Here is a 1080440-nt window from a genome sequence, read left to right on the forward strand (position 1 = left end):
TCACCAGATGAGTCTCTATACCCTGCAGCTCCTCAGTAGCATCTTCAGAGGAAGCCACCCGAGGCAGCAGCTCCCAAGGGAAAGGCAAAATGGCAGTGAAGCTATTCTTCCGTGTGCTTGCAGCCAGCTCAGTGTCTGATACAGTGAGACCTCCAAGGAAGCACTTTGGAAAAAACCTCAGAGTGAAAAGTAGCTGGTGATGCTCTGAGATGAGGCAGCAACTGAGAAGATGCTTTTCATGAAGATTTCCCCTGGCTGTATGCAAACACACCAGCTGCTGGACGGTGATAAACTATGGGGCAGCCAAGACCGGGCTGTGGCTGAAGCTTTGAACTTGGGCAGCCTTTTGGGTGGAAGTTTTATTGCAGAGTGTGCAGTCAAGGAATTCTGTAAGGGTGCTGAAACTGAGTGACCACATAGAAATAGTAGCTCCCATGACATTTTTCATCTTTACTCCTCTTCTAGCTTCATTCCCTGTCATTACCATTTCCAAGTGACAGACACAGGACGACACATCCATCGGCTGTTCTGAACCACAGAAAGTTTCAACATATTTCAGCAGCATCATTGTCCCCCTGCCCTCAGTGGAACTAAGAGTAAAGATGCTTCCCAGAGCCCCAGACCACACAGCCCCGTGTTTAAGCTGTGGCCACTGATGATGGACCTGAGGCTGGGCCATACTGTGGAGATGATTCTGGAAGGGTGCTCCAGCACTGCCCAGGTGAGGCCCCTGCCAAGGGCAGAACCTTCCCCATCAGATCTCCTCCACTGGGGCTTCTTCTGCAGCTCCTTGGCATTTGCCTGGAAAAAGGAGCAAATGACTTCAAGAAACTGTTTTAAGGCCACAGGTTTCCATGGAAGCACCAGTTGCTTTCCTTGCTGGCCACCATCAGTTGCTAAGGCTCTTTTGTGTTTCCATAGCTACCAAAACCCAGTGCTGATCCCAAAATACAGGCTGACGGAAATATTGCTCCTTCAGGGCAAACAGAGGTTACCAATGTTGTGTGCTGAGGCAGAAAGGGAGGGCAGGGAAAGTAAGTTACACTTAAGACTGGATGCCAGGCAGGAAGTAAATTAAACAAATCCCAAATGCTTTATTCAGGAGAAGCAAGGAGTAAAACAGAAGCCCTGTGAAGGGTGGGTGTGTCTGGGAGCAGTACTGCTTTTTGTTTGAAGACAAACATGGGCAGAGGGCTGGTCTAGCCCTGAGTCCTGGAGGAGGAAAACACAGTGTGCCAGCTCTAATGATCAGTGTGGTGTCTATCCATGTGGGAAACTGTTCCCAGGGATCATTATAATTGACAACTTGACTTTTGTCAATATTTCCATAACCACTCATTGCAGTCTCTCAGCCAGCCCTGGTGTCCCAAGGGCAGCCAGGTTTTGCAGCACCATTAGAGAGCAGCTCAGAGGAGATTTTAGCAGGATCGTGGATATTCTCCTTTCTGTGCCTTATTTCCCAGGGAAAATGCAACTCTACAGAGAAAATGCCAGCTAACCCTGGTGTGCATTCCCTGGCTCCAGGACCACTGGGCACACATGGAAGTGAATGTGAAATGTGCATGCGTGAAGCTCCTGCTTATACTGGTATTCTGAGAAAGGTGCCTCAGTGGTAGCTTGAGGAAGACTTGCCCAGTTGCCTTCAGAGGGACTGTCCCTGTGCAGTTCTGAGCCCAGAGGTTTTGCTGGAGAGGTAAATAGAATGATCAGGGTACTAGTGAGGATGTCTTGCCTGGAAATCCTAAATAGCATCGGAGAGTTCAGCTGTGGCTACCTGTCTCCTTCAGTCAGGGCCTGATGCCCCTGGGTGTGGGCTTTCCATTTTCCTTGCATCCAGAAAGATTCACAGTCATCAAGCTGGTCAGCAGCCCAACTCCCTGCCTTGCATGTGCAACACAGATGACTCTGAAGTCTGTGGGCTCTGAGGAGGAGTTGGGTTGTGGTGTTGTATGAGAGGGAGGAATGAGAAACAAAGGGAGGCATTTGGGGAAGCAAAACTATGAGAGTATCATGGTTTTGAGTACCCAGCTTAAGGAGGGTGTTTTGCTGTGAAGTGCAAGACATCTCTGTTCCTGGGGAGGTTTCTTTTAAAACCTGCCCTAGAAGGCCACAGGGCATCCTAGGAACAAGTGATCCCTTCCTTACCTGAAGGCAGGCTGGCTATTCGAGTTGTTTGGGTTTTCACATGGATTATTTCTCCTCCACTTCCAAGAAAGAGTTTGCTGGCACTAACCCTTCTATCACCTGTTTCCCTTGATATATGGATTCTTTTTCTTTTTTCTTATTTTTTTTTAATTGATTCCTACAAATTTCTGTAAGCATTACGCTTACAAAATCACTTCATTTTACAGAAACAAGGAAATCATGACTGCTGACTTGATGACACAGAAACTGTTTCATCTAAGCCCTCGTCCTTGGAAAGCCCCAGCTCAGCTGTTGCACATCTCAATAACTTCCAGTTGGCTACCTAATGTTGCCCTGCCTTCATAGTAATTTAGACAGGCTAAACTATCATCCTCATTTTTCTGCTCTGCTCTAACAGCTACTGCTTCCCAGATCATCTCATGCCAAGCACTCTGCCTAAGGGAACTGAAAGCATTAGAGTGAACAGAAGTCTGTCTCTTCCCAGAGGAGAAGCAGCTGTCAGAAAGGTCCCCCCAGTGCTTCACAGGGACACTTACCTTGTCTGGGCATCAAGAGAGAGAAGCCTTGAAAGTGCCCTGGTGGTTCTGCACTTTTTCTGGAGTGAAGGTCACTGTAACAAAGGCATAGGAGAAGCAAATCCAAGCAGGATCCACACTGAAAATGTTACTGATGTGTCTGTCAGACTTGTATGTGCTTTTGGGGTTGAAAAATGTGAAATGCTTCAGAAGAGGGGGTGGGAGGTCTATGGCTACTTGAGATTGTTTTTCCTTGTCTCCTGTTTCTGTAGCAACCCAGTGCTGTCCTGGCTCTTCAGTCTTTGCAGTCTCTGTGGACCAGCAGCCCCTTGCTGCAGATTCCAAGGTGAGCGTCTGTGGGCTCACTCAGTGGGGTTTGAAGAGGAAGGATGTGGTTGTGCATTTCTATTGGGAGGTCCTCGAGTTGAGAAGTTTATTTTCTAGTGTCAAGAGTGGATTGGCCTGAACTGAATCAGCAGAGCTGCTGAAGGAATCAAAATCTCATCTTAATTGGGAAGATCCATCCTGGCTCTAAGATATGAGGAGAAGGGAGCAGAAAAGCAGATCGGGGCAAGCCATGCAGTAAAAGTGTCTCCTGGAAAGCATCCCAGCTCTCCAGCAGCCATCCCCTTGTATTGCTGCGGAGCACAGAAATGTGAGCCTGAGAGAATCTCAGACCAGAGCATGGTGCCTGCACACAGATCCTCACTGTAAAGAAATGAGGGTGAACTGAGAATCCCACGCTGGGGTCATACTTTGAATGTTTACTGTTTCCTGCTGTCAGACCTTGGGACTTGATCACAAAGGTGATTAATGCTTTTCCTCTCCTTGCAGCCCATGACACTGGATGTAGGGGAGGAACTTCATCTCTGCATCCAATATAACCCAGCTTATGAGAAGGATTTGAACAGCCGTGTGGCAGAGAGTGTTCTCAGGATGCACTTCATGGATCATCCTTGTGAGGAGCAGATCACTGTTCGGGGAGGAGTGTACTTCCCAAATCTCCATCTCCAGACCAAGGCCGTGGACTTTGGCTACATCATGAATGATGCACTGAACAAGTGCTGAATGTGGAGATGACCAACTGCAGCCCCCTTCCTGTCAAGTACCACTGGTCATTCCAGGCAGACAGCCAGGTGAACACTGTAAGGTATGTGCACCTTTGTGCTCTGCTTAAAGCTCTTCTTCCTGGTGTCCTGTTTGTACTTTGCAAAGATCAAGGCTGTTTCTCTGGGATTTGAAAAAGTATTTTTGAGCTTTCCTTATGGAAACAACACTGACCAGCTGTGATCAGGCTGGAAGCTCAGGGAATAGGTGATCTCTCCACCAGTTTGATGCTAGTGTAACCTCCATACTGGTTCCCCTGGGAAGGAAAGCTGCTTTCCCAGACATCTGAGGCCTGAGGCAAAGACAACCTCAGTGAAAGGAATTTTGGCCTCTTCAACCACACTCACCTTCACAGAGCAGCTTTTTAGTGTTTGACAGAGATCAGCAGGTTCTGCAGCTTTAAGGATAGCTGTTGTGTGGAGCACCATCTGAAAACACCTAGAAGGAAGGTCCTCCTGGGCTGGGCTATGCTTCCCAAACCCAAGAGCAATCCTGCACTCATACTGGGGCACATGTATAAACACATTCCTGGCAGTTCCTCCAGCTGACCTCTCTGCAGAGTGCAGAAGGCTGAGCTGGGCAGTTTTCATGACAGAAGCAAACTGTTTTTCACAATGCCCCAGGAAACCAAGCCAATTTAACCATTGGGCATCAAAGTGCTGCTGTTAAAAAGAATGGAGTCCATCCAGAAACAGTTTTGTTCAGCGGACACAGCCTCTTGGAAGCCATAAATCAACTGTGGCTCTGAGGAGGGCTTCAGAGAGAAGTCCTAGACCCTGGGGCAGCAGCTACTGCCTCCCAAATCTTCTCATGCCAAGCACTCTGACATTGTGCAGATTTACAGATTAAAAAACAGTCTCGTGTCTAAAAACACACTCACTTACTTTACAAAGTGCCTCAGGAAGGGTGGGGAGGGCGTTCAGGATTGTGCAGCCACAGGGACCCTGCTCTCCTATCCCACAGACCCATTTCCAGCTGAGTTTTATCAAATCCCAACAAGTTTTTTTGTGTGTCCCTTCCTGAGGCACAGCAACTTCAGGAGCAGACCCTGGAATGCAGAGAAAAGTTGCCAAAATCAGGTGGAGGGATGTGGAGAAGAAGGAGCAGGGCTGTTAGCTCTGCTTGGAGGTCCCCGCTATCTTTGGCCAAATTAGATTAGGGTTTAATTACAACCTAAAGGGGAAATCTAATTTTGATGCTAGAAAAATGCATATATTTTACAATAACAGAGAAATAAGCACATTCCAGTGAGGTCCGCGAGGAATTAATTTCCTCTGGGGCCACTTGTTGGCCGCTTGCCTGTTTCTCTGTATTCCCATTTTTTTGGAAGCAATTTAGGTTTTTGGAAATGGGAATGCTGAATCAGTGTTTGGCTTTTAATCACCCCATCTCCCCCTCAATTGGCTTTGCTGGACCTCAGCCTGTAGGCACTTGCTCCTCCTGATGCTGAGTCACCTGAGCCTGCGGAGTTGGTGGCAGCTGAGGGTCCCAAGCATCTGGCAGGAGAGCAGCCTCTGCTCCAAAGGGTTTGGCATGGCCCCGTTGCTGGCTCTTTCCTGCTGGGGATGCTCTGACAGCTCCCTGTTCTGCTCTGCATGTTAATTAAGCAGTAATGTATTTTCTCTGGGTCCCTCAGCAGCCACCATGTGATTGTGCATGGCAGAGCTGCAAATGAAGATGGTCTCCAAGCTATTAACACCTCAAATTGCTCATCAAGAGCCCGGCAGAAGGGCAGCATGTCACATATTATTTCTGGTCCACATTAAGCACTGTTGGTATTCTAAGCGATCAGAATAAACTAATTCAGTCTGACACCATGGGAATCAGGTATCAAGACTCAGGAAGGTGAGATCAGTACAACTGAAGTATCCATACATCTAACCTTGCTGGAGCCCATCAGCAGAACCTCCCATCACACATCTATTTTGGCCAGGTGAGGAAAATATTTTTCTGCTGGACAAGACTCTGTGTGCTTAGATCTTCTTTTTCTTCCAGCAGTTCCAGCCATTCTTTCCTCTTCACTCTCTAGTCACAGCTGCTGTTTTCAGCAGAGCAATGGTAGAAGCAGCAGAGTCCAGCTGTGGCTGTGAGGTTGGATATTCCCAACCCATGCCAATCCATGCCCGCTCTCTGACACTGTGGAGCCATGTATCTCCTGTGGTTACTTTTTGTCTACACCTACAGGGTTAGAGACAGACTGAGAACAGGCTCTCTTCACCCTCTTTGGATCTTTGATAGCTCAAAGCTGAGTTAAGCCTTTGCAACAAGAGGTTTTCTATAGCATTGGAATGGATCTTCAGTATCTCATCACAGGAGATACTAAATCCGGAGTCCAATTCAAATATTTTGCCCTATTTTTTACCTTCAAGGTTTCTTCTTGAAATACTGATTTTCCTCTTTCTAAAGGTGGTAAACAGCTCCCCAGCTTTCTTTGGGTTTTCCCTCAAAAGGAAGACATTCAATACAAAGTACATACAAGGATATTCCTAGAGACCTGTGACAGAGGCTGCAAAAGGCTCATCCCCAAATGTAGCTTTTCTCTATAGCTTTCATCCTTTATTCAAGACCCATGCCTTGCCATTTGCATTGATCATTGCTGTTCCTGCATCACCTCTTTGTTCCCTCTGTGCAAGATGTGTTCCCTCGCTGGGACAGAGCTAACAGGCACTGAGCAGTCCGTGTGCCAGGATGGATCAGCAGGGAACTCTGCACCTCTGTGGCACATGTCAAACCACCTTCATGTGTTGATCTGACATCTCTGGATAGTGGGAACATCGTGGCTACAGATCCACGGTAATGAATTGCCAGTAGATTTTTTGGGGAAAGGATTTGTTGAGCTAAACATGTAGAAAATTATTCTTTTCATTCAGGATTTTCTTGACCAAAATTTGTTTTGAACAGGAGCCTTTCTCCTCCCAAGTGGTTCTTCCTACAACATTAGTGATTTCTCTTGTCTCTGTCATGTCTCATTGCATGTCCCCAGGCAGGTGTCACTGCAAGGATCCTGTAAGCCAGATCCCAGCCTTGGTGCTGACCAAAAAAACCCAATTCTGTGTTATAGTTGATGGGATTTTGCTTTGTTGTTTTTATAACAAGGAAGAAATGGAAAATGCAGACAGTGAAAAAGAGTGCAAGGCAGAAATCTGACAGCAGCGCTCTGTCAACCACTGGCAGGGAGAGGCAGGAACATTGGGAACATCCATCAGAAATGCATTCTTCTCCCATGACCCTGGTACTGGGGAGTTTCAGATGAGTGACAGTAGTGCACACCCCCTTCTTTCCCCTGGTGCTCTCAGCTCCTTAGGGCCCTATGTTTTGGGCTTTGGTAGTCCCAAAGGTGCTATTTCCCTGCTTAAATCCCCTGGGTAACGTAGAAAAGGAGGGCTGAGCTGTGAGGGAAAGACGTTCCTGATGTGTCCCTCAGCTGCAGGAGGTTTGGCACACACCAAACCACAGTGGTTTTGTCTCCACACTGCAGAGCAGTGATTTGTTTGGTGTAACAGAGAAGTTGTTTCCTATTTCTCAGAGTTGGAGGCTCTTGGAGCAAGTGCTGGGTGCTGGGCAGGCATCATCTGTGGGATGGCCATGTGATTACCATGAACAGCTTGCAGAGAGTCTCTCTACTCAATGGCAGAGGCACTGGGGAGCTGAAGCAAGGGAGACTTAGAAATTTGCTACCTGCTTCATTTAGACAGAATGAAAAGTAACTAAGATGCTCAAGTAACTAAGATTCTCACCAAGGGGAGGGTTGTCAGTGAGTGTGTATTGTTACCAAGTCTGTAGTAGAGACACAAAGCTGGACATGAGATGTGTGACAGTGATGATTTGTCGGGACAAAGATGGGTGGTGATGATTTCCTATTTTCAATGTGGAGATGATTTCAGTTTTTCAGTGGACTTCTTTTCTACTTTCAGCATAGTGATAGTCACCATGCACCTTCCATCTCTCTGCCTCTTCCAGCATGGTGCTGCTCTTTTCACAGCTTTCAGGCTGGAAAGTCAGCCAGCCTGCCTCCAGGCCTGGACATGACACCTTCTGGTTGAGCTCTGGGTGCACTACAGGACATTTGAGGCACCTTCTGCTTCATGGCTTCTACCCACTGTCACACATATGGAGGAGTTTGACATGAGACATTGCAACATAAGTTGGAGCCCAGAAGAGCTGCATGGGAGTCACTTTAACTCTTACACTTGGGTTTGGGGGAGCCTCAGCTGCCTCAGGAGAGTGACAGAACCTAAGAGCTGTCATTCCTCACTGGACTGGGTTTTGGAGGGGTGAATTGAGGGTACAGGGGGCGAAGGAGAAAGCATTGCCTGGGGGAAAAGCACTGCACATCCCAAGTGCTGGCAGCAGGTTAACTATCTCCCTAGCTTTGTACTGTGCCATCAGGACCAAGCCTGGGAGATGTCCATGTGTCATCGATGCCTGGATCAAGCTGGGGGGGGTTGGGTGGGGATTGCCTTCTGATTTTGGAGCCAGTCAGCAAATGCTTGCTGGAAGGTGACTTCTTCTTGCTCTGCCAGCACTGATCAGCTGCAAATCTGGGGAGCAGCCAGCTTCTGCCCTTGCTTTCTGCACATCTTCATTAGCCAAAGCTCACAGTGGGAGCCCAAGGTACACAGGCTCTGCCAAGGGCATCCCTCTCCCTATCCAAGCCATTTTGCCAGTGCTGCCTGGATGGCTTCTGTGTGGATTCGTTCTGGGCAAGAGGCTCAAGGCCTGTTTCAACAGAGCTTGCTTATGAAGCAAAACATCGATGTTTCTTTTTGATTTGTTGGCAGGAACAGCCCTGACTGCATGTGTCAGTGATGGGTAAAGTGACATAATCTCAGACCTCATTTCTCTTAATTTTTCCATCTTTTCTCACCCTTCATTCTTTTCCTGCTTCCTGCGAGCTGTCCATCAAACACCTTTCCCAAGAAAAAATCTATCTGAACCCCTGGCTCAGCTCTGCCAAAAAGTGCTATTTCTAGTATGGCTGCACTCTTTTCTGGTGCCTCCCTGTCTTCAGAGGGTAACTGAGAAATCTTTAAACTCTTAGAAGAAGAGGCTCAAGCCCCTTGTGGTAAATTTGAATCCAGGTGCCAAATCTTTACATGTTTTTTGGTGTACATCTGCACTGGGGATTTTTGTGCTGATTCCTTCTAGCCCAAGGTGGTTCCTAGTCAGGGAGCCCAACCTAAAACTAAATCTTATGACAAGGAGCATCATCCAGATGCTGTGACAAGGAGCATCATTGACAGATTGCTGTGTATTGTCTTTGCCAACTCAGAGAACCAGCAGCATCTGGGTTATGGTATGAGGACTTTGGGATGTTAGGTATGTGTCACCACTCATCTGTATGCCCTGACTAGGACAGCCAGGAGCAGAGCAAGAGGAGGCTTCATCTTCCAGGTTGATTCAACGGGGTTCAGCAAAGAGCAGGGCAACCATAGAAATGCCCATCCTAGAATTAGTGGTGTGGGGTAGAGCAAGGATTGATTTACTCTCCACTGTGTCCTTAATGTAGCAGAGGGAGGTAGGAGCTCCATGGGGTCGGGATCCCCAGGCGTCCTCTGGGCCCAGCTGCCATGCCATGCATTTTCAACAGTGCCTGACTCAAAGCTGTCTTTTCAGTGGCTCTGCCCTCGGGAGAGTCATCCTTCTCTTCCCCAGGAAACCTTTCCAGCTGGGAGCTTGCTTTGCATGTTCCCCCTCACTGGTAACTGTCACCTCTTTCCTGCCTGCTGGCCTCTGCCACCACCCGCTTGTCCCCAGTGTCACTTGGACCAGGTCAATCCTGTCTGGTTATTTCTTTTCCCATCTCCAGGAGTTCTGTGAGACCATTGGACTGTGAGCACATCCTGGGAGTATGCCTGCCTTGCTCTAGGTAAAGCAGGGAGGAATTCTGATGTACCATGTGAGTGGCCCTTAACAATAACTCAGCAGCAACATTAATTCTAACATCTAATCATTAACATTAACATTAACATTTATCACATGTAAAAGCCCCCCACACCCGTAATCTGATTTCTGTCAGGGTGAGGATGCCTGCACCTTCTGGGCAGGAGATGGATGGCAATGCTGCCATACTCAGCAGGGTGGAGCTTCAGTGTCTGATCTATTTTGGGATTCGACCCTAGGAAGTATATTAAACTGAAGCTTTTTTTGGTTTGCTTTTCATTTTGTGCTCATTATCATTGCAGCTTTACCTTCTCTTTCCGTGCCCCGTGGTGACCTGCTGCAGAATCCCATTTGGAGGGCTGGGGCTTCGCTGCCTGCCCGGGATGTGTCGCATCAGCGCAGGCCAGTGGAGACACCTTCTGGGGTTCGGCAGAAGTGGCTCAGACGAGCAGGAATATTTCCTCTTAGGTGAGGGCTTCAGAACCTGCTCCATCATTTCACCTCCGTCCTTTCCTCACCCTGTTCTTGGCCCCATGGAAGGACAGCAATGCTGGCAGGCAGAGAACCCACCAGCCATGCTGTGAGCTTGTCTACAGAGTTCAGCTTTTGGGATCCAGCTTCCCTCTCCTGCAGCCTTTGCCCTAAGAAGAGGACTGACTGAGAATCTCTCTTTCCATGGCTGGAAGCCTGTCAGATCCAGCCAGGAGCAGCCTGCTGCTCTCAGGTGATTATGTTCAAACAGTTCTTTGGCTTCCCACTGATTCCTGCTTGCAGCCATAGTCCTTATGTTTTCAAGCTCTCAGCACTGGCCCCCATGAAGACATCTTAAAATGGTGAATATCCAGATCCTGGCCACAGAGACAACTAGAACACATCTCTCCTCCTTTGCTCTCCATTAGAGGAGTCAATAGTCATCTGTTTGCAGAGCTGATTTTTGAAGTAGCTGCTAAGATTGTACTTGGTGCAGATTCCTTTAAATAGCACCTCCAAATTACAGCGATCTGGGCTTATTTAATTTTGAACAAAGATTACAAATTGTATTTATGTTAGAGCTGCTGATTTGTTCAGAACGACCTTTGGCTCCAGTCTGATGGAGAAGTATTTTTTTGTCTCACAGAGAATCAGGAGCTCACCTGATGCTTATAAATCCCCTGCTGTGCAAAGCATGAGGAAGGAAAAGATTTAATGGCTTCTGTCATCTGTACAATCAGTGCAAGTCAGAATAACCACCGTGAGAGACTACTTCCAGGGTCACAACTTGTCAAGAGAGGAAAGTACAGCTGCCTAAGGATGATCTGTACAAGGACCTGCTGTGCCAGCCTGCAGTGCTGATTGTGGCTGGCTCTGGTCCAGCTCACCTTGGACCAAGTGGCTGAGGAACTTTAGCACCTCCACCCCAAAAAATTGGATGAGCTACACCCCATAGGAATATTCTGAGAGAGGCATGAGCCATGTTGCATGAAGCCTGAGGGGCCTCAGACCCTTCTCTGACTTTTCTTCTTGAGAGTGATGTACAGTTGTGGTCTGTGGGTTTCAGCAGGAGCTAAGGACTCACAGTGAACTCAAAAATCAAATCTTGCAAAAATCCTTGAGCTGCCAATGGCTTGTTCCAAAGTGCCCTTTTAATCTGCATCTGATTGCCTGGAGGAGAAACTCAAAGTGCATCATGTAAAGCCATTTAAATACCTCCTGGGTGTGTGGCCTCTGGTGCTTTGTCCTGGGATCACCTGGAAAGAGGTGGTGCTTTCTTGGGAGGCTGGTTTTCACACAGTGCCCTGGCTGTGCCTAATGGGTGGTCCCTGGGTGGCCAAGCTGTGTGGTGCTGTGCTCTGGGGAAGCAGTATCTGGCACTGTTGTGTGTCCAGGAGTTGGCCTTCATGATCCTTGTGGGTCCTTTCCAACTCAGGATGTTCCATCAAACTCTTGTATTTAATGTGGAAGGGGGGTGGTGGCATCTGATGCACATCCTCTGTGCTGGCAGGGACCTCAGGCACTATCATTACCTCTCTGTCCTGATGCTGGTGGCTCTTACAGAGCCTGAGCTGGCAGGGTCGTGTCATCCCATGTGACTCTTCACATGTGGTTTGCAGAAGCAGTGTGATTTCTATCTGCTCTATTTTGGGAGGTGGGTGTGGGAAGTGGTGTGAAGCTGTGTCCCCAGCAGGCTCAGAAACCACCACACAGGCTGAGATACTGTTTTTTTGGTAACATCTCAGAGGCTGGGACCAGTAGGTGTCATAGGGTTGTCCTGGCCCTCATAGGAAAGATTCCTTTCTCCCTGGTGTCAATCCACCTGTGCTCCCATTAAATTCCCACATTAATTCCTGGATGCATTTTGTCTTGTGTGAGGAGTGGCTGGGTTGGGTGAGAGTGACGCAGAGGAGCTGATGGTTTGTTGTCAGTCCCTCCAGCTCCAGGCTGACCTGCTTCTGTCAGGAGGGTTGGTCTCAGCTCCACAGTGCTGGCAGAAGCAGTTTCACAGCCCTTTGGCCCCTCTCTTTTGGGATGGGTCCTCTCTGCAGGTGGAGGAGATGCTCTCTGCTCCTTGCCTTCCTCCCTGCATTCCCAGCTTTGGCCTGGAGTGTTTTCCTATGAAGTGCCAGACATCTCTGTTTCTGAGGAGGTTTCTTTTAAAACCAGCCCTAGGAGGTCACAGGACATCCTAGAAACAAGTGGGACATCCACAGCTTCCCCGGGCAGCCTGTGCCAGTGCCTCACCACCCCCACAGGGAAGAATTTTTTCCTAGTATCCAAACCTGCTCCCTTTCAGTTTGAAGCCTCCCCCCTTATCCTGTCACTACATGCTCTTGTAAATAGTCCTGCCCCATCCTTCCTGTTACTCCTCTTCAGGTAGTGGAAGGCTACAATTAGGTCACCCCCAAAGCTTTCTCTTTTCCAGGCTCAACAATCCCAGTTCTCTCAGCCTTTCCTCATGGGAGAGGTACTTCATCCTTCTGATCAACTTGGTGGCCTCCTCTGGACTCGCTCCAGAAGTGAAGAAATATCTGCTGTGTCACAGCATCATGGGCAGAGACAGTAAATACGCAGATAATGCAAGTGCTTTTCACCTGCGTGTTCATTCCTCCCAGTGTGCAAATGCATTCCACAGAAATCCCTTTCCCGGGGCGAAGGTGTCTCTGGGCTTGCACCCCGGCATTTAACAGAGTGTCTGACGGCCGAGAGCCCGTGTGCTGCGTGTTCTTGTGCTCAAACGAGCAATCCCAGCCGCTCCTGAGGCGGCTGTGAGCCGGCCGGAGGCGGTGTCCCGTGCCCGCCGTGTCCGGCCCTGCCCGGCCCGGGCCCCTCCCGGCCGCTGCCCTCAGAGCCGGAGCGCTCCCCGCGCCAGGCCGGGCTGAGGGCGCGCCCCTGTGGCCGAGCGCCGCCGCTGCAGCCTGTCTGCGGCCTCCTCGGGAGTGCTCCCAAAGGAGCTTTTCTGCTTTGCCATCACGCTCAAATAAGAAATGCACCTCTGCCTCCAAGGGGGAGACATTAATGGTTATCTTCTTGCAGCTGCTGGGACAATTGTCTGTGTTGTATCTGTCCATAGAAAGAGAAAAGGCTGCAGAGGAGACTGTTGCTTTTAGCACACATCAAGGAAAGCACTGCGTGCTGGCAGCAGGAGGTGGCACTGGAAAACCACAGCCTAACAAACAGCTGAGGAGAAAAGATCCCAGTCAGGGGCATGTGGCACAGTATGTGTGCTCATCCTTGCCTGACTTTGATGCCTTCCCCTGTACTTGGTGTCTCCACCCCAGAAGCCTGATGATGGCTCAGGCCACTTCAAGAGTTTTTGATACAACATAAATTCAAAGGTGCCTGGCAAAATAACAGTACACCAGGCACATGGGTTCTTTCCCTTCCTTTCTTGGGTTGCCTTCCCTGTAGGGCAGGCTTTTCTCTATAGAAAGGCTTTTGAAAAGATGTTTTAAAAATAGTTTCGTTTATCTCTTTCATAAAAGCCATGAAACTGCTTTGGATTTCATGGGTTAGCTCAAAATCTGAGAGAGAAATATAAAGCATCAATTCCCAAGAGGAATGCAGAACATAACAAATGACCCATCTCTCAGGTGTGGAACAGAATTTGGAATGAAAGGGTTAAAGGGGCAAACAGAAATCCCAGCATATACATCAGCCAGGCTAAATATCCTCTTCAGTTTTTAAACTATTTTGATTGAATGTTTCTGGGTTGTCAAAATACCCCTAGCCCTCCAGAGCTCCCATGGAGAAAATAACTTAATTTCAAATGTCATTAAAAACAAAAAAAGAGAGTGGCATTAAAAATAGAAATACACCAGCAGTTACAACAACATTTTTAGTCAGACTTTCTCCAGCAGTGAGGATGCAATGTAATTACAGGAAATGCAATTCCCACTGTGATTTCTCTGCAGGTTCCCATCCGACACAAACATAGTGGCAAGCCAAATCATAAAATTTGAGCAGTATTACAGATTGAAAGGTTGACACGTACTGGGCTGCAAGGCAAGCCTTTGGTAGCATGAGGGGGGCTACCAGGGTGGCTTCTGTGAGAAGCAGCCAGAAGCTTCCCCAATGTCTGACAGAGCCAATACCAGGTGGCTCCAAGATGGAACCACTGCTGGCCAAGTCCAAGATTATGGTAATGGCACATGGAAGAGAAGCTGGGTGGCCAGGATACAATCGGAAGACTTAACTTCTTCCACTGGAAAGAGATTTCTCTGGAAGACATTTCAGTGACTAGAGAGTGAAGAGAAAAGAATGGCTGGAACTGCTGGAAGAAAAAGAAGATCTAAGCACACAGAGTCTTGTCCAGCAGAAAAATACTTTTCTCACCTGGCCAAAATAGATGTGTGATTTTGATGGATGCTGGGAGGCTCTGCTGATGGGCTCCAGCAAGGTTAGACGTATGGATGCTTCAGTTGTACTGATCTCACCTTCCTGAGTCTTGATACCTGATTCCCATGGTGTCAGACTGAATTAGTTTATTCTGATCGCTTAGAATACCAACAGTGCTTAATGTGGACCAGAAATAATATGTGACATGCTGCCCTTCTGCCGGGCTCTTGATGAGCAATTTGAGGTGTTAATAGCTTGGAGACCATCTTCATTTGCAGCTCTGCCATGCACAATCACATGGTGGCTGCTGAGGGACCCAGAGAAAATACATTACTGCTTAATTAACATGCAGAGCAGAACAGGGAGCTGTCAGAGCATCCCCAGCAGGAAAGAGCCAGCAACGGGGCCATGCCAAACCCTTTGGAGCAGAGGCTGCTCTCCTGCCAGATGCTTGGGACCCTCAGCTGCCACCAACTCCACAGGCTCAGGTGACTCAGCATCAGGAGGAGCAAGTGCCTGCAGGCTGAGGTCCAGCAAAGCCAATTGAGGGGGAGATGGGGTGATTAAAAGCCGAACACTGATTCAGCATTCCCATTTCCAAAAACCTAAATTGCTTCCAAAAAAATGGGAATACAGAGAAACAGGCAAGCGGCCAACAAGTGGCCCCAGAGGAAATTAATTCCTCGCGGACCTCACTGGAATGTGCTTATTTCTCTGTTATTGTAAAATATATGCATTTTTCTAGCATCAAAATTAGATTTCCCCTTTAGGTTGTAATTAAACCCTAATCTAATTTGGCCAAAGATAGCGGGGACCTCCAAGCAGAGCTAACAGCCCTGCTCCTTCTTCTCCACATCCCTCCACCTGATTTTGGCAACTTTTCTCTGCATTCCAGGGTCTGCTCCTGAAGTTGCTGTGCCTCAGGAAGGGACACACAAAAAAACTTGTTGGGATTTGATAAAAATCAGCTGGAAATGGGTCTGTGGGATAGGAGAGCAGGGTCCCTGTGGCTGCACAATCCTGAACGCCCTCCCCACCCTTCCTGAGGCACTTTGTAAAGTAAGTGAGCGTGTTTTTAGACACGAGACTGTTTTTTAATCTGTAAATCTGCACAATGTCAGAGTGATTGGCATGAGAAGATTTGGGAGGCAGTAGCTGCTGTTAGACAGTGCAGAGCAGAAAAATGAGGATGATAGTTTAGCCTGTCTAAATGACTATAAAGACAACGTTAGGTAGCCAACTGGAAGTGTTTGAGATGCTACAGCTGAGGTGAGGCTTTCCAAGGACATGCTTAGACGAAGCAGTTTCTGTGCCAGCAAGTCAGCAGTTGTGATTGCCTCCTTGTTTCTGTAAAATGAGATGATCCTGGGTGATTCCCTGGGTTGTATTAAGCTATTTTATGCTAAGGGAGTGATTGAAGACCTTAGCTAATAGAAGCCCAGTTGCTCTGCCCTGGGATCTCTGTAGTGGAACTCTGACCTGGCCTTTTCCAAGCCTTTAGTGGCTGTATTGGAATGAGGGAAGTCAGCTTTCTGCCCTAATAAGCAATTGCTTTTATATTGTTCTTGGAAATTATCTTTACTGATGGTGACGATGATTTATTTTTGCCTTCTTGCTTTTGTACTGCTTTCATGCTGTGCTTTTTTTGCTTGTTGCCTATGTCTCATCTCACTGCAGCCAGGGGATTTGCCCTATCTCATCTGGTGCCTCATTATTTACCTGCTGTACTGCATGATTCAATTAAGTGAAATGATTTTAAAGTGTTATTCTGGAAGGCTCTGTCTCTTTGAAGCAGATTCCCTTTGTGAATGGCCCTAAATCAGCTGGGAGGGAGAGGGGTGGGGGGGACTTTGTTGTGGGGTACAGGAGCACCTGCCAGGGAAAAGACAGTGGGTGTTTTGCTGCATTGCTTACCCCATGGGAAATGGCTTAGTGCCAGCTGAAATTATTTCTGTGCCTCTTCTGCAGCCACATAGAACTAAAGCCAAAAGCTTGACCTTCACTATCAGTGGAGAGGGGCATCTGCGTTGGGTGAGGGTCCTGTGCCTGAGCCTTCATAATGTAGAGGGGACCCTGTGATGTGCTTCAAGAGGCACCTGCTGGTGATTCAGAGAAACTCTGGTCCTTTGTAACAATGGCATCATACCTGTCCATGTGAGGACCCGCTCAGGGAATGTTCTGGTCTGGGAACCAGTGTTTTTTCCATAAAGGAAAGGTCCTCCAAAGTATGGCAGACCTGGGAACAGGTCTCAGAGATTCTTTTTAAGCAAATGACTGACTTCTGCTCTCCCGGAAGGGAGTTCTTCTTGGAAATGTGATTTTCCGACAGTCTTGTTGGAACAGAAATGTGATTTTCAGTCTGTCTTCTTTAGCTAAACACAACACAGAAAAGGTGGTGGGGGCTTTTCTGCCCTGTCTCTCAACTTGCATTTTGTTCTCATAGGCATGTGTGATGTCCCAGTTTCATTAGATTGTATTTGATCCCTGTTTACAACATTTAAATTAAATTAAATTTAACTAAACTTGGTTGTGGTTTAATTACATTCTGCTCATTACTTTCAGTACTTTTTTTTTCTGTCTGGTTTTACTTGACCTTTGTGCTAAGTGCTATGTTTGTAGCAGGGAGACATGCTGGGTTCCCCATGCTGGAGCAGCGGCACTGTGGTGGCAATCCACATTCCATCCTGTACTCACACCTGTGTCGTTGTGCTCTGTGTTCCCTTTTCCCTGTGTTCAGTTTATTTTGAGGACTTTTGTGGAGAATGTAAATTCATTAACCATGAAGTGTGATCATCCAGAGAGGGAAAACGTGTGCCCTGCTCTTGACTTGGCCAAGCAGCAGCCAGATATTAGGCATGGTTTTCTTCCTTGGGCTTTCTGTCCCCCAAGCTTTTCTATGAACTCTTTGCTGGGTTTCCTCCTAGCAAGTTGTAGGAAGCTTTTCTGTTCTGCTACACATGGTAGGTTTAGTTGTGGGGGATTATCACCCCATCAGTAGATTCTCTGAGGTATTTGCAGCATGTGGGAAGGTACCAGCCTGAACAGACACAGCCCTTGAGCACACAGGCAGCCAGCAGAAGCCAAAATCCCTCTTTGGCTCAGCTTTCCATATGGTGGGAGCTGGCTGGAAGCAGATAGAATGAGAATTGGGTGTCAGCCCCACAGAAAAGGCTCCATGGTATGGGAAGTGGCGCCTACTTTTCTTTATCAAACCTCAGATAAAACCGCAGTGAGGTGCAGATTCCTGGCACAGCTGCTCATCATATCCGTCCCTTTTGCTGTCAGTCCTGCCCTTGCTAGTAATTCCTGTTTAGTTTGGACTCTCTGGTTCTCCCTAGGTACAACACATCCATGCTAGATGTGCCAAGAACTTCACAGGGACCTTGAAATTAGATGTCCCAGTCACCTTCAAAAGCCACCCTGTTAAGTGTGAGGTGGCCAGATATGCTGGCACAAGAGGGGGAATTCTTTGTACAGGAGAGTTCAGCCACACACAAACCATTGGTCTGTGCCACAGCTGAAGCGTTGCAGCCTGCGCCAATACCTTGGTGGGGAACACCAAGGCGTTCCATCCAAGTACTTCACTGGCACTCGAGGGGAATTTTTAATAGGTATAGCTGGGGACATTTACCAACATCTACCTGTGTGTCTGTGTGCACGTGTGACTTTAATTTAAACACTTTATAGATAATTGAGTGACTGCTGCGCTTTTAGCCAAGTCTTAATCACTTTGAAAATGTTAAATTAACCAATGATTAAGTGCTGCTAAATCCTTTTAGACATAAACCTGTGATCAGGACCGGGATTGTGTCCCCTCGGGCTACCCGGGCGAAGGCACCTCTCCCTAATGACGCTCCTGTTAATGGCCGCAGGGGTTAATGAGCGGGGGGTGCAGCGTGTCTCCGCGCCGCGCGGGGGCGCTGTACGGCAGGGCGGGGTCACGTGTGCGCCTCCCCGGCCGGGTCACGTGTGCGCGCCTCCCGGGCCGGGTCACGTGTGCGCGCCTCCCGGGCCGGGTCACGTGGCCGCCGGTGGCGGCGGCGGGGCCATGAACGCGGAGCGGGACCTGTCGCCGCTGACGCCCGGCGTGGTGAGGGCGCTCACCGACAAACTCTACGAGAAGAGGAAGGTGGCAGCCCTGGAGATAGAGAAGTGAGCGGCGGGATCCGCCGGGAACCGGGAGGGCAGCGGGAATGAGGGCGGTGCCGGTGCAGGCGGCCCCGGTGCTGGGGTCGGGAAGCCCAGCCCGGCGGCCCGGGAAGGGCGGGGAGAGGTGTTGCGGTGCTGGGGCTCCCTGCGGCCCCGGGGTGGCGGGAGCCGGTCCGTGATGCTTGGGTGGGTCCAGCCATACGCCGGGCGGCGGAAGGGGGCGGCCCGGCTGCCCGGGGGGCGCTGGGCACTGCGGGGGTGCGGTTACCCCGCCACGTCCGGGGTACCGGGGCTGCTGGCCCGGCACCCTGCGGGCCTGGCAGCCCCGGGAAGGGGCTCAGGTGACACGGTGACCCTGTCGGGGACAGTGCCGTGGGCGGTGTTCGGGAAGGAGGAAGCTCTCCCAGAGCTGCTCCCTGTTTCCTATTCCCATCTCACCGGGCACTGAAACTTAGCTCCGAGTGTGCCAGCTCCTGGGTGCCAGAGGGGACCCGCTGGCTCCGGGCGCATCCCAAGAAACCCTGACAGAAGGCTCATTCTGACGGTGGGTGCCCGGTGCAGTTGCACAACCCTGTCCGAGATGAATACGTGAGTGGCATCACTGTAGGAGTTCCTTGGAAATGTACTGCTTGCTCTGCTGCAACACGTCCAGAGTCAATGTGCCATCCCACCTCTCCCCTGAGGGCTCAACCAAACTTGTCCCGAGCTGGATCCTGGCTAGAGATACGGGAAGTGTTACTGTCACCCCTGGTCATTGTGTGTTGCCCTTGGTTCTTCCTGAACAGCTGCTGTTCCAGCAGATCTGTGGCCGCAGAGCATCCCAAGCAAAGGTCTGCAGGCGCCTTCTGGTGTGGCCATGCTCCTCTGGTGTTGCACATGTGTGTTCCCTGCCTGTCTTTCCACCCTTGCTGTGCTGGTCTGGATGCTGTGCTTGGCCACAGCTCTCCCTGGGAAGGACTGTGTCCTCCTGGGCATTGCCTGAGAGCTCAGCTCCTGCAGGAAATCTGAACCATGGCCTCAGGGTGCAGCCCAGCGCAGGGCTGGGAGTGATGGTCCAAGCTGGTGGGTGAGTTTTGGGTGGGAGATGTGGCCATGGTGAGCCTGCAAGAGGAGCAGGCAGGCACTCAGGGCAGTCAGCAACGTGGGGATGGAGTTGCTCTGCTGAGAGTTCAGCGAGGGTTGTGGTGTGGGAACTGCCTGCCTCGAACGCTGTGTGAGAGGGCAGCAGAGAAAAATGGCAGCTGGAACAAGGGTGAGTGTGTGCTCTGATACAAATCCAACCCAGCAAGCCCATTCTGCTGTTTGGTGTGTTCAGTCTTCTCTCATTTTCTCTCTCTGTTATAGTAATAATTTATTGTGGGTGTATTGCAATATTGCAGGATGGGATTCTTGCAGTGTCCTCACAACTCCAGCCTCGGGGGTACTTCAGTAACCCCTTTGCTGCATTGTGAGGGGTGATACTCTGTGCCTTACCCAAGCAGCCCTGCTCTCGCTTACTCTGCCCTGGGATTAAGGGTTTGTGCTGGCCTTAAACCAACCAAAGTCTGCTTTGGGGTCAAGCAGTTCATCTGATCAAGCTGTAAGTACAACTTGGGACGAGTGTGAGGAGGAAAAAGGCAAGGGCCAACCTTTTCTACAGATTTCACAGGTTTAGTTCATCTAAAACCCATCACAGAATAGTCCCAGCAGCTTCACTACCGTGTCCATGGCATCAAGCCAGGAGGGACTTGCTGCCTCTTTACTCAGAAACCTCCTTCTCCTTCAGCTTATAATGCAGGAGCAGCTCCTGCTGCTTGCAGGCTCTGATGCTGTACTTTTTGCCTCATTAGTTAAATCTTGAGTCCTTTAAACACGTGAAGGAAGTCTGTAGACTTACTCCTGTTTAAACAAACCTGCAGCTATGAAATGTAGGCAGGAAAATGATCACCCCAAAGGTCTGTCTTGCCCGAGCTCAGTATGTTTCTTTTCTTGGAGCAGGACTGGAAATGGAGCCATTGTCCCTAAAGCAGCAGTCTGTGGATGTGGATCGGGCTGTAACTGTTGGGGAACTTGGCTTTGGACTAGGGAGAGTGAGAGGGGCTGCCTGGTGTGCCCGGGGCAAAATGGAACAGCTGCTTTGTGCAGAGCAAGATGAGAGCAGAGCTGGTGTTTGTAATTTTGGGGAGGAAAAGTTTATAAACATCTTCTGTAATGGTTTTCCTGGATTATAAAGTGCGTGACTGGCCAGTGGCACCTGTTTAGAAGTGCGAGATACATATAGAGCCAACAAAACGCTCTGTGGAGCTAGGCAGTGAAAGCTTTTGCACCTTTTTTGACAGTTAAGGTAAAGATGATAATTAGGCAGAGTTTTCGAGGTGCCTAAGTCTGCATTATGGATAGAAATGCAAGCAAAAAGGAAGAAAAGAGCACTGCATTGGCCGGGAATCGAACCCGGGCCTCCCGCGTGGCAGGCGAGAATTCTACCACTGAACCACCAATGCTACAGCTGCCTGCACAGCTGCCTGCACAGCTGCCTGCACAGCTGCCTGCACAGCTGCCTGTGCCTCCCTGCCTGGCCAAGGGATCTTCCAACAGGAAACTGAGGCTGAAGAGCTGGGTGGGCAAGCTGGGACCTGGAAGCAGTTCTGTAGGCAGGAACAGGGATATGGGTCTCTTCATCCACAGCTTATGTGTTAATTATCTTTGGATAATGAGCTGCAAGTTCCTGGGGAAAAGCAGGTGTTGTGGATGGAAACTGTTGGCTTTTTGTTGAATCTTGGGCTGTTTAAGAATATATTGAAATACAGTGTTAGTGGTAAAGTTAAATATATGGGATATTGACTGAAGCACTGTATGGGTGGCTGGAAGGGTTCAAAACCATGGCACTGTCGGCAGCAATTCACTGCCAAGCCACCAGCACTCCGGGTACATGTGCCGTGCTGGAGGTAAGTGACGCCAGTAGCCTGCCCTGTTGGAGAGGGTGTTTGAAGACCTGGTAACTTCTCTGCAAGCACACAGCTGCACTGGGTTGGCCCTTGAAAGCACATCCTGGGCTGAGAGTTTGTGAACAGTGTAGGAGGCTGCAGGCTGGAGCAGCAGGAAGGCAGGGAGCTGCTGGTGAATGTGAGTGGGGAGGGGAGAGCTCTGGTTTCACTTTTGGGTTCCTTCAGCATTCCCCATTTCAGTACTTCTTTCTCTGGTGTTTGTTGTCTCTGAAAGTCGTCGTTTCTGTCACCAAGCCCCTCAGCATTTGTATCAGGCAGAACCTAAACTTCCCTGTGTGCCTCCTCCTCCTCTTTCCAGGCTGGTGCGAGAGTTTGTGGCTCAGAACAACACATCCCAGATCAAACACGTGATCCAGATCCTGTCACAGGAGTTTGCACTATCCCAGCACCCCCACAGCCGGAAAGGGGGACTCATTGGCCTTGCTGCTTGCTCCATTGCCCTGGGCAAGGTAAGTATGATGGGTTTTTTGGCTTGTGCAGGTTGTAGTGAGAGAACAGCAGCTCCTCTTGGGTCAGTGTGATGAGAAGAGCTGGGCTGGTCGTCCACAGCTCCCCAGCTCCCTCCCTGCATTGTAGCCTACAACTGCCTTATGTTGGAGTTTTCCCAGCACACCCAGCCACACACTGTGGGCCCAGGAGCACTTTCTGGCAGTTGGCTGGGTGTGGTTAAAGGGCTCCTGCCCCTCTTCAGTCTCCACCAGTAGGACTAGACTCAGCAGGTTGGGTGCTAGTTTGTGTTAAAGGAGCTGACAAGAGTTGCAGCCCTTCGATCTCCTGCTGTGCACTGCTGACACTGGCCCACACAGAAATCTATCCCTGGCTCTCTCTGCCCTGCAGGCAGGAGATGAGGTAGATGCCCAGCAAACCTGATCGCTTCTCACTGTACCTAAATAACAAAATTCAGTAATAAAATTCAAAATTCAGTAGTAAACCTGTCCAGCATAGGTGGATGTGACTAAAGCCATCACAGGCCTGAGTATTTGCAGTATGTTCCAGGGCAGCGCCATCTCTTCCCACTCTCTATGGCTTGGTCCTTAGCTAAGCAGTCTCCTCCTGCCCCCCAGGACTCTGGGCTGTACCTGAAGGAGCTGATTGAGCCAGTGCTGACGTGTTTCAATGATGCCGACAGTCGACTGCGGTACTATGCCTGTGAGGCTCTCTACAACATTGTCAAGGTGGCCAGGGGCTCTGTCCTGCCACACTTCAACGTGCTCTTTGATGGCCTCAGCAAGGTAAGAAGCTTCCTCTTAAACCCCATATGCATTTCGAGGACTAGCCGTCTTCATCTCCAAGTCAAACCAAGTTGTCCAAGACGTTCTTTCCAAGCAAACTGGTTTACTTTGACCCAGACAGGTCTGAAGGACAGAATCACAGAATATTCTGAGTTGGAAGGGACCCACAAGGATCAGCAAAATGAGCAGTTTCTACACAGTAGCCACTGATACTGTGGGTATGAAGTTGACTGTAAGATACCTTGTTCCCTGTCCTCACCTCCAGGATGTATTCTCCTGCTCCTTGTTAAATGGTGTTAGAAAATGAGGCTGAGAGACCTGCTGCGGGCAGCACTTTGGCTTTGTTGGGTCTGTAGTGTCAAAACTTTGTCTGTGTGTGTCTGCCTTTGCAGATTTTCATGGTAACCTGCATTTCTCTGTTCTTTGAGAGTGTGACTGCTGGCCCATGAAAATCTGCATAGCTGGAGGAGGTGATGTGTGCTTGGTCTCCCCCTTAGGAATTCTCTCAGGGGAATTTTTTGGAGCCTGATGAGAAGTTGGAGATGAAGGGACTTCTGTTGTCTGTCCCTGTATTGTCAAAGGAGAGTAACAGTCCTGTGAGCTTTACTGGGAGCTGTGCTGCAGAGCAGGGAGCAGGCCTGGAACCCACTGTTGCAATGTCTCTTTGTTTCTGTCTTTCACAGCTGGCTGCTGATCCTGACCCAAATGTCAAAAGTGGCTCCGAGCTCCTTGATCGGCTCCTCAAGGTATTTTTGCTTTCCATCTGAGAGTTCTTGGTGCAAGCTGGAGCCATATCTTGGCTGGGGACATGTCAGTCCCCAAGGCTGCAGCTGCTAAAGCCATCCCACCTCAGTCCTGTGGCTGCTGTCAAAACATTTATTTCTCTCACTGACTGCAGCCTCTTTGATGAAGGCTCTTGTGGCCTTCTCAGGCAGCTGGATGGAGGGGCTGGTGGGTTATCGCAGTGCCATGTGTGCATTCAGCTTGTGGGAGCTGTCGAAGCAAGGTTTGAGTCTGAGGGTTGCAGTGCTGTGCCAGGCAGCAGGAGGGCTGTTACTTTGCTCTCCCTCCCTTACCTAAGGGGAGTCATGATGTGAGTGGAGCTGCTGCTGCTTCAGTGTGTGGGCTCAGTTCCCATTCCTGTTCTGCCTGCTGATGGGCTTTTCCTGCCACAGACCTCCCAGTTCCTTTTCTGCTGCTGTTCAGAGGTGAGCAGCGTCCTACCAGGTCCTGCCCTTGTTCCTTGTTATCACAGCAGTTAACCCAGTGTCCTGCTGCAAACCTTCCTGTTAGGGGATCTGCTCCACTGCACCAGGGCCAGGGACTTGGCCATGCAGCAAAATCCACCAAGCGTGTGGAAAGAGCTGTAAAGAGAAGTCAGGGGATTCTTCCACCCCAGTCCACGTGGCTACATCAGAAGTGCTTGCTCATGTGTGCAGCTGAGGCATGAATCAGAGAAGCTTCTCATCTTCCTGTTCAGCCAGGCTGGCACACAGCAGGAGCATCCCTCTCTGGGTCCTGCTCAGCATTAGTCTCTGCCTGAGGGGAATTGTCAGCTCATTGCCTGGATAAACTGTATGATTCCTTCTCCCCAGGTCTCCTGACCTGCAGACTCATGCTTGTCTACTTTTTCCTGTCATGTGGCTTAAAAAGACTGGGTTAGGATTCCTGCATGTGCGCATGCTGGCAGTCATTCTAACACCCTCTGCTTGGGCTCTGCAGGATATCGTGACAGAGAGCAACCAGTTCGACCTGGTAGGCTTCATCCCACTGCTGCGTGAGAGGATTTACTCCAACAACCAGTACGCCCGCCAGTTCATCATATCCTGGGTAGGTACACGGGCTGCTGTGTGTGCCTGCCAGCCTGAACTCCAGGTCATTGTGTCCCATTTCTTCCCATGTCCAGGAAAACTGCAGATATCCATGGCAATGTGTAAGCTCAGGCACCTGGATTTATTTGGGCAGGTTTTTAAGTCAGCAGTTTTTTACCTGCTTCTTTAAAAGGCCTGCTCTCTGTCCCCTTGTTGTTGCAGTGGCGGAGATATGGCACTTCTGCCAACCTGTTCAGGACATTGCACACCAAGCATTTAAAGTGTTGCTTGTATAAATAGACACAATGTGCTGTAGAAGTTATGGTCTCCCAAGGGATAGTGCTAGGTTGCTTTCCATCACCCAGAGGTGATGGAGAGATGTTGCTCTCCGGGAGGCAAGGGATCTCCACTTGCTCTCTCTGTGCAAAGCAGGAGCTCTTGGTGCCTGGCTGGAGTCTGGGGGGATGTGTTCCCTTGTGCTCTCTCTCTCAGCCGTACTGTTGCCATCCCAGGTCTGCATGGATGCATCTTGGCAGTCGTTCCTGATCCCTGCTTTGTTTTGCAGAGCTGTGATTGGAAATGTAGCACTGCTGCAGGCTGATTGCTTGCTTGCTGTGCTAGTTCAACTACTTCCCAGGATGGGCAACTCCACAGCATCCTCTTTTCCTTCCCCCTATCCCACACAGCTCAGCTCTGAATTCCTCAGTATCCTGCCAGATTTGGGCTGGTGATGTTAGCCGGCATCTTGAAAACTCACCTTTTCTTTCATATTCCTCTCTGATCTAGATCCTGGTCTTAGAGTCCGTACCTGATATCAACCTCTTGGATTACCTGCCAGAAATCCTAGATGGACTCTTCCAGATCCTGGGAGACAACAGCAAGGAGATACGGAAAATGTGAGTGTGGAGGCAGGCTGGTTGCAAGGGCTGTGTCATGTTCGCTGTTCATCCATCATTTTTTCTATTGTTTTTCAACTCTTGTGTATAACTGCACTGAAGCTCCATGTGTGTGGTGGAAGACAGATTGGCTTGGGCAATGGATCAAAGTGTCCTTGGCAACGGCCTCTCCTGTCCCATGGCCATGGAGGAGGCCATACTCTGTACTGGGGGACAAACTATTTTGGCTTGGTTGAGTTGTTGCCTTCCCAGCACCCAACATCAGAGCTACAGAGGCTCATGTGGTTCTGGGATGGGCATGAGCTCTCTGAAGAAACTTGCAGCATGAGAGCCTTTTGTGGCAAGGCATCTCCTGGGTGGAGAGGAAAAGCAAGGATGGGGGGCTTTCTCCACAGATACACTACTGGTCCCAAGACAGAGGCATTTTGAATGCACAGAAATGTCTGTGTGTTCTCAGGGAGGTCAGTTTTGTGCTGGGAGAGAGTGGCTGGACTGGTTTTGTAGGGCATAAGAAAGTGGTGAGACCAGCCTGGGTCTATCCTGCTGCAGAGCCTTTCTGGATCCTCCCTATATCTTTTTTTTCCCAGCATGTCAAGTAACAATCACTGAAAGCTTTGGGTATCACCTTCCCCATCGCTCGTCATCCCAGGCATCTCCATATCCACAGAACCTGGGTGGCTGTGGGGGAGTTGTGGAAGCTGTGGGGGACTCTGGGCTGCCATTACCTCTGTCCCTGCACCTGTGTGCAGTCTCTGTTGTGGGGCAGGGAGAGCTTGTCAGCCTCATCTTGCCTGCCCCTGCCTCTGTGCAGAGATACTTCTGTGCCACCAACATCCTTCCATGTGCTCCTGGAGAAGATGGTCTCCATAAGCTCTCCCTAATCACTCTGTCTCTCCACAGGTGTGAGGTGGCTCTTGGGGAATTCTTGAAAGAGATCAAGAAGAATCCTTCCAGTGTGAAGTTTGCAGAAATGGCTAATATCCTGGTGATCCACTGCCAGGCAGCAGGTGAGTTCACAGGACCAGGCAGTAGCACCAGCCTCCTGGTTTTGGTGCCAACTGTAGATTCAGGCCAGGAGTTTTCCAGCAAGCTGCTCGCCTTTTTTTTGTCACTGTTGTGCCAGTGCTGCTCTATAGCTCCCATTGGTCTGCTGTGTAGGCAGTGGCAGAGGGTTACAGCTGCAGCTGGAGGTGTTTCCTGAGAAGGATCTCGTTCCCAAGTTTTGCTCATTGCGCTCTTTAAATGTTGCTGAATGGAAGTGAGTTTCCTGGGAGATAGAAAAGTATAGATAGTTTCATCAAGAGCAACCAATCTCAGTCTAACTCCCAATGAATTTACACTGTTAAAACTTAAAATCCGGCCTTGCATCAGCAGATAACTTTGGCAATGGTGCCTTTTCCAGAATTTAGGGAGGTTGCTAAAACCCCAGCTTTAGGAATGGTGCTTGACCCAGACACACAGCTGTAATGGGTGTGCCTGAAGAAATATCCTTATGCATTGGGAAGCTTGATGGAATACTTGTAAATGAGGAAACCTGCATTATGAGTTGAACTGAGTTAATTGAAACCTACTGATTGTGTTCAAGATCAGGCTCACTGGAGGTTCCGGTCTTACTGATCTCCTCTGGGACTAAACTATCTCAGATGAGAGTCTCTCAGGATAGAGCAGAGGCAGCTTCTCGTTTGCAGGTGGTCCTTGGCCTGTGAAGTCAGTGCTGCCCTTCCCCTCACCTTTGCTTGTCCCATGTCTTCCAGATGACCTGATCCAGCTGACAGCCATGTGCTGGATGCGGGAGTTCATCCAGCTGGCTGGCCGGGTGATGCTGCCTTACTCCTCAGGGATCCTGACCGCTGTCCTGCCATGTCTCTCCTACGATGATCGCAAGAAGAGTATCCTTGTAACTCAGAGCTGCTCCCATTCCATTCCTGCTACAGCAACCCACAGGGAACCCACTGTTCCAGTGCCTGTTTCCAGCCTTTGGGGTGAAGGTCCAGGAAAAGTTCTCCCACCAAGTGCTAACACCCACACTTTGGATGTGAGGGGGGTTGCAGTAGCTGGGCTGGGGCAGCTCTAGTGGGGCTGCAGTGGTTTCTCCATGGCTGGCACCTGCCCATGTGTGGGACTGCGTGTTCCTTACACTGCCTTCACTCAGACATCAAGGAGGTGGCAAACGTGTGCAACCAGAGCCTGATGAAGCTGGTCATCCCAGAGGATGATGAAATGGATGAGGCCAAGCAGTCAATGACTATACCAGCAGAGCCCACCTCGGAAGAGTCCCTTTCCAAGCCAGAGGCAGTGACCACCGGTGAGTCCCAGTTGTCTGGGCCAGTAGATGTGTAAGGAAGGTCAAGGCAATGTTCTCAAGAGAAGTTCTTGAGTTGGTTTGTTGTCCTGAAGCAGCTCAGAGTACATGGGACCTCTATGGTTTATTTGGAGACCTGTTGCACAGACGATCCTCTGCTGAGACAGGCACATTTGTTGCAGGCTGCATGGGAGGGTTATTGCTCTGACCTGGAGCCTGGGTGGTGCTGCGTTGCTGCATGCACTGGTGAGCATCCTCATCCTCTCACCATGTTTAGTCATCAGGTTGACCTGGAAAAGATAATTTCTAGTTTGGGAACAGGCATCATCCCAAAGAAGAGCTCAGAGAGCTGTATTAGTCCTGAGAGAGTATCAACATGTGCATGGAGGATGTGTGTGTTGGGGAAAAGTAGAGAACAGAAGGGTGAAGAATTTTGGATCCTTTCCAGATTCATGGTACTCTCCTGACCATCTGGCAGGTATTGTCCCAGTCCTGAAATTTCCAGAACATAAAAGGCAAAAGTTTGCAAGTGGCATGGGAAACCTGAGGAGGGTTCAAGTGAAAGGAAGCTAAGTGGTCTGCATGAATCAATGCTTGGGAACAGCAGTGGTGTTAGCCCTCTGGCATCCCTTGGGTGCTGTTCTCCTGGCTTGACTAAATATTTCTTCTGGCACAACACATTTTTGTTGTCCAGGTGCGTGAAATATGTGTTAATGTTTAAATCACAGAGGCTCATCTGGATTCTTCTAAAGCTGCATCTTCAGCCCAGTGCTCTCCTGTAACACATCCAGCAGTGGCTTTTGGAAAATCCTGCCGTGAGAGGGAGCTGGAGGATGGGATTAAGACTGAGGGATTTCCTTATCCAACAGCCGCAGTGGAAGGCGGGGAAGCGGGGAGCTGCCGGGGGAGCTGCCTGGGCAGGGTGTGGGTGGCAGTGGGAGCGTGGGCAGCAATTGGGATGGCAGGAGCAGGCCGCAGGCACAGGGGCAGCACACAGGGCAGCATTGGTGGTTCAGTGGTAGAATTCTCGCCTGCCACGCGGGAGGCCCGGGTTCGATTCCCGGCCAATGCAACAGTCTTTTTCTTCTTCTTCTTTTTTTTTTTTTTTTTTTTTCTGTCCGTAATCTGGACCCAGGCACTTCAAAATATCAGTCTAAATAAGCATCTTAGTCTTCAATAAAGGTGCAAAAGCTTTCATTACCTAACTGTACAAGTATTTTTACTAGAACAAATAAAGCAGAAAAATTTACTGCCACAGCACAGCAGCAAAAACTCTATTATTCCTTATTTGTCCCAAGAATACCTTCTTGTATTAAAATCTATTACAGAAGAGCTTTAAAATATCAATGGAAAAGCTAAATTGTTTTATTCTCAGCCCCTCTGGTGTCAAATTACATCTTAAAGTAGTCAAGATCAGATAAAGTTGTGATGCCTTTCTATGAGAAACTCAGCTCTATTCTTTGGGTGTGCTGATGTGGTGATGTTGCATGTGTGAGTAGAGGCTGTTGGCACAAGGGGGCACAAATGGTCAAGTTCATCTTGTCATGCTTTGTCACCATGCTTGTAAGACCCATTTCAGCACAGAGCAGAGGTTGGAAAGCTGTTTGAGTCACTTGGTTTCGGCGGGGAGTCAGGCTATGGCCAAGTGGAGATGTCCTGAGTTGGATTCTACATTCACTGTGCATGTGGTATATTTAGGTATTGAAATCAAGAGAGTCAAAGGCAGGTCTGCAGTTCTGATCTAATTCTTTGAGAATGGTTGAATCCATCAGCAGGATATGTCTGGGTCACTGTTACAGAGGAGGGCACCCAGTTTGGGGCAGAGGTCTGAAGCAGTACCTGTCTGCATTTTGCTGGGTAAGTGAAGTTCTTTACCTGCTTGTCTGGCAGCAGAGAAGGGCTTGACGAGGAGTGTAAAATGCTCTGTAGGCAGAAGGGATCCCTTGGGTCCCTGGACCCTCAGACAATGACTGGTGATGTCTTTGCAGAAGGTCATGCAGCTCTCGAGCCTCTCAGTCCTGCTGTCTACCTTCCCCATCACCCCACTAGCTGTGTCTCCTTTTTTTCTGCCCCCAGGTACCCTGGATGCATCTGGTGACTCCAGCAACAGTGGTGTCTTCACAGTAACCAGGTAGGGTCTGTATGTTGCTTCAGAGGGGATTGAGAAGAAGGGAAGGCTTCTTGGGGTGCAGACAATGACTGACACATGTTGGGATGGGCTGGGAGGCAGTTGGGGTCCCTTGGGTCCTAGTAGGGTGGATGACTGGGGAAGCTCTAGGAGCTGACTGCTTTTCTCTGATGTATCTGCACCAAAATGTCTTGACTTTATGATGAACTGAGGTGTTTCTGCTTTGAAGAGACTGACGCTGTTCCATGCTGCTATCTTGGCAGCCTACATAGCACAGGTCTATGGGGCTGGACCTAGGGCTGCACAGGTCTTGGCCTCCTGACAGCCTTTTGTGGAATTTGTCAGCCCCACACTAGTTCTGTGCCCAGCATGATCTCTCCTGCAAATACCTTTCTTCCCATCCAGCTATCTGAATTGTGGCACAAATCCATCTGTTCTGATAGCTTTCCTTTCCTTCTGCTTCCTGCAGTTCCTTTAGTCAGAGGTCGTGATTTCTGACACTTGCATTGTGCTGATGCTTATTTTTATTTGTTGTTGTGATCCCCAAAATAGGATGCCTTGCTTTAGCTGCATCCTACCAGCGTGATGCCCATCACAATACATCCCAGAGCAGTGCAAGCGTCAGCTTTTCAGGTTGATGGTCTGTACTGTCTGTTCCTTTGCATTTCTGCACAGCCCAGCTGCTCCTTGGTCTTAATGATGCCCTTAATTTTTTTCTCTCTTGGAAGTACAAGTCATTTCATTTGCAACTAAATGTTGGTTTATGGTGGTAAATTACTTCCCCTGGCTTTTTTGTGGTTGCCTTGTCCTGACCCTGCTCAACCCTTGAAGTTTTTCTGCAAGTGCAGAAGTGGATGTGCATAAGGCTGAAATGGGGAACTGGGTGGGGAAAGAAAACGAAGAGGCATTGAGTCAGGAGGACAAGTGATAGCCATGGCTTTGTGCTGAAGATCTTGCATGTGAGGGAGAGAGGAAGTGAAAACTGAAGAGGGACAGAAGCAGGGAGAGCTGGGATACTTTTCCCAGTGTCACTGAGCTGGAAGGAGAACAGCTGAAATGTTCTGTCAGCAACTCAAGCACCAGGGAAAACCATCTGGGCGAGAAGGCAAGACCCGACCCTCCGTATCTCTAAGAGACCTGGCCTTGCAGAGCCCTCCTAAGCCCTTTTCAACAGGAAAGTGCAGGCTTTACCGTGGGGTTTACCTGCCCTGTGTGACCTCTCTGCTGGTCCAGTGTTGGGACCTGAAACGTTTTCACTGAGGCATCTGTTGTGGGGGACTGACACGGGATTTGGGGGAGGGCTGTACGTAGCTGACGGGAGCCCTGGACGTCTGCCTGGTGCTCCATCCATCACTCAGGCTGTCTGGCTTGGCGCTGGAGCTGGAGGAAGGCGGGAGCTGGCACCCGTGGCCATTAGCAGCCATAATTCACACTGGGGAGCGGCAGCTGCCAGCACGCTGAATGCCCACTGGGTGTCAAGGCAGGACCGCAGGAAGCCGTTGCGTTGCTGGGAAAAGCTGGAAAGCCTGCAAACAGAGGAAGTTGCAGCTGCCTTTTAAGATGAAGTCACTCTGCTTCTGTTTTTGTTCGTTCCCCCCCTCCCCCCCCCCCCGCTTCCCCCAGTGAGCAAGTGATGGAGCGTGGCTGAGCGCCAAGCATGCAGCTCTCACGCCCCCTTCCCCTGCCCTCCCCAGCTGGCTGCAGAGGGACAAGAGTGCTGCAGCAGCAGGGAAGGGAGGACCTTGGTCAGTGGAGGCAGAGGAGATCATGTCCTGGCGTCTGCACAGGGCCGTGTTCTGGGAAGATGCCATCCAAGAAGATGACGAGGTCTGAATGCTCAATACATGGATGCTGGGCACATTCCTGTGGCCACAAACTGACACACGCACCCCCCTTGCTCCTAAAACATGCTCCAAAATGCTTCCCAAGTATTTGCCAGCTTTACTTTGAGGGAGTTTCCTGGTGGCATCCACTAGGAAATGGAGACCGTGTCTGTGCCAAGACAGAATCTGGCTGCTGGGAGGGCCTGGCTACACGGGGCTGGAGGGGTTCTGGGGTTCTCCATCCAGATGGGGGGCCCCACTTCTAGCTTCTGCAAAATCTGTCACTGGAAGTGGACCAGAACTTCATTTCAGAGGCACTGGATCCTTCTCATGGCCTGGCTGAACATGCTGCTGCTGTGTTAGCTGGTGTGAGTCTGGATCAGGAAGAGGAGGTGGAAGTGTGGCTGCTGGAGCAGAGCCCGGGCTTCCTTCCGTCGGTCTGAGCTGCCACAGGAGAAGATCCAGATGTCTGTCCTGTGTCGGTGGACCAAAACAGCTGGAAAGTGTTTTTAGGCTCTTGTAAATGCATTGGTTTCAAAACAAGACCTGGACAGTTTGAGACAACTTCCTGATGGTATTCCTGGGCAGAAGGTCGGGCACAACTGCAATCAGTCAGTGTTGGGCTCTCTGTGTAATGGGACAAGGTTGATGGGATCACAGTTCCTCTCCAAACTAGATAAGGGACATGAAATCTCCAAGAGCCTTTATGGTACTTCCTGATGGAAGGAAGGCTTCATGCCTTAGGTGGTAGTCAGCAACACATGGACATGTAAAGTTGTGTGTTGCTTTGTAGAAAGGGCAAGTGACTGCCACGTAGCTGAACTGCCCAAGCCTGCATTTAAACCAGGCTTTTAAATGTGGTAGTTAGTGCTTACTACAAAGCTAAAATAGCTGCTGCTTGTCTCATGCTGGAAGTTGCTGTACCTCCAGAGGCTGATGCACCTCGAAGGTGCAGCTGGAGAGCTCGTGGAAGTGGGAATATTTTGGTGGAAGATAGAAATGGTGTTGGGTGCTCTGCAGCACCCAGGGGGTGCTTAGCTGAAGGCAGCATGATGTCTCGTTTTGAGCTAAGGCACTAAGCCTGCCTTGGAATCCCATTCTCCAGCAGTTCATCTTGCACAGCTTTTAGGTCCAGGGTGGCTCTCCTGGCTCTTCTCTCCAGCCTGGAGTGAGGAGATGGCTTCCCTTTGCTGCTTCCACTTCATGCTTGTGTGCGTGAGCTGGAGGGGAACCTCAGGCACATTGCCCCAGCCCTTGTCACAGTGATCTACAGCTTGTTGGACTGGATGCCTCTGCCTAGACCTTTGCCTCATCATTTCCCTGAGGGATCTTGGAAACTGCAGTAAGCAGAAGGAAGCCAAGAGCACTGAAATGGGAGTGGTGAAGGACAAGGAAGTGACAGCTTGTGGGACCAATAGCGGAGAGGAGCTATTTACCTCCTGGCCGCTGGCTCGAGCCCGTTGAGGAACACAGCTGCCAGCCTGTATGGGAGCTGCCCTTGTGACTTGGACCACAATGAAAGAACCTGGATATTTCCACCCTTGGCAAGGCCATTTTGCTGGGCTTGCCTAAAGGCTAGAGCCTGGCCCGGACCTTAACCTTGTCTGAAAATGGGGTCAGCACAGCAGCTGGGCCAGGCAGGAGGCCAGGAGAAAGATGACAGCTCAGGCATTGGCAGAGAAAAGGCGACTGCTGAGGAGAGAGATGGCAGGAGCCCTTGAAGAAAGGGGAGAAGTGAGAAAATGGGTTGATAAAGAACGTGGAGTGAAAAACATTGCTGTGGGTTGAATGTAGTGGGAAAGTAAGGTCAGTTCCTGTGCTGGAGGGTGCTTTCTGAGGTGGGGGGATGTGCTGGGGGATGGGTCTTTGGCCCCACCACTGAGCTTGAGCAGACTCCCAGTATCCAGAGGTGAGAGCCTGGCACAGCCCCCATCATTGCTCAATTTTCCCTAAAAACATGTTCTCACTGTCATAGGCAAACAGCGGGGGCGGTGCCAGGGCCATGCTCATGCTCTGGAGGAGAATCTGGGGTAGTGGGTTAGATGGAAGTGATTGCATCTGACATCTGCACTGCCACAGATGCCGGCGCTGGGAGCCAGCATGGCAGGCCCAGAGAATCACATTAATGCAATGCCATTACTGCTGCTCCTGCTGCCTCCTGCCTGGGGATTATGGAGAGCCAGGCTGAGCTGCGAGCCCAGCTCTGGAGCTGCAGCAGCGCTCAGCTGCTGCCATAACCCCTGGAAAGGGGGTAGCCCATGGTAGACTGGTGGCATTCTATCCCAGAGGTTTCGTGAGAGATTTTTAGCCCAGTTTCCTGTGTTCATCAGATCTCTTAGCTTAGTGGTGCCTGGGTTTTGTACTGAGTAAAGGAGCTGCTTCTCCACCAGCAACCCCTCTAAAAGGTTTATCTCAGCAGCTGTGGACAGAGGGTAGCCAGTGAGAAGCTTTCCCCAGCTGCAATCCCTCCTAGTGGGAGCGGAGCCCAGCGGAGCCACAGGGCAGTGGTACACAGTGTGGCTGGGGGGCTGCCTGACTCCAGGTCAGCCCGGTGCTCCTGGCCACCTCCTGGGTTCCACTCAGGTGGGTTTTGGGTTGAGCCATTGAGGCTCTACCCAGGTACTGCATCACGAGCAGTGATGGAAAAGGGGTTTTCACAAGTGGTTTTGGCACAAACCAGATTGGAAATTGGTTGCAGGGGCAAGTTTCTGCTATACTGTTAGAAGCCCAGCATCAGCAGACAACAGTGCTGTGGCACTGCATGCATGGCAGGCTGCAGCTTGCCCACTTAACCTCACAGCAGCATGGAACTGGTGGGATGTGCATCAAAGCCACCTCCAAACTGCTCAGCTTCAGGCACCAATTCTCTGTGGAGTCCTTTTGGCCTCTTTCCTCTGAAAACGTGCATTACCCTGAGATTTATTTTCCCCCATCCTGTGCAGACAATGCATATATTTGGTGTGGAGGTGTTACCAGGTCACGGTTTCATTCTCCTCTTCCATCTGAAGCCCTGTACTGGGAGCATGGCAGGCTATGCAGCTGCTGTGGGAGATGGTCTTGTAGGAAAACCAAATATAGTGTTTATTCAGGCTGGCTTAAATGAACTGCTGCTCCCTTGGACATCTCTCCCAAACTCCTCATGCTCTGGGTCCCTCCTTCCCCTCAGTTCCATGTGTCTGAGCATTTGGCCCTTGGCTGTTGTTTTCAACATCAAAGTGAAATGCAATTTGCAGCCCCCAGCATCTGTTATGTGAGGCAGATCAAGCAGTCAGATCCCCACAGGGCTCTGAGGGGCTGCAGCCTCCTCATCTCGCCCTTACAACGTGTGTCCTGGGGAAGATCAAATCCTATTAAGCCACAGCTCTACTTGCAAATTACACCGTGAGAAATCTGCCCCTTAGGATTTCTTATCAAACAAGATGCACGGCAGCTCTCTGCAACTGGAAAAATCGGCAAGAGCCTGGTCCAGTCTTGAATAATTCAGTAGCTTGGGTATGAGAGGCATGACATGGCTCTTAGTGCAGCCTCCCCATGGTGGTCTTCTCCAACCATCTTGGTTCTAACCATTATGTCTCCTTAAATGAGTCTTCTGTGACAAATACTTCCCATATTCTTGCTGTCAAGGGGGTGGGAAACCATCAGGTATATTTCAGGATCGCAATCAGGACATAAAAATGCTGTATCATGATATCTTGTGTCTTGGGGTCACCTGTCCCAGTGCAGGTCCCAGCTACTTGGGAGAAAAACTGGCGAATCAAGAGCTAAGGGTCTGCAGCAGCTGTCAGTTTCTAGCAGAGACAGTATCCTGGCAAACTAAGGGAGTTACTTCCTTTCATCACTTGTTTATGATGAGGGGTTGTCCTGATCTTTTGGGATGGCTTTTGGGAAGCAAGATGAAGGTCTCAAGGCAGGGTTGTAGCAGAGAGCTGTGTTCCCAAACATGCTGCCGGACAGGGCACCATCTGCAGTTCTCAGCACAAATCCACTGGGATCAGCAGAACCTGGATGCCTTCATCAGACTGGAGTTTGAGTACACATGGGTTAATGTTCTCTGAAGCTGTTTGAGTGGTCAGCCTTGAGGTGGATTCTGAGCGCATCTTGTGGATCTGAGAGTGGATCTCTAATCTTTGAACCCTGAATCTGGCAACTGCACAATGGACCAGTTTCTCACACAGCCATGCTACACTTATTTAGAGTAGTGCCTTTCAGGTACCAGCTGTTTTGGGAAAAGTGGTAACCCTTAAAGCACTGAAGATTTCTGTTGCTTCCAAGGCATTATAAAAAAGAAGAGTGACTATTTACATAGGTAGACAGTGATAGGACAAGGGGGAACAGTTTTGAACTAGGAGAGATTTAGATTAGGTGTTAGGAAACTTTACTCACAGGATGGTGAGGCACTGGCATAGGTTTTGCATAGAAGTTGTGGATGGCCTATTTCTGGAAATGTTCAAGGCCTGGCTGGACTAGCAACCTGATCTAGTGAGTTGCATCTAGTGAGGGTTTGAGCTGAGGTGTTTGATGCAGCCTCTGGAGTGTTGTAGACTCCCCCACCATGGGAGGAATGAGTTGGATGTTACAGCACTGAACCAGCCTCTCTTCTTTCCATGCAGCTGTGAGAGGATACAGGTGACCCTGAACCTGGATGGAATAGTTCAGGTGCTGGACTACCACCTTAGTGATACATCCATTGGGATGATGACCAGAATTGCAGTCCTGAAATGGCTTTACCACTTGTACATCAAGACTCCTCGTAAGGTAAGCTGGGGACTCAGCATTCACCTGAGCTTGTCAGCTCCCAGCCTGTTGCATTGCCTTGATAGCAGTGCAGATTGTAATTGGTAGTTTCGGAAATGTGTGTTCACCTGCCTTTTCCGAGAAGGCTTTGGGTGCCAGATACCCTGTAGCATGAGAAAGAAGAGCTCTCCAGCTCAGATGGAAAATGCTGGTGAAACTCTTGGCAGCCTCCCTCAGGGCAAATGTCCTGTGGCTGGGCATGACTAGGCCTGTAGGACTGATGCCACCCACCTTTCTGCTTCCAGATGTTCCGACACACTGACAGCCTCTTCCCCATCTTACTGCGGACCCTCTCAGATGAATCAGATGAGGTAGGTGCTGCAAAAATCCTGGAAGCTTCTCTCTCCATCATCTGGACTTTGGGTTTCTTGGTAGAACTGAGGTATTTTGTGAGGCTTGGCCATTGTTGACACTGAGAGGTTTTACCCTGTTGGCCAAACTGAAGAAGCCTCGATGCAGAGCCTGCAGGTACTTGCCCAGCTAAAAATCTTTCTGTCTTGGGAATTCTCTGATGTATAAACATTGTTCTTCATCTCTGAGAGTTGATCCTTCAAAACCAGCTCCTAAGACTCCTTTTTGCCTGCTTGGGAAGGCAGATGGGGCTTCACTAGTGGGGCTGGGCTCATGGTAAGATCCTTGTTGAGTGGGAACGCAGGTGCCTTGCAACAACCTCTGTAAAGATGCAAGGGGGATTGTGTCCAAGCTGGCACTGCCAAATCCATTTCATGACACATTTAAGCACCACCCACTGCTTGGAGGGCAGCAGCAGCATTGCCTGTCAGGGCTGCAGTAGATGCCCCAGTGGCATCAGGTTGGCTGGGAACCACTCAGCTTGGAAGTGAGCAAAGATAATCAGCCAGCAAACTGAGCCAGGTTGCCCTGCTATTGCTCTTCATCTCCCATCTCCCAAGGTTCTGCACCATTTTCCTGTTCGCTTGTCTTGCTTCTTTACCCCTCTTCTCTGGTTCCAGTCATCTCAATTTTGTTGTCGTTGTTGTCTTACCCCTCTCTAAGTTGTTTCCTGGAGCATTCTAGTGTTTGGGTTGGAGGCCAGCAGCATGGCCCACAGCTGGTTCAGGGACTGGTAGAACTTCCACCATCAGCTGAATCCTCTTTCCCAGAACTAGAAATGATCCCAGCTGGTTTCTCATCCCAGACCTTCCTCATGGAATAAAAATCACACACTGTGCTGTGCCTTACATGCTCAGAGCACCAGACCCCAAGCCTGCAATAAATCCCATGTGCGAGGGGGTCGTTAAGAGAGAAGGGAAGGGAATGAGCAAGCGAGGGAATGACTTGCAAAGGCAAGCAACTGCTTGGCCATTTTCCATCCCCTGCTGCTTACAATGCAAACCTTTCCAAAAGAGTCCCCAAGCACACATCTGCCTTTGCAACGCTCTAGAAAGCCTGCATCTTGCAGATAGTCACTCCAGCTTGGCAGGAGATCTCAGTGAGTCATGTTGCAATTACACTGCTTATTAATATTTGGAAAAAACAGTGAAGAAAGGACCCTGGTGATGCATTTCCTCCATGTGACATAACTGGGAATGGCTCAAAAGTAATTTTAAGCTGATTTATTTAATCCTGCCTTCTATTTATTTAAATGTTTGGAGGTGGCCTTTTTTTTTTAAGGAAATCCATAGACGAGTCAATCCATTAACCACCACCACTCAGCTGGCTGTCAACCAGATTTGCTGCTTTCTGCAGAGGAAATAGAAATGACTGAAATAGTAGGGGGGTTTTGAGCTGGACATTTTTGGGAATGATGAGGACACTCTGAGCTAACTAACCTGCTATGTCAGTGCCTATTAGGAAAGGGGATGTGAGGTGCTTGTTTAGCCAGTGCAGTATTTGTGTGCACAGTCATATTGTCCCACGTCACCTGCAGACTGTGACCCCCCCAGAAGCTCTTGGGTAAGAGCCTGGGGATCACCCAGCATGAGGGCCTATGTGAGCTAAACATCAGCTCTGATGAGGAAGCATCTTCCTCCTCTTTCCAGATAGGGCTGTGCATATTGTGTCGTGTAGCACACACATCGTCAGAGGGTTTTTGTGCTGTCTTTGTCCTGTGATGCTGCCCAAGGGAACCTGCTGGGAAGCAGTGTTGGTATCATCTTTGTTCCCAAGAAGGTTGAACATCCTTCTGTAGTGCCTAGAGTTTCACTGGCCCCTGTACACAGTTTGGAGGCTACCTGTCACTCTGCTGATGTGCCCTGGAGCAGTCGACTGACACCAAAGGACGTTCTGGCTTTGGAGAATCAGTGCTAGTCTGTGCATCAGACTGAAAGATTGTATTCAGGCACTTATTTTTAAGGTCTTGTCTTGCTGAGCTGGTCTCAGTCTCTCTCTACACTTGCCATAAATAATCAAGCCCAAAGCAAAGAAAGACTCACGCTGGATGGAGCCAGATCCATGCCCCTTTAGTTCTCACGCCTGTTTTTGTCATTCAAGTAGCATAGGGTGTTGCACCACCTCCACTGTGCTGAACAGGGGCCAGTATCTCATGATGCATCTGCAGTGTCCTGAGTCATCTCTGCTATCTCTCCTATTCCCCTTCCTACCCAGTTCTCCTGTGCCAGTAAAGAAATGGTCAAGAGACCTTGTTAAGATTCACAAAGGCAGCACAGAGAAGTTGGAGCAAAGCTGAAGCAGGCAGTTCCCTTTGATATGTAGACAAGTCAGGATCCAGGATTCCTGGCTGTCAGATGCTGTGCTGCTGCACTGCGTCACCTCATGCTGCTTCCTGTGCTTCCCCGACAGGGAGATGTTCCGTCCTGCATTTGAGACCTGGTTTTGAAGGCAATCTATAAAAGCCCTGCTTAAAATTTGATGTGCTTGAAAACTTCCTTGCAAGATGTAACCAGATCCTACTGGGAGTGGGTTTTTCTACACTGTCTGCTCGGTTTGTGTGTAGGAGTCTTGCTGCCCTGGTTGAAAAACTGATGTTGGGAAAGATGAAAAGTTAGGAAATGCTGTTTGGGAGCAGTGAGTAGGACTTTTCCACCTGCAGGCTAAAGGCACTGGTGAAAAGGAGACATGTTCTTCAAATTGCCTCCTTCTGCAAGTTCATGGTGCAAAGGCAGCTTTGGATGTTGTCTTTCAGTTCCCTGGATTCTGAATGGATCCAGGCGCTGAGCTGAAGACAACAGGAGCTGAGGCATTGTGAGGCTTCTGTGGATTGCTGTTTCACCACCACAAGGCATCTGTGAGAAAAACATGAAGCAGTGACGCTACTCACTTTCTTTCTCTGCTTTGTTTTCCTTTTTCCGGCTCCAAAATGGAATGGTTTCTTTATGGCTGAACATGTTCCTGTTTGCTTATCTGCTCCCCTCAATCTTGTTGAAGGGGGGGTTGAAAGTTGTGCTGGGACTTTTGTCTGAGTCATGCAGGAATGACGCATGAGGTGGAGCTGGTATCTGATGTGAAGCAGGATAGACTCGGGCTTCCTCAACTCTGCTAACGTGAAAACCTGCTCATTCTGCAGTGGGTGGGCAAGGCTTTGAGTACAGAATTACTTCCTTCAGAAGTCTTCTCAAGAGTTGGTGACCTTCTCTAGAGAGAGTGAATTGAGCCTGGGCTGCCACTAACTTTGGAGGGCGGGTTTAGATGAGTTACTAAGAAGAAATTCTTCCATGTGAGGATGATGAGACACTGGCACAGGTTGCCCAGAGAAGCTGTGGCTGCCCCATCCATGGAAGTGTTCAGGTTGGATGGCTCTCAGCAACCTTACCTAGCAGAAGGTGTCCCTGCCCATGGCAGGAGGGTTGGAACCAGATGATCTTTAAAGGTCCCTTCCAACCCAAACCATTATCTGATTCTGTGATGAACCTCTACATGACCCTCAAGCCAACTTCCCACAAGAAATTGAAACCCTTTTTTGTTCTACCCTTTTTTGGGTTTCCAGTATTAAACTAGAAGAGAAGAAAACCCTGGGATGGTGGTATACTGATAGTCATCTCTTTCCTTTGCATGTTCTGCTGCAGTGTCCTGCTGCAGCACTGCAGGATTTCAAAGCCAGGTCTCTGCCCTGCTCTGAGCTCTGCTGTCTCACTAAATCCTGGCGAACTTCTCCTATCGTACCCAATCCCAGTACAATGAAGCTGAACAAAGGCTTGTGCCAAAGCAAATAGCTGTCTTAGCATGGCTTGGTTTGGAGCTTTGCTCTGTTGGGTTTAGAGCCATTGTCCTCCAGCTCCTGGCCTTTCATCTGCCACAGCTGAAATATTGTGACCTGATGCAAAGCAGAGGGTGTAAGCTAAAGACTGCAAAGAGGAAAACTGTAATATATGTATGCCTGGCTTTATTTAAACTTTTTTTGGTGGTAAAGCTTCTCTGGAGTGAGACTCAAAGCTATGAGGTACTGAAGCAAGGAGGCAACTGTTTTTCAAGAGGAAAGTTACCCTGAGGGTGAGATTGGGACTGAAACAGAGTACAGAGAAATGTGTATAATTCCAGTTGGATAGTGGAAAATTCAGTTAGCCTGGTTAGCCATAAGTGGAAGCAGCCTGTAAGCAGAAGTGGGGTGATGCTTTCCCTGAGGACTCAAGACCACCTGGTTGAACAATAATCTGTGTGCTGCATCCTGCAGAAATAGGAAGTTTCGTTGTGGGGAGTATGATCCATAGGGAGCTTCTTGGCTTAGCCCCATTTTCAGACCACAATTTCCTAACTTATGTATACATATACAGTTTATATGTACAATGAACAACTGGGGTAAACTGGCAATCTGGTGCTTGTAGCATTCCTGGGTGAAGTTATGGAGCAGACTGAAACCACAGAAAACCTGTCTGCCATGGAGGACAGGCAGTCTCTGTCCTGGGGAGCTGGCTCGCAGAGGGTGTAGGGTGGGATGGAGATGCAGGATGCAAGACTTGGTGAGTTGGGCTTTGCGTGCCTGGTTCCCTGCATGCAGAGGGAGGTGGTGGATGGGAGACAGCAAGTAAAAGCAAACCCTTTGCTTGTCATAAGCTCTGGAACAGTGGGTGTTGAATTTGAAGGGTTTGCAGGCATCCAGTCTCCCACAACATGGCCTGAAGGGATACTCCAGGGCTGTTCCAGCCCCATCCCACCAGCTGGACCTGTGTTGCCTCCTTCCCTACCCTTCAGTGCATGAAAAAATAGCACTTGGACATAGCTTGGTTGTGAGCATGGTGGTTGGACTCAGTGATTGTAGATTTTTATTTCAACCTTAAGGATTCCGTGACTCAATGATCCTTGTGGGTCTCTTCCAACTCAGCATACTCTGGGATTCTATGATTCTGTGAAATACCTGCTTGGCATCCTGCCCTGACTGACATCAGGTGGCATGTTAAGCTCCCTGGGCACTAATTAAACATATATAAAGAGATGCTCTGAACTGTGACAGTGTTGGGCACTGCAGGCCTGGCCCTCACACCCCCAGCAGCAGGGACAGTGAGGGATTTACAAAAGCAGGAGGCTGGGCAGGGAGTTTTCAGGTTCCAGCTTGTTCTGGGATGGTTGTAGCTCTATTACCAAGTGCCTTCCCCCATGGCCAACTGTATTAGCTGGTGCTGTGGGCATGTGTCAGCGTGACCTGGCAGGATTTGCCCTGGGGAAGAAAGGAGAAGCCTCCAGGCCTTCTGCCTTCCCTCTGCTCCCCATCCTCTCCTGGAAAGGGAAAAAAAGTAGATCTTAGCAAGATCAGAGGATAAAAGTTGCTGTGTCAGGTACCTGAAAAGAGGCTTGGTTAAATAGTTGTGGAAAGATTACTGGTGGGTTTTCTTTTCTTTTTCTGTCTTTAAAGCTAATGGAGGCAGGAGAGACACAAGTTTGATTTTCACACTGTGTGTGTCTGGGACTCGGCCAGCCTCACTCCTGGCCACTCCTGACTCCAGGATTGCCTCCCCATGCTCACCTCCTTGCCTGGGTATGGCTAAAAGCATTGGAAGGAGGAAAAATATAAAACAAATGAGGCTGTGTTTATGTTGTGGAGAAGGAGGAAGCACTCAGCAGCATCCTTGGCTTTTTCTTGTTCCCACTGGGTCTCCACTACCTGTGTTGCCCATCCTTGAAATGCTATGGGGTTTTCCACAGCCTCCCAGATTCTTGGACCCCTTTGAAGTGCTTTGCAGCTCTTAATGTTCTTGTTTTCTGTGTTGGTAATATCTTGCTTCAGCTGAATTCCCATCTTCTCCTTGGCAAGAATAACCTGATATTGAGTGCCCCATTTCATTGCCCAGGGAATATTAGATGTCCACTAGGACATCCAAGGCCACCCAGGAGCATCTCCCTCCTGCACTCAGGCATTTTAATTCATTCATTTTTTCCCAGCTTATCTGTAAATACCAGCAAGGACAGCACCTTGAGGAGCCAGTCCGTATCCTAGCCTGCCTGTGTCCCAGGAGCTGCTGCTGCAGCCTGCTCTGCTGTCCTAGTAGTCATCATGTGCTGTGGGATGCTAAGTCCCACTCCCAGGGGTCTGCAGCACATTTGGGATCACCTCCCCTTCCTCTGCCTTGGGCTGGGGCCAGCCCAGTGTTCTGATGAAAGGCAAATGCCCCCCCCGCCCCTTCCAGGAGCACCAAGCACGGCTTTGCACGCACAGGGAGGTGCATCCCATCCGGCACACACAATCCAGGGGCTGCTTTCCTCCCGTGCTGCTGCCAGCAGAGCTGGTCTCGGCTCCGTTCAACCAGAACAAGCGGCAAATTAACCTGACCTAGATCTGGAGAAGCTGACAGTTGTGTGTGCCCTCAAAATCCATGCTCTGGAGGCAATGCAGGGAGAAATCTTGCCTATTCTCAGAGAGGAAAAATAGCTGCTTATTTATAACTGTCTGAAAACCTGCTTCTCATTCCTGAGCCACCCAGAGCTCGTCCTCTTCCATGCTGCTCTTCATCCCTGTGCTGGGAATGGCTTGAGACATCGGACAAGTCTCCCCATCCATCATGATGCTGCTTCCTATTTACACTAACCAGGCACACATTTGCCCAGAGCAGGGCATACTGTCCTACATCTCATCACCACTGGGAAACCTTCCCAGAAATCCCCTCGGGATCAGGAAAACGCCCTTGGGGGTTGATCCTCCAGGCTGGCTGTCAGGATCACACCCTCACCTGGCAGCTGGGAAGAGCTCTGGCCCTCATGCTCCGACGCTGTCAGGTCCGATGGCCGCTGGGATCCTGACGGATGGGACCAGCTCGCTCCTGGCGCAGCCGGTCGTTGCCATGGCAATGGCAGGATATTGCTTTCTTACAGCCTCCTGGCTCGCACAAAGCAGCCGCCAGCTCCAGCTTTGCTTAGCACCGGGATGTGCAGTGCATACCAAGCACTCCTGCCTTTCCTCTGTCCCCAGCTGGGAACCCTCTCTGGAGCATGTTGGGAAGAAGCAGCAGGAGCTGGAGCTTCCTGCCTCATTCCCACGGCTGGAAAACCCCAGGTCTTTGCGGCTGCCTGCTCTTCCTCCCAGTGCTCACGTACCGATCACTCCTGCTTGTTACTTCCTCCACGTTTTTCAGTTGTAAAATTCAGCCTGTGCTGCTTTTTCCACCTCCTACCTGTAACCTATACAAGGGGGAGACCCCTTAACCTCTCCAAAGCTTGAGAGGTCCATGCATACCCTCCAGTAGTGCCGGCCACTGCTGCCCTGGCTACCCTGGCCAGAGAATCCTGACCCCAAGCAGGGTCTCAGAGCTGAGGCTCATCACACAGCTCTGAGAGGCTGGATTAAGAATCTGACCTCAAATCATGATGAAAAAAAAAAGACATAATTGGCTTTTTGTTTTTCCAGAGCGAGAGGTTTTCTGTGTTAGCTCAGAAAATAAAACTCCTATATAACTGCAGCTCTTCAGAAAGATGCTTTGTGAGAACACAGGGAAAGCCTGGGATACTGTGCTGGTGGGCAAAGGGTGGTTGGGATGTGCTCTGCCAGATGCTGAAGAGTAAAGACGTGGCAGTCAACCCTTTTTGGCAGCCTTTTTGCTCTGCACAGCCCTGCTGCACTTAGAGCATCAGGGACAGTTGATGAAATATCTCGACCCAAGGACGTTTGAATAAAGGGGGACCCAAAATAGCCTGAAACTTGAGAAGGGTTGAGGATGGAAAAAAAACCCACCCAGTAATAACTTCTCCAGAAATGCTATATATAGACCAATTTGGTGACTTCTGGAAAGAAAGAGCTATGAAATCCAAATGGTAGCTCTGCCTTGATGTTCTGAGCTGAGCCTTCCCTGGGATGCTGCCTTGCAGAGGGGAGCTGACTGGTGTGTGCCCCCAGAACACCCCTGTGCTCTAGCTGAGATTGTCCGAAGTCTGTGGTTATGAGGGGAATGCAAAACCCAGACTTCCGAGAAGTGGGACAAGGGGAAAGCAAGCCCTGTTCCTGGCTGTGTAAATTTGGGTTTATTTTATATGCTTCCTTGGGCTCTCAGAGCAGAAACTGTTGGGTTGTTTTTTTCTTTTGTCTTTCCTGCCCCATCACCTCTGCAAGCATTACTATACCTTTCTCAGTGTGCTGAGATTTCGTATTTGCTTCCCACCTCACCCTCTTGGAAAAGGAAAGCTCACCCTGCACCATCCCTCTCTCCACAGGTTATCCTGAAGGACCTGGAATTGCTGGCTGAGATCGCTTCTTCCCCAGCAGGACAGACAGAGGAGGGTCATGGTCCCTCTGATGGCTCTGACGTGCGACCTGGCCCAGTGGAACTTCATGTCCCAGCCAGAGCTGGCCAGCTGAATTCCTCCAGTGAGTGCCCCCGTGCCACAGCTCCATGCCTCCCCCTTCCTGGGCTCTCTTCATGTTCCATAGCACCAGTCAGGTTTGCTCAGGCAAAAGGAGAAGCTTCTTTTACAGTAATAAATCAACGTCTTCATACCCACCCAGCATAGTTTGGGGATCGAGTCTGCCATGGTGCAGACCAAGGCACTGCTTTTATTTTAACTACTCTTTCCCCTACTTTTATATTTCCCCTGCTTTTTTATGTGTTGGGGGTTTAGCAGTGGGATGCTCCAGAGGCCAGTATGGAGAGATGTCATTGTTGTCCTATTTTTCATGGGTCCTTGGGTTCCAGCCTCTTTTCTCCTTGTAAAAGCCCTCAGAGCTCTAGAATCAGTGCAGGATGAGATGCTGGCTGCAATCCCAGGTCTCCAAAACATCCATAGATGCAGAGGGATCCCTGTGCTGGGCTGCCCACATTGGCTATGAACTATTATGTTGCTCTGAGTGTCTGGCAAAACCTCAGGAGAGAGATAAAGAGGGACGATCTTATTTTCTGGGGACTTGAGAGATTAAAAAAAAAAACAACCTTTCATTAATTATCCTGGCACATGAATTTTTTTTTCACCTTCCCTTGTCTGTGGTTCATGCTTTACAGTTGCTTGGCTGCTCCTTCTCCTCCTCCGCTGCTATTTAAGGGCCTCCCTGTTGTACTCCCCAGGCCAGGTCGTCCCAGCCAAAAGCACGTTTCATGTGAGCTTTGGATTGCAACCCAAGCACTGAGCCAAGTCTGCCTCTCCCTGTGCAGGATGCAGCCACAGGGCCTTGCAAAATCACCACCAGAGAGAGAGGCTTTGCTTTCCCATCCCCAGGCCTTGTTTTCTTTGAAGATCCTGGGTCACTCGCCCCTCCCTGGTCTTATAAATGTCTGCACCAGCAACCAGCTCAGGTTTTGGGCTGTTCAGGGTGGGATTTTTTTTTGCGGATCTACCTGTTTCCTGCTGGCAGCTTTATCTCTGCAATGGAGAGGTGAGGGCTGCAGAGCTGGTGACCTCCCCAAGCTCTCTGCAAGTCTCATCCATCCTCCCACTGTCAGAAGTGAGACTGCCTGGGTGGAGCGGCTCCTGCAGTGCCGGCCAAGCAGCTGAGGAGCTGCAGTTCAGCTCACACTGATGGTTGTCTGAGGTTTCCTTCCTTCTGGATGATCTAAAAATAGCAGGCTGGATGGCGTGGATCCTAACGGCTGCTGTGGCCCCTGTTAGCTATCTGGAAGAGCAGCTTGGCTTCACTTACTCAAGTGTAACCTTTAAAAAGAGTCTGGCTCTCCCCTCCTGGAGTAGATCTGCTGGGGCCGGAGCTCCCGTTGCCCCAGGGTGGGACAACTTGCCCCTACACAGGTCCTAGTGGGCTCTGGCTTCCTCACCTCTTTTCCCCTTCCCTATAATGCACCAGAAAATTGTTCCTTAAGAATATATTTGGGGCTGAGCTTTGCAGGGTTGTTGGCTTTTAACCAAAGGCAGATGTTTTTGGGGAGGGAAAAAGGAGCTGGTTCATTGGCCTTAGACGTTTATCATGGCCCCAGTCCGTCTGGCTTTGACCACCCAAGGCTGAGACTGGATGGGCTGCTGGGGAGTTCCCCCAGGGAAATTGAGGGTTACAGCTGGGCCAGGACCTTCCTGGATTATGCCTGGAAAATCAGAAGCTCCTGAAAAATACTCCTTTTGTCAGAGGATTGCATGAAGGGAGGGCTTTTTGGAGCAGGACAGTGGCCAATGGAAATCCCCATGTCTGAGCGTGGTCCTGGGTGGTGAGAGCAAGTGAGCCAAAACTCTGCCCTTCCCAGGCAAAAATCATGAGGTGCTGGCCCCGAAGAGAGGGTGTACCCCTTTCTGGTTTTGTACTGGGATATATGGGATGGTTCCCTAGGGTGCTGTGGTTCAGACAGTGCTGTATTAGCAGTAGGATGGGTGCTCTTGTCCCATTAGAGTGGGGGCTGCAGGGTTCCAGCTTTTGTCCCTGGAGTTAAATCTCTCCATTCCCTTCATCCACTTCAGACTGAGTTGTCATTGATGCCAGCAGTGGGAGGAGAGCTGCTGAGCTATCCCAGCCCCAATCCTCTCCTATCCCAGAGGCCCTTCCAAGTGTGCAGTTGGTGGCTTTGCAGGTAAACAAGCAAGGTCACCCTTTGAAATCCTTGAGCTCATGGCAGATTTCCTGCTGTGCTCTCTGTCTTGGTGCTCCAGGCTTTGCTAGCCAAGCAATAAGGGCAGGAGTGGAGGTGGAAGGGGCCAGTGCCCCCATGGTCTTCCCCACACTTCCTCTCTCTCCCTTTCTTCCCTCGGGATGTGTTTATGCAGTTGTTTCCCTGCCATTGAGTTCGGTTTCCTTCAGATGTTGGTTGATTAGTCAGGAAAGCCGTGTCCCACTTCCGCAGCTCGTTCCCAGCTCCAGTTTTTATTTAGCTGCTTTGTTCTCCGGTTACGTAAGGTCAGCTGCCCTCGACGCCTTCTCCAAGCACAATGAACTGGGGCCAGCCCAGCTCAGCACTGTCAGGGAGACCCAACATCTCCTCCCAACCTGCTCTGACTGCCCTGGGAGAGGATGGCTGGTGTTGGCCTCCAGGAGTGTCTCCTTGGTACCTTCTGTGCACTTTTCCAGGGACAAGGGCTGCAGGGCTGTGCCCAAGAGCTTCCCAGTCCTCAGAGTGATGGTGCAAATGCCAATCTGGTCAGTACAATGCGAGTCCAGCTGCCTGCTTTGCTTTGGGAGTGTCTTTTCCAACCCTGTAGAAAAAGTAGCAGATGACCTGAGAGTGATTGTCACCGAGGTCAGTGAGTCAAGGGAGGTGATTCTGTGCCTTTCTCCACTCTGGTGGGACCCCATCTGGAAGAATGTATCCAGATCTGGGATCCTCAGACACAGGAAGAACATGGACATGTTGTAGCAAGCCCAGAGGAGGTCACAGAGATGATCAGAGGCTTGGAACACTTTTACTAAGGAGACAGACAGAGATTTGAGGTTGTTCAGCCTGGAGAAGATTCCAGAGAGACCTTAGAGCCTCTTCCAGTGCCTGAAAGGGCTCCAGAAAAACTGAATAGGGACTTTGGACAAGGCATGGAATGAAAGGACAGGGGGGAATGGATTCAAGCTGAAAGACAGTAATTTTAGATTAAGTATTAGGAAGAAATGCTTCATTGTGAGGTTGGCAAGGCACTGGAAGAGATTACCCAGAGAAGATATGAGTACCACCCCTGGAAGTGTTCAAGGCCAGGTTGGATGGTGCTCTGAGCAGCCTGGTCTAGTCTAGTGGGAGGTGTCCCTGGCCATGGCAAGGGGGTTGGACTAAATGGCCTTTAAATGTACCTTCCACCCCAAACCATTCCGTGAAACCATAGGTGGAAACCCTCCAGCCCGGTCTACAGCTCTGCTCTGCACAAGAGACAAAAGCTCATTCCAGAAGGATGCCAGACCAGCTGCTGCCTTGCACAGGGTGACTCTTGCACACATCTCTTCCTTCCTTTCTGCACAGCTTTGTAAGGTGAAGCAGTTACAGCCCTTTGTTTCCTCTCCAGCTTGGTCCGGTCTCTCCCGCCTGGCTTCCTGCCGGAGATGGTGGGGACAGTGCTGTACCCTCTGAGCACCTCACGCTATATATAGGATATTTACTGGGAGTCTGACTCTGTATGTGAATTCATTAATGTGCCTGAGATCACTGGTTTCCACTGGCTGACCATGGATATCCCAGGAGTTAGTGGATTACTCTGGAGGAGACAGACCCTGAGAAATGTAGTCTGTTGAGTTCAGTCTTGCTGTATCCCCCTTGGAGAACATGCAACATTCTAGAGTGGAGATATTCTATGTTAGGGATTTGCTTTTGAAATATCTTGGTGGGGGATCTTAATCTCAGTGAGCCAAACCACTCCCTTCTTGTTGTCTGTTGCTTCATTTGTGTAGTCATAGATCTGCAGAGGTGGCAGTGTATTACAGGTCCCACCTCCATACAGTCTGTAAAATGTTAGGGCAGCTTCTGCAAACATCAGGTGAGAGTCTGTAGTGTACAGGAGGTCCATGAAAGGTAGAAAAGAGAAGGTGGCCTCTTGTCAGATGGCTCAGATTTGCTAAACTGCTATTTCCAGTGTTAGAGAAGGAAAAAAGTTAAACCCTCCCTTACTCATCCTCCCCACAAAAGGCAATGAGGCAGCTGACATCACACCACCAGCCACTTGCTCTTGAAGGAGCAACAGTTTTCGCAGGATCAGGAGTGTGACAGCAGGGAGCAGAGGAGCCAAGCAGGCAAGAGAAAAGAGGCCTGTTCCTGAGTGCTTAGAGCTCAGCAGTCTGGTTTCTGATGGTTGGTGTCTGTGGCATCTCTTTTTCCACTGGCATATGAAGCTGTTCAGGAGGGTTGACTGTCAAAAACGTTCTTCTGCCTCTTGGTGAGGAGAGGAATTTGAAGGAAAGGGTGATCTGCTTGTTTTCCTGGATGCAGTGTAATAGCGGGGCTGGGATGCTGTGGAAAACCCCAGGAGACACCATCCAGATGTAGCATTAACTCGCCTGGCGTGCCTCCAGGTATCCATCCCTCCTGAGATGGTCACAGCATACAGTCAGCCAGAAAGGCTGGGGATTCCCAAATAACAGCTGGGATTACTGATCTGTAGTGGTGGACAAAGGAGAAGTTGATGGCGTAGATAAATCACTCCTAGCCAAGCCCTCCCTTGGAGTTCCTTCGCTGGGCTGCCTCAGTTTCCCCAAGACATTGTGAGGAATTTGTTGGATGAGGTGAGGAATGAGGTGAAACACAAACTAGCAGAATGAATATTGGTGTGGAAATGGCCCAGCAAAACCCATGGCTGCTCATTCCTGCAGGTTATCTTCCTTAGGTTTCACCTTTCCATGCAGGAGCCTCAACCCGGTCTAAGCTCACCAGGAAGCTTAACTGTTCCTGGTTTGCATCTCTGCTGGGTACTTCATGCTCCTGAGCAATGGCAGAGCTATACCCCTGCTGCATTTTTGCTTATTGATTTACCTTAGCAAAGAAAAATGAGGCAGTAGTGGACTGCTAACCTTCCTGGGAAAACCATCAGAATTACCATTGCCTGCTACCTTCCTCCAAGGCAGCTGTGAGCACAGCCCCTACATAAGGTGGGGAGAACCAGAAGCAGCAAAAGCCTCATTTGGTATCAAAATATGTATCCCAACCCATCTGGGATCCCCTTTCTGTCGAGATGTTGAAGTCTTTGGAATTACAAACCCATGGCTCTTGAGCCAGGTAGGAAGGGGAGAAACATGCATGTGTGCCCAGGCAAAACCAGGCTGAGCACAGTCCCTGGCTGTGCAATCCAGAATTTTGATGGGTTTATTTCGTCAGCAGCATCCTGTGCTCTGGAGAAGGGAGAGTGGAGGTTTTCCAGAGCCCAGCTGAGCTGCTGACATGTTCACATCTGTTTCCAGCTACGCCCTGTGCCGGCTTTCTGGGAGGAGGAGGGGAGGATTTGCCTTTTTTACGGCTCTATTTTTATCCTGCTCCGCAAGGCTTCACCACTCAGTGTTTGCAAAAGCTAAAATTCAAAACATCCTGGGGAAGGCTGCCGGGGGGAGACGCTGCGCAGATTCCCACGTCGCTGCCCGGGGTTTCGCCGAGCACCATCTGGCAGTGCCGACTCCCACGCCGCTGGCACTCGGGCGGGTTGAAGGCTCATGGACCAGCTCCGGCTGCCGCCGGGTTTATCCCTGTTGCTCCCAGAGGAGCTGAGGGAGATCATTCTCTGGGCTGAGCTGGAAACATGATGCCTTGGGGAAAGCACTCGGGTGGGAAGGATGCTTGGCCTCGCCAACTCTTAGCTTACCCTCCCTATATCCGAGCTGAAATTGCTTCAATTAGAGATTGCGGTAAATCATTTTAGCTAAACCACCGCAAATACCCTTGTGGATACTCTTTAACCAGCTTACCCAGCTTTAGCTCGCTTCAGAAAGGAATCAATTCTGCTCCAATCTTATTTCAGTTTGGTTTCAGTGGAGTTAAGCAAGTCCACACCGGTTTTAATTAAGACTAGTTTGAAACCAATTATAGTAAATTAATAGCAATTGTTTTATGCCGGGGTGAAGTTCAGAACTTTGTGGCTGAGATAGGAAAATCCAAGTTCGTGTCGGAGTCTTCCAGGCTCACCTGGAGCAATGTGGGGACACTTTGGATACTGTAGGTCTTGACACAGCTCAGCCCATCAAGCAGCCAGACAGCCTGAATGTTCCAGGGTGATGTACAATATATATTTATAAGGGCCTTAATATAGATCCCTAATTGCCTGTCTCAGTTGATTTATAGTGTGGCCACGCAAGCGATGGGAACAGCATGAGCCGCTGGTGAGCGCTCAGGGGTGCACTGGGGGGTTGCAGACATTCACTGTGCTCTGCTCGAGCTGGCACCCATGGTTGGGGGAGCAGATGTTGGTATTGACTTAGATGATCCAAAGAGCCCACTTGTGTCCCTGGCTCTGCCCCAGTCTGTGAAGGCAATCTGGGGAAAGGATTTGGTAGCCTTGTGTCCTGGGCTGCAAAAGGTTGTTGTAGTCATTGATAGGACAAGGGATAATGGTGTAAAACTGGCAGAGAATATGTTCAGCTTAGATATTAGGAAGAAGTTCTTTATTGTGAGGGTGATGTGTTACTGGCACAGATTGTGTAACCTGTAACCTTGAATCCTGTAAGTGTTCAAGGCCAGATTGGATGAAACCCTGAGCAACCTGGTCTAGTGGAAGGTGTCCCTGCCCATTGCAGGGGGCTTGGAACTAGATGAGCTTTAATGTCGCTTCTGTGATTCAGTTACAAGGACCCAGGCTGATGTGGACACACTGCAGCCATAGAGCTGCAATTCTCACATTTCTTTCTTCATGTTTCACTGCTCTGATATTCCTCTGAGCCCAAAATTCCCATTTGTTCCTATTCTAGTGAATGTCTGGACTGAGTTTCATCATTCCTCTGAGCACAGATCTTTCTTCTTCCAGCTCCCTCCTCCACGCCAAATTAAAAAAAAAAACAAAACAGAGCCGTGACGTGCCACCAGCCCCAGCTACGTTAACAGCAGATCTGGCAGGTTACAGATCTGCAAAGTCTTGCTTCAGGGAAAGGGGGAGAGGTGCAAGCTTCAATTAATTATGCCACAGTTTTCTTAACACTTCTTTCTGCTTGTCTCTCGTGCTGCAGAGAAGCACTTGACAAGCTGCTCCTACAGTTCTGTCGGGCTGGGAATGCCACTGTGCTGAGCTGTAACCCACAGGGCAGCAAACTGAGCTCCAGGCTACGCCAGGAAGGGTTACACCATGGCACACAAGGTGCCAGCCACTTCCTAGACATCCTGTAAACAGAACAAACGGGAAGTTTGGAGGATTGGGAGGCTTTGGAAAATAACTGCTTTGCTTGCTTGGAAGTATTGCCTGTTTAAACTCCATTTGAGGTTTGGTTGAGCCTTTTACAGCCTGGCAGACTCCTACATACTGGTTCCTCACGCCCAGCATTAGCCCTAGAGAGCATTGGCAAAGCTTCTCTGGCATGGTGTGCCACTGTGGAAACCTTCCTTAGGGACCTGCAGGCATAGCTCATATGCACGGGGTAGGCAAAGAATGGAGAAATGATCCCTCTGGAGTTCAGTCTCAGTGCTCCCAGAGGCAGAGGACGGTGAAGAGGCTCCCTGGAGTGGGCAGACTCACATGATTTCTTCTCCTAAGAAAAACAGGGCACAGTCTTGTTTTCACCATCTCTATATCCCTATCCTTCCTTGCTCCCAGGCTGGGCAGAAGGGTCCAAGGTTAAGGAAAGCTGATGGAAGAAAACAGCAGTAATGAAAGTCCTGCAGACTGTAGCTGGGATCTGATCTCCAAGGCAATTCTGACTTTTGGATACTCAGCTGATCCAACAGGTCATTGCCAGTCTCCAGTTGAAGATGCAGGAGATGCTGCACCACAGAGCACATATCAGAAGGTGCTTGTGGCTGGTCTGTCATGAAGTCATACAGCTCCCAGGCTTTGTCCTGTGCACAGCAAAAGTGCTGCTTCTGTCAGGGAGGAGAAAAATTGCTTCTTCCTCCTGTTTTTTCTCTGGGATGTGTTTTAGGATATGCAAGGTGACAATGAGGCACAAACCTGGCTTTGCTTTGTGGAGGGAACACTGTGCCATTGGGGGCTTGAGAAGGGAAAAACTCCAAGATCAGACCTTCCCCCAGAGCAGCTACAGCACTGGAGCATTGTTAGCTGGTAGGAATGAGGGTGGGATGTCCTACCTGCTGCTAGCTCATGTTGCAGCACAGCCAGGTTTGAATGCCTCAGAGCTGCTGAGGAAATGGGCAAAAATATCATTTTTGCAACTTTGAAAGACAGTTTCTGCCTGGTCTTCACCTGCCTTCCCAGGCTCTGCTGGGAGGTTTGAGGCTGAGCTGCAGGCAGGAGCAGTGGGAAGGCAGAGCTGCCCCATGTCACCTCCAGACCGTGTCTCTGCTCCCTTCTGAGCCGTGCTGAGCAGCTGTAGTGATGACTCGTGGGGCATGGCTATATTTTCACGCCGGGTACTCCCTGCCTTCAAACAAACACACCTTTGTTTTGGAGCACATTGGCTTGGCTGGATCCTTTTTTTTTTTTTCCCTTTGCCCAGATCATCTTCCCTGCAGCTGAGGGGAAACATGATGCGATGGTGAACACTTGTGCTCGGGGAGCTGCCTGCTTCAAAGCCTGGCTTGGGGTTACAGATAAACCAAGGGGTGGGTGAACACACAGCTCCAGCGGGAAGAGGACACCGGGTTCTGGTCAGAATGACCTCATATTTCATTTTCCCTTTTCTTTGACTCTTTATGTTCTAAATCCAAACCTGGGGAAGCTGCCCTGCATGTAACTCTTGTGTATCACTGGGAGAGGCAGGATAGAAAACAGACCAGCAGCTTTTCCATCAGCTTTCCTGGGCTTTGGCAGCTTAATTGCGTCTTTAATTGGCTGCTCCATGCTCCGCTGAGTGTCCGTAGAAGCAGACAACATCCATAAATCAAACTGCTCAGGTTTCCTTCGGTTATCTGATGGAAGCAGTGGGTGGGGAATAGCCTTGGGGTGCTCGTGTGTGCAGGCTTCCCTCCTTACCACAGTTAGATGTGGCCTTTCCAAAGGAGAAATTAAGGGAGAGAACTCCCCTTGTTGCAAAGTCGCCTTTGAAATGCTCTCTCCAAACATTTGCTTTGAGCGCTGTCCTGCTAAATAAACCATCTCCCCTGGGGTTTCACTGTGGGAAAAGCAATCTTTACCTGCCAGCTCCCTGCTCTTGTGTTTGGAAGGCATATTTCCCTGAGCTGGGGGCTGCCCCTTTCCCTGCCCTCCCTGCCAAGAGTCTCAGACCAGGGCAATCCCTAAGCCCAGAGCTCTGCTGTGGTTTGACTAGTGCTTTATGCCAGCCCTGGGGCTCATTGTATGTGACACTTGCACCAAGTGGCTCCTGCTCAGGGAAAATCACATCACTGAGTATAAACCCATGTCCGTGCTGTGGCCTGTGTGTGTTTGCCACTACATGCACACTGGGCTTGGGGCATCTGTGGCTTCTGGGGTTGGATTACAGGCTCTTCAACTCACCAGCAATCTGTTGGTTTTGGGATGGCTGTACATGCCATATCTGAGGAGATGGGATTGGCTCAATTTAGAGCCTCAGGCACTCCTTCTAACAGCTACTGAAGCTAAATAGCTCTGGAATGAACTCCCAAAAATCCCATTTTAACCCCAGGTGCTGCTTCCAGGGCTGCAACCACCATAAGATGTTTTCCCTTGGGCTGGAGAGAGCTAAGACAGGGCTGGCTCTGCTTGAACCAACCAGATGTTATATGAGGCTTGAAAATCTTTCCATGCCCCTGCCCTCATCTTCTCAGTACTGTGGCCATGTTTTGGGTGTCTGCTCTCTCATCAAAGCTTTGGCAGCTCTTACTTGCTCTCCCCTTGCCTCCCCAGGTACAAAAGGCCTGGAGTGCTCACCCTCCACCCCCACCATGAACTCCTACTTCTACAAGTTCATGATCAACCTGCTCAAGCGCTTCAGCAGTGAACGGAAACTCCTGGAAACCAGAGGAGCCTTCATCATCAGGTCAGAGCACCCCACCAGCCTTACTGAAGCCCCTGAGCACCCCTGGCACAGGTGGGACAGGGATGGCGGAGTCAAGCAGCCCAAGTACTGCATTCACTCAGAGCCAAAACAATTTGCTCAAGCTTCCCTTGCTCTCCCAACAAACGATTTTGGAGCAAACAGGATTTGCCTTTTACATGTCAAGGCACCATATTTCTCTCTCCCATCCCCGGAGGCAAAGTGGCTCCTTATTTAATAGTGTTGTCAGAGCCTGTTTCGTTAAGAAACAACTAGACCAGCCGGAGCACAAAGACAGGCTTGCACTCAGAGTGCCAAGCTGAGTGAATCTCTCCAGCCAGCTTGGTGAGGTGTTCACCCATCCAAAGCCATGTGTTTCAGTACATAGAGTTGGTAGATTTTGCTTCAGCTTTTTAAGGAGCTGAGGCGGAGGCTGGAGAGCCAAATGTTGTGAAGGCTGGAATGCCAAGTGTCGTGGCAGCTGGCAGGGAGTCATCTTTATTGCAATAAAATCTGAAAGGGATATCCATTTCTCAGCTCGCTGGGAAATAACAGAGTTAATGGTTGAGGCAGGGTGGAGAAATCAGTGAGGAGGTTGGTGGAAACTTTTGGGGATGTGGCATCAAAATGAGCAGGGGGAGAGCATGAGATACAAGCCATGCTTCTGTGGGAGAAGAGAGCCACCTCTCCAAAGGCACAGGGGTGTGCCAGGTATTGATGAAGGGCTCCCATCACTGCAGTGGGAAAATACAGCATGCAGAGCTCCCAAAATTTGCTAAGCTGAGCTTCATATGGAGTTGTATCTGCTTGGGCAGTAATTTTTGCCCAAGTCTGGATTAATCTTAGAGACAGTATCCCACTCACAGTGTCCACTTCCCTCTCCCCAGTCAACACAGCCCCTAGAATAAGCCACCCTTGGCAGGGAAGCGGCCTCATGCTGTGTTAGGGAAGCAGAGTGACCAGAGTGACAGTGACCTTGGGCAGGGTCCCATTTAATAGCTCTCCTGTACTGCAGCCACCTCCAACTTTTTCCCTCTGGCTGTGGCAGGAGGAGCCTTGGCTGGCAGGCCCAGCTTTCCCAGCAGCCAGCCAGAGGTGTGGTAGGACTGGCTCACAGCAGCTCAGCAAGCTGAGGCTTTTTACAGTGACTCATGCCCCAAAAAATCTGGTAAAGCAAAAAAAAAAAAAAATTAAAAAACAGATGACTCTGTCCTTTGTCAAGTCACGTTGTTGCTTATATGGGGTGGGTGCAGGACTGGAGCCAAAGTGGTCATTCTGGGAGGGTGAGCCATGCCCTCAGGTACCAGTGATTAACTCTGAAACCTACTGTTGGCGGGTAAAAGACTGGTGTAGACTACATCTCTGCTGCTTCCAGAAAAATCAAGATGAGAATAGAGGAAAAAAACTTTTACAGGACTCTCTGGCAAAGATTGATCTCTTGCTGGAGAGACTCAGTGAACGTGGGAGCCTCATGGAGCTATTTTTAGCCACTTTTCAAATTGAAGCCGTATGCGCGTTCCCACGTTACATCCCTCCCCTGTCCACAAGCCAGCTCAGCTGTTTTGCACAGCAGGGTGAGAAGCCAATCTCATATTCAACTTAAGAGATGCTGGGGATGTTTCATCCTGAGCTGGAGAGCACAAGGGGGATGCTTGAGAGACTGGGACATCATCTGCTGAAGTGTGGTCCAGGACCACTGCTGCCTCTTTCCCAGGCTAGCCTGGGAACACTGGAACAGGGAAGGAAAATAGACCTGTTGCATTCAGGCAATGATTTCCAGCTGAAGGATTAGTGTTCACAGGAAAAGGAAATGGGGGACAGGGGTTTTATTCAAGCACAGCACAGCAGTTTTCCCTGTCACGTTGTTGGTGGGCAAATTCAAAGGTTCACAAGGTCACACGGGGTGTGCGATTAAAGGTAGTTTATTTCTAATCCAACTCAAGTTTTTTCATGCTTGGTTGTTGACTCTGAAAGGACTTTAGTCGCTCTCCTGATATGTCCTCGGAGTCCCAGAGACAGAGGTTATGGCACATTGTGTGCTTGAGGATGGAAGTGAGGTTTGACCAGTTATCTCTGCAGGAGATGGGACCGTCTCTTGCTCTGTAAGGACCTGTGTTCCCCAAGATATGTAGAACTGCTCCAGAGCCTGGCTGATGCTGGAAGATGGGTGGGAGAAGTACCTGCAGCCTTCGCTGGCAGAATTCACCCTCCAAGCCTGGCTCAGGTAGAGATAGGGTGATGGGTGTGATGGGTGGTCTCACCATCAGTAACCCCAGTCCCAAGGTAGATATCTCAAGATGCTTTGCCAGAAAATACAGGGTGGAACTAAGTGGAAACACAGACTTCCTTCAAAATAGCAGAGAAACAGCTCCAAAAACTTCTATCATTCATAAGGAAGTATCCAGAGGATTTTTTCTTTGCCTGTGACCACCAGGCTGCGGATAACCCAGCACTGGCACCTAGTCCCTCTGCCAGCACTGTTCATGCTTCAAAGGGATGGATCGGTCTGCTGCCTTCCCAAGTGGGATCCAGTGTCCATCAAACCATGGTGTGATGCTTCAACTGTGCCAAGGGCTATAGGATTGGGATCCCCTCAACCCAAGGGGACCTCACAGAGAGAAAGCCCGTGACTCTGGTGGAACTCACGTGCCAAGGTGAGTCCCAGCAGGAGGAGCTGGACTTGATGATCCTTGTGGGTCCCTTTCAACTCACTGTCATCTATGATCTGTGAGAAAGGAAGAGCAACATGCAGGAGAAGGCTCTTCAATGCTGTTTAGATGCCTCATGAATATCCGGCTAACGGATTTGCTGAGGGGATTCCAATGGTACGAATCCCACAGAGTCTCATGCTCCCCTGGAGGAAGGAGGGAAACCTGCTCCCATGATCTCTTCCAAATTTTTTTTTCTGGCTTGGCATCAGTTTTCTGCATTGCAGCTGACAATGTTCCTTAGGGGGTCAGTTCTCTCGTACTGTCATTTGTGACCTTTTTTAGGCTGGAAGCCAATAAAATTAGTCTGCATTCAAAACTAAGAATACCAAGTGCTGCCTTCTCTCAAGCCAGGCACGTTTGCACTCGAAGGTTGCTCCCAAAGTGTTGTCAGAGGCAGGAGCATCAGTGTTACCTCCCACCTTGATAAGCAGATCTGAGGCCTTCCACCCTTTTCACTAATTGCCCTGGCTGGCACGTGGCCGTCCTGGATTCACCAGAGCCCTTAAGCAAGAAGCAAATATTCCCATTCAGTACTGACCTCTTGGAGCAGCAGAAAAATGCGGAGGCGCTTCCAAAGCATCACATGGCTCCTTGGAGCAGCACGGCTGTCCTCCGGGCAGGAGCCCTGTGGAGGGAAAGCTGCCTGGCCGCTCAGGAGGCAGGCAGCAGAGTGGCACCGAGCTTTTCAGCTCACACCGAGATTTACAGGCTGGAGTTAATGCCTGTTGGTTGGTACCAGCGCTGTGGGATGTGGGGATTAAGGGAGAGGTTAAGCTCTACTGCATGGACATCAGTGTTGCTGCTCAGAGCATAGTGTGAGGATAGGGCTGGCTGTCTTTGCAAGGAGCTGTCTTTTTCCCTCTTGTACCTCCCCAGGGCTGGTTGTGCAATTCCTGTGCTGTCCCCAGGGTCAATCTGAGCCGGTTCAGCTGGCTAAGTCAAGTCTAGCACCAAAGCAGCCAGCTTTTTGCTGCTCTCTGAGATGGAACAGCTCAGATATTCATGGCTGATGTACCTTGCCACAGCAAATGAACCCTCCAGGGTATGGGATGTGCTTGAGTGGCTGGAGACATCCCTATGCATGTCGTGTATGGATGCTTTGAAGTGCAGGGCTTAACTTTTAAGCCCAGCAAGGCCATTTTCTCCAAGAGCAGTGGCACCCTGAGGCAGAGAGGATGCCTGAGTCAGCACTTTGCTCCCCAGGCAGGCCCACACGAAGGGGTTGTCTCAGCTTGTTTTACAGAGCTGTTAAACAAACCTCCCCACTGCCTGGCACCTTCTCACAGGGTGTTTTCTGAGGTTAAACTACTTGGAAGAGGCCCTGGCATGACTTTCCAACCACTTCCCATGTGATACATCTGGTGGGACTTGTCCATTTGGCTGGAGATGGTCCTTGGCCTTTGGGGGTATTCTTGAACCCTGTGGGGGCTGGCCAGGGGGGCTGGCTGCTTCTCCATTCACTCTGGAAGACATATGCTGGAGCATATAAGGTTGTTCAGCCGATTTATGGCATTAGCTGGAGAGCTGGAAAATCCCAAGTCTCGTGATGGGGCCACAGATTTATAGTTCCAGCAGACGGGAAAGGTTCACCTGGCTGGAAATTCTGACTGTTCTTGAGATCTCAAAGCCCTGCTGGGATGAGGCCAGTGGAGAGCTGAGGACAAACACTGGCAGATCACACTGGGTGCATGGAGGGCTGTACGTGATGCCCTTGGGGCTGGGGTGGCCAGTCTCTCTTCAGGGGGCATGACAGAGCTCTTCTGCCTCTGAGAGGCTGTGGCTGACTGTACAACACCAGTTTCTCCACAAAAAGTAGTGAAAAAGACACAAAGTGAGTTTGAATCTGCTAACCAGGATGAGAAATCAGAGGAGGGGAGCAGAGGGCTGGAGTGTGGAGCACAGACATCCATCCAATGCTCTTGGCAGGCCGGCAGTGAGGTGCATGTTAAATCGCTTTTCACTGGCCTGCCTGGCATTCCCAGGGCTGTGCTCTCCGTCTGGGAGAGTGGGAAGGGCTGCCTGCCAGCATCCCAGTGAGCAGGGCTGTCGGGAGGGAGTGGGATGGGGGTTTAGCCACAGGTTTGGGTAGCAAGGGATGCACTGGGGATCCTGTATAGAGCAAGTGGGTGTTTGTTTTGGTAATAAGGGGGTGCCACGAGCACAGGATGCCTCTATACTGCAGTGAGCCAGTGTCCCCCCAGCCCCATCCTGGCTCCCACCTTATCCCTAACCTTGTCCTTTCCTCCTGCTGTGCTGTCCTCACTTCCCAGCCCCTCAATGGAAGGGGCTTAGGAGCTGGGGCTAACCAAAACCCTCCTCTTCCCCAAGCCTGGATGCTCTTGAGCTCTTCTGGACACACATTTTCCTTGGCCAAACACCCCAATACCTCCTGATGATCTGCAGGCACCCAGTGCTGGGATACAGGACCCACTCCTGGTCCTTCCTTTGGATGTGCTGAAGCCACTGTGCCCCCTCCAGCTCCCATTGCCAAACCCATGCCCTGAAAATCCCTCTACAAGTGAATCAGAGCTGGAGGGGGGACACGTGTCACCTCTTCCTCTCTCCCACCCTCTGTGCCACTGCAATGCAGAACAAAACCTGCGTTTGTTTTTGTGGGAACCGTTTGGCTTGTACTCAGCAAAGTGCAAAAAAAAAAGAAGGAGGAAAAAAATGGAGCCTCTTTGATAAACTGTGATATGAACTCGGGTAAAATCCAAACAGCTGTGAGTGCTACAAGGGAAGCTTCTGTGTCAGGAGGCAGCGAGCCTGCGAAAATCCACTGCTCTGCCTGCCAGGATGCTCGCTGGCCGCCTGCCCTCCGGCTTTAACGAACTGTGCACTCGCCATCCCCCTCCTCGTGCCTCGCCGAGAGGAGGAACCAGAGAAAGCTTCTTAGTTTGCTTTTTTTTTGTCCATTTGCAAAGCAGAAAGAGGGACTCCCTCTCATCCAGAGCCCCAGCCAGGCAGGACTGATGGAGCAGGGTGGTGAACATGCCCCAAGGTCAGTGGGCTTCTCCTTGCTCATCTCCAGCCCATTCCTCTGTGTCTCCCTTTAACTCTCTCTGTCCCCAAAACCTCCTCTCCCCAGCTTGCCGTGTAAAACCCCATGCCTGGAGATCCAGAGCAGTGCTACAGTGATGTGGTGGCAAACAGGCTCTGCTTTCCTTCATTCTCCCTCTGCTCCAGGCTTGCACTGTGAGCACCCTCCAGACTCTCCTCTGGCTCCTGTGGGATTTTGGAAGGAAGCCAACAACCCCGCTGTACCTCCAAAAGCCCCCAGCTCTCAAATTTCCTCTTTTACATTGCAAAGTGGGCTCCACAAGCCCACAGGAGCATGTGCTTATTGAGATTTTAATTCACTGAGGCTCTGGGACATCATTCTGGACACTCTGATACCCTCCCAACCCCATGAAGTAGGAGTCAAGAGGGAGGTAACCCAGCTTCCCCCAGGGTAGAGGTTGGCTCTGGAGTCACAATGCACCAGCAGTCACCAACAGCGTGACCTTTGCAAGGGAGGAGTCTGGTTGCCCTGTCAGAGGATTATCCCTGCTGGGAGAGCAGAAGCTGGGCCAGCCCTGGCCAGCTCCCTCCTGGGACTGTACCTCCAGGGAAGGACAGAACATGCCTCCACTGAGCTGCAGGGGCTGGATGAGCTGGGGTGCACCAGGTCCTGGAAATGAGTTTGCTGTGCTAACCCACCAAAGCTGCTCCAGGGCCAGCTGTACTCGGAGTTGCTTGGAAGGATTTGATGGGTTTTCCTGTAGAAAAATGGGAACCACATGTGAGCGGCATTGCCGGCGTGGGCTGGGACTAATTTGGGTCAGTGAGAGGGTGGAGGGGAGGAAGGGGAAATATGTGTAGGAGAGGAAAATCCTCACAGAATGGCCAAGTTCCTTCAAAGGGCAGGTCCCCAGGTAGGGATACCTGCTTCCTCCCAGCACTTTCCCTAGGATCACAGCAGGAATGCTGTGGAAAAGCAGGCTGTGGAAGGAGGGAGAAAGTGAACTGGACAAGTGGGGAGAGGAGCCCACAGCTTCCCTGCTTGCTGACTGTCATGTTCTGCAGAGCAGGGATTCAGAGCAAGCAGCTTCTGAAGTGTCTCCCAAATTTTCTTTGCCTGGCTGATGGAGTGAGGACCCTAATCGTGGAAAAGCAGCTTAACCTGTCTGATCCTGTTTGTTTGGGCTCAGGTGTTATGATGGTGCTTCCTTCTCTGGCTCTGCAGCTGTGACAGCTCAGTTTATTCATCTTTGTGGAGGGAAGAGCCAGAACAGGAAATCAGGCTGAGTAACAGTGTTTTTCCCCTACCTGTCTTCCAGGGGATCTTGCTCAGTTATCCCCCAGGCGCAGGGCACACTCAGTTAAAAACTGAGAATAGCTCATCTCAGCCAGTGGGTCCAGCTGGGCACTCTGCTCCTAGGATGGGATGTCCTCAGATGAGATATCTCTGGGTGGGACATCTTCAACTCCTCACTGAAAGCATAGAGCTGTGCAAAAGCCACCTTGGTTGAAGTTCCTGCCACTCAGGGCTCTTTCCCTTTGTGTATGAACTGCTCTTCGCATTCAGCTACACCTGGAGCTGGTACCCTCATAGCACTGGGTGCTTTCTTAGGGTCCTGGCAGGGCAGGGAGCATCCATCTGCTCTCCTCTCATTCATCTATGGGCCTTGGAGGGTTTGAGGGAGCAAGGCTCCTCAGGCTGTGTCCCTTCTTGGGATCTCTCCAGGGATCCTGGCTCAGAAGGCATGTGATCCAATCCAATGCTGAGAGGCAGTGAGCATGGAGGCAAGCCTGGCACTAAAGCTGAAATAGCATCTGGGGTGACTAAACCATGGCATAAACGGGGTATTTTTTCAGCTGATACTTGAGTTGGAAATGCAGCAGGGCTCGCTGAATTACAGGCACCTCCTTCCCTGAGCTCCAGGACGTGCTTGAGTTGTTGGCAGAAGAGACAAGGCTGCTTCACTTTCCACCCCAGGGTACGCTTATCCTTGAGCCATGGGACACTGCCACCTCTTCCCAGTCCCTTCTTCTCTTCCTTCTGGAAAGCTTCACCCTCAAACACAGAGTGTATTCCTGCCATAGTCTATCCTCCTGCTTTCAGAGGTCTGGAGATAGCCAGCAGGACCATTTTCCCCAAAGTTTGCCTTCCCTACATGGGTATCCAAAGGCTTATCCACCTCAAGGGCAGCAACATGCTCCCTGGCCATGCTTTTAGAAACAAAAGCACTTTTATTTCTTCATCTTAAAGCAAAGTGATGGGGAAGGGTGAGCAAGGACCACAGCTCCCATCTCTGTACAAGCTGTGCATGCCCTGAACAGGATCAGCCTCTCCCAGCTCCTGTTGCCACAGCATTGCACCCACTCCTTTAACCTATTTTATTTGCAGTGATGAGAAATTACAGGGGGAGAAATAAGGCGCTTGTCAGTTTTCTTGAAAATTAGGCCACAGCTGTCAGCCTGAAAGGGAAGCGGACGTCTCGAAGGAAGGATCTGCTGCTGCTCTACTGTTCTCCCTCACTCCCAAGCCAGCCCCTACCCTTCCTCCTCTTCCAAACAGAGCTTGCCTGAAAACATCAGTGCCCGATGTAAGTGCCCCTCTGGGAACAGGTTCTGGAGGGTTCAGATGAACATGAGTTGGTCCTCTCAGCTGGGCTGGTGGTTGGAGCCAGGCACGTGCTCTAATGCTGCTACTGGTGCCTTTTGCCTGGGGCTTGAAGCCTCAGGAGCCCAGGGCAAGACTTGCATTTGCCATCTATTTTGCTGTTGAGTCACTGGCAAGTTTAAAAGTTGGAAAAGAAGTGCTTCAGGGAGGTAATTTTTTGCTTTCCTGGAGCGTTTGGAGGGGGAGGTTTGCCTGTTTTTCAGATGAGCCTTTTGTAAATGCTCAGATGTTCCTACAGGATTTTGTAGGCTTTGCAGGTCATCAGTGACTCATCAGTGCAGGTGCTCAAGGCCAGGTTGGATGGGGGTTGGAGCAACGGGGGTTGGAATGAGATAGTTGTTAAGGTCCCTTCCAAGCCAAACCATTCCAGAATTCTATGGGCAGGATAGCTTTATCCATAAGTCACTATAAAGTTTCCTCAAGGAAACTCCTGGCACACACCAGCTTTAGCAGCTGGAGACTGGTACTGGTTGTCTGTCTAGTGGGCTTCGCCTTGGAGGACCTGTCACATTCGTCTGTGTTATGCTAAAAGTTGGGCCATACCTTGGGCTGAGTGGACCATCAGGTTTCCAAATTTAGTTGTCTTTTACCTTTTGGCCAATTCCAAAGGATATTACTCTTCCTTCTCCTTGCTCCAGCACTGTTTCCCTCTCTTGTTTGGTACAGAGCTGAGGGTATCTCACTGATCATAAAAATGTCCAGAGGTGTTGGATATCTGCTTGGAGAACTCAAGGTGATCTCATTGAAGGGCACTGTTCTCCAGGCGTGTCCAAGGTGGGAACAAGGCTGGGTTCATCACAAGTCAAGGTGGATGTGCCCAGCTTCAGGCTGGACTATCAGCTTTAGTGGCTAATGGGGAAGCCATCCTGCCAGCCAGGACAGGGACCTCCCAGTGGCCTGATGTCCAGGGGCATCAGGAGGAACAGAAGCCGTGGGCAGAGGCTCTGCAGGATCAAGGTGCTGTTTCACCAGTTGAAGCTGGTCTGAAATACTAATGCACATTTGAGCTGTATTCCTCTCAGGCATCCATCCTGGTTGCTCTGGGGATCCCCAGGGATGCCTGGGGAGCGCCTTACGTTGAGGCGGCTGCAGCCCAGCGCTGAGCTGGCACCACGGCTCCTTCGGCAGTTGTCACACTGACGGCTGCTGCCAAGCAGACGCTCCGTGGGAGGGTTTTCTTGTTTGCTGTAAAACACTCTGCACCTTTCCCTTTTCAAGCGAAGGCATCGCAGGGCTTGTCTCCTCCGGCTTTCCGAGATCTACACATCTCCTCCCAGAATCCACACATCTCCTTCCCAGATCCACACATCTCCTCCCAGGATATGCACATCTCTGGTCTGCAGCTTTTGCCGAGTTTCCCCAGGGAGCTTGATAACCATTCCAAGAAACCAAAGCTGATGAGGATCCTTATCCTCCCCAGACCTGCCTCCTGCAGAAGGAGCTCCCCTGCTCCTAAACCTTAAAACCCTTCAAATCCCTTACATAAAATGCTATGAATTTTGTAAAGCAGGAGCTGCTGGAGTTGCCATGGTTTCCCTTGCCCAGAGGAGCAGCTCTGGAGCCTGGATTCAGGAAAGGGGAGGGGGGTTTAAAATGTAGGACTGGGATTTTCTTTGCTAATATGGAGGGAAAGGATGGGACAATGACATCCTCCTGCCTTCCCCACTTGCTTCCTTCTCCCCTTCCCATCCTAATTTTATCTATGCTTCCTCTGCAAATTCCTAAAGAATCCCAGCTGCTGGGCCAGGCTGGGGATGCTGCTTTTCCTGGCCCGAGAATTTCAGGGGGATGGGGATGGGCAGTGGGTATCACGGAAGCTGTGGATTCCCTAGTTAGGTGGGTTAAGCCGGGACATCTGCTGGGGAGCCTGGGATGTGGAGGAAGGGTGGGGGAAAGCCTTTGGGAGGAGAGAGGAAGGGAGCAGAGGAAGAGGAGGGTTGGGAGGAAGTATGATGGGGCTCTGCCCTCACAGCTGTAGAAGTTTTTTTGAGAACCATGAGCAGAAAAGTGGAGCAGAACCCCTCAGAGCATCACTCCCAGACCTCAGCCAGCTCCTTCCACAGCTCAGGCTCTGTCCCAGTTGCTGGAAGTGGGACAAGACATGATCCTCTCCCTGCTGGGGCCCCATGTCTATTAGCCCAGAGCTAATAAAGCAAATCACTGGTGCTTAATGAAGAAGCACCTGCTTAATTGAACACAGCAGGATGGTGCTCAGCATGGCCAGGCAACGGGACAGGACCAGTGTTCCCCCAGGCACCCCACAGATCCCAGAGGAGATGGTTCTGCTGTGAGACTGGATCTCATCTTACTTTTTTTAGATTTCAGGGAAAAACAAACGTTTACCCTCTCCGAGCAAGCATTGGTCTGTCCTGAGCCTCTGCCACCCTGTTCCTGCGTGGTGGCTGAGGGCAGCCGATGGGCTGAAGGGGTTAAAGGGACGAGCGGGCAGGATGGGAACTCTGACAGCTCCCTGAAATGATGATGTTTAGATTAGCCGGTTTCCAGGCATCGAGTTGTCAAAGCAAGAGGGCTGGGAGGGACGCCGGGGCTTGTCCTTAATTGGAGATGTGGCTCTAAAGCCACCCCATCTTGCCAACATCCTCTGGGCTCCAGTGCACTGCCCTACAGCAGCTCCCTGCCCCTGTACAATCCCTGTTCCACTTGTTCCCATACCTCATCCCACTCCACCAACCATTTGCGTGATGGGAATTCATTGTGATTGACACTGCTGTGCTGGCAATTTGGTGGCTGCCACATCAGAGACACAGGGGGACCCCAGGGTGACATGGCACGCAAAGCTTGTGGTGACCTCTGTGGCTCTTCCATTGGCCAGCCTTGTGTTGTCAAGGAGTCCTGTGGGCAATGGGAGTGGGCAGGGTCCTGTGACTGCAGCAGGGGCTGGAGGTGACATGCTGGGTCCCTTGGGAGCCCCGTGGTTGCTCAAGGTGTCCCCCATTGTCATGCTGCAGGTGGATGCTGCCTCCCATCTGCCTGCAGCCATATTTCTTGGCTCCATCAGAAAGGCTTGAATAACCCTTTTAATTTAAGAAGTTAAATTTTAATGGCCTGAATACCACATTTCATTATCGCCATGTGCCTGCGCTGCCAGCTGTGTAACATTACCAGTATGTGCCATGATGCTCTGCTGCTCTTGTCTCCCTGGGGACACTTCTTGCCCTCTTCTTCCATGCCAGGAGATCCTTGGGGACTCTCTGGCTCCCCATGGGCAAGGGGATGCACATCACCCACAGGGATGCAGGGAGAGACATCTTACTGAAATGATGCCTCAGGGGAGATTAGCCAGTTCCTTCCATCATCACGTCGTGTATGTATGGGGAGATATATATATTTAAGGAGTGTATGTATATATATGCACACTTATTTATGGGATGTATATATCCAGGATATATTTATGGTGTGTACATACAAGGGGTATGTCTCATACTCTCTGTCCCCTCTGCCCTGTTCTCTTCCACAGACACTCAGCTGGTATCTGAGTTGAAGCCACCTGTCCTCTATTCAGTCCCTTTCCCTGCCTCCTCCCAGCCAGCCTGGCATTCCCCTCATGCCATCAAAGCCTCCCAGGGAATGAGCTCCTGGGGACTCTCTCACCCCACCAGCAGCCGCCTGGTGCTGGCAGTTGGGCTCAGCTGCTGGCTCCTGTTACGGAGGCCAGCAGCTGCAGGACCAGCCAGTTGTCCCCTCCTTTGGGGACTGCTTTTGGGATATACCGGACAAGGGGCTTCATGGAGGGGAGTTTGAGGTCTCTGCCAGTGCCATAGGAGGATGCTGTGCACTGGCAATCTCATTCTGCTAGTGGATCCCAGAGAACCTGGGGGCAGCTTGAGGGGCCGGTGCCCAAGCAGGACAGCATCCTTGTGAGGTGACACAGCTTTGAAGCAGAGGGATAGTCTCCACACACTTCTCTAACACCCCCAGAGTTTCCAGTTCCCCAATGCCACTTAAAGGAAGGGGGGAGAATCCTTACCCCTCCCCACTAATCAAAACCAGTCCTGAAATTAGAAAGCAGCTGATATTCAGACCCCTTCTCACTGCAAGCACAGTGTTCACCAGCCAAATGGCAGAGCTCCTATTTATGGAAAGTAAGAGCCTTCCTTTTCCACAGAGGACTGGCAGAGGGAGAAGCTGAAAGGTGTCCTTTTTGTCATGGGGGAGCTTTGGAGGTCACCAAATTGCCCTCAATGCTCCCTGACACTGTTTTTCTTGTATAAGCTCTTGCTATAGTCTTCTTGCCTGGAAGGTGTAAAACACCGGCTCCCCACCAGCCAATCCCAGCTGTACTGGCGCACCAACCACTTCACTGTTGAGACCAAAACTATCTCAGTGTTTGTCCCTGGAGAACCCATTCCTTCTTTGGGCATCCCACTTCATGGTTCAAGTGCCCAGCATGGCTGCTGGAGGAAGCTTGGCAAGGATGGAGCATCCTGTTATCCCCCCTTGCTGGAGAAGGATAGCATGGAGCCCGGGCTTGGTCCTACCTAGGCTGGGCTTGCTTTGCTGCAGCTGGCAGTGACTGGATCCTGCCTGCAATGCTGAGCTATTGATTTGCTTTTGGCTCCATCAGGCTGGACTAAAAGCCTCTGCCTTCCCCTTTCCTTCCTCCCTCCATGCCTCACTTTCCCACCACTCTCCCTCCTCCAGCCAGCCCGCGTCCAAGCAGCGAGAAATCAGGGAAGCGTTTTCATCCCCATGAATGCAGCTGGTTACATAAGAATAATTGGGATAAATGAGCTTATTTATCACAGCCCGTTCCATTTTAGCGGGGTCCAGGGCGATCGCCGGGTTGCGTTACATAAAATCCCGCACAGAGCATCTCATTGTCCGGCTGCAGCCACGCGGGATGCGGGAGCTGCCGATGGAGAGCAGCCAGGGCTGGGTGAGGAGGGAAGGGATTATTTGGCAGGATGAAGAGGTGGGAGGAAGATGGGGGGTTTCTTCCTCCACATCTTGAGGAGGGAAAGTATGTTTCTCCTCCTGCGTCCCTAAACCACCAGGCTTTAGGGTACAGGCTTTAGAGTCTAACTATAGCCAAATAGTCTTCCTCTGGTCTGTCCTTACAGGAACAGGGGCTGGAAACTCACATCCTTCCTCCTCCTTACCCCAGGAAGTGAAAACATGACTTTCAGGCAGGGGAGGTTCAGGTGTACTTCCTACTTCCCAGCTAAACCTGGCAGCTAGTGGACACCTCCCACCCAGCAGTCCAAGCAGCTGCTCCTTGTTTTGCCTTTTAATTTTCTAAGAGATGCCTCCAGGGGGAAATCTGAATCCAGCTAAGATTATCTGGTGGGGAACTGTGTTTGGTAGGAGCTGAGGGAAAGCAGAGTTGCTCTGGGGAATGCCTTGGGTCAAGGTTCCCTATCAGGCTATGGGGAAATATGGTGAGCCAGGGACCATCCCAGTTTCAGAAGAAGCTGGGATGCTGGGAAGCCAGGTGAGCTTTCCTGTGTCTCTCCAGTCCCCACACTGGGGATCTGAGCTGGAGCTGGGCAGCATTTCAGGTGTCCTCAGACAAACTGCCCAGGAAGGCAAGAGCCTGGAGAAAAACAGGAAATCCCCAAATCCAAACAAATGTGGGAGGAAAAAAAAATCTGTGTGTTTTTTTTTTTTTGTTTCTGGGCTAAAAAATGTTGAAAATCTTGGGAATGCCGCAAGATCTGTTAAGCAGGACATTCCTGCTGTGACCCAACCAGGCAGATCAGCGTGGGCCACAGTGCTGGTTACACTGTTTTGGGGAGAGCACTGCTGGTAGGATATCCAGTGGAGCAAAAACATCTTCCAGCTTCACCAGCTGGATCTCTGGAGCCACTCAGCACCAGATCTCATTGCAGCTGGAGAGTGGAGGAGTTCAAAGAGCAGGCCCTGCAGGGCTGCCAGGTTGCACAATGCCAGGAGGAATTGCTTCGCCCCACTGGCTGCACTCACTAGGATGTTCCTCAGTGTCAGTGGCATAGTGGTCTGACTGGGCCATCACATGCCATCTGCAGTGGTGCTGCTGCACACTCACTACACTGGTCAGCCTGCAAAGTGACACTGAAACCTCCTGAGGGAGGTCATGAGAAGGCTTGAAATGGCACAAGCCATAGGAGTGGGTGCCAGCAAGGTCCCAAAGCAGTATGACCAGGGGCATGTCTTAGCCCAGCTATGGTTTTTTGTTCTTGTCCTGGTGTGAATAACTGCATCCTCCAAATGCAGAGTCTGGTATTGCCCCATAGCATCTCCCTTCTGGTGCAACCAAACTCACCCAACCTCTCATGTATCCAGGTCTCCTCCCTGGAGAGGTGGGCTTACATCAGAGTATTGACTGTGCTCATTAACTGTCCTTCCCCTCTGGTTTCTTTCCTCTGTGATACACAGGCAGCTTTGTCTACTTCTGAATGCAGAGAACATCTTTCACTCCATGGCAGACATACTGCTTAGGGAGGAGGACCTCAAATTTGCCTCTACCATGGTCCACACCCTCAATACCATCCTGTTGACATCCTCCGAGCTCTTCCAGCTGAGAAACCAACTGAAGGACCTGAAGACCCCGGTATGGACAGCAGGAGCTGGCTTAGCAGCGGGAGGGGACACAATGGGGGTGATGGGAATCTGGCAGACACTGGGGAGTGTGTCTTGCTGCTCATTCCCTGCCTGGTAGGTCCCAGAGTTGGAGCTTGGGCAGCCTCCTTATTCATTCACCCTTCAGGAGCTGAGGATGACCTTGGAGGATGTGCCCAACTCTTGCTTTTCTCCCTGGAATGGGAATGAGCTTACTGAGCCCTCAAGCAGCTGCTGCCTCCCTCCATCTGCTCCCCCATGGGCCATGGGACAGGTGACAGCAGGAGAGTCCTGCAGTCCCTCAACTGTCCCTCCCAGGAACATGCCCACAGGATTTTCTGAGCAGCTGCCACCAGCACCAGTGATACCCAAGGAAGGAGAGGAGGAAGATTTCTCCTCCTCTTTGTCCTGCTGAAAACCAGTGATGCAGGGGTGTCCCCTTGGGTGGGACAGCATTGTCCTCCAGCCCCTCATCCTGTGGTGGATGCAGGAGCCCTGAGGGCCACATCATCCTGCTGTCACCCCAAAGCCCACCTGATCTCTTGAGGCTGAGGCTCATGCCAGTGCCAGGTGGACTTGGTGAGTCCAGGAACACCCCTTTATGTTTTGGTGGCACTTGCCAGCCTGGCGGGTTGGTGCTGGGTACCTGGGGCTCTCCATGCCATGTCTGTGCTCTCAGTGGTGACCAAACCCCAGTGGTTCTCTCTTTCCCCAGGAAAGCCGTAACCTCTTCTGCTGCCTGTACCGCTCCTGGTGTCACAATCCTGTGACGACTGTGTCCCTCTGCTTCCTTACCCAGAACTATAAGCATGCCTACGACCTCATCCAGAAATTGTATCCTTTGGGGATTTTCTGACAGGGTGGGGCCTGAGCTGGCCTTGGTCCCTCTGTGGCAACCAAGGTCACCCTGCAGGCCAGCCCAGCCTCCTGCCTGCAGCCCATCATTACCAGGGCAGGGCAGCCTGTGCTGGGTATGTGCCAGCTCCCTTCCCCTGGTGTCATCCCTTTTTTTGTGGTGAAAGGAGAGGAAGGCATGCACTGACTGAGCCTTGACCTTCCCCTGCCCAGGAGGGGAGGCTCCCCTTCCTCACAGGAAGATGAAGGTTTTGGCCTCCTGGCCGGGTGAGGAGCAGGCAGTGCCCAGCACGGCACAATCCCCAGTGAGCTCACCATCTGCCTGCCGCAGAATGATTATTTTCATGTGCCAGCTAACCCCAAGCCTCCCTGAGTAGTTTTCCAGGCGAAGAAGCTCAATAATATGCTCAACTTCCCTTCCCAGTGCACACCAGCACTCCTTCTGGGAGACACACCATCCCTATGGGCCAGGAGGGTAAAAGCAAGCATCCTCCCTTGAACACTGATGCTGCCTGCTCTCAGCTTTTTGGGCAGCCTGCCTCTTCCCCTATACCTGCCTGCTCATCTGTGTCTCTCCGTCATCCCTTGGCCACCCTACAGACTTTTCAGCCCTGCCTGCGTGCAAGCCCTGCACGTTCCCTGACCGCTCGCATCCCACAGGAGCTGTGGATGCAGGGAGGCTTTGGCAAAGCCGTGGTCCACAGCAGGCATCACCCGCGCGAGCCATCTGCTGCTGCCAGGCCACCTTTTCCCAAGGTAGCATCCTTAGCAGCCACATCCAGCGGGGATCTGGAGGTCACCGTGGATTTCCTCACCGAGGTGGACAAGCTGGTGCAGCTCATCGAGTGCCCCATATTCACATGTAAGGAGGAAACCCCAGGTGGGGAAGGGCTGGTGCTCCCCCTCCCCGCGCCTCCATCGCAGGCGGCAGCTGCCGCACGAATAAATAGAGCAGAAGATATGAGACTTCTTGCCGGGAGGTTTGCCCGGCACTGGAGCTGCCCGCTGGGAAAAGGGCACGCTGGCAGCACGGGGGGGCAGCCTTGCCCCCCAGATATAGGTTAAGGGAGCGAGCAGCACTGGCATCCAACAAAAGGGATGGGGGAAGGGATGGGGGGGGCTGGATCACACTGAGCATCTCCAGGGGTGCACGAGGAGGGTGTCAGATGAAGGGAACCCTCTGTGCCACCCTTGGATGCACAGGGTGGCATTGTGGGTGCTGCTGGGGCCCTTAGCTAGAAAAAAGGGGATTTTTCTTCCTAGAAATGAAGAATTGAGCCCTAAAAAGCTGGCTGATGTTTCAGCATCCAGCAGTGTGGGTCCCCCATTGGGTAATGCAGCAGTGCCTGACAAGAGGTTCAGGGGTGTGACACTGGGAACCAGGATGTGGCAGGGTGACCTGTGGCTGTGGGGGGATTTCTCATGTCAATTTGCTGCCCCTGGGCTTGTCATTGAAGGTGCAGCAAGACACTGAGGTTGTTGGTAAATGTTTCAGGGGCACCTGTATTAGGTCCAGGGTGATACTGGGGAATATTTAAGGGAAGAGGTTTAGAGCAGCTGGGCAGTAGAGACCTTCAGTCCTGCTCCCTCCTGTAGACCCTGTCCTATATCCCCAGGATGACTGTCCCAATGTGTGAGGCACCCACATGTCTGTGGTGGTTTTACGTGTCCCAGAATTATTTATTGAGGGTTTTCCAGCCCACTCAGCTTAGTCCATACATCTACCATCCATACCATACATTACCCATCTCAGGGTAAGGGACAGACATGTCCCCCATGAAGTGACATCCCTGGTGATGGCTCCCTTCACTGGAAGACACCAGAGGTACAAGTGACAACCAGGAGGTGAGATGCTGAGACACAGACCTTGCCCCATCCTGGGGTGCCCCTTCAGTTGTATATAGAGCGCCAGAAGATTCTTTTGTCATGTGCACAGTAAGGGATGGAGCCAGAGGGTGGTTTTGCCTCTACTGAGCAGAATTGAGGCCCAGCACATGTAACCCTCAGAACCGAGCAGAGGGGATTCCTTCTGCTCCAGAGAGTCCCCAGGAGGGTGTCACCCAGCCCTCTGGATGTGATGGTCCAGGGTGGGTATTTCTGATAAATCTGCAGAAGCTAAGGAGCAATCCCGTGTTGCATGTGTGTTCTCAGGCAGGCAGCATGGACAGCCTCAGGGGTGAGTGGTATCAGGAGTGGCAGGCTGGGGAGCCAGTTGCTCCCAGGGGGCTGTGTCAAGGAGAGGGACTTCTGGACAAGGTGGGACACCAAGATGAATGGGTTAATGAAAGGGGAGAGAGGTGCCATCAAGTGCCCCTTGGGTTGGCTGGCAGAGGCTTAGAGCCTCTCCAGTATTATCAGAGGGGGTGGGAGAAACCTGCTATTCCAGCTGGAGATTAAATGCATTTTCCCTGCCTCCCTATCCTCTTCTGTTCTCTTCCAGATCTCCGCCTGCAGCTGCTGGATGTGAAGAACAACCCCTACTTGATCAAGGCTCTCTATGGCCTGCTGATGCTGCTGCCCCAGAGCAGCGCCTTCCAGCTCCTCTCCCACCGCCTCCAGTGCGTGCCCAACCCAGAGCTCATGCAGACCACGTAAGTGCTGGGGGGACGGACCAGCATCAGCATCGGGGCTGGATCAGCTGTTCCCCCACAGCTGAGCATCCCTGCCATTCCAGGCTCAGCCCCGATCCCGGGCTCAGCCCCATGCTCTAGCTTTCACCCCCCCTCCCCGCTCCGTTGTGGCCGTGGCTGCTCCTTGTCCCCATGGCCGGGAGTGTTGGCTCGGGGGGTTTTTTGTGTCTATATTTGGTAACCCTGGGAGGGCTGTGCCTCATCCACAGGCATTTGGCATCCGGGATGGAAAATTTCACTTGTGGGGTCGCTATGGAAACGAGCAGAGCTGGGAAGGAGGTTTATGGAGAAAGACTCCAGCAGCTGGGGGGGGCTCCCGAAGCATCCCCCCTGCAGCCTGGACAGCCTTCACAGCACCCAAAAAGAGCCTGGCACCCTGCTAATGCCTCTGGATGGCTGCTCCATTCCCACTCCTTGCCTTTGGGGATCCATGAAATGTGCGAGGGCAGCATCTCCCTGGGGACCAGCTGAAATCCTCGTGCTCCCTGCCCAGGGGTGCTGCCAGTGGGATTTGCTTTCCAACCCTTGGCTAATGAGTAGTGGGGGAGCTTGATGATAAAGCTGGCTCTGCCTTGGCGCAGCCCTGGGAACAAAAAGAGCTCCCAAGATGGGCAGGTTTCTGAATTAACCCCCTGCTGCTGCTGTCGCTCCTTGGCTTTTAACTGCTTCCCTGGGATGGCTTTTATCCCTCATGGCCTCCGGCGCTGAGCTCCTACCCACAACCCAGCACTGATATTTAATTGGGGGGGCGGAGAGGGGGCTGCATGTGCTTCCCCCTCCTTTTTTTTCCCCACTAACTCTGGCAGTGGGGGTTTTCCGAGCTGTCAGACGGCCTGAGCATCTGATTAACTCTGACCTACATTCCTTCAAACACCGAAGCCAGCTTTCATAACTGGCCAGTCCCAGCTGCCCCCTCCCCAGGGACATACCAGGGCCACCAGAGCTGCCTGACATCTTCCCATGGGCATCCTGTGGCTGGTGTCTCCTCCTTCCTTGCATGGGGACAGCACAGGGATGAGTAACCATGGCTAGAACCCTGGGGAGCCTGCATTTGGAGGCTCCAGCCATAGGTGCTCATCCCTGGGGACTGTACCTGCTGCCACTGGATGTTTCTTGCTTGCTCAAAAAAACAGACATGGGAACTGAAGCACATGACCCTGGCATCCTTATCTCACTGCTTTTGAGTGCCATGGGTTGGGATAGAGGGGAGTATGTCAGAAGAATTAAACCTTCCATGTGGGGCCAAGATGCAGATGTCCCTTGTCTCCTCCTTGTCCCAGGATTTCTCGGGCTCTATCTCACATCTTTGGAGGAAGAAAATGTGTCTTTTGGGGTATTTTATGAGGCACTAGCATGACTAGGATTTGCTGAGCTCAGCTTCTTCAGGACAAGCTTTTGGTGCTGCCAGTGCTGGATGCTCACAGTACCAAACATCCACATCTCCTCCTCACCCTCTTTCTTCCCACCCTGCAGGGACAACACCAAGCCCAGCACCAGCTTCAAGAGAACTGCAGCCTCCAACATCGACTACACGGAGCTGCTGCAGCACTTTGAGAAGGTCCAAAACAAGCACCTGGAAGCAAGACACCAGCGAGCCGGGCGGGCAGAGCAGCTGGACCGGCGGGTGGTCCTCTGAGCACGCCTGTGGCCGCCACGGGTGTGCACAGTTGCTGGGGCAGGGACCAGGGGACACAGACCAGGGAACAGGCACACCGGTTGCTGGCCACTGGAGGATCTGGTGGGTTTAATGGAGATGGGCAAGCGCTCAACACAGGGCTGGTTTTCCCCCCACTGTGTGTATGGAAAAGGGGGGACCCTCAGGCTGTGCCCAGCTTCTCCTGTGGGTGCTGGGGGGACATGAGGAAGGGTTGCCCAAGGAGAGGGCCAGGGTAAAGTACATCATCTTCTCTTGGAATGGGGCAAGGAAACTCCCCTTTGCTTTGCTAATGCCTTCCCCGTGACTGTCAGCTGAGCGCCCAGCCTGCTGCCAGCAGCATCCGAGGAGGGGAGGGGAAGACGGGAGCAACCCCTGGCCTTCCGCCCTGGAAAACAAGCACGCGGGGCTGCCAGCCGCTTCTCACCACCCTGACTTACACCCTCTGGTTCCGAGGCCCTGCTGGAGGTGGCCAGTGGCATCTCACTCGGGGGAGACACTCCTGTGCCTGACGCTCAGCCCCCTCCCTGCATTCACACATCCTCTCTGAGTCCCCGGCTCTTGGCAGGGACAACTGCACAGCTTCAACTCCCAGCCGGCACCGGGGTACACGGGGAGCAGTGGACCTAACCCCAGACTCCATTCCTTGTTCCTGCATTAAGCTCCCCATGATAAAATAAACAAGCAGTGCAGAACAGCCCATTCCTTGTTGCTGGGCTTCCCATCATAGTTTTCTTCGCAAGTGGAGCCAAAAACCCAGCAAGGGCAGGGGATGGCATGGAGCGTGACCCTGTGCCCCGGGCTGGCCCAGCCCTGCCACGTTGGCTCACCAGCCAGCAGGACTTCTCCGCCTGCTCTTCTTCCCAGCAGGAAAAACAGCACTGAAATTCTTCCAGGCCACGGTCACGAAACCGCAGCACACTGACAGGCATTTTCCTGGCCCTGAGCAGCTGCCAGTGTTGCCTTCATCCCGTCCTGTGGCAGCAAGGGACCCCAGCACGTGCCAGGCTGCTGCAGTTTGGGGGACACCATTGCATCCCCTGCATGTTTCACACCCTCAGTTGATCCCAGGAAAAGGGGAATTGGAGCAATTCGTGGAGTTTTTATGGCTTCTAGCCTGTTTACAGGGAAGACTGTCTCTGGCAGTGGGTTCCCCAAACAGCCCCATACCGGCGCTGGATAAAGACATTCCTGTCATTCCCGGGAAAAGGCTTTCCAGAGCCAGTCACGGCGGGTTAATTGTAACAGCCAGCCCTCCAGGATGTGTGAGCAGTGGCTTCTTAAGCTGGCTAGTTTCTCAGGGTGCTGGGGGGTACCTGTTGCTGGACCCCTGAGTCACTGTCAGTGTGGGCCAGGGCAGGCTCTGCCTCACTCCTGCCGAGCTCATTGCTGCTGAACAGCCTCTTTCCACACTGAGGGACTGGGTTTATGGAGAGAAATTCCAGCCGGCTGCTGGAGTGCTGAGCCGTAATTGTTTCCTTATGGGTGGCTCTTGACCAACACCGTCCAGAGCAGTGTGGGCATCATCAGCATTGGGATCAAGACTACTTTTCTGGCAGGAGGGGGAATAGGTGGCTCGGGCTGAAACCTTTGCCCCAGCTGAGCATCACTGCACTGTGAGGGGTAGGGAGGTTTGTCGGGGCTCAGCCTGGCACCCCCAGATCCCGGGAGGCTAGGGTTGGGGCCTTGGGGTGGCTCTGGGAAGGGTTTGCCATGCGTTTCCCATGGCATTCCCTGATAATCAAGTGCATGTACAGACACATTTCAGAGCTGTCGTGTAACTACTGCAGAGGGACTTCACCCTCCAGCACATCTTGGAGGGTCAGGAAGGCAATGGGGGTCAAGCACCCTTTGGGAAGAGGCAGCATCTCCCCGCCCCCCGGCACCTCCAGAGGTCTGGGACTGCCCCGGACATCCCATGGCATCTCCAACTGCAGTGTCCTCGGGTACTCCCTGGGGCTCTCCTGCTCCTCACCCAGCACCCCAGTATAATGCCGGGGGTTCCTACGCCGCCACGGGAGCAAACCCCGGTGCTGCCCCACCAGTGCCACATCTCCAGGCATCCCTCGGGTCTCCCTCCTCTGTAGTCCTGGGGCGCCCGGTGTTGCTCCCCGATCGCCCCCCAGGAGCATCCCCGAGAACCACCGGAGCTGTCCCCCGCTCCGTCATTCCTGCGCGTCCTCCGGGTTGCCCGCAACGGCTCCCGGAGCATCCCCGGGGCTGACCCCGAGCATTTCCCCCCCGCCGCCCGCAGCCCCCGGCCCCGCGGCGGGCGGCGCATGTGCCGCGCAGCGCCCGCCCCTCCCCGCCCCCGCCACCGCCCCGGGCCGGAGCTCCCCGCGCCCCGCTCCGCTCCGCTCCCCGCTCCGCTCTGCTGCCAGGGGGCGGCGGGTCCGCGCAGCACCCGCGGAGGGCGAGAGGGAGGGAGGGAAGGAGGCAGGGGGGCGATGCCCCGCCCGGCTCCGCCGCCGCTCCGCCGCTCTGCCCTCCCCGCCGCCGCCGCCGCCCGGGCGCCGCCCGCCCCCCGCCGCCGCTGAGCCTGGCCCGCCCCCCCGGCCTCCCCCGGCGGCCCCGCCCGCCCCGGGCTGCCGCAGCGCCGCGATGGAGACGGCGGAGAAGGAGTGCGGAGCCCTCGGCGGCCTCTTCCAAGCCATCATCAACGACATGAAGGTAGGGGATTCCCCCCCACCCCGGTTTTGCTGTCGTGACAGCGCTCCCCCGCACCGTTCCCCCATCACCCGGCTTCCCCAGGCAGCCCCCGCGCTGCCGCCGCCGGTGCCGGTCCCGCGGTAGGTACCGAGGCTCTGCTGCCTCGAGATGGTGACTGGAACCCCGCATCGGGTGTCGGAGCCCGATCATCAGCCCCACAGCGAGTGTCGGGGTACCACATCGGCTGTCAGAGCCCGGCACGCGTTGCCAGAGCCCCACATCAGCCCCTTACTGGGCATCGGAGCTCTGTGCTGGGCATCAGAGCCCTGGAGATCGCAGTCCCCAATCATCTCCATATCCAGCGCTGGATATTGGAGCTCCATCCTGGGGATTGCAGCCCCACATCATCCCCACATCCATCACTGGCTATCGGAGCCCTGTTCCGGGTGTTGCAGCCCTATATCTGCCCTGTTATCTATCCTTCGCTGGGTATCAGAGCACCATGTCGGGCATCGAGGTTTCGCACTGGGTGTCAGAGCGTGGCACTGGGTACCAGAGCCCCACATCAACCCCATAACGTGCATCAGGGCCCTGCATTGGGCATTGGAGCCCATACTGGGGATTCTGGCTCCGTATCAGCCCTGTATCCGTCTTCAGGTGCTGGCACCCCTTGTCGGGTGACACAGACCAGGCATAACAGCCCCTCACCAGGTACCACTGGCCCCACACTGGGCATTGCCACCCATTTCAAGCATCATGTTTTCCCTGCCCCCCCACACCCCATGCCCAGCCTGGATTTCTGCCGGACCCAATGGGGTTGACACCAGTGGAACAAAAATGTCCCCCAGCTCCTTGATCCCATTTCCTAACCCGGGAAGAGGATATTGCCTCCACCCTCCCTCGGAGCAGGATGGGGCCATGTTTAAAAAAATCTTTTTGTTTGTTTGTTTTCATTTCAAAAAAATAAATCTAAAATGCTGGGGGGTATTTCTGACTAGGGGCTGAGTGGGGAGGAGGGGACCAGCCATGTTTCTTCATCCTGGGGGGCCAAAATTCCCTCAGCCAGCTCCAGCACTGGGGTTTAGCCCTAATCATTTTTGGGAGGCAAAAGCTGTCTTCCTCCTCCTCTTCCTCCCTTCATGCTGCAGACCCGTCCAGACAATGCTGTCATTGCCAAAGCAGGGGAGGGGGGATAAAAAAAAAAAATAAAAGCCTTGCTGGGAAGGAGATTAACCCCTTCGAGGGGTGGTGGTGGCTCTGCAGCTGGACTCTGGCTCAGGGCTGGGAGAAAGGCTCCAGGGAGAAAATCTCAACTCTTTCCAGGGCAGTGGGATCCAGGGCTGGTGGGAAATGGCTGCTGGGGTGATCAGCTCCCTCCCTCAAATGCCTTCATCCCAGCCACTCTCTCCTGGCAGCCTGGCTGAGTCCTACACTCCCAGGAGAGAGGTGGGGGCAGCCCCTGCCTCAGTTTCCCCATTTCCCTGCTGAAGCTTCAGAGGGCATAAGCCAGCACAGAACTGTCACCTCCCGGTGACATGCCCAGCACCATCCGGATGCGGTTGGACTGGGAACCCCTTACCCGAGGAGACCGGGCTGGATTCAGTTTCGTACCATTTGAAGGTGGGAAAGATGAAAGAAAAATTATGAAAAAGAAAGAAAACTCCACCACACTACAGCTGGGGCTCAGGTCATGCCCTGCACAGCCCCGGCCAAGTGCCAGTGGCACCTGAGGGTGTGCTGTCCCCATCTCCCAGCCACGTGGGTGTCCTGGCACGGGCACTGGGGGACAAGTAACTCTCTGCTTGAAGAACTGCCAGCATTGAAGGGCAGTGATGTGCTTATGGTCCTATGGCTGGGACCCCTGTGCTGGTCACAGAGCAAAGGGACCTAATTTTGGTGGTGGATGGCTTTTTCAGCACCCCTTGGCCTGTGGTGGGGAGAGTTTTTTTCTTGGTGACAGTCCCTAAGCTGGCGTTATTCCTGTTGCTGCTCCTCGCGTGCTCGGTGTCCCTGAATGACCTTGGCATGTCCTTGTCCCCATTGTCCTCTTCCCCATCTTCCTCATGCCTGGCATCACAGGGGTTTGGGGGCATCACAACCTGCTCCCTTCTACAGGGGAGCCTCATTTGCCCTGCCCAGGGTGGCCAAGGAATATGGCCTGGGGACAATGGCCCAGGAATGGTGGCCCAGCCCTCTGGCAGTGACAGTCCCTGGGGACCCACAAGCAGGGGCTCACCATCACAAGTGGTTTGTGAAGTGGCACCTTCAAACCCTTTCTTTGCTGACTCATAAGGAAATAAGGGCTTTCATGGTCCCAAAACACAATGCTGGGCTGATCTCATGCCCCCTCAGTGCAAACCTTGTCCCCAAAGCTGCCACCAAGCCATAGTGCCCATGGGGATGTGTGGTGATGTACATGTCCCAGCTTGGTGGCTGCCCTAGGGGAGTTTACAGACACCTGTCACTGCCATTGGATGCCGACACCAGGATAGCTCCAGGATTTTGTCATTGGGACAACAGGACCAGGATTGACCTTGCTAGGATAGCAGCACCAGTATGTCTTCACCAGGATGATGACACCAGGACTGGCCCTACTGGAATGGCTTTGCTGGGATTGTAACACTGGGACCAGCTTCACTGGAACAGCATTGGGATGGCCGTGCCAGGATGGTGGCACCTGGATAGCTTCACTGGAATGGTGGCACCGGTACTGGCCATGCAAGGCTGGTACTGGGATGGCCTTGTCAAGACAGCACCAGGATTAACCTCGCCAGGACAACATGGACTGGCCTTGCTGGGATGGTGACACTGGGATAGCCTTGCTGTATGGTGGATCAGGATCAGCTTTGTTGTGATGACACCAGCATGGCCTTGCTGGGATGTCACTGCAGCTGGCATTACTGGGAGAGTCCTCACTGGAACTGCACCAGCATGGTCTGCTGGGACTGGTTTCACTGGAACAGTGCTGAGATAGCCTTGTTGAAACAGTGGCACTGGGATGGCCTCGCTGGGATGGCGGCAGCAGCACAGCTCTGGGATGGCGGCAGCAGCACAGCTCTGGGATGGCCTCGCTGGGATGACTTCACTGGAATGGTTGCACCAGGACAGCCCTGGAATAACTTCACCACAAGGACAGTGGGACTGGTCTTGCACAGATGGCCTTGCTGGGATGGCACCAGAGTGGCCTCACTGGGACAGCACTGGAGTAGCCTCCCAAGCACCTGTGCCCTGTCCCTGTCCCCACACAACTGCCCCATCCACGGCTTCAGAGACCCCAGCCTCCCCTCCTGCCCTGTCGGTTCTTGGGCTCAGGGGAGGTGAGGACTGGGGCTCCTGTCTGTGGGACTGGAGCTCTCCATGATAGTGGACTTGGCCATCAGTGCTTTGGGGGGAAGTTGCGGGTGCTGGGGGTGTCTCCTCTACTGCTGGCCAGAGTCTTAAAGATTTTTCATTTCATGCCCTCAAATTTCCAACCCTATAACCTAGCTTGACCCCCCATGAAGAAGAGATCACTCAAAATCCTGAGGTCTCCGTGGTCTATAAGTTTGGGTGGCCAGACTGGAAAGGGAAAAAAACAGGAGGGAAAAGATCTGTGCTCAGGCTTTATTAGCCATCAGAGAAGCTATTGAGCTGCCCTGTCTCCTGGACCAGTGAAAGGGGGACCTGCCCTGACTGGGAAGCAGTGCAGGGGGTGAGGGGCCCTGTCTCTCACCATTGCCCTTCCTCCTTGCAGAGCTCCTACCCCATATGGGAGGATTTCAACTCGAAGGCCACTAAGCTGCACTCCCAGCTCAGGTGAGTGGCTAAAGGGGGGATGGGACATGGGGGACCACCCTCCTTGTTGGCACATCCCAGTGTGACCTGCACCCACTGAGTTCCCCCTCACTGTCTCTCCACCTCAGGACCACGGTGCTGGCCGCAGTTGCCTTCCTGGATGCCTTCCAGAAAGTGGCCGACATGGCCACCAACACCCGAGGTAGGGTCCTCTCTCCTAGGGGTGGGAACCCCCAGGCTTGTGTGGGCAGGGGGACAGGTGGTCAGTGTCTCTTGTGGGGTGGCCCCTGCCCACATTTCTGGGGTGGATTTCAAGCAGCAGCTTCACCATCCACAGAGAGATGTCCAACCTGTTCCCTCTCTCACCAAGGTGGAGCATTCCCTAGGAAGCAGCATTGGGAAGATGGAGTGGAGAGGGGGAAGGAGGCGGGCACCCATGTGGGTGCTGCTCCTCACCCCCCATGGATGCTTAGCCACATTTTCTGGTGGGGCTGGGACATTCAGGGTGGCTCAGCCCCATGCCATGGTCTCCTGCACCTATCTCTGCCTCCTGGGATGCACAATCCACCTTCCTTGTCCCTGGCACCCATCTGGGAAGTTCCCGGGGGGGTCCCAGCTGCTCTGGAGGTCTCCAGAGAAGGGGAATTAGCTAGAGGGAGATTCAGGAGTCCAAGCTCGACTGTTTTGGAGACAAACCCCAGCTCACCAGGGACGTGACTCAAGAGCCAAGGCTGCATGTGGGGTCCCCCATAACTGTTGGGGAATGAGGGGGAAGGATTCCCAGACCCTCTCCGGGTGCCCTCTGGCAGTGAGGAGCCACTTCCCACCGCTTGGCTTCTGCCAAGCAGATGGTCCCAGGCTGGTTTGCAGACCGGCGGCATGCAGGCCATCTGGAGCCACGCGAGGAGGAGGAGGAGGCAGCAGCTTGAGCCAGGATCAGCTTTGCCTCCAAACCCACTAGCCCACTGCACCAGGGGGATTAGGGCTCCCCCAACTCCCTGCCAGCCCAGAAAGCCAAAGCAAGGAGGAGGTACAGGAGCAGTGCTGGGGACAGCTGGGGACCAGCACTACAGGAGTCAGTGTGACCCTGTAGTGCTGCTATACCTACAGGGCTTTTTGGGAGGGTGGGAGGCAGAGCAGCAGCATGGGGAAACTGAGGCACTGGGTGGGGGCTGGCTGCTGGCCTTGCACACAGTGCATGAGAATCGGATTAGAAGCAGCAGGAGCTGGGATAAGAGCATTAGGAGCTGGATTAGGAGACTACCCCAGTGCAGAAGGCCCTGGCCCATGGGCTCCCCTATTTCCATAGCACTGGCGGACTGAGGGGCATCCAAAATTCCTGCAAAAGGGTGGGAGGTGTTTTTGGAGGCTTTTTTCAGGGAGAGAAAGGCTGAATGTCACTCCTTAGTTTGCACCCAAGGATTTTTGATTGCCGTTTTTCCTGGGATTTGCCAGCAGCGCTGCCACCATGTGGCCATCCTTAGGCTTCAGAGTTAACGGCGGTTTCACCTAAAAAGGATGCTCCTGCTGTCTGCTGCTGGCAAATATCCCCCCCGAGGAGTTTGGATTCCCTTTTTATCCACCCGGGATTGTGCCTGGAGGTGTGGGACAGAGCTGACTGCCTGGAACTAAGCCAGGGTACCTCATCCCTGCCCTGGCTCCCCAGTGCCAAATTTAAGACAAACCAGGAAAAAATGGGAGTGGGTTCTAATTTCAAAGCCTGTAAGAGAGATATTTAGAGTTTCATGTATTAGTTAGTGGATGATGATTTTTTTATTTTGTGGATTTATCTGGGGAAAAAACAAGCCACCCCCTGCCTAAGGTGTCCCCAGTGCCCAGTGCATCCCAGCACTTATCATCCCTGTCACAAACAACCCTGCTCCCACTGTACAAACTGGACTGGGACTGGTGTGGGGGTGTCCCTTCCCCTTGTCAGCAGCGCTTTGCTCCCCACCAGGTGCCACAAGGGACATCGGCTCGGCGCTGACCCGGATGTGCATGCGGCACCGCAGCATCGAGGCCAAGCTCCGGCAGTTCACCAAGTAAGCAGGACCGGGATCAGCTTTGCCTCCAAACCCTCAGGCATCGCTGCCACGACCTGGCCAGGCTCATTCCTTGCTGAAGAAAGGGATGCTGGATGTTGGCTGGGCGTGGGATGGGGGAATGGCTTCCCCCTGGCACCAGCGCTCTCTCACACTCTCTGTTTCTCTCTTCCCTGCTCCAGCGCCCTCATGGAGAGCCTGATAAACCCTTTGCAGGACAGGATTGAGGACTGGAAGAAAACTGCCAACCAGCTGGACAAGGACCATGCGAAAGGTATGGGGGGTACGGGATGAATCTGTGCAGGGTGGCTGCGCTGCTGGGCAGGGGTCCCCTCTGACAGCACTTCTGCACCCCCAGAATACAAGCGAGCACGCCATGAGATCAAGAAGAAGTCCTCTGACACCCTCAAGCTCCAGAAAAAGGCTCGCAAAGGTGAGAGGGGGTCTCCTGGGGGGTGCCCCCACCAGCCCCTCTGAAGCACCCCCAGCCAGGGCCGGTATCCCGGCTGTGGCACTGCCAACAAGGGGGTGGGCACTAGGGGGGTCCTGCTGCCCCCCTGTAGAAAGGGAGGTGCTGGCACGGCCCCGGGGGTGGCAGGGAGGCGGGGCATGCGCCCCAGCCTTCGGCCTCTTTTCACACGTTTTCTCTGTCTCCTTCTCTCTTCCCTCCCCTCCACATCCTTCCTGTAGAGCTACTTGGTAAGTGAACCGCTGCCCCCCACCACCGGCCCCCTCTCTGCTTCCTCATCTACTCCCCCCAGTCTCCCCAGCCTCTGTCTGTCTGTCCGTCCATCCATCCGCTCCCTGTTCCCACCCTCGCCCCGCTTTTAGCTTAGCTTAGCCTGCACCCCATATCCTGGGGCAATGCCAGCCCCACCACGTGGCAGCCCAAGGGGTCCTCTGGTCCCAAGTGCCAGGGATGGGGATGGGGTGGCAGAGGAGCCCCCTGCCTAAGGCTGCTGTGGGGTGAGGGTGTTCCTGGACCTTCCAGGGATATGGGCACAGTGGGAGACCTTTGGTATCTGCTGGAATGTGAGGATGGGGTGATGTCCCCAAGCTGGGGGAATGGCCTCAGCTTGGCAGTAGCACCACCAGCAGACTGGGGAGAGTGTCAGGGGAGCCCAGCACTGACAGTGCCCCATCTCACAGGGAAGGGGGACCTGCAGCCCCAGCTGGACAATGCACTGCAGGACGTCAATGACATGTACCTGCTGCTGGAGGAGACGGAGAAGCAGGCGGTCCGCAAAGCCCTCATCGAGGAGCGGGGCCGCTTCTGCACCTTCATCACCTTCCTGCAGCCCGTGGTGGTGAGTGTGGGGGGCTGGGAGGATCAAGGGTTGTTCCTTCCGCCCAGTGGGTGCTGATGGTCTCTCTTGTCCATCCTCAGAATGGGGAGCTCACCATGCTGGGAGAGATCACCCACCTGCAGGGCATCATTGAGGACCTGGTGGTGCTCACCGCTGAGCCCCACAAGTTGCCCCCCGCTAGTGAGCAGGTGAGTAGGGTTAAGCCAGGGGTCAGGGGAGTAGGGGAGCATCTTTGGGAGGACTTAGATCCCATCTTTTCTGCAGGTGATCAAGGATCTGAAGGGCTCTGACTACAGCTGGTCCTACCAGACGCCTCCGTCCTCGCCCAGCAGCTCCAGCTCCCGCAAGTCCAGCATGTGCAGGTATGGTGAGGTGTGCTCCACACCCAACCACAGCCAGGAAATCCAGCCCTCTTCATTAACCTCAGTGGGTTAATGATGCTTACGGCCTTTGGGGATGCTCACAAGGTGCATGTCCACCTTCTCATGTCCATATGGGCAAGCAGCTCCCATTAATATGGAGGAATTGGTCTTGGCACACTGGGCAGGCCTGGTGGACCTATGGGGGCCCGACACATGCCCTGTCCTTCGGCTTCTGGGGACGATGTGTGCTGTGCATGGTTGTCTGGGCGCAAGCATACCACCTCTGTTGTGTCCCCCAGCCTGTTCCCTGCCACAGGGCCACCCCAGGAGGCAGAGGGACACCTCCAAGAGGACTACGTGCCTCAGTTTCCCCAGGTTGGGATGCGTGGCAGGGCGCTGGCCATCCTGCCACCTCCAAACCTCTGTCTTAAATTCTCTTTTCCTTCCTTTGTCCTCCCCACCGGCGTGTCCCCGTCCCCCCGGCGCCCCCCCAGCAGCGTTAGCAGTGCCAAGGGTGGCATGGCGTGGCCCGGCGGGGCTCAGACCTGCTCACCCAGTTCCACCTATCGCTACCGCAGCCTGGCGCAGCCCCCCGCCGCCGCCACCCGCCTCTCCAGCGTCTCCTCCCACGACTCCGGCTTCATCTCCCAGGACGCCGCTTATTCCAAACCACCTTCCCCCATGCCCTCGGACATCACCAGCCAGGTACAGGGAGGGTGGTCCGTGCTGCTGACCTCCATGCCTCAGTTTCCTCTTCCATAGAATGGGTGGGTGGTGCTGGGTGCAACACAACAGTCCAGTGCAGAGGTGATGAGACCCACCCTCAGAAGTATTTCCACCTGTGTTGGCATCATGGGAAATAAATACTGGCAATATTGAGGGTGCCTGCCATATTTGGGGGCATCCTGGGCCACATGGCAGAGAAGCCCCATCCGTGAATTCCCCCAGGGATGGGGCACAGGTATCCCTCTCCCTGTGCCAGGAGAACAGGGTGTCTTCCAATCACCACAGCCCCGTAATACCCTGTTTGTGCCAGTCACCCACCAGGCAGCAGGGAGCAAAGCTTCCCTTTCATGCTGCACCATCCCCAGTGCCAAGGATGCTCCAGGATCCCCAGGGAGTTGTTATTCCTGCCTGTGCATGCTAACCTGGCATCACCAACCCAGCAAGGTCCTCCCTCCCCAAAATACCTGTTGGCTTTGCATGGCTTGGGGTGAGAAGGAGGAAGGGTTGGGGCAGTGCATCATCCCAGTCCTTGACCCCACTACCAAGGTCACATCCTGCTCGCCATCCTGCATCCACCGCCAGAGGGGAGGAGGGCTGGGGACCTCATTCAGCCAGGGGAGCTGTGGGTGCTGCTCTAACTGGGGTCATGGCTCTGGCTTTGCTTGCTAACTGCCTCTTCTCTCACCTCCCGGCTCTCGGCTCGTCACGGCACAGCAGAAGTCCTCCAGCTCGGCGTCCTCAGAGGCATCCGAAACCTGCCAGTCAGTTAGCGAGTGCAGCTCCCCCACCTCGGTTAGTCCTTCCCATCCCACCAGGGTTGCATTTCACACGTGGCTCCCTCCTCAATTCATGGGGTTCAACTCCTGGACCCTCCCCTCCCTTCCTGCATGGGGCAGAGCATCCTGAGCAGCACCTGTGACTTGACACGGGGGACATCAGCTTGAGACCCCTCCTGCCACACTCCTGGTCCCAGTGTCACCAGCATGAACCACATGCCTTGCCCATTGCAGGACTGGTCCAAGGCCAGCCCCTATGACCAGCCGGTGGTCCCTACCCTGCAGCGGCGCAAGGACCGCGTGGAGCACCTGCGGGAATCCGAGATGGGCTCTCCTGCTGGAGGGTACCCGGGCATCGGTGGCGAGGATGCTCCCAGGCCCCGGATGTCGCCAGCTACAATCGCTGCCAAGGTACCGGCTGCAGCAGGGAGGGCACAGAGGTGGGGGGCTCCTGGGGACTCCCAAAGGAGGAACCAGGGTGCTGACAGTGCCCCTTGCCCCAGCAGCATGGGGAGGAGGTGTCCCCTGCCGCCAGTGACCTGGCCATGGTCTTGACCCGTGGGCTGAGCTTGGAGCACCAGAAGAGCAGCCGGGACTCACTGCAGTACTCCAGTGGCTACAGCACGCAGACCACCACCCCCTCCTGCTCTGAGGACACCATCCCTTCCCAAGGTACTGGCACTGGAGGTACCTGGGACCACCTGAAACAGCGCTTAGGGTGGGGAAGGGCACAGCAGAAGTTTTGGTGGTCCTGGGGCACATTTGTGTGCTCTGGGTATCATAGCATCAGGCTGTGGTCATACTTTGTAGGGGCTGGTGGGGTGCCACAAATAACTACAGCTTTTCCTGGTTATTTGGGTGTTTGCTGGGACTCAGTGGGTGCAGTTGTGCCAGGAAGTACTGTAACAGGTTATGATTTGTGGTGATGTGTCTGTGTGCAGAGGCTGAGTACAGGTGGAGATGGTGGCAGATGGTAGGTGAGTTGGTAGCTGGAGATCAAATTACCACATCTGTCATGATGTTGGTATGATGACGGCTGAGCCAGTTATGACAAGCATGTGGTGGTGACAGTGCAGATTGGCTCTGATCACATTGTGATGGCTGTGATTGGGGTGGTTGTGATGGTGACAGTTGGGTTTGGTTGTGATTTCAGTGTGATGGTTAGGGTGATTGTGGTTTTTTTTCCAGAGGGATATTTGGGGTTGATGGTGAGCGTGTTGTGCCAGCAATGATTGGGACAGTAGCGGTTGTGTGACAATCGTGGTAGTTCAGTTTGGTTGTTGTGCTGTGACGGAGGTGGCTGGGGCTGGCTTTGATGGCATGGTTGGGCTCGGCTACCCGCTGCCCCCCAGCCACACTGATGGTGCTGCTCCCTCCCCAGGCTCCGACTATGACTGCTACTCGGTGAACGGTGACGTGGAGTGCGACCCCCAGAGTGATTTCGACAAGTCCTCCACCATCCCACGCAACAGCAACATCGCCCAGAACTACCGGCGGATGATCCAGACCAAGCGTCCTGCCTCCACCGCCGGGCTGCCCACCGGCACCAACCTACCGGCCGGCACCACCCCGGGGGTGGCCACCATCCGCCGCACGCCCTCCACCAAGCCCTCGGTCCGCCGTACGCTCTCCAATGCTGGCCCCATCCCCATCCGACCCCCCATCGTCCCCGTGAAGACCCCCACAGTGCCCGACTCCCCTGGCTACGCCGGCCCTACGCGGGTGGGCAGTGAAGAGTGCGTCTTCTATGCTGATGATGCCTCTCCGAACCCCCTGGATTTTGCCAAAGCTTCGCCCAAGCGGCTGAGCCTTCCCAACACTGCCTGGGGTGGCGGTGCCATGGAGATCTCTGTCTACCCCGGGGCCGGCCAGCACCTCTCCGCTGAGGAAGAGGAGGACCAACAGTTGGCTGCCAACCGGCACAGTTTGGTGGAGAAGATTGGGGAGCTGGTGGCTGGAGCCCATGCCCTGGGGGAAGGCCAGTTCCCCTTCCCCACCGCCCTCATGGGGTCCAGCCCCAGCGAGGAGACCCCCGCGCCGCCCCCCGCGGCCTCCATGGACCCCCCGGCCGAAGACATGCTGGTGGCCATCCGGCGTGGGGTGCGCCTGCGCAGGACCGTCACCAATGACAGGTCGGCCCCGCGGATATCGTGATGATGCCCCGGCCAGAGGGGATGTGCCCGCCATGGCCAATGGACCCCCGGGGGCAGCCACTGCACCTCCCGGGACCCCCACCCGCCGGCACCCGCTGCCCTATCCCTCCCTGGTGCCCCCTGCTTCCTGCCCCTCTGTCTCCTCCTGACCTGCCTTCTCCCTATAGCCTTCCTTCACTTACTCTCTTTGGCTCTCCTCCTCTTTTTCTCCTTTTCTCCTCTTCTTTTTCCTCTTTTTTCTGCTTTTTTCTTTTGGCTTTTTTCTTTTGTTCTTCTGTGTCACTTTTCCTTCTCTTTTCTTATTTTCTTCATTTTCCCATTTTTCTTCTTTTCCTCTCCTTTTTTTCTTTTCCTTTTTAACTCTTTTTCTCCTTCCTTCTATTTTCCTCTTTCTTCCTTTCCTTTTTTTCACTTCTTTCCCTTTGTTTCTCTTTTCCTTTTCCCCTCTCTCTTTCCCTCTCCCCTGTTTTCTTTCCCCCGGGCTCAGGCGGGTGGCCCCAGCTGCAGCAGGAGAGGACGGTGCCACCAGGGCTGTGGCAGCCATGGAGGACCCAGAGCACCAGGAGTGAGGGGCCCCGGCCCCATTCCCCCCAGCTGCCTGCTTGGGGCCAGCACAGCTCAGCCTCATTCCAGGGGGCAGAAGCAATGGGCTGGGGGTGGAGGAGGGGGAAGAAGAAGCGGGGGACATGTGAGAGGGTGGGGGGCTGCGGGTAAAGGCACTGCAATCCCCTCTGTCTAGGAGGGACACCAAGGTGCAGGGACTGAGGACGCTGAACCTCCACTTTGCCCCCCCCTCACAAGGATCACTTGGGACCCCCCTGCAAACCCCCTCAGTCTCCCTCAGCACCCACAGACCCTGTGCAGAGTCTGCTCAGAGGTGGCTCCAGGCACAGGAGGTTTGGCTCAGACCCCCAAGCAAAGCAGCTGATCTCTGCCGGCGGCTGGAGGAAAGCACAACCCCCCGGCCCCCCGCTGTACATAGCCCCCGCCGCCCCGCTGTCTGTCGCATCGCAGCCCCTCAGCCCTCCCCCTTAGGTATAACAATTTAGTTCTTCCCCTTTCCCCTTCTCCTGCCCAGAACCACTGAGGCCAAGTGACAAATGTTTGGGTTTGAGGGAGGGGGGGGGGGAGGGGTCTCTTATTTTGTACAGAAAACAAAAATTCTTTGGAAAAGAAAAAAAACTGACCTGTCTTTCGACTGAAGTAACTTTTCTGGTGCTGTTGTTAACTTGGTCCTTATTCTTATCTTTTTTTTTTTTTTTAATTTATTTTTCCCCTCGTGTTCCCACCTCTGCCGCCGCTTCCCTTCTCCCTGTCCCTCTGCCACATTTTCTTTCATTCCGTCTTTTCTTTTCTTTTTTTTTATTATTATTTTTCTTTTCTGGTGGTAATTACCCTCTTTCCCCCCTCCCCCGTTTTCCATAGTCACTGCTACAAGTAACGAATGCACTGTGAAGATTCCAGTATTAATAAAGGTTGTACTGTAATTAATAGCCTTGCCTGTGCTCCTATGGATGTTCTGGTTCTCTGGGTCACCCCAGTAATGGGGAACAGGTGGGAAGGTACCATCACCCCTTTGGGGTTCCCATGGCTTGAGGGGGTGCGTGTTTTGGGGTATGGAGGAATGCAACAACCCCGTGGTCAAGGTGATGGGTGACCCTGGGATGCAGAGGAACATCCTGCTGCCCCATCCCCTCCAGAAGAGGGGGTGCAGGCGGTTCCCCCCACCTCCACCTATCCCAGCAGCACCCGCAGCGTTGCCACCTCCCGGATTATCGAGGCCGATTGCCAAACCTCGCTGGGCAGCACAACCGGCTGGGGAGAGCAGTGGGGATGGAGGGGCTCAGCGTGGGCAGTGTCCTGCTGACCAGCTGTGACGGGGGGCTGGGCCTGGCGCTGCTGAAGGGGCTGCTGGAGCAGCCCAGCCCACCTCGGCACCTCTTCGCTGCTTGCCTGGACCCCCAGGGCAAGGTAGGGAGGGCACCGGAGTGGGGGCGGGGGGGGGGGGGGGGGGACGGGAGGGAGTCATCTCTGGGATTGGTGCCTGGGGATGGCACAATCCCACCTGGAATTGGGAGGCTGAGTGCCAGCATCCTGCACGATGAATGACATGGAAAAATACATGTGTATGTATGTACATATATATGTAAAACAAAAATACATATATATGTATTAAATATTAAAAATACCTATGTATCTATTAAATATGTATGTATTTAATTTTTTTGGCGTCTCTTGGCGCAGGTATGTGCATGATGGGGAGTGCAGGGGGGGTTGCTGGCAGCCCCTGTGCCGGGGGCATCGCTGCTGGGAGCTTTGAAGCTCAGCCAGGTGCAGAGAAGCAGCGACTCGCCCCAAATGGCTCCCACTGGGTCTTGTTGTAACCTGTTGGCTGTGACATGAAGGGCCACCCTCTTCCCACCCCGGCACGGTGCTGGCGTCACCTCCAGTCAGCTTCCCCACGTGACCCCCGTCCCCCGCTTTCTCCACCTAGGCTGTCAATGAGGTGGCTTTGGGCTTTCCCAACGTCATGATCCTGCCTCTAGGTAAGTGCTGGGGCGGGAAAGGGATGAAGCTTCTCAGGATTTAATTGCGATGATCGTGGGTGGCTCCAGGAAATGCCATCAAGCAGGTGGGTCCTTTGGTTTGGCTTAGCTCAGCCGGGTCACTGATGGGACCAGGAGGATGCTCAGTGGCTGGGAGTCGCCTCCTGCCATGTCCTACAGCGTCTTGCCAGGGTCACAGCCACCAGCCTGTCCCCCAACCCTCCTGTCCCCTTGCAGATGTGACAGACCCCAACAGCATCAAGGCAGCAGTCAGGAAGGTGAGGGAGGAGGTGGGAAGTGCTGGCCTCAACCTCCTGATTAACGACACCGGCACCACGCGCCGCAGCACCTTGGCCACTGAGACGGCAGAGAACATGAGCCTCGTCTACACCACCAACACCATCGGGCCCCTGCAGACAAGCCAGGTGAGGACACAGGCAACCCCCGCCCCAAACACTGGAAACAGGGAGGAAGAGGATGGTGATGCCTGAGATCCCATCCCCTGCAGGCCTTCCTGCCCCTGCTGAAGGAGGCGGCTGAGGCCGAAGGGCAGCGTGAGATGAGCTGCAGCAGAGCTGCCATCATCAACATCTCCAGCATCCTGGGCTCCATCGAGGTTGCAGAGGCTTGGGAAGAGAGGCAGGACATCTGCTACCGCTGCAGCAAGGTACTGCCAGTGGGAGGATGGGGAGGAATTTGGGGGTCACCTCCTCTGGGATCTCCCCCACCACTGGCCATGGCATTGCCAGATCATGATGAGGAGGGGAATTGGTCCTCCCAGGCTGCTCTGAACATGCTTACCAAGTGCCTGGCCCTGGAGTACGGGAACAGAGGGATCCTCTGCGTGTCTGTGGATCCTGGACATGTGACACCTCCCTTGGAACAGGGGATGGTGAGTGACAGGAGGTGCATGGCCATCCTAGCTCAGCAAGGTCCCATAGGTATCCATTCCTGGGGGCATCCTTTCCCAGGAGAATCCCCTCCCAAGGCCACCCCCTCCCATGAACATCCCTTCCCAGGGCTCATCCTTTCACAAAGAAATTCCTTCCCACAGATATCCCTTCCCACGGGCACCAGTTCACAGGGCATTTCTTCCCATGGACATCCCTTTCCCATGGACATCCTTTCCTGAGGCATCCTTGACTATGGACATCCCTTCCCTGGACACCCACATCTGTGCAGTCCCTTGGTCCCACAGTGGCTATGCCACCACAGCAAAGGGATAATTCCAAACTCTCCCCTCAAACCACCTAATTTCTTTCCTATTTTTTATTTCCTTTCCCATCCTGATGGTGTGTCAGCAGAGGGCACCCCTGTCCTGCACTTGGCTGTCCCTTACCCTGCTCTGGCTGACAAATGAGTCACTTATTAATTAGAAATGAAAAAATTAACCTCCGTCCTTACAGGACTCGAATGAGGGAGAATCAATTTGTGCAAAGCCGCATCCTTTGGCCACTGGAGCATCTCCAGATGCTCCCAAACCAACCCAGCCGAAGCTGGCATTCCACCATCCCATGGGTGGGATTGGGGGTGTTGGGGTGGAGAATCTTGGCTCACTTTTTCCCTTGCCCTTGTGCGCGACAGGGCCCGGTGACGCTGGAGGAGAGTGTGAGGGGCGTCCTGCAGCTGCTGGCCCAGCTCTCAGCCACCAGCAATGGCACCTTCTGGGACTGGAGAGGGCAGAGGCTGCCCTGGTGAGAGCAGCATCTGCCCACTGAGCTTAAATAATTAATTAAAGTGAATTAATTGCCATTTCCAGGCTCACTCTGATGGCGGGCGGGGGGAGGGATGGGCAGGGGAATAGAAACAGGGATGCACAGGCCGGGGAATGAGAGTTGGATTCGCTGCCCCCCTGGTCTGGGATGATGATTTGGGCCAGGGCAGCATAAGGAAGGGTGCTCCAAGCATGGTCCCGAATCCAAGGCATTCCCTGGGGCTGGAGACTCAGATCCCCTGGGTATCCTCACTCTAGGGCCATAAGCCATACTGCTTAGGGGAACATCCCAGACAGCCCCCAAACTCAACCCTTGTCCTGCTGAGACTGCCCACCCCAAAACCAGCTGGCCTTTCCATGCCCACCCCAAGGATGCTGCCAGGCATTTTTCTTTTGATTCAAGGCCAGAAAAGGTTCTTCCTATTCCAGCAGCTGGGCGGTTTCACAGCAGATCTCCCAATCTCAGCACACACCTAAAGATGTCTTTTGAGACCTGGGCAGGGCATCCTGGGCTGACCCTCCCTAAAACCATCCCTCATGGTACACCAAGAGATACTGTAAACAGGCTCCCATTCTCAATCCTGTGAGTGCATTCCTGTAGAGGCTCTCAGCTGACACTTCTGAAGCCATCTCTCAAAAGAGGGATCAGAAGAAAATGCACAATATCTCAAGTGGGCTGGACACGCAGGGTTTTGGCAAGCCCATTGCTGTGGGGATGCTCTGGGAAACTGGGCAGGGGTCATTTTGCAGGGACAACTTCAGTTTTCCCACACTGGAGGAGGATGAAGGATCATTCCCACACTTGACACAAGGGAGCTGGAGGTTGGGGCTCCCTTAACCCAAAGGCTAAGGCAGCCCCAGGTGGGTACCTGGACCACACAGGGGCTCTGTTAAAGCCAGCAGGGATGGGAGAGAGGGTTCTTCTAGTTAAAGCTCTTATCGAGCAGTGGATCATTACTGGCGGGTTTTATATCAGCTCTGTGTGGGCTTTATATCCACAGGAATTATCACCAGGCATGAAGGGAGGAAGGAAAGGGGGGAGGAGGAGGCGGAGGAGGAGGAGGAGGAGGAGCAGGAGGAAGATGTTCCTTCACTCATGCTGCAGTGCCCATGGACTCATGAGCCTAAGCCACGAATACACCAGTTCAGGTCTCTAATAGCTGATGAAGGTAATTAACTAAGCTGTAAAGAGGGGAGGCAGCCAGGCAGCCCCAGCCTCTCCGGTGTGCCGCCTGCACCATGCCGCCAAGCACAACAAACAAATCCAGATGTTTCCTTGCAGGGGAAGCAGCCGGGGCTGACCGAGGCAGCTTGGCAGGGGTCCCTTTATCAGAGGGAGTCTCTCCCCCACAGTGGTGAGGGAGGTGGCTGGCACCCCAAAAGAGGAGGCAGTGGAGGCTCTGTTTGCTGGTCCTTTATTTCGGGTAAGGCTGGAGGCTCCCGGGACCCAGTCAGAAGCTGAGCTGCAATGCTAGAGAATTAACTGGTGTTTAATGAAAGCTGAGGAAAAAATACAAATCAAGAGAAACAGGGTGATGCCCTCACCTGCCCTGTGGCAGGGAGGGCTATGTGTCCCCCCAACAGATTCCTGCCATGGGGGGTTGTGTCTGACCCCACACCCATGCAAAGGGTGCCAGACGTTTCAGATGGACAAGACCTGACAGCCATAAACAGTCCCACAGTTCTGGAAGGGGTTGTGTTTGGTCCTGGAAGGAGTGGCATTTGTCCCACCTTTGCACCTTCCTTGGGAACCCCCCACAGGGCTGTGGGAGGAGCAGAGCAGAGGCAGCATCCGAGGCTCCAGGGCAAGGAGGTGTTGAGTGAGGGGTATTCCACAGTGTTAGGTGGACTCCCACCGACCTGAACAGAGGGAACAGGTGCCATGGCGTGGGACAGGGTCCCCCTGTGTGGCATCTGAGTTCCCCCAGGTCGGACCACCCACCCTGATCCCAAACTCACAGGGCACCCCATAGAGCATCCGCATGACCTTGAGGCAGTTGTCCAGAAGTGCCTTGGGGCGCACAGCCTTGCTCCGTCTCTCAGCGCCCGCGCTGTGGATCAACTTCACCAGATCGGCCACCACTGTCTCCACATCTGTCTGCAGGGACAGACCACCAGGATGTCACCAAGGTCCCCCAAGGGACAGCAGGGTGCAAAAGGATGCAGCTGTTGCATTGGCCGGGAATCGAACCCGGGCCTCCCGCGTGGCAGGCGAGAATTCTACCACTGAACCACCAATGCCAGATGTGCACAACCTCCCAGCCCTCCCCCACACTCCCAAACCCAGCGGCCTGCGAGCAGCAGGACAGGCCCTGTCAGCTCTGAACACCCGCACAGAGCACCCCAACACAGCTCTGAGACCGCGGCTTCAGCACATGGGAACGCCTCTTCCCACTGCCCCACATCACCTACAGCAAGGAGGGGTTCTCAGCAGCCTGCACAGTTAACCCTCTCATGAAACAACCCAGCAAAGCTCGCTCTCTCCTCGGAGGGGCTGCAGAACCTGCCCCGTGGCACAGGACAACCCAGCCACACTTTGGTGTGACAGGCCACCCACATTCAGTACCCAAATGCAGCTGCTTCTTGGATGGGGCAGCACCTCCCAGACCCATTGCCCGATTGTCCTAGGCCTCACTGCCACCGAGACAAAGCCCTTTGTCACTGCCACCAAACGAGAAACCCTCACTGTCAGTGAGCCATGGACAGTCACTGCCCATAAGGCACCAAGTCCCCCGGGGGTCACCAAGGTGCCCTGGCTTTGTTCCACCGACAATGACACTCCTCACATCCACGCAGGGGGAGAGATGTGCCATCCCTCCAGGCACCCCAGGACAGTCCCCGTGGTCCCCCCAGAGACTGGGTGCAAAAAAAAAAAGCACATTTACTGCATTGGCCGGGAATCGAACCCGGGCCTCCCGCGTGGCAGGCGAGAATTCTACCACTGAACCACCAATGCCAGATGTGAAGAGGATCCTCACCCTTCCCACACGGCCCCAACGTCCCAAACCCAGTAGAGTGAGTGCAGTGTGGGCAGGCACTGCTGCCGGTGAACACACCACAGACACACACAGAGGGGACCCCAAGACACAGCTCTGAGACCCTGGCTCCAGCCCATGGAAGCGTCTCCTCTGCTGTCTCATCAATAAGAAGGGGCTGTCAGCAGTCTTCAGAGTTAACCCTCTGGTGACAACTAAGCAAAGGTCCCTCTCTCCTCAGAGGGGCTACAGAACCTGCCCCGTGGTACCAGATGACCCAGCCACACTTCAGGTTCACAGTGGTGACCCAGCTGTGACAGACCACCCACATCCAGCAGCCAAACACCTCTGCCTTGGGGTGCAGCAGCACCTCCCAGCCACAAGCAACCCAAGGCTGCATGGAGCCCATCAGGTGGAGGGGCTGGGAGCTGCAGAGTTGAAAGGCAGGACACTGGGCTGCACCGACAAGGAACAAAGAGCTGGCTTTTAAGAGGGGGAGCACAATTGTCCCAGTGAACTACCTATGTCAGATGTGGAACTGCCCACAGGTGCCATCTGCCTCCATGGCCTGGGCATCCTTGACAGGAACCAGCACCTCCCACTGCTCCTAAACCAGGGACCTTCACTGCCACCAACATAGCACGCCTTGCTGTCATTGAGCCTGTGTCCGTCCCTGCCACCCAACCGAGCTGGTCATTCACCAAACCATCTTCTCTTATTGCTCCCTGGTGCCACCAAGCCAAGGATACTCAATGCAGACAGAGCTGCTGCTGCCACCCTCAGGGCCTGAGCACCCACACATAGTACAGAGTCAGCCACGCGGGGAGATGCAGAGGGAGCACCTCTACAGAGATGCCCAAGGGAGCACCCACGAGAGCACCTCCGCTATTCCCTGAGCACGCTGGCAACAGCCAAAGGACAGCAGGGTGCAAAAGGATGCAGCTGTTGCATTGGCCGGGAATCGAACCCGGGCCTCCCGCGTGGCAGGCGAGAATTCTACCACTGAACCACCAATGCCAGATGTGCACAACCTCCCAGCCCTCCCCCACACTCCCAAACCCAGCGGCCTGCGAGCAGCAGGACAGGCCCTGTCAGCTCTGAACACCCGCACAGAGCACCCCAACACAGCTCTGAGACCGCGGCTTCAGCACATGGGAACGCCTCTTCCCACTGCCCCACATCACCTACAGCAAGGAGGGGTTCTCAGCAGCCTGCACAGTTAACCCTCTCATGAAACAACCCAGCAAAGCTCGCTCTCTCCTCGGAGGGGCTGCAGAACCTGCCCCGTGGCACAGGACAACATCAGGCTTTGGGTTCACATTGGCGACCCAGCCGTGACAGGCCACTCACATCCAGCACCCAAGTGCAGCTGCCTCGGGGTTCAGCAGCTCCCTCGAGGCAGCAGAGGCTTGGGCAGAGAGGCAGGACCATCACCGGGAAAACAGGGAAAAATTCTTGGGCATCTTCTGCCTGATCCCCTGCAACTGCCGGCTGTGGTAGTGCCACCCCATGACGGAGGTCGGGGTGTGTGACAATCCCGTTGTTTCCAGGTCTACCTGTCCCCCAAGGAGGACGGGTTGCAGGCAAGAAAAAAAAGCAAAAAAAAGCAGCCATTGCATTGGCCGGGAATCGAACCCGGGCCTCCCGCGTGGCAGGCGAGAATTCTACCACTGAACCACCAATGCCAGATGTGCAGTTTCTTTTAGGCACTGCCACACGGCCCCGAACCCTGCTCCCAAATTCTGTCCTTGCACTCAGTTCTTCCACAGAACCCACACGCAGGGAAAATGTCCATGGCCGTGCTGTGCCCTCCCAGGTGCTCATGGCTCAGTGTGTGTCCTCCCAGCACACGAGTGCATGACGTGCGGCCAGCCTGGGGTGCCAGGGGGGATCCTCACCTGCCGGTACTTGCTGTACTCCTCGCCCAGGGCATCGAAGAGCTGGCAGAGTTCCTGGGTGTACTTCCAGGATGGGTGCTTCTCTGGCAGCACCTCATGGATCCGCAGCACTGCCTGGGAGCTGACATGGAACCAGAGGTACCGCAGTGCTGCCTCCGACACTGTCCCGTTGCGCTAAAGGGCGAAAGGGTGAGAGCCATGCAGCCCCCATGGGTCCCTGGAGTGTTCCCATCATGGGACTCTCCCCTGCCACCATCTTACCAGGCGGGTGATGTTGGATGGCCTCAGCACCTCTTCGTACTGGACCTGGACTGTGTAGTCGATGGGAAAGTAGTGTTTCTGGAAAGGCAAGGAAGACATGGGGGCTGGCATAGGGCAAAGTAATGGGCACATCCTTGCCAGCCTGAGCATGACACTGGGGAGCCGGTGCAAAAGCCCTTTGATGTGGTCAGCCCCCAGCAGAAGTAGCTCTGGGCACAATTTGGCACAAATCGTCCCTGGTAAAAAACACAGCACGCGGCACCCAGACAGTGTAGAGCAGTGGGTGCTGCCTCCCACCATGTACCCCCTGGACCAAATCGGGGCCTTGCAATGCCACGTGTCCCTCCCACCTCCCAAAGCTGGGCTTACCATGTACTGCAGGCGCATCTCGTACTGCAACTTGTCCTGAAGCAGGCGGGTGAGCTCGCATTCGCCCGGCGCCGCAGCCTCCAGCCCCAGCACAGCCAGGACACCTGGGCAGCCAAACCCAGCGGCATCAGCCCCGCCAGGGACACCACTGAGGTGACTCCCGAGACCATCCCCCCTGTCCCCCAGCTGTACTCACATAGGACGGCAGCGTAGCCCTGCTGCATGTTGATGGTGGCCATCAGTGGAGCCCCAGGCTGTGCCTACATGGCTGGGGCTCACCGGGAGCCTCCAGGGCAGTGGCGTGGATGGTATGGGGACAAGGGACAGGTGTAGGCTCCGGGCACTGGCTGCTCTCCGGTAGCCCCGGGCAGTTGTTCCCTGCCATGGATGGGGGGTTAGTCCCCCTTCCCGGCAGTCCCCGCTGGCTTCTCCTCTCCAGCTGGTGGCAGGGAGGCAGCAGGTCCCGGGGCCGTCACAGGGTGTTGGCAGGGATGTGTTTACAGGGGTGCAGGAGCACCCCCGGACTGCAAGAGGGAATCTGGGGGAAGAGAGCCCCGGCTGCAGCCCCCAGGCAGGACAGCCGCTCCGAGCCCCGGGGGTGACAGGGAAGCGACAGTCCCGCGTGACCCTCGGGTGGTCAAAACACTGTGGGTGGCCGTGGAGCCGTGTATGCCTGTGTCCCGCTTGGGGCAGGGCTACCAGGGCTTCCCTGATGACACCCTCAGGGGATTTCCAGGGAAGGAGGGGGATGAACCCAGCCCCGTTATTCCAGCGGTGAGTTAGTTCGGCCTCAGCCGAGGAACGCTGAGGGACGGGGCTGGTGAAACGGCCAAGCCACCTCATGCTGGGTCCCCACACAGAGGTGTCCTGTCCCTACACCCCTGTGAAGGGGGCTCTGCCATGCCCCCACGCTGTGGAAGGAGACCATAGCATGTCCTCGTGCCATATCTTCCACAGCGTGCCCCCTTGCGAAGGAGGGTGCTTTGTGTCCGTGCCATATCCCAGCACAGAAGGGCCCCATCTGTGTCCCCAGCAGCGCGTCCCAGTGCCGGGGGGACCACGCCGTGTCCCCACGCGGCGCCGTGTCCCAAGGGAAAGCAGCCGTGCCGTGCCCCCACGCAAAGGCTCCGTGCAGTGTCCCAGCGCAAAGGGGTGCCACCCACAATCCCCGGTGGCGGGACCTCTGTGCCATGTCCCTGCAAAATGTCCCCAAGCGAACACGGCCGGGTCTCGGGGCGTGTGTGTCGCGTGCCGCGTCCCCAAGCGGGGCCGTGGGTGCCCGACCGTCCCCCGCGCCCCCCGCGCGAGGCTCCGCGGACCCACCTGGCGCGGGACGCGTCCACCCGCGGGCGGCGGCGGCGGCGGGGCCGTGCCCGCGCTTCCCGGGAGGCGGGCGGGGGGCGGCGGCGCGGGGAGCGGGCGGGGCGGCGGCCGGGCGGGGAGCGGGGACAGAGCGACCGCCCCGCACGGCCCGGAGAGAGTCCGGCCCTGCCCCGCCGGGGGTGCCCGGCTCCCCCAGCCGGGTGGGTGTCTCCAGGTCTGGGGAGCGAGAGCGGGAGGTGGCCCCAGGGTACCCAGGTAGCCCAGGCTGGGGTGGCCCCAGGGTGCTTGGCTAGTCCTCGTGGGTACCTCCCTGTTCATCGGGGTGCTTTGCTGCCTCAGCTGGGTGGCCCCAGGGTGCTTGGCTGACCCTCACAAGTTCCTCAGAGTGTTTTGCTGTTCCTGGCAGGTGGCTCCGGGGGGGGGGCCTCAGCGAGCCCAAGCTGGGTGTCCCGGGATGCTCAGCTGCTCAGTTCACCTAGCCAGGTACCCCTGCTGTGCTCAGCTCATCCAGCTGCGTGGCCCCAGGGTACTTGGTTCATCCTGCTGGGTCCCTCCCTGTTCCTCAGGGAGCATTGCTGCAGCAGCAGGGAGCCCCTGGGTGTTGGTCTAACTACAGTGTGTGCCTCCTCCAGTGCTCAGAGTGCTGAGCCATGCCTGCAGGGTGCCCACCCAACCCAGTCAGGTGCCACACCACCCCTGGGGTGCCCAGCTGAGCACTCTGCACAGCCCTGGGTTCTCTGGGCTGCTCTGCTCTGCCAGCACCAGCATCCCCAGGGTGCTGGGCTTTCCTGGCCAGGGGTCCCAGGGCACATACTGGGCTGAGCACCCATGGCCACAGTTTGGGGCAATCCAAGTGGGAGTGCTTGGGAATGCCCAGCCTTCACAACCGAGGAAGCACCCGAGGGAGGGCTGCACTGCAGCACTAATCTCAGAGGGGCTGAGGTATTCTCAGCTGGCTCCAGGCCAACAGGACTCTGCTCCCTCTGGCCCAATCCCATGTCATCCTCTCAGGATGCTTCACAGTTGAGCTCCTGCCAGGAGTAGGGGACAAGGGACATGGGACATTGTCCTCCCCCACATCACCCTGAAGAGCCCCTTGGAAGAGTCACTGTGTCTGTGCTCAGAGCTGCTGAGCATCCAAAGGGTCAGCAAGAAGCATCGGCTATCAAAGAATGGGTCAATGCTCCCAGGGAAACGCGTGGGAAGGAATGCACTTCTGCCTGTGAGAGCGCACTGGGATTCCCCTGGCATGGAGTCAGGGCCACTGCCGTGCTCCTGCCAAGCTTCCCCAGGTCCTGGCCAGTCTTGGGCAAGGCCCTTGTCTCCCTCCCAGCACTCGTCGGGGGAGGAGATGCTGAGCTCTAAGCAGGGAAGGAGCTGCTCCAGCTCCTCACTCAGGTGCCCGCAGGGATTTTGCCCGCAGCTGCTGCAGGCGCTGGAGGAAGGAAGCCATTTAATAGCAGTCCCTGCCCACGTATTCATCAGCCTGGCAGCCGGGATGGGGCGAGGGAGTGCGGAGCTGCGCAGCACTGTGCTGGGGGCGGTTTGTGCTCCCTGGCTGCTCCGGGCTGGAAATCAGTGCTGGGATGAGCCCAAGGCAAACAGCTTCCCGTGCATGGCCTCAGCATCTCTGCTCCCACAGGATGGCAGGATCCTGGTCCCCTGCAGCTCCAGGGGGGAACCCTCAAAGAGAAACCTTCTTTGTCCCATTGTCCCAGTGAAGGGGAGCTGGGGGTTCAGCCAGCTCCCCACAAGCCCCCAGCTCCTTAGGGCTGGGAATGGGTCTCTCCCAGGCTTTACATTTTACTGGAGGCAGGTTATTCACGAGGCACAGCCGAGGAACCAGTTTGGGAACATCTCAAGCCACCCCTCTTCCCAGCTTTCACTTTCAGGACACCAGCATGACAAATACCAAGTGTCACTGGAGCACTGGAGCTCTGCTGGAAGTGGCCTCTGATCCAAAGCATCAGTCCCTTGGGGAGGATGAGGGCCAGGAAGCACAGGACAAGCACTTTAAGTCCATGGCAAGCCAGAAACTGGACCCCACAACGCTCAGCTCCCCTACACCCTGGACACAGCCACCGCCACTCAGGCCAGGGAAGGGAGCACAAAGCCCTTTGCTCCAACATCAGAGGATGGGTGGGGCTCCACGTGCCATGCCAGAGCCAAAGGGTGCAGCTCTGCGCTGTAAGCCCCTGCCAATGCAGGCCTGCGAGATCAAGACAAGGCAGGAGGGGAGAGGAGAGTGCAAAGGACAGGGCAGGAGGGTGTGTTTGCCCTCATCCGACACAGTACATGCAGCAGAGAACGTAAAAGCTGTTCAAAGGGAGCGCAGGCATCAAAGGACCACCTGTCTCTCCAAGCCCCAAGCAGGGAACAGCATCCTTACTGGGATGTCATAGGCTCTCAGACAGTCCCCAGCAGCAGGAGTAAGCAGGGAGCAGCCCAGCAGAACCAGGAAGCACTTGATGTGTGGCTGCACTCCCCACTGTGTGGAAGTCCCACTGGACCCTCTGCAGCCAGCTACCAAACCTCTGGGACAAGGACCTTTCCCCAGCCCTTCTGGCAGCCAGCTGCTCCTCCCGGAGCTGCAGCTGCTACACTGGGCAACACAGGACCCCCATACTCTGGAATGGCTGCAGAAATGACTCTTCCCTCTCTCCACAGCCTGCTTTGTGTGTGTCCCAGGGCCGATCAAGCAGCAGGAGACCAGCTCCAGGCATGGCAGGGGGGCAGTGAGGGGCCTGCAGGAGCACAGGGGCTCAGGGTGTGCACATTTCTGTATTCCTTCTCCTCCCCTCCTGCTCCCGCCAGGTCAGCAGCAGCCACGAAGGAGAAGAGCCCCAGCGCCAGGGTAGTGAAAAAACAGGCTTTTATTCTTCATGTGCTGCTCACAGTCACAGCTTGGAGACACTCTCTTGCCAAAGTTATTATGAAACAAATCAAGTCCCAGACTCAGGCCTCGCTCTTCCCCACCCCCAAGAGAGTCAACATTGTACAAAACTCTATTTACAGGGAAAACAGTCAGAAATGGTGAGTCCAAAAAACCCCCCTGCAATTCAGAAGAAAACGTTCAAGACAAGTGTGACAGTTACACCCTCCACACAGCCAGCTTCCCATTGGCTGCTCCCTGGACTAGTATAAGCCCAGAGCAGCTCACCACTGGCTACTGAAAGAGGAGCCTGGTAATCCTGAATCATGCCACAGCTCTTTTCTTTTCTAAAACGCTGCGAAATCACAAACCCCACTTGACCCAACAAAGACTCAGCTGGAGCTGCCCTACAGAACTTTCAGCAAGACACCCTGGGACTCCCCATTTGAAAGGGAGGACAAGGAGATAGGACTGACGGTCAGCTGGCATCCTGCCTTGGGCACTTCCCAAGAGAGAACTGCTCTGGCCAGAAGCCAGAATGTCAGGAGCCTTCACATAGGCAGCAGGATGTGTGGGGAAACCTAATAACTGATACTGTATTTACTGGAGTCACGTTACTTTGAAACATAAACCAAGAGGACCAAACCAATATTAGAAAAGGGGGGGGGGGAAAAAGCACACATTGCTCCTCCCCAAGGTGCCTAAAGAGCACCCAGAGGAGCTGCAGGCATTTCTGCCCCTGCCAGCCAACCACTCAGAAAGCGTAGCGTGTGCGGATGTCTTCCAGCTTCTTGGACACCTCGGGTGGGGTCCGGTCCAGCTCCTCGGCCACATTCTTCTGTTTGTTAGGCTCCATGGAGTTGAACTGCTCACACAGGTCCCCATCAATCACATTCTGGAGAGGCAAGGAGGAGAGAACTGAATCGAAACCACACAGAGGCACTGAACCCTGCCTAAACAGGGAAAAATGGCCACAAACAGTTTGTTCCCAGGAGTTTCTTAATCCTGTCCTGGAAACAAGACCACGCTTGGTGACCTCATCTGCTGAATAGCAGCAGTTAGCATCACATTAATTACTGGCCAGCTTGATTAACGGAACAGAAACCCAAAAGGCCTGGGTGCAGCAGAAGAATCACACAAGGTAAAGGAAGAGAGATCCGCCTTGGTCTGAGCCCTGTGCTGGGAAGGCTGGGGGAAGCTGTGAGGGATGACATGTATCTGCAAATCAGCCTCAAGCTCATCAAGACCACCACCACCCTTCCACACCTATAAAGCTTCATCTGCTGAGACAGTGTTCTGGCTGACTCCACACTCATTACTCTGGTAGTAACTACCACTGGGATCCATCTGGTCGAGCATTTAGTAGCTCACAGCTTCTAACAGTTCCTCAAAAGCAGGAATAGGCAGGAACAGCTGTTTCTGAACTTAAATTTCCCTTTCCAGTGGTGGTGGAAAAGATATAACCCAGGGCAGCACTCACTTAGACCCAGCCACACCAACAGCTATGTAATGCTGCTTCACTTGGTGGAAAACAGAGATGCTGTGGGAAGTGGAGAAATGCAACTACAGCACCTCTGGACTTGGGTCTTAGGACCAGCTCTCGGGAGACTCATTACAAGAGTTAAGAAACCAAACCAGACATGTATTAAGAGCTAAGTACTGTTCTCCTTACAGACTGCTGCTCAAGAGCCCGTTGCTACAGGCACTACACAAGCCATTACTGACAGTACCTCAGTTCTCCCCACTAAACAGCAACTTTGCTTTGTCCAACACAATAACCTTGCCTTGCTTCTGCCAGCCTCAAGGCAGCTCTGTGCCCCAAAGCAACTCTCTGCCCTCTGTGACCAGGTGACCCATGTGCTCAGGGCTTACCTTCACTGGGAAGTAGTAGGAACGGAAACTGAGATGGTCTCGTCCACAGAGAGGAGGGTGCTCGGACCGTAAGTGCATTTCCACATGCTGGAAGAAGTCATGATCCTGGGGAGATAAAGGATTGATAAGAGAACAGTTTGGTACACATCAGTGCTGCTAGCAAGGCAAGACAACACCCATCAGAAGGTGTTCCTGCACTGGCTGAAACACTGCCATTATATGGCCATTTGGAGTTGGACGAGATGAACTTTAAATGTCCCTTCCAATCCAAACCATTCTGTGGTTCTGTGATTAACAGACTGCCAGGGCAGCCCTGCACATGGCAGCCAAAGTCACAGCTACCCCCTCATCACTTCCACTTGGGAAGCACCCACAGCAGAGCTAAGCAGCCACCCTGGTCAGGATCAGCCTCCCAGGAAATGAGGCACAGGGCAGCTGTGCAGCACAGAGCTGCAGCTCCAACAGGGAATGTCTTGCCATCCACTGTGGTCCAAGAGGCCACAGCAAATACAGAACAGAGTACTATCCTCAGGACTTGAAACATCATTGCCTCATCAACAGCCTAGAGGCTACACAAAACACGCCAAAGGACTCCTCCCTCCACACTGAATCACCCAAAGCTCCTTGAAAGCACAAACAGATTCAGAACAACAGTGCAATAAAGAATGCTTTAAACTCTTTATAGAACCAATGCAGGACTCGGCAAACTCCTTCTCTTCCCTTCTGCACAGGAGCTGCAGGCTCTCCTGTAGCTCAGGTTTTCAGGCACTGTGGAGCCCTCCAGGAAATGCAGTATATTTAATATACTGGCTGCGGATGGGTGCACAAAAAGTAGCAAGACTGCAGCCTGATGCTTGGGCTTGCTTACCTCATGGGAAGTAAAAGGGACCAAGATTCCTATCCCCCCTGACAAGGTTGTATAAACAAGAGATTCAGAGCCTCCTGGAATCAGTGTGGTCTTCTGCAAGGAAAGCACTGTTTCTCCCACGTGATAATTCATAATCACTTCGGCCTGAAAGGAAAGCACAGAAGCATGTTTTTTCTTAAGCTTATATAAAAGCATCAAAGGGCTTGAGAGAGGAAAGCAGAATAAATTCAGCCAACTGCTAGTTCTGAAATGCCTTTCTAGAGAGGAAGTGCCTTCCACCTGTGACCAGATGGCAGAACTCAGCTGGACAAACGGATGTAAGTAATGAGAGAAAGCAGCAAAAGAAAATGAGCTACTTCCATTAAACACACCAAACAGTCTTCAGCTGTGATTTCAGAAATTTGGCTTGCAGTAACAGTGAAAACAGATCACCCACAGCACAGCAGATTGTGTAGAAGCAGAACGGCCAATACATGTCCTGGACAACACTGCAAAGGCCTTCACAGAAAAGCAGTGCATTCTTTTCTTACAATAACCATGTGCTTCCCACAAAGTACTACCTTCTGTGATGCTCCATTAAGCAGGCCCCTGTCCCAGAGAGCTTTGTTGCCTGTGGGATCCTCATCTACCTCATCATTGGTGTTGGGCGGCAATCTCACCTGTGTTGAAAGAGGAAGGAAGAAATAGCAAGCTGCAGAGCAGCAGCACATCTCTGGAGAACCCTTGTGCTGTTGGAAAGGCTGCCTTTCTGGACTCTGCAGGAACCACTTTACACTTACAGTAGAATCATCCAGGTGCCTCTCCAAAACAGCCTCTACAGTTATATGACAACTGTGGTATCAAGACCAATAGCCCATCACTCAGAAATACAGGCAGGGCCTCACAACCAGCCTCTGCCTGGCCTAGCACTCATAGATCACCCTGGGAGGTACGGTCAAACTGATCTGAAGGTGGTTTCCACTCAGGAAACAGTCTGATGGATGTGGGGCAGGAAAACTGAAGAGGACTGATCTGTGTGTGTTGGCCAAATCCTGCAGGCACAGCATCTGACACTTGCTGAACTCTGCACTCCAAAGCACCCGAGCACGCTTCAGAAAGAGATCAAAGCTCTGCCAAAAAGACCATCTATTCTTTCCTCCTCCCTTGCTGAAATCCATCCAAGTGGGGAAGTGTTGGCTGACAAAGCCAACTGTGAAGAGGAAGTGACAGAGAAAGCTAAATGCCAGCGATGAGGCTTAGTCAGAAAGAGTGATAACCCTGACTCAAGTTTTCATGGGCCCTCTCACAGCAACAAACTTCTTTTCAAGGCTTACTGACAGTAAGCTTTGAGACAATATAAATATAAACATAAATTACTGGATACCTCAGAAATAATGTTTATGACTTGCTGATGCTTTAACTTATTTGCTTCATTTAACAAACAGATAAACTGCAGCCCACTATGATGACAGTCACCCCATGAAAACAAGTCAGTGGTACAGGGCGTTGTCTCCAGCTAATGACAGATTCTCATTCTTTTAAGATAAATCATGGATGTTTTAAGGGAAAATATGTCCAAAAAGCCCCGACTTCAGCACGGCACACTCACCACACAGATGTTACCAAACTTGTCTGCTCCAGCCACAGTGTCGTAATCCAGGAGTGTTGCTGTAGTGACCCACCGGGGGTAAGTATCATCAGCAAAGATAATGAGCTGGTTCTCATTCCTTTTGTAACGCACCCAGATGAAACTCTCCTGAACATCTGAGACAATCACTCTGTGCCCAATGGTTTGGATCCCACAGATGTAGTTGGCAATGTGCTTTTGAGAGAGAAAGGATAAAACCTCAGTGCTTCCAACAGAGAAGCATCACCCTACTCCAGTTGAAACACTATTTCCCGCTGTGAACTACAGCTCGCTTCCTGCTCCCCATCATTTCCTCCAAAACTACCCCTCACTTCTGCCATACTACAGTCCCACTCTAAATACACCATCAACACAGGGCAATCTAACAACCACCATGTGGCATTCACAGCCTTCCCTTTATGAGCACCGTCCAGAGAAGAAGTGAGCCCACGATTGGAGATGCCAGGACATCCCTACAAGCAGGCATCACTTCCATGTCTCCTCACTATATGGTTATGGAAGGCCTAAGAACGAAAGCTTCAGTTTTTCATGTGAGATGTGAGTAATGTTTTAGGAAAAAAAAAATCCCCTACAAGTTCCCAGTCTATTAGCTTGCTGGAGTTCTTTTGTGCAATAATGAGCTACTGGCACAGGTTCGGCAGCTTGCATGAGAGAGGGAGGAGCAGGCAATTAAGAGTTACAAAATCACACTTTTCTTTCCCTGAAGTACCAGAGATGCTCAGCAAGGAGGACTGTCTACTTGAAAGAGAAAATCCCCTTTTCAACACTCTGGGGATCTGATGAGGTGGTCATATGCACCCCCCTCCAGCTTCTGTCCCCCAGCTGCTTATCACCCAAACTAATGAAACATTTCCAGCAATCATCTATCTTGTTAAGACCTCTCACATTTGCAGCAGCCAAAGGAACAGTCTGTACAGACCCCTGCACATGATCAGTAACAGGGACAAAAAGGAACTTGCAACACCACTGTCAGAATGGTGCTAAGAAAATGGTGTGTGGGTGTGGGATGCAGAGGGGCAGCACAGCAGCCCAATCTAGTCCAGCACTACTCTGGATAGATGCACCCAGCAAGGCAAACACACAGCTCTGATGACCAAATAAACAAACACACTTGAGCTAACCCCCATGTTTCACTCTTGCTGCAAAGTACCACTCATTCCAAATTGACTCTGGTCAGGAACAGAAGGCAGTACCTTATTCTCACATTTCCGAAGCAGTTTCTTCTTGCCCAGGTCATATACACGCAGGAGTTTCCCAACTCCAATTAAGACTCGGCCTTGGAATGGAGCAATGGCTGCAGGGACCTCCTCCACAGGGGTCTAGAGAGAGAAGAGGAAGATGATAAAATTCTCATTAGACAGCTAGCCATATATAAACCTTCAGACCAGATTCAGCTAATGGTATGGTTGAGGTTCACTGGCCTGTTCCAAGGCTTTCAATGTACGAGGCTAGTAACAATCTTTTTCTACAGGAGAGGCAACAGGTCAGTCCTTTGCAGGCCTTTTGACAGCAGCAGATGTCACACATAGAGCAAAGACAGCCATGAGCACTCACACATGACACACTGCTGGCAGCACACCTTAACTGAAGCACAGAACTGCTGTAAGTACCTCATACTGGGCAGGCAGCAAAAGAAGAAAAGGGACTGGTTGCCTCACTTCTTCGTTTTGGTTTACATCCAACAGAAAAACTTTGCCTGAATCTACCCAGACTGTTTTTAAAGCAAGGCATGAATGTAATTCAGCCATCTGACATTGCCACCAAAGAAATTATGAACAACTACAGTGTGTCCACCATTTCAGTAACTCAGACAGGGTTACTGTCTGAAAAATCTCCCACTGCTAATCAATCCAAAATGATCAGCCACAGCAGAGGAAGGGAAAATGTAGAGAGCTTCCAGCTACAGCATTCCTAGCTTGACTGCACTGGCTAAGAAGTTTATTTCACAACTTCAACTCTGTCAACTTCCCAGTGGGTGTTCAGTGGCATCAGAAAAGGCTGCAGTCCAGGACAGAACCCACTCACTGCATCAGGACTCTAGGAAGTGAGTAAGCCACAACATTCCTTTCCACGTGTTCATCTGCTCAAATCTCAGCCATGCTGGAAGCATGTGGAAAGAACAGTAATTTTTCTGCTGAAACCTTTGCTGAAGCCCCCGAGACCTATCAAACAAGTTGGTCACTAATCATTTCTACACACAATCGAACAGCATCCAAGGAAGATGACAGCTCACAACAGCTGCACATGGTCAGCCAAGGACTGATAGTCTTAGCACCAGGGCTCAAGTGACCCGACTATGAATTTGCTCTGTAAACAAGTGCTTAAGCAGCTCTCTGAGCTCATATTCCAGAAAGCAAACAGAGCCATTTCCCTCCCCTCCCTAACAGGGGCATGAAAAACACTGCTCCTTTCCAATTTACCCAATTAAATGGGTAAAACTGTGACTCTTGTGGTATCTGTGTTCAATCCTCAGCTCTGCAAAAGATGTACCAGATTTTGTAGGCGGCAGCTAATTTTCTCCAAGGCTGCTTCCAGTGTGTACCACCAGCACAATAACCTTGCCCAGGATGCACCAAGTACTGCAATATCACTGCAGCACTCAGGCAAGCAAAAGCTACTCCAACACAGCCTGGCAATGATGCCATCACTCCCCTCACCTTGTGGAGAAACTCCAACTTCTCACCACTATTCACCAGCTTGTATGTGTAGACAAACCCCCCAGCAACTGAGCGTGGGTTCAGAATCAGGTCCTTGGCGACTCCCACCAGCACGTACCACTCATCACCAGTGTTGGAGAACCGGCACACAGCCACGCTGGAAACGACAGGACACACCAGGACATCAGTGTCATCATCACACTAACACTGCCCACCTGGACTGGATTCCCTGACAGCACAACCTGCACCTGCCCAGCAGCGGTTTGAGAATCCAACCCTTCAAAACTGACACTTCCTTTTAAGAGGTCATTTTTCCTCTTTGTAGAAATGTTTAACACAGATTTGTTCATTCTTCCACACTCTCCATGGGTGTTCCATCTGTCACATATGCCCAAAGCATTTTATGTTTTCACAATGCCCAGCATTACTTTACACTTTCACAGGCTGGACACTGCCTAGTGATCTGCAAAAATCTACTAGAAGCTGTTTTTCAAAGGCTGTTCCCATTGGGACATATACAAACAACTTTCCTCATCTTCCATGTTATTTCCTGCTCAGTAAATAGCTCAGGTTGGAAATGGCAGGTCACCCTATTGGACTTACATGACCTAACTCTACTTTCACCTCCTGAGGCACTTGCTATTCTTCATGGTTATTGCATTGGTTTTCCCCTCCAGTCCTTTAACACTTCCCTTTCCATTTAATCTATCCTCACTTTATCTGGATAAGAAGGAAAAGTGAGAGATAACAGCACATTCTCTTGTTCCTAGCTCTCTTATCTACCATTTACATCCCTGTGTTGTTCCTTAGGCACTGGGGTCCAGCAACCACACTTGGAGCACCACCAGCTCTTAATGCCACATGTGGACAAGATCAAGGTTAGAAGGGAAGGGAAGGCAAGACAAATCACTTCTGGAATTTCAAGCCAATCTCTTGATAACATGTTCCACCTGAATTTCAGCTCAGTAACAGGTAAACAAAAGGAAAAAAAAGCACCTAAGACTCATCACAAGCAGGGACTTTTCCTGCATCTGGCAATGCTTCTTACCTGAAAGCAGCTTCATTCTGCTCCAGCTGGACCAGATCTAATGTATTTCCCTGGATGGGGTTCATCACTCTGATAACAGAGGCCCACTGACCATTCCCTGCCTTGGGGGCACCGAAGATGGACTCAGGAAGATTCTCATTCAGAAAGGCTGCAGCCATCTCTGCAGCCAGCTCCCTCTCATCCTCACCTGCAGCTTCCACCATTTCCTACAGCATTTAAGGGACAGGAGAAAAGAGCAGCTCAGTGATTTCCTTTCCCAGCATGCTGATGCTCTGCGTAGAATACAATCTCCCTGTTTTACCTAAGCCCAGGTATTCTGGGGCAAGGTACTGCCTGTGAAGACGTAAAACCCATTAAGTCCCAATGGTTCCACCCACCCTGAGCTTATTCCCAGGGAGCCTCTACAGTTCACAGCACAGCTGTGTCAGCTCTGCCCTGCCCAAGGGACAATTGTCTGGGGAGCTGTTTCTTCAAGTCAACAACCCTGGAAACAGACCTGAGAAGAAAATAAACAATCCACTGAAATGCAAGCATCCTCAACCAATCACAGAAACCCCACAGAAAGGTGTTACACAAGCAGGACTGTCCTCCACTAGGGTGGTGCTCAAGAGGCAAAAGAAGGAACACTGGGAAACGGTGCATTCTGCTGAAATTTGTGTTTTGAGGCAGATCTCCACTCCTCGTCCAGCCCCTGCATTCACACAGGGTAGAAAGCCCTGCAGGTAATGGCAGCTGGGAACCAATGAGCAGGGAGCACTTCCAGCTGCAGAAGTGCCCTCTGGGGAACAGATGAGTGTACCTGTCCCCTACCCCAATTACCTCAGCCATTTGCTGTTTCCTCTGTGCTTTTGTGGCCTCAGTGTAAGCATTGTGGTCTGTCTCAATGATGATCAGGTTGTTGCTTTCTGGGTGAATGACAAATTTTCGGGGTGTGTACTGCAATGGGAAGGCAACCTGGTTGAAGACTGCTCCCAGCTTCTCCAGTGCCAAAATCCTGGGGGACAAAGATGCAACATGTGTTGAACACAGTCTAAAAACAGATGCCCAAAAATACAACTGCAGCAGAACTTCTTTTTTGTGAAACTGCCTAGTGCTAGAGAGAACCAGCACCTTTCTCAGGCCAAACAGCAACTAGAAAACAGCTCCAGAGAGCAGAGCAAAACTAACACCCTAAAATGGGAGCCCATGGTGTGAGACAGGTGTCTGCTGCAGCACAAGGTCTTTGAGGGCTCTTGCTGTCCCAGGGTGCATTCTGACTGGTGCTGAAACAAGTGTATCCCAAAAAGAACAAAGAGCACATGGAAGAAAGAAAGTGCACGTTTAGGGAACACATCATCTGAATCTAAATGTGACACTGACATACAATCAAACGCTCCTCAGAGGCACTTCAGTTAAAAAGAGTATGAAAAAGGCAATGCCAGCTCTTTCTTCCTGTGACTTGCCAGCTGAAATGCCAGTTCTTCTGGCATTTGGTGTCTAAAAACCACAAGTCTTTCCAGAAAGAATGGCTCCTTTAAAAGCAATGAATGCTGTAAATATTTCAATGAGGACAGATATGAAAAAAGTGCCTGTTCAAGTGCATACAGCACAGCATCTGAATTTGTGGTTCATTATTTTCATTTATCTTTTTAGTATCTCAGCTGAACTTTAAAAAAGGCAACAAATACATCCCTGTCATGCCTCTGGTTTCTGAAATCACGTGGTTCATTTCCTGCAAAGCAGCCAATTCAGATCACAAACCACAAGATCCTAATACATAACAGGTCCACATTTATTAAAAGCTTCCCTCTCTCAGGATCAGAGAATTGAAGAATAACTTGAATTACACTTATTTTAAAAAGCTAGAAAATACAAATTTGAGAAGCACACTCCCATCTCTTCTTGAGAGCATTAACTTTCCTTAAATTGTCTGTTTTCTGAAACATATCCAAGTGTTTCTATCATCGTTCAAATTCTATTCTATCATTCAAATCACTATGCATAATAAAAGTCTTTTTGAAGTCTAGTCACTTTACCTCTTTCCTTTTGAATGTCAGGTGGAATTCACCACTTCACCTGCCTGGCACCCCAGCCCGGAAGCATTTGTGTTTCCTGGTGCTTACCTCAATGTGTTTGTGGAGATGGCCACAATGCCCTCAGGGCACTGCTCAGAAGCAAAACCAGATGCAAACTCCAGTGTCTCATAAGACAGGGGAGTCAGGTGGAAGCGTGACTGATAGGAATAACTAAGCCAGGAACGGCTTGACATGGCCAGCACCTGGGAAAGACAGGAAGCAAATTTATTAGGTCTGGGAATGGAAGCAAGCTCACTTTATGCAATAGGAATGGATGGAGAGTGCCCAACTCTTCCCCACTGCAACAACTGAATTCTTGTGGGTGGACCCCACCTGGCTCAGAGCACACCTGGGGAGACACTCCTTACTTTCAGCTTTCTCTGGAAATTGCATATGGCACGAAAAGGAACTTTAAAGCACTATCAAGACAACAAATACCCCAACTGAGGTGCACTAAAGCTATTACCTGTAAAAGTCAAGATCAACAATACTATCATATCTTTTTTTAATAGCTTGTTCTAGTGGGAACAGGTCTTTTCAAATATTTACTGCTTCATCACAATCCGAATGCTGTTCCACTCTTAGTGAAATTTATTGAAAATCATCACTAACCTAAATCAAATTATGAGAAACAAAGGAAGCAGATTGACTTCCAAACTTTTCAGCTTTAAACATCTGGCTAAATGAGTTTCAGCACAACCTTAGTTTCTGCCTGATCTCAAAGCTGAAAAGCACTTGTTTACTCTACAGGTATTCTTTTGCAGCTACAGCTGGTAGGATTAAGTTGAAGAGATTCACCCAGTGTACCTTAACACTACAGCAGAGCACAAATTCCCAGATCCAGCCCCCTAGGCTGATCGGCATTATTTCTCAACTCTGAAGGTGTCATCCAAAAATGAGTCAAGCAGGGGGTGGCTGATTTCCCCAGTGCCACATCAGAAGGCCTGGAATTGGCACTTCTGATGAAACACATTCTTCCTTCTATGCCAAATCTTGCAAATATTTTCCTCGAACCATGTATGGCAGCTGTCCAGCCTTTGGCTAAGCTATTCCCAACATGCAAGGACACAACCATTCTCTGCATCAAGCATTCAAGGGTAAGGTTTCTGCACAGAGCTCTCGCCATCTCTCTGTCAGCTAAAGCAGGCAAGATGTGTCTATAAGCCCAAGAATCTGCTCAGAGCTCTCCAAGCACACTGTAAACACAGCCTATGGGTCAGATGAATCCTAGTTCAGAGAAGGCAGGACAGCACTACACAGCAGTAAGGGGACTAAGAACAAGGCTGTTTGTGAAAGAACAAGCTGCGAGCCAGGCAGCTCCATAATGAAGTCATTTTACTTCCCACCCCTACCCAGAGGGTCCTGCTGTACTGCAGGGATGCGCTTTCCCACTCTGCCCACCCATATGAAAAGCTGGGATGTGACGCCTGGAGAGTGGATCTGCACCCCTGCAAGAGCTCGCCTCCCTTACCGCCTCTTGGCCTTGCATTCGGACACGGAAGAGTTTGACAGGCCGGGAGCCAAGGTATCTGGTCCTGGTGTCAGAGAGATCGCCGGTGACGGGGTCCAGGACGGTTCGCAGCAGCACACCGTTCTTGACAGCAGCGAAACAAAAAGATCCAGGTTGAAGGCAAGAAGTTAACTTACTACATGCATAATTCTAAACAATCGAGAGAGGCAATTTCTGAAGAATTAGCTGTTTGTTTTCCTAGTTGTCAGTACAACTCTCCCCTACGGCCACGCTTTTAATAGCAAAGAAAGCACAGCTCCTGCACAGTGCTACAGGGAAGAAAGGACCCTCTTCAGAATAAAAAAACAGACCAAGGACTTAAGTGTATCACATAAGCCGTAAGAATCTGAGAGTGGATTCCAGATCCTCATCCCTCTTGGCACAAAGATTTTACCCAAAAACTCATGCTCCTTAAAAAAAGTTTGCATTCTGACATCAAACTTGAGGCATGAGGAAGAACCTAAACTGTGCTGATTATTTTTACTACATGTGGAATTATCAAAACAACATTTTTTGGTCAAAGATCAGAGCGTCTGTACTGGATGCAACAAAAAGCTGTGTAATAGCAGAGTGATTAGAGCAGAGCCTCTGTTAGTGGGCAGTTACTTGTTTGATACTCTGCCCTGCAGGCAGTTTTTAAAGAGCTGCTCAACATTTCACCCAGAAATATTTCTTAAAATATGCCTTCCTTCTTGAACGGGAAAAGCACAGACTGTCCTACATAAAATCTGGGATAATACACTGTCTTTTGACTAGTCTTTAGTATGAAAATGTGTGGGGAAACTCACAGAGTGAATTCCCCAGACACCCTTTTCAAACACATTGTAACAAAGAGGGAAACCAGGCTTTGTGTTGCACTACATGATGACAGGGCTATTTTAACAATCCACCTTTCAAGCAAAAGCTCCTCAAGACATGCCTGCCAGGCATGAGGAACCCCTCACCTGCAGTCCAATGTTCAGGTACAGAAAGCCAATGGAGCCCCTCTCTCCCAGCTCATCCTGCTTCTCTGTGCCACCCATCTCCACGATGCACAGCGACTCGGGCTGTGCGGGCAGCGCCTGCATACTCAGGGGCTGTAAGCAATCCTGAGGAAAACAGGAGAGAGAAAACACCAGTCAGCAAGGCTTGGCATAGCAAGACAGGATTCAAGCTCCATCTAAGAAGCTTAAAGACGCCCTTTTAGGTCTCCAGAAAGAAGTATTCAGCACAGAAAAAAGGAAAAAGTCACAACAGCTACTCACCGAAGGGTCAAGTGAAATAATTCTGACAGTGTTGTCCACCAGTCCAACAGCAAGGAACCGGGAACGCTGCTCCCCAGGGGGAACGTTGGCCAGGCTCATGCAAACGACGTCGGCTGACATCTCCTTTCTCTCTGTGTACTCATTCAGCTGTCCTGACTGAGAAAGAAAAACATATGACTTACTAATTAGATACTTTGTTTTTAAACAATGCTTTCGATTTGTTATATGAACAACATCACAATTTTTAAACCATTTATTTCAGCTACAATTGGAAGAACCAGAAGAACAAGAGTACAAAAACACAATTTTCAGCCTCAGTTATGACCTTCAGAGACCTTAATTAGCCATTAAATTATCTCAGATAGACACAGTCTTGATATGCAGGGCTTTGATATATCCATTCTAGAAGAATGCTCTACTACTGAATCCTTTTCTGCAGGTCTGACCAAGATCAATCACTGGCATAACCCATACCTCAGTCTACCAAACTCATTCACAACATTAACATACATACCGGGTCCATCTCAAAGTAAACCAGTTCTCCTCCAGTCAGTGCTATCACTACTTGTCTTTGGTTCACAGCACATTTTACAATGGTTTTCTTTCCTGGTGTCTTCCATTCATTTACTCTCTTATCTGCTCGGATGTGCCGAATCCCATCTGGATAAACCTGAAGGAAAAAAAAGGTCCCATCAACTCTGTATTTACCATCTCTTCACAACTCCCCTTTCACTAGTGGTTCTGACTCAGCAGAAGCCAAAGGCAAGAACTGCTCCTGGCAGCCAGTGGTCCATCAGCTATGCACCAGGCTGAACCAACAGGAAGATACTTGCCAGCTGGGAGAACTTCATCTTTTAACCACAGCAAGGAGCTACTGAAGGAGATTAGGACCATTTTGGAGTGGTCCAGTTTCACTTAGCAAGATATAAAAAGGGAAAGGCTAAATCAGCATCATTCTGTGCCAACCTGCATCTTTAGACATGTGTTGCACTACTGCAAAAATCACATCTGTGCAGCAAGCTGTGAGTGGCAGACATAGTAGACACGTCAGAAAGAATATTTTTTTATTCCATTACCTGTACCAAAGCATCATCACCAAGAAGAGAGCAGGACAAGGTGGGTGTAGTACCCAGGAATCCAGAGTCAGTCACTTCTTCTACAGTCTCTCCGATAGACAGCACCAGTGTGGCATTTACGAAGGACACAATAATGTAAGCATCAAATTCATCTGGTCAAGGGAGACAAAAAAAAGAGTATTGATTTAATAAATGCAAGGCTTCCCAACACAATCAGCAGTCTGACAAATGTCTAGCAGTTGCTCTTCAGCAGAATTCCTGTGACAATTACAGCTGCTGACAGTATTGCACAAGTTCGCTCTAGGACACGCTGTCCAAAAGCCAGCCACTGCTGGACTCCAAACAATGCAAGACCAAGCCAGGGATCAAACCACGATCCAGATCCACAGTCAATTCACGATACTCTAGATTCTGGCAAGAAAGATTCTCATCTATTTTTTTTCAAAGAACGCTCAAGTTCTCAAAGGTTTTAAAACTGTTGTCCCCCCTCACCCAAGGAGCTGAATCCAGATTTAACACCCAAAAAAGTCAAACTAAATACTCTACTCCAAAAATTTGAACGTAAGGAATCTATCTGCAGAAACCACACCACAGATGTTGCACACAGGAGGTTGCAGTACCACAATCTCTATCTAGGAGCCACGCAATGAAAGGCTGCAGAGAACAATTAGGGTGCATTGCAGCAGAATTCAGGGTTAAACCTGCTCTACCCTCCTCCAAAAGCTCAACTGGCTTCTACTCACACTGTGAGATCTCCTGGGATAAGAAACAATTAGATTTTAAAGATAGCTGCAATACTGTCATTTATCCCAATGGAAGTAAAGGTCAGTGTCTGCTCTATTATCTCCAGTACTGTCTTCTCCCAAAGGGGACAGCGTGGGAGACTCCTGTAGCTTGGACATGGAGGAGCTATGCTAATGAAAATAATCTAAAGAGCTCATTTGGAAATAGGGAAACTTTGTGGGAAATGATGGTAGTAGGACTGGGTAAAGCAAATGTCCCAGTTTACTGCTGTCTGCTTTCACTCTGCAGAAAGTAATAGGTCTTAAGAGGGAAAGAGGACAATCTCATTAAAACAGAATACCAAAAGCAACAGAAACAATGAAATCTATTGGGAAATGGAGCCAAGAGCCTTGGAAGACAAATAAGATTGCCTCAGAGAAGCAACTCCACTTCTGCTGCTGTTGTCATGCAACTGCTATTTCTTAAAAAGAAAATTCCTCTTTTTAACCCAACTCAACCCAAAGCTCAGCCTTGGGCACCACAGCATATCTAGTAGAGGTGAGGGTGTAAGAGAGCTGTCAGTTTCTGCTCTTGAAAGGAGATTCTCCATAGTTTTCAAACATAGGAGACCATGGAGAAGTGGCTAATAACTTTAACAGAAAAGGAAAATAGAGGAGTTTCACTGGGATGGAAACAGGATGCCACAAAATACAATGCAGCAGCCTAAAGAACCTGAGCTGGGTTAACCAAAACAAAAGCTTGAAGAACTAATCCTTTTCTTATCCACCCTGTTTAGATGGAAGCATTGCCAAACCTGCTGTGTCACGTTTATAACAAAAAGCTCTTACATACAGTTGAAAATATGCAAGTGAAAAATTAAAAAATCCATCCTTCTTCTCTGCAACATCTGGTATACAGACCACAGCTCTGATCAAACTGAAAAGTTCTGTGTAACTAAAGCAATTCCAACAGAAGTCTGTGGCATGAACTCCATTACTATTCTATTAACCACTCACAGCCTATAACCACCAACAGCTCCAAAACCCCACGAACAGGAACCAGTCCATTTGGGGGAATGAGAAAGTAAGAACTGAATCTGCAGAGAGCCCCATCAGTAAAGCCAACTACTTGCACACTTGGCTAAACTGGAGAATTCCTCCAACATTAACAGCAGATGATAAGAGTTCAGCAAGACACACTTACACACTGCTTATTTTCTACACTGAACAGCAGCTTCTCCTACAAATTTGCACAAATTTTTCAACACCAGAAGTCTACAAGAATTCCTCGATCATGGAGTTTCTAGCAGTTCACAGGCTAACCATTTGATTCATAAATATCCCATAGACAGGATGTTCTAAGAATTCCATTTCAAAGACCACTGTTGCTTTCCAAATTACTTCAGAGCTGCTGCCTTCCTCCCTAGGGGCTGTCAATTCTCATGATAAACCACTGTGTCCCAGCTGGAGATTTAAGCATGTGATTTGGAATAGGACAAAGAACTCCCATCTGAAAACAAAACAGATTCCCTTAGTCCTACTCTAGATGAAAACTCATTCCTACCTCTTAATATTTTTTTTGCTCTTTCTTTCCATTGGCTTACATTTATATTAGAGCATGCCTTTAAGTCTGTGTCAATAATGGTGACAAGTGCATTTCTGCTTGAAGTCTGTGTTGCTTAATGACTCTCTGCTGGAGCTTTTGAAATAAAGGGTTTGCTTTACCAGAATTAAGTCAGTGAATAAGACACATTCATTTAGGTTCAAACAATAAAATTCTGGTTTAGAAAATATAGCAGCCTAGTTGAAATTAAGAGGACTAAATCCCTAGGGCACACTGAGAGTATTCTCAGCTAGAAAAAGAAAAGATCTATAGATTTTAATATGAAAAGCTATCTACTTAGCTCTGCACAATCCCAAGCAAAACATCAGGCTCCCCAGAGTTTTAAACAGATAGGCATCATTTTGTATGCAGACACAAAACTTCAGAGATGCTTACTACTGTTCTAACTGCACCAGTCAGCTCCTTTCAGTGAGTAACAGAGACATTTTAATGACTCTGAAGAGCCACAGCTGGACTCATTCTCCTACACATGCATTACAAGTTTTCTGCAGCTTCATGCACACATCACAACCAGTTATGAAATCATGACATTTCAGTCCATGAACTCTAGACAACTGTGCTTTTTATTATTTGCCATGGATTCAGTTTGAGTTAGTCCATGAGAATTCCATTCTTATATGCCAGTCCAGTCCTAACAGTTTTCTCATGCTCTGCAGCATCTGAATTTGCACCGACACAAATGCAATCACCATGAGCTCAGAGGAGTTCGGTGAGCAAACTGGTGAGCAGTGGCAGAGCTCAGGATCACTATCAGTTAACACACTCTGAGGGGATGACAGCACATTTTCCTGGGCTTCTGTTTACTACTGCGTGGCGAGTCCGCAGCACTGACTCACTGCACATTGCTCCTCCAGTAAGAGTGCCAGGTAGGGAATGCTGACTCTCAGCTCCCAGCTTTCATCTATCAACACAACAGAGCACACACCTACACCCACAGATATTCAACTGGAATAGAGGGTTTGGTGCAAATCCTACCCACTTCTGTCTCACAGGCAGATGATTCTCATAACCACAGAGGGCATTCCCATGCCAGCGATACCTACAAATGCTCCAAGCACACTTGATCTTTTTCTCTTGGAGATCTGTTCAAAGCAGCTGGGAGCCTAAATTTGGTCTACCAGAGCTGAAAATACCCCTTAACCACACACATCCAATTTTAGCAAGAACTGACTGTCCCACAGAGACACAGTTGATTGTTTTGCTTCCCAAGGACTGCAAGATGGACTGGGATCTGCTTTCTACTCCTCAGCTACTGAACTTCAAAGACAACAATCTTCAACTGCACACCAGTTTCTAGAATTTGTTTACTGAAATGCTTAGTATAAACGCAGCCCCATGCTGTTGGGATTCTCTGTGGTTAACATGTGGTACTGCACAGTAGCCCCTAGCAGTAGGTACACACCTGTGGTGATCAGCACCTCCACCACCAGCCACCTGTGGAAGAAAAAAAAAGGCTTGGTATTGGTAGTGAGTATCACCACGTACCAGCCAAGGTTAGTATTTGCTTTGAAGACTGCAGACCCAGGTGTTTCTTACAGAGGCCTTGCAGCACACACACATACTGCAACATCGAGGCGGAGCTGGGCAACCCCACACTGCCAACTGAGCCCTCAAAGGCACTTTAAAGATTAGACACGTCTGTAAAGGTTCTGAACTCTTTCTGATTAAAACACACTAAATTAATTTCTGAATTCCGTGAGTTGGAACTTGGGGATCAGTTTCACAGATCTATAAACTGTATACAGTGAATAGCACAGCGTAACAGCTACAGATTCCAGCCTTTCTGAAATCATGGAGATGATCATGCTGAAACCTGGAGAATCTGGAAGGTGGAAAGCAAAGGAGGCAATGAGACTGGTCCACTTCCTGCAGATCACCAATGGTCCTCCACCTCGTGAAAAGTCAAAGTCTTCTTCTGGAACCCCAAGAGAAAAGATTTTAAAACTGTAAGGTGATGTCAGAAGCCTCCAGTCCTCAGAGGGAGGAAATCTTACCAATTTCTTTTCCAGAATGCTGGACAAAAGGTTTCTAACAAACTGGAATGCCTCTTCAGAAAACCATGTATGTAAATCCCACTGCAGCATTTGAAATTCCCACAGGGTTATTGGTTCCCTGGAAGACATGCTACTCTGCTTAAATGTGAAGTATCATGTCACCATAGCAGGCTAAAGCCTCTATTGCAACAATCTGGCCTTCCTAGATCCTGTGCATAAACCTAGGGAAGTCTTTGTGAGAGTTACACAAAGCACCGCTTGGGAAATAATCCCTGAGCCTGCCAGTACCCAGAACAGATTTCCTACAAGCTTTTTAGGTGTTTCTGTGCAATTCTGCTCTCACCATCAAGAGAAAGGCAGGAGAAGGGACTACATTTCCTCTTGTATGTTAGTAATGCTATTATTCCAGATCACAAAATTAAAAAAAAAACCAAACCAAATAACCAACCAAACCCCCAGTCCAGTATATTCTGCCAACCTCAAATCTTAATCTTCCCAGAATCACCAACCTTCTACATATTGCTGGCTCTTGAATAGAGTATGTCCTAGTCCAGAGTGGTTTTTTTCAAAGATATGCACAGAAGGAAGTAATAAATAAAGACAGTGTTGCTGATTTATGATCTTTGTTCCATAATTTGTATCCCACTCTCTCACAAAGAGCTGATTACTACAGTTGTCAACACACACATGAAGAATAGTGAGTATGCTCCAACAACAAGAATAGCTGCTGCCTGCTGATGTTTGAGCAAGAACTTATGGGCAAAAAACTTATGGGAAATGAAAATTCATTGGAAGTTCAGCAGCTTCAGGCTGCAAATGTACGGCTGACACAGCATACTGGGCGATGGAGGCAGCTGCAGGCAACTGCCTCTTTGTCAAAAGAAATGTGACAATACCAGGGGACCAGAGGGTGGGTGGCTTCTAAAGACAAGCAGGTGGCTGCTGACTCAAACCACAATTTCTGGGAATGGCACACAAGCATCACGCAGCACCATTCCTATCTCCTTGGACAGAAAACCGGAAAACAGCAACAAACAAAACACACACAAAAACATTATGGCCTCCCTGTGCTTCAGGAAAATACTGCATACCTTCAACATGTCTCCTCACAGTCCATACAGCATTGGGGTTACCAGGCAGCTCTGAGACGGCCATTTCGGATACCTAACAGTAAACAGGAAGAAGGTTCTTTTGCAAACAGATGTTTAGACTTAATAGAGTAAGCAATCAAACCACCAGCAGTTTTTAAGCTTTCCCACAACTGGACAGGAAAGCTAACAATTCCCAATTCTAATGCTCTCAGCCCATGCCAGATGTGCTACAGGGCAAAACATGGTCAGCAACGATATGGTAACATTATTGCTTTGGATGATCAGCTTTAAAACAAGGTCATCCACCCCCAGCAGAGATCAGCAGCAGCTGGCAGACACCAGGAATGCTCCAGCTCAATACACTCAAGTATTAGAAGAGACAAAATGCAGGTTTTGTTGAAGTCAAGTAAACAAAAAGCCTTTGAGACTGTAAGAATAAACAGTACAATTTATTTCTCTTCTATTTCTCTAGAAGCAAGAGAAAGTAGCTCTCCAGAGTACAGCAGAAGGAGAATCCCCTCGTTTCAGCACCTTTATTTCAAGGATTTCCTCACACCACCCTCACCTCTCAGGCTGTTCTTCTAAAGTGCTGGATGTCTTACCTCAAGTCCATGTCTTAAAACCCTCAGGGATGACCTGGGCCCCCGACCACATGCCACATACAACTGGGGTGTGTCTTCATTGGCCAAATCTGCTATCTGTGTGGAGAAAAAGCGTAAAAATAACATGTATGGAATGAGAAAATAAAACTAGATCTACGTATCACACTACTGCTTTAATAATGTTTTGCAAACACCAAAAGTTGGGGAGATGCCATAAGGTGTTCCAGCTGCTGCCCTGAAAGAATATTAAGTTTTACCCAAACTCTTTGGTAAGAACTGGTCTGATGGTCAACAGAGAAGCATCACAGAATCACAGGCTGACACCCTGTGTTTAGATATGTATTTAATGCCACAGGAATCAAAACTACCAGGCCAGGTACCAATCTGAGTCAGCTGTCTGAGAACTCTACAGATTTGCCTTTCTATCAGTCTTTACTTGGAGCAGGATTTCTGGAAACCTGGAATAACATAGCTGGTGACTCCACTCACACTTGTGGTAAACAGGAACTTAATGATGGCAACATACCTGACAACACAGAATAGGAGACAAACTGTCCAACTCATCCACCAGCACCAGGTTCTTCAGAGGTCGTGGCTGAAAAAAGAATGTATCTCCTTCCTCAAGAGGCATGGCAGAGGAAAACTCTGGCTCCTCATCGTCATCCCCCAGGTGAGCTATCTGGTATAGGTAACTTGAGACAGAAAGAAAAGTGTCAGCATGTTCAGAGCAAGGCTCATATAGCCTTCTTTAAGTAAGGTTTAACCAGATATTTAGGTAGTGGGGAAGAAAGAAATCCAACCCTACATTACACAGTTATTAATATTTGGTTTTAAGGATTGTCTTCTGTGTGACAAAGTACTTAAAAATAATCAGAGGCCTGCAAAGAAAAAAAACCACAAAACCCACAAACAAGAGAACTCCCCCACAACCTCCCAGCTTCAGCCCTTCACATTTGCAGCTGTCACTGGCAAGGTATCCCAGAGTTTCAGTGTTTTGCTTGCCCTTGAGCCTTTTAGATATTCTTGTGTTAAAGCCAAAGCACCAACTGACAGCTGAGGCCATAATCAAGGCCAATGGCTAACACTTCAACTCCACAGTTATCTATTTTATTGGAATACTCTCACTTTTTTAACCACACTATTTTTAACCACATTCCCTATTCCACTTTATGAGTCTAAATAACACAACAATCAAATAAAACTTCAGAGAAGAAAATTCCCCAAAAAACCCACAGAAAGATAGACTGAGTTACTTCCAGTTTTTAATGAAGCCTGAATATGGCTTCCTCAACTCAGATTCAATCCAGCAAACTGGCTGGGGCTCCCTCAGGTGGCTGACTGCAGATACAGTCAGGAAAATTTCAATTCCTGTGAATCCCCCCTCAGACAAAGTTTAGCTAATCTTCAAAGGTGTGCATGATCCTTTAGAGTATTTAGAAGCCCAAACATGAATTAGGAAAAAGCCCTCAAGTATACATCAAGTAAGGAAAGGAACACAGCTACTAATAAGAAACCCTATTTACTTCTGAGTGGGCCACAGACACAAAAATTCAAAACTATCAAACTAACTGAAAAGATAATTCACCTAGATATGTGATGAACCCTACACAAACAGCAAATGCTCAATTTTTCCAAAACCTGCTGCAACAGCAAGTAACCTTTTGTTATCTGCATGTCATCATCTAATCTGAGTTCAAACAAGAAGAAAATTCCCCCATTCATAGTCTAATCCGACTGTCCTTCTCAAGCCCTCTGAACAAAGCACTAATTTACCCATTAAATCAGAGGTGTTGTCTTTCTATGCACACTAAGTTCAAGGGTCAGTCTGCAGGCCTGAACAGAACAGGGGAAAAACACTGACGAAAGATTGTTTACTCACTGGTTTCCAAATTCAGATGCCACAAAGAGAAACCCTGTTTTCAGCACACACATGGCAGCGGCAACAGGAACAGTGTCAAAGTACTTCAGTCGAATCTCTGTTACCTGAAAGCAGACGAAGATGTGACTGTGATGGTAAAATACTGGAGCTCCACATGTGTGATTTAATAAAAAACACCTATGTAACTATCTTTTCCAAAGAAATGAAGCAAGACTAGGCTTGCACATGTGAGCAGGCTACACATCAGTTTGGGGCACCAGGTTATAAATCACAAAATCCAACAGACTATTTGAACAGACAAGCCAGGCTGCCTGTTTTATTCCAAGATGTTCTGCCTTTTGTAACACTGAGTCAATTTGGAAAATAAAAGCTATAAAAATAGCAAGCTGCTTAAGAGAAAAAAAATTTGCTTCACTGAACACTAGCCGTTCTCCAGCATTAAAAAAATAACCGTCCTGAGCAAATTTCTAAATTTGATATGGTCTCAACAGCTGTTGGTGAAACATCCAAGAACAATCTTCAGGCACTTGAACATCACAGAATCACAGTTTATTCCGAGTTGGAAGGGACCAACAAGGATTATCAAGTCCAACTCCCAGCTCGGCACAGAGCAACCCCAAAAATCACAGCATGTGTTTGAGATCATTGTCCAAACACTCCTTGAACTCTGGCAGGCTTGGTGCTTGCTAGACAATCACCCCTTGTATCAAATATTACATGTTTAAATGAATAAATTAACATTCTACATTTACTCAAAAAACCCAACTCAGCAGAGATCTTGTCAGAGCAAAATACTAAAACAAGCAGCAGCAAGCCACTGCAAGCCAGTTATTTCAATTCACAGACCAAGCTAGTTTCTTCAACTTGCAAAAATATTGACTGATATAAATACTCAATTAAGAGACTAGAGGGTACATGCTAAAATCCAGGGAAGGGTTCCACAGAAAGAGTTACTGAAATACTCTCCAGGAGGCTCATGGACCACAGTTTACATCTTTTAAGGAAAAAACCACCTCTAGAACATTTCAAGTATGCTCAAGTGACTGCAGCTTAATCCTCACAGGATTTTGCAAACCTTGCACTGTGTCTCTTTATGACTAAAATCCACAATTGTGACCAGTGTTAACTGTATTACAAATCACATAAAGCATGTGCCCTTACACAGCTAAACTTGCAACAGTAAATATGTATCACCTTAAAGAAAGTAATTTACTAAGGACTCCTCTCAATTAATGTTTCTGCATTCATGTGATGCTTACCATGTCTTCATCAGTCTCCAGAGTAATTTTGAAGATGTCTCCCTGCTCTGTCTGGGCCAGGAAGAAGAACATGGACTTGGTCTTATGTGTAGCAGAGCAGACAAAAATCATACCCCTCTCTGGGTCATCCAAGTCATTCTGTCAGGAAAGACAGGAGGTCATTGGTGGAATTACCTGACAAGCACAGAAGTGATTTCACTGACTGAAGTATTTCCATTTCCCAGGTGCCTTAAGAGCTCACAGTATGGAAGAAGGCTTTTAACACAAAGCACATCCCTTCGTTACACCTGTAGTCACCCCTGGTACATCTCTGCCCCAGAAGGAAATACAGTTGTGGGACACTGTGCCTAAACATCATCCCTCATCTGTTTTACTCTCCTCTCCAGGCAACTCTCACATATCAAAGCCAAAAACACAGGAAAGGACTGTAACCCAGAAACATCTGGTTTTGAGCACTCTGGCAGGTGTTCAAAGCATTGCCAAAGCATGTAATTCCCCATACCAAAGGGAGAGGAAGCAGCCTTAGTTGCAACAGAGCTGCTGTTGAATTCATCTGCATCTATAATTGCCACCATTCAGCATCTCAAGTAATCCTATCTTGCACTGACATGCTGCCTGATCAGAGGCTTTGGAGTATCTCCAGTATAAATCTCAGAGAAGAGACATGAACCACACTCATCACTTCAGGCTATGCCCACCTTCGTCCTCCCTCCCAGATAACACACAGCCAGTGAGGCAGATAAACCAATGTGGTTTTAACTCCTTTTTTCTTACTTTAAAACCTTCCTGATGCCCTTAACCTTGAAAAGCAAATTCCAAGCATTCATAATCTTAAAGAATTCTCACCCGTCTCCTGGGAATTGGGCATCTGATATCAGGCTGGTCACCAAAGTTTTTGTAAGTAATATAATTTTCAGAACAGATCAGTACCCCACTGGGGCCATCAGAACCACCCGGAACTGAAAGAAAATGATTAGGAGAAAAGCCTTTACCACAGATCTGACTCGCTGCTTGCAGAATATTTGGTTTTCTTTAATGCAATGTAGTTTCCAGTACTCTCCATCACCCTGTATGTATGAATCGGCTCTTATTGAAAAGACAGAAGACTGAGTACAAGCTGCCTGTGCCACCATGAGAACAGAGCAGAAGGAACCAGGGGACCTGGAAGGATGCAGCTTCTGACAAATTGCTTAAGTTTTATCCTTTCTGGCTTATTCTTATTAGAATTTATTATTATTTATTTCTTATTATTTCCCATTAGAAAGCCATGCCATGCCCAAAATACCACACTAGCAACTTAAACACAACCCCTGGGTTTCTGGCATATTTGCTTGTAGAAACGTCCATCATATGAATTAGTATCTTTAGTTAATAGAAGCATTTCTAAAACCATACTTTGTGATCTCATGTAACAAAAGATATCACCAAACAGATTCAGCAAAATATTTGGTGTCTGTCTGACAGCTGCCTACAGGAGATGCAACAGGGCAAGCATACAAAGATGCTCTCCTAGCTCAGCATCTTTTGTGCTTGGAGAGGAACCTGCAGCAGTTTCCCTGGTTGAAGGTGTTATATTGGCTCTGCATCCAACCCCTCAAAGTGGGCTTTTAGTCCATGGATTCACCTACTGCCTTTAGCTGATGGAATCCCATTCAAGAGAGAACAACAGCACCTACACATTAACTAAAACTAAGTCCTTTTGCATTGCTATCAGCTAATTTCAGGAGACCTCTCTAACTGCAGCTGCTTCTACAAATACTTGTGTATTTCCATGTGTGAACCACCCCTCATTACCTGACTACAAGGTCAATTAACTAATTTATACTAATGGCTCAAACTACAATTAAAACAACTCCTAAGATGTAAAGAGTATTGACTCTGTTTTCCTAGGGAATGGGAACCAAGTAGACCCATGCAAAAACATCTCTGTAGGCAGTACCTGTTATGAGGAAGTTGCCATGCTCTTCCAGGGGCTCACTGTATTTCCTGACAACATGGTTCAAACCCAAGTCCAATTCATAAAACGTCAATGTCTGTTGTGTGTTGGCTGCAGCTTCACCTGTGGGATCATTGTCTGCTTCCTAAAACAGAACACATGGAGGGGTCTTTGAAGAAAAGTATTAAAAGGAGGAGCAAAGCTGATACGTGGGGAAACAGTTTTGAGTAACAACAGAATGGAGGCCACAAGATTGGAAACTGCACAAGAGAAGATCAGACCAAGAAAATAGGCATATTTTCAGTTGAAAAGCAAAATGAATCACCAAGGCGGAAGAGACTTGTCCATTCTGGCTGAAGGCAAGACAAAAAGCCAGTAAGCTTGTGAAAAATGGAAACTGCCTCAGACAGCAGAAACAGCCTATGTTCCCCAATGAGAGATGAAGAACAGAATAGGAACAACAAATGTCAAAAGACAGCAAAGGAAGATGAAGTTCTTCTCACCTCATAATCCATTTCCAGACAAGCAAACATTGGGTTTTCAAACCCCACATCGACTCCTACCACATGGTAGACCAAGGTATTGGCCTTGTGGGCTTCCAGTGGGGAGGAAATGGTGAGTCGAGCAGCAGCATCTCTGTTCAGGATATACACCAGCTTCTGCTTTTCAATGGCACCTACAAAAAAGGACAACAGCACATGAAGCCCATCACTTGATGATCAAATCTAACCATATCTGCAGCCCAAAATCGAGCTGCAACTTGGCAATAGAATGTCAGCATTACTTCAGCTGAAGTTCACTACTGGTGTTTATCTCTGTGCCACCAATTAACATTGAATGTCTCATTTTAAATCTTTCAGATTGTAAGGACAAAACGACAACTTCAGCCCTTTAAAGCCAAAGCCTGACCCTTTGAGCTACATTCACCTGGCCCAATATGCCATCTACAGTGGCTTAAGGCAGGTCTACTCACTCCTTTTACAACACAAGAGATGACAGACTGCAAGGAAGCAAATACAAACAGAAAGAAGCATACAGATGTTCTGCTATTTAAAGCCAGCTGGTATGACAACTTCTCCATAGAAATATTTTAACTAAGAAAATGTATCCTTGCTTGACACACAGCATCCACAACATAAAAACCACCACTCAGATACCAATATGAATGGCACAACCATGACTGTGCTACTTTCTCACCCAGGAAGACCAGACATGTTAGAAAAGAATATTTATTGTTATTCCCAGTATAAAGACATACTGGTAAACTGCCATCAGCACTGTACAGAGCTGCCTTCAGCAAACTGAGGAAGTTCCATACATCTCATGCTAACTCTTACCAAAAAATTTCTCCCAAGTGTCCTTCTACCTGTGAAGCCTGATCAGAAATGAATTTGGCTGTCTCCACAAGACATCTCAGAGAAGAGACATGAACTCAGAACATCATCTCAGGCCATGAGAACTAACTGGCTACACTGTAGCACTGATGCCTGCAATCCCATCTTCTCTCCCACACACCACACTTCAGGGCTCTGTGCACTGTTAGGAAAATTGGTTTCTTTCCTACTCATTTTGGTTAGCATTACAATTTATTTGTACAAGTCCCCAGCACCAAGGAACAATTCTGAATGCCTGCATTCTCCTTGACACAACTCAGCCTAAAACACTACCTGAGAAACAATTCCAATTATACCTGGCAGAAACTTGATTCAAAATAAATATCCAGAAGACAAAAGATAAAAATAATAACGCAAGCTGACAGAGAGACTTACTGATCATGACGGCACGGCCCTTTGGGTCCACAGCCAAATACTGGCCTGGAACGATTCTGCGGCATCCACTCTTGCCAAAGGTTTCCTGATGGATCTTCTCAAACACATTCTTGGAGGGCTGGTACTCCAGAATGACGATGCGCCCCGAATCGCTGCCCACCACAATGTAGTCTTTGGTCCCCCCTGTCAGCCTAAAGGCCATGAGGGACCGGATGACTCCAAACACCTCCACGGTCAGCAGAGTGTGAACCTTGCCTGTGTTGGGATCAGGGCGAAGTAACTCCAGGATCTTGCCCCGGGAAACAACAATTTCTTGTTGTTTGGTTCCTGAAGAAGCCAAAACAGAAGCACAAGTCAGGAACAGAGCACCATGCAACTTCAACAAGTGCTACAAGGGAAAAAGGGGAAACTTGCAAATGCCAATTTTAGGATTACCGTGGAGCAGCTCAAAGAAACTTACCATTGAACACACCACCACTGAACATCTTTTAACATACAAGAAAACTGATCAGAATACTAAGCTAAATCTATAGATACATTACATTGATAAATAATCATCTTTCCACAAGCTACCACGGCTCAAGTAACACTCAAGAGTAAATGATGATGCACCAGCAAAAAAAACCCAGAGGTACCAAAGCAAACAGTAAAACACATACTTTTTTCTTGTGCTATCAAAAAAAAAACCTCAAGCCAAGACATGCGGAGGGAGGAGAAAATTACCTGAGAAATTGCCATGGATAGCAAAGCTAATGCCTGTGGCACGCTGCAAGGTTAGGTTGTACAGAAACATGTTGGCAACGGATTTGCTTCAGCTTATCTTAGCTCTGGTAATTCTGCAACAAGTAACACAAAAACACAAATAAACTTCTCAAAAGCAAAGCCTTTCATCCAGCAGAGAGAACCGCTGCCCTCCCGTGTGTGCACGGATCATTGCACCAGGAGCCCGGCTGCCACCCCGCTATTTGGTATTTATTAGCGCGACGAGGCAAAAGGCTCTCCCAAGGTGTCCCGGCTGCCGAGCGCCAGCTGAACTCCTTACTGCCGGGCGGCTGAGCAGGACTTCCAGTAATTACTGCAAATTAGTCGCGGTTTTAGCTGTTCAGGAACCAGACACAATTAGGGAAGCCCTGCGGGATCCCCGCGCCGTTACGCATCCCTGACGCCACCGTTTCACTGAACGCGAGTGCAGCCATCCACAGCTGCTCAGGGCCGACTCCTCTCCCCGAGGCTGAGGCGGCAGGGAATCCCAGCAGCAACCGGCAGCCCCGGGCCGGGGAATCCGGCTCTCAGCCTTGCCGAGGTCCCGGCACTGAGCCAGCACCTCCCCGCGCGCTGCGGAACGCTCGCCCCGGGAACCGGCCACAGGTCACTGCCCAGCCCGGCCGCCCTCACCCGGCCCAGGCCCCAAGGGCTCCGCGACGCTCCCCCTCCCCAAACCAGAGGCTCGTCCGGCGCGGCCCTGGCACGGAGCCGCCGCCGGGCGGGCAGAGCTGCGCTCACCGTGCGGATGGCGGCGGATGCTGCTCCGGCCTAGGCGGGCGCGCCGCCGGCCTCCTCCGCCATCAGCGCCGCGCCTGCGCGCTGCCCTCCCGCGCCTTCTCCATGGGGCTTTCTGCGTGTCCGGCGCGCGCGCGCGCCGTATGGCGGGAGAGGTTTCCCAATGCGTTGCCTGAATGATTGCGGCGCTACGGCAGCTGCTCCCTGCACCAAGAGCCTCCCCAAGAAAACCCTCAGCCGCCTTCTAGCATGGAGATCTGGAGGGGCGTTAGCTTCCCTCGCTGCCGGGCGTGGCCGAGCGGCGCCAAGGCTCAGGCACCGCCTTGTCGGTCCCGACGGGCCTCACGGCGATATCGGCCGCGTCAGCTGCGTGCCAAGATGGCGGCGGCCACGGCGCCGGGACCGAAGGCGCCGTCAGGGGAGGGTGGCGGCCCCGCCGCCTCCGCCCTGTCCATGGAGCGGATCCAGTCGCTGACCGATCTGGCGGACCTGGAGGCCGCCTACAGCCGGCTGTGTGAGGAGGAGGTGTGTGGGGCCGGGCACGGGAGGCGGCGGGGCTCCTTAAAGCGGATGCCTCGCTGTCACTGTGCCCCTCATTGTTGGATACTCTCTAGAGGTGTTTAATACGGATTTAGGCGCCCCTGGGGCCCGGCCAGAGGTCGGTGTCGCCTCCGCGGATCCCTGAATCGCGAGCAGCCTGGAGATTCTGGGATCTCGTGCAGTGGAAACCCGGCCAGGGGAGGAGTTTGTGGGTTGACTTAAAAGTGGTGCGATGAGGATTCCAAAACCGAGGTCTTCAAATGGCAAAACATAAAGATTAAGAGGATTAAAGAGCGATTAGAAAGGATTAATTTGTCATATGAGCTCTTGGAAACACTAATGCCTTGCTAGCTCTGTGTTTTTGGCTTGGATGTAGGCTCTGTGATAAATGGCTGGCCTGGAGGAGAGTCACACAACACCTCCTTCATAGTTTTTTGTTGTTGTTTTTTTTTTTTAGAAAGTCGTGCAGGAAGAGCTGGATGCCCTCCTGGAGCAGCAAAGCACTATAGAGAATAAGATGGTTGCTCTTCATCGCATGGGGTTAGTGTTCCATCCCCCCTCTTCCTTCTTGCTGCATGACCCAGATACTCCTTTCACTGTTGTAGGGGAAGCCCATCCATTCTCAGAAAATGTCAGATTTCAAATCAGTTTGTGGTAGAGAACACCAGCTGGATCCTCATCCCCAGGTGCCCAGTTCTTTTCAGAAGCACTGACAGCTGTGCCCTCACTCAGGCTGACCAATTTTGGTGTAGGCCAGGCAGCCTCAAAAGCCTTGAAAGTGTCATCTCAGAGGCTGCCAGGTTTCAGCATCAATTGTTGCATCAGGTGTCTTGTGCCAGGCTGTCTACAGGTGTGAACAAATATTACTGCCTCATCAGGGTGAACTTGTGCAGGCAGGCTGGAAAGTCATCCTAAATGGCATTGTGTCTAGTAGAAGCTCAGAGGAAACGTTTGCAGTCTTCACCTCCACTTGAGAATTGGAGAATGTCATAAGGGCCCAGTGGCTTGTTCATGCCATGCATGGTAGCAAGGCACAGTGGTCTGTGCAGCCTCTCCCAATGCAGTTAGTCTGTTCCTTTCTCCTGCTTTTCTCCCAGAGAAAGGGAACGAAATGAGAGTACTGTAACAGGACCAGCTGTATTTGGAGGAAGAGTCACTCTCTTTGCACACCATCCAGCCGGTTAATGTGTGCATCTCATGTTCCTGTGTGTTCCCAGCCCTAACCTGCAGCTGATCGAGGGGGATGCCCAGCAGCTGGCAGGGATGATCACCTTCACCTGCAACCTGGCTGAGAACGTCAGCAGTAAAGTCCGTCAGCTCGACCTTGCCAAGGTAAGTGGCCTGAGGGGGTTGGAGCTTGTCACCACCAAGCTGTGTTCTGTGCTCACAGCACAACAGATGTGCCCTGCCTTCGGTGGGCAGGTGGGCTGGAAACTGCTATGCTCTTTGTTTCACCTGTGTTTTTCTGGGCTCCTGGATATTGCATGGTATAAGACTGATAGAATTATAGAATGGTTTGGGCTGGAAGGGACCTTAAAGCTCATCTCATTCCCAACTCTCCTGCTGTTGACATGGACACCTTTCACTAGACCAGGTTGCTCAGAGTCCCATCCAGCCTGGCCTTGAACACTTCCAGGAATGCTCATCCATATAGCAGCTGTATCTCCAGCATCCCCTTCTGAGCATGCAGCTCCTGGTAGAATACCCTGAAAAGGGTGACTGGCAATCTTGGCAACTACACAAGACTGAGGACAGTGGAAATGTCCATTGTCACCCAAGCCAGGTCAGGAATTTGGCTGTTCTGTTCCTTGTCTGGGGACAAGCTGAGGGGTGTCGATGCCAGCACTCAGCACAACTGCTCAGATCAAACAGATAATGTGTGGTGTTATCTCTGGTCTCTACCTGTTTGTTACAGAGGACTATGGCCTCCAAGTTCAGCCTCAGTTTTGACAAATGCTTTTCATCCTGCAGAGCCACTGGTCTTGGCACTTTTTAAGTATTGTGGAATTTTTGCTACATTGTAGTTTTGTTGTGTAAAGAAGTATTGCTTCAGTCTGTTTCTTCTTTTCCCTCACACTGTCTTCTCACAATTCCCTTTCTCTGGTCCATCCTGCAGCTGGAAGCATTACTGGTTGCCTTTCTTGCAGAACCGACTCTATCAGGCCATTCAGAGAGCTGATGATATCCTTGACTTGAAGTTCTGCATGGATGGCGTTCAGACAGCCCTGAGAAATGAGGACTATGAACAAGCAGCAGCTCATATCCATCGCTATCTGTCTCTGGACAAGTCAGTGATTGAGCTCAGTCGTCAGGGCAAGGAAGGTAAGCACCATTTGTGAGGAGATGCTGGTAAGTCACCTTTCCAATGAATGTCTAGAGGCTGCTCATTTTCCATGGGTTGTCTCAGCCCAACAGACAAAGCAGATCTAATGTTGGCCAGAGATCTTAGTATTTTATAGACTGACTTAGGGGTGAATGTTTTTGAAGTGTTGTTGCACCAGAATTAGCATTAATTGAAAAGGAAATTCCTGGCACATAGCTGTAATAGTATTTCAGGTGCTAACTCAAAAAAGGACAAGATGTTGAGACCAGAAGAAGTGAGAGAGAAGTCTCTGTCAAGGAGAATTGTTCTTGTGTTACAGTGTGCTACCAAGCAGAGCAACTGGAAATGAGGGAGTAAATTGCTAGATTCCTAAGAGGAAAATTCCAGTGGATGTGTTGTCATCATCCATGGAAAATCACAACATTACATCACACACCAACCTGTCTGTCTGTGCCTGTAGAGGAACTCTAGTGTGTCTTCTGCCTTCTCAGCTTGGGGCTGTGCAGTGCTGGTCATGCTCCTGTGAAAAAAAAAGTAGCCCTTGATACAGTACTAACACTGTGCTGTTGCTCTTACATTTTTTCCTTTTGACCAGGAGGAATAATTGATGCCAACCTGAAGCTCCTGCAGGAAGCAGAGCAGCGTCTGAAGACAATTGTTACGGAGAAATTTGACTCAGCTATGAAGCAGGGTGATCTGCCCCAGGTGGAACGGTTCTTCAAGATCTTTCCTCTGCTAGGCTTACATGAAGATGGGCTGAGCAAGTTCTCTGAATACCTCTGCAAGCAGGTAACAAGCTCTGTGACACCCAGGGGAAAGCAAAACCCAGTCTCTGTCATCAGATGTTGTGGAAGGAGATTTTGGCAGTGGCTTGTTAACCTTAAAAAATAGCACTGGCCTTAGTTCATATCTCTCCCCACATTTGCATGCTGGGATGGGCTTTCTGGTGTCTGAGTACAGATCCAGGGAGCTGCCTGACTTCTTCTGTGTCTTGCTCTCTGCACTTGCTTAAAAATCATCCAGCGAGCCTGGAAAGAGAACAAGTTTCTGCCTTTCCTTGAGGCTTGAGTTTTCTCTAAGAGAGGAAAGGATCCCTGTTCAAAAGAGGAACAACAGCAATAGTTCTTGCTTTGGGAGGGCCAATGAAAGCTCTCTAGGGCAAGGACAGAGGACCTGTGGGATGAAGAATACCTTTGGGTGTTTAGCTGACTGGTCCTGTTGTCATGCAGGTGGCCAACAAAGCAGAAGAGAACCTGCAGTTGGTGATGGGGACAGACATGAGTGACCGTCGAGCTGCTGTCATCTTTGCAGACACCCTGACACTCCTCTTTGAAGGTAATCTTCTTTTCCTCTTTTCTGATTGACTGCAAATAGTCCATGATGAGACTGTCCATCATTTTAAATGCTTTTAATTTTAGCTCACAAAATGCTTCATTCTGCTTTGAGCTACAGGTGTTTTACACTGGAGGGACAGGGACACAACTAGTAGGATTTATTCTAACCAGCAGAGGGCATCACAATAAGCAAATTTTCCTATGTACATCTTGTACAGGCACGAAGTGGATTTGTGAAGGATTTGTTGGCTTCCTCCAGGAATCAGGCTCTTCCTGTTCTCTGCATCCTCAAAACAAATGAGTATTCCCTGGAGGTTTCTTCAGACTTGCAGTTCTCCAGACAAACAAATCAGATCCCTTAGGGATGAGCAGCTGTTGGTGCCTCCAGGCCTGGCTCTTTAAGAAGCACCATGGGAACTTGAAAGCAGAGAAGAAAGGGAGAGAAGGAATATGAATGCTCTGTGGGAATGTTGCCAAAGACAGTAATTAAGATCCCATAGTGATTAACCACTTTCTCTATGAAATCTGTTCTAGCTCCAGGCTGCACCCCTGCCTAGTTACTCTCCCCGCCTGGCACCAGTAGAGCTTTCTAGGCAGTAGTGTCAAAAGAGGGGGAGCATTGCTAACTTCTGGAGTAGAGTATTTGTGAGAGGAAAGCAATATTGTAGAGACAATTCCTTGGAGATGAGCTCTTCCTCCAAGGAGTTCTTGCCTTTGCTAATGCTTGCTCTCTGCAGCAAGTGTGTGCCCAAGAGCCATCCCTAGGCTGATTTTTCCCTGTAACTTTGCAGGTGCTGAGAGCTGGGACTGGGTTTGAGTAGTAGTTGTGCCCCCTGCCAGATTTAGGCTTTGTCCTGGGGAAGTTTCATACCTTGTATCTTGCTGGGCTGAAGGGCAGCTGGCACACAAGGCATGGCAGGAGTTCTCTTTAGGGACAGATAAATGGCTTCTGCTCCAGGAGATTTGTAGTCAATCTGTGGAATGAATGATCCTTTTTTAAGTCTGTTCTGTGGACCTGTGTAGCTCTGCTAGGCTCTAGGAACTGCTGGTTGAGTCTCTTCTCCCCACAGGGATTGCTCGCATTGTGGAGACCCACCAGCCCATTGTGGAGACCTACTATGGTCCAGGGAGGCTCTACACCCTCATCAAGCACCTGCAGGTGGAGTGTGACCGGCAGGTGGAGAAGGTGGTGGACAAATTCATTAAGGAGAGGGACTATCACAGGCAGGTAAGAACAGTGGGAAGCTGCCTGGTGCAGCCAGCTGTGCCCTCCATCCAGATCTGTGGGGCTCCCACTGCCATAGAGGCAGCAGAGTTGGACCTTGTGTATTGAGAGAAACCTTGCTTTACTCCTTATTTACCCTGATAGCTGAAGGGGTTGAGTCTGTATTTGTGCTTGCTGATGTAGAGAAGGATTCATTTGGAGCATGGTAAATGCACCTTGGGCACTCCTTGCTATGCAGGTCTGTAGGGTGCTTTCAGTACACCTTCCCCACTGACTTGTTCCTGCTTAGATGCAGGGCTTATGATGGTCACATACCTTGGTGCCTCTGGTCAAGTCCCATCCCACCACCCTTCCTGGCAGGATGGAGGATCCTCCATCTCCTGCCTTGGAGGAGGAGGAAATGAACTTACATGGTTCCCTTCTCTGGCTGTACTTCCTGCAAAGCATTCCTTTCACCCTCTTTCAGTGAGTAAGCACTTCCTGAGGTGATAGCACAAGAAGTGTCTGCTAACTCCAAGTCATCAGCAAAGACTCCCTTTCTTTTGTGATTGCAGTTCCAGCAAGTCCAGAATAGCATGATGAGAAGTTCTTCTGCAGAGAAGATTGAACCAAGGTACAAAGAAAAACTCTTTATGCTCTCTAACCTTTCACTCTTGAGTTGTTATTAACACTACTTAGCATTTAGATAACTCTCCCACTCTTCCAGAAACTTTATGGGTATTAATTCATAAAATCCAATTGTTAGGTGCCCTTCTATAAAGGAAGCTTCTGTAGTGGGGCTTTATTTTGCTTAGTCATTAATTCTAAGCCTTGGCTCTAAGCATTCCTGGAGGGTTGTTGATATCACTGCACATGAAGGACTGAGCTTTTAACTGCCTGTGCCCACTACCCTTTCATGGCCAGAGTACAGTTTGTGTGGAGCCCACAAAATAGAGCAGCTCCCTGGACAGATAATTTGTGACAGAATCAAGAATAAATCTTTGGGTCTTACTTAATCTATACTGCTGCTGCAGCAGCTCCATACTGTCAGTTTCTTAAAAATGAACTGCAGTGCTTTCAGTCTCCCTCTTTTTTTCCTTATTGTGAATATTTACATAACCCTTAAGCAAGGCCATTTGAAAGTGCACCCAGCCCTTCTGGGACTGCCTGACTTACAAACATGCCTTGAAAGAAAACTTAGGTTCTTCAAGGAAGATCTGTATGTGAGCCTGCATAATTAATATTTCAGCAGTAATATCCACTTATTATTTGCTTTGAGTAACTCTGCATGCATCCCACTTTTTTGATTTTTTTTCTTCTTCATCTGTAAAACGAAGGTGATGTTTCCTTCTCCCACTTGTGCACCATGAGGCTTCAAGCAGCATTTGGAAAATTCTTCCATGCACGCTGATGAAAAAGCTGATGTGTCAGTCTTTTTTTCATAGTCATCTCTGATCTGAACACTGTGTTCTGCATTGTAACATGCTTTTTTTGTCTCACATTTGAGCTGTTGAGCTTAAACAGATTCTTCATCATCTGCAGAGAAACACGTGAATCTGTGCACAAAAACACATATGTGGAGATGGCAGGGACCAGGCATTTCTAGCACTGGCAACATAGGGCTCATGGAATTGTAGCAAAACTCAGGTAGGGAAGGACTGGTGAAGGTCTCTAGTCAAACCTCCCACTCAAAACAGGGCTCATTTTGAAATTACATCAGGTTGCTTTGAGTCTTGTAGTCCTTACCACTGTGATTTCAATGTGGATTTCCTCACATCTATGAGGAAAAAGAGGGGGAGCGTTGCTAAATCTTGGAGTAGAGTTTGTGAGAAAAAAGCAATATTGTAGAGATACCTCCTTGGAGATGGTTTTGGGGGATATTTTGATTGTGTATGTGTGCATGCTTTGTACATACCAGTTATTCTGCTGAGCCTTTCCACTCAACAGCACAGAAGGAAAGGGGCAGTACTGATCTCATAGTAAAGGAACAAAGAACACGCTACTTAACTGAATTAAGTTAGTGCATCTCCTTTTGTCTTGCTGTCTTGATTCTTGCTATTTCTTCCAGGGAGCTTGACCCTATTTTAACAGAAGTCACTCTGATGAATGCCCGCAGTGAGCTCTACTTGAGGTTCATCAAGAGACGAATAATAGCTGATTTTGAGGTGGGAGATGCCATGGCCTCAGAGGAGGTAAAGCAAGGTAACACCTTGAGTACCAATACTCATAGGATCTCCTCATTAAAGCCAGAAATGGAGATATACCTGAATTAGTGTCAGAACAGAGTGACACAGGGTCTGCAAAGGCACTTTGGGAGCGCTCTGTAGACCACAATTGTGTAGCCTAGACTTTGCAAACCTGTTTTCAGCACTGGTTGTTCCCTCTAACAGGGAAATGAACATTAAGAATGATTGTAGAGTATAACAAAGTAAAGTCCCCAGAGAGGAAGAGCCATTTGGTCACTGCAGGCACAAATCCTAAAGGTGGAGGTCACGAAAAAACAGGCTCAAGGTCTTGGTACTCTGTAGAGTTCTGGAAATCACTTTTGTCACCTGCAAAATCCAGCTCAGCAAATTCAGCTCCACAGTTTGAGGCTTGTGATTTGCTCTAGGCTGGGCTTGGCAGGTGTGAGTCTGTTGGGTCCCATGAGACAGGCAGCAAGGGGACCTGGTGGAACTGCCTCCTGGCCTTGGGTTCCTGCCCATGGATCTCCCTTGTGTTCCACAGAGCATCAAAAATACCTGGACAAGCTCCTCAACAACTGTCTGTTGAGCTGCACAATGCAAGAACTCATTGGCTACTACATCACCATGGAGGAATACTTCATGAGGGAGACTGTCAACAAGGTAGGTAAACCTCTTAGATGCTTTTCTGTGTGTGCTCCTCAGTCTTCTGGTCAGCATCCCAAGGGAGGGATGTGCGTCCATGGCAAATCTGCAGTTGTTGGGAAAGTCTTTTGTTTCCCTTGGCCTTGAAAAGCAAGTGGTTGTTTCTGAACTTTGACTTCAGACATACCCCAGGTATCTTCCAGGTCTATGGGCTACTGCAAACCAGTCTGAGTGGTAGCAGCCACACAGCGTGCAGTTCCACTCAGGTGAAGTGGGCAGACAGACAGTTTGGTCTCAGCACAGCTGGGGCAGTGTCACTCAGTGAGCTCAGGACACTGAGACAGCTTTCTTTGCAGGCTGTTGCCATGGACAGCTACGAGAAGGGCCAGCTCACCTCCAGCATGGTGGATGATGTGTTCTATATAGTAAAGAAGTGCATTGGGCGTGCTCTGTCCAGCTCCAGCATAGACTGCCTCTGTGCTATGATCAACCACTCCACCACCGAGCTGGAGTCTGATTTCAGGTAATGAAAATACACCAGGTTCATTGTAATATGCCTCCACCTCACATTCTGCAAGAAGTGGTTGCTGTCAGATGGTCTTCCTTGTGTTCTATTCCTTTGAACCTCTGGCTTGTCACCTCCAAGGAAGATGCTCATAGGAAGCAGTGACAGGCATGGGAAGCTGGATCTGGGCATCTTTTCTCACAGTAGTGGTGATCCACCTGTAAGACAAACAGAAAAAAGAACCTCATGGCTCAAAATCCCTATGAGATGGAGTTGCCTTGTAGCATTGGGGTCCTACCCTGCATGAGGGTACACGATCACTCCTAGTTGTCCTCTGGGTTACTTAATGACCCAAACTTGGGCTGAGACTGCAGAAACTGTCCTGCTGTTTTTCATTCCATTTCTATCCAGCTGTAGGCAGGATATTCAGAGAAGCTCAGAAACAGGGTGGTTACATTTTTCTTTCAACATTCAGGTGCTGTCAGGAGCCCATTTTTCCCCTTTGAAGTTCACTACCTTCTTCAGGTCAGATCTCAGACAGAATGCTGTCCCCAGGCACAGAGCATCTTTTTTTTGTTGCTTGCTCTAAACCCTGGTATGTTCTGCTTGCCTATAGAGAGATTCTGTACAACAAGCTGAAGCAGGGCTTCCCAGCCACAACTTTCCAGGACTTCCAGAGAGGGGTGACCAGTGCTGTGAACATCATGCACAGCAGCCTGCAGCAGGGCAAGTTCGACACCAAAGGCATTGAAAGCACCGACGAGGCCAAGCAGTCCTTTCTGGTAGGTTTAGTGGCTGTTCTGGTGTAGAGTGAGTTGGGGTGGGGAGAAAGACAATGAGGAACTCTTGGGAACAGGATTGGTGTGATTGTTATGTTCAGAGAACCTGAAAACCTGTTCAGGTGTGGTGGGTGGCCTGCCTTTGGATGTCTGGTAGATGCTTCTGCCTCACCTCACGTTTGTAGAGCTTCCACACCAGGCCTGTGCAACTGAGGGCCTGTGAGTGCCTCTTGGGCTGCTGTGATGACAGTTCCTTCTGGGCTGGGGAAGAGTCTGCGCTCTTTTGAGGTGTCTGCCAATCCTATTCTTCACAGGCTCTGCACAGAGGTGGTGGGGGAGCATCTCATCTACACCTTCCTCCAGATTAAAAAGTCCTGGCCCAAGCTCAGCTCCTTCACTTATCAGATTGAAGAGTTTTCATTAGAGCAGAGTTGTCTGCTGTTTGGTCTGCAAGATCCTCCTGTTGCCTTCTAACAGCAGAACTGCAGCTCTCTGTTTGCTTGAACAGGCACAGGAAGCATTCCAGACCCCTCGGAGAACATCTGAAGGGGCCACTTGTCACTCCTGTCTTCTGCAGCGTAACACATCCTTCCCCATGCTGGGCTGCTGTGTATACTTTGCACTGTGGACTCACTGGGAGAACGTCTCTGGCTCTGGTCTCTCCAGGTGTGAGCAGACCTGTGGGCAGAGACAGGGCACTGGAGAGGGGCTGGATCACCATGATCCATTTCCCTCTAAGCTGTTGTGAACAGAAAGTGCTGAAGAGGTTCCTTGGAACGTTCACTGTATGAAGAGAGAAGGCAACAAAGGGAGCAGGAGGGACTGAACTCCATAATCTCATAGAATTCTTTGTTACAGGTTTCTGCATTTCTGAAGCAAAGGGCTTAAAATGTCAGTTCTTCCACTCAATTTCCTCATTCACCTGTCACCTTGCCTTATTTCCCTGTTTGCACAAACCCCAGCATTACACTGATATTTAGTTCAGTTTCAGCAGGTAGAGAACAGTCTGTTCAGTGGAGAACAGGTACTTATCTGCCCGTGCCTCCCTGTCTCCCCTGCTGCTCTGGACACAGTGTATAAAACATCAGTCTCAGCCCCTCCTGCTCCCTTCTTTGTGACACACAAAGTTGGGGGTACATTGTGACTTCCATCCATCATCAACAAGTGGGGCTCACTACACCATCGTGAACAGGATGATGAGGAAAAACAGTAAATTGTCCTGAACTCTGTACTAGCTGGAGGTTCAGCACATGTGCTCAGTTGCTGTAGTTTAGCTGCATGCAGCTGGGTGAATCTGCAATGCTTTGATCTCACAGTAGCAACTCTGTCCCTCAGCTACTTGTGTTTCAGTCTATCCTGTTTGCAGGGAATGGATTAAATGTGTGGATTTGAGGATGAGGTGCTGGGAAATTTCATTAAATCCAACTTGGGTTTGTTTGGGTTTTTTTTCAGGTGACCTTAAACAACGTGGAAGTCTGCAGTGAAAATATCATGACCCTAAAGAAGACTTTGGAGGTGCAGTCTGTATTCCTTATTGGTTTTTCATAAATCAAATTTGTAATATCCTCCCTTGGCGGGGGTGGGGGTCAAGTAAACCATCTGGACTTTGATAAGCGCGAGTTCCTGAGGTCTTTGCCCTCCAGCCTTAGGGTAGCAATTTTGAGCTGGCAGAGCAATTTCCGGCTGATAGTAGCAGCCAGAAATACCAGTTCCTCCAGCCTGACTAACCTGGTGCGTCATGGAGTCTGCAGTTCTCTGGTGCCAGGCTAGACAGCCCCTGGCTTCTTTCTTTGCTGTCCTTTCTCCCCGCAGCTGGAGCCAGCAGCCTCTGCCTTTGCAGGAGTAAGAGTTGGGCTCCTGTCCTAGCCCACACGCTGGTGGGCAACCAGAGCTCAGCAACACAAAGGGATAAAAACTGCCCAGGTTATTAATTTGCAGCTTGCTTGTGGATCTCTTCCCTGCAGAGTGACTGCAGCAAACTGCTTAGCCAAGGATTCGGGGGTGAGCAAGCACAGGCGAAGATTGAGAGCTGCCTCTCAGACATGGCTGCTGTCTCCAACAAATTCCGTGACCTGCTGCAGGTGAGTGTCTCTCCAAATTACTGCTGGCTTCCAACACAGGCTGCTGGGGTCCTCAGGGAGAACTCTGGCAGGAGTCACCTCAGCCCAGGGCCAGGCCATGTCTGACTCCAGGAGTGCTGGGTAGGATGCAGGAGGGAGCAAATCAGTCAGCTTTGAGGCATGGAAACAGCCCCAGCCCGTTTACACAGCCACACCAGCTGGCGGCTGCATAAAAAGCACTGGAAGCAGCTGCAGAGCCAGAAGGAATGTTGCTTCATTTCTCTTCACTCAGCATGGACTTGCAGTTGGTTCAGCATTTTTAGGAGAAGAAATATTAATAGCATTTCCATCTCCTCCATTCTCCCTCATGGCACAGCACACTGTCAAGTTGTCCACAGCCTCACTAAGTAATGCTGAAGACAGGCTGCTGGTAGAGAAAAGCTGCTCTTTTCTCAGGTTTCTCCTTCTTTCCCAAGTGTAAATAGTCCTCAGCATGGAGCAAAAGACTCTCTGTCTAAACCCAGCGTCCTGTGGCATGCTGGGGCCTGCTGTCCTAAAATTTCACAGTGGTCTCTGGTAGGGAGAGAAGCAGGAAGACCTGGTATCACATATGGAGAGAAACCAAGCAAAAGAGAATATTTTGAACCAGGTTTGCCTTTCTACTTCACAGAGGGGTCAGGTTATTTTTCGTTTGGCTTTGCCATTTAGGGCAGGCAGGTGCTTTCTGGCACTGTGGTCAGTATCAAAACCAAAGAGCTCATCAGTAAGGAGTAAAACTCTCCAGTCTGACTCTAGTGCAGTTTTAAAAGTGGCTGCAAAGCAATCCAGACGCTGAGGAGAAAGCTCCTGTGCTGCCTGAGTAACACATGCTTGGATTTGCCACAGAAAAGGACAACTGCCAGCAGGCCCTGCTCAGAAATGCCAGTTTTAGTTAAAAACTTCTATCAAATGCCAGTCAGAATTGGTACCAACGTAGTTTCATGCTGAGTGAGCTTTCGTGACACCTTGCTGAGCCAAAGAGGGGTGGCTGGCAGGAGAGGGCTTTAAGAGCTCTCATCACAGGGGACCAAACAGCCTTTGCTGACAGCCTGCTGCTCAGGGGAGATAGCATGTGCAGGGGTTATGATTAATTCAGGGAACTAACTGTAGTTACAGCTTTTATCCTCCTTTTAGATTCTCCTACTGAGCTAAGCTACAGTGGAGGTGGGAGGCATCAGTTGAGTTCAGTCACAGCCCTGGCTGGTGGCGAGTGAAAAAACAGAGTCTGCGTTTTTTACCCCATGTGCCTCGCTCCTGCCAGGAAATCTGTAGCTGGGAGTGGGGGGGGGGGGAAGCACAAGCCCTTCAGACCAGACCACAAGTCATGACAACAGCAGCTTCTGAGCCAACATCCTTCCTCCTCTTCTTGTCATGCTGTCCTCAGAGCCTTCCAGCACCGGAAGAGCGTGGGATCTGGGCCTTCTGGGTTCAGTTTCCTGTGCAAGTCTGTGGGTCAGTTTTCCCAGCTGAGAATGGGAAGCAGCAGCATCAAGACAGCCTGTTTGTAAAAATTTTGTGCCTCACTGTCCCCTCTGCTTGCTGTCTCCCTCAGGAAGGTCTCAACGAGCTCAACAGCACAGCCATCAAACCCCAGGTGAAGCCGTGGATCAACTTATTTCTCTCTGTCTCCCACAACATTGAGGAGGTGAGGCTGTGTTCTCTGCTTCTGGCTGTACTTGGGTACTCTCCGTCTTCTGCTCAGCAGCACAGTCAGAGCAATCACTGTTTCCTTCCCCTCAGTTATCTGCTGTTTCCTTGGCACAGAGTATCAGTAAAATACCCAGATCTTGCTCTGCAGCTGGGCTTGGAAAGGGACAATTGGCTACAGCGGAGCTTGAGAAAACGGAAGGGATGAAATGCTGCTCCAGGAAGGACCTACCTTCCTGTCCTCTGTGCTCTGTCTGTGGTTTACTTCAGGCCACATAAACAACCCTTTCTGCATTTCACTGTCAGGAGGAGTTCAGCGACTATGAGGCCAATGATCCTTGGGTCCAGCAGTTCATCGTCAATCTGGAACAGCAGATGACAGAGTTCAAGGTGAGAGGAGGCAGCAGCCTGGCAGGCTTTGGCCAGACCTCCATGTGGCATCCTCCAGCTCTTCCCTTGCTCAGCAAGCAGAGGTGTCCTTCACTGCCTTGCAGGGCTCTTAGGGATCCAGTCATGCCCTACTCCTGCAATTCTCAAAGCCTGCTTGCAGGTCCCACATACCTGGATCACCTCTGTGGTGCTCCCCTCTTGCCAAGCCTGTAAGTCCTTATTTGTAAGCTCTTCTAGCCTTGGGCTTTAGGGACGTCTGCTCAGTTTTTCCTGAATGCAGAATGACACAGGTTTCTGCTTCCAGGCTGGACTGTCTCCAGTGATTTATGATACTCTCACTGGTCTTATGACCAGTCTCATAGCCATCGAATTGGAGAAAGTGCTGCTCAAATCCACCTTCAGCAGGGTAAGCAAAACATTCCTCTACCGTGTACTCTGTCTTGACTGCAAATCCTCAGTAAAGGATGGGGCAGGGCAGATGTAAATATTATCCTATAAGAAACTGCAACGACCAGTGACCAGTTCAGGGACACCTGTACATCAGCACCCACAGGGACAAAATGGGTTTGGGTGATGGGACTGAGAAGAGCTGGCACCAATAAGGGGACTGGGTTTTAAGGTGGGTCTAAACGTAAGTTACTTAAACCTGCAATAAATGATTTAACTGGGACCTACCTGCTGAGAGACTTCCTCGTCTCCTTGTGATTTTAATTGGTGTCTTGGCACAACCCCTGAGTCTGCTTGGGGAGTTAACAGATCTCCCCGTGTGCCCACAGCTCGGCGGTCTGCAGTTCGACAAGGAGCTGAGGTCCCTCATAGCCTATCTCACCACAGTCACCACGTGGACTATCCGTGACAAGTTTGCCCGTCTTTCCCAAATGGCCACCATCCTCAACCTGGAAAGGGTGAGCTGCACTTGCTCTGCTTCTACTGGGGGATTGTGGGAACACGAGCTGCACTGCACGTGGCTTTACTGAGTTCAGCCAGATGTTGTCACACCTACAGGGCGTGGAGAACCTGGAGAAGTTGCCCCGTGTCTGATTGTGCTCGGGTTCAAACGTACCGGTGAAGGCAGTGTGTGTTGAGCCATCTCTTACAGCTCCTCTCTTTTCCCAGGTGACAGAGATTCTGGATTACTGGGGTCCAAACTCGGGTCCACTCACCTGGCGCCTCACTCCCGCCGAGGTCCGGCAGGTGCTGGCTCTCCGCATTGACTTCCGCAGTGAGGATATTAAGCGGCTGCGCCTGTAGTTGGTGGGTGCTTGGATCAGCACCACGCTGGAGCTAAGGGCAGGAAGGTTGCAGTCCTGGAGCCTGCCCAGATCCTGGCCTGGGGCTGGCTGTTTGATGGTGTGGGGGTGGGAGGATGTCTGCCCTTCTGCTCACATTCCTTGGAGCAAAGGGTTTTCCTGTGCCTGGCAAGAAGACCTGCCATCCTTCTGTGGGAGCAAAAACAAGGCACAGAGGAATCTCTCATGCTGAGAGCAGGATGATGCTATTTCTCAGACCACAGACCAGTGCCTGCTCCTGACTCCCTGTGCTCTGCTGCTGCAGCTGTGTTCCCTCTATGCCCCTAGTTTAAGGGTCAGCTACTGGAGTCACAAATGCTGAGCCCTGGCTCTCTCCAGGTGGTGATGGGGACTGTTCTGTGGAATGGAGAACGAGTGATTTCCTTGGGAAGGTGCTTGAAAATCACTAGAAAGCCTCTGTAGGAAGTGGAGCTGTGTCCCTGCTGGCTCTGTACAGTTTCTCTGTAAATAAACCTCACTTGGCTGAGCTGCAGTCTCCAGTGGTGTGTTCAGCTGTGGGCCTGGAGGGAACTGGAGAGATGTGGGACAGGAGCTCTGCTCTGCTCCAGTTCTCCTACCCTGTTCCAAGGCATCCAGAGGATCTTCTTTGTCTTGCCTGGCTGCCTCCTGTGGCTGCAGTCCTGTGTTGTCTCACAGGACAGGGCCATAGAGGGAGATGACCAGCCCTTGCAAGCAGGTCCTGCCATTCCCACCCCTGGAAAAGCTTTTCCCATGCACTGCTGCACCTTTGCTATCCTGTGAAAAGGGAGTAGCCCTGCTAGGGACAGAGGGGTGCAAACACATGCTGAGAACAAGCTTTTTATTCAGACAGACTGCACAACTAGAAATTTGCTTTCAGTATTCACTATTTCACTGCTGTAACAGTGCCTGAGGACAGGAGCAGGTCTCGATTCTACATTCAGCTGCATCCCTGGTGCAGGAGCATTGCATGATGAACAGGCAGCTTGGGTCCCTGCTGCTGGTAGAGCAGGAAGGTTCCTGCTAGATGCAGCATCACAAATGCTAGCTTGTTCCCTTTGAAGAACTGTAAAAACTGAAGTGAAATACCAAAATCAGGGTGGAGGCCCTGGCAAACTGTCCCTCCAGCAAGGCCACCCAGCAGGGGTAGTTGTGCCTGCCTGCACAACTTGTCACAGCTTCTCCAGGCTCTGGCCTTTGGGACAAGTAGGATAAAAAGGCCAGATGGAGACCTAAGGCACCTGCTGAAGCTGGCTGACAAACCTGCCCCTAAAGCAGCAGGGATTTCCCTGCACCTGTTCTGGCTATCTGCCAGGGATGAAGGCCTTCACACAGCCCTGTCCCCTCCAGGGTGAGCACTGTCCTTTGTATCACATCCCACGACCTCCACAGAGAAGCCACCCGTGTCCACTTCAATGCTGTGGATGCTGAAGTTGCCCAGTCCCTAGAAAAAAGAAAGTCACAGGTTGGGCCAGGAGCCAGCAAAGGACCCCTTCTCACCTCCAAGGTCCCAGGGAGGGCATTGGAACAACAAGCAATCACACCCAATGTGTGGTGGGGAGAGATGTTCCTGGTGCCCTATATACAGCTGCTGCAATCTGCCTGCAACAGTGGGGGGCTCACAGCTCACCTCAGTGTTTGCCAGGATCTGGTGCAGAGCCTCTTTCTGACGAGGGGCTTTGGTTAGGACGTAAAGGAAGCCACCACCGCCAGCCCCAGCCAAGCACTGCCCATAAACGTAGGGCCGGAGAGCGTCCATCATGCGCCCAACAGCCAGCGGCTCGCAGCCCGGGGCCATGCACTTCTTCTGCTGCCAGTAGCGGTCCAGGCACTTGCCAAGGAGCAGAAGATCACCTGCAGAGGAGGGAATATTACAAATTGCTTGTCTCCATTTCTCACCCAAAGGGCAAAAACATGCTCAGCCCAAACTGAATTCTGCCTTCTCTTTTCCAGTTCCTCCCAGCTCTGCTGGCTGAGCAGGCAACCCCAGCCCTGTCACGTTGCTATTTTTAATCCTCCACAGGGGGAGGATTTGCTTGCTTTAATGCTCCAGCTTCCTCTCTGCAGCAGCCACATAAACCCACTGCATTGACCAGGCATGGCCCCCAGCCCTGTCACCAATGGCACACTGCTAATCAATCAGATTCAGCATGTCTAACCCCCTCTTCCTCAAAATCTTTGTTCAAGCTTGAATTTCGGGGGATTGCCTGGTGAGGGTGGGCTCAGGGGAGAATTTGAAGTTTCTGCAGCTGCAAGAGCCTGCACCCCCCAGCCTTTTTCCCTTCCAAGGCCGCACAGCCTCTCCCCGAGAAAGTTTGTATTTCTTTAGCTGTTAAAAGGGTCACCCTGGCCCAGGGAAGGGGGCTCACACCTTGCCTCAAGGCCTGGGCACACTCCTCAGCATTGCTCACCAGCGCATCAGCATTTTGCACAATGGAGGGCAGCCTGGCATACCAGTTCCTCACCACGTCCTGCAAGAGGCCACAATGTCCCTGTCACTGTCCTCCTGGCTCTGGAAGCACCTGGGGAGGTAATGCTGCGCCCATGGACTTTGGCAGCTTCTTCTGGGGTGACAAAGCTCTGCACAAGTGAAGGGGATGCCACCAAAGGCCACAGGGGGAGCAGAGGCCAGCCTGTGACACCCAGAGGCATTACCTGGAGCAGGTTGCGGGCCAGGCGAGTCTTCCCCGTGTACACCAGCAGCAGGTGATCGTTCAGGGTCTGGGTAAAACCATCAGGGACTGGGATCTGCTCCACTTCCACTCTGAGTGGCAGCTGAGCCTTCGACCTCCCAATTTTGATGCCAGGAACGAGCCCACCAACCTGGTCCTGCCAACCACCCCCTGCAGGGCAGAGGGTCATCAGTCACTGCTGGGACCCCCACCTCACGGGCCAGCTGCTCCCCCAGGCCCTACCTGTTGTGAGCCTCTGCTCCAGGTGCAGCACAGCATGGATAAGGGACTGTGTGCTGGCAGCCTTCCCTGCTGCCTGGTACAGGGATGCCATCACTGCTCCTGCCAGGATGCTGCTGGTGCCTGCAGCGAGCACAGGTGGGGCCAGGGCAGTGAGACACTGTTGTGTCCCTGAGGGCTGGGGGGAAGCAAGGGGGATCCCCCATCCTAGTGCTGGCAGCAGGAGAGACTCCCAAGCACTAGTGAGGGAGTGCCCAACCCGTTCCCTGCAGACCTACCAAGGCCAGACCCGTGGGGCAGCTTGGACCAGGTGTGCACTTCAAAGCCACCCCCGAAACCCTCCATCAGTTGGGCCCGCAAGGGTCTCTGTGAGGGGAACTGCACAACCTGGGTGCAGATAAAGGCAGCTTTGAGCAGGGCTCCTGAAATCAAGAAAGAAGTAAAGCTGATGCCTGCTGTGCTACCTGCTCCCTCATCCCACTGGCCCCAAAAAAGGGCCATCCTGGCACCAATGGGACATCGCAGGTACAGAACCAGGCTGGCAGGTGACCCCTCACCTGGTGCATGTGGCTGGCAGTAATCCTGTAAGTGCTCCAGCTCCTGGCACACCAGCTCTGCCACCACCTCGCTCCGTGCTGTCCCGCAGAGGCTGAGGAGGCGCAGCTCTGGCTGGACAATGCGCCGCACCCGGGCGCCGATGGGCCGGCACCCATCCACCAGCACCGCCACGTCCACCACAGCGCCCCCGTGCTCGTAGGTGATGGGGGGTGTGTCACTCCAGCCACCTGCCAACACTCACCATCAGCCTCCTACTGCACCTTACTCTATCTCTCCCAGCACCACAGGGGTGAGACAAGGATCATCTGACTCAGGGAATGCGCTCACCGGAGAGGTCCAGGCGGGCTGGACACACCACCTGCACCCAGTGCCCCAAGGGTGGCAGTTCCACCTGTTCCACACTGACAAACTGGCATGAGGACATCACTGCCTGCCGGACGAGGATCTGCTCGGCCCCCTCGTAATGCCGAGCTGCTCTCACCAGCAGAGCCGGCCTGTGATAAGAGAGGTGCTGAGCCCATTTCCATGTCTCCATAACAGCACCAATGCCTGGAATGGGGCAGCTGTCTCTTGCCAGCCCCAGCCTCACCGGCTCATCCACTTCTGCCGCTCAGCAGCCAGTTCCTGGACACCGCCAGCGATGTCCCCGCTCTCCAGGCACCCAAAAGCTGAGGCCCACTCCCTGTTGGCAGCAGGACCACTCCGCAAGCCCCCTTCCCCTTGTGCCATGCAGCCCAGGACCTCAGCAATACAGGCAAGTGCCCGTGCTGCAATACCAGCATCGCTGGCTGTGGAGGCAACTAAAAAATAAAATAGAAGGAGGCTGCAAAGCACAGCCAGGCTGCAGGCTGCACCCCAACCAGCCCACTTCTGCCATAAGCTATCCCCAGGGGAGCAGGGCTTGTACGGCTTGCAAGGGCTTGTTGGACACCCTGCAGGTGCACTCCCACGGGGTCCTGCAGTAAGGGGGGGATCAATGAAGGGGGTGGGGAGCACTGAACAGTCCTGATAAGGAGAGATGCAGCTCATGAGTCCAGCTCACCCTCATCCAGCGTGCCCAGCACGGCCTCATGGTAGCCCTCATGGACGGCGCTGCGGGCAAGCGGCAGGAGGCTGCTGTCCTGGCACCCCAGCAGCACCCGCCGCACCTTGCGCTGGCCCTGCAGGAAGAACAGGGCCTGGCGGGCACCCAGCTCAGCCTCCATGTCTAGGCAGGGCAGCAGCTCCTGCCAGGACATACGCCAGGCTGTCCGCCAGCGCGCCAGCTGCTCACTGGCCACAGTGGCCAGGCCCAGCAGCCATAGCACATCCTCCAGCCCCAGTGCCTCGCGAGCGTGCAGCACCGGGAACAGGCGGGCACTGAGCAGGCAGCGGCTCCCCCGCGGTGTCTCGGCATCCCAAAGGTCCCCTTCCCTGATGGAGGGAGAGACCATCAACACTGCCCTGGGGCTCAAGGACACCTTCCATGAGGGGAGCTGTAATGGGAGATGGGTTGGGGCGGTCATGACGCCTCCAGGAGCTGGGTCTCCTGTCCCATCCTGACATGTGGCACCTACCGTACACCTGTCCGTTGGAAAAACTCAGCCCAGGGCATGTTCAGGTAGGTGGCTTTTTCCATAGGGCTCTGCAGGGACACAGAGGGGCTGATCACACTTTGGCTTCGCTGGGAACCTTGTGCCACCTCACTGCCCCCGCACCTGCCAGTCATCGAGGCGGCCGGTGAGAGTGAACACGCGGCAGGGCAGGTCACGCAGCCGGACGTGGTGACCCTGAAGGACAATATCACGCAGGGGATAGCCACGCAGGGCTGGTGAGGAGCCCACGTTGAGGCCCGAGAGGAGGCAGCCAGGACCGATCACCAGGGGACCCTGAGGAAGAAGCAACAGTGGCATGGCTGGCCCCCACATCAGAGCCAAATCCTGACCTTGGAATGAGACAACCACCCTGAGAGACAAGCTGGTGCCAGAACATGCCAGGTGGCAGGACATAATTTTGTCACAAGGCTGCAGAAACACAGACTACAGAAATTCAGGCCAGGTAACAGCCTCCAGGACTCACAGCCGTAACAGAGCCCCCAAAGAAGAGGGTCTGCCCTGGCTCCCAGCTCAGGACAGGCCAGAAGCCACAGCCTCATCCCCTTGTTTGCAGAGGATGACAGCCACCAGGGTGCCCAGCATCAGCCAAAAGGCAGCCCCAAAGAAGAAGGGCACCCCAAATCTCACAGCTGTGGTTCCTCCATCTTAGGCAGCAATGTATCACCCTGCTGCCCATTCAGTGCACTGGGAGCTGTGCATCACCCCCATCCTAGTCAAGTACCTGGAGGTGACAGTGCTGGATGACACTGCCAGCTGCCAGCTGCACAGCCCCTTCCAGCAGGCAGTTGGTGACTGAAGAGTCATCCTCCAGGAGACAGGGCTGCTGCCAAGGGCATAGAGACACATGGGACCAGGGTCTGGGCACATAGCCCAGAGCAACCCCCAAAAAACACACATGAGCAAGGCTGGGGATGGAAGGACATACATCCACGTGGGAATGGGCTGTCTTGCAGAATCGGAGGTGGCTGGCAGAGCCAGGCAGGAGGGTCAGGCTGCGGATGTGGTCACTCGCAGAGGTGGTCATGTAGTCATAGGACGCATTGGGAATGCAGGCTGGGGTGGGGCAGGAGAGCTTTTAGCACATTGACAAAAAAAAGTGTGTGTGTCTTACACTCGTGAGCTAGGCTGAACACCCCCAGTTGAAGGGGTGGGGAGTGAAGGGGACCCACAGCTGTGGGGAGACACACATGACCATCAGGCTCTGACCACCCCATCTCTCCCCATGCAGGGAAGGTGGCCCAGGAATGGGTCACATCACATGCACTCACCACAGCACAGAATCATAGAATGGTTGGGGTTGGAACAGACCTTAAAGATCATCTAGTTACAACCACAGGGACATGCAGGGACACTTCACTAGAAGTTGGAAAGAAGCACTCACCCATGCTAAGAGGGAAGCCTCGGAGAGCTGTCCACAGCACAGAGCGGGCACTCCTCACACTGGCATCACCACCACCCTTCACAAAATCTTCCTCTGTCATCCCCGCTGCCATGCACAGCACAATGTCGAAGAAGAGGGAGAGCTGGGAGAGAAGGGACTTGTTGGGTCCAGCTATCCTGAACCCCACCCTGCTACTAGGTGCTCCCTCCCACTACCTCTCCCACCCAAATCTGGCAGTGTGAGGGCACACAGACCCAACAGAGATGCCCAGCAGTGACACCCAAGTGGCAAAGGGTTCTGTCCTCCACAGAAGGGGTTTCACCTGGATGGGTGGTGCCCCCGAGTCCAGCCCCATGTAGGTGCAGGCGTCCAGAGGAGGGATGACATGGGTGGCCAGAAGCTGCTCGGCAGCATCCGAGGAGAAGAAAACAATTCCGCAAACCTGCCAGGCATATCAGGGCTGAGGCTGCAGCTGTGGTGACACAAGGGATGGGGCTGGCAGGGTCACCAGCACCGGAGTTGTGCCATACCAGTGGGACAGTGCCGTCTGGCCCCACACATTGATGGATCTGGGCCTCTGTGCCTTTGTAGATGATGTCATGCACCAGCCCCTGGGAGCAAAACCACCCCAGTGAGCTCTTCAGGAAACCCCAAGCCAAGCAGCCACAGCAGTACTGAGATCTCAGCACCCAAGGGATCAAAAGACTGGGGATCCCTGAACCTCCCAAAGATTCCTCTTGAAGGGGGAAGTTCCCCAACCTGCTCATTGGTGAGGTAGACCCCATGGTTCCTGGCATATACTGGGCTCCCAGACACTGCGATCACTCGGACGCCCTGGAAGCCATCCCAGTTGATCCCTGGGGGGAGGGACAGAAACCAGTGCCCACTGGGGCAGAGCACTGGGCACAACTGTCTGAAAACCTAGACCATGGCAGCAGAAGTGGCAGCAGCATCCAGCCTTGACCACCTTGCTGCAGACACAACAGATGCTCCCATTCATTCACAGGACAGCAACAGCTGAGCATCCAAACCCCCATGGGAGCACAGCACAGGCTGAACCAGCTGTGCTGCTTGTTAGGAACCTGTCCCACGCCAAAGCTGATACCCGCTCACCTGGAGCTGAGGGCACGGTGAGGAGCATGTCGGTGCTGCAGACCCAGACGCCAGGTGGGGAGCCCACACAGAGCTGCCAAGAGAAGGACCGCGTGCCCAGGGACAGGGAAGGAGCCCAGGAACCCAACACCATTTCCATCTTGCTGGGAGCCAAACCCATCCCCAGGGCCCCATCCCCAGGCTACACAGACCCGGTGTGTCATGGTCCCCAGAAGGCTGTCCAGGTTGCAGACCAGCGCTTCGGCTGCGGCGCCGGGCTCCTCAGCGGGCAGGCAAGTGAAGGCACGGCCGCAGTCGTCAAAGGAGAAGTCGCGGCCCTGGTGGAACAGAGAATATAGAGGGTCACCGGGACGGAGTGGGTGCAATGAGAGGTCCCACGCTGGGCTGCCGCTCGGCTCTCACCATGTGCAAGATGAGGATGCGGGCGTCCCTCAGGACGTCAGCGGTCACCACCTGGGAGAGGACAGCAGGGAAAAGTCAGTGGGGACAGGACAGGCACTCCCCCTCACTTCCAGCATCCCCTCCTGACTTCCAGCCTCCCTGGACCCACCGGAGGCCGTCACCTCTCACCGTGTATCCGGCCCGGGCGCTGAGGTGCTCGGCCGCCACCAGCAAAGCGTTCAGGGTGGCGCCGCCGCTGCCCAGGTGGGCCCAGGGGTCCTCCACGGCCAGGAGCAGCGCTGGGGGGCGCGGGCCCAGCCCGCCCCGCAGCCGCCGCACCTCCAGCTCTGCCAAACGAGAGGCGGGCGGGGTTGAGAGCCGGTCCCGCTGCCGCTCGCAGGGAGGAAGAGGGAGCGCCCGCCCCGCCACTTGCCTCGCTGCAGGGCGGACACGCCGCCATGGCCCCGCCGGCAGGTGAGGAGAAGAGCGCTCCACTCCGCCGCCATAAACACCTCCTCCGCCCCCAGCCTGGCGCCGCGAGGCCTGCTGGGATGTTTAGTCCAGTCGCCGCAGCCGCTCCGGGGCGCTTGTCGCTAAAGAACTACAATTCCCATCGTGCATTGCGCGGCGAGAAACGGACCCCTTAAAGGCACAGCGCACCCCTATGCTGCTTCCCTCCTTACCCCATCTCGGGGGCTTGCAAAGGGGGAATGGGGGTTTGACGTTTTCTGCCCTAAAATGGGTTTTAGAGGTGGTGCGTACCCCTAAGTGCCCGGGGTCACCCCTGTCAAGAGTCCGGCTTCTCGCAGGGTTCTCTGCAAAGAGAAGGTGTGCCCGGGCGGTGGGCGCTGGTGTCGGTTCTCGATGGGTTGTCAGGGTGGGCGCCCGGTGGGTGCTGGGATGCGATCCGTGGGTACTGGGGGGTGTCAATGCACTGGGGTGGGTGCCGGGCTGGGTACCGGAATGGGTACCAAGGAGGGTAGCAGAAGATGCCGGTGCGACGGGTGGATACCAGGGTGGATAACGGGGGATGGGTACGGGGGTGCCGGTGTCTGGAGATGCCGGTGCACCGGGATGGGTACCGGGATGGGTACCGGGTTGGGTACCGGGATGGGTACTGAGCATTGGGTATCGCATTGGGTACCGGGCGTGTTCAGGGCGTTGCCGATGCGCCGGGTGGGTACCGGGGTGGATCCCGGTGGATGAGTACCGGGGATGCCGATGCTGGGCAGAGGATTGGGGGGTGCCGATGTGGCGGGGTGAGTCCCGGGCTGAGCACCGCGGTACATTCCTGAGACGCGGGTGGGAGAGTGGGCGCAGGCGGCCCCTCTCGCCTCCTACAAGTCCCACAAGCCCCGCCGGGCGGCCCAGGACTACATCTCCCAGCCGGGCCGGCCCCTGATCCCCCCCCCCCCGCGCGGCACGGCACGGCTCCGCACGGCGCGGAGGGCGGTGGCGGCGGGGCCCGGGTGAGCCCGGCGGCGGGGCCATGCCGGAGCTGAGCCAGGTACCGCGGCGGAGAGCGGGCCCGAGGCGGGGGATGCGGGCACGGCCCGGCTCGGCTCGGGAAGCCGGTCCCGGGGAGGCGGCGGGGGTAGCGGGCGGCGGCGGGGGAGCCCGCCCGGGAGCTGCTCCGCTGCTGCGGGCTGGTCCCGGTGCTGGGAGCTGGCCTCGGGGAGCACCCACACGGGATGCCCCGTGTTCCTCCCCGGTGTGGTGGTGCCGGTAGCTGGTCCCGGGGCTGGGCGCAGTTCCCGGGGCTGCGTGCAGGTCTCGGGGCTGGGATTATCCACCCGGGATGCAGGGGGTGCTGAACAGCCCCGGGAGGATGTGCTGTCCCCTATCCGGGGTACAGGTCCGGGTTTTGGGTGCTGGCTGCCGGGAGCGTCCACCCGGGTTGCATTGGGTTCAGACCCAGGAGGTTGCGCTGGTCCGGAGCGCTGGCCCGGGCCCTGCGGTGCTGTCCCCAGGGAGGATGTGCTGGCCCCAGCCGCGGTGTGCTGCCCGGGGAGGATGTGCCCGCCCCGGGGAGGATGCTGGCCCTAGCAGAGCTATCGGGGCCGGGGCTGATGCAGCTACTCCCCTCCAGCCGTGTGCCCTGGGATCTTGAGGCCAGAGCCGGGGGACCAGGGTGGGAGGGCTGGCTGCGAGCGGCCCCGGTCCCTACCAGTGCCAATGTGCGTGTAAGGTCCCTCAGCAGCAGTGTGACACATGGCTGCGTGACACACGGCATCCATTGCATGGGTAGTGGCAGCCAGGATTTCACAAACAGCCTGGCGCGTCCCTGGGGACAGGGTAGAAAACTGTCACCGAGCAGGGGATGTCCCTTGCCTGCTTCTGTGTGGGGGGGGGGGAGGGCACTAACGCGGGCATTGGTGTGAGAGCTTTTCGGCGTCCCTGTCCCATTGTTCCAGGGTGTTTCCCTGGCTGAAGCACGGCTGCCGGAGTGGGATTGATACACGAGCCCGTATTTCAGGGCCTGGCGATTCAAGGGGTCCCCACATATGCTGGGGGCTTAAGTGCTGCTGGCGCAGGAGGAAGGGAAGGTTTTTCTCAGGCTCCAGCTTCAGAGTCAGAGCACTTAGTCCAAATAGTTTCCATAGAGTTAGGGCTTCCCATGCCAGCAGGAAAATACTGGGGGGGGGATGGACTTGGGCAGAGTGCAGGCTCAGACTGGAGGAAGGGCCACGTCCCCGCCTGCTGCCAACAGTCATAAAACATGTCTGGGGGAAACCAAATCACACCAAACCCCAAAACTTGCTGAGCCTCCCTCCAGGAAGACGTGTGGGCTTTGAGCTGGTGAAGGCAGTTTTGCTCTGCATTATCTCGGGCTCTCCTTTACCCAGCCCAGAGCAGCCGCCCCGGCCACATCGTGGCTAAGGCGGTGAGCGCCAACGGGAAGTTCTTCAACGCTTTGGGCTTGGTTTTCCTTTTCTTCCTTTTTCTCCCCCTTCTGTCAGAAGCAAAAACCGCGACCTCAGCGGGGAGGGCTGGGCTGGGGGGTGCCTTGCCCGCCGCCCCCGCCGCGGCGCGCCTGCCCGCCTGTCTGTCTGTCTGTCTGTCTGTCTGTCCCCATCTGGCAGCGACCGCGGCCCCGCTGCCGGTTGTGTGCGGCAGCTGCCTGTCAAAAGCGCTTCTCTCTCCTCCGAGGAGCTCATGGCGGTTCTTGGGAACGGCGGGGCGCGCTCCCCTCACCGCCCACGCCTCTCCGGCGCCGGAGGCAGGCAGGGAGAGCGGGCAGGGAGAGCCTCGGCAGCCGCATGCTGCGGGAACGCTTGAATTTTCGTGCCCAAACAAGCTCCAAACTGCCGCTTTTGGGGGAAAGGCTCCGATGGCACTGAGGGCTCGATGCTTTTGCTGCGGGCTCTCGGCACGCCGGATGCCGCCCCGTTTGGCACGTCGAGGTCCCGGCAGCTCGATGGCTTTCCTCTCCTCCCGTTGCATTTAATGTTTACACGTTTGCAAGCTGCTGATTGCTCTCCAGTGGCTTGGCCGGCTTCAGTGCTTCTTCGTGAGCCAGGATTTATCAGAGTCCGCCTGACCCCGAGGGGCTGCGATGTGATGGGAGAGGCTGGGAGCCTCCTCTCCCTGCCCTGCTGGGCTCCGCACTGGGCTCCGGGGTATCTCTTGGCTTCATGTCGCTCTTTGCCACTGGCATCTTCTAAAAGCTTTTTTTGGAAAGTGCAAGTGTATTTGGGTCCCAGCTCCAAGGCAAAGTTCCCAAAGATAGCCCCAGATGAGTGGTGAATGTATATAATTATATATATATATTTACACATGTGTGATGTATAGATTACTTTTTTTTTTTCTTACGAGATGGATAGTTCAGTGTTTGAACTCTAAAATAACACCCTCAACAGTTGCTCTTGGGAAACCAGAACAAGCTGCAGTCACTTTGCTCCGGGTGCCACCGTGTCCCCAGCAAAGGACTTTTGATCTGCAGCAGTAATTGGGCTAATTAGGAAGCTGCAAACGCTCCCCTTTCTCCCCAGGTGTCTGAGCAGAGCCCCAGCTAGTGGAAAGAAGTCAGGGGCTCTCACCAGTGGAACTGCTCTAATTTTACATTTAATGGGAGTTCTTTGCTGTAACTGGGCTGTGCTGGGATTGATGCCCTCCGGCCTCAGGAGCCTTTCGTAACTTCCCTGCAATGAAATCTCATAGGTGCAATTTCCCTAACGAGTTCAATGTCCTCTCAGTGCTGCCCGCAGGCGGAGCAAACCGGGGTGGCTTTATGGGGCCACCCGCAGCATGTGCTGAGGTTGCAGTTCTCACCTTGGGTTTTACCCGGGGGAGAGAGGGCGGCTGTGGGTACAGCACCCATCAACCAGCCCTCGAAAGCCAAAGAAGAACCTTTGGTTTTCTACTGCCTCCGATCCTCTCCAGGAAGACAGGAAAGTGCGGGGGGCCCCCGTGTCTCCTCTCGCCTTCTCCGGGCAAAGGGCCACAACCGGCGGCGGCGCCTCCTGGTGCAGCATCCGCCTGTCCTGCGCTCCTGCACATATTTTCCTGGTGAGGCATCAGGCATGAACCTAACGGGCCCAGGCTGGTAAAACCAGCGGCAGTGGTGGAGGGGAAGTGGTTCATTCCCAGCCGGAGGGGAGGCTCAGGGTGCTGCTGGCAGCTCACCGAGTGCTGGTGGTGAAAGGAGAGCAGGGGTCCTGCCCTTCCTAGGGAGCGTGTCTGCCTGCGGTATGGCCACATCTTCACAGGCAGCTGAGGCTGCAGGGAGACTGGTTCAGGGGTGTCTGTGGGATGCAGCCCTGCTGTAACAGGCAGGAGTGGGGACAGGGACCAGGCAGACCCAGCCTGCATCTGTGGGGGGATGAGACAGAAATACTGCCAGCAGTGAGGGGCTGGCTCCCCATGGGACCAGATGGTTTTGCTCAGGCAACTGGGGTGAGGACGGGAGAGAGGAGTAGGCAGTGTTGGGTGGCAAGCCCCAGGCTCTGCCTCCTCTGTTCTGCTGGGTTTGTTTGCCAAACTTGTCTGCTTGGTTGGACTCAGCTTGGTGGCACCCGGTGCGGTGCGGCGGTGCATGACCCAGAGTTCAGTGGTACCCAGCTGAATGGTACCTGAGCTGGTGGGATTTGATTTGGTGCAAACTGAGGCAGCTGATGCAAACTGGGGGTTCAGGGGTGGGTGCTTGGGGTGCAGAGCAGCTGGGCTGTCTCTGCCTCTCAGGCATTCAGGATCGGGGGGAGAATCCCACTCCCTTCCCTGCCTGTCCTGCCTGAAGGAGGGAGCTGCTGCTCCTGACACAAAAAGCTGAGTGTGACAAGGCCATGCTGTGAGCATGGCCTTGGGCTTATCAACACCCCTGGAGTACAGGGTCCCTTGTTCCCCATGGCAGCCTGGGGAGACCCAGAATGGCTGGCAGAGGGTGGGGGAAATGGCACTGTGGCACTGGAGAATGCTCAGGGACATCAGCCACACAGGCTGGTACATGTGGCTGGGTGGGCCCAATGGGAATGTGAGCTGCAGGGACGGGCATCTGCCTTGGCTTCTTCTGCCAGTGTGAATTTTGCGGGGGAGAGTGCCCACCCAGCATTGCCCCATTGAGCAGCACAGAGTGTTCAGGCTGGTGCAGTTCCCACTGTGATTGAGACGAGGGGCTTGGGATGCTGCTAGACCAGTCCCTGCAGGCCCATCTACCACAAGGATGGGAGTATTCCATTCTGTTTTCCCATTGCTGGCACTCCCCTGTGCCCCCAAATCCCATGAGAAATGGCCTCAGTGTGGCTGGCTCCATCCCAGCTCTGTGCTGGGGATTTGGCCTCCACGCTCTTTCCTGGCCCTATCCCAGCGCTGAGGGATGAGCCTGAAATAACCCCTCTGGAGGCCAGACACGAGGAAAGGCTGGAATTGCTGCCATTGGCAGTCAGGGGTGCGAGTAGGGTTTAAAACATGGGAAACCAAATTAACTTGGCTCCATTAGCTGATTGAGCTGGCTGATAAGAGTATGATTAATTAAAAGGGTGAAGAATAAGTTACCAGGTCCTTACTGCTGTCAGGATGTGGTGATGGCTTAACGCATGGCATTGGCTTCTTCTCTTAATACCTGGTGCTTGTCTGCTGCTGGCCATCAGTTCTTCATGGCATCACCCCACGGCAGGGAGGAACACCCTTGTGCCAGCACCAGGTCTGCTCCCTGCTCCCTCTCCCATCCAGCTTCCAGGGAGGAAAAAAAATTCAAGGGAAAAATATAATCCCTCTGGATTGCAGGAAAGGACCTTCTTAATTAACTGCACTTTTCTTGCCAAGCCTTGTTTTGGCTTTGGAAGCCCAGTGATGCAGAGGGACAGGCTATCGCCCCTTCATGCGCTGCCCCCGGCAGATTCCCGTGTGCTGTTCCGAGCTAACGCGAGCTGACGGCCCCACGGAAGCGAGCGGCTCCTCGGCACCCTGCCCGGGGGCTGCAACCTCTGGCAGCGCTTGGGCTGTGGGCAAAAAGAAATTGGAACGGTTTTATGATATTTTGTAGTAATCCCACTCACTGAAGCCGTGCCTGAAACAAGGACAGGTCACCACTCGCTGTTTCTGCCTGGCGTTGGAGGAGGTGGGAGAAGACTCAATTTAGATCTGCTCCTTCCTTGTTAAGGAAGCCCAACCCTAATTCTCAGGTTTTCCATCCATGGCAGAGATGCCAGTCCAGTCCAAGGGGGCCCTGTGTGCTTCCCCCTCATCCACCTGCAAGAGCCATGCACCGCTCTGGCCCCCAGTGAATGGTTTGGTGGTGGCAGGAGTGACATCCCTGCACAGGGATCATGGCATGAGTAGCACCTGGTCACCAGGGCGGCATTTCCCAAAGACTCCTGGGGGAATTTTCAGACCATTCATACCTGAGAAGAGCAGCAGCTAGGGAAGACAATGCTGCCACTGCTCCTCCACTTCCCTTCTCTCCCTGCCCCAAACATGATGACATCCCATCTCCCAGTGATGGCTCCTTCCTTTGCCCACCCTGCCATTTACTAGCATAGAAATTCATGCCAACAACTCCAGGATATCTTAGAAATGAGCAAACAAAGCCAACAAGACCTAAAGATGCAGAGCGGGGATGTATTGATGGTGTTTTGTCTGACAGAAAAGGGGCAGGCATCCTCCAGGCCCTGGGGTTGTCAGTTACACCACTCCAGCATTCATCCTGAAATGAAAGATTATATGATTGGAAAAAAACATCCACCTGTAAAAGCAGCAGAGCAATTTACCAGGACCTTTTAATAGCTTTGCTTCATTATCTCCTGCAATCAAAGAGAAACTTGTGTTTGATGAGTACATGGTCCTCAGGAGACAATTCAGGATCCTGGGGATGAATTTGGGAATGGAAGGGTATTTAATGGCATTGCTGAGTTACCAAGCTTGCACAGAAGAAATCCTGAAATCCCCGATTATTTTAAGAAGGAAACATCCAAATCTGGTGCAAAAAGCTCCTGCAAGTGGGGTTTTATTTGTGGAGGTGGGTTGGATTAGGATTGGGCAGGGAGGGCAGGGATATTGGTGGGATATGTTTGTATGTGTGGGTGCCCTGTCCCTGCTGGGGGCTGTAAGGACCAGTGCAGATGGAAATAGCTGCCAGCTCCTGCTAGGAAAATGATGACTCAAACCAGCCACTGGGATTTAAGGCTTCTTTTATCGCGCATGAGCTGGGCTGGAGGGGGGCTTTCCCCCCGCTGTGGTCAAGGGCAGCTCCAGGAGGCCCCAGGACGGGGCCGTACAAAATGTGCTCCAGATGGTGTCAGGGCTGGGATGCATCAGGCAGAACCAGGCTGGGCTGGGGAGCCGGAAAGGGATTTTCCCCTTTTCACTAGGAACAAAAATAACACAAGCACGTGATAGCTCATTTCCTTTAGCCTTTAAAAAGCCCCGTGGGATGGTAAGCAGCGGGAGCAGGGGAGAGGGATCAGCCCATCCTGCTTGGTGGCCCTGCCATATCATAGCTGAAAGAAGCCCCCAAATTGCCTTTTACCTATGAATCTTTCCAGCGTTTTGCATCTGGGGGGCGGGGAGAGGTGTTACAGCTTCTTACTGGCTTTATCCCAAACTCCCTAAACGCAAACCCTCTGTTTAACAACCACCCTGCTTTTTCTGCTGGCAGCAGCCCAAGGAACTGGTTGCAGTCACTGCTGGCCATGCGTGTGCCATGTAGGCGTGTTAAAATTCCCCGCCAGAGCCCAGGAAAACACTTGAACTGGGATGTGCCTTCGGTTTTTGGCTCTTTCCTTTAAAGACTGTTCCCACTTGAACAAATATTTGACAGGGGGTTAATGGTTTGACCAGGAGGTGTCCATGCCTGGCAGTGCAATGGGCGGGGGGAGCCTTTGGGGTCCATGTTCTCCTCCCATCCCAACAAGGAGGTTTTTGGGCGCTTAGCAGTCTGTTCCTGGAAAGCAAGCCAGCGTCTTCCAGAAGATGTTTTTTTCCTAAAGAAGGAGCATCCTGGTGCCTGCCAGCTCCTAATTACTGCTGCCGGCATCGGCACTGGCTTAATTGGGGCCAGCGCAGAGGTGATGCCTCTGCAGGGTTTTGCCTTGGGGTGGGGTCACCCCTCCCCAAAAAGGCCTGGAGAGGACCTCATGTCTTCAGACCCCTGGGATTCTGCATCCTGCCCCAACTCAGTAACTGGGTTAAAAGGGAATTTTCAGCTTTTTTTTTTTTTTTTTTTTCTTTTCCCCTTGATTTGACCAAGGAGCGCTGTCTGGCTTTGCCCGCCCCCCTGCTCGGGGGGCTTGGCCGCTCCTCCCGCCCCTCCCCGGGCGCAGGCGCCAGCACCTCTGCCCTGGCTATTTTTACCCGCCAGGATCACGAGCGAGCGAGTGACCTTCCCCAAGGGACGCTGCCACTCGGGGGGGACAGTCGCCAGCGTCCGTCCCCGGGGTGCCCGTCAGGCTGCGGAGCCGCTGTTTCCCGGCTGCCGCGGTGGCGGCGGCAGCCGGCGAGGAGGGTTTTGGAGGGGCTGCTTATGGCGTGATAAGAGAAGGAGAATTGAGCCTAGAGAAAGGAGCCGCTTGTTTGGCTCCGGAGGCGAGTTCATGGCTGAGCCTTTGTCTGGGAGGGCACAGTCCGGGAGCTGCTGCGAGTTCCCCAGGCTCGGAGAGCGATGCCGGCATCTCAGCTCCCTGCGCACCCTGCGCCTACTTGTCCCCTTCGGGGATGGCTCGTACCCTGCAGCCCCGTGCTTGGGACGGGCTGGGACGCATTTTGGAGCGTTCAGTGGGGAATAAAGTCCTCAGCCCCAGCACCCTCCTCCTGCTCGGCGCAGTCCCCGTCAGCTATCTGTATCGCCACCCCTTGACCCGCCGTCCCCTCCTTTCCGCTCCAGGCCGGTGTCGTGGTGGCCGTGTTCCCGAGCCAGCGGCTGAGGGCAGCGTGCCAGCGGATCAGCTAAACCCCGGGCACGATGAGCACCGTCGCAGCTGAGCGCCAGCCGGGGCCGGGACCTGGAGGAGCCGCCGGGGCGCGGTGCAGCGGCTGAGGCCGGTGCGCAGAGCTGTGCCGGACCCCTCCGCAGACGCTCCCTGCCTGGCACGTGGAGCCACCGGGGGCCCTCGCCGCGGCCGGACAACGCGGATGGAAAGCTGCAGCCCAGCAGGTAGGAGCCCGGTGCGGCGGGTCCCCCTCCCCACACCGCCACGGCAGGGAGTTACAATTCTCGTTCCTGCAGGGAGCCTCGCTGGCCGGCTGACGCCCTCCCGCGCCCTATGCCCGCGCCCTATGCCGGAGCGGGCGCCGTCCCCGGCTCAGCCACCCGACGACCATGAAGTGCTCGTTGCGCTTCTGCTTCCTCTCGACCGCCTTCCTGCTCGTCTTCGTCATGTCCCTCCTCTTCACCTATTCCCACCACAGCATCGCCTACCTGGACCCCGGCGGGCTGGGCGGCATCCACCGGGTGAAGCTGGTGCCCGGCTATGCCGGGATGCAGCGGCTCAGCAAAGGGGGGCCGTACCCCCGGGGCTGCTCCTGCCGCCGCTGCCCGGCCGAGGAGCCAGGGGCCACCGACTGGTTTGATGGGCGCTATGACGGCACCGTGTCCCCAGTGTGGACCAAGGAGAACATGGACCTACCGCCGGACGTCCAGAGGTGGTGGATGGTGAGCGCAGGGACGGGAGTGCCATGGTGTGCTCTGGCACGGGAGACACAGATTTCTCCTCCACCAAGGAGGGGGCGCTGGCTGATTCACCCCTGCCCCCCTTCCCTCCTTGCAGATGCTGCAGCCTCAGTTCAAGTCCCACAACACCCACGAGGTCCTGAGCAAGCTCTTCCAGATCGTGCCGGGCGAGGACCCCTACCGCTCCCGTGACCCACGCCGCTGCCGCCGCTGCGCCGTGGTTGGCAACTCAGGCAACCTACGCGGCTCTGGTTACGGAGCGGAAATCGACGCGCACGACTTTGTGATGCGGTGAGGGCCAGAGAGCACTGCCAGGGACCTGCCCACCCGGGCAGCACAGAGACACGGGGCGGTGCTGGCACCACCGGGTACAGGGATGAGCGGGAGTGAGTCCAGCCTTACCATCTCCCCTGGGTGGGAATCTGCTGTTTGGCAGCATTCAACAGCTTATAGGGATCACCCGTGTTGTCTGCAAGGCACAGGGCATTGGGAGGGTGGTGTCATCCTCCCTGCTCTCTTCCCAGGATGAACCAGGCCCCCACTGTGGGCTTTGAGGGCGATGTGGGTGGTCGGACCACACATCACTTCATGTATCCCGAGAGTGCCAAGAACCTGCCCGCCAACGTCAGCTTTGTGCTTGTGCCCTTCAAAACCCTGGACCTGCTCTGGATCGCCAGTGCCCTCTCCACCGGCCAGATCAGGTTGTAAGTACCCAGTGGGCACCGGCAGCACCAGGCTGATGGCTCACCTAACTCGAGGACAGATCCTCTGGGAGCAGTGGGGATTTATTTGTTACTCCCTCTGAGTCCCCTTTGGCAAGTCAGACTGGAGTTGGGGGCATGGGACTCCTAAGAACTCACCTGCCTCTGTGCTCTTTTCCCAGTACATATGCACCTGTGAAGCCTTTTCTGCGTGTGGACAAAGAAAAGGTACATGGAGTTCATCCCTATCACTGCTACGAGCACCTCCATGGCCATGGCCCCGTTACCTCATCACTCCCCAGGGTTCTCAGTGCTCCTTCACAGAGTGCTGATGCCAAAGGGGCTCCTGTGCTCACCCTGGTCTGTCCTTCCAGGTGCAGATCTACAATCCTGCCTTCTTCAAGTACATCCACGACCGCTGGACGGAACACCACGGGCGCTACCCCTCCACTGGCATGCTGGTGCTCTTCTTCGCCCTCCATGTCTGCGATGAGGTGGGTGATGTCTCCTTCAGCTCCTGGCTGGCATGGAGTGAGGTCCCAAACCTTGCAGGGTTAAGGAAGGAGGTGGATTCTTTGGGTCAAACTTCAGCTGTCACTCTGGTTGCCTGACACCACAGTGATGGGCATCCTTGAGAGTGGGAAGGCTGTGTAGATGGATGGGCACCTTTGAAAATCACCCCACCAGTGCAGGAGCTGCTAAGACAAGGGTGTCCCAGCCTGGTGGAGGGTTCTGGTTCATTCCCTCCCTTGCTACTGCAGGTGAACGTCTTTGGGTTTGGTGCTGACAGCCGGGGGAACTGGCACCACTACTGGGAGAACAACCGCTACGCCGGGGAGTTCAGGAAGACGGGGGTGCACGATGCTGACTTCGAGGCACACATCATCGACATGCTGGCCAAAACCAGCAAGATCGAGGTTTACCGGGGAAACTGAGGGCCGAGTCTCCAGCTCCCTGCTCCAGCAGGTCCTGCTGCCTGCAGGGGCAGAGGGTGAGGGTCTCCCTGATGGCCTCAGGCAATGAGCACGGATGGGCAGCACAGTTCCCCATTGCTGACAGAGCCACTGCGGTGGTATTTGGTGCCTCCAGCAGCCAATCAGGTTCAGAGCTAAAGGAGACTTTTTGCTTTTTTTTTTAATTATTATTAAGAAACCCAGCTGAGAAAGGATTTATAAACACAATCAGTGACTGACCAGGCGGCAGGGTTGGCCGCCTTGCATCTCTCTACAGTCAAACCAAATGCTGCTCTTTTTAAAACAAGACAACCCCCCCACCCCAAAGCTGCGTGACTTTGGGGAACCCCTCAAGCATTGTGTCCAGGTCAAGGGGGCTGAGGGAGCTGTGGTGGCTGCGCAGCCTCACCAGTGGAACCAGCTGCTTATTTTTTCCTTTATTTTGGTATTTTTGTTTTATGGCCCTGGGGCAGCCGATGTCGTCGTTTCTCCAGGGAAGGCTCCTGGCACAGATGCAGGTCTCAGCACATGGATCCATGGTGGGGAGCCAGAAGCTTCAGAAGCTGACCATGCTCTGCTGCAGGCTGGTGACTGTTGGCACAGCTGTGCAGGGAGATGAAGAGGAATCTCAGCTTTGGGGTGCAGCATCCCTGCTCTTCTACCCGAGGACTGGGGAAGGGTAGGACAGATTTCAGGAATGACTGTACAGGAGGCAGCTAAGAAACCTACACGAGCAGCAGCCTGGTCACTCTGACTGAGCTCTGCAAGCAGGTGTAGGATGCTCAAGGGGTTGTGGGATGCAGCAAGGTCAAGGAGACAGGATTTCCTTTGCTTTCAGGCTGGGAAAAAATAGACCAGAGATTAGTGGGTGAGTAAACTGTGCTTTTGCTTTTGTGTTGCTCTAAACAGCTCTGGTGAGAAGCTGAAATCCCAAAGTCTTTGCTCCATTTGCCAGGGTGGTGCTTGGTTTACACCAGTCTGGTACAGCTGGTGCCCTCAGGGTCCCCAGGCTGGACAGCCTATGACATGGGATGGGGAGATGCTGAAGGAAACTGCCTCCCCAGAGGTGTCATTAAAACCACTTTCTTTGGGTCAATCAGGTGGGTGTTTGTTTTTTTTAGGAGATGCTGGAAAGCTCAAGAAAAAGGCAGCCATGGAAGAAGTCCCCCAGAGAGGCACCCTCTGCCTGCACAGCCAGTGCTGAGGGTGGAGCAGGGGCTGTGGGGCAGTGCCCATCTGGGGAAGCTCTGCCCATGCTGCCTGATTGCAATAGTTAATTTGAGGAACAATCACTGTAGGGTTTTTTTGGGCTTGGAGATGTTTTTTTACCCTTTTGTATCTGGCTTTTCTGTAGCAGCCTCTTACCTGTTTCTCCACTTTGGTTTGGTTGCTTTTCAGGTCTTTTATTATTTTTGAGGTTTCCCTGCAATTGTGAAACACAAGGGTGTGGGTTGACCCCATGGAACAGGCAATTTAGCAGCCCCTGGACTGGGGAAATTCAGCTTTTCTGTCCGCAGGGATTTAAACTCCCGAGTTGTGTGGTGGGTTTTGGTCTGTAGAAGTGGAGCCACCCTGGTGCAGGCAGCCCCGAGCCCCAGGACACAGGCTGCTGCAAGCCCTGCTCTCCACCTTCTTGGGTGGTTTTTGCTGATTTTTTGTTTTGTGTTTTTTTTAACGGGGAAGAAAATTAAAAACCATGAGCAACAATGAGTGCCTTGACCATCTCCCATCGGCAACGCCAGGCTGTGCCCATGCTGGCAGCAGGGACGTGGCTGATGTATCTGGCAGTTGTACCCGCTTCCTTCCTCGCACCACACTGATCTTAGCTGGGAAGTGCTGCTGGGAGAAAGAGACACATCCAGGCCACTATGCTGGTGGCTAGAAAGGCCAAATCCAGTGTGATGAGGCTGGACCAGCTCCTGTTGCAGCTGAGCAAGGCCAGGCCTGACAATCACAGAGTGAGCAGAGACACCGGGTACCAAACCCAGGTACCAAACCCTCTGGCAGCACAGTACTGGCATCCAGTGTCAGGTGCGCTTGCGGCTCCTGGCTGCCCTGATAGGAATTTTTTTTGCTAACTTCCTCCCTCTACTCCTCTTTTCTCTGTTGTTTTAATTATTATTATTATATTATTATTTTTTATTTAAGCTGTCCCACTAGGACTCGCGACCATTCGTGTCTCCCTGGCAGGGCGGCCGCAGGCAGGCGCGTGCTGCACGGCCGGCGCACCACTGTACTGTACATAGAGGAGATGTAGGCACAGGCTACGGGCAGGGGGGCAGGCAGGGAGGAGGTGCCCGGGCTGGCCCACCTGGCAGAGGTTGTCTGCATCACACAGTACCTGATCCGAGCACCTCCTGCCCCACTGGGAGAGAGAGACCAGTGCTCTGACCTAGGGCTAGGAGCTGGCGGGCATCTTGGCCCGTAGCCTCTGTGTACATGGGTACTTCTGCACACAACTGTCTTAAACCAACTGGTTTTTTTTAAAGTCAATAAAAATCATGCATCAAATCTGCTTAGTGGTTTTCTTCTGACAACCCTGTCTACTGTAACTTTGCCTGCACCCAAACCTGGGCATCAGTGGGGTCAGGAGAGGAGGGAAAGGGAATGAGAGGGTTGCTGGGTCCAGGATGATGATCTGCTCTCCCTCCTCTCCCAGGCCAGGCACCAGCCTCCAGCTGTGGTTAATATCCCCTCACTGGGGCAGGAGCAGAGGCTGACCCCATGCCAGCCTGGGTGCCCAGCAGCAGAGTCCCAGCACAGCCCCTCTAGCTTGAGCCCATCAGTTGGTGACCCCACATCCATCTCCCAACCACCCTGGACCCCAAAACAGGCTCTGGTCCCACACAGCCTGTGTCCCTGAGCCCCACCACAGCACAGGGAATGACATGGATGAGCTGTTCAAGGACATAATTTTGAATGTGGATACAGGCAGGGAAGGGAATTCCCCAGGGTGATGCAGCATGTCCAGAACTCACTCCAGCTCCCAAGGCTGGACCCTTCAACAAACCTAGTGTCCCTGCAGGATCCCACCTACACAACCAGGGACATTTGGATTCTGACACACAAGGGTCCTGCATAACTAACGGCAGAATTCAGAAGTAGTTAAAATGCCTCTTTATTAATATACAAACCTAGCAACATTTAAGCCAACCAAAATATGAAATGAAATCAAGCATGATATAAATACAGCATCCATGACAACATGGCCTCAGTGGAGAGCAGCAAACTCACCCTGACTTGTGCGCTTGGGAACCACCATCCTCTGCCATGGGGTCTGGCTATCAGAGCAGCTTTGTCGCTCGTAAACTGCTCCAAATCCAAACTCAGCAGAGGTGAGACCACTGTTCCCCTCAATGGAAGAGTACCTGGCACAGGCTTTCTCTGACCCCACATGGCAAAGGGATTGAAGAAGCTGTGCTGCTGGAGACAGCCTGCTGGCACCTGCTTGCCAGGGCCCTGCGAGGGCAGAGGGAAATGGCCATAGTGGATGGGGAGCCATGTTGCTGACATTGCTCCTTGCTCTGTCCCACCTCAGCTACATCCACTGCACAACATTCATAAGCATAAGGCACTAGAAAAGTGTTTTCACAGGTTCAAACTTCTGTTCTTAAAATTCAGGCAGCAGCACGCATCAGAAATCTTCCCAGCCCTTTTAAAATCTGGTCTCAGGAGACAAAAGCATGAAGGGGGATTTGGATGAGTATCCTGCTGCAAGCCTGACCAGGAGATGCAGGAGAACCAGTCAAGGACTTCAGAGATATTAATCTGCCTGTGGTTATAATGTCCCACTATGGGAAAAGGAGGGAATTTTAGCATGGAAAAAATCTCAGAAGTGCCATGGTGAAAGGCAACGGCACAGATTCTTCTTCGTGCACACAAAGTGGATCAGGTCCTACCTAGGATGGCTGACAACTCCCAAGTATGTGCTCTGCTTGTAGCAGGTGTCAAGGATCTGTGTGGGAAGATCAACTGTTACCAGTATTAAATCAGTAAACATTAATGTGAACACTTTCCTCATTATAACGTACTCATTATAACTTCTTCTTTTATAACGTAATACTCTCTGTTGGGATTCCTTATTCCAAGCAGGTGGAATCTCTAACAGAACATCAGCCCAGCATGCCACACTTGCAAAGCAGCTCTGGTTTGTGCTGTAATCCAGAAGCCAACCTGACATCAGTAACCCAGCCCAGCTTTGAGACAAATGGGAGATGAGAAATCTCAGAGCCATCACAGCAAACATGCCAGGCAGTAGCAGATCCCCTCCCCTCCCGCTTCTCATGACTCCTGCCTGCAAATGTCAGCTGGTACAGCAGGGAAGTGCTCAGGCAGAGAATTCTGTTTCCTTTAATGCAATGGGACACCCACAGAGTAATCTACACCAGCCCAGGCTTCTTTAGAGAAAGAAAAAAACCACTACACCACAAGGAGAAAGTGAATAAATCCATTTTGGGAGGGGGAAACAAACAGGAAAGTGTCAGCCCAGCAGCTGGACAGGCACAAGGGCTCCCAGCTCCATACAAATTCCAGGCTCATACTGCAACAGCAGCTTCCACCATCCCCCAGTGCTTGCTCAAAATTACCATCTCTGGGTGCACAGCACAAAGCTTTCCAGGAAGGAAATCAAATGGCAGGCACAGCCAGCCCGAACACCTCACCTAAAGCTTTAAGGCATTTATAAATATTCTGTCTTTTTTTCCTCTCTCAAATGCAAGGACTACTCATGCCAAGGGCTATAAGCACACTGCTACAGCCATAATACTTAAGGAAAGTTTAAAGTGCAAAGAAAATTTTCAAACGCTTTTTAGTGACAACTTGAAGTCATAAATGGACATCAACCTCTGCCCTTCCCAAGTTTTGTTCCATGACTGAATGCCTTTTTTTTTTTATATTAATCCAAACAACAAATTAAGGAAGAGTTAGTTTAAAACAGGAAAACATCCTAAAATAGGCAGAAATTATTTTGACCCAGTATTATAATAAACTCAATGAAGATTGTGAACATTTTGCTCACCATTATCAGCAGCCAAGAGTTATGTTTTAAATAAAAATTACTTCTGCCCTTGCAAGCAACTCCCCCACTCCCCTGACACAGGAACTACCTCATTTTTACAGATCTCTTCCCAAAATGTCACCATTCTGGTTCAAATGTGCTGGTAGGATGAGGATGGTGATGTCAGTGCTGTACCTTTACAGCTACAAGATTGTGCCAGGGAGACAAAAGTGTTTCAGACAATCAAGTGCACACAGTCCCCACTTCCCCCGTGTGGAACCATTTCCTTCATCCCAATGAGAGGAGCAAACGTGTGCTGGAAAAGAAGTGCTAATGCTGTCCCAACTCTGCCTAGAGCCATGGCTCTCACCTGTCCAACATCAAGGCTGCAGAGGAAGATGCTCCCTGAGCTGGGAATCGAAGATGATCATCTCTCCAAGGCTGGGCTTAAAGAGTTAAGTAATAAGCAAAGGATCAAACCTTCACTGCACCTCTCCTTCCACCTCAGCTCAGCAACTCACATCCCTTCACCAGTTTTTATTTTGCCATGCCTCACTCTCTGATGGCAAAAGGAACTAATGCACTCAGACATCTGAGGAAGGAGACTAAAGAAGTGTTAAGGATAATGGGAAAATCCTGGCACAAGGAAAGGGAGGATTAAGTGATGGGACTTACAGCAGCCACAAACCTGCCTGGAGTTCTGATGTTGGTATCAGCACCATCTAAAAGGTGAATAACTTAAGTTGATGCAGAGACAACAGAGATCTACAGCAAACCTGGCACTGATGACAAAGCATCAGGTAGAAGGAAGAGAAGAACCTTGTGCATGAGAAATTCTACAGCAGCAGAATTTGGAGGTGTTACAGTAAGAGCAACATGATCAATGACAACTCAAATGCAACAGTAGAGAAGAGGAATCCAAGCTTACACCAAGATGTGGAGATGCAGCGGAAGTGTCACACAACCTCCCTTCCTTGCCACAAAATAAGAAACTGTCCAATAAGGCCTGTCAAATCTAGATACTGGAAAAAGCAAACAGAAACTTAAGTCTGGCAAAGATGGATGTGACAATGACTGTAACACATTCTCCTGAAACAGAAAACATAATTCTAGAACTAGACTGTTAATTTTATCCTCATATCATTAAATATGAACAATATACTCCTGCTTTTCTAGCACCAGTTTTACTCAAGCCTTGCAGTACTCACTCAAGGACTAACAAAACATGAGAACTTAGGAAAGGACACAGCAAGGTTAAGACAACATAATATCTCTGTAAAAATAATTTAATGGAAGGAAGTGCTATGTCTTCCATAAGTTCCCCTGACTCCACATGACACTTGGGCAAGCCAGCCCTTCCCATGGATGCACATTTAGATGGATTCATTGGCTACCTTCCCTCCAAAGATGCCTGTATGTACAGAATCTACAGTGCTGTTCCCATTCTGGAGCAAGACTCAGAGAACTGGTAGCAACCCTGTGACTGATACACAAAGGTGCAAAGAGCAGACCTGCAGCTGCTGCTTCAGCACAGAATGAGGCCATCTCCCCTTCTACTGCCACGGAGAGGGATGCTATTTTTGTGTCTCCCAATCCAAGGTTCATAGTCTTACTGTGCAGAATGAGAACAAGCCACCTTTTTTAGCAAAAAGCATTTTAAGGTAGTTTTAATGATGAGAATCAGGATGTAGAATTATACAGCCCCTGTTATTTACCATCTTAGATGTTAAGACTATGCTACAGCAGCTTCTGAGATCTGATTTTTAATTTTCTAATTTGAAGGTGTACTAAAGGTAATAACTCTTCAACAGATTTAGTTGTTCTTTTTTAGGCACTCTACTTTAATCATCAGATAAAGGGATTAGAGTCTTACATCACTCTTTAATACCTCGAGATGAAAACACTACACTAGAAGGATCTTCCTCCGACTCAGTATCACTATTTTAAAACGTGATCCAATTGTCTTCTTGATGGGTGTTCAAGTTGGTAAAGGCAAACTATTCTTTACATTGTAAGTTTCAAAATAGCTACACCAGAAATTATATTGACTAAGCCTGAACAGCAGTTAAAGACCTCTCAGGTTCTGATATAAAACAAGAACAGAATTCATAGCAGGGAAGGTTGGAGTAGGCGTTAATGAGCTGCAAGACTGACAATTACCAAACCACCCAAGTCTCAAACAGCAAACACAGCGTTACAGAAGTGTTGCTATATCTACCATCATGGTGGAAAACTATTTCCACTCTCTATTTTTGGTATGGAAAAGTCAATAGATCTAGACATAAAATAAACCTTTCAGACATTAAATAAACCTTAGCAGACATAATGACAAAAGTAGCTCATAAAACACAATTTACTGTCAGAACTGCTGGGGAAAAGACACCCGTGTATGAAAAGTTGCCTGAGGAACTAGCAGGCACCTATAAATTAGGGAAAAGGAAAAATAATCACATGGAGGAACATAATGTGGTGCGAACAAGTGGTTGGTAAAGGACAGCATGCTGCTAGCTTTCCAGTTTGGTCTTAATTAGTTCTAACTCTGCAGAGAACTGAACAGCTTGAGCTAAAATCTCTCTTCAGCAGTTTCAATACAAATTTCAGCTCACCTTGGCCCTATACTTTGCCTTCTCCTGAAGGAGTATCATGTTGTACTCAGCCACAACAAATGATCAATAAACCCTAAGCAGAAGGGCTACTCCACATCCTAAATATCACACACAAAACTTGTTCTTTAGTTGAATGCCTGTTTCCATGGGTAAGGAAGGCGAAGCAGTGTCCCATAAAACCAACGGAGAAGGACCAAGGTCCTCCCTGGTACACATGTTCAGCATGGGAACAATGGGATTGTGGTAGCTCTCTAAGCAGAAAAGATATGCAAAAAGTAATTATAGAGTTTAAACTGCTATTAGATGCTTTATGAACCTTTCATTTAAGCAATTAATTCTAACACACCAGGCAAAATTTCAGTTCAGAGAGCAATAATAGGGGAATTTGGAAGAAATGATAAGCAGGCGGAATCTCGCCTACAGCAGCTGCAGAGAGTACTCTGGGCTGTGAGATCCCAAAAAGCTGCCCCAGTGTGGTCACTCCTTTTCAGAAACTGGAAAATTTTGCATGTCAATTTAGAACTAGGTTTGAAATCCTGGAAGAAGCCACACACTTCAGTGCAACTTGCCACAGACAAAGGAACGCATGCTCAGAGAAGTGACATCTACATTCAACCTACTATACCACATGCTTAAATCCTTAATTCCCTTACAGTTTCCTGAACTGGCAGACACAGACCCAGCTGAAGGCACAGCTTAAAACAACTAAAGCAGCAGAAAGCAAACTTAAAACAAGAACCAGGGAAGGTTTTGAGCTCATATTTACATTACTGATGCTCACCATTTAACTGGAAAATAAAGTGCCCAAAATTAGTTCTAGACCATAGAGAAAGTGTTCACCACAGCTAACGGGGCAGACATCAGTGCAATCAGTGTGTTTGAAGTCCAAAACAGACGCTGAAGCAGAAAGACCATGAGAAGTATGTGGTATCAGAGGCAGGGAAAACATTTAACAGATTTTTCAAGTAAATGAAAAGAAGTCTTGATTTTTGATTGTGCTCAAAACATGAAGAAAAAGATGATGCAAATGTGCACAAGGCAATTCAGCATTCCCCATTTCTTTACCATTTACCATCACTGATTGAACTGGCACATTTTGACACCTGAAGAAGGGGCAAATTTCCAGCTGCACCATCTGGAGCATCTGTATGAGAAGCCAGATGCAAAGAGCAATGCTGAAGAAAAGCAATTCATAATCCCACTACCATGCTCCCTTCACTCCCTTATTCAACCCCTTCAGCTGAGGTACTAATGACAGTCAAAGAAGTGCAACAGATTTGAGGAAGAAAACAGAAGACAAATTCTTCTGAGTCCAGCTGCTGAGACAGCTTCTCACCACCAGTAGAAAACCCAGTGTTTTCTTGCACTACAGGTGAGGTAAATGCTGTCTTTTCCTGTAATTTCAAAATAACCAGCTAAGATAATATCCCTTCCTGCTGCTCAAGTTCCCCAAACCAACACAAGTTCTCCATGAACCTTGCCAGATGAGTTTGACCAAGTAACATAAACAAAGTGAAAGACAATCCCCAAAGAGACTGTATATTGTGCAGCTTAAACAGAAGCAGCATGTCAACACTGCTATTTAACATTAAACACTAACAACCATCCTTGTTAGAAATCAGTACTCTTGCTAATAAAAAGAGAGAAAACAACATTCCTTTATAGAAGTGAAATGCACATGTTGATCTTTGACTATATTTATAGAAGGCCATTTAGTTTCAGTGACCCACACAAAAAATCCAATCCCACCAACAACGCACACAGCAATGCTACTTTCATCTCAATACTCTGATGTTAAATCTACTCCCTGCTAGGGAAAAAACCAAAATGGTGGACAAAGGAGGGCAGTGACAGGCTGGACAACACCAAAACCTGTCTCTAGGCTGTGCTCACACAATGCTTTGTCTCATGCCAGTGAGGTAGCTGATCATCCTATTGCTGTGTGCATCAACACACCAACCCCTCTACAACATGGTATGTGGAAAGCAGGGTGAGGACAGCCATCATCTGAACCACAGGCAGCAAACACCTGCTGTCCCATGCCTGCTGCTGGAGAGAAGAGAAGAAGGGCACAGTTTTCAGGGGTTCATCCTGACCCTTCCCATCTCTAGAAGGCCAAGGCCTTTGGTGGGGTTCACTCCTACACAGGCATCCCTGCATGTTCAGCACTGTGCTTCATCCACTGGGGCACAGGGAAGCCTGGCAAAGGTTGAAGGAGGGAGACAGACAGGGTTGGGAAGGCTTGAAAATTAAAGTTTTAAAATATACAAAATGTAACACACTGGAAAAAGTTTAAAAGTTGCAAGACAAGAAAGGAAAAGAAAAAAAATATATGAGGTGAGAAGAAAGGGCTGAAAGATGGTGGGAGAAGACTCCAGCTTGGGACAAGGGGCGGGTCTAGTCTACTCAGCCACTACTCCCTCTGGTAGCCACTCAGTTCCACCTCATCCTTGCGGCGCCGTTGTGTGAAGAGGGAGCTGAAGGGATAGAGCTTGGCTTTGGCCTGGAAGCGCTGCCCGGCAATGTCGATCTCGTACTCTCCCTGGTTGATGAAGTCAGTTGTCACCACCAGCTCTTCTCCCGTCTTCTCATCAAAGTGGTGCACGAAGCCGAGGCAGACGTGGCGCTCCAGGGTGTAGCTGTAGGCACTGCTGGTGGTCTTGCCCACGTAGCGGCCGTTGCGGAAAATGGGCTCCCCCCACCAGGGCCAGAGGTCCATATCCGTGTCATGGTCCTCAAGAATGAACATGGTAAAGCGCTTGTACACCCCGTTCTGCTTCTGTTCCCACAGTGCTTCCTGGCCAAGAAACTGTATTCCCTGTGGGGAAAAGGGAGCATCAGCTGATGTGAGGGACACGAACCTTGGCAGCTGCTGAGCTGCTGCAGACCAGGTTGCAAACAAGGGCACTTTACACTTGGAACTTGTGCCCTATCAAAATGGGCTGCCTCTGTACATAAGAAACCCAGCTCAGACAGCTTTTCTGTCATGTTTGCTGCTCCAGATGTTAAAAGACACAGAAATGTTTCTGAAGTTGGTCTTTAAAAAATCATGGCTCAATTCCAGTTCTTGCCATTTTTCTTGCTCCAGAAGTCTACCTTTCTTTACAAACCAGAGGGAAACTAAAACTAATATGAAATTTGTATCCTTAGTCACTACATTATTTTCTTGAATTGATACAAGCATTTGTTTTGGCTCACAGAAAGATGGAAGAAAGAAAACATGACAGTGATAGCAACAGCATCTGCTACCAAAAAAGCATGCTATAACTCTACACTGTTCTACAAACTCTTCTGTTTTATTAAAAATAAAGAACACCTGTTATTGGTACCTAGCCTCACATTTAACATCATTAAACATCACTTGGTGCACAGGATGACTTTTGCTTCATCGGATTAGGAAAACTGCTTGGAGAAGCAAGAATTCTGATCATCTGTAAGGTACAGAACACTTCTGCCACACTGGGCACTGCGCACATAAGCAGCACCAGGCACAGGTCACTGGGAATGCTGCCCAGGAAGGAGGAAGACAGAGCATTTTTGTATTTCTAGCAGCCTTCTGAAGTACAAGAATGTATGTTACAGCTACTGCACACAGCTCCAAAAATACACATCCACCTGCTTGGCTGGCAGCCTTTCAGTCCAGTTTTGCTCTCCCACCAACCCCAGTGCAGAAGGTGGTGTACCTTATCCAGCTTGACCTGGAACTCGCGTCCACACTCCATAGGAGTAGTAAAAGCATCCAGATCCTGGCCCCAGAATGCAAAGAACTTCTCAATGCGCAGGCTGCGGAGCGCGTAATAACCGGCATTCCGAATTCCGTACTTCTGTCCCATGTTCATCACCTCGTTGTACACGTGAAGGGCATACTGCAGTGGAAGGGTGAAACACAAAATGGCACCAGGAGAGTGCAGCAGCATCTGACACCACCAGGAATGTCACTGTCCCCTGCCACTGAAGCAGAAGAGTTCTGCCCCACTGGAATGCAATATTAAGCAGGAAAACTCCCCCGGTGCCTGTAGGAAGCTTTCCCGTGGTGCAAATCAGACATCTCATCACCTGGAGTCAACTTGGAAAATGTTTCCGATTTATGCATGCAAGCAAGTGCTTTAATTAGCTCAGGCTACAGTGCACTCTTACCTCTATGGGGATATAAAGCACGAAGCCAGGTTCTCCTGTGTGAGTGATACTCATCACACGGATGCCATTAGCATAGCCCACGCTCATCTCCTGCAGAATCAGAGGGGGTGAAATCATCCAAATCGGAGCACAGCACAGAGATCCAGAAGAAGCACAACACATCTGCACTGCCCAGCCCTCTCCCCTTTGCCACCGGCACATACTTGCAACAAATTTAAATTTTTAAATTAAAATTCAAATAGTGATGTCACATTATCCAAACTTGTTAATCATTTCTTGACACTTGGCAGTAAGCCCTAGAATTGGGTCAGGACACAGGTTGTATTCTAGATACAAGACAGAAGTTGAATAGCAACTATCTGCTCAGCCTTTCAACAGGCTGACAGGAGACAATGATGTCAGAGTCCCCGATCCCAGCTGCCCCTCTGACAGCTTCATAATTGATTATATGAAACATGTCAAGATAACAAATGGTGACAAGTCTACAAGTGAGAGGAATACTGAAAACAAATGCTTGTTCACCTATATATTTAGCAAACACAACCCAAAGACAAGTGAGCCGAGTGAGTTCTTTACCAGCCTAGCTCAGTAACTGCAGTAAACCTTCCTGTAAATCTTAATTCTTCTCTCAGTTATCCAAAACATTTTTCTTCTCCTTTCATACATGCTTTGAAAAACCTAGCAGAGTGAGGACAGAAGTCACTCACCTTGCAAAAGAGAGAGGGGAAGTGTTCTGCAGTCATTGGGGCATAGGACAACTCTGACAAGACATCCACAGCACGGGGGCCAATCAGATTGAGAGCTAGAGAGGGGAACAAAACAGCATTAGGATGAGACTGTAGAAGTCTTGCCTGGTGTCTAATGTGCTGCTCCAGTTTTTGAAATTTTATTGAACTAATAGGTGTGTTCACATTTAAGGACAGGGGAGACATTCATTAAACTCTCCTGGCCATCCACAGTAAAATAATGCCACCTTCTAGCTCATGGCTTGACAGAAAAAAAAGTCTCTGAACTGCTGTTTTCATCTGGATGTTTGGAAAGGAGACTAAATCACAATTCCAGGCACTTTAAACAATTAACTGGCATGCAGCACGAGACATCATTTGTGATTTTGAGCTGTCTGAGAAGGTCTGCTTTCAGTGGTTTCTTACCTGTGTACTTCCAGGTCACATCCTCCATCATCAGGTTGCTGTCATCGGGCAGGTGGTTCTTCAGCCAGGCCCAGCAATGAACTTGCTGGTCAGTGGGGGAAATCATGAAGAAGCTGGAACAGACAAATCAAACCAAACAATGAAAGAACAACCACAAAGTGAATCAGTTCATTCTTCATTCATCAACTGCTTGAGTCATTCAGCAGTTTCCAAGCTAACAGGAGACCAAAACAATCTGGTTTGTGAAAACCACAGCTAAAGTCTTTGGATCAATGCCATCACATCTGTCATGAAGATAAATCCCTCACTTCAAGCACTATCAGTAGTCTGGCGACAAGAAGTGACTAGATGCGGAACACAGGCAGTTCTGCAGAAACTTGACAGAGTCTCAAAGGTCACAACCAGTTTGCAGAAGGGACTTGCAGCTCTTCACCATCAGTGATTCTCTCTACTCTGACAGTCAGAGTAGAGATGGTTCACACAGCAATTTCTTGTTTTAGCAGAAGTCTTTTCACACACAATGGTGGTTATTATCAACAGTTTCCAAAAACAGAACTCCACTTGATATGGGAAAATGAGCTGCTTGTGTGTGTGTCTGATACAAACTGTGAGTTAAAGTACATAAACATCTGTAGAAATCACTAGGCAAGGAGGGAAGCTACTGGTTTCACACAGAGAAGAACAATACTTTCAAGCAATACATGAATGCAGATGGAAGTGGAAGAGAAAGAAAAGCTGTTTCTAATTGAAAGAGAAGCAACAAAATGCTTTCACACCAATACAAAGAAAACACACATAGAAAACCATCCAGAAAAATAAATCCAATGCGCAGCTGGGACATGGCCATGAAGTTCTTAAAAACGAGAAAGCTTTCTATCAGATGCCAAAGAGAGCCCAAACTGGTGAGTCTAAGGGTAAAATCCTGTGATTGTGTCCATTTGCATGAGGAGTACAAAGAGAATGATAAAAGACTGCAGAACGGAGAATTAGAGTACATGTACTGCAATGAAAATTGAAATAATCAAAAAGTATTTTCAATGTGGAATTCCAGTAAGGACATTGGTCAGTTTGCACTTTAAATGGTTACCTAAATTAACAAATCCAGTGACCACTAAAACCAATTTGTATCTCAGTTAAGAAATTAAACATCTGAAGGTCTAGCATTCTGAGGAAATCTATGTTCATCTGTAATCCCAGAAAAAGGCTTATTTTCCCCAATGTTTGTAAGTTCAGAAGCTCCCTTTCACTTAAGTTACTGAATTTGGAATACTAGTGGAGAACTGAGACTTTTTAGTTCAGGGTGGTGATGAAAGTTTAAGATCTTCATGAAGAAGTCCTTAAAGGCTCAAACACCCAAAGGGTGATGGCTAAAGATGCTGTATGCACACCCACCTGCGCTTGCTGAGCCGGGCTATGCTGCAGTCGTTCTCATACCCTCCTTTCTCATTAAGCATTCCTGTATGCACGACATGCCCAACTGGCACATCCAGGTCATTTGAGAAGAGATACTGCAGACTCTCCAGGGCCTGGTCTCCGGTGGACTACATGAATCAAAAGGAAGAGAAAGTCAGACAAGCTGCCTGAGCAAAACAAATCCACTGGGGCAGCTTAAGATCGCATCAATGTCCTGGCCTAAATTATTTCAATTTGTGACAATTGTGACACTGACGTCTCGAGCATAACAGGGTACAACAGTGGCACAGTGCCGGAGGTCAAATTCTATGTATAGACTAAGCTGCTATTTCTATAAACTGGGCCCTTGCCAGACAAAACCCAATCTGTGCTAAATACTGTGGTACAACCTGAATTTAGCCATACAGTATGACTTCCTCTATCTATCCTCAACAGGACACATCCTTTTGCAAAAGCAGGCAATAATAAACTAAAGGTCACCTTTACAGGTAGTCCCTTCCTAGGTACTTACACTTATTTCGAACTTGGTAAAAGATGACATGTCAATAACACAAACTGCTTCCTTACAGCACTTGACTTCGGAACCCACAATATCAAACCAGTCTGGTTTGTAAAAGGTTTTGCTGTGATCCAAATCCAGCAGATCTAATACAAAGAAAAATTGAAGGAAAAATTCATAAACTGGATGAGTTAAGACCTTACATAGACCAATCGGGAAGCACTAGGCAGAGGAAAATATGATCATACCATTCCCAGGTGGGACAAAATACTTGACTCTCTCAAATCCATGCTTCTCCATCCACCTGGCTCCCTGTGCATCCAGGCGGTCGTACAGTGGTGAAGTGCGCAGCTGCCTGCCAGTCTGGAAGTCCCAGCGGGGAACTTTCAGATCACACATGAGGGCTGCAATGGTCATAAACATACTTTATTAGGCAAAGTGATTATCTTTATCTAAACTTTTCTTCCAGATTATCAATACTTACTAATATCTGAACCATTAATAAAACTCCCTCGAAACAGCTCCAACCTTCCTCTTCCTGTTTTTGAAAATCCACAAATCTGCTTTGAGCCATTTATAGCTCTTCAAATCAGAGTAACAATATTTGCACAGAACACTTATATTTATAGATATTTATGGTCTCATGACAATTCTGCAAGATAACAAAACCTCTATTTTTCATGATGTCATGCTGGCTAGCATTAATTATGCAGGATTCTTCCCTAGCAGTGCACTATATCAGATATTTTGACAACACTAATGCTGGGGTAGTCAGCCCATAGCTACAGGGACCATCTAATTTGCCTTCTTAAATACTGGCAACTCAGCCTTTTGTAATCATTGAAGCTTTTCCAAATGGCTTCTGTATCTGTTCAGCTAGTATAGAATATTTTTATTTAGAAAACAAGTTACCCTAATAAACATCGAGCATCTTTCTTAGTTGTCAGTGGAGAGTAATAACTTAAGGATGCCTGAATACTACTTTATAAATGTTAAGATTATACCTAGGTAAGAAACTGCTTAAAATTGAAGATAAGCCAAATATTTCTTATTGAATACTTTCATCATTTCTGCCTCATAGATAATAATTTAATGAATTTATCAGCAATATCTCAAATTGGTACTCCTGAAAGAGAGGGTATAGGGAAGACTAGATTAGAATGGGAACATAACACTTCAAAAATGGGATACATTGTTCACTCTGTAAAATCTAGAGGTACTCTGTAGCTATCAGAACTGAGGTTTGTACTGGAAAGCAACTGCAGAATAATGCCCAGAGTATAAAGTGATTTTTTTTTGGGAAGGTCAGAGCAGCATAAGGTTTTTATTCCCCAGATACAGCAGGGCTAAGAGGTTTACCCAGCTCCTCTGCTTTCACCCAAACATATGTTTTTAGTTTAGACTTGGTATTCAAGTAATTGTTCCTGTTATGCAACTTGTGGAGCACTTCGTACTTCTATTTCAAACTTGAAAAGAAGCCATCCTCAATATTCAGACAATGTGACAGATATTCAAACAACAGGAGGAAACAAAGCATGGCTTTAGACAAGAAAAATGGCATCTCTAATCTATTCTGCAAGGTATTTATCGCAAACTCTGACAGGAGAAAGCACTATGTCTACAAAGACTTCCCGAATTATGCAAGATAACTGGGTCATCCAGCTGTAAGTTGGAAGTGAAGGTATTTCCACACTGTAATGATGTGCAAAGAATAACAATCTTTGAGACAGTGTAGCATTCCCAGTTAAGACCTTGGCATTGCTTTTTCAGGCTGGAGTCCTACAGAGATACATACAAATTTCCCTATTAACAGGCAAAGCACAGAAATAGCAGAGAGCAAGGTACCAACAGCATTTTTTAAGAAAAGTTAATAAGAATGCTGGCATACAAAAAAGCCCTCATCCTCTCCATTCTTCTGGGAAGTGGCTGTGTTGCCATGAAGGAGGTCAGGAAGAAGGAAAATGTTTCTCAGAGTGATGGCAGAGAAGAGACAGTGTAGCAAAGGGGAAAATCTTCAACAGCCTGACCAGAGCTGAACGCAGAGACCTCACTTACGCATGACTTCCATCACACGGTGACGGAGGAAAGTGCGACTGCTCTGAAGGGTTCCAAAACGTTTCAGATCCAAGGGCCAGACATTTTCTGATGGATACCCATTTACTATCCACTCTGCCAGGTACCTGATGGAAGAAATAAAGACAGACTGAGATATCGGCCAACATTTTAAGGGATAGAATGTAGCTTTGAAGTCAGAAGGAAAGCAGTTTGGACATGAGAATTTCTTACAACAGGGAGAGAAAAGACATGTAACATGGTATTCTAAACACTAGCAGAATCTGTAAAAGTCTCCCTTTATAAAATGCATCCACCAAATTTCCAGATCACTAATTGCCCATTAGGATGAAGCATACAGGGCAGCAGGAAGTTCAGGACATGTGCTAAATGAAGCCAGAGCCTGGACAGGTAACATGGCTGACACTGTGTCAAATCCTTGGGTTCTGATACAAAAGGAGGTGTAAATACATTTCAGTTGGAGTTTGATGCTTCTGCTTTCATTTCTCATTGCCTGGTGTAGGCTCTGTCACAAATCACCAGTGACAGAATTCATTTAGCACAAGGTGCCAGCCAAGTTATGTTTAGCTACACTTCCAGCAGTGAAGGAAGAAGGCATTCTCCAGAGCTAATGGACACAGGCAACTCAGAATTTAGCACAGCTGAAGGTTCTGTTCACAGCCAGTAGACAACAAAACAAAGGGGGTTGAAACTGATCATGAAAACTTACATTAGCAAGCAAAGCTGTTTATTTGGGGGCTGTAGCAACGAATGGACAAATAGTGCTTTTACTTTCAGAAATTATTTTGATTCTTAAGAGAACCTTACTGCAAAGATTCTCTGTATTTCATGTGACAACAAAAAAATAATCATAAGTTGTTTCTCTGGTGAGTTAAATTATTAGACAATGGACATAAACTAGTGAAGACAAATGCAGATACTAACACCAGCATGAAAAATGAGCAGTTTAAGAAGGCTGTGTTGCAGAAGGAACGCTCAGTCACTGAAACTAAATGGCAATAGGAGGGAAAAATGATCATTCAGCAACTGTGCTGCTGAGATCACACTTAAATGCCTTAAATTATTACACCCCTATCTTACTGTAGGGGACAGTCTTAAACTACTATCAGCACTGGCGCTACATATACGGTGTTTCATCAGCAACAGATTCACTCTGCTTTCAGAGGAATTAACTGCTGTGTCAACTTGAATGATCTAAAGACTTTAAAGGGGATCATGAAGCACAGGAGATGAGGGAATATACGCTTTGCTAAGCTTTTATCTCTTCACGGTAGTTTAAAAAAAACACATACCAGTTATAGAAGCATAGAATCACAAAATATCCTGAATTGGAATGGACACAAAAGGATCACTGAGTCCAGGCCCTTGACAGGACAACCCCAAGAATCACACCAGGTGCCTGAGAGCATTGTCCAAACGCTTCTTTAACTCTGATTGGCTTGATGCTGTGATCACTTCCCTGGGGAGCCTGTTCCAGTACCCAACCACTCGCTGGGTGAAGAAGCCTTTCCTAACACTCCTCTGACATAGCTTTAACAAAGCTTACTTGATCTCCAGCTGCTCACTGAGATGTGATGCCAGAGGAGAGGTGTGCAGTACAGGAAGAGAATCCAACAAAGTTTTGAAATACACACTGAAGAACATAATCAGAAAACAGCAACTGCTCCTCTCCTTCCTCAAGTCAGAAATGAAAGAGGAGTTCAGGAGTTGTCAGGGGAGGTGACCAGAGGAGGTGACAAATACCAACCAGAACATTCTACACAGAAGGAACATCTGAGCGATCTCTTGGCTAAAGCCTTACTTACACACAACAGTGAGAGACCACTTACTTGCCTGCTCCCCCACCATACGAGACGCCAGCTGAGTTCATGCCAGCCAGAACGAAGTAGCCCCGTGCGGTGGGCGACTCTCCCATGATGCATCGCATGTCTGGGGTGAAGGATTCTGGGCAATTCACCAACTGCATGATCTGCAGAGCCTCCAAACCTGGCATCCTGCGCAGGAGGGCACTCAGAAGTGGCCCTAGGACCCAAGAAAATAAAGAGACAAAAAGTTATAGCCTTCAGCCTCAACACATTTCAGCTGCTTCAGGTGGAAACTGCTTCCGTGTTTTGATACAGTCACAGCAGAAATGGTTTACTTGCTGGAATCACACTACTCAAAATGGATCACACAGCATAAAAACACCCATATTGATCCAGACCAAGAGCCCAGTATTGCTTTCAACAGTGCAAGAGCACTGTTCAGTTTTGTTAGGGAAAACAACAGGAACAGACATCAAATAAATACACACTGAGGAATACAAACAGGCAAATGTGTATGACTCTTGTCCCATGCACTCTGCAAGCCTCCACCTACCACCAGCTCAGAGGATTTCATAAAAATTTGGCAAATTTTCTCTATTTAGAAACCCCTAAATTGGTCTTTTAAGTACTAGAGCAGTCCTTCCCAGACTCATGAAAAAATCTAACAGACACAGACAAGGAGTCCCATATGTTAAAATTTGTTGTATGAGGAATCACTGCCTTCTGCTTTAAAGCTCACACTCAATTTCTTTTTATGTCTCCCAGCATTAGACAAGATAATGGTCAGGAGTTCCCCTTCTAGCCCATCTCATTCCAGATTCTATAGACCTCTGTTTATTTCCCTTCTGTCATCTCCTTTCCCCAAGCCTCCTGAGTCACTCCATTCTTAGAAACTATTCCAAGCTTTGATCAGTCTCTTGCTGCTCTTCCACCAGGCCTTCTCCAGTCTTATGATACCTTCTGGAAACAGGGAGCCTAGAACAAGAACTAGCATCTGGCAAACCAAGGATTTAGTGTTGCATCATGAACTGTGTTTTCTGCTCCTTTCCCAGTAATTCCTAACTTGTCTTTTGCTTTGACTGCTGCTGTGCTGACGTCTTCACAGAACTAACAGAACTAATACAACCCCAAAGTCTGTTCAAAGCCCATCATGTCACATCATGAAAACAAGCCCATCCCCACACACCCCCATCCATTTGCGTCACTTCACATTCATCCTCACTGAATTTTCTCACTGCTTCATTGCCCAGTCATGCTGGAAAAGTCCTTCAGCAACTCTTCACAGTTTGACATTTGAGAGCATTAATAAATGGGTAAGATATCTACTTGGCTTTTCTTGCCCAAGCCACCTCTGCTTAGCATTCCAGATAAAAGCCCTCAAGATTCAGCCCTAAGAACACTCCTGAGCTTTATGCACAAGAAGGAAAATAATCGGATTTCACATTACCTAAGAAGTTACAAACAGAAAGAGTCTTTCTGACCTGTTCTTTCTCTTCCCTCTCTCAAGCACTAGAATTCCAGAGTGAGAGCCTGGTGTTATAGGCTATTTTTTTATTGATAAAAAGAGATCAGTGCTAGATTTGTTCTCATACCCAGACCAATTTAAGCAACTCCACAGACTATTTTAAAATCAAAAGGTGTTCCAACGACAAAGATCAAAGCAGTAATACAAGAGCTCAAACCGCAGGAACTGTAGCCCTAGAAAAGGATCAAATACTGCCTGAGTAAGCTCTGACTCTGCTCAACTGTTCAGTGCATTTGAACGGATAAAAGGGCAATGCTGGAACATAGCATGCAGCTGCTTCAGAAGCTTAAGCAATTTGGGGGTGCCAGCAAGCAGTGCCTTTTCATTTTATCCAAATGAAAACCAAAAATGAAGTGGGTGCAGAGCTTGAGCAACTCATTACTGAAGCCACTATCTTAAAGCAAGTCTGTAGGCATATAGGGATCTAAAAACCTTTAGCATATGCCAGCACAAAACAGCACCCCATCCTGGCTCCATTCCCTGGAGTTTAAACTTTTAGATTATCAGTATGGTGTCTCTCAGAAATCAAAGTAAAATTATTCAATTTAACCTGAAGCACAGCTGGAAAAACATACTATGACTGCAGAAAGAAATCAGTGAAATTCCGTACTTGCCTAGAGTCACAGAGGCATGTGCATTTACAAGGGATGCAGAGAGCTCTGACACAAGGAAAAGCTGGATTCCTGAATATATGGCAAATTGGAAGATAAGAGGGCACACACCAAATGACCAGGTATCAAAGAGGCAGGAGTGGTTGGGGAAGAAAGGTACTCACAGACCATGCTATGCTCTTTTCTACAGAACCTCCATGTAAAAACACAAGTGGAATATAAAAACAGAATCAAATAAAATGGGAAGAGAAAGATGGAACAGCTGGAATATAATGAACCACCATGGCCAATGGTGGGACAAAGTCTGGGAAGCCACAATACCAACTTCTGTCCACAAAGCAACTGTCACTGATAGAAATGCACTTGTCAGTCCCTGCTGAAGAGAGCTGCAGAAACAAAATACCACAGCTATGTGGCAGGTCAACAGTGTTGATCTACTGCGTCACAAGAGGAGCAGCATGTGGCACTGACAGTCAAAAACCAACTGAAATGGAAGAGCAGTGCTGGGAAGCTGATGCAGCACCTTACTGCTCTAGAGGAAGTTAATACATGGTGAAGATTAGTGGATGTTTTTAAACATTACACGGGCATCACAGAATCCTGGAATGGTTTAGGTTGGAAGGGACTTTAAAGCTCATTTCATTCCAAACCCCCCCTGCCATGGGCAGGGACATCTTCCGCTGGACCAGGTTGCTCCAAGTCCCATCCAACCTTACCTTGAACACTGAGCAACTTGTGCCAGTACCTCATCACTTTCACACGGAAGAATTTCTTCCTAATATCTAGTTCTGTCCTCTGTCATTTGGAAACCACTCCCCCTTGTTCTGGCACTCCTTGTCAAAAGTCCCTCTCGAGCTCTCCTATAGGTTCCCTTCAGGTGCTGCAGCCTTGATAAAGGATTTTTCAGCAAATTACTGACAAATTAAGAGATGAGTGAATTTGAGAGAATGTTCTTCTTTCCCATAGATCAATGACAGCTGTCTCTGCTGTGAACTCTGCCTTCTGCTGAAGCCACGTGTTTCACCGTGGGAACCTTCTTCCCCAACATACCAAAATGATCCCAATCTTCTTGAAGGTTCTGGATCTCCAGCTGGTTTCGTCCCTCTGTGAAGAGCGGTTTGGGGTTTTTCTCAAAGCCTCCTGAGAGGATGCCACCCTGCCAGTTGCGTATGTAGATCCTGCCATCGGGGTCAACAATAGCTGCAGAGAGAAGAAAAGAGGTAGGAAGGGAATTGAGAGAAAGGATATCTGTCTCAGGCTGTTGTCCCACAAACACCAACAATGCGGGGCTAGTGACATGCCAGGCCAAGCCAGCAGTCTCCCAACATGAGAAGGGACAGTCTCAGGTCCCCCACCCCATGCTGTCACACCATTCTGGTTCTCATGTGACACCCTGGTGAGCCAGTTTAGATTAAACCATTAGCTCCCACCACAGCCACACTTGTTAACTTTTAGACAGTACAGTAAACTGAACTAAACCTGAAGAGCCCCAAGCCAACAGGACAGTGTTCCCAGGAGCGAGAAGACACAAGAGGGATTCAGAATCCTTGTGGCACTTATAAGCTATTATGCTGGCTTCAGTTCCACTGAAACTGCACCCAAGACCAGACCTTCCACTAAGACACGTCCTGCCTTGCCCCTCTTTCTCTGCCTATTCTAAGAACAGTTAATTTGTAACAGATCCAGCTTACTGCAGGCCACCAGCAAAAGGAAGGTGGACAACACTGGGATGAGGACAAGCAGTCAGGACTGGATTGCTCCTTCCACTGGTAGTGCGTCAACTTGAAGTATTTATGTTACTCCACCTGACATGTTCCATAGCAATTTTTGCCATGTACAGAAAAGCTGAGAATACATATATGTGAATATATACATATATATACACACACACACACACAGGGGCTCTAATTAGTCAAATGAAAGTTAAGCACTTGGACTCTGTCCAGAGATCTCAATTCCCTGGACAGTGTATACATTACTCACTCGAAGAGAAAATCTTGCTAACAACTGAGAGTAATTAAGTAAAGCTTTCTACTTCTCAACCACGGTTTTCAAACTCAAAGGCTTTTTTTTTTTTTTTACAGAGATCCAAAAGCCAGAATATGGGGGAGGAGCAATTACCTCAAGTGTTTGGTTGCCCCTACAGCTCATAGACATGTAAATGCCATTGTAAAGCCTTAGCTTCAGTTGGAAGAAAGGAATAGATGGGCCATTTGGGGCCAGCAGCCTGCAAGGAAAACAGTGCCAAGGCTAGCACACTCCAGCCCAGAAATACAACAATCCAAGACTCAGACATAACTACTACTCAAGCTAGAGTCAAGGTCATTCTCCTGCTAAGCTGATGAACTCTCAAGATAATTTTCTGCTTTCCCAAGAGTAAAGAAAGATATTCTTTCTACCACTGAAAAAGGATATTCAAAGCAAATCAGAGAGAAGGACTTCACAATCCCAAATGAGCTGAGAACCGATAACCTGAGGTTGGCCTTTTTGTCACAAAATATAGGTCACCTTGGAAAGGCAGGTATAATTCACCAAGAAAAGTGAGAAGAGCTGAAGAATCCTTACTCGGTAAGCTGCTTGACAGAGGCTCCTTAAAAGGATGTGTCAGGAGGTAGAAGTGTTCACAGGCATGGAGTGGAATATGGACTGGTTCCTCCCCAGAGTGGCCCAACTCATAGGCCCACTGAAATCAAAAAAAGTGCATGTCAGAATGGAAAAGAAAAAAAACAGCTCCAGGAAAAGAGCAGAACATAAGCACAGATCACCTCTCTGATTCTGCTTTCATAAAAGACCAAGATTTGGTTCAGACCCCCAGACATTAAACAGACATGATTTTTTTCTCTTTTCTTAGAATTTGAATTGTTTTGGATAATGATTGTTTTTCTGTTCCCTAACACAAGAACTAGAAAAGTGGGGCACCAATTCAAAACTAAGAAGTACCAGTTTACAAAACAAAAGCAAAATAAGATCTGTAGACCAAAATCAGTACTAGGTTCAGCATCTAGAAGCAGAATAGTCAGCATTTAGGTGCCTGTACTAAGACCCTTTACTAACAAGGAGGACAGCTGCTAGCTGAGAAACTGCAATTGTCAGATATATTTTCTAGCAGAGAAGACATGGCACTAAGGAGTAAAAGGAAACAAATTTCTGGGGAGGGAAGTGAGAGAGAAGGGGCTGTCTCCCTAACAGCCAGCGCAAAGTTCTTCCTGTCAGAAGGGTGAACCTCCCAACAGAGACACCATGGACAGAGCTGTACCAACAAGCTGCAGGTACTGCTCAGCAGGTGAACAGCCAGCCTTTGGTGCACATCAAATGGCAAGCACTGCTTCTCCTCCTTCACACTTCCACTGTGATAAGCTGATGAATAACATGACTTGATCTACTGCAGTAAGCAAGCCATAGCACAAACCATTTAAAAACCCAAAAGGAAAACAAAAAATGAACCAGAGGGAAGTGCACATATTCTTAAGCAACAAACAAGAAAAAAAAATTCAAATAATTCAACCTGGCCAGCACAGTTGACAAAGTACTCGCATTGAATCCGCCCTCTGTCAGTCTCGACTCCAGTCACTTGACCCTTCTGGATTGTGATATGACTGACACTCGTCCGCTCGTGGATCTGGACACCTGGAGAGGACATCAGAAAGTCAATATGCCATGAGTCCTCTTTCTAATGTGTCAAACTGTTAGCTTTAAACCCTTATGCTCAGCCAAAACGCTTATTTTCTCTTGGAGACAAAATTTCTATTCTTGACCCAGGAATTCTTAAGCAAAACCCTATTATTTGTAAAACATCACACGTGCAATTTGTACAGGCTTAGACAGTGAAGAGCTACAGGTTTTGTTCTTATGTGACAATCTGGGCTCAGCTATGGACTTCTTCCCATTACCATTCCTTTATGCAACAAATCTGTAGTTTCAGATGGCATAACTGGTTCTCTTACGGGAAATAAGTAATTTTGTGGAAAAAAAATCAGTAAGCAGTACACAAAACCAAGCTGGGCTAAAATAAACTAAGAGAGGTATCTTCCTAAGCAGCTTCTTTCAATCTGATGGACTTTCATCCTTAATGACCTTTATTTCCTCTTATCATATTTAACCTTTCCCCCTACTTTTAAACCACTCCAAATCTGCCAAAGTGCTGGGCAAACAGCATTTATTAGTACACTTCCAAACCCATTTCCAAAGCATATGTGCTCAATTAAATATTCCACAAGACTCAGCCATCCCTTTTCATTTGTAGGTAATTAACTATTTTGATGTGTAATTATGAGTCAATTCTAGGAAGGAAAGAGTGTATGCTTTTTCAGAGAAATATGTAACCACTAAGGACAACAAACAGGTTCATTAACTATCCCAGGAAACCTGTAAAGATTCAGCATGTAAAAAATTCAGCCTGTTTTTTCAGAAATAAACAGGTTTAAAGAACTAAACTTCACAGAAATAACAGAATTTCAGTCTTCAGTGCTCAGAATATCAAAAGAGATGCAGAACATAGCTATCATGCAGAAGAGCACTCTATAGATAAAAAAAGCTCCTACCATTCCGTGAGGCAGCGGTTGCCAGAGCCAGACTCACGTTGGCAGATGACACAAGTGCATCTTCTGGCACATACATGGCTCCCACAAGGTCATGGATGTTGATCAGCGGGTGGAGCTGTAACACTTTCTTTGGGCTGATAATTTCACATGGTATTCCCATTACACTGCCACAGAACATAAGAAACACCACGTCATTTGTCTTGCAGGAGAGCTGGTGCACACTGAAGCCGAGTTGTATTTCCTGCTCATACGTACTTCAGCGATGAAGCAATGCGCTTCAGAGAGATCAGTCGGTCCTGAGTCTGAGCCAGTGAAATAGAGCCTGTCTTCATGTACCCTATGACAATGACCAAAGTCAAGTCAGATTTGGACAGGATCTTGAGTTCCTTTCCATCTCAGACTCACTGCTTTAATATAATTGCAGACTTGTTGCTTCCACTATTCAGGAGCCTGGAAATCCCACATCCTCAAACAACTTTAAACACTTTTGAGCTAGTAACTAAAAAGTGCATGAGAGAACCTCTCAAAAAAGCAATTTAATTTTTAACTGTGTTCTCTTTCTAATTCATATGCTCCTGTTTATAAAAAAAAAAACCTGAATTTCACACATGATAGCTATTAAAAGAGAGAGAAGTTACTGGCCAAAAAAGTGATCTAATGACTACTCAGAAGAATAAAACTTCAACAACTAAAAGCATATATTATGCCACTCCAACACCTGCACTAAATTAGTATTCATCTTAATTGCAGGCATAGTTATTAACCTCTATTGAGTCTGACATACATCACAAGCTCTTGTCAAGAAGAAAACTTTCAGTGACCAAGTTCTTCCTACCAGGTACATGCCCAAACATTTTGGAAGGAGAGGGAGAACTTCAACATAAACTTTTTTTGTTATTTCCAGGGCTAGAGTGCAGTAAGACACAGTCTGACACAGCTTTGTCTATGCTTCAATGCTCCTGTTAACCACCTATTATTTTTGAGGTGTGAATCAGTGCACAGAACAGGCAAACTTGCTCCAGTCACTGCAATATATTTTCCATGTTCTTGTGACAATTCCTGTGTCTGGCAAGTTACAGACAACATGCAAACTGTCACAATTTGCAGGTAGTCTGCCTTCAGTTTGCCCATCCAATATTCTTCTCCCCCCTCTGATTACACTAGTCACATCCCTTTGCATCTGACTAGGTCCATATGTATTGTTTTTAAACAGGACTTTCAAGCCTTAAGACACTGTAAAAGCACAGTCATATTTCAGTGTCCGTACTTCAACTCAGTTTCCCAGAGATGACTCCATGATGACACTTTCAGTACCTGTTTGCACTCCTGTCTCCTGCTCCAGCTGCTCATAGAGCTTGTTTGAATAGTGTGCCATCTTCAGCTCTATAGACACGGGCCTGGCTGTGCTCACAATGCCAGCACAGAAGCGAGTGGTGCCAGCAGCCAACCTGCAGGAGAAGGTACAGTGAAGGGCCTCATACAGCTGCCAGGTACACACTCCACACTGGGCTGCTCCAGCAGCTCCACTGTCAGCACAAACCACACAGCAACTTCTCCCCAAACACATCAGAGCAACACTTGAAGTTGGACGATGCAGGGATGACACAACCTCTAGAATGTTTTTCCTTTTGCTCACTTTCAAAAACACAATGCATTCCAAGACAATTTCTCTTCAACAAGTCCTAAACACTGACATTTTTCAAATAAAACACTTTTTGTAAAAAAAAAAATGAATCTTACACTTAAGATGAGATGTCTGATTCTTCTCCAAAGCAGATTTCCCCTCAAATCAAAACTATCCTGGTTTTGAGTCTTGCATCTTGGACAATTACAGTATGAGCAAGTCCCTCTCACTTGCCATAGATAAGCACATGTTTCTTGTCCCTTCTACCATTGAGCTATTTGGTGAAGGGTTGCTCTAGAGACAGAAACCTACACAATTCCATGCAGCATGGACAGGGGAAGATAAGGCAATTAGATGTAAGCATCTCCCTTGCAGCCTGCTTCCACAATAATTTGCTTTGCTGCTGCTAAAGCCATCCTGCATTTTTCCATTTGACACAACTGCTTTCAGCCTAGCATGTCTTTATTCTCTCAGGAATTCAACATAAGATTCAGTTGGGTAAGGAATATTTACTATTCCTACACCCCTACTCAATGACAACCAAAAGAGCCAAAGCACAGTCTTGCCATGCTGTGCTCCTCATAAGACATTTCTGCTACTGCATGCATGATTCATGCATTCATGCTTGAGCATGCACAGACTGCACAGCATCCTAATTCACTGCAGATCCTTAATGGGCTGTTTGTACCCTACTGCAAGCTAGCAAAATTGGCGTTCCCTTCCAAACGCAGCCCAGCACCCCACTTTGCTCAGAAGGACCCCACTTGCAAGGTCTCAGATGAGAATACCCAATTTATTTTCTTTGCAGCTAGAAAGAACCTGCTGCTTCCCAGCCACACAAACTCCAGGAACCACAACTTATTACACCTGAAGGCAGTATCAGGTGGGAAGCTCTAAAGTAGATTATAAATATACAGTCCAGCACTTATTTAGGGCATTAGAAGCTGCTACAATAAATACCTTTTCAAACCCTAAAGTCTCAGTGGTCTTATGCCCAGGATCCCCAAACTGCTTAACAAAAGCATCACGAATGCCCCTCAGAAATGGATGTCTAAAAGAACAGGGGAAATGCTGGGATGCACAGCTTTCAACAGCAACTGTGTGCTCTGCTACAGAGAGCTGACCCAACTCACTGAGGGCATTTCTGCTCAGCAAAACCGTAACAGCCTTGGCTATTCTACAGAAAGGCACTAAATCCTCCAACAAACTGGATAATCTGAGCATTTAACCAGCTTACAGGGTGATGTTTTAGTGATGCCTGCTTATAACCTCTTGCAATCTCTAAAGCTTTGCTGGCTGTGTAATGCTTTAGACACACATGGCATCCTGCTCTGAGAGGTCAACAGGGGCTGTAGGAGTAATGTGGATTTTTAGTACTCTTAAAATGGTCCATCATCTTTGCTAGCTGCATTGTTTTACATGATCACCTGTGATTACAGCAGAGCAGCTAGGTATCTCCCAAAGGAACTGTGTGGTGCATGGAAAACCCACACCAAAGTAGAGTTCTCCTGATGGGAACTGCAGTGCATGCAGGACACACACTGGAGCCCAGTACTGAACACACCCCACTGTGTCACCCCCGTGTTTCTCAGGGCGCTGTGGGGAGGTAGAAAACCCTGGAGTGCAGGAGTGAAGTTGAGGGAAAAAAACATGTTATTTTAATGTTTGTTTTTTGTTTCTCACTACCTGAATCTATTTCACCTATCATGGAATAAAGTTATTATTTTAAATTAACTGTCCTTAGGATAAGTCAGTTTTACCCATGACAGTACAATCTCCAAATCTTTATCCTGATCCACAAGTTTCTTCAGCTTACCTTCTCTCTATCTTGCAGAGGGAAATGGCATGTCTGCGTGGGAGTCTGACCCTGAGCCATGGCTACCCCACCACAATCACACAAGGGATACTCTTCACCTTCCAGAGAAGCCCTGTGCTTGGGAAGGGGCTAAGCGTTATTAATGTTCAGTATAACCTTATTTCCCTCAGGGAAAAGATTATTTCCAGGTTTTCACTTTAGTTCAGGTAAAGAGAGAGAAATAACACATTACAGCAGATATTGTTCTACACAGAAGTTTTGTTTTGTCGGGTTTTTAACCAGAAATCCTTACCTGCCTTGCTCAAGTAAGACTATATCCTTCCAACCCATCTTGGAAAGGTGATAGGCCACAGAGGTGCCCATGATTCCACCACCACAGATGACAACCTGTGCCTGTGCTGGCAGGGAAAGTGGATGAGGTTCTGCTGTAGTTGAGGTACTTCGCTGGGAGCTGGTCATTCTCCTCCACTTCGGGTGAGCTGCCCGCCACTGGATATCAGACAGCAATCGGAGAAACATTCTGGCAGCTTTTTGTCACTTTTCCTAAAGCACCACCTAGATGTGTTCAGGCGTTACCTCAGTACCACTCCTTCTAGGAAGGAAAAGATGAGACTCACATTACCACTTATCTTATTACACATAAGGTTGGCAGCAAGAAACATCACGTGGTGTGCCCGGTCTAACTGGACATGAGAAAGCGCATGAGCAAACAAACAGGAGGGCAGTTACTCCTGAAACAACAACCTTGCCGTTAAGATTTAAACTCAGATCATGAAATAGGAACAGAGGATTACATATTTGGTGACACAGTGCAACTTGACAATGAGCAAAGAACCAGAGAGATGTGGAAAAGCTCTCACACTAGTGACAAGGAGAGCTGAAGCAGCCATCAGGCAAGGATCATGCTCTGGAATGTTTTCTAAAGCCAGAAGTTAATAGGGCACAAATAAGCTTGATTATTAACGCTGTCAGGCCTTTACCTGAAGAAGGAAACGAAGTCTGTGGTCAGAGTAACTGGCACAGGGCACTGGAGAGGTCCCTCCGGGAACAGCTTTACCATAAGCTTTAGCCCGGGGCCTGGCTGCGGCAGCTCCACCAGCAGCAGCACCGGAGGTTCCCGCAGCCTCCGGTCCGTGGCGGGAGCCTGAGGGACGGGGGTGTCAGGGCGCGGGGTGTCAGGGAGCCCCGGTGCGAGGGGCCTCCGCCTTGGCCTGCTCGCCCCCGCCGGCGCCCCCGACCCCGCGCTGCGGGGCGGCCGGGAGTGGAATGAGGGCCCGGAGCGGTGCCGGCGGCGGGCACGTCGGGGTCGCGGAGCGAGGCCGGGGTCGGCGGGGCCGCGCCGGCTCACCTGGAGCAGGGGGAGGCCGGGCTGACCTTCCGCGCTTTACGGCCGCGGCCGCCGCGCGACAGCCACCCCTGAGCGTGCGTCACCGTCCCCGCCCAGCCATGGGGGCGTGGCCAACTCGAGTCCCCGCCCCTAAACAACCGCCCCTTCCCGCCCCGCGTCCTCTCAGAAATAAACCACCACAAGTACAAACCTGCAGACTCTTTTTATTAAATTCTCCCATTTCATCTGTACAGAAAAAAAAAATGCACATTATTATGTTCAGAATTTCAGTAACATCTCAAAATTACACAGCATGGACATGTAAAAAAAAAAAAAAACCACCAAAAAAAACAACTGAAACAAGGAGCGGCCAGGATTTATACACAGAAAGGGGAAACAATTTACAAAAAAAAGTCTCGTTAATGTCACATTTAAAAATAATTATAATAAAAAAAAGAGAGACTACGTTCAAACAGCATCTGCTGTACAATAGGAATCCGCTGGGTGTGCTTTGTACAGTGCGGGGTGCCGGGGAGCCCCTTTCCCCCTGCACCCGGCTCGTGCCCAGTCCAACACACGCGTTACTCACAGCTTCCGATCCCCCGCTTCTACCAGCGGCAGGCACACCTTTCCCTTTTCTCCTAGTTCAGTATTTCCCCAGGCGAGATCTAGGCGGGCACTTCTATCTAACTCAGTCAACACAAGGGCAACAGGGGTGGGATCTCAGGGTGCAGCGATTCACCCTGGCAGGGATCTTGGCGTTTGGGCAGCTACGGAATCAGATTTGGGTATTGTGCAAGGAGAAAATCTTGCCTCTGGCTAGTGAAGAGCAACGTTATTACTCCTCCCTATCCCAGGCAGCGTTCAGGGACTCATCGGTACAGATGCAGAATTCCACCAGCACAGAACAGAGCACCGTGCCAGTTGAATTCTCTCTGGTGCAGGTGTGATTCGGGTCCCCTCTAACCATGACTCATCGGTGGAAGCAAAATGGCAGGTTTGGCTCCCAAACAGGGACACTGTGCAAAGATCAGTACCTGGGAGCTGCCTGGAGAATCTGAACCCCAGAATGAGGAACGTGCTCTTACACAAACCCACACTACAGCTGTTTAAGTCCACAGAGCTGTATTTTAAATATGGACAGAAGTGCTAGATGAAATATTCTGGTTTCATACCACACTCGTGCACTCATACACACCTCAAAACTACCTTTTTTTATCCCCCCCCAAACAAAACTGATAAAGTAAAAAACCCTACAATCTTCTTTCACTAAGTAATAACATTGTGGTTTAACAGAAATCGCCATCTAACTTGAACACAATTCCTCTACAACATTATGGGATTCCAGTGATTCCTCCGGCTTGTCACATTTCTTCCCTCTTTACCTACCTGCAGTTAGTTTCCGTACTTGAGACAGTCACAACTACTATTTTCCATACAATGCACTTACTGTGGATTCTTTCAGAGCAACACTGATTATATCACAGTGTCAGATTCTGGAGAAATGCTAATATTTTGCTACAGAATTATTCAACTTTCACTAGGGTCTTTCCAGCCCTTTGCAGTGACACAGACACAGGGATAACTCAACCCAATCTGTTGGTCAGTACACTTCAGGTGCCAGGAATTTTGTTCCCACACAGATGACTTACTCCAGGCAGCCTAATGACAAAAGTGAGGCAGGAGAATCCCAAGCTGAAACTCTCAAAAGGACTTCATTAGACTCACTAAGTAAACAATAAATAAGCTTATTACTGTGAATGAGAATGAACTGTAACAGGCTAGCAGAAGTGGAGTACAGAGGTGCACATCATGCACAGCTCCTGACACGTGCACACACATGCCATCATTTAGGAAGCCTAACTTGTTAACCCTCGCAGCAGCAGCAAGCAAATGGAGAGCTGCATGCTTTGCCAGATCACAAACATCCAGCTCTTCCATCCATGCCCTGAGCACCAGCATCATCATCAAGTCTAGAATAAGCTCTCCCAAGAGAAGGTTTTGTGATGATCAGGAGAAAAATAAAAAACCCCAACCAACAATCATCTCCTAAACGGCATTCAGTGGAAGGCAGACTTCTCCAGTGAGAGGTAAGGGTCATGAAAAGACTACCACAGGCTCTCCCACACTAACCCACTTCTCCTGGCTGACTGCAGCTACTGCTAACACTCCCTGTTAAATCAGAGAAGTTAAAAAGGCTTTCTTGAATTCAAGGCAACAGTAGTGTTTCTTACAACCCTTTCTCACACCTACCTACAAGGGTGGTAAGACACTGGTAGAAGTTGCTCAGAGAGGTTGTGGTTTCCCCATCCCTTATGTGTTCAAGACAAGACTGGATGGGACTCTGAGTACCCTGGTCTAGTGTGGAAGGTGTCCCTGCCCAAGGCAGGGGTTGGAATGAGATGAGCTTTAAGGTCTTTTCCAACTCAAAACAGTTCTATGGCTCTGATTCTTTCATTCTTTACCTGCAGTGGGAAATAGGCAAAATATGCAGGCAAGATGATGTGTTGGCAACAGCACAACCAGGTTATTTTTGGAAGAGTACTCCTGTGGGTTTCTGTGCTTGCAAAATCTCTAGATTTTTAGGTATGCATGAAAAGGAGGAGAATGTTTCAAGACTGACTGGTAGATTTTTAATCAAAAAAAAAAAGCAGATTTGGTCATCACAAGTGGTAGGAGACCCCTTTTTAAAACATGAAAAGATAACATCCTCAATGATAAAATGGCCTCGGCCCCTTGCCAACCTTTAAAAGGTGGATCTGTGTCTACTGTGACGTAAGGTTTATTTAGTATCCTACTTTTTTTTCCAAAGGACTCAGGCCACACACCTCTCACACCATCACAGCACACTCACTCTGAAACTGTGAGCCTGACAAAGGCAGAAACACCACCAACCACAGACTAACACCACTGTAGAGCATGGACTCCTGATGCCATGCTCCAGGCAGCACCCTTACCATTAACCTCCTCCAAATTAAAAAAGAAAAACAAAACCAGAAAGCCTTATATTTGAAAGTAAAGAAAGTCACCTTCAGAACTGAACAGGGTTTACATTTGGAACTATGGCTACAAACCTACAATTTTCACGGCAATGTCTTTTTGGAATTTAATGGAAGATTCTATTTCTAGACAACAAACCATCTAATTAGGCTTTTTAAGCTAATAAGGTTACAAAATGCCTTCTCAAAAAGTCATAACAGTTTAAAAAAAGCCCTCCAATGGCAATTTAATTATGCCAGATAAACATTTTGGAGAAGCAGGACTCATGCCAGCAAGCAAGGCTGTACCAAGATCCCACTTCCCTTGCTGGCAGCTCTTTGAGCACACCCATCATGATAACAGTCATTTCAACACTCAGTCAAGTGATACAACACACACTTCTAAATGCCAAACTAGTATTTGTGGAGTTACACACCTGTGCTACCTCAAGAGACCCGATTAACTGTTTCTCTTCTGCTCCACTTCATGCTGACAGACAGCCAGGCAAGCTCCCTTAGCACCATGGAGGAGGGGCAAGAGAAGGAATTCAGGCTTAAATTCAGTTCTACCTCACCACTTAACTGCAATACTACCATACACTAACTCCACTGAAACTTCATCACTCAGGCTTTCACTGCTGCTTGCTTGTGTTCATAGTATTTTACTACAAAACCAGAAGTATTTTTGAGACTCACTAGCATAGCAAGTCTAAACCCATATTAGTTTGCCACCATCCTCAGAGCAGGATGAAGGTATGCTTGCAAAAAGCTTCAGCAAAAAGTCTTAGCAAAAGCTCACAGTCTTTTGTATATGCCATTCTGTATACAGCATCATCAAAATAAGCTGGTCCACACCAAGAGTGTCTCAAAACCACCTCCACTGTTCTTCTAGAGAACAATACGGAGAACCTGAAATGCCAGGTCTTACCTAGCAGTGTGCTAAGCGGGAAAATAAAGTTATGGTTCAAGCATCAGCCTAAGTTGGACAGTTTCAGGCACATGGTTTTTACCACAGCACACATAGGTGAGCACATCTAAAAGGTGAATAAAACATATCCTCCTGTACACATTGACCCTCGTGCAGCCTCTTCTAGATTTTCATCAACACATTCCATGTTTCAGTCAAAGCACCTGTTTTATGAGCTCCACACCTCTTTGTACTTGAGGAACACAGATGATGGTAAGAAGAGGCCACAACTACTGGTGCTTTTCCAAAACACCTTCTTTGGGCTCTTGGGTGCAAGTATCAGGTTCTGGAAGTATAACTATGCATAGCACAAATGCACATATTGATGGTAACTATGCAAAAGCTAAAAGCTACTTCCCTTAAAAATTCAGATGTTTCTGCCTTTCATACCACACTATCATTCTTCCTTGCACTTCTGGCTTGGCATTCTGGACCAGCACCTGTGTCCTACATCCCAGGAAAATTCCAGGTGTTATCACCATCAATTGTAGTTGTAGAAATGAAAACCACTCTTCAGTGCTATGATGAAAACCATTAAGACCCAGAGTGTGGCTACAAACCACTGTGCTAATCCACAAGTAACCATTATACAGAGAGAGAGGATGCTGAGTGGTCCGGTGCTTTCTGCATCACTGACAGAGCACTGCACTGTCAGTGTGTCAATACCATTTACACATAGTTAATTTGGGAGGGTAATAGCTTAGCAGCAGCAAGGTAAAATAAAAGGAGTGTTAGAATTTTCTGCATCATCGCTAATAAAATGTTGACTGAGCTCAGAGCACTTCCTGTCCACTGACACTGTTGGATACTGACAGGCTCTACACACCTTGTGTCTATATCGTGTCTTTAATCTACTGAAATACAGGTTGTACAGTTCACATGAGAATTCAATCCTGGTCAGTATTTTATTCTATCTTGCGAGCAGCAGAGGAAGAAAGGGAGGACATCTTTTCAGCCAAAAAATCCACAGTCACATAAAGCAGGATATTCACTAGGAGATGACACCAGTGATTGGTGTCCTTAGGTTGTCCAAGACTATGCTCTGAAGATGCTTTACACAGACGAGCAAGATGTCCAAAACAAGGCCAACTGTGGTGTAAGATGCAATTTACCCTTTAATTTCCTGCCTCAACTTCACCCAGCCACAGAGGATGACTAGATTTCAGTATGAACCATAACCTAAATCATATAGTCGGTATGCAGAATATGTCTGTCTTTAAAAATTTACTTAAAAACTGCTTGAGCTGCAGGTCATATCAGTCTGATTTGGAGAGTGAAGGCAGTTCCAACAGTACAACAGAGACTTGTCTACAGGCAGGTAAAGGAGAGTCTGCTAACAAAGGGGTAACAAAAGCTGCTGGCTGGGCTGCCAATGTTGCACACAAACTTTCATAGGATGAAGATGCCATGGATGAGATCCAGGATGGGAAAACTGAGCCAACACCTGCTGCTTTTCTAATTTTTTTTTTTTTTTTTTAATTTTTTTTTCTCCTCTCACAAGAGGGGGTGGGTAGACTATACAGAGGAGGGCTGTACAAAACTGGGCACTGGGCAGGCATTTCTTCAGCAGGCAATCCAGGCTCTACCTGTCCTTGAGCTCTCTTGTCACCCGCTTGGTGATGCGTCCACACATCAGGCCGATGAGGAAGAGTACACAGATGCCAACCGTGATCACAGACAGGATGTAATTTTTGGAAGGAGAGGTCATAACTTGCATGGCAAGGTCAGAAAAGCCTTCTGCTGGGGCAACCTGGAGGTGAAAAGGGAATAAATGAGCCAAGCTGTGCTTTCCATGCAACCCTCAGCCATGACATTTACCAGCTTTAGTGTCAGGTACTGCTATTGCCTCCTGTCGTTGTCAGACTTGTCCTGAACCAGAAAAAAAGCAGGCCCGCAGTGTGTCACCTGAAGGAACTGCTGTTCAGGAGGCACCTTTATAACAGGAAGTTTTCCTGCCCCTATTTCATTGCCCCGCACGTTCTCTGCAGGAGATTAAGCCCTGTGTGCACAAAAGATAGTTTAATTCTGCATTGTTAGGGACGCATCTGAGACACAGATAATAGGACGTAAACCTCCAAGACAACCTGATTTCAGTTTTTCTGCACCAAATTCAAAATACTACACTTCATTCAGAAACAAGAACTTCATTACAGTTGAAGTTTTTCATAAATACTCTGCAACAGAGAGATCAAAGGTATAAAAAATGGAAATAGTTTATATATTCACCTTTGCAGCATAGCTCCACATTTCAATACGATCATTAAGGCGTTTCTTGCATTCAGGCTGCAACCTCACACGCTTATCTTCCAGAGCTTCCATTAAGCATGACATTTCTGTAATGTGCAGAAGATGGGTGTTACAAAACAGAAACAGTGGCTTTGATAACGCAGTGCAGAGAGGGGCTCTTCCATTCTCACGAAGGCTTATGGTTACAAGTCTTTCTAAACAGACCTGGCAGACTACCCCTGAGGCTAGCAATTTCACCAAAATTCATGATCAGTACTGCATTTGGAGATGCAAGGAATTCTGACTTCCAAAAAGAAACTACAGTACGTATCCAATATATAATTCATGTGGTTTACATGAGATTTTATGAAATCTTATAAATCTGCACTTTCAATGAGCTGTACACTCTGAACTCCATGCCACCAGCCTTTAGAGAGAGCTAAGATCGAGTTAATTTCAGAAAACACAGCCTTATCTCCTTAGGCTTGTTAGGAGTTTCTTTCGAACAATATATTTTAAAAGGTTTAACTTCCTGACTTTTCACACAGTCCTGTGAAAAGGAAATGGGATCACAGTGTTCTGATGCCAACAGAGGGACTTGGCCAACTAACTCATAAGCTTGTTTAAATGCTCATATAAGACACAGACATAAAATTTTGTATTTTTTATTCATGCTACCATACTTGACTAATCCCTAATTAGATGCTTCCTGCTTTGCAGTGAAGAGTTATTTAGCTTGTAGCAAACAGGCCACAGACTTAGCTAAACCAACCCCAGACTTCTAATGCACAACTGTCAATTCAAGCACTTACAGGCAGAGCCCTCTCTAAGCTACAGACTTGGACACAAGGAAAGACTTATTGACACCCATCTACCACTTCTGCTGTTCCATCCTGCTGCCTACAAATGACTGGTGGAAATATCTTAAGAGTAAGATTACTCTGGTAAGAAATGCAGGTTAAGTATCTCGAGAGTGAGAGGTTACACAAGTACAGCACAGGCACTTACGGCGTCCTCTCCCTGGCGGAATAGCAGCACAGTGGTGTTTGATGTCTAGGGCACAGGCTGTGTGGAGCACTGGGTCAACAAATATATCTGCTTTGCTTTCCTTCAGCATGTTGAGCACTTCCTGCAGAGGAGGAAATTACATCTCAGAAAAAGGAGACAGAATAAAACTCATGCTGATCAATGTCTCTGAAAGGAATATCATCTTTTCAAATCCAGGATCATGAGAAAATCCACCACTGTCCTTCAATAAGGACATATATAGATAAGGACATAATATGAATGCTGGTTTAGGCTTAATTAAGTGTCCTGGTTTGTAACGTTCCTTAAAATACTCATATTAATCTAAAAGACAAAGTCAGTATGCCAGGACTACTTCAGTTAGAACTGAAATGAGGTGCCATAGCCATGGCACAATTCATACAGCCCTCAAGCACGCAGTCTGGGCCTAGGAAAGCCTGCAATAGAGACAGCATCAAGAAACAGGTTAGTAATAAGAACCTTTGGCAACCTTTCATAATCAAGAAAGGATTCAAGTCTGGAATTGCAAAGGAGGAACTTTCAACACAATTTTCACTGGCAAACTGAAATGGAATTGAATCACTGCAGGCCAGAACTGAGATGCGTAGGGAAATTTCAGCACTCTGTCCTCATACTAGCTAGAAGATGACCTAGGCTGTGATCTGGAAAAATCACAGACTTCTGCAGGGATGGGAGCTTTTTAGAGCACATCCAATTTATTTTCTTTACCTTCTTGCACATCTCAGTTTTTATTTTCAGAAGATTCACTTTCAGACATTCTTCTACCTGCCCAGTCTGCTCCTGAGCTGCTGCTTCTTCTGCACACAAGCTGGAAATCTATTTTGAAAGAGGTGTTTTAACATAAGTAGTTCACAACAATGATTCTGCCTTTTAGCCCATTTATATCTCAATATGTTAGTTCATCGCAGGGTGCAGCTAAAGAATACATGATGAGATTCCTTCCCCCCAAAATCCCCAAAGCCAAATGCAGCCTGGCTCATGCAATATGCATAACCCTTTGAAACCCAGCAGCAAGAAGTCAATATCGCTGTACTGAGGAGGAGGGCAGAGAAGAAAACAGCAGGGAAAGAATATGAAAGTATTAAATAAGTAACCCTTGAAGATGACCAACTCTGTTACCCGAAGTGAAAACTAAAAAAGCCTGATAGTATTCCAGTTAAGGCTGACAAGACCAGAGAACTGACTTTTTTGTCACAACAGGAAAGAAGTCCATAGTCGCAAATACTGAAGAGATCCCAGATGAAAAAATTAACTTCATATTAGCACTGCACAGCAAACTGCAATTCTTGTGCACTGGACAAGAGTCACAAGCAGAGAATCTGACTACCTAGAAGCAGCTCAAAGGGATTTTTTTGTTTTACTTATTAGGAAAGCATATTTTGAGAAACAAAAGTCTGTTACACGAAAAGGGAGCTTTCATCCTGAAAAAGTAGCTATGGAGTTATTCTCCTACCTCATCAGAACAGTGCATCTGAAGCTGGGGATCCAGCCGATAATCAAGGGCTGATTCCTGGATTATCACTCGAATTTGGTCCTCACAGTCTGGAGAGAGACGCTATTTAGGGGAGAAAGTCATTAACTCACTCAATGACCTTTGGAAATCAACCACACTGTACATTAACCTGTATTCTATAATATTTCTATAGGAACATAAAAGTCTCTTTATACACACGCTGAACACACCACAAGCCCAAATATGATTTGTTATTCTGTGACTGTTGATCAGCACGGTCTACACATTTTCTCATTTGCAGGCACCAGTTCTACTCACCTGGTCTGCATATTTCAACTTCAGGCATGAGATGACTTGTCCTTCCAACTCTGTATCATCCTTGGCCCTATTCAGGATATTTTGGCAGAATTTTGGTATGTCTGCTTTACACGCCTTCCTGAGCACGGGGTTTAAGCGATAATCTAACCAGGAGAGATGACAGAACTTCATTAGAGTACACATCTCTTCAGATTAAAGAGCATAACACTCTGAAAGAGATAGGATAGAAATTCCCTGGATGACATTATACCATCAATGAACATAATTTTTGGGAAAAATAGTATTTTTTTCATAATAGAATTTCAAATTGTGAGGTAAGAGCTTCAGGAATAAGGGAGATTCAACAACACATGCTGTCCCTCAAGAACTTGACTAAGGTTAGTGTGTACACAGAAAACAACAAAGGAGAATAAAACAAAACTGATACTCTTCCTGCCATGCAGAACACCTCAGGCAAGCAAGTTCCGTTTTTATTTCAGAAGAAGATACCTGTGTTCTGTGTAATCTGGCGCTTTGTAATCATCTGCTTGCATTTAGGATCCATCACTTCACTGTTCTTGTTTTGTTTCAAACACTGCAACATGTTTTTTGAATCCGCCTCTGGACAAAACCGCTACAAAAAAATCCCCCCAAAACCCAACAAGTTGCATCACTAAAAGCACTTGAAAAAACAAAACCCAAACCCAACAAGCAGCTTCCAATTCATGGCAGGGAATAATCACCTGTCCCACAGAGAGGTATAGAGCCACACTGCCTAGCCCCAACATACCATTGCTACTCCCCTGAATTGACTATGGCCATTAATGTGTCTGCTTATGCACTGAACTGTACAGTACTGACTGGCCTTATCAAGAGCAAATTGCCTTTATTTTCTATTCTTAAGAAACAGCACACTTGGAAAGAAATACCCACCAAATTAGGTCTCATTCTCAACTACTTTTGTCTCCATTTATTTTACAAATTAAAGAAACAATCTTTTAAGACTATACACATACTGCTTTTCTGTGTAAATGCTGCTTGGACAAAGCAACAGTAAAGACTTCATTAGTATCACTCAGAGCAAACTAAGACCACATACAAGGAGATAGCAGAGAGAAGCTCATTGACAGCAATTAGCCCATTGCACCTTGAATAAGACAGTCAAAAGTGAACCAGCTTACCCAAAATTCAGATAAGGTACTAATTTCTTTTGTTAGAAACTAATTCCATGGGTGTAAGTTAAGGCTTTTGCATCTTCAAATCCTCACTATTTTGATGAGATCACAGGTCTCTTTATAAAACCATGTGTCTGGAGAGCAAATAACTCTCAAGATGTTCTTCATTAGCCAAATTATGAAGGCAGGGCACTGCATACAGACCACACACACTAGTGTTTCAGGGCTTGGAATTCTGGCTGCTCTGAAAGAGTGTCTTATATGAACATTCACTGTTGCTTTCTACATGGTACCACTTGCGTAATTCTAAGTTATGCATTATGCATAGATTTTGCCTGCTTTAGCAGTTTGATAGAAGTCTGTGTGCACCAGGTCAGCAGTGACCTGAACATTTTACTCTTCTCTGTACTCCTAACTTCTTCATCCTTGCTAAAAGCCAATCCAAATCCAAACTGACTGGATGAGAACTGTATTAGGAGACTCAGCACAGATTCCCTCCTCAATTCTGCTGGCAAGTTAGGAAGACAAATTTACTAGTGCACAGGCTTTGATTAGGAAGTTGAAAGAGAAAAGCCCTGAAGAAACCTCAGCCTGATTCAGAGTTAAGAAACAGATTACTTTGCAAAAAAGCAATCATACTTCTGAAAAAGCACAGAAATGTTGTAACAAGCCTCTATGGGAAGCTCAAAGCTGATTGAGCTCTTTTATCCCAACTTCACCCTCTGAAATGAGCACACGACCATTACCTTGATCATCTGCTTGCAGACTCTCATGAGAGTGTAGTCCAGTTCTGGGTCCATCATCTCTGTCTCCTGCAGTTTAAACACCTTCTGGTGGCACCGTGTACTCAATTGCTTCTTGATTTCTTTCAGGCATTCAATAATCTACAACACAATATTGCAGGCATAATGGACACACTGTTGATACGATTCTGTCATACGCAGCCACGTGTTCCCCTAATCATCATCTTCATCTCATTTGGGCAGTTAAGTTCCCAATGCCTAGATTTTATCAAAGTCATTACCAATGCTTATTTCCAGGACTTGCTTTAAGCTCATCTTTTCTCACAAAGATTTAAGGAGATGAAGAGGGTCTCTTGGACTTATTCCAGAACCACAAATCTCATCCTGCAGACATTATGCCTATGAAATCTTTAGCAACATTTGCAGTAACCAGCTGCTAACAGCTTAAAACCAGCATAAACTGAAGAATAAAGGGCTCACAGCATTGCATTCACCCAGTATTAATGCTTGTGTGCCAGTGGAAAAGAAAGAAATTAACATTCTGAAGTACTACCAAAATATTTGAGTGATATCAAAATGAAAATCTCAAGCTGCACTTACACAGGCAAAAGTGTTCTTCAAAAGTTTTCTGAAATGAAAGTACAAATTAAATTGTAAATTATTAATTAATTCCATTACCTGAGCATTGCCATAGGGCACGTTCTGGCAGTAATTCTTGATGTCACTTTTACAAGCCTCATACAGTTCTGGTTCAAGCCTGATATCCTCAGTCTGCAGGAAAAATTACAATATGAGCCTTAAAGTAGGACTCAAGATTATTTTACTTTTTTAACCTCTTAACTGAAGACCTCTACTCACAAAAAGCAAGCAACCCTCACAACAGGCATTCAGTTACTTTGAATATAAGGATCTTGGGTATGAAAAGCTGTGTTAGTAGGAAATCAACTTTGACATTCCCTGCAACGATCTGTCAGATTTTTAGATCGAAGAAAGAATTTAAATCAAATTATAGAGCTAGCAAGTTGTTTCCACTGCTTCTCCTAAAAGGGCATCATCACAACTGTCCAAGACAACTAAATTCTTTCCACATGAAAGCTAAAGGATGCATTAACAGCCACCCATCTAGCAGGTGACCTGGAGGATGTGAATGAAGTTTCCTGGTTTTGGTGATGCCAAACATCTGAATTTTTCCATACAAAGGCAAGAGTGCTGCCTCTTCCGATATGGACCTACTTAAGGTGAAGCTTTGACACTTAAACAGTATCTACAGGACAAAGACCTTAAGAGTTTATTACTGCAAGCACTGCAGCAGGAAGTTGAGAGGCAGCTTTGCCTACCAGAACAAACACTAGTTCTATTTATCCATTGAGCAACTTGGAGCAGCTGGAGTTGAGTTGCTTCATCTGTGCTTGTTTCCTCAGTCTGTAAAATGAAGCTTTTGTTCTCTCCTAGAAGATGTTAAGGGCATCAGAATGTGTAGCACGTCGCTGTCTAACACTAAACATAATCACTTTAGCTGAAATCCCAATGACCATTTAGCTTGCCTTAGCCTCCATGAGACTATATTTAAGGCATTAAAGCAGACAATCAGTACTTTCATCATGAAGGGCAATTGAACCTTATATTGTAAGAAAAGTGGAAAAATAAATAAGATGCATCTTGCAAATGAGCTTCCTTTTTTCCCCCAAAGGTGGACAAACCAGGAAGCTCTAACTGAAGGACCTCACTAAAAGAGTGGGGAGGACAAGAGTTTCAGGCATGTTTACCATCTCTAGCTCCTCAACACGCAGCTGTTTGCGGCACTTCAGAGAGACCCTGTGCTCCTTGGCATCCTGCAAAGTATCATTGCGCACAGTTGTGCTCAGACAGATCACTACATCAACCCTGCAGAAAAGAACACAACTTTTTATTCATACACCCTTCACTAAGGCCAGCCAAGGTTGATATTGGATTACCACACCAGAGAAACTGACTCCAATAATCCAAACACAGTATAAAGTTCTTGTGCATCTGTGCTTATTTCTGGGTATAGTTCTATGGAGAGTAACTGGATCAAAATTAGAACTTAAACTGGAGTTTAGATCAGCGAACAGGAAGACATTTCAAAATCCCACCAACCCCTCTGCTCAGCAAGACTTCTTCTCTTAAGTCATGTCAGCACTTCAGAAAAGCTTTGCTTCATCTCAGAAACAGATGAAGGTGAATACCTACATAACATTGCAAGTAATCCTTTTACACTATGGGAAGGGCATTTACCTCATAAAATGCAAATAGTCTTGCTATCCATAAACAGGACTGACCTTGTGTGTAATTTAGCCTTACAGTATTGCAGTAGGACATAAAAAAAAAATCCCTTAGAATGCAGTGAATAAACCAGATAAAACAAGTGGGATGTTTTCCCTCCCCAGATCAGCAACTAGAACAACAGTAGCCTGCCTCTTAGAAGACAATGAATCTAGCAAGGATATAAGACATCCTGGGACATGCAATCCATTAATTGTAATAATTAGCTAATTTCACAGCATATAAAATAAGGACAGGCTTCTATCCAGGAGTAAAGCAGAAGTAATTTTAAGAGGCAGGCCTCTACCTTAATCTTCCACAGAACACAGTCACTAAGGGAACACATACAAACCAATTAGCCTTTAAAGGAAGTCCAGTGCTTCTGTCCTATCATGAAGTACCCTGCCACTTAATTACACATTTACACAATTAGATTGCTCTTTGATCAGGCAATACATACTTTTTTTTGATGTTGGGGCACAATTTCAGCACATCCTCCTTGCAAGCCATTTTAAACTTGTACGAGAACCTAAAATCTTTCATTTGAACCTGCAAGAAAAAAATGGCGAGAAAAACAATTCTGGTCATCTGGAGATAACAAAGAAGCAGCAAAGCGCTGGCTGAAAGAACACTTTTTGAACCACACAATTAGCACATACTTTTGTTCAAACATATTAATGTGGAAGTAAGGGGAATGCTGCAATGCTGAAGAAGTTGGGACCTGTCTATCAAATGCCAGGGAGGAAGGAAGGGCTGAAAAGAAATCATCTCCAGAAATGACCATTTATGACCAGGCATGCAAATACAACTGTCTGAATTCACGAAAGCACTTTAAATACAGTGGAAAATCTATTTCAAAGGAGCGTTTTCATAATTAGCTAATTCCCAGCAACACCCTGAAAAAACAGGACAGGCTTCCACTGATAGCAGAGAAAAGCATTGCTCACCAGCTGGAAATGAGTAACACCGATTGCACATTTTTCATTCATTTCCTTCTGGTGTTTGTTCTGTATTAGACACTCCATCAGGTCCCCAGAATCAATCTGGTTATCTGCAACCTCCTGAAGAAGAGATGAAAGGCATAAAAATTAAACACTTTTACAAGTCATGGGTTTTATGCTGTTTTGGCCCACTGTGACCAGGAATATGGAACTTACAGTCCCACTCTCCATGGTGAGCTCACTATTAACTGACCACCCTTGAGTTGCACCACACAACTCCAGTACACAACTATGCTTATACAGTTAAGAACCATCTCAGAAACACACACACTTTAGAGTCAGGAGAACACACTGCAAAAACACAGTGCTTACATGACATTATAAGTAGGTGCCTTCTCTGCTCCTTAACTACTCAGCCCTACACCAGTGAAGATATTTCAGCAGTGCTGAGCAACTGCACGGAGTAGAGTGGTTAGACACACTGCCTGCATGTAAAGGAGAAGGAAAAAAGTCTAGTATTTAACTCACTGTAGAGTGATTTTTGCCAATTACAGAGCAATTTTCATCTTCAAACTAGCTTTTATGCTAGGACTTTGACAAAAGCAGAAATACCAGGTGGAACTAAGAATTTTTATTTCAGGGTAATTTTTTAATTAAAGACTTTTGGAAATTATTACCTCTGATTTTATATTTGAAGTGTACCAGGAACTAATACTAAAACTCTCTAACCTTTCCCACTGAGTTTTTCCTCAAAGATATCCACACTATTACAGAGTACTCACATGACAGAATGTCTGGATAATGGGCTCACACGCTCTCATCAGCAAGGCTTCAATTTGAATGTCCTGCAGAAAATACAGTTTTTCATTTTCACAGTGAATGCACAAGAGAAAAATATTCTGGAAAAAAACTGTGATAACGACCCAAACTCAACCCAGTTTACAGGGTTTTGAAAAATGCAATCCAAACAGCTTTGCCCTTTAGCTCTGGAAATCCCAGGATTCACTCTTGCCAACATGGCAAATGCAAGACAAGCCCTCCAGCTTAAGAGAAGAGCCTGGTCTCCACAGAAACTCCTGGCTTGGATAATTCAGTCATTCTCCTCCAAACTGGCTGCTACAGCATTAGAAATCACCTTACACCTATGCAGGAGTTGAAGATTTGGCATAGTTCAGAGAAAACCAAAGTTTTTAACTGCTGGAAGGAAAATTTCCCTAGGGCACAGTGTAAATTTGAAGAGATATGGGGAACAGTCTGGGTCTCAACAGTCAAATATGCAGCTTCATAAAAGAAGTAAAGCTGCCAACCTCACTAGAAATCTCTACTGATGTTCCTGGTGTTATTGCTTGCAAAATTTTTGTGACTGGGAGGGAAGTTGCAATACAGTACTCAAAACTACCTGTAAGTAAGACCAAAATCTCAAATCCCATCACATATCTTGACTTGTGTTCAAGTTAACTGGGTTCCTGTGCAAATTTTAGTTTTAGTGCTACAATTGATCTTTAAAACAGGAGAAATGCCATCAACAGCCTAAAATCCTGAACTGTAGTTCATTTCTCTTCCTCAAGAACCTCCATGAAATCTACCATTGTATGGGGTAAAAAGGATGTATTTTCATCCCAGATCCTAGCTGTATTTCTACAGCTCCTCTAACCTCAGGTTTTTTCATCACTACTAAAATGGCATGCTTAACTAGACATGATCATCTATTAGCTTTACCCCAGGCTGAAAACCACATACCTCAGACTCCAGCTCAGTGAGGTTTCCCACTATGTCTCTGCAATCAGACACCAAGTCATCAAGATGGTCCTGAAGGCATTCCAGCTCCTACAGAAATAGACATTTTAGTGTGTGATCCAAGAACCCAAGTTGAAATTTTGAGTTTAAAACATGGTTACACATGTGAAACTGCCCTCCTTTTTGTGAAGTCCTAAATCTCATTTAATCCCACTCCTCCACTAGCACTCTCAGAACACACAATATACAGTAATGATCGAAAATATTGGTCTAGGATGTTACCATTTGTTCCCAAAAGCTCCATGATGTGCTTTCACTTCTGGAATATCCCATTTAATTTGCCCTTTCCATAACATTAAAGAGAGGTTAGTTACCCAGCCTATGATGGGCACTTCAAGCCTCCCTAAGGCACAGCAATTTAACATGAAAGTATTTGTTGAAACTTTGTTAAGCAGCTGCAGATGTTAGTTGAGTTCTATAAACACAGGAAGGATGTCAATATTTCCCAAATGGAAATGAAGCAAAAGTTTAAGTAGGAAATATCAAGCTTGTAATAGAATATTACAAATAAGAGGTTGAGGCAGGTAGGGTTGCTTCTTCAAAGCCCTTTTGGTAAACTATTCCTTTCTCCCTTCTCATTCTGCTAACATTTGAACACGCAAAGCTTCTTTGCACCACCTGTCTCAGTCTGGTGCAGGTTGTGTTTCAACCTGCACTAATTTTTAACACGTTCTCCACTATAAGAGGCAGCAAGACGTCCCTTTATTTCCTTTTTGTCCTTCCCACCCCTCCAGCTTTGCCAACAAAGTAGCAGTGATATTGTGTGCAGTACCTGCCCTGTCTCTGTTTTTTCACTGCACCATTTCCCCAAGTCAATCATGCATTTGTCCTGGAGGGCTGGGTCCAGCTTCACATCCATGGCTCGCTGATGGAGGATTCTCTGGACCTCTGCTCTACACTCTCGTGATAGCTGCAAAGAGAACAGGGAATGTTTGGCATATGGGGTCCTTAAATCCACACAGGGCAAACAGGATGCCGTCAGGTAAGGTTCTGAGAGTGACCACAAATGCCATCATCAATTCCAGAAGGCACGGAAGTCCTGCATTGCTCAGCACAGGCCTGCCACGGCCCCCACAACAAATGTGGGTTCCAAAAGAACTTGGAGCTCTGTCATTTAGTTTAGATAGAGGCTCCTCTCATTCCACTAAGTTTAATTTTATATTCTTAAAACTCTACTTTGCTTTATGAAAGATGTCAGATGAGGTCACCAGGTTATCTGCTACACCTTTACTTGAGGCTACAGACAGATTCTGAAGAAGAAAGTCCAAGCAGCTCATGTCCTTAATACCAAATAGGAAGCCCAGAATAAGGCAACACAGTCCAGCTGTAGTTTCTTCTCAGCAATCCCCACTGCAGCACATCAGAGTCAGCACTTGCAAGACAGGAAGAAACAAACTGTAGGAAACCAAGGGCTACTGGTGTGATGCTTATCTGACCTGAAATGCACCAGTTGAAGCTTAAAGCTTCATATATTTAAAAATCCAAACCACTGGAAGTTACCTAGCATTCTGTTAACAGCACTGGAAACAAATACAGGTCTAACCTCCCATGAGTTTGCTTCCAAGACTAAATTTCAAAATGACAGATGCTCCCTCAGTCACCTTTCCAAAAGAAAAACACATTTAAAAACCTTTTCTCTCCCTGATAGATTATTTGCAGGGTGGCTATTGATTTCTTTGGTCAGCACTAATATAAAATTGAATGAAAAAGTCTCAACTCAGCAGATGAAGAAACTGCATTTTAAAAAAAATATTCCTAAAAGAGATGCTTTTAGTCAATACTTGACCTCTGCCACAAAAGACCTTTTAAATCAAGCTGTGGAAATTAATTTTTAAACTGGGCCATTGTGTAAACCCATCAACTCCTAGGGACTGTGTACACTACAGTGCCAAAAGAAATGGAACTGAGTACCCAGGTGCTTTCACCTGAGTGCCCTGCTAAAGGCACGAGAGGGCAGCAAACTTGAAAAGAGCAGCTCTCAACCACAAATGCGATTATGGTGGATCTCCACACTGCAGGGCAGCAAGTCAGATCCCTGCTGTCTTCTTTAAGACAGCATAAGCACATTTATCAGTACAGCATGCTCCAAAGAACTGGAAGTGTGCATTATATGAATAGGAAGATCTAAATGGAATATAATCTGAAGCTGGGCACAAATCAAAACTTCATTAGAAACAGCTGAGGAAAGCTGACCTTGAAACTCCTTTTTGCATAAAACCAATTTTGCATCTATGCTGACTATGTGCAAGAATCACATTCCTCTTTGGAAAGACATGAGGGAGGACTTGTACTGACTTTGAACAGAAATATAAGTTGGTGTCAGCACACAATTCTCTCCATAGGCCTGTAACATGGGTCAGTCATCCTGCTGGGCCTACTTTGCCTTACCAGAACCACCACCTAGACCTTCAGAGCACCCTTGAGGAGGAGCTGGGCATTTGAAGCAGTGCAACTACCACTGACAATAAATTATTTAAAGTAGCTTTTCTGAGTTCTGGCAGTTTTAGCATTGTGTGTCAAACTTCCAAACATGTGTGCAACCCTTCTACCACAAATCAACAAGCAGCAAGTTACCCATTAGCACTTACCCTCCTTCCTTGCTCCTCTGTTCGATATGCATGCCTGTACAAGCAGGAGAAAACAGCCCCTGGAGGCATCAGCTCACTGGTCTCATTCCAGCCATGGGTATGGCAGAGGCGGGAGGCATCTCCCTGACACTTGCGGTAGAGGACTGTGTCCAGTCTGCAAACAGAGGAGTTATCACTGGCACTTCATTCAAACAGGGAATGTTTTTCATATCCTAAAATGCTTTGGAGGCAGAAAATCCACTTCAAGTTTCAGGCACCACCAGGACACCACTCAGCAGCAGCATCTGACCTACTGAAGCAACAAGTGGCCTTAATTCAACTTGGAATCAACACCCTAAATAACACCAAAATCTTTAATTACAGATCAAATTTTCAAACACTTCTTGAAGCACCTCCCATTTTCTTCTGCAGCATGCCAGCCAAATGCTGACACATGAGAAAAGAAATCATCTCCTTGATGTCCTGAAGCAGCAGAAAGGCAGGTACATACCACATTCTGCTTGTGTAATATCTTACATGTACTTTGTACAGCTGCCATTCTGAAACACCAATTCCATAAAAATCTGAGTTGGACTGATTCTGTCTGCTCTGGATTTGAGCCAACAGCAAACTCACTGCCCCCTGCTTTGCATGTAAGTGCAGATCTCTTAAGATGATGTCTAATTACATGAAAACTATTGCTAACCTTTCAAAATGGAAACTTCATACTTACTAACATTGTGGAAAAAAAATCAAGTGATTTCAGTGGACACAATTATATAGATAATGATAAAGGTAACAACAAAACCCCTTATACTCTGTGCATCTTTCTGAGACACACAGTCAGTGCAACAGATTTATAAGCCAGTTCTGGGGAACAGTGGTTAAACAAAGATAAGCTAATGCTGCCCAGCCTGCATTATGAATTAGAATTATTCTTACTCCCAGGAAAATGCAAATAATCAGTCTTCCTTCTTCCAATCACTTAAGTTTGACTCAAACAATTAATTACCTGCTGGAAACAGTACAGGCAGAAGATCCAGCAATGAAGACAAACAGGAAGGGGGGGAAAAATTTAGGTATTCTTGTCTACCTATGGAGATAATTATTGAGAAGACTAAATGAACAGCCAAAAAGCCTTAAACTCCCTGCTCCATGAAGCCCTATGTTTAAAACAAGAAGGTTCACAGAGCACATCAGCTCTCAGCTGCTGGCAATGCTGTCCATAAATACACAACTTGCTGCGAGTCAAGATTTTCTTAATGTTTAATTTGAACACTCCTTGCAGTAATCAATGCCCAGGACTTCTTGCCCTACACTCTTTGTGGCCACTGAGAACAATTATTCAATTTCTTGCAGTAACCCCATTAAATGTAGTCTATCTCCTCACCTCTCAATCTTCTTTAGAAGACAAGCCAAACACTTTTTCTTTCCTCACTGGTCACGTTTATCAAATTTATTCTCTACTCATCCTAACCAACACTGACACAAGGGACTTTGTACATATTCAAAACAAAGCACTGCCATGTCTGGATGAGAAAGATGGAAAAATAGTGCTCTGAAGGGTATTACATCTGCTCTACAGGCTGTAATCACACTTAGAGAATTTGAAAAAAGGCAGAAATGGAGGCAGGAAGTTTCTCACAGTGATTCTTTGTTATATTTAAAAACTTGGTTTCCTTAAGTTCTTTATTGTAGCACTTAGAGCAGATACAACTGGCTGCCACCTGCAGAAAAAGTGACCTTCGACTTCAATACGGTCAGACAGAATTCTTTAATTAAAGATGCAATGCATTTTAGAGCTCAAACTTGAGCACTTTTTAAGGCTGCATCACTTCTAAAAGAGTACCAGATTTAAGTGGCATCACATCTTTTCTAAGTAGCTTTTGCTTTTACTGTTCTATACAAACATTAACACCCTACTGACCTGGCATACTTAAAAGTTCTCTTCTGAACAACAACCACAAGTTATACTGTTTTACAAGGAACTGCTAATACATACAAACACTTAATACAAACATCAAGTGAAGATAAATCTTGTTTTACAATACTCACTTCCAGTCACGAGATATAAAATATTGGAGCTCCAGGAGCCTATGCTCACAGTCTTCTACCATTTTCTCAGTATACAAGTGCTCCATCAGGCAAGACAGAATCCTGCAAACAGAAGAAAGAGCCAGGCCACAGACTCAAAATCATGCTGAGCTTCCTTGTAACAGCTGATGTTGCCAAATCAGTCCTCCAGTGAACCATAGATAGGATGTGAAACTCGGTGAAGATCTTTCTTCACAAAGATTACATCTAAAACAAGTGTATATCAGATTTGTACCCTCTTGTGTTCCATTGTTTCAGTTATCTCAGCAAGTCTGATACACAACAAAATCATAAAGACTCCTCCATAGAAAATCTGGCCCAGGGCAGAATATGTTATCAGACCTGAAGACAAAGAAGACACCTGTTTCCACAGTATGGGTTCGCTTACCTGGCCTTTCCTGTCACTTTGTGATATTGCTTGAGACTTACATAGTTAGAGAAATTAGCACATCAAAGGTTACAAATTTAAGTCTAAGTGCCTGTGAAAGCTACATCCTTCACCAGAGCTAAGCCAGTCCTCCTATAAAAATACTGGCCTGCTTCTACAGCAAGAATGGAGACAGCTCAGTGCAGCTCTGTATGACTGGTCTGGACAGGTTTTAGTGTCTCTGCTGGTCAGCCACACAACCTTGATAGATGGCCAACAGGAAAAAAAGCACCAGTTTTGACTGAGAGGCACCTACATGGGGTCTCCAGAGCGTATGTGCTTGCAGGCTGTCTGTATCACCGACTCGCAGGCCTCGTTCAGCGCGCGGTCAATGCGATAATCGGCACCGGGGTCTGTTTCCTGGATCAGGGTTTGAAGCTGGAAGAAAGGAATTGTGGATAGGAAAACAAATGTTAAAGACATAAATGAGAGCACTTACAACCTCTCAGTGTGGCAATTCTGTGCCAGTAACACCACCATGATGCATGAACTCTGCTCTGTAGTGTTTTATTTTAAGAGCTTGTGCTGCCAACTCTAGCACTGCTGGACCCTAATTATCATTATGAAGTAGCCCAGGAACATTGTATGGGACCAGTTACACACAGAACTTAGACTACCTCCATACCAATTAACAGAACACAACAGGTAAAATTTGATTTGCCTACTGTATTTTTGATCTATCTTAAACTTTGATGGTAGCCTCATTCCATAAGGCTGACAATACAAAACACACAATTTTTTTGTATTTTCATGAATACTATTTACAACTGAAACCTGAATCAAAAATACTGAATCAATGTCTGAAGATTGTGTGCCTATATCCACAAAGAATAAACTAGTTTTTTAATTGCCTGGAAAGGACACAAAAATTTTACTCAAATACAGAATAAAATGTCCTGTTCTGATACCCCATGAAGTAACATTTCCTCAGGGATGCCTACTCAAGCTTTTAGAAGTCAGGGTCTATAGTACACATTTTTTGTGTATGTGTCTAAGGCATAAAATAAATCCAGGACACCATGTTTTAACTACTTAAGAGAAGTCATAGTGTAAGTGAAAGATGAAAAAAATATTACAAAGATTTAGAGACTAGGTGTGCCAACCCAAAGCTGATATCCCAGCACTCCCTTCATGCCTTCTAAATACTTTTAGCTGTCATAGGTAAATACATTATGAACAGTTCCATCAGGTCTTTTCTTCCTGTGAAACAACTATTCTGACAAAAGCTGCAGAAGAACAATTCTCTCTTACTAATAAGAAAACATAATTTAGCACTATGTTACAAAATCAAATGTGGACTCTACACAGTCCATATCTTATGAACATTAATTTGGGAGGTGTCTGCCAGGCCAGGGGAAAAGAATTTGGGTAAATCTGTTTAGGGGCAAGGGTAGCTTCTGGACCATAACTCAGCTAAGGATCCTCATGCCCCACTTAATTTTTTCCATCAGGCTGAGGATTTCCAAGGACTGATGAAAGGCAGACTGGTATCATCATTTGGCAGGCAAACATTTTAAGCTGACAAATTTGAAGAGGGGGTGGGGGGAGGGAAGAGGTTGCTGAGAAGTCAACTGCACACCAACATCAAATAGTCTATACACTCTGAACATCTTGATGCTTAGTTAATGTTTTTTGTCATTGGCCCCCAGCCCAACTAAATCAAAAGCACAGTTACAATTTTCTCCTCGACCTTTCCAAGTCTGCACCTAAATACTATCCAGGAAACTCTCAGGGGCAAAGCCCTAACATCACACAACACAGGCAAGCAAAAAGCATTAGAGGACTGAAGTAAATACAAGCTAGAATTGTTTATCCAATAGGAAACTTGTAGTCGTAAGGAGAGACCACAGATTGCCTGGGAGGAACACAGGATTTCCTGTGACTCACTCTTAATTATGCCCAGCCTCAGCTTCTAAGGGATGCAGGCAGCTGAGAAGAGCGCTATCAAAAAATCTTGGGATATTTTCATTAAGTAATAATAATAAAAGCAGCATTTTATACATCTCTGACTATGGTCAAACAGAACCTTAAGGTCAAACCTTAACTGGATGTGTTCTTTACAAACCTGGTAAGAATCACTGCAAAAGGAAGAAGAATATTGTGATTTTGCTGGTTCAGAGACTCACACAGCCTGCATGGGTGGGAAATACTCTGTGTGTGAAGTGCTAGGTTTACTTCAAGTCGGGTGGCTTACATATCAAAAAGACAGGTGAATGGAACCTCAAACCCAACACTTTCTTACACACACAGATTAAATAAATTGGCCAAAGCATTATGTAGGCAGGATTCTTTCTCAGGTCTCAGTTAATTGGTCACTTTAATTTTTGTTGCTATCAAGTGGAAGAAGCCGAAGCACACCAGATACAACAGCTCAGAAGCACTGAAGCATCTCCTTATCCCTCCACCCTGTTTTGGGTACTACTGCAGAATTCTCGATCTTAATTCTCAACCACATGCACGATGTGCAGCACCAAGCCAGCTGCCCTGACTGCAGGGAAGAAGGAATAATTTGGCACCGGTGATAGTGATAAAAGTGAAGGTTATATAGGATTTTCCTCCCTCACACAACAAACCCTTACAGCTGAAAAGCAGCTGGATAAACTTTATAATGCTCTGAACTTTTATGCTGAACATGGAACTAAATTAACAATGAACTACCAATTTAACAGTTGCATTAGAAATTGGAGGCAAGAAATATATGCCCTTTAAGCAGGGATTGGAGCTTTATACACTCAAAGGTCTGAACAGAAAAAAAACCAAAGGTAAGACCAGGGCAATACAGAAGCCACATATTTGAAAAACAATTTGTCAACAGCTCTAATATCAGCTATTGCTTCTACCAAGCAACACCAGAGGTGCTAGACCCTGTCAGTACAGCTGCAGACCTTTGAAGGGCTGATGCTCACAATTAAGTGACACTATCTCCTATCTGATGACTTCCCACAGCACACACCCACCCTCCGTGCAGGCATGATCCCTTAAGTGCATGGTTTAGAACTATGAGGCCCAGCACACACCAAAATACTGGGGTTTGAGAATGTCTAAGAATGCACTTTGTTTAAAATTTTAAATACAAATAATTGCTCATAATCCACCTTCAAGAAAGGGTATGAGTCAATGATCTTGCAGGAAAATAAAACAGAGATTCTTTGGTTAGGATTCCTTATATTGCTTCTGGCAAACATCTTCCTTTCATACGACAAACAGAATCAGAGCAAACCTTCACAGACAGGATAGTAAGTAAAACCAGATCTAAATTAGATGTTTCCCCTTCCAATTGCCTCCAGCAAACTTTCTAGGCAGGTGTGTCTGGTCACAGAGCTTCTGTAAGGAAGAATTTCAGAACACCACCTATTGCTTTGAGTTAGCCAAGAAATCAAGGTGCTGTATTAGCATTAGCTAATGATACTTCTAAAAGCACAAGGATGCAAGTTTTTGACTCTATAGAAAAGACAACATCTGGAGATGGATCCAAAACAGTGCAGCAAGCTCTGCTGGGACCATCTTCTCTTTCTGCAGGTGAAAATGTAGGGGTGCCACAGACAAGTGCTCCACCGTTAAGAGCCACACCAGAAACACACATCAAAGGTGTTCTCTAGGTAACCAAAAGGAACTGAAATGGATACAGCTCACTCTAAAGGATGGATCCCTAACTTCCCTTCTTCAGGGCTTGCCACATGGGCCAACCTCATGTGACAAGTAGTTGAAATCTCTAGCCCAAGTTGCACAGTATGTGGAAGAGTTTCCCACAATATTCTCTTCCTTGCAAAGATAATTTATCTGCCTTTAAAGGTAAAAGCAGAAAGCTCATTCTAATACAATAAGTCAAAACACAACAAGGCCACTGACAGCTGAGGCAATCTTTACCATTCAAATACAAAAAATAAGAACAATAAGTTATTTAGTACTTCAAATTTGTAGTGCTATATAATAGCACTACAGAATGTTCAGAAATTCAGAACATTGGAATGTTTATCCTGTTCTTGAAATCATCTTTTTTCTCTTGCCCATAAAAATCCAGACAAGCTAAATGTAGTTATAAAATCAACACTTAATTTGCTTTCTGCTGTCCTTTGCCCAGAGAACAAAACACATTTAACTTGAAGAGGGACTCATGGATAATTCTATTTACTATTGCATCAACTTACTGTAAAAAAATAAAGCAGTAGCTTAAGTATAAGGGAACTAAAAACCTCCAAACTTGCCCTAAATTTCTAAAGATATATTGCTCTGAAAGTTTGAAATTCCATATAACTTTTGGGCACCTCCAGTTTTGACTTATGACTTGTTCTGAACACGCATGTCATGATCTAAAAGTTAGTCCCAAGATTAACTGATCTTTATGAATATTTGAAAATAATGAAATTCTGAAGCAGCAGTTTCAATTTCATATTTAAACAGAAACAAATATTCAGTTTTTCACACAAAGGCTGCAAAGCGTAAGTCATGCACTACAGATCCCCGCAGGAATGACTCAAACTGTACAGCTGCTGCACCAGTACACCTGATATTTATGCAGAAATAAGCTTAATCACAAAAACACCCTGTGACTTACAAAAATTTAACAGATATTAATTTCTCTTTGATAATACGCACAAATTGGCATCAACTGAGGCTCAAGTTTTAAGCTACATTTAAAACAAAAATGTACAGAATGGTGGTTCTGTTTATTAAAAGAAGTCAAGAGCACACACACCTCCCAAAACTCCTACATCAGCACTAAATCTCCATTGCTGTTTTTATCACTGATGTCACTTTTTTGGGCTCATGGGTCCTTAAAACCAAGTATTAAGTACAAAAATGTAATTCCATATTAAAAAACACTAATGACTTTGAACAAAAATTAAATTGTTTTCAACTTAAAGAATGATAAGCAGGATGTATTTGGGACCAAATGGACTTTAAGAAAGGCAAAAGAAATATTCCTTTTTATAGAGGTATTTTGGAGGAAAATGACATTTCCTTCACCGGCTGCAAGTACACACAGCAGTCTGCTGTACCTCCCTGTCCCTGAACTTCCATTTCCATCATTAAAGCTGAATGAAATAGCAAAAATAAAACTGAGTGGGAAGGTGCCTTGAAAGGTTTTGTGCATTTCCAAAGACAGGGCACAGGGGGAAAAGGGAAGGAGAGGGGGAAAAGGGAAGGACAGGGAGTGTTTTAGAATTATGAAAGGCAAGTTTCCCCTACATCCTGCACCCAGGAGAGAATTCCATGACTTCAGAGTTGGTGGAGAAGAACTACAGAAGATCCAATAAAAAATCCAGAGCACAACAATCCAAAATGTATTTTTTGAGGGGAAAAACACCACCCTTACTCATGTGCTGCTACATACCAAGTTCACGGCATGGGAATTACACAACTGCTTCCAGCATTCAGTGGCACCGAGCAGAGCTAGGCTGACTTCAGCAGAGCCTCCATTGCAAGGCAGAACACTGACAGACAAATCAGTTGCTTCTACCAACTGAGCAAACTGTAAGTGAAGTGATAGAAAAGCTCCTTACTGCCTGCTGACAGTTGGGTCCCACGTTTCCCTTTTCGCCCCGCACGACTTTCATCAGGCAGTGCAGGGTGCGGCCCTTCCGGTGGAGGCCGGAGCAGTGGTGCTCGATCTCCCCTCGGCAGCTCAGGATGATTTCTGGGCTCAGCGAGAAGTCTTCCATCAGCATGCGCCGGTAATCCAGCATTTCACCCTGGCACTCGCTGCTCACTTGTCGACCTGAGTCAAGAGAAGATGATGTGATTTACTTTCAATGCTCAGCAGAGCCCTTCTTGACCTGTGCTACCAGTGTGTTGGAAGAGCAGGCACAACTTCAACACTCTGAACACCAGACTAAAATGTGCTGGAGCATTCGTGCAGGGGAATAAACCAGCAGTTGTGGTAGCTGCCATCATTTAAACAACCCTGCAAAATATAGCCAGTCTGTAGATTTAACACACATTTTTTAAAAAGAATGCCAAAAGATTATGAAAATCTGATTTTGAATTTCACATTATAGGAGTTGCTTCTGAAGAACAGCTGAAAGCACTCGTGGATCCACAGCTCTGTAGCACAAGACAGCTTTTCCCCATATGTTCAAGGGCTCCTTTTTCCACTGCAGAAGTCACCTTTGGTAGGTTCACCAGCTTGGTATGTTACCGGGAGAGGAATTTGTTCGGACAGCAGATTAAACATTTTCACAGAAAAGGTTCTCTAGGGCAATAGCACATAAATGTTCAGGAAGCCAAAACTCAGACTTAAACAAGAGTGTATATGAGTGTCCAACAAACCACTGCAGCTGCACAGAAATCTTGCTGTGATAAATACTTAGATCTGCTATAAGCTTTCCTGCAGTCCCCATCACAATCTATTTATATGTGCACAACATCCCATGGAACAGAGGACACCCCAACAGGGACTGCCAGGCATTGTAACACATGCACGTGGTGCTGTGTGGAATAATTAGTGTTCCTCCTGGGTTATGCCTCATGCATGAGACACTGCAGAACCTGTTCCATCATGAAATGAAATAGCTGAACAGCAGTTTTCTGCATGCAATTCAGGAAACCACCTGCCCTACTGCAGGGAGAAGTAAAAAAAAAAACCCACAACTTTTCTACCAACAGGGCTCATCATTTCCACATCAATTAGAAGCAATGAGTTATTTAAACTCACAAATGCAGACTGCTTATGGAATTATGGCAGCCTTTCCATCCCATGCCAGAGGCACTGCAGCATGCAGCCCTGCTGCTCACTCTGAAACCACCCAGCAGCACGCCAAGATGAAAAACAAGCAGTCCTCCAATGCAGATCTAGAGGATGTAACACATTGTTTCACATTATGGCAATTTCACAGAGAACTTTTAGCACAGACCAGCTGCATTGAGCCTTCTAATGCCTTTGGAGACAGCAGCTGGTGTTAAGTTAATGTAAGATGGAGGTGTCCTAAGTGATCAAAAATAATATTCTCACACTTACCTTCTTTCTGTATAGGGGAAAACCAGAGTCAGAGAAATTAAGGTATTTACTCAAGCTACTGAACTGCAAGAAAAGACATTATTTACAGCAGGAAAAGGATTGAGTATCCCTGTTTCTCCCAGAGTGAGGATAAACAGGTTTTCTATTCTCAGTTTTAACCTTGTAGCATATTTAATGCTTACTACACAATGAAGGAAAGGAGCTGTTGAATTCACAGTGAATAGAAGGATTTGCAACTACACATCAGCAGTCCAAGTGGGATTTGCTCTTTTGCATTTTAAACTTCTTGTCTGCACAAAAGGAGTCAGTGGCAGAGGGGTTTACTCAGCTATTCTAATCATCAAAACAACAGGGATGAAAGCACCATGATGAGGAAATTTGCCTTTAAAACCAAGTTTGGAAAACAGAGTAGGGAACTGTAAATACATGTTGAAGCTGAAGTCCCTGATTTTAAAATTGAGGTGCCAGCAAGTCTTGAATTCCACTTACCTCTGTGCACAGCAGACTCCAAGCACATCAACAGATAGGAAAGCCGGGCTTCCCGAGAGCGGGGCAGGTTCTCCACATTGCAGCGGTATTTCTTCAGGTCACTTTTACAGGACTTGGCCAGCGAGTAACTGACTTTGTAGTCTTGGGCAATCAGCTTCTGGCGGGTTGTCAGCGCATCGCGACACTGCAGGAGACACATTGGGATGGTGGAATGAGCTTCTGTGCACTGGTGGTGGAGAGTTGAACCTGCTGCTGTCAAGTTTTCAAGTTGCATCTCAGAAAACAACCAATGCCTTTAAATTCATGTGTTTAAGCTGGACTGCAGCTAAATTTCATTTGTCTCATTGAAACCACACAGTTAACAATGCACACCGAGGTCAACAGATCAGGGCTTTCAAAGGGAGCAGCTCCCTGCAGAGCAGTTCTCAGAACTGCACATTCATCCAGCTTTTTGTGAAGAGTGTGACTCATTCATGGCAACTAGGAGCAGTTGCTGACATTTATTCCAGCTGTGGTACATCTCACCCCATGCCCTCAAGAAATAACTTTTTCCAGTTACATTTACAAAATAAAGCATTTCTTGGATTTGTTCCACAATGCGCTGAGCAGGTGATAAAACAGTCTAACCATGGGAATTTCTAGCCATTTTCCACAACTGGTGAGGTTCATGAGGATGCACTGTGGCCAAACCTGAACCCAGCAGCTGCAAGAACAACCCTCTAAATTTAATCCAAAAAAAGGACCTGTAAAAACACTGCTGCACTTCATAGCTTTTAGTTTAAATTATGTGAAAATTAAATTTGAGGGCAGCAGGTATCTCAGAATAGCTCAAGCAAATTTGTCCATTCCCAGCCCACTTGAAAGGAAAGAAAACAGTGAATATGTAGACTAGGGAGAAGAGGGAGCAATCTTGGCACAAGGAACAGGAAAGTCCTAGAACCCAGTCCCCACTTTCTTACATCAGGTGTTGACTTCACCCGCTCCTTCCCACACCTACTTGAGGACCTGGGAAAGCCTTACTCCAAGATATTCCCACTCCGTCTTTCATGCTCCTGTGCAGTCCTAGACTCCGGGACTGGACAAATTTACAGCTCTGGACACAGGGAGATACAGGCTTGCAGATACCTCATCACCTGAAGTAGGCAAAGGCTGGATACAGCCCGAGAGCAAGTTTTGGATGACACAAAGCAAGCCACCCACCAGCAGCTATTGCTGGCTACATGTGTATGCAGCAGCCGATGCCGCCACCGGCAAGGAGGGACTCTGCTGGGTAACAGCTTCTACAAAACCAGTGACTTTGCAGATGGTCCAACCTTGGCAGCTACGAGAGTGAGAACTACATTTAGTGTTCCTTCTGCTCTGCAAACTGCGTCCTCAGAGCATCCACCCCTCTCTCTCTCTCTACAAAGTCATCTGCTGCAGCTTGGTGTAACCTTTCTACATCTTACATTCATACCTCAGGAAGCTGATCATGGAAAACACCCTTCAAAAACTACCAGCGTCCCTGTATAACTAAAAAGGGGTTCAGCAACAGCAGTTCATTTCAGCAACGCACTTCTACAAAATGGAGCTTTGTTTCAAGCCCTCAGCAATCACTTGTTCAGATTTGAATTTGTTAATTGAAACCAAGCTGTCAGACAGCTAATGCATTTAACAAAAAAGAAATTAGTCTGATCCCTCCAGCACTGTGAGTCAAGCTCCTTCAGCAGATCTTCTTTGAGGAGATCTTTACAGATACTCATCTTCATATCCCTTCTGACAGATTATAATTCCATATAATCATAAACACTATGATGCTGCTTCCAAAATCACTGAAGGCACTGCTGCCTTAACAAAGCACCTATACTAATACAAACTTTTCAGGACTAGCTTTCTAGAACAACTTTTCTTGCTGTTGTTGAAAACCACCTTTTCAAGAAAACCAGAAGGAAAACTTCAGTCACTGAACTGTGCATTCTTCCCACACAGAATGTGATGCTTGAAAACAGCCTTAAAAACAAACGAAAGAAATACAGCTTCCTTTTTGTTTCTAATCTGTACAATTAGAACAACATTTATCCAAGGCTTACCCCAGCATGCTGTGACTGCTACTTTAAACAGTCAATCACAATGCTACTCCATGTCTGCCTCCCCAAATTACCCACCAAAAGCTTTGATTTATTTAAATCCTTTACTTTAAAAACTGAAACTTGAAACGCAAAAATATCAAAGTAAAAGCATTTGTTAAAGCAGCCGATTATCTGGCTACGAAGATGACATTTTCCTTAACACTGGAAAATATTAATGCAGCCTGGACTGAGGAATGATCTGATGATTTCTGCAGTAAGAATTTGTCTCACCAGGATACATACCTTTTCACTCATTGATTCTTCAAACTTGTGATTAAAGAGGCACTTGTATACCCGGCCTTCCCCAGCCTGAGTCTGTGAAACAGAACAGAAACATTGGCCCTTAAAGATAATACTTGTAACACTTCACTAGCAGGCTAAACTACACCTAAGGAGAATTCTTTTAAACTAATAATATATTCAAGTTAATATTTCAAATTACAGCAATAGCTTCTATGCAATAAAAATCCTTTAAACTTTATTGCATTAAAAAAATCTGGTCATATCACCCTTTTAGTGTAACATCTCTCAGCTAATACAAGCTGAGACTGAACAATGCAGTTCTTCAGCTCATGCTCTAGGCATGAAAAGTGCTGCAAGTACAATCAGACCAGGCTTACTTTGTGCAATAGCTCACAGCTGTAGAAAGGAGTGGTCACTCGCCCCTGTCTTTCTCCTCCCCCACCCCATCACACCAGCTCTGATGCCCCCTAAACCATTTATGCCAATTCAGTTAATAAACCCATTGGAAATAACGTGTGTTTGTTGGGTGAAAGAATTTAATACTGGAATTATTGCAAAATGACAGTTACAGGGTGTCTGTTTTCTGTATTACACAATATCACTGAGGCTCCAGTCTACAGTTCCCTTCCATTGCTTCTTCCACAGAGGTTTTGGGTTTTTTTAATGGATTAATGTAGAGAGAAAGGAAGAGGAAAGCACTCACATTTTCACAGAATCGCTCTCTGTCATCTCGGCATGCAAAGTAGAGATGCCGGTCCAGGTGGAAATCATCAGAAGAGAGTTCAGCTACACGAAGAATCGCTTTCTTACACTGATCAGAAACCTGGATTCGAGGATCAGTTTCCTCTGCCTCTTTTACCAGGCCTTTTTCCAGGCATGCCACCACCTCTCCTTGTGAGTGAGCATCCTATGGGAGAACAAGACACCTGTAACCAAGCTTTTACATAATCAATCAAGCTGTGATTCTGGCTAAGTACCACATTAATTAAGCGACAAACTGTCTACATGTAGACTTCCCAACATTCAGCCTAAACCACATTTAAATTCAGACGAGGCAACAATTAAGACCTGAGCTAACCATACTTTATACATCACCATCCCACTGATGGTCACCATGAAATCCTCCCCTCCAATGCTCTGGGCTTGTTTTAATGTGATTTAATGAGATTATCACTACTTAGTCACACTGCTCAGAGCAGTTTACCAAAACAGCCAAATTATCTTTAATCTGACACAGCTTTCTTGGAACCATAGCAACAGCAAGGAACAGCATCACATTAAGAAAATGCTTGGGGAGAGAAAAATCGTAAGTTTTGCCACACCAAGACAAGACTTCAGTTTGGGTGGTGAAAATTTGTGATGTAAAAAAGGCCACAAAGGAGCTTTGACCAATTTAGGTTTCTCAATGCTAATTCCTCCACTAAGAGAATAAAATGCAAAGCATTCAAGAGTAGACAAAGATCTCTGACAAAGTGGTTCTGGCCCAGTGCTGTGCACCACATCCACTGTCCTGCAAGCCTGGAGACAATCTTGGACTGTGAGCAGCAACTTCCAATAAACACAGAGAGCCTGTGCTTTGTTCAAAAGCCTGGAAGAGGCAGGACAAAGCTCAGCAAAGCTTCATTTAGTTTCCTATATCCTCATTATGTGTTTAGAAAGAGAACCATGCCTCCCTCCTAACATATCTCTGTAGAAGGTCTAGTTCCTCTAAAGGACTCTACTGGTACAGATTTCTCAAGGCTTCTGCAAGTTTTTCATGTGAAGGCCACCTTAATTTATGCTGCTTTGCTGAGAGAGGATATTGCCAATAAACTTACACTAAGTATGCAACAAGGCATGCATGCTCACATTCAGCTGAATCACCCAGCCTGGCATTTGCAGTCACCATTTCGGAGCCATCCCTTCAGCTTGCTCTGTCAAGCAGATCATCCACTGCTGTTACATGAGCATGAGTAAGAGAGCAGCCTCCATAAAACATGTCCATGACTACTCAAAGCCATGCAAGTCTTCCCAATCTTTTTGTTCTGACACGTCTCCTTACATAGGCAGTCTTTGATGCCTGTCTTAGCTCTGCTACACTCGGAGCACAAGCAGAATTGGTTGATTACTTGTTAACTTGTAAACACAACCCAGAAATATCATCAGTTTAAAAAGGCTAAAAGCAGTTTTCCCCTACAAAAAAAAAAAAAAGAAAGCAGAAAACCTAAAACCCACATCCTGCAAAATTCCTTATTTTGGTTTGCTCCTTTGAGTGAGAACTGGCCAGTTCCATACGTTGAGTATGTACCTTTTAAGAATATACTTATATATCAACGGTCCCTTTAGGACGGAACCTCAAATCTGGATTCTGAGGAACACTACTCAGAAGTACATTTGCCACATCACTTAAAGTTGCCATTTATCCATAACCTCATCAAACACAAACACTGTTCTGCAAACTCTCATGGTCAGTCACAGGTAGTAACTACAGCTGAGAAGATGTCATGTGTGAATGAAAACAGTAATTTTAAGCTCCTGTGGCACATTTTTGCTCCTGCCTAAGTGAAGTTGCAGCTGTGAGACAAGGCAGGCCAAGCTTACTTTCACTCACCTGCAGCTTTCCTTTGCAAGCTAGCAAGAAGGGCAGAAGGGAAGCTTTTCCTGCTAGGAAAATCAGAAGTTTCCTGGTTCATAGCAGTGTGGGTTTAGATTCCTGGTCAGAGTGATATTATATATGTAAGTAAACCTATTTTTAATAGGAAATCTGGAAAGCAGGTTTCCATATGCTGGATGCTGATTGCTGTTATACTTTAGGGACACAACACAAAAAGCTCATTTATTGCATTACTTTGCTAATAGAGTTTTCCCATTTGGGCAGATCATCCTGAAGTGCTGGCTACTCTGCTGCCCTGTGTTAAGAGCAATTTTAAAACATGTCAGATTCAATAGAAACACACACAAACAAACCCATCTGGCTCCTGAAACATGCTCTTTCCTCCAACCATCAAGCATTTACACACCTCCTTGCAGTGCCCTTAAGGTTCCTGTGCCCACATGACACTGTTTGGAAGATTTAGTGGCCTAATCTAGGATTCATTTTCAAGCAGATCAGGTCCCTGGAGTGCTAGTGCTGACTAGTTAAGCAATTTTAAGGAGAGCCTGACTCTTCATTTCCTCAAAAGTGCATGAAGACACCCACACTACTGCCAAACAGAGCATGGGACTCTACAAACATGGTTTAGAGAAATATCACTTCAAGCTTTAATTATAGGGTAACACCTACTGTATTTAATATTGTACAATCCCTTACTGTAGACTGGAAGGGAAAACAAATGTGTGTACAGCTGCACTCAATCACCTTAAAGCAGCTGGCAGTCAAGGCCTCTCCCAAGGATGGCAGGACAACCTTGATACACACTGGTGGTACCTGCAACACCACCCAGCTCTCCACCACAAGAGATGCCTGTTCCCACCTGCATTCCATGTGCCAACAGTCATGGGCAGTCAGCTCATCTCCAGAGGCACCAAAGTCAAGGGTCATCATCCCACAGCATGAGCTCTCACAGTTCTGCTCCAGCACCAGCTGCCTGGTGTGTCCAAGGGTGGAACACCTGCTGCAGCTGTGGAATAAATCCTATAAAGCATTTTCCTCTGTCCAGCACCCATTCTCAGAAAACCTCCACTGCAGAGTTGAAAACCTCTAAGTTCACTCCAGAAGTCAGGACTCCCACAAAACTGCTGCCTGTTGACAAAGTCTAGGCCTCATTTTTTCTGGAGCAATACAAACTGAAATAAAAGAGATTAAATCCAAAAAACATCTCGTTTTAAATGTGGTCCTTGGAACCCAGCTTTACCACCATTATCAAGTTTTAAATAGAGGATTTTAACTGAAAGTTGCAAATATCTGTAAAACATTGTAGATGATTATCTAGTCTGGAGAGCCTTGAAACTCTTGATAGATTTATGAAAGGATATACCTAGATCCACAAAAGCTACAAGCAGCTTTCCAGTGCTGTCCCACAGCACTTTGAGCCACAGAGAAATGGAACTTAGTTCTAAATGTACCCAAGCAAATCCCCTTCAGCACAACACTGGGAGATTTTAATTCCTAAAATTCAAACTCTAGGCATGTAGCTTTAGGCCAAAACAGAATTTTAAAAACATTGGGTTTACTATTCATTTTCCATTAGAAATTTCACTTTCCCCCAGTATAGTTTAGTCTTTGCAACTGTTGGGGATTTTTTGTCATTTTTTCAGAATCTTGCAAGTAAGGATTTTATCCTGTCTGAAACTTGACATGCCTCGAGTACACATCTGTTCCAGCTGTAGCCTTGCAAATAGAAGCTAGAAAAGTGACCAAAAGAGAATGAAGAGTAAAAAGAAGCAGCAGGCGGAAGGGTAAAATATAACCTGTCTCATCAGCACAGCACCCTGCACTGGACAGTTGTGCCAACCCGCTGGAGCCCGAGCAGCCAGGTTATGGAAAAGCACCAGTACCAGAACCTCCAGTTCAGCATTCCGCCTGGCTAACCAACACACCAGGGATGCTGGGATGTTTCCTGGATTAGCTAATTCCCAGTACTTCAGATAATAGTACACTGCTATACTAGTACACTGAGTAAACAAAGACTGAGTTGAATGTTATCTCTTTCCATTTACACGCAGTTTCTTCTGTGTCCAGTATTTTTGTGAAACTAAGCAAAGAGAGCAACTGTACTCAAAGCACTTAAGAGGTAAAAAACAAAACCAAACCAAGAAAACTACAATCTCTTAAGGTGTCTTCCTTTAGGAAAAATGCTGTTATCTGATAAAGTACTACAAGAGATGTGCAATTGACACTTATGTAGCCTTCATTATGGCAAATAATCAACTACAGCTTGGACATCACAGCTCAATAGCTCAACCCTGGCAACTACACACTACCCACTAGAGTTTGCTACAATCCTGGACACGACCAGGACTGGGAAAGTAGCTCATTTCAATCAGCAGCTGAAGAAGAAAAGCTCCATCGCAATTACCCATTTCAATTTCAAATGAGATCCCCATTGCATGAAGATAAAGCAACTTTTAAATACCAGGAGACCAAATTAATTATGAAACACAACAGCCAACTGGAGAGGTGACTGAAATTACTATTAAATGTTTCTCCACTAGCTGGAAAAAGATAAGAGACACAGCCCCCACCCCGAACACAAGCATATTAGAAAACAATGCTTTCAAATGACACATCTATAGCCTTTCTTCTACATACAGCAAAATGAAGTCTAAGGTCAGATCAAGACCTCTAAGCTGAACTTTAATGGTCTTACAGAGCAGAAACTCAAACAGAAATGTGTGAAAAGAAAGCACAGAAATCACCACATCAGAAACAACAAACTCAGTATGAACAATATTCAATTAGGAAGTATCAAGCAAGTTGAAACAAAAAAAATGAAGTGTGGAAAAGGAACATGGTTAGCTTGCAGAGAAGCTTCAAGGGGCAAGGTAATTCCAGATTATCAACGTACATGCCTTTCACAGTTAAAAATGCCAGTTTATCCCAGTTACTCTGATGAAGCTATCATACTGAAATCACCTAGCTGCCTGATGTAGATGGAGTTCATGGTCTAGCTGTGTTTATTTCCATAAATAGAGAGAAAGAATCTCTTCCTTCATCTTCCTCCTCAGGTGTCCAGGTCCTATTTAATAAATTCACAGTTACCTTCACTCATACAAAAGGGTAATGACTGTTTCTCTACAGGTAACACTCAGAAGCTACAGAGTGAAAATAAAACCTTAACCAGCATCTGATGGAAGCAAATTAGATTTCTCTGAAGCAGCAAAGGGATAGAACAGAACACCAACAAAAGAAATGCTTGCATAGCCATTTATAGCTGTTTCCATAGCAGTATAGAGTACTTCAATTGCTCCAAGTGCCAAGGATGACAGCATAACAAAAGATATATGACAGGCTGCAACGCTTTTACAAACCAAGGCACAATATTCTGGGTTCAGTACCAAGAAAGCGAGGAATATGCATGAGCCATCGTAAAACCCATAGAAGTTTGGTTAGTGATCACTTTGCTAGCCCACAGAAACTTGGTGATCCAAAGTTCCCCCTTCCCTGGTGTCTTGTGACCTCAGCTACCCCAGCCATCCTCCTCCCTCTCCCGCCTGAACTGACTCGTGTGGTGGGTTGCGCAGAGTTCTCCACACAGGCCTGCCCACACTGGCTTCACTCCCACCACGTGAGGTTTGGCTTATGCTTACAAAATCCCCTCTGATGCATCCTTTCAGTGCTACTGTAAGTACTGTAATCTATTTAAATTTGGTCAAGCCACAGGTAACATACAGACCTCACATGCAGAATTCATGTTACACTTCTGATTCTATACGGATTGCTAAAAGCAATTTCTCATTCTCATTTCATGAGGTCTTTCAGCCCAGTATTAGAAAAGAGCCTTTACTTTATGGAGAAAGCAAGTTACTCAGCTGTTACCTGTCTAAACCTATAGTGCATCCAAGTAACTCCTGCTTCTGTGGTTGCTTTTGTTCTTGTTTCCAGAAATAAGTCCTTATTTTTGTGCTTTCTGTGGCTCAGCTAAGTCTTCTGGAATACACTAGGACTTAAATTTAACACACTAGCTGCTAATAACTCCGAATATCTCAAGCAACTAGGAAGGTTTCTTTTTAACCAAAAAATGTACATCTTATTGTAAATGCCTTCATTAATAGCTCATTTATGAGACTAATTGTTATAAGCATAAAAGCTATAATTTAAAAAGCACTGTAAAAAGTTGATAGGCTAATTTTAACTTTATCCCTAAACATAAAAACTTATCATAGGAAAAGTCACACTTCAGCACTACATATTTGCTGCCTGCATTAGCTATGCTGAAGTAGACAGGCAAAAACAGTCCCTTGAAAATAATCCCACAGCTAGTCACTATAAACTCTTCTTTGCACCGAGCTCTGCTTAAGTATTGGTAAGTGTGTTCTACTAAAATGTGACAACACATACCCTGTGCCCTTTAACGGATTTTGTAGGGGCAGAGGAAAGGAGAAGCAAACAAATAAAAGCTGATGATCCAGTCTATCAACTACAGCGGAGAAAGCAGAAATGGTTATAGCAGAGGCATGATCACCTTGATAACCCTTCTGCCATACCAAACCACACTGTGAAATAAGCCAAGCAAAAGGCCTGCTTAAATCTATTGCTTGGATTCACTGTACTGAGTCAAACTTGAGAGGGCCTCATCAAAAAGACAGCTACCTGCCAGATCAACTGTAGTGGGGTGTGGAAAGACAAAAGTCTCTGCATAGCAGCTCCTCACAGAGGAACAAATGCATATTAATTAAAAAGGAACTGCAAACAATCATGACATTACCCTTTTCAGACAGACAAGATATACCATGTATTTTCTCAGTTGCAAGATAGTAATAGTATTGCAGAACCTCTACATCAGTTTCCTGAAGTAAATGACTTTTACAAGTCTACTGGCAATCTACATGTTCTCTGGATACCTTTTCTCCAGGTCGAATGCTGCCACATTTCAGGAGATTGATGTCAGCTTTGCAGTCATCCATGAAGCCACAGATCAACCGATAATCACTGAAGATAATGGCTGTCATTTTAGTGATGTACTGATGGCACTGGTACTCAGTGATGTTACCTCTGTGATCCACCAAACATGACACCAAGAACCCTTTACCAACTGGTTCATCTGCACACTCCTTTATCTGTTAAAAAAAAAAACAAGAAAGTTACAGTGGCTGCAGATTATGAATTTAACCTTATAAGAAAATCCTCAAAGAAACCTGCATCCGTAGCTTCAAAATCTGCTAGCTAAGAAACCCTCTAGGCTTTAGTTTGATTTTTGGTAAGTCAGAATAATTGAAAATATTTCAGAAATGAGAAATCTCATGTGTGCCAGCATCCAAAAAAAGCAAACACAGCGACCTTGAGGATTATAAATTCTATTGCTCAATAATCGTCTTTTATAATTACACTGAACCCCTGCAATCAAGTAGACTTGTAAGAAAAATGCTAGTTTGACAAACCTTTATTTAGAAAGCTGAGCGTATTACAGATCTCTAAATCATACTTACACCCCCATTAGCCACCTGACCTCGTACAAGGTAAGATTTTGGCCAGAAGTGAGACTGATTCAAAAGTCAACACTATTTATGGAACTGTTTATAACTTGCTAGGAGATGAAAAATACTATAAAGGAAAATCCTCATCAAATGCTTTTCTATGAGGCGCTTGCATGAACTGACTGTTGGTACTAAAACCATTTTACTCTCTGGCCTAAAAAAAGTAAAAATCACAGCTAACCAAAGCTGAAAGCTGTGCAGAGATTGGAAAAGCAGCATACAAGAACAGACAGGTCCCCAGTATAAATCACAGCCTGCTCTGCTCAGGGAAGCAGACAGTCAGGCCGAACCCGCCACCTCTGGAAGTAAAAGATGCAGGCAGTTTTGACAGTGTCTTTCCAAAGGAAGGGGAAAACATGGTAACTTATCAGTTAAGGATGGTCCCTGAAGGAATCTTTTGATAGGAGCAGCGCAATGCCTTGCTCCAAGGAGCACTGAGACTACACAACTCTTTAACCCTGGCAAGTCCATTTTGAAATACTTGCCCAGTTCTGGTGGCCCCTGCTCAGGAGTGTGCTGAAAACTGCAGTCATAACACTGCAGAAAGAACCCCTGGCAGGCAGACACTTAAGTTCAGTGCTGACAGGTTTGCAAGGAATAGATACATGGGCTGACTTGATTGCATCAAAGATTTGTCCCTGCAAAAATACTGAAGGGCTCATCAATCTCAAGGAAGATCTATGGCAATCAATAATTCTGGCAGTTTCAGATAACAAGCAAGGGCAGCACTAAGGGAACAGGCAGGAAACCATTTTATCGGTTCTCAAATACCAAGTTGGAATATTTGTATTGGAAATTTAAAAAAATGGAGAGCTGTCTCTAGGAAGATATATTCTAATTCAAACAAAAATAATTCAGGGCACCCTGTGACAGACTCACACAGGTCAGACTAGATGAATAAAACAAATCTCTTCCTCAGCTTATGAGGTCATTACTTTCTGTGTGATAAATAAAACATTCAGCATTTAAAACATCACTATTTGAAGTCAGATGTGGGCTGGTAAAACATTTTATATTTAATCTAAATAGCTACTAAACAGTTACTAAGGTCAGTGTAATTGTTACAGGTAAGATGTAAAATACATTTTAAAGTGAAAACACATAGGATCACTGCAGGGTGAACAGGACAGAGTTGAGCAAGTGCTCTCAGAGAAAGCTACATCTTTGGCTTGGCCCTACTTCAGCTCAAGTACCATGAGCCAAATCAGCACACAATGGCAACATGCTGTTTTTGGAGAGCCTGGCTTTGGAAACAGCTCCAGATCTCCATGGTCTGAGCCACTGAACTGCAGAAACGACCAAGCGAACATGTTATTGCCAGGCCACTTCTGAAGCTACCACTGTTATCTGGTTGCCAACTATAATTCTAGGTTAAAGCTCTTGCCAGAACTTGTTAAAGCCACAACAGCTGAGAAAAGAATAAATTGGAATTTAAAACTGTATTTAGCTGCACTTTTCAGAACATACCCATGCCCAGTTGGGTCAGTCACCATTTCCCAAATGACTTTTTCTAGGAATTGGTCTTCTAGTTTATTTTGTTCTTAGTGCAAAGCTATACTAAAGCAAATACTTTAAACAGAGCTCATTCACCCAAAAAGTCATCTATAACTGTTAGTGGCAATTTAAGGAAAATATTAATAGGTTAATACTGCATGGGAGGAACATGTGCCCACTATATATCTTTTAAAGACGTTTGTAGAAGTACCTGTCAAAAATATTAGTGGAATGGTTTATGCACCTGCCTCAGTTAAACACCAGAAGATCAAACATGAGATTATTGTTCCTTATCTAACCTTTTTCTTTAACGAAAAACTACTCACCAAATGGCAAAACGCTAAAATTATGTATACTCTTCCCACTGCTTTTAAACATAATATCCTAGATTTACAGAGCATCGTTTACAGCAATGCCAGACGACCACTGTATAAAAATGATAATTAAACAGACTATTAAAAGAACATTTTCAAGAATGCCTTGGTTGTAAAAATTCTGCAGCAGCCATATGACATAAACCAGAAAAACATGATCTTTTCTATGATCACAAAAAAGTGGGTTTCAACAGATTTGGCGGTGTTTGCTTTTGGGAGTTACCAAACTCCAAATACAACGCAATACTTTGATGCAAGCTGTCTCCACTGTTTCATCTTCTAGCCTTCTTTTAGTAAGTATTTTTTTTAATCTCTCCTTACACTAAACAACTTACATTAGAGCAGACTAAATGTTCTTTTAAAAGGCAAGTTTAGGGCTAGGTCACATTATGTTGGTGGATATACAAACAATGTTTTTGAGAGCATGGCTTAGTGACTGAATTAAGTCAGCTGAAGCCTGTACAGCTGCAGAGAGCCTTCCTTCCACTGCTTCTCAGAAGTCTATCTGAAAACCACCACAAACTGAGGAAGAGACCTCAGCTCAGCTAGCTACTGCATTAGCACACAGGTTCAAGATCTTGAGCATGAGCACAAGGAAAGAAATGATTGATCAAGTCATCTTTGAAGCTGGACCAAGGTGAGTGGATGCCTGAGATACAGAGCACTAATTCCTAGCACAAGGTAAAAAGTGGAAGCTTCTAACATAGTCTCCTTGGAGTAACTACCCTTTGAAACTTGAAAAAAAAACTCAAGTTGATTATCATTTGATGTCTGTGTGCTTATCCCTTCTGCTTGCAACACACAGTCCAAAACCAGCCTTATGTTAAATTCAGCAGAACCCCAGCTTGAACAACACTCTTATAAATGTCAAACACATGATAAAGAGGGGACAAATCCAATTCACAATCGATTTCTGACAAAAGGTTTGGTAGGACCTGGTGGGTTGTTAGTTCAGCATTTCTTTCTCCCATTCCTTTGCCTAGGTACCACTAAGGTACCTGGCTTCTTCAGCAAGGAGACTGAATTAATTACAGGTACAAATTTGGTATATGATACTAGAACTTCCCCAAATCACTATTCACACATTAATTTGCTATCACAAAGAAACTGATAAGCCTCAGTGTCACAAGAGCAGCCATGCCTTCCTCCTAGCTTACCTCAGCAATAGTGGACTTGCAGACTTCTCTGGCCACGGATTCAAACTTTGGATCTGTAGTCAGGTTCAGCTTGTAGTTCCACAAGAGCTATAGAGAAAGCATTTGTAGAAAAGGAGTTTAAGAGCTTTCCGTGGAGAATAACAAACATTTTGCTTCAGAAAACAATGAAGCATCACTTATACCCAATCTCTATCATCATCCTTCTACAGTGAAATGATCAATAATAAGTCTCCTTGACAACACCTTTGTCCCTTCATTTTTGCAATTTTCTCCTACTGAACAAATTCAGGCTGTCAAAAATCTCTGCAAGGTCATGAGCTGACTCATTAAAAGCAAAGATAACAAATGAAGAATATTTCATAACTGAAAGGATAAAACAATGAAAGCTTTAACTTGCTGCCTGTGGCATATTTAGCAACACCTTTAGCCCACCACACCTTTGTGTGCCATGGTGTGTGTCTGATGCAAGTGAACTGAACAAATTAAATCCTCAATATGAGCAGATGTCATGCTGAAAATGTTATAAAAACCTAGCAGAAAAAGGCAGGAGACAAAGCAGTTTGATCCTTCTCTGAGGGCTGCAACCAGACAACCTTCTAGATGGAGATATATTTCAAACATACAGGAGGTTCTCTCTTGCTAAGCAAAATTATATATTTAGAGCTTAGACTGCAAAAGTGCCTCCGTAAGGATGACTGTTATTCCAGGAGCCAGCAATGAGCTCATGAAGGAGCCTCAATGCACAGGGTCAATGTGCAAGAATCAGTCTTGGGCAAGTCACACCCTCTAGATATATACACACATCCCAGATGTCCTCCTAAGGCACCATAAAGTGAAAATACAGGGTAGGGTCATAAAACCTCAACAAATTAATAGCTGAAATATTGCCTGGTTGTTCTATTAGCTCATCTGCTTTTCCAAGAACTTAAGTTGCATTTAAACATTTTTCATTAACTTAAAGATTAAGAAGTTTTAAAAATTAATTTTAAAAACTCTGCCTTCCTGACAAATTAATATGAAAAAGATAAAGTTTGGTCAAATTTTTACTTTGATGTTTCAATTGTAGACAAAACACTGGGAAAACAATCACATGCTCTACACAAGTTTCACATCTGCTCCAGGAGGGTGGAAGCACAGAGAGAGAACCAAAATCAGAATCAGCATAGCTGCATGACATCCACACCTCTTATGGTTTTGGAGCTGCAGAAAGTTAAAAAAGGAGGTGATGGGAAACTAGGGTGTTACAGATGGAGTAAATTGTAAACACAGTGTTTAAGGGGTAAAAGTGAATGAATAGGAAACCTGTCCTTGCAAAGAGTGCTGTAGGTCTCTCCCAGGCAGAACTGGAAGTAGAAGGAGGACACAAGATGATAATACATCTCTGCATTTGTAATCTCACACTCTGGAGAGTCTCAAAATGAGATGCTCTCCAAATGAACCTTCCCACAAACAGAAAGAAGAAGGTTAAACTTGCAGCTTCAAACTGATTTTAGCACTAGGCAGTATTTTCCAGGGGATGATCGGCAATTGTACTGCAGAGAGAGGAAAAGAAAACATTTGGACATGAGACAATCTCTCTGTGGTCTAGTTTTTTATCACCTCCCTTCAATTTCTGCCTGAGAAAACGAGACTTAGCACACAGTTCCTATTTGTGAATGGCTTCCACAATCCACATCTGCCCAACATTTCCCTTGAAGCAGAGATGCCATCATTAATCCAGCAGAAGAAAGATCCAACTTTGATTTCTAGAATTCTCAGTTTCTTCTTCATTCAGGTAATTTTTGCTGGCACATTTAAATGTCAGGCAGATACATTTTAATTACTGGAGTTTTCTCTTTTTTAAAAAGACTTAAACAGAAACATATTGTGCCCTTCATCTGATCCAACCCTGCACAACAGAATTACAGCTGCCAACAAAGTCAGGCAGTGCTAAAGGTTAATTTATAAACACAGTTGGAAATTACTAGTTGTACGGCACAGCCAGGTTTCATCTCTGGAATATATCTTCCAATAATAAAGCAAAATACAGCTTCTCAAGCATCCAAAATCAAGACTGTCACTGAGGCATGCACTTGTCTGTCTGTGTTCAGGGCTAGCCAAGCAATTAAGGATCTTGATATGGTGTACACTGACAGAATAGAAATGAGAAAAACCAAAAGAAACCTAATACCAACCTCAGCAATTAATTTTTTTTCTCTTTTTTTTATTTTTCTGAGAGTCTTGGGATTTGAAGAGTCAGCTTGACAGCCCAAGAACTGGCTAATAGTTTGCTCACAGTTAAACACAGTGCTGAGAGGAAATCTGTTCTAAAACCAGCCAAGTGTCTCAAACTGCCTCTAAATATCATACCCCCACAGCATTTTCCAAGCGAGTCTAAAAATTTAGCAGCTGTGAAAGTAATACAGAAGGTGTCAACAGCTGAAATTAAGAGTTTAAATTGAGTACTGCTCACATCTTTCCCAAAAGGAACACATCACATTGCTCCCAGTAACTCACGGGAACCACCCCCCAATTATAAAACAGGAAAGACGTCTGCTATCCTCCCCTGATACAGAAGTACAGTTTATGAAGTTCTTAAAAATGTTCCACTATGAAGTCTCCATTGAGACCAATGTGGTTATACTGGGTTCTTGTGTTCCTCCTCCAAAGGCCAAAAACCCAAATGTGTCTTGATTAATAGCCTTTGCAAAGTACCAAACTATGCAAAATACCTCAGGTTCACAAGGGATAGGAAGTGCAAATGCCATAGCTAGAGAGAATAAACAAAGGAATACTTACGTGATTGCAGTCTGAAGAGATTTCATTATCTGGCTGAAAGGAGAAAGAAAAGGAGTGTCAGTTTACAACCAATGTGATGCATTTAACAGAGTCTAAACTTTTGAAACTAAAATACTGTCAACTCTTTTCCACTGTAATAAACAACTTGACACAATTGACAGGAAATTTTAAAATCTGCATCACAAGAGCAATGATACCTAATTACCAAAAGCAAACAGGTACTTTAGACACTATGCTGTATTAACAGAACAAAACAGCACAAGACTAGCAGAATTTGTGTAAACACAGCAAAAACGTAATGAATGCACTGGCATCTGCCACAATTGCCCAAATAAGAAAGCAAAATAGCACCTGTGGGAAAACAAGGACGTAAGAGTAGAATTTTAAAGAAAAATTAGTTTGGTGCATATAACCGAAGGAGAATGGTAGGACTTGCTCCCCTCCCCCAGACTGAAAGGTTCATATTCCCCATTTGAGAAGTAACATCTTTTCTTTCAGTTGTACATAAAAGGGCTGGTTCAAAGGAATCCCAAGATTTATACTTTCAACTGTGAGAAACCGGTGACATCCAATATTCATACATCATTTCAAAATATTCACTATATTCTCCTGGGGAGCTCCTTTGGAAAGAATTCCAAGTGCAAACCATCCCATTCTCCTTTCAGCCTGAGTAGCTCTCGCAGTGAAGAGTTCCTTGAAAAAAATTAATCATACAAACTCCTATCTCCTCTCCACAGCAGAACAGCAGAAAAGCAGGACAAAATCACCTGGCTGTCACACCCACAGAAAAATCAACCCTGACTCACAGTATCTGCTTCTACTGATACTTAAGATGCCAGACATGCTTTAAAAGCCTCAAGACACAAAACCACTCTAGGCTTAAACACATCATTGACACTAAGATGTTAGACCTCAGGGATCTAACATAAGAGAACCAGCATTTCAGCAGTTCTGGAAGCAAGCAGAGCTTTTCAGTGCAAGCATTTGCTGCTGCACAATCTGTTACACCAACACTTGTACCATTGGTGCTCTGGGGAAAGTAAAAGCAAGTTTATGAGGAAAAAAGCAAGCCTGGAAAACATTTCCAACCTCTTAACTGCAGCCATTATTAACTAAAGCACTTTTATTTTTTATAGCAGTAAGTGGCAGAAATCACCTCTCCGCTTTGAACATAAAAAATGGTACCTGAAGGATTACAGTAATTAACTGCAGTTTGGTCAGACTGACATGATCTAAAACTGTATCTCCCAAAGTAATTATAAATTTGAAAATCTGGACATCAACTCTTTTTAAAAAAAAGACTAGCAGATGTCTGCTAGTTATCCTCAGACTGCAGAATTGATTCTTTCAAATGAAAACTAAGATGCCACCCAAATGGCTCTATTTTACAGCAGACTCTAAGGCCAACACTGTGACTTACCAAGTGTACTTTTCTTAATTTTCTGCACTCATCCCACATCCTTCAGCAACAGATGAAGGTTTTAGACTACTTTCAAAAGCTGAGAGGCAGAGTGCCCCCCACTGAAATTGCTGACTCAGTCTTTTAGTCAAGGACAGTTTCTTTATAAAAATATATAGGCTAGCACTGGAATTCTGCTACAGAGGACAGGACTTCCTAACACATTTGCAGGCAGGAGAATTTGTAAGGGTCAGAGAGCACTCCTACAAAACCCTTCAGGGTCACTTCAATTATTTTTGTACCCTCCAACCTGGTAACCTTTGCTTCAGATCCACCAAATATTAAAGCTCAGGGTTTTTTCTGGAAAGATGAGCCCAAAAAGATAACATACTGCCTCTCACTGACTTGAGAAGCTTAAACAAGCTTTTCTTGACATACACAACAATAAAATGTTACACATGGAAATACCAGACTTCTTTGTGCTCTGTAGCAAACCTCAGCTCTTTGAAACAAAATCTAGCCTTATTCTTCTGAAAAGTGTAATGGAACTTTAATGGGACCTTAACTAAGCTTTAATACTGAATTCATTCACAGCTCAGTATTTAAATATGCAAAGTATATTATCTAGCCAATAATCCTTTCAATGTGGAACAAGATGACCCCCTGCTAGCTAAGAGCTGTGATCCTTCCTCCCTCTTAACACTGGAAGTGTTGGAGAGGTGGGTTCACACAATGCTGTCCTGCTTCTCCCTGTTACAGTGAAGCAGCAGGAGAAAAACAATCCTTTTAGCTTCTGTCTGATACACTGAAGGGCTGAGTTTGAAGCAGGGGAAGAAAAATATCCCCAGTGAAACCACACATATTCTGCCTTGCTAATGCCTGTGGCCCTCTGTCCACTATATCCAACCAAGAAACCTTCCAAACAAGAAGTTTCAGAATTGCTGAATGCAGTGAGAGAAAAATAAATTTCAAATTACCACTAAGGGAAGTTGAAGAGCAAGAAAAGCTGCATTGTGTCAGTCCCACATGGTGAGCTAGTGGAACATGGATGTTCAGAAGACCCCCAGGGCAAGGGGAAGGAAGAGAGCAACCTAGACAGCACCACATGTTAGTCAAGGCATTTTAGAAGAGAAAGCTGATGGCAAGGACCTTCCACCGATTAGTGAGAGAGAAGGACCCCTCATACATCTCTGAACTAAAGGATTAAAAACAGCTTTTACAGAAAATGTGTGTTCCTCTGGGCTCACAGAAGCTTTGGCTGTTTAGCAGCTTCAGTGGGAATATATTACCTCCCTTTACAGCTCTCTAAAGTTCTCCAAACTCCTTCACGCACTAACACTCACATTCCAGAGTATGAACACCACTTCCTACCTCCCTGGGAAGGCAGAGTTTAGATAAGTACCACCACATATAAGAAAACGTGAACAGAAAAAGCATTTTCTTCCATGCAACCACAAACACAACAGCCACAAATCACACTGCATTAGTGTTATGAACCCTACAGAAAAATTAAAAGGTTTGTGGGAAGTCCTGTCACCACCAGACTGAAGTCATCAACACCACTGTGTTTACAAGTGCCTTTTCCCATCCACCAGATCTCAACTCACTGAAGCAAACCATGACAGTCCCTCATCCCTTTCTAAATCTCTCTGCTTTGGCAGCAGTAAAAAACTAGGTCAAAACTATACAGCAAGTGAGTAGCCCACCACTGCTACCCAGGCCCAAAGGGCCACAAGGTGTTAATGCTTTAGCAGCAGAAATGGACCATCATCACGCTGGGAGCCATAGGAACAGGTAACAGTGACTGAACCAGTGTCATGCATCACCATCCAGTGCACAGCACGCTACCTGGGGTGCAGTTAGAGCCCCTCCTTCAGTGACAGTCAGAGCCCCTTCCAGCTGGGTATACAAAACACACTTGATTTGGTCTTACTGCATCACATCCTAAGGAAAAATAATTCACACCATGGGATTTTGAGAAGCAAGCTAAGTATCCTCATCAACTGATATGGATGAGAATGGCAAGGCTGTCTGGTTGCCTAAAGAAGCTGAGGATGACCTGTTCCTGGAAATGCTCAAGCCCAGGTTGGATGAAGCTTGGATCAACCTGGTCTAGTCCCTTCGCATGACAGGAGGTTGGAACGAGATGACCTATAAGGTCCCTTCCAACCCAAACTGTTCTACAGTTCTGTGAAAGTCAAGGTCTTGGGAAAACTCTGCAGGGATTATTTTAAATCTTCAGCATTAAGATTCCTATGCATCCTTGCAAAAGTCATGCAAATGAAAGAGCACAAAGTAAACTGCCCAAGTGCCTTAATTCAAAAAATTTAATCCCTCCTGAGAGCAGAAGATGAGGTAACAGCAGACATTTCCACTATCCTTATGGGGATGATGGCAGACATTTCCACTATTCTTTTAAGTTAAGAATAGTAGTGAACTTGTTGAAAAGCAAGAACGAGGCATATTTCAAATACTAACTATGGATAATCTTCAGACATTGAAGACAACAGACTTTGAAGCCACCTTCCTGCAAACCTGATCCTTTTCCACTGCAACCACTAGAAAATATTCTACAGAAGAACTTCTGATAACATGAGGAGATAGAGTAGTCTAGGCAAGAATCAACACAGCTTTGTAAAAGAAAAACCACACAGCACACAATCAGCCATGCTTCAAACCTACTGAAACATCCTGGAGCTCTGAGCCAAGAAGCATATGGCTACAGTAAACCGTTTTCACACATCCTGCAATCCAGAAAAAGTCATGTGTGATAGGAAAGTTAAAACCAGTGATAGTTTAAGTACAAAACAGATGAGGAGATGTCAATTACACATTTAGTGAGCAATGAAAGTTAAACTTGTTAAGCCAAGCTTGAAATATTCTCTAATGCCAGTGAACTCTTAGTACTAAAAACAAACCCTGTGCTGTCATGTCAGCAAAAAAGCTTTATATTAACATCCATGCTTTGAAAAGAGCCACTTTAAAGCCTGCTAACTGTTGATAGATCATGCACCATAGTTGTAAGTTCCTAGCTTCCACATACTTTGCTTATTTCATAAAAATAATTTTTCCCAGTTACAAACAGAGCTAAGGTCTGCAATGCAGCAAATCATTTACCCAAATAATTATGTCCACATTAGTTAGGTGGTCCTAGTTTATGCAAATGTATTAGCCCAAGCTATACACAAACACCAAACCACCTCCAAAACATACACAGAACTATGGGTATAAAAATCAAACTATCAGGACCAGCAGCAATTTCTTTAGTCATCTGGCACACATACAGCAAGTGGCACATCACCCCAAATATCAAATGCTGCTATTTTTTAATCTGTTTTAACCGAATTCTACATTCCACAAACTTTTCCACCTTTGCTGACATTTTATATCCTTCAGGGGTATGACACTATTACAGAAAGTACGCTTATTCAGAAAAGAGCACAAAGCAACATCAAAAACCACAGCACAACATGTGTGTCCTTCTGCCTCAGCAGCCACGTAAAAAGGAAACAAGGATGAAGCAGGCCTTGTCCCCTGGTACTTTGAGGATCCACTGTTCAGTATCTGCTTCAAACACCAAGAAAGCTCAGCAAGTCCTACTCTTTCTGTGGTAGCTTTGATAGGAAGTCAAAAGTGGTTTTGCTTGTTTCACATTTGACATTAAACAAGGTCTTCAGCAGGCTGTGTACCTTTCCTGCACAGCAGAGACCCCTCCCTGGGCAAATACCAAAGGCAGGAAAAGCACAGAAAATGTTCAAGTTTTAATTCCAGTGCATCAGAAATGACCACAGACCAAGGTGCAATTTTAAGGAAACAAGGGTTCCATTTGCCAATTATGTTTGCTTGCTCTTACCAGCAAATCACTTTCTTTGATCTGGCTGTTCCCACCAACGCAAAGCTGCAGGGTGGGTGCTCAGAGGCTGCATAGCTGCTCTGTGCTGGAAATGCCACAGCCTTCTCACACAAGCTATTCTTGTCCTTGGTGCTTCTGCCTCCCTGCACAGGGGACTCCAAAGCCCCTAAGCCTTTCTCCTTTCAACACAGATTCACACATCAGAGCATATTCCAACAGTCAGCACAATCAAAGCAAATTTGCCCCAGATGTTTGGTTGTTCTTCCCTTAGCTCCCTCTCCGCCTCTCAAGGGCTTTCCAGGCAGTTCCTATGAGTTGTGGAACAAGACAGACCTTGAAATTATGGGTTTGCCACCTAAGTTTGGCAGCACTGCTACCAGATTTAATGTTTCCCACAACACTCCTCCACAACAGAGCTCTCCTACTAAGCATAGCACCGACAATGAGCTACAGATCCCGCCAGGAGGTTTCAGGATTTGCTCCTGGAAAGATCTCACAGTGCCAGCAAAAAGCTTCAGAGACCAAAAGGCATGCAAAGATGCTGGTAGAGTGACAAGAGAGGATAAAAGGAGAAGGGAAGAAGAACTGTTATCCCATCAACTGAGGTGGCAGGGAGACTGCTGTCTTCCTCACCCCTGTAGCTGACTTGAGCTCATCTCACCATCCAATACTCAGCAAATCAACAGAAAACTGTTGGTCATTTTAGAGTTTTCTGCCAGGTTAGTACAAATGGGCTTATGGAAGAGTCCCTCCAGCACCACTGAGTTTCCTGGGAACACACAGTGGCATCTCCACCTGCAGCATCAAGCAGCCCACAAGCTATGGCTGACACAACATTACTTTCAACCTACCTTTCTGGATGGCATTCTGCCTTAACCCCAACCAGAAACATCCCAGATAAACTTTAGAGTATTCCAGTAAAGGATCAATAGCATGAGTATTGGCAATACTGCACAGCATCCACTGGTGATGCAGAGGACAAACAAGCCAAGAAGGAAATGCAGGTCTCAAAAAAGTAATTCCAGTGCAACAGCTAATGAACTTTTATCAAATACATTCATAATCGCTTTGTAAATCAAATTCTGTGACTTACTGTCAATACAGAGACGCCACATCTTTTGACAATACATACCCTATTGTTGCCGCTGAAGATGAATAGATCACACGGACACAGGTCGAGGTGTGGTGAAAAGAAGAGAGAGTTCATTTTTCCTCCCAGGATTTATAGGCTTCTGACCACGGCCAAGGATTGGATGGTCAGGATAACACTTTCTCACTGCACTGGCCATGAGAGATGCCCATCACAAGACGTGTAACAGAAAGAATGTACACATATCTATGTTTACTGTCCTGGGAAAGTCCTTAGAAAACTATGTTAGCAAGCTCAGAAGCTGAGTTTTCAGGGCGACACCCTATAGTACCCCAAGTTGAGCTTAACTTTATAGAAAGCTTCCAAAAAGCCACTAAGAGTTAACAAGCAATATTCAGTTTCACACAAAATAAAAAGCTGTTGTACATGGAGTGGTAAAGCCCCTGTCTCCCAAGAAAAAAAACACTGTTCTAACCATGCTTTGTTCTTCAGAGAATCATGTTTTGGCTACACGTCCTGGAACCAGAGAAATCCTTTGTAAATTAGCTTAGTACAGGAGCTAAGAAAACAGCTCACAACAAAAGCTCCATGTACCAAAGCAGAGAAGTGCAGGTTTCCGAGCAAACGCTGCTTACTCACTGCCCCACTCCCACAACCCAGTGGAAGGAGTGCTGCAGAGCAAAGCCAAGAAGCACTGACATTCCCTGTTGCACTATATTAGGAACGACGAGAAGTATGACATGACTCTCTTAGCTGCATTGTCCAAGACAGCAAAGTTTATTAATCTTCATCTTCTTTCATAGACATGTTCAAGAAGGTCCAAGAGGTAAAACTCTCATTGGTCATTAAAGTAACACATCACCATCACTGGTTAAGTGGAACACCACCCCTTGACTGTTTTCCTAAACAACACCTGCAAAGATTGTTGTCCTTTACCAAGGAGCATTTAGATTCTTTCTTATGCTTTCTCAGGCCAGAGTGAGAACCTTGTGTGACTTAGTTTCACACTGGCTCTATGCTCCCTGCCTGCTTTCAGCATCTATAATTCCTCTCTTGCTGGCAGCTCCATTACACCATCACTGCTGGAGAGCACCTCTAACCAGTACTAGGCTCCCCAGCCAAGGGCTATTGCTTCAGTCAGCAGAGTGAACAATGCTCTAAACACTCCACCAGCCAATATTGATATTCGTCTTTGTTACTCAACATGTGGGCCTGTGACTCCAATTTTCCATGCTGAAAGCCATACAGTGCTCCCAAGAATCCCTCCCCAGGAACATTTTCCTCCCCCTCTTCCAGTAAGGCACATGTGTCACATCAATCAGGCGCCCATCCTCACCAAGGCACAATAAGCATCTCCTGCCTGTGCTCAGGGGCATGAGCAGCACTGCCTTAATCCTAACAATTTACATTCATGCATTCCACCTCCGAACCAAAAGACGAGCATCCAAACAGGTGGGAAGCAGACTCTGCTATTTTTAACTCCTGCCAGCTATTCTGTTTCGAGGCAATAAAAATCAAATATCTCAGAGAAGCCACTTCAGCCTTAACCACAAACCACAAGAAGAACAATTTTATTTTAAAGTCTTCCCTTCTTCCTTCAGGACAGTGGTGAGAAGCACAATTACATTTAACATCCAAAACATAACAGATGTTACATTACACATGGATGAAAAGGCCTGTAGAGGTTCTTACACAACACCCAGCACTAGTCCTTGGCTGTCACGAGAACAGGACTATTTTAATGTTCTGCATGGTGTATGTCATCCAGAATTCCCATGCAATATTCAACATCTGTTTTGCTATCTGGCAATGCCAACAAGAGGGGCAGGATGTACCAAGGGACCCCACATACCAGCTTTTCAGTGCTATTACCCTACAAGAGATTTCCTGAAAGCACTAAGTCTCCTGGCTGTGAGATGAAACGTGATGGAGAAGTCTTCCTCAAAAGCAAGTGCAGCCTGAGTACACAGCCAGTGTTCAGACACTCCTAACAGCTGGATTTGAAATATAACACTAGAATTTTCTTCAGAAGATCTGCAGGGGCCCAGCACATCACTCGCTTCTTCACTGCAGTGGTTCTCACTGCAGTGAGAAGCAGGTGAAGAACAAGAGTCCCAAGTAGGAAAACTCCTTGCTGTTAAAATAAACTGTCTCAGTTTTCTCATTTAAGTACTAACTTCAGTCACTGACTTTATCATCCCCTGTACATGTCAATCTCATCACAGTACTATTCAAACACACACACACAAAAAAAATCTATGCCATGCTCAATGACCAGGGCCAGCCGTCACCCTTTCTCAGCTGAGTCCGTCCTTTCTTTATTACAGCATTCACAAGCTCACTGGAAAAGATGTAGGTGTTGCACAGCTGCCAAGAGAATCCAATGGCAACTTAAGACTCCCCAAGGCTATGGTGACAGCAATGCAAACACTGATAGGACACGTCCCAATAAGTAAGTTCATTATGTCAAACATAACATGGGAGCTGAGAAGAGCCATGTCAAGTCAAAAGCCACACAAGCTCTTGACTTGACACCACTAACAATCCAGCCAGAAGCCAGGATTTTAAAATACTTTAGGAGACCACCCCATGCCAGGTAAAAGCCAGACTTGCTACGTTATTCATTCTCCAATTCTTCCAAATAAACTTCCCCGCTGAAAACTTTCTGGTTATTAAAAAAAAGTAGTCCATTAGAGAGGCCAATATAAATTCACTTAAGGAACAACACTGCACTTGTACACAGTGGGAATAAGCAAATAAGCACAAAGGGCTAACATGTATTATGGTCCACAGCACAGCCCACAACAGCAGCTTGCAAACAGCAGCATTCTGCAACAGAGAATTAGGACATTGCCTCAGCAGTCCAGAGGATTTCTCCAACCCTGGATGAGTCTCCCCCACAAGATCTGTTTTGCTGGATTCTCACCATCACCTGCTGAACTCAGCAGGAAAGATCTGTAGGCTATTTTTAGGGAGTCCTAGAAACAGCACAATGCCCCGCTTCCATTTCAAGTTCCTCCCATACAGGAAGGGCTGCCCATGAGATGCACATCCAAAATAAACCCTGCTCCCTATGATACCCTGCACTTCAGAAGGCAGTACAGAGCTGTGCTTCCTATATAACAGCTGAAAACAACCTACCATCAATTTTAAGTCACTTATAAATAAAATTAGAAGGAACTCAACAGAAAGTTCTGAAATTCTCTTTAAGGCAGCCAGGCAGAGTGTCCATCCTGTTGTACCCACAATTTAACAGCTCTAGTTACCATTTTTGCCACTGTCCTCAGTAAGATGAATTTTAGATAAACGTATTCTGGATCAGGCAAAAAAAAACATTCATCAAGATAAACCAACTGAAGCCTTAGTCACAAAGAGGTACCTACCACCTGCCTCTGAGCAAGAAACAGAAGAAATTCAGGGAAGCACAAGCAACCAGAACTTGAGTCCTTTCACCTTGCACTGGAGTACCAAAACAACCACCAAATCCAATTGAGGGATGGCACCATCAATCAACTAGACTAGGGAAGATGTACCAAATTCAAAATCCATAAGCATACTGGAGGACTGCTCTATGACAAGGGAGTCACAGAGGGTGCTTCTGCTCCTGAAGCCATAAATACACCACTTGGAAACCTGCTTACACACTTCCAGGGCAACCCTCCTCCTCCTACTCCATGAGCTCATTGCCAGCTTCTGACAAATGAGCCCCTTCCACAGGTGCAGACAAAACAGATTCTCAATTACAGCTGCATTCACATCAGTGCCTTGAAGATGAGGTTCTGCACAGGAACTGAGGAAAAAAGAGTAATTCTTTATAATAATTAAGAAATTTTAAAAAATAAAAAACTCCTTGTTCTTAAGTCTCAAAGGTCACAATGACCAGGAAAGCTAAACTGATGTATTAAGCATTTTTCTGTGTAAAACAACTGTTCTGATCCAGTATTTGAGTACTTTAGTTCTACTTTAACAATACTCATCTTCCATATTTTAATTAAGTTTCCCATTTCTATCCAAAATCAGCTTAATGTATGGAGAAGTAATTCAGTGCATAATGGCTTGCCATTTTTAAACATTATTAAAAAAAGATAGAAACATTAACATGCAAGCATTTAAATCATTATAGATCATATCAATTTAGTCAGGAAACACACCAAGCTTTGCAATAAAAGCTAAGATTAGCTGCAAAACAATATCACCAAACTAGAAAGCTATAGAAAGATTACTAGAGTGTTCAAGCAAGACTGAAATTATTCAAATCAAACCTTCTTGCTTATTTAAATCAATCTGCCTGGGAGCCACACAAATCGTTGTGGTAAATTGATTTCCCTAGTGTCTGGTTCTCCTTTCGCAAGAGCCATGACAGGAAAAAGACCAGAAAGACAAGATGAAACCAGCTGATTCACAACATCATTAGGCATTCTGCATTCAGATAGATTATACATCACAACATTAGACCAAGTTATAAATGTCTTAGTACGTGAAGGCGGCCAGGCCCAGTGACTCACAGCAGGGCTGCCAGGTGCAGTGCTCAGTCACAGACTTCACCACCAAACCAGAAATGCCATTTTTCTTCTTGGAGACTCCAGCAGTGTCACATGGCTAATGCACTTTATTTTACTTTACTACCCCATTTCTGCTATACTTCAGCAACACACACCTAGATTTTATCTGAAACAAATTTGAGCAAACCTGCCATGCTAATGCCTTTACTGATGTGAAAAATACAGTAGCATTTCATTCCTTCTTGGTCAAAAGGTAGAGCATGCCACTCAAAAGGAATCTTATTGAAACTTAAATAAATGCTTATAGCATTTACCTAAAGAATTGCACTGGTATAAATGGCAGCTTGTTTTGAAGCTGGACAGAGAAGAAAGATTAAAAAAAACCAAAAAAACCCTCAAGTGGGATCACACAGCAGTTTCCAAGATTCAACCACTGTTCCAAGATAACCTTTTCTTCACCAAGAAAAGCTATTTGAGCTTTTTTTCAGGATGAAGTTTTTGTGCACACCTAATGAAAGTGATTGCTGTATGTTCATTTCCCACAGGGGAGACACATTTCATACGAAAAAAAGTTATCCAGAAACATTTACTATACACATCTGCACCAATAAGGAAATGAGTCATCAACCCACCGGCAGGCCTGATTCATAGCACACGGTGCACTTCAGCTATTTAGGAATCTGTATATGGAATACAGGGGAAAGGCGGATGCAAGCCACGAGTCATTTAAAGACAGTACTTTTGAAATGCCAACTAAATGTATTTTTTTCCTACCTTTGCTTAGGTACAATTTCCTCAAAAGCACAGGACCAGCATGATGCTGTACACAGCAGCAGAACTTTTCACCTGGATGAATCATAATATTTTCTTTATATAACTGAAAGAAAAGCAAACCCTGGATAAAATAGCTTGGATTTTGTTCAACAGAAAAAATGAACTTGAATAAGTCTTTACAGCCAGTGCTAAGGAAAGGTTTCCATGGGGTTAGTAACAAACTACCAAATAAAAATTCTGCTTGCCTTCAGAATAGCCAAACAAAAGCCCTGTTACAAGAACAAACCAAGTACCTCTCTTCAGTTCACTTCATGGAATAAAGGATAAAAATAAAACTATACATAAATGTTCTTATTTAAAGTTTTGCAGCTCTTCACAAAGTCAGACACATATTTAAGTTGTTGACCTTGTTCCCAGAAGAAGCCCAGAGCACCGAGCTGCAGCACACTTCCCCATAGGTATTGGTCTCCTCTGCCATAGAAGCTTGGCTTTTAACATATTTTGTGGTTTTGAGAGCTCCTCTCCAAAACGCACTAGGGTTTTTCAGCTTGAACTGCTCAGCTCAATAGTTAGATAGAGCCACAAAACCAAGCACTTTGCTTGAAAATTCTGAACTGTAATGGTAATTCAAGGGATTTAAAATTATACCATGGCAAGCAGCCAGGTCAGTAACAGTTCCCCTCAAGCTAAACAAAGAAATTACAGCTGACTAGCCTTGTACAGAGGAGCACCTTAAAAAAAAAGAGCCACATTTGATGCTGGATTTTAGAAATTAGCTTGCAGAGCTTTCTGGAAAGTAACATTAGTAGAAAAATGTCTAACTGGGATGCAGGAGAGCCAGACACCTGCCTGCAAATCCTCTCAATTACTGTTTCCATAACTCCTACTTAAAAAGCTACGAATAAAGACAAGTTGCAATTAAAAAGACTGAGCACACCTACAGCTTTTCTGCTAATAACGACGGAGAGAAAATAATGGGGGAGAGAGGCAGATGAGAGCACACCAATAAGCTCATCACTGCCACAGCTCTGTACCAACACACAGCACAATGTTCTGTGCAGGACCACCACCAACAACACTGCAGAACAATTCTCACCTGTCAAAACACAGGAACTAAATCAACAATTCAACTGCTCTAGAAACAGCTGGTTATTCTTTCTCACCATTGTTCCTGACAAACAAAATCAATTACAAGGCTGAGGAATAAAGACCTAAAATCTGGGGCAGGCTGGAAAGGCTGCAAATGAGTACTTACTCAGGCAGTACTATGCTGTCTTCTTGCTATAACAGAACTTTCTGTTTGTCTAAAAGAGAAATTCAAAGTTTAAGCATTCAATCAGCAACAATTACCACTTGATAGAAAACACTTCATTCTAGTCTCTGGTGAATGGTGATGGTTTCAATAGTCACACACTATTAAAATACTTGAAGATACGCACTACCACAGATACATACTCAAACAAGGTGCACAACTTCTGAAGCCTGGTGGTGGCTGAAGAAATAAACATGGCTGCAAATCTCTGATCTCTGAAGGCAGAGAAATGCCCAACAGTCAATACCAAGTTTTCTAGTTTATTCCAGTATGCTGATGGTAAAGCCCAGACAATCCTCACTGAAGAACCTGGTCATGTAGGAAAATTATTTCGTCCTAATCAATAAGCAGAATAAAGATGTTTCCCCAACAGATAATGCTTGAGAGTGGGACCTCAAGATCTGCTCTTATCCAAGTGGCACGCATAGCTGATGTGGTTTCCATGTCCACATAAAGGCAGTGGCATATTTCTGGGGACATTCAGGGGAAGAGGTGACAGCAGTACCCTCAGGTAAGCAGTTTTCCACCCCATGTGAGCCTTCAAATCCCTTGCATGCAGATTCCTATCTGCATGATAAGAAAAAATGTTGGGATAGTGCAAATTTCAGAGCAAGATGAGATCTGAATGCTGTAAGCACAGGTCAACATTGCAATCAAAACCACCTGCTTTTGTCTCCTGAGATGTCTTTAAATAGCCTTGAGGAGTTCTTGTTCAGGGTGAGAATCAACTCTGATGCCTGAAAAACCTGGTCAATTTGCAATTCCTGTTGCAAAACAAAACTTTAAAATGTACTTAGAGTAGAGGATGGACATACAATTCTTCCAAAGCAGTTTTTAAGGAGAGATAAACCCCAGAACACCAGAGGTGTGACATTTATCAAACAGATCTCCTTCAGGAAGAAGCCAGATATTTCCAAATGACATCAAGAAGTAGAATCATCCCTGATAAATGTGTCTGAAGAAAGAAAACCTGGCACAGTAAGAACAGATATTACCTCTTAGGAGACACTTATGATTTTACTTTTTTATTTTTAGTGGAGATTAAGTCTTAGTAAAATATATACTGAAAGTGAGCATTCAACAGTCCAATGGAATTACTTGGGTAAGAATCCCAATGTGACACAACAAGAGTTTGGGGCACTTAGAAAAAACAAGAGCAGATGGAGGAGGAATTAAAAGAGCAGAAACTTCTCCAGCACCTATTCAGCATTCAGAGACAATCCTTAGGGGTTTTCCAACCCCCAATAATTAGAAAGTTATCACACAAAATCTTCTACAAACTACCTTTGAACTCAGATGGCACACTAAGGAAGAGATATGTCTTACATAGTGAGAGCAAGATCGTAGGATCATAGAATAGTCCAGGATTGTAAGGGTCATTTAAAGATTTTTCTTTTCCTTTGTATGCATTTTTACCAGCTACATTTTTAAATACGCAGCTCATGGTGAGTGCCAGGCTTGGCACCAGCACACGTGGTTCAGTGCTCTTTGCCCAGACTACAGCACATAGCAATACATTACCTCCATCCTCTTTGCCCTTCTCCAAAACAAGAAGCAAGGACAGAAAAGCCTTAGAGCAAATTAAGAACTGCCATGATCAGACAATTTTCATTTAATCACAACCCAGGCATTCCAAAAGTAACATTTTCTGGCTTCCTGAAGCCTGCAAAATCGAATTTAGGAGATTCAGGTTTACATTTCTGACTATTACGTAGCATCTACCAGATTACCTGAGGCAACCAGATTAACAAGGATATTTTTATAATGGATAATCTAGTAAATTACCAAACCAGCCTAAACACTGAGGTCAGAAGAGAATACTTTGAAATAACTTTAATTTTCATCTATTTATGCACAATAAATGATTTTTTTTTTCCCAGACAAACCTCAAAGCAATTAAATTCAAAATAAAACACTCAAGAGTATTACTCAGCTAAGGTGGTACAACTGCTTGGCAGAGCACTCAACAAGCCGATCATCTCCACACCTCTCAAGCTGCTGAAGCACTGACATCCCACTGTCACCCACATCTGGCAAGCAGCAACTGAAGGTTCACAGTGCACAGAGGTGCAATACAATTAAATGTCCATCTAACCCTGGCCAGTGATACAGAGCTTTCCACTGCATCTGTGTTACAACGCAAAATGTCTCTGGTGCTTTACATGGACTTAAGTCTGTCAGGACTCAGGAAGCAAATTAATAGTTGGTCAATTATAACATGCAGTGGTTGGCAAGGGAGGATCAAAAAAGTCCTCAAACCACTCTCCTTGCTTCTCCTCACAAACTTCTGTAAGGAGTTTTCTGCTGGTTTCCTGCTTTCCACTGAGATGATTCCACACACAACAGCCTCCAGGGTCAGTGCTGCTGGGGGAAAGGATGACACAGGGTAAATGCAGTATTAACTTGGATCAGCCAGAGCCATCATGAACCTGGCTCCCTCAAAAACAATCCCCAGGCCCAGCTCAAGCTGAAAGCCGGCTAGAATCTAACAAGAACAATCTCTTTATTGTCTATCTGAAGTCCTGGGAGCAGCTCTCACCTTAAGAAACTAAAAGAAACAAAGGCCACAAACCTGAAAAGAAGTTACACTTACAGGCTGACAGAACAGCTTGTCTGAGAATCTTAACAGAATAATTTTTATAAATAATTAAAAAAAAAAAAAACAAGCCCGATGGGCCAGAGTGACTGCCACTTCTTCAGGAAAACTGGATGAGAAATGAGAGTGAATTGTAGATTAATGTGTTTCAGGACTTATTCTGAAGTTTTCACTGTACTGCACACACCTTGCTGTGTTAAATGTACTGCGTGGCAAAAAAGCTGGTTTGTTCCTCATCAGTTATATTTGTCATTACATTTTAGGGCATAAGACCTTCAAACCCAACGTTTTGCAGGCAACCACCAAGTTGTCAGAAATATGCAACAACCACAAGGGAGCCCCTAAAACAAATCCAACTTAAACCCCTGTGAGAAAGGCTGTTCTGCTCTGACTAAGCTCCCAGGCTTGTAACCACAAGCACTAGATCAGTAGTTTCCCACAGATTCACACATTTGCAAGTAATTTAAGACATCCGAGGCTTCAGCTCATTGCAACTTGCAAAGCTGCTTCTCTGAGTACAAGCAATGCTACCCTGTTGCAGAAACTAAGGTCCTACTTCCTCAAGTAACCAGTTGTTACTGCACAAGAAGACAACTGCCAACAGAAATCCAAGCTTCTCCACTTGCTCTTGCAACACAAAATAGGGAAGATAAAGAATGACTGAAACATGTATTTTTCTCTCATGCTTTCCAGTGATCTGTCCTTCACTGACCCCAGCACTCCCATTCCTAGTGAAGTGCTAAACAAGGATAACCTGATGAACATGCAACCAGCAGTAGGCAAATGAGAGCTCTGCAACTCCATAAACAAAAATCGCTTCTGGAAACCAAGATTAATTGTGGCTTGCTTTTAGGGAAGGAGGAGGTGGATGCAAGATGCTTTGCCTGGTCTAAGGGGAAATACTAGCTCTTATTTTTAACTCAGCAAGCTATTACAAGTACTTAGCTCAATTTCAGAACTGGAGGACAAGATTCAACATGGCAGTATCACACATCTGGAACAGGAAATATCCCTACAAAACCAACTGCACAGACCTGGCACTAAGTTTGCTGACTTTTTGGAGTTAGACATCCTCTAAAACACCTAGGTACTTTCCCACACATTTCTGGAAGCCTGTCTCCCTCAATGTACAGCAGGAAACCTTGTCAGGACAAGTGAGATCCTACTAATGCAGGTGGGGCTCACCACTGGAAGCCAGTTCTTTGAGATAAGCAAATCGGAGTTAATCCATCAATTATTTGAACTGAAGACTTGATCCCTCTTCCTCATCTTCTATTTAAAGTTTTGGTGGAAGCAGGATTAGCAGAGTGAGGTTTTGCACTGTAAAGGAGAGACAGGAAAGGTGTGTGGTGTTGAGGCTTTACACAGCAGCACCATAGTGCAAAGTGCAGACAAGCAGTTTGCTGAAATGCTTTAATTCTTCTCAGGCAGATTTATAGTATCTTCTGAAAAAAGGAACAGTCTAGGCAAGAAGCATTACTAAATTAGAAAGCAATTCATGCTTTCTTTTCAGAAGTGTTTCTTTTTAATTAGGCTCATTAACAGCCTCCATGTTAATCTGAGGTACGATTTTTTTACAAAAGTAGTTTTGTTACTACTTTGCCCCACCTGGATAGGTCAAAATTTCAGACAGACTCTTCCAAACGCCTTTACTGATGCAGTTTAGTGATAATTAGGATGGGGTAGATTAGGACTGACTTCACACACTCCCACTGTTTCTACCAGAACCAGTTTGCAGGTGACCAGATAACCTGCTCTGGGAGAATTCAGAGAGCTGAGTCTGCAACCAAAACATTTGGCTATTAACTCTTTGAACCAACCTGCACAACTAAAAGTGATTTTTTCACCACTTAAAAATAGAACAAATTTTGTTGACAGTTTGATGTTTCCACATAGTTCTCTGACAAAGCATGAGCTTTAGCTGAATTTTGATGTAGGAGTTTTAAGCTTTTTTTTTTTTGCTTCATTTTTTTCACTTGAAATTTGCCCAGTTTGCACAAAAGGTTTCTTTCTCTCTTAACTGCCAGCGCTGGAAACAAGCTGTGATGCAAAAATCGAGTGGAGTTTTATTGTACCTTATACAGCTTGTGGCAAAATATGTTACTATCAGCTGTTACAATCATTGGTAGTAGGTAATGTTGGCACAAAAATGCTGAAGGGGAAAAAGATGATGTTTTGTGGCATGAAAATAAGCAGATGCTTCAAGGACAAAGGTAAAAACCCACTTTTGACTAGACCTTTACTAAATTAATCATCTCTACCTGTTAGATCAAAGTCACTTTCTAAATATAAAATCATACAGCTGCGTTTAATGAAAACCCAAATTTTAAGTGATGACAAGCACTAATAAATATGCTAATTTCTTCATTTAGCTGGCATTTGTAACCCTAGTACAAAGAAGTAAGTTATTTCATGAAAAACTGCAATTTGTCTGGGGAAATAACCCAAGTAACTCATCTTGAGTGTTTTCACCACAGCCAGTTTTGGTGAACCGGGGCTCTAAGTGCATTCAAACGACTCCCTACGTGAGGCAATAAGCATCAACATCACAAAATTAAAACCTGTTCTCTTTAAAGTGAAACAAAAGAGCCGTTTGACAGCAGGTTGCAGTAGCTCTTTCTCCAGAGGGAACTGCTCTGCAGGCAGCAGCAAACACAAGGCAGACAGACAGTGCTGGAGCTTTAACAGATGTCGGGGATTTCCCAGCCTAACACATATTAGCACTTCGTATTTGCAATCCTGATTTTCAGCACCAAGCAGTTAATTTGCATGTTAATTAGAAACAGGTCACCAGAAAATTGCACCAGACAACCTTTCTGTATTGACTAGAAAGGACAAGGATGCATTTCCATAAAGTCTATATCCTTCTTTTAAGGACATTTTCCCATCCAGAAGTTCACAGTATATCAGGGTTCTCCTTTCATTGACTGAGCATCCATTTCAATACATGCTTATCTCAGATCTGGAAAAACTAAAACTGGTTTAATATCAGACATCTTATGAGATGTGCAAAACAAATATGCAAGTCTGTGCAATGCTTGAGAAAATAATGGTAAATTAGTCTAACCAGAAAGCCTCCTTTTACCACAGTACAAAATTAAACAGAGTAAGCCTGAAAGAAAAGCATTGTTAGAGTATGCCAGAGAGAAAGCTTAGCAACTGGTTAGGTTTGTGTAGCTCTCAAGTCTGCACGTTCATCCGGTTCTGATCAGCGGTCACATTCACTGGCAGGATTAAGAAGACAGAAGGCAGCAAGGAAAGAAGTGGAGTTATGGACATTTTAACTACCTGGAAACACACTCTACAGCATCCTCTCTCTTTGAAACTTCTTTTATATGCTAATACTTAAGAGTATTATGCTTAAATCAAATGCCACTTCAGCTTAGTTGTAGAGGTGTTATGTTGCCAAGCCTAATAAAATTGAATTACTGCCGCTGTTTGTCATACATCAGACTCACTGGCACCTCAGCTTCTGAAAAACATTTAAATTTCTCCAGAACTTCCAAGACTGATCACTTGACATTATCAGACAATAACTTCCAAATTATTTCAAAACAGTCAGCAGTACTACTACAAGGCTGTACCTCATTTTAACACTACACTGTATCTTCAATTTTCAGGATATCCATAAGCTGATAGACTTAAATAAAGACTTCCAGATGTTGAGGTTCATATATAACTTTTGTGCTTCTAACAGGCACTCCTAAGTGTTTAAGACTCGTCTAAGAAGTCTTGCCCAGCTCCTTGCCCATTTTGCCTGTGGGGCTCAGATGCTGCTCTGGAGACCAAACACCAAAGCGCAGCAGTTCAAATCAGGCCCTAGGATCCACTCTGCTCCACTCTTTATGCATCCCCATCTGTGTTCATCCTGAACACCATCACCAGTGCCACTTTCTGAGGAGCTGGGCTATTCAAGTTAAAGGCTGATCAAAGTTTTGGGTCCACCCTCCAACCTCCTGCTCCATCAGGAGTTCAGTTCACAGCTTGCTCCTGCCAGCAGCTCAACTGGCTTAACTAAGCACAGCAACAAGAAGTGACACAAAAGGCTCCTCATAAACCAGCAAAAGAAATATTGCATGTAAACACAAACTACTTGAATTAACTGAAGCTCCAAAGATGTGGTCCAGGATAACCTTGCAGGAGAATGTAAAGCTTCTGTGAGATCCAAGAAAATAATTTTATACCAAGTTAGCTGTATGGTTATTTTGATTTTTAAGAAGCCCCATTTTTTTTAATTACTTGCAGACAACCTGCAAAGGAATCTGCCTATACCAACACATCCAGACATCTGGCTTTAACACTGAATTAAGCAGATATCTGAATACAACCATCAATACACCAACCTGTGGACCACTTGTGCTGCTTCTTTAATAATACTTACATCAATGAATACAATTGCCAGTAGATGACCCATTAATAAAAAAAAGCATTTTTTTCAACTACCCAAGAGGTTGAGGAAAAACATAAAATTCTGTAATATTATTAGCCGCAGGCCTACAGAAAAATTAAACAGTAAAGGACGAAAAGCAGGTACTATTACTATGTTAACTCATCACTTTTGTTCCTAGGAGTCTGAATGGCTATGGCCTTTTCTACATGTTTCTTACAAACACATCAAATAGACACACGATTTTCACTAGCACAGCAGTTGCCATTGGAAATCCAAGCAGACACCAAATCACACAGAGAGAAAATCCTTCAGCCAGTACTTGGCATCTACACTAGGAATTCACTGCACTAAAACTACAGAACAGATTTGCCTGATCTCAGAAGATTTGTTGGTATACTTGAAGGCTTTGATGTGATCACAGCTGTACAGCAGCTTCTTTGCCTTCAGAACATCCAGAAGAACTGAGGTGAAAATGGTATTTAAAAAAAACAAAACACAGTAAATCCAGCAGCTATAAACCCTGAATATATCTGATCCCCACCTTCTTGCTGGAGAGTAACAAGATTGCAGGAAACAATCACTGTGATTACAATCCTTTACTGAGGCTGTTCAGTAATGGCCCCATAAAGGCCATAAGCCAGACTGGCTTTGAATTGCATGAGCACAGAAAGGTCTGAAGAGTGATAACTGTCAAAGAATTGTTAAACTTCTGCATACAAAGAAAGACATCTTCTGATTAAGGTTAGATCTTGTCCTTTCATATCTACCACTGGATGAAAGGTTTCACTCCAGTTGATATTCCATGTCCACCCCTGCCTTTTTTTATCACTGCCTTAGGTCATTTTTAGTACAGGGAATGTGAGCCATCATCTGAAGCCACCCCTCAAAGCACAGAGCACTGACTTGTTAGTTAATTTTATCTCTAGTCATGCTTGAGCAATCTCCTGATAACAGGGAATTTTTCCTTACTTAAACAAGAGATGTACCAGCAATGAAACAAAGCAGACAAGAGCTAGGCACAAAAGCAACAACATCAAATGGAAGATAAGAGAAGATGGAAAACCAGCTCTACAATGACACTTTCCCACTCTTTTCTGGAGAAGTATGGAGAACCATGTTTATTGATTATTTTTTAATCTTGTGATCTTTCCAAGAACTTCAAGGAAACAGTATGCTAACACAACATTACACAACTGCAGCTTTCAGATACCACTGAATGGAGGATCTCAAATTTATGAGAAGGGTGTGTTTGGTTTCCTGTAAAAGGGGGAATAACAGGATCCTGCCACTAAGTCCCATGATTTCCATGTTATCTTTTGCCCCTGTTTGCTCACTGCCTGCTCCAGGAACTTCCCTCTTGCAAAGTTCAAGACCAAGCTGAGCTCTGGTTTCTCTGGCTGCAAGTGACAGCTTCCATCTCAAGTTTTCTACCATATAACAAATTTTGGGATGTAATTAAAAAGCTTTTGAGCACACTGTTCATACCTCAGAAATAGCTCCTCAAACTAATTGCCAGTTTCAGTTCTGAAACTGTTCCCAGGCAAACAATCCACTCAGTCGGCCCATTAACCGCTATATCATTTCAGTGGGGGCCTGTGAGGATTTACAATCTTCACTGAGACCTATAGTGTGGAGTTTGTGAGTGGTTTTAAGTTAGTGTGACCAGACGTTCATCAGTACAGAGAACTCTCTACCTGGGATTTCCTGAATGAGATCACTAGGCTCCTAACCTTCTTTTTCAAGGATCATGCTGCTTCTTGAACCCCTTTGCCACCAAAGTAGAGGAAAAGGGCAAGGCTTTAAGCAATACAGCATTAGTGCATCTGACAGCTGCTGAAGCCTTCCTCTGCATAGCCAGCCCCTCAACCTGCCAGCCAAAGCAGGGTGCAAAGATACTTTTCCATTGATACAATCAGTGCTGCTACCAAGGGGAGACCAAAAGCTGCACTGGGTTGAAAACAGACATAAATAAAAGCCATTTGTCTGACAGACCTGGCACCAGAACACCAGAAGAATCCATGAAACAAGCCTCAAGGAGACAGTGTTGCAGGCTGTTTGCTAAAGAGTTACCTTTCCTAAGCTTAGTTATGCATTCATTATCCATTTGCACACACAGGGATGTATTAACTATGAACACACAATGCAGTTGCGCTAATTAGCTCAATCAGAAAACACTAAACATATCCAAACTTCCTTAATATGAATCAATTTAAAGACAGTAGTTTATCCCTTCAGGGTAAGGCTGCCTGACTGACATTTCTATTTAACATTGAGTGCACTGAAATTCATACATAGTATTCTGAAGAAAATGAAGGTTCTGAGTAAGAGGTGGTATTTATTTAGGTCACTTGTACCAGCAACTATTTACAAGAACTCTTTGCTCTCTTAGAAAACCACACCCAGCTGCCTCGTCAAACTCTTATACCATAGATTATTTCAGAAACTCTGTTCTGTCCTGGTATCTGCTCCCTTAAACACATTTATTCCTTTGCACCTTCCATCAAAAACTCACAATCAACTTTTAAAAATGCTTGTCTTCAGCTTTAATTTACAATTACCTCCAAATATTATAAAGCCCTGGTGAACCAGAAGTCTACAAAACAAGTGACTCCAGTTGTTTTGATTTTATGCAGAAGATTTAATATATATATATGTGCAAGTTTTTTTTTAAAAAACAATCTGCAAGCAGTTTGAGATCTCCTGGGTATTGATCAAGAACTTTAAATAGAGTAATTAGCCAGAGTTCATTAAAACATGTTTCCATTAGCTTCCCTAGATATTTAATCTGAATTCATTTATCTAGCCACGTGTCTCAGGTACAAATTTTAACCCCCTTAAGCCCTGTTTCCTATAATACGGACATCTTTTCCCATCAAGGCTTCACTAAGTCTTTGCCCTGTTTCCATTACATGGGACTGAAACATCTCCTCGACTTTACTACCATGCTCCTCCCACAAGGTCTTGACCAAACTTCAGCCACCCAGGTTTTACCTGGATGAATTGACACTGTTCAAAAATCTCTCCAAGAATGAGCAGGGAGTACTGAAACACCTGAAGTACTCCTAAGCACTGGCACTCACATTCAAGCACGCTGGAACCACCTCCCATTTTCCCTGAACAAAAGCTGTTGTTTTGTTCAGCTGCTCTGGCCGTGGGAGCAGCAGCCTTTAGCAGTGAAGCAGAAAACTGTTAGAAACTTATTACTCATGGATTTAATCTGCTTCTGAGTCAGATCAGTGCTCACTCTATCAGGTGCCCAGGTGTCCAACTGTTACCCATCACCGTGGGTTATGATGGCGACATGGAATGCAGAATTCTAACACCGTGTCTCCGTTTCCCCTCCAGAGTATGGGTGTTTGTGGTAACATGCTTTTAGAGGACCTTTCTCTATCCACTCAGCTCCAAGACTCTTAACCAGAGAGGTGAATGCCTGAAGCAACCTGACTTAGCCAGCAAGCCATCACACCTAGGCCTCTTCCGAAAACACTCTTCCTAGGAGTGTCACAAGACATGACAGAATAAAACCAGACATGGCTTTCCCAGGAATGCTCTCTCAAAGCACTCTGCAAAGGTTTTAACACATCACAAAGACAGCATAAAAAGTGGGACAAGAGCTACAAACATGTATCAAGGGCTGGCTGCAGCATGCAAACCTCCAGGGAATGCTGACCTTACAAACAAGTTATTAGTAAAAGCACAAAAAAATTCTAGGAAAAGTTCATTAGAAGTTTTTAATCATCTTCCCCTGACACAGGATAAACAAAATACTTAGTTCAGAAAGGAAAAGCCTAAAATAAACATACATACAATTGGCCCATATTACTGGCACTACTGAATGCCATGGTGTGCAGCATTAGAAGAGGACAAACTAAATTTTCTATCAGCTGGAATTGTGTGCTATTCACTCCTTCCCCAAACCAGCAAAATACATCTTTGAGACCACTCCTTCTTCAAGAACAAGCATTAAAACAGAGAAAAGCTCTGTGACCAAACAGATTTGCCTCATTTGTTTCCAAACCACTGCAGCAAGATCTTAGGCTGCAAGAGTTGTATGTAATACTTGAAAGCATATACCAAACATGCACCATTTTATCCAGAGAAATCACTCCCAGGAGAAGAGCTGATCACCTGATCACCTCATTCAGAAACTTACATTGAAACATTTCTACATGAGTGACCAGACAGGTCAGCTCACTCCCTAAACAAACAAAAGAGAGAATGTACTAGAGATATCCTAGCTAAAGCTGTTTCTCCTTCTGGGAATAGGGAAATCCCAAATCCTCACACAGCAATTTTAGCTGTAACTGTTGACACATCTCTAGAATGTATTTCCCACCTGCCACAAAACTCACTACTGAATTGGATGGACCAGTATGGTCCTTCATGTCATTCTGCAGACAGAGCCACTGTCTCTGCTCTCTGCAAGAGTACTGCCTCAGATTTACAGCATAAACTATTTGAAACACCCACAAAATCACCATTTAGGACATGCATTCGTAAAAAAAAAAATTACATGGTTAAACAGCATAAATAAAGTCAACTGGGGAGTTTTTTTTTCCTAAGAAATAAAAAAAAGAACAGATTACTCACAACTTGTTTAATAGCTCAGAGGAAGAAAATATATTCAGGTTCACTAGGTCATTCTGCAAAAATTCAAACACCTTAGGTAAAATTGGGCCCCGTTCACATATGTACCAATTATTCAACTATGGCACATCCACGTAAGAGATGCACATCATTTTAGTTCTGCACTCAATTTATTCAAGCTTGGACAAGCCTGACACATGCCAAGATTTAAAACTATTACACTTAATTTAACATTTCAATCCCACACATCCTACTCAAGCAATCAAACTCTAAACACAAAGTAAGCCTGAGGGGCTGGAAGTGCAGCCCCCCTGCTCCATTCACCCTAAACCATTTGATAGGATGTTATGTCATGTAATTCAAATCGAAGTGTGACTGACAACTCTTCCCTCCTTCAGCAGCTCTCCAGGGAGCAAGGGTTATTTTGGAATTTTATCTGTTGTTTTCCTCAGAAAGCACTTTCTTCTCAACAGGGAGTTTCATTGATAAAACCACCCAAATGCATCCACAGTGTTACAGCCAAGGGAGCACTGCAGAATTCCCAAAGTCATAAGCAGTATTCATCACACATGTACCTCAAGCTCTTACACTCCCAAGTAGATCCAGCGACTGCTGCAGGTTAAATGTGACTTCATAAACATTTGCCAGAAACATCGTCGAGAGAATTTGAGGACAAGCTGCCTGTGCCCCTTCCCTCCTCCACAACTATTCCCAGGGTCTCTGTTGCATTAAAAGGAGGAGTTGCAGTTTTCTGGAAAGAAGAATGCCTATGGCAGTCAAATCCCAAATATTTACCAGGCATGTGAATATCAAAACTAAGAACAAATACATACCTCAGGTCAGTTACATCCTACTCCACACTTCTGTTTCATGATAGCCTCAGGCATTTTCATGCAGAAATAGCATATTACTACTCTTTTAGTCCTAAAATTCCTTTTGGACTAAAATATGAAGCACATTTGCTCAAAAAGAGGGATAAAGCACCATTTCAATCCCACAATGTTTTTAAGACTCTGAGATGCTACAGGCAAAATAAGTTGTTCCACATTTTTACAAAGCATTTTTCATGGATTAAAGCAAGCAACAGACTGTAAGAAAGGATGTGGAACATTGAGTAACTCAGATTGACACCCAGTGGCCTGTTATCTTTTGATACAGCAAGTCTTGCAAGTGAATGTTAAACATGTTCACATCTTTTATTGTAAGGAAGAACAAACAAAGAATTATAGCATCATTGAGGTGAGAGACTAATAAAAAAAAAATAAAAATAATGCAATCTGCTCATGATTAAGAGGAGATGTACTCATTCCCAAGACTGTAGGGGCAAAGCTCAACTGTTACAGAAGATATCATGCTGAAAAGCAAAAACAGCAAATTCAACCAAACCTCACCTCTGTTCACGACAGGGAGACAGACTCACTGTCAGCCCACACTTTTCAGCCTGTACAGCATTCCACTGCTGCCAAGTACTGTAGCTCAGGAAACCAAAGCACAGTTATTTGAACCAGAAGCTCCCAAAGCGTTGCAGGATCCTAATACACTCCTCATCCAGGCAAACTGGATGGCTCTACAGGTAACTCCACAGGAATGATAACTGACATGGAAGTTGTTCTCCTGCTCACACCAGGGCTGTGGCAATCCTCAGAGCAAGGTGCAAGATATGCTGCAGTAAGGGAGCTGCTAACAACTACCACTGGCTGGAACACCAGGACAGAAAGGATTTCTATACTCTCCAAGCCACTGCTATTCTGGAAGTTCAGCTCATCATGTACCTCTTCCAGGGAAAGGCAACATCTTTCTGCTGTTACCACATCCAACTTAAAACCTTGGAACTTCAATATAAATACTTTCATGGTCAAAATCCCAGCAATATGCCATGGAATCCAAGAAATTCTAATAAAAACCTCTTATTTGTTTCTCTGCAAAATGACTATTTTTTTCCAGCTACTGCTTTCACCATCATCACCAATTCTGTGATTTTATCAGTGTTATCAGGAATATTACAGTCTATTTCTCTGAAAATATGTACTGTCCACACAAAAAGGTGGAATGATTGTTCCTGTACCTTGCTCTGGAAAGTCTTAATTAGATTACTTCACTAGCATAGCTCTGGATTGTTCATTTGAAAAAATCCAAGCTAAAACAAAAAACAACCAAACAAGAACAGTGTCCACCTTGGCTGGTAATGATGGCTACAGGCTCAGATGCTCAACACAAGCCTACTGCTCTAGTATTCCATGAGAAGCAAGAGTCCTGGCCAGAAAACAACAGGAAAGAACACTGTCTGCCTGTGACTGGATCCTCTCAGCTTCTGTACAGCAGCTTCTAGGAGAGAATAACCCTGACATCATTGTCTGTCCCTTTGTTTCCAGGTGGCTTCATGACTGAGGAACTGGCGGTGCTGTTCAACACTCCATCTTCCCCAACCAGCTTCAATAAAGATGCTCATCTCCTAATAACCCATGCAGCTTCCCTGTCCATATTCAGATTCATCAGAAGGAAGCTCATTGTTGAAGGCCTGGATTCAGGTGTGAAGTGCTACAATGGTTTGTTTGAATGGATCAAACCCCAAAAGAAGGTAGAACAAAGCAACAAGCTTTACAAATGTGGGAGCAAATAGCACTGTACTCACACTGTCCAAATTTTACTCATGTGAAGCGTTTTGATGGCTTTGAGGCATTATTTTAGATACTCTTCAAATATAATCTCTTGACATGTTTTAAAGCTTTTAAGACACAAAAAGTGTGTAACATACAAAGAAAGATTCCAAAGCCCAAAAGGACTATTCAGGAGTACTTTCAGCAACACTGGTTCCCAAAGTAGTGGATCATTATATTAGCCAGACTCCACAAGTTTATTTTAAATGGCTCTTGAGGAAAAAAGATCAGTTCAGAAAGACTCTGCTGGCTCAATTTAAAGTCATAACAATCAGAGTGTATGAAATAATGCTCTGCCTTAAAACTTGAGACAAAGATTTTAAGATCCACAAAGATTCTCCAATATTGTAATAACTAACAGCCTCTAAGCTACTCTGCTACCTTCTCTTAACACCTTCCTTTTTTACCATTCTTGCTTAAATAACTTGGTATTAGGTTCACAGAAAGGATTTTTTTTAACCTAAAACTTTGATCTCCTATGCAGATCCCAATTCCAAATTTGTGGTCCCAGTAGGCAAAGCAGAAGTCTTTACAGTCAGAGATCAAAATCCATCTCTCAACAAATGATCGCTTTAAGATAGCAACAATATGATGCCATGTTATTTAAAGTTATTCATGATGTACAACTCTAAGCAATAGAAATGTTTTGACTATTACATTTTCCCTAAACTAATCCAGATACCACACTGAATAACACAGCTGTGGTGGGGCAAAATCCAGCAGGTTAAGTAACTAGAGCACTGATTCTCATCTTCTTTTCTAACTATACAACAGAGAAATTCAAGTTCAATTCTCCTCCCAGCTTCATGCCAGCACCACACATACTACCTGAGCTCCCCAGCATTCTTAGAAAGTTTTCAGAAAATGTCTTTTTCAAGTATTCTAAGACTGAGATTCTGTGAACTCCAGTGAGTAAAACTGACATTAGAGGGTAACATTTACTAAATAATCTTGGAGAGCAACACACATAATGGGTTTCACTGGAATGCCTCCAGGTAGGAAAGTATTTGGGGAAATTACTTTGGGAAGAGCTGACATACAAAGAGAAGAATTTAAATTCCATCAGCACCCTCCCTAGCAGAACAAGTTTAGACTATGTTTTTATACAAAAGGATGCTGGAAGTCTTCACAAATGCCTGGAGGGGGGGAGGGAAACCAAAAACCCAGTAGTTTTTGGTTTGCCGTATGCTTTTCCCCTTTGTGTAAACCTTACCTGTGAGTTGCTCATGGAAAGGAAGCCAACACAGCCTCAGAGCACGTGGGAAGGATTTGATGTGGGCAAGCTCAAGCCACATTGACAAGTGCCTGAGCTGGAACAAACCCTGCATTATTCTGGGCAACTCTGCCCGACACAGTGCTGCTATTTCTGGAGTCAGAGGTGAGAGTATTATCAGTGAGGGTTCACCATATGCTTGATGCCTGCTAAAGCACAGACCACAAAGCAAAAATATGAAACACTGCAAAGCTTTGTATTCTGTGAGGGAAGTACAGAATCCCATCATTCCTACAATTAGTAGGCCATATACATCTAATTAAGGCTATTAACAGTAACATTAAAATAAGTGTACATCCTTAGAGATGTGAATCAGTTGAAGGAAATGTTCCCTAGAAGCACACCTTCCCAGGTGATTCCTAGAGATAGAACAAGCATTCATCATTGGAGTCCCATTCCAGTACTCTGTTTCATAAAAATGCAGGAAATATTTACAATATAAAAAATTGCTTCAGCCTTTTCTTTTTTTTGGCTTTAAAACCTGGTGTTGCTTCACACAACTGATCAGAAACAAGTGAAGATGGCTGCTGATCACTGCCTGGAAGCCTACAGTTAAAAAAGTAAGCAATGTTATTACATTCACAGAATCTTTGACCTCTGCTGCAGACTCAGCTCCATAGGCCTCAGTAAGTTAAGACAGATGTCACTACAAATTTGAATACCTGTGTCACAGTGAGAGATCCAGCACCTCGACCCTCACACATCTCAGATGTTGAAGCAAAAAATATCATGTGTTCCTAGAAGCAGTTCCAAAGGAAAAGTCAAGAAAGGGATTGGGGCTGATGGTTGAAGAGCATTTGTGGATGCCCTATCCCTGGAATCGTGCAGGGACTTGGAGCAATCTCATCAAGTGGAAGGCGTCTGTGTCCACAGCACAAGACAAGATTTAAGGTCCCTTCCAACCGCCCTATGGTTCTATAATTCCATGACCAAAAAAGCATCCAAGTCAACACAATGTCATAATATTGTGTAACAATAACAAAACAAAATGTTTAACAAATAAAACTAGAGTTAACAGTTCTCTGCACCGGCACTTAATCAGGGCCTTGTATAAATGGAGATAATTTTGACTAGCCTGTCTGAATTTTACAAGAGGATCACATTAATATTGATTTGTTCAGATCACCATAAACACAGCTGAAGAACTGTAGTCTCATGAACAATTCCTGTTGCAAATTATGACAACTGTAGCATTGCAATGATTTTCCTTGAAAGTACTTTTTCTGATTTTGTGACATACACAGATAGGCCACAGAGACAGATATAATCAAAAAAATCAATTTGATAAGGAAATAGCTTACTGCAAGCTTCTTCCATATCTTATTTCTACTCAGTTGAGAACAGCCTAGCAAAAGTTGACTCAAATCAAGTCTGGACTGTTGCAGAAAGTCTACAAGCCAAGCAGGTTTGGGTTTGTTGTCTTTTATTTAATTCCATCAAAACCTTTTTGTATGGCAATTACTTCAACACTTAGAAGAATGCATGCTCTGCTGAGTTTGTTTTGCAGTTCACTTGGTGCAAAGTATTTTACCCTGCAATAACAGAACGGTCTAGAAAAGAAAGCCTCAATTAGCAAACTACTGAGCATGATGAAGGCTGGTGAGCTTCCTATTAAGATTCAAAAGATCTAGACAGCAAACTTGCTACCAGATTAAGCTAGTCATTATTTTTTAAACAAAAGACAGCACATTTGCCTGATTGATTTTGCATAGCAGGCTGTAAGAGCTATTTGGTATTAACCCACACTGTTACATATGAGTACTTAATTACATCAGCATAACCACTTGCATTCTCTAAAAAAGACTCAAAACTCCTGCGAATCAACTAAGGAAACTACAAGAAGTTTTTCACAAAAGAGCACACAGTTCTACCACTAATTGGAAAGGAGTAAAATACTTCAGGTATGTAGAGAAACCAGGAAAACTTACTACATTAACTACCTTTTCCCACGTCAGCAATTCTCAGCAATGCATTGCTTCAGGAAAGATGCAAAAAGAAATAACAAATACAGCAAATCGTCATTTCTGTCCTGCATGATGATGGCAGTTTTTCTCTATGGTGTTACTTGGCAAAAGAGACATTCCATGTGTACCATTAGTCTTTAACCTACTGTTACTGAAGACATCAGGTATTCAGTTTAAGGTGAAATTGCAGACATTACAAGCAAGAAATGCATTCTAATGTTACCAGGTGAAATCTAAGCTCACAAAGCTTTAAGATGTACAAGACACACTTATCTAAAGAAAAAAAAATAAATAAACTCATGCACAAAATTGCGAAAGACAGCACAGAGAAAAAGACACTTCTAACTCCTGAAGGAGATTCCTCAGCTCAGAGCTGCAGACATTCAAAAACTGTAGTGGAATCTGTTGTCTGTGAATATCAGCCCTGCCCAGAAGTGGAACAGGATGGGTTTTCATCCGTCTTGATGAAAAAAGGTTGCAATTATGCCACAAGCTGGTACCCAGAGAAAGTAGGATCTCTGTTCTTCACCTAATGCACTGTGATGGATACTGATAAACTGAACATCCAGAAAATCAGGTATCCCATGATAACAGAAAATTATCAGCTAACAGAATTGAAAAATTTGAGTGCCATAGCAACCAACTTCACAGACTTTAAAACTGAATTAGTCAGAAGACAAAAAAAAAAAAAAAAACAAAACCATTTAAAACCAAGATTTCAAATAAAAAGGCAATTACCAAGACCTTTTATTCATCTAATTCTTTGGGGTATATCATTAGGAAGAGTAACTGCAAAGCTTTTTCCAAAGGAAGTGTGCATTTTCCAAAGACCGAAGAAGCAGAATCCACTGGAAAAGTGGTGCATGCATGCAGGAAAGCTACACTATAAAGAACACCTAGTCATCTCTGTACTAGAAAAAAAATACAGCACTTTATTTGCCAAGAATAATCCCTCTTCAAAACATTCTGTTCCAACCATGACAACCCAAAGCAGCACCAGAGAGATCTCCTTTCCTCCAGTACAAGGGAGAGTACATGCAAAACACAACCTAGCTGTACCTGTCGCTACTGTAACAACTGACCACGTCTCTGCTTTTCAATCCATTCAGGCATTTGGCTCAGTAAATCACCTCCCCCTAGCACGGCTTTCTCACAGCACCCTGAGCCAAGCCCAGGCTGCACAGCTTGCACTGAACTTTATTTCTTCCCTTGTACTTCCACTCCTTTTCTCCTTGGTATGCAGAGCCACAGCAGGCCAGCAGTGCCAGCTCGCTGGAGGAAGCAGACCTGTAAGATAATCTCTTTTACTGAGCCAAATATCCCAGGCCAAACTGATATACAACCAGCTACCACAAGTACCAGCCTGCCAAGAACAGCACAGAATTAAGAAAAACAAACCCATCCCCAAAAAAAACACAAAAACAACTCTCTCTGATAAGAAAAAGTGCAGCTAAGGATATGGAGAACTAAGAACCTGTGCTCAATCCTCTGTTCACAAGACAATCAGTCCAGCACCTGGAATGAGAGAGATCATCTTCCCCTCTATTCAGCTCACACATGGCTTCAGCAAGAAAAAAAGAGTACTTTTAAATATTGCTGCATCCTGAGATGAAGCCAAAGGCTGATGCCAAAGTAACCAACCTAAAAACAAATCAAACTTTTAAAGTATATTTAGTATTTTACTTTAAGACTTAACTACAAAAGCCAGGAGGAAACTGGGCTTACATTATCCAAACACAAGGGAAAAAGAGAACCTCTGAACAATAATGTAGCTAATCTCGGGTAAGAAGTCAAGCCTCAGGAGAAAAACCTTCAGTGCTCCAGCCTAGCCTTCCTGTTGCTCATGTGTTTTTCAAAACATAATCATCTCAATCCTTTCTCCTAGGTCCAGCCATTCTCTTCCATTGATTTGGATAGTCCATCTTCCATTTCATTAATTTTAAAAGCAGAAGGGACTATCTTAACCATTCAAATTAATTTGCATCTACCACAAAGCACTGTAAATTCTTAATTAAATTCCATTTAAGACAGAATGCAATCTGAAAATTTCTAATTCAGATGTCACAGGCTTCAACCCATAAAGTCCAGTTACAGAGCAATAATTAACTCAATCTCTTACATTGCAACACGTTTTTCCTTTAAGTTAGCTCAACTTCAATTATACTGGTAAAAATTATCCTTTTATTTTTCTCAGGAATGTAACAGTTCTTAAACTCCTGTCCTTTTCAGACTGTGAACGATCACCAGGTCAATATCCCTTAGAAAGAAGGGAAAACGTAAGCAAAGCCCTTGGCAAGGCTTAAGGTATATCTTTCAAGTTTCTGATCATTGCCTTTAAAAAAAACCAACCCTTTGAGTGTTGGTATCTGAACCAGATGATAATGCTGTAGGCACTGTAAGAGTACCACTGGAATACTAACTGCCTGCTCCTTTGCAATAGCAATGATGAGAGAACCAGAACAGCCTCCATCCCACAAACACAGACTTACCAACCTGAGAAACAGGCAGTTACTTAAAACAGCTCGCCTAAAGGCCAGGGAGAATGCCTGGAGATTTTGGGGAAAAAACCTCTAAGTGCTGTAAGAAATGGTCAACCCTGTCAGGAATTTCTTCACCATTTGCATTTCCTAAGAACTAACCTACTCTCATGCTATGTTTAATCCACAGCCCTCAATTACTTACAGCTCTGGACAGGTAACCAGTCATTTGCTGCCACAAATGAGACGTCTCAAAAAGGGTACTTTAAATGCCAGCCTCCACCTGTGCACAGGGAAACTGAGAGAGATGGAATAAAAGGAGAATGTGCTCAAATATAACATAATGTCATATGTCGAGTCAGAACAAAACCTTTGACCTTTAACTCAAATTAGGGAGCTAAAAAGAGGAAAAATAAAATAAAATAAAATTTTAAAAAATAAAATAAAACAAAATAAAATAGGCTACTGTGACAGATCACACTCATCTATTTCAGTGCAAGCAAAAAGCTTCAGGGAAGCCTTTACATTTCCAATCCATTTACTAAAAAGGTAGAAACACTACAGAACCAGGACAGGGACTGAGCACACACAACTTTTCCTATAATTGCAGTATAACCCAAAGAGATGAAGACTCCAAGCATGCATTACTGTCTGGTTTCTATTCTCCATCTATAATCTCAAAACAAGTAATTTCACTGACACTATTTTAACAGATCACTTAAGGAGCTCAGGTACATACAGAGTGAGGAATAAAACATTTAAATTGAAGAAATATGACTGTTCCCAGCCTGTCAAATGATACAAGTTCCTCAGTCCATTAAGTCAGATCAAATGAATTTTCTGGTCTTTTACAGCAACTACAATTCTGAAATAACAGGAAAAATACTATTCTTGAAATATACAACCTTCACTATAACTTGCTTTGTTCTAAATTCCATCCACAACACTAAGAGAGTCCTATTTTTTCCAGAAGACAGCGCATTAAGGTTCAATTACACTGTCTTTGTCATAAAGGTGTTACCAAAGAAACGGAACCACTCAGGATGAAGAAAGTAGCAGGAGGCCAAAACTTTGATCTCTAATCCCATCTTAACCACAACTGTTAAATCTTAGAAAAAATACTTAGCCTATAATGCATGTACACTGTACAGAACAATATCATGCCTTAAATATTACACAATCTTTATAAGGGCAATGCTCAACAATTATGGTATCAAATTCACTCACCAATTAAGCAGATGTAGTGTAGGTTCTAAAAGTAAAATTATGCTCCACTAGTAAACCAGATAAGAGAACCACACTGGTTAAGATTGTTTTATGTTTTAATGTTTCCCACCTCAAATTCAAAAACTCAGTCATGCTTCAAATGCAAATCATCATTAATCAAGCAAAAATCGTTACTTAGTAAATATGTTAATATTTCATGGGTTTATTTATACTTTAACCACCATGTAAATCAGTTTAACAGGCAACCCATAAAAAAAAAGGGCTTAAAGGCTGCAGTCTATACTCATGAAATACAAATTCTGAAGTCCTTCCAGAAACAGGCTCGCCACCTAAATCCTTTGAACACAACTTTGGAACACAATTTTTAAAAATACACATATACACTACCCCATTCTACTCTTTTTATATGTGACATAGAATTATGTGAATAATTAAAATCTTGATGACAAAATTTAAGTCACTCAAAACACACACTGTAATATATCCAGTGCACAAATACTTCTAACTAGAATGAAGTTAATTCACGTGCAAAATGCACCCAAAAAAATAGGCTTTATTCTGTTTTCTGATTATGGTCAAAAATGTTTAAGCTGAGTAGGTCTGACCAAGACCATTTCCTTCTCCAATCAAGAGAGCATCTTTCCCATCCTTCTACTACAAAAGGAAAGAGGACTCTGCACTACATTAATTCAACACTTCTTTGACTCAGTGGAAAAATCAGCGGTAAAAAGTATTTAGTCAGTCTGGGGATCTGACTATTTTTTCTTCAAGAATTCTAAAAATACATAATACATTCTAATAATAGTGCTTAACTAACTCTTGATAATACTTTAAATTGACAGACAATTACCTCTCAAAACCAAAACCTGAAAATTTACTATTTGGAGATTTGGTTTGAGTGGGCATTTTCATTTGTGTAGGGTTTTGGGTGTAGAGTTTGGGGGTTTTTTTCACTCTTTGTGTCAGACTGTTCAGTACTGAATATTTGTGTTAAATTGCTTCTTTCAACATTTGTCTTACAAGTTGGGCTCCTATACCAGTCAACCATGAACTCAACACTCCTGTTCCTTTAGATTCAGAGCTAGCCAATGAAAGCAAGGGAGGATGTACTGCAAAGACATCCACACCTAGAAATCAGCACATACTGAAACCATGTGATTGCATTCACACTGACTAACAAAACAAACACACCTTCTCTTTTCTCCATATTTTATGCACTCAAAAGGAACATTTCAAGCGGTTGTTTCTCCTGGTTATCCATATTTAAAAGTGTCCTAGCATACCTGTATCACACTAAGAAAAAAATCAATGGATATTCCTTATCGTAACAAACAAACTGAATTTTCTCCACTTCAGAGAAACATTTCTTATGAGAAAAATTACCCTAAACACCTATAGAAAAAAAGGCTGTTTCTGCAGCCTAACTGCATCTAAAAATCTTAACTGCTACTTGTAGCAGTGTCCACAATCCTCACTGACAGTATCACACACAAAACTCCCCCAAATGTCCAATAACTATAGTCTGTTTTTAAGTGGGTTGTATGACTCAGACTATATCCTCACCCATTTTAAAACATAATTGTCACCTTTCTGGTATTGTCCAAACAAGCAGTGAGACGCACTAAAGCCAAAAGTAAAAAAGTAAAAGTTATATCAACAACACCCAGTAGGTCACTTATTTCCACTGCTGTCATCTCCAATGCAAAGGAAATGTCTGAGACAACATCTGACCCCATTCCAAATCAGCTGAAATGCTACCCAATGTTTACAACTCACAACTTTTATTCACAGTCTAAATATCAAGTGTTAAACAGTAGGGATACACAGAAGTCAGCTATTTTAATTAACTTCTCAGAGCAGCACCCTGTGAAGTCATCTTTACATCAGGATGCAGCCCATCACATTGGCGTTACTGGCAGCAAACTGTTGAGGGTTAAGACCAGCTGAGAGGGCTCTATGCAGGCTGACAGACAAATAAAGACAAGGCCACAGAGTGGCACCTTCAGAGAGAAAATTCAATCCAAAAGAGGCCTGAGATGTCTTGTCGCTGCCTGGGATGTCACCCAGGAAAAAGTTCACCTTCAGTACTGGGCATCAGGCAGCAGTACAGCTAGACAAAACCAACAGCCAGCAAACTACTGACATCAAGGCAGGCTTAGGAATGGGAAAAGGAAAACCACAAGCAGACTTAACTGAATTCAAAGAGTGGAGTTCTCATGAGATATGCAGAGCCAGCATAAGGGTTTGTACTTGCTGAAAATGAAGTGTGATGCAAAACATTCCTTCATTTTCTATTTCATCTTTTCCGTCTCCCTGCACAGCCCTGCACTCACCCCCCTCTGTGCTTTAACTCAGAAAAATGAAAAAACTATTCCAGCAGAAAACCGATAAACTAGACCACAAAAGGGTTCACCTCGCTAAAATGGCAGAAAACCAACAAGCACTGGAACTATGAAAAGAGTAGGGAGGAGCTATGCAACTGGAAAGAAAGGAACAAGAGCTTGCCTTTTTGGCAGGCTGGCAGCTTGTGAGCCACTGCCTGTGAGGTCAGCTTCCGAGATCCTCTCAGACAGGATGCCTCCCTAAAAGGGGGCCAAAAGATCCCAGACAGGTGAAAGAAACAGCAAAGGGTAAGTTATTCATAAAGCACATATAGGAAGTGTTTCACGACTGTGACGGATGTTGCAGCAGGACTCATTTAAAACATCTACCATGAGTGTCTTACTAAATACCCACCCAAAACTAAAACATGAAGTTAGATTAAAATCTAAATTAGCTTTGCATTTGAAGCCAGAAGTAATCACTAACACTTACTGATTCAAGACTCCCCTCGATCAGAGTAACCATTGCCACTGCCATCTGCTGTCCCCATACTAACGGATGAGAAACGAGCCCATGTTTTTTCTAATCGCAGTCCCTATTGGGCAAAATACCATTAAAACTGACCCAGCCTGGCATTCCTGGACTCTACAGCACAGAAGCCAAGAATACACAGACCTCAAAACCGGGACGGCTCACCAAAGACAGTCCCCCAAAGGCTGCTTAAAATTGAGCCCAGGAATGAATGACAAGATGTAGCTGGAAGACTCGGAGGTGGAAACTCAGTTTTTTCTTGAACTGGACTTAAAACTGCTCACGACAGATGTTTGGGAACAACACAGACTGCCCCGTTAACATCCCCATAAAGTCAGCTAAATCTAATGATTATATATCGAGTTTCATACACGCACAACTGAGGACTGGAAAGCAGCCGCCTCTGCAGCCGAGTTCCAGGCGAAGGTGGAAAACTGAACGTGAAAAATCTCCTCAGGTCACTTCTGCTACAAACACGGCGCCTTTACTCAGAACTAAGCGGGGTGGGCTCTCCCAGACCTCTAGAAACGAATAACCCCGCAAGGCACCAGAGCCAGAACACAGAGCCCCCGAGAGCTCTCCCTGCCCGGAGGGCGCTGCGCGGGCGGCAGCGCGGAGCCCCGAGGTGCAGATGAAGAGGAGCTGCTCTCCGGAGCCCACACGGCCACCCTGCAGACAGCTCGCTGCCCTCACGGAGCTCCGCACAGCAAACTCCGATTTTTAAAACATAAACCATGAGGAAAACGCGGGGCGGCGGCGCGGCGAGGCGCGGAGCCCGCTCTTTGTTCGCCGCCGCGGGCAGGCCCGGCCCGGCCCCGGGCCCGACCCTCACCTCGCGGACGTCCTGCAGACACTCGAGCACGGCGAGGTTGTTGGCCCAGCTGTGCTTGGAGCAGAGCCGCACCACGTCCTCCCGGCACACCGCCTCCTCCGACAGCTTCCACCCGCTGCCCGATCCGCCGCCGCGGGCACTCCGCGGGGCAGCCGCGCCCGGCCCCGCCGGCTGCCCCGCTCCAGGCTGGGCACCGCCAGGACCGGGAAGGCCGGCAGCAGGGCCGGGCGCCGCCGGCCGCGCCGCTAGCGCCAGCAGCAGGAGCAGCGCCGGGCCCGGGCAGCGGCTCCGGACACGTCCGCACGGCGCCATCTTGGATCCGCCACCTCCGGCGTCCGCCCGCCCACCTCGCGGCACGCACGGCGTATGCAAATCAGCGCGCCCGTGACGTCGCCCCAGCGGGACGCGCCCCTTTCCTGATGGGGGCGTGGCTCATACTGGCCCCTCCTCCAGCACGCGCCGTGGCCCCACCCCGGCCGTTGTCGCCTCAGGAAGACGAGGCGCCACCTCAGGGGCCGCTGCAGCGTTACGGCTCCGACGGCCTCCACCGCCCCTCAGGGGTCCCGCACCCCCTTAGCGGCCCCGCAGCCCCTCAGGGGGTCCCGCAGCCTTTCAGGATACCCCACCATCCCTCAGCGGCCTCGCACTCCGTCAGTCGCCCTGCAGGCCCTCAACGGTTCCCGGAGCCCCTCAACGGACTCCGGATCCCCTCAGCGGCCTCCGCGACCCCACAGCCACGCAGGGCGACACTGCCGAGCCAGCGCCGGTGCCCGGGACGCGGGGAGGCGAGCCCGGCCGTGCTCAGCCCGCCGGGAAGGCGGCAGCCGGTCCCGCGCCTCCCTCAGCGGGTGTTCAATAGCTGTGGCCAGTTTTTGCCCAAAATCTCTCGTTTCCGACTCGCACCTCGGCTGTTCCAGCAACTGAGGAGGTAGGAGACGTAATGGGGAAGCTGACCTTTGAGGAGGTCAGTGCTGGCGACCTGGATGACGAACAAGATCTGAAGAAGGAGGAACAAATACAGAAATACAAAGAAGAATTACAGAAGAATGAAGAGAAAATGCAGGCGGTCAAAAAAAAAATTAAGAACACTGAAGAAGAAATGCAGGAGATCAAAGAAAAAATACAGAAGAATGAAGTAAAAATACAGGAGTACAAAGAAAAAATAGAGAAGATCAAGGAAAATATATGGAAGAACGAAATGAAAATACAGATGAAGAAAGAAAGACTAGAGGAGATCGAAGGGAACAAAAAGAAGAATGAAGTACAAAAAGAGAATGTTACAAAAGTATGGTCAAACAAAGAAAAAATACAGGAGCTCAAAGACAAAATACATAAGAACAAAGAAAAAATACAGCAAACCAAATTAAAAATACCAAAGAATGAAGAAAAGATACAGAAGAATGAAGTAAAAACAGAGAATGAAACAAAAATACATAACAAGGAAAAAGTACATGACATCAACAAAAAAATACAGAATATCAAAGAAAAAATACAGGAGATCCGAGAAGAAATGCACAAGAACAACCACAGGAAACCACAGGAAGCCAAAGAAAAAATACTAAAGAGTGAAGAAAAAATACGGAAGAACAAAGGGAAACTACGTAAGAATGAAGACAAAAAAATGACTGGCTGCTAAAACCACTCAAAATCTATAATAAAGTGCTGACATGCAACTTTCCTGCTGTCATTTCTCCATGCTGAGTGCCAAATTATCAGCTGGACTCATCTTCTGCCTTTATATGGATGCACTCCTTGCCCCTCCTGGCGCAGGATGCTGGGCTGGCTGGAGGGGATGGGATAAGTCTGAGAGCCTGCACCAGGGTGGCCCAGCCCTGGGGTAGCTGCAGGAAGCAGAGAGCAGATGGCAGAAAAATCACATTTTGGGGGTGCCATGAGAGCTCATTTTCGAGCTTGGTGGGTTGGCTGCACCCTCTGCACTGTCAGTGCCAGACACTCTGCTTTGGCGGCTGGGATTTGGTATGTCACACTCCATAGTGGCTCTGGGCTTTGTCCATGGGAATGGAGAGAAATAGGCTGTAGGTGTGATCAGGTCTCCAAAACAGGATCTACAATGGCTGATCCCATTGTAGATGGAATCTGCAAGTTCCTCCTAAAGCAATAAGTGGTGGTTGGATGCTGAATTTGGTGATGGATCATCTAAGAGCAGTGTTTGCAACCCCACAGTCCCCGTCAGTGCAGTGTTTTGGGAATGCTGCTGCCCAATGTGCCCAAGCAGCCAGCCAGACCCAAAATTTCATAGTAAAACAATACCTGTCCAGGTGTTGGGGCAGTGGCAGCAGCAGGACACAAGTCCACCACCAGCTCAGCAAAAACAACTCTTCAGATGTCCTGCCAGCATCTCACTGGGCTAACTCACAGCGCCCTCACAGGATGGGTCTGCCCCCAAACCTCAGGTTTGCTTCCAACAGCAGATGGAAATGAAGGACAGGAAGAATCCCACCTCCATTCCCCTCCTTGTTGACTCCAGGAGCAGTTTTCCCAGCACAAGCTGGCATCAGGCCAAAGTCAGAAGCTTTTGCCTGCATGTCAGGATGCTCCATGGGTGTTCCCTGGCTCGGTGAGGTGGTGTGAAGCACAGCTGTAGGACTGCTCCCTTCCTGTCCCAGGCTGCCTCTCCTGCCTGGGAGAAACCCCTCTCTTGGGAATGCCTCTGTCTTACCCAATCCAGGAGCTAACACAACCCCTGGAGCCCAGTGTGACTACCAACTTGCAGCCATCTCATCCAGATGAAGGCAAGGGCAGGAGCTGGAGGAGCAAGGTCTCCATTCTTGTGTTTGAATGTTACACTGGGACACAGCACTTGGGAAAGTGGCTTTGTGCTGGCACTCAGGGGCTGTGCAGCTGGGAGCACTTGAAAACAAAAGCCAGCAAAATCCAGCCTGTGCTTGGCAGCCTATTTGGTTTAGCGAGAATTATTTGAAGAGTTAGCCCAGAGCAAGAGCTGGCTCTGCTCCTTTGTCCATCACGGGCTGAAGACAGAATGGAGCAGTGGAGCTGGATTACAGTTTACTTCTTCCCACACCTTTGAGAGATCTCCAGAGACTCATTTTTTCTTCAAGGAACACCTTCTCCCAACCTTGGATTTTTCCATCCTGTGTTACCCGTTGTTAAACTGGCATTTCATAAAAGAGTCCTATGCTCACGATGTCCACACAGTGAGTTAAACAAGGAGGAGGTTTTTGTTCAGGCAAAGTGACATCTCTGCCCATGTGATAATCCCAGCAGCTCCTTGCAACTACAGCCCCTCTCCTTTGGCATAAATTCCCTTATTGCTTCATTTCAAGCATTTCAGCAGCAAGGCATTCACCCTCTGGGTGTTGCATTATGAGCTTGCAGTCCCCTGCTTTTGTAGTGGGCAGCATTTTCCAGTCTCATTGCCTTAAGTAATAAACCCCATTTATGTGGCCCCCAGCCTTGCAGAGCGAGGCCAGGGTGAGCTGAGCTGCTGGGACACTCTTGCTCCTTCCCAGCAGTGTCCTTGCTCTCCAGCTCACCACTTTAGGGAGAACAAAAGCTCTTCCTCAGTCCATACAGAGGAGCTGCTCCAATTTTTAATTTGATACAGACTGCTTGGTCCCATGTGGCAGTTCCAAATCCCAGCCTAGCCTCCACGCAGTGCCCTGAGGCCCTCTCCCTTGCATTCAGCCTGGCCCAGCTGCCTCCCTCCAAAGCTTCGCATCCCCCAAAACTTCAGCACTGCCTTTCCCAGTGGATGATCCTCACCACCAACAAATCCTGCTGCAGAGAGCTGAGTCGAGCTGCTGCTATTCAGTGGTATTTCTTCCTGGCTAAGGCAACAACCCTAGTCTGGTAATTCATAGTTTATTTGCATGATACAGACAGGTTCAGCCCCACTCTTTCAGGTTTTCTTGCAGATCAGAGTCCTGCAGTGCTACTGCTCATCTACATTTGGAAGTAAGCAGAAGACCATGGAAATACTCAACTTCTTTTTAGGCACAAAGCTTCAGCCTGAGGTGACCTTTGTTTTTCCCCAAAGAGTGATGCTGTTGACACATCTTAACCTCACAAACCCTCAGAAGCCCCAGGCCATAACTGCAGAGACTGTTTCCCCCAATACCGATGCAGATCTGTGTTGCAGTTAGCACCTACCTTTAGGAAAAATATATGGTCAATTTTCCAGCCCATCCTCCAACCTGCCACAATTCTTTCCCAATTCCACTTATGCTTTCCCAAGCACTCAGTGCTGCTGCCAGCTTAATGCCATCAGAAGCACAAGGGGCTCACTCCCCATTCCATGACCTCTGCTGCTAGCGGAAGCACCAAATTGGACTTGATGCAAGACCAAAGCCCCTGGACCCTCAAATTAATTATGCTTCACAGGGTGGGATAATCACTGAAATTAGTTTGAGACATTTCTCTTGACCAGCACATGCTGGGGAAAACCTGTTACCCGTAAAGTTTGTCCCAAGGATTAGATAAGCTTTCCAGGACATAGATCCCCAAATTCCTCCTTCTTTTGCAGTTAAAGGCACAATTTTCACAGAATCACAGAATATGCTGAGTTGGAGGGGACACACAAGAATCATCAAGTCCCAGTCTTAGGCCTACACAGGACCACCCCCTAGAGACACACTGTGTGCCTGAGACCATTGTCCAAATGCTTCTTGAACTTTGGCACTGTTGGTGATGTGATCACTTTCTTGGGCAGCCTGTTCCAGTGCTCAGTCACCCTCTGGGTGAAGAACATTTTTCTGATATCCAGTTTATACCTTCCATGAAACAACTTCAGGCCAGTTGCTTGGATCCTGTCACTGGTCACCACAGAGATCAGGGTCCCTTTTGTTCCCCTGACAAGGAAGTTGCAACTGCAATGAGTTTTGCCTCCAGTCTCCTCCAGGCTGAACAGGCTAAGTGACTTCAGCCACCCCTCATATGGCTTCCCCTCAAGGCCCTTCAGCATTTTCCTTACCCACCTTTGGACACTCTCTAACAGCTTAATAGCTTTTTTTTAATATTGCAGTGAGCAAAACTGCACACAGAACTCAGGGTGAAGCTGCAGCAGTGCAGAGCAGAACAATCCTGTCCCTCAGCTGGCTGGTGATGCTGTGCCTGATGCACCCCAGGACAGTTTCCCACGGGCCCATAGAATCCGGTGTTCTGTAATACCAGGGCACCCACAGCTCTGGCTGCCATCCGAGCACAGCCCACCTCTTTCAGCAAACAGGAGTAACATGAGCAGGAGGCATTTCTGCCTTCTCAGCAGAGTGTCTAAATATCTTTAACTACCATAAAAGCAAATAAACAATGATAAATATCGTTATCATAAGTGAGGGAGGCTGTTGACATCAACATGCCTGAGTGCTCACAGGGGCTAAGAGCAGCTTGGCTAAGGGCAGTCCTGCTGCTGAGGTATTGTGACCCCCTCTGCTCAATTTTCCAGTTGACTGCAAGGCAGCTGAACTGTTTTTTCCCCATATTCTCCTTTCACAAACCAGCACAAAGGTAGGTCTTTTAAGGAATTTACTGCCTTGGTAGAAAATCTGCAAATCTACAGAAGCAGAAAATCTTGTCACGTCTCCTCACAAACCGAAAAGGAGAACTAAATGAAATCCCACTGGGATGCTCTGGCTACCTCAGTGTAACAAAGTTCAGTTTAAGCTGCTTGTTTCACTTGCTACATTGCCTGGGTTTTATCCAATTTGATGTGGGACACAAAGTAGCTCCTTTTTTGCCTTCCCGGAGGCAGCGGGCATGGTCAGAGCCGAGCAAAGCACTGGCCCTTCCTTCCTCTCATGCACACACATATACACACACACACACCAAGCTGTGCAAATTTCCTGGCTCACACTCTGCAGTTGACATTTTCTCATCTGCAACATTTTTGATTATTTGTCAAAATCTCACTAGAGTCTCCTCAACAGCTAAAGTATCAGGGTAGGTGCTACAGCAGCAAAGTTCCTTGATGTGGATGGAGGCTTGGAGCTGCCTGCTTCCTCACCCTATGGATCACCACAGTGTAAGACCAGATCATCCCTGTTAGAGGAAGATTGGAGGACAGCCCTTCTCCAAAAGCATGGCTGTCCAACTCCAGCCTCCTCTTCCTCACCAGCCAGCCCCCAACACCACACCTCAGCAGGGAGCAGCAGGGGCTGGATTGTTGCCAACCAAGCAGCCACCACAGCCAGCTCTGGCCAGCACTGCACTGTCCCCCAGGCCTGCTTTTATAGGAACTAAAATTTAGAAAGGTACTGCCCTGCAAGAGCCTGGAGAAAATTATTTTTAAATGCCCATGCACAGCTAAGAGCAAAGCCCTGTCTGCAGGAGCCACAGCACTACCTGGCTTTACCTATCACTTCACACCAGATTTACTACAGGAATTGCCAAGGGGCCACCCTGCACCACGATAACAAAATCTTCCCAGAGACAGAGGCAGAAATAGCCACACAGTGGCTTCGTGCCTGAAACACCAGCGAAACAGTTCAGCCTCTCATGACAGCTGCCCTGCACAGTGCAGACACTGATTTCTTTCATCCTTTCGTCCCAAATCTGCCCCTTTGACTCCAGACAGAGATGAGCAAATATTTAATTAACACATTTGACCTTTTATCAGCGCTCAACGCTGATGGCTTTCTGTGCAGCAGTTAGGTGCACATTCCTGCAGCCTGTTGCAAACTTGGGAGTACGACTGTGTTACAAGGTTTCCTCACCTATCTTTGTGCATTTTCTAACATTCTAGGCTTGAAAACAGAGAATGTGAAGGTGCCATCTTCCATTACTTTAATAGCATTTAAGTTTGTATCTTTTATTCCTGTATGGTGGTATAAAGTAGTAAACAAGTGTTATCCAGAAAATCAAAGGACTACCTAGAAGATCAAAATCAGACCATTTTAATTCTTTTTCCTGTGTATATTTAAAACTTTCCAAATTTATTGTGGTAAGATGGGGTTGGAGTTGACAGAATTAAAATGATGCCTCAAAATAGCTGAGAACAAGAAGTTCATTGTACTAATATGGCAGAGAGATCCTGCTCCTTCTGGTTCAGTTGTTACCAGAGACCTTTACACAATATCATTCTACCAACCCTTAGTTCTTGATCATTATTAAAATGCCAAAAATTCTCATGTCAGTGAGTTATTTTTTTAATTTCAAAGATGTCCCATGTGTGTAGCCTGCCCTTGCTCAGCCCTTTTCTTTCCCCTCACCTGGCCAGATCAGGATGGTTCAAGTTTTTAGTTTTGGTTTTTAGTTTTCAGTAAAACCTTTCACTATTTCAGCCTCAAGCTCAGTGTGACCTGGAAATAATACAAGAGAAACCTCACCAGAGTAAGGGAACCCTTGGTAATGTTCATAAGACATGCAGTGAATGTCACTGAGACCTTTTCTCAAAATACAGCAGCACCACTTATATTTGATAATTATAAACATTTTATTTTTACAGTATAAAAATATAGGAAAAAATATTATACAGAAAAATATAAAGTTGTGATCTTCTCAGTCCCTTTCAAGACAAACAGGATCACACTGTGTAAGCCCCAGACTTCAGCAAATAAAATTATCCTGGCAGCTGAAGTGGTGGCACACTCAACCCAAATGGGACAGCTGCTGCTCACCACATCCAGAGGCAGAGGTATGCCAAGGGATAACCTTCCAGCACAGGGAACTTGTCTTGCAGCTTCCAACATCCTCACAAGTTTGACTTTGCTACATACAAAATGGAACTGAAGTCCCCCTCCACTATCTGACCTGGAGATGAACGCCCCAGCCCACAGAGTATTTATTTACAGTAAGGTGGTAAGAGTACACCTGCCCACACACATCCCCTGGCTGTGATCCCACCCCATATGGGCTCACATTTACACAAACCAGTGGCTGCAGCACACTCACACAAACACAACTGCAAGTTCTCTGTGACCAGTTGTGAAGCTGCAAACTACCATTTAAGGAAGACAAAAGGTCAGTAAAAACAAGCTGATGAAATCCCTGAGCTTCCACTGGTTCCTCAAAACAGAAAAAAGCCAACCCCCTACCCCCAAACAACAGAAGCAGCCAGCATTCTTTTCCAATGTACTGGCTGTTTCACTACATTCCTGTCTTTAAGGGAAGTAAAAGAATCATCTCCCTCTTCTTTACCTGTACTTCTCCAGTAGTATTTTAATTTTCCACGACTAAACTGTCCAAGTTTGCTTACGGGTAAAGCAGGAAGGAGAGAAGGGAAAGAAGGCAGAGAATTAAGGAATTACAGTGCAAATTATATACTCATGGAAAAAAAACCACAAAGGAAAAAGGTTCTCTGGAGATTTTTCCAAGCCTATTCTCTCCATGGTCCCAAAACTGGATTCATCCTTGTTAAGGAATATCTTCCAACTGACCCTAGACCTTCAACAGAACATTGGGAGTGTGCTCCACATGGCAGTGAACTTGCTTTCACACTGTGTATCAGCAATGTTACGAGATGCCTTTTCATCACCCAGTAATCACGGCAGGATTCCACAAGAAAGTGCAGTGGGAGTCTCAGGTCTTCAAGTTCCTCTTATTTTATTCACTTGTAGCCGAGATTTGAAAGTCCCTGTGCTGTATTCACAGCAGAAAAAAAAGTGCAGTAACACATGCTGGAAACACTCCAGGAATTATTGCTGTGCTGAGGCAGCTTGTGGAGGTTGACTAAAAAAAATTGACAAAAGAAGAAATAAGGGCAGGCCTAAAGAGGAATAAAGAAGAAGAAAGGAATTGCCCTGGGCACCAGCACATCCCAGTTCCTCCCCACTGCAAAAAAGGTGATGGAATGGATCCTGTCTCCTGTAAGCAGCAAGTGCAGGACTGAGCAGTTGTGAAGGGTTATCAGCAGCATATTTGGACAGTCTGTGGCAAGGGTAGGGGCAGCTCACTGCCACTTGTAGATATTCACCATCTTCTCTGTCAGAGTAGCCAAGAGGTGGCTTTGATTCACTTCCAAGGGGCAGATATCCAGTACAGGCAGGTCAGCTGGCAGCTTCTGCAGCAAGGAACCACTTCCAGCATCCCAGAGCTGCAGGAGGGACAGACAAGGTCAAGGACTATAGGAATCTCCCCTCCTACTCAGGACAGACCTTCCTCTCTCCAGAAAAGATTTCCTCAGTTTTACTCATAGGATCCTTTCTCTACTTCCACACCCCATCTGACTGGTCTGTAACAGACTTGCAGCACAATGCCACCCTGATGACCCTCTCTGACCCCACTCGTGGGCTCTCATACTTTTTCATACAAAGGGCAACCCTTCTCTTCCCCATCATTCCTAAAAAGCCTGCATCCTTCTCCCACAGCATTTACCACACTAACTATCCCACTGAGTCTGTTACACCACTCAGAGGGCCCAATTGTGCCACTGTGCTCAACCCCATTCCCCTGGGGGACAACAGGGGCTCCCTGCCTACATGCCCTTTGATGGATAGGGACTACAGGCCTTGGCTGGGACTGGGAGTCCCATGCTATCAGAAGTTACATCTGCCACAGCAGTACAACAGACCAACTAGCACAGGGTAATGTGCATAACAAGACAATTCCCACCAAATCACACTGATACTGTGACTGATAAGGTTTCTGTCCTAAAAACTGCAATGAACCCCTACACCACACTGAAAGGAGCAAGACATACCAGAGCAGAATTGGATGCCTCATCACCAGCACAGACAAAGACACTCCCGTCATCCTCTGGACTCTGAAAAATGGCATTTTTGGTCAGCAACTTGCAAGTGGGCCCAGCACTGAAAGTCTGAACTGGGTTAGAAGAACACACCACATCTTCTGAGCCCTCTGTCAGTGGGCTGCAAGTCAGTTCCATCATCACACAACGCACACATGGGTTATTTTTACCTGTGTAGTAGAAATAAAAAGGTAACTTTCGAAAAACTCACAGATAGGCTTTAGCTGTAAGAATACAAGCAGCACAAGCCTGCAGATGCCTCCTTTTGCCCATTCCCAGTTTTTCTCTATGTGCAGATGCTCATTGCTCTAGTAAGAGCAGGTGCTGTGTTTCTGCTGTGCACACAGCACCAAAGCTGCTGCTGAGCTCAGCCCAGAGCAGTGAGAAGCAGTGGTCAGAGCCTGCAGGGACACCCCAGTCCGTACCAGGCCTGTACGTGGCCAGGCAGTGCCGTGTGTTGATCTCTGTTTGGAGATCAATGCAGCCTCCGGGTTCCAGGGGCAGGTGATGAGGCCGGTAGGAGTTGCCAGCTTTCTGTTCCCAAAAGCAGGCTCCTTCCAAGGTCCCAGCCAATATCCCACCATAAGGCAGCGACGCTGAAGCCATCCGGGGCAGGTAGGACAGCGATACCATGGGGCACCTGGAAGGATCATTGGCAAGAGTCAGTGCTGTCAGCTGCAGCTCTGCTGGTGTCCTGCACACTGCAGCAGAGCTTCAGTTCCCCAACTGCATGGCAAAGAAAGGGCCTAAGCAGGCTGTGAGATGGTCCCTCAAGCAAGGAGAGCCAATGAATGTGTCAAGTATAAATTAAATCCAGTGTAACTACTGAGCCTTATGTTTTACAGAAGCAGCAGACAGCACAGATCAGATGAGCGCAAATCACTGTTTGATTCCCAGAGTATAAGAAACAGAAGCATCAGAATTTCACACCTCTTTGTGATTTGTCCTTTCAAAATTAAATACTAAACCCAGCTCTAAAACAAATTCAGGTCTTCTGTTCATACTGCACCAGTGGGTCTATTTCTGACCCTTGTGTGCCTTAAAAAAAGCACAAGTGTTTGGCAGCTGCATAAGTTATATATAAACACCATACAACCTTCAGAGATAATTCTCACATTTGTGCTAAGTGTGAATTTTTGAACAAGGGATTCACATAATACAGTTTAAACTATTGTAATTGTTGTGTGATTTATGGAAGAAGCTGTGTTTAAGTTGATGTATATTAGTTGAGAGGAAAGATAAACCCTTCTGCCATACCTCGACTTCTGAGGGACCAATTCTTGGACATGAGAGTTTGTGTCTCTCAGATCATATATCATGATAGAGCCATTGACCAATCCAGCATAGACATAGTTTGTATCATCAAGACACCAGCAGCAGCTCCACACTGGACGGCCAGCATTGTATGTCTGCACCACGGTGTTTGTTGCCAAGCTGCAGAAGAAAAGCAAAGTGTTGACCAGTTGCACAAGTATCTACTGATGAGAAAACAGTACAATTAAAGTAAGCTAATCTAGCTTTTTAAAGTCTTCAGACAAAAGCATCTCTCTTTAGACTGAATTCTCAATTAACTCCTCCTTTACTCCAGACATGAATCTAAAAACCCAAACAGCATAATCCCTTGGATATTGTCAAGTGATTTATAATTCTTCCAGGCCAATGCTTCTTTTTCCAGATTGATCTTTAGAGACTGGGAGAGGAAATCTCACAGCAGGGTCTCAGCTGCCTTACTGGCAAGAGAAAGCTAAGTTACTTTTCTGGAAACAATTAGGAGAAACAACTCTGATGTAGTCCCGTAATACCACATATTCCTGAGATCACAGGGCTCATCTTTTCAGATTACATCTCTCATTAATTATTTCCCCTCTTTTTACACAAGAGGAACAATATTTATGCCTCAAAAGGATCCATCTTAAGCAAGAGTGAGAAAGTGAGTGGCTAAGGACAGTTGAAAGTGTTATAGTATTAATTATTCTGTCTACAAACCAAGTTTCTAAAGAAGAGAGTCCACAGAGGGGCACAATCCAGAATGCAGATGAAGTTGGTATCAGATCAGGACGTATCTGCAAAGGGCAGCATTGTCAACATGCATTTGCACATTGAGAACAGCAAGAGACAGAAGACTGCACATATCCAAGTAACTCTGGGTATCCTTTGTAACACATGTGCTTCTTCCTGGGGAAGGTGGTTATGCTCAGGACTCCAGAGAAACATATAATTGCTCCCAGTTAAGTGTAAGGGGAACAAATACAAAGATCTAGCTGGGGAAATAGGAAGTTTGATATCAGAGCAGTGATTGGGTCAAAACAACAGGATGAAAAAAAAAACCAAAACCAAAACAAACTCACAGTGCTATTTTAAACAACTGCGAGCCAGAGCAGGAGACATAAAGACATCTTGGATAATTCTTTTGGGGAGGATGACAATGAAATGAGTAACTAGAGAAGACAGCCAAAGAAGGACTATTCTTTCAGAGGGAGACTGAAACAAGTATGCATATGCTGCTGAAGCAAATATCTAACTCCAAGACATTCTAGGATCAAGCACAAAAATAAGAGGATCCCAAGCACTGAAGCAGCCCACCAGGCAGTGAGAGGTAGACATGGAGTCTGGCTCCTTGCTGCAGTGTCTGCTCACTCTTCAGATTAAACCATGAAAAGAATTATCAGCCTAATCAGAAATATGACACCTTGATTTGAGCATCAGAGATAGTTTTGCTTACTTTTAACTAGTCTAGCAAACTTCCAACATGGTTACAGGAAAGAAACGTTTGTTGCAGGAATAAGTTATCTTCATTGCTTCACTTGTGGGAAAGAATTGAGACTAATTAGTCAAACAACAGACACTTATCCTGCCTAACCCAATATTGACAGACTGATTGCACAGAGGTGTTAATATAACTCAATAAGAATCAATCAGCCAATAAGTTTTGAAGCACAGTAAGATTAAGACTGAAGAGCAGAACAGCAGCAAGAAAACACACTCAAACTGTAAATTCTAACAGGACTGGACATACTTTTCTCTCAGTCTCTGCATCATTAGTTTCTAACCCACTGCTTTAAGTCTCTGCTAGCTCTGGAGAGCCTCTAGAACATGCTCAACCATGCTGTTTATGCATTTTATATCCTAGATGAATTCCATGATCTCCAAGAAGTTTAAAATAGGAGAAGCCAACATCAGTTCAGGGAAAGAGGAGCCCAGCCTAACCACCGCTTATTTCTGCTTCACATTTCCCTGCTGTAACAGAAAACCAAGTGGACAGTAAATGTCATGTCTATATGTTATATTATTTATTCTCAACACAGCCAACCCATGCTGAATTATTTGTTTTCCATGGGAAAATAATCAGAGAGAGGTAGCTCCATGACACCTCCACCTTAAAGATGCAAAATCAATCAATAAGTCCTTCCCTCTGTTAGTTCTCACATGCAGGGAGAATATGCAGACCTGATCTCATCTTTGCAGCGTCTTTCAGAAAGCAGAATAGCAAGAACAAAATCCAACCCAACTTCTTGCACACAGCCATACTCTGCAGGGACAGGCAGCAGGGCTCACCTGGTGAGTTTGAGAGTGCTGTCCAGGGCAGCAGAGAGCAGCAAACCATTTGCTCGAGTACCGAAAGCCAGGCCCCTAATCTGTTTACTGTGGATGGGGATGTACTGACTGCTCTTCAGGTTGGCCAAGCTCATCATCTTAACACCACAACCTGCCACAGAAGAAGGGTAAAAAACCAGATTATTGCAAAGCAGCATATGCATAGAACTGGCCATAGTTCTATGCTAGAACTATGAAGTCTGTATTGAAGCCTATGGTGGGATGAACATGAAAATTATTTGCTGTTCTGGATAAGAACTGCCACAAATCATTCTTTAATTCAAATGGCAACAAAGCTAAATCCTTAAGGATCCCAGCCAGTAAGAGCAAATTCAGTACCAGCGTTACAATTCTGTTACAAGGCCTGCTGCTTTTTAGCCAGCTTCTTCAAAGACACTCTTGCCCAGATAAAACCACAAAGAGCAGGATTACATGGCTATTTAAGAGAACAAGCATCACAGCAAAGAATGGTTACAGGTGAACTTAACCTGTGTGCTACAAGAGTCACCACAAAGCCTCCATTCAGAGATTCAGTCTCTGGCTACAAATGCCAGAAAAATGAGACCAGTTAAATGTGGAAAACCACTCTGTTATGCCTAGATAAGGCACATTAACCTCAAACCCATTAACCAAATAAAGTAAGTTTCATCAGTCAGAAAGCATTTTGCACATAAGTGCTCTCAGACTCCTAATGCCACATGTATTGCACTGAAAAAGCCACTGGCACTGGTCCAGATGTCAGGTCACTGGCCTCTGGACATAACAGTGAGACAAAACCAGGGCTGCCTGTGACTTCTTGGATCCCTATTTCCTCATTAGTGAACAGTACTTCAGGCATTCTTATTAGAAGGAGTTTGCTTTTGGTTTAGTTTGTTTTCTGTTGTTTTTTTTGGTTTTTTTTAAGAGTTCTGACAAATCAGCTGCATGTGCATCAATCCATCTACAATTTGGGAAGCAGCGTTTCTCACTTGACCATTGGAAATTTCTCTGCAGGCCCCACTTCCTGGGCCCTTGTTCTTTCAGAAGGTCCACCTTTGCAAGGATTACCAGACACACCTTTTACCTTCCCGTGGATGTGGCATTCCAGCAGGAGATCTGGAGACTCTCTGCTAGGACTCTGCCATAGAAGTGCCAGGGAAAACAAGCTCCTTTGCTAGGCAGAAGCTACCAATGCAGGGGCCAGATGAACTATGGGCAGCCTTATGAGTAGTCTCAGTTTACAAGGCAAGTTTACATGCAAAGGCCAATCAGAAAAGCAGAGAGAAGGGACAAAGTAGAAATGACATTAATTTGTACTTCTTAACCCCCAAATGCTGACTTGCTTAATTACCAGGAATAAAAGTAGACTGTGGAGAAGGCTGTGATACCACAAGACAACTCAGTGAGTCACAGTATGCCATTACTCTGCAGTTCCCAGTCTGAGACACCAAAAAAGCCTTTTCCAAGTGGTACTTGCGCTGGCTTTGGCTGGAGGGGAGGCTGCCGGGGAGGCAGGTGCGGGAGCTGCCAGGTTGCTGTGAGGTGCTTGCATTGTACTGGGCCACCAGAGCCTTCAGCTCCTGCAAAAAAAAATAAATCCAAAGAGCTTAAATGCATCACCAGCAGTGTAACCTTCTGTGCTCTCTGCTTCAGGTGCTCCAATTTTACTTGTTCTCAGATAAAAGAGGGAAATACAGTCCCATTTCCACACTATTCCTATTAAGTGCTACATTTCTAAGTCCATGGCCTATGACAGTGAGCAACAGAAGCATTCAAATGCTGTGTAAATACTGGCAGAATGTACTCAAAGTCTGTTATTGTATGTATTACAGCCTGTGAAAGAGAGGACTCTTGGGCAACACATAAAAGCCAGTAACAATTATTACCAGATCAATGCTGTTTAGAAGAGAATGAACTGCCAAGTATTATGTGCCCTTAAACCACAAGAGAAAGTCAATTAAAACCATTTTCCAGAATTCCAGAATACCCCATAAAAAAATAAAAGCCCAAGATTCAACATAAAGGGCATTGCAGGAAACAAGTCAGTCTATTTAATGATGATGACCCTGTTCTTGTAAACCTTGTGCAGCAAATTCCAGGAACACAGACACAACTCTCAAGAGCTCCAGCCCTGTCTTCTACCACCTCCTCCCCTCTTTTCCTCCACCTCAGTTGATAAATGCTCAAGGATACTCAGCAAAGGCATGGCCAAGAACTGCTTCTGTGAGGAACAAAGTATTCCTTGAATTCCTTTTCCTGCTGAGATTACCAGGGGAATGAAGGTAGTGGCATCAGCATATTGTGAATCCACTAGAAGTGTCCCTTCCCAAAAAGGACTACCTTGTAATCCAAGGTCAAAACAGACAATACAGAATCTCAGGGATATTTAAGAGGGAAGGTATACCAAAGGAAAATTGCTATTTGTTTTCTGTTCTCTGAGCAATGCAGGTTCTGTTTCAAACACTGTGTAATCTTTAAACAATTAAGGGTCACAAGAGTGATATTATGAATATATCAGTAATTGCAAGTCAGCCTCAATACTGAACCAGCCACCACCACTTAACCTACATCGAAGCATAGGCAGCAGTTTTCAAAAAGGCGAGATCAAAGTTCAAGCTCTACATTAATAGTTATCAAGACCTATAACTTTTGGAAGCTGCTCAAGAGGAGAGCAGATCTGACTCTTCACAGAGGTCTGATCTCTTTGGCATCAAACACATTGCCAATGTCCCACGGGAATATTATTAAAAAAAAAAAAAGAAAAAAAGGAAGCTAGAGACCTCAGATGATCCCATTAGAGCAATAAAGGACAAAAACAACCTGGGCAAGGAAGAAGGGGTGTGAGGGGTGTCAGGATGCTTATGATGAAAGGTGTAGCTTCAGGCTTAGAGTAAGCAGTCAATGAAAACACAGGTAACTTAGAAGAAAGTAACTTTCAATCAAAAATTTAATAAACTCATTATTTCTAAAAGGTGGAGCTGGGGAGACCACGACCACTGGGGACCAGAAGAGATTAAAATTATCTGTTGCTCTGGGGACCTTATAAAACTCTCCTTGTCACCTGCACTCAACATTCAACTTTCACACAAGTTATTAAAAAGGAAACCAGGCAATTAAAATCACAAGGACTATTAGTACAATGTTTACATTTAAACACAATGGACAAACCGAGCAGAACCAGGAAGTCTTACTGGAGGCACATTAGCAAGGTGATTAAAAACCTTGCACTGCAGACAAATTCCACTAATTGTGCTCAAAAGAACATTCTGTTCATTAAGTACAAGGCCATACTTTCCTTTAAGATGCTTTGTAGAGTTTTCCTGCTGCCTGGTGTCAACTAAAGGCCTTGAGAGCAGACTCCTCTCTCTGCACATGCTATGACTGTCTCTAGATTTCACCTTGCCTTTGCAGTGATGAATGAACATGAACACACCAGGTGGAAAAAATGGGCTATATAGCACAAGTCTTCCTGAGAAGCATGCAGGAGAAGGAGCAGCAGAAGAGCACAATGAATAGGAAAGGAAAACCACCAGCTACAATAAATTCAGAACAGTTTTGAGTTATTAGGTTACGGCCCTAATAGCTGCTTTCAAGACAAAGGCAGGTATCAGTGACTGTCACTCTCTGCCTGTTTCCCACAGAGCTCTTAGAGAAGCCACACCTGCCACCTTGCACTGCACAGCCCCAGCCCTGCCTTTACTAGAGAAACACAGGACTGGACAACCTCAAGCTGTGGTACACCACTGCAGACATTCCACCTTCCACCTCCCTTTAGGGTTTGGGTTCAAATTCAATCTAAAGGACATGGAGCATTTCACTATAAACAACAGCAATGAAATACCAGCTTTCACATCCCCAGACATCAACTGGAGGTGAACAGAGAGATCACAAAGACGAACAATTCTTGTTCAATAAAACAATTAGCGCTTTTTTTTTTTCTATAGGTATTGGATGCACAAGTTTTTATTGATATTTTGCCATTTAATTTTTTTTGGATGCTCTGAAAATCCTATTTTAAAAAAGCTTTTCCATTCCAACAATATAAACTGATCTCTGCAAGGGTCACAATTACATTTGCTTTCTTCTCCACAGCAGCATGCAGTTTCCTGTAATTTCCCTGCCAGTTCTCCTTTTCCTGCCCCATACCCAAACAGAGCTACTGCCTCCCATGTGCAAAATCAGATATCCTACCCTACTTGATCAGTGATATTAATACGAGAAGGCAGAGGTGATTTGCCTATCATTAGCTACTTTTACTAAAAATGCTGGCAGATTCAGAAGGAGTACTGCAGTAGCTCACATTTCATTCCCAAGTTCCTTCTGCTCCCAAAGGAAAAATATTAGGTAAAAGTAAGGTATCAGCAGCATTGGTTCCAAAACACAAGCCTGAAACTCCATGTGGTGGGCAGGACACAGCTCAGCACAGCCCTTGCTCCTGAGGGCTTTCTTTCAGAGCTTTCCTCATCTACAAGTTCCTTTTCTCATGTATTTTCATATAGCTAAAGACTTAAAAACAATTTCCTAGTCTCAATAACATTACATACTTCAATAACAAAGTACAATGAACAAGACTGTTGATGGGTAAGAACACAGAAAACTGCATACAAACCTAAAAAAAGGTCATAACTACTGCCATGACTGCTGCTGGGCACAGCTCAAGAGCATTAGCAACAAAAAACCCTGAACAACCCAACCCTACACTGCAATCACCCAACCAGGGCTGGGCTAGAAACCTCCCAACCTAAATACTTCTATGCAAGTAGCTGCTTTACTATATGACTTCCCATAAAACAAGAAGCTCATTAGGCATCTGCTCAAAATGCAATCAAACATGTTAAAGACTTATTGCAGACTTCCTGCTGACTTTTTTGCTCCCCAGTATATTGTTTTGCTTTCAGTTTATTAATAGTATAAACAAGCACCTTAAAATTGCTTCCAGCATTTGCATTAACCACTACAGGACAATGATGAATGCAGTATAAATACTGAAACAGAGCTTAAAAAACACAGGGTACTTAATCTTTATAACATGTGACTTCAATTCAGTTAGACTGGATACTCCATCATTTAACACCAAATGAATTGCAGGAAAACATTATGGACCCGCAATTTTATCTCATTTCCACTTTTCTTAAGTCAAAGTTTGAAGTGGACCAATTTTCTTATTAGTGATGATGAGCATATGGGTTCATGCAGGAATTTAGGGAATTTATAAAGCCTTATCTTACATCACACAGGAAGACTTCAGCAAAGAGGATGTTGTTTAATGTACAGATATGAATAGCCAAGGCTATAAAAAAAAAACCAGGAATAAAGAAAAGACTAAAATTAAGCAGGCTTCTAGACAGCAAGAGGTATCATCTGCCTCATTCAACAAAAGGTGAATTCAACAAAAACTGGCAATGAAACAGGCTCTTGGAAAACCTAGCACTGGTGGAATATGCCAGCTAATTCACAGTTGGAAGCACTGTCAGAGTCCATAATTTATAGGAATCCTACAAAAGCAGCTGGGATGGGTTACAAAATATCTCAGAATTGCATAAGCCAGAAGGAAGCAGTCATTTAACAACCCATCGTTTAAACTCAGTAATTTGTGTTCTAAGAGGTGCCTCTCACTAGCTGCTCAGCCCATATACAGCCTCCTCTATTGACAGGCCATGTACCAGGTGTTAAACAGAAATGTTGACTAACCTTCCAAAAAACCCAAACCCCTAGGGTTTTTTTGTTTTCTTTTGATTTGGCAAGTAGCCATGCCTCTTCACAAACTGCTTCTCAAATGCTCTTGACTAACTAATGATAATGGGTTGTATTACAGGCTTACTATAGAGATTTCCAAAGCTTATTTTGATGCAACTACAAGAAAGACAAAGAGACTAAATCTGGTTCTTTATTACCATGCCTTTCCAGGCACCACAAAACCTGAGGAGAAACCTGCAACATCAGCAGCCAAACAACTCTACTGCTGGGCTGCAAGTTCAATTAAATCTTAAAAGCACAAGAAAAAGTCAGTGTTTTTGTAGCACACATCCAGCCCAGGATGTCTTTATCAGCTTGGGATGATTCACCACTTGTGTTTACTAAATCTTTCTGATTACTAAGGGAACATGGAAAAGGCAGGCTGAAGAGAAAGAAATACTCTGTGTATTTGTAGTATGAGACTCACCTGAACTTGCTTGCGGAGTTTGCTGCATTCATCTGTCAGAACCTGGAGCTGGAGACGGCTCTGTGCAGATTCCAGCTCTGCCTGTCTCCGCAACTTTTGCTCCTTTTCTAAAGAGCTGGAGGAAGGAGAGGAAAGTAATCCTTAGGACTACGTATTACCTAGGATGCTTTCCTGGGCTGTCAGCTCCTGCCCTCTGACTTCATCCCATCACAAATCCTATTCAGGCAAATCCACAAGTAACAGAAAACCTGGTACTGCATTAACCCAATACACTCACCTTGAGATATTCAGTTATGTAATTGTTCTGAATGACTCACTTCAAGTATTGTTCCAACAGCCTTTCTCCTCACCCTCTCCAAAAGGACTAATTTAGTAGAGGAGAGTGAAAGAGAAATCAATTTTCTTTCCTCTACAGAAACACTTAAGCAAATTCTATACCATCCTGTCCATGTAATACACTGTCAGTAACACAGCACATCATAGCATAACTATATAACAGCAAGATCTTCAAGCTTGTCTCTACAACCAGCAGCTAATCTTTTATTTTAGGAAAATATATCTGTACCAGAAAAAATGATACAGATAAATTTTCTGTGAATGCCCATGAAGAAGACCCACTTACTACCTCACCTTGAGCTCAACAGTGCATACATACCATTTAACAGCAGCACTTTTGATAAGTTACTTGAATTTATTTCTCTTTCATACAGGCTTATATGAAGGAACATCTAAAGTGGGGAAAGAAACACCAACGCTCCTTAAAATTAGCTGTACACTTGGTCTACATTGCCCACTGCATTCTGTACGTCAAAAGCTGCAATATTCCAGTTATTTCTGTCGTCCATGTGCAGGGAGCTCTAGCTTGCCTGAGTATTTTGCAAATGCAGACCTAGCCTTGCATGTTCCGAAGCACAGAATTCTGTAATTTCCTTATAGCTTTTTCATGTGATTTTTTTTCCCCTGAAGAAACAGGTGAGATGCTTATTTAACCATCACAAACACATTCTTTATATCAGTACCCAAAGCCTGAAGGCTGGTGGAGTTTTTTGAATGTGAGAAACAAACCCCATGATCTTATACCTAATTTAAGACTACGTGCAAACAATGCTAATGCATGCGCACACACATCTGTGCTCCACTCATGGCTGTGTGCCACAAGGCAGCCACTGCCAGCAGTTCCATGGACTCACAGGCAGTCACTGCTCCCTGCCTTACAACAAAAACAGGAGGCAGAAGAGAGGCAGGGCATGTGGGGAATGGCTGCAGTGAGGTTCTGAGACACAAACAGAAGTCAGACAACCACCCCTTCATGACACACCCAAATGTATTCTGTACTTTTGAAAAAATATATCATTTATTTTTCTGTGTTAATCCAATAAAAGAAGCATGACCCTTCTAAAGGTACACTTCAAACACCATCAGGCTGTGACAATCTGGAGAGAAGAGAGATTCTTCCCTTCCTGACTGTTACTCCTCAATCATTTCTGATCTATAATTACCAGGATAGTGAGGTTTCTGTTGAAAGACTGCCTTGAAAGAATAGCTGTAGACATGTGAAGGAACCCCAATTAAATTCTGTTCAACACAAGGCTCAGAAGAACTCAGATATCTGCAGCTTTTTAATTTCAGAATAGTATCTGTGACAGCATCTTACTGAAAAGAAATGAATCCCCATTTTCATACCTGCTTTTCCCTTTTTTCAATACAAAGTCTACATTTAAGCTGGAAAGGGAAGTGGGAGTCATAGTAATGCTTGCTGACCTTTTGCAAGTAAAGCTACATAAAGAGTTTGACAAAGCAAGATGGAAAATGATTCATATGAGGTATTACTCTGCTTAATGCATGCAGAAAAGACGGCAGAAAAGGTCAGCTATTCACCCTCCTTGCATTCTAACTATGCCTTGCTTTTCCCATCTAATGATGAATTAGCAATATACAGCTTTTTGGCATTAACTTTGCATGTTCTCCCATGATAATATTTCAGAATATAGCACCAGATAGGTTTTGCTGTTTCTGGGCCACAAAACGCAAACTCAAGAATTCTGTTCCAAAAGAAAATTAAGACATGCAACACAGCAAGGCCTTGGCTTTTTAAGGTAGCTACACTCCTGATAAACCCCAAGGGAATGCACAAATTGCTTTAGACAGTACAGGAAATGAAAGCATGAAGTAGAAGCTAGAGTGCAGCTTTCAGGGTTAGGTATCTTTATGTGGAGACTCCGTACCTCCTCATGCGCTCCTGCTCACTGGTATCCAGCGCTTTCAAAGTGCGGGCATACAGGATCACGATGTCGGAACGCTTGGCCTTCTTATTGCACTGAAATCAAACACAAGCTCAGTTCATCTGCAGGAATTTAACTGTCCAAACTATGCATCCCTATGAATCCATAGGTATTGTTTTATTTAGCTCTGAAGGAAAGGCTGTCTGCTGGAAAACAATCCCACGAACACTTACAAGCATGTTTGCAAGATGCTCCCTCATACAGACACCAGGGCTCTAACCAGGGCTACAACAAAAGTTGCATATCCTATTGCACTTTTAATAATCCATCTCCTTGCTTCCCACTAAATGTATTCTTCTAATGCATCAGCAAGGCAGCATGGTCAGGTAAGTTCCAGGGTCAAAAAACCCAAATCAGACAAAGAAGTGAAAACAAGAGGATCTAGAACAAAACACCAGCCCAACTTCAGGTCTGAAATCACCAAGACTTGCTGCTTGGCCAACAGACAAGTATTTAGGAACCCCTGAGTATACTCTCAACTCTTATTTCTGTGCTATATTCCTTTAATCAAATTCTACAGGCCCAAATCCATAAAAATGTTCCAGTGTTGTATGAAACATTGACATCTCACTGACTTCAGGGATACACAGGGAGTCAGATATTTCAATAATTTTGTGTATCAAGCTGCAACCATATAGCACTTTACATCCACCTTAAAAAGAAGGCAAGTTAGAATTGCAGATACCATAATTTCTTCCGAGTTTATTGTTTTGCAAATACTCTTGATGAGAAAAGAGGCAGTGAATACTCAGCTTGAGTAACCTCTGCTAAATATTAAATTACTATGTGTGCTTCAAATGCAGACTTCTCTAACACTTAGCAGCACAAAGATATCACAAACAATAGTCTCAGAGCAGACAATCTCCCTCCCTTTGTAAAAACTGCCTTGCCAAGCAGTAAATAAATGGCCAAGACAGTTTTCCTGGCAGCCAGCAGCTGCCACTGGCAGGATCAGGAATGCTGCAATTTCACAGTAACTTGCACTCAAGCCACTTAGTATACAGACCATGCACAGCAACTCTGGGCTATTCAACCAGAGAACGCCCGGTTGCAAAGGATGGTGATTGAAAATGAAACGTAGGTGATTTAGCTTCAACGTTCTCTCCAGAGCATGTTCTCCCAGGAACTTTTTAGTGTTTGTATCATTGGAAGAGAAAGAGGAAGCAAGCAACCCTTAAGATGTTAGTGTTCAAGAAGAAAGCAGTCCAAAAAAATTCCAAAGAGTAAATATGCCAGACAGGTCTCTCAGAATTCTGTGTGAGCCTGAAGTGGGGGAAGAAAAGCTTACACAGAATTGATAGGGGTAAGAAAAATCAACTTGGGCCTTTACTATGGCAACAAGGATTCTTTAGGTTCAGTCACAGCACACGTCAAGAGGAAGTTTCTTGTTGAGAGGAGGGAATCCTGCAAAGTCAAGCAAGAATACAGAAGCTCTCAAAATTACAAAGCCAAAGAAACCCTGGGCTTCCAGCCACCAACTTAGAAAGTGGCAGAACTGAATCCTATTTACAAGGTACTCATTGACCTATTTTTTGTCAACATTCCTTTGGAAAAAAAGAGTAAGGAATGAAAATACATCACAGAAAAATAAGTGTAGACCTCTTCGAAGGAGATCAGTATTAAGCATTTAAAGAAAGCTGTAAAGAAAACCTTCAAAAGATGATTTACCACTTGCAAAGGGACATTAAAAAATGTAATCTGGTTCTCAGTTTGCTCTCTGCAGCTTTCTAAACAACCTGGTCCTCTAAAAGGCTGCAAAAGCTGACGCAGTTCAAAGATTTATCAGCTGAAAACCGAATTAGATGATCTTTAGCATCCTTTCCAACTCTAACCATTCTGTGGTTCCAAAACAGCTCTCAGACAGATTTCTTGTCCAACAACATAGTCTTTATGCTTAGTTAATTGCTTCTAGGAATCTACCTGCTACTCCCATTCCAGATGGTTCTCTCCAGGACCAGAGTGGGGCATTCTGAAACCATTTCCAAGTTTAGAACTTGAACTCTCAAACTTTTGCATCTGCTACTCACAAATGCTGTACTTGAGGGAGAAGATCCCAGTCACAACTCATCCTTTAAAGTACTGCTAATTGTTACTGGCCTAATAACATCAAAATAACGGTGGGGTTTGCTACTTTTGACAGCAGCTTCACACAGCAGCCAGTTGTAACACTTACAGTGATCACATCTGAGGCACAAGTTAGGCACATATGGTAAGTGCTTTCCAGTGCACATAAACACCCACTTTACCTGAGGGCACTTCCCTGCCTGTCCCTTGAGCCACCTCTCAATGCACGTGTAGCCAAAGAGGTGCCCACACCGCAGCGCAGATAGACGGTGGTCCCCAGCATTGGTCCACTGCTCAAAGCAGATTGCACAGATATCTCCTTCCTCCTCATCCAGGGGTGCAACAGGAACTGATGGCTCCAGTTTCTTTAGTGGACTTGTCTAGGAATAAAAATTAAAAAAACAACACAACTATTTTAGAAAATGCAGCCTCTATCATATATAATCTGTTTCAAAAAGCATTTAGTTCACCTTACTTGCTTTTGCTGGACTTCAGCTTCATCTTCATGACTTTGGTGTTCTGCAGAAGCTTGAGACAAAGCTTGAGGTGGCTCTGCTTGTACCTGACTGGAAACTAAAGAAAGCTTTGCTTAAATAACCTGATTCATAATGGGGGGAAAAGGAGTTTTCCTGCTTTGATCTGAAATCATCAGGGCACAGGTTAAATAGTGACACAGCACAGGTTACTTATAAAGCTTCAGATCAGTGCCCTGGACACAGTCTGTGTGTAAGGCCTTCTATACCTGTACAGTAGTGATGAAGAATTTTATGTTTTCTTTTATGGAAAGCAACAGAATTTCAGTGAAAAAGCAGAGATCTTTTAAGGACAGCAATTGTTATCAGAATTTTCTGACCTGCACAAAACAAACAGACCTGGTGTATAGTTAGGCTGATGTAAGGTTATATTTCTGCATCATTGTGCCCTGAGAAAGACAGCAATATCAGAAGTTGCTCTGCCAAGGGATCTAAGCATGCATATTTCATGTGCCAAGGAAGCATTTCCCATATGCTGGCTGTCCATTCAGCAGTTTTCCAACTGGTAATTGCTTGAACTACCAATTCTGCTAGTACTCTCCCTGTGTTTTTGTGGTGGACCTCTGTCAGCCCATCTGTTGAGGCATGGGCACACTGAATGTGGAGATCACCACTAGCACAGAAAAAAGGAGCAGAAATCACTGCCTCCCCTCTAGCTCCTGACAAAACAGGAGTTATTAATCACATCTAGTTATCAAGGACGGTATTCTCCATCCAGCGGAAGTATCACCTAACCCTGGCTAATGTCAATAAAGTTTTCAGCCTCTGTGGTTCTGAGCTGTAAGAGGAGCCACTGGCTTATATAAGCAACAAGGGAATTCCAGAAAATCCAACAGAGAGCATATGTTCACACAATAATATACAGCACTTAACAGCTTGAGCTCCTGTCATGTGTAAAACTAGCCCAGAGCAAGCAGAATGGATCTGTTCAAAAGACACCTCAGAGATGTATCCTTTTAAAAAAAGTAACGTGGTGGGCTAGCCAATCAAACCAAAACTGAGGGCAGAGAGTGAATCATAAGGGCATTCCTTAGAGACTGAAGTAAAAAGATATCCTTGTTCTTGTATTCTCTGGGCATCAATAACCTTGACTAGCAACTCAACTATTTGTTACTCCTAAATAAACTGTGCATGTTCATCACAAACAATGTCACTGAAGTGTGTGTTAGCCTGAGAACACGAGTTTAGATAAAGAATTGGGAGACAGAAAGAGATGAGGAAAGAAAAAGAAAAACAAAAAGCACCTCCATCTCCTCAGCTAAGCGTCACAAGTTACAGGAATGAAAACTAAACTGAAGCAGATTGGAATTTCAAATAATTTAAAAATAATGAATCAGATCATTCTCTGAAAGCTCTTGCTGATGTCCAAGCTGTGATCTGATGTCTTCAATAGCATTTCTTAATAATATATGACAGCGGAAGCATGGCAAGCAATAATCTCTAAATTTAAGTTACAAATAATTCTGGAAATGTTCAGAATAAGTAGCAGTCTGCAAACAGCAAAAAGATTGTATTTAACATTATGGTAGCAATCACCCATTGCTGCTGCTGCTCTTAGGAGCTGCTTGCCAGGAAGCCGTGTGGCAGCAGCCTGCTCCTGTCAGCTGTGGGCACAAAGATCTCTGAGCACCGTCTGTTGGGAAGCTCGAAAGGATTTCCCTGCTGTGTTTTCAAACAGCAAAGAAAGTGTCTGCCATCAGTCTCTACACAGTTCCAGTACAGCACAAACCTCCTGAGCTCGCTGCTGGAGGCGTCTCCTGGGCTGATGGTAACAGTGGTGCTGCTGCCTCCACTGCTTCCTCCTCCTCTTCCTCCTCGGAAGTGCTGCTGTCAGAGTCACTCACTTCTATGGTCTCGTCTGGGTGCTGTTCCTGGGTGTCCCTCGCAACACGGGGCAACTCCAGGTGTGGAACTGGTCCTGCAGATGGCTCTTGGGTCCTACTGAGTTGAAAGTAATGGTCCAATGCTGCCCTGAGTCCAGAAAAGTAAGAAACAAAAGCCACAGTCATTTCAGGTAAGCTAAAGACTCATCATGTTTCTCCATGAATGCTTGCAGGAAAATTCCTAGGCTTTGACCGCAGCAGGAAGGTGTCACTGTTATCACATCAGGGCTTCTCTGGTAGAGGGGCAATCACACAGGATAGCCCACTTTGTGAACAATCAGCAGGATCAGCAACAATTCATTTTGCTCAGTTCAAAGAAAATCTTCTCATTACAACAATGATATTGTCTTCTTTTGGAGGAGAAGGGGATGATGGGGTTAGAGAGGAGAAAAACAAAGTAGTATCATTCACTAATAAGCCTAAGGGAAACTCCTGATCTGTCTCTCCAACACTAACTCAGCCCTGGGTCCTGGAGGAACTGGTACTGTGAAATGCACACCATTTGGATCAGAGCCTCATTCCATTGGCTACTTTGTTCTTAGTCTACTTTCCTCTTCTTTTCTACTGGAACTTCATCCCTAGATAGAAACATCCTCCCCTCTCCCACCCATCAGTTCAGCTATCATCTCAATTATCCTTCAGATTCAAAGGAGTTTCTCAGGTTGCCTTCCAGCCCTCACAACTGTGAGTGACCTTCACAGGCAATCCGAGGGCAAACAATACAGTTTTGTTTAATCAACTGGGAGAAGAGGAGCTCTTGGTCTCGCTGAATTTAAAAGCAATGCTTCAGTTAATTATAATTTCACCCTTGGCACATACAAAAGCTAGAATGATGAGACAAAAAACAAATAAACAAGGAACTGGGATTTCTTTCTGGCTGGAGAGCATCCTCACTCATCCCCCTTTAATCCCAGTACAAATGGTATTAAATGGAGAGGATTTTTTATTTTGTCTGAAAGTAAAAAACAAACAAACTACAAAACCCCCAACAGAACAAAATTTAAAAAAAAACCCTACAGAAAAGTATTAGTTTGTATGTTTGTGAAAGTTTCTGTAACAACTGTCACCAGTAAATGTAATCAGGCAGATCCCAAATCAAAGGTGAAATATAAATCAGAGCACAAGCCCCACTGAGCTAAATGCTGGCTCAAACTGCTGAGAATCAGCACTGCTGCAGGAATCATGGGCAGGAATCTGTCTGTGCGGAGGCAACAGCAGCAGAGGCTCTGCAAGCAAAATTCAAAATGCTTTGGGGCTCAGAAGTCAACATTACCCCTCCTAACATATGAAACAGGGGGATTCACTTAAGAAGGGCAAAGAACCTGCCAGAGGAGACCAGAAGTCACTGTGCTATTACTGAAACTTAAAAGGTAGATTGGATTTGGCCCCAGCCACACACTTGGGCTGGGCTCTGTAAGCCAGGAAGCAAGGAAAGTTTTGAACTGATACTGGACTTGATCAGAGGGCAGTTCAGACCCAATTTCATTTCTGCTTTACCTGGTGCTGATTGTCCTCTGGGAACCACCAATTCTCTGCTGCCTGCGAGCTCTCCTCACTTGCGGACGCTGTGTGAGCTGTGGCACAGGCAGTGGTTGGTACAGATCAAACGCCCCTTGTAGCCTCTCCAGCCCACTGGGGGCTGTGGCAGGACCTGTCTGCAGGACAGGATCTGGAGCTGCTTCCCTTGTACCAGCGTCGGGTGTGACAACAGCATCATCAGCAGGAAAGGCTGCAGCGCTGCCTCCTCCTTCACCGAGTACAGGAATGAGGGATGAGAGCACTGGGTGACCAGAGGGCTCTGGGGCATGTGTCTGGAGGGTCTCCACTGAGTAACCAGCCACTGGATGGAGATCAACTTCCATCTCTTCTTGAGCCATTTCTGCAAGGAGTTGAAGAAAACTAGTATTTAATTATAAGTGTACCCTACCTGTAGCCCGAGGGTAGCAAGAACCAGGTCCAGCACTCAGTGATTAAAAAAGCTTTTAGAATTCAGTCAAGAGAAAAGTTGTCCTTTGCAGCAGAGCTAAACCACAAGTCAATACATATATGTGAACTGGGAGCACCCTCCCGGGAGTCCTGGGCTCAAAGTCCTTGGCTCGACAGCAGCTAGCACCAAAGGCACATTGCAAAATCAACTTAAATAAGCATTTGGATGACTATGTAAAGTTAATGTTTTCTTGCTGCCATCATTTACTTGCCAAGTAAATTCATGTGGATCTTGAAGAACAGTTGGGAATATCTGCGAGACTCTCCCAGGTGAGCAGCACTGCACAAGCACCCACAGATACAGCCAGAAACAAGCTCTATGACACAGTCCTTTGCTGTACTGCTCTCAGGAGGTGGACTGACATTTAAGTTTCTTCAAATAAAATTGCTTTTTTGTAACAGATCACTGTGACCCTTACCTGGAGTGCACTGAACAGCCCTTCAGGTATTTACCAACACCAGGCAAACACAGAAGGGGCATGACAGCAGCACACAGGACTGAGAAATTACTGGTACCAAGTTATCTGCAGCATCAGCATTTGTGGATCCATATTCAGCCCAAGACTGGATAACATGAATTGTTAATAAACATGAAATTTGCAGTAAAACTGCAAATATATTAAGGATGGTTGACCTTCTACACCTTTGGCATATGGATTTCAGGTTACCTCCAGAACAGGAGTGCTACCTTAGGGTTTGAAGAAAAACAGAGACAACAGCTTATGCATTATTAATTCTCCTGCTGCTGTCCGCCATCAAATTAAGAGCACTTTGGTCACACTGTTCTTACAACACAAACAAAATAGTTCAAGATTATTTAATTCATTGAATGAACAGATGCACGAAAAACTCACAAGTCCTTTATTGGAAGAGGTGTGTGGATTAAATTCTGCAAGCTGCTGGAAATCATTCACATTCTCCAAAAAGTACTTAAGCAATCATAAACTTGAAAAGCCTTGGCTTTTAGCACTATTTAGAAGCCCAAAACACAAACACCAGTTTTACCAACCTGGTGAAGGTATACAGCTAGGGCTGTATACAAAGAACAAATGCTGGTTGTGTATAAAAAGTAGCAGAAAATGTATACAAGAATTAATAAAAAAGGTTGTACTAAGGCTCAAATATTTTTATAATGTTTTAAAAATTTCTAACTTATGAGTAATTTCATCATTCCTATCCTGATTATCAATTCAGCCTAAGCTAGGCCAAAAATAGATGTTACCATCTCCCACCAGAACAGCTGCATGGCCAAGACATGGTAATAGTCAACAATCAAGTACTGCATCTCTAATCCTATGTTCATGTTCATGATAGAATTGCCACCTATAACCATAATAAACCCTTTATTTTCACCAAACATAGAATCATGATGTTAAGGGGTTGGAAGAGATGGGTTAAAGATACATAATGGGAGAGAATTTGAAGAATTTGGGGGAGAATTGGAAAAGATTGGTCAAAGATAAAGAATAGGTAGGGACACCTCCCACTAGGCCTTATCCAGCCTGGCCTGGAGCACTTCCAGGGTTGGGACATCCACAGTTTCCCCGGACACCATGTTCCATTGCCTACATTAACTGTGAGATTTATAAAAACGTTAATACTGGCATTTTCATGGTTAAATCTTGGAATCCGGCCCAAAGGAGCAGTGCTTCCTCCAGCCAGCCAGCTGCCTAGCAGGCAGTCCCGGCAAGAGCCCGCATGGAGGGTCCCCACAGACAGCCTTCCCGGGCCCAAATGAGAAATTCCGAGAGCTTCCAGAGGGCCGAGCCTGGCCGGCAGCCTCAGGGCTCGCACCCGCGGGCTGTGAGGGCTCTGAGGGCTGCAGCAGCAGCTTCCCCTTGCGGAGCGCACCCAGGCCCCGCTCCGCACCGCCCGCAGGGCTTCTGCCGTACCTGCTTTAGCGTGAAATTAACAAGAAGAAAAACAAACCAAACCAAACGAAACACACGCTGCACGAGCGGGAAATCTCTGCCGTCTTTTTCACAGAGCTTGCATATTTTAAAGACGAACCCGTCACAAAAATTACACAGGAGCGGGATATCCCTCCTCCGGCAGCCGCAGGCAGCCCGAGCGCTCGGGGGGAACAAGGCGTGCTTGGGAACACGGCCTGATCCCGGGGGGATCGAGCTGTGCCGGGATCCCGGCTCGATCCCAACCCAGAACAAGCCGGCGGCCCCACCACCCTCCGCTCACCTCCGCCGGGCCCAGCCGCCCGCTCGAGCGCCGCGCCGCCCCACCCCCGCCGCCCTATTGGCCGGCTGTGACCCCCGCGCCCGCTGCTATTGGGCGAGTCCGAGCCATTTTCGCCTTCTCATTGACCAGTCCCTCTGTCCGTCTGTTCAACGGAACTGGGAGTGACAGGGGCGAGAGACAAGGAGGTAGGGCGTGCTCTGATTGGTCGAAGCGCCGCAGTGAAGGCCGGCTGATTGGACAAGATGGCCCCTGATGGCTGGGGGCGGGGCAAAAGCAGGAGAGTGAGTTTTCATTGGCGGAAACGACGCGGGGAGAAAAGAGCGGGAACGCAAATTCATTCAAACCGGGGAGGTGGGCGGGGCGTTGCCATGGCGGCGGGGCCGCCGCCGCGGGGTGGGCCCGGGGTGAGCCCGGGAGAACCGGGGGAGAACTGGAGAAGTCCGGGGGAACCGGGGAGAACGGGGGAGAACGGGGGGGGAAGCTGGGGAGGGGCCCGGGGAAAACCAAGGGGAACCCCGAGAGGAGGCGAGCGGAACCGGAAAGGGTTTGGGAGGAACAGGGGGAGCCCAAGGGGAGCCGGAGGTGGCCCCAGGGTAGCCGGGCCCCGGCGCCCCGTGGGCAGGAGCGGGCCCGAGGAGGATCACAGAACGGGTCAGGTTGGAAGGAGCACGGTGAATCATCTGGTCCCACCTCCTGTTTCACAGCATTGCATCCAGATGTTTCTGGAATATCGCCAGTGAGGAAAACTCCACACCCTCTCTGAGCAATGTTCCAGTGTATGATCACCCGCACAGAAAAGAAATTCTTCCTCATATTCAAGTGAAACTTCCTATGGATCATTTTCTGCCCTTTGGCTTTTGTCCTATTGCTGGGTGCCGCCCAGCAGAGCCTGGTCCATGCTCTGAAGTCTCTCTTCAAATAGGGACAGACACTGATGGGCTCTCATGTCAGTCGCCATCTCTTCTCAAGGCTGAACAGGCTCAGCTCCCTCAGCCTTTTCTTTTAAAAGAAGATATGTTCCATTCCTCTGGTCCCCCTAGGCTCCTTGACAGCCTCTCCTCAAGTCACCTCACTCCCCAGCTGCCCCTGAGGCCACCCAGGCACGGCCCCTTGGCGAGGCGAAGCTGTCACGCACAGAAACAAACGCAGAAGTATTGAACCATCTGTCTCTGTGAGGGGGAAGAGGGACAAGTGGTACCCTTGGCTTGCTGCCCCTGGTCACCTGGCCCCGTTTTCCACTGTTAACTTCCTTGGTTTCTGCTTTTCTCCAGGTCAGCCAGCGAGTCCACAATCTCTGCAAAACACAAGGACGGCATTAATCAACACAGAGGATTTCTTGCGGGCTTGTTCGGATTTTTTTAACAGATGAGAAGATGGCTTTCCCTCACTGGTAACAACCGGGACATGCAGTCACACTCCCCTCGGGCCAGCACAGAGGGGCAGGGATTAGCAGGGGACAGGCCTGAGCAGACAGCACAGCCCAAACAGATGTAGCAGTGTTTATGGAAACTCCTTCGTGAACAGCTGCAATAAGCTGTCCTTCCAGCTCAGCACCACACAGTGGTGGGTGTTGGATTAGGGTCATATTAGACTAAAAAAGCCATCCTGTTTCCTCAGTGTGGCTTTGCCAATGTCTCTAATGATATTTTGGTGTTTTTGCTTCAGCCAGGGCAATTCCCTGTGCCAGGGTCTGCTGAGGAAGGTGCTGGTGGGAAATGGAAGCACATAGATGTGACACTTGGTTTCTTGGGCACATTTCCCACATCTCTTGTATGGATCTGGTTCCATGGGATGGAGTGGATGAGACTGAAGGAAGTTTTCTCCCATTAGACAGATGAACCAAGGGAACGGTACGACCTCTTTGACTTCAAACACACCAGAAGCATTTCTCTCTAATTTCTTGATGTAACTGTTGTATCTCCTGATGGAGACCAGTTACTCATCTGATCAGACACAAACCAGCTTCAGAGAGAGTGAAAACTTCCCTGTCATAGAGCAATGCCCAAGACTGCAACTTATTGCTCAAAGGCCAAGGCAGGAAATGTTCCTGCAGAGCGTTGAGGCTACTCCTCCAGCTTATGGGATCTGCAGGACATGTGTGGGGATTAACTCACAGACCCCTATTTCCAGTTCAGTACTTGTCTGAGAGAAAAAGCTACTTTTATGTGATGCCAAATGAACAAACAGCTTGGTGATTATTGTCATGTTATTATTAACACGTTAAATACATGTTAATGTGTGAGGTCTGGAATTGGGGAACTTGTTAGTATAAAAAGGAAGGTCAAGGCAGGATCCCAAAACACAAAGCCAGGCAAATTCATGTGGGAATTAAGGGGCAAACTGTCTGCTGAAGTAGCTGACTGAAGGAGGCAAAGGGCCTGTGGAGCAGGTGTCTGGGACACTTACCCTCAGCAGAAGGGCGTTGAGAAGGGTCAAAGGCCCGGCACTGTTCAATGACTTTCCTCAGGTCTTCAGGACAATCTTCCCCAAGAGGGTCCCAGTAATGGTGATTGCAGATTTTCTCCACAATCTCCTCAGGAGTGCAGCCTAGACAAGAAGTACAAACAGGAGTGTCAGGATGGAACTCTGCTGCCACAGGAGGGTGCTGGGGAGGAAGCGCAGAGCAAAGCCATGCTGAGAGCCTGCCTGCAGCCTTTGGCAGGGAGCAGCCAGCAGGGAAGTGACCCAAACTCCATCTGCAATGAATCCCACTGTATTTGGCATGACACTGTTGGGCTCCAGTAGAGCAAGATGTGTTTACGCTTAAATGCACAGGACCATCCAATAGAAACAAAAATTATTTGCATGTTTGTGGTTTAAGCAGATTGATTTACTATAAGCTGTACTTTACTATATTGGAGTTTCAGGGGAAGTTATGAAGCTGTTATGCAGAATCAGGCACACCAGGCACTGCCACTGGCACTTGCATGGGATGCTCAGGGAAGGAGCAGGAAGCGTACAGTGCCAGACAGGAACCACAATGTGACATGTGGGTTTTACACAGGGAACCAGATTCTTCTGTCTCACCTTCAAATGGGATTTTGGAGGTTGCAATCTCTGCCAGAACGATCCCAAAGCTGGAAGGAGAAAAGCAAGAGTCTCAGTATTCATTCCACCATGTATTCCTCCCTTCTAATGGAGAGGACTGTTGGGCTATGCCAACTGGAAGCACCTGCTTGTGTATCCAATTAAAACTGGTCTCCTTCCATAGCTCAGCAGCTACTCTGACAGACACCTGCCTACTCAGAGGTATCTCCTGGGAGGGACAGACACACCTGTATATTTCACAGGGCCTCTTATAAGGGTAGTTGATGTCTTTCAGGTTCTCTGGAGCGATGTAAGCCAACATAGAGATTTGTTTCCATTCCTTCTTGGCTTTCCTCTTGATGGATGATTCTGTTTCACACAGCTCAAATCCTGACAGCTGATTGAGAGAATGAGAAAAAGAGAAGTAGAAACCTGTGGTGCAGCTGACTGCACCTGAGATGGAGAGAGCAGAGTGAGGTGCCCTGGGCAGCAAAGGCTGGTGTGCAGCCATGTGTACTGCCCAGCACGGGTCTCTTCCTGCAAGCAAAACCAGAGGTGAAGGCAGGTGAATTGTCACAGCTTCAGCTCATCCCAGGCTGGATGGTTTAGGAACACTCATTTTGCTGGTGATAAGACCAAGATAGGGAGGTTTAAGTACCTAAAGTTATTGGGCAGATGGCTCTACCCTGTTTTATCCTGGACCATCACAATTCCCTTCAGTGTTCTTAGGTGGAGACATCCACAAAACCATTTAAAACTCACAAAAGCATCTCCAAGTGTGATGCTTACCTTTACACAGTAATCCCCAGCCACCAGGAACTTGCTACTGCAGATGCAGCCATGGAGTCGGGACTTCTCCCCTGTCTGGTGCAACCTGCAGATGGATGGAACCAAGGGCAACACATGATGATGATGGTGGTGATGATGATGATGATGATGATGATGATGACGACAACGTTGGACTGACCCATCCCCACCTTGGCCCTCCCTCCTGCTGTGACGGGAATGACTGACATGCTTCCAGAGAAGCCAGCAGCTCTCTGCCTGTCTTCGTGGATCAACCGTGCCAAGCCAACCTTTCCAGCAGGGGCTGGAAGAGCTGCTGTGGGCAAAGCCACAAGCCTTGTGTATGAGCAGGACCTGTAAGGATAACTGGCCATGCTGTAGCGTACTTCCAAATCTGCCCTGTAGATCTGGGGAAGGGGATTTTCCCCTTCCAGGCCATTGTAGGCTTGAAGCCATATGTAGGGGACAGTGACCAGGGTAGATGGGAACTACTGCATCCAAATCCTACCCCTTCACCAGCCTCCCATTCCAGTGTCCCAAGGTGGTGTCACTGGGAATTAGTGTCTAACAGGATACCACGGCTTACTCGGAGATGCCAGGAGGCTGTACTCAGCTTCTGGATTATCGGGTGGAGTTACTCACTGATTTATACAGGTGCTCACCTGTAAAGGCCTCTGGCAGCTCCCAGGGCCATCCGAATTCGGATATCCCAGGAAAGATGCTGCTGCTTGTTCAGCACATCCCGCAGTGTCCCATGCTTACAGTACTCCATGATAATGGAGAAGCAGGGACTCCCATCTGCAAGGCAAAAGCATCCTGCCTTGTGCCATCTCTTGGGAGGGGACCACAAGGCATGTGCCACCAGCTAGCCCTGGGGATGGCAGGGTTGGAAAAGGGTGACATTAATGTGACAGCCCTACCATTCTCCTCAATGCAGATCCCGTACATGCGCAGGATGTTTGGAGACTCAAACTTCTTTAGGGTCTGAATCTCCTTCTCAAAGATGTCTCTCACCTTGCTGTGGAAATGGACAGCACAGTGAGATCCCTGAAACAAGGCATGACATAGTGCTGTGCCACCCTTCTGGGGCCACACTCGTTCCCACCCAGGACAACTCACACTGGGTCAGTGGTCAGTGGCCTCTTGAAGGATTTGATGGCAACAGGGTACTTGAGGTACTCGCCCTCATAAAGGTCATAGCTCTCTGTGTCCTGCAGGTGCCTGTGGAAAGTGAGGTGGTCTCTCTTGATCTCAGTGATGTCTTCTCTTTTACCAACATTGACCTTCTTCAAACCTGCTCCCACCATGTGCCAGAAGGGAACAAGGGATACATTAGGCAGGGCTTGTGGGGAAAGGACACAGTGCACAGGGTGCAGGTGGTGTGACACCGACTTACGCTCCATCTCACGAATTACTTTGTTCAGCTCGCTTTGCATCCAGTCCACCTTGCTCTCCATATACTCCCTGTCACTGTAGATCTTCTCAACCACATCTTTGGGCTCCTCAGTACCTAGGGAGAGAAACAAGCAGAGGTTGGGCCACTGGATGAACAAGCACGACCGTGTAGTTTGTTTTTTTTGTGGTTTAAATGTCCTTACGGCTCTTCATGGCCATGGCCATCAAGCCAGATCTAGGCAGCAGCTGGAGAGAGGGGTCAACCACCAGTCGCAGGCAAAGAGGTTTTGCTAAATGCACTCACTTGCAATCACCTGGTCCAAGAAAGCTCTGTCATCCTTCAGGTCCTCAGCATCCTGCCTGCGACATATCTTTGACTGGAAAGCTTCCAGGAAAGCCTGCTTCTGCTCTGCCTGCAGCAGGAGTGAGAGCCCCTGGGCAATGTCCTCCAGGCTTTCATTCACCCGGACAAACTCCTCACCAGTACTTCGGGCTCGCAGAAACTTCTGGATCCAGCTGGTCTGGCTGTATTTCATCACCAGTTTCTGGGCTTCCCCCAGTGCCTGGAGCAGCTTTTTCATCAGTTCCTCTTCATGGTGGGAGATGTGCTGTCGTGGCTGAGCCCTAAGGATCCTCACAGGCTCCAGCAGAATCTGGATGCGCTCCACGAGGCGCTGGCACTGGTGCTTACAGCACTTCACCTGCTCGAATTGGGCATAGATGGCCTGGGCCACAGAGAGGACCCTCTCCACGATGTCCATGCTTGCAGCAAAGGGCTTGACCACTGGGGATGTGGGCTGTCACTGTCTGGTGCAGGTAAGCCTCAGGCGTTGCTCAGAGATCAGCTAGATGCAGCTCTTCCACGCCTTCCACCCTAAGGAACACCCTGATATGGCACATGTCCTCCCACAGCCCCTCACATCTCCAGCTGCTTTGCTTTCCCTGCTTTGCCTGGCACTGCACCTGCTCATGCAGACTGGAGCAGGCACACACACAGACATCAGTAGCAGCAGTAGTGGCACATCTTTCTCTGCATTAGCAAGAGATGTTTTGTTGATTTATGTACATTAATTTAGTGTGAACCATCCCAGAGATCTTCCACCCAGAGGAGCAGGGACATAATGACCCAAGGAGCATCCCCTGGGCAGCATTCCTGACTCTGGGCCCTGTATCACCCTGGGTTCCTGTCCCCAGAGTCCGTACCTTTGGCTGTAAAGATCTATTTTCATTTCTGCCCAATGTCTCTCTGTGTGGCCAGCCATCTGATAAAAGCTTGCACATCTTCACAGCCACAGCTTCTCCACATTTTCTCCCCATAGCTCTGTTCTGCCCATATAAAATTTTGAATCAAGCTCTTTCTATGCGCTCAGCATCCCCACAGGGATGGTGCCTGCTCCCCAGCCCACATGCAGCCAGCAAGGACAGAAAACCACCCCTGTTGCAGGGAAATAGCAGCAGCCCCTCTGATGCAGCCAGCACTAAGAGAGGGGGTGCCAGGTTCTACTGGCTGGAAACGAGATGGAAACGCACCCAAGATCCAGCTGCAGCCACTCTCTTTAGGCTCTCTCCCCCTGCCCCCAAGGAAGGATCTCCACTGTCCAAGAGAAAGTGTCTGTTACCTGGTCCTGCTTGGCTGGCCTCGGCTGCCTCCGCAGTCTGGAGGGGCACGGCAGGACGAGCGCGGGTTTAAAGGGTGTCACAGCGGAAGGGACATTGTGCAACCCAGCTTCCCACGCCATCACAGCTCCCAGTTCCCAGAAAGCTACTTGGGGTATTCCCAAGGGCTGTATGCCCCAGTGCTGGGTTTTGCCCGATGGAAGAAGGAATTGCCCACAGGAAGCGCAGTGGGAAAAAGGGGATGGGGAAGTTGTGTCCCCCTGCATTGATGTTTCTGCTACTTTGAGCACACAACCCATTCTGCTGTGCTGGCAGCTGTGGGAAGGCTTGCCCAGGGCACTGGAACACCCACAGCAAGGTCTCTGTGCCCTGCTGAACTTCCTGAATGTGCAGTGAGACCCTCCAGAGCACAGCCCTGCTCCTCTCCCCATCCCTGAGCCCCAGGAGCCCCCAAGACCAAAGGAGATGGGCTGTGGGCACCAGTGCTGGAAAGAGGGCTTGACCTCTGCTGGGAGCACAGGAAGTTTTGCAGATGGCTTCGTCAGAGGGCCAGGCTGATTTTGGGAAGCTCTGGGGTGCACGCGACACTATTGCCCAACTTCAGAGAAGTGAGTGGCAGCTTCTGCTTACCCAGAGCCCCAGTGTCACACAGGTTTGCTGAGAATATCCCCTGCAAATCTCCTACCTCACCGTGGTGGATGAGGGGAGCCAGGAATGGTGGCTCCAAGGGCCATCAGCACCTGGAAAAGGGATACATGAAGGGTGGGAGAACAGCCCTGGGGGATACATTTGCCAGACCCTTTTTAGAAAGTTTTATTTTTCAAAATATACAGTTTATTTACAATTGTAGTGTCTATAGTTTTACATATAAATTTATTTCAAATGTTTAAATATCTGCAGTAAACACTAGGGAAAAAATAATAAAAAATAAAATCACAGGATCAGCAAAAAAGGCATCTCAGTAATTTTTTTCATTGGAGTTTGAGTTTCAAGTAGCCAATGTCTAAGAAAACCATGAAATTGATAAATCTGGCAGAGATACAGGTGCACTGGTTAGAAAAAGGCACAGTCCAGACCTGCAGGACCCACCCCAAAAGGGCTGCAGGCCAAGAAAACCCTGTGCTGAGATCAGGCCAGGAGAAGGACCTAGGACAGGGAATCCCCTCGGCATGAGTTAGGCAATAGGGGTAACTGCAGTGTGTTGGATGCCCTGGGGAGAGAGCACCCCAGGAGAGACAGGGGCTCTGGCAAGGTCCCAGGGCAGAGGAGGGAGGGCAGCATCAGGCACTTCATCTTTCAGGCAGCAGATCTGCCCGTGCATCCATAGCCTGGAGCAGGAGGGCAGTGAGGTAGGGGCAGGAGTCCATCAGGGAACCCCACAGCTTCCTCCTCCCCTTGCCTCACCATCCTCAGTCCCACATCCCCTTCCCAGTGCCACAGCTGGACCACAGCATTCCACAGGGATGCTGTGTTTGGAGTCACTGCTGTGGCACAGCTCTCAGGAAGGGGGCAGGGACCAGCTGGCCTCGCTGGGGGCTGGGGAGGGACACCAGCCCCAGTGCTGGGAGTACTGAGCTGGCAGCTGAGCACTGGGCTGGGGCTGTCAGTCCTCTTTCTTGAAGGTCTCCTCAGGGATGAGTGTCCGGAAAGGATAATCCCAGAAGCGTGTGCTGATGCCAAAACCTGTGGGCAGGGAAGAAAGAGTTCAGCCCATGGCATCATTGAGGTGTTGCAAGGGCTCTGTGTTAAATGGCGAGGGAGGAGTGTCCACATTTTGGGAAGGGAGGAAGGCAAAGTGAGGACAAGGAGGAAGAGCAGAGGGAGCAGGAGCTGGCTGGGCCATGCCAACAAGCCCCATGGATGATAGCTTATCTGGATGGGGCGTTTTCTCCTAGGAAACCGGGCAAAGGGCAAGTTGAGCAAGCACTGGGCTAGGGAAAGTGTGGGGTGGATCTGGGGAAGCCCAGGGCCTCACCCTACACCTGTCAAAGCCTCCCAGCAAGAAGAGATGCTGTCCTGGGGAAAGACAGGCACCCATATCCCACCAGTATGGGGGTTTGGCCTCTGCCCTGACATTCCAAGCAGCACTGACACCCACCAGTGAGATGGGCTGCTGCTTTCACCCCTGCACTGCTCTGGCTCCCCATCCTCAACCTGGGAGCCAGGAAATATTCTCCGTGGGCTACAGCACATCACATGCTGCTTCCCCAACAGTGCAGTGCTTGGCTTTCCTCATCCCAAATCCCAAATATTTTGGAACAATCAGCTGCACACATGCAGGTAGACTTGATCTTTGACAGCCCTTGCCCCTGCCAGCACGCGTGGGGAACATGGTGCTACCTGATCTTTGGTGTTCAAAGTGGTGCTTGACATGATAAGCCTTCAGGCCATACAGGTAGGTGCCCTTTTTGGGTGAGCCGTAGTGGAGGTAATAGTGCATCATGTCGTAGATGACGTAGCCGCAGAGGCCCCCGACGAACACCGCCAGCCCCAGCATCTCGGGCAGCAGGAGCCGCAGGACTCCGTAGAAGAAGCCGATCACCAGCGCGGCTGGCACAGGAGGGAAGACCAGGCGGGAACTGTCGAAGGGAGACTGGAAGCAGAGAGGATGGTGGGACAAGCAGCTCTTAGCTCACCCTCCAGCACATCCCTGCCAAGCATTGGGGAAACTCATCTGTGAGAAGCCAACACCAAAAACCCTCCCCTAATTGTACCCGGTGGTGAGAGCAGCCCCCCACGTGTGCCAAGGTGCCCAGGCAGGTGGTGATTCTATCTGGCAGGTGCCCAAACTCCACAGGGCCATTTCCTCCAGCAAAGCTAGAGGGAGCCTGTGGCTCTTTTGGTCTCCCCCCTTGCCCAACCACACAGCTTGAAAATTTAACTCCAGCTTCTCCAAGGCTGTTTTGCAGCACTCGCTGGTATTGGGTAAGTGCCTTGCTTGAGATGCCACCAGTCACACTGAGCAGGCACGAACAGGCTCTGCCTGGGCAAAGGCCACGCAGTAACAGGCTCCAGTGGGGCAAAGGCCACCATTCCCACGGCCCTGCAGGCGCCAGCGGAGGCGGGAGCTGCAACTCACCTTGTGATGCTGACCATGCAGCAAGAAATGCAGGGTGATGAGATAGTAGTTACTAGCAGGTGGCTTCATGTGGAAGACAAAGCGATGGATGAGGTACTCTAGCAGGGACCACAGGATCATTCCCAGAAGGAAGATGAAGGGGAAGTAGTATTTGTGGACAGGGATGGAGTACTCTACACAACAAGACGTGCAGTGGTCAGCAGGGCAGGCAACGTGCAGGTGCTTTTATCCATCACTATCCCTCCCTCCCACCTCTCATCCACCTCCTGCCCTGAGCTTCTCTAGGGAACTACCTGCCCAAGCACTGCTCTAAACCACATTTTCCTTTGATTGCCATTAATTTACAGGAACAGTCAGCTTCTTGCTGCCTCAGGGAGCCAGTGAGGGGAGTTCCCTGCATTCCAGGTGCCAATAGGGTTTTGGATGTGCACCCTAGGGACTGCATCATCATTACAAAGCTGCTTCACCCACCAAAACAAGGCAGGAGGGACCTTAGATGCACAGGCAGCACTCGTGACAGTAAAACAGTGCTGTTGGTGTCGGGGTTTATTTTTTTTGGGGAAAAAGAATAGATTTGTTGGGCACTTTCCCCCGCAGAACATTTTTCAGCCACCTCCTTTCAGGGCTGGATGCCAGCCCTGTGTCCTTCCTGGCAAAATTTGGATTCCCCCAAAACCCACTTACTTTTAGGAAAAAAACCCCACAAAACTCGGCAGCAAGGTGCTGAATGCCACAAGGAGCAGGGGCTGGCTGTGCAGCAGGCGCTCCCCACCCCACAGCCGGGCACAGCTGGCACTGGGTGGCACCTTGCAAAAAAAATAGGGAACCCAGAAAAAAAAAAAAAAAAAAAAAAAAGAAGACAACAAAGAAGACAGCCTGCCCCGGCCACGCTTGTTATTCCCGGGGGAGCAAGGAGCAGACAGTGGGAGATTCAAGGGCAGGCGTTTCGGGCAAACAAGCCTCGCACTGTGAGGCGCCGGCGGCGCTGAGAGCCGGGTTTGTTCGCCCGCCACGGCGGCATTCAGCCCCGGCCCGGGGTGGGCGTCAGCCGCGATTGGAACCCACCCCAGCACCGGCAGGGCTCGGTTTTGGGGACTGAGGGAACGGAGGCAAGAGGCAGCAGATTGCAGCCCAGGTCAGCGGGCTCTGTGCCTCTACTGGTCTCCTGGGGGGACCAAATCTTGTGGTGAGAGGAGGGGATGGAGGTGGGCAAGTACAGGTGGCTTCATGCAGGGGACTGCTCGTGGCCACAAGGGAGAGGTGCTGACCTTGTGCTCTTGCTTGTGGCCTTGGTGAGCATGTACCGGAGGGATGAGGAAGGGATGCAGGTCTCTGCCCACCCAGGGCTGTCCTGCCCCTGGACCCAGAGTGGGGTCCAGAGTAATGGAAGCCCAAAAGCTTTGGTGCTGCTGGTACCTGTGGTGAAGGAGGAGAAGAGCCTGGTGTTGCCCTGAGCAAGGGAGGTGTAGCTGACCCAGCTGAGATAGAGCACCACGGGCGTCCATACCATGAACACCACGTACCTATGGGGTAGAAGGAAATGTCAGAGGAAGTGTCCTGCTGGCTGGTGAGCCATCCCCTCCTCCCTGGGCAGGCACCACCCAGGGCACAGTGCAGACCCTGTGAGCTCACCATGCTGTCTTGGAGAGGAACTCAAGGAAATCGGAGTGGAAGAGACGGATGGGCCGATCCACAGGCTGGTGCACCCACTCATCGTACTTCTCCCCTAAGTAGCCCACCTGCCACAGCAAGGGCTTCTGCCAGTCTACCAGGTCCTGGGGGAGTAAACAGTGGTTGTAGTGCTGTGGAACCCACAAACCATCCCAGTCCCAGGCACAAAGCTGAGCTGCTGCTGCAGGATTTTGGGCTGCAAACCCCTTGCCATGACCCAAGAGCAGTTGCTTCTGGTTCCAAGGTGCCCTGAGCTCCCCACAAGCAGCAACAAAGGGCAGACGAAGGGCCAAACACACATCAGCCCCACCTACCTGCAAACACGGGGCTTAGCTCACCCCTGTGCCACCGGGTACCTGCCTGCGGATCAAGGTGAAGGTGGCTGTACCCAGACGTGGCTCAGCATCAGGCCCTGGTAACTGAGGCTCTTTGCTGCCAAGATTAGATAGTGAGCAGCGATATTGCCAGCAGAACACCTCTCGTGGCACATGGATCCCATCCCCGTGGCACTGCCCCAGCCAAGGACATTTCTCCTTGTGCAGAGGACACATGGGCTGGCCACAGCTGTTTGGGCACCCCAGTGAGGAGCAACGTGGGAAGGGATGGGGAGCAGGGATACAGGATGGGAACACAAACTCCAGCACTGCTGCTGTGCATGGCTGAATTCAGGTTCAAGAGTAAGAAGGGACCTGTGCAGGTACTGATGTTGGCATGCCATGAAAATAGGGAGGCACAACTGGCAGCACAACCTCTGCCACTGCTCAGCATCCCTGGACACATCTTCTGCTGGTCTGGCTAGATAAGGTGGGTTCTCGGTCCCACCCCTGTGCCAGGACTGAAACCGTGCTTGCCTGGCCAAGCCACAGGCCTGGCAGTTCTCCTTGGACTGCTTGTGCCACACAGCACTGGCACAGAAATCTGGCACCTGGGGTTGTGCTGCCAGTGGTGGGGATGGCTCCGTTTGGGGCACCTCAGGGCAAGGAGCCGGGGTGGCTTTGGGCATTTTGTGGGTTCTGCTGCAGGCAGGGATGAACACAATCACATAGGAGGGGAAACAACCCCCGCTGGTGTATGGGATGGGAACACAGCCTTTCTCCATTGGGGAAGTAGGGGGAAAGTTAAAAAGGTCACTTTGAAATGGCACATTGTCTTCCAAAGGTCCTCATCCCACCTTTTTAAAGGTGGGGTGAAAGATGTTCTCCTGCTCTAAAAAACCCCAGCTTTCTACAGGATAAAAGCATGCTCACCAACCAACTGGGATCATGCAAGACGTGGTGACCAGGTGGTGCTATGGAGGGCAGGGACAGCCAAAGGCACCTTGGAGACAAATCCCCACTTGTGGCATGCTTGAAAAGCAGCTGGCAGGGCAAGAAGCACCCTGCACACACAGAGATCACCCTGCCCAGGCTAGGGAATCCCTTCCTGCTCATTACAAGTGCTCAGGCAAGGGAAAAAAATAAAATAAATAAAGTAATAAAATAAATAAACCAAGAAAGAAATAAAAGCAAGCAAGGTGTGGCTTGGCAATGTTTCCCTCTGGCAGGGCACAGCTGCTGTCAGAGAAAGGCATCTCTCCCATGCTGCTGCAATGGGAGTCTCCCTTCGCTGCCACACCTGTGCAATAAAGCATGAGCAATGCCTTCCACACCAGGAGAAAGGGCAGAAGTGGCTGAATCAGTTCAGCTCCCTCACGCCATCCCTCCCATCCAAGACGCCAGCAGAAATCCATCACTCATGCAGGGAAGAGGAGCCCTGGTGTTTTCCAGGGGCACTCTGGCAAACAGCATGCTGGAGAAACTCCAGAGCTCTTACCTTCTCCACATCCACTGTTCTGTAGCAGAGGTCTGTCTGCTCTGGAGTCTGAGCTGCAGCAACCACCTCCTTCTCATCCACTGTGTCAGAGAGGCTCTGAAAAGAGAAGGAAAACCCTGTGGTGAAGCACCAGTGGTGGATTCAGCTGGGGATGGTGATGCCTGTAGTACTGAGGGGTTCAGCCAGAGTGAGCGCCTGCCTGCTAAACAAATATGGGGGGAATTCAGGTGAATTTCAGTCAGTCAGTTCCTGCAGAGCAGGTTTCCTGAGGAAAGCAGCTGCCAGTGAGCTGTGCTGCCCTTTGGACTGTGCACTGAGCATCGTGGGCTCAGGGCTCTTTGGGAACCTCCTGTCAAGCCCAGTGTTCAGAATACCCTGCCCACAGCCAGGACAGCACAGGTGCTTCAGGGTGGCAAGGCAGAAACCCTGGGCCCTGTCGCAGCATTTTCCCCTGCAAATGAGCAGTGCCATAGCAGAGGTCACCTTGCCACCACCAGTAAAGAGAAGGTTCATGCTCTCTCCTCCCACCCCACTGATCTCCAACAAAAGTCCATCTTGGCTTTTTGGTCTCTTAGAAAGCTGGGCTGGCAGACCTGGGCAGTGTGGTACAGCTGGTGCCACCGCCCTGGCTGTCGGCACAAGGAGAAACACAAAAGGAAGGACCTTGTGCAGGGTAAAAGGCAAAGTGTCCTTCACAGGGCTGAGTGCCTTTGCCGTGGGCTGTGGAATCTGAGGCATGGGGTTTGGTTGTGGCTCAGGAGAGCGCGTTGAAGCACAGGGGATGCACTGGTGCAGTGGTGGCAGGATGCAGACCCAGCTGCAGTCCCACTGCCAGGGCAGGCTGAGAAACAGGAGAAACCTGCCCTGTCTGATGCTTGGAAGCAAACACATTGCCAGCTGCCAGTACCAGCCTCCTTCCTGTAGCTGTGCCAGCTCTGGCGCCGGCCGTGCCGCTGGTGGGGGGCTCAATGAGGTTGCAGCATGCCCATGCAAACCCCAGGGCAGCCGTGCCCCCGGCAGCAGTGCCGGCTCCCCGTGCAGGATGTGCCAAACATGCCTTTTCCCCCGCTTTGTCACCTTGAGTTACCCATTAACCCGGAGCAGGGTACGGCATGGCCCGGCAGCCACAGCACAGCCGTGCCCGACGGGGCTTCCAGCTGTGCCACTTCCAGAGAGGAAGGATTTTCTCCCAGCTCCTCAATGGATGCTCTGCCCACTGTTCCGGGAGGGATGCACTGCCACCCTATTGATGGGAATACTGCCCTGGCAGCTGCAGGAGGGCCTGGGATGCAGGAAAACCGGGGTCAGCTTGCCAGGACATCAGGACTTTACTCTGTGCCTTGTTGGGGACACCGAGGCAGGGCTCAGGCACTGTTGGCTGACAGCAGGCACTCCTTGCAAGCTGTGCTCCCACCCCATTTCCCGGGCTAAATGGATTTCAAGCCTCATTCTGCTTGTCCAGGAACTCCATTACCCAGCTCTGAGGCAGCCCCTTGCCTGGGGCAGAAGGCAGGGAAGGACAGGGGATATTCCCAGTCAGTATTTCCAGGCTGGAATCCCATTGGCATCAATTTTACTGCAGGCAGTGCCCCAATATGAGCTGATGCCATGTTTCTGCTGGCCTCTTGGATGGGAGGGATGGCATGAGGGAGCTGATGCCATGTGCCACCACACCTCTCTGTGACAATTCCCACTGCTATTTTCAACACTGCACGCTCTCTCCTTCAGCCAGACATTCCAAAACCCTAGGGCAAGTGGGATGTCTTAAAATCCAATGAAGCATGGTGAATTTATAGTTTTGCCTCTGCCCTCTGGTGCTTTGGAAGAAAATTTGGCTTTAAGAAAGTGAAACAGCTGATCCATGCCCTGAGAAATGGGCTGGTGCTCTTCACCTTCACGCTTGCACCACAACCTAGCCAGCAGCAGGAAGGATGCTTAAGAAAGCTGGGCTGACGCAATGCCCGGCACCTCTCCTCCCTTTTCCGAAATGTTGACACACCTCCAGTTCCCCTGCCCATGGATGCCTGAGCACCCTGTCATGGCTGGAGGTTCCCTGGTCCTCCCAGGTCAGGGAGATGGACTGGGGGGCTCACATCCCACCTCACCACCTGGGCTGGGTGACATCAGTGAGATGCCATTGCCCTGTGTGCTATGGCAGCTCCCTCTCAGCACCTGAATCATCTCCTACCCCTCCTCTTCCTCAGTGGGGGAGCAGGAGGAAGGCTCTCCCCTTGCTCACCCTGGGGCTGGCACTGAAAGGACCGGGAGCTGTGTCGCAACCAGGACGCAAACCACGCTGGCATGTCCCGACTGGCTCCCCAAAGGGTGGTCTGTTCCTGCCTGCCCCAAGCACACAGGGGCCCTGCTGGGATCAAGCCCCATGGGACCCAAACCAGTGCTGGGGCTTCTGCCCCTTCTCCTCCTAATAGGAGGTGGGTTGGAAGGAGGCTGAAGGGCTCTGCTGTCACCTGTGAGTGGTGAAGATGCATCTGAGCTGTCCCCAGGCAAACAGATCCTGCCAGGGAAGATGAACAAGGGGTCTGATGTAAGGAAGGGAAAGTTAACGCCTACAAGGAACTGCAACTGTAAGTGAGCAGCAGTCCCGGCAAGGTGCTGCACAACGGGGCAAACACCCAGGGCACGGCGTGATCCAGTGACTGGGTGACCCAGCATCCACCTGCGAGCATCCGGCTGCCCTGCGTGGGTCAGACAAGGAGCTCAGCACTGGTCCTGCACCAGCTGGAGAGCACTGGCTGTGCCACCCCTCCTGCATCAGGGCTTGGGGCTTTAAAAAAACAAAATGCAGCTGTGATGTGAGCAGATACAGAGGTACAGACAGAAGGGGTGGTCCTGCACAGGGTTCAGTGTTCTTGGGACACAGGCAGAGAGGCTGGAAACCTCCCCCTGGCCCAGACAGGGCAATGCTGCTTGCAGACAGCTGCTCTGCCAAAAGCCTGGACCCAGGGGTATTTCCACCCATTTTCCCAGTGAGTCAAACCCCAGAGGAGCCTTACCATACCTCTGCATTGCTCCAGATCCCCCAGCACCTTCACTGAGCTCCTCAAAGGCTCAGTTTGCTGATGTCAACATGGGACAAGCTCTGTTGGCAGTGCAGGTACAGGCATGTAACATGAGGACACCCCAGGAGGTGCAGAGAGCCCAAGTAAAGCCTTTGGTTGTGAGGGCACCATCCCAGTGCCACCCTCCCACTGGCTTCATGGGCTGTGGTCTCTAGCTGGCAGAGCCCCATAGAGCTGTATCTTAGCCCAAACACTGGGTGCAGCAGGACTATTAAGAGGAGGTGAATTTAACTCCTAATCATAGTAGCAATATAAAAAGCCACTTCTTGTTACATCACCACCAAAGAGGAGCCCCAGGTGTCCCACCTACATCCAAGCGTGCTCAGGCTGGGATGCAAAGCCAGGACGAGCCTGACGTGCAGCAATACAGGCAAGAGGAAGAGAAGGACACTAAACCTGAGAAGGATGGAAGGTTTACTGTGACTCACAGCCACGTCATGCACCCCAAAGAGGCTGTGATTAAAGTCTCTCATTGCTCAAACTGGAAGGGTAATTAGATGATCTAGTTCCCTTCTAGCAAGACTGTTAAAATCCATTGTCTAGTTTTGGTAATTATTGGTCGCTTTGATCTCCCCTATATGTCCTGCTTGCATAGATAAAATGTTTAGGGATTAATTTGTCCTTAGCCAAAAGGATTTGGGTGATACAGAAAAGGGATCTGTGGCTGAAGGAGAGAGACACAGGAAGGGCATGGAGAGGCCAGCGGGATGAAGGCTGGATCTTCTTTCTGTCTCCTGCATTAACACATTTTTCACCCTTTCCAAAATCCTGGACATTCCTGGGGGAAGCAGGGGAGGATGCTGGATGCCTGTGAGACCACAGCATTCTGAATCCCTCAATACAGGAATGATGCAGCCCTGAGACATCCAACGGGCAGAGAGAGGCACTGGCAAAGCTGTGGGGATCTGGAACCAGACTGGAGCAATGTAACACTTCTTTCAAAGAGCTGTTTGGGCTACACCTGTCCCAAATCACCCAAAGCATGAACCCAAGCACCACCGAGGGCATCACCTCTCGCCAGTGAGGATTTTTGGGGGGTTGAGAGTAGGGCAGAGCAGCTCACACATCAGTGCATGCTGGACACTGCCTCACCATGCAGCAGGCAGCTCTAATCCCTCCGCTGAGTATTACAGCCTGGGATGGTTTATCTGGCACCAGGCAGTGTCTGATCTCCCTGCGCCCTGGCGTTATCACGCCGTGTATTTACATTGGGACGGATGGTGGCAGCTCCCCTCGGCGCGGGCTGCGGAGCGAGAACCCGTTCGTCCGGTACCGTCCTTCGCCCCAACCCGTTGGGCTCGTCACGCCTGCCAGGAGGCGGCGGCTCAGCCAGTGTCCCAACAGAGGAGGTGCCATCGCCGGGATCCATCCGGGGAAAATGCAGGCATTGCACCGAGGCTGAAACAAAGCCCTGTCTGTGCTCCGGGCCCGAGGCTGCGCCTTGGGGAGGACACCCAGCGAGAGCAAACAACCAGCCAGAGGGACCGGCCGGTCACCGACCTCACTGGGATGTCTAGAGGGGGACGCCGCTGCTGGGCTGGTGAAGGGGGCTGGGCTGGCCCCGCTGCTCAGCATCCTGCCCACGGAGTGCTGGTGAGGGCTGCTAATTGGGTAGGAGCGCCCAGTGCCACCTGGAGGCTGCGGAACTTCCCCAGGGAACTTTCCCTTCCGCCTGGACAGCAAGGGACTGGCACAGTGGAGACAGAGCTGTGTCATGGACACCCATGCCCCACACCAGGCAGTCAGGGAGATGGCTGGGCTCCTCTCTTCAGCAGTGGCTGTTCACCACTGGCAAACCCAAGTGCCCAGCACCTTGCTCCCTGGTTGAGCGCTGACAGTGCCAGAAAGGGTGTCCTGTGCCATTGCCCACCCCGTGCCATACAGTCCTGCTAAAACTGACGCTGAGCTCCATCTCCTACATCCCTTCAAAGACCCCAACACCTCCATGCCACGTTGGCACCCCAGGTCCACCCATCAGCCCTGCTTCCTAGCATGGCCAGGGTGGGATGCGGCTGTGGAGTGGGACCCTGTAGGTACCAGCCTCTGTGCACTTGGCACCCTATGGGCCTCAGGGTCCCCTGCACCTCAGACCCCACAGAACTCCTGGAAGCCAGGAGGCACATGGGACCTCAGCACCCTGCACCACCCACACAAGATCCCAGGAGCCTCAAACACCCTCTGTCCCCTTCACCCCTCATGCCCTGTAGATCCCTACAGAGTCTGATCCTATGGGTCCTGTCCTGCTCAGACCCAACATACACCATGTCCCATACAGCTCAGACTGAGATCTGGGTGCACTGAACACCTTATATACTACGTGCACCCCAGAAACTTCCTGCCATGTACACCCCAAAGCCTATCCAGCCTCTGTATGTCCTGAACAGCTTGGATGCTGAGAAGCTGGACCTGGAGTGCCCTACAGACCCTGTATGGCTCAGACCCTGCACAGTTTGGATCCAGGGTGCCCTACAGACCCTGCACAGCTTAGACTCCATTCACTCTGGACTTGAGATGCTCTATAAACCCAGCACTGCTCAGATTCCAGAGAGCACAGACCTGGAGCACCCTATCACAACTCGACCCAGGACCTAGGGCACCCTATAACCTCTGTACATCCCAGTCCCTGGACATGGGGGACCCTATAGAAACGCTGTACATGCCACCCCTGGGACCTGGGGTGCCTTAGAGAGACCCTGTACATCCCGGATCAGGACCTGGGCTACGCTGTACAGACCCTGCACATCCTGGAGTAGCACCTGGGGCATCCTATAGCCTCTGTATCTGGCAGTTCCAGAACCCGGGACACCCCATAGCCCTTTTTCACCCTGGACCCGGCACCTGAGGCACCTCACAGAGACTGTATACACCCCCGGTTCCCCTATAGTCCGTGCCCACCCCGGCCCCGGTTCGGCTCCGCGGCGGTACCTGCTCGTCTCCGGGCTCTATGTCCCCCACGTAGTACTGCTCCAGCCAGCGGCGGGCGTTCGCCGAGTGCCGGTGGGGCGGCCCGTCCAGCGCCGCGCTCACGTCGGTGCCGGCCCGGCGGCGCAGGAGCTGCTCCCCGCCCGGGTGCAGCCGCACGAAGCCGCTCAGGTCGTACAGGCGGCGGTGGCAGGAGACCAGGCAGGCGCCCTGTGCGCAGCGCGCCCGCACCTCGGCGGCGCTGAAGGACCGCGGCCCCGCCGTGGCCATGGCCCCGCCGCCGCTCTCGCTCCCGGTCCCGGTCCCGGTCCCCGTCCAAGTCCCGTCCCGTCCCGTCCCGCCGCCGCGCTCTGCCCGCACCTGCTCATCTGCATACATGCATATGCAGCCAGGCACCGCCCCGGGACACGCCCCGCCACAGCCCATTGGACAGGCACGGACGGAGTGGGGAGGCTCCGCCCCACCGCAGGTACCCTGGAAAGTGGGAATGAGGCATCCATGGAGAGGCAGAACGGGGAGAAGGGGGCACAGGGCACCCACAGGAAATGGGGAAATGAGGCGACCCCCAGGGGAGAGGAGTGTGCCCCCCAGGGCCCATGGGAACGGTCAGGGAGGGGGAATAGGGGGTCTGGGCAACCTTGGATGGGTTATGGGGGAGCATTAGGGTACCCCGGGGTGCAACTGGAGTATGGGCATCCCTGGGACATGGATGAAGCTGTGAGGACATTCTGGGGTGGCAGCTGGGGGAATCACCTGTCCCAAGTTATCAATCCCCCTCCAAGGTCCTCGGTGACAAGGCAGAGGACACCCAAGTCCTGGCTCAGAGTGCCCTAGGAGAGCACGGTCCTTCCTAGGATCACTCAGAGGCCAACCCACCCCAGTGTCACTTGCTGCCAGGCACCACATCCCCTTCCCAGCTGTGTGAAAATCTATTTCAGTATTTAATTAAATTTGCAATTAGCTAGAGGGGCAGGAGGCAGCCTCAAACATCCCAAAGAATCACAGCCAAATAATTAATAAAGAATGACAAAAAAGGAGTTTCCCATGCAGCTTCTTGGGAAGATTTCCCACTCAAGTGAGGGGGGCTGCTTTGGGGTGACACCCTTGACCACAGGGGCTGGCCACGTGCCAGCAAATTTGGCGTTGCTGGCCACACCGGGCTGCAACCAGTGATTAAGGTGGGGTTTGCCATCCCAGGAATGGGGAGCCCCCCCAGTCCCACCTGTAAGGGTGGGTCATCACACCACCTCAGCCCCCCGGCTTTGGGGTGCTGTGGGGCGCTGGCCAGGCATTCACTGAGGCCTTTAATCAAGGTGGATGCAAAACCTGTCGTGGCGGTCGGTGTTGGCTCCACCTTCTCCCCAGCTCCTGGCACAGCCCTGCCACTTGCTTGGGGGAAAAGTACTTTTTTGGGTGGGCAGATTGATTTTGCACCCCGATAGGAGCAGAAGGCTTAAGGGTGGCTGTGCTCCTGGCCAGGCTGCTGCAAGGCACCTGGGATGCACTGGGAGTCCCTTGGGGTGGAGGATAAAAACATTTTCTGGGGGTGGGGTGGGCCAGAAATGTCCTGAGAGGTTGCTGAGAGACCCCAAATGAGGTGCTGGAATGGGACATTCTCTCAAGGGGATTCCCCAATACCCTCAATGGCCAAGGTGGTTCTCGTTGTGGTGGGTGGCTTGTCACAGCTCTCTGAGGCATTAGGGTGGCTTCTGCATGGACACTGAGGACTTTTTTATGAGAATATGGGCAAGGTGGGGGGCAGAGGAAGATCTGAATGAGCTGGGGCTCTCAGCTGGAGGCCACTGCACCCAATCCCAAACCAGGGACTCCAGACCCCAAGCATGCTCAGGTGCAATGGCCACTATCCCTTTATGGGAGGCTGGAGGAGATGGAGGGAACACCTGGCTATGACCCCACCACGCAGTCCCCGCCGGATTCTCTTGCTATGCAGCCCAGCCCTACCTTGGGTTTTGGGGACACAGGCTGCCCAGGGCCACCCTCTGTAATCACAGCTCATGGCAGAGGTGGGTCCAGCCTTTTCCAGCCCACAAAGCTGACAGGTGACCTGTGGGTCCCTGCTGCCATCCTCTCCCAAGCACACAGAGAACTGTGGTCCTCAAATGTGCCACAGTAGGCCCCAGGGGTATGAGCCAGGCTCTTGTGAGCTGACACTTCATCTGCCCATGTTACCTCCTGGGTGCTGTGGTGGGGCTCTGTCCCCCTGTGCAAGGCACAAGGGTGTCCCCACAGTGGATGAGCCGATCCCCAGCTTTGCAGTGAGAACCAGGCAGCAGGGGGACCCTGTCACCTGCAGAGCAGGAATGCACTGAGCACAGGTGGCACTGGGAGAGGGACAGTACTGGGACCAAACTGTACAGCAGACACCAGTGTAAGAGCATCAAATTGGCAGCAGAGGGTTGTGCCAAGGCCCTGTCCCTGCTGCTGTCCCCATCCCTGTCCCTGCACCGTGCCAGCCCCAGGACAAGCAGGATCAGGAAGTGTAGCTGGTTTGCTGATCAGCCTGGCTGAAATGAGAGCAGCCAAGTGGCTTTGGCTCATCAGTTCTTGAACCGGTTTCCCCACCAGACAGACGGACAGACGCTGGGGCTGACACACAGGAGACAGCCGGAATGTGCTGCTGGGCTTGGGGCAGGATAAGGCCCTGCAGTGCTGGAGGGGCTGATGCTGGGATAATGGAGCTGTGGCTGCCAAGGAGGAGGAGACCAATACAGACTCTGCTTGGTATTGCTTCCATAGGAAAGGTCTTCCCTCTCTATTAAACACTCCTTGTTTCTCTACCAAACTTGATTATCAGGGATTAAACTTCCTTCTCTGCACATGGAAAGTCTCAGTGGGGATAGGGAAGACACACCATGCTTGTTACACCCTCAGTAGGAAAACAAATAGGGTTTAAAATACTGACAGTGGCCTTTAGGGCACAGTGTGCATTGTGGGAGCTCTCTCCCTCTTCTAGTCCCATCCTTAGGAAAGCAAATGGATACACAGGTAACAGCCCCTGGGATGCACTTGACAGCCAGCTGAAGCAAGTTGCAAGTGGCAAGCAGCTGTTCAGGGTCGGACCAAAGGTCTTCTGCCCTCGGCATCCTCCTCCGCAAGTTGTGGCAAGCAGCTGTTCAGGGTCGGACCAAAGGTCTTCTGCCCTCGGCATCCTCCTCTGCACCGGCCTGGGAAGGGTGCCAAAGCAGCTGTGGGGTGCGTGGGCATCTCTGCAGAGTGCTGCTGGCTGGGCTCTCTGGACAGAGGTGTCCTGGGATGCAGCTCCTCTCCTTGGCAGTGTCCAACACTCCTGGAGTCCTGGCAAACCCGTGGCACCAGTGATGCCCTGAGGGAAGTGGTTTGATACCCCTCCCACACGGTGTGCAGAGAGCTCCTGCCTCGTGCAGAGCAGCCAATTTAATCCAATGCCCCCTTGATCCTGCTCCAGCAGAAACCATGGATGGGTCACCCCCTGCAGCACGACTGGCCACGCTCCTGAGCACTGTGCATCAGCTGAAGGCTCTATTCAATTCACCTGGTTTGACTATGGCAGCATCCCCAGAGTGGGTCTGGCGCACACCCTGGCCCAGACTCACTGCCTAAGTAGTCCCTGCCTTCTCTCCCTTCTCTAAAGCCTGCACTTCAGAGCCAGATTTGGCCACAATGGGGAACTTTTTTGCACTTTAGCAAGCTATTTGGAAGTGCAGGGGGATGCGGGGATAGGCAGTCGGGGGTGTGCAGCACAGAAGAAGGGGCTGGCGTGGGGCACCACCAGCCGTTCGTGTTTCCTTGCAATAGTCACTTCTGCATGGAGTGGGGCTGCTCCCAAAGGAACCACCAGACATGCTGCAGGGTGTGAGAGAAATGCTGGCAGCATCCGGGAAAAAATTCCACCTATACCTGTGCAGGACTGCACAAACAGCCACGGCAAGGGCTTTTCCGCCTTCCTCTGAAGTGCCGGCCGTGCTCCGCCTCAGGGGCATTCACATACTACAGAGATGGACCGTAATGGACTGTAATAACACACTAAATACCACGATTTGTCGGTCCGTCACCTTTAAATAACAAATCTCCTTTCCCTTCCAAGCTACAGGAGCACTCAAGCATGGAAATGAAAATACTTCCAATGTCTGTCACGTAGGGAGGCGGAGGGCGGGAGCCCTCTCCCTGCAGCTCCTGGCAAGGAGCGCCCCGGCCCTGGGGCTGCGGCGGCGCCGGGCAGGACCCCGCTGCAGCCTCCTGCTTTCCTGGGGGCAGACGCTGCCCAGGGCCGCCCCGAGCTGCAGGATGTGGGCTTTGGTTTGCTCGCAGCTCAGACGCCGCCCGGCTACACTCTCCCAAGAGGAGTCTCAACCGCGGGCAGCTCCCAGTCTGTTCCCAGGCCGGTGTGGCAGGTGTCAGCACATTGTCCCAGCCAGGGCTGGGGACACAACGACCCCTCAGCTAGCACCGAGCCCCCTGCTTTGGGGTGCAGGGAGAGGGCCATGGGTGCAACACTCACCACCCACTGGGAGGAAGAGATGCTGGGGGCTCCCCACAGAGGGAGAGCCATCAGAGCAACACCACATTCTATGAGACCAGCGCTTAAAAAAAAATAATTTTAATGTTTTAGTTGTTTAAGATACATCATCTGTTTATTCCACAGCAGGATCCCACAGCCTGAGCTAGCACAGGGGTTGGGAATGGGCATGGCATGTGGCCCCACTCAGCAGGCAAGCATGAGATCAGAGCTGGTACAGGTGGGGATAGCTCCAGCTTGCTCATCCCTGACCACACATTCGCTCAAATCCAAAGCTCAGGCTGAAGCCAGACCTGGAGAGGCAGAGGCTGCACATTCCAGGTGTGCACACAGTGCACAGCAGTGTCCCTGCACTGGGAGTGCCCTGCAGGCACAGCCCCTAACAGACAGATCCGTAAGTACATTCTCCAGTTGATGCTCCACAGTAAGAAAAGTCATAAACCTTTTGCCTCTGTGAATCCCACCATTCTTCCAAACCCCCTTTTCCCTAGAAACTGCTGCTTCCTCCCTGTTCAAGAGCCTTGTCACTTCAGCGGCAGCAAATCTCAAATTACCCATAATTTTCCCCATAGTACCTGGAGACAACAGCCAAAAGGAGCTGTATGGAGTAAGTGTCCTGTGTTTTCTCAGTGAGGGAGAAAAGGCTTTCCAAAGCAACACATCTGTGGAAAGACAGTGTAGATCCCAAACTCAAAAGGCCTTTCCCAGTCACCAGGAAGTGTCACCAACAAGACAGGGACAAGTTAAAGTGCATTTTATGACCTGGTCAGAGCAGGAGATGAAGACACTTTAAAGCCTAACAGTACTAAAACTGCTGGAAGCAACTAATCCCAGGGACCTTGGGTGCTTGCCCGGGCTTTTTACAGGTACTGACTAGTGAGCAGAAATCTACTTAAGAAGTAATCCTGAAAAATGCCATTTCCTTCTCTTGCTTTGTGGGGAAATCTAAACAATGTAAACACCCATTCAAAATAAGGACTCTGCTGCTTCCAGAGAAACTCTGAGCACAGTTCCATGGACTATTTCCTCTTCAAGCACCATTTACAACTCACCTTTAGAACTTACTGTTGCTTGAGAATTATTTCTGCTTTAATTGTGTAAAACAACTGTTTTGCTCAGTTTGAGCCCATGTAAGGAGGCACCTGGAAAAGACTCTACATTGCTGGAACAAGTTTGGCTCTGCCAGGTGGGCCCTTTCCAGGGGAGCTTTCAAAAACCTCTTAATCCCAAACTAACCAATATTATTCACACACCCTTCTGCAGGAGAGAGTGATTTTTCTGGTCTGGCATCCATTGCCAGCAATGGACACAGGGAATTTGGTCAAATTGGTCTGGAAGCAACCTGGGAAGCGTAGGAGTAATGGAAGCACTTGTAAACATCACCACAGCACATTACCAGGACGTCCTGCTTCAGCTCCTTGTGGTGATCTCCTCCAGACAGAGAGGAGCAGAACTGACTCAACATGTCTTGGGAATTAAATATTCAATCAGTTCCTGGGTGGCCCGCTGTCCCCACTGCTCAGAAGGTGCTCTCGAGCAGGCAGTGGCACCCACAGCCCGTGGGACAGACCTCCTGGGTGCGAAACCACTCCATCATGTGGCTGGTGTGGCCTCCATGTCCACAGGTCAGGCAGAAATTGGAGGAGCCCCGCACGGCCACGTGGCAGATGGCGCACTGGAAGGTGAAGCCCTTGCAGACGGCGCACTGGGTGCCGCGCACCTCGCTGCGGCAGTGGCTGCAGTACACGCCGAACTCTGCCGGAAGGAACACGCGGTTAGTGCTGGCAGAATCACGGTCAAACAAAGCAGTCCTGCATGCAACCCCTTGCTCAGCAGATGAGCCTCTTAAACTGCCTCAAAGCTCCATCAGGGTGGGAGAGTGGATGGTGTTTAGAGAACTTGGTTTGTTCTCCATACGCAATTAAACGAACGGGCAACCGGAACACTGAGGCACTGAACTGGCCCACCAATTCCCCTGGATGGCTACAGCTGTCTGCTGGAAATGTGGGTTGGATTTCAAGCTTTGGAGACACTGACTCATTAAGGCTTCCTGCTGTTCTTATCCACCTCTTACCACCAGGAAGTGTCACTAAGCAAGCAAGGAGAGTCTCCATTTCTCATCAGAGAGCCCACCTGATGCCCCCTGGATCAGACTGTCAGCCATGGAGGGGCAAAGGCCATGGGCACCTGTTTTCACTCCAGTTACTCCCCAGAAGTTGTCCTGGGTGACAAGGTGAGACTACTGCTGTGTCTCTAGCATCCTTCACCTGTTTTTCTTCCCCCAGGTCAAGCACATCTGTTCCCAGAGGTCTGTGAACAAGACAATTTGGAAGCTGTTCTTAAGCTGGGTAACTACACTGCTGAAAGTATTCAAGGAGAGAAGTTCTCTTTACCTATTTGCTGGCTAGCTCACCTAGTTAGAGATCTTGCAATTCTAGCATAAGGACACTTCAGCCCAGGATTAGAGATGAAGACAGGACATCTCAGAAGGAATGAAGGACATTCATCAGCACAGAGCTGCGCATTGCTGGCATGGCAGTTATGTGAATTTTCCAGCTTTCCCGGAGAGATGTTACAGTCTACAAAGCCCTTTAACCAACACCTGTAAGCCTCACCTCCACCCAGAACTGTGAAGAAGTCAATCCCATTTACTGGAAGAGCTAACCTCTGTCAGACATTAAATGCCACATTTGCAGTGACATTTCAGTAACCAATGACACTTTATCTATGTAGCAGGATGCTCTGTCTAAGCAAGAGTAAAACAGCTTGGATCTTGCTTTACTTGCAAGCTATCGGTGATGGATTGAGCAGGGGGGGCTGCTGCTCTTAGTGCTGAATGCTGAAACCAGCTTGATCACACTACCCCAAATTAGACCCATCACGTGGATAGGTAGGGCAAATGCTTCCTCATCAAGGCTGGCATCAACAGAGATGTGAAAGGCCTGGTAGGGAAGGGAGAGGCAGATGTTTACAGAAGAAGAAACCAAAGAGCTGATAGCATCTTACTCAAAAATAAAGCACGTTCTGTTGAGCAGGCAAGGCAACATTTTATCTAAAATGGTGTGACTGACAGTCAATCACTTCATACCATAAAGACCAGTTCCAATTTTAAATGGGGAAAATTTTTAACACACCTCCCTTAGGTGTGTGTGAGGATCCTTGCCCTTGGGTACACCCATCAAGGTCAATCCTCAAAGCTGAGTGAGAGAGATTTGCCCATGGTCATTGCTATGGGTAAACATCAGTGTCGACCTGATAATTATTAAGCTAGCTTTAATATTATTTATTTAATAACCAGTGTGTTGTATTACTAGTTTTAATTTTCTATACTGTGTGGTAAGTAATTCTGATTAAGGCCTTTTCAGTCTAATGATTATCATTATATTCATAAATTTAAATAAACTCTTCATATTTTATTCATATTAAATAATAGGTTTGCCATCATTAACCCTGTGGAACAATTTGTACCAATGTTTAATTACACCTATACAAGAATTTTAAACCTTTGTGACTCCCCTGGGTGGGTTTCTCAGATAAACTTTGTCCATTCTGTCCATGACACATCCTGCCCTGCAGACTGCACGTTCCTAAGCTCCCGAGGCAGAGCTGTGGCTCTGTCTGGGTAACTGGACCAGACACTCACCAATTCCCTTGTGGGGATCAGGAGGACATGAGACAAACTTCAAAACCTCAGCCCGCTTCTCTCGCAGGCCCCAGCGATAAAGGATTTCTCCATAGCACTTCTTGAAGTCATCAAATTGCTGAGTATTGGCAGGATCCAGCAGCCTAGGGGAACAAACAGGCTTGTAACTGACTAACTCGCAGAGACTCTGGTTGCTATCCTCTGTCCAGTGGTGACTATGCAACCAGCTCACGTTGCTGGAAATGCAGCAGGGCACTTCTCACAGGTTGCTGAAACATTGCTGAACACAAACTACTCTGGCCTTGACTTGTTCTACACTCCAGAGTGCACACTCTGTGGGTGGGTCCTTTGGGGCCCCCACCATGGCTTCTTAGGGATGCATCATGTGTAATCCCAGCAGCGTTGATCTGCAGGATGATGCTTCTTCAAGTAATTGTGTGAATGACAAGGTCTAGAGGCAGGTGTGGTACTGCGCAGCACCATTAGAGACCTGGACACGGAGTTCCACATGACTGTGCTGCAAGTAAGGCATCTCTGAATACCCTCAAGGCCCATAATAACCTACCTTTTGTTTTTCTCATGCTGATCCTTCTCCCGCTCCCGATGGTCAGGATACATTAGGTTTCCATAGCGAAAGTCATCCGGAGAAGATTCGCACCAGGGAGTGGAGGTCTGCTCCGTGTCTTTGTTTGCTGCAAACACCAAGAGGCTGTGAGTGCATCTCCCCGCTCAAAACTGGGGTTAGGAAGGGACATGAAAGACCACAGGTTTGCACCCCCACATTTCAGTCCTATCTCTGTCCTACCACCCTCTGCATTCCAACAAACACTGCCCCACCTCCAAGATGTAAGTGCCAGCCTCTACTTGCCAAGTGCTTCTACTACACTTTTGGTGACAGGACTTAATGGGGATCACCAGGCAGAGAAATCTGATGTGGAGGAATCCCTTTTGCCTTCTGCTTTAGACAAAAAGTAACCAGGCAATCAATCCCATGGAGTTTGCTTGGGAACATTTTCCCAGGTGGACCTGGGTTCCTCCTTTCTCCCTGAGACAGGGAGGACTCTCATCACCAGGACTGTTGTTATTACGTAAAGGGGCCTCTGCATGCAAAGTACTGCCCTGGGGGAAGGGAGATGACTGCTAATAACTGTTACAAAAGATTATCCGCTCCCCTAAACCCCATCCTCTCCTCTTCCCCATGTCACATGTGTCTTGATATCACACTGAAAAGTTACAGCTGTGGTGTTAACAGGGCTGATGCTACCCCAGGCCGTGTATATCACTAGGAATCTGCAAAAATTTTCAACTCTAACACCAGAGCCCCCCATTGTCACCTTTGTCACGCTGAAAAACTTCTGTGAATATTCAGGGCATCAAGAACCCAGTGTTTCCAACTGCTGCATTTTTTTCCAGTGAGAGAAGAAGGCCCAGCACTGCTTTTCCCCTGAACCCTGTGGAATTAGCTGGCTAATTTTGAGGCCATTTTCAATAATCACTTAATGAAGTACCTACTGAAATCAGAAGGTGCAGGACTGCAGGAGCCTCAACACAGATACTGCAAGGCCTGCTCACTTCCAGCCATGGAGTCACACCATGCTGGCCAAACTCCACAGAGCTGCTCTGGAAGAACACATCTGCAGTCATAGCCAGTACTAACTCCCTCCTTTCCCCACCATGGGAGCCATCTAAAACCTTGGCCAGAAGGGTGTGAGATTCCTTTATTTACTAGCCAGGACTCATACCTATGCTCCAGCCTCCGGTGCCAATCCCAGGATCTGACATGCTGGAACAGGAGCCGGAGGAAGTAAAGCTGGGCTGTTGAGGGGGAAAGGAGAATAAAACATGTCATCTATGTGAGAGACATTCAAAGATATCCAAAACAAATGGGAGAGAAGTGGCAATCTTACATATCGGCTGTGGGAGGCCAGGTTGGAGGCACGCTGAGGAAAGGGGACACAAGAGTTGGGGCACCCCTGGAGCCTTGACTGGGCTTCAAACACACTGCAGAGCATGGCCAAGGTCTGTACATCGTGGAGCTGTGAGTAATGAGCCAGCCTGGGAAATGAAAAAGACAGTGTGAGACTGAGCAGAATTCAACGGCAAAACCAGTGAGACTCGAGGACAGCTAATTTCAAGCCTGTTGCATACGTAGGTGCCATGACTGCCCAAGGGAGATGTGCACTGAGGGACTGGGTTGGCTCTTCTGTCACATCTTTAAGAAGCCAAGTTCTCCTTCTGAAAATACTCATGCCCTAACTGGTGGGAGAAGGATGTGAGCCCTGGGAATCCACCAGCACTTGGGCTCAGATGTAATGCTGGTGCCATTAGACTCACTCCCAGCCACAATATCTTTTTGACAAAGCCATCTGGGTGCAAGCATCCTGCACCTGGATCACAAGGCAAAAGGCAGCTGCAGATTTTCTAGAAGGCTAGGAATTTTCCAGTTTGCTCTGAAGGCTGAGAGTGATAAAGAACAACCTGTCCTGTGCTCCCACTGCTGTCATGCAGCAGGAGAGAGCTCAGCCAAGCAACTGTATGGAAAGCACAGCACACAAATCCTGCACTTCCAAACAGTGTAGATCAACAAATAATAGTTACTAATTATGTCCCCTCCTGAGTAGATTCACCACCTGGAAGACATTTTTAGCTAACACTTGACTTTGAAGCCACTGGAACAACTTTCCAGTAAAGTTAGGTGACAACAGGGAATCAGAAAGTAGAAAAAAGGTGCTGCACCAACAGGCTCATTTAGTGGGGAGCAGGAAACCCAAATCTCCAAGTCAGGCATTGTGGGCATGGAAAGTAGTGCTCCACCTATGCCTGGCCTGTTGCTCAATGCTGGCCAAGGAAGACCTGAGTGATAAGTGGAAGGTCAAGGGCTGCCTCCTCTATGCCAGAAACACATTTGGAATTTCCCTTTGTGATGCATCACAGGCTTGAGACAGGAAAAAAATCCATGCCGTGGCACTACCCCGAATCTGAAATAACCCCTTACATACAGATAGGGAGGGCTCTGCTTCAGCAACCATTCCCCAACCCCTCCCCAGCATTCAGACACGTACAAGGACTCCAGTAATTGACGTCCAAATGGATGTTGTGCCCAAGGTATCTCTAAATCTGGGTCAGACTTCGGTCCAAGACAGAGATCAGTGGCTACCATGGCCAGTGACCAAACCTGGCAGACAGGAAGGAAAAGCAGTAAAGCTACAATTAGGATTAACCACACTCCCAGGGCATAGGTGTGCACAAATTCACACATAGACAGACAGATAATAATGAAGCTTGTCTGTTTTGGGTTTGTCGTTTTTTTCACCCTGACAGCAGGGAACAGTTTCGGTCTCTGTGTCACAAATAAGACAGAGAATAACACAAAACCAAAGCTTTCCCTGTCCCACTCGCTTTGTGTTTGGGTTAAACACAAAAGCTGAACAGTCTATAGTCTATTAGTGCATTTTATATTCACAAGCCTCAAAAGGGTTCAGATTTGATACAGTTCTTGGGTTCAGAGATGTCTGGTGGCAGAAAGTTTACTGGTAAATCATTATTTGCATGAGAAGTATTCGTTCATTAGTGGTGTCACTGAGCACAATTCTCATGCAGCCTGGCACAGACAGGACACTGCTTGCCTTTTCTACTTCAGAGTTTAACCACATGAAATTTCTCATTCATTTATCATCCTCTACTCTGAAAATGGTTCCATCTTGTCAGTCTCTATACCACTGATCTAGGACTGCTTTTTCTGCTGTGCCTAGAAAAATGGGACAGTTAGAATATTCTAGGGAAAAGGAAAGCATCTAGTTTAGCACAAAAAAAAAGAGCAGGAAAGGAAAAGAGTGTGCAAAAAAAACGGCAGAAATCAGAGCACTGACAACATGGACAATAAAGTAAAACCACATTCTCCAAGTACAAAGAACAAACAGCCAGAAAAAGTAGTCCCAAAGCTGCTCCCCGTGAAACCAGAGAGAGCAACAGAAGAGAAACCAAAACAAGGACTGGGCTGAGTAAGAGAGTGCACAGAAAGGTAACAGGAAAGATGCCACTTCCTACACTGCTATAGAGCACATCAAACCTACAACTTGCAACTCAAGCCTGCATGTCTGCTGTGAGCTGCACTACAGACTGGAGTTAGAAGGAACAGGGAAAAATCAAGCAAGAAACAGAGTTATCTCAGAGAAATCTTGCTGAAGTTACTCCACCCAAACTCTGGTCCAATGTGGACAAACCAGACTGCAAGAGGAAGAACAGACGAAGGGGAACTAGACCTACTTTCTGCTAGTGTTGCAGAACCCACCAAGAAGCAAGACAACAGCTTGAGTCAGCTTCTGCCTAGATCAGGTAAGCCTATGCATGTTGCCTGTCCAGCTCTAATTAGAGCCAAATGCTGAGGAGATGTGCACAGCTCCTGTGGCACTGCCAATTCCCATCTCTTTCAGGTGTTCCCATGTCCTGTCAAATGTTCTGCCTATTGCAATGGACTAATCACAGGGAAAAGCATGGGCCACAATAGCCATTTTTCTCCTATTTTTATCTGAATGCAAATAGCCAGCCCCATTTTGGAGCCCCTGGGCCTGGGCTCTCTTGGGAGAAAACAGCTGCAGTTAGGACTCAATGCCAACACAGATGAATGCCAAACAATGGGAACAATTACATAAGTATGAAAAAAATTATGGATCAAAATGCTGACAGCAGCTAGGCAACTCTGTGCACAGTTACTCCATTTGATGACTCAAGAGCAGGCTGCATTCCTCACTTTGCCTACAGGAATTCCCTGAAAAATGTGTTTCACTCAGTTTGGCAAAGGGCATAAGAGAATCTGTGTGCAGTCCTGGGATGGAAAGTCTTGATGCCCAGACTCAGCGAGGTGCGGACCACCTTGGTGGCCATTCCACCTGCCTGGTTCACCAACCAGAGACTCCCTGACAGAGCTGCTGAACCCCACTTGGGTGTGAGTGACAGCACAAGCCACTGGAGGGTAGCACAGCAGGCTGAGGAAGAGGTCTGGCTCCATGGCGTACCTGTACGAGATCCCTCCGCCCCACTGCCAAGGCTGAGGCAGCATTCTTCTGGCAAGTCTCCTGGATGTTATTCACGTTCAGGCTGAAAAGAAAGGAGGTAACTCAGCTCTGACTGGCACATTACCTACAAAGGTGGGGAGGAATGGAGGGGAAGAGGGAATGTGGCTCTGGTAGCAGTGAGCAGCCCAGAACCTCCTGATCAATATGAGCCTCTTCGCATGGCCAGGATCCCCTCCCATCTTTCTCTGTTATTCAGGGATCACTGCCATCCTCCTCCCACTATTCATTTTTGCTAATACACCACACATTGAGTCCAACTCCACACTAGCTGGGACTGATTTAGGGCTGTTTACACAAGATGTCCCACGAAGAAAGGTCCAACAGGTTTTTTAAAAGAATATTTTTGAAAATAACATAGAAAGGGAGAGAAAGAAGGGTTTCTTTCCTCTCTTTCTTTCCTCAGAAAGGAAAACTACATCTTCCCTGAATGTCCATAGACTGGAAATTCCATTAAGGACCAGCCAGTATTACCAAACTTAAGAAAGAAAAAATTCAGGAACAGAGGTTTTGTAACCATGTAATTTAGAAAGTCTGGAAAAAGGAAGCCCTTTGTTAAAAAAAACAAAACCAAAAACAACAAAAACACAAAAATGCCCACAGAACTCCATCCTTTCCATTAACACAGAATAACTTGCAGAACAGACATGTACAACCAAGTGGGAACATATAAAATACTTCTGAAATTAAAAAGCTTTGTAAGCTATTAATAGTTTTACAGAATGAAATGTGCATTTACTGAGATTTTTAAGCCTGTAGATTTAACATGAGATTTGAAAAGGAATTTCTCTTGTTAGCAGGTGAAAATCTGAACCTGTAACATTTGCAGTGACAAGACTGAAGCACCACTTCAAACTCTGTTGACCACACCTCATCACAAATTTCTTCCCTCACGCTTTTCAGATTTACAGGAGACAGGTAAACCCCTCTCACAGGCAGAGGGATACCAAAAAACACCAGTGAGGCAAGAACAGAGGAAGAAGGTAGAGAAACATTCATGGATCCATGCTGACTGATGCCAGGATTAAAGCACAGCAATGCCGAAGACAGCTACTTTCATTTGGGAAGGGATGACCGCCCAAATGTACTCACATGTAGAGCTCTCCCAGCAGCTTGTGGACAGGCAGCAAGCAGGAAATATCTTGGATAATAACTTTGCCAGCAGCCTTGATGGGTCGGTTGTTGGTATCTGTCCCCTCTCGTTTGCTTTTCCACCTCCTTGATTTCTGCAGAATGAATGGCAGTGTTACTGGGGAAGAGGACAATGGGCTGCTTGGGACAGGGAACAAAGCACTATGGTCAGGAATAATGCAAGCAGCACCCAAACCTGCCTTTTAGAAGGCTCTCTGTTACCCTGGAAAACATCCATGACATGCCCAGGAGAACAAGCATCTCCATCTGTAGGAAGTGAAAAGCAGGTCAAGGCAGCGAGCTCAAGGTCAAACTCACTCAAAAAGTATTTTGTGAGTTTCCCTGTCAAAGCCAGTAATAGAATAAATCAGCTTCAGGATGCCAATCAAACCTGGGCAAGTTTGGCAGGAAGACGGTTCAGTTCTCATTCTCTGGGAACCCTTTGCAGATGGACCACTGGTGACTTCAGCCAGTGTCAGCACAGAGACATGCTGGAGGCAGCTGCTGCTCGCCCTTCACCTCAGGGCAAACCCACAGCTCCAGACTGTCTCTAGGTCTGCCCTCTCAGGATGAGAACAGCCCTGTTCAGTGCCAGCACAGGGCTCCCACGTCCTGCTTTATCAACAGCTTCAAACAAACAACTGGCAGGTGATAAAGCAGGGCCCAAGTTTTCCTAGCAAGGATCCCTAGCTATCATGCTCACAGCTACTTACAGCTGGCTCAGGACGTAAGAGGGGGGAGAAGAAAGGAGAGGAACCAACAAAGGGAACAGAAACAAGAAGCCAAGATTCCCAAATACTCCCTGTAACAGGCATATAGGACATCTTAAAGCCAAGCTGCCTAAAGCATAAAGCTTGCTTGGCTGTGTGAAACACTGTAGAGTATTTGTCTGGTATCCTGACCTCTTCCAGCTCTTTGCTCTACAAGAGTGAGGAGGAGGGATGAGAGGACGTGTGGCAGCAACAGGCAGAAGGCACTGGAGCTCTACTGAAGGAAGCACTGGCTGCTATGCAGGGTTCCAATGCTTTGCAATGCTGCTCTCTCATGGCGTGTTCCCTCACTGCCACACAGAGAGACAGACCCACACAGAAGCGCCTGGTCATGCTGGGTTAGGGAGGCTCTCCTGGGGCCCTCATGCTGGGGCTTCCCCACATCTCAAAGCAGAACAGCCCCTCTCCCAAGAGGCCAGCAAGGCTGTGCTGATGGCTCTATAGGGCAGACACAGCTCACACAGGCTCACATTGGTTCTCCTAAAGAGCATACCAGGATACAGGAAAGGTAGGACTTGGATCTGCAAGCAGGGTCACCTTTACTGTGGGTGTGAGGCCAGCTCTGGGATGGCTGAGTGCCAAATGGCTTTTGACCATGACCATGCAGTCCTGTGAAAACCTGGGCAGTCTTATCAGACACAAAATGTCCTTCAAAAACTACTCATGACCTTAAGAAATGCCACTGCCTGCCTGGCCCAAGCTTGGGCCAGTGTGCTGAGGAGGTCCTGCCACCCTGATCATACTACTTAAACATGCCACAAGAAGCAAAACAGAATCTCCTGAAGCTTCTCTGAACACTGCACAGCTGAGGATCAGTGGCTCCAGCTTGACAGTGAGTGAAGAAGGCATTTCTGCCTCAAAGGAGGCAAAGGTGGGTTTTTCCAGGGATGCCCATGTTACACAGCATCACCATTCCCCTGATCGTCCACCACTCCACTGAGTAAAGAAGAGCAGATCTTGCATGGTGCCAAACATTCAGAGGGGTGAAACACTTGTAGAAACAGGACTGTCAGTATCCAGTTCTCTGGCAAAGCTGACTGAATAGTTCCCTGCCACATCTCTTCAAATCCTAATTCATCAAAGAGGAATCTGCCTGCAGTACTTATCTGTCCCCTGAAGCTGAAAAGCATTATGCAGGGGAAGGTGGCTAGAATGGAGTCAGGTGGGAGACCCACCTCTCTTCAGCCCATCAGTTCCTAATCAAGGCACAGTCTGGATCAACTCTGCCTCTCTTGACATTGGGCAGGCTAATCCTGTTTTGATAACACCTAAAAGTTTAGCTGCCCTTTCCATGCTGAAGGATGCAGGCTGTATTACAGCCAGGCTCCCAAGTAACAGTGGCACCTGTACCTCATTCCTTCTCAGGGCAGCAAATGCTGTCTCGCAGGTGTGGTGAGGAGCTGCTGATGCTACTAAAATCAGTGTATGAGAGAAGCTTGGGAGCCCCAGAACAATGACATGCCAGAAGGAAAGAGCTCAGGCATTGTCCTGGAAGGGCTACCAGGCTTCTCACAGCAAAAGCTGTATTTGTGCTGTGTCTGAGCAGGTGTTTGAGCCCAGGCCTGCAGACACAGAACCACATTCTGTGGGCTATCAACAAGAGCTTCTAGAGCCTGGCAGGTAATTTGGAGAGCAACTTGCCACCTCCTGACCATCTGTAAGCCAGTTGGCCCCAGAACTCACAGTTGATGGAGATCTCCCTCTGCCCAGTGTTTGGAAACATATTCAACCTGCTCCTGCCCCCTGCAAGAGCAGACTGAAGAAGCCTTCCAACAGGCATTTCAAGACTAGAAACATAGACAACACATATCATTTTCCACAGGCAACTGGCTCTTTTTTTTTTTTGGAGAAAGACAACAAATGAAGATGAGAATGAAAAAGAGCTCTCATGAATGGCTTCCACTGCTTGCTTTTAGCATATCACCAGACAAATGGAAACACTAAATGTATCAGAAACCCCTGAAAACCTGGACTTAAACCCAATATTGTCCTGTTTTCTTCCTTTTAACTCTGCTTATTTACTGGCAAAAAAGGAAACCCTAATTCTTTACCAGTGTGGCTCCAGGAGTGGAGTTAGCTGATGACCACAGGCCCTGCCTGTACTACACTTCCATGTCCACCAATTCCAGCTCCTACCTGTGACAGGAAAAAACCATAAAGCTACAAAGCTAAAAATCATAAAGCAAAAAAGAGTCACCATTAAAAAAGTCTGGGTTTTCTACAATTCAGGTTTACCTCAGCTACAGCAAGAGTTAGGAAAAAACCCACAATCAGAAGTATGAGAACCATCATGGATGGGGTAAAGTTCATCACCATTGACAACAGAAGCTCTACTTTGAATCCAATATTTGCTGGTGTTAATTACAGGAGTAGCTCTCCACCAAGCGGTATTTGAGTGTTTTTAATAGGGATTACCAGAGACAAAGAAAGCTTTAGGTTGGGTTTGTCTGGCCAAGTTCCACCTCCCTCCAATTCCACCTCTTCTCCCAGTAGAAGCTCCCACTATGGAGTAATCAAAAGGCGTCACCAAGGCTCAGGGGCATTAGGGTAGAGCAGAAAACACATCTCTTTCTAGGGGCTGGAGCACAGGTCAGGATGGGCAGCAGGGAACATAACATTTGGAGCTGAAGCGGAAATCAACATGCACCAAGCTAGCTGCTGGCAGCTGAAGGACAAAGACACAGGTCTTCTGCACTGCCCATGACATTTCTAGTTCTTCCTGAAACCTAGAATCCATGCCAAGGAGAACTGCATCTACCCAGCTGCTCCTCGGTTTAATGAGAGGAAGATACGAAAGAAAATAGCTACAGTGATAAGTAAATTAAGACTCATCAGTTCCTCAGAGCACGAGAAGGAAAGAAACCAGAGCATTTATGGCAATCATGGGGTTGGAGGTGACAGCAGGGAACAGCACTGAATAATGACTAAAAAAGCCAGCCTGCACCTGCACTACTATACCCAAGGCTGTAATTTGCTGCAATCTGAGGTGATAACGATGGCAGTAAATGGGTTACATGTAGAAACAGATAGCCCAAGAATAAGCCACCAACTGCTTTGTAGCAACCACCATCATCACTGCATACTCAGCAGCAGGAGTTGCAAAATGCTGCCTCCTTGGAAAGGATGCTGAACACTTGGGTGTGTGTGCCTTTGGATCCTGCTGAGGCAGGCAGTGCTTTAAGAAGGATCCTGAAATGTAAAGTGCCTGTTTCACATCAGCATATGCAAAATTTCAGGGTTTGTGGTATAAACTGGCATTAGTAGGGCAAAGGGAAAGGTTGTGAACAAAAAGAGAACGGACTTAATGCCAAGAGATTAAGCTGCAGTAAGACATGTACAAAATAGTTAAATCTGCTCAAGTCAGGTTCAAGCTGCTCTCATATTTTTTTAAATAAAATGCAAAAATTGCTTCCTCCCTGTAGAATGCTATGCTCCTTTATTCTAAACAACTGCCAACAGATTAACTCCCCCGTGTGGCTCATGCAGTACTGCCTGGATTTTCTCTTCAAAATAATAAACATTTACTATTTCCAGCATCTCCCACAGTATCAGGCACCTGCCACAAAGGCACTAAAAAATCCAAGGCCCTTTTGAATCAAGTGCCCCACAGCAGGAATATGTCTTTATAGCTTCCATCAATCAATAGCTGGCACCTGCCCTGAAGGACGGGCACTTCAGAAGAGGAGGCCAGAAAGAGGAATTATTGCTCCTTATAAACTTGCTAAGCTCTTGCTTCCCCAAACACCTTGAGCAATACCGAGCTCTTCTTCCAGAAGGAAGGCACATGATTTGCACTAATAGCCTATACCTCTCCTTGTGTATGCCTGTGTCTTCACCTTAGGCACTGCTGCCCCCTTTAGAGAGTCAGTTTAGCCTCTTCCAAAGGTTATCCACAAATACAATCAATCCTTCAAGGCTTGGACTAACCCCTGTATCACTTTTAAATATATGTTACAGAAAATTATAACTTTATCACATCACTACTTGCTCTTCCTTCCAGGACAGAGATAATTGTAAATTAAACTGTGGCCTTTGTGCTCTGCAATTTACCACACAAGCTGGCAAGTTCATTGCTTGATTTTCTTTCTTTCAGTCTGCTCCTGATTCAAGACAGAACTTCATTTCTTGCGTCTGCTGCTCACAAAGCTCTTTGCCAAAAGCCTTGATGGAGTCAAGTAAATTACTTCTGGTTTCTTTCACCTATTATTTGCTAATACAGTCTTAGCCTCTGTTGTAATTACAAAAATTTGATCCTATTATACCAAGTTAAATTAGGTGTTACAGGATTCTATTTTATTCCCTGCTGTCTTATGAAGAGATAACATGAAGGACAGCAGCTGTGAAAAAACAGTTGTTTGTACAGACATTAAGACAAACAGACTTTAAGAGATCATCTTTAAATTGAAATTGAGTTTTCTGAGCTTTGTCTATGCTTGGAAGATGAGTGATGAAATAGTAAGTGCCCTCATGTCCAGCACAGCTTGAGCAATCCCGATATCATCAAGATGTTCATGAATGATGTTGGAGTTTGAGGGACACGTGGACCTGACTATCAGAAAACAATTGTCAAAGCAGACTTGGCAGGGCAGGTGCCAGGAGGAGAGAGAACCTGCCAGGGTGGCTGAAGTGCAACCACTCTAAAAGAGTTGCACCACCCTGCATTCAAAGGGCTGGGAGAAGATCACAAGTTAAGAAGAAATTGTATTTTTTGACCCAGGATATAAGACTGCATGATGGATTGCACTGAGAAGTGGCAGTTCATTTTAATGAGATGACAGATTGTTGTCAGAAACTCAACCAGTTTGCTTCTTCCACAGCTCTTAAGTGATCTTCTCTCCCTCTCCAGCAAGGCTTCGTCTTTTCAGAAATTAGGTGCTCTAATATCAGTCTCATCAGTTGGTTGATGATGTATAATAATCACTCAGCTCCTCTACAGTGCACTCTGTTTCTTAGAGGTTAATCTTCTCTTACACTTCAAATTACCCCTTGGCATCCTTTCCTGACCACAAGGCCAGGTGAAACAGGCATCCTCTAGGTCAGAACTTGCACCCTGCAAACTACTGTCTGCTCCTACCCACTTACACGTGCATCTGCTCGTGTGAAGCCCTAGGCCCTGCGTGGAGTGCGAGTCCCCCAACTCTGTGCAGGTTACTCAAAGGCAGGCAGGTGGCATTTTATTCTTGGGCCCTTGGGCAGAAGACAGGGTCATATCAAGGACAGTATTAGCACAGCACACAGTACCGGGAAGTCGTTAATTGCTTGTATGGACCAACGTCGCCGGGCAGAGCGAGGAGACATCTGTACGCGAAAACATTATACCCAGGAAAAGGGAAGAAAGACACCAAGAAAATTAAAGACAAAGGTAAATAAACTGAAATGAAAAATGCCCTGAACCAGCAGAGTAAAAGATACTGTTCCCAATGGTTCTGGTACACAGCGAACAGTTGCAAATCATGATCCCCACTTTCATCCTAACACAATTGTATGACACAGCATTACCTATGGCTCTGGCAGAGCAAGGGCTGCTGTGTCGTGCCCAACACCAGCCTCTATGGAAGACTTTGGCAAACTCAAATCTGAATCAAGTCTTCCACATGGAGTTGTATTACTGCAAGAAGCACTGAACTGCTTCGAGTGACCTTGCTCATACCATGAATTGAGCAGAGGACAACACCCAAGTGCCCCACATGCCTAAACTGCAATGTTTTACTCATTTTTCCTGAACAGAAAGGCAGCTAAGTGTAAACTGCATCATTTTTAAGACAGCTGTCCAGTGCCATGGCACAGATATCTGCAGGATGCTAAGTAGACACTCCTGCTTACTCAGATTCCCTTTAACATCTGGCATCCCCCAGAACTTCATTCACTGAAACCTGCTGTAACTGTTCACTTTCATTTTAAACAATAAAAAAACGTATGTCAGAATATTAGAAGGGATGTAGAGACACTGCTACTTGGCAGGACCATGTGGGTATTGTGGGTTACTATAATGGGTTGAGAAACTCCTTCAGATTGAGTAAGCAATCAAATTCTCTATTGATTGACCATGCTGAATAGCTCCAAAGTAGGCTTTCATTAGGAACTTGAAGGTATTTCAGTAGGTACTCAACACAGTGTTATAGCAACAACAAATGGAATTTTTCAAAGCACATTACTGTACACTCACTTGAAAAATAGTGCTCAGATCTGTAAGAATTAACACAATAAAAAGAGATATTTGGGTCAGGTACAATGCATTTTGCATTTGTTTTCAGCTGATGATGGACAGTCAGGACCGTCAACCATGCCTACAGCCTCTACATCCCCTCGTATCTCACTGCTGGAAGAGCCCTACAACCAGGCTGGCTGCAGGGCCCCATGAAGAGAGAGAGGAGAAGGCTGCAGCCATGTGTACAGGTTCTTCCAGCAGGCCTCGCAGAGAATGAGAAAAGGCTTAGTTAAAGGAAATTCAGTATAGTAGAAAAGCATTAAAACTAAGCTCAGTCCCCTCACCAGTTCCCTGAGGGGAAGCATAAGGACACCACTGTCACTATCTCCAGGTACAGCAAGGCTGAGCTGTCTCCAGGACCCCACTGGCACGACCCTGTAACTGTAGGGGGAAAAAAGAACTCCAGGGCACCTTCTTTAAGAGACACTCAGATTCAAAACACTGACAGCATTGCCATGGTACAGATAAAGCTCCTCCTTTCTGCTGACTAGTGCTCTTCAGTGGGGTTTTTTTGCAAAGTAAAAAAGAGGGAGGAAGAAAGGAGGAGTGTGCATATGTGAAAAAAAGTGAGAAAGATATATATATATATATATATATACACTTAAATGAGCACAGAAAGGCTCAGTGCCAGATTTAGTTTCATTTTAGCTTACTAAGGAGCTCTCTGCTGGAACCAGCAGCTCCCCTACCTTCATGGGAATATCACATCTTTCCTGTCTAGCAATGGGCAAATTCCATTGGTTTGCTAATGTTAGTGGATGCCAGTTGTTGTTGCAGTGGATTTAAATACTTGGTTATGGCTGATATACTCAGTTTTGGGGATGAAGTTGTCTGATATCACAGTTTGATGCACAAAATTTAAACTTTTATTTAATGCAAACATAAAATCCAAGCTCCAGAGCAAGGAGTTAACTAAACTTAGAGTCTGGGCTTTTTAAAACTGTCACAATGAAATAACAAAAATGCTGTAGCATTGATCTAACAGAGCCATGACAACAACTCCTGAAGAACCAGAAAACCTCTGCTGAAGAGAGATACAGGTTTTTGGTTGTTTTTTTTAATACTCTTTCATCTGCAAGAAGATTTGAACCATTAGAGTTCTTACATTTATTCCAGCATGCGAGGAGATAGCTCAGCAGGGGAAGGGGAACACAGGAATTTCCCTTGGCTTTCAGCAGACATGGCTGCACACATGCTTTGTTCTCTTGAATTCTTTTACCCTGTGACAAAAATCTTGTTGCCATCAATACAAGGGCTATTGAGACAGGTCACATGAAATTGCACCAAGCTGGTTCCACATGTTATTTTTAGCCTTGTCTGTCATCTTAGAGAGGCTGTGTGTCAGACACAAGCCTGCTGCAGAGGACAGAGGTAGCTCTTTAAATAAACTCTCCTACAAAGACTAGGACAGGCTGTAATTTTTGTACCAGGCAGCACCATTTTCTCTTTCCTTCAAAAAAAAAAAAAAAAAAAAGAAAAAAGGAAAAAGAAAAAAAAAGTTTGTGTGGGGAAAAAAACCAGGATGGGGACTTAAGAGACTTCTGGGGTCTGTATGGAAGCAGAATTTGCACTAGGGACAGGGGCTCTCCCCACAGCTGGGAGTTGTAATGTCGTCATGTAAGCAGGACACAGTCCCAGAGACAGGGTGGCTGTCACACCCAGAACCACCAGAAAAACAAGACTTCTATCTGTGCCCAGGAAGGATGGGTGTTCAAGGCTTTGATTTCCTCTGCTCCTGGGACACAAGTTCCCAAACTATTCTGCCAGCAGAGTGCAGACAGCTTTTGGCTTTCCCTGGGTTACCTGGAAGCTCTTTACTGCAGCAACAGATTTATGTCCTCTGCATGGACAGTGAACAAACTACTCAAATGCCCCAAATTCTGAGGCTCCCAGTGGAAGCTTACTGCATTTTTGAAAGCCACCTCACCCCCTGCTGAAGCACAGTTTGTTTCTAACAATCTGCTCAGCCTACTGCTCCCACAGCATCTGCTCCAGGCACATCAGGCCCTCACAGCTGTTTTACAACTAACACTGCAGCCACCCTACAATTACAACAGGTCTTCCTCACCCACCATGTCCCAGAAGGAAACAATCCCACTCTTCTCCAAAGCCTTGTAAACAGGAGCAACAGCAAAACCTGCACCTAAACCAGAATTACGTGGATTGGAAGATCTTTAGAGAATCATGTAGAAATTATTTTTGTTTAAAAAAAGAGGTTCAAAGGGGCATATATCCCTGAAAGAGACACCTGAAATAGAAATAACCAACCACATCCCTTAGTCCAGGAGAGGCTGGCAGTAAGCTGCAGACAGTCACAGCCCTGTGCAGTTATATATGTATATATATCAGGGAGTACCCAGAACAGCAAGAGCTGTGTACATGTATTTATCTGAAGACTAAAACTTCTTAAAGGGTAAGATTTTAACCCTACATAATGCAAAGGGAGACAGTATAATGCACTGAAGGGAGCTGTGATGGTCAGCACAGAGAAACATCAAAATAAGCAGGTCAAATGCTAGAGAGGATCAATAAAGAAGTTACTAATAGGAACCAAATCCATTTGACAGATCTGCCTGTAAAAAAATGTCTTTTTGAGAGGAATATAAAGCTTCTATTACTAGCAATGCTAAATGAAAGGAAAACAGGTCATGAAAGCTAAAGTGTTGGGAGCAGTGTTTTGGTCTGGCACTTACCCTTTCTTTGTAGTAGAAGGAGCTAATGGAGACCTGCTCCTTCTCACTGCGTGTTGGGCTCCCACTGTACAGACGCAGGTTGCCCGGAGTCTCCGTGCGGATCTTCATTGGAGTAATGAGGCCACTATGGTACGCTGATAGAGCCGACAGAGACCTGGGAAAAAGAGAATACACTTTCAGGAGTTTTTCCCATCAAAATGTCCTGCAGGCTCACACTGACATCTCCACTAACCCAAGCTGCCAGCAATGGTGCCACTGTCTCAAAAGAAGTCTGTGCTGAGGCCCTGTGGTGTAAGGGCCCAGGCTCTCTGTGCTGAGGGCACAGCTAACACTAGAGGGGACCAGGTCTAATGTAGGACCTGGTATTTTCCTGCTTTCCTGCCCATGACAGCAGCACACCTCAAACGCCACACAGGGCACTCACCTGGGTGTGGGCTCCATCGGGGACACTGCACGGTGCATGGTCATGGGCCTTGTGAAATACACCAGATACCCTGCAGAGACAGGACATGGCATAAAGACCATGCAACAAAGAGTAGATTACTCAGTTCAGCTTAAATGACCACATTTCCCTGAGTATCAGAGGCAAGAAGCTGGGTTCTTATCCGCTAACCTTAGTGATTATAAACTAAAAGCAGACAACCACATTCTCTCAACCCAAACTGACTCCCTGTAAACCCACTACAAAGCAAGGGGTTTTTGAGATGTTTCTCTCGAATGCATAATGTCAAGTGGTTTATAGCTGTTAGAGAAAAGACAGGAAAAGAAAATGAGCAAATATATGCTTGTGTTTTGACTCTCCACCAGAACTTGCCAAGCACTGTTACTCCAGAGGTAAGTGAGGTGATGTCTGGCAACGCAGAGAAACTGCAGCTTGTACAACTCTCTTCTTCAACAGGAGAGCCCCAGACATCTGAAGCCAGCTCCAAAGCATCCTCTCACAAGCCTTATCCCATTTGTTAGCCTCTCAAGTGTCTTCAGCTGCCTACTCTTGCAAGAGTTTCAGGACTTAACAGGTTTCACTGAGCCTATTCAATGCAGTATTATTCTGTTTTACTTTTGCTTGGGAATTCAGTGAGGCCTGTATGGAAAGCAGGTTCCAAAACATGCTCACACTGGTACGCAGTCAGGTCCAGAGACGGCATCTGTGCATCTGAAATAGCTCAGTGAAACTTAACAGCTCTCACTCAGATCTTAACCTAGTTTTTAGTGATCTTCACCCTCTACATGCTCTCCTGGAAACCTGGATGTGATTGTACCCCATCTCCCATTTAGGAGAAGTTTCTTAATGACCTTGGGAAAGCTGTTTTGGACAAGTGAAAGAGTGTAGAATGAGAGAAGAGTGGTTAGAAATATGAATATGGTTTCAGCAAAGGGTAAGTTCAACCCCAAATCACAGGACTTTTGTGAAGACTGAGTGCCAGAATACACCCAGTAATGTGATGCTGGTAGGAGAGAACTAGGCAAGGAAAACAGCTATTCCCAGTGTTCTATAAAAAGAGATCTGTCAATGCCTCTGGCATGCCACAAGCCAAAGGTTATCTCTTCAGCTAGCCCTGCATTTCAAAATCCTAAAGCCCCACATGCAATCCCAACTGTGAACAGTTGCTAATTAGTCTCATCTCTAAATTTACCACAATATCACTACTTTAACACCATTCCTTACCCCTTGAATGGCAATGCCTTATCTTGTTCAGAGGCAAGTGTTTCCCAAGACATCTAAAAGGACCATTCCCCAGGTACCTGTTTTAATGTATCAGTGACAGGGCTGACCTGCACCACAGAACCTGGCTCCAGAGGTCCGTGGAAATGGGATGTTAGAGTCCTGGTAGGAGCCGTAGGCATTGGAGACCCGGGCAAAGGTGGGCAACGGGGGTGTTACGGAGTTGGACAAAGCGTAGGGATTGCTGGACGTGCTGTCCTCTTGGTTCTGAAACAGAAGTTACCCAAGGTCACACTCTTGCTGTCACAGGACAGAAATCCAGCCAGAGCATCGGACACAGCAGTGCCAAGCAGCCTCACAGGAGGTGCTCATCCTTTGAGCCAGAACAGACCAAGCTCAGAGCATAGTTACTGCTTCAACTGCAAAGGCACTTGCAGGCACATCTGCCTTTGAGGAAAAAGCTTCTCTAGCTGCCTGTCCAGAGACTTCTCTCCCACCATAATCATGCTGAAATGCAGAGCTTAACTTGGGGAGGAACAGGAGGAAGCTATATAGAAAATCCGATCTTCACACTCTGGATATGACTCTCAAGGCAGCAAGCTGAGCTGAACATGATAATGCAATGATGCACAAAATCTCCTTGAGTGGGAATAACACGCAACTGTGGGGTGTCAAACACAGGTTGGGAGTCTTCAAGTGAGGAAGGCTGATGGTGTGAATTACTGGGGGACCTCAGGACTAGCCACAGGAATTTTGGCAGAAATCTGCATTTATTTGGATAAAGAATACTACAACTTCAGTCTAAAGGAATTCTTTGAAAGTAGTGGTGGCTCAAGTAATCAGATTTCTATACAGCACAGAAAGTTCCCACTCTTACAATATTACTGCTGAAACCAAGCAGAATTAAGCCTTCACATGTAAAAAAAACCTCCAGCCTTTTATTTGTGATGAATAAAAAAAACCTCTCAGAAAAGAAACCTGAGGAGACTCTCCAATCTTTTCCTGAATGCTAAAAACACCCACTCCAGTACACTTCACCCACACAAAGACCTAATACCTGACACTGGGATGCTGAGTAGGTATCACAAATCTCTCAGCTAAGAGCAGAGTGTGACTTGGATTTATCTGCAGTGTCATCCCTACAAAACCTCAGCACAAGGCTGCAGAAAAAAAATCAGATTTTCACAGTTTGGGGTTTTTTTCAGGAAAGAAAACAAAAACCCTAGAATAGGACTAGCAGGATCTTTGACTAAAACTGAGGAGGTAAAGACACCTGCCATTGGCCTTCAAACAAGAATTAATCCATCAACAACCTGAGGCCTCTTATCTTCTCTCACAGATGATAACCATGCCCTGGCAGTCAGTGACATATATTCTGAGCTGGGAAGCTACCATGCAGCACTAAGATTCTCCAATCTCCAGTCACTCCTGGTAACCTGGATATCAGAGTTCCCCAAAGCAGCAAACCTTCAGGGCCTCATTTTTGGAAAACAAAACACATCTAATCATCCACCCAGCTCTTCAGCAGTAACCAGAAGTGCTCACACAAATGTAATGGCCAGTCACAGGGGTCTATTTACACATCTAATGAGGCCAGATTCTCACTGCAGAGTCAGAAGTGTGGGACATGGGAAAAGACAACAAACTAGGGCAGAGAGCCCATGCAGCTCTCCATACCACAACAGACTCCAGCCAGGAGACCAGCTGACGCAGGCAAGGCTCCAGGCAGCTCTGGTTCCGCTTCACTTTCTGCAGGGAAGTGTCTTTCAGTATCTGGAATACATACAACATGCAACTTTATTCATGGTTACATCCACACTTTGCCCACATCCTTTTTGCAGAGCAGCTTAGATGCCAGGACCTGAACAGGTAACAGACATCCGCTAACGCCCACTGGAGCCACTGGTGTGCTGTCTGCTCTGAGGAATGGCTTTGTGCTTTGATCAGAGCACTGAGGTTCACCTAGCAGCACACTGAGCCAGGATTTAGGCTTCAATATTACTGCAGCCCATATGTTTCATACCAGTTTGTGGCAAACTGGATCAGGTTTTTTTTCAGGAAGAAACCCAAACTGATCCATCAATGTGTTGTGGGGGAAAGGATTTCATCAGCAATAGGATTTGCTACACCAGATGATCAAAACATCTGGTCTGAATTAGCAGGGCCTATGTAAAAAAATCCCTTCATTTTTAAAGTAGCTTGTGTAGTAGAGCAGGAAGCAACATCCCAGCTCAAAAATAGTATCATTCTGCAGCTGGATGCTTAACTGGTCATTTTGTCTATTATTGGGTTGAGGGCAACTGCATGAGGAGAAGTATGTTAGGGATCCTGAGGCAATACACATCACACTGAACACAGCAGCAATGAAGGAGCAGTGGAAAAAGGCAAATACTGGACTGCAGCATCAACAAAACCCTTATCCTATGGGCTTCACAATTTTTCAGTTCAACATGACCTGTGGTATGTCTTCAGCAAGGTCTGATGTTTAGTTATGTCTCAAAAATCCAGACGTCAAGTATCCATCATTTGTACATTTATAAAGACACTCTATACTCCTCACACACCTTCAGCAGCTTTGCCTTCATGGAAGCTGTGATGGAGGTTGGGTTGATGAACTGGAAGGACGGTGCAGCATTATTGGGATATTGGACAGGGAACATCACCAGCATCCTGACTCTGTGGTTGCCGCAGTGCACCGACACCGTACAGCTGCGACTCACCGCATCCATCTGTGAGAAAAAGCAATTGCTCTCTAGTGAGATCTCCCAGGACTTTTACATTTATCGTGGCTTAAATTCATGCTGAGGGACTGGTTCCTCTGCACATAACACAAAGTCATGCTGTTCTCAAGGGCAGGGAACATAGTGACAGCAAAACGCCCCAGGCAGATGGGGACAGGCTCAGCTTGTGCCAGCAGACCGACATTCCAGCATCCAGAGACTGTGGCCAGCCCAAGCAGCACCAAGAAAGGGGCTCTGCTCCCAAAAGCACCCCAGCCCACCTCACTTGGCCATGGAGAGTTGGCCAGGCTCAGTGCAGCAGTAACAGGCACCTTCTAACATCCTGCACCACTGTCACAGAAAACTACATCAGGATCATGCCATGAGCTGTGAAACCACCAGGGTGGGGAAAGGAGACAGGCAGCTGCCTCAAGCCTCCCAGCCCAGTTCAGGGCTGTGCCTCCAGTGAGCTTCTAGGCACAGAGGAGAGTTTGGAGTGCAAGGGAGAGGGCAAAAGTGAGGGACAGAATACAGGATAGGGAGGGCTCAGCAGATGGGACTCAGAACCAGTTGAAATGAGATCAACTGCATGGAACAAGTCACCTTCCACTCTGCAGTCTAGGCAGAGAAGAAAACACCATCCAGACTTCTCACGATCAGCCAGTGTAGTTACTGTGCTGAAACATTTCTCTCACACCAGTGTCTGGGATTATTCTCTTTCTTACTATCCCTGGCCAAGAGGATCTCGACAGCACAAAATAAAACTTGCTTACAGACAGCAGTCACTGCAGCAAAGAAGGTTCCCCTCTAAAGGCTTCAATAAGCCAGCCTGCCCACATCCCCTCATAACAAGCCAGCAAAAGGAAACTCTGTACCTCCACATTGACATTTCGGATCTGCACATTGATCAGTGAAAACTCCTGCTGCAGTGTTTGAGGCAGCCCCAGTTGGTCGGTTTTCTTTCCCACCAGGGAGTCATTCAGGAAATCTTCTTTTAAGGCTGACAGGAAAGATGCATAACAAGTTGAGACAAGCTATAACAGGCAGAGTTTTTCACATGATGTCAGGAGGCAGCCAAGACAACAGGTTTTCCTCTGCTCTTCTGGCACATGGAGGTATCAGTTTTTACCTGGCAAAGACCTGTGAGCTGGAACATCTCAGCTGTTGTTTGGAAGCAAGTTTCTGACCCTTCTCTTTAAAAATCCAAAGTTTTCTGCACAGAGGGCTCCCAGGAAGGTTAGAGAACCTGCCTGTACTCTGTACAGTCCTAAATGGTCCCTCACATGTGAGACCCTTTTTCCTCCTTACACAGTGCTGCCAGAGTCACGATCAGCTGAACTGGAGCATCTCAGCTCAACAGGAAAGAACTGCAGCCCTAGCAGTCTCCAGGAGAAGCTCTGGTCTTTGGGACTAACACCCCCACCACTCCTGACTTTCAGGGAAGGCCTCCAAAGCACAACAATGCTTTGGGAGAGAGCAGGGAGTATTTCTGGTCCTAAGAGAAGCTTAATTCATTTGCAGCAGCCATTTGCATTTAATGTTGCAAAGCATTCTAGTGCTTTAACAGCCTTTAAAGACTCATCAAAATACTGGGTCTAACTCTCCAGTTCCAGCAGCTTTTAGGAGGACAGCAACCCCTGAAGGCCAGAACACATTTAAACAGCCAGGCAAGCGCTGCAGGACACAAAGAATTACAGTTGAGATAACAAACTTCACTGAGTTTCAGAAGAATTCAGAATTCAGAAGAATCTGCCTGTGGTTGTGCCTGGGTTTTGCCTCGTTTCTTGCTGTGTACCTCTGTAAGGGCGTTTTGCTGTGGCACCACTTCTTAAGAAGGTCAAATATTATTTTTTGATGATGGTTCCAAGGACACAAGAGAAGTCCTGATTTTTCAGCTGTCATTCTCACACTTGCAATATCACATTGCACAGACTACTCCCAGCAAAAACAAATGAAAAGAAATGCAAGAAGTTGACTTTTTATAAGCATTTGCCTAGAAGTTACTGACTTTGCTGCAGGGACAAATATCTGGTATTACCACTACCCAGTGAGCTGCTGGATTTGGATAGGTTGGATGCTTAGCCAATCATTCTTGTTTGCAATTCTATTACAGCACTTAGATATATTCCAGAAAAGGGAGCTGAAAAGGAGATTAAAGGAAGATCAGTGGCTCTCAGGGAAGAGAATTATTTCTAGCTCAAGATGCCACATAGCTTACTGAAAAGCCATCTCTAAGGTTCCCAGTATGGGCAATACCCTCCCTTTGTCTTCTCCTCCCATTCCCTTCCAATTAGTTTTTAATCCTCCAAAGCCACACACTGGTACAGATTCCTAAAGCTCCTCTATAAGCAGCAGCAAGAGCTGTGCAGCAAAGGCACAGCTGGGGCTCTCTCATTCACCTGCAGAGCATTGATCTCTTCAAAAGATCCCCCAAAGTGCTTTACTAAAATAACATGGAGGCTTTGTCTGCAGCTGAAATGCAGCCACCCCCAGGATGAAACATCAACAGTCCATAATAGCTTTTTGGCTAGAAAGAACTGAAATTCCTACCTAGGAATTTGCTTATGCACTAATCCTGCAGTCATGTTATTTGCAGCAACATCTACCCTGCTACAGAAAAGCTATTTCATTCCTTTTGGCCATGAGAAAAACCATAACAGTCTGAACCAAAGAACAAACCACATGGGATGGTTGTATGTGCCTCTTCAGGGACAGTGGAAGAGTTAACTCTCTCCTGTGGAAAAAAGAGAGGTCAGGCAGCCAAAATGAGAATGCTCCCAGCAGGAGCAAGAGAGATTGTGCTGCTCCAGAAGCACTGCTCATGGGGAGCACAGGTATCTGGGGCTTTTTCTATCATCTTATAGAACCCTGACATAGACAGAAGTTCTGATGGCTTTCAGAAACTTGTTCTGCTGACACACAGGACAGGAGGCAGAGAGGAACTTCACTGGCAATTTCTGAGCAAAAAACTTTTAGTTAGGAAGAGATGCTTTCACTAAGGGACCTCACAACTGCTCCTTTATTGAAGGGACAGACATTACACCACTTTCTCCCCTTCTCTGTAGTTCATTGGCAAGCCAAAGGGTGAATCAAATTGCATCCCCATACACCCATCACATGGGGATCCATTGTGGCACAGCTACAACACTGAAAGGAGCTGTGAATTTAAACCCAAATTGACATAAAGGCATTGGTGCACCCAATTCTTCTTCCTCATTGTAGCTGCAGAAATCCCTTTAGATAACTTTTTTCCATGCACATCACCATGTGATGCTATAACAGCATCTTGTACTTACACTGTTCAAACACTAACCCTGAATGTTTAACCTGGCCACAGCCTTAGTCACACAAACCCTCCTTTATGTTCCTTCCTTGCATACCTTCTTTTCTGTAGGGACAAATAAATACTTTCTGTCAAAGTATCTCACATCCACCCCCTCTGTATCTCAGATGCCAGGGATATTATCCCTCTCCCTCTGCTCTGCCAGCCTTCAGCCACCTCTCATGAACAAAACTTTATGACCTGTCTCCATATCTACATCTGGTGAAGACACCAGAAAACACCCCCTTGTTAGATCAGTTCACACAGTGACCCCCCAGCAGAATTGTTTAGGTACCAGGTGTGATATAAGCAGCTTGTGTCAGAGTGCCTTACTCACACACTCCTCTTCTGTGGGTTCATCTCTTGGCTTTAATCTATCTTCTCAAAAGGTAGAACCTACATTCTGATTGTCTTACTTTTGGCAACAAGCCACAACTACAACCTAGAAAGCATGCAATTAAATGAAAATCATGACAAGGAAGAGCTTCATTTTACAGCTAGAATCATTGCATTAGAAGAGAAAAAACTTGGGAGGACCATCCTGAGGAATCCCTAATGTTTCTCCTCCTCCCTGATGAGGAATCCATTAACCTCTCAAACAGCAGCAGGTTGTGCTTTGCCTATGTTTTCTTATGCCAAGATATATCTTCTTCCCACCACAAGCCATCAAGTTGAGCCACCAAGCCACCACAAGCTGAGGTTCCACAAGCCATCACTTCTCTCACCTTCCTCATCCCCATGTCCAGAGTTATGCTGGGGCTCCGCCTCCTGGGGGTGAAGGGTCTTGTCTGGCTCTGGCAGATGAGAAATCCCATCAATGAGGTCCTCAACTCCATCCAGGATATCATTAGCACAGAGCTGAAAAGAACAAACACACCCACATGCTACACAAGAGAATCCAAGCTGTGGGAAGAGCCACCACTAAACAACTCACTTCTCCAGACAGATGGATTTGCAAGGTAGGTCTATCCACGCAAAGTCATGACTAAGACTGTACTGTTCCTGTGACAAAGACAGGTGATCTTTCACTTTCCAGCACCCTCAACTCTGTCACCTCAGAGAGCCTGGCCAAATCTCCTGCTCACTTTAAAAGCCACTTAATTGACAGGGCCTGGCTAAGAAATAGAGGCTTACCTTTAGTCAAAACTAAAACTGATATTACATTAATTCCTTGAATTAATTTGTTAAAACTTGTTTAATTTTTTAGATCAAATTTAATAGTAGCACACTTTCTGTAGTTGACATTTACACTCCAGTAGGATCTAGAGACCCAGGTGCACACAAGGGGCCCTTACTGTTCTAGGTCCTGTATCAAAATGAGACTATAAACCCCTGGATTTTAAGTTCAGCACAAGAAAACTGGGAAGATGAAGGGAAGAGAGAGGATAATGGTGTGATGTAGCAAATTACAGCATTGGTCACCAGCAACATGCCATCATGTGTGTAGTTTGATCCAGACAAAGACAAGGACAAAAGAGTGGGAGCCAGTAGAGGAAAAATAAAGGCTCTGACATGAACAAACTATTGATTTAAAGACAGGAAAGAAATCAAATGTTGACAAATATATCAGGTAGGAGTAAAGGGTCATTTTTCACAGAGAAAGTTTGTTACAGACCTGCAGGACTCCTGCAGGATCTGTGCTGGGACACATGCTTCTCAACATATTCATTAAAAACCTGGAATAGGAGGTGAATAGTGACATGACCAGGTTTGCTGATGCCACCAAGTTTTTCAGGGCAGTAACAAGTGTGGCTGACGGCAAACAATCACAGAAGGACCTTACAAGAGTAACTGTATTAAAATGAAAGATGAACTTTGGCTCAGATAAATATAAAGCAACATACATTGGGAAAAATGGCAAGCTGAGGGAACAAGAGGTAGAAGCCAGACTAAGCTGATGATTTCATGGAATTATGCCAAACAATTTACAAACTGAACTGAGTACTGAGAATTCTCTGGAAAAAAACAAAGCTCAGATCCCCATCACCGAAGGTATATACTAGAACTGAAAAAGGGTCATGAAAGGCAAAAGGATAATCAAAGTTGTAGTACAAAGGATGAATTAAATCAAGACCTTTTGACTTGAAAAAGGAGGTGGCTGAGAAGGATATGATGGAGGCCTACAGAATCATCAGTAGCACATATGTAGAGAATATGACTCACTTAATCTTCAATAGAATAAAATTAGGTGGCAAAATAAACAAATGAGCTGGTTTACCACACAACACGCAGAAAAACCATGAAACTCCTTGCTGTTATGGTGTTTAAGGTGACAAAAATTTATAAAGGTCCAAGAAAAAACAGAACATGTCTATGGAAGTGACAATCATCAAGCTCCATCACATAGAAAGATGACAGACTCAATGAGCCTATAAGTTGCAAATGGCAGGAGGCTGACAGGACATTTGAGAAAAGCATCGTTCCATGCCTGCCTCCTTCTTATCCCCTCCCAAGACATCAGCTGAAGATGTGACATGGCCATGTGGCCCATTGTGGCCATATGAACCTCTGGTATGAGCCAGCACAGCTATTCTAGTAATTACATCAGAACCTGTAACTGCTGCAGACCCAAACACTCAGACCACCCACCCCAGGCTTAGAAGCAATGGACACAAGGGGAGGTAGAGGAGGGTACAATCCCTACATTTACCTGGCACCTAAACAACCAAGAAATACAGTCTTGTAGCCATGGACGCAGCATTTTAGAGGCAATGCAGGCAGTAACTGCCCTCCACCTTCTCCAAACAAACTTCTGCACTTAATGTCAGACAACAAAGCAGCCTTGCACAGACACAGAAACTTTTGAGACACAGGCTTAAAAGAGAAGACCCATCACAGATCTCCTTGGGGATGTTTTTGGGCTGGATCTGTAGAGGAAAGTGAAGCAGCAGCTGGCTTCTGTGTCTGCAGCTCTGTGATACCAGAGGAGTGATTGGGAGTGCAAGGAAGGGGACGTGAATCCAGCCTGTAAGAAATCTGTCTATGGTTCAAGAGCCAGAGTGCCCACATACCCTCTGCAACTGAGAGTCAATCCGCCACATGCGCAGGGTCTGATCCCGGGACCACGTAACCAGCTGGTAATCTTTAGAGCCTAAAGAGGACAGAAACAATTAGAGACCCCACTGGAAAGCAGAGACTATCTCAGTTTAGAGTAAACAGATTTAAACGAGCCAGAAGGCACATCCAAATGGATAAGGCACAAACTGAAAGGCAGAGCAAGTCCTTTTCTGCTTTGATTGACCCAGGTACATAAACCTTTGTGCCTCCCCACACCACAGTTAACACACCTCTAAACTGGCTGTGATTTACAGGCCAAAAGCACAAAGCAATAATGAATGTGACACAACCAGGAATAAAGAAGACCCACAACAATATTTATTTAAGTAGAAGAAATAGTATGGTAAAAAGAAACGTTTCTCAACTATAACTGTAAAGTGAAAATATCTTCTAATTCATCAAGCCTGTTTCAAGACGTAGATGTTTTAAAGTATTTTTAAGCAATGAGAAGGTGGTTCTGCCATTCCTCTTCTTGCTTCTGAAACAGTTGGATGATGCCAAGTTCAGGTTGTAAGGGAATAAATCTAACCACATAATATCAACAGGCAGAGGTACACAGACCTATTTATGTCCATGTTTATGTCTTGTGATACAGTTTTAAGTTTCCCTTGTCAAATAGCTGCTATGCTTAAGAATTTGCTGCTGCACAGCTGCTTCCTACACCCCTCTGCTGAGGCATAGGGGCTGTCTAAATACAGCGCAACAGACTGTGGAAGGAAATTTGTGCTATCTTGGTTGTCTCCACACTGGAGCAGACTTGGAATGTTTGTGTGATTGATACATGTTGCTTGAGACAAGCAAGCCATCCAATCCCGGGTATGTATCTATTAACTCAGCCAAGACAACCAACTGTAGCTCAAGTCTGCTGAAATGTTCACAAATTGATTTGGACTGTGCCTCCAGATCCTAACACAGTTCTCCATTGCTCTCCTCTTTTTGAAAGAGGAAAATCAAGTAATGGAGAAGGAGGTGACTTAACTGAATGGCCCCAGCAGCTGATGGCAGAGGGCTGGACCAGCACTTTTATGCAGCACTGCAAAGCTGTAGCACAAGTGACACCAAAGCCAGACATGCACATTCTGTCAGTGGCAGCTGAGGTGCTGGAAACAAAGCTGTGCTCTGCACGGTTATGCAACCTCTGGTATGGAATCTCCTATTCTTAGCTGCTTACACTAGAAAATTCAGTCAGGACTGAACTCTAGCAGCAGACTCTCTATCCCATGTTATTCCTCCCTTGTCTTGGCCAGCATACAAATTAAGAAGGGCTTGCTGGGTCTGTGGTCTGGGATATGCTGGAGGCTGCTGATCCAGGTCATGATATGAGGAGTTAACTGGTTAACCTGCAGCTCTGAGCAGGGAAAGGGTACCTGCACTCAGGCACCTATCTAATAATTTGCACAATTTACTCTGGAAGTTAAGAAGAGACTCCCAGGAGAGTGGAAGCAATGAGAGTCACCACTGACCCACTCAGCATTTGGTAGATTTGCTTTGTTAGCATGGAAACAAGGCAGTGCTTCTGTAAGCACTGCCATAAAACCAGTTCAGAACAGCTGTACTTTGAGGGGGGGCAGTGGAGGGCATGAAGATGGGCAGGAGATACTTGAAGGAAAGGCAAGACTAAAAAAGCAACAGCCTTGCAATCAGGAGCCAGGTCTCCACACCCTTAGTTAACTGACAGCCACAGTGTAGGGAAGACAGCACATTCAACCCTCAACTCACCTTCTTTCTGCTTCCTCCACTGAAACTCCAGCACCACATCATCATGTCCCACAAAAGTGTGGACAGGCGTGTTCAGGTCAAAGACATTCCAGAGGAGGAGACTGTTTTCCCGACGGAGTTGGGGGACCATCACTGTCACCAGTCCATTGCTGAAAGGCTTGGAGAGAAACACCTTTCCAGTTAGCCAGGGAGAGTTATGCTGCTATTATCACACTCATTTTTCCCTTTTCCCACCAACACGAATATGAAGGTTTTAAATGAGCTCAGCACAAAACAGAACCAGGCCAAAACCTGGGAAGGTCCAAGGCAATTGCTGTGCAAAAAAACTGTTTCAAGGGGTAAGATGTAGTACACTGAGACACTCAATGCAGCTCACTTAAGATGAGCAACTTCCTTCTGCTGCTTCCTCACTTTTCATCTGTGAGGCTGGAGGAATTTCACCACTGACTTTTCACTGGGAATCCTTACTGCAGTCTGCCTGGAGCTGCAAGAACTGCTACCTGGGAACTGAGCCCTAGCAGCTCTTCAGGGTCACGATGCTCAGAGGAACATGGAAACCAATCCTACACTCCTCATTTTGGACAGGAAAAGGGGATCAAGATTCAAGGCACAGCACAGGCTTCAGGCCACACTCAGATCTCTGAGGATTATGATTGATGTTAAGAGCCTCAGCTTCACTTGGGTAGGTGCTTGCTCACTCCTTCTCCTGAATGCCCCCACTTGGATGTTGCTTTTCTATACCTTTTAGGCACCAAGAAGGATTTTTAAAATCAACTTAACAATGTCCACAAGTAGAACTGGTGAGAAATCCTATGGCAGCTCTTTATTTAATGTCTCTTTGCGCGTTCTTCTCAGAGCACAAGTGGAACTGGTGGGAGTTTCTCACTCACCGTGTATCTTGCCTTCCAGACGGGAACCTGGCAGGGAAGGATATTGAGGTATTTCCGAGGCTGACGGTAATCCCAGAACTTGAAAAAAAAAGCAACAAACCAAGAGAAAGGCAAGCAAAGGCAGGAGTCAGCTGGCTATACTTTCAGACTGTAGTTTTCCATGTGACTTGCAGATAGAACAGACCAAAAAGCATGCCAGGGTGCCCACAGCATCATTAGTAATCCCATTCATTAACAGCAGAGACGGCCCCAAAGGACAAATACCAAGCTATCAGCAGCTGGCAGCATCCCTTAGAAAATGAGTTACTTGGGGTCATATTCACAGTGATCATAGCTTGAGTAATTAGAGCAGGGAGACAGGCAGCCTGCTTGGGCTTTCAGAGTTACAAGGTACCCTGCAGGCTGCCAGCCAACATGCCAGTCCAGGCTGGAGGCAGGCCCACCCTGCTGTTACTGCTAATTTTCTAATGAAGAATCTAACCTTTTGCTTTGCTAGAATACACATCAATTGCCTCAGAGCTTAGCTCAATGTGAATGAACTCCACTTGGCTGACATACAAAGCACACTATTTTCTCCCAAGTAAGAGGCCCTGCACAGCAGTGCTTGCAGGCAGTCTCTTATTGATAGTCCTGTTCAACATGACTTCGGAAACTCTAGGGGCTGAAGTATGTCTCCCCACAAGTTGCTGTAATCAGCTTGAGGCTGGCAACATGCATTTCAGAAAAAAGGCTCTTCCAGCATGTGTGGTCTGTTCCTTTCTGGCAAGCAACAGGCAGAGGCAGTTGTTTTCAGTTTCAGTACTGCCCTAATCACCACATATGTGGCAAACATATGTACACCCATTCTTCAATGACCTCTGCCTGCTCTGAAAGTGCAGTTCTGGCTCAACACACCAGGTGGCCAGAAACCAAACAATAAAGATCCAGATCTTGCCAATGGCAAAGCACTCCCCAAAACTTCAGCAGCAGCAGAAGGGGATCTGCTCCACCATCCTTCCTACTCCCAATTCGTAGAAGGAATCGCAGAAACAACACTTACCCTGACAGAGTTGTCCTGGCTGGAAGTGGCCAGTGTATACTCATTGTCAGGATGCCAGTCCAAACCATGGATTTTGGAGAGATGAGCTGCCAAATACTCCACTGCAGTGCTGGGTTTCTGCAAGGAGAGACACTGTCCTTCTCAGCACAGGACACCTGAAATTTGGTCTCGTTCTCTGGCATAAAAAAGAGACACTTTAACCAGGGCAAGACAGTTAGAACAACCACCCCTGCTGGGGAATGGCAAATAGCTCAGCAGAAGTAGCTGAAGAAAAAATCCTGTGAAGGTATGGCAAATTCCAGACACCAAGTACAGCCCTAACCACGCTTTATGCTCAGTTAAACAGTTAAGTACTATGAGATCAAATGGAAAATGTTAATAGGAACAGTCTCTGAGGAAGAGGCTACCTACATGCTCTCTTCAGGCTCTTGGACTCCAAATTCTCTCTAGTTTAAACTGACCCACAAGAGAGATCTGGGATAAAGTAGTACACATTTCCTCAGTATTCATCTGTCACCAGAGGAGTATCTGTACTGGGTAGGTGGGAATATGTACAGATAGCTCAAAAATCCCTCAGCTTACCCTTTTGTCCCATATTCGAACATCCCCATCATGGCTTGTTGCTAAACAGTTGGCATTTTTCTTGTTCCATTTCACCTGGGAAGCTCCAGCTGCAGTAAAAATAGAGCAGGCCAAAACAAGCAATTAAAGAGAAAACAGCACAGTAGTCCCATCACCTGGACCTAGAGCTGCTCTTAGGCCAGGAAAGACAGTTCAGAGGAAGGATATCCCAGAAGCCAGCATAAAGGTTGCCATGAAAATTATTAACTGCTGGTTCCTCAGTGTATCATTTGTACCCACAGGACAGCAAAGCAAGTGTTCCAGTTGCATTCCTAGAGCTCTTTATCACATCTTCTAGCCAGGGGCTGTACCTGATTAGAATACTCATGGTCCATTAGCTCCAATGGAACAACCTCCTCCAGACCAGAAATGTAAGTTCATCACCTCCTTCCCAAATCCCCTCTTTTTATTCAAGTTATTTCTAGATGCTTAGGGCCTGTTTCATCTCCCCACCACCCCCCATACTATCAGCTGCTACATAGGCAACTAGTGCTATTGATCTATGATTAAAATACGGGTGTAGGAGAAAGCTGCAGTGCAGGTGACCTTGGGTGTGGCTAGCTGGAGGTGGACTGACTGGGTGGACCAGAAGGTCCATCTGTCAAAATACACCACAGAAATCAAAGACACCAATGACACTGTAAAGAAACCAGATGATGGTCTAGATATGACTTATATGTGATATCATGAGGGACTCAGTCAAATCAGACAATGGGTTGTTATTTCTAATAGAAACGAAGCACAGGTCCAGTTAATGTGGATTGCTCAGGTATTGTAAGCATAATGCATCTGCTCATCCTTATTCCACCAGTATTTTCAAACCTTTTGAGCTATCAGAAAGGTGAGATCCATGAGAAAGCTGAACAGATCTCAGCCTGCTGCTACTCCTCACCTCTACTACCCACCTCCTGCTGCATGGTGAGCAGATTCATCCTGACAACCTGGCTAAAAGCTATTTTGAGGGATAAAAAGCTGCAAATAGACTGCCAGTTGATTGATTTGATCCACTCACTGAAGGGTACACAAATGTCTGGACCAGCATTAAACAGCATCAGGCACAGGGGGAAGGAAGGAAGCAAGGAGGCTTTCTGAGGAGAAGGCTGCTGGGCTGGTTCAGCCGTGAAACCTCACCCCAGACATCAGAACCGACCACTGCTTCTCTCTGACTCAGTAAGGTTTTTGCATTTCTGTGACAGAAAGGTTTGCTGGCTGGGAGGGGAACGGGAGCTGCTGCAGATGTGTAGCCTAAGGAGATGTAAGCAGCAGAGCATGAGAGTTACACGTTGTGAGGATTGCTCCAGTACTGGGGATGGTAACTCAGGGAAAGGACATTTTGCTCATCATCTGTGCCCAGTCCCAGCTCCAGCCAGTGAGGACGGATACACAGCACCTGCCAGCAGGTGGTATTGCAGGGGCTGGACACTCACCTTGCCAGCAGCCAGGACAAGAGCCTTTCCAGAACAAGCACAGCCCAAAGATAGCACCCTGTGTGCTCCCTGCATGTTGCAGGTGCTGCAGGGAAGTGGATACAGCCAGCTGCTGTACCCAACCCTGAGTGAGTGAGGGGACAGGCTGGCACAGAGAGCTGCCTGAGGCATGGTTTAGTTCCTTGGCTGATTCAGTCAAACATAAAAGGACATGAGGAAATTACAGGCAAGCAACCCAGGACAAGCAGCACAGCAAGGTGGAAAGCAGGGAGGAAGCTCCACATGGCCATTCACCAACGTCAGGGCAGCAAGTCCAAGTACTATAACTGCCCTCCATGCCTGGAAACCTCAAGGGGCTCCACATATCTTCTGAATTCTGCTTCTCTAAAAGGAGTTGTGAACTGGAGCTGCTCAGCTTGCTCCTACATGGGACAATCATACATGGTGGCACTTCTGTACTTTGCCATGCCTGGCCTTAGAGTGTGAAGGGAGGGAAGAGTAACAGTAGGAGCATGCAAAAGAAATGTTGTTTAATGCCTACATCACACAAATCAGACTTACCAACTGCAGAAAGTGAGACTGTGGGCTTCCTGGTGTCTCTGAAATACAATGTGGCCTCTGTGAGTACACACAGCATAGTCCACCCTTCCCAGCGAGCTCCCTGCTATTCCAGTGCTAATGTTATTGCTGCCTTGGGACTTAATGGACCTTCTGCTTACCAAAAGACACCAGTATTAAATGGAATAAAGGTGACCAGCTGGAGGACAACAACCACACTGGAAATGTTCAAGGCCAGGCTGGATGGGTCTTGGTGCAACCTGGTCTACTGGAAGGTGTCCCTGCACTTGGCAGGGGGATGGAACTAGATTTTTAAGGTCCCTTCCAACCCAAACCATTCTTTGATCCTGTCTTGCCAGCACATGCAACAGGAAGTTTAGGACAGAGGACAGAGCTGGACTGGACTAGAGGGAGGAGAAACATACACAAAGTCTGGCATATTGCAACTGGATAGGCAAGGAAACAGAGCTCACAAATTGTTGCTGCAGGAAGCAACAAAACAGCCTTTCCAAGGAGGATTAAAGGAATAAACAGAGCTGTGGAAGCACTCGACAAAAGCCACTGATGCGTTTGTCGAGCCTTTGCAGATCCTGATTCAAAGCAGATGGAGCAGTTACTACAGAGCAAAAACTTCATGTCTAGCATATAATAACAAAATTAGTAGAAAATCAGCCCAGCTGTGTGCAGACTAAATTCTGTCTGTCTACAAACCAAATTCCGCAATGGCAGAAACCAGTGCGGCACCATGACAACTCCTAGCAGCCAGGGCATAGATCAAGGCAATAATTTACTTCCTGGCCTTGCTCTTCAGGAATTCACCTGCTCTTTCATGAAAAGTTACAGTGAAAATAAGGAATATTGTCTTCAGCTTTTTCTGTTTGCTGAAAAGCAGAACATTTTCTGGAATGGACTGCATCTCTCCCTCTAAGAGTTTCTGCTTAATCAAAAAGTTATTTTGTATGAAAAATTAAGTGGGGAATTTCCAGGTGCCCTTACTGCAGGGCTACCTCCCTAGGGTGTTATTAGAGACAGTCACTTCAGCAGGATGTTAATTTGCTGGAGGCCAGCAGTGCCAGGACCTCAGTGCCACAGCAAGCTCAGAGCCTTTCCTAGCACTAGTGGGATGTAGAAGCTTTCAGAGACTGCCTAAGGAAGCAGCTCTAAGCAAGTGATACAGACACAAAACAATGGAAGGGAACAATAGAGTTAAAGGAGGACTTTTGATAACAACCTTCAGAAATCTCTATTTTTTCTGCTTGGTATTAAGATAGTATCACAGGAAAACAACCGGCAGTTATTTTATCTCTATGTCTTTTAATTACACATTAATAATATATTGTCATTCTCAAGCACCATTTAACCAAGGATCTAAGTGCTTGTTCATAGGAGCTAAGCAAGCCTCCGGGTAGCCTGGTGCAGTGGGGTTATATAATTATCCTCCTATTATAACTGAGCAAGGGAGGCAGACAGGAAGAAAGTGATTTGCTGCAGGTTATAAAGAGTTGTACAGCCAGCAAGAGATCCCAGCAGTCGCAGTGCCAGCTCCTGGCTTCTCAGGTATAAAATGTGGGGCTTAAATCTGGACATAGAGTTGGAAATATCTGCTACCCTGAAAATATTCCTGCAGAAAGCAGCACCAGGAAACAAGGCAAGGTACAAACAGGAAAACCTTCCTGAATACCATTGTCAGTCTTCCCACCACTGAGGGAGAACCAGCAACAATCACCGAATTTAGTAGAAAATGGCTATAGGATCATGAAATGGTGCTCACTAATTCAGCTAAAAAACCCCAACAAGTAGAACACCCTTGGGCTCCAGGAAAAGCCTCTGAGGAAATAGCTGAAGTGGGTAGGGAGTGAAGCCAGACAATTGCAGCTTAACTGTACCACTCTACTGCCCATCACTGACTCTGAACTGACTTGAAAATAGGAGAGCAGAAGTTGTCTTGGAGACAATGGGAAGTAGCTGAAGTCCCTGTACACAGCTAAAGAGCAGCACCCATCAGGGCGCGCTTTGCCCTGCAAGTTGATAATTATGGAAAAGAGTCCAGTGATTTCCCCAAAATGAAGAAACATACTGATTCTTACTTGATGTCCCAAATGTAGATGTATGTGTCCACAGAACTGGTGACCAGTAGGTCTGGCTCAAACACTGCCCAGTCCAGATCACTGCAATGACAAAAATCATAGATCAGTAAAGAAAAGCACACACAGAGTTTGCATCAACTTCCCACAAGCAGCCAGTACATTTTCCAACAAATTCACAGCAGCTCCATGACATCTACTGAAACTTTTAAAGGAAAAATCAAGATCTTAATAATTTCTCTAAGTAAATTCCAAGAAGCAATGAAATGCTTCTAAGTAAATTCCAGTGAAGCATCCTCCTAGCCCTGAACTTTACAGCTACTGTGTGTGTGCTCTTTCCCCTCCAGGCAAAGGGACACTGTCTCAAAGCGTTCTCAGTAACCACACATCCTTGGCATCAACCGCTCACTCTGGGATGCCTCCCTGTTGGGAACACCAAGTGCACCTGGGACACAAACAGCCTCCAGTCAGCCCAAACAACTGTAATTTCAAGGGCTGCAAATACTTTACACAGTCAGAAGCTTGAGTAAAAACAGTCCTTCAGCTGCATTTCCAACACAGCATTGAAATACGACTTTAAAACAAGAGGTAAAAATCTTCCCTGAGCCATTGTAACACTCTCTAAACTTGGGCTGTGGGATTACCTGCTTTAATTAAGCTGCTATCACACAGAAACACAGCTGAGATTCAACTTCATAAACATGCTGTCTGTTTCCCAGATGATGGCTGCTGCTCTTTACAAGGACAGCAGCCCAAGGCAATGACATTCAAGCCATCAAGGGCTAAGTTGATATATTGGGGGAGCCATGAGGGGGTGAGCCACTTCATGCATATCATCATCACCAAATGGGAAGGCAGTCCAATCCAAAGTGAGTAAAAACAGGCTCAGAGCCTGAGTGAAGCCAGGACCAAAACATTCAGCTTCTATGAAACAATGCATCTCTTTCCACTCAGCAGACCACAGCATTGCTTGTTCCTCACCTGATCACACGTGTGTGTCCTTGCAAAGATGTGCAAACTTCCCCATTACCTTCCTTCCACTTATACAGGTCAACACGCTGATTGCTCTGCAATTTGATGGAAGAAAGGAGAGACAGTCTCAGACCACCAAGGTAGGACATGGTTCTGTGTGTTAGGACCAGGTTTCCTTCACTTTGAACAACCACAGTTATCAATGAGTCATGCTGTGATTAGCCAAGTCCTTGCCCAAAGCAGGAAAGCAAAGATGAACTACAGGCTGCAAGGACTTTCAAAAGCTTACACTTTAATTACACCCACTTAAAACCAGAGATAAACTAGAACGGGAGAAAAAAAATCCCACACTGCAAAATCCACAAAATTATGTTTTCAGAGTCTTTATTTCCTAACAACATGCTGTAACTGCAGGCAACAGACAAATTCTCTCTGCAGGAATACCCTGCCTGTCTGTTAGATTCACAACTGCAGTTTTTGGTGAGAGGGATGATGGATTACCACTGGTTGTCCTCAGCTCTCTCTCAATTCCCTTCTGGGATAATTGAGGGTCATTGCCAAATACAAACAATACAGTCCAATGGCTTCAAGGTCACCTCCTCAAGGGTACTCTCCCCATTCTTGCCAGCCCAGGAGAAAAACTTTAAGTGTTTATCACTAGCTGTAAAAGACAAAGGCAAACCAGATGTATCAATGACAACATTACTTAGGGCTCCTTCACTCATTCCAGGAATAAATCCTTGCCCAAATGCAGCCACACACAAAGTTACTTGAAACTAGTTATTGTGCTGTAAGTTCATGTTCTGTCTCAGTCAAGGTTCACTTCAGGCCAGGCCAACTCTAATCCTTCTGGGGCAGAAACTGCCTTTGTGGGTGCATACAGAGTACCAAGCACAGTGGATTATGGCTGGAAATTCATGGTGATTGTGCAAATCCAGAAAGAACACAGCCTTAAAATGTTATTTTCATTAGCCCCTTGTTTTCAGACTTTTAGGTAGATGAGGGAAAAGATAAGAGACTTCATAGAAACACACAGCTGTCGAGGTTGAAAAGACCTCTAAGATCACTGAGTCCAACTGTTACTTTACAATTTTTGTGGCAGGTTTTTTTTGTGGTGGTGGATTTTCTTCCTACCCCAAAACTGCTTCATGTGAATTTCAACTTGCAGATAGATAAAACATTACTGCTTTCTTTGAAATGGAAGGAAGGTCTCATCCCAGCTCATCAATAATATATGACATCTCTCTAACTGCTCACAGCAGGGCTGCGTAAGAGCTTAGGGCAAGAAAAAACCCTTTGCATGTTTCTCATTGACAGAAGTATTTAAGGGGTAGAGTGAAATTACCCAGTGGGATTTATCCAGGACTCCAGAGACAAGATACAAGATAATGATCACCAGAGAGACTGCTCCTCCCAATAGGAGCATTTTCTAAAAAACTGTGGTTTTTGTAAGTATCAATATTCACTTCCAACAATTTCATCATCCCCTTGTTCAAGAATCTGTGGCCACACAAAGAAAATACATGGATTTACAATAGAAAACAACAGCATTTCTGAAACAACAGCTTAGAAGTCCCCAGAAAGATGCTTGAGCCAAAGGGCAGACACAGACAAGCTCAGCAAAAGGACTTGCTCCAGCTCTTCTGGAAAGAAGCTAAACACAAGGACAGATTCCCCTCTGCCTGTACCACTTCAAATTAACAGGATCGCAAACCAGATGAGGCTGCTGGCAAACAGGATGGAAGTATTTTACATCCCTTTCCATCCACCGGGATGCAGAGGGATAAGATCCTTGGTCTGTCTTCAACACAGTGAAATGGCTTTAAAGGTGGTATTTTTGACCCAAACTGAAAAAGCTACCTGATCTCATCTTGGGGATTCCTCAACCAGTATGTGTAAGCAACTATGTTCAAATCCCCAGAGCATCATAGCATCTTTGTTTACAAACAGAAGCAGCAAGGTTTGATGCCAGCAATACCTGGTTTCAGTCTCGAACATGATGGGTTCCAGTATCCACTCAGAGCAGCAAGAAGTAGGCATGCTCAGATGGCCAAGATGGGCACAGCTCCCCTTTGCAGCAGGGTCTTGTTCAGATCAGCATGAACTCATCACTGGATATTGTCTCCAGAGTGTGTTTGAAAAGAAGCTTTCCTGCTCCACTTGTGGCCTGCCCAGTGCACTTCCTTACCTGGTTTTGGTTTCCACAGACTGTATCCAGAAGTGGCATTGAAGGACACCTTTTTGCCAGTTTTACTAACTCTCTGCTCAGAAGCAGACTACTGCTGAAGGTACCTTTAAGACAATCAGTCATGTGCCAGAGCTGAGAAGACACAGGCTGGGGAATTCCAGAGAGCAAACAGGCAGAGGCTCCCAGCTGACAGCACCAGTCCACTTTTAAAACTGCCTTTAATTAAAAACACAGTAAACCCAAGAAGCAAGAGGAACAAAAATCCTAAGAAATCACCTTCAACTAGGTGTTTTCTCAAAAGAATAGATGGAGAGATTTCTCCATCCCTAGCTAGTCCAGGACTCTCAGGCTACAAAAGCAGACACAACACATCAGAAAAGGCAGCTCACCCTGGGAACAGTCTGCACCTGGCTGATGCCAATTGCACAGTGCTGCCACAGTCCAAAAACTGCACTTGGTCTCACACAGCCATTACTGCTTCTTCAGCCCAGCCCACTGCCCCATGAAACTCCTCACTGATCCAGTCCATGCCCAGCTGCAAACCCCAGGCTGCAAGCCAGTATTGACATGTGTGATTTACAGACTGCCTGGTGCACCACAGCCAAGCAGCAAGACAGAGAGGTGAAAACAAAACAGCACAGAGCAAAGAAATTCAAGAAGTGCACAAATCTCAGACCGGAAATCAGAAAGAGAGCACTTTACTCCAGGAAAGGACCATTTGGATGCTTGATTTATTTGGCAAAGTGTTTTGTAAATGACAAGAAAGCAAAACTAGATTCAACCCTGACTGCCCAATAACTGAAAGCCATCAAGCTGAACAACTCGCTGGCAGTAAATCAGAGTTAGGCCTTGATCTTGCAATGTGACTTGCAGAACCATGTCTGTGCCAGCTCCACACAGTTCTTCCAGTTCTGCAGAGGCTCACCCATGAAAGAAATACCAGAGAAGTCGATGAGTTACAGCTTTTAAATGAGTAAACTTACCGAAGCTGCAAAGTAGTAGGCGTAGCTGTCGTGGGGGTTCCACTGCACCGCCCCAATGTCCCACTTGCTCTGCCGGGAGATCTTCCGGTGACCCTCATTTGGCGCATCCAGGTTGACAATGTAGAGGAAACGGCGACTGCAAGACACACAGACACAAAGGGGCTGCATCTCACAACCCCAAGCTCACATGGAGCTCACAGCCTTGTATCTAGAGGCACAAGAACCAAAAGAGGAGAAGCATTTCACAAGACAAGTGAAAACACTGTTTCTGAAAATGCTACATTTGACTACATATTCAAAATTGACTTTACAAAAAAACACAATCCCCCCCCCCAACAAAGACAAGACACAGTGAAAGTAAACAGGATCTTCAAATGTAACAGATAGCATACACCACAGAAAAACCCAGATAACTTGGATACAAAAGGAAGTGCTGGGAAATGGTGCAAACACATTCAAATATGCTTTGCAGGCCTAATACTGCAGCAGCAGAGCCTAAGTGGCACAGGCCTGGGAGTGCAATGCAACAGCTTCAGCCTGGATATCTTGCTCTGAGCAAGAGTTAATGAGCCTTGACAAAGATGATTCTACGTGGGTGCTTCTTTCCACACCAGTTTGACGGCTTGGTTCCACCGACAGTACAAAAACACCTGCACAGAGCTGATGCTCAGCTGCAGCAGCTTGTTAACGTGGATGGACACAGTCCTGCACAGATTTGGTTCCATTACTTACCTGAGCTAACTCTACATGCAGCAGAAATAATTCTGCATGATGGCAAACCTGAGCTCATACATCCAGCTGGATGTGGCCAATTCCCCACAAAGCAAGGTATCATCCTGTGTGATTCATCTCACAAGCAAAACAAACTGCCCAGAAATAATTGTGTGCCAGCTGAACGCTATGGAAGACCAGCATCAAAACATAATGAACCCTACATAATTAACCATATGAGCATCATCTCTCAGCTGCAAAGTGACCATACAGGTTCTCTGAGCACTCCTGTTATTCCTCCTGTTATTCCTGTGCAGCGCTGCCAGACTAAGGGTTTACATGGAAGCAAGCACGGGTTCGAGCTGTACCAAAGGACTTGGCTACTTGAAGGCTGACCAAAGATCAGCTACACTCACATGATTCTGAAATGAACATCCTAATTGGTGTGGCAATTGTGTCACTGACAGGGGGACAGGAATAGCTGTTAGTACTAAAATGCAGGAGCTGGAAAGGCACTGCTGAGCTGATTGAAGACTTGCCCTGGAGGTGGGTACATAAGACCAAGCTCTCCTGAAAACTTGGGCAACTTAGAAGTCTGTGGCACCTACTGTGTTTTATGAGTATCATCCCACACTGAACCAGCAGAGAAGCAGGTCAGAGAGCCCCATGGGAATATTTGGGGAAAATTTTGTTAAGAAATAATCTAATCCATATTTCAAGACAATCCAAGTAGTACCTCATGATGCCCCATCTCCCATATGGAGATTTGGGAAAGAATTTACGAGGAAAGCCACACCAGTATTTTATTGTGCTCTTGTTGCTGTCTCTCCATTCTGAACCCCATTGGGAACATGACCCAGAATCGGTTCCATTAAGCCTTGAATAGAATTCAGCTGCACCTTTCTGAAACAATCCATCAACCCTCCAGCTGAGGTCAGCCTGAAGGTTGCTGGTCTGGCTTGTGGAAATGACTGTCACTTCACAGGGACCGTCACACTCACCCTGAGAGTACAGCACGCTGTCCCAAGCAATCCACGGACATCGCAGTTGCCTGTTAAAGAAAAACACAGAACAAAACCAAATAATACCTGTCAGCTCAGCTGCTCAGTCAAAACTCATGGCTTTAGGGAGGAGTTCAGGAAAGTAACATCCCCTTAAAGTACAGAGGGGCAATGGGCATAGTGTTTGATTTTGGGATGCAGGACAGCCCACAGAAACATCTTTGTAGCATTAACTGAAGACAAAACCTGGCAGACAACATCATGAGCACTAAGACCTTGCTCCCTTCTTCCTGCTATGGCAATCACAGCTGCAGCCTTTCAATCAGCAGTCTCTAATAATCTGTATTAATCAGCCTCTACTCCTGCTCAGGAACTTTCTCAGTCTCTCTCTTTCATTGCAAGGCCAGATTTAATTATATATGTACTGGGAGATAGAAGTGCAACCATTTGTGTATGGCTGGTCTCCAAAAATGAGAGATGGCCAAGAGGCATCAGAATTTACTTTGGCATTGCTTGTAAAGAAGGCTATGAGATAACTTAAAGGCCATTAGGAAAAAAAAAAAAATTAGAGAAGGACTGTGTGGATATTGTGTCCCCCTCTTTTTGTGCAGAATGAACTGGCTGACCATCTTGTTTAAATGCCAAAAGAATAAAGGAAAATTTTACTTGAAAAGCTGAACAGTTCAGCCCATAAACATAGATATGACTTCAATAGGGTTTTGAGCACTCACAGTACAAAATCAGAATATGCCCCACATTCTTCACACTAACTGCTGTCATCTTCAAAGCTGCCTCTCTGAAGGCTCAGGATGTATCTCCTGATGCTGTTCAGGATTTTAAGCGCTCTCAGCATGGATGTAACGAGACTTCAGATGTCCCACAGTTACTACTTACAAGCATCACTAAAACCTGACAGACAACACAGAAATCCCACTCAATTTCAGTCAGATCTGACAACAGAATACCCATCACAAATGATGGATAATCAAAAATGAGCTTTTTCAGCCAGGGCCCATCCCCTCCTTGCAAATACCCCAAGTAAGGGGAAAAACAGCATCACGGACCCATTCTTCTCTAGAGACCACATGGCAAATAGCTCAAGCTGCCTGCAGAGTTTCAACAGGAGCTCATGGTAAACCAAACCCCATTTCACCACTTTTACTGTTCCAGGAACAACCCCCTTTCAGTACTTTTTCCTAGGCAGTAATTTTCTGGCAAGGTTTCCCTAGTCCTAAATCTAATGCTGTAAATAAGCAGCTAGTTTAAAGACCTCTAAATGATAAACAAATAATTCCAGCTTTCTAGACTCCACAGCACCTTGCAAAGCACAGAACAAAACCTGCAAAAAAGTAGGTTACTGCATCTATAAAAACCCCAAAAAAACAACCAAACAAACAAACAAATCAACAGAAGTAATAACTTTTCCCAGATGGTACACATTTTTCTTCTGAGAAATTAAAATGAGGATCACTAAAGCCACTACAGTAATCAGAGCTTTCTCATGTGATGAAGAGCTAGTCAGGAGACATATTTCCTACAGTTGGGGCCATCTTTCCTCAAGACAGAAAAAAAAACATGCCAATTTAAAGTGACTGATAATTTCATACACAAGTTTATTTTTTCTAGTGTTGGCACCAGGATTTCATAAATCCTTACAAATTGTTTTCAATGATGAACACTGGTAAACTGTTTTCTTCCAGGCACCAAACATCATAAAATGTAAAGAACAATCAGAATGAAATAAAACGTTTCACATGTCAGGCTGCTACTCTGATGGGTCACAAGTTGTTTTATAGCAACAAACAGTTCCCTATGATACAAGAGTCTTATCTAGGCACAGGGAAAAAACCAAACAGCTGTCATTTAATGTGCTTGGTATAATCATATGTCAGTCTTTACAGCACAGCCTTCCAGAAAGGGGGGAGTTGAAACTGAACGAACCAACCTGAAAGCAGTTTTTATCCTAAAACAACACTATGGATAGCTAGAACTGCTGTTCAGGAATAACAATGACATGAGTAAGCACAGCAGGAGCACTGCACATTTGAGAACCTGCTCTGAACCTACAGCCCAGGCAGCATCTTCTCAGACTTCAAGCAACTACTTTGGCATTTCACTTGATTTCTGCTAGGCAAGCCAAGGAAAACTCCTTTTCATGTCTGAACTTTCAGTAGTTTCAATTTAGCTCCACTCTCCACCTGAAAGGTAACACACCAACCCAATTTGACACAGCTATGCTGTTTTTCAAGAGCTGCAAACTCATAACAAGCAATACCAGTTCCCTGCATACCTAACCTCCCATCCACATACTGAGTTGCTACAAATGGTTCTATATCAGCACTGGCTGAGTTTTACTGTCCTTTTGATAGTGCAAACAGCCCAAGAAGGGCCTGTGGGTCTTGTTTCAATCAGAAGAGTACACAGACTGCCACCTCTGTCACCTTGTACAGAAAAATGACACTTGTAGGTAGCACAGGCCCCAAAGCACAATGATTTTCTGATGTGGTGCAGGGCAGGTGCTGTAGTTTTCTCATGACACACTCCAGCATGTCCAGCATTTGATGACAAAGACAACTGCAGTGCTTGCAGAGGTGTACTGGTTATAAACGTAACACCTGCCCGCTCTTTTGATTCTTTTTTCCATTCAGGTTGTTTTTAGGGTAGAGACTTTGGAGATTGTGTGGCCTACATGCAGAGCTCAAGACTGGCACTGGATGATTTCAGCCAAGGTGCTCCAATTTCTCAAGCTCAGGTTTCCCACCTGCAAAAATGTTCCTGCAGACTCCTAAAAAAATCTCAGACATAAATATATAGATGAGTTTAGCCTGAAGCAGCAGTCTGGCAGCCCCAGCCACAGTTGTTCTCTGGTTTCATATGGGACAGAAGGCAGGTCAGAACAGCTCCAGGAAGATCACACCAGAGTAAAGCAAAGTGACCGAAACCCCCGCGTTCACCCTCTGCCAAGGTTTGTGCCAGTGCAGGAGTGACACTGAAACCAACAGCTGCAGCAGGGGATAGCAACACCTGTCCCTTCTGCTCCCACACACCAGACGTTATGAGTAAGCAATAAAGTCATGAGGCCTCCTATCTCCTGAGCCAGATGCAACGTGAACCTGTGATGTAGGAAGATGTACCCTCGTATCTCATGACTGGTTTCTCGAGGGCAAATCCTCAGTAGCAGATAAGGCTGCTTTAATGCTTCTGGGAGAAAAGCTAATACAAAGCTTTTGAGGTACAAAAGTGAAAAGCTTTGTGAGCTTACAGAGGGTAGGCTGGATGCAGCACTCAGGATTCAATGCCTCGGTTTGAAATGGTGAAGGTAGAGCTGTTACTGCTCCAGCACAAGAGGACAAATGAGACAAGAGAGCTTCCAGACATATTTTTTAAAAATCTTTCTAGGTTTCCTGCTGAAGTAGTTCATAGTTCACCCACTGTATTCAGCTTTGTTAAGCTATTGCCAACACCTTTAAACCCCCATGTTTCTTAGAACAGAATCCTAGAATGGCTTGCGTTGGAAGACACCTTAAAGATCATCTTGTCCCTAACCCCTGTCATGGGCATGGACACCTTCACTAGGTGGCTCCAAGCCCTGTCCAGTCTAGCCACGAACACTTCCAAGGATGTAAGAACAACTTCTACAACAGCACGTGAGCAAACTCTGAGCAGAGTTCTACTGTCACCATCAGCTTCAAAACCACAAGCTGACCTTTTTGCTATTTACAAAAAAATATAACCCACTTTTTATTTTAATCGAGCAACACTCAGTCATTTATTTGGCAGTGAGACAGTATCAGTAACAGTCTCCGGGAAACACCTAGAAAGAAACATCATAGAAAGGTTTGTGTTGGAAGAGACCTTACAGCTCATCGCGTTCCAACCCCTGCCATTCGCAGACGTTTTTCACTAGACCAGGTTGCTCTGGGCCCCATCCACGCTGGCCTTGAGCACCTCCGGCAAAAGGAAATGATGCAAGACGTGTGGGAAGTGGCAATATCGCATATTAGGCCTAAAAATGTATTTCTTAAAAAAATACAAGACCTAATTAAGTTTAGAAATTAAGTGCCCCGTGAATTAAGGCGTTATCTCCGCGCAAACGACTCCAGACCGCCTCAGCCCCGGCCATCGCCGCCGAAAGACCCCGCGGGGCCGCCGAGCCCTCCCGGGCCAGGACCTCCCCCCGCTCCGCTCGTCACGGGCCGGCCGGGGGCTGCCCCCGCGGCGCGGTGATGCGGCAGCCCCCGGGCCCCCCGCCCTGGGCGTCGCGGAACTCCACCACCACATTCTCGCTGCTCCAGCGCGCCGCCATCTTGGGCCGCCCCGGCGGAGTTGCGCGGCGGCTGCACACTGTGGGGCGCCGTGCGGGGACTGCTGGGAGATGTAGTCCCGCCGCTCACCACCCCCTACCCGCCCCCGGCCCGGTGAACTGGGGCAGCGAGTCCCGGGGAGCTCGGTGAGGTCCCACGGCCCGAGGGCGATTCCCGTGCGGGCCCGGCCTCTCCGGAGGGACTCTGGCCGCGGAGGCCCGCGGATGGTCTTAGCCCCGCTGCAGAACAAGATGTGTGCCTGGCGTGGGTCTCGGGTTGTGTTCCGTGGGGCAGCGCCCGCTCGTCGGTGCGGCGGCTCCTCCGCGTCCCGCGGTGGTGGCGAGCGCAGCGCCGGGCGGCGGCGGCGGTGCAGGGGTTAAGGGCGGCGGGCCGGGCGGGCCGGGGGGGCCGGGGGCGGGAGCATGCGTGCTGCCGGCCGCTATTGTCTCCGGCGCGGCGCCCAGCACCAGACGGCGGGCGCAGCGAGGCCGTGCCCAGCGCAGCGGAGCGGGGCGCGCCGCCCCCGCCGCCCCCGCCGCCCATGGGCCGCAGCTGATCCGCGCCCGGCTCCCGGCCGCGCCCCGGGCACCAGCGAGGCGGGCGGAGCGACCCTGCCGGCGTCCACCCCCCCCTCCCCCGCCGCTCCCTCCCCGCTCCGCGGCCCCGGGGCCCTCGGCGGCCTCCGCCGGGGGTGACGGCGGCGGCGGCGGCGGACTCGGGGCGCCCTCGCCCCTGCGGGCCCGGAGGGGGGAGGATGCCTGGGGCGGGGATGGGTTTTCGCCCGTAGCTCCCCGTGCCCCCCCGCTTCCTTCCGCCCCCTCTCGCCTCCCAGCGGGGGCGGCGCGGCCCCGTTCCCCGCGGGGGGCTGTCGCTCGGCTCCCTCCGGCCCGGCGGCGCCCACATGGGGGGCAAGCAGAGCACGGCGACCCGTTCGCGGGGCCCCTTCCCGCGGGTGTCGACGGAGGACAGCGCCGGGCCGCCCCCCGGAGGAGGGGGGGGGCCGCCCCCCTTCGGCCATTACCGGGCGGGCGGCGGCGGCGGCGCGATGGGGCTGCGCAGCCGCTCCGTCAGCTCGGTGGCCGGGATGGGCATGGACCCGGCGGCGGCCGGAGCCGTCCCCTTCGGGCTGTACGCGGCGGCGGCACGGGCGGCGGGGGAGGCCGAGCGGGCCCCGGGCGGCGGCGGCGGCGGTCCCGGCTCCGACTCCACGTACGCCCATGGCAACGGTTTCCAGGAGACGGGAGGCGGTCACCATAGAGACGGGATGCTGTACCTGGGCGCCAGGGCCTCGCTGGCCGACGCGCTGCCCCTTCACATCGCACCGCGGTGGTTCAGCTCGCACAGCGGTGAGTTCCGGCTCCCCGGAGCCTTCCCCTGCCTTCCCCTCCCTCCGTGGGTGCCCGGGGGCGGCGGTGGGCGCGGTTCACCCGGGAAGGGGGAGCTGCCCCCCCTCTTGGACCCTCATCCCCATCCCCTCCCCGGCACAGACAGGTGGGTGAGTGCTGGAGCTGGCATCTGTGTCAAGGTCAAGGGAGGAAGGGGCTGTGAAGGGAGGAGGCTTTCTAGAAGGGAGGTGTTTTGGCTCAAGGATATGAAGCAGTGGATGTGGCACCCCCCACTCCACCCCCCCTTGACTTGGGAGATACTGGTCTTGAGGGTGCTGTAGCTTAAGACCTTGGGTTTTGCAATCAGGCTGAGCACCTTGTGTCTCTTCTGAAGGTGTTTGAGGGTTGCCAGTCATGTGTAGTAGTTCCCAGCAGTAGAAACTGGAAAAGAAGCAGAAGAAGCCTTTGAAAGCAAGGTGTGGGGATCTTTATTTTTTCCTTTGTTTTGTCTGATAAAGGGCCAGGGAAAGGCTAAAGTGGGTTTTCTCTTTCAAGCCAGCTGGCAGTGTTGTGGTGCTGAGGAGGAAGCAGAGGAGGAACTGCCTGCCTCTTTAACAGGGCTGAGGGGCCAGCTGGGCTCTCTTGCAGGAAACGTGTCAAGGCTATGGGAAGGGGCAAGGTTACCCCCTTCACCCTCCTGGCTGGACTCTTCCATGTGTCCTGGTGTCTGGAGAGGAGCTCTGGCTGCAAGCAGGGCTGTGTCACTGACCTAGTTTTGGCTGGGTACAGGGAGCGAGGTGGGAGGTCCTCCCTTCCCCTCCTGGCTGGAGGGGGAAGTCATTTCAGGGATGTCTCCTTGCATTTCCTGGAATAGTCTGGGATTTCTCTCCCACCCGTCCCCCTCGCAAATGCTGTGTTCTCCTTGTGTGACGTGGTCTGGGAATTTCATAATATGCCTTGGGACAATGCCTCATTTTCAGGAAGGCCTGAGACTGAAGCAGTGGATAAGAACAAAGTGCAAGAAGAGTCTCATGGGGCCCATTTTCCTACTTCTTGGAAAAAAAAAAATCTTAGGATATTTTTCCTTTGCCCAGTCTCCAGAGGCTGCTCTTGTCTATTAGATTGAAGCTGTGTGTCTTGCATTGCATCCTCAGTGGCAGAATGCCCCAGGTCTGATTCCTATTGATCGGATGAGCCAGGCGCTTGCCATCCTCCCTGGCAGATGGAGAGGGCTGGCATGTGGCACTGGAGTTGAGACCAAGCGCTCCTGCAAACTTTCTTGCTCTGTGACCTTGCACAGACTGTGCTGCTTCTGCTCTGGTTCTTAAACACAGAGAGGGGTGGAGGCACAGCATCCTTCCAGGTATTCCACAAGCCTCTGTGGGAATGAGTGCCATGGGGGCTTCTGCTGCGCCTGGTGCTGGAGTGAGGAGGGTCTCATTACAGAAACACCCTGCAGCTCAAAGTGGTTGGTCTGAGAGTATCAGTTACATTTTAAACTACAATGCTGAGAGGCAAAAACCTGTTCAGAAAAATAAACCAGCTGCAAAATGGAGTAAGCTGTTTTTCAGACACTTGAGCAACTTAGTGCAGTGCTGCTAAGTTAAACACGGTGCCCTTGAAAGATTGCAGCGTGAACTGTGGGAAGTGCTGCAAGAACTGGGTTTCTCTGGTGTCTCTTTTGGGGCCCTCTGAGAGCATTTGAGCTGAGCTGAAGCGTGCACAGGCAGCAGCAAGAGCTGCTCGGTCTGTGCCGAAGCCTCTCCCGGTGGTGGTTCTTCCTCATTGCTAATTAATAGCAAAAGGAGTGGAGGATGCTTAAAGACCCTTCTGAAAACTTGTCAGAGCTCATTTAACTTTTGCACTCTTCCTCTCTTAGTGTAAGAAGTTAATGAAGGATTTGGAGACTGCAGGGAAGGGGGGAAGTAAGCCACCACAAGATTGCTGAAATTCCTGATAATCTCCCATTGCAGCTGGTTAACCTCCATCAGGGCAGTCAGGAGCTACTTGTGTCTTCCCCCCTGCCTCCCCATCGACCTGCTCCTCTCATGGTGCTGAGCCACTCCATTAGCCACTGGAAAGTGCTGAAGCAGCAGTGCTCTGGTAAATGGAGAGGAGCTTTGACATTGCTGCGCGTGACTGTCCCTGCTTCCTTTGAAGGATGACTTGAGGGTGGGGATGAGGGAACCTACTGAAGTACCAAACCCACCCAGGATGAAGCACGCCCTGGGGATCTCTAGGATCTGCCTGAGCTGCTCTAATACCAAGGAGAGGAGAGGAGCGGAGCCCCCCAAACTCTGTGGATAACAGGGTTGGAGAGTGGATTCTTGCCCTGCCTGTCCCTTTCTGGAGACCAGGACGGTGCCGTTCTCTACATGCAGATTGCATTCATGGTTTTTTTGGGAGCATTTGGGTTTGAGGGATGAGTTGGGACCTCAAAGTGCAGCCTAAGCTCTGTGGAGTTCTCAGTGGGACAGTGAGGAGCTCTGACTTGAGGGCAGTGATAAGGTGCTGTTGTTGTAGCAACATGCCTGTGATAACGAGAGCACACAGATAGTCCTGGCGCCTTGCTGCTCCCTGTATCTGCAGGGCAGAGTTTCTGTGCCTCTCCAGCTCATCAGGCCCCTCAGCAGGGACCTTCAGGAGTGACTGGGGCCAGATGAGCTCTCTTCCCTGCTTGGTGTCACTCCTTTCCCTCTCTACAGTTGAAGGCCAGCAGAAGAGCTAGGTGTGCCTGGTGAGGAAGAGAGGAGGATTGTGCTGGGAGGTGTGTGCAGAGGAAGGTTGTAAAGTAGTCCCCAAGGCCAGTGGATGCTGCAGCATCACTGTAAGGTGCTGTGCATGGGAATGGTCAGTGAGAAGAGCCCACTGCTGAATCCCTCTGGGCTCCAATATGGCTGCTGGGATGCCAGGAGCAGTTAGATCCTGATGGCCACTAGCCTGTCCCAGGATGAGGGCAGGAGAGCTGCTGCTGTTGTGAAAAGTGAAGCCTCCATGTATCTTCCAAATGAGGTAGGCAAGGAGCTCTGACCTTTATGGTGGAGCTTGTCCCTCCCTTTGAGTGGACAGTACCTCTGTGGGTGAGTCCTGTTTCCTGATGGGGATTTTCCCAAGGCATGCCCACCATAATCACAACTGTTCCAACACCACCTGAAACTGCTCTGGGATTTCCCTGTCTGCCCAGAGTTTCTGAGATCCACTTCCTGGCCTCCATGAGTGGAAAATTACATGTCTTGCACAACTTTGGAGTTTGCCTGTAGCACTTGACTCTGCCTCTGTAGATTTATGACTATTAGAACTTCTCTGTAAAGCCAAGGCTAGTGGGAAGAAGGGAGAAAAGGGAGATGTGTGTTTTAGTGCTTCATGTCTCCAGCTTTGTGTGGTTCTCTTAGTATATCTCATGTTATTCATCTTCATCAGAGGATCTAAGGGAGTTTGCAGAGGCTGTAAGTAGCTTAAAGTTTATCTGGAAATCCCACTCATCACCCAAAGCCCTTGAGTGTTTGAAGCTCTAATAAATCCATATCTCCTTGTTTGCTGGCTAGCCCAAGAAAATGCCTGGCTCATCCTCCTGTGCAGTACTACCAGGAATGTCACAGGCTTTCTGTGCCCTAACAAAGCAAGCTGTTTGTCCTGGGTGCTGGTGTCAGGAGGCCTTCTTTGCCAAGTGAGCTGCTGTGTTCTCAGCAGCACTTTCCTGGAGCAGGAGGGCTCAACCTGAGGAAGATGGGAAGGTTTTTAGTGCAGAGATGGCAGCCAGGGTGCTGGGCTGAGTCCTTCACCAGGCACAGTTTGAGAGAAAAAAAAAAAAACTGGAAGTGTTCTTCAATCTGGCTCCAGAGAAACAGGGTGGGAATAGGGGTTGTTTGTTGGAGGGTGAGCTGAAGGTGTGTGTGAAGACCTGTGTTGGGCAGCCTCGGTCTCTGCAAACTGGGAAGAGGTCTGTCTGTGGTGACCCTTTGCTGTGCTCTGACATCTTTGAGTCCTGAGCCTTTTCTCACAGGTGCCTGGCAGTCTTTGCTCCTCAGATAGTTCTGCCATTGCAATCTCTGTACCAGAATGAGAAGGCTGAATTCTACCTTGCTAGTTAGCTTCTCTCAGCCCTGAGTGTCCTGCCACCAACTTGTCACCAGTGTGTTCTGGCAGCCAAAATGGGCCCCCACCATGTCCCATGGTGTATCAGGCACAGCACTGCCAGCCAGTCAAGGGAGGTGAGCGTCCTGCTCTGCACTGTGTGGCCACTGCTGTGTGTCCAGTGTGCAGATTTAGGTGTCACAATACAAGAAGATGTAAAGCTGTTAGAGAGCATCCAGAGGAGGGACATGAAGATAGTGAAGAGTCTAGAGTGAAAGCCATGAGGAGCTGAGGTCACTTGGCTTTTTCCACCTGGAGAAGAGACTGAGTACAGAGCTCATCATGGGCTGCAGCTTCCACAGGAGGGACAACAGAGGGACAGTACCAATCTCTGCTATGATCAGTGACAGGATCCAAGGGAACATCATGAGGCTGTGCTAAGGGAGGTTTACATAGGATGTTAGGAAAAGGGTTTTCACCCAGAGTGTTGTTTGGCACTGGAGGGCTCCCCAGGGAAGTGGTCTCAGCACCAAATCTGACAGAGTTCAGGAAGTGTTTGGACAAGGCTCTCAGACATTTGGTGTGATTCCTGGGATTGTCCTGTTCAGCGCCAGGAGTTGGACTTGATGATCCTTGTAGTTCCCTTCCAACTGAATCTGTGAAGTTTTCAACATGCAGACATCATATGTGTTTCCCTCCCCACTTCCAGGAGATAGGCCAGGGGAAGGGCACCGCAAGGTCTACACAAACTTGCCATTCTGAATCTATTTTTGCTAGTGGAAATTTCCAGAGATGACTGTCCTCAAACCATCTTTTTGTGGGTTTGGTGCTGGTTGCTGTCTGACAGCCAGATCAAGCACCTGCATCGTTGCCAGACCTGTGGATCATTTGGGAAGCGGATGCAGAAACGGTCCTGATGACTCCCCACACTGGTGATGTTCAGATGTTGGGCTCTCCAGGTCTGGCAGGGATGCTTTTCTGCTTCTGCCTCCTCTGAGCCAGCTGCCAGGGCAGCATCCACCTGGGACAGGGGGAAAAGGCAGCGGCTACCTTGGAAGAGCAGAGTGCTAAGCACCTGAAGACAGGAGACTCAAAGGCAGTTTTAATGCACACCAGAGCTGGAGATGAAGTTTAAGTGCATCAACGTTGGCGTTGTGCGTGAGAAGCCAGCGGTGGCGGCAGTTATCTTCAGTCTCCGCAGCAAGAGTGAGCACAGGCTGTCTCTGTACTGCCTTGCCTCCCCAGTGTCCTCTGAAATCCCGACTGCTTTCCTCAGGAACGCGACACTAATTCCTGTGCACATTAACTGGGCTCTCTCCTCTATAAACCTGTGCATAAATCAGCATAGGGTAGGTGGGTGCCCTCTCCCTCTTCCACACGTGTATCTTCTAGAGATGCTGAGAAAGATGCTCTCGTGCTCCTGGGCTGACCCACTTCCCAGCCAGGATTGTCTTCCCAGCCTGTGACGTAAGTTTATCCCATGCTGGTTTGTTTTGCTGAGATGTTTGTTCCGGTGACTGGAATAACCGTAAAGGCTTCTCTTATTTATTAATGTGCTATTAAGGCTTCTCTCTCCTCTTTCTCTCGTTCAGTGGCCGGAGGATCAATCAGATACAGACATCTTTGGTGGAGGAGCAGTATCAGGCTGGCACTTGGCCAAGGCAGCCGCGCAGAGTCATGGGAAAATGCTGCTAAATGCTGAAAATTAATTTCAAGAGAAGCGCAGGGAGGGAGAAAAGCCCACTTCGGAGGAGGAGAAAGAAAAAAGCTTTTTTCCCTCCCTCCGATATAATCTCTCATGTGACAGATCAGACAGGCAGCAAAGGGCTCTTCAGATAAATTCCCTTTGCAGGGACCAGCCTTGTGGTGCCCCAAGCAGACAGTGGGCAACCACAAGGGGCATTTTGTGGCATCTGCTGCTGGTAACCAAAACCTCAGATGTGCTGAGTACTTGGTTTTGAGTAAATGTGACCTGGCTTTCTCCTGCTTCCCTTGAAAACTGAAATCATAAGGGCTTGGGAATGATGTGCATGAGCAGCCAAGTGATGCTGTAAAGCAGCAGGCTCTGATGCAGAGCACTTTGCCCACCTGCTTTGGCCTGGCTGTACATTGGGGTGCAATAAGCCTCCCTCTGTAGAGACACCAATTTTTAAATTTCAGATAGAGCAAGAGTCGTTAAAGCTGGGCCTTAAATGTCTTCCCTGCAGCAGTTCTACCAGGCAGGTTTCAGGTGTGGGTGAACCCACTAGGGGCTTGAGGTACCCCCCAGGGGTGCTCCTGCTGTCCCTTGCAGGTGCTGCCTGGCTGAATGCTTTTGCTTTTTCATGGGAGGCTGTTGGCAGTGCAGCTTCAGGAAGCTCTGCTGCCTGGGGCCTCTTCTCGTGCTGCTGCACAGCATTTCCCGTGGGCAGAGCCCAGCTGCTGGCAGGTTTCCTGCCCTGCTGGGCTGCAGGCAGGGGAGGGGAGTGCCTGTGGTGCGGGACAGGGGCTCCTTCTCTCTTGTCACAGTTTAACTTTCCAGCCCATGGCAGGTCTGTACAATCTGGGATTTGAGGAAGGTGGAAGAGAAGCAGCAGGCAGATCTTCATGGCTGGTTTTGGTGCTGCTGGCATGGTGCTTGATACATTGGTGCTCCCTGTGGTGGTGGTCCCTATGCCTCCATGCTGCCAGGTTTGTGCCATGTGCCACCACCTGAGCCTGAGCAGATGCATCACTCAGACCCAGCGCCGGGTCTGTGGGCAGTTGGGGATGTTCCATCCAGGGTGTATCTTGCCAGTGGGGATGGTACTTCACCACTGGAGAGAGGCTGTACTGCTCCCTTGAGGTGAGGCTGGCTCTTCTCTCCCCTCCCCTGTAGACCAGAGCTGGCCAGCATCAGCGCCAGGTTGACCTTGGGATAGTTGTGGTGTCATGGGCTGAATGAGCTTGGGAAATTTGTGACTCCCTGTGCTCATGCACACTCGTGGCTGTGGGGCTGCCATAAGTGGCATGAAACTAGACTGTGCACCTTGGAACAGTCTTTGTAGAGAAGCAGAGATGCTGTGGAAATATTTACCTTTTTGCTAGTTTTAGCAACCCTAGTAAAAATTCCCCTGGGTTGTATATTCCCAGTTAGCACCCTTGGCTCATTGAGTCTGTGTCAAGTTATGGTTGTAGTTCCTGAGACACAGTCACCTGCCAGGCACAGAAGAGGGGCTGGGGCAGATCCTGGTGAGGGAAGCACAGCAGTGCAGATGAAGAATGGAACTGAAAGCTGCTCAGAGCTGTTTCCTGGCCCAAGCAGGCAGGACGGCGTGACAACAGTGGGTATTTTTAGAGGCCAGCTGCCTGCAACACAAGAGGGGGAAAGCAGCAGTCAGGCAGGAGAACTGAGTGATGCTGACCCTGTCCCACATCCCTGCCCAGCATTTTATTTCCTTCCAGGATGAGGCCACTTACATTTCCATGTCCTCTGTGCCTCTTTGCCTGTTGCTGATTCAAAAGATGGCTTTCTTCCTTCTTCCCCTGATTTTCACCATGGCTGTGAGCTTCTCTGATCACAGCTCAGTGATTTGAGGGTGGTGCTGGGGACTCTGCTCTTCACATCCTGGATGGTTGCATTACAGCTTGGGGTGGTGGGCGTTTGGGGGATTGATTTTTGGAGAAGTCTTTGTCACCAGTGAGGGGAAAACCTGCAGTTTCTCCTGCAGCCAGGGTAATTGCAGTAATTCATTTGGGAGCTCTTCCTACAAGACGATGGAGCTACATTTTGTCAGAAGTGCTGCAGGGGAATTGGATCCACTGTTCAATCCATGCATTCAAGGCCTGTACATCTGTAGCCAGGGAAAAGGAGTGGGGGTTAGCTCTAGGCAGGTGGCTTAAATTACTGTCTGCAGAGAGGTCAAGTAAGTATGGGCTGAGATCAGTTTTGGGGCCAACCCTCTGTTAAGCTGGTGCTGAGCAGGATGGGCTGAGGCTGAGTACCCTGCCTTGGTTGCCTTGGCATTTCAGGTTATCTCTGATCAGATCTTGCTGCTTTGAAACTCACGTCCATTTGCTTACTTATTGCACCCCTGATTTCATAGCCCTTGAAGTCTGCTATTTGCCTGGATCTTACCCTTCTGAGGGGGTTTTTAGATGCCTTTGATTTCTTTTTGCTCTTTGTAGACAGGTACAAAATAGGTGGCACTCTGCACCTAGTCCTGGGTGAATGTTTCATGGGAGGATGATGCTTCACAAGGCCCTGCCCAGCTCTGGAAGCGGGGTTACACTCTGCTCTTCTGGGTGTTGGCTTTTGTGATGGGGAAGGGAGAACGGCAAATTCCACAGCTGAGATTTTTATCATCTGCAGCTCCACTGTCTCCTTCCTCAGAAGGAGCCCTTTTCATGTTGGATGTTGGCACATGTTGAAGCAATGGGACAGAGAAGGTGGGACACCTGGACAAGGTTATTCCTGCCCGTGGCACAGTGTGGCCCCTCCTGCCTCCTCCAGCAGGATCCAGCGTGGGCAGACCCTGCCACTCTCCAAGGGACTCATTCCTCTGAGATGCTGTGCCTTGTGTTTCAGAGGGCTCCTGGAGCTGCAGAAAGCTGGCTCTGTCTGCCAGCTGCCTCCATGCTGCAAAGGCAGCCAGGAAGCTCTGGAGTGGTGTATCCCCATCTTCAGCATAGATCTTCCTCCCAAATCCCTAGCCTTTGGCTGCCAAAGGGGTGCTCATGCTGCCTGGCCAGGCAGCTTGGTGCTGTGGAGAATCCCTCTCCTTCTGCACCATGTACAACAGAGAAGAGTGATCACCCCCCAGCTTTGCACCTGCTTTTTCCTGTTGTCCTGACTAGCCCTCAGCAATCACAGTCCCTCCTGGGGAGCAGGGAGATGCTCTGTGCCATGCAGCCCTTCCTACCACGTGAGGGGCAGGTGAGGTCAGGGCTTCTCTGCAGCATGCTCCTCACTAAGATTTTTTTTTTTTCCCAGTTGTGGAAAAATTTCAATTTTTTTTGTCTTTCTGAGGAAATAACCACTGTGAACTGGCCTCAAGTGTTTCCCAACCATGCACTGCTTGTGGGTGCAGCTCTGTGTATCTTTTATGCTCCGATTGCTGCCCACTACATAAAAACTGCCCTTTCTCTACCCCAAAAAGCAACTTGTCATCCTTTCCACGCACCCCAAGGGTTGGCAGTGTTGCACAGATGAAGAACAGTTTGTCTCAGTGATCCTGCCACCATGGCCCAGGCACAAAGGCAGCCTCCACCATGCTCTTTGTGCAGTGCTGCTGTGGAATGCCTGGGGAGGAGGTGTCCCAGGAGGTGTTTGGGATCACTTCCTGGCAGGAAGAGGTACGTGGGTACTCTTCAGTGTTGAAGTGCTTGGCCATACTCCCAGCATCACAAAGCCAGGGCATGTCATCATGTGCCTGTGGAATGTCCCATCATCCTCCCAAGAGATCATCTGAAGTTGAGGCGTGATGGAGCCTCAGCAGTATCAAAGCACAAGTTTTCTGCTTTGGAAAAACCCTGGGGTCAGGAAGCAAATCACCCCATGGGGTCAGATCCGGCTCTGTTTGGGAGTGGCTCAGGTCAGGCTTTGGTGTTTCAACCTTTCCAAAAGCGGGAATTCCTCTGGCAGCTCCTCAGTGCTGGAGCCTGGCAGTGGGGACTCCGTGGGTGCCTCCCCAGCGGATGTCTTAGTCAGAAATGACTCACCCCACCAGTCCCCGCGTGACGTTGCCTCGCTGCTCCCTCCCAGCCCTTGCCAAGCCAAAGTGCCAAACTCTGTCCCTTCCTGCTCTGATTTCCAAATTGCTTCATCCCACTGTACTGCCAGAGGATCCCTTGTGCTCCTTCATTTCAGCGCCTGGGACCCCCTCATTACCCTGCTGGCTCTGTGCATCTTGCAGATGATTGCTGCCCACAGCAGGGCTTTGGCTGGGCCTCCTCCTTCCCATGAGAACTATGTGGGAGGAAAAAAACAGGCATTCAGGCAAACCTTTTGGAAATTCCCAGGTGTGACTGCAGGATCATTGTCTTCTCTGGGCGGTGAATTTGAGCACCTGAGCTCAAATTCACCTTGAGAGGTGTGGAGGCAGCACCAGAGCATCCCTGCAGTTCTCCTGAGCCTTGAGATGGCCCCAGACCTGTTTTGTGACTAGCAGGAGCCCTGGATAAGCTTATAATTTGGTAAATCTGAGCCCTGCAGCCTGACAGCAGGAGTTGGAGGTGTTAATGCCTTTGCTGGGCTATCACCCAGGACCCCTCTGCTTAACTTTGCTCTTCTCTGTGATGCTAAAATTAGCTTTGGGCTACACATTCTTCCTTATGAAACCTGTTCCCAGCAGCTGGGGGAGTGTTTCTGCAGTAAACTAGGACTTGCCAGAAGACAGGGTGACCCTGAGAAGTTGCCTTTTTCATCCAGGTCTGGGGGAACTGATCCTGCAGTATAGCCTGAGCTATAGGAGGGAGATGATTTCTGCCTTAGTATAAGTACTTCTGTTCAAAAATTGCAATTACAACCATGGAAGGAGCAATATTCAAACAATGACAGGCAAGGAGGGTACTTGATGACTGGAGATTCTGTGATCATCTAACCAGGCCTCTTTGCCCTCCTGCATCTCAGTGTCTGTGGGCTGTGCTGGAGGTGTTTTGTAAGGCTTTGGTGCGTCCATCTGTTGAGAATTGATAGCTTTGGGTACTCTGGAGCAAATGTTTCTGTGGGGTTCCCTCTCCCATGTCTTCTGCTCCTTTCCAACTCTCCAGCTTTCCTCAGCCCCAGAATTGCAATCTGTTCTCCTTCTTCCTATCCTCCCCCACCACCTCCATAAGAGCCCAACTGGCTAAAAAAAAATAGCTCTGCCTCCTGGCTTGCAGCAAGCTAGCCTTGGGCTTCTGTAACGTGGTGCCACCCAGCCCGTCTGCTCTGTGTCCTGCATCTCTCTGACCCCAGTGGCTTCCCTACATCCCACCTGAAGCACTAATGCTTCGTCCTTGCTGCTACATCTCCTCTTTGTGGCTTGAGTCAGGTGGGAGTGGACAGAGGTGTCTCCAAAACACAGTGCCTTGAGCATTAGGATGGTGCTACCCTCAGCCAGCTTTGTGTTCCATGGCACATCCCTGCCACCCTTGGCTGGTGTGTGACTGACCTGGCAGCAGACACCTGCCACATGGGGACTTCACCAGGAGTTACTGCACACCAGGGACAGCTTTACTTACACCTTGAGAAACCTGGCCTTGCACAGAAGTAGCTTCTTTTTGGGGTGCTGCTTATAGACAATTTTTTTCTCCCTTCTCAGCAAGCTGAACTGACTCAATCAGCAAGGAAATGGTGGAGCAAGACCATCCCTCTGCCAAGGCAACAGAAATAGTCAAGTTTCTTTCCAAGCACTGCCATCCAAAGATGTCCCATCCAAGCCACAATCCCCTGTTTGGCTGATCACCTGGGGCTGGTTCACTGGCATCCCCCAGCCCTGCCTCCCTTCCATCCCCAGGAAGGTGGGATATCTTATTTCCACCTTGGACCCATCCTTTATGCTCTCCCACCTCTCTGCAGCCTTGAATCAGGAGGAAGGACGCTTGCTTTTTCAAAGCTGGCAAATGAGGCAGCTTAAGTGCTTTACTCCTTCCTGCCTACGTGTCCCTGCTGGTGTCAGCCCTTGTGCTGCACAATAGCCCAGCACCATTGTAGAGTTCACCCTGTGCCTTGAGTCCTGCCAGGGCAGCAGGGCTGCCTTGGACCTTGGCTCCTGCCTCTGCCCATGCAGCTGATGCCATTTCCTTCTGCAGGGGGAAGTGGATTCTGGCCTGGTTCTGCTGGGTGCCCTGGCCTGCAGGCACTTGATGCTGCCTCCTGCAGCATCACTGGACTGCATTGCTGAGGCTGGTAGAGCATCACTTCCATGGTGGGCTTCCACTGGTGAGGGGATACTCATGGAGTCCTCAGCTGCCAGGTCTCTGTTGTGCCCCAGTGCTGGAGAGGTGCTCTGGGTATCCATGTGCTATCTCCAGTGATGCTGGAGCATCTCCATGTGCTGCTCTGTGACTGTCGCTTTAAAAAAATGAGGCTGCTTTAAATGCATAGGGAATTTATTTTCTAGATGTTGGGTCTGAATATCTTGGCTCTTCAGATTTCCTTCACTCAGCTGACAGTCTTGGAGGACATCTCCTCCCTGATCCCTTCTTCCATCCTGGGGCTGTGATGGAGCTCTCAAGGGCCCCTCAAGGGAAGGAGAGGACTTGGAACTCCTTTGCCTCACCCAACCCCACATGCTTCAGGCTGATCAACTGGTCCTTCAGTCTTTCCCTCCTCTTCAATCACTAGTCATAGTTTTTCCAAGATGATCCATGCATTCCAAGCTTCCACCTGCTGCTGGCTCAGCTGGCATTGTTAGGGAAGCCATGGTGGAAGGTGGGATGCTCATGGTTTACTCAGCAAGTAGGAGGCACCAGGACTGCATGCTTGGACTGAATATTCCCTGGTTTTATCTCATGTTTGGATGCATCCTCACCTGGTATAAGCCAGTTCCCTTGGCTGGGAGCCCAGGATTCTCTCTAGAGACACAGAGACAGGCTGTGCAGCTGAGGTTTCCAAATCTTCCATGATCATTAGGCAGTCTGGAGCTTACCCAAACTCCCTGGTTCTCCAGGTGTCCTGTGGGGTGGCTGGGCACCAGAGAAGGGATTGCTCCTGTGGTAGGCATGTTTTGGGAGTTTGCATTCCTGCTCCCACTCACAGGGCTCCTGGTTTATCCCATGGCAGTACTGGGAGACTGGGCAACCCGGGATCCTGTTAGTGAATGCTCTATGGGGTCAGTTGCTGGTGTTGTGCCTGGGCTGCTGCTTCCTCTTGCCTTCAGAGCCATCCCCACCGGTGTCTCCCTCACTGCTGGAGGTGCTGTGCAGCAGAAAAGCTGCTGCTCCCCGTTTCAGCCACCTGCCAGTAACAGAGCCAGGGTGTCCTACTGCCAGGGCTACTCCTGATGGTGCTGTCGCCTGCTGGCAATCTGCCTGGAGGCACAGCCAGCAGGAGGAGGGTTTGGCAGGTGAAAGTAGATGTGGCACATACCTTTCCCTGGGATCTGGGACAGGCTTGCAGCTCCTGTGGACATGGTCTCACCCACCTCTGAGGGGAGCAGCCACTTCCACTCGCAGGACATGTTGTGGTTGACCCTGTTGTAGTGCTCAGTAGACACAAATGATGGGAATTTCCTACCCCAGCTCCAGAATTGGCTTTGTTTGGGATACTTAGAAGTAGGTTGGAAAGGTGTCTCAATCCTCCCACCATCACTGAATTCCTTGCAGTTCTGTGGCAGTGCTTTTGGCACTGTGAGGGTTAACCACCAGGCTTTTTTCAGCATTCATAGGACTGGGTGGAGATTTTCAGAGGTTCCCAGCTCTACTTTGCCCAACTCTCTAAAATTAACCATGTACCCTTCCTAAAAATACTCAGAGGGTAGTACCCCTGGAGAGCACCAGCACCACTTGCTCCTGGTTTCTAGACCAAGCCATTGGAGAGAATAGATCACCTGCCAGCCTGTGTCTCACAGCCCTGGAAAGCCCTTGGCTTTCTCTAAGTCTCCTGCAAGGTACAATAGTCCAGGTCTTGACCTGAACCTGTCTTTCCAGGCCAGCCTCCTTCCTGCAGCACCCTCCTCTTCTTCACTTATTCTTGTTGGGAGCTGGCAGCTGCCCACACATTTCTGCATGAGGTGACAGTGCCAGCTTCAGGTTTAATGTGCCATGGGCAGGAGCATCACCAGCTGCACCAGGTGCCTTGGAGGGGAGGAAGTGTCCATGGCCTTTCCCTGGAGCAACCCCTGGGCCTCCCCATGGGTGTGGGAGGCCCTGGCAAAGAGGAATAGCTGGGCCCTTCTCTTTTTTTTTTAAGCGTGTGGGAGGAGGACGGAAAGGGCTTGAGGAGGAGGGAGGGAGCTGAATTTTCCATGAGCAGCTGTCAAAATGTAATCTCCTGCGTTGCTCCGGCTGGCAGCTTAGGCAGGATAAATTAACGGGGATTTCGGGGAATGTGGAAAATACCATGGCCTGGAGGGGGCTGACCATGTGGAGAGCAGCTCTTTCATCCTCGGGACAGGCTCCTGCCTGAACTCTGAAGGGATGTTCCAAGGCACCGGGCTTGGTGCCTGCCACTGTTTGGTGCTGGCTGCCCCCTGGCCTCACTGGCTCTCTGCCTATCACCTTCACCCAAAGGTCACCTGGAGAAGGGGTGAGGGAGTTCACCTCTGCCTCCCCTTTCCCACTGGTGGTGGGCTCCTGTGCCTGCCATGAAGGGAAACACAAGCAGTTGCTTTTGCAATGTCAAGTATTTGTGCCGACAGCTGGGGTGTAGGGCAGCCCCCCGCCCTGGGGGCCTTTCCACACCAGCTCCTCACTCCTGCTCAGACTTGGGAATTTATGCAACTGCATATTCATCTTTCCTTTTTTTGCCCCTCCATCTTGTGAAATGCAGAGCCAGAAAAGTGTGTGTGTGCTCCTGCACTTGGCTCAGCCCCCAGACCTGTCTGGCTGGGGGATGCCACATACATGCTGGGGCTTGAGCCTGGCCCCTCTGTCTGCCCAGTGTCCCCACGTCCTTGCCACGGGGCTGTGGCAGTGTCAGGAGTCCCGGTGCCCCAGCCAGCTGCCCAGGGAGCAGTGAGGAGCAATGAGGAGTGTTCATGCTGGCTATTTATAACCATGCTAAAGCTATCCCAGCTAGCAAAGAGGCCTGGAGATACAGCAACAGCCGCTCGCTGGAGCCCGCAAAGGACCCTGCTCTTTTCCTGGCCCTGCTGCTTTGCTGGCAGCCGTGCCCTGGCAGCCACAGACCAGGCAGTTTCATCTGGGGCCTTTTCCCTTTACGTTGGTTGCACGTCTCATAGGATCCCTTCAGGTGCTGCCGGAGCTGGCAGATCTGGGACAGCTGTTTAAAATAACACATTGGCACAGAAAAGGGGGGACCGGAGGAAATGAGGTCTGCCCACACACAGCACAGGGAACAGTACTGAACCTCTACAAATGCCGTGCCCTGACACAGAGTTTGCAGACAAAATGCCTTTTCCAAAGGGAGCCCTTCACAGCCATTCCAGGGACTTGCTGCTGGAAAGCAGTGCCCAGAGCTCCCCCGGTGGGGACCGGTGCCTGTGGCGCTGGCAGCCCATCCGCTTCAGGAGGGGACGGGGACAGGCGGGCTGCCAGGGCAGTGGGGCACCGGGAGGGTGTCTGGCAAGGGGAGGCCAGTTGGGTCTTGCAGCAGGCAGGCTGGGAGGCTACCCGAGCTATCCACTCTATAAATACACCGGGCGGGTAAACACTTGGGAGGAGGAAAAAACCAGCTACTTCAGCTAATGGGCACAGCTGCCACAAGGTATAAATTGGTCAGGAGTAAAATTAGGCTGGAGAGAGAAGAAGGCAGATCGGTGCTGCTGCCCACGAGGCCCTGGCTGCGGCACTGTCCTATCGCCTGGGGCTTGGTGCGATTGGGGCTGGACTCAGAGCAGAGACCCTGTGTCCCCAGGCTGGGACAGGGATGTGTTCCCAGCATGGCAATGCTGCAGACCAGCAGGACACCCCACTGGAAGGATCCCTGGGCTTGAGGGCTCATTCCTTTAGCAGGTCCTTTTAGAGCCATTTCCATACCATCCATGGTACTCATCCTTGCTGCACCCTCCTGGGAAATAACTACACTCTGGAGGGTCAGGATCCAAGGACCTGGGAAGTAAACTGTATTTATCACTGCTGCTAATAAGCACTGGGGTGTTGAGAAGTTACAGGGGCTGTTTGTACAGTAGAGGTCTGAGCTGCCTCTCCTTAAAGCCACCCTGTACTTTCTCCCTTACAAGAAACAAAAAAAAAAAATGCCCTGTCCACATCCTCGTGGTGGCAAACAAGAACCTGATTCATCCTTAGATAATTTGTGTACATTCTTTTTCTTTTCGTTCCTGAGCAGCCTTCGCATATATATGAAGAAAGCTCTTGAGCAGCACTGCAGTCAAACCTGATCTGCTTTTAGAAGGCAGATCCTTAAATTACCCTCTCCCTCTCTGCAGGCAGGGAATTGCTGGATATTCTGGTGCAAACCCGTGGTGGTGGCACGCGCGTGTTCGGCTCCAGCTGTGCTGCTCTGCCGGGCAGTGACAAACCACATGGCCTCGAGCTGGCTGCAGTGGAAGGGCGGGGATGCATCCAGATGGGTGACCTACAGGGCTGCTTGGGGTTCTGCTCCTTGGGAGTTTGGGGCTTACAAACTGCATTTGGGGCAGGCTCACTCAGTGGGGCAGGGGACAATGCTGTGGTGGTCTGCATGGCTCAAGCAGGTGATGACACTGATGTGACACCCTGGCATCACCCCAAGCAAGGTCACAGAGCAGATCCGGTCATCCCATCCAGTTTCATCCAAGAACCCAAATCACCAGGTGGGGCCAAGGTCAAGCTGGCTCATCAGCCTGCAGTGTCCCTCTACTTCTGAGGAGGCAGGCTGGAGGGGTAAGCACCCACTCCACTCCTGTGGAAAGCTGGGCAAAGCACCCGTTTGTGTTTGAGGCTCTGATCTGCCAGTCCCCTGCTGCAGCCATAGGAAAAAATCCCTTTCTTGCAGCTTTTCTGGCTCAGCCACGTGGTGCTGAGCTCTGGCAGCAGGGACAGCGCTGTCCAGGCACAGGGACGTGCCCATGCACTGCCAGAAGCTGGGTGCTGCGTGCCCTAGGCTGCTGCTCGCCCTTTAAGGCCTGGCAGCAGCTGATGGCCACGTGTGCACTGTCTTGGCACACTCTGTGTGCCCTCTGCACGGCGGGCACAGGGACGGCCAGCGCACCAGCTCGTCAGCTGTCCCCTGTTCTGTGGCTGTCCCCCACGCTGGCGGCTGCTGGTGACCGGCACAGGATGAGTGGGTGCCCAGTGGGTGCTGTGTGGGGTGAGGGTCACCATGCAGGCAGCAGGTGAGGGGCTGCCCGCTGCCGTGCCCCACCACGGCCCCAGGGATTCCCTGGGATGCAGGGTGGACGACTCCTGCCTTCACTAAGGGCTTGTCTCTCTGCTCTCCTTCCAGGTTTCAAGTGCCCCATTTGCTCCAAATCTGTGGCTTCTGACGAGATGGAAATGCACTTTATCATGTGTCTGAGCAAACCTCGCCTCTCCTACAACGGTAAGGACCAGGCTGTGTGGGGGACACGGCTTCCTGCCACCCTGGGATGGCTCTGGGCAGGCTGAAGAGATTTGCTGCAGGCAGGCAGCATGGCTGGGCTTCCCACCGAGGGCTGTGCTGCAGCAGGATGGTGCTGCTCCACTCTGCTCCCCTGTCATGGCTCAAGCCTGCTGCTTTTGCTTTCGGGTTCCTTTGTAACACAGCCCCCTATCCCGAGGGGGCCCCCTCCCCTCTGTGCCAGAGAGAGCCCTGCTGGTGCATGTCCTCCTGGGCTGCCCCCCAAACGGTCATTGCCTTCCTCCCCTCCTTGCTGCAGGGCAGCTCATGAGGCTGAGCCCTGGCATCTCCCACCTCTCTCCTGACCACTAGTGTGGGAGTGATGCTCACCCTGTACTGGCTGGTGATTTTTTTGGAAGCCAGGGGTAGGGGCTGTGTTCGCTCCAGATGCCCCAGACCCATGTCCCCCCTGTGCCTCTACATGAGCCTACTGCCAGTGTTTTCCAGCACTGTTGCCATTCCATCCCATCCCATTCCAGCTGCCCCCGCAGCCGTGACCCTGGGCTCCCCTCCATCCCAAGGAGGAGAATGCTGTGGTGGTCCCCATCTCACTGCTGCCCTGTCCTCCCCTCCCAGATGACGTGCTGACCAAGGACGCTGGCGAGTGCGTGATCTGCCTGGAGGAGCTGCTGCAGGGGGACACGATAGCCAGGCTGCCCTGCCTCTGCATTTATCACAAAAGGTACATGAGGGGACAGCCAGGCAGGTAGCAAGGGGACAGGTGGGGACACCTGAGGCTCAGCAGCATGGTGATAACGTGCTCTCCTCTTGCAGCTGTATAGACTCATGGTTTGAAGTGAACAGATCTTGCCCAGAGCATCCTTCTGATTGACCCGCCGAGCGTGCTTGCTGACTTCTAAGGTGAGCCTGTGGAGGGCTGCTCGGAAGGGATAATCCCATGCTGGGTTTAAATCCAAGGCTGGAAGTGGAGGATGGCATGGAAGAGGGTGGGACATGACAGCCAGGGCTCCTGCTCCTCACCCGGGACGGTCTCTCTCTGCCTTTGCAGGGCACCTTGCTATACCTGCTGTACCTCCTCTCCCCGTCCCCCTCGCCCCGCCTGGAGTTTTGGGCTGACTTTAAATTCCTCAAGAAGACAAAAATAAAACCCAGAAACTTGAATCCACTTGGGACAACGGCGCAGTTTTTATTTTATTTTATTATTTTTATTTGTTCTGTTGTTTTTCTGCTTTTTGTTTTGGTTTGGTTTATTTTTTTAATTTAAAAGACTTAAAACAAAAAGAAACATCCAGGAGACTACAGTGTTGAGAAAAGCGGAGCGACCTGCTCTCCCCTCCACAGCTGCTGGTCACCAGGAGAGCTCTGCCTGCCAGGGAGGCCCCGGGGACGCCCTCGGCCGAAACCCTGCCATGATGTTTGGCTTTTCTCCCCGAAGCGAAAGGGGAAAGCTGCCGGGGGACAGCCGGCCAAACGGAGCACGCGGCATTTCTCACCGGCAACCCCCCCACCTCCCACCCGGACTCGCCCGGGGGCTCTGCTCGGTTTTTTTGCACTGACTAAACGGGAAATTCCTCCTCTCTCCCATCTCCCTTTTGGAGATCTCCACCCCGGCCCCGGCAGTGTTGAGATGGGGACTCTGCCCCACGCCGGGAGCGGGGCCACTGCTCCCCCCTGCTGAGTCGCAGGGGTCCGTCTTTCAAGTGTTTACAATGAGAAAAAAAAAGGAAAAAGAAAAAAAAAAGAAGAAAAAAAGAGAAAATGGACAAAAAAAACCACCAAACAACAAACCACAACTGAAGCTTCGTGTTGACTGGCGTGTTCTTCAATTTGAGCTTCCCTGCCCCGGTGATGTTTACAGACTGGTCACTCTTTAACTCAGCTATAACCACTCAGAGACTGGAGAGCTGCAGCATCCCCGCCGCCCCTCCTGTGCCCCCTCGCCGGGCTCCTCTTGCCAAAACCGCCTCCCCTCTTTCTTTTCCATCGGCTTTGAGTTGGGCCCTTTTGAGGAGGGTATGGGGAAGGCCCCAATGGCCCCCCAGATGCCCCCAGCCACCCCTAGTCACAGGGGTGGCTTTGCTGGAGGTGCCAAGATGGTGTCATTTCACGGCAGTGACCCCCCTTGCCCATCCCTGTCCTCTCCTGGCGCGGCGGGCACGTTTTCGTTGGTGAGACCTCCCCTGCCGGTGGCCGTGCCCCTGCGGGAAACCTTTCTGTATTTATATATTAAAAAAAAACCGGGGGAAAAAAAGAGTTCAGAGCTTGGGGGGAGCTTCCTTCATTAGTCAAGGTGTTTTGATATGGTATTAAAACAATGTTCAATAAAATATTCACTGTTATTTTATTTCACTGGCTTTCTTGGTGAAGCAGATGATGCCAGTGGGGTGCTGGAGCCCCCCACCCATGCCAGTTCCCCTTCTGTGTGCCTGCCATGTGGGGATGGCCACAGTAATGCTTGGCAGGTCCCATAGAGCCTCACCTGGTACTGGCAGCACTGGAGAAGTGGCTGAAGTGGGACCCTGACGATGCCCTGCGCTGTGTCTGCTTTCTGGGACAGGGGCCTCCTGGGAAGGGGCTGGGGGGTCCTGTCCCCCTAAACAACTTCACAGCACGTGGACAGTGTGAGTCCAAAGGGTTTATTGGGGATATGAGGATCCCTGACCCCCAGAAGTGGGGATGAAGGGATTTGTAGGGGACACATACAGTGGCACTGCAGAGCAGCATGCCACCCTGGCCCTGACTCCAGGGGCTGAGGCTCCTCACTGCCAATTCAGTGCTGGTGCTCCCCCTCAGAGCACCTTGCCGGGGTTCATGAGGTTGTGGGGGTCGAGTGCAGCCTTGATGGAGCGCAGGGTGTCCAGGCCCTCCTGGCCCAGCTCCTCCTGCAGCAGTGCTCGCTTGCCCAGCCCCACGCCGTGCTCCCCGGTGCAGGTGCCCCCTGCTGCCAGTGCCCGCCTGTGGGACAGGGAGGGACAGGGGATGGGGACGTCTGTCCATCCAGCCCCGGCCCCCAGAGTACCCTGGCCCCACCTGCCCAGGCGCTGGGTGAAGGCGTGGACACGCTGGGCCTCCTCCGGGTCGTGGGAGTTGAAGATGAGGATGCAGTGGAAGTTGCCATCGCCCACATGTCCCACCATGGGTCCTGCAATGTCATGGGTCAGATGAGGTGTGGCATGGACAGTGGTGACCCCCAACCCCCTCTGTCCCCGCCCTGCTGACCAGTGAGGCCGGAGGCCTGCAGGTCCTGCTTGGTCTCCACCACCACGTCAGGCAGGCGGGAGATGGGCACACAGACGTCTGTGGAGTAGCCCTGGCCCAGGGAGGGGAGAGCTGTGGCACTCAGCACCATGGGTGATGCCATCACCCCCATCCTTGTGCCTCACCTGGCAGCCGGGCCGCAGTGCCAGGGCAGCGTACCAGGCATTGTGGCGCATGGACCAGAGCTGCTCACGCTCCTCCAGCCCCTCCGCCCAGGCCAGGCTGGAGCCACCGTTCTGTCGCACAATCTCCTCTGACGGTGACCAGGAGCTCTGGGACAGGACCCACGGCACCCCCAGCCCTCACCCAGCCCTCACCCAGGACCTCCAGTGCCCATCCTGGGCACCCATCCCACATTCTGAGATACTCCCAGTATCCCTGGGATACTCCCATCCCACATTCTGGGATACTCTGCCCCTGTCCCTGGGTCCCTGTCCACCATCCTGTCTTGCCCCTGGTCCCCCCTGTCCCATGTCTATGAGCCTCTCAGCAGATCCCCAGCATACACACACATCCCTCACCCTAGTGTCTTCCCAGTCCCCATCACAAGCCTCTGGTCCCCTCTCCGTGGTCCTGGGCACCTATCCCTCTCCCCAGGACACCCCTCATCTCCCATCCCCTATCCATAGGCAGGCATCCATGACTCCAGTCCCCCAGTTCCAGGCTCTGGGCATTTGTCCCTCATCCTGATGACCTCAAGGTCTCAAATCCCTACTCAGCCCTGGGCATCCATCCCTCACCCCAGGACATGCCTGGTCCCACTGTCCCATGTCCTGGACATCCATCATTCACCCCAGTGCCACATCATGGTCCCCCAGCAACATGCTTCACTTCAGAACACCGTGGTCCCCCTGTCTGTGGGCACCCATCCCTCACCCCTGGGTGTCCATCATAGCCTCCAGCCCCAGACACCCTCTCCTCCTCCCTGTTCCAAGCCATACCCGTCTGCTGCTGCTGCTCAGCCAGGCTACGCCGGGAGCCGTGCAGCTCCAGGAGGAGCGTGGCTGCTGCTGGCAGCCCCATCCCACTGAAGCGGCCACAGGCATCTGCCATCACCTCATCCAGAAACTCTGGGTGGGAGGAGGCAGTGTTGAGCTTCACCATTGGCACCTGAATCCCCAGCCCCAGCTCTGGCCACGGGCACTCACCAATGCGGGCCACAGGCACGGCAGCCTGCAGCACATGGACGGTGCAAGCCACGGCCGCCCCCACGCTGGGGAAGGAGGTGACAGTGACAGCAGTGGCCTCGGGCAGCGGGTGCAGGCGCAGCGTGGCCTGAGTCAGGAAGCCCAGAGTGCCCTCAGAGCCCACGAAGAGCGAGGTCAGGTCGTAGCCGGCCGCCCGCTTCCTGCGCAGAGCTGGTGAGCGGGCACCCTCGTGGCACACGGCCAGCCCAGCGCAGCCCCCCGGCCTCCCGGTGCCCACCTGGGCTGGCGCCCGGGGCCGGCGGTGTGCAGCAGGCGCCCGTCCGGCAGCACCACGCGCAGGTTGAGCACGTTGGGGCGCATGGTGCCGTAGCGCACCGCGTTGGTGCCCGAGGCGCCCGTGGCTGCCATGCCACAGAGAGAGGCGTCCGCCCCAGGGTCTGCGAGCAGGGGATGGGCAGGGGAGGCAGCTGGGGGTGGTGTCCACTCCCACATGGACACCACTAGGACCTCAGCCGCAACAAAACTATGGGCATCCCCAAAACCAATGGAGCCATGGCACTTCTATTTGCATGGGTACCCCTGCAGACACCACCCCAACACTCCCAACATGCCCAGGCCTACAGGAATCCCCAGCACCTCCTGTGCTGTCATGCCCAGCCACATGACCCCCCTCATGCCCACGGTACCAACGGGAAACCAGAGCCCGGTGCCACGCAGGTGCTTATTGAGGGCCTTGCGGGTGACACCGGGCTCCACGGTCACCGAGAAGTCCTCGAGGCTCAGCTCGGCGATGGCGTCCATGCGGCTCAGGTCAAAGCAGACGCCTCCCTGGCACAGGGGCACCCGAAGCTCTGGGCACGGCCGGGCACCAAGAGCCCCTGGGGTGTCAGAGGTGCCGGGGGAGCCGATACCTGCACGGCATTGACGCCTCCTTCCAGGCCGGTACCGGTGCCAAAGGGCACCATGGGCACACGGCAGCGGTGACAGAGGGCTGCCAGCTCCTGCACCTGCCCCACCGCCTGGGGCCACACCACGATGTCTGGGGGGGCACAGCTGGGGGACAGGCAGCACCTCTGACCAACTGCCTTAACCGCTTGACCTTCCCCATGGCCCTTCCCAAACCTGGGACTTGTCACATGCCCCTTCCTCTCCCCATGGCCCCTTTGTCTACCCAAACATTTCCCACATCCCTTCCCTATGACACTTCCCCCTCCCGTGGCCCTTCCCCTCCCCAGCGCCCTCCCCAGGGGCCCCAGCTCCAGGGGCACTCACGGGTGCATGGACTCATCGTGGCCGTGCTGCTCCCGCACCGCTGTGGCCGTGGAGACATTGGGGGCCCCAACCACGGCCCTCAGGGTCTCCACGAAGTCAGGGGACAGCGAGGGCTGCGGGGGGCAACAGGGAGGACCCGTCAGGGATGCACTGGGGGAGGGTCTGATCGCGGCCACGGGCCAAGGGCACGAGGCCAAGTGGCCACGTCAGGACCCGAGTGCCCTTCGGAGCCCCGGCCCCACCTTGGAGCAGCAGCTGCGGCGGCCCAGGGCTGCCCCCAGCGCCAGCACCCTCCGCAGGGCCATGTCGCGACGGGACAAGAACGGCAACATGGGAGCTGCACAGGAGCAGGACATTGCCCTCCCTCGCAGGCTGTCTGGCCCTCCCCCACACTGACACCTTAAGGTGGCTCCAGCCACACGCGAGTGTGTCCCTGGCGGAGGGACCTGGCTCCCACCGCTGCCTGTGCTCATGTTCCCATGCTGTGTCCTGCCTGAGCGGAGTCACTGCGTTCACCATGGCCCCTGTCCTCGGCCGGGTGTCCCTGTGCCTGCTCAGGTATCCCCGCAGCTGGTCGGGGGCCACATGTCCCCGTGCTCCTCCCCTCCCAGACAGGAGTCCCCATATCCCCCTGCCCATCTGTCCCCATTCCCAATCAGGCGTCTCCATGACTCCCCCCGCCCCCGTCCCTCTGTTCCCATGCGCAGCCAGGTTTCCCCATTCCCAGCCAGGTGTGCCCGAGTCCCCTTGTCCATCTGTCCCCGTTCCCAGCCAGGTGTCCCCATGCCTCTCAGCCTTCCTGGACAGGTGGTCCTCATGCCCAGACAACTGACCCCAGCCCGCCGCACGCCCCCATCCTCGGACGGGTGTCACCCCGGCCACCCGCCTGCCCCGTGCCCCGCTCCCGTCCGTCCCGGCATGGTGACAAGGACACAGTGTGCTCAGCGGGTGGCAGCGTTTATTGCAGGCCTCAGTTGGCCTCCAGGATGGAGTCGATCCAGTCGCGGAGCTTGGTGACGCGGGCGTACACGCCGGGCGTCTGGGGGTCGCAGGTGCTGCTGCCCCAGGAGACGATGCCCACCAGGTTCCAGGCGCCGTCCTTCTGGCACACCAGCGGGCCCCCGGAGTCGCCCTGCACGGGGCAGCGGGTGAGCACCGGGGCGGGGCCCGGCGGCGCCGGGGGCAGCGCGGGGGGCCGGGGGCACGTACCATGCAAGAAGAGGCTCCGTCGGCGCCGGCACAGACCATCACGTCGCGGATGCGGAAGCCCCAGAACTCCTTGCACTGGGTGTTGGTGAGCAGGGGCAGAGCCGCCTGCTGCAGCACCGCCGGCGTATGCGAGGCTGCGGGGAGCGGGGGGCGTCAGCGCCGGCACCGGCACCGGCACCGGCACCGGCACCGGCACCGGCACCGGCACCGGCACCGGGAGCGCAGCCGCAATGGGGAAAGGCCCGGCACGGGGATGGGGGGACGAGGAGCACAGGACCGCGATGATGGTGGAGATGGGGACAGGGCCGGGGATTGGCGATGGGGATGAGGAATGGGACTGGGATGAAGATGGGCGTACGGGAATGGCTTGGGGATTCAGATGGGGATGGGGATCTGGACGGGACATCAGCATGAGCATTATGATTCAAATGAGGACAGGAACTGACCATATGGATGAGACAGAGGACGGGGATTTGGCTAAGGGAGGGGACAGGAATGGGAATGGGGACGAGAAAGCGCAGTTACCACTGGAGTCAGTGAGCCCCCAGCCAGTGGTGACGCAGGTCATCCCCCCCGGGAATTCATCGGTGGCCTTGGGCAGGCAGACGGGGGACACGCGATCCGACAGCTGCGCCGGAGTGGCCAGTTTGATCAGGGTGATGTCGTCGTGGATGGTCAGCATGTTGAACTTGGGGTTCTTGAAGACCTAAAGCAGGCAGCACCGCTCTCAGCACCTGCACCCCCTGCCAGGGTGCCGGGCACTGGGCACTCCACGGGGATCAGCAGGGACCTCGGGGACCAACGGGGACCTCGGGGATTGCTCCTGTGGGTCCCGTGATGGCAGGGTGCCCGAGTTGCAGAGCCCAGTCCCTGGGACGCAGGGGAGCAGGGACGCCCCAGGTCACATCCCTTGCGGGGATGAAGTGGACCCTGAGGCCCGAACCCCTATCCCTTGGGAGTTCCTGGGAACATCGGGACATCCAGGGGACCTGACCTGAAGGATGAGTGGGAGCAGGGACACCCCACCCCAGGGGATTGCAGTGCAGGGATGTGAGACACCGTGGACACCCCAAGGAACCCTGACCCTCAGGATAAGGGGAACCGGGGACTCCTCAGGAGCACAAACCCCAGGACAAGGGGAGCCCGGACAGCAGCCGCCAGGCCGCCTGTGGCGGCCGTGGGATCCCGCAGGCACACGGACCCCGCCCCGGAGGTACCTTCTCGATTTTCAGTTTCTGCTGATCAGGGCCGGGTGCGTCCTGGTCGTAGGCGCCCACCACCACGGTGTCGGTTTTCCTGGGCACGGGCAGGCACTGAGCACGGGGCGCCGGCACGGAGACACGGCCTTCCCTGGGCACCCCGTGCCCGTGCCCAGCCCCGGCCCGGTGGGCAGCACAGCCCGTGCCTACCTGACGCCGCAGTGGGCAGCGGTGACCACCCAGTTCTCGCTGATCAGGGAGCCGCCGCAGAAGTGGAAGCCGTCGTAGCGCTGGCGGGGAGAGCTGCCCTCAGCACCCGGCACCGCCGCCGGCACCGCGGCCGGCGTGCTCCGTGCCCGGCCGCCCACACGGCACCCACCCCTGCCCCCGGCCCGCCTCGGGCTCTCACCTGGAGGGACACCTGCCACGGCCAGGACCCTGGCACCGCCGGCTCGCCGTTGACAATGCGGGTGTAGCCACGGATGACGGGTGGGATGGCGGGCACGCCGCAGTCTGCGGGGCACAGGCGGCCGTGGGACGGCGGCTCCGGCCAACCCGGCCCCGGGTCCCCTCCCCACCACTGCCGCCCGCCCGAGCCCCGAGCCCGCCCCGCCAAGCCCCACGACCCCACGAACCCTCAGGGAGGGCGGCACGGGCAAAGCCCGCCAGCGCCAGGCAGCTCAACACCCACAGCAGAGCCATTGCCACTTGTGAGGACGGTCTGCCTGGCACCCGGTGGCTCTTATATGCACCCCTGGGCACCTCCCCGCTGCCGCTGGCCTTGCCACAGTGGCCTTGGGAGATAGCGTGGCACCTGCTATGGTGCTACTGGCATATTGCCAGCCCTGGAATCTTCTTCTCACCCATCTCTGTGAGTACCAGGCACCTGGACCTCTGGATGAACAGGGACCTTGTCCCCCTATCTGGGTGGCAACCTGGAAAGGCTCTGCACACCCAGCCTTAGGTGAACTCCATGATCCTTCCAAACGCCACCGCTCCATGACAAAAAGAGCAGGTGGCCCAGAAAGCCCCACCATCCCTTTGGCTACAAATGGAGCAGCCTGAGCAGAATGTCAAGGGAGGGGATCCTGCTCCTCTATTCCACCATGCTTAGACCATGCATGCAGTGCTGTGTCCAGCTCTGATACCTCAATTATGAATGATACGGGGCAACTGGAATGATTCCAAGGATATTTAGAAGCCATCACTTACTCCAGGCCAGTGCTGTCCCACAGCCATAGTCAAGCACAGTGGCTTCAGGTGCCATGCTCCCAGGCCATGTCCTGGAGCTGCACCAGGTGCCACGCTATCTCCCAAGGCCACTGTGGCAAGGCCAGCGGCAGCGGGGAGGTGCCCAGGGGTGCATATAAGAGCCACCGGGTGCCAGGCAGACCGTCCTCACAAGTGGCAATGGCTCTGCTGTGGGTGTTGAGCTGCCTGGCGCTGGCGGGCTTTGCCCGTGCCGCCCTCCCTGAGGGTTCGTGGGGTCGTGGGGCTTGGCGGGGCGGGCTCGGGGCTCGGGCGGGCGGCAGTGGTGGGGAGGGGACCCGGGGCCGGGTTGGCCGGAGCCGCCGTCCCACGGCCGCCTGTGCCCCGCAGACTGCGGCGTGCCCGCCATCCCACCCGTCATCCGTGGCTACACCCGCATTGTCAACGGCGAGCCGGCGGTGCCAGGGTCCTGGCCGTGGCAGGTGTCCCTCCAGGTGAGAGCCCGAGGCGGGCCGGGGGCAGGGGTGGGTGCCGTGTGGGCGGCCGGGCACGGAGCACGCCGGCCGCGGTGCCGGCCGCGGTGCCGGGTGCTGAGGGCAGCTCTCCCCGCCAGCGCTACGACGGCTTCCACTTCTGCGGCGGCTCCCTGATCAGCGAGAACTGGGTGGTCACCGCTGCCCACTGCGGCGTCAGGTAGGCACGGGCTGTGCTGCCCACCGGGCCGGGGCTGGGCACGGGCACGGGGTGCCCAGGGAAGGCCGTGTCTCCGTGCCGGCGCCCCGTGCTCAGTGCCTGCCCGTGCCCAGGAAAACCGACACCGTGGTGGTGGGCGCCTACGACCAGGACGCACCCGGCCCTGATCAGCAGAAACTGAAAATCGAGAAGGTACCTCCGGGGCGGGGTCCGTGTGCCTGCGGGATCCCACGGCCGCCACAGGCGGCCTGGCGGCTGCTGTCCGGGCTCCCCTTGTCCTGGGGTTTGTGCTCCTGAGGAGTCCCCGGTTCCCCTTATCCTGAGGGTCAGGGTTCCTTGGGGTGTCCACGGTGTCTCACATCCCTGCACTGCAATCCCCTGGGGTGGGGTGTCCCTGCTCCCACTCATCCTTCAGGTCAGGTCCCCTGGATGTCCCGATGTTCCCAGGAACTCCCAAGGGATAGGGGTTCGGGCCTCAGGGTCCACTTCATCCCCGCAAGGGATGTGACCTGGGGCGTCCCTGCTCCCCTGCGTCCCAGGGACTGGGCTCTGCAACTCGGGCACCCTGCCATCACGGGACCCACAGGAGCAATCCCCGAGGTCCCCGTTGGTCCCCGAGGTCCCTGCTGATCCCCGTGGAGTGCCCAGTGCCCGGCACCCTGGCAGGGGGTGCAGGTGCTGAGAGCGGTGCTGCCTGCTTTAGGTCTTCAAGAACCCCAAGTTCAACATGCTGACCATCCACGACGACATCACCCTGATCAAACTGGCCACTCCGGCGCAGCTGTCGGATCGCGTGTCCCCCGTCTGCCTGCCCAAGGCCACCGATGAATTCCCGGGGGGGATGACCTGCGTCACCACTGGCTGGGGGCTCACTGACTCCAATGGTAACTGCGCTTTCTCGTCCCCATCCCCATTCCTGTCCCCTGCCTCATCCAAATCCCCGTCCTCTGTCTCATCCATATGGTCAGTTCCTGTCCTCATTTGAATCATAATGCTCATGCTGATGTCCCGTCCAGATCCCCATCCCCATCTGAATCCCCAAGCCATTCCCGTACGCACATCTTCATCCCAGTCCCATTCCTCATCCCCATCGCCAATCCCCGGCCCTGTCCCCATCTCCACCATCATCGCGGTCCTGTGCTCCTCGTCCCCCCATCCCCGTGCCGGGCCTTTCCCCATTGCGGCTGCGCTCCCGGTGCCGGTGCCGGTGCCGGTGCCGGTGCCGGTGCCGGCGCTGACGCCCCCCGCTCCCCGCAGCCTCGCATACGCCGGCGGTGCTGCAGCAGGCGGCTCTGCCCCTGCTCACCAACACCCAGTGCAAGGAGTTCTGGGGCTTCCGCATCCGCGACGTGATGGTCTGTGCCGGCGCCGACGGAGCCTCTTCTTGCATGGTACGTGCCCCCGGCCCCCCGCGCTGCCCCCGGCGCCGCCGGGCCCCGCCCCGGTGCTCACCCGCTGCCCCGTGCAGGGCGACTCCGGGGGCCCGCTGGTGTGCCAGAAGGACGGCGCCTGGAACCTGGTGGGCATCGTCTCCTGGGGCAGCAGCACCTGCGACCCCCAGACGCCCGGCGTGTACGCCCGCGTCACCAAGCTCCGCGACTGGATCGACTCCATCCTGGAGGCCAACTGAGGCCTGCAATAAACGCTGCCACCCGCTGAGCACACTGTGTCCTTGTCACCATGCCGGGACGGACGGGAGCGGGGCACGGGGCAGGCGGGTGGCCGGGGTGACACCCGTCCGAGGATGGGGGCGTGCGGCGGGCTGGGGTCAGTTGTCTGGGCATGAGGACCACCTGTCCAGGAAGGCTGAGAGGCATGGGGACACCTGGCTGGGAACGGGGACAGATGGACAAGGGGACTCGGGCACACCTGGCTGGGAATGGGGAAACCTGGCTGCGCATGGGAACAGAGGGACGGGGGCGGGGGGAGGCATGGAGACGCCTGATTGGGAATGGGGACAGATGGGCAGGGGGATATGGGGACTCCTGTCTGGGAGGGGAGGAGCACGGGGACATGTGGCCCCCGACCAGCTGCGGGGATACTTGAGCAGGCACAAGGGACACCCGGCCGAGGACAGGGGCCATGGTGAACGCAGTGACTCCGCTCAGGCAGGACACAGCATGGGAACATGAGCACGGGCAGTGGTGGGAGCCAGGTCCCTCCGCCAGGGACACACTCGCGTGTGGCTGGAGCCACCTTAAGGTGTCAGTGTGGGGGAGGGCCAGACAGCCTGCGAGGGAGGGCAATGTCCTGCTCCTGTGCAGCTCCCATGTTGCCGTTCTTGTCCCGTCGCGACATGGCCCTGCGGAGGGTGCTGGCGCTGGGGGCAGCCCTGGGCCGCCGCAGCTGCTGCTCCAAGGTGGGGCCGGGGCTCCGAAGGGCACTCGGGTCCTGACGTGGCCACTTGGCCTCGTGCCCTTGGCCCGTGGCCGCGATCAGACCCTCCCCCAGTGCATCCCTGACGGGTCCTCCCTGTTGCCCCCCGCAGCCCTCGCTGTCCCCTGACTTCGTGGAGACCCTGAGGGCCGTGGTTGGGGCCCCCAATGTCTCCACGGCCACAGCGGTGCGGGAGCAGCACGGCCACGATGAGTCCATGCACCCGTGAGTGCCCCTGGAGCTGGGGCCCCTGGGGAGGGCGCTGGGGAGGGGAAGGGCCACGGGAGGGGGAAGGGTCATAGGGAAGGGATGTGGGAAATGTTTGGGTAGACAAAGGGGCCATGCGGAGAGGAAGGGGCATGTGACAAGTCCCAGGTTTGGGAAGGGCCATGGGGAAGGTCAAGCGGTTAAGGCAGTTGGTCAGAGGTGCTGCCTGTCCCCCAGCTGTGCCCCCCCAGACGTCGTGGTGTGGCCCCAGGCGGTGGGGCAGGTGCAGGAGCTGGCAGCCCTCTGTCACCGCTGCCGTGTGCCCATGGTGCCCTTTGGCACCGGTACCGGCCTGGAAGGAGGCGTCAATGCCGTGCAGGTATCGGCTCCCCCGGCACCTCTGACACCCCAGGGGCTCTTGGTGCCCGGCCGTGCCCAGAGCTTCGGGTGCCCCTGTGCCAGGGAGGCGTCTGCTTTGACCTGAGCCGCATGGACGCCATCGCCGAGCTGAGCCTCGAGGACTTCTCGGTGACCGTGGAGCCTGGTGTCACCCGCAAGGCCCTCAATAAGCACCTGCGTGGCACCGGGCTCTGGTTTCCCGTTGGTACCGTGGGCATGAGGGGGGGTCGTGGGGCAACAACAGTGGAAGAGCTCGGGATGAGGACACACTTGAGGAGCTGTGCATTGTGGGGTGTCCATAGGTCTGCTACATTTCAGGGCAGTAGCAGAGGTACCTCTAGGACTGAGGGTGCCATGCTTCCCGAGGTTCTGCAAGGGATGGATAGGCAGGACCAGGAATGCCTGGGGTTGGGGGCTACCATCCTCTCTGCCACACCAAACCTATGGTGGCCATGGCCCCTGAGGAGGTGCTATGAGGGATATCCACCCCCCACTGTTTCAGGGCCTGTGTGACCCCATTGCCCTGCACTGCCATCCCTCATTTCCCCCCAGACTCTTAGGCCCATCCCTTGTGCCCCATTAACCTTCTGTGCACCAGCAGTCTCTAATGGCTAGGAGATCTTTTCGGAGGACATGATCTCCCCAGCCCTGCCACAGGGCCACTCCCTCACCCCAACAGGCACATGCAGATAACCCAGGAGATAAGGTGTGTTTCTAGGCAAATCTTTATACTGCTGAGGGACTTGGGGCCAAGTTTTGGAAGGGGCTGCCACTTGGTAGCTCCGGGAACCAGCGGAAGCTTCCCCTGTGTTCAAAAGGCACCAATTTCAGTTCGCGTTTCGGTTACAGCTGGTACTGTAGCACAACCCGAGACGTGAGAACGCACAGGTTAGCCCCTTCTCACCCCAGCAGCTCCCCACCCCCCCTTACTCCTCTGGGGACCCCTAGCCCCAGCCTCCAGCACACAAGGGGACAGTACAACACATCTCTGTCACACTGTCCCTCCATCACAGGGGATGGTTTCCACACCATTAGAATCTTCTGGCCACTGCAGAGTTCTCCAGAGTGCATGGTAGAGTCCTCCAGAGAGCAGAGCAGCCACAGCATCTCAAATTGCCAGGCACATCCTTGCCTCAGCAGGGACATGGCCCCAAGCCCTTTAGCCCAGAACTGGCTGCCGGTTTTGAATGGAGAGAGGACAGTGGGGAAGGAGTGAACATAGATCCACCACCCTGCTTTGCTTCATTATGGGCACAGTTCAAACCGTTCCTGGCCCCTCGCCAGAGGGAAGGGGTATGATGGCTGCAGCCTCTCACCTCTGTTCCCACAGAGCTCCAGCCCCCCGGTGTGCATGGGAGTCTCTATGTACATGTCTGCTTACACCGAGCGGAGAGGACTTGCATGGAGGGAAATGCATGTCTGGGGAAGAATGGGGGCCAGAGAGACGGGACAGTGGCCCTGAGGCCATCACATGGCTGCCAGCTGGCCCAGCACCATCCTGAACTGCTGTGTGCTGTTGGCAAGGTCCTTGACGCGCTCCACCATGTCCTTGGAGGCAGCAGGAGATGGGTAGTGGAGGGCAGCTGCCTTGGTGGTCATCACAATCTCCTTGAGCATCTCACAGAGGAGGTTGCTGTAGTGCATCACCTTGTGCTGGACATCCTGGGCCTTGGCTTGGCGGGACAGTGTGTCCCCAATGAAGACGAGCTTGTGGGCACTGAGGATGACAAACTTGCTGTGGGCCACAAAGATCTTGGGAGGTTGGTTGGTGCTGACGGCAGTGAAGAAGGCATCGACAGCATTGGTGAGCGTGGTGAGGTTGGCCTCGCATTGCTCCAGGTAGAAGAGGAGGAGCTGGCGGTCAGCAGGACACAGTGTCCCACCGCCCCGCGCAGGGCTGTAGTGCTGGGGGGGGGTCCAGTTGGACAGGTCGTTGTCAATGGGGCGCGTCACCTCCTGCTCCAGCCGTTCAAACTGCTTCAGCTGTGGGAGAGACAGGCGTGGGCCAGGGTGACCACTGAGCCAGCATCTGCTGACCTCCATGGAGCCACCAGCACAGGTGGCCATTGCCTCCAGCCCCAGGGAACACAGTGAGGGACAGCACCAGCCCCAGGACAGCTGTACAAGGCTCCTTTCCAGGATCAAGGTGCTTATGCCCCTCTTCACTGGCATAACACTTCCATATGGAAGGCAAGGTAGAATGCACCATGGGAACAACCAGGGAAGAGGGCTATGGTCAGACCAGCAGCAGAGGTTACAAGAGAAGCAAGACATGGAGCCCTGTGTGCCCCAAGCACTGTGTGCAGCAGCACCCACCTGCCTGCCCCTGTGCCCTTACCTGCTGGTGCTCCAGCTGGTCCTTGCTCTGCCGGATGATGTTGCCTTTCTCCAGCAGCTCCTTCTGGGTCTTCTCAAACTCCTCCTTGCCCTGCAGGGGCATGACATGGAAGGGAGTCAGCAACATCAGCCTTGCCAGAGAGCCCCCACCTGCCCTGGGATATCCCTGGTCCACACAGCCCTCAAGCTGGAGGGTAAGAGCAAAACATAAGTGGAAGCAGAGCTGCCTAATCCCCCTGTGCCAGGAAGCCACCATCATAACACTCCCTGTGGGAAGCGGCCCCCATACCCATGCCCACCTGGAGATGGACATAGTCATAATCTTCCATCCAGCCGCTCTCACTGTTCTCGTAGGGCCCATCAGGCGACTCCTGGGCCAGTAACTTGGGTGGGGAAGGCAGGGGCCGTGACTGGATGCTGCTGGCCTTGTCGGAGGGGTGAGGGGGCCCATGGCCACCACTCTCCACCACCGGCTTTGTCCGTTTGAAGAGAAGGGAGGCATTGCCATGCAAGAAGGAAGCCAACTGCTTGGTGTCATCAGGAACACCACGTGAGTGCATGATGAAGTGCTCCAAGTCATCTGTGCCCAGCTTGCTGCTGGCCAGAGCACTGGGGGCCCAGTGGCAAGCGTCCAGCGCCTGGCCATGCCGTGCCAGGGCCTGGTAGACCTCCTCCATCTTCTGCAGCTGCTTGCTGAGCTTAGTGTAGAGGGAGCGGTCGGAGGCCTGGGCAGCATTGCCCACTGCCCCCCGGGCAAACTCCAGCAGGTCCCGGAGGGCCGTCCGGACACCCTCAGCTGCCCCACGGATGTTGGCAGCATTCACCTCCATGTGCTCGGGGCTGCGCCAGTTGGTGCTAATAAAGGACATGAGGTAGGAGACAGCGCTGCTGACACCACTCTGGAGCTTGGCCAGTGTCTCCATGGCGGCATCCAAGTCCAGGGAGAATTCCTTGCCGGCTCCCTTAGCCGGCTCCTTCACAGGCACCACGTCCAGCGAGGATGTGGAGATGTTGCTGCGGGTGCTGCCTGTGCTGGAGGCTGAGAGGCGCTTGGCATCAGCGCCCTTAGCCTCACGGTCTACTTGTGGTGGGACATCATAGATGTACTCGCCCTCTGTGTCCACAGAGCCCTTGCCTGGGGCGTGCAGGTCCCGGGGCACATCGTACACCTCTTGGGAGGGGAAGGTGGATCCCCCCAGCTTCTTGAGGCTGGGGGGAACATCGTAGATCTCGTGGGAGAGTGGCAGCTCAGGAGCACCTTTCCCAGCTGCTGGGGGCACGTCATAGACATCCTCTGGCAAGTAGGGCTCCTGCTGGGCCAGGATGAGGGGGTGACGGGAGGGGTCGAAGGCTTTCTGCTTGGCAAAGGCGGGTGGCACATCATAGGTCTCCTCCCGTGCTGGGCCATCCGGCACATCCTTGCTCACTGACGGGGGGACATCGTACACCTGCAAGGGCAGAGCAGTGGCAGTCAGCACTTCTGGCAGAGCCAGCCTGGGGCAGGCATGGAAATGCAGGCCGGCTTCCCTGAGCTGCAGGGCATGAAAAAGCCAGCACTGGGCATACAAGACGGCACTGGGTGGGCACTGGGGTGAAGCATACACCCCAGGGGTTCCCCTGTCCTCTGGGACAGGAATCAAAAAATCCTAGAGAAGCCCAGGTTGGAAGAGACTTTGAAAGATCATCTGGTCCAACCTCATCTTCTGGACATGAACATCCAGCAACCTATTCCTTGGAATTCTGAAAGCCTCCAGTGCCAGTGACATCACCACATCTGTGGGGAAACTGATCTAGTAAATTATTTTTCTCCCTGTAAAAACCTGTTTGTAAATCTGTTTGTCATTCTTACGCAAAGAAGCTGGGAGCTTCCCAGCAGCACTTACACATTGGTGCAGGTTCTTCTCCACGCTGGGGGGAACATCATAGATCTCCTGCCCTGGGTCTTGTCCATTGGGACCCTTCACTGCCATGGGAGGGGTGTCATAGACCTGGAGCAGGGGACACAGGACGGTATGTCAGAGATGGTGTGGCCACCCACCACTTCTCAGGGACCAGCTGGGAAAGGTGGAGGTGCTCAGAAGCAGCACTGGGGTCCATAAAGTACAGTTTTGGGTGCAATTTAGCCTGGTATGGGTCTCAGGCTGTGATACATGATCTCCCATTCTTAAGGGCAGAGTCAGAGATTCCCCCTTGACACCTGAAGCAACCTCACCTCCTGGCTGAACTGGCTCGGGACCCCTCCTCGGACAGGCGGCACGTCATAGATCTCCTGGGAGCCCGTGGAGATGAGGTGGCGAGGGAAATCATATTCAACCTGCTCAGCCTTGGGGGAGTCATAGACATACACCTGGCCCACACGGGTGGGCACCACCACCTGGAAATAGGGAAAAGACATGATGTGGGCACCACCAAGCATCTCCCACCCTGCATCATTCCTCCAAAACCCAGCAATGGGGCCAGAGAGGATAGTTGCTGGATTCCGTACTGGATTGCCTGGAATTAGGGTCTGCCCGGTGCCACGGGAGGGCGCTCCCCGGCCGGGTGTGCGGTGATGCTGGGGACGGGATGATATCACCGGTTATTTATAGCGGCGATAGAGTCTCAGCGAGAGACAAAGCCCGGCCGGCACGGCCCTGGCGTGCAGAAAGCCACGGGCGATCTAGGCATGGGCCGGGTCTGTCAATGCCTGGAGATCCCTGCCCACAGCTCCATGCCCGAGTGGGTCATTTCATGGAGACACCAGAGCAGAAAATAACAAACCCAGAGGGTAATGGCACCCTGCCCAACCAGTGCCAAGGAGGGCTGAGGTGTTGGGCTGGTTCTTCCTTTTCGGATGTTCCTTGTGCCCTGGCTGTGATTTGGCAGCTCCCTCCCCTCACTGGCTGCTTCCCAGGGGTATAAGTTGGAATAGCTTTCCCAGAAAACACGATACTGAAAGCACCTCACTCCTCTTCCCCAGGATGACGTGCCAGGGAAGGGGCAGAGCCAGAAGGACACTGGTGTCTGGGATGGAGCCGTTAGCCTCCATGCGGGGAACAGGCTGGTGGCTCACCCTTGCCTCACCAGTGTACCTAGCAAGTACTGGCAGGCTGCCTGGCACAGTCGGGAAATGCTGGCACTGCCTGTCTGTTCCTGTGTGTACTCCAAGGAGGAACAAAACCTCACAGCATTGTGCTGGGTACCACAGCTACTTCCACAGCTCCAGAACCTGGCATCTCAAAACAGCTCTTGGGTTACCAACACTCTGTGTCCATACCAGACACACTGCCATGCCCTGGGTGACACCAGCAGAGCCCACACAAGAGACTACAAGGACCAGAGTGCTAAATGCTGTGCCAGCCCCAAGCGGGGTAGCTCACACCAACGGGAGCACCTCACCACTGCAGGGACTCTCCCAGTGCACCCACTCCTGCCAGCAGTGTGGGCAAGGATGCCCACACAACCCCAGCAGTGGGTACATAGGCTGCCCACTCCAAGCCCAAGCTATGCCACCCACTCGCACCCATGGACCACAGATCACCCCACAAACACAACACACTCCCCACTCCAGTCTCCCCATCCTACCTTTCCCTGGGGTTTGTGCCCTTCCCAGCTTCTCATGTCCAACGATGGTGGCACCTGGTAGATTTCTTGAGCCTGACCAGCTGAGGGAGGAACCTGGTAGACATCCTGGGGGGGACTGGCAGAGCCCCCTGGGTATGCCTCTGCTGCCTGGCCCATGGAGGGGGGCACCTGGTAGATTTCCTGGCCAGGGCTGGGGAAGGTGTGGGAAGGTGCCTGCTTCGGGTAGGTGGAAGGCTGCTTAGCTGGGGCAGGAGGAAACTGTCCAGTGGGTGCTGAGCCCGGGTACAGACCCTGCTGTCCCTTGTTGGGGACTGGCATCAGGTAGACATTGTCCCCTTGAGGGGCATAAGCAGGGTGCATGGATGTGTACTGCGAGGCGGGTGACAGCGGGGTGTAGCCCCCTTGGTGGTGGAAGGGCAGAGTCGGCTGGGGTACCGATGGCTGCGGCGGTGCCTGCCCCTGAGCCGGGCCAGGCGCTTGCTGCTGCGGCTGCTTCTTGTCGTACATTCCCACGAGGATCTTGAGGCGGTTCCCGGGAACGATGCCCTGCCGGCCATGGAGCGAACATAGCCACCAGCCGTCCAGCCCCTGCGTGTTGCGCTCCAGCACCGTCATGATGTCGCCCTTGCGGAAGGAGAGCTCGTCCGGGGACTCGGCCACGTTGTCGTACAGCGCCTTGGCTAGCACGTTCTGGAAGAGAGCCCCGCGCCGGGACGGTGAGCCGGGCCCCGCCGGCCGGTGGGGCGTCATGCCGGCGGGCGACAGCGGGGCGGCAGTTCAGCACCGGGACGGAGCCCCGCGGGCCGGGGGCTTCACCGCGCAGCTCCCACCAGCTGGATCTCCCCGTTCCAGCCACCGCGGGATTCTTCGCTGGAGCAGAACGCACCCTTCCCAGAGGTGGTGCTGGGAAGGGGCCGGGCCCTTCCGCCTCCCCGGTTTCGGGGGGCCTCCTCTGCCTCTCCCGCCCCTTCCCTCCGCCGACTGGGAGGAAGTGCCGGGGCGGTGAGGCAGCCGTGGCCGTGGCCATCGCACGGCACTCGTCGCCAGGCTCGGGCTCCTTCACCCCCGCAGGGTCCCCGAGCCGGGCCACGGCGGCACCTGCCAGCGCTGCTCGGGGCCCTGGCGGCCGGACAGGTCGCGGCCCGCCCGGGATGGCGGGGCCGGACTGCCGGCTGTCCCGCGGCCCTGCCCGCCACCAGTGCCGCCCCACCCGGTGTGGCGGAGGCCTGGGAAGGCCCCTCGCCCCGCTGGGCCCCCCGCGAGTCCCGCAGCTCCCTGAGCCGCCGGGGTCTGGGCCTGGCCGCCTCGGAGCGGGGGAGCTCGACCAAGGTCACGCCAGTGGGATCGACCGCGCAGGAGAGGCCCTGCCTGGGCCGAGCGGTGAGGGGGCTGCGGCCTTCCTCCTCGTCGTCGTCCTCCTCCTCCAACAGGGCCCCCAGCAGCCGTTCCCCTGCGCCCTACCTGTCCCCGCACATGCCCCCATGTCCTCCCCCGTACCCCCACTCACCAGGTAGTTCATCTTCCCGCGGGGCCGCTCCGGCCGCAGCGGGGGCGGCGGGCCGGGTGCGGGGCCGAGGGCCGGGCCGGGCCGGGGGCGGCGGGGCCGGGGCGCGCGGGCGGCGGCGGCGCCGTGGGGATCGTTATAGCGCCGCGCGCGCCCGGCCCGGCCGCTCCGCCCGCCCCCATTGGCTGCGCCCGCCCGGGGGGCGGGGCCCAGGCGGGGGGCGGGAAAGGGGGCGGGACCTCGGGCGAGGGGCGGGGCGGGAAGGGGGCGCAGGGGTTGTGAGGGGCGAGCAAGGCGTGTGTAAAGGGAGTGAAACGGGGAGTGACACGGGCAGGGGGGTGACACGGGCCAGCGGGGTGACAGGGGCCAAGGGGGGTAACCAAGGGCGACAAAGGGCAGGGGATCGGAACAGGCGTGCAACAGCTGTGCACAGATGGGTGTGCAACAGGTGGGCTTGCACTTGGTGTGCAACAAAGGCTATATGGGTGTGTAATGGGTGTGTAAATGAAGGAAAAAGGCTCCGGAATGGGTGTGTAATGAACAAAAATCATTAAAGGTTAATGGGTATGTAACGTGTGCGATGGGTACCAGCTAAATGGGGAGTTGTGCAGTGTGTAATGGGGATGGTGTGTAATAGCAGGGGGATACAAAGGACAGGTAATGGGTAGCTGTAGATGCAATGGTTCACATGGCACACCATGGCACACCCTGGCACACATGGGACACCTGGCACACAGGGCATACCACGGCTGCCTGCCTGGCCTGTTCCAACAGCCTGGCCACACGGCCCATGGGCACCCCAACAGCTGGTAAGCCTGGGTTTGGCATCACTGTATGCTGTGCTGCAGTCCCTGCCATCATCTGCAGAGAGCTGAAAGCAGGCTGGGAGGGGGCTGCAGCTGGGAGCTGTGGAAGGCACACGTGAGCTGCCTGGAGGCATGAGACCTGTGGCCATGCAGAAGCTACACGCACACCCATGCTGCTTCCCAAGTGTGCGAGAGCCAGAGCACATAGGGAGGAGACCAAGGGAAGGGACACAAGGGGTGCCTGCAGCCAGTGGGCTCATGGGCAAGTGGGCAATGAGTGGGCCTGAGTGAGGACCCAGGCCAGTGGGCGAGTGGTGCATGTGGAGAGGCCAGGAATGTGCCCCTGACTGTGCACGTGCCTCCCAGCCACCATCCCCATCACGGCATTTCCTCTCACCCTTCGGGGTTACTTTCAGGCCACACCAGGGTGGGGCAGAGCTGAGGCCAGATTGCAAACACATGCCCTTCCCAAAAAGCAGTACTTGAGCCACTGCCACTGTCCCCAGCTTGGAGGCAAGTGTCCCTGTGTATCACTGGCAGAAAGAGAAACTGAGGCACGGCTGTGGGTGGGAGACATCCGGTGGCAGGGACTGTGGTCGTGCCCGCAAACCGCAGCTGCCCCGGCGGGAGCAGCCTGAGGACTGTGGTTTCCTCTCGGTGACAGTGGTGACAGTGCAGGCACTGAGCACTGTGGGCATCCTTGGGATGGGCTCCAAGCTTCCCAGCCTCTCTTCTGTCACTCTACAGCTGATCCCATGAAGCCAGGGTGTGTTTGCTTTGGAGACCCTGAGTCTGGTGTGGGTCCACTTGGCCAGCAGTGAGGGTCTCCTGGGATCCCTGAGGTGTCCCCAGGGTGAAGCTGCCACCATATGACTTCAGGCAGGTGCTGAGGGGCCATAAACTTCCTGCTTTTGGACTTAAAGGCAGTGGGAATTTTACTTTTCCCTCTCCCTGTGTTGATGCTCAGATCAAAGCGTTCACTTTCAAACTTGATCCCATTTTTGGTCCATCAGAGCAAAAAATCACTGCTTGCATCTGCTGAGCACCCCAAGCTGGCAACAGTTCCTGCACATCCCTGCTTCCACAGCCAAGCACCCATGGGGTGACAGGCACCAACAGGTCTTCCTTTGGCTTCTCCGACCTTTGAGAAAATGAAATGCCAAAAAGTAGATGAAAAGAGGAGTATTACAGGGGCCCTGCAGCACTGGGGATGCCCAGAGCTGGATTGGCTGCCAGAGCATCCCTGTGCTGCTGCCGGTGGAGTACGGTGAGGGTCCCACCAGTCCCATGCTGTGACTCCCTGCCAGCTCCACTGGACACAGGGCTTGGTATTTCGGGATGGATACTCCTTAGGATGCAGGTTGCCCCAGCAACAGTTGCTATGGAAAACACTTCAGTGGCAAAATTTCCAGCCATATTCATGTGTCCATCATTGTCTTCCAGAAAGTCCCTGGTGTATGGTGAGCCAGGCACGGCTGGCTCCATATGGGCAGGCTGCGGCTGCAGGGGACTGGCTGTGCTGGGCCTGGCTATTTCCTGGCTTTTCGCAGCTTTTCCTGCTGGATATGGTGTGAGAAGGTGTAGGAGGACTCCAAAGTGAGATTTAGGGGAACTTGGCAGATGTGCAATGGACAGGGGGAGCAGACTGAGCCATTCCATATTAATCGGCTAGCAGCCAACTAGTGTCCCATTGGCCCAGCTGTGCCCCACCCATTGGATGAGATTCATTTTGGTCAATCAAACACCGGGCACAGCTCTGGGACAGTGGGACATACCAGGAAAGGGGCTGGCACTAGCATGTTTGCCAGGACCAGCAGCTTTGGCTGGGGCTTCCTGCTCTGCCAGGTCTGTGCTTCAGAAAGCCACTCCCCACCTCCTGGAGCAGCAATAGGATTACACAGGACTGAGTCTCCTAGCAATGAATGAAGAAATAAATCCTATAAGGCAGGACAGGATTTATTAGACTTCAATATTCTGGAAATAATGAGGACATTTCTCTTGGCTTGTAATATCATGGGACCCAATAAGATCACAACCAGGATTTATCCCCACGCTTCTCTGTGGCACTGGGTTGGTTCTTAGCTGTGGAGAGAAGATGCTGGGGGAGGCTGCTTGCCTTTCTGAAGAGCAGGATGGCAGGGCACCCCCTCATCTCCAGAAAAGCCAAGGCGGGCTGCAGGCCCCAGGCTGCCCCAACAGCAGCAGCTCTGTTTGTCTCCCCGTTCATCCCCTAGTAAGGGCTGGCTCTGATCCTCACCCTGGCTGGGGCTCACTGCTGGGAGCAGGAAGGGCTGACAGCAGGAAGGGCTGGCTGTGCCATCACCATCAGCTGAGTTTCAAATGTCAGCGCCAGCACCCACCCCAGCACAAGGATGTCCCGGGGTGGAGACCCTCAAATGGGGTGGGAGACCTGCAGGCCACTCCCCAATAGTTCTGAACACACTGCAAACAGAATACCACTGTGCTGCTGGGTGAGACATTGCTCTGAAGGAAAGCTGGAAGGAGGCTGAAAACATCTTGGGAAAGAGGATATGATGCTGCCAACATCACCTTCCAGGCACCAGCTCTGCCCCTCAGGGGACTGCTTCCCTGACTGCAGGGAGATGCTCCTAAGGTCAGCTCCACACTCTGGTCCCTCCTCCCAGCAGCCAGGCTTTGCCCCATGGCAGCTCTGTCCATGAATCCCGTTGTGGTCCTTGGGACAGCCTGAGACTATGGGATGCACCCCCAGGCAGCCAGTGTTCAACCTCCTCCCATGTTGAAAGCCAACATTTATTCCTGCGTCCCTCTCACTGAAGCAGCTTTAAATGCACAGTATTACCCCCTGTCACGATTCCTGTGGCCTTGTAACAGCCCCCACAACCCCCAGCAGATCAGTAAAGCTGAGCCTGTGGATGTGGGTTGGACACAGCTGGTTTTCCCATGGCCCCAGCACATGGATGCTGCGGCAGAAGCCCCAATCATCAGACACATGGACACAATTGGAGCCTTGTTTGGGGCTCAGCTGCACAAGAGGCCCCTTCAGGCAGCCAGGGAAGGGGGAGCTCCTCCGGGTGAGGTGATACTCTGGCCATGAGGAACTCCTTATAAGGCCAAAATTACCCCAAGCAAATGCCCAGGGTGAGTCCCAACCAATGGAGAACACATGAGCTTCCCAGAGAAGACAGCTGAAGGTGGGAATGTCTCAAAAGATGGACCCACATCTGAGAACATTGCTCCTTGCAGAAAGTGTGGGGCTGCCAGGGACATCAAGGGCTGGTGGGGACACTGAGGATTGGTGGGTCCTGGGGCCACCCCCCTTTGTGGGAAGGCAACTGGGCAATGGAAATAGCAAGCAGAGAGGGGTTTTGGTGTTTTGTTTTTTTCCTGTAAAAGCAGCCAAGCTGTGTTTTCTGGAGACCTGTAAATCACTCCTCATCTTCAGGAAAGTGAGGCAAGGAATACATGATCCAACCCAGCAAAAACGCGGGACGCTTGGGAGTGTGGAGGAAGCCAGGAATCAGCCCAGGCTGGAGGCTGCCTCCCGGCCATCCTGCCAAGCATGTCTCAGCTTGCTGGGCCAGGAGCTGGCACCACAGCCCAGCATCCTCAAGATGAGCTGGGCACACCATGCTGCCACGAGCTGGGGAGCCCAGCAGAGAGGGGAGTCGAGGCTCTCGGCCATTGCCATTACACTGCACTTTTCCAGCAGGTCAGGTAGCTTCCAAGATTTCAAGATTTTCCACATTTGCTCAGCTGAAGAGAAGAAAAAACTCTGGAGGGTTTCTGAAGAGCATAGCTGGGGCTGGCAGGCAGGCTCTGTACATTGGAGGTTATCAATTTTCCCAGTTCACCAGCATACCAGGGGAGGTTACTGGCCACATCCCTCTAACACACTGTTAGCACACATGTGAATCTAAAGCTGCCCCCAAGCCACTCAAAGATAGATGCAGCTGCAGGACTCACCATGGACACAGCCTGGAGCTCTTTAATGCATTTAAAAACAAGGCTGGGTTTGGTGCCTCTGGCCTTTGGGATCTCCAAGGGTACTTGTTGCATCTCATTCTGCTTTTCCTCATGATACAATGCACAGAATTATTTTCCATTTCTTACCTACTTGGTACCTTACTTTCCATTTCTTACCTACTGCTGGAGCAGAAAGGGCCCTAGAATGCAGCAGGGATACTCACACTGCAGCAAAGGTTTTGGTCAGCAGCCCCCAGAAGGGGTCCCAGCCTGTGCAGGGGTAACATGACCCTTCCCTGCTGCTGTCCAGTGTCAGAGTCACGTGGGACAAAGGGCAGAGATGTTCCCAAATATTCCTTCTTCTCCACTCAGCAACAGCAGAGCAATAGGCAAATTGTTTCCCTGCCTGACTGCTCAGCCCTCACAGCAGGCCCAGCCCTCCCAGCCCTGCTTGTGGCTGCCTCAGCATCTCACCATCTTTGGGGATCTGCAGCAAAACAAGCCTAGGCTGCCTTAGGGTCCCTGTTGGGAGGGGCCCTGTAAGGAGGGCAGGACAGCACACAAGGAGAGAAGGCGCTGGAGATGGTCCAGCACTACCATTTCGAGCAGGAGAGCAGCCCAACTACTGCAGCAGCAGCATCCTTGCTCCACAGCCCCCACTGAGGTCCTGCCAGGGCCATTCACTGCCACTCAGGAGCCCCAATCTGAGATATCCCCACAACAGTGCCTTGCACAAGGACTCTGGTTGTTTTTGCAACCTAAGCCAGAGCAGCAACTGGCTTGGAAGTGTTTGAAGATGAAAACATGTCATCACTCCGTTGTTTTGTTTCTGTCCAATTTCAGGCTTGTTTAAGCAGGTCCATTGCAGCTGATCCTCTACAGAACAGGGCGCCAAAGGCTGCAGCTCCCCTGAGCACATGGTGTTTTGTTCTGGTCTATCCTGCAGGCCACAGAGCAGGGGCTGACTCAGCAGCAGGCACATGAGCTCAGACTGTGCTCAGAGCTGCAGGCAAGGGGCCATGGGCATCGCTCACCCTGTGGGCAGGAAGGATGGAGCTTGAGCTGCTTTCCCCCAGCACAGCACCAGCACGGGCTGCCCCACCAAGCGGGCCCAGAGCATCCTGTGGGGAAACGCTGGTGAGTTCCTCTACTCCCAAGGATGTGTGCAGGACAAACATCAGGAGCTGCCCAACTCCACCAGAGCCAGGCCAGCAGGGGTGGCTGGGATGATGCTGCATTGCTGGTCTCCAGCTCCAGCTGCTCGTTCCACACCCAGACGCCTTGGCCTGGCCTCCCCAGCAGCTGCACTTGCTGAATGTACCCATGTAGCCATGCTTTGGATGGGTGTCCTTTCTCCTGCAGCACTGCTACAGGACTACACTGACCCTGCCTCCCCCAGTTCTGGGTTTCATTGCACCACCAGCCCCAGTAATGAGGAGGGAAAGTGATTCAAGCACTTGCTCTGCCCCCCAGGCTGCTATCAGGGCACACACTGGGCACCTCTGAGAGAGGTTTTTATGACTCCCGTCAGACACTCCTTACTGTATGTGATCCTTAATTTCTTTGTCCTCTGCTTGCCGCACAAACCACACTGCCAGCATGCAAGAGTGTTGGGATGGAATACTTTATTCACATGAACACTCAGATCCTGGCCCTTCCTGCCTGCTGCAGCTGCTCCCATCTTCTTGACAGCGTGAACAACGAAGGATTTCTTCACCAGCTTGCTTAACCCCCCCCCAGCATCAGACCCCACAAACAAGTACAGACAGTTTGGCTTTGTCTGGACAGGAGCAGAGGGCGGAGGGACAGGGAGTGCTGCGGGGCTGGCAGAGCAGGCAGAAGGGCTCCAGCCCACAGCCTGCGTATGCACAGCAGCCATGAAACCTTCCCGCAGCTCCACTCTGACCACCAAACATGCCAGTACTCTCCCAGCCTTGGCGGCTCCTCCTGCTGCACCTGGGATTGGTAAAGGATAGGTGCCACCACCTCTTCTCCTTGAAAAGTTGTTGCCAGAAATACACCAGTGTCTTCTATCAGCTGCTGGGCCATTTAACCCTCCTGTCCATTGACAAATACCCTCCCCAAACTATTACAGTAAAAGGAAAACCCTGTACGTTGAGACATACAGGCTGAGTCTTGGGTAGAGAACAGTTTCTGTGCTTGGTGGTTGTCGGTGGCTGGCAGCCCCCAGCCAGCCCTAGGGCACAGAAGGGAGCAAGATCCCCCACGGCTACCCCCAGCAGATCAGGGCTTCATCCTGCTCAGTCTGATGTCGCGTTCGATTTCGAACTGCCTGTGATCCACGCGCTCCAGGAATGCTTTCCTCTCGATGTACCTGCAGGGAGGCAGAGGCAGAGGCTGTGAGCAATGCCCGTGGCAGCCTGTGTGGCCCCCAGCCTGGGGAAAATCCCACCCAAAGGGATGAGCGGGGAGGGAAAGCACCATCTGTCTCCCTCCCTCTCTTTCCTGATCATTCCACTGAACATCTATGGACACCAAAACTGCTCTGTGGCCTGCTGGCTGTCATCTGGGGGACTCCCAGAGGTCTGGTGGTTGCACAGGCTAGAGAACTGAACTGTCTGTTTCCAGATTTCCTACAGCTGAGAAACACTTGGTTCCAGATCTTCTCCTACAGCTAAGACACCTTTAACGAGACCAGAGCAGGTCTTTGCACCACCCAGCAAATCATCTCAAACCCAACCACAACCATCAATACAAGCTGACAGGCCCACAATACAAGCCAGGAACAGGCACAGGGAGCATCAGGGATGCAAAAAGCATCAGCCAGGAAGCCTGCAACAGCTCAGGGATGCAGGCCAGGGATCTCCCAGCCACAGACCACCTTCTAACCACCACTGAGTATTTAGTGCTGCCCCTCAGCACGGCACGTGTGTGCTGTGAGGAAGAAGGCACGCCTGCGCCTGGAGAAGCACCTTGCTGCTCATTAATGGCATGCAGCTGAATTTTAATGTACTTTGCTGGAAACCCTTGCCACAGATAGCCTGGGGCTGTGCTACTAATTAACCTACAGAGGGAGCGAAATTGCAATTCAAAACAGGAGCTGTAATTGAATCATCACAATTGTTTTGCATTTGTTCCAGGGTGGCAAACACTGGACTGCCATGACAAGGTCATTAAACTTGTGTGGGGAACCACTGAATTTGGCTGTTCTGTCAGTCACTGCTTTTCCTGCTCACCAGAGCAGCCCACTGCTTGAAAGCAAGACCAAAGCCTAAGGGACGATAAACAACTCAGGCTCTGCGGGATTTCCAGCCTGCTGGGGGGCTGGCAGTGTGCATGAAAGCGCCCAAGACCCACATGGGAAGGTTCAAGGCCTCTCCTACCAGTGGTCTCTCTGCTACAGATGAACATTTGGTGATGAGGTCCCTGCAAGGTCAGGCTGGATGGGGCTCTAAGAAATCTGATCTAGATAAAGACTCCCTGCTCACTGCTGGGGGTTGGATTAGCTGGCCCTTAAAGGTCCCTTCCAACCTGAACCATTCCATGATTCTGCAATTCTTTATGCTACAACTATCGAACCTGTACTGAATGTGTTCCCAGCAGGGAGGTTTTGCCCTTGCTGCAAGGGACAGCCCTGACACTCCTGCCCATCCAGTCATCATTGGAAATGAATTAATCCAGATTCATTTCAGCAAGTGATTCCCCCAAGCGGGTGAACAGCCCCTTGCGTCCCTGCTGTCACCTCATTCCCATTGTAGCTCCAGCCCATCTCGTCATGACACAACTGGGTCAGCTCATCTCTGCTGGCTGTGAGGGGCAGGGACCAGCACAGCGCAATGCAGGCGAAGAGCTGGCTGAGAGGAGGTATTTTTGTGGCCTGTGCCCGTCACCATTGGAGGAGGGCTGAGGCCCCCTCCCCACACTGATTCAGGAAAGGCAGGCAGGGGAGTGTCGCTTCCCTTCATCCCTGTAAGCAGGGAGGTGACCGGCTCCTGGGGCTGGGCTCAGAGAGGCCACAGGAAGGAAGCTGAGGGTCATGCTGTATGTTCTCAGTGTCATATTGGGCGTGTGGTTTTCTCCCCCTCCACTGCTCAACACCAACCACAACCCCAGCTGGGAAGACAAGGACAGGAATTATTGATGTTCATCTGGGAACAACCCAATGGCCTGGGCAGCAACAGCCCAACCTCCTGAATCTGAAGCTCTTCTGGCCCCTCTGTGACACCCATCTATCAACTCCAGCAACGGGTCAGTCTCTTTCTCCTCCTTTTCCTCCCTGACTGTCGTGCCTCTCCGGTGGGCAGGGCCTGGCTCCTGTGGGATCCATATGGATCATGAACCAGGAATGCGGTCTCACAGCTGCAGCCAGCAGTGCTGCACGGAGGAGGAATGGCGTTGCCCTTGGCTGGTCACAGCAAAGAGCTGTAGGTACCAGAGCCAGACCCCCCAGGCACTACTTGGGCATACACTGGGGCTCGTGGGGCCTGGCTGGCTTGTGCTGCAGGCACACAGGGGCTGGGGCTGCAGATGGACATCAGCAGGGAAGCTGCAGCACAAGCCCTTCCATGCTCTGAAGCCTGTGCTGGAGCTGCAGCTCTCTCTGTGCTCAGCCAGCTCCGTGCAGCCGACACCAAAGCACCACCAAACGGTGCAAAGTGCATGAGTGAGGCACAAACACCCGTCCTGCGCTTGTCTAAACAACCTTTGCTACCTGAATCAATACCTTCCTGTAAATTATCAACCTGCCTGGAAACAGGGCAGCTGTGATCCACAGCAGAGCAAAGTAAATCCATTGGGAGCAAGGCTGTCTCTGCTAACAAGGGCAGCTGCAAGCTGCTCTGGGGAGGGTTTCCAGTGCCGCCTGTCCCCTGTCAGTCACCATCAGTCACCCGGTGCAGGAGTGCACGGGGCCGGCTGCTCCCCCATGGGGCTGCCCTACAAAGGTGGCCCAATTAAGAGGCCACTACGCATTTCCATTTATAAAGCACATCAGAGAGATGAACAGCAAAGGGGATAGCTGCCTCTGCTCCTTACTCCAGCCCCCTCCTGTCAAATCCAGGACAGGCCCTCAGGACCTGATGCAGCCAGGCTATAAAAGCCCAGATTCTACAACTAAAGAAATGCAAATCACTGGATGGGGGCTGGGGGTACAAGGGGTGGAAAATCAGAGGCAAGGGAGGACAGAGCCATGGGGCAGTACAAGTCCCCTCTGTCTCAGGAACTCTAGGCCCAGGCTGTGGCTGGCTTATAACTGGCACTGGCAGCAGAAAGATGCCACAGCCCCACTGCTCCACTGGTTGCCGTGTTCTGGCTGAGCATGTGACTGCTGGAGAAGGGTCAGGGAGGTACGAAGAGCTCTGAGCTGCAGCAACTTCTACAGAGTTAGCACAATGAAGAAATTCAGCCTGTCCTCCCTTCTGAGCAAAAAGCCTCATGCCTTCCTCGAGACATGCACAGACCATCTCTGTAAGTGCACAAAACGCGTGGCATTGAGCAAATATTTCCAGGAGTGGGCTGTAGTTTTCCTTGTCAGGCAGACGTTTACAATCACACAGCAGGACACGTGGGGAGCAGAGGTTTCTAACAGCACCAGAGATTAAAGGCAGTGCCCCGCTCTCGCCTGCCTGGGTTGAAGGGTTAACAACAGCTCATTACAATTTTTATAGAGATGTGTAAATGATTGCCCACTGAAGGGTGAGCACAGTTGACATTATTAAAGGAGAAGAGGCAGCTGCAGAAGGGACAACAGGCTCCTGTGAAATGACCTGAGGCCGGCAGCAGCTGTGTCTGTGTGACCTGCCCCCCAGGCAGGATGGCTGCTCTGTGAGGGTACTGCACCCTTCACACCAAGGTGGCCTGTAAGCAGAAATGCAGTGGGTTGTGCCTTCATCGGTGCTCCTCCCTTCTCCCTTTACCTTGAAGGTGGAAGTAATTCCTAGTGACCAGCTGCTCGGTTGATTCCCCTCATGCTACATGCTTGACTAGTATAAACATATTTGCAAGGAGTGTCTAAAGTTATCCTGGCATTATGTTCCTCATTCGTTTAATGACAAAAACTGCTTGCAGAGAGCTCAGCAGATTTTCTAGCCTAGGATGTGACAAAACTGGCAGCAAAACCCAAAGCTGTCCAAGATTAAAGATGCTCTTAAAATTGCTGCTCTGCTTTGCTCATCTTTTCCAAGCGCTGATCCCTTCTTTAGTCTTCAAGGACTGTGACATGAGTGTCTTTGGAAAGGTTTGCCAGGCATGGAGAGCAAGCTGTCCTGCTTGGATGGGGTAGGAAAGGAAACAGCACTGGCCAAGAACAGTCGACATACTGGATTTGGGCACACAAGAGATGACACAAAACACTGCTCTGCCACACCTGTATGTTGTGTAAATCATTCACCTCCTTGAACTTCAGGGATCTCAGAGGAACAGCTGCCCCTCTCCAGCATTCCTACTGAATTGTTCTACTTTCTCAAGGGCATGTGACCAGAAACAGACCAGGGGAGATTTGATGGAGAAGGTGTGTTGTGGAAGAGTGCAAGACCAAACTGAAAATATCTATTTGATAGTTTGACAGTTATAAAATATGTTTAAAACAGAAAAACCAATCTGCTGGAATGCAGAAGCTTTGAGTTTTTCCTGCAGAGTAAAAGAACAGCTTATAATAAAATATACATTTTATGAGCTGTCCACTAAACTGGTTATGTTTTCCCAGAGCTTAGCAAAGCACTTGTAGTGGAAATGCTGCTTCTGATCTCATTATCACTTCCCGCAGTGCATGTTATTAACCTTCTGTTTTATTTACAGCATCGACATTTACTTTTATGATACTTCTATTAACTTCATTGGAGTGAACATTGCTTGATGCACACAACCAACGCCCAGCACTGCCATAATCCTTAACGCACCTTGCCAGCTGTTATGGGTTTACACAGATCTTTACATGGGAGAAAGGAGGACTGATGCAGCTGAAACATGTCATTTGAAAAACAGAACAAAACCCTCCCAAACTGAAAAAAGAAAACAGGACAAAGGCAGCTGTGTTTCCTTGTGGGGGGGCTGCATTAGACCAGTTCATGCTCTGTGTCACAAGCAGAAGAGATGATTAAGCCAGACACTGGCTGGACTTAGAGAACTCTGCTAGCAGAGAGTGATAGGTGTTTGCAGACTTACCTGTCTCCCTGTGATGCATACAGCAGCTACTGGCTTTATGTAGCCCTAGAATAAATCCTTAAGAAATCCCATGGGTTTTTGACCTCTGTAGCCAGCAACGGGCTTCCCACATGTAAAGGAAGTGATGGGAAATTCTGGACTACTATTAGGTAAAGTCCCTCTTACCCGTCTTTCCCTCGGTTATGGATTGCCAGCTCCTCCACAATCCCCTCCTCCTCCTTGAAGTTCTCCCAGTCCAGTTTAGATTTCTCCAGTGTGCTCATCTTCTGCTTTTTGGCACCGATCTTCCCCAGGAGGCTGCTCATACCACTTGGCCTCTTCACCCTGATGGAGATGAAAGAGCAAATGTTGGTTAAATGCAGGGAGATGGCAATTAAAAACAGAGCTGAGAAACGTCACGCGTGAGAGTGGTGGCCTTGATGGTGGTGAGCTACTGCCACCAAACAGATGGCCACCAACTCCAGGCAGCCTGCAGGCGGCAAGGTCACGCTTCCTGCAGATCCTGTTCTGCTGTTCCCCTGGAAGCAGCAGAGTTCATTACACACATATCTCAAGTGCTTGGTTTTTGTGAAAGGGCTTTTTCATTTATCTTCTTAAGAGAACAGAGAGCTTTCAGGCCAAAAGAGATCATTAAATCATCTAGTTTGACCCCTTGTATATACCAGGCCAAGCCATTCCACTGATCACCTCTGTGCTAAGTCTGGTTCTTTGTCTTCAGTTAAAGTGTTGTTTTCTGGAAGGCATCCAGCCTCAGTGCGTCACCAGCGCTGACAACACATCCAGGAATTAACTATTTCATTGGTATTAATGCTTGATTTTCTCTAGTTCAGGTTCAGGTTGCTGCTCCTTAATCAAAGAACACTTTGGTCTTCAGGCAAGTCTCATTAGTGATGTATTTGTACACCACTAATGAACTGAATTATGTTTATGCAAACAGATAGGGTTCCTTATGCCTCTCATTGAAATGCATTTTGCCCCAGCCCATACGTCACTTCTAAGGTTTTGTCCCCTTGCTTACGTTTCAATGCTCTTTGAAGATGGGAGCACAGAACTGCTTGTAACCCACCCCCTCTCCTCCTGATTTGTTTCTGTCCAAGAATCACCTAAATCCTGTTAGCTGCCCATTGAGTCCCAGTGCACGTGCAGTGATCCCGTACCATCTCCCGCGTCCCTGTTTGGTAGGAAGATCTCTTTGGTCTTTCATCCCTTGCTCTTAGAGGAGTGAAATCCTACCCGTGCAGTGGGGCCCCCAAATCTCCCCTTTATGCTGGGAAATGCACACACAGGGACTCAGGTCAGCCAAACTGCCCTCTAAGGAAGAAAATTCTCAGGGATAGGAACCCGTAAAACAAACTTGTATTAACCCTTCTTAAACCCCCCCAGGAATGGGGGGCAAACAGCATCCCATTGAACTCATGTTTACACACATTCCAGAGATAACTTCAGGTCTGTGGGGCCTTTGCCTCTGCAAGAAGCCAGAGAGGAAATGACTCTCGTTCCTGAGAGATGAAGGAATTTGGGAAGGGGGGCCCCAAGGAAGGCAGCCAGGTGAGCATGGCAAATTGCTTTCCATCAGTGTTCTCTGAGCACACTCCTGCCCAGGGGTAGCTGTTCTTGGGAACGTATCCAAAGTTGTCCTTATCAGATCATTAGCATGGTTTATTCTTCTGTAATTTGCAAGCCTCTAAAGGCAAATAATTCTGCAGTTTATATGGAATTAAATCAAAGAAAATGACAACTCTGTAAGCCTCATCCAGAAGACTCTCAATGAAAGAATGGCTGGCTAGAGTCACTTGGGGTTTCAGCTTCCTGACATAGATATATTGGGGATTAAGGACATCTTGGCAGGCTCCATAGCAACTGGACAAGGCTGCATGTCCCTACTCAGTACCAGCCAGAGGAGCAGAAATGTCCTAGTACCTAGCCCTCTTATTTCCTTCAGTCCCATGGCTGGAGCACAGGCCAACAGCCAGCAGTTGTTCACTCTGTGTGGACACAGAACAAGCTGAATGCTCTCTGATTTGCCTTTATCCCTGAACATCTCATCAAGACGTCTACAGCCCTTCACACCATGATCACACAATAAAACCTTGATTCTTCCTCAGCCTCCAATTCTGCCTTACTTTTCAAGGCATTATGGCTCCAGGTATCCTTATCTGCAGGTGGCAGGGAAATGGTGTAAGGGGGAAAAATGGTCAAAGATGTTCTCAGCACAATATAAAACTGGAGAGACTTGGTTCCCACATCTGGCTACCCAGGACTACACAAGCCTTGCTCAAACCCAATATTAGCTGCGTGTTCAAGATGTGAGGGAGTCAGAGGAAAGGAGATATGACAAAGAATAAGGATGAACCAAATAAAATATTGAGCAAGCATCCCCTATGGCATTCCCTGTTGTGCAGCTGCCTGGAAAGCAGAGCCTGGTGGTCGTGCACAGCGCTTCCTCACACTGCACTGGGAGGCCTTAAAGGTGCCCTGAAACAAATCTAGGGAAGTGCTATGGCTGATCCAGCTGGCAAAGCTCCTCTGTCCCAAGCCTGGCAGGCAGAAGGTGTTTACATTAACACAAGGTATTCAATGACACATTTCTCTGAATACACTTTATTTTCCTGACACACTTGGGCTTAAGATTTTCCTGCCTTTGAAGTGAGAAAAGCAGGGATGTAGAAATGGCAGGTGCTGTCCCTTGTCCCTAGATTTCTCCTAAATGTTTTTTTTTTGGACAAAAACCCCCCAAAACCTACCTCACCTATCCAAGGACACCCACAGATCATCTACATCCACTGACCTTTCCATGGGTCAAAGTCCACTCACTGTCAGTTGAAATACAGACAGATCTGACTGCAAGGACACAGCACACACCTGGAAAAATTCAACTGAAAGTTCTGGGATCTTTCCTGAGTGTTAGAGAAATCTCTGCCCTGCAGAGTGACAAGCAGGCTCAGAGTCAGGTTCACACATGCCAAGACTGATCCTTTTTGGCTGAACCTTGGGCTGTTGGCTGCTGGTGGGGAAGAGCTGAGTTGGAACAGGGGCCAATCGGCCAAGCTGAGCTGCTGAACACGTTTCTGAGTGAAACACAAACTGGGACCCTCTGACAGGCCGCTGCTGTCCCCAAACCACAGTGGAGGATAGATGGGAGGGAAGGGAATCAAAGGCAAGATGGTTCATGGTCAGAGGTGGAAGAAGAAGTGGTGCTGGTTTCAGGGAGCAGAAGCTGCAAATTAGATGAGGGCTGCTTATGATGTCTTTTCTTCCATGGCAATTCCTGGCATAAATTAACATCTGGATGCTCATATCCATCTGTAATGGTGCTCAAGATGTCTGTATGTCCTCTTGGCTATGAATCTCAGGAATATTGATTAAAACATTTAATTCACTCCTTGTTTGAAGCTACGGAGTCTGGGCTATGATATGGACCTCCATCAAGGGCATCTAGATAATCAAAAGAACACCCACAAGTCAACAGTTCCTTCAAGGCAAGGGAACCTGACAAAAAAGGGCAGGTTATGTTGCACCTTTGTGTTGATGACTACTCCAGAAATATTATTAATATCCAGTGTCAGCCCTATGCTGGAAACTGGGCCTGGGCTGGATAACCTGGTTTTGCTCCTGTCCAGACAATTCTGTCCTGCTGCATCAGGACCAGGCCTGGGCCAGGCAGTGGGGCCAGACACAGGCTGAAGGACATGTTTGAGTCTGCTGCTGAGTCTTCATTCCATCCATGCTGAGCCTTTTATCACCCTGAATAAATCCAGCAAACCTGGGGGTGGGAATTCCTACGCTTGTGCCAAAATGAAGTAAATGAGAAACATTAAAGTCCAATTAAAAACTTGCTTGGCCTTAAATGCCTCATCTGTTTAAAAAGCAAGTAACGGGGCCTGATTAATTGCATTCAGTGCCAACAAGAGGAATTATTACCCTTTTTGTACTCATTAAGGGTATCTGCTGTGGCATCTTTAATCACTAAGGCATTTAAAAGAGAGAAAGTAATTTGCTAAGACATAATGGATCCCAGGGATGAAGATCAGGACAATCGCCTATTTAGGACACAAAGACACGCTCTGAATTTTCACAATTACAAAGCACAGCCAAAATCTGTCCCTGAACCAGAAAAAAAAAAAAAAAAAAAAAAAGAAAAAGAAAGAAAAAAGCTGGGGAGCTCTGCCTTGGTGGGGGGATTCCCCTGCACCATCTAATATCGTCAGGACAAGGACTGTGCCTGTGCATCATCTGGCATAGTCACACACAGGGACAAGCAGCAAGCCATGGGCTCCCTGATGTCCCACCATAGGTGAACATGCTCTGTATCCTTGTCCTTAACAATGATGCTTCCCCCCCATCTTGGTGCAAGCCTGCAGCCTGACCAGGAGCTTGGAAAACTGATGCAACAGCAATGATAAAGTGTCACTGCCACATGTAAACCCTGATGTCTTGTAACAGGAAGGTCAGCAGCACCTGGGAAACGCATGCCAGTTTACAAGAGGCAGAATTCATCACAAGCTTTAGAAAATACTCTTCAAGCAATTTGGAACACGGCTACAAAGGTTTCATAGTGCATCCCACCAGCCAAAGCAGGATGAGTTCCTCTCCCACCCAGAGACAGGTGCTCTAAAAGTCTCCTGACACCTATCCCACATGCACTGAGGTTTCAGTACTTCATAAACCCTTCACTTATGTAAGTCTTCCCCCATAACTAAATTTCCTTGCTCAGCCTATGACTTGGTATCTTCTTCCTAGAAGCTACTAAAAACAGATCACTCCCTCACTTTTTGCAGCAGCCTTTTATGTCTTTGAAAGCTTTTCATATTGCTCCCCTCTCCAGCTTGCTCGTTCCTAGACTAAACAATCCCAGGTCCTTTCAAGCTTTTCTCATTCCTCATGGTTTCCAGCCCTCTGACCACTCTCACTGCTCTCCTTGGACTCTTGGCTATTGGCCCACGTATTCCTCAAAATGCAGCATCCAAAAGGGGAATAGCAGGAGTGATGGATTTGCCAGCACTGGGAGCAGGGGGAATGCTTCAGATGCCTTGGGAAGCACACAGCTCCTTACACGGCCCCCTATGACGTGTGCCTCTTTCACAACCGTGTGACAGCAGTGACTCAGGCTGAACCTGTGATTCACCAAGATATCTGTCTGCTCCACTGCTGCCAAGCCACTTTCTTCCTCCATCCATGCAGAACATTCCTGTTATCCAGAGGCAGAGCCCTGTGCTGCTCTTCCTGTTTGCCCTCACATTTCCCTTGACACAGTGGATCTCAGATGTCTTTGCAAATCAGCCTCTCCTATCCCACAGCAGCCATGCTGCAGCTGTTGAAGAAAAAGCACCTCCTGTCTTTGTGAAAAACCTATGGAGACTATTTAACAGCTGAACCAGCACCAGTTGGCCTAAGAAGATCAAGGTGACTGGCCAGAAGCAGGCAGGGACCAGTAGGGTCAGACTGCAGGAGCTGACAGATCATGTCCAACACCAATGAACAAACTGAGCCCAAAGGACATTCAAATGTTGGCCAAGGAGCCAGCAGTGTCCCCAAGCTTTAGCTTGACCTCCGCCCTTGGAGATCACAAACCCTCTGCTGCTCTGCTTCTGATGGCTCCACAGACCACAGACCCTGTGCTACTTCACCTCCCTTGTATCCTCCTTGCTGTGGATAACAACTTCTTCTTCTGTAGAAGTTGTTGAACTTTCTGCAGAAAGGTCCTAATTCTGTCATCTATCAATAGTTTTAAGAAGGGATCAATTTGTAAGAAAACACTGAACATGAAAGAGAGTATTACTGTTTCTTAGCTAACATTTCAATTCTCCCTCACCCTTCTTCTTGTTATGCCACATTTTGGGGAAATAATGTGAGCAAACACACAGAAGAGGATAGTCACTCATGTAAGCAAATCACAAATGAGTTGCTTGTTTTTCCCCCACTAATGAAAACCAGCCCCCTAGGCCCCAATTAAACAGTGGCAAATAACCTGTTCTGCCAGTGAGGGTCTTGTGACACAGCAGCTGCTGCAAGACTTGAAACAAGAAGAGTGTTTTTTTAGATTATGCTGATTTCACCATGGCATCCCACACACCTTGCAGCTATGGGGTAGAGGAAACAAGACAACAGAGTGGGGCAACTTCTCTGGCCTGATTGCAAGGTTTTGCACCTCCCAGAGCAGAGACAATTTAGTCTTGGACACTCCATCACATTCCAACATCCATCCAAAACATCTGGTGACTCTCCATGAGGCACTGCAGAGCAATCTTTCCTTCTGCAGAAACAAATGTGGCCTCACAGAGATGACATAATTTCATCAGTAGGAAAACTTGCAAGGCCAGGAAAGCCTCTGTGCCTTCTGCCCCAGCCCTTGGAAGCAGATTATCAGAGATCACCTTTACCAATTACCATTTAAAAAGGCAGGTTACACCTACAACCTATAAAAAACCACTTTCAAGCAAGGTTCAGAACTTGATGGATAGTTTTTCTTGTGTGTTAGATGATGAGACTACTACAAAGGGGAGTGTATTTATGACATCTGGCAGAATAGGATAAGCAGGAGGCATCCATTCCCAGATCTCCAGCATGGAGGAATGGCTTTCCAACAGCTTCAAGCAGAATAACCCAACTCAATCACACACTACAAAACAAACCACTTCTCTGCTGGCTCCCTGCAGCGCTGAGCAGCATGTCCAATCCCACTATCAGGACAGGGTGCTGGCAAGTAGATGTCACCAAGTGCAGAGAGATGGCATCTCAGGCCCCAAAGCCCTTAAAGCACCATTCTGACCACCCAGCCCTGGCTCTCCCACTGTCCCCCTCCTGCCCCTGCCACCCCCTTCCTCACTGGACTTGTGATATTTACTTGCAGCACAGCAATGGCTGCTCTGTTCCTTTCACCCCAAGTGCTTTGATGGCAGATTCAGGTGAAAAACTTGCCCACTCAGCAAAGAGAGGATTTTGGACATTGTATTATCTTTTCCTTCCACCATCTGCTGTAAAACTGAATAGTTTCCTTAACTGCAGGAAATGGTTCTCATGCAAACTAACCACAGCTGGGCAACTGATGCAGCCAGTAAATACTTTCATTTTAATAAAGTGGGATATTCCACTTTTAGAGCACCATGGATCAACTGCCCTGCTGTTCTTCCTTCTGTGTGCAAGGGTGTGAGAGACACTGCGTGAGAGGGATGCATGCAGAGACCTGGCTGCTGCCCATGTGCCAGCTCTGCTGCTCACTCTTCCTCAACAGAGGGAAAACACTGGCAGGGAACAAGAGGGGCACATGTCAGGAAGACAAGCACAGTGCCAGCAGCTCTTTAAGGTCAGGATGGTCTGGCTGGACGGTGCAGAGAGCAGCAGAACAACAGTGCCTGGTATTGCTAGCTTGCAGATATCTTCCCCAGAACGATGTAACAGGTCTTGTTCTTCAGAACCTAAAACTGACCAGCTCTTCTCACCCCTCACCTCACATAGCCAGCCGAGGACAGAAAGTCTTCCAGGAAAAACCCAACCTCATTTCTACTCTCCCCTCCTGCCCCTACTTGGCATTGTTTCCCCAACAGGCTCTTGGGTGGATACACAGAGCAACCTGGCTTGTTCTCAGCTCTGCCTGTCACAACAGGTATTTAAAAAAGCAAACAAGAAAGCCTCTTTAACACCAAACAAACAAACACTGAAATCCCAGGTGGAAAGAAAAAGCAAGCAAGGAGGAAATGAAGATAAAAGCAGGGTGGATGGTGCTAGAGTGTTGGTGATGATCCTGTTTGGAGGGTACTGCCCAAGGCAGGCTGGCAGGAAGAGGACTGATGGGTTCCCACCGCCCAGCCAGGGTAGCACTGCCCAAGGAACTCACTGCCAACCCAGTGGTGCCTGCCCATATGCTCCACTTGCTGAGCTGGCAGCAGGTATCCAGTATGTACATCATAAAGCACACACAAACTGAGCCAAAGAAGCTGCCTGAAGTGCTCTAGGAGTAGAGGGGATTTTTGATGCAGGGTTATATCTTTGTAGTGAGGGCCGTCAAACTTCCTGCACTCTGAAGAGCAACAAGCACAAAACCACTGTGGAAAAGCAGCCATGGCTGGGACAAAACCCACAGCGCACAGCAGAGCGGGCAGTTGTGTCCAAAGGCAGCAAGAGATGCAAGCGCAGTGGGAAAATAGGAATTACCCTGCCTGTGATCCTGCAAGCAGACCAAGGCAGACTGACTTCTGCTGCATGGAGGGCTTCGCTGACAGGAGTCAGCTCCTGGTGAAAACGTTCTGACTGCACACTTGCAGAAGAAGCTTGATCTGACTATAGCAGGACCAGCCTCAAGTACTTATAAGGAACAAGGAAATGGGAGTTTTAACTCGAGTTGATAGTGTGAGTTAACTTTTCTCAGGCTTTTGTTCAAGCTTGCCAACCCAGGCTAACCCCAAGTTGCTTTGTCATCATTGCTTTTGCAATCTCAAGAGCTAAGCTGAGCCCCAGGTCCTTTCTGATTTCTAATGTCACCCCATACTCCCTGAGACCTCAGACAGTCTCATGGTGGAGACCCCTATATGAACAGTGATGTTCACTTCGTTCTACTTGTAGGAAGTCTTTGACACTGGCTCCATTGAGTCAAGGAGGCAATCCCTGAGGAGGATCACAACTAAAGCACACTAGTATTCAAATAGCAGTGTGACAGACAGACAGAAGAGGAGGTGTAACCTGTCCAGAAGGGAGAATGATAGCTCTCCTTCCCACAGCCAGGTTGTATGTTGAAAAGTTTAAGATGGGGATAACAGGCACCATCAGGCAAGGACAGTCAGACCACTCCATCCCAGCAATCAAAGCCTGGCTGAGATGATGCGTTTTCCATCCGTGTGGAGAGGCAAGGGCAGATGTGAAAGAATAAAAGCCCACGTGATGTTGCCCTGGTGAGGGCTGCTGCAGGCAGTAGCACAGTTTGCCATGGGCACAGTTGATTCTGGATGTATTTGTGTCTAAATATAGTCAGTGGGGAAACAAAGATTTGTCACAGGGGGAAAAAACGATGTCACTGCCAATTCCCAGCAACAACAGCAAGCATTGCCTGACAAAAGTATTTCATAATGTAATGTTCCAGTATTCCAGGTGTATTGCTGGGTTTGTTATTAATCCAGCACAGTGAGTTTGGTTGTGACTTTAGAAGTTGTGCAATGCTGCTCTGGAAGAGTGCACCTCACCTTGAGGAGGGAAGTAAGTGTCATGGAACCAGCTTTTGAACAGCAAAACTGACACAGCAGCTGGTGAAGGGGCTTGCAGAGCACCATGCCATGGGCTGCCAGCAGAGATACCAGTCAGTGACTTCTTCTCTAGTGCACTCTCCAAGATACAAAAATACTTCATCCTATCTTCATGTCATGGACTGTACTGGATAGGTCTTTCCAAAGTGCAAAGCTGGAAAAAGAGAACTAAGAGCTTCCTTGTTCCAAAACAAGACAGCACCTTATTCTCCAGTCCACTTCTCAAACTGGGGAATAACTCAGGTGTAAATACACATAATACTGCACACATGAATACAGTCATTCCAGGAATAAAACCAGTGCTGGGTCTCCATGTACAGGAAGAAGGCAAACTTGCTGAGTAGGAGAGAGATGGGCTGTTCTAGCTCAGGAATGTCAGAGAGCGGCAGCAATACCACAGCTCTGCCAGAGCTGGCCTTTCTTTCCTCAGGCAGGTCCCATTCTGTGGTCTGCACTCCTCTGAAGGGCCTGGAGTCTCATTTTACAGGCTCTGGACGATGTGCTCATCAAAAGGCACAGCAGTTCTTGGGGAGCTGACTGGCTCAGGCAGAGCCCCTGACCCGCAGGTTCCCTTATCAGCAGGAAGGGCTCATTAGGGATTGGACCAGGGTTTCCTGCTCAGGACTGAACCCTTTGTGAAGGGACTGCTGCCATGGAGAACCCACTTCCTAACAACCAGAGGAAGCAAAATATTTCCCTTGAGTCTCTGAGACAAAGTTGCTATGGGGTGGATACCAACAAAATCAAGTTGCACTTGTGGAGCTGGGTAGCACTCAGCCACGCACAGGCTGTTACTGCAGGATAAAGGTACTCCCAGCAGCATCCTCGCCCGCCCCAGAGCCAGGGACAATTCAGAGCAGCATAAGGCCCCCTCTGTACCAGTGTAACTGCAGCTGCCCTCTGGGCTTACTGGCAGAACTATTTTAGCAAAAACAAAATCTCACACCCTCCTAATCAGTATGACATTGTGCAGAGCCCAGGGCTCGCTCTGGCCCCCCTCCAGCCTGGAGCACAGACAGAGGCTGTTTCAGCAGCAGACTCTCCTAATGCACTTGCAGCACGCCAGCCAATTATATTACAATATCTGTGCATGGAGTTCAACGGGAGCTTAATTGAAAGAACTGTAGCATTCAAATAACTTCTGATACTGTGAAGACGTTAAGGACTCCAGGCCAGCACTATAACCAGCCCTGTCTGATGCTCAGCTGACGGGTAAGGACCTGCAACTTGGGCTTGGTCTACAGCCAAAGCTACGCCCCTGTTACACACAGCACTGCAGCTGCAGCCAAATGCTGATGGAGCTGGAGCTGCCCCCTCCCAGCTGGAAGCTGCAGTCACTCCTCATGTGAGCTCTCCTCCACCCAGGGCATCCACACCATACAAACCAGACCTCCTCCTGCCACTGAAGGACTGCATACATGCACCAGAACTCCCCAAACTGTTCCCACATGGACTAAATTGCATTTGCAAAGCACTGCTTATATTAATTAATTTTATTGAAAAAATCTCATGCATGTTCTTCATATATATTTTACATTCATCTTAAGTTCTTCAAATGTTTAGAGATAATAAATGTGCAGCTTCAGATGGACTTTACTACACCAGCACAGAACTAGTGCAGCTACCCCACGCCAAGGTGGCAGGCTACATTTAATTTTGTATCTTAGTGCTGCCACTGAGACTGGCAAGAAATGCCTCTTATAAAGCTTTAACAGTCCACACTGTGTGAGAAATGTGCAAGGGCGGGGGAGGAAGGTGTCCTGCTTCTACCATTCTCACTTCGGACCCAACAGACAGAAATCAGCAGAAATTCACACATATTGAAGCTGCCTGTGAGCTTACACTCCTACGTGGGTGTGAGGCATCTCACACCTAACAGCAGGTAAGAGCAAAAAATAACAGTGAGAGGGCACGATGCATTTGGTACTCAGGTCCAACAGGTTGATGACTTGAAAGCTGTCAGAAGCTACTGCAGGTGGTGTCTGTGGCATACAGCACACTTGCTGGGCTCCAACTTGGGCCACACACTGAAGCATTTTAGAGTAACACCCTGAATTACGCCCATATTTAGCCATGGAAACAAGTGTGACTTGACTTTCAAACACTTGCAGCTCTCACTGACTTCACTGGGTTCAGTTGAGACGTTTCAAATAAAAGAGTAACGACCACAGCTCTGGGCTGGGATCAAGCACAGGCCAGTTTTATCTTAAAAGGCATTTGTTTGAGAACATTCAGAGCTGCTAGAACCAACAGCACTGAAGTTATTTCACCATGCAACCTTAAAAATGTTAACAGCTTTGTCTGCAAAACGACATGGATTAATTTGTGACCAATCCTTAAAAAAAGAATAGCTAGAAAAAAAATGCTGGCAAACAGAGAAGAAGTTCTTTCCCTCTTCAGAGGCTCACTCCTTCCTCCTTTGTCTAACAGCAGATCCTTTGTTCAAGACTTCAGCTGCAAGCAGCCCCAAGGTACGAAGGGAATGTCTTGATTATGACAAGCTCTCCACACTGGTGCACAGACTTAGTTTTAATCGGCAGAGAAACCCCTCCAAATCAGGCCTAAGAAGTCCTGCTAATGGAATTGTTCCAGTGCTAAAGGGATTTCAAAGTGAATGAGTGTGGATGGCTGAGCAGCTGGTGTGATTCCCAGGTCACTCTTTACAGCACAGTGTGTCATGCAAGAAGGATCCAACACCCAAATCACCCTTGAGAAAACAACCCCCAGCGTCCCCCCAGCACTGCGGAGTCCCTTCCTCTGTGGCTACTAGACAGCCTTAGTATTTAGTCCTGGTTAGCTTCCCACTGTATCAGATCAATGCCAGGCTTTGATCAAAACGAGGTGAGAATGGCAGGACAGAGGCAGGGAGGGACCCCCTCCTAGCCCAGCAATTAATCTGACAGCATTAAGAATAGATCTGATTAAAACAAATACACTGCCTTCCTCCGGCAAATGTTCACAAAGCTCAGCAGCCTAGGAGAGGGGAAAGTTCCCAGGAAATTAAGTGAGGGTGAAGGAGAATCAGGGCTGCATAGCAGAAATGCATCACTACAACAAGCAACAAGCTAGAACCGTGGAGTGGTTGCTTTGCAGTGTTGTGCAAGTTAACCAATAGCATAAATATAATGCATTGTCTTCCAGTGGAAAGCCTGGCCCGGCAGCACGTGGGACTTTGGGGGACCATAAATGTTTGGGCACTGCTACAAGCAGTCATAAAATATAAATGAGGGTTTGATCACGCTTAATTGCTTTTGGGAAGGCTAATATCACTGGGGGATCCATCACAATTACTTTCTCCTGTTCCAGCCCAGATTAAGAGCTGGTCCAACGATCCAGATCAAAGAGGTCATTTCGGGGATAAGGAAAGAAGAGAAATACCCTAAAAGCTTTAAAGATGTTTGCCACATAAAACACAATGTCCAGCTAGGAGAGAACAGAAAATAGAAAGTCAACTGATGGAAGGATGTGCTCTTCTTCTCAACAAGAACAAGGCTGCAGAAAAGCTTAATAACAAACCAGAGGACAGTGTAGAGAGCCCCAAATGTACGTAAGAGGAAAAACTAAGATTATCCTCTGTTTCTCTTCCAGGGTTTGACTGAAGTGTTTTAAATGTCTGAGGCTGGCAAGCCCACTTCCCAGTGCCTTTTGGCTTTGGCAGCACTCACTTAGAAGAACTGCCCTTTCTCTTCCCAGGGACCCACCTCACTGGAAATAGATTTCAAGCCTCCAGAGGAAGAAAATGGAAACAGCTGACTTCCCCCAGCCACAAGCTCTGTTGTCACCTTCCAGCTGGAGGCAGGCAGAGGGGTAAGAGCAAGGCTTCCCTCCTGCCCACACAAAGCTGCAGGCTCCCAAACAGATTTTGCAGCTAACATCCACTTACCAAAATCTCCTCAGAAAGCCAAAGCTCCCCTTGAACATGGGGACTGCAACCTGGCAAGGCTCCCACTACCTCCAGCAACCTCATGCCGAGGGGCTGGCAGGGCCAGGGCTTTCATGACACATCATCTCTGGAATTCACTGTTGAGTGTCCCACAGCCTCTGCTTGGTACAATGCCAGAGCTGTTTCTCAAATCCTGCGTGACCTACCAGCTGTTGAGGGCAAACCAGGAAGGCACACATCCACCCAGAGAGGAGACAAGATCAGTGGACTGCTGATGAATGAACAGACTAATGCTTCACAAAACTCACTCCACACTCTTGGTTGGAGGGAACAGGTTCAGCTCCCTGGCTAGAGGAGCCTCCATGATCCCAGGAAGGCCTTTAGCCCCCTTGTAGCAAGACTTTTGTCTCAGGAGGCAGAAAGCTGTGCACTGAAAGCACTGAGCAAGGGAGGCAGGTTGCCAGCTGAGGACTCAAACTCCTTCAGGGAACTGTAACAGTTACGTGGTAAATGCATTAACCATGGGAACAGCTTCCCAAAGGATGTGGTGGATCCTAAATTTTAAGTCTTTCCATTGTGAGTGGATGCCTCTTTGAGAAATGCAGGCTATGGTTTGACCACAAGTGCTCACAGGGAGCTCTCAGGAAAATGCCACGACTCCAGAGAAGGCAGGGGCTCAGAGAGGGTACCCAGGCAGGCACTTGGAACTCTCAGTCACCTAACCTATGAGATTCCTGTCCTTTGCACTGTGCCATGGAAATTCAAGACTTTTCCTGGCTACTCTTCTTTCCCATGTTTCTGTCCAGCCCACTTTTCAGCTGTTTCTGTGATCTGCTTCAGGACAACTAAATTGCTTTTGACCCAACTTACTGAGCAATCCTCTGAACCTTGTCACCCTCTCTAGCTGGTTTTGTTTCCTTGTTTTTCAATTACAACCGGATCTCTTAGTAAAAGTTTCTCTGCCTTATAGCTTGAGATTCTGTTCCCCCAGCACCAGTTTCTTGGCAAAACTCCCAGATAAGCACTAGTGAAAGCCTTCACAGCATGCAGCACCCAATGACCCACACTGTTAGAGTCAGGTCATTCACCATTCTGCCTACTCTCAGCTCCTGGAGAGCAGTCCTTGGCAAGAGAGAGGAGACTGAATCTCACTCATAGCATAACTCCTCATTTTCTCTAACTTCATCTGTGACAACTGCATCAAGGAACAAGGCTGTCACACTCTGCCTAGGAGCTACCTTGGGATATCCCTACACTGGTACTGCAGGGTGCTCACTGATGTTAAGCACCCAGTTATGTCTGTATTCTGAGTCCTCTCCTGTCAAACCAGCTGCCTCAAGCTGCTCAAAACATTTGGTGGTTTCCAGTGGAGAAGCTGCTTGTGAACAATTCTGATGCATTTCAGAGGCTACTATTAGCAAAGGGGGAGAAAAATACATTTGAAGGGAGAAGAGAGGGAGATGCTTTGCCCTGCTCCTGACTTCATTCTGCTGGGCTCTCCAGCACCAGGATGAAGCTCTGCAAACAGCCAGCTACAAGGAGGTCTTGCTGAACCTCCCAGGAGACCAGTCAGAAGCAGGAAACTTTCTGCATGAACAAAAAAATTCCCTTATCTGGTTCAATTACAGTAGTGTTTGGACAAAGTGTTCTTGCCTGTATCTGGACTGTAATCTGGTATTTCAGCAGGGCTGTTCTCAGGTCCCTAGCAACACTTAGCTGATCCATATGCACCTTGGCGGAAAGTGTTATATATAAAGTTCCTCCTTTTCTTATCTCTTGGCTTTTGAGTTTCTAGTTCTCTTCAGGGTCTATAATCAGAGATTTGAGTTTATTTATAACCAATAAAAAACCTCCTCCATGGTATCTATGCTACAGCACCTCTTCTATGACTCTTTTCCTTCCATTCACAAACCTAAACCACTTCCATGGGCAGAAAAGGTGAAGCAAGGTAAAGCCTTGCCAAGGGAAGAAGTTCTCACATTATTCTCATCCAAGAAAGCAGCACAAAGGGAAAAAGACAAGAAGGGATGGCTCACATCCCTGGGTCATGGCAGAGAGCTGGAAAAGGCTCATCTCCAGGAGGACAGAGTGCCAGCACTTCTTTTTTTAACTTAGCAGCAGCTGCAGAATTTAAGCTTTATTAAAAGCCTATTTTGCCCTTGCTGCTGCAAAGGAAACCAACTCCCTCCTCTCCTCTCCCAAATATAAGGCCAAAGTGTGCAGACAGACATCCTGCAATGTCACCTTAGAAAGAGGTGGCAACCTGACTCATCTTAGTGCAACATGCACGGAGCAATTTTACTTCAGTTTGCAACAAATTAAATACATTGCTCCCACTGCTGATCCTTGCTTTGAGGTTTTATTATGAGCAATCCAACAAGCCTCCAATATTCTCTGATTACAAGTGTAAGAAAGGAAAGGCAAGGAAAACAGGCGGGCTGGATTTTGACGCTCTAGGCATCATTCATTTCACAGTCTCCCACTCTGCTTGCAGCACTGCTGCATGCAGGAGCCCTTTCTCCTACAGACACATGCCGTGTGATGGGTCAAAAAGACACCATTTAAACAGCCTTCCTATGACACATATAAATTTAACACAAAGAAGAGATTGCTTTATTTGTCAGGTCAGAACAACAAGAGATAGAGACTACTGAACTAGATACCACTTACTAAATATTGTTCTCCAACGGCTATTTTAAACCTACCTCAATTTATAGATTAATCTGCTGGATCGGTAATTTAGGCTATTTGATTATTAGCATTTAGAAGTATACATTTCCGGGAAGGCTGAAAATGTGCTTGTGATTTACAAAATTACTGCAGGGTCTCTAGTGGATTATTTGTCAGAAGCAGGTGTTCAGCATTAGCCACATTTTCCATTCTCTCCCCACATCCAGGTTTAGTATCAGCAATGAAATACCAACTGTTCCTGTAGCATTTACTCTAAAACAGAAAAGCAAGTGTGAATCTTGTTCCCCTTCCCATTCTAGCCCACTGCCACACAGTATTAAGGCTTTAGGATGATGCACATCAACCAACTGGGCTGTGGGGGAAAATGGGACCAGAAAGCATCCAAGTAATCTGTGCCATCCCCACACCCTGGGGAGGGTACCCAAAGCCTGCCACGACAAGGAACATTCCTGCTCTGCATCCGTGCTTGTGGAGGAGGATGGTGCCAGCTGAACAAAACAGATTTGAAGAGGGAAAGAGCCACTCTGACACTGTTTTCAGCTAGCTCCTCCTTTTGCCCAGCCTTTTCCAACTCTGACCCCAAGCTGCTGCTATCTTTCAGGCTTGCGTTGGGATTTCCTCTGTCAGCAGAGCTCTTTAAAATTGCAGCTGGAACCCTCGTGAAACACCAGACTAAGCATCCTTCCTCAGACACTGAGTGCATGGGCTCAAAACCCTCCTGGAGCCTGCAGTGTCTGCAAAGCAGGCAGTGAGCATTGCTTCAGCTGGGTCTCAGCATGGCCCCTTTCATAACACAAAAGGAAGCTTGAATCCCTTAGGGCTCAGATTTTTTCCAAACTGGGTAAACACACGCAAACACACATTATTTGCATGCACAGTAACTGGGACAAAGGATCTGTGGCCAGGTAGCTGTCTAACTGGTGGTCCAGGCATGTGGTAACATGTGTGCAATCCTAGAAATCTTGGGCTAAAAGAGACTTATCTCTAGAACGGCTCTGTGCTGCTTCCAAGTCTTGCTTTGAGATTAAAAAGCAGCCTTTGTTTGGAGTATTATAATTTCAGAAAGAAACCCCACCCCTGCTCAGCCCCCCACCCTAAAGGTTTCGTTTATATCCCAAAACATCAGTGCCTTAATAACATAAGGTCAAAGCCCTCCAGTCATTAGGCAGATTATATTTAAGAGCCCTATGTGCAGCTGATCAGAGGCTTATTCCTTAAAGGATTGAAATGGCAAGCCAGCGCACCTCAGCAAGCAATCTTTTTTAATAGTCAATTAGCAGAGATGTGCCCTTCTGAGCTAAAGATCACTGCAAACAAAAAAAATATATGCACCACCATCAGCTTTCCTCTACTTCTGCTATTAAATCAAGCCAGCTGATCTGCTCTTTCTTTAGCTGGTAAGGCAGGGATGCAGTTAGAAGTCACACAGCAGTTTTATTCCAACCAGGATGGCAACATTCTTGATAATGAACAGTTTTTTTAGACTAGAGGGGGGTTGGATAGATTGAGAAATCAATAGCAAAACCCCAACTTTTTCAATATAGTCTTGTCTCTGAGCATGTAACTGAACTAGGGCAAGACACAATCCTCCAGCACAGTCCCCCTTTGCAGTTCCAGATAACTAAACCCCACATGCAGCGCTATACATCTGGGAGGAGGAAGAGCTAACTAAAGGCAGATTTGCAGTGTTGATGTATTAGTACCCGCCAAATTACAGCAAGGGCAGGCCACCTACATCCAGCCACATGTTGGCAACAAGCAGTGCTGCAAACCAGAGCACACATCCAAATTTCACAGGCACAGGGACATCAGTGTAACCAAGAGCACATGGGAGCTCTTCTCTCAAGCTGCCAGCTCCAGTGTTCAAAAGCCCAGTCAGCCTCTGCACCCTCTCCAGCTGAAGTTTGCTTGAAGCCAGGCATTGCAGAAAAGGAACAAAATCAGAAGCAGCAATAATTTGCCTCCTAGTTTCCTACCCTAGCTTAAGGCAGCCAGAGTGGCTGTCCTTTCCTTCCAGCCTTTAGAGGCAGAAATTTTCTTTTCCTTGCTCCAAAGCTGAGGTTCTTACCTGACTGCTTTCCCTCGAGACTTCAGCTTCTGAAGGAAAATCTGCCAAGTATCTGCAGAATTGGCAGTTCATTCAAAGCTAGCATCACCCCCTCCCACAATCAGTCAAATGTGACACTGGGTGACTCAATTTGCAATAAGAGGCTTGTTCTGGTTGGTTAAGAGTAGAGCAGAGCTGTTTTCCAGAACGCAGCCTGGAGAGTCTGATGGAAAGGTTTATGCCACCAAATCAGTGCTCTTCACTGATTTTTTAAGAGTTTCAGCAGAAAAACTAAAGGGTTAAACTGCTCAGGGACTCTGAATGACCATGTTGGGGCCACAGACTGTGTGAACGACCCTCTAAAATCCTCTGTGCTGGAGAAGGTGAAGTGCAATGTCATACTGCAGAAAAACACTGTTACTTCTTCCAGGCAGCAGCAAGAGCAGGGTATGAAAACTGTCCGTACTGGCCCAGCAGCATGGACACAACTACAGAATTTTCAGAAGAACACTCTTCTGACACAACATGAAAAACTCAGACACAGCAGGCAGTCAATATGGAAGAGTCAATTGAAGGCACATCAAATTAGGGTTCCTCCTTGCTTCTGGGTTACCCCAAACATCTCTGCAGGCTGACACCTAACCTGGGGACTCCAATTTACTCTCCTGTTCCAAAGAACAGGAAGAATACAAAGATGCCCAAAGCTTGATAGCCAGCCTGGTGACAATGTGCAGAGAGAAACTGAAGCTTACTTTCTGCTCTTATCATTGCCATGCTGACTCTGTACAAAGGGAACAAAAACAAAGCAAGACTGCCTGAATGCCCTTTCTCAGCAGCAGAGTTAAACAAGACTGATTCTGAATGGCAAAAGACTCTGAAGTTGCCACTAGAGACGATCATTTTTCACAGTATACCCTTGCCTGAATGCAGCAACAGGAATGAATTCTGACAGAAGAAAAACTGACAGTTTTTGCCATTTAAATATATGCCTAAAGGCCCCACTTAGAAGCAGGATTCTTAGATTATGAACAAAAACTCCCTTCAGTTTTCTTCTCACTCACAGCAAAATCCTACAGGAGCATCTCCCAGGTGGGGTGATGCTTACCTGTGCTCAACTCCACAGTGAACAGAGCAGATGGGAAAGTCTGCATCGGTATAGTCCCAAGTAGAAACTTCAGAAGGCAAGTGTTTATTTTACCTCTTTCCTCTCCTTTGAGCTGAGGCTGGCTCTCCCTGCTGGCTTCCTAACCTTGCACATTTGGTTGAGATGAAGGTGGGAAGAAGCAAGCACTTCTTTCAAACTCAGGAGCAAAAAAGACTGCAGGGACATGAACACAGGAGCAGAGAGGCCAAAGTTACAGGTGATGGTGGTTTGTAACAGGAAAGGTGACCTGGAAGAATTAACTCCCAGGGTTAAAGCATCACAAGGGATGATGCTGCCCTTCAGAAGAGGACAGACACAACCCCTCAGCCCTCTTGTGGGTGTGAGGCACACCCTGCAACTTGGGGAAGAAAAGAGCAGTACACAGAGATGAAGGACACAGAGATGAAGTCACATAGCAAACTCAGAGGCAGAGCCAGTGTGTACTGGCTCCTAGCTATGCCTGGCTACCAGGGTCACCCCCTCTTCACCTTGCACTTCTTTTCTTCGGATTGTACACTACCTGTATGTGCAGCTTGGCTGAGAAAGCCTGGCTGTGCTGTGGAAGTGGTGGTAACTCAGCTATGTGTCTAATCCAGATCAGGGATTTTCCTTGCTGTGCCACGGTTCCTTTGCTTTTTTAGCTTATCCGGTTGTAACAGCCTCGGGGTCTGAAGGCAAAATCAGACAAGTAACAAAGGGCACTTTCAGCTGCAGGGTTTCCCCCAGGCCTTCACCCTGCATAGGGTGGCTGCACCCAGAGCCACATGAAAAACCCAAGCTGGTTTGGAGCACACCAGCAGCAGGAGGCACAGATTCACTCAGCTTCCCCAAAGCAGCATTGTGCCTGGCCTGCTCAGCATCTCCATTATTCTCCAGACAGGCTGGTTTTGCCTCACATCTTCCTCATCCACGTTGTGTGCCTCTGGTAATGCAGAGGGTGCTGAGTCTGGTGTGCCCAGCTCTTCCTCTCATCCCCAAATCTATGGATCATGAAGTCAGAGTTTTCTATGTCCAGTAAAGCTACTAACAAAGCAAGCGCCCTGAGACACTGGGTAAGTCTGTTACGCCACATATAACCTGCTCACCATCAAATCCTCTTCAAGCAACTTCATCACTTGTTTCAACCCGCTGACATAACGATGAATGGCTGGCAGGAGAACGTTAAACATGGTTTCAGGCTGCTCTAGAGATGGTTGTGTGGGAACAGGTCACACCCTTCTCCTGAGCACACGCTGGGGCGAGTGCAGTCTCTACACTACTCATTTCTGAGGTCATGCAGCTACAGCACGAGAAGCATCTTTGTTCCTGCCACATGTGTCTGCCTTAAAGGGAATATGAAAGCTGCTGGCTTTGTTTAACACTGGGATCCATGCCTTTCAACCCCCTTCCCACCGTTTTCCATACAGACAGAAGAACTTCTCCAAACTCTTTTCCTTGCTTCCCTCTTTAACTTTAGAACAAGGTTAGTCTGGTCCTCCCTGATTTTGCCGAATAATTTTCTGGAGATTGCAAGCATGACTCTTTATTGATTGAAGAGCTGGAGCATCACAAGGCTAGTGAAGAGGTCCTTTTCCCAAAAAGTGTTTGATAGTCAGCTGAAAAAGCAAAAGCAAGAGACTAGAGGAATCTCTCAGTGCTTCTCACATTACATCCTCCCCTTTGTTGCTCATATTTAAAGTGTGCAAAGCCCCATATATTTAATTCCCTGTACATTGCTTGGTCTCCTGCATTGCAAGCAAGGCTATGTCATGAGAACTCCAGCACAGCACATCCTTACCCATCAATTTTGGGAAACAGGGCTGGGCTGTGGTAAGCAGTAGACCAAGAGGAACATTGTTCTATTCCCTGTAGGACCTCCACATGCTTCCCTACCCCCACACCATTTGGAGGAAGCAGCAGGGAAAAGAGAAGCATGTTAGACACTTCAGTCTATGGTCTTTTTCATATCTGCAAATACAAGTTTCTTATTAAAAGATAAACCCTTTCATCCTCTACGTCCCAACCTAATCTTTAAATACCCAGTGAAATATAAGTAATTGAGAGATGCCTTTAGCAGCTGTGGGCTCAGTCATCCCTTTCATGTACGTAGGCAGAAGATGACTAGGACTAAGGGTTGCTTAAGTTAAAACTGACATAGTGTGATCTCTGTGCCTGGCAATGAATATTAAAAGCAATGACAAGATTGACATTATCTAGCTGCACTCTAGCTTCTACTTCCCCCCCGCCCCCGACTTAAATGCTCCATTCCTCAGTTCTTACTGAGTCAGGAAAATACAGCTCAGGCTGACAACTTCCAGAAGTGCCTGCTAAAGCCCAGCTTGTAGTGTGCCAAACTGAAGACACTTAAAAGAGCTCAGCTTACAAAGCAACACAATTTCCTGAGAACAAACATGAATAAAAACACTCCTTGTGTGTCATGTGCTGTGCACACGTTTGAAGTTTCAAAGAGGCACCCCTTGATTTTTTTTTCCTAAATGTTGCGCAACATTGCTAAATCCTTCTTCACCTTCACAACTAGTACTGTTCTCTCAGAAGTGACTGCAGAGAGGCAGTAAAGAACTAGAGCTCTCCCACATGCTCTAGGGGACCATGTTAGCTACAGTTTCTGCTCCTAGAGATGACAGATGTTTTCCTGAATGTGTACAATTCTCTTTTTTTCCCTAAAGAAATGCCTTAAAAGCTGCTAAGTAGCTCTAACTGAATGAGTGGTCGTTAAACAAGGGCATAAGACAGAACAAGCAAGTTGCCAAAATGCTTTCTCTCTTTAAATAGGAGAAAGCACCAGTGCCTGCACAGACTTGCTCCAATGCCCAAATTGCTCTCACCATGAATGTGTACCTTATTTCTAGCTTCAGCCTTCAGTCACTGCTTACAGCTGCTTCTTGGTAGGCTGGGTCCAAGAACACCTCCTTCAACTGAGAATTACATCCTTGTGCTGAAAACTACAGGCTAAGGTCAAATAATGATTTTTCCTACCTCAAAAGCTGTACCTCAACTCTCATGTTAATCAGAGCCACCATGTGATCCAAAAATTCATGCTGAATTTTGTAGTGGAGGCGGGAGCTATTTCCAATCAACAGGGCTAAAACCTTGGGCTGCCCAAGGTGACAGAGGATATCTCTGCTGAGGAGCACACTTACGCACTTCTGCAGCTGCTGCCCCAAACTCCACAGAGAGCATACAAAGCCTCCTGGGGGTTCCCCTCGCATGTTAAACATGGGCCAGCTGGTTCCTCTGCAGCTGTAGAACAAACGCAAGCATAGCTCTCCCATGGGCTGACAGCCCCACGTATTCTACAGCAAGGATGAAGGCAGCAACGGCACTGCTTGGGTGTCCACAGTAGACATGCTCTCCTGCAGCTCCCAGGGTTTCTCCTCTCCACTGTTCTCATCCCACAGCAATGCACAAGCACTGCTGCCAGGCTGCCATCAAGCATTGCTCTGGTCTCGCCTCTTCAGGCCGCCTCACTGCATCAATTTGGTTATTACAACTCCATGAGGGGCAGGGACCCAATTCTAGCTACATCCTTCCCCTCTCCCTGTCCTTCAAAGGAAAGAGACATTAGTTATCAGTCAGCTAGGAAGTGTTTTCATCAGTGGATGTTCTCCCTGAGCATCTTGTCATCACAGCTTGTCTTCTTAAATCTTTCTGAAGTTACAAGATACTTGCTGAAAGCTGATGGTCAAGAGCTCGCACAGCAAAATTGAGCTCAGCCTGGCCATTTTGTAAATAGTTTTATTGTACATGGAAAAAAGGTATGAAAGCCCTGCACAGGGCATAAACAAGCTGACTGTACATAATGGACATTGTTAGGTGTCTGAATAGGTCACTGACTCAAAGGAAAGTTCAGCTCCACAATGCAGGTCTTGAGCTCTGAATACAAGCAGAAAGCATCTCTGTGCACTCACACCCCATGCATTCAGCACAGCTGGATCTTTTTGTATTTCTCACTGTCCATTTCCTCCTGAATTTCCCTAGTTTCCTTCCATTCGTGTTATGAGCCTTTGTTCTTTCTCTGCTCTCTTCCTCCTTCTATTTTAAAGTGTACAGATGGAGTCTAAGGGTGGGGAAGCAAGCAGAGTTACAGCATACTAGAAAAACAACTTTCGCAGCTTAGTAAAAATAGGATAAACCAACTCTAGCACTGTATGGAAGCAGTGACCCCTGTTGCAAGAGACAGAACCCTGCCGAACTGCAGCTACAAAGAATTTTGTAAGTTAAGAAGTTAAAAATAGGGCCCTTCATGGAATTAATTTCATCCTAGCCTTTGTTAGTTGTTCAACCATTGCACATGAGTCTTTGCACCAGGACATTCATCATCCATCATGGTGGATGGGCATGTAGTGATAGGACATGGGAAATTGGCTCTAAAAAGAAAAAAAGGTTTAGACTAGTTACTAGGAAGAAATCGCTCACTGTTGAGGGTGGAAAGGCATTGTCACAGCTTACCTTGAGGAACTGTGGGTGTCCTATCTCTGAAAGGCCAGGTTGGATGGGCTTGGAGGAACCTGGTCTAGTGCAAGGTATCCCTGCCCAAGGCAGGGGGGTGGAATGAGATGATCCTTTTAAGATCCCTTCCAACCCAAATCATCCAAGAATATTCTTCCCATCAACAGGTCTTGAAATATGACAAGCATTCAACTTTGAACATAGCTTAATTGAGACACTCTGAGCAACAGGTCTGAGCGTCCCTACAGTCTTTCAGCACAGGAGGAAGGCATTTGCACAGTGACAGCCTGAGTTTGGGTCTGGCACCAAGGAGCTTCTCCTTTGGACTCAGACAAGTCACAGATTGCCCACTAACAAGATGAATTTTGTAAGAGACACTTGCTGTGAAGAACAAACCCAGGCTGGGTTTTTGATGCAGAGCTGAGAAGCACAAGCTGAGAGTTTCTCACCTTTATAAGGACAGAGCCAGGGAAGTGCTGGGAATACCTACAGAAGTTGTCTAGTTGTTATGGGCATCACTTTGTTTTGGGTTTCACAGTTAGGAGTGCCCCCCATTGAGGTCCAAGAGACCCTGTGATCTCAGGGTTGTTCTGGAACCAGGGTAGGTCCTGCCAACAGAGCAGTGCAGACAAGCTTCATACGTTTTCTACCAGCTTTCTAAAGCCATTCCTTCCAAATATTCAAAGACAACCTGCATGCATTAAAACCACCATCAGGACTTCTGCAGCACTAGAGACTACCAGAGCTGTCAGTTCTTTCAGTGATAATAATCACCTGTCAAAAATGCAGATCAGACTAGAGAAGAAATAAGGGTTAAAAGGAAAAGCTTCAATAAGTACCTTGAGCTGGAATCAAGGCAATCATGAGAGTGAATTCAGCTGCTTTGGTAAGTATCTTTTAATTCAACATGTTCCTCCCCTAGTGCAGGAGCCTTAGGGTGACTCCACAGTAGTTTTGTGCCTGTGGCTTTAAATTTGCTAATAAATAGTCTATGCACTCATGCACACAATGGACGTGGGGGAGGGAGAAAAGAGAAAGATTTTAGATTACAACAAAACCAGCATTTGTCACTTGCTTTAGTTGGTGTGAGAGACAGATTCCATGCTCTTGGACTGAGGAAGAATATTTTCTGTTCCACTCCTAATGTGCTTGGCTGCCTTGTGCCAAAACCTGTTTTAAATCCATTAATGAAACTAGGCTAAGTCTACGTAACATCTTAATATACCAATGAAAGAAGGGCACTTGGGCATATTTCTGGGAACAACAGACATCCAAAATTCCCACCACTGTCACATGAAGCACTGCTCCCTGGCCAGCTCCCTCCTCAAAAATCTACTTTCTCCCTGGAACATCATTGCAAGTTGTCACTGATTGCTTTATGAAGAACACAGGAACTTCATGAGATTCACTTTTCTCTTTGTAGTGGCACCTCAGTACCAGCCCCTCCAGCACTGCTACTGTGTCTGCATCCAGACTCATACCCACTGGCGAGATCACACTCAGACACATAGATCAGGTTTTGACGCCCATCTGCTCTGAGGTTATGAGTGGATCTGCTCCAGCTAGTAAGGATAATGGCAATGACATGGAAGCCTTTTTCTTTCTGTACTGCCCTGTGCCTGCTCTAAAGGGACCTGCCCAGCACCACAACCATGCCCCTTGTCCTCAAGAGAGAATGTGCTGAAAGCCTTCAAGGACAGGGGACACTGTTGGTAGAGACAGGGGCACCTGGGACAGCACCTTTCCCCAGAGATCTGGAGAAGAGATGCAAAAGCTTCTTAGAGCAAAATGAGAATTATTCCAGCATATGAAAATAAAGTCCTTTTACTCAAACTGTTAAGGCACCAGTAGACTACTTTCTTAAGAAAACGAAGTTGAAGGACACAGCAACAGTTAATAAAATGGGCAGCAGTATTTTTTGGCAGAAGGAATTTAAGGCTAACCTCCTGTTCCATGAACAGTGGCAGCCTAAATGGGAAGGACCGCTGAGTCAGCTTTTGCTTTGGACTTCACAATGTGCTCTATGTTTTCCAGCAGGCTCTAATCTACTAGGCAAAGCTGAAGTGGGGGGAAGGGGGCAAACATAAGAGCTTTGAAGAAATGTGGAAAGAAATATATGGAATTCAAGTCTCTGTTAATTAAAAAGCTGAAAAAAATGTATCATGGTGTGTCTGAATGAGCTCTGACTGCAAAGACCACAGGCACCAGCATGCATGAATGTGACTCCAGAGATGCTGTGCTGGCACATGACCTATTTATTCTTGCAACTCTACGCAACAGCAGATGATAATCCTAATATCCTAATATTATCCTAATAGTAACCTTAACACATATACCCAGACAGAACAGCTTTCAAAACAGGAGATTGCTCACTGCAAGTGAGCCTTTGTCCAAAGGGCCTGGTTTATCCAGGACCTTGCCTCAACCACTAGTCTAGAGCACACACCTACGAGAAGAAAGTATAAAATGGTCCTTCCTTGGTATATGGTTCCAGCCTTGAAAAAACAAGCTCATTTTGGAAAAATAAGATTCTTTAACTAGAAGAATGAAATTCCTTCACAATTTAAATCTATCTACATCTTCCATGATGCTGGCTCCAACACTCAGCTGTAGCAGGGCTGTTTTAGCATGCGATGCTGGCAGCCAGGCTAGTTTCAGCTAAGTGCACCGAAATAGCTCAGCAAAAAGATCCAAAGATCATGGATGTGAGAGGAATAGTGGGAACACAACAGCCAGTGGCCAGATCATCTGGCTGACGCTGCAGGAGCCTAAGCCTGAAAGAAGTGTCATGCAAAGGACCACGCTGTTAACAGTATCTTTTGCAAGTAGCCATGAAAAGCTTTTATATTTAAATAAAGGACTTGGCAGAGAAAAATCACTTCCTCTCATTTACTCTCTCTGCATTGAGTGAAACTTCAGTTGAATTAAGAGACTGGGCTGCTATTCCACTCCCTGTCTCCTGCAGCCTCTCAGCAGTGTTTTCTTTGCACGTGAAGACAGTTATCCTAAATGTTTATAAATTTGCTTTTCCTTTACCAACTAACCATGATGAGGTGCTCAAACTCTACAGGGCAGTGTACACTACTGTCATACACACTAACTCAAAACAATGTGCTCCCAGGATGCTCCCAATACATCAGCTGCTGAGATACCTCTGGCACAGTACAAAAGGCAAGTCCCCTCCTGCACAGCTTTATCTTGTCCAGGAGTTCCAGTTGTGCTTGGATGTTCCCTGCTACCCTCATCAACAGTTACCCCTTTATTTTGAAGGTTTCTTGTAGAAAGAACTACATTCTATATCGGAACAGCTTGCAAAAGTTAAATAAGGACCCACCACTGGTTATGTCATAGATGACACTTATTACAACCAGTTAATGTAAAAGCCAGAAAATATCCTACAGCCAGCTCCCCACCTTTACAGCATCAGGGGAGGAAGGGGGGCTGCAATACTCAGTGTCAGACCTCTGCTCACTGCTGTGCTGCCAACCCAGGCGCCCCAACGAGCACTGCCCAGCAAATCCCACCTGGAGAGAGCTGATTAGACTAGGTACAGGAAGGCACAAAGCCAGCTCAGATCTGAAAGCAGCACAGCTCATCCTGCACAAAGCTATGCTTTGCTAGCAAGCCCTCTAAGAACTGGCAAGTACACTCTGTGTGAAGCCAGTTCAGGAGTCTGCAGGTTTCTTACAATTTATTCACAAGCTGTGATGGGGAACAGGCAATTGCACAGGCAGGAACCTTAGCATGTCTGACTATGTATTAGCTCCACACATGGCTCAAAGTCCTAAAGGGAGTGGAGAGATGAGAACACTTAAAGTTACTTTAAAAAGTTTCTCAGCCCTCAGCGTGCCTTCTGGATGACTGTTCAACTTGATTAGCTGATGAAGAACCACAGAGCAGAAGTACTTGATACTCTGAACTGAGGCTCTAGAGATGATGATGACCTACCACATCCAGCTCCCCAAGCCTTGAGCATTTCCAAGGAACAGGGTCTTCACCTCTTCCTCCACAGCAATCAATCCATAGGCGCCTAGGTTTCTGGGCAGCTGCTCTCTTTTTAGTTACATCACAAATCAAAGTAAATAAAAAACCTGTCAGGGGCCTCTTCCAAAGACTCAGCCTGAATCTTTTCCACTTTCAGCCCAACAGCCTGTGGACCCAAGAGGAACTCATTCGTTATTTCTCCATCTGAAGCATGTTACCACTTTGCAAAGCTCTTCCTTTTATTTTGCACACCATTGAATTCCCCACGGCATTCAGCATAATCTCTGAGCCAATGCTTCAAGGCTCCCAGATTGTCACAGCCACAGCCCTGTTATATTGGTATCAATATTTAAAACCAAGAGGCCTATTCCTCCAACACAATCTGCATTTCCAGGTTTATCACAAACGGTAAAAAATTCATGTGTGTACACTTGGCTCAAGGTGCACATATGAAAGCAGACTCACTCATGCATCAGCCAGACAGCTGACATCCATCCTGACATTTATCTCCATGGATGAGGAAAGATGAATCACTCACAGCTATACAGCTAGAGAGTTTGCCCTTGGTCAAGCCAATAAATGACATAAATCAGCCACTGTGTATCCTCAAATTCAGAGACAGGCACCTCAAGAGAGCTGGAGAGCAAGAGGGACAGCAGCAATCTCTTCCACATGAAACAGGCATAAACACAACCACATCCCAGTGAACACCTAAATAAGATCCACAAAATCAGAGCTCAAGAAATTGGCTGTATTCTGGGAAGTTCTGGCATATTTGTAGCTGTTTCAAATTATTTGTTCAACAGTTAGTTACTGCTGTTAATTAAGATCAAAGAAATGGAGGATTCTTTATTTTTTTGTGCTGAAGAACTTGAAATTAGATACAATTCTTTACCAGGGAGGCCACACAAAGGCCACTGGTTTGGCACAGGGGTGGCTGGGGAGAAGTGTGCCATGCAGGAGCTGAGGCAGATGAACTCTTGAGCGTTTCTGGCCTTCAGCTCTATCAGCCAGGCAGAGGCTGTAGCTGACAGCAGTTGACTGAGGAGCCAGTTTGCAGGTCTGCCATGTTGGGCAGTTCAGAAAGGGTTTTGGAGTTGTGTCTTTTTTTTGTTTGTTTTTGAAAACCTTTTTTCATGCACAATCAGACTTTTCACCTAAAAGCAGCAGTATTTAGCCCAGCAGTCACAAAGGCTAAACGGAAAGCAAGTGCTACAAGAAAGGCAATCCAGAAGCTGAGGGCCAACTTCAGATCTGGGAAATTGGATCTACCAGGCTTCCCAGGTAACCTCAGGCACGCCAGCCTGTGTGTGCCTTCACTTTTCTGTTTAACAGCCGGGATGAATGAAGACAACCACAGCACAGCGATCAGGATCAGGCAAAGGGCATTTCCAGAGGGTACATTAACAGGACAGCTGGCCCCAAACATTTTCATCCATTCCAGCAAGGGTTTTGGTACCTTCAAGCACACATCACAAACCCACCAGTTCTGGCTTAAATTACCTAGAAAACGGTGCTGAAGCCTAGAGTCTCTCCTGCAAAGCACAGCTCCTAACAAAGAAAGGACACTGAGGGTTTGCATTTTATCATTGTTACTCAAAAGAAATAGCAGCAGCAAGAGGCCAGGGTGGGCTCATAAAGACACTGCGTTCCAACACAGCTATACATGCTGCCCAAAACTGCTTCAGGCTGAGATGTTTGTGCTGGTTGAGTCTGGATGGCACTCAAAGCCTTCCTTTTATTTCAAGAACAGATCTGGCTCCAAATAATCTAGTGTGACACCTGCCACTGAGTCATATACTTGTTAAAGACTCCTTCAGTAGCTAAGGACAAATCAGTGTAAATACCTGCTGACCTGGCCCAACATGAGCAGGCCAGGTTGTGGAGCAGGAAGGTATCAAAGCTGACCAGAGGATCCCTGTGCCATGCAGGGACAGGAAAGCACTTCTTGTATCAGCAGTGCTACCTACTTCCCCTCCAGCCTGCCTAGTGCTAAAGGAAGGAGGCAGCAGGAAACTTTTTTCCATGAGAGATTTGTTTGTAACAAAGGAAGTAGAAGATAGACAGCTCTGTAGTGTCCCAGCAGCTATGACCAACAACCTCTCACTAATATTCACCAATAAACTTTTACTTCCAAAGGCTTCAAGAAAAGTAAGGATGAAAAACTCTCCCCCATTTGTTTGAGTGCAGGTATTCTATTGCCATAAAAAATCTAAACCCTGCCCTGCAATCACAACACTGACCAGGGGAAAGCTGCTAAGCACCCTGACTGTCCCACAGGACCTGTAAAGCTGCTGCTATACTACTCCTTCAAAAGATTCTTAAGGGTCCTTGTTAAACACAACGGCCATGAAACCATAAAATGAGGATGGAGACAGCTATCCTGTACAGTCTTCCAAGACAGCCCAAAGCACATGACCTGCTTTGTGCTGATCTGTTTGTAGAGGCCATGTAACTCTCGAGAAGTGTTTTTGTTTCCAAAACAAATGCTACACACTCTTCTTTGACTTGGAAAAATAGGAAAAAATCCCTCCCAATGCAAATAGCCAAATAGTGCTGGCGAGGCTCACAAACGCACGCGTGTGAGTGGGAAAGGAAATGGAGAGCCTTTCCAGCTTTCCAAAGGGTTATTGCAAACAGCAGGGAGGGAGAAGGGATTTCACACATTAGGAAAAACACCATAATGGTGCTTGTCCTTAAAGCAGACGCTACACAAAAGGCCCTGGGCTGCACTGTCTGTTTAGCACTTCTCCAACACCAAATGTTACGCAGAACCCCTTGTCGCACGGTGCACATCGCAGCACCATGCTGGCTGCAGGTCAGTGTGCAGAGTGCTGTACAAACCACTGCTGAACCACCTTCATATTTTTCTGGTCTAAACAACTTTGCTGGCATCATCCAGAACCTACAGCAAAGCCAAGGACATCCCCGCATTCCAGTCTCCAGAGAGTTAGAGATATCGCATATACCAGCTGCTTCCTCAGCTGCCCTGCAATGGGAAATCTGCAGGTCACAGATGAAGAGGCAGACATGCTGCATCCCAGTCACAGCGTAAGGAAACAGCACAACCATGCTGAAAAATGACTCGTTCACTGTTCTCCCAAGAAAGTTAAAAAAATCTCATCTTTCACACGCTTACGCCTCTGCTGGGTTTTCACAGAGCTTCCCTGTGCAAGCCATACTGGCAGGGACACAGCTTCAGAGGAGTCAGGAAGGTTATCCTGCCTCTAGCAGAGGGGAGGGGGTGGGGGGAGATGAAGCCAAAGAGGCTGAATTCCCACAGGCTTTGCATTATGAAAGCCATGAGCAGCAATCAGCCAGCCTTCACAAGTTCTCTTTAACCCCCTCCTTGCTGCTAAACAAGTGTCTGAACCAACCTCTGAACAGCAAACACATACTAGTGACACACAGCATACCCATACCCAACCTCAGGGCAAAACAGGCAGCATCTAAGAAACCAGCCATTTACTTTCTTACAGTATTTTCCAAGAGATGTAAGTTTCCTCTGTACTTGGATTCATGGGTGCTGCAACCAGACCTGCGGCTCTCAAGCCTGCAGCTTAAATGGAGAAAAAAAAAAAAAGTTTTACAATCCAACCCTGCACATGCCCAGGACTTGTTACTTCAAGAAATGCCATCATTGTTCTCCAGCCAGGCAGTCAGGCGATGAACAGGCATCACTATTGTCTGCTGGCTGCCTGGGGGCTTTTAGTAACAGCACTGAAGTATGAGCTCTTGAAAGGGTATCAAAGCTTTTGCACAAGGTCAGATCACACTCATATGTATCATCTATTATTTGCTGATAACCACAGAATCCTAGAATGGTTTGGGTTGGAAAGAATCTCAAAAAGGATCATCTCATTCCAACCTTCTGTCTTGAGCAGGGACACCTTCCACTGGACCAGGTTTGCTCCAAGCCCCATCCAACCTGGCCTTGAACACTCCCAGGGATGGAGCAGCCTCAGCTCCTCTGGGCAGCCTGTGCCAGGGAAGAATCAGCAGTAGATGTTATGAGAAGAGATGGCACAAAATACATCTTCCCCTGAGATTCCCAGAAAAAAAGAGTGGTTTCCAACAGAAATGTCAAATAAATCTGTTCCCTCCACTCCCTGCCTCAGCAGGTACCATGAGCATGTCATACATGTCCTTGCACACCCGGAGGGACATCTGCTGCCAACACAACACTGGTTATCTGCCTCTGCAGAGGGTCCCTCTGTACAGAAACTGCCTCGAGGACCACGCACGCTCTGAAAAGCACAACTGCAAGGGCTCAGGGGCAAAAACGACTGGCTGTAACCCAACACATTAGTAAGGCTTTGAAACTCCTTGGATAGGGAAACAAAGTACTCCATGGCTTGGCAGACTGGATTAGAGCACCCTGGAGAGCTTGAGACAGACTGGAGCTTGTTTAAGGTGCCCTTTCTGCTCAGACCTCAAGTTCACTTGAGGCTCAGTTTTTCCACAGGAATAAGAGCAGTGGAAAAAATGGGGGGTTCTGCCCCCCTCCCAGGACAGCAACAGCTGAAGTGAATCCCAGCTATCCTAACCATCCTCATGGCAGAGGAAATCCCCATGGACCATGCAGACACTTGCTCAGACACTCCTGGTCTTTTTCTAGAATCAAACAAAAGAGCAGTGGCAGAGATTGGTGCCAGCTGAAGAGGTTGCAGTTCTAAAGAGAGCCCAAGCACCCTCCAAGAGTTCAGTCTCAGCAACCCCTCCTTTCAGGCAGGAAGGGAGAAAGCTGGCATTATTTGGTAACTAATCCTAATTACTTGACTTCACATCTTGATATCAATCCAGCCAGCCTGAGCATGCCCATTTTCTAAACACAGTCCTGCACAAGGCTGACAACATAGCATGCAGGTCAAAGTTTTGGCTAACAAATGTGCTGGAAAATACTGGTGTGCTGATTTTCCATGAATGAGGCCACTAGTATGAGATTTTCCATGAATGAAGCCACTAGTATGTGAAAAGCTGGGGCAATAGGACTGCCTGAGAGCAGGGAGCACCACTCTACTCTGACTGCTACTCCAGCCTTACTTACTTGGTTCATATTTTATGAAGAATGATTCAGCTGAACTTGCTCCTTGACATGAGAAAAAGGGAGGAACACAAGTGTGGGAAAGCAAGAGGATGTAACATAAGCATCTGGTATGGGGGAGACACTCAAGGGACATGGTACAGCTCAGTTAATATGCAAGGAAGCACTATGAAAGCAAAATAAAACAGGAGTGGAAACAAATCTTCTTGGTAGACACATGCCCAAGGCATGGCACAGCTGTGAACAGGAGCTCTTAGCAGCCACCTTCAATCCCAGGATTTATCCACAAAGCAAGGCTGCCCTTCTCACCTCTCATGCCAACCAGAGCAAGTCCAACATGGGAAGATACAGGGGTTTCTCTTCACAACTTTGCAAGGGGTCTGGAATAAAAATACAGCTGGCTTCATTCCCCATTAGCAGTTAATTTCCTCAATCATTTTCACAGAGGGAGAAAGAGAAATGCTCATGATGCAAGAGATGAAAGCATATGAAAATAAGCCTCATAAAACCTGTATTGCCCTAAGGGAAAACTGCCCCACAACTTTCATTGGGGAATTATCAAAGGCCCCAGACTAGTGGGGGGTTGTTTTTATTTTATAAGACAGATGCTTTAGAGAAGTAAGTCCTCAAATAGCTGAGATTCCATTCTGCTGAACCTCCAATGAGACTAGAAAAAGAAACAGCTGATCCCATTTAGTCCAGCCCAGGGATCCAGCTTAGCCACATCCAGACAGAGGACTGGAGTAAGACACAGAGCTGTACAGGCATTGCTAAACTTTCCAATAAGATGCCATTGCCCCAGAGAAAGGCAACTGCACGCGTGGTAGCACGGCCACAGGAAAGCACAGCACAGAGTGAAAGAATCTCATTCATTTCTGTTGCAAAACAGAGGCTGGGGTAGAAGGCATTGACTCATTTGGCCTGAGAACAAGAAAGAACTGCTCCTGAGAGACTAGTTTAAAACAAGGATGTTTAGTGCACGTTTTGCTTTGAGTCTGGGAGAGTGAGTATGAAACTTCCCACACTCAGGACTCTGTTTCTTATCAAAAGATGTTTAACATAAGCTCAAAAGAAAGAACTGTTTAGAAAAGGGGCAAAGTCCCAAAATGGCAGAGCTCTCCCACTCATAGCTAAGCCTCAGAGGTGACTGCAGCCCTGGATAAGCCTCTCTGCAGGAAGCAGTCAGGTCCCCAGCACAGGATCCAATGGTAGTGTGGCCACAGCTCACAGCTCAGGCAGCCAGACTCACTTGGCTCCTCAGCTGGGCTGCGAAACCCCTGCGGGTGCCCTCACTGCTGCCAACCCACACTGGCTGAGATGGGCACCCCTCACTGCTGTGGGTTCTCATTTCATGTGACACTGACTTCAAGAGGGGAGACAGATGCTCAGAGGATGATGAGGTGTCTCACATGATTTACAAGTGTGCAGCAATCAGCATCTTATTTACTATGGCTGATGAAAACACTTCAACACTGAACAGATAATTTTTCCCAACGACAAACTTTCCCTTCCTGACACATACAAACACCTTTCCACATTCATCCCTATAGAGTAATTTCAGTTCCACTAGCAAATAACACCAAGATATTCCAAAAACTTGCCTAACCTTGTTACCACATTGACTCAAGGAATGTAAAACAGTATACAGACAGTATCAATGAATAATTAAAATGAAGTTAATAACAACAAGGCATCTAAGACTCGAAAAGAAATTATTTACTTGGAACAGCTATTGCCACATTTAATCTTTCACAACAAAAGCATATGAATAGGAAATAAGTAAAACTAGCTCTGGGGCACAAAGTATTGCCTCTAGCTGGTTCATCATGTTCACAGGAAAGTATGTCATGTGCTTCTTCTACACCCAGAAGTTTGGCTGTGGTGCAAGGGGCTGGATCTCTCCGTCTGGGAGAACAGCACTCTCTGGAGCACATTAAGGGAAGAGCAGGAGAAAGATGGGAAGCTTTGAATTCACTAGGAAGGGTAGAACTATTCAAGTGCTTAAGCGACTTCTGAAAAAAACCTCACCTCCAGCTCCCACAAAGAGCTTGATTACTTGCTTTACTGGCATTCTTACTCATCCTATACAAGAAAAATGTCCAAGAGTTTTAGTTAAATAATTGTTTGCAGTTGATGCTGAACTAAAGACTGTAAATTCCTGCTTTCTGAGGAATAAAAGCCCATGGGATTGCTATGAAATGAAATTGCTTCCTAAAGGCATACAAGTACTGCAGCACTTGCTCTGGATCATCTGAAGATTCCAAAAACTGAGAGCCTGTGACTGTCTCAGTCAGTGTCCACATATGATCTCAAGTAACTACTTTTGGTCATAATAGCAAAGGGATCCAGCCAACTCATGCAGAAAGAGCACCTTCTGCAAGAAAAAGCTTTGGATACAAAGTAGCTCCTAGAAGGGGCCAGGCTGGAGAGGAAAGTCAGCTTAGAAAGTACAATAACATGTCAGGATGCTGCAAACAGGCACCAGATTCTCCCACCATCCCTATCTTCCCACAAAGATTGCCACCTTGGCTCCTTCTGCACCCTGAAGGTGGGTGAAAAGCCATGGACAGATGTCTTCCTGCTGGAGTCCCTCTACTCCAATATTAGCATGCAGCAGAGTAAATGATTTCTAAAAGAAAAGGCATGAAGCTTTTCATATCATTTAAGTCAGCCCATGTGAACTGCTCTGCAGTAGACTCTGGGAGGAAGGCATCCATCATGAACAGGCTAGAGTTTATCTAACTTTTTTTGTTCAGGGCAAGTATATTTTCTCAGGTCAGACCTTTCCTGCAGTGCCTCTTCCTGCTGGTCCTTGTACTGAGGTCCAAACCCTTGCAGTCTCAACGCAGCCCAGGGGTCGGCAAGCACAGCACCTCCTGAACTCTGTGGGAACGGTGCCTGCATTTTTGCCTTTTGCCAAAGGCAAATTGTACCTGGTGTTTATACCAGCCTACAAGGCATGAAAAGGCCTAGGAGGTCAAACATCCACCACTGTAATTTCAGGCAGGATCAAACAGAAAAGCAACAGCTGGGCTGAGTGAGCAAGTCCACGTTTAATTACAAATGGTTTCAGTAATAAGCAAAAGCAAGAACAAAGCCAGTGAAAAGCCTTTCTTTCTTCCTGGCTCCTGTTCAGGCTGTGTAGAAACAGCTGCCTAGAAGAGAATCTCAAATAAGACCCACCAACTACATTTTTCTCCATTTTCAGGACTGCTGTAACAGCACTGTTCCCTGTGCAGTGCCACCGTGCTTTGACAAGCGCCAAGGACCGATGGACAGATCGCAGCTGCTCCCACCGCAGGGCTGGGTCCATGCAGGGCTTTCCCAGCCTGGAGCTCAAACCCCTGTCAAATCTCACAAGTACATGCACAGAGCCATTTTGCAGTAAGCTGCTTGGAGGATTTAATTTGCTTTAACATCCTCTGAATATGAAATACTGCTTGTAAAATGGGATTATTAGTGCAGAGATGATGGACCCTGCTCACAGGTCCTGCCTGGCCTGGGGAGAGGGCAGAAAACATCGCTTCGGGTACCAGGAATGCCCACTGATCCCTCCATCAGGTCATGCATTTAATTTACAGCCAGGATCTGCTCTTGCTTTCCCCAAAAGATTCTGGAGCACTGGTTAAGGATAGGAAATGAGCCCTAAAACACACAGAAAAGAATGCTTAGCTGGGTAGGTGGAGGGCTTTTTTTAGCTGCTGGGAGCCTTCCACCCATTAATTGGGGCAGCAAGTGAGAAGGGATCAGCGGGTGCCCTCACCACATCTGATACCTCTGATGGCATCAGCAAGAGCCTAACAGAACCCAAGAGCACAACAAAAACAACTGGAACAGAGTATCATAACCCCAAACCTCTCCAACAAACCTATACCCGCTGCTGACAGAACACTGCCTAGTTGTGTGTCACAGGAGGACACGATGGGAATAATGTGAAGGGTGGGAAACCATCACATCCCTGGGAACCAAGGGCTTCTGACCTTTCTAGCACAGCCTGCTGAGACAACTGGGTAGGTTGTTTTGTACTCCTGGCTTTAATTACAGCCAAGTGTTTAAGTTATTCTCCTCTAACCACCCCCATGTCCCTCACAAGCACAAATCTAGCTTTTTATAGCACATCCGGTATGGATGTTAAACACATTCAGGAAATGCACTTTCAGCCCCAAACATCCCCTCCCCTGGACCAGTTAGTTTGCAAGGGTTTGTAACATGGAGACATGGAGCCGGATGTTTGCTTTTGTGACCGCTGATTTTCTGGATTACTTCTGTCTGTTTAGAGAAGGGAAATTCAATAAATGCAGGGTAGGCTGGCTGAATTCAGAAATAATGCATGCTGCCTGCAAGGTGAAGAAAGAAAAGCCAGATGGAGAGGCCACTCTTAGCTGCTCAAATTCCCTGAACACAGGGCAAGGCAGTTTTTCTTTTTTTTAAAATAGCTGACAAAGCTCCTGGGGGCTGACAATGGCTCACAGCACAGTGGGTGTCCATAGGCACAGCTAAGATCCCAAAATCGTGTTTTTCACTGCCTTGTGGCAATAGACTGGGGCTCTCCCATAATGCATAAGGGAAAAATGTACCCTCTCCCTCAAAACTTCTATCTTAAGTAGACAAAAGGTGCAAAGAACTGTCAGGCTATGCCAGGCTCTATCAGTCCCCAAGCACTACTCTGGCATGTCACCAAAGCTTGTGACTCTTTGCTCCAGAGCAGCAGGGTCTGTATAGCTTGGCTCAAGTCTAAAATCTGACATTTGTAATTTGCTTAACATATGGGGCTTGCCTCTGGCTTTAAGGAATACCACAAGCCTGCTAGTAATTTTCTCACCTGAAAATACCCTGGCTGGCATCCCAGCTGGAAGCATCTTCCTAAGCCCAAAGGCAAACATGCTTGCAGTCTCAGAGATTAGTCTCGGATACTAGTCCAAGACACCCTGGAGCACTCTCAGATCAGAGGGCCCATGCTGGCCAGATTGCCCCAGAGAATCTCCTGTTAAAGCCTCAAGAGAGCTGGGCTGTTCCACACATTGATCCAAACACCACTGCTGCTCCTCTGCTGTAGGATCCTGCACAAAGCCAGGATGCGCTGCAGAAGGTTGTGAAAGGGAAGGCATTTGGGGCTGTGCTGCATTGGGGTTTGGTGCTCTGAGGAAAGGCAAGACATACAAGCCCAGGATATTTTTCCTCCACGCTTCTCCACAGCCAGGTCACCTCATGTTCTGGGCAAGCAACTGTCAGTAGGACATCACACATCAGCAAGCTGAACAATGACCTAATTAAGCTGCTTCCAAAATAATCACACTGAAGGAAAGTTAAAGAAATCCTTGAACTCATTATTTCTTATATTGATTTTAGTCCACTTTTTTCCATATTCGATGTGAATTCTTCAGATATCTGCAACATTAGCTCAAACTGAGCTGTGGCTATTACTCCTGAGCAATCCAAGCTCCAGTAAAAGCAACCATACTCCCTGGTAATGACCAGGCTGCACAGGCCCACTGGCCACCTAGCTCCTCCCCTGGGCCTGTAAGACACAGGAGGAAACATGGATCTCTGCTGAACTGGAAGGTGAAGAGTCCCTGGAGCTTTCCCTATGGGCTGCCAAACCTGCCTGCACTCAAAGCAGCAGGGCAATTGCTGGGGAAACTGGAAGGAAGGTTTGAAGACATGGGACCACCAGCAGTGTGCACAGTGTGGAGCTGCCCCTGCTTCAGCTGCCACTTGAACAAACTTTGGCCACCAAAACTTCACAAAGAATGCCAGCCCAACTCAAGGCAAGTTTTCCAGCACAAAACCCTGTACACAACACTTAGGTTACAATTAATGAGTCCTGCAGGGATGAACCCTTGTGCAGTGTGAACAAGAACATGAAGACTATGCTCATCTATGCCTTCATTCAGCTCAGAGAACAGCAGCTGTCAAGGGTCATGCACACACACACACTATGCTTTCACTACCCTCAGCTTAGTACAAGCTATGCAACACTTAGCTGGAAAAATGAGTGACAATCCAGCTGCAACAACTGAATAACAGAATCTCAGGGAAAGGCAGCCTTAACTCACACTGGAGAATTGCTCTAAGCGGTTAGGAAGGACAATGTATTTATTTGACGGGTATTGTTTTTGTGTGATCAAATCATATGCAGCTTATGTCTTTCAAATATAAATGCAAACAACTGACTTAAATACAAATCATCACTGGAACACAGAAGCGTCTCCTCTATTCCTAAGAAGCTGGTGATCTCCCAAGCTCATCAAGAACCAGAGTGGCATGTCAAAACGCACAGGGGACCCGACCTCCTTGTATCTTTGACAAGCATTATGATAATCTCAGAATTAGGTGTTAGAGCTTGAACAGAAAATTGACAAATCCACATCAGAATTATATTAGAAAATATTAAAGAGGCAAAAACATCTCTTATTTAAATGCCCACCCAAAGTCTCTAAGAAGCCACAGCTCAGCCTGACATGGCTTTTTATAGCCCTGAGAAACACCTGTCAAAGGAACTGCAGGAAACCTCAGGCATGTTCCTTGGCTACCTGCAGTTTCATCAGGCTGCTTGAGACAAATAGTCAAACCACTATTTCCTTGCTAGAATGAATTATTTATGAGGATTAAAAAATCTGAGCCTGAACCTATGAAGTGAGTCACTGGAACTCACAGGTTGCTTCCCCCACTTCCCTCCAGCCCAATTCATCAATACAGCCCAAATTATCACACCTTCCAGGCCTAGTCTTGCTCCCACTGAAATCCTGCAGAAAACAAACACCCATTAAATACTGCAGGGCCTGCACTATTGGCTCGAGTGCCATCTTTCTCACTAAAGCCCATACCCAGGCAGGGAAATCCCATACTCACCCTGAGACTGTCGGCAAGGAAGCTGGAGCTGCTGACTGCAGTTTCTCTTGCTGCTTCAGAAAAGATTTAGCTTCTTTTGAGTTTGCATCCACTTCTTTAGTCACCCTGTTGGAGGAAAAGAGAAAAACCAGAGGGTAAGGAAGAGCTGTACTTAACAGTAAAATCAAATATCCTTCAAGGAAATACAGAAAATAGGTACAAGAGTCTCCACATCCCCTGCACAGAGATCACCTTCATTGGCTGCAAGTTGAAGAACACACAACTTGTTAAGATTTCATTCCAGTGACAAACCCTCTACATTCATGGCAGAAAAAAGAAAGAGTAGCTAATTAGAGCTTGGGGAGGAGGGGATTTTTTTCCTTCCAACAAACTGGAATGCTTATTCATTCAAACAGGCCTGTCTCACTAGCAGCTACTAAATGCTCTCCTCAGGTCACTGGGGGCAATTCCAGGCTCTTAATTGGGCTCTTGATTTTCTCATTTGTTGGTCAGTGAGGCAGCTCTTCTGCCACCCACGTCTCACAGCCCACGGCACACGGGCTTGGCAACATCTGCAACCCAAACCAGAGCATGGAAACTGGCTCTAGGAATGGGCAATGGGAGAGCAAGCTCTGACAAGGCAGAATGTAGAAATTTACTCTAATTTTCTAGTTAATTTTTGTTTGAGGCCCCAAGGGTGCAAAATACTGAACTTCAAAAATTATAAATCAATATGGCATCTACAGCAGGGAATGAATTATAAACATAAGAAAGAATCTCTAGAAAACCACTCAATAATTAATTGTTAGAAAACTCCAGCTACTTTAGCCCCTTCATTTACCATGACCTGCCTCCAGCAACACGCTTTTCACGCTCTCAGTAGCTCTTAATGAGGTTGCCCTGATTTGCCAAGCTAACAATTTTGTTCCCATGGAGCACAAGTCTGTGAGCCTCTCCAGGGCCCTGCAGCATTATGGGCACAGAGGCAGCCTGACCCACAGCTCAGCCAGCACAGAAGAAACAATCCTCCATCTCACCCTCCTGCAGCTTGGGCCTCTGGCTGCATCTGCTCCACAGGGATGTGCAGGCTCATCCCTGGTCTAGACCATATGCTGGTGGGAGCTGAAGGCCTGAATGGCCATGGGATCACCCCTGGCTACAAGTCAGACTAATCACTGCTTGCTTCCTACCCACCAACCTGACCCCACAACTTCACGAAAGAACTGGCTAATAGTCACGGAGAAACCCCAGGAGCTGCAGCCCCAGATGGGTTTCTGCTGGGCTGGCATCAAGGAAAGCGACACGGAGTTATCTGTTAACCCTGGAGGCACCAATGTCCTGAAATCTCACTTGCACACAACTCGTACATCCATGTCTCCATCCTGACAGTGAATCAGCATCTGAAACTTCCTTCCTCCTTCTCCACAGACTGCAAATGCAGTGAAAAAGGCACAAGAATAAATGCCTGTGCTGTACAAGTGCTCAGCCTTGTTCTGCCAGTGCAGGAGGAGATTAACCCCATTTCCCCCTGCATTGTCACATGCCTTTCAAACCATGGCAGTCATGCGGATAGAGACAAATCCCACACTATGAATATTTAGAAATGTTTGCTGATCAGATTGGTGAGGGAAGGGGTAAGAAAGGGAGAAAAGCAGTTCAGGAAGAATAAAAACCTTGCTACAGCATCACCACAATTTAGAACATCCTAAACACACCATCCAGTCTCAGCTCTTGGCAACAGTGGTCATTTCCTGTAGCAGTCATACACCAAAGGTTACCCTACATCCATGGATTTCATTTGATAGGATAAACTTGGTGTCTTCATGCAGCAAGAAGACAGAATTCTCCTCAACCATAAGACTGAGTTCAGATCAATACAATCACACAGTCTATTTATTTTTAAAGGCAGCATCAATAGCCAGCTCTGACCCCTGCCAAGCTGAGAAGCAGCATCCTCTCTTTCTGCACTCTGCAGTGCTGGCTCCTGGCAGGGTCCCTCTCCTCTTGTCACCCTCTGCACTGCCATGCCATCAGGGTGCACCCCTGGCATGTAGGGAGCACGTGAGCCACAGAGAGAGAGAGAAACATCAGGCAACCTGGAGTGTACAGGAATCCAAGAGGTGTAGCATAGTAACCACATGCCCTGGGGAGAAAACAAAACTCTAGACCGGTCTCAGTACAGCCACGGAACCTGCTCTTGGGGTTAGATGCCAGCTGTTGAACCTTACATGTCTGGGCCTTGAAGAGTGTAGGAACAAGAGGAGGCAGGGGTTGGTAAAGGAGGCAGAGGTCACTGAAAGCATGCCTTCCCACTGGCTCTGCTAAGAGATGACAGCCCAGCTCAGCTCCCACAAACCTACATTAAGGGATCTGGCAATTAAGCAGCTTACAGGATCTAGACATGCACAACAGCAAGCAAGTCTTCAAAGCCAGTGTCCGAGCTGAGATCTCAGCACTGGGCCCTTGGCTTTAACCTCCTGTGTATCTTCAGCCTTCTCCTGCCTGGAGACAGAACTAACTGATGTCTGCCCTACCAGCAGAGGAAAAGAAAGGCACAAGGCTAAAATGAAAACCAGCTCTAGGGATTTGCACTCCAACTGACTGAGCACACTCTTGGCTGGACCAGCACCACAAGCCACAGCTCTCGGAACAAGATGATGCTCAATCCCAGAAAGGGTGAGAAAGCAAAAAGCACACAATGCAAAGGCCTTCAATAACAGACACTTCAGCTATCCAGGGATACAGGTCAGGTTGCTACCAAGGGCTTACTTATGCTTCAATTCTCACACCCTCCTCCACCTCAGTGTACCAGTAACAATGGCTGGGCACAAAATACAACACTTAGTTCCATTTTCTTTGCTCTCTTTGGCCTGCCAGCAGCTGTTCTAACATATTTTTGGAGTTTCCACTGCAGAAATTCAGCTGCAAAGCTGCATGCAACCTGTTCCACCAGGACTGCCCAGCTGGGGACAGAGGAATGCGACAGAAATGTAATTAAAAGTGACCTTTCAAGGCAATTCTATCACAAGACCCACTTACAGCCTCATAAACTGAAACAAAAGCTGCTCTGAGGCAGGCTGCTGCTGGGCTGATGCCAGCAGCAACTCCTGCACCACTCTAATAGGAATGACGGAAGAGTATTAAAGAGCTTTACAAGGTATTAATTCAGGTTATGCATATTTCAACCTTTCCCAGATCCCAGGCCAGGAAGGAAAAAGAAATCCTCTGGTCTGCATTATTATGGGAGACAATAACTCTCTCCATGTAGAAACCAAAACAATTCTTGTTCTTCATGGGGAGAAACGAGAGTCATTAATCTAGCTGGAAGAAATCACAGTCATTACTAAGGAAAATTACAAGACCTTTCACTTTTAAATACTTGATAAATAACAATTTGCCTGACTGTTTACTGGGATGCTATTCACACATTGTAATCCAGGAATAAACATGAAATAAGTATATTGTCAGCAATAAAACAAGTAGCTAGTGTCTCGCCCACTTACAGCCCCTGTAATTCACACACAAAACCACTCAATCTCATCACTTTGCCACAGAGATTTCATTACACTGCTATGCTATTAAATTGCATAATAAGACTTCCAAACACAGAACTTATTAATTTTTTGGATAATGTCAGAGCCTGGTAGCACAGATGATGCTACTGTACAAGGTGTTGTGCAACTGTAAAATAGAAATGCCTTCCATATTTAGAAGTTATTATAAGGAAAACAGGCTAGAAACTGGATCACTAAGTGCCTCAAACACTTACAGATGTCCTTCTTAAGACCCATCATCTCTGAACCAAGCTCAAAGTTTTGTCTCAAAGCTAGCCAAACATTTAGGCATGGCCATACCCACCCAGCCTGCTGGTTTGGTGCCCAGTGGTGGGTATGTTAGTTCCAGCTTCCACTGAAGAACTTACCACCCTTCCTTTTGAAGTTACCAACTGAAATGCTGCAACCTAAGTGCATGGAAAAGGCTCCAGGTTATGTATGCTGGGCACAAACCACATGAAGACAACACCTGCTATCGAGGCTGTCCCAGAAGGGCTTCCACAGGGCACTTACGGTACTGAAATGCAGCAGATTAATTTCAGAGCAAGTGGTTGATCTGCTCCCAGCAGTGCCCTTAGCCACATAAACTGTTACAAAGAAGGAAGAATACATGCTGGAATGAGCATTATGCTGACAATTCCAGCTAATCTGCAGAAGGGGATTAAATCCAAATTTTCATGCTTTAGTTCAGTGGCAGAGCAAGTAAAATACACCAGCTTGTTCTGCTGCTTGTCTGTGTCTTACACCACATGTAGAGCTAGCAGGGGGGAGGGTCCCAATCCATCCATGGCACAACATAACACTCACAGCCCAGGACTTGCCCCAGATGCCTCCACTCCAGCACAGCTGAATCCAGTCCTGCTGGCCAGAAACAGAACTTGCATAAGGGATGCCAAGGCTGCAGTGTGTCAGCAAAGTGCCCAGCTCAGCAGTGAGCAGCAAGGTGCTCTGCAAGCCCTTGGAGAAGTGCGCCAGCAGAGCTTCATCCTTGCACAGAGGGGAAACAGGCAGGATAAGGGCAAGCTGAGAAAGACAAACAAGCATATCAAGAAGGCTTGCAGGTTAATTATCTGTAGTCTGATATGTAATAGCAACCTTATGCATCCCAAGTGCCAAAATCCCTCCAATTTACCCCCAGGTGGCTCTACACAGCTACATTCTCCTAACCAAAACACCTGGTGCACATCAGGCTGAGAAAGCACATGTTGGTATTTGTGTATAAGGGGACTTAGAGCAGAGAAGATAGTTAAAATCTTTACTCAGAGCAGCACAAAGTTACCTGACCTTCCTGCTGAGAAAGGGAGAACAAGAGTGGAAGCTGTGGAAAATACCAGCTCTTTACCACTCCTACTCAGGACACACTCCTTGGGAAACCTGCCCCAGTTTAGACCTGACACAGTTACAAAACTTTCCATACTATCTTAATGTTGTTAGCTCCGGGGAATCACAGACCAAGGGGGACAAAAATGAGGCTAATTACCCTTTTTCAATATTCCCCATCTGTATTTAGTCTCAATAAATAGTCCTCCAGCTTTCTGGAATGATCACTTAAGGAGAAAGTAATATTCGTCTACAGGGGTTTGTTAAAAAAATTAATTCCTTTTGAGCTGAGGAATATTTTTTCTGAATATTTTTCTGGTGGACTTTTGTGCTTGACCTGCAATGTCCTAGGTGCCTTCCACAGACAGACGCAGTGCACAAGAGGCAGATCCTCCAGCCTGCAAGGTCCTGTAAATACTGGAGTCCACAGGTTTGGTACCTTCCAGGAGGGAATTAAGTCCTCACACAAGTGAACCTCCAGACCACATCTGCCTGCACACTGCATATGTATGTATTTTATGTTGAATTACCTGGTGTAGAGCAGACAGAGCTAAAATTAGTACGTCCCCATCACTTCTCTAGTTTCAAAGTAAAATATTAGTTTTCCCCCTTTCAGAAAAAAAACAGCACTCCTCTTCAAACCAGGTGGGAGAAGCTGTTCCCTGGGAAACTCAGCCTATTCCCTGAAGCAACACAGACAAGACCAAGCTGGAATAGTGATAATTTTGTAGGCTGACTAGATAGGCAGAAGAAGCTGGCTGGTTTCTAGACAGAAGTTGTTGGCTAGTTTCTAAAAAGAATCAAATGTGATGAGAGTTCTCCTGCAGTCAGGCAAGGGCCAAGCTGCCTGCCTGTGCTGCTCCTCACAGCAGGTGTGTGCTGCTATCCAAGCAGTCAGCCCAGGCTGTATCTGAAACCAACTCACCTGAAAACAAGCGAAGGTGAATGGTATTTTACCATCAATAATGCATAACCTTGTAAGCCTTGAAGGAAACGACCGATTTTCTGTCATCTCCTGTATGACAAAGACTCGGTGAAAATGCAAAGAAAACAACAGTGCTGCCTCATGAAATGCTGACCAAGAAGCTGTCAGGCCTCTTTTGGACTTCTGCTTGCAGACTCTGCAAGAGGCTCCCTAAATCCAGACGGTAGTAGCACTCCAGTTATCAAGCTCCCACTGGGTTTGCAATAGGTGGAGCATGCCAAATATGGCTCTCTGGAGAAGCTGACCCACAGCCTGGGCACAAGCCTTCATCTTGTTGACTGGAACTTTATTCACCCCAGTTTTAAGCACCTCCAAGTACCACATCTCTTCTTGCTTCACTGGATAAGTATTCCCTTGGCCAGCTCCATTGCACTACCTCAAAATCCCACCACGCATTAGCATGTCAATCTTTGAGGCATCCCTGTGTTTTAATTTGTACCTCTCAAAAGGATTAAATCCACATTATGAAACACACCTCTGATCTGAGTAATCCAGGTGAACAGATGAGCTGCTGCATGTGAGTGTGACAGTCCCCTGACCCTGTTAACCATGACCTGCAAATACACTGAAAGCCAGACAGATCCCTGCAACCCTCCAACTCCCCCAAAGCAGCACAGTGCTCATGTCATGGATGCCTCTCCCACTGAAGGATAGGAGTACCATAGGTATTAAGAGCCAGGGGTTCCAAATTCACTTAGAGCTATGAACACTAGACACAAAGGTTACACAGATCATAACAGGAGCCAGCACACACGACAAAGCAGAAGCATCCCCATGGGGGAAAGGCCAGACTAAGCTTGGCTCAGTTTGCAATGTGTTAATGAGATAGTATGGCAGCAAACAGCTCTGCCTCCCCTTCAGGCTAACACAGAAACCCTCTTGCTTCACCATCTCTTAGTTACAGAAAAAAAATAATGCATCTTGCAAGCTGCACTTCCCAGCAGGGGAAACCCCAGGCCAAATGCCTGTGAAGCAGGCTCTGCCATCTCACCAGACATCAAAAGCCTTTTTCTGAGCCTGGAGCTGTCAGGAATGAGCAGCAGCTTGGAAACAAAGGAAACAGGCCAAGCAGCAAAATTCTGGGACTGGATCTGAGGCCCCTGAGATGATGGCATGAACAGAGGGACCAAAGATCCCCTTACTAATAGCAGAAGAGCTCCTGTGATACCTGAATAGGTCACTAAGCATCTTCTGTTTTCAGATTTTTTAAAGCCAGGAAACTACCTGAGAGCCTGATAAAGAAACAGTATCTTCTGCTGGGGAAGGGTGTGATTCTTACTGAAGTATTTCCACACTGACTTACACAGAACATAGGCAGAACACACATGGAAGAACCTAAAGATGAGACAATGCAGTTTGTCTTCCAGTTCCCAAAGCCAATGCAGCACCCAGACATCCCAGGTTTAAAAGACCTAGAAATGTCCATGTTAATCTGGAGGCCAATCCATCATTTTGGAGATGCTTTGGGACTCCTCCTACCTCTAGAGATCCCAGCTGAGCCTTCTTTTTCATAACACTGATTACCAGCAAAACCACACAAATTAAACCAGCATACATAAATTAATTCCTTGAAAGCAGCAAGCCACATTAGAAGCCAAAGATGACTTTCAGGTAGGCATCTGCTCAGTCACTCTGGGAGTTTCAAAAGCATGTTGAGATAAAGGAAGACAACAGGGGTCAGCATGTTAGTGAGTGTAGGGCTATTATGTAACACTTGGTAAGTCACAGCCCCTCTGAGCAGAAGCCTCATCTGCACATCTACTAATGAAAAAACCCTGGCTAGATGCTGTTCATTAGCCCATTCCCCTTTCCCAAGCACATTAAGCAAAGATTTATTTTAGAAGCAAGTGCTCTGGCTTATAGTCCTGGCTAGGTTTGATGTTTATGAAATTACAGTTTCTGTAGCTGCCTCTGAGAAAGGCAAATGGCTCACAAGTGAACCAGCACACAGCACAGCTCCTGCTCATGCTTACTGACCTCATCTCTGGGCCACCATCGTGCCAATCAGCATCGTACAATGTTAGCGTTCCCCAGGGAAATTCTGAAGCATCAGGGAACGGATGCACACAGAGGAAAGGTTATCAAAACAGGCCCCTGAGATCCTGGCATTCTTGAAAGGTAACGTATTTTCACTTATTGGCTTAAAAAAAAAATCAATAGTTGTTTTTTAAATTGGAAAAAGCCAATATAAACTGTGGATAGCTGAGGTATGCTTTGACCTCTAAGGAAAACAATAGCATAAGGGCAGAAACAAGCTGCTGCTGACCCTCCAATGTGCCAAGATCAGCATTTTGGTGCTTGGTGGTAGAAAAGCAACCACTCACTTTTTAGTCTTCTACCTCTAAAGAGTGGTCACATTCATATTCCATGTAATTATGGACAGTTTGATTTGTCTTATGGTCCCGGAGCATCATCCCCATGCTTATACTGTTCAGATTAAATTTCTGGGAAAATCTTAAAAGCCAAGGATTTTGCACCATGAAAGCTCCTTCAGAAAGTGGTATGTCACCTGAAAGTGGCTAGAACACATTTCCCTAGAACAGCCAAGGAGGGCTGAGGATAAAACCCTACTGACATCTGGCACCAGCAGTCAGCAACACAAAACAGAAGTCCTCAAGGAGCTGTATTTCAAAGGGCCACTGAAATTCATTTGTCTTACTTTTTCTAACAATTCCTTGCTACTGCAATCAAAACCATTGCAAAAAGCAGATAAAATATGAGTGGTTTCTTCCTCTGCTCCTATTAGTTCAGTTCATTGTCTTCTATATCTAGCCTGACAACACCCAACCACTTCACCTGATGGAAGCTGTGTAGCACTTGCTATCCACTAGAAAAAGGGCAGGGCTTTCCAAATATCAGGCTTCAAGATACACAATCTGGTAATGCTCACCTGCCTTCTCACTCACAGGTATAAGCAATACAGCAAAAGCTTTTTCAAAAAAGCACATATAGACAATGTCAAGCACACCAACCTTGATCTGACGTGCACCACACCACCTACAACATTTAGAGATGCCCACCCAAACTACTGATCTTTCTCCTGATTTTAAAAGCTAATGTGCTTCACTCAGCATTGCTCAAAACCCCATGAGCACAAAACAAATGACCAAGATTCACACCCAGCAAGAAATGTGAGCATGCTGCCAACCCCTTGCATTGATTCATCCACTGAGATCCCTGAAAAGCTTCACAAGATAAGGAGAGGGTTAATGGTGTCACATGCTCTCTCACTGCTGTTAGCCTGACAGGTCTGACTGGGCCATGCTGAGACCACAGAGCAAGAACACAGATGGACAATTACACGTTTTAAAAATTACTCTCGGTGCCAGCTCTAAACCTTGAGACTTGTGAGAGTCAGTTCCCTGCTCTTTTTACCCATTCCCCTTGAAATACATCATCAGCATCAGGATTTTCCTTCCACTCTTCTTGCTTTCCAGGAAAAAGCAGAAACAGCTGCTATTGCTCAGACCTTATCTGTCTTCAAAGCAAAACAACAAAATAGGTGACAGTCTCCCAAACTCCTTGGCTGATCTACCCTTTGTTTGCCAACTTTGTCACATTTGGTTGGTCTTAGTAGTCGTGTAAGGAGCAGAGAGAACATCACAGCCACTGATAAGAAATCAGAGCCTGAGCAAGGACTGTGGAAAGCTCAAGCTGTTCTCAGGTGTCTGATCTGTTTCTCCTGCAGTCCTTACCACCTGCTATCTCCTAAAACAGGTCTGGGATCAAGTGGCTGAAGCTCTGGAAGAGGACAGCAGATCCAGAGTTAAAACAGTGAGCAGTCTAGGACACAGCTGTCCATCCAACTAGCGTATAGGTGAGCTAAAATTAATAACAGAAAATCAGTATTTCAGTTAGGAGAGGCAGCATAAAGAAATCCCAAAGCAGCAGTACTGTACAGCTGCAGAGAACTGAATTATAACCTCACCTCCACTCTGAGATCAGTACTTTTTGCTGCAATGGAATAAATCAGTCCTTCACCAGTTCTGCACAACTCTACTGAGGAGCTCACCAAGGGGAAGAGTTCAGCAGCCCAGACAACACCTCAGACTGGGCTCAGGGCTCATCATCTCACCCAATCAGGCCAAAGCTAAACCTCAATGACTTCACAGGACAGCAAAAAAAGAAATTCCATCCGTGGTCTGTAGCTCTGCCTGCACAATTCCCCATTGTCAATGGCATTCTTGTACAGAGATTTGGGGTACTGGCCAAGAAAGGGCTTTCATTATCAAGAACCTGCTCTCAGCCACCTCCTTTCACCTTTGCTTCTTCTCAAAGTCATGAACTTCACTACTAAACCCCTCAACTTAAGATCCAGATTAAGATCCTTGAATTTCAACTTGAAAACAATCACCTCTAAATAATCTTTCTTGAATCCTTGATGGAGGCTGAAAACCCGTGAAGCAGCAATACAGAATGAGCAATGAGGTTTTGTCCAGGCACTTCCTAGATGATAACCACTTACAAACAGTAACAGATGAAAATCAGGTTCTTTTTCAACCCATACTTTAATTGTGGCAGATGAAGTATCAAATTCAGCCAGTATAAACCTCAGTGATTACTACAAAAATTTAAGCTTATAACTATTTAGTTATAAATCAGATACCTTAGGTATTTCTTTAGCACTTCTAGGATATAATAGCTGCACTGTGAACCATCATGTTCCTAAACCCAGAATACAAGCTGCCACTTAACTCTGCTCAGCACATGAACCAGCACAGCTTGTTTCCTCAGAGCACAGTGGTCACACGAGTAAATGCAGTCCTACAGCAGCAACCCAGGGGGCTATTCCAAGTCACAAATGTGGCCTCCTACACAAGTCAACAACAAGGAGTCCTTATCCACAGATGGGAGTTCATGTCTCATGTATAACAGCTCAACACTGTTTTGACATGAATTTGCCCACCTCTTTCTACAGAACTATATAAACTTTAAGTATTCTTTATATCCAGCAGCAAGTCACACACTCAGTGTGACACTGCTCGTTTGGCACTGGCCCTTCCTACTTTGATTTGGCCCATGCAATGCACCAGTTCAGTGTGGACCCCACCTATCCTTGTGAGGAAGTAAAAGGAGATGACAAGAACACCTTGCCAGATTTCAGGAAAAGAGCAGGGCTCTCCCCACTGACAGATGGAGAGAGGAGCCCTAGTACGGCTTTGCTTTGGCTGCTTGGTTCACGCGCATGGCGAAGCAACCAGGTCACTGAAGCAGCACAAGCCACAGCTCTGCTGGCACAATACAGCATCATCAGAACAGCAACTCTGCAGTATCAAGAAAGCATTCCCACCACAAGAATAACCTGTGTAAAGCTCTGGCTTTAAACTACACAAACAAACCATGTGCAACAAATACAAAGCTTCTAGTCTGGAGTCCTTGACTTGGAACCTGCAGCATATGAAAGGAGTCGGGTGCTGAACACAGGCCTCCCATTCCTGAATTAGCACCCAAGCCATCACTCCTTTTAACTTAGTTTTGCCTTCCAGAAACCAAATTAAGGTACAGAAGATGTTTCAAAGTAGAATATATTCTTGACAGCAATCAACAACTCTGCTCTTCTCTCACATGCTGTCACACTGACACCATGGGGCCAGACCAGCTCCATATATGTGAGCTCCACTCTGCTGCAGTCCCAGCTGGACACAAAGTTCACTTTCATGGAAAGAGCACAGAAGAACCATTTTGATGCACTGAGCACAACAGAGATTTAAAGAAAGCCAAGGACCAAATCCTTTTGGAGTGCCAAAGAGAAAACAAGCAATTACAAATTGCAGCAGTTAAACCCTGGCACTAGGGACGCAATTCCCTATTAATGCAAACACACGTCCTGCATTGTGAGGCAAGTTCATAAACCAGAGGCTTCAGAAGAGCTTCAATCTCTTCTGCCAGGGAGAAATGGCTTGAACTTCCATTTAGATGCTGAACTGCCTTTGCAAATTGCTCTTGCTGCCCACAATTACAGCCATTTGGGTGACAGTTACCTGCTGCTCCTAATCTATTTAATATAAGGGAGGCAGGAAAAGCAGACAAAAAAATCCCAACTGGAAAGCACTGCAATCAGTTTAAGATGGTTTTCAGTCCCAGGATTCAACAGCTATAATTTTACAAAGCAAAATTATATAATATATTTTCTAAAATTAAAAGCCACTAAATGAAAATCTTCATTTGGTAATTGTTAATTCTTACCGCTCCAAAGCTAAAGTTCAGCACTAGCAAGTGATACCAGCACAGACTCATCAAACAAACATTAAGTGCAGCAAAAACCTACAGGGGTTGTGCAACAACACAAAGCCCCTTTACTATTCCAGTACAGCCCTGTAGCTGGAGATCACTTTCAAGCCACTTCTGCTACTCCAGTCAGGCCAGAAAAATCATTCCATCTTCTTATAGGAGAAAATAAATTGTTCTGCAACAGGAGATCAGGGCTAAAAGATCTGTTAAGGGCTTCAGTGAGCAGCCTGTGAAAATTTGTGCCCTGAATCTTTCACTGCTTAAATACTGATCTAAATTCTTCTCAAGCTTTCAAAAGAGCAATACTCAACAGTAGCCTCAAACCATTTAGAAAGGCAAGCAACAGAGACAGCTCTCATTTCAGTTCCTTTGGTCCAGAAATGCACACACACAACTACCATGTGGTGGCCTTTTATAAGCAACGATTTGCCAGCTGCTTCCCCAGGCAAGGAAGTCAGTGTTTGGTATTCAGAGCATTTGCAGACGTTGGGGTGGTGCAAAGACAACCTCCTGCTATTCTGAAGAAAGAGCAGCCCCCTGGGCCTCACCTACTGCCATTAGGGGAAAGTACCAGCAGTTGGGAGTAACAAGTACACCTTGTACCCTACTCACAGCTAACAGTGTAACCATTTAAAGATGCAAGATGTAACAACATAAAAGACTCAACTTTGCATATCACAAAAATCAAGGCGGCAAAAAACATCGAAGGATTTTTTTGTTAACAAAGAGCTCAAGAACACAACTTTGTTACAACTCTGGTACCAGCAGAAAACAGTGCTCCAGACCTCACAGCAAACCTTCTGTTGCTGGTCCTGTAACCAATTGATATAATAACTGCTGTAAACAAAACATCCATTAGCTTTGGTGTTTGCAGAATTACAGTCTCATTGTCACCCAGGCTCCAGCTATTGCCTATTTCATCAAGAATTTCTAGTAATTCCTCTGCAGTTTCCCAAGGGAAACAGTAAGCAAAAGTACAAAGGACACTAGAAAAGCACGTGGTGCGGGAAAATATGCCTTTTTCTTAGTTACAGTTCTTTAGAAATTACAGATAAGATACTGCTGTCAAAAGCATAAAATCAGCATCTTAGAAGCCTTGAACAACTTCTGTTCACATAAGGCAACCAGTGTTTCAAAAGACAGTGAACTAAGTGAATGAAGTTCATCAATGAAGGAGGGGTATTCCTATGGTTTGGTTTGCCTAGGGAAGTAGCAAAGTCCCTACTATGGCTCACAGCTCTCCTCAGATTTCTCAAACAGCTCAGGCAGCACTGCTAACATGAAAAGCAAGAGCACCAGAAGCCCCAGCTCTGTCTCCTCCTGCAGATTTAGGCAGGGCGAGTGTTATTGCTGGGAACTGCTGCCCTCTGCTGTCACATGAAACAGGCCAAGCTAGTCAGACAAAACCAGGCTTACTGCTACATGTAAATAAAATCCCCCATGATAAGGACCAGCAGTCAGTTCACAGGGCAGTCAGATTTCAGGTGGGTTCACCCAGGCCCCTCAGTTCTGCTCATACACTTTTATAAAATACCTGACCCTTCTTGCAGCACAGCCTGAGAGGCCTCTTGTAAGCCAAATTCAACCTAAAGCATGGTTTTACCCAGCCCATCCCCTTTGCTGCAGCTGTTTCAGAGGCAAAGTCTGCTCAGCAAAACACCTCTTACTGCCTGCAGATCTTTGTCGTGGATTGTGAACATCACCAAGGAAAGTGCCAGCCAATATCCTGCCACAGCACAGAACCTGGACTAGGCTGAAGGAATAAAATGTGTTACCCTCATCCCTGTGGGACCAGATGCACTTCTTTCCTTGTCTCAACCTTCCCAGTGACAGTGCCACCAGGGAGATCTGTCCCAGCCATTAAAACACTGGCCAAATGGGGAAGCCTAAGTGAATTTGAATTATATTTATGATGTTTTGAAGTTGAGTAAAGACTGAGGTCTGCATATAAGAATACTCTGCAGCTCTCATGCAGGAAAGTCTTGGCCTCATTCTCCCCGAGATCTGTATGTGCTCACAGTAAAAGAAAAAAACAGTGTAAAGGAAAGAGAAGACCCACTGTGCTTCAGAGCCCAGCTCCAGCCTGCCCCCAGCATCACAGCACCCAGTTTGCACTGGGCCCACAATGGATATATCACATCTGCCAACTTACTTGATTTCCTCACCAGCAAAATCAAACGTTTTGGTGATTGTCACTTTTCCTGAATCTTTTGGCTTCTCCTGAGGCTTATTCCCACTGTTCTCTTCTTCAGCCTACAAAATACATGAAGGAGAAAGCAAAATAATGCATTTGTGGAGCCAAGCCAAATTATTATACCAAAGGGCCGAGGGCCCAACACAGACCTTGGGTAGCACTGCAATTTAGACTGGTGGTCAAAGCAAGTCACCTACAGACAAGACAAAGGAAATAAATAAATTTCATTCCACCATTTTGGTTCCAGGCTGTCATTGAAGCTCTGGGACCAAAACAAACTAAAACAAGAAGTGAAATTGTAATTAATGTAGGAAGGAGCAAGAATAAATTGCAGTGGCTCACAAAGCAAGCAAAAGCCTGGAGACTTGGTTCTCTCATACTAAGCACCACCAAGCAGGAAAGCTCCCAAGGTGAATTCCACTGAAGTATGTTTATTTTTACTCAAAAATAGAGAAGAACAAAACTCATCAGCAGAAAAAGCAATGCTGATCTCCCTACTCATCTATAACATCTCTTTTATTTGAGAAAGAAAAATCTTTATTAAGCATTTTGTCAACAATGCCTCTTAATTTACTCAGTCACAGCTATAGATGCTAAAAGGATAAATAAAGAAGCTCAGACACCGTAAGTTACCAAAACAAACCCCAAATTCTTGCTCTAAATCAACCACACACCACAGAGATCTTCAAGCAGGCAATGCAAGCCCAAGAAGTTCACAAAGAGAACAGAGGAACTGCATGTCTCTATGAATTATTCTAGGCTATGGAGGAACTTTCAAAGATATCTCACATTTTAGCAACATGCCCATAAAAGTAGAACTGCTAAGAAGAAAATGTTCGCTTCTCTTCTTCCCTGACTCTACAAGTAACCACCCCAGCTGTTCAGTTAGCAATAATGAGAAGCAGGAGAGCTAAGATGAAAGGACTCTCCTTCCAAAAGTTGCTATCAAATATTACAAAAACTGTACTTGCTCTGCAACCTTCCAACAGTCACAGAAAGAAGCTTCACACAGTCAGAACTGTACTCACCAGGCAGACTCCAGACTTCTGCCACCGAATATTTATTTTGGCTGACCATTTAAAAAACCCCAAACTGATAATTCTACCAACAGAGGCTCAGTTGTGGTATGTTCTTACTTTCTACCACCTAAAGTGTGAAAGGCTTTGACAGGGAAACACATGCACTTGGTTTTACTGAGAATCAAATCCTTTTAAATAGCTACCACACACAGAATTCACTTTCCAGAAAAACCTCTGCACACTGATAGCACCTTACTGGGGCTTAAAAATGACACAAGAAAGCCAGATTCAATCTTGCTTCAAATGTGAAACATGCAGCACCTTCCAGACCCCCTCCATGGGGATGGAGGCACAGAGATGGGGATGGAGGCCAGCACAGACCCTTCTTGTTTCCCCATACACACACACACACAGCCTCCCATTTATCTTTTTAAGCATCAGGAAAGGCACAAGCCTCAGGGAGAGCTGTGCCCACAAGCACGACTCAGACCAAAGTTCATCATTCCAGTGTCAAAAGAGGAATCCAGGACCAGGAAGGGAAGTGAACAGGGCTGTGTAGGACACTCCAAGATGCTGACAAACAGCTCCAAAAGCAGCACCACCTCCACATTTGGAAGGAAACCAGGACCTTACAGTGTTGCCCATCAGGGGATGCGAATCTTAAGAAGCAGAGGGGGCAGGGGCAACACCAGCCTCTTCCCAGCTCTGTCCAACACCTGATACCAGCCAGAACCAAGGCTGCATGCTCTAAACCTTCAGGCCCTTCCCACACTCCCTGTGTGCAGGCCCAAGCCCCTGTTACCTTCTTGATTTGTGTCACTTGCGTGGCAGCCGTTGCTTTGGGCTTCTGTCCTACATCACTGAGGAAACTGGCCCAAAGAGCATCCTCTTTCTTTTTTTCTTCTTCTTCTCTGCTTCTTTTTACTTCCTCCACATTATCCACTTCCTCCTCTTTCTGCTCCTCTCCATTCTGCTGGGTCTCTTCTTCCCCTTTCTCATCTGGCTCTAGCAAGAGACCACCTTTCTTCCTCTTCCTGAAAGCAGATGCCAACAAAGAAGAAAAAGTGTATATGGAGCTTCTGCATTACTATTCCAGAGCTGAACTGCAATCTTGGCTGAAGCAACACAACAGTTCATATTTTTACTAAGACATCTGAGCTGGGAGGTTCTCTCTTAACCTTGGGAGCATATGTATTTTATTAAAAGATGCTGCTACTCAGAAAATAGAGACTGATGCAGGCAGTGCCCCTGAAGTGAACTGGCCCGTTTGTATGCATTTCTGTGACTATAAAATACGCTGAAACACTGGCTCAGCTTTGCCAGGGAAGATGTGGCTGCTCCATTCTTGGAAGTGTTCAAGGCCAGGTTAGATGGAGCTTTGAGTGACCTGGTCTAGTGGGAGGTGTCCCTACCCATGGCAGAAGGGTGGAACAAGGTGGTCTTTAAGGGCCCTTCCAACTCAAACCATTCCAGGGTCCTGTGCTTCTGGGATAACGCAGAAATCAGAAGGGAGGAGAACCTGGGCTAGACAAAAACCAACCTCAACTAAAGTACGTATATATTTATCTCAACGTAAGAAACCCCGTATGTGCGTGCTTTGCACTGAAAAAGGTTAACATAAACAACTCTTGCTGGGGAGGGTTTTCAGGCACGACGTCGGGGTTCGTTCTCTGCTGCTGCCACTAAACCGGAACGCAGAGCAGCGTTTCCCGTTCCTCCGCCCCGCAGCGTACCAGCGGCGGCACCGGGCCGGGTCACAGCGGCCGTACCTGCTGCCGGGGCGGCGGGGGCTCCTCCTGCCGCGGGGCGGCCGCGGGCTGTCCGCCGGCTCCTCCTCCCGCACCAGCTCGCTCTCATCATCCTCGCTGTACTCCGCACCTGCAAGCATAGTCAGTGAGCGCCGGGACCGCCGGCACCGCCGGCTCCCGCCCGCTACCACTCACCTGAGGGTACATAGTCGTCATCCTCGGCCGAGGAGTACTGGTCCTGCTCCGACTCCGACCCCGACATGGTGCGGCCGCGGCCCCGCCGCCTCACGGCACCTCCCGCCCGCCGCCGCCCAGAGCGCCGCTGCCGCCCGCGCCCGCCCCCTGGCGGACGGGAAGAACAGCCGCGCCTCCGAGGCGGCGCCGCGCATGGGGAGCAGCGACGACAGTCCGCCAGAGGCCAGAGCGCCCCACCGGGGCTCCCAACAGTCCTTGCGGCCCGCAGCCGTTCCCATGGCAGCGCGGGGTCGGGGCGGGACCCGGCTGCCAGGAGACCAGCGGTGATTGGTGATGAGCCCTGTCTGTCATCTTACAACTCTTCCCATTGGCTGCAACGGGCGGAAGGGGACCGGCGGAAGAGGCAGTGACGGATGGCGGCAGCGGGGCGGGTGCGAGGATGGAGGGCGGCGAAACGGGCGGCGGTGGCGGGGGTCTCCTGCAGCAGATTCTTAGCCTTCGCCTCGTGCCCCGCGTGGGCAATGGCACCACCACCTACTCCAGTCCGCTCTCCACCTTCCCAGGTACCTCCCTATTCGGAGTGGGGCGCGCCCGCCGGGGCCGCTGGAGGCCCGCGGGCCCCGGGCTGCCCTCACAGCCCTTCTCTCCGCAGAGATGTGGTACGGCGTCTTCCTATGGGCACTCGTCTCCTCCCTTGCCTTCCACGTCCCGGCCGCGTTGCTCGCCCTCTTCACGCTCCGGCACCACAAGTACGGCAGGTTCATGTCCGTGAGCGTCCTGCTGATGGGCATCGTGGGACCCATCACCGCCGGCACCCTCACAAGTACGGCAAGTGCCCGGCAGTATCGGCCGGGGGGCTCTGTGGTGATCAGAGGTTACCTTCGGGAGCGCATGGAATAGCGATTGCACCATACCCCGTGTCCAGCCCTGCATCGGGCATACCAAACGTGCCCATCGGCTGCAGAGCCAAGGGGGCTTTCACATTTCTGAGCACCTGGAGGAAAATCTCACAGAGGTTTGGTGTCAGTGCCCAGAACGGGGTAATGTTTGCAGCCTGTGGGCTGTGGGTGGGGGATCTTGTGACAAGGGTATGTCCCAAACCACCCCAACCCCCCACCTGCTGGAGGCCTCAGCAGTTTCAGCACCAGTTTACCCATTGCCACCAGTATGCACTGGTTACTGGCTGAAGTTTGTCAGACAACCCCAGCCCAACATTCTTGCTGGGTTCCCTGATGTGCAGGGAGAGGTTCAGACATCGCTGTTCTCTGCCCCAGCCTCACATCCCGAGGCTTTCCCTTCATCCCCGTGGCAGAGCAGCTGTCTCACGTTCACATCTCGGCTTTTCCCCCTCTCCACAGGTGCTGCCATTGCTGGAGTTTACAGAGCTGCGGGGAAAAAAATGATTCCCTTTGAGGCCCTTATTTTTGGCGTGGGCCAGACGTTCTGTGTGGTGGTGGTTTCGTTCCTGCGCATTCTGGCCACTCTGTAGCTCCTCTGGAGAGGCTGGAGAACACAAACCAGAGGGGGAGCAAAGGACCTGCTGCCTCAGAACAAATTACAGGGAGCACAGCTCCAGCCTTGTGCTTCTTCCACCGATTTAAGGAATTGGGAGGACTTGCTCCTGCCTCCAGCCTGGCTTGAAACTTAAAAATTGTGAATTTTGTTACTTTTTGGTAACATTAAGTGCCAAGTGAAACTTTATTTTTCTGGAGGGTTGGAAAATGGCTACCAGGGGAGGAGATCCGGGTACCTTTCACCAGTGATGAATTGTAGTAACAGGATATGACTAAAATGTGACACCAGCTGTGCTGCAGTAGGAACAGGACCAGAGTGACATCGTGCCCTCAGAGTTCACTCACTGCTTTGTGGCTTGGTTTTGAGTGAACCTGAAGCTCTTTTAATGTCTGTTTTTTAAATTAAAATGTTAATTTGTTTTCTTCCTGGCCCAAACTTCTTAATACCAGGTCACAGCCATAGTGGATTTGGGAGCAGCAAGAGGAAAACTCATTTTAGATGGATGAGAGTGCAAATTTGTGTTTAGGAGCTCTGGCTGTGAATGCTGCACAGGGGAAATTGCTGGTATAAAAAAGATTTTGTGAGTTTTGTTACAGCAAAGCCCTTCTGGCCCTGTGAATTTTCTGCCCTGGGACAAAGCACAGTGGAATGGCACTCCAGAAATCCCAGGTGTGCATGTGGGCGTGCACAGCTTCTCCTCAGGCTTTGAAGGAAACTCATGTTTTCAAATGACCCTGTTCTCCTTTGACTCACTGATGCTGTTCATGTTGGTGTGGTGGAGCTGGGTGTCTGCACTGATCTGGAAGTGGCACTGGCCAGCTTGGGTAAAATCCCTCATGCTGCTGCGAGCTGCGTGGCCAGGCTGGGTTCTGATCTGGCGTGTCCCCGGTGCGGGTAGTGTGCCACGTTTTCAGCACCCAGCCAACAGCGCGCCAGGGGTTGGGAGAGCTGCAAGGGTTCTGGCAGGAGCCTGGATGATTCCTGTGTCCATGTGAACACAGCCCCAAATCAACCCTTCTCCACAGGCAGCAGTCTCCTCATTAATAGTTTTAGTTTGTTTTGGTTTTAAGAGACTTTTAATTAATTGGTAACTCTGCACTTGTGCCCAGAGTTGTGCCACATGGCTTGGGCACTCGAGCAGCTAATTGGGTGCTTCCTGGGGCTTGGTTCTTTGGGGAAGCTGAGGTTGTATTCCAGGGATGTGGCTGGTGGTCAGTGGTGCCACCCCTAGGGGTTTGCTGTGGTCTGTGTTTGTACCCAGCTCACACCATGTGGGCTGCAGAGGGAAAGTGCTGTCTATGTCCAGCCTTTCAAGGGACAGTTCCCATCTGTGTCTTCACTGAATTCCTCTGGTTTCCAAATCAGTTTCTTTTGTACCTGCAGCATTTCCTAGGGCCATTTATCTACTGTGAGCCCATATCCTTAGTGCTGAAATAACTAGATGTGGCACTTAGTGCCATGGTCTGGATGATGAGGTGGTGACCAGCCAAAGGTTGAACTCAATCTCAGAGGGCTTTTCTAAACTAAATTGATTCTGTGATCCTTCAATAGGACATTCTTTATCATGGAAAAGTGTTTCTCTCTGCACAGACTTCTCAGGAACGGTTTGTCCATGGAGAGAGGTGTTTTGCAGGAGCTACTTACTGAGATTCCTCTAAATTTTAGCCTATGTTAATTCAGGGAATATAGATGCACAGTTTAGGAAATAATTTAATTTTATAAAATTATAATAAAATGTGAATAAAATAATTCACATTTAATGTGAATCCTCTAGGTGGGTGAGGTCCAAGTGGTGTAACATATACTAAACCCTGGATCTGTGGAGAGCCCTGTGTGCTGTGCTGCTTGTAGAGAGCCAGTCTTCCTGCCAGGGCAGAAACAATGAGAAAAAAAAGGAATAAGCTTTCTTTCTTTTCCCTCTTCCCACTTTGTATTTCAGCATGTGTACAGAGTGCACAGTTTAATTTACAGGTATTATCCTGTGTTTTACTGGATGGATTAAAAGTATCTCATGAAATTTGGATAGGGTGGGTCTGGCTTTACCTTTCAGGTGACACCAGAAACCAATGTCCTGAGCACCTGCTGTGCTCTTTACCCTGCCCCGGTGCCTGGCACCGCTCAATAGCCATTAAGCTGATTGCAACTGAGAAAGCACTTTATCCACGTGCCCCGTGCTACAGCAAGAGGAGGTTTCCTTGCAGGAACAGGACTGAGGGGTGCAGGACACAAATGGGGCTGTTACAGAGCTCACAAGTGAAAAATTGCTCGGTAAAGTCACTCAGTGCTGGGTGAACTGAAAACCTCCCATTTTCTATCCCCTGGAATCTCCGAGAGTCTGTTTTGAGGGGCTCTGGTTTACTTGAAGAGTTGTCAGCTTGACCCTGTTTGGAGCTGGCCATGTCTATCTATGCCTGGATGCTGTGAAATTTTCAGGGAATTCTTGCACAAAAGGTGAACAATCAGCTGATTTGTCTTGACAGCACAGGAGGCAAGTTCTTTGTGTCACCTTATGCTCACAGAACATTCTCCACTCCACTGGCTGCTGCTGGCAACCTCCCTCTCCAGTAAAACCAGAGCTAAACAGAAAGGAGGAGTAGCCTCGAGTTGAAGCACCAGATTCTGGCAGTTGAAGCACTAGTGGCAGTTTCTTCCTGTCATTGGTTTGTCCTTCCCTTTCCATTCCTTTATTCCAAGTGAGGCATGTGGAGGAATCCCTTCAGTTTTCATCAGGTAGACTTTGCTCAAACTTGCCAAAAAGCTGCAAAGAGCTGGCAAAAACATCAACACTGAGGTGTCCTAGGCTCAGTAGTGCTGTGAGCCTCTGCTGGGGAGCTGAGCCAGTGTGCTGGTTAAAGAAACACCTTCTGGAGAAGCTGCCTGCCCTGGAGGAACACCCACTTATGCCAAGGCTTGTGGCCCTGCTCCCTGTGTGTGACATCCCCTGCTCCCACCTGGCTTCCTCTCGCTCACAGCTGCAGCTGTCATGAACAAATCTTTGTATGAAAATTCTGTACATTTTATTTTTCTACTGACACTCCTAATCCTGGTGGTGATTATCAGTAAATTCTGTAACTCTTGAGGTGAATGAATGTGTGTTTCTTCTGCAGCATGACAAGAGGGCCTGGGTTGTGCTTTTGCAAATGAGCTGCATTCCTGCTTTGCTTGGGGCCATCTGCAGCAGAAATGTCCTGGTTCTGGTGGTAAATGCTGTCTCCGTTAGGAGCTGGACCTGCATCTCCAGCCAGGCACCACAGTCTGAGGTGACATCTCACTGCTGCCCAGTTGCTGGGGACAGGCTTAGCTGTTGGCCCTGTCCCTGAGGGGACATGCTGGGACCCTGCATTCCCTAGGTTCGGTGCTGACCTGCTCCCAGCCCCTGAGGCTGTTCCCACCCTGGACCAGTGGCTTTGCTGGGGCCAGTGTTCAGTCCCTGCACACCACTTGAGCCCTTCTGGGCATGCAGGTGCAGGACCCCACAGCTCCCCTGCCTGGCTCTGGCTAACCCCAGGCCACAGCAGTGCCTGCACTGCAGGGCTGGCATTGCTGTTTATCCACGTACAACCTACAGAGCCCGAGATGAGTCAAACAAGTGTGGCAGCTGTGCTTGGTGGACATTTCAAGAGGGCTGGTAACAACCCTGCCTTTACTGCTCCCCCAAACTCCAGAAGAGCATGCTTCAGGATCAGAACTGTCCTGAAAAATACACATCCCAAGTCATCAGGGATCCAGGAGGTTTTATTGACAGTAAAAGGTCAACACGTTCTCTTGGTTTCCTCTTGTGAGGATGATGGGGGGTCTCAGGTCCTGTGAGAGGGTCTCGAGCCAGGCCATGTAGAGGGAGCTGGGGCAGCGGCCCTTCCTGCCGATGGGCGGAGTGCTGCGGCACAGCGAGGGCTGTGAGGCATGGCAGAGCCATCCACAGCCCCTTTCTCAGTCCATTGCAGGTTATTTCCCTAAAAAGGGGCAACACCACATCCTCCCCCCACCAACAGGACCCGGTCTGGAGCCCTAGGTATCTTCCAAGGTCTATTCCCTGTGGTGCAGCACTGTCTCACCACAGCATTAGGGTGTCTGTGCAGTATCTCCCTGCCCAGGGAGGGGTGAACATCCAGAGGGACCATTCCCATGGGGCAAGAAATGGGTATGAGGGCATTACTGGCACCTACATGGCTATGAGTGCTGCATCCCGTGAGTAATCCAGCAAAATCTCATTCAGCCTCACTTGTCGGAGTGACTATGGAGCAAAGAGCATTGAGAAATGCAAAGTAATGGTTTCCAGAAGGACTGAATTTTGTCTAAAAAGCAGGAGACCTTTTGCAGGAGCTCCCCCAGCACTGGTGCTACCTTGGCTCTGTTTTTATCGACCTCCTCATCAGAAATCTTCCAGGGACAGCCTTGTCTCATCTCATTCACTGTGGCCTCATCTTTGAAGCCATCGTTCAGCCTGAAGGGAGCGATGAGTTCGTCAAACCTCTTGATGCTGCAACACAAGCAGACAGTGCTGAGAAAGAGGGTCTGGGCAGGTTTGGGGGTGCTGGGGGGCACAGGGAAGGGGAGGGGGGTGGTTACTGCTCTGGCCGGGGTTTCTGGTTGATGTCAGGGAGGATGTGGACCTCATGGAAGCCGAGGCGGAACTTGCTCAGCAGAGAGACAATCCTAATGGAGGGAAAAGGACACGTTTTCCCAAAGTTAGCAGGGAATAGAAGCTCTGACAGGGACCTGCCACAGCAGAAAACCCTGCTGCTGGTTTCAGTTTGCACTTTGGGTTTTCCCACTCTGCAGCCACATTGGTTTCCTGAGAAATGAGGCAAAGCAGCCAGGTCAGAGCTCCCAGATCCCATTATGACAAAGCTGGGAGTGCTCAGTAGGGTGGGAAGCAGTTTGTGTCACCACCCATGGGACAGTGACGGTGGCCAAGTGGCTAAGAGGTGAAGTGGCAGCCAGCACTTACGCCTTCCTCTCCTCGTCCATCCTGTTGATCTGCCCGCCGACAAACACCCGGATTTTGCACTTTCCCCACCGCTTCTTGCGCCCCAGGAGGTAGGGGATGAGCAGTGTGAGACCTGTCCCCAAGACACCCAGTGGGAGATGCAGCAGTGACCCCCAGGCTCACCAGTGTTTCCTAGGTGCCAAAGGCCAGGGATGCCCTGGCCCCATTTGGCAGGGACTGAGCCCTCCTGGGCACCACAATGGAGGTGCTGGGCTCATTATCTGGACAGGAGGAAGGTGAAGGTTACCTCCATCATCGAAGAGCCAGTAAATGTCAATGGTCTTCTTGCCCTGCTCGCTCTGGAAGATGGTGCTCGCCTGCTGCTCACTGGCCAAGGTGGTGGGGTCCCCTGCCGGGGCAAGAGGATCCTGATGTCAGCAAAGGGCACCACTGGCCACAGATTAAAGGAATCACTTCCTCCTGGTCCCAGCCCTACTCTGCATCAGTGCTTGAAACCCCCACCCTGCCTGCAAAATAATCCTCAGAGCTGGGGATGCTCTGAGTGGTCACAAGCCACAACCAACCTACCTGTGCCTGGGGCTGCTCTGCTGCCAGTGCCATTCTCAGGGTGCTCTGCTGCCTCAAACATGGGGTTAACTGAGGAGGGAGGAGAAGAGCAAGGGCAACACAGCAGTGCCTTTGATCCCAGCACAGGAGTGATGTCCTGCCAGGACTGTGACCTTTGTCTGGGGACATGGTACTGGCTGGCACATCCCACAGCTCCACGTCTGTGCATCCCTGGCTGCCCAAAACCACTTACCATGTGCCTGCAGCACTCGGGAAACATTCAGCCCTTCCTTCATCCGCATTAAGCACACACCATACTTGAAATCGAAAGCATCACTGGAAGGAGGGAGGAGAAGGCAGTTAGTGGGGGTGGCACTGTCCAGCTGGACCCTGCACACGTGGCTGCAGCCATCAGTGACCGCGGGGCCACCACCAGGTGCCAGTGTCCCTGAGAGGCGGAGGAGCTGGCTTGGCCATACTGCAGGATGCCCACGTAGTCCTCTAGGCTCTGTGGAGATGCTGTCCGCCAGTTCCTCTTGTAGCCCAGCACTAAGATGTTAGGTCTCATCTTCCCAAGGCCAGCAGCCTACAGATAGATGTCCCCATGAGACCCCTCTGGAGGGACAGACAGACACAGGTGGTGTCAGTCCACTCAGTGGGGGAGCAAAGGGAGGTGCCTGGAGATTTTGGAGGGGGGTCAGAGCTCCCCCAGGCTGTGACAAAGAGGAGGGACCCTGCTGCTGGAAGGCAAATGAGGGCTGTACCTGGATGAGCATTTGGACACCACTTCTCAAATCCTCAGCCACCACATCCGTGTAGAAAGCCTTGATCTTCCTCTTCATTAGCCACTTAGTGTGGCCATCTGCCATCAGCTGGGACTCTGTCATCTTCTGCTTCCGTGGTCCCTGCAGGAATCAGGGGCAGGAGCTCAGGCAGCCCCTTCCAACTGGTGGGCTTGCCACCAAGGACTTCTAGCTCCTCTCTTCCCAAATCATTAGCAAGAGGTAGATGTAACCACTGCACACATGGAGGGTTGCAGTCACAGCCAAGAAAACCAGTGAATCCAGGGAGTCGACAGCCAGTGCACACAATCCCAACAGTCCTGTGTGTGCAGATGGGCTGGTTCTTACTGCACCCAATTACACTGGAGACTTCAGGGCTGCAGGACCCACCCTGTCCTCTGAGCAACTACTTTATCCTTCCAAATCTTCTGCAATTAATTGAAAAAGGGAAGCCGTAAGGCCACAGGGACATCCTGATGCTTCACCAATATTGCTCAACAACTCAGAGAGGCTTCCAGTTGACAAATTTGATCATCCAGCAGTACACAAGTGGACACACTTCTATCTCCACCCTGTGAGTGCACCTGGATACAATTGGATTTCCCAGCCCACCACCCACCAGTGGCCAGAGCCCCCAGGACAAGAAACCAACCAGCTTCTGCAGGTGACTCACAATCAGCACGTTGCCACAGAGCATCAGGCTGAGGTTCTTGGTGAAGGTCCCCACAAAATCCACCAGTGCTGGGCGGAAGTTGGGTGGGCCAGTGAGCACCAGGCACTGTGGTCTGCAGGCAGGGGAAAAAGGGAGTGAGGAATGGTACTTCGGAGGCATCCAGCCTCTTTGGAATGAGCCATGTCTCTTCTCCCATGCTTGGCCAGTGGCAACTAAGAGGAGCATCTTTAGAATGAGAAAGCATTATGTGGCCTGAGGGTCCAGTCTTACTCTTTGGTCTTTCTATATCAGATGAGACCAGTGTGTCTATGTCTGTCTGGTACAAGGAGGGCAGGGTTTGCACAGTTTTCTACCTTACATGGCACAGACATGGGATTTTGGAGACAGACACATTTTGCTGTAGCTCCTAGTAACAGGGTGGTGGTGAGGATGTGGCCATGGGCACAAAACCTCCCTGGGTTTACTGGAGGCAGGAGCTGGCTCTTCATCCCACTCCCTCCATGCCCAGCACTGCAATGAGCTGCTCTTACCTGTAGTTCTTGATGTGCTCATCCACTTCACTCAGCCCCACTGAGTAGCTGAGGGCCATGTTATAGGAACTGGCTTGCACAGAGGAGCCCCAGTTGACATCTGCACAGGGAAGATGGATTAGCAACAGGGCCAGACACCTTCTGGGGCATTGCCAGTGCCAGGTTACCACCACCCACCTGGCTTTTTGTAGAGGACATATCCCAGGAGGAAGATGACGATGCCAAAGGCAATGAGGGCTGCCCACCAGGTCAGCAGGAACATGATCACCACTGAGACAGCAGCTCCAAAGAGCGCAGTCCACTTGCTGTAATACCGAAAGGAGGGTCGCCAGCCTGCACGCAAACACACACAGCGGCCGCTGCCGGGACGGGGAGCCGGATGCGGAGCCGGCCACCGCAGGGCACGGCGTGGCGTGGCACAGCCCACCTGGGGAGTTGGTGATGGAGGCATGGAAGCAGCTGAAGTTGATGAGGGCGTAGGAGCAGAGGAAGAAGTTGGAGATGATGGGGGCAATGGCATTGAGCTCAGCTGTGGGAGGAGAAGGAGAGCGAGCAGTCAGTGGTGGGGACTGAGCCACCCTGCTGGTAGCAAGCTCCAGGAGGCTACTGGGGCAGCAAGCACCCACCGATGAGGATAAAGCCAATGGCAATGACATAGGTGAGCATGTAGCCACGGATGGGCTCGCTGTTCCTCCCGTAGCCCTTCCCAAAGAAGCCAATGAGAGGATAGAGCTGGTCCTTGCAGAGACACTGCAAGGAGAGATGCAGTGGGGATAGCAGGCTTTGCCAGGGACATGGGATGGCAGTGCCGTGGTGGCTCCTGCATCCGTAAGAGCAAGGGCTGAACTGGACACATGTCCCAGGGCTGCTTATGGATGCAGAGCCCTGCACCAAGGAGCATCACCCACTGCTGAGCTCAGGGAGAGGAGCTGGGGTGTGCAGACACCACCCCCTCACCTGGAAGACTTTGGGGGCTGAGACAAGGCAAGCCAGTGCTGAGGAGAGGGTAGCTCCAAAGATCCCTGCTGTAATGAGGGGGCCAAATCCAGACACCATGCTCATGCTCTGCATGAAAACCAGGGGATCAGGAATCCCAGCATTCCTGGTGCACCAACCTCCACCCCTACCCTGAGGGATTTCCAGCCCCCATCCTGCTGCATTTCCTTTAACATTATCCAGGCAGCAAAATCCAGCCACGTGCAAAAGCCCACTCCCTGGTGTCATCTTTTAACAGGATGTTCCTGTTAAAATATGGCTGTTTCAAGAGCATGGGTGCCCCCCAGGATGCCTGGGGTGTGCCAGGCATCTGGCCAGGAGCAGGAACAGGAGTTGGTCATGGTTCTGAGCAGTACCTGGTAGTAGTTGCTGAGCCCATATCTGCAGCTCTGCTGTTGGGTGCAGGCGGTGAAGTTCCAGCCGAAGCTACAGGCCAGTCCCTCACAGCCCGGCGAGCCCATGGCCATGCTGTCGTTCAGGCTGCCTGAGGCATCTCGGACCACACAGGCACCTGGGGGGACACACACAGGGCTACAGCAGGGCTGGCACCTCTCCACGGTTTCATGAAGCCCAGCCCCACATCCCGTTGCCTGTGACAGCTCTCAAGTTCCTGCCATGGGGCTGCCCCACTGCACGATGGCTTTGAACAATGCTATGAGCTCCACTGCCCAGCAAGGATGACTCTGCCCCACGTGGGGGTAGGAACAAAGTCTGGCACCTGTGGACTCACACCGGGTTATCAGTGCCAGTGTCCACAGTTTGCTCCTGGCTCCTACCCACCTGCATCCTCCCAGGCCACTCATTTTGGCAGGGGGCCAGCCCACTCACCCATTGCATCTGAGGATGTGCTGCTTACCAATGGTAGCAGAAAGCACCAGGTAAGACATAGTGGTCCAGAAGATGGCCATCAAGGTGCCTTTGGGGATTGCCACGGCAGGATCCTGCCCAAGGGAGGTGCAGAGATATGTAAGACAGCTTTCCAGCAGCACTGCTAATGTAGGCAGTTCATTTGTGGCTGCTGTACAAGAGGAATTTTAATTCACTGTATCACAAAGCCACAGAGCATCTCCTGACTAAGCCCAAAGTTTCCAGAAGAAATAGAAGTCTAACAGTTGGATCAAAATGAAAGTATCAGGGAAAATAGGGCTTGAGCCCTGAGAAACACTGGCTCAGGCAGCAACAGTCACAACGCACCTTCAGGTCACCCGAAATGTTGGCCCCAGCGAGGATGCCAGTTGCTGACGGGAAGAAAATGGAAAACAAACCAAAGAAGGAGCCCTCAGGTCCACGCCAGTTGGGCACAAAGTTCTGAGCAAAGATATCAGCTGGGGAGGAAGCAGAGGAGAAGCATATGGGGCCTCTCAGCTACACTTTTCCTGGCTAAAGCACTTCAGCACTGGCTGGGGGCATAGTGCTGATAGCAGGGACCCCATGGGAGGGGACACTGTGCTTTTAGTGACATCTCTCAGCAAGGAGCATCCTCCCACAGCAAACATCTCCCCCAACTGCAGCAAAGACCCAGGCTCCAGAGCTGTACTTGGACCTGCTGAGTGCAACCCCAGCCTGTGGTGGACCCACCTCGGTAGCTGAAGAAGCCCTTTGCTTGCTTCTCAGCGGTGGCTGGGATCACTGTTCCCACCAGGTAGTTAATGAAGGAAACCAAGATGACCAGGAAGAACAGTATCTGTGCCTGCCAGACCAGAAAGAGCCGGCTGAAGAATTGGGTGTTTGGGCACAGAAAGAGTGAAGAATGCATTAGGAGAAAACCATGCCCATTTTTGGGGAGACACAAGTGCTCTGCTCCTCACAGGTACACCTGCTCCTCAGATGCCTGGTGGGCAGCAGGGACAGCTCTTATCAGTCTGGGAAAAAACCGTGAGCAGGAGTGAGGGTTACCTTAGCCTCCCATTCCATGCCAGCCAGGGAGATGCCCAGCAGCACTGTCACAGTGATGACCCCAATGATTCGGATGTCATTGGTGGGGTCCACGATGAGGGAATTGTGCTCCTGGGGAAGGGGAACTATTCACAATGTGGAAATAACCCTCTTCCTTACCAAATCACTGTTTTTCTCATGAGTTTTAGCAGCCACTGTTTGATTATCAGTGGTCCAATGATAACACAAATATTGATAATCAACACAGGTTGTGCGAGGAGAAGGTGGGGATGGAGGGGCAGCAGGGGTATTGGGAGCCAGAGGACACAGAGCCGCTTTCTTACCTGCAGCAGGTCCCGGACAGTTTCAGCAAAGCCCACTGTGTGCATGGCCACGGCCACCGCGTTTGCAAAGGCAAAAATCAGCCCGATGGAGCCACCCAGCTCCGGCCCAAGGCTCCGCGAGATGAGGAAGTAGGTGCCTCCTGAGGCAGGGAACACCCCATGGCATTACTGTTTCCCCCACGTTTTTGGGGTCCCCCCACACCTCACAGCCCATGCCAGGATGCTCACATCCTTGGGGCAGCCCCCAGGATAAAAAGTTACTCCTGGAGCGGCCAGGAGGGAGCACACTACCTGACTTCACTTTGCCATTGGTGGATATGGCAGAGATGGACAAGCCAGTTATGGTGGTCACTGTCACAGACATGAGAATGATGAGCCATGTCAGGGCTGTGGGGAAAGGGCATTGCATCACTCCTGTATCCCCCAGCCCTCCCTAGGAGTCCCACCACCCCCCAGGTGTTTGGGTGATGATGGGCCCAGCCCACAGTGAACGGCAGCACCCACCGATTCCGGCCTGGGCGGTGATCCAGGGCAAGCGCAAGTAGAGGATAACTCCCCAAATGTTCAGCATACAGCGAATCTATGCGGGACAGAGGGGAACTGGCCATCAGGGCATTGACACCCAGGGATGGCCAAACTGTGCCAGCTCTGCTGCTCCTCAGAGAAAACCACCCCACTGAGGAGGCCAGGGAATTGCTCAGAGCGCATGTGCTTACAAAAATACAGACTTTGGGAAAAATGCAACGAGGGTAAAATGCTTACAGGGTAGAGGGCAGGAGGATGCTCTGTGGGGGATGGGTCACACTCACCATGACACCCTTCACCCATCCAAAGCGGACAGGTTCTGGCACAGAGTCTCTGCCTGGCTCCCCTTCTGCCTCCTCCAGCCCAGCCTCTGGCCCAGCCTCAGGCAGACCATTGCTCTGCTGCAGGTCGGACACTGGTGTGCGAAGGCGGCCCGGGTCAGGCTGTGGGATGAGGGGAAGGCAGGTGAGGGTGGACTTCAAGCAGCTGTCCCTGGAGGCAATGCTCTGGTTGAGCACACAGCTGGAAACAGCTGGATTCTCTGGCTTCTCCCAGGGCCTTCTTGGGGATGTTCAGTCAGCACAGCACCAGTAATGGTACCAAGAGGCGGGAGACAGTGACCCACCACAGACACATCACAGGGACCAGCAGCATAGCCAGGGGATGCTGGAGATGCTGTGGGTACAGCCAAGCCCCCTGTTACCTTGAGAATGGAGTGCAGGTCAGCCAGCGAGGGCCTGCTCTTCCTGGGGTCGCCCACCCCCTTGCTGTTGGCGTAGTGCTCGTAGGCTGGCACCACATCCACCGTGTTGTAGCCAAAGGTCCTGGTGCAGAGGGTGCTGCTGGACAGGTGGGTGGGCTGGACGCTGTCGCAGCTGGACCCCTCAGTGGGTGTGTAGGGACCCCGGCCCCCCTCCTCCATGGCCAGGAGGGTGCTGATGGTGAAGCGGCCACTGCAGCGGGCCGGAGGCAGATCTGGGATGGGCAGCTCAGCCATTGCCCCTGCCCAGGAGCCTGCCAGGTGGGGGACAGGGTGGAGAGGGGCTTGCCGGCTTTATACCCCGCAAAACCGGAGTGAGGTGACCGGCACACACCCACCACTGATGCTAATAGAGGAAAGGAATCAGCTTAAACCACCCCGAGCTGGTCAGGGGGGAAAAAAATAGCTGGAAGGGATACCAAAACCACCATAATGGGCATCATTGCCTCCCAGTGCTCGATGGGGGCAGCGATAACAGATTTGAGATTAAGTCCCAAGGACAGATCAGCAGAGAAATGCAGCGCCGAGTTTGCCTCCGGCCCCAACCCAGGAACATTCGGTTCCCACAGGGATTTATTATGGAAAAAGGGAGCAAGACTCCCACGCACCCTCGCCCTTCCCTGGGATACTGCCCCAGACCCGTCAGATCTCGTAAATCATCTTGGCTGGTCTCCAAGATGCTGCCTGTGGCATTGAGCTGGGCCGGATGTGGGGAGGGGAATGGCACCCTTATCTCACAGTGAAACCAGGGGGAAGGGGGGAACGTGACATCAAGGGGTCTGAGGGACGCCCCTGCTGGGACTGAGATTCCCGGGGGCTGGAGAAGCCAGGGTGCAGAGTGGTGTAAGTCAGTCTGCTTGTCCAGGGCCAGGAGCTGGCAGCTCTCAGTACCAGGCAGCAGAGATGCCCACAGCCCCTTTCCCCTCCCTATCCAGGAACAAAACACCACTAAGTACCCAGAACAGAATTGCCCCCCAGTCCCATCCCTGTGTTAATAAGACACTTAAACACTTGTTCCCATCCTGTAACCCCACAGCCACAACAGGTGAGGACAGGGGGAGGGATGGGGTCTGTTACACCCCTGCAGCCCCTGTCACATGTGCCACGAAAGCAGTTCCAGATAAGATCAGCAAAGACAGCAAACAAGGCCAGCAATAAAATTCGACAGCAGCCCATTGGAATTTCAGCTCCGTGTGGCTTTGCAAGTTAATGGAAAATTGGGCCTGCCTGCCCTGATGCCTCTGGCTGTATTTGCATTCACACACAAATTTTGACCTGATTTTTGAGGACTTGCTCCAGCCCCCTTGTTTGTGCGGGCAGGCGGCCGTGGTCACCCAGCCCTGCGCGGCCGCTTACCCGGGAAGCTGAGGGCAGGCAGCCTGGTCTGCACCCGTGCAGCCCTCGCAGCACTGCAGAGCACCTCGGAGCCTGCAGAGCGGGGACAAGGGCCAGGGGGGATGAGGAAAGAGCCTCACCCCAGCACCTCACTCAACACCCTCCACAAAGCCGACACCAGCTTCCTCTCACAACAGATGCACCAGCAGACTCACACCCAGCAGAAATGGCTTTATTGTAGAACCTCATTGTTTCATCAAAACCGCTGATTTGCCCAAAACAGCACAAATCAGTCTCTTGAGTGGGGGGGTCAGTTAAACACAGCACGGTCAGAGATGCTCCGGAAGAGACAGGAGAGCTCCAGAGGCAGGCGAAGAGCGAAGCGAGTGGTATGATGCAACCCTGGTGTAGTGAAATAGCCGGATTGTAGGAAGCGCTTGTCGTCGGCCTGATTCACAACACCAGCTGCAGCAACAATACCGGGGCCGAGCGGCGCTGGGAGCTGCGGGCAGGGAGGGGAGCTCTGCAGCACCTCCCTCCAGCCCCTCCACTCACAGGGAAGAGGTGCCAAGTTGTTTCTGCAGGGCTTTCCCTCACTTCCAGCCGATCCCCCAGTTTGTTCTGGATATTAAATGCATCAAATGAACCCAAAATCGAGTTAAGCAGAGTATGATGCAGTGCATTACACAGCTTCTTTTAAAGACTGCCAAAGTGTTATATTCCAACAGGCTTTAATGAGGCTTTAATTGACCTGTTTCCATCCCTGTGGAAGAGGGAACCTACCGCCCTGAGTGACACAGGACACACAAACGATGCAGGGGCTCAGCACTGCAAACCCACCATGCAGAGCAGACTCAATTTCTCAGCATCACAGCAAAGGAAACCTGGAAAGAGAAAAGAGGTGGTTATTCAGCCAACTGCCAGTAACTTTTCCCAGTGGGAACACAGAGGCCATCTCCCATCTCTTCCAGACAGCATTTCCATCCTTCCAACTATAAACCCAGAAAGAGAGCAAAAATGCTGATATATGGACATGAACAGAGGCAGTATTTGAGTGCTGCCCCACCACAGGGACACAGAACTGGAATTAACAATATCCCCTTACTTCTTCCAGGCTGGAAGGAAAACATTTTGCTTCTTTGAGAGGCTGGGGTGACAAGGGCTGGGAGAGTAACAAAACCAGAAGTTCACTGAATTCACCTTTTCTGAACACAATTCCTTCAGCTCCTGTGAGGAACAAGGTCCAGGAAGTGTCTTAGACAAACACAGTAGTAGGAGGAAATGGTGGTAAACAGAGAAGCCACCTCATTTAGCAGTTCTACTCCAGCCAGAGGGTCTGGAGTAGAATAACAAAAAATCAGATTGAGATGCAGAATTGCATTCAGCAGGGAAATCCAAGAAAAGGCAGAGGAGTAGGAATGTAACCCATAGGCACAACCCTGACTATGACCAGTACACTCTGGGGTAATGGTGAATATATTTAAAAGGATTAATTTTGTTGTCTGGACTAGGAAAACCTCAGAGACAGCTGAGAAGACAAGACCCACTGACACCAGCTTTCTGACTGTTTAGGAGGCCCTTGAAGCACATTTCAGCAGTGCCAGTTCCCACAGGAGCTGTCTTCCCTTAGCTCAGTGTAGTTTTTACCAGGTTAATCCTGGGTAGAACTTTGAACTAATTTTTTCCCTACTGGACAGGTAACACATAGCAGAAGTTTACAGCAAGTATTTCTAGTTTTTCCTCTAATCTCCTGCAGCAACACAAGCTTCAGCTGTATTTGACTCAAACCAATGAGTCACCCTTCAGATGCATCTCATCTACCTGAAGGATCTTTAATGCCAGGGATTAGTCTCACAGTAGGAAAAAACAAATGGAATTATCCTAAACTTAATTTGTGCTTGCTCTGTGTATAAAGAGCAGAGCTCCAGTGACTTAGAGAAGATTTGTCAGTTTTTACTCAGAATGAATTCAACTCAGATGAACATCCCAGCTCTCCTGCACACTGTGCACCACTCCCTGTTGTAAAGGGAGTGCATGGTGACACCACCTTTGAGCAGGCTATACCAAACACAAGGCATGAGTTTAGTGACACCCCAAAAAAACCTTACAGCACATCAGCTATTTAGAAAAGGCTAAGCTTGTAAATGAGCAAAGTCAGTGATGGTGCAAAACCTGAGGGAGCAGAATTATTCTGGTTATTCTCTCTAGCAGAATAAGTGTGAGGTGGAGGGAAAACAGGGACATCTGGAAAACCATGGGGGTGCCTTATTCAGCAAAGCATGATGAAAGCAGTATGTGCATCAGCATCTACCTCAAAGCAGCAAAGCCCTTGAAGTCATGCAGAGGAGTCAGGTTTGTCAGAGCCAGGCTCAGGCACTGAACTGGAACCTGCCACTCTGGGGAACATGGGAAGATGGATGGGATGTAACATTCACCACCTGCACACATCTAAGAAGAAATCACAGGGCAATCAACAAGTAATAAATTAACTCCAAATATCTGTGGCACTTTCTTGTATCTTGACTGACATTGGGCTGGTCTTACCTTTTCAGGGCTAGTCTCGGGACTTGGACTCCCTGGGGTTTATTTCCCATCTGTCCATCACAGAAGGATCATCTTGGATTTTGAAAGCATGAAATAATTTGGTTTCTGATTAGCTTAAAAAGGGACCAAAGGCTGGAGTCACAACTGCTGGGCACAAAGGGAGCAAACTATATGCAGACATCAACCTTCCCATTTACCAACACCCAAGAAGGCTGAGAAGCACCAGAAAGCACCTGCTATGGCCTCCTCTAAGTGCAGATGGAGAAAGGATAATGTACTGCTTAGAGAAGGTCCCCAGGTCAACACTGGACATCAGACCATGCCAGTGAGGCAGCACAATGGCTCTCCTGAGCAGGGGATGGGCAAGAGACAGGAGAACAAGGTCCTGAAATGGGAGCAGTAAGAGCTGAGCCCCAAAAGACTTCAGTCCCTGCATGAATGGCAGATCAGGGAGAGGGAATTACAGCGGGAAGGTGGCCCTCATCCTTCCCAGACTCCAGCAAACATTGTCCCTCGCTCAGGTCAGCGGTTGCCTGAGGACAGGTGAGGACTCACCAGACTCTGTATGGGAGGTGTTTGACGCTGGGAGTAACTCAGGGACAGGGGCTGAGCACCAGCCAGGAAAACACAGGAGCAGGGTCATCCTGCAGGAGTGCATGTGGGGCAGCCCTGGCCCCACCATGACTGTCCACAACAGGGAAGGGGCCTGCTCTCTAGGGAATGGAATCAATTCTTACCTGAGATATGCTAAGAAGTATTTCCACACAAGTATGCCAGAAATGTTAATAGTCAATACAGCTTTCCACACTCACCTGTTGACAAGTTTTTTAAGCAATCCTACCCCACTCCCACCCCCAAAAAACTCCTTGGTAACTCACCAACTCCCCTTTACTTACAGGGTGTTGTCCAGGTCTCTCTCAGCCTTCAGTTGGGACAATCCTGGCCGTGCTACAGGAGCACTCGGTGCCGTACACAATCCCTAGCTCTATCCTCTGAGAACCCAGCAGCTGGTTTGCTAATGCTGAGAGACATGGATTGGGGTGGCTGGCAAGCCCCTTGCTTCCTGTCCAAAAGGTGGACAAAACTTAGCTACAACATTGCTGGTGAAAAAAGTAATTAGGAAAATTGTCATCATGTCAGTCAGATATTCCTCCATCCCAGTAAACTAAGACATTGCAAAATGGGGATAAATTCTCTCCCATGATAGCTATTAACATACAAAGGCTGAAATCAGCCCCTACCATTTTGCTGCCTGGTCTGCATTCCAAACTCCACATTCTCATATCCCAGTAACACTAGAGGATGAGACAGCAGCAGGGGAGCAGCAAGAGTAATCACCAATATTCCTCCCATTTTTTTTCAAAGACAGGCAGTTATATTAAAAATAAAAACTTCTACTGTAACATGCTTCTTGGGCTTTCACTCTTATTTAACTGCAGCTTAAAACAAAGGTAATAGTTTTTAAAGCCCCTTGTAGGGCTCAGGTTTCCTGCTAAACCAACAGTAATATCCACCCACACCCAACACACCCATACCTGGGCCTCTCTGGTCCAGCTTCCTCACTTCTGGTGAACTCGACAGGGGCCCACTTGGAATGAAACTGACAAAAACTCCTGTGTTGCTCACAAAAAAACCTCTCCTACCAAAATATACCTGTTTCCAACCCAGCTGCTCCTGCAGAAGCTTCAGCAGCACTCCAGGGCTGTGAGCACCTGGCTCAGCATGGAGGGGTCTGTGCAGCACACAGAGCTCAGCGGCACCGCAGCAGCACATGCGCCACACGAGACAACAGGATGGACTGATGGCAGTGTGTCACAGGGGTGGGTGGGGCATCAGACACATTTTCAACACTTAACATGCATTCAAAACCCCCTAAAGTTTCTCAGCTTTAAGTTCATTAATCAATAAATCAAGGTTTTCTTCTCCATTTCCTCTTCTGCCGTAAAATGCCATACTCGTGTCCCTATTGCAGAGCTATGACCTCTTTTTCTGCATAGCCTATTAACTAATTAAGAATAAATTTCTAAATGTAAACCAATTGAAAATAAAATTAATAAAAACATAAAAACACAAGAATCAGTGAAAATGAAAATGTCAAAAACAAATATCAAAACCAAAGAAATTTATTTCTGTCAACAAAAATACAGAATACAAAATGACACTGGTCCCATGGGCCCTCTGAACGTACTAAAGACAGGCACAGGCTGCTGCAACCCCAGCCAAAGCTGCTCTGCTAATTCATAAGGATCTCCATTTGCACCAGTCTTGCATTTGTGTCTCCCGATGTTCTGTATGGGATCATCCCAGCAAACATTATCAGTGCACGAGCTTGAGACTGAAGTTGCTAAAATAGAGAAAAACAAAGCACGGTTACTTTAGTATCAAAAAAACCACAATGATACAATACTCTTCAAAGGAGCACATGTAATCTTTATTTCTCAGAGCTGCTCTCTGGAAAAGGAGTCTCTGCATTTTGAAGAAAATCCAATTACTCCCTTTTCCAACCATTATAAAAGCATGTCAGGTTACCCTTTTGCTTAAAAAATAATCCCATTTATTTGAAAATACCTAAGAAAAAACCTTTTCAGCCCTGTGGGGCATTGCTGTACTGCAGCAATCTTGTAATTTCTGCATGAAGTGGGCTTTCCCAGGGCAACAGGATTCCTTCCCACCTTGCAAAACATAAAGCTGATCCTGTTGAAATGCAGCATTAATGTTCTCAAAGCAGAAGCACTAGAAACAAATCAGAGATGCCACACACATTTGGAGCTCTCCAGTATCACCTGCAACATACCAATCTCCTCAAAGGCTCTTCCTGCCAATAACACAATGAAAGCAGAGGCATCAAGCCCACTCAGACCTTCGCTCAAAGCAACCAAACCCTTTCCTGCACACCAGAAGACTACAGAACAGCTAAAGGAATTCAGGAATAATTTGTCTCATTTGTTAAAACTGTTATTAAAGGAAAAGGAAAGTCATTACAATAACTGGTAGGAGTCAAGAGAATGCAGAAAACCCAAATCTTTGTAGAAAACTGTTCAGACTACTTTGATTGCTAACAGGTGTTTCCTCTTAAATATTAAGCATCTCAAAATTACTGTACTAGAAGATCCCACTGTTCAAATCCTGCTTTCACCTACTGATTGCAGGGAAACCCAAAGGTTTTTAGGTTACTGTTGGCACATGGACGGTAAATCTGATAGCAGGAACTTACAAACTGAGAAGTGACCAAAGCCCATTCCATGGTTGGGAACTGTTATAAACACCATCCCTGATGCCTCTTTGGTCAATTCCGTCCCTTTTTCAGGGTGATGTTAAACCAGCCTGTTATTCAACAGCCACAGAGAAGCTTTGGTGGTTGATAATGGAAAAGCTGGGAGAGTTTTCCCGAGACTGACCTAATTGCTAACATCTTCTGGGACAGTTTCCCTCCCAAGCTCTCAGTTACCACCAGTGGTCTGGCAACTTGAGAAAGTGGCCTGGAAATCCCTCATTCTGTTCCAGTCACAGTCTCCCAGCCTTCTCCCAAATGTATGACACAGTAATGTCTGAGCTGCTGCTTTTCAGTGGAGGTCAAAACAGGTGGTAGATGGAAAAAAAAAAAAGCATGTCAAGGTGTCTGACTTTGGAGTTTAAGTATTAAGAGGCAAAAGCTCCCACCATGACTAAGGGCTGAGGAGCAATGTGAGTTACTGTTCTCTTTACCTTTACAGTAGCAATGATACCAGAACTGGCCTATTTATAAAAATCAGAACAATACTTTGGGAAGAACAAACTGAGGTTTGCAGAGGTTAAGAGCGGCCTGGAGGTCTAGATGTTCTATTGCTGTAATTACTTAATGAACATTACAGTTACTTGCAATTTTAAATAAGACCATAGATAATAAAAAAAAATAATTCCATTGCAATAATGACCTAATTTTGCCAAGATAATGCCCTTGGCCTGCTCCAGAGAGTTCACCACCCCTGACTGGGGCGAGGTGCCTATGACATTGCTGTCATGCACTCACAGCATCTGGGCCAGGGTCACTCCAGCCATAGCTTCCAACACTGCAGGCTGGGCTCCTTGCAATCTCTGCCTGAAATCTGACAAAATGGATCAGGCCAAGTGGGACAGGACTTTGTTCCCTCATTCCCAAAACTAATTATATACATAAAAGAAAAAATACTCAAAACACAGCTTGGGTGATTTCATCCTGAAATAAACACAATGCAGAACTGCCAGCTCTGACCCCAAACTTGATCTTTTCTAAGTCCAGTCCACCTCTGAAGTGGGACAAGAGATGTTTAGCAGAGGGTTACTGGGTTCAGGGGAGGCTCCAGCAGAACTCCTCTCCATCCTGCCCTGCTGCCATGTCCATGCTGTTCCTGCTCAAGTCCCACCCATGGCAGCAGGATCCTGCTCAGGGTGGTTGGCAGGGCAGTGCTTGGCACCAGAGGGCAAATTCAAGGGCTCTGATTTCCTCTCTGGGGGACGCTGCTCCCTGCTATATAGAATAAACCTCAGGGTTACAAACAGCAATTATCTTTTCTTCTGATGAACAGAGAGATCTGAATCTGCCTGTTCTGATGGATCTAAAGAAAAGCCAGGGTTTTCAAAGACCTATTCATGGAAAGGTAATTTTTCACTTGCATTCTCTACTGGGCAATGTGCCAAGGCTGTTAAAGCTTCTGAAAGGGCTTGATTTCCCCATAAATTTACTTCCCCAGAGAGTATGGAAAAGCTGCCCTTCTCCCAAGGGAATTCAGGAGACAAATTCTTGTCATGCACAGCCTGCTGAAGCTCACGTCTGCCATCTCTGTCCAGACGAATGAGATTTTGTTGAAGAAACACCTCTCTCCTCACATCTGTAATGCTCTTCTTTCTTTACCCCACTAAAGTTGCCTGAGTTGCCTCCCAACCAAAACAATCTAAATTTCCTGCTCCTGCAGTCTTGGAAGAAATTCTTCACGGTAAGAAAAAAGGGCAACACATGATAAAGCCATTCTTACCCTACCTTCCATGTGTCCATGCCTGGTATTTTTTTTGCACATACAAATCTTTAGGCAGACAGGAGCTACAGGGCGGTGGGTGTTTTTTGCTTGCAAAATCCTACATTAGCAGATTTATGCTCCCTTGTGACAATCCAATCACATAGCTGTTCTCTTATCCCCTCCCTGACAGCAGAGGCAGTGGACACTTGTCCCCTCTGATGGCAAGGAACAGCTTCTACTGAACACAGCAGCCAGAGATCTGTGACTCAGAAAGCCCATGCTCCCAGCATCACTGACCCCCTGCTGCCATGAGATCCCATCACAAGGCCTGGAGCTTGATTAACAAAACCCGAAGCCTGAAATAAAGAAAACTTTCAAGGGTTTTTAGCAAGGTACATCATCAGTTCATCTCCACAACTGTGATAGCATGAGAATGCAGAGCATGTTTATGAAGTGGTGTTCACACTGAGCACATTGTGGTTATGATAAAATATCATGGTGGCCTCCTTCCACAAAAAGCTGCTAATCCCATTCCAAATCAGCCCATGGTATTCATCCTGGGCTGACACCTGACAGCACTCCACCCCTATGGAGATGGTGAATCCTTCTACATTAGGCACAAGACTGAAATCACAAAATCAAAACAAACAGCTCACTTGGAAAGCAAGGAGACATAAGGCACTCTTTGCTCAGTGCCAACCTTGTGAAGACACACAGCAGGTAACAGCTTGTGTTAGCCCAGGACTTCACATGGGCAGAGTTTAAGGTGGGAGAAGCCCAAGCAGTGTGTACCCTTCTCCAGTGCTGCTGATCCAGTGTACAAGCACCCCTGTGAGGCAGGATCCTGTAGCTCTCACAGGCTGTGTCTCAAAGACAAAAGCTGTACCATTACCTGAGCCTTTTATTCGAGCCTTTTGTTTTTCTATGTAATTTAAAAATGCTACTAAGATTTTTACCAATATTACAGTTTACAGATCAAAGCCACTTCTGCAGCTAACTACAGCCTGGAATAAAGCTGGCTATGGCCCAAGCTGGTTTTTCATTCTCAAAAGGAGCTGATGATATTTATTTTATAATCTGTTAAGGCAGGATGAATGGTTTGGCCTTGGTTTCAAGTGCCTGCAGCAGCTTTAACTTAAGAGGTACAAGGCCAAACCTGGCTGGAATTAAGCTATGAAACCTTCTGCTCAACCCCAGACATTGGCAGGTGAGTGCTCACAGACCTGGCTGTGCCATTTAAATGCCGCCTATTCTGCAGCTTGCTGAAGGTGGAGGGTCCCATCAGTGGCTTGCGGAAATGCCTCTGCACCAGCTTGAGCAGTGAAGTCAAACCCACTGTTGTCACGCATTTCAACAGCAGCCAGACCAAGCACTGCTGCAAGCTGTTCACTCCCTGCAGGGGCAGCAGAACGATGCTGGCATTCACCAAGGGGATGTGCTCAAGCATCTTGGCAGTTCACCCAGGTCCACCCACCTGGAAAATGTTGACCTGCATCACTACAGAAGCAAGCTGTGGGGAGAGAGAGTCAAGGAAGGCCTTTCCACCAGAAATGGGCACTTACTCAAATGAAAGGAGTGGCAAGGAGGTGCTTAAAAACCAACAGCTCAGTTGTCAAGGCAGCAACATCAACCATCCTAGAGACACTGCACTGTTCCCATTTGCTTTACTATCAGAGATTTCACTAAGAAGCAAACTGAACACTCACTTTCTCTTGCTAGGAGGTGAATATAGATGTAATATCTCCATTAGCTCAATGTCATTTAAAGCAATATCACAGACTCAGAATGTCTTAGGCTGAAAGGGACCTTAAAGATCATCCAGTTCCAAACTTTCTTTACACAAAGCTGAAGGCATCAGAGACCAGCCTTGAGACTAAGTAACTGGACAAGCTCAGTAGACCAAGACTCTAAGTAACTGAGCAAGCCACAATCAAAACCATTAGAGATTCACAGTTACTTGAAGCCCAGTCTCTTGAAACCAGCAGAATAGGATATAGGAAAACTTGCCAGACAGTGAGGATTATGTTCTTACCGAATCTTTGTCTTCCATTACCCGCTGGGGTCTGGCAGGAGTCGTTGGGCTTGTGCCTTTCATCCTCTTGTATTTGGTGAATAAAATATTCATGGTTGCAAGCAGGACCTCAGATAAATTGTGTTTGATCTATACAAAGGGGGGAGGGGGGAAAGACACATTTCAGCAAAAGCAGGTTGACAGAACCATGAGCCTTACCATACAGATTCCTCTAACAGTCATAGGTGTAATGGTTACCCCTGCTATGACTGCACCACCCAGCAGAAACACTGCCTAGAGCTTTGAGACAGACATGCCCAGTGGCTGCACCTTCAGGTTTGATAGCAGCAGGTCAGATAAAACCCAAAGCACCCAAATACACACAACTACCTAAAAAAGAAGTGTCATCCTCCAGTTAAAACAGCTCAAGAGCAGTAACAGCTTTCCACTATGCTTCATTTGTAAATACACAAATCCATTAATTCCTGTCAGTTAGAGGCAAGGAAATGCCCTACAAATGCTTAGTGACCATTAAGAGCACAGAAGAACTAAGTCACCAGCAAGTTAAAAGTTTTCAATATTCTGAATTCTTGAATCAAAGTCAGTAAATCAGGCAGGCTCAAATCTGCAGGTACCTTCTTCAAAATGGAGACAGGATTTCTGGGTAGGGAATTCTAGTGCTCAAAAGAGCAGCATTAAGAAGAAAAAGCTGCAAGCAAAGAGTCTACCTGTATGAAATTAAAATAATCTCATCCTTTTTCTCTGCTAAAGAATGAGAATGATTAGATGACAACGTTTTAAGATCCTTTTAACAAACCAAAAGGCTTTAGGAGGCTAAACCCAAGACATTACTTACTTCATCACTGAAATTCCGGAAGGCAGAGACTCTCTCCTTGACGCAATCTTGGCTAAGAGGTACAAGCTTCAGGCGTTCAATAATCTTCAAAAAGAATACCAGGAATCAGGACAGATAATCAGCATTCTGTGTACCATATACTAATAAAGGGTATTTTGAAATGTTAATGAAATGCTTTTGTTTCCATTTGAGAGAAATTATTTGTCATTTATTGGTTTGTCTCCTCACTTTGTTGAGCAACAGGAATATTTTGCTTAATGTCTACAAAATAGCTCCAGGAAGATCATATCCTGTTTATCAAGCAACAGGGAAGAAACACCTTTTAAAATTACTATAACATTGCAGTCCCTTTTAACTCATTAAATGCAATTTTTAAAGTGATGTTATTTGAGACATTCTGGGCTTTCAAGGGCATTAGGAAGGATACACTTCAAACAGAACTCTTGAAACTTACATCAAAGGCCCTGTCAACGTGACCAGCGTGATATTCATCAAAAAATGTGATTAAGTCTAGCAGAAGGTAGAACGTGGAATCAATGGATTTCTTTGCACTTATCCCCTGTGCTTTGTACCTGAAAGAAATTGTGTTACAATTTTATTGTGCAAAATGGCAACCGTTTATAACTGTGCCCTTGCAATTCTTGGAAGTGGAGACATCAAACTCAAGGACAGAGGGCATTTAACAAAGGACAGCTTTCATTTTCCTTAACCGGGAGGCAGAATTTTCACAGGTTGTGGCTTTCTAAAAACACTGTTAATCACTTCCAGTTTTGCATCAAATCCAGCATTTGTTTCCTTTAAAATGTTTACATTTCCCACATTCATGGGCAAACAGTGCCAGGCAGCAGAGACCTGCAAGGCAAGCTCCGTACCAGCATGTTTAACACGCTGTTTTACAGCAGACAATCCTCCAGCACAACTGCCTGCTTCAGGCAAGAAGTTAAGACTTAAAAGATGGATTAAGAGCTCCTGCAAGCTCTCGGGAGCTACACTGGCTATGGGATGAACTGGAGGGCTGCCTGCTCTCGTTCCTAACTGCATGAGGGCACAAAGAAGTTATTTTCCCAAGAGTGGTGCTGCAGATAAGGAAACCATGTAGCCTCTTGGCCTTTCTGTTGGGTGTCTCCCCTGCTCCAAAAGCATCACAAGAACACAGAGGAGGAATACTGCATCCCTACAGCACTGTCATCAGGACAGTACAGAAGGAAAAGCCCTGTCTTACATTTAACTGGCAAGAAGATGTGCTAGTCAGAACTGCTCTGGCTTTGCAATCACCCAGGTTTCCAGCCGAGAAGAGGCATTATTGCACAGTAGTATTTAGTGCTTTCAGACACATCAAAGCATGTGGCAAACCAAAAAAGCCCATTACAGCCTTTGCTGAAGCTTTAACTCAAGCCATAGATTTAATTCTCTTTAATGTCTGCCACCAAATCAGTCTCTCGCTAAGTCAATACGGCACCAATTTTCACTTGATCCCAGCCTGCCTAAATGAAGGAAAGGCTGACTAGAAGGAGCAACTGGCAAATGCCACTTGTCAAAAGAAGAAAGGCAAAGGCCTCTGATGGAAATCAATACGTTTCTGTATTTGTCTTCCCAATTTCAAAGTGCCAGCAAGTGGGCTTGGTTTATTTTTATTCTCTCTGCAGCTTAATGGTTGATAAAAACCACTAAGGCATTTCTCATAGGAATTCACATTTTGCTTTAGTAAAATACAGGAATTGTCCCGGGCAGTCACCGTGACAAGATGCACCAAAAAGTGACAATTTTAAAAAATCATGAACATATTTTGCAAATGCAACTTTTCAGAATAGGTTATTCCTAACTTCTAGCTGCTAATGAACCTTGAGCACTGATGCCTCTCAAACATATACCCTAATTAGTATACAGACATGGCAGGAGACACTCCTTTCAGTTGCTTCCCTTCTTTTCTGGACACCACACAGTACTTGGTGTGGAAATGAGGTCCACTGCTTGCATTAGCCATACACAGTTCATCTTAAATATTCCATTTTTGGCTTTCATTAAAGCAGCAGTTTTCAGACAGCTACTGAACTATTGTTACAACTCAGAATTACTGGTTTTGTAGCTCTCTTTAATACTACTTCAAACAAGTGAATTGCATGCAACAGCTCAGCAACTGTTACAATATTTTGCTTTAAAAATAATATAAAACATACAATTCATGATATTTATTGCTTATCAGACTTTCTCTTCAGCTGGCAATCCTGATTCACCTACAGATAAAACTTCTTGCCAAATTTACCTGACCTGCCCCTGAAGATTTCTGATTTCAGTTCTGCAAGCCATCACAAGCAGGACAGGGTAAATTCTGACCTCTTCTTTGTCTTTCTAAATATACTGCTGTGGATGCCACAGTCCAACCTGCAGAAACAATGTCAGGAACTAACACCCACAGCACTGACACTCCCAGGTCATGTCGAGGTGAACCACCCAGTCCTGCCCTTACCTGAGTCTTACCTCTCAGCAATGGAATGGGCCATGTTCTTCAACCGCTCCTTGTTTGACTGGGGAGTGCTGATCTGGGGAACAACTGGACTAAGGAGCTTGTTCATCAGTTCTAAAACTTTGTCAGGGTTCTGTTGGCAATAAAGTTACACAAATAAAAGGAGCACGATGGAATGTGGTGTCTTAATGTCACTGAAAAAGCAGAAAAGTCTCATGCAGTGGTGCCTTCTGCAAGCCCAGAGCCACTTCCCTCCCATAAAGAGTCAAGATCATATTAGCTACAAGCAACACAATGCTGCTGAGTCACAAGATAAAGCATTTCCCCCTAGTTTTTCCTCTAAAACAGTGGTTATGGTTGCATCCACTTCCATTTCAAAAGGAAACAAGAGTACTCAGTATAAAGACCAACTATTTTAGATCTCAGTTCAATGTCTATGAAATTGGAAGAGTACACTTCAGGCAAATAACTGCACTAGACAGAATTAAATTATGTGTGGGGCACTCTCTTCAAAAGAGCACATTGATCAGGAGCCACAGTGTCCTAAATCAGAATCCCTGGAGTGCAATCCATTTGGATTTGCTAACTGAAACACCTCTTCATGCAGCCTATGGCTCTGTTCTTCCAGCAGCAGAAATAAGCTGCTTGAATAAGGGCAATTCAATCTCCAAGATGAAATTTAACCTCCTAATCACAGATAGAATGTTTGGAAGGGAAAAAGGTGAACCAAGTAAATTCTTAAGGCAGCACACAAAACACATACCTTTGCAAGGTCATAGAGTTTTGCAGCTTCTTCAAACAATCCTTTATTTTCTGCTGCAGAAGCCACTTTGTTAATAACGGATTTTGTGTCACTTGTAAACTTGTCTATCACTCCAGGCTAAAGAGGTGAGACAAAAATGAAAAAAGAGGAATCAGAAGGCTCGAACGCTTCAGAATATTCCGTCAAAGCAACAAATATTTTACATGTTGGCTTATGATTGGAATGGCCTGTACATTTCCATGGGAATGTGCAGAAGTGAGACATTAAAAATAGAATGAGCTCTTGCAAGAGAGACTCCCTCTTAAATGGAGTCAGCCCTGAGACATCCTTGGTTTCTAATTCATTCAAAATGACCCAGATAAAATAATTCAGAGTTTGAGCTGTTAATTGCTGATGATACAAAGAAAAAAATACAAAAGACTTCAGCATATAGCATTCCAGGGGCTCCAGGGAGATGCAGTTTGATTATACTGGCATGACAGGTTGTGAGTGAAATCTCACGGAGATAAATGAAAGGGTAACAAGAATTTTAAAACAAACAATAAATGTGTAGAATAAAAGAGATGAAGGAATCAAGAATATCTGGAAATTACTGTAGTTGAGGATGCAAAAATAAGACTATATAATCTAGAAGAATTTATTTTGAACTTAAAATTGTTGGTTTCACACCAAAAAAAGTGCAAAACAACAAAATATTTTTAAAGATTATTAAGTTATTTTTCTCTCTTGTATGCAATCACACTGCTTTTGACATGACAAAATAAAGACATCTAAAAGAAATTCCTGCCAGAAATAACTTCCCCCCCTCCTATTTTTGACAGCAGTATGAGCCCTAATCTTAAAATTAAGATGTAAATGATTCTGCAGTCTGCTTTACACAGAAATCTTCCAGATTTGTCACAGCAAACAGAAAAACCTCATTGATTATTAAAATTTTCATCATTTGCATGCACTCTCCTGTTTCCAGGTAAAACCTTAAGGTTTCCTTTAGCTTCTGACTGTGTAATTTTACATTTTGCTATTAGCAAACTGCTTTTACACACTGGAAGTAAGATCTGTCACGTCTAAAAATGGCTGAACTTTGATCCAATACTCTCACAGATCTGCTGTGGCTGTGCTTGTGGTCTGTTAGCCCTTGCTCCTTTAATTACAAGGATTTTTCAAGGACTGCAATACATTTCTACTGTGAGGTGAATGAGGATATCATAAATCATTTTCACATGTTCACCTCGGTTAACAGAACACTCTCACAACACCCACTTAAACTAAACTCCACTTCCTGCTGGGAAGATGAAATTCTGACCTCACTAAAGTTACCTGGTGCCATTTGCTCCTTCAGTTACACCAGCTGTGTAGAGGAACATACTTTGTCCTGCTGTTCCTGACCTGCCTTTGGTTAGGGCAGGTCACAGACTATTCTGTAAAATGATCTTGTAGTGGAAGAACTTGAATGTATTCAAACACAGTAACAATTTAGCTAGTGAAAAACAGAAGCAAAATAACCTCATGACTACTTTGGAAATCATACATAGGTTGTACTTTTAATGTAAAATATAAATGGTGAACTCACCTTCCTACTACCATCTTTTTCCAGCTTTCCAAGAATCATATCAAACTACATCCACATAGATGTAAAGTAGGAAAAAAAGAGAACAAAAATAAAGAGATGAATTGCACATATTTCATAACATATTTATTAAGTACAAAGACAAAATCATGGAATGAAAAACAGTGACTAATGTCAAAAGTATTTTTAACTAAATAACAAGCAAAAAGACATGATTAAACGTCTTAAACATATGGCCATTGCAAGACCTTTTGTCATCTGGGTCTGCATCAGGCAGAAAGAGTAAGCAACTCTACAACCATCCTGACTAATAAAGATTTTAACAAAGAAATGAATTTCAGTTTAACTGAGGAAGGCAAAACATGGCCAAACGCACCTCTCTGCTTTCAATTACTATTTCACTAACGCAACGCAAGAACATATTCTCTCCTTGGCTGTCCTTCTCGTTCCTATAAAAGAAAGAGAGGGAGGAAGGTACTCCTGTTTCTGACAGCTTTGCAGATAAGAATAATGAAGCAGTAATAACTAGGAGAACATCTAAAGACATATATTAGCTCCTACCTGAGAAAGTAAAAGTACTGCAGAGCTTCCCTTGGATCTGTTGATTCAAACTTACGCGTGTAAAGCATCAAAAGCCGCACAAAATTTAAACGTCTGATACCAGGAGGGTCACCAGCTTCATGGCTCACTGCAATGTCAGAAACAGCACTGTCAGAGAATCTAATGCCAGGAAAACGCTGATCTTCATCTCAAATTAGTCAGAACCATGATCCAGAGCTCTAATGCAACTTAAACAATTAACTTTCAAAAGATTGTTCTGATAAATCTTGGATCAATCACATAGACCTACAGCTTCTAGAGGGTACTCTGAAGGGTAAGGAAATATTCCTTTACTATAAAATAAATGGGACTTACATAGCTGTGCACTCTGCCCAGATGCTTTCAGAAGCAATTTTAACTCAAACAGGACCAAAGCAACATGAACAGCGTGACAGCGCAAGCGCTCTGTCCGGAAAAGAAAAGCAATTGCAGCTTCAAACTGTGCTGTCAAGAACAACACTTGGAAGTAGAGGAAAGGTGGCTGGTTCACCGCAAAATGTGATTCACCTGAAAGAAACCACAACACATGTAGCATTTTTCACATCATTTTCATGATTTTGCAATCAGAGATGACTGACAATGGATGCTTCCTGTCACAATGCATCACTACTGTTTATTAGGTGCCAGCCAAAATAAATACAGCACACAAAACTGAATTCCTAACTACACATCAGTGGCTCACCTACAACTGTGCCATTGCAGATTTATAATGAAGGACTACAGCATGAAGTCATATTCAAAAAGTGAAACAGAATAAACAGTTACTCAGAAAAGTTCCTTTTTCTTTTCATACAAACAAACCACCAACTCTGATCAAATCTGATAGATTCTCTAAAGACCACAAACTTTTTGTCTCTATTTATACTTATGCCAAGTGGTACAAATAATGTTAAAAACCTCGATTTTCTTACTCAGTGACACCAACAGTAGCTCATTATATTTCTTTTCCATACATTTTTATCTGAGTGTGAGTGATACTACAAACTAGAAGGCTGTGAAGAATCAAATTTGGTATGTTTTGGACAGTTCCAAGTGACTTAATTTTGACTGGCTGGAAGATGATTATAGGAAAATGTATTCTGTGGATGTGTTTAAAACCTTCTGAAGTGGAAGGAACTGTGACTTGGGTCCCCAGAAATTTGCTTGACATACTAATGCAAGGGAAAACATGAACACCAGATGCACACAGAGGAAAAGCTTGGAAATACATGCCCACTTTAGGTAGTGACTGCTTTTCTGTTCTGTATTCCCAAAGCTGGAAGTTCTGCTAAAGGACTTTTGCATATTTATGGTGAGAGAAAGCAACCAGTGAGAAACAGCAGGAGTGTTCACAATGAGTAGTCACTCTCTGGATTGCTGGGAAAACATGGGACTCATTCATCATGTCTTATGGAAGTTTGCCATGACTCCTGGGAAGCAGGCTGTCTGTGGACACCCTGAAGATGCCTGTCTCTAGTGGAGAGCTGCAGGGTTTTTGTGCAGTCTGGGGTTTGTGTAATAACAACTGGAAAGTGTCCTCAGCAGAAAAGCAGAGCCCCAAGTAAGACAACACTCCCTGGTTTCTCACCATAGTCTTCCAGCAGCTGCTTCTGGAACTGTGATAACGTTAGCCGGTCCTGTGGGGAGCTCGTGCCACCATCATCAAAACACACTTGGTTCAGCTAAAAAAACACATCCAAAAAAGAGAAGCACAGGTATTTCCCCTTGCACAAGCAATGCACTTAGAAGATAATTCATTCTATCACAGCCTCTCCTAGGCTGACTAGAAACTGCATCTAGTCACAACATCAGCTCCATCCACTGCTGGGAAGCAAAGATCCCTAATGCAGCAACAACTGAAATCCATACAGATATAACCCTGGGGTTCTGTCTCCATCCATGCCAGCAAACTCTGATGCTGGGACTCTGAACGCTCTCAAGCAGCATTTTTTGCCACAAATACAATATTAACAGATACATCATTCTACCACCCTTTTTCTGATAAAGGGGAGAAACAGATTGTCCTGGGGTGACTTTATGATGCTTGGTTTTCTCCCAGATTTGCCCTAAACCAGGACACAGGTACCAGCCAGTATTTATCATGCCCTCACCAAAACTGCAAGGACTTCAGAGACATTGATAACATTGTCTTTGGTCAATTCACACTGACATTTCAGACTTTCATCCAGGAAGGAGAATTCAAAGAATCCTCACTGTAGCAAGCTAATACTACTTGTAAAAACAGCTGACAAAGATCAGTGTCAAATGAAGAACATGACACTTCCGAAGACAACTGTACCCAAACTGACACCTGATAGTACAGAGGGTAACAGAACAGCTCTGGGATTCCAGTTCCCAGCCCTGCATTATCTTCAAGGTCAGGTCACAATGTGCACTACATCGATGTGACACACCAGATCTAGAAGTAGGAAGGGTAGCATAACAGTGGAGAAATGTGGTACCACTTAGATCTGTTCTTGCATAAAGAAAAACCAAAAACCACAACCCCAACACCAGACTTACTTTTAACCAAAGATAATCTTCTGTTTTATCAGCAACTTCACTCTGGTTGTCTGTAATGTCACAACGGCCAATAATACAATAAACAGCCCTTTTGTAGGGGTCAGTGTTATTTCTCAGAGCTCGTCTGTAATGAAGACGCAGTTTATTTTCTGTGGCAGGAGACAGTCTAAGGAAAAGAAAAGATTGAAGGAAAAGACATGAAACCCATTTTCCCTGTATGAGGTAACCTGGATACAAATCAATGTAAACAGGTGCATATCCACAGCAAAGGCATAATGACAGTAAGCACTGGCCAATATTTCTTGCACTTCCTGTTCAAATCTGTAGGAAGAATTTTGCACACATAATTTGTGAATTTAAACACATAATTGAAGTTATGGAGGATCATCTTCAAATGTTCACTGCAGGGAAAGAAACCACATATGACAGTCTCTTTAGGGGTATATTAATACTGTGGCAGATGGACTATTTTTGTCTGATTCTGCTACTGCATCATTTCAGAAAAAGAGAGCTCACATCATCTTTGGAAGTCTTTGTGTTAGTAACTAACAAGTGAGTAAATCATTGTGCCATGAGGTCTTTTAGGATTGACACCTTCATCATTATTAAACACTGTCATAATGTTCTTTGTCATTCTTTTTTCTTGCAACCTCTTGTTGAGAATTTTACAGAATTTAATCAATATGGTGCTCTCCTAAGGCATTGTTCGTCAAATCCATAGGCAGAGCACTTTTCCATAGCTGTAATAAAAACAAAATAAATCTATTATGGTGTATTTCATTAAAGTGTTTGTAACAAAAACAGTGACAGTACCTTCAACAAGGTTTCTGCAACAACTAATGAGCACTCCTAGATACTCTCTACAAAGCAGGTTTATTTATAGAAGAATACCATGGCATACCATACTTGGTAAATGGCACTTGGATTTTTGTCCTTTCAGGTTATTTTGTTAGCTTGGTTAGTTATTTTTTATTGGTTTGTTTGGGTTTTTTTGGTGGTTTTTTTTTTTTAAATTAACAGCAAGTGGAAAGATGGAAAAAGCAAACTACTGTGGAGTTCAAAGCACACCTTAGAGTGCACTAACTCCCCTACTTTTCAACTACATCAGCAGCAGTTTGGCCAATGGCCCCTGTTCAGTGCTGGACAGCAAAAACTGGAAGAGGAGAATAAACACAAGACACAAGAGAGATGTGAGAGTGAGGCATCTAAAGGCCTCTAACAAACACTGCTTGCTTTTCATGTGTAGCATTCTTACAGGTGTAGTCAAAAGTGTTCCCCAAAGGAAATTCAGCTAGAATAAACATCAGGGGAAATAAAAAGATACAGGACTGATGACAGCAGATTAAATCTATTGATTTAATAGATCTAGCAGATCTATTGTATGCTGTAACTCACTGTTACACTGGGCTTATCCTTCTGTAAAAAAGCTACACTACCCTGTATTATTTTTGAAATGTAAATTTTTGAATGCTTTCAAACAACTCTTTCTCTGTTGAGACTTCTCAACTTCAAAGCCACAAATTAAAATATGCAAACTTCTACATGTAAGTTAGGTAGGTAATATAAACACCAGGCAGCCATCACCACCAGAAGAGACCTGAGTTTTTTGTACTTCTAGCAAGCCATTGATAATTTCACTACTCCACAGCAATTCCAACCCCTCACAACGATCCTTCCTAGTTCCCAATTACCTTCTGTCTTTACTGTGCATGTACTCCTGGAACCAGGTTTTGAACTCTCCCAGCTGGTGCTGTGCCCGTTTCACCACGTGCATGGCTGCAGTCAGATCTCCGCAGCGCATGCAGTAGTAAATCAGTGCCCACACGGGATGGCCCTCCACCTCACCATCCTGAAAAGAAGGACATACTTAAATTTTTTCTTAAAAGCAACATATTTGAGTGATTTTTCTTTATTCTTTGCCTCATTCATTATTTCTGCCCTTATACCCACACTCATATTGGTAAAAAATTCTGTTTGTTACAGAAGCCAGAGGTCCTGAAGGTTAAGTTCTGGCAAAGCTCTGCATATCTCAGCAGTGAAAGGTGTGATTCTCTTCTGCTTGCCCAGATTTCAATTCTGAGGGAGGTTTTGAGAATCCCAGAATTAGCATATGATATCCTCCCTACACAGGAGATTGATCTGGATTAGGCCACCGAGGTATTAAAAACATTTTCACTGAAACCGAAAGATATCAAACTAAACACTAATCTCAGAAGGTAAGAAGGGACAGCTAGACTTAGCTCCAGTGTTACAACTTATTATTTCTTCATTTAACTTTTATATTTAATTTTTCAAACTGCTTATCTGATAATTTTGTAGATGCACAGCTATGCACTTTTTACTACATGCAGGTAAGAAGGGTTTTATTCAGATTCCTAAATAAAAGGCCCAGGCTACAAATCAGATGAATTCATTACACATTTGGTGACGGTTTCACCATTTGACAATAAATGTAAAAAAAGAGAAAAAGCAGAACAGGGAGATTAGGTTACTGCTTTTTTGAACCATCATTATGCATTTTAATTCTTGCTTGTTGATTTCTAGGATGACAACCAGAAGACACCATAATTTCTAGAATTAGAACTCAAACTACTGAGCACGCACCATGCTTTGGGATTAGGTCTGAACTCAAGAGTGATTTTGTCTGTCATCTCCCATTTTCCTAGTGACAATTTCTAGAGGAGGAGTTAGGAGCCTGCTTTCAATGGAAAAGCCACTGGAGGCTGCACCGGTTCCCGCTCTGTAGTGGGTGAAGAGATTTGTATTATTTTAGCGTGGTGGCTGACAGTGCTGGCCATACCTGCAGGCCAGGGACAGACGCCGGGAGTTTGATGTTCAAGAAGCTGCGGACCAGTTGGTAGGTACCTGGGACTCCACCCAGCTGAGCCTGGTGCAAGTTTCCAAAGACTGTCACAAAAGTGTAATTTTTGTAACTGAAAACAATACAAGCAAAACAAACATGAACAGACTGAGAGACACCTGCCAAAAAACATCCACTGCCTTTCCAGTCTGAGAGAATTAACAATTTAAAGCAAATTAACGCAATGTTCAAACATTACCATTACAACAAAATGAAGCACAAATTTTGGAAAGTTTAGGAAGATCCTTGTATCTAGCAGTCTCAGAGGACACCATGTTTGAAGTCTGTGGTGGACTGCTCCAGGTTCAACCCTCAATTATGAAGTTCCTTTTATTTGATTCTTGTTGTACAAAGTTAAGCTCAAATATATAGCTGGAAAAAGCCTTCCCACTCTAACACTTTAACTCTTAATCCTATAATGAAGGAACAGTTAAATACCACAGATGTGTTTGTCTCTCTTCCTTGTCCTATGGAAAAATATCCGCCTTAGGCCTATGGACTTACCATAGGAAATGGAAGGAAATCCCAGAAAAAAAGGGAATTTAGAGAAATATAACTGGCACAGGCAACTTTAAGAAAACATTTTAAAATAACCCATCAAAGCATTCAATCAAGGCCGATCAATTTAAGAAATACTCATATTTAGAAGCAGGAGTATCAAGAATTTGAGACTGAAGGAAAACCTAAGTAAGCAGCATCAATAAATGACACAAAGTTCTTTTTCTTTCTCTTCAGCACCTTGGACTTGCGCACCATCAGAAATCTGAAATATTATATAAGCAGGTATCAGAGTATCTTGATAACTAGAATTATGGCTGAGGCAAGGGCACACACCTCTGGGCTTAAGATCACAGTTGCTCCAAAGGAACTAATGTATGAACAGCTGTGAGTGGCATTACATCCCTTCCATATGAGTGAGGGGCTGGTGATCCACGGAAACACTCCAGTATTAGCCAATTCCCACCAGGGAAGAAAAGCTATGAAGCAAGGCACAGGGTTTGGGCAAGGTTTTAATTTTAAAAAACCCACAAAAACCAAGCCTGAGAGGCCTAATCTCCACAGCTGGTAGCACTAGGGAAGTACTACATATAATAACTTCTAGCTTCAGTTAGCAGTTAATGGCACTGTGAAAATTTAGTACATTGGCTAGGTGGCAAATCAGGTTAAGAGTCACTGGCTCATCGCACTCTGCTGAGACTGAGGAACTGGGAACAGAAGATTCTTCCGATGTGTCAGCTCCTCTGTGCACAGGCAGCAGCTGCCACCACCCCCTGGTGACACTGAGTGCTGATGGGGTGTGACAACCAACTGTCAGGGCCAAGAAGAGGCTGTGCCAGGAGGTGAAAGCATCTCTTCCCACAGTGCTGTGTCAGAGTGCAGTGCTTTCCCTGCTCCAATGCAATCTGTGTCCCTACAAATGCCCACGTAGTACCCTGCAGTTATTGCTAGCATGGGCTGCAAGAGCCTGCTGGCATCACATTGCAGCTATTAGAAAAGAGACACTGCAAAATTGCAATATGCAATTGCATATGTGCAATCCACATATGCAGTGAATGGGCATTTGGCTTCGGGCAGCTTCACAGCTTGCAGTTCTCTGAGAACTCCACTGGTCAAGGAGCTTAGGCCCCCATGCTACTTGCTAATACACAGAGCAAACCACCTTCTACAGTCTGAAAATCACTGCTACATGTCTCAACTTCAGCTTCTTCACATTTTACAAAAACTTCTCACTGTAGAAATGGCATGATCAGAACTTGACTCACTGCACCAGGTTTGTCCCCATGCTGTCCTCACAGGCTGCTGACAGCAGCCAGCAATCAAAAAGGGAGCATACAGAAAAGAGGATATTCTTTTGCAGATGAGAAGTAGATCACTTTCCTCAAGTGAAAAACCTTCACATATATACATATATAGAATATTTATAAGCAACACAGAAGAAAGAATAAAAGTCTTTGCATTTTCTAAACAACCTCCCCAAGGATTCAATGCCTTTCAAACTAGAACACTGTTAAACTAGAAACAGTTTTTTATTTAAGTGGCTGCTCTAAGCCCTGCACAATAAAGAAGACAGGCAAGAGACATATCTGTGAGCAGCATGAGGTAGCTGACTCTAAGTGCAATACAAGGTCATTCTAGCTTATTATTAGGGAACTCTATCAGTCTTAGCAGAGCACCCATCTTACCTTTCCTCCAGGTAGTGCAGAGCGTGCCTCACAAACTCCATGCGCACCTCCATGTTGGTCCGGACCTTCAGGGCATCGCTGGCAGGAACCAGGGTGACGTCGGTCATTTGTTTCACCATGGCCCACATCTCGGAGATGTTCTATGAAAAAGTCATCCCATGCTTCAGTACAGAGATAACAAGCAACATTGTTTTGAGCTATGTGTTGTTTTGATGCTTAAGAAAAGTGTAAGAACACAAGAGTAATTCATGTCAGTTTAGCTTTCTAATGGAGATACTGGACACAGTCATGAAGGTAAGCTGCCTCTGTCCCATGGAATTAAAATTTCAGAGTCTTTTTTTGCATAATTCTTGCAAGATGGCTATAAATGTTGTACCTGCAATTGTTCCCAAAAATTGACAACTATTTCCAAAATTAGGCTGGGTACTTGGTACTCAGTCTCTTGCTCATTTCTAGTTCACACTTCCCACTCAATATATACCACAGCATCATCAGCTTTCCATGTAATGGAAATGGCTCTGGCTGCTGTTGGAAAGCTGTGTGATCAGCTGTGATAAGAAGCATCAAAAGGACACTGATCACTTGGACAAAGGCTCAGTTATAAATAAAGGTTGAAAACCATCTAGATTTATTTATTCACAAGGACAAGACTGTATCAGTATTTACATGACTAGGGTGTCCCTGCTGAAATGGCAAAATACTGAGAACTAACAGCACTGTTCACTTGGGCAAGGGCAGCTCTTTGATCTCAATGCTTCAAAGCAGCAAGAACACTGAAACTCCTCATGCTGTCCCTTGCAAAACAAAAAGAGCTGCTCAGAGTGAAGATGCACATCTGTAATTCAGATCCAAGTGAAGGGTTTGCCCCTCAGCTTCTGAGCAGCTTTTTGCTCTCCCCATTTGCACAGTGTTTTCATAGCTTGACCCTACTGCAGTATTCTCCTCCAGGCATTTCTCCAAGGTTTGTGCAAGTGTTTTCTTTTTTGGGGTGGATCAAGACAACACAATTAAAGGAATAGAAATAAAGGAAAGTAGGCAGATCATTGATTTAAAGTCAATCCTAGGGGTTTTGTGCTTTCCTATGAGAGCCTATTTCAGCTCTAGCAGGGTCTGATTGAAGACCCTTTACCCCCAACTAAATATCTTCAAAGGACTTTAAGAGACCACATTTTGTAAACCAAACACAACAGAATCTTTTTAAAATTAAAAGCAGTTTTTCCCCTCAATGGCTTATCACTTATGATGGAACACCAGGTTCATTTCTTCCTTGCTGTGTTAAGAAATTTTCACCATGACCAACTTCATTGCAGGTGGGCCCTGCTGCACTGGAGAAAATTCTGGTATTGCCTCTGTGTTTTCTGTGGAGCCATGCAATTTTTTTTTGGCAATATCAGTATTTTTCCCCCAATGTCAGCAGGCTGTTAATCACAGCCTGAAAACAGCTTGAATACATTTCCTTATGTTAACTTACTGGCAGTACCTTATCATCCAGGCCTGCAGTAGCAGCACAAAGATCCACCAGGTTAGGCTGCAGATGTCCATTCACTATCTTCTCATTATAAATATAAATCTAAAACATAATTAAAGTAAGCATGTTTAACAATACATTTATGCTCCGTTCCATCCCCAGCCACAGCAGCAAAATCTAAGTCAAGCTTCAGAAATAGTGTTTTCCAGCAAGTCCCTCTGCTTCTCTCCCACATCAGCCACTTCCAACCCAACGATAGAGGAATGGGCATCAGCATCACCCAAGCTTGTATACCATCTCAAAGCCCCAGGCCTGCCCTAGCCGGCAGCAGCCCAGCTGTTCAGGGGTTCTGCATGGCAGAGCACTGGGCTGAATGCCCCATTAGACTAATTGCAGCTAATTGTTGGAGGATAAAGAATCAGAAGTGACCTGACAAGTGGATGGCTGGGATGTTCCCCTGCATGGCAGCCTCCTACCTGCTGATGTGAAAGAAACAGGATTTTGCTGGTTTGTGCCAGTATTCAGGGAAATCTGAGTCAGGGAAATGAACAGAAATCTGATCCTTCAGAGCCTGCCCTTAAAGGTATACACATACCTCCTCGTTTTAACTCTTGATCTTAACTGAGCTTAATCTTCTATTGTTTATTCTATTCTCAGTCCAAAGACCTTCCACTGTGTCCAAAAATAGTAACTCTCAATTCCAGAAAGGCAATACCACTGTACTTTAGTTCCATTTAGCATGCAGCACTACTACAACATGCCCAGGGTACACACAAGATGTAGAGCTCAGGACTGCAAACAGAATGCAGCATCAGTGAAACTGTGTCCATGGATGTCACCATGTTCCTGTGAGGCAGTCTCAACTACCCACAAAGAACAATTAATCACTTCAGTGTAATTAAAACACATTTCACGACTGCTGATAAATGGATCTCCAGCTCTCCTGCCTGACCTCCAGGTCTCCCAACTCCCCTCTGAAGACACAGGAGCCCCACACAGACTGCTGACACTGGGTTATTCCTGAACTGCGGCAGGCTGACACAAGAACAGCTCAGCCACACCAGCTTGGGAGCATGCAGCGACTGCACCAAGTGTTTTGGTAGCAGAAGCCTTGCCACAAACGCCACATTTCCAGAGCACACTGCAGCATTCTGTGCACAGCCCATGACTGTGACAAGGGCCCACCAGCCATACTGACTCCACAGCTACCCCAGAGCCAGGACTGCTAGAGAGACTGGGCTTTCCATACCCAAAAAACAGCATGTAATAACACCGATGGCTTCAAAGCACAGACAATTATGCTTTAAAGAAGACCTTTGGTGTGGGTATATTAGAGTAGATATGAACTAAATCAACAAACTATTAACAGCCACAAAGTCAAATGTACACTTTAACAGCGCAACCATGAACCTTTTGCTATTAGTTTCTTCCCAGTTACCATAACTGAATGCAGATGTAGGAAAACAGATGCACAAGTTGCTCTGCCTCAGCACAGACCGAGCCAAAGCACACAATAACAGTAATTGTGTGCAAATTAGGCAACACTTCGTCTATGTCGTTCCACATATTCCATTTTGAAAAATCAAGTCCTTTTCTTTCATTTTGTTCTCAACACTGCTGGTAAACAGATAATCTCAAATAACAACAGTGACAAATTGGTTATGTAAAGGTTTATCAATTTTCCCAGAAAATTTTCAGAGGGAGTCTAATGCTACCAGGCATATTAATTCATAGCGGATGCACTAAAGCTTCTCATAAGCAATGTCATTAAAATAGGATACAATTCAACAAACATCAGGATTAACACTTCAGTGTATTTTTTCCTACACACATACACGAGAAAAATGATCTTCCACATATGAAAAAAAAGGGAATATAAAGCTTTCATTTGCAAAAAATTATGCATTGACACAAATCCTAAAAAAACTGCTTTTGAAAACTTAAAAAGAATTTCAGTTTACTTTACAAGCATAAATGCCTTCTACAGTCATATATGGTGCTCAGGTTCTCTTTTTGACAAAAAATATCCTATAGCTAACAGGTTCTAAAAACACCAAGATTCATGTGTTTGTCAATAGCGTTTCATCTCCAGGCAGATATTTTCATGCTTTACTTACCATATCTTTTATACTAATCTCCAATCTTTATTTTCCCCATCTCTCTCCATGGAGAACACAGTGTTCAATGAAGTTTTTTCACCTCCACTCACCTGACGAGCATATGCCATCTCCACACTGTCCAAAGAGCTGCGACCTGGAGGACCCATCTCACCAACATAGCTGGGCTGTGGAAGGAGAAGCATATAGGAAAGTATGAAAGTACAGAATTACCACAGTGCATTTTACCACTACATCTGCTCCTAAAGAGCAACAGCAAAACACTGTTCTTGACAGAACTAAGAACAGGGTTTTGAACCATTTACAGAGAAAAATGCAGCCTCACTGCAATACCCCATTATCTTCCCATTATAGCTTAAACTTTCTAAAGTGACAGAAATCCTCCTTATTCAGTGCACAAACCAACCATTAACTCTCTAGAATTAGGACATCAGTGTCTCTTGGTAGCACCTTATAATTTTATTTCTTTGCGTTTCTTGAAAGGTTGCTTCTTGTCAGTGTCTCACTGTGAGGCATCTACTCTGAACCTCCACCACAGCAAGGACAGAGAATTCAATGGACGAGCTCAAACAGATCCAGTCTGGCAGATCTGATACTCCAGTTTCGTCCCAGTACCATGAGATAGACATAGAATAGGACTGCAGCATTCAATGTGTGCTGCAAAGTGCCCCACTGCTGGTCTGCTGCAAGAGGAAGTATGCTGGCAATATCCTGACCCGAAAAAAATTGCCTTTTTACCCACAGAGACTATGCCAAGATTGAGATATTTTGGGTGTAGAGCAGGGAGAGACAGCCAATGGAATCATGGCATACAAAATTCATACTCTTATAAAACTTGTAATACAACATGCCAAAATAGTATAATACTGCATAAAGCGATTTTAGGTATTCACTACAAGGCACAGGTATGTTCTCAGTACAGCCACCACTGAACATAGATGTTCAATACTCTGGAGGAAAAAATACTCCCAACAATACTCTCTGCTATTTCCTGTTTTCTCAAAGAATATAATTCTTCATTTCAGCATCCACATTGCAAGTCTTGAGTTTGAAAAATAAAGTACAATCATTTTAAAGACAGATCACTTTGAGGTAAACAGTCCTTTAATATCAGCTGCTTCAGAAGCCATGCTGGTCTGAAGATCAAAGCCAAGACAACCTCACTACAGAAGCATAGTATTTATTATGAGGACAACTGACATAGTTGGGGCAAGCAAAAAGGAACAGACACACTTTCAACAAAGCAAGATTTTCAGGCTTGTTACCATATAACTCAAGGCCATGGATATTCATCTAAACTGGAATCAGTAATTTTTTCCGAGAAAGGGCAGGTACATCTGCACAGTTTAAAAATTAAGCTTTTTACCATCAAAGTCAGTTACAACTGGCTGCACATCCTCATTAGCTGTTACCCAGATTGCCAGTACTTTACAATGCAGACAGGATCACCTCCAAGGATTGCTTAAAGACGTGCTCTAGTCTTGCCTGGAAGAGTTCACTTAAATGTGACCAATTTGCTGCCTGTACAAACAACATGAAGCCCAAATGCAATAGGAAAATCACTGTTTTCACTTCCAGTTTAATCAGCTTTAGAGTTCAGCTTTGCTGACACCTGTCAGACTGCAGCATGGCAGGAGCAATGTTCCTGCCATGACCTGGCTTGTGCAGATTTCAGGAAGAGATCCAGAAAGGGATAGCTTTTCTCCAGATGGTGCCATCATTCAGTTTCTTGTTTCAAATGAGGATGAAATACTGGCAGAGTCTTCAAAAGAATCTCACTTTTTCTGGGAACTGTATCCCAACTTCAAAGTGAAATAATACAAACATATGAACTTCCAGATATGTTACTGATCAGTTTTGCACTGAACATTCTCTCAGTAATTCCAAGATTGTTTTTTTTTTGGTATTAGTTTAACCCGGAATATCTTTTACTGTCTAACACTCAGGAGCATGTGTCCTTACAAAGACAACTACTACTCCCTGTCCCAGTCCAGGAATTCTGATCAGTAAAGTGTTCACAAGTTAAAATTTAAAAACAAAAAAAAGTTACACAGTTGCAATGGCCAAGAAACTGTTCTGCATTGACTAGGAATTTATACATGAAGGGCACTGACCTCTACCAAGAAATTCTAAGAGCTTTGTGATATCAGCTTTCTGCACAGCATACAATGCTTGATTACAGAATAAAAAATACTCAGTGGTGTTTGCCCCTAATATAATGAAATATAAATAAATGAAGGAACCAAGGATGAACCTGGACAATCCTTTAAAATGGTTGAAATTAGTTTATTACTGCATTAATTTCTCACTAATAATAGAATTTAAATAATGCTTAACCTGGCTACAAAATCAGGCAGGTGCATTTAAACCTTAGGCTCTATAAAAACGCCTTACAAAAACCCCAAAAGCAATTTCACTTTTTCTTTCTGCAACTGAACTTACACTAAAAATATTCTTCAGAGTCCCTCTTAGTGGGTACTGATATTCAGAAGCATCTGCATTTTTATTTTGGTGACAAATCATCTGACACAAATTCCTTTAAACCCACCTAAAACTCGACAAATTCTTTGTTCTAAAGAACAAAGAAGCTGTTAAAGCAGGTTTCCTGGGAAACAGACATGATGGCAGAAATAGCGCTTTGCAGCCTTTCCCTGTGCCGAGCCAGATAAAATGCAGAGTTATTTAAAGTAATGCTAAATTATGGACGTTGTCATTAATTACCAATGAGGTTTCATCTCCTAAAGCAAGTGAAGACTAGTACATAGTGACTCAGTGTCACTTTTCAGCCAGTGCCCAAGCACCAGAAACACAAGGATTGGAGCTTTGTTTTGTGAATCTGTTCCATTTTCTGCTTTGTGGCACCAAAGAGCACCCACGTGGCTGCCACTCCAGAGAGTGGTGTGTGACTGCCAGGTTCAAACAATTCAGGTAAGAACCTGAATTCAAAAGGGCATGCCTGCAAGAAGTAACTGCTCTGGGGTTGGGTTTTCCCTTCCATTCTCCAATTTCAGTTTTACTCTAACCATTATGCTTTAAGAAACACTTCTTAACTATCTGCCACAGCTGAGAACTGCCATACTGAAATTCTTTAAATTCTACTGACTTGGTACTTCAGGAAAAAAAAAATCAGGAAGTCTAGAATTTGTCCTAGTTTTCTTATACTTTTCTTTCCTATGGAAAAAGAGCCAAGGAAGCAAGCTTATTTCCTATTTTCTTCCCACCTCATGTGTGCATTCTGGCTTCACCTTTGAATTATTAAACTAAAAAAAGCACTAGCTCACTGAACTATCTCATGGCTGTGCTAAAAGGAAAGTTCAAAAGGAAAACTAAAGCAGTGAGTCAGCATGGGGAAGGCCACTTCCACTGTTCCGCCTGAATCACAGAAATGGATTGCGCAGGCAATCCTTCCCAAGAGGAGACATCCCCTACAAACTAACGGGGGGAAAGTGGGGAGGAGGGAGGATATACTTTGCTAGCAAGTAAAAACTTACCATGTTTCAAGCAAGAAAAAGATAATGAAAGTTGTGCTCAAAACAGCAGCTAGGAGCATATGATAAGAATTGTGTTTCAGGTCAGGTTCTGAAGTTGAACTGGAGCAGCAAAAGCAGAAAAGTGGGGGAACGCACAAAGGACTGCAGAAGTGTAAGTGCACATACACAAATCTCTAGTCTGATACTGCTTAAATGGCTTGTGCTGTTTTTCTCAACCACCTTTGAGTGGTTTTGCTTTTCCCTGCCCTGAATTTTGGTCTTTCCAAAATATGATTCAGAACTGTAATATTTATTCAGAATATTACACATTTCTCAAAGCTGCAGCTTAGCTGCACTGCCATCACATTTTTATCTTTTAAATCCAATTAGCCAAATGATGCTGCTTTTCAAAGGAGTCCTCCTTCATTTGCACTCAACCAAGCATTCAGCCTCACTTGCACACCAAACCCTGTGCATGTAAAGATGCATTATTCATCACCCTCATATGCATATGCACATTCCTCAGCAGAAGTCTGGGCAGACATTTTGTCAGCACTCCAAATGGCTTGGCCAGTAGACGCAGTGAATATCTAGGCAGGAGACCAAGCTGGAAAAATCCCATCAAAATACATTGTGGTGGAGTGGAAAGCATCTTGCAGAGCTTGGGATTTAAGGGGTATGAAGATGTGGTACAGAGAGGCAGAACAGAAACCAAGAGGTGCCAGTGTCTCTGTATCACTGCAGGAGCGTGCTGCTTGACAGCAGGAGTGGAAGAGCTTACGGCAAGGGTGGAAGAAAGAAAAACCTGAAATAAGGAAAAACTTGGAAAAGGACAAAAGAAATGCCTCGGAACCTCATGGCACAACAGTCATAACAAACACCTTCAGACCTTAGGTGTTTGATATCTTGAAGACAAAATTCAGGCTTTTAATCCCTTTCCAGCCCCACAAGAAGCACCTTTTTATCAGCTCTGGTTTTCCCTGACAAGAAGATGGCCAGGCTGGAGGACAAGGGGGAACAGAAAACCTTTATAGCAAGTCCTGCACTAGGTTCTTTGAATCATGAGCTTTGCCTGTTAATTGGTCTTACTTCCATGAATAATGTGTTGGTATTTCATTCTGCCCAAATTAGCTTGCCCAAAGCTTGAGAATTGGCTTGCAGGCAGACCGCCCCCCTGCTGCGTCTGGATCTGTGCCTTTTCAGCTGATTCTCCATCTCCAGAGGATATCAATTAAACCTCTACTATATTCTACAGGCTGTGTCTGTTTGTGTCACATACACACAAAAAACTTATTTGACTGGAACAAGGCTTTAGAAGAACAACCTGCTGTGGGGATGTTAGATAACAGGCTTTTAACACAGTAGATGCACTTCAAACCTCTCAGACCTTTGACTTCTTGAGGCTAAGACTAGAATATATCAAGGATTTTAAATGCTCTTGAAATGACATACTGCTACTATGAAAGCTTTGAAACAGAGAGTGGAGTATTACTGACTGATAGTGTACATTGAGTCTTTAAACCCATTCACGAAAAACATTAGGAGCTGAGTTTCCTCCCCTCCTCCCTCACACCAATTTGATGCTTGTCCATGGACTGAAAGTAACATCCATTTGACAATCAAACACCAGAATAGGTGTTTTACCTGCTCAGAGTGGGTTATTAAATTACTTCTGCTAGCAGTTAACATCCACTCTGAAAGGAAAACCCCATACCAGTAACTAGCACACAAATCAAAGATGTTAGAAGTTATCAGTATAACTGCCAAGTATTCAGATACACATCCCAAAATAACGGGATAGCTGTTCCTAGTTTTAAATTAATTCAGTCTGCATTATTTAGCATTTCTAATATTGGACAACCTTTGAGAAGTCCCAGTAAAAATCAGTAAAATATTTTCTGGGGAAGAGAGTCTCTATAAAAAGAGATATGCTAACTGGGATTAACCTATATTTAAAAGAACAGTAATCAGAAAGGGACATTTCATTAACAATTTTAATTATTTCCAAATCCCTATACAGGTCATACCCCATTAGCACCAAAGGCTTTTTTTTATTTTTGTATAAATTGCAGGTCATCCCAATGAACAAGAATTCATTTTAATGGGTGAAGAACATGGCTATAAAAAATGTGTCTCTTTTTTGGCCTGGAAGCACAGCAGCTTGCATCCCTCCACTTCCTATCCCCTCTCTTCTCAAGGTGAGCATTTTCATGGAGTACAGAGCAGCAGCTGTGATGTAACTTTGTGCTCCAGGGACCACAGCTGCTGTCTGAACCTTTCAGCGCAGAGGAGCTGAGCTCCCAACACTCTGCACGTAACTCTGCTTTGTTCTATTCATTTAACTTAAACATTTTCTTTAAGAGAATAAACTGTAAAGGTTTGAATTGTAACAGAAGATAAGGAATGTTTTAAGATGATAGTCAATATCTCTTTTGTTAAACATGGGGTAAGTCTTGCCCAAAGGATTTGGTCATTGCTGGATTAACCTGAACACTAGAGGTCTGAGCAGCACAAAATTCTAACCTGCTCTGCATGAGACAGCAAGATAAAAAGGAAAGTGGTTTTTTTGGGGTGTTTATTCATTTGGCTTTGCCAAGAAATCTGAGAGACTTCATCAGCCTCCTAAGAAAAGCCATAAATCCAGGCTAGCACACAGTGATAAGGGGAAGAGACACTCTAAGACCTATGTGTAAGCACAATTGCACCTGAGAAACTCCCTGGTGTCACACTGCAAAGGTTTCCTGAAGTCCCCAGTGTGTTTTCTGTCCCCTGGGTATATTGACCTAGTATGTGTTTGTGACTAAGTTTCCAGCCAGCACATATGCTCAAAACACAGCTTCAGCAACAGCAGCTCCACTGCCTGTACCCATCAGCCAATAAACAGAAATAATCACAAAGGTTTGATATTCTGCTAGACAATGCATTCTGCTAGTCAGAGACATTCTAGAATTAAATAGGGATTTTGTATTTTTCATTTTCACACAGTTGTAGTTGCAGAATATTTCAGAAGTGGTTTCAGCATGCTGGAATGCCAGCTGTGTACAGTGCTGTGTGTGACTGTGCACAGCATTTAGAAAGACAGTTACCTCATTTTCCTGGGTGAAATCAAGAGCATCTTCCCCTGATGCAAGCAGAGAATGCAGAATCCTTTGTTTCACCTGTTCCCATTCAACCAGCATTGATTCTCGGTGATACTCCTCAGCCATGGCAAAAGTCTGTTGGTGAAGAAGAACAAGAGCTAAGAAACATATCAAAACACACCAGCCTAACTCTGCTATTAACAGACAAGCCCAATAATGAAACAGAAAATAGCAACTACACAAATTAACCAGGTCAGCCCTCAAGAGGCTAATGGCATGCTGCATATTATTTTAACAGGCTTCCTGTTCAGGTACAAGGGGATTCAGAAAGTAGGTGTATGTGGAATTAAGACAACTCTCACATACCCCCAGCTGGTAAAAGAGGGGAACTGTGTCTCTTCCATGGCAGGGCAGCACAGGAATCTGAGCAGGCCGAAAAACAGCAGGCTTCCTTCTTTAACTTAGCAGCACACACAGTATCCAGGTTCATCACTAATGTGTGGTTTGTTGGGACTTAACTTCTCTCATGACCACTAGCTTTTCACCTCCCTGGAGGCTATGAAGGTCTGACTCGCTGCATTTTTAACAAAGGTATTTACTGCCCATAATAATTTTCAGGTCTTTACCAGTGTCTTTTTCTTTTAAACAGGAAATAGGATAAAATAAAAATTAAAATATTAAGGGAAAATAAACCAGTGTCAAAGAATCAGGAAGTCTCTTTCATCAGGAACATAACTTGGGAAAGCACACAGGAAAATCATATCCCAAGAAAAAACAACCGTTACCTTTAAAATGGCTGATGTGGTACATTGTCTTCAGATCCAATTGGGGAACACGGCAGGAAACAGCTTTTCCCTCAGCAGGGGAAATATTCCCATATTTTGGCAGTAGCATTGGGATAGAGAAGATGCTTCACTACCTTTTCTGTTACTGTTGGGGTGAGACTAGCAGCCTCAGGTATACCAGCACAGGAAGTAAGAGAATCTCCACTAATTCTAAATAGAGAATAAGCTGTATTGTGTCTTCTACTTCTTCCCTGTTCACACAGCTCTGTCCTGCAACGTACTTAACTAAATGTCTTGGTTGGCTAAGTTTTTCATTTCCTTGCAGTTCACTTTAGGATATTGTCAATTAATGAGCAAAACATTCCTCGAAGAAATGAATTTGTAAGAGACAGTGACATTTGGCAAACATTTAATTACAGTGCATGCATGCAATTAGAGCTTAAGATTTGTGTTTCTTTGTTGCATTATAAAATTCACTTTATATTTTCATGGCAGGATATAGGTCTTACCCACTTATCTTCACTATTATAATTTCAAAAGGATTTTAAATATGCTTCAATAGTTACAGCATAATTTTATGTAACTGAAATAATTTATTAATGCTTATGTACTTTTTCTTATCACTTGAAAGAAACATAGGGTCAGTTCTAAACCTGATGCCCCCAGTATACATTGAGGGAAACAATCCTAACAGGAGCACTAGGAAGTATGGAATGACATTTCCAAGAGGGAGTTTCAAGACAAACAACAGGAAGCATTTTTTCATGCTGCATAATTCAATTGCGAAAATCACTGTCCCAGAACATGACAGATACCAAAGGCACAAATCGATTCAGAAACAGGATTAGATGAATTTCTTATCAGAAAACAAGTTGCTGCTCAGATGATCTTCAAAACAACTATTTGTTCAGCGGTGAAGATACAAGAGATGAAGAGGGGAAGGCTAATTAATTTTCTTACAGACTAAGTACTGATAACTTTCAAGGGAAGAAAACTGCAAATCTCTCCTGTTTTTGTTTTTAGGCAAAAATGATGGTGCTTTCTTCCAACTTACCCTCCTCCTAGACTCTTCAATGGCAGACAGCAATGCATTATCTTTTTCATTCTTCAGGAATCCCTGCAGAAAAGGAGAAACAGAGCTTCAGCCAAAAAAATCAGCCTTGCACTAACATCAGATACATATTATAGTACTCAGCTCTTTCAGCTCTGGGAAGTGCTCAGAGCTCTCTCTGCAGTCCAGTCCCAGGAAGTTTAAAGGTCACTTTACTTCACCAAAGGTACAGTAAGATGCCCATCCAGTGCAACATGAAAATGAAAATGCATTAATCCCCTCTTTTAATATGCATTAAATCCTAGTGAAATGTCCTGCTTCTATTCTCTTTTATCTCTGTGTCCCAGCATCTGCTTCCTCTTGCTCTCCATTTGAGGGAGCTAGGATGAAAGCTGGTAGGAACGATAAGCCAAGATAAGATTGTTGGACTTGAGTATGCTGAAAAAAATAAAACAGGCTTTGACTTGGCAGCTTCAGGCAGAAGTGGAGCTCTTGGGGGACTGATACAACTGTGAAAAAGAGCCTTAAAAATAGTCAGTTGAGGAAGGATGGAAATAACTAAACAGTTGGAAAGCATACAGAAAAAGTTTACCACACAGCTTCTCTCCATGAATACAGCTGGAGTGGGTAAAAAGGAAGATTTGTGTTTTTAATTTCAGTATATGAGTAAATCTCAAAGAGGTCAGGTGTGTGTGAACAAATTTATTTAGATGAGCTGTTAGGTCCTTATCCCAAAGGTTACTTTTATGACCTGTACTAAGAAATATAAAATAAAGTTTTAACTTTAAACAAATAGCTGTGGGGTAAAGCAGTAAAGCACACAGACAACAATCAGGATATGTTTATCACATTTTAACATGCATATCTTTATTTTGAATTTTCACTGTTACATCACCAATTAAATAAACCAAGTTAATTTGTATGCCCAGACTTCAATGTAACCATTATTCAGGTCATAAAAAGAAAAAGCTTTTTTATCCTTCTGAAGTAATCAGCTATAAATTATCAACTCCATTAATCGCTAATATCTTAAAAGTCTGTACACCCACTCCTCAGCTCTAAAACCAAAAGCTGCTAACAAACCTGGAGAAAGGGAACTCAGTGGACCATGCTTTATGCTTTTATAAAGAGAAAATATAACTGCAGCAGTGTCCAACTGAATTTATCAGGAATCAGGATGATTTTGTGCCTTCTAGTCTCCCCATCTTCCTGCAAAGAATTCCTGTGGTGACACACAGAGATTTGGGCTTTTGGAAAAATATACTTATGGTAGGTCTTAGAAACTGTGCTGCAGCAGTAATACATACAACCACAAGTATCACAGAGTAATACTTAGCTCTGGGAGTTGAGGAGCAATAGAAACCTCCCCAGTCTGAAGCAATCTGGCAGGACACTGTCACATAGGAGTGCTGCCGGCTTCCTGCTCCCCAGCACCAGCATGTGAAATAATGGGCATTGCACCTTCTCCTTCTAAATATGTAGAACAAGCATTTGAGGTACATGGGACAGGCTGTGACCCCCTTTAGCTGGAAATAAGAAGGTGACCCCTTTCTGTACACTGGAGAGAGAACAAGCCGCCATCCTCAAAGATACGTGCGGTGCAGCTCCCCAGAAAGAGCCCTTGAATTACACACGGAAGAGAGCGGTCACTGCTCTATTCTTCATTTCACCAGCCGACAGGTCCTGCTTTATTTTTAGACAATGCCCACAGAGAAATCACAGTTACAACCTGAAAAAAAGGAAGCTAAATCCAGATCCTTGCACACGTCTGGGGACCAACTATTATAGCAGCTGTCACTGAGACAAGGGTTGCCGCAGTCACCTAACTGGGCCAAGACAGCCTCGACTCTGTGCAGGAGAGGGATGGAGATGTGCCTTGTAAGGCTTGTCCCAACTCTGGGAGGGCAATGAGTTTTCTGGATTCTTTTTTTTTTTTTTTTTAATTTTTTTTTTTTTTTTTACTTCCCCCACTTCAACCTAAAATGGAGCAAAATTATCTGGAATTAAAACAAGCAATGCTTCTGGACCTTCAAAGCACACACCAATAAATGAGCAGAAGAGACAGACTTGCTTCTGATGGTAGAGATCTGATGCTGCAGAGAACAGTGTGTTAGCTCTATTCTAACAACACTGCTTATTTTACAGGCAAAACCAGCCCACTGTCCCCAAGATGCAGACCTAGAGCTATCTGCATGTGATGGAGGATGTGAGCTTACAGAGGTCCTGGATGCCTGGCTCCCTGCTTGCTCTGTGAGCACTGGACTCCTGAAAACCCCAAGAATGTGTCCTACCTTTCCTGCCCTTGGTCTTCCCGTCTTTCCTTTCAGGGATGTGTGCCCTAGCAGGTATCTGCCTAGAAATGTACACAGCAGTGATGGTAATCAACAGAGGAATTTAAGATGTGCTAAAGCTTCACTTGATGTCAGTAAATCCAGGCTGAGTATCTTAATGAAACTGCCCAGCTCCCAGAGAGTTCTACTAGGTCCATTTAAGGAAACACATTACACTGAATGCCAATTAGAGGATGATAATTGTCTTTTTCAATCTCAAAAGCTACTTCTTTAGCAAAATAAAATCCTCACACATTCAAAATAACATCTGTAATGCCTCACTAAGGAGAAATAAATTTTAAAAAGTTTGCCCTATGTCTTGTGTTAAACATTATGACTCTAGCATGACAATTTCAGCTTCAGTTAATTACAGACTAATTGTCAAACCTCAGAAGAGGGAGTTTCAGGAACTGATGCTGAAGCTCCTGCTACTGTTTGTGCGAGCTGCTTCTACTTAGGCCAAATAAGAGCTCCTGGGGGTGTCACACCAGGCTTTGGTGGCCAGAATTTCACTCGTTAAGAAAGTGAGGTGTGTCCGGCTGATTGCTGGATCCCCTGGATTTATCGCATTGCCACCTAGTGGTGCACTACACTTTGATCACCAGACATGATTTCACGGACATACAAAAATGCACACAAATGCACCTCTGCTGCATGAAAAAGCAGAGCTCCGGAACAAGGATAGGCAGAAAGATGGCAGAGATGCATTTTACACTGGAGAAATTTTGTCCTCAGAAATCCCAGGTCACAACTTTAAGGGTTCACATATCTCTTAAGAAGGCTGGGCTGTGAACAGTGCTGGTTGTGCTCGCCAGTTACATCTGCCCTGAAAGCTTTCTGCAATCCCAGAGGCAAGGTTTGACTTTGCCACGAACGCTGGCAGACTGTAACGAGGATGCGGAGGTGCAGCGTTCAGCACGCACGGGGAGTGCACGACCCACAAAGCAGGAGCCGCCCTCTCGGGGGAGATGCTGCTGATTGTACAACGAGTAACGAGTTGCTTCATATTCAGCATCCAAAGAGAAAAGCGGGAGGAGAACAGAGATGATTGTTAGGAGACAAAAGGCTATTTCGCAGAGGCAGATGGCAAAGACAGGAACAGCCAACACGAGCACTGCTATAATCTCAGAGGTGAAAACCTCACCTTGCAGCTCTCTGTGCACAAGCTCTGCCAGTGCAGGGATCCCAGTGTAGCCTGGATTTTACTTGAAAATGAAAATCTTACTTCCCTGAGGCAGGTTTAAGCAAAAAGCTCACAGAGCTTTAATGCCACATCACCCTGCCCTGCTTTAGTGAGTGGCTTTTGATTTTCCTTTCTGTTGCTGTCTGACTCCCACACATCCTTCCTGCATCTAGTTTGGAAGGGAAGCAGCATAACTCTTCTCCATCCCCAGTTCTCTTCACCACTCAGTGCTGAATGTTTCCCACACACCATTTGTACAATATCCGATGCGATGGTGTTTGCAAAACAGGGACACAGGCATAGAAATACACCCACTGTCACACTTTCAGGTTCCCGCTTCTCAGTTAGTCCCACTTAGACTTACATGTCTACTGACTCTCAGCATCTTTCCTAAGCACATTCCAGATCCTCTTGGAGCTCCTACACCTCAAATTTCAGCCTGATCTCACAGTCTCCCTTTTTTTGCTGAAATCCAGCCTCACTTGATGAAGGTTTGTAGAAGTGGAAGGGCAGGACAGAACCCCTGGCAGCAGCCTGTGCTTGCTCCAGTATTACCCCTCATGTCAGACAAACACTGACTGACACAGGCTGGTTTGACAGCAACCAGCACCTGCCTTGCTCCAGCTTGAATTCCAGCAAGAGAGTGTTCCAGTAGTTCATTATCAGTACAAAAGGGCACACATGCACGCACCGATGGTCTCTTTTTGACAGGAAAGTCTCTTCCATTTACTGCAGTAAATGAGGTTAGTAAACTCTCCTGGCTGAGAGAAGTCTCTTAATTACTTTCATCAGCCAGGCCATACTTTTAATACTTGATCTTAGTATTCAAGCTGTCAAGAGAAGGCGAATGTTGCCAAATAGTATACTGAGACCTTGGATGTTGACAGCAATGGGTACTTTTTCACTGGCACAGAAATAAAGAAGAAAATGAAATGAACAATCTGGGACCATTTCAAGTCAATTGCTCTTTGATTAAAATATTTCCAAGTGCTGGATTTCCAGTAGATCCAGTGAATCCAGCAGGGACAGTTAACAAAAATCACTCTTTGGCAACTCCAGGTGAAGCACTTGAATTTATTATTTCTGCTAGCAATTCTAAGAAACAAATCTGCTAAATACAATCCTATTGAAAACATGGACACATCTGAGCCCACTCCTGAGGTGGTGTACCCTGGTACAACCCTCCTGGCCACGTTCTCTCTGGAAACAGAAAAGGAGGCAAAACTACCTGGCAGTTTTTAAATCTAAATTATTGTTTGTGCTGACACAAGCATCAGTGCTTGCTGGCTGGCCAAAGGGTGAAGTACTATGGCCAACTATTGGATTCCCAAGGATGGGGACACGAGTGTAGCGTAAGCAGTATTTCAGTCTATTCACTCTTCCTTTGTATGTGTGATCCCATCGTGTCTTGGAAGCTTCCATAGGTCTCCCATGATTTATTTTTCAGAAAGCATCAGGTTTTTTGGGCTAAAGCCATGCAGATAAGAAGCTTCACTACATACCCTGGCCTGTGCAGTACTGTGTCCTTCAAAGCAGAAAGGCAGATACCCAAAGATCAGCTAGCAAGAACAACAAGCAAAGAGCATTTGTGAAATTGGCTTCCTCCTTGGAGAGCTTCAGATGGCAAAACTGCTATGGGGCCAAAACATACTGAGAGCAGAGAGGAAGACAATGCCAGGAAGGGTGATTCACCAGTCAGTATCACTTCAAAGCTGCACGAGAGGCAAGGAACGCATCACTGTACACAGACAAAAAGGTGCACTAGAAAGGACGGTCTGACGAGTCTCATCCCATAGCCGTATCCGTTGTTCAATTTAAGGACTTAGTAATACAAAATTTCCCTAGCCTAAGACAGCTGCACTTGTCAAACTACAACATACATTTCTCAACTTCCTTGCCATCATGTTAAGAGTGGGAAATCCTGCAACATTTTTAATTCTCTGTTGACTGAACAGGAGAAGCAGGAAAAAACCAGAAGGCTTTACAGTTTGATAAGACCTAAGAGCTGGTTGTCGCATCAGAGACTTTCAAAGCAACAGCCGTGCTGAAGGTGAAAAGGGAAAAGCACATAGCAATAGCTAGAACGCAAAACTGTGCTAATACAGCCAAACACTGGGCTTGGGGTAGATCTGCTGCTCTGCTACCCGCCTTCACAGGGGTCAAATATCACATCCCCCCGTGCACTGTGACTGCACTACACGCTTGTAGCCAATACTCATGCTCAGCTGGTTTGAGAGTCAAGGTAGGGGAGTTCTTCCCCACCCTGCAAGCCAATAGCAATTGAGTGGCAGTAAATCACTAAAAATATGCAAAGCCCAGCTTCAACACTGCTTCCTTGCGTGACTAGTAGCAATTCAAAAAATTACTTCAGTTTTTTTTAAGTGGCTTCCTGCTCCAGCAAAATCAAATTCTGCAGAGCCGCAATGCCGTCTTGCTTTCATGATGGAGAAGCAGCAACCTGGGCCTCACCCCAGCGGCAGCAGGAGTTGATGCACGCCAGGCTGGAGCCCACATGCAGTGCAGAACAAGAGGGGCACCTCCACTTGCCCACAAGGCTCTCCCTGGGGCTGTGTGCACCATGGAAAATGCACAGCAGCACCCTTTCCCAGAGACACTGGGGCAGGAACAGGTCTCCCCTACCTCTCCACCGGCACGCATTGATGCAGTGCCCAGGTTCAAACACAGTCTTTAATCTGTGTTACAGAGTGAGCCTTAAGCAAATATTTACAAAGAGCTCTCTGCCGCAGGTTAGTGCCCGCAGTGCAAAGATCTAGTACTCTTTTGTGTATTATTTTACTGGTTTAGACTGCTTGATCTGTGAAACTCATGCCGTTTTCACAGTCATCTTAAGATGGTATCCAGGAACACTGGATTTTGCTGTGCTGGATAAATATCATTATTCCTTCTAGCCGTGACAGGAGAAACTCAAACTGCCGAAAGAAGCATTCCTTGAGAAAATCACGGATCAGCTCTAACATAAGCAGGGGCAGATGGTGCACGCTCTTTGACTCTTGCTGGGCCTGTTTGAATCTGGCAAGTGAAGACTGGAAATGTGTTCCTCAGACATACAGGCTTGAAGGGAAAAAATACAAACACCTCCTAGTGCTCACTTCAGCCAGGACACCATCTATGTAATGATGGAAGCACCAGCAGTTAATATCAAACCATCCCCAGCACTGAGAGGCACCACCACATCCCACACCCAACCGCAGTCCTCCAAAACACATCTGCAGCATGTGGCCGGCAAGGAGAGTGCAGGCATCTGCAGTGAACAGAAGCAAAATTTACCATGAAACATACAGGGAGCACAGCTTTATCATACTGGAAATGTCCAGAAAAATACCACTGCTCAGATTTCCTGCAGGAATATTGTGCCAGGCACTCACCAGCGCCAAAATCGAACTCTCTGCTATGTGTCACTGCTTGTTCCGTGTATAAATGGAGATCATCACTGCTGGCAAGAAACATGACTCTGCTTTATTTTACTTTCTTCTAATTCAACACAGGATGCTCAGTGAGTTCATGCACTATAAGATTTCAGTATTTAATTTAAAACTGTACTTACACGTGGCTTAAGTCATAATATAACATGAAAATTCATTGCAGTGCTCCTGTGTATTTTAGATTTTACAAAATATGTCAGAGACATTTCCAAGACTTAACAAATTCAAGTGCAATTAAAATGAGTGAAGTAGGACACTTTTAAAAAGCACCACAGTGTATCAACCATTGAAATATATATAATTTATATACTACTTATACAGTATACCTAATTATTAAAATATTAGTAATTATCCATATTATTTGCTCTGTCTTTCCCCTCCATCACAGTGAAACCAAAATAACTTCAATTGCACAAGTTAGTTTCTCATTCTCAGAGTCTAAAAATTGTTGCTGTGTCATGTTGGACTGCATAGCACATAGGAATGCTGTTCATGCTTTAAATGTAGGTTTTTTCAAAGTCACAAAGACTTTGATGACATAAGACTAAGATAATACATTTTTTAATCCAAAATTTTGCAGCAAAGTTGATTACAATGAGGTTCTCTTTCACATAGAATCACCAGCCTCCACTGCACAGATCATTCTTGACAGGAATTGTTAATGCAACACAAAAGTAGTGTAAACAACAGTGCTACTTTTTCGAGTGATCCTGTCTTTCTGCCCAGGCATATAGTCATTTTCCTTCTCCCTATGATATAACTGGGAGTGGTTCAACAAGAATCCCAGGTCCTATCAAGGTACAAAGCATCAAGGAGATCTGTATAATAAAAAAATAGAAAGTCTATAATAGCCCTAACCTGCTGGGAGATCATGCAAATAACAGGAGGAGTAACAATGAAAAAAAATTCTAGAAATAGAAAGATATTACCATCTTTACATTCCTGAATATTTTTATCAGGAATATAAACATCTCTGTGTTTTATTAATTGAATAAACATAAAAATGGAGAACTAAAAAGAAGGTAGACAGACTCTTGCAGCCAATGTGGCAGTAGGAGACATTACTCATGAAGGAGCTTGTTCAGCTGGCTAACACTGGTACATTACACCTGAAAACACCTCAGATGGTGTTTCCATTTGTCTCAAGACAAAAAAACCAAAATGTCACAATGGCAATTAAACACAATGGTACCTCACTTGGAATTACCATTTGCTGAGTAAAGGAATCTCTCCACACAGATCAGGTCAGCAGGACCAGCAGCAGGACTCACGGGAAGCCCATCTCCTTTGGCTTCTCACCATCAGCAACAGCATCAGCACAGAGTGAACAGACTCCACAATCTGAAACCTGGGCTCATTCATCAAATTTCCAAATATATGGCTACCTGTTTCTCTCAGTATTTTTGAATGCAAAGGAATGACCTTAGTGTGGGGCTTTGCTCAGTGCTATGATGAGTGACTACAGCCCCTCCTGTACACTATACAAGTCCGTGCATTATGATCGTGATTAAAAAATACAAAAACCACAAACACATCAAGAGATCCACAACCAAAACAAAACTCAAGGCCTTGCCTCTTTTTTGGAATTTAATTTAAGTAAATTAAATAAATAAGAAAATTAAATTACAAGATAATTCCAGTGGGCTTGAGATTCACAATGCCACCCCATAGTAAAAATATTTATAGCATGCAAACAAAGATAGTTTCTGATCATCCACTAGAATAAGCTGCTATACCCGCCTCTCCAGTATCATGTTTTTTAAGGGGATACTCTGAAAAAACCTACAGACTTAAATGATTTAATACTTTTATTGTACAGTCATAACTAAAGCTGCAATGTAATACCTCTTGCTGGAAACATGCTCGCATCAGGCAGGATGCCCTCAAATCAAGCCATTGAAACCAATTTCACTGATGACGCCATTTTCTTATTTCTTTCGCTGCCATTTTAGCATCGTGGTTACTCCACATTTCCTTGAGAAGTAGCTGTATCTTCTCCCTGCTCTAAGAGGAAACCATGCTCAAATAACATGGTGACAAATGAAACCTGTACGCTGAATTTCTGCCCGTGTCACGTCCCTGCAATGGCAGGGATGAAGCACAGGTGCCATTGCGGACCACACCTCAATTCCCTGTACCGAGAGCTGGCGAGGGGTCTCCTGAGAAGGTGCAAGCTGAGAAACCAGCCACTGGAAATCCATGGGCACCACAGGAAAAATTGATACAACTGAGAAAGGGGAGTGTCCAGCCCTGTTACAGGAGGTATCTCTCCAAACCCCACAGAAAACACTGGCTAGTAAGGGAGTAGTTTGAAAAGAGAAGCAAAAGGCATAAAGGAGGCACACAGACAAGCTTGCTGTGTCTGCTGCTGGACTAATTGTACATTAGCATTAACATACAGCAACTACAAAAACCCACTTAACCTGGCAGCAGAAAATTAATTTCTCAGGATCACATCCAAAAGCCAAACACCCATCCCAGTCAATCAATAAAGCATTCCTTATCCTAAAATGACATTTCTGATGGACCACCAGCAAGAGGGGAAAATTATTAAACAAATCTGCTACTCATTAGCACCCAGCCTCCTCTAATTCACTTCTGAATATTTTATTGTAGTCCTTCAGTCTCCCTTACCCCTTGTTAAGTGCTTTATGCTTCTGCTTCTCTGAGTGGGAATATGAAATATGGGAACATGTAACCTTCTTGGTTGTGAGAAACACGGATGCTCTCAGGATTTTCTGAAAACCAAAACATGATTGATATTTCCATAGCTCTCCCTTCACAATTTCAGATGAGTAGAAACAGTTCAATGCCTTTAAGTTAGTCTGAAACTGTAGGTGAAAAAACAGTAATGAAAAATATTGGTTCTCTTTACCTCCCCTGGATTCAAGTAGTGAACCTAGCAGCACTGAGTCTGACACTGTCCCTGCTCTCAGGCTGACTCAAGAGGAAAGATTTCAACTGCCATGCCCCCATCCCAGAGCTGAAAGCCTGCGTACTGCCTTCCTGAACATTCCTTAGGAGCTCAGGTTATCTTTCTGCTTCTTGAAAAGAAATGCCAAGCAGCATCTTCCAGCCTCCATCTGCATTTCAGACAGAAAGCGATGCAGGCAGCGAACGCTCATTGCCTCGAAGGGACAACGCCTGGTTCAGACATGAAAATCCTGTCAGCACTGGAAATGCGACAACCAACTTACAGTGGGATGCAAATCCTAAACCAGCATAGGTGGCTTTCCCCAGTGCTGTACCTCCACAAAGGGGGTTCCTATAACATTCCTACTGCAGTTTGAAGTCTCTCAGAAAAACCCATACAGGGAAAGAAAATCTTTCCCAAGTTAAATTTACTTTATTTTGCTGATAATGGCTAACATGACAAAGAGACAAGATTACATTCATTGTAGTGTGGAAAAAGCAGGCTTTTTTTTTTAAAATACACAGTGGAATCTCAAGAAAATGTGCAAATTTGAAGTTCAGCCCTCTTAAATAACATGAGATGATTTGGCAAAATCATCCACCTGAGTTAAAAAATAAGCCCAAGTTAGCTACCCCAATCTTCCTCAGTATTTGTAAATAAATCATAACTACTTTGTTCACCTAACAGCTATCTTCAACATGACAACTTATCCCCTAGAATAAATATAAATATTTTACCGACAGTGAAAGCAAGCAATTTGGAGATCATACATGTCACGATATCTTTAAATCCTCAATTTAAACATGCCATGGTCTTTAGAAATGGTTTTTCTTTACTACATTACTGATACATTTCATAAAGTTAATTATTTAAATTGCATATGAATTATTAATTACAGATCATTAAACTAAGAAAGAGAAGACTGGAATACGCCTGTTATAATTATACAACTTATATTTAAAAACGTTAGACATTAAAGGGCTCAGAGAGAAAAGCATACATCCAGATTCTCTGCTGCAACAAATACGTTACAATAAACACTTTATCCTTTTTCAGCTTATTTCTCCTACTGTGTAATAAACCTAAGGTTTAAACTTTCCAGACTTGGGGCATGAGGCCGGTGTGCTGAGGATACACCAGAGACAATAGGTTTCCATTTTTCTCCTCTGGCTGTACTCCACCCTGGCTAAGGAACTGTCTAGCAGTGCATGCCTTTATTTGCGCCTTGCATTAACAAGGCACACAAGCTTTCGGACTTTAATGTAAATTAAATGTCAGGTCCAGATGCTGCCAACAGATATCACAGAAAACCCTGCTATAAGAGACCTACAGCTAATTATTCATTACACTGGCTCAGTCATTTTTTCATACATTAATTTATGGAGCTTAGTTGAAGTCTGTTTCCCACCCACTTCAAACAAAGGAAAATAATTTGCCACACTATACTAACTGCAAGGATAACTGAGCTGTCTCCCATATGGGGCCAGTGGGGATGGGATGGTTTCCTCCATGTTTTCACACAGGCAAAACACAGATTTCATTGTCCTTTACTTGATTTTTTGCTGAGCTGCTTTTGTGGAAAGACCCCCCTTTGCACAGGTAATCTGCTTGGAGAGAGGCAACTTTTTTGCCATGCTATGCCAGTGTTCCATGTCTTCCCTCTGAGCATTTCTCAGTTGACAAAGAGTGCAGAACATGGCACACAGGTACCTTAATATTTGGGGAGGGAGCCCCAGAGGAGGCAAACCACTCTACTGAAAGAGGGCAGGTGCCGACCCAGCACAGTATGTTTTATTAAACTGCTTCCTTTCAAATACAAAAATAGAATTGAAAGGAAAGGAGAAAAATCAACCCACCCTGTACTTTTGTCCCCGTACCAAAGCCAGGCAGAGCTCCCAGTTTCATGCAGCCTCTACGTCTCCAGATCTGAGAGTATTAAATGAGCTGCCACCCACCCAGCTAGTCACGGCCACCACATTTATATAAATGTTAATTCCCTGACTGCTTCCTTTTACTATGACTTTACTGGATTAACCCCTTTCATAATGTATCCTATTCACTCAAAAGAGAGGTGGGATCTTGCTGCAAACTCCAGTTGACTAAGCAAATATGCTTCACCACCTCATTTAAGAAATTAACAACAAAAAAAGCAGATCTCCAAGTATCTTCATTTGCTTTGAAAGTGTAGAAATATTTTCTCTTATTTTTGTTCTACATTTGAAATTCTTACTTCAAAATAAAATTAAAGAAAGTTTAACATGTCTTCTAAATAAATCATAAGTGAATATGTAAGAACAGGGGAAACAGAGTGGACCAACATCTCTGCACCACAATGAAAAGCAAGAGAAAAAAAAATCATAATCAAGTAGCATCTTTATTTTTTGTTTAAAATACTTCCATAGACTTTTAATAGCCTAGGGAAGAGAAAAAAAGAATAAAGGCATTCAGAAAGTTATGCTACTGTATTTCTGCTTAAATGAAAAGCAAAGTCAGCAATGTCAAGAGGGTCTTTAAAAAGCCAACACAAATGAAACCCAAAGCAGACGCTGGACTGCCCCACCCAACAGCTGCTCTAGAGAAGAACACTGGAAGGTAAAGGCACAGACCTTCCAGTTTCTTTTCTGTGAGCAAAGGACCTTTTCTCCAAAACTACCCACCTGTTCTCTTTAATTACTCACCTACAAATTAAAACAACCTACAGCAACAGTACAAACAAAAAACACCATAAAAGACACCTTGAGGAGAATTCTCTCTTATTAAAACAAGCTTTTTACCCTCATTTTATATATTTTAAAAGATAGACATTCCTACCTGTAGATCTCAGTACTGAGGAGTTACAAACCTGTTAATGCTGGCTGTAACTGCCACACTTCATCTGCCTGGTATTTAGGATTACACAGCTGTATCTATCTCTATTAATGTTCAAGTTTTTTCATCTTAAAAAAAAATATATATATATAAATCAAACCTGCAAGTCCTGAAATGGCTGAGACAGTCAAGAGTCCAGCAAGACAATAAGAAAGCAGCTGCTTTCCACGGCTGAACACCACTGCCTGTAAAGCATCTATATATTTTTTTCCAGTGGTGCTTTATTCAAATTCTAGGGAAAGCATCAGTCTGAAACCAGTAACTGATGGGAGTAACAGTTTATAGGTTACAGAAGGATATTTTATTGTTAACGGACTGTACCATGTAGGAATTAGGAGGGGGTGAGGCGGCAGGCAGGCAAGAGGAGAGAGATGCTACTATTTTTTTTCCCTGAGCCACTGCAATTACTCTGATGTGAATTTTTGATGACTTCCGACATATTGCATGGTTAATAATCGTTTCAGCTGTCATGTTTGGTTAATGTGGAAAATGCATTTGCTGCATTGTGATGCAGCACTCCAGCCACAGATTGTAACACCAGTTGTGAAGCTATTCCCTTAACTGAGCTGCATGAATTTGCACATACCATGAGGCTGAAATAAATGGTAGTTTGATTTTTATACAGCAACTGAAAGCTTCTGCCATTTTAGACCTGCAGAGCTGTTGGTACAACTTGTACAGGCAGATAATTTTACTGCATATTAATCAGTGTTGTTGCTCTTTAAAGGGGAGCTTTGATTCTCCATTGTTTTGCTGTGTTTGGTTATTTAGCAGTTAAAAGACTGAGATACTATTTATGTTAAACATCACTCTTTTTCTAGCTTTACACAGGTTATTTAATTGTAAGCATATATACATCAATGAAACTGTCAGCACTACAGAAATGCAGCCTTGTTATTCATACAGGCTCAACCTACTTCTTCCTCCATATGATACTTAAGAGTAAGTGTATATATAACCTTGTCTTACAAATGATTGCACAGGAGGCATGAAAATAAAATGATTGCATGTAAGGGATGAAAATATGCTGCTTACAATCAAATAAAGAGAATTTTATTTGCAAAGTACCACTTCTTCATCTACACTTTAAACATCAAATGGAAAAGTATAAGGTTACATAAATACTTGTGTGTGCCTTTCACTGTCACCAACAGGGAAACAATGCTGCAAGCAATCATGCAATTACAAGAGGAGATGTAAAACGGCAGAGATGAAACCATGCTAAGAGCCAGTCACCCGATGATTAAAGTCAGGCCAGTGTATTCCAGCAGTCAGGTGATGGTGCCATCATTACAGTGCAGAAAGCCATGGAAAAATCGAGAAACAGACCACCCCCATCTTCAAGAAAAAAATGAGAAGCACCAAAGGAATAAAGAATGCACTTGCTAATATGCCAAACATACAATCGTGAAGAAGTGTTTCACAGAACGTGTGTGTAGCACTATTGGGAAGTTACCGTCACAGGTCTCAAGTGCACATTTAACCCATGGTGCCAACCCAGCTCCAGCCCACAAACTGCTTGTGACACCCCCAAATTCAAAGTTCATTCTTTTTAAATTCCAGAACAACAGCCCTGATGCCACATTACTTCATTTCACAGTTCAGTAATTCTGCTCACAAATGCACGTCTTGAATTTGCAAACACACTCAGGCAAAAAAATCCAGACTTGGGATGTCTACATTTAATGAAGAACAGAAAGCTATCAGAAGAGTGTTTTACTGTGAACACTGATATACATGCAGAATCGCCACCAATTCATTATTTCCACTTCTGTTTAAATTAAAACAACACTGCAATGTGTATGTTGGACATGAAATATCGGAAAATACGGTGCAGGACATTTTATATGGAAAAACAGGAGTTTCTGAATTAACATTGTATTCTCTGGTTTGGGAGCAATTCCCATTAACAGGGTTATGTCTGCAGAAGGTGCTCTGCGGCTCAGGTTCACCTACCCCAAAGGCATCACTGCACCTTGCACAATTCAGTTTCACAGGTGGCAGAGTGATCTCAAACAGTGTTTTAGCTTTGAAATTAGCAAACTTTATCTTAGAGGTGATTTTCCTCAAGCAAGTGCAAGGAGCAATCCCTCCCTGCTTGTGATCAAATGAATACCGAATATCTGAGTCCTCCTACCAGGCATTTCATGAGTGGAGAAGACAGGTCTAAATCCAACATTCTTAGTGAAAAACTGCAGTCAGTTGCATTGCAGGGAAAATTATTGATCGCAACCAGCTACACCCCATAGTGCAGGCAAAGTCCCTTTTGGGAGAGGAAGGTTAATACATTTGCAGGGATAATTTAACTCTGGCATTCCTCCTGCATTTCTGAGCATCCATGTCTGGCATCATCCCTGCTGCTGGGCTTGCCTCAGTAACTTACACTCACCTCACACACACTGCTCTGGTTTTGATGGCTTCTCCCCCTACTTACCTCTAGTTTGCATAACCCACTAGTGGTGCAGAGACAGAAGCACCGAGAATACACAGAGCTTTTGCTTCCTAGCCAAACTCTGAAACAGGTAAGGATACCCGGAGAGACAGTCGACTCTTCAGGACAGACAGCAGTCTCCAAGGGATTTCAGGAGCACAGTCATCCATCTGGAGCTGCTAGCCACAACTTTAAAAATGCTGCTTTTATCAAGAGACATTCTCTGTTATTTTCTGGCCATGTAACGCTACTGCAGAAGCTCCTTGCAACTGCAGATCTGTGCATTATAATCAGCACAATTATATATCTGTACTTTGTTTTACATATTGCATTGCCAGGGAAAGCTTTGCTGGTGTAGCTCAGCAGAGCACTGTCTCCCATTACCTATGGATTTCTTAAAGCAACAGCTTTGAGGGATATGAACAGGAACTACCCACTCCAAATGGCTGTTAGTGTAAACAACTGTGAGTGCTAACCCAGCTAAGATGTCGGAACTGCTATCTGTTTCACTGGCAATCAATTTAGTGGAGCGTTCAGTCAGCTCACGCATCAATCACTTCTGCACTCTGATGTGACTGTGGGAGGAGGAGAAGGAAAAACACTGTTCAGGGATGCTGGGCCCCGGCTGAGAAAAACCGCAGAAGTCACCCTTCTGAGCAGAAAGCATCATATCTCTAAGAGAATGACAATGCAAAGAGAATGCAGAAGCCATTGGACTAAGAATATCCTTCTTTGGGTCAGGATCATTCCCTCGCTATATCTCTGGGTGTCCACAATGACCTCCTGCCTTGTCAGGTAAAGCTTCATCTCCAGAGTGAAGGAGATTCCTTCATCACAACTACAAAAATCAAAAGATGTGATCACCCTTACCTTAAAAAAAAACAACTCACCAACAAACCATAAAACATGGTAGCCTGCAATCAATGATATCATCTCCTTTTCTTTCAGTCTTGCACTGGACAGGGATAAGGTGGAGAACAGGACCAGCATCCCTGGATCTGCTCCTGTATTTATTCTGTTTTGAAGCTCTACAGTTGCAATGCCTGCCACTGCCAGTGAGCATTAGCCAGCAAAACTGACAGATATTGCTGGCAATGAATTGTAACACTGATAGGTAGCTCCTTCCCAAAATTTATCCTCTGCTTAATCCAGCGCTGTAGCAGCAGCAGCAAATACTGCACTGTCATACTGGCTCTGGAGCAAGCCTTAAGGCATTAGCTGGTCCTCTCTGCAAGGCCAGCTGGGTGATTATCCAGCATTAATGACAGGCGAGGTTTCTTCCTCTGCCTTCAGCTCTGCACACTCATCCTACCCCTTCAGAGGGATGCAAAAAGAACAGCCAGTGAGTTCAGGCTGTGGTGAAGAGAAGAGGAAGAAAACCCAGGCTAACACTTCAACATCAATACAGTTATACTCACACACGAGCAGAGCAAAAAGTCAGGTTGAGTGTTTTATGATGCTACTGGCCTGTCTAGCAGGGAATTTGGGCTTTATTGCAATGGGCTAACTTACACGGACTAAGACAAAGGAGCCATCCAGAGTCAAAACAAAAACCAGAACTGGGAAGCAACCAGCTCCAGTCACATCCAGTATTACCATCACAGACAGCCATCATCCTTCAGGGGAAAAACCCAATCACACTGGGAGCTGCTGGCTTGTTTCAGAGCTCAAAGGACACCTGAGTTTCAACACAGCTTTGGAACTAAATTTGTACCAAACAGGAGGCAGGATGTAAAGGCAGAGAGTGGGAAACACCCCTGAGAGAACAGATTGAGGACCAGTGCTTTGTGTGACCAAGCAGATACAGGGGGAAGTGAAACACAAATCCTGTAAAATTAGAAGAGTGCTGGTCCCAAGCAGGGGAGAGGTGGGGGGAGCCCAGCCAGGCAGAGAGGATTAGCCCCAACACTGGCAGTGCTGTTACTGCCATCCACACCCCAATTAGTGGTATCATTTGTCCGGATGAATGGGGAACTTGCACTCAATTCGGCAATTTGACAGGGTGTCATTGAACTACCTCACGTCCATATTTATCCAAGAGGCAAGTGCAGGAACCAGTTTTAATTAGAGCCTGTTTGACAAAGAACCGAGGGTATTACCCATGCTCTCACCATCAAGCAATAATTGAGATGTAATCGTTTAAACAAAGCGCAACAAGTGTCCATTTACCCAAAGCCATTGTTAAATATCCACTAGGAGATTATTTTCAAAATTATAATGTGCCATGAATATGCAAACCACTTTCCATCTTTAGCACTGAAAAGAATAATCACCTTTAAAAAAAACCCACACCACCAAAAACCACAACTGAAAGCCAAACAGCTATTTTGCAGCAGAATTTGAGGAGTGTTTTAAACATGCCAATGCTAATTTAAAAGGAGGGGGGAGAGAAGTGACGGCTCTGCTTTGGGGCTATTAAACTCTGTCTGGAAAGCCCTCTTTTGTACAGCATTAGCCTGCTCTAAGTCTGTAATTATGAGGAGAATGTGTTAATTTTTAATTCAGATTGCTAACCCCTTTTTTATGTACAAACCCTGCACGTCAATCCCTCTTGCAGATGACTGTAAGCACTGACATGACCAAATTCAACCCTCGGTGGTAAAAGCACACTCTCCCTGGGAGGCTTGGCACTGTGTGCTGGAAAGCAACTCAGCCTCGTAGTGAAATAGCTCTTTTATAAAACTGTCACCTCAGCATCGTGGCAAGCAAATCCTCTTGACCCACAGCCTATTAAACCAGAACCATATGGCCACTGATATTCACACCTTCATTTCAGCATTATTCTGGTCTGGCTACTGAAATTCTAACACAGCTTCACAGGAAGCTGAATTCCCACGTCCCTCACATTCCCAAATAGAGGGAAGCACAGGATGAGGAAGTTAACCTAACACTGCCTAGAAGCCCACACCAAGTTAATGGCTGTCAAACACTAAGCCCATCTTTCATCTCTTCCAACTCCTACTGATGCCAGCAATCCACGGAGGAACCTGACTTAAGAGCATGCTTTGACACAGTCCAGCAATGAATTATTAACTCCAGTGGAAGCCACAAAGCATCAGCGAGGAGCAAACATGAGCCTTCTCTGATGATTAACCAGAATGCAATTATCAACGTTCCTGCTTCTCACAAAATATCTCAAAATTCCCCATCACAAAATCCAAAAGGCATCACACAGAAATGCACATCCACATGTATGAAAGCAGAAACAATTCTATGCTTTTACCTTTGTTTCTTTGGGGTTATATTATCAGCTGTGAGTGGTCCGAGAGAAGACTGCTCTGCCTTATCACCTGCATTACAGCAATTCTACATGGACTTGCAACACTTCAAGAGTCATATATGCAGAACCAAGTCCATATTTTTAATTTCCACAGCAATTCAATCCATCTTGGACTGGATAAAATGCAGTCACAGAAACTTGCCTGCAGATTCAGAACCATCCTTGGCCATGTTACACCACATAGCACAAGCTGTTTGAGGCCCAGGGTCTGACTGGGCACATAGAAGCAGCTGAGTCTCCCAGCCTGCTCACCAATAGCAGACAGATGCAGAGAGATGCATTCACCTCTTATAATGATGAGAGCTACCCAAAAGGGCAGCCCAGCCTTCTTATGAAAGGCATGGGCCCACCCTGCCAATTGGATGCAAGGTACAGGCCTCTAGCAGCATCCCATCATTCAGGAAGAACAACTTGCTCAATTCTCTGCCAAAGAAATCCAGACAGCTCCCCGTATTAAACCATAAGGTACCAAGAGGCAGCAAACACTAGTGATGGCCCTAGAAAGATCTTCTGAATCCCAAAATGCACAAGGATGTTTGCTTGGAAAGGGGTGCCATGCCATTCTGAAATTAGCAGTGCAAAGCCAGGATGAAGACAGCATTTTAGGTTTTTCTTAGATGAGAAGCTCAGTTTGTGCTTTTCCTTTAGTTACAGCTGCCAGCTCTGAAGAAAGGGGCACTAGAACTGCTGGCCAGCATGGAAAATGAACACCCACAAGCATGCTGGTGAGAGTGAACAACAGCAGTGCATGGCTGCTTTGTCAAACCATCCTTGTATTTCTCATGGTAAAAGTACAACTGAAATCAGCACTGGCATCTCAGCGGGCTTAATTAGAAGTCAGGTTTACTCTGTTCAGGTCTTTATACTGTGCTCATTACATAAATATCCAAGTGCCTTCCAGTCCTGCATTAAGTGACATGACTAACATCTGTCAATGTTGTTTGTTCTCTTCTCCATTTCTGGAGGAGTGAAAACACAGTGTTCAAGCAGATCACAAAACACCCAGTGACTGGGAAGGGAGATTTTTTCAGCCCTGGCTCACACAGAGCATGGCCATGTCTGCTTGGTTAATGGTTTTATATCACAGTCATCAGCAGAATGATTAAGCAGCTATACATATTAAAAGCACCAAGTCTCCCCCCAGCAGCATTTCCATGCAGGATTGACGTGATTGGAAGACATACAAAAGTCTGTCCTTTGTGGACCAAATTAAGTCATTTGGAGTTTTATCATTTCATTTCTCTGCCTGAACCTCCTTGCCTTGTCATCTTATATTAGATAATACTGAGGATTCAATTTCCAGCAGAGGAAATAAAAGCATCCATCTGCTGAATTTGACTAAAAGGGACAACAAAGGTATGAGCAGCTTATCCTGCCCTTAAATCCCTTACAAAACACGCATCTTAACTCTACAGAGGTTTCACCTGGATATCAAAACTAGGAGACTGAAGTCTGTAATTATGATTTTTGTATTCATGTGCCTTCCACCTTTCCCAATGGTTATCCATCTATATATCTCTATCCTCCTGATGCTGAAAAGTACTTAGGTCACCATTTCTTCCGAGTTATAACCCAGTAATTCTTTGCAAAGACATTGTGAGAACACTGAGCTAAAAGGAAAAGAACTGGGAGGGATCAAATCTTAGACTCGATCAAGATGATGAAGGATCGGCAATGCTACATGTCTTAAGGTCAGCCGGTTGGGGTTAGGCAGATGCTTCTAGTAAAAGCAAATGCCTAGAGAAAGGTCAAACTCATGAACATAAACTTGGTAGAGATTGGGAAACAATGGGCTGCAGGGGATGAGACTCCCACCACCACCTTCTCCTCATCTGTCCACCCAAACCTTCAAAACTGGAGGTAACAGAAGCCCACTGATACTGAGTCACCAGCTCTTAGATTAGAAGAAAAGCAAGGACTCATTCCAGGCAAACGAGGGGACTGCATAGAGCTTTCATTTAATGCAATGTGCATAGCCATACAAAACGGGGATTAGTCTTTCACAAAAAAAGAACAACCTTTTCAAGTGTATAGATAAAGAGACTCTCAGGAAGGGACAGAGGCTGACTCAGAAAACTATTAAAAGGACAAAGTGACTTTCAAATAGAGGTCACTAGTTCAAACACGAACTAGATCAGTAGTGGCCAAGACTAAAGCATCTAAAGACTGATTAGTGATGTAAACAAAAATGTGTTGTTAATCCTCCTTGAGCTCCTGCTACACAGGAGCCCATACTGCAAGATCCTTGCAGAAAGCAGTGCAGAATTCACTTTCTGTCCAGCCCCAGGGGAACAGCCAGGGCCTAGGTGGGTACCCAGACACCAAGTGCCTGTCCCTAGCAAGTGCAGAAGTGAGACAGATGCACTGCTCCGTTTGCTTAAAATGGCCAAGTTATTCCTTTCAGTTAAGATACTCTACCATAGTGCGCTCACATATTTGTTGCTGGATACATATTATCAGATATTGCACTGAACAACACCCACTTAGCATCTATGAACAAGCATTAAGATCACATTGCAGGTTTCCCAGTAGTGTTTTGTCAGAGAATTTTCCTGTGAAAAGACTTTGCTGATTCACTAATGTCATACAACTTATACATTCATGAAAAAGAGACCACCAAATGTCCCAACATGCCTCAGAAGAGGCTCCAGTTATCCCTAGAGATCTTGCAGCACTGCAGACTCAGATATATATTAAGAGAAGCCTTACTGCAGAACATCCTTCCAGAGGACATCCAAGGAGGGCAGACAGGATTCCAAAACATACATCTCAGTAATGAGAAGCAGCAAACACACAATGTTTACCACTCAGGAGACACATCCAGAATGCAGCTGCTTTAACTTTGGTCATCAAGCACAACTTGGGTGTCTCCCATCTACTTTCACAGGGAATCACAGCTCTAACACCTCACTGTGCTATAAAACAGACATCCAGTGAAGCATTGCCCTTCTCACTGTTAGTGGGCACCACAATACAGGTCACAGATGTATTTACAGGGGGGTTGTGTCAAACCACTCTTCACTTACTATTAAGCAAACACTTCCTTACAGACCTGCAGTTTAAGTAGCACAGTCATCATTACATACATCAATACATACTTTTATATAAAAATACCTGTTGCTACTCAATTATGATATAGCATATTATTTATGTACATTACTGAACCAGAATCCTGCAAAGAACATTAATTTCTGTGCCTATTTATTGGAAGCAAGGACATGCTGGAGGCAAAGATATAGAAGACTTGATTTCCTTTTTAAAGAAAACTTTTATTAATGTTTGTTCCAAACAAGATCCTCCAGCTGCTGAAGTTTAATACTACCCAAAATGCATTTTCCCTAGGCTCTTCCATTATCAGCAGGGGCCTTTCTAGCAAGTCAAATCTTTCAAGAGATATTCTTTGCTATCCAACTTGGGAGACTTAGGTATTCGACATTCTAGGAATGCAATCAAATCCTGCCCCTTCCAGGCCTTCTGGGGCACCTATTAATTCACCCTCCTGTAGAGAGGGAATTTATCACCTCTTCCTATTGCTAGTATCTAAAAAAGTAGAACAGAGCAACTTAAATTGGCATTGCAATTATTTAAAAATCTATAAATAGTTGTTGCCATAGTGTTAATTAAATTGCTACATGGTAATGTCCTTTCTTTCTACCTTTTAAAGCTGAACTCCGAAAAAGTCAGGTAAGGTGACACCATGCCATGTAAGAGTCCAGGGAAAGTGAGTACAAATGTTTAGATATTGTATTATACTCCACACAAAGATGAGCTGAAAATCTGAAGTAGCTTGCTACGTTTTCTCTTTCCCTCTCAGTATGAAAGAGAACAGGCTGATTTCCAAACTGCTTCATCATCTGTCACCCAAACTCAAAATTTTCAAAAAATCACCATAAAATTTCACAGACCAACCACAGTAATTGAATGGCTATGAACCGCATATGGGAAAAAAAAAAACAAAACAAAAACCAGAAAGATTTTTTCCATCATCTTTGTACATTTTGGAAAGATGGTGAACAATAACAATGGCCACCTCTGCACAGAAGCATCAGATCTGACAGACTATTGAAACAGGGGAATGGAGAAAAATCACTGGAGGAACAAACACTAAACTCAAGATATGCCATAGCAGATAAAAAGTCTGTTTTAACACAAATACCAGCACGAGCTTCATCTTGGTAATTATACCACTCACACTGGTATTTGCTCAGAGATGGAGCAACTTCCACTACTTTCCAGTGAGAGAAAAGCTTTTTTCTCTTTACAAAAGTATCAAAATGATTTATTTTAAAATGGTGAACTCTTTAACGGGCAAAAACCCTATCTTACAAAACTTTATTATTTAATGGAAAGCTGAAATGACAGGAAAGGGACTGCATCAATTCCTGGCTACAAGTCTAAGCAAGAGAGATTAAATAACACTTGAGACGGTAAGCAGAGGGCAAACTCTTGGCTCCTCACCTTTTGTCAAGTGTTTCCCCTCATATCTGGAAGTGCAGAAAGCTATTTTGGTCTTCCTTAATTTCCAGTACTTCTAGCCACAGTGAAGTATTTAGTATTTGTGTAATTACTGGTTTTCACAGCAGGCTGTAACAAACAGCAAAACTACCTGACAGAACCACATAGCTGAAAATGTCATTTTCCACTGGAAGTGTGGCCATGCCACCACCCAATCCCACAGATATACATAAACCAAAACCAGCTAGACCACAATAGGCATATTTTTATGAGTAGTGCTACTAACATGCAACACACTTGTGAAGCTATACAAATAAACTTTCCCCTAGAAAAAACAGTAAGTAGTTTAAAAGTAATAAACTAGACCATCCCTTAATGTCTGTTAGCAGCTCAGCAAATGCTGGGCATGTTGAAGATCAAAGGTGAAGGCACAAACCTCAAAACATTAGAATTTCTGTCAGCCTTCCTCTGTCTTCTTTTCAGTGTCTCCTGCTTCAGAGGTTCAATTCAGTATGTGAAGGTTAACAAACACAAAACAAGGAAATTCAAAACTTGACTATTTCTATTTTTTTTTTTTTTTTAATCCAAACCACATTAGTACTTTTGGATAGACAAATTATATTATAAATGTAGGATTTCAATATTCTGGCACCAAGCCACATTCTAATGGACATTCAAACACTAACTAAGGAAATGCTTGTGCATTAAGCCTATCAATAAGTCAACAATCAATACTTAAGTATTGCAGTAAAAATACAATGCACCCTTTATAACTGCCACTGGCCTCTTTGCCATCCTTCTTTGTCAAGCTCAGCTCCTAATAAAAAAATAATAGAGTCTTGAAGCAAGAAATGAAGCACATACTATTTCACAGTCATTAAGCATTTATCTTCAAGTCTAGACCTAATTGGTCCTCCGAACTGTACAGATTTTTGTTTTTCAATTGTGTTCTGACAGGGCAGAAGAGTCAGGAATAAAAAGACAGAAGTTCAGACACAAAATTAATCAAGCAGGTCAATAGGTAAGAGCAGCAAAATAAAGAAACCTCAAACAACAAAGCCCCAAGCAACTGCAAATTAGGAGCTGCTTCCAGCTTTATCTCCAAAAAGCATCTCAATCAAAAGAAAACAAAAAGAATCCCATCAAAGCATACTAACATTTGTGTTTTAATCCAATTCATAGATTTTAATTGCCTGCACAACATCAGTCCTGCACAATCCCTTGACATTTCCATCCTGTCGGTTTGATCAAATGAAGCCAAAGGCAACCTCTGCAGAGCACAAGTTTTGGACACCCTCTGGAAAGCGTGACCATCAGGCCATATTGCTCCGCAACAGAACAAATGCTTTAAATGTAGTTAACTCTGGCTTCCCAGTCAGAGCCATGGCCATAATGCTGAGCCACCACTATATTTCTCAACAGTGGAAAAAAACCCACAATTTTTAGATGCTTGGAGCAGCTGTGTATTTCTGCAGAAAGATTCAGGGTATGCTTTACAGGAAGAAATGGTGGCAGACATTGATCCAATCCTGTAAAACCTGAATGTAAGAACAGGAGGACAACAGTCAAAATGATCATTTTTATCTCCACAGCCTAGTAAGCTCAGTATTGAAATGGAACTTCATCATGGAATGGCTAAGCCAGCCTAATAGTTTGGGTAAACAAGCCAACTGAATTCTCCATTTTCTTCTCTGAGTCTGCAAATACACAGAGGGAAACAGAATGATTGTTTCAGAAATCCCTCCACAGATCCCTTACATTTATTTGCTAAAACCATTTTGTGTCCCTGGGGTTTCAGCTATAAACAAGCACAGAGCATGGCTGGGAATTGGGAAAGACTTTTTGCTAGTATTTTGAAGTCAGGACATCTGCATCTTGAGGTTGAGCTCTGCAAAAGCAGCCAACACTGCAAGCCTGGCAGGCAAGGGGCAGGAAAACCCAAGTTCTCACAGACCATGGAGCAGTTTGCCAGTGCACAGTCCAAGTTCAGGAACAGGCTGTGCACCTAGCAACAGCCTAGGCCAGACCTCTGACTTTTAGGTTTTGCTACATCAGCTCACTCTCTCGTCAGGCACATCCTAAATAATCCATCTCAAGTGACCACACTACTAAATACTGCTGCATGCTGTTTCCACTGGGTACCAGGCAGTAGCTGTATTGACCAAAGTTTTGCCTATTACTCTGAGCTGCCAGCTTAAAGGGCTTTTGTGTGGCCACAACTCCAGCTCAGAGCAGCAACTAATAGCAGTCTTTGGACAATTTCAGTTCAGAGAAATTAAAGATCTCCAGACCAGACTGGTGACAGCCACTGCAGCTGTCTTAATGTCAGAAAGGTGGTTTCAGCAGAGCTGCCAGCGAACAGGTGTTTGTAGCACAGCTTCAGTTTCTTGTTTCACGTGGGAAAAGATGCTCTGCTGACAGTCTGTACCTCAGGGGCAGCCAAGCCCCTGTTTAGCACTGCCAAACTAGAAAACTACCGATGGAAAGAAACAACCTTATAAGGTCTGGTGGTATCCAAGTGAGAGAAATTGGAGGCCAGTTAAATGTTGCCCAGTATTGATCAGGACTGTGAACAATAAAGAGGTCTGAGAAAACAGCAGAAAGGAAAACATCCACATAAGCTTCCACTACAGAACCTCACAATCTTGTGAGCCAGTGGTACATGTAACTTTCTATTCTCAGCTTAAGAAACCGATGCATAGGTAGGCATTTCTTGAACTCAAAGTCAACCATAAAAATCATTACAAAAATTGGATCAAAATCCAGCTTTCCCAATTTCCTGCAATGAAAAGCAGCTGCCACAGAAGGCCATTTTTTAAGTAAATATATGCATCACGGGCTGCCAGTCAGGCAAGGATCCAAAAATTCAAGGGTCAGGTGCTATTCAATATTTGAATCAGTACAATAAAACACTGCATAAATATTTAAACTGGCACTCTTGCTCCAAAATACTCTTGGAACGTATTTCAGCCACTTGCTTTCGAAGTTTGTAACAGACATTCCCTTCTTTCTTTTCTCCTGTGGAACCTCTGAAAAAATCCCATTCCCTGTTCATCCACAACACATCTGACAGTGGTTTGCTGGCTTGATTTGAATGCGCTGCTTTCAGTCAGAAAGTACAAATAGATAAATCTCAAGTGCTGAAATCCTATATCCTTGGCTCTTTATGAGCTCTTGTTCTAAATCCGCCCTCAGTTTCCCTGAAAAACCCAAATGAAAAATCAAAACCTGAAACTCCAGCACAGTTTTACTCCATTTTTACATCTCATTTATAACCTCTGTCTTCAAAAGCTAATTGCTTGGGCACCATTTCAGTTATTTTCACAAAGTGTGCTATAAAACAATGTAAGATGTAATTTGTCATTAGACACTTACGAACTATGGAGGACACACATTTGCTTAGATCACAATATAGATCTCAAGGAGTCAAAGGCAAGGCCAGGGGAAAACATATGCAATTGAACCTCCTAATTGTTTCAGTCAGTCCCTACTTTTAAACTAGGTGACATCCAATAAGCTGGAACTTGCTGTAACTGGAGGTAGGAGCCCAGCACTGCCAATAACCTGCCTGGCTGCACACTCTAGCAATTCAATCCACTGAACTGCAGTTCTGCTAGAGATTCCCATCCTGACATCTCCACAGTTACACTCAATACTGATTTGCATAAACCTACCTCTGTCTCAGCCTTCATTTCCCTGTGCTTCTACGTCCTAGGTCTGTCAATGTACCTAAGCACCGAAACAGCTGAAGTTTCTCTTGAAAATAAAGTTTAAAAGTATTTTAAAAGATATTTTAGTAACACATCCTAAAAATCACTAAGTTTTTTCTGTCATAAACACATTAACTACCAATCACAGAAATTTGATATTGCATCTGGCACCTGCAGAGTTTTGCTTCTACTGCTGGTAGCAACAGCTTGTTCAGCGGATGCTTCTAGTAGCACCCAGGCAAGTTGTTCAGGGATTAACAGCAAAAACAATTAAAAATCCAGACCCAAACCATACCCAAAACCCAAAGGACAAAAACCAGCTCTTTCAGATGCACTGGGCTACCAGAAGTAACAATTAACTAAATCTTTGGTATTAATGCAAATGGAAGTTCTGGTGACCCCACAGGAAAGATTACTCTGATGGAATGTACCAAAGTATATCAAAACATTCTAAATTCATACAAACACTTCAAAAGATAGTGCTATACTTAAATTATTTACACTCACAATGGCGAATTAGCTGTGGGACTGTCACTCTGAATAAGCAAGATTTAGTCTGTGAAGCTGTGCCTATCAATGAAAGTTACAGTCAATAACTCACTGCACTGGTTTCACAAATGGTATGAGAAAGGTCAGTACTTCAACCTTTCAGGTCTGGCACTTTTCAGGGCCAGCAGCCTTACATTAAGCAGCATTACTGTGTGACCACATGGAGTGTCTCTGTCTGAGGAAGAGGCTGCCACCAGGGGTGATGATATGGCGTCACTCCCGATTTCCTCTGGAAGCTATAAGTTCATTTTTTAAAAAGAAATAACTCAATACTAAACAGCAAGGCAAATTATCCAGTGCTATAACTGTAGCAAAAGGTTGTTTCAAGATGTAAAAAACTTGAGTAAAATAAATAAAAAAGCTCAGGAGTTGTTTAAACTCTGAGGTCCTGCCTACCTACTCTCCCTGCACAAATTCACGTATTTCCTTAGAAATTCCTTAGCGTCTCAATGAAGTGCATTGGCTACACATCCAGCTTACAAAAACAAATTGCAACACCCTCTGAAAAGTAAATTGTGAGAGACACAAAAAGACCTTTTCTTTAGTCATGTGGTAGAGACTTTATTTCACTCACGACTGTATGCATTTTCCATAAAGCAGAGAGGTACAGGATATTGGTTATGATAGTTTTCAATTTACTCTGGAACTTCAGTTCACTCTAGAACTTCAGTTAGGAAAAGGATGAGATCAGCAAGCCATTGCCTTTGACACTAGAAAGATCCTCACTAATGGGAAGGCATAGCTTGCAGTGGCATGGACAATCAGATTTTAACTCCTGCACCAGGAGCAATGCAACAGCAAGTCTTTGCCCATAGAAACTGCTTTAAGTAAATTAATCAGCATATAAAAGAGCTCCAGCAAAAGCCATTTGAATTCTAAGCAGTGGCCATCCTTCTCCTCCTTCAGCATCTGACCTTCAGTTTCAAAGTTTTCATGTTTTTTTCTGGATGACCATAACCATCCAGCACAAGACAAACACTGGTTTGCAAATGCCCAGTACTAAGGCATGTTCTTTTCCTGTAGATGACACCAACCAGGGGGTGCTGAAGGCAAAAGGATCCACCTCAGAGATCTGCATAAAATCAAACTATTTAGAAACTCCTTCAAGATGGCAAGATGAACCTTCTCTGGATCCACAGGGGCACTTCCCACATGCAACATGTTCTGCTGAGCTGTCTCCGCAACATGAGTCTTTGAATTGAGCTTCCCACCTTCCTCTCTGAATATGTAGTTTCAAGCAACATTTGTTGCCAGGATGCTGCTAATACATAATATATTGGCTGGAAATTAGTATTTCATCTCAGAGAGAGAAAATGTTACAGCAGCTTCTTCAGAGGCAATACATGCTGAAGAGTTTGAGGAAGAAATTTTCTAGGACAAACAGAGCAAACTTACAATCAAGAGAAAAAATATCTAGGTGACAGAAACAACTAAATTCTGCCCTATAAGACACACTGCAGATTCAACCCCCTGCAGGAATGAGATCTGTACTGTTACTCTGCTGTAGAAGAATCTTATTTCTCGAAGTTTAACTTTGGGTATTCGTTATAGGAATAACTTCTGACTGATGAGCAAGACTTGCTTCTCTTTTCCTGGTGATGCTCTGCAAAACACATTCCAGTTCTGGCATTCCTGGGGATAGATGGACTCATATGTAATGTTTCCTCCCCAAATCCAACATCCCTAAATATCAGCAAGAACTATCCAGCTTTCAAAACCAAGCCCCAGACTCTTCTCACACAGAAGACTGCCCCGCTGACTGGTGGACCCAGCGTACACCATGGGGCAGGAAGGCCTGGAGATGCCCAGCTGCCTTCTGATAGCTTTGAAGAGACAAAGTGTAACACTCCTTAACAATCCTGGAGATTTCTCTGACAGAAAATGCCAAAACAAGGCAAAAGGAAATAAGGAAAAAGGAAATCTAACAGTTCTGCTATAGTGACTAACAGGGATGTAACAGAGTGCCAAGTTAACATCAACTCTCAGCCAAAGATTTCACACTACTAGTTGATGGGAATCACCTCCAGCTCAGCTTCCCCCTGCTCCATCAGAAAGCCAGAGGTGTCCACCTCAAGTGCTTGTTTTCATAATTCATTAAAAAAGAAACCAAAAAACAAAACCAAAGTTTTCCTCAAACAAGGAAAACAAGAGGACACTAGAAAAGGTTGAGACTAAGGCATCTAAGTGTATGATATCAGAGACAAACAACAAAACATTTAGCATAACTTTAGCTAATTATGCACAGCAATGTTACATGCTTTATCTTACCAGGAAATACGAAGCCAAAACATTAACCTCAAGTCAAACAGCAAAACAAAAATAAGAGAAGCGATATTGATTCACTGTATCTGTTGAGTAATCAACATACTTACCATAAGCAATGAGCTGCAAATTTTCTGGATAAGCCATTTTCAACCTTGGAAAAATTAAATCAAGATAGAGGGGGACTAAAAGAAATATAGCAGGGCTAGATCTATGAAAAAGAAATGAAAACAAACCAGAGTACAAGGTTCAAATGTGTAATTCCACAGTGAGATGGATCTCTGCATCCAGCTTCCAGCATTTAGCTTTTACTAGAACCTAAAGATGGTCACAGACTCATTTAGTCAAAACAATGGCGAATCTTTTGACTACTGCATTAGCACTTATTTCACATTCATTAAAACCTTCAGGTTTTTGTATCTACTTAACAGACAGAGTAAAAGGATTTAAATATGCCATTTTCTGCTACAAGCCTCGGGGCAGAAAAGAAATAATGAATGTTTCAGAGTTACTGTATGGTAACCATAGCAGGCAAAATCAATTACTGCTCAGAGGATCTGGAGATAACACACAGGTTTTATCATCTATTTGAAATGTGGTTTGTTTTTTTCCTTTTGCATTTCCTCCCCCACACTCTTCAGAAATTTCTTTTCTCATACATTAGAATCTGGCCCAAAGAATCCAACTGACTTGTGTTTAGAGATAAGGATTTGTCATGATACTGTACAGTATTCCCACCTATGCACTCCCATTTATCCAAGATTAAAATCAAATCCTTCACAGATTACTACTTCTTCCTTTCACACCGGGTCTGGCTACACCAAACATCATTATCAGAAAAGCCAAATGAACCGGTGTTATCAACAACACTTAGTAAGTTGGACAGACACCCTCAAAAGAGAAACTGCAGGACACAAGGAATTGTCAAAAGCATGTGACATGGTCTGGGAACACTTTTGGGATGAATAATATTTAAAAAAGGAACCAAGTAAGAGCTGGTACTTTAAGTGAAATAAGTATTCTAGAAAGGGCAGATATTGGAATCTCATTCGTATAGGTCTGAACAAAAAGGAAACAATGTCTGTATAAATGATGCCAAGCTCAAAACCAATAAAAGGAAATAAATTTTAACATAATCTGTAATTGGATTGTGGAATTTACTGCTACAGGAAGATGGCAAGGCCGAAACCATAATGGGATTAAGAACTGACTCAGTATGTATATTGATATTGACAGTACCTAGAGCTGAGTTTAACACTGAAATTGTGGAAAGAAGTATTATTTCTCATGCTTCAGGATAACCAGTCTCTAACCACTGAGGAACAAGATGAAGCCTAATAAAACAAGTAGATATCCCCATGAACATCTCTGTCAGTGTTTCTCTTCCGAGTTATCCAGTGCTGACCATAAACGTGTAAAGGCAACCAAACAGATGTGTCCCAAACGCGATCTAGGAACTCAACTATGACAGCTTTACTATCGGCTAATCCCATACCCCTGAATAAAGCCTAGGACAGCCAACTGAAGGATTCAAAAAGGTTTAATAAAGCTGCTGAAACCGAAACTAAGCACTGAGGTGTTTACCACTGCCTTTCCCCATTCATCAGCCTTTGTACAGCACTTGTGTGACACTGGCAAACCTTCTCTTTGCTCCCTCAAAAATACCATGTGATGAAACCTCTCTCCCCTTTCCCCCCTCCATCCCACAGTGGACATTGAAGATAACACATAATGCAGAAACTGATACTCGAAAAGTATAGTCCACAGAGACTTCCACTGCAGTCACACCACCTGACAACAAGGTATTTCATTCCTCTATAAAGTTATTTTAAAACTAAATCTCTCCAACCTTCTCAAGCCACTTTTACCAAGCAACAATTAAGCATGCTGTTCCAGTTAATTTAAAAGATGATCTGTTAGCTGTGGCTCATAATGCTGCATAAGCATTTTGGTACTGCTGTGGAGTACCATGCCATCTTGCATACTTACTGAGATACAAATAATGGAATGGTATAGAAAATTTCCAACTCATCTCCCTAAGCTTCTTTCAGTCATTTCCACATGCATGGAAAACCAATGAGACATCGTGCAGTAATTGCTTTTTGTTTGAGCAGTTTAATATTTTAGCTCAAAGTAAACAAATAACTTTTGCACCCAAAATAATGTCTAAGCAGAAATTTGAGTAAAGCGTTGGGAGGAGGTAATACATAAATTCAGAGCAGAAAAGCAAAGAGAATGAATGACTGGAGTAAGAGAACTCTAACTGGAGTAAGAAAAAAAGAGTGTAAGAAAGATGAGAAAGAAAGGACAGAAAACAGGAGACAGTGAGAACAGAAGTTGTGCCAAAAATCTAAATGAGCAAAACAAATGCATGTATCCTTAGTCGTACCTCAAAAGGCTGCAACTTTCTTTCAGGAACATATCTTGGCAAGAATAAGAATTTCATTTTGACTTCAAAAAGAAAAGTTTTTAAAAAACATCCCTGCACACAACCCAAACATTTCTTCTGCAAACTGCCAAATTTTCAGGCTGCTGTTTCGTATGGGGAAGCTTAAGTACATCCACAGTTTGATGCCAGCCACTGATAAACAGTTGACACACTTCTTAGTTAGTGACTGTTTTAAACCAAAGCTTGATAATGCCTAGGATTAAGGTTTTGGATGTGGAGTCAAACTGACTAATTACGACAGGGGAGAGGAGGGCATGCACAACAATATACCTGTGGCCTTTCCCAGACTGCTAAATTATGCAAATGGTTTAGTAATAAACCCCAGTGGAATTCATCAGCCGAGTAACACTTTCAAGAGGCTTGAGTAAATGAGGGGAGCTTGAGAGGAGGGGAGGGAATTGAGAGCTGCAGCAGCTGCTGCTTTTCCTAATAAATTTGATGAACTGCCTCACTGAAAACAGAGTGTCCAGGGTTTTATGCTGTTTGTGACCACAGGAGTTCAGCGAGAGAGTCTGGCCTACTCACATTACAGATTTCCCCTGTGGAAGAGTGATTTGCTCACAGCACCATGAGGGATTAGTTGAGAAAAATGGTCAAGACAACACTCACATAATAAAGACTAGTAAAAAACTGCACAAAAACAATACCTCAGGAGAAAGCTTAACAATTTTACCTCTCTTATAGGTCAGATCCAAGCTCCCCTTGTCTCATTTCAGACAAGTTTGCTGAAGATCAAAATTCTTTTTTTCCTACTGCACTTGGGAAACTTCCTTTAGTTTCTTTCTCCTTTTTCAGAAGAGCTAAAAAGCTATATTTTTTTTATTTAATGATTTAAATAGGGAAATATTAACTTTTTGATCCCACACTTATGGCTTAACTGCATTAAGGCACTACAACACTGGGACTGAAAGCTTCTGTCATTGGTGTGAAGTCCCCTCAACAACTCCTCTGTATGGCTGTGAGCAGGGCTTCCCAAAGCCAACAGCTTCCATTTCCAATTTCCACAGAGGCACTGGAAGGTCATACCAAGGTCCACTGAGAAAACTGGATTGCTTTAAAAATAAATAGGTAAAAAAAAAAAAATTACCTGCCTTCCAAATTATAGTTTTATACTGCTACTACACAAAATTGTGTTCATATATTAGAAATCTCATTTACCTTCTTGTTAATTTTTGACAACTTTTTTTTTCCCCTTAAATGCAACATAGATGAACTGTGTTCACTTCTGTGTATAATCAGTTCCACTGTGAAATTCCAGCACAGCCCTGCAAATCTTTCATTTCAGAGCTATAATAAAGGTACTGGAAAACTTCAAATCCTCTCCTATAAGGTCTATCCTTTATTTGTAATGGTTTAAAAAATGCTACAAAACAAATAAGGAGTTATGCTTTGCAAAAGCTACATTTGAGCCTCAAATAAATAAATAAAACCATTTATTTTATCCAAGTAAGTGCTCTATCACATAATATGTGAGGGGACAAATTGCCGGGTTGGATCTCAGCATTGTTTCTTCTCACCAATCTGTATAAACACAGAGATGAAACCATTCTATTAAATTTTTCCTGCACCATGAAAACACCAGGTCAACAGTTCATTTGCACATGCTGAGCACACACTGTCTAGGTCAGTAGTCAATACAAGACTTCAGTGAGCACTAAATTAATGGGACAGCATGACACTAAGAGGTACCACACTGCCAAAAATGACATCCTCCTGGTTAGATACAACACAGATCCTGAAAGTCATTAATGATCCCACAGTACTTCCTGTAATAGTAACACTGCTACAAGCTGGGTGTTGGGGAAATTCTGGCTCAGATCCTCACACCCAGGTTTGCGCCTGAGTTCCAGCTATGAAAGGATCCTGTACAAGAGAAGTGGAGATGTCTATACCTCAGCACAACAGAGGCTGCATTTTGGTGTCAAATTTGATATCCAAATTGCCTTTTTATACTCTATTTGCTCCTTCACAGGAATACAAGTTAACATTCAATTAGAAATTGGAACCATTTTCAAACAAGGGCAAAGCTACAGGGCAAAAGAAGAAAAACAGGGGAGGGGGAATGAAGTCAAGCATTATGACTCAAAATCTGGTTTTAACATGTTTGAAGTTTCTGTTACAAAAATATTTATTAAAAGTTTATAGTTGTCCCAATTTGAGATGCAAAGAACATCTCTGGATTAAGCAGACATGAAATGTGAAATGTGCCAGGACATATCAGAATTTAAATACATCAATAAATACAGCTACTAGGAGCAGAGTTCCCAATTTTTCCATCTCATGACCTTGCATTAGCAAAAAGTTCTCAAATATCTTTCCTACCCTATTATTTACCCACGATGAAAGAGAAAGGCAGATCATGTATCTTCTCTCCCTGTTCCCAATCCCTTAGGGTTGGGAATCCATGATCAGAACCACGATGAACTGGAAGACGACCACATAATTACTTCTCAATTAGTATGCAACTAAGCAAACAAACAAAATTTAAAGTAAGTCAGTATCAGAGTATTTACTGAATGACTGCAATTTGGCCAACTAATGAAACACCTGAGTATCCTACATTAAAGATACCATGGTTTGGGTTTTTTGGGGGTGTGTATGTTTGTTTTTAAGGTTAGTAAGGCCAGGGTAATTTAAAACTGCACTAAACCATGCCACTAAAGCAGTAATGAAAACTAGAAAAAATTGCTGCTTAGAATGTGAGGGGAAAAGTGACAAGCAAAAAAAAAATATTTCCAATGTTTTGGGGTTTTTTTCTCCTTTTTTTTTTTCCTATAGCATTATTCACTCACCTACCTTATGCCAAAAAGAAGGGGGTGTTTTGGTTTTGTTGGGTTTTATTCCTTTTAACTTGAAGCCAAAGCAGACTCCAAATCCGCATGCTGGCTATGAAATAGAGAAGCCTCCACTCTTAAATCCTAGTCACATCCCAATCTACATACACCTTGATACTTCCCAGGGCATCCTTTAATCAGGACAGGTCATGGGAGGCTCTGGGCCAGCCTATTCATTCAGAGGGGCCCTGGGAGACTGTCAGTGTCAGGGAGGTGGCAGACAGGCCACTGATCCCTTGGCTGCTTTGCCAGGGCTGCGAGCTGCCCAAGGCCCTGCAAGCCACAGCACCCAGGAGAGAGCACAAGCAGGCTGCAGTTTATGTAAAATTGTTACACGTTACTGAGAAGGAGACATCAAACACAGCAAAGATGAGCTGAGGAAGTTTCTGTAATTTATATTTCCAAGGTCTACATCCCTTGGCTCCATTTGATGCACGTCAAAACACTCATTCATTCCCCATCACTGCTTTCTTCAATTGTGTGCAAACTGCCTCTAGCCATGTTTAATTACCAGGATATTTATATTCTTGATTTACATGCCTAAATGTGTACATTAAGGCTCAAATCCTGAATGCAATCAGTGAGACAACCTAGGCAAAGAAGACAGCAGGGTTTGATACTAGCATGCACTAGAGTAAAGGGAGGACAGAAAAATTACTTTTAAGAACCTTTGAAGAGGTATTTTTGGAGCCAAACATTTCTACAGTTTTTGAAGAATTCCCAACTGAGACTACAAATAGTATTTTTCATTTGGACTGCAGCAATGCAAAGAGACCAACAGCTAATGACCAATCCTAAAAAAACCAAGGTCAAAGGTTGTTCTCTTGCATTTACCACCATGGCTCTGCAATGGTTAAGAGGTCCCCACAGCTGTGCTGGCATCATTGATTAGGGTGAACAAGGAAGCAACAGAAAAATAAAGCCACCTTAATTTCAAGCTCCATTAGAACTGAAGGACTTGGGGGCGGGGGGAGAAATCAATGTTTGGCAAATGAGAAAGGACAAAATCTGCAAAAGGAAAAATGCATTTTCAGGCTAAGCTAATGCAAACAATGGATGGTGAACAGCACTTGAGATTGGCCCTTTAAGGTTGTGTCAGCATTTCCATTTATAAACTCTGATTTTAGTTACACTCTAGTAGATTACCACAGGCTTTGGTATTATTCTAGCAGATACCACAAAGTATATCACAAATGGTAACATAAAATAGCAATAAGAGCTCAATTGTTGAATAATGCACCCTTTCAGTACCTGATGCCAGAGTAAGAATTTTTAAATAACGAGTCATAGACATACATACACGCAAACAGAACATACAGGGCTGGGGAGAGCATCCTGGGACCCAGATTCTATCAATACTAAAGCAGAAGTTAAAGCTACCTTTGATACAAAACCTGTTTACAGTACTTTGAAAAGCTTCAAAATATCCCACATACTTAATTCCAGTCTGTCTCTCTTACCACTTGGAGAGATTTCAGTATAACCCTCTGCCCTCATTTAGATAAAAGCTCTTATTTCTGCCTCTGGACCTCCAGAGAGCTATTCAGTCAATACTCTGAATATCCACACCCAGAAATCAAAACCAAACCCTATGCAACCTTTCATTTCAGTTCTGCCTAGGTCAGAAGGCCAAGGTGAAACTTCTACAAATGAGATAATTCAACAAAATTTTCCTTCAGTGTAATGGAGCTAGGCCTTCACCTCAAACTTTCTAAGCAGATAAGCAACGCATGCAAGGAGAGCTTGTGTCTGCTTCTAGCATTCATTTCACAAATTCGTAGAGAGCTGGACTGAGCCAGAAAAATGAGAGCAAAACCATTTTTATTTTAATTACCACCACGACTCTGGGCTTATATTTTTCAAAACAAGCATAGAGGGTACCAAATCTAGTATCAAGCTAAGTAACATGTTCAAAATACAAAGCCCACAGTAAAGCATAACATATATTGTAACCAGTCAAATGATATTAGAAAGAATAAATCGGGCCTTGATCAGGCCTTGAACTAACTCCTACCTGGTACCCCAAAAATCAGTTTGACAGAGCAGTACTGAATCTCTCTCTGACCTCCACACATAAACCAAACAGCCCAAGTGCAGGGGCCAGGTCCCATCTCACGTTATAATAGCACAGCCTATCCACAATCTTGGAATAATTCCTCCTCTGGCTGCCATTACTGCAGCCTGAGAGAGGATCTGCAATGACACTGCTCATTAGAAGAGGACATCACAATTTGCATCTTTGGAAGGGTGAAGAAATACCTTTCTGAACAGAATGACAATGTTATCTTCACATGCACATAATCCATCTTTGTGATACAGATTTGCACAATCAACCCCTACCATGGATTTTTAAAAGCCAAAAAGAAACAAACAAAAAGACCCAAGCACATAAATACATGCTAAATATGACATCAAGAAGTGCTGGACTAACACATTCAGTTTTAAAAAGATTTTGCCAAAACGGGGCATTTTGACAAAATTGAAAAATCTTGATTTTTATAAACTCCTGACATAAGAATTACTGTAAAATTGATTTACTGCAAGAAGTGTTTGTTGTTCTGCATGCAATTCAATAACACAAACTTTGAAATGAGATAGGAAAAATAAAAATTCCTATGATTTAATGGCAAGCCTAGAATCTTTTACATAATCTTCCCGGCCTACTGCTCTAGTGGGAGATATTTCCTGGACTCACAACCCTTTTATGTGCAAGCAATCTACATTTTACAACTGATAAATAATTCAGATAATTAACTGAGATGCAATTTGGTGCACATTTTAGTCAGCACTATAGACTACCATTTAAAGAGGTTCTGTACAGAAAGTCTCTCCTGCTTGTTAACCCAAGCTGAGACTTCTATTAAGGTGATTTCCTAGGTTCTCTTAACACCTTCTGAATGTCTCACACCAACATCCTGGGACTTCATGCCCTAGGACGCTCCCCTCTGATTTTTCTTGCTGTTTTACTCTCTATATAAGAAATAAGGTATTTCCTGGCATTCTTCTTCTGCAGTACTGATTGCCATCATTTGAGAGATTAGATTCTAGCATATCATTCTGTGTTGGCCTCCCACAGGCTGCTAGAACAGACTGCACTGGAAGAAGGAATAGAGACAATAAATAAATGCTTTAGGTAAGAATGCAGGGAAAGCTCAAGCAAACTGCCAAAGAAATCTCTAGATGCAAAGGACTGACGTGGGAACACATGGCAGGAAGTCTAAAGAGTATTTTCATGCTGTAAGAGCTTTGATAGAATTTGAAAGTCAGCAGAACCCTAAAATGCATACAATAAACTTTTAATTATGTTTGCAGCCTTCACACAACTGCAACAGTCAGCAAAGGCTATGCACTAGGTCTGTGCCTCTGGCACAAGTGCCCATACTCACTACCTTCTCCTGTCCTGTGGCACACAGAGGCTGCAGCGATGCAGCCCCACCACCTCTTCAGAGGTAAGAGGGCACAGACCTCCAGCCTCAGGTGCTTACCCAAAAAAAAATGATGTTGTAAAGTATTTATGAAATGATACATGCTCAAACTGAAGATTATGGGACAGATATGAGGAACCACACAGACAAGAATAATTGTAGTGTTAAAGCGTCTATAAATTTTAATTAAGTTCCAGATGGGATTTTGGGCTAAATAAACTTCCTGCAAACATAGTTGTGAGTCTGTGTTGAACATCAGAAGACAGTTCTGAGGAAGGACAGTTGAGCCTACAGCACTGATGATAAAATGTGGACCGAGTTCATTAAGAATATGTGAAGAAGTTTTTGCTGGTTAAAAAGAGTAATGATAGTGCCAGAAGGCACAGGCTGAGGGCTTGATGCAGAACAGAACAGGCCTTCTGAATCCACAGAATTAAAGTTTACCAGTATACCTGTGTAAATACTGAGTATCAGCAGAGGAACAGTAAAGTCCTGTAAAGAAATAAAGCAGACCCCTCCCTTACATCACTCTGCATACTGCCTTCCAGATACAAAGGGAACAGCTTATGAAGGAAGGATTCCACACAGCACATAGGGATAGCTTCATCTGTCCCAAAACAAACACAACACATCTGAAGAAGACTAGGAACAAGGAAAAGAAATCCCAACAAGAGTCAGGAGGTAAAAGAAAAAGTAACATAGAAAGAAACTTTTGTAGCACATCTTTATGTAAAACATCAAATGATTTTATACCTTCTTGATTAACAGAGGTAATTAGAGAATTTTCAGCAGTGTCTATCACAATGGTCCTCTTACATAACTAACAAAAACTTAATAAAAACTATCCTAGAAGTGTTGATGACTGCATACCAGAACCTACAGATGAGTACAGAGACTTGTCCATATTCTAAGCAAGTAACTTTCAGGAATAGACTTGAAAATTGACGCCAGCCAGACAGCTTGAGGTGTGACTGCAAATATCCCCAGACCAGAGGATGATGCTCTGCAAGACATAAAATCCTTGCACCCATTAACTGCAAAAACAAGCAGGGACATTTCAAACTGACACTCGGTTCATGTGCCTCCAAGATGAAGAAGAGCCCCTTGCCATGCTTCCCCTTGCAAATCACTTTTAGCTAATTGACTATGAATGTAGCCTGCAAAAAAAAATCTAAGATTCAAAGCACACAAGTATTAGACCTCAGAGATGAGCTGTTGAAGTGATCAGTGATTAAATTGCTAGTGTTAATCATGATTCAACACAGCAAACAGGGAACTTTGATTTAAATGATTGATTTTAATCCTGTTTCTCATTTGTACTTTTTAGCTGTTTTCCTGAAGAAAGGGCTGAATCTCATTGGCTGATTTGGCCATTTAAACACATTGATTTGCAATTAACCACTGGTTTTATGTTAAATTTGGAGCTTTTCCTGAACAGGAGGATACGTTCAAATATTGACAAGGGTGATTAAAAAAAGGTACCGGAGATAAGAAAACATACCAAGATCGCTACCAGAATACAACAGAATCACCATTTCAAATAAGGCCTTGAGATCTGGTATAATTAAGAAAGAAGAAAATCTTCACAGTTTAGGTGACCAGCAATAATATAAAACCTGGTGACCCGGTTAGGTAACCAGCAATGATATAAAATAAGATTATTATCCAGTCATATCCATTTTCCCACGTGCCACAAATCTCAACTCCAAGCGTCAAGTGCTCTACTGCTTCTGGGCTTGAGAATCTACAGTAAGATTCTCATTGCAACAGAAAGGAAAAACAGTAGAAATCAAAGAATTAACAGCAGTAGTAAACCTCAAAAAAAAAGGGAAAAAGAGGCAAGAGTTGTTGAAAAAATTCTAGACAGAATGAGGTCAAGAAAGACATGTACCAAGTTTAACATCACCAATTAGAAAGACAACAACATCAGAAATTGAGACAAAGGGATAAAATGAGAAAAGACAGAAAGTGAACAATACCGGAGGTTTAGAGCTCTCTCTCTATGAGCAGGCAACAGATGAAGTCTCCAGAGACTACTAATCTTTAGTGAAAGAGAGGCCTTGGAAAAAGGGTTAAATGCGTCTGCCTGAAAACATGAGACCACAGGGCTCCTAACACTAGCATGAGATTCAACAAAGGGCACCCAAAATGGATGGCACCAAATGCGAAAATAAAACATACATTAGATAAAATGGGGTAATTTCACATGGCTCCCTTCCCCTCCTGAAGTTTAGTTTAGCATACTACTTCTGCAAAAAAAGAAAGAGCTTACAACTCTTCTGACCCTACTGAGCCATCTGCCAGAAAGGAGAGAAAAGATGAGCTTCAAAACGATTAACCAGTTATTCAGACTGCTACCTTCAATGAAACCCACAATACCAATTCCATTACCAGCTCTTAACTGCGTAATGAATATTGCAGGTTTCATCATGAAGATATTCCACAAGGGCAGGCCATGATCAGAACGCAAAACTAGATGGGTCACAATAATTTCTAAGACACATAGAGAAAATTTACAGGAAACTTTACAAGATAAAATCATCTGGTAAAGCATTTGAACCACAGCAAATTCAGTCTATCACCAAGACAAGGTTATGACATCTGTGATACAGTGAAAGAAAAAAGCTATACTCACCTCTTTCGATTGTTGACTTAAATGCTCCCTATTCCAACACCTCAAAATCGCCTTAAAAGTGGTTCCACGTGTGTTTTTCCAATCAGACATAGAAAAGGTTTCAAAACTATGGGAGAGGTATCCGTGTACAATTTAGGCTTGCAAGGCCAACGAAGACTGGTCCCACAAAGGGAGTTAAGTATGTACCTAGTCCCTCTTGACTTCAGCAAGAATTTGGAACTTAAAGTACTTCTGTTATCTCAGTACTTAATGCTGCTTCTCAAACACCTTTCACCATTGAAAGCAGCATCTCCCGCATGCACTTCCTCTAGCCAGTGAATTAAACAGAGTACAAGACTATCTCCACAGAAGCCTTAGAGCAGCTCTGAACCACAACACAGGAAAGGCAGTGGCAAGGGCAGTGTAATTCACATGTCAGAAATATCCCTACCTGGATGTCAGTGTCCTTCACAGGTTCAAGAGGCTCAAATGTAGTGGCTGCACTTAGACTCTCAAGTCTCTGAGAAATGTGGGATATATCAAGCCCTCTAGACCCAAGAAGAACCGATCTATAAAGGAAGAAATTGTACAGATATGAAATTAGTATTGAACAGACAGAACTCTAAACCCAGACTCATTGCCACTATTTAGGTCAGCAGCTAGCCATGTACAGTGCTCCCAGATGTGTTACAAAAACTGCACAGAACCAAACTCTGAACAGCCCTGTGTGTCTATGTAAACATCTCAGCCCTGATGAACTTTTTCTACTGTTCCACTGCAGTGCTGCAGAGCTGCCAAGTCCTTCCAAACAGAAAAAAATGTACACCATGTTGGTAAACATCTTCAGCAGCAGCCAGAACAAGGCACTGCACTTTTTTGCTTTAGTGTCCAAAATCAAAAACGGTAGCTCCTCAAATAAATCCTTCAAATATCCTATTGTTTTTTGGAAGTAGCAGAAAGGTTGGAATAAAAAAAAATTAAACACAAGCCTTGCAGTCATTCTGAAAAACAGCTTTGCAGTCATTCTGTTTCTCCCAGCAGGACTCCCCCCACCTTGGAAACCAAACCCGTGAACAGCTTCCAGCCGGTGTGCAGTCTCCAGTGTCAGTGCTCCGTACTTACGCCTTCACATCCGCAGTCTCCTGGGAGGTGCGGGTCAGGGTGCGGGAACGCAGGCGCTCCCCGGCCTGCTGGATCTCCTGCAGGTTGCGTTCTACGTGCGGGAGCTCCGAGATCCCTTCTGTCTCAGCTGCCAGCTGCTCTGCCTGCTGCAGCAGCTCTCCAAAGCCTTCTGTGTCCATCTCTGCTGCAGGTTTCGCTCAAGATACACAGAAACCTTCAGGGAAAAAGGAAAAATCCTTGCTCAGCTATAAACAGTTTCTACGCTTGTGGGGTCACAGACAGACCAGCAAGAGCAGGTCTTCTAGAACAGGATACACTGTCTATCCTCCCCAGGCATTAAACATCAAGGAAATCCTTTCAAGTGGTCTCAGAGAGCTTTGCCTTGCAGGACTACAGTCTATGGACCTGTCAGAAGTGGCAATGCAGATGCCATATCACAGTTCATATTTTGCCTTAAAACAAAGGAGTGTGAAAGCAGAGAAGTACCTGTGAAGAATTTGGTATTAATTTAGTTATAAACTACTTGCATACACACATAAATTGATTGCTTGGAGCGCTGGACTCCATGGTCCTTATGGGTCCCTTCCCGTTCTATGAATCTATATTTTTATATGTTATGAAGAAAGATACATATATGTGCAAGCATAGGAATATATAAGGGCTGAAAACACACATAAACTTGAAGTTAAATTAATAGCGAAACAGTCAAGCTATAGATGCACACAGACAGCCATAACTAGCTATCTGCTAAAATGTGTTGCTCCACATATCATTAACCCTCAGACAAAATAAGTAAGTGCATGTTCTTCCAGTTTAGAAGACCTGTGTCTAAATTCAACGCCTGCAGGAAGTTTTACCAGTGTGAGAATTCCTTGCATTGACTCAGTGACTAAATAATTAAAGAAGTTAAAGCACAAGGCAAGGGCTGTAACAGAAGAGACATTAAATGCATCATGCAGTTCTAAATTCAGAATGGAGCCTGTTATTTTTACAGAAAGGACAAAAGCATATGTGCTTGGGATCACTATGGAAAAAGACATGTAGCTGCAACGGTGTCCACTTAAACAAAATATGAAACCCAGAACCTCAATTTCACACACCAAATCATGTTTTGCAGCTAAACCACCTACAAGCAATAAGCATCATGCACCTCTGTTAAGCCACAGAAGATCACAGAAATCTCTGGTGCTGAATGGTGCCACAGAGATGGAAATCTTCAGTACAGTCCCTCTCTCACAGTCTTTGCACTCAAACCCAGAGGGCCTGGCTTGAAATAAGAGAAACCAGATCTCAAGCATTAACTCCGACTGTGTATTTGCTCAAAAGTAAAATCAGTGAACGCTATCTGGTTCAGGGATGCCCCCTAAGAAGAAAACAGGGATTTTTTACATATCTACAATAGCCTACAATTCTAGTATGTCTTTGTACTCCTCAACCATACCAAAGCAATTTTACAGTAGAATTTGAACATTCCTCACGTTCTCAGTCTCACCACCATTCCCAAGTACAGCTACCCAGCAGCAGTGGCAGTGTTTTCCTCTATCTGGACAAATGATTTAAAAGCACTGCATGATGATTCATTCAGACTTATGCAGTTTGAGAGAGAAACCGATCCCTCCTGCCTGGGTGCCAGGACAAACTTTAACAGCAGCATCCAGGAATGGAGAATTTCACAAGCACTCCCCACACACTTCTGGAAAGCTGGGGGAGGAATAATTGTATTTGCAATGACTTGTTAAATCAGGTGAGATAGCAGAGACCGGATCTGTTTGAACAGATTAGCGTGCCACCGAGACGGAGTGGAACAGGGAGGAGGAGGGTGGAAATAAGCAGTTTCATGCCCTGCAATGCAGTACAGAACATCTTCCCAGTTTTTACTTGCAATAACTCAGATGCACCCCTGCCAGGAACAGCCCCTGTTGGCAGACACTGACCAGAACAGCCACACTCCTGAACATTCAAAGACTGATCAGATTCTCCAGGAGCAGTGACTGGGAGAACAACACAGACATCAGCTTGATTTGATCCGATCTGGTCCACCTCCTCTTTTCATTACCAAGATAAAAACCTGGGAGTGTCAGAAGCACCAACTTCTCAGACTGCTGAAACCAAAAACATGAAAAAGGAGTGCTACAGAACTGCTCCCAAACCTGCACTTTTTACCTGCAGACACCACGTTAATACCATGTAAGGTCTATCACATAAGTTTGCCTGTGTAGGACAATTGCAACAAATCTGTGAAACGGAACGTAATTCAGCACATACAGAATAAACTGGTTATTTTGGAGCAAGTTAAAGTACCTGTGATTATAACCAAGTACTGGAAGCAACATCTCAAAACTCAGAGAGTCAACACTAAACAGCTTTTTCTAAGTGACAGAATTCAAACATTTAGACTGAATATTCATATATTCAGCACAAATTTGACTCCACCCTGACAGAATTTATTGCATTCAAGGGACTGCATTCTGACTCTTCATGCTGCTGTGCAAGATGGAAACTGCTTCCACACTAATGAGCACAGCAATGGCAGATTTTCATGTCTGGCTGGGGAAGGAGCAACAACCAACACCTAAGAGAAAGAAAATACTTCAGAAATTAAATTAACTTTGGTGAAACCAGACTGACCTTGGGCGAAAAGCCAGGACTGAAAAAGCTCCTCTGTAAAACAACTTTGATGACTTATCAATAGAAGCTGCTGCATTAGACTATGATTCCATTAAACCCCAGTTTGATTTCCTCAACATTTAAAACCACACATAACCACTGTATATTGTACAAGTTGACTAAGTTTAAGCCACAAAGAAAACAGAAAATATGACAGGTTTCTTAAGTCTATTCAGACTGATTATAATTGATGATTGCTTACCTAAAAAAACACTCAAAACTCCTCAAAGCACTACAATGCTATCTTAGGAAGAAAACTAGCTATTCTACTCCAAATATGGCCACGATGAACATTTTACTGTACTAGATTCAGAAATACACATAGCTGACATACTTCAATGCATGTGCAAATGTCTGCTGTACTTCACACATTGACATGGTTTGTGTAAACTAACCAATTAACTTTGAGAAACACTAAAAAAATTAGGTTTTCCCAGCACTCTGGGAAAAAGAAAGGAAGAAGTCACAGGGGAGAAGGGAAGCCTCACCCACTACATTCACAAGTTCCACAAGTGGCAGAATGATTCTTCAAAACGGGAAAGAAAAAGGATGAAATCGGTGTTGGCTTCTCAAAGAGGCTCCCACCTCAAAGTGCTCAAAAGACTCGGTCTGATGAGTCAGGATCAGCTTCTTGTGGAAAGAAAACACAAGAGCTCAAGTAGTAAGGGCAAGCCAGCAATGCTCTACTTCCTACAGCCAAGATCTGAGATAAAAATGCTTTTTTGACAGGCTCCAAGCCTGATCTGCTACAGAGAGTGGAGCAGCTTCTGTCTACTAAGCTAAACATGAATAAGTAAAAGGTCTACTTTGCAGGCCTGGGGAATTCTGTCTGAGCAGCAGCAATAATACCCATCTCTCGCATGGCACTTGGCATAAGCAGACATACAGATATTTCAGAGAAGTCAGCAATACAATCCTTGTGTTACAGACAGGGGAAGTGATTAAGAAACACAGAGATGATAATCAAAGAGCAGGTAGACAATTGTACAACCCAAATACCTGCTGCACATTTTCACACCATAAAACACAATGTTTATCAAACCTAACAGAGGGAAAGCTTCCGTACCTTAACTACACTAAACCCAGATAAAATCACAATAGGCCACCTTAAAAACAAATACCAAAAAGCTTCAAGCTATATTTGGCACCCCATCTGGTACAATAGCCTGATCTCCATGCAACAAAAGGCAGATGGAGGAAAATCCTGAGTAGATCCCACAACCTTAGAAACCTATTGTTTCTTCTACCACTGTTCAATTAATGCTCCTCTGCCTCCTATAAAAAGGCTTTCAGTCCTGCTTTTTTCTTCTTCATCTCATCTGTAGGTAGATATCCAGAAGTCCAATCTTCTTATGACCCCAAAGAGCCCTTACAGTAGATATGTTGAACAAAAATGGTTTTTTTCAAAGTTTCAAAGGCAGTAACACTGGGTTACTTGCACTGTGAGAAAGGACACGAAACGGCACACAACACTTCTCTTCACTGTTAATTATTTAAAGTGCACCTGAAGAGTAGGCATTTGAAGTGATTTCTACCAAAACACACTATCACACATTTGTCAACGCTTCCTTTTATCTGCCATAAATTCCCCATAATGGTCCCCACTATTCTGAATAACTGACTCAGCAGGCAATTTTGCCATCTTACCACTTCCCCTTTTCCAAACACTTAGTCTTTATTTTAAGCACCCAGCTCAGCAGGGTAATAACTTGCACAGGGTGGCAAACTGACCCTCATTAGACAGAGCATTTGGTTCAGAATTTTAATTTCCTTACATGAAAACCCATATCCTCTCCCCTCACTGAATTTCCTGTCATAGCTGCACCACAGAAACCTTATGGATTTAGATGACAGAATCACATACAGTCTTCCAAACAATTTTAAGCTTTTTCTATTTGTAAGTTTTTCCAAGCAGTAGGAAAACTTTTTAAGACACTACGTAAGTGAAATAGTACCAAAGCACACAGGAACCGGTGTTCCTTTCTATCACCTTAGCTCTCCATACCATAACTATTGTCCTAGAACATGACCAAACTGCAGGAGAAAAAAAGCAGCCATTTTTTGCACCTGGACTTTAATTCAAGCCCTTCCACTCACTCAATCATTACTGTTCATATATTCTCCCAGTATCTGAAGGGGTCCCTACAGTAAAGCCAGAGAGGGACTCTTTGTCAGGAACTGTAGTGATAGGACAAGGAGTAATAGATAATCATTGAAAGAGGGGAAATTTAGATTTAGGAAGAAATTTTTTACAGTGAAGGTGGTGAGACACTGGCACACATTGCCCTGGAAGGTTGTGACTGCCCCATCTTTGGCAGTGTTCAAGGCCAAGTTGGATAATGCCTTGAGCAACCTGCTCTAGCAGAAGGTGTCCCTGCCTATGGTAGGGAGGGTGGAAAGATAAGCTTTGAAGTTCTTTCCAATCCCTTAATATTCTATGAATTCCTAGGAACCAACCAGCAAACCCACAGCGGGGAAGAACGACCCCCATGCACAGAACTCGAAGTAGACACCAAAACACACACATACACAAACCCGTCCTCCTGAAACCTTCCCAGACAACCAACTTCTGCTTCCTGAAGCACCAACATTGCACTTTGGTTAAACACTAAATTCCCCTTCTACAGCCGGGCTTGGTACTGCCGACCAGCACAAAGCGGAAGAACAGAGCCCTCCTCGCGCATCCACAGCCGGCCCCGCTGCTTTAGCGCGGGTTACTGACAGCAGCAGCTTCCGGGAGAGCCCCACGAGGAGGCCCGGAGCGCTCCCAGCCAGCCTCCCGCCGCAGCGGCCTGCAGGGCCACAGAGGAAGCCATGGGCGGGGGCAGCTGCCGGGGACTCCGGACGCGGGGAGGAGCAGGCAGCAAGCACCGGAGACGGGGAAGAAGCGAGAGAAAGAGGCGGACGGACGCCGAGCCCCGGCCCGCCCGCGCGGCGCCCTCACCTCACCTGCGCTGCACGCCGCCCGCCGCGCCCGCCGTGCCCGCGCCGCGCTCCCCCATTGGCTGCCCTCTCGTCCTTCCCCGCGCTCCCATTGGCCGAGCCGCGGCGCGTCCCGGAGCCCCGTGCTTCTATTGGCCCAGCCGCCGCTCTCCGCCGCGTGCCGGTTCCCGCCCCCTCGCGAGAACAACTGTACCGAGGCGCGCCGAGGGGGGCGCGGACCGAATGTGGGGGGGCGGCTGCCTCTGGAGGCCGTGGGTTCGAGGCTGCATCCCGCCGCCCCGCGCTGCGCGCGCCGCAATCACCGAAATAAGAGATATACAGACAGAAACGTGCATGGGGTTGTTCCTCTCTAGTCTCCCTCTCCTTTCTTAGTCAGCGCTGACTCTTGCTGGCAAACCCCATCTGTGAGCTGATTCCTTGGGAGGTAAAATGAGGATAATGAATTCATCCCGATTTTACCTTCTATGGCCAAATACTAGCAAACAAACTCACAGCCAGAAGGTACTCTAACCATCACCTGTACAATGGTGTCTGGAGGGTGTAGAGGGGTGCACTGTGTTTGGTCGCCTCTTGGGCACACACACGATAGCCCAAAAAGAGATACTGCCAATTACACAGGATTTGTCAGGCAGAATCTGGGAACTCGGAATTTCTTGGACGCGAAAGGTGACAGCCTGCTTGTGTAAGAGATGATGTCTGGACCTTGCTATTGTTCCAGAACATCATCCATCAAACCTTCAAAGCTGAACAGATTTCCTCATTAATACAGTCCCTATTTCCCAATTTTCCCGTGTAAAAAGCAGTCCCCAGGCCAGAGGCAGTGCTGGCACAGGCTGTACTCTCTCCTCCTCATTGCCAAGTGCGTGCAGGAGGTCAGGGTACGTTCTTGCTTGTCGCTCCAGTTTGAGGGGAGCACTTGTCCCCGGCAGGATGCCCTGGTGGAATGCATGCCCTGGTAGGAAAGATGCCTTGGTGGGACGGTTGTCCTGGTATGATGGGTGTCCTGATGGGATGGGTGCCTTGGTAGGGCGACAGTAGCACCCCGGCTCTCACTGAGCCCTTCCAGGCTCCCGGGGCACCTTTCCAGAGCGAGGAAAGTCCTGCTCCGCCCGGAGACCGGCTCTGGTGCCCTCCGGGGCGGGATGGGGAAACAGCCGTCCCAAGGGACCGGGACCGGGCAGGAGCAGACCCAGGCAGGGACCGAGGGAAGCGGGAACAGGCAGGGAGCCGGGGCCGGGCGGGCGGTGGTGCTGCGGGCAGGCAGGTGGCAGCAGATCCCTGTGGAAGGGCTCGGCGGCACCGGGAGCGGAGCCGCCCGGGAGAGCCATTCCTGGGGCGAGACTCGGGACCTCTGCACAGGGGGCACGGGGTGCTGTCCCCTCTGTGGGTGCCCGTCCCTCTACACTGGGAGCGCAGGGCGCCTCTTCCCTTGCCGGGATGCGCCGGGAGCTGTCCCCTCTGCATCAGATACCTGTACCCTCCATACTGGGTGCCCATCTCATGAGCATAGGGTGCTTCTCATCTCTGTGCCACGGATATTTCAGACCGGGTATTAGTCAAAATACTTCACTGAAAGTGTTGTCAAGCACTGGAACAGGCTGTCTAGGAAAGCAGTGGAGACACCACCCCTGCAGCGATTTTAAAAACATGTAGATGTATCACTTGGTTTAGGGGTGGGTTTAGCACTGCTTGGGTAGCAGCTGAACTCGATGACCTTAAAGGGATTTTCCAACCTTTCCAACAATTCTGTGACTGTGTTTTCTCCTCCGAACTGGGTCCATTTCCCCTCTGCCCTGGGTGCCTGTGCCCTGAGGGCATGGTGTTATTTCCCCTGTGCACACGTTCCTGCCGCCTCTGCACAAGGTGTGTTTACTCTGCACTGGGTGCATATCCCCTGTGCACACAGCGCTTGTCCCCTCGGCACAGGACGATGTCCCCTCGGCACAGAGGTTCCTGGGGTGTGCGCAGGGTGCTCGTCTCCTCTGCACACAGTGCATCACTCCTCTGCACAGAGCGCACATCCTTGCTGCACAGGGCACGTGTCCCTGCTGCACGTGGTGTGTGTCAGCGCCTCGCAGGGTCACGGACATCCATCGTGCCCCTAGGATTCACACACAGCCAGAAAAAGCAGAACTGAATGCAGCCCCGTGAGCAGCTGCAGGGCTGCTCATCTGGGAGTGCGCCCAGGATCCCCCTGCCCTGGGTCCCCAGAGGGGATGCATGGTCACCTCAAAAGTTGGCGAACTGAGCTGGGCTTTTCTTCGCGGGGCTGGATAAAGCACATCAGTCTCTTGGATCAAGGAAAGGCTGCCCTTACCCTCCCACTATACAGAGCTGTCCACAGACCGAGAACACTTCCTGCTTCATCAAAAAGTACCTTTTTCTAATAGAAAATACTCCTGAGAGGACCAGAAAGACCCCACCCACCTCACTGAGAGCAGCTACAGGCAAGGGCAGGCACTGGGTATATCCCTGACCGGCTCCTCACAGGGGTTTCTGAACCCACTCCGCTGGTCCTGTGGCTTTCCTCGCTCCAAATCCCTCCTGGGGAGGCTGAAAGGGCACCAAGGCTGAGGGTCTCTGCCAGACGGGCGTGCAATCAGAACCAGGAGCAGGCAGGGCAGGCTGGCACCGGCAGGATGCAGAGGTGTGTGCCCACGTCCCACCCTGGCACACTGCTGGGAACGGGGAGAGGTTGATGCCTGGGGCGCTTCCTGTGAGGGGAAGCTCCATCCGCGCCCGGCTTTGTTTCTGGTGCAGGATGCAGGTACCTGGCCCCGGGGGCTCAGGCTGCAGCCCCTCGGCTACAGTGGCCGGGGTCGCAGTCTTGTTTCATATGGCTCCACCAGGAGAGCCACGCCAGTCTTCCAGCAAAGCGTCTTCCCATGGAATTGTTTTTTAAATACATTTAGGGCAGGGCAGACCCTTAAAACCCATTTCCAGCACCACACCTCTGTTGCAACAAGCAATGCTGGGAGACTGCTTAGGCAGACACGCTGATGCAATAAGGCAACACATTTAAAAGGCAAATAGGTGCTGAGCTTGGCGTTGCTTTTCTCACTGACAAATCTGGGTGATGAGCAGTCTGGGCACCCCCTGCAGAGCCACGTGCTGAAGATGGGCAGACTTCGAGGGAAGGGTGAGCCGGGATCGTCCTGGACGCCTGAACCATCCCTGGAAATGCTCCCACTGTGCAGACACCCCACCTCGTGCTGCCCAGCTTAGCAGAAAGGACTATGTGGGTACCCAAGTGAGCAGTTTTGCTGTTTTTTAAATTTCTCTTGTCCCTGGTGCCTTGTCACCAGGGACTGCAGATTTTCCTGCCAGGCAGAACTGTCCCTTTGCCTGAAGAGGCACAAAACAGGCGAGGATAGCAGAGGTGGCAACTTACATCTGTGGTGGGGCACACCCAGGAGACGTGTATGAGCAAGCAGCTGCCTAAAAAACGACTCTTTCACTTGGCAGAGACTTTCGGAAGAAAAACACATCCCATGCATCTTCTCACTGCCCTCCCTCCCCCATCCCAGCAGCCACCCCAAATCCAAGCAGCCAAGCACTGCATTCATGGCTATGGTTACATGCCCTCCTGCAACTGGAGGTGATTGCAGCTTTAAGCAAGGTGCTTCCCAAAAATGAGCTGGAAAAATCTGCTTGGAGGTTTTGCCCACAGCAGGAACCAGGCAATGTAGCTCCAGTATTTGGCACGGGGAGGCTACAGGGAACACATCCCTTTGGGGATGGATCTGCTCTGCAATGGGTTGGGGTTTGCAAAGCATGAGCTCTTGAGGAAGGGAGGTTTGTCCCCACTAGAATTCGTGCAAGTGCTATCCAGCAGCAGCTCAGGGCAGGCATCTTGCTGGCACACATCACCTTCCCACCCACCCTGCTTGCTTCCATAAGATTTTTCCCCCAAAGGAAGCCCCAAGCGTGGTGCAGAGGCACCTGCCATGAAGCAAAAGAAAGGCTGGACGGGACTAGAGCCTCTCCTTCCATTGCTTGCCCACACCTCTGGGTGTGTAACCTGTCCTCCCTAGGATACCAGCACCTTAAAGATTCCCAGAGGAACCCCACCATGTAGGATGAGGTCAATCCTGTGCCCTGTGAAGCTCCTTTTCTCCCTTTAAGGAGGTGCAGAGCCCACTTAGGGAAGGACACGGGGGTGTTTGTCAGCCCTCTCCCACCCCGCAGCGACAATTCCCACACAAGTATTCCAAATGGTGAAAATGCTCAGCCTCCAACCCAGCGCCACAGCAGCACTCGTACCTCCAGACAAACTCCTTTATTTCCATCCAGTTTCACCGCTGGTACAGAAAATACAAAACATGAAAAAAACCAACAAAAAAATATTTTTTTTCTGTGTCCCCCACCCCCCTGTCACCGAAGCGTGCCGACTATTTACAGGCAGAGGCGAGCGGCTCAGTGGCAGCAGCTGCACTTGCTGCTGGTCGGTTCCTTGCACACGCAGCCCTTGGCGCAGTTGCTGCAGCTCGCGGGGCAGCAGGAGCAGCAGCCTGGGGAAGGGAAGGGACACAAGAATTAGGAGGTCGGCGGAAGGGACTGGGGTTCTATAAGGCAGAGGGACCCGATGGAGAGTGGGAAACACCTCTGCATGAGCAGGCTGATGATCCCAGTGGGTTTGAGTTCTCCATGAGGGTCCTACAGGGCAGGGACAGCACCCCAGAGGGGAGGGTGCGTGTGTGTCTCAATGGGCCAGGGGAAGAGGGAAGGATCCCATGAGGGTCCGACAGGGCAAGAGAGGGAGTGGTGGGATCTCCATACGGGACCGACACGGCAAGAGGGGTTGTCTACAGGGCAAGAGTTGAGAGGTCCCCACTGGGTCCGACAGAGCAAGAAAGAGTTCCCTTGTTGAATAGGAAGGTGTCCGTGGAGTCCCACAGGGCAAGGAGGGGCTCCACTATGGAGCAGCTAGGTGCCCAGGGAGTCCCACAATACAAAGTTTCCCAACGGAGCAGAGAGGTGCCCATGGGTGTCCCACAGGGCAGTGGCAGCTCCCTTCAAAGACAAGGCCTGGTCTCCCCTCCCTGAGCCCCCCACTCACTCTTGCGGCAGCTCCGGCAGCGGCAGTTCTTGCACTTGCAGGACCCGGCGCAGGAGCAGGAGTCACCTGGGGAGCGAGGGAAGGAGAGCGGGATCAGCCGGGAGTCAGGCAGCCGGGAGTTAGGCGGGAGTCAGCCGGGACAGGACGGGGCACTTACCGGCGGCACACGTGCAGTCCTGGGGGTCCATGGCTCCGTTCGGCTCGGTTTAGCTCAGCTCACTCTAGCTCGGCTCGGTTCGGCTCGGTCAGGTAGGGCTGCCAGCGGTGCACACCAGAGCCGGCCGCCCGCTATTTATGGGGTAGGACGCGGGGCGGTGCTGGCGCTGCGCACGGTGCAGCGGGGCCGGCACCGGGGCCGTGCTCACCGGGGGCGGTGCCGTGCCGTGCTCACCCCGGGGCCGTGCTCACCCCCGGGGCCGTGCCCACCCCCGGGGCCGTGCTCACCCCCGGGGCCGTGCCGTGCTTACCCCGGGGCCGTGCTCACCCCGGGGCCGTGCTCACCCCGGGGCCGTGCTCACCCCGGGGCCGTGCTCACCGGGGGCGGTGCCGTGCCGTGCTCAACCCGGGGCCGTGCTCACCCCCGGGGCCGTGCCGTGCTCACCCCGGGGCCGTGTCCTACTCCGGGGCCGAGCTCACTCTCGGGCCGTGGTCACCGCGGGGCTCCCCCCGGGGCCGTACTGTGCTCACCGAGGTCCGAGCCCTACCCTGGGGCCATGCTCACCCCGGGGCCGTGCCGTGCTTACCCGGGTCACGGACCTGCTCGCCCACCCCGCTCCCAGCCCGCTGCAGGGGTGTCGCACCTGCACGCCCCTCCCCGGCAGGATGCTGCACTCCGAGGGACCGAGACGCTGAAATGCGCGGGGTGTGGGGGTAACAGCGCTGGCTTGGCACTGCCACCAGGTCCTGCACACTTCGGACGGCCCCGTGGCGCAGCCCCGCATGTCCAGCGCTGGGACACCCAGCATGTCCAGCTGGGACACCCAGGGGTGCCTGCGGCTGTCCCTGAGGATGAGACTGACTGTTTCAGCACCCCACTGGAGAGTGGGATGGCCCTGGGCAGCCCCCGTGGGGCTGGAGTGTTCAGATGGCCTCCCAGGAGGGGTGAAATCACAGAACACCCTGAGATAGAAGAGATCCACAAAGATCATCGAGTCCAACTCCTGAACCTGTGCAGGACAACTCCAAAAAGCACACCATGTGCCTGAGTGTGTTGTCTGAAAACTTCCTAAGTTCTGTCAGGCTTGGTGCAGTGACCACTTCCCTGGGGAGTCTGTTCCGGGGCCCAACTACCTTCTGGGTAAAGAACATTTTCCTAGTACCCTATCTAAACCTCCCTAGGCAGAGTTTCATGCAGTTCCCAGGGTGAGCACGGGGATGCAGTGTGATAGCTTGGCATTACCAGCTGGGAGCTGTTGGGAATCACTTTCTCATCCCTGTGAGTTTTCCACCTTGTCACAGGGTTTATGTGCCAACTGGCTTCCACCACCTTGTGCGTACCCGTGGCCAGTTCAACATCCAGCATGGAAAACAGTGGCTGGGCCAGGACCAGGCTGTCCCCATGCCTGCACCCCCTGCTCTTGGTGGTGCCACAGATGGGGCAAGTGTGGGTTCAGAGCCGGTGCTGTAGACAGGGTCCATCCCTGTGGAGCCTGGACCAGTGGGCTGTAGGACCAGGAGAGGACGAGTGACCCAGGGTGGTTGTGCCAGGGAACAGCTCGTGCTTGTTTGGAAAAGCACGGAGTTGATTTTTCCTGGCAGTGTTTGCCAGCAGCAGCGAGGCGAAGCCAGCAGGCATTGCACACGCCACTGGCTGAGCGGGAAGGAGGAGAGGTGGAATTACCGAGCACGTGTGGTGTCACTGCACATAAACAGGGATTGTGAAATAACTTCCCTCCCGGACACCCCCAGCGCAGTGCTTCGGGAATGTGCTGCACCCCTCCAGCAGGGCGGGTTCTGCTGCACCTGTGGTCAAGGAAAAGAGAGCCCCAACCACCCAAAATGGGATCGTGCACCCCTGCATGGGGCCATGCCAAAAGTGAGGGATGACTGTGCAGGGTCAAAGCTGCAGGGAAAGCAGGGGAATTCCCAGATTGTTAGGAATCCTGAATATAGGGGGGCTGTGCTGAGTCCTGGGACACATTGTCCTGGGCCCATGTCATTGTGAGCGGGAAAAGGCAGCACAATATCCCCACAGTACTGTAGGTGAAGCTGTGATGGGAAAAGAGCCTGGAAAATGCCTGATTTCCCAATCTGAGCATTTCCAATAAATAGTGAGGTCATCCTGCAAGCAGAATGGGGAGGAATGAATGAGTATCCCCTGAGCCATGGGCTTTCAGAAAGGCCATGCCAGACATCAGTGGGGAGAGGAGAGCTCAGAGGGGCCTTACTGCAGGTATTCCAATTTCCTAGGGCGTGGAGTAGTTAAACCCAAGGTCTGTTCCCATGTAAGAGGAGTGCCAGGTCCAACTCTGGTTTTATAACAGTCATAAAGTGAGCAGCAGAGCTGAAGCTGCCCAGCATGGGTCTCAGCGCTCAGAGCTGGTATATTGGAACCTCTGTCTGCCCACCCCCCCTGCCCTCCTCACCCCCACCACTTCCCCTGGAGGCAGGGGACAGCATCTGGCAGCTGCTCTCCATCATACTGCCATGGGACACAGGGATGGGCACAGCACAGAGCCATGGGGCAGGACCAATGCAAACCCACAGCGGCCGGCAAAGCCAGACTGATTGTATGAGCTTTGCTGGTTAAACCACATGTTTGGTGATAAATCCCATTAGCAACCTCTCTTTCACTCTTGTTGTGAGCTCATCAATGAGGTTTTTGTATGGTTGGCACTTCCATCTCTCTGGGTTGGGAGGAATAAAGATAACCCTGCTCTTTGCCGAGCAGAGTTTAGTGTGATTGCTCCATGTCTGCCACGTGCCTGCCCTGCCTAAATTCAGCTGACATAGGAGTGGCCTTTGCATCCGTCAGAAGTGTGGGGTGATGGTGACTTCTCAGGGGATCCCTGAGGAAGGTGCCCTCCTGGAGCAAAGGGGTGTGGGAACTGACAATGGTCAAGTAAGAGATTTTTAGGCTTCAGGCATTAGCTTGAGCCTGTATGAAACTAAGTCACACAACATTCTCACTCTGGACTGAGAAATTATAAGGAGGAATCCAAACAGTCCTTGGAGAGGGAAAACAACCTTTGCAGATGTTGTTTGTCGCCTTGTTGTTTACTTGTAAGAAACAGTCAAGGGTTGTTGTTCCTAAGTGACCAATGATGGTGATGTGTTAGTTTCCTGACCAATGAGAGTTTTACCTTTTCAGACCCTCTTGGAACCGTCTGTAAAAGAAGATCTGGAAGAATAAAACTTGCTCTCTTTTGCAACCAAAGCTAGAGAGTGCATGTTGTCATTTTGCCGTTCCTAATACAGTGTGACAAAGGGGTATCCCCTAGGGATTGGCACTGTGAGCAGCCCATGGGCAGGAGTGCTGTGCTGTAGGCTGTGCCAAATCCCTGGCTGAGTCCTGGGGTGGTGACTGGGTGGGTCAGGAAAGGTTTTTTACCTAAAAATTTGCCATGAACGGCTGCATTTGAGGAGTGCAGGGACAGGCAGAACCTGTCATGTTCCTGGGAAGCAGCAGGGTGGCACGTGGCACCTGGGGTGCAGCATTCTGGCAGCAGCATGGCTGTGCTTGGGCAGAGTGAGCATCACACCCTGACACGGGCATCGTGGGCATCACATCCCATTGTGGGCTTTGCACCCTGGCATAGGCATCCATCCCATTGTGGGCATTCTGCCCCATCACAGGCATCGCACCCCATCACATCCCATCATTGGGATCTTGGTGTGGGCATTGCAAACCACAGTGGGAATCACACTCTGGTTTGGGCATCATGTCCCATCCCAGGACTGAACCCTGTTGCAGGCTGTGCACCCTATTGTGGGAAATCACACCCCATTATGTGCACTGCACCCCATGGTGGGGAGCCAGGTCACCTGAGGCTCCGCAGGAGCACCCAGCCATGCTGGCAGGGGGATAAGCAACCTGGTTCTTCCAGCCAGTTCAACTGAACTGCCAGGAAGAAAACTAAACCTGTTTCTCTGCCACCCCACCTGCCATGGAAACATTCCCCCTGGAAATGGGCAGGGCTGGGGTGGTTATTACAGTGAAAGCTTGTAATAACAAGCTACTTATTAGCCCTGAGGATCTCTGGTGGAGAAGACAGCATGGGATTTGCCCCTGGGTAACAAGAGAGTGTGTGTGGGGGGAAAATCCCCTGTTGTGTAGGGAAAGTGTTAAAACAAGAGTCAGAACTACTGGTAGGGAAAGCAGAGCCAAGATTAGAAGACAGGAGCAAAAATAAGACACAGGCTCTTTGCCATGACCTCCCACATGCACTGTCCTCCCGCTCCCCAGGGAAAATGCCGCACCCAACAGAAGTGCCAAGTTCCTTATGGGCCTTTACATACATATCACTTTATTTAGGTAGCTTATTACATGTCAAAGTGACAAACACGAAAGAAATCTGAACACATATATAAAAAAAGACAACCAACATACACAATAAGGTTATTCTTCTTTGGCCCCCCAGATGTGCATCACCCCCAGATGTGCAGCCAGGGGTCCCCTATTTGCAGCAGCTGCACTTGGCAGAGGGGGGCCCCTTGCAGACGCAGCCCTGTGCACACTTGGCACATCCAGCTGGGCAGCAGGAGCAGCAGCCTGTGGGAGAGACAAAAAAAAAAAAAAATTAAAGGACATTCTTGGGAAGTCTCAGGCTGGAGCTCAGGGGCTCTCACTGTTTTGGAGACCTCCCATGTATTCATGTCATTCCCTTCTAGCAGCATCCACATTCTTGGCAGTGTCTTCCAGGGTATTTGTGCAGCCACGGCTGGCACTTGAGAGGCATGGGGAAAGTGTGGAACTCCTGGGGGCTCACCAGGATTCCCCCAGTCCGTCTCTTTGCACACCCTCTTAGTATACAGCATTGGGAGCACCCAGAAGTAATCCCAGTGCTGGTTTCCATCCCAGCATCCCCTTGTGCTGAGCCTGAGATGCTGTTGAGGGGAATGCTCAGGTTTAGGTGGTACTGAGTGACTTGTATTGCCTGGAGAGGTGGTGGGATTTGCGCTGTGCTCCTTTGGGGGGAAAAAGCCATACGTGAGGAATTAACTCGCCACTGGCAATGCTAAGACTGATTTGATTCAGTGCATACACGGGTATGTAATGAAAACCCCCTGAGTGTTTCTGTGTCCCCCGGGGGCTCAGAGATCCTTCTTACCTTTTTTGCACGATGTGCATTTGCAGTTTTTGCATTTGCAATTGTCTCCGCAGGTGCAGGTGCCACCTAAAACGTGAAGAAAAGGAGAAAAAGAGGTTGAGAAGTGGTGGTGGGAGGGCATACCAAAAACCCAGACATCCGCGGGGAACAGCACTTCCTCCCCTCCGAGCATCCACCGATGCTTCAGCCTCGCTCAGAGGGGAATTCCCAGCCGCTTTCCAGTGAGATGCTCGCAGTGTGACACCGCAGTGCTGGGAGAGGACTTCAGCTGCTGCCCTCTCCCGAGACAGAACATGGGGAATGGCGGTGGAGGCCGGCGGGCGGGAGTGCCGGTGTTCCCGCTGGGATGCTGGGGGCTCCCGCTGCCCCCCGGGATGGAAGGAAGCGCTGCCTTACCTGTGGCACAAGGGCAATCCTGAGAGTCCATGTCTGGCTGGGCTGGGTGCGGGCTGTCGGACGCGTTGGGCGACGGGAAGAAGCTTTGGCAGGACTCGCCGCCGCCTCTTATTTATCCTTGGCCAGGCGAGAGCGAGTGCAAAACCTCCGCCCCTGCAGCCTGCGCACGGCTCGGCGCGGCTCCTGCCCCGGGCGCTGCTGATTCACTCCCCGGGCAGCGGGACCTGAGGCTCCCGCAGCCCCCGCGCCCCCTCCCCGGGCTGCTGTGGCAGCAGGGAGGGCTGCCGGGGTGACCACCCCTCTCTGCTGAGATGCTGGAAGGGGTGCAGAGAGCGGCCAGATCTCATCACTCTGATTACACCTGTCTGAGGAGTGTTGCTGCACTCGATGGGGCTGGGGACTGAGGGGGTGCACCCAGGGAGCCCCCACAGTCCAGCCCTTGATTAATTGACTGATTGATTGATGCCAAAATCAATCTGCCAATCTGATTTGGGGGATACATTAATCCAGGAAGTGCCTGTCCACCCTGCCTAATCCACCACTGCTGGGAGTTCTCAGTCCCCTCCTCACAGAGCTGGCACAGTAGGGTGATGGGGAGCTGGCATCATGAGGTGACAGGGATTCAGTCCCTGCTTGAGACCCTGTCCTCCGGTTCCTACACCCTCCCCGCAAGCAGGAGTAGCAACAAGCTGGACTGGCCTGGCCAGAGCCTGCCGTGCCCACCCAATGCCCCGGGACACTGGCACCCACGTCCCCTCGGCGCCGTGCATGGCACCTCGGGGCTTTGTCTCCTTCCTGGCTGCTGTGCTCCATCCCACTCTTCTGAATTAATTTCCGTGTGCCATTACCTGGGTGTGCAGGGGAGGAGAGTGGCAGGCGAGCTGCCATCACCCTGGTCAACTCCTCCAGCGGGTTTTACCCACCCATTCAAAAGCGCAGTGAGGGTTTGGGATGCTTGCTGAGATTTTTGGTGTGGGTACATTCTACTTCATGTGCAGGAGGCACTGTCAGCCGTGGAGCATCCCTCCTCATTCCTGTGTTTCTGTGTGATCCTTGGCGTCAGTGATGCCCCATCCTGGCTGCCCCCTGCTCTGAGACTCCTCTGCTTTGGGGTTTTATCCCAGCTGGGCTTTTGCCTGAGGTACCTGGCTGAGGCAGTTTGTCGATGCTAATCCAGCTAAAACAGGCACCCAGGGAGTATTTTTACCACTCATCTGTCTGGGCTTGTTGGGAACTTGTTGGGTTACCTGATGGGGAGCATTGCCAGCACCCCAACTCAGCGTCTCCTCCAGCCTCTCCAGGCCAGTGTGGGAAATCAGTATGGAAAAGCCTAAGAAAGGCAGAGGCAATAGGCCCCTTCCTCAACTCCTCTACCCTGGAGCAGCTTGTCGGTGCCCTGACATGCCAGCCCTGTGGCTGTGTGACTGTCACACTGCTGCTGATGCACTGGGGTGTGATGGCAGGAGATGATGTCAGGGCCCAGCCATGTGCCAAGAGTTATTGTTCCTGTGGGAGTGGGGAAACACAAACATGGGAAACGCATGTGCAAATGTTCACCTGCCACCCTGGCTACAGCCAAGTACTGTGTTGGTGTCATGACAGAGGGGCAACATCTCCTCTGGATCTTGCATTTGCTCTGCTCCTTGGCTGAAGTAATCAGCCAAGCATTCCTGTGGTGCAGTAATATGCCGAGGGAAATGCTTCCTGCCATGTCGTGATGGATTAATGGGGAACAGCAATATCACTGTTGCATCTGTTTTGCCTTCCTTTGGCCACCAAGGCAAAAATTGGCTCTTGTCCCAGCTGGTGGTGGCCCAAGGATACAGGGATAGGTAGCTACTCCAAAGTGGTCCCTCTCCTCTAGCCTAGGGGGAGGAAGGTGAAGCCCACACGAAAGGGAGAGAACCATCTCTGCCATGAAAGGACAGGGTGCAGGAAAAGCTCTCCAGCATCTGTTCTCAGTCAGACCCTAGCCCTTTTTACCTTCTTTCATCTCTGCATGAAGGAAAAAAGCATCTTGCAGGTTATGTAGGACTGGGACTTTGGTAGATCTTACACTGCTCCTGGTCTATTCTGTAATTGATTTGGGATACATTCTATAATTAATTTGGGATTGGACTGAACTAGTGGGATATCAGGCAGACACACACCAATCAGACCACCTCCAGAAGCAATCTGTGATTGGGGTGACAGTGATGAGCTGGGGACACCTTTCTGCTGTTTAAATAACCCCCCTGACAAGGTCTTGCCAGCCTCAGTTTGCCTTCTGGCCCCTGCCCTCCATTTGTCTGGGGTTCTTCATCCTTTAAGTGGGCCTGATGCTGCTCTCCAGAGCCGAGCAACACAGGCAGGACCCCTGCACAGAATTTATTCACCAACCCTTGCCACACCAGAGCTGTACCCCTTGGCTCTCATGTCCCCTGCATGGGATTCCTCAGCCATGTCTGTGGCAATTACCCCGAGATTGGGCTCCCTAGAAAGAAGCTGGCAGGACAGTGTTTTGGAGGCACCTGTTCCTGTGACACCTGGGGTGTTTACAGATGACTGCTGAAAGCCACAGGATGGTGTCAGGGCTGGTGCTAATGACTGGCAGAGACTCGAGTCTGGTGCCAAGCAGGTGAGGAGAGAGGCACAGCAGCCAGATCCCGTGGAGGTGAGCTGGCACGGGTCTGCCTGACTCTCTGCTGAAGGACATGTGGCTCCAGTCACCTGTGGGCACACAGAGGCACATAATGGACCAGCATTAGCCTCCAGCTGCCCATGGTGCAGCTACCCACCACATCACCTTCGGGAGACCCTGCAGACTGCTACAAGTCTGCCTCTCATGGCATATGTCCCGCAAAGTGCTTGCTCTGGGCTCATCATCCACTCTGGAGCAGTGATGGGTTTGGTGACCCCTCTTTCACCCAGTTACAACATCCCAGGCAGCCAGGGGGCTCCGCTGGCAAAGCACCATGGATCAGTGGGTACAGACTGCGGGCAGGGACACAGGGAGCTGTGAACCCCATGTGGGCACAGCACCAAGCCCCTGGGGAACAGTCCCTGGGGGTACCATGGCCCTCACCATTGCCTACTGCTTGCCAGGTAGGATGCTGACAGAGGGTACCCAGGGGTGCTCCTGACACTGCAGCAGTAGCAAGGGCAGATCAGCTCTGCCTGCTCCAGCTGCCTCTTTGTGTTGGTCTCTGGGCAGGAGAGCCACGGTTGGCCCGGGCTCAGCTGCCAGAGGTACATGGAACTGTATCCCATCTGTGACCAGTCTTTAAAACCCAAAAAGATAAAATAAAAAATATTTTAGTACCCTGCAAACACCCAGCACACACAAGTGCTGAAAGCCAGCAGGAAGCCCTTGGAGTGATTGCTGCTTAGAAAGCAGGGTTGGCTTTGATCCGAATCTCAGGTTATTGTTTGCTGATTATAAACAAGTGTTTGAAACATGGGAAATAGGTGCTGACGTAGTTTTATTTTGCTGGCGCTTGCCAGCCCTTTGGCAGAGGAGGAAGAGGGTGAATCACCCCTTGTCTGCCCTGGGAAGCCATTCCCAACCACTCCCCAAGTGCATAGGCAAAACCCTGGAAACATTTCGGAGTGAAACCAGATCAGTGGGGTGACCTCAGGCTGTGAGGAGTTCTTTCTTTTTCCCAGAAAACTGGGGCAAAGACTTGTTCTGCTCTCAGTGGCAGACATTAGCTAAGCTCATTGTCTGTTCTCTCTCCTCGCATCTTCTTGGGAAGCTGCACCTTGATGGCAGCTTTAGGAAGATACATCCCAGTTAGTGCTTCTCCAATATCAGCCATCAGCAAAGACGTGGCATGTCCCATTTTCCTGGGGAAATGCCCTCCTTGGGGACTTGCTGGCCCACATCATGTCTGTAACCATAGGAAGGCACCTATAGCGAGGGCCCGCAGGCAGTGGGAAGGGGACGGGCAGATTTCCATTAAGCAGGAATTGCAGGGCGTGCAATCCTGGGACGCTTTCACAAGCCGGCAGCACACTTTGATGTGGGCTCTTTGGGAGCCGCCTTGTGACCCAGCCGGCTGCGCTAGGGCTGGGACTCCCAAAGCCGGGATTATGAGTCGGGCTCAACTGCCGGCTCATCCTATGGCTCCAGGCAAGGGCTTGGCCCTTTCTCCTTATTTCTTATCTGGAACAGAGCTATCAATATCACCTTCCCCTTGAAAAAGCAGTGAGGAGAGGGTGGGGATTTGCTAATTACTGCTTTTTAGGAAGAAGGGAAAGGAAGAAATGATGAATTGATGCCATGAACTGGGTCCAGGAGGGTGAACTGACCTTGCAAAGTTCCTGACAGTTTTGGAGTGTGCATCCTGAGAGACCCCAGCACAAGGTGGGAGCTCCTGCCTGGCAGGACGGGCTTCTGGGGCCAGGTGATATGTGTTGGGGCATGTCTCAAAGATGAAAGGGCTGATTCTTCTTTTGATCATGAAATTCTCATAAATGTTAATGGGAATTACTTCGAGGTCTAATGAGGGTTGAATTGCAGCCCCCAAGGGAAGGAAGGGGATGAGGACCAACAAAGCTTTGGCTGGGAAATAAAAATGCTTGAATTTACCTTGTCCCCCACCTGTGAGAGCAGAAAACCAGTGGGTCAGGGGCTGCCCAGCATCCCTGCATACTCTTCTGAGAAAGGGGTTTGCCAGGTGTCCCTCACTTTGCCCAACACTGCTGGCAACTGCATGACAGGCTTTAAGCATCACCTTAACTCTAGGCATCATTTTAATTCAACAATCTAATGCTTTCCCAGTGTACAGTTTGGGTTTTCTTATTTTTCTTTTTCTTTGTTTGTTTTTTTTTTTTTCCTTACATCTTTCCTTCCCTTTTGTGTATTTCAGGTTCCCACAGACTTCAAACTCACCTGCTCCAACTACTTGCCGCCTCCCCTGGCTGAAACGTGACCCAAAGTTTCCAAGTATCGTTACCTTGGGCATATTTAATTATTATATTCCCCTTTAGTTGCTAATTAGAAGCCAAGAGTAGAGGGGATGAGTAATTCCCTGGGATGTCAAGTACACACTTGCCTGAGTTTGCAAAAAAAAAACATCAGCCCCCTCACTATAAAAGGTGTGAAATAAAAGGATGTGATATTTTCCTTGATGTCTTTATAGCCTTGCTCTTGAGATCCAGAGATCCTTATTGTCTATCCTGGGAATGATTCACACAGCTGCTGTGCTGGATCCTGCCTCCCCTGAGAGCAGGGTAGCTGTAGAGGCAGGATCTGGCACAATAGCTCTTTACATCCCCATCCAAAAGTGTCTCCCATCCCAGGAATGGCCATGGGATGTGGGGGGAGAAAAGCTGCTCCAGCTGGGGCAGCAGACCTGGGATGGTGGAAGAGAAAAGCCCCTGCAGACAGGATCATTCCTCATTTTAAGGAGTACTTAAGTGTGCAGATGCAATTGCTCATCCCTCCAGCCATATTATCCCCCTCCTCAAAGGATGGGGATGGTTACTTTTGCCAACATTTTCCCAAACTCAATATATGAGTGCTCCTCAGCATTCCTCTGCCAGGCAGATAAAGGCATAGTGAATTTTTGGTTTCAATTGAAGTCTATTCCAAGAAACAGCTTCTGGGTGTGTGACAATCCTCATACCTGTTGTACTGTCAGGTCCAGCTTCTACAAGCAACCTGCCAAGAAAGCCAGCAACCCACACCAAGCATGTTTGATTATATAATCTGTATCTAGATCTATATCTAATTTATTATGTATTTTATTATGTAATATGTATTATATTAAGTTATAGTGGCTTAAGCAATGTTATATTAAATGATTATAGTATATCAATTATGTTAGTAGGAGCTCTTGCTGGATTTTAAGACCTGTGCTCTAGCAAAGAAGCTGAATAATCCTTCAACTACAGTCACACTAATCCTGGCTGCAAAGCAGCCCCTGTCTGTGCAGCAGGGAAACCCAGGGGCTTAGTATGGATTTTATGGGATTTCCCCCCTTGTAAATGTGGCAAAAGGGAAGGAACCCTGTCCTGAGCACTGCTCAGGATGCTGTACCTTTGCATGTAAATAAATTTTATTATGTTTTATTATTTTATTTATAAAATAAATACATTTAATTTAATTTTTTAGATGACAGGCCTTTCAAACAAAGAGGAATGAGTGCTAAAAGCCACGATTTCAATATTAAGTTTCAGAGCCAGCTGATTCAAAGTGGCAGCTGTAATTTAACTGTGTTGCAGACATGCCAAACCCAATACCATAATTAGTGATTCAAAATAATATTTACAGCTCAAATCATACATATTTAGCAAGAAGTTGAAATTTCCATCTATTTACAATTTTACTAGCTTAAAAAGGCCTGTAAGCTCAGTTTCCCCCCATTTTGCTTGGTTGGGTTTGAAAAGCCTGGCAGAGCAATGCTCAGCACTGCTAGGAGAGGAGCTGGGATTTTGTCCCCACCCATGGCACGGGGATTGGAACTGGATGATTTTTAATGTCCTTTCCAAGCCAAACCATTCTAGAATTCTGTGATTTTCCCTGCGAGGACAACAGTGTTTGCTAGAGCAACACCCCATTGCGTGCCTGAGTTCACGCCAGTGCTTTGCCTTTGTGCTCTGGTACCCAAACCAGCACGAGGGAGCTGTGACCCACAGCACGGCTGGCACTGACACCCACGCTCACCCCAAACAGAACCACAGAGGGGAAAAAACACCCTCCTTAACATGCTGCACACGATTGCTGCCTTGTTATCCACAAGTATAATGGCACATTGATAGAGGTGCCAGAGAACCTTGGTAAGAACAATTATAAAAGGAGAAAAGGGAGGTTTTCACATTCAGAATCGCGTGATCCCTGCTCGAGTGCTGCTTTTTAGAGCCCTCCTTCGCATGCGGGGCAGGGATGCTGTTGCCGGCCAGGGCTCAGCCAACGCACAAGGAAATGCCAACTGGGATGTGTCTGCCAGCTCTCCTAGAAATAAATGAATCTTTGCCTCAAACTAGTGGCCTTTGCAGGGAAGGAAGGCCACTGGTTTGAGGCACAGATTCAGCTGTTTTTCCAAACCTGCTTCTTGCTGGGATGGGTGTGATAATGTCCCAGTGCAGGTGATGGATTCAGGCACTGACAGAGAGCACTGTCTATTTACCCCTTGAGACTTGTCATGTTAAAATATTTCTTAAACCTAAAATAATTAAAGAATTTCTAAAGTCATGACCTTGAGCCAGGTTGTCTAACCTGTGTCCGGGCAGGGAGTGGGCACTGCAGGGAGACCCATGAGGGTCTGTATACCAAAATCAGGATGGGGACCAGCATCAGTGTTTACACTGTGGCTCCGTGAGGATTTGCCCTCTGTTCTCCTCATCTCCAACCTCCTCCCAGTGCCCCCGTGGCTGGATTCTGTAGGATCCAGCGCATAATCCCACAAAGCAGCAATAATGGTGTTCTGAGGCTGTGCTTTTGGCTTCACAGGACATTGTAACTCTGGGTTGGGTTTTACTGGCTCGGAGATCTCTCAGTTGGGGATACTCCTGGCAAGGTGTGAGTAAGGGTGTGTATGGCAGCCAGCAGGCAGCAAAGGGTGAGGTGAAGGTGCTGGGGATTGGGAGGGGACATCCTTTGGCCCCAGCTGGGTGCTGACCCTGCAGAGAATCTGGGACTGAGATGGCAATGTGGGTGTTGGAAGCCACTGCAGCTGCCCAGGGGGGCAATTGCCTCTATCCTCCTGTTCCCGGTTGCCCCCCACTACCTCCAGATACTCCCCCAGTTTTCCTGACCTCTACAAATGTCTCCCTTAGTTCGACACCTCCAACTGCCCCCTGCATCCCAAGCTGCCTCTCAGCTCTTCTGACCTCTGCACTTGCCCTCCCAGCCCCCTAATCCCACACCCCCAGCTCTCCCAGATGCACCCTAACATCTCCTGCCTCCCCGTATCTCTGTGACTGCCCCCGACCTCCTCCATCCTACACTTCACTTGGCCCCAGCTGCCCTGACTTTGTAACTGCCCGCAGTCCTACCCCATCTCCCCCACCTGCCTCCCCCCTACTTCACCAACTGCTCCTCCGCTCCCATCTCCCCCCGTTGTCCCCGGTCTCCCCCACTCTCCCCGGTCCCATCTCCCCCGTTGTCCCCGATCCCCCCCCATTGCCCCCCACTGTCCCCGGCCCCCCTCAGCTCATCCCCGCCCCGGCCCCACAGCGCCCCCCCGCGGCCGCCCCTCAGGCCGCGCCCCTCCCGCTGACGCGGCGCCTGCGCGCAAGCGGTGCCGGTGCCGGTGGATCCGCGTCCGCCGCGGCTCCGCGGCCCGGCCAGGCCCGGCTTCTCCCGGCGTGCCCCGCCCCGCCCCGCGGCCCCTCGCCCATGATGTTGGTGCCCGTGTTCACGCTGAAGCTCAACCACAAGATCCTGCCCCGCATGGTGGCGCTGGGCCGGTACGACGGGACGCACCCCTGCCTGGCGGGCGCCACGCAGGCGGGCAAGGTAACGGGGCAGGAGCAGCCTCGGCGGCTACGGCGCGGCCTGGCGCGGCCGAGCAGCCCCGGCGGGCGCCGCGGAAACCGCGCTGAACCCCGCCAGCTCCAGGGGGTGAGCCAGGCTGAGCTGAGCCGGGAGCTGGGGGCTGGTGCCCTTCGTCCTCCGCAGGCCCCCGGCCCAGGCACCCGAGCGGCGTGCGGGCACGGGGACGCGATGTTCGAAGCCTCGCTGTGCTGCAGCAGGGAGCTTGCAAACATTAACAGCTGGGGACGAGGTCGAGCAGTAGCAGACGTGCCCAAAGAGGCTCTGGAGTCTCCAGCCCTGGGGAGATTCAAAAGCTGTCTAGACAATCTGGAGTAACATGCTCTGGGAGACCCTGTTGGAGCAGGAGGTTGAATTGGGTGACTTTTGTGGCTTCTTCCAGCCTGAATTACTTTACAAACCCAAGTCGCTGAGGAAACTCACGTTTTCTAGCAGAAAACGGGATTTTTTTTGAAGCCTCGGGTTTTATCATACAGTTCTCAGAGCAGTGAGTCTTGGCACTGTTACAAACCAAGCTCTGTGCTGATAACGGGGCTGAGGTTTCTGTGGCTGATGTACAAACAGTCTGATGGGAAGAGAGAGCATCCTGTGTACTCTGAGTTAGAAACATAAACAAAACAGGATTAAGTGCAACCTGACTAATAAAGCATAGGTTGAAGCATAAACCCACAGAGGCACTTAGGTTGTAAATACAAGCAGGGTTTGTCTGTGATGTTTCCCAGCATTATTCATTTTATTTTGGCACTTTCAGGAACAGCACAGAGCAAGGGCTTGTCTGAGGGACAGACTGCACAGCCAAAAAGCAAACTGTTGAACTGACTTAGCTCCAGGCAGTTACAGTGACTGAGCATTGGTCAGAGAGAGTAAAACCATATTTATTTTTCATCCTTTTAAAACTAACCATGTTCACCTACAGATGGAGGTTACAGATATGTACCAGGTAAATTGTCCTAAATGGGGTGTTTTGCAAATACTGCTACCAACTGGAGGTAATTTGTTTAATTTGTTGTTGCTCCCTTTGGTTTCCTATTTTTGCCTTACTTTGAAGACTTGTCAGTTGTCATTTTCAGAAACAAACAAAACAATGATGTTGCAACTCCACTGGTCAGAGCACTGTTTTTTCTGCCATTTCCCTTTTTCTAGTATAGTTTAAAGAATAACTTTGAGAAATACTGTTGTCAGTAAAAACCCCAGTCTTTTGTCCTCATTTAGGTTCCCCATCTCAGTTATTATGCAAACAATAGTCTTTAGTGTTTGTATACAGATACATGTGTTGTATTAATATTTATATCTTTGTTTCTACAGGTTTTTATTCACAATCCTCATGCCCGAGGACAGAGAACATATACAAACCGAATGGTGCAAAGTAACCAAGATTCAGACATTTCTCTTCTGAACATTAATCAAGGGATCACTTGTCTGACTTCGGGGATGCTGAACCCTCAGCTGGGTTATGATTGTCTTCTGGTTGGAACACAGACTAATTTATTGGCTTACGATGTGTATAACAACTCAGATTTGTTTTACAGAGAGGCAAGTTGATTTAACTGTCTGCTTTTTTTAGTATCTCCATCATTTTCTGTTTCTTTGAATTGTAAAGATTACAGCTTTCACATTACTTTGTCAATTATGTGTCTGTGCTATACATTATTCCTACTGCTATATTCAGAATATTTGTCTGTAGAATATCTGCAGTATTTCAAAATTAATACGTGAAAATTTACTCACACACATACAGATATACATTGCATTCATATGTCACATTGCCTAGCAAGACCAAATTAAAAAAAAATTATAGGCATTCAGAGCTCAGCTAAACTGACAGTGATAATGTTGGAAGCTCTCTTCTTCATTTGTGTGCTCTGATGTATTCTTGTTTGCTGTTTCTTTTTCCTTTAATGCCTCTCTGTAGGTTTCAGATGGAGCCAATGCAATAGTTCTGGGAAAGCTGGGAGATATTTCACCCCCACTTGCTATTATTGGTGGAAACTGTGCCCTGCAGGGCTTTGATTATGAAGGAAATGACCGTTTCTGGACAGTAAGGACACTCATAATAGTTTTGGTGTTAATAGAAGATTCTTTCAATGGCCCTAAATCATCTTTATTTTTTTTAATATGATAGCTATTAATTTAGCTGTTGATTGTTCTTAATTTATCTCAGGCCTTAAACTGTATTTTGGATATGTATTCAGTGCACTCAGATGTTGCTTTAACACTGGTTGTGTCAATTGTTCTGTTACAGTTGAGATAATAAAAATAATTCAGCTTCTGACAGCTATGACCATCACTGAGTACTGTCCTTCTCCTTGCAGGTTACTGGAGACAATGTTCGTTCGCTAGCACTGTGTGACTTTGATGATGATGGGAAAACTGAGGTTTGTAACCATTTACACATGAATTCAGCTGTTCTTGTGGTCTTGTAGTGAAATGATAATTTAAAAAACCTCAGCTTATCAAGTACAACTGACTTACATCACCAGTTAATGTTTCTCATTTTTCTTTACGCCAGGAGCAATACAATGAAATGCCTGTGATCATCGGTTGGCAAGGCGTCTGTTTCAGTGGTATTTCTTGAATATGGTTATGAACTCTTTTAAATTTCAGAGAAACAACTTGCAAGCTTACGTATAAAAGTGAACTTATAAAAAGCTATTCTTTTGAAAAGCTTCACTTACACTTGCTAACATTGAGAAATGTCTTCATATCCAGCCCTTCTGTTTCCTTATAGTGACATGTGGAAATGAAATACTCTTTGTTTGCTGATCTAAAATGACAATAATTTGTAACACACATCTTGCTGATAATGATGTGAGACAAACAGTAGGAAACAGCTGCCATTCTAATCATGCAGGCTGCAAGAGAAGGGTGAAATTGTGAATTTGTGTGGCATTCTCTTTTGGAAATGTTTCTTCATCCCAAATGAGCAACTGTGCTTCTAAATATGAATCTTTAAGAAGAGTAATGGCTTCCTAGTATACATCAGATGCAAATCAATATGAAGTTAAATCATTATGCTAAAAATACTTACTTTTGTCATCTGTCTTAAGACTTTAAACATATTACTTGAGCTTCTTCATTTAGTTTCTGAAAAATCCTTGTTTGGAATATCCAGTTGTGATGTGTAAAGGGCCTGAACAGTTTTCATGTGTTTTTTTGTAAGCACTAAACTGACACAGACCCTGCTTGATTGGGATCTTCAGGAAGTGGAGTGGTTCAGGTTTTCAAATCAATTTCTGCACAGCTCCTCTTTGTATTTTTTTAATGTGCTGGGAGGTGTTTATAGAAATTCGAGACAGTGTGTAAGAATTCAGAAACCAGGAAACTGATCTATAGTACTAATTGCAAATAGTTTGCACTTGTGCTTTTAAGTGGGTTTTGCTATATTTTTCTGCTATATTCTCCATGGTTGCTGTAATCTGGTGCTACTTTGAGCTGAGTCGAGCTGGATACAATATCCGACTAACTTGCTGGGCCAGTTACCCCAGCTTGCATTTACTGAGATGTTTCCAGGGTTCTTTTTGATTTTTGATCTTAATTTTCTAGGTGATTTTAAAGGGTCTTTACTTATTTATTTACCTTTATTTGTGGCTTTTGTGAAACTGCCTCTGGTTTAAAACTGAAGTTCTGAGAAAATGCACAGAAGCAGCTTCCTAAATTATCACTTTGTGTCTTACCTGGTAAATTACTGTGTTAGCTTAATTTCTGTTCTTTCTTCCCCAGTAAGAACATGTTGACATTTAAAATTGACTGCTTTTGAAATTGTATGAATATACTTTTAGTAGCTAACAGAGCTAACTTGTCACTGCCTTCCTTAGGATTTTTAGATTGATGGTTACTTTCTGCCATCTTGCAAAAGACTTGTGGGGCAGAACTTTGACTTTCTCTTTCAAATTTCTGTCCAGTGGAATGAAAGTCAATGAGGTGGATGTGGTGAATCAAACTAATAAAAAAAAATCTAGACACCTCTGGAAAATAAAGCATCACCATAATTGTTTCAAGATTGTATACTTTTATCTGGTTGCCTTTTGCTGGTGGTTGCAACTTGGTCAAGAAATCTGTGCTTCTTAAATATGTTAATTGTTGCAAATTATTTCAGTAGCTGCAGTAGACTTAGCTTGGTGTGATTTAGGTTGACATAATCTGAAGCATCTTTACTTCAGAAGAAAAAAACCTTTAATATTTTTAAAAATCCAACCTTGTTATGGATTTGTATCTCTTGCTAGGTAAAGATGAAAGGCTCATGGGTTTCAGTGGGAAAAAGTATTAACAGGTTTTAGACTTTGATTTGTAATTCTGTTTGTCATTGATTTGATGGATGACTGTATGGACAAAGCACTGAGCAGATCTTTTTCTTGGTTTCTCAATTTGCGAAAGAGAACCTGACAATTATCACCATCTTCGTTACGAAATTTTCCACTGGGCTCCTTTCCAGTTAATGCCTTCTACTGGTGAACTAGGAAACAGGAAAAGAACTAAAATGTAGGAAATACTAAGGAGTGAGGATGCAGAGGATCCAATTCAATGCCTGTTGATATAGTAATTTACATCAAGATAAAGGCGATTTTATTCCTACTTTGCAGTAGTGGCAGCCACCACTTAGGTTGAAGGAGCAGAGATGGTTGATACTTGAATTCATTTGGTTTTGTTTGTTTGTTTTTCTTAGTTTTTTCCGTGCAACACTGGCAACATTCTTCAGTGCAACACTGGCAACATTTCATAGATCTGTTAAAAGCTCTTCATTGCTGGACTTGAAATATTCATGTGTCCTCTGGATCCTGGTGCTTGCTTCCTTAGCTTGAATAATTATTTTTAAGGAACACTATTTTTTTTTCAGCTTCTTGTTGGCTCTGAAGATTTTGACATCCGCGTGTTTAAAGAGGATGAGATTGTGGCAGAAATGTCAGAGACAGAGGTAAATTATTTCTGGCTAATGTTTATTATAGTTGCTGACAGAGCTGTAAGTGTTGTGTACTCTAAAGCTACTCTGGTTCAGATTTATTGTGTAGTTAAGTACTTACTTAACTATTTGGCACAGTATCTGTTCTGCTAGAACTGCAGAAATTAGAGTTTAATAATGTCTTTCATTATGCAGGGGGCTTTTTGCTTTGTTTATTTACAAACCTTTCACCCCACTGAGAAAAGTGACTATTCTTGGCTGACAGGACACTGTGCAAGGGTAATTAAGGTTGCCAGGTTGTAGTTGAAGCTCCTAGTGTCCTCTGAGTAAAAGGATGTCTTCTACAGTTTTCCTCAAATGTTTTTGATGCAATCATGATGGTGTAACTTGTCCCTGTGTGTATATCCAGACAGTGCATGGCAGGGTAGAAAGGGGATTCCCAGGCAGAACTGGAAGATTATATTGCAATTGGAGTTACACACTGGCTATATGAAAAGAGCTATGGTGACTAAAGTAAGGTATGGGGCAAATATGTTTATAGAGGGATAAATAGAAGGTGTAGGTGTTTAGCTTAGGAATGGAAAGAAGATGCCCACAAATTTTTTTTTTTTAGGAAGGGAGTAAAATATCCTTATCACTGCATTTAGAAGTGTTCTCAATCTTTTCACGGACCCAAGGCAGAGTAAGGTCACAGACTTTTGTCCTTAAAGATCTGAGGCCTCCCCGCTGCCCAAGATGGGACTAAAAGGCTTAGCTAATAAACCACTTACGAAGAGCTATAAAAGACAAAGCCAGCAGGCACTCTTCTGGAAAAGGAGGTTGTTGCTATCACTACAGTTAGAACTGGGCCTATAATATGTCCTGCTCTCTCTGCAGTGGCTAGTCTGGTCATTAGATATTTCTAGTTAAAGGGATGCTAAAGGTTTGTCACTCTCAAATATGATCTATTTCCAGATCCTCAGTGGAATTGTTTTATATTCATACCTGCAGTCATAGGAGGCCTGTTACAATTTTACTGTTCTAATATAAAAGGACACAGCTGAACCTAAACCTTCCTTTTTAGGAAGATAAATTCAAGGAGCAGTGTTTTTGTACATTGTTTGGTTTGGAAAACTTGGATAGTTTTCATTTTCTGTGTTTAATCACTTATTCTGGTGAAGCTGAGCTGTTATTGTTACCTTTCAGTTTCTGACTGTTGCTGTGCTCTTCTGTCCGTACTAGGTACTTCTAATTTAGTTTGATACTTAGGAAAGAATCTTCAGAAGATTGTGGAGGAAAGGATAGAGGGTTTGGGAACAGTTTTGTGGTAAAACATCCAAGGAGCACAGTCAGATGAGTTTAAATAAGAAGTTGGGGAAGAATTTAATTGAAGGAAGTCTCCTGTGCTACATTGTACAGAAGACCAGACAGATTATTGCAATTGTTCCTCCTGACATTAAAATCTTGAGTCTCAGTGTGTGGAAAAACCTGCATTTCTGAGCCCTGAGAACCTTAGCTCAATGAGGAATGGGTCTTAAAAGGGGTGAGAAGCAGGCCAAGTTATGACTCTCAGGTCTTTCCCCAGAGCTAATTCAGGTAGGACACCTGGCCTGGTGTTCCAGTTGTGTTCCAAAGAAACCCAACTGTGGGAGTTTTTAATTTTTATTTCACTGGTAAGATTTTCTACCAATAGTATCTCCAGGGCTTTCCTAACCCAGGCAAGTTGAACCTTTGTCATCATCAGCTCCGTAAGCTTAGGGAATATTGTGTGTAGTTTCTCAATGATTGTATGTTAGCACTGATGACCACAGGAATCCTATGAGCAGTAGTTTTGCTTCCTGTGGTAGGAAATAGTTGGTCAAAGTATACAGTTTGAGGGCAGTTCTGCAATCCTTGCTGAAGTGTGTCCTAACACTGGCAGCAAAGCTTGTGTGAGGAAATCCTGCAAGGTCTTCAGTGATTTCAGACTCATTCTTAAAAGTAGTTATTTCAGTATTCAATGCTTCCTACAACAGACTTACCATTTAAGAAATGTAGGATTCATATGATGAATTTTCTATGACCTGTTCCCTGCTATTGAAGTTACCCAAGTTCTCACTCCTGTATCCTCTGTCTCCCTCCTTTCCCCACCAGACTGTCACTGCACTTAGCCCCATGTACAGCAGTCGCTTTGGCTACGCTCTTGCCAATGGCACCGTCGGAGTTTACAACAAGACAGCACGCTACTGGAGGATTAAGGTTAGTCCATTGTTGGAGTATCATCATTGGAAGCTTGAAGACTGCCAGGAGACTTGGTATCTAATTTCAGGTCATTCTGATGTTACCCTTAGGTGAACTTTGCTGAGCACAGAACTTAAGGTAATTTTGTTCTTACAAAATCTACCTGTTGTTATACATTCGTATAAAATACCAGGTTGGTTCCTGTAGTACTTTTGGGCTGTTGGTGGTGGTTTAAACAATGGGGATACAACCATACAGCTAGGGATTCTTCAGCTTAACAAGAGACATTTGAGTTCATGTTAGAAAATCCTCTGGTTGAATCAATAAACTGTTTTTCAGAAATTTAAATCTTGCATTGTCTGTGTTTAAGGTTATTTTTTTCTCATCAGTAGCAATTTCCTGCTGCAGCAAATCAGTTTGGCAAGAGCCTTTCCTGATGCTCATTTTAATATTCTTAATATAATACAGAATAGTATATTGGATAGGAATAAGAAGATTCCTCAAGAGGTGGCAGGAAGAGACTCGTGTTTGTCCTCAGTAGTCTTAATTTTATGACAGTGTTGAGGCCCTGATACTTTTTTTCCTAGAGGATTTGGTTTTTTACACTTTGTTTTTGTGAGTTCTCATAATTTGCTTGGATGGAAGTGTATTCAAGGGAACAATCAGGTCCTTTGAAAGCAGTATACTAGATTAGTAGTGCAAGGGCTAAGATGTCACATGTGTCTGTGACCTTAGAAATAGTAATGCTCAAACTTCCTGTTAAGAGGCATAGTTACATTCCTTCCTGTACTCTCTGTAGTCTCATAGTCCAGTGTTTTGCAAGTGGCAAGCATGTGAAGTTTAGAGAACATATCTGAGCTTAATTTGTTCTTTCTTTTCTGCCCTCAGTCAAAAAACCAAGCAATGAGCATACATGCGTTTGACCTGAACTCTGATGGAGTGTGTGAGTTGATCACTGGCTGGTCTAATGGGAAGGTGAGTTTATATAGGGGGAAAATGAGGAGCTGCAGATATGGGGGCTGTGTTTAAACAAGGCTGTTATCTGAAGAACAAAAACTGAAAAATGAAAAAGACTTAGAAACCTAAGCACTGCAGATCTATTACAATGAACCTAGTTTGGCTAGTGAGTCCTGTGCCAAGTGCTTGATCAGAGAAAAGCTGCTTCCCCTGCTTAGCTCAGTCAATTGCTAAGGTGTGGCAAGTTGTTTCCATGGCAGCAGAGACCATATGCCACATCCTAGAGTTCTTGAGTGTGTCTATTCAGGTGTGTCTTGAGGACACGCTAATAAATCTCTGCCATGTATTCTGAATGTTCCCAAACTACAGGGAAGACAAAGCAGTTATGTAACAGGAGAGCAGCGTCAGTCTTGACTGTGGCAGGATTAATCAAGCATTATTTCATTTTATGTAGAGGCATTCTGTACAGTTCAGTTTTAGTCTTTCAAGCCTCTTCCTTGGTATTCCCCTTTGCCAGAAATGACTATTTTAACTGCCACATCTCTCCTGGATGCAGCTTGCCAGGTTTTTCTGTAAAGCTGTGCTTTTTTCTTCACACCTCTTATTACTCTCATTAGCCTGCGGCACTTTAATAAATTCATATCAAGCTGGCAGTCTGGAGCCCAGATGTGTTGTAACTCACATTGGATTAGATGCGTAACATTTTTACAGAGAGAACCTCTCCTTGCTTTGCTCCTGTTCTTTTCCACTGGTCTCTACCCAATTTGTTGGTCTGAAACAGTCCATAGCTCCTAGAAAGAGTAATGCTGTGACCTGTGCTTTGGAAAATACACAGTGCATGGAACTGAGCCCACCTCACCCTTCTTATCGAATGAAAGATAATGGAAAGTTGTGGTATTTGTGTATAAAAATAATTCACCACACAAGGATTGCAGCTGAGAGGAGAGGTTGTAAATACTGCATTAAAATTATTTCTGGTTTAGTCTCATCATTGCTGCATCGTATGTGCATAACCTTTCCAGTGCAGACTTGCAGTCCCTTTTATTTCCTTCCTTTTTTAGTTTTGCAACTTAGGGAAGCATTTCTGAAGAGAAGTTCCTTCTACCTCCTTCTAGAGTCTGCCTAGAGGTCATTTCTTAATAGTACTTTTTTCATGTGTAGTGTTTGGATGAGCAGAGCAGCAACTTCACCTGCAGTTCTGTGAGCAGAGCTGGCTTTCAGTTAACAGCTCAGAGTATGGCATGACATGTGTTTTGGAGTTGACTTTTCTCTTCTGCTGAGACTTGGAACTATTTTTTGTTCCAGGTTGATGCACGCAGTGACCGGACTGGGGAGGTCATCTTTAAGGACAACTTTGCTTCGTCGATTGCAGGACTGGTGGAAGGGGATTACAGAATGGATGGGAGCACCCAGTTAATCTGCTGCTCAATTGATGGTGAAGGTAAAGGCATTTTCAGGATATTAATGTAATACACAGCAATATCAGGCACATCACATTATCTCAGATTAGCTAAACATCGTTTTGGTTCCAACGTTTTGTGTGCCAAATTTCCTTTGCTTTATGTGCAGCTAAGGGAATTTTGAGTTATGCTATCTGCAAACAGGATTTTGAATATTGTCTTCTTTGTGAGAATCAGCACATTTCATTATGATCCAAGAAACCATCAAAATTCATTTGTCTAATGGAAGAAACCCCATCCTAATGCAAAGATAATGATATTCAGTACAGACTCTGATTCTTCAGGCTACATTATAATAGATGAATGTATAGGAAATCTTTGTTTTCTATTTTTAATTCTTTGGCCGCTTTACAGTAGGTAAAGCTGTTTAAAGAACTAAGGGTGTGTGTGTTTTGGTTTTCTTCTGCAGATGAAGAGTTTTTATATTAGAAATTTTAGATGTTAACAGTGCTTTGTTTCCTGGAAAATGCTATCCTGAGCCTGGAGAAGTGGTGGATTTATCCACCATGCATTCAAGAAGTCAGGCCTCGTTATTGTGAGTGGAAATAAATATGATCACAGATGATTTAAATAAGCTCAGTATGAATTTACAGGGATGGCTCCAGGAAAGACACTGGTGTGATTATCCGACTCCTTGGCGTCAGTGGCCTGAGACAAGCAGGTCTGGCACAACCCATTTGAAACAAAAGCCTGTCTTTGTTAAATAGCAGAGTGTTTTGCTGTCTGTCTTAATCACAGGCTGTTGGGATTTGGTGCACTTGGGCTTCAGCTCTTAAAACTTTTTCCCAAGCTTATGGAAGGGGAGCATTGTAAGCAGTTCTGGAGAACCTTTTCCTAGCAGAGTTGTATAGGTTGGTATCACTGAACATGATCATCCTTTTCTGATGGGTCCATTATAAACAAGTTTTGGCATGATGGGGATCCCTTTAAGTCTTAGTAATTAGTGTGGCTGGGGTTATATAGACAATGTTATTAGAGTTCTATTTGGGACCAGCATCCTTTCATATGAGGTGTTCTCCTGTGTTGTAGTGGTTTTTGTCTTGCTCTCATTTTAAATGAATGATTCAGTCAGAAATAATAAAGTGTGTCCTTTCATCAGAGGACAGTGTGCAAGCTGAATGATTTCAAGTTCCATGCAACTTTTTACAGGACAGCAGTCATTTGCAGTCAGGTAGCATATTCTTCCCAGGTAAAAGATTTTTGTCCCTGGCTTTCATTGTCAGAGCTGTAATCAGGGCACACAGCCTTAGAGCAAAATGAAAGTTGTCTCATCACCTGTTCACAGGTCCTCTGTCCACAGAGAGAGATATTTCCCTAACTCTGTGCTTCACTGGACTACTGGGAAACAAGTCTTACCCTTAGAAGTGAAATACCCCTTGGTTTGGGGAAAAAACTAATGTGGGTAAATCTTGTTTACTGGCTGATGAACAGTGGCTTACAGTCACTTCCAGACAGCAACAACTCCTCTGACCAGCTCTAGAAATCCAGGTACACATTTCATTAATTTTGCATAATTGTAAACTTGCCTAAGCACCTGAAAGAATGATTGCAGTGGGAATCCTCTTGGAAATGACTGGGTGCTGCACATGCCTGGTCAGGTGAGTACAGCTTAAAGTCAGCTTGGAAATTCACCTTTCTTTTTTTAAAAATGTACAGTTCTCTTGCCCCAGTCACGAAGAAAGGGAGAGCCTCTGTGGGTCTAAATCAATGCTCAGGTTTTCAGCTGAATAGTACTACCTGAAGATGGGAACTGCAGAAGTAGTACAGGGGAGTCATGTCACAGAAACTGAAGTTCTGGGCAGGCTGTTGAAGTCTTTGCTGAAATGGGCTATGTTTTGTTTTTGTACAGTCCGAGGCTATCTGCCAGGAGGTGAGGAAATGAAAGGGAACCTAATGGATACAAGTGCTGAGCAGGATCTTATCCGAGAACTTAGTCAAAAGAAACAAAATCTGCTGCTGGAACTGAAAAATTATGAGGAAAATGCAAAGGTACTGCTTGAAGAATGTGTAGGGCCAAAACACACCTTGGTACAAAACACTATTGGTATAAATCCAGAGTAATCTGGGAAGTGGTTGTGGGGCAGACAAGTCAGAGCTGTAGCTTGTCAGGATGCAGTGAGTCTGCTGGGGGCTCAAGCCTCTGCATTTGGCTTGCTCCTTGTGCAAGTTCAGAACTTGCTTTTTGTATTTTAATAATGCTTTCTTTGCTTCCTCCTCTTGCCAGAGCACTTGTGTTTAGAGCTGGATTCCCTTCAGTCTTGTGTTTTAGCTTATGACTGAAAATTGTAGTTTTCAGTGCCATCTTGGGAGTCAGAGGGATTGTGTGAGAGGATCAGGTCACTGGGTGAGGTCTGGGAGTGCTGCCAAGATGTAGGAATCCCACTTGTGGCTTGATGGTGAGCGTTTCAAAAAACAGTCTTAGGAAAGAGCAAACTCATATTTGAACAGCAAATGACCACCATGGCAGAAGCTTGGAATTCTGTAAGATTGTGTTTAAAATTGACATGTGTTAAGTGTTTTTTGAGCAAGGGTTTGTATACAGAGGTCCCTCCATAGTGAAGCACTCAAACACATTGTAACCCAAGTGTCCCACAGCTCCATCCCTAATCCAGCCACCACTCATAGCTAATTGGAAGTGTCTGGGAATTGCTGTAACACGACCTTCTTCCAAAAGAAAAGAGAACTGACTTGTGCATATGTTTTCTAGGTTTTTGAAAGAAAATCTTGAGATTCTGATACTGAAGGGTGTGTGTTTTTTAACAGGCTGAATTGAACACTCAGTTGAAGGAAGCTGATGCACAGAGAGGTGTAATTCCAGCAAACACCCAACTCCAGACATCCCTCTCAGTTAATCTGGGCTCTGACAGCCAGTCTGCCCATGTGGAGTTGTGTATTTCCACCACAAATGGTGAGTGGTAACTTTCAACCATTGATATTCAATTAATGTAAAGTCATGCAAATTTTTAGTTATATTTAGCTGGTGATTTGAATGTCTCCCCTTTATTGTCTGTAACATCCCTTTTGTGGTTTCTTTCTTTTCACAGAGTTTTGAATTAAGCTGTGTTCCTTGGATGGGTCTTAGGGGAAAAGAGTTTGATGGAATTTGTTTCTTATTATGTGCTATTTTCTGAGGCAATTAACATTTAACTTGGCTGAAACCAGCCTTGGTGATCCCTGCAGCACTTGCATTGACTGTATACCCACTGCTGCATTAGTGAGGGTATTGCATGAATGCAGCTGCATCTCAGCTGGCTTTACATGCAAAACTGTAACTACCCCAAGACAGCAAATTCACCTTGCACCAGCCGTGCTAGGATGCAGTCAAATCCAGATGTGGTAGTCCTGGTCTCCTGGGATATTTTAACAATTCAGAGGAGGGATGTTGAAGGAGTTGAACATGCTTAATTCTGAAAACAGTGGCGGTTTGTTGCCAGAGGACAGCTTTTCATTTGGGAACTGCTTTTTCTTCCTGTTGCTAAGACACAATCATCCGTGCTGTGCTGATCTTTGCTGAGGGCATATTTGAAGGAGAGAGCCATGTGATCCACCCCAGTCTCCAGAACCTCTCAGGCTGCATTCGTGTTCCCCTTACTCCACCCAAAGATGTCCCTGTGGATTTGCACATCAAAGCCTTTGTGGGTTACCGAAACAGGTGAGTTTTTGTGGTGTGATCTCTGCCAGTCTCCAGAACTGTGGGACCAGGAAACAGCAATAATGTGGTTTCATGCTTGTCCCATGGGAAGTGCACCGTTAATTCCTGAGCACTTCATTTCTCTGTCTTACTGAAGGGAGAGCTGGGATGCTTTCTTAAAAACATGGATGGACCTGTGGCACTGAGTTATTTTCCACACAAAGTCTAAATGCTCTGGAATCACTGTGATCTGTTGTGTTCTGGCTCTGCCTTTAGGGAAGGAATGCACATTTGTCCAGATGTCTTACTGTGGGTGTGTGGAGGGAATCAAGAGATGAAGAGATTATCCTGTCATCCCCGAGGGGCTGGGTCCTAGATAGTGGCTGCTCTGGATGGAATACTTGAACACTTGGAGTACTTGAACACTCTGGAGCCACAGCTTTGTATTTCAATCTATGGAGTAACCCCGAATCCATTTGGCTTCAGGGCAAATAGAAAGTAACACAGGCTTGATTTCAAGATAACATTTTTCCAGTCTCCCATAGAAATATCTGTCCATAGAAAATAAAATGTCTCTCTATATACCCTTGAAAACAGATTTCTTCTTGTTCACATCTGCCAGAGCTATTGGTGCCTGAGGAGGCAGAATTCTTTCCCTGGACAGGGAGGCATATTTTGAGAGGTAGCCACCCACTGCAGAAGGACTATATGGGACTGAATTCCCTTTCTATTTTCTCTATTTGTCTTTATTATTGCTTTTAATAAGACTTCACTGAACTTGTAAAGAAAATACCCAATCATAAAGTTAAATTGTAAATGTATTAGCCTAGAGAGTATACTTCAGTGGAAGGATTATTGAAAATGACAGCAATGGGGAGGAATCATACAATCTCATGATAAGCCTGGAATTTCCAAGTTTCGGTGTTTCTTCCAGGGAAGCAGTCAGCAGCTGATTATGTAACTGAAAACTGTGGGTGTCAGTCCCCAGGTAAAAAAGAGCCAGGAAGCATTGCAATAGGTGAATCCTTGCTATGTTATTAACTCTGTTTTCCCATTGGGTTGCTTCCAGCACACAGTTCCACGTATTTGAGTTGACAAGACAGCTTCCCCGTTTTTCTATGTATGCCCTGAGCAGTCCAGACTTGGCCACAGAGCCCCTGAGCTTTGTTAACTGTACCATGAATGAGAGGCCACAAAGGGTGAGTTTCTGCTCTTCTTCCTGGTTTCAGTTCTTGCAAAGATGGAGAGTTTGCAATCAGCTTGAGATTTCCAATAGCAAAGGAAAAATTATGCAGTGAAGTGCCCTACTGGCCTTTGGAATCTGTGTATTTCAAGTCAACCCTGCTTTTTTCTGTCTTTAAAAGATGACTCAGTTGAGACATTCCAAGCATCAGGAATTCCTGCAGGAACTAAATGCTTGAGATCAGAAGGTGTTTCAGATACTATCTTGTTTGCTGTGTGCCTGCTGATAGCAGGAGACGTGTAGTGAGTGTTGAATTTTGTAAATGAGCAGAGAACAGGAAAAAGGCAGCACAGTGCTCAAGTAGTGGCTCAGTTTCATAGCAGTCTCTGATTGTTGGATTTGATTATTTTAGAAATATTCAGCTTTGGTTCAAGGATTCAACTGTCCTCATTCTAACAAGTTCATGACATGGGGTTATGGGATGGAATTTAGTGAATGAAATTTCTGAGGTACCCTGAACAGAGTATTCTAGTGCACATCACGTGCAGGGACATTGTGTGGTTCCTGAAGCTTTCTACACAAGGGATGGCTGATGCTCCTATTTTATTTTTGCAAGATCGTTATGTGGCTGAATCAGAGCTTCTTGCTGCCAGAGGATGCCGAGTTTCAGAGTGCTCCCTTTCAGGTTTGCTTCACTTCGCTTCGTAATGCAGGTCAGCTCTGCATCAAAATCAAGCCTGGTGGAGAGGTGAGTACCTCCCTGGATACCCCAGTGAAACCAGTATAATACTGCCAGTAGGAGGCAGTAAAAGTGAAGATGACTAAACAGGCAGAAAAAGTACTGCTTTTGGAAACTTCTGAGTCTGTTTACTGTCAGTGGGTAAAATTCCAGGGCCTGTTAGTGAAGTAAGATTCTTAGCCTGTGGATCTGGAGGAGGGAGAGAAATTACTTCCTCACAGAATGGTTTCAGGGAGCCATAATGTGAGGCACAAAGCTGCCTGTAACTTCAGTGGTCCTGTGTGCACAGATGCCTCTCTATTACAAACCTGAATAAAAGCCCCTTTGAAATCAGTGTCTTTTCGCCTACTGAGAGCTGTAGAGCTTGCCCATGCCTTCTTGATAAAAGGACCTGTTTTCAGCCTGGGCTTTCTTTCCTTTCTGACAGATTTCCATCAACACAGATGATATTGATCTAGCTGGTGACATTATCCAGTCAATGGCCTCTTTTCTGGCCATTGAAGATTTGCAGGTGGAAGCAGATTTTCCTGCATATTTTGAGGAGCTGCGGAAAGTGTTGGTGAAGGTGAGAAGGCTTTGGGCATTTCTAAGTAGGCAGATAAGCAGTCACTGGGGGTTATTTATGAGGGGATCTCTAAACTGCTTTATCTTTGTTGTGAAAATCAGCCCACAATGACTTGCTGTATATTCTGTGCGATACCCTCAACTTTCTGTCTATTTTTGTTCTGTAGAACAGGCCCTTGGTTCCCATCAGTTGGGTGTTTAGGATAAAGTAAATATATTGTCTGGGAGACTGAGCTCAGGGTTTGGGTCATCATGCTCATCCCTTCTGTGGGGGCCCTTCTGCTCCTGAAGTGGGGAGAGAGGGTAAGGAGAACAGTGTGAGGAATGCTGGTTGGTTAGGTTGGGATGTTATTTCCTACTGCACTGGGCTGAGGTTTAGCCTGAACTCTGTGTGCCCAGGGTGCCAAGGACACTTGCTCGTGACTTGTTTGCCTTGGACAGGTGGATGAGCACCATGCAGTGAATCAGAGGCTCACTGCTGACATGGCTGAACACTCCAACCTCATCCGCAGCATGCTGGTTCAGGCGGAAGATGCCCGGCTCCTGGGAGACATGTGAGCAATTGCTTCCTGATTTGTGTGTTCGGGGTTTAGAATGGTCAGTCTTCACTTTTCAGGCAGAAAAGAGCACAGAAAAACATAGGAGTGATGCAAGAGTTGCCTAGTTATGATTTTTGATGTAGAATTGTACCTTTGGCAGTCACACCATGAGCTCTCTTTGAACCTTGTCAGGTTCTTTAGGTTCTCTCAGGTCCCTTTATATATCTGTGGTGCGTGTACTCTTGAGAACACCATGAAAGAAATGTTAGGTTTTCACTCTGATTTGCTGTTTTCTGCTAATGCTGAGCTTTACTCTGAAGAGCAGCAGGGCAGTGGTACTTTCACTGGGAAAAGTGGTATCTCCACTTTGTCTTGCTGGATAACTAACTGCAAAAATAGACTATTCAGGTTTTTTTAGTAAAATAACCAACATGTCTAGACAACTCTGTTGTCTTCTAGCTGGCAGACGTGCAGGTGACTGTGGTAGCCAACACAAGCATATATTGCTACACCTTTATATTGACAAATCAGGAATGACTTTCTTGTCGTCAGAGCTGAAAATAACTGGATTGATTGTTCCCCAGGAAAAACATGAAGACACGGTACAGTGAGCTGTATGACCTGAACAGAGATTTAATAAATCAATACAAAATTCGTTGCAACAATCACACAGAGCTGTTGAATAATCTGAAAGCTGTGAATCAGGCAATCCAAAGGGCTGGGCGGTTACGTGGTAAGTCTGTGTTTTTGAAAGCAATGAGGAGTTTCAGACTGCCAGTGAGGCACATAAGATGTGTCCCAGAGGTCACCTGTGACTTCAGGTCGTTTTGGCCTGAAACTCAGTAGAAATAGTAGAAGCTTCATTCTTTAGTCATAGCCAATTATGTATGACAGTCAACTGCGAGTGTCCAGTATAATCTGGGATCACAATTCTAGAAAGAACAGTTTGAAATAGTTCCCAGATTTTTGAATAAGGCAGAAATTGATAGTTTTGTTGAACATACTACTTTAAAAATGTTTTTAGAATTACTTCAGTTCTTGGTTTATAATTCTGCTTTTAAAAAAAAGTAACTACTAATTTAAGCAGGACTGTTTTATTTGCATTATTAGTCATGTAGATCTTCAGGGTGGGAGGTACCTTTTTGTATGTTTATAGCATTCCCCTTCCAACAAGCTCTCATAAAACAGAGCTACAGGGGATTCTTCTTTAAAGAAAGGGTTTTATCTATGTACTAAAAAAAAGGTGGTGTTTCATCATGTGTTTCAAAAGTATTTGAAAGAAACCCCTAAATTTTCAAACAGGATCAAATAAGTATTTTTTCCAGTTTCTTACTCTGTAACTGAGTTTTTTTCCTTTTCTTTCCTTATTTTTTCTCTTTGCAGTTGGCAAACCTAAAACACAAGTGGTCAGTGCTTGTCGGGATGCAATAAGAAGCAACAACTTCAACACACTGTTCAGGATAATGCGTGTGGGAACAGCCTCCTCTTAGGGAGAGGAGCAGCAGCTGCACAGAGGCATGATTCCATGAACTGGGCAGATAATGGATGAGAAGCAGTTAATTCAGACCCCTACTCCACTGTAGGGTGAAGTAATTACAATGGTAGTGCTGTAGCTAAGTTGTCAGGTAAGAAATATTACACAGACCAAAGCTCCATGATGAGACCATCAGAGTTTAAGTGCAGATATGGTATTTATGCAAGACAGACATTCAAACAGTTATTTTTTATTACAGTAACTTATTTATGTATGTAAATATATTTTGTAGTTAAGACATTGATCTTTTCCATTAAAACATAGACTGGCTTGACTGATTTTGTTCTGATTTACTTGGGGAGATGTATACTGCTAAGTTTATTTGTTGAAAAAACCCAACCCAAATGACTTCTCTGGTTTCTGCTGTATAGTTCCTTTACACTTGAACTTCCTGTGCTGGAGAGTCCTGGGTTCTGCAGGGATGTGTGGCTCTCTAGGTAAAGTGCAGAGCAGTGCATGAAAACCACCAAAGGATAACGTCTTGCTGGCTCTTGAGCCAGAAGATTTTTGACAGGTATCCAGTTCCATGATCTGTGCAGGTTGAAAGTGGTCTGTTTCATATTCAGCAGTCTCCCCACACCTGGATTGCAGAAAGTTTTGCTTCCAGCTATTGGTTCTTTGCTACTGCTGGAAAAACTGCAGATATTGAGGTGGGCAAGGGTGCATTTCAGGAGCAACAAAAACAAACTACACACCCAAGCTTGGTGCATAATCATGAAGAGCTGGTAGTAATGGGATCAAAAGAAGAAGGTATTGGAAAATTACTTGTCTCCTGGCTCAAACCTGTTTAGTTGTGTGATCCTTAGAATTGGATTCAGTTGTTACAGTAAGGCTCTATCTCAGATCTAAAGGTATTTTAGAACCTTTGCCAAAGCAAATTTCTTTTGGAAGCTAAAAATAACCTGCAAAGGATGGAGGTTGGGCCCCAGTGTTCCTGCATCAGCATCACCCTTGCCACCATATGATTGTGTTTACAATGTGGGCAGGGAGGCGTTAAGTTCTTGGGTGGTTTCTTGGGGCTGTCAGGAGTCATATCCTCTAGCTGGTCTCTCTTATGAGCAACTACTGAATTAAAACCAGCAGCCCATCTTTGTTACAAAGCCACTGGTGAGTGTGGTGTGACCAGTTGAATGGGGAATGTAATTCTCACAATGTTTATCCCCAAAACTTGCCTCTTGCCACTGCCTTGACCTCTTCTGTATGGAGAACTATGCTCCTGAAAGCGCAGACCTGTGTCAGTTAGAATCTGCAGCAGGAGCTCATTTGAATCCCTTTAAGAAACTGGTTGTTAAGTCAAATCCAGCTGCTTGGTAGAAGGGTGGTGAGCCACCCATGCTGTTCTAAGCAAGTGAGCTCAGAGACTTGATTATGGAACAGTCTCCTGGCATAAGTTCTGGGCTTTCTGCCACTTGCTGTACCTGTTCCCACTGTTTCAAGCTCTTGTTCTTTATGTTCAAAATCCTAATGCTTGCTTGCTTACATTTATGTACTCCATTTAATGATAAGAGAGGCTCTGATCAGAAAGCAGTTTTCCCGTCAGTCTGATTCTCAGGACTATGCACCAGCCACTGCCAATCCCAGCTCTGTTCTGCTCCTGGCAGTGAGGTCAGTCCTTCACACACTGTGCAGACCTTTGGTAAGGCTGATTTCCCCTATCTAAGTTTCCGACAACAAATTTGTAATTTATTTTTCTGTGAAACCAACTTTTACCTTTGCCAAATGAAAAATGCACATATTTTGCAAGTACCTGCACCTAATTGTAGATACAGATTGGAATCTAGCAAGAGCATCTACAAAGAAAGCTCCCATTACTGGCACTAGATAAATGAAAGCCCCTCTTCGTTTAGCAGCTCTTGTCATTTGAAATTTTAGTGAGTGAAGTCTTTCCTCTGTACCTGCAGCACCAGTCATGCCTGGGGCTGCCTGTGGCTTTAGGACCTAACAAGGAAGGGTGGGAGAGCAGAGACATGTTCATCTTTAAACCTTTGAAAGCTAACTGCAAATTTGGCTTCTTAAATTACTTCATCTGAGTCACCAGAGGAAGAAGGGTGGTTCCTTGTGTGATCAGGTAGATAGGGGCTTACTCAAGCAGAGGCTGGTATGCCCTCTAGTGTAACACTTACTATTAAAAAGCAGCAAGCTCTAAAGAGCCTGACTTCTTCCCAGTCTCCTGGAAGGATCTTCCAAGGTTTACCAGGCACATTCTTAGACTTACAATGTAGTCAAAGAAGTAACTTTGTTTTGTTAATGAATTTACTCCCAACTTTGCCTAGCAGACTATGCTCTGAATAGCCATGGTGTCTGTCACTTTTGTTCCAAATGACCCAAATATTTTTTTTTCTTTGAAACCTCCATTACTTGTCGTGTTCTAGGGGAGAGCTCAGAATAAGAACTGCTTTATTCCCAGGAAGAGCTGCTGCCCCAAAAGGCAGAAAAGTACCTCAGAAACCATGATTCAGAGAGTTCTGTCCTCACTTCAGGATTTGTTTCTAGCTTCATCCCCTTGTCTTTGTAAGTGACAAAGGGAGATTAAAACTGAGCAAGAGAGTTTGGGCAGCGCACAGAGATGCTGGCTTTGGGAAATGAGTCTGAATATGAACAAGATCTTGCAACAGCAGCTTGGGGCAACCACCTCCCAGCCATCCTTCCTGCCCAACAGCATGAGGGAGTAGCTAGAACTGAGCAGCTGCTCATCATCTGGGATGATGGAACTGACACTGGAACTAGAGAGTCCTGCACAGCACTAACAGCAGTGTTGGCCCCTTGCTCTGGCACCTGCAGGGGCTGAGTTACCATTCCCTTTGGAAGCAACGGCAGGGACTGCTTCAGGGACTCCTTTTTTAGAACTTTGTGTAGTGGGGTCAAAGCTGAAGGGTGTTGCTCCTGTATCTTCACGCAGAGATGCCCACAGGACATCCCACCTGCTTAGGAAAGGGTGCAGAATACTCATGTCAACAGTGAGCCTTGCTTTGAGTTTACTGCTCCTGTGCTGCCAGCTGTGGTCTTACACCACTGTGGTGGCCTCCAACAAGAGGTCTGGCCCAGGAGAAGGAGCAGACTTTAATCCAAAGCTACCCTCTCCCCACCCAGAGGTGACAGGACAGGAGTGATGAAACATGCACACTCCCCAGCTTACTACAAACCCACAGCCTGCACTGTCTGGCTTGCATGAACTGAAAGAACACCTGTCTCTCAGTGCCAAAAAAAAGTTTCAGGCAAGCAGTTGCAGGTCAGGGCTGAGCCTCCAGCAGGGTGTTCTGCACTCTATCTCCTGAAGCATTGGTACAGCTACGCTGCACTCTTGGTGGGCTGGATACCTCAGAGGTGAGTCTGGCACAGTCCTGCTTGCAGTGAATGTTGGGCAGGTGCACAGTATTGAAAATGTGCAGGGAGGTGCTGCAACCAGGCCACACTCACTGCCTTTCTTACAGTGTTTACCACAGGGCTTGGCTGGTTGCTGCCTCAAAACATCTGAGCTGATCTCCAGTGACAAAAGCCATGTTAAAACCCAGCAGATCCCAGGACGTAACTAGGACACAAGGCCATGCTGTTGGGTGACCTCTACCTGTGGACACCAAGGCAGTAAAAGGTCAGTTACCTCATTCCTGCTTCCAGGCCCTGGCCCCTGTTCTGAGGCTGGAGCCTCAGAACAACCCAAGGAGAGTGTGCAGGAACAGATTTCGTGGCTGTTCACCTTGTAAATTCTTTGGAAAAAGGGCTGCATCTAGGTCTGTCTGCACAGCAGTTCGCATAATAAAATTCTGCTCCTTCTTATGGTGCCAAGTCCTTCCCACTGCCTTTACAGCCTCACTGTCTTCCTTCAAAACTCCACAGAGTTGTGCAGCTGGAATAACCTCCTATTTCCCATGTCAGCTCATTTATTTTTGTCTCAGCAACACAGTTAAGCCTCAGCAAATGTCTTGGGCATCTTGTAACAAAACTTGCCCAACCAGTGTATGAAACATTTAACTGACACATTTCCTTTTTTTTTTTTAATAAAATTGGTCAGCAGCTTGGGGCAATGTACAGTTGCAATTTTCACCCTGCTGGGTCAGAGATGCCACTGCGCTGCTCCCATGACAGAAAGCTGGAAAGCTGCCAGCTGTTTGACAACCTCACCCACAGAGCATTAAAAGCAGTTGAGAGCATGTCACAATGGACTCAGGAGAAGACTGAATTTCCATTTTTGCAGTTAAAAAAAACATCTGCCAACATATTTTGCAGTGTGATGGAGTTGCAGGAGCAGTTTGTCTGAGCTTAGGTCAGAGCTGAACATCTAGGTAGGAACCTGCCCACCACCCACCACTGTTCTCTATGACAGTGGTCACACTGCACTATCACTCATAATAGACGAAGGAAAAATCCCAAAATCCTGTTCTGTTTGGATGCTTGTTCAGGCGTGCCAAGCTTCGATGATTGATGTATTTCACAAACTTCATAGTTTCTTTGTCTCTATAAACTAAGGCCAAGCAGTTGTCCTCTGGATTCACTGTCAACAGCTAGAAGACACAAAGATAAGGAAGTAAATCAGTTTCACAAAAATAACTGGTAAAATTCTTAAGAAAAGATGAAACAGTGTCAAAAGTTAGTTAGAACAAAGGTCTGATGTTAGAAGATGAACTGTGACACTATTTTCATTTTAATACCCTTTACCTGAAGCACTGTTATACATTAAGGGCTTCTGGACTCCTTACTAGTGTGACTGCTCAGCACTGTCACCAGTACCAATGCTAAATGTGACCCCAGTGAATAGCACTTCCTTGGAAAAATGTTCTCTCTGCTACAGCCTAGTGTTCCTTCAAGGCAGGCTTCCCAAATGGCCCTGGGTGCAGGTGCTATGAGGCACTCTCAGGGACCGGGTCTCATGCTTTAGGTGAACAGCAGCCTCTTGAAGCTGAGGCCAGAGCGTCACCCATGAGCAGTGACTGGGCCAAGAAGGCTCCACTGTGCTACTGAGCACCCTCTGCATTATGTTATGCAAAGTGTAATCATGTCTCTCCACCCTAAACAGTTTTATCTGATTTGCAACTAGCAATTGAGGTCCTTACCTCTTCATCTTCACCTTTAGCAATGTAGGAAGTAAAGCCACCATATTCAGGATCCCAGTCTTAAAATAGAAAAGAAAGATTCTTAGAAACCTCAGTGCTGTCCAGGCTCCATGCAGCCTTCCAGGAGATGCCATTTTTTCACCCCATTCCCCAAACCTACTGGATACAAGGTAAGTATTTACTTCCTGCAAGTCTATTTGTTTTCTTCTGTTCAGAAACAACTTGAAGCAAATATACTGGATTTGCCTTTTATGGTAGATTATCTATATAAAATTGTTTGGTGCACTGTTCCTCACCTGTAGAACAGTTCTACCCTAGCAGCTATGCTAAAAGATTTCAGTATAATCATCAGCATGTGCCAGATGGTTTCAGCTGTACATTCTGGCCTCATCTAGTCTAAGATGCTTGTGTTTAGATTTTTTTTAACACTATCTAACTAGCAATCAACCCAAAATGCCTAGACATGCCTAAAGTAACTTTTGAAAACCTTCCCTGGGCTTTGTGAATTGGCGGTGTAGTGATAATTCTGATGAGGAAAGGGCGGCACTCTCCTGGTTGGTATTGTGGCCATCGTGAGCCATTGCTTAGGAAAGGTCTGGGAGACGCAGCCTTTCCCTCTGTCCAAGCGCCACCTCCTGGCAAATGCGGGAAAAGCCAGAGATGATTCCAAGGCCATAATCCCAAACACAATGAGGACTACTGAAACCAGGGTTTATGCCTAAGCGAGGACTAGAACAAAGTCTACAGACACCTTTTATGTAGGAAAAAGCAGGGAAATTTTGAATGTTTTAGCGCGGAGACTTCTGAGAACTCAGAAGTCATTCCTTTATGCAAACCTTGTAAAAGGAGAGTCTGACATCTCTCTCTCATCCACCTACCTTCACAGCCACAGAAGAAGAGCAGGTCAAGAGCAAATTCTGTGGCTTGAGAGTCGTGGACAAGAGTGTAGTGCCCATGGGTCCAGTGTCGCAGCTCCCCTGCACACACAGGAGTGCCCGAGCCTAGGAGAGGGCACAAACACCCAGGGAGAGCCATGAAGCCACATCAGCTGAGCTCAAAGCATGTGAGGAGGTCAGTGATCTCACAGCACTGTGAAATTGTCTGCTGGCCCCAGTGAAAAAAGGGTAAAACCACAGATCACATGTCAGTATCTTTCCTAGAGGTGACTCTAGGTTAGGTACTTGGAACAACGTGTAGGAGGGGGACCAAGATTTGCTCCATACAGCCTTTGTTCCTGGTAAGTGCTCTAGTAGTCTTTTTTCAGTAGGACTTGTTTTTTTATTGCCTTTTATTCCAGCGCCCACTAACTTGCAGAACATAGAGCAGGATGAGCATTTTCAAAAATTTTACTCTTAAACTTCAGAGCCACTGTTTTAAATAAACATCAGCAATCAAAATCCAAAATTAATCTAATCTTTGATAGTTGTCACTGCTGACAACTAAACGGTTGTTTAGGCTGTCTTCTGAAAGGTTGAATCCTTTTTGCCTAGTTTTAGGTATCAGTTTTCTAATTCTAAAATTATTTTACTTCTGACCTGCTCACCTTTCTCTTTTGGATTTATTATCTCATACAAGATTATGCTTTATATGAAGCAGGGGTGTGTGGATGTAGAAACCACATAACTATTGACAAAAGATTAACAGCCCCCCATCCCCCAAAAGTCCCACCTTTAAGACCTAGGTATGTTTAAAATGGTATTTTCAAATTAGTCATTGATTTACTCCAAATTCTTTGGCAATGGTCACTGATTTCAGATAATCTAACATGCTTTATAGTCCCATGTTTGTGCTCGTGCCTTGTGCTGGTTGCAGTACAAGGTGAAACACTAGTTCCAGGAAAATCACTGGGAATCTTGTTTGAATCCCTTCACGCTACTGCTGCTCTACTCACCACCCTGTGTCTCACTGTCCTGTGCTTCAGGGATGTTCTCAGGCTGGTGTGGCTGATGGGGATTGCCATTAGTTGGTCGTTCAGTCTCTTCCTGCCCAGGTTTGGGACTGCTGTGCGCAGTGGTGTCTGCTGCTTGTCCCTCCTCAGCATCTTCATCCTCGTCAGAGGGAGCCAGGAAGTGCAGTTTTAGGCCAGTGAAGTTGGAAAGCAGTAAAAATAAGGCCTCAGAGCGCAGCAGCTGCAGAAATTTCTTCAGGGTATCAGGGAGGCTGTCTTCCTCTGCTGCCTCATAGAGTCTGAAAGACAGGAGATGTGTCTCCTTGCAGGAGAGCCAACAAGAACCATGTCCAGAGGGACAGCATTGACCAGTGCAGCCTCATGGCAGCTGCTGCTCAGCCTGATGACCAGGTGCAGCACGTTGTCATTCCCCACCTTTTATTGGCTGGCCCCTGACTACTCCACTGGATCTCTTTGTTCTCCAATGCTTCACATAGTAGTTGGTATTTCTCTTTCTAGGAGAAAGAGATGCAGAAATGTTAGCATTTAGCTCCCAGGAAAAGAAGGCTGAAGACAAGTATTTTATTTTTGCTGAGTCCCCATACAGCAATGTACAGGCAGTCAGAGGGATCATTCCACAGAATCTGAGTGGCTGAGGTTGGAAAGGGCCTCTGGAGGTCACCTGGTCCATTCCCCTTCAGGTGTGAAACTTAGAAGGTGTTTTGTCATGTGAACGCAAGCCCTTTCCCAGTCTTCATGCCATGTGGTACCTGCCAGCCCTCTGACCAGGTTCTGGCAGATCACATCAAATCAAACCACCAGGCTCACCTTAAGAAAGTCTTTCAGGAGAATTTCTGATCGCTCCTCAAATTCCTCCTGGATTTGAGCTTGGGAATCCATGTCCAAATAAATGACATTGATCCACTCATACAATATTTCATGCTGGAAGAGAAATTGATTAGAACATTGAATTTTCAAAAGTGAAGGAGATTCTCCAATTCCCTCTACTGAGCTGGCCACACAGAGTTCTACACACAAACACGCTCCATTGCCTTATTTCATTGCACCACAGGTATTCACCACATTCTCTGAATTACTGTAGGTATACAAAACATACAAAGATGCATAAGAGAGAAACTGAGTGCAAATATGGACAGGAAATGAAAAGGAGAATGGAATAAAGATTAAAACATCCCCAGTACATTGATGCATTCCCTAACAGGTATTACAGGAACAGGACAGAGACAGAAATGCAGATGCAGGCTTGTTACTCACATCATAGGGGATGTGTGGGCTCCTGGCCAAGGGGGCTTCAATGTGCCGTGGAGGTCTGGCCACAGATGGGCCGTGGAACCAACCGCTCACTGACAGGCGGCACTTCTGCGACAGAACTTCTGACACCTGCAACAGCATTGGGCAGCACATCACTGGTTAGACAGGACTGGGTACCATGCAAACTCGTAACAGGAGATGGACTTGGCTCCATTGCAAATGGACTTGAAGTCCATTGCAAATTTATAGAATTCCAGTCTAAGCTTTTACTCCAAGCTCGCAGAGAATCCATTCTCTCTCACCCTCTGAGAACTTTGAGTCATAGATTTTTAAGACAAAATTAAGTCACTACCTGAAAACAATCAGGGCAGTGACCAAGTAGAGGCTGCTGTTAAGTAACAACTGTAGAACATAAATTACACAAAAATAGCCCCCAAGTGGCCTAGGTCAGGACATGCCCAACCTATATCACTGATCATTTTCCTCTCCAGCCTTCTGCTCTCTGGCCCTGTTTGATACAGTCCCTGGTAACTCAAGTACACAGGAGTGTCAGATTTCTGTCAGGTGTTTGTGTCATACAGATCCCCAAATTATTCATCTCGTTCACAGGCATTTTCCTGGAAAGTGTCACAGAGTACTCCTTAACTGTATCAGCATTTCTGCTGCAGGGCACTGCACCATGTCTGTGTCACTAAGGGGGTAACAGCCAGATCTGCACAGTGCCCTTGCACTGTTGGCTAGGTGATGGATGGCTTGAGGAGCTCCTCTGGAGCAAAGTCATGACCACCACACCAAAAATGTGAGCTAGTTCAAAACAAGCCAACAAACAGAAAAAAGTGAGAGCCAAATTCATAGCAGTGGCTTGCCAGGATAGTAACACAAAATAGAAATGGAAATTTTTCTTTCCCAGGATGATGCAGCTAGACTGATAGTTTCAAGTTTGCTTTGTTGGTTCTTGTCCTCCTTAAAGTCCTTGAAGTCCTCTCTTCAGAACACAGAACTTAGCATGAGTACCCACTCTACCTACAGTTCTTCTCCCTCCCCATCAGGATTGTAATAACACACAGAATGAATAACCACAACAATGAGGATTAAAAAATTAACAAGAGACAGCTCCTTGCCTGATGGAAAGAGACTGGAGACACTTCAAAGAAAACCAGTGTGTTCCATGAAGGCACTAATGACTTGGTGATTTGCTGTGGCTGAAAGTGTTCTGAGGAAGAAAACATATCCTGGTTAAGATATGAACTGGGACTTCTCTCTGACTTCATGACAGGTGACTGGTGGGACACCTGGGTGTAAGGGATGGAGCTCAGAGCAACAGCTTGGTGAGGAATCAGTGCACCTCTGCATGGAGACAGGAAGAGAGACTTGGGGCTGTTCAGCGTGCAGAAGAGAAGGTTCTGGGGCAACCTAAAGCCTCTTCCAGTGCCAAAAGGAGCTACCAATAATGTTGTAGAAGTACTTGGGACAGACAAGGACATGGAATAACAGAACAAGAGGGAATGGCTTCAAAGAAAAGGTGGGTTTAGATTTGCTATTTGAAAGGAATTCTTTACTATGAACAGTGAGGCACTGGCACAGATTTCCCAGCGAAACTGTGGATGCCCCATCCTAGAAATGCTCAGTGGGGCTTGCAGCAACCTGATCTAGTAGATGGTGTCCCTGCCTACAGCAGACAGGCTGGAACAAGATAAGCTTTAAGACCCCTTCCAATCCAAACCATTCTGTGGCTCTGCTGCTAGAAAGGGAAGTTACTGTCATCAGTCTGGAGTTCCAAGCACATTTACTGGCATTGCTGCCATCTCGCCTCTACTCTTGACCCTTCCAAAAGTTTGACTGCTGTTGCCTGTTAGCAGTGTCTGCAAAGCCTGCTACAGCTCATCCCTACAGGGCACATTTTACTTATACATCAGCTTCTCTGAACAAAGGAGAAACTCTTTATCTCCCTTCTACTGTTTGAGGTGAGAGCTGCTGTAAGGGGCACATAAGCTTCATCTTTTTCATCCATCTGAGGCTGAGCTTGGAGCTTTTACCGTCTGTGCTGTACAGATCCAATGTTCCCCCATCACTTTTCTCCCAGGGTGGGACGAGGTACAGGATGAAAGCGATGCTCCGACCTTCCAGCTCATCATCGTGGCACAGCAAGACATCTGCAATTACACATGTTTTGCTGCTGTAGCATCTTTCCAGTATATGCATGATTCATTCTAACAACTGCTTCCCAGCTTTGTCCCCACAAGGATATGACAAGAAAAAACATGCTTCCCAAGAACTGCATTTTCACTCATCAGCATCACCAGCCTGAGATCTGCAAGATTCACTTCTGTTGGACTACACTGCAATTGACAGATCGGGTCGCTCCGAAGGTACAGGCAGTTATACACCAGCAAGAGTTTTTTCATCATTTGTACTTCATTTTCAGACACTGTTTTGCTGCTGACAGCCTCTGGGACCCTCTGGAACTAGAATAAAATTAGGTATCCTAAAGATATTTTGTTTCCTACACATGCACAGAAGCTTTAGGGAAAGGATCACTTATAGACTGACCAGTATATTCATATTTAGCACAGGATATGTCAATAGTTGGCTCCAGTGCTATCTGGGTCACAGCAGAAAGCCATGCTTGGAATTCCTCACACAGAGCATGCCTGAAAAGATAAGCACACAGTAAGTATCCTCCTCTGTTATAAAATATATCATCATAGACTAAACTAATGTACTGTCTCCCTGCCAACTATTTAAACAGTTACAGGTGCTGTTGCTGTGAGTGACAGTGTGTTCCTGTAGAACCACACAGGAATACAGCCCAGCGCTCACAGCACTGCTGGCAATAACCAGCAGCAAGCATGCAACCAGTCGGAAGGTGCACCGGGAAGCGTTTCAGAGGTAACAGATGGAGGAGAGCTGAGTATGGATGAAAGCTGAACACTTCAGTGCCTATGACAAGCACAGAACAGATTCAGCGCTCCAGGGCCGGTTTTTGGCCCGAATACGGGGGTAGAAAGCGGACACGCCGCGGGCTCACCCCGCAGTCACCTCCCCTGAGGAGCCACCACAGCTCTTCCCCACCCAGAGACAGCAAAGCCCCGAGCCCATGCTTTACCTCAGGGCGGCGACATGGGGCTCCGGGCTTGCCCCCAGCTCCTCGGACTGCGGCGGCCCATGGAAGAGAAGAAGGGACGGGGGTTAGGGTGGCTCGGCTCGGCCCAGCTCGGCCCGGCTCAGCTCGGCCCTGGGCCCACCTGCCGCAGCGAGAGCAGGTCATTGCGCCGCCCGCGGAAGTCGAGGCCCAGCAGCTCATCCCGCAACGCCTCCGCGAACGTCGGGTCCGCCAGAAAACCGGGAATGACACCGTGCCGGAACGGTGACGGTTCCAGCACCACCGCTTCTGCAAGGGAAGGGCCATCGGTGAGGGGTGAGCACCCGGGCCACACCATACCGTGCCGAAGCCGCTCCCCGCGGGCCCGGCCGGGCCGTACCGTGCCGAAGCCGCTCCCCGCGGGCCCAGGCCGCCCCCGCGCGCTCCCGCAGCGCCGCGTCCCCGAGGGCCGCGCAGAGCTCTGCGCGCGTCTCGCGCCTGCCGCGCTTCTCCGCCGCCAGCGCTACCGCTCCGTGACGCTTGGTGGCCATGCTGCCGGCCGGCCGGACTACAACTCCCTGCGGCCCCCGCGCTTCGTCCGCAGTGTCCAATCGGATAGCGCGGGGGCGGGATGGGAAGCCCTTGGCCAATGAGAGAGGAGAGGCGTGGGCGGAGCGAGGTGGGTCCCGGCAGGCGGCGCGCGGCGCTGTGGGCTGGGCGGGCGTTAATGGCGGACGCCGCTCCAGGCGCCCAGAACTGATCGATCGCTCCCGCCGCCTGTTCTCGCCGCTACTCGCCATGTCCGTGGTGCCGCCCAACCGCTCGCAGACCGGCTGGCCCCGCGGGGTGAACCAGTTCGGGAACAAGTACATCCAGCAGACGAAGCCGCTCACGCTGGAAAGGACCATCAACCTGTGAGCGCCGCCTCGGGCCTGCCTGACTCTGCCCCCTCCCGTCCCCCCCCGCTGACGAGCTCGTCCCCGCTCCCTTAGCAGGCTCAGCGGGGTTTTCCCTCAGTGCCGGCCGTGCGAGGTCCGGTGGGTCCCGGCCATTCGGAGGGCTGGGGCCCAGTGGCGGCAGAGCCCGTGTGCCGATGGGGGCGAGCCCCCCTCACAGGGGCTGCTGAGCCGCGCTGAGGGTACCGAGGGTTTGCCGGCCTTCGGGGAAGCGTGAAGTATTTGGTGTAAACATTTTAGTGCTTAGAAACAGCGTCTGGCTCGGGAGGTGTGAATCCCAAGTAACACAGGAAAGGTTTAGGTGTGTTGAGCATCACAAACGTTTTTGCGCTCTCGTAGGCATCCAGAAAGGCGGCAGAGAGGCACAGTTTTTTCTTGGCCTCTCTGGGATTTGAGCTGACCCTGGGCAGTCAGTAGGATGTGGCTGGATGTGCCTGGTGTTTGTGGATTGTCTGGTACAGGTGTTGGAGTTTAAATTCAGAGTGCTTGCTACCACAGAAAATCATCATAGATACAAGCTACTTACTAATGAATGTTCATATATTTTATATGAGAAGCCATATATTTTGCTTCTTCTGGATTTGGGATGTGTTCTTTGCTATGTGCATCTGTCAAGTTGCAATAACCAGCAAATGTTAGCTACAACAGTCAATATTAAATTTTAGCTATTAATCACTGACACTTTTGTCATTTTTTAGTGTAGCTGAGTTTATTCACAGTTATGTGAAAGTTCAAGTACGAACTTCAGAAATTGGAATAGTTCTGTCAGGTTTCCGAAGCTAAGACTCATGAAGCGGTTTTATCAAGCAGCATTTTTTAAAGTTGAGGCTGAGGGTTTTGATGTACAGACTAATGCAGCCACATCAGTATAGTATGGGTTAGTGTAAAAGGTTATTATTAAAGCCATTTGTGTATCTAAAAACAGAAATGAATGGAAAACTAAATGTAGATGGTTTTAAACTGTAAATGGAAATGAGAGAGCTTGTTAGTAAACGAATCTGTGGTTTGGAAACTGGTTGTTTTGGCATACTTGTCTACATGAGAAAAGGCTCATGTAGACAATGACAATGGCAACTGACTTGTTATTTTAACCACTGTAAAACATGAGTAAAATTGGAGGAGGAGGGGGGACCAGTGTATGCTACTAAAGTTTGACATGTTTGGGGAAAGAGTCCATGCCAAGAGGCTTCTCAAGGAAAACGTAAGATCAGTCATTCATTCTGATAATTCAGTTGTGTGCTACAAGTCAGTAGTGATGGTGATAACTCATCAGTGCTCTGCCCAGAACCATTTTCTTCTCCCTTTGGATTTAGCTGGACGATTCTGTGTTTTCTCCAGGTCTCCTGCCATCAGACCTCTCTATTATATGGATTTAATTGTATAATAACACTCCCCTGTTGCCCTCTATGCTGCCTTGGAATGACCCATTTCTTGCCTAACCTTTCTTTGCTGTTTTCAGTTTCTCTTACCTGGAGAAATTGCTGAGTTTCCACTGCCTTATCACTATCCTGCTGGTGCAGGACCCCAGCACCAGCCCAACAGAGGGACCTGCTCACACTCTTGATCTTTCCCCAGGCACCCAACCCCGTACTCAGAAACTCAGCATTTCTCCTCTTCTGTGATCCACGTCTGATTTCCCACTTCAAAACAAAACCACTTCTAACAGTTAATTCTCAGGTTCTCATTACATCTGCAGCAAAAAAGCTGCAGTCCTGTGCAGCTTCCTTCCTTCCCAGCAGAGCTTTTCCTCCAGTCTCTTTTCTAGCTCCTTTCAGAGCTTCAGCTGCCTTTTCCCTGCAGTGTGGAGATCAAAGAGGGTGACCGTTGAATGACAGTTGGTTCTGTGCTTCTTTTCCTTCTTTTGAGCCTGCACCAGGTTAGAGTGCAGCTCATCAGGACTATCTGTGCTTGTGTGTTCCATAGTGCAGATCTCCCTGGGACAGGGACCTCATAAGCCACCAAAAAATATTTTAGTCCTGCACTATGACTTACCCATCAAGCAGTGAAGGGTTTGCCTCAGGCTGGATGCTGTGTCATGATGATTTAAAGTTAGATTTCTTCTTATGCAGTAGTAACATTTTTTCTCCTCCTTATAGGTATCCTCTGACAAATTACACCTTTGGCACAAAGGAGCCTCTGTATGAGAAGGACAGTTCTGTGGCAGCTCGGTTTCAGCGCATGAGGGAAGAGTTTGACAAGATTGGCATGAGGCGGACAGTGGAAGGAGTTCTGATTGTGCATGAGCACAGGCTGCCCCATGTGCTGTTACTGCAGCTGGGTACAACTTTTTTCAAGCTGTAAGTGTCTGTTTCTTAAGTGTAACTTCAGTTTATTGTCGCTAAACGTGTGGGCTAGAGGTTAAACTGTGGCCAACTGCTCAATGGGATTCATTGCTTGTAAAGACTTAGTCTGGAAAGTATTTTTTGAATTGTGGGGCTTTAATCTAAAGTGTATTTGCTCGTGAGGGGGATGATTTAGTTTGGAACTGGCTGGGAATATTAGTTACAGTGCATCACTACAATAAAATATTGTTTAAAACTCATTATCAGCAATTGGTTTGTTGTACTTGCATTGTGAAAGCTGTTAAGCTTCAGTAGCTTACGCTGTGCTTGTAAAAATGGGCAAGTGAAGGTCAGGACTAACCCTCTGTAAATGCAGAATGACATCTGTTTACAAACTAATGGCTGAGCTGGATAGCAAGAAAGGTAGGCATCTAAATTTGAGAAAATTGTTTCAGTTCATCTCATAGTTATCACAGCGGGAGTGAAGATTTAGTGTTTCAATATGGTTGTAGTGATGGTGGTGATTTTCTTTTTTAAACTAGGTGGCCTTGACTTGTCTCATGCTTGTCGTCTTGTTCTTCTGTTTTAACATTTTATATTGTTCTCAATTTTGTTTGTGTGTTAAGTCTAATTTTACATCTAGATTTGGTTTTGGTATCTTGATTTGAAGGGTTGTTGCAGACAAACTAGGCAAGACTGTAATGATCTGTAAAATGCTGTAATGATGAAAATGAGTAATCCTGCATCATTTTCCCGCATGAGTTTTATTTTCTGATTTCTGTGTGCTTCAGTGAGTGCTGCTTTAGTGATAAGAACAAATACAGGCAGTATTTACGGCCCTTCAGCTTCTGGTTATTACTGTTAAAAGTTTACCCTATAAGGGTCCCATTTATTATCATGTGTATTGTTATGCTTTGTCCTGCTGAGCTGAAAGTATTTTATGCAATGGTTTTTTTTTTAGGGTCGTAGCTGTTTTAGTTTGGGTGAAAGCTGTCCTGCTGCTTTCAAATTCAGCAAAGCTAGATTTGGAACTTCTGATTGAAGAGCCATAAGTGAATTTGTAACTCTCTGCCTGGAAGCACACTGGAATTTACCTGTGAAGATTGGTAAATGCAATAAAATAACTTTGGTTTTCACCATTGATTATTTTAACAGACCTGGTGGTGAACTGAATCCAGGAGAAGATGAGGTAGAAGGGCTCAAGCGCCTAATGACAGAGGTCTGTTTTCTTTCATTATGTTGCTATGGCAGAATGTTGCATTATTTTAGAATTACCAGAATAAGCTGAAGCATTAGAGTAGTCTTCTTACCAGTCTTGTTATTTTGTTGCTTTTGTGATGTTCTCAGGTAGTTAACAAATAAAGCAGTCAAGTTTTCATTTATCTGCATCATGAGTGTGGCTGACTCCTTCCCGCTGCTCAAGTCCTGTGTTCATTTGCAGCTTTGCTTTCTGACTGGCATCAGGCAAGTGAGTGTAGAGATGAGAAATAAACTATGTTGTGGAGGACAACTGATGGGGACTTGCCTTTGAGATAGTCCTCCCAATGTACCATTTTCTCCAACTGAATTAATTCTGTTAGATAATGTAAAAATGTATTTCATTCTTCCCATTGGTCTGATAGGACTCAGTCCAACTGAGTACAGCATAGATTTTGAAAAGCTTTCTAGAGTGCCCTTGTCCTACCAGGTGAGGCTTTTACTAAAAAAAAAAAATCTTACTTTATACAAAAATAGTATACAGTTCTGTTGAAAGCTGTCTCAGAGCAGTTACGAACTGCATCAGCCATATATTACAGCAAGTCTTTGTGCTTCCAGTATGTGTTTACTGAAACAATTTCCTTGAGGTAGTTTGAGGTCTGATTAGTACTGGATTTTTGGTAGATACTGGGTCGTCAGGATGGTGTTCAGCAAGACTGGGTGATTGATGACTGCATTGGCAACTGGTGGAGACCAAACTTCGAACCTCCACAGGTAAGTACCCTTGTGGGCTTCCATCTTCTTTGGTTAAATTTCTGTTTGTACTTCTAAAAGCCTTCAGCCTTCCAGATCCAGGTGGGCTTCTTGAGTACCTGCTGCCTGAGCAATTAGTTTTTCTGGGTTTTATCTGTTTCATCTCCTTTCTATGACTGAAGAGAAACAACAGTGTTTTTTTTTAATGGAAACTCATCTCCCTTCTCACACCTGTCCTGGTGGATGAGAGACCACTGGATGTACTGGCTTCCAGGTCTATGCTGAGACAGATGCACCATTTCAATTCCTTTTGCAGCCACAGTGGAGACTCTTGCACTGCTGCTTATGAAACAGATGCTCTGTGAATAAATTAGTCTCACTACCTTATTTCTAAGGGCTTTAATATTACAAAAATCATTGCTTAGTTTGCTTTTATGCATTTCTGTTTTATTGGGTTGTTTTAACTGCTCGTGAAGTATTGATGGCACTTTAGAGCCTGTCAATAGTTGTGACAGCAACAGCATTCCTTTCTTAAGTGCTTTCTTATGAAAATGGTTTTCTTTATTTGATGCCATGAAAGAACAATATGTGACACATTGAAAGCTTGTACAGGGATTGATAATTTATAAAGTAGCACTTAAGATTATGCAATATTTTCAGAGCTCTGTACAACTGTATTTTACCATTTTTATTCTAGTATCCATATATCCCAGCTCATATTACAAAGCCAAAAGAACACAAAAAGCTTTTTTTGGTCCAGCTTCAAGAAAAGGGTAAGTGGTTTTTTTTGCATCAAAGTGTTGTATTTGTAACAATGTTTAAATGCTTAGATTTCACTCAAGGAAAACCAAGTTGTGATTGTATGCTTGCAGTTGATTGTATGTTTGTAGTTGATCACTAAAAAAGTCAAATACTGGTATTTGTTTTGAAGGTAGATGATCCTTTGAACATGAGTACCTAGTAAATTTTCATTCCTGTTCCTGCATCAGTTGGTGTACAGCACGTGAATCCTACATTTACCTAGAAAAGGAATAAACCTGCTTGAGTGCTCCATGTAGTGAACTTGTTTTGAGGTCTACATGGCATGATGGTATGTTGGCTGCATGTGTGCTGGTTTTTCTGATTCATCAACTTGTATTTGGTTTTAGCTTTGTTTGCAGTCCCCAAAAATTACAAGCTGGTTGCTGCACCATTGTTTGAGCTCTATGACAATGCACCAGGATATGGACCCATTATTTCCAGCCTTCCTCAACTTCTGAGCAGGTATGTCGTATTTGTATAGTGGTTCTTGGGAACACATTTGCTGTGGGACACCAGTGCAAGGCAAGGTGCTAGAGAAACCAACTTTAAAAGGTGGCATCAATCCCAAAGATTCTGCTTCAGATGAGCTGTGATGGACACTTCTGAGGCACTGATCACAACTGGCTAGCACCAAAGTCCTACCTAGCAGTTGCAGCTAAGGAAGACATGGAAGACAGTGAGGATAAGGCAGTGCACAGACTAAGGAACAGCTTCTTGTAGCTACTGTGGATAGCTGGAGAGTTAAAATCAGGATGTGAGTTTGAAGCACTGAGTTAAGTGTGCATGTTATCACAGCTTTGTGCTGGTTAAATGTAGTGGGTTTTTTTCACTCTAATAGAGTTAATGAAGTGTAGCATCTTTATCAAACAAATATCTGTAGGGATAGCTGTATTCTTTTCCTTTCTCTTGCAATGTATACATGCTTTGACTTTCTTACCTGAAAATGGCTTGTGGCTTGTCTCTCCAGAGCCAACTAGTCTGTCTCACTGGTCTCTTACTTGAGAGAATGTTCAGGCATGCCAGGAGTCCCACAGCCTGCCAGCTCTTCCTCAGGGATATAGTTCTGTCATGCACCTACTGTGATGAAGAACGTATGTTAGCAGAATGTTAGCACTGGTGTTACCCACAATATTCTTGTTTCCTGCTGAGTATTTTTCTCTCTAGCCCAAATTTTGGCTTGCCTTCCTCTAAAGACAGCAGGTACTTCCTCTTGAGTACCAGCAAAACACTGTCTGTTATGCAGGTTGGGTAGTGGTGCAACAGGCACATCCAAAGGCTGGGCATCTGGAAGCTGAGATGGATGTTTGCTTCCACAGTTATTTATGAAACTTAGTTGGGAAAAATTCTCTCTTCAGTATGTCTGTATGTTCCCCTCGGAACATGTAAGGTTAGCCTGGCAGTAGAAATGCTGCAAAAGAGTTGCTGATGGAGGAATGTAACACGCTGTGATGTATGTATCTATGAACATGTTTTAGGAGATGAAATGTTAGTAATTAGTTCTTCTGCAACCATAAGAGACAGTTGTGTGATGCTAGTGTAGGATTGGCTGTTAAAAATGATGCTCCCTGCTATACTGTAAAGCTATGTTATTAAAAAATGCACTTTTGTCCTGTTAGGTGAAGGCTTATCCAGAGCAGAAACATTTGCTTATTTATTCAAAAATGCCCTTAAAAAAAAGAATGAAAATTCCTCACTTGGTGTAATCCTTTTAATTTTAGGTTCAACTTTATTTACAACTGAATTCCTATATACCTGAAGACTCCACTAGAAGAAGCCGTCTCTGTGAGCACAGCTTTGAACTGTAGAGAAACAAATAAGTGACACAAGGATTTTTTAAAGTCATTCTGTTCCTGAAGGCCACTAAACATTCTATGGTATGAACAGAGAAGTGAATCTCAACTGTTTAGCTAGAGAGATGGCAATGGGCTACCAGTGTTCTAATCCCTTTTCATTGTAATACCAATTTTTTGTTTTGTACAACATTAAACAATATGGTTAAGATTCTGTTTGTCTTGGCTTTGGTTTGGTTTTCATTGTTGGTTTTTGCTTTTTGGTGATTTTTTAAAAAGTTTTTTTAAGTTTTTTTTTCCTTCTGTTTATTAGTTGTTTTATTTTTCCTTATTGTCTCTTTCTTTTAGGTGCATATTTTAAACTTTATTACTTTTCTTTAGGAATACAGATGATCTTGGAATGAGGAGGAACTAAGCCATTCAGGGCCCATTTAGATGCTGTGATCTCTATCCCTGAGCAAGAAATATCCCTAGGATCAGGGAGAAATGAAATAGCATAAGTGGGTTAAATATTGTTGTGAGTCTTAATTGACTTGGAGACCAGAACTGCTTTTTTGAGGGAGAATGAGTACTTAGAGGCAAGTGTAGCCTTTACTTTTTTTATCAGAACTGATTTGTTTGTACAGAGCTTGGAGGGATGCATCTGTTCCTTCAGTGCCCCTTAAGACAGAAACAACCCCAAAAATTCTGTTGGACTGATCTGAGATACAGTTAAAATAGGGAAAGTGAAGTTAATTTTCTATATTTTTCCTTGGCTCTGGGAGAGAATTGGGGTCATGCTGAAACACTTAGCCAAAGCCACATGCAAGTGGTTCCATGTTATGCTGTCCTTTGCTGTCTCATCCTGCAAGGGGTACCCACACTTTTGCTTTTTCTCAACATTTCTGTCTCCTGTAGGCAGTAAATATCAATCTTTCTAATTCCAGGGTTTTTACATGCTTGGCTAAACATAAAGTCCAGTTGGATGCGACACTTCCCAATGCTTTTACTCTTCCATAATTTTGCTCAATGAGTCTTTAAAATATTTGTTTCCAAGTTCTGCTGCTGATCAGAAGATGCACTGTTGCTTGAGCACTGTCCTCTTTTATGAAGGCAGGGTTGGAGAGTGCCTGCTGCCAAGAGAACTGACTCTTGCCAAAGTGCTTGGCTCTGCTGCCATCTGCACTGGTAAGCAATGTACAGAACAACCCTGACAGATTGGTGCTTTGGTCAAATTGAAGCTGTGCAGGGTGGCAAATGTACTGCAAAATGCTGGGAAAGGTAGTGCAAGGGCTGTTCCCTTTGGTCCTATGGACGGAAGGCCCAGACAGATGGTGAGTAGAATGTATAGTTTCTTAGCTGCCAGCTGGGGGAAATAAAGCTAGCAGTGGAATGGAAAACAGAACCCTTTTTGCCCGTGGAAGTAAGGAAGGACAGGTGGAAGTTTGGAAGTCAGATGCTGCAAGAACAAGTAGCATAGTGCAGCTTTTGAGCCCTGGCACCTAAGAGCACCTCTCACTTTACTACACGGTAGTTAGTGAGACTAATTCTTGTTCCAGGCTGCCTGTGGAAGGGCGCTGCTCCTGCAGTCTGCGCACTCTCCTCTGGCACCCTGCCTGTACGTCTGGGGGCTCCTGAAGGCCTCTCGAATTCCCCCACGCGCGGCTCCGGCGGTGCGGCCGCTGTCCCGGGCGCGGGGGGTGCGGGGCAGGGCCGGCCCGGTGGAAGCCCCGCCCCGGCCGTGACTCAGCGCGCGGGGTGACGGGCGGACGCGGCGCCCGGAGCCGGGGCGGGTGTTCGGGCCCGGTCTCTTTCCTTTCTCCAGCGGGGGCGGCTCGCCCGGCCCCGGGGAGGGGCGGCGGGGCGGGCGTTGAGCAGGGGGCGCGCGGCGGGCCGGGGCCGGGCGGTGGCGAAAGCTCCGCGATGCCGCTGCTGTTCCTGGAGCGCTTCCCCTGGCCCAGCCTCCGCACCTACACGGCGCTCAGCGCCCTGGCGCTGCTGGGCGCCGGCCTCAGCGCCTACCGCGCCCTCAGCCAGGCGCCCGGCGGGGCGGCGGGCACCAAGCCGGCCGAGCCTCAGCGCTGCGCCGGCCCACGGGCCCTGGACGTCGCCTACTACCTGCTCTCCGACAGCCTCTGCGTCTGGGTGAGCCCGGGGCGGCGGCGGGGCCTGCGGGCCCGCGGCCTGCGGGGCTGGCATCGGGCTCGGCCTCTGCCGGCGCCTCCCCGCGGCCGGGGGGAGGCGGGCGGGTCCGGGGGGTGTTTCGTTATTGTTGTTTGGAAATTGCTCGCAGAATAAAGAGGGGGCTCGTCTGGGTTTCCCCTGCCCGCTCCGGGCCGTCTCCGCAGCCGCTTCCCTTCCTGCCTGGCCGGGGCGGTGGGGCAGCGTTAGAGCCGAGTGCCCCGAGAGTTCAGCCCGCGGCTTGTGCTGCTCTCCCCGAGCGCCCCCCGCACGTCCTGGCTGGGGGGCTTGGGAGAAGCTGTTGGGAGCGTTTTCCGCGGTCCCAGGCGCTTGTTGGGCTTAAGCTTCTCCAAGCACTGCCAGAAATCTGAGTAAGGGGCTGTCAGGTATTCGAGCCCAAGCCTTGCCTTTATTTATTTATTTATTTATTTACTTACTTACTTACTTACTTATTTAAAAATAGCACTGAAAGTCTTGTATGTAAGAGGAAACATTCTCACTGTTTAAGGAAAATAAGAAAATAATTTTCTGTAACTTTTTAAACCCAAACCTCATATAAGGGTTTATGAATTTTGGCTCACTGATTTGTAGCTGAAATAAAGGCTCAACAGGGGGAAATTGGAAACCTTCCTGAGTTGTTGCTGTTGAACTTTTTGTCTGTCTGTCACTCAAAGGTGGCAGTAGTTGGACATCTGCTTCACAACATACTTGCTTGACTGAGGTGCTGATTTTTAATATACCAAACACATTAATCCTGTTGAAACCTGGTCTCGGAGCTTTAAAAGTCCTGGAAAAGTTTATTGTATGTCCTTTGGAAATGACAGGGGGAGGCTTCTTCATCATCCACCTTCTAGCCTTTTTAGTGTCCTGCTTATGTCAAAAGTTAATTAAAGTGCCTTTGCCAGATGTGAGATAGCAGTTTTCCCAGGCCCATGTGTTCTGCTTCTTGCTGTTCTGCTGTAAAGAAGTTTCCCAAGAAACCTCAAGCAGTGTTGTTACTGAAGGGATGTGTGCTATTCAGCATGTTTTGAGGCAACCTCTGAATCCTCTTACTTTAGCAACAGATTCAAACTGGATATTTCTCATCTGCCATATGTTAAACAAATGAGCATCTTGGTGATCTCTATGTTTTGTCCACATGTTCTTTTATGAAATTTGCTAATCTGTATGAAATAGTTTATTGTGGAGAGGTAGAGCAGTTTGTTAGCTTTACTGCTGTACCGAACTGACTGTGTTAGTATTTCTGGAAAAAAACAAATCTAAGTGACTTATCAGCTATTTCATGTGTCTTGGAAGAGGCCAGGCTTAAATTTCACCAAAAAAGAAGGCAACTAATACTGTTCTGTGGACAATGGCAAGTTTTGTTAGACTCGTTCATTCCCCTTCTCTCCCTTCTTCTAAATAGGGCAAAAGTATTTGTCACTGACTGCTTTATTTCTTTCCAGGTACTAGTGAACACTGCCTGCTGTTTTCTGATGCTGGTTGCTAAGCTAATTCAGTGTATGGTGTTTGGTCCTCTTCGTGTCAGTGAGAGGCAGGTGAGACAGCAAACAAGGAAATTGTGAAACATGACAAATGGTGTGATTTTCTATGTGGAATTGCTGAAACTGCGCAAGAAAAATGAATTTTACAATATATGTCTTACCACTTGGTTAGCTAGTATATCCACAGCCACAAATTTCCGGTTTATTTCTAAGGGAATTTTTCCTATTGTATTTTATAAGCCCACAGTCAACTTGAAAATCCTGTTTCTTTAATGAACCCTGTCAGATTTCTTACAAGCAGACCTCACTTAAAATACTTGCAATGTGTTCTTCTCTATCCTGCCTGCACCTGGCAGCATTTCTCCGTCGTGTTCTGTAGCTGTCAGCACTAGCAGTCTTGAAATCCCTCTTCTTTTGTACCTTGACTGCTGGAGAACTGCTTTCCATCCTCATACACTGAGTGGATGGTTTCTGCAGGTTTAAGAGAGAATAGGCAAGAAAATTGCCAGAGAAAGGAGGTGAGCAGGACTGAAAACTCAGGCTGTTTATTCCTGCTGTTGTCTATGTGAGAATTTTTGTAAAAATTCAGCATGGGAATCATGAAAGCCCAGAGTTTTTAAAAACAGGATCCTGCAGAAGATGAAAGTAGCAGCAGGACCTTGAATAGTATCTCTATATTATTAAAAAAAATAAATAAGGGAAATAAATGCATAAGTTGCTTGTGTAAATGCAGTAGCAGTGGTCTGGAGTGTGTTCCCATATTAAAAAATAGTCTGTAAAAAAAGTTCTTTAGGAGGAATCAGGCCATGATGATTTTTGACATGCCGAACTGAGGCACACAAAGCCTCCTTAATAACTGTGGATCCCTCAAAATCTATTGTATTTGTAATTCATACCTCGTAGAGGCTCTGAGTGGTGTGTGAAAACCAAGGCACTATCAAACTGCCGTGGGCCAGATTTTCTTTCCAGTCCATGTTGACTATAAGGATGTGGAATTTTAACTGGTGATGGTTTCCAGGATGTTCTCAAGCCTCTTAAAAACTGAAGTGAAAAACAGTAGCAATGTGGATCCATTTGTGTTTGGACAGTGGGAGTTTGCCTCAGTTATTGTGTGAAGGAAAGCTGCTTATTAACACTGGCGAGCCCAAAACAGCAGCATCATTAAGGAATTCGGGGCTTGTCTTAACTAAACTCCTGATGACTTCATCGTGTAGTTTAACAAAACATTTAGTTTCATAAATTTTTTTATCCCCTCCAAGCTGGCTTGCTCTCTGCTGCTTGAGAACATCATATTACTTCTTGCATACTTTGTGTGTGGGAATGGTTTTATTTTCATTGCTCATCCATCTCATTCTCCACTGTAGGCATTGTGATTCTTAAGGACAGACTTTGTCATCTTTTCTTAATCATCTGTACTTTTTGGCAGGTTTTTTGGAAGCAAGGTGCTAGGCAGTTTGGGCATCTTGAATAACTAACTGTGGCAGCTTTTTCAGCAGAGAGGACTGTGTGTTTGCAGCCTGGTAGCTGAGTTGCTGGGGCATGAAGAATCAAACTGAAATCAGACTTGCTTTGTGCTGAGCACTGTGTTAGGAATATAGCAGGAAGCTGCATTGTGTGCTGTGTAGCACAGTTATGCTGCCATGCTACAAGAAACTAGATAGACAGTAAGGTGTGCTAGTATTTTAATACATTTCTTACTTGAGTAAGGGTAACACTGTTCAAGATGTGTATGCAGCAGACTTTAGCTAATGTATAGTCACACTTTTGCGTCCATGTTTTTTTTTTTTTCCTTTATCTCTTCCCCAGCTTCTCTGCAATATGTGTATTGTCAGTGCTTTCCCTACAGTAACCAAGTCTCTTCCATTACAGCATCTCAAGGATAAATTCTGGAATTTCATTTTCTACAAGTTCATCTTCATTTTTGGTGTGCTGAATGTTCAGACAGTGGAAGAAGTAGTGATGTGGTGCCTCTGGTTCTCTGGACTTGTGTTTCTCCATCTGATGGTTCAGCTCTGCAAGGACCGCTTTGAATATGTAAGTTTTGATTAAGGGCTGTCTTTTGGGACATGCAGATTCTGTTTCTGGTTCAGGCACTGGCTCAGATAAGGTACAAACAGCCCATTTAGACCTTTTCCGCACCCTGCGGTACTGAGCACATGCATTTCCCATTAGCTTCAAATATTTGCTTTAAAGTACAATGTCAATCTTACTCCTTCAGTTTTCCCATGAGACAAATGGAGCTGAAGATACTTATTTTCTTTAATAAATTGCTCCTTATACGAGCCCTGTAATTACTATTACATAACTGCATGAGATGGGTTCATAGCTCTCCTTAGTAAAGACATCTTAACAACAGAACATCCCTTAGATTGGTGCCCTTCAGGGTTGGCCTATGGAGCTTCTGCAGATTCCTGTGCTCAGGTTTCACACTCATTTTGATATACTGAATTTTGTCTGCCAGTATTTTTACAATATACTGTGCAGTTTTCTCTCTAAGCTACATTCCACTTTCTGTTAATACCAGGAATAAATTAGGTAGAGATGCAGAAATTGAAGGCTAGGCAAGGAAGAAGAAACTGTAATTTAAACAGTAAATCTTGGCCTTTAAACTATAATGGGCCCACGTTTTTCTAGGCTCCTCTTTCCTGGCATAGAAGGTTGACCTGAGCTGAATCCATGAATTTCTTTTTGGTAGATCTGGACTTTACAGTTTTTTTTTTTTTTAAATAATGTCCAGTAAGGCCTGTTAATTCACTGGTAGCTAAGCACTTAAATTTGAAACTGAATTGGCTAGAGTTAGGAAAATGGAGACAGCAGTGAACAAGGCAGTCATCTGGTATTTTTAGTGTTCAGAAAGCTGTGAAAGAACAAAGGTCACATGGGAAGAAATCCTTATTATATTCCTTTTGCATTCAAAGCGTGCATAGCCATTTTTTGCTTGGACAGATGATATTTGTATGATTTGCTTTGTGAAGATGGGGCATGTGGAGCTGGACCAGATACAAAGAAGAAAGAAAGAACCCATTTAAAAACAAAACATGAGAATCAACTTTGTTAATCAGATCAGAGTGAAGCTTTGGGCAGCTCCTTCTTTCCTTGTCCCTTATTCTGCCCTGGAAAAGAGGATGGACCAACATCCCCTTGGGTTGATTTAGACAGACTAGGTGTAGCCTTTGTTAAGGTAGTTGAGAGTTTCAGCACACTTCACATGCTACTGAATGAGAAGCAGAGTCTGTCCAGCAGTCTCTAGCTGCAGCTTAAAATTTTTTTTGGGTAGATGCCTCTTTATTCCAGAAGAAGATGACAGTGGAAGAAATATGGGGTGGAAGACCAAGCTGGACAAATTCAGATCAGCTGATGATCCGAGTTTGGTGAAAAATTGACAAAACATTGCTCAAAAACTGTGTGTTATGTTAGGTGTCTTTGTAAAATGCATATTAATCCTAAGCAGACGCTTTGGATTTGATGCAGAAATTACTGTGTCTGTGGTTTTCTTGCACAGGTGATTGAAACAGCTCAAATAATCATAATAATTGTAAATAAAAAAATTGTATCTGATTGCTAAAATGTGACTGTAAATGACAGTAAAATGAATGAGGCTTTGGGATAGTGTGTGGGTTTAGCTTTATTCTTCATCATTTATTACTACATTGCATTGTGAAATTTGTTTTGTGCTAGAAAGCAAAAGATTTTCCTGAATGAGGTCTTGTTTGGTGAGGTGACAATGGAAGGCAGGGTGGATGAAGTACTCACTTAAACCTGTCATGTATTTATGTATTTGTGTTGCAGCTTTCCTTTTCTCCTACCACACCCATGAGCAGCCACGTCAGAGTGCTGGCCCTGCTCATAGCCATGCTCCTGTCCTGCTGTGGATTAGCAGTTGTCTGTGGAGTTGTTGGCTACACCCATGGCATGCACACTCTGGCTTTCATGGCAGCAGAGGTGAGACTTTCTTCATTATGTGTTGTGGTTTCTGCTTTGCTTTTGACCCCTCACTTGGGGGTATCCCAATACACAATCGATTTGCTTTTAATTCCCATAAGAAAGACACTTTGAAGACGCAAAAATATCCTCCCTTGTTCCCCTGTTTTCTGGAAGTTGCCAGATTGACAGGCTTTCTCTCTTCAGCCTTTAACCCTGAAAAAAAATCTTAGTCTGAAGAAGAGAATGAGAGGATAAACCTGTAAGATGATGCTGAAATCAAATGACAGCTTATGAAAAAGTAATGATTGTGCTTCATGAGCATTGCAAGAAGGGTTGGTGAAACAGCTCTTGAGAGATGGAGAGTGTGTGTATGAAAGTGCAATGTGCACTTCAGCCACTTTCTTTGAAGTTGTATTTTATATTTCATTTCTCCCTAAAAGGAATGAGACATCCTTTCCTTAGAGCATACCCTTGGGATTTGCTTATGTTTGTATGAGTTGTGTCTCAGCTGAGATAAGCAAGACATTTTTGTGCACTCCTGAATGCTCGGCACTGTGGACTGAACATCAGTATGTTTGTGAGCATCAGTATGTTTTTGATGTTGTGGTGGGTTGTTGCACTCTGCTTGAGGAAGTGATAATCTTAAAGGAGAGGAATCCAATCCAAGTATGTTGTCTTAGCACATTGTTAGTTCAGATAACAAATAACATGTACAATTTCTTTTTCTTCTCCTATCTTGAATTCCTACTTGGAGTCAGGAAGCAGGAAGGAAAACAACTGATAGTAGGAGAATATGGTGCTTGTCACACCACAGTTCAGTTATTCAATATGTCACTTTATTTTTCCGTGAATACAAGAATACGCAAGACCAGATTTGTAATTAAACAGTGGAAGGGTATTGGAAGATTTAACAGTGTCTCTGAAAGGTGGGGTCTTCTTGGTGTCTCTTATCTTGGCTTGGCAGAAGGATTATCAGCATTGCACCAGCTTGGGGTGGGTTAATCAGGGAGTGTTGTGGTGCCTGTGCTGCCTCCTCAGCACTGTGTTGTGTGGTAGTGTGAGTGTTTGGGGTTGCAGGATGGACCCAGTTGTTCATTTTAGTTAGAGCTGTTCTACATGCTGATGAATGAAGGAGTGGCTCAGTCAAAGTAAGTGTGGGGTGTCAAGCCAAGCCCTGGATCCTCTGCTGTGCTGCTGAGGAACTTTGTGGGGAATGCAGAAGAAAGGGTCTCCTAGCTTTGCTTGCAGCCACTCGTGTTTGAGAACATTCCTGAGCTGAGGGCTGCACAAACCCATTGGATTTGACAGTCCCAGATGTACTCTGGAAAGTTGTCTGATCATTCATTGAACTTGTTTGTATGTCAGCCTCTGTAATATCCAAAGGCAACAAATTCCACATTTACTTTGTGTACATGAAAGAGCTCTTTGAGTTGTTCTGAATCTTGTGTTTGAAAATCACAGAATGATTTGGGTTGGAAGGCATCTTAAAGATCATCTAGTTCCAACCCCCCTGCCATAGGCAGGGAATAATGTCCTTAGCTATCATCAGATACATTGATGGTGAAAATAAGTAAAGAATCATTCCCTGTTTAATCTTTTTCATAGAATTTGTGATTTTGTCATCTTTTTGCCTGTCCCTTTGCTGCTTTTTCTTCTAAGCAAAAGAATTCTCGTCTGTTTAATTTTTTCTCATAGGAGATGGTATAATATCTTGCCATTTTTGAACATCTTAAATATTCCCTGTATGGATTAGGCAACCATGAGTAATTTCCTTGATTTTAATACCCAGCACTCATGTGAGTGGAATAAAATATTTAGGTTTCTTTCTGTACAGGTACTGGCATTGACACCTCATGACAGACTTCAAGCTCTTAGTGAAAAAATAAATCTTTCAGACTGAAATGTTTTCTGGTGATGGCTTGTGTGATGCTCCTTGAGAGGGACCCTGCCAAGTGTATTCCATTAGTGTGAATGAATTACATTAAGTTACATTAAGCTATTAATCTCTCTTCTGCAAACATTGATTTAGCACAGGGTTTTCAATAAAGCAGTATAGATGTTTTTCTTGTGTTTTAGGTAACGTTCCCTTGTTCTCTGTTGCTTGTCAGCATTTTATTTTTGCTGCAGAGGGTGGATGTGAAATGTGCAAATGCTCAGAGAAAGTTGAGTAGGGACTTGTCTGTATTTTTGAGTAAACATTAATCTTTTTTGCCTTAATATGTGATGTTCAAGAATTATAGTATAGCAAGCAGTGTCCAGTCTGTCTGTTTTTGCAAGTTTTTTTTTTAAAGCCAGCTAGTAAACAGTTGGTAGATATTTGGTATTGTAAAGGGTTAAATATGCATAGAAGCACTTTAAGAATGCTTTTTACAGATGGAAAAAATTATTCAAACTAACCAGCTTATTGCTGCTTTGGGAATTTAGTGGTTTTGATAGTTCTTCTCTCCTGTTTGTAGTACTTACGCTGAAGGCATGCCATCAGACCAGTTTCACAGAAGTGGTTTCAGTTGCTCATTGTAAATCCCCTGCCTCTCAGTGTCACTTGGCCCCTGCTAACTACAGGGTGGTGTGGGCAGTCTCTGGGGAAAGCGTGTCTGGTGTTTTTCACTGTGAGGGTAGAATTAAGAGGTGGAGCACTGTGGGCTTGATGGATTACAGAGAGGTGATGGGGCCATTTCTTAGATGATAAGAGCCCATGGAAATGTAGTTACATTTTTGGTGATTTGTCTTTACACTTCTAATATTACACTTTCTGATATACTCAGTTGTTTTTTTCTCTGTACTTAGCCTAGAAATGTAAGTATGATTAAAGAGAGAAGTTATTTTAGCAGCATTTACATCTCAGCAAAGGGGGGAATTATTTGAAATTATCTTCCTCAAATTTCTGATATTATTCTGTTCTTCCAGTTTTGTTTTTTTTTAGGAAGTGGGATGAGAAGAGGTAGTTGATGGGATTGTGGTCTCAACACTTGCTGAGTGATAGTTGAAAAAGGCAATATGTCCTGTATAGTTGGGAAAAAATGACACTTAACAGCAGTAACACTAGTGGCTGCTTTAAAAGCATTGAGTCTTTGGGAACAATTTCTTCTATATTTATTTATAAGCTTCATGGTTGTCTCAGGTATGTTGTTCACAGTCACCTATAGTGACCATTGGTGCACAGGAACTTGTTAACCTGCAATAAATGCATTTTGTGTTTTAGCCCTTGAGCTCCTACATCTGAACCACTGTCCCTGCCTGAATGTTGTTAACATGTATGGTTTTTTTCCTTCCTCTTTTGCAGTCTTTGCTGGTGACAGTCAGAACTGCTCATGTGATTTTACGGTAGGTAGCTTATGTTTTACACCATGGGTATTCAGGATGGTGGTGCATATAGCATGTTGATGTAAGAGGTGTATGTAATTACCTCATTGAATTGCAAATGCATGTTTGAAGATTGAGAGCAGCCCTGAAGAGAGACTTGGGGGTGTTGTCGGATGAGAAGTTTGACATGGCCCAGTAATGTGTGCTTGCAGCCCAGAAAGCACAACCACATCCTGGTCTGCATCCTCACAGTGTGGGCAGCAGGTCCAGGGTGGGGATTCTGCCGCTGTGCTCTGCTCTGCTCTGCTGGGACTCCACCTTGAGGGCTGCATCCAACTCTGGAGCCCCCAACATAAGAGGGATATGGACCTGCTGGAGTCTAGAAGACTCCTTAGAGATTTTCAGAAGAATAGAGCACGTTTCATGGACACAGGCTGAAGGAGCTGGGGTTGTTCAGCCTGGAGAAGAGAAGGCTCTGGTGAAACCTTAGAGCCGCTTCCAGTACCTAAAGGGGCACCAAGAGAGCTGGAGAGGGACTTTGGACAAGGGCATGGCATGACGGAATGACTTCAAACTGGCAGAAGACAGGGTTAGATTAGGTACTAGGAAAAAAAGGCTTCCCTGTGAGATTGGTGAGTCACTGGCACAGTGAGTGATTGCCCAGAGAAGCTGTGGATGCCCAGTCTTGAGAGTGGCCATGACCTGATTGCATGAGGCAGCCGTAGGGATTGGAAAGAGATGATCTTCAAGATCACTTCAAACCCAAACCATTGCAGGGTTCTATGAGATGAGCAAAGGTAGTTAGCTTTAGCCTGTGCTGCTTTTAAGCACAAGTTTTGCAATTGACTTTTTTTTTTTTGCTTAATTTGAGTGATGTGTGCTGCTGGATGAGGGTTGATAGATGTTATTTAATGTCATTCTACGGGGTTTGTTCTAAGGCCTTGGTCTCTCAAAGGTTTGCTTTGAAAAAGTCACTTGCATGTGTAACTGTAACACACCTGTGTGTGCTTATGTAGGACATGGTGTGAAACACAGGAGCCTCTTTGTGCAGTTCACTGTCAGCATTTCAGGTCAGACACTGAGCTGTAATGACTCACCTAAGAAACACCTCACGTGCTGAGAAATGTGCTTCTGTAGTTACTATAATCTCCTAAGATTGACTTTCAGTACATGAAGTAGTTTTTAGCAAATGCTGCATCTGTTCTGTCAGCTGGCAGTGTCTGTAGTGCCAGTGTGGGCTAAGCATTGACTGCTTTTTGCTTTTTCAAAATGCTGCTGTTTGAAACCAGTAACATTAAAAGAAGTCCCCCTTGAGTGAGCACAGACTGTGGGCACAGGGCCTTGGAAGGGCAAAGAATCCATATACAGAAGTTCTTTGAAAAATTGACAAAATAGTTTGAATTATAGAGATACTATTTAACAAAAAAAAAAAAATAATGTTAATTTCCTCACTTTTGCAGATATGTAGTTCATCTCTGGGATCTCAACCATGAAGGAACATGGGAGGGCAAAGGCACTTATGTCTACTACACAGATTTTGTCATGGAGCTAACCTTGCTTTCCCTGGACTTGATGCATCATATTCATATGCTGGTATGAAATACTGGACATAATGCTGAACAAATAGACTGGCATTAAAATAAAGGGTATTTGGTATACATATTTTATATGTATTTTTACTTTGATTATTTTAGAAACCAGATATTACAGAGAAGTGACTAAAATAGAGATGAAAATATAGGGGGGACATTTCTGGCATTCTTTCTTCCTGTGTAGTTGAAGTCATCACAGATAACTTTGTTAAGGAGTATTAACTACTGTGTGTAATTATCTGTTTAGTAGGTGTTTAATTAGCTTTTTTATTGAGTAATATCAGACTGAATTGTTTTCATTGGCAGCAGAGGATGTTAAGCTGGACAGGACTGAATTCATTTTATCCTCATTATAAATGCTGTGCTGCCGAAGTTGTATGTGAAGAGGTAATTAGTGGTAGTGCCTTTGAACATACATGGTTGGTCTGAATGGACCCAACAAAAGAGAAGTTCTTCAGGGCTGATTTCTTGATTTCTGTAGATCTCTTAAAACTTGATGCAGCGTCCTGTTTCCCATGGTGCTTATTTCTTATCATCACTGCTCTGTTTTTTTCCCAAGCTGTTTGGCAATATTTGGTTGTCAATGGCGAGCCTGGTGATTTTCATGCAGCTGCGCTACCTGTTCCATGAGGTGCAGCGGCGAATTCGGCGGCACAAAAACTACCTGCGTGTGGTTGGAAACATGGAAGCCAGGTGAGCCCCTTACTTGCTCTGCAGTCTTGATGTAGATCTAGTAGAGAGGATCCTGAGAAAGAAGTTGGAATGCTTTTATGTTCCTTTGATACACAGTGGTGTGGTGTGAGCTGGACAGATGCAGTGTTGCAAACCTGACCCTTAAGTCTCTACATTTAGAGTATGTTCTTAACCATTGTATTTGTTAGTGGGGACACTCTTTCTGCTTTTAACAGATACATAGGATTGACTTGTATAATGGCAGTATTACTGGTTATGTATAAAGTGGCAAAAAGTGAACTGCCCTGTCCAGTATTCCTTCTTTTGTATTCTTTTGCATACTACCTTAGTGGGGTGACAGATGCTCTGAAGAACTCTGCCTGTTCTAGCTGTCAAATACTGGCTTTGGCTGTGATAGAAATCAGTGCTTTTAATACCATTAGGCCATACTATTCACCTACTGACTGAAATGAAATCAAAATATTAATTAAAACCTGCCTGGCTTTACCTATGTATTTACTAAACCTGAAGCCAACTCTAAGACTCTACCTAAAGTGGAGCTGAGAGCACCTTGGCAGTACTTTAGTTCATTCCCTTTTAGTGAAGTAATGTGGAGAAATTGGGAGGCCTGCTAAAACCTGATATTCTACCAGATAGTACTGCATTTCTGACCCAATGTTTTCAAAATTTAGCTATGTTCTTAAAAATATTAAGACCCATAGGGAATTTTACTCTTCCTGTACATCACTGTACTGTTTTAATTTTGGGCCTCCATGTGTTTGATTAATTCTGATTCCTGCTGGTGTAATCCAGGTGCCAGCTATAGAGAAGGCTGGCTTGTCTAGAAACTCCTGAGGCTTTTTCTTTTTTTTTTGAGAAGTCATTTAATGGCTGTGATATCATGTTAGGAGCTGCATAATAAAGGTTATCCACAATGCATTATTTCTTTCCAGTAAGATGTAGCCACTGAAACCCTTTGAGCTGCTCACAAAGCTGTTTGATTTGCATATGTCACAGACTTCTTGTCTGAACTACTTGATGTGTTTTGGTCATTCTGACTGTGCTGGAAGAACCACATTCTAATGTCCTTCTGAAGCTGCCATTGGCAGCTGCCTCTATGGGCTTGTTCTTCAGGTGTATTCCCCACCAGCAGTGCTGTGAAATGTTGTTACACCACTTATTTCTATATTGTTGTGTTTGGATACTGTGTAGTAACTGCTTACATGGCATTGTAGCTTGAAAAGAAAGGGAGAAAAGTCAAGACAAAGGGGAATGGCAAAATCTGAGGCCAAAATTAGTCACCATAAATGCTTATGATTCCAAAGAGACACCTTAATGGGTACTGCTGTTAAGACTCATTTAGAAAAATGACATAAACCAAATTTATACAGATTATAATTTAAGGATCTCAGCAAAATGATCATATAATTGTCTCTTGGAAGGTACTAAGTCAAAGCTTTTTGCACTTAGGATGTATGAGGAGATGTACAAAAAAAAGTGCCTGCAAAAGGGATCAGAGGGATGTGTGTTCCTTTGCTGTGCAGCTTGAAAAATAAATAAAAAAAATAACAAATCTGTTGGCATATCTCTCTTAATGAAAAGTTAACATGGAGGCTAAGGTCTTCTCCATTCTGGATTCTCTAGAGAGGAGGCCATGCTGAGCTTGTGTAGTCATTCTGTCTGTCTCTTCCTGTTTCTTCTTTGTAGGTTTGCAGTTGCAACACCAGAGGAGCTGGCAGTGAACAATGATGACTGTGCCATTTGCTGGGACTCCATGCAATCTGCACGTAAACTCCCTTGTGGCCACCTTTTCCACAAGTATGTGTCCAGGCTGGAGGGTGTGCACCCAGCTGAGAATGGAAGGGATAGATGGGCATGGCTGAAATTTACAGTAGGATGACAAGTAACAAACTGCCAGCAGAGCTCTTGGGTGCTTGCTGCCTGGGTCATCTTGGTCTGCTTTTGATAACAGAGTACAAGTGTTTTTCACTCCAGTCATTTTCATGTTTGAGTTGTTCCACCTGGTGCACTTCCTTACCCCCAAACTAAGAATGTGCACCCTGTCAGCTAGTGGGTAACTAGTGCTGAGTTTCTCAAACACAGGTCGGTAGATTTGTTCTGTGGAGGTTGTGTTGATTTTCAGGTGAAGAAGAAAAATTGGAGCTGGATCCTTAAATACTTTCCAGATATCAGATTTAAGGAGAAAACAGGGAGTATTTTTATCTAGTGCATCCTCACATGGTGGTGAGTACCCCGGGACAGCTGTGGAGGCCAGGTCTGAATCTGTGGTTTCAAGGAGCATGAGTCCATCAGGGCTGTAAAAGAGTTTAACCAAATCAGCAGAAATAGTCCCTAAGCAGCTGGTAGGTAGAGCTGGGAGACTTTTGGCCAGAGAACCTTTCTATACGCTGCTTCTAACACTCATTCAGTAGTGAATAGTAGCAGAGGCTTGTGGACATAGTGTTCTGAGCTGGATGTGACTTTCCTTGGCTCTTTTGTAGCAGTGCTTACATTTCCATGCCTGTGCTTGAATATGAAATGAGAAACAGGGGTTGAAGCAGGTGTTTCTGGAGGGCCATGTGATGAATATGCAGGTCAGTTAAATTGTCCCTGTGGTGTTACTTTCTGTAAATAGCTTTTTGCTTTTCTGGTAACTGTCAAACCAGAGGTTGTAATCTGTGTGCTAATTTGTTGTCATTTATGACAAACCTTGCCATAAATATTTATTTGTGTTCCGAGAAGTCTCTAATGAGATAATGTGCCTCCATAGCAGAAACTCTTTTTCCAGTGCTACTGAATCATGTGAATATTTAATCACCTGCTGAGCACTTGAGAAACCCAGGGTCTTCTCTTCAGAAAGACATTTTCTCTGTATTTAGAAGGATCCTTTTGTATTTTTTTTATGAAGCAATTACAGTTCTGAAGCAAGTTACACTCCTTGGTGCTTTTAGGGAGGGAACATGTTACAATGGACAGCTAGCATATAAAACCAGATGTAACTAATAACCCTATTTACAACCTGGGAGTGTTTTCTCTCCTCATAAAAGCCTGGTGATGTTGTCAACAGGCTGAACACTGTGTCCATTTTCAATTACGTGGGACTTTTTTTCCCCATCAGTTATTTGGAACGGAAGAGAAGGTGGCAGGGAAGATTTGCATTGCTGAGATCAACCATGTGCCCAGATATTAAAGAAATTTAATGGGAGCAGGTGTCTGAATCTTTTAGGCATGGATCTCTCCTTTACCTTGTAGGAAGCAGGCAATTTCAAGAATTATCGCTCTGAATGGATGCCAGCCTTGACCTGCTGCCTGCCCTTTTCCTCCTGAGGTGCTGTGGGTGACCAAGCCCTTCTGCCTGTGTGGTACACAGTGGGTGTGACCACAGCTGGCTTTTTGGGTCTGGTGCTGGTGCAGCTGACACGGGGTTGTGCCCATTCCAGCATCTTGGCTGTTGAACTGCTGAGGAGCAGCAGCGTGGTGGCAGCTCGGGAAACTCTGGGTGTTTCCCAAGTGACCTTTGGAGTACAGCCCTAGCAGAGGTTTGAGTTTGCTGTGGGCAGAGTGGTTTTCCTGTGGTCAGGGAGGTGATGTTGGACAGCACTGCCAGTGCCAACATGCCGGTTGTGCTGGTGAACAAGGTGGTGTAAGGTGGCAGATTTTTACTGTGGTGCTTTGGTTAGTTTTGAGAAACCCATACTGTGTATCCCTCCATTATGATGTGATGGAAAGCATCTTGGCAAAGATTCAGGAATTGGACAGAATGCTTGTGTCTTTGACTACACTATAGTCCTGCAATTAGTGCTTTTCCCTTGCTCTGTCAACCCAAACCTGTGATCTGTGCCTTCATTTTGTTTGCACATACACAATTTTTGGGAACAGGTTTATTTGCTCTTTTTGTATGTCTTTAACTTTCTAAAGTGTTTTGAGATCTTCTGGAAAAAGACCCACCCTCCAAATGTGAAGTATATTATAATATTGAGATGTGTTCAGCCCTGTGAAATTCAGTGCTTCCACACTGAAAATGAGGTTTAGCTTGAACAAATAATGCAGTTGGGTCATTTCAGAATGAATCAAAAAGCATGCACTGCTTTGAGTGTTTCAACCTGCATTTCAAGCACTTCTCCTTTTCTTCAGGACAGAAAATTTCAGAATTGAGGAAGGATTGTAATGGCACAGAATTGTTAGTATTAATAAATCTGTTTAGAGAGTTCCTGGAGTGGTGCTGACTTTTGTGGTTTGGGTATTGGTATTTTGGAAAGCTATTTGAAAACACTGGAGGTGCCATTGCCTCATCACAGGCAGAACTGCTATGAAAATATGTCAGGATACATTAACTGTATGTCCAGTTAGTTTTTGCCTTTTTCACTTGGGAATGGTGAGACAAAAGAACTGGTTTCTTTTCCCTTCCAGGCAAAACTTGCTTGTTCTGAGCTAGAAGGACAGCAAGCTTGGAGTGTGTTTTAAGCTCATGATAAATTTGCATGCATGTTTATAAAAAGTGAACACTTGAGTATTTTCAGCTGAAAGAAATAAGAAACCTATGGCAGAGTCATCAGGAGCTCATTGAGGGTATCTGAGCAGTCTGTGTGTTGATGCTGTGTATAGAATATGCTACAGCTGCTTGATGTGTTGGTGATAGTGGTGTCTTGGAAAAACACTGCAAGCTCACACTGTGTTCCTCTTTTCCTGTCAGCTCCTGCCTGCGTTCCTGGCTGGAACAAGACACATCTTGCCCCACCTGCAGAATGTCTCTTAATATCACTGACAGCCATCACGTGAGGGAGGATCACCAAAGGGAGAATCTGGATGAGAACCTGGTCCCTGTGGCAGCAGCAGAAGGCAGACCACGCCTGAACCAGCACAATCACTTCTTCCACTTTGATGGTGAGCTGAGCACATTTGACATCCTCTGCTGTTGCCCAAATAAACAAGGGGAGCAACCTTCTGTAGAAGAGAATGCTCTCTCTGCTTCAGCTGAAATTCAAACCATGCTCTGCTTGTGTTTGTCAAACACCACTGTTTCTGTTGGTTCTTTTGCAAGAGCTCAGATGTGTCTCTGAGGTTTCCCAGAGCTGTGGAGATATCTTGAAATATTTTGTACATGTGCTCCCTTTTTCTGGATTTGTTGTGGTCAGCAGCTTCAGTTACTGCCATTTAGATTCATTGTGTGCCATGTTGACAAGCAGCATGGGAAATTCCTGTGTCTTTTTGTTACCATGTGGTGGTTAATCAACAACAGTCAAAGAACGGAAAAAAAAGCCCTCTGTGGTGCAGTCTAAAAGTCAGTCTTTCCCCTATCCCCTCGTTAATGTGTGGTTGTCAAAAGTCCATTTGCCACTCAGTTTACAAGACACTTAAAATGCTTGGTTAGGTGCAGAAGATTAGTCTCAGAAGGAATCATGTAGCTGCAGCAGTTTAAAGTATTTGGGGTTTTTTAGTAGTGTGTTTTAAGTACTCTCAAAGCAGATGTGATTCCAGGCCACTATAAGTTCTGTGTTTGGAGACAACTTGCTTTGAAAAAGACAGTTTATGTGTGTATGTCTTCCAGATTTTTTTAGAGTTTTGGTATTGATGTGTTCTGATCTTCCACAGTTTCCCAGATTTTGTTGGCAGTCTTGATGTTTCTCAGATAATTTCAGTACTGCAAATATTCAGCTTTGGGCTCTGCCCTTGTGGACCTCCCATGAGGCAGTTGAGATGCTGCAGACTTACACAGTGAACTGTTCCTCATCTCTGCTTGTTTTGAAGTCTTTGGAGACTGTGGGAGGAGAATAATGGGCAGAGAAGGGTCAGACAATTTCTGGGTACATGGAGACTGGCTGATAGCTTCTGCATGGCTTCCACTTCTGGGGTGCTTTAGGTCTCTAGAGGACATTTATATTTAGAATAGCGCTGTGTTTTTGATGGCTGTCCTCCCCAGTGCTCTCCAGTGGCTTGGAGACCTGCAGAATTACCATGGAGATAGGAGGAGACGTGGAATAGAGCAAAGCCTGTGTTTATTTAAGTGGCAGCACAGAAGAAGGCAGCCACCCATGTGCCCTACTCTGTTGAGCTGAAGCATGGGATTGCAGCAGTCACTTTGTTCAGTTACTCTGTGTCCCTTTGAAGTAGTATTTCTCAGTGATGACCCATTTTGGGCCTGGATTCAGATTGCTTAGAAAGCCGTCTTCATAAAATTGCTGGATTTATTCATGTATTCCAGAACTGGGTTTGACTCTGGATTATTTTAATTTTCACTTTAGTAGGATCATTAAAAAAAGAAAACAAGGCTGTGTTACTTCCTTGATCCTTTTCCAGCCCCCAGATTGTTAAACCACTATGACAGTGTGTATGAAGAGAGTATGGGCAGTTCCTGATTCACTCAAGCCATCTCCATGTCTGGGAGACTTTAGGGGTAGATTTCACTGCAGAACTCCCTGCATGGACCTTGTGGAATATGAAGACTTACATTAAATATGTGTAAAAGTGCTTGGTCTGCTGAGATTCTCATGCTCTTTCTCAACTTTCTTGGTAATTTCTTACTCCCAGGCTCCCGAATTGCCAGCTGGCTGCCCAGTTTTTCTGTGGAAGTGATGCATACTACCAACATCCTTGGAATTGCACAAGCCAGCAACTCGCAGCTCAATGTTATGGTAAGACTGCACCTCAGCCTTCCTGTTTGTGTTGTGTAGGGGAAAGGGTTACATGGAAATGGAGAACATAAAGGGGAAGGAAGTCAAAACAGTGGTTAGACACTAGATGAAAGCTGTTTTTCTGACTGAGAGAAGCTTTCCTTCAGTGAAGTTAGGGCCATATTAGGGTTCAAGTGTGCCAGCATAAAAGAACAGTTCTGGAGGTAAGTGAATGAGGCAGAAGAATGACATGTACTTCCTGGGTAGATAAGTAGGCTTTTTCTCAGCTTGCTTGGTACAACTTTAGCTCTTTTTCAGTACTTCTATGATAGCTTGCAGCACCAAAGGGCACAGAGAGTCTTTAACCAGAGAATTTACTGTTGGTCAAGTAGCAACTGATCAAACCATTCTATAGGTTTGGCTTTGTTTTTTAAATCCTTAATAGCACTAAGCTTTAAGATAGCAGTTTCAGTGTCTTAACAGTGTGAGGTGGGCTCTCTAGCACCCCCAGCTTTTGCTGATTCATGATGATGATAGAAACTTAGAGGATGAAATTCCGTATTTGTTTAATTAATCCATAAAAACGCTAATGTAGTACAAAAAGAAAAGAATATGGCCCATGAAACACTACATTTTTTTGAGAAGTGCTGTTTCCTTTGAGTTCTTCAAGCTACTGTTCTATACCATGGTAATAAATATTCAGTGAGGTGTCTCATGAAAGTGGTTGAAATTTCTGAATGTTAGGTCTTTCCCATGGCCTATACTTCTGTTTGAACATCTGCAGAGTAAGGTCACTATTTTTAGGGTGTTAGAGGCAGGGAGAGACCAATAAGATGTTGGCAGATGATTTATTAGTTAAATATGGAGGAGCTCTCCATCTGAGGTCAATTCAATTTTTCTTTTACTGGACACAATGATACAAATGGGCTTTTGTTGAGGATAAGTAATGTTTTTTAGGATTGTATATTATCAAAAGTACAGTAGTAACTTACATTAAAATGTCTAGTTGAATGGAAAGCTGGTTAAAGGTTAGCAAATTATTAAAATGTTACACATTTTTAATAGAAAATAAGTGACATTCTCCTTTGTGTTACTGGATAAAAACCTAGGGAGGTATTTTGAGAGGAATGCCAGAGTCTGAAATGCTAAATCAGTTGGTTTGGTCACAAGTTAATACAGTGGATGGTTAGGTTTGCAGTAGTTGCTTGTGTTGGAACTCACTGTCAGTGCATAATTTTTCCTTTGTTCTCAAAACTCCTTCCACCTTTCTTATTGCTGTTCTCATTCCCCTCTGTCCCCCATGACTTTGGGCATTAGTGAAAGTAGATCTTTAAATACTAAATTAAATCTAGTTGTTAGACTCTAAAAGCATATTATTTGTCTTTCCTCTTACCTTTACTTATTTAATTTGAATATTATTTAACTAGCTTGAAATTCAATAACAACAATTCCCTGACAACTCAGTTTAATTTACTTGAATTTTCAGACCCTATTAAACTGGTTTGTAGGGAAGATGGCTGGAGGGAGTGGGTTATTAAAACTTATTCCACCTGTCCTTATCGGTACCATTTTGGAGCCAATATGGCAAAAAGCAAAATAGTTTTTTTCTTCCCAGTGTTGATCTTCAGTCACTCAAGAGTCTTGTATAGATCTTTATCAAAAAGGCTGTCATAAGAAGAAAGTTGGGAAGCTTTTGAAGCCTTTGTGCATCTACAGGCATTGTTCAGGGCCATGTGGTGTCTCCCTAGGAGCTGCAGTTTTGGTGTTGACTTCAGTGGAGGCAGCATATTGCCCTGTAAGTCAAAGCCAGCATGGGTTTTCTTTCTGTTTCCTTTCTGTCTGTGGGTTTGCATATCATAAGCAGAATCTTTGAGCTGGTAATATTTTTAATCTCTTTCTGTTGACATACTTATCAACTAACTTCTATTTACTGCTGATGCCAACTGTATTGCTTTCTCCAGGCCCATCAGATTCAGGAGATGTTCCCTCAGGTTCCTTATCATTTAGTTCTGCAGGATCTGCAGCTAACTCGTTCTGTGGAGATCACCACTGACAACATCCTAGAAGGGCGCATCCAGGTGCCTTTCCCCACACAGGTGAGTCATAAAACTGTGCACCTAAAATTACTTTCTGTCTTATCACAGCACTGAGCCTCTAAATAATGAGTGAGGGGAATGAAGTGAGTTTGAAGCACTGGTGTCTGGGATTTGTTTTCCCCTTTGTTTAAATCTCTGTAAATGCAGTGTATTCAGTCATGTACCAAAAATATATTGAAAATGTCCTAGCTAGACAAGAGACAAATATTTGCTCAGTTAAAGCAGCTCTTCCTGGTCTCTCTTGTGCAGAGCTTTTAGAACATTTCCAGTTGATTTCTCTGCTGACAGATAATTGAATTGTACCACTTAGTAAGATATTTTGCAAAGAAAGTCGGCAAAATTATGCCTTGTTATTAATTAGCACCAGCAGATTTCAGTAAAGCAGTCTGAGGATAATGTTTCTGTTAATAAGAATATTGAATTCTGGTTCTGTGCACATCAGATAGTACTGTTATCTGGAGTCTGTGTGTGGGGAAGCAGAGAGAATTCTCTCTCAACATAGAGCATTCTGTTTATTGCTAACTTATCTGTTTCTAAATTGAACACAACACCTGACATTGCAGAGGGCAGAGTTTGAATGTGTTCAAAGAACTCGGGTTTTTTGCTGTTTCCCACACTGTATTAAACCTGTGATGTTTGCATTTCAGCGTGCAGATAGCATTAGACCTGCATTGAACAACTCTGTGGAAAGGCACAGTACTGATCAGGAGGATACTGGAACTGTCACACAGGTAAATTGGCTTAAAAATAGCCAAAAAGCACAATTAGAAGCTGCATGGACTGGTAGGTGCCTTTGGTTCTGTACCAGGTCGGGTTGGTGGCAGCCCTTCCTTACATTTCACATCAGAGCTAACACAGTCAGCCAGATAAATCTGATATTAATATAGTGCCCCTGTAGATGATTATCTGTGTGCTTTTCTTTTTCTTCCTTGAGGGAAAGTGCTATCAAATGGTACAAAGAACAGAAGATCATCATGTCTCTTTCCATGTCTGGTCAGCCCGTGCCTGTCTGTGGAATATGAAGAGCAGGGTGCTTTTCTCTTCTGCTTTCTCTTCTCATTCCCATTCTGTACATCTCCAAACACTTCCATTAAAAGGAGGAGTATTTATTTTCTGAGTATAAGAATTCTTTTGTGTTCTGGAGGAAGCACTTTATGACATGGAGAGCTTTGGTGGAAATGGAGTGAGATATGAACTGGACCAAGAGATAACAGCCCTTCTATGTACAAAGGACAATAATGGGTTTTGCTCTTCTTTGCTAAGGCCTTTACTACTAGGCAGCATGTGCTAGCTAAAGTGTGGCAGGGAAAAAAATTACCCTGTGAGTAGAGTAAGATCACATTTCACTTTTGTTTTCCTTGAATGTAATAGTGACATCCTGACAGTTTCTGTTTTATGAATCTTCCTGTTGGTTAGGTGAATTTGTGAGGTGTTTGACTTTCTTTGCAGCCTTTAGTGACCTGAATAGCCAACCTGTTACTACCTGTAATTCAACTGTGGCAGTTCCCTTGTTAGCAGGTTGCAAGACAAAAGACCCTTTGATTTGGTCTGGTTATGCAGCTGAGACTGAGAAAGAGGTGGTAGCAATAGTACAGGTATTTGGAAAGAGCCTGGGGTAGCAGCTACAGAACTGCAGGAATGAAAATCTTGGTCTGGATCAAGCATTTTTTGGTTTCTTTGAAGGTTTTGGAGGCATTTGCCCTGCTCTTTCATGAGAGAAACCTCTTTTGGTACAAATAGTATCTAGCTAGTTATCCTTAGCTTGATTCTGGCTTCAAATCCCACTTTGAACTATTGTGTTCATCTTTCATCCCCCCTGCCTGGCATTGGCTATATTTCTGTCCTTCCTTCTACAGAACCTGAAAAACCTGGGAGTGGTGTCCATACATACTGTACTGAGCACATGCTCTCTAACAGAGATGCCTTTTAGCTTTGCAGTGCTGCTGAGCTCTGCTCAGATGATATGTTCTGGTTGGAGCAAATGGTGGTTTGGATGGAGAACCTGTTTTTATCATGTAGGATAGCACAGAGATGACCTGGACACAGTGGAACAGCTGTGAATATCCTGCAGTTTAGTCGGGCTGCTGGTGGCTACTTGTGGAGAATGAACTGATGGCCTGCCTCTGTGAGAGTTTTCCTGGATGGATATGTACTATTCCAAAGGGGAATCATAGCCAAGAGCTGAAGTGGGAGACTGAGACTGCCATGCATAGAGAGAAGTGTGCTGCTGGGTAGTGTTGTGGAAGCTGGAAGGGGCTGCTGTCCTCTTCCTGCCTCAGAAATGCTTTGTGCATTTAGTGTTAGCTTAGGCTGCCTTTGCACAAGCTACTCACTCTTTTTGCAGAACTCATAGTTCTACAAGGAGTCTTAACTCCTTGCTGTTGAGAATATTGCTCTTTCGGAGAGGAGCCTTGGGAGCTTCTGGCTCTAGGAAACTCCTGTCACTTTAGTGTCCCCTTGATTTTGATTTTAATTTGTAACCCAATACCTGGTGTATCTCTTTCTGCTTGCCAGAAGAATCTGTTGCTGTAGTCAATCAAGGGCTTGTCTGTGAGAAAAGGGCAAGCAGCAAACAAGCTACTTCAGCAGGGTTCACTGGAGTTTTGAGAAGCATTTTAAAGGCAAGTGGGAAGGGACATAAGAAGCTGCCATCATCTCCTCTGAGTGTGACTTGAATTTCCAAATTGAAGATAGACAGACTTTGACACCTTATGACACAGGCTCTGACAGAGGCTGTGGAAACTCCAGTTCCTTTGTGCTGCTGCCTTAGAGTAAGTTTTACAAGTATTCTGCCTCTTCATTTTTTTTTTTATCAGCATACCCACTGGGAATCTGTAGATCTCCAACAGCAAGTGGAGATCAACAACAGCCCATCCATTCTGCTTGTTATAAACAACACTTCTTAGCGTAGCTAAGACACTCAAATAAAAGAACCGTTCTTCATGAGTAGTGTTGGTTTTCCTAGTGCCTTATGTCATATTATGACTTCATTCTACTTAGAGTTCAAAGGTCTTAAGACAGAGATAATGACTGCATTTTTTTTCCCCAGTTGTAACTTGTGGTTTTGGGGAGTAAGTGCTGATGTAATGTAATGGTAGTTGAGAAGCATCTCTGAGCACCATCATGGTGTAAATCATGTTACAGGTTTGTGAGATAATGCTGTAAATACTGACAGCCTCTATCAGTCCTGGCCTGTACCTTTAGTGAGACACACTGCATGTGCTTCTCTCCAGCTGTGCATTGCAATGCTGATGCTTCCACTGATGTGCATAATGCTCTGCCTCCTCTCTATTCCTATCCTATATGTCCTCCCTTGCTTAAGTACTTGGTGGCTATTTAGAGACACTTCTGAGGCATCCCGTGACTTTCATGAAACTTTTTCTCTTGGAGCTTGAAAGAGGAATGTTTTCTGCACTATGCAGGCTTCTACATCTGTGTTCTGCTGCATTACTGAAGCTTATCATAACCTTTACTGTAATTGGCAGTGATAGTTTCATCTCTAAAACCTCCTTGGTAACTGTTCCTGTGCTCAGATAGAGGATTGGGCTCTGGGTATTGGTTTTTGAATATTTGTAACCTTGTGAAAAACCTCCAAACCTTAGGTGAGCCAACTTGCGTCTTGCTCTATACCTGTTCCACTGGGTCTGCCAAGGCCATCCTGGCGCCAGGTACAATCCATTGGATCTTTCTGTGGGGCTCTCCCTCCCTCCTCAGGGATGTGGCAGTGCTTTGAGGCAGTCCAGTGGTGCCCCTGTGTTTTCCCAGTGCACTCAGGAGCCCTTTGGTAAATTGCAGCACTGACTTTTTGCTGAGAGAGGCTGAACACCCGTACTTGTGTTTGAGGTTGCAGTGTCTGTACTGTGCTGACTTGGGCTCTGGGATTGCTTGGCTCACCTCCCTAATGGGAAGTGACATTTGCCTTGGTGTTTGTTCTCTGAAGGCGTTGGGTTGAGGAGATGGTGTTACTGGCCTGTCTCTAGGGCTTTGGGATGACTCAACTTGTTTTGCACATCAGCTGTCTAAACCTGTGTGTTGTGCTGTGATGCTGCCACATCCTGCATGCAATGCTGTCGGGGCTGGAGCAGCAATCCCATGGAATTGACCATCACAGCTCCTCGGCAGCTCTGCCAAAGGCTCCAAACCATGCAGTAGGAGCTGCCTTGGCCAGTATTTCCTTGGAGCATCTTGCTGGCTTGAGCCATCCTCTGGAATGCCAAACGATGGCTACACCCTTGAGCCCTTCACTGAGGTGATTTGTTTCTTGAGGCCACCAGTCTTGTCTCTCACCATGGTTCTCATTGCAGGGCTGATGTGATCCTGGGTGGCAGGGTGTGATCAGCGTGTGCTGTTTCACCTCTGCTGCCAAACCCAGCGCCATCATCCATCAGCTCAGTTTTTGGGGTAGTGTTATCAGCTGGCTGTCAGAGGGGAGAGGTGCCATGTGGGGGCTGCCAGCTCCTCTCTTGGCACACAGTGCTTGGGACAGCTGCCAGCCTTGCTCCAGCAGTCTAAACCAGGATAATTTGGGTGCTGCAGAATCCAGTGAACTGAAGCCTCATAAATTCCCTTCTTGAACACAAATAATCTTTACAAGTACATTTGTTATTTTTTCCTTACTATGTAGATTTCTGCTTTTTCAACTCTTCACTGTTGCATCACTTGTCAAGTCAGCTGCAGAATCTGACTTTCAAATGCCCCATTTTCAGAGAGCATTAATTATGAGTAATTAATGTTTGTCTTTGACATTACTTTAAAACATGGCATAAAAGATACAGTGTTATAGGATACAGGGTCTTTGAGCATGGTCTGAAATAGCTTTGTTCTGTTTTTTGGCTGGGCTTTTCAAAGGAACCCAAGGGAATTGGGTATAGCAGGTGAGACTCTGGTTTCTTCCAGTGCCTCAAAAAATGACAATTCTTTGTAGCTTGTTTTGATGCAAAGAAGCCCAGATTTTGCAAAGACGTTTTCCTTTTCTCTTAGACTGAGAGAGTGCCACTTGAACTGAACTCCAGACTGGAAGAAATGGTGGAATTGAACGAAATGGAAGCAGAACCTAATGAAGCAGAAGATTTTGAGGCCAGGGGAAGTCGCTTTTCCAAGTCAGCCGATGAAAGGCAGCGTATGTTGGTTCAGCGGAAGGAGGACTTGTTCCAACAAGCTCGAAAGTATGTTCTTTCCTAAAACTCCAGCCTGGCCACTTAGGTGGAGTTCCCCAGAATGGGTTTCAAATGGATTTGAACCCCTGAGAGCCTGAGTTGATGTGAAAAGCAATAGGAGGGATGAATACATCTGCCATAGCAGGCTCAGGATGCTGTTTGACACTGCTAAACCCAGCTCTGAAGTAGTGTCAGGTGTCCCAACATGTACACAGCTTCCTGTGCAGTTTGTCCAAAGCTCTTTGAAATCAAAGGCTGATTTTTCCAGCTTCAGTGGGCTTTAGTCTAATAATGTACTGAGAACAGGTTATTTGGCCTGAGTCCTTTAGCAATCTTTACTTTGGCTACTGGCACAAATGTCAGCCCTCACTGCCTATGCTCTTATAACTGAAATTCCTGTCAGGCACCGCTTTATCCAGATACAGAGCCCAGAGCAGCACAGATCTGACAGGTGACCCTTACTAGACCTCCCCAGAGGAGCTCAGCACCAGCCAGTCAGCACCACTGAGGACAGACCAACTTGATGAACTGTCCTTTAGCCCAACCAGTAACACCTGTTACAGGTAGAATTCAACTTCTTTACTGGTATTCCAGTTATGTTGATAGACTTTACTAGCATCCAGTTGCTGATTAGCAGAGAAGGAAAAGCACTATAGTGATGTAGAAAAAATTTTGTAGTGTTTTTAACAAGTGTTTTCCTTTGTGTTGCTGAGAGGGTCTACAAGAACCTCACTGAGTTCTGGGTCCTTTGGTGTTGTCAGGCTACCGCTGCTCTTTTCCACACTGAAATGCCTTGTAAATATCTGGGGGTGTAACACCTTTTATAAGTCTATAAACAGACTTGCTCCTAGACCTAATTTTTCCTTGATGTTTGAAAAAATGTCTTTTAGGGAGACAGAGTATTTTTGACTTCCTGGTGTACTGGTTTGAAGAGCTGTTGAATTTCAAACTATTGTTTTTTGCCATTAATGTGTAAAAATTCACAGGGATGTTAACTTTGGCAGCAACTTCCTTGCCCTCTGGCCTCACCTTACGCTGTGCCCCTTCTGTCATGGGCTTACCCGCTGTCATCAGGGAGTACCTTGCTGTGGTAGGCAGTGCCAGAGGCTGAGGAGTGTAGTAACAGGAACAGAGGGAGTCAGTAACTCACCTGCTGTGAATGGCTCTGAGTTGAGAGGACAGCCCTGACCTTTTGAACTGGCTCCTTCCCACGGGCACAAGGATCTTGCACAAAACCCGAGAGCTTCTGCCAGCTCTGCAGAGCCTGTTGTAGGTGACGTGGGCCTTCTTTTAGGAGCACATAACTTATGTTGAGGCATTTTCCTGCTAGTTTGCCTTCCAGCCCTCCCCGACTGTGGGGGTGCATTTTTCAGAGCCAGAATGAGGTGGGTTCTACTCACTCACCTTTTCCTCTTTTTCCTCAGGCGTTACTTAAACAAAACCTCCGATGAGGAGCTGAGCACAGAGAAGCCTTTGCCTGAGGGAGCGACGGCCGACGCCGTCACCCTGCGCCGCAGGACCCTCGCTGCCGCTGCCGAACGGAGACTTCAGATGCAGCAAAACTCTTAGCGCTCGCTGCCCCTCCTTCCTCCTCCTCATGAGCAACGTTGAATAAATAAATTAAATACAAAAAACCCTGCGCTTTCTATACCAGCAGGAAAGTGTTTCTTCAGAGTTCAGCTGGCTGTGCTGCCGAGTGAGCTGGCTGCCTCTCTGCTGTATAAAGCATGTGGTCTAATAATGTTTGGACAGCTGACAAATTAACCTTTTTTGTAATATTTTCTATGTGACGTTGATCCTCTCCACAAAAAAAGGCAATTTCGAAACCACGGGCATGATTTCTACAGCTGGCATGAGCTATGGGGCTGACTGTACAGCAGAGGCTGGGGAAGTGTGTTCTGAGCTAGCTGTGGGTGCAGGTCAGGGAGTGCACGGGCATGTTCTGCTCGAGATCGGGGCACTTACTCCGAGGGAAGGAAGCTTAGAAGCTTGCAGCAAGCCCTGTGTTAGACGAGCAAGCTCCTCAGTCCTGTTCCTACAGCAGCCAAGGTGTTCTGTAGGGCGGCTTGAAGGGCTGGGGGAGCATCACTGGGAGGTTTTTACACTGGATGAAGTTATCCGGCTACACAACACAGAAAAACCTGAATTCACGAGTTGTGCAGCAAAGCGCCGATTCACGCCAATTCCCGCATAAAATAGTTCAATGTTGCTGGGATCTTCTGCACTGGCAGAGGTTTGGCTCTGTTATCCCCAGGGCTGCACTTTTCCTTTGCCTTTTGTGTCCAGGAGCAAGCGAGGGACAGAGGGGCCAGGTTACAGTGTTGCCAGGAGCCAGGGGAGTCAAAAGTAAAACCTGCCTGTCCTGGACTCCTGCGCAACATGGATGGGACGGCGCAGAGATTGCTCCATTATCTTGCTTTTTATTTCATTTTTAACCCCACAACCTCACCCTGAGTTTATTCAGAAAGACTGGAGGAATGGGGGCAGCTGGACCTTTGCTGGCTGCAGCCTAACCTGGATTTTCTTAAAAACTTTTGAGATCCCCTTGGCACCGCCGCCGCTAGCTTACATAGTTGAATTTTACATGGCAGTGACTTAATTTTTAAACTTCTGGAGAGTGAGTTCTAGTTTCACTGTCCTTTAGAAGGAGCCCAGTATTATCTAGAATTGTTGGTAATTTTTTTACTGTTGGTTTTTAGGTGAAGGTGAATTTAATGAGAGGAATTGCATTGATGTTTAGGTAAAAATAATTTATTTCAATAAAACTCTTTGGGAAGCCTTACCTTGCAATGCTATTAGTAAACCTCAAAAAATTTTTTTGAGATCTTGGGTTTTGCTTTGAACACAGCTGTTTTGTTTTTACTGTTAAAAAAACCCCAACCAAACAAAAATAAAACCTTGATCAGTGTTGGAAATTGTTTGTAAATTTCTGTAGTGTGATTTCTCATGTTTTCTCATGGTGGGGATGTTTCAGAGACGGGCTGTTCTTTCCAGACTTCTGTTGCACTCCCGACTTTCCCCGGCAGCTCCCTGAGGAGTGGACCCTGGCCAGCCACTGGATGGCACCTTCGCCTGCAGCAGCGCTGCAGAATGACCTACTTGAGCCATGAAAGGCTGGTTTGTGCAGAGCAGAACAGGACCAGTGGCGGCCTCTTGGCTGGCTCTGCCTCCCTGGAAAGGGAGGTCATCTGAGGAGAGGCCTGATGGACTTTCCCAGTGCCAACATACGCTTCTGGTGGCTGTAAACAGCAGGAACCTTGGAAAAGCCGGCAGGAGCTGCTGCTGCGTGCAGGAGTCTCTGCCAAACCCCCCTCCCTCCTCGGGGCTGGGCAGGGACACGCCGGGGGTGGCACAGGGGGGTCCTGGATGCCTGGGTCACTTTGCCTGTGGCTCCATCCCCGGGTGGTCCCCTGGGGTTTGGAAGTGTTCCCGTGGTACTGGAGGGATGTCGGGTGGTGCCCAGCGCTGTGCCCAGGGCTGGTGGCTCTCCAGGTGTCCCACCTGTGGTCACCGTGCCCAGTGCTGGCATGCACAGGAGCTGGGAACCTGGGATGGAGAAGAGTGCAGGAAAAAGCCAAACTGTGGAAAAAACCCCGACCCCCCAAAAATCCAAACAAACCCTGAATCGCGTAAGCAGGGAGAAAACCTCAACTTTCTTGAAAAACCTTCCTCTATATGCTAGGGGGGAAAACTTCAGTATTGTGGGATTTGTGATGTTGCCATAAATGAAGGACTCACCATGGTGATTAGCTTTGCATTCCATAAAGAAATAAAAATATTTTGCTGCCTGGGCAAAAGGGAGGGGGACCTTTGCTCACAGTGATGTTCTGTAGCACCAGAGAGCTTCCACACACCGCTTTCCTAAGATTTACACCCATTCCATACTTACACCAATCTGTAGTTCCCTTCTCCCTCTGCTACCAGCAGCAAATCCCCCTAAAATGCGATTTTTGCTATTTCTTCTTCCTCTCTGGAAAGAGGCAGGCAGGCGCGGGGGAAAGAAGGAGGCGTGGGAGGGAGAGCCCGGGGTACAGACAAACATTCTCTTTATTGAGCTACACATGAATTTTTCCATTAGTCAGAGAAAGAGATTGGCAGTGTGTAATATATCACAGAAACCTCACTGATTGGTAATAGAAAGGCTTAGAAAGACCTGGCGCTTTTTATATATATATATATAATATCTTTTTTTTATGTTTCCTCTTTATTTATTCATTTTCTTTTGAACAGGTGTGACTGCTCTTCTTCAGCAAAGGTAACTCGTAAAAGTGAAACCGTGAAGACGTCTGGTTACTAATCAAAGTAGAAATGACAAGGGATTGGTCATGAAAACAGTGGCTTCAATGTAAACACTACATTCGATTTTTGTTGTTTTTTTTTTTATTTTTTTTAATTATTTTTTTGTGGGTTTGTGTGTGTTTTTTAAAATTTTTAAATTATTTCCATTCTTTCTTTTTTTAAGTTTGTTTTTAAAATTTTTTTCTTTTTTTTTTTCCTTTTTTCTTATTTTGCAGCACAAACATCCCCACATGAGAGAGAAAACACCATTCACTAAAAGGGAGAGAGGACTGGGGCAAGAGAGGGGGAGAGAAAAGCAGCACAAAAAAGCATTCACTGGGAAGAGTTAAAAATAATAAAAACGAAACGAAAACAAAAAAATACTCTAAACAAAAAATAAAATAAAATAAAATATATATATTTTTGTATAGCCCTCCCTGATGTCCCTGGTCGGCCCTGAGGGAGGGGTGAGGGGGACTCTGGTTGGGGGGGCCGAGCTGTGCTTTTGGATACGGACCTGGAGAGTGAGCAGTGACCAGGAGCAGGGAGTGTTAAACCAGGAGGGAAAAAATGGGAAAAACCCACCGGCTCCGGCTGGTGAGGGCTTTGGCCTGAATTGGTGTGGGAATTCAAAAATTCTGACCGAAACACCCCCCCGCGAAATCCTGCGAAGCGAGCAGGAGGAGGATGCCCCCGCTGCAGCCTTCCCCCTAAACAGTCAGGGTGGGAAATGGGAGAAGATCTGCTTGTTGTTTCCCTTTTAAGCTGTGACATGTGGGGCCGGGGGCAGTTTTCAATTTTTTCCCTTCTTCTTAAAAGAAAAAAATAAAAAAAAAAAAGGGAAAAAAGAAGAAAAGACTTTTTGTTTCTGAAGGTGGCAGCGGGGCTGGGGACAGGCAGGGGCAGCCCAGCCTTGCCCATGCTGGAAAAAAAAATTAAGAAAGCCAACCCACAATAATGAATTATAATAGTCCTAATTAAAAAATAGCAGCCCATGATCAAATAACTGCTGGGAGGAGAAGCCCCTGCCCAGAGTGACCCCGGGCGCTGCCCTTTTCCCCTTTTCCCTGCCAGGTACCGGGGGAGTTGTTGGGATGGTGGGGCCGGGCAGAGCCCCCCTGGCCCCCGGGGTGCCCCAAGTTGGGACACTGGGGGCCGGAGGGAGGAGTCTGATGGGAGAAGGGGGTTCAAAAAAACAAACTAAAAAGGTGGGTGTGGATCTTTTTATATATATATATACGTATATATATATGCCTTTTTTTTTTTTACCAACTCGCATGATTATGATGACATTTTTTCTCTCCTTCAATCTGGTTTTTTCGTTTCTTTTTTTTTTTTTTTTTTTCCCTTCCCTTCCCCGCGCGCGCGTGTGTCTGTGTGTCTGTGTGTGGTTGCTTTGGGGTTTTTTTTTTTTTTTTTTTTGTTTGTTTGTTTGTTTTTTGTTATTTTTTTATGTTTCTTTTCTCTCCTGGCGCCGGGATCGCCACCCAAGCAGTCGCTGTGCGCCGGGGTCTCAGTACAAGCCGCAGCCCCGCAGGTTGTTGGCAATGATGATGTCGGTGACGGCGTCAAAAACCACCTGGATGTTGTTCGTGTCTGTGGCACACGTCATGTGGCAGTAAATCTCCTTGTTGGGGGAGCGGTTTTTGCTCTCGAATTGTGCTTGGATGTAGGCGGCCGCATCCTCGTAGGTGTTGGGACCTGCGGGCAGAGCGGGGGTCAGGGCTGGGGGCCACACCCGGCCCCTGCTGCTCGCCAAGCGCGTGTGTTACAGCAGAAACAGGCAAAACTATTTTCAGCCACCTCCCCAACCTTCACCCCTTAGCAGGGTCCATTTTCCTCCCATCTTCCTCCTTTCCGACCCCATTATCCTTTTGCTCCCCCTCTGCCCCATTTTCCCCGAACACGCATCACACCCAAGCCCTGAGGGCTCCTCCTTCCCCAGGTGTTGCTCCTTTGCCCTCTCCCCTTTCCCCCCAGGAAGGGCAGGATCCCTGAGGATCCCAGCCAGGCAGGGGGGCACGGCCAGGGGAGCTGGTGGCCACCCCAACATCACCCACGGACACTGGCTGTACCCCCCGGTGGGGCTGAGCCCCTCTGTGCCCCTCCTGGGCTGGGTGGGGGTCTCACCCCGGGCACTGCAGTGGTGCTGGCCCAGGAGCCGTGTGGGGTCACCCCTGCTGCCTGCTGGCTCCCTGACTGGAGCTTTACTTTGGGAAGGTGGGCTGGAGAGGCACCAGATGTTTGAGCTGAAAAATGTGCATTATTGCATTAAGCTGCTTAGGGCAGCGAGAGAGGCTGCGCTGGCCCCTCGCGGGAAGCCACAAAGCTGAGTTACGCCCCTGAAATCGCCTTTGCGAGAGCTGCTATTATCTGGAGATTTATTTTCCTTTCCCAGCTTGCTGGTTCCCCTCGTTCCTGATGCGGTGGGTGGCTGAAGGAGAGGGGAGCTGGGCTGGTGCCACCGGGCTGTCCCTCTCCATGGGGTAGCCTGGCTGTACCATGTGGGATAGTCTGGTTTGTTCCACCAGGTGGCTGTGAGAAAAGTGCTGGTGCCTTCAGCATGGAGAAGCCTGAATGCCTCTGGTGGAAATGCTGGTGCACTTATGCCGTAGGGAAATGGGTCCCATCTTGCTGGGGGTCTCCCTTGTCCCCAGTGTTCGGCATCCAGGATGGATGTGCTCTGGGTGGAACAGTTCAGAGACATCTCAGTATGTGTAGGGGATGCTGGAGTCTGAATTTAAACTGCCTTTTTTCTTTCCCTTAGAGAATTCCAGAGTATCTACTCTTGCTCATCTTCTTGGTTATTTATCCTTTTCCCCAGGCCATGTAGGTTTCACTACAAAATGGACGATTCTCTTGTGGTTCCACAGATTCCTGCTGTAAATGGGCTCTTGCCTTCCCCAGCCACACCCAGCAGAGGCACTCCAGGGAGGATGCAGCCTGAAGGACCAGGAGTCTTAGGTACTCTTGCAGGAGCTTCCCAGGAACCACCAGCAAACAGGATGGCTCCAGTGGTGGCCAGTCAGCTCCTGCCAAGTCTTCTTCTTTCCACAGCTCCCTGTGCCCAGGCTCATTTCAGCTCCTCTCCATTTGTCCTGACCCCCTCTCTGTGCCACCAGCTGCTCAAGCTCCTTTGCCACAAGAACTGCCCCACGCAGGACACAGCCCCAGCCCATGAGTGGGTGCTGGAGCTGCATCACAGCTCGTGAAGGTGCTTTTGCACCCTCCAAAGGAGCCCTGTCCCCTCTGTCCCCCCAGCCCCGGCGGCGCAGGTTGGGCGGCACAGAGGCTGTGCCGTGTCAGCCCCAGGACCTACCTGTGTACTCAGGGAAGCAGATGGTCAGAGGTGACTTCTTGATCTTCTCAGCAAATAGGTCTTTCTTGTTGAGGAAGAGAATGATGGAGGTATCGATGAAGAATTTGTTGTTACAGATGGAGTCGAAGAGCATGAGAGATTCATGCATGCGATTCTGCAAAGGGGAGCACAGAGGGAGGAGAGGGGAGAGAGGAAGGCAAAGACAGAGTGTTAGAGGAGAGGAGAACATTTTTGTGAACTGAAATGGTTAGAAAGCCAAAAAAAAAATCTCTATAGTAAGATAGTGGTAAATTTGAGCTAGTTACTAAGGTGGAAGAAATGGGGTATTGTGCTGCTCTTGGGCTGGAGGCCAGGGCAGGTGTGGGGCTGCAGCTGATCCTCCCCCACATCCCTGTGGGGCCACTCTGCCAGGGAAGACACTTGAAACCTCAAGGGAAGTGCAGGAAAAAAGTAATTTGCTTCTCCCCTACGTCACCAAAGGAGTAGGGAAGAGGCCCTGTCTTTCTTTAGGGACTGGATGCCCCTGAAGCATCCTTTGGAGAGCCCAAATAAAGGATGGACAGACGGCATCAGCCAGCAGCTCGGACACACTGGGCATGGGGACTGGGATGAAAGAGGCTTTGGCCATCCCAACGTGATCCTAGGGACCTGCCTGGAAGGGTACTTGGCACTGAGCGGTGTCATTGTAGTGAAACCAGTGCCAAAGTATTGCCCAGAGGTTGGGGCAGGTCCAGTCCCTGGAAAAATCTTCAGCTCAGCTTTGAAAATACCTGTGGTGGCTGGGTTGCTCCTAAGAAATCCCAAGGAGGTAACCTGCATGGTGGTAACCAGTACAGGTGCTTCTGCCAGCCCACTTCCCAGCTCTCCTGAGAGTTCTGGGCTTGCAGGCTGCTCTAGAGAGATTTTAAGCTTGGAAAAGCTTTGGTAGGGCATAAGGGTTAATTTATAAAAGCTGTAGTTTTGGGGTTTTTTTTTCCTTTTTTATTATTTTCCATTTACATGTGGACAAAACCCATAAACAATATTTTTTCCCCTATGCTACCAAAGTTTCTGAAGAAGTGGAGAGCAGACAGCAGAACAGAGGAGGTGAGGTTGTCCTGGGCCCCACTGGCTGCCACAGGGCCCCACAGAGCAGGGTGTTCCCATGCAGGTGCATGCACTCACTGTGAAGGTGCCACTGGACAGGACAGATCTGGCCCTCCAAGAGCTCCCAAGCATTTTCTCCATCATTAACTTGCTCTTAGAATCACCAGAAAGCCATTCCCTGCTACCCACTGACAGCTTTGGGGGACGTTTCAGGAATTCCCTGGATCCCTTCCATTGTTCGTACCCACCTCGTTTCTACTGGAACTTGCAAAGCTTCTGGTGCAAAGCCAGGGCTTGGTGAAGTCTGAAGCTGCTGCCCCTCCCTGTAACCCCTGCTGGGGGCTGAGCCCCCCAGCTCTGGCTTGACTGCCTCAGGCTTGTGTGGGGACACAGCTGCTCTCAAAAGCTCAGTGGAAATCTCATGGAAAGGTCTGTAGACGGGAGGTTCTGCAGAGGGTGGGGAACCCTCCTGCTGCCAACGCCCCCCACAACGTCCCCCCACAGCCCCTTTTTGTGGAGGCGCAGCCAAGGGGGCTCTGGGCTCACCGAAGATTCGCGAGAGCACATGTGTTTGCTAATGAAATGATGACCCAATTACACATTTTGGAGTTTTCCATGAATGTTTTATTAGTGAGTCATTTTATTAGCTCCACTTCAACGGTAGCTTTTGCATGCAAAATTTAGCAGCTGTCTGATTTCATCTTGAAAGGCTTTGCGATTGCACTGTCGGTTCCTTGACAAAGAGTAGCTGGGGATGCCAAGCAGGCGCTTTCCAAAGCCTTGGGACTTCAATTTGATCCTTATCTTGAAATTGAAAAAAAGGCCTTATTCATAGGGAAACCAGAAACTGCCACAAAAGGATGTGGTTCTTCTTGACTTGTGGTTGTTGCAAAATTGCTGGGTCTTGAGATTTTCATGGAGAGTATCAGGATGGGCTTTTCCTTGTTATCTCTGGTGTTGTCCTATATATGCATTATATTTAAATAAAGAAGTGATGGTGTTGGAGGAAGAGCAGCTGAAATAAATCTGCCCAAGGAAATGAGAAATCCCATTCAGGCAAAATAGACCTGATGACTTCAGAGTCCTGAACACCCAGGCAGAATCTGAGCAGGATGGTGTCCTGTAGGAAGTTTAAAAAATCCCCACTATTAATACACAAAGTAAAATCCTTTCCCTCTCAGCCATTTGTTTTTCTCAAGACTGGCCTGTAGCTCTGGCTGATTCACAGGATGGGCCACGTGGGAATTCCTGTCTGAGGATGGGTCCAGCTGAAGCCACATCACAGGAAGTTGGTGAAGTCAGTAGGAGCAATGGTTCATTTTCCTTTGCTGAGGTTTACAGAAAATTTTCTCTTGGTTTCTTCAAGTTCCTTACTTCTATATTATGCCCCAAATAATGGAAGAGCTTTAGTTTAAACATAAAACAACAAACTGGCTCAAGCATTGTTTTAAAGGGAGGGAGGGGTGCTCCATGTTTTCCATTACTGCAAGGAGGAGAACACACCATTTACTGAACTGAACCAGCAATGGGTCTTCTGACTGTGCTCACACAAAGAGTCAGTGGAAAAGCAAAGCTTGTGACTTTGTAACTGATGTGGTGGAGGAGACAGTGGGGCAGCAAGGATGCTCTGCCCTGCTGCTGTCTCTGGTGAGCAAAGGAAAAAAAAATCCTGCCAAATACTTACATAAAATTAGGTATCTTTTAGTTATATCCTCTTCAAATTCCTTGTTTCCAGGAGGCTCTGGCAGACAGCTGGTGCTGTGTGTTGTGCAAGTGTTTGTGGAGCAGCCACAGGGTTAAATAACAAGTTTGAGAAGCTGGACGCACTCAAGGGAGACACAATAAAACCACTCTCACACTAGAAAAGAGCTGGCACTTTATTAACATTTTGTAACTAATAAATACATTACCAACAGCCAATAAATTATTACAATAACTAATGCTCTATTAAACCAATGGACAGTCACTCTTCGTACAAAATTACAGTTAATACAGTTTGGGCCATCAAACATGCAGGAGAAATGATTCAGTGGGGAACCAGCAAAAGGAAATTGGTGACGGCCTCCGGCGATCCTTTGGGAAACGTGATGGGGAGCGGGGAGCCCAGAGGCAGGGTGATGGTCACTCTTCCCTTGTTGAGCTGAAGTGGGAAAAAGGAGGTGGGGGAATAGGGCTGAGGAGCACAAATTAGGGACTGGGCTAATTAACAAAGCCATGGCTGGTGCTTAATCAACCTTATCTGCTTACCCAGCACCACCAGGTTGGTCCAGCACTGGAAAAGCTGGTGAGACTCAGGCATTGCTGAAAATGGTGCTTTACCTGCCATGATCTCTCCTCCCCACCTCGAGCAGTGGCTTTAGCCCTGGAGGTTTTCCTGCACTACACTCAGGACTGGGTCTTAATTTCCAAGACACTGGGTGGAAGAGGGCCTGGGGCAGTCAGCATCCAGCCAGCTCCCAGCCCCTCTACCTCTTCTCCTGGTTTCTCCTCCCTGTGCCTAGTGTCCATGAACAGAGCTGCCCTCTTGGGGAGATGGAGCTGCTTCTTGATTCCAGCTCCCCTTCCCTCTGCCTGCAGGCTGCCAGCTGGAGGCTTTGGTCCTCCTCTCACTAAGGCATCGGTGTTTTAAGGGTTGCACTTGCTTGTGATTGCCCCTAAATAAAGATCTCACAGGCTGCTGGTTGGGGCACGAGGGGTCCTGTGCAAAGTCCTTTCCCATGGCCACATTCTCAGTATAACTAAATAGGTCACGTACCTATATCTGTCAGCATCAATTATCTCAGTGCTGGAGCTCAGAAATGACACGGTAACCTCAGGTCTCAGAGAGCCTCGGGGTGCGTTTGCCTGCTCTTTCCAGCAGGGAGGTAGAGGCAAGACTGCGCCTGCAATTTTGTGCCACTTGGTCTCTGCTTTCTCATGTGTGCACTGCGGATGCGAGTGAGTGATGGGTCTGGGTGCTCAGGGTGGTGCTCAGTAACACCAATTCTACTGACCTTCATGTGTCCAGTGCCAGATCACTAACGAGTGTTTCAGTCTCCTTGGAAATGGTAGTGGAGTTTTTGGTGGTAAGCCTGAAGACAAACCATGAAAACACCCAAGCACACTCGAACTAAGCTTCTCTAATTGACTTGACAGATGGTCAGCCTTCTTCCCAGGAACTCAGCAACTCTCCCTGGCTCCAGGAGACTTTGTGACCACAAAAAGCTTGAGACATGTCACACAAACTAACAGTGCAGGGTTGGTCCCTTTCCCAGCACTGACTGCAAATCCCCCAGGGGCGATGTCTGCCTTGTTGAGCTGCACAGCGAGGCAGGGTGCACGGGGACCTTCTGCAAAAGGACATCTTCTATGTCACATCCTGACCTCTTGGAGATTGCACTCCTGGACAGAGAACAAGGTCTGTTCCCTTGCAGGCAGGCACTGGGCTCATGCCATGATAGATTAAACCCACCAGATATGTTTTAATGGACATTAAAGACCGCCCTCATTAATACTTTTAGTGTCCTGTAAAACAAAATCACATCAATAGAGGAGGCACGGCGGGCTCCTCCAGAGGCTGCTCTCCCCTCCGTGGAGGGACAGGCTGGCTGGCCATCCAGGAAAGCTGGCTGAAGGCAAACTAATTCCGGTACAAAACTCCTGAGAGAGCCGTATCTGGCAGCGTTTCGGGGCAGGCTGTGCCCGTGCAGGCGCGGCGGAGGGCAGGGCAGCGGGGATGCACAGGCAGGGCCAGATGGCCGCGCTGAGCGCTCCCGCTGTGCTGCCGCTCCGCCGGGCTCCTCCGGCCCCCTGTGAAAACCACACCGTGTGCGACTTCTAGATGCAAGATTAAAAACTGCCTTTGGCAGTCTGGGGCTGTATTTTAGCGTGTGCTTTCCCAGTGCGTGGTTACTGCTCGCTCTCCCAACCAGCCCAGTTTATCCTCACAAGGAGCTCTGCAGCACAGCCCGGCAGCACTGCAAGACTTTCCTTGCACGGGTGTCTCTATTTCATTGAAATTGTTGTTTAAATAAAGAAGCTATTTGCATTTTTGTGGTCTCATGGCTCCACAACAGACCACTGACTACGGAGCAAGTCGACAGGGAGCTTCCCTCTTTCTTTCTGCTGCTGTCTGAAGCTCATCATGAGTTGCTAATGCTACTTTCAATGCTGACACCCCTTGGATGCTTCTGCTGCTGGAACAGTGACTGAGTCCTAAAAAGGGCTTTTTTGGTTTTTGGTGGTAGTTTTTTTTTTTTATTTTTTTTTATTTTTTGCAAATTCCCACATTAGCTTTGAAGGGCAGCAGGATGTATAAATAGCTGTTTCAATTTTGTGCTTTCAAAATCTATGCTCCGTGCCCTGCTAGGATTTCTGCTATGCAAATGAAACACAACTCTGGATCTCCAAGGGATTCAGAGCATGGCAATTGCAAAGCACAAAGGGCTGCTAAGAAAAGGGTTTTGAAAGCAGGTGATGTATTTCAAGGTACTTTTTAGGCAACTGCTGCAAGAATTGCTGGTGTTTAGGAAAAGCACAGGGCAAAAGATTGCCTGTGGAAGGCACATCTGTCAGGAAGGGCTTCAGAGGATGCAGAAGCCAGCAGTGAGTAATAATCTGGCAGGCGTTCTGGAGACACAAATCTATGTGCGGCCATCAAGAGGGAGAAGTAGTAATGTTTAACACTGGAAGCATTTCATCTTCCAAAGGCTGTTTCCAGCATTTGTCAGTGAATCCTCATGACACTTGTGTGAGGGAGGGAATGTCAGCAGCAGCAGCTGAGATGTAGCTTTGGACACACAATATGCCAAAGAAAATGAAAGAAGAGGCTCTGTGTGGCAACATTTCCTCTGCTTTTTCTCCCTTTTCTCCCTATGGGGCACCAGCTGTTGATGGTCACCAACGTGCCAGGGACCTGCTGGAGATGCAGAGGGGCTTGGACCTCCCGGCTGGCAAAGCTGGGAATGAGTTACCTGAATCCAGCCTGGAGAGTGGTAAAAGCACACTGAGCCAGCACTGGCCACTTGACTGCATTTGGCAGTTCAGAGTTAATTTAAATTGTCTTTACCAAAATATTTCTGTCTGCTTTATGCTGGGAGCTCACGAAGCCTTGGTGTGGTGCTGTCTTCCCTGGGAACAGCTTCTGTTAATTATTTGCTTAGATAAAACATCATTCACAGCAAGAGGTGGGAACAGAAAATCTCCAAAACTCCAGTGCTTCTGATCAAATTCTTCTTACAGAGTTTAATGAAAGACCTGCATCCCTGCCAGCACCAGCCATCATCACTCTGGGTCCAGTGGTTACACACATTACATACCAAATGTAACCAATGTGTGGTTTTTCTGCCCTGGGTTTGACACAACATCCATGTGGATGCTGGGTGTTTCTGCTGGGGCTCAGACAGATGTGTGGGTGGGCTGTGACATGAGGAGCAGACAGGAGCTCCTGGTTTTGCTGGCCAGCTCTTTGCAGGAGCCAATATCATTGGAGACATTTTAAGGCTGAGATGGTGAAGAGAATGGTGGGTGCTGGCTTGTGCCACAGCAGAGAGGCAGGGAGTTGTGTTATTGCTGTTAGTGCCCAGCAGAGCAGCAGCAGGTCCTTGCTGTACAATAGTAAATTCATCATTTAATGCTCTCTAGGGGTTACTGACAGTTACCAGCCATGCTGGGCTGTAGCAGGCTGGATGGGTGAGACTCCTCGTTTTCCTCTGCAGGCCTTCCCAGCACTATCCTGGCAGAGCACAGTCCCTGATGGGGACTCTCCTCTGGCTCCCAGCTGCCCTTTTCTTCCCATCCTCTCTGCTGCCTCAATCTGCCTCGTCTCCCTTCTTCTGCAGCTTCTCTCCCAAAACGTTCCCTAAGCCTCTCCCACTGTCCTCACCCTTCTGTGCCACCATATGTGTTCCTGTCACTGCCTCCTGTACACTCACCTGGCCCCTCCCCTCTGGGCTGCTCTCACACCATCTCTCCTAAATGGGCACTGTGAGAAGAGATATTGTCTCCCTCAACCACAGCCCTGAGGAGACCTCCTGAGACCTGAAAGCCACTCCTAGATCAGGCTCCCAAGAGAGGACAGTTGAACTTCTGGCCACCCTGCGAAGATTCATGTTTTTCAAGATAATTGACTTCTAAGAGAGGCAGAGAAGAGGCAGGGATCAACACTGCCCACCTGCCCCCAGGTGAGGTGGGCCCTGAGTGGGACCTCAGAGGTGGTTGTCTCACGCAGACAACAAACAAGCTTTTGGAGTGGACTTCTAAGAGTCCCTCCATGTCCACAGAGGTGACACCCCACCTCTCACATTCCCTTCTGCCTTCAACTCAGCAGCACCCAGTGTTCTTGGTGGTGGCCACATGTACCTCAGCCCACCTGCATTTGTGAGACTCTCTGAGTCCCCAGTTTTGCTGTGCTGGGTGCTACCCTCACCTTTCCCACTCCTTTCCCCTGCCCTTCTGTCTTCCTTTCCTTGCACTTTTCCTTCCTACTCCATCACTTGACTCAAATCATCTCTCTGAGCTCTCCCTTGCTATTGTTAACCATCCATTTCTTCAGTGCAGATACTGGTAAAGAGGTGCCCTGACTGGAGACACCAGCCCTGGAGCCATCTCTCTGGGATGCTCAGACAGGAGATGACACAGGAAAGCCACTGGCTTGTGCTCAGCCAAGGAGGCTCAGAGCACAAGGTTAGACTTCTCAAGGGGTTTAGATGCCCAAGGGGTGATGAAGGGCCACAAGGCTCTTGCACACTTTGCTGCTACCCAAGCATGGGGAGGTTTTCCAAAGCACTTTCCCCCATCTCAGGGACTTGAAGGTCAGATTCTGCCTACAAGAAGCTGGGCTAAATATTTTTCATGCACCCCAGCATTTCAAGGCTGAAGTTTGGAAAGTGATGCTGTGTGTGTGCAGGGGCATCACCTCTGCTGAATGACTAAGGGTGGGAGGTGCTGTGGGAAAGGTCCTCAGTCTGCCACCGAGTGTGGAGTCTCCATCAGGACACCATTCCTGGGGCATCTTCACTGCCTACACTCCAGGGGTCCCAGCCCAGCACCTCCATGGCCCCCATGGAAGTGTCTCAGAAATGGGTTACAGCAACCACTAGATAAATTTTACCATTAATTTTGAAAAACTTGAGTTGAAACTGCTACCAGTAATGAATGCTTTTAGACAAGGCTTAGTAGGCTTTGTTACTCAGACACCAGCAGAACTTGATATGGCTGTTGTACTTGTTCAAATAGCTGTCTGGAAAAAAGGAGAATGTACAAATCCAAGCTATGGTGGCTGCATTCAATACCTCCAGCTTTGGGGTCAGAACTGGAGCTGTAAAGTACCCTCAAAAGATCAGGTTGTATTTAGCACTTCTCAAAGGAATAGTGTTTTTAAGAAGGCAAATAGCCATAAGAATGAACATTATCCCTTAATTTTCAAGGCAAAAAAAAAAGTTTTGGTTCCAAACTACACTGTTACTGACCAGTATTTTAAGGCTTTAATTTTTTTCTCTCTTTAAAACTGAAGTATTTTTGTCTTTTGGCAGTTGAAATGCACTTTGTGGGAAATGCGTTAGCTCCCTGCACAACACTGTGAGTTGGAACGGAGGAGTAGAACGGGGCAGCAAGGGAATGAACCAAAAATGAACCAAAATAAAATAAAATAGGTCTGGGGAAAGCAGAACTTGCTGCAGAGTTTTCTGGGACAGGAGGAGGGAATTATGTATTTCTTCCTTGTCATCTTCTGAGGAGGAAAAAAACAAGGAAAGGGAGGACCTGTCCGCGGGACCGGAGGATACTCCGGGCGGGTGCCAGGAGAGGAGGGTGCTTTAGTAGAGTCCACATCCCCGCAGGTTGTTGGCGATGATGACATCCGTGACAGCGTCGAAGACGAACTGGATGTTGTTGGTGTCGGTGGCACAGGTGATGTGAGTGTAGATCTCCTTGTTGGAGGACTTGTTCTTGCTCTCGTACTGAGTCTGGATGTACGCCACCGCCTCCGTGAAAGCGTTGGGGCCTGCAGGAGAGCCGAGGGGAAAGGAAAAAGAGTGGGTTAAAGCAACCCCACGACTTGGAATCCGCAGGGTGCCTGCAAACACCCCGTAGTGGGGATGTGGGGAGCTTGTGCAGGCTGCTGCAGCCCAGGTGCCCTCTCTCCATCTCAGGGATGGGCACCGTTTCCAGCTGGGATTGCTGCCAGGCAGGAGATGCCCCTGACTGTCAGCTCAGCTGTATTTTTATTCTGAGTTGCTGTTTATAGTCTACAGAGATGACATGGATGAGGGAGCTGAGCGTTAAACAGGCTATGATGGAAGAAATTCCACATCATGGTGACAAAAAAGAGAAGAAATCTGCCAGAAATACAGTAAGTGCTTGACCTAGGGAAAAGGCTTAGCTTTTTTCCTTTTTTTAGATTTTTTTTTTTTAATTAAAGCTTCAGTTTTTGATGTAAGAGTTAATATGAATTGAGGGCAGTATTGTTAGCTGTGTCCTCCTTTCTTTAAATCATTAAGAGAAAGAGACATAAAAAGATCCAACCTCTGTTACAGGGCAAAATGGGCTTTTCTCAAAAAAACCCCAAAACCCAACAAAAAGGCTGATAGAGAATGTCCCTTTTTTTAGGAATTAGGATTGCAGTATTTTCTGCTACAGCCAAGACTAAAAATCATGCTGTGAGGTGTTTCTTGTTTCGATTTATAGAGACATCTTTGCCAAACCTCATTAACCCTCAAATTTAGTGTTCAAAAAGCTTAGAAGGAGTCACGCAAATGAGTAGATCCTTTCTCTTCTGGCCAGCTCCAACCCTGCTCACACACACAGCTCCACTTGGGCCCCTCCTTAAGGCTGATGAAGGCTCTGGCAGGCCTGGAGTGCAGCTCCCAGCACTGCCAGGCACTGCCTGACACCCAAAAGACTCCACAGCAGTAACACTGCTACTGCTTTTGGGTCTCTTTCTCTCCATGATGCTTTACTGATGGGAAATGCTGTTATTTGCTAGAGAGAAGCCTACTGGGGCTGGAGATGTGCTTGGTGGAAGGCAGATGCTCTGGGAAATCCCACTTGCACACACATGCACTGCTAGTTGAAGACAAATTCACGAAGACCATGGGACTTGAGAATAAGCGTGAAGTAAGAGAAGCAAAGTTTTTTCTGGGAGCAGATTCTTGCATGAAGAGCTGTGTAAAGAATCAGTTCCACATGCTGAGCACAGCCAGGAGAGTATTTTATGAACAGGAAGTTGGTTGTTCAAAGGCATGAGGATTTAGATGCTTGATTCTGTGTACAAGAGCAGCGAATCACTAATGCCAGCTTGGTTTAAATCAAGCCATGGATTCTGCTGCTGCTTTACTAAGTATTGTGGATTAGTTAAAAGCATGAGTGAATTAAGGAGATGGAAACAGTGCTCCAGCAAACAGCAGGCAAATTTGTGGATGCAGTCTTCTAATAATTCCCTGTCAGCAGAACTAATGGACATCAGAAATTTCATTTCATTAAAAGCATTTTGTGGAATCTACTTGTGATGTTCAAAGTCTGCTTGTTCAGTTCATAGGCTTTTATCAAATAATTATTTTTAACTCCAGGGCAACATTCTAATAATGTTGCTTTTTCATGAGGCCAGGAGGGTTTCATCCTGTGGGCTGTGGCCAGCAAAGCAGGGGCAAGCAGGCTGAAATGTGCTTGGGTCTAAAGCCTGGGCTGAATGTTAGCACAGCCAGCTTTTAACAGCATTGCTGAACACCTGGGGGTGAGATAACTCCTTACCTCAGGTCCCTCTTGGATCAGTAAAAGGACTTTCAGCAGTCAGACTTCCTGTCCTCTCTGATGGCACAAGAGAGACAGGAGATCTGTTGAGGGTCTCTGGTGTTGTGAGAACTCCCAGCTTCCAGAAAAGCATCTTGAAGGAATTTAGAGTACCTTCGGGGTCCCCTGAGACTTGGGGAAGATTGGTTTGGTTCACTGGTGGCTGAAGTGCTCCAGATAGAAGCTTTGTTTTCCTCTGTTTAATCAGCCAAGAGCTTAGCTCCATGTGTATGAATGTTTGCCTCCCACAGTGAACTTCCCTCTTGGGCTGGTATCCCTTGGGAACGAATATCTAAAATGACATTCCTTCTCATTCTAGGCTCTCTGACATCAGGGGCTCTGTAAGAATGCTATTTCAGACTGAGGTTTCTGGGAGATGACAGTGAAGACCTACAAAACCAGCTGCACAAATGTGATCAGGAAGGAGTGAGAGGTGAAGGTTTGCTTCACTGAGAAAAGGGAAGAGGACATGACAGAAACCACCCAGTATACAGAAGCACTACTATAAAGAAGATGGTGATGAGCTGCTCTACAAGCCATCCAAAAGCAGCAATCTAATTTGCAACCAGGAAAATTTGGGGTAGGCATTATTGTGAGCTCAGCTGTAAAGACTGAAATTTCCATGATTAGATCTTTTCAGACAAATGTGTCGGGAATATGTTGGTTCTGTCTGGACCAAGCAGATGACTAGATGGCTGAAATGTGCTGGTAGTGACAAACACCAAAATCTTCCCCACAGAGGAAGTCTGCAGATGTTCTGAAGTCAGCTGGAATTATTCAGCTCCATGGCCACAGACCATTCAGCCCAAAGCAGCCATGAAGGATCACTTTTGTCTATTCACAGTGAAAAATCGAGTGCTCAGAGATAAGAAGCTCTGGTTAATAATTTGCTGGCCTGCCCAGAACTGTGACACTCCTGGTGCTCCTGGTTCACAACCGTGTTTCCTGACAAAGAGATTGGCTTCTCTCTCTGTCGGCTTGATTCATCTGGATGTCTCCAGTGAGTTTAAATAATTCATGACGATAAAAGTTTATTTTTGCGCCATCTCAGAATGGTAATGAGGGTTTGTGGAAGCTGGCGAGATGCAGAGGGAAGCAGCGGGGTGCAGCTGCAGCATGGGTGATGTATTCACATCATTAGCAGGTCAGATGCCAGGCAGGCAGCAGGAGCGGGGGCTTCTTGCACACTGCCCATCCCAGAGCTCCTACTCTCAACTCCACGGATCACAAAGGCCTCCTTCTCCCCAGCCAAACTTAGTGTATGGCTCACTGTGGCTCTCCTCTGTCTGCACTATGGGTTAAGAGGTGTGGGAAGATCAGAATCTTTTCTACTTCCATTTAACTGGAAGTGTTTTCATGTCCAGACACTTGACGTTGGCAAACCTGAGAACAAAACTGGGGACTCTTCAACTAATGTGATGAAAATGTATTGCTTGAGCTGAAGCAGCCAAGCTGTGAGACCTGCTGTCTGCATGCTGGAGGGCTGATCATGGAATCATAGAATGGTTTGGGTTGGAAGGGATCTTTAAAAGTCATCTAATCTAATCCCCCTGCAGTGAGCATCTTCAACCAGGTCAGGTTGCTGAGAATCCCATCCTGCCTGGACATGAATATTTCCAGGATCATGATGATCCTACAGCCCTGCAGCCTGTAAGTGGAGAAAGTGGTCAGGAACTGCAGAGGGATTCTTCTTGTGGCCATAAGGGAGCATGGTTGGGTAAAAGAAAAGAAAGAACAAAGCTGAACTCAACAGCCTAACAAACCCCGTGTGTTGATCTCCTGGAGACCAGTAACCCATTTATAATGGTTACACTCACTGCACCTTTCTGAGAGACCTGTAAGAAGGTTCATGATTCTGTGTGACACAGGGAACTAGTGCACACAAGTTCAGGGAGTGCACAGTGGCCCCACACCTGCAGGTGCTGGCCTGGCATCAAACCTGCTGTTGAGGCCGAGGTCAGACACCTGAATCAGCGGTGGTGGCCCTTTGCCAGCAAAGAACTTGGGTCAAGTCATCCTCCTGCTTTAAGTGGACCATGGTGGGGGTGGTCCTTTGGCATGTACTGAAATAAAACCTGCAGGGAAGCCAATGGGAGCTCTAGCTCTGCATCTTAAGCCTCGTTGCCTGCGATACACTACAGCATCAGCCTGGCTGGGGAGAGCTCTGTGGTCCCTTTGCTCTACTCCTGTACGACCACATTTCTCATTACCTGTGTACTCAGGAAAGCAGATACTCAGTGGAGATTTCTTAATTTTCTCCTCAAATATGTCCTTCTTGTTTAGAAACAGGATGATAGATGTATCTGTGAACCATTTGTTGTTGCAGATGCTGTCAAAAAGCTTCAGAGATTCATGCATGCGGTTCTGCAATAGAAAGGAAAGATCACATCAGGCCAAAGCCAGCAACCCAGGGATGTTCAACATGTAGGGAAATCTAAAATAACTAAATTAAGGAGGAAAGCAACAAAAAAGAAAATCTACAATATACATAATAAATTTATGTATACATACAGCTGAACATGTACATACACAGATGCAATTCCTATTACATTTGACATACAATTAGTAACTTAAGGGCATTTAACAATACAGAGCTGTTTTGATTTTGCATAACATTAATTTACAGGATCCCAGCTCATAGAAATCATCATGCACCATGCATGGATGGAGAATTATTTTTGCCCTTTGATCAGATTTATGTGTCGGTGTAGCTCATGCAGATTTTCTAAAACATTTTCAATAATTTTTCTAAAATGTTTTTTCCACTTTCTCAAATGTGTGCGCCACACAACTGGTTGGTTACATTAACCAAGGACTGGTAGATCCTTGAATTAATCTAGAGTTGGAAGCAGATATCAAGGTGACATAATTTTGGAAATGACCTTGCCGTGACCTTTGCCTGGTTTTGTTATTTTGTTTAGTGTTGTCTGTTGTTGGGCTTTTCATTTTTAAACTTTTTTGTTTTAGTTCTCTTGGAAGATGGCTCAACAGAAAGTGTCTCACAGGGAGGAAAAAAGGTGAAAAAGGAAGAGAAAATAGTATAAAAAGGAAAAACATAACAAGAACATGTAAGAACAACCAGACTAGAAGTCAGGCAGCTACCACCGGTGTTAGCTCATGCCTCTAGAAGAAGATTAGCAGATGTGCCATACATTCAAACGTACGCACAGTGAGAAGTCAGCTTTTTGGTTATAGGTCATGCAAAAAAGGACACAGAAAAGGAGAGAGATAAGAGGAATGAAAAAACCAGACCAGTTAGAGAGTTGCAAAGTCCGCCACATGGGTTTATGGTGGTGGAAAGAGCTCACGGCAAAGTCAACCAAGTGTCATGTTCCCTGCTGCTTTCAACTCTCAATTTGGTTTTTCTTTTTTTTTTTTTTTCTCAGTTCAAGAGAAGCTTCATACCTGCCAAATTTGGTTGGTCTCTCAAATGCTCATTTTTTGGCCTTTGTTTGGCTAGATAAGGTCAGACGGCCGAGGAAAAGCTGTGGAGGTGCCGAGGCTGGCGACGTTTGGCGCCGAGGCTGACGCCGGAGTGCGCACGCCGGTTGCGTGGCCATCTCTCAGCCGGGAGCCGGGTAGCGCAGAGAGCAGGCGCGGTGAGGACGAAGCACACCCAAGAGTCAGGGGGTTATCAAAGGCAAAGCATGGTACAGACCAGACCGGCTCCTCGGCTTTTCCCAGCGGGATCTCCTTAGGACAGCACTCCCCAAACCCGCCAGTGCACGTAAGAAACTGGTTACAGCCATCACCACAGAGACACTGGAGAGAACGGGGCTGCACGGGCTTGTTACTGGAGGGTTTTTGGGGTGGGTGCAGCATGTCCTGTTGTCCCCAGCCCTAGATTTGGGACTGTGGAGTGGTACATGAGTCAGCCAGAGGCCTTTACCCCTCTCCCACTCCATTTCACACCTGTGCTGGCATAAAATTGAGCCCAGCACTTCACTGGTTAATACATTCCTTTTCATTGATATGCTTTAGCGTCTACTGAATGTTTTAGATAGACAGAAGAGGCTCTGTGGATGAAAGAAACATCTGATCCAGCCCAGAGTGAAACAGGACACGTGTGATTTGCTGTGCCCTGTCTTGAATGACCGCCCATTTCCCCACCATTTGTATTGACACACGGGGACGACGCGATCACGTAAAGACGTAAAAATGCATTTGCTCATTGGGTCTCAGTTGCAACACGTTGCTTATCTGGATCATCCTGTGCCTGTGGGCGTTTTTTTGCTAACCCATTTGGTACTGACTGGTGTGGGAGCCCCTGGAGCAATGCTCCTCTCTGCTACTTGTGGTGCCAAAATTGTAACACATAGAAACCTGGTGGACAAAGGTTTTGTGCAGGAGGTCCTTGGATACCCAAAGCCTTTGGGAGGAAAGAATGAAGTGGAGGGTGGTCAGGGGAACAGAAAGCAAATATAATTAACCATTTTTTAAAGCAGGGTCCCTCACAGAACATTTTAAATGACATTTTTATCATCCTTGCTGATTTAAACTAAAAGGGTTCAGAAACACAGGAATGCTGCTTGTGGGCTAAACTCACAGCTCGTCCTCAGCAGCCATCAGGCCACCTGGACAGCCTCGTGCCATGGCCACCACACTGCACAGCCCTGGTGGACAGCTGAGGGGTGAAACTGCTCTTCATGGCATGGGAGCACCACGGGTGACATTGGGTTTGTCTAAGAAACAGAAACAGAGGACTTCTGAGCTGGGCTTCATGGTTAGGTGAAGCCGACTTTTCTGCAGTTGTAAGATATGTAAGGATCCTACAGAAGTCCTCTTACTTCTCCTATCCAGTCTGATCAATTTTCATTAAATGCATGTTAGGAGACAAGACTGTTTTTCCAAGACATAGCGACTCTTAATGTTCAGTGATAACCAGAACATAAAAATCACAGAATCAAATACACACAGCACAAACCAATACATCCCACTACAACATGAGGGTTACACTAAATGACCTCTATTCCTTTCAGATTCCAGAAACAAGGTTCAAAGCTTCCTAAAGCTGTATGACCTGGATTTCTGATCTCTACATGTTGATTTTTCCTCCAGCTTTGCCAGTCAGACAAATAAACATAAAGAACTACTCTGCCCACTCATTTATGTGGGAAATGTTTTTGTCTTAAAATCCACCTTTTCCTTCCCCACCACTAAAGTGAAGATGACATTATTCCAAAGCCAGAAGATGACATTATTCAAAAGCCATAAATTGCTTTCTTTGTGTGTTGTAAAGGTGCAGAGCAATATTCTGGTGAGCAGGCACAGATGCTTCTGTTGTCATAACTGGATGCCATATGGGACATGCTGTTGCCTCCCAGGAGTGCTTCTGGGAGCCTACACATGGTCATAAGCTGTCCTGGTGCTGGCTAGCATCAGGAATCCTCACTATCTCCCTTTCCCTTCCCAACTGTTACTAGCTCAATAGATGTTTGTAGGAGCCCTCCAACAGCTCAGGCAGACCCAGGTGCAGAGGCAAGGATGAGGAAACAATGTCTGGGTAACATATGTAAAAGGACGGAGTGCTGCTAAAGGAGGATTGAGAAGTTAAATCCTCCAAATAATTCCCCTCCTCCCAGTAAATCCACAGTGGAAGAGCAGTTTAGTCCCTTAGAACTTGCCTGGGGCCCCTTTCTGCTGTGATGGGGCAGATGTGCCTATTCTGCTAGGAGGCACTAAAGGTTATGCTCCTCATACTTTTAGGTGAAGTGACACGAATTATTTCACCTGCTTTTGCACCCATCATGCTGTTTTTTCTCACTTTATGTTGGGTCTATCATTAAGGTGTCTATCAGACATTAATTTCTTAATGTCACTTCCTATTTCAAAATTGGTATTTTAAATCCTTATTACACAGGCAAATATTTTGTACCCCAATAAGAAAAGTAGCCCAAACAACCATATTAGAGGAGTAACCACTTGCCCATGCATACTCAAAGTCCAGTTAACTTTTCCTGCACAGGACAAGAGACAGAATTGCTCATAGCTGAGTTCAGATGTCATTGCAGACCTGTGTTCCCATCTCTGATGTGAAGAGCAAACAGCTTTTCACTCAGCATGAGGGAGAAAGGATGCTGTGGTCAAGACTCTGTCCAAGCAGAAACACACTCATAAAAAAACATCTTTTTTTTTACCAGAGCATGGGAGGAGAACTGGTGTTTTCTGCAACACCCAGTTGATTCAGTATTTTCTGTTTTCCTTGGTGATTAAGTGCTAGCTGTCACGCGAACTAAACGGACACTGATGGTTATCCTAAGCTCAGTAATTCCATATTCCCCCTCCTGCTTCTATTTCCTAAAATGTCCAAGCCACTTTGGCTTGCTTTGTCACTCCTAAAGCAATTTCTCATCACTGCAGTTCCATTTTCCTTGCCCAATGGCAGCAGAGAGAGCACACTAAGCAGGTCATGCAGTGCAATACAAACCAACAGGTCAACACTAATGCACACCAAGGGTTACCAGTACGGAGCCTTCCACCCACCCCATCCTCAGCAATGGGGACACAAACAATACTTGCATCTCTTGGCTAGATATGGTTGACCTAAATATCTAAGCTTCAGAGGCAGCAATATGCAGCTTCAACATCTCCCTCTCTTGCCATGACTCCTTTGAATTTGTAAGGTAAAAAAACAGAGGATAGTCTCAGTTCCCATGGCAGATCCCATTCCATTGCTGTTTTTAAAAAAATTCCATTAGGAATTCTATTTAGAAAGAACAATGGAAATCTACCTTTGTGAATCATCTTCTCTAGTTTTACTGAGTGATATGACTGCCCCTCTCTCTTCCCAGATTACAGAGGTGAGGCTTTTCCTCCTGTAACTTCAACTTATGAAACAAAAAGATAACTCACAAATGAGACAAAACAGCCTTGTTATGCAAAGACATAATCCAGGGAGGTGTTCTGCCACGTAAAGCAGAATATTCCCACTGTGTAAAAATATGGCAGAGAGCCTGGCAGTTCTTTGTGAAGGATTTGGCAGAGGCACAGGCAGGTGTAATACACAGAGGGTGCCTTGTGCATTGGATGGGCTGGGCAGAGGGCACCATTTTGCCACAGGAGCTCTGGCTTGGGCTATGGCTGGCAGCAATGGGACTGATGAAGACATTGCTTGAATCTCTCTCATGCCTTGTTCCTCTCCCCTGGGAGCTGGGCACGCAGGGACACAGTTTAGATCTGCCAACAGCAGCATAAGGCGTTGGAAGCAACCAGGAGAAGATGAGTTTCTGCAAAAAGCGTGATCTTTATGGGTGTATGGGCCTAAAAATCACAGATGCAGAAAGTTTTCTTTATGTCTTTCTGATCTGGATACAGGGAAGTACTTGCTTTACTCAGCTCCACTGTGTAGCTCTTTGTGACAGGGAATTAGAGAGAAAACACATCCCTTAGAAAAGACTGCATGGCCTTAAGGAGCAGGGACAGCTTCAAACACAACAGTCTTGTTTGAACCTGCTGTAGGAGGATGAGTGCTCAGTCTTTTAAAACAAGGAGCACAACAACCCACAAAACAACTTTACAAGCATAGAGCTGTGTTTGAATTTTAAGGGCAGGGATAGGCCAGAGTGTTTCACCCAGCCTTGTTTAACCAGCTCTTTGGAAATGATTCCAAATTAACCTTGAGAGCTTATTTCAGTGAGACAAGCTGTCTCACCTGGAGCATACCAAGGTGAGCCTGATCCTGGTCCACATGATGCTGATTGCATCCGAACTGCAGTTTCCACCACCTGAAGTGTGGTTTGACTTAGACAAGTGCAAAAAGCACCTGTGAAATCCTGTGCTCGTTGACAACAGGGTGTTGAGAGCAGGAGGAAAAGCCATTCTCCACATGCACCCAGCTTTGGAAAGGTTTGTTTGGATGCTGATATGCAGTTGGGCTCTCTCCCTCTCATGGCTCCATGACAGCAATGAAAGCTCTCTACAAGTCCTTTCATACTCATGGAGACATCTGTACAGTCCCCAAACGTTCAGTGGCTCAACACAGCTGCAAGTGCCTGGACTGTAGTATCTCAGAAAATGAAGCTGGAGGAGCAGCATCCAGCTCACTTTCTCAGCTGCCTCCTCTTTGTGTCTTCCAAGTGAGAAGCAATAAAAGCTGATTGACGTCATTAAAGCCAGCAGATGTGACGGATGCAGACAGCAAATCAGCTGACTGAGGAGATGCTGTTTTACTGCTGGGTTTTTGGGGAGGCAATACATTACCAAGGAGGGGGCCAAATGCTTGGGGGTTCATCTGGGAGACGTCAGGCTCTGTGGGTTTTCCACGTTTTCCACCTGCCATTTGTGATGGGAATATAATAGGGCAGGCAAGATCCAACACCACTGTTTTTTCCTAAGTGCATTGGACTTGCTTGGGGTTGTTTATTTGGGTTAGGCAGGGGCGTCCTGCCGGTGTGGTGGTGGCAATGCCTTTCCCCACTTACGCCGAATGTGTAAATGAGCAGCAGCTGCCTCTGCCCTCCTGTTGCTCAGCATCCCCCGAAATGTGTTGCGAACAGGGACTGAAATAGCAAGCAAATGTCAGTGCTGTGCCAGAGCTGCACCAGGCTGCTCTCCTGCTGCAAAGGGAAAGTTGGAGATGCATAAATCCCATTTTCTGCAGCGTGGCACTTCAAGGGGGAGGCTGAGCTGGCTGCGAGGTGGTGCTGGGTGAGGGACAATCACTGGCAGGGCTCTCCCCAGGAGAGATGCTCTAACCTCCAGCTCAGAGGAGCAGAGTTAAGGCTGACATTTAAAAATGGCATTGGCATTCAGGCCATTCCATTTTGTGCTCCATGGCTTTGAATCACAGGCTCTGACTTGTGTAGATGGGCATCCAAAAGTGATCTGTATTAAAAGCTGTCTTTGGCTTCACAATTTGGGTGCCATGATCCAAGTTATACCTAGAGAACACTCTCTATTCATATCATAGCTTTGCTCCCTGTCCCCATCCTCTCCCTCTGTGCTCTTGTGTGTCTCCTGGCTGATTTTGCTGCCTAGTTGTAGAGCTCTACAGTGTTGAGCTAATGGCTGGATTTTTCAAATCACATCAGGAGATTTTGGTTCCTTCCCACTAAATCCTACAGGGCTGAGCATCCTTGAATGTATCACGGCCAGGGTCAGAGGAAGAAGACAACTGGGGATTATAAATAAGGACATGACAGGATGTAGTATGTCTCAGTCAGTCTGGAAGGAGACACAGTCATGATCACAGAATCACAAGGACCATCCAATCTAACTCCTGGTCCTGCACAGAACAACCCCAAGAGTCACACCATGTGCCTGAGAGCATTGTCAAAATGCTTCTTGAACTCTGTCAGGCTTGGTGCTGTGACCACTTCCCTGGTGAGCCTGTTCCAGTGCCTGATCACACTCTGGGTGAAGAACCTTTTCCTAATTTCCAGCCTAAACTTCTCCTTGACACAGCTTCATGCTATTACCAATCCTGTGACTGGTAATGTTAATATCACCCAGAATTCTGGCATCAACATGGTTCAAACAACCAGGTGATTTCATCAAAGAGTTTGCTAGAGCTCATAAACCTGGCTCAGGCTAGAAACCACAGTACCCCGTAGTCTTTTTGGGACAAGACAAGTGTCACCTAACAGCAATCTTTCCCTGGATTCCATCTTCATCCACAGCTTTCTGCAAACCTGACATCTTTATCAGTATGAGAATAAAAAGCCTCAGAGAGACAGAGCTGGCAGGAGTGAGCACTCCATGCTGCTGCTGCAGATTGGGCACCAATGAAATCATTACTTAGTCTGAGTATGGCCTCCAATTCCTTTTCATTAACTGGGTGCCCACAGTAGTTGTCATTAGTCCCAAAAAACATGCATCCCCATCATATTGAATGAATGGTCAGAACATAGTAATGAGTCTTACTGCATCCTTTTTTGTGTATTCAAGTCACTTGTATTAATTGCACTCTAATACCAGGGAGCACACAGGTCCTCACCAGCTTTATTTCCAGATGGTATTTTGAGCCTAATGTCACAGTGGGAAGTCATAAAATCTCTCCTAGAGCAAATTACCTGAGGACTCAAATAGTTCCATTGTCACTAAGGAAAACGGATTTCTGTAGCCTGAAGAAATCAGTTATATTCCTGGGCTGAGCCCTGGGCTCACACTGCTGTCCTGCACCTCTGCACCATGGCCTGATTGCTTCCCTGATTTAAAGCCCTCCCAGCTCTATCCTCTAGCTGGTTATAGTGTCCTGTAATGCATTTTGAAAACACAGGTTGGCTAGAAAGGAGAAGCAAACCACTATGCCTTTACCAGTGTAAGGAAGCATTACCTGGGCACACAGACTTCATGTCAAAGAGTGTGAAGGAGGAGAGATCTCCCCAGGATTTCAGAGTCAAGGGGGAGCGACGGACAAAAGCACATTACTGTAGCAGCCCAGGGAGCATTTGGCGATCTCTGAGGAGCTGCTGGCTTTGCAGTATCCCATAAAGAGGTGTTGGGGCCTCCAAGACCCAGTTAGACTCACCGTGGTTTCATCTTCATGGAGGACCTGGTCGTAGCCACTCAGCGCGACACAGAAGATGATCGCTGTGACATCCTCAAAGCAGTGAATCCACTTCTTGCGTTCTGACCGCTGGCCCCCGACATCGAAGAGCCTGCAGCACAGGGGGGAACCATCACCACCCACTCCTCCCTAGTTACCAGGGAACTTTAGCATTCTGGGCATTCTCTGACCACATGGGCCCTGGGAGGCTTCAAACACAAAGCAGTGGGTCTTTCACCACTAGCTTGGTCTCCTCCTCCAGAGTCTGCAGCTGAGGAGGACTGGGAGGAGCAGTTACAGACAGGGACGGGGGGATTTGTGGGAGAGCCTTGAGCAGTGTGTTAGTCCCAGAGGGTTTGTGGAGGTGGAGACCACACACTCTTGACTTTTATATGCTCTAAATACTGTTTGTGTGTGACCTTCTGTCTTTGTACCCTCTTCTTGCTACTGGATGGCATCATGAGGGTCAATGTATTGTGTTAACTACATGTGACTGACCCACTTAAGAGAAAAGATCTGGCCAAATATTTTTATGTTTATGAGCCTTGATCAGATTTGGGGGTCAATCTTGTCTTATACATTCCAACAAAGAGGTGTTGTTTGGGTTAGAAGAAGCTTCCAGGAGCTTCTGTCTTACAGGCAGTGACTTTCAAGACAGGATTGCCAAACTTTTCATATTGTTGACCCTCCAAAATGCTGTGGAGCATTCCTTTCTGTAGTGGGAGCTGTCTGTGCATTAACCAGCAATTTAACAACTCCTTTAGGAGCTATGGGGAAACTCTGTGATAAATAGTTGTTCTGGAAATTTACTGTACAGTTTTAGACTAACCTGAAGTGGAGGTTTTTGAATGTGAAATGGGTTTCTACGATGCCAGTTGTTTTGACCCTGGTTCGGAGGATATCCTGCTCCGTGGGCTGGTAGTCTGCAGCTCCAATTCGATCTAAGCTGTCTAGGTAGCTAAGAGAAGGGAAAAGAAAAAGAAAACAGCTAAGAATAAGACACACATTAATCTTTGTCAATCTCAGATGAATCCTTCAGCTTCCTATTAATCTTTTTCAATCTCATTTTTCATGGCTGAATGTATCGTAACTAAAGGAAAAAAAAAGATTCCTATTCTGGGGAAAAATAAACATCAGTAAGCTAAGCATAAAATCTGATAGGGAACCGAAAGCAGGAAATTAAGCATGGTGTGTTGTGAGTACCGCCTGCAATCTGTGAAAATACACAGCTTTAATATTAACTTGGTATTTTTATTCCCTGAAGAACTAGGGTCCAAATCAGTCCATTGTTCTGGATCCTGTACACACACCTTTTTCTGCAAGGGTTTATTCAGACAAGAGGTTGGAGCATACAGGTCTTGCTCCCAAAACATACAGGTTGAGTCCCCTTTGGACATGCCTCTCTCTGTGCTGGGAAGGGAGGGAGGAACATGCCATGCCTTGCTTTCAGTCAGCTCAAATGAAGGGAGATGAATCTGCACAGGTGAGTTGCTGCTTCAGTTCAAAATCCAGCATAGGGCAGGAGATGCAGCTCTTGGAAAGAATCCAGGACTCCACTTAAAGGCTCATAATCTGGGAGCACAACCTGGGGCTTTGGGGGAACAGAGAGGAAATTTAGCTTCTAAATCTCTAAATTCTTGGACAGTTTAAAACATGTAACTTTATTCTGCTTTAAACTTAAAATCTATGAACACAGGCAATGTCTCCCTAGGCTGAAACTTGGGGAAGGAAGTCCTGTCTTTTTGCATGAAACGTTTGTGTAGAGGAACCCAACATCTTTGCACATATGACCACATTCCAGTTTTCCATCCACGTTCAAGACATTAAAAAATATATATATATATAAAGAAAAGAGGAATTTGGATTACCATTTAATATGAATTATAAACACAGGCCTGCATCACACACCTCAGTCTTTCTCACCACCATTAAGCCTGCATGCAAACACTCTTAGTTTCTCTTAAAAGGGGTTTGATGTGCATTACAAGGCATAAATGCCCACCTCTAGCCCCAGGAGCATCAATCTAATGCTCTGAGATGCTTTCAATATATTGTGGATATAACAGAGCATGTCTGTGCATGAACAATGATCTTTTCCTTTGATCCCTGCGCCTGGATGTCACCCAGAGAAGCAGTGGGGCAGGAGGTGATCTGTTGGTGGCAGGACAGGAGGGCACCTATTCAGATGCCAGAAGATGGCAGTTTTGCCCAATGTAATAGGCAGAGAATAAAAAGTAGTACAAGCAGCTGCACAGAGAAAGAAAAGACTTTGTTGTCTCAGGTGAGAGTTTGCTGGTGAGTGTGAAATGGTATAAGCTGGAACCATTCACTGAAGACAACCATGATGTCTATGCATGACTTTCCATTTAGCTAAATGCAATTTTTTTAAAACACAGAACATGGTTTTAGTCCCGATGAGTAACCAATCCAACTCCCCTCATTTGCCTTGCCATAGCACATCCCATTTGGCCTGAACTTGGCCCTGACCTGCTGCTGGAGATGATATCCCTGCTGCATCCAAACCAGGAATGCATTTGTGTCCTGGAGGGAGTACGCTGAGCCAGAGACACCTGGTGAGCTGGGGCTGTGCACTCTGCTACCCAGAAAAACTCCCTGCCACTGTCTCTCATGCCTACCCCACAAGCCTGGAACAACAAACAGACAGACAAACTCTACACTAAGGTCAAAGACAAACCTCACCCTGCTCGGATCACATATTTTCCCTACTCATCATATTTATCATTTATTTTTCTAAACAGTTCCAAGAATCACGTCACCCAGAGGAAAGTATATAAGCTAAGCAGGCTTATTTTTGTTGTGCCCTTTTTCAAGCATTTAAAGGCATTGTGGTTTTGTGACAGATGCTCCTTTAATAACTCTGTGATGGGCACTGGATGGATGAATGGGGCTTCATTTGAAATCAGATCCTTGACTGTGATGGCTGAAGCCACCATCACTCATCTATTCACAACTGGTGTCAACTCCAGTTATTTAAGAGACAGCTGCACCTCTTCACAGAGCCCTGCAGACCGAGGCAGCTCTGCAGTGCTGGTATTCAGAGACTCAGGCTCTCCTCTGTCCTCAGGAACAGAGTACTTTAAGGTGATATTAAAAAGTTGAGGTGTAAGAGAGGGGATTTTCTTTTCCTCTTGCAGCTCCTGAAGTCCTGAAGTCCTTTATCACTTCCTCCATCTCCATTTTCTGATGACCCAACTCTCTTCAATTTAATGTTCCCCATTAACTATTCTCGCTTTTGAGATTTTCCTTTTATGCTGGGAGTGCAGCAAATGAAGAAATTTACTGCAAACCAGCCAAAGGACTCAGGTCCTCAGCAGTGCAGTGATGGAGAAGCTCATTACTGTAATTGTTGCTCTCAATCTGCGATGATTTGCTGGTGAATGGCAGCATCACCTAAAACCTGTTTGTGTGCTGGGATTTCAGGGCATTCTCACTCTAACTACAGTGTGCCCAGTCCATGGTTCTTCCACACAGCATTCCCCTTGGGTGCCTGACAGCAAGTCAACTCCAGATTTGATTTGATCCTGCATTCAACTTGGCTCTGAGGCTTGGAAAACCTTGCCTCCCTTCCCTTGTGATGCAGCCTCATGTCTGGCTTCACCCAAGTCCTCTTGGGGATCTGGGCTTTGGGGAAGCTGGTGCAGCCTGCCAACCTCTCCAGAGGGCAGCATGATAGTGATAGAGAGGGGAGAGTCAAGCAGGATCCATCCCATCTACCCTCTCCTACCTGATAGCATCCAGTTTGTGATCCCAGCTGGGATATCTCCATAGGAACCTCAGCTGGGGGCCCTCTAGCACCTGCTGCCCAGTGCTTAACTGGTGCTTGGCAGAGGAATACTCAGTACTCCCGGTACTCAACCTTTTCTGGCTGCAGGTGAACTGAGCTCTGCAAGTCTAGAGCCTTGATGTCACTCCCACACCAACTCCTCCAGCTTGGCTGCTGGGCACCCCAGCTCCAGTACCTGCTTGCCTATACACCCTTTACCTTTTCTGTTAACTCCTCTCTTCATCTCTTTCCTCATCTCTAAGTCTTTTCCAGCCCCCTGTGTGTTTCTCAATGACTTAATTTTTTTCATTTGTCTGGGTCTTCTTTTCATCTGTTCCTGGGAGTCTCAATGGGGGTCACCCATCGATTTATATGAAGTTACAAAACATTTTCAGTGGTAGTTCTGAGGCTGCATTCCAAAACTGTTTAAATCTTTGGCTGCTCCCTTCTAGAAAGAGACTCAAGCTGTGGCAGATATTTTCTTCCCCTGCACTTGGCTGCAGCTGAGCTGGACCCTGTTGGTGTGTGCAGGCTGTGAAGCTCAGCTGGAGGAGTGTGCCATTCACCCAGCTGTGGGAATGGGAGGATCAGCCAGGCTGCTGTTTGGATGCTGAGGTGATTTTAGCTGCTGCTTTTTCTCCTGGGTTCCTGCTGGAAGCATCTCAGAGGTTTCACTGGAGTGCTGGTGCTCTCTGCTGTGCTGCCTGGAAGGACCTGCTGGTGTGAGCCTGAGCTGGGGGAGGATAGTGTATTTTGGGGGTGCCACCTCTTTGGGAACAGGGAAACCCAAGTGGGGACAAATTGCTACACATAGTGCTGGGTGGCAGCACCGCTGGTATGCTCTTTGAGCTGAAAATCTCAAGGCTAAACTGTTGTGGGAGATAATTAGTTGTCACAGCCAACAGGCTCTATGACACATAATCCCCTCAGAAGCTGGCATCTGTTTAACCAGCAGAAATAAGAGTACTTCGGAGGCTGCAGAGTGAGAGCTTGGCTCCCCCTTCCACGTCATCGGTGCTGGCACCAGAGCTCTTCCATTTCCCAGCTCCAGGGTTTGCACGCTGGAGTGGAAGCATATCTGAAATGACACATCAGCTCTTACTTGCAGCCTGCCTCACCCCAGGTTCGCAGGGGTTAAAAAAAGCTGAAGGAAAGTTAGAAGGTTTGTGAGTACATGAGTAACCCTCTAGCATTTCTGCTCCTGAGCTGAATAGCTCCATTACTGCTCATATCTTTTATTTTAAATGCTTTGTTTTGAAGCAGATTGCAGGTTTCTGAGTCGTTCAGTTTACCATGCTCAGGGAGGTGAAGCCCAACTATTTTATGCTGCTAAAAGCAAAATGTGAAGAAATGGCAATTCACAGAGGCTAAGAAAGGCAGGAACTCTGTACAGGCTGGTTGATAGTGAATAGCTATACACAGTAGTATTCCCCCTTCATCTGCTGTTTCCAAAAGCATCTGGTAGCATCACTGTTGATGCCAGAGACACTGCATGGAGTAAAGGAACTCTAGTTCAGGTGTCCCATGGGAACAGCTCAGCAGCAGCAGCCTACGTGCAGTGCGTGCACAGGGACCCCTCCTCAGGCTCTCGGCTAGCATGGGAACCTTCTCCCAGGACTGTGCTGCCTATGCCAAAAGCTCCACTGGCTGCTTTCTTGAATGAAGAAGTGCAGCTGAGGTTGCAGGCTGTGGTCAAGGCTGGATACCTGTGGCAAAGCTCACACAGACATTCACGTCTATTGAGATTAATGGCAGCAAGATGGTTAAACGTCTGTTGGGTTAGTGAGGGTGACACCTTGGCAGTCTTTTTGCATCATCCAGCTCTCCATGTGCATCATCATCCAGCACACCCAAGGTGCTCACACCATGCTGATACCACGCTCACATCAGCAGTGCTCAGTGAGCTGCGGTGCAGCAGCAGCCACAGCTGGGTCTTGGTTTGGGGCAGGTCTGCAGGGAGTGGGAGTTGGAGCTTTGAGACAGCAAGCCTGGAGACAGCAGCATCTTCCCAGTGGCTCCTCCATCCCAGCTGTCCTGGGTTCTGGCCACGTCTCCTCCATGAAGGAAAGGCCATGTGTGCGTGGGATCCCCCAGCCTCGATTTGTTGGCTTGTATTTGATGTTGTATTGTATTTGATGAGGAAGCAGATACCCATTTGTCAACACATGCAGCTGAGTCACTGCTGGGTTATTTTGGACTCTGTGTACTGAGGCACTCAAGGGGCAGCTCCAACATTGTGTCTTGGCAAATGCTGAGTTTTTAATCAAGGTTGTCATGAACAGACTCCATCTCATCTAAATATAAATGATTATGTAAAGGTGGCTCTACCTGAGCACTCCTTCCTTGCTCATGGATGGAAGGCTGCCTGTATCTGATCTTATCTTCCATCTTATCTTCTTCCTTTCTTTCAATGATGAACACACAATTCAATGTATATTTAGCATTAAAACCTTTTAATATTTAGTGACTGTAAAGGTTCAGAGGATAAGCACTGGGTTTAGGGAGTGTCAGTAGTGGCTCTACAACAGCAGAGTAAACTCTTGTATTATCTCCTACCAGAGAGCAAAACCATGTGGGCACTGCTGCCTGAAGGTGTGATACAGTTTGGTTTGGCTTCCCAGGGTAGCTGGTGCTGGGCAAGTACCCAAAGGTCATAGTGTTTTTTTATGCAGACACTATGTCCAGTCATATCTGCTGTTATATTTGAGGGAAAGGGGAAAATCAAGCACCAGTCTGGCTTACATAGAGGTGATGTCACAGGTGTCTTATAAATAATCATCAGTTATGAAAGGCTTGAAATGTTGCCAAGCAGTGGCATTGTGTCCTTTCGGGAATCCTGTCTAAGGGCAGAGACTGTGCAGAGCCCTCCTCTTTCCCCAGCAAAAGCCAGAAGATGGTACACACTGTTCCTGAGGCATATCCATGTGGGTTATGGCAGGCAGGGAAAAGACCTTAGGGGATGAGTAATTCATCTGAGGGCAAGAACATTGTCTGGTGTTTTCTCAGTCCAGCCTAGAGAAGGAAGGTCTTGGGAATTTTCTCCTGGATTTCAGGTATTGCGTTTAGTGTTTCTGGCTGTGTTCCTCCATCAGCCAGTCCTGCCTCCATGGCAATCACATGAATTACATGGCAAGCCCTGCTATCTTGCTGCTGCTCCTAACGATAAATCTCATCTCACGTCCAACCAGATGAGATACCAGCATGAAAACTCCCCAACTTCCTTCCTCTAACTTAATCTGACCAGTGAGATGTCACTTCTGGTGCCTGCTTCTTGCAGGCTGCAAACAGCTGGAGTGATGGTCACCGGGCTCAGGGATTATTTGGGTTACTTTCTTGAAAGAACCTTGCTGGATGCCATGGGTTTTCACTATTCTTCTCTGGGGAGTGAGGAGGATGGTCCCTGCTATTAAAGGAAAGTGCCAAATCTTGAAAAAAAAGATGCTGCGTTGTGATGCATTTTCAATTTTTTTGGCCCTGCACTGAAGCAAGGCTGTACAGTGCTTGTACATCAAAATCAACTTGACAAGTTGATATTAATACTAATGATAGGAAGGAGGAATGAATAAAAGCAGGTTGGAGTTTAGCTGTCCTAGTTAGACTTGCAGTTTTGCAAGGCATGACTGGATCCAGAATAATTTTTAGCATCACATGTGGATGAGAAGAGTCACTAAATAGCAGCTGTGTAACAAAGGTACTTGAGGACATGAGGGGTCTCCAGGTGCAAGTGCTGGCTGGCTTTGCTCACAGGTGGTCAGATCTGGCCATGTTTCTGCTCCTCACTGCTGGAATTAAAGGCCACTGTGTTATGGTTTGAGTTTCTGATCAGAGAGCTCTGACTGGGGGTGAGGTGGGTTTTGGAGGAAAAGCAAGCATGAGCAGTTTACCCAGAAAGGATTTTGGAGGGGTCCTGGGAAAGGAGATGTGGGCTTATCTTTCTGCATTGAAGCTTGAAAATTGGATGGGATGTAAGAGGAGATGAAAAAGGTTTTTTTTTAACATATCAGAGCCTTTACAAAAGAGAAAAACAACATGTCTGGGTCAGATCAATGACTCACCTAGCTTAGCTAGTGTCCAAGAGCAGATGTTAAAAGTACCAATACAGGGCAGGTATACAGTATTCAGCTCTCCCAGCCTCCAGTACTTCATATGGATAACAGAATTTCAAAGAGAAGTGTGATATCTTTATATTATTACCCCTCAATGATTTTTCTTCCAGAAATTTGTCTAGGCACTTTTTGCAGCAATTTAAACTTCTAACAACCACATCTGCAGCAAGGAATTTCCAAGCTCAGCTACCCTGTCTGTGAACAAACTGCCTTTTTCTGGTTTTTAAACTGCCATGTCAGAGTTTAACTTTGTTAATTTTTGAATGGGAACAGCTGTCCTCTCTCTCCTCCCTATCCCCCACTTGTTTCTCTGTAGACATCTCTGAGACCTCCACAACATCTGCTGTGCAGCATCTTTATTCTGCTACCAAGACATTACTGCACAGAAGCACTTTGGAGCCTCTCATCACATACGAAGGGGTTTTCCTCATCTCCCAGATCCTTTCTGAGATGGAGAAAGGAGGGAGCCATAGCTGCCTTTTCTACAAGTGACCATCTGTTTTATAGCCACTCAATCTGATGCTATTTGGAGAACCAGGCAGTGTAACACCAGGTCCCTGGGGCTGCTACACAGGGCAGATTTGATGACCACAGTACACCAGCAGTGCTGTGATGCCTTTTAGCAGTGACCTCATCTGGGCAATGCCACTGTTTTATATAAAGCCTGTGATTTAAATTGTTGTTTAATGCAGAGCTGCTGACCACAAGGCACCCTTGGCTTTGTTTTATAAGCAAAGGATTTTGATGGGGCTGGCTGTGTCTGTCCAGTGGCTCTGCGTGAGCCCGGGATGACGCACGGCTGAGGCTGTGCAAGGTCTTCTCTCCTGGTGGCCCTGCACGCAGGTGTCCTCTGCACAGCAGGGCAGAGCAGGCACTGATCGAACTTTGGCTGAAGCAGGGGAAGGCTCAAAACTCCAACCTTGCTCTTGCTTTACGTAAGGCTCTGCTTCACTCTGATGCCCAGCTCTGAAGGACAGCAGCTGAGCTGGAAAAGGGATGAAAAATGGTGGGACTTGGAACCCTGGAAGTGAGCAGGATCTGTGCCTAAACCTTTATGCAACAGAGTCAGTGGGTTTGAAGCTTTTTTCTTTGCTCCAGGACTGCTGTTATAAGCTGGCTGACAGTGGAGCTGATCGTTTTCTATACTGTGAAAAGAAGAAAGGGAAGAAAAGGAGGGGCTAAAAATAAGCCCCGGGGAGTTTGGGATAATGAAGGGCTTGTTCTGGGAAGGAGCCTTGCTCAGAGAATGCAGGCCCCGTGCTGCAGCCGGGCCCCTGGTGCATTCACAAGCATCTGCTGAGCCCAAAGCGGGGAGAGGCATCAACTAACCCGGTTTGCTGCATGCACAGCCCCCAGTGAGCACACCAGCACAGGCACGAAGGATCTCTCGCCCCAGCGCTCCTCGCATTGCATAGCAGACTATTCAATTTGGCCCCAAGGCCAAATGAGCTAATTACTCAGAATTACTCCAGCCCTGGAAAGCAGACAGCTGGGACCACAGATGAAACCAGTCCCACAGACTTTAACCTTTTGATTAGCCGCTGGCCAGAGATATTCATCAGGGTGTGCACAAAGGCCTGGGACATCTATTTACACACTTGTTGGTGAAATAGCATTAACATCTCCGTTTCTAAGCTGGAAGAAAAGAATTAGATACAACTGCAGTGTTTTGTAGTGCTCGGTGTCTGTCTGCAACAGGGATAGCACCGGTGAGGGATTTAGATCTAATGCTGCGAAAGAAAGCATCACTTAATGAGATCTGTGTTCTCCTGTCAAGTAGCTGGAGGATGCCCATGGCTGGATGATGGCGCAGTTATGAGGAGTGGGGTAGGTCTGTCAGGAGCTGACCGCAATCAGGGGCCTCATTTATCCACTCACCCTGCTGAGGAAGATGTGTTCCTGGTGTTGGAATGAGAATTGTATCTCTGTCTCTTCTCATCTGTCCATTTTCCTGATCTATTAGCAAGCTATGCTTTCAAATGTCACTTAAGCATCCCTGCCAAAAACCATGGGCACCAAAATTAGCCAGTGCTCTGCCACGGACAGATGTGACTCATAGGTAGCAAAAGCAAAACCTGGAAATTTTACCCTTGGCTGCACACTGAAAATATTTTAGTTATGCCAGACATAGGTGGATCTTTTGGGCGTGTAAAATCTGTGCTACGCAAATGGACTTTCTGGTCCTTCTCAGCAGCTGTCAGGCTGAGGCTGCTTTGAGAACAGCTTTGCTTCTGATATCACAGCATTTTGGTTTTAGTCCAGGCTGGATCCAGAAGCATGGAGTTTCTCATCCCTTTAGAAAATGTTCAACTGAATCATTGTCAGCAGAAGATTTGTTTATCATATATCAAAATAGCTCGATTGTTCTCACCAGGAAAGGCTGTCACCTGCTGGCCCCCCATTTTTCCTTTTTCCCTCTCTATTGGCACAAGCAACTTCAGAGGTCTATTATTACCTGTCACCACACACCCACCCCTGGGGTTGGGCTCCTGCAGTCCAGACAGTGGCTTGGGTTGCTCCCAGGTCTCTGCAAGAGTGGGCTGATCCCTGTGCTTAGCTCAAGATGCATCAGGGACATTTGTATGACAAAAGTGATTTGGGATACTCTGCATGGGACAGCTCAGCCACAAAGCTGGTGTGGCTTTGTGGAAGATGAGCTGAGGACACCACCTCAGAGGCATGTTCCTCCAGGAGGGCTGGGGAAAGCTGTCTGCACTTGAACTTCTTCAGACTTTCCTCTGTGCCCTGGGGACATGTCCCTGCCAGAAGCAGCATCTGCTGCCTGCCCATGGACCTGTCAGTGACCACATCTCTTGGGAGCAAGCCATGGGCCAAGGTGCTGCAGTAAGCCAGGTGGGCAGAGCAGGAGCTCCTCCCTGCTTTTGGGAAAAGTTTGATTGACCCAGGAGCACTTCACTTCCAGTGGGAGGATGGAGCTGGGCCAGAGAAACATTAGGTCTGGAAAACATCAGGAGTTCTTCCAGACATTGAGGGCTTTATTCCCAATAAATGCTTTTGGTGTGCTTCCTCTTGGCTGCAGGACGGGAGGAGATCACCTCGAGCAGATGGCTGGTTAGCAAAGCATCGCCCCTGCTCCCTGCTGCTGGAGAACCTCAGCTCTTGCTGAGCAGGATTGATGTGTCCTCCCAGCCTCCCATTGGAGCAGGGAATTACTATTAATCACACTTGCTTTAGGAGGAATAGAAGTATTAAGGGGATAGATGATTTGCCTGAGGACATGATGGGAAGTCTGTGGTGGCACTTGGAAGTCACTTTGGGTTTCCTAAAATGCAGTCAGGAGCTTTGACCACAAGACATTTCCGTATTGAGTTTTATAACCCTCAAGCAATATTCTTCCATGCTTTTAATAGAGATTTTGCCCACTTAGGGGCAGGTACTGCAAGGCTGGTAGAAACAGAATGTATTATATTAAGGCCTACTCTAAGAAAGAAATATATTCCCTACATAAAGAACAGCTAATAAAATGGTGTTACAATTGATGATTAAGTCACAAATTGACAAGTTAATGCATGAATTTGAGTGGAGATAAATAAATACTTTCTTCTACTTTTTTTTTTTTTGGTGAACAAACAAGGCTGAAAATGGATGTTGTCATGTACCTTTCTGCTCCATCCAATATAATTTCATGCATTCCTTTATGGATTTTGATGAGTTCTGCAGATCAATGACACAGCACTTAAACACAAGCTAAGCAGTAATTACAGATGCATGCAAGATTTATTCATCTGGTGGCACTGCACCAGCTGATGGAAGAATCAGCCGTATCCAATCAATGTTTGAAGCTTCTCAAAATACAGAGGTTTTTTGGCTCCCACTGCAAAGTGAAAATAGAAATAACATCCTGAATCCCAGGAATGCCTCCTTAGGTCCATACAGGGTAAGGCTGCAGGATGAATCTGGGTTATATCTGCACTGTTGCTTGTCCCTTGCCTCTGCATCCCCATAAGTATTTTTCTTGTGGGGGTCTTCTTCACATGCTCACTGCACGACCCACCAGTCCCCAGCGCTGAGGACCGGATTGCTGAGATTTAAGGCATAAGTAAGGAAAAAGAAGAAGCATTGCAGAGAAAAGGGCCATGAAGCAGGCTTGTCCCACGTGCCCAGGCCTGGTGTGCACAGGCAGGGAGCCAGCATGACGTGTCACACTGTGGTGTCGAGGGAGCACCTGCGGGACCATAGCTGAAACCACAGAGGTGCGTAATGTGGCACTGTTGTTATGGGAACACGTGGCAGGGGAGGCAGGGTAGCATGTGTAAAGAAAGAAAGTGGATTTTGTCCTATTTTTCTTCAGGCTTTCCTTGTTGATGCGAGCTATCCATTGATATAGGAGGTGTCCCCTTACATTGCTCCCCACTGTCACCACAGGATGTACTGACAAGCCAAGGAGTCTCACACTGTGATGATCTTTGCTGGGACTTCAGAGAAGGTGCTGATCTGACACCTTGCACTGCCAGCCCTGAGTGCAGGTGGGACTGGATCGAGACTGTGGATCAGGAGATTCAGCTCTTTATCATGTGTGGGGGAAGAGGCTCTTCCATCTCCAAGTGTGGTCCCCTGGGCAGGGTATAGTAATTGAGTTCCTGGGCAGAAATATGCAGCCTTTTTTCCTGAATTTGTTTGTAACTTCTGCATTTGTGTCATTTCTCTGTTTATGCATTTTTGTTCAACAGGAAGGTCCTCTGGGGATTTCTTCATGTGAAGTTGCTGCTTTAACATTAGTTTAATTTAGGCAAAGGTTTTTGCCTGGACTCCATTATCAATTCCCAGCTCTCAGCATCTGCTAACTAGCATCAGCCACCCCTGCCTCTTTCTTTCTCCTGTTCCTGCCCATGGCAGATTTGGCATCACTGCTCAGCACACTGGTGCAGTATTTCTCATGTTGGGGACTGCAAGATCATGGATCTGTTTAACTGCAAATGTTTAAACTGACATTAATGATGCTCAGTAGGATGTACTGGCTGGTGTTTCCCTGAAGGAGGATTTGGAAATGGTTCTTATGCTATTGCCAAACCTTACATACCAACAGTGATACTGAGGGATTGAGAAATTCTGATTTATACCACTAAAAATGCTGTAAAAGCCTCAGAGCTACAGTGACTGCTCACATGGTGTTTCACGGACCAGGCATGCAGTTTTCGAGTGCTAAATTTCTTTTCAATGCTGCCGTTCCCAGCAAACCTGCTGCTCAGCACTGGGGTAGCCCAGCAAGGAAGGAGTTACAATGACACAAAGTGCATTGTAAATCCCCAACAAAAGACTTGGACTAACCACCAAAACCAGAGCTGACACTTCTTGGCGTGGCTGCATGGTGCAGTTTGTGCCTGGCTTTCCTCTCCCCTGTATCTCCTCCTTCCCCTCCCAGCAGCATGGAGTAGGTGCTGCCTAAAATCTAGGCTCACAACCATTTCTCCTCTTTTTTTGACAATAAATTCAGTCTCTGGAAAGTGTCAGGGTGCCCAGGGACCTTTGAGGAAGTCCCTTCTCCAGGCACTCAAGCATTCAAATCCATTAAATGTATTGGAGGTGGGGAAGGTTGTAAGCATGAGGATTTTGGCATAAGGATGAGTGCTCACTCTGCTGTTCTCCAGCCTCCTTCTGCTGTCATGAACAAACAGAGAAACTTGCCCAGAGCCTGTGCCCACAAAGCAGTGAGCGTGTGCCGGCCCCTGACAGTCCCTGCAGGAATACCCTGAGAGCTGGGCAGGTGGAGAGGCAGCTTGGGGGGTAACAGGGTTTTCTGGGTGGACTGACAATACAGAAGTTTTGGATTTGGATGTGTGTGATATGTCAGTGGTCTGAAGGCAAGGAACAAACATGGGGAAGATGAAACAATAGCTCACACACAGTCTCTGTTATTTTTACCGTAATAGTGTAGAAGATGGAAGAATGGCCTGATATTAACCTAGCACTAGCTAGTCCCAACTAGTGTGTGGCAGGAGTAAAAAAAAATATAGGAAAAGGTCAAAAATCTGTCTGCAGTGTATTAGGCCCCGTGTGCTGATGGGGCTCGTGCCCAGCTTGTATGGTAGAGCAGCACGTGAGCAGTGCTGTGGCAGCATCACATTTGTCTGCCTTCAGTTCTGCTGCCCAGATCAATGATAGTCTCATCTGTGAATGCTCTGGGGAAAAAGAGGTGCAAACAAACCCCTTGTCAGGTTTCCAAGAGAGGGAGGAGGCAGGAAGGCCACCCCTGGCACTGACCCAGCCCTGGAGTGCTGGTCTCCACAGGGCTGGAGTAAAACCCCAAGGAAAAGCACAGCCCCATTGCCGCCTGCACAGCTTGCGCCTAAATGCCTCTGGTGCCAGGTTTCTCCCAGGACACTCCCTTTACCCACCACACACACGGCACTGGCCGTGTCCAAACACGTACCCGTGCTGCTGAGTCCTGGAGAAAGGACTCCGAATTTCCCCTCTTCCCACCCAAAATGCAGCTCCACGGCTGGGGGCTGAATGTTGGCTCAGCACATGTGCTGGATAAGCAAGACACAAAGTGCTGTTTGCTCCAGGGCTAATTCGAGCTATTGTATCGATTAGTCTGTGAAAGAATCGGTGCCCTGAGCTCCACAGATCGAATCCCAGCCCACAGACCCGTCTCGAACAGGTGCTGGGACCGTGTTCCCGTGGGGCTCCCCCATCCGTGCCTGCCCAGCCCCGCCGGCTCCAGCCTCGCTCCGCCGCCGCCTCCGCTGCTCTCGCCACCGTGCGCGTCAGCGCCTCATAAACAGCCCCGTGCTCCTGTCCCCAGCGGGGACCGCGACAGGAGCTGCAGCCTGCTGGCCTCCCAAGGGCCCGGGGAGCTCTGCCATCCCGACAGAGGCTGTGCCACCCTCCCTTCATGGGTACACATCTGGTGCTTCAAACCCATCGTTGCCTAGTCCTGTGATTTTACAGCGTGCCGCAACGTTTGCTACTCTTCGTCTGCTTTTCTTTCCCCTTAATTTTTATTCTCTCAAGCCTCTCAAGGCTGGTATTAGATGGGCTATTTGCTTAAGGAAATAAAAAAGGGCTTTCCAGCTCTCCTGTTCACAGAAAAAAAGGCTTTAAAGTACAAGTCAGAGGGTTTAGGAAGCAGCAGATAAAAGCAATTTTCCAATGGTTCTCTTAATAAAAACAGAGTTTTAGCTAAGCTTGTGATTGGTTTTGGATTTAACTCTTAACCTTAAAGTTGGATTTTGGATAAAACTCCTAACCTGGGTATGGGAATGCTGCATTCTTCTAGTGGGAAATGTGAGCGTGTGCACTGTCTGGTCCCCAGGAGGGGGTGGGCAGAATGAGTGGCAGCAGCTGCACACCTCTAGCAGTCAGTCAAAAGCTTTTGGAGATTTCCTGCACCATGGGGCCTGATGAATTGCACCACTCTGGCACAGTGGTGCCAGATCCCTGAGCAGGGCACAGGATGGGGAATGGGCTGATCCACAGAGGAATCAGAAACTGTAAAGGAGGGGAAAGGAAGATAACTGCATCCTGAGCACACAGAGCTGATCTGTCCAGCTTGGCAAGGCTTGTCCTAAGCTGGAGTGGCTCCTCTTGGGCTGCCCATGGCTGGTGCAAGCAGCTCTGCCCCAGAGTTCTGCTACATGCTCCCTGGACTGCAGCAAAGTCCTTTTTCAACTTTTCCTTACAAACTGGGGTGATTTCTGGGATAGGACTTGGGGAGGGAAGGCACAGGCGGCTGTGCATCATCTCCCCATCACACTGCCACCACTGGTGCCTGCAGACACCACCAGTGTGGGAAACAGCTTGCTCCATCGTGGAGCCTGGCTACAAAGAAATCCCTGCGTTCCTGCCATTCTTTTCCATTTAAGGATTTCAAACAGATAGCAAATACATCAGGAAACCACATGCCACCGCCACGCTCACCTCCCAGCATCACAGATGGTGCCAGACCTGACGCCAGCCGTGTGAAGAGCCTCGGCATGGTGGTCTCCTGACAGATTGTCCTGCAGACACACTGCAGAATCAGGAGGCTGAGAGCAGCCGGATGGTCCCACGTGGTCACACGCATTGCTGGGGGACAGGGCTCTGAGCCCCGGGTGCACAGAGCCGGGTGCTGACTAGCTGGCATAAAGCAGGAATCACACACAGGGGAGGACATATGCCTTGCTAGAGCTATCCAATTCCCAAGGAGCTTCTAGGAGCAATAGTTGCCCTGAAAGCCTCTCTGGTGCACTCCTCAGGAGGTGCCCCATCTCCTGCCCTCAGCTTGTGAGTGATGCTGTTTGTCTTGCAGGGCAGGGTGTGATGGTGGAGCTGGGGGCACACGGCACATCAAGGGTGCGGAAAGGGAGAGGGAAGCTTGGATTCCTTGGCTTTGCAGGGGAGGAGGAGCAGGGGCTGCGAGTTCCCAGGAGAGTCTGGACTCCCTGGCTGTGAAGCTGCATCCCAGCACTGCCATGCCGCGGTGTGATGAGGAGATCGGGGTGAAAGGTGGGAGACGCAGTGAGGGGCTCACTGCAGGGTGTGAGTGCTGCCTGTGGAAGGGCAGAGCTGGTGGAAGAGGGAGGCTGCAGCCAGCAATAGGGGCAGCAGTGAAAAAACAAACCAAACGGAACAAAAAAAAACCAACCCCAACCCTTGGTGGAAGTCTGCCAGCTCCAGCTGGTTTCATAAGGACATTTCAGCCTAAAAATACACAAATACTCAGCCAAAAAAAGTCAAATCTTTCTGCGCCGAATCTGTCACCCACAGCCCTTCACAAGGCAGGAAGAAATTCCTGTTGGGTCTGTCAGCCGGAGATGAGAACAGATTATCCGGGGTTTAGGACTACGGTTCAGCAGGCTTCCTTGGGGGGATGCCCTGTGCTGTGTTTATAGATGGTGCTGGCTGCTCCTCACCACTAAGCAAAATGTGAAAGGAGAAGAGATCATTTCCAAGTTCTTGCAGTGTCTCCTCCTCTAGGCAATGTGAACTACCTCAGCTCCTACCCTTTTGGTATGAGCTTTGCCAAAATGGGGACGGCCCTGATCTGATGAGTCCATTTATTTGTGTCTCATTAAATAACAATTTAGTTAGTCAAGATGTCAAGATTTTACTAATCCCAGACCAAAGACAACACGGTTACGATGCACCACAGAATGAAAAATGGCAGGGAGGTAATGGGCACTGCTGTGCCTTTGTCCTCAAGGAATGAACTACCTATGTAGCTTCTCTGCTCCTCCTTGCAGGGCAGTCTGTATCTCCTGTGTCTCTTCAGAGCTGTGCCCCAAAAGAGGGTGGGTCTGGTGGAGCTCTGCCTCTGCCCTGGGGGTCTGAGAGGGGCCAAGTGGGATGGGCACTATAACAAGATCCAATGTCTTATGATGATGTTGTTATGCAGAGTCCTGCAGACCTGTGCCTGTGAGTTTTCTGCCAAAGAAGCTCAATTCTCCTGCTCTCCTTTCAGAGTTTGGTGGGATAGGGAGGTGAGCGTCACTTAACACCTGCTGTCAGGATAATCTGATGTGGTCTCCCCTCTGCTTTGGGCCAACAGAGACAGCCTCTGGAGAGTTTGTACCCAATTTTGGTGAAATTCTGTGTTTCAGGTGGGTGAAGACTGAAGGGGAGATGCTGGAAAACATCAGCCGATTTAAAAAACAATGTCTTTCCTATTGTGTTCTTCCTGCACCTCACATCAACCCTAGATGAAGCCATATAACAACAGTAATTCCTTAATTTATGAAGATAATAAAGAAACCTAAGACCTGTACCAAGCCCAAATACTGTTAGACTATAACAAGCTGAGGCTCAGATAGCCTGTGTCTCCCTCACCTTGCACTGACAAGAAACAGCCCCACTCCAGAGCCAGCACCAGCAGATATTGCAGAGCTGCTCCTCCCTGGAAATAGATTTGCATCTCATTTGTGGGAATGGAGCAGGGTTGGTGATTCCAGTCAAGCAGCTTTGGCCTTTATGGACTGTTTTGTTTTTCTTGTTGTAGGGGGAACTTGATTATTCAGAGCTGGTGGGCATATTTACTTGCTGGGGTAAATTAAACCATAAATTCAGACAAATGTACCTACCTCTACACTTGTGATGTATTTTTCCTTTCTGCTTTATTGGGCTCCAAGACACAAAGGTGGATTGTTCAATAAACAGCACAATGCAAGTCATCCCAATTAATTGGATTGTTCCATTTATGCTGCTACTGCCTCCAATTAAATGCAAGGGAGCGCAAGTGACAGGCACGAGTAAGATGGGTGTGCAGAAAACCATATTCTAATGCAAAAGCTGTGATGAGAAAATGGAATCTACACACCTGATGGGAATATTAATGCAAAACCTTGACCTATAATTTTTCTTTCTTCAGTCTGAGTGTGCCAGAAACAATTGCAGCTCATTAAAATGGATCATCTCCAGACACTCATGCATAATGACCAAGTCCCACAAGTCCCATGGTTTAAATGTTTGCCTTGCTGGTGAAGCCAGCAAAGTAAATGTTTAGACCATAGGACTTGTGGGATGTGGACATTATCATAGAGCTGCATGGTCCTGCATGACTAGACACAGGAAACTGCAGCAAGCCTTGAAGACCCTTTGTCTCTTTTAAACCCAGTGTTATCAGAGAAAGAGCGAAGGGAAAAAAAAACCAAATCCAAGACCGCCAGTGTGGGCTGGACCTCTGGAGTTCATCTGGCCCATCCCCTGTTCAAAGCAGGACCAACTTCAAAGTTCAATTCAGTTTGAAAGTTAGCTCAGGTGGCTCAGTGCTGAGCACTTCCAAAGATGGAGATTTTACAGCCTCTCTGGGCAGTCTATTCCGATGCTGCCTTGTCAGGGCTCAATCTGGAAGCCATTCACCACATCACAACAACATCTGGCTCTACTTTCTTAACTGCCCTTTTGGTGCAAAGTGTGTGTTGGCACGTGGGATGCAGTAAGTATCGGTAGGGAAGGTGATAGCATCGTGCAAAGACAATTCTTTTGCAAGGAAAATAAATCAGAAAACAGTCCCACACAAGATGGGGTGAGAAGGAAGGCACTGCAGTATTTTATTCTGAGTCTGGTGCCGTTTTTCTGTAAGGCACTGCCAGACCAGTTCTTGAAGATGGAACAACCAAAATATTGTCCAGTTTGGGCTTGGTACAGACTTGAGATGTCAATGCTGTGGTTAGCTGTGGTAGAGCAACAAACACAATTGCATCTCTCTTTCTCCACTGAGCAGTGAGGTCTGTATCCCTCTTCAGAGGCACCTCTCCCTCCCTTGGCTCCTGATGGAGGGAGCCAAAGGCAACAAGCTTCCTAGCCCTGACACCTCTGATATGTGTGAAGATGGATGGGTTGAATGCAGGCCTAAAATATTTTACATTTTCACGGTAGTTTCACAGCCCTGGCATTATCAAATGATCTTTCAAAGTACTTGGAAGCAGGAGGAGAAGAACTTGAGAGAGGTTCTAGCTTTTTTGTGTCTGTGTACTTGCAAACTGTCTCTGCCTACACATCTTGCAGGGCCTGTTCCTGTTTGGATATGCACACGGAAAATCAGTGCTCGGGTGGATGCTCTGTCTGCTCCATTTCCCCCTCAAGTTTGGAGGCTGTTCAAAGCAGGTCCCCATCCCTGGGTGGTTAAGATCAGACTTGCCCTGTGTGCTGCACTCCACTGACCAGCCTAGTTAGGAACTCGAGGCTAGGAAACACAAGACAATTTTAAAATCTGAACAAAAGTAGGAGATTAAGGAAACCAGCTGGAAACCTCTATTTTGCTGATTTTGAAAGCAAAATATGGGTCACAGATGTGCTTCCACAGACAGAAACTGGCTGGAGAAGAAAAAGACATCGGCATTGCCCAGACTCTTTGATGATCAGAGGTAGATTTAGCTCTTAGGCATAGAGACAAGAAAGGAAGACGAGACTAAGTAGGAATAAAAACATAATCAAGATATTAGGAATGTGGAACGCAAGCCACCCATAAATTTGCCTTAGGGAACTACGAAAAAATGCAGTAACAAAAAAAGATGAAACCAATTGCTACATCTTACTCTCTTCCCTTGTCTTGCCATCCTTATGATTTTGCTTTTTGCAGTCCAAGACACAGGGGGTCCATTACAGAACCTTCCCTCTTCCTTGATCATGTTTTTTTCTTTGCAAAAGTTCTGTTTTTGCTCCTTTGCAGTAGCTATGAAATCCTTGCTAAGGACCAGCTGACTTTAGAGCCCAAAAGAAACAAAGCTTTGCAGGAAATCCATACTGTCTGCATGTATCAGAGGCTAGAAAGCCATGTGCTCTGGCCCATCTGTCTCCAGAAGGGAGCTAATACTTCTTGTTTAGTCTAACACAAAAGATTAAACTTATTTTCAGTGAAATTGATGACAGACTGATAAGAGCCATGCTGCCGACCCTTGCAGGCTGTTGGTTAGCCTGTGACTTGGTCTCCCAGGGGCTGCAACAGAAGGCCTGTTGTTCCAGTCATTTAAAAAAACTCAAGGTAAAGCACTGGAAGAGCAATTAAGGACAACAGCAGCACTGACTCAGAGAAGCCCAGGTGATGGTTCCTCAGAAATAGCCAAGCAGCAGGGGGAGGTTCTGAAAAGCACTCAGGGCATTTGGTGGGTGGTTTCTGGGGTGAAGGGAAGTGCCAGAAGCACTCCTGAAGGTCTCAACCTGTGCTGGCTATGACCTGGTCACTTGGTGCCTTCAGGCTTTGTGGCATGTGCTGAGCAGCCATGCAGCACAATCACCAACTCCTGCAGGGAACTTCCCTCCTGCCAGCAAAATGCCAGTTCCTACAGCTTAACACCAAGAGAAGCCTGAAATGAAATGCTAGTGCAGCTCACTCCCTGTCAGTGTTTTTCAGACTTTGAGGAACTTATAATTCTGTTCTTGTCTAGAATTTATTTTTCTCAGCCCTAATGAAAACACATTTTGTAGTTGTTAGTGTTTCAAATCGAGTATCAGTGTCAATAAAGACAAGCCTTTTCCCATGGTGGGAAAAAATATAAAACTGTCTCAAATCTTCCACTCATGCAAAAGTAAACAACCCCAAAGCATTGAAGAATTCAATAAAATATATGCCTCTTTTCACTGAGAGTCCACTGGGCTTGAATAAGTGCCAACTGAGCTCTCACTTGCACCACCATCTCCTGATGGCACCAGGGCCTAGCAGTGTAGCAGGACGTGTGATGGTGCCCTGCCATGTGAAAGCATCTCTGATCCCAGGGGTGGAACCACCAGAGGCTCCTAAACACCAGCAGGGCTGTAAATGAGAAGGACTTTGTTCTCTCCAGCTTCCTCATCCAACCTAACCCAGAGAAAAAAGGTGTCCAGCCACAGCACAACTCACAGTGCAGCTAAGGAGAGAGGCAGCACAGCACTCCCCTGGCAAGGAGGGTGATCCATCCTCATCTGGATGCAAGAGATTTTGTCAGAGACACCAGAATTCATTTGGCTGGGCTGCAGCCCCAGATTGAAATTGCTGTGAATACTACAGCACAGCCTCTTCAGTTGATGTCTAGAAACTGCTTGTGGTTTCAGAGCTCTTGCTGATGAATTGCCCAGCAGCTGGTCATATTGGGAAGGCTCTACTTATTATTTTCAACTGCTATCTTGCATGGAAGGAAAATCAAAATACTTTCCTCAAGGTAATTGGCTCTAAAACAATTGAAGATTTTTCCACAAGGTTGTAGTGCAATTAGGACTGGCATTTTAGATAATTTATTTCTCTAAAGGTATGTTTATGCTACCATACCCTTACTTTGTGGGGAAAAAAAAAAGAAGAAGAAAAAAGCTGATGGCAAGAGAAAGCTGATTTTGCTATTACAGGCAATGAAATATAGATTAAACCACCTAGTACTGATTAAAAGGCAGCAGAATGCCAGGATCATCTCTGAGGTGTGATCATGGTTGGGTAGGATGCTGTGTCACCAAGCACTGATATGCAGGTTTCCCATTCAGTTTTCCATCAACGCCAAATGATGTGTCATCACTTGCCTTCTGCTGCAGCCCCTCAAGAGCTGCACTCCCCAGCTGCCCTGCCAGCTTGGATGGGAGCAGCTGGTGCAGCTGTGAGCACCAGCCCCACCACACAGAACAAAACCAGCAGCCACACCACTGCCTAGGTTGTGTTTTGATAGATATCCAGGAACACCCCAAGCAGAGACGCCAAACAATCCAAACATGCAATAACAACTCCAGAAGTGCATGAAACAGCTGGTGAACTTGATTTGGGATATAGGGACAGCCAAAAGCATGGACATAGCATTGCCCGGCACCATTGGGAAGCCTCTATTTCCCTGACTACCAAGAGGTCCAAGAGTACAACTGAGGAAACCAATGCTCTCTGCCTGCCTGTTCCTTATGTTTGTACTTAACCACCTTTGGCTGACTCTTGCCCAAGACACAGTCCAGGGCCAGGGGAATTTTGCCTGACTGCAACAGATGCTGTGATTGAAATTAGGGGATGAAAACCTTTAGTCTCCTGGCCTAGGTGGAAGCAAATTAATTGGATCAATTATCATTACAAATGGATCTGAACTGAAACTGGGGAGACACGGAATGTCTCTTCAGAGCCACAGCAGCCATTTACGGGCAGATGTCCAGTCCTTATGACAGTATGAACCAAAGCCATGGATTCAGACAATCACCATTGAATGACACCTGGATGTGGTCTGTAATTGTAGAGAAGCCACTGACTGTATTACAAGAGGAGCTCAATGGCCCTGGAAAGGTAAAGACATCCCTTACCCTTGGCTGTAACCCAGCTGGCCCATCAGTACACCATACAACTATGGAAGTACAGTGGGAAAGAAAAGCAAACAGAGGAAAGAAAAGCAAAGCCAAGAGCTGTACTGCTGTACAAAGCAGGTGATCACACCCTTCTACTTTCCATCAGATAGACAAAGGAGCCATCTGCTGTGCCTACAGGTTGATCTGCCTATATTTGCTAGATCCATGTTTGCAAAAACCTACCCAGAGACATTAGGGAGCAATTTGGGAACCTGGCCTTGGGGTCACAGACCTGACCCCAGACTGGCCAAGAGGGGACATGACTGTCCTGCCTGATCCTTTGGACTGTGCAGCACCCCGTGACACAACACACATCCCAGACTGTAAGCAGAGACATGTTCAGTTCCACTGCCATGAGGTCATTCACTTCAGTTAAAACTTAAATCCAAATGCAGCTTCTTAACGTGAAAGAGGGCTACTCACTATTGGGCTGAGTCGTTAAGTTGATATTCCCGGGACCGGTTGAAGCATTCTTGGATCCCAGAGTCTGCCCAGAGCCTCATCATAGCTGACAGCAGCTCTGGAGAGAAGGGCTCTGTGTCCTCCATACGACTTACGACATCACAGACCATCTTGGCATCAGCCTGCAGAGGAAAGAAACAAGAGGTCACATAGATGCTCAAGGCAGAATTTGGAGCCAGAGATTTCAGAAACAGCTCACCAAACCATCAGGAGTAAAAAGGCTGTGTTTCTTGGGATAGGGCTTTAGCATCTACACTGTGTGATCTAGCTGAAAGGGCAAAAGGAGAATAGAGGAAGGAAATCACAAGGAAAAAGATTGTTTGTACAATCCACCTCATATAAGCAAGTATTTCTATTCAACAGACAAAGCAGTCTGCACTGGACATGTGTGGAATTTCATAGGAACAGAAATTCATACATGTACAAGGATATTTAAAATTGTTAGCAACAGTGCCTGCTTTAACTGAATGTGGAACCCTGCTGAAGTGGGGGCTTTTTATCAGAAAGAACAGCAGAAAGACTCCAGAAACAATTTTTTCCAGATGCTGGTTTATTGCTTTTCCTGAATTCTTGTTCTTTGCTATGAGCCCCTGCTATGAAGGCTAATTCATGTTAATGCAGACCACCTTGGCTGGCTGTGGTGCTGTGTGACTCAGAGGGAGAGGAATCTCCCACAGTTATGGAGCATGGCAGTGAGGGCAGGCCCAGCTGGCCATTTTCAGATGGAGTCTTTTTTGGTTTGAAAAATGAGATTCACTGGGACAGCAGCTTTTCCAGGAGGATAGTGCTCTGACACAATTTGGGTCTGGAAGATGTCTCAGATTTAGGATGGGAACGTCTAGACAGCCTTGGAATAACTGAGTTCAGCCCCCCTGTAATAGTTCATAGTGGCTGATGCTTCACTTGTTTGTGAAGCAGGACACTCAAATTCATGACCCCCTTTGCTTGCTTTGCAAGAAGTAAATGACCCACAGCACCCACAGACTCCTGAAACCTTTGGGATGTTGACTAATCTGCTGAGTTTTTCTTTCATTGCTTTGAAAATGTCTCATATTTCTACTAGCTGAAACAAACCCTATTATTTTTGCTATAATTAATTGGAAAATAGGAGGTCTTGTTCCTTGTGTCTGTGCAGCAACCTTGTGAAGACAACCTTCTTGTTTTACTACTTGATCTCTTGTCTGCCAGACTGAACCCAGTCTTGGCCAAATGCAGGTAGAAATCTTTGCCTTCCAGGGTGTTTGCTTTAAGCCAGCTAGTGCAGACCAGAAACACAAATCTTGAGAGGGGAGTGCAGGCTCTGCCCATGCTTTGCTGGCTACAATTAGAAGTGCCATCATTGAGGAGCACCACAATAATCTCGTTGTATGGATGGGAATGACAAGTGTATGACAGGACCTGCATGATCAGGATCCAAACTCTGTAGCCTCTTTGTTGAACTCTGAAACTGTGGAAAAATTGCAGGGCACCAAACTGAAAGCACTGAAGACTGAAGCTGCTGGAGATTTCAGTGCTCAGTGAAAAAGCCTCAGATGCCCTGAACATCTAGCCTTTATGGGCTGAAGAAGTCTCAGTACTGTATGTCTCAGTACTGTATCCCATGAAACTTAATGGGGTGGACTCTATGCTTTGAAGGCTTTATGAACATAAAATCTTTCTCACAGAGCACTTAACTTCATATTTTAGTGCCCAGGAATCCTCCCAGCCCTCTGTGCACTCTGCTCATTTTGGAGAGAAAAGTATTGGTGACTCACACCTCAAAGCCAAGACAAACGAAGAACCTTGAAGAGTTCAGTTAATTTCAAAAGCTTGTTTTCTGCCCCGGAGTGCTTTGTGAGCTGAGTGAATATTCATAAATCATCCGTATGGTTTGCCTGCCCTGCTGGAGCTGCAATTTTGCTCTTTTCACAGACTCTAAATGACATAAAACCTGCTAATGGCTGCGGTCTGTCTTGGCGCCATTATTTGTGCATGGGTGATGCAGGAAAAGGATCCATGCTTCCAGTCAGGTAGAAGAATGTCTTTCTATGTTATCTTGACTGCTGGAGGGGGTTATAGGTGTAAGTCACAGATCTGTCCATCTGTCTGCAATGGCAAAGCACATTTGAAGCTCTCCAGCTGTCATGGGCATGGTCTGGGCTTCTTCTGAGTTTTGTGGATTTAACTGCAGGCTGCTTTTTGCAAAATATCAGAGGGAAGGGCACAGTCATATTTTCTGTGCTGGGAAATAGTTGCATCACCTTTTCAGCTACTGAGACTTGTGGCAGTTCCCCGTGAGTAAGATCCAGCATAGGGGGGTTTTGAGCAGAAGACAGAGATGAACAGCAATGCCGAGGCAGAATGGGAGTGACCAGGCACAGACATTTCTGGCTGTAGTTATCTGTGAGTCTGTTGGGTTAGAAGTGGGGCTGAGCATATAGGGCAGGGGATTATTTTGGTACATGCTCCTCTGCAGTCACTGGAGGTCCCTTTTGGGGACAGGAGAGGCTGTCCTCCCACAGCATGGAGACCTGCCTGCAGGGCAGACTGAGAGCAGGCTGAAATGGGAAGAATGTGAAGGAAAGTTTAGTGCTCCTGCTGAACAGTAATAAAAATATTCCAGACTTAGTTTTATTTTGCAGAGTGAACCACTGAACTCTTGGTTTTACAGATCCAGAAAAAGCAGGTTAAATGAGTACTTTTAAAGATACCCCTTCCCCCTACCAAGGCTGAAGTCCCTCTGTCGAGGAGCATGGGGCCATCGAGGAGTTCAGGCATTTGTTAGATGATTTAATGAGCAATTAAGGATCCAAGAAGAGAAGATACCCCTTTCTTTTCTCACTCTCCAGGCTGTGTCTCAAGCTGGGAATGACATTAAAATCTCCAACTCCCCCTGGGCCCAGCAGGTAGATTTTTAAATACTGCCTGATTGACTTTTCCCTGCCTGCCTCCCCCGGGTCTGCTGCTCCTGCTATTCCCGAGGTGAGAGGAGCCGAGCCTCCCGCCAGGCTCTGCCTCTGTACTTCAGCCAGCAATTAAATAAAGCAAAACAAAACAGGCCAACAGCCCCCCCGCCACTCCCCTGCCTTGCAGTTCCCATCCAACAGGGCTGTTGTTAATGAACATCACGGTGATATTTAAGCTACCTCGGGAGCTAAAAATAGGCAGTGCTTGGCCCCTGGGATTGCTGGAAGGAGCTACAAAATGGTGCAGGGCTCATTCCACCACTGCTGCCTCTGCCTTTCCCAGCTGCTCTGTCTCCCGTCTCCTCGGAACGAGACATCTGGGAGGAGGATAAGAGGTCAGGCTGGTCTCCTTCATGCTGGTTCTTATCCAGCATGAGCATCCTAGCCTATCTCTGCAGCACTCCCACACCTCCTGCTGCTGCTCCCCAATGGCTTGCATTTTCCATAGCAGGTGAAACCCTAACACCTGAGCTGAATGCCTTTGGGCTGTTCATTATGGAGAGTGGGATTTGTCACTTTGTGTCATTCCTGAATGCTGATTGCATCCACCTACAGCAGGAGAATTAAAGCCGGCTGGGCATGGCCTGGGGAGACAGCTGAGCTTAGAGACCATGGTAAGGTGAAATTGTACATCCAGGCTTTAGGTATCAGGCCAAGAGACAAAAAACTCTGCTGAAGAACAAACCTACACTCTGGCTGGGGAATGGAGAGGGCTCTGTAAGGCCAGAGCAGTGTCTGAAACCCACAGGCAGATGTGAACAAGAAGCTTGTAAACACAGCGGGAAGTTGGCATGTGTTATTCCTAACCCCAGGTTGCCTACCTGTGCACCACACTTTTGGTATAAATCCAGTTCAGAAAGGGATCTGCTCTCTCCCTAACCTGGACATGACTGCAGTTATTTAATTGTCTCCCATATGTCACTGTCACCAGGCTCACAGCCTGTGCTCAGCATACAAACTTGTGACTTCACTTGCAACAGCCACACAGCCCAATTAATGTGTTACCTGGCTGGAAGGGAGAGGGGCCCTTCCCTGCAGTCTGACACTACTGGCAGCTGCGTTTGTCTCTGCAAACAAGTTATTTTCTATCATACCGATACAGTTCACCCCTAATTACTCGTTCCTCACCACCACCCATGACTGGTGCCCACGAAGATACCAGCAGAGCTGCACAATGAAGGTACCAGCAAAGCTGCTCTGCGGCCCTGGCTGCTGCAGAGTCACACTGGAGTAGGACTCAGGTCCCCATCTCTGAGTATCCCAGGGCAAACCCTGGCTCTGACCCTTTGAAGTTGCCTGGACACTGACTAGGAGACTTTCCCCACCCCCCCACCCCCCAAAAAAAAGGAATAGTTTTCTGGAAGGGGAAATTTAAGGGAGAGGCAAAACCTTGTGTGAAGCTGTGTGGTACAAATATGCTAAACCCTGTAAGGGCTGTGCTGTGTTACAGCCACTGAAGATACCAGCTGATGTGCCACACTGTACTGTCCTTTCCTTTTGGTGAACTAAATCCCAGTAAATATCAATTTTTTTTTGCTGTTATTTACTCTGATTAATGATACTTGCCACTTAGCCTATCTCAAAGGTTAACCCTGGGGCAATTTCCTCTGGTGGCTAGTTGTACGAGGAGCTGCTTCTCAGAACATTTCAGAAAATCCATGCACTGGGGGAAAAGATAAGCACTTCAATTTGGCTGGTGGTATGAGGCAAATCAGCACAGTACCAGCCATCAGCAAGCAATCTTGTGAAAATAGTAGTGGCCATCATGAACCTGGGGGTAATCAAACTAATGTCTTGAGACCATCCAGCATCCAAAAAGGACATCCTTGCAAGGGAACCCTGCGGGGGACCTAGATCGTGACCTCAGGGCACAGCAGTGTGTGCCTCTGCTACTCCAGTGAGAAATGATGTCCTGTAACTTCACAGCAGAACGTGTCTCATAAACTGAAAACCTCCTGCTTCTCCTTACAGAGTGTCTCAGAAATATGAACCCCACTGCCCAGCCAAAGACATTTTGGGGGTTGCATTGCAGCAAAAGTCAGTGATTTTCACAGCATTTCAGCCTGAATAAATCCTGGAAACAAAGTATGGCTGGTGAATGTGCCTTTTCCAGAGACATCCAGGGCCCAGCTCCAAGTCCATAGAAGTTTTTCTAGACACTGAATAAATAGCTACATGTATGACTCTCCCCCTCACTCTCCCTCTCACACATCTGTGTTTCAGAGCTGACCTCTCGATCTGTGGAAGTCTCTCTGGCATTAAGCAGCTGCTGTGCATCGTGGGAGAGACAACTTTCCTCCTGCACCCTTCCATCTACCCTCAGAAGATGTAATTGAGGCCTCCCACCTCGGTTTGGCATTTGGCTTGCTGAGAGATCCTGGAAGGCACTGAACAGGTAACAATCTCTCCAGTGGCTTATTAATATCTATCCCTTTGGAGATTACCTTGAGGTGGGCACCCAAATTTCCCCTCTTCACTCTTGTTAGCTGGAGGTGGAAATGCAAAGCTCTGGACACAGATCTCAGTGGTCTGGGAAAGGGGTTTACACAAAAACTCAGTGTAGTGCTCTCTAGCAGTTTGCATCACACAACAAAGCTAAGCTTAAAAAGTTAAGTTAGAGATGGCTGGCATTCCACAGAGCCACAGTAGCCATCTACCCTCATGTAAAGCTCTCACAAAAAGGTTGGCTGGCTTGGATACAATGCCGAAGGGCTGCCGTCTGTCTGGGAGCAGACAGACTCTTCTGTACAGAAAACATAACCTGACAGCCACGGTGACATCCAGATCTTCTCGCGAGCTTGTGCTGTCCGGCTGGCAATTAGTGCAGCCCTGGTTTTCATATCCTTCTGGAGCCAAGATGGCACCATCACCTCTGACTGTCTTGGCCAAACAGTTCTGTGTGTCTGGGAAGAGGTCGAGGATCTCTAGCCTGAAACCTTGTTATAGCTGGCTTTTTTTTCTGTCTGCTGCTTCCTGTTTGGAGAGACATTGAGCAGGACTGATATTACAGATTATTATGTTCCTTGCAGCAGCCAACTGCTCTGTGTTCAGTACTACCTTCATTCCCATTCTGTATGATACTACAGTTGATCAAATAAAATTTATCAGCCCTTATGTGGGTATAACCCTCTTTTCCCCTGCTGCAACACATTTGCTTGGACTGATCTGGCAATCCAGAGACCGGATAATGCATGGACTAGACTGAGTTCTTGGGCTGCCAGCTATGGCCACCACCATTGTAAGAATTCCTATAGCTCCACATCCTGTAGAAAATAGTGGTTCATTCACTATTGTGGGAAAAACCCATGACCCAACAACACAGAACTCAACCTGCAAGGACCCTGTATTTCCTGAATTTGCTTTTTTCTAGGAAATGCAGGGTCCTCCCCTCTTCTTGAGGAGCTCAGAGAAGCTCCAGAGCTGGGCGAGACAAATGGGGTGGGTAGCTGACCTAATTTTTCCAAGCAAGGATAGGAAAGCCAGAAACCATGTGTTAAATGGTCTCAAAATAGGTCCTGACCCACTAGCTGCAAAAGAAGGAGAGAAAACAGCATTCTGCCCATCACAGTCCCCTCTATTTCAAGAAGAGGGCATCCCCAAGAGACCAAGAGCCACTGCATGCTCCACCAGCATCACTCTGAGAACAGGATGCTTTAATGGGTCCTCTGCCCTACAAGCACTGAGCAAAGGGACTGGGTACAGGACCTGAAAGCCCAAACATCATCTCTCACTGAGGACTTTCAAGCCATGCAGGCACAGACAGCACTGCCCACCAGGGAGGAGATGAGAGAGAGAGTCACAGATGGGGGACATTAGCCGCATGGCTTCATGCTCCGCAGGGAAGTGCTCTGCCGCAGTGCTGAGGAGCAAGCTGAAAACATGTAAAGATGAGAGAGCAAAATCCTTGCAGCTTACTGCCCTTCTCCTCTCCCTAATATCCTCTTCTGGGTAGAAGTCCATAAAATGTAACAGCAGTGGAGTATTTGTGCTGCAGTAAATGGCAGGGAAATGCCTGAGATGCCACAGTGAGAACACAGGTGGGGGGGCTGCACTGGCTCCTGGCATTTCTAAAATAAATGGCTATTTTCCATTCATTGCAACGCAGAGGGCTGAGGATGAACAGAGTGGGAGTGGTGGTGATTCTCTGGGAATCCACTCCGGGTTTGGGAATTCCTGGTGGGTTTAGCCTGTATGTCTTCCACTCTTCAAATGTCTTTAAGATTTTCCACACCAACATCCCTCTAGGGGATTGTGTTAAGGGCAGCAGGGCAGAGGGGACACAGTTTCATTCCAAGCTTTCCCACCAAAGGGGAAAACAGACTTTGTCTTTGGAACAGAAAGGGAGACCAGCTCCTGTGGTGGGTGCATTCCCAGGAGAGAGATTCTTTTTAACACCTCTGGCTAAATGCCACTTGTGTATGACGGTTTATAGGGCAGTGTCTTCCTGCTGGGAAGTCGTGCAGTGCTGGAACCCAGTAATTAGTTGAATGCTCAGAGCTTGATGCTGAATGGTGGGTGCTAATCTCCACTCTACAGTTAATTTCACAGATTTATCAGTGCCTCTGTGATGAAGAACTAAGCCTGTGGGTTACATTCTTCTGTCCCTGAAGAAAGAGATGGTGTTTCAACCAGAAAGAGCACTGTTTCATTTTATGGTCCTTCTTTTACTTGGTGATCTCTATTGAAGATTTATACCTAAAGGAAAACAGCAAGAGGGAAAATCCCTCCCTTTGCCCCAACCCTGTTAAATTTCATCTTCCTGTTGCCTCTTCTCATAACCCATGATTTTTTCTGTAATCCACAACTGTGATATCTGGGTAGGGATTTTGTACTGCCTTCCACTGACAGAGCAGTCAGTGGCTTTGCTGTGCATACTCAAGCTTTGTGCCTGATGTGAGTGGTCTCAAAATTATTTATTGCATTGCTGATGTGATGTTAGGCATCACAGCAGCCAAAGAATACTGATTCTTCCACTTGGCAGCAGAACTGAAAAACTAGGTAGTGTAAAAAATCAGCTGCAATGAAACATGCATTTTCCTGTGAACCCAAAATCCTTTGAAAAATTTAATTTCACATCCAGCCGAAGCACTTGCCTTAAGTCCTATCAAAATATTTTGAGTCATTTAGGTGCTCAGTATTATTTTTTAGAAGTATGTCAAATTCCAAACAAAAATTTTAGGTTTGAATGGAAATGGAAAAATGAAAACAAATTACTTTATCCTTTCAGGAATGCAAAATCCTCTTGAAAAATTCTCACATGATCTCCTCTCGTCCATAACTACACGTAGATTTTGACTGGAGTTGTACATTTTAACCAGATTTGTAGATTTTGACCAGATTTTACAAAAGCTTTTGGTTTATTTCAGACTATTTTTAGCCATTTCATCAAGCATTTCTGTCCAGGTCTATTAATAAGTACAACAAGAATTTTCTCAGCAGGAGCCCTTCATTCACAGCTTAATTTCTGTTTTAATTTCAATTGTCATCACCTTAAATTTTCTGGGTTTTGGTTCTGTGCTCTTTCACCAGATGTCCTACAAGATGATCACTGCTGAGTTTTCCTTGCAATGAAGGGGTTTGCAGAAGTTCCCAAAGCAAATATCCAAGTGAGGTTCTGAGTAAAGCATGTGCTGCCTGTCTTTGCCTCTGCTGGTGTGGGAACTTCCTGTTTTTTAGTCTCTGGCTGCAACACAACCAGTGATGGAGATGCAGGCTGACCCCAGACAAGGGAGAAGGACTTCACACTGACACATGGCAGGTTTACATTAGAAATTAGGAAGATTCCCCAGAGAAGATATGGATGTCCCATCCTTGAAAGTGTTCAAGGCAGGTTGCTTGGGGCTTTAGGCAACATCAGCTAGTGGGAGGTGTCCCTGCCCATAGCAGGGAGGTTGCAATAACATGATAATGTCCCTTCCAACCGAAACCATTCTAGGATTCTATGATATTAACATTGTGAAGGGGATAGGCTGAAACAAGATGTAATTCACTGAGTGACTGGTTAGCAAAATTTTGCCTGTGACTTTTTACTACTATAATCTTTGTTTAGCTTCTCTCCCTCTTAATTTCCAGGTGACTGTGAACGCTTCTCTGCAGGAAGGACCAGAGGCAGAGGTAGGGGAGCATTTGGCTGAGCTTCTGCTGTGAGTGGAAGCTGCATCTGATGGGGCTGAGGTGGAGCAGTGACTGGTTGAGGAGTCTGTAGCTGCTTAAAAGGAGCACCAGAGTTCTGAGCAGATGAAAGACAAATTTTTAGTTAAATCTCCTCTGTACTGCTGTATTTCCAGCAAAACCAAGACTTGGGTGCTTGTAACAGGCTTGGAGGAGTTCTTTCTTTGATCAGCAGGGATTACAGAGACTAACCTCCAGCAAGTTCCTCCTTACTGGAGCTGAGGCACATCACACACTAACAGATTTGCTCACACATTGTTTCAGGTTGCTGCAGAGAAAGAATGTCCTATATTTTCCTTACAAGAGCATCAAGAAAGTTCCCCAACCCTTTGATAGGGGGAGGGTAAGAGAGGAAGAAGAGGGAAAGAAGAGGGAGGGGAAGGGACGTGTTGGGTTGAGTGTGAGCATTGCTGTTCCAGGAGAAGCTGTCCTCAGGGATATTAAGACAAACTTTATTTTTAATAACTTCTCTTTTCAGAGAAAAAGGATAAGTGGGACCTCAGGTGCACCATTAGATGACAGGATAGTTCATAAAATAAGTGCTGGCAGAGAACTACCTTTCTAACAGCTTAACAAGGGTAGGCAGAAATAGGCTGAGGGGCTGGAAGAAATCTTTGATGCTGTTGTGTGTATTTATTATTTATTCTTCTGGCACAAATATAGCATCAAAGAATATCAAAACCAAAAAAGCCCATAAACTGCTGTCACCAGATTAGTCCTACATCTCTGTAACCATGGCATCATGTAGTAATGACAAGGAAAAACAGCAACAATGGGAAAAAAGCACCCAGCATTTATGACACTTGGGAGGCTGAGGCAGACTTCCTTGCTCTGGTGAGGATGCATCAGAAGGGATAAGAAAATCTGGGAGCATCTTGCTAGCCTGGGCATCTGTGAAGCTCAGCTATGGTGGAAAAGGCCACAAAACAATGGATTTGCTCCCTTGTGTGTAAGCCTGTGTGATACAAATAGAGGAGAGAGGGTGGATTCCCCCCTAAAACCCTTTGTTGCCATTACAGGTCACCTCAAGCCCCACAGAACAGTGGGGATGGCACCAGTGCCTGCCTGTAGCCAAGAATGGAAATGGCTGCACCATCTCAGCACCATGGTCGAGGCTCTCTGTCACTGTGACCTGCTGGTGTTCATCTCTGGGGGTGTGGCCCTGCCATCCTCATCCTCTGTCTCAGGTTCATCATATTTCAGTGCATTCCTTCCTTCCCCTATATGCTCCCTCTTTCTTTGTGCCACCCTCCCTGGGTCTGCAAGTCCTGCAGCTGCTGCAGTGCAGAGAACTGTGCTGACATGAGTAGCAAGGCACGAGCTTAATACTATGCTGAGTATTTCTTGGAAAATTTAATATATATTCACTTTTCTTCTGGAATACTTTGGCTGGATTGGAAATATTTCAAGAACCATCTGGGGATTAGGGAGCTTCTTTTAATCTGCTTTTGTTTTGTTTCTTTTTTTTACATCTTTGCAGAAAAAGGAGTAAAGGCCTGCTCCAGAATGTCCTCCATGGAGGGACTGGGATTTGGTAGTGTCATGCAGTGATGCCAGTGGATGATGGGACGTGAAAACAGTACAGCTTGACTACCTCCCAGAGCCCCTTTGCAGAAGGGGTCAGACTTCTCCTGCAGATTTGGGGCAGAAGTAACCAGCATTCTCCAGCCATCCAGCTGGGAGCAGAGCTCAGGCTTGGGGTCTGTTTGTGCTGCCCTGGACTCGCCCAGCAGCACAGAGCAGAATTGCCAATAAAACCTTGGAGCCGAGATTTTCACAGCTGCCTAATGGGTCTAGAAATCTGATTTCTTCTAAAATAAGCAGCCCAAGCCTGTAGTAACCGTGTCCATCGTGGCAGCGGAGTGCACAGTGGGTCCCTCCATGGCATAGAGCCAATTAGTTGGAAAGTGAGAAACGCCAAGAAATCCAAATTCTGCAATTCCTAACTTCTCTCCAGTTTTCCTTCCTGGTTACTTTGGCTTTTTCTCTCCTGGCAAGCCTCTCTCCCCAGCACTACTGTGGCTCTGCCTGCCTGCAGCCATCCCAGCCCTAGGAACAGCCCTGCCTGTGCAGCACTCTCTGGAGATCCCATTTCTCTTGCAGGCGTTCAGCCCATGGTGCATCACAAAAAAATATCCCCAGTGGAGTGAATGATGCCAGTAAGAAACTTGCTTTCCCTCCATCTCCCAGGGCTACTTTCTGCCTTGGCTACGAGCCTGCTGCATCTTTGTGCGGTTAATAAAAATAACCTAAAAGTACTCAGGAGCAGACAGAGCAATCCCAGAGACTCCAAACATCTAAGGGGCTTTGTTTCCAAGGCAACATCTTGTCTCCTAGCTGCAAAAGGCCACGGGAATGAAGGCAGCCTATGGAAAATGAATAGCTAAATGACAACAACAACAGAAAAAAAATCTGCTGGGGAGCGTTTCAGAGAGGGAGGGGTGTTCATAGGGGGGCCAGGAAAGAGCGAAGCTGAACAAACCAGGAGTAGCTGCACAGAGCATGCAAAGGGACAGGGTGCAATTTATCTCATGAGAAGCTCAGTCCTGCCCCCATTGAAATGCAGAGCACCACTTCCACAGACTAAATGGGAGCAGGGGAGCTTGCACAAATCGGCTATTCTTTTCTTTCCCCCCTTTTTTAAGCTACAGTGTTTGAAGATTGGAGCTAGTTAAAAATAATCTATTGTCCAAGGCAGAGACTTTCCCGGTCCCAGGAGCTCCCAGCCAGGGCTGCAGCTCACTATTGATTTTGGCCACCCCAGTTTCCCACTGCCACAGCTGCCTCCTCCCTCCACAGCCCAGGGCAGTGAGGCAGGTGGGAGGTGCCAGAGCACCAGAGCATTCCTCCAGCTCTTCCAGGAAATAAACATGTTTTCACCCATTTCCCCAGGTTTCCAGAGCTGTGTGGTGTGTTAATATCTGTGCGCAGTCCAAGCTGTAGTCAGTTCTTTCACTATGGCTGCAAGGATGGCTTTGCTCTTATGGCCTTTTGAGCCAACTGCCCAGATAGCAGACTTGGAGCATCAGGCATGGGGAAAGCACAGATGCCTCTGTCCCCCATGTCCCACCCATGACACCCATGGCCCCTGTCTGACACCATCCTCCCTTGATAAGGGCAGGCAGGCAAGTCTGGGGCTCCACCATGGTACATCTAATGTGCAAGCTTCCCTTAAGTGACTGATGCAGTCAAATGCCCCTGGGATCATTTATAGGATTGATATCAGACAGGAAGGGGAGAGGCTCCCCAGCACCAGCCGAGACGCCTGCCTGCAGATGCGCTGCTCCTGTCTTTCCTCTCCCGCGGGTCTCCTGGGAATGCCTAAAAGCTGAGCATCATGATGCCAAGTGAGCTGCCAGAGCTTTTCCTCTGTGTCTCAGGAGGTGACACGGATGCCCTGGGAACATGACAGGCATTGGGGTCAGGTGCTCCTCTGAGCTGGCTCTCAGGTCCTCAGCTTCCCAACCTACACAGAGCTCCACCATGCCTGAAGTGGGCTCCTGACACAGCAAGGGGAGGAGGAGGAGGGGGTCTGGGAATTTCCGTGGGGTGGCCAGGAGGGATTGAAGACATTAGGGTGTGGTGGTGCTGGTCTCTGCCCTGGGCTGGAGTCAGCCTTGGGCTCAAGCTGTCCCTCTCCTTTCCTCAGAGACTCTTTGGGATGATGAACAACTCAGCCATTGATGTCCTGCCTGATGTTAAAACATTTTATTTAACTAATGTTTTTTCTTTGTACCTTCTCTCAATCAATACCATGTGAGCTAGAGGTTCCCAGAGGGAACCTGATAGAAAATGCTCACCTCACACTTTTTTTTCACACCCTGTGCTGTAGGCAGAGCCAATCCATCCACATGGATGGCTGGCTGGCTGCTATTTATTATTCATCTTGGTATGCAGAGCAGAGCCTCTGTCTGAGCAAGTTTTGAGATGATGAGGTTTGCTTCTCACTCCTCCTCCTTGAAATGGTTTTAAATTTAGCTTAACTTCAGGGAATTCCTCTGAAATTGCCCTGGAGAAGCAAGGCTGGAATTTGGTCCTTATAGGTCTGCCCAGAGCTGAAGGGCTGCCATGGGAAACCTGCCTGCAGGGAAATAGAGCTGGCCTGTCTGCTGTCACCACTGCTCCTGATGGGCAGTGCTGGTGTGTCCCCCTCCCTGACTCCTGGAGAGCAGTTTGGTACATGCAGTGCAGGGCCAGGAGGAAAAGGGCACAGGCTGCTGGAAAAGTGGGGGACAACCAGTCTGACCAGCCATTCTGTTCCCCCTCTTCCCAGGGGACATTCAGTGGGGGAAAACCTGGGCAACAGGGAGCTCCTGGGGCTTGAGGATGGACCCGTAGGGAAGAGACTTGATTAAAGAATGGGGAGAGCATGGGACTTGGATGTTTTTATCAAAACCACCACAGCCATTTTACCTTCTTGTAGCCATTTTACCTTCTTGTCCTCATTTCATCCTTCTTGCAAGTACCCACTGAAAGTATTGTGCACTTAATAATTTTCTATCCTAAACTCCTTTGCTGCATTCCTGATCACCTTCCACTGCCATAACTTCCATCCCTACATGGCTGAACTTCTCTTCTACATGAAATGATTCCTACAGATCACACTGAGTTTTCACTCGCAAATACTCTTGGACCACTTTCAAGGCACTCACCCCCACTTAACCATGATACAAATTGTGTGGTACTCTCTGTACAACTGGTTGTCAAAATAGTTCAAAATATTAATACAGAAGCTGGGATTTTCCAAGGTACTTGGTATTGACCTAACCTGATTCACACTGGGCTTGACTGTAAATTGTTAGCAACAGGGAACAATGAATGTTCCTGAAAATCCCATTGCTTGGACATAATGATACAGAAAATAGACTTTGCAGAATACATTATTATTGGCTTGTTAAAAATTCTCACCTAGATGTCTTTAAAAATGCATGTGCTCAGGTCGTTAATGGCATTTGCATGGACAGTCTTGTCATTATGTCTTAATTAATAAATAGTATTGATTTATACTATAATAAATTTATAGAATAAGAGCTAAAATATAGGCAGCTGGGTGGCTGTATTATACTTCTTTGGAGTATTTTCTGGCAAAGGTCTTGTGTTTTGGTTTTTCAAGAAGACTGAACAGGAACAATACACATGACCAAGAGATAAGCATCTGTTGAGCAGTCAGGGCACTCCAACCCCCTCCTAAAAACCTGCCTGCCTCTTCATTTTCTGTGTCACCCTTTTGCTTCAGGTAGCTTAGCTCAATGACTTGGGCTCAACAGACACACAGGCTGGCTTCCAGACCCTCAGCCAGGGATAGACAATACATGCTTATATCTCCTCCACAGATAAAAACTGTCAAGCTTTCAACTTGCCTTTGAGCTGATATCTTCAGAGTAATAGGTCAAGCAGGAAATGCATTTCCAGCCCCTGTCTGCTTACCAGAAGCAAGCTCTCCTTTGCTCCTTGCCGCTCCTTGTGAGCCACAGCACTCAGTAATGAGGCCATTGATGGAGCAATGGTATGTTCTTTTGTCCCTGCCAAAACCCTGCTCCCTCCTATTCAACTCAACAAGATGTGAAGCCCTGGTGCTGCCAAGTGTCTTTTCAGCTGCCAAAGGAAAAGGAGCTAATCAAACAAGGAAAAGAGCCCAAGTACCAGGCTCCATTCCCAGCTCAAAGCCCGTGGATACAATACCCACCAGCTGGACCGGTCGGCTCCCAGCAGCTCCTGTTCTGCCCGTCCTGGGGTGAGAGCCGTGGGCTCTGCTGCTCCCGGTCCGCATTACTGCTGCCTCAGTTAGCCCGTGTTGGAGAGCTGCTGCACTGATCCCTCTCAAGGCACACCACAGCCTGTACTTGTTAGTCCTTTAGTTTTTTTTTAATTCAGTTCTGCGATGCCAGCTTCCTATCTCTCCCCTCCTTATTTCCCACACAAGGAGAAAAGCCTCATGCTGTGCCTTTCATGTCCCTTGGTCTGTCAGTGGACAGCACCTTTGAAGTCATCTTTCTGGCCTCTGTTTCAAACTCTGAAACTCAAATATTTTCTCCGTAAAAAATGGGAGGAGACTGTTGGTTTTCAGTATCAGTATTTGAAACAGGATATGGGTTGTTCTCCCGTAGTGCTGCTCGGCCAGTGATGCTCACAGAGCTGGCTGGGCAGCAGCCGTCAGCCGGCACCGCTGTGTTGGGTCTGCTGCTGCTCCACATCGAGTTGCACCAGATGAGGATGGGGTTTGTTTTTGGTCGCATCCTGATCTGCTTCTCCACAACATTCTCCCATCTCTTCGTTTTTAGTACTGACATTAAGTATTTAGAGCATAAAATGACTAATTTGCTTCTGCAGCCGCTATGTTTTGAGGCCGTTTGGGAATCGCTGAAGTTATTTGCTACCTACAGCCCAGTGAGTTTTCTAAAGGGATCATATGTTTCCATACTTTTTCCTTCCAGCTGCTTATTTACCATGGAGCCACCACTGTGACAATGACTGGGGCAGCCTCTGCTGAGGTTAAACGTAGAGGTTATTGAACAGCCTGCTTACCACACATAACAGTTTAGGATGGGAGGTGAAAATGCTGCTTTGCCAAATGAGTAACATCAAGTTATCTGTTTCAGCTGGAGCTGCTCCAGTGCTTTTGGCATTTCTAGAGCTGATGGACACCGCAAAGAATATTTAAGGAGACAAAAAGTAATCTACATGCTTTGGAGGCTGGCCACAGTGTCACTGTACATGCCTCTCTGCTCTTGTAAAAACTGCCACAGGCCCTTCAAAGGTCATGAGCGCTCAGCTGCTCGGGGTCACATCTCTCCTGCCAACACAGGGCCCCTCGCATTGAAGGGAGAAGCAGGCCAGCTCTGAGGTGGAGAGGGACGCAGTATGCTCGTCAGACCTGCATCCCTCCTCTGATGCTCTCGTCCCTCACTGGAAAGCCTGCCTGAGCAATCTATCCTTGGGTGCACTGATCCTGGCTTGGCCAGAGTCTCTGGAGGAGGGGGCAGCCTTAGCACTGCCATTCCAAACCATTCCAGGCTGGTGATGTCACTGACACACTGCTTGTGAGACAGGGAACAGTGCCACGTGGCTGAGCTGGTGAGCAGCACAGTGCTCCCCAAACCCAGACATAGCCAATCCACACAGGACTGCTCAGTGTCAGCAATGGTGCTGGTGTCATATCACAGAGGGGTCAGCAAAGCCACTCCTGATGGACCTTTGACTGCTCATGCTGAATCCTGTCACATGGCTACCCCAAACGTCACTCATCACAGCACCGAGGTACTGGGTCTTTGATGACCTTGCCCTGCTGTGATGTGAAGGTGGCACAGGAGCTTTCCAGCAGCTCTGTTCTCAGCCTCAACATGGAGGTGAAGCTGGGGACATGCCACTTGTGGGCCCATGCTCCCTTCCATCACAGCCCATGATCTTCACACTGCAGACAGGCCCTTATCACCTGTGTTTTGGCTCATTCTTTAACTCCAGGAAAACCTCTTCTGCTCTCTGGCTGGGCTAGGCATAGTCTGGCTGCATCTGTAGTTAATGCCTGCTGTGGGCCCAAGACATAAGCCTGGGGCCTTTCTCTAGAGGCTTAGCTGAAGGGTTCATAGTCTACAGCAATATAGTCTACAGGCATAGTCTACAAGCAATATTTTGTCAACCCAACTGTTTATGTTCATTGTCATGGGTGCGGTGAGTCTTGCCTCCAACACTCACCTGTGAGCTCTGATGCTGCTGGATTAGAGATAACAAACTCCTAAGGAATGGTGTTTTGCAGGGAACATCCTTCTGAGCTGCAGTGTCAGGTGCTGGTGCCCTTCTCTGTATGACATCTGTGCCCTGGATAAAGCTTTGCTTGCTCCATGGGAGTGCTGTCTCCTCACCTTTGGCCATGCTACCTTCACCTGCCCATCCGAAACCAAACCAGAGTTTGTGTGATGTGGTATCTTACCTGCTTTCACTGCACTCCATCAAGTTTTCTTTCTCTTCTTCATTTCTATGAGAAGCTGTACAAAGCCTGCTCCAGCATTAGGGCCTTGTCAAACAAGTGAGTAACACCCGTGCATGACCCACCCCATCAAACTTCCCATCCCACTGCTCCAGGCCAGCCTGATGGACTCATAGCCTCACAAGCTTTTCCATTTTAATGTGAATGGTCCTCATCCCCCAGCTGGGGTAATGAACACTGGAGGGAATTTTCTGTGTTCGTAAATATTTCCCTGCTACTGTGAAGAGGCTGTTTTTTCCATTCTTCATATCAGATGAAGATAGCTGTTCTGCCAGCTCACCATGTAAATTTAATAGCATTCCAAAACCTCTGTCCTACATAAATATGAATGCATTTCATCCAAGAGGAACCTGTTATTGAAGGAGCTGCATTGCTAAATCATTCAGAAGGTTATTGTTTGAAGTACTTGCAGTCAACAGTGTCTTGGTGATTACAGCTCAAAAAGGGAGGGAGGGTGGAGGAGAAGAATGAGTGGGGATCATGGAAACCTCTTTAAATGAAGGAGCTTGTGTACCGAGATCATCAAGGTATAAGCAGGGCATTGCCAACCAGCAGGTCTGGCCCCAGGAGGATGGGCCAGCTGCAAGCAGCTCGACAAATTATTCACTGGCAATTGCTTTCTTGCTGCTGCCCTGACTTATTTACACTCCAAAAGATTTATGAAGTATGTTTATTTAAGAAAGATAAATCCAGAGGCTCTAGAAGGGGAGAGGAGCTTTCCACAGGAATCAGGCCCTGGCACGACACAATTCATTTCACTCATTAACCCCTCCTCACAAGGAACACACTAAGTGCTTATGCATTATGCATCATCAGGAAATTCTGATTTGATGGAGACTGAAGGTTAAAAGGCATTTCTGTGCTTTTCCTTGCTCCTCATTGTAATGCTGGAAGATGGAGAGATATTGTGGAGGTGGGGAAAACTGGGGGAGTGAGAGCCCCTGTACCCTGACACTGAGTGCCACAGTGCAGATGGGAAAAGCTTCACGGTCGCGGAAGGACATGTGCTCCCCTCATGTTAATGTCTCTTACTGAATTCAAATATTTCCACCCTCTTTAGCAAATTCCCTATTTTCTCTGAACAGTTTTGTGTCATCAGTACACAAACCCACCCAAATCCTCACCTTCAGCCCTGTTAAGAAACACAGTTCTGCGTGCTGCAAGAACTTGGAGAAGGCACAAGGTCCAAACAGAGACCTTATTCCGGCACCACACCTTCCTAAGTTTGTAAACCAGCCGCTGGCAGACCTCAGAGTTTCTAAGCTGATTTCAGTAATTTAATTGATGATGCAACTGTAGATATCGATATCTCTGTCCTTTACTTTTTATTGATTCATCTGTTCCTCAAGCAGATGTTTAAAATTAATTTGCTTTTTTACACCTGCAAGTTGCAAGTGTATTTTAAGATGTCAGTCCAATCTTTTGGAGGGTATGTTTATCTGCCCATAACAAGCTGGGTGTATATCACAGGTAGATGTAAGGGATAAAAGCTTTTATACCCTGCAAAAGTGTGCTTTGGGAGCATGTGTCTCACAAACAGGAACCTCCACTAGCACTTTGGAGACATCCATCATGACCATCATTCTCCTGGTTCTGGTGCACAGCACTGATGTCTGGAGCAGCCCAGGCCTCTTGGGTTACCATGAGATCAAAATGCCCTATCATTCTGCTGTTGATCCAGCTCCAGATAAGAAGTAGTTATTTTCTTGTTGCTTTGCTTGTCCATGTGATGCTGCTCAGCCCTTTCTAACAGCAAAGGTTAGGACCCCATCTTGTTTTTACTTAGGTTCAGCTGCATGGATAATTCATATGAAGTGCTCACTCCCAGTGCTGCTGCTGGAAAGGCACCTCTGACACCATTGGCCTGGCCCCACTCTGGCACTTGAACAGCATGTGCTTGTTTTTATGATGAATGAAAGATGTCTTTCAGAGTTCTGCTGAAAGTTCTGCTGAGCTGCTCAGGGTTCAGAATTTTGTTTTCTGGAAATGGCCTTTCACAATCAGATACTCCTCATGCATTGCAACAGGATGAAGCTACGAAAAATATGATTTAATTCTGGTCTCTCTGCTGATGAGTCCAGTGGGAATTCTCACTTACTCAAACTTTAATGTTTTCCTTGTAAATTTCAGCAAAATCAGTAATTGGTCTGATAATTTAATTTTCAGATCATGTGTCAAAGGAATAATGGCACGCATGGGATAAGTAGCAGTCTGCCTCTTGAAGCCCAAACATCTGAAATGGAAAATTCTGCAGAATTTAGATAAAGATTTGAATATACTGCTGTGGAGCTAAGAATAGACATATTATTTATATCGTCAAAGGAAGCGGCAGAAATCACAGAGATCTTCAGAGACTAAAGATGCTCAGACAGTTATGCACAGGAATTGTGCTCATGGAGCTGACGCGAAAAGTTACTGACGTCTCAGCACAGGCACACTGCTCCCAGAGGGCCCCATGGACCAGGCTGCATTTCATGCAGAAGAGAAATGCCAGGCTTTTCTCTCCTGGAAGACACATTCAGGGTATCTTCCAAGTACCTAGGCAGAGAGTGGGGAGTACCGAGCCCGTGACAGACATGCCTTGTGCCCCACCAGGTGTTCCTCCCCTGCACAGAAATCCCTGTGTGCTGCAATGTGTCCCATGCTCCAATGGAAAGTCTAATTTCAGAGATTCATTAGTGTTTTCCCATTGAGTTATTCTCGCGGTCCATTCCTTAGTAGGAGCTGATTTCTAACTAGATTGGAGAATAAATCAAACAGCTAGTGAGAAAAATTCAAAACATCCTTTCAATTAAAAATAAAATAAAATATAGGCTTCATAGCCATAACAGATGCCTGCATTTCTCTGAAGTTCACATACTTTAAGAACTGTGCTACTCCCTCCTGGGACCAAGACAGCAACACTCAGTTTTTCCTGTACTTCAGATGCTTTCAAGCTTGGAAGCATTTCCAGAAGTACAATAAATGTCTGCTTTCAGTCCTTGCTTAATTATCTTTTATTTTCTCCCAAGCATGTTTCTTGTCTCTTCACTGACATTTTTCACCTTCTCCTCTAGTTCACTATCTCCCAAATTCAAGGTGACCATCTCCAACCCTGAATAAGATACAGATGGAGGGGTCCTGTTTCCTCTGTTTCCCAGTTTGTGGCTTTTCAATGGCTTTGGTGAAACTGCTTGCTTCTGTTCACATTAAGATACAGGAGAGAAGAATGAGAGCCCATGGGCCCACTCCTGCTGGGTCTGTGTGATTCCTTCTTCCATCAAGTCAAGGCTACAGGGATGTGTGAGATGAAGGTTGGAGCGTGCCCATCCGCAGGGGTAGGAGACAGATGCTGGGTGGGAAGCACGGCTGCAGTCCGCTCCGAGAGGCTCAGGTGCCAGATGAAGGATCTGCTTTCCTGGGAGGAACAGGCAGTGCCAAGCACATGCTGTATCCAGGACTCTCCCCTGCAGAGGAGGGGAGCAGGGGCTGTTCTCACACTGCCTACGTGGGTGCCACCAGCCTCTTCAAGGAACTGCAGTCAACACTTGCAAAGAAGGTGATCACTCATCGCTCTCATCAGCTTAGGTGTGGAGGGAGACATGATGTTCACACTAATTCAGACTTAATTTTTTTTTTCTTTTTTTTTTGACATGAGATGTCTTATATGCCTTTGCCAATCCTATGTCCATCAGAGCCAGCTGGATGCTGGGGCTCCTCCTCAGTGCCATGACAAGAACTTACACTGATTTTTGCAAAACAAATGTGACAACAGATTTTGGCAGGTGTTTCTCCCCATGCCCTGTTTAGATAGTATTAGGTTCTCTCACTTCAGCAGTATCAGATGCTTGCACTTGAGTAATGACAAAATATTCTCTTGTGTTTTTTACCTTAAATTTAAATTTTAATTTTCCTCTCACTTCCATTTAGGATCTAAGTATTGGTATTGCTATGCAGCAGAAATTAAGATATTCAAACTGCTCTGCTCAGCTTTTCACTGTCAAATATTCCAGCAGAACCACCTTCCCTGAAAATGGTAGATTTTGAAAAATCTGCATTTTTATACAGAAAATTACTTCCAGGGAAATAAATAAAATTGGCTAGAGTACATGTGCTGGCATTAGCTCAGCTCCTTCCATCTCGAGGAAGGGGAGTTGTTTTAAAATTCAATCACTTGGATGTGCAGGAAAAAATGGCTCTGATTTGTTTTGATGATTAAAATGTCCAAAAATATCAGTTTCCTGTCCATCATTCAGAGCGTGTTTATGTCAGACAGCAAGATGAAGGAAAGTTTATCCTTGAACAGTAACAGAAGACCAAGAGAATGGCTACCTTCATCTGCCAAGGGCTACTTGTCACTGCTGGCCTTGGTGGTCATTTCTGCACTACAACCAACCACTGTGTCAAGGTTAAAGGCTTACAGAGTTGTGGACACACTCATCTGCAGACACAGAAATCTGTAGGTAATTCCTTATTAATAGCTTCTACTGCTGTATAGACCAGGAATTCTGTGCTAACTGATCCATCAGGCTGGTTTTGATGACAGCATTTAAGTAGCAAAATGCTGTCACTCTGATGGTGAACAACCCCAAGTAGCACTGTGTGGTTTTGCTGTGGGGATAGAAAGCAATCCTCGGCTTCATCCTTCACCATTACATCAATGATGTTACCTATATGTAACTGGGAAGAAAACATGGTCCATCTAATACATTTCAAGTGTGAAATGGGGAAAGAGAAGGGACTCTGTAGTGGTTTAACAGTTCAGAGCATCCTCAAAGGGTGACAGCCATGCTGTAGGGCCAGGAGACCTCTTGGGCTGCTCAGGTTCCCTGGTCACTGCTGGTACCAGGCGTTGTGGGAGGAAAAGAAAGGGTGGTTGTGTAGCTCTGGAATGCACATGGTGTGACTGTGAGATTGGCAGCCCATTCTTCTCAAAGGTGCTGATGAAAATCTAGCCTGAGGGGAATTTGGAAAAGGTAGGTGAAGCTATGGAGAAGTAGGTGGCTTGCAAGCAATGACGAAGAAGTGGTGGAGGGAAAGGGTGCTCTCAACAGCAAATTACTTTCCAAAGTCATATGTGTATGATCACATTCTGGGCAGCACCAGGGATGTGTCTTCACCCAGAGCCAGCTCTTCCCCCATGCAGTTCACACAGCAACCATGCTTTTCCAAGAAAATGTCAGGGGAACATACTGCTGTGATGGCCTAAGTTGCGTTCATTCCTCATGCATTCCTGGGGAGCCTGGGAGAGATAAGCCCTCCTAAATTAGTGGGCAGCACATACACAGGGAGCACTCCTGCATTTCCATGGGGCACACACAGCCAGGCTCAGCAGCTGCCACATAAACACACCTCACATGAAGCCAAAGCACTGAACCCACCCTCCAGAACCCTGCAGGCTCACTGAAGGAATAGCAGTGGGAAAGGCAGATGAACAAGCATTAACAAACTGACAGATGTTTCCAGTGGCAGCAAGTTGGACAGAGGTGTGGGATCCAGGAATCGTGTCTGTGGGTGAGCACACATCCGAGTCAGGTGGGCTGGGGAGCAGGCCCTGTGCTCACAACCAGTAGCACAAGCAGCAAGTCTCAGCCTAAAGATGGTCTGTCAAATATTTTGGGCCCAGTCTGTGGAGAAATTTTTTGTCAGGTGATTACACAGCCGGTACTTCTCATCTGCTAATAAGAATCTGCTAATTTATGTTAGCAGAGCCACATAAATGGAGAGATTACTGTACCAATGGGGCTCTTGCTCTGAGGGACTAAGGACTGGAGGATTCTGAAGGGCTGAGCAGATGTAAGAAAAGCACCTCTTGTTGTCTACCATAAGTCAAGGGCTCTATGCACTGGAGAGCATAATGTAGCAATTAGGGCTTCTGTTAGAAAATCAATACTCTGCTTTAAGGGACTTCTGACAAGCAATAACAGGAGATTAGCAGAGTACAGAGGGACTCCTGACAGAGAGTTATTCTCTTTAAGATTAAGCTGTTGATAGGCAACCAAGTTAAAAGTTGGCAAGATACAGCTGATATCTTCTCTTTCCCTTCACTGTCATCCTTCTCTTCTAACCCTTTTAGCTTCTAACTGCACTCTAGATACTCTAAAACACTTCTCTAATCTGGAGAGGAAAAACTGCTCATTTTTTAAGGGTTAAACTAGGATAGTTTTAAACTAGGACAGTTACCCAAGTTATCTGCCCCTGGTCAATTTAGTCAGGAACCTGACTGCTCCTCTCCAGACACCTGTTTGTCTGGAGGCAGCTTTGTGTCCTCTGAGCACAGAAGGACCCAAGTCATGGCTTTGAGACTAAGTATCTAAGTTTTTTTTAGTCACTTTTCTTTGGGAGAGAAATAAGCTCAATCACCTCCACAATAAAGGCTTTTCTGGGCTCTGGCTCAATTGCTTGGGTGTTGCAGCAGTGTAGGAGGAACTTCTGGTTTTAGGGATCCTGCAACTGAGAGCAGTCAGGAGCTCAGCCATGGAGGAGAGGGAAGCCCAAGAAATGTGAAATCTAAGCCCTCATATTGCTTTTTAAAAAGTTCCTAAGTGGAAAATAGCAAACTGTACCATAAACTTGGAAGTCTGACCTTTGGGAATACCTCTGACTTTGACTTCTAAACACCTTTTTTGCCTCTTTGTAGCTTGTTTTTGCTCTTAATTATACTGTTCAGATCCTGCTTTGTGTATGTGCTGTTTCCCTGCTCACCTTCTGGAAATGTGAAGCTGACTTCCTACCCTAAGGCTGTTCAGCAACCCATTGATCATATCCAGCCACAAAACCTCCCCATCAGATAATCCCATGGTGGTGCCTAGTGAGCCAATGATAAGCGCCAGAGGGAGCGTGCAGGAACAGCAGATTTCAATCTGCTGCGTCCTAACTTCAGGTGTTGTACAGTCTGAAAGCCCTTTTTACTCAAACTTAATTGCACAAACCATTAAAGCTTCCACCCTTCCTCAGTGGCAGCTCTGGAACTGACTGATCCAAGCCCTAAGTGCTTCCCAGCCCTTCCAGTGATACAGAAGACAGTGGATTTGGATTCAGGTATCGGAAGTTCCCAGCTGGCAAAACATAAAAGCTTGTAACTTTTAAAGTCTAGTAGGCTGCTCTCTTTCAATGCCTGTGTATGAAGGGTGTGAGGCTTGTTACTTGTTAGTACTGAGTCACTGGGATGCAGAACTTGGGCTGAAACACTGGGAAAGTTCACAGCTCCAAACTGACCTGACCCCTACAACTCGGGATGCCTGTGTAAGCAATATATGAAATGTAACTTTAAGGTCAGGTTCAAAACCTTGAGATTCCAGCACTGTGAGAAATAACTTGAAAGAGTTTGGAGGAGTAACTTGCAAGAGTTTAGAGGGCTAATAGGAAGCAGAGACTTAGCTAAAAGACACCCAGCATCTTTGAAGGCAGGAGAATCTCAGGATGTGGCAACTGAATGGGAAAATATTGCAACAGCCTCAGATACTCAGGTTTTCCCACCCACTACCAGGCAGATGAGTTTGGAAACATCAGCAGTGACCCTGTGGATCACCAAAATTGAGTGTACTGTGAGACACCACTTACAGGGACAGAAATCCCTGAGGTGCTTCAAACCTCATTTCAAGTTCCCAAAGTAGTACAGCAAAGGCAAAAGGGAGTGGTAACATTGGGAGATGTGGAGGACAAAGGGCAGAAAGAAGGATACAAACCCAAGACAAATAAATATTGAGTACTATCTCACTTCTGAGTTTTCTTTAGTGTACAGAGCATACTCTGCTGGACTTTTTCTTTCCCTGCCAGCCTGCCATAAGCCCAAATTAAAACTAAAGTATATTTTTCACAATGTGGGCTTTTCCCTGCTGTGATCTCATCCTGTTGCTGATACTGGACATGAGTAGCTAATAAGAAAGTAAGCACTAGAGTGAAGATTGGAGTAAAGATCAGGAAAGCAAAGGTTATGGGAGGTGGGAGTGGTCATTGGATACTTGGACAGTTTGACATGATTGACCTCATGGGGGAAAAAACCTAGAAGAAAAGCCATAGGGTGTTGAGGGAAAAGAAATAGAAAAGGATGTTTATTGTCTCCTTGCACACATGCCCAGCATTAGGTGAAAACACAGAAAGTGAGATTGCATACCTCACTATTGGTTAGGGTCAGGCTGTCACCTCATGTTAAATCATCTTTCTCAACAAGTAAAATCTCTTGCTGGGTAACTTTTCCCCAAATGCTCAATTTTCCTCCTATCAATTTTTCCTACAACAGTAACTTTCTGCTTGAGGAAAAGCTGATGTTTATGATTACACTTCCAAATGCCAAAGTTCCCCAAGAATCAAAACAGACCCGTGATTACCTGACAAGTATAATATTTTAAAATCTCTTGTGGCAAAAAAAAATCGATGGTTAGGCAAAAGTATACATAAATAGCAGTCAGCTTGGTGTCATTATCCCAAACACAAAAACATTTGGGGACCTCTTTTATGTGCTGAATATTTCATTCAGTCCTGCAGTGCAGTGACTCCCTAAACCTTCTCAAGCTGAGCTCTGCTTTTGAGGCTCTAATTTGCTGTTGCCATGACATTGTTAATGTCTGAATTGCTTTTTTTAACCACTTTTTTCCTTTTTTTCAATCTCTTGCAGAGGCATTCTGAAATAGTGGGCATGAGCTGATCTTGTGGAACAGCCTGCATGTCCTAAAAAATAACAGAAGAGTGTTCATTTTTACAAGCTTTTTGGCTGATAGAGTTCTGATGGATGGATAATTACAATCCTGACGGATGATAGCTTTTTAATTGGAGAAACCATAATCAACCTATCTGACCTAATTGTGATCATTTTGGCTTTGGTGGGGGAGGGGGGAAGGGTGGGGGGATATTTAATCTCAGTTTTTTCTTAAATAATGACAATCAGAAAAAATGCTATTAAAAAAAAGAAACATCCTTGTTCTCTTATGCTTAATCAGGCTTCCAGAGTGAGTAGAATGTGCAGGATAACATTAAGTATCTCAGAAGTGAATTTATCCACATACTTGCTTTCCAGATCCAAATGAGAAGGGCAAAATCTCTGTCAAGGTCAACCTTTGCTGAATGGCATTACCTGCTCAGGAACAGTTTTTACAGGAGATATATGTCCTTTAATGAGGTAATACCTTCCAACTGCCAGGCTTCTTCATACAGCAGCATTTGCTGTTCAAGGGTTTAAAGAGGATGTTTTTGGTCATTCTGAAGAACAGGTCAGCTCAGCCTCCCTGGGCTTTGAATCTTCCACCTCTCTGATCAGCCAACCTGGATATGCCCATCTCTTTGAGACCCAGATGGCAGCAAACACTCCCATTTCACCTGTAACAGCAGCTACCCCAGACTGGCAAATATTCCTCTGCCAGGAGGGTGAGGAGATGGAGCCCAGGCTGTCTCTGCTGCTTTCTTGAGGGGGAGATCTTGAGAGCCTTCTGAGCCTAAAGCTGAAGTGACACAGCTGAGGTCCCCTGCTGTCAGCTCCTCCTGGCAAATGTGTCCAGTACTAGACCCAGTTCCTGTCCCAGCATGAGCCTGAGATAGGCTCCAAAGAGGAAATGGTGGGAAAGGGAGAGACAATCCTCTGTCATCAGTATCTTGCCTTTGGGGTATGTCTCTGATTACCAAGGCTAGAGAAGTGGGAAATGTTTAATGAGTGTCCAAACTTTAAAAAATGTACCAAGCTTGACAGAATGAACAGGATATTCTTAGTCACATAATTTAGTTTCAGGTGGTCCTGTGAGGAGCAGGATGTTGGATGTGATGAGCCTTCTAGGTCCCTTCCAGCTGATACTCTGTGATTCCCTGAACCTCTAAAGGCACTGAGGATTGTTGATTAAACTTTAGCAATTGTCATGACATAGAAGACGGGCAGGAGGGTGTTGATAGTGCTTGGAGAGCTGCCTTTAGCTGTCAGGTGTGGACCCTGCCAGCTCCCAGGAAGGAGCTGATACTGGGACATACTGGGACACTGGTAGATCCAGTGCCTGTGAGCTGTACTGTAACACAGTGGCATGTGTTGTAGTGATGCCTATTAATGGCATGGTTTAAATTCTGACATATCAAGCAGAGATCCAAACCAGTTGCTCCCAAATGTTCTCTCTAACAGGAGGGATGGTGTTTCCTCAATGCCCTGGCTAGATGTAGTTGGTGTCTTCTCAGTTTGATTTCTGCTGGGTGGCTCTAACCTGAGCAATTTCTTGAGCAAAAGCTCCTCTGTCACTAGAGCTTTCTCAAGTCACTAATGAAATTCCTATTCAATGAAAGAAGAATGGGTCCACAAATGTTAGATTTTTTAGGGCCATACAGAGTGCAAACCACTACTCAAAACCTAATAATCCTGTAATGGCTCTAAATATTTCCATGCTTCACTCTCAGTTTTTATAGGTACATTTGAAAATAAATACTGCTCTTAGAACGCACTGACAGTGACATCTGAGTATTTCCAGGAACATACACTATAAAAATGTCTGCTCACCACTGAAAGGAACACAGATCGACATTTCAGATAACAAGCAAATGCCTTTGATTTTCTCTGTGTGCCAAGGAACACTGATATTGTCTCTGTCTCCTGGGCATTCCTCAATGTCCCTCATTAGAACGTTATGAAATGTTGCTCTATTTGTTCTGTTGTAAAAAACCAAAACAAGCCCTGGGGCCACATGGACTCCAAGGGAGCTGGATGTGTTCAGGCTGAGGATTGGCCCTGTGCATGGGGATGCTTGTGCCTGGCATGGCTGGGGCAGGGAGGGCTGGGAGAAGAGGGGGAAAAGGGAGAGGCACCTTCCTGCTGTTTTCTCCCAATAGCTCAGCTATGGAAAGCCCTAACCTGGAGCTGCTGCTCTAACACAGAAGCTTGACAAGACCAATTTTGCTGTGTTAACACACATCAAAGGTTTCAGTCTCTAAGAAAGAGGTGGAGGCAAAGGCAGATAGAGAGCACTTTTAGAAATGGTTGTTTTTCTGAAGCTGGAACTCTTAAGCTAAACAGCTGAGATCATCTGAAAAATATCACAGGGACTCTACAGTCCTACTGTGTTTTTTCACTTGATGAAAACCAGGAAAAAGTGTTTGGTTCTTTTTTTTTTTTTTTAAATAAACACTTGCTAAGAGCAAACCAGAGGTCCAAGGTTAAAACATGCATGGAGAAACTTTCTATGGCTAATTTTGCCACTGCATTTAACAAGTCTTTGGTGTTCACACCTACTAAGGAGTTTCCTAATGATCCAAAGTGGTTATCAGATCTGCACAAACAGGGTGAACAGTCGTAAAACAGTCACTTACAACACATAGAGAATCAGCCCACACCTCTTCTGCTATTCCAGATGCCAGTGTGTTGAAGGAGAATGTCTAATCCTGCCCTGTGCTAATCCCATCATGATTGCTTAAATACATTAGTCCAGTTACTCCCAAGATCTTTCCATCTACTATGAATAATTTTGAAGCTCAAGTGGCAACAGCCCATTTCCATTTTAAGAGATTTAAATGCCAGCCACAAACTTAGATATAGATTGGTCTGGAGATCTACCAAATATGGAATCTTCAAAATTCAGTCCTTTCAGAAAGGTCAGAAGTGACTGGGATTGCAAAATCTCCTCTAGCCTGGCAAGCTTGCTCTGAGTTGCTATGCTTTGGACTAAGTGAGTCCTGCCTTTGGACAGAGCTTCAACAGCATCTTCTAATCCTGGTATTTCAGACATCATGACGGGATGTTGCCATGTGGACTCACATGCACTTTATGTACAAATCAAAGTAGCGCATAATTGCTGGCTTCAAACCCTTGAAGAGTTTGCCCTGCATGATACAGTTAACACAAAACTCGAAAATACTGTGATGGAACAATTAGAGTGGCGTGAAATAGGATTGTAGTTACAACATCTAATTAGAAAGCACTGTGAATTATACACTCTTTATTCTATGTAAGCTGGTTATTAATAGGACAGCAAGACAGACCAACAAAAAGTTGCTTCTTGAAACCTGCAGTGCAAAAAAGTATTATAGGATCAGCTCTTTCACCAGAAACCAGTGCACTTTATGGACTTCCTGGCTCAAGCTCTGGATAGCTGACTCCCAGGATAGCAAAGATTAGTTTCTCTGGTTCCACATGCCCAAATTAAGTATTAGGCTTTTTTTCTGGGTAGACACTAAGGGATTGTTGACAACATTTTTAAAGTTTTTGCTTGAAGATGAGCTGCTTTCACTGAGGAATCATCTCTCATCCTACTGCACCTGTATCAGCATAGCAGGTATAAAGGGTTGTTGATACTGAGGGTTCCAGGACCTAATGCTCTGTTCATAATGGGTATGGCTCTATTACCTGTTTGAAGACTTTCTCTCTGGAGCACGTGGATATGGTGGTGGCAGCAGAACCTCACTGAGTAGGCTGCTGAGGTTTAGCACAGCCTGCAAAAGTATCTGCCTTCCTCCACCTACACATTAAGATAGAAATGGCTTTGCTGATACAGGTGTCTCACATCTGGCTGGCTCCAGCATCCCTGGACTGATATGTGAAGAAGGCAGGATGGCTGCTTCAGAGATGATGGCAACATGCTGACCCAAAGCAACTGTCTCCTTCCCCTCTGGCACTGTGTGCTAGCTACAGGACCTCTATTCCTGAATAAATGCCCAGGGATTCCCTGTGCTGCCATCTCAGTGTCCTGGCATTATTTTTGTGAGACACACCAACTCTGACATTTAATAAACTTATTTGGTTTTAGTTTTGTTTCTTAGTTGCCAATAAAATGCCTTATTGCCACCACAACAGAAGGACATCTATAAAAGCATGGGAAAAGCAGGGTTGGATTAGCCCTTGCCTTGTCTGGCTATTCTGTGCAGAGTGGCTGTCAATCTGCATGTGTGTGCCACCAGCACTGTGGAGTACTTTGGTTTTGACTCGGTGTGAGAGAGAGAAAGCATACAGGCAGGCCTGCCAGTGTTTCTTTCCTGACATCTCACCTTAGAAGGTGGAAAAAGAAGCCCAACTCCAGATAAACAGCCTAGGGCAGTGTGTACAGAACAAAAGGCTTCTGGCTTCTGCCTGTGCTTTCCAAGGGGCGCTGAGCAGCAGGTCTGTGCTCAGGGTGTGTTGGCAGTGAGCACAACGGTGTTGCCCTCTCTCCGCAGAGGGGCACTGCAGCATTCTGAAGCCTGGGGTTGAAGGCTTGGTAGTGAGGATGGTCCATGTGAGCCATCTGCCCTCTTGGGTTGCTCCCTTCCATCATGTGTGTTGTATCTGCAGAGGCAGAGCCTGCTTTTGGAGCCAAGCCATTCCCAGTGATAACGGATGGGACAGCTTTATTCCTGTTTATTTCAGCCTGTCCCAGCCAAAGCTCAACTTGTGGATGAAAGGAATAGCTGTTCACAGAGCTAGGAGAGTACATGCAGATCTGACCTTTAGAACAACCTTTTGCAGTTAGAGATGCTACATTTATCACTCCACTGCTTGCTATTCTATTTAGCATTCAGCTAGAATCTATTGCCCCTTTCTTTCTTGTAAGAGCTGCAAACAACCATCTAAAGATCTTTGCTGGTGGTCCTGCACATGAAATTGGATTCCTTCCACACATCAAGCCCTTTATTTCTGACTGCTCCTAGCATATGCCCATTCAGATTTAGGTGCCAGTCCCTCCTTCAGCTGTCCTGGATTTAGCTGTAATTTTCTGTGTCTGCACGAAGAATCTGGTGGTTCAGCAAATTGTTTCACAAAACACTGTGATGTCTGGTTCAAGCCCAGAACTATGGTAACCCTCAAGTCCCTGTGGCTCTGTATGACTTTAATCTCTCAGTGTTACCACCTTTATCACATTAATGGGCACTTTTCATTAGCAGTCGCTCTCTCTAGGCCAACTGAGAGGAAACAGAGAAATGAAGTTGGTGTCACCTTGTGGCATGCCTGGGCTCGGGCTGCCATTTGCAGAGAATACTTGAGCAAAGCTCACCTGAATCCTGCCACTTGCCTTGAGAGGAAGCAGTGACACTTAACCCAGCTCCTGCCCCAAAAGAGAGAAGCTGTCTGGTTCAGTGAGGAAAATCCGAGTGAAATCAGAGTGAAATCAGCATTGCCTCTGCTCACCTGACAAGGCCCCAGTCTTTAGCCCATAGCTGATCACTCCTCTCCAGAACAGCCAAAAGAAGAATGCAGTTCAGTGCTGGTGGGGGAGATTAGGGAGGAACTGGAAACTGCCCTGGCACTACTAAATCTCCTTTGTGGTTTGAGTGTAGGAAACTGATCAGTAACTCATGGTCTGAACTAGGAGCTGCATAATCAGTATGAAGCAAAATCTGATTTTTTTGGCTTGAGGAACTTGTTGGACTCATTCTTTCCAGTCCTAGGCAATACCCTCCAGCTTTTTACAGGAAAGGGCTTAGAACTGCACGGTGTGCTGATGCTGCCTGATGCGTATAATAGTGTTTGCAAGGGCTGCTGGGGATAACATCTGTTTACATCTGGAATTTAGCTTGCAGAAAGCTGCTGCTTTGTGGTGGAGTTGGCTCCTGAGCTCAGCTCTCTTCCTAAAGGGTCACTGAAGACTCTTGAACACTGGAACTAATTTCTGGCAATCTCTTGGAGGATTTCAAGGCAAGTCAGATAATGATAGTGTGGTCTCATAGGCTTCCCCTCCCCATCAGCTTTCACTGTTTATTTGCTGTCCACTCTTTCTTTTCAAAGTTGATGGCAAAGGAGAAAGGGACACAGTGCAACAGCCTGTTCACTCCCTTCATCCTTTGTGCTTTTGGATCAGCCTGGAGATACGAAGCTGAAAATGTGTGCTGGCAAGCAGTGTGACCCCAGAACTGCGGTCTTGCCTGCCCAGGATTTTAGGGGACAGATGACTAGTGGTGAAAAGGCAGCCCAGAGCTGCTGCTGCCTGTGTGGATTACTATTAGCAGTCTCTCCTCGTTATCTTTCTTCTTCTTTCAAATGTATCAGTTGATCATGCTTTCTGGTAATTTGAAATGTGGTGGGCATGGCTCGCTCTTTGGCCGTGCCTTGCAGCAGTGCCTGGGGAAGGACAGTCGGAGGTGTCTGTGTGGTGGCGTGGCTGGCTTGTGGTTAAAGGCAGCTGTGGGACACTAAGCCCAGACACTGCATGAGCAGGGCCAGACTTTGCACCCTACAGCTCCTTCAGGAGTGGGAAGAAGAGAGCTGGAAAAGGCATGTCACCCCAAGAGGTGGCTTTTAAGCTGATTCAATGTCTGTGCATACAATCCATGACTGAAATAAGCACAGCTGTGGTTTGGGTCTGGTGTCTCTTGGTTTCTGAAACCTCATGGCCTGGGGAGCCTTGATGCTGAAAATGCTGAGTCCTCCTGCTAGAGGACAGGCTTCCTCCTCCTGGTACATGGTGGAGGGCTTTAGGGTTGGGATTGTTTTAAAGGTGTAAAATTTTTGCTTGTATAACCAACAAGAAATAGAAGATACTCAATACTTGGTCTGCAACAATATAAAGATCATCTAATCCAAAAGCTCAGCCCTGCAGAGCCTTACACGCTGCTACAAACCATCCTAGAGCCTTCCCTGAGGTTCTGTTCTTGAAGAGAAAGTTGAGGATATAAGGATTTTTGCCTACTCACTGGTCACAAGACCTGCCTGAACTTGGCTCACAATCCACTGTAATGCTGAATATGGTGTTTTCAGCCTTGGTACAACTTTCGCCTTAAATTAAATAAAGAAGGCTGCAACAGCAGCATGCACACCCCAACTGCAGACAGCAGATTTAACCTTGTGCCATTTCCTGGGTGAAGGATCTCACAAGTGGAAGTGAGCATGGGAAGACTCAAAAGCAACAGCAGCTATGAGATGCAGAACTTGAACTCACTAGCAAAAGGTGTCCATTTTGGTGGGAGCTGCCTGCAATGTGCATTGAGGACAGCTGGAGTAAGACAAAAGCCTATTTAAAACCAAGGAACTCAAATGAGGACAGCACAGATATCACCAGTTAGAAACACACCCATGGCAGAGGAACTTGGCAAGAGAAAAGCTTTCTAAAGCTTATAGGGCTATAACAGATATTACAAAGAATAAAAGCTGGAAGAAAAATGACTGTGAGACCTTTGGCTAAGGTGCTGGTGAGGTGGTGAGGAAAAAACAGCCAAAAATTCCCCTGTCTTTGGCATTCACAGTGTCACACCGCACCTCCAGGTAAGCTGTGTTGCAAACCTGCCCTGCAGAAAAGAAAAAAAATTCCACAAATGTGATGACATGTGGAAGGGAGAAACAGAGGTGAGACCTGCTCCTCATTTGGAAGAAATGAATTTGTAACTTTACAGAACTAATTCAGACTCACTGGATGGTGGCTACTGGCACCTCTTTCTTCTCGGAAAAAAAATAAATCTCTTATTGCCTGTAATATCATCTACCAGCACTAAAAGCTCTCACAATTTTAAATACAAACACAGTAAAACTGGCAAGCCAAATACTTTCCTGGACTCAGAAAACTCTACTCCTCTGCCACTGACTCCTTTTGCTTGGCTTTGATGGCACAGACAGAGACATAGGCGGGAGCAGGACCAGGTATCCAAAGGGAGGGAGCATGGCTGTGTCCTGCTGCACCCTTCCTGAGGAGGACTGGGCAGTGAGGTTTCTTCTCTTGAGCACAGCAGATGCTGGCAGTTAGAAGGGAGCAGGATAGGACCCTTTTTCCTTCCCAAACATGTAAAGGGCTCTTTTGGAGATGTAATTCTGTTTGCATCATCTCGTTACTGGATGCTCTTTTTCCTCTGTGCAGTACAGTTTCCTCCCATCCTTACTGGTAAAACCTCATCAAACCAGAAGCAATTTCTCTGGAGGACAGCCTTGCTCCAGTTTTACTGTCAGACCAACTAAGGAGTAACTGCTTGTGTTCAAAATATGACCATACTTGAATACCCAAATGAACATCTGCAAGGTGTATTCAACATGTAAGATTAACTTAGTAGTACCCCTCTTTGTGTAAAGGAACAACCATCTGCCCAGGGAGGTTCCAAATACACAAAGGTGGGTGACAACCATGTAGCTACCCTGAGCATTGACTGTAGGATTGCTCCTGTGTGTCACTTGAGTCTCCATTCCCATGATCTCAGTGTAAATCAAGAGTAATTCCCCTCTAATCAATGGAGTTAATGTAGTCTTAAACCAATCTGTAGGCAAATGAGGACTTAATTATACATAGACAACCTAGGGGAATTATTTCTTAGTAAGGGAAAAGTATCTAGCAACAGTCTCACCGTCAACACAGATACAATGTGTTGCAAACCAGAAACTCCTACAGCCCTGGAAAACGAATAGCACAGCAAAAAGGAGGAAATGTGTTCAGAGCCTGTGGGTGAGATTTTCTTTGGCTCCTGAGTGGGTTTTGACACTCGGAGGGGATGTGCTGTGCTGCCTGGAGCAATTCCGGGGTGACGTGACGCAGATGTGGGTCTCTGCTGGGGAAGGATGAGCTGTCCTGGGGCCCCCAGTGACTATTTATCAAAAACCCTAAACCAGACACAGGCTAATTCATGTAACCTGCACTTTTTCCCTCCACATTTTCCCTCTGACTTTGACCATAAGGCTAAACATTGCCAAGGTGCAAAATGATACTGTTTCACAGCAGATCTTGAGGCTTTGCTGTTTCTAACCTTCATGTGAGGCTTGATTCTTTCCTTCCTTACAATGAAACACCAAGAACTCCTGCCCAGTCACCTGCCACAGCAATTCTGGCCTGGGTGAATGGCATCTTTGAGCTCCTGCAGCCCTGGGGGAGGCTGGTCCCTGCTGCACTGGCAGGCAACTTCACATCTGACTCAGTGGGTGAGGCCGAGGTCAAAGCAGTAATTGTAGCTGTTAAATGAGTTCCCTCGTGGTATCTTTAATCAGTAATTACCAAGGTATACAATACTGATTAATAGCCTCATTAAAACCTGTATTTGGATGATAAAGTCTTCATGTGTGGCAGACATTCTGCCATCCCCATGACTGATGCAGTGCAAGGGACACATCTGAGGTGCCACCATCCCACTGTGCATACCGTGAGCCAAGGCAGCCGTCACACTCTCACCCCAGCTGGCTGATCCAGCCTATGAGAAGCAACTGCTCACTCAGGAGGGACAGGGCTCCTCTTGGGTGGTGTGGGGTTGGGCACAGCATTGGCACATTTTAGCTTCCTCAAGGGCAGCAATCAGCTGGGAGCTCTGTATCCTTGCCTCACCAGCTCAGCAAAATTCCCCATTTGAAAGGATGTGGCTTCATGGCCACAAGCCATGAAATGGCTCCTCTGCTCCAGTGTGTTCCCTTGTCTGGGTTCATTTCAGGGTGTGAAGGGAGCGGGCTGTCAGCGAGGCCTTCACACACCTCCCTGCTGAAGCTGACAGTGAAACCTGATCTCACAGAGTGCGAGGTGGCCGAGTGCCCGGGTCCAGCGTGCCCTTGGACCTGGCACTCCTGCAAGGGCACCCGATATCGTGTCTCTTGGGGGCTGAATTGTTTTGGGGTCTATGGCCAGGGCAGACCATGGCAGAATATTGTATCCTGAATTTATAAGCATCTGCTGTAAGCAAAGAACATGTTCCATGTTCCGTGTCCCTCTTCTCTGATGCATCTGGGCACAGCAAAGCAGCTGCTCACACTCCTTCCTCCATCGCAAGCTGTGTCAAGCCCAGCCTGCCTGTGCTCCTGCCATTTTGTAGTAAAAACTACCCCTCACCACCATCCCTGAATAAGCATCATACAACACAGCCAAGGGATAGATCCCTTGTTTTATGCCTTTTTGCGAGTTATGCATGAGAGATCTATTTAAGGCCAGGAATACCCTATACAAATGTTTTCATTTTACATCTGGAGACATTCAAATAATAGGAACATCATAGAATGCATGTGGAAAATAAATATTTTTTAATAACATTCCTAAAACTGGTGAGTAAGCAGCATGACTCAGCAGTGCTTCCCAACATTTCCCAGAAGAGATGGAAATAAATCTACTTAATAACTGACATGTATTTGAAATGTGCTGAGTAGTTAGTAGTTATCTGCAATTGCTGCTTGGAGAGCTGACTTGCAATCACACCTGAAGGAAGCATCCTGTCCGTGCAGGGCTGTGGCCAGATGCAACCTGAACTTCAGTCTCAAACATGGTAGTGACTTTCTGGAAGGACTTCAGCAAGTGCCTGATCAGCCATGCAGTCAGAAACATGTATAGGCACCTTTGAAGCCTCTGCCATGCCAGTGTTTAACTTCAGTGCCTCCGTTGTGAGTATATCAAATACCTAGATGTATTCTTTGTCCTGGCTTACAAGCCCTTCAATCCCTTTATGGACAGAAAGGCTCTAGTGAAGGACAGACAGTATCTGCCTGTGTTCACAACACCAGATGCCACCCAGGGCAAGGCCACTGCCACCTGCTCTGTGGGGAGTGGCTGTGCTGAGCCCTTTCCGATACGAGGGACTCTGCCTTGGCCTGGCTGCGCCATCCACCAAGAAGGAATGAATGGGGTGTGCAGTCAGCTCTCTCCTGACCCTGGACCCAGGAGCTGCCAGGAAGCCCCTTTTCAAGCAACAAGGTTTTCCCCTTCTCAGGGCTCTGCTCTGTCTTCCAAATATTTTTAAACACTTTATCTTTTGTGCTGTCCCACCTTGGTGCTTTCCAGGGGATCCCAGAGAAGCAGTCTTCCATCAGGATCTTGTAGGAATGGAAAGCAGCACTCCACCTCTCATTAATTTGCTGCAAATTTACAGTCCAATGTCTGTTTCATCCTCCCCTCTGTGCCTTGTCCCTGTCACACCATGGCCCTGACAGCCCTAACTGCAGCTGCATTTGAATAACAAATCTCAGGTATAACAAATTCAGGAGAAGGCAGGCATCCCTGTTCTTCCAAGGAAAAGGAATGGGTGGGGTCCTTTTCAAACTAAAAATATTCCCTGCATCATCCAAAAACTCAGTATCAAACACATAAAACTCATAGAGGAAAAATACACCCCTCTCTCGGTGAAAACAGAGAGCTTGTGCACAAGGAGGAGGAAAGTCTAACCTCCCTATGGCACAGGGTCTGCATTTTCACAGGTGAATGAGGGTGTTGGACAGCTTTAGGGGAGGTGAGGATCCTTTTCAAGGATGCTTTGGAGAACTAGGGTTGTTAATTTCTCAGAAGTCAAGCCTGAAATGGCAGTTGACAGCAGAAGCACCATGAAAAAATTAACATCTCTAAAGATGGATTTGCACCTGAAGAGGCTGTGTCTTCCACCACCCAGGGAGCAGACAATGCCAGGCAAACTCATCACAGATGCTTTTCTGCTGGTGGTTGGCTGAAGAGGAAGGCAATACCCATAATTTAAAAATTACCTTTTGGGTATTTTCTATTTTCACTGATCCTCCTATACACAAATGTCCTCAGACCTCTCTTATCACTCCACTCATGTAATACCCAAAGGGATGGGTAGTCCTTCAAGTGTAGATTGCCCAGATCTCTCCTGATACCATGGAGAGAAGAGGGAAAGCACTATGAGCCTAAGCTCATCTTTGACTTTAATTCCCTCTCCTGGCACCAGTGACCGCTGCCTTGTCCTCTCACTGTGTCTCTCTGGGAATACTCTGGCACCATCTTCTTTAGAGCCTTCTTTAGGTGGTGAAAGATGTGATTAGACTCAGTCTGGAGCTTGGAGTTGGAAAGAGATGACTGTGGTCTCTCTCTTATCAATGATCCCCTGAGACATCTCTTTGTCTTCTGCTTTTCTTCGAAAGAAAATTAAAAGGCTAGTTTTAATTGATGGAATCTCTTCTGGTCAGTGCTTTTGTAGGACATTTAGCTTTAAGACTCATTCAGAATTAGGAAGGCAGCATGGACAGCAAGTATCACCAGCCTACAGTGCCTGGCTGATGCCAAGTGTTCACCAAAGAAACAGATCTGGTGGCATTTTAAGGTGTGACCACATCTCTTATTCTCATCTGGCTCCCTTAGAAATGACGCTGAAGTGCTTCATAGTACTTTTTTCCCCCAGAAATGTTTTTCTTAGGAACAGATTTCTGACTGCACAGAGGGACTGGAAGACCAGGTGAACTCCTCTTCCACCCTGTCCCCTGACTGCTGCCCATTCACCACTTGTGTCCAGGAGAACCCAAAAAGCAGACACATTGTTTACTTTAGAGTGAGGGTTGCCATGCCAACACCACGAATATCATCCTGAAACAGGACCAATGTGAAAATCATCAAGCTGGCACATCAACGCTCAGCAAGGTGGCACATCCAGCGAGCCGCCTTCCACACGACACGCGTTTCCAACGTGCTACGCGACTGCCGCCCACTCTCCCTGCCTCCTTTTGGATCCATTTCAAGAGGTCTTTTTCATTCCTTAGGAATTTTAATTGAAACTGATACATTGGGCCGCCCTAGGGAAGTTTGGGTTTTTAGAGTTCTTGTGAGTGATTGACAGTCTTCTGCTGAAAGAAAGGTTACTGGTTACAGCCTCTAGTGCAGCACCGGCCAAGTGGTTCAGTCACTTGCCTAGAGCATCCAGCTGTTTCTACTATTACTACTACATTTTCTGGCCATCATGTGTTTATAGCCATCACTCCAGCAGCTTTTTCTCATTTCTGATCACTGTCTTTATTAGCATCATGAGTACAGCAAAGCAGACATTGGTTCTGGGGGATCTTTTTTGCCATGTGAAGATCACCATATGCTACAGACTTGATCACAACTTCAGCTCTGCAGGAGCACAGAGCCAGGCTGTACTGTTGCTGTTGCTGCTGCTGCAAAGCAAGGTCTCCCAGGTCCAGCCACAGGTCTCAGCTGACTTGGCTGGGATCCCTTCTGGTTATGACAAAGTTTGATTCTCCCTAAGAGGCAGAACAAAGGCATGGAAATAGACTGTTCCAAACTCTTTCAGCTGGCACAAAGTGCTATCATAAAATGCCTTTGTACTCTGCTGTTAATTTACTGCTATCATTTATTAGGAAAAATCTTGTATTTTCAGGGGCTCGATGGGTTTTCAAAGGAGGAAAATATATTAGTGGAATGTGGAAGCTGCTGCTTTGGTTAGAGAGACTCCAGAGATGGTGCCATAAGACATGTGGATCATGCCCTGTGACCACACAGGCAGAGCTTACTCTGGGCTTTCTCTTGTTCTTTGCTGTCTCCCTCTTTCTCCCACACCCTCATTTTGCAGCAAAGATTCCAAATACGTTGGCCATCTTGGCTGGCAACCACAAGCGTTTCTTGAATGAGCCAACCATCTCCCTGGCAACAAGGCAGGCTGTGACAATAACAAGTGCTTTCCTCTCTGTTTCATGTTTCCCACCTCTCAAGAAATGCCCTGCCCTTTCTTTGTTCCCCATCCCTCAGAAACATGAATAATGGCAACTGAAATGTGCCTTGTGGAAGGACCAAGAGGGAAGTGTGTGAGAAAGATGGCTTCAGCCTTAATGGAAAAGTGACAGACCTTTACAAAGGGCAGGCTGAAATATTTTTCCTGGACAGTTACTTGGGTATTTGTACCGGGTCTTATACAGCGCAGCAAATATGATTATATGTGAGTTGAGACTATTGCAAGTAGACATTGTATGCGGCTGGATATCTGGACATATGCTGACACCTGGTTAAAAATGGCATCTCTAGTGCCACCTCTTTATTCCATTTTCCCTTTTCTTCCACTCCATCCTGCTCTTCTACAAAGCAGCCCTAGGTTCCCATCACTCACAACAGCAGATCAGCAAGGACCGGCTGCATCCTCAGTCAGGCAGCGCAAGCCCAGGAATCCTGTGTCCATCCCCTAGCCAGGATAGTTAACAGAGGCTTCCTACCAGCACAGCAGTGCCTGATTAACCTCACCTGCCCTCCCCGAAGTTATTAGCAGCCTTTTTGCATTTCTGAGAGAGCTTGGGTTGGGGACACACAGTAGGAGCCAGCTGGTCTAAACAGATACCTGACTGAAATGAAGTAGCACAATATCTTGAGCTGACAAGTACAAAAAGTCAGTAACGCAGGAGCAGTTCTTATGAAAGGGAGATCCTCCCCCGCACTGCTCCCTTCCAGCGCCTGGAAGGCAGCAGGTGACAGCGGCTGTGACTTTGCTCCTGCCACTGCCAAGCAAGAACGAGAGGAAGAGGGCAGTGCCTAAAATCCCCTTTTGGCATGTGCAGAGGGGAAGGGGCTGCCAGCACCAGGTTTCTACAGGCACTTCTCTGTTCAGAAGCAGATTTGACATGGACCTCTTTGCCAGCCACCCCGGGTGGGCTGTTCAATTACATCACAGAAGGGCTTTTTTTAAGACTACTAGCCAGTATTTTAAAATGTCCCAGCACATCTTTGTTTGGCTCACAGTTCAAGAGTTGCAGACAGTACACAGCAGAAGGTCACCATAGACACATTTTGCTACAAAGCCGGAAAGAAAAAAATCCCAATCAAAATATTTTAACACTTTAGCAGCTTTTTAGTTTTCCCATTCATAGCTGAAGCAGAGATATGTCCAGACTCACACTGGGAAAAAGTTTGATGTGAAGGTCACTGCCTCCCACCTCTAGACCCCAAGTGCTAAACCGTGACCTCTTGCCTCAGACACATGAATCTGAGACATACAAGTGATACTTGCATACTCTGTTGAGTACTTTCTGAACAATTTCAGCCCATTTCTGTCTGGTTTATGAAAATATGAGCATGCTTTACAGCTGCTTTCATACCAGCCTGCACAGGGCAGGATGCCCATTGCAGTCAGGGACCGTTCCAACCTGAAGACACCCCTCCAGGCCCCCCAGCCTGGCTGCAGCTCTGGCATTTCACCTAAGCAGGATTGCAAATCTGCATTTCCAAGCAGGTTCTGGGGTCAGCACTGACACACAGAGGAAGAGACTTTTTGCTTCTTCTGGCTGGGGTTCTGAAGCCAGACTTCAGAACCAGATTTTTAAACAGAGATAGGAAAATCCATCCTTACCCTGCCTTTCCTGCTTGGTCCTTTCCAAACACTTGGACTGACTTCTAGATTCCTGGTTTCAAACCTCCATTTCTCATTTGCTCTGCCTGAGTACACTGAAATGGAATCAGTGAGGAGCTTGTTTTATTAATACATTTGCACTTTAGAGGACCATTTAATCCACAGGCTACATGTTACAGCCTGACTCTTTCCTGCCTGTTAATCTGATTATCAAGGTAAAGACTAGGTAGTGCCCTACAGACCAGCAGGAGAGTCCTGAGTAGGCAGGTGAGACTAAGCCTCTCTTTTCCTGTGTGCAGCCCCTTGGCTTGTCAGGGATCCAGACTCAGGGCAGTGGTGGCCCTGGAAATGAGCAACACCCACAGATGCCACTTCTCCTGCAGCTGGTTCCTGTCTCCTCACTGGCTGCTCCTTTTCTGCCTGCCCTCTTGTAACACACGAAGGATTTGTGACTTTGCACTTGCACAGCTTTTCTGGAGTTTCAGCCTGCCCTTCCATGCTGTGTGCAGTGATAACGTGCTGTGAGCTGGCAGGATGTGCTCCTGTCTCCCGTGCTGAAAGACACAAAAATAGGACCTGGGTGCTGCCCATGGCCATGAACCTCTCGTGAGCTGGGCAAAGCTGCAAGAAAACTCACTGCCCTGGACAAGGAGCACACATAAAAGGGAGAACTGACACGAAGATGGTTTTGTTCTCAACCTGGGGACCAGTCCTTATCAGCAGAGAGGGTCAGCGAGACCTGGAGTTTTTTGTGATTTATTTTGTCTTTTTAGGTCCTATTTCCTACACTGATCTTGCTTTGACCGCCAAAAGCAAGGGGGTTTAGTCTTCCCCCAGTCTTTTCACTTCTATTAGACTAAATACTGGAGGTACAATTATGGGCAGGAGAAAAATGAGAACAGTGAGAGGATTTGGTTATTTTCTCTTAACAACAACATGCATTTATTAAGTAGGGGAGAGGTTTTTTAACTTTGGACATGGTCAGGGTGCCATTTGGAACGGATACAGGTGCAGATCCATCTCCCAGAAAGTGGTATGGGGGAAGGAGTAATAGCCAAGTGGTCTCGGGGGAAAACCTGTCCCAGGCCCAAGTCTCCTCCTTCCGTGCTGCTGAATCAGGCTGGAGCAGCCACAGCCCTGGCTCCCCTTCCTGAGCTCCCTTCTTTTGGGGGCTTAAGGATGAGTAGGGGAAAATCCCCCACTAAAAGATTTGCATTGGAAACCCTTGGCTGAGGAATGACTTTTAAAATAGAAAAGCTTTGCCTGAAAAGGGATGAACCATGTAGCATAATACTCAACAAATCGCCTGTTTAATGTCCTCTCTTTATAGCAGCTGTGCATTAATAACAAAAGCAGGGCAGCAGAAGCCATGTGCTTCTTTGTAAGATTAAAATAAATACTATTTCATACTAATACCAGCAACTTTTTTTGCCTAAGAGAAAGGAGCAAGTGGAAGGTCACAGCCTGAGAGACTTGGTTTCCTTCCCCTTTGTCTGCTACTAGATGAAGAAATATTTCTGCCATTTATGAAGGGAACAGATACACTGAATCACCCTCCCAGACAGTGGTTTGGTTTATAGTAGTTTGTGACTTGTCTCACACAGTCAGCATGACACCATTGTAAGACAGGAACAATTCCTCCAGAGCGACATCTTAGGGGAAATTAGGCTGGGGAGAACTTAATCTAACTTACTTTTTACTTTGCAAAGCATAACACAAGATCCCTACTGCCATAAAACATAAATTGAAACAACGGTGTTTCACACTAGACATAAGGAGAAACCTTTTCGTCATGAGGACTGTAAGAGCAGTGGAGCAGGTTGCCCAAAGGTGTGCAGTCTCCATTCTTGAATGATTTCAGACCCAACTGGGTAGAGCCCTGAGCAACCTGGTTTGACCTCAGGCTTTACCTGAGCAGGGGTTGGGCTCAACACCACCTGAGCTCCTCTCCAGCCTGAGTTATTGTACAACCCTAGGAACATCTGGCATCTTTTCCACGGGAATATGAACGGACACAACGTTTTGTTCAGCACAGTACTCCACCTCTCGTTCCTGGCAGTCCTGATAACAGCTCTCCTCCTCCACACCCTGTACTGTGCCAGGCCTGGCACTAAAGCAGTGATGAGTTTTCCCTCCTCAAATTAGGACTTCAGGCATTTTATATTAAAAAAAAAAAAAAAAATTTACATTTTAAAGCTGTCTGCCACAGACTATTTATCAGACATGGAGAATGACTTGTTTCTGTTTTCCTAGGCATAGGTTTTAGCTGAGCGAGATACGTTGCCTGGCTGAGAGCTGAGTCACTGAGTAATCAACAGATTAATGTATTCCGTTTGAAAGCCATCAGCATTAGTTCTCGGCAAGCTCACAAGAACTCCATTATGGTATCATCTCCACGTTTGGGATGGAAATGTCTCCAGGATTTAGAGTTCCTACGGGAAAATCCCTAGATGCAAAGAAATCAAAGTACCTCTTTGTGATTGGGAGAAATAAGGTAACTCCTCATACAGTAACACCACAGCAGGATTTTGGCATCCTTTCCAGTGAATGCTTTTATTATCAACCCTCAGATAAGGAGTTTGAAGTATGTTGTACATCTGTCATTTGATAGCTACCTAAAAATAGTCATGACAAACTCACTGGCATATAGGACTTTACCTTTACCAGGTCTTTAATATGAAATTATTTTATTTCCAGTAAAATCAAGAAGTTTTACCTTCTCTGGAATTGCAGCATGCAAAAAGGGTGGTTTTGACTTCACTCTAGGGTTCTGAGTTCCTCTGTGTGGGCTTGGTCTGAGCCAGAAATGCAATAAGGCAAGGCAGAAGCTGGCAGGGGCACCTCACAGAGGAGCCACTGTTTAAAAATAGGGAGCTGATGGAAGTAATCACAGACTAGCAGCTGTAAAAGGACAGGCTGGCCTAGGTGTGTGGTACAAGAAGGCTGCCAAGCATCACATAGCTGTTCTGATAAGACAGATGCCAATGCTGCTGCCTAAGAGCCTGTCCATACCAACCTCCCTGAGGTAATGCATCCCCTTGTTTGCAACTGAAATTGCTGTTTGGGTACACTTAAATGGGGGATGTGTGAGTAGAAGCCAGTCAAGCCCAAATCAAGTTAATCCTAAAAGCTTTTCTACATTTGCAGGCTGGTGGAAGGGCTTTGAATGGCAGCAAGGTTTCCTGATTCATCAGTCCATGCAGCCTGTGTGTCCAGCACATGCACAGGAGACAGGACGCAGGACACATGTTCTCACTTTTCTCAGATCTATCAGTAGATCTGTCTAGGCTGTCCCTAGACAACAGATTATTTTTCTCCCCTGGCCTGAATAGTGCCAGGGCATGAGAGATTGTGGTTTCTGTGACACAGCGGTCCCCAGGGTTACACTCCCAGCGTAAGTGTACAAATGGCACATCACATGCAATTGTGTCTTTGTTGTACAAAATGCACGTGCAAGAGGCATACAACAGTGATGGAAATCTCCACCCTCTCCTTATCCCTCCAAGGTATTGAGATTGTGCAAATGCCTCCTGCTCATGGGACAGAGTCTCTGGGTACCCAAGCCGTGGTGATTTTAACTCACCCGTCGTTCCTTATCACCATACTCGATGCCCAAGGTATCCATGGCACGGACAATCGCTGCCAGTGACTGTATAGTGTTGCTGTAGACCACTGGCTTGTACTGCTTCACGTCTTCTCCAGAGAAGCCATCCTCATGGATGATCCTGAATAAAATGAAAAGAACAAAAAAACTCTTGAGAATGTCATTTCAGTGGGAGAGACATTTAAAAGACAGCTGTGCTCTTCTGAAGAGCACATCTGCTGGCTTGATTCGCTTAATTTAGTCAGCATTTCTTTTTAAACCTTTCTGGTTGTTCACCAATAGTGTGTCTGAGCCCAGTGCTGGAATTAGCATCCCTTTTGCTCTCTATCAAGAAGGTTTTGTGCACAGTTGGTGCATATGGTGCCTCCTTCCTAAATGAACTGCAAACGCTGAAGCCTGGAGCAACTTGTGTTCACATGCTCAGCAGTCACAGGGGCGAGGTCTCCTACATTACCTTCCCAGTCAAGGTCTATGGATAAATGACCATCAAATCAGATCAGATCTTAACCACTGAAACAAGTGATTGAAAACCTCTGGTTCTTGTCTAGTGTTTTTAGTAGTAGTAACTCCTGGGGTCCCTTACAAAAGGAACCAGAGTTAAAATCCCCCTGTACACATGGGGACTCAGGCACAGAGGGGGGAAGTGTCTTAGTTATGAAGCACTTAAAATACTTACCCTCCACACTTTCTCCCCCCTCCTTCTCTCTTCTTTAGAATAAGTGCTGAGATTTTTTTTTTTTGCCTCAAGGCATGTTATGTTATCCCTTCCAAGCAAGATGGGAATGTGACCTGCAGTCCTACCAGCTCTGTGCACAGGATGCTCTGTGCATTGGTCTCTATTAAACACTGCAAAGGAGTTACTTGATGGAGCAAGTTATTGCAGTCTCTTGCTCAGGTCAGAAGACTGACCCCTGTAATTTATTCATCTCTAAGTAAATCCAGAACTAAGTCTGGATGTGTCTCTGAAAACTAGGATTTTCAGAACTAATTGTCTTTGACAATAATTCTTCCAAGTGAAGAAGACGTAAGTTATGCCTTAAATGTCAGAAGAGAGGATGATCTGCTTAGCTAAAATGAAATCTTTGTTTGCTCATCCTCAGATATCACTGGACAACAGAGGGTCCTTCAGTAAGAGATCTGCTCTCTGATAAAACCTAGCACCCTTCCTGTAACAAGATTTTTGATTCCTTTTTTTTCTAAATCAGATACACACCATCAAAGGTCCCAACAAGTGCTGGCATCCCCTGGGAGAGAGGGAACACTATCTCGCACTGTGAGCTTGCAATAGATACAGTGCTGGGATGGAGAATGGGGCTGGATGCCAGCTCAGTGTTATTAACAGATGAATTCATGAAGAACAAGGCTGGTAGAAACATGCTGACCAAGACAGAGATCTTCTTCCCCTGATGTGAAGCTCACAGAAAGATTTTCTAACACAAGTGACTGACTCTCTGCTGTCCCCAACACAACCTTACTCAACACTGAGCACTGAGCTCCCGGGAGGAGCTGCTCAACAACCCCTGAATCTTGGAAATACATGACTACAAGCAAAGACAGCTTCAGACAGACAATAATTCAAATCAATTAGTGACCAGGAAACTTTTAAGCTACTGATCTGAGGAACTGGGCAGAGTCCCCTGCTTGGGTACCCTCCAGCAAAGGCAAATGGTGCTGGTGTGCTGGAAACAGCACAGGGGGCTGCTGCTTCCCCTCACCTAAGCTGAGGAGAACAGAGGTGGATGAAAACCTTTCTGACTTAGTAAATCAAGACTTGCCAATTTGCCAAAAAATTTCAATAGCTTGTTTTGATTTTGATGGAGTTATGGGCAACAGCAGATCTTGTACTCTGTAGCTTTTATTTTCTGTGAATCCAGTGATTATGGTGAAGTTTGAAACAGTAGCATTTGAGTGATGGGGCAGGAGGCAGGGCAGCAGAGCCATGTATCAGCACTTGAACTCATGGATCATTTACTGTTACTCAGACAAGTGCTGAACTTCTGGGAAACGTGTTCTTTGCCAAAAAGAGCAGTCAACCCAAAGAGTTATGGGTGGCACAAGGCAAAAGGATCTGCATCAATTCTGTCTGAATTCAAGAGAGACTGTATAGCACCACTTCCTCCCAGCTCTGATCATGACAGCAAGAAGCACAGCAGAGCAGGGGTCCCATGGGAGGCAGGCAGGTTCGTGAAAGCATCACCAGGAATAATTCATTCTCTCTGGATGGTTGGCTCACGGCTGGATTTTGGGGCAAGCAAGATTAAATGCTGGGTTTTGGGCAACTAAGAGAAGGAAACATAAGAGGGGGGAAAAGAAAAGGGTGAGGACAGGCACAAGGGGCAGTGTAATAGCTTCAAGAGGATGCTGCTGAAATTTGTTTGGTCCAGCTGTTGGACCAGCTGGGGGAAATGGGAGTGATGCCCAAAGCTTGGACTGGGTTTGTTTCTGGCTTTTACTGACATTGACTCAGGAATTCAGAAGGCAAAAAGAAGGGCTGAACAGCTGTATGGGGAAAAAGGTGAGCTTTGGTTTCTGGTCTTCCTCAGAGTTTAAACTGTTTTTAGCTTTGTGCCATGAAGTTGGTGCCTGACATTTTCACTTCTACATACTCCAAGCCAGTAAGGTCCCTATTGACTAACAGGGCTCCTTGTGCTGAAGGGGCAGAATTAAGGGATCCCTCAGTGAACACACTGCGGCTGGGCAACAACTCTGCTGTCGTTCAAACACAAAAGTAGAACTGGTACTTTTAAAGGGGGCAGAGAGAGCATAGAGAAAAAAAACATTCCAATTGTTTCTGTGTGAAATCTCTCTTGAAGGCAGCCATGGTGACTGATAGCAGCACTGTGGATGCCAGAATGGAAGTTTTGCTGTAGGAAGTACTTACGAATTCATGCAGTGAGCACATTACCTAATATTTGAGTGAGCAAATCCCCCCTGACTCCTGTTCCAAAGCTTGCTAGGACACTGAACTGGCTTATTGTCTTACATGCTTTTCACAAACATTTCTCCATTTGCTTGCCTTGGCCATCTGATGGCTCCAATCCTGCGGCAGCTTTTTCCATAGTCTTTTGGAAATGTTCATGCTGCCACTCACCTGTCTGGGATACACCTTTCCTCTTGCCTGCTGTTGTGCTTTACTGTCTAGAGGATATTTAAAGCTCCAATACTACTCCTGGGAGCTAGCTTGCTATGGGACATGGCTTGAGCCAGCTCCTGGTGTCACAGGACATGAGAAGCAGTGGGGTTTGTGTACTGTAGTGAGCTGTGACCATTAAAAATATACAGGTGTAGGAACTAACAGAAGTGATCAACACACCAAGACTGTAAAGTCTTTACAGGTTTAGGCAGGGTGGGCTACTCCTTAATCAATCTGCAAATTATGGGAACAGAGGGTTTTCAGAACCAAAAATGTAAATTCTCTGTTTTATAAATGGCATACATTTTTCCCAGTGTCCGAATTACAAAGGAAACTGCTGCAGGCAGGTTCCTCTTTGCCTCACTAGAACTGTTCTCTCCAGGGCAAAGGAAGAAAAGGGATTTAAGAGGATCCCATGGGCCTGTGGAGGGGGGAGAAAGTGCTGTAATTTTAAAAAGTGATTCTGAGCAATTAAAAAGCCATTTCATTCACCAAGTGACTAATAAAACACTGTGCTCTGATTGGAATGGTGAGAGACAACTGAAACAACCTGATTGCCTAAGGTACCCATTAATGCCTGCTCCCCATCCCTCAGCTGCTAACTGCAAAACCCATATATTGGCATGTTGTATTGGTGTACTCATTTCAGAATGGCAGTAACAGGCAGGTATTTGCTAGAGAAAATGGTTCCATCACAGATCAGATCTTCTGCCATCCCCCAGCAAGTCGTTAATCCTGAAGAAATGCCCAGTGCCTCAGCAATTATTGCTTAATTACAAAATAAATGAAATACTTGGAAACAGGGGGTGCATTCTGCATAGCAGCTTGCTTTGGCTTCCATTCAACAAAGCACTTACGTGCCTTCAGCCTTTCACTACACAACGAATGCATTAAGAAGGCAAAGCCAGAGATGATTTTGCCGCCTGTCCCTGCTGACACGCACGGCCCCTGCGGCTGTGGAACAGCGGCTCTGAACAAAGCCCATGACAGCTCCAGTGCAGTAGGGCTGGAGCTCAGCTGGGGGCTGATCCCACCAAGAAGCCAGTTTGCCCAGGTCACTCCTGAGGGAAATATTTGTCCATCATCCTGAAAACTTCCTGGAGCAGAGGCTACAGCCATCGTCACTCCCATACATCAGTTCCAGCTAAGCTATTTTGGTGCTTTCCTTCCAGCCCTTCCAACCTGAGCCAGGTTTAGTCAACACACTGACACTTTCCTACACCTTCTCCAAGCAGGTCCTCCTCCTCTTTTTTGAGGCAAAGTGCCCCAGACTAGACCCAGTCCTCACATCTCCAGTCTGCCAAGATAATTTTTAGCTGTAAAGTTTATCCTCTGATGTGCTGAAGCACCTCTTCCAGATCCATATCACTGCTAGGGGTAATTAGTGATATATTTCCATCCATTTTTCACTGATGAAAATGTAGAAGGAAATTAACAGACCCCAGTGGAGTCCTGGCTGTCAGAGTCCTCTGCTCTGACCATAAGCCACTGATAACTGTATACTTTGGGAATGAATTGTGCTATTCACCCAGTTTTGTGTAAGACCTGTTGTAGGTTTATATGCATTATTTTTCCAGGACACTTTTTAAAAAATCCAGTGGGGCTCTGACAAACTCTTCCCAAAATCTAGATATGACACCAACTATTGCTCTCCTACTGCTGCTGAGAAATCAAATGAGACTAGTTTAACATGCTTAATTTTTGTATAATCCATGCTGTATGTCACTCATCTCCTTTTTTATCTCCTAGGTGGTTGCAAATTATATGACTGATTGTTCAATTCTCTTGAAAGCTTCTACAAGTTGACTGGTCTATAATTCTTACTCCTCTTTTCTACCTCTATATTTAGAGAGAGGCACCATGTTTACATTTTTTTCCTGTCTTCTGGTGCCTCACCTGCCCTCCAAGAGCTCTCAAGGAGAAGTGTTTGTATTTCTGAGATGGCGCCTGTAAGAATGTACTAAGAATTTCCTTAAACATGGCTGACCTGAAGGCATTTAGTCTTATTAAATCTGTCCTTTCTGTGCCAGAAGGAGGGGATGGCATGCTCAGCAGTGATTTGTGGACAGCCTCTCCTGCTTCCAGTGCTCAGCATCCTTCATCCCTTTCACAGCTTCACATGCAGGTTCTCGTGCCCCAGCTGACACAGCCCTGTCTCATCTCATGCCCTTTGGTCATCACTCCAAAACCTCAAGTCAATGCATCTGAAATATTTCCTGCAAAATTCAGAGATCTTTGTGTGGCTTCTAACTGTCTGTATCACTGTGAAAGACGTACTTATAAACTTCAAATTGCCTACCAGAGAAAATAAAACCCATACTGTTTCTGTTTTACCTAATATGATTTACTTTCAATCAGCAAGATGTTTCTAGCTGAATGAAGTTTTCCCATATCAATGCACATCCCTACAATTACAGTCACTTGCCTGAATAAAACCAAGCAAGAAATCACCAGGAGATTATTACATTCAAAGTGTATCGCAAGCAAATACCTTACAAATGAATGGTCCATGTCCTATAAAAGCAGACCTGGTCCTCACTTTCACCTGGACAAATTAAGGAATTTACAGGTCATTGCACAGCTTTCCTACAGAGCCCTGTGTCTTGGCAATGAGTTTCAGCTCTCAGGGCTCTTGGGCTGAGCTGGTTTGGGCTGGCAGTGGCACCACCCTGTGTGGCACCTGCAGGTTCCCTCCAGCCTGGGTGCCTCTGAGCTCCTCAGCTCCATCTCCTTCCACCCCAGGAAAGCTCAGCTCTGCGCAGTGTTCCAAATCCACATGACACTGTGGGACAATGCAAAGTGTGTCAGGTGATGCTGGTGGGTGTAAAATGCTGTGTAAAAGGGAGGAGATGGGCCATGGCAGAAGGGAGGTGGCATTACAGGGACAACAGAGAATTTGTCCACAAACATATTTTTGCTCAGGCTATAGAGTCCCATTAGTACATTCACGTTTATGGTATAGACTGATCCAAGGTGGATTTTAGATGGGGAATCTTGGAACAAACATCACAAAATCTATTTTTGCTCAGCAAACTTTTCTGATTTTTATCCCCTCTCTTCTTCTCCCTTTTTCTTTCAAAAATGATCTTTCCTCTCTCCTACCCAGAATCAGGCAAGTTATTCTGCTGTGTCTGGACAAAGCTTGAGTCAAAAGAAAAAATCTAATTCTGAAGAAAACTCTGCAATCTTTGTTTGCAAATGGGGAAAAATAGCACAAAAATCTGACTTTAATACGTAGAGAGGCGGATGATCAAATTCTGATGGAAAATCTCCTGCTAATCAGCTACTTTAAATTTATTTTTATCTTGATATGAGGTTAAAAACTTTGTTTACAGGGGAGTTATGAAGCTAAATTCCAGTGATTCTCTTCTCACTCGTTTAATAGCCTGAAATGCGATTAAAAATTCCTGGATTATGTTAAACTAAATCAACGCAGATGCCCATGACCTTGTGTTCAAAGACAGCAAAGGCACAGTTCAGACCTCCGTGACAGGGTGCAAATCACTCTAAACTCTCATTCTTCTTCCCCCCAGCTGTGCTAGAATGCTATGTTGTACATCCTATTCCCACAAGAAATTCTCTGAGATGAAAATTAAGATGACTGTTTGCCTACATGTCCTTTTTTACTAAAAGAAAAACAACTTCCTTAGTCAGGGTCATCTAAAAACTGCAAATGGAGCTCATTTTAAAAAGCATAATTTTTTCAACCTGGACTTTTAACACTGGTCCAAGAAATACTGATGAAGCCCTGTGATAGACACCCAGCTGGGGAAAATCTCCTTTCTGGAGGAAATACCTTCGGGTCACTCAAAACTGAATTCTTACCACCAAAGTATTTCTTGCATGCAAAGATATTATTCTAACTAACCAGATGGTTCATGTTAAAAAATAAGCAAATCCATCAGGTGATTGAAATGCTGCCAAAATCTACAGCCCTGGAAATGGCTGAGCTTACTCAAATCAGTTGCAGAAGTTTCACAGACCTGTACAAGGCAGAGGCAGTTCAGTTTGTGCCTAATGCCTGTGAGTCCCTCTGATGCCTTCATGGTGTCTCTTTAAAACCAGCCATGTGCTTCTGCACCTCAACTGCTGGCCAAAAAACTTGAAGATGATGTTACAAGAAACTCTCTTGTGTCTGCTCAGAGTCGACATCGCTACCATCTTATTTTTGTCTGTAGACAAGCGGCTATTGAGCCAACAATGATTAGCTTCCAGACATACAAGAGCTAGATACTGCATCTTCCCCAAAACCTTTGATTTCAGATTGTTTTCAGGTGTATAAAATATTTGCAGAATACTCTTCATTTCCAATTAGCCCTAAACTAGAAACATGTACAGCACTCCCAGCATGGTGCTGTGTCCCTGCAGCCCTGTGGCTGTTTGGAAGTAGCTCTTAGTCTTCTTTTAATTATTATTATTATTTTTTAATTGAGTTCTACATCAATGCCTAATTTTGGCTTTGGGCTGTCTTGAGGGGTGATCCCTGCTTTGGTTGAATGTTGTAGCTGAGATGAGAGATGATTTCCTGGATTGCATGCTGAGGTTCCCGCTATGCGTCCTTCATTGGACTGGGGTGTTGGGTTGGCTTTTGCACCCCACATTTGGGATGCACCAATGACCTTCCCAATTCTGCAGTGTGAGGATTGCTTCAGCATTTACATTTTCAACAGGAAGCAGTGGAGTGAAATACTTTAAGTGTGTGCATAAAACAATTTCAAGAGCGTAAACAATCTACTGCATCCTGAAAGTAATTAATTAGTGTTGACAAATGAAAGACACTAGTTCTGATATTTGATATTTCAAAAGAAGGAAAGGCTCTTCTTCAAAAGAGCAAAGCCAGCTACTGTGCTAGTACTCCACCCAACACAATAGGGACATAGTCATCCTTTGAAATTTAACACTACAAAGTCAGGAAAATCATAGAATTGTTTAGGTTGGAAAATACCTCAAAGATCATCAAATCCAACCCTTACCCCAGCACTGCCAACTCCAGGTCCCTAAGTGTCACATCTACATCTACATATCTTTTAAATACATCCAGGGATGGTGACTGCCACTTCCCTGGGCAGCCTGTTCCAGTGTTTGACAACCCCTTCAAATCCTCTGAATATCCAACCTAAACCTCTCCAGGTTCGACTTAAGGCCATTTCTTCTTGTCCCATGGCTTACCTGTGACAATAAGCACTGTCCACACCAAGCCTAATTGTGCACAGTCAACCATACCAATGCTTTAACTCACCTGAGGCAGCCTAATGAGTTTTATCCTGCAGAAATTGCTGGCCACTGGTCCCCAGAGGAGTTCTGGTACTATCCTGCTCCCAGGTGTTAATAACCATAAATGAGCTCCTCCTTTCGTGGGAGCTGCTGGTTCTGGTGAGGGCCAGGCTATGGACTAGCTGAGGAAGGTACACTGATGTACACAGGCTCAGGATCTGATTCCCAACATGGAACTGCAGCTACTCAGTGCCTGGCTCCGTCCCCCATCCAAACCTCAGACCTTTCCCCTACAGCACAGATAGGGGATGGCAGTATAGGGGTCGAGTCAGGGGAAGAAAAACCCATCACACCAGCTAATACAGAAGCCAGAGACCCTCTTTTTCCTGCTCCAAATCAGCTTCCTCTGGATCTGCCCAATGCGAAGCAAAAGGTGGAAGCACGGTGCAGGCAGAGGCTGCCCCTGACCCCCATGTCCCGCACAAAGCTGGGAGCAGCACAGACTTGGGTTTTATGCAATGTCAGACCACTGGCATAGTTTGGTTTTATTAAAATTTGCAGTGGTTAACTTTGATAATGTGCCCTCTCCTGGGGCCTTTAATATTAAGATCAAATATTGAATACCCTACATGCATCTAATTAGTTTTAATATGCATCCTGCTTGGCTCAGTAAGAACAGCAAAGAAACACAGTCAAAAACAATTAGATCAGGACTTTTTTCGATTGAAAAAAGACAGCTGGACTACACAGATTCCTGCAGCAGCATTTGCATTAGATGAGATTGCATTTTTCTGTGGAAAAAGCCTTGGAGCCAAAAGGGTTTCAAATAGAACCAGAGGAGGCTGACAGCTGCATTCTTTGTTGTACAATCCCAAATAATAATTCAGTGAAGGAAAAAGTGTTCCTGCTCCAAGTGACTTATCGTCTCATCCCATGCAATGTGCTAAACAGTCAATCTACTTTGTCCATGCTCTGCCCGAGACCAATGAGATCCCTCAGGGAAAAAAAATCCACCAGGCTGGTGATGACCCACATGAGAGAATTCTCATTAATTCCTTGGTAATGTTACATAAGGTCATTTTGTTGAATTAAAATTATTGGGATTAATCCTCTTAAATGTTCTCTTAGATGCAAGGGGGATCCAACTGCAGCTGGATCATCCCACAGCTGGTTCTAGAAAGTCAAAATAGTGTTTTAAAGCCCCATAATGGTTTTGTTAAATTCATCCCCTGAACAAGGACACAAAGCAGCTTTTTATGGCTTTTTTAGATCACTTACAACTTCTGTAAGCTGTCATTAACTATCATCAAAGCCTGAAAAACGAGGCAAATGGGTTCAATGTCAGTTTTACTGCCCAAACCTAAATAATATTTTTGGTTTCCCATCTGCCTCATCTGAAGTGTTTTGATAGCTGCAAGGTGACTTTGCCTTTAAAAACCTTTTCAGATGTTGCTCTCCATAACCAAATATTCTGTGGACAACAGAGGAAACAAGAGGCATGCACAGTCTCTTCATTGCCCCACGTATTTCATCCTCAGCACCACCAATCCAGTACCACTGCCAAAACCCACAATAAGAAGACCAGCCCTGTGTCTTTTACCCAGACATTGGGTGTACGACTCTCTCAGTGTATCAAAGCAAGGCTCTGGGAGAATGTACCTGGTTCCTTGCACTAATGCAACAAACCTGGCTTCCAAAGCTCTTCGTTCCACTGAAATCCACTGGGATTCAGAGTTCCTCTTCTGTGTCTAGAGCTGATCTTTGCACAGTTGACATATTTTTCTGTGTGTCCTAGTTGTATTAGTGCTCATTAGGAATTGTGTGCTGTCATGAAAACACTCAGCTAAAATAAAAAGATGCTTTAAAGCAGCTTTGCTTTTTTGGGATATCAAATCTAGCAGCAACTGTCTTTCTGAAGCAATAATTGATGTGTTTGATTAGGTCTGGTGGCAGATGGGGGTTTTTCAGTACTTTTGATGTTTCAACATGCTAAGCTGAGAAGGAATCAATTCTGGAAAGAGCGATTATGCCATTCCTTGTATCCTGTCCATCTTCTCTGGCATGATTACAGCTCAGGGGCTTCATCTCCGAGCAGTGTGCTTGCCACAACCCCCTGGGTGTGCTGCCAAGCTGACATTAGCCTCCACTAATCTCAGCTCAGAGATTTTTGAGTCATGGTGTTCCCAGCTCTGCAGTGTGCTGGCTTTCCATTAGAGGATATAATCAAGCACCACACCACACCCCACAGAGCACTGGCTGAGGGAGGGTATCTGGCTGCTGGGAAAAATCCCTGAAGACTGCAATGGATCCTCCATTGATATGGAAAATTTTGCAGTCAAAATGAGGATGTCTGGTACAGATGAGATACAAGCCCTGGGTGGAGGAACAGCAGTTTGACCTCTGTCACTCCTGCTGTTGCAAGCAGCAGAAATCCAAACCTTGCCTGTCTAACTGTGCTATTTCTTGCAACAGGGCTGCAAAGTTCCTGCTGTCTGTGCTTACTGCAGACCCATGGAAGTCTGCCTGCAGCTGAAGCATGGCTCTGATACAGCAGGGGTAGGCACCTCCCCAAACAGAGGTGATGAGAGCTTGCTTTGGACCCCTGTGCTCAGTAATGCCAGGTCATGGCTCTGAGCTCTCCCAGCCTGCCTGCTCAGGTCTGCTCACTGAGCCTTTCCAAGCTGAAGACTTTGAGCTGAAACCTGGCAGATACACTACTTTAGGATTCTGCCCACACTGCTAATAAGATTTCACAGCAGGAAGGAGGTATGTTGCACTTGTGGTTAATTACATGCATTTGGATATATTTGAATCATAACTTCTACACTTGTACTCAGAGAACAGGTTATCTGAAAGGAAGACAAAAGCACAGCTCTTACAGATTTTCCCTGACACCTGCCACAAGGTTTCAAATAACCCTTCACTGATTTTCAGATGCAGCTGATGTTTAGTAAATACCAGTGGGGGGGAGAAGACTTTGGCTGGTCTAACTCAGCACAGGACTCCAGACATACCTGACCTGTAGCAATGGGGGAAGGCCCTACCTCTGCTCTGAGTCTCCCACCTAAAATTGCCGTGAGAAAGATGAAGGAACATTTTTTTCCAGTGTTTTTCCAAGCTTTTCAGCCAGCGTATTCCAACACAATATTGTTTGAAAGAGGATTTGAAGACCTTGGGCATCCTCAGTGTCTCATGGCATTTCCTGGCACAGAAGACACCTGCTCTGGTGTTCCTCTGTGTATCTCTCTATCTCCTGTCTCTCTGAGCTGGGACAGCCAGTCAGAGCCTTCATGTGAGGCTGCTGGGTCACGGGGTGGAACTGGGAGGTGGGGTGCTGCCAGTAGAGGAAGAGTACAAACATGTGCCCTAATGAATGCACCCACTGCCAAAAGACCACAAATAATTATTTGTCCTTGCTCTGCAGAGTGAGCTGGCACTTTGCAAGTGCTGTCCTGTGACCTCCTGGTGGCAGTGGGAGAGAAGGACAGGGCTCTGACCAGGAGAATTCCTATAAAATTAGCAGACCAAAGGCTGGCCACTGGCACAAAGCAGACCCTGCATCCCTGGGTGACTCAGCCACCCTGGTGGGATGTGTAGAGTGCCCTTGTTCCCCAGGCACACCTCTCACACCCTCACTGGGTAAGGCATAGGTCCCTGCACTTTCCTAGAATTTCATGTCAACTTATTGGCACAACAGCTCCTGCCAGCAGAGAAAGGAGAGATCAAGAATCAAGTATCTGGGGTACCCTGGCCAGACTCTTACTCTTCCATCTGTAACACATCTGAAAGCCTGGCTTAGAGCCAGGCCGGTACTTAAGTTCTCCTCCCCAGGCCCATTCTCTGTTAATGGGAGCCCCAGGAACACTGCACTACCAAGAACCAAGGTGGAGACTGCCGGGAAGTGATCCTCTTGGGACAGCCATAGGAGAGCATGCCTGGCACCTCTTCCCCATCCCCTCCTGCAGCCGCACTGCCTGGTGGCCCCCAGACCCCGCAGAGGCAGCAGATGCCATGGTGCAAGCAGCTGCCCCTGGGTGTACAGACTCATCCTGCTCCAGCCACCACTGGCTTTCCAGGAGACCCCATAACTGAGAGCAGAGCCATATTTAAACAGATGTGTAAATGTGTTTGCCCATTACGCTGGGACTACTGCTGCAAACACCTCAGAACATGAGTATATTCCTCCTACTGCTTTCATCAGTCTTTGTCATCCCCCATGTCCTCATCTTCAATTGAAAAATTCCTTATTGATTTAATTTGCAAATTTGCCTGTAAGTCTCTCCCAAGAGTACCTGAGAAGATGCAAGGCAGTTCAAAGTGACTGTTTGAACTGTCTTATAAAGCATCCAGCTAGACATGGTAAATCTGCATCGTAATAAATTTATTCCACATCTGATCATCAGTGTTTAAGCTTATCTCTAGTATTATTTTACTGTCCCCAGTGTAAAAGATTACTGCCTTCTGGAGAGGTTTGATTAGATTCAGAGAGGCTGAGGTTTAATGAGCATATACTTCTTTGACTCTTTCTTCCCACCCACTTAGTGGGTGTAGTGCTGGTATTTGGATGATGAGCCATTTTGATGGTATAGACTTCTGTTTTTCCAAAACCCATCTAGGAAAGCTTGGACAACTAATTTGTTTCTCGATGCTTTCAAGTTTTCCAAACAGCACAGACCTTCCCTCTCTGGCCAGGCTTTCCTCCTGTCACCTGTAGTCCTATGAAAAGGAACTGCTCACAGCTTTACTGCTGTTGGTCTGGGGAGGCAAGCTGGGAGCACCTCTGCCCTTTGGGGATGTGGGCGGGAAGAAAAGAAAAACACAGCAGTGATCTAAACTTAGGAAACACAGGTAGGGAAGTGCTGATTTACCATCTAATAGCCCTGACAGTGTCCCCTTTAAACAGGGTGATTGTGGCTTACTAATATCCACATAACAGATTAACAACCTACAGAATATGGGGAAATACATGATAAAAAGCAGCACCTAATCTATGAGCAGAGGCAATAGTGCTGAGTAACCTTCGGCAAACAAGTGGCTCATTAAGCAATCAATTGACAATGTTAAATGGAATAACTCACGCTGAATGCTGCTGCTGCCCTGGCAGGGCTGGGGGTGGGTAAGTCATCCCCACTTTGGGAAGGATTGTCACAGGTGTCTCTACCTGGGAACTGGAGAGCTGGAAATCACATTTATTCCAACTAATGCCCAAACAAGAGCCTGAGACAGGGTCAAAGGTCCCCTGAGAAAACCCCAGGAACAGACTGGCCTTGATGCTGTTTCATCCAGCTGATGGAAGTGAAACTTCTATTGCTGTTCTTCACTGATACCTCTCATGGATCCCCAAATCCCTCAGAATATCAGGGCATGATGCAAGATTGTTCACTCCTCTTCATTGCTAAATCCTTGCTTTAGAAGATTCTGGGCAATGAGGCTTTCACCTCTTCTCTAGGAATAATAATCCACAGCATAACACATTTAATCCCTTAGAAATAATTCCTGCTGTCCACTCAAAATTTATCTATTGACAAACTCAAAAACAGTTTCTACAATGTCATCCACACAGTTATTTTTAGTACCAGTGTTGCCAGCAGAAATAACAGGCCTGATGTGTTTCCTCCCCCCAGCTTAGAATGAGGCTTCTGAAATTATAGATGGGAGCACTAATTGAGTACCAAGAATATTACAAATTATTTGCACTGCTGTGGAATCTGGTAGCAAACCAGTATGCTTCCAACCCCACTTGCATATGCAATTATGCCACTGTGCACTCAAAGGTTGCATATCCACTGGCAGGAGTATTTGTGATCACAGTTTACATTTGTTGCTACAGACCATCCCTGGCAAGAAAGCATTTCACATTTTTTACCCCCAAATAACATTAATCTTAAAGAACTTCCCCTCCCCTTGTTTTCCAGTTGTGGTTCTACAGACATAGTAAGACTGAAAGGAGTCTTTCGATTCTTTTGGTTTCTGTGGTGGGGCGATGGACTCATGCCACAGTTCCAGGACTCCCCGGACCACCTCGGGGTCCCACACAGGAGCAGCCCAGGAAGGTTTCCTTGCCAAAGTCTTGCAAGCAACTGTGCACAGCTAAGGCTAAACTGTAACACAGCTACTGATCAACAATAGGAAAGAAAAGCTTTCTGTTCTCCAGTCATTTAAACAAATAAGATAAACAGCATTTCCCAGTCCAGGAAGATTATGTGTGGCTTTTGTCTCTCCTGTTTTGGTTTCCTGTGCTAAGCACTCACTCACCCATTCATAGTCACTAATGCCCAAGGCTCAGAGTAGCACTCCCTTGTGTTGATTTCCATGTGTACTTTAGGGTTTCTTTACATACCCAAATCCTCATTATCACTCTAAACCACGGTAAATTACAGGAACAGTGGGCTGATAGAAGTCCTCCTAATTCAAAGCAATAGTGAGCCTATTATTACTGAAAGCATTGGTCCCTGGCTGCAGCAGCACACAAGAATTGAGTGGGAGAAATAAAAAGAACCTGGTTAGCTAAACAGCCGGGATGGAAGGATGTACCAAGAGCGCAGGAGTGACACAGCTCCATTGGTGCGGGAGCAGAAGGCAGACAGGCCCTCCCACCAGGGCTGGGGGAACACAGTCATCTCAGAGGACTATTTCCACCTCAAAACCAACAAGGTTTCCTGATCGTTCAATTCAGATATCGCTGGTCCCCTCCCTAGTGTCTTCCTAACTCAATACACCTATTTCTGGCTTATTTTTCATTCAATTGCCCCTCATTTCCTTATTTTAGTCACTCCCATTTTCTTGAAGCATGAATATTAATGTCAATCTTGGCTCATTTAAAGTCGCCTCTTGCTACCCCACTCCCTTCAGGAACTGCCTTTGGCAATTTGGACCCTTCCTTTTATCAGTTTGCCCATCCAGGAGCTCAGAGCTTCATAAAAGCTTGCAAACCTGCGGCAGCAGAAGGAATCATGACACATGGAAAGCCAACGTGTCCGAGTTCAATTGAGTCCGGTTGGCCGCGCAGCTGTGGGGGGACCATGGGCTCGATCCCCCTGAGCTGCCTGCCAGATGATGGAGACACACAATGTACTTAACAGTCCTCACTGAGTCCTTACTACGCAAATTTCCTGGGCCCTGTGCAATTAGTCATCAGCAAAGGGCTGTTAAGTGCAGGATAGAAACTCTACTGAAATCTGTGAGTGTCTCTAGTTTCTTACCGAAGAGTTGGATCAGGCCCTGGGAATGCATTTGTTTGTTTTTCCCTTGTCATCAGCCTGCCTTTGGCTGAAAGCTATAATCCGTTCAGGGAGGACCTGTTTATCTGTGAGAATAGCAGCATTGCTGTGAAGAGGTAAGAGTGGGAGTGTGCTTCAGGCAAAAAAATGCAGATTATAGCCCCGCTAGTATTGAATTCAGCACAGAAAGAAAGAAATGCAGGCTGTTCTAATTTTCTGAATAGATGTAATTCCATTTTGTTCCCTGTGAGTCCCTTCTCTGACAATTGTCTGAGTGGAGGGAGGAAAAAAGGGTTCCAAGCAAAACACTTGTCTATGAAGGATGTTATTAAAATGTCCTACTTGAACACAGGCTCTCTGCAGACCAGGGTTGCAGAATACAAACGTTCTCTCTCCCTTAGACAAGCTTTGTCTAAATGCAGAATGTTTGTCAATTATTTTCCAAAAGCACAATTGCTATCGTCAGAATTAGAGCTGGCTTGAGTAGTCCTGCCTGATTTAGCACCCACTTGAAGAGGGTAGGTTCAGAAGTTCAGCATGAACTTGAGGGCTGTTGGATTTGCAGGCTTTAAAAATGCTCAAGAAAAAAACACGGTGAGGGAACAGATGCAAGATATACAGAAAATAAGAAAAAAATCTGAGAGTTGTCAGAGAAATTAAAAAAAAATGTGGTGAGTGAAAATCCACTGAAGAAACTCTGGGGCAAAAGTCTCTGACTGGGTGAACTTTCATCATTTGGCCTCTGAGGTCCCATGCTCATTCACACCTGCATACAAACTTGGTTCCATAGATTTGCTCAGCCGGGCAGTTCTTTAGCCAGGAATTTGGCTGGAGGTCTGCAGTATGGATGTCAGTTAAGTTTTAGCACAGAAATTTGCCCTACCATCCCCCAGTATAACTGCCTTTTCTTTTTTGGTCAGGGTAACATGTCCTGTGTTGGGCATGTGCTACAAACAGGATGGGTGTACCGTGAGACAGGAAAATGTGTATTTTTGTGGCCATGTATGGGGTTTGTTCACTGCAAAATTTAAGAGTGTTGGAGCTTCCCGAGGCACTCCCTGCAGTGCAATCAATTACATCACATCATGAACCTATCTAACCTTTGAAGCCCAAAAGCATCTCACCCTGTCCTACAAGTGCTTTTCTTCAACCTTTCCTTGATTTGTGGGAAGAAAGGGGTCTTAATTCTGCAGAGCTAGATTCCTGGCTAGGGCTGAAATAGAAATAAACAAGACAGATCCTGGCTGTCCCTCACCCCATCACTCTTTTGAAGGTTGAAGAAACTTGTTCCAAGCTTTTCTCTTAAAAACTAGAAGTTTTGCGCATGAATTCTGATCTGCCTTTTGCACTTACATTCCCATACCACACAGAGGTACCAGGGGCACCAAAACTTTCTGCCAAGAGCAAAGGGAACTGGGGAAAAGTGCAAAGGACATTCACGTTCTGTTCATTATGTGAGTAGCAGCACCATCCCTGGCATGCTAGGGCCATGTCCCTTGTGAAGAGGACACAGTCCCGTCCCCTAAACTCTCACTATGTGACTGTGCTATTATTGGTACACTCAATGCTGAATGGCCAAAGGAAAACACTGCACTGGCTCCTGTGTTTTTCAGATACAGAAAGGACAGCAGGCACAAAGGCAAACATAGCCTCTCCTGTGCACATGTGACAGTCACTGCATAAGCGACTCGCCATCAAAATGCCTCATTCCTCCTGACAGGTCTTGTCCTAAAACAATGTCTTAAAGTCTGCAGCTGGGCTGCATTTTCCATATCCAGCAGAAACTGCCAAAAGAACAGCAAAAGCACTGCTAGCAGAAAAGATGCCTCTTAGTTTGGAGAGAAAAGCCTTCCCAGCAGTCTGTCTATAAGCAGTGGACATGGTTTGCCATCCTCCTCCTGAGTGGATGTGCAGCTGGGGCATCTTAAAGCAGAGTAGGCTTGGGAATGGGTGTCTGCTCTGCTCCACACCTGTGCAGATCTCTGGATAAAGGGTATTTCATAGACAGGGAATAGTATAGTTCCTGTAATCAATGAGGGTGGGTTTCCTCTGCTGTATTCACCTAGATTTGGGCTCTTGGCTCCAAAGTGTTGAGTCCATTTTCACATGGCACCTGCTTAGTACATATAAGAACTTGGCTTAACTTGGGTGAAGCACAGTTGCAGTCTGGGATAATATTGTTTCTCCCTCTTAAATGCAGCACCTTTTTCTCTGTTACTAAGTTTTACCTCATTGATTTTCCTGGGCTGTTTCAGCAGCACTGTTTCTCCTGCTGTCCACAGAAGCCCTTGCAGCTCTTCCCCAGTATTTCTGAGCCATATCTTCTGAGTTGTACTCTTCTTATACTACCACACCAAACATGAATGGGAACACTGAATAGCACTGTTTGAAAACACATAAAAACAGTGTGGGCTCTTATAAATCCACTGTACACTCAGCTCTATGCTCAACACCATGTCTTACAAGGTGCTGTTTATAGGCTGATTGACAATTTTTGATGGTATCCCTCACTACCAAGTTCAGGTACAACAACACTCACTTCTGTAATCCCTCTTTGTTTTTCTGAATTAGTGGTCTTGCTTTCTCCCCCCTGTACTGAGAACTTTGCAGATAATCCATAAAAGAAAAAAGTGTACCTTTCCATTTCTATCCTAATGATAGCTTCTGAGCTGTTTTGCCATAAACAAGTCATCCCTTACAAATGAATGAGAGCACTTTGAACACGGCAGCCTCTGATGCTGCCACTGCAAAAGTCTCTGGTTTGTATCCCTTGTGAGAGAGCAGGGGGAAAAAAAGTCCTCAATGGATCTGCAACAAACCAGCCTCCCCTACCCGGATGGTCCCTGGCTTCTTTCCAGCCTAACAGAGTAGCGAGAACAAAATCCTTGCTGAGCACGCTGCCTCTGATCCTGCCCTGCTCCAGCGAAGGATGTGTTGACACCAAGTGCTGTGTGAAGACAGACTAGAGCCAAGCTGAAATGCTCTTGGCTTGGCTGGGTGTCAAAGCACTGCTTGGAGCTCAGCTGACCCAAGGGCAGGTAGTGTGGGGTGCCTGGCTGGGGGAACAATGCTGAGCTTTCACACACAGGCTCAGACTACAGAGACCAGGCCCCTGTCCTTTCTCCCAGGGGTAGGTTCCCCTCCTTGCTCCCAATAATGTCCCACAGAGGCCTGTTTTTCTAAGGCTGTTGTGGCCTTGAAAGCAACAGGGGACCTGAGGCACCTGCCTGGAAAAGGAAATGCATGGAGCATCAGGTAAGGAGCTCCTGCAAATTGAATTAGCCCTGTTAACTAGTACACATTCCTTACAGCATGTCACAAGGAAATCCCGGCCAGCAGGGAGCTTTATCCATCTTGCAATGGTTTCCACCCTTGCTGTTGTTTACAAGCTTAACAAACTGAAGACTGTTTGAAAGAGATCACTCCTTAATCTGGCTTGTCCTAAAACCAATAGGAGAGGAGGAAGGCAAGGTCATGCATATCCAAGGCCAGCACAGAAACATCCTTATTTATCTTCCCTAAGCTGTTTTCAATGTTAACTCCTTCAAGATATACTAAAATAGTCAAGCTTTAAATTTGTTGGTGACTGCAGGTGGTGGAGAAACCCTGAGACTTTGTTAGCAGTTTTGGTTGGGTTCAGACTTCATCCTGTTTGATCCCTTTGTGCAGGTCCAAGCCATGGGACCAAATATGCAAAGTCCCAGATGAGCATCTCCTGCCTTCTATTTCCTACTCAGCTACAAGCTGTGGGTCAGCCTCAGAGCCCCATTTCTGTGGTACTGCCAGGTGCCTGAAGAACACAAGCTTGCAAAAGTCTAATTATGCATCCCCAACATGAAAAGCCAACCTCTAAATATCTGATTGGGGAACACGGAGCCAAGGAGTGAGACAAACCGCTGAGCATAAAGTTATTTTTTAGAAACTGAGTTTAAGGTTGGCTAAAAATACACCCTATCCCTTTCAAGGGTTATTTTGCTTACGGTGTTGACAAGAATAAAGCTATTAGTAACAGAGCATTCAGAGTATTTGGGGCTGGTGTTTGTCTGTCAGTCACTCATCCTCCAAAACACTCTTGTCAACATTTGGAAAGTAAGTGGGATGTATGCTCCAGCCCCCTCCCGGGAAGGCTGGGAGAGGATAACAAAACTATAAGAGCTTCAAAAACCTGGGGCTAAAGAAAACAGGATGGGGGGGAAAAAAAAGAAAAAAAGAATCTGTTCAGAAGGAAACATATTAGAAACCCCAAATTGTCTAGAAAAATGGTTTCAGATGAGGAAAAAAAATCAAGTACAGCGAAAAAATAACAAAAACAATTGTTTACAAAAACACATGAAAATTGAGAAAATAAAATAAGAGACAATAAATGAAATTCCATAGGGGAAGAGGAAAAGTGACCACAGGAAAATCAAGTTATCATATTTTCTTTGTATAGTACAAGAACTGTGTTCACATAGCATGGATTCCCAGGACATGTAAACCCTTCCCTTAGAAAAAAGAGCTCTGTGCCTCAGGAACCCCAGAAATATAGGACTGGGGGGTACCTTGAGCATCAGCCTTGCAGTCTGCTCTCTAACCCAGCTTGCTTGGCTGCCACGTAGAAGAGGTGATCACAGGGAAATTGGTTTCTTGCTTATGCTTCTCCTTATCTCCCACAGCCAGTGCACGAACCTCTGCAGTCTGCACTACCCCAAACCAACCTCCTCTGCACCACCTCTGACAGATCCTGTAACAAGAACATGTCTCCTTTTTTCTCCTCAGCTCTTAAGGACTGAGCTCCTAGTGTCGACGCCATTCCTTTTTCAAAGAAAATCCTTTGCATTTCCCATTGGTGCTCCCCTATGGAAGCTAAGTGTTCTGCTGTCTAACAGCATGTTAAACATGATTGTAATTTAAAGTACCTGCTTGGAAAGGGGAGCAGGAACTTGGTAGGGTTGTTCCCTTCACCCATTGTCCTAGGCAAATTGCCTGCTCGTCTTCTCCTCATCACAATACCAGCTCCAGCCTCACCCCTAGGTCTCCACCACCAAGTCAAAGATCTGCAGAGCCAAGAGAGATATTCAATGCTTAGCACAGAAATTTCTGTTGTGACTAATCCTGCAGTTAGACACCTTTTCCCGGGACCCCATTGCTGACACACAATCGGCTCCTTCTCTGCCTGGATCCGCGGCACACGGTGGAGAAGGCTGGGTGAGCTCAGCCTCAGCTGCTGCCTGTGCCCTGTAACACACAGACAAACCAGCAAGCTGCCTCTTCCCCCGTGGTGTAGAACCTCTCACCTGAGCTGTGTTGGGAAGAATGGGCTCAGCTAAGCATGCCAGACATGGTCTGCAGAAATGGGACAATAATCTGTCAGCACAGTAAAACCCTGAGGTGCCCAGCCTTGCCTTCAAATGATAGAAATTATTAACTGAGCAGTTCCGAGCCAGGGGGGTTTTGACACTAAGGTACCACTTATGACAATGAAATGTGCACAGGCAAAGTGTACCTTTCCAGGCATAACCTGGGGGATGAGAAGTAACTTTACTCAGGCTCAATTTCCACCTCAGTCCATGAAGTTGGTCTAAACAGATTGAGAGCTGAGTCACTTAGAGCTATCTTCACAAGGAGCTCATCAATTTGAGTAAGCCATCAGCCCCAGGCTATAGCACATGGCCATCCTTGCTTTCACCCTCCAAAGCAGCACTGCTGAGATCCGTGGAGCTCTGTGGATTTACATCAGTAACAGCAGAGAAGGAATAATCTCAGTGCAAGAAAATGGTTGTGGTCCTGCTCCTGTTGAAGTTCATCTCAAAACTCTCAGATATAGCGAGGGATGCAGCTGACCTGGCCAGCTGTGCCCATAGGCAGAGCTCAGGAGAAAAAAATATTGTAGAGGAAGAAAGCCCTGATATGGGTTTCCTCCCCTCCTACCTGTCCCCTCTGCTCTACAGCAAGTCATTGGGATCTCACATCTGCTTATTGCTAAGCTGCCAAATAGCTTATCCCTAGGCCTAAGACCAGCCTGGAAAGGCTGCCACGTTCCAGAGGGCACAGCTCCCTGTGCAGGGTCTCCCTGTGCTGATGGATTTGCTCTCCAGCATGACACAGCATGTGCTGAGGGGAAATGGTGAAAGCAGAAGAGAGTCTGTGGAAAAGGCATGGGCAGAACCCAGATTTCCATGCTCTGCACTAGTTCACATGAGACCTGTGGCAGCATTTAGAAGAAAATGGGGGAATTCAATGGTTTTGTGAGCAAAGACCCATTTTCAGGGGTTTTCACCTTGTGGCTTTGTCATTAACTGTCTAAAGAGGAGCTTCTACAATGAAAAATGCAACTCATCCCACAGGTTCTCTGGAAAGAGGTAAGGCTGCAGTCATCAAGGATGAAATACAGTTTGCTTCACTTGTAGGTCTTAGGCACACAACAGGCTGTAAATACTGCTCAGAGGAGGTTTACAAGGTGGAAATCCTTTGGAGACCTTTTACTGCAGGGGAAGGAAGGTAAATATGCCAATGATATGAACAAATGCTAAATATTTAGATGTTTAAATAAATAAAGCTCTTACAGATTTTTGGGCTCTATGATTCATGGTGTGCTGGGGGTTGTCTAGACTGCAATAAGGCATGAAACCATTTTAAGAGGGTAGAAAATGACATTTAGGCTCAGAAGGGTGAATTAGTTTGTGTACTGAGTGCTGGTCCAGGCCTGTGTATCACTGGACAGATGAACTTCAATTACCTCAGTACAAAATGTGCCACAATTTACTGGGTATTGTAGCAAAATGACAAGTAACAAGCCCAGAATGTGATTATTTTCTTTTCTAAACATGTTGAACAAGAAGGGGATCTCTGTCAGCAGTAACATTGCAAGGTGTACGTGTCCCCAGGAAGGGGCTCAGCAAAAGATGGAAATAAGCAGCTGTGCTAATTCATTCACTGCATGTGAAATTGGTCTAGAAACGACCTGATTTTCAGCTTTATAAAAACACAGAACATTTGAAGTGCTTTGGTCAAAGTGATTGTTTGAAGCAGTTGGAGGACTAGAAAAAAGGCCATTGTAATCCTTTTGGGATGCAGCTTTCCAGTTAGCAGTACGCCAGCTCAGTGTCACCATCAGAGCTTCAATACAGGCTTCCTGACTTGATAAAAACACCATCCTCTTTTTCTAAAACTTTACAATGCCATTCAGAATCCAGTGTTTTCCCCGTGCCTGTGTCTGTAATCACATTGCATGATCTCAGAGAAAACACAGCTAACCAAAGATGGGCTGTTCTGACCTGAGCAACTGGCTCTGTGTATTTGTGCTTTTGTGTTGGCATTTTCAGCAGGGTACAATTAATTAAAATTCCTGATTAATTAAAATGTTTTGCAACAACAGCAGCAAAAATTGCTTGGAGAAAAGCCTGTTCAAAGTGAAACTGGAGTCTGGTTGGTATGAATATGCATAGTGCCCAAATGTACACAGTACCAGCACACTGTACTGGCATGTGTAGCCTGTCCCCAAAGTAAATGACATAGTGAAGGAGGAGGAAAGTAGAGGCTTGACAGATGATGACACACGGGTGTAAAAATTTGCACTACCTCCTGTATTTCCTCTACTGCCTGTGTCTCACAGTGCAAGTGCAAGGAAATACAGTGGCTTTCAATACAGCTGGATGAATGCATGGCCTTGCCAAGGAATTAGGACTTGGCTAGTGCTCCTGCTCCTTGTTCTGACCATCACTGGCTGAAAAGTTTGTACAAGTTGCTTTCTCCTTCTGGGCCTCAGTTTCCCCTCTGTAACCACTTCTTTATCCTGTGTGAAGTGCTATGAGAAGGAGAGAGAAAGAAATACAGTACAGAAAGAGAAATACGTGTTAGCAAGTGACTCTCTTTCCTCTTACCTTTGTCAAATCCGTACTATAACGGGAGCCAGCTCCAGTTGCTGGGAGCTGTGAAGAAATCTTTGTTGTGCTCTGAAAGCCCTGCAGCGGACTGTCACTGTCAAAGCGCTGATGAATGGTTCCACTGGGGATCCAGAGCCTGCTCCGGCAGGAAAGCAGCAAGCCTCAATAAACAGCTCCTGCTATTGCCCAATCCGGATAATTAGCACTTCTGCAGTTTTATTCAGAAAATGCCACGTTGTTGCAAAGAACGCAGGGGGCCCTTGGCCCCGTTCTGTCAGTGGAAGCAGCCCCGGCCCCGGCTCTGCCTCTCAGAGGGAATGCCCTCTTTGAAATGCCAGCAAAGGGGATGAAGTTTCTTGCCTTCCCCTCCTTTCATTTTTAAAACAGGGTTTCTCTGGCAGGCATGCCAAAGAAAGGCTCCCACTTTAGCACTTTAAGGGCTACATGGAAGAAGTCACACTCTGAATGATCAATTTCAAAAAACATCTGCCTGCAAATGGTGCGTGTTCATGCAGCAGCTCTGTTCCTGGAGGGGAGGGCGTGCAGACTCTGGGCCGCTCATTTTTAGGGTCAAAAATTAAATTTTGCTACTTCCACACCAAGAGGGCAAAGAGTCAGAAAGAGAGATCTCTTGCCTTGAGCCTGGCCTTTCTCTGCAGGATGCATGTGAGTGCAAGGCAAAATACTTTCAGGGCAGGATGACACATAATGACCATACTGCCACGGTCACTGGCTATGGTATGTGCACAAGTCAGAAAAAAATCTTGATTATGAGATGTTTTGCAGATTTTCAGGTGTTTAAAGAAATGACTCATATGAAATTGTTGCTCTAAAACATATAAGAATAGCATTTCTCAAATCTCTAATATTAAAGTATGATGAACACACATAATTCCTTCTAGTTATATTTGGATTTTTAAGTTTTTTGGGTCCACTGTCAACTTCTATGCTGCTATGGAGGATGAGACTTTAAAAAAAACAAACCCATGCCCTAGAATAGAGGTTTCCCAAATTTGTGTGCCTCCAGGGGCTTCTAAGGAAAATTCAGGAGGTATCATAAGGCTTGCAAGAAGAACAGGAGTGGGAAGAGACTTTTGAGCATAGTCAACACTGAAATTATGAGAGTAGAAGCACAGAATTTTAACATTGGCATTTTTTTTTAAGAAACAAATCACCAGGTTCAAATTGATCACTATTCACAATTATTTACTGTGCTAGAAGTTCAGTTTTGTCACTGATTGCTCCAAAATTTTGGCTGTCAAACTGAAATTAGTAATTCTTTATGTTTTAAAGATGATCAACCCTATTTCTTATTACTTTCAAATAATATTCACTTAGATTATGCTTTAAAGAGGGACATGGATTTTTTTGTTACTCAAAATCCAGCAGGTAACCAGCAAGGAGGCTCTTGGGCCAGCACAGTGTCACAGCACTTTGCAGCATGGATGCTCAGTGAATTAGATTCATTTCCACCAAGATTCAAAGGAAGCCAATAATATTTCCTGGGAACATAAGTGGCCATGACAAACAGTCCTTCCAACTCAGAGAAGCACCAACCTGTTCTTACAAATGCTACCAGGATCACCAGCTTTTCACTGCTTCTTTGTTTAAAAGAGAGCGGTGTGACATGCATCCTACTCCCTCCTCCATAGGCTCAGCTTTGTAATCAGCTCTGCTTTTCTGTGGGGCAAAAGGGCCACTTGTGGAGAGTTACAAAACCCCTTTCCCAGAGGCACTGAGTGAGAAGACATGAGCATGTACCTTGAGCTTGCTGAAAAGCGACATGTTTTGGAGGAAGGAGGGGATGGGAGACCCTTTGTGTTTGACCTCTGTCTTGGCCAACACACTGCCAGATGCATAAGGCAGTCCCTCAACCTCTTCCCACCCCAGTTTCTCCACCTGTAAAATGGAGCAATGATACCAGTCTCACCTGTAAAGTGCTTTGAGATTCACTATGAAAAATGCTCTGGATGGGTGTTATAGTCATTTATAGTCATTTATCCATCTAGTATTGCCAGTCCTGTTGGCTTAAATGAGCTCATACACATGAGTAAAAAGTATGCATAGGCAAAATGCTTTGCATATTAAAGGAAATTGTTCTATAATATTAAGCATAAAATAATATTAAATATTAATTTATATAATATTTATATAACATTAGGCCATATTTAGGGCTAACAGCTGGTTGCAGAACAGAAAAACTGATTAGCACAAGCAAATATTAATTAAAATTACAGTCTGTATTCACACACAGGTTTTCCTTCCCATTCTGTTCCTCTGCTTTTTGATTAGAAAAGAATCATCACATTACACAGTATTTTCCTCATTAAACTACAAAGATCCCTTGCTTCTTTGGCCAATTAGTGCCCGTGTACAATCATGAGGAATACAAATCAAAGCACGTTCCAGCTCTGACCTAATAAGCCATCTACGCAAAATCTAAGCTTTGCATTTTTCTGTCACTACAGCAATTCTATTTTCTTTACTCCAAAGCAATCAGCACTGAACAGAACTCTTCCTTTCTCAGGAAACTACAAACCGAAATTGCATGGGCTGGGGGCTGCCAGTCACCTCCACCTTTGCTGGTGGCTTTGTTTTATCAACAAACTCCCAGAATCCTTCCACACTCTGCTTAAGTGCGGGGCTGGCAGGGTGGGTGGATCCCAGGACACAAGGAGAAAGAGGAAGCTCTGGGAGACTGGAAGAAATCTGTATTTTCCTCAGGGCACATCCTGCAAATAGGGCCCTTTGTTCCTGGCGGCTGGTACCCACTTCTCACCACAAACAGATCCCTTCCTGGCCTCTCCTTTTTTTCTCCTCTCAGAAAAAGGCCATTTTCAAAGTTTGTACTTCTACATCCACCCCCGCCCCAAATCTGTGTAAGTTATTCTCACTTAAAGCAATTTTGCTTTCCCACTGAGTACCAAAGTGTTGTGAGTTACACTGTGCCGCGCTGCTTACGCCCACCCAACAGCCATTTTCTGACCAATTTCCTTCTGACATGTATCTTAACCATCTTCAGCTTCACTTATGAATTTGGCCTAAACTGGAGAATAATATACTGAAACTCTGCTAAAAGCTGTACATAATTGATCCCTACCAGAAGGGAATATGAGCTTTTCTGTTGTTTTTCAGGGAGACGGAGGGGGAGGTGCTAAGAAGGGGGCTGTGCGCCTGGAGATTCAGCTCCTGTTTTCTACTTCCCCAGCTATCTTACAGAAGGCAATTAGCAGTGTCTGTTCATCAGTGTGATTCTATTTATTGAAACTTGTTAATAAGCCCAGAATTAGTTTTCCTTGTCAAAAAAATGCTTCAGTGAAGAATTATTTCAGAGCGCCTTTAGGATGTCTACTTGCCTAGAAATAATTAGATTTAATATTTGTCCAGTGGTTTAGGAAACCTGGGTGATATGTCTCCTGAAGTGTTTCTCAGTCTGCTCTTTCTCCATGCATCACCTGCTACCTGGCCACCCATGTACTCCTGCATGATCCTCCTGCATGATCCTCCTGCTCCTCTTTCAGTAATGTTTCAGTTTCTTGGCCAATTTTAGTGAATCTGGTGGAGACCTTAAAGCAACTGAGCTCCTAGATGAATTATACAAGGCATGGTGGAGGAGAGAAACCCTCCCTGTTCCATCTCTTGGGGACATCCCTGAGGAACCAAACTGGTGTTCACTTTTGAGACAGAACTCACTGAAGCTGGAACTCACCATTTTGAATGCCCAAGGTATGATTTGATTGAGAGGTTTAAAAGAAGCAGGGACAATCAGTGAGAGCACACCTCTCTGCAGCAGGCACCATCTCTGTGTGCTGGATGTAGAGCTCCTAGTGTGATGGGATCTTGCTCAGGTTACAGCTTGCTTGTGCTCTGGCAAATCACTGTAATAGAGCTGTCCTGATCCCTTACTAACTTCCACTGGGTGGTTCTCCATGGAGGAGAGCCTTCCTCTGTCACTGTGAACTTCCCTAATCTAATTACTACTAATCAGAAGTGTGAAGAAAAGCATTTTCTCTGGGTCTCAGGTGCACAGAGTTGGGGCAGCCAACTTGTGGAGTATGGACATCTGTTTGTTTAAGTGGGCAGGGAAAACGAAGCACACTGCAAATCCTGCAGCATGTGAAAGCAACTGGAAGCTCCATGAAATGTTGGGATTGGGTTTGGAAGCTGTGTAATCCCTTTGAATTTTCTAGAAAAGGCTGTGGGAAATTTTGTGATGGCAAAGGGGTGGAACTGGCCTATTTCTGCTGTGATTCACCTCACTGTAGAATGTGTGGCACCTGCAGCTACAGACTGACCCAATATGTTTATTTACTGAAACCATCAAACCATCTCTTGCCACGTGCTCCGATCTTCCAGCCCAAATTAGCGGTGGCTCCACTGCTCCAAGTAGAACAAATGTCAGTGTCGTGTTTCACTTGGTCTCCTGCTGCTGCTTTATTTTATTTTGGGTCCTGCTGCCTGTCAGGGAAGAAGCACAATCCTTATTTTGTGAGGTTCAAGTGAGCAATTTCACTTTGAAGCTGAACAGGCCATTGCCAAAGGGTTAATGACCGTTTTTATCAGTATCCTGGAAAATGGAATCTTTCTTCCAATGACAGATCCTAAGGGCTTTTTCTGGCCTGCGTAAGCCAGCACGTATCAATTGCTGCCCTTCAGTTGGCTTGGCAGTGCGGACACTGAGGGTGTGATGTCCCCTGTGTGACCAGAGCTGGCACACCACAGCACCCTCTAAGCTAATCCACCATTCTCAGGCACGGCAAAGGCAAATCATTCCACTGCTAGAAACCTTGGCCTCTAAAAAGCAAACCCATCAAAAGCATGTACTGCTTGCTTTACATTAATGGGATGCATTCCAGGCATATTTTCTCTGCTGATCAATGCTTTAAAAAATACATCCTTGGCTAGGTGTGCAGAAACACATCATCAGCAAAACAAGCGTGCGATAGAACAAGTCTATCTGATGCAGAGGAAATTTCATTAGCCCAACACAATCTCAGAATAGTTAAACAGAGCAAAACAACTTGTATTTGTGCTCAAATCCTGATGATGTTTATTTACTAGGACAAATATAGCTGAGGGTAGCAACTTATCAACGCTTGCTTTATTTCGAGAGCAAATTGCTACCATGGAACCAGACACTTGATGTTTCCCTGCTATCACCCAACAAAGAAAGCTCGCTTTACTGACTCGGCTAATGACCAGCAAAGTCGCCTCACGTGGATTATAAAAGTAAAAAGGACAAAAGCTCCAGGATGAAAAATAACAATTTCCCTTGCTTGCTTTTGTGGTAAAACAGTAGGGAATTCGCAGCAGAAAACTCTGCTTTGAAATAGAAAAATAATAGTAACAGTGAAAATAAATGACAAGGTCTTGGTTCTATTGAGCTTTAGTGAGCCTGAAAACCCACAAGTTTTGCTGCTGGAGAGTGTATGAGGATTCATTCAAAAGTCAATAATCAGCAGAAAGGGATTAGTGCCTTCCAATAACTGTTCTAACTACAAAGACAGTAAAAGGCTCGAGCAACATGCATTATCTTATCCCTTTATACAGGCTCATGACCCTGAGCTTCACATGTACCATGTTTACTATTATACTATTATGGCAACAAAGTAAATTTGATCAGAGCAAAACCAACAAATAATCAAACAGCACCATTGGATAAAATCTGCTTTGGTACTTCATGAATTTGCTGAGCTGCTCCACCTCAAGCCAGCTTTCCTGGGCTGTGGAATATGCTCTTGCATGGCCTGACGGCATCTGCAGGTGTGCAGCAGACTCCTGCATGCAGGACTGTGCATGTCTACCCTTTGGGACAGACTTCCTTTCCCATTTTTGGAGTGACCAATGTCCAGAACCCCCACAACTCAGCTAGGTGGGAGCAGACCAGGACACTATCAGTTTGTTCTGTGCAGGCATTGAAAAAACAGGTGTGATAAGAGCTGTTCCCCACATTTTGCAGCACCCACAAAGAGATTTACTTAAAAGATTCATAATGTAGGAAATCAACCGGAAATGGAAAGTTCAATATCAGATGAAATTTGTTTGGCTATCTCTGACACAAAATATTTATCTACTAGGTTCCCAGAGACGCCAAGCTCTGAATCAGTTATCTTAGCACAAATCTACAGTTTTGAGTTCTCTCATTTTGGGTTTGAAGTCACACTTCCATCTTGGGCAGCAAATGGCATTTTACTGCTGTTCCTTATGGCCACTGCCCCTTCAGCTTTACTGTTGACATGTTTCTAGGATAAAAAAGATAATTAAAAGTGATCTGCATGCTTATGCATTCTTCTCTTCATGCTAAAATTTATTCCTAGTTGAAGACCTCAGAACACTTGGTGAACTGGTTGGTGGTACCTGGCCCTCTGAGTCTACCTTAGCAGCCACCCTAACAAGATAGCAACCTGAATTTAGTCTTGATCATAAACAAGGGATGTGCCAGACCCTACGCTAAAGTGTGGTGCAGGCTTGCAGGGCACATTTAGTCCTGAGGGCTGATCTGCAAACCTGTTGCACCTGGAGCCTTGCAGCAAGGATATGAGGCAGCATGGGGAACGGCAGGTGGCTGCATGTAGAGGGCCACTGCATGGCTCTTGGAACCAGATGTCTGTTTATCTGGCAGAAATAAAGCTGTTCTTCCCTTATGGGCTTGTGTCTTGGAGGAACTGCCCTACAAGCCACTAGTCCTGAGCAGAGTCTGAGACTTATGTCTCTTTATTCACTCCTTGGTTTATATTTCTGAGACTTTTCTTGACAGGATCAAGCCCCTGGAGGGTTGAAGGATCAAGCCTCTGGCTTCCAGTGGGCCAGGTTGGGATGATTGCTTGATGAATGTGTCACACAAAGCTAGGTTAATGCTCCTGTGATACTGAGAAAAAGTCCTGGTTTCCACACCTACACTGCTGCTGGTTCAGTGTTTAATGTCAAAACCAAATGCCTGGTTTTCTTGACTTTTAAGTGAATTCAGTGTAGACTGGTCAGTGTTCCAAAGGGTTCCAGTAGTTTGTCCTTTGTTCATATGGCATCTGTCAGAGGGGGAACACACCATATGTGTGCAGTGTCTAGGCTCTAGGAAGACATGAGGATACTACACCAGCTAGCTTCCACTTAATGCAAACACGTCACAAGGGTTGTTACAAATTGTAACAAATTGACCTCTTGATGCAGAGGTCAAACTGCTTTGGTGTCAACCAGAAGCAACAGCCCTTTTGTAAGGGCGTAGTGCAGTCTTGAAAACCAGCAAGCAGTGCCTATCAATGCAGTAGGGTCATTCATGGTCTGCAAACAGACTGGAGGAACCTTTTGAACTGAGGCAGCCCACGACAGGACAGAAGGTATCTCTAGATAAGAAGCCGTGAATCTCAGAGAAGGGACCTTGTGAAGATCTGTAAGCTTGAAAAATTTGAGTCCCTCTGTCCCTATCCCTGTGTTTTTGTGCTAGAAAAGGCAGAGGGGTTGAGAAAGACAGGGAGAGTCTAGATCCACCTTAAACACCACCAAAGAGACTAAAAGAAAAGCCCAACAAAGGCGCTTGCTGAAAAACCAACTATATCAACAAATCCAGCTCCTGCAGCTTGGTGACTACACTGCCCAGTGACTCCTGTTCATAAAGGGCTGATTCTCCTCCCTTTCAGAAAACAATGTGTTCCACACACTGAAATAAATAACAGCCCCTCACCAAGGCCCCGGCAGTGTCAGGGGGTGTCAGGCTCTGCTCAGTGAATAACAAAAGCATCAGCATGGAGCCAATCTCCTCCTGCCATCTCAGGCTGCCCTTGCTGCACTGAATGAAATTTTTCTCCTAATGGAAATGAAGAAAACCTCCAGTGCAGATAATCCTCTGTTATAGTGGCCATACATTTGGGAGAGGGACCAAGCAGTGTAAAGAACAAGCCAAATCTCTTTTACTTAAAGCCTGGCCTGAATGTGATAATGTAATGACTTTGATTGGGATGTTTCAAACGCCATTCACTGGGATTGACTTAGCACATAGATGGTATCAGCCAAAATAATTAAGAACCAGGAATTGAACAGATAGGATCAGCTGACTCCTCCTTCCCAACAAAGCTGGTATCCTTTAACAAGTACTGGAGAGGACTACTTGGTTTAAACACTGCTTAGTCCAACTCAGCCAGCACCCTTTCACTTCCATTGCCCCTTGCTTTCTGTAGATGGATCAATAACTTTCATCTTAAACACACACTCAAGTCCCAGGGACCCTCTTTGGAAAGGCAGTTTTCCTGGTTATTTTGTACCTAACCTGCATCTGGCCACTGCTGATCACACTTTGCACTCAGAACCTGATCAGAATCCCACTGAAGTCCTTGGGAAAATTCATGTTCATTTAACGGGATTCTGGATCCATGAGTTTCTTTTAGCAATGTAGGTTTCCAAAAGCGTGGTAGCCTTGGCTGTTGTTTAGATTCCTAGTATCTGTCATAGCTAACTCTTACTTCTGTTTTACAGAAATAAAACACAGCTCAAACTCTGATACTACATGGAAGCTTAAAATGGCTTTCAATTACTATTAGCGGGCTTTTAAATGGGATTGTGGTGACAACCCGAAAGAAGCAAAATACTTAGGGGAGAAATTAAGCTATTGGAATGACTGGTTATATTGAACATGTTCCTCACACAGCTGGCAAAGAGCAAAATAAAGCTGAAATAAATTGATGACGACCACATTCTGGAGGAATGACAGTTTATCTTAAAAGAGAAAAGAACATTCAGCTTCTCTGCTAAAACAGCTTATGATACTAAGCATTTGGACACCTCTCCCACAAACCAGGAAACCAGTAGCAACCAGAACAACCACAGTGGATTACTTCTATATCCCACACCAGCATAAGTGAGGGCAGAAGGAAAAATGAGTGCAAAATCAACCATTCTGAATTTAATATGTCCAATTAGCATCATTCTGATGCCTACAAAGGATGGAAGTCAACAGGGAATTACATTCATTGTCCATTTCAAGTCTTCCAGTTTGCAAAATAAACTGAGACCTTTAAAAAAAAAATAAAAAAAAAAACCCAAAAAACAAAACAAACCAAACAAACAAAAAAACAAACAGAAAAATTCATACATTGGACAAGCTTTGGAATGGTTACAAGGCCAGGATCTATTGTTCTGGTTGAATTTTTTACAAGCCCTGGGCATATCATAGAGGAATATCTGTATTTTAATGTTTTCATCTTTCTGGTCATCTAGTTCAGCTCCTTCCAGAGAGGTAATTTATTTTCTTCACTGTTGCCTTCATTCACTAGGTTTAGAGATGAAATCAAGACACATCAGCAGCCTTGAGCAGGGTGTCAATGCTACTTTGAATTTTCCTTCTCTTCTGTTTAATTGAATTTTCATTTGTATCTCCTCAGTTGTTTCCCCTCCAAGGCCTTTCCCCGCTTTCTCCCCCCTTTTCTCCACTCATCCATATACATCATACAAGCATTTCTGGCAAGCACCAGCTGCAGATACGAGTTCTTGGGCATCTTCTACTTTTAGAAAAGCACCAAGAGCCCAAATAACACCCGTGCTTGTTCTGTGAAGCTTGAAGTCTGCTCTTCAGAAAGACCAGTCTCTTTATTAACTCCACTGCCCTCCCAAAGACAAGTAAGACATGGAGGGCTGCAGAGCTATGCAGTTGTCACTGCTGCAGACAAAAAGCTGTGTCTGGGTTTACAGTTGCTTTTGCTGGGTCAGCATAGCCAAACAGGACTTTGCAGTAGCATTAAAGGGAGTTATTTTGAGATTTCTCCTCCACATTCCGCAAAAATTGCCCGGAGCTCCTGGCAGGCCAGCACTCCAAATGCAGTCTAGCCACAACCTCTCCACTTCCAGTTTGTTTGCCATCAGCATAATCTTTCTTTCAGCTTTGAGCCTGCTTTATTAGACACAAATTCACTAAGAGGGATCTGAGATGTAACCTGTGAAATCTCCCACCTTGTAGTGGTATCGCTTTCTCCAACCACTTCCTTTCATTGTGGGGACTGAACAATTCCTGTCTGTGGTTGAAGATGGTCTCTCTTGCACTGGAAATCTTCAGTGCAAGAGAAAACACACCTTCAGTACAGGAAAACACACCAACGCCTCCATCCAAACTTTGGTACAAAGGCTAGAGAAAATACAGTTCCTCACAGAGATTCACCAGTCATACTTACTACTCCAGCTGAAAGTGATAAAATCTCTTCTGTGCAGAGAAGCAATTAGGAGAAGCAAGAGAAAATTTCAGATAAAATTATCAGGCCATTGAAGGAAGACCTTTAATGCAAAAACTATCTGCAGTTGAGTGATATACAATTTATATAACAATTTAAATTCTCATGTCTTTAAGTCATTTACAAGTAAACAAGCCATGCAGAACACTGAGGAATATGTAATCTAATAGAATTCTGCATTAGGACAGAGATGGACAAAATGACCTTTCCATGATCTACTCCATCACTCGCTAGTATAATTTCTGCTTCTAGTTCTTTATTCTGAAGCTGTTCACCATTTTGTCTATGACAAGGGCAACATCCATCAATGAGTTCTTGAATGTGGAATTCCTGGCTCATTATCACAGGAAACTGAGATTCTCATTTGAATATTCACCTTTCTTGCTCTTGTACACGGTGCTTGATCCATCACTGAAAAGTTGATGTTGTCTTTGGCACTGATGCTCTGTCAATCTGACATAACCTGAGAGATATTCAGGGTATGTTTTGCTACTTAGTGAAAAACTACAGCACTTCAGTCATTAATAATTAAGTGTGAGTTTGTAATTGGATATAAGATCTGCCTCTGTACCTGTGTAGGTTGGCATTTATTTTTACACTCATCACAGTGCTGTTGGATATATACTGCAGGAACTTTGGTCAAATGGTTCAGTGTCTCTCAACTTATGGAAAGGACCACTACTCGCAATAATATGTATTAAGGAGGTCTTCTATGAGAATAAATCAGAGATTAAAGAAAGCTTGCTTGTAACTGAAGTTGAATTGAAACAGTTTCTCTCCTTTTCCCCCGTGTTTTGATGTTGGCTATAGAAGGATGTATTTTAAAAGTGAAAATCACATTGTATCATTATGTGTTTTAGCTTGTAGAGTTTTCAGTCCTGCTTCTTCAGCCTCCTTTAGGAAGTTAGTCTTTGAGTCTTACTATGAAAAGAGATGCAATTCTGTATCTCCCTTTAAAAGGCAGTAGTGACCTATGCAAACCACCTTGAGCACACTAGGGTAACCACATCAATGACAGGCTTTTAATGCAGGCTTCAAAATTTGCTCCCAATAACGTGGAATTTGAAAATGTTGTTCAGCACTCCTGTGATCAGGATTCTGTAGCATTTTGGCACCTCAAGAGGGAAAGTTACCTTATAAATGACAAAGACTGTGTCTAAGGCTGAAGGAAAATAGAAGAGAGAAGTCTACAAAGCCCAGGACGACTAAAGCTTGTTACAAAACCAGAGCGATCATTCTAGCGTGAAGCAAACCTGAGCTTTGCATTAAAAATGTAAATGTGATTGAAATAGCATAACCAGATTAAATGGATTTGACCTCTAGAAGCATGAAAGATGGTCTAAATACAGTGAAACAGCAACAAATGGCTGCACTTTCCTTTTCATTGTGTTACGCATCACAGGAAATTTATTTTAAACAACAAAGAAATTTCAAGCCAGTGAGAGATCTGCATTTCTTTTACAAGAACTCAAAGAGAAAATCAGGCTGGTTTGGGAAAAAACACCCATCATTTAAACACCTAAAGGTAGAGAAGAACTTAGAAACTACTTTTCAAACTTGAATGTGACTGATTTACCCTCAAAAATTAAGCCCTAGCACATAGAACTAGCTAGGAGTGACTGAATCCTTTAATACAAGCCCACATTTCAACCTTCAGTACGTTGCTGCCTTAAGGGAGCATTTGACAGACTTTTCTTTCTGAGTTTTTAGGAATTTTTTTTGAGTTATGTTAACTTATTTCAGTGCCATGGTCTGGTTCACTGCACTGCCATACATCACCATACAAGAGCCATCATACCACCACAGCTGGTAAGGACAGAACCACCAACAGAAAGAGATGTTAGTCAAATTCCAGCTTAGGATATCAGAGGGCTGTCAGTAAAATGCTGCATGGAATAAATCCAAGAAGACAACACTCAGAAGCAAACCAAAGTGGTGTGAAGGGGAATTAGGAATGATAACGAAACAGTCTAACCCAGCTAAGCCTGGCTTTTTATGCACTTGCAGGGAAAATTCTGCTAGTGCTGTGCAACACTGTCCCTCTGGTTTCCAATTAGAGAGATAGATTTTCAGTCAACACTGACATTAGGAACATTGAGTAAGGAATATAATTTGGATTTTCTTATCATTGAATAACTTGGGGTAGAGGTCCCTGTCCAGAGCAGAACTACCATCTCATGTAGGTCAGATTGCACAGGTCCTTGTCCTGTTGAGTTTTGAAATTCTTCAGGCATGATGACTCTCCCTTTTCCTGGGTCCAGTTCCACTTTTGCATCAACCTCCCCATGAAATTTTTTTTCCTGTATATATTTCATCCTAATTTCCATGAAATGCTTCTATGTTGCCTCTCATCCTTTCACTGTGTATCTCTAAGAGTCTGGCTTCACCTTACCTCTTGCCCTCTTTGGGTGGTGGAAAGAAGCAGCAAGGTCTTCCCAGCTTTCTCCATCTCCCTCAGCCCCCCTTTATTTGACATATGCACCAGCCCCAAATACCTTGGAGGGCCCATTTTATCAGTGATCCACCCCTTGATTTAGGAGATCCAAAACTGAACACAACATTTCAGATTCTGCTTTGTGAGCACCAAGTGGGGGGGGAACAGGAAGGTTTAGTTCCAGATGATTTCACATGACCTCATTTCTTGAAGTCATTAAATACATATAAAATGCTACAATTAAATCTGCTTTTCCTAAAACCAGTGGTTTTTCCTTCTCCTTATACAAGTAACATGGCAAAGAACTGTAACTGAAATAAATTTGAAAGCTGGTACCTGAGAGCTCCTCTGGCAAAAGAGAAATGCATGTGGCATGCCAAAGCCCACAACACAAGAATAAATTTTTTCCCTATCTTTTATTTTCCAAAAGATACAAGAAACAGAATAATATTTGGACAATGGCTGGATACACAGAGTGACACTAAAACTGGGTGGCAATCAGCACAATTATGATGTGGTCTTCAGCAAGGCTCAGGTGTTAATCCAGCTCTGTTCAAGCCTGTTGATGTTGATGTGCGCAGTATTAGAAAACTCCGTTGTTCTGGGGTTTGGGGTCTGAGCATGAATGAAATGTGAGCTACCTCCTAAACTTAACCACATACAGATTAGTTGCAGCTCTAATTTGGAAGCCCTGTAAGTCCAGTGGCCTCACTGCAGCAGTGCTGAGCTGTACAGCTGACACACAGCTGCAGGGCTGCTGAAAACCGAGAGCGGAGAGTTAAGCACCGAGTGAGTCTTCAGGGGGATCCAGACAATCGTTCTGCTGAATGAGTAGGATTCTCCCGGAGAACAGACTGAGCAGGATGTGTCTGAGAGCTTCAGACAGCCTGTGCACTGCACCAGTGTGTGTGCCCAAGTTAGTGAGGGAGCCACTAAAAATGTTATGATCTTGGTTATTTTAAAAATCTCAATGCATTTATCCAATTACTTTAGAATTTAAATACACTACTTTGGTTGGGTTTGTATCATTGTTCTGGAAACTTTCTAAGAATTTGTTTTCCAATTTTTTTTACTGGAAACTCCAAATACCTATTTTAAAGACCATGAAGCAGTAGTGAATAAAATCAGAATTTAAATTTAGTCCTGTGTACTGTATATCTGTTTATGCTAGAAGGTCTCACCTGTATGTTTGATCACAGATGGGGAAATTAGTACTATTTGATCTCATTGATCAGAACTAAAAGTACTACTGTAATAATTCAATTTTCATGCTCTGTCACATAGGAAAAACTTTATGATTTATTCAGCAAAATATGAATTAAAAAAGATTTATTAGTATTGGCAAACAGAAGTAGTAGATAAATGAAAACTTAGAAAAATAAAGGCTAAATTCTGAATTATTTACTGAACCATATTAAAATTACTGATCACTAATTTTTTACCCTTTATGGGCTCTCTGATTGTTTCCTTCCTCTTCACATGTTTGTTGTTGAATGCTTTTAACAATTAGCTATGCTGAAAGACACTGAATAGACATCAGTATCACCACAGAAGATACCAAGATTTTGATTTGCTATCAGTACTTGGGTTCCCCAGTGCCAACAGTGGCTTTCCTTTTTCCTGCACATCCCACTTCACTGCAGAGGTGAGATCTGGATGGTCCCAGCAACATGCTTCCAGAATTCTTATCAAACACAAAGCTGTTGCCAAGATGAAGGTATTGGGGGCTCTTCCTCTTTTAATGTGACCCTGATGCCATCAGTCAGTGCTGGAGAAATGCCAACCCTGGAGCTGGGATTTGGCACCGCACTCTCCTGTTCCTCCTTACCAGTGTTTCACAAGGGCTCAGGGCACACAGAGAGATGCAGATAACAAACCATGCCCATCAGCTCATGTATCTACCATTTAAACACCTTAAATGCACACATTGAGCAGCATCAGGTTTCCTGCTGAAGAACTGGCTGGACAGAAACCAACAGCAACAAGTTGATACAGCACCGTGGCTTTTTTCCTGAGCTGTAAAAGCAGGAGGATATAAATTTATCATACCACTAAACTGAGGAAAACAAGGGCATGCTTCTAGGAGCTTTCTGCTTTATTAAGTAAACATCTTCTCATTCATGTGGAAAATTTTTTTCCAATTTGGCTAAATAAGTAATCACCCAAGAGTGACTGGTGATTAATGAACACTATGATGACTTTCTGAGGTGTATGTTCATCAAGACAATTTTCTTTCATCCCAGTGATTTGTGCTGGTGTTACTGACAAAATGTGATGATAAAGGCTCTGCAGTGTGTGTGGTGGAGTTACAGATATTTCAGTGACAAAAATCTGTCCATTTTAGAATTTACAGAAGGTGAGATAAGGTCCCCACCTAACCTTGGGAAGGAGCATCTATCACTTGGGCATCAGTGCACCAGCCTAGCAATGAGTGACTAATTTCTTATTCTCCCAAGGGCCCTGTAGTAAGAGCTCTCTTTGGCCAGTGGAAAGAGCTGGTTTATTTGCAACAATCTAAACCACCCTGTAACCACCCCTGCTGTAACACCCTTTCACACTGCTTATAGATGTAAAGAGGCTGTGAGTAAATAAAAACAGATTCCCAAAATATACTCAATCAAATACTCAGTTCTGCACTACTGAAGAAGCCAAGCTGATTGTGCTACATTTAAAACTCATTATGAGGATGGTATTTCCCTCCTGTGGATGAAGCTGAGCAGAAACCTTCATGCTGTGGAGGAGCACGTGCCCTGCCATGCCAACCATTTAGAAGCACAGGAGAGGATGACAAATTCACGTAGCCTTAGCTATTGCAATCTGAATATAGGGCATGTAGATTGACATTGTGGTGCTTTGGAAGTAATTTCCCAGATTAAAAGATAAATAGATCTCACCATGAATTTTGGAGAGACCCAGAGCTGGTCTGCACCAGTTCCACACAAATTCCTCCAGAAATATATACATAGGATTATTTCATTGAGAGACATCAAAATGAGATATTCTCCCTCTGCTGTAAAGGCAGGAGCTGGATTACAGCAAGGTCCAGCTGTAATAAATAATGAGCACTGGCAGTACAGGTGTACTGGCAGTGAGGAAACATCTCTATATCACTGTGAGATACTGCACACCACAGCTCTAGAAATACACCTATAAAACTTCTCATTTGTTACCTAGACAATTCTGCTTAACATCCATTTTGTGCACAGTTTTTCCTATATGCTTTTTTTAATGCTTTAAAACTGGATCTACCAACTCCAATCAGCTCTAAGAGGGTGAGGATAAACCACCAAATTCTGCTAGGAGGTAGTATACATTTTTATCATTTAAGTGCTATTTTCCTCAATAGAGGCCCATTCTCATGTTATTCCCTTCTGCAATGATTTCCAGCTGATGCAGAAATATTCAGACTGTTATGGTATGTACAAGTTGCTGTTGATTATGCTCTTGTAGAAAAGAGCATTTAATACAAGTCTGACGTTGCTGGAATCTCAAAGCATGTTGACTCACTGTTCTGCCTTTCAGACTGTTTTAAGCACTTGGGGGGTTATGTTTCAGAGGAAGGACATGCACAGAGATGAAATTTCCATTGCCAGCCTCCCTGCCAAGGTGTAAGACTGGGGTCATGAATTCTCTCAAGAGGGTATTTTCTCTTGGACAAATGAAAGGCTGCTTCAGTCAACTGAAGACATCCCTCCTGGCCTCCCAATGGAAACATAGATCTCCCCATTCCAATCCTAAGTAGCCTGACACATGCCAAAGAGAAGAAAATCCCTTTCCCGGTTTTCAAACCCTATATTTCCTACCAGCATTGGATCCTGCTTCTGCTGAAACCTGCTCCCAGTTTTCCTGGAACATCTCAATCCTAAACAGTCAGTCAAGAGCTTTGGGCTTTGTCAGAGATCACACCTCAAAGCACTTAGTAGGATCAGCATCTCCCAACCTTTTCCCATAAGCAACTCCTGCAACATGAACCAGCAGAATTTCTGCTGAAAGACTGCACAAGTTATCCTGTAACAAATAGAACGGATGATAAATTGTCTTTGGCTCCTGAGGACACAACACTCCACAGATGGGCCTGATGGGGAGAGGAGGGTTATTAACAGCAATGACCCAAACTCTGTATTGCAGGAGGGCATGTGTTACCCGTCCCTCTTGTCTCTCTCTCAAGCTAGTGTATTCCTTTGTTTTAAGCTTACAGATTTTATACTCAGATAAAAGGTTTGATGATGAACCAAAATAATTTTTGGTGACCAAGCAAAACAGGACATGTCTGAGAATAAAGAAAAACAAAGTAAATTCAGCTCTCCCTTCTGAAGGCATTCCTCAGTTCTTTCTCAACATGAAAGTTGGGGAGAGTAAGCATTTTTATTGGTAAGTTAAGAAATGCCTCCATCTTTTATTCTAATATCGCATTAAGTACACAATGATTGAGTTTTGGATTAAACTTTTTTTTTCTCCTTTTTTCTCAGCACTAGAAAATCATCAGTTCCTTTGCTTTGTGTTACTCAGTAACATTTTGCCTTTTGCCTTTTCTGATTTTAGGCAGATTCCTAAGAGCATCTTATAATCAGGACTGTAGTCCTCCAACCTCCCTTACATCTGTCATTTCCCTGAATGGTCTTAAAAATAAAATGAGAATGATTCAACTAACAGTTTAGGGAGATTTTTACATTAGGCAGAGCATTTTTTCAGCATTAGAAAAAATGTGGCAGAAATCATTAGTATTGAATAAAAGAAAAAAAAATTAAGGCAAGAAAAATGGCTGTAGGTTTAATGTGCCAATGCCTTCCAGATCTTTTTGTTTCCTGGTTTTGGTTTTGTGATTAAAACTTAGCAACATCCAGGATCCCACCAAGTGTCATGCAAACATATGAAATTCATTGCATCTCATAAAACCTACAGATTGAACAGATATCATCTTCAGTGTAGGAAGAACTTGGCCCAAAGTCCAGTGAGCTCAAAGAGAGGATTTGGGTCAGTAGCATTCAAATTGATTTGAATACAGTGAGGTTGCTGGTTTCAATATTGCCAATGCTAAAAGGCATCAGGCTTCAAAAGTAACCAAGCAATTGAAATGTATTTGGTTTCCTCACCTTCATTTGGGATGTTTTTTATTTTGCTCCAAATTATTTAGTCCACAGGCTAGAATAAGGTAATTTATTTTTTAACTTTTCTCTGTATTGAGGAGAGCTGGAAGTTTTCTTCCAGAAACAAAATACACATCTAAGCAAAGACCACCTGAAACCAGAGCTGATCCAATCATCGTGTAAGTCCAGGCTCCATAGAAGTAATTTCAGGCTCTACACAAACAACAAATATCAGGAGATTTGCAATAGCACCAGGAAGAGTGACTAGACTCTTAAACACCCTATCCACTTGAATTTGAGGTTTTGGCAATTCTCACCTGCTGGAGCTCTTTAAACCAACGTAATAAATAAAGGACCAAATACTGTCTTTCACACCCAGTTGCACTCAGGGTATAACCACGGACTTCAGAGTATAGAGGATGGGTCTGTCTGTGCACTGTGTACAGCTGCTGCCTTGTCAGAAAAGATTTTTGCCTTCTTCACTACCTGAGCAGGAGTTTGCAAAATGAGCTCTTGGACCCTGCCCTTGCATCATGCTTTCTGGCTGCATATCCACCAGCTTCAGCACTCAGTTGTGATTTTGTATCCTGCAGATCCAAGAGAAACCAAGGGAACTTGATACTTGCAGAGGCAGGCTGTAACTCTGAAAGGGGACTGAAGAAAACTAGGCAATTAGGAGTGTGCGAGATATTCCTGACTGCCTGGCTCTTACTCTCCAGCAACCTGCTCCTGTCTTGGCCATCACTGAAACACTTCTTCATTTCACTCTTTCTCTTGACCACATCAAACAGAAGAGCCAAACAGTGCCTTGACCTCCGTTATTTGTCTTTTTTTCATTTTTCACCCATTTTGATTATCTTCCCTGTAATCCCCAGGTAAGCACCCTGGAGAACTCACATCGGGTATGAAGTTGTATGCCAGACAAATGGGAAAGGACAGACTGAAGAGGAAAACCACAACCTTCTTTCATTTGTTGTCTAATTCATTTGTCAATCTAATGTCTCTTACAACTTCTGGGTTAGCCGAACCATAAAACAAAACAGATCCTTGGTTACATTTGTGCAGCAGATTTGTCTCTTTCTTCTGAGCTCATTAAAACAACTGCTTTCATCTCATTAGATTGCTAAAACAGTTCCAACAGGACTAGATGTGTCATGTCAGAATATGACAGGCAAATTTCTTTTAAGGTTTTAAAAATGGGTTGGAAGAGAAGAAGCTATGCAATTCACTGTTGTCACTGAAAGATATTTTTACTTTTATGAGTCCCTAAAACAAGAAACAAATTATGAACTGTCAAGGAAAAAGAAAAAACACAAACCCAAAACGTATTCCATCTTGCCTTCTAATATTGTTACTGCTTTTCTCTGAAATCTCTCAGTCTAATAACAAGAACCTTAAATATAAAAGAAGGAACTATGGTTGTTAATGTTTTGTCACAATTAAAAATCCAAGAGAAGGGAAATAAATACTGAAAACATGATTACCTTTGCAAGTACAAGCCAAAATGAACAGCCTCACTTTTCAATGTTCCCACGTCTTATTCTTCTTGCCTGGTTCAGGGGCAATCTCCCTGTTCTGTGCCACTGCAGAGTGTGGAACATGACACCCACAGCATCCAGGGATGCAAGAAAGCATCTGTGAAGGTGGGGAAAAAAGTTGCAGCGAGGGGAGAGCCCCCCTCATACAGCAGCCTCCACTAGGATAATCTCTGACACCCTAGCAGGAGACCCTGCCTTGCTCAGGGCAGGTAATGCACTGCTCAGCTGCCATCCCAACACCACAGAGCTGCCCCAGCAGGTTCCAGTGCCAAAACAGCCCCACCAGGGCCGCCTTTCTGCTGGGATCTGCGTGCCACGTGCACGGGGCCAAATCCACACCCAGGGCAAAGTGCACCAGGGCAGTTCCTGGGAGAATGACACAACTTCACGGGGAAGGCTGCAGCTCTTTCCCCTGCTTATTAAAACCCAGTTCAAATACTGCTCAGGTGCAGCCTGTCACTGCCCTACTTTGGGCTTTAGATCACAGATTTCCTGGAAAATAGCAGGAGACAAGTAAGGATGGGGATGGCTCGGCCTGACCTGGTGCTCTAGTGAGGTTCGTGCCTCTGGGTTACCAGCTCACACCACACTCAAACAGTTCCCAGGTGGAAGTAGAGCTGAGTGGGGCTCTGCACCCAGTGCCACAGGGCAGAACTGTGCTGGGGAGTGGGACAGACCATGAAGATGAAGTTTGCAGCCCTGTCCCTGGGAAGATGCTGCAGAGGCGAAGCAACTCTGCACTGTTAGCCCCTGTGGGGTGAAGTATTCCTGGGGGAAGGGGCTGCAAGTGTGAAATCACTATGGATTTCAGACACAGACATGCAGCAAAGAGCACTCAAGTGGGTGTTCACAACACATTTCATTTCAAAGGCATTTGGCATCAAATTGCTGTAAAACCAGTGGGCGGGGACTGCTTCTCACTGAAGAAGTTCATTAGATTATAAGTAATTTGGTTATAGAGAGAGCAAATAGAACCTGGGGCTGTTTTGAGGGGCTTTTTGAAAAAGGTCAGAACAATATATCAGCCGGCTGTTGGGACTGATGGCTGTTGGGGAGAAGATAGTAGATATTTCAAGATGAGCACTGTACACTAGTGTATTTTTCTCCTGATTGTATATTTCCATCCTTCTCATATTTAACATAAAAACATTTTGTGAAAACTGGCACAGCAGAGAAGCCTATCAACTGAGTTACTACCAGCACTTCTGGTGAAGTAGCACACAGCTGCTCTGGAGGACAGGGTTGGAAGCTCCGGCATCTTGTGAAAAGGAGCTGGACCCAGTTCTCTGCACCCAGCTCAGCAGGGGACGGAAGCTGTTGCTTCTGCAAAAGCAAAATCCAAAACCATATCCCAAGCCCCAAGATTTTTCCTGTGGGCATTCCTCTGGAATGCCAAACCTATTGCTAACATCTCGTTTGGGAAGGTGAAATATTGCCCTGGCTCACCATCCAGAATGGTGGCTGCTGAGCAGGGGGCAGGACCTTGTTTTTGAAGCCATGCCAGCTAACTCAGCCTCTCTGTGTAAGCATGATTAAACACTGAATTCCCTGGAAGCCTTGTGCTGATGGCAGCGGATGGTGTCCCCACCCAAGCAGTCCAACCCTGCTCACCACTGGACCGTTGCATGGATTTAAATGTCCTGCTAAGCAGTGAGGGATGGAGATATGCTCGGTGTCCTGCTCCACTGGGGCTTTTGATGAACAAGCACATTCACCAGAGTTTTAAGTCCCCACAAAAATATCCTAGAATAAATCAGTCTCAATTACAGAAAAGAAGATTGTAAGTTCCAAATTCTGCATGTGTTTGACATTTATTTGAATATATAAGATCTAAAAAATGTTAACACCCATTGCACTCCTACATCATGAATTTACTGTTAGGCTGGTGTGAATGGAAGATGAATTCCTCTTGTCTGGTAACTCTCACCTTCTAGCATGGATTTTAAAGGAAAGCCCCAGCTTTGCTTGGTTACAGTTGGTTTTTAGATTAAGCTGAGTGAAACAGAATCTGGTCACAGCCTGATTCTGAATGCTGTGGCACACTCTGGAGTCTCATTGGCTTGCATGGCAAAACCATGCCTTTCAGGACTGTTCCTCTGACTAGCTTGGCTCTGACCATTCATTTTGAATCATGGGTAAAAGTATTGGGATTGCAGGACTGGTTGTGAAAAAATACAGCAAAATTAATCAACCAAGGTAAAGTAGTCAAAGTGCAAGGCTTAAGGGTGTGAAAACAACCATGGGTGCTAACAAAAGTGTCATTCCTAGCCTGTGCTGCCACTGTTTGAGATGTATATTCCAGACTCCTGTTCCACCTGTCATCCACCAGTATCTTTTTTGCTTGATAACCCCCACTCACCAGCTAAAAGGTATTTCCATATATTTTACTAAAAAATCCTGAATTAAATTTACAAATACTTATCTCCATCCTGGCTACACTCTCAAATTACTGTAATTTATACTTCTCCTGCTGCCTAACATTTCAAGGATTAACTGGGCAGTGTGTAACCTCTTCTAGTCCTATGTAACAGTCTGCTCTCTGTTCCTTTGTCTTAGCATTCTCCAATCTGTCTATAGATTCCTGTGCTTGTTTTCAAGGCAATATCCAAGTGTGAAGCTGCTTTAGCCATTCATGAGAATGAGATTTATTATCTAGAAGCACACCAATAATACCATATTAAAAAAAAAAGCAGTCTCTTTCATCAAAATCTAATGAACATGCGATTTAATCTTTATTAAGAATTCATTAGGTTCTCAGCAAGCCTGTCTAATGGAGCTTGACCAGGTGAAATGCTAATGCCTACATTATATTTAAATTAATTTTCAGCAATGTTAGTTTCCCCGCGTTGTTCTCTGCACATTGCTCTCCCTGGTGCCCGCGGCTGTGTGGCTCTCTCCAGATGCTGCTGCCGTGCTCATAGCAACACCGCTGTCCCCACCCCAGCCTCCGCACACTTCACTGGAGTTTCCACACTCACGGATGCCTCCCAATTTCCAACACTACAAGTCTATCCACCATAGCAGTTTCCTTGACATTGTCATATCAGGTACAAAGCTGCAAGTCTAGCATGCCTTGCTATAGTCCTTCTAATGAAATGTGTGTGTGTACATATATACGTATATACACACACACATATATATATATATATACAAAATAGGTATATTTCAGTCCTCAATATACCCATCTAGTCCAGCAAACAGGTTATTATGTTGATGTGATTTGCTTCAAAAAACAAGAGCTCTGCTCTTTGGAAAACAAGAGTGATTGTAAGCTTATTGTGTAGCCAGTGTGGTCACTGCCTTCCCCCCTGCCTATGGGCTCTACGTGTGCACTCCACTGTTGTAGTTACTACAGCCTCTCCCTTCAACCAAAACCCATCGCCCGCCATTCCAGCATGCTTCTGCAAAAGCAATTCCTAGAGATTAAATAATTTATTGGTGTTCATCTGCAGCGACATGTCTCCTGATCCACCTTTTGCACACAAACAAGAGCAAACCAAACCCACCCCACTCCAGACCCAAATCAAACTGTGGGGGTGAAAGGGTGGAAAGCCCCCTTTCAAACAGTGAACAGGAATAATCAGAGCCTTTACAGAACCAGGGTATACAAACGTCAGTGGGGAAAGCCACGGACACCACTGTCTCCTGACAGTGAGACCTCCCAGCCCCGTAACGCCTTGGGAAAAGCACTGCCTCAGGCAGGGATGATGGTTTCATTGAACCCCCGAGGGGTGGGCACAACGGCCACGTAGTTGATACAGAAATATCCGGGTCACCCGCCAAGCCACCCTGCCTGCCGGAGAGCTGGGCTGAAGGCCCAGATCTGCCCCCGTGGTGCACGCACATGCACACGCACATTCACACACACACACTCACATAAACACACACTCACACACACGCACACTCACACTCGCACATTCACACGCACGCACGCTCGCACCACACCCGGGGCGGCTACGGGAGCTCAGGGCAGCAGCCTGCGAGGGGCGCGGGCCCCTTTGGTTATTCCAGAGCCCCTGAGGCTTCTCCCCGGCCCCTCCGGAGGCAGCCGAACGCGGCGCGGCCGCTGCCGGGAGGAGCCGCGCGGTGCCGGAGGGGCCCCGGTGCCGCAGGTTCGAGCCCCCGCCGGGCGCTGTCCAGCGCGAACCGCCTGAACGCCGCGCCGGGACCCGCCCGTCGGCCCGCGCAGCTCCGGATCCCAGCGCCGGGACCCGCACGCCGCTCCCCGCGTCCCATTCACACCCATCTTTAAGGCTCTTCCCCTCGCTGAGCAATCCCGGTCCCGGGGGGGGGCCCCTCCCAGCCACGGATCCCTCTGCAAGCACCAGCATCGCAAAGCGGCAACTGCTCCCAGCTGAAATCCAGACCCTGAACCAGCGCCCAGGCTCGTTCCGTGATGGCGCCCGCCTCCATCCAGCCCGTCATGTTTGTAGCGGTGGGAGGACGGGGTATTTCATTGTATTTTAATTAAAAAACATAAAAAATGGGTGGGGGCAGAATAGTCGCACCACGGGTGTACCTCCACCCCTATTAGCCTTCCCTGCACCTGCTTTCCTACGGGGTGCATTTACACGAGCCACGGGGATGCTTGGAAGAGACCTTTGAAAAGAGGGGCTTTTCACTGCTGTTTATTACACGGTTTCATCTAATTAAACACAGGAAGAGGGTGTGGAAAGCCCCAGCGAGGAGCAGCGCCTAGTACCATAGGGAGACCCGGATCCCAGAGCAGCAGAGGTTTGAATGAGATGAGTGGCCAAGCTCGTCGTTCATTAATTAAAAGGAGAAGGTACAAGCTCAATAAAAGGGGCTTTCAGTGATAGGGAGCCTTGGTTTAAATCCGCAGAGCCGGCAGATAACACCTCGACATTAAGCTTAACTGACAGCGGTTCGCTTCACGGGGACATCTGCGCGGAGGGGGAAGGTGGGCTGCCGGCCTCACTTCACCGCCGCCGGGGGCGAGGCCGCGGGGCGACGCTTCAGCACCAGCGGGCCCTGGACAGCGCCGGGAGCGGCGGCGGCCCCGCCGCGCTGGGCCTGCGCGGGCCCCTCAGGTAAACATGGCGCCCGCGGCCCTCGCTCACCTCCGCGAGCCCCCGCCCCGCTCTCCCGCTCCGCACCGCCGCTCACTCGCTCCCCCCGCGGGACTTACTTCATTTGCTTCACGATGGTGCTTTTTCCCGACTCTCCGGCTCCTGTTGGAAGAGAGATCAGGTGGGATAAGCGCGGGGGGAAAGGAGGAGGAGGAGGGGGGCGATGGGGGGGCGACCGGCGGGTTCTCACCGAGCAGGAGGAGTTTCACATCTTTGGCCGCGCTGATCCCGTCTTCCTTCAGGTTCTTCTCGATGGCCTTGCTCCGCTCCAGGGCGGCTCTTTCCTCAGCACTCAGGGTACATCCCATGGCGGCGATGAAAATTAAAAAAAAAAAAAAATTAAAAAAAAAAAAAAAAGGGGGGGAGGGGGGATGCAGCCCCCGCCGCCTCGGCTGGCTCCCGCGGGCAGAGAGGAGGAGGCGGCCGGGGGGGCAATAAAAGAATTAAAGCAAATGGCCGTGAGGCTCCGGGTAGCGCAGCGCCTCCGCGGCGGGGCTCCCGGCTCCCTCCTGCCCCTCTCTCCCCGCGCCCGAGCGCTCAGTGCATCCAGCGGGGCTGCAGCGGGCACGGCGAGCTCTTCCCGGCCGGGAGGCGGAGGCGGAGGCGGGGGAGGAGGTGGAGGAGAAGGAGGAGGAAGCGGGTTGGCGGCGGGGGAGAGTCCGTCCCTCTCCCGTGCTCCCGGCTGTCGCTGTCCCCTCCTCGGCGGGCGGCGGCGGAGCCGAATGGAGGCGCGGGAGCGGCGGCGGGCGGGCGGGCGGGAGGGAGGAGGGAGCGCGGGGGCGCGCCGGGCTGCGCGCTCCCGCCGGCCTCGCCCGTGACGCCCGCGGCTCGCGCATGCTCGGGGCGGCCCCACCCGGCCCCGGGCCCGCTCCCGCTGCCCGCGGCGGGGCCCCTCGCCCGGCACGGACGGAGGCTGAGGTCCCGGTGCCTGTCCCCTCGGCCCGCGCTCCTGCGTCTTTCCCCGGACGGGAGAGTCCCTGGCTCGGGCTGCTGTCCCCCGTTCCCAGTGACTCAGAGCTGGGGTCTGCCTTGGTGGAGGGTCTAGAGGGGAAGGCGTACGAGGAGCGGCTGAGGGCGCTTGGCTTGCTCAGCGTGGAGAAGAGACTGAGGACAGAGCTCATCGTGGGCTGCAGCTGCCTCAGGAGGGGCAGTGGAGGGGCAGCACCGATCTCTTCTTGCTGTGACAGGACCCGAGGGAAGAGCTGGAGTTCTGCCGGGGGATAATTAGGTTGGATATTAGGAAAAGGTTCTTCACCCAGAGCGTGCTTGAGCTCTGGAACAGTCTCCCCAGGGCAGTGATCACAGCACCAAGCCTGACTTCAAGATTTCAAGAAGCATTTTGTCAAGGCTTCCAGGCACGGGTTGTGACTTTTGGGGATGTCCTGTTCAGGGCTAGGAGTTGGACTCGGTGATCCTTGAGGGTCGCTTCCATCTCAGGACATGCCACGATTCTGTGGTCTGGCCCAGCAGTGCAGAGCTGAGTGACAGGGAATGGGACAGCGGTGTGTGTCTGTGGGCACTGGGCTCCCCGGGCACTGCCCTGGGCACTGTGGAGGCCCTGGCTCCCCATGTGCCCTGAGAGTCCTCCACAACTCCTGCACCCACACCCTGCACCTGCCCCCAGCTCACAATGCCATGTTTGTGACCAGACCTGCAAGGAGCCCTTTGGGAGCTCCTCACTGTTCAGGCACTTTAATCAACACTTGCAACGTGAATCGTTTACACGCTCCATGCAAAGCATCGGGTTTCACCACCATGTTGGATTATGTTTTCCATCAGTGTAATTAACAGATGGTTTGGGTTTTTGTGTTGCAGTGCGGTCACAGACCTCACCAGATGACCTGCCTTCTTTTTCATAACCATTCCATGACATCTAACAGTGATTTAAGAATTCTGGTGAATTAAAGTCCCACAATTTTCCTGGCAGGTTTTGCCATTTCACAAGGTTGGAAAAGAGAGAAGAAAGCAACTGTCAACGGCGAAAATAAAATAAATAGAACTTTGTTTAAAATGCTTCCGTACAGACCCAGACAAGTCACAATATATTCAATTTTAATCCATAACATTGATTGGTATGTGACAATCTAGCTATTAAAAGAGCTAGATAGTAAAGAAGAAAGTGTTGAGCACAGTGAGGTAAAATCAAACTAAAGTGAAGACAGTGAAGGATTGCTACCTGATCCATGGAAAGAATACCCACCATTTCAGTAAACAAGAAATCTGCAAAGCGAGGTTTGGTTGTTCAGAAGTAGATGTGAATGCTGAGGCTGCTGATTTTGCCTCTAAAAGCCACTCCACCTCTCTGCCAAAAAGCACCCAGCTACAGGAGGTTTGACAGGCACATCCCTGTGCTGTGGTAAGGAAATGCCGGGCTGCTCCACAGGGGCTCGAGGAAGGCAGGGGGCTGCTGTTCATGCCGTTGGGTGTGGGTGACCATGTGCTTACACTGTGCTGCTTTTCCACTTAGGACCTCTGATTGCTTCCTCCTCCATCTTACCTGCTGTCCTGAGTTCACCCGATCCCATATTCAGGACCATTTCCTTAGAGGTACCAATATAATTTCTAATAGCACTTAGAGTATTTTAAGCATGAAGATGTTGGCACTTTTCTTCCAGACAACCATCATCTCCTCCCAGTGCTGTTTCCAATTCCTTCTTCCTCACAGAACATATTCTTCCCATTTTCCCTCCTCACCTCTGAAACGAAAGGGAAAAACAGGACGTGAGATGAAGAAGGGGCATGAAAGAAAAGCAGACTAAAGAAAGCAAAAGGTAACGCAGTGTATTCAAGGACCAGTCATATTTACAACACATTTGTTAGCTAATAGGTGCAGTATATTTGAATTTTGGGTAATTTATTTCTGGAAGCTCAGGGGACTGAAATGGACAATCAAGCCTACAGCATGTGTTCAGCAGGGGATAAATGGAGATGGGTGCGGTTACAGAGCAGTTCCTGCTCTTTCATATTCGCACAAATCTCATGTGTAAAATCAATAGGATCAGAATTTCAATCAATAAGTTTCATTTCAATGGTTCTAGCCAGAGGGAATTATGAAAAGTGCCGTATAGAAAAAACACAATGAAGAAATCCAGAGGCAGTGTCCTCATGAGATTGCTGCATTTTCTTCCCATCTCCTCCAGCAGCTTGCCAGCCTTGGACTCATATTGGGAAACTCTCCAAGGGTTTTACTAAGAGAATTAGTCTTTTGTATCAGCCTCTGGCTACTCGTTATCTGACAAATTTGTAGCCCGAGCCTCCTGCTATGGAGAAAATTATTTCTCTTCTTCTTGACCAGTGTGGAGTCTGCAGTCAGCCCTTTGTCCCATGAACATCCCCCTTGCTACACAATAATCTACTAATTTCTTTCTTAAGGCAAAATCAGAAATTGGCAAGTCTTCTCCTTGCTCTCTCAGCTCTCAGAAAAATTCAGGGGAGCAGCTGTGAAATTGAGCCATTTCTGAGCCATTTTTTTTGCTGCTGCTAACTGAGCAGAGCTGGTGGAAATGTTTCTTTTGAAATTTTCTTAGAGGGAAATTTCATTTTTAAAAAGTATCTGCTTATTCATGGCAGATGAATTTCAAGAACCTGAAAGAAAAAAGATTGCCTCCTCCACCAAACAAAATGCATTCCAGCCTACTTGGCTTTTGAGATAAATATATTGGGTTTTGTTGCTGAAAAAGATGTTTCCCTTTTTCAGGAACTGACAGAAGTCCTCTTTTAATAAAAAGTGGTTGCTGGTAGTAACAACTTCAGATGAAAATAGGCTTCATTTTTTTCCCCTTGTAAATGAGACAACCTATCCATTAAAGGTGGAGAGGAGGAACTTTCTGGCTATTCCTGCAATTAAACTATTTCATCAAGGTGCAAGGTTCATAAAGAACACACTTGTTTCTGCTCAGACTGCTCTCTTCCAAATATAAGAGTCAGCAGTGTATTTTAAGCAAAAGTCTTTATTCTCCTGTATCTGATCCGTGCCTCAGCAAAACCCAGCTTCTTTCTGCAATCAGTTTTCAAACATTGTGCTAGAAAAGTTAATCAGATAGTAATTTCTTTAAGAAGTGAAGGATGGTAACAGAACTGATGGATGCCATTGAAAAAGATTGTGCCAAAGTGATGTTGCGGGGTAGATGACAACTTTATGATTTCATATGTGTTGTCTTATCATGAGCACTTCCACACTGGGGAGAGATGAGCCCTCCAGCATACATCACCATCCTGGGCTCTGCTACCCAGCTCAAGGGTTTGTAGAGTGCTCTGGCTTTCTTCCTAGAATCGCAGAACAGTTTGGGATGGAAGGGACCTTTCAAAGCCATCTAGTCCAACCTCTCCCCAGTGAGCAGGGACGACTTCAATAGGACCACGTTTCTCAGAGCCCTCCCCAATATTGCCTTGAATGTTTTCAGTAATGGAGCATTCATCACCTCTCTGGGAACCTGCAATGTTTTACCCACCTCAAAACCAAACATTTCTTCCTTATATCTAATTTAAATCTACCCTCTTCTAGTGTAAAATCATGACTCCTTTTCTCATCGCAACAGATCTTACTGAAATGTTTCTTCCCACAGCTGGCTAGGAGGTAGTAAAGAGGGGTGAGAAAACTCTTCCATGGGCCTTGAGAAAGTCTCATAGCTACCACAACACCACCACAGCTGAGGTTGCAATAGTATTGGAGGGAATACCACATTAGTTCCATCCCCGTAATTAGTTGATATTGCGGGATCAGCACGTCCTCAGAGAACTGGTGGGTGGTATGAGGAGGGAGTGGGGCAAGCCCAGAGTGATGTGACTGTAGGAGGAAAGCTGCAAAGCTTTGCAGCTTGTCTTTCTCCCCCTACTTCAGGATTGTTCTGTCCAATCTATAATCTTCTCTTCCTTCAGTGTGGTTTTAATGTACATGCTAATGGAACGGCCACCAATCCCACAGAGAGATAGTGATGCATTCTAGCAGATCTCACCATTAGGAAGTTTTCCCCGGATATTCAGCTTAATTTTTCATTCTTTAAATTGATGTCAATTACCCCCCAGCTAAACCTAGTTATGCAGTGGAAGACAGGTTTAAAATACTGCATGATCTCACTAAATTGGAGAAATGGACAGAAATCAATACAATGAGAGGCAATAAGGACACCCATAAAGGTTAAGTGGTTGATGGAGGAAGGATTAATGAAATGCACAGATACTAGGTTAAATTGCAAATATCCTTACTTCACTCTTACTCACTCTATACCCCATGAATATGTTCTACTCCAGCAAATTAAATGAGGAAGCACCTTAGAATTTGACTAGCAATTTGGAGAAGTAGAGATGAGTATTAAGGGAAGAGATGGTCTAGGGTGGATTTATTATGTGGAAATTTGGCTATAAGACAAGAATGAGACACTAAGAGTAAAAAAAAAAGTGACCTGTCAATAATAATATGACCTGCAATATAATTGGTGTCAAGAAGTAAGTTGGACAGCCTGCTGAAGTCTAGAGAAATGCTGAAAAACCTACTTTTGTTGTTAGTTTTTCATGTTTGTCTGGGTGGACAATGATAGCCACAGTACCTGGGAGTCACTGACAGCTCCTGTCTTGGAACTAGGTGAAGTTTTTGGGCTAGGGCTTATGAGGTTAACACATTTGCATGGCAGACAGATACAACAGCTTGTCTTCAAAGTACTTGGAACTAACCTTAGAAAGTTTTCTGATCAGGTCTGTCATGCCACAGAGGGGAGAACGGGATGTATTCTGGGGAAAGTAACAAATGGCAGAGAGAAGATTTGCAGGGGAAGCTGAGGAGAACTGCATGTACCAGGGCTGGAGGAGGTCCTTGGGCTGGTCTGTCTACCAGTCCCAGAAGACAGCGGCTGAATTAAAGCACTGCTCAGTACTGTGGTTCAAACCAACGATTTCCTGAGAATCTACACCAGTTTCTGCACAAAAAAGTTTTTTAGATTAAATATTAAATTAAGGTTTCTACTACTTATTGTGAAAATACATTTATTGTGTGCCCTGAAACAGGACATTACCTAAGTTTGCAGAGGGTCCCAAGTTATGGTTTCTTAAAGTGAGAAAGAACTTGTCAATAACCCTTAATGTGGTGTGAGCTTCTCTCTTTTCTGCAATGACTTTCGGCTCCTGTCTCTAAGGTGTTTTTGCAGTGTCAATGTTTTCCATTTTCTGGTGGTTCAGGGACACATGGTGGTTAAAAGGCTTTTAGGCCTACAAAAAAAATTAGAAGCAAAATTATTAACTCTTTTGCTGCTGATTATTGAGAGGAAATCAGTACAGATTCCCTCATGGGTATTTTCATTGCTGGGGACAGGTTTTCATAATGATGAGATGTTTTCTTCCCCTTCATCTGATCCAATTTCTGCCTGCATGGTAGTGCAGATATTTGTACTTTGATGGTGATGGGAGAATCTAATGGAACAGGACTGAAAGTGGGGAAGAAGTTGACATCTATCCACTTTCCACAGTAAGAAATACACAATAGCATGGCTGATTCAGCAGGTGCACCAGTAACCTTGAAAAGCCACAAAACTGAAGCTATGCAATGTTGTCCTTCAGGCAAGGGTGAAATGGTGCCAAAAATGAGACAGGGTAGCTGACCTTGGCTTGGAGCTTAATGACGACAAGGATCCGTCAGCCCTTTACTATTCCTATTTCCACAACATCAAGGGTGATGATTTAGTAGGAAATAAATTATTCCAGCCACAATCCAGGAGTGCTGGTTAGAGGCAAAATCTTGATTACTCTCTGTAGGAGAATCAGTCATTTCTTGGTCTTGGTAAAACTGAGCTTAACCTTCTGCATTAAGAATTCAAGCTCAGACATGCAACTGATTGCACGCAAGTGTTATTTCATTCAGCTACTGTCATCAGATGCAAGACTTGGATAGACAATTAAAACAGCTCCATTTACAGCACTTCAGGAACATTCCTGTTTTTATATAAATGCTATCCAGGAACCTTGCAGCTCTCATTCACACAAGTAGTCCTGATGAGTGATCTCACTGAGGAATGCTAATTCAGTCCCTGAAAATCTTGTCTTCAGTCTTCAGTCCTTGTGAATCTTGTAAGTATCAGTGTATACTTACAAGATTCACAGCTCTCAGAAGCTGACTCCAAGTACAAATATACCATTACATACAACTCCTGCACTTTTTCTCTGCAAAATTTTTCTCTTGATTATTTTTTTTACGGAATTATCATTGTTTTTCTCTATCAGAAATATCTGTTAAAATATTAAGAGAAGCGTCTGCTCTACCAAGCATTGTTTCAATGTTATGCAGTGCTTCCTGATTCTAAGTACTGATGTGATTCACAAAGGCTGGCTTTAGCTGTCAGAGGCTGTAATCAGTGGAGGAAAAGAGACACTCCTCTGGAGGATGAATAACAGAAATCATCTCTTACCTCTGATTTTGAAGAGAGCCTACAGACTGGCTGTCCTTGGCTGAAGCTAACCTTTATGAGCATCCCTCACAATGCCCTAAGACAAGGACTTGCTTTCATTGGGAGGGGATTTGGGAGAACAAATTCTGCAGATGCAGAACAGGCAGTGGTATTCTGAGAAGGTCATGTTGGGGGAAATGACATCTCGGGCAAGAATGAAACAGTACCTGAAGCAAACTCTGTATTTGGAGGATCAGTGCACTCAATATCAAAACATTGGCTGGATGCTAAACCTGATCCAGGTTCAAAAAGCAGAAGAAAAAAGTCCTGTAGAAAAGATCCATCAAAGGTTATTAAATACAGAAAATTACTGCCTCTGGCTAAAGTTGTCCCCAGGTGACAGACTGGCATGAGTGCAGGAGGATAGGCTGCTGTGCTCATATCCCTACTAGTGCAGCCTCCACTGGCCTTGGAGAGAATCAAGGAGGCTGGGCTGGGCAGCTCATCAGTCTGCCAGGTGTGCCGTCCTTACCTGCTGAGTTTGGCTGTGGCCAGCAAATACTGTGAAAATTACTAAGAGCGGGGTGTTGCCCAGGGAGCTGCTCTTGGCTGTTTCTCATGGCTTCACCAGGCAGCAGTGAAATTCCCCTTGATTTCAGTGATGTCAGAAACTGAGCATCTGGCCAGCTCAAGAGAGTTCTACATTAATGAATAAAGGGTTGAAAAATGCATTGTCACAGCATGAGGAATTCAATTTCTGTAGTAGTAGCTTGTCTGAGATATGTTTCATTGCTGCCTGGACTAGAAGATTCAAAAATTGGCTGAAAATGCTTATTCTGTGGCTGAGGAAGGGTTTTCCAAATGTACTACATGAGTTCCCTGATTTCCTCACAGAATTGTGTCCAAGAGATTTGGGTGCTGGGGGCGACCTCTGGCAACCTGCATCGATAGTTCTCTTGATAATTAAGCTGGCTGCCTCTTGCTTTCTCAAATTCATGTAATGTTGTATTATTTTCTTCACCTCCTTTACTGCTGGAAAACAATTACACTAAATTATTAAACACCTGTCCTATTCCACCCTTCAACAGGAGGTGACATGAGACATAGATAGTCCTATAGTTTGGTGTTCTTTTTTGGGATGAACAGATATGTAAATATAAGTTATTAATATCTTCTTAGTTTTTTTTAAACCTTTGGAAAAGGTAGATGACCCATTAGCATATACGTAACAGTAGTATTTCTTTCTACCCTCTCTCATTTTCTTTGCTTGATATGAAGAACAAAATAGGTCAATGAGAAGGATTTGGTAAGTACTGAGGATGAATGTGGTAGATTTAACCTGTCTGCAGATCTGGAAGTTATTTGGAGGAGAGAAAATTCTGGTTGTATGTAAGTCCACAGCCTCCAACAGGCTGATGCCAAGGTAGAATTAAAATGTGTTTTTGCTAAGAAAGAAAGTGAGTGTCTTAGCAATTATTTTTTCTCCCTGATGATAATCAGTGGTCATAGAGGGTTTGGAGGTTCATGTGACAGCCACAGATCTCTTCTGTCCAAGGACAGCCCTGACCTGCATGAGTTGAACACCAGAGGCACATTTTGGAATGCCACCTGTACTCCTGGCAGGAGGAGGTTCAGGAGGGGTTTCTGACAGCTCAGCACCACAAGTGTTATCAAGCAAATAAAATGTGCCTCCCCCACACATCAGCCCTGTCTACTTAACATGTGATTGCAAAATAATCAAACCAAAGTCCAGAAACAAACTGAGGATATATCCTGGGCAGTTTTGACATAAAAAAGTAGTGAGGTCATTTATTTCCTCTATCCTTTGTAGCAAATGTGTTACACTGGCTGGCTGACTTGGGAATAAACACAGTTTTAATCTCTTAACCAAGTCCACAGGAAATCAGTCTCAGTGAATCTCAGCTAAATGAAGAGATATAATGGATGTATTTGGGGAAAGAAAAATCTGCTTGCAGTGTGGTTGGGCTGCTGGGTGAGTGGGTTGCTGGGCTCACTCTCCATTCCTGTGTGCCCAGACAAGCCAGAGGATTTTGGGAATGACCAAATCATGGTGAGGCTGCACGGTGTTGCACCCCTTGATCACACCATCCCAGGAGCAGCCCAGGAGGCCACTCTGCCCTGGGGTACTTGGTCACCATCCTGAGCCCTCTCTGATGAGCAAGTGGCTTCCCTGGTTGCTGGGTGATGGCGGCACTGAACAGCAGCACAAACACATGCTTGTGTTGCTGGGCTGGTCCAAGGCAGAGGCTGGTAAAGCACAAATCTCTGTCTGTTTTTCTCTTTCCATGTAAGAACTTCAGCCCCATGCCCTACTCTTGGGTCCTGGTCTCTGCATAGCCACAGTGAAGCTGCAGTGTTTTAATGTGGAATATAAGACAAAAAGGAAATTAGGCAGTGTGTTACTATCAGGAGGGTCACAAAGAGGACCCCAAATCCTGGATGCCATCTGGAAAGTGGCTGCTCTGTTCTCTGAAAATCCTTTTCACAATTTCTGATACTGTATGGATAAATACATCCCAGCTCCTCAAGCATTTGCTCAAGTTGCAGTAATAGGGAACATTGCAGGGAGCAGAAAAATAGGGCACTGAATCCTTAAGTATATACAGAGTTATCAAGTGGTATCTAAGTTTGTTGGGTTATGACCATAGCAGGACATCTAGGTCCCAACCATCTGCCTCCTAAAATCTCCATCTTGTTCCACTAGACACATAGGAAGAATAACGAAGTGTGTCTGAATAATTTTTGTGATTGTATGGGGCAGATGGAAGTCTAACAAAATTCATTACTTTATAGAAAGAAGTGAAAAAGCCTTATCTGAAGAAAATCTGAACCTGTAAAAATCTCAGGTGTCTGAGAGACTTCTCAAGACCATGTTTTACATTTTCTCTTTTCTTCCTGTAATGTTTTGTCTCCATATTTTTTCTCCTTTTCTCTTAACTGCCTTTCCTCATTTCATTCCACACTGCTATTCCCAGGGTTTTTTCTTGCTCAAATTCCTGCTCCCTTTTAGAGAGCATGGGGGTAGCTGGGAAGATGTCTGTGAGTCAGAGATAAACAATCTCCACTGTGAGTAACTATTTCAGATCTTGCCATGCAATGACACAGGGTGCTGTCGGTGCCTGTTAAAGAGAAACCTTCCTTTGGGAGCGTGTCCTTGCTAACTAGGAAGTTTTATCTTTCAAATACTTTTGAACCCACACTTGAGTCTGGGTTTGGTTGTCTCAAGACAAAACTCAGTAGCTGCTGTTGGTGGAGCCAAGGTGAGATGACGTGAGCCTGTGGATACGGGTGCCCTGCTCTCTGCACTGTCAAGAAGCTCTCTGAAGGTGGTTGGACACAGTTTATTTGCACAAGGCTGAGTGCTGCAAGAATTACACTTGTGTGACTTCAGCTTAGAGCAGAACAGATTCTGGAAGGGGGATGTGTCCCCCCACCCTATGTTTGAGTGGGAGATTCTGGAAAAACTGTCATTATTTGGAGAAATATCAACACACTTGATAGTGATCCCCCAGCCACCCTCCTTGCCAGTATGGGAGCCTGAAAAATGCTTTTTCTCATGTGACACTGCTTTGGGGCCAGATCTAGGGAGTGGGAGGTGCCCAAGCACCCTTCTTTGGGTTTCCCAAGTAGTGTTTCTTTCTGGGACCACTTAGTATTATGAGATGAAGAGCTGCAGGTTTGTGGCATGCTGCCCATGTTCCCGTGGCTGTTGCATTTCAGGAAGGTGCACCAGGAACTTCTTTGCAAGTCCTAGTTTTGCTTGCCAGGAGATTTTCTCTGTTGATATCCCTGTGGTGGTGGCCGTGGGTGGGCAGAGCAGTTGTTTCCTACTGGCAAAGAGGAGCTAAGGCAGCTCCTGTCTGTGCAGTGCCTTTGCTGATACAAACAGTTTTGCTTTTTCCTTGTGACAGGACAATCTTACCTTGGTTTGCTTGGCTTTATTGAGAGAAACAAGCTGAAGGGGTAGGAGTTATCTGAAACTCCCACTCATCTGCCTGGTACATTGCTTCTCTTGCAGAATATTTAGCTTTCAGGCCGTGGAGACTGCATCAAGCTTCATCAGCTGATGCTGAACGTTTTTGAAGTTTCAATTGCTTCCTTGCCCGAGATGGAGCTATCATTTTTATTGCTTTGGTTGCTTAGGCAGGGAAAGGGAAAGATGAGCAAATCAGTACAGCCCTCTTGAATTAGGATTGATTTTCATGAATTCTTCTTGTTGATTTTGAAACACAATTGTTTCTAAAACATTTAATTGATTGAGGTTTTTTCTTTCTCCATTCTTTTCAGCAGCATTTGTCCTCAGCCATTTGCCACTGCTGGGAGAGGAAAAAAAAGAAAATAAGCTCTGTGTGAGATCAAGATTTCAACGCATTACACACCAAAACATTTGTTGCTATTTACTTTTAAAAGTGCCCTTCTGAGGCTGCACGGCTACAGCTGCCATCTGTTCGGGATTACGCTTTGGAACTCCTGGTTTCTCTGCAAACCTCCCGCCTGGTGCTGCTCTGTTGGCAGAGAGAAGAGGTGCTGGGGACAGGGCTGGCTGCAGGGGAACAGCACCTTTACAGTTGGATCTGCAATCCTGCTTGTCAGGAGACCACCAAGATGGAAGAAGGCTGCAGTTAGTTAAGGTGACTCCAGAGCATTTTTCCCAAGATTCAGTGAGATATTCATTACGTGTTTGTTGAAACACCAGCGAGGGCCATGACAGGAGTGTTGCTATTCATCTCCTCTGTTTAGACAGCAGGGGGATGTGGCCAGCGTGTGCCTGGGCCCCTGGAAAAGCCTCTGCCCAGCTCAGCTTCTGAGCTGTGTGATGTGGTGCAGAACAGAGCTTTTCAAGGTGCTGGGGAAAAACATCATCCCCTGAATTGGCAGGAGCATAACAGTGTCCTGGAGTCCATCTCCTAGGAAGAGTGAGTAACTTCCAGTGCTGGAAATCCCTCACAAGCGTGTGACAGCCTGAAAAATGCTTTTTCTCATACAAGCAACTGTGCGCATCAGTTGGTGAATCAGCTGAGGGAGGTTTTCTTCAGGAGCCAGTACAGGCTGTGTTTAGCTCTGTGCTTTGGGAATAAAATGCTTTTCCCGTACAAGAAACATGATGTTTCATTATGGTGTGGTCTTTTTCTCTCTTTTCCAAAACAAATTTGTGGAATAGCTCTAAGAAAATTCTCTTGGATATGTTTGGCAAGGAAAATTATGGAGTTCCTGTTACCAGAGGTGCAGGCCCTGCTCTGAACTCACAATTTTCAATGGTTCCAAGAGCCTTTACTAGTCCCTCCAGGTGGTGGGAAGCTGGAGAGTCTCAGTGACCAGCCACAAACCCAACAGAGATGCTGGCACAACATTTTCCTTCCTGCTTGGATCTTGCTGACAAGCTCTGATGGCAACAGATGCTAATTATTAATGTAACAGTTGTCACCTCTGTGGCTGTAACTCTTCTCTACACATCCCTGTACCCTTAGCCCATCCCAGATCCAGCATCACTGATGTGAAAATGGTTAAGCTACGCAGGAGCCTGAAGATGGGTCTGTGTTTACCAGCTTTGCAAATCAACAAAATGATGTAACAAAGGCTGAAGGCAGGGTATTGCTTGAGCCTGCATCAGGGAATTCTACCTGCCTGAAAGGGTCCTGCTTTTTGCAACATGGGCTTCTGAGGCCTACTTTATGAAATTTCTCAGAGATGTGAAAAATGAGCAGTGTTTTTCCCAAGTATTCAGCAAACAAGAATTCTTCTTGTGCCAGTGCTGTTCATATGAAGGAAACTTGTTTCTCTGGGCCAGATTCTGGATGCTTTTTGCATTTTTTTATTTGTGTGCTTGGATATCTGGGGAAGGTCTGAATGATGGATAATACAGTAATGCTGTTCCTCTGGGTCCCCAGTATGTGCTCTGAGTCCTCAATACACTTCTGCTGCGGAGGCTAAATGGATCTGCTTTTCTAGATAGTCTCTTACTCAGATTTGTAATTACAGCCAGAAATAATAATTTTTAAAAAAACTGACAGAGTTTAACCTCCCAAGTGATGAGCAGTTTTTAAAAATTGCCCTGGTGCTTCTCAGTGACTTGAGTAAATTAGAGAAATATATCCTATCGTGTGCTTCTTGTCTATTTACTTACGCTTCTGCTGCCCAGAAATTATTTGCACAGCTAGCAAGGAGGCAAGCCAAGACAGCATCCCTGTTTATAGCAGTACTGCCATTTGGAGGATCTGTTCTTGCTTTGGATCACCCTGGCCAGGCAAACTCCAGCCCCCAGAGCAGCACAGTGGGCTCAGTGCTGGCACTTGGCATTCCTCAGCCAGCCCAGGGAAAATGGTTTGGGAGAAATCAGTGTGGTTCTGTGTGTTAATTCTCAGCTTTCAGTGGCAAGGAGCTGCTCTATGTTTGGTGTGCACAGTACAGCTGCTCCAGTGGAGCCAGGGGATGGTCTCATCCAGCTACTTTGGTTCACACCCCGGATTTTTATGGGTTTATCACTAATCACTTTGCATAAGCAAGGTGGAAATGTGCAAGTTTGGTTGTGTGGAGGTTTTGCACTTGTTGGACTGTGTTGACTCAGAGAAAAATTTCTATGAACCTGGTGCCAGGTTTATGAGGAACTGGGGATGGGGAGGAATTTCTTTGCTCTTTAAGTGGTCAGATAGGCTGTGTTGTGATCTGCAAGGATTTAGCAGGTCTATTCTGGAACTGAACTACATGTTAGACCTTTTCATTTCCTCTAGGAATGTTTTTTCCTTTCTTCCCCCTTGGTCTCTGTGTCAATAAGATCTGGACCAAAATAGTGCCAGTGCTTTTCCGGATAATATCACCAAATGAAGGGGAAAGGAATAATGCACTTCCTGGATGAGTCCCTGGGGGCTCGCAGGGCTTCTGGTGGCTGCAGGGATTCTGGCTGTGGGCAGAGAGTGAGGCAAGGACCATCTGGACAGCACTGGACTGGAAAGGCAGTGGCCAATTTTTTCTTGGACTAATCACATCAGGCAATGGAGCCAGCAGCAAACTGTGTCATGAAGAATGTAAAATATTGGCAACATCCCAAGCCTTTCCATTAGGGCTGGATTTCCCATCTCATCTCCCTCCTTCCTCAAACCCGTGTTGATGCTGTTTTTTCTAGAAGAATTAAAGTATGTCAGATTCTGGCTTCTGTCAGGTCACAGTGTTGTCAACACAGGCATCTTGCCACAGCCCAGTAGAATCTCAGGGAATCTGCTCTCTAATGTTATGAAATCAAGGCTTGAATTGCAATAGAGAATTAATCTTTTCAAATTCGCATTTAGTCCATGCAATTCTGACCATCTCCATATTCATATTGTAAGTGGGTTTTATAAGTTTGCTGGAAAAAGCAAGGGATAGTTTGCATTCTCCTTGCTGGAAAGCAACATTGTTTAACCCTTTAGGTCTGATAGGTGTGGCTGGAGGGAGTGGGACTGGCTTTTGCTGAAGGCTGGGGTTAAATTTGAAAGACACATGGAAACTGAGACACAAATGTGACCTTTCCCTGACCAGGTTTCCAGCACTCCAAGGCTGACCCCAGCATCATGGTTTGCAGCCTCTCCAACACTGGAAGGCTGGGCTAGCAGACCCTACCCAGAGTTTTCACAGAGCTGCCTGCAGCACTCACTCCCTGCTACATCAGCATCAGCAGCATGGCCAGATTCAGTGCTGCTTTTCCACTGCAGCCGCTTGCTTGAGCCTGGGATTCAGCAGCTCTTTGGACAGAGATCAAAGGCTTCATCAGAGAACGGGGGTGCTGCTGCTTCTGCTTGGCCTGTAATCAAAAAGGCACAACCCATCAGCAACTCTTGTTGACAGGACATGCAGGGCAGTGAATCCCTTCTTTCTTCCAACGCTTAAGAGGTGGTTTTGATTTTCGGATGCGTGATTGTGTTCTTCGGTTGTCAGGCTGTGTTTAATTATTTAATTAGTCATGCAAATTTTGCTGGCATTTTTGTACATTCAAGTTGTTACTCTAGCAATTAAAAGGCTGCTTTGATGAGCTTCTCTCATGGTGCGTGGTACAGCAGAGCCTGCTCAGCAAGGTTTGGATGGGGTGGGCGGTGCAGTGATGAAGGAGATTTGTTTTCTGGCTCATTGAAGGACCATCAGGGGTACACAGAGGAGGGGTCTGCTCCTGGCAGTGGAAGACTGGTGATGTCCAGACCTTGGGAAGCTGAAGATACTATGCAATAGCTAGTCTTTGTTGGAGTAAAATGTTGGCCTGAGGCAACAAGAACTCAGCACTTCCACTTTTACTGATGGCAGTAAAAGTCCCATGGAGTCCCTCACAGGATGCATCATCAACCACACAACTAGGCAGAAACCTCCCAGTTTCCCCTCTCAGCCTCACAGGGAATCAACAGGAGGAAATTTTTGGTGGCAATAAGCTTCTCTGAAAGAGAAATATCCAGTGCCATGTTCAGTGGTGCCTTCAGACCAAATTGTACATACCTCATTGTGTAAATTGGACAAAAACTGGCCAAGGTAACTGAAAGAGTGACAGTCCTCAGGCTTGTATGATGGGGGCAATTGTTTTCTTGAGACCATGTGTATAAGTGCTGAGCTAAGAAGCAGCATCTGTAGGTTCCTCCTCTGCCAGAGGAACTGGTGGTGAACAGGAATAGTTCCCAGTGGCCCATGTGGGCACTGTGGGAAGGGAGGTGGGGTAGTATCAAAGTGTGGAAGTGGCTCCTTATATGGAGGGCAAGAGACTTCTGTAGATGGGGCCAAGTTTTATGGGCCTACAAAGCCTTGAGGGCAAAACCACGTTTTGTTGGTTCTGGAATGGCAGGAGAAACCTTTGGGACAGAGAGTGCTTGAAGGACACAGCCTGGTGTCATACTGGGAACTTTCATTCAAACCATCATTGGTGGGCTTGAGGTGAGCTCAAAAGCTTTGATTGTTGGTTCTTTGGAAATCCATTTATGCTGCCTATCACCCTTCTAAAATTAGGTTTTGTTTCTCAGCCCTTAATTGTTTTACTTTGTCAAACATTGTTTGATGGGAAATCAATCTCAGTGTTTTTGCTATCAGTTTCTCAAGGAAGCCTCCCCCCTTCTCCAACTTATTCCATTAATATTTATTTCACTGGCAGGTAGGATCCTGAATTAAAATTTCTGTTATTTCCCCATCTCCCTGCTGCTTTCTCTGTACTTTTGATCAATGTTCAAGTTGCTTTGACTCTATAAATTCATTGCCCTACATTTTCTCTTGCAGCCTCTAAGCTGCAGCTGTATTTTGCTTGCAGGTCTCCTGAATCCACATTTCCTTAGTGCTGTCTTCTTCCAGCCTCTCCTGTCTCTGACTCTTTTAGATCACTGTAAGGAAGAAGCTGCTTTAGGACCTCATTGCTCACCACTGTTATTAATGCTGCATTTCAGCCCTGTATCTGTCAGTGCTGGGGCGAGCTGGGGACAGGCTTCATGTTGGAAGGTGCTGAGGAAGTTCTTCATCGGGGAGACATTAACTTCACACTGTCCCAACCAGGCATGGGCATCCCTGGGTTGTCACCAAGGCTGTTGTGCCTCTGTAAGAGCCAAAACCCTTCATGTGGGCAACAGGTGGGTGGCTGGAGGGAGATGGGGAGGCAGCTGCTGATGTGGAGCCAGTGTGGTGCTTCAGCATGTGAATGGTCACTTCGTGCCTCTGCCGGGGAGGTGCTCGATTACTCTCACTGAGAATGAGACTTCCTTCCTCCTGGAAATCCTGTCCAGGAAAGCAGAAGAATTAGCTACGTGAATCTGCTGGGGAAATTCACAGAATAGAAAAATACTGTTTCTGCCTGTTGCAACTAAACAATTCAGGGGCCCAGTGGTGAGCACTGGAATGGGCTTAGCAGGACGGGCTCTGTCGCTTAAGCTGCAGCTCTGGATGAGCAGGGCTCTGCAGTGCCAGGGCTGGGAGGGGAAGCTCTCCAAAGGCAGCCTCTGCCTTTTGAAGCAGGGGAGTGGAAAAGGTGCACTGGAGGGAGACTGGGCTGTCATATTAACATAGCAAATGTTTTTTTTAAGCTGCTTGACAGAGGAGAGAGGGTGTTGGCTGGCAGCACATGAGCTTGGCTTTTCTCCTCTCCCAGCAAGCTGTCAGAGGGTGGGTGCTCGTGCACTGCAGCTCAGTGACAGCAGGTGAGTGATGTGAAATGGCTTTCTCCCCATCTTCTCTTGTCATCCCACACTCCAAACCCCCTATGTCCCTGCAATGGGTGCTCCAGCAGCACCCAGGGGTTCTCTGGCCATCCTGCAGCCCTCAAGAAGGAGATGTTGTAACCCAGAAGCCTGGGAACACCACAAGGTTCCCAGCACATGGGGAAATATGTTGCAATGGAGTAACATTTTAGGCAGTTAATAAACAGCAGAAGCTCATCTGTTTGTTACATGAGGCCGACTACCAGGTCATTTAGTAACTGAGCATAGACCAAGCACAAGAAGAGAGGGAAAGGGAGTAATTCAGTGATAGTTCAGTAGTAAATTATTATTTATGTTTATGGTTGGTTCCCACATCAGCACATGGGTCAGGGTGGGATGTGCACTGTGTGCTGTGTTTGGCAGAGGACTAGGTTCCAGTGCTGTGTCCCAGCACAGAGCTCTCCTGCACACTCTGGCAGCTTAATGAATGTGAAAAAAGAGGGAACTTTCCCAAAGTCCTGAAGGGAGATGGTGTTTGTGCAGATCAGTGAACCACTGAAAGCTGTGTGGATGGAAAAACAGGACAGGAGGAAAACACTGACAGAAGAGCCAAGAAGACACCAATTTCTGTACCAACTTGCTCAGCCCTGGCTGTATTAAAAAGCCATTTTCTTCCCATCTGTCTCAGAGCTAAACCCCCAGCCTCGAGGACACAGCACACCCCATTTGCCCTATGGCTGAGGGTGGGATCAGGTCCCCCAGGGTGATGTGCAGGATGCACATCTGCATCATGCTGGATGCAGAGGGCACATCTCCCATGAGGACCCTCCCCCAGCTCAGCACTGGGCAGCAACACGAGGGGAGCTCAGGTTTCAGCCCCTTGGTTTGCTGACTCAGGGCCTCGCTTTTGGCTGTTGCCACATCCTGCAGTTCATTGTTTGGCCACGCTTCCTTCCTCCCCGGTCCAGCACCGGTGAGGGAGTGGGATTCCCTGGCTGGGGAATAAAGGATTATGCTCCCAAGTGCCACTTCACCCCCATTTTCAGCGCATCCCCTTCCCCATCCTGCCACAGCAGCCGTTTCCAAGGAGAAGTAAGGTTACAGGAGTGGGGAGAGATGCTCCCTCACTGCCTCTCCTTTTCCAATCATTAGATCCACTGGGCCCTCAAAATCCACCACTGCCTTCTGAAACGAATCCTCAAATGACAAACTAAATTGTGGCAACATCTGGGATAAGCCTGCTAGAATTCCCTGACTAGAGTGTCTCACCTTGACAGTTCTCTGTTTTTAGGCTCTGATTATGTAGAAATGGGTGTTTAGGAGAAAATGTTCTTCAAAGGCTTTTGTATCTTACAGAAATGGAGAGATAAACAGAAATTACTTGAAATGTACTGAATGAATGATGGATGAAATCTGGCTTGGTCCAGCTGCTAGAGGTTTTATGCAGAACACAGTCTGGCTCATTGTTGGGTGCCTAAGCTTTGCTTAACCTCAGATTCACAGAAAATAATTTTAGTCCCATTAAAATATGTCCCGACAGTCATTCAGTCCCATCTGCAAAAGGAATTGTACCTTTCCCAAGGCCAAACAGATCTCATTTTTTGTTTCATTTGTTCAGCCCATTTGTGTTTCTTCTTTGTGTTGCTTCCTTTCAGTCCTCTTTGAATAAATCAGAGCTGAATTATATCCTGGAAAGAAAATGCAATTGGTCACTGGAAATGAAGAGCAGAAGTGTATTTATTTGGCTAAATATTCATTTCTGGAGGCTTTTGGAGGTTGCAGAGATTCCAGGGAAGCACATGGCCTTGTGGAGGACAGGGTGAAGGCTGGGGCCAAGCAAGGCTTGGGATAACCCCTCCATCCAGGACAGAGCTGCATCTCTTGGAGGCAGCTTTATCCCCATAAGTTGTTCTGACCATATTACCTGTGTCATTTCAAGTCCTGTCTTCAGCAAAGCCCTCCTAACTCAGCTGCTCACAGCAAGTGAGCTCTGCCTGGGCTCTGGCAGGGCTGGCAAAGTGCTTGGCCATGGCTCAGCGTGGCTGTCCCTGCTGCAGCCATGCCAGTGCATGTGCTGTGTAGTGCAGGGATGCTCAGGGAGGTTCAGCTCCTCCTGCTGTCACTCACCTGGCAAAAAGTTCTTCACTAATCCAGGCTTACTTGTGGCCTTCTGGTTAAAAAAAAAAAAAAATTAAAAAAATTAAGAAAAAATCCACCTTTGTTCATCTCACCTTGGGTTTGTTTTTCTGTGTTTTCTCACCTTCCCCTCCCTCTCCTCCAGCTGCACTGCAGTTTCACTAAGGTAGCCCAGCTGGCGTTTCCAGACTCAGAGAAAGCCCTTTTCAGAAAATAAGGGGAGATATTTTATTTTATGTCCACTCTAAAAATAAAATGGCTTTGTATTTCTAGAGCACTTTCCAGCTGCTGATTTCAAAGATCCTTGAAATTCTCAATTAGTGAAGTGTCCCAGCTCCCTCTGGAAGGAAGCCCTGAGTATTGTTATTGGTACACCCTGCAAAGGAAGGACTGTTGCTTGTTCTGGGCTTTGCTCAGTCCCTGAAACTGTGAGTTCCTGTGTGACAAGAGGGGATATGAGGGGATTTGAGCCCTGGCTTGCTGTCTGCCAGATCCCAGCAGGAGCAAAAACTCTATTTCTTGTTCTAAATTAGATTTGGTCCCATGCAGTCCCTGTCTGTATTCTGCTTCCATCTTGTATCCCAGTTGCAAGAGGCAAAATCACCTTCCTCCTTTCACTTTTATACAGCACTGTGCACAGCCAGGACTTAGTCCAGACCCCCCCAGATCAGAATATGTTAAAACTGAGGGGTATCCCCAGAACAGGCTATGTTTCAGTGGAAGAGGGAATGATTCCAATGTCAGATTTGACAGAACAATAATACAACAGCCCAGTGTGCAGGGTGGTGCAGACACACAGACCTACCTCAGGCTCCCCAGCTGTCCTCACAGCAGTACATCCCTGCAAAAACAGGAGGAAAGGTTTCAGCATCTGTGTGAAAGCCTCCAACACAACCCCATGTACTGAGCAAGCTCTCAAGGGCTTATTTTTTTTGCATGAAGCATCCTTGAAATATAATGTTCCTCATGTTAGATGCTTTTTAAAAGCTTTCTTGCTTTTTGAAGAAGGACAAGAGCAGCAGCTGAGCTCTGTGGCTGCCTCACCCCATGGCACAACACTGCTCTTGTGGAGCAGCCAGGAGGATCGCCTCCCATGTCCTCAGATGGACTCAAAGTGAGGAAGAGCAGGAATGGGAGAGAGCAAACCAGGCCCCCCAGGGCCTGTTCCCAGCCTCAGAGAGGGGCAGGATGGGGGAGGTTTATTTTGGGAGCTGTGGTTGCTCTTCCCAGCGCTGGCCATGGTGCAGCTGCATGCACGGGCTCTGCCCCAGCTCGTGTTGGTGCTGAGTGGAGCTTGTGGCAGGCTCAAAACTTGTGGAAAAGGTTGGCAAGGGCAGAAAATGTGGAATTTTACTTTTCTCAGCCAATATAATGCATGGAGAGTAAATTCTTTTTTTTTTTCTCTAAACCTACCCCCCTCCCCTACCCTAACCAGTTGAACAATATTTGAGTTACATCAGACTGGTGGGTTGAAACTTGTTGATCTTTCTTAGTCAGAATGCCTTGCAGTCCTCTGGGAGAGAGGGCTCTGTGGGGGTCACTCTATGTTCCTGGCTCCCTGCAAGGGACATCTCCTGATGCCCCTTGGCATGCTCTTCTAGAGGTGATGGGAGCAGGGATCGATACTCCCAGGCAAAGCAGGAGGGGGGAAAAAAAGGATGCTGAGGCTTTTTATGTAGTGCACAATATCCCTGAAGCCCTCAGATGCTGTTTTTCAAGGTTTGGAGCCCTGTTGAAGTTTTTCCCGTGGTTACAAACCCATGCTGCCAACATTGCTACTGTGCCTGCTGATTTCCAAAGGAGCCAGCACAGTCCTGCAGCCCACAAGACCCACGGCAGAGATGTTCTGCTGGCATGCAGAAGCCTGTGAGATCCCCACAGCCTTTGATATCATCACTCCTGTTTTCAGCTTTTTTTATCTTTCCAAGAATTGCTCTTTTCCAATCCTATTTTACTACCCCTGTAGCAAGGCTTTCATCTGCTGAGGCATCAAAAGCTTTTCTGAAGTCCAGAGTGAGTCCTGCCCACTCCTTCCACCTTCCTGAGTGTTTGATTACCTCCCGAGAAGATGATGGCCCTGCATCCTGCTCTCCCAGCCAGGCGCCCAAGCTCATCCAGACCCAGTTCTGGCACAGGGAACCTCAAAACCATCCCATCTTCCTGCTGCTTGGATGTAAATGAGGAACCTAAATACCCACATCCATCCCACAGCCAACTCTAAAGTGGAGTGTTGTTAGGTGGGGTACAGGGGAAAAAAGAAAAAGCAATTTTTTTTCCCAACATCACTTTTAGAATTATTTTTAGAGCCTGATGCGTGAATGTGAATCATGGATTTAGCCGTATGAAACCTCCTTTTCATCTTTTTACCTTATCATTATCCTTGCACACTCAGTTTTATCTGTAGTTTGACATCTTTTATCCCCAGCCTTGCAGACAGCAGAAATAAGGGCAGCTCTGCTCCCCAGCACTGGAAGCACTGCATATGCAGGGCACACCGATTTGAAATTATAATCCTCTTTTTGTTGTATCCTCGCACTGTTTATTGTTACTGTATATACTGCTTGTTGTTGTAGTTTTCCATTTCATGCAAAATACATTAAAAAAAAAAAAGCCACAAATGCTTGAGGTCTGTTTGTTATTCTCTGTGTTTAAAACTATTTCCTAAAAACTAACTTCCCCGAATTGCCTGCGTTTGCCCTTTGCTTGCCATCCCTCTGACTCCACTTACATTAACACAAACCCTACGAGCTTCCCAACAAACTGCAGAAAGCTCTTTGTTTGCAAAGGCTTGGAGGAAAAACTGCAAGTATGTTCCCAGAACCGGGAGCTTGTCCCTTTGCTTTGATTTGCTGCTTGGCTGATGTAACTCGGGACTGTTCCGATTTCTTTGATGTGGCTGGTGCTGTGGGTCTGTGATGCTCCTATGGCTTTCTGGGTAGTCATTATCCTGTCTCTGTCATGCTGCTGACATCTTTTACGTGGCCTTTCTCCCCCCTCTCCCCAACATTTCAAAACAAAAGAAAAATACATCAAATGGCATTTTGTCCTTTGTCTTTAATTTGGCCCCAGCCTACAGTTTTGGCAGGGAGGAGAGGGTTTCTGTATGCACCAGGATGCAAAGCCTTCCTCTGCAGTCCTACTAAAGGAACTGTGGAAAAAATACCCCATAACCTGTGGATGTTCATCCCTGAGCTGTGTTTTGGGCTTCCCCTGGTGCCTCTCCCTCTGCACAGTGCAGTGAGCAGGGGTGTTGGTCCTCTTGGTGAGGCAGTGCTGCTGGTAGGAAGCAGGAAGGAAACAGTGCCCCAGCCCTGAGTGTGCAGCTGCCCCAGCCTCAGCTCCTGGCTGGAACTGGACCCCAGAAAAAGAAAGAGCTGTGGTCAGTGCTGCTTGGTGGAGGAGATGGAGCCAGACCCAGCAGAGTCTCTCAGTGAAAGCAGGGACCAGAGGACATGAGCTGCATGCAGCGAGGTTGAGGCTCTTCTCCCTGATCCAGGCTAGGAAGTCACCGATGTCCCCAGATAAAAGTGCAAAGCTGGGTGCTTCTGTTCAATGGCGTTATACAACCTGGCACAAAGAAATCTCATTTATTTTCTCCTATCAGCCTAATGTGATGATTTGGGAGAGGGGGGAAGAGCGATCTCCTGAACAGTTGGGCTGGGATTACACTTTTTCTATGGAGCTCATCACCGTAATAACCAGGAGCTCTGTTTATCAGCCCACCAGCCATGCCCTTTTAGGAGATTACCATTTTCCAATCTCATTTCTCATAAAAGAGGATTGATGCCCATCCCCTCCCTATCCCAAACCCCTCGCTTATGAGTGTTTATCTGCTCAGGGTGTTTATGAAGCTCCAAACAGGAAACTTCTGTTTATCCTCTGCGTCATCAAGAGCTGGAAACTCAATGGGATAATTACTCTTTCAACAACACACGTAGCCCATCAGTAGGCTTTGGCATTTTGCTGGTGTCAATAATATATATATTTACCCTGCAGAGAGACATAATGATTATTTCTTTCTCTTTCCTGTCTCTTTAACCCAGGATGAGATTGGGGTTTCTGGCTTTCAGGGTATCTTATCTCATGGAAAGGGGGATTTTCACTTAAGGCTAAGGACAGGTGCTGCTTCCCTCAAAACCAGTGGCACTGAGGTGTCCTTAGCAAGAAAACTTGCCTGGACAGTGCCAGCCCCAAGACATTGCTCGTTCTGGCAGGACATCACTGACTGCTCTCACCCTGCAATTGGAGGAGTCACATGCGGAGATGGCTTCTTCAAATGTTAACACAAGCACCTAGGCTGGGAGAAGGCTGGGTAATTAATCATTTATTTGGCAGAGCTCTTTGCTTTTCTCTGTCTGCAGGCTGCAGGGAAGACATTCTGATTCCCTTCACCCTTCAGCCGACAATTTTTGAACTATGCAAAATGCAGAAGTTCATTAGTGATATCCACCCAATGAAATTCAAGATATGAAGTGTTTTGACTAGCGCTGTTCAAATAGAGGAAACACTCAGGAGTATATTGCAATCAGTGCATTAAGATAAGATCCCAGAGCATTGGGTTTCTAGAGCATTGATTATAGATTAGCATCCCACTGCTTCAGAAAGGGAGTCAGCCATCCATGTATAAACCAGAAGAGCTGACAGATATGGATGGACTCATGAAGGAGAGGCAGGGAATGCCAGAAAACACCGGTGCGCAGTGTGCTCCCCAATGCCAGCTGAGCGTGCCTGGGCAGTTTGTACACACCAGCAAATCACAGTATCCACCTTTTCTCCAGGGGCTGCATCATTCCTGCTATGCAGGGGCTCCCCTGCTGCCCCTGGGACTTGGCCTCCCTGACCATGCACGGAGCGTTGTTTTGGCAAGGCTACAAATGTGGAAAACCTCGTGTGGTTGGTCAAAGCAAATTCATTCAAAGGGAGTGAGCGCTTGCCAAGTTGCTTTTTTTTTTAATTCATTTTAGCTGTATTCACAGACCACAAATCTGCAGGCAGGAATGGGAGCCGTGTTTCTAATTTGGTACGAAACTTTTATTCCCACTTGGCGCAGAGCTGTTGTGAATGTTGAAGGCTGTTCCTAATCCTCTGCCCTGCGCATTGAAAATGTGCTCCATCCATCCGGAAATGGAGTTATTTGCATTGCATAGCAATTTTTGGGCGATAAATACAAGGTTCAGTATTTGTGGGGACAAGGACGTGGCATCCTTACTGCATCATATGCAGCCAGAAAGCAAAGACAGCAGTGGAGCAACGCGGAAGAGCCGGATTTCAGGAGCTTGTAAAGTTCAAGGCTGCCTTAAAAAAATTTAAAATCAACTTTTGCCTTTGTAAACAGAGTATTTTCAAGATCCTGTCGGAGGAAACCAGCACTTGGCTGTGTGCTTAAGAAGGGGACTTGTCCAGGTTTTATTCCAGTCGGTAGTATTAGCCACATGCCGAGGGATAAGCACCTGCTTAACCAGCGGGGTGCTGGGGTCTGTGGGGCAGCCGTGCCCAAACGGGGCAAGTCCTGCTGACCTCAGCAGGTCCCAGGTGCTGCTGTCTGTCAGTCAGGATGTGATGTGGTGTGGGAGCACTCAGGGTATGAAATGTTGTGTGTCAGGAGGAGAGAGTTTGCCATTTTTTCACCAGTCCAAAAAATGGCAAACCAAATAAAAATTATCTGCTGTGTATCAGGTGTAAATATGTTCAACATCATCTAAGAGTGATGCTTTCCTGCAACCCCTACCATCACCTTGTGATTTCAATTGAAGATGAAATCAGCTCCACAGCTGGATCTAGCTGGAAACATCATCTCCTTTTTGAAAACATTCTGGCCTTCTTTTTCATGCCCTTTCTTGAATTCAGATGTTTTCCCTATGCATAACTCCTACCCAGAAAATACTCACAAGATACGTAGCAGGGAAGCTGTGGCTGCCCCATCCCTGGAAGTGTTCAAGGCCAGGTTGGCTGGGGCTTTGGGCAACCTGATCCAGGGGAAGTTTTCCTGCCCACAGCAAAGGGATTGGAATGAGATGAGCTTTAAGGTACCTTCCAACCCCAGCCCTTCTGTGGTTTCGTGATTTGCAAGAGGGTTTAAATGTCCTCATCAAGATTGATATGGATGCTAACTCTGCCACAGATCACTGCCAAGGCTCACTGCAGCTCCAGTAGCTGTTGGCTGTGGTTATCTTTCCTCCCTTTTGGGGGCTGTATTTACCAGTAGAGTGCTTATCTTGTTGCTCCCTTGGTGGGAACTGGGTAAGCATCTCCTGACAGCTGTTAGCGGAGTTTGCATCACTGCTAACAAGAGGCAAGGGCAAGAATTCCCTTTTCAGTGGTAGTTTTTGCCTGGCAGGTGCCATAGCCCAGGGAGGGGACAGATGCTTCATTTGCAGAGGTATTTGTGAATACTGGGGGAGATGTGAAGGAGAGTGGCCAGAGCAAACATGGGGAAGATTATTTTGATGAACTGCATAACTGTCAGAATTTCTATTTCATAAAGGGTTTAATAGCACTGGGGAACTACAGGGCTTCCAGATCCTGGAGGAAATAAGTTGGACAGTGATTAAAAGAGCTCTGCACACTGCCACAAGCATGGCACCATGGGAACACACCCTTGCTCCTCCAGCAGCCTGGCTTCACGGAGGAATCCAATCCCTTCTGCAGTGCTAGATGGAGGAGAGCCGGCACAGTCTCTCCCCTGAACTGCTGGGAGCACAGGCCCCTCCTCACGCAGTCGAGACTCTGCAGTGATGCTGTTAAAGAGCAGCCTGGGACAAGCAGCAGGGAGCCGTGCTTAAGATGTCGATAGGGAAGAGAAGGGTTGGGCAGGAATAGCAGGGCTGTGATTATTTGCCAGAAATTTGAGTCCCAGAGGCAGCAAGCTACAATAAGGAAAATCCTTGTGTGCGGATCTCATTCCTCTGCCAGGAATGCATCTCTTGTGTCACCGCAGGCCAGGAGCTGGACATTTTCATGTGCCACCTGCAAGCCCAGCCTGCAGAGAGCAAGGCATGCTGAGGGCACGAGCTGTGTGCCCCCACAATGCTCTGCAGTAGTGAGCAGAGGGGTTTCTCCCTGCCCCACCGCGCATCACTGCTACCACTGGCCAGGAAATACCCCAAGGAGTGATGCAAGAGCCAGGGAGGGAGGAAAAGACACCCACAGAGATTGACAGCAGCATCTCCCAGGGTTGGGAGCTGCCCGGCCATGCTGGCATTTGTGCGATGCTGGTTTCCATGGAAACGCAGCACACAATGTACTTCCACAGAGGAGCCACCAGTGATGCAGAGTGGACTGCAGGGTGACCTCTGGTCCCCACTTCGGTGGCATAGGGGGACTTGTAGGGCAGAGGGGGCATGTGAACCTGCTCTAGGATGAGTCCTTGTGAAGCACATGGGCCGTGCACGTGGGGGTGCTGTGGGTGCTGTGCTGCCTTTGCTGCTGCCCTGGAGGGACGGGGGTGTCTTTGCAATGTGTTCTTCAGCTGGGGTGTGCTGCGGAATGGCTGGGGTGTCCCATGGGGCTCCAGCAGAGCAGCGAGGGCATGCTTTGAGAAGCTGAGGGAAGCCCTGACACAGCCCCAGCTAAGATTAGAATGGGGCTGAGACAGCCTCTCTGGAGTATCAAGAAGGAGAAGAAATAAGGCTCCTTCATGGGGTTTTTATGGTGCCTCTTGTTTTGCCATCCTCTTAGGTCTGCTTGGGTTTTAATATTTCATTAAATTGCACTGCACTTTTCCCTGCATGGTCAATGGAGAGCAGCATCTCCAGGCCAGATGCTGCCAGATTCATCCTGTCTGGAGCAGGCAGCAAAAACCATGTCCTGGATGTTTCCATTGGCCCCAGTACAGGTGGGACATCCACTTCTTGGAGACGCACTGTCCCAACCCCTATGACTTTGAGCTGCCCATGAGAGAGCAGTTCAGGAGATGTAGCAGTTAGTGCACTGCTCTGCCCCAAACAGGGCAGACAGGATTTCTCCTGCCTCATTTCTGCTGCAAGGTGCTGTGGCTGAGCTGCTCTCACAAAAAGCAGCTTGGATTGGTGCAGGAGAGAGGGAAGCAGGATTTGGTCCAAAGGGACCTTGTCCCTCCATGCCCACAGCTGAAAGCTGGGGCCACAGCTGGGATGAGTCACTCTGGGCTTATTTTATCATCCCAGGAGGAAAGCAGTGTGATTCATCTCATCCAAATGCAGAGGTGTGCTAGGGTGCCTGATGTACCTTTTGTTGCCTGGGGCTCCCCTCTGGCTGCACACTTTACAAGGGACCATAGGGCTTGGGAGTCAACATCTGACTTTGAGGCACTGTGAGTCAGCTGAGCTGAGCCTATGACTGTCCTGGATTGCCAGGGAGCAGCACACAGTCACACTACAATGGGTGCATCACATCCTAAAGCCAGAAAGCAAACCACAAGGAAAAGGACCCAGGAATTGTGACACACAGACCAGGGACCTTTCTGCTTCCCCACCCTTCCTTCCAAACCCAGGCCTCTCCTGGTGCTGCAGGCTGCACATCCCACTTACTCTGTTTCCTGGAACTTGAACCTCCTAATGCCCAGGATTGCTGATTCCCAGTGGAAAACCTGCCTGCGGGGAGTGGTACCAGCTCCAATGCCTGCCAGTGTCTGCAAGGAAGGAGGGCGCCAGCTGAGGATGCTCTTCAAGGTTGTACTAGGGAGTAGATGGGCTGTGCTAGTGTTAAATTACCTGTCACTGCAGAGGCAGCACTTCCACCAGGTGAGTGATGGGAGCATTGGTGTCACACACCACTGGGCTGGCCAGGGTGTGTGGGGACAGAGAAGCCATGTCCGTGTCCAGGTGCTTTGCTCAGCAGTGCTGCCTTTCCCAGGATCTCCTCCAGTCCTGTGCTAGGACCAATAACCAATAACCAGGCCCAGCTTGGCAATGCATTCAGCAGCAGAACAGAGCTCATCTTCATGCTCTGGGTCCTACCTCAGAAGCATCTCCCCACCATTTCCCTCTGTACCAGCTGAGTGCTCTCGTTGCCCGTTGTTCGCTTTGTTGGAACAGGCCTGACCTGTTTTGTGAAACCTGACCACAGTGCAGCTCTCGTATCCAATGGAGATGAGCAGCAGATTTTCTGAGTTCCTCCTGCCCTCCACCTGGGGATGCTGGGAGGCTTTTGGGTTTTGACCACCTTTTGCTGGCCTGACTCCCAGCATACCATTGCTCCTGGACTGTAGTTTCCATGTCCAGGTTTCCACCAGCTGCAAACACAAACTTGGGTGTCTGACAGTTGGATTGGAAAATATGACATGGATACAGGTGATTGCAGATGGTGCTGGCTCTGCCTGTACTACCTCCTGGTGAGTTTCTTTGAGTTCAGGATGGAAAGTCATTCTAGGCTATGCACAGCATGTGGCACTGGTGATGATAGATGAGCCCTTTGCCCAAAACATCCCCTGCTTGGAGCAGACGAGGAGCGGTGAAATTGGTGGTGGGAGATGCACTTGGTTTGGAGAAGTGTGAGTGACACATGATGCCTGGGCATCTCCCAGCAGCACTTGTGGAGGAAAGCAGAGCCATGTTTTGTCTTTGGAGGTAAAGCAGAACTGTGTGGCTCATTAAATGGAAACACAATCTCCTGACCATTTTGGGGTTTCTCAGCCAATCCTTGCAATGCCTTTCAGATTTAAGGCAAGGGCACAGATCCCCAAGGAAAACTGAGCCAGAGGGAGGTGAAAGGCAACTCTCCACAGGATGCTGCCCATGGTCTTCAACTGATTTTGAGGTCAGTCCTTTCCCAGCAAAGATGGACCCAGTGGGGCCCATGAGGTCTAAGTCACAGGGCTGGGCTCGGAGGGGGAAGGCACCCCTACATCTCCCGCAGCTCAGCTCTCCCCAGAGGGCATTGCAGAGGAGGGAAAAGAGTGAGTGGAGAGACTCAGATTACAAATGTACAAGCATAGGAAGCAGAGATATATATTCCCTGGATATTAATTACCTCTAAAATGTCATCTTTTTTCCGGTGAGTGGGTACTTTAGGCAACTGGATATATGATGGAAAGGAGACTGTGTCAGGCAGTGGGAGGACACGGCGGAGGCAGCTGGACACCACTGAAGGGCTGGGTGCTGCATGGAACACTGGAGCATCCCAACAAGCCTCAGGCCCACCCAGGACACTGCCCTCACACACTGCCCTCTGCTATGATTGTGGTCTGACTTGTTCCCTCACCAGCACACTCAGCTTAGTTCAGAACAAAAACCTGCTGAGGGGAAAGTCCTTGGGTTTAAATAAGAATAGGTTGAAAAAAAGTGTCATAAAGCATCATGCTCTGCTCTGAACTGGGAAGGGGCACCTCTGATTCCAGCATGCAGGGCAAGAGGCAGAGGCAGGGAACAGCCAGCGTAGTGTGAGTGAAGATGTTCTTCACATCCTCAGCCTGTCAAATTAAAATACAGGAGTCACTGAGGAAGATATTTTGAGGACTACATTGAGAATAAGGGTTACAGTTCTTTTTTCCCTGTGGTTTGAAGTTAACTCTCCCCATGGATGTTACTGAAGGGCTCAGATGCCAGCAACTGGGCTTTGGGGGTCAAAGCTACGTTTTGGGGGGTCTAACATGGTGTAAACATGCTTCTGCATGAGAGCTAATGTACCAGCTGGATCCAGGCAATGCTGGCACCTCCAGTGGGAGCTGCCTTGGCCTCTCCTGCCATTCAGAAGAGCAGGAAGATGCAGTCCTGGCATGGGGGATTTTTGCTGCCACTGTGCTAAAGCATCAGTGGCAGCAAAACCAGTAACAAGACTTTATTAAGTGTCAAAGCCTTTCCTTTCACCATTTTCCAAGTGGAACACTGCAAATGTTGGCTTTGAACTGACCTTTGGTCACAAAATTACCTTGCCTCAATTAAATATTAAAACCAAACAGAATGTCCTGAGTGTGGAATGAATTGTTTTGCTCCACCTACAGGGATTTTTTATTTCACTTGAGTGGAAAAACTGAGAACCCAGTGTCACATTGTCTCACCCTGAAATGAATTTTTGTTCTGGCTTCCTATCATTAAATGTCAGCAAATGAAGAAAAGCAATTATTTGCAGAGTATTTTTATGACATGAGAATATACCTCCCTTTCAACACCTCTGCTGGGATTTGGGTGGTTATTGCTTTTTGCTGGCTCTAGGGAAGACTCGTGCCTGGTGCTGGGTTATAGTTGGACCCACCAAACCAGTTGGGCTGACGTGCTGGGGTCTCCTACTGAGGCTGTAGAACCTTGCTGTTCCCTGCTCTTTGCCTATGTCAGTATATTCATCATTATTATTGGTTTATTGTATTATTTATTCTACATAACTGCTTTGTTGGTTTTCCCCATTGGGATGCTGAAAAATCAGCACATTTAAATATCCTGTGAATAAAACTTGAACTGGCCACTGACCTTCCAATCATCCTGACAGGAATAATTTCATGGAATCATAGAACAATAGAATGGTTTGCGTTGGAAACAACCCTAAAGAACATCTTGTTCCAACCTCCTGCCTTGGGCAGGGACGCCTTCCAGACCTTCCTTCTAGACCAGGTTGCTCAAAGTCCCATCCAGCCTGGAACTGAACACTTGCAGGGCTGAGGAATCCACAGCTTCTCTGGGCAAACTGCCAGTACTTCACCACCCTCACAAGGAAGAATTTCATCCTAATATCCCATCTAACCTTGCCCTCTGTCAGTTTGGAGCCGTTCCCTCTTGTCCTGTCAGTCCATGCCCTGTCAGTCCAGCCCTTTCCAGCTCTTTTGGAGCCCCTTTAGGTACTGAAAGCTGCTTTAAAGTCTCCCATGAGCTGTCTCTTCCCAGTTTCCATGAATTCCCCTCCAATAGCCCAGGCCATTCCTGGCATGGCTACTGACCTGGTATATTGTTGTTGCCGCTGCTGAGCAATTTGGTTTCACAGAACATTTTCCCTTCAGTCCTTTTTCTTTTTGAGACGGACAGAAGGGATGGTGGGATGGATGTGTCCATCTGCCCCATGCCCACCTGAGACAGGGATGTTATGCTCCAGCCTGGGTCACCCCAGGTTAAACCTCATGGAGCGAGCTGGCCCGAAGAGAGATTTACAGCACCAAATCCCATCCTGAGCCTGAAGATGGATATTCATATTTCACTCAACAGGGATATTTACCTACTTAGGAAAAAAAAATAAAACACTAAGTGCTTTCTTCCCAGGCATGTTTTTGCCTGACAGTGTGTGTAATCCTAATCCCCTGGCAGGGCTAAGCCAGCGCTGGAATGGGCAGGTGCCTGGCACAGGGAGGGAGGCAGGCTCTGATGGGCACTGGGACTGAAGAAGGGCTGGAAACATCAAGTGAAGTGGCTGTAACAGAAGGAGAGGAAGAGTTGCCATAGCTCAGAGGAATCTGGGTCCTCCACCCTGCTTATACCAAAAGCTATCCATGAATCACAAATGTTGGGGCAGAGGCTGAGATGCAGGAAAGCTCAGGTCTGGTTCTCAGGAAGACCATGGTGGTTTGAAGATGGATGGGAAGGCCTGAAGTATGGCACTGTATCAGGTCTGGGGTCTGGACACAGGATCTTCCCCAGCACTGTCCTCCCCAGATGCTGAGCTTGTCCAATTTCTAATTTAGAAAAGGAATACCAAAGGAAGAAGGAACTGGTTTCTATTTTCCCTAGAAAAGCCAGTGCCTTGCACTCTTCCCCCAGGCAGGCAGGATTAAATTGCAGCTCTGGGTATGTACAAACATTCCCTTGTTTTCCCAGCACAGAGCTGGTCGAGGGAGCTCAAAGGTCATTACTGAAGTTTGGGTTGATTTGGTAGCAAAAGGGTGACTCAGAGAACAAGTTCAGGTTATGTTATCACAGGATTATGTAGAGTTTTAGACTAAAATCTTCTTTAGAGTCCTTGGGCCTTAGCCAGATGTCAGATTCCCCTCTGAGCATCCACCCGACGGGGCTCAGCTGTGATAAGGCACCTCTCCAACAAAATGGCTTTTACTGTGGACAAATGAGATGAGCCCTGATGCCAGAGAAGTGTAAAAGACAGTAGCTGTGTGTGGCCCCTGACTCTGCTTGAGAGGTCCCAGGGCAGAGGGATTTTTTGTATGAAAACCCATTAAGGTCCTCCAATTTGAAGGGGTATTATTTGTCCCCTAAATTGTTAAAACTTGCTGAAGGATGAGCAGCAACTGGTGGGAATTGTCTGCTCATGCTTAATGCAGCATCTGGAGCCTGGGAGCTGGGCTCTGTGCACTGTCACTCTGGTTTGGCAGCAAAGAGCATCCTTCACATCCCTGACAGTGCAAGGGTAGGGGGGAGGAGCGGTGCTCTGCTTTATCAGGGCTCTTCTCCCAAAATCAACCAGATCAACTTCCAGCCTTTGTGCCCATCCTCTTTCTCTGCCTTCTGTCCTTTTCCTGGAGCTGAAGCCTTCCATGCCTTCTCTGAGATCAGTAAGCCCATGGGGATCATGAATAAATGTCTTTGCATTTATGCAGAGCACCCAAAACTTCTGCCATTCCTGGCAGGGCTGGGTGATGGGGAGCTGAATCTCAGCAGTGGCTGTTGCCAGCGTCCCCTATGCTGTTGAATTCTTGAAAATGGCTTAATCTGGGAAATACTGTAATCCTTGTGTGACTTTGCATGATCCAGGTGGCATTTTGCAGTGCCAGCAACAATGCTGTTATCCTGGCTGTGTGTTTTACACTCCCTTCAGTGTCCCCTGGAAAGATGAGCCCATCAGCTCAGCAACTGGCAGTGCTAAAGAAATAGGAAGTTTTAGAAAATCAAATCCTTTGCAGGGAAGAAGGAAAAAAGCAGTGCACCAGCCACTTTTTAAGGCCTGAAATGTGTTAGCCCAGGCACAGGGCAGCACCAAGGAGCTTCCTTTTCCTGGCTGCTTGTGCATTCTGGTGGGAAGCAACCTGTAAAAAATGAAATATCTATGTAATATCATGGTTGTTTTGGTGGGTGGAAAACAAGCTAGCTCCTCAGCCCCCCGGGGAGATGAAAATAGCACCTCTGGATCTTTGCTCTGAAAAATATTTGAAATATTTTCAGAAAAAAATAATAGGAAAATTCTGAGTTATGTTTAGTAACAGAAGACAGTTGTGCCCTGAACTGGAAGACAATGTGGGTTAAGAGTCATTTCAGGGCTCTGAAATCACACGTGCCATGCACCAGGATTCGTGTTTGAGCTCCATGAGGAAGGGTGTGAGGAAGAGAGACCTGCGGTGGATGGAGGACCTGTGCTGGGCAGTCCAACAAAGTCTGGGGGCAGGGTGGCTGCAGTGGGGGCACACGGTGCTCCTGGCAACCCCAGCACGTTTGGGTGAAAAGTGGGCAGTCACCAGTCAGGAGAACTGTAGCACATCCCTCCCTGGTAGCCAGGAGAGTTCTCAGCCCTTTGATTCTTGTTACTATCATTTCTATTTTATGCCTTTTTCAGGCCTATTGACATGGGAGGCTGGAGCCTCAGAAATTATGTCTGGTGGCATGAGACTGTGGTAAAGGTCACCCAGCTTCCTTCTGGGTCAAGTGAGAGGCCCCAACCACAGCCCTCAGTTGTTTCCCACTCAACTTTGCTCTCTTTGATTAGGTCCTCTCCATTCTCCATCACTGCCTTTTCCATCTCTCACCATCATCCTTCCCATTCTCCATCTTCTCCTTCTCCATTCTCTATCATTGTCCTTCCCATCCTCCATCACCATCCTCCCCATCCTCCACCATCTTCTCCATCCTTCATCCCTATCCATGTGGTGGGTGGCTCTGCCAAATCCCGACATCCCCACTGAGCCAGCACAGAGGCTTGCGAGCCACCAGCCAAGCGCCTCTGCACGTGATCTGAAATTCAGGGATTTCTTTCAGACTTCTTCAGGGAAAAAAGGAATTGAGCAATCACGTTCAGTTTCCTAGCAACACTCCTCCTTCTAATTCCTGATTATTTTTCCTTTTGGGGGGATCCTTCACATGGTGTGCTCTGAGCCACAAAAATTCTCCATTCCAGAGCAAGGAAGAGTCCAGGCAGGAGGATAGTGCCAGCACGTGCATGGCATGGCCAAGGACAGACAGAGCTTGGGGACAAACCTCTCTGCAATGGGTACCCACAGATCTCCTTTTGCAACCCAATCCCCCATTTTTAAAACAAATGGCATTTGTGAGCGTGGGGAGACTCCTGCCAGTGCCCTCCCCACTCCTGTGGGTGCTGGGTGTCAAGTCAAAATACCAGCAAAATGATGGTGAGTGGAGCAGCTCTCCACAACTAATGGATGATTTTCCTTGTGCACAGAAGTTGTTCCATAAACCAGCCATGAACATCTCAGAGGAGATTACAGCAAGTAGAAACAATTATGTACTTAAACAAGGAGGGAAATAATTTTAAAGGCATATTTGAAGTTAATTTAAAATGAGCCACTGCTTGGAGGAAAGTTTTCCTCCTAGTGGTGGGGTAGGAATATGTGTCATTACTGGTTAAGCTAAAAATGTCTGAAAATGGAGTTTTTAGGCTTTGTGGATTTGTATCATGCTGGCAATGCTTTGCAGGGGGAAAATAAACAAGGAAAAATGTTTTTGGGGTATTTTAGGTCAAACATTAGGAAAATTCTCCTTAATATTGCTTAGAAGGGAATATTACAAAACTCAAAGTATTTCAGGGCTTTTCAATATGACATTCACAAAAAACCCCATCTCTGACTGGGCAGGGGGAGGAGATGAACTTATCTCCCCATGGTCCCCAATATCACTACATTCACCAGCACCACTCCATCCCCTAAAACTGCCTGAAAGTAAAATTAAATTGCCCTCAAATCAAGAGGAAAATGCAACATGCACAGCCTGCAAAAGTCAATCCACAAATGCCAACCTGGGAGCAGTTTTCTGGCAGGGAACACTCCCAGGTCTGACTGGTGCAGCTGCAGGATTAGGACGTGTCTCAGGAAAAACACCCGGCTGCATTTTGCAGAGCTCCTTTGCTTTTCCATATCTTTTATATTTTTCTTCTAAGCAACATAATGGAATTTAGTACAAAGCTATATCCATGCTGGAAATTTCTTTTGCGAGTAAAAGCCTGCCAAAAATGTATGATTTAGCTCTTTCAAATTTCTAAATATACATTTGCATGCAAATTTGTAACTTGAAATTATAAATTGAAATGTGCATTTCCCCTTTGCTGATGTTAGGAGTGTTTTCCTGAAGCCAGAAACATTATCCTCATTATTTGACCAAAATGTGTAAGAATTTTATTGCCTATAAAATAAATGTTCTTGTTATTTAAGGCGTGTTTAAAAAAAAGCTCTCAGTACTACTCTCTTGGCTTCATTTCACAACAAATGTATCATTTCCAATGACTGGCATGGAGCAGGAGATGAATTTAAAGTGTGTCTAAATCCAGCTGGTTTATTCCCAGCATTGGTGTGGATGTGACCAGTCAAGCTGAGCGGAAGCGGCTGCTCCCCATACTGGAGTCAGACCCTGGTGTGGGACAGATCCTGCTCCTGGGCCTCCTGCCTCAGGTATCATATTTGAGACCAGAAGGGGTGAGGATGTCTGGCCCTTTGTTCCCTGCTCCCATCCTGCCATGGGAATGGTGCAGTTTGGCACCCACCTCTACCTGAGCACATGACGAGCTGTTTATGCCCATGTGCAATTCTATGTGGGTTTAGAGGCAGTAAACCACACCCCTCCAAAGCTTCTCCTTTTGCATTTAACATACCAGAAGCTCCCATTGTCCCTTTTTGTCAGTGGGGGTGTCCCACATTCCCAGGCTGTTCTGTGTGTCCAAGAGTGATGCTCCAACCCTTCCGGTCCCTGCCCCATGGCTCTGAGCATCTCACTGTCATGGTTTGCAGTTCAGCTCTGTCTGTCCTAAAATCTCTCCTCAGCCTGTGTAAAATCATCCATCCCCTGGGGCATATTGCCTCTCACCTGCTCTGTTCCCCCCTGCTCCTCTGGGAGCCAGGATCAACCCCTTGGGAAAGGAAAGCCTCCCCCTGTCCTAAGGGTGGTCGCTAGGCTTGCAGCAGCAGCAGCACAGACTCCTGTCTGGAGCTGTGCCAGGCAGCAAGCACAGAAGGATGCTCCAGGTGTTAAGCACAGCACTATTTTGATACTTTCGTTGTGGGGAAATTGCTTCAACGATCTTTTTTTGGTGTAAGCAAAGCTAGAGTAATTACCGGGGAAAAAAAAATTTAAAAATCAAATGTTAACATTTCTATGAGAAAGGTCTCATGATGATTAAATATTTCAATGGGTTCCTCTTTAGTAATGCAAAACTAATCAACTTCCAGATGATATTTAAAAAGCAGAGAATGGTGTATGGTTTAATATCCCAGCTTCAATAGGCCAGGGTTTAGAAGACAGCTAATTGTAAAATAATCCTTTTATGTTGTGTAAAACATCATTTAAAGCAGATACTCACTACAAACACAGGGTTTCCTTATTGCTGGAGGCAATTAGCTGGGTGCTGATTAAACACGTGAATGTGCATGTGGAGCAGCTCTCAGGATGTGCTGAGATGATGAAGATTATTTTGGGGTGAAACATTCCCTCTTTGGGCATGTTACCTGGGTTGTGTTGGTCCCGAGGATGTTCTGACATCAGAGTCTCACTGCACTCCGTACCTGTCCATCCCTCTTGGCTGAGGAGAGGAATGCAGAGGTTCCTGAGCCTGGAGCTGGGACACAGCTTGGTGACAAGAGGGGTGATAAATGCCACCAGAACAGGCAGCAACACAGCCCAGCAAGACACAGGGCCAGGCAGCACCTCTCAAACCTCAGAGCATGCCACGTTTGGGGTAGGAGATGGCTGGGTGAGGGGGTACCCCATTTCTGTGGTCTCACAGCCAAGGTCTCGCTCCCTTGGAGCCCCCTCCATCTCCAACAACAGACAAATAATTGGAGCCACAATTAAAGCTTGCTTAGGGGCATCCCTACCCTTCTCAAGGGCTTGTCACCAGCAAGAAATTTTCATCATGTTCTTCAGCTTTGCAGCTCCAGTTTTGCCTCCTTAGAGTGGCAGAAAGCAATGGGAACCAGTGGCAGGAACAGCACTGAGCCAAAATAAATTAACCTGGAATTTTCCCTCTGGAACTGGTGTGAAAATATCTCCAAATGACACCAAATATCAAGTCAATGCAGGGATTTAAGGGTCTGGATGGGATTTGCACGGGGGAAGAATTGTGAAGGGCATTGCACATGGCAAGTGCAGCAGCAGAGCAGCTTCAACATGTGCCTTGAATTATAAACACTGTGGAGTGAATTTAGGCACACTTGGCTCCTGTCAGCCTGATAAACACCACAGCAGGACATGTTGGCGGGGGGCTGCTCCCCAGGAGCACGAGGAGGGATTCCTCCTGTGCCCTGGCACATGAAATGGGGCTGGTGCTGTCCCAGGGGTGAGGGTGTCTGTCCAGAGCCTGTGGCTGAGGCTGCAGGGACACCACCCCTGCCCTTCCCACGCAGTTACAGCACATGCATATTTCATGGCCAATAATGGGATTTCGCTGTCGATACCACTCCCAGATTTCTTTCCACCCCGCTACGTTTTCAGGTTAAATAAATGTAAGACTTCAGGTTCTCTCCAGCTCCAGGGGAAGGAGCTTTCCTGGTGAGCTGGCAATGTCCCGTGGTAGTGGCCAGCACTGGCCAAAAGTAAGTATGTGGGGGCTTGGGCTCACCCAGTGCAAATCCAGCCCCAGCAACTCATCTCTGTGAGCCTGTGGAAGGCCCTGAGTGCCAGCTGCAGCCAGACCAGAGGTCTTTGCCCTGCACTTGTCCTCATCTCTGCAGGTGGCCTTTGGCTGAGACGATGGGGACAGAGATGGGGAGCCTCGGGATCACCCAAGACTCTGAGCATTTATTTCTGAGGGGTAGGAGAGCAAATTTTTCCAAACATCCTCCCCACTGTCCCAATCCACTAATAGCTTGGTAATCCTCTTATGGGGGTCAGCCTGGGGCACCCATAGAGCCTTTGTGTAATGCTGGGGAGGAGAAAAGTGTTTTCACTGTGGCAGTGAAAGGCTGGTGCTTGTTGGCTGCCACTCCCCCAGGGCAGAGATGGGACCTGATGCTGCCCCATGGCTGTGGGTGCTCCCAACACACCACAGCTCCAGACACACTGCTGCCTGCTATCACCACGCTTTTGGGGAGCTCCCTGACAAGAGCAGCCCCATTCGGGCACCCCCTTGTCTTGGCAGCCTATTTCAGGACCCGTAAGCGGTGGTTCCGCTTTGCCTCTATAAATATCCTGCCCATCCTCTCTGGATGGTTAAGCTCCCATTTAATGCTGGGCTGGTGCCAAGTGAGACTCCAGGAGGGTGAGGATGGTTTGGCAGCTGCTCAGGGTCTCCAGCCCCAGTGAAGCCTCAGGACATGTCCAAGCCCCCTTGGTTCCCAGGGCTGGGTGCACGTGGTGCTGCTGTCTGTTCCCTGCCTGGCACAGCATCCTGCAGGATTACGGTTGATGATCTACAAGTGGACTGCATGTTAAAATACCTGTAATTTCCTCCAAAACTGGCTACTTTTCCCTGCAGGTAGTGGAAAATGAAGTGCAAACTCCAGAGCAACAAGGATTTTATGGCAACATCAGGAAGCAGTGTGGTGTTGAGTGTCAGCAGATGAAAACAGCCATTTTCCACCATATGCCAAACGCTGCCAATTGGTGACATTGCTGATGAGGCTCAAGGAGACACTCAAGGACCATGGTGGTGCTACCACAGCCACGGCCACGCTCTGAGACATGATCCAAACACGTGGGCTCCCAGACCCAAACCCCATACCCAGCCAGACCTCTTCCCTGGGGCAATGAATTTTTTTCCCTGGGGCTTTTTTTTTTTTAATCTCCAAGACCTTGCAAGTGCTAGCCTGGAGCTTTATTTACATATTTTGCAGAAGCTGTGCTGGTTGCCCATCCCTCCTCATGCCCTCAGGCCAGCACAGACAAAGCTGCAGCCTAAGAGAGGGTCTGGCAAGGGTCAGCCCCCCAGGAGTGAATTGAGGTTGTCACCAGCTTGAACATCCCCAGCAAATGAGCTACTGCATATCAACATATTCATTTCTTTCTGGTAACGAAGCAACTTCATTTCCACGGGTTGCTTGAACAGTGCACAGCATCTGATTATTAAAAATGCTGCTGGAAGCCAGCCCACAACCTACTTAGGCATTAATCTTCCCTGACAGATGCTGACGAGGAATCGCTCCAGCAGCCGGGACCAGCTCCCCTGCCCAACGCGCTTCATCCCTTAAAAGCCGGGTATTATCCCCGTTACCGCCGGCAGGAGCCGCGGCTGGTGCCACGTTGCAGGAGAGGCTGAGCGGCAAGCTCAGCACACACATCCCGGGGGAGCTGCCCGCCTGTCCCAGGGCTGCTGGAGGAGCTCGGAGCTGGATGGAGCTGGTGACAAATGGCACAGGAGCTGCTCCGGTACTGGGCAGCGTTATTGATTCACAGCATCACGGAGTTTCTATTTTTTTCTCACACAGAAATAAGCAGAGTCATGTCAAGTCAATCACTCCATGGATTCCTGTTTTGTTCATCACATTTCTTTAGGAGGGGAAAAAAAAACCAACAGAATTTCTCTCCCAAGTCAGAGTCTTTCACACTGGTTGTCTCAGAAGGATTTTACACTTTTTCTGTACTGACATTTCCTCACCAAATGTACCCCAGTGCAATTTAAAGAAGCAATTCAGGATCCAAAATTAAACGTTTTACCCAATTCAGTTGCCTTTTTCTCATACCAGCCTTTACCGAACTTTTAATATCTCCATTTACCCCAAAAAACTTCTTTCCTAATGGTTTCTCTTGGCTCATGGTTTGGAGGAACCCATCCTTGTTGCTGCACTCCCCAGTGCATATATCTGGGGGGCAAATGTAATACACGAGCAGCCAAGTAATCACTCAGGATTAAAAAAAAACATATTTCATATTTCTGGTGCTCGCTGGGACATTTGGGCATTGTGAGTATTCGAGATGTCTCAGCAGTTTCAATCAGCTACTGTTAGTGGCAGAGGAAAACCCAAGGGATGTTTCAGCAGAGCTGTGACACCTCGCAGCAGGAGCTGGGACCACACTGGCTGTGGGCAGGCATGAGCTGTGCTCCCAGACTGTGGGTGCTGGCATGAAGGCACAAGCATGGCCTTCCTGTGCTCCCCCTCCCACTTCTGCCTTGATAAAAAGCCCAAAACCATAAAAAAAAAAAAGCCCAAAGGAAACCAGGCAGGTAGCAGGGGCAGCACTTGCAGGGATCCTCACCTGCCAGCATGAGCCAAGGGTTCCTGGGCTTGTGTGGGCAGTGGAGGGGCAGGGATGTGGCCAAGGCCACCGGGTGAGTTGGTGGCAGGATCAGCTCCATCGCTGCCCACAGTCTCCCGTTGCTGGGAAAGCAGATGGGAGGAAATCAGTCTGGGTCTGGCACCTCCGTGGAGTTTTCTCTCCCTGATTGCAGGGTGGGTGAGGAAAGGCAGATCCCTCACCGTCTTGCAGGACCCCTTGGGACAGGCGTGTGGCCACGTCAGCCCCTTCAGCCCTCTCTGCTGAAATGCCCGAGCACTGTGGAGCAAAGCTCTGAAGGCTCGGGTGCTCATTGCATTCTCTCTGTTGCCTCTGAATTATTTTTAGCAGCTCGATACTGGGCGAGTGGCGAGAAGCCAAGCGAACACGTGGCGAGGTCGGGTCCATCTCCAGCCCGAGGGCTGCTGGTGCTGCACTCAGGGGTGCTGAAGAAAACCCTCCAGGGCTCTGAGGGCCGGTGGCACGGGCAGGGGTGGCCTTGCTGAGGTGCAGCAGGCGCCAGCCAGACCCAGTCAGGCAGACACAGCCGGAGCGTCGCGTCCCCAGGGCTTATCAGACCTTGGGAAACTTCCCCTCCCTCCAGCCTGCTGCTTGCTGGCTGCGGTTTTTCCAGCCAACCCTTTCACCCGACACCCACATAAGGCTACAGGTCACTATAACCCCCTGGGGCTTAGCTTTCCAACAGATGAGACCAAATTAAACCAGTTTTCCTGCTTCACTCTGAGTTACTACCATGTCCTCACAACCTCAGCATCGTCTGTATGTGATTTTTCTCAGAGAAAAGATGAAATAAAACCAAGTGTCCCACTGGTGGTGGGTCCTCCTGTCCCAGTGCCCCTCCCCACCTCCTCTGCAGACACAGGGTTCAGCAGCTACTCCAGGATATCCTGTGGTCCTGGCCGGAGTCAGGGAACAATTGAGCTGGGCATCTCCTGGCCATGCGCATCCGGCGAGGTGAGAAGTGCCAGCCAGCTCCTTCCCATCTCCCAACCCTCGCCTCTGCCTCAGCCTCCTTCCCCAGGCTATGGTGGCACCTGAGCCACAGCTGCAGCTCCTTCAGCAACCGATTTTCCATCCAGAGGCTCTTGCTCCCCACTTCAGTGAGCAGAGGAAGCTCTCCCTCCTGCTTTGTCCAAAAACAATTGCAATTAATTAGGAGGATGGCTTCATCCTCAGCCAGTGTTAGGGAAATGACGAGATGCATAGCTTTTCTTTCCCTCTTTTCCCTCTTTTCCCCGTTTGCTATGAATCCCTGGGCACTGAGGGGATGCTCTGGTCTCCCCGGGTTCCTTCCTTGGCCATGCCTCTGTTTCCGGCCAGAGTCCTACCCCTTTGCAGGAAATCACTGCTTTGCTTCCAGTTTCTGTAGTCCAACTTCCTCCCTTTCTCCATTATCGTGTGCCACACAATCACTGAGGCGATTTTTACATCAAATAAATGTCCTATACCTGCCCTGGGAGCAAGAAAATGATAGAATCCTGGAATGGTTTAGGCTGGAAGGGACTTCAAAGCTCATCTTGTTCCAAACCCCTGCAACAGGGAGATCAGGTGGAAGGGGCATTTCTTGGTGGAGACCCAGGCTGGGACATGGCAGTCCCTTTTACAGATGAAATGGATGAATTTGGGTTGAGTGTGGAGCTGCCCCTAGATCTGCTTTTGGTCCTCCCTGGTGAAGTACCAGGATGTTGACAGCAGTGCTCTGGGAAGTCACAGTGGGGCTGCACAGCCCATGGAGGAGCAGTGCCTTCCCAGGAAACCTCCCCTGCACCCAGCTTACAATCCATAAACAAACCAAAATGGTAAAGCCATCCTTATTTTTGGTAAGTGAGCACAGAGATGCAGGTGGGACCCACCTTGCCCAGCCAGGGCTGTCCCCTGTGCACAGCCACTGCCTGGGTTGTACCGGCCCCAGCGGGGTGGAATTTGTTAATCCAGGGGGGACAGTGAATATCAGCTCTAATGGAACTTCTGGCAATTAAGAGCCTTTCTGTCCATCAGCTCCTGTTGGGACATGGCTCTCCCTATCCAGAGCCCTGGATCAAATTTGGTTTTACAGAATCCAGATTTTGCATCCTCATGGTCCATCATGGTTTTGCATCCTCAGGGATGAGGAAGCACCCTTGCCTGTGGCAGCCACAAGAAATCAGCACTGTGCATTGCAAGGGAGGCTCTCCTTAGGGAAAATCTCTGACCTGCTGCTGCAGTCCTGTGTGCTGAGCACCAAAGCCACCCTACACCAGCCTGTGGCACTTGCTGTGCCTGGGATGGCTTTGCTTCCCACCCCATCCTCACTCCTGGAGAAAGCCAGGTGAAACATCTCAAATGAGCTCCTGATGCCCAGATATTTGAAGTTGCCTTGAAACTGCAGATGAAGTGGTTAGAGATGGCTTTTGGTCAAGTTTGATTTCTTCTCCTGAATCCTTGAATTCTGCTGCTGGATTTTAGGGTGAGTTAGGTTGACTGGTGTTTAATCTCTTGGAGTTCAATCTCTGCAAGCATTCTCCCTGTATATGTGATGGTCAGGAGGTCTCCTGAGTGCCAGGAGCCTCAGGGCTGCCACAGCTGGGATTCTTGGGGATTTTGCAGTGCTTGGAAGAGCTGGGATTTGGGCATGTACACAGCCATGTCACACCAGAAATGGTGCCTCCCTCACATGTTCTTCTGAGGCACATTTGATTTTTTCCATGTTCTGGGCATCTGTACAGCTTTGTTGCTACTTCCACTGGGGTGTTGGGTCAGTCCTGTTCCTGAATCCTGGAGGATTTGATTAACAGCAAGAGAACTTTGTTCTGGGAATGACAGAATGAGAAGTGAGCGTGTCAGCTCTGGAGCACTTAGAAATAAGCTTCTGAAGAGACTATTTTTTGTTTTCTTCATTTCAACTTTCCAAAGTGCCTTCACTTCTACTTCTCTTCCACTTTAAAACTCCAAACATCTTTAAACATTTCAGAACTGAAAACAATCAGTTCTGAAAAAAAGCTCTACCCACCTGACAGAGCAAATCTCCTGGGTTTGAACTAAACACCATGAAGAAAAAAAAGAGACAGTTCCATGCTCAAACCATATTCACCATAAATTTTGCAGCATGGACATTTTCCATTGGCCTGCCAGGAGGAATAAAAACATGACTTCACTGTGTGCCTGGTTTCCTTGCTGATTCCTTGCAGATGGATTTATGGGCACTTCTTGTCACCCTCTGTCACTCCATCACCTACTGAGCCCAGCCAGCAGCAGCTCCCTGGTGGCATTGACTCTGTGCCTGTCCACCTGGCCTCTGGGATGTAGGGTGCTCTCCATGGCTCTCCCTTCTGGGGAGACTCCCATCACCCAGAATCTCTGCCCACAAGCCTTGTGCAAGGGAGGGAGCAGCTGGGTTGAGCAGGAGCTACCACAGGAGCGTGGTGCAGAGCAAAACCTCTGAAAGCTGTCTGAATGAAACACTCCAAGCAAGAAGTACATCCAAAGAATATCCAAAGTATTTCCTAGGAAAATGAACATTAACACAAGCTCTGCACGAGGTTTGTGCGTGCATAACTGAGCTGCAATCCTACTCTGCCCCACAGACACCTGCACATACGGGGCTGTTCTCTGGTTTTGCAACTGGAATTGGCATTTATTTATTTTTGCTCCTGGCCTGTAGCAAGACAAATTTTGAAGCTGCGATGTTTTTGTGCAGGGAGAAGAGGTTTGCTGGTGGCCGGGTCGCTTTTGCCGGTACATGCTGCCACCTTCAGCATCTCACAGGAGGAGCCGGCTCTGCCTGAGCCCCGTCGGCCCCACCGCTCGCCTCCTCCAGCTGCTGCAGCCGCCTCTCCGGCTTCTTCTGATGCTCTGCACACTTGCTGCTGGCATGTTAATTTAGTTATTGAAGAAGAAACCCCCTCTGGATGTACTCTCAGCTACATGAGCTGGGGAGGGGAGGCGGGAGCAGCTGATGGTGGCTGGAACAGCAGGAGCCAAGGGTCAGTGTGTGACAACCACAGCACAGCCAGAAAACGAATTTTTAAAAATCCCCAGCAGATTATTGTGACATTACTGGAGTATTGTATGTTAGATGGAGCATCTTCTATGCTAAACAAGTACCATAATGTCTACCCATGGAGCAAATCAAGGGGGTTTTATGATTACAGGAGGGCACAGGTGATGGAGTGGGACAGACTTGTGGTGTACACATCCACAGCAGCTCCAGACCAGAAGGTGCCATATCCCCAGCACCTCTGCATTGACTCCACAACCCTGGGACTGAGCCATGAGGCTCTGGAAATTAATTTCGGTTCCTTTAGCAGCTGCTGAGAGCAGCTCATGGGGTTGGGAAATCACCAGCGAGCTGGGATCCCGCATCCATCCTCCCTGGTGATGCTCCACGCTGCTGCTGCTGCTATTAATCACAGCTGCAGTAATGAAGTTAATGATCTGGGATCTCTTCTAATTATGTCTTCCCCAAACACAGGTCTGCCTCTGCCTTCACTGAGGGGACTCAGTGTGGGTGATTCAAGCTCCACTTGCTGCAGATGGCTCAGATTTCTAAATCAGCTTTGATTTACAGGATGGCCTTAGCTGAACTCCTGTGTTTTCCCCAAGCTGGCTGACTGGGCAGCAGGACACCCTTGGTCACGGAGCATTTCAAGGGAGACTTGGATTTTGTCAGTTTTAATAGAACGGATTTCAAAAAATAATTCAGTATAAACTGAGTGATTAAAACCCAGAGCCTTCTGCAGCTCCTTACAGTCAAAGACTCAGGTAGGGTAGATCCACCCTGGTGTGGGGAAGATTTGGGGTTTCATTGCTCAGGAAACCTACTCAGTTTAATAGCCTGGAGCCTGGCTATGGGGTGCACTTGCTTTGCTAACAGCTGGCACTCAGGTTTCTAAAAGAAACCAAAGTAAGCTTTATTTTTATCTTTAGACACCAGCTCTGGGACTCCTTACAAGGGATGTTCAGTTTTTGTGGCCATAGGAGGTGAAAGATAGTCACAGTCTGTTGCATCCCCCAGCAAGACTAGCTCTCACTGGATCCCAAACACAAGTTTCAGAAAAAAACATGAAGATTTCAAAAATTTTTGAGGGAGATGCCGGCCCACCCTTCTGGAAGCTGATCAGGTGCCTCAAATGACAAAAGCATCATTGTAGCTCTTGTGGGGAAGAGCTAAATGGTGTCATGCTGAATGATGCTTTCATTTCCTTCATCCTCACCAGCCTTTTACAAAACAGCGTTGAGCTGCTCAGAGGCTCAAGATGCCACAAGAGGTGGCTCTTAATAGAGTTGGGGTCTTTGTTTCTGATTTGCCGGAACCAGATTAATTGCAGCCCAGAACGGGCACGGGGAGCAGCAGTTTGCTCCTCGGGGTAAAAGCAGCCTGTTTGCACAAAGCGCCTTTATAAACTCCTGGGGGGTTGAGTCTGGTTTGTCGTTATTTCCCTCCCTTTCCCCTATTCTTCATACTTGAGCACTAAATCAACACCATATGATGTCTGGTTCATTTTCTCATTAGAGCAGCTCCGTTGACTGTTCAATTTCCCAGCGTCACGTTGCAGCTCTGCTGCTTCTCCGATGATGCCCCAACAGCCAGCGCTTGTGTGCTTGGGCATCTGGGCTCTGCTTTACTCAGGCAAAAGAAACAACTTGTCTCCTGGGGCTTTCTCTGGATCCCAGGAGGCTGAGAGAGCATGGCATAGAATCATAGAATTCTAGAATGTTTTGGGTTGGAAGGGACCCTAAAGATGATCCAGTCCACCCCCTACCATGGGTACCTTCCACTAGACCAGGTTGCTCAGAGCCCTGTCCAGCCTGGCCTTGGACACTTCCAGGGATGGGACAGGCACAGCTTGTCTGGGCAACCAGTGCCAGGGCCTCATTACCCTCACAAGGAAGAATTTCTTCCAAATACCCAATCTAACGCTGCACTCTGTCAGTTTGAAGTCCTTCCCCCTTGTCCTGTCACTCCATGCCACTGTCCGAAGTCCCTCTCCAGCTCTTTTGAAGGCCCTTTAGGTACTGAAAGGGCTCTAAGTTGTCCCTTGAGCTTTCTCTTCTCCAGGCTGAACACCAGTAGCCCTCTCAGCCTGTGTCCAGAAGAAGAGGTGCTCCATCCCTCAGAGCATCTTTGTGGCTTCCTCTGGACTCACTCCAGCAGATCCATGTGCTCCTTGTGCTGGGGTCCCAGAGCTGGGCACAGCACTGCAGGCGGGGTCTCAGCAGAGCAGGGCTGAGTCTTCCTCTCCTGAGGTGTCTGGGGCCACCCCAGCAGATGCTGAGGTGTAACACTGCAAATATTGAAGCATGAGCAGTGTGTGTGTTAAACCCAGATCCAAACCCCTTTCCTGATTAGGGGCTGAAATCGGGATAGAACACAAGAAAATGGTGAATAAAATATTGGGACCGAGGGAAGACAATGTTTTGATTCTAAACTGCGAAGTTTCACTCTGAATATGGTAAATTAATTACAAAGAGTGTCTGATCAGCCTTTGAACGTGGTCCAGAGTCCCGGCTGAGCCGTCGCCATCCGTGTCCAAGCCACATCCCTCTTTGGAAAAGAAGGCCCCAGTAACATGTTAGTAAACAATACTCGGTGCTGGAAAAAATTATTTACAACTCAGCGGGGAGTACCCCAGACATTAAAGAGCTTTTAAACGCTGATGGACGTGGAGGAAAGGCCGGGGGGAGCGCTGGAGGGGTCCCGGGCTGGCGGAGCCGGCGCCGCTCCCCGCGCGGCCGCCAGGGGGCGGGGCGGGGCAGCGCCCGCCGGGGGCTGGGGGGGTTAATTGGATTTGGGTGTAATTAACACCCCTGGCCCGAGGGCTGGACTCGCTGCGTGCTGCACACCAGTGGCGCTGGGCCGGGCTCTGGCAGCGCTTTTCTCACTTGCCGGGTTAGGAGTTTTGGAGTTGTTCTGGAACCTGAGATCGGTTCCAGACCCGGAGCGGTGTGCCGCTCTCGGGCCCTGCAGCAGAAGCGTTGCTGGGTCCGCATTCCCTCCTGGAATCTCTTTCATGGCTTTTTTCTTCCTCACTGTGACTTGTGAACATGCAGACTTTTGTAAATGAACCTCTGCCTTTGGGCAGAAACGTCTTTGTAGGGATGAGCTCACTGAGGCTCTGCTGTCGTCATCAGAATTCTGGGCTAGAGGAGCATGTTCCTTTTTGTAATGGTGATTTCCTATTAACAGGCTGTTTGCTCAAGGTCACAGCCGTAGCTGTCCCATCATAATGTGGTGAATGTCACTGTTGGATGGGATCACTTCTCATCCCAGGCTCAGATTTTGCTCCCGATGTAGTTTCCAGGCAGAAGCATCAGCTGTGCCCAGGAAAGCCAGATGTGTGGTACCCACAGCTGCTCGTGCGATGGGTAAGGGCACAGGTCTGCAAATTCTTCCCCAAATGAGAAAGATATGTGGCCTATAAATCCTGGATCAGGGCAAAGTCCCAAAGTGAAGTCAACAGCAGAACTTTATTTCTTCATTATTATTAACTCCTGGATAAATGTTGCTTAGTTCCCCTCTCCCCTCTCAGCTGCTTTTATTCCTTCACATTTCTGACAGGATTTTCCACCTCATCCCTTTGAACCCATTTTTGGATTCTCTTCCCAAGCCCATAGATACCTAGGGTGTAATCACTGCTGTGGGATCAAATGTCACGTTAATCCTCCCAGGAGACCTTTCCCTTTCCTCCTTCAGACCACTGATAATGTTCTCCAAATCCTTGGCCACTGTTCAGAAGTACAGATGCTCATTTTCCCATACCTGCAATGAGATCCAGTGTGCTTGCAGCCTGTGTGTCAGCCTGCATCCCAGTGCCATCCCAGTGCCATCCCAGTGCCATCCCAGTGCCATCCCAGTGCCATCCCAGTGCCATCCCAGTGCCATCCCAGTGCCATCCCAGTGCCATCCCAGTACCACCCAGGGCTGGCACATTCAGCTCTCACATTACTCTCTATCCCAGCCTGACTGGCCACTGCTGGTGTCACTTGGCAGAGGTTGTGACTGCTGCAGATTTATTGTTATATTTATTTATTATATTGTTATTATATTATATATTTATTATACATAGATTTATTATTATTCTTTTAAGTGCTAACACAAGTGAAATAATATTTTCTGGCCTTAGGGTGTGGGAACAGCCACAAGGTTTGGCTTTGGTGGAGGTCAATGATGAGTGAGCCTGGGGGATGCAGCTGGGGGGTAAACCCCAGGAGAGGCCAGCCATGGGTGGAGGTGACAAGGGAGAGGGCTGGCAGATGTCACCACCCCAATTCTCATCTCTCTTCTATTCCTGATGTTGCTAGTGTGAGTCAAGGTCGTTGTTACCTATTGTGGCCATCCCCAGTGCTGGCAGGGACAGGTACCAGCTCCTTCCAGAGTGTGGGACATTTTAACAACAATGAGCACTGGCTGCCAAACCAAAATGAGAGGACAGGCAAGGGGATGAGCCTCCCCTCGGGTAGTGCAGGGCCAGCTCTCCTGCACACCTCCAATATTTATGGCATGTCTCTACTGCCTTTGAGCCATAAATTTTGCCAGTGGCTGTCCCTTGGTGGCTCCGTGAGATCCTCTGTCCAGGATTTACTGCTCAGCTTTGCAAGGCAGAAATACAGCCCTGGCCACAACTCACGGTGCCGCACCTGCCAGCCCCGAGCGCTTCGGCGCTTTCCCAGCTCGCCCTCCGCCAGAGCCCGGCCTCGGGCATCATCACTTTTTATTTAGCACTCTGCTGCTTTGTCGCAGCTCTTCAGGTCAGTATCTCATGTCTTGGAGCTAAGCAGAAGGCTGGTGCTGTGCAGGCGAGCGGGACTGGCCTCGGGGGCCGCCGGCAGACGCCGCGGGCGGAGGAGCGTGTGATGGTATCGCGTGTTGCTGTTGCGTTTCATGCACCACGTACAGGTTTGGGCTTCCTGTTCTCCTTGATAACACAGAGCCCATTAAAGTTTCACATCTCATGTTATGAAATATGGCACACGTCAGGGTTTTTTTTCCCCCCTTCCTGGGCTCCTCTCGTCTTTCAGCTGACAGCCTGCGAGAGCCGGCAGCCCTTCCGCCCAGCATCGTCCTGGAAGGGCCGGTGCCCACCCCATCACTCCCTGCTGATGCTCGGCTGGGAGCTGGCTGTCCTTTCTGTCCCTTCTGCCCCTTCAGGACGCTGCTGATCCTGGCTGCCCTCCCCAGGAGCTGAAGCCAAACTCTCACTATGTGATTGGCCACCCTTTTTGCATAACTGCTCTGCTTTTTCTCCCACGTTTAATCCAAGACGATTTTGCCTGTGGAGTGATCCACCCTCGGGGTTTTACGGGATGGGCCTGGCCCACTGCCAGCCCCAAGCGGGGCAGGAGGGAGTTTCCCAGCTTCTCCCCGGGAGCAGGACAGCCCCGGTGTCAGCGCAGTGGGCTCGGAGGGAGACAGGGCGCTCCCACGACACGCTCAGCCTGGCGCTATCGGCCTTGGCATCTCCAGCCTCGCCTTCCGTGGGGGATTTATCTCTGCCAAATCTGCAAATCGTAGCATGTAATTTTCCCTCTTTCTAGTCCGGGGGAGGGTTTGTGGCCGGAGCGGAACAGACAGATATTTGAGGCTGGGAGCAGGGAGCCTGCTGCGCCACGTTCGCAGCCAACCCCACAGGGCAGCCTTGCCAGTAACAGCCACGGCGAGATCAAAGATGCTGTTTGCCACCAGGATCGGTCCCTGACAGCCAGTGGCTTCCCGCGGCGAGCTGGGTATCTCATCTCAGAGAGGGGAATCATCTGATGTCTGCATGGAGGGGAAAGACGAGTGCTGTGTTTCACTAGGCTTTCCCAGCCTGCTGCATCAGTGCTGTAATTTCGGGGGTGGACCCTTGCTGCCCATCTGGAGGCCCAGGTTTCTACACCAATGTCCCTGGTTTTCAGCAAAGCCTCAGCTTTCCACAGACAGTAGATGAGGCTGTTTTGTGCTGCCCAGCCTGGTGTGCAGAGATACACTTGTAGGTTTTACTGATTTCCCCCCTTTTCAGGTCTCAGGAAATGGCAAGTTCAGAAGGTGACTTTAATGGGTTGTGTCCTGATTCTACTTAGCTAGAAGTTATGGAAAATAACATTAAGCCGGACAGAGATAAAAAAAGGCTTCAGTATAACCAAAACTGTGAGTATCTGGCCTCAAATGCTCAGTGAGAGGAATTATTTTTTCCTGTCTGGCTGCTGAATCCTTCCTCTCTCCGGAGCTGGAGCTGACAGAGAAGTATCACCTTGGTAGCTCACTTGCTACAGAACCTGATTCGGGGACGAAAGTAAATGCAAATCAGAAGGCCCTGGGGACAGGCACCCTGTGTTCCGAGGAGGAGGAGGATGACCCTCATCTGCTGACCTCTCCACTCTCCAGTCAGCACAACTTGGCAGCAACAGGGCCAATTAGTACAGCTCCGAATTGTCCCCCCGCTCCAGCCAGAGTGGGCAGAGCGGTGCGCACACGGCCGGCACCGTGTCACTACCTCCGGCCTCCCGCACCGCAGCTCCCGGCGGGGTAAAGCCAGAGGTGCTTAATGAGGGTCCCGGGGGAGGGGAGGGCTGCTCCTCTGACTGCTGTTCCAGCCCGGGGTCACTTATAATTAAGAGGCAAAACGCCGGCGGTACCGCGCAGCCGAGCGCGCCGCTGTCGTGCCGCGATGAGCCGGAGCGGTGCCAGAGCTGCTCGCACCTGGCTGTCCCTTCCAACAAGTGCTTTTGTCTCTTCACCGCAGGCTCTCAAGCTGCCTGGGCTCCCGGGGGCTTCGTTAGCACCGGGCTGCGCTTGCAGCGAGCGCACGGGAAGCCGCGTTCTCACCCCAAAGGCGGCGGCTGCTCGCCCGGCGCTGGTGGAACAGCGATGTCAGCCCCGCGCTGGCACCGAGCGCCCGCCCCTCCGCAGCCGCCCTTCGCCCATGCTCAATTTATTAACGCGCTCTCAGCCTTGCCAGTATAAATAAATACCCCCAGACTGAAGCCAGCTGTGCGATGCCTGCCCACGGATGGGGGCACAAACCTGGGGGCGTCCATCACAGCCCCGCTGGTGTCAAAGGAAGCATCTTTCAAGAGGAGCGGCAGTGCCAGCAGCCCTCCAGCAGAGGCCTGGCAAAGCCGGGCATCCCCAGCTCCCTGGCATTGCTCCTGCGTGCGGGGGTGCTCCCACCCATTCCCTCTGATGTGGATTCTCTGGTGTGCGCTAAGGATTGGGTCCCCACTGTAGTCCCAACACCCTGGTCCCCACGAGGAAGAGGAGGGGGCACGCAGAGTGCCCAGGGGGACAAAGCAGATACAGCCGGAACAAACAGCTGCCGCTCAGCCAGGAAGGCTCCTGATGCGGCTGGGTGGGCCAGGGCCACCCAAAGCCACGGTGGAGGGTGCCAAGGCTGCCAGCGCCCCGGGGAGCGGAGCCGCATCTCCTCCTGCCAGCAATCTCCTCCTGGCGAGGGCCGGGGGGCTTGGGGGGCCTCACAGTGCTGCCAGAGGCGGGCGATGTCCAGGGCTGCCCCTCCACCTTGGGACACGGAGGTGGGACGTTCCTGCCCCGGTTGGACTTGGACTGGGTTTCTCTGCACTGCGATTGATGGGGAGTGAGCACACCCCGGCTGGCGAGGGAGGGGGACACCCAGGGCTCGGATGCCCCATAGGGACCTGTCTGGGGGAGCTGGGAATGGCTCAGGGTGCCGATGAAACTGCGGTGGGGAACCGGATCAGCTCTGGTCCTGCTCCACCTTGGCCAGGCTTTTAACTCCTCATCGCCCAGCGCCGTGCCTTTTGGTGAGGATGGCGAGCCCTGCGTGCTCATCGCCACTGGCACAGGCAGCATCTCCCCTCGCAGGAAAAGGCTTTAATTCACCCTTCAACTCCCTCTTCCAGCAAAAAGCTATAGATGACACAGGACAGAGGTGCAGGGCACTCCCGGGCTCCTCCCTGCCGGCTGTGCCGAGCCGGGGGCAGCACCACCAGCAGATAAGCCCCTGGATGCTTCCCAGGGCTGGCAGCTTCTTGCTGCCCTGGGCTAGGGTGCGGCTGTGCTTCGGTGAGCGATGCAATCGGAGGCCGGTGCGAGGGCCAGCCTTGCCAGCCAGTGACTTTGCCATTGCCTAAAATAAAATCCACAGGGGAAAAAAAAAAAAAAAAAAAAAAAAAAAAGAGAAAGAAAGAAAGAAAGAAGCCCGACTGGATTATTAATTCAGGCTGGCAAGAGAACAAACCCATCCAGAATTCACCTTCCATTATATGCCCACAAACCACATAAAATGGAAAAAGAAAGAACAACATAAAAGCCCAGCGACCTTGAGCTTCAGTGGCAGCCCCAGATGTGCAGGGGCACAGGCAGAGGAAACAGGGTGTGGGGATGGTCCTTGGGTGTGGGGGTCCCGTGCCTTCCTGCTGCTGGGGCTGGGCAGGATGGATGCTGGGGTGCCCCTGATGAGGTGGGGTGTGGGATGCTGTGCTTGGGGGTGGCCAGACCACACAAAATGCAGTCCAGACAGCCCCAGGTCCTCCCTGCAAAAAACAGTGCAGCAAAAATGTGCTAAATCCTCAAACTCAAACAAGGTTTGCCTGCCACAAATTGCAGGGGAGATTTGGGAAGGAATTTGCTACCAGAAAAACAGTAGCAGGCTGGATGTTAAATATTTGGGGTGGAGATTTTCAGATCCATAGTGGGGGGATGCTGAGCTGGGGCAGGGCTGCTAGGGACTGTAGGAAATAATTGTAACCAGGCAATTATAGAACCCTTTCCAAAGGAAAATCCCTTCGGAGAGTCTTTCCCCTCCATGGAAGCACAGATGCTTGGCACCCTGCCCAGCTCCCCCCATTACCCAGCCCCCCAATACCCAGCCCCATCCCTCCCTGTTGCTTCTCCAGCCCCCAACCTGTCCCAACCAGGGAACCTTCATGCTGTCAAAGCAAATGGAGCAAGCAGTTCATCCCATTTTTCTCCTCCTCACTTCTCATTTGTGGTTGCTACAACAAGAAATTGTTCAAAAGGAGCCCTCTGCTACCAGAAACCTGCCTGGCAGTCTAGAAATTAGGGAAGAGGGTAAATCCTGCCCATGTGAGCTTCTGGGGACTTCCTGCCATCTTTCCCTGTGGAGGAAAGGAAATATTTTAAGTCATTGCCCTGGGGAGCTGTGGAAGAACATCCCAAGAGAAGCCCCTGGGTTTTGGATCTTGCTTGGTGTTCTCTGGGCCACCAGCCCAGAGAGCAATGCCACCTCTACAGCCATGCCCAGTCCCCAAACCCAAACTTCTGCTAGTCAAACAGCAAAGCAATGCAATTTAAACTTTAAATGTCCCATTACTCTGAGCCTGGGAGTAGTGTTTCTTTAGTCTCCCCAAACAGAAATGAGAAACATTGCTGGAACAGCCCCCTTCTCCCTTGCTCTGCTTTGCATGTTCAATATTATTATTATTCCTTTTATTCTTTTTTTCCTTTTCTCTTAAATAAACTGTCAGCACAGCATGGCCCCAAGCACTGCTGCAGCTGCTGCTGTGCCAATTTAAACTTCTGATTTTCTATTAAAAGCTCTCAGTGTCTCCCTGTGAAAGTGTTTGCCATGGAGGTGAGCAGGGGAAGGGGACTAGAGGGCTGTGGGACAGGAGCCCTGGCCAGCCATGGTAGGCAGGGGCTCTGATGGAAATGATTATATCTTAATCCCACCCTGGAAAAACTCTCCTGCCTGCCCAGTTTCCATCTCTGGTGGTTTCAGAGCTGCTTCATGCCCCTGTGGCAGTTCTAGGAGGATATCCCCCTGGGAAATAGGGTGGTGGTTGTGGGGTGACCAACCCCATGTGCCTCACTTAGCCAGGCTGTGTGTTTACATGTGCTCTGTAAGTCATGAGGTAAAGCCAAGACAAAGGTTATGGGTCTCTATTCTGCAGCAGTGTGGTTCCAGTAAGAAATCCGTGCTCCCCAAGCCTGAGAGGGAAAAATCTCCACAAAAACCCCTTTTAACCCAGAGAGGGGTGACAGTCCTGGTACTCAGTAGGACTGTGCCCACAACAGTGGAGCAGGGTGAGAAGGGACTGGGAATCCAATACCTTCGGACACCAGGGGAGTAAGCTTTAATTGAGCTGTATTAATGAGCCAGCAGCCAGAAGGAAAAAGCTTTTTGTATGGGAGTGGGGCAGCCCCGGAATGCTGAGCAGCATCGGGATGGGGACTCTACAAAACCCACAGACTGGGAAAGCAACAGAACCCCCACCCTCCCCAAATCAAAACACATATATATATTTAAAAGAAAGCACAGGCGTTGCAATGAAATAACTATATGTGGTTTGAAATCCCCTGCTCAGCTCATGCCAAAGGAATTTCCAGGCCTGGTTTAGATCTGATTTAGCAAAGCTTTTATAGTGGTGAGGGGGGGTTCAGAGGACATGGGGCTGTGGTGGGTGCTGGGGTACCACAGTCCCTGTCCAGCCAGGGCACTGGGGCTGGGCTCTCGCTAGGCATCCCTGATGTAGGAGAGGTGGGCATGTGAGCTCAGGGCTGCCTATAAAGCTTTTGTTTTCTTTCTCCAGTCTCAATCCTGGAGAAAAAGAAAGCTGGTGCTTTCCTGGGGAGGGATGTGTGCAGTACTTGTGGCTCTTGCCCCCACTCCAGCCCAAGTTACGGGCACAGTGGGATCCAGAATCAGCCCCAGGGGTGATCATGCTCCCCCAGGTTTCATGAAATCACTGCATGGGGTGAAGGGAGAGATTTTGTCCACCAGCACAACCCTTTCTAGCCACCAAAGAATCTGCACAGTGGCGTGACTCCTCTGGGGAGCAGGCACATCCCCAGCCCTGCTCTGCTGCAGGGGGGCTCTGGCAGTGGGAGAAACAACCCCCCCACATCCCCACCCCATCCTCCCAGAGTGAAAAAATTCAGACAAAACAAAGGGAAATGGTGAAAGTTGTGGTGTCCCAGTGCCAGGCACTGGAGATGATGGTTTCTTTAGGCAGAAGTAGGAAGAAAAACAAGCAGTGTAGGCAATTATTTCCCCCATGAGTCACTCAGGACTGGGAATTTTTTTTTTCCATGGCTAAGATTTCCCAGAAACTCGTGAGCTGTCTGTCTGGGGGGTGTCTGTCCAAGGATGGGTGAAGCAAAGCCAGCCATGGTTCAGGAGCCCCGTGGTTCCCCTGCCAGTGAAAGCCCTAAAGCTTTAGAGTCAGAGAGAGCTCTGGGGGTGTTCTCTACCTCCATACCCAGGGATGTGGAGCCCCCCAAACCCCACAGACTCTCCTCCATCCTTCAGCCCTCAACACTGGCTACATTTAATCATCAGTTTAAATAAACCTTTTGCCCACAGGGGTACAAGATAGGGACAACATGGACCAGCAGGGGTTTCAGAATCAGTCCTAGGAAGGAAACTCTTTGTTGGATTTTTGGATACTTCCACCCATGGATGGATTCTCCATGCTTTTAATAGAAAGTATTCCTGTCCATAGCAGGGGGGTAGAACAAGATGACCTTTAAGGTTCCTTTCAACCCAAACTATTCTGTGATTTTACGATCCCTGCATCCTGGCCTCAGATCCCTCTGGCCAGGAAGGGTTATCCAGGGACGATGGCACAGCTCTGTAACCCGGGGGAGTTCCGCAGATGGAGATGCTGCTGCTTTGATAAGGCTCTTCAGAAGCTTGATTTAAAGCTTGCAAGCCCCTTCCGAAACATTTTTGAGCCTAATTATTTTTCAAGATGAAAGGGAAAAGAAGAACCCAAACCCTCCTCTTTACTCCTCACTGTTAAGGTAAAGGCTTCAGCCAGCTCTGTGTGGGGAAGACGCCCCACGGCCTGTGGCCCTGGCCAAGGGCTGTGTCCAGCATCCCCACAGTGCCAGCACAGCCCATGCATTACAGAACCCAACTACCACTGCACACTCTCCCCCCTCTTCCTTTCCTAATTGTGTTCCATTTCAAGACAATTGAGGAATAATTGCATTACGAAAGACAGCTCCAATCTGGCGTTAAAGGAGCGTTCTCCCCGCCTGCACATCACGGAAGGTCCCGAGCCCCGGCGGTAATGGAGCTTACCGCAAGCACTCAGGGAAAGAGCTCTCAGCACTTCAGCTAAAACACTTATTTGCTTTGAGCACATCCTGAGTTTCTGAATCTCTTCCCTCCTTTCAAGGCTCACACTTGCCAAGAGCATACCTGGGACAACAGTGAAGGGGATGGGTGAGTTGCAGGGGAGCTGGACATGCTGTGGGACAGCACCAATTCCCTATGGGATGTATGGCATTCCTCTCTCCTTGCCCCAGCTGGACAGAACAAACCATTGCTGGAAGTAAATTTTGTCTTTGCAGGAGGCAGAGCAAAGGGAACGAGTGCAGCAAAATATGTGCAAGGAGGGTGCACAACAATACTGCAACCTCACTTCCCCTCTCCCCTTCCACTCCCCTGCTCTGAAGAGGAGGGAACATCCTCATCCCATCTCAGGAGCTGACCCTTCAGTACAGCCACCAAGGTCCTTTTGATTTGGAGCCAGGTCTTCCTTTGCTTCCTTGATCCCCGAACCCTTTCAGCTGCCGCCGCCGTCTGCCTTGTGGTTCTTTATCAAAGGCTGTGTTGAAACCCAGATAAAGGGTGGCGTATGCAGCGAGGCTCCCACCCTCGCATGAAACCACTCAGACATGCTGTGGGGATCAGCCAGAGCCCAGCTCTCCCCTGCTCACCCGTCTCTGCCGAGGGCCAGACCTGCCCAAGGCAGCGATAGCAGTGAGGGTATCTCCCTGAGACTGAACACTGCTCGTGCATGATGACGTGCACCATGGTGCCACACAGACATGACCCCGTGAGGTGCTGCACCGAGGAACAACACGGCTGTCTGAAATGCGAGGTCCTCACAGGCGGGTCAGACGTGTGGCATTTGGAGCCAAGTCTGGAATATAGTTTGGCTGGGTTTGTCAGCCTTGCAGATGGATGAGCTGTTGTCACAAGCCTTTTGATAAACGTTCTCCTGAGGTTTTATGTGAAGATCTGAAAAGGCTCCAAGTACAAGCTCACCTTCAAGCTCGGACAAGGTCTGGATTTGGCACCATCCCTCTTGTTCCCATGCAATGAGCTGAGCAAAGACTGGGCTGTCCTTGGGGCCTCTGCACCCAGTGTGGTGTTCCTGCAGCAAAGAGCTCTTCCAGGCAGAGCAGGAGCAAATCCAAACCAGCTTTGCAGCAGGGTAAACTGAGGCAGGAGCAAACAGGGACTTGTCCCAGATCACCCTGCAGACCTGTCTTCTCCTGTTGATGCTCCGGTCTACCACTCACCCTTTTAACTCTGCCAGAGCCATTTCACACCCTTGGGTCCCACTACAGCCAGCAATGCCAAGTGATAATGATTTATTATTATAGTTATTACTCCTGCTATTATTATTGCTGCCTAGATAATTCCCTGTCAGAATATAAATGTGCCTTCCCTTCCAGCATCAGAGTGTCCTTCTTAATGATGTTGTTTTCCTCTCACTGATACCTTCAGCTCTGATATATCGAATGTTAATGGCACCAGCAGAGCTTTGGCTACGCTGCTCTTCAGAAGACAGGTCATTATACCATCAGCCATCCTGGTAGGAGGACTGCTCTTCCCTCCTCCTTTATTAAGATTTGCCTTCCTTGATTAAATTAGCTCGAACTGTTTCCGTGGGAGGGATGGATGCCTCCATTATCGCCTATTCCTTCTGAAAAGGACGGGGGGAGAAAATACAACGTGGCCCGGGATAATTGAATGAAAATTTAATGAGCACTTGCGAGAATACTTTAAGAGAAATGCCAATCGATAGAAAACTGATTTCCTGTTTTTAGCACCAAATGGACTCGTGCTGGAGAAGCCATTCCCTTCCACCTGTAGCAGGAGTAAGAGGAAAGGCTGGAGCATCCAGCCTGCCCCGCTGGAAAACACGGCTGCGAGCCTGGGCCACAGAGGCAGAATTAAGTTATTAGCACACTGGTAATGACCTTGCAAATGAGTATTTTGCCTGGTGCCTACTAGGGGCAGAGCAAGTGGCTGTTGCAGGAGGAATAACAGCTACTGACTACAGAGAAACATGAATGGAAGCTGAGCAGCCCCTACCACCCAGCTGTATTTCTCAGCTCAGTTTAACTCCTCAGCACTAACCAGCTGGTGAAGTGGTGAGTACAGGCTGTCTGACTGCTGCAGCCATTCCACAGTGAGGATGCAGATGATCCCATCACTTTCAAAGCTCTCACATGAGCAGTTCGCTTCAGGGGTCCAGCCCCCCATATCACCCACGTTCCCCAGAGACACTGGGGGGAATGGCCTTTCCTGTGTCACAATTGCCTCCCTGACCTCAGATACATCCCAGAGCAAGATCTTCAGGGGGGCACCATGCCAAGTTTGGAAAGATAGCACATGTCCCAGCCAGATTTTCCCAAGGCACTCTACTTCCCTCAGCCTGGGTTTTCCCAAGAGCTCAACTCAGCACCTTCCCCCAGTTTAAAAACATGGCAGCTGAATCTGATGAAATTGCAATGCTTTTGCTCTTGGGGCCAAAGGCATCCTCAGTAGTGACCCACAAAGGTCACTGGAGCAGCTCCAGTTCAGTCCTGTGGACAATTTCTCAGTAAAACTGGTCAATAAAATACAGCTACCTGAGAAGAAGAGTGCAGTTTTCAGGTCTCTGCCTGTTGCTGTTGGAAAACGCTTTTTTTTTTTTTTTTCTGATGAAAAAGCAGGAGATTGAACAAAAGCTGCTCTTTATTAACAAAAAGAGTCTCCATACAGGGCTCTTGGCATGCAGTGGGGGCATCTCCCTACCAGGCCCTCCCCAGCAGGACACACTCCATGGCTCCTCACTCCTGCAAATCGAGATCCTGCAAAATCAGGCCGCTTTTCCACTTTTTATTGCCATCTTTCCAAGAAGAAAGGATCTGAGCAGCCATGCTGGCAGGAGAGTAACCCAGCTGCCCCACACCACGAGACTGTCCCCGTGTCCCCAGATGGCCCTGTGGAGAGGCCTTTGGACACATTGACACTCTCATGCACACGTCCTGCAGCCCACGTCCAGCTCATGGCTGAGCTCCCTGTGCCCCGGGAAGCTTTGGTTTCACCCCAGATGCCCTGAGCAGGAGGGCGGTGGGGGGACCCCCGGGAACCCCCACCCTCCCACAGCTGCCCCGCACAAAGCAGCCCATTCTCGGCAGCTTCCAGCGCTGCTCCGCAGCAGTAAATATTGCATTAGCTGCGGTGGGCCAGGGCTCCGGGCCCTTTTCCAGCTTGGCAGGCTCCTGTCAGCCAGCCGGCACAAGAAGCAGGGATTATGTGAACTGGGCACAGAGCGAGAGGGGCAGAAAGCAGCCTGGGGGAGCAAGAAGTGCTGCCAGGGCAGCGATGGGTCATCTCTATCCTGCCTTCTGAGCTGTGGTGCCTGACAATACCCTTGTGCCACATGTGGCTTTGGTGGAGTCATAGATTTCCCCTTGGGGAAAAAAAAAAGGAAAAATATAGTGATTTTTGGACAGAAGCATTTGGGAATCAGAGCCGAAAAGCTTCCAGTCTTGATCTGAAAAGGGCTTTTCTGCTCCCAGGCGATGCTCTGGGGTTTTGCCGTCGTGATTTTGAAACTTTCTGGAATTTGTCGGGTTTTGTTTCAGCTTGCTGGGAAAGGTCACTGCTTCCCGGGCAGGGAGGGAGAGCTCTGCTTTCATGCCCAGCCTGCCCTGGAGTGCCTGCTGTGGAAGTCTGGGGCAAGGGGAACCTGGGGAGACAAGACAGAGGTTTTAATAGATTAGTCCATGAACAAAACCTGCATGTGAAATCCAATTATAGTGGGGCAAAATAAATCCAAGGTGGTCCTTCCAAAACTGCCTGGCTAAGTGAGTTCCCGGTCCCAGCTCTGGCGTTTCCCCTCCATCCTGTGCACAACAGGCCTTTTGTTAAATTTCACATCCTGAAAGAATTTAATAGCATTTTTATTTTTAATCCATCACATGTGTTTTGTTTGGACTAATCCAACGGGGCTCCGTTCACAAGCAGCTCTTTTCCAACATCACTAAATTTCTCAAGGCTTAACCTGTTGACAAGGACGGGATGTGTTCGGCCCACGTTACACAAGCATCATTAGGTGCACAAGGACTCGGGCCCGTGAGTAGATGGAGTGCTCAGGGAATTTTGCTGAGGATGGCAGGAGAAGTGGATCCCTGCATGGAGGGGAAGCTGTCCCCCCTTTCTATTGAAGGCGACTTCAGGGCTGCTCAGCGGCTTGCAAGGGTTTTGTATTGACTGGTGCTTCTGCAAACCAGACTATGGGGTTTTGCTGGGAAGGAACTGGTGTTCCAGCTGGAGGACTGAGCTTGGAACTATGGAAAGCAGCAACACTGATGTCCCTCAATTGCTGTAATTCAATTAAGCCCTGCAGTGGGTGCAGCCAGGAAGGAAACCAGCCCATTCTCCATGAGCCCAGGGCTGCTTTGTAGCCACATGACATTCAAGAACAGGTTTAACTTTAAGCCTGGTTTGAAGATTATGCCTGCTTATAATAGTGCTCACTCCTGAGGTGACTTGTCTTCAGGTCCTGTTGCTTTTCTGCAGGGCTCAGGCAGGGGAATGCTTGTGTGCTGGGCAGCACAGCAGGCAGGAATGGCCTCAGCAGGGTTAGGAAAGGGCTGGGGAGCCTACGGGCTTTACACACGCTGCAGATGCGCCTTTGAGCACATCTGGATCCTGTAATAATTTGGGCCGTGAAGAAAACGCGCTGACGTGAGCTCACACCCCCGTGAAGCGCCTTTGTGTGATCCCTCAGAAGTGCCTGATGCCCAATCTGCGGATTGCTGCTCTAATGAGCTCCAGACATTGTTTTGAATGTCAGATAGATTTCAGTTGCTGCTGCAGAAGATGTCCCTCTCCCCAGCCCCGTGCAGGAGCAGGAAGCAGGCAGGGCTGGATGGCAGGGCTCAGAGATCCTGCGGGCTGGATGCCAGGGCTGCCCGCCTCAGCGAGGCAGTGTCTGTGGACTAAAGCTGGATGGCGGCTTTCAAGGGACAATAGCACTGTGAGAAACCCCACTTCAGACACTCCTTGCTCAAGAGAAGCCCAGCCAAGAAACCGCCAGTAAGTCGGGTTTTATCGCTGCAGGGCTCAGCCCTCAGCCTCCGGCACGGCTGCAGTCAGCACGCCTGGCTGCCCCCTGGGTCACGTCTGCACGCCGGGCTTGGATTAGAGCTGGGAGTTTTTAAGGGGCACCAGATTGTCCTGTGATCATTACTTCTATGTGCAGGTGACCATTTGGTTTAAATCCAAGCTAGAAAATTAGGTCATTATAACATATTCTCTCCTGGGCAGGCAGCCGGCTGCTGCTGAGGCCATGAATGGCATTGAGTGCATTTTATACAAATCCATTTGTTTTGATATCATCAGTGACAAGGAACCAAATTTCCCTCTTTGCAGTTGGTGCTGGCAGCAGGGGTGCTGGATGCAGGGATGTCCTGGTTGTGGGTGGACACAGCTCTGTAGGAGCTCTCTGGACTTGATGGCCAATTGAGCTTCTGAGCATTGTGGTGAGTTTCCATCCCCAGCTCCAGGGTCTGGAGACCTCCGAAGATTTGCTTTGATCAAAATATGAAACCAAAGGCAGAATAAGCTCTCACATGCTCAAGTTTGGTCTGTAAGACAAGGCAAGTTCTGGGAGACCTTCTTTTTCAAAGCTGTGAGACCCACTGAGGGCAAAGCAAGGCCGTCAGCACTCCCAGACACGTGCCTGCCAAAAGGGACGGCAGGATGTGTCCCTACCAGCAGCAAGGAATGAGGGACAGTAGCTTTGCTATTTACCAGTGTTTAACAGAGCAGCTCCATGAGGTTTCAGGAAGTCTGGAAGCATGCCTTGACCCTGAGGTCCTACAGCAGTCATCTGGTGAGAGTCAGTGGGTGCCCTGCATTTATTTATCCCCCTCCACAAAATGCCTGAGCAGCTTGTGCCTAACCACTGCGGCCCCCCCATTAAATCAACATGTGCCTGGCATGGCAGGGCTTGGAGATCACCTGGTAGCTCAGTTTGGGGTGGGTTCTGTGTTTGGGTTATGTTTGATACTGGAGTCAAATTTAATCATCTGACAAATCCAGGCTTTGTCACAGATTTGCAATAAAGCCCCAAACTGGAGGAAAATTCTGTGCTGGGTGGAGTCCAAGGGTGCCGCATTGCACAGGGATCATGTTCAACTAATGGATTTATTTTGTCCCTGGGAACTGGATCCCTTCAAGCTAGCTCCCGGGCTGGGGCGGCACAAACCCCAGCCACTCCCTGAGAATAAACCTGGCTGGATAAACTGTGAAGAGGCAGGAGACAAACATCTCATTCACCAGCTCTCCTGGAAAAGTCGTCGGGATAACAGTCGTTGCCAAAGCCACTGCAGCAAAGGCATTTCTCTTCATCACACAGGAGCAGGCAAGGATGAGCCTGGGGGTCAGGGTGACCCGGGAGGAGATGGGAATGATAGGGCTCAGTGGGGTGGTCTGTTTGCTGTGTGGCCATGGGAAACCTCCCAGGGTGGCGTTCATCTCAATGGGGGAAATCTCTCTGCATGGTGCTTTGGCCCCTTGCGTGTAGGAAAGGACAGCAGTGCTTCTGCAGGGAGTTTCAAGGACAAACTGAGGCTTTGTGTGTGGAAGTAGACTTTACTGTGAGGAAAAGGGGATTGAAGAATGGCCAGTGAAAGCAGGGAAGGGACTGAGGCCTCTTTGTGCCCTGGCAGGCCTGCCCAGATGGCACTGGGGACATGGTGCTGGAACATATTGGGAGCACATTGGAGAGATCAGCTGTGATGGCTGCTCTGGGACAGACCCTGCTCAGCCTTTTTCCTGCTTTGCAAGGGAGAACAGTTATCCATGCATGCACACCCCGGTGCCCTTGTGCACTGCCACACTCACAGGCACCTCTGCACCACGTGCAGCCCCCCATGTCCAGCCTGGCACACCAGAACTCACCTCTTACCAACACAGTACCCTCATTCCTGCTTTTTGCTGGGTGATTTTTCACTCACGCCATTCCTTCAGCCCTGATCCCAAAGTACTGCAGATTTAGGCCTGGCTAACTCGGGTCAGCCTGCCTAACTTAACAGCACTCAGTTTAGGAAGGAAAGAGTCACTTGCTGTCGTGCAGATGAGCCCAGAGCTGCCCCAGGGCAGAAGGGTCCATGTGAGGCAGGAAGGGATTTGCTCCAGGATGGGACACTGTCAGGGATGCTGCACAGCAATGCCCCCTGAGCTCTGTGCTCTGTTGTACCTGAAATAGTAACTTCCTCTCACAGGGAGAAGCATCTCCCAAAACATCTGACCTGCTGCTGACTTTCCTACTGAGAAATCCCCATCCTGTGAGTCGAGTCTGCTCAGGTGCAGCCTCTGCAGCAAAGCATCCTGTGGAGGAAGTATGGGATCCAGATGCCAGGGGTAGGGTTTGACTTGCTTTAAATATAAGGCATACAAAAAGGTCCAAGCAGAGACTATTTATTGATTTTAATGAAAATAATATGTTGCCTTGAAATGGGGATGTTAATTAAAAGGCACCCGCTGCTGTTTATCGCTGGCTGGGTCTCTGGCAGCAGTAAAGAGAGAAATGAGTGGGGGAGTTCATGCCAAAACCTCCCCGCAGGGAAGGTGGATGGTGCTGGGAGTGGGATGCAGGGCTGGAGCATTCCTGCTCCTCTCTGCTCTGAGTGAGTAACTCTGAAAATGAACTCTTATGAAAGCTGGGTCTGGCAAGAGATGTTGCTGAAAAAGGGGACTGAAACCCAGGCTCTGCTCTGGCCAGCCCTGCCCCTCACAGCACATGAGCCTGGGCAAATCCCACCCCAGCTCCCCTGTTTACTTAATAATTTCACACAATAGCATCCTTTAGAGAGACAGAATTTTTGTTTTCCTTCTCCTTGTTAGGAATGAGACCAGTATGCAGACAAAGAGGCACCATGCACATAAAAACTTGCTACATCTTGCCTAGAGGCAGCAAATTTAAAAGCAAAATTGAATTCTTAAGGCCCCATGGAAAGTGACTGAACCTGCCATGCAAGGTCTGCTGGCACAAAGGCAGGGACGCTAAATAAAAACCCCTGGGTGAGTACTACAGTCTTCTGATATAGATCCAGCAAGCAAAGGCACCGGGCTTGGAGGCGAGGAAGATCTTCTGAGGTATTTTTTCTTGTCTGGAAAAGAAGGATGATTACAGCTCAAGAAGCATTCAGCTGGTGAAGCATCCTTCTTGATTGCCAATAGTTCCCCCTGTGTGCTGGCTTGCTGGGGTTTCTGCTCTTCCTCAGTTCCTGGCCCTGCACAGCATCGCCCCCCTCTGCAAAACCCTCCAGGTAGTTTGGTGGGTTTATCAGTTTATCGGTTGATTTTTACCCCCAGGCACTGAGCATTGCCCTTGCCTTCCTCCTCCAAAGTTGCTTCCTGGTGATGGATCAAACACTCTTCTTGGTGTGAGATTTACAGTCCACTTCCATCTGTCAGAGCTTGGATTTCCTCTCCTTTCCAACCTCTTTTTTCTCATACAACCCACTCACACACGAAAAAACCTAATTTCCATTGCAGGGAAGCGGGTGTGTGAGCTCAGGACTGGGATCCTCAGCTGCCCACAGAAGGGCTCACCCCACACACACCCCCAGCACTCTCCAGGAATGTTGGCTGATGTTGAGAATGCCAGAATCTATAGAGAAAATATATTGGGTTGCTTTATTAAGAAATAATCCATTAAGAGAGCTTCTGTGGGCTTTGGACTGCTTAATAGGGAGCTTGGGGCTAAAGGCAATGTCAAAGCCAAGACCAACCTATTACTGGAGGTAATTCCTGCGATGTTCTATTCAATTGCTGGTATGAGATCTTCAGAAGCCTTACAGAGGATTTTGAAATATCCAAGATTTTTCTCCCCCTTTTTTCCACGTTAATTCTCACGCAGCCCATGTGTGGCCGCTGTGCTCTGGGAGCGCCCTGTGTCCCCCCTGTGCTCAGGGAAGACAGGAGCAGGCAGGGACATGCCCAACATGCCCATGCAGAGGTGGAGCCCGGGGTCCTTTTGGGCTAAGTTTAAATGATGCTCGGGGGACTTTGCAACCAACAATTAGACATGTTTACTCATGTATTTGCCAAAGGTGCCTCCCTGAACTCACAGTAAACAGCATCAAGAGCTACTTCTCCTCTACAGAGACTTCCCAGGGCAGATCCTGACTTTCCTGAGGCTTGTGGTGGGGAGGGCCATGTTACTCCAGTGTGTGGCAGCAGGATGGCCAGGTCTCACTCATCAGATGGTGGCAAGTTTGTATAGAAGGTGAAGAAAGCCAGAGTGCAGCCGTTCACCTGTATTGACCCCAGGTCTTGCCAGGCCCAACCACATCAAACAGCTTGTGGGGATTACTCAAAATTCGAGTTGAGCTGCGTGAGGCAACGGGCTGGCTTTGCAGGGCTGGTCTCGCAGCCTGCCCATGGGCATGCCAAAAACAAATGCATTCAAACATTTGGTTAGAAAATGGTTTGGGGATTTTTTTTTTCAGTGTTGTTTTCTCTTTTTTTCCCCCCTTTTTTTTTTTCCCTAGGTCTGGAAGCTATGGGTGAGTCATGTCCCGGCTTTCCTCAATGAGAGATCTAAAGCATGTTTAAAAAAAAAATTAAAAAAACAATCAAAACACGTCTGTTGTTTTAATCATGGTTTGGTTTCACAAGACATAGCTGGTCTGAGCTGTGATGCAACTGAGTCTTTTCTTCCAAGTCACACACATGGGTTTTTAAGTTTCTTCTGAGATCCTCTACCAGGCTGGCAAAGCTGGTACCTGCACACTCAGATTCCCCCAGGGACCTCTGTCGCTGTATGTTTGCGAGCACGTAATGTCCCAACATGATAAGCAGGATTTCTTACCTTAATTTGTTCCTCTCCAGCACTGGCCAAGGCAGCTGCTGTTCTAATTTGAGCTAGAAGCCACTGCAATCAGCTGCCCACCGAGGTTGCTGTGCATTAGCAGCCAAAGCACCGAGGGATTTAGGAGCCAGGGCCCCGTGGCTGCACGTGCTGGTGGTCAAACGCAGCTTGCCTCCTCCCTGGCTTAGTCCCTGTTGTGTAAAGCAATTGTGCATGTGTGGGGAGGGTTAAGGAGTGATTTATTTTGCCTGTGGGAAGGTGGAGAGCTGCAGCCATGGGGATTTCTGATATAAAACAGCAATCGATTTTTATCTGGGTGTAAAACCCCGCCAGAAACCAGGGCACGCTGTGGTGTGCAGGTACAGCCAGCATGGTTTGCCTGCTCTGGGAGAGCTTGGGTGAATAATGCACCAGTGAGAGGCTGCAGGGCTGGCTGAGAGCCTGAAAAGGCAGGCAGCACTGGAAGCCTGGCAGAAGGATGCTGGAGCAAAGGGCAGAGCTGGTTCCTCCTCCAGCAACGAAGGCCAGGCAGCTTCAGATGCAGAGCTGCTGGGTGGGGTTTTCTTCCTTGCATTTAACACAAATAAAGAGCTTACAATCCTGCTTTTCTCCACTTCCCCCCTCCCCTGCAAGAAAAAATCCCCCCCAACTGTGGAGTGAGCGGGAATATTTATTAACTGTGAGAACATCAACCACAGTGTTATTTTTAAGTTTGTTTTTGATGAGCAGCTCTGGCTTTTCCATGCCATGAATCAGCTGTTGAGTTGTGTTGGGCTGTGAGGTTACTTTTTTGATCTGAAGGTGATATTTCCAGTGCTGGGAAACACCCGGACAAGGCTTACGTCCTGCGGAAAATCGTGCTGGGCTCTTCCCATCTGTAGTCAGGATGACTTGCCACATGTTATCATTTAGAAACAAGCTCTTTTCATTTGGCCAGGCAGGAAAACTGGTTGGAAAACATCTCAGACCCACACAGCCTTTTCCTCCCTCCCCTGTAGCTCTTGGGGGAAACAGGGCAGCAGACCAGCATAGGGTCCTCTGTAACATTTGACAGCCCACATCCAGCCCATGAGCCATCAGAGAGCTGCTGCTGATTGTCCAAAATGAGTGTGAGCTGCCCAGTTAGCTCCAGTGGGCACCAGTTCTGAACCTCCTCGGAACTGGGAGGACAACCTTTGCTCCCTCTCCCTCCAATGGACTCAAGCTCTTTTTGCACAGTTATTGCACAGAGATTCCTGCCTTCACTAGAAAATCATTGCATTTTCAATGTTTCCAAACATCAACTCTCAAAATCTGCCTCTCTACAATGCATGAAAAATGTATCCCTGGCCTTACTATGAAGAAAAATGTACAGCATAGAAAATAAACCTGGTTCTTGTATTGTAGGTGTTTTCCAGGCAATGGCTTTCCTTCCAACACAGGGCTAACACTGCTCACATGGGCACCTACTTCTCTTGTACCAAACCCAGAACTTCCCTTATTCCAAGGGAAAATGACCTTTAGAATTCATTCCTGAGGGATGTGCAGCCCCAGGGATGTCCCCTTGGGGGCCTTGCCCTTCCACCCAGCTGTGCAGTGGGCTTGGGCCCAGGGTCCCTGTAGGAAGGGGAAGCTGGGGTCTCATCCACAGCAGGACTCATGTATGGATCTTGGAGCAGGAATTTTCTTTCTATTCCAAAAGCCTGGATGTAAACATAGAGCAGCCTAAGGAGTCTCTGGGGTCTGTGTGTGGGGACTTCATTAGGAATCAAATGCACCCTGTGGAATTTTGGAAATGTGCTGTTTGGTTGCAGGGGTGAGTAGGGCCTGAAAGCACAAAGACAAGCACATGTGCTTGTGTGTGTAGGAAGGTTTCAATGCAGGGGACAGCTCTTGCCAGGCTGGTGTCACACAGTGCCGAACCACGAGCTTTGAGGGAGCAGCTTCAGTGAAGGGGTACAAGATGCTGCATGAAAGGGATGGTGTCAAAGCTTTAGGTCCTGAACCCAACACCAAAGCAAATGCACTGGCAGATTCTCAGCTGAGATTTGTGGGGGCTTTGAGAGTCACAAAACCCCACGGATTATCAAACACCTCTTCACATTCCCCTCCTCCCGTGGAGGAGGACCAGGCGTGCTGCATCCTCTTCATGTGGCAAGTCGTGTGTTGCCACCGCGCCGCGAGCTCAGCAGAGGCACTGAGATGAGAGAGTGTGGCCTTGCGGGAAGGCTGGATGTTTCTCAGTGAGGCAGGAGGATAAAGAGCACACACCTATGTGCTCTCTCCTACCAGACATCCCACAGCCTGTAGATAGGCATGCTGCTGCTCACTGCAGCTGATGCTTTGGGATGGGGGTAGTGAGCAGCCACTGCTACGGAAGGGCTTGTTTGGGATGCTTGGGGGCAAATAAATGGAATATTTCCTTGCCAGGCTTCTTGACACTTAGTTCAGCTTGCCCTTTGCATGCTGGAAAGGAAAAAGCACCAGCTGCATATGGCTGGCATGACCCTAGAGAAGGATGCAGTAGTGCAGGGTGGGGTTTTCATTTAGATGCTGTCCCACAGGGCATGGGAAGGGATGTGTTCACTGCTGGATGAAAGATCTGCTGAAAGGATGGAGGAGGACCTAGAGGCATTAGCCATGGCTATTTTTGACATCAGACCTTGATTTAAATATAACACCCACAGCAGCAGGAGGATAAAGATGCAGTAGATCTAGAGAGCAATTATGATTCCCTGCATTATTTCCCATGCCTGCTGCCCACCAGGAGCTCAGGTCTCTTCTGCCCAGGCCTTGCAGTCCACTGCAACCCCTGAAAGGGTCCCAGTCCCATCCACATGTGATCCACAATATGATCTGCAGAGTTGGTGCTGATGCCCAGATTTTGCTGGCCAGTCTTTACCCTGTGCTGGCACTCGCCAAGAAAGCAGGAAGTTTTCTCACTTGGAGTAAGCTGTTACTGGTGTAAATCCTGGCCAGAGCTGGCACAGGATTAAGCCTGCACAGAGGGACCATGGCAGTCCTGATTTCCTGGGGAAAGCGGGCTGTCAACCTGACAGCCCATGACTTGAGTGTGAGGCTGTCCTCCCGTTCATCCCTGCATGCCCCAAAAGCAGGTGGGGAAGCTGGGGAAGGGCCAGGAGGAATGGCCTCAGTGCTCCATGCTGTGTCCCAACCAAGCCCTCCTCCTAATTTAAAACATTCTGTGAATGGTGAGGTCTGGCCAGTGCCCTCCAAGAGGGACAGGAGTGGCTGGGAAGCCCCACCGCACTCGCCACGGGGGAGGAAGCAATGCGGGCCCTGGTTCATTGGCTCCGTGCCCCTGGAGCATCGTCCTTGGCCAGCCTGGCCTCGCCTGGGCTCAGCCACGAGGAATTGTGGTGGCCCGGGCACCGGGCACGCAGCTCGCACCGCCGGCCTCGCCAGCAGCGCTGCGTGCCAAGGCGCCCATTGGAGGCAGAAGAGGAAGCAAAATCGGATTTGCATGCCACGGATACACCCTGCCCCAACCAAATTACCAGCAGATGAGCAGCGGCGCACCGCCTGCCTGTTCCCTAATTTATGGCAGGAGAAGCAGGGAGGGGAAGGTGAGGGGGAGTAGGGGAGGGAGCAACAAACATGGACATTATGCATGCAAATACAGCGCTTTGTGCTCCTTCAGTGCTTTCCCTCGGAGCACCCCCGTGCATTTTCCCATCACTAACAAACTGCTCGCTATCCTTCACGTTTTGGGGTGCAAAGGATTTCGCGGGGAGAAGGGCAGCCGGTGCCATCTCATCGTGCTGGGTGTCTCCATCCCTGCTCCTGCCCGGCCGGACCTGCCCGGCCCCCGGGCTGTGTTTGGGCACAGCCGCTGCCCGCACCTGCCTGCACGGCCGGGTGGGAGCCCCGGGGCTCGCCCCAGGCCCCGCGCTGTGTCTGGGACGGAGAACAAAGCCGGTGCTTCACCTCCCCACCGACCAGCGCAGACTTCCTCCTTGGAGTATTTGCCAGTTTTCCAAGGCAGCTTCCCTTGGGGACAAGCCAAAGAGACACTCCCGTGAGGCTGGCCATGCCCGCTGGGTCAGACACATCCTCCCCATTTACCTGCCGGAGCTGCCGCCTCCAACGAGTCCAGCTACAAAAGGGGGATGTGCCGACACTCTGGAGCCCTTTTGAGAGGCACCCCTCAGCTTTGGTACCTCTGGCCTTAGGTCGATGCTGTTGGAGAGGCTGAGGTTTGCCTATCCCTGCAAATCGTGAGCAAACCTGCTGAGCAACTTTGGTATTAAAAAAGCGAGTCCAGGATGAAGCAGTGGGAGAGCAGGATCAGTCCCTTTGCAGCTCCTCCAGCAAGGTTCTGTATGTCCTTTGTGCATAGCAGGAATGGAAACGGCAGCCCTCAAGTCTGACCCCAGACAATTGTTTTCAGTGAAGAGGGCTGGGGAGGCAATTAATAATGTTTAAACAAAAGAAATAAAAAAAGCAATACTGTATCTAGAAATTCTTCTGAGGGCCAGAGCTGTGACAGAAAGATATATGCTTTAGCATTTCTGTCAGAATAAATGACCCTCCTGAGAGAAGGAGTTTTCCAGGCTCTTTCTGCCCCACTGGACACAATTTAAGAAATGCATTGCTGCTAAAAATCACTAACATTAGCTGGAAGATGAATTGCACAGGGTCATGTTTTAACTCATGTGCTGGAAGGACAGGGGTTATACTATTAGCCAGAATGCAAACGGTAGTTTCTGATGAGAAGCGAACATCGTCAGCGTTTCTCCAATTAGGCGTGGGCATCGAGTTCCCTGGCACGCAGAGGGGCTGTAAGCAAACTGCTGGGAGCAGAGGGGCCGGCTGAGGAAACACAGCCCGGCTCTTCAGAGCTGCTGTGGAGTTTCTCAGGAAGAGCCACCCCCTCGACTCCATCTGTCAGTGTGCTGCAGCCCTGCCACCAAGGGACTCCCTCTAAGAATGAGAAAAGGGTGTTTTCCATATCTCCTTCCAGCCCTCGCCCTTGCAGAGGTGTTCTGCAGTGCCGATTTTCTACGACGTGGATGCTCATCCCCTGAGACGTGAACCCAGATCACCAAATTCATTTTGCAGAGACCACCAAACGGCCATCTGAGATCAATTAGCTTGTCATTACTCATCCCCATCAGATCTGAACTGCTGACCTACAAGTGAAAGTCCATATATTTGTCTCCCAGCAATGTGCAGACTCATCCAGCTATCTAATGAGAAGAGCTTCCTCCGTAAACAAAGCCGAGGAGGTCGTGCTCTGGCCGTCCATCTCCTGCTCCAATTAGCTTGAACCCAAGGGCCAAGTTGAGCTCAGTGTGATGGAGAGGTAGGAGTCTCTGGGGTGTCCAGCTCTGTGACAACAGGCTGCTGACTGGAGCAGAATGGCTCCCATTAGTGACAATTTCAAACAATTTTACCACTTGAAATGCCATTTTAGCTTTGCATTTGAATGGCTGCTTTGTTATTTTAAACTGCTATTCATAACTAGTTAGTAGTTGCAAGTATAGCCTTATTTATTGAAGATACTGAATGTGCAATCCGGAGGCAGTATTTATCGGGTCATGTGCTTTGGAAGTTCATTATTTAGATGAGGATGTGTAACGTGGAAGGAGATACAGCTCTTTTAATTAAAGGAGCGTGAACTTGACTGAAGCATTTGCTGCCTGCAAAGGCTGTAATTATCACACATGATACAATTCTTCATTTAAATCTAAAAGATCCACAGCCCCCTTTCTCATTTAAATGTATGTGTTCTTACATATCTGTTTTCTGATAGTGTATGGGGAGCCCTTTGAAACAGCATTAGTCCCAACTTTGAATTACTTCAGGATGCCTGGGAGGCACCTGTAGGTTTTAGACCATATGGGAGAGTTGCTTCAAGTTTCTAGAGTTTTCTGGCATGTGTGGATGTTGCTGTACAGGTGTGGTGGGTGGTGTTTCGGTGTCTCATTGTATGGGCTTGGGAACACAATCGTTTAGGTTGGGAAGGACCTCTCAAACATGAATTCCAGATTGGTACATCATCAGAGGGAGCATTTCTCTGTCCCTATGAGGGGCTGCAGCTCCCTCCTCTCTGTTCCACGCTCTGCAGGAGATGGTCTCCAGCAGCCAGCCCCTAAACCAGCTCAGGCTGTAAACCATCCCTTCCATGCCTCTCAGTGCTGCAGCTGGATCAGTGCCTCTGAGGAGCAGGACACTGCCAGCAGCACTGGGGCTGTTACCTTTGCTTTTCTGGTGCTGGAAATGCAGCTGTGGGCACCAGCCTGCTCAGGGACATCTTCATGACAGCAGCTGCACAGGCAGACCACTGGTGTGACCCTCTGTGATTGTCTTGCTCTGAGCACAACTGTCAACCTTGCTTCGAATTCACTGGGTTTATTACTGTTTAATTTTTTGACCTAAATATAGACCAATTGTTTCTCCCTTAGAGTGATGGAGAATTTTATTGTGAGCTGCATTTTCCAAAACCTTCTCAAAAGGGTAAGGGCTATCAGGGAAGCAAGTGCTGGCTCCAGTGGGTAATTTTGGATTTGTGTTAAGCTTCCCTTCTTTGGTGTGGGTGGGGTCCATTGCTGGTTCCTTTGTTATTATTTTAATTAGAAATACCCAAAGGCGAATGGCAGCTGAATATGACAGATGAGGCTAGTTTGGTGCTAGTGCTGCATGGCAGAAACCTAAACAGTTCTGTTTTTTCTTTTAGAAACAATGTGCCTCTACCTAAACTATCGGTATGAAGAGAAAGCTTTTTGGAAATTGCCACAGCTTGGAAAATAATTAGTTCTTTTTAAAAAATCCTAGAGTTAATCAAAACCATACTCTTCATGATTAAGACTCTTTGAATGTTTTTTTTTACTGTATCTTTAAATTTCAAATAAATCAATGCCTCTATGGAATTTTCAATTGACACAAATTTGTTCCACCTAAAATGAATAGTAGGTCTGAGAAAGCAATAGGAAATTGTTAATTCATCACTGCCTGCCTTCCCCTGCTATATTTTTCTCCTAATCAAAATGCAACCTGATATTCAATCCAAGGAAAACATTTCAAGGAGTCCATCATATGCCACAAGCTTCCAAATTTTCTAAATCTGATAGCGAGAAAACATCATACATCTTAGTCATTAACGTACACTATGAAAAGATAAATGTAAGGTTCAGTTTTTACCACAGTTGCAGCAACCTTTAACTGATGGCCTTTCCACAAGATTCATGAGCTGATGGAACAGCAGCAGGGGGACATTTCAATATACTGTGTTACAGTCTTGGATTTCAATGTTTAAATGAGCAGAAAAAAATACCCTGTCTATCAGGCCTTGATTCAGAGCAAATCTGAGGCACAAGCCTGAGGCTCATTCAGGTCAATGGCTTTTAGGCATGTGCTGAATAAATGTCTTCCTGAGCTGGGCTGTACCCATGAGCACGAGTCACTGGAAACGTATTGGTAATGTAAAGAAAGCAGCTGCTCTTGATCTTGCATTTCTGCCTTTACAAGTCAGGATAAAGCTGTGCCTGACAAGCCAACCCCTTGGGGTTAGGACGATACATCTTGCAGGAAAATCCCACAAGAGTAATGAAGCTTTGGAAGAAAAATTAGGCTGAAGCTTATATTCCACTGCAATTGAAGTGCTTCTGTGCTCTGCGCCAGGTGTGTGTGCCTTGCCTGCACCAGCAGTGCCAGAAATGGAGAAGTGGTCCCTTCTCACCTCCCAAGCCATCAGCAGCTGGAGCACCTTCTCTGGCCCAGATGACTTTTAATAGCTGCTGCTGGCTTAGTACCCCAAGGAACTGTAATTGTCTCTTTGAACCTTGCATCTCACAGGTGCTTGGCACTATATTTAAGTTGTAGGTTCATCAGCAGAGAAACAGGAGCTCTGCTGGGGAATGCTTGTCATAGCAAAAGCTTCATGTGCTCAAAATGGAAATTAGGAAATCAAAAAGACAAAGAAACTATTCAAATAGTTTCTGAGCAGATTAATGAAAAATGCAGGAAAGTAAGAGTGTGAACATTGCCTCTGCAAGGGTCCAGGAGTTTCTGAAACACTTGGGGAACTAGGGAGAGGATAAAGCAAGGGAGAGTTCAATGCTAGGTAATTTTCACAAAGCAGTAAGTGAATAGCTGATGAGAATATAACTAGCTGCTATTGCAGATGAAGGCTGTGACTTGAGGTCTTTGAATTGCTGTTACTGCTTTGCTCTAGCTCATTTTAGGCAGCTGAGCTAGAAAATAAGCTACACTTTCTCTACCTCTGCTCTCAGGATTTGGGGTGTTTATTTAGCTGTCTATAAAGTATTTTCTGAAGTCTTTGAAGAGGAAGCAGGATGAAAAAACAAGTACTTAGTGCAACTGCTGATAAAGACACAGTGCTGAATTTTAGGCTCCTTTTAATCTTTCAGCAGTCATGTGCTCCCTGGATACATGTGTTTTCTTACAGAGGAAAGCATAATCAACTTTACATCCTGCATTGCCACGAGCACTTCCTCTTCAGTTCAAAGGCAGTGCAGAGGGATCAAGATGGAGAGACCCATCTTCATGTCCATATTCATGCCCACCTCTGCTTTGACTCCATTTCAAATATAGCATCTTGCAACTCATGATCCTGTTTTCTCACTTCTGTGTTGTGGCAATGTCGCTTTCCTCATAGAAAAGTTCTTGTTTGTCATTAAATACAGGTGTTTGAGAAACAAAGCGGAGGAGGATGGTACTTCCAAACCAAGGGCATCAGCATGTTTTTAACAGCCTGCTTCTGTGCTTGGGACTGCAGCTAGTTACCCGAGGTACTCAGTTTTGCCTACGTAAACATAAAAAAAGAGGTGGATTACAGGCAGCTTCAGAGGAAAACGTGCAGACCTGACTTTCAAAGCACTTTGCACGCCCTTCACATAAAGCAGAGGGAAAGCTGGTGTGCAGACAGGAGCCGTGGGAGCAAGAAGCTCGCAGGCAGTGAGTTCAATCACTGCATGGTGCTCCTGGGCTTTTGTTAGATGATTGCTGACAATCACACTATTCCTAAATGCAGTGTTAGTGATAAATGCTGGGAAACAGACCCACTGAGAGCACAGCTAGGACTCTCTGTACTCCTGTGCCTGGGTGGGGACGGCAGTGGTGTGTGGCTTTGACGCTGAGCTCTAGTTACCTAAAGACCAGAATGACTCAACCAGCTTTAATTTCAGCATGTGCCAAAGGAATTCAGGGACTGCAACTACTTGAATTCAAAATGACTAGGGTGTATTTTAGTGGACAGAAAGTGGAGGCTTTTCCCAGTTTTGTGGTTGTCAGGGGGAATTTGCTTCCTGGGGACACTTTTAGGTGTCTATGGCTTCTTCAGTGGGAGATAAAACTCCAGCCAGGGGAGGAAACCCACTGAAATTCAGCCTTTAGCAACCAAGATGCACAATGTGGTGGGTGACAGACCTTGAAACAGGGAAAGCTGGACCTTAGGGCTCTGCTCTGAAATGCTTTATTGGCGCTCATACATGAAACTTTAAGTGCTTGAATCTGTATCTTCTGCTAAGAACAATTTTCTTGTTCATTTTCTAATCCCCTCTCAGATGAGCGGTACCCAGAGAGAACAGGCCTGCTCTGACAACTTACTAACTGTGAGGGAGCTGCAAGGTAACAGTGAGTTAGGCTTGGTTTCTCCTTCATAACAACCTGCAAGCTTTGCCTTGCAGGCAGTGAAGGACTGTGCTGCCTGCAGGCAGAGCTCTCAGGAAGGTAATCCCTGAGTGCCATTGCAGGTTGTCTCTGCCACACTTTCATCCAGATTGTTACCAGTGAAGCCTAAAGTGTGAATCCCTTGAATCTGTACTTGGCATTTCACAGAGACAGAAGCCTAAGGTGGGTGGCCCAACATACTCCATCTTGACCCTAAAACAGCAGCATGAGGAGCGCACCAGGTTTTCATCTTTGGAAATGCATGTTTCAGGTTCCTGCCAGATAAGAACATACTAAAGGGCAAAAGCTCTGCAATGGCAGTAGACTCCTTATAAGAGCAGAAAAGAACCATTAAGATGGCATGGTGGAAAATGAGTTTGTTGCCAAACTGAATGAGAGCAGATGTGATGGGAACCAGGATCCAACACTCTGTGAAATCAGTCTGCAGAGTGCAAAACAAAAACCTCTGGATCCCAGAAGATCTGTGACACTCAAAACTGATACTCATAAATTTGTTATTACACAATAACGTCAAGGAAGCTGCTGCTAAGAGCAAAAGAGAAGTGGTGATGAAACAAGCCAAGGTCATGAGCTGCCCACCAGACATCCTCAGCTAGGCAGCGGTGGGATGTTCTCTGTAGAATCTTCTGACATGTTCAAGTGGCTTCCTTTGATTTCCAAAGGATGCCTCTTTGACTTCCTACAACTAAAACAAAGCCTTGAACAAGAAAGAACAGAAACATCAAATAAATAGGATTCCCCATTTTATGAAGTAGTTAGAAATATAGTGAAGACCAGCCAGGTTGGAACTGAAGTGATAGAGTTGAAAAGTAGATGATGAAAATGGAGAGGAAAAGCTCCCATTCAGGATCTTTCCTCAGAAAGATGAAGCACAGCAGACTGCTAGATAAAAGGGACATAAGTAACCTTGCATCTGACAGCAGAGTGGAAATCCCCTGGCTGGAACAAAGAAGAGAGAATGAGGTAGCTTTAAGGAGGTCCTAAGGTAATGGGCTCAGATAAACCCTAGAGCAGAAGAAGAAGCAGTCAAAAATGGAACTCCATCAATCACTGGCCATAAAAATGTGCATGTGAGCTTCTAAGAAATTCCCAGGGAGAACAATTTGGCTTGAGAAGTGATGAGTGCAGAACTCTAAATATTGGGCACTATCCAAACTAGTTTACTATGAGCACGGAGAGGTCACATAGCCTCCATGGGCCTCTGCTTCACCACTCCTTTCAGACTGAGATCTCAGGGGTAGAGATATTGTCTCTGTTAAAACATGGATATAAAAAATAGATCACTTCAACATGTATAAAATCTTTTCTCTAAGGCAAGGGAATTATTGCTCATTTTTAGCACATGTAGATGATTGTGTATAGAGTAAATAGAGTCTTGAAGTGTCACCCGGTTGACTTTTTAGCTGCTCTTTGCTATATCAGGGATGATTGCATTCAGTCTGCTTCTGACAGCCTCCTGTGATGGAAGTTCAGATCTCCTGGGAAGCCTATCCCAGGACTCAAGTTATCTTTACAGTTAAATGTTCTCCTGTTACCTAATCATGATCCTGCTGCTGTGACTTGAACCCATTCATTACTGCTCACCCTATCTGCTGTGGAGCACAGGTTTTTGTAGATATGAGAGGTGTCTGGGTTTTTATGAGTGGGTTTGTACCCATTAAGTGTGTCGTGTGGTTTTTCACTCTAAGAAGCAGTCTGACTACTTAGAGCTTTGCCAAAGCTCAGCTATTTAGGCTAAAGCCTTTCCATGCCAGGCATTTCCCTCAAGCTCTTTTCCACCCCCTGCTTTTTTCTTCATCTCTGCCTTTTTGTTTTAAAATGCAGCCAAAAATCTCAGCTGTTTCTGAGAACAAGGTTAGGGAATGATACTGCTGCATTATGGCTGAACAGGAGAACTAGAGTGGGGACTATATTTGGAAACCTTGAATGCTCTGATCTGAAATCTCAGAGAGGGGCTGTGACTTGAAGATCAACCAGTCAGGTGCTAACCCCCCCAAAATGACAGCTCCCCATGGTGGACACAGGTTGGTTGGCCTGGAAATCTCAGTTCATACTGAGATGTTCCTTGTGAGAGGTTCAGGAGTTAATCTTTTTGTCCTGAAAGGACTTTTCTTCCACAGCACAAACTCATTTGAACACAGAACTTGTAGTAAAGCAAGGTGTGAGAGCTCACTACACCTGTGTGCATTTTTTCCCTTTTTTCTGTTCTGTTACACCACAAATTGTTGAGTCTGCAGGTCAAACTCAAGCAAATTTGAGCGTGGGAGGGAAAGAAGGCTTCAGAAACTCATTCAAGAACCTTTAGATTACATGGTATGAGCGAAAGGGGAGGATGGAGGTGCAAATCCCAAGGAAGCCACAGTACCTATGCTTTAATGATCTGCAGAGCAGACCATGTTTGTGGAGAATATTGTCATTTGATAATGTCCCTGTGACAAGATCCAACTTTGTATTTAAGATGTATTTTTCCTCCTTCAGCTTTCCAGGGTGGTTTTGTTTGGTGGTTGTTTTTTTTCCCTTCCCCCAAACAGTTAAGACTGTTTAAAATCCAGGATCTCTGATGAAACCAGATCTGCCTTCGATACACATTAATCATGGCTGGATTATGGGGTTGGAGTAGCCACTGGAATTTCTTTCTTGTGAAACTGGAAGTGACCTTTGTTTCTTATTGTTCTCTGGGTCACTCTCAAGCTTAACTGGACATCTAGAAAGGCTGTAGCTGCTAACAGAGACCACAAAGGTGACTGAGGGGTGAAGAGCAATGTCCGCCACTCTCGTGCCTTGCTTCTTTTGCTGCTGCTGTAGTGTTGGCTCGTGGATGTCCTGCTGATCTCCCTCCTCTTGGTAAGCATAGGTCTGAGCAGAGGGGGAAAGACACAGAACTGCAGCAAATTACAGCGTTAAGCCCTCGAAAAGGGGGAAACTCCACATATAATAGGAAAATTCTGTGGTAGACTGTGCTGAGGAATCTGTCTTGGGATGTAAAGAAGGTAGAGGGGCTGTTGTAAATAAAGCCTTCAACCTGGAACGTGCAACCAAATCTGCATGGGGAAATTCTTGTGCCCTTACAAAGTCAAGAGAAAGTCTATGAGGCTTCATTCTGACCTGGGGCATGTCTGTTTGCATCAAGGTGGAGGACTGGGGCCATCCTAATTCCTAGTCTGTAAAAACAAATAGCTCTAGCAACAGAGGAGAAGCATGAAAACAAAGTTACTATCAACACCCTGCCTTTTTGAAATCCCTTCCAAATTCTCCAAGGATAAGATCAATGCGAACAAAAACAATAACAGCTCTGTGTGAAAAGAAGGTGAAAAGGCAGCTCCCTCAGCAGCACACACCCAAGAAATGGGCTTTGCTTTGCTTTCTTGGAGCTGACATGAGGCTGGCACAATTCAGTAGCACCCCAAAGCATCAGCCAGGTATTTTTTTTAACTTTATGAGCTCTGTAATGAAAGCAGCGGTCTGCACCCCCTGTGCCAGAGCACTCCAAACCTGCCCACGATGGAATGTGCTGATAAAGAGGAATATTTCCTTGTGGACTTTGTTTGAGACACAAATTTAAATATTGCTAATTTCCAGTATCAGCCTCAGCAAGAGACTTCACCCCATGGTGATCCATCTGTAAATGGTGGCAGCTCTTTCTAGCCTTGAATGTTTAATTAGACAACGCATTTCATGACTTTGTCTCTCAGTCTCTCGGTTCTCCTAAGTGGACCACTGTTTTCTCTGAAAGCACAATAAAACGGCCAACAATCCATTTGTTACAATGAGACCTGGCAGCCTAGTGTGTTAGGTGTATGGAAATGTAAAGTTTTGATGTGGTTACTGTGTAACAAACCAGAAGAACTCAGCTCAGTTCTGCTGAGTTCACCTTGAGAATGAAATTAATTCTTGAAGTAAGAACAATATTTTTAGAATAATCTGATGGTTTAAAAGTCAACATTTTGCTGCCTTTTATGAGGCAAATTTAAAGTTGGGCATGTGAATAAATATGAGTGAACAAGATGACTGAATGGCAGGATACTAACTTAGAGTATCTTCAGGAAAACTCCTTAGAGGAAGGTAAAAAATTCTTCACAAATGCAATTTCTTTCCACCACTGAATCTCTGAGAGGAAAGAATTATATCACAAAGCTTACAGGAATAATCTCTTTAGAATCTGAAAAGTCACTTGGACGTTATCTGTACCAAGGCTGAATCACCTCTAACTGTTTTACTAAGTATAACCAAAAGTATAACAGACTGTAAGACAGCTTGCTCGGTAATAAACATTCACATGTAAAAGAAGAACAGAGCTTTGAGTCACTGTTTAGCTTTCTTCCCATGAACTCAAATTAAACCCATGAACAGCTATCCCACAAGGCCTTTGCTTCCATGTTTTGAATCCTAACAAACCCTGTGCTGCTCAGGCAGGAGCAGACACTGATGCAGGATACAAGCTCCTCTCTCACATCAGCCACCAACTTTGTGCAACCAATATCTTACAGTGCTGTGTATGCTAACAGGAGGGGGAAAAACCCAAAGCAAAACCAAAGCCCAAGACCCCCTGAAGACTGGAAAAAAAATATAATTAATCCAGAGTGATGATGTTGCATTTAGCTTATCAGATCAATTCAAGTGGTGGAGGCTTCTAGACCATGTATTTTGATTACTTTTTATACAGGCTCTCTGCTTGTGTCCATTGTCACCCTGATTCTTTCACTTGGAAGGAAACTTCAGATATCCTGGATGGGCAGGTTCACATCCACTCTGAACTGCCTGAATAGTACAGGTGGCTTCTGCTAGGCCCCAGGAACTGAACCTGTCTGCATTGTCCATTCTCATGCCTGGAAGCCCCTGAGATCTGAAAATCTGCAGGCACTTTCAGAACAGCTCCAGGATTGCACATCTTGTCTGGCCCTTTTATGTCTGATTGTGCTTCATGTTTTTAAAATTTATAAAAGGCTCTCTACCATCGCATTCAACCCCCCAAGATCATGCTTTTGAAGAAGGCCAAGGGAGCCTTTACTCTGCTTTGCTGAGACCCCATCTGGAGTGCTGTACTCAGCTCAGGGGATCCCAGAACAGGAAGGACATCAACCTGTTGGGGCTGGTTCAGAGAAGACTGTAAAGGTGATCAGAGGCTCCAGCACCCCCCCTACAAAGACAGGCTGAGAGCTAGGAGTGCTCAGCCTAAAGAAGAAAAGACTCCAGGAAAACCTTATTGCAGCTTTTCAGTACTTAAAGGGGGCTTATAAGAAAGGGGACAAATGTTTTAGCAGGATCTGTTGCAATAGGACAAGAGTTAATGGTTTTAAACAAAAAAAAGGTCTATTTAGATTAGACATAAGGAAGAATTTTTTTTATATTGAGGGTGGTGAGGCACTGGCACAGGTTTCCCAGAGAAGTGGTGAATGCCTAACTCCCAGAAACATTCAAAGTCAGGTTTGCCAAGGCTCTGAGCAACCTGGTCTAGTTGAAGATGTCCCTGCTCATTATAGGGGGATTAAACTAGATAGCCTTTAAAGGTCCTTTCCAACCCAAACTATTCTAGGATTTTAAGTTTTCTAATGGATTATAAAATGCAGTGTAAGGAGACAGTATGGCTGATAGCACAGCAGATAACACAGAAAAAGCTATGTCTGAACAACATACAACTGAGTGCCATTAGCACTGTCTGTGTACTGATAAGAGCATCTTCAGAGCTATTTTCACACAGGCAGTTTTTAAACACTTCCTTTTATGTATTTAGGCTTGTGTGAGTCACATTTTGTGCTCAGTTAAACTTTCTCCTCATTGCTCAACATCTGGTATAATGACAGTGCCTGGCTCTTTACATAGATATCTCAAGATCTTCATCTGGAGATCTCAAGTCACTTGATAGGTGGGCGAATTAAGGCATTAGAGGTGAAGCCATAAGCCCAAAACCATCACTTAGAAGGCCAAAGGCAAAGCTGGAAGAAGCACCCAGTCCTGGCTTCTGCTTGCCAGACAAGGGAGACTGAGTTCAGATAAAATTTCTTTTAACAGTTTTGCTACGATTGGTATAATGAGAAAAAAAAAGGGGGTTTTAAATAAAAACAGCATACTTTCAATGACAAAACATGTACAGATAGCACAGAATAATAGAAATGTATACCTACTGCAATCATCATCACTGTCCTCAGATAACCAGATAACCAGATGAAAATCAAGTAGCCTTCTGGGATAATCTGTTTTAATTCTCTAACAATTGTGTAATTCAGGCTCCATTGCATCATTTGGAAGAATAATTTGTTCTGCTGCTCTCAAGTTTCATTTCATATTGTTTTTAATAGGAAAAAACCTCCAAGTGTATTCCCTGGTTAATGGAAAGAATTTAAACAGATTTTCAGTTCATTAAGGTGTTGTGTACCAAGGTCATTGATCAGAGGCAACCCTTGCTACACCAGACTCCTGAACCTGATATCACACTGCACTTTCATATTTGCACATTTGTGACCTTTTTATGATCAAAAAATGGCTATCAAGTGTCAGACAGGTGTATTCAGGTGGATGTCCCAGGCTATACAGGCCAAGCTTTTGGGGGACAAGCTACACATGCATGTTTTTGAAACAAAGGTTCTATGTGAAGCACGCTGTTAAACTGCCAGTGCTTACAACCAGAGACAGCCCAGGGTGTCCAAATCACACAGCCAGGAAAGGATGGCTGTATCTACTGGCTTTTCACGTAGACCTGCCCAGGAGGAATTAGGTATTTTGTTGCACTGTGGTAGGAACCCAGGCTGAAGCAGAGGTGTGGATACAGCTTCTCCAGCATGAGAATAATTGGGATGCTCACAGTGGAGACTGGGAACCTGGGCTTCAACAGCCTCAGTGAGGGAAGGGTCTCCTGTCTCCTGGCTGAGTACTCCGAATACTTTGAGTAGCACCTGTAGGAATCTTCTTTTAGGAGAAAGGTTCCAGCTTTGGAATCTGGAATGAAGAGATTCATCTGTCTTGTAACCTGGTTTAGAGAGAAGAGACATGAGGTGCTGTTTCCTCCCTCATACCTACTGTGTTTGGTGTTTTTTAAGTGGTAGGCAACTTCCCACTCATAATGCAAAACTGGATTGTTTTGTTTAACTGTTGTGGTATGGCTCTTATCTCTGTGTGCTAGGTAAGATGTTTAGCTACCAACTTTGGACTTGGCCAAATCCTGAAAGCTGCACATTGTTGCCTCTGGAGTCCCTATATCCATCTCTGCATAAAGTGCTTCCACAGACATGAACTGATTCTGATATCTCATGATCCTTTTCATTGCCCATATCCTTCATTTGGGTTATTTTGGAAGTCCTCAGATAAGATAGATCTTTATGCTGATGTATGCAGGCTAAACATGAAAGGCTGCTCTGGAGGTGAGATACAGTATTTCTACATGTGACTGTAGGCCCATGAACTGATCAGCAATACCCTCAGTCAGGGGTGACTCCTGTGAAGATGTTCTGGCTGGGAGCATCGGTTGTACTAGCAGGGAAATGAAAATTAGTCTGGGTGAAAGAAGTCAATTAATTTGCTCAATTCCTCCCCCTTCTCCCACCCCCCTTTTCCCCCGCTCCCCGCCCCCCATTTTGTAGTACCCAAAAGCACAGACCTTGCGTGAGTGGATTGCATTTCACACCTAATGTGCATAATTATATCTTGCAAACAGTTTATTAATGGATCTATAATCACAGAGTAGCTTGTACATACATAATGCTGGTGTTTGATTATACTGCAGCTGACATAGATCAATGGATACACAGGAGTCTGGCTTATTAGTGTCTCACACGTGTGAAGTCTAGAGAACAATATAACACCAGTGCCACGCAGTTGTTCATCAAATGCTGCTACCTAGGGGAAACCAGAGGTTTTAAAGACATGGTAAAGAAGGGTTATAGAAAGAACAGTGCATAACAGGACTTGGAACCTGAAGAAAGCTCCCTTTCTCAAAAATATTCCATCTGTAAATCCTTCAGTGGTGTTCTGTCTCCATTATCAATGCAGTGTAAACATGTAAGGTCTTATTTTGGAAAGGGATCTGTTCTGAGAATTCACTCAGAAAGCAGCATGCCTACAAGCTTGACCATTTCTGTTTTCTGAAGGTGACTCACCCGGAGGACTGATGAACAGCCTAAGTTCTTGTGAATCAACAGATCAGGGGTTTGCAGACTGAGCTAAGCCCACTAAAATCTGAGCAGCATGAACCACGGTGAAATGGTTTGTGAAGATATCACCAAGGTACATTTGGGAAGCAGTTGCATTTGGTTATGCACAAGGAAAAAGGTTCTTGCTTGTTTTGGTGTGTTGTACTAAAAGCAAAAAAAGAGTTTGGTGAGCTGCAGAATTCCCATGAGATTGTATCCCATCTCTCACACGATAACCTCAGCTTTGCCTCTCATGTCCCCCAGCTACCACCTGCAAAGCTGCCTCTGATCTATGTTGACTGTCTGGCTGGTGGCCAGTGACTCTGGCCAAACAGGGTAAATAACTGCAAATTATGCTCTAGCCTTTCTTGCAGCAAATACATTATTAGTCTGTGTTCCTCTCCTCTAGCTAGCTAGGAACAAAAAAATAAGAACTTCTCTGTTTTTGAGACTCTAATTGTCTTCTTAAATGTTGGGGGCTGAGAGAGGTAGAGAAAGGAAGAGCTGGTGCAGTTTTATAGCTTTTCTCAATGACAAAACATGTCTAAAATAATTGTTTTCTTTGTACGAATATGAAATAATTGGTTCCCTTTGCTAAGAAGGTATTCATTATTCAGAGTAGAAGCTCTTAGCTAGCTTAGTGTAGAGAAACTGGATAAATTCAGAAGAATAATGTGATCCTGTGCCACTGTGCCACTGCTCTTCTCACGCCTTCCTCCTGTTTCTGCATCAACTAACTGAGACAAGAAGCATGGGCAGTGACCAATCCCTTACAGACTTTCTGATAATATTGACTCACTTTATTTAAAATAAAAACTTTGGAAAGATGAAAACTGCGGGATGACAAACATTAAACAAAGAGCTGCATGGGGGAAAGCAGTCAAACTTGATATTGTTTCCAAAGTCTTGAAAAATATATGCCCAGGTCAAAACACAAAACTTGCTAGGTGATTACATCTCCTGTTTCTTGTTTTAGGGCTTTACAACCACTCATCTCGCTTTTGACCTTGGTAATTTTTTTTGCAAACTGTTGTTTGGAAGAAGGCACAGTCAGTTTCAGGGCTGAGGAGGTAGAACTGGGTGAGGTAGTAGCAAATAGTGAAAGATTACAGGAGGTCAAGAGAGCAGATTTCTACCTTATGAACTTGGCAGCTCTCCTGCAGGCCTACACTCCTGGTATTGATCTTGCTGTAAGATGAATAGTGATATGGATTTTTTTTTTTTTTAATGTTTTATTTTGGGACCTTTTAAATGTGGCTGACATTCATGAAAATTTCACTTAAGGGTTGACATTAATCTAAATGAATCAAGACAATACACAATATTTTATGTTTTCAAGCTCAATGTATTTTCAGGTTGAAAAAACCCTTTTAAAACAGTTCTTTTAATGCTTTTAACTCCTGAATTTACCTATATGTCTGAAATACAGTAACATACCAAAAATCAGAAGATACAGCTTAAACAGATATCTTGAGTTTTCCTGTTGATCAGAAAGGTATTAAGTTTCTCATAGCATATTTTCTACATTTAGAAAAAAAGTCTAAAGTTTTTTTCAGTGAAGTCTGTATACAATTACTTAAGGGTTACAGTTACTTCACTCATTTTTTTATTATTTTGCTCATACTTGATTCAAATTATGTCTTCTGTCTAACCTTAGCATTGCTGGCTTCAATTTGCATGACCGTGTAAAAAGTTAAGATTGTAATATTGAAAGATTAGAAAACCTCATTTCTTTATCAAAATATCTAATACACTCTAATATTTTAATGTTGGCAGTACGTATCATAATATGTCTCTTAGCTCACGCTGCCATCCTTATGATGCTCCAGAGCTTCTAAAAACTGGGGAAGTAGATGCAGGAAAAAAAATCCTAGAATATTGAGTTAGAAGGGACCCGCAAGGAAGACAGAATCCAACTCTCAAAACTGCACAGGACATCCCCAAGAGACACACCATGTGCCTGGGAACATTGTCCAAATGCTTCTTGAACTCTGTCAGGTTTGGTGCTGTCATCCCTTTCTTGGGCAGCCTGTTCCAGTGCCCAACCATCCCCTGGGTGAAGAACCTTTTCCTGACATCCAATTTAAACCTCCCCTGACACAACTTCAGGCCATTTCCTTGGGTTTGGGTCCTGTCATTAATTGCTAGAGATAACAGATAGGTGCTTGCCCCTCCACTTCCCCTCACAAGGAAGTTGTAGACTGCAATGAAGAATCGAGGTATGCAAGAAAAAACAGATTTGGGGCAGGTGATGTATGTCCTGCAGTGCTCTTTGAATTAGCTCTTGTAAAATGCCTGCTCACGAAGAACCAAGAGTTCAGGCTGCTGTGTTTCTAGAATGAAAGCGAACATTTCAAGCACTGGTGCAGCGAAGTGCTGGGTTTTGGTTTTGCTCTAGACTGGCACCACGACTTCAAAGACACCGAGCCACATCCTGCGACGGTGATGGATGCTCCTGCTGCCCTGGGGAACAGGCCCCCGCCTCGCTCGGTGAGGCCGGCCGGGCAGGCGGAGGGACTGACTGCTGCATGCACCGCGTTTGGGGCGGCAGCCAGACAGCGGGCTGGCCCGGGCAGGGGCTCCGCGACCACCCTGGGGCTCCTCCAGCCTTCCCGCTGGCCTGGGGGAGGGAGCCAGACGAGGAGGTGCGAGGGCAGCGATGTCCCTTCCTCCCTGCCCCATCCTCACCGCCACCCTCGAGGCGGGGGGACACGGCGCGGCCACCGCCCGCTCCCCACCGGAACGGGCCGGCGGAGCAGGTGCGGGGTCCCAGCCGTGAGGGGAGCGCTCCCCATCGCCACCGGGGCGCGGGGGGGCGGCCGCTCCCCGCCCGCCGCAGTGCTGGGGCTGCTCCCCTCGCAGCGGGGAGGCGGAAAGCGCCGAGCTGCGGTGACGAGGGGAGCGGTGACGGGGGGAGCGAGCGGAGCCGCGCTGCGGGCGAGCCAGCGCCGGGCCGAGGGACGCGGAGGGGGCTCTGAGTCACCCCTCGCCCGCTTCCCGCCTGGCGGGGCGCATGCGCGGCGGCGGCGGCGGAGTTGTGAATGGCGCGGCTGTTCGCCCGAGTTTACGAGCCGGGAGGAAGTCGGAGGGGAGGGAGCGGGCTGGGGGCGGGAGCGGGCGGCGGCGGCGGCGGCAGCGGCTGCATCGAGCTCCGGCGGCGGCTGCGGCTGCTCTGCGTGCGCCGCGGGAGGAGGAGGGACGGGAGGAGGGAAGGGGGGGCGCCGCCGGCGGGGGCTAACAAAGGGCGAGGCGAGCGCTGGGGCTGGGACAGCGCGGGGCGGGCGGGAGGGAGGGAGGGAAGGAAGGAGGGCAGCCGGCGGCGGCGGCCCCACCACCATGCCGCGGGTTGTTCCCGACCAGCGGAGCAAGTTCGAGAACGAGGAGTTCTTCAGGAAGCTGAGCCGCGAGTGCGAGGTGAGGCGGCGGTGGCGGGGCTCCCCCATCTCTCCCTCCCTCCGGCCGCCGTGGGGAAAGTTTCCGCGGGCCGCGGAGGGGCCGGGGCAGCCCCGCACCTCCCCTCAGCCTCGGCGGGAGCCGAGCCGGCGGCGCGGGGAGGCACAGTCAGTGCGCTCCGCTGCCCCCTTATCGCCGGGATTGGCCCCTCCTGATTGCGCGCCCTGTTCCCCGCAGATTAAATACACCGGCTTCAGGGACCGGCCGCACGAGGAGAGGCAGGCCCGCTTCCAGAACGCCTGCCGCGACGGCCGCTCCGAGATCGTAAGTGGCGCCGCGCTCCCCTCGGGGCCCGCCGGGAGCGGGCTGCGCTTGGCTCGTGAAATAAAAGTTCGGGGAAAGCCGTCGGGCAGCGAACGCTGCGCGGTGCCCAAGCCCAAAGGCTCGGGGCCGGCCGGGACGGGACGGGACGGTGCCTGGGGCCGGTCGGGGCCGCGCCGGGAAGGAGAGTTTTCTTTAAGGAGGGGAATGACATCGGCTGCCTTTCAAACGCCGAGGGAAAGAGGAGATTTTGGTGAACAGGCAGCATTTCTGTCCGCCTTAGGAATAGCGCCTTTTCTCTCGAAGGCGTCGGCTCGCTCCCGAGCGCGGAGAGTGGTTGTCTGGAGCGCCGGGGTGACAGGGAAGGAAGGAAGGAAAACCCCCGGCAGTGAGAACGGGCTGCGCTCCTTCCCTGGGCACGTGCTACAGCTACGAGCTGCTTATTTCAATATTCAGCTGCTTTTTTTTTTTTTTGCTTTGCTTTTTTTGCCTTTTTTTAATATTTTTTTTTCCCTCCGGAAACAGTAGCTTTGAGAAATGAGTAACATTGTTCAGAAAGCGCTAGCTTAAAGTCCTGAGTGGGCTGTTTGATAGATTTGTGAACTAAATCAAAGGCTTTTAAAATTAGGCTTTGAAACTTGCAACTTCAGCTCCGTTTTTCTCATTCATTAAGGTTAGTTACAGACTACTGTCGCCCTCTGAAATAAGAAGTGAGATGAAGTATGGCTTGGAGTAGTCAAGAGCTGACTGTTATTTCCTGGTTTGATTTCTGCTCCGGGTTGCTTCTGTAGGATTAGCACTTCGTAGCATTGTTAAGTTTGTAACTCTTCTATTAAAATGCAGAAGTAACCTCTTTTTCATGTACAGTATATAATGAAAGACAAGGTAAAATTGAAAATAAACCCCGCTTCACCAAGTTTCATTTACGAGCATTCTTTTATTTCACGTGGTATACATACTGCTAGTCAGTTCACAATGAAATTTTTCTTATGCACAGTGCATAAGAATGCACATCCAAAAGTATCCCTAAGTATGCACGTCCAAAATTACTTGAATATCAGTTACTATAACTGATCTTGTTCATTTGCGTTTGTCTGATACGCACTCAAGAACACGGTTACCTTTTACTGAATAACTTTATTTTAGCTGAATCTTATCCCTGGTTGTTATCTCTTGCTTTAGAACCTGTAATATTATTTTACAAGAGGCCCTCTGTAGACAGGTTCTTAATTTTACTTTTTTTTTTTTTTTTTACATTCATTTTTGTTTGTGCAAATTTGCTTCCTTTAAGAAAGCACCAGGGAAACAATGGATAGGTAAGGAAGACATAGTTTGCTGGCATTGAAAGTTCCTGTACAGGTGAAAGTGCATAATATACCTGAATCCCTCCCTAAAAAAACAAAAAGGCCATGCAGCTTATGACTAGCTTTCTAATGCAGCCTATGCAGTTATTTATATAAATGGGAAATTGCTGTAGTTTTACCTTAGTACTTCTGAGCCTGTTGCTGCCTTTTTTTGCCAGAACTTCATCCTTTAGAAGCCACCAGTGATGCATGTTCTACATATTTTCACTCTACTTAATTATAAAACTGGCTCTATATTTCTTCATCTGAAACATCTGGTTTTGTTTTGTGAACAGGGCATGAGTAGTCAGGTTTATTTAGAAATGTAGTGTGTGTAATGACTGATGTTAAAAAGAGCTAGTAATTTTACTTTTTTTTTGGTCTTGAATGTTTTTCCAGACATCAAGGATTTATTCTTTTATCTCCAAAGGGAGCCTTTGCAAATGACCTTACATATTTTGAAGCAGAAAAAAAACCCCAGAGAACAGCTCAGGGATTTAATGTAGAACCGGCAGTAGGTTGTTGGTTACATGTGTCAAATAGCTCTTGATTGAATAAAGGAAATAATTGCCAATATTACTGAGAAGTGACTGTGAAGTGTATTAAATAAGATCCCACGTTTACTGGTAATGCTTTGATAACTTAAATAACCTCACATGTTTGGTTTGCTTTGGAAGGTACTTGTATTTATGTTGTCTGTGTGTGGGTCAGGTTGCCCTTGTACTACCTGATAAGCTTTTCACAAAATTCACGGCATAAATGTCTGATAGCTTTTCAGACTGGATTTTAAAAGGCTCTGCAGATAAAACTAGAGTTTTCTTACTTTCAAGTTTAAAACCAAACTAGTGGTGTGATTCTTTTTAAAATCATAATTGTTTTTTTTAAATTTAACTTGTTTGTTATTTGATGGAAATTAATGGCTTCCATGTAGTCTTGTGTGGTTATTTGCAGGGCTGTTCTCAAGTTTTTCAGTATTGACCTATGATTTGATTTGAGAGGCATGTGGGATGCCTCTTTACCTGGATGGTTTTGTCTCGTCAAAGGGAGGGAACAGGCTTCAAAAATCCAGAGAACAAATATCTACATAGGTTTTTATGTTATATGCGGTGCCTGCCTGACTCTGTGAGGATGTGGAATTTGTGTACTTTTATCTTCTTCTCTTCTCTGATATTTTCCCATTTTTCATGGCCCTGTAGCACACATTGGGGGTGGAAGCAGAAAGGCATGGGCACTTCACTGCCTTGCTGGCTTTCCCAGAAAGCAAGTACGGTCCTTTTTACCTAGTGCCCGAACTGGACTGGTCCACAGGGCTTCAGTGGTTAGCTAGTTTACTCTCAAAGATCTCACTCCTTGATATTTTAAATGTATAAATTAAGGAGTATAGAAACCGTATTTGCTAAAGACGCTTGGAGGTAGAAAAACAGTTCTTGAGCAGACTAAGTGGTGAAGACTCAGAGTCACAAATATTTGGAGATAGGTATAATTTTTTTTGTTGATAGATAAATAGCATCCTTTGCAAAAGTAAAGGGATGATAGAAGGTAGTGAGCCTGATAGTGATGGTCTGCAGTTCTGACAGATTTGATGCCTCCTATTTGTGCAAGTGTATCCTTGATGAAACTTCTGTTACACTGATTGAAACGTTTGTCTTTGCCAACAAATATTAATGCACCAATACAATATTCTTCTGGCATTATTACTAGGGCTGCTTTGTTAATTTTAATCACATTGGAAATGTGCTTATGGGAAACAAAACAAGCAAACAAAAATAACAACAAAAATTTAAAATCTGTTTTTAAGGATAGCCTTTCCTTAAGGAGCCAGAACTGATTGCAGAGCATTAGTCTCCCTTGTTGGAGGGGGAAGAGCCAAGACAAAGCCCTTCTACATTCAAAATGGGGGGTATTAATCCTGTGACAGTGTTGCAGTCCATGACTAGAACCATCTTAAATAACATGTAGCTATAGTGTCACAGCTAGCAGTACAGTTATACCATGAAGTGGCTGAATTCTGGGTTGCTTGAAAGAAATCTGCTTGTTTGGAAATTCCAACTGTTGAAGTAGTAGTTGTATAGCTTTTAAGAAAAACTATATTCTAGGTTAAAAACCATTTAAATCTAAATGATCATTGTAATAAATACAGCCATTTGATTGCAACAAATGATGTTTGACCCTGGGATTTTGATAGGAATGATATGCTGTGAATCTGTATGAGTATTCACATGCTTACAGGACAACATGCTCACCTGTACCAGAGCAGATAAATACTGGGAATCTGACTTCTGCTTGCAAAAATAATTTTTTATTTTGTGTCTAGGAAGTGCTCATCATGGCTAGGAGTTAAGCTATGCAAGCAAATCCAGGGAATTTCTAAAGAAAGCTGAACCCCATTTTCATTTGAAACTGTAGAAAATTGTTTGCGTGAAAGCAATGCAAGCTTTTTCTAATGGGTTTAAGCCCATCCCTTTAATGATTTTACAAAGGGCCGCAGCTGAGAAGAATTCCTACAGTTGCCTTTTCTCACAGACGCAGCATCTGCTGATCTGGGTGTCACTGGTGTCTTAGTGAGGAATGAGGACTTTGTCCTGTGAAGCTTGATTGGACTGTGTATTGATGCTGCATGCCAGTAGACGATAAAATAGGAGTATTTAGGCTTCAGTTAAGTGTCTAGTTGCAAGTAGATTGTGAAAGGAAACAAATCCTTTCCTTTTGAAAAAAGTTGTTCTTAGTAATGGGTCTAAGGAGTTAATTTTCCTTCAGCAGCACTTCTTTTAGAGATATGCAACCTCTTAGAAAAGCATGGGGAGTTTTTAATGTTGCAGGTACTAAGTTGGTGTGGGTATCCAGACAGAACTGAAAGGACAGATTCTAATGTCAGCAAAACTGATTTGAAAGAAGTATTGATTCCATGTTGTATTTTATATCTGAAGCAGCCAATGGCAAATGTTGTCAAAATGGAATCAGATGTTTGTAACTTAATACTTAAGAAAAATGATGAGTGCATGTTTTTGACTTTAAGTATTCTCTATGCTGCCTGGCTTAAGACATAAACTGATGTAAAAATAAATGACTGCCTGCATAATTTATGTAATGTCTTGCTCCCTGATCCTGTTTGTATTGATTTTTCTAAAAGGCTTTTGTGGCCACAGGAACCAATCTGTCTCTCCAGTTTTTTCCGGCCAGCTGGCAGGGGGAGCAGCGACAGACACCTACCCGGGAATATGTCGACTTTGAAAGAGAAGGAGGCAAGGTAAGGAGGTAATTGTTGAAACAGAAAGAAATTTTTTTGTTGTGCTTATGGTCTTACTGGTATGGGCTAAACGTATGATGTGAGATTTCTAATATTTCACATCTCCATGCAGGTAGGTAGTGATGTGAGTACAAGTGAAAGCTGCTAAGATAGAATATTGCTTTGTTTTAAAGCATACTAATGTTTAGGCAAATGGAAGAATTGGGAAACATATGGGCAGTACTGGTGGCTTTGTATTATTTTGAAGATCAGAACTATTTGTGCTGTCACACTATGATAAAATTTTGGGGGACAGTCTAAATTTGGGGTTGTGTAGGTGCTTCTAAATTGGTTCAGAAATTAGACTTTGGCTAATGAATTGTGGTAGACTAATGAAAATTTGCACTTTCAACAGGTTATTTCATTGTGTCTCTGGCTGGTCCAGCAAGCAGTCAGTGTCCTCTGAGAGGAATTAAGCTTTTTCTCAGTTTCACCATCAGCTGTCATACAGAAGCAGCATCGCTTTCAGAATTGATTTCTGAGTCTCTTTTTTCTGAGGTGGTTGTCCCATAGACTGATACTGAAAGCTCAAATTCCCTAGTGACAGTGATGGTTACTGTGAAGCTGGATTAGATTTAAAGTCAGAAACCTTGCTTAGTCTCATCAGAATAAAGTTACTGAAATCACCCACAGCTGGTTTTGTTTTACAGGAAAAACATACCTTTAAAATACAGATGCTGTCTTTTTTCTGTGCTCCTGTAGGTGCTGTGGGACTGATACAAAGATCACTGAATTCAATAGGAGACTTTCTTCAGAACTCTGGGTTTAGACCAGCACTTAAACCCTCATAGATTTTCTGTTTCAGGCTAATTTTTGTGTATTTTTTTTTTATTTTAAAAGCCTTTTAATGGACTGCAAAATCCTTCCTTTTGCCTAACTTTTTTTTACCTACCCTTGTAACAAGAAACAGCTAATGCTACCAAACCTACCAGGCTGGAGGAAATACTTGAAGCATATTCAGGTTTAATGGCATATTGGGTCTTTTAAATGCTGCTAGGTGGAAGATAAATATTTCCTATAGTGGGAAAATTTGATTGGAAGAAAAAAAATTCCTGAGGGCAGTTATGGTATGTGGAATTCAAGTTAATGAGTTTTTTTGGAAAAAAATTGTTTTCCATTTAGTCCTGTGAGGCTTGCAGAAATTTGACAAACTGGGGGAGAAGTGAAGTTGGCTGTCTGGGTACTGACTGCTTTGCAAAGGAAACTGAATTGAATCTGGCTCTTGCTGAAAAATATTGATTCTGGCTCACAATTGAATGAGGAATTTTTCTTGTAATGTGTAAGAAGACTGAAGTCTCTCTTCTTGCCAGTTCAAAACTAATTTTATTTACTCCTATGATTTTTTTTTAACTTTGTTTTCTCTGAATGAATTCTTAAAGTACTGGACTACTTCATCCATTTTCTTGTGTTGTCTTAATCATGTAAGAGCATGGTAGGTATGCTTTATATTAAAATAGAACATGTGCCTCATTAATGAATGCCACTCCTTCTTTTATGTGTGTTTACAGTAAATTCTAGACTGCTTCACTGAAATGTTTAGAAGAATTCCTCTGAACGAGGCTAGAGGTGGACAAACAGATAAATGGGAATAATGTTATGCTCTGGTATGAACAAATCAAAAATTCACTGTTGTAATCAGCCCTTACTTGGTAAATCACACATGAATGCAGGCTTGCTCTGCACAGAATTAAACTTCTCTGAAAATAAGCCACTCCCATGAATGGAGCAAAGGAATGAGCAGAGCTGAGAGAGTGTTTTATGTTATCAACAGAAACAGTTAAGAGTTTCATAGGAATTGTCTGAGATTTTGTTCTCTAGATTTTTGTCATTTGGTTTAATTAAGAGTTCCTTTCACAGGCTTCAGCAGTCTCTTAAAACCATGTGATTTTTGTAGCTCTGTGCAACATTGTTTTATGAGCTTTGATTCTTGAGGCAGTGCATAATGTGTGTTTGTTCATCACTGGATTTATGCCAGCAAGGCATGTTTTTAATTATATGAATAAAAAAAGGCTATGGGGGAAGCTGTCAGTTAATAATTATCTTAGGCATTAGTTTGAGATCTAGAATGTAGATAAACTTACCAACATTAGAATATTTTTATTCTGGAATTCTGCTTTGGTGTTTGGCTAAACAATGATGGCCCGGAATAGTTTATCCAGATTTCAAGTATGTTACTATTATGCTAAAGCAGTTTTGTACACAGATTGACAAAGCTACCAATGCAGCATCTGCCAGAACTGCTGCTTAAATGTTGAATTTTAGAAAGAGCAACACTCTTGTGAAAGTTTGGATTCTGCAAATACATACTTCATAGGCTTGAGGTTTTTCAATCTGGTATTTCTTAACTGAGGGTTTTTTTTTTATATGCTTAATTTGCCTTTTAATTTGATGCATCTGATGTTCACAATGGGTGGGTAGGCCTCTGGTGGATACCCTGTCTTCATTAATCCAAGAATTGGATGGCTCTGTGTATGCTTAATGTTTCTACTAATTTTAAACTCAAGTTGAACTTTTTTTTTTTCAAGATAGCTTTAACATTCTGTGCTATCTATGACCTGCAGCAAATTTAATTGTGTATTAGAGCAATTTTTCAGGTTTGTCATAGCAGAAGAAAAAGCAGCACTAAAAATAGGTCCCTAGGTCGTAAAAATGATAGAACATTGTATTTCATTGTGATTGTGGGTGTGTGTGGGGTGTGTCAGGTGCAGTGTGCGTCCTGTTTCTGGGGAGCTGAACCATATCAAGGCTTTCTGTTCCTCTGTGTTGTCAGCTAATGTGCAGGGCTTTTTTTGTTGGTAAAGAATAAATGAATAGATGTTAAGAAATTGAAAGATAGGCAGTGTAGTAGTCTGATGCATTGCCTGAAATATTGGATAATCAAACCTTGCAGCTAAATGGAGAGCTTTATTTTCACTTTGGTTTTCTGGTATCATTAATGACTTAGGCTAGTTTTATTGTGATTAATGAGGTTGTGTATTTTTTATTTCAGTTTTGTACTGATGACGTAGGAACTTAAGGCTGAGCTGTGTATGGACTTCAGTGATTCTTAAAATCTATTCTTTTTCAAAGTCCCTTTCTTTTGTTAAGAACTGTGTGGTCAACTTTCTTTACATGATTCATTTTGTATACTTCTTAGAGTAAGATAATGTTATTCAAGATGTTTCTGTAGCTCCACTCTTTCTTACTTGAAAGAACATTAGTTTTCAGATATTCTTTTTTACTGTTTAAATACCAGTCACTGATGAAGTCTGTGAAGTTGTTACAATACAATTCTGTATCTCATTCTAATGCAGCTTTACTTCCTGTCTGTTCTTTGGTGGCAGCTGCTTGTAAACCAGAGTCTTCCTTCTTGCTCTAATACGCTGTGAACTCCGCAGCTTTGGAGGAAAGCACATCAGACACGACTTAAATTGATTCAGAGTGCCTGCTGTGCCACATGTGATGTAGCCAGGATTTCTACTCATTAACCATTAACGTTGTTCTAGCCATAACTAAAAGTTTTCAGTTTTCTTCCTAAAGATGCTGAGTTTCTACTTCCACAGTTTTTTGTCATAACTGGATTTTTATTTTGCTCCAGGTTCGTGTTAACTGTTTAGATGAATATTAAAAAAGAGCAAATCTTTGTTGTGCTGCAGGTGTTACAGCAGAAACAGAAGTCTAATGAGAAGTAGTTTTTATTAAAATACAACACCTATTCAAATGGCAGCCAATAGAACCAGCTTTCCACTTTTCCCGAGCAGCCTTAAACAATTGTTATGCTCTGACTCATACCTTTTGGGATTGTGATGACCCCAGAGATTCTGTGAGGAGCAGCAGGTGGTCAGTGAAGGGACATCAGCGGGACTGTCAGTGTGCTCAGAGCCTTCAAGGTACTTTTGCCTGCTCCAGCCAAGGGAAGTGGTGTTGTCCTGATGAAACCCACATCGCTGTTGATGCTTTTGATCTTTCTCAGACTTTTCTGTGAGCTGTAAACAAGGAGGTCAGGGTGTGGTTATTCTCACAGCAGACAAATGGGTTTGGTGGTGTATCCAGTTTGTACCCAGCCTGGCCAAACAGCTTGATTTTTTTCTTTTTTCCATTGGAGTTGCTTGGTGGGAGTCCTGCAAAGGCTTGGTGGATAAGAAGAAGCCACTTTTCTTGATGATACACAGGATCATCTATATGGTTTGGAAAAAAAACCTGGTTTTCTATAGATGCTTGTGATTCTAGAATTTATTACTGTGTTTGTGCTTAAGAGTCCTTTAGCTGGCAGAGACTTCTCAGTTTCTTTTTCTTTCTAGTCTTTTTTTTTTTTTTTTTTCCCAGCAGCATCCTTTGTTTCTGCTCCTAAACCCATTTTTGCTTTAGAGGAGAGTAAAACTTTTTTCTCTTCTTTTGTCTAGATACCTGAAAGCATTCTTCATTATGACCTGCAGTTGCATAGAGGAGAGCTGTTTAATCCAAACTCAATTTGAAGCCACAGTCATAGTGTACCTGTGCTTATTCACTTTACCTCCCAATGAGGAGATGCCTCAGTGTGCATAGCTTCATACACTATGAACAGTTAGGAATTTGGATTTTGGGAAATCTTTAGAGGATGTAGACTGGACACGTTGTCCTGGCAGGCAGCCACTGGCTGGGTTTGGACAGTTGTTCCTGCAGAGTGATTTATCATCGGGTGCCCTCCGCCACTGGAGCGTGAGTCACCCCAGGCACCTCTCATGTGACAAGGATGCACAGCCTTTCCCCCAGAATCCTTTCACCCCTGGTCCTCCAGATACTTTTGTGACTGCCCACAGCCTCGTCCCTGCGTCTCAGTGCAGGCAGTGACAGTGCCATTTTGAAACAATGCTTGGGAGCAGTACTTGCAGCACGGCTGTGGAAGTACTTAAGGTCTGCTGTCAGCAAACCTGCTTCTGCTTAGCTTTTATTGTGTATTCTAAAAGCAGTTATTCAGTCATACTACCTTGAACTCTTTCCAGTGGCTTAAATGCACTCGTTGGAGTTGTATAGGCAAGATTTCAAGTATACCCATGTCATCATCCTAAAGTTTCCCAGAAGAGGAACAAAATTGGAGTTAGTGAGCTAAATTTTGCATTTGGGAAGCAGCTATATATAAGGACAGATGAGTGCTGTGTGGATGAAAGCAGTACTTGAGATCTCTGCAGCATAGATGCTGGAAAAAATCCAGACATTTGGATTGTTGAATTCTCTTGTTTGCATATCAGTAGCCACTTACTAAGCAAAGTTGCTGATATTATACTTCTCTTATAAATGAATAAGAAGAGAGTCATTGTTGAGAACGTCTGCTTCTTTCTGAAAATCACTTAATAATTCATATTAAAAATAAGAAAAATTCAATAAGATGATGAAACATTTGCTTCAATAAACTGTTGTTTTTCTGAAAGTTACTGAAATGGTTCTTCAAGCTTTATTGTCCAAAGCACAAGTAATAAAATGAGCTCATTAGCTTGCGTAATTACAAGTTTGATGTTACTCTGTTAAAGAAAATTTCCAGTCATTGCTAAGGATGTTCTCTGCAGAAGCGGATAGTTTTCTACAGAATAATTATGATACTATGAAATTTTATTGAATGATGAAAGCTGAATAATTGTTATAGTATACAAAAGACAAAAATCTGCTCATTGTTTTAAGCCTTGATGCAGCACTACTTGTTGAGCAAATGTTTGAACAGTTTTTCCAGACTTGAATCCTGCTTAAGGGGAAGGGTGAGGCTGTTGGAGTGCTCAAGAAGATAATGAAAGCCAAAGGGGTAGAAGAAGCAGCTTTTCTTGCCCTACTCTTGTTTGGGTCAGTTTCTGGATGTTTTTATTAGTTGCTTGCCCATATTGTTAAAATTGAGTAATTTCTTTTTTTATAGAGTTAAGTATATTTGCAAAATTATATGTTTTAAATTTTCAGTCCAAAAGTAGAGGATTAGTGGGCTGTTTATTTGCATCCAGGTAGTGTTTTGTGAAGTGATGTGTTTTAGATAAACATCTTTTTCTAATCCTCTGTTGCAGTTGCTAATTGTAACTGCTTTTTGAATTGCTATGTGAATTTCTGAAAGCCTGAAAAGAACAAATTTCACAACCAATTTTAAAATTTGTCTGGAAAATATTCTGTCAGCCTGGCAGAAAAATGTGTCTGTTAGTTACTGGGTTTGTGAGCAGAAGCACGCTTGTGTACTTGGAGCAGCAAAACCAGCAGCAATCTCCTGGCAATATTTTACTGCAAAATTTTTATTTTTTTTTAATTGTTGCAAGAAAAAATGTGTCTTTTTTAAATGCATGCCCTTTCCATTAAAAGGGAGCATAGGTTTAAAATCCAGCCATCCTTCTCATGTAGAATCTAGTATAAAGATAGGCTGATAAAAGACCCTGTAAAGTTTCACAGGGGAAAACCCCGGCATGTATTTGCCTTTCAGATTTTTCTTGTTATGCTCCTTGCATTTTTGTTGATTTTCAGTTCTAGCTCTGTGGTTGCTTTTGTCTTTTGAAGGCAAATGGATAGAGCCTGAGCATGAGATTCATTTCTCTTTGGGAGGAATTAGTCCCTTCTCTAGTGACAATGTGAAAACTAGAAGCTGTCTACTTTGTGCTTTGTATTGGGGTTTTTTTTGGTCGTTTTGGTCAAGTCTGGTTCATGTTTTCAATGATCTGGTTCGTGCTTAGTTGAAAAATTGCAGTATTTTGGAATGATAAACTGTATCTGGAGACTTGGTTATTAGATGATGAGTATAATTTCTGTGCAGTAGTCATTTAGTATTTTTGTATGTAGGCTTCTAAGCGCAAGTACTGACCAGTGATCTTAATGGAATAAAATGCTCCACAGATTTTAATCACATTTGTTCTGACATCCTTACTGCTTCGTATCTGTTCTTAGTTATGGACTTGGCTTTTATTTAAGTGAAATAGCAACCTGCATAATTTAATGAAACATCGATCTGCTTTCGAAAAGGAGTCATGATTACATAGTTGAGCTAACTACGCAGAAAAAACCTAACAAATGCAACCAACCAAAAAACCATAAAAATACCAGGTTTTCTACGAGGGGACTTTTAAATTCTCACTCTCCAGTAAGGTTAGGAAAATTCTTCAGCTATTCCTTTTTTTGATGTTTTAGAAACCCAACCCCCCCTTCACTGTAGTATTTCAGTAGTACACAAAGCATGTTAAGAGAGGTTTTGTCACAGCTCTTTTATTACTTACAAAGATATTTTTAGAATGAGTCTGTACGTGGATATTTCTGCTACTTAGAATTGTTAAAATGGATTATGTTGCATCTCGGTGTTTACTGATGCTTGTAGTAGAACCTGGTGACTTACATTACTTTAAAATTGAACAAGTTATAATATCTGACCATCAGGCTTTGCTAGGAAGTTGAAAATTGTAGTATTTTTCCGAGGTGTTTTTCTAGCTGTGAATTGGAGTGCATTCTTCCCTTAGCTGCAAATGAATTGTCTCTGTGTGATCACAAGGAAGCAGAGCTGGAGGAGCAGGTCCCAGGCAGAGAAATGGTGGTGCTGGGCCCAAGGAGGGGTCCCTGGGCAGCGCTGTCCCAGGAGTCCCACCTTGGCAGCCCCACAGGAAACAGCAAGGGCCTGTTGGTGGTGGTGTGGTACAGCTGTGCCATAGGTGCCACCCTTGAGGAACTTGAAGCTGTATTCATCTTGAAGGCCACAATTGGGTCATCTATGCACAAGTGTTTAGGAAAGGCTCTTGTTCGGTCAGAAAGTATCAATTTCCATACATTTTTGCAGAAGAGTGTAATGTTTGAATTTTAACAAAACCTAGTTCTCATATAATGGTAGAAATTCCTACATGTAGCTTTAAAAATAGAAGACATTTTCTTTGTGTGTTTGAAGAAAGAATAATGTTTTGAGGGATAAGACAGAAGGATTGATCCAAATGAAAAGCACTAAAAAGTCTTATTTCACTCATAGTCACTTTTTAAATTAGATTATTTTCAGCTGTTTCTACTTATGTTTCATTCCAGTTTAAATTGTGTTACAAGGTTAGTGTATGGGAATGAAACTTAAGAAGTCAGATAAATGCTGTAAACTCTGTTCATGACTTGGTTGCTTGTCATTAGTTTCTTTTGAACTAATGATCAATATCTGAAAGAGTATGTGAAGCCTTGCATGAAGTTACCAGCTTTTGCTGTGACTTCAGTTGTTGTTACACTAATGAAGTTACTATTCTGTTTCATTCCCCAAATAGTTGAGGATTTTAGTGTGTAAGCTCTGTTGCAAAGTTTTAGAAAAGTTTTTTTTTTTTTTTTTTGTTGCATTTCATAGATTGCTTCCTCTTTGAAACCCAGGCTATCTGTGATATGAGTCTTTGTATTTTGGGGGCGAATACAGGAATGGAACTGATGCAACTTTATATTTCAGAGCAGTTGTGGCACATCTCTGTGACAAGATTTTGCAGCATCTTATTTATGAAACTGTGTATATAACCATATGCTGTTGCTATTAAAGGAAACAGTTGAATACATAATTTCTCGCTGGAACATTTTGTACAGGTTGTTTCTTTTCACTTGCTAGTGTATACAGATAATGTTGAGAAGCTGAAATAATGAGGCTATCCTTACCCGATTTAACAGTGTGGAGTAAGGTTCGAAGCTGCTTCTTTCTTAGTGGTCAGTGTTTCTCATGAAATCTCCAGGGAGACTGCTTTTTAAGTATTTAAAAAATGGGGTATGATTCAGGGGAAGGTGGGATCAGAAGTGGGATGGATGGATGGACGGACGGGGCTCGCTATGAATGGACATGTGTGTGCGTGATGAGGCAGAGGGTGAGTCAGAACTGAGCCTCTTCTGAAAGAATGCATTTTGCTCCAGTGTGCTGGGAAAATGAAAACGGGAGGGAGGGGACTGCACCACTTCACTGGGGACTGGCGTTTCCTGGGGGGTGAAGTTGATCTCCTCGGTGGTGCTGGCTGTTGTGAGCCTGCTGATTCATTAGTGGGTGGGTGGTGAGAGCTGTGTGTGAGCACTGGGGGAGGAAATGACTCGGTTGCTGTAGGGAGAAGGAGCATTTTCTGTAACTGCAGGATGTGTGGATGGAGCACACAGATAGCATACCTCCAGCAGATCAGTTAAATACCCTGCTGTTGGGAGATAAGGGTTTACTAGATGACTAAAATAGGATGCGAAACTGAGGTTTTTTGTCTTGTGCTAGAATACGGTAGCTTTTTAAAAAGTAATTAAGAATTGTCCTCTATTTAAACAGTTTGGGTTTTAAAGTATGAATGAATGGTGTTAAAGGAGCCATGTCCCTACCTGTTCTTAACAACAGAGATAACTCCCAGTTAATTGGAGTTGGAGGAGAGGGTTGCTCATTTAAATGCAGATGAAAAGAAATAACAGATTAGTCAAAAGAATACAAAAGGGAAGGTGAGATATACTATTCAACAACTATATGTTGAAGGTGTGGCACGGAGGTCTTTGAGAACAAGCCAGCAGGGAGGCCAAGGAGGCACAAACACTGCTCAACAGCTTAGAGCCCACCTAAGCCTATTCATGCAGCACCTTCTCAAGTTTGTGTATTTACGGTGCTGTTTGTCCTCTGTCCAGATAATCTGCCGGGAGTTAAGAATGTTTGTTCTTGCTGCTTGTTCAGTCAGCAAGCAGAATATTTGTTCTAATACTAAAAGCCTGTTTCAAACATAAAGGTAGCATGTCTGTGTTTCTCATTTAAAAATTCTAGTGCTACTTTGATCTGTAGTAGGAGTTTGAAATTGAAGATTTCATCTGAGATGAAATTAGTTCTGTAATAGCCACCTGAACAAAAATTCAACTGCTTTAAACTAGTAAAAATTGCATATTACAGTTTACCTAGGTCTCCTTGTCTAACAAAGCTTTGGCTCTGCCAGTGTGTGGGAAATAAGGGTGCAAAATGAGAGAGAACTTAGTCTCACCTTCAACATGCATACAAAGATTCTTAAGTTAGTTACACAACTGTCCACTGTCAGTGGCAGAAAAGCCATGCTTCCTTTGGTTTATAGGATAGACTGTATTTTGAAAAGAGGCTGCTGCATAATTTAGTTTTTCATTTTGTATGTCCCTATGCTGGTGTTTTTTTATGTAGCATTAAATTTATCCACTGAATATGAATTTGGTAATTGCCTGACTTCCAACCTCTCCTCCTTCCTTCTGTTCTGTAGTGCTTTCACCTGTCTCTTGACTTTTACATCACCAGCTGCCAGACATTATTATGAAAAGTACCCAGAGGTGTGTGGAGGATTTATAAAATGATTTAAATGCAGGTAATCTGGGGTTGGCAATAAAACCTTAAAAGAGTTGTTCTAACAAAGACATGCTTTTATCTACTTCTATGCTATTAGCGAGCGGGGGAATTTTGGTTCTTTTTAGAAATAATGCAGCTTTTGCCCTTGGTCTCCTAGCATGACTGTCTTGATGCAATTTTTAGAGGAGACAATTCAGAAATTTTTTGGAAGACCACTTTGCTGGATTTTGAGGTGCCATAATAGATAATGTGTTCACAGACAGAGCAGTAATTTATTAATAATTCTGTTAAGTTCAGAAGTTGAAAGGGAACCAGCATGGCTTTATCTGAAAAGAAGGAAATATGTGGTTAAACGTTTTTGGCTATAATCTTAGGTGGTTTCCATTTTCCTGAAAGAGGAGAGGGGGGAAAAGAAGTTTAAATTCCTTTCTCTAAAATAAATTAAAAAGTACCATTATGCATTATTGTGTTTTAATGAGAGAAAAGTTCCTGCATAAGCTCGTGGGGTTTCAAGATGAATGATTTCTATGTTTGAATGACTATGTGGTAATTTCAAAAATCGGAGTATCTTGAGAAGGAATTCATGCTTTCAGAAGTGAAAAATGTTTGTTTATCAGAGTTTTGAAGACCTCCTGAATCCAGTGGTGTCAGGCTTCCAGGGCTCTGATTCAGGAGCAAGGGCAGACTACTTTATCTGGAAAGGTCAGGCTTCATGCCAGAGGTTCCCAAGCTGCTGTGTCAGCAGCTCAGCTGTTGGCCAGCGTGCTCAGGGCAGATTGTAGGAATCAAGAATCACATCAGCTCTGTCAACTTGTTTCACTTTGACTTCTGAAGACCTTCACAGAATTTGCAGCGCTGCTTGGGCATGAGGCATTAGAAGGATTGAGCAGCTGTGTGAGTTGGCTGCTGTTTGCACCAAGGCAGGAAGTTTGTGTGTAAGGCACTGGCAGCTGCAGTGACCAAGGCAGTTGAACGGCCACTGAAATGGCAGTATAATTTTCCTTATCAAAGAAACAAACAAAAAGTATTCCTGGACAGCTTGGAAAGCTGGGTTTTGTAATCTGTGGGAAGGCCTATGTAACTTTTGATGTCCCAGGCTGCTGTTGTGGGTCAGAAGGATAGGGGAGGTTGAGTGAGAGGTAAATCCTAAATGAAGATCAGCACAGTTTGTTTGCTCAGTTTGTTTGCTCCTGCAAAACATAACCAGCATTAGAGTATGGGCTTTTTTGTCTTTACAGACCCATGGTTAGTTTATACTACCTTCCCCTTTTGAATTACTCTTCATTTGCCTTAGAAGAGAATGATAGTTTTAACTGTGACTTTTAAGAGTGACTGTTTTAACTGTCTTGTACTTCTCAACTCATTAAATACATCTATTAAATGGATGCTGCATCTTCCTTTGTTTGTTTCTTATGGGATGAATGGGTGAAGACTGTTCTGATAGGGCTGCAGTGTATTTTGTATGTTTGAAATGTTTAATCTTGAAGTGAGAGCTGTGGGAAGTGGTTTCCTGGTAGTCCACATCTCACTCATGCTGGTTCTGACACCTCTGCTCGCAGACGCTGTTGGCTGGTAGATGTGTCTGGTGTGCTGTCCCACGCCAGGTTGGGGTGTGATGACTCTCTCAGATGGGCTGAGTGCAGGCACAGAAAACCAGGCTGTGCTCTTAGCAGAGACCCTGCAGTACAAGTGCTGGTGGGAAGAAGATAAGCTCAAACAAATAACATTTATTGCCTCATTATTGAGCTGCTGCATGTTGTACTAATTAAAAGGTCTAAAGCTGTGTCACTTCATACCAAAGTGTGATAAGTTGTAAAAATCAGGCTTGGAGATCAAATGTTTGTTTTCTTTGGCAAATAACATTACTTGTTTGTCAGTTTGATTCATGTTATTTGTTCCCTTTTCTGCACTCATGGGTTGCCTTTCATGTTGTTCAGTGCTTAATTCTGCCAGCACAGCCTGTGCATGAGGGGGGCTTCCCTTCCTCTGTGCCTCATGCTTCTCAAGCCCTTTCTTTATTTGCTTGAGTGACCTTAGCTGGTAAGTGTGGAACTGAGCAAGTAGGCACAGTGGGAGCGCTTTGAAATGCGTTATAGTGCTAAACATCAATTACGCTTTGATGAGGATTTGTCAGAGGATTAATTTAGAACTGTTAGAGGAGGTGCTGTCTGAAAGTTCCCCTACCTAGCTGAGCCTGAGCTGCTCCTGAAGGCTGAGAAAACTCAAATGGATTTGGAATGTCTAAGCAGTCTTTCAATCTGAAGTGGGTGCAGGCGTGTGTGCAGGTTTCCCTCTCTGGTGATTCAACACAGGCAAACTCCTGTTCCATGAGAGGTTTTGACTTGCCAAGTAGGCTGAAATAACTACTGAGTGTTGATTTTTAATTTTCTTTTTCCTTTTCTGTATAACTCAGTTAATTTTGCTGTGACCCTTTATTTTGCTTAAGACTGATGTCATTAAGTATAACATGTCAAACTCATTTAGTGTTGTATTTGATTCTTTCTAAGTTGCCTTGTGACATCACTGTATTGTGTACTGTTATCTAGATGCAGGGCCTTAAGATCACGCATTATTCCGTGCTGCAGCACAAGGCATGGTGCATATTGGTGCTGTACTTGGGTTTTCATCAGCTGGTGTTGCTTGTTTCGGAAAGTCTAGCACACATGCTAGAATTGACACAGGAAGACTTCTTTATTTTTAGCACAATGTGTATATCATGTATTTTAGTGAGCTCTGAGGAGTTTTTAAATTTGAGGAGGACTGAAACCAGTGCTTGGTCTTTGTTGAAATCACTCATTTATTGGGATAAAATACAGTGTTTTTTGGGAGTAGGAAGGAGTGTGCTTGTTTAACTATTTAGATGTGCTTTCGGATCCTCCCTGACTGGCAGCATGCCACTTCCTTTGTGACACAGAGGTAAGCTGACAAGAAAAACTCTTAGTTTAACAGCAGCAGTAAGAATTCTAGCTAAATCCTGGTGCACGCCAGTTTGTAAAATGAGAACACAGCTTAAATTTATTCCATCCAGTACAGTAGGCAAAAGTTAAAGCACTCACTTGATTAAAATGAGTTCTTGGAGAGGAAGCAGTAGAAGCTGTTAAATGGAGTCTCATGTTACCAGCTGGTTTGGATGTTCTTCTAAGAATACATATAGGAGCTTCCTGGATTAGTATTTTCATTGTGCAGACACATGTGTAAGAGCTTGCAAATTCATAGCATATGTTTTGCTTTTATTCCAGGTGTACTTGAAGGCACCTATGATTCTCAATGGTGTCTGTGTAATCTGGAAAGGCTGGATAGATCTACAGAGACTGGATGGTATGGGCTGCCTGGAATTTGATGAAGAGCGAGCGCAGGTAAGACAATCTGCCCTTGGCTACTTACGTATTTGTTTATTCTTCTGGAGGAAAACACAGTTTTTGCCTTCACTTTGAGTACAAACTCCAAAAAAAACTTACAGTATGGAAGTTCAGAAATATGTGGTTGTAGCAAAACACTAGTTTAGCTACATTAGGTCAAAATGTTAGGGGCAGGAATAATTTGTAATTTACAACTTTGAGTGATTTTGCACCGTTACCATGCTGCAGAGTAATAAAGTATTTTAAAACTTTGATTCTTCCAAAATACCAAGAGCAATCCTCTGTTGTGCTTTGCCTCTCCCTAACTTAAGAAACTAATTTGCACATTAATGAGGTGATGTTAATGTGACAATGTTTGGGATTAAATCGAAACACTTTGTGCCTAGAAAGAGAGAATAGTCCTGCCACCCTTCGTGAATCCATAAGAAAAGACGTAGACCAAAGCTTTTATTTGAAATCCACTCTTTGCTGTGCATTCACTTCTTGCAAAGCTGTGTCAGTGACTTGAGTGAGCTCAGTTCCAGCTGCAGCAGGGTCAGTGCTGTGGATTAGGAGGCCTTCAGGCTGTAATGCCTTACACAGCCAGGAGAAGTGTATAGCCCTGAAATCCCAAGATTCTTAATCTATTGTTAGTGAGTTTGATACTTAATGTTAAGTAACAGGACTTCTGTACTGAGAGCAGGCTGATGGGAACATGGACTCAGGAGGAGACAATGTCTCCCCTTCCAAAACTGGAGAGTGCCTGAAGAAAGTGGGCACCCTTCCAGAAAGGAGAGGGGTCATGTGACTTGTGGGTTTAATTTTCCTCTTCCTAATTTCCCAAGAAATGTTTTTGCAAGTGCTTGGATTACTTTAGTTTCCCAATGTGTATATGCTGTCTTAACAACACTTAACAATTCCCTTTTGTTGTCTTCAGAAAGTGTTTTGTGCACTGGGGTTGTGATTTACTCTTTGTTTGTGTGAGGGGATGGGTGCATGCTCTCAGGTGTCAGCGCTTTCTTGAGTAGTGAGTACAGGGTGCTGAGCTGGAGGTGTTTCACTGTGTGCATCTACAGAGGTGTTTGCACTCAGTTACAGGTGTGTAACTTGCTTTTAGTTTGTGATTTTTCACGACTCTGAGGTCATCAGTGGTTGTTCTATTTGCTACAATAGTGGTACCTAAGGGTGCCCCATGTCATAAAGAACTATACAGACACAGGAGTGTCTGCACCCTTACATGTATTAGCTGTAAACATTTGGGCCATCTTTTATATTCTTCAGTTTCCTTTTTCCTGTATCTGTCACTCTGCTTCCCTGTTTAAAACTTTTGTAATATTGCCAGTGGCGGTTGACTGAACTGCTGACTTTGATCCCAAAGTAAAACGGATGTCAGAGGGGGCTCAAGTGCCTCATGCAGTATTGCCTGTGTACCCACCGTCCTTTGTAAGAGGTCCAGCTGCTCTTCACACCCCCCCTCATTTTTTGGAAGGTTGTCTTAAGCAAATGTAGTGCTCTTGCATTTTCCTCTCTCTTACCACTTCATACTAATGCTGATCAAATAAAATTTTTCTTTGCTGTCATTCTTTGGAAAACATACTACCCTTTACCAGGTCAACAAATACTTTAGGAAAAGAATCCACATGTGTTGACATTGAGGTATTTTAATTGTACCTGTTAAGCTACTATTTTTTTCCATTTAATCCACAGCCTTTCCATGTCTTGCTGCTAAGTGATCTTACTTTTTATTACTGAAAGCCCTGGTTCCCCTGCTTGCTCAGACTTTGATGGACCAACATACACAAAGTTGTACATACATGCTTGAATAGCTTTCCTCTTTGAGGCTGAAATTTCCCTGGATTTGATATTTGAGTGTCTTTAAGAGACTGTTTCTGTCTTCAGTACTTTTCACCTTTTCTGTAGTAGAGCATTTTGCTATCTCACCAAGTCCTTTCCTACTGTGCTGCTGTGAAGATTTGTGTATAAGTGTGGGTGTGTGTAAGCTTCTCTTTTTTAAATTTTAATTTTATTCTGGACTGAGAGGTTTAATTTTGTTCTGTTGTCATATTGATTGCTTGTTCTGTTGCTCATGTTTTGCTTATTCTTATTTTTCTTTGTAAATTCATACCAGGAACATTTTTATAGAATGAAACAAAGATGTATAAATTATTTGGTCTCATACAGCTGAATTTACTAGGTAGAATTGAGTGACATGTTAAAAAAAATTCTTAAATTTCTGTTGTATTAGATTGAGTTGTTGGTTGATTTGTTATAATGTATCACCAAGAGCAGAACAGAATTTTGTTTTGCTAAGAAAAAGTTCTGGTGCTCTTATCCCCTTTCTCAGATATGAGCAAACCAGTGTTTCAGCTGTCAACACATCTTCATTCTGGATGTCGACATACTGATTTTTTTCCCATGGATTTCTAATTTAGTTTCTCTTGGTTATGACCATTTCTTTAAAGTATTTCGTCCAAGGCTGTATGTCAGCCTTTTATTTCATGACCGCTCTAAATGATGATAAAATGCAAAAACCTTTGATTAAAAACCAGAATCTTCTATTTAAGTCTGATTTTAAAAAGAGGGTAATAAAGACATACGTGTCTTTTGTAAACTAGAGCTAAGGCAGCTTTTCTGGAGTCATCCGGGAGACGAGCTTATGTTTTCTCTCTAACCTTCTGCATTATTAAGAACAAACTTCCTTTCCACTCTCTGACCCTGGTTTCTATGCCTTGTATGAACATTAAAATGGCTATAAAGGGCAAAATTCTAATCTTAAAAAAAATATATGGTGTTAAAGTATTATCTTGTTGGCAGCTTTAAACACTGCACACGCGTCCCCAGAAAGCGACGGCGCGAGGCAGAGGCTGGGATTGGCAGCTGTTTGTGTTTCCCTGCCTTGGGCCACAAGGGAGCCCCTTCCCATCATTTCACAGAGCAGCTCCAGGGCCTGCCTTTGTGCCCATGGCAAAAAAGGCAATTTAACATGTTCTCAGGCTGGGGATGCTTTATCTTAAACTGAAAAATTTATGCACTCAGTCCCCAGGTATATTAAAACTTAGTTATGCTCTCTACATGTTTATGTCCTCTAACAGTCAAGGTCAGCTTTTTTTTAAAATTAGCAACTTTAAAATAACATTTGCATGTATGTGGGTATTATAAGCAGAATTAGTAGCAATTACAATTGAAGAGCTGGAAGGAGGGAGAATCAATACAGTTTATCCCTTCCTGGTTTGTGGAGCCTCTTCAGATAGGACTCTTCAATTCTGAAAATTTTTAAATTCTGATGGGGAGCAGTAAATGTGTTAAAAGGTCTCTTTAAGAAAAATAACTTCTAAACTGATTAATAATGGCTCCACATGTTACTAGCACTTTATTTAAGACATTTTCTAATAGAAAATATAGTTTGAAGGATTTTTTTTTTCTTGAGTGTTAGTTTATTAAATCTGTTTCTGTGCCTAAGTCATTGTTGAAAATAAGCAGAAGGGCTGTTGAAAACCTGCAGGTTTCTCCTCCATTGTATGGAAATGTGTGCAAATTGGTGGAGGAATAATTTCTGCTTTGCACTTTCCTAAATTCCATCTAAATTTAAATAATATAAATGATACACAAGTATTAAGAATGTTCATACTGATGCACCTGCAGAAGCTTTTGAAAAAATGAAGGATTTCTTTGGATTGTAACTTCCATAATACTTACTTTTAAATGCAAGAGAATTAAATTACCACGGTTTGTATAGTGATGCTAGTGGACTCTGTCTAGTTATACCTGTGAATACTTTAAAATGGCTTTTATAAGAAGAATAAAATTTGTTGCCTTTTACATAGAACTTCTGAGAATTCCTAGCCTTAAAAAAACCCCAGCAGCATTTAAACTACTTTAGAGCAGCAGCTCTCCTTTGAAAATATATTTTAGGAGTATCTGCATTGCAGCTTTGGTTATCTCCTATTGCTGTAGTGAAGGTGAGTAATATTTCATTAACCTGTATTGACATTTGCTGGAACTCGCCTGTATTCTAGCAGGTTCTGCAGGACATACTTGACTTTGCTGCCAAGGGATAGTTGATATCCAAAAGAAAAGTGGTTTGGTAGAAATGAGAGTCACCTTTTGTGTCACTCTGTGTCATCTGCTTTGGTAGCAGGAGGATGCATTGGCACAACAAGCCTTTGAAGAGGCTCGACGAAGAACTCGTGAATTCGAGGATAGAGACCGGTCTCATCGGGAGGAAATGGAGGTGAGGGTTTCACAGCTGCTGTCAGTAACTGGTTAGTACTTTCCCAAAACTTTAGATTGTTTCATTTATTTGTCTGTTTGTACAATGTCGTGTATTTTGTTTGTTCAGTGCTGTTATATAAAAATTGCAAAATGCATTGTTTTTTACTCTTGTAAAATGGATTTCAAGTTTTTAAAGTTTTGATAAGAATTCTCTGATCGTGTACCTTTTTTCCTTTCTGTAGATGATCTTTTCTGTGAGTACTTAAGCTGTAAATACATTTATTCACAGTGCCACTTCTCTCTGAAATGATACTTCGATAGCTGAGAGAGGGACCTTTTGCCTCGTGCATTTCTCATGAACACAGAAAAGGCTTTGGGAGCTGCGGGGGCACAATTTTGGAGCTTTTTTCCCTATGTTGTGGGAAAAATTACCAGCCAATTTAATCAGATGCCACAGTCTGCTTTCTTGTACAGGCTAGTTTTACTGTCTTCTCACCTTTTTCTTACTGGTGGGAAGTCTCACTCCTTTTCTTCACTGGTTTAGTTTCCCTGTCTTGTTCTTTGCTTCTTCAGGGCCCCACAGTCTTGAATCTTGTTCTTTCTTGATGAAAGCAGAAATTACTGGGATTGAGAAAAGAAGAGCCAGGAAAGGGAATGGAAACCAGCTGCTCTGAGATGTCAGAAAGGCAAGAGCTGTAAGAGGACAAGTAATAATACATAAGGAGAGTTGGCAAGTTAAGGCAGGCTGCAGGTCAGGAGAGAATAGGGAGAACACAGAAAGCCTTTGAATTTCTTTCCCTTAACTAATGTTGTTTCTTACTTCCTGCTTCATCAGTACAGCCTGACTTAACTGTAATCAAATATGATCAATCTGTTGGTTCTATGGTTTTTAGAAAATTTGATTATTGTTATTGCTAAGCTGCTTTTCTTTTGACATCCTTTCTGGCAATTGGGATGATCAGACATACTTTCTTCCCTTCCAACTACAACTGGAAGGCACTGAGCATGCGAATGAGAGGGAACAGATAGGCACAGAGGATAATATCTCTCTCTTTGAAGTGGCTGGAGTGTGTCTCCTTGCAAACACTGCTGCAGCCAGGTCAGATGTCAGCTGTAACAAAGGTAAAATCCTTGCCTTGGAGGCCTTGCTACCACTGGATTCTTGGAACAGCAGCTGGATTGCCTGAATAATTCTATCGCAGCATGGCTAGAACCTGCTTTTAAGTTCACTTCAGAAGGAAGGTAGAATTAGCTTTAAGCTGTTCATGAGGACCTGTGCCAGCCTGCTTTAGTTTTAACAATGCAGTAGGAACTTTAGGTCCAATCCTACGTCTTTGACCTTAATGTGCTTAAAACTTTTTTGATATGTTCTCCTTGCACTGTGCTCTTCATCCCCACGCCTCTTATTACAAAGAAGCCATGCTGAAGGTTAAAAAAGAATGAGGCTCTGTGAAATAACTTCTGGAGTTCTGAGACACTTAATTTTCCTCCAAGTGTAGAAAACACTTACTTGCAGCTAGGCCGTGCAAAAACACTACCTCACTTAACAGTGAGATTGAGGTAATATTGAGCATCTGGGGCTTCGTGACAGACATCAAAACTCATGACACCAAGACACAAAAGGCAACATGCTTGGCTGTCTGCAGGAGCTGGGTTCAATAACTTCTGGAAACACTCTTGCTTTTAATAAGGCAGAAGGCAGTTGCTATGAAATGATGTCCTTATTAGCTGTTAGTAACCATTTTCTCTTGAAACAGCAATAGTTGCTGTCCCAGCTCTAAAGCACTGGTGTAGATCACCTACAGAAAGGAAGAAAAGAAAAAAATTACTGATTTGAAATATATTTAAGCAGAATGAAAAGTGATATATTAAGGGTTGTTTCAAATTTGTGATGTCAAATATAAATCTTTAATAATTGCAATGCATTGTTTTGCATACTGTCCTGTTTATTTTACTGTGTGTGTTCAATATGTCTAACCAAGAGATTTTTTTTTCCTACAGTACTCATAGGTCTATAATTGGTTTTTACAATTCAGTTTTCATTCCTGTGTTTGGGGTAGGATGTCCTGAACATATATCTGGAATGTTTACAGACAAGCTTTTGTACTCTTGATCTTAGGACTGCATAAAAATTAGGGTCTTTTGGGATGAGGTGGGAGAGAGCAGAAATAGACTTACAATGCATTCCTAAAGAGGAATCACATTTCCAAATCATTCATTGTTACCCTTACTTTCAGTCTAATGCAGCATTTGGGCAGAATCAAATGAGCTTTAATCAGTAAGTACTTGATGTTCGTGGTCCTGGTACTGAATTCTCAACAGAAAGTGATGCATAAAAGTGCAATCCCGTGTTTGTTGTATTTGTGGCCTGTATTGAATTTTCTGATGCTGACATGCTCAGTCAGCTTGGAAATACAGTTTGTCAGTGACACCCTTCTGAAGATTGCATTGCTGACAGCTGCAGAAACTTTAATCCAGACTGCCTTGTGTTCTGTTTCTGTAATTTCTGTGGGGCCAGCAGTATCTTTGCTTTCACTACAGAGATGGTACTTGGAGGCTTTTATATGGAAAAGGCCAGTTCTAAGTGTGCTGAGTGAATTTTTATGTATGTTATGCTACACACAAATGAAGACACTTTCCTCATGAGCGGTCTAATATGATTTCTATACATCTTTCATCCTTACTGAAGTTTTAGATTTTACTTTTCTGCCATGCTTGGCATAGACAGTAAAACTCAGAATTGGCAGATGTGGAACAGGATCTCATCAGTGTTAATGATGGTTTTAAGAATTGCAACACTGTAGAAAATCAGGATATTTCTGACAGTAGAATTACAGTCAAAATGCCTTTAATAGAGACCAGATTCTGCTTCAGTGGGGGAGGGAAGGGGAATCCTGCAATATTCCACCCACTCCTACCGAAAACAGAGGCGCCAGCTCTTTGGAAATATTTATCCATCTGAAGCCTGGCAGCATATGAAAATGATCAGATTCAATTCTTTATTTATACAGCTTTCTGGGTAAAAAAGATTCCCTATTCTAAGTCTTTCTGTAGACTTAAAGTCTGTAGACTAAAAACTCCCCACAAAGAAGTGATCAGTGGTAACTCATTGAAAACAATGTTAAAGTGGCTTGTAAGTGGCAGTTGGATTATAGAATGGGTGACACTTTGCAAAAAGAAAAAAAATTGCAAGTGCAGTAACAATTTAGAAATCATCACTTTGCTAATTTCCATTTCTAAGTATCTTGAAAAAAAACCCCAACCAATTAAAAAAATTCTCCCCCTTAAAAAGAAGGTAAAAAAACCCTTCAGGGTGTTGTGAGGTTTGCTTGCTGTCTTTTCAGCATACAGAATCTCTTCCATTCTAGTTTAGAAAATCAGATCTTTATTTTAATTAACATATTCTTTGCATCTGAGGGCATCTGAGGTGGGTTGTGCATGAATTATCAAAGGTGATCATTTTTGTGCAGTCACAGCACTCTGATGTAAATAGGGTGGGAGTGGATTTAGGAATTTTCATTGAAGTTTTTAAGCACCTCTGAGTGCAACTGCATTCTGTTACATTTCTAACATAGTTTGTTTTGAATACAAGATGCTTTTGAGTTTTTATATCAACTTGTATAGCTCGATTACATCAGATACTGCAAATCCAGCCCCACTGTCCAGGATTCTTTTGTTTCAAAGATGCTTTTGAAGTCAGTGAGTGTTCTTAGTGCCTTCAAAATGAATAAGGTATCCCAATGGCTTTTGCTTTTACAAAAATGTTGGAATGCTGAGACAGTGAATGTTTAATAATACATATTAAGAAAGACCTTATCCCCATTAAAAGATTATTGTTTAAAAAAAAAAAAGACGCATATGAACTTGAAGTATTTGTATGTTCCCCTTTGCCAAACCAGAAGAGCAAGGAGACTGAAGGGATGTTGGTGAGGCAGGTGTTTAATTTTCACTATCTTTATCTCCTTGTGTCGTGGTTGAGAGAGTCAGTACGAGTGTCTCTGGTGTGGTTTCACTATGAATGACCAGAGTTCAGAGTCAGGATAGGAAATGTTCTGCAGAAATTACTGTGAAGCTGCTGTCTAGACGAGAATTTCCAGGAAAATCTTTTGCTTGTTTTTCAGTCTTCTGGCATAGTGGCATGATGCAAAAATGTGTTATACTGTCCAGAATGGCTTGGAGAGATTTAAACAGCCCCTAGTTGGTGAATTAGAATCTATTGGAAGTCATAGCCCGTGTTCAGTGCGGAAAAGCTGCAAGCAGGTGCCTCCTGCCAGCTCTTTGCTGGAGCAGATGGCACAAAACAGTGGGTTTCCAAGGGGGGTGGGTAAAGAGAACGGTCCTCTGGTGTGTTGCTGTGTGCAGGTGGGGGTATTTAGTGAAGGTTTCTTTTGTATTGACAGACTGTAATTTCAGGCTTGCAGTGATCTGTGTGAGCAGCTTGTCCAGCTGTGTTCCCCAGAGCTTGGCTGAGGATATCTCCATGGCTTTACTTGGGGATGGGTTGGGTCTGTTCTCAGTCTTCCAATGTAATTTCTTCAACCAGTGTTTTTGAAATGTATTTTTCTACTTTGTGTTCATTTCCTATGTTACTGCCATGCTCTTTATTTTAGCAACACTGTGAGTAAAGAGACAGGGTGGTTTGCTCTCCTAAAACATTCTATTCTAGCAATCTGTCTGTTTGTGGTCTTGTGCTAAATTTAAAATACATTAATGGCTAAGCAGAGACATTTTGGGAAACTGCATGAAATTCCCATTTTAAAAACCTTCATTTTGCTGAAAAAAAAACCTGTTTTGGAACTTTTGTTTCTTCCAGAGGTAATCCCTCTCAATACAAGGCACCAAAAACCTCCACCAACCCCACCCCTTAGTGTCCTGCCCTAGGTTTTTACACATTCTCATTGTTTGTTGGGAATTACCAGTTTAAATGAGCAAGATAGGTTTCATTTAATTGTGCTGAAACTGGGAACATTTAAAAAACAAACAGGATTTTGTTACATTAGCGTAAACAGTTTACAGTTGAAAGAAAATAAAGTTGTAGGACTGACTTTCATGTTCTTCCCAAGGTTTTAGACAGTGAAATTATTCTCCTTTTCTTAATCTTTTTCTATGATGAAACTCATAGTGTAAATAAATGCTCTAACTAATTATATTTTTCTCAAATATAACTGGCTTCAGAAGAAGGTATAGTATTACAATAAGTATGTGGGGATTTTTTTTGTTTTTAATTTTGGCTCAGGGTTTTTTAAAAAATTTTTCTCATCAGACTCAGATTTTAACGGGGTTTTTTCCTTATTAATCTGGAATTAATTTAATTAGTGTTTATTGTATGTACTCTCCAAACTGACAATGACAGAAAAATTGTATATAACCTTTAACACAGCTTTTTGGTTATGAAAGAATCCCAAACTGTTAATTTTTCATATGCAGTGGGTAGTGTAGGCTTCATATATGCTTGTATACAACCATAAATAATTTGTTTAGATGCAGGATGGATACAACGTAACTGAGAAAGAGGCATTAGAATGGGAGTGTGTTGCCTCCAAAGGTTCTGCAGTGCCAGCCCAGTACAAGTAGGCCAGTTAAGTTATGACCGGTTTGCTTCACAAGAACTTTAATAGCTGGTGGTTGTGCAAAAGTGCTACGGACTGCATAGATCAGAAAAACAATTTGTGCTGTACAGAATCAATGCTGACTGTAGGACGGAGGAGATCAATCTTGCAAATCAGGGAATACTGTAATATAAGCGTCTTCTTCAGTCAATGAAGGTTAGAAAGGGGCTGAGCAACAGAGGAATACTGTCTGGAGGCAATCAATATTAATTATAAATTTATAACCTTTAGACCAGCTTTCAAACAATACTTTCTAAAAGGGAGCGCTTCAAGCTTTTTTTGTCCCTTGGAAAGGAAGTTTTAATATGAAAGTAAAAATTTCAGTCTCTACTCAAAGCTCTTCAGAGCTACCTCCTATTCCTGCTGTGCTTTTTCCTTCCTTGGCTTGCAGTGACCTTGGTCCAGTTACCATTTGAGGCAGCAGAATCATTACCTTCAGAATAACTTTTAAATAAAGTTGCAACCATTGCAAAGATTTCAGGTGAGGGGGTGCATGGGGGTCAAGGGAGCAGGTGTGCTGCTTGGCCTGGTCATGCTCTGGAGCTCTCTCACAGCCTGTGGGAGAGCAGGCTGTGCAGGTAACACAGTTCATGTGTGTTTTCAGTCTGTTTCTAGGAAGTAGATGGGAGTTTCAAATTAAGTCTTGATGGACGCAAGTGCTAAATTACTCTTATCGTGCCTTTGTCAGGAAAATTTTTATTTTCATTTCCAGTGAGCTTGAAAGACAATTGGAATGGAAGTAGGAATAAAAAAGAGCATTGGGTATAGAATTCATGGCATTAATAGTTCTACAGTTACTTCAGTCTAACATCCAGATCCCTTGCCAAGTTTGAGAGACTGTTTTCCATTATTTGCATAATTTAAGTAGTGCTTGACATTATAATTAAGAAAGATCAAGGCTACTTCTTCCCAGGTTCAGTGAGAAGGAGAGCTGATAGCAAAATGGATGTTATGGGCAGCAAACAAAGCAACTGCAGAGACTGGATCCAGGCCATGCAGTCTAGTGCTGATAGCTATGCCTGCTAGGAATGTGGTAAAGATCATATCCCCTCTGTCTGCCAGTGGCTCATGGATGCAGTATGTAGTGGTGCTGCTGTGGCTAAAGTTCTGAGAAGTGAAGATTGAGAGTCTCTGTGCAAGGCCCCCAGAGACCAGAAAGCACATGGGCTGCTTCATCAAGCTGTGACCAAAGAAGTTCTATTATATATAAGTTGACATTCTCACTATGCTGTAGGGCCCCAGTTTTGCTGACTCCAGTTCTGAGGCTAAGTTTCTCCTGCCCTTCTATTGAGTAAGGGTTACTGCAGGCAGGGCCAGCATTCTTTGTCAGTTCATTGCTTTTCTTGCTGTGGGTCTGCCTCAAATACCAGGACTAATGTGAAGGTGTGCTTGATTATAACTGGTCATTTTTCTGAGTGTTGCTCTCTTTATTTCAGGGGTTTTTGTTTTGTTTTTTGTTTGTTTTTTCATTTGGGTGTTTTTTATCCTGTAGTTATATACTTTTTAGAAAAGTATCTGCAAAGTATTCTCAGGTTTGGTTGGTTGGGATTTTTTTTATCCCTTTTCAGGAGGTTGACAGTCCTAGGAGAATCCAAATGTTCACTGTTTAGTTTTTCATAGCATAGCTTAATTTTTCACTTATTTAGTAAATTATAGATGGCAGATGCCAAGGCACATAATGCATCTGCTCTGTCTGTTTCAACAGGACAGAGCTGCCAGAATCCAATTAAAGAATTGCAGTGGAGTTGCCCATGAAGAGACTTTATTTTGGCTATTTTTGTGACAGCCCTTCTTTAAATTAGCTCCCTCTTCCTCCTCTCATCTTCACCAGTGTCCCAAGTTGTATATGCAGTGGATATGGTTATATTTGTCATTTCACTGTGTGGTATTCAGTGGTCCCAATTTTCCCTGCTGCTTTTTTTAAGTGATTCATACAAAGGGAGGGCCATCTTCATGGCAGCCCTGTCCATCCTTACTAAATTTGCTTCCAACTTTCTCAGTTCTGCTTTCTCAGAGCTATCATGTAAACCACACAGTGGGACTGCAGTATCTTTTCCCAATGAGCTCATGTGGTAAGAGGAGTTGGTTTCCTTAGGTATGCTTGAGGCCTCAGAACATGCACAGGAAGGGGGTAGTTAGAGATGCTTTCTTAAAGTCAGTTTAAGGACTTTTGTTGGCACAATAGAAAGCACAATAGGCTGCAGCATGGGGCAGGATTGAGTTGCTGGAAGAGGAGGATGGGTTCTGACTGTCCCGGCTACTGGAGCAACTCCTTATGTGCCACCTTCCTTTTTGCCCATTTGTTTTTCCTTTGTGCCCTAGTAACAGATGTAAAGCCACCAATGTGGTTCTTGTTCAGAAAGCATAAAATGATAAAAGTTAATGATCCAATGACTCCAAGCTATCTGGCTTATTGAGAAGAAAAACAATATGATGCAGATATTACTGCATTATACTCCTGATAGAACTTTCAGTCCATTCCCCTTAGCCCATATTTAGGTTTGGGAAAAGCTCAGACATCAGAGGTTAAAGAGAGCATAGGTGTAAGGTACTACAGGGTACACTTTTTGTGTTTGTTTACTCTCAAGTTAAAATGCTTTCATTAGTTACTCCTCTGTTTTTTGTCAGTGTGTCATTACCCCCATGGTACCAGCTTCATGAGTTCAGCATGAGTAAGTCTAGAGTAGCATGTGATAGGAGGCTTTGAAATGTTTTTTGCCAAATCCGTTCCTGCAATTCTTTCAGTTGGTCATCACACTCTCTCCAGGGTTAGAGGTTTTCAATGGCTTGTGGCCAGTTACAATTCCTTCTGTGCTGCAGAAGATTTGCATGGCTTCATGTGCTGAAAGCTGAGTGAGAAGTATTTTTTGGTGTTGAAACTCCTGATGTGTCTAGCGTGTTAAATCTTCTGTTCCTGCGTATTTGGAAGAAAACTGGCAATGTTGGTTAAAATACATTCATTTTTAGCATAATTGCAACTCTGGTGGGATCTGTGTACTAATTACAAGTTTCTCACAAGCAAATATTTGTTGTCCTTTCACTAAATAACAGATGAAGAACATGTGAAGTAGTGCTCTTCAAACTTAAAATCAACCTTTGACAGAAAAAATGAAATACAGAGAAAAGATGAATAACTGCTGTTTTCTCATGGCTCATTAAGCATGACTCATAGCAGTGTATTCCATTTCCCAATGGCAAAGATAGATGCATCTTTCTTAATTGAAGCAAGTCTCCTTAATCCTTGAGAAGCTGAGCCCATTATTCACTGAGAGTAATACTGGTGCTTTTGCGCAGCAGCAAAAGGTATGCATTTCAAAAATTACAGCAAAAATGGCTATTTAGAGGATTGATTAGCTGTGCTGGGGAGTAGAGGACCCCCAGTGGTGAGAAGTCTGGAAATTGCTGGTTTACATCTGTAAAAGGGAAGTTTTAGCTTCCTGTAATAGACTAAGGAGAACTAGCAGATAATACCCTACTGATGGTCACACTCTTCCTTACAAGGGAGTGTTAAGGCTCTCACGGTATTTCTTATGGAAGTTGTATTTTGCCAATTGTCAATGGACAAAAATAGCACTCAGTGCTTCTTGCTCCACGATGTGCTTCCTGTTTTTGTACAAAGTGATTTTTCTAGTCTTTATCAAGCATCTTCTACTTTTTGTATTTTTCTTTCAGCATGTGAAGCACAGTTGTAGTTGCTGTATACTGTGCATGTTGTGCCCTGGAAGAATGGTTGTGACTGCTAGAACAAGCTTGCTTCACACTTTTGTCTTTTTGCACAGTAGTAGTACAAGGAAAAGAGGGTGCCTGAGTCAGAGCTGTCATTCCAACATGTTGCAGTTGCTTGTGTAAATCCCCACTTACTGAATTGCAAAATTACACCTTTATCCACATACACTGTTGTAAGATATTGTAATGACTGCTTTTGGTACATTTGAGGGTCATTTGTCATGCCTTTTGCATATCACTTGAAAGGGCAAATCTGGTAGCTGTTCACTAGTGGCTTCTGCAAATTCTGCAAGTAGCAATGAGGTCACGAATCATGCAAATTCTTTCATATGCTTTGAAAGAAAAGGCCACTTTAAGCAAAGCATAAATGTAACCATATGCTCATATCTTGGAGCCTTCACTGAAATTTGACAATAAAATTGCTCCGCATATGATTTGTGTTCTGAAGAAGAAACACTGTTGTTTTTAGAGCAGTAGTATAGCAGCAATTAACTTGCTGGTCTTTTCTAGTTAAGTGTAAAAATGTTTATCAAGTGCAAAATTGGTAGAAGTAACATTTTGGTAATTCTTAAAGACGGTGCATGTCTTTGTTCTCTTTTAGAAGAAGGAGGCAGCAGTAAAACCAGAAGAAATCTTGTTACAGTTCTGTTCAATAGAAGGGTATGCAAAGTAGAATTGGTGCTGTTTTGTTAATCTTGGTACAACTCTTACATTAGCCTGGAAGTATCTATTCGGACTTGATGAACAACCATTTCATATTAAGAAAATCTTTACAGCAGTTTACTTTTCTGTTGAAGGAAAAAGGAAGTGTGGGCTTTCCCTCAGTGATTTTGATAGTCAAAAGTGAATGGTTTGGCTTCTGGAAATAATGTAAAAAGCTTAATTAAATGTCATCTTCTAATATTTTGTATCTCTGCAAAGAGGCTAGTGTGCAGAAGTTGTTTCAAGGGCCTAAAGGAATACGCCCTTAAGCACGATCATCAGTGCTGTGTGGTGATTAGAGCAGTCTTTCCTCAGAAAGATTACTGAGAAATCTGTGGGTTTGTGCACCAGCAGTGATGTTGGTTTTCACCTTCAGATTTCTTCTGCAAGCAGGAGAAGCAGATTGTTCCTTTAGAGTACAATTACATTACAATGCAGATAGAACAGAGCAAAAAGATTGGCTCACCGCTAAAATGCAACCAAGACTGAGTACATGAACATAGTAGGTAGAAATTGTGATATTTAAGTTAGTGGAGGTGTTTCCAAAGCAATAATGGCAATGTGACCACTAAGGACAGTGCAGGAGGGAATTGTTTGCTCTGGAAACATGCTGATTTACTAGAGGGATTTATTGAATGAATTCCATGTGCATCAGAAAGGGACCATTGCACATTAAAGGAAAATGTAACTTTAAATTGGCTTTTAAATAGGAGAAGGAAGCAGCAGTTCTCTGGGTGCAGCTAACCTAGTGCACTGGGAGCATATGATTAGGCAGACAAGAAGAAAGGTAGATAAGGGAGGAAGATTTGAATAGAGAAAGAAAACCTTAAGTTGGAAAAAGTGGTGTCAGCAGGGCATGCCAGAGGGTTTGAGAGTGAGCAGGCTCTGCTCACTCACCCTTTGGAGTGCAGCAGCAGCACCCTGTGAGCTGGGGCAGCTGCTGTGCTTGGTGGGGAGGCTTCCTCTCTGTCAGTAAATGTGAGTCAGAAGAGCCCAGGGAGCAGCCAAGAGCAGCACTGGTGCCCCTGTTAGTCATTCAGTGTGATGGTGCAAACACTTTAATTGCTTGAGGGGTATTTCAATGGCACAATGCCTGTGTTGAGGTTGTTCCCCAGTCTTTCAAGAACATGGGAAAAGTCTCTCAGAACAGGGAAGTTATCACTTGGTTGCATTTTTTTAAAGCCCTGAATATGGCAGGTTACTGCTGCTGATGCAGCCACTCAGAATAAAGCCTGTGTAGTGATACCTTCCACCAGCTGAGAATGTGGCCTGAGACTGTTTGGGTCATGTGGTAGTTACATGCCATGGTGCCAGCTATGCACTCTGTAAGCCTTAAATAAAAGTGCTGGTACTAAAATGTCCTAAAAACCAGCTAGCATGTGTTAGAGGTGTTCCCAGAATTGAAGTATGGCTTTAAAATTTTAATGAAATCAATGTTTTTAAGTATTTACGTGCAGCGTTTGTATGTGCTGTACCTGTGTACAGGTAGAGAAAGTAGGTAGCCTTGTCTTTTACTGTGACTGACCATACTTGATTCCCTCTTTACAATGTCATTATCTCAAACTGCTTAACAAAATAATTTATTTAAAGGACAATTTACATTACTTGTGTTTTAATATAGGAGTGGGTGCAATCATATGTCACAGAGTTTTCTAAATTTGTTAACTTTGCAGGTACACTGAAGAAGAAAGCAGTAAACCCCCAGCTTTTACAAGGTGTTAAAATGTGTGTCCATCTATAGATTAAATTGTGCTCAAGTGTTAAGTCTTTTGATTCTAGAAGGAGCTAAAGTAAACATTTCCCTCATAAAATCATCTGGAAATGATGTGATGTACTCTATCTCATATTGTAGCCTTTCTCCCTAAAACTGACAGAAGGGGTTAACAGAAAGGGAATTTCACAGGAAAGAAAATTAATTTTGGAGGAAGAGACACAACATTGTTACTTAACTATTGTGGGAGTCTCTTGCTGATTGCTAAAGCTATGTTTGAAGCTGGCAGTGTGAGTGTGCAGGTGTGTGGGCCCTGGAGCCCTGCTGGGAGCTCTGGGCTGGCTGGGGAGGCACAGCAGGCTCTGAGCCCCTCCAGGACAGGGCAGTGCTGGGCTGCCAGACCCACAGCCCTGCTCGGAGAGCCCAGCTGCTTCAGGGGGTAAACTGAATTGGGGGGGAAAGAATGATTTTGATGTTAAAAATTACTGTTTTGCTTACTGCTTGAATTGCAGTTTCTGCCTTAAATTGGTTATGGTATTAGTTGTGTTAATATACTGATAACTGATGGTTTCATGGGTGCTTATCCTCAGTGTGTTTGTTAATGCAGGCAAGAAGACAGCAAGACCCTAGTCCTGGCTCTAACCTGGGCCCTGGTGATGATCTCAAACTACGTTAATCGGCGGCAGCAGGTGTCCCACGGGTCTGCACACATGCATTGCTTCTACTTGGCAAAGGATTGAATAAAAGACCAGAAACTGTGATAACTGGGTATATTATGGTCTGTTTCCTGACCTGCGGCAGTCGAAGTCACCACGAACTGCCATGGTTTGCACTATGTTTATGTTACAATACCTGCATTTCCCATTTGAAGCATGTAGCCAGTGGCAATTCAAAATTTTGTTTTTCTATGCAAACTTATTTTTGTTGGCACTATTTTAGTGAAATGGAAACTTATGCAGCTATAAAACCATTTTTCTCAACTGTAATAAAAATTGTCACTTAAAAATAGGTCAAGATATTACAGATTTAGAACAACTTTTGGTTTTGTTTTTGGGTGTTTTTTTTGTTTTTGTAAACTGCTGGAAGCCAATGCATTCCAAGCTTAATTTTTTAATATGGGCTTTTGGAAATTTGATTGTCCTTATTGTGTTCCTGCTTTATTTTAGATAATGCATTCTTATCTTTCTCTCAGTTTTCTTTTTTCTAAATTTGCAAGACCTTCTTAAAACTGCTGACATTATTTTGCATTATTTCCAAGCTAAACCCAGTGAATCAGAGCTGTTGGAATCAGTTTTCAAACTTTGTGGGTTTGTAAATGTTACAGTTGCAGTATTCACTTAACTGCTAACAATTCATTGGTTCCACTTTTAAAATTATAAAAATCTTAAAATGCGTATTTTCATGCATTAATGCATTCTGCCCTATTATCTTTCTTAGATTTTATTCTGTTCCAAGTGAGTTTGGGTGGCTGTTATACCCTGTATATAGTGCTTTACTGAAACTCAGAGGAAGTCGCAGGCTGGCTTCTGTTTTATTCAGGGATTTTTTTAACTAGCTCTTCAAAGGGATACTGCAACTCCACAATCAGATTCAACAGCGTTTAAACTGGGAACAAAAGTGATCAGCTGCCAAGGTGATATATATTGAATCATGTTTAAGATAACTGCTTTAAGTATATTTTATATCGTAGGCTTTTTGTAAAGTTGTGCTGAATTGTAAAAAGCTGAGATGAGCTTGTGTGCAGGAGTCTTGTACTGCACATAGGCCCCTTCTATTAAATCTTATGCAAATTAAGACTGTTGCAGTATATATTGCATTTTCTAACAGGGTAACATTTGGGATGAATTAATGTATGAATTAATCTTGTTTTATTTGGGGTGATGGTGAATGGATTTGCTCCAAAGGTTTCATTGCATACAGTATTTGAAGAAAATTGATTAGAAATGTAATGTCATTTGGCTTTGTTAAAATGTGGTGCTTCCTGTACAGCCTGATTAATTAAAAATGTCATTTAAATACCTTTTTAAAATAAGGGATATGAATCCAGTATTTTAAGAATTATTTTAAAGGTAGAAACTCTATATGGTTAGAACAGCTAAATCTTCATTAAATTCTATAATTAAGACAATTATACATTCCTCATTAATGGCAAAACGATTGATGCAAAAGAGGTCTTGCAAAAATGTAAGCAGATTTAAATGTGAAGGAGAATCTTTGTATGTTAATAATATGAATATGTAACATTCACTTAAAAATGTCATTAACTGTAAACTGTGAGAATGTCATCAAATAGAAATATTTTGATACTTCAATTTAAATGTGATTCACCTGGAAGATAATCTTTTTCACTCTGTGGCCACATATTCTTCTTGCTCTTCTTCCCCCAAAGAAATAATTTTTCTAAGGTGTTTCTGCAAAGAGTTATTTAAGGGACACACGCATGCATCCGCACGCATCCCTAGCCTTGGATCTTCTCTGCCATCTGTGTATTTTTGATGGAATAGTCTGAAGATTTATTTTAAAAGGTTTTCCTAACGTTTCAGACAGTGGTTTTAAACCATAAGTACACAGGAAATGACGCTATCTGATATTAACATTGCTATCTCTGTGTAAATACTGAACTTTCCCTATCATCATTTAGCATTCTGCTGCTTTCCATATCTTAATGCTGGCATTAAGATCACAGCCCTTACCCTCTGCTGGTTAGTGCAGACTTTTTAAAGTGCATTTTAAGTTATTGATGCAATTTGATATTTTTCATAATTTCTATTTAAACTGAAGTTGCATCATCTTTCTTGAATTCATCTCCTGTAAGAGTTGCCTTAAGCTACAGGATTGCTTTTGCTACTTTTTGTGTTGTATGTTTAACTTTCATAATAAACTTCTGTGTAGTGAAAACAAGGTGCTGTAAGTTTATTTGACTCCCTGGTAGTCCCTGCTGCTGTGTTTGTTTGGGTGCAAGGCTGCCTTGCTGGCCGTGGCTAAAGCAGTGGTGACATCCAGTGGTCACTTATCTAACTGACCCTTCTCCTCTGCTGTGCTCAGCTGCTGTCTGGGAGCAGCCTTTAATAAAAGGGTCTGCAGTGGGGAAAATGTGGATTTTGCTGCCCTAGAAGTCTTCTTTCTTACAACTGATATGCCCTGCTTCCTCTGAAGGTGTGGATCTGCTCCAGGGGCCCCAAGCAAGGGCTGTGTGTGCTTACAGAGTGCTGTTTGTGGGCACATTATGAGAGCAGCCACTGAACTTTGTTAATTGTGCTGCTTTGGGTGAAGGGGGAACCAAGGGAATTACATGTGTAATGTCAGGAAGTGGGGAAATGCAGTGAGGTTCTGTGGGGAAAACATGAATGTTGTATACTACACCTGAAATTTTTCTGAAGCTGCTAAAATTGTAGGTGGTATAACTTCAAGCAGCTAACACTGACTGAATGACAGTGGTTAAGTACTGAAATCAAGTAGAGGATTGCTTGTTTCATAACAATGCTTTAGGAACACTTACTAAAGGATAACAAATAACCTTATTTTAGACTTTTACAATCTGGCTGTGAACAGACCAGAGAGCACCAAATAACAACAGCACTGCCATAACCTGTGGCTTTCCTGGAGATGTTCTTCAGTGTGAAAGGGAAGGTGGCTTCTACAAGAGACAAACGACAAACCACGTTGCTCTGCTTCTCTTGCTGAGGGGCAAATGGTGTCAGAGCTGCAGGCTCTGCTGTCCAGGCAGTGTTTTAAAGGCATCTGTAAACAGCTGTTCATAAAGCTGTTGGGTAATTTGTCCATTTACCTGCAAGCTCATGGAAGGATTCATTTTTCTGCCCAAGGTACATCACAAGTGGATGAGTATAGTACTTGTACAGCTTTTTCTTGGCTGAAGGTGAAGGACAGAGGCACTTGGCTCTTCCTAGATAGAATTTGCCCTCTCAAGTGTGTGACTAGCAAAGGGAATCTGAAAATCTCCCTGCATGAGGCACATACAGCAGAAAATAATTTTAAAAGCATTGCAATCCAGTGCCTTAACTAGCATGGGTTAGGAATGGCTGCCCTTGAGGGAGTGAAAGACCACTGGAAATGCTGGAGCTTATTGGAATTGAGAAGGATGTCAGGACCTGGAGCCAAATCACAGCAGGTGAGGGGTATGGTCATTTCCAGCTGGGCTTTTTAACCCCCTGCTCTTACATGACCCAAGACAACCCAGGAGAGCACAGAGTATTAACTGTTTCTCAGAATTCTGAAGTAGTTTGGATAGAAAGGGAGCTTAAAGCTCATCTAGTTCCAACCTCCCACTAGACCAGGTTGCTCAGAGCCCCATCCAACTTGGCCTTGAACGCTTCCAGGGATGGGGCATCCCAGCAACCTGTGCCAGGCCCCACCACCCTCACAGTGAAGAATTTCTTCCTGATAGGTACCTAACTTAAACCTCTCTGTCAGTTTGAAGTCATTTCCCCTTGTCCTGTCAGTCCATGCCCTTGTTAAAAGTCTCTCTCCAGCCTCTTTGCTTACTGGGAGGGCTCTAAGGTCTAAGCCTTCTCCAGGCTGAGCTGTCTACACAGGAGAGGTGCTCCAGCCCTCAGAGCTTCTTTGTGGTCTCCTCTGGGCTTGCTCCTGCAGGTCCATGCCCTTTTGTTAAGGAACCCAGAGCTGGATGCAGCATTGCAGGTGGGGTTCTCAGTGTTTAGTCCCTTTACTGAAGTCCCTAAAACATGGATAAGCAGGTTTCCTAGTTTCTCTTGAGGGAAACAGCAGCTGTCCTGGGCTCATGGTCCCCTTTCTGAAAGCAGAAAACTGAGAAAATGAACTGTGAGTGAAAACAGCAGCTTTTCTGTTCCTGCAGATCTATGATGGTTTGTCTAATAACAAGCCTAGTTCAGGTAAGGGCTGGGAAGTCAGATGAAGATGTGGTTTCAGAGAACTCCAGAACTGCATGACCCGGGATGATCTTGGCAGGACTTCTATATATTTTTTTTTGTTTGCTGTTAGTTCAGGACTCCACTCTGACATAGATATATTAAAGAATCCATCCTATCTGCACAGAAATAGGACCAATTTCTGTGAAGTTGCATTATTTTGTGACTACATTTCCAATGCAAATAAGAGAATGACAGAAATGGCTTCAAGGATGGGAATTACAGTGAGAAGTTAAAGCAGAGTGAACATTTGCATGGGCAACGTTTCTCATAGCTCATTTGCCTGACATCCTGTCTTCACACTGCCACCAAATGTAAATCACAGGCCATGCATATTCATCAGCTGCTGCACGCCCAGAGCTGCTCGGGTTTAAGTAACTATTAAATAGGTTTCTCAATTACAGGTTGAGATAAGTGAATTTTCAGAATTGCCTTGGGCTCATTTCTTAAAGCTCAGGAGTGAGAGGGGGGGAAAGTAGTACAGAAGAGCTGAGTGCTGCCTCTCTGGTGCTGTCACCTGGCACAGCGGATGGCTGGGGAAAGGAGTGGGAAACCAGGACACTTCTTGCTCAGTTTTGTGCCTCTTACTGGGCCTAGTCCACTGTTTATCACAGCTGGTGAGACTTCTGCCAAGTCTCTGTTGCTTCCCACAACTCTTCTGATATGTAACTGTTCTCTACCCTGTTGACTTGATGATGGGGTCTTGGAGGCCATGGCTTTTCCTGGGGCTCCACTTTCTCTTGTTCTACAGGCTTTACTTTTCATAGGAACTGGTGGCTTTGACACCTTTCTCTCTTTGCAATCTTCTTTCTTCACTGGAGCGAGTAATGGGTTTCACTTGAAAAGAGAAAGAGACCTTATAGAGAAGGAGCAAAGTTTACACCTGGAAGCTCCTGGTTTTTCCAGCTGTTATCCACTGACTTGCTGGGAGACTCTGTCCCTCTGACCCTTTCCCACCTGCATGCCCAACCCTTTCAGCTTTTGTTATTCATACCTTACAAAAACCCAGCAAAGTTTAGGCATGGAGAAACAAGCAGTGTAAGGGAACCAAAGCTTTTTGTCTGCGGGATGCACTTGTCCCTGGTCACTGCCCATGTGACTCTTACTGAAGCAGATGACTGGGGTGGTTCTGCTGCTGTTGCAGGATTTTGGAAGAATTTCAGGGCTTTGGCCCCTCACAGCAGAGGTGCACAGGGGGAGTGGCCTGCTAGTTAAACCCTGGGAGCTCTAAGCTTGGAGGAGAGCAGAGAGGTTGGTGGAGGCAATGTGGGTTTGCTGCTGGATTGCAAGCAAAGCCGTGGTGGGGACAACTCTTACCAGAAGACAATTCTTATTAAAGAGGCAGCTCTACCCAGGAAGGCTGCTGAGCATCTCACTTCCTAGAATGATGTGCCACCTACCCAGAGGAACCACCAGGTCCCCTCCCACCCCACCAAGAGCTGAACAGCCCTGTCCTTCACAGCACTGCAGCCCCTGCGTGGGGCAGCACCACAGTGAGACACCTGCTCTGGAGGTGAGATGCTGCAATCCCCTTCCAGCACCATCCAGCTCCTCACTGGCCTTCCCCAGTTGCCCCAGCCAACCAGAGGGTTGCCACCAGCCTGCAGCTGCCTGAGTAGCCTGTCCATGGAGCCAGGAGTCTGTGCCCACAGCTACTGCAGCCCAGGAGGAGGAGGAGGATAGTTGGGGCTGCTCAGCCCTGCATGAGAGCCAGCTGTGATCCAGCTCCAGGTCACAGAATCATACAATGCTGAGGGCTGGAAGAAATCTTAGAGAGCATTTAGCCCAGCCCACGCCGTGATGGGCAGGGAACCTTCCAGGTCATTTGCTCTGGCTGTGTTTGAGGTCTGGGGGCCAGGGCGAGGAGGGAGGGGAGGGACAGGCAGAGTTGCATGCACAGACTGTCCCTGAGCTGCCCAGTGATTGCCTTCTGCTCAGGTCAGAGCTGCTGCTGAGGAACCCCCAAACACTTTTTTGGCACCGGCAGCCCCAGCCCAGAGCCACTTGGCGGATGCTCCCACACAGAGGAGAGGACAGATCCTCTTTTTGGTTCTGCTTTCAGTTCTGCTCTGCAGAGCACATCTGGTGTATGACTGCCAGGACCTGGTGCTGGTGGTCCCAGGGGCTGCGTCACTTTCTGAAACCACCAACCCCCACAAGGTGCCTCCTCACCAGCTCCTTCAAACCCTCTCCACATCCAGAGCTCTGCATCCAGGGCAGGATGTGCCAGTGGGACCGGAGGGCACTGCATTTGAGCAAGGCTCAAAGAGCATCTCTGTGGCTGGTTCTATCCATCACAGCCTGTGAATAAAATTCAGATGACACCTTCACAGCTCGTCCACCAGAAGTCAGTGGCAAAATGGGCAGAGATCTTCAGGGGCTCTGAGAGGGCCCCTGCAGCTCTAACTCACCTTCCTCTGAATGGTGAAACCCCAAACACCATGGCTGGAGCAGGCTGGTGTAGGGGGCTGACCCCACCTCCCTCCTTCTCATACCCCATGGCCCTTCCTCATCATCAGCTGTGACAATCAGCCTGACACTGATGGGGCACTGCCCAGCTCGGTGGGACCCAAAACCCTTGGCTGTGGGATAAATCCCCCTGAAGAGGCGGGCTAATCCCCCCACTAGAGAGTGTAAGGTTCCCTCTTGGAGCTCCAACCCTGTTTGGACTCATTCCTGAGTGCCAACCCAGAGCCTCGCAGCAGGAAATGCACCTCCAAAAAAATCAGAGCAACTTCAGAGCTTTATAGCAAATATCTTTCTTCCAACTCAATCAGGAGCTGCCAAGGTTGGGATCTGCTTCCAACCCATTTTTACGAGCAGCCACAGGGCAGATTTCCTCACAGACCTGCTCTGTGCTGCTCTTGAATCCGATCGGGAGAGGGCAGCTCTCCTTCGCTCTGCGCACGCTGCATCCCACGCCTGCGAGCCCTGGGGAGCTTTTGTCCCTCCTGGTGACTTTTGTGTTTTCTGCTTTCTTTTAACCAGCTGGATTGAAAAGCCCAGCTCTTCAGAGCCAACATCTCCCCGCTGACGTGTAGAATTTAGAAAAAAACAAAAAAACTTAAGTAAAAAAAAATCAGAAAAATTCTAGAAAAAATCGGTAAAAATCCATTAATCCCTTATAGCTGCTGATCTCACCCCCAAATGTGATGGGATCACAAAGCTTTGGTAGAAGCATCTCCAATGGATGCACCCAATGCCATTCATTCAGTCAGAAACATTAACAACAGAACCAGCCTTTAAAAATTGATTATGATTTTCAGAAAGCTGTGCATTGCTTCCTGAGCCCTGGGGCTGAATTTTCCAAGAAGTGCTCCATAATCTGGGGAGTAAGAAGGGTAATTTTATACTTTTAAAATTTAAGTTTTCCCTGTCATGAGCAGTTGCCAAAATGATGTTGCTTTGCCAAATCTGCCTCAAAAGTGTCGCCCTGCCTGGAGTCACTGGGGAGCCTGGGGGCTCCTCCAGTCACTCCTGGGGGTTCGATTTTAATGAAATCCCAGACTGTTGTATCCCCCAGTTTGCAGCACTGGGCAGTCAAAGGGCATCATCAGGCACAGAAATGAGGTGGAGAAGGGTTCTGCAAAGCACAAACTGATCTGTACCCACCTGTTTTCTACCCAGCACCTCATCCTGGGGGCTGAATGTGCTGTGGACCTGCTTAAAAGTAGGGGCTGTAGTTTTTGTTCTGTTAAATGAATGAGGTATGCAAAATTTCTAGCTACATATATATGATAGTATGTTATATTATTAGTACTTTCTTATATTATATAATATATATTATATAATATATACATTATATAATATATTAAATATATATTATATGACATGATATGATATGATATTATATGATACCTTCCTTATAGGTGTCATAGTATGAACTTACATATAAACAATACACAAATACTGAATATATACAAATATATATATATTTTTTTCCTACATCTATAGTGAGCTGGAGAGAGGCAAGTGGCTCATAAGAATTAGCCCTGCTCCTGGGAGAGGAAAGGCTAATTTCTTTTTTTGAGCCAATAAAGATGTGTCAGAGGGCTGGAGTGAAGGGGAAACACTGGCAGCACCTCAGTGCTTTTCAGCATATTAAGATGTCACCATGCTTGGATTAAAAATAAAAAAGCAAGCAAGGCATGAATAATAAATAGAGCAACATGCAGCTGACTTCAAGGGAAAAGTAATTTCCCTGGGGCTTGCTCCATGCCATATACATTAAAATCTCACCTTTGATTTTGATCAAACCTCAGAGTTTTGACAGCTCTGTGACCTGAAGAGAGATGCTGAGAAATGTGATCAGAGTAGAGCCTGGCCAAGGTCCTGCTCCCAAACATGACTGGGATTTCTTTTTAATGCTTTGATCCCCCCTGCCAGTTATGGCTTGCTCTGCCTGTGGGAAGGAGTTCCAGTCCAAACCTAGAAGAAATTATGCTTGACTTTATTTTTTTCAAAATATGCAACCCTCAGATTCCTGTGTTGGGCTGCCTGAAGGGTGTGCTTTACTGATGTTTTCTATCCTGCTGTGGGACAGCCCATGTGATGGGGCTGCCCTGCTGCAGACCTTGCTGGGACATGGTGGGCACAGGGATGGAGCGTGGGGTCAGGCCAGGACTGAGCATCACCACCTGGAGGGATGCAGCAGGGGACAGGGGACAGAAGATGGGTATCACCCAAGGAGATGTTTTTCTGCTACCACCCTCAAATAAATACGGAAAAAATGCATCCCCCCCTTAGTCCTCTGCCCCTCCTGGAGCCTCAACCTGCCAACAGAAGGATTACAGCTGCTTCCACACCCTCTGCACCCTCTTGAATTTCCATCACCACCAGTGCCACCCTGCTCCAGAGGTGTCACTTTGTGTGAGCATGGCACGGGTCCATATCCTTGGTTTTTCTCTTTTGGTTCTGTGCTTATTTGGGCAATGCTTAACCTGGTGCCTTTCATCTTGGATCAAGTTTCCACCATAAAAACGAGGTCTGGTCTGATGTGGGTTGTCCTGGGTGGCGGCACATCCTGGCATACTGGGGGGGTTCAGTTCTCCTCAGCTCTGTGGATATTTTTGGGGCCTTTGGGCGTGACCAAAGCAGGTTCCTGCGTGGTGAGCCCCGTTCCAAGGGAAATGTGGGCTTTCCTGGGGTCAGAACTCTTGGGTGGCAGTAGTCCTGTTTGCTCAGGCAACACTGCAAAGCCAGTGACCTCGTTCCTCTCTTCCTCACTGAGTCACTCCCGAGCTCATTCCGGTAACTCTGCTCGTGCCACTGACTAATTCCTCCTTCACTCTTCTTTCCTCCACTCTGGCCTTTCAACTGGAAAAACTGGATGGCCCTGGGCTGTGGTTTGGGTTGGTTATTTTGTTTTGAATCCCGAGGTTATCGCGTCGGGTGTAACGGGGGCTGCCGCAGCAGCTCTGAGCCTCGTCTGCCGACAGGGCGGGGCCGGGACTCGAACCCGGTGCTCCCCCTCGCCAAGCCGACGCCTTCCCCCCTCGTCTACGGCCGGGGGGCGGGGCGCACACCCCCGGCCCCGCCCTCGCCCCGCCCCCGCGCGGGCGCGCCTGACGACAGCTGCAAAGCACTTTTTCAGCAGCCCCAAGGGAGGTGAGTCGCGGCCCCGCGGCGGGGGGGGGGGTCGGAGCCCCCCCGGCCCCTCAGGCCGGGCCCCGCGGGGCCGAGCGGGGGGGCCGCGGCCCCCCCCCTGCCCCGCCGGGCCCGCCCCGCCCGCGCCCCGGGCCCGGGCGGGGCGAGCGGGCGGGGGGCGCGGGCGGCGGGGCCGCGGGGCGGGGAGGGGCTGCCGGTTGCTGTAGCGGCGGAGCCCGCGCCTCCCCCCTCGCGGCCCGGCGCGGGGGCCCCGCTGTGAGCCAGCGCTGCCCCCGGGGGCTGGGGGCGGCGAGTCCCCTCAGGGGGCGGTGGCGGGGCCGGGCTCGGGCTGCGAGCTTCCCTCCCGCTTCCCTCCCGCGTCCCTCCCGCAGGGGTCCGGCGCAGCGACCCGGTGACCCGCCGTGCCAGCCCGCGGCCTCCGCGCTACCTGAGCCAATGCTAGATCTGGAGGTGGTGCCCGAGCGGTCTCTGGGGAACGAGCAATGGGAGTTCACCTTAGGTGAGTGTGTTCCTTCCCCGGCCCTGGCCGTGAGAGGGGCGATGCGCTCCCCTCGGCATCCTGTGTCCGTAAGGCCTCTCCCGGTGCTTTCGGGGAGTTGGTGAGAGAAAGGGAGGGAGAGCCAAAGCTCACCTTTCGCCGTCGCTAAAAATACTAAAGTACGAGCTTTAAGGATTTCCTTGTAGTTTATAGTTTCGTCTTGACTTTTGCGTGCCAACTTGTGCTTTGTTTATCTGACTGTGCTTTCATCTGCTCGTTTGTTTTCTTTTGTCTTGCCATCTGAGACTAGTCATTCTTTTAAATAACTCCTAAAAGAGGAAGCATGAATGTACTGATTGTCACCTGAATATGTGTCAGGTGATATTGGCAGCTTCAGCTGTGAACTGATATTTACTGTAAATGCTGTGCTTTTCTGTACGAACCCTTCATAAACATGAGTCGAGTTTCACAATTTCTTTGGGTTGCGAAATAATGGAGAAAGTAAACTTTGGAGATATTTTCTCAGGGTTAGATGACAAGTGTTTTCCACCCCCAATCATTGGTATTTTTCATCTCGCTGACTAGTCCTTCCCTACCAGTTATTGCTCTATGTACTGTGATGAGAAAGAACTTGCCCCCAGCTGATGCAAATTTGGCTGGTGCTCAGGAGGGACACTTAAACGTGCAGTTGAAATGAGATGGTGTGGATTCTTCAGGTGACCTGTGTTTTCAAGCAGATATTGGTAGTCCTTAAAACTCTCAGAAAATACAGTCAATATCACCTTTTTTGAGTGATTGTGTCATATCAGTGTTGGCCTCTTTTATTACCATTTTCCATCATTGCTGTAGCACTGTGTGAAGTTAATGGGGATAGGAATTTGGTAGATGTAAACAAGGCACTGTGTGTCAGCCGTCTTGAACTTGAGTTACACTTGGGCTGCTGCACTTGTCACCTGTGACAGGGAAGGGACAGACTGTTCCTAAAGACGCTGTTACACAGTTGTCCTTAACTAGGTTGGACCTAAGGAGTGGTGTTGTGCCTTGGAGTTATTTATATGAAACCCATCAAACACAAAGGGCTGTTTATGCTGCTGTGACTTCAGTCAAGTACAACTTGATGGTTACCAACGGGGCTAAATGGCTTTTGGAGGCTAATTATAGCACCTCAGGTCCCACCCTTCGAAATCTTGGTGAACTCCTTGTACCCTAAATGTTCTGTGCTCTCAGCTTTGCCTGACCTTCTGCCATCCTTTAGTGCCTGTGTTACCTGGGGAAAAGTAACCTCCAGCTGCATACCCTGTCTTCATGAATAGAGTACCAGCTCCCCTCCATTTTCCATATCAAAACAAGAAAAGGAAAGAGAAAATGTTTTTCCTTTTCCCAAGGAAAGCCTGTTAATGCAGTCTCATGGTTAAAATTGTACAATGTCTCTGTTTATGTGCACGCACACACACAGGCATAGATGTGAGAGAGAGGAAACTCAGCTGTATTTCTTGGAGTAAACATAGCCACCATGTGATGTGTCTAATATATAATTAGCATGACCTGCTGGTGCAGAGCAGGAGGCTGACTAGGTATTTGGATACTTTGTCGTGCAGCAGCGATGTTGTGTGAAGATTGTCCCTGCTGACAAAGCTGGTTCAGCTGTGTTAGTGGCAGCGGCGTTGGTAGTGCTGGTGTAAATGGGACTCTCACAGCCAGCAATGTTCTACTCATTATTTGTTGAGCTCTGCTCTTAGCAGAACTAATGGCAGTGTTCCTGAGCTGTTGCTGGCTCTGGCTTCCAGTACTGTGCCCACAATGGAGATGATTGAGGGGAAATGCCAGGAAAATTTTGTACATGACTTTTTGGATTCTGTTTCTGGCTCCAGTGTTGACTCACTATGTGACTAGAGCATAAAAAATTTAACCAAGACTGAGTTTAGATACCTGTGCTACTGCACCTCTCGGGCTACATTCCTGCAGTTTTAGAGGACAATTAAATACTTATTCTGTAGTGCCTATAGCTATATTATTAGTGTTTGAGATGTATAATTTCTAAGGCATACTTGCATTTGTCTTGCGCTTTATACTTTCTTTTTGTACCGAGTTTCACAAATCTTCATTTAATGCATTATGATTCATCTTAGATTTTCTTGTATTTTCCTCCTAATCTTTATTCACTTCTGTCCTCATCCCTTCAAGCCAGGCAGTCTTAGCGTAGGCTGATGCTTCAAGCCATGATGTTCCTGACCAGTGTATGTGAGAGAATTGCCTTGTGCTGCTTGTATCATTCCAGCACTTAGAAGAGGAAAAGGTCTGTGACACAAGAGCCCTAGCACTGGTCTCTGTGGGCCTTAACTGCCATGGCTCAGTTTGGTTGACTGGCTGATGTGCTGGATACCATATTTGCTTCCCCATTCCCCCTGCCTGATGAGCAAGGGAAAAAGAATTCTTTGTTTTCCTCTTTGATTGCAAAGGCTGGCGAACGTTGAGGAAAAAGGGGATGTTGTGTGTGAGAAGAATGGAGAAAAATAACCCATTTTTTTATCTCTCTGACTTTCTGCAAATGGAGGCAGAGGGAGGATACTGGCTGTTGAACACATTTTGGGTCCTGTAAACTGTTCTTGGAGAATTTGGGTTGCCCACTGTAGCTCTGCTAAGCAGCTGTATGGGCAAATCTGTTTGATTCTCAGTTACCAAAAACTGAACCAAGCCAGTCCATGTCCATTTGCTTGCAGCCTGAGAAAACTGTGAGTAAGAGAGTCGTCACATGAGCCATCTGTTTGCACACTTACCAGCCCAGGATTGCATCAGTTTATATCAAACTACAGCCCAAACTCGGTGTTTCTGCACTTCAACCGGTGCTTTTTGACTGAATCCTCACAGGCTGCTGGCACCATCGGCGTATGGGCCCTGTCAGCTGTGTTGGCTGAGCTTCAGCCTGTGCCACTGGTTTATTTTTTAAATGAGCTCATGGTTTGAGCTCTGCAAGTCTTTTATGATACTGACTTAAAATGTGGTTTTTATATTCCTCAATCAACCTTACTTTTTTTGCTGGATTCATACTTTTTACTAGGTTGAGAAATGTGGAACTTTTAGAGCAGCATCTTTGATCTTAACTTCTTGGTGCTATTCATGTTTCTGTTCCATTTTGAAAATATTATCTAATACATAATAGCTGTCATCTCCAAACTCTGCTGCCTAGACTACAAGGCAACTGCTATTTCCTAGATAATAGGAAACAGTGCTGCTTTATTGTGTGGCTCTGCATTTTAATTTCATTACTGTTATTAAAATAATAATTCTTTTTTACTTAATATCATCTACTGATGTATAATTTCTAGCTGCAAACCAAATTGTCCCCAGGATTATGGGCTAAGGTGAAAACCGGTTTCTCAGACATGTTTGTGTATTGTATTTGCAAATTGAATCACTGTAGTTCTAATCTGTACATCTGTTTTGCCAAAACTTGATTTCATCATTTCAGCAAAGCTGCAATATATGGGCATGACAATGAGAATGATGTTTTTGGTTTGGTTTTTTTTTAGTGTTATGCCATTATTATTTTAAAGCAGTAGCCATGGTGATCTAGGTGTGTCTGTTATAAATAGATATACAAGGAAAGAGTTATCTCACTTTGATACTGTAGACAATGTCTAAAAAGGTGCTTTAAAGCATGATATACTGTCTGAGTTTGAAAGGTGCAGCTAGTAACTAAAATTTTTGAATGTAATAAAAGTGTAGGTTCTGAGGTAAATTATCCCTAAGAAAGGCCAACTTTCTTAACATTTAAGAATTAGAAATAGGAAAGGACAGGGCAGGGAATGGAAATAAAATGTCAGATAACTAATCTAAATTGACTAGCAGCAGTTAGTAGGAAAATAAAACTTCACAATTATGATCTCATAACCTCACTTTATAAATGCCTGCTTTGAATCCAGGAATGTGATCACATTTCATTTGGAAAGGCAACAAAGGTTTTTAGTGTGATAAATGATGAGATGGTGTGGTGCTATTTTTTCTGCAGAATCAGCAGTTCCATTCTGCTTTCAGAAATATATAGTTGTAAAGATAAGATACACAATAAGGAAAGGAAAAAAGCCCTTGAAAATGTATGAGAAGTTGAGTGACTGTAAGCGTATTGCCTCAGTTGAACCAAATTTTTAGTTTATCTTCTCAGTTTACAGACAAGATATACAAAGTTTCTTCTTTGACACAAATAGAGCCATATCAGCGGCTAATGTGGCCTTTTAGGTCTAAAGAGAATCGTTGCTCTGTGTTAATATTTGTATGTGTCTGGTATGAATACCCAGTACTTCATCAAGCTTAATAAAAAAGCGTGTGCCATGAAAAGTGTTTTACTAAGCATAAAAAGTATTGAATGTGAATAGCAGTGCTCTAGCCAGCTCCGGTGGAGTCTGATATGAGCTGTTTTATCAGTTATTGGACTGATGACCCCAGAAAGCAGAAAATCCTGTGCACAGGCTGTGGCAAGCGCTTCGCTTTTTCTGCTTGAGCTTTGGTGTTTAATTTTGTGTCTAGAGATATTTTTTTTCATATATGCCTAACAACTGTAGGTAGATAAACAATGACTTTTTTGTTTCCAAACACCAGGTCTGTGCTGATACCATGACTCAAGTCAGCTTGTTTGTTGACCACATACCTTTCTGTTGTAACTCAGTGTTTGCTGATGGTGGTTTGGTTACCTCATGAGTAACCTTGCTGTTAAAAATCTTTGTTAGCTGGTCTCTGCACTGAAGAAATACACCTGTTTTTATTTCCAGGAATGCCGTTGGCTCAGGCTGTAGCAATTCTTCAGAAACACTGTCGCATTATCAAAAACGTCCAGGTTCTCTACAGTGAGCAGGTGAGTAGTGCATGGGCTGGCCAGCAAATGCCCCTCATGGTGAATTAAGACACGCTTTGTGCTCACGTACATATTGTGTGAGTTGTGGGGCTATTTGAAATTGAACTGCACCAAATTATTGCCCCTGCACGAGAGATGCAGCTTTTATAAGTTTTATGTCAGAGGTAATAATCTTCAGCATAGCAGTTCAGTGATTTAACAGCTATCAGTTTTGGATATGCAGTGGAGGAGTGGCATTGTTTTACCTTTAAGAAGTGAAATGTTACATAATTAGCTGGACAATTTAATTCTAGTCTATTTACTTTATCATTGTGAAGTGGTGCTGCAGTTTAAAGAACTGAATCACTGATTACTTTCTGCTTTTGTGTTTGGTCCAATGGTGATGAAGAATCCCATGAAAAACCTTACGCACCTCTTCTCCACATCTGCAAGATTGTCTGCAGAAAGTGGGTGCAGTGATTTAAGCTAGCTAAAAATGTTTTAATCATTCTTCAAAACTCAGCATTTAATTCCTGATAGGTTTGACTCCCATCAAAAAGGGGACTAGAAGTAAAACCCTTCTGCTTGATCAAGTAAAATATGTTTTTCTGATGGAAGTGTAAGACGAGATAGGACAAAGGAGTCTCAGATGTCTCAAAGGACTCTCCAGATGTTTTATGTGCAATGCACATTAATAAGATGATATTCATATGTTGCAAATTAAAGCTCTTTGCATCAGGAAAAAGGCAGAGTCTGTACAATGTTAGTTTGTATCAAAATAAGGATTCAGGCTTTGTGCATTTTCAGTGAATACTGAATGGCTAAGAACAACCTTGACTCTGGTGTTCAGTGCTGGATACATATTTCATATTATTAAATGAATTATCTCTTTTTTTCACTTTATGTAGATTTATAAATTTTATGATGACTGAATTGCAAATCTGTCTCCTTGTGATAAATGCATGGGAGCATCTGTCTGGCAGTAAACACATTCCTTGTTTTTTGTATTCTTTGGAGGTTTTGGTTTTTCTTACTGTAGTGCGTTTGAATTATTTCTAGGGTTGCTTAGATAAATGATGGTTCCTGTTCCACTAAGCTTGTAGAAGCACAGAAGGTTTAGTAGTTCAGTGCTAGTAAGCAGAGGTATACTGCTCCTTGGTCTTTTACACCTCTTGGAAAGTTACATTGTTATTGACTGTGTAAACTGAACTTCTGTCTGCAGAGGGCAGGTTTAGTGGTTTGGGGTATTTTTTCCACAAAATGTCATAAATGTAAAAATGTTTCAGCATCTGCATAGTCTTAACAAAATAGTTCTTCCCAACTTTCTGGAATAGTTTTGATTATTTTTTTTTTTCTGTATATTATTGCAATTCAGTGCCTGATTTTTATTTTTTTTTAAATTTTTTTTTTTTGCACACCACTCAGGGCCTGCATTTGACTGTCTGGCTCTGTCCTCACCCTCATGAGAGTGTCATGCAGAGTGTCGTGCATTTCATTAGCAGCTGAGCACAAAGAGCTCAGTTCTTAGAAGATGCAAAGCTTTAAATTAACTTTGCCATGCATGACTTCTATCTAGAAAAACTGTACCTGAACAGCCTTCATGTTTTTCTTCTTTGCCTTGTAAAAGAATGCCTTTGAGCATAGTGATCAAATGTTATTTAAAGCTGTTGCATCTAAAGCACTGAATTTCTGATCTTGGAACTCCAGCAGTGAGTATTTCCTTTCAAAAATTTATATGGCAATTAAATGCAATTAGATCTGCCCATGGTGCTCTCTTTAACTTGACATAAATGGGATGCCCAAAGTGTGCCAAAAAAAGCTTGATGAATCCTTTTCTGTGAAGAAAATAATTTAAACTCATTTTTGGTCAGTTTAAGTGGGGTACTAATTGCCTTTGTTTTCATGAGCTTCTTCCTCTGGATTTTGGTTGATGGGATTGTTCAGTGATTACAGTTTTTCCTGCATCTTTATGCAGATTAGCAGTATAACTGCACATCTGTGGTGCTTCCTTTAGGAAGATCTCTTCTGTTGTTTCTTGGCATAATCTTTCATACTTGGGGTTCTATTTTGTGTATTAAAAGTCACATGAACTAAATTTGGGTCTTTGAATCTTTCCATCTCTTAGAAAATATGCCAGCATAGAACAGCTATTTGCTGAAGCTTTTCCTCAGATGTTTGGGGCTTTTTTCCCCACCCACTCAAAAGTACTTGTAATGCTCTCATTAATTTTGGAATAATGTTATGAAAACTGTTTAGAGACCAGTGAAATGCAGAGTATATCCCATAGAACAGCTCTCCTGGTGTATTTGAATGTCAAAATTCTACAAGGTTTTTTTTTTGTTCTATCTGCAGGCTTTCTAAATTAGGTTTATAAGGGACTAGAAAATGACTGACAATCAACATTAGGCCTTTTTATCTCAAGGTTATAGTTCTATTGCAGTGCTGCTTCAGTTCTACACAGAGCCATCAAAGTTTGTCGGAGAGAGTGAGGTATTGATGGTGTTATGTGAAATGTTGTGAGAGTTTCATTTTGGAGAGAGTTGACAAACCAGATCACTGGTGTTCAGGAAAGATGAGCTCAAACTGGACCAGCTTCAGGAGAAGCTACTGCAGTGATCCAGAGGAACAGGAAATCTGCATCACAGGGGATGGAAAGCCCCATGGCTTGTTTTGACCTAGGGATGTCAAGTCTAGGATCTGATTATTTGACTATATGGTTTGTGAAGGGGTGGGACACGCACATGAAAGTGCTCAGAAAGTGGCAAGGCTAGAAAACAGTGCTGATGAGAGAGAACTGAGGATGAGAATTGGGCTTTTGACAGGCAAACCCCAGAGCTCCTCTCAGTAGAGCGAAGTAAGATAGCTTATGTTTAATTCATGAAAGGGCTGTATGGTGTGGCTGTCCACTTTAGAAGCCTTTATTTGCTCCACTTGTCCATCCCCATTCTGTTTTTTGCTAGAAAACTGCCTGGTGCAGTTCTAGGGTGAATCTTGCTGCCTGCCTGCCATTCGGCCTTTTTCTCCTCTGAGGAGACAGCTGTGGGGGATAGAGCATTTTGAAGCAAATTTCTTTAGATGGTAGATGATCAAAACGCTGAGCTGGGGCCAGGTGGCTGTGTGGCTTGCGCTGGTAGAGCAGAGAACAGCTTCTCCAGTAGATGAGCAGCTTGCCCAGCAGACTGAGAGGGCATAGAGCCTATACAGACACTAGGAAAGCCATGGAATGTCTCCTATTGACTCCAGCAGACTGCAAATTAAGCCTTTAGTTGTTATGATTCACAGTAACTAAGGAAACGTAAATTCACAACATGAGAGTCTAAAGCCTTCCTTTTGAGGCCTAAAAAAGACTGACAGTTTGATTTTTGAAGTGGAAAGCCATCTCTTTGTCAAGCACATGCCCGGTTCTGATGTGAGACTTGGTATTTTTGTGCACCAAGAATGCACCAGAGGCTGTCCCTAGATTATGTGTCTGATGCTAAACTGGGAATGGTAATTTTCAGGGTGGGGTTTTTTGGTTTCTGTTTTGTTTTTTCTGTTTTTTTTTAATGGGGTTGGGGTTATATTGTTTTGAGTTTTGTTTTTTGTTTTCTCCCCCACATACAGTAATGGACAAAGTAACCTTTTAGGAGTTTTTGCAGGGCACAGATATTGTACAGGCATTTCTATTTCTTTTCATAAGGAGATTGAAGAGGTTGAGAGTTTTTGCCAAATGTATTTTAGTTATGCTTATTCATTGGACAAGTGATTGTTTTCTGAGGTAGCTTTGTTTTTCTAAAATAACTAATTTATACTTTTACAGTGATGTGTATCTTAACAAAGAAGCCTTGAAATTAAAACCCTAACACCTTTTACTTTTTTGTTTTACAGTCACCTCTTAGCCATGACCTCATCCTTAACCTGACTCAGGATGGAATCAAACTGCTGTTTGATGCTTTCAATCAGAGACTTAAGGTAATAAAACACTTCTCCTGCAAAGGGACAATGCACACCAAAACCCTGGGATGTATTGACTCTTAACAGAGCATAAGTATGTGGCTCCTTTAGACATTTAATTTGTCTTATGTAGAATGCTCTCTTGTGATTATGAACTGCATTTCTTCAATTTGGGATTTAAATTTTTGTTTATGGAAGGAAGACATCTTACCTGTGTTCTGGGGACATGCAAGTGCCCCAGCAGTGTGATGGTGCAGTGTGGTTTCACTTGTCCATCTTGTCTCAAGTGGCACAGAGAGTGCACAAAGCTTTTACTAAAGCTAAGGGAAAACAATCTCTTCTGTTTTGTTGTGGTTCAGTGGTCTAGTGATACTTCTGTCTGTTTGTTTGAAGTAAGAATAGTCAAGCTGTGTAAATGCATGCAGTACTATGAAAACTTGTATTGGTATAAGTGTCCACAACGCTTTCTAGAAGAAATTCATTGGGATTAGTTCAGAAGTAAGCAACAGGACTTGTTAAAGGATATAATAGGTGTAATGTAAGTAATGCCTGTTTTTAAGATAGTGTGGCTCTGTGTTTTCAGTGTTGCTCAGCAGCAGCAAAACTGGAAAAATCAGGAGGCCTTTATTCTCTATGTTGTTTTTCTTTAACACACACTTGCTAATAAATTTGACTGTGGAAGAGATCGAAGTACAGGCTACTCAGATGGAAAATCTTGACAATTCCAAGAAAGCTGGTGCAGGAATAAAGTCAGCAATATTCTTAAGAAGGTTCCTCCCTTTTTTCAGGGAGGAGGGGGAAAGACTCACCTTCGGTAGCCAAAGCATTGCAGGAGATGTTGGGGATGTGAATTGGTAGATCCAGGACCAGGTTCTGAAAGCAATTTTAGCATTAAGCATTTAGCATTAATTTAGCACATCTCATGTATGCTCCCTCTGAGGTGGAGAAAGAGTTGGGTTTCACAGCATTGGTCTGTTATTGCTGGTAATACCAGAACATTTTTTTAAGTCTTAGTAGTAATTATCAAAACAGTGAATGTGAGGAAACATCAGCTTTTGCTCATTTAAATCAAGTGTCTTGTGACTGTGTATGGTTTCACCATTCACTTCTTAGTTAATCTTCTCTGCACATAGAATGACACTGATTCTTTTGTCAGTGTAGCTGCTGTAATTTAGAAAAGAATTTTTTTCAAGTGCCCTGGCCTATTCTTCATTATGACTTTCATGACTTATGAGATCCTTTGACTGCCATTATTTTTTGCTAAGTTGCACTCATTTATCCCTCTGTTGGTAAAAAGAAATGTTGACCTGAGTTGATCTGTTTGAGTCATGGGACTGTTGGCAAATGGGTGCCTGTTGGCTGCTGTCAGGGTGTTTCTCTTGGGGGGAACCACATTTGTGCCATTGCAATTCTTTGTGCACTGCTCCTGGTTGTTCAGCTCATCCTTTTGTCTTGCACCCTGCAATTTCAGCAGAACTTCAGGAGGGTGCCCAGTGCACACAGTAGTGGCTGTAAAACAAGATCTGGGGTGGGGCTGGTTCTCTCTATTTTCAGAAAAAAAAATTGTGGAGAGAAAAGATGTGCAAGAGGACTAAAAAAATGTAAAATCAGTCCTAGCTTTTCATGAAAGTAGCCATTGTTTTTTAATAGGCTTTAACAGTAAAGGAAATCTGGACATGTCAACAGCACGTGAATTAAAATACTAGATAACTAGGTTTTTTCCAAGAAGGATAATTCCAAGTGTATTTTATTAAGAAGGAAAATATGGTTGTTCTCTTGTTGGTTCTGCCAAAATGTTAGTTTGTTACTTGCTTTGTGCCCTTCTTGTTGCTTGTATTCTGAAATGCCATTAAATGTTGATTTTGTTTTTTTTTCTAAATATATATGGAGGTAGTGGTTTAAACATTGCAAGTTGTTTTATTTTAGGGTTGTTTGCTGGGCATCTCCCAAAACCAAGACTTCCTTCTCAGCTGGTGATATTTTTAGGCTTTAAAGCCACACTTGGTAGCAAGCTCCCTGGGAAATTCTGCTTTATTCTCTTGCTGGAGAGCACATCCTGTCAGAATCTGCCAATGATTTTTTTGGAGGTTTACACAAAACAAAAGATGAGTTTTACCTTTGCTTTGCAGCAGTTATGAGCTGTATGTGTTTTCCTGCTGACATAGGAACATGTATATAGGGTGGAAGAGGCTTGTGTTTGTCCATGGCTACTTGCCAAAAGTCATCTGCTTAAAGCCCAGTATAGCCTCAAAATCCAGTGGCAGTGATAAAAATCATTTGACATCAGATGCATGTTTGCAGTAATGTATTCAGAACAAGGGATCTGTATCTAATATTTTCTGCAGAGGGGGAAGCTCCTTGGAATATTCAGTAAGGTCTTAAACATTTAGAACTGGGTATTATGGCTTGCCCTGATCCCTCATGGGCTGCTCTTCTGATTGTCTTCTGTAATGCTTGGCAAGGTTGCAAGATATCTTATGTATAATTGAAATGGGATATTACTGCTAAGTCTTGCTGTGTTCATTTTTTACTTTAGAAGAGCTGGAAAGTTACGGCAGTGCAGTCAGTGTTAGGACTTTGTGCCCTACACAGGAATTCTTCAGGGTAGTGGGAGCAACCCAAGGAATGGCCCATTGACATTCATCAGAGGATTCACTAATTAGCTAATCCTTGCTGTTGCTTTCCTTTGAAAGTCTGAGTAAACTCTCTAGAAATCAAGATACTCATGTGTAAGTGACAGTATTTCTTCCTGCAGGCGGTACCGATGTACATGGGATATGGGGGTTCTCTCCTGAACCCAGAGTTGTTCAGTCCCTATTTCAGATGTGCAGTTGTTGAGTCGGTTTTTGAAGTTTGATCTCTGATACTGGGATTTATCTTGGCAGGGTTCTGTAAGAAGGGGAACAAGCAGCACTAGCTAGTCTTGCCTTTTGACAAGGATTTATCTCTGTAATGATTTGCAAGTGTCTCAACTATGCCAATGTTTTTGTTTCTGGTGTTTCAGGTGATTGAAGTTTATGACTTGACTAAGGTGAAGTTAAAATATTGGTAAGTGATTTAAGACCTCTCATGATTTCCTCTTGGTTAGAGTGTCTGGTTTTACTAATTTTTTTAAATTCTGAATTCATTTTTTCAATTACTAATTTTAAAAATAAAAACCAGCTTTCATAAAGGAGTGTGCATAATCATCCTTTCTTGATCAGGGTACTCAGTTAAATTATTGGTTTACTCTTTAGTCTTGGAGGCTTCTTACAATTTAGATGTGGTATTGCCATTAGTAAATGTTTGTAGCATCTGTTTGGTTTCATTCAGGCAGATTAATTTTGTTTTCTTTTTCAGTGGTGTCCATTTTAACTCTCAGGCAATTGCTCCAACCATAGAACAAATTGATCAGTCATTTGGAGCAACACATCCAGGAGGTAAGCCAAAAAATTTCAGAGAAGCACACCTAGCCTGACAGACTTCTTTCTAGGAAACCTTTCCAGTGTGTCTGCCTAGAGCAATGTGTAGGTAGTTCTGTTGTCATATGATCTGGAGCTGGGTTCCAGAATGGTTATATTCTTACAGCTGGGAAATCATGTAAGATGTATTGTCAGTTCAGTTGTGACTCTTTTTTAGAAGTGAAATGATGAGGCAGGGAGTCACTGGCACAGAATGGTGTATTCAGATGTCATTAATGATCTGTTTTGAACTGCCAGTACCAGAAAACTGTGAGCTTTGTTGTTGATGCTGTTGTTACAAGTCCTTATGCATGGTCAGCTCTCAAGCATCCTTAGGGATTGTGTATACCATGAGCACAGACATTTGAGCTGCTCTCTGTGCAGAGTCAGCCAGGGCTGTTTGCTCAGTCTCCATGCTCTGTGACTGTCCTTGCTAGGCAGGATCAAATCTGAGCTGTGTGTAACTGGCTTACACCTCCCTGAGCCCCCCTCCTGTACTGGGAGCACTGGGGAGGTGTGAAGTCTACGTGCAGCAGGAGCAGAACCAGGACAAGTTTGTTTAACCTGGCTGAACCCACTCTGACTCTTGCACAGCCACTTGGCTGTTCACCATCTCTGCAGCAGGAAAAAGACTATCTTTAAGCTCCTTGTTTGTGTATGAAAACGAAAAGTGTATTTCAGGGGGTTGTTAAGCTATGAAAATAAGCCAGTGGTGGAATTTTGAAGAGGATATTTATAATGAAACAGCTCGGGAACTTTCAAGAAATGGAGCCACAAACTGGCACAACAAGGAAGAACGTTAATTCCATATAGTCAAGATACCATTTTCAGAGCCTCATTTTCTATTTTTAACCTAAGCCAGTCCATTTGCAGTAGTCAGACTGATCCAAAACAGGTGAGTGTTCTTTGTGATGGATGGTGATTGCATATCCAGCCTTTGTCTCTGCTCTCTGCAGACACTCTCTTGCACATTACAGAACAGGATTTATTAACTGGGGAGGGTCATGTGGGTAGAGCAGTATCATTGCATAAAAGCCTGCAGTAGTTGATGAATATCAGATTGAGATAAATGAAGCTTGGAGCATTTCTAGCTGTAATACTCCAAGGACCAGAATTAGCCTTTTAAAATTTTGGTCCTGACATTAACAGTTCCTCTTAGACAGAAGCTCTGAAATCTATGGTTAGATCTATTACAGAAATTGTATGTACAAGAGGCTGTAGTCTAAAGAAGGGTAAAAGTGGTTTCATGTCCTGGGTTGTTTATCATTTTTATTTATTCTGTGATGATGGTTTATTTGCAAATATGTAGAGGTGGAGCACTTCCAAAATTGTCACAATATGAACTGTAAAAATACATATCTAGCCATAAGCATTGCCTGTGGAAGTAGCATGTTTTATTACTGCATAAAATCATATGCAAGCACTTAAAAACATAGTTTGACACCACGTGTCCTTGTGCTGAATTTGCAGATCTTGTGCACCTGTCATATTCAATTAAGAAAACTTGCACACTTGCTTCATCTGGTGATAGTTTTTCATAACATCTTTTCATCTAGTGACATGTAGATAAGAAAATGTATTTATTAAAATGTTGGCCTCTATTACCATTTCACTAGTGCATTTGCTTATTCAAGTTTTCTCATTGGGAAAATACTTCTTCCATTAACAGCCTACTTAGCAGAAGTAAATGCTCTGTATTAAGCTGCCTGTCACAAACTGTTTGAACTGTATTATACAACAGAAGTTTTTGATAACTCTTTTTTTCCTTTGTGTTTTCTGAAACAAGGAAAAGGTGAAGAACCAGAATGGTTTTCATCATGTGTGGGGGGATGGTGATGGTGTTTTAATGTCCCACAAAAATTGGAACTAGGGTGGGAGGAGAAACCTTCCTCTTAATGTGACCAAAGTACCAAATGCTAGTTTTCATGAGTGAAAGGAACATAACCGTCCCTTTACTTCTCTGTGCTAATACTCCTCCAAACCCCCAATTCAAGCACTTTAAATGTATTTTGTTTTTTATCTATGTTAACCTCCACTAGAATTTCATTCAAAATGTTGTTTTTCACTTAAAACCAAGGTGGTTGCAGCAGAACTTTCCTGCAACAGGATACAGTGGTAGTTTCAAAATAAATATCAAAAGGCTAGCAACAGTTTTGTGTTGAAACTGACCTTCAGTGAGCATTTTTGGTTTTGCCAGATCAGTGGTTTTAAAAAAGAAGAGTCATCAGAAAAATCAACCAGCTTCATTACTTTTTGGCTAATGTTAGTTTGAAACATTGCAGTACCTTTGTCATGGGGTTTATTGAAATACAACCACTTTGGAGGTCAACAGCTTCATTGAAGCCAAGATTTTTTTGTCCCACATTTCCATGATTCTGTGACCTGACTTCCTGCTGGGAAGAGCTTGCTTTTGCCAGTGGATCTATTGAAACCGCATCCTGTCCTGAGTCCTCATGGATGTGGCTTTGTGCCGTAGTGCTGTTCAGCAAGGATCAGGGCTGTGGGGTTGAGCTCAAGTCACAAGGTAGAAGATAAGTCTTCCTTCCCTCCTACCACAGTGGCCATGCAAGGATGGAGAGGGTTGATGTGTTCTGGCCCTCTAACTCTCGGACTTCAGCACGGGCCCAGGCTCCCCTAAGGTGCCAGAAAAGTCTTGTGTTTGATACCAGGAAGAATTGGCTTTTGGATTTGCCTTTGCTTTTACCAAATCTGTATCCATTTTGCAACCTTGTTGATGTTGGTGGTGTTGTCCTGTTAGCTCTACAGAAATATTTCCTAGCTGATCACACTCTGCTGCCTTCCTGGAAGGCAAACTTCCTCCCTTTCCCCCACTCAGCAGCAAAGACATAGTCTTTTGCTTCTATTGGCAATTTTGAATGGAATTAGCAGAGTAGTTGTGTTATAAAAAAATAATAATAATAAAAAAATCCTTACCTTGTTCAGTCATGTGGTTGGGATCTATGGTTTTGAGGGAGACATGAAAGAACTTCCCAAGAATACAATTCCTTGCCCTTTAAACCTAAGCATCAACAAACATTGCAGGGGATGGGAGATGATGAGATTTGTATAATCAGATATCACACTTGGCATGACTGGGGGAAAAATAGCTCTCCAGCTGGCTGTGGGCTTTGGAAAAGATGTATCATAATTTATCACATGAGAGAGATTTGTATAATTTTCCTGCCGATCAAAACATTTCCCTCTCTCCACACGTTTTCCTTCCAGTGACAAGCGTGGAAAAGACTCTTAGCCAGCACATTCTGTAGAAAAGCCAAATGATGATTTTTGAAAGCTTAATGCTTATTGCTCAACTATTATTTTTCTGTCCTGGGTGGCCTGGCATTGTCCAGATACCTTGTGATATGTCTTTCAACTTGAGCATTTGAAAGACACTGTGGGAGGGAGGGAACAAAACATTTCTTTATATGCATTTTCTCTATGCGATGTCATTTTAAATATAACATCGTAAGAAAAAAGGGAATATTGGGCCTTTGGTATTCCTTTAGTAAAGTGGAAGAAAGTAGCCTCTCCTGTTAGAGGGTATCTTTATTGTTTTTATCCTCTGGTGTTTTCAAACTGTCAGCTCGTGTGTGTTACTAGAACACTCTGTTCCCCCAGTGGCTACAGGGCACAGGTTGAAGTTTGTAAAATCAATCCCAAAACAGTTCCCAAGCTCTCAGTCTTCTGGGATTGTTTTTTAATCTTTCCACGGTCTCAGAAAACAGTAGGTTGTTAGAATAAGTACTGGGATGACATTTACTGTTGTTTGTAGTTGATGTTGTGCAATTGATTGCAATGAATCAGGACATCTCGTGATGTGGTGACAGCTGGAAGTCTGTGTGTGCTCTAATTTATTAGTGCTCTTTGTGGGAGCTGACTGGTTGGCTGCTGTTTCTGGTGATGTTATTTTTAATTATCATTGTAAATGGCCTAGGACCTCTGTGTCTGAAGCATTTCCTCCTTGGGCTGTGTTGCCCGGGAACACATGAAGCTGATTTGGGCACGGGAGCTCCTCTTGGGGGGAGAGGTGGAAGTGCAGGTCACAGGGTGAGCCTCCTTTGAGCTCCTGTTTGTGCTGGCCCATGGTGTGAAAGAGGGATTCTGTGATGTGAAGAGATGTTCTGTGTACATCTTTCTCAAAGACTTTCTGGTTAATACTGTACAATGTTTTATGTAACAATGAACAAAATTGTTTTGAACTAGTAGTGGCTATTTAAACTACTTTAGAGATATTAAGGTATAATGATTATGTCATGTTGTATAATTGTATTGTTAGGGATAGGTTAGTGCCTGCAGGCTTGCAGAGGCAACTGTAATGAAGCTATGGTTTCTCTTACTGCTGTGTTTTTACTGCATCAAATTAAAAGCAAAGCTATTATGGTCTAGTGTAATTGTGTTCCTCCTGCATTCAGAGATGTAACAAATTCATTGAGGTGATGAAGATGCTGTTAGATATGAACTGGAGAATTCTTAGATTATTTTTGTAACTCTGTTTTTACTTTCTTTTCCCTTTTAGTGTATAACTCAGCTGAGCAACTCTTTCACCTCAATTTCAGAGGACTGTCATTTTCTTTTCAGTTAGACTCCTGGACTGAAACCCCGAAGTACGAGGTCAGCAATCATTCTTAGTTTATGGATGGTCTCTCTGCCTCTATGGTATTTGCAAGTATCACCTACATTGTGTCTGTTGTCTTTTGAGAGTGAAAGAAGCCAGTAATTTGGAAGGAATTGAACTTCTCAGTTGTGTTCTTATTAATGCTATGTAACCATCTCAAAGTTAAAAATTTACTTCCTGTTGACAAAAGGCATATGCTTAGGGGTTTTGCTTGCATCATGAACTGGGACTAGCAATTCTGTTGGTGAAAGGAGTCTTCTAAAAATAACAGTGCTGTCTATGCAAATACATAAATATTAAGCAATCTACTGGGAGGCTGTTCTTTTATCAGATATTTTTGAATCTCATCAAAGTGATTATGCAACTAAAGTAGGATAGACTTCATAAAATACATTTTCATCTTAAGTGTCCTTCAGTATGAGTGCTTTTAGCAAGCCAAATGAATGAGTTTTATTTGTAATGCCTGTTTGCATATTCACCAAATGTTTGGATGAGTTACTGAATAATTAAATGCATTACTGCATTCTCTGAAATCTTTGGAAATCCCCATCTAAAGTGGAAACAGGATCAGGTCCTCTGTGGTTTCCTTCTGTACTAACAAAAATGTATGTGTAACTTGTTTTGTGTGGGGATGGAAATGCTCTCAGTTGTATAATCTGTGTTTACCAGTTAAAAAGTATTAAAATAGAGGAGCAAATAAAGAGCCAAAACAAAGAAGAAATCAGCCAACATGATGACACATGTTCTTTGTCACAGCCTCTGATTTAGTGCTTATGGTTGACATGTTACAGGGGGTAACCAGAGGAAGTTATTGTTTAGCAGTAGTGAAGGGCAGTTGGGTTTCAGATTGGAAGGTGAATAGAAACCTAATAAACTAAACAAAAAGAATGCCCCAACAAAGAATGGTTTATTTTCATGCAAGAGTTCCCAGGGCATTGATGAATGACATAGCCAAACTGCTGAGGAAGTAAATTGTTTTACCAAAGATTTGAAAAGATCATAAAATACCTCAAGCTGGAAGGAACCTGTTGGGATCACTGAGACCAAGTCCCTGCTCCTTGCAGGACTACCTAAAAGATGTTAAAATAGAACTGCTAGAACAGTGGAGAAAGTAATTTTGCATTCTCTTAAGTGTCTCATTCAGTTGTTCTGGTGAGGTTAGTAAAATGTTCTTTGCACAGAGTGTAATGCCAAAGTCTCCCTAGGAACAGGTAGGATTGTTTTGAAAACAGAGTAGTGTGAAACAGTCCACAAGGGAAGACAAGTATTTGTGGATAATTTTAGAGAGGAACATTAGAAAAGATGGCAGAGTGAAGTCGAATTTGAATGTGTCAAAATCTGGCAAGTTCAGGGAAGATCATATAGGAATGCTAAGCTACTTAGCAAAGCAGTGCAACCTTCTGCTTATGGAAATGGAAATGCTATGAAGAAAAGTTTAGAGTTTATTGTATAGCTGGAAACAAGTTGCAAGTGAGGAGAACATGAAATCCTTTTCTTACTTCAGTAATCTGAAGCCTGACTACTTAAGAAGCAAAAGGCATTAATATTCTAGGCAAATTCAGGTAGAGAATTGAAAATGGGGCATCTCTAGATTTTCTAGTTAGTGGAGGTTCTCTTCTTAAAACCTACAGCAGTAAAAGTCATTGTTCTAGGTTAATTTTTTTCCAAAAAATTTTGTGTGTTTGTGTTTACCTTATGTGATGTCCTGCTAAAGTAGACCAGGTAATAGTTTGCATATTGTGCATCTTGTTTTTGTTGGCTGCTTGTGACAAAGATAGTTTTTTTTTCGGTCTGGTGACAGCAAAGTATGTTATTGGTCTTGAATGTCCTGTCACATTCAGAATTGAAAGAAATTCCTTCTTCTAGTACAGTAAGAGTCAATCTGACTTCCTTAGCATGCTTTCTACTTGATGAGAGCATTCAAATCCCTGTCAAAACAGCATGTGTAAGAATGTGGTGATAAGGAGAGCGGAAAATCTATTTAATGCACAAGTTTCTGTTCATCGGATAAGGCATCTTTGAAAACCAGCAAAAATGTTAAAAGGCTGAAATGAATGCAGTGGGAGACAAAACCCACAAGTTTTCCTTTAAGACAGATGATTTCTTAGACCTTTAATACAGCATATCAGTATAAATACTTGGAAACTGCTAGCTGCCAGTGATCAAACCAAGGAAAAACTTGAATTCTCAGTACACACAATGGCTAATTGTCAGAGTAATGGCATCTTTTGATGAATAAACATAGTGAGTGTTTCACCCCTGCTCAGGAACCCAGGAGTGGTGGAATATAAAGAAACACCACCTTGAAGGCTGGGTTTTACTGTTATTTTGTCCCCTTGTCTTCTATTGGAGACTTACTTGAATTGGTAAGCATCTCTAAAGCAGTTTCTGAGCTTAAGCTGAAGTGTCTGCTGTGTTGTGTAAGAAGAATGATTTTGTGTTTCCACAGCCTAACTTTGCCCACGGTCTGGCCTCTCTGCAAATTCCACATGGCGCGACTGTGAAACGCATGTACATCTACAACGGAAACAGTCTGCAGGACACCAAGTATGTACAGCTGCTCGTGCTCTTTCCATCGTTTTAGTGCTTTGCCATTGCTAAATAGAATCATATGTTTTCTTAGTTCAGTTTGGGTCTTCTATTAATTTAGTAATGTGCAGAATGCTTTTAGATACCAACTTCAGTCAGATTTCTGTAGATGTTGTCCTCAGACCTTGTAATCAAATGTTGGTTTGATTTATGTTGCTGTTGAGCTGTATGAGCTTGGTTCAGCTGCAGTAGGCAAGTTCAGTTGATCTGAAAATGAATTAATTAAAGCAGGGAACACTGAATTTAGTAACACATGTTTAGGCTAATCTTCCTGTAGATTTTGTTTGTGCTGATGACCTCTTCCTAAACAGATCAAATTTGGTGTAGGCAGTCAGTAAGCTTGCAGCATATTGATAATATGTATGTCATATTATGACATATATATGGGTCCTATCAAGGGTCTTAAACTCCCTTGCTAAACAAAATTAATAAAATATGCCATATGCATAATCTACCATATGTTCAATGTAGTTGCAGATACCTGACTGAGCTTACTGTCTTAAAAGCCAGGCTGGATGGGGCTTTGAGTAACCTGGCCTAGTGTAAGGAGTCCCTGCCCATGGCAGAGGGGCTGGAATTAGGTGATCTTTAAGGTTTCTTCCAAGCTAAACCATTGTAGGATTCTGAGATAACTAATCTTAGAAATACCCAAACTGATAAACCAGTATTTTGCAGAGACAGTGGAGTTTTAAGGCCAGGAGATAAACACATCCTTGGATTACTTCTCAGAAGGGAGGGAGGCTTGTTTATGCAGACATTGTCTCTTAATTAGAAAGAAGTGCTCTTGAGAAAAGTGCTGTTGTCTGTGCCCATCTGTGACATGGTGAGCTTTAGTGAAAGCACTGATTGTTGCATGGGGCTCTGTTGTGTGTCTGAGAGAGAGCTCAAAGCCCAACTTTTAGCTTGTCATTCACCCAGAGGAGGAACATAAGAAGAGGGAACTTTAGGGAGCAAGGTGATACACAGAAAATATGTCTTTCCATTGAAAATATCTCACTTGGGACTGTTACTATTTTTTAAAATAATATTGTTGTTGAATTAAATTGAGAACTTTCCCAGTAAAGCAGCACAGTTGCCTTTGGTGTACCTGCACAAGCTGATTTCATGTTCTGGCCTATGCAGTACCTTCCCAAGAGTAGCGAGAGCATCACGGAGAAGGCTCTTCTGCTGCATTTGGGTGATAGGCCTAGTTCAAGGACTTAGTTAGCTTTAAAAACTCCACAACTTCCATTTTCCCTTAGAGAAATCTGAGCTGACGTGTCCTCATAGGAGATACGCAAAGGCTGTAATTCCTTAATTCCTGGAGTCTTTGAAACTTGCTGGTTTTTTCATTAATGGTAAAGATCTTGCATTTGGGTTCTGTCTTGTTCCTTTTCCCCCACACTTTCTGATCCTTTTGTTTAATACAACTTTTAATCTTTGGTCTCAGTTACATGCAGCTTTGTTAAAATTAATGTGCTCTGTTCCAGTGAACTGATACCAGCTTGTTACAGGAAAATTTGAAGGTGAAGCAAATCCTGTGCACATTTTGTATGATTGGTTTCAGGGCTCCCTTGATGCCTCTCAGCTGTTTCCTTGGGAATGTGTACGCTGAGAACGTCGATGTTCTGCGAGATGGAACTGGACCCTCAGGTTTACGGCTTCGCCTACTCACTGCAGGTATTGGAGACACTCAGAACATCGCACTGGTTGTTCTCAGGAAAAGAGGGATAAAGCTTTGTAAATTAAGCACAGGTTAATTCTGATTATTTAATAATGATTTCAAAGTGTTCTATCTACCTTGTTTTGAACTATTGCAAACAAAACCCAGTTAAATCCTTTTGAAGATGAACCTGCCTGCTGCTGCATTTTCCTAACCTTGGAGAATTCACTGAGAACTGGAGTCCTCATGTTCCAAGTCCTTAGAATCTGTGTACAGAAATGGAATTTGCTTCCAGGTGTATGTATAGAAGAAAACAGATCACTGTTCTCAGTACATCACTAAAAAATGATGACAAACCAAGAAACCTTGTGTATGGGTATATTTTCTGAGATTCCAGGGAGCTGTATGATGTTAATGTTTTTGTGATTACATCTGGAAGACTTAAAAATGCCAGCAAGTGATTACATTAATGCTGCAGCCTTAAACTGCACTTTGAATTCAGTCCTGTTTTCATTTACAGTAGGAGACAGTGGTGAAAGTGAAGAGATGCTGATGAGTCCTCCCTCTAGGTGCTTTCAGAGATGGGAGGGCACTTAGAAATAAGGGAAAGATATAAGAGCTGCAAAGGAGTCTTGTTCAGTCACCATAACTTGAGACTTGACAATGTTTTTAATAAAAAAATACTGAGATGTTTTTAAAAATTTTGATTAGGAGACTCAGCTTTTGACCTGTCCTGATTGCTAGCTCTATATATTGAGGAAACACTTGGAATAAATTCACAATATGCAAAAGTTGGAAAAAAAAAATATTATAGATGAAGAATAAAAAAATTACCAGAAAAAACGGAGCAGATATTTTCAAGCCACTTTGCTTCTCTTATTACAGAGGAAAATAAAGTAGAGCAGAGCCTCATATACTGGGGAAAGAGTTAGCTATAGCATCATAATTATGTAAATTATTTTGAGAAATTGGACATTTAGAGTGTCAAGTTTGGTTAAAAAGTTTTGTTGTGGCTTAAAGGAAATGTCAATGTATAAAATAATTATTAAAATATCACTGATGTTCAGACAAACTTGCAGAGAGGCAATCTAGACATGTGCTGTTCTTATCTTGCAAAGTTTGTAGAAACTCTTGTAAAACATATTACACATTTCTCTGCCTATGTATTAATTTGAAGTTATTTAAGAAATCAAGGATGACCAAACTGGATTTTTCTGATTTATTTTAGCGGGTAACTGGCTACATAAATAATGCATAGTGAGGAAAGCAAAGCATCCTGTGTTTTGCAGCAACTTCTGCATATGTGTGCTTGCATTCTCGTAAATGTAAGATGCTGCATTCCTGCAAGCAAATGGGCTCACCAACTGCAGCATCTTTCCATTTCCTAACATCTGGTAACATGTCAGCAATTCATCTGTGTAACGGCTATTCAATGAGATCTGGTTTTAATGTTGTTTGCACAGGGATGTACTTGCTATTGATTTAGTAAGTTATGGGAATCTTGAGTAAAGAATGTGTATTTTGTGATACAGTTAATATGGGTGAGGGATTTTATTTTATGCGCTTGACGTTTTTAGGTGGAGGTAAATCTCTAGCTGATAAAGTAGAGTATTCTAGGGGTAGAAATAATTCCTGCTTTTACTGCAAATAGCCAGCTGATCAGATTGAGATGGCCTGGGAAACCAAATCAAGTCCATGTGAATGGTAAGGAAGTGAAGGTAGTATGGCTGAAATTGGAGTTTAAAATGGGGAACTGTGCAACAGTCAGCACATGCACAGCTCTGATAAGAAATGTTTACACCCTTGCAAAGTAAATGGTCAAATTTAGTTTGGCACTGTTGTCTGAGGAATGCAGGTGTTTGGTTTTCTGATAAATAAAGGAATGCTAACCTTTTGGTGTTGATTTACTGATGTATTCTGTGATCAGGAAGGATGCATGTAGAGTTGTTTTCCATTCCTCAGGCTGTGGCCCAGGTGTTTTAGCCGACGCCAAGATGCGGGTATTTGAGCGCTGTGTGTACTTCGGTGATTCCTGCCAGGATGTGCTCAGCACCTTGGGCTCTCCACACAAAGTCTTCTACAAGTCGGAAGACAAGGTGAAGGAATTCATTCAGGCACAGACTTTGTTCAGTGGTGTCTCAGTCTCATCATGGTGCTTGTGTTTGGCAAGGCCAGTGAAGTTGAACTGCCACGTAGCACAAATTACAAGTGCTCAACAAATTACTTCACATAATAGACTGGGCTGAACCATTATATAATAGGTTTTAAGAAGCTTTTTTAAAATCTAAATTCATGCAAATCTGTTTATACATTTATTAAAATAATCAAATTGCGTAATGTTAGCTGATTTAATAAGTGTTGCAAATAGGAGCACTTTTATATCCAAATGTACCTTACCAAGTGTGTACTGCCTATTTTTTTTCACTTATAATGTATGTAAAATAACCTCAGCATATACTTTGATCTTTTCGTAATGTTTTTACACAGCATCATGTCAGTAAGCCTTTTAATTCTGATAACTGAAAAAGCTGATGTGTCACTGTGCTGCTGTAAGCAGGTGATGGTCCTGTCATGAAGCACACTATCTTACACAGTTAAACAAAATCTTCAAATGAGATTATAGCAATTTGTTTGAACGTAGAGACGTTATTAAAGGCATTCATCTTTGAGCATTATTGAATGCATCTGAAAAGTGTGTTTCTTGCAGATGAAAATCCATTCGCCCTCGCCCCATAAGCAGGTCCCATCAAAGTGCAATGACTACTTCTTCAATTATTTCACACTTGGAGTGGTGAGTGGAAAGCCTCCCTAAACAATTCATGTAAACTTTTGATTTAGTTACACAGCAATCTTTTCAGGAGGCTAAAGACTGTGGGAAATGAGAGGCTGCAAAACTCGTGATTGCTGCCTTAGGAATCTCTGGATATGAAAAGCTACACTTGACTTTCCTTTAAAACTCACACACTTAAATTAAATCAGCAGCATTTTATCTTCACCAGTGGATGGAGGGCTCTTTGCACTTTTGCAGTCTCTTAGATTCTCTCCTTTTTCTGTTGTGCCTGATGCATAGGTAACTAGTTCTTGTTCCTGAGATCCATGCCCCTGTCCCACAGAACTGAGGCAGGTGTGCCATAACATCACTTGTGAAAGTTTGCTGAGCTGTGGGGTGTAGTTAAATCTGCATGTTCCTTCTTGCAGCTGTTTTGCTTTAGTCTACATTATCGTAAATAATATGTAGAAAAACAAGACCTCCTTAGAAAACTTGCCAACATTAGCAAATAAAGCTGCAGTTGTGATTGAGTGCTGGAGGAAATGTGTTATTTGAATTTACAAATAGTCTTATTTTAAATACTGCTTTTCCTAGTTTGCTTCAGTTCCAGAGAGATAAATGCGTCACTCTATACAGGTGCTATTTTAAGTAATCCAGGGTTAGTTTGGGGAAAGCCACCTTCTTCTATCCAAATCGCTTCATCTGTCTTTTTTGTCTTCAACAGGATATTCTATTTGATGCAAACACTCACAAGGTGAAAAAATTTGTCCTGCATACAAATTATCCTGGTCATTACAACTTCAACATGTGAGTGCACAGAACTTATCTATTAAGGAGTACATGAAAACAACTGAAAAGAAAATCTTATGATCTCTTATAGAATTACAATAATTTTTCATAAGTCTCTTTGGTGTATCTAGTAACCTGTGGAAGTTTCAGACTTCATTAGTAACATTGTTTTAGTAGTATTGGTAGTATTTTCTTTTTATTTTTAAATGCCTTTATATGTACTGGCAAGTATGTCTTAAAGCAGTGAATGAGGTAAGATAGTTCTTGGTCCAGGTATGATGTGCAAACTCTTGATAGAGGCAAACTTTGTATTAGCAAGGGTGCCAATTTAATGGTAGGTATGTTGCTGATGTTTTCCTAATGTGATTTCTGTTGGTGATGAAAAAAACTCATGCTTCTGAACATGTTTTCAATACTTTCTAAGTGTAAACTCTTCAGAGGAGGAGTATGAGTTAGTGATTGAATGTCTGATTAAAGCAGTTAGTGACAGAGAAATCTGTAGGTCTATTTCGTAGCTAAGTATTTCTCCATTCACTCCGTGTAACAATAGAGTAATTTGTGCTGAAGGACATCTTGTGTCCTCTAGAAAATTGTATTAGGACATTCCCAGGCTGCTGCCTTTTTTGATGTGGAAAATCTAAGTGAGAGCTTAATCTGCTATCATAGATTCTCACTTTCATTTTATTATTGATGTGACTGTTCCCTAAAGGGATTATTAAGAGCTGTAAGTCTGTGGCTGTGCAGTTTATCTTGGCTTCTCTGTTTTCTAATAGCTTTACGATTTGCACTTTCTAGTTACCATCGCTGTGAATTCAAGATTCCACTCATCATTAAGAGAGGTGAGCATTTCCCTGCTGTCCTGCTTCTGGGGGCACAGAATGCTCCAAGGGTAGCTGGGATTAGTTCTTGTCTCTGTCCTGTGTTCTCAGAGTGTGCTAACAGTGACTGTCATTGAGACAGAGAAGAAATGTTGGGATTAGGTTTCTATTTAAGTGGAAAAGACACTTCAGGGCAAGGTAGCAGTAATCTCTGATTTTACTTACACTACCTCTTCACTTATTTGGATCACCAGTATTTAGCTGCAACATCATAATATCCTGTAATGCTACTGCTCTGCTAAAATCAAGTACCTTGTACCTGGAGGCTCAGAATCTGTTAGACAGTGTTAGTCTGAGCTCATCACCAGTCCACTGGTATTTAATATAGTCTGGTTTATCTGGGAATGAGAATAAGCATCCACAATATACTACAGACTAAGTCTGTGTTCACCTGAAAATCTCTACTTGAAAAAATAAATCTATAATCAGTAGTGCTGATTTGGCAAAGTACTAAGATATTCCCAGCTCTGTGCATGTAACTAATCTCAGCAAAGTAGGGGAACCCTGTCTGAAGGTCACAGTGATTGAAGTAGACTTCAACATAAGAAAAAATGTGTACTGGGAAGGTATTTGGGTTATCCTGGGAATGCCAGATGCTGCCTAGGTTTTGGCCAGGGATGTTTTCCTCATTCTGATTGGTATTTACTGCAAGCACTTTGCTGTGTGAAGTGCAATCCTCCTGTGGCTGTCACAGCAGTTTGAGCATATGGAGGATTAAAAACCTGGAAAAACAACGTTTGTATATATAGGCTTACATGAAAGTTGATTTGCACTTTAGCCAAGAGAATGAGCATGAAAATTCTTGCTTCTAAAATTATTTTCCCTTAGGTTATTGTACTTCAAAGCATTAATTTGTGATTAATTTAATTTACCTTAAGTAGCATTATGAATTTATTCTTAATGTGTCTGTTTTGTTTGTTTATTTGGCATTTCTAACCAAAATTTCTAATTAGCTTTTCTGGCCTCTAGCTTATGTCCAGGACATGTAACACATTGTGAACAGATGTTATAACAGTTTTGAATAGCCCATCTTCTTCCCTCTAGTGGCAGTGCCTGATGCAGTTTTATTAGTTCCCTTTTGTGGTTCAAGTTCAGATGATAAATTAAGAGCCAGAGTTCAAGTTGCATAGACACTGAACTCTCAGCACAAAGAGAGCATGTTTAGAGAGCTAATAATACAGAGGAGCAAATGGTCTTACACTTGACTGAAGGCTATGTTTGATGTTTTCAGTGTCTAGGTCCATTGCCACTGCTTTGGGAATGTGCTTTCAGTATGTAAGATACGTATGAAAGTAGTTGAAACCACCAGCAAACAATTTCTGTTTAAAGGCTGTAATCGTAAATGCAGTGCTGTCCTTTTATTATTTAATAGGTAGGCTGTGATTCTCAGCCATCTTTATTCTGGAAGAGCAATATTTTTAACTGATTTCAGGCCTGCCAGCTCCTGAGTCTCCAGGTGTCAGTTTTAGCCAGCTTTCCTTCCAAGTGCAGTGGATTGTTTTGGACTTAGTGAGTGGCACATCATGTTACCTCCTCGAGTGGCTGTGCTAGGACCGTTAGCTTAGTGCAGAGAGATGGAGATTCTTTTGCAGTGATGTTCTTCCATCTAAGATTAAAGCTTAAGCCTTTATAACCTTAAAGTTGGGACTTGCTGTAAATAGGGAGATTTGCTTTAATGCTTAACTGGCGTTTAGTCAGTGTTACTGACAATTCTGATTGCTAGTGAATGCTGGTAAATTTGTATATGTCCTGATCTAATGCTCCTGTGTCTCCTGCTATCTGAATGAACATGCCAGAATAAAGGATTATGTAGGGGACTGTTCAAGCTTAAGCTATAAAAAGGTTTTCTGTTTTCGTTTCATAGATAGTGCTGATTCACAGACAGAAACATGTACAACATACAGCAAGGTAAGCCTGTGCAGAACTGTTTACCTAATTTTCTTAAACCATCTAAATTATTCATGCCAACTTTACAATACACTTCAAAGAAATTATAACAGTGGTATAATGTTGTTTTAAAGTGAAACAGTAGAAGGCCAAAAGTTAGTGTATATCTTGTGTTTGAAATATTTTGGTGTGTTAAAAGATTGAATTCATTTATAATAGCACACTTCAAGTAAACTAAATTACTACATTATGGCATGGCTTGCATTTATTTCAACACAGCTGCAGGTAGAAATAGTGAACTAAGTGATAGGGGAAAACAACAGCAGTGGTGGCTGAATGTTAGCTGGAGACATGTTCCTAAAAACATTCTCACAGAGCTATTGTACTAAACATAGCTCTTGAAGACGTTTAACAAGAGTTCAGTGCCCTTCCACTTTCTTCTGAAGGGCACCAGTAATGGGATGTTTCTTAGGCAGCAGCCTTTCAAAAATGTCACTGCCAGTGTGACACCACCTGATGCCAGCAGACTCCTTGAAGACTCTACAGCCTTACCACCTAAATGAGCTTCCCAGCTGGGCAGTTGCTGCTGTATATTTGACAGCTGCATTAAGTTGAAAAACTTCTTAAAAACTGTTCATTGGTGTCTCTGCAGTTAACATTCAGCCAGGGTCAGTGCTGCTCTTTTGGTTCCTGGGATGCTAAATGAGGGCTTTCCTTGGTGAATTTTGGGTACCATACTGGGAAGAAAAATTTGAGTCAGCAGTCTGGAAGATGCCATTCTAAGCCTTTTGATTTGAATTAACTCCCTTCAGTGCTTAGACTTATGTCAGTCTTGCATGTGAAACTGCAGCTTCTTGGAGTCTGGTTAAAGCTAGGAAAACTGTTGGACACTCCAAGTCATTAAATAGTGCAGCTTTCCTCTTCTCCAATATTGTTGCCTAAATCAAGGAAAGACTTCTGGGAGAGGTAGCAGTGGGGCTGATTTTCCTCTCTGCTAAGGTTATGTAAGAGGATATTCTGTTGAAATTTCCCACAGCTGCTTTGGTCTCTGTGGTGCCCCTAAAATGCCACAAGACTTTCCAGCTACATTTTATCCATAAGACCCATAGAAATTTTTATATTAATATTTCTAATTCCAAACTATTTTTAGACAAAAATGAGAATATACCTTAAGAGAATTTACTAGCCCTAGCAATGGATAGTTCCATTACTGAGTATTGTTCCAGTCACAAAATGCTACTGTAAATACAACCTCAGGTTTATTCTACAAATAGGTTTGTCACAAACAAATGTGCATGGCACTCTTCCTAGATAAAAAGAAGAGTTTTCTTGTGCGTCATTTAACATAAATTCATTGATGTATTTACAGTGGGACAGTATTCAGGATCTACTGGGGCACCCTGTAGAGAAGCCAGTGGTACTTCACAGGTAAAAATCTCTCTCTTTATTTTGCTTGGCAAGGATTGGGCTGACAACAGAGGATGAGGAAGAGTGTTTATGGCACGGGATACTTTTGTACTGCTTTACTGGTTAAAGTTTCAGGTTTTTTTGGCCACTGACAAGACAAGATAGCTGCTCTCAGAGGAAATAAACTGACATGCTGAGGGAAAGCATTTCCAAATTTCTTTGAAATGCAAAATCCAGAGAAGATCTCAGAGAAAATAGTGCATTATAAAGTCTCTTTCCTTAGGAGTAATAGGTAGTGTAGAGCTTTTACCCTTTTTATAAATTATTTCAAGAACATGACATTATATATCATGGTATATATAAATACATGGTAACATATATAACAGCAATCTGTCTGAAGAAGCTTGTCTTTTTTGAACATACATGGTTCTACAGTTCCTTTAGGCTGACTGAAGATAGAATAGCCCTTAAATTTGCTGTGTATCTGCAGACATTGAGGTGGATAGTGGGTTAAATGGGCATTATCTGTTTGCAGAGTTACCATTTTATGATGTGAAACCATGATTTTTATCTCAGGACAAGTGTAAGTGATGGGTACTGTGCAAATACCACAGAAATTTCAGATAAATTAATGTGTTTTTATCAGACTTTCATGTGATTTTGACTTTGATTTTTTTTTCTTTTTTCCCCCCTCTTAATCATTGTGCCTTTTGTTCCCCTTTACTCCTGTGTTATGCCAGTGAGATGATTAGAGCAGAAGCCATGTGAATGAAGTAAAGCTAAGGTGAAATAGTGATGACATAGAGCCCTTCTATTTTTTCCATCTGTGTTGTAGAGAGTAGTTCAACCAGAGAGCGCTTTACTGAGCACATCTCAAATGGCTCAGACATGCAATTTGAAAAACTGACCAGTTTACAAGAAAGGACAAAAGGTAAATATTCATTAGGGGTTTTTTTTTGGCTGTAATCAAAAATTCATTGCAGTCAACAGAAATTGTCAATGTACAATCCAAAAATGCCAGAAATAATTGGAAGACAAGTGGTATATAGATCTTGAAAAATACTGTTCAGTAAAACTTGGATTATTCTATTTCAGCATCATATAGGCTAATCTTGTTAACATGCTAAATCCAGTTGATTAATAGTATATAGTAAATATAAATAATAGACTATGTATAGTAAATACATATGATAGAGGTTGAGACACAAAGGGAAGGATCTTGCACAAAATTAATGTGTAGTAAGTAACATGGTGCTTCTCTCTTCCTGTGTATCTGGGGTTTTTTAGGGTTCTTCCTGTTCAAGTTAAGTGCAGGAGAGTTTTCCTGTAGAGGTCACTCATGGCTTTTTGATTACTTTATCCCCAAGTGTTACTGATGGCTCTGCAGCATCAAGCAGAGTTTCCTTTGGCTCACTTGGAGTCCAGCAATGGTGTTGCATAATGTAGATTTCTTTTGATGAAAGCCATGATAAAGATGCTGTAATTCACCTTACATTGCTGAGTAGTTATTCCTTCTTAAGATGTTCCTGATACTCGTATATCCATTTAAAATTTTTTTTCCCCTCTTTTCTGTTCAGGTCATCATCTCCGAACAACACTAACCCATTTGGGTCAACCTTTTGCTTTGGACTGCAGCGAATGATCTTTGAGGTTAGGAAAAAAACCCTTTTATTCTTGTCTGAGCATGGGAAGAAGACGAGTTTGCTATTCCTTATGAATGGCTTCTTACTTCCTATTGCAATAAAAGCCTGTGCTTGGGAGTGGTATAATTTTAGTGCCTGTTGGCGGAAGGAGGGAACTTCGCAACCTCCTCTCTGAGGCTGTACATTTGCATGTTAAAGCTGAAACTTCAGGTTTGTCACCTGGAACTCATGCTAGCAGGATACATTCAGATACATTCACATGGCTGGTTGGAGCAGATGGTGTTGTGTCATGGAAATATAAGAGACTGTTTTTAGGAACCAGCCAAGAGCTTGTTGCTGTCATTTATTGTTGGAATTTCTCTCTTCAGGCAGATCACTTCTGTATTTACCATTTTAATACTTCCGATTTTGTTTAGTGTAGCACTTCTTTTAATATCCCTTTTCCCTGCTGTGCTTTTGCAGGTGATGCAGAATAATCACATAGCTTCTGTTACTCTGTATGGCCCCACACGGCCCAGCAGCCAGTTGAGAACGTCGGACCTTCCCCAGTGAGCATCCCCTGCAAAGTCAGCTAATCTCAATGCTACAGAATTAGTACAGCGTGCCTTGATTTGCTGCCACTTATAATATGGAAAGCACGTTATGATTTTATTTTTTTTTTCAAGAAGCCTTTCCACCCAGGAGCGGTGTGGAGAGGAAATTCTCTCAACCCTTCATCATGGGGCATGGAACTGTTGATGGAGGAAAGCAGCTTGGGTGCCTGTGCCGTCATTTATTCCTCTCCGTTGCCCTCATCCTATGCAGCACAGACCTGAAGAGACTGTCCCTCCTTCTCAGCTGGCAGAAGGGGGAAATGGAAGAGGGGCACGTAATGACTGCAAGAATTAGAAGCACAAACTTTCTGAGCCTTGGAGCATCTGGAAGCAGGTATTGATTTTAGTCTGTTTGTGTTACTGTATTGATGTGGTGGTCACATTTTAAGAAAACGTGTGTGTATATATATATAGATCTAAACACCTCGGTATTTCTGTGGCTTAGGACATTGTACCAAGTGTGACAAGGATGTATATATGTCCATGATTTCAGGCACCACATCTTTGTGTAACTTTAAACCAAGCAAGTAGCATGTGCATAATACTTGGTTGTAACATTTGCACTACATACACTTTAATTACTTGATAAACGTTTATCTTCACTGAGGAGCATCTGTGTACTGGGAGTGAGTGGGGTGTGGTGGTTATTTAATGTACACTGCGCATAAAGCTTATTTATACAGTGGATCAAATTTATCCACCTTCCTGCACTAATATGTACTTGATATGCTGATACAATTTTTTTCTGTCATGGCTGGTTTACTAATTTTTTTTCATATGCAATTTTGAAAGAAAAAAAAAAAACTTCTGGAAGGGGTTATTTCTAGGATTGAATTATGTTTTAATGAAAAGATTTGATACAATTTTTCATACTAGTGAAAAATTTAACGAAGAAATAATGTTGCCTCATTTGCCTCTGTTCCAAAATCCTTTATTCCTACTCTATTTCCTCAGAGAAAGGAAAGCTGTATATAATGGTATCTCAGAAATTCTGGAAATCCGCCATCACCAAGATAACCTTTTCTGTAACTTTTGATGTGTGATTTTAATTTATGCCAAAGGTTTAGCCAAAGACATCCTCGATGTAGTTTCACCATTTCTGTACATATATGCTAACTGCACACCCCACCCCAGCAGACAGGATATAGGCTTCTTTCTAGTTGGGAGATGCTGCTCGCGACATTTTATCCCAGGAGGATACTTTAGGTTTCTAGTTCTCTTACCAGTCTTATTTGGGAGAAATAGGTGGTCTGTCTTTGAAATAATGAACCCTTTTTAAAAATGGACAAGAGAAATGTATAATTTTATCCCATTTTTAATATTTTGGTGTCGCAACTTGTGATACATAGATGACAATTTTGTGAGTTTTACTATGTGTGTACAGATTTTTGTAAATATGACATTTTTGTAATTTTAACTCCATGTACAGTGTAATCCTGTATAGTTTATCAATGAATGAGAGATAGGAAATCGAATGTTAACTGAAGTTTTGGATCCTGGACCAGTAGCAGGGATAAATGTGTGTGTGTGTGTGAGACGTTCTTTGCCGTTTAGTCTTCCTGTATACTGTGATACTCTAAACTGTTTTGCTAAAACAAACAAAAAAGCCCCATGGAGAATCTAATGGATAAGGAAAAAGTTACTGTTTACCTTTATCCCTAGGTGTCACTCCTGTTGAATCCCTGTTCAATCTGTGCTGTCTCCTGTGATCGTTGCTTGCTAAGAAAATTCTATGCCTCAATCTTCCTTTTTGTTTCCTCTCTAATTTTAATTTCATTTTACATAGCCCTTCTGTAAATTAAATGGAATAATTATGAGCATGTACACTGAAAGAAAAATAAAAAGAGACTCTCAGTTACTGTTTTTGTGTTAAATACAGTTGCTGGGTGTTTTTGTAATAAAATCATGGATGTTCTTGCTTTTTCTTTTCTTATCAATTAGTTCTTTTTATTTTACTGGTTTTCAGACATTGTCTTTAAAGTACCTGACTAGTGTATAGTGACTTTATAGCCAGTTCAGTATGTTCTCCAAAGAAACAGTTACTAACATAACTTGGTAGATACATTAAAGCATTTTGTAAGGTTTTGCCCTGAAGTGGAGAAGGGAAGTCTTTAAACTGTGATTGACAGCACCGTGGGCTGTGCACTGTGTTCAGAAATGGGATTGTTACGCTCCTGTGGACCCTTGGGGATCATGGAAATTGATTGAGCTTCAAAGAGGGAGAACATGACACAGCAGAAGGGAGGAAGTGCCTGCAGTGAAAGCAGCAAATGTGAGTTCTGTACTTTGTTCGTGTGCTCCGAGGGATTTCACAGAAAAGCTGTGGGAGTCTCCCTGCCCTGAAGCAGCTCAAAGGTTAATGCAGGGCACAAGGAATGGGACTTCTCCTGCTCTGGCTGTGTGGGGCAGGCAGAGCACTCAGCCCTCCTCCTGCAGCATCCCTCTGTGCTGGAGTACAAACTGAGCTTGCCTGCTGCTTGGCTCAGTGTGCTCTTGCAGAACTTTATGGTCTCCAAACTGAAATGCTGTGCATGCTGATTCTTATTACTAAAATGTGACAGCAATCTTGATGCTAATTCCAATTAATTTTAATTCATCGTTTTCTAATATAGGCTCCAGATAAGCAGCAAGAGGAGATAAATCCTTGATGGGATGATTTCACTAATGGCTATGCAGATGCCACCAGTATCCTGCTCTTAAGCATACTGAGTTGAATTTCCTCAGAAGAGGTCAGGCCTGCTGCTGTAGCATGAACCCTGACACTCAGGATAGAAGCAGCAGCTAACCAAAGGTATTTAATAACTACAGTGACTCAGGCTTTACTTGTAATGCTCTGGTGAGTCCAAGAGACTAAAATAGTATTGGTAATTAACAGTTCTCTCTTAACAACCCATATACTTCTTTAGGTCAGCCCCTTGATACTGAAAAATTCTCTGCACACACAGAAAATTAAAGGCAATTTTGTGTCTTGGCTGTTGCTGCTGGACTAAGCTTAAAGCATTTGACTTTTGGGAGAAGCAGATCTGAAGAAGCACCAGGAGGGATAATGTGGAGCTACTCTTAAGGATTTCCTCACCCCCCCTTTGTGAATGTAGCTGTTCACAGCTCTCTTGTCTAAGACGTTTTGATTTGTTTGCTCCTATTCCGACTAAGCCAAGCTGTTCCTGAGCTGATGCATTAGAGAAGCATTGTGGAGCATTTAAGGACTTGCTGAGAAGTTCAGGAATGAGTAGAGAGGAATGATGGTGGGTTTGAATCAGAAAGAACAGAGGAAGGAGTAGAGGAGCTCTGGGGAACAAAGCAGGGATGGCAGTGTGGCAGGAAGGGAGGCTGGAATGAGGCAGTTCATCTGAACCAAGAGAACTGTTCTGTGGAAAGGGCTGCTCAGGGGGGAGCAAGGGGCCAGCTCTGATTCCCTCTCCCAAAGGAACTGAGAGATTTGGGCTGCATCAGATCCCAGGTGGCCTTGTTCCTTGTAATAATCCTGTGTGGTTTGGTACAGATCCTGCATGTTGGTAACATGTGTGTTGGTCCATCATTTTAGTTTCATATGCTAAAACTGTTTGATATAAAGTTAAGTACAATTGCATTTTTAATAAAATGTGTAGTGCATATGATCCCCTTCTGATGTGTGCTGTTTTCCTTTGTAAAGAAGTGAGGAGTTTGTCTGTGTGTCTGCTTAACTTGAATATTGCAGTACTGTCCACAGTATTTAATTTGTTTACACTTAATAAAATTGGTTGTTGTGCCCTTCTTTAAGGAGGTGAAGCTGACATTTTTTCCTGTATTCTTCAGGCCTTCAAGCAGTCCCTGGGCTCCTGTGATGGCTCCAGGCAGTGCTATATAGATAAGTGAGGCTGTGCAGTACTAGAACCCTCTGTTCCCCAAAATGCAGTTCCTGACAAGAAAAAGCAATCTTCTGTTGCCAGGAACTGTCACATTTTTAATTCTAAACAGATTTTTTTTTTTCTCAAAGAGTAATCATATGGTGTGTGAGAACTGATTCATGTGATCATAATTATTCATATTCCAGAGCTCCCATCCAACCTGTTTAAAACAAAACTTTAAACACTACAAGAAGATGGTGATTCATCATTACTTTGGGGCTGGCTGGAGGTTAGGGGCCAGCTGCTGTTTTCCAGAGGGAAAACAAGGGTGTTGCTGCCCCCTTCACAGTGACTTTCTACCTGCTGTTAGAACCTGTTTGTCACTTTACTTTAAGCCAGAACTTCTGTTAGGCTTTTGTGTTTGGTGGCTCAAAAGATACATTGAGAGTAAATCTGCATGTGTGAGTCAGCAGCTCGTACTTTGAAAGAAATGTTATGTCCAAGCCCTCTCTGCTTGCTTTCTCCAGAGTATTTGGGCAAAGACCAAGTTGATTGATTTGGCACAATTTCAAATGGGCTGGTTGTGTTCAGAATAAATTTTTTTATGTTTTGATGCAAGAAACATTATTCCATGCTAGTTACAGTTATTTTGTGTCAACTTTTGCCCAATAAACACCTTTTTTTAAAAACCTTGATTACACCAGTGCAAATCCCCCTCCTCTCTGCCTGACTGTCAGACACAATCTGACAGCACATGTAGCAATAAATACCTCACTGTGTCTGAGGAGTTAAAATACTGGTTAGTTCTGGTTGGTTCTTTTCATGTAAAGTGTGAACCTTCAGAGAGAAGGTAAGGCCGAAGTAAAACAAGGGGAAATGAAAGATGGAGCTTACTGGAGATGTAACTCTTAAGCATTAAAAATAATCTCAGTGAAGCAGAGCCCATGAAGGATTTGTTTTTTTGGGGAGTGTATGTGTTACTTGGAGGGCTCAGGTGCAACTTAAATATCATATTCTTTGCCTATGTGAGTTTTTGCTGTAACTGATAAAGTCACTGTTAAAATGTTTATCTGCCAAAGCTTACATCCCAAGCGCTTGTGTTTGTGGGGATGTCTGTTTCTCCAGCAGGTAAGATAATTTCTCCTTGTGGTTTGGAAAGAAATGAGTGCTTGAAACAGCAGCAAAGGCAAGCTGGAGTTTGCAGCCCTCTGTGGTGTAAGATACCATTATTACAGTAACTTTTATTCTGAACTAGCTGAAGTTGTTTAGTGTAATCTTTTCTATTTCATACATTAATGAATTCCCCTTTAAATTTTACTCCTTTAGTTATTTTAATGTACTGCATATTGCAATTCTGGAAGCTGGTTTTAAGTGTCTTAATGCTTTACACCTACACTGTATGTATATATATGTGTGTGTATATATATATATATATATATATATAGATATATATATATTCCACTAAGTGCATAAGTTTCATCCTCATATTACTATCCCTCAGAGAGACATTTAGTTTAAAACCAATCACAAAAATCCCTGCATGATTATGCAATGTGCAGTATAATCAACTAAATCATCAAACCAGCTTGATTTGCTATATTCCCTTTTCCCCTCTGCTCATCTCAGAAAAACTGCAGCCCTGAAATCCTGAATTTGCCCTGTCCCAGAGCTGGGCAGCTCTGCTGCATCCACAAGTAGGGAGGCTACGGTGATTATTCCACCCTTTTCTGCTTCTGTGGCTGTAGACACCATTTGTCTTATTATCACACCTTGATTTCCTCCCAGCTCAGGCAGCCCCCCCTGAGACAATGTTGTCACTGCAAACCTGTGTTATGTTTTTTCCAAGGTTTTAGCACATGGATTGTCAGCAGATGTGCTGGGAAAGGGAGTGGGGGAGAGAAGATCCATGAGCTGGGTGTGAATGGTTCAGAGAGAGCATTGGGCTGGCCAGAAATGGTGGAGGAGCTGTTTCCCACTCCTGGAGGAACTCAGTTGTGCTCCTCCTTCGGGTTTGCTTTCCTCTTTACTTTCCCCTCTCATTCCACAGTATGGTTTGCTTTACTGATCACTAACCAAGAAAGTAATGAAAAATTGTATTTAAAAGTTTGACTGGTTTTTAAAGCTGTCGCTGCAGTTAGTAGTATCATTAGGGAGATGTGGTGGGCTGATTTTCTGGGCTGCTGAGACCTGCAAGTCCAGCTGGAAGAGGTACAACTCAGGAGAACAGCAGTTTTTCATGCCAGGCTTTGGGACAGACTTCTTTTTCTCTCTGATCTGATGGTCTTTCAGCACTCCCCAGGGAATGTTCCCAGTGCTGATATTTAGTGAAGGTTCTCTAAGCCGTTTGATTATTGTACTGTTTGAGTTTGCGGTTGAGATTTGCTTCTGAGAACCTGCGGTAGAAAGATGAATAATTAAGCTGCAGACAGGAAGCACAAGATTTTAATGCTGAATTGCTTCAGAGCCCTCTTTGGCTTTCTTTTTTATGATGTCTGAGTCTGCAGTGGCTTGCCTGAATGACGGATCTTGGCATTCGCTACCAGCTCATGTGTCCAGAGATGCACTTGGACATGCTGAATGTGAGGCTCAAGCCAGTTCTGCTCATTACAGTGACCAAATCTGGCTACTTATGTACAGCAGGAACAAAACTTGACTGTGTTGATCCTTGGGACTCAATAAAACTTTACTGTATTAGTTGCAGGAGTTTATACTGAGAAAGTCTCCATGCCCTGTTTGCTACTGGTAAAATCCACTTAGGATGTTTTTATTTTTTCATGTCTTTAGTTATGAAAAAAATTATCAAGCAAAGATTTATAGCAAGTGTGACTGGTGCACTCAATTAGCCAGGTAATAAAATCTCCTCAGAATGTCATTCTGAAAAGGATGGGTTTGGGTTTCAGTGATGCATCAGAAAGGTTGGTAGAGGATCCTTCCTGACAGTTCTCATACATACCTGGGGCTTCAGGATTTTCTGGAAAGATCCTCATCCTTAAGGAAACAATCTTCAGCTTGGGTGAAGTCAAAGCCTTTGCCTACTATAGCAGGAAGTAGAATTCAATAAATTGCAGGGATTGCAATACAGCTCTTAGTATTTCCCCACAGCATTATGCTCACATATGGCATCTGTGAACTTCCAGCTCAACTGCAGAGGCAAATGGAAACTTAAAGCCAGGTCAGATAGGCCATGCAGCAGAGGCTGGAGAACAAAACCAGATGGATCTTTCATCAAGAGAGGTTCTGGTATTCACTGGATAAAAGAAATGAGCTATTCTATAGACTGAGGTAATGAAGTAAACAGTTTACTCTAGTTGTGTTTCTGCCATCAGGGTATGTGCTGGCACAGACTGTGTCAACACAGATGTTGAACAACAACTTTGATCTGGGACAAAATGCACTCATTAATGCTGTGTTGTGGATAGACTGTGGATTTGAAGATGTTAGAGAGGGAGGAGCCAATCTCTGCATCTTCAAGTGTAAAAGAAAAACCTTAATAAGGACTGCTGAACCTGACTAGCTGCTTCATAGGAAACAGCAAGGTAAACTCTGTTTATTTTTCTGTCATTGCCATTAAATTAAGTCCAGCATAAGGGAAGACTTACCAAGTTATCCAAAATGATGAATAATGCATTTTTCCTGTTACTGTCTTCGTGAAAATCCCTGTGGTTTTAGTCTTGCAACATGTATGTAGGTGTACTTGACAAAGTCACTCTGACAACTAGAGGCACATCTGTATGCTGTCTTTTAATGATGGTATAAATAATTTCCCAAACTGTAAACTACTCACAGGTAATACATTTCTGTACAATTTCATAAATACACAAGTATCACACGTGTTAGCAGACAAGGGTGGGGGTGACTTTGTCCTACCACTGAGGTTTTGGCTTAGCTCCACACCTTGCAAAGCTCCTTGTGAAGCTCACGTCAACATTTTGTATTTCAGGATTGCATCCTGAAAATATCCCAAATGTAGAAAACTTGGCATTTCTATATAGCTGACCTTCTCTTGGAAATACATTATTGTAAGCCTTGAACTCATGATGATCACCATCGTGTAAAGCTGTTGTTCATAGTCTGCCCCAGACATGTGCAGCCTTCTGTTCTCTCTGAGCATCGTTACCGAGTACTGAGCCCAAAGTGCTGCGGGTGGGAGGGAGCTTACACACGGATATGAAATGCAGCTGTGCTGCAGCCTCTCTGCAAGAGAAAGGAACTTTAGGCCTTTATGGCTGATTGTAGTTTCCTTTGAAGCTCTGTGGATGTTCCATCCCAAGGGCTTCTCTGATGGACAGGAGTTTTGTTGAGGGGGTAAAAACTTGTAAAAGAATTAACAAACACAGTATCAGAGGTGAATTCAGGCCCCATGAATTCCCTAGCTTTTTAATCCTGATTTAGAGGAATTCACTTCTGCTTTGATGTCTGATAAAAGTATATTCTTCTAAGGTAGTCTGCTGTTGGGAAAAACAAAACACATCAAAGTCTGGACTATACTTTGAAAAACTGAGCAATTCAGTGTTCTTGTCTGATGCTTAAAATACTTAAAAAGTTCTCGACTGAACCTTGGGAAGCCCAACAGAAAGATTGCTGTGTGTATAATTCTTGCAATAAATTTAGACGGACTTTTATTCTGAAGTCCTTTTGTCTGAAAGCTTTCTCCCTTCACGTGATACCCTCAGCAGTATGAAAGTCCTGGCTGCTCTCTGCAGCTGACTGTGCTACTAAGCAAGAGCACCAAGGTCTGTAGAAACAGCCCAGTCCACTCTTTGGTTTGAAGCAGCTCCCAAGTGTGATGCAAGCAGCAACTCTGTGTGGGGTTACCCTTATAAGCAAAGGCCAAAGGATCTCTCCAGATGCAAACCTTCTCAAAATTTGGGTCAGATTGTGAGAGGGATCAAGTACTGTTGATGACTTCTGAATTTTCCCTGAATGTTAGTTAGCATAGTGCAGAGAGCCTGAGCTCGGGGAAGTGCCAAAACCTGCTCCACTGGTCCCTTGAATCTTGAGCATGGCAGTAGAGCAGATATTTGAGCTGAAAAGAATGACAAGAAATCAAGACTCAAAGTGATCAATTTGAAGTTCTTGTCCTTTCTCTTTGTCTGATCCTTTCTAGTTATCTACTTACCTGTCTTTTGCTCCACCAGCCACGCCAGCCTCAGCATCCAGTTTGATTTCTTGTAATCCACCTGAACTGCAACATTAGGACCCCATTTCAACAGCTGTTTGTTGTTCTCCTCTTACAAGGCCTGCAGAAAACCAACCAGGCAGCAGTGATGTGATTTGAGCAGACACTAAGGGGACTCGATTTCCTGTACCCTAATTACTGTTTGGTCATTTTTCAATAAATCCAAGTCAAGTAGCAAGTTGACAATAATCCTTGTGCTCCCTGGTGTCTGTTCTTACCCTATGTCTTCTTTCATTTCTCACACTTCTAACAATGCTGAAAAATCTCCAAGGGCTGCATTTGTCAATGTGCTTTTTACACATTGTCCCACTAAGCACTACTACTAGAATCCTAATAAATAATAATAAATTATATATATATATATATGTTATGATTATTTGGACTCATTAGTACAGCTGGACCCACATGTTATGTGCAAATGTGGAATTTGGGCAAATCCCTGCAATATTTTGTTGTCTTAACATTATGAATAAGATGTGTTAAAGTACTCAGAAAGTTGGTTTGTTGGGCTGTGTCGGTTCCAGGCTCCCTTTCTTGGCTGGTTTGCTGTGTGTGCTGCACTCTGCCTGCATTATCTGAGGGGTGATGCTGGTATTGTCTGAGCTTTCTTCTTCCATTGGAAAGGCTTCTTCACCTGCTTCTTCTGAGTACAGGAAAGCCGTGGGCTGTGGAGCAGGTTCCACATTAGCCAGATCTCAGCAACTTTCAGGCTATGAACTACCATGAGATCTTTGTAAAAACAGGGATCAAACGTCTGTAGGTGTGGGGCAGCAGAAGGCTTAACAATGCCAAAGGTCTTGAATCCTTCATGTAAAATGGGCTTGAGGCTGATTCTCTGTAAGCACATGCCCAAAAAGACATCATCAATGGGGAACAGCTCCACCTCTCTGCAAGCCCTAGAGAGCTTCCTCATGGTGCAGCCTGACAGCAAAAACCCTCCTCCTCCTGCATAGGCAGGGTAGATGCTCAGCCCATACATGGTCTCTGGGATGTAGTATTTGCTCTTCCGGACACGAATGGGACGGGCATTGTAGATGATGTCCCCAACAAAGAGGTCTTCAGTGGGATCGTGTCTCTTGAGGAAATCAACAATGTTCTCGACATTGACAAAAACATCAGCGTCACCTTTAAAAATAAATTTCACGTTGTGGCAGAATTGAGCAGCCCAGCTCAGGAAGTGGATCTCCTTCAGGGTCAGGTTGAAGAAAGTGTCCATGAAGTCCCAGAGTAAAATGTCCCGGTATGTCTGACTCTCCTGGTGCATCAGGGTCTCCCATGTTGCCAGCACTGTCCTATTCTTTGGTGTTCCCAGGAGGAACACTCGCTGGATCTGTTCCCCATTCACCAAACCCTCTCTGCCCCAAGTTTTCCGGACAATCTCACGCCTGTCAAAGTCTTCAACTACTGATTTGATAGCAATGAGCAGAAAGGGACCTCCTGGTGTTTTTTGGCATTTCCTGGGCTGGTTAATGAGGAGATTGAAGTTCCTGTTATCCTTGTTTAGGAGATAGAGCTTGAAGTTGAAGGCAGAATCAGTCAGTGGGGGTGGAGTTGTAGTTTGGACCCTGCTTTTGGCCACTTCTGTTTGTCTCATGACAGGGGTAACTTGGGGTCTGGGCGCAGTTGCCTCTGCTGGCATCAACCTCTGAGGTGCTCTGGGATTGGAGAATATTTTTGGTGCTACTCGAGGCTTGTTCTTTGTTGGCTCCTTCTTTCCTGCTGGGATTAAATGTTCCACTTGGGAATAGAGCAAAGAGCAAAGCGCTACCAGCAAGAAGAGGGTACAGATCACATCCCCTTTGGGGCGAACTCTCATTGTCTCTCCGGTGTTCCTGGGACTGTTAAAAGCTGTGTTTGAGCTGCCTGGCACCACTGTCCATCTGTAAATAACCACAGTGTGTCAGCAGTGAGGATTTGGCAGGTCTGAAGCAAGCAGGCAAGAGTAACTGAAACATCGTTCAAAAACACAGCAGCAAAGCACATTTTACCCACACAAGCACGGAGATGTTGAGGAACTTGTCAAAGGCACACAGGGTTGTAAACTTACTGCTGATCCCAGTGCCAGCTCTGTGACTTGGTTAGTTCAGTCACTAAGCAGTCATCTGTCATCCTGAAAACCACTCTCTAAGCACAACCCAAAATCCTGCATCGCTTACTGCTGCATGTGTTTTGTCATTTCAGAGATTTCATTGGGAAAAGTGAAGTGGAAAATGATGAATGATGCCATTCTCCCACAAATAATTACCTTTTCTTTTCTAGCTTGACAAGCATTACTGCTGCTTTTACCCTTTTTGACTCAAACCAGGAGGCCCACAGCTGACTGCTGAAGGACAGACTCTTCATGGCAGTTTGTTGCTGGTGTTTCCCTGCACACAGAGCCAGCTTTTGTTAAACCATTTTGTTAAACCATTTGTATTCAAAATGAATACATTGGGAACAATCTAGAATTCATACAGGAGCTTTCTCCTGCCAGTATTCTTTATAAAATATTAAACAATTGTAAGTAACTTCCATTAATAAGGTTAGAAGGGGCCATGGGTGTTTTTCCTCTGCCAAATCACCCTAACCCCTAAGTAAGAGGTGGGGAAATAAATCCCAATCTGCAGAAGCAAGACAGAGCGTGGTGTTAGGAAAATTTTGTTCATGTATGATAGATGAATTTGCCTTTTAAAATAAAGGATTTTTCCTCACTTACACTTTTCCTGGAGATCTTCTATCTTATTTGATCAGTTCTTCAACTGCAAACAAAGTGAGAATGAAAAGAGTAGTAAGAAGGCAGCAAGCAGCAGGTAACCACAGCTGAGGGAAAGAGCTGGTCAGGTGTCTGCAGCTGCAGCGAGGGCAGGTCCTGCCATCACCCTGTAGGTGCAGCCACTCCCTGCAGTGGCACAGCTGGACAGAGGGGCCCCACAGCTGCTCCAGGAGGAGGTGAGTGACTGTCATTATTCCTACCATCCTCAGCAAGAAAGAAGTTGAGCCCCACCCAAAAATTTTCCCACAAGTGCACATAAGTATTTTATACACCCACTAATAATGTATCATGTTCACAGGTGATTTGTGGCTCTCTCTTGCCTAAGTTGCACTAATAGAAGCTACCTGTGGAGGTATTACAGTTCTCTGTTTTGAATTAGCTGAGATCATATCCAAAGATGACTTCTGGGATAAAAAAAGATGGAGAGGAACTTTTGACAAGGGCATACAGTGATAGGACAAGGTGCAAATGCTAGGTAGGAATTTGGTGGTATCTGTTTTCAGCAAATCTCCTTTACTGTCCTGGATTAGATCACCTGCTTTTTGTTCATTAACCATCAATTTTGTGTCAACCATAATGTTAAGTTTTCCAACTCAAAATTAGATTGATGAGTCTGTAATTATGAAGTAATAAAACAGTAGCTCCTGTGGTATCTAAGCAATATTTCAAGACTTATGAGGAAGAAAAATTACTAAACCAGTTGACAGACCCTTTAAAATTCTTACATGCACGTTATTTGGACATTATTATTTAAATGCTGTGCTTTTTCATTACTGGTTAACTTCACCTCAAAGTTACTGGTGAAATAGAGTATTTCATCATCCTATGCTATTGCATGTCTTTTTCTCAAGTACAGCTCCAAAATGTCTACTAACCTCATCTGCTTTGTCTCCATTATTTATGAAATTGTTATTTTGGAAAACAGCATATCCATGCCTTGGTGTAAGGCTCTTTGCATTCCTGGTGGATTTAAAATCACTTTGGCCATGTCCTGTTGACCATGGGTTTTTTCCTTAGGCCTTGTTTCTTGCCTTTTTCTGCCCTCTGATAGAAGCTTTTCTTCATTTGTTAGCTTTCTTTGTTTACCTTTCACTCCTCTCCTAGGCGAGGCAGATGTTTTCACTGGCATAACTTTGATGCTTAATAGCAAGATTGAACAATTTTCTCAGATCTCTTGTAAATTGTTGTACAAATGTTTATAATATTCAGAATCTGTTTTCTGTTTATGTTCTTTCTGCCACGTGGCTTGGCTCATAACTCTGTTCAGCCTCGTGAAACAGTCCTTCCTGACACGTATAGGATGTTGGTTTGCATTTTACCTCTGAAGTCCCATCTCTTTCTTCACAGTAATAGCAAATTTCTTTTTCATTTTCTATGCAAAAGTTGGATCTTATTTCAGCTGCCAGGCTTCAGATGGTAATCAAGGAGCTGGATGAAAGTCCTGGCTTTTTCCCATGTTTAATGTTATCGGCAAGGGTTTGGAATAAAATGTGTGTGTCATGAAACTCTTAATTTCCATGGCTTGCAGATTTATACTGCCAGCATCTCAGAATCTGGCAATAAGTGCCCTTGCAAAAGCCAAGAAAAACCCTGAATTGTTACAAGCCTGGGCTGATAGCCCAGATTTTCCTCAGTGTTTTCTTTTATGGAAAGTAAAGGATCCTAAAGAGTGATTTCCATGCTGAAATAAAACAGTTCAGTGCTGAATATAGACCTCTCCTTTTCAAAAGAAGTTGCCAGCCCTTGAAGTGATTCCTTGATCTAATTATATGGATTTTCCAGTCTTTGTTAGATATTTCCTTCTTTGGAAGGAAAATACCCTTGATTATTACAGTGGTGTAAGCTCTATCCATGGATGCCAGTGTGGGAAAAGCTGTTCTGCTCTCGAATACAGAGGGATTGATGGTTCTGGCAGATGCTCTGGTATGTCCTAAAGCCAAAAGAATTATTCATCCACCTTGACACCAGGGGAAAAGAATTACAGAGCTATCAAAGTGAGCAGGAAATATTTGACGAGAGAGATGAGAGCCCAGCAGAGCGTTTCTCAGCACAGCACATCCCTGAGTGTCCGTATCTGAGGCAGATGTGCCTCTGCTTCCTACACTGCTGTGGGGAACATCCACCCAGCCGCTGAAATGGGGCTGGGCTTACAAACTGCTGCATCACTCAGTGCCTTGAGGAATGGCCTGGCTGCCAGCACTGCCTCTTGTATCCTCCAAGCTTGGAAAATGAGGCAGCTGTGCCTCTTTGTGTTGGCTGTCTGGGGATGGATACAGGGGGGTGTTGAGTCTGGCTTGATGGGGTCTGAATGGGACAATGGGGTTTGTCTCCCCAGGACAGCAGGGTCCTGGGGAAGGCTGGGGATGTTGCATCGTGGGCTGTGAGCACCAGCAATATCCAGAGGGCTGAGCTGGGCAGTAGGAAGAGACTGATAGGTCCCATATCCATGAGGTGGCAAGATGAGGAGCCCATAAATAAGGAATGAGTTGAAGAACCAAGGGGGCACAGGCTGCACAGCCTGAGGGGCAACAAAAGGCTGGAAAGCTGAGTGTCTTGAGAGCTATCCCAGGAATGGGGCTCATGAACCAGGACCAAGGGAGCACAGTGAGAGGGCAGAGGCTCAGTGCTGAGCTGCACATGATGGCACAGCTCAGACTGGCACTGCTGGCCAGTCCTGTGGAGCCAGGTGAGCCTGCCAAGGCTTTCCCTTGGAAGACTGTGCCCTGAGGGAGCTGTGATAAGTTTATCTCAAGCCTCTACTAGAGAGATACCCCTTAGATGGGCCCATCCTCCCTTGGCATGGAGAACTATTGCACCATGCTTGGTGACTATGCTGATCCTTTGTAACCCATTGGTTTTCCCCCATAAAAACCCAGCTCCTGCCCATTTCAGCAGGGAGCTGCTGTCCCTGGCTACCCTTCGCAGAGCTGCTGGACAATAAAGGCTGTCTCTGTGGAATCGTCACACGATGCTCCTGTCTCCCTATCTCTGAGTCGGCCTGGGATAATCTAGCAAGCTGAGCTGAAATCACTGAGCTGAAATCACTTGCAGCCACAGGCTGCCCCTTGCTGAGGTTCCTTGGTGGCCAGGGATCACCAGAGACCCCCCAAAGGCTGTCTCCTGTGGGACTGCTCCCTCTGGGAAGGTCGTGGCTCCCCAGGTCAGATCAACAGACCCGACCTGGCCACCACACAGTGCCACAGTCACAGCACTGCAGCATCACTGCTGCTGTTGTTTGCTGTAGCACCTGGAGGCAAAAGCTCTGTTGAGTCAAATATTGAGAAGCAGGTAACAAAAATGCAGGCCCTGCTCCAAAGACAATTTCCAACTTTCCTGTCAGAGCTGTTTTTCAGGGCATTAAAATTTTTTTTCCAGGCCAGAGCAAACGAATGGATGAAATCCATGCTGTTACAGGACAGGGTGCCTTATTTATCTGCTTGCCCCAGTCCTCAAACATGTAGTTTGATCAGCTTCCCAGCTGGCTGGTCCCATTTAATTGCAGTTTCTCCTGCTGGCACTGCCAGCCTTCCCTTTGCAATGCCAGTCACGTTGGATAACTCTTGCAAATGGCTGCTGCGGTCGCCTCCTTTCACCTTCCACCCCAGTCACGAAGCTTTTATGAAATGTGCAAACTTAAACACAGAGGAAGCGCAGAGCTGCTGTGTGAAGGAGGTTGACATGGCTGTTTCCATGTGCAGGGGTCCCAAAAAGAACTCATCCCTCCTCGCTGGGGACCGGTGCGATTCCATGGCTGCAGAGCACAGGAGCCCCGCTGACCCCCGGCAGGACCAGCTGCCTGCAGGAGTGAGCTCCAGGAAAGGCTGGCTGCCAGCACCCTGCTCCCCTCGCCCTGCTGGCCCAGGGGAAGTCACTCAGGCACACATGGCATGGTTTGGGGGCTGCAGCTCGTTTAAGCTGTGTGTGATTTGCGTCCCTTTCGGGGCAGTGCCTGCGCAGGGCTGTGCTGTGCCAGGCACCCGGGCTGGGCCCCAGCAGCCTGGGAGAGCTGCAGCTCCCCCTGAGCACAGCACCGCATCTCCAGCGAGAGTGCTCAGGGTGAAAGGTAGTGCCCAGTGACCACCTGCAGGCTCAGCAGCCTCCAGAGGTACTTTCCTACATTCAGATGCAGTCTTGCTCATCAGTAGTCTGACTTTCGGAATGGCAGAGGGCTCAGTGGCTCAACTCACACCCTGAGTGCTTTGGGGAGACAGGTCCCTCCCGAGCAGCCAAGGTGAGGAACCTGCTCTCTTTCAAACATTAATTTTTCTGGGCCCCAGGAGGGGAATAAAACCTTGCAGGCTTGTTAAGGGGTAAGAAACAGTCCTTCTGAAACAAACACCTTCCTTTCCCAGCCCACCCCAGGCTGCAGTGCTCACCACCACCTCTTCGGCTCCCAGACCCTCTTCTGATAAATAATTTGCCCAATGCACCCCAAACCCAAGCAATTTCAGTGCAGTAGCCTGGATATATTGTTACACCCATGCTCAGATGGGAGAGCAAGTACATGCTGATACGTCCCACTAATATCAAGATTATACCCAACACATAAGTTTCTCAGAATCTGCTCAAAAGCTATTAAAAAATATGATCAGTAACTGCCTGTTTCACAGGGGCTAAATTATTTTGTCTTTGTGATGCTAGAGAGCTTGACAATTCCCATGTTTTGCTCAAAGCATACCACAGTGTAACATGGAGAAGATTCATGTCCTTTTACTGATGAAGAATAGCTTGTAAATGTAATGTGCCACCACTGGAACATATTTGTGTTTGGGAGGAAACCCTGTCTCAGAGCACTGCAGGCATTGTCTAAAGAAGCCCTGTAAAAACACTTCTGTAAAAACAACCTAAACATTCAAAGAAAGTTCTTTGGAAAGTAAAGTGTAAAGGAGACGTCTCAGGGCTGGAGCCTGCGTGTTCAGAGCCTGCAGCCGACTCTGCTGCGTGTTCACCATCACGGTGCAGGCTGCTGCATGTAACAACGTTCAAGAGCAGCAAGGCAAAAAGGAAAGCTGGGAGCAAAGGGAAGCAGCAAGGACAGACTCCAGTCCACCCTGCTCGAAACCCACCGACATCAAACACGCTTAATAGATACTTACATCCCATTTGATAGCGCTGATCCTGTGTCCCGTCGGTAATGTCTGTGCAGCGGGCTGCCAAGTAGGCACATCTGGATGTAGTTAGTGAGAGACATTCCTCAGCCTTCCAGCGAAGCCGAGGAAACCCTGGGGGCGCGGAGCAGCGCTGGCGGCTCGGGGCCGCTCCCCGCGGGCTGGGATCGGGGCTGTCAGGGATCGGGGCTGTCAGGGATCGGGGCTGTCAGGGATCGGGGCTGTCTGGGATCGGGGCTGTCTGGGATCGGGGCTGGGAGCGGGGCTGTCAGGGATCGGGGCAGGGATCGGGACTGGGGTCGAGGCTGTCTGAGATCGGGGCTGGGATCGGGGCTGGGATCGGGGCTGGGATCGGGGCTGGGATCGGGGCTGTCAGGGATCGGAGCTGTCGGGGATCGGGGCTGTCTGGGAGCGGGGCTGTCTGGGATCGGGGCTGTCTGGGAGCGGGGCTGTCAGGGATCGGGGCTGTCTGGGATCGGGGCTGTCGGGGATCGGGGCTGGGATCGGGGCTGTCTGGGATCGGGGCTGTCGGGGATCGGGGCTGTCGGGGATCGGGGCTGTCGGGGACGGGGGCTGTCTGGGATGGGGGCTGTCGGGGATCGGGGCTGTCGGGGACCGGGGCTGTCAGGGATCGGGGCTGTCAGGGATCGGGGCTGTCAGGGATCGGGGCTGTCAGGGATCGGGGCTGTCTGGGATCGGGGCTGTCTGGGAGCGGGGCTGTCTGGGATCGGGGCTGTCGGGGATCGGGGCTGTCTGGGAGCGGGCCGGGAGCCGCGCACAGCCGCAGCCCCGCAGCGAGGGGAGCCCAGCGGGCAGGGGAAGGAGCCGGACCCGGCCAAGCCCCGGCACGTGATGGGCCGGGGAGCGCCGATGGCTGCAGCGGGACAGGCGGAGGTGTGGGCAGAGAGAACGCACAGCCAGCTTGGGGACTTCCACCAATTCTGCAAAAAGGCTGGTTTTTCCTCTCCCTCTCCTCGTAACTTTTTTCAGTAAGAAATGGACTAACTTTTCTGAGCTTTTTTTTCTTTCTTTTTTTTTTTATACTTTAGTTTTGTTTTTTTTTCTTTTAATTCCCTTGCAAGTATTTTCCTCTGCAAAGAGTAAAATTGGAAATCAGAGGTTGACAGAGGTAGGGTTCAGCTCAAAAGTTAAATCCACTTGGGAGTTGATTTTTTTTTTTCCCTAGTAGGGAAATGATGGGAGGAAGTGTGAGCCGAGCAGTGCAAAGGCTGAAGACAGATTCAAGGGACCCTTCCAAAACCTGGAACAAAAAAACCCCTCAACCTCCCCCCACTTTTTTTTTTTTTTTTTTTTTTTTTTTTAATATTTAATTTGCAATATTTCAAAACAGTTTTTATTTGGAGTCAAATGTAACTGCTGGTCTACCAGCTGAGTGCAGCCATAGCACTTCCCATCCCTGTGGCTGCTTCTTTGTCTCTGCATTGTAAACAAGGACCCTTATTCCTCTAACAAAGGCCAAGTGTCTGGAGAGTGTCCAGACCACGGCCACTTTAGGAAGCAAAGTTTTTCATTAACTTGTCATAAAAGCAGGTTTTGATCTACTCTGTTGTTTTCACAAACACCTCTTTTTAAAACATAATATAAAAATCCCTTTTTGTAAGCATCTGTGCTTTCTTTGATGTATTTTTGATTTCAGCTCAAATATTGTGCTTTACTGAACGCACTGCCTCATGAAGAGTGGGTTCTTGATGGGCTACCCTCGGACCCTGCACTCACTCAGGTGCTGCAGGCTGGCAAAGTCCTTTCCTCATGGTCAGCAGCTGCCTGAGCCACAGCAGGTCCCTGCAGAACAGCACAGCTGATCAGAAACCTCAGCCATAAATGTTACTTAGCTTCAGCTTTCCCTGTGCCAGCCCAAGGTACCTCTGTTCTTTTCCTGCAGCAGCCCGGGTTACTTATCCCTGCTCTGTAAGGGGGCAGTGGATGGTCACAGGCAGAGACCAGCCCCTGTCTGCCTTTGCTCTGCAGGGCTGGCTGTGGAGGGAGGGCAACTGCTCCCTGAAACCACCAGGGACTTGCAGCAGTTATTTCCACCGTGATCCCTCACCCAGGTTTTGGGACCTGCCACTCTGCCTCCCTTTTTGCTTGCTCCCATGGGGTGAGAGTGGAAACAGAGGCTTTCATTAATTGCAGTGCCTTTGTGGCTGCCATGGCTTGGAGAGTCACACAGGGAGCTTGGAGGTGGAGGAGTTTCTCCATGGATGCTTCTACTTGGTGGCTGTCTCACGTGGACCTTGTTCCCTGGGCACTGATCCATGGCTGGTTTTTTCTTCCCCCTGCCAGCAGAGGTGCCCTTGGTCCATCCTGTGTTGTGTCACTGTCTAAGAAGTTGTGTCAGTGATCTCACTGCCCTGTTAATCCCAGGTTGGTGAGTCCTTCCAGCTGCTGTAGGGCAGCTCCTGCTCCCCTTGCTGTGTTCCTGCAGACATCAAGCCACGCAGTCGGGAATACAGCTTTGTGGTAGATAAAGAAGGGCTGACTGATCTTGTGATTTTCAAACAGTGTTTGAGATTTAAGAGATTCAGAGATACATCTCTGCTCAAGTTCATGGCAAAAGGAATTCCCTGGATTCAGCTGCCAGGTCAGCCAGTGGCTTCCTGTGCAAAGCTGTTGGAGATTTCATATCCCACCTCCTTGGCTCCCCACCTATGGGCAGCCTTGTGAGAGAGCTCACTGGTAGTGAGGCACTTGGGATTACAGTGCTGCTGTGGCCTCAGAGGAGTCCCAGATATCCAACAGCACTGAAAGAAACACAGTGAGCTCCTCCAGGTGCCAGGGGTGGGACAAACCTCCCCTTCTGGCCATGCTGGCTGAAAAAGGCTCATCAAAGCAGTAACAGGAAACTGAACAAACACAGAGGCTTGACTTGGTTTTGTAATCAGAGCCATCCCCTTGCAGGTGGGACACCAGCCTTGGCAGGTCAGGAGAAACTGTGACTTTGGGCAGAACCCTGCTGTGCATCCACCCTCAGGCTGGATGCTCCTCTGGAGCTGTGATCATCAAATGTGGCCAGAACTTCAGTGCTCCCTATTCTTACTACTGCACTTAAGTGTTCAGTGAAAGTCTCTGAGGCAGTTCTCATCAAAAGTATATATTTATTTATAAAAAAATAATGAGAGAAAATATATATACCAAAGAGCTTTTTCTATAAAAGACAATTCCTTGGAGGCTGAATGTCCTAGACCCAAGTATACCTGGCATTGCAGTACATATGCCTGCATAGCTGTACACAGCTGATCCAGATCTGATGCTAAATAAATTGGGAATTTGGAATTAGAAGGTTAACAAGGGATTTTTTTTCACTGAAAACTAAGAGACATTAACCACACATCTCATACTGGCTTCTATTAGAGATGTACAGCCAGCTCCCTGCAGTGGGTTTAAAATTCAATCCAGAGAAGAAAAAAATACTTTTTTTTTTTACTCCAGGTCTTATATTGCTTCACTGTTTGAGTTCATCTCTATACAAAAGACATATGGCCAGACTCCTGTCCAGTGTAAAGCACCAGTGTCATGCACACACTCCAATATGTGGCTTAGACTCAAGAAACCCTCTTGATTCCTCTTCTTGTACCTCCTTGGTTTAAGGATACCAGATAAAATACCACAGATTCACCAGAATTTTCAGTTAAATAAATCAGCAATTTAAGTGAATTTGAGGCTCCTCATTCTGCCCATGCTCACTTCTGGTTTCAGAGTCTGTGGGCAGCTACTGGGGTATGGTTCCTTTGGGAATAGCAGAGGGGAGACAGTGACCCAGACAGCAGGACAGTTCCTCAATGCTGAACCTGCCTTTGAAATATGGCAAAACAGCAGATCTTTTCCTTTGAGAAAATTCTGTATTGGGGTATCCTGTCAGGTTTGCTTCTATAGGTGCCTCATGTCAAAGTATATCTGGTGAGCATTTTAACTTCAATCTCCTCTTTGTTATCATCTGTTTGAACCCTGTAGGTCAGCTATGCCAAAACAAATCATTCAAATTCTCCTTTGGATGGATCTTTTATTCCTTCAGGCAGACTGAATGGAGACTCATTCAAATCTGAAACATGGTTAAAACTATGAAAACAACCAGAAAAAAAAGCCTTCTTGGATCTCCTCCTGCAAGCACATTTTGGCCTGATTTCTGCTGCTTATTTTATGGTTGTTTTTTGTTTTAGATTTTATATGCAACTGATTAGCACCTTTATTTGCTTTTAATATTATATTTGGTTCTGAAACACTACCATCACCCCTGAATTTTTCCTTTTCACAGATATATCTCAGTATATGGAGGAGAGCAGTTACTGGGATAAGGCAAATTTCTCCAGCAGCAGCACTGCCCATGGCTTATCTCCCACCATGATGATGATTGGTCATGGGAAAGGAGGTATGAAACAGCCACTGCTATGTCCTAAACCATGTCATGGTGAGACCATTTCACCATGGAACACCACTGAAAAACCCTTTTCCTTCAAGTCTCTGCAATGAAGGCACCTGTGAATGCTGTTAGATTATGATATTCCAGAAAGGTTGCCAGGGGTTCCAGCACTTAATGGCACTTCTGACAGGGAATATGTGAGTAAGAGGAAATACACACACCAGTTACCGGCAGAAAGAAAATGCACAACGCTTGCATTCAGAAGAAAGCATTCATGGTTAATCTTCTGTAAAAGAGTAACAGCAACAAAAAAGTTTTCTGGACTTGAAGTAGATACTGAATAATAAGACCTTCTCATTTTGAGCATTAACAGCTGCTACAAAAACTAGTAACTCTCACTACTCAGTGGTGCCTTGTAACTATATGTGCAAGTTGTGCACATGAATAGCTGGTCTGAGAGCTTAGAAATATTAATTGCAAATGAGACAGCAGGTTATGCATAAGACCTTGTTTTCTTAAAAAAGTAATTTCTGCAAAATCAAGAGCAAACTCTTTTGCTCTTAAAGTAATTTTCAAGTTTTTGATTTTTAAAGTTTTAAAATACAATTTGTCAGGTGGGTTTCTGCCAGAGTTCCCCAGCTGGGATTTGGCAGGAAAGTTAAATGCTTTGAGGTATAGTTCCACAGCAGTCTAAATTAGCTAAGATCAGCACCTCTGTGTTGGTCCCAAAAGCAAAACTGTCAGAGAGGTAATTGCTTCAATTTGTGAAGAGCACTGGTACTACTGGAAGGGAGAGGGTAGGATGTGGAACAGGAATGGAGGAGGTGAAACTGCAATGGCATTGATATCAAATGGCTTAATAAAAGGTGATGGAGCCACGGTCTTTGCAAAGATGGTGCCTGCACGAGTCCTGCTTCCTTGGAAACTTGGGGCAAGATGGAAGCACATTCACTCACACCATGAAAACCTTCTCTCCATACTTAACCCTTCCTTTCCTTTCCTGGCTCTGTATGTAACCTTGGGGGTTCAGAATCTGCAGGAAACAAGTCATGTTTCTCTGGTTTACACTAAGGATGTGATACTCAGCTCATCTGAGGCATGTGGATCCCAGCTGGCTTGAAGCAGGCCATCTAAATCCTGCCCATCCAGGTCTCCAGTGATTGATGCTCAGGTGTTCCAGCCCCAGGATACTGGATCTGAGCCCACACCTGAATCTGAGGTTATGTTCCTCCTTACAGTTTTGACTCCAGGGAAGGAGTAAGATGCGAGTTGTGGTTTAAAAGGCCATCAGGCACTGACTCAAAGTTGCTCCTATCATGACCTCTATCATGACTTATATTCTCATGTGCACACAGACTTTGTGTGTGTGGCCAGAGTCCCCCTCTGCTTCTGAAAACATTTCCACAGCCCACTGGCTATTCCCACAGATGGGAAGGGCAAAAAAGGATAGAGTTAATGGAAAAACATTAGTAAAAACCTATCAGGAAAGCACTGGGAATATATCAAAGGTAATTGAGCTGCTGTTGTGCTTCATGGGACCTGTGCCGTGCCAGACACTCGTTGCTCTGTGCTTTGTTACGGCAGAAGTGCAGCTGCTCTGTTGCAGTCTGCATCAGCCATACCAGGAGACAGTCAGCTTCTCCCATGAGAACTGAAGGCAGGGGTCAGCCCTGGGGTTTGGGAGATTTGTCTCTTAAACCATTTTTACCCTAAAAATCAGTGCAGGTAAATCCAGGCATGGTGGCAGATGATGCTCGATTGTCACACAGTGACAGCAGTGCCAGAGAAAGGCTCTCTCTAGATCCTGACAGCTGTGGGACACAGCAGGGTGAGCTGTCCCATCCTGGGCCCAGCAGGATGAGGGTGGCTGGTTAGGAAGTGAGTGAAGGCACGAGCAGCCAGCTGGCTCTGCTGATTGTTCAGCTCTGTGGTCTGAGGACAGCATTCGATGCTGCCGTGCACCTGAGGGCAGCAGTTCCGATCCATGCACAAGTAACTTGCTGATGGGGAGACTCTTTTCCTTCCAGCACTGTTTTGCTTTCCATAGCTGCAGGCTCCCTCAGGCTGGCAGCCAAGAGCTAATCAACATATTACTGTCTACCACAGATGAGAAAATGTTGACAATTATTGTCTGAATTTGAGTTTGTCCATATTGTTTGTTCAGTGCCTGGCATGTTGTGCAGCATCACTCTTTTGCCCTGTGGAAGATTATGGCTGTCCCAGGTAGAAGGAAAGCTTTCAGGTGGTGAGAGGTAGGAAGGAGCTATAATAGATCAGGGTAAAACAGATACTCTTGCCATGGATGTTCTTCGTTCTTCAAACAAAGAAGGAAAATAACGTAAAATTGACTTTTCCTTACTTTCCTCTTTGTTTTTACTTGATGTCATGGCTGAGGGAAAAAATATTTCCAATACAAAAATATATTGCAGCTCTCCAGGTGATGGCCCTGGACACAGCCTGGGAAGCAGTGGTATTGTCTGCTTCCCAGAGAAATTCTATAAGAAACCTTGCTTGCTTTTTCCTCTCCCTCATTCTCCCCCAAGGCTCTCTGGCTGACTGCTTCCCTGTCACAGTCCTGAAGGAAGTTACCTTCCCTTCCCTCAGTCCTCCAGGAAGTCAAGGTGAAAGCCTCTCACCAGTTCACAGGAAGGTAGTGCTCTATTTCTGGAAATGATGAAATAAGGAAAGTCAGAGGTCCAAACACAGAACCTCTCCCCTGAGCATTTCCACCTAGATGGAAACCTGTGGTGATATTCAGGACTTTGCATTCCCAGACACTGGCAGCAGTTTCATACAGTAGCTAAAGCAGGAAAGCCCTTAGCAATGGCACTGTCCTCTGGGCTCTAGGAGCAGTCCTCACTGGAATGGAGGCCCAAGAGCTCCTCAGCCAAGCTGACGAGACCATTTTCCTCCAGGGCTGCGATCAGCCGCGCTATTGTGGCCTTCTTGCCCTCGGACTGGATGAACCTGAGGAGCATTTGGTAGGCTTGTTCATAGAGTCCCTCTCTGTCATACTCCAGTGCCAGGTTGTCAATGGCAGGGTCACGCAGGGCCCGGCAGGATTTCTGCAGAGAGCGACCCACTTGCTTCCACTTCTTGGACACGGACTTGGCAAACTTCTGGTGGTCATCTGGAGTGATTGTTCTGTTGTCTGAAAGGGGCAGAGGCCAGGTAAGACATAAAAGTTTCATGGCTGATGTGATGCAGCTTGGGCCAGTTTAAGGTTTGGTCAATATTCTGTGGAGCAGGGAGTCTGAGCTCCCTGCCTTGCCCAGCTGCTCCCTCACAGGAATCCTCCCACAACAACAATGCATCTGGGCTTGCCCCTACCCTGCAAGCTTGGCAAGGACTGTTTTCTTTTTTTCTCCCTCAGAACTGTCCTGTGGTTTGCCAGAGCTCTTTTTTTTTTTTTTTTTTCAGATAGATGCCCTCTTCATTTGTTTTAGCCTTTCAAAGGCAGCTTGGTAAGGCCTCTCTGACAAAATACCCTGTTCCCTACCCAAACATCCTCACAACACTGAAATGCTGACAGGAGCTCTCTCCTCAGCTGTTTAGCACTGGAGACTATACACAGCTTAAGCAAGCTCCAAACTCATCTAGCTTATCTCAAGCTGATATTGCTATGTGAGACTCTCTGAAAGCTCTCTATAGGGACAGACCCCAAAGCCAGCTGGTGAACTAAGGGCGCCTGGACGAATCAGCCCTGTCTGAAAGCAGGGCTGAGGGTGTCCACAGCAACTTCCCCAGTCTGATCCAACCTACGCTATTAACTCACCTCAACCAAGTGACATGGAAGAAGAGAAAAATACTCTATAGTCTTCCTTTCACTATTAATTTTAAAATGAGAGGAACCTTGAAGGGACAGAGACTCTGAAACACCTGGTTCTATGCTGCACCAGAAAAGAAAATAGGTTGAGGCCTGATCTGAAGCACCATGGCAATATCTTAGGACTACGCCATTTCCTTTCTTATGGGATGCTGGGAAATCCTTGGTTTATCTGAGGTAGACCCCAATATATAGTCATAATAATTCTCCCTCCTGGGCTGTGAGGCAGACCAAGGGCTCTGTTGGTCAGCTCTAGCTACTCACCAAACTGCTGTCCCTGAAAGATGAAGGTGAGTTGTGTGGGAAGGGAGCTGCTTTGAGGAGGATAAGGCTGACATGGGGACTTCAGAGATGAGCAGTCTTTTCCAGCCACATTGTTGTTGGTGCTCTGGTGAAGCATCAAGCTCTTGAGGCATTCCTCCAGCTCTGTGATCTCCTCATCTGGCAGACGGTCAGGCTGTAACGCAAACAGCATCAGTGACTCCTGCCAGGGCCACCACCCTGCAAAGCCATGTTTGCTGGTGTCAAAAGAGGAGCAATGAGATATAGCATGAGCTGTCAAACAGTAAAATGAGGTGGTCTAATGGAGCTCTGGCTGTAAATGTGTGGATTTGAATTTGTAATGTGATATGAAATAGACAATCTCTCCCTGCTGGGTTTCTCACCTGCAGCAGTGAGTGCTTACAAGTTGCATGAAATTGCTCCTAGTCAACGTTCACTTCCAGCAGCCCTCCACAAGAATTAGGGTGCACTGTGGGCAGCAAGGCTTCTCCCAACTCCACATGAGGGTCAGACCCACAGAACAGGGTGACCTGATGCAACAGCTCGTGTGGCCACCCAAGCAGGCAGCTCCTGTTACCCACCTTCTCTCTCTCTCTCTGCCCTTCTGCTGCCTAAGGCTTGCTCCTGGGTCCTCACCAAGCCAGTTTCTTCACTAGCCAAGAGAAAATTAGTCTAACCTCCAAAAAGCAGGTAAAGAGAAAAGAAGTAAGGAAGGCAAAGCACATGGAAAGAGTCAAACCTGGCAGTGCTGTGCCTCAATCAGAGGCAAACACTGGTTTAGCTCACTTAGAGCAGCTACCCAGCACTGCTCTCTGCTGCTGAAGGCTGTGCCCTCAGTGCCATCTTTCTGCCTGTTGCACTGTTAGGCAGGGGTCAGACTGAGTCACTTTTGGGGCACTGAGAATAAGCCCATTTCTTTTGTCCAATCAGCTAGTTCAGCACATGGAGTGAGCAGACAGCTACAGTTCACAGGGTATGGGTATCACACGTTTGGTTTGGGGATGAAAGGTTTGATTTTCATTCTCTGTGCTTACAGAGAGCAATCTGGCAAAACATGCTCTTGTGCCTAATATTCCTGAGTAGATACTGGGTACCTGTTTCTCAGGACCATTTAGAGGAACCTGAACTAAAGTTCCATATTGAAAAAAAAGAGGAGGGGAACAAGTCAGTGAGTTTAATCATGTCGAGTGCCTTGGAGTGAGATGACAAGATCTCACTGTTCTTACAAGCAGGATTAGAGTGCCAGTGCCAAAGTGTGCAATGAGCCAGATGTCAGGTGAGACTTTGCCTTCAGAAGGACAGCCTACTTCTGCTGGCAGCAGATGCTGTGTGTCCTCACTCTGACACAAGTTTTTGGTGTGATGTGCAGTGTTTGCACTCACTTGCATTGCTCATTTCCAGGTGCAGTTACCTTTGCCACTCTGGGAGGACGTGGTGTGTGAGGCTGGGGAGGGAATTGCAGAGCAATGATGGTTCCACCCAGGACTGCTCCTCTCTGCCTGCCTCACAGATGTACTGAGGCACACTTGTGCTGTCAGCTGCACTGTCTGGAGCTCCTTGTCTTAGTGGGGATAACAGCCATGCTAGCTTTAATACACAGAAGCTACAGTGAGTTAGCAGGATCTTTGCAGGCTGCTTTAGGTAACTCTATTGCCCTTCCAGAAAGGTGCACAGCTCTTTTCTGAGGAAGGGCAGAGCTATTTTTCCACATTAGAGTTATGAGATGAAGGAGAGAGGAGTTTGTTAACACAACATGCTGCATCAGAACAAGATTTACACCCACCTTTGCAAGCCCTGTGCCACCCCTCCTCATTGCTGTCCAGCCTCCCCCCGTCTCCCGCTCACCTTTTCTCTGTAGATGTACTCCAGGCAACGATCCTCATCCTTCAGCATCTTGTCAAGGTGCTCACTGCCAGCCTTCAGCTCCACTTTGAGAGGCACCGTGGTTGTGGCCAGGGAGAGCTGGAGGTGACTCTGGAGGGAGTTCTGGAGCGCTCCTTCCCGGTAACTCCGCAGGAAGCGGCGGCAGTTCTCCTGCTTGCAGAACTTGAGCTGGACTATGAGGTGTGGGTGGCTGCAGTGCACCTTGAGCATGTCCACACCATTCACACTGCCGGTGGAGTCTGGCAGGGAGAAGGGAGCACAGTCACAACCCAGGTGTGAGCCAGCCCACCCACACCCACACCCATCCACAACAAGCCTGCAGCGGAGGAGCTTTTGAATTCTCTTTGTGATAAAGTCCTCTGGGATGGAAAAGTGTGTTAAATCAAGAGGGAAGGATTAAGTTCATGCTGCCCTGCCACCACTGATCTCCATGAAGTATTGTGTCCAACTGAAGATGTATGGAACTACATCTCAGGTAATTATATCAACACTGATTATTAGGGCAAGTTTTAAATTTGAGGTTCCATTTCTAGGGCAGAGATGGTTATGATAAACTGGTAGCACAGCAAAGTTTTATAGATGAAAGCTCAGTTCAGCTCAGTGCTCAGACAGCGTTTAGACCTTGTGTCTGGAGTTTTATGCAAAGACGAAGGTCCTGGAAAGAAACCCAGTGTTCCCTCTCCAGCCTGTGCCTAGAGGGAACGTTTGTCTCTCTGAGCCTTTAAAACATCTCACAAACAACAAATGACAGATCCAGACACAGGGATTAAGCTGCTTGAGATTGGGCCTTGACTTGCTATTTTGCACAGAGAATTAATTCATGGTAAAATCTCAACAAGGAGAAGCCAGGGATGTACCCTCTAACATTAGTGTAGGAGGAGCATGAGCAATGTAGAAACAGAAAATTTCAGGACTTCATTCTTCCTTCTCCCAGCAGAATTTAATTTTAATACCTGTGCTCATTATACTTGTCTCCACAAGATTTTATATACTGATGATGAATTCTAAGTATGTGTTTTTCTCTTTTTTTTTGCTGCAGAGGCTTATGTGAGCCTGCTGTAGTGTTTCCAGACCTGACTGAACCTCGTGGGCTGTCAATGCATAGGGCTGTATGGAGGCACCAGCTCACACTGGCACTACATCAGGTATTTCTAATCCACATGTCATGGCATGAAGGACAATCTTAAGGCAAGACAGACTTGTGTGCTCCACATTAAGCAGGACAAGTGACCTTGCATTTAAAAGGATAGTATCTAACAGTGGCTTTACATGTTTACTAAGTCCTGTTCACATCTGGTCTAGTTTGGACTAGATGTGTAATTGACACATAGGTTTAGGCACCTAGAAAAGACATTTTAATTCACTGTGGATGATTTTTTATCACTTCCCTCATGCTTTGCTTTTTATGAGTGCTTATTAAATAAAATTTCCATAATAAGAGGGCAAGAGGGCTGGGTAGGGAAAGCTGCACAGACATGGAAAACTTTATGAAGAGTGCACAAGACAGCTGTAAAGCTGCCTCAAAAGACAGGACCTTGCAGGCATTTCTGCATGAAACCTCAGACAGCTTAAGATTTCACGTCCTTTTCAGGTTTGAATAAGCATGGTAGGATTTCAGTTTTGTGAGCTGTCCTTTAAATGTGTGTGCAGATTCACATTCCAGTGCCACAAAGCAGCCATAAATCAAGCCTAATTGGACAACTGTGTACGGCTGCCTGCTTCCTCTTTCCCATATATGGAATGAGCTGCAAGATGGGCAGGCCTGTATTGGATAAAGTGATTTGGCATGATTTCCAGAAGAAACTGCAGAGTAGTTAGACAAGCCCAGTTAAACAATAGAGATTCAGCTGTGTGACAGGTAAAGAACACCACGACAGTTTTTCTAGGTAAGTGTGATAAACTCTTCAAATGACTACTACTCTGCAGTGTGCTTGGTGCAGTGGTGGATAGAGGGATACACAGTTTTATGGCTATTTGCATCTCAAGTAATTTTTTGATGTAAATAGATTTACATACACCTCAAGCTAATGTTTGTCTGTTTATATTAGAATTTGAATTATATCAGAATTTGGATAGAAACTAATTTATACTGGCTATCACTTGATTTAAAAACCAGTTCCTCAAAGCAGAGATCGTATTTCTGTGGTAGTATAAAGACAGCAATTAAATCTTCTTTCATAGTAATTGCAATCTTTTCCCCTCTTACATAAATGGGTTTAAACAAACATTCATAAAGTTGGATAATTTGTAGGATGGTTCAAGTTGGAAGGAAGCCCAGGCAGTGTCTAGCCCAACCTCCTGTGCAAAGCAGGGTCAGCTCTGAGGTCAGATCCAGTTGCTCAGGGCTTTATCCAGTCCCATTTTGAAAGCCCTCAAGGATGGAGAATACACAGTCACTCTGGGCAACTGCGTGACTGTCTTAACGGGGAAAACATTTGTCCTTCTATCTGGTGTCTACCTCTCATTTCAATTTGTGCCTGTTGCCTCTCATTCTACTATATGCACCACTATGAACAGTGTGGCTCCACCTCTCCCTCCCATAGGTATCAGCAGGGTTTTGGTAGGTCCCCTGAAACCTTCTCTTCCCTACGCTCAACAGGTCCAACTCCCTCAGCCTCTCCTCACAGGACAAATACTTCAGCCCCCAACCATCTTGGTGAACCTCTGTGGAGCTTGCTCCACTTTATGGCCCTTCCTAAACAGAGTGAGCATGAGCTTTCCTTACCCATGAAGGTGAGATTAAAGAAAGGCATGGCACTGCACACCAATATGCCAGATGATGGATACCTGCTAATGCCAGCTTCAGGGCCTTGAACACACAAGGCTTCTTCTGGGAGCTCTCGTAGAGGGACGGCAGAGCGATGGTCTTGCAGGTCGATTGAAGGAAGAGATAAGCACTGCCAATCCAAGGAGTGGAGCTGCCTGCCATCTTCAGCACCCTGCAAGATCACACAGACAAGCTCAGACCATAAGGCCAATGGCCTGATGCTGGGGGAGTGCTACAGCACAAGCACCACAGACTTACGGGGATTTACTCTTATTTCTTAGAGGAGTGCTGATGTTGCTAAAGCAATTATAACCTTTGAGGTGCTTACTGTTACTCTGTAAAGCACACCACACTGGGACACGGTATCCCAAAGACAGCAGCTTACAAAGCTTTGCTTTCATTTTCCATTGGAGTCCATTCATTTTATAGTCCAAAGATACTCTGGAGTTTCAGCCCCTGTGCCTCTGACTGACTAGCCAAGCTGGCAAAATGTGAAATGATTGAAGTGCTCCAGAGACCACCCATTAGTCCCGCCTCTGGCACGTTCCCATGGACTGAAGCCCTATTGCATCCTTAAGGTCCTGGTCCCTTGGTTGTTCACAGGGCCCAGAGCTCTTGTAACAGAACATTCTACACAGGACAAGGGTAATCGTTTAAAACTAAAAGAGGGTAGATTTAGATTAGATATCAGGAAGAAATTTTTTACAGCGAGGCACAGAGAGTGATGGGTGCCTCATCTCTGAAAATATTCAAGGCCAGGTCAGACTGGGCTCTGAGAGAGCTGATCTAGTTGAAGATGTCCCTGGTCACCACAGAGGAATTGAACTAGATGGCCTTGGAAAGGTCCATTCCAACCCAAACCATTCGGTGTTTCTGTGACTCAGGGGTACCCCTCTGCTTTATGTCCTTGTGCCTCTGCAGCGTTAACCCAGCGGGTGAATCTTCCCGTCCAGCGAGCACTGCCCCAGCACAGTCCCCGCTCCGCGGTCACACAGCTGTGGGCTGCTTAAAAAACTCAGCCCCGGCCCGTAAGTCACACTTCTGATCATGGTTATTGCCTTTTCGCTGACTTCTGCAGCGTCAGGCCGCTGCTGCTCAATTCCAGTCACAACCTCGCTGGGACGGGGCTGTCCTTAAGGGAAAAGCGCTGGAGCAGCCGCCAGCCGCGTCCCGCCGGGCTGTGCCGCCCGTGGGCCCGGCTGTCCCCTCGGAGCCCGGCTGTCCCCCCAGTCCGGCACCGCCGAGCGCGGCCCCTCCAGCCCGGCCCTGCCCCGCGCTGTCCCGGCGGCCCCGGCCGGCCCCGCGCCCCCTGCCCGCGGCAGCCCCGGCCCGGCGGCCCCGGGCGGCTTTACCTCCTCACCGCCGGCCTCGGCCCCGACACTTCCGCCCCGGCGCGGCGCCGCTCCGCACCGCGCTGCGGGCGGGGAAACGGGAAGGCGAAAATAATCCCAACAGCCCCCTGGAATGGCCGGCGGTATGGCACTTCCCTGTAATCCCTTCTGTTTGTCCAGGCCTGCCCGAGCCGGTGCCGGCCCCGAGGCCTGCGCGGGGCAGCGGCTGCTGCGGGGAAACCCCGGCCGGGGCTGGTCGGGCCTTGACGCCCCCGGGTGTCCCCGCCGCAAGGCCGCCCACCCAGCTCGGTCGCTTGGTGTCTCGTGTAGGTGAGGATATGACACCTGCCAGGAAAATGAATACACAAACACCAGAGGTTTATGTCCAAAAAGGAGACAGAGGAGTTCTTTTCACTTTATTCGAATAAAGGGAGAGGCCATGGGGCATTCCCCTGGGGTCTCTCAAATTTTTGGAGGACGCAGTCTCCTTTTTATCCTAATTTCCTGGCCGCTTGTCCCTTCTCTCTTTCCCCATAGGCTGAGGTACTTCAGAGGCACAGACTTCCCACAATACCTAAGATTTCCCCTCTAATGTATAACCCTCCTTCTTAATTCTTAATTCTTATGGAATTTATGGCTTTCCCCATTGTTTCTTTCATCTTTCAATGTCCAATTTCATTTATCAGCAAACATACAGTTTGTTTGTAAAGGCAAATATATTTTTTTCCATTCATCAATCAGTGGAATCCTTCCCATTGTTTCTTTTATCTCTCAGTGGTAGTTCTATCTACCAGCAGACCCACAGCTTGTTTGTAAAGACAAATCCGTCATTCCTCTCACACCTGTCAGAAGTACTCTGTTCAGGTGGCTCCAGAGCTGCCCGAGGGTTGGGATGTGTATCTTTGGACCATTAGGGCAGCAGTCAGAAGGCTAAAAGCACACTCTTACTGTCTGTGAGATTCACAATCCTTCTTAATGGCTCCAAAGGCTTTAAGGAAATCATAAAACAAAAGGAGCTGAACACACGAGACCTCATTTTGCCTTAACGCTTTGGCAGATGTGTGTTAGAGACAGCATTAAAAGCAGCTAAAAGTGGAAAAGCAATGTCCGAGCTGCGAAGGTGATTGTCAGAGAAAATGGCAGAAGATGCTGAGTTCCCAGGAAGGAAGCAGGACGGTGTCACTTGGCTGCTGTAGCCGGGCTGGGTGGGAAGGGGTTGTCGCTGATATGATGGTAGATAAGATAGCACAGCTGCTGTGCTGCTGCCTCACACTCAAAGTAAGGAGTCACGCTTCAAAGCAGCATATTCTAAAAAAATCTGCAGTTGTATTCCCTCCTGCGTTTCGCTTTTTGCGTTGCTGCTCCATACTTGCTTCATGGATTTCACCTCTGACCCTGTTTTGAGGCTCTCTTCGTGCATGGGCTTTCATTTGAATGAAACCTGTGCTGCTGAGGTTATGCTGTGGCTCTGGGACCTGGGGCTTCTACAGCGAGAGGACATGCCATGAAATTCAGAGTGAGAGTGTGAGACCTGGCGCACACTCCAGTGCTGGCCTGGGAAGGGGAATGTTTACTTTTAAAAATCTCTTGCTTGGTTATGAGAGGGCTGAAAAAACATGTCATGGTGGTAGTTTTGTTTGTGCAGAAATCAAGAAGAGAGATGCAACACATTTTGGAAGAAGGAAAATGGAAAAGTTAAGTAATGATCTGATGCTCTAAACCTTCTTCCCAGGCACTTATTCTTCTGCATTATAGTTCACAGGAAAGGTTGATTAAAATACACTTTTCCCTTATTGTGTCAGACATTGTAAGTGCAGTTTTTGCAAACTGGAGTCAAGGTCAAAAAAGTTTTTTTTTTCCGAACTGCAAGATCTCATCACAGGCAAGGACCACTGTCATTAAGCTGCTGGTTTCTACTCTAGGCCTTCTGTTGCACTTTCAGTAAAAAATGGATATGTGAGGCTGTTTTCTGTGCAGAGCTTCTGCTTGCAAAGAGGTTTTTCCCCCACAGTTTGAGAAATCTGTCTCAGCTTTTTGAATACCAGTGCAGCAGTACCAGAAAATTCCCTTGCATTTTTATTACTCAGAGTAGCAAAATCTCACTGTAGGAAAAAAGACCTTTTTTCCCCCCCAAAAAATATTTGATCTGACATTTTTAATTCTTGAAAAGTATCACTCAGCTTCTTAGGATTGATTTAAAAAAACTGTGAAACAACTGACCAAGAGATTTGCATAATTTTTTAAGTTCAAATTCAAAATATGGTGAAATTTCAAGTTTGATTTTTTAACCTCCTCTGTAGTCCAGATTGATTTATTAGTTAAATCCTAATGTGTATCTCTGTCCCTTTTTTTCTGTTTCATTTTTCTCAACAGGAACTCTTGAGAATGAATTGTAGTTTTGGAAGTTTTCCCATTTTTAAACCTGACTGAATTGGCAAAATGTCTGCTCCAGTGCCAGAACTGTGGCATTACATCCCAGAAGAAATCCTTGTCTGAATATTTTATTATCTTTCTCTTTGAGATGGACACAGAGTCTTCCAGGTATGCAGACAAGGGGCTGCAACTGTTCCTTCCAGCTCTGTTTGGCACTTCACAGAGGCCAGCTGAGAGGAACGGGGTCCTCTGTCCAAGCACCTATGCAGGAATAACCTGATTGTTATTTCCAGTGCACGTCAAGCATCTACTCCACTCTGCTGTGGCACTACTGACCTTGTGACTCCTATGTGTGATGATGTTTTCTGGCATGACTAGCACCTGCTTACATAAAATTTGTGTTACTTGCTGGGTTTTGTCAGTCACTAATGGTGATTTGGGTTTTAGGGGAAATGCCACATTCTTGGGTACACTGTCCTAAGTTGCCCTTTGAAAATGGCAAGAAAAAATTAATGCATTGTTATCCTTATTGTGACACTTATCTTGTCTCTTCTCACCTCCTGACTCTTTCAGTGCTTGGCCTTAAAAGACTCTGTAGTTATCAGGTGAGAACTCTGCTTCATTTTTTAGCAGGAATGTTGAGCTTTGCAAGTTTTTGCTAAGGACCTCAGGAAAATTTATTGTTGATTTTATATTTTATTAGTCACTTAAAGAGCAGTTTCTGAGTTGAAATGACCTTGATATTAAACCACATATATATTTAGAGCTATCTAAAGCTTTTATATTAATGATAAAATCATATTGTCTAATAGATTCTATGTGTAGCTGTTTTTAGCATCCTCTTTTCTCACTCAAGAGCAAAATAATTTCTGTTGACAAATAACATAGTAGCTAAACCTGCTTACAGTTTTGACTTTTCAAAGTTTTGCTGAAGATGTACAGCCCTGAGTCTGGCCAGCTATCGTTCATCTGTGCCAGCCAAAGTTTAGGGCAAGAAAATTCCAAAATAACAACCCAGGTGCCTTCACAAGCCTGGGATTTCTGCGCCTGGGTGTCCCACAGACTCTGGGCAGGTGGGTTTTCTCTGGTGACTTGCTCACCTCCCAGCATAAGGTGGGCAGCACGTGTTCCCTTTGCATGACGCTGCGTATTTATTCACAGCTCTGCGAGATCGGCTGCAGTGCATTTTCATTCTGTGTATTGTTCTCTGGGGCTGGTGATGCCATCCCATTGTGCTGAGTTTTTAAGAGTGCGAGCAGCACTGCTGATGTGACTCCCTGGACGCCTACTTTCCACTGGCCTGGGATAAAATTGGGTGGTTCATTCTCTGTGGGACGCAGGCGCGCCCAGGGCAATGGGACCAGTTTAGCTGGGACACTGCAAAGCTATGCAGGATTCACCCAGCTCTCTGGTGATGGATGGATACTCCAGCAATGTCCCAGCCTTCCTAACAAAACTCTGGACGCTGGTGGAAGACCCTGAAACAAACCATCTCATCTGCTGGAGTTCTGTAAGTACAAAAGATATTGGGTGTCACTAATGCCTGCAACCACAGGGAAAACCCAGGTATCAGGCCCAAGAGCTGCATGGCACAGAAGCTGCCCTGTCCTTGGCAGGTGCTGCCCAGTTACTGGCAGAGTGCAAAAAACAGGATTCAAGTACAGGAACTTTTGGATATACTTGGTATTATTTATCTGAAATATTGTGGCTTTTCTGTTTCAGAAGGGCAACTGTTTTGTGGGTGTTTTAATTATAGTATTTACACATTTCACTGAAACATGCAAAAAAGTGTCTAATGTTCAAATTCTAAGAATTCCACATGCTTTGAGAGAAATGTTTTTCACCTTGCTTGAATCTGCAGCTCCCTGACATTTGTCAGGAAATGTGCAAAGCCCTTAAAAAGTTTCACTGCTGTTTTGAAAAGCAACGTGTGTTTCTTAGCAGCCTCTCACAAATGTCTAGTTAGAAGGCAGCAGATAAAAAACACTCAGAACTCAGACTCAAATTTATAATTTAAACAGATCTCAGACTGGCACCCTAAACCATACTGGAAGATCTTTACCTGATTTTTCAATGAGACTGTGTGATGATCATGGTGATGTGGGTATATATTGTCTGTACAGCTTCATAGGGATTGATTACTTTGCTTTCGCTTCTTATTTGTCACAGGGGCACTAATACACTAAGTGCAATCACAGAAATAAAATGATTTGTCCCCTTCATACAACATTTTGATACCACATTGTGATTTTGACCTAAGACTTGCTGTAAATAACATGATTTGTTTTCAACAGGGAGTTATTAGACAAACTGTTTGCATAAATTTGTTCTCCAAAATCAAGAATATGTAACACAAGCAAATTTAAAGGGGGTGGTAAAAAAAGTCTAAAGCAGCCTTTCTTACATACACTTTGTGTCCAGTAGAATTTTCATTCAAAACCTGAGACAGGATTTGAGCTGCATTGATATCTGTGACCATGGTTGTTTGATGCTGGTATTACATGGCCATACCTCTGAAAAGCACCACGTTTTGGAATCATGTGTTTTAAATAAGGATTTTAAAGCTAGAAACTGTTTTCTAATCTGTGTAAATAGTCCCCTCTCTGTTACACTTGGAACACTGTTATTTTTAACTGACCACCACCATGCTCTGCTTTCCTGCAAGCTAACATAGGCTACAACTGCATCCTTGGAGGATTTGGTAAGGCTTTTAAGTGTCTAATTTTTCTGTTGTTGCAGGTATCCATGTTACTTATATTCTTCAGGTTCTATACATTGGTGATGTTGGAGCAGAGAGATTGTGTGCATACCTAAGATTTCTGTGTGTAATCAGTCCTTCTAGAAAACAGGACCCATAAGGACCTGTGAACTGTTTCTTAGCATGAAAAAAGAGATGGAGAGGAAATGCAGTAATGGTTTATATATACACTAAAGTGTGTTGTAAGGTGGAAAAGAAAGGTCTGCTCTCTGTGTCTGTGGTAGATTGGGAAAGAACTAATTCAATTAATTTTTTAAATGGAAGATGCAGTAAGGGAGAACTGGCAAATTCCTGGACTAGCACTTGTCTTGTCAGAGCACAACATGTCTGTCCTGGTGGTTCTGTCAAAAGCAGTTAAGATAAGCATCTGCCACGACTGTCATGCTGCAGAGTCAGTTTTGCTTTGAGCAGAGAAGACTTCCAGAGATTCTCCGAGCTTGTGCTCCCCTGGTGTAAAACAGCCAAGGCACAGCTGCAGTGTGGGAACAAACTGGCATATGCACAGTTCATCGGTGAACACACGGTAACCCCAAAGTCTCGTGTCTGTAGGAACCTTTCTGAGTGTGCCAGCTTCTGAGAACATTGTGGCCCTGAATTCAAAGGATTGGCCTCTCATGAGAGCCCATAAAGTGTTGTTGAGGTGTACAAAACTCCCATGCTTCTCATTTTACATCAGTGGGTCCAGCCTGGGACACACAGCTGTATCCCAGAGTAAAGGGACAGAAGCACAAGGGAAACTGAATAAACCAGCTCTGTCCCTAGGGCAGTGTCTATAGTGTTGGGAAACCCTGGTCCCTGCTGTCCTGTCTGCAAACTCTGTCTGTGAGGATAATTCAGCATGCAGGTTGTCAATGAATCTCTTAAGTGCTTGATCAGCCTTTGCTTCTGCTGCATAGGGTCAGGAATGATAGGAAAGACCCCCAAAATGGTCAAAGAGCACTGTTGAGGCACAGTCATGTTCAGTGTTTGCAGTAGCAAGCAAGGAGCAAGAAGTGCAGCTGACCCAAAGTCCCGTGTTGGTGAGTGTTAATTGTTAGAGCTGCCAAATGAGCCTGAGCACAGAGGCAGCTGGCACCATTTGCTGATGGAAATGTAGTGTACAGCAGCAGGGTTTGCCAGCTGGCTGGCTTCTGGTGGCCATGGGCAGGCTGCAGGCACACACCAGCCCCTCTTTAGTCACTGAGCTATCTCATGGCCCTGGTTGTACTCCCTCTTTTAGAGACTTCCAGACTTCCCTGAGTGCACCCTTGCTGCTGCAGACCCCCTGATGGGTGCGAGGTGAGACTCACTTCCTAGTGCACACAGAGCCTGAAAGCTCTTACAAAACACTGCAGCCCCTGTGGAATACCTACCCAGGCTGACACACCTCTGACTGTTGGTAATTGCACCAAACACAGCAGGAGGATGACTGTGGAGTGCTGGTCTCAGACCCTTCCCTGCCAACATGGTGCAGGCTCTGCTGTCTTTAGCTCTTGTCCCTTGAAACTCAGCTGCAGCCGAGGCAAGTCCCTAATATCTGCTGATGTCATTGCACTGATGTAGCTGTCAGCAGGTAGAAGGCCAGGCAGGGAAAGCACATGGCCTCCAGTGCATCTTCTCTGCCAGCAATCTCAGGCAGTTTGCCTTCTTTGTCAGTCATGGGTCTTTGCAATGCAACCCCAGAAACTGAAGATTTATCTGATTAACATGTGTGTTTCTAGCTTGGACTGCAAAGCGTGACTATCAACATTTTTGTGGGTTGCTTTTGTGGCTGTTTACTATTAAAAATAATCAATAAAAGGTGTGTAGAGCTTCTAGGAAAATGTGGTGTCTCCCGAGATGATTTGCTTCTTGCCTTGTAATGTTTCTTGCGCCATGTCTCCGGACAGTGCTCCCTCAGGACTGCTGTGCTCTGGAGCAGATGGACTGTGGCTAGATCTGAACAAGTAGGTTATAATGGCAGGGGTTATAATGGCAATTCCCATTTTCATGGCCTTCTTACGACTTGAGTCTTTCTGTGAAGTCCATGCAAGAGAGGCTGATCCCAGACCACCTACCAGCTATTTGGGCACAAGTCAGTGGTTTCTTTCTCACGTCCAAGACTCTCAACTAAGCAGTGACAAAAAGTAGAAAATTGTCAAACCTGCAGCCACAGAGACCTGACTGTACCAGAACTGAAAGGAGCACATCTGTCATTGAGGGTTGTTGTCACTCTTAGCTTTAAGGTGACAGTTCAGAAAACAAGACCTCCCCTGCTGTAGGACTCCTCCTGGGCCCCTCTTGTGGTCAGGGATGCTCCCCTGATTTCATCTTTGTCCTTATCTCCTTTGCAGAATGGCACCAGCTTCCATGTGTTCGACCAAGGCCGCTTTGCCAAGGAGGTGCTGCCCAAGTATTTCAAGCACAACAACATGGCCAGCTTTGTCCGGCAGCTGAACATGTGTAAGTGTAGCTCCCAAGGCCCAGGACATGTGGGCCCCACAGATATGGGGGTGACAGGAGACATGGGAGAGAATTGTACAGAGAAAAGTTTGGGGTCTCATGTATATGACTTGTGGCATTATTGATTTTGCCAAAGAAGATCTGCCCCTCAGATCCCAGACTAGTGATCTCCTTGTACTTACCTTAAATTCCAGCATGGAATTTCTGAGATTACATTTCAGGTGAGCTAAGAACTTTCATCTACTAGGTGTTCTGCCTCTTTTGCAATGATTTGGTGACCTATTATTATTAATTTTCCATTTTATTCTGTATGGAGCTTTATCCAGCTGCCAACTGTGACACCTCCCCCAGAATGTGCTGCTCTTGTGGGCTGTGTGCCCTGAGCTTATCCCTTTCACCAGCCACATCACTGAACCAGTAACAAACACTTCTCCCTGCAAACCTTGCCTTGCTGATCAGACATTTTTACCCCTTAAAGGAGGTTTAGGTGTGATTTTCAGCCACTTCAACATGACTGTTCTGATAGTTCTTGGAATTTTTTAATTGAGTAATTAAGTTCCTTAGTCAAGTTTTAACTTTGATATTTCACTCTATAGTAGCGTTTTTGTAAATTTTAGGCCAGTCCTTAAATACAGCTTAGAAATCTTTTGAGGACTTCAAAGAATCACTCAAAGCAGATTTCCAAATGTACACATGACCCTTTTTTTCCAAAAGTGGTACCTGCTGATGGTCTGTGCCTTTGGAAAACCTTCTCTTGAATCCCTGTGGCTTGCAAATTGAGACAGGGTTTCCCTAAGCTCCTGGCAGACCAACGTACCCATGGCAGAAGCACTTTCATGGCATAGGCTGCAGCAGGGGTGGCCAGTGGGATGCACAAGGCTCTCTCTTGCCCTGGGTTTTGGTGGATATGGCCCAAAAGCATGTCCAGGTATGAGCACTGACAGCTCAGAAAGTGTGAAGGGTGATCAGAAATGTCCTCAAGAGTGATGAGGGTGGGAGGTGGAGGGAGTGCCCATCAGCCATATCCTCTCTGTGCAGACGGCTTCAGGAAGGTGGTGAACATCGAACAGGGTGGGCTTGTCAAGCCTGAGCGGGATGACACTGAGTTCCAGCACCTCTGCTTCCTGCAGGGCCATGAGCACCTCCTGGAGCACATCAAGAGGAAGGTGAGGGGCACTCTGTGGGAGGGGGGAACAGGCACCTGCCAGATCCTGCTCAGCATAACTCCAGCATCACCCCGGTCTTGTTCCTGTCCTCCCCACACACATGTGCACCTGGGCTGGGGGTTCTTGGTTTGTAGTGCTTGGCTTGCATCAGAGTTTTATCTGTGTTTTTCTGCTCTGTTGCTCTCTAACACAAGATGTTTGTGTAGTGCTGCAGGGCCAGGCTTGCTTCTCACCCCTCAGCCTTTGAATTGTTACTGCTTTCCTAGAGAAATATGGCATAAATCCTGCAGGGTCCTCAACAGCCACCTCTTTTTCTTATACAAGGACAACCTACTCTGCCTTCTGTTTTCTGACTTTTAACCTGTTATTAATACCCTCAAAGTGTTCTCTTACTGAATTAGCATAGCAACTTCTGATAAGGGACTTGAGCAAAAACCTTTTGGAAATCCAAGAGTAGTACATCAATTTGAAGCATTATGTCAGACACATCCCTGTATAACATGAGGCTTGATTGAGTATCTCTGTAGTCAAAGTAGAAAGATTAAATCTATCTAGAGCAATTCCTCCCTGATACTCAAAATACTTTTGTTTTCCCCCCAAGCTGATTTGAAATAGGTCCCTACTCTGACAGGGAATGTACTTCTTCCAGGAGACCCTCTATGAATAGATTTCTCCTGCACTTTGCTCTATTTGGCTTTTGCAATAATACTCCTAGGATAGTTCAGACTCTTTGGCATGTGGCCTGTCCTGGTATTTCAGCTGGTGACAGTCCTGCACCTGAGCCACCACCTCTCTCTGTCCATGGCCCCTCTTGCACAGGTAAAATCTACCTTTTATTTTTTTCTCCTCAGGTGTCAGTAGTGAAAAGTGAGGAGACCAAGCTGCGCCAGGAGGACCTCAGCAGGTTGCTATACGAGGTACAGATACTGAGAAGTCAGCAGGAGAACATGGAGTGTCAAGTGCAGGACATGAAGCAGTGAGTTGAATCCTACTCAGGCTGCTTCTTACGGGCATTTGCTTCTCTGGAGTGGTGGATTGTGGGGAATGGTTGAAAGGAGGAACCTTGCACACTTCCCTCCCCAGGGAGCACGTGGAGCCAGGGACTGACCAGAGATCTGTTGAGACAACAACATGTAGGGTTTCTATGCACACCTGATCTACAGAATATGAATTAATGCTCAGCCTTTCTGTCTCGTTTGTTTTCCCTTCACAGATGAGGAAAGCACAGAGAAGGTCAGACAGGAAATATGTGCATAACCTGGGGACTTAGATCGCTATTTCCTCCAGATGGAAATGGTGATAAAGATGTAACTCTCTTGCACATACAAAAGTACTTGGCAGAAATTTGCTAGAGTCCACTCCAGATATTAAGAAATTACCTTTCTGCCATCATTCACCTCCAGAATTTGTGACTGGACTAAAAAATATAGTATATTATAATATAATATATAAGAACTTCTGTATCATTTAGTCCATAGACTCATCTCCCTGAGACTGTGTCATCTGACATGGCCAGAATTGTTGGGTAAGAGCAAACCAAGCTGATGCAATGCTTCCTGCATGTGGTTGCCTGACCTCCAGCTGTCTGAGACTCTGGGATTTTCTGACTCAGACATGGTCACTAAAAGATTAGGAAGTGGATATGGTTATATAAACCATGCAATTGGAGAGGCTTTTATTTGCCTCCAGAATTTTAATCTTTACAGAGAGCTTTGTTTAAAAAGCATTTGAATAATCAAATAGACCCAAACTCTTCTATAATGAGAATTCATTAATGATATTCATACACCACCAGATGACACTGTCATTCTGGGCCTTGAGAGAACTCTGCATTCTGGGAAACTTCATTCCAGCCCAGCACCGTACGTGCAATGGATACATAATTTTATCCTACATAATTTTTTAATGACTCCCACACTTAGCACATGCATGAGTTTGCACTGTGAAATCCAACTGCAACAGCAATGACTTTCTGGGTTTGCATTTGATTTAATTTTTAGGGAGTTCCAGTATTAATGATTTGGCCTTGATTTTAATTTATTCTCCCTTTTGATTTGCTTGCTCCCTCCCTCCATCTGGAAAAATTGCATTCAATTGATGAAAATAATATGACTTTTATAAACTGAGACAGAGGAGAATCCCAAGCTGAATCCCCGTTAAGCAATTTACACTGGTGAAGAACAATTAGGACATAACTCCAGTACAAGCTGTCAGACTAAGGAATGCTGCTTTGCTGGAAATCCTGTCAGTACCAGTACAGAAAGTTCACTGCAGAGATTCTTGCTGTATAAGTTGTTCTACTGTGCTCTTCAGATCTCTGGACTTTACCTTCCCAGTTCTAGCATCCATCCACACTAGAAAGACTAAAAAGTAAAAGGATTTATCAGTTTCACCTGTATGATAGGTTTTGCTGGCCAGTTTAGGTACATCCATGTATTCTAGAGATAGATTGCCGGACAAAACCTTTTGCAGCATGGACTCTCCATTCCACCTAGTGGGGCTGACTGTTAGAGGAAGCCTGTAAGCTCACCTCTATGCTGCTTCATTTACAGACAGAAAATAAATTTTCTTTATACAAGCTGGACACAGGTCTGTGCTGGGTTAGATCAGTGGCTCCTGCTAATAAAATCATTGCAGTCCTCCTAGTTCAAGGCTCTGAGATGCAGGAGCATCCTTTTATCTGCTCCAGTCACTCCCAAACATGCATTTGAACCACCACTTGTATGAGTTTTAAGCAGGTAGAATACACAGGGTCTCTGTTCATAGGATCTTGTCTTTGGGAGCACTGGTGCAGTTGTGGAGAGGCTGGGCTTTCTTGGCTCCCATGGAAGGACAGTCTGGGTGATCTAAATAAGACACAGTCACAAATCAGGCCTTGCTGAAATTCTGAGTTTGGCTTGAATGTTCCACAAAAGCATGTCCTCTTGTTACCTTCGCCTGTAAATGTTGGCTTTTCTTTATCTGTTTTTCCTCCATTCTTTGATCTATAGTTCTTTTGAGGTCAAGGAAGAAAAAGGAAAGCAGTTGTGTGACCTTGTTTGGTCCCTGAAAAGATCCAAACAATGCAAGAGCCCAGAAGTGAGACAGACTTTGCACAGTTGAATCTCCTGTGCATCATGGCAGTACCATGGGCTGTTTATGTCTCTGTTCTCATGGAAAATTTCTGTTTCGTTTTCAGGCAAAATGAAGTTCTTTGGCGAGAAGTTGTTTCTCTCCGGCAGAACCACTCACAGCAACAGAAAGTCATCAACAAGGTAGTAGTCATATAAACTCCAAACTCACTTGTACTGCCTGGTCTATGTCCTCCTCTGATCTTTTGTCCCATAATCTCCACACTGTGATATTGCAATGTAATTATCTTCCCTTTCTTTTAAACTGTGTGATGCTTTTATGTGTCCTATGGAAACAGGTCATTAACAAAGCACAGACAGCACCCTTAAGCAAAAGACTTTAATTTCCCTGACAGTCCTTTTTGTGATGTTAGAAACCACTTTTCTGTTGAAATCCTGAGCAAGAGAGCACAACTCTCACTAATTGCCCTGTGTTGGCTATGTTCTGTTTGTACCAATGCCTTTGGGCTTCCCAAATCTTCCTCTTCCATTTGTCCATGAGAGGAGCCCCACTCCTGCCAGCACCAGTGGAAAGCTGGAGGTGGCAGAATTGGCCACCCATTGACTCACTTGGGGAATGTAACAGCAGCTATTACATTTTCTGGTGTTACTGGTATAGCTGAGGAATTAATGTACAACCTTTTAGGCTGCAGAACCATCTCCCTTAAAATCTAACATGACCAGTATAGAAAAGGCTCTCCAGTGATTCCTGGATGGTGCTGACATGACTGAGCACGTCACATACCTGGTCCCCATGTTCTGACCCTCACGTGGCATCACGGAGTCATAGGACTGGCCAGAAATGCACGAGGTTATCAAGCCTTCCTCCAGCTCTGACGCTGGACCAGCCACATGCTTCATAGAGCTTTTGTAGAGGCTTTTATGCAACTCTATTTTATTATATTGAGCAATGAGTAAGAGCCAGCTGTGATATATAATAATAATGCTCTCTTTGTTTGGAGGTCAAAGCAGAGCATTAAGTTCAAGCTGACCTGGGAATATGTTGCTAAGTGATTTCTCTCTAAAGCTACTCTGCTTCCTTTTTACTGTCCTGTTATATCAACACTGACATTTACAGAGCTGAAAAACTCAACTGAAAGAGCTCAGACCTCCATCCAGGCTCTCCATAGGGAGTTGCCTCTTTCACTTGCAAAGTCTTTGTCAGACTTTACAGCACCCCTTCTAAATGTCTCTGAAAACTTTAATGCATCCAGGTCTAACTCCAGGCCTTGGAATGTTTGCATGTGCACTTCACAGGTCTGTTAGGACCAGCTGAAGTTCTTTGTGCACAAAGTGGAGAGAGAAAGTGCTGAGCACATGCATCCAGGAATCTTTGCACAAAGCAGGCACCTGGCTGTGTCCCTTGAAAGCCTGGCAGGCTGTTTGAGTTCTTGGACAGCTCATTTCTGTTTTGGTCTCCAATGTCTCATGCAATTTGGCTCCTACATTCTATGGCTGCTCCCAGCTTTGGGGTGCTGTTGGGAGGGAGGAATGTGTGAGATAAGAATGGCTGTGAGAGCAGGGAGTGCTGAATCACTCTGCTGATGAACACCGGATTTTGATCTCTCCTGACAGCTGATTCAGTTTCTGTTTGGCCAGCTCCAATCAAGCCCCAGCAGCACTGGGATAAAGAGGAAGCTGTAAGTACCCGTGTGTGGTGCACACGCTCACGGGTGCATAATGCTGCCCCCTCACTAAAAGCACAAGCTCAGCTCGCCCAGGCAGGCGGTCACCGGACCAGGGCTCCATGGTGATGGGAAATGAATGGGCTGAAGTGCAGAGTCAGACCTGCTGACAGGCCCCATTCACTGCCCTTTAGAGAAGCACCGTGTCAGCTCGTGACCTTCATTTGGGGAACACAGCACGCAGTGGGACATGGGAGTGCTAACTAGGGCAAGGCTAAAGGGCAGGACCCCACTGCTGGTCCTACAGGTTCCAGTTTTCCACTTGTCATCTGTTGGAGCAGGGCTGGGCCCAAACAGCCCACAGACATCTTCAGTTTGACCTACAGTCACTGAGTGTGGTGTGTATCCACACTTGGTGGTGTTAACCTGCAGGCCTTACAAGGAGGAAGGTGGGGAAAAATTTTAGCTGAGGGGTATCTTTAGATAGGCTCTTCAAGGCAAGTGAATAGTGACTTGAATTAGGAAGCTTAGTGCCTTTCAGGAGAGCAGCTATGCCTTTCTTGCCTTGTGGTGCTTGTGATTAAAAGGAGGGAAAGAGACTTCTGAATGGAATTTGCTGAGGACAGGGACCTGCCTCCAGTTCCTACCTTTATTACCTTGTGGCCTTTGACAACTTAGAAACTTCTCCATGCTGCAGAGAAAGGAGCCAGACCTCCCATGAGTGACTCAAAGGAGTCAATTTTCATGAAGTCAGTGTTCTTGACTGACTCCTCCTGTGAGGGTTGTAAAGGCAATACAGGATTGAATGCATGAGCCCATAATCTGTACAAGCCAGCAGGGTATGTGCATCTCTCCCTACCCTGTCTGCTGAGTCTCGTGGAAGAGTTAAACACTGCAAGTAGCAAAGAAAAGGGCTCAAGGGGAGAATAGAAGCTGCTGAGTTGCTGAGGTTCATGACGGGAATTTTTCCTCCAGTAGCTTGGGCAAGCAGAGAAATGAGATGCCAGATCTGACCTCTAGTTTTCATGGTCAGGGCTGTGTCCTCCCTGTAAAAGCTTTGCAGCACAAGAAACGTCTTAGACAACTGGTTTTTTGTAAAAAGAAAAAAAATAATTAGTGAGAAAGTGTGCTGAAAAGGACAGGAGAGCACAGAACTACTTGCACAGCAACTGTTTTGACCCCCTTATGGTGAGGGATTACACTTCACACAACCAACTGCAATTTGCAAGGTAATTTGAGTTCCTGCTTCCTTGGAAACACAAAGGTCTGTCTTTCAGAAACCTCAGCTCTTGTGTGTATATCTGCATCCTTAGCGTTTTATCTTTCATGATTGTGTTTTCCTGCCTCTCTTCTAAATGGCTGCAGGAAAAGATGGTATGCAGCCTGGAGCTACTTGGTGCAGAGCAGAGTGCTGCCTGGGGGCTCTGGGTAGGTTTGCGCAGGATGGGCAGGTCTGCATCCTTCCCTTCTCTGTTTGTGATCTCCTCCAAAACAGTTTTTTGTCTTCCTTGCCCGTAACACCAGGCAAGAAAGACTCTTACAGCTAAGGAAAACCAGAGGACACGGGGGACAAGAGCTCTTGGCTGAGGGATATTTTGTGTATGAGCAGCCAGGAGCCAGTCAGTACCTGCTGGAAGACAAAACTGTTTCTCTTCACAGGCCTCTGATGCTTGACAACGGGATCGCAGCTCCACCAGTGTCCAAGTTCAGCCGGCATTTGTCTGCAGAGCCCCTCCATGACCCCTATTTCATACAGTCGGTGGGTTCAGCCCAGCCTCTGAGCTCTGTGGGATGGCTTTGGCCAGGGGGGGAAATGTTTGAAACAATAACAGAGATTATGGAGTTAGTAATTTGGCAAGAGCTTGGCAGTCAAGAAGAAATTAGGTTTGCTAGCTGGGTGACATTTAAAACTTCTTCAGCTCCCCAGTTTCACAGATGCCTTCATGAGGGAGGCCATGAGCTTTGGTGGGGAAAGGCAGACCCTACACACTGAACTCTATGTTGTTACCCCAGCCTGGTTCACCTCGAGGGAAGAGAGGAAGAAGTGAGTTCTAAAAGTGGGATTTTTGTAGCCTCTGAGGTGTCCCCACCGTCATCAGAGCAGACACCAAGCACTTCTGTCATGCAGTTAAAATACATGAGCTGGCATGAGAGGCCCATACAGCCCTGTTGGATCTTTCCCTCCAAAAGAAGCTGAGCAGTCTAGGCAAAATGTCAGACATGGTGAAACCTCTTGGTTGCTGACACTTCACAGGGTTTATTTCACACCTCTACCTCTGTGCTGTTGGAGGAAAAGTGAGAGGAAATTATAATGTTGCATAGTAGGTAAAAGCTTTCTTGGTTTCCATACAGGGAGGACAGTGAATAAACCCTAACCATCTCAGATAGGGCCTTGGACTTGTTTTGGGGTCAGAATGATAAATCTGTATGACTTTTGCTTTCCTCTTAGCCATCGACAGAGCCTGCCTCTTGCTTAAACAGCCCTGCAATCACTGGAGGACCCATCATATCTGATGTTACTGAAGCATCACCATCCAACATCATGAATATGCAATCCCCTCCTGAAAATGACAGGTAAACATGTTTGTGGTTAAAAATAAGGAGAATTGGGTATAAACATGCCTATGCAGCTCTTCTCTTGAGTTTTTTTGTGGCTGTAATTCTACCAAAGTTTCTGTCTGATTCACAAATCTCTATAGAGATATAGGATGGAATACTTTCTTCCAGTTTGCAAAGTGGGTCACATTTTTAGAGGCATATAATAACAACATAACTTTCAAAACAAAGTCCTGGGTTTCATGCTGAGAACTTCCACTCTGCTTTTTGAGAAATATTCCATGTTTCTTTATATTTTGTCGTCAAGACAGGGACTGTCTCAGACTTAATCAAATAATGAGATACTAACACTTGCTGGGTTTGTTGAAAGAGAGAAAGGAGGGTTTCCTTTGGCTTTAGCAAAGAAGAAACAATCAAATTTTACATCTAACAGCTAATGAGAACAGTAAGGTTGCATCACAACAACTTCCGATGTTTGACAAATTTTCTGTGAAAAGGCCCCAGTAACTTAAGAACTTAATGCAGAGTATTTTAATGCTTATCTCTTCCTGCCACAGACATGCAGTGTATTTAGGGCTGGTAGCAGAATAGCAAAAGCTATGTCAGTGGAAAGTAAGTAGACAGATGAATCATGGAAACAGTTTCTCAGGCTTAAAGGCAAGGCAGTTATACTCTAGAAATTGCCTGTAAATCTGTTGCATAATTGAAACCATAGCCGTAAAATTAACTAGAAGCATGTAAAGAGCTTCAGATTTAAAAAAAACAAACCTGGAAGCCATTTCCAAGGCAGAAAATCTTTAATATAACCTTCAAGTTAAGTTGCTTATTTCTACTAATTACTGAGTGCCATCTGGTGGCTTCTGATCTGTGCTGTGTCTGCATGACTTTAGCATCTGAGCCAGCCATGGCCCCAATCAGTTCAGGTGTGGTACTTCCTAAGTCAACTGCACTTCTGGTGGGAATTTAGGCCCCACGAGATGAGAAGATGATCAGAAAGGAATGTTGAGGAAAGCTCTGTAGTGTCACATACTTTCCCTGTTATCTCCATGCCTTTGTCACTTTGGCTCCAGCTGTGCAGGTTCACAAGGAGCTCTAAAGTCTCCTACAAGTAACGAAGGGTAGGCTTTTACACACAAAATGCTTCTAAACAAAACTTCATTGTCATTTGTCCACCTGGAAATAATGTGGTGTGCCTCTCCCATTGGAAAATACAAATCTCTGCCTTCAACCAAGTAAAACATCTGACTATGACTGTCAGATCTCAGCAGCTTCTGTTCAAGTCCTGAAGGGCTACAAGATCCTGACCTGTGTCATTGGCATCTCTAGAGTGCTTGCTGATCCAATCCTAATTCCTGCATGGGATGGTCTTACTGATCCCATTCCTATCTCTAGGGTGGAGACTTTTCTTTTTCAGGGGAATCTCTCTAGCTCAGTGTCCCTTTAACCTGTCCATAACACTCACCCAAGAAATGATGAGTGCATAGAAATGTATTTTCTGTATTTGCAAAACAATTGAATAGGGAAAATTCATTATAGCTGTGACTGATGAAGTGACTGCAGATACTCCAGCTGAGCATGTTTCTGGAGCTTGCTGAAAAGAAAGAGGCTGCTGGCTTCATTTGCCCATCTGAGGAAACAGAAAGACCTTCTGGGGCAGTTTGATGGGCAGTGGAAGCAATGCCTTGTGCTCCTGCCCTTCCCAGCAGCATGAGGCCTTTGCAGAGCAGCTGTGTGTGGTGCTCAGTCGTGTCTCTGATGCAGGGAGAAGTGCCTCATGCTGATCAAGGAGGAGCCAGTGAGCCCTGGAGTGAAAGCCAGCGCGGAGCCTGAGGTGCCCCTGCCCGGCTGCAGGACCTGCTCCGAGCCCCCGGTGCTGCCGGTGGCCATGGTTCAGTCTGTCCTGGAGGGCAAGGGCAGCTGTGGTGCAGCCCCACCAGGGACATCCCAGCCACCTGAGAGGAGAGGCAGGAGGGCACTGCTGGACAGGTGAGGCGAGCCAGGGAGAGCTGTGGCCCTGCCTGCTCATGGCCCTCTCCTCCCATTCCCAGGGTGGGGAGGGAGGGTGACTTGGAGTAGCCAAGAGCAGCCTGGAGAGCTCCATCCTGTACCTGTGGCACCTGCTGGAGGACGACTCCTGAGTCCCAGGGGACAGTTCACTGAGGGAGGGGGCATGTGGATCACTTGCTTGAAGGAGCCAGCAGAGGAAGAGCTGTCAGAGGATGTGCATCAGAGCTGTGGGAGCAGGAAGAGGATTTTTGCATTGAGAGAGATTTGCCCAAGTGAAAGCTAGAGCCCAGACTATCTGTATCTGCAGGCCTGCACTGGACTGTGCTACACCCCTGCCCAGGGGACTGGCACTGTGATGTTAGGCTCAGCCTCAGGGTGATTCCAGTGAGCCACTTCTGGGGCTGTGCTCTGAGACTAAAACCCCAACAGCACCCATGTCATGGGGCAGTGTCCAGGAGGCCTCCCCTGCAGAAGGAAAGCATGGTGCAACTGGGTGGATGATGTGGAACTTAACTGCAGTTCATTCTTGGTAGCAACTGCAGCAATGTAAGGAGGACCATGAGGGAGGGGAACCCAAAACACCCAACAGGGTTATCAGAAAAGCTTCCATTTTCCTTTAAGTCCTTACAGAGAATAAAATTCCTCCTTCTGAACCCACTTGATGCTTAAAAACGTATTACTAGAAGAAAAAGAATCCTTTTTTAAAGACCTGATTTTAAGAGAAATTTTTTATAGCTGTTTTGGGGTTTAATCACAGTAGGGCCTCACTGTTGCTCATTTATCTGAATGTCTCTAGTAAATCAGCCTGCAGGGTAAATGCCTGCAGCTAAAAGTCACTCCTTTAAAGAGCGTTAGTTAACAGTAATTCCAGCATCTTGGGCCGATGAGAGTGGCAACACAGCCTGTTCTGGCTCTAAGTGCATCTCTAAAAGGATTTATTCTAAGGACAGCTTTAATTTTCCAAGTGTTAAGGAGATGGGCACAGACTATCCACCCCCAAACCACGTGTCACCCAGGAGAGGGATTGTCTCATCTCCATCTGCCCAGTCCCCTGTGTGCTCTGCCGAGTTGTGCTCAGGGATTAAATCAAATTTTATGGCATAAGCCCAGGCTGACAGTGGGCCCTTGGTTTTCAAAATGAGATTTAAACATAAACATCCTTTTGGAAGGCTGCTCAGTCCTGCTTTCTGTAGGTTTCTATGCAAGTTTCCTTTGTGGCAATATTTCCCCTTGTGTTTTCTCAGAACAGATATTTCAGACCCGTTGGAGGGCACTGACTGGAGCCTGGAGGGGCTGCAGCTGCTGCTGAGGAGCCAGCAGTACAGCCTGGAGCCTGCCAGCCTCTTGGATGTGAGTGTTGCTGGGAAGGCTGCATCGAACAGAGCTGTGAAGTTCACTGAGGTTCCTCTGGGCTGTGAATCAGGTCATGCTGTTTGTTCTCATGTGGCATTTTATCTGCCACATGTAGCCTGTGGAGTCACAGCTCTGTTTTGACCTGCTCATAAGATTTCAGCTTTAAATTGTGCCTTTTTTATTTTATTTTATTTTTAATATTTGAACTTCTAGGAGCACAAAACACTGCATTTGGTGAAGAAATCAACATCAGACCTGACACATTTATGTAAAATAAATGTGTCAGGTCTGATGTCATAATATGACTCTCTAGCTAGTTTGTAGGGGTTAATTTATTTTCTGCATATTTTACATCTTAGATATTCCTAGATTGTGTATATGAAAGGTTTTTTGCCAATAATCAAATAACTCTATAAGAAGAAAATCTATATGTCAAATATATGTCCCCTTGAGGAAGTGCTTCAGATAAAGGCATCTTGTAAGCTTACATGGATAAACAGAATGAAAAGTAATTTTAAAAAAAATCAATCTTATTCTCTTCAAGTCAGTTCCCAAGTGTCTGTGCTTGATTCTGACTTTACAGAGAGCTTTGCTAATGGCCTGCTCTGTCACTGACTGTCGGTTCCTGTTTCTTGTTTCTCATTAGGAAGCGTTTTCCTGTTACTGACACACTTCTCTCTCTGTGCAACTAATGTCACAAGAGTGAGAATGAATCATGAAATTGGCCCCAGATCAACAGCTCCTTTTCCCAAATTGCTCCGAGTTCTCAAGAAATTGCCACCAAAGCCGTAATGCAACAGTAACCTGTTCTCTGCTACTAAATTCAGAATACTTTTAAAATAAGTCATGTGAATCTGGAAGTGTCCTAGGACTCAAGAGCAGCAGAAAAAGGCTTTGATTTTAAAACCAGCATCCTGGTTTGTGACAGGACAGTGGCATGGGGTGTCTGTGCTGTGCCTCCTCTGGCAGGCAGCAGCACAAATGCCCACAGCCCAGCCCAGCTGTGCTACAGGTCAGCACAGGAGCCTTTGTCTGCAGCTTCAGTGAGTGCAGGGCTGCACCCTCCAGCAGGCAGGGGAGGGCATGAGAATCTCAAACCATTACACCTTTCAGAGCCCTAACTGTATTTTTGTCCCAACAGGTCTTTAATCCAAATTTATCTCTGAGTGAGTGGAATTTGACTGAAATGGAAGCCAGTCTGTCCCCGGTAAGAGATGTGTATTTCTGAGATATGATAATAACAGCCATAGAACCCCAGAATGGCTGAGGTGGAAGCAACCTTAATGTTCATCCTGTTCCAAACCCCCTGCCCACTGCAGGGACCTCTTCCCCTAGGTCTCCTTGCCTAAATAATAATGGAACTGTGAAGCAGGGTTTGTGCATAACTGAGGAAGTTATTTCATAACCAGAGGGGAGAGTGGGCTAAAGCACAGCACGTAGGCATCTCCTGGGGGCAGCAGGAGAGTGTTGAATTATACTCTTGACCTGGTTTTCCCACTTAGCCAGGCTTTGTCTGGAGACAAGCTCTGACTGACTGTTGGTGTCCTGGAGTCTTTAATTGCAACTGGCTGCTCTAAACTTTCTCTGAGTGAGAATGTCACATCCTACTAATACCATAGATTTATAAAGTGTCTTTGTGCCAAAGCTCTTTATAAAATATGCCTTTACAAAGTGCAGCCATCCCTGTATGTTTCAAGAGCAGTAAAATACCATGCAATTAGAACAGAGGTTCCTGCATGCCCGTACATGAAGAACAAGGAGAAATTGTTTGGCAGTATTTGTTTGGAATTGATATTTACACAGACATTTCTGCAGTGCAGAAAGAGCAGGTTTAATAAACAGTGAAGGAAATTACAGGCTCGGAAGCATTAAGGTTAGAAGTGTATTGCATGGCTGGGTTCTTTCTCCTGTGTGACTGAAAGCTTGGATGGTTCTGCCAGATATTTCTAGAGATGCACAGGGAGAGTGTTATCTACTCTAATGAAATGCAAAAAGGCCTCTAGGCCTTCTTCATGATATCAACATCCTTTTTAGGTTTTAATAATTTTGAATTTACTAGGTAATTCCACTTCCTGAGTGTTAGGAATGAGAGTGTCTAAGATAATAATAGTTAGTATTAATTAGCAAGTCTTGGAAGCAAGGACTGTAACCTTTTTAAAAGCATTGCATGAGAGAAAAGGCCAGGAAAGGAGGCTGCAATGTTCAATAGTTCAGTCCTTGAGCCCACTAAATTTCCCAGGAGCTCTTGCTTGTCCTACAGAAAGTCATGAGCATGGAGAAGCCTGGAAGCAATGCATGCAGGAGCTCTGTGCCTAGAGCACTGTGTAAGCAAAAACTAGCTTCACTTAAAAGACAGTCATAGGAAAATGGAAAGAAAATCTCCTTCCTCTTTGTTTCTGGCTGTAGAGGACTGGGGTTTGCTTTGTATGGCTGCCACAGTGACACCAGCCTGGGCCTTCGTGTGACGTGAGCTTCACACCGTATTAGCCAGTGCTGAACTGGGGATTACACCTCCCACAGTCCTTCAGGCACATCTGCCCTTGAGCACATGGTGTGGCTGTTTCAGAGAAGTGCAGCGAGGCTGGGAGGAGAGGCCGGGCAGGGAGGAGAAGCTTGTGTTACTGGTGGGTGTTGTGCCGTGGGGTGAAGCACCGGTGCTCAGACATGGCCTAGTTCTAACAAGCTCCCCTGTCTTTGTATAATTGTACATTGTAGTTTATATTTTTGCATCAAGATGCAGCGACTCACAGTGGATCTGGAGAAGAGTGCAACTGAGCTGCCCTCAAAAGTGTTCAACCCACAATTCAACACCACCTGCCCAGGTAGGAGCACCAGCAGCTCTGTGCACTTGGCAGTGTGATGTCTTTCAGGCAGCCAGATATGATGTCCAGCATTGAGAGATTGCCATTTGAGGGAGAAAACCACGTCTGTCATTTTACTTTTGTGATTGTCAGTCAGCAGGGTTTCCACAGCAGCTGCTAAGCCAGTTCCTGAGCTGTGGGAAAAGGGTGGGGGATAAACTGAGGGTAAATGGAACCAAACTGGTTTGGCAATGGGTCCCCATCATGACTGTCAGTGTTTCCACTGCTTTCTCTGCCTGTTCATTGCCACCTTAGAGCAGTGTGGTGATCTCAGTGGGTAGGGGTGGTAAGAGCTGTACAGTCCTGGGTTTCCTCTGGTTCCTGCTGCAGAGGAGGTGCCCCAGTAGCTGCTGGGAGCCAGAGGCACAGGTTGTGTGTCTCTTTCTCCAGACCTTTTAGCAGACCTCAAGGGAACAGTCCATCTGATCCACTTGCTGACTGATAAAGTGTGTCATTGACCTTAGATATGAATCCAAGAGTGTTGTCCAGGTTTTGGAATCATGATGAGTGTTCATGTGTGTTCAGCTGTTCAGAGACAGACCTGAAAGAGAAGCTCTTGTTAGCCCCAGTTTGGTGCTGTAGCCACCTGAGCCTGCCCCAGTTGTGATTCATTGTGTGTCATTCAAGGACTTCCAGCCTCAGCCTCGTTCATGAGCACCTCAAGGGCGTTAAAAGCCCAGGTACACTGAAGAGAGTCCTGGAGCACCCCCTGTTTGCAAAAGCCTTTCTGGTCCTTCTACGAAGAAGGAGAATGATACATCTTTAATGAAGGAGAAGAGCAGCTGCTCTCATACTCTCCTCAGTGTCTCCAACATTCAGTTTTTCACTTGTGAGGCATCTCAGCTTTCAGGCAGAACCCACCTGGTTACCTGCAGAGACTCCCCTTGATTTTAATGCGCTTTTGAATGAGTCCAAGTTCTACTCAGATGCTTCCAAGCCATTTTGCTGGAGTGAGGCTCCTCAGTTGCTGCTGCAGTTGGGATTTGTGATTTTTCAGTTCTACTTATGTAAACCCAGGCAACCTGCCTTCAGAAGCTGAATTTTCTGCTCTCCATTCCCAGGGAAAGATGTCGTTCTTGAAAGTGCCCAGCAGTTCCTCCTCGACCGTCAGTCCATCTTTGGGAACGACCTCATCAGCTTGCCTGAAAATTCATCACTTTATGTTCCTTCTGAAAATACAGCTCCCTACATGTCCTCTGTGGGTGTCCAAGGGGATATCCCTCTAAACCTGAGTTCTTCAATGGACAACAGCCAGCGATTTAGCTTCCAAGAAACAACTCCCTCCCAACCATCCAAGCATCCACAGGTTTGAATGTAAAGAAACAAAACTGACTCAGAAACCCGTAAGGGAGTTTATTTTTGTGCCCTTTTTTTTTTAATGAGTAGATGGAAGTGTTCAGTAGCTGTTGCATTACCCTCCCTGCACCTGGATTTCAGTGTTTCTAAAAACAAGATACTACTTCTGGTGCTTGCTCCAAGGGGGAGTGAGAACTTGCCAGGATGTTTTTTTTTCCTTGAAAATGCTTTAGAAATTTCAAATCTTTTAATAAAATTTAAGTGAAAAGTAGCTTTAAAGTCCATCTGAGACTTCATAAAATAGTGACCCTGACTAGTGCCCGCAATGGCAAACTGTTGGATTTTATTGGGGCAGCACAGATTAGCTAAAATGCCTGACCCTTGTTGATGCTGGTTTTTCATTAGGAAAATATTTCTACATGCCAGTCCAATGCTATAAAATAATTTTTTAATCCATTTTCTGGGTTTGATGGGATGCACCTGTTCATCCTAGGGTGAATAGGAAAATGATCTCTTGGGGTGTGTAGAAGCTTGTTTTCTGAGTGACCCCACCAAGAATGTGCCTCTGGCTCTTAGGGGAGCTAGAAATCATCACAGGCTGCAAAACATCCCATGCTGAGTTGAGAGCTTTTGTTGTTTGGGATTTGTTTTGCCCAAATTTATTTTCTCTTACATAAAGGTAGGGCACTCCGTACTTAAAAAATATAAAAGGGATAGACTTTTCTGCACACACGATTTTCCATGTGCAGAGAGGGCTGAGGGAGTGCATTCTGGGTTTTGGTGCTGGCTAAGTATTCCATGTCTAGTCCATTGGTTTTTTTTTCCTTGGCTTTGACCAGTTCTATTTCCCCTGAAGAAATGCCTGTTAGTTTATTGATGTATAAAATCTGATTAAACAGTTTAATTTATTGGATCCCTTTATTAGAAGGACTCTCAGCTTCTCAGTGTAGGAGAGAGGCAGAATGGTTAACCCACCATGTCCCACAAACTTTTCTTCTGCCCTTTGTGCATCTGAGACCAGCCTTAAAGGCTGAACTAACCTTCCCCATCCATGTGCTTTCTGACAACTGAGTTTCTCAACAAAGCAGAGCTTTGTTTTTTATGCTGTAGTTCTAATGAGAACATATTATTTATCTCAGTATCTTCTACCTGAGTTGCTTTTCCTTAGGAAGGTTACCCAAATGCAGTAGCACAGACCCAGGAAATTCAATTAACTCAGGCCTCCTAAGGGCTTAGACAGGGAGGTTTAAACTGTGCCAGTATCATTTGAAGAAATGCTCTGCCTGCCTTCATTGCTGTGACAATTCTTGGTTATGAACCATATTTCATTGTGGTCAAGCAGCATACACCCCAAGGTGTAGCTAATCAGACAGATGAGTGCAGGCTGAAAATCTCCTCAATAAGATGAGCATTTTTAAAATGGACCTTCCTGTCACAGCCCTTTCCTCCATCCATTTATCACTATGTGAACAAATGTGTTAGTTTAGAAACATTCACTTTTGAGCACATTTTTGCCCAGCTGATTCCTGCGCTGGGAGCTCTGTCTCTGCCTTGGTTGTGTGGTCTGTGCAGAAGTGAGGCTGTGAGAGCTCCTGAATTAATCCCAGGCACTGCTTTTGTGCTCAGGACTAAGGGAAAATTCCAGCAGCCCCCACTGGCCTGGTATTTAGATGATGTGCTTGAGTGTATCCTGGACAAGGTTTTTCTTTTTGACAGATTTGTGCTTAGAAATTTCACCTAGCTCAGCCCGTTTCCAGCCCATTTTACCCTTTCCAGCAATGGAAAGTCGTTGAGTTGCACTCTGTTTACTTCTTTTCTCATAGGTAATTGAAAACTGCCTGTGTCTCCTGACACTGACAGTGTATGTTCAAGATTTACACCCTTCTCTGAACTTCCATGCTCTAGGCTACTGTCATGTTAACACTGAATGTATTGATGCAACAAAGTGTTTAAGCACATGCTTAACTTCAAGCTCCTGAGTAGTTTGCCTGTATTTTTATGGAGCCTGTCACATGCTTGAGGCTGGGCATACGCTTGTGTCTGACTGGATTGTCTGGTTGGGGTTGAGAAATGAACCCCTGGGGAACTGCCCGTGAGCACAGCCAGGTGCAGCTCGGCCCTGGCTCCGTCTCGGGCTGTGTCCTGCAGGACAAGCTCCAGCCTGTGCTCCTGGGGTTTTCTTTAGGCTTTTTGCTGTACTATAAATGTGAGGTTGGAGCTTGATGATGAGAGAGGAACCTCCAGGAAGAGCACCTGGGAGCCATTCCTGTGAAGAAGGAAGCTTGTGTACCTCGGCTTTTACACTGTTCATTTTACTTGATGTGTTGAGACTGCCTTTTTGCACTATGCTGTATATTTGTAAAGTTTTACAGAAGACACTAATTAAACATGTTTCCTTTTTCTCATTTAGTCCTGCTTTGGCATTTCTCTCACTCCTTTCATCTATCCCTTATTCCTTGTCTCCTTCCCAAGTCCTCAGTGAGCAGTGAAAATAGTTTCTAAGCATTCAGAGATTCCCTTGTGAGGACCCGCTGGTGGGTTGTGGTCATCCACAGGGGCTGGGGAGACCTCCCATGGAAAATGTGGCAAAGTAAACACAGTGTGGAAAGCTGCTGAATTCTTCAAACTAAAATGCTACTCAGGGCAGATATAGCTGGTAATATCAGGATCACAGTAAGAGTCTACAGGCACCAAAACACAGCATGGAAAATGCAAAACCCAAAGTCCTCAAAATATAGTCCTTATCCAGCTTTCTGTCAGAAAAGGAAGCAGTTACTTTTTTAGGATGGAGCTCGTATGGGTTGGTGGCAGCATTTGCAGCTTTCTGAAGAGCAGATTCCTGTGCCAGTGCTTTCAGATAACCCTGTGCTCCACAGGCCCTTGGCTTACCCTGATCCTGTCCTGGAGGCCAAGGCTTTTGCCAGCTTGTTTTAACCACTGCAAGGTGGAAAATGGATGAAATTTAAAGCAATTGTGTTGTCCTCTCTGAGGGCTTTCACTTGTTACTGTGTGGTCTGGTTCTCTTGCCACCAGATGGCACCTAAGCCCAGCTGATAGAAAATAAATCTTTTCAACAAGCCCGAAATAATATTTTATTTCTTTGAATTTGCACACCTACAAGAACTGTTCAATTCCATTTATTGCAAATTATTAGAGATGTATAGAAATATGAAAAAGACATTCATCTAAACTTGGCTGTACTCAAAATCCAGATCCTGAGACACATCTCAATGAAAAACAATGAAAACAGCAGATATAAGTGTATGTTTCATTACAGATGCCCTAAAAGGTAAAACCAGATTTTCTGTGCACGGATGCTATTTCTGCATCTTCTTAGGCATAAATAATCATAATGTCAAGGAATATTAGATCAGTAAAATTATCCTATCAAGAAGCAATTTCCATTTGTCATTGGAGTCCATCTGCTATGATGCACACTGGTATGGACTTAAAATATAAAACACCAAGTGAAAATATATATGGTTACAAATAGAATTTTTATTTAGTCAAATGACAGATACACTGAATTATGCTTGAGACTAATTCATCTGTAATGAAACTGATATATAAACACGTAACTAAGGCATTTCTAGAAGGATGCAAAGGCACAAATAACACAAGACTGGAATTTAAACTCAAAACAGCAGTTTTCAAAGTAGTGAACAGGCAGCTGCCCTGAGGAGCTGGAGCCAAGGGCAGTGAATTTTGATATCACAGTGTTATGTCAGTTTTAACAAATGGTCCCATTGCTGGCCTCCAAATTTTTGCTATTCCCATATTTTGGGAATATTTCCATGCAGTCAGGCAAACACTGTGCTCAAGATTTGATCTGTTTTCTTCAAAGTGATTAATCCAATCCATTCTCACCATCCTTGTCACTCTGTGCTTTATGAGGACATCCTTCCCCCTCATCCAGGCCTTCTGCTTCTCCATCACTGCCATTCCCTGTTAAATGCACAAAGGCAAAGGGAAAATGAAACTCACTTATGGTCTTTAATACTGGAAAAAGAAATACAGAGCCAAATTTTTAAAAACAATTTAAATGAAACTCAGTAAGAAATCCTCTGTAGAAAAAGAAAACATTTAAATTCCTAATTTATTAGGATTCACACATAAATAAAAGGAAGAGGTGATTGTAACTAACAACCTTCAACAGGAGCTGAACAGATCCTTAGTGTGCCTGGGCCACCCCTGTTATCTCTGTGATTAATAATGTCACTGTAATCTTACCATCCTCTTCCCAAGAGTTTGGGTCATCTGGTTGATGACAGACTGGTGACAACAGCAGATGATCCTTGGGCTCAGTGATTACCTCTTGTATCAAGGGTTTCAAAGGGGCTGCCTCTTTATCTTTGATCTCCAGGTATCTTTCTGAATTATCAGGCTCTGTAAAGAAGCTTTTGAGGAGGGGTCTTAAGCGCTCCTTTTCATGCTCTTTATGGTCCTGACATACATTTGAAAAAATTGCTGTTGGAATTTCTTCTGCTGAATTCTCAAGCGTGCTTTTATTGTTTTCCTCTAATGCAGAATCACTGTCATTTGTCACTTCAGAAATTATTTCAATCTTTGGGTGATAGTCCTGCTGTAAAGGTAGACATGTAATTGAAAAATTATTCTTAGATATAAAAGCCAAAGGATAAGTAAATATCTCTTGGATCCATGTAACAGTTGTCAGCTTTAATGCACTGTTCTCATAAAATATGTGGAATGTATGCTTCACTCATAGCTCTGCTGCTTTGTGAATGAATCTAAGGTTAGCAATTTCTCAGGCATCACCAATGAACTGACCATAAACTAATTAACAGTTCATAAAAAGAGCAGTGTGTGGGCACTGTTCCAATATTTTACTCCAAACAGAGGAACCTGATCAATATCTTCATCTGTCTTCAGCTGAGAACTGAGCCTTTGGAGCAGGACAGCTGCTAACACATCCTGCTCCCCTAATCCTCTTTCCTTGCCTTCTTTTAATTGGAGGCTTTGTTGGCCGAGACATTTTGCAACCCTGTTATGAGTCTGTGATCAAAAGGACAAATCAATTCCATGCCTTATGCTGGCTGTAGGAACAGTTGGCATTATCATGAAAAGACTTGTAAGAGCACGTGCTGTACCAGCCTCTGTCTCCAGCAAGGCCAATACGATTCTGTTATCAGCATGAAAATCAAAGCTGTACTTTTAAACTTAGTTGTCTTCTTTTTTTCTCTTCTATTTCTTGTTATAGCCTTGTGTCTAAAAGATTAGTTTGAGCAAAGCAAAACTCTAAGATGGACAAGGACTGACCTGCACTAGAGAGGAGAAGTTTCAATTTCTCTGTGATTTCAGTTGAAAAGTCAGATTTTGTTCAGCAGCAGGCAATTTGCCCCATATTAAAACTGGTGCAGCATATTTTAAGACTAATCTTCAGTATAACATTACATACTATTAAGAAATTAAACTTATGTAACTGTTGTATTACTGATCATAAGTTTTTAGTCTATTTTTGCTACACAAAAATATAAAAGAGTCAGATTTAAACAAAGGAAGATTTACATGTAGATATGAAGGGCTGAAACCATCCATTTTAGTTTGTAAATGCATAAGTGATTGCATCTCCCAAACTAGCATTTCACAACTTAGATTATCCTCATTTTGCATAACCTTTGCAAATGTGTTTATGGAAGTTTCATTATTGGAATTAATGAAAACGTTACCTTCTGAACAAAGATTTCCTCTGCTGGGGAAAACTCACTTACATCTACATCTTCTAAATCAGGCAGATCCTGAAAACAATCACAGATCAATAATCAGTGGGAAGAGCTACTATAACCCATGAAAAATTACATCTCTGGCTCATTAGACAAATTCTTCAAAGCAGTGCTCATCAGGGTGTGAGGCCACAGCCAGCAGGACCCCACTGCCATCCTCTCACAGGCACAGTTTGCTGTTAAGCACATGTGGGAAAGGGAAAATTAATCTGTCTCCAGAAATAGCCCTAATGTCACACTGAATGCTGTTTTCTACTATGCTGTGTGATTATGAAGGCAAACAGGATAAAGAGTAAGGCATTACCAGGATTTTAAAAGCAAACATGGTTTATTCTCTTAGCTGTCTCCTGTCTATTCAGTAGACTTAATCCCAACAGCAACCCATCCGTATGGGTAAGTGCCAAATCCAGACGTGCAGGCTTCCTGAAACTGCGTATCAGGTAAACTCTGTTAACCTAAACACACCTAATAAACCAATGTTTTACTGTGAATGCCTCATAATTAAGACACAGAACTGCAAACTTGCTGAGAACTGTTTTTCCCCAGACAGGTCAAATAATTTCAGCTTTTCACTAGAAAATATCAGACAACTATCATTTGCTGACATGAAAAGAAACACAGAAGGTGGGAATGCAAAATCACAGGTAGAAACTAATACCTTTTGCCACTTTTTTTTACTGTAGGTCAATACTAGAATAAGCACCTCCTTTTGTTTTTAGATATTTTTACCACTTAATGACTTTGTAGCAGACTGTTTGGTGTGATAGCATCGGGAACATCTGTACTGTCTTGTATGGTGAAGATAATTACACAATTAAAAACAAGAGTGGAAATGTCTCCTTCCTGATATGGTTGCAGCTATTGCAGCATTGTCCTGAAGTCACAGAGTTTTATAAAAATTGCATTAAAAATGTACAAATTAAGATCTGAGACTGATATGTAGTTTGATGTCAATAGGGAGATGACAGCTGTTAGTCTTGTTTCAGTCATCAGGGTGCGTTTGCAGATCAACTACGAGTTAACCCACTTGAGGTACATGGGAATGTGGTTCCTACGCTGCCAAGGCATGTGCAACAACAGGAGCTTGTTTCAGCTTGACACAGGGATGTCATAACCACTCATTGCAAATCCTCCTCCACTCTTCTCCCTATATTCCTTCTGAGACCAACCAGAGACTCAGGATATGAATAAAGACAACGGTGCTGCTCCAGATCCTCTCACTATCAGCATCTTCCGAGCCATTCCCTGCTATGTCAGCACTAAGATTTTTTGGGATATCTGCAATAGGGTAAGTACTGGAGGCTGCTGGGAGAGGCTCTTTCTATTACTAAATGTTGCTGGAGAACAAGTAGCATAGAACACTGAAATGTGCATTAGTGTGTGATTTGGGTTTGGTTTTCCTTCTGTAGAATTAAAATAGTCCCACTTTTTAAGCCTCTAAAAGCCCACAGATGTGTGCTTAAGAGTTATTTTTATACTGCCTTGAAGTTTGTGCACAAGATCTTCCTATGGTGCCATAGAGCATCAAGGGAAAAACAAACACTGAATCAAGGAGATCTTCACATTGTGGGTACCTACAGTGTCACTACATATTTACTTTAACTTTACTACAACCTTTACTTCAGACACTACAAGATCTACTTTTAAGAATAATATTGTGCACACTTCAATTGCTGCTCATTTTCTCCACTACCTTTTTTAAACCTATGATTAAAAACAGCTCAACAGCAGGAAGCAGCAGCAAAGCCTCTACCAAAGCAGTGGGCTGAGCCCTTCAATAACAACACAGAATTTTTCCCTTGGAAATTAAGAGCATGGCAAAGATATGAGGCTTTTCTGCCAGTAGTTAACAATGGCAGTACAGGGTGTCACAGGATGTATTAAGTGCTCAGGGAAATCATAAGCTCAGAACTTTTTATTGCTGATTATATCAAAGTCTGGTACTGTCAGTTTATCAGCAGTGTCCTAATTAGGAAATATTGGACAATTCTCCTTCGAAGTGAGGTTGTATTTTTCAGTGGTATCTATATATTTAACCTCATGGTTCAATGTGGTAAACATGTTTAAATGTTGCATCAGATAGACATTTTAAATAATAGAAGACCATACTACAAATGTCAATCACTTATTATATATCTGAATAGTGTACATTCTGCTCTTCTTGGAAACAGACATCAGAGTTTTATTCTGAAAATGAATTTATAGTATCTAACACTGCTGGGTAACATTTAGAATGATGGGGCTATCATTGTTAGCTATTTCTTCCCCATGGTTTTTCTGCAATAGTTCACATTTTCAACTGTGTATTTCATTTGAGTTTTGATTAAGAGGACAAATATGTCTACCAGATTCTTTTCACTGTAACTTCTGTTTTTAAATGAGAGCTCTCATTAGCTTCTCCAGAGAAATCACAAAGATAGAAGGTCAGCTTCAGGTGATTTACAGGACAAAAGGATTTATAGGATAAAAAATTTAAGGACAAAATAAACTTTGGAAGCATTCTTCATAAATGCTCCACAGGAGAAAACACCCCTGCAACTTTACTTTTTTGTTGTTTTTTTTTTTTTTCTTTTTTTTCTTTCTTTTTATTTTTCCTAACAGTAGGCCTTTCTCTAAAAACTTGCCCATATAGTTTTATTATCCAGAATGTTACAGAATTAACTTGGACAAGACAATACACACATGTGAACTTCTCAAAGTCTGAATCCAATACATACATCGAGAGAAAGTGTCTCCAGTGTCTCCAGTTTGAGATGTTCAATTTCAGCATATTCCTCCCTCTCAGGAAGCATGGCCTGGTCAGTGGCTGTCTCCTGTCCTGGTTGATCTACAGAATAATCAATAGTCCATTGCAGAGAACTAACTGAATAAAAAATGTCTACATTGCAACAGCAAGCACTGCAGAACCAGACTGCTGAGGACTGTCACTGGAGAATTCACAGCTCAATCCAATGCTTTTTTTTTTTCTATTATATTCTGGGTCTCTCTTCTACTGTATAAATTAATATTTGCATGCAATAATGTGTTCCACAAATCTATAAAAGCATTTCTCTATGTCTGAAGGCACAAAACCATCTTTAGAGTGATGATCAGCTTCTGTTGGCAGACAGACTGCCTATTTTATGTGGGCACAAGGGAAGTCTGTAAACTCTCCTGGCCTTTCACTAAACCTGGCATGTTTGAGAAGTGGAGTTCCACCTTTAAGTTGCAGAAGTTGCAGGTTAAGCCTTCAGAAATTTACTATTTGTTGTATTTAAAGAATATTTTACCCAGTATTGCTTGATTTCACCTAGTCACCGTGGAAATCGAATGGAATGTTTTTACGTATGAATTGGCTTGAGCCACAGCAGAGGCACTGCTCCACTAAGACAGAGGTTGGCTCATCATCTCTGCATGCTCAGTTTGGTTTGGCTCTTCACTGTGTACGTTACCGTCTGTCTCCTTGTTGAAATTTGCACATTTGTTAGAGTCTGGTTCCTGTGCATGCTCTTGAACTTCATCAGGTGTATTTCCAGATGTGAAATCTCTGTTATCTCCTCTATGTGTTATCACTTCATCACAAACATCAAAACTTTCATTTTTAATTTTTTCAGCCTTTTCTTGAGCTTCTTCTAATCTGTTTGAAGTTTCTGATGTACTAGAATTTCCACCACCATCTTTTGAATTTGCAGGTGCTCCTACAGAAGAAATAATTTCATTAAAATTGCTGAGCTAATCTACCAATGCTCATTTTAAATATTCAAACACTACTACAGTGGGCTAGAATGTGCATCAAAAGCTCCTACTTTGAGCAGCTATTCATGGATCAGTAGTCCACCCAAGACTGAAGCAATCTGTTTTCCCACCTCAACTCCCCAGAAAACAGAAGTTCCCCAGGAAAAAAAAAACCACCTAGAGAAAATGCTTAAATAATAAATGTCTGGTATGTCCAATACTTTGAAAAGGCTCACAAGTCACAAGACTATATATTTAAATACATCCTTGAAGATTTTGATGGATCAACAACAAATGCTGGTTTACCCTCTCCATTGTGCAATCCACTTGCCTGAAGAAAAATATTTACTTGTTATTCAGTCCAAAGATGTATCAGATAAAGACTCCTCTGCACATTCAGACTGAAGAGGTCACAGACATCTTTCAAATCAGTAGGCACCAACCTTCTTGGGTATCTGCTGCAACTCCTGCCATGCACTTTTGTATCTTCTTTTCCTTTGTTCTTTGCCTAATTGCTGCTAACGCATCAATGCTATCTTGGATTTTTTTTCTCTCTCTGGTTTCCCATTTTTCCCTTTCTGCTTTCTCAGCTTCAAGCCCTCCAACAGCCCAGGCTTCTGCACAGGCTCTAATGAAAACACAAAAGCTCACTGTAATACAGCTATAAAAGCCTGCCTTTGCAATGAGAGAGGAATTTAAAATAGTTTGAAACAGCACAAAATAGTTGCAAGAGAAAAAAGCAGAAAGCAGTGACAATCCCTTATGCATCAGGGACATACATTTATTTCACAAAAGACACAGAGACATCCAAATGCTGATTGGTGATTACACCACCAGAGATTGGTCTCGTCTTGGGTCAGTTGTTCCAGACAACCACTCAGTTTCTGTTGAAATCAGGATTTTCCTCTGGTCTACAGACCTGTCATGAGACAATTCTCTTCAAGAATTATTTTCTGAAAAAATACATCACTTTTTTCTAGGCATGTGAGATGTAGAACCCTGTAGTACAATACTCTTCTGCTCAAAGTCATCCACCTTCAATAAATTATACTGGTCAATCTTCCTTCCATGACAGTATTGACAGAAAATGGATGAATGATTGTTAGCACTTGATTCTTATTGCTGAGTAAAGAAGATGGCTGTATTTCTTACCTATCCTTTGGGAAAACTGGTCTGTCATCTAGATATGTCAGCTGTTTTAGTCGAACAGTGAGTGTTTTTCTATAATTAGCAATTTTCTTTATCACCTCATTTCCCATCAAATTCAGCACATGCTAGAGAAACAAGGGAAACAATTTTTAAGCTTGAGTAGCAAAAACCTCAGTCTGGATCTGCACTTCCCCTGTCGTTTCAAAAGCAAGAAATGAATAAAACATCCAAGGTGTTACAGGTGATCTACCAGAAACAAACTGATGTTTGATAATGTTTCTTTTAGACTGATTCCTACTGTGCACTGAACTACCCAACAAAGATACTTGATGTGGTTCACCCACACACGACACAAACCATCAGCTCTTCTTGGCTTACCAGATTGGGCATGGACTCCAGAATAGCTACAATACTCGGATCACTTAGATTGTTGTGGGAAAGATCAAGAACAGAAATACTTGGGCATTCCTGCAAGTGCTGGATGTCTTCCACTGTCCGTAACTTATTGTGAGCGATCTGCAGAGTCTGCAGGACTTTCAGACAAGCTGCAGACAAGAACAGTACAATGAAAGGAAAGAGTTGTCACTTCACAGAGGGCCTTCTGAGCAAGTAAAAAAAATGCATTGTCAAACTAATAGTTTATATTGGATTTGGAGCTTTATTCTAAATTTGCTATTCTGCTCTATATACACTTTTTGGCTAGGCTTCCAGAGCTGCTTTCTTCACCCCAGGGAAAAATAGCTGCTTGGTATTCGGATGGTGGTTGTTTTTAATTCACATTTCAATCTAATCAGTTACACAAAAGCAAGAGCTTGTGTTTCAAAATTCTCCAGTGTATGGAAGTAGTAATGTACAGAACTAGTTTTTTTATTTTTCTGCTGAAGACAGAATCCATCTTTTAGCAGATATAAAAGATTTAGTAATTGTGTCTGCAACTGCCAAAGCACATGTTAACTGTAAAGTAAATGGTGAAAACTGAATTGTCAGCCTGTCTGCAACACAGATAATTATTGAGATGGTAGTCAGGAAAAACTATTTAATTATCCTAGGTATTCATGTTAAAGTAGTTTCTACGTATTTTCTGTTTCTCAACATAGGTTTTATTCCTCTACAAAAGCCTCCTGGGCTTTGGTATGGATATTGTGCAAAATTCTAACACAAATAAAAAAATCCTTTGAAACTAGTGCCTCTAACAAAGCTCAGTCAGAGCTTAGGAAATACAGGCTTGCCAGAGGCTAAAACCTGTTGCACTAACAGTTCTTACAGAGATTCTCAATGGTCCTAATGTAGTTGTTACTGATATTGAGGGAATCCAGCTTTTGTAAAGGTTCAAGGTTTTCTATTTTCTCAATTAAATTGAGTTGCAAATAGAGGCAACGCAACTCTGTCTGAGCCTCCAAATTCTCAATTTTTCTTAAGCCATTGCATTGCAGCCACAAACACTTCAGTCCAGTATATTCTTCAAGATTCTCCAGTTGGTCAAATCCTGCAGAGAAAAAAAGATGTTTTAAAATGAAATGGCATTGGCTGAAAATGGCTCTTTAGATGAGAAAATTCCATTAAACCAGAGCTGCTGAAACACCTGAGAGAGCACTGGTACTGAAATTACTGCAATATTTCCACTGAACTCATGGTACTGTTTCAGGCCCATAAAGGGCAAAACCAGGTTGATGCCTGTTCTGGTCTGTATCACAGCAGCCCTTTAGATGCTAAATAATACATAGCAAAACCAAAGCCAAATATAGAAGGTAGCATATCCTATTTATTTGGAAGAAATCCTAGGCTAACTTGGACCAGGTAACTGCATCATGCAAAAATCTGCTCAGAGATCACTAGAGGATGAGCAATGTTCATTCTAACAATTTTTTTTTCTTTCAGTAGTGTTTGCAAACATGCAGCAAGTCTTTACTGTTTATTTTCATCTTGAACATGGCAAGTAAAAAAAGTTCCAAAAGCTGGAAAAAGCTCTTTATACAAACAATTTAAGGAAAAATATGTATGTTTTCCTCTGATTGCAACCCAGGACAGTATTTTAAGAAATTCCTCAGAGGCTCCTGCTTCAGTAAAAGAAAGCAAAAATATGTCACTTGATCCCTATTGATCCTTTGGAAGGCTCCATAAAGAGAGTTAGATGTACAGTTTACTTTTCTACCTACATATTGACTCATTTTACTTCCCAAATCCAGAATTACATAAAATTGTGTTTCTAATTTAGAAGAATGACTAGATACCTTAGTTCAGTGAGCCATGAAGTAGATTCTCTGCTAAAATGCTACTTAGAATGATCAAGCTAGGCAGTCATGTCCACATCTTACCTTTATAATGCAGGTACAGTGTATCATTTAAGTATGGGGTCCAGTATAATTTCTGCTGTTTACAGATGTCTAGCAGAATCTTTTTTGTCATTCTGAAATAGTACAGGAAGCAGAAGCAAAATAAAAAATATAATTCAGTGCACATTCTGAGATCTTTCGTTTCCTTACAGATTCCATTGCAACACAATTAACGATTCTTTCATGCAAGAGAAATAGCTACAGCTTTCAAAATTATATTCCAAATTAAAAAAAAAAAAAAAGCTGGGTTTTTTAGTGTGGCTTTTAATTTCTACCTTTGAAGTGAGTTACCAGGCCCTCCTGCTAAAAAACAGAGGGTTCATAGGAAAACAGGCAGGGAAGTAGAGTCCATCTTCTTGGAAAAGGGCGGCATGATTTTATATTAGCTTCTGGTTCTAGTGCTAGCTTCCTCTCCAATTCTTTCCCCCATTCTTCGTTGCTTTGGTACAGGACTTTTGGTGGCAGAGCCAAAATGCAACATTTTTTTTCAGAGTAGAGAAATCAACAGTAATCAACCCAACATTTTCTTGAAATGCTAACTCCAAAATAGCACTCATGAAAGTTTTGATATACAGCTGTTGGTTGGCTGGGAATGCCACTAGGAATTATCAGAATGCTTTGTCTGAACTGATGCAGAGGAATGATTAACTCTACTGGCACGTGACTTCCATGGGAGTTTGCACAATTTTCTCCAGACCCATTAAACGACTTCATCATGTGGTCAGAGTGTAGTTTGCTACTCTGGCCATAAAACCCAAACATCTGTACAGATGCTGGAAATATCACCAATACCTGATTTATCCATTATTCTGAAGTTTATCTTCAAAACTGTTCTTCAGAACTGAGATGAACACACAGAATAGCAAAACTCCCGATGATGCCAACACATCCACAAACAATGTATTACCTTACAGAACCTCTCTTTTCCTCTGTCCTTTGACTGGATGAGCTGGTTCCAGACTTCTGATCAATACCTGCTTTTTGTTCATTCTGTTGATCTGCTCTGGATGTAGAGTTGACTTCTTCCTCTTGAGTTTTAACAGCTTTATAAATAAGAAAATGAGTTGCAATTTAACAGAAAGGGTGGGGAAAATGTGTCGTGTTGCAAATTACTTTAGAGAAATATTGAAGAGCACTTGAATATGAATTTCAAGAAGAGAGTGTTTTAACCAAGATTTCTGCTGACATTTTTAATGAAACTTTTTTACACTGCATCATACAATAAACAATAGCAATTGAATTATTGAAACCTGCATATTTTATTTTATTTTTTTTACATCTGGAAGTCAGATAGTACCCATTAATCTTATCATGTACAGTGACAGTAAAGTACTGACACCAATGTTCTTATGGTGTTAGACATTTAATATATATTATATTTAAGTAACACCAATTTGAGTTTACTGTAAAGAGACTACAGCAATGGTGTATCAGTCATCCCAAGCACTGTTAGTTTAGCTCTTCTACAAATTTACCTTTTTGTGATCCTTGGAAGGTGCCTTTACACTGCCTTTAATTAATTGCAATTTCAGTATTTGTCTCTTCAAATACTTGCTCTGAACCTTCTACTTGCACTTGTAGTTCATACATTTAAAGAGAAAGTGCAAACAAGATGATTGTACCAGCTTACTTAAATATGACTATAATTAATAATCGGATGACATAATAATCGGATATATTTAGTAACACAAGAGGCAGTGGGCTGAAAGTGATGCACAGAATTTCCACCTGAACATAAGGAAGAACTTCTTTACATTGTGGGTGACATGCACTGGAACTGTTTGCCCAGAAAGGGCAAGGAGTGTCTGTCACTGGAGATATTCCAGACCCACTGGACACAAGCCTGTGCCCTGTGCTGTGGGATGGCCCTGCTTGAGCAGGGAGGTCGGAGCAATGACACCCTGTGGTCCCTTCAAACCTCACCCATCCTGTGACTCTGTGATTTAGAGGTCAGGCTAGCTGTGTGACTACAACACTAGAAGAAATACTTCTCCGGCAGTAGGAAAGTAAAGAAATGTCAGGAAAGCGAACAAGATCACAGGAAGATAGCAACTGAGTATGCCTCAGTTATGTCAGGATTTCCAGTGACTATCCTGGCAGAAAGCACACACTCGTATTTGCATCCAGATGAGTATGAACAGCCGTGATGTGCAAGCTTTGTGTGCTGGCGAGCGAGCCGAGGGGCTCACCTGTGCTCACAGCGCTGCCCTCACGCTCCGTGTGGGCACCTCCGCTCCCGGTGTCGCCCGGCGACGCCTCTGACACCTCAGGCGCCGGGACCGCTCCTCTCCGGCCGCTGCCCGGGTCTCCAGCGGGCGCCGCCCGCATCCTAACACCCCCCGAGCCGGTATGGGATTTACGCTCTGCCTTTTTCAGACAAAATGTCCACAGGTTTTAGTCGGCGGCGGGCGAGAAACGGGGCGCAGCCCGAGCCCCGCGAGCCGCCTCAGCCGTGGCCATGGCGACGCCGCGCGCAGCCCCACAAGGCCCCGCGCCCGCTCCCGGCGGGCCCGCGCGGCGCAGGCGGCGGCGGGCGCGCGCGGCGCGGCGGGCACAGCTCCCGGCCCGGCCAGGCTGGTGAGGTATCGGCGGGGCAGGGCCGCGGCGGGGGTGGGGTACGTCGGGGGCAGCCCGGGACAGGGAGGGCCCCGGGCCGGGTCCTTGAGGGCCGGGGTTGGGCGAGGGGCCGAGACCCCGGGCCCGGTGGCCGGCGCAGGGAGCGCTCCCGGAGCCCGCTGTCCCGCCCCGGGCGAGGGGCGGGCGGCGCGTCGGGTCCTGCCGAAGAGAGAACGGATTTGTGCATGTTAAAACGTGTATTAAGTAGTAAAAGCTGTGTGAGGCACAGCAAGCGCGATGTGCCTGATGCGCTGCGCTGTGCCGTGGGTCAAGGACAGCGTAGACGCGATGCCTTTGACAGCGCTGGGGACTGGCGTTCTGTCTCTGAGACTGCTTTGTCTCTCGTGTTGCTTTTCGTCCTTGAAAGAGCCCATTGGTTCTTTGTGTCTCAGCTCTCTCGTGCTGGTTATCCTTGCCTCTCTTGTAGGTAGTTTTTCGTCTTCCAGAATGGGTTTTCACCTGTTAAGCATCTGCTTGAATTGTTTTATTTACAGAATCATTGATTATGGTTGTTGCAGTATAACTGATTAATAGTTCAACCCTAGGAAAAGGGATAAACAGTACCTAAATCAGTGAGGATGATGGTAGGTGACACCCAAATTTTAGCAGACTTGTGGTTTTTCTGCTTCGAAACAGTTCTCAAACTGTAAAATGCTGAATCTCAAAGGTTATCCATACGGTCTGAAAAGTTTACGTGGCCCAAGAGGCAATTGTAATTGCATGTGTCTTTTTCTAAATTTGTTTAATTTTTTTTTTTTTTTTTTGTTTGTTTCAGGCTTGTGGTCACCATGGCTGCAGTGGATCGATTCTCTCTCTTGTACAGAGAAATCAGTCGCACCTGCAGTTTCTATATAGAAGCCCTGGCTATTGTTGGAGCTTGGTACACATTCAGAAAGTGTGTGTCTCTGGCGTTGGACACTTACAGCGCGCTCAGGCTGCACGTTATTCCAAGGCTGAGTGGGAAGGTTGATCTCGTCAAGAAGTACGGGAAATGGGCTGTGGTCACAGGTAAGAGATGAAGGGGTAAATTTGCTTCTGTTTATGTAACATACTGTGCCAGTGCTGTGAAACTTGGTGGCTGGTGGCGCTGGGTGAGCTTTATGTCACAGGCTTGGGCCTGTATTAGCTCTGGTTGCAGGTTAATCTGCCTGAGCAGTGGCTGTTTTTCATGGCCTTTATAAATTAATTCCTCAGGAGATGGGCAAGCTAAGTGAATTGACTGACTGCTGAGAAAGAATCACAGCAATTGTTGCCCAAATTTGCAAAATACATCTTGATTACCTGCAAGTGTAGATGAAGATGTAGAAAACATCCTTTTTTTGCTATGAGATGTTCATATGTGCCCTAGTTCTTCAGCAAGGTTTGAATCCTGTATCTGACATTCCTGCCTTTCATTAAGGTTCTCCTTTGAGCTCTCTCTTGTCATAGAAAACATAAAACTTTCATGAGGGAATTGCAGAAGGTGGTTGACAGTGTTGTCTTTACTGTTGTGTCTTTGAATTAAATATATTTAGTGCCACATGATCACAGAAAAAAGAATAAAGCTATAATTGAAAGAACTGTCCAAGTAGAAGGCTGGTGTTGCTCTGTTTTTCACTTGTGTGTTCTATTGCTGTTTTCTCTTGCAGGTAGCACAGATGGTATTGGGAAGGCTTATGCTGAAGAACTGGCAAAGCATGGTGTCAACATCATCTTAGTCAGCCGAAGCAAAGAGAAGCTGGAGGCTGTATCTAGGAGCATATCTGAAACCTATAAAGTGGAAACAGATTTCATAGTAGCTGATTTCAGCAAGGGGCGTGAGCTTTACCCAGCCATTAAGGAGGCTCTGAAAGACAGAGAAATTGGGATTTTAGTGAATAATGTAGGAATATTTTACAGCCACACAGACTATTTTACTAATCTGTCTGAGGATATGCTATGGGACTTGATCCATGTAAATATTGCTTCTGCTACCATGATGACACATATCGTGCTGCCTGGCATGGTAAAGAAGAAGAAAGGGGCAATTGTCAACCTTTCTTCAGCAGTCTGTTGTCAGCCAACACCGATGCTGACAGTCTATGGAGCCTCTAAAGTAAGTTGTGATGTTAAATGGCATGCACTGGCAAGTACATTATAGTTTGGTTATTATGAGGGTTTTTTTGAACACATTCAGCAAGGATGTCAAAATACTTGAATGTTGTCTAGGGATTTGTTTAAATATTGGAGGTGAATGATGCATGTGTTATGCAGTAAACTCTTCATCCTCACCAGTGCTGGGCTTTGAAAAGTCAGTGCTCTTGCATTTTGTGCGAACTATGGCATAACAGTTATTCTAGGAGAAGTATTGCATTTCTCAGATGCACAAAGCAAAGAGGCAATTCTGTGGGCCCCTTTGAAAGGGTCAATAATTTAATCTCTTTCTTCTTCAGCTGAACTGTGCATGTACCTCAAGCCCCTTGCATGCCAGTATTTGGTAGCAAAAAGGGCTGTACTCATGCTCAAGCCACCACTGTGACACAGTGTGTGGCCAAATCAAGCTGCTGCTTCATGTAATACCAAAGAGTGTTGTGGCATATTTGGGGACAAGTGAAAAGAACTCTCCCATAATTGTCCTTCCTGGAGAGATCCAGCCGGTAATGAATAGGACTGGGCAGCTGGGTGATGCTGGAGGAATGAATGCTCATGGTGATGGTGGATTTACAGTGGATGAGATGCCATTGAATCCACAAAAGCAACTGGGATTGTGGAAGGATCTCACCTAGATCCAGTGTCTAAACACAAGTGGTTATTGCTCCTGGCTGTCAGTGGCTGCCCTCTGTTGTAGCCTTGCTCCTGACAAAGCTTTTTTATTTCCTTTGGCCTGGAGCAAAACCATCTCTTACTACCCCAAGGTGTAAAACTCCTTGCAGACTTTCTTCAGTGTGGAAACTGGCTTATGATTACTCTTTCTGTGCAGAGTATCTGCCCCTTTGATTATGCCAATCAAGTGTATGTAGAACTGTACTCTGAATTAAAACAATCAAAAGGCTTGAATGAAAAAGAAGAAACACAAATGTACCAAAGTTTCTTCATTTAGCTGAGATAATTAACCCAAATCCTAGATCAGGAATCCAGCTTTAAGCCTGGCCTCAGAACACGGAAGTGAGAACAAGCTACTGTAACATCCTAAGCCTCTTTGTGCAGTAACAGTGAATAATGCTTGAAGTGGTTGCTTTAGCTTTCCTAAAGCAGCTGTAAGAGCATTTGTACAAGGTGCTTTCCCAACAAACTTTTGAGAAAACCTTTTGCAAGGCTGGATGGGAGCAGAAAGATATCTGCTCACAAGCTGAGTCTAAAATGCTCTTTCTCAGGGAGAACTGGCTGTGTGGCACAGCAGTAGCTTCAGCAGGGAAGGCATCAGTGTTGCTGCCCTGGTAAAACTGAGCCAGACTCATTTTTCAGTCTGACTGCAGCAGTCCCAGTTATCAGCCTTGTGCTTTTCTTGTTCTGTAAAAGTAAAATGAGCTAAAGGAGGTAATGCAGATAGACATTTATGAATCTGTCTATGTAAGAGAGTTCCAGGAAGTAACTAACCTGGCTTCTGGAGAAGACAGCTGAATGCAAAATTTACCTCTACATATATTAAAGAATATGACTTTATTTTCTTCTTCTGACAGTAGTAGGTAGAGCTGGTAGAGTGTCCTTGCAATGCCCCCAGACCAAATAAGGTGTTTATTTTAGATGAAATAAATGTTTTTGTACTATTTTAAAGCAGAAATTGTCAGATAGGGATAAGCATTCACTTTGTTCTGCAAGTTACTCTACCATGGCAGGTTTATAGAAAATAACAACACACAGAAATGTTGATAATACTTCAGAAAATCACATTTTTATATTATTTAGTAATATTTATTGAGCCGGTGCATAAAATATGTTAAAACTTTTTTGTAATTTTAATAAAATTTTGCCCTGAGATTTCATTGTTTAAAAAAAAAAGAAAAAAAGTTTCTTTCTGCTTTTGTCTTTCTAGAGCTACTTGGACTATTTCAGTAGAGCATTACATTATGAGTATGCTTCTAAAGGAATTTTTGTTCAGAGTCTAATGCCATTTGTAACTACTACAAAAATGCTAGCATTCAGCAGCATTATGTCAAAGAGATCTGTCTTTTTTCCTACTGCTGAAGAATATGCAAGTCATGCTGTTTCTACTCTTGGGTTATCCATAAGGACCACTGGTTACTGGAAGCATGCAATACAGGTAATGGAATTCATTAAACTATTTTCTGTTTGTCAGTGGAGGTAAATCAGCTGTTTACTTCCTTAGGAATCTGAAGGAAAACTGCTCATTATGTTTCATAAAAGTACATTATGTATTGTTGACTTTAAGGCATTGTGCCATATCTTCTCACTAGTTCTGCTTTAGAAACTTATACTTGGGCATGCTTATTTTTCAGGTCAGAGAGTGAATCCAATTCTCCCTTGAAATGTGGAGCATAAATGGGAAATAACTTTTTTCAGTCTTCATATATTGAGCATATCTGTGCTTTGGGGAAGAGTGGGTAGGGAGGATGGAATAATAGCAGAAAAAAAGCGGTATCTTTGTTCTGAGTTAGCTGGAAGCAGGTCCTCCATTTGTTAAGGTTTTCACATTTGGGGCAGACTGTTTTATGTACATTGGTCACATCTCATGTATCCTACCTAGTGCTTCCTATATCATTGGGTTGAGTAGATGCAAATGAAGAAGTGGGGATTAGTCCAAAAGGCATAGAAGAGACAGGATGCATTCTGGCAACATGTGGCAATTAAAGGAAGTGGACAGAACTGCTGTTGTCAACTTGATGAAATCAAGGATGCAGGATTTATTTGCAGAACTTAACTGCTCAGCTGTGGGTGCTACATCCAAAATAGCTAAATATGTGTGCTTCTGAGGGGTTGAATTAGTTGATGATATTCAAGCACTTTTTGCCTTGCTTTAATAGTCACTTGAGAAACTGTTTACTTTAATGGCATATATCTTAGTCTGTCCCTTCCTTTAATTATTTTTCTGTTCTCTTGTCTCCCTGTGCCTCTCCACAGTTCACGCTGGGCGAGTGCCTGCCTGAATGGCTGTGGGCATGGTCTGCACTGTATTTGAGCAGAATTCTACGGAAGCAAGCTTTGGCAGCCAAAGTGAAATAGGAGTAACTCGATGTCCCATGAGACAGTTCTGATCAGAGTGCTGCAAAAACATTTAATGAACCTTGGAGGACTTACTCTGTAACTTACCCATACCTTGTTAAGCAAGCTACATAACCTAGACAAGAGAAGTGTGGATCCTCTCTGTATCCTTGTATTAAATAGCTCCTCTGCTGCTTTCCTTTATGACAGAGTGCTGATTAAGTTGATCTCTAGTCACTTTCTCATTGAGATAATTGGGCAGGAGCAGGTACAGTGTTATTTCTAACAGTAAGTGACAGTCCCTCACATAGTGCTACATGGTGTCTATTTGTAAAGTTGAGAGAATTTGAGACTCCTCCCACTGTATCAGAAACTGGACCCCAGAAAAATCCAAGCCATTCAAAACGACAGCTATGAAGTTGTGGAGAAGATGGGGAACAGCTGGGAGGGGTATCAGGGTCAGGGACCCACGACTGGGGTCTGGCCGCAGCTGACGCCAACCTCAGCTGGCCCTCAAAGCCGTTTGCTTCAGTTGTGCAAACTGTTGGGATACAACTTGTGTTGCCAACAACGCCTTCGGCTCGCTGGCAAAGGGGTTTTAAACTCATACATTTAATTTGGCAAGGGCTTTAATACAACCTGCTGGCGCTGCGGCTGCCGCGGGCGCTGTTCCTGTGGGTAACGGGACTCGCGCCCGCCTCTTCCGAGGGCTCCCGGGCCCGGCACCGCCCGCGCGTGCGCAGCGGGGCCCGCGGGGCTCTCGCGAGAGCGCGCCGGTAAACAGCGCTGAAGATGGCGGCGGGCCGGGCGGCGGCGGCGCGGTGAGCACGGGGCGGGCGGGACGGGCCGGGAGCGCCGCGGCTCCCTCAGGGTCTGGGGGGCGGGCGGGGCGGTGCTCGCTGCCCTCGTCTCCGGGGCTGCCTCGCCCGCCGCCGCGGCGTGGGGCGCTCCCCGCCGGCTGTCACTTCACCTCCGCCCTGCCCGGGCCGGGAGCGGCGGCGCTGCCCCGCACGGTGCCCCGCCGTGCTCACTGGGGCTTTAGTCCGGCCGGGGCGGTACCGGGCCCGGGCTCGCTCGTGGTACCGGCCGAGCTCCCCGGACGGGACGGTACTGCTGCGCTGCAGCTGGTGATCCTTGCGGCGTGCCCAGCCCGCGGGCTGCGGTGCCCTCGCTTCGGCTGAAGCAGGGAGTGACTCCGAGCGTATTCTTCAAGGGCAGGGGCAAGCTGGCAAGTGTGGCACCCGGCCAGCCCCTCACGGTATGGGTGTTAAACAGAATAAACCCGTGGGCGTGCTGCTCCTTTGCACTTAATATCCATCGTACTTCGTTATCTGCTTGCATACAACCTGTCATCAGCCGTAAGGGTGTTTATTTTACTCATTCGTGTGGTTGCTTTATTTTATTGCTATAGGGGTTATTAACTGATGAAGTGATAAGCCAGGCAGAGATCAGCCAAGGCCAGAAGTCAGTGCATGCTAACTGTTGAGTTAGGAATGAAGGGGAAACTTTATAATCACAAGCAGTTCCCAGTCTGTCATGGTATTGTCAGTCAAATAAAAACAGAGGTAATTTCTGCCCCTATTACATGGAAATACTTGATAATGCTAAATAAAGTTAAATAAAATTGAAGTAATGCTGTCACATTCAGACTCAGTTCATCTGTTGTGCTGTCTGCCCATCATTCCCCTAAATCATGTGAATCCCCTAATAAGGCTCCTACTTTCCAGTCCTTGTTACAGCTGCAATATACAGTTCTGTTCTGCTTCTCCAGGTGCTGTGACAAACCAGACAAAAATGTTTCTCTTTTCTTATCTTTTAATGACCTTTTATCTCTCAGTTGCTGGTTGAGTGTTTGGAATTCAGAAGAACACTAGAGTTTCAATTTTTCTTGAGTGTATTATATAGTTTGGAACATAAGGGGAAGAGGCTGTCCCTCCATGTGGAAAACACTTTCAGCTCCTTCCTTTAACTTCACATCCTGTGTAACCAGCACTTATTTTTTCAGGTGCCCATGTTTTTAGTAACACATACCCCAGCTCAAAAAAATTTGAAAGACTTTTTTCATGCAGATTTTCAAGCACAGTCATTAAAGCTTTGCCTCTACTGGTATCTCTTGTTCTTATCTGGCTTTGGCCTAGAGTTTGAATTCATCTTGGGTAAAATGAAGTTCTGTGCATTATTTCTATTTGCTGTTTTTTCTGATTAAAAAAACCAGCATGCTTTTTAAAGTGTCCATGGACACTTTTATCATATTAGTATTTTATTTTGCACTTTTTCCCTGCCATGGAACTTGCATGTCATTTTTAGCTCTTTGCTCCACTTACATGAAGTGTGGTTGAGTTTGGTGTTCATTCTTGCCTGTTCTCTTGTCAGGTTAATACCTGAGTGTTGCATTGTGCTCTGGTCTGAACAAGGGAAAAACTTGAGTGTTGGCAAAAAATTCTAAATTAAATATGAGGAACTTTTCCCCCTATTATTTCTAAAACAAACTACCAAAGGTGTCTTTTTTTTGGTGATTTTTCATACTGTACAGCTGCACAAATTATTATTATTAATGCATCTAATTATTTTCTGTATTGCTCTGCCTTACAGGTTGGCTTGCAATCAGCTTTGCTAATTCTTCTAGGGAGTTAACTTCGCCATCAGAAATGGAGTACAGGACTCAGCTGCCACATCCTGAGTGACTGAATCATTTAATGCAAAATGGAGAAGAAGCGGAGAAAGAAATGAGCCTGTTCACTAGGCTTGACCTGAAAAGACCATGAAATCTCTACTTATTTTGGATCCAGCTTTCAGAATACCCAGTTGATCAGCACAGTGAAAGCAACGTTTACTGAAACAAAAATGAACTAGTTTGTAAAGAAGAAAATTGTGATTTGATTATATGGAATTTTTGGAATGAAACCATTTTCTTCTATGACCATGAAGTTTGCCAACGTCTGGCTTGTTCTTTTTGTTATTTTACTCTGTGGCAAAAAACACTTTGGTACCAGAGTAGGGAATTCCTCTCATGAGGCTCACGTATGTCCTGGATGTTCTCGTCTTACTTTGGAAGTGGAGTTCACTTCAACAGTCGTGGAGCATGGTAATAAAGAGTTAAGCAGTAAAAAAAAAAAAATCCATGTTATGTTTATGTGTATGTTACTGGTTTGTGGTGTTTGTGCAATTGTAACACTGGGTTTCTCTAGAAGCACATCATCTGCTAAATTCTCTGCATTTGGAAAGAGGAACACTTTTTCAAAGGTTTTTTTTGTTTAGCTCCTTTTCCAACAAAAGAAGGGAGAAGGAGATGCAGAGGATTTTAAAAGTGAAAATGGAGTGTGAAGGCTCAGGTGGGCAAGTGTGGTGTATTTAGTAGCTGTTTGTTTTAACCTGGCCAGTGGTATGCTTGAGGCTGTTATGAAATGTAACCACACAGATGGGCCTTGAATGGGAGAGAAAAGCAGGTAGTCTCTCTGGATTTGTTAAAGAAAAAGTTTTGACATAATACTTGCATGAAAAATGGCATATAATTGAAGGGAGCAGAGGAAAGGCAGAGTGAGGCAGATGCTGCTGCTGGGATGCCAGAGGATAGCAGTAGGACACCTTGACCCTGCATCCACGTGTTGCCTCAGGAACCTGCAGTGTTTCCGCAGTGAGGCTGTGCCTCGGTGCTTGCAGGAGGGTGGCAGGAGTGACATTCCTGTGCACAGCTGGCCAGAGCTTTAACACGGTGAATGTGGTGGTGTGAGCTGGGGTTGAGCCTGCTGACAAATCACTGGTGCAGATCAAGGACTGGACTGTTGGACTTTGTTTTCTGAGCTTGTCATAGTTGGTGTCAGTAATTTGCACTAAAGCTCAGTACCATGTAGAGTCTTTAAACCATACCTGTCAAGAGACACACTGAATTGGCATATCAGTTTGTAACAACAGATATGTTCCCTCACCCCTGCTCCTCTCATGTCATTTCACCTTTCCCTGATACTTACAATTCTACCTTCCTTTCAAAGGCTTTTGTCATATTTCTTATGTTTCCTGATGCAACACCCCCCGCTCCTTTACATAGTGCAGAAATAAATTGTGGACTTGTAAAAGCAACAAAAAAGGGCCACAAATTGTGATTATTTGTTCTGAGTAAATGTCGTTCTAATTAGGAACGGCGGGAAGAACGACACGGACTCTCAAGGGAGTCACAGTTTATTGCTTTAGGCTTGTTATATAGATTAGTTCGTGGAAAGTACAGAAAGGAAACTCTTACTGGTTAGTAAATCACCACATCACCATCATTGGTCAGTGGGGCTCACCACCCCCTGACTTTCTCTTGCAAGGAAAACAAGAGGACAGACAAACAGTACCTGGCAGTTATTTTCTGTCTCTGAGGATTGTTTTGAAATCCTCCTATGAATTTCCCAGGCTAGCTTCTCAGGCAGGACTGAGAGGCCATGGGGCCTGCAGCTTGCTCTAAAGCTAGCATCCACAAGTAAAGAAAAGAAAAATTCAGACTTTGCAATGTGAAGCTGCTTAAACACTAGTTCTGATAAAGTTGTGCTCTTGTTCCAGAGTATATTGTGGCTTTTAATGGATACTTCACAGCTAAAGCTCGAAGTAAATTTATTTCAAGTGCGCTAAAAAGTAGTGATATTGAGAACTGGAGGATTGTACCTCGCAACAACCCAGCCAGTGACTATCCGAGCGATTTTGAAGTTATTCAGATCAATGAGAAGCAGAAGGATGGAGTCCTCACACTGGAAGATCATCCAAACATCAAGCGTGTGACACCTCAGAGAAAGGTCTTTCGGTCACTCAAGTATTCAGAGTGTAAGTTATTTTCTGTGTGGCTGCATGAGATCTGTTTTGGAAAAGTGTTCTCAGCCTTATTTCAGACCATTGCACAAATGAGAAGTGCCCTGCAGTTTCTCTTTAATTAACAGAAACCTCTTCTTTTGGTTATAAAATTATAATAATCATACATTTTCTGAAACCTGCTGTATTTCCATCTACAACATAGAAACATTTCTTTTGCAGCAGTTGGTTACCTGAGAATAGGGGCCTCTGTATCCATAGTATATAAACCAGAAGCTTTTACTGATTGTGATTAGAGAAAATCGATACTCAACGATATAAAACTTTGGTTGTAACAGTATGATGTCTTAAGTTTGCCTAAGAATCAATTATATTATGGTTTTCCTTGTGCTGTTATTAATTTTCTTTTTCCTAATCCAATATAGCTGATCCAATGCTGCACTGCAATGAGACCAGGTGGACTCAGAAGTGGCAGTCATCCCGCCCCTTGAGAAGAGCGAGTCTTTCTTTGGGTTCTGGCTTCTGGCACGCCACGGGCCGACACTCGAGCAGGCGCTTGCTGAGGGCCATCCCTCGCCAGGTCGCTCAGACCTTGCAGGCAGATGTCCTCTGGCAGATGGGTTACACAGGTATGCTTTTGCTTGTTGCCTGATAACAATAATCTTCTTCGAAAAGCAAGTGAAGTGTAAGGAGATTTGCTATGGAGTTGAACCAGAAAAAGCAATGGTTTTCTCTCAATAGGTGCTGGTGTGAGAGTAGCAGTGTTTGACACCGGTCTGAGTGAGAAACATCCACATTTCAAAAATGTAAAGGAGAGAACAAACTGGACTAACGAGAGAACCTTGGATGATGGTGAGTTACTGTGCAGTTTTCCAACTGTTCTTGACACTGGTGTGTTTTGTGCTTGCTGATGTGCTGCCTAACACCTGTTAAATTTTAATATTTAAAGCTTAATTTTGCAGTGCCCCAAGCACTTTGTACTCATACTGAATTCAGCAGGGAGTATTAAGGTTCCAAGAGGGTGGGTGCATAAATGGTGGGTGCATAAATCTCCTTGGAGTCATATGTTCATCATGGCTGTTGAAAAATGTCAGGGCACAAGATTACCGTGAACCTGTGAATACGTTGCCAGAGAAGGTGGCAGTTAGAGCAAATCCAGCAAAGGTGTTTTCTTTCCTACTCCTTTGCATGTTGCTGTTTCACAGAGGTACATATTTCTATACTGATGAGGGACAACATTTTCATTTCTTATTTTATTTGAGAAACATGCAAAACGTGCAGTCCTAAACTGATCAGAATTTGGCACCTTCCTGTAAAGTTTTTCTATTCAATACAACTGAACCTTTTATTTTCTACACTGTTTGTGTTCCTTTTTCATGTGTTGACCCTGATTTGCCTTGACCATGTACTTTCACAATTATTAACTTCATACAGTTTGGGTCAGTGAGTCAGTTGGCCATTGAATCTCCCTAGTGTTCAAGGTAGATGCTTGTTTTGCTCAGTCTTGTGTGCACCTCCATAGTTTTGTGTACATAGTAATTACTTTACATTGCAGTGCCTGCTTTTGGGCAGCTCTTTCTGCAAAGTTCTGTGCCCGGAGGGTTGCTGGGCAGGCAGATTTGGAGCTCAAAAATATAATGTGGGCAGTCCAATAAAGTAAAAGCTAAAGGGTTTTTTGAGGAGAGGAGAAAATGTTTTCTTATCTCATTGCTTATGCTTCACAAAACTTGGTTATTGCAGACTCAGTATAAAAATCCTTTAAGAAGTCCACATTAAAATACATTTACTTTGAAATGAGCTGCATTTTCCAAAATACTGTTTTTTTGATCATGATTTCATTGGTAGCAGTCAGGAGTGGATGGACTGGAGAATGAATCACCCAAGTTTTACCAGCTGGTTGTCTGGCTATAGCGTGCTGCAAATTCTGTCCCCACTGAACCCGGTAGTGAATTACGGTTCAAAAAGACTAGGACTGAACCCAGCACTGGTGGTTTGTTGTAAAGTGTGTTAAATTTATGTGATTTTTGCTATAGGTGATGTTCTGGGTAAAAATTCTCGGCAGTGAAATTGTTTGTCTTCTAATATCTTATTTTGTTTCCTTCTCATGCTGATAGGTTTAGGCCATGGGACTTTTGTAGCAGGTGTAATAGCCAGCATGAGGGAATGCCAGGGGTTTGCTCCAAATGCTGAACTGCACATTTTCAGAGTGTTCACCAATAATCAGGTAGCTATTTTACATGCGTTTCAATTCCTGCCTTTCCAGGTTAATGCTGTAATAATCCTTTCCTTTGGGAGTATTGCATGCACTCATAAATGTAGACATTTAGAAGTGGAAAGGATACAACTTTGTATTTGCAAGAGACTTACTATAAGACTTCTGTCAGTTTACAAATCTGGTATATTTTTCAGAAATAGTATGTGGAAGTCTTACATGTATAATGGAGCAGCCACTCAAATGTACCGAGTGCTAGAAATTTAAGACCATTGCCACTTTTGTGCTTTATTTCCGTGTTGTCTTTCCTCTATATGTAAAGTCTGTATTGTCATGAAATCACTGGATTTTTTTAATGGTAATTTTTCCCCGTCTTTCTTACATAGGTCTCATATACATCTTGGTTTCTGGATGCTTTTAATTATGCAATTTTAAAGAAGATAGATGTACTGAATCTAAGTATTGGTGGGCCAGACTTCATGGATCATCCATTTGTTGACAAAGTTAGTACGAGGAAATGAAGTTGGCATAATGTTTGTATCCCTCACACAAATGCTGGACTTGCAGAACTATTTGTTTTTGTCTGATCCTGCTGACAGTTCCTGTGTTTCTTTTGTGTGACAGAAATTTTGTACAGTGTACAGGCTTTTGGGAATGTATATAAGGAATGAGTTAAACCCCAAGCACAGCCCAGATGTTCACAGAGTTATGGAAAATGCCCTTTAACAAAATGCTTGATAATCTGCTTGAAAATCACTCTCAAGCAGACAGCTAAAAGGACCTTTAATTGGAGACACTTAACTGAAGTCCACTCTTCGGGTTTTTTTAAAATCTCTGCATGGTTAATTTATTTCATTGTTATTTATTTCAAAAGAATATGTATAGGATGATTTTAGTGAATTTAAGAACAAGTAGGTAAAAAATGTAGGTAGTTGACTCAGCTATGTGCCAAGAGATTTGGTTCGGGTTAAGACGGAATTAGGTTTTTGTCTCTCTAAATGTTATAGTTCCCTGAATTTTTGGCCTGACCTTCAAAAGCATTTAAGTGAATTAATTTACTCTTCAACTAAAGGATATAGTTGTTCTTTGTAAAGGCCAGTTAAGGGATTTGAAGTGTGTAAATTCTTCCTTGTTTTTTTATGATAACCTGCATTGAAATTTAGTTTGACTGTGACTTCACTGTACTCCCCAGAGCACTACTGAAGGGGATTCAAAATAACTATGTGACTTTGTCATCTGCAGTGCTTTGTTACAGATAAGAGTTTTTCTTTTGGTGTAAGATTCTTTCAGCAGTGTTCCTGTCAAGGCTGGGTTATTGCTCGTATCATCTGAAGAAAGTTCACAACTTAATACTGGATATACAGTGAGATGTATCTTGTAAGGCTATGAAAGAAGTTATGTCTGTTAGAAAAGTCTCTTTGTGGTGGCAGAACCTTATTGTGAACATTGTTTTTGTAGGTTTGGGAGCTGACTGCCAACAATGTCATCATGGTCTCTGCTATTGGCAATGACGGCCCTTTATATGGGTGAGTGTCAGTGACCGCTTCAAAGAGAACCAACTGTGTTGTTATGTGGGTTTGGAAGCAGTTGTGCTTGGTCAGGAGGTCTTCTCTTCTTTTTTTCTCTAATCTTAGAAAGTGACTCAAGTTAAACTCTTTTCCCTTTTTCTTTTAGTACTTAACTAAATGTTTTTCTTTGAAACAGTGGAAAGTCAGCAAAAGAAAAATGGCAGTGCTTCCAGCTGACATTTCCCTGTTAGTGTGAGCAGACAGCTTTGGGTAATGATCTTGGACTTAAGGAATATAGAAGTGATCAACCCAGAACAATTTGTGGTGTATTTCTAAAATGAATGCCTAAGACTAGGTTTTGTTTTGTCTTCAAGGTAGATGATTTGATAGTTACTGAGTTAGTAACTGCCTGATAAGTTGCTGTCCCCTGTGAAGTATAAGTATGTGACAAAAATCTGATGGCAGCAATTCTGTTACCAGCATAAACTTATGACTGTATCTTGGATTTTTTGGTATTTGTTTTTTTATTCCTGTCTCCCCACTTATTGTAGGACTCTCAATAATCCTGCTGACCAGATGGATGTGATTGGAGTGGGTGGCATTGACTTTGAAGATAATATAGCTCGCTTTTCATCTAGGGGAATGACCACTTGGGTAAGATATTTTCATGATGGCCGCTCACATTTGCAGCCAAAATAAGGGCCTTGGAAGGGCAACCTTTTCTGAATGGGCAGTCCTATGTAGATGAGTGTTGGAGAAAAGATTTCATCAGACATCAGAATAGTTAGAAATTGAAAGTCTTTAAGCAAGAAGCTTTGTATTCTTTTCAGGGTTTCTCATTATTAGTAGTTATTACTAGTAGTTAGTTATTATTAATCCTGACTACTGTTGACATTTTTGATGAGTTTATAAAACATCCGCTTCCTTTTGTTTGATGGCAAAAACTTGTCTGTGTGGTTAAATTTGCAAACATGAAGGCCTGCTCTTGTCCTTTGGTTTAAAAATCCTAGGGTTTTCAGGTACTACATAGGAAATTGCACTTAGTTTCCTGTGGAGCTGAGGTGGTGCTTGCTGCACACACGATGTCACATGAGCTTGCACCGCAATCTTGATCAAGGGGACTGTCACAGGGGATTGTCACAAGTTTCTGTGTAGCCAGTAGCAGTGTGGTTCTCATTTTGTCAGTGGTTTCCTGCTTAGCAGAAGTGCAGATCAGCAGTAACCTTGAAAAGTTGGGAACTTGTCCTAAGCAGCTTGAGTCCTTCTTCAATGTAGCTGCTATTCTGTGATGCTGAACCTCAGATAATCCGGTTGCTAATTTCACTTCTGAGTGACCTGCAGTTAATTTAAATGCCCAAATGAAGCCATCGGTGTTCATTTTACACGAAGGCAATAATCCATTTGTTTTCTTTCACAGGAGCTGCCTGGAGGTTATGGCAGAGTGAAGCCTGATATTGTTACATACGGCTCTGGAGTGAGAGGGTCTGGTATGAAAGGCGGATGCCGCTCCCTCTCTGGGACAAGTGTGGCATCTCCTGTGGTGGCAGGTGCTGTCACTCTCTTAGTGAGGTAAGTCTTAAATAAGAATCTCTAGAAAGGTATCAGTCAGGAGGGGCATAAAATTCTCTTTAAAGGAATCCATCAAATAAAACAAAATTGTGTTTAGATGTAGAAAAACAAAGTTGGAGAATAAAATCACTGTTCTGCTTGAGACATTATCTGGCTACCTCTGTGTTTCATGAAAAAACGTGAGAACTGTTTTGAATGCTAGTTAGGTCTTTGAGACTATGATTAGGGAGAACAGTACTATGAGACAATTTTGTCACATTTTTTAATCATTTGGAATTTCTGTGCCTCTGTCAACTTTTGTAAAAGAGCAGCTGCTCAAAGTAGGCACCTTTAGTAGGTAATTATGTACTTGTAAATTTTATAGGATGCAGGGTTTTATGGCCATTATCCTGTTGCATAAGTCAGCTGTTGCACACTGAAGAATTTGAAAGTGGGAACTGCAAGTCCATTCCCTGTGTTTGTCATAGCTACTCCATATGGATGAGACAAATCTTTATTTGAGAAAAATGAAAAAAATTCAAAGTCACCATCATATTTCCTCCAAAAAATGGTACATTTTAGTTTGAACATTAGAGGTGTTCTTTCCCCTGGGAAAACAGATATTTTATTTAGCATATAAAGATACTGCCCTGATTGTAATGACTGCTGGTCCTGGAGCACATTGTAAGGAGAAAAATACATGTATTATTAGTTTTTAAGAGAAATGTACCAGAAATTTGTCCCTCATCTACATTTGTATTGTGAGAAATCAAGCAATTTTAGACAAATATGAACAGAAAATGTTACAGCAGACTGATTTTGTGGTCTTTTTTTTCCTGTTTCAGCACAGTTCAGAAGCGTGAAATGGTGAATCCAGCAAGTATGAAGCAGGCCCTTATTGCATCAGCACGGAGACTTCCTGGAGTCAACATGTTTGAACAAGGACATGGCAAATTGGATCTTCTAAGAGCTTATCAGATTCTCAACAGCTATAAACCACAGGCCAGGTTAATTTTAATCCTTAATTAATCGGTGGTACAATAGAATTTCCTCTTTTGTTTAAGAGAGCAGGTGGTGCATGTGTAGCTCAGTTGAGCAATCCGTGCTTGTGCAACAGTGAGGACTTGCACAGATCTTGTGTAATCTCAAGCATGAGTTTTGACCAGAGAATGGATGAAAAGTCACACAGCAGTGTAGGGGATGATCCTTTTCTCTTATAGCCTTAGATGTTATGAATAATATAAGAACACAATGGAAAAGTAGTTAAATTTAAACTTTTGAGAATAAGGACCTTCTCCCTGTATTGAGATGTTTCCTTTTTTGTGTGTGAAAATCTTTTTACAAAACTTGAAAAAAAATAAGGAAGGGAAGAAGATTTAGGGTCATATTTGGGAAGTACGGTGAGAGATTGGTAAACTATGACTGGCATGGTTTATCTGAAACTTTTTTGTACTTGCGTGTAGTGTCACATTATTCTGTTTATTGGTAATTTTTTTTCTCTTTAAACTTCCCCTCCTCTGTCCTGCTGTAGTTTGAGTCCAAGCTATATTGATTTGACCGAATGTCCCTACATGTGGCCCTATTGTTCTCAGCCCATATATTATGGAGGGATGCCAACTATTGTTAATGTTACCATCCTTAATGGCATGGGAGTCACTGGGAGACTTGTAGACAAGGTAAGTATTAACACTGTTCCAAATTCTGATTGGTAATGTTGCTGAAACCTTCCCAGAAAATACTACTTTAGCTGTGAAATTTGTAGAACAAACCTCATTGCTGGGAGCAAGAGATGCAAAGTGTTTGATTAAAGGGTGCACCCACACTGGAGGATTTGTTAACACCAGCTGTCCACAAGTTTTCAAGCAATGCATTAGTTTCAGGGCGTGTAACATTTTATTTTTGCAAAACCAGTTTGAATTAAGATGTACTTAGAGATTTCTTTGTATTCTCTAATAGCATTTAAAATCTTCTGGACAGACCTTCTTAATATTTTTTTTTTTTCCATCCTGGAATATAAATGATTTCAGTAAAAAATCCTGACACTAAATTAAGCCTTTTCCCTGAGTCAGAGCAATCTGAATGTATCAGCTTACCAGACTCTGCTGCCAAACCTTTTCTTTCACACCAGTGATATTGAGCATGTTGGTTGTCTAGGGAGGTTTTTAATTAAATAAGTTTAAATGTAGAATAGATTTGAGAATTGATACAAATTTAAAAAGACACCTGTCCTGTAACTCCAGCTAATGTAAATGAGTCTAATTTCAACATTTTAGTATGACTCCTGAGGTCTGGTTTAGCTTCAAGTTTAGGTTAAAGGGCATTGAAACTCTTATCCGAGGTCATTAGTTTATGGTAATACATACAGCTGATGTAACTGGCCTGTTAGTTCGCCTCATTATCAAAGAGAAATCTTGTGTTCTCACCATAAATAAACTTCTGCACATGATCTCAATGTTAAAGCAGGTTTACTTGGGCACCTTCTTATAGTCCTACCTCTGAAAAGCCTTTGGTCTGGGTCATAGAGGCTGTCACAGTTGGCTTGATTCGCTGACACCACACCAGACTTTTGAACTTGGAGGGCATTTTAAAATTTGATATAATCTTCAGAAGAGCTAATATTTATTACTTCAAGCAGAGGAAAAGGGCTATGTGTGCAGAAAGTAGTGATTGCAAATACTGTGCTACAAGTGTTCTGTATTCTTCATTTCACAGCCAGACTGGCAACCCTATCTCCCCCAAAATGGGGATAACATCGAAGTGGCTTTCTCCTATTCCCCAGTCTTGTGGCCTTGGTCTGGATACTTGGCAATTTCCATCTCTGTAGCAAAGAAAGCAGCATCTTGGGAAGGCATTGCTCAGGGTCATGTTATGATCACGGTATCATCCCCTGCAGAAAATGAAGTAAGTTTTGTGCATTTTGGATTTCCTGGGTGAAAAGTTATCAAAACTGCTTTCTGATATGCAAATACCTTGGTTTTAAGGGTTTGCTCTAGCCACGTCATTTGAAGCATAAGTTAAATTTGGGTCAGGAAATTAAAAAGTACAAATAATGTTCTTTATAATTGAGAGCAAATTGCCTATAATTTAGAATCAGGAAGCCTCTCTTTGGGACCAACACCATAATTTCATTCGTTTATTTTGGATTTAAGTAATGTATTTTGAAAAAAGATTGCCTAAATATGTTTCTTCTAGAGCAATGCTTAATTGTTCCTGAGAAACTTAAGATTTTGAACAATTGAACCAGATCACGGTTGTAACATATGTTAACTATTTTTCATTCTGAGTATAATTATAAATTGTTGAGTGCAGAAAAGAATAACGCAGCAATTTAGGACAAAAGTAATCTTGTCTCTGGAGCTGGTACTGGTGACAAAAAGTAGATTTGGTACCTCCAGTTTTTTTGTTAACTGTGGTTAACTGATTCCTGTGGGAGAAAGGATTTCACTGTAGTTTGTTCTGTCCTTCAGTCTAAAAATGGTGCAGAGCAGACTTCAACGGTGAAGCTTCCAATAAAAGTGAAGATTATTCCTACTCCACCTCGTAGTAAGCGAGTCCTTTGGGATCAGTATCATAACCTCCGTTATCCACCAGGATACTTCCCCAGGGATAATTTGAGGATGAAGAATGATCCGTTAGATTGGTATTTATCTTGGGTTCTATTAAATCAATATTTCTTGATTGTGGGTTAATGATCTGGGATAACTTTACTGAACACCATAGTTCTAGCCTTTTTCAGAAAGGCATGGGTTTATCTTTTGTAAAATCTATGAAAAGCACTTTGAGTCTGCTTGTGGTGCAGGATTGTTTTTTGAGCTCTATGGTTTTATTCACATGAAATGAAAAGCTTTTAAAATGCTCATTTAAGATACTGAGATTTTTGTTTGACTTTTGTATTCTGACCTAATTTCTCGCAGGAAGTTAAAGGGGACACTTTATTAACTGCTTCAGCATTCACACAAATTTGACAATTTAAAAGACAATAAGGGAACCCTTGTCTCTTAAGGGAGGCTGTCTTCAAACAGGGAAGGACTTTGCTGCCCTTTCATAGATGGAGTAGGGAAGCATCCATAGAAAAAAACATGCAGCAGTACCTCAGTGAGGATTAATTGGGTCAGTGACCAGGGCACAAGTTTTGGAAAGCTTCTTGGAGTATGCAGAGGTGGCAGGAGGACAGGATTTCAGAAAATCAGAAAGGTGGAAATGAGATTTCTATGTGGCAGATCTAAATGTCTTCAACACTCTTCTCTTTCTAAGGAATGGTGACCATATCCACACAAACTTCAGGGACATGTACCAGCACCTCAGGAGCATGGGGTACTTTGTTGAGGTTCTTGGTTCCCCGTTTACATGTTTTGATGCAAGTCAGTATGGTAAGCATGAGTTAATTGCATTGTTCTCCATACTGTTAACCTTTTCCTGAATTGACCTTTTGTTGGAAGACCAAAAATGTTTTGAGATACAAACAAAAATTCTAGTGGTAGTAGAAAAATATTTTGGCATTGGGATAGTTACTATTTATGTGCTGATACTTGTGTGGAGTATTTCTGGAGAAGCTTGCTTGGGAGTTTAGTAGAATTAGTGTTGTTCTCTGACCTTACCATGAAAAAAAGAGAGGGAAAGCCAGCCTCTGAGTGGGTTAAAGCTCCTTAGTATTCAGTCCCACAAAGGCAGAACTGTATTTGTCAAACGATTTTGGCACAGTCAAAATGAAACTTGACCTGTTTAACAGACTAAAATCAAAGGTGTCCATCCTGGTTCTTTATGTTTTTGATTTTTGATTAGATAAAAGAGTGGGTCAAGTGTTCATCCAACTGTATGCAATAGTAAAGCAGTATGTGATTTGTTTCTGTGCTCATCAGGAAGCAAATTGGATAGGTTGGCCAGGCAGGGGACAGAGCAAGCTGTCTGTGCTCCTTTCTGCTCCCCTATGCCCCTTGTTAAACCGTGGCATGCTCCAAAAACACTCTTGTTTTCAGCTGGGATGTTTTTTAGTGCACTGTAAGGTGAGGATGCATTCTCCTGAGTTTGTCAGTTCTGGAACTGTTGCCAGCAGTAATCTTTTGTTTATCTTGAATCTTAAGTGAACTTCTCACCACTGCTTTTAGAGTTCAGTGGATATACACATGGATACATTAATGTTAGCCCTTAAAAAAGTAGCAAAATAGTGTTTCTTCTGATATCACTAGTTTTATAATTGATAGAGAGCAGCATTAGGGGATTTCTCTCTACTCTGATTCACCATTGTGTTGTACCTCATTTGATTGTAGTTTGTTGGGCTTTCAGAATTTCCTAAAGAAGTGAGGGGAATAAAACTCAATGATCTGTGGTCCACCTGCCACTTGTCCCTAGCTTGTATTGTTTTCACACTTGTGTCCCATTTCACTCTGTCCCATTTCTACAGGATCTTTATCAGAAGGCTTTCCAAATGCAGACTGCCTGGACTTGCAGAATTGGCTTGGTTGCAAGGAGTAGTGAGACATGGGGCTCACAGTGGTTAATCAGATTGCTCAGGGTGTCATCTTGTCAAGATCTGTGTTGTCTCTGAGGATGGAAATTTCACCACCTCTCTGGGCAATCAGAAAGCGAAGAAGCAAAAGGGTTTGGTATTTAGAAGCAGTCTAGAAGCATAAGCATGTTTTCAAGGAATAAAAGTATATTTTTCTGGTTGTGTTTTTCTCAGTGATGCAGAGAAGGTTGTGCTTGCTTGTTAACAGGAGTGGGAGAGGGTTATGTCAAAGTGGCAGTGGCAATTTAGTCAAGCTTACCAGAATGAAGCTGTAGTTTTCAACAGGTGAATCAAACTCCTTTTTTTCAGAGTAATTGCTGACTACCTGGCTGCAAGTCTGCAGTAGTGAGGAAAGTACTGTTAGAGCTGGAGCAGTGAAAAACCTCCTGACCAGGCAGCATCTGCATTAGCACTCCAGTTTGGATCAGTTTGAATCCCCTCATTGTCCAGCTGTGCCACAGTTTGGCTCAGTTTATGGAACATTTGGGTGACACCAAACTGCAGAACACACACCTGACACATATGGGCATTCAGTTCTTGAGACCACACAAGCAGGAGTCATAAGTAACACCCTAAAAACTTCCTGTGCTGCAAACTAATTTTGGGATACATTTGTCTTACATTTACTATCCTTAAATATGGCTTTATTAGATGAGCTGCCAGAGCAGGGCACATGGACCACACAATGTGAAAATGTGCACTTGTGTTGGCTTCTGTGTGGGTTTTGTGAATAGTGGTAACATCACAGTGATGACCAGCCTGGAGAACTCCTTTTTCTGCTTTTGCACACAGGGACTTTACTGATGGTGGACAGTGAGGAAGAGTATTTCCCGGAAGAGATCACCAAATTGAGGAGGGATGTTGATAATGGACTTTCACTGATTGTTTTTAGTGACTGGTACAACACATCTGTGATGAGAAAAGTGAAGTTTTATGATGAAAACACAAGGTATTGACTTACTTCCAAGTGGTTTGGGAAATAAAATGCCATAGAATTGCACCCTAAAAATCCCAGATGTGATGCACTGTACTTCAGCACTTGGATGTTACCTGTAAGAAGGTGCTACCTGAAGTAGCAAAACTGATCTTAGGCTACAGCTTTAGGAGCATAGCTACCCATTTTATGATTGTGGAGTCCTCTTTGGTCCTGTATTCTACTTCTAATGCCAAGAAAAACATTTACAATGAAAACAAATACGAAATTTGAGACAAGACCAACAAATAAAAATGGACATGTTTTACTTTAGGGGAGCAGAATAGAAGGAAAAGAGCATTGCAAGAGTATCACCAGGTCATGTACCTGTTACTGAAATTATTGCATGTTTATATTGCATATAAAGAAAAAATACATGACATTTTGCTTCATTATGAAAATGAGAAGCATTTGACATGACTGTCATTTTTACCTCTGCTTAGCCAAGCAAAAAGCATAAGACTGAATTTCTTTCAAGTAAATTGAAGTTTTTCATGCAGCTGAAATGCACTGAGGACTTTACATCAGTATTATTTAATTTTAGCTCAAAAGCAGTCAGAGACAGCTGCTCAGATGCCTGTGGAGTTAAAGAAGACTTCAAGATGTAATTCATTATTTAAATGGCTTTGGGAAAGTCTGTGTGCAGGGGGATGTGTGACTTTCTGTTATCCAAACTCTAGGTGTATATTTTGTATACTAATAAACAGTGTTGCACTGTAATTTTTATAGGCAGTGGTGGATGCCTGATACTGGAGGTGCTAATATACCAGCACTCAATGATCTGCTTTCTGTCTGGAATATGGCCTTTAGTGATGGGCTGTATGAAGGAGATTTTACCATGGCAAGTCATGAAAGTGAGTACTGGAGTCCATTGCCTACACAGGCTACAGTGGGGTGTTTGGAAAATGGTTTTCTGCAAGTTTGAGGTTGAGCAAGAATCAAGGGAACTGCTCAGATTCAGTGAAAAGAGTCTTGTAAATGATTTCTTCCTTTGTAGACTTTTTCATTGTATTTGATTTAGCTTTTCAGTTTAAAAAAAACTCCAAAATTGAAAGATTTGGAAAGTGTGTGAAGGTGAGCCTGTGAAAGCTGTGCTTAGCAGTGTTTTCTCTGCAAACACACACATTGGTCAAAATATACAAACTCAGTGCAGTGTTCCTGGGAATGTTTTCTCCTGGCTTGTTGGGTAGGGAAGGGAGGGAATGTGATTTCTGGTTCTAAACAGCAGTTTTGTGATGTCTTCAGTGAATTACGCATCAGGGTGCAGTATTGCAAAGTTCCCAGAAGATGGCATCGTCATTGCACAGACTTTCAAGGATCAAGGTATGAGCTTCCTGGTCCTTTTTTCCGTGTTTTGAGTAGAACTTTGGGGTTAGTGCACATGCAAAGTTGCAAAGTCTAAACGTTTAAAAACAATAAATGCAAAACCACATTTACAGGGTATATATTTTTACATTTTCTCATTTTGCCTAGAGCTTGTAGCTGATGCTTAACAGGCAGCTGCAGTGTGACTCTGTATACAGTTATTAAATAATACAATATCCAAGTGTTATATGCAGCCCTGTATTGTGACTGCTGTATGGAAACACATCTGCATGTACGTGTGTTTCTGGAAGGGGAGGAATTGTGTTGTAATTGTGTTACTTGTTCATGTTTCTCATAAATTTCAAATGCTGCTGAAGTATATCCTCTGATCATTGCCATATTTAGCATGAATGTTGTGGTAGCTGTGGTGATCTAAGGATATAAATAAGGAAAATGTTACTAGACAAAATGTCACCAGTGAAACTCATAAGGGAAAATTTTATGCTTACAGGATGCCTGTGGTCTCAGACTTGAGTGCTTTGTTCTCTGTGCCTTTCCATTCTCTTTTATCATAATATCTTTCATTTGGGAGGGAGTAATTCAGAACTGTAATGGCAATTTAAAAAATAAATCTTATATTTGATGAGCTTTTAGGAAGTGCTTTGCAGGGGCAAATGACCAGAACTCTTAGGGTATTGCAGGTCAGGTTTGTGCAGAGGGTTTAGCGTTTTGAGTGTGAGAGCAGAAGCACATGCAGTGCTTCTGATAAAACTCAGCAACTGCCTGAGAAGATCGGTCAGTTCACTGTATTTTTGGCTTAGGATGTACAGCAGAGGTGATTACCTAGTGGAGAAATTTTCTGGAACAGTAGAGCTCAGCTGTATGAGCCTTTTGAAGGAAAGACAATATCCCTGTATGCCGATGACTTATGTATTTCCTTATGTGCAAGAGAGAGAGAGTGTCAATTTGACAAGTAGCCTGCTAGACCTGCTTTTTCTCTTTAATCCTTTTCATTGCAATTCCTGGGGCAAAAGAGCTCTCTGTTTTGCTTCTGCTATCTAAACGGTGTCTCAAGTAAAGGGGATAAATTTCAAGTAAAATATGAAATTTGTCTTTATTTTTTTCTACTTGGTATAATTTTAGGAAGGAAGGGTAGCTTTCCTAAACCAGCTTTCTGTAGAATCTGCAGAAGGATGGAAACAACATAAAGAGCATAACATTTTGATTTTAAACATTTTGCTGAAGATACTAGAATTTTTTTATTCAAGGCTGTTGAAGATAATCCAGGTTGTGATGATCTTCTCCACCAACGAAAGAAAAAAATTATTATCACTAGGAAACTTTACAATCAGAGTCTTGGAGCAATTTCATTTTTATCATAACATCTTGGGGGTTTTGAAAACTTCTTCTAAAAACATGTGATGTGGTGTGGGGCATTGTTGCATTGTTGCATGTCAGCTGGAAATGTAGGCTGTGTTGTTTGATAGGTAGATTGACATTGATGCTCTGCAGGCTATGAAATTTATTTACTATTTGCTTTAGGTCTTGAAGTTTTAAAACAGGAGACTGCTGTAATTGAAAATGTCCCTATTTTGGGGCTTTACCAAGTTCCTTCAGAAGGTGGTGGCAGAATAGTTCTGTACGGCGACTCCAACTGCCTGGACGACAGCCACCGGCAGAAAGGTGTGTGAGCCCTGCACGTGGGGAGAGTCACTGTCCTGCACTGACAGCTCTCCTCTGGGGTTCTACAGCCCCCACCAGAAGCAGATGGTTTGTAGGGACTCTAAATATTCCTTACTGGGGATTAATCTTAGTTCTTCAGAGCTCTACTGAAATGCTGTGAGGTATGTTTACAGCAACAGAGTGCCTCACATTAGATAGCCCTCTGATAAATGGGGCTATTTTCCACACACTTTTTTTTCTGTTCCACAAGATTTGGGGGCTGTTCTGCAAGGAGGGTTTGGTTTGTGGTCTTTTTATTTATTTATTTGTTTGTTTGTTTGTTTTATTTTATTTTATTTTAATTTTTGGGGTGTTTTTGTTTGCAGAAGGCACTAACAGTTACACGTTCTTTATCTGAAGTCGTGAAGAGGCCACTAGGAGATCCTTCCACTTTTTCCCTAGTAACATCTTCAGAATGTTTATACACAATAGTGGGTTTTGTCTTTTGAGTTTGCACCTCAGCCTGCCTTGTTCCCTTTGCAGTGTTTCTTGTGAGGATTTATGGTAATGTCCCATGTTCCAGTTGTGCATTACTGTTTTCAGGTTATCCTACATTGACACAAACCAGCGGGTGTAAACATGTCAGAAAGTAGGAACTTCAATTAGTTGTCAAAGCATTTGTTTGCAATTCTGGGTAGCAGTTGTGTGAGTTGTGTGTGCTTTCTGTGGCTCCCAGAGAAGCCATGCTCTCTGCCTACACACTATGGCTGATTCTTATAAAATCTTTTTTCTAGCAGTTGGTTTGATCTGACTTTGCAAATTTTTAAGAGGTTGCTTAGGTTTCTCATGACATGTAAAGCACAAGCTGGTAGATCTGTGGCTTGAGGGGAGGGAGATAATCCAATATGTGAAGTCTTTTTCTGCATTTCCACTGAACAGAACTGAATTTTCGTTTTGTGATGAAAAGTACATCTATAATTTTTTAAGCTTTTGTCACTTTTTTTTCATTCCAGAAAATATTTTAAAATACTACATTATGTAATCCATCCCTTGCCTAATTTATTTAAGTTTAAAGGAACTTGCTGCCTAAGGGAGCTCTCCATCTGTAGCTGATTTCTTTCTCTACCATACATTTTGGGGTTTTTTAAGAGTTCTCTGATTTTTCCTTATCTGCCTTTGGGCTGCTTCCTGTGAGTTGCCCTAACACCTGCACATTGGTGCCTTAGTGCTTGCTGCAGGTTATTTAAAGCACATAACAAAAGAGAAGGTACATAGCTTTAAATTAAGTTATAGAAAATAATGCTCTGTGACCTCCCTAATACTGTTAAATTCAGGGTAACATCTGAAGCAAGAAAGAGTGGAATGCTCTAAAGAAATCCTTTAAAATTAGCTTTTCAGTTGTGAACCAGGAGCTATGTCTCCTGCAGAGACATTGGTGGCTTTAACTGAGGAAAATTCCTAACATTTGTGAATATAAATCCTTAAAATCTGTTTGACCTCTTTGAAAAATCAAAGGTGAGGGTTTAAGGGACACTGGGATTATGAAGATTAACTCCCATTCCCAGCCAACTGTTCCTAGGGGAAGAAGTTCTGAGAAAAATACTTTGCTGTGTGGTGGAAATAGCTGATGAGGCATTGTCCTACTCCTGCAAAGTAGAGTTGTGATGTGAACTAGCTGGAGTGCTTGTTCCTTAGGGGTAGCTCTGCATTAAGGTAGTAATAATTCAGGAGAAAATCAAAGCGAAGGATCATGAGCTTTTGAAGTGCAAAGGAAAACTATGATCACATGTATTGTGGTGCTGATTTCCAGCCTGGTATGTACCATAGCTGCTGTAGGTTATGCTTGTACCTTTAGCTGGGATGTCGCCAGAATGTTTTTTGTTTATTTTTTTAAGCTTGAGAAAGCAAATGAGTCATATCCTTGCACTGTAAACACTACCTTGTTCTCCCTTTCTTTGCAAGGTATTTATTTTGTCCTTTCAAAAATACAGTTGGTTCTCCATTTCCCTGTTAAAAATTAAACCAGAAACTCAGAGGTTTCTTTGCTTCCACTGAAGAACTTCATGATTTTTGTCAAAACTTGGATGACTTTGCATAACCTGGAATTCGTGTATTCAAAACATACTTTTTTTGTGTTCTGCTCCTCAAAAGAGCCTGGTTTGCTACACACGTGTCAATTTTTAAGACTGAGGAGTTTAATGCTGTGTTTGTGTGTTGCAGGGGAATATGGGGTGTGTGTTGAAAGTTGCATCTTTCTGAAAGTGAGCCTAGAACTTCAGGAGAAAAGCAAGAGCCAGCATGGATTGTAGTTCTAAATGTCATTAAAGCCTTCTTAGCAGAAATATAAGCCATTTTAAATGTGGCATAATGCATATCTTGTTTTGGGGCTTGGGGCTGTGAAATCCACAGATTGCTTTTGGCTCCTGGATTCCCTGCTGCAGTACACGTCCTACGGGGTGATGCCACCGAGCCTCAGCCATTCCGAGAACAGGCAGCGGCCGCCATCGGGAGCCGGCTTCTCCCTCCCCGAGCGCATGGAAGGTGAGAGAGCCTCCATGGCCAAGCACAACCCAAAGCTCAGCAACCCTCAGGGCAGGATGGCTGGGGCAGACACCTTGAGTTACGTGCCAGTAAGGTTGGTTTGCTGCAAGCTTTGCAAGGTTGTGCTGTTTTATTGGAAGAGAGCACATTTTGCAGGGTTTTGTTGTGATATAGTTGTGATTAGACTGAAGAAAATGTTCTTTTCATAGAGTAGGAGTGTTCAGATGCCTGATTCTGCGGGGGGACATTCTAGTTACTAGCTACAGAGCATAAAGCATTCAGTCTTATCTCACATGCTGCCAGGAAAACTTGGATTAACTGCTGTGGTACGTGCAGACTCTTACTGTTTTGTAAGGTACCCTTAGGTTAATTCTGATATTTAGCTGTGAGTGCTTGTTTCTGTAAATGGCTCCTGGGTTTTACAGCAGCACTGTTTAGCTCAGGGTCAGTGTTGGTAACTTTTATCTTGCCTGTCTCTGGGTAAGCCAGTCTCTCTCTGCTATGAGTTGCAGGTAACCATTTGCATCGATACTCAAAGGTGCTCGAGGCTCACTTGGGAGACCCTAAACCCCGGTCCCTTCCTGCTTGTCCTCACCTGTCCTGGGCCAAACCACAGCCTCTGAATGAAACTGCCCCCAGGTTAGTGTATGTCTTTCTCATACAAGAAGTCACACTTTTGAGTTCAGCTGAAAAATTACTTGTTCTATCTAGTTTTGAAAGGGACAGCTGTAATGCCTTTTCCTAGAAAAATACCAGATTGCAAAGAGGAAATAATGATTAATGCCTCTTCAGTGAATAACTCTGACTCACCTAATAGCTACACTATGAAATTCTGGTATTTTAAAAATAACTTCACAAGTCACTGTTGTGATTGAGTGATTCCAACTTCGAATGAACAGTCTTGATGAAGCCCATCGTCATCGTGTGCCTTGGAAAGAGTTTTCTGAAGCATCTTCTTGGACAGCTCTCCTAGTGCTGCCTTCTCTCATGCCATTTGTCAGTTCCTTGAAGGACAGGGCTCCACACAGCCCTAATAGTTGCTAATCTAGTTATGTCCCTGTGGTGCCTGAATTGAAGTTTGGAGGCCTGCAACCTGCAGAGCCTAAGGAGTGGATCAGGCATCATTTGGGTCCAGACTAGTGAGTTATACGTAGGGTGTATACGTACTGTCACTTTTTCTATATATTGCTACAAAATTCCTTGCATTAATGAAGTAAGTGGACAGACACCTCTGTCTTTAAATTTCTTCTAGCAACCTTTGGAAACATCAAAAATTACTGTCAATTGACCTTGATAAAGTGGCACTGCCCAGTTTTCGACAGAACCGACCCCAGGTGAGACCACTGTCCCCTGGAGAAAGTGGAGCGTGGGACATTCCTGGAGGTAAATATTGAAAAGTTTGAAAATTGCTGGTTTTGTTTTGCTTTTTTCATAAGCTTTGAAAAAAGCCCAAACACAGCACAGCCATATGAGAGCCACTGTTTATTTTCAATTGTGGAAAGCATGCATATAATAGTATGTCTGTGTTATAAAAGGCTGTTTGATGAAGATTTTTTTGCATATGAATAGTTTGTTCAATAGAAAGTGTGCATGACATACTGAAGGAAGATCTTTGTGGGTGCATTTTGATAATTTTGTTTTGGATAGGTTTGTTTGGATGACTGATGGGTCAGCAGCAGCACCTGTCCTTAGGAGCTGTGACCACATATTACTGCTAATTAAAATTCCTTCTGTGAGTGCAAAAAGCAGAGTCCAGAAGAGTTTGTCAGAATGGTGCCTTGGGCAAGCTGTTACACTAACAAATGGTGTCTAGCACTCAAAACAGCTTTCAGGTGGGCAGCTCTCCTGTACAAGCTTGGCACTGCAGGCTGAGCTGGAAGCAGATGGAAAGCTTCATATGTGCTCTTTTCCCAGTCTGAGCTGCTAGACCAGAGACACCTGTAAAAAGGAAGGGTTTGTTTCTCTAGCTTATCCTCATTGTGTGCACAGTCTCAGGAGCAAGCAAGCATGAAATCACTTTCCTCGTTCCATCAGGATTTGAATTGCAGCAATTACTTAGTAGTAAGATTATGGTCAAGTGTCTGCATCTCTCTTCTAATGCAAAACAGAAGATTGTTGTTACAGGGGAAATCTGGACTATGCTTTCATGTGCCCAAATGGGTCAAGGTGGAAAGGCTGGTGCTTTTCTCTAAAGTTAGCATCCCATCTGATTTTTGCTAATCGGTTTGCAGCTGTTAATCTTCCTGTCTGAAATATAATCTGATTAATGGCTGCCTGGGCTTTGAACAAGAGTTAGCGGCAGATCCTTTTGGTAGATGGCATTAGCACCACAAAGCCATCTTGGCTCACGTGGTAACTGCTGCCTTCCAAACCTCTTTGCCTTTCTAGGTATAATGCCTGGCCGGTACAACCAGGATGTGGGACAGACGATTCCTGTCTTTGCCTTTCTTGGCGCCATGGTGGTCCTGGCATTCTTTGTGGTGCAGATCAACAAAGCGAAGAGCAGGCCAAAGAGACGGAAACCGCGCGTGAAACGACCGCAGCTGATGCAGCAGGTTCATCCACCAAAGACACCTTCTGTGTGAAAGCTCTGCCGTGCCAAAGATGACCTCCTTTGCTTGCTTTCCGGGGCAAGGGGTCGCTCCCAGTGGAGGTGCAGCGAATGTGTACCTAACATCATCTCATAGTCTTTGGTTTGTGGAGAGAAAAAAGAACCTCTGTATGTAAAACTGCAGCTTTAAGCAGCTGAAGCCACCAAAGACTTGAATACTGTTTAAATGGCTGCTTAGTCACTACATCCCAAGAGGGGGAAAATGGACCTTTTTTTTAAGCTGACCAAACTAAAATTTATTTGTTTAAAGGCTATTTTCTATATTTATTGTTGGGGAGGGCGGGGGAAAAGTCACTTTAAGGACCTCTGCTAAGGAAAAACAAGTGCATTTTTTTTGGATGGAATGCAATTTTCTAGAATGGCATTACGCTGAAGAGTATAATGTGCACCATTAAAGGAGGAAGGGACTGAGAGAGACCAGTACAAATCAGTGAGGTGTACTCCTGCAGTTTATTTTTATAAAGCAAACTTACCATGATGTTTTGTAATTTTTGGTCACGATTTCACCGTTGTTGGTGAAGCAGATTTTTCAATAAATATGTTATCTATATGAAGCAAAGACAACGTGCTAAGTGGCTCTTCTTTCCACTTGGAGTCAAAGAGAGCAGACTGTGGAGTAGGGAAGATTTGCATGTCATCTCTCTTCCCACCATATCTTTGTCCTTACCTGCAGTATCCCAGGTTGCAGACATTTCCTTGGAGCACTAACTGGGCAGTCGCACAAACCCTGCTTGCTCTGAGTGAGCACAAAGTTCTGGAAACCTTCAAAACTCAGCAGCACGTAAGGAGAGAGCTCGCAAAGAGCTGTACAGAAAACCGTCATGGGGATAGCACCTAACAGCACTGTGTGGTGTCACAGAGATGAGAACCCAGTTTGCTTTGATTTGTCCTGCTTGAAAGCCTGTGAATTGTCACTGGCTTAAATAAGGATGCAGGCACAAGTTTCCCCTGTCCGTGTGGTGCCAGTTAATGTTGCCATAACTGAAATAGCTTTTCTCTTTTGTAGTGAAGCTGTGAGGTTTTCTTTAACAACTGCTTTCATCATTGCTCCAAATGGGCATCTTTTCCTAGGAGGAGCCAGGAGCTGATGGCTGCCTGTATCTGTGAATGGAATGGCAGCCTGGGCAGGTAAGCAGTGTGCACTGGTCCTGGGTGAGTTTGTGGGCAGCTCTGGGTATGGCTGGAGAAAGAGGAGGCAGGGATAACCCTGCTGGGGTAGTCTGCACACATCCTCCTAGGGCTTACCAGCGGTTAGGGGGATGGGCTGTGGGAAAGGGCACTGCAGGAGAGAACTTTACTCCATGTAGTCTGGGACAAGCCTATCCAGGTAGTCATGGATAGGGTTTGTCAGTGCATGAGTGTCCTGCAAAAAAAGATTGGGCAAACCAATTTTCTCTAACTTGAAGAGTTGCCTTTTATCCAGCATTTCTCTTCTGGAGGATGCCCTGGAAGAGGCAACAGCCTGTTGCCATGGCAGAGAAGGCCCTGAGCTTTTCCTTTGGAGCTATTAGTGGAAGCTTGTTAGGTCTGAGAAGATGGTCCCAAGGTTGGGCTGCTTGTGCCATCCCGATGGGGCTGGAGCCTCTTGCTCCTCCCTTTCTGACCATAGATCTATAACGATAGGGAGGGAGTTTTCAACATCTCATCTGTGGCATTAGGGTCTCTCTTAGGACCAGCCAGCAGCAGCTGTGCAACTTGTCCAGGTTGTAAAAAATCTATCAGTAAAGGTGTGAAATCTCAAGGGTCAGACCACAGAAGGCAAGAAGGGATTGCAGGTAGCAAAGCATAATTGTGGTCAGTGTTTTTATTTGTATGAAACAAGGACTGTTGTGCCTTCTGCAGTCTTCAAAGATAATAATGTGGAGAACATTAACAGCTCTTTTTCCACCTGCCAAGTGGGCTGGAGC

The 1080440-nt window shown here is 46.5% G+C and overlaps 39 protein-coding genes and 8 non-coding genes across 79 annotated transcripts; 18 read left to right on the forward strand and 29 right to left on the reverse strand.

Annotated features, from left to right (window-relative positions):
• The first annotated feature begins 18464 nt into the window (after positions 1-18464).
• Positions 18465-76131, forward strand: VAC14 (VAC14 component of PIKFYVE complex). The gene is made up of 19 exons (XM_005526296.3): positions 18465-18614; positions 21894-22044; positions 22660-22827; positions 23511-23573; positions 24550-24657; positions 25425-25534; positions 26435-26541; positions 27289-27423; positions 27687-27839; positions 29913-29967; positions 36398-36542; positions 36827-36892; positions 45132-45285; positions 55227-55359; positions 70108-70282; positions 71006-71124; positions 71928-72007; positions 73586-73736; positions 75249-76131. The coding sequence occupies exons 1-19, from the start codon at positions 18511-18513 to the stop codon at positions 75409-75411; spliced, it is 2340 nt and encodes a 779-aa protein (XP_005526353.1). The 5' UTR covers positions 18465-18510; the 3' UTR covers positions 75412-76131.
• On the reverse strand, positions 21021-21091 carry TRNAG-GCC (transfer RNA glycine (anticodon GCC)). Its single transcript has one exon. It is a non-coding gene; the product is annotated as a tRNA-Gly (tRNA).
• On the forward strand, positions 28838-28908 carry TRNAG-GCC (transfer RNA glycine (anticodon GCC)). Its single transcript has one exon. It is a non-coding gene; the product is annotated as a tRNA-Gly (tRNA).
• A 1868-nt stretch (positions 76132-77999) lies between the features above and the next one.
• Positions 78000-90697, forward strand: MTSS2 (MTSS I-BAR domain containing 2). 2 transcript variants are annotated; one of them, XM_088062143.1, is made up of 15 exons: positions 78000-78099; positions 81812-81873; positions 81981-82054; positions 83810-83894; positions 84077-84168; positions 84253-84327; positions 84585-84593; positions 85044-85201; positions 85282-85389; positions 85466-85563; positions 86058-86268; positions 87004-87081; positions 87300-87476; positions 87572-87737; positions 88447-90697. In XM_088062143.1, exons 1-15 carry the CDS (start codon positions 78031-78033, stop codon positions 89217-89219), a joined length of 2235 nt encoding a protein of 744 aa, XP_087918269.1. In that variant the 5' UTR covers positions 78000-78030; the 3' UTR covers positions 89220-90697. The 2 variants fall into 2 exon arrangements, with proteins under 2 accessions (XP_087918269.1, XP_014111006.2); XM_014255531.2 differs by having other exon boundaries at positions 87007-87081.
• Positions 90698-91041: 344 nt separating this feature from the next.
• On the forward strand, positions 91042-93462 carry LOC102103744 (uncharacterized). The gene is made up of 6 exons (XM_005526424.2): positions 91042-91189; positions 91713-91764; positions 92002-92189; positions 92273-92431; positions 92546-92656; positions 93349-93462. Exons 1-6 carry the CDS (start codon positions 91052-91054, stop codon positions 93460-93462), a joined length of 762 nt encoding a protein of 253 aa, XP_005526481.1. The 5' UTR covers positions 91042-91051.
• Positions 93463-94876: 1414 nt separating this feature from the next.
• IL34 (interleukin 34) lies at positions 94877-100371 on the reverse strand. Of its 2 annotated transcripts, none has more exons than XM_005526298.3 (7): positions 100305-100371; positions 99178-99359; positions 98982-99085; positions 98613-98690; positions 98352-98525; positions 95438-95576; positions 94877-95338 (listed from the first exon to the last, which is right to left on the reverse strand). In XM_005526298.3, the coding sequence occupies exons 2-7, from the start codon at positions 99218-99220 to the stop codon at positions 95319-95321; spliced, it is 558 nt and encodes a 185-aa protein (XP_005526355.2). In that variant the 5' UTR covers positions 99221-99359; positions 100305-100371; the 3' UTR covers positions 94877-95318. The 2 variants fall into 2 exon arrangements, with proteins under 2 accessions (XP_005526355.2, XP_014110925.2); XM_014255450.2 differs by having other exon boundaries at positions 99178-99519.
• On the reverse strand, positions 95649-95719 carry TRNAG-GCC (transfer RNA glycine (anticodon GCC)). Its single transcript has one exon. It is a non-coding gene; the product is annotated as a tRNA-Gly (tRNA).
• On the reverse strand, positions 96364-96434 carry TRNAG-GCC (transfer RNA glycine (anticodon GCC)). The gene has a single exon. It is a non-coding gene; the product is annotated as a tRNA-Gly (tRNA).
• TRNAG-GCC (transfer RNA glycine (anticodon GCC)) lies at positions 97400-97470 on the reverse strand. The gene has a single exon. It is a non-coding gene; the product is annotated as a tRNA-Gly (tRNA).
• Positions 98068-98138, reverse strand: TRNAG-GCC (transfer RNA glycine (anticodon GCC)). Its single transcript has one exon. It is a non-coding gene; the product is annotated as a tRNA-Gly (tRNA).
• A 2788-nt stretch (positions 100372-103159) lies between the features above and the next one.
• SF3B3 (splicing factor 3b subunit 3) lies at positions 103160-131628 on the reverse strand. Its single transcript, XM_005526299.2, has 26 exons — positions 131512-131628; positions 130732-130844; positions 130009-130335; positions 128743-128915; positions 128243-128384; positions 127150-127262; positions 126304-126441; positions 125045-125148; positions 123692-123857; positions 123166-123261; positions 122564-122636; positions 117133-117284; positions 116571-116726; positions 116057-116212; positions 115757-115900; positions 114774-114896; positions 113351-113505; positions 112068-112242; positions 111249-111454; positions 110201-110357; positions 108737-108862; positions 107505-107717; positions 106477-106575; positions 105917-106060; positions 105049-105153; positions 103160-104071 (listed from the first exon to the last, which is right to left on the reverse strand). The coding sequence occupies exons 2-26, from the start codon at positions 130799-130801 to the stop codon at positions 103931-103933; spliced, it is 3654 nt and encodes a 1217-aa protein (XP_005526356.1). The 5' UTR covers positions 130802-130844; positions 131512-131628; the 3' UTR covers positions 103160-103930.
• Positions 126915-126994, reverse strand: LOC148183147 (small nucleolar RNA SNORD111). Its single transcript, XR_015773831.1, has one exon. It is a non-coding gene; the product is annotated as a small nucleolar RNA SNORD111 (small nucleolar RNA).
• LOC148183148 (small nucleolar RNA SNORD111) lies at positions 129611-129692 on the reverse strand. Its single transcript, XR_015773828.1, has one exon. It is a non-coding gene; the product is annotated as a small nucleolar RNA SNORD111 (small nucleolar RNA).
• Positions 131629-131741: 113 nt separating the features above from the next.
• On the forward strand, positions 131742-146933 carry COG4 (component of oligomeric golgi complex 4). 2 transcript variants are annotated; one of them, XM_005526425.3, is made up of 19 exons: positions 131742-132033; positions 132506-132588; positions 133266-133380; positions 134196-134370; positions 134967-135160; positions 135601-135706; positions 136776-136933; positions 137485-137543; positions 138978-139111; positions 139637-139755; positions 140094-140260; positions 140859-141024; positions 142474-142536; positions 142986-143102; positions 144673-144765; positions 145074-145157; positions 145462-145563; positions 145934-146062; positions 146274-146933. In XM_005526425.3, exons 1-19 carry the CDS (start codon positions 131758-131760, stop codon positions 146406-146408), a joined length of 2475 nt encoding a protein of 824 aa, XP_005526482.2. In that variant the 5' UTR covers positions 131742-131757; the 3' UTR covers positions 146409-146933. The 2 variants fall into 2 exon arrangements, with proteins under 2 accessions (XP_005526482.2, XP_087918573.1); XM_088062447.1 differs by lacking the exons at positions 131742-132033; positions 132506-132588; positions 133266-133380 and adding an exon at positions 133406-133470.
• Positions 146934-147249: 316 nt separating this feature from the next.
• Positions 147250-155654, reverse strand: FCSK (fucose kinase). The gene is made up of 23 exons (XM_088062429.1): positions 155510-155654; positions 154555-154802; positions 154387-154437; positions 154176-154301; positions 153985-154057; positions 153631-153728; positions 153402-153482; positions 153194-153313; positions 152872-153013; positions 152416-152543; positions 152212-152313; positions 151593-151763; positions 151452-151519; positions 150938-151308; positions 150485-150695; positions 150223-150389; positions 149895-150122; positions 149616-149759; positions 149341-149460; positions 149081-149268; positions 148797-148896; positions 148056-148279; positions 147250-147869 (listed from the first exon to the last, which is right to left on the reverse strand). Exons 1-23 carry the CDS (start codon positions 155652-155654, stop codon positions 147753-147755), a joined length of 3423 nt encoding a protein of 1140 aa, XP_087918555.1. The 3' UTR covers positions 147250-147752.
• A 134-nt stretch (positions 155655-155788) lies between these two features.
• Positions 155789-167217, forward strand: ST3GAL2 (ST3 beta-galactoside alpha-2,3-sialyltransferase 2). 2 transcript variants are annotated; one of them, XM_005526300.3, is made up of 8 exons: positions 155789-155872; positions 163682-163951; positions 164024-164449; positions 164565-164758; positions 164992-165171; positions 165351-165396; positions 165543-165662; positions 165930-167217. In XM_005526300.3, the coding sequence occupies exons 3-8, from the start codon at positions 164117-164119 to the stop codon at positions 166101-166103; spliced, it is 1047 nt and encodes a 348-aa protein (XP_005526357.1). In that variant the 5' UTR covers positions 155789-155872; positions 163682-163951; positions 164024-164116; the 3' UTR covers positions 166104-167217. The 2 variants fall into 2 exon arrangements, with proteins under 2 accessions (XP_005526357.1, XP_014110936.1); XM_014255461.2 differs by lacking the exon at positions 155789-155872 and adding an exon at positions 158651-158874.
• A 2006-nt stretch (positions 167218-169223) lies between these two features.
• On the reverse strand, positions 169224-196163 carry PDPR (pyruvate dehydrogenase phosphatase regulatory subunit). 2 transcript variants are annotated; one of them, XM_005526301.3, is made up of 18 exons: positions 195899-196163; positions 195211-195507; positions 192793-192926; positions 191734-191815; positions 191479-191642; positions 190443-190564; positions 189503-189620; positions 187988-188137; positions 184826-185018; positions 182979-183103; positions 181172-181327; positions 180936-181069; positions 180404-180552; positions 179012-179124; positions 178568-178662; positions 177861-177950; positions 177407-177589; positions 169224-176541 (listed from the first exon to the last, which is right to left on the reverse strand). In XM_005526301.3, exons 2-18 carry the CDS (start codon positions 195435-195437, stop codon positions 176137-176139), a joined length of 2640 nt encoding a protein of 879 aa, XP_005526358.1. In that variant the 5' UTR covers positions 195438-195507; positions 195899-196163; the 3' UTR covers positions 169224-176136. The 2 variants fall into 2 exon arrangements, with proteins under 2 accessions (XP_005526358.1, XP_014110935.1); XM_014255460.2 differs by having other exon boundaries at positions 195211-195510.
• A 286-nt stretch (positions 196164-196449) lies between these two features.
• Positions 196450-279075, reverse strand: GLG1 (golgi glycoprotein 1). Its single transcript, XM_005526302.3, has 26 exons — positions 278743-279075; positions 240957-240989; positions 238179-238265; positions 234521-234736; positions 227742-227945; positions 227039-227110; positions 224688-224871; positions 222745-222959; positions 217497-217618; positions 216775-216876; positions 214741-214894; positions 212925-213062; positions 212096-212182; positions 211138-211200; positions 210362-210475; positions 209875-209963; positions 208898-209015; positions 207810-207902; positions 207135-207272; positions 205724-205847; positions 205235-205377; positions 204917-205018; positions 204172-204279; positions 203425-203545; positions 202417-202523; positions 196450-201940 (listed from the first exon to the last, which is right to left on the reverse strand). Exons 1-26 carry the CDS (start codon positions 279052-279054, stop codon positions 201773-201775), a joined length of 3414 nt encoding a protein of 1137 aa, XP_005526359.1. The 5' UTR covers positions 279055-279075; the 3' UTR covers positions 196450-201772.
• A 7155-nt stretch (positions 279076-286230) lies between these two features.
• RFWD3 (ring finger and WD repeat domain 3) lies at positions 286231-309127 on the reverse strand. Of its 4 annotated transcripts, none has more exons than XM_088062374.1 (13): positions 309081-309127; positions 306399-306780; positions 304748-304989; positions 302961-303058; positions 302668-302865; positions 300365-300456; positions 298140-298254; positions 293328-293556; positions 291959-292109; positions 289661-289837; positions 288829-289043; positions 288356-288573; positions 286231-287749 (listed from the first exon to the last, which is right to left on the reverse strand). In XM_088062374.1, the coding sequence occupies exons 2-13, from the start codon at positions 306776-306778 to the stop codon at positions 287606-287608; spliced, it is 2259 nt and encodes a 752-aa protein (XP_087918500.1). In that variant the 5' UTR covers positions 306779-306780; positions 309081-309127; the 3' UTR covers positions 286231-287605. The 4 variants fall into 4 exon arrangements, with proteins under 4 accessions (XP_087918500.1, XP_087918501.1, XP_005526360.2 ...); XM_088062375.1 differs by lacking the exon at positions 309081-309127 and adding an exon at positions 308898-309069; XM_005526303.3 differs by lacking the exon at positions 309081-309127 and adding an exon at positions 308836-309069.
• Positions 309128-309130: 3 nt separating this feature from the next.
• Positions 309131-315966, reverse strand: MLKL (mixed lineage kinase domain like pseudokinase). 2 transcript variants are annotated; one of them, XM_005526427.3, is made up of 12 exons: positions 315908-315966; positions 314593-315162; positions 314290-314403; positions 314013-314187; positions 313814-313911; positions 313556-313691; positions 312897-312981; positions 312356-312504; positions 312108-312157; positions 311487-311627; positions 310303-310374; positions 309131-310204 (listed from the first exon to the last, which is right to left on the reverse strand). In XM_005526427.3, exons 2-11 carry the CDS (start codon positions 315047-315049, stop codon positions 310322-310324), a joined length of 1458 nt encoding a protein of 485 aa, XP_005526484.1. In that variant the 5' UTR covers positions 315050-315162; positions 315908-315966; the 3' UTR covers positions 309131-310204; positions 310303-310321. The 2 variants fall into 2 exon arrangements, with proteins under 2 accessions (XP_005526484.1, XP_014110917.1); XM_014255442.2 differs by lacking the exon at positions 309131-310204 and having other exon boundaries at positions 310233-310374.
• Positions 315967-316716: 750 nt separating this feature from the next.
• FA2H (fatty acid 2-hydroxylase) lies at positions 316717-328796 on the reverse strand. The gene is made up of 7 exons (XM_005526304.3): positions 328473-328796; positions 322468-322563; positions 320617-320759; positions 320401-320507; positions 318985-319157; positions 318246-318498; positions 316717-317588 (listed from the first exon to the last, which is right to left on the reverse strand). The coding sequence occupies exons 1-7, from the start codon at positions 328737-328739 to the stop codon at positions 317509-317511; spliced, it is 1119 nt and encodes a 372-aa protein (XP_005526361.2). The 5' UTR covers positions 328740-328796; the 3' UTR covers positions 316717-317508.
• Positions 328797-333087: 4291 nt separating this feature from the next.
• Positions 333088-382121, reverse strand: WDR59 (WD repeat domain 59). 3 transcript variants are annotated; one of them, XM_088062332.1, is made up of 27 exons: positions 381709-382121; positions 377458-377506; positions 375746-375881; positions 372584-372669; positions 371606-371686; positions 369522-369559; positions 367495-367583; positions 366913-367029; positions 365874-365951; positions 364984-365140; positions 363219-363298; positions 360933-361065; positions 357761-357885; positions 356730-356894; positions 355843-355938; positions 354276-354432; positions 352927-352996; positions 352503-352656; positions 348843-348899; positions 342793-342926; positions 341644-341725; positions 339691-339803; positions 338536-338683; positions 338371-338443; positions 337194-337320; positions 336629-336771; positions 333088-334740 (listed from the first exon to the last, which is right to left on the reverse strand). In XM_088062332.1, exons 1-27 carry the CDS (start codon positions 381761-381763, stop codon positions 334505-334507), a joined length of 2979 nt encoding a protein of 992 aa, XP_087918458.1. In that variant the 5' UTR covers positions 381764-382121; the 3' UTR covers positions 333088-334504. The 3 variants fall into 3 exon arrangements, with proteins under 3 accessions (XP_087918458.1, XP_087918460.1, XP_087918459.1); XM_088062334.1 differs by lacking the exon at positions 381709-382121 and adding an exon at positions 378189-381681 and having other exon boundaries at positions 377458-377507; XM_088062333.1 differs by lacking the exon at positions 348843-348899.
• Positions 382122-382495: 374 nt separating this feature from the next.
• On the forward strand, positions 382496-402627 carry ZNRF1 (zinc and ring finger 1). Of its 2 annotated transcripts, none has more exons than XM_014255562.2 (5): positions 382496-383107; positions 400170-400265; positions 400899-401004; positions 401097-401183; positions 401551-402627. In XM_014255562.2, exons 1-4 carry the CDS (start codon positions 382663-382665, stop codon positions 401152-401154), a joined length of 705 nt encoding a protein of 234 aa, XP_014111037.2. In that variant the 5' UTR covers positions 382496-382662; the 3' UTR covers positions 401155-401183; positions 401551-402627. The 2 variants fall into 2 exon arrangements, with proteins under 2 accessions (XP_014111037.2, XP_005526363.2); XM_005526306.3 differs by having other exon boundaries at positions 382499-383107; positions 401332-402627.
• Positions 402628-402903: 276 nt separating this feature from the next.
• LDHD (lactate dehydrogenase D) lies at positions 402904-406317 on the reverse strand. Its single transcript, XM_005526428.3, has 11 exons — positions 406204-406317; positions 405962-406074; positions 405601-405742; positions 405376-405517; positions 404967-405126; positions 404690-404889; positions 404483-404611; positions 403667-403794; positions 403503-403593; positions 403314-403425; positions 402904-403238 (listed from the first exon to the last, which is right to left on the reverse strand). The coding sequence occupies exons 1-11, from the start codon at positions 406315-406317 to the stop codon at positions 403073-403075; spliced, it is 1497 nt and encodes a 498-aa protein (XP_005526485.3). The 3' UTR covers positions 402904-403072.
• Positions 406318-406902: 585 nt separating this feature from the next.
• Positions 406903-409075, reverse strand: LOC102099273 (chymotrypsinogen 2-like). Its single transcript, XM_005526307.2, has 7 exons — positions 409005-409075; positions 408779-408882; positions 408580-408659; positions 408388-408466; positions 407696-407876; positions 407171-407304; positions 406903-407093 (listed from the first exon to the last, which is right to left on the reverse strand). The coding sequence occupies exons 1-7, from the start codon at positions 409069-409071 to the stop codon at positions 406932-406934; spliced, it is 807 nt and encodes a 268-aa protein (XP_005526364.1). The 5' UTR covers positions 409072-409075; the 3' UTR covers positions 406903-406931.
• Positions 409076-409775: 700 nt separating this feature from the next.
• On the forward strand, positions 409776-411930 carry LOC102099582 (chymotrypsinogen 2). The gene is made up of 7 exons (XM_005526309.2): positions 409776-409846; positions 409969-410072; positions 410192-410271; positions 410385-410463; positions 410975-411155; positions 411529-411662; positions 411740-411930. Exons 1-7 carry the CDS (start codon positions 409780-409782, stop codon positions 411899-411901), a joined length of 807 nt encoding a protein of 268 aa, XP_005526366.2. The 5' UTR covers positions 409776-409779; the 3' UTR covers positions 411902-411930.
• Positions 411931-412512: 582 nt separating this feature from the next.
• Positions 412513-413918, forward strand: LOC106628346 (D-lactate dehydrogenase, mitochondrial-like). The gene is made up of 4 exons (XM_088062236.1): positions 412513-412630; positions 412760-412872; positions 413092-413233; positions 413317-413918. The coding sequence occupies exons 1-4, from the start codon at positions 412517-412519 to the stop codon at positions 413764-413766; spliced, it is 819 nt and encodes a 272-aa protein (XP_087918362.1). The 5' UTR covers positions 412513-412516; the 3' UTR covers positions 413767-413918.
• A 42-nt stretch (positions 413919-413960) lies between these two features.
• On the reverse strand, positions 413961-420748 carry BCAR1 (BCAR1 scaffold protein, Cas family member). 2 transcript variants are annotated; one of them, XM_005526313.3, is made up of 7 exons: positions 420662-420748; positions 419155-419844; positions 417803-417964; positions 417474-417578; positions 415890-417038; positions 415592-415681; positions 413961-415236 (listed from the first exon to the last, which is right to left on the reverse strand). In XM_005526313.3, the coding sequence occupies exons 1-7, from the start codon at positions 420671-420673 to the stop codon at positions 414721-414723; spliced, it is 2724 nt and encodes a 907-aa protein (XP_005526370.1). In that variant the 5' UTR covers positions 420674-420748; the 3' UTR covers positions 413961-414720. The 2 variants fall into 2 exon arrangements, with proteins under 2 accessions (XP_005526370.1, XP_005526368.1); XM_005526311.3 differs by lacking the exon at positions 420662-420748 and having other exon boundaries at positions 419155-419919.
• A 6644-nt stretch (positions 420749-427392) lies between these two features.
• On the reverse strand, positions 427393-489208 carry CFDP1 (chromatin remodeling protein CFDP1). The gene is made up of 7 exons (XM_005526314.3): positions 489084-489208; positions 488910-489018; positions 487943-488174; positions 486080-486180; positions 471859-471963; positions 432697-432855; positions 427393-427744 (listed from the first exon to the last, which is right to left on the reverse strand). Exons 1-7 carry the CDS (start codon positions 489148-489150, stop codon positions 427654-427656), a joined length of 864 nt encoding a protein of 287 aa, XP_005526371.1. The 5' UTR covers positions 489151-489208; the 3' UTR covers positions 427393-427653.
• A 304-nt stretch (positions 489209-489512) lies between these two features.
• On the forward strand, positions 489513-493675 carry TMEM170A (transmembrane protein 170A). The gene is made up of 3 exons (XM_005526315.3): positions 489513-489646; positions 489736-489906; positions 490442-493675. Exons 1-3 carry the CDS (start codon positions 489523-489525, stop codon positions 490570-490572), a joined length of 426 nt encoding a protein of 141 aa, XP_005526372.1. The 5' UTR covers positions 489513-489522; the 3' UTR covers positions 490573-493675.
• A 640-nt stretch (positions 493676-494315) lies between these two features.
• SLC12A3 (solute carrier family 12 member 3) lies at positions 494316-502835 on the reverse strand. Its single transcript, XM_014255401.2, has 26 exons — positions 502524-502835; positions 502105-502263; positions 501800-501875; positions 501587-501682; positions 501296-501435; positions 500973-501083; positions 500655-500766; positions 500271-500401; positions 499933-500017; positions 499433-499587; positions 499038-499145; positions 498707-498830; positions 498508-498609; positions 498258-498413; positions 498081-498180; positions 497551-497662; positions 496860-497000; positions 496575-496681; positions 496349-496431; positions 496117-496185; positions 495836-495937; positions 495550-495661; positions 495168-495254; positions 494943-495078; positions 494765-494832; positions 494316-494475 (listed from the first exon to the last, which is right to left on the reverse strand). The coding sequence occupies exons 1-26, from the start codon at positions 502815-502817 to the stop codon at positions 494334-494336; spliced, it is 3108 nt and encodes a 1035-aa protein (XP_014110876.2). The 5' UTR covers positions 502818-502835; the 3' UTR covers positions 494316-494333.
• A 5731-nt stretch (positions 502836-508566) lies between these two features.
• NUP93 (nucleoporin 93) lies at positions 508567-586740 on the reverse strand. 6 transcript variants are annotated; one of them, XM_088062183.1, is made up of 22 exons: positions 586695-586740; positions 581079-581292; positions 580408-580525; positions 539213-539275; positions 537380-537508; positions 530916-530990; positions 528719-528808; positions 527239-527378; positions 524996-525128; positions 523887-524044; positions 522196-522361; positions 521261-521354; positions 520009-520200; positions 519655-519781; positions 519470-519542; positions 519097-519141; positions 517527-517643; positions 516778-516896; positions 514754-514871; positions 514300-514383; positions 513465-513593; positions 508567-508803 (listed from the first exon to the last, which is right to left on the reverse strand). In XM_088062183.1, the coding sequence occupies exons 2-22, from the start codon at positions 581255-581257 to the stop codon at positions 508693-508695; spliced, it is 2460 nt and encodes an 819-aa protein (XP_087918309.1). In that variant the 5' UTR covers positions 581258-581292; positions 586695-586740; the 3' UTR covers positions 508567-508692. The 6 variants fall into 6 exon arrangements, with proteins under 6 accessions (XP_087918309.1, XP_087918311.1, XP_087918312.1 ...); XM_088062185.1 differs by having other exon boundaries at positions 586690-586725; XM_088062186.1 differs by lacking the exon at positions 586695-586740 and adding an exon at positions 586468-586613.
• Positions 586741-590952: 4212 nt separating this feature from the next.
• On the reverse strand, positions 590953-592060 carry LOC148183149 (metallothionein-2). Its single transcript, XM_088062227.1, has 3 exons — positions 591905-592060; positions 591748-591813; positions 590953-591199 (listed from the first exon to the last, which is right to left on the reverse strand). Exons 1-3 carry the CDS (start codon positions 591933-591935, stop codon positions 591105-591107), a joined length of 192 nt encoding a protein of 63 aa, XP_087918353.1. The 5' UTR covers positions 591936-592060; the 3' UTR covers positions 590953-591104.
• Positions 592061-596187: 4127 nt separating this feature from the next.
• LOC148183150 (metallothionein-1) lies at positions 596188-597567 on the reverse strand. Its single transcript, XM_088062228.1, has 3 exons — positions 597414-597567; positions 597018-597083; positions 596188-596458 (listed from the first exon to the last, which is right to left on the reverse strand). The coding sequence occupies exons 1-3, from the start codon at positions 597442-597444 to the stop codon at positions 596364-596366; spliced, it is 192 nt and encodes a 63-aa protein (XP_087918354.1). The 5' UTR covers positions 597445-597567; the 3' UTR covers positions 596188-596363.
• An 8064-nt stretch (positions 597568-605631) lies between these two features.
• On the forward strand, positions 605632-623869 carry BBS2 (Bardet-Biedl syndrome 2). Its single transcript, XM_005526318.3, has 17 exons — positions 605632-605856; positions 607198-607425; positions 607805-607930; positions 608205-608267; positions 610727-610804; positions 612902-613006; positions 613877-613963; positions 615251-615386; positions 617255-617394; positions 618169-618313; positions 618886-619057; positions 620106-620235; positions 620836-620967; positions 621386-621523; positions 621964-622076; positions 622646-622794; positions 623445-623869. Exons 1-17 carry the CDS (start codon positions 605737-605739, stop codon positions 623549-623551), a joined length of 2169 nt encoding a protein of 722 aa, XP_005526375.3. The 5' UTR covers positions 605632-605736; the 3' UTR covers positions 623552-623869.
• Positions 623870-625438: 1569 nt separating this feature from the next.
• OGFOD1 (2-oxoglutarate and iron dependent oxygenase domain containing 1) lies at positions 625439-635436 on the reverse strand. The gene is made up of 13 exons (XM_005526429.2): positions 635286-635436; positions 635049-635194; positions 634910-634956; positions 634354-634454; positions 633840-633956; positions 632925-633016; positions 631807-631932; positions 631360-631473; positions 630967-631046; positions 630535-630830; positions 629522-629644; positions 628644-628702; positions 625439-628094 (listed from the first exon to the last, which is right to left on the reverse strand). Exons 1-13 carry the CDS (start codon positions 635434-635436, stop codon positions 627933-627935), a joined length of 1614 nt encoding a protein of 537 aa, XP_005526486.2. The 3' UTR covers positions 625439-627932.
• A 132-nt stretch (positions 635437-635568) lies between these two features.
• Positions 635569-642878, forward strand: NUDT21 (nudix hydrolase 21). Its single transcript, XM_005526319.2, has 7 exons — positions 635569-635799; positions 637938-638138; positions 639279-639342; positions 640005-640094; positions 640771-640846; positions 641222-641336; positions 642593-642878. The coding sequence occupies exons 1-7, from the start codon at positions 635684-635686 to the stop codon at positions 642612-642614; spliced, it is 684 nt and encodes a 227-aa protein (XP_005526376.1). The 5' UTR covers positions 635569-635683; the 3' UTR covers positions 642615-642878.
• A 1647-nt stretch (positions 642879-644525) lies between these two features.
• Positions 644526-672577, forward strand: AMFR (autocrine motility factor receptor). Its single transcript, XM_005526320.3, has 14 exons — positions 644526-644788; positions 646270-646362; positions 648178-648342; positions 650098-650250; positions 653516-653556; positions 654996-655128; positions 655687-655820; positions 657507-657617; positions 660493-660683; positions 662328-662431; positions 664372-664506; positions 665154-665237; positions 669487-669671; positions 671087-672577. The coding sequence occupies exons 1-14, from the start codon at positions 644567-644569 to the stop codon at positions 671229-671231; spliced, it is 1896 nt and encodes a 631-aa protein (XP_005526377.1). The 5' UTR covers positions 644526-644566; the 3' UTR covers positions 671232-672577.
• A 1185-nt stretch (positions 672578-673762) lies between these two features.
• Positions 673763-814753, reverse strand: GNAO1 (G protein subunit alpha o1). 2 transcript variants are annotated; one of them, XM_005526322.3, is made up of 8 exons: positions 814203-814753; positions 814072-814114; positions 766200-766341; positions 721628-721788; positions 699426-699554; positions 698579-698708; positions 677260-677413; positions 673763-675641 (listed from the first exon to the last, which is right to left on the reverse strand). In XM_005526322.3, the coding sequence occupies exons 1-8, from the start codon at positions 814318-814320 to the stop codon at positions 675454-675456; spliced, it is 1065 nt and encodes a 354-aa protein (XP_005526379.1). In that variant the 5' UTR covers positions 814321-814753; the 3' UTR covers positions 673763-675453. The 2 variants fall into 2 exon arrangements, with proteins under 2 accessions (XP_005526379.1, XP_005526378.1); XM_005526321.3 differs by lacking the exons at positions 673763-675641; positions 677260-677413 and adding exons at positions 678991-686326; positions 690321-690474.
• Positions 814754-901782: 87029 nt separating this feature from the next.
• Positions 901783-939249, forward strand: CBFB (core-binding factor subunit beta). Of its 2 annotated transcripts, none has more exons than XM_014255563.2 (6): positions 901783-901890; positions 902107-902193; positions 906664-906780; positions 920290-920406; positions 924524-924650; positions 936956-939249. In XM_014255563.2, the coding sequence occupies exons 1-6, from the start codon at positions 901813-901815 to the stop codon at positions 936976-936978; spliced, it is 549 nt and encodes a 182-aa protein (XP_014111038.1). In that variant the 5' UTR covers positions 901783-901812; the 3' UTR covers positions 936979-939249. The 2 variants fall into 2 exon arrangements, with proteins under 2 accessions (XP_014111038.1, XP_005526382.2); XM_005526325.3 differs by having other exon boundaries at positions 924524-924619.
• A 7883-nt stretch (positions 939250-947132) lies between these two features.
• On the forward strand, positions 947133-980212 carry PHAF1 (phagophore assembly factor 1). Of its 7 annotated transcripts, XR_001331700.2 has the most exons (18): positions 947133-947361; positions 952107-952189; positions 956036-956119; positions 959106-959149; positions 959441-959520; positions 964058-964152; positions 966606-966703; positions 968292-968404; positions 970350-970483; positions 971095-971178; positions 971882-971964; positions 972742-972785; positions 974689-974732; positions 976081-976139; positions 977696-977768; positions 978224-978309; positions 978427-978688; positions 980017-980212. XR_001331700.2 is itself a non-coding variant. In XM_088062144.1 (17 exons), exons 1-17 carry the CDS (start codon positions 947298-947300, stop codon positions 978497-978499), a joined length of 1341 nt encoding a protein of 446 aa, XP_087918270.1. In that variant the 5' UTR covers positions 947133-947297; the 3' UTR covers positions 978500-980212. The 7 variants fall into 7 exon arrangements, 6 of the variants coding, with proteins under 6 accessions (XP_087918270.1, XP_087918271.1, XP_014110953.1 ...); XM_088062144.1 differs by having other exon boundaries at positions 978427-980212; XM_088062145.1 differs by having other exon boundaries at positions 978430-980212.
• A 5697-nt stretch (positions 980213-985909) lies between these two features.
• Positions 985910-995401, reverse strand: B3GNT9 (UDP-GlcNAc:betaGal beta-1,3-N-acetylglucosaminyltransferase 9). 2 transcript variants are annotated; one of them, XR_001331692.2, is made up of 4 exons: positions 995209-995401; positions 990056-990098; positions 987301-989240; positions 985910-987207 (listed from the first exon to the last, which is right to left on the reverse strand). XR_001331692.2 is itself a non-coding variant. In XM_005526327.3 (3 exons), the coding sequence occupies exon 3, from the start codon at positions 989174-989176 to the stop codon at positions 987932-987934; it is 1245 nt and encodes a 414-aa protein (XP_005526384.1). In that variant the 5' UTR covers positions 989177-989240; positions 990056-990098; positions 995209-995401; the 3' UTR covers positions 985910-987931. The 2 variants fall into 2 exon arrangements, 1 of the variants encoding a protein (XP_005526384.1); XM_005526327.3 differs by having other exon boundaries at positions 985910-989240.
• A 2982-nt stretch (positions 995402-998383) lies between these two features.
• TRADD (TNFRSF1A associated via death domain) lies at positions 998384-1009804 on the reverse strand. Its single transcript, XM_005526328.3, has 5 exons — positions 1009710-1009804; positions 1008378-1008529; positions 1005552-1005829; positions 1003689-1003881; positions 998384-1002749 (listed from the first exon to the last, which is right to left on the reverse strand). Exons 2-5 carry the CDS (start codon positions 1008517-1008519, stop codon positions 1002442-1002444), a joined length of 921 nt encoding a protein of 306 aa, XP_005526385.1. The 5' UTR covers positions 1008520-1008529; positions 1009710-1009804; the 3' UTR covers positions 998384-1002441.
• A 3644-nt stretch (positions 1009805-1013448) lies between these two features.
• On the forward strand, positions 1013449-1033230 carry HSF4 (heat shock transcription factor 4). The gene is made up of 13 exons (XM_005526430.2): positions 1013449-1013571; positions 1017132-1017240; positions 1018279-1018406; positions 1019258-1019382; positions 1021585-1021660; positions 1023092-1023156; positions 1024801-1024900; positions 1025591-1025715; positions 1027459-1027683; positions 1028949-1029054; positions 1030199-1030264; positions 1031792-1031879; positions 1032980-1033230. Exons 1-13 carry the CDS (start codon positions 1013449-1013451, stop codon positions 1033228-1033230), a joined length of 1587 nt encoding a protein of 528 aa, XP_005526487.2.
• A 3812-nt stretch (positions 1033231-1037042) lies between these two features.
• DNAAF1 (dynein axonemal assembly factor 1) lies at positions 1037043-1048589 on the reverse strand. Of its 2 annotated transcripts, none has more exons than XM_088062092.1 (12): positions 1048341-1048589; positions 1047059-1047152; positions 1046134-1046225; positions 1045083-1045304; positions 1044197-1044363; positions 1043822-1043943; positions 1043113-1043297; positions 1042387-1042632; positions 1041673-1041782; positions 1038902-1038970; positions 1037445-1037796; positions 1037043-1037159 (listed from the first exon to the last, which is right to left on the reverse strand). In XM_088062092.1, exons 1-12 carry the CDS (start codon positions 1048477-1048479, stop codon positions 1037062-1037064), a joined length of 1896 nt encoding a protein of 631 aa, XP_087918218.1. In that variant the 5' UTR covers positions 1048480-1048589; the 3' UTR covers positions 1037043-1037061. The 2 variants fall into 2 exon arrangements, with proteins under 2 accessions (XP_087918218.1, XP_087918217.1); XM_088062091.1 differs by having other exon boundaries at positions 1047059-1047194.
• Positions 1048590-1048669: 80 nt separating this feature from the next.
• Positions 1048670-1054089, forward strand: HSDL1 (hydroxysteroid dehydrogenase like 1). 3 transcript variants are annotated; one of them, XM_005526330.3, is made up of 5 exons: positions 1048670-1048733; positions 1049543-1049775; positions 1050396-1050841; positions 1052759-1052986; positions 1053805-1054089. In XM_005526330.3, exons 2-5 carry the CDS (start codon positions 1049556-1049558, stop codon positions 1053904-1053906), a joined length of 996 nt encoding a protein of 331 aa, XP_005526387.1. In that variant the 5' UTR covers positions 1048670-1048733; positions 1049543-1049555; the 3' UTR covers positions 1053907-1054089. The 3 variants fall into 3 exon arrangements, with proteins under 3 accessions (XP_005526387.1, XP_087918219.1, XP_087918220.1); XM_088062093.1 differs by having other exon boundaries at positions 1048674-1048728; XM_088062094.1 differs by lacking the exon at positions 1048670-1048733 and adding an exon at positions 1048756-1048766.
• Positions 1054090-1054617: 528 nt separating this feature from the next.
• On the forward strand, positions 1054618-1079097 carry MBTPS1 (membrane bound transcription factor peptidase, site 1). 3 transcript variants are annotated; one of them, XM_014255479.2, is made up of 23 exons: positions 1054618-1054706; positions 1056478-1056970; positions 1058425-1058682; positions 1059093-1059296; positions 1059409-1059519; positions 1060782-1060891; positions 1061266-1061382; positions 1062338-1062405; positions 1062939-1063041; positions 1063805-1063956; positions 1064781-1064942; positions 1065467-1065611; positions 1066648-1066836; positions 1067403-1067575; positions 1068190-1068305; positions 1070234-1070390; positions 1071144-1071268; positions 1071660-1071737; positions 1073262-1073402; positions 1075791-1075922; positions 1076429-1076561; positions 1077175-1077305; positions 1078311-1079097. In XM_014255479.2, the coding sequence occupies exons 2-23, from the start codon at positions 1056784-1056786 to the stop codon at positions 1078505-1078507; spliced, it is 3189 nt and encodes a 1062-aa protein (XP_014110954.1). In that variant the 5' UTR covers positions 1054618-1054706; positions 1056478-1056783; the 3' UTR covers positions 1078508-1079097. The 3 variants fall into 3 exon arrangements, with proteins under 3 accessions (XP_014110954.1, XP_005526389.1, XP_014110955.1); XM_005526332.3 differs by having other exon boundaries at positions 1054619-1054706; positions 1076435-1076561; XM_014255480.2 differs by lacking the exon at positions 1054618-1054706 and adding an exon at positions 1054914-1055143.
• The last annotated feature ends 1343 nt before the right edge of the window (positions 1079098-1080440 follow it).

This window comes from Pseudopodoces humilis, chromosome 14, assembly GCF_049639895.1.
Source record: "Pseudopodoces humilis isolate 2021_Gansu_Grassland_sample_001 chromosome 14, ASM4963989v1, whole genome shotgun sequence".
NCBI classification, from domain to species: Eukaryota; Metazoa; Chordata; class Aves; order Passeriformes; family Paridae; genus Pseudopodoces; species Pseudopodoces humilis.

What these genes read in the sequence shown, in the direction of transcription:
- VAC14 (XM_005526296.3), top strand. Translation starts at nt 18,511, where the DNA reads ATGAACGCGGAGCGGGACCTGTCGCCGCTGACGCCCGGCGTGGTGAGG. An exon ending in AGCAAGGAGATACGGAAAAT is followed by an intron (nt 25,535 to 26,434) that starts GTGAGTGTGGAG and finishes GTCTCTCCACAG; the next exon opens with GTGTGAGGTGGCTCTTGGGG. An exon ending in ACATCAAGACTCCTCGTAAG is followed by an intron (nt 36,543 to 36,826) that starts GTAAGCTGGGGA and finishes TTCTGCTTCCAG; the next exon opens with ATGTTCCGACACACTGACAG.
- MTSS2 (XM_088062143.1), top strand. Translation starts at nt 78,031, where the DNA reads ATGGAGACGGCGGAGAAGGAGTGCGGAGCCCTCGGCGGCCTCTTCCAA. An exon ending in CGCAAGTCCAGCATGTGCAG is followed by an intron (nt 85,564 to 86,057) that starts GTATGGTGAGGT and finishes GCGCCCCCCCAG; the next exon opens with CAGCGTTAGCAGTGCCAAGG. An exon ending in GGACACCATCCCTTCCCAAG is followed by an intron (nt 87,738 to 88,446) that starts GTACTGGCACTG and finishes CTCCCTCCCCAG; the next exon opens with GCTCCGACTATGACTGCTAC.
- LOC102103744 (XM_005526424.2), top strand. Translation starts at nt 91,052, where the DNA reads ATGGAGGGGCTCAGCGTGGGCAGTGTCCTGCTGACCAGCTGTGACGGG. An exon ending in GCCTGGACCCCCAGGGCAAG is followed by an intron (nt 91,190 to 91,712) that starts GTAGGGAGGGCA and finishes TTCTCCACCTAG; the next exon opens with GCTGTCAATGAGGTGGCTTT. An exon ending in CTCCCTTGGAACAGGGGATG is followed by an intron (nt 92,657 to 93,348) that starts GTGAGTGACAGG and finishes TGTGCGCGACAG; the next exon opens with GGCCCGGTGACGCTGGAGGA.
- IL34 (XM_005526298.3), bottom strand. Translation starts at nt 99,220, where the DNA reads ATGGCCACCATCAACATGCAGCAGGGCTACGCTGCCGTCCTAT. An exon ending in GGGCTACGCTGCCGTCCTAT is followed by an intron (nt 99,086 to 99,177) that starts GTGAGTACAGCT and finishes TTGGCTGCCCAG; the next exon opens with GTGTCCTGGCTGTGCTGGGG. An exon ending in GATGCTCTATGGGGTGCCCT is followed by an intron (nt 95,339 to 95,437) that starts GTGAGTTTGGGA and finishes CCCTCTGTTCAG; the next exon opens with GTCGGTGGGAGTCCACCTAA.
- SF3B3 (XM_005526299.2), bottom strand. Translation starts at nt 130,801, where the DNA reads ATGTTTCTGTACAACCTAACCTTGCAGCGTGCCACAGGCATTAGCTTT. An exon ending in CAGAATGAAGCTGCTTTCAG is followed by an intron (nt 110,358 to 111,248) that starts GTAAGAAGCATT and finishes TGTCGTTTCCAG; the next exon opens with CGTGGCTGTGTGCCGGTTCT. An exon ending in TTCGGAAATGTGAGAATAAG is followed by an intron (nt 107,718 to 108,736) that starts GTACTGCCTTCT and finishes CTCTCTCAAAAG; the next exon opens with CACATTGCCAACTACATCTG.
- COG4 (XM_005526425.3), top strand. Translation starts at nt 131,758, where the DNA reads ATGGAGATCTGGAGGGGCGTTAGCTTCCCTCGCTGCCGGGCGTGGCCG. An exon ending in TGAGGGAGACTGTCAACAAG is followed by an intron (nt 139,756 to 140,093) that starts GTAGGTAAACCT and finishes CTTTCTTTGCAG; the next exon opens with GCTGTTGCCATGGACAGCTA. An exon ending in AATTCCGTGACCTGCTGCAG is followed by an intron (nt 143,103 to 144,672) that starts GTGAGTGTCTCT and finishes TGTCTCCCTCAG; the next exon opens with GAAGGTCTCAACGAGCTCAA.
- FCSK (XM_088062429.1), bottom strand. Translation starts at nt 155,654, where the DNA reads ATGTACCGCGGTGCTCAGCCCGGGACTCACCCCGCCACATCGGCACCC. An exon ending in CGGGGGCACCACCCATCCAG is followed by an intron (nt 153,014 to 153,193) that starts GTGAAACCCCTT and finishes CTTCTCTCCCAG; the next exon opens with CTCTCCCTCTTCTTCGACAT. An exon ending in TTCCAACGGACAGGTGTACG is followed by an intron (nt 151,309 to 151,451) that starts GTAGGTGCCACA and finishes TCCCTCCATCAG; the next exon opens with GGAAGGGGACCTTTGGGATG.
- ST3GAL2 (XM_005526300.3), top strand. Translation starts at nt 164,117, where the DNA reads ATGAAGTGCTCGTTGCGCTTCTGCTTCCTCTCGACCGCCTTCCTGCTC. An exon ending in TCCACCGGCCAGATCAGGTT is followed by an intron (nt 165,172 to 165,350) that starts GTAAGTACCCAG and finishes CTCTTTTCCCAG; the next exon opens with TACATATGCACCTGTGAAGC. An exon ending in CCCTCCATGTCTGCGATGAG is followed by an intron (nt 165,663 to 165,929) that starts GTGGGTGATGTC and finishes TTGCTACTGCAG; the next exon opens with GTGAACGTCTTTGGGTTTGG.
- PDPR (XM_005526301.3), bottom strand. Translation starts at nt 195,437, where the DNA reads ATGTTTCTCCGATTGCTGTCTGATATCCAGTGGCGGGCAGCTCACCCG. An exon ending in AACCGCTGCCTCACGGAATG is followed by an intron (nt 190,565 to 191,478) that starts GTAGGAGCTTTT and finishes TGTCCTCTCCAG; the next exon opens with GTGTCCAGATCCACGAGCGG. An exon ending in CCGTGTGATGGAAGTCATGC is followed by an intron (nt 181,328 to 182,978) that starts GTAAGTGAGGTC and finishes TGACCATTGCAG; the next exon opens with CCCTCATGTGTGATCTGAAA.
- GLG1 (XM_005526302.3), bottom strand. Translation starts at nt 279,054, where the DNA reads ATGGCGCCGTGCGGACGTGTCCGGAGCCGCTGCCCGGGCCCGGCGCTG. An exon ending in GTGTTACTCATTTCCAGCTG is followed by an intron (nt 209,964 to 210,361) that starts GTGAGCAATGCT and finishes TTTTTCTTGCAG; the next exon opens with GTTCAAATGAAAGATTTTAG. An exon ending in TGCCCTATGGCAATGCTCAG is followed by an intron (nt 207,273 to 207,809) that starts GTAATGGAATTA and finishes ATTGTGTTGTAG; the next exon opens with ATTATTGAATGCCTGAAAGA.
- RFWD3 (XM_088062374.1), bottom strand. Translation starts at nt 306,778, where the DNA reads ATGGCTCAAGAAGAGATGGAAGTTGATCTCCATCCAGTGGCTGGTTAC. An exon ending in TCCAGCAGCGAGCTCAGGAG is followed by an intron (nt 303,059 to 304,747) that starts GTTTGTGCTGTA and finishes AGCTTTCTTTAG; the next exon opens with TTTCCAGTCAGGTACAAGCA. An exon ending in AGCACTCTCAAACTCACCAG is followed by an intron (nt 289,838 to 291,958) that starts GTGAGCCCTGCT and finishes TTTCTTCTGCAG; the next exon opens with CTTGGCAACAAACACCGTGG.
- MLKL (XM_005526427.3), bottom strand. Translation starts at nt 315,049, where the DNA reads ATGGACATCGTGGAGAGGGTCCTCTCTGTGGCCCAGGCCATCTATGCC. An exon ending in CCACTGACCACTGACCCAGT is followed by an intron (nt 313,912 to 314,012) that starts GTGAGTTGTCCT and finishes CCATTTCCACAG; the next exon opens with CAAGGTGAGAGACATCTTTG. An exon ending in GCTGCCAGAGGCCTTTACAG is followed by an intron (nt 312,982 to 313,555) that starts GTGAGCACCTGT and finishes ATCCATCTGCAG; the next exon opens with GTTGCACCAGACAGGGGAGA.
- FA2H (XM_005526304.3), bottom strand. Translation starts at nt 328,739, where the DNA reads ATGGCCACGGCGGGGCCGCGGTCCTTCAGCGCCGCCGAGGTGCGGGCG. An exon ending in TAGAGCCCGGAGACGAGCAG is followed by an intron (nt 322,564 to 328,472) that starts GTACCGCCGCGG and finishes TTCTCTTTTCAG; the next exon opens with AGCCTCTCTGACACAGTGGA. An exon ending in CTTTGAACACCAAAGATCAG is followed by an intron (nt 317,589 to 318,245) that starts GTAGCACCATGT and finishes CCCTGCCCACAG; the next exon opens with GTTTTGGCATCAGCACACGC.
- WDR59 (XM_088062332.1), bottom strand. Translation starts at nt 381,763, where the DNA reads ATGGCGGCGCGCTGGAGCAGCGAGAATGTGGTGGTGGAGTTCCGCGAC. An exon ending in GCCAGGACAACTCTGTCAGG is followed by an intron (nt 365,952 to 366,912) that starts GTAAGTGTTGTT and finishes TTTTTTTTCAAG; the next exon opens with TTCTGGGATTACCGTCAGCC. An exon ending in AGCCAGGTTCTGTGGTGCAG is followed by an intron (nt 352,997 to 354,275) that starts GTCAGCCCTGTC and finishes CTGTCTCTGCAG; the next exon opens with GGTATCTGGTGTATTTCACA.
- ZNRF1 (XM_014255562.2), top strand. Translation starts at nt 382,663, where the DNA reads ATGGGGGGCAAGCAGAGCACGGCGACCCGTTCGCGGGGCCCCTTCCCG. An exon ending in ACCTCGCCTCTCCTACAACG is followed by an intron (nt 400,266 to 400,898) that starts GTAAGGACCAGG and finishes CTCCCCTCCCAG; the next exon opens with ATGACGTGCTGACCAAGGAC. An exon ending in CTCTGCATTTATCACAAAAG is followed by an intron (nt 401,005 to 401,096) that starts GTACATGAGGGG and finishes CTCCTCTTGCAG; the next exon opens with CTGTATAGACTCATGGTTTG.
- LDHD (XM_005526428.3), bottom strand. Translation starts at nt 406,317, where the DNA reads ATGTCCTGCTCCTGTGCAGCTCCCATGTTGCCGTTCTTGTCCCGTCGC. An exon ending in GCAGGCCTCCGGCCTCACTG is followed by an intron (nt 403,426 to 403,502) that starts GTCAGCAGGGCG and finishes ATGACATTGCAG; the next exon opens with GACCCATGGTGGGACATGTG. An exon ending in TTCACCCAGCGCCTGGGCAG is followed by an intron (nt 403,239 to 403,313) that starts GTGGGGCCAGGG and finishes CCTGTCCCACAG; the next exon opens with GCGGGCACTGGCAGCAGGGG.
- LOC102099273 (XM_005526307.2), bottom strand. Translation starts at nt 409,071, where the DNA reads ATGGCTCTGCTGTGGGTGTTGAGCTGCCTGGCGCTGGCGGGCTTTGCC. An exon ending in CCGTGCCGCCCTCCCTGAGG is followed by an intron (nt 408,883 to 409,004) that starts GTTCGTGGGGTC and finishes TGTGCCCCGCAG; the next exon opens with ACTGCGGCGTGCCCGCCATC. An exon ending in GCTGCCCACTGCGGCGTCAG is followed by an intron (nt 408,467 to 408,579) that starts GTAGGCACGGGC and finishes GCCCGTGCCCAG; the next exon opens with GAAAACCGACACCGTGGTGG.
- LOC102099582 (XM_005526309.2), top strand. Translation starts at nt 409,780, where the DNA reads ATGGCTCTGCTGTGGGTGTTGAGCTGCCTGGCGCTGGCGGGCTTTGCC. An exon ending in CCGTGCCGCCCTCCCTGAGG is followed by an intron (nt 409,847 to 409,968) that starts GTTCGTGGGGTC and finishes TGTGCCCCGCAG; the next exon opens with ACTGCGGCGTGCCCGCCATC. An exon ending in GGGGCTCACTGACTCCAATG is followed by an intron (nt 411,156 to 411,528) that starts GTAACTGCGCTT and finishes CGCTCCCCGCAG; the next exon opens with CCTCGCATACGCCGGCGGTG.
- LOC106628346 (XM_088062236.1), top strand. Translation starts at nt 412,517, where the DNA reads ATGTCCTGCTCCTGTGCAGCTCCCATGTTGCCGTTCTTGTCCCGTCGC. An exon ending in CACGATGAGTCCATGCACCC is followed by an intron (nt 412,873 to 413,091) that starts GTGAGTGCCCCT and finishes CCTGTCCCCCAG; the next exon opens with CTGTGCCCCCCCAGACGTCG. An exon ending in GAGGCGTCAATGCCGTGCAG is followed by an intron (nt 413,234 to 413,316) that starts GTATCGGCTCCC and finishes CCCCTGTGCCAG; the next exon opens with GGAGGCGTCTGCTTTGACCT.
- BCAR1 (XM_005526311.3), bottom strand. Translation starts at nt 419,904, where the DNA reads ATGACGCCCCACCGGCCGGCGGGGCCCGGCTCACCGTCCCGGCGCGGG. An exon ending in GGCACAAACCCCAGGGAAAG is followed by an intron (nt 417,965 to 419,154) that starts GTAGGATGGGGA and finishes CCCTATTTCCAG; the next exon opens with GTGGTGGTGCCCACCCGTGT. An exon ending in ATGACTATGTCCATCTCCAG is followed by an intron (nt 415,682 to 415,889) that starts GTGGGCATGGGT and finishes ATGCCCCTGCAG; the next exon opens with GGCAAGGAGGAGTTTGAGAA.
- CFDP1 (XM_005526314.3), bottom strand. Translation starts at nt 489,150, where the DNA reads ATGTCGGGGTCGGAGTCGGAGCAGGACCAGTACTCCTCGGCCGAGGAT. An exon ending in CCCCGCCGCCCCGGCAGCAG is followed by an intron (nt 488,175 to 488,909) that starts GTACGGCCGCTG and finishes ATCTGCTTTCAG; the next exon opens with GAAGAGGAAGAAAGGTGGTC. An exon ending in AAGTGACACAAATCAAGAAG is followed by an intron (nt 486,181 to 487,942) that starts GTAACAGGGGCT and finishes TGTATTTTGTAG; the next exon opens with GCTGAAGAAGAGAACAGTGG.
- TMEM170A (XM_005526315.3), top strand. Translation starts at nt 489,523, where the DNA reads ATGGAGGGCGGCGAAACGGGCGGCGGTGGCGGGGGTCTCCTGCAGCAG. An exon ending in TCCGCTCTCCACCTTCCCAG is followed by an intron (nt 489,647 to 489,735) that starts GTACCTCCCTAT and finishes TTCTCTCCGCAG; the next exon opens with AGATGTGGTACGGCGTCTTC. An exon ending in CACCGCCGGCACCCTCACAA is followed by an intron (nt 489,907 to 490,441) that starts GTACGGCAAGTG and finishes CCCTCTCCACAG; the next exon opens with GTGCTGCCATTGCTGGAGTT.
- SLC12A3 (XM_014255401.2), bottom strand. Translation starts at nt 502,817, where the DNA reads ATGGCTGAGCTGCCCATCCCAGATCTGCCTCCGGCCCGCTGCAGTGGC. An exon ending in CACCGCCCAGGCCGGAATCG is followed by an intron (nt 501,683 to 501,799) that starts GTGGGTGCTGCC and finishes CTTTCCCCACAG; the next exon opens with CCCTGACATGGCTCATCATT. An exon ending in TCTGTGGCAACGTGCTGATT is followed by an intron (nt 497,001 to 497,550) that starts GTGAGTCACCTG and finishes TGATTCCTGCAG; the next exon opens with GGACCACGGAAGCAGAAGAT.
- NUP93 (XM_088062183.1), bottom strand. Translation starts at nt 581,257, where the DNA reads ATGGACACAGAAGGCTTTGGAGAGCTGCTGCAGCAGGCAGAGCAGCTG. An exon ending in ATTTCACCCAGGAAAATGAG is followed by an intron (nt 530,991 to 537,379) that starts GTAACTGTCTTT and finishes CTCCTTCCACAG; the next exon opens with CCCAGCTATGTTGGTGAGAT. An exon ending in CGTCTGTCCCTGGCCTGCAG is followed by an intron (nt 524,045 to 524,995) that starts GTATGGCCAGCA and finishes CCTTCTTTTCAG; the next exon opens with GATGGTGAGGTGGAGGGCCA.
- LOC148183149 (XM_088062227.1), bottom strand. Translation starts at nt 591,935, where the DNA reads ATGGACCCCCAGGACTGCACGTGTGCCGCCG. An exon ending in GGACTGCACGTGTGCCGCCG is followed by an intron (nt 591,814 to 591,904) that starts GTAAGTGCCCCG and finishes CTCGCTCCCCAG; the next exon opens with GTGACTCCTGCTCCTGCGCC. An exon ending in CTGCCGGAGCTGCCGCAAGA is followed by an intron (nt 591,200 to 591,747) that starts GTGAGTGGGGGG and finishes TCCCTTCCCCAG; the next exon opens with GCTGCTGCTCCTGCTGCCCC.
- LOC148183150 (XM_088062228.1), bottom strand. Translation starts at nt 597,444, where the DNA reads ATGGACTCTCAGGATTGCCCTTGTGCCACAG. An exon ending in GGATTGCCCTTGTGCCACAG is followed by an intron (nt 597,084 to 597,413) that starts GTAAGGCAGCGC and finishes TTCACGTTTTAG; the next exon opens with GTGGCACCTGCACCTGCGGA. An exon ending in ATGCACATCGTGCAAAAAAG is followed by an intron (nt 596,459 to 597,017) that starts GTAAGAAGGATC and finishes TCTCTCCCACAG; the next exon opens with GCTGCTGCTCCTGCTGCCCA.
- BBS2 (XM_005526318.3), top strand. Translation starts at nt 605,737, where the DNA reads ATGATGTTGGTGCCCGTGTTCACGCTGAAGCTCAACCACAAGATCCTG. An exon ending in TGAATGAGAGGCCACAAAGG is followed by an intron (nt 620,236 to 620,835) that starts GTGAGTTTCTGC and finishes TATTTTTGCAAG; the next exon opens with ATCGTTATGTGGCTGAATCA. An exon ending in TGCGGAAAGTGTTGGTGAAG is followed by an intron (nt 621,524 to 621,963) that starts GTGAGAAGGCTT and finishes TGCCTTGGACAG; the next exon opens with GTGGATGAGCACCATGCAGT.
- OGFOD1 (XM_005526429.2), bottom strand. Translation starts at nt 635,436, where the DNA reads ATGGCCACCAAGCGTCACGGAGCGGTAGCGCTGGCGGCGGAGAAGCGC. An exon ending in ACCTGCTCTCGCTGCGGCAG is followed by an intron (nt 634,957 to 635,048) that starts GTGGGCCCAGGG and finishes GGGCCGCCGCAG; the next exon opens with TCCGAGGAGCTGGGGGCAAG. An exon ending in CTCCAGTCTCTTTCCATCAG is followed by an intron (nt 631,933 to 632,924) that starts GCAAGGAGCTGT and finishes ATGCTGTTGCAG; the next exon opens with GTGTCAGAAGTTCTGTCGCA.
- NUDT21 (XM_005526319.2), top strand. Translation starts at nt 635,684, where the DNA reads ATGTCCGTGGTGCCGCCCAACCGCTCGCAGACCGGCTGGCCCCGCGGG. An exon ending in CTGGAAAGGACCATCAACCT is followed by an intron (nt 635,800 to 637,937) that starts GTGAGCGCCGCC and finishes TCCTCCTTATAG; the next exon opens with GTATCCTCTGACAAATTACA. An exon ending in CTTCCTCAACTTCTGAGCAG is followed by an intron (nt 641,337 to 642,592) that starts GTATGTCGTATT and finishes TTTTAATTTTAG; the next exon opens with GTTCAACTTTATTTACAACT.
- AMFR (XM_005526320.3), top strand. Translation starts at nt 644,567, where the DNA reads ATGCCGCTGCTGTTCCTGGAGCGCTTCCCCTGGCCCAGCCTCCGCACC. An exon ending in GCAAGGACCGCTTTGAATAT is followed by an intron (nt 648,343 to 650,097) that starts GTAAGTTTTGAT and finishes TTTGTGTTGCAG; the next exon opens with CTTTCCTTTTCTCCTACCAC. An exon ending in ACTCGCAGCTCAATGTTATG is followed by an intron (nt 662,432 to 664,371) that starts GTAAGACTGCAC and finishes TGCTTTCTCCAG; the next exon opens with GCCCATCAGATTCAGGAGAT.
- GNAO1 (XM_005526322.3), bottom strand. Translation starts at nt 814,320, where the DNA reads ATGGGATGTACCCTGAGTGCTGAGGAAAGAGCCGCCCTGGAGCGGAGC. An exon ending in CTTAACGACTCAGCCCAATA is followed by an intron (nt 699,555 to 721,627) that starts GTGAGTAGCCCT and finishes CCCTTCTCTTAG; the next exon opens with CTACCTAGACAGCTTAGATC. An exon ending in CTGCTTCCCTGAGTACACAG is followed by an intron (nt 675,642 to 677,259) that starts GTAGGTCCTGGG and finishes CTCTGCCCGCAG; the next exon opens with GTCCCAACACCTACGAGGAT.
- CBFB (XM_005526325.3), top strand. Translation starts at nt 901,813, where the DNA reads ATGCCGCGGGTTGTTCCCGACCAGCGGAGCAAGTTCGAGAACGAGGAG. An exon ending in AGCTGAGCCGCGAGTGCGAG is followed by an intron (nt 901,891 to 902,106) that starts GTGAGGCGGCGG and finishes TGTTCCCCGCAG; the next exon opens with ATTAAATACACCGGCTTCAG. An exon ending in TTGAAAGAGAAGGAGGCAAG is followed by an intron (nt 906,781 to 920,289) that starts GTAAGGAGGTAA and finishes CTTTTATTCCAG; the next exon opens with GTGTACTTGAAGGCACCTAT.
- PHAF1 (XM_088062144.1), top strand. Translation starts at nt 947,298, where the DNA reads ATGCTAGATCTGGAGGTGGTGCCCGAGCGGTCTCTGGGGAACGAGCAA. An exon ending in TGCAGCGAATGATCTTTGAG is followed by an intron (nt 977,769 to 978,223) that starts GTTAGGAAAAAA and finishes GTGCTTTTGCAG; the next exon opens with GTGATGCAGAATAATCACAT. An exon ending in AGAACGTCGGACCTTCCCCA is followed by an intron (nt 978,310 to 978,426) that starts GTGAGCATCCCC and finishes TTTTTTTTCAAG; the next exon opens with AAGCCTTTCCACCCAGGAGC.
- B3GNT9 (XM_005526327.3), bottom strand. Translation starts at nt 989,176, where the DNA reads ATGAGAGTTCGCCCCAAAGGGGATGTGATCTGTACCCTCTTCTTGCTG.
- TRADD (XM_005526328.3), bottom strand. Translation starts at nt 1,008,519, where the DNA reads ATGGCAGGCAGCTCCACTCCTTGGATTGGCAGTGCTTATCTCTTCCTT. An exon ending in AGTACATCTACAGAGAAAAG is followed by an intron (nt 1,003,882 to 1,005,551) that starts GTGAGCGGGAGA and finishes TTTGCGTTACAG; the next exon opens with CCTGACCGTCTGCCAGATGA. An exon ending in CTTTCAGGGACAGCAGTTTG is followed by an intron (nt 1,002,750 to 1,003,688) that starts GTGAGTAGCTAG and finishes TGCCCCTTTCAG; the next exon opens with ACAACAGAACAATCACTCCA.
- HSF4 (XM_005526430.2), top strand. Translation starts at nt 1,013,449, where the DNA reads ATGCAGGATTCACCCAGCTCTCTGGTGATGGATGGATACTCCAGCAAT. An exon ending in TGGAGCACATCAAGAGGAAG is followed by an intron (nt 1,018,407 to 1,019,257) that starts GTGAGGGGCACT and finishes TTTTCTCCTCAG; the next exon opens with GTGTCAGTAGTGAAAAGTGA. An exon ending in ACCCCTATTTCATACAGTCG is followed by an intron (nt 1,024,901 to 1,025,590) that starts GTGGGTTCAGCC and finishes CTTTCCTCTTAG; the next exon opens with CCATCGACAGAGCCTGCCTC.
- DNAAF1 (XM_088062091.1), bottom strand. Translation starts at nt 1,048,479, where the DNA reads ATGCGGGCGGCGCCCGCTGGAGACCCGGGCAGCGGCCGGAGAGGAGCG. An exon ending in GGGCAGCGCTGTGAGCACAG is followed by an intron (nt 1,047,195 to 1,048,340) that starts GTGAGCCCCTCG and finishes TTATTTATAAAG; the next exon opens with CTGTTAAAACTCAAGAGGAA. An exon ending in TGGAGACACTTTCTCTCGAT is followed by an intron (nt 1,038,971 to 1,041,672) that starts GTATGTATTGGA and finishes GATTGTTTTCAG; the next exon opens with GATCTGCCTGATTTAGAAGA.
- HSDL1 (XM_005526330.3), top strand. Translation starts at nt 1,049,556, where the DNA reads ATGGCTGCAGTGGATCGATTCTCTCTCTTGTACAGAGAAATCAGTCGC. An exon ending in CAGTCTATGGAGCCTCTAAA is followed by an intron (nt 1,050,842 to 1,052,758) that starts GTAAGTTGTGAT and finishes TTGTCTTTCTAG; the next exon opens with AGCTACTTGGACTATTTCAG. An exon ending in ACTGGAAGCATGCAATACAG is followed by an intron (nt 1,052,987 to 1,053,804) that starts GTAATGGAATTC and finishes GCCTCTCCACAG; the next exon opens with TTCACGCTGGGCGAGTGCCT.
- MBTPS1 (XM_014255479.2), top strand. Translation starts at nt 1,056,784, where the DNA reads ATGAAACCATTTTCTTCTATGACCATGAAGTTTGCCAACGTCTGGCTT. An exon ending in CTGGGAGACTTGTAGACAAG is followed by an intron (nt 1,065,612 to 1,066,647) that starts GTAAGTATTAAC and finishes TTCATTTCACAG; the next exon opens with CCAGACTGGCAACCCTATCT. An exon ending in ACAGACTTTCAAGGATCAAG is followed by an intron (nt 1,071,738 to 1,073,261) that starts GTATGAGCTTCC and finishes TATTTGCTTTAG; the next exon opens with GTCTTGAAGTTTTAAAACAG.